Source organism: Camelus bactrianus, chromosome 5, assembly GCF_048773025.1.
Source record: "Camelus bactrianus isolate YW-2024 breed Bactrian camel chromosome 5, ASM4877302v1, whole genome shotgun sequence".
Lineage (NCBI taxonomy): Eukaryota > Metazoa > Chordata > Mammalia > Artiodactyla > Camelidae > Camelus > Camelus bactrianus.
Window position 1 is genome coordinate 23837244 of NC_133543.1, and position 1153433 is coordinate 24990676.

Genomic DNA, 1153433 nt, shown 5'->3' on the forward strand with positions numbered 1-1153433 from the left:
TGGTGCATGCCATGATGCCTAACTTTTGATTGGCAGTTCAGTTTACACGGTCACTTGATGATTTATGGCAGGTGGTCAGTGTCCACGAGGGCCTAGTAGGATACAGAGTAGAATACATTTGTTTTTTAAATGGTGAGTTAATCTCTGTTGAAGAAGGCATAACCTTGCTCTCTATCCCTAGGGTTCTATCCTGTGATTTTTCTATTAGGGTTTTCCAAGGACTCCACACAGCATCCTTATCTATGGTAGATACTTCTTGCACTAGTGGATTTGCTGAGTCTGATGACCCAAGTGGTTGAAGAGCTCACCCCAAAGCCTTGACCTGCTGCAGAGCCTTCTCAAAATAGGATTCTGAATCACCCAATCACAGGGTGTATTCCCAAAAGGGATAAATGCAGTCTCCAGATTTGAAGGAGGTACAAGTATAGTGTCTATTACTTGGTAATAGGAGGAACAAGAGAAAAATAAGTCATCCTTTGGGATTTCTTGGGACTGTCCTTACATACCACGTATCATCAGGGCCCCCAAACACATCCTCAGTGTGCTCGATGCCAGCAGTTGTTACCAGCCTGCTTCCCACTGGCAACAGAGTCCTTATCACCATCTGACCAGTGAGTGAACCAGTTCCACAATTCTATACTGAGGTTCTTTATTCTTGGGTCACCTCTGGAACCAAGTGTCTTGGTCTAGATTTCCCCCAGAAAGCAGAGCCTGAGACCAGGGCTTCCATGCAGGAAATTTATTGGGGGAAATAATCCTAGGGAACAGGAATGAGTCATCCTAGGGACTGGGAGCTGGACCCCAGATGCTAGAGCCTGGCAAGAAAGAAACCAAGAAGGAAGGAAAGTCAGTCCTTCCACTTTTGGGCTTGCCCCAACTGTGGACAACTGGGGCTAGATGCCCCTGAGGACACTGTGTTAGTTTCCTGTGGCCACTGTAACAAATTATCACAAACTGGTTGGCTTCAAACAAGAGTAATTTCCTCTTTCACAGTTCTATAGAGTGAAAGTCTGGAATCACAGTGTCAGCAGGACCATGTCTCTCTGGAGCTTCTAGAGAAGAATCTGTCTTTGCCTCTCCCGGCCTCTGGGGTGGCTGGCATCCCTCGGCTTGTGGCTGCACCTCTCTCTGCTCTGTCTCCACATCACTGCCTTCTCTGTGTCTGTCTTCTCTTCTGCCTGACTCCAGTTTTCCTCTGCCTTGCTCTTAGAGAGACACCTGTCATTGGAGTTAGAGTCCACTCTAAATCTAATCCAAGATAGTCCCCTCCTCTCTGGATCCATAATTTAATCACATTGCAATGACCCTTTTTCCAAACAAGATAAAATTCATAGGTTCTAGAGATTTGACATGGATCATTTAGGATGGATCACTTTTTGGCCTAGCACCTTAGACCTGCCCACCAGAGGGCAAGAAGAGGAGAGAATTAATCCTCACCTCCCAAGCCTTATTGGCCGAGAGCTGCCACATGGGTGTTAACCACGTGGAACTTCCTGGTTGCGTACACATGCGTGAATGCCAGCTGGACTCAGGAGGTATCCACATGGTGGCTTCAGAAATCCTCAGTGAAAGCCATGGGGCTGGAGGGAGGTGCTGTTCAGGTACACCTGCCTGAAGCTGGTCGCTGCAGCAAAGTTTGGCATGAAAGGTGGACCGGAGCACAGGCAACAAAAGAAGAAAAAAACAAATGGGACTCCATCAAAAGTAAAAACTTCTGTTTATCAAAAGAAACAATATAATGGAGTGAAAAAGCAGCCCATGAAATAAAAGAAAATATTTACAAATCATGTATCTGACAAGGAGGTAATATCCAGAGTATATGAAGAATGCCTACAACTTGTAAACAACAACAACAAAAACCAAACAACCAGATGAAAAAATGGGCAAAGGATTTGATCAGATATTTCTTCAAAGAAGATATACAAATGGCCAATAAGCACATGAAAAGACACTCAGCATCCCAAACTATTAGGGGAATGCAAATCAAAATCACAATGAGATACCATCTCATACCCAGCAGGTTGGCCACTATCAAAAACAAAAACAAAAAACCAGGGTGAACAGCAAGTATTGGCAAGGATATGGAGAAATCGGAACCCTTGTGTACCGTAAGTGTAAACATAAAATTGTGCATTTGCTACAGAAAACAGTGTGGCAGTTTCTCAAAAAATTAAAAATAGAATTACCATATAATCTAGCAATACTCCTTCTGGGTATATGTACAAAAGAATTGAAAGCAGGTTCTCAAAGAAATGTTTGTATACCCGTGTTCAGAAAAGCATTATTCGCTCTAGCCCAAAGACAGAAGCAACCCAAGTTTCCATCAACAGACGAATGGATAAACAAAATATGATCTATACAGAGAACAGAATGTTATTTAGCCCAGAAAAGGAAAGAAATTCTGACACGTGCTACAACATGGATGAGCCTTGAGGGCATCATGCTAAATGGAATAAGCCAGCCACAAAGGGGCCACTTGTATATGGTACCTAGAGTAGTCAAATTCATAGACAGAGAGTAGAATGGTGGTTACCAGGGCTGGCAGGAGAGGGAACAGGGAGTTGTTGTTTAATGGGTTTGGAGTTTCAGTTGGGAAGATGTGAAATTTCTGGAGATGGATAATCGTGATGTTTGCACAAGGCGGGTAGACAAGGTGCCACTGAACTATACACATGAAAATAGTTAAGATGGTCAATTTTATGTTACATGTATTTTACCACAATTTTTTTTAATTTTAATAGGTTTTTTTAAAGGTAGACTGAAAAGATGTGAGTTGGGACACAAGAGGTATCTGATACCTTTGTAACAACCTAAGTTATGTCCCATTGCTTAATATTAATAAAATCTTATAAATACCACATTAAACAAGTCCTTTACATACACACACGTTAAAATACCCAGGGTTACAGTCTGCACAGGTTACACTGTTGTATGAAGGTGAGGTCAAATTTCAGGTACATTTCTGCCTCTTTTATTTGCAACTCCAGTCCTTCCAAGTCATCTGAAATAGTTCTAGTTTGTTCTTTCTAATGTCTGCATATAATTTCACAGTATGGATATATCACAATTTATTCAGCCCATTTCTTTTCTTGATGGTCAGGCCATTTATTTCCAGTTCTTCAATACTGAAACACACCTGCAATACACCTTCTCATGCATATTTCCTTTAATTGAGCTCTGTGAAGACAGTTGTTCAGTGCTGAAAGTCAGAAGGACTTTGTGAGACTGGATACAAGCAGTGATGCTTCAGAGCATCCATGATAAGAGGCACGGGCTCACCCTGCAGCCTCATCACCTGAAGACACAGGCAGCCAAGGGTTAAAGGACTGGGGTGCCAAGCAAAGCCATTCTTGCAGGGACGCCAGAGGCAGGAAGATATGAGCACAGGTGAGGCACCTATGGAGATGCCCCAAAATCCCCAAGGGAGACTATACCCATGCTTTGAGCTTCCAGAGTCACCCCATGATTTTTTGTACCATCAGGTTGTTACAGCTTGGGGACCTCTGGGTTGAACAGGGAAGGCTCCCATATCCCCTTTCAAGGTAAAGATGATGCACATCTTTGCTCTGAGAAATTCAAGAGATTACGGGCTCTTGAAATCATCACAGGGGTTCTGCTCTTGGCAGAGCAAGCTAGAGAATTGCATAAGCAGCTTTATTTCCAACAGTCAGAGTGAAATAAATCTGGCAGGAGGAGACACCAGAGATATAAATGGCAAGTGTCAAAATGATAGAAGATTCCATAAAGCGGGTGGTATGCATAAGAGAGAGAGAATTCGGAGACTTTATCTCCCCTCCCCCCATTGAATCTTAATTCTCCACTTTATTATCATCCATTTAAAATGAAATTCTCTGTGAGGGATTTCCAATGGAGGAACTATGTCCAGATGACCTTGCCCAGGGACCCACTCCACCCAAGCACATCAATCTCCTGGATTTATTCTTAAGCTCACAATATACTTAAGTAGCCAGTCGAAGAATGGTTAAGTGTTCACTCTGGGAACACCATCTAGCTTATTACTAACTCATTTACATAATCATTTCCATGGATCTGTATGCTGTTTCTACCTGATTCTACTCTTCTCATGTGTTCAGACATAATTACAACATTTTAGATATCTTTGAAACTCGGAGGGTGGAGAAAACGACACGATAGAGCGAGAGAGAAAAAAATAATTAATTTCTGAAATGGCCACAGATTTCCTGCCCCACCATCTGCTCTGCCAGCTTTGCTGCCTCCTCCTTTCCACTTGAAGCTTGCATCCGATCCCCAGGGCTCTGTGATGTTTACAGGATAAAGTCCAGTCTCCCTTGCCAGATTTTCAAGCCCAGCGGCAGCCTCATTCTCCAGTTTGATTTCCTGCTGTCCCCACCCCCCAGTACAAGGTCACTTGGCCACTCCCTGAGTCTCCTCTGGTTATTTCCCACTGTAAGCGTTTCCTGCATCTGAGTTTCACACCTGCTATTCCCCGTCTCATGTTGTCTGCTCTCTGCCAATCAAGGCTCCCCTTCCTTCCAGATCCCAGCTCAAGTCCCACCTCCTCCAAGAATGTTTCCAAGAATGTAAGCCCCTCGCCATGGGGAGGGATGTTTTCATCTGTTTTATTCACTAATGCATTCCCAAGAGCCTGACACATAGTCACTGCTAAACAACTATGTACTAAATGAATGATAAGTGAAGTTTACTCCTGACCAGTCCATCTTACCACTGGCTAAGGATGAGGATGTTTGTTGCTCTTATTTCCTGCACTTAGACCCTTTGGCATACTTTGCCTCATCTGAGCAGGAATCTGATCATCCTGTCTTCCTTACAGATGGAGGAATCCCGGAGGGAAAGGTTCTCTTCCAACTCACCTTCCCTGTCATTCAGTCAAGCGGTCAGCTGCGTACTTTACTTTAAAATTCTGCAGGATCAACAGTGTAATAAATATATATGTTAATTTCTGTCCTCTACCGCCCCCAGGGACAGAGGTTAGTTAGCTCCAAATCTCTAATCAGACATCCACACACCATGAGCCTTCAACCGCCATTATATCCAATCAACACGAGAGGGTTTCCTGAGAGCTTAGGGGATGCTCGAGAGCATTTTTCATCCCTGAAATGCATAGCGCTCAAGGTATGTGGACTGCCTGCAAATTTGTTCAGACACCTCTGTCATTGCTTAAACAGCACCAGCCTCCCTCTCTCTCTCGGAAAACTGCATCTGCTTCCTAACTCAACTCCCTGACCCCTGCTCTCCCGTGTCATCTTCAAGGAGACTGTCCAACTCGCATCCAGTCTTCTCCATGGAAGGTGATACTGCCAAAACACAAAGCTAACGGTGGTTCACTCGCTCTCTTAAAGCACTTCAGTGTCCTCTGAGTGATCACAGAAGCTGAGAGCTTCAGGGCCACGGAGGACCCATCCCCTGGGTACCTCTCTAGCCTCGTCTTTCAGCACCCACTCCCCACTTCACCTCTTCCCAGCACACATACATACACACACCCTTTTGTTCTGCTCTTAGGCACCTCACACTGCTGGGTGAACCAAGTCTGAGGACTCAGACAAAAGCAATTTCCCACTTTATCTGCATTTGCTGAATGAGAAATGGTGAGTTTTGTCTCTCAGCCTCTGTAAGTCACTTCATCTGTAAAGCAGAAATAATTCTCTCACCGCTAATTCTTCCCTGCAGAGATTTCAATGACTCCATTGAGGAGTCTATAATTCTCATTTCTTAAAGGTTGGAAAATAAGGTGACTAGCAAAAAAGAATTATTTAGCAGAGAGAAAAGGCTAAGGACTAACGCTGTGTATCTTTGCTTCGATGTGTAGTCTTTCTTTTTAATTTTTTTATTTTATGCAATTTTTAAAGGTTACTTTCCATCTACAGTTATTACAAAATATTGGCTATATTCCCCGTGTTGTAGGATACATCCCTGAGCCATCTTACACCTAGCAGTTTGTTCCTCCCACTCTCCCATCCTGACATCGCCCCTTCTGCTCCTCCCAGCCAGTAACTACTATTTTGTTCTCTGCATCTGTGAGTCTGCTTCTGTTTTGTTACATTCACTAGTTGTCTGTATTTGTTAGATTCCACATACAAGTGATATCATACAGTATGTGTCTTTCCCTGTCTGACTTACTTCACTTAGCATAATGCCCTCCAAGTCCATCTACGCTGCTGCGATGCGAATTCTTTTCAGTCTGGGGGTGCAAAATAATATACCAGTCCAGAGATGAGCTCTGAAGCTCTGTTGCTTGAGGTCAAATCCTGGCTTCATCACACACTTCCTGTGACACCTTGAGCAAGTTATTTCATCTCACTAGAACCAATAAACTGACACTTCCATCCTGTACTGCAATGTTAGAGGAGAGGGTGGTGTTCGTGTGCTCACACCAGTGTCTGAAGGACACAGGCCAGCGTGGAGTGACAGGTGAAAGGCCAGGCACACCAAGAGGGTGGGGGACAAACAACGCGCAGCTTTTATAAAACCATCACCAGCTATTCTAACACCTTTATTATCATGCTAACCTGACGTTTAAAATCCGCACTCTGTCAAGAATCTGCAGCAAGTTCGATTTCTGGATCTTGTTAAATGACAGCAGTAAAAGTATCCACTTTTCTGGATTTTTGTGGAAATTAAATAAATACATGTACAGTACGTAGCAACGCCCAGCATACCATGAGGACGAAGTCTTTGTTATTATAGTCACCCAATTCATATAATCCGAAGATCAGTACTCTGTTACCTAAGGTACTATCATGGGCAGAGAGTGATGGAGTGTGGTTGAAGGACACTGTCTCGGAGACCAAGTTTCTAGTCTCAGGTCTGCCACTTACTGACTGTGTGACACTGGCTAAGCATCTTCGCAACCCTGCTACTTGAGTTTCTCAGTGACAGTGCTGAATGAAACAATGCTCTTCAAATTTTAGCAGCGAAGTCCTCTTTCTAATCACATCTTTTTTTGAGACTGCCAATATAGAAGATAGGTAAAAATGATGCTGCCTGCTCCTGGCTCTCCCTGCCCAAACCTTCTGAGATACCTCTTGGCAACTCTAAGGTTCCTAGGTGAAAACACTGGATTATGTGACCTCTATGAGTCTTCGATTTACAAATGACTTTCCCTTTCAAAAGCACATTCAAAAATGCTGGCCACGCAGGAAATAGTATCGTAGTTGTAGCTGTTATGGATGGCGATGTTGCTGGAAGCCCTGCCGTGCTTGACACTCAGACTGGCCATTTTAACAAATTTGTTTTGAAGAGTCTCCTCTGTGCTCAGGTGCTGGACCAGTGCCAGGTCATGTGAAGCATGTCGTCATTCTAACACAAGGACAATAAATCCTCTCCTTGGCCCAGTTGCCATCATAAGATGGTAATAAACCTGACACAGTGACAGGCACCTGTGGGTTTCCAAATCTAGGGGCATTCCACAGCCACTTTACTAACTGTTCTAAAGCAAGACCAGTTTCTGCCAACCAGTCATTTCCTTTTTCAAGAGTCTCATGGGAGTAGGTAACACTTAGTGAATCCCCTGAGTTGTCAACCAAGGAATTTCCTCAGTGACTCAAAACAAGATGAATCAGTCAACTCTGGGTGCCCAAAAGGGCAGAAAGAAAGACCCTCCTCCTGGGGAGATGAGCCCCTCTGGTTGCTCGTAGACATCAGGGAACTGAGAAGAAGAAACCAATGACACCTTTAGAAGGGGATTCTTTAGACAGAACAGAAATCCCTTAGGTCATCATGGTGGTTGTCATCAGTAGGGAGAGATTTCTAGAGAGATGGATAAACTTTTGGGTCCCCATTGCCATCCATCCCTGTACACTTGGAGTTTCTCGCTTCATTTCCAACCTTGTAGGATTGGATGGTGGTTTATTAGGAAAGCCAAGGGGTTTCCTTACAGGTGCTCCCCCTCACCAGCTGTCACCCTGTACTTCCCCACAGCTGCCGGGTACCATCCGCCTACTTCTGCATCAGTCTGTGCCCTTTCCATGGTCTTCTTCAAAGAACTGGTACACTCAGAGGCAGGAGGGCCTGGATGTTGGCAGGCTGACCCCACGGGGAAAAAGTAGATTGAGTTATCTCCAAAGTTTACTTTAGGTGACTGCTAGGTAGTGAATTGTGTCCACCCTCCTGGCCACCCCCAACTCAAATGCGTAAGTTAAAGCCCTAAACCCCAATATGACTGTATCTGGATATAAGGCCTTCAGGAGGTAACTACGGCTCCATGCGTCATAAGGGTAGGGCTCTAATCTGATAGGATTTGTGTCCTTGGAAGAAAGGGTGCAGAGAGCACTCCCTCTCTCTCCCTCCATGCACTCTCAGAGAAAAGGCCATGGGAGGTCATAGCAAGAAAATTGCTGTCTACCAAGCCAGGAAAACAGGTCTCACTAGAGCTCCAACCCTGCTGGCACCTTGGTCTTGGACTTTCAAGACCCCAGAACTGTGAGAAGATCAATTGTAAGCCACACAGTCTGTGGTGTTTTGTATGGCAGCCCACACTGACTAAGACAGACATCTGTGTGGTGTCAGGGGATGTCCCACTAAAACTCTGGGCTGCTGAGCTGGCCAAGGAAATGTATCAGGGCCTCTGATCACTCCCTGGACACAGACTTGATGCTGGCAGTCAGAACTGACTCCATTCCACTCTTTATAACTCTCTGCAAGCTTTGGAATCCTCTCTGGCAGTGTGTTTGTTCCTTTGTAGTGTGTCAACAGGAGCTTCAAAAGCCTCTATGAGACATGGCTTTTGAACACCCGGCTTAGTGGATGAATGACGCCCAGGGAGGCTTTGTGCTCCATCCCTGCTAACCACCTCAGAGCCTGCCCCAGGCTCCTCCACACCACTGGGGCTGGTGACAGGACATGGCAGTGGAAACATGGCTTCCTTTCCAAAACAGACCACATTTTAAAATATATTGTAATGCATGCACATACTCTCTTATAACAGAAATACATGCTCCTTGTAGAAAAACTGAAAACTTTGTTTAAATATGAAAAGAAAATTTTAAATCCCTCCTAATTCCACTGCCTAGATGCATTTCCTCTCATTTATTTGTGTGTGTGTGATTTTTTTTTTAACAGAATTGGGATCATATCATATATAGTTATACATCCTCCATCACTGAATGGTATATGTCATGGGCATTTTGTTGAGTCATTAAGTCTTCTCAAAAAAAAAGTGTTATTTTAGTGGTATTTTTAATTTATGATTTTTACTTAAGTCTATAATATTATTAATAGAAAAATGCTCAGAGGTAAGGGGAAAGAGGATGATTTGTAGCATTATTTTCACATTCTCTACACTCCTTAGTCCTGATTGCGAGATACTAGTGATACAGGAAAAATGGGCATGAGAGAATGGCCGTGGCCCAGGTCTCAGACGAGTCCCTGGGTCATGCCCCACCAACTGAGGGTCATTGGCTTCGGGCAGGAAAGAATTCAAGAGTGAGCCATGTAGAGTGAAGGTAGATTTATTAAGAGAAATACATACTCCACAGACAGAGTGCAGGCATCTCAGAAGGCCAGAGAAAGGCCACAAGGTGCAGGGTTGTTAGTTTTTATGGGCTTGGTAACTTCATATGCTGACAAGTGGGAGGATTATTCCAGCTACTTTGGGGAAGAGGCTGGAATTCCCAGGAATTGGGCCATCACTCACCCTTTGACCTTTTCTGAGCAGCCTTGAAACTGTCCTGGCACCTGTGGGAGGACCATTTAGCAGCTATTGTGTTTCAGTGAACGTATAATGAAGCTCAAGGTCCACTGGGAGTTGAATCTTCTGCCATCTTGGTGCTGATTGCTGTGTCATTCTTTTAATGGTTGTGCCCTGCCCCCCCTTCTCCTGTCTCACCAGGATGGGCCACCAGGAGAAACTGAAGAACCTTCTTTCTCTAGAAGAATTTGAGAACAGAAGAGTTCCATCCAGCTGGGGTGGCTTCAGCAGGTGCGGATGTACCAGGTCAGTGCAATTTTAAAAAACCAAACAATCCACCAGGCATGTCAGTCATTTGAGGTCACACTTCATTACTTCAGTTGTTCACTCTTTTCCTCACCCTGTTGTCCAGACACAGCCTTAGAAGGATGCTGACAAGCAGACAGATGAATTGGTCTTTTTCCTGCAGGCAAGTGCCTAAATCCTAGATTGCCTAATCCAGCTCTTTCAGGAAACCAAGGTCTAGAGAGCAGAGGGTAAGAGAGTGAGGGGCAACACTGAGGACAGAACTCAGGCCCTGTCCCCAGTGCTTACTCTCTGTCTTAGTCTATTCATTTGCTGTAACACAACGTCAGACTAGGTGGCTTAGAAACAGCAGACATTAATTTCACAGAGTACTGGAGGCTGGAAGAAAGGCACCAGCAGATTTAGTGTCTGCTGAGGACACTCTGCCTGGTTCACAAATGGCTGTCGTCGTCTCGCTGGGTCCTCTTGTGGCTCAAGGGGCCAGGGAGCTCCCTGGGGCCTCTTTTACAAGAGCACTAATCCCATTTATCAGGGCCCCATACTCAAAATTGCCTCCCAAAGGCCCCACCTCCTAATGCCATCACCTTGGAGGTTAGGTTTTAATTTACATAACATAGATTTGGGAGGGATATAGACATTAAGCTCATAGCACTCTGTTTCTCATATTTTTATTATAATGAGTTTTTCAGACATATAAAAAAAAAAGATCTAGCAAAATAAGACAAGTATCTCGTGGCCACCACCCCGCTTCAGAAAGAAAAATATAAATGAAGCCTCTTACCCTTCTTCCCACCTCACCCCCAAGTGGTGACCCCGGTGCTGAATGCGCTATTCTCCACGCCCATGAGGCTTTTCATGCCTTTACTAGTACACTCTATTAGCTAGTATGTTTTCTGCATATTTTAAACTTTGTATACTTTCTGTCCTACTTTGGGACCCTTCTGCAGCTTTCTTTCTTTCATCCAGCATTTTAAAAATTTCTCCATGTCTGAGCATATGTAGTAGTCTATATTATGAGTATTTCATCCTATTTGTCACTATCCTCAGGCTTGTGAACCTTGAGGATGTTTCCACCATCATGGTGGTACAGTCGTGAACATTTGTGCACAGGTCTTGTGATAATTCCAGTGCTTTGCCCACTAGGCTCAGTGGCCTGTGATAGTAGTGAGACAGGAGGGACGGGGGCAGGACACAACCATTAAAATGACACAGCAATCAGCACCAAGATGGCAGAAGATTCAACTCCCAGTGGACCTTGAGCTTCATTATACGTTCACTGAAACTCAATCGCTGCTAAATGGTCCTCCCACAGGTGCCAGGACAGTTTCAAGGCTGCCCATAAAAGATCAAAGGGTGAGTGATGGCCCAATTCCTGGGAATCCCACCACCTTTCCCAAAGTAGTTGGAATAATCCTCCCACTTGTTAGCATAAGATGTTACTGAGTCCATAAAAGCTAACAGCCCCACACCTCAGGGGCAATCTCAGTCTTCCGAGACAACTCATGGTCTGAGGTCACTGCTCTCCCTTCTGAGTAAGGATGGCCTATATTCTGCCTATGGGATGTGTATCTCCTAGGCTTTTCTCTTGCCTTCTGAGACGGCCTGCACTCTGTCTATGGAGTGTACATCTCCCTGAATAAATCTACCTTTGTTCATCTATGACTCACTCTTGAATTCTTTCCTGCAAGAAGCCAAGGGCCCTCACTTGCTGGGGTGCATCCTAGGGACTCAACCGAGACCTGGGACATGGCCATCCTCTCACACCCCTCATTTTTTCTGTTTCAGGAGCTGCCCCCCAAATACATGTAGGTTCTAGTTATATACCACTGTGCACTGTTCTCTTATACCTAAATGCCTCTCAGGCCAACCTAGGGAGAGTGGAAAGGAAACAGAGCAGTAGTGGATTGGATGAGTTGGACCCAGGACAACTCAGCAGGTGGAAATACGAGTAAGGAATACCCTGCTATAGGGGGAGGGTGTAGCTCAAGTGGTAGAGTGCATGCCTAGCATGCACGAGGCCCTGGGTTCAATCCCCAGTACCTCCTTCAAAAATAAATAAATAAACCTAATTATCTCCCCCTCATCAAACAAACAAGCAAAAGGAAAACTCTGCTAAAAAATGGAATAGGGAAAGAAGCCTCAGGGAAAAATTGACCCCAACCCCACCCCATGATCAATTTCCAAGTTTCTCTCCTGGAGGAGCTCTAAGGCTCTGGGAGATGTGGGATCATATATTCAGATATTTATTGATTGGGAAGCACTGGAGTTGGACCTTTTCTTTGTCTTTTTGATCATTAAATTTAAAAATGTCATGGATATTAAAGTTCTCCAAAGACATTTGACAAATTCTCTGGATCTGGAATAATTTATTTTGCCACTATTGTCTGTGAAATTTTTTTAGTAGCTATTTTTAAGAGATCGCTGTAGAAGACTTCAAGTCCCACTGTCAAGTAACATTTATTCCTTTGACGGTCTTCCCTCCCCTTCTGTTTTTAAGACTCAGAAAAAGTGAAACATTTATCCTTCCAATTTGGTCCGCTTTAGCAAGTGCTAAGATTTTTGCCCTGAGTTTCGTGTTTTTAATGAAGCTAAAATGAAAACTGCTTTCTTGTCCCAGCTACAAAGGCTAGCCCTTTACATAATGGCCTTCACCCGCATCAGAATCAAGTTCATTAGTCAACTATCCGCCGGCAGAAAATGAAATTCTCTAAATCTCAGTGAAGCCATGTTTATCTTTGGCCCTTCTTAACTGAAAAAGTGAAGGATTTAGACACAAAGAGAACAGATAGTTGAAATCTGGGCTTTTTTCCTTCCCAGAATGTGCTTGCTCCAAAGTAGGTCAGACTGTTTTGCTATAAATCTTAACAATTCTCTTTAAGTCTTTCACTGGCTACAGTTGGGGGCTTAGAGGGAGGGGAACTCGTCCAATTAATTAAAGAAAAATCGCAGTAGAAAAAGAAAGGATCCTGAAGGGCTGACGATCTGCATCTCCACCCACAATGAGTTCAGCAGCATGAAAATTATCAAAAGAATTACGGGTGGTTAGGCAATTATTATACAATGGATGCTTCGCTAGCCTGTCATGGTTGACCGCAAACATTCAGCAACCCTCCTGGTGTCTGGGAAGGAGGCTGACACAGCTCCGGAGGAAGGCCAAGGCTGAGCTCCAGGAAGAGGAACCTGGAATAAACCTCAACTCTCAGCTTGACGTCCCTCCCCAGAAAGCCCAGAGAAGGGCTTTTCACACTGAGGCTTCAGCAGAAACTTGCTAGAAGGCAGAGCATTTGGTAGAAGTGTGTGAGGGATGTGAACGTACTGAAAGCTTCCCTAATCTGTGTGTGCATATTTTTCCTAAATCCAAATCCTTTCTTTTCTTTTGGCCACTAACTTATATTCCTACCTTAACCAGGGAGTGGTACAGTTGTTCCCAAGAGCAACCTTGCCAGAAAGTAAATGGCACAATTTTGCTACTTAATCAAAAGGTTGCCAGTTTAAATTTTTTTTTTAATTATGTATTTGTGACTTCCCAAACTCTTAAACTCCTTTTTCTAAGTCATTTCAGGCCAGCAAAATCTGCCAGGGCTTAAGGGATTTTCAAAGGACCTCTAGTTTTTTCTCTTACCACATCTGAGTCTCTGCAAGAAATTATTCTAAAAAAATGACTCTTCATTAAGCTATCCTGGAAAAAAATTTTCCAATGTTCCCCAATTAACCGATCTAGGACAACACAGTTACCATCAACAAAATATTTTTCCTCTGTATGTAAAAGCTAGAGGTCTTTTTCAGTCTTCACTGGGATGGGACATTGTTTGAGTGTTATTATATATTATTATGTCTCTAAAGTTACTTTCTTCCTTATATTCATCAGCTATTGCCAAAAATATGCTGCTTAAACTCAGTAGCATAAGAAAAGCACTGATTTCTTGCTCAAGCATTTATGGGTTGTTAGAGATTTCACCAAGCAAGGTTGACCTCACCTAGGTTGGCATCAAGCTGGAGATGAAACTAAGTCTCCTCTATTTGTCCGCCATTCTCCTCAGATCAGTGGTCTCGTGAGGCATGGTCCTCCCCTGGGGAAAAGCAGGAGCACAAAGAACCAGCCCAACCCCACTGATGGCTTTAAAGTCTGTGCTCACTTCCCACCACTAACATTCCTTTGGCCAAAGCAAATCACGCAGCCAAACCCAACATCAACAGAGCCAAAAAATTAACTCCAGCTCTCATGGTAGGAACTGCAAACTCACATGAATAAGGGTGTGGACTGGAGGACAAGTGGGAAAAATAATATGATCATCCTGGTCTTTTCTGTCTTAAAATAAGCAAGTGGTCTCTACCCATTTAGGAGCCTTGGGAGACCCCACCGAGAATCTGATAAAGCTTCTGGATTTCAGTGATGGCTTTTCCACTGACTGGCTGGGTAAACTTGGGGAGACTATTCAACTCCTTCAGACCCCAGTCCCTGTATCAATAAACTGGAGGGCAAATTTATTTTATATGACTGTTGAGATGACTAAATGAGATAATACATAAATACAAGGCTGAGAATAATGTGATACCCAGAGGAAAATATTCTCAATAAATAGCAGCTGTTAATATTGGGTCATTCATGCAGTAGACCTTTACGGGGCATTTGCTACATGACAGGCATTTTGTTAGGCTGTGGTGATACAAAGATAAATGATACTGTCCCTGAAGGTGCTGAGTATTAACTATGCTAGACACAAGCAACAGTCACTAGAGGTGCGTGGGGAAGAGGCACCTAACCCAGCCTGGAGCATCAGGAAAAGTTTCCTGGTACAGATGAGACATGAATACAGTCTTAGAAAATAAATGGCAATTTGCCAGGTAGGTGGAGAAGAGGGTACAGGGAGGGCATTCCAGGCGGAGGAATAACCCCAAGGAATCTGGTGTGCTCAGAGGACTGAGTCATTCAGTGTGTCAATAGGAATGAGGGAGAGAAACTGGAGGAGTGTGGCTGGAACAGGGGACCAGTTCAGTTATCATAATTTGCTTTACTAAGAAGTTGGAATATACCCCAAATTAGCCATCCAGCAGTGTTCCAATGGGAAGCATTCATTGAATGACACCTCCAATTTACATTAATGCTACATGATGTCATTTAAACTCCTGTGACCTGGTACAGAGAGAGGTCTGGAGTCTGCTAGTAGAGAGATTTTCAGTCACAGCTGCTGGGAGGGGAAGACAGCCTTGGCTTTATCTTCAATCCTATGCAATTCAGCAAGGCTGTAGTGGACTGCCCTTCTGCACCCAGCACTCTGTTGGCACTTCGGATGACGGGTTGATGTGGGGTGAAAAACATGAACAGACATGAGCTCTGCTTCTAGAGGTCCCAAAGCTAAGGGTTGGGTTCCAGCTAAAGGGAACCCGGAGTGTGTCCCGCAGAATGGCTGCAGCTGTCACAAGTGCCCCATTCTCATTCCCTAACCTGTTTACTTCCTGTTTCAGTAAGCAGGGATCACCTCTACCGAGCAGGATGGGCAAGAAATGCTTTTCAGGATTTCATCCAATGCTGGCCCCTCCTCCTCTACACACATCCCACTGTTTTCCCAGGGAAAGAAGATGGAGTCAGCTGGGGGGAGGGCTGAGAAATGAAGGGAGGCTTGGACTCATTATGTGTTGCCTTTCCTGTGAGAGAAAAAGGAACAGCTTGTGAAGCCCAATTCTGTGCCTCATGAGCACTGAAAATAGGGATTTTAAAAAGCTGATTCTAGGAATGAATTAGTAATGAGTTTCTGCTGAATTTTTTAAAGTTGTGCTTGTCACACCAGTCAGTGGTCATTACCCCTTTGTGATGAATCCACGGGGTTTAGTTTTGTAATTCAGAAGAAACTCAGAACTTCAGGAGATGCTCTGTGGTGTGTGTCAATGAACCCTTCAGGCCAAGGTTGCTTTTTCTGAGGAGCGGATAAACACCTCCCCCTCTAGAATGCTCTCGCTCCTGGGGACCCTCAACCGGCAGCATCCTCCCATGAGTCCACCTGGCTAGATCCTTCCAACCTTCAGGCCAACACCTGGTCTGCTTCTGCCACCTGAGTTCACACAGTGCTTTCTGACCAGGACCGATTCCAAAACTTGGTACTCGGACCTCTAAGCAAATGCTCCTGTCACCTCCTCTTATGAGTACTGGGTACCATTTCATTTCATTTCGTTTCTCCCCAACACATTGGAGCCAAAGGTCAGAGGCTCCTTCTCAAACCTTCCTGCCTCCCCAGCTCAGAGCCAGTGAGTGGGATTCACCTTCTTTTTATCTTCATTTTCGGATGATGATGACGGACCTGAACCCCTCCAGGGCGGCTTTGGAGGCAGGTTCTGCTTTAACCTGAGTCGAGCAGGATCTGATTCTCTAATTCTGTTCATTTCCTCTTGCAGCCTACCACAAACTTTGAGGTTGGAAACAACCTGAATAGGTTACTTTACAGTTCTGGAGACCAGCTGTCCAAAGTGGATCTCACTGGGCTGACAGCAAAGTGTCAGCAAGTCTGTGTTCTTTTCAGGAGAGTCCAAGGAAGAATCCTTCTCCTTGCCTTTTCCAGCTGGTGGAGGCTGCCCGCGATCCTTGGTTCGTGGCCCCTTCCTCCACGTTCAAAGCCAGCAATGGCCATTCAAGTGCTTCTCATCCTGCATCACCCTAACACTGACCCCTCTGCCTCCCTCTCCCATAATTTGAGGACTGCATGATTCCACTGGGCCACCTGGACAATCCAGGATCCTCTCCTTTCCTTTGGGTCAGCTAGTCAACAACCTTAATTCCATCCCCTCCCTCAATTCCCCCTTGCCATGTTCATCACGTATTCAAGGTCCCTGGGATTAAGACAAGGATATGTTTGGGGGCTGTGATTCTGACAACCACAGTGATCCAGGTGCAGGAGATGTGCAAGAGCAACATTCCCCAGGCTTGGATAGTGGGGTACACACAATCGGAGACAGCCAGTGTCTCCGGCTCCGAGTGCTTCCCAGGAGGAAGGGCAGAGGAGATATCTCAAAGCAGCATTTCATTTCCTCCACTCAACTTCTTTTATCCTCTCAGTATTTCAAGTTGCCAAGAAGGTGGGGGCCTTTCTCTTCGTTTACGGCTGTTGCTCTGACACGCTAATGACAGAGAACTTCTCTAGGCTTGAAGGAGTGGGGAGGACGGATGAGATGGTAGATAAAGCCTGCCTTTCTTCCATCTGCCAGGGGCCTATCAGAGCTGTCGTTTAACCTTGCTCTGCGGAGGTTTTCCTCATCTTTTCCGTGAGGACGAGGCCATCTGCTTCCCTGTCTGTAATTAGCTGCATACTTATGTTTCTGCTGCTATTGCACTATGTTATTATGTTTGGGGTTTTTTTTTTCCAATTTTTTTTTAAGTATAGGCAGTTTACAATGTTATGTTAATTTCTGGGTTATGGCAGAGTGATTCAGTTACACTATATATATATTCTTTTTCATATTCTTTTTCACTATAGGCCATTACAAGGTATGGAATACAGTTCCCTGTGCTGTACAGTAGGACCTTGTTGTTTATCTATTTTATATACAGTAGTTAGTATCTGCAAATCCCAAACTCCCAATTTATCCACCGCCTTCCCCTACTGGTAGCTATAAGTTTGTTTTCTATGTCTGTGAGTCTGTTTCTATAGTTGCAATGAATTCTTAAAGGCAGTGGTTTTTGTTTTTTTGGTTTTTTTTTTTAATGCATGGAAAGGATCATGCATCTAAGTTTATGACAACCAGGACACTTTTCTCTTTTACGACCTTCTTATGAGATATGATCACGGAAGATGAAAATTCCTGTTGAGATAAAAGTAACATGGTGTTAATAGTTCATTAGCCTTAAATGGAGGCAGGGAGAGGAACTTTCTGGAAGCAAGGACACCATATGGGCCACACCAGATAGTCACAGGATCTGGTAAAAAGAGCAAACGGATTGGAGTCAGAAGCTGGTTCGGTCTCTGGCTCCCTCTCTCTCTTTGGCCGTGTGACTTCAGTCAGTCATTCAAGGATTAGTCTCCTCCGTTTCATCATCTATAAAATAAAGCCAACAAAAACGGTTATCTCATGGGTTTGGGGAAGAATCAAATGAATAATGCCTGAGAGAGGGCCTTGTAAGATGCTAAGTGCTAGATGGTTGTATTTGTTCTCTCGGCCACATTTGCTGAATGCCCGCTTACATCACACAGAGCTGCAGGAACTGGGAAACCGGCTGGAAAGATGACAAATCCCCTCTCTCCACTGGAGCCTGTGATCACATGGCGTGGGGAGAGTGAACAGACAAATAAGCAAACAAACGATTTTTGAGACGTAGTGCTAGGAAGGAAATAAAACTTTGGAGGCCTGATGGTGGCTGGTTGGATGGGGTGCCCAAGGGAGATAGGAAGTGACAAAAGTGGCCTGTTCAGGGGCTCCCTGTCCAGCGGGTGCCTCCCCATACAAGGACAGAAGGGTGTGGAGCCTGGGTGTAAACTCTCTGGGCTCGCCCGGTGCCAGGGGGGTGCCGCCTCGGGAGGAAGGAAGTGGGCAGGACAGCTTCTTTTATCTTTCCTCGAATTGCAGGTCTTCGCAGTGATGCTCCTCTGCAGTGAGGCACGTCTGGGGCTGATGCCACAAAGCGAGGCAGCGGGGAGCAGTGTGCCACTCCTCTAGTCTGTGCCCAGGTCTGGAACAGGAGCCCAGGGGGAAGGCCAGCCAAGCTACGTGCCTTCCTTCCGTGCTGCCTCTGCAGCTGGGCTAAGCTCTTTGTTTGTTTGTTTGTCTGTTTGAATTGCAGAATTTTTTCTGGCTAACACTGCAGAGCAGTCCATTTGTGTATACATGTGTTTGTGAGATGGTGTGCATTTAAAATGGAAGAAGCCAACTTTTATATGCATGGATAAACTTACAGAGTAGTATTTCCAAGATCTTGCTGTGTTTCAAAGTGCAGTGAGGGCAAAACAGCTTCTCAGACTTACCCTCCATTCAAAAGAAAGACTGGAGCATCCCCGGGGGGGCAAGAGAGGGCCCGGTGTGTCCCACGCTGCAGAAAGCTAATCCAGGGGAGATTTGGCTCGCCTGGATCCCTATTCCAACATGCTGAGGTTCCCAGCCTAAATCTAAGTTATTCCCAGGCAACCTTGTGAAGAACAGTAGTAATAACCATCCTCTACTGAAGACATAGTATATATGAAGTACTCAGGCTAAGCATATCCCATGTATTTCTCATTCTTACAACCAAACTGTAAGTTTGGTACTTCTGTGCTGGGTCTCAGGAACTGATAGACAGACAGGAAATCAAAAGGAGACTCTGGACTCTCCTCGGAGGAAGTCTTGATCTGAATAAAGTTCTGCAACTTGACTAGAGACATAAGCTCGTCAGTAACAGAACTGGCATCCCAGCACAGGGTATCTAATCTTAGATCCAGCATCTCTCAGCCTGCAGCCCCCCGCTCAGGCCCCTGACCCCCACCCTCCACACTACAAGGCACCAGAATTCTCAGCTTGCTGCTCTGCTCCTCAGGAACCTCACAGAAGACCTCCAGGCAGACCCAGTTTCCTAGGCAGTGTCTGTGCTACTGACGGTGAGGAGTCCTGGGTGTCCTCTGATTGCTGCCTGCAGCACGCAGGTAGGCCTGGCCGCATCTGTCACTGTCTTGTTTGGGTTCCTGCCTCATCCGCCCTCCACTGACCAGCCTTAGCCAGATGCAAGAGCAGGACAGAAATCTACTCCGATCTTTTCTTCTACACTAACCATCTAGCAAAGCTAACCTAATTCCCTAGAGAGAACAAACTAGTGGTTACCACTGGCATCGGGGTGGGGGGAAGTGGGGGGGAGTGGCCAGACAGGGGCAGGGCAGTGGGAGGTACAAACTATTGGGTGTAAGGCAGACTCGAGGGTGTATTGTACAACACAGAGAATGCAGCCAATATTTTGTGATAACTGTAAATGGAAAGCACCTTTAAAAATTGTATAAAAAATTTTTTTAAAAACTAACCTAATTCCAAAAGTAGATTAGTGGTTGCCAAGGGCTAGGTGAGTGGGAGGAACAGAGAGTGACCATTAATGGATCCAGGGTTTCTTTCTGAAGTGATGAGAGTATTCAGAAATTAGACAGTGGTGATGGCGGTGCAGCACTGCAATTGTACTAAAAACCACTGAATTGTACACCTTAAATTGGGTGAATTGTTTGGTTATGTCAAATACACTGCAATAAAGCTATTAAGGAAAAAAATCCTTACCTGGCTCATCCCCCATCTCTTCATGGCTATTGGCTGATTAGCTGTGGTGAGTTTTAAATGTGCCTACAAATCTTTGACCCTCTTCCAGTCATGAGATGGAGCTTAATTACCCTCCCTTGGAGTACAGCTAGGACTTGGTGACTTTATCCTAAGGAATGGGGTGTCCCAGAAGTGAGAGGGTATAACTTCGAAGACTAGGTCATAAAAGCTTTCTTCACCCTACATCTGACTCTAGCATCCCTCACTCTTGAGGGAAGCCAGCAGCCATGATGAGAGGATACTCAGCCCCATGGAGGAGCACACATGGTCAAGTGCTGAGGCCACCTGCCAAGAGCCACACGGCCGAGCCATCCAGGAAGCATCCAAGGCTTCAGATGCCTGCAGCTCCAGCCTACATCTTCACCACATCCTCAGGAGACTCTGAGCAAGAACTAAATTTCTAACCCATGTAAACTGTGAGATAATAAATTTTTACCGTCTTCAGCCATAAAGTTTGGGGATAATCCTAACAGGAATAGGTGACATTAGATACAGAAGAACACATTATTAGCTAATTCATTAGATTATATTGGCTCACTATTAGCCAGTCTGAGTTAAACTTTGGACAGTGTTGGGTTAATGATTTATCATTCCAAAATATCACCTTCCTATTTTAACAGAGGAACCCTGGAGATGCAGTACCCCGATTCAAAAGCACTGTGACAATGGTGAGCATTTTAGGCTTGGTGGCAGGCCTGTCAGGAGGTTATTTTTGGTCCAGGGCTGGGGAGTTTGTGACTTAATCACATCCATGCAGTTAGCTGCCTGCCCCTCCGAGGACCATCTCTACCCATTCTTCAGGCGGCCCAGAGAGACAAATCCTGTCAGAGGCGATGTGGGCAGGGACCCAATAACGTCACCACTGTCCAAGTCACAGGAAAATGCTCCTCTCTCTCCAGGGCTCTTATGCCCCTTTCTTTTCATAGCACCCGCTCCTCTTCCTGTATATCATCTTCCAAGAATAAAGGTCAGTCATCCTCTCCTTTATCTCCTTCGCTGAGGGGGGTCTTTTCATTCCAGGTTAAGTTCCGTCTTTGCCGCCTGCTGGCTTTTTCTCTTTTTGCCCTTTCTTCCATCTCCTTTGACATCTGTTGCTGCTGTGGTCCTTTGGAAATCCTGGAAGTCCACTAACAAAGACAGAAAGCTGGGGATTGGAGTGTGAGAGGCACAGAGTCCGCAGCAATGACTTCAGAGTGTTTTTGCATGTGTCGGAAGCAGAAGAGACATGCACCCACACACAGCACATCACCATTAAAACTACAAAGGGAACACCTTACCGGGTCCAGGCTGAGGAGGGGCTGGCCGATTTGAGACCACATCCTTCCTCCTCCCACCCAGCCTGAGAGTTATTACTGCATAACAGAACCCAAAACCTTTCAGAAAGGATTACTAACAATCCCTCAAGCACACAGTACCGCCTTTGCTATCGTCTCTAATTTCCAGTGTTCTTTTTCTCCATCTGCTTTGCACAAGTCCAAGGAGTTTCTCTCTCTTCCCCCAATAATGTCAGCAATTGCTTATTATCCCCAGATACTGGCTTCAAGTTTTCAGTTTTGTGGCTTCATTTCTGTACCTCTTAGAGAAACCAAAAACCATACTGTGACCCCAGACTGGGCTCTGGGATGCCTCAAAGTGCATCAGCACCTCACAGGGGAACCTAGGATCTTTTACATTTTTTCAGGGCAAGGCAACAGTACCTGACACCAAGGGACACCAGCCTGAGAGTCTGAGAGAGTTCCAAGTTCAGCATTCCACTGGCTCTCTCTTTTTTTTTTTTTTTTTTTTGGATTGAAGTAGAGTTGATTTATACCACCCAGCTCATTCTTTTTGATAACATTATGTCTTTGCAAAGCTGAGTTTTGGGTTGTCACGATGACAAAAAGGAAATATCACCCAAAAGTCAATGCAGAGCAGAGAGTGAAGTGGCAGAGTCCAATCTGATTCCAAGGTTTGAGAAACTGTCCAGTGTCCAGGAGGTCCATATATCATGTCCATCAGTAATTGTGACCTATGAATGGAATGCTAGTATTGGTTTTCTTTTCATTTGTGTGTATTTTTCTGAGAGGCAATAACTGTTAGGACATAAATACCTATTAAACTGCTTCTCCCCAGACTTCACACATGGGATTGTTAGATATTTCTTCTGGACTCAGGTTACCATTAGAAAAATAACTCGCACAGTAAGAGAGCAGAGAACAAGCAAGTCTGGGAATCTTGTCATGACTGTTGTGACCTGGCCTCGCCCCATCCGTCTCTGACAGTCCTCTGCTCCCTCATTCTACGCCTTTCCATAGCGTTCTGGGTGCTGTTCCCTAAACTGGCCATGCGTCCTCGCCTCTAGGACTGCGCACATGCTCTTCTCTCTGTCAGGAATGGCCCTGTCCCCTCCTCTCTTCAATGTATCCTCTCATCCCCTGTCACTGGCCCTGCATTTATTTGCTTGCATCTTTGTTTTCCCACTAGACAGTGAGCTTCTTGAGAGCAAAGAACAGATCTCACTCACTCAGCATTGGTTGATTGAAGGAAAAGGGGTAAGGATGTTACTGGAAACTTTGTTGGGAATTCTGCTGGCTAGACCCTACTTCTTACTGTCTCCTCCACAGACATGACCATGATAACTCACATTAGCTACATCATCTGGACTGTAAGCACAGAGGACAGCCATGGATCAATTGGCCTTCCTTCCCCCAAAAGTATTCCTTTGATAGAAGGTTATCTATGGACTGGAACATGGGGATTTTGCCTGGAAGACTCTGGCCTCAGTTTAGGATCTGTGTGCGCTGGGTCTGCACCGCAGGGATCAGGGTTCTAGAGTCGAGTACCAGTCTGCACATATCTGGTTGAAAGCAAAAGAGATTCCAAATTCCTAAAGGAAGGAAGAAGGGTTTTTGGAGTTGGGTTGGGTTTGGTGGTTTGTGTGGAGTCACAGCCTCATGCTTGTTCTTATGTTAGCCCAGGAGCAGCAACAGTATCGGGATCCTGGGGCAACGGGACTTCCCAGAGCCTGGGGCACCAGTCAGAAGCTCTGGGCTTGCTCCAGATCCAAAGCAACATTAGGGCCCAGACCATGGGGAACCTCACCCTAGGGCTCCATTATCCGTGTGATAAGGTGTCCTCCTCTCTCCAAGCCCCTCACGATTGTGCTCACATTACTCACTCTGCAATTCAGAGTCCAAAGGGAAGGCATCTGATTGGTCCAGCTGATCAGTGAAGTCTCCGAACAGAGGTTTTGCAGAGGCTGTAACCTGGCTGTACTAAGGTCAGGTGTCTACTTCCTGCCCAGGCTGCCGAGGGTAGCAGAAGAGGCTCAGGGGGCACCAGCATGATGGTACACTGGAAGGAGGTCCATAAGGGAGCTGTGAGTGCAGCAAACAGCCTGAGAATTTGCCTCTCTGGTCCATGGGGTCTTTCTAGTTGTGTGGCACTAACTAGTTGTTTTCTCAACAACATTGTTTCAGGGTTTTTATTCACCATTCTGAAACTGTCAGTATAATTTATGCTCTGATAATTCTCAGATATCCAGCCACGGAGCCATTGGCATCAAGCATATCATTTAATGCCTAACATACTAATAAGGTGACTTTGTTTCCTTGAACAAGTCTGTTTTTCTCTTGGGTGCTCAGTTGAATTGCATGTGAAGGTGAGCATAAATAGACCATATCTGTCCAAAGAGAGGACAGAGAACACTTTACCTCTTAAGTACTCTCTCAAACCAAGAATCCAGGACTCTACAATGATTTATGAACTTGGAGTTTCCAGGCCACTGAAACGGGATCTTTGTGCAAGATAAATGGATTGATGAGGTAGGAGAAGAATTGCTCTTCTTAATTTGAGCAATGAAACTTATTAATGAATGGAACCCCCTATAATTGGTAAGTCCAAATATTTGAGGACTCGGTGTTTTGTCCTTAGCTTGAATCAGTAGGTATTTTGCATGGATGTAGACTGGGTCTGAATCTTCAATAAAACTTTGCAGGATCCAGGTTAAGACAGGAGGGAAGGGGCATGGAACAACCACTGAAGGAAGGACACAGCAACTGAGGACAGGACAAACTGGTTAGAACCAAGATGGCGTAAGATTTGACTTCCACTAGACCTTGAGCCTCATGGCACACCCACAGGCACCATGACGTTTCCTCGGCTGACCATGAAAGGTCAAAAAGTGGGTGGGAGCCCAATTTCTGGAAATCCCTGCCCCTTCCCCAAAATAGTTGGAATAATCCTCCTACTTATTAGCCTATGGAATTATCTAGCCCATAAAAACTAACAACTCTGCCCTTCCTGAGCGCTCTCGCTCTTGCCTTCTGAGATGGCCTGCACTCTGTCTGTGGAATAAACTTACTTTCACTTTGCTGTGCCTCACACTTGAATTCTTTCCTGTGCGAAAGAAGAACCTATTCTCCAGAAACACAGATGCATTTCCAAGGCTGACTGTGAACCTGAATAATGAGCTTTTCCCTGTCTCTCCCGTGAGACTGTGGTCTCTGCCACTGCGTTCTTTGATGTTTTGCATTGTTTACTCACAAGTTTCACTTTCTTCTGGATTACTCTCTCTCTTAGACCGTCTGCTTCTCTCTTTTGCAGCTTTTAAGCCCTGTCCCAACTGCCTCTTTTGCCTACACTTGTGCACATATTTAAATCTCGTCCAAAAAATAAATCACCTTCCTTGGGCTCTGCATGACCCTCCAGCTCTCTCTCCATCCCTTATACCCCAGCTTCAGGGACGTGTGGTCCGACCTTGTTTTCATAGGGTTACTGGGAGTCACCTAGTCTCCAGCTGGGACACACCCTCTTCCGGCCTGAAGTACCTGACCCTGTCCGTGGCACCTTCCTCTCTGGTAACACTGGTTCTCAACCTTTCCTGGGAGGGCTTGTTCAAACAAAGATGGCTGGGCTCCTCCTCAGAGTTTCTGACTTAGTTGATCTGGTTTGGGGCTCTAGAAAACGCCTTTCTAACAAGTTCCCTGGTGATGCCAAAGCTGCTAGTCTTCAGGTCACATGTTTAGAAATGTTACAGGAGATGGTTTTTGCTCCCCTCCCCACTCCTGCCCTGACCCTTGGCCATGTCTTAAGACATTTCTGGTTGTCACAATTCAGGGCAGGTGAGGTATGGTGCTGAAACCTAGTGGTAAAGACCTGGGATGATGCCAAACATCCTAAATGTCTGGAACAGCCACACCACTTCACCCAATAAAGAATTATCTGGCCAAATATATTAATGGTGCTGAAAAACTCTTGAGAAACTTTGCTACAGAGACTGTCTCTTTCCTGGCTGCTCTCTGATCACACGCTCTCTGCTTATCCAATCCATCTCTACAGCCCTCTGGTTCCACCTCCTGCATGCGTCTCATCTGTCTTTGCCTCTCCCTTTCTACCGTCCCTCCTTATTGCAGACTCATCATCTCCCATATGGATTACTGACTGCAGTTGCTTCTTTCTTCTGTAAACAATTTTTATTATGTTTATTTCCTAATAAGTTTTTAATACAGTTTTAAAGGTTACAGTCCATTTATAGTTATAACAAAATACTGACTGTATTCTGCACATTGTACAGTACATCCTTGAACCCAATAGTTTGTTCTTCCCACCCCACCCCAATTTTGCCCCACCTCCCATCCCACACTGGTAACCACTAGTTTGTTCTCTGTATCTGTGCATCTGCTTCTTTTGCATTATATTCACTAGTATACTGTTTTTTAGATTCCACATATAAGTGCTGTCATACAGTATTTAGCTTTCTCTGTCTGACCTATTTCACTTAGCTTAGTGCCATCCAAGTCCATCCATGGTGCGGTAAATAGCAAAATTTCATTCTTTTTCATGGCTGAGTAGTATTCCATAGTGTGTGTGTGTGTGTGTGTGTGTGTGTGTGTGTGTGTGTGTGTGTCTTCTTTATCCATTTATCTCTTTTTGGACACTTAGATTGCTTCCTTATATTGTCAATTGTAAATAATGCTGCTGTGAACATTGAGGTGCATGTATCTTTTGGAATTAGTGTTTTTGGGTTTTTTTTTGTTTTTGTTTCTTGATTTTTTTTTTTTTTTTTTTTTGGATATAGATCCAGGAGTGGAATTGCTGGGTTATGTGGTACTTCTGTTTTGCAGTAGCTACTGAAGTGGACTTTTGACAGTAAGGTCATCCCTCCCAAATCACCATGATGTTTCTGAACACACGGCTTCCCTAGTTCAAATTTCTCAAAGCTTCCTTCCCCACTCAATGCCACTATGAAACGACCTCAGACCCCTGGCACACATGAGGCCCGCTGTGTGAGCTGTGACTGGTGAGCTGACTCCTGCCGGCCCCACCAGTCTCCTGTGCCCCACTTGCCCCTTCCCCATGCACCGTGCTTCTGCCCTGCATAGCTAAGCACAGTGGCCCTACCTGCCATCTCATGATCAGCATGTATTCTGTTTCCTCTCTCTAGAAAACCTCTTTCTCCATTTCTGCTTGACTAATTCTTTCCCAGCATTTAAGACTCAGTTCAAGTGCCACCTCCTCCAAGGAGGTTTGTCCAGCCCTCTTCACCTGCTGAGGTAGGTGTTATACTTCTGCTCATTTATCCTAATATTGATCAGCAGAAGGGCCAAGAGAACATCCATCGTGTTAAACACTATGACTCTGAGCTGAAAGTCCAGGATGTGCATCCCAGTTCTGTGGCTTAGTTGCTCTGTGACCTTGAATAATCTACTTAACTGTGTGTGTCTCAGTTTCCTTATCTGTGAAATGAGGGTGATAAGGCACCTACCTCACTGAGTTGTCGTGAGGGTCAGCTAAGTTCAAAGCCACGTAAAGGACTTAGGGCAGGGCTTAGCATTTAATAACAGTTTCATAGCATTGATGATGATGATGATGATGATGATGATGATGAATTTGTCTGTTTACCTCACTGGGTTGTCAATTCTGTGAGGATAGCACTATGTCTTTGGTTTGAGGCTTTGCACCTCAAATAAAGATAATGGTGTCCGTCACAATCCTCTGCCACCAAAGTGTTGTAGAGCCATCATGAGATAATGAATTTATGGAAAGTCTAGAGCAATCACTAAATGTAAAGGATTTATTTTTCCAACCCACATTTTTGTTACTGAATCTGGAACAAGGGGCACTGATCTGACCTGTAATCATCTGTATACTGCTCTTCACACAAAAGTTGGAGAGAATGTGAAGTGAGAAATAAATTTGCTGAGACTGTGAGAAGCTAGAAAACTAAAGGAACATTTTCTTCTTACAGAATCATGCTGGTTAGTGATCAGCATTTTCCAGAAAATGTTTCAAACGATACTTGTTCCAGGTCATGGTAACAGATGTGGCTTTTTTTTTTTTTTTTTTTTTTTTTGGAGGAGCAGTCTATAGTCAAATAAACTTGGGAAAGGCTCAATTAAACTAATCTAAACAGGTTTCTTTGTGGTAGGATTTTTCAGAGTCTTCAATAAGCTAATGTGCACAACACATCTCCAGGAAGGCATCTCAGGTGCATCTGGGGGACAGAATTCCCCAAAGTTATTTGACTTTAGAACCCTTTTTCATCAAATGTCTTCAGAAACAGGTGTTTCATGGTACACACTTTGGAAACACACAGTGGAAAATACTGGTCTAGGCCATCTCTCTTATTTACAGACATTAAAGATAAGGTACAGAGAAATAACTTACCCCAAATGACACAGTCAATGGAAGAGTCTGACTATTGGACCAGGGCTTTTTTCAAACAACCATACCAATGCCATCCTTTTCTAAACTCCTAGAAAATAGAGGCCTAATGCTTTGGATTTAATTCCAAAGTGACTTTCAACTTCAAATTACAGAATCTCAAGAAATTTCAAAGCTGAGTTTCTGAAGAAAATTAATGAAAGTAGATTTCATCTCCTCTCCAGTCAGATATTAATGACTTTCTTACTTCCCTGAAGTTCAAAAATCCAACCTACCCCTCAAGGCCTCTTCTTTCAATGCCTCGCCTATATGAGGAACTCAGTTAATGCTTGTCAAGCATTGAGTCTCCCATAATTTCTCCTATCAGTGGGGGATCACCCCAGTCTCCCATAGCACATTTTCTGCACTATTCAGTGGCAGTTTTTTCAAAACCTCCCCTGTAACTGTTGACATACATTCTCTTCCCAGCACTAGATTATAAAATCTTGAAAGGATCTATGTCTAATTCATTCCTATAAATTGATACCAAAACTTGATCCCAGGGAAACAGCTCCTATAATCATTTAGACCTCACTGTAACTTACTGTGCATCATTTCTCATGCCATGTTAACTCTGGCAGAATAAGTTTATGCTGCATAACAAATAGCCCCCAGTTCTCAGTGATTTATCACAATAAAAGCTTCTCCCACATGTTACAGATCTCACACGGGCCAGTGGAGGACTCTGCTCCATACAGTCACTCAAGATCCAGGCTCCTGGAGGCCTGACCAGTGGCTCCCTCACTCTCTACCAGCAGCACAAAGAGTGCTGGGCTGCTGGGCATCTCGTGCCTTCGCCCAGAAGAAACACAAGCTCCTTCTTCTCAAAGCCCATTGGTTAGACCAACTGTGGGGAGCAGAGAAGTCTAATCATGTCATGTGACCAGAAGGAAAGGAAAACCAGGTATGGGGAGCCCCAGAATTCTCTACCACATGATGCACTTATCACAATTAAGCTTTATTTCTAATAGTGGAATGAAAGGTATTGTAGCCTTGATAGATGCTTAAAGTAACTTTTGACTGATGAATGGATTGAAAGTTAGAGATATTTCAAAGAACAAGGAGTGCTGAATGAATGCAGCGTGAGATTGGAACACTAAGTCAATTTTGTCCCTACTCTCTGACCTTGAACATGTTTTTGATCACCACTCTGGACCTTAGTTTTTCATCTGTAAAATAAGAGATTGGTTAACTTCTAAGGTCTCTTCTTGCTTAAATATTCTGATATTATATAGTGGGGTCAGGGGAATTCATTCCAAGAATTTCTCTCTTTTTCTCTATGAAAGAGATCTTGTTAACAAAGACTCCACCATACTCAGCAGAATTATCCCTTTAACACCAGCTGGTTTTTTGTCCTCAATAAATGGAGAAGCCACAGAGGGCAGAACAGTGCAGAGAGAAAGGATTCAGAAATAGCCTTTCCTTTCAAGCCAGAGTCAGGCAGGAGCCTTAAACAGACTGGACATGTCCATTTTGCTTTTGGGAGATGCCAAAGTTGTCTCTTCAATCAAAGAGGAATTTAAGAGGAGCAGAAAAATTCTTTAATGTTCTCTGAGCTGCTCTCTGCCCAGACCCAGGAAACATTGTTATTGTAACTGAGACAGCGGGACATTTGGCAGTGTTGTGTTCTTATTTGGCCCACTGAAGCTCTTTATTTATTAAAGCCTTGGGGCCTTTCAGGCCACGGTTCAGTGTATTAATTTATGTAGTGTGCTTCCCTAGAGAGAAGACCAATCTGAATACCCCCAGCTTCAGCACGACCCAGTTTGCTACCAAGATATTAACTCTGAAGTTTTCTCTTTTCTCTTCTCTCTTATTATGGCTGTAAAAGGTATCTGGGGCCCACACTAGGCAGAAGGTCATGATCAAACACCCTTACTCATCCCATTTCAAATGCCCATGTTTCTTCACTATCCCAATGTGAATAGGACTCTCAGTTTAATTCAACCAGTTGTAAGTTAAATTCAACCAACCCAGCATTTTTTGAGTGGTGATTATATGTAAGCCATATGCCAGCATGAATTAAACAAGGCCCAGTCCCTGTCTTCAAGGGGCTAGAAACGTACTGTGGAGATGGACGTGGAAACAACCTCTCCAGGAGAACATGGTGGGTGCAGACTAGAGGTGAGTACTGGGGGGTGTGGAGGAGGGCGTGGGCATCCCTGCCTGAGAGGCACAGGCAGGGGAGATTTCTAGAGAAGGATGCTTGACTTGGGTCCTGAATGATGCTAAGAATTTGCCAGATGTAGATGAGTGTGTGTGCCTGCCTGGGTCAAAGCATGGTGGGGTAAAATAGCAATCCATGCTTGGGGAACTTCAAATAATTTCAGCTGGCTCAAGCGTAGAATGCATGAGAGGAGGTACAGAAGCGACAAAGAGGCCAGATCATGGTGGGCCTTGTCCTTTGAAAATAATTTAAGCCATTGTCCTTCCCAAGAGTGTTTGGAGAATGGATTCCTGAAAACCAAAATGTCTCCCAAGGTCCTAAAATAAATTTTAATTATGTCAACCAGAGTCCCAACAGAAAACAGTTAGTTCTCACATTAGAATAATTTAAAGATACGGTATATCATTTCAAAGTATTCATATTAATAACATTTACCCATACAAGTTTAACCTAGGGAAGATTACGTATCTTCTCTGATTTGACAGTGTTTTCCATGCAACTCAACAATCATAACATATCAAATAAACCTAATTACTTCTGGCACATCTCTTTTTACAAGGTAAAAGAACAAATTGCTTGTGATTTTCTGGGGGCTCTCTGGGAAATCATAAAGACAGCCTCAAGAGTAAAAGATACCACTTATGAGCCAGTATAAGAAAGGCAAAAAATCAAAAGTTGTCAGGAGATTTGAACACTGGTTAAGATAGGGTCATAAGTTTACTGAGAATAATACTTGGCTACCAATTTAATCAAAGTGACAATAACAGACTTAAAAGGAAACACAGGAGGTACTGTGCTGGTGAAGGACCCTAACTCAGCTCTTTCAAAAAGTGAAAAGACTGTTTTCTTAAATGATCAAGGACAAGACAAAGTCAAAATAAAGAGCAGGAAATTATTCTTAAAGTACGCAGAATCATTGTTATCTAGGCAGATTGCACAGAGGGTAAGAATAACCTTTTGCAACCTCTTATCAAGAGTAGACCAATAATCTCAGAAAATTTTGTCATTTGAATCACGAGAAAACCAAATTATAGTTTTCTATCAGTACAGCAATGTACACTAAATGGTTTTGGGTTTTTTTTTTAAATATCTTGTAAATAAATCATAAAGCTTAGCCAACTGTGACCATAGCAAATAAAATTCTCTTTCTGCAGACTTTGTACGACTTTTTATAATCATTCAATTTTCTTCCTAAGCTTTCCTATTTCTCCTTCTTAAGCAACCAGTCGTTTTACTTTAGGACAAAACTACTTCTTTTTTCCTTAAAAACCACACATCTCCTTTAGTGTAATTTCTCAAGTGGCAAAAAGTGAATACATTTATTAACAGACCCAAAGACATAGCCTCCCTGTATCATGTGAGAACTTCAGGAATATTCAATTTATGTAAGTGCATATTTATCTCTAAGCAATCAGAATGGAGCTCTTTTAAGAGATTTTATAATCTAGTTTGCTAATATCATCTGGATATAGGAATTTATTATAAATTCATAGGCACATATACTTACAGATACAGGTAGAGAGCTTATAGCTTTGATTTTAAAATTTCAGCCACGGGTCAAGCATAAACACAGAAATACAAAACTCATTGGTTTATATCAAAGAGCTGTTCTCTTCTTATTGGGTGCAAATTCTTAATTGATTTGAGCCAAATATAGACAAATGGACACACAAACAGAAAAGAGTAACCAGTTGGATTATCTTTCTTCCCTTAGCAGAGACAAGATCTCTATAAACCATCAGTCCATTTACAGAGACCCAAATGGTCAGATCATAAAATCGAAAGAAGCTGGCACTAGAAATCAAGCAAGAGAAAGAAAGAAAGAAAGAAAGAAAGAAAGAAAGAGAGAGAGAGAGAGAGAGAGAGAGAAAGAAAGAAGGAAAGAAAGAAAGAAAGAAAGAAAGAAAGAAAGAAAGAAAGAAAGAAAGAAAGAAAGAAAGAAAGAAAGGAAGGAAGGAAGGAAGGAAGGAAGGAAGGAAGGAAGGAAGGAAGGAAGGAAGGAAGGAAGGAAATCCTACTGTATGATCAATGGACAAAGAGTCTAGGACAGAGTGCCAGGTGTCAGAGGAACCACTGGCCAGTCCCATTACTTGGGTGGACTAAAGAGGATCTGAAGGAGAAGCCCAGTCCTGTCCAAGTCATGGCACCCAACTGTCAAGGACAAAATGCACTGGATGATTAAGGAGATGGTTTTATTCAGATTATTGCAGTGAGAACATCCATGAATGAAGAATCTCAAAAAGAAGGAAAGAGGTTTTATTGAATCAGTTAAATAAGGGACTTGTGAGGCCCTGGGAGGTGGGTCTATCTAAGTTTGCCTTTGGCTATTTCCACAACACAAAAGGGTGGAGGATTTCAGAAAAGAAAAGGATAGGAGGGTTTCTTAAATGCTACTGTTTTCCTGCAGTCTAGCGCTCAGATAACGTTTAAAATGGTACTACAAAAGTAGAAAAATGTTTAATGTTTATCAAGCAACTAAATGGAAGCTCTGGTTATCATTGTCATTTTAATGGCTTTTTTTTTTTGTAGTTTATATTCAAGGTAAATATGTATTATTTTTACTCATTAGATGAGGAACAAGAATGGCTTTTAATTTTGAAGGAGGATTTGATCGTTAAAATTCTTTGCATCATTTTCTTTCATTTTAGTGGCTTTTGACTTTGGCGTCATACCACCATGATCATTGTAATCCATTGTAAGAAACATCATAAGAATTTTTCTTTTTTACTACATATAAGTCAAACACTAATGTTGAAAAGTGATTTATCTTTTAAAAGATAACTTCAGACAGAGTTAGAGACATTTCTGTTCACTTGATGGGCCATGGGGAAGGGAGTGACTCGTGCAAGAGCATTTGCCAACAGTGCCGCAGCTTCAGGGCGCTGAGGGTCAGTCAGTGTGGGGACAGTGTGATGGGGGGAGGCCAGGGAAAGGTGAGGCTGGAGAGATAGCCAAGGGAAAGATGAGGAGGGCCCTTTGGGCCTCTCTCACAAGTTAGAACTCAATCTGGGGGAGGATATAAAGGGCTTGAAATTAGGGGTGTGAGGCCATCTTACTAAGAGCCTGAGCCTTGGGGCCAAACTCTCTGGGTTTGGGTCTAGATTTTGCCACTTACTGGCTCTGTGATCTTTTTTTTTTAACTGCACAAATTTTTAAAAATTTATGTTATATGTACTATTCACTGTAAGAATGTTTAGCTTTTAGCTTTTCTAAACATACGTAGTTATCAAAGGAATAAAGCCAACCACAAAATAAGAATTAATTCAGAAAGATACATGCACCCCACTATTAACAGCAACATTCTTTATAATTGCCAAGATATGGAAGCATCCTAAGTGCACATCAATGGGTGAACAGATAGAGAAGATGCAGCATATGTAAGTAATGGAATACAACTCACCTATAAGAAAGAAGGATATTTTGCCATTTGCGGCCCTTCATTCACTTTTTTTTCTTCTTTTCACTACAAAAGCCAGAATTTTATAACTGGCATAAGCATCTCCATTCTGGCTCTGTGATCTTGAGCAAGTTACTTAACCTCAGTTTTCTTCAATGGTAAAATGATGTTCATAACATCTGTTTCAGAGGAATTGTGTGATTTAATAGACATAAAGCTCCAAGAATTGTGTCTGGCATTTAGAAGTACCTACACTGACAGCTACAATTCCGTTGTTATTGTTACTTAGGCTTTCCTTGGCTAAGTGTGGCACGGACACAAATGAGCCTCCGACACTCCCCTATAGAAGTGGCTTAATGGCACCAATCTGGCTGGAATTTGTGGGGATGGGTTGATACTGTATCTGCATAGCTATCTAGGCAAGACTGACTAGAGTCAATTGATCAAATCAAACAGTGAGGTTTTGGAGATTGGGGTGTGGGTAAAGTCCTGCCAGTACCACCCTTATTGTGTGTGTATTGGGGGAGGGCGTGGTAGGAAACATGTTTGACCACGGTCTACTGTGATGGTTTGTATCATACAGCTCCAGAAAGGTTCCTTTTACATCAGCATCTCCTGCGTACCCCTGTGTAAATTTCAGTTAAATGGGCAGGGAGAGGCACCAAGGCCCTTAAGTATGTCTGAAGCTTGGAATGCACAGGAAGTCATGAAGCAAAAGCAAAACGTTGAGTATGTTTGTCAAAAACATATGATGTGTTTCATCAAAGTGTGAGAAATTTAAAGAAGAGCAGCATCTCAGTTTCCTCTTCAGGGTGGACACACAAAAGTAGCTTTTAAGATTCTCATCTGACACAGAGATTGTTCTAACCTTCATGAGCAATGCCAGCTGGATTTGCTTCTAGCTCCCAGGGCAGGTGAGCTGGTGAATTCTTCTGGAGCATAAGGTCTCTCAAACTGCAGTACAAGGGTCTGCTGGTTGCAGACAAGGGCCACCAGCATGTTTCAAAGCCAATTCTGTCCCCCACCTCACTCAAGAATGGCACTGCTGTGGCACTGACATGTTCCAAGCGAAGGGTGGCTGAGGCCCCGGCCATCTTTTGAAGTTATCCAAAGAAAACACTCATTCTTTTCTCATCATTGACAGAAATTATAATTTGTAGCCTGAAGCATTAGGATAAAATAGCCACACACACCCCCTGCCCCCTAGCTCCTGCAGCTGGATGGAGGACAAAGAGATACACAGAAACCTGAACACCTACGGCAGAAGCATCCAGAGATAAATTCCAGTTTCCAAATTAATGTGGGTAATGTTACCATTTGCTTTGCTGCCCTGCTTCCAGGGGCAAAAATGTTTTACACAAATAGATTGTTGGTACTGAGGGGAGTTGAAGTTTACTCAGTCACTGTGGGAGCCATGGCCTTCAGAGCTTTTGATCATGACCCAGTGAAAACAATACACTTGCTGTTATGACTCAATGCACACATTCATAACTGAAGCAGGATCTCCATGGTATAAATACGCCACCATGGCTCATTACTAGCTGTCACCTGATGTCACTGAACCACTGAACATGGAGTTGGGAAGAGATATACACAGTGAGCTGTCAGCACATAATGGCCATACACACACCACAGCACCAGCAACGTCCATTCAGTCTGCCAGACTAGGGTAGCAGAGGACACATTGGGAAATGCTTTCTCATTCACACAATTTGTAAAACAAGGAAAAGAATCAACATGCAATATATCCGAAGGTGTTCTTGACAGAATTTTCACGTCTTTTGGAAATCTATTCCGGTAAACACCTTCCCTCATAATTTAATCTGTTGTTGGGGATATTCCAAGAAAGTTGTTCCCTCTATTTAAAATCACTGCCTTCTCGGAATTTTCTGATTCCTCTTTGCCTCTGCCTAGACGACCTTTTCTTTGGAAGCAGTTTTTACAAAGCACTAGAAAATTAAGTTTCATTCTCTATAAAATGAAGTATGTGTGTGTATGTGACAGAAAGAGAGAGAGAGAGAGTGTGTGTGTGTGTGTGTGTGTTACAATTCACATGACTCTAGGTATTCTGAACAATGGGATGGGCATATGTAGTTTTCCCTTAGACCTTAAAGCTGTTGTGGGGATAAAAGAATTGTACGCTGCATAACAGATCACCCTGAAGTCAGTGGCGTTCAGCAATGAGCATTTATGTCTCACATTTGAGGGTTAGCTGCCGAGACCATCCGCTCTTAACTGGGCTTACTCCTTTGTTTGTGGAGCAGCTGGAGGCTCCACTCTAAGCTGCATTTGGCTGGGGCAGCTATGCTTCACATCCCTCATCCATCTCGTGGGACCACTGGACTAGACTGGTGGAATCATTCCTTCTCGTGGCAATGGCAATGGCTCAAAGGCAGTAGGAAATTTGAAAGACCCATTGAGGGCATCACTTTGCCTCCTTCTGTTAGCCAAAGCAGGTCGCAGCACAAGCTCAGAGTTTACCTTGCTCCCATAGTCCTTATATTCCTCAACTGCTATTTGATCTCCCCAAAGCTTGATTTCAATAGGTGCTTTATTCTAGGTGAGTACAGTTGATAATTTAATAAACTGCCAATGTATACCATAGGCTGCCTGCATCAAAACCCTTTAAAGCAGTTGAATTTTTAACCCTCAGCCTTAATCAGACTAGACGACCCATCTCTGACTTCTTCTGTTTCCCTGAGGATTTGTACCATTTGATTTTAATGTACTAGTCAAGCTACTTAACTGTAATCAACAAAAACTTACTCTGACTACTTTAAAGGTGAAAAGGAACTTATTTAAAGAAAAGGTTGAGTCAGATTCAGAGGCATATGCATCTCAAAACAATTCCTAAAATCATGTCGTAGAACTGGTGAGGTGAAGACACTGCTATACATCTCAGCTTCCATTATCAACACCATGGCCTCCATCACTGGGTACCACTGCTAGTAATGCTGCCCTAAACTTTGATCAACCACTGTTACCATCGGAGGCTTTACGTTCCACCAGGATTACATAGTGGATAATTTCCAAGCCATTAAAGATAGTTCAGGTCCTGGGCAAGAAAAAACATTCACTTGTTTATTTCACAGAGCACTGCTCCAACACTGAATCACATGGGTCTCAGCTTTATAAGGTTTATATACACAATTGCTATTTTATTGCTTATAATTTTCAGTTTGAATACATCAGAAAATGTGGTTTATGTAAAGTAATTTATGTATCCCCTTTAGTTTTTAGTGTAATCTTCAGAGTGATTTCTGCTCTGATCTTCATTTCTTCCTGGTTTCCTGGGGGTAGGCAGCACAGTGTAGTAGAAAGATTCTGGGCTCTGGAGTCAGGAAAACTCTGGATTCACTCCTGATTCTGACTCTAATGAATAGTACCTACTGGTGGGCATTTTACTTAACTTTACAAAGGCTTGGCTGCTTCTGCTTCTATAAAATGGGTATTGTATAATCTGTCCCATGAGTTGTTATAAAGATTAATATAATTCACATAGAACTTAATAAGCAATGCTGAGAAACAATAGACTTGATTGTGTGGACAGAGTTGTGTTTTTTAAGTTTATAATTGAGCAATCATCTAAAGTATGGTACATGGGACAAACATATGGAAAGAAGTGGAGCAGACTTAGTAACACCAACAGACACTGTTGCATTGTTGTGTAACAATGTAATCTCCTTTGAATCTAACACCATTGTTTACAAGTGGTGGAAATGCTAAAAACTAATCACTGTTCACCAAGTAAGCCTGACCATGACCAGCAGCTGCCAGGGCTTTTGGTATTGAAACCCCACTGTGTTATTTTCTTCCTCTCTAATGTACACACACACACACACAAACATATATATAATATTCTTTTTCATTATAGGTTATTACAAGATACTAAATATAGTTCCCTGTGCTGTACAGTAAATCCTTGTTGTTTATCTATTTTATATATATAGTAGTTTGTATCTGCTAATCCCAGACTCCTAATTTATCCCTCCCTTCTTTCCCCTTTGGTAACCATACGTTACTTGTCTGTCTGTGAGTCTGTTTCTGTTTTATAAGTAGGTTCATTTCTATCTCTATTTATTTATTTTGTTTTAGATTCCACGTATAAGTGACATTATATGCTATTTGTCTTTCTCTGTTTGACTTATTTCACTTAGTATGATAGTCTCTAGGTCCATCTTCCTCTCCAACTTCGTAATCAATTCTCTCTTGAGAGGAGATGATGAAATATACAAGTCCATCCTAGTAAGTTTCTTTATGTTTACAAGCAGTGTCCTTTAGCAATTATTACTTTAATTTGCAATATTAACTGCGTAAGAAAAACAATTGAGATAGTATTAATTTCCCTCAAAGGCATTGCAAATATGGTATTCATACAAATAAATAGAAAATATGCAATACAAATACATTTGTGTTATATAAACTCATATGATGTGTGTACATAAGAATATTATACCCTTATACTTTATTTCTCTCTATGCACTTATTTAAAAAATCCTGAAATAATAAGCATCTGTATTCTCCTCTATAGCAGTGAGTCTACAGAGTTTAACTGATTGATGTCTTTCAGAAATTTCTAGGCAACCAGGTGGTACAATTATTTGCCACCAGCAGGAACTTGGCTTCAAAGTGAATCTATTAGGATTAGAATCTATACCTCCCATGTCCAAAGCACAGAAAGTCCTGGCCACCAGATGTCACCATTCTTCTATTTCCCTCCCAGTGCCCGAAGAGGGAGTGAAATGTTAAGTTTACTTCCAAGGGACTGAGGGAAATACATGCCACCCAACATTCTTGGGATTTCACCAAAAGGTCTTATTAAGACCGGACAGTTCCTGACAGCAGAGGATCTAACTGGCGGATAATCTGGGGCTCCTCTGGGCAGGAACGTTAAAGCCCTTCCCTCCAGCTTGAAATTAAAGGTAGGACTGACACAATGAGCCCAGAGTCTAGGCTAGCTCAGTGCAAGAGAGGCCACAGGGTGTGTCCTAAGGAGACCTCTCTCACCAGCTGAGTGGCTCTGATAATTTGCTTACAAAGTGAGGGACTTGGACTAAGTCATTTCTAGAGTCTAAGAATTCCATGATCTTCAGTTGTTAAATGCCTCTGCTGGAGAGGGTGGGCAGCAGAGTAGGGTGATCTAAGTCTAAGAAAAAAGACCCCAGGGGTGACAGTGAAATGGGGGTGGAGAAATTCTGCAGGGAAAGTAAGGGAAAGTTGAACATAAACTCTCATACGGTAACTTGATGTAGTGACTGGTCACAGGGCTTGGAACTTGATAGGGTTATGAACCTTGTCATTTCCACCCCTGGTGATCCACTAGGCCACCCTCTTTCCATTCTAGATACTAAACATGCATCTATAATGCTTACCGATGGAAATGTACAGCATTCTCTCTCCCGGGGCTTGGTTGGATTTAATATGTCGTGTCAGTCAATGTTCTTTGTGGTGCCTTCAGGGCATGTTTTATTTCTGTTTGAATTTACAACCGTACAATGTTCAGCTGGCCTGTCCAGAGTGTTCATAAAATCTGGGGGCGGGAGGAGGGAATAGAAAGAGAAATGGAATTCATTTATTGAGCACCTTCTTTGTGCCAGGTATTGCTAAGTAGTTTATATATATTTTTATTTCCTCTTCAAAATAACCTCATGAAGCCCCATATATTATGTTTGTAGAAAAAGAAGTTGAATTCAAATGGCTAAGTGGCTAGTTCAAGGTCACAAAAACCGAGTGGCAGAAACTCGTGCTGCTTCATATAACCCATTCCATGAAAATGGAAACTGAGGCTCAGGGCATTGATTCAAGCTGCCTGCACCCGCAGATGACTGAGTCCATAATCTCCCCTTGCTGGGCTTCACTGCTTTAAGGCCTCTGGTGCTCAGAGGCCTGGACTACGCTTCTCTGGAGGATGCATTGTCTTATCAGCGTTTGCACACTGCTCCTGACCTTGCTAGAATATTATTTGTGGCCGCAATTAAACTGTCTCCCTTGCTCCCTTCTCCCTTTGGGCTGCGGGATTGGGAGGTTGGTGGAAGTCCCCTCTCCGACAGGGTTGGGAGTTTACAGACGGCCCCTGAGAGGCTGGGGCGTTCCGAATTGGCTGAGGGCTCCGCGGGGAGGGCGGGGAGTTTGCCGAACGTCCCTGGCCGGACTCCCTGCCTTAGAGAGCTGCGAGCCCACAAGCGGGGAGAAGTTGGAGAGGTCGGTAGGGGAGGGTTGGAAGAAATTGCGGACAGACCTCCTCCCGGGTCCGCCGAGACCCTGAGGAGAGTCTCTGCCGTGTCCAGGCCGAGTGTGGACGCGCCGTGCGCGGCCCCGCCAGGGCTGAGAGTTTGCAGACCGTCCCTGCCGCGGCCCGCTCGGCGGCGGCCCTGCGGCTCCGGCGGCAGCCGCGGCGGCCCCGGGCGCGTTCCAGCCCAGGTAGCCGCGCTGCAGGCTGGGGGCTCCTCGACCCCGTGCCCCGCCGCGCTTTGGGCCCCGCGGAGACGGCGGCTGGCGGGCGCTCCTGGCTGCTGCTGCTGCCCAACAAGGAGGTGAGAGCCAGCGGGTCGGGGCTGTCGCGTAGAAGCTCTCCATCTCCCCGGGGAGATGAACGCAGAGGGGACAGCGGAGGGCACAGGGAGCTGGGCGCGAGGGTGGGGGGGGGGGTCTGCAGCGAGGGCTGCGCGGCCAGGGGCTTCCGCCCGCTGCCCCTGCGCCGCCTGCGTGCGTACCCCGGCCGCTCTGCGGGACCCAGGAGTGCAGCCGGGGACGCGCCTTGAGGCGCCCACCTGCCGGGGCAGCCCCTTCCCAGGCCAGACTGCTGGCCCCCAGAGCCCCTGGGGAGGCGGGGGTTGTGAGCTTTTCAGTGGACTGTCCGGAGGAGGCTTTAGTTGCGCGGGCTGGAGGCGAGCGGCCAGGGATGGCTGATGGGCTCTCGGGCCGCGGAGGAGCCTGGTGGGGTCACGCTGTGGGTGTGGGCTGGGCTGGGGTCCTCGGGACCTGGGCTTGCAGGGAGGGCTCAAGCCACTGGCCAGTGGGGAGGAAGCAGAGAGGCTGGCTCCGGGGCCCAGGGGAAGAGGGATGCAGCGGGCGGGCGCTCTGGTACAGGGGACCAGGACAGTCCCGGGGTGCCCCCCCACCCCTAGGGGACCGCCGCCGGCCCACGATTCCGCGGGCGCGCTCTGCTAGGCTGCCTGGCCGGAGAAGCTGCGGGGAGCGCAGAGCCCACACCCGCGCACACAATCCCCGAGAGCATGCTCAGTGCAGCCCTGGGAACTTCCTGCCGAGGCGCGAGCCTCCCCGGCCCCCTCCCGGCCCCCTCCGGCCCGTGGCTCGCAAAGTTGGGGGCACGGCGCCCTCCTGTCGCCGTTTCGCGCCCGGGCCCCCTGCTTTGCCATTGCTTGGCTGCCCGCGCTGCTCTCGCCGGTCGCCCCCCGCGGCTGGGAACGGGGGCGTGGATGTCACCCCCACCTCCCCGAGGTCAGGTCCGAGGCCGGGTGGCCAGAGGCCTGGCGGCGAGGCCGCCTGATGGGTGGACCTGCGAAGGATGCGCTCTCCGCGCGCACGGACCCGGCGCCGTGAGCAGACTGGGTGGAAGGGGGTGTGTAAGCCCGGGGACGTTTGCGCACACACTCGCTGTCACACACAAAGCCGCGGTTTCGTAGCTGCCGCGCGGAAGAGGGAAGGGGTGGCGCTTGCATTGTCCAGCCGCGTTTGGAGCGCCCACAGGGTACTGGGCGCTTGGGGGCTGCGGGAACCTGGCGATGCATATGGTTTCAGAGATGCCTGAGTCGAGGTCTGGGGCCCGGTACTCCTGACACTGACCTCCAGGCCCGGCCCGGGGCTGACTCGGCTGTCTGCACTCGGCTCTCGCCGCCCAGTTAGGGAAGGTTGGACACTTACGGGGCTGTGAAGTTGGGGAGGGGAGAGCTGAGGTTTGTGCGGGGTTCGCATGGAATGGCAGCACTGCCCCTTTAAACAACTAGGATTCGAGTGTTAGAGGTAGGATCTCCTTCTCAAGAGAGGCAAGTGGGAAGCTGGTGCGCCCCACCGCCTTCTCCCCCTCCCTCACGCTCATTGTCAGGCCCTGAGTGACTTGGTTGATTTTTACTCGGAGAGATACCGCCCCCACCCCCTCAAGTTAGCCACCCACATCCTGAGCCTCGACTCAAGGTCAGAACTAAATTGGTTTTGATTGGAGAAAATCGCAAATCAGTTTTTCATGATGGGCAAACTATCACAAATCTGTCTTAATAAATGAATTTTCATCTCCCCCCACCCCATATTCTTTTCGTTGTTATCATAGAGGGCTGAGATAGGCACCCTCAAATTCGTTTGGCTCTGTTAGGATTAGAGCAAAGCTCCCCTTTCTAGAGGCCTAAATTTTAGTCTTCTCCAGTTACCAACTTGACGTCCACGTAGTCAGCCTGAAGGGGAGAGACTTTGAGAGAGGAGGTGATGGAGAAGGGAAAGAGGGGGACCGTTTTGCTCTTTCAGGGACTGGGGGAGGAGGAGGAGAACGCTGCCCTGCCCAGCACCTGACTGGCAGAGCCGGGTGCCTGGACAGAGGCTTGGGCTGCTTCTTTCATCTCCTTTGTTCCTGCCCGTGTTCCTGGGTTTGAGACACTTGTGACCGGAGTCACCAGCAGAAAGGAGTCTGCAGTCCTGGTTTGGGGCTTTGCAGGGTTTGCCAGTTGGTTTTAAGGCAACTGCAATGGCTGGAGGGCTGGGGGACTCCACTCAGATCTGCCAGTAGCGTCTGTGTGTTCCAGCCGCTGCTGCAGAACAGCTCATGGGCCTCTGAATCGCCTTAGCACTGTGCATTTCAAGTGCTTTGTGTTTGCAAGTGTGGATACAGTACTCATTTATATATATAGTCACACATTCCATGTTCGTATGTACGTTTTTATAAAGGAGGCTGTGCATATGTATGTGCATATGCAGCATTCTTTGGTAGCATCTTGGAGCAGGAAGAGACCTCAGAAGATCATAGGAATTCAAATTTGCTCCCTTCCCGTTCAGTTTTCCCAGTTTAAAAATAACCCACCAGCCTTCTGCCCAGCTGGCCTCCAAAAACGTTGCAATGCCAGAGTCCCCCAGTGATCTTAGCCAAGGGGGACCCATTTGGCTCCTCCTCTGAGAAGTGAGGCTCCTCAGGATTGGTTCTAGATGTCACTGTGACATTTGACCTGACTTTTCCAAATGCTCCATGTGGCTCTGTGTCCAAGTCACCACAGAGTCCCTGTCCAGTTGGTTTTGGCAGGGGACAGAAATTGAACAGTGTCCCCTGCAGAGATGTCTGGAAAACTGCAAAGAGCAGTCATCCGTAAGGCGTGGGTTGGAAAGTCCTTGTCCTTTTGCACTCTGGTCCTCCAGGCAAGTAGTTGTCCTGCTCCTTCCCAGGAGGCTTAAAGAGCAGTGGGAACTCCTTTCATTCCGTCCTCATTGTGTGGCTTGGCCTCCTGGCTGTACAAAGGTGGGGTGGCAGGTCGGGGTGGCATTCTGCCCTGCTGTTATCATAGTGGGTCTCAGGAATGCCTGTGCGGTCAAGAGTGTTGTCCCTGGGGGGATGTCACAGTTTGGGGAAGGGTCTTGGTGTCAGGTGAACAGTTAACAGATAGTTCTGCCTGAAGGAAGGTGTAGGTATTTCAGAATCTAGCTACTTAAAAAAAGAGAGAGAGGTAAGAACTTTATATTTGGGGGAGAGTGCCAGATGGGTGACAGTTGAGAGGTTTGGGTCAGAAAGAAATTTGGTATTTGTCAGGGCACATTTTTGCCTTTAAAGTTCATAAATTGCTTTGAAGTGGAGAGTCACTCTTAAGAACTGGAAGATGGCTCTGCTTTAAAATTTTTATTTGAAATTGAGTAAAGATCTCCCCAATGCCATCTTCTTTAAAGTCTAAGTCACGCCCCCATTTTATCTTGCATCCCGTGTCCACATTAAAAGTCCGAGCACAGCTGTGAGTTCAGAGTCAGCTGCGGGCATCCACCGAGTGTTTATCAGGGGTTGCGGTGCACGCTGGGTGCTGGTGCTGGACGTGAAGACATCTTCTTTCAAAGAGACCTTCTCACTTTTAATTCATCTGCCCTTAGTGTTAATGCAAACTAATAGCTCTTGGAAAGCCGCCAGGGTGGATCCCAGGAGCCTGAGGACTGTAACCAGGTTCTTGGCTACTTGGGACTGAGCTCTGTTTGCCCGCTTGGACTGCTGTATTTCTTTGTTTTTTTCGTGGCTACAATTCAGTGCTTCCTTGCCCAACTTTGTCACGTCTGGGAGGCCGTATGTGTGTGTGGGAAAAGTTGAAGGCATCACATTATTTCTTCACAACCCCACAGCTCCCTTGTCTGAACACCTAACCTTCTTGGAAAAAGAACAAGGGCCTTCCTATTGGGCCCTTTGTCCAGCCTCAAAAATCTGGTCAGGAAGGGGCATTCGCTCTCGTGGCCCGGTTTGGTGGGCGAGCATGTCCACTGGAACCTGGCTGCCCCACTGCCATGCCTGTGTTAATACCTGCTGGACCTTGGCCCCAGCTGGGGCGGCTCCCTAGGATGGCTGAGGACTTATTTCTCCACCCTGTCACCCATGAACTCAGGAGCCAGGTGTATCCAAGTACTTTGCTACCTGTAAGAGTTAAGGACTGGTGTTTGCCAATTGATTGACTTGAAAAAATGCAACATTTTAAGGTTATCTGTAGAAACCTAACAGCCTCCCTGATTTGCGTCCCTTGGTGATTGAGGGGGCTGGCCCTTGAGGGAAGGAGTACCGCCCACCGACCCCTGCCTCAGCTCCACTCCTTCATGCTGCTGTTCTGTGCACAGAAGGCTTCAATGTCCTGTCATGCTGGTAAGATGCTTTTTATCACCTACACAGAACAGCCTTCCACTAGAACCGTCCCGGATCTCTTTCTCATCTCTGTCCACCCAGGGGAGTGTGTTGTGTTAGTGCTGGGCAGGGACTGTAAGTTTTGGTGGAGAAACCTCAAGAACAGGTGGGCAAGAATCTAGGAGTGATGGTGATGAAAAATGTGTCTTCTATAGTTGATGCAATGCAAATGCTTCCTTTGTATCTCATTTACTTCTTGCTGCGGCACTCAGGCCGATCCTATTGTTTTTCCCAGTTTATACATAGGGAGACTGAGGCATCAGGAGCTAATGAAACCTGGCCAAGGTCACGCGCAGCTAGCAAGCGGCAGGGGAAGGATCTGAACCCAGGTGGTCTAGGTCCTGAGCCCAGGTTGGTTGGACTATGCATAGTTGTTAAGGTTAGCAAGCTCTAACCCTGTCCTAGCCAGCACCTTCTTTCCAACCGCAGCCAAGAGGAGTCTTAGACACTCAGGGATTGGAAGGGACTTCAGGGAGACCCCCCTGGGTCCCTTCTCTTCCTAGATGCAGTCATGGAGGTGCAGAGAGACTGGACTTGCTCCAAGTCACCGGCAGACTGTAGCGGCAAAGCTGGGCCTCAATTCTGACCCTTGGTGCCACAGGAATAGTGGTAACAGCTGATAACAGATGTGTGCCTACTTTATTTCTAGAAAGGACCCAGGAAGAGAATGTGACGGTCATTTGGCATCTGTCCCTCCTGCTCCTAGAACTCTGTGTGCTCACACTCAGTCTCCCCGTGGAATCTGGTGGAGAGCAGGTGGGCATGCCCAAGTCCCTCGCCCACCCTTAGATGGGAAAATCTAAGCAACTTCCGTGCCTTTGAGTGAGCTGTTCCCTTCCTCATGTCACCTTTTAAGTTTTACGTCTCAGGAATATAGTCTGGGATGGATTTTACATTTCACTCTTAAATATTCCTTCTGCTTCTCTCTGTCTCTCTGTCTCTGCGTCTGTGTCTTAGGGCCCCAGGCTCTTCTCAGCATGGAATTCCACTCTTAGGAGGGTGGAGTGGGCCAGGGTGAGCTTGCAGAAGTGTCAGGGCTGTCCCTCCACACTTCCAATGAAGGGCCTGTGAAGACAGTCCCGCAGCGTCTGTTGGATCCTAGAAAGATCCAAAGTCCTGCAAAATCTCTCTGACCACCGGGATTGTAGGACTCCATGGAATTTTCCTATCGGGTATATCAGCACTTTATTCCTTACATTGCATCAGGCACAACCGTGCTCTCACCTGGTCCTGATTCTAAACATTTCTTTTTTTTAAACTTAATTTTATTATTACTATTTTTTAATATATTTTTATTGGGGTATAGTCAGTTTACAATGTTGTGTCAATTTCTGGTCTGCAGCATAATACTTCAGTCATATAGGAACATACATATATTCATTTTCATATTCTTTTTAACTATAAGTTACTGCAAGATATTGAATATAGTTCCCTGTGCTATACAGTATGAACTTGTTGTTTATCGGATTTTGTGAGAATCCTCCTGTATTTTGAAACAAGAGACACTCTGCCAGAGTTCAGTAGGTGTTTTGTGCAATTCAGTGGGTTCGTAGATGTAATTCTTGGTATATTTGTGGGAGAGGGCGAGCTGTGAGTCCCTATACTCTGCCATCTTGGCTCAACCCCCTGATTCTGATAGTTTCTGGTTAATATATAGTCCCTGGCTGCTCAAGGCATTTAAAATCAAGGTCTGGTCAGGACCCACACTGAAGAGTTAAGTTCAGTTATAAAGCAATATGCAAAATGAAGCACGCATTAATTCAGCCCATATGACCACTTTGGGCTTTAGTTCTTATGTTGGAAATTAAGAGGGGATTGAATGAGCTCCAAAGTTCTGTTCAGTCCTAAAGATGTATAATCCTATACATGTGGCAAAGGCAGTGTAGAATAAAGCAGTGCAGTGCCCTTGTTGAAGAAAAAAAGGTGGAGTAAAAACTCAAGTTGTCTTCGCCTTTGCTGGTCAACTCCTTAGGAGACTGTTGAAATGCTTAGCTAAGAAGAATGAACCCTTGATTATCACTGTCTTTGGGGATGTTTGCTTTTGTATGTTTAGAAATAAAAAGCTGTGGTCCTTACTTCTCAGCCTAGAAATAACCTGCTTCCCCTAGTGAAGCTGTTTTTCCCCACCTTGGGAAATTGAGAAATGCAGAAGATGACCAGGTTCATGGAGTTCTGTGTTTCTGTGGCACCGCGCCCTGGAGAAAGTGGCTGAGTGTTTACACTGCCAGGAGCTGGGCCAGATTCTGTTTACGTACCTTCATCACTGCTTCCCTGTGAAACAATGATGTTGAAAGAACAGGGAGTTTGATATCCATCTCCTTGCAGCTGCTTTTCTTTTCTTTTTTTTGTTTAACCATCTGTTATTTTCAGCTCTGATTTTTTTATTTACTAGTGTTCTTTCCAATGAGGGGTTTTCTAAATGACCAATTCTTTCTCTCATGCATCTCATTTAGGAAAGCACTGTTTATACCTCGTGCTAAGTATGAGCTTTCTGTTTTCCTTTGGTACATTTCTTGGCATTTGTGTTTGGTGTACTTCTCTCATCCCTTCAGAGCTACTGAGGTTAGAGGCAGCACTCAGGGTGGATTTGGAGGGGAAGGGGTGCTTTCTTCCATCTCCCTCTCAATAATATTCGTCATACAAGGGGTCCCCAGACCTTTGCAAACATAGCTTCCAGCCCTCTGTCCATCGAGACTCTCTTCCTTCTTTAACAAAGTTCTCAGCTCCAGTAGCTAAGAATGGTCCATTTCCCCCAGCTCCCCTTCTGCGATATCTCACTATTGTGCTTGCTGGATGTAAAGGCAGCATTCTGTAGATAATCTTCCACTGTCTGTTTTTTAGTGCAGTCAAATGTGATTCTCTTGGGCTAAAGCTATCAACTCGGTTCTATAGGTTCACTGTTCTGTATTTCCTATTCTGATGTCCATTGAGCTCCAGAAAGGGAGCGTTTTTTCCCCCAGGTTGGTTAAAAAAGTTACATCTGGCCCCAAGGGTTTCTCAGAAAGGAGTCTAGAGCTCTAGTGGGCATGCCTAGATGCTCCGTTGCCTCGCACAGGGCAGGACACCAGAGGCACGTGATCAGCTGGGCGGCATGGCATCATGGGTAAACTCGACTCAGGCGGGTGAGGCCTCTCTGCAGCTAGCCGGCTGTCCTCATGCGGGTCAGCTCAGTGCTCTGTGACTTTGGTTTCTCATGTGTCCAGTGAGGCATCTCTTAGCATCGCCTGCATCTATGAGATTCTACTATTGTGCCTTCTCGGCTGGGCTTGGCACACTCGTCTACTCTACTTTCTTTCATCTGGTCTTAAGACTATTCTTTGTTTGTTTGTTTGTTTTGTTTAGGATTTTTCTTTTGTCTTTTTATTTTTTTTTTTAGTGGAGGTCATGGGGATTGAACCCAGGACCTTGTGCATGCTAAGCATGCGCTCTGTCATTGAGCTATACCCATCCCCTCCCCTCCCAAGAATATTCTTAGGTGTCTTCCTAATTTTGAGGTCTGTTTGGTTGTGCTGGTTTAGAGTTCTGTTTTTCAAATCAATCAGTAGAATTTTTGTACACATTTTTCTCCCTCCTGGTAAGCATTATTTATGGGCTCAAGAAGCCCAACAAATTGAGACTGTGTGTGTGTGTGTGTGTGTGTGTGTGTGTTTGTGTGTGTGTGTTCATGTCCACACACCGCTAGGGCTTATTACCTTATTGCCATATTATCTATAAAAAGAAGTGGGAATGATCAGAGTCGGAGCTACGTATCTCTGGAAAGTTTCTGTGGAAGGATTTTTTTTTTTTAATATTGCTTTTCCCCTGGTACATGCTTGTCAGAGTTACAGCTGGGCATCCTTGGAGACTGTATGGGTAATGATTTCATTGTACTCTCCTATAGACTGCAGTAAAAGTGTTTTCCATGATAACGAGTTGCTTAATCTGTCATAGTGTGTTTTCTCTAATTGCCCTTGTAACCAGAATTAGATACAACTTTCCATTTTGGATGCCATGCCTGGTTAGTGTTCTCTGAGTTCCATGGTTTCTTCCTCCCAGTTCAGTGGCTTCAAGAGACTTTTCTATTTCCTCATTGTCAGACTTTGTGTAAAGATAACAAGATTACATCATCTTTCTGTGACTTCTCTAACAAATAACCACAGATTTGGTGGCTTATAGCAACACAAATTTATTGTCTTATAATTCAGTAAGTCAGAGGTCCAACACGGGTCTCACTGGCTAACATCGAGGTGTCCATTCCTTCTGGAAGCTCTAGGGGAGAATGCTTTTCCTCATCTCTTTCAGCTTCTAGTGGCTACCCACATTCAAAGGCTTGTGCCCCCTTCCTCCAGTGTCAAAACCAGCAATGCTGGGCTGACTCCTTGCCCCTCTGAGACCATCAGGCTGGGACCACAGCTGGGAAGGAGTCTCTGATTTCAAGGATCTGTGTGATTAGATTGGGCCGACCCAGGTAAACCAGCATAATCTCATCTCGAGTTCCTTAATTTAGTCGCATCTGACCTGTAAGGTACCACATTCACAGGTTTCAGGGAGTAGGATGGGATCATCCTTAGGGGCCATTCTTCTGTCAACCTCAGTCCCTAAAAATCTTTGTAAAGATATGTTTTCTTCACATAAAGAAACCGTTCTTTTCTGTCGAGAAACTTACCTATCACAGGGAATTTGCCTATTTCCTTGCTCCCCATCTTTTGGAATATATTTAAGTCAACTATTCGCAAACACACAGTGTCTAAGGTTTGCATTCCAAGCTGGCCAGACATTGAACTGCACACATTTCTTATGTAATTGCCAGCAATTCTACTGTTAAATAATGAAGAAACTGAGGTGCAAAGGGGACTTGCCCAGGGTCATGTAGCCAGAAGTGGCGGGAGCCAGTCTACAAAAGTGGATCTCATTAACTCTACAGCCTGTGTTCTTTTCACTCTGCCTTCCTGCCATAGAAGTCATAATGGAAAACTAAAATGAGAAAAGGTAATGGGAAAACTTAAAATAATGTAAAATCTCTCTGCTTCTGCTGAGGTGATGACAAACAGTAAATAACATCCGGGGAAGATTGATTGCACTAATGGCCCCAATTAATGGCTTCCCTGTATCTACACTCTTTGCCTTGTAATTTACTAGTCCCCTTCCCGCCCCTCCCCCACTACTGGGATTGGCCACGTGACTGCTTTGGCCACTGGGATGTTAGCAGATGCCATGCAAACAGAGGTTAAAAAGAGCCTACGCGTTTCTGATTGCCTTTTACACAGCAGGGCTTGCTTGCTCAGATCCCTGCCACCCTCGTGAGAGCTTGCCCAGGCTAGTCGAAGGGAGGGACTGAGAGATTGGGAACGAGTCAAGTTGTGTCAGCTGAGGCTTTCCTGGACTTGCCATCCCCAAAATGAACTGCACCTACTCTAAGTCTCCTGAGCATGCCTTGCCAACATCAGTTAAGCCTCTCATAGGTCAGAATCACCCAGCTGACCTGGAGAGTTGTGGAAATCATTGATGATTATTCTAAGCCACAGAGTTCTGGGGAAGTTTGTTATGCAGCAATTGCTATCTGATACATAACTCATATCAGATACTTGAATAGCATAAGAAGTAATTTTAGCATTCTTTTGAAGATCAGTTTTGACGACTTGTAACAAATTCATGTTTTTAAAAAGTTAGTATATTTTAAAATATATTTTTAAGTTTATACTTTAGGCTCAGAACTTGCCCATTACATCTACTTTTCTTTTCTTTTTTTCTTTTTTCTTTTTTTTTCTTTTTAATTTGAAAATCCTTTGAACTCTTTATCAGTTTCAGTCAGAAGCAGACTTTTTTTTTTCTTCTGAAACTATTTATTGTTTCTAATATGGTGGCTTTTGACCCTCAGCCTCCAGCAAGAAATACATATTGACTCAGAACTCACATATACATGTGCATATGACATCAAGGAAAGTTTCTTGAGACAGTACCTACCCTTCTACCTCTGATGGCCTTTGATGTTTTCTCCTCTATTTCATCCGCTTAAAAAATGCTGGTCAGGACCCAGCACGGTGGCCTGCAGCCCATTTTGTAAATAAGGTTTGGTTGGAGACGTGCCACTGCCATTTGTTCATGGATTGTTTATGGCTGCTTTCAGGTTACAGTGGCGGAGTTGAGTGGTTGTGACAGAAATGGTCTGGCCTGCAAAGCCTAAAGTATTTACTCTCCAGCTCTTGAAGGAGAAGTTTTCTGACCCTTGCACTGAGTTGATTTCCTAACCCATCAGTGAGTTGTGATCTCCATTTAGAAGACACATGTTTCAAGTGACCTTTAGCTCTCCTGATAAGTCTTCTGGAAATTACACTAAACAAATCTGGCCCAGGTGAAAACTTACCCTTTTCCTGTGTTAGACTCAAACTTCCCAGTTTATTTACTTAGATTCAACAATGAAGTTTTTGCTGTTTAACATTATACCTGGTTGGCTGATATAGGAAACATTTCAAGCATTTCTAAAATGTTTCATTATACGCATGCCCTCCCCCCTGCTTTTCTAATTTAAATGAGGCTTTCTTGTAGAAAGTAGCTGGAATTAAAATGGACACAAGTTCTATTCTGGTGCTAGTTATTTATTCATTAGATTCCAGCAGTGCCCGTTTCTGTGATATAATGGAGTCCGTTAGTGGAAGAGGTAGAGAAACAGTCATCTTGGCTCCTTTTAGAACACCTTTCTGGCAACCAGTCCTTACGGCCACATTTCTGAATGAGGATGGTATTATTTCTGAGCATAATAAAATTCAGAGACATTAAATTGTGGCCTTGTAGAGTTGGAAAGACTTTGGGAAAAAAAAAATTTTTTTTAAACTCACATCTAATTGGGCCCTTACAGGCTAAATTTCTCTGATACCTAAATGTCCTAAGCCTGTCAAGGAAGGACAACTTTGTTATTTACATTGTGTGGCTAATGAGATTGATCTGAAGGCACTGAGGCAGAAAAGGCTTCAGAATGATCTGGATCTGTCCTGCTGGAATCTGAAATGCCAGGTGAGGAATGGGCACTGGCCCATTTATTTCTTGGCAGTGAGGACAGAGTCAAAATAAATGAGCTTCAGTGACAGCATGAGAGCTTTGGTAAAATCTGAGCGGTGTCCCCCAAATCAGGTCGGTTCTTGAACAGAACATGTTCTCCTGAACACTTTGTTTTTTTTTTTGAACTGCAATTGGTTTACAATATTGCATTAATTTCTGGTGTACAGCATAGTGATTCAGTATATATATTTCTTTTTGTATTCTTTTTCATTATAGGCTATTGCAGAGGATACTGAACCAGTATTCTGGTGTACAGCATAATGCTTCAGTCATACAGGACCATACATATAGTCGTTTTCATAATAGGTTACTACAAGATGTTGAATATAGTTCCCTGTGCTATACAGTAGAAACTTGTTGTTTATCTATTTATCCTGAACATTTTTGATGTGAGTGGCCTCCGTTAGCTCGGGTGGTCGAGTGGGTGGCCTTCCCTGCAGGTGGTTGGACGTGTGTAATTAATAAGGACTCTCTGGGTGCTAGCAACACAAACCTGCTGGAGCTTGCTTCAACACAAGTGGGGAATTCACATTGATAACAGGAGAAAGAATGTGGGGCGTGAGGGTGGCTGTGTCCCAGGGCTCAGTTGAGTCCCTGGGACATGCCCCACCAAGTGAGGGTCCTTGGCTTCTCGCAGGGAAAGAATTCAAGAGCAAGTAACAGTTGAGTAAAGGTAGATTTATTCAGAAAAATACATACTCCATAGACAGTGTGGGCTATCTCAGAAGGCCAGAGAAAGGCCATGAGGTAGGGGTTGGGTGCTTAGTTTAAAGTAAAAGTAGTTACACACTCCATAGACAGAGTGTGGGTGCCTCAGAAGGGAGAGTGGCCACGAGGTGTTGAGGTTGTTAGTTTTTATGGGCTCAGTAACTTCATATACCAACAACTGGGAGGATTTTTCCAACTACTTTGGGAAAGGGCTGGGGATTCCCAGGAACTGGGCCACCACCCACTTTTGACCTTTTATGGTCAGCCTTGGCACTGTCATGGTTCCCTGTAGATGTGCCATTTACCATGCTAATACATTACAATGAGCATATAATGAAGCTCAAGTCCTACTGATTGTTAAATCTCCCGCCATCTTGGGCCTCAAGGCCAACTGGGAGTTGAATCTTTCACCATCTTGGTATAATTGCTGTGTTATTTCCTGAATGACTGCACCCTATACCTTTCCGTCCTGTCTCAATCAGGGCTACGGGCGCTGCCAGGAGCCACCAACAGCCTGGGATTGAAACTCTGGGAAGCCCGAGAATCCCCTTTGCTTCCTGGCTGCCTCCATCTGCCTGGCTGCTTAACTCTCCTCCCTGCCTTGTTCTGCTTTTTGTGTCCCAAGGGCAGAACTCTGGGTAAGGGCCCTCATTGGTTGGTTAGCCACTCAGCAAGATGGATCTTTCTCTCATTATGCAAATGCCAGTTTCCTGGGGAGTGCCCCAGCCCACCCCAGTGGTCCAGCTTGATGTCACCCAGAGGTGGGCAGAGCATGGGAACTGCAGTGTGGATTTTGGCTAGCTCCAGGATGTTCACTGGGGGCATTTTAGAAATATGGGGGGGGGGGGCAGTTTTGGTTGTCAGTGATTGAGGGGTGCTACTGCCATTGATTGGATGGAGCCCAGGGATACTAATGTCTGTGCTGGGTAGAATAGTCTCTCACCCCTACATGTATCCTGCTTGGTCTCACTGTGAGACCAAGGCTGTTGCCCCAGAATCATACCCCTGTCCCTCCCTTGAATGGAAACCAGTTACTTTTATCTAAGTTTCAGGAGAAAACTGCAAAGAGGAAAAAACAGAAAAAGGAAAAAAAAAAAGAACTGGTTAGAACCAAATAGGCCCAGGATGGTGGAAGATTTGACTTCCCGCAGACCTTGAGCCTCATTATACGCTCATTGTGATACATTAGCATGCTACACGACACACCCACCAGCACCATGACAGTTGACAGTTGCCATGACAACAACCAGAACAGCCCATACAAGGATTGAAAAAGAGAGTTGTATCAATCCCAGGTCCAAACCACACCCCTGTTCTTGGATCAGTCGTGAATATTCCTCCCACTCTTTCCAATTCCCTCCCCTTTACTTCAACCCTTCTATATAGTTGGTGTCTCCACCCAAATTGGGTTGAGAAGTTGATTTGCAAACTAGGTTCCTGCTTTTTCTTTCTTTGGCCACTGAATAAAGCTCGTACTGTTTTCAGTCTCAGCATCAGTTTTGTTACTGGTGCGCGAATCTGATCAGAAAAAGAACCTCCGTGGCCAAATCAGGGGATCCCGGCCCAGGGCCTGGCTGGGACTGTGGCATGGGTCCAGTTGACTAATTCCATAGCAAGATGACCATGGACGACAAAACCCATTTATTACCTGAACCTAGAGAGGCAACTTACACATAAAGAATATTTTGCACGTTTCAAATAAATGTTGACTTTTCCAGTCAGTAAAGAAACATTGTGCTTTGTTTTATTGGGAAATTTACCAAAGAGGTGTTTGCCATTTTGGAAAATCACTCTCCGCATGGCATCACCACATCTGATCTGTGTCAGTCCACGCTTGCAGCTCACGTTTTTTTTTTAATTTTACTTGAAAGTCCAAGCATCTAACAACTTCATAAGCCTTTTAGATGGATCTTGCCCAGCTAATTGCATATTGAAATACATATTCAGTTATAAATTATTTTACTTCTATTCTCATTTATGTTACTCTTTAAGGCAATAAATACATAGGTTTGAAATTGGGTTTGGGAAGGGTCTCTAAGAATTTGATTTCAGGAAATAAAGAGGTATTAGAAGTTTGCTGTAAGTCTGGAGCTTTGGAGCTAATAGGGTTTAGAATACAGCACAAGGGGAAGTGATTTACAAAATAGTGCCCCCCCACACGGCCATGAGTCAGCCGAATTAAGTGCTCTTACCACTAACCATTTAAAAAATTAAAAAACTGTAGCCCTTGCAGTGAGTACAGCTAACTGAGAAGAAGTCCATAGAGATGTTGGCCCCATCCTGCTCCTTCCATGGGTGATGGACTCTCCTTGGTTTAGACCCTCCCCGCCTCCCTTATATGTGGTTGGTGGTCCCGCTGGGCTTGGGCTTTGTCGTGGGTCTCATTATTCTGGAAAAGCGCCAAGAAAGGGGGTGAAATCAGATTATCACGTGAGTTTCACATGAACTTCTGCAGATCACTTTGCAGGGATTCAAGGGGAGCTCGCATGGGAAAATATTATACCTTGATTTTCACTAACCTCTAACCAAAATCGAGCAATTTCTTAACTTCTGGATGTTGGCCACAAAACGGAGTAATATTAGCATCGTCTCTGACTTTGTCACCAATAGAAATCCACAATTTTCCTATCACATTATAGATGGCTCACAGAGAATCTTGAAATGTCTGTCCTCATTATGACTTAGAAATTAGGGTGGTTATTCTACTTACTGCTGAATAGTGTTATTTAATGCATTCATAAACAAGGGTATGTGTTATGATACCATAATTAAACATTTTTTTGGTAACCATATTGAAATATAATTGACTTCCTCTCTAATCCTATGTATTTCATTTTATGCATTTAAAACATTTTGATTAATTTAATTTGGGGAGTAATTTGATTGATTGATTGATCAATCGATCTGTTTATTTAATGGAGGTACTGGGGCTTGAACCCAGGACCTTGTGGATGCTAAGCATGCGCTATACCACTGAGCCATACCCTCTCCCCAAAAACATTTTGGGAAGGGGTCTGTAGGCCTCACCAATCTGCTTGGGGGTGTGTGCTATTGAAATCGTGGAGCTGGATTGCAGAGCAGAATCGCAGGGCGCTCTAGGCACTACTCACCCGTCCGCTGCCCTGTCTGTCCCGTTGACCTTCTCCTGACTTGGCCTTTCCCCAGGACTGCCAGGTATGATCATGGAGGAAGTGTGGGCTTATCTCCAGGTGGCTTATTTTCTTCTTAGACCTGCCCAAAGAATTGCACTTGATTTGCCCTAGGCTCATTCTTCTATCCGACATGAGGAGGCAAGTGCGTCAGAACATTCCCCCAGCGAGGTTGGATTAACCAGTACAAGGTACATGATGTGTTTAAAGCCAAATGTACTGATGATCTGAATCCTTAACAGAAGTGTGGTTTCTGGTTCAGTTTTTCAAGTGGAGAAAAACCACAGACGTCCTGCAGGAAAATTCCCTGTGTACAGCCCAACTTCTGTCTTTCTCTTTGTATGCTTCAAAGTTAGAGAATGACAGCACAGCTCTGAGAAGTACCCACACTGCTCAGGAAATAGGTCGCACCAGTGGCTGCTGGGGGGAGGGGCATCCCCAGAAATCAGGGTTTGGGGTGGACAGCTCCATAAGGTGTGCATTTCGTCCTGATTGCAACCCCCCCCCCCCCACCCAGCGAGTCCCACCTAGAGGATGCTGTGCCACAGCTATAACTGGATTCCTGGCAAAGACTTCAGACTTTTTCTGTTTCTGGAAGTTTCTGTTGGGAGGAAATGACTTTGCCACAGAATATCCTTCTGCCCTGTTCCTTGCTGTCCTCCAGACATGGGGTCGTCGTGTTGCCATGGCCATCTTTTTCACTCACAGCTTCTAAGTCTATATTTAGAGCATGAAAATGCTGAACATTTCCTTTCTGGTTCTTTAGAAGTGGGGCGTGGGGAGAGATCTTCACCCACCCAGCTCCGACACCGAAGACAACCCTGTTAACTCACGGTGGGAATCACGTTGTTTTCATTCTTTGTTTTGGAAAAGGTTGTGCTGAAGATTGGACTTGAACAGTTTCACATTTTTAGCTTTCACTTTCCTATGGGTTTAGTTATTGATCAAGTTTCTCATTGAGTCGAAGCCACTGCCTTAAGGGAGTAGGAGCAGCCCCATGGCATGACACTGGCTGCTCCTGTCAGACTCGGGAGAACACACGCGTCCTGGATAAGCTTATCAGCGAGTGACAGCGTTTCTGTCCCTCTCTCTCTCTGTGCAAGGGAACAGCAAACTCCCTTGCTTTCTGAGCTGATTGCTGTTACAGATTCATGCACGAAACTGTGGGTACTATTTGGCCTAATTTTTAGACTGAGATACCTCAAATCCTTTGAGAAAGTATCCTATCATTGGGCCAGTAAAGCCAGTTGTTTTTGGCTACAGAAAGCAGGAGATTCACCAAACTCATTGACTGAGGGGTGCAGCTTTCACTCAGTTTGAAGGACCTCTTACCCCCTTCCCCCCAAAGTGGGAACCACATTAACTTGGCCTACTGTTCATACAGGTTTGGTTTGGGGGTGAATTTTGATCTTAATCCTACCTTTGTGGAGAGAGTAAAATAAAGTCTAGAAGATCCAGAGTGTAGGAGTTGAAATCTCCGTAGGTGATTCACACCCTGGGCAGGGATGGCGGAGTTGATGGTGCAAGCTGCTGGGCACAGACTGCATCATCATTTTATAGATCTTATCACCATGGAAAACGGAAACTGCAGGGTCTGCCTGCAAACAGACAATCCAAAAGGTGAAGACATCACATACAGAGAAATGCTTTTTCTGGGAAGTGGGCCTCCTGAGCACACAGCTGGTGTTCAAGGGAATACTGGGCACTCCTGGGAACCAAGCCTTGAGCACACTGTCTAATTCCATGCTTATGACAACCATGTAAATTAGAATCCTTGGTTTTCGTTGAGTAAATGTGAAACCGAAGTATGGGGAATTTGCGTCTTGCCTGCAGAGACTCACAGAACTGTAAGGTGATCCTGTAATTTATCATCCAAACCTGAACACTTTTGAGAGTGAAAGGGGGTGCAATTAAATTAATGATGAAGCTAGGATGGCAGGCATCAATGGGGACATATGGTTCTCCTACTAATACGGTCCAGATCGGGGGTTTAATTCAGGTCTCCAGTTCCTGAGAATCACCTTGCTCGCCTTGAGATGCTAAATTGGGCTACTTCCTCTGCAAATGAATTGTTAAGGCACTTACTGAATAAACTTCTGAAGGTGAGTTCTTCACTATGTATGGTACCAAGGAGAAATTCCTCTTAGGCTAGGTAGAAGTTCCCTTTGGCAAGAAAAAGATCTACTAGAGATCTTCTTTCATATAAAAATGTAGAAAGGGTTTTGTTGAGAAGGCGGATGGTGTTTCTCTTCCTAAAAAATGGTTTTCCACTTTTTTTGTTTAAAAGAATGGGTCTGCTGTAGCATTTACAAGAAAGACAAGGAAAGACTCACAAAAATCTCATCTCCAGGGCAAACATCTTCATAGCCAGTGGTTGCGATACAAAATAATAGAATGGATTTTTCAATAGTCAGGTGTGCAGATGAAATTTACTACCCCTGTTTTTAGCACTCTCCATGACGGTTATCATCAAGGCAGATTTGTGTGGTGTAATCATTACTGTGAGGTGTTTAGATAAAACCCCAGCCCTTGAATATATGGCACTCCCAGGACTGGACACCCTGGCTTGTGACAAGCCACTGTGCTGCTGTGAGCCTCAGACACATGTGTGTGAACACACTCAGCAGAGGTGCAGACACAAAGGTGCATGAAACTTGTAACTGATAGTTCAGCCCAACCACAGAAGGTAATAAAGAACATCACACAGCACCCCAGAATTTATTTTTTCACTGTGTCATGTTCTTTTGCCATCTCCTAGGCTAGTTGAGGTGTGAAAGCAAAATTTCCTAACAAAGCAGTTCTGTAAATACCTTGGCCTCTAAAACAGTCCTGCTGGACTGCCACCGTCAAGTCAGCAGTGCCAAAGAATGGCCTGCCATTCAAAAGCCATGGCTAGAAAACAAAGCAGTCCGGCAGATGGGTCAGAGTTACGTGTTGGGCTGGACATTCGGGGATCAGGCTTTCAAATGAGAGCTGTCACTTGGCCTCCATTCTACACCCAGTTTCCTGGGGTATCTGCCTTCTGAACCTTGGAGCACCCAAAAAAGACTGACTCCCAGAGTCGGCAAAATGAAACTTTCTGGTTATGCAAGAGAAGCCTTCCTGCATCAAGAGGGACCAGTGAGACCAGAAGAGGAACTGGGAGGCTCAGGGATTGCACTTGCCCTTGTGATTTGTCTGAGCTGCCGAAGACCCTGAGGAAGACCCCTGAGGAAGACCACGATGTCTGGTGGTCTTTTTGAAGGGCCAGATTTTCCCTTGGAAATAAGAGAACCACAGGCCATGAGACAGAAAAAGAAAACGAGCTTGGAGGGGAGGCTGGGGGATGAAGGAGGTACCCTAGGTGTTGGGATCAGCATTTCTGCTGTGGAAAGCCAGAGCGCGTGGAAGGGGAAGAGCAGCTGTGCCGTCCAGGGTAACGAGAGTCTTCCTGGAGGAGGGCAGGAGGCATCAGCTGGGGCCCGGTGCTTTCCCTGCCACTAACGAGCTTTGTGAGCTGCTGTCTCTTGCGCAGATGTGGCCAAGTTGGGTCAGGTGTGAGGCAGCCTGACTCCCAGCTCTGTGAGTCTTTGATGCTGAACTATCTTTGCAGGGCTCCCCAGCGTAGCTCAGCAAACACTGACTGAGCACTTGTATGCTGGGCATAGGGGCGCAAAGGCGAATGCCTCACTTGGTCCTACATCAAGGGCGGGGTCCTGTCTTAAGTGCTCCGGGTGTCAATCAGAGAACAGCTCACTCTTGGAAAGCATTTGTTATACACCAGGCAGCGTTATGGACACTTCCTGTTGATTGACATCTGTTAGCTCTTTTAATCCTCCCAACAACCCCATGAGGTAATATGACTTTTCTAAATTTTGAGGCACGGAGAAATGAAGTCCTGTGTCTGAGGTTTCACAGCTAATGAGTGGTGGAAGCCTGGCTCTGTGCAGCTGCTGTGTGTATTTGGGGGGTGGGTTCTTACGGTCTCCATTGCTGGACTGTCAGCAATTACGGGACCAGAGGGCCTTGGTGAGATGAGGCCCCCTTAGTTTTTATTGCGTTCATCCATGTGCAAATCTCTGCAGACCTTTGCAGATCCTGAATCAGGGGCTGAGAAGAGGAGGAGAGTGTTGGAGCAAGAAGAGGTAGGGTCAAGGTGGGTGTTTGTTTTGTTTTGTTTCTTTAAAGGGATGAGAGAAAGCCAGCTCAGAAGATCTGGAGAGGACCTGGGGCCTCAGGACTGACAAACCAGGTGATGGATGACAAACACAAAGGAAAGGGTGGCCTTGGAGGAGGAGGAAGTGGGGTGCAGGAAGGTGGGAGCTGTTGTCAGGATTGGAGGGGACTCATTATGATTCCACTGATAGGAAATAACCAGCATATGTAAATCCCCAGACAGAAAGCAGGTTAGTGGTTGCCAGGGGCTGTGGGGAGGGGGAAGGGGAGGGAGGGCTGCTTAATGGGTCTGTGGGGGTGTCTTTCTGGAGTGATTAAAATGTTTTGGAAGTAGACAGAGGTGATGGTTGCACAATATTGTGAATGTACTAAATGCCACTGAATTGTTCATTTTTAATGATTAATTTAATGTTGTATGAATTTTACTCCATAAAGAAAAATCAGAAGTGGGAGAAGTGGAAAGGGAGCAAAGTGATGAGCAGGAGTTTCTGGCGCCTGCTTGCTCCCTGTGATGCAAGTTTTATTTTCATCATCTTCATCACCATCAACACCTGACATAGATTTGTTTCCTAGGGAGTGAGCGCTGTGAGATTCGATCCTGTCTCTCTAGTACTGGAACAACCACCTCAGTAAGTGTTGGAATGAATGGAAGGATGGTGATGGATGGATGGGGTGGAGGGTCAGGTGGCTCCTGGAGGTAGAGCATGGAAGAGAGTGCTGGTTTGGAATCGCTGGCTGAGGAGAAAGGGAAATGGAGCTATGGAAAAGAAAAAGCCCCAGTTCCTGATGGGAATGGGCCTGCAGATGACGAGGGCCTGGAGTCACCTGGGAACACCTGTGTTTCCTGGTTCTGTTGGTCCGCCCGAGTGCAGAAGAGGAGGTAGACCATGCGCTTGAGTTTGCTGTTACAAGTGGGGATTTCGCTGGGGGATTACAGTGGAAAGACGAGGGTTTGGGGGGAAAGGGCATTGGTAATAAATGGTTCAGGGAGGTAAGGAAGGATTGGCTCTGAACCCGAAGAAGATGGGAAGACGTGATCCCTGGACTCTCGGGCGCGAAGAGCAGTTCTTCAGTACTGGGAGTGGAGACCGGGACAGCTGACCCAGACAAGAGGTCAGAGATGCGGCTGAAGGTGACGGTCATTGGGCTCCAAGTGGTCACAGTGTTGCAGGCGCAGGACAGTGACTTCCAACATTTGGTACTCAGGGTAGCCCTTTGGGATATGGGAGGAAAATATGAAAACTTGAACTTAGTTATTTTTTCCTTAAAAATGAAGGACTTATGTTTTAATAATATTTACATTTATTCTTTTTAAACAAACTAGCATATATTACGGTTGCATGCTCACTTTTTACTAATGGGATGAGTGGCCAAAGTGGTTGTGAAGGATACTTGTTTGGGAGGTTGGACAGGTCCTGGGATGACATTTTTTACTTTTTGAAAAATTTTTTGTGTGGAGGTAATTAGGTTTACTTATTTATTTTGAGAGGAGGTACTGGGGGATTGGACCCAGGACCCTGGGCATGCTAAGTGTGTGCTCTGCCACTTGAGCTACAACCTCCCTGCCCTGGGATGACATCTTAAGGAGTGATGTCACAAGGGAGACCAGGTCACGTGGCTTGCTGAAACAGAAGCCCTGTGTTTCCGTGTCTCTGTCACTGTTGCCTGGTTGACCCACTTGAGGTATCTTCCAGATAGGACATGAGGTTTCCCTGGAGTGTCTGGCTCTGCGCAAACCCATCGTGCTCTGCAGATCACCTTTTAAAATTGATCACAAACCGTATTCCTTGTAGGACTTGAACACTCATCATCGCCAGTTATTTCTGAAATCCATTCCCAACCCCCAACCCAGTTGTTTTTTTTTTTTTTTTCCAAATTGGACCTTTCTTCCCCTTTTCTTCTGACTTCTGGGTATTCATTAATGTTCTCTCCCTCTCCCCAAAAGATTATGACCTAGGGAAGTTTTTTTTAGGAACCTGGGATAACATTTTCCTGAACCTTGAAGTTTGAGCTAAAAGTAACTCAAGATCTGAGGAGCGAGGGGCAGGAGAAAGAGCTTGGTCCAGAACCAAGATGATTTGACTTCCAGTTCTGACTGCCGTTATGAGCTGTGTGCTTCTGGGCAAGTTGCTTAACTTCCCTGACTTCTGGTTTCATTTTCAAATTGGAGAGGTGATTGTCTATCTGATAAGGTTATGGGGAAAATTAAAGGAGTTAGTGACACATGTGGAAGTCCCTTAAACTTGATGGGGCTCAATAAATACTGGTTCTTTCTCCTCCTTAACACCCCCGTCTGCACCCCCAGTTTCGGCCTATGCTTGTGTCTTGTACATTTCCACCCTGGTGGAGGAGACAGGCAGGAACAAAGGGTGATCTCTGAGACTTCCTGTTGGGCTGGTATGTGATGTTGCCACTCATGTCCTTGTGATCTCTCTTTCGTGGATTCCTTTCCTCAGCCTTTATTATGTTTTGTTTTATTTTGTTTTTTACTGAAGCATAGTTGATTTACAAGGTTGTGTTAGTTTCAGGTGTACAGCAAAATGATTCAGTTATACATATCCATGTATGTATCTGTTGTTTTTCAGATTCTTTTCCCTTATAGATTATTGTAAGATATTGGATACAGTTCCCTGTGCCATCCAGTAGGTATTGTGTATCTCTTTTGTATGTAGTAGTGTCTGTGAATCCTAAACTCTTAATTTATTTTTTAATTTTGTCTTTATTTGTTTTAAGGAGACTTTAGGGCATCCGAAGTTCTGTTAAGGTGTTTGGTTAATGTTGAAACAGCTTATTCATTATGAGCCTCTCCCCCCTCATTAAATGCCTTCATGAGGAACTGATTTCATAGAGGGCAGAAAACAAAATACGCCACCCTCTCCCCCACGTCAGACACTAAGTCAAAGGAAATGAGTTCTGAGGGCATTTCAAATCAAAATGTTTGAGCCTGGTTATTGCAAAAGCCATTTTGTAGTTATGGAATGGAAATCTTCTTACTGGAAGATGATGATGATGTTTGTGGCCAGGGGACCCTCCCCAACCTGTTGGACATTACAGAGGCTAGGCTTCCAGGATTGCTGGGTGCCTGTCTCCACGGCTGGGTTTCTCTCGCTTGTGGGTACTGGCGACTGCTTTCTTGGACAGCCACGTGTCTGCATGCTGGTCTGCCTGTGCAGATCTCTCTGCATTTAATTGGAGTGTTGTATAGTTCGTGAATGAAGAATGAAAGAAGTTTTAAATCATTCTTTAGAGAAGGATGGCTATGAGGAAAAATAAGCCTTTGAATTACTGAGCTCAGTCTGTTGCTAGGATACATGGGTGTGGCTGTCCCTCTCCACCCCAGGAAAATACTGTATTGTTCAGTTAAAAATAACTACTTTTAATTTATGACTGGACTTTCAACACAGATGTTAATATATTTTGGGCTTTCTTTTCCTCTTTTTTTCTTCCCGAGTGATTTTAACATCAGGCTCTGTTTTGAAGTTCCTAATCATTTTATTTCTGTGATAGTGAGGTGGGATGGTATCACAGCATGGATGTGAGCATTAGGACTCTTTCAGAAAAAGAGCCTAGCACTGTCCCTGCAGCATGACAGCCACCCCATACACAGTAAATGCTATTTTAAATTCAGATTAAAGGAAAAAAAAAAGTTCAGGTTCTATGCAGGCAGTGTAGCCCTGTATGAAAAAGAACCTATTGATCAAACACTTAGAAAGTTTCCAAAAACCTCCATTTAAACCCCAAGATATTGGCACTCATGTGATGGATGTCTTGAGGCAGATAAAACAGTTGAGTCTTTTTAGTGGAAGAAACAGGGATCCTTTCACATGAAGTGGTACTTGAAAAATGTTGCTGTAATTAAAATATACAGTGGAGTTAGTTTTCAGGAAATGTACATTTTTCATGTCTTGAAGGAACCTTACAGAGTTACTTAAAAAAAAAAAAGGAAAGAAAAAAAAAGGAACAGCCTCTACTGGAAACTAGCATGTGATAGGGTTGTTTTTTCCCTTCCCTCTGTCTGAGAGCTTACAGCCTCCGTAGTAGGACCGATGTTGGGGTAAGAGAATCTTAGAGCTCTGTTTTCTTTTTAAAATTTTTTTTTTATTATTTTTTAATTGAAGTACAGTGGATTTATAATGTTGTGTTAGTTTCTGGTGTACAGTGTAGTGATTCAGATATGCACATATATTGTTTTTCATATTCTTTTGCATTATAGGTCATTACAAGCTGCTGAATATAATTCCCTGCGCTATGCAGTAGGACCTTGTCGTTTATCTATTTTACATATAGTGGTGTGTATCTGCTAATCCCAAATAGAGCTCTGTTTTCTGACATCACCCTCTCCTCCTCCTTCTGTATCTGGGAATCTGTTAGCTTGGATGGGAAAAAAATTCCATCTTTATATATGATGAATTCTAACTGAAGTTTGGCATTTTCTTCAGTTATGAACATGGGCAACAAACTAGTGTTAGAAGAATCCCAACTTTGTCACCAGTAAATCCATACCCTACATCAGCTGTTGCAGATACCTCCACGTATTATTTACATGCATCACTACTTCAAAATGATGGCAGACCACAGAGCTACGTTTAGGTCTTGTTACTTGACATATTAGTAAAGAAACACTCCTATCACTGTATCACAATTTAAAAACACTGTAATAACTAAATCTAAGTATGATGTGTTTGCTTTGAAATGTCTCGTGTTTTATTTATTTTAAAAAGTTAATTGGAAGAGACATCCAGGAGCATCACCTGATTGCCCCTGGGGTCCCTGGCACACAAAAGGTTAAGACCCTTCTCCTTGTCTGCAATTTAAATTTTGTCCTAAGGGACTAATAGAATGGCTCTTAACCCTGACTGCCCGTTAGAATTACCCAGGAGCTTCAGAACGCTTGGTGGCCCAGTCATACACCAGACTGATTGAATTAGAATTTCTGAGTTTGGGACCTTGGCCATTACAGGTGATCCCAGTGTGTAGCTGAGTTTGAAAACCAGTGGTCTCTGTGTTCAGATAAACCAGGCTCCTTCCCTCTCTCCCTCCTTTATGATTCTTTAAATAAGAACTTAAGTTTCATGCTCACGGTAGAAAATTCAAACTGTCCACAGCTCTCTCACCTTTCTAGAGGTAACCATTGCTGACAATTTTTGTGCATAAACAACCATTATTGATTCACACAGCTATACGTATACCCACGACAGAATTATACTGTACATGGTAACACCATACAGACATACTGTACAAGCTGTTTCACTTACAGAGAACTTGCATAACCAATCTCTGAGCTAAGCTGGTTTTTGAGATTTGAGTCTTTTTCTTTGGTGTTTTTTATTTGCCTGCAGCTAGGGAGCCTGATCCCTCTGGACCCAACCAGGAAATTTGGAGACCAGAATCCTTATTTCTGTCTTTTAAGAACTAGTGTGACGGACAAGAAAGAACAGCACTGGGGTCAGGCCTACCTGGGGTGTGGGGCTCTGGGAGGCTGCTTATACGTGCACACGTCTTTGAATCTGTTTGCTCATCTATCAGGTGGAGACAAAGGATGTTTCCTCACAGGGCAGTTGTGAAATGTGTACGTGGTGGGTGAAAGGTAGCTATTATGGTTAGCCTCCTTGCAGATTATATTCCCCAAAGAACCTTGACATGTTCCATGGGCCCCTTAGAGTTCTTTTTCCTATGAGTATGCAGAAAACACAGGGTCAATTAAAAAAAAAAAATCCAGGTGCCTTTACTGCAGACAGAGCCTAGAGGCCCTAAACCCGCCATCCTCTGGCTGGATTCGGAGTTGGCTTCAGGGCCACACTGATGCTGAATTCACCTCATCAGCTCTTCCCAGCCGAGTACTTGTACCAGGTTAACGCATCTTAGAAATGCCCCTCCAAGCTCATTGACCCACATCTTTGCATTTCATCTCATTTGCAAAAGCAGTTATGTCTAGAGTGAGAGCCACTATCCAAGCACGTGGCAGGAAAGAGAATTCACCCCAGATGGTTTGAATGGACTAATGAAAGGAACAGCTCAGAGGTGCTGGCCCGGCACCATGAGGCACCCGAGGACTAACAACAGTGGGAAACCAATATATCTGCTTGGCTTGAGGGGGCAAGGGGATGAAGTTACTGGAGCCCATGGGATCTGAAACTGGAGAGGGGCTGCCCAGCAGGAGCTGTGGTCATGAAGAATGGTGCCCAAGTTATGATATTTGAGGAGCGAGGGTGCTGGGAAGAAAGATCCTGCCCTCTCTCCTCCATTCTCCAGTCCTCTGCCGGGCCTCTGGTGGGCTGAACCAATGGGAAGCCAGCAGGTGATGGAGCCCCAGTGATGTTGTCTACAGGTGGCGCAGCTGTTCAGGGCACAGGCTAGGGCTGGGGCTGGACGGGGACGGGCAGGAGAATAACCAGATAACCAGCCCAGTGGCTGGCAGATGCCAGAAGAGAGTGAGGTGCCTGCCAGCAGGCTGAGCACTTTGATGGGCATGGTGAATGTTGTTCCCTTCCTCTGTCTCCAAGGGTTTGGATGTCACTTTTTCACCCCTGTCTTAAAGAAACACCAGCCAGGCTGCTCAGGCAGATGGAAAAGGAGGAAGAGCTTCATCTGCTAAACAGCAAACCCTTGAAACAAGATCTGTCATCTTTTTCTGAGCCCTGGCTCTCTTGGTGTCTGTGCAGAAACGCTATCCATGTAAATTGTCCTCTAGTTCATGGCTGCCACTGGGCTGGTAATACATTAAAGACATGGAGATCCAGTTGAGGAGATGTTAATTTGGAAACTCCGTCTCTTGTTTCTCCTGACACCCATGCCTGGAGATTCCTAGTCGTCATCTCTGGCTCAGAGACCACTCTGGTGTGAGCGTAGCATCACCAGCCACTCTGCAGGCCAGCCTCTCAGAGTGCAAGAGGAGACCAGGCTGTTCCGTCATTAGAGCCTCCCAATATATTTAAAAAGTGGGAAAATGCATATTAGGATTAGAAACACCCTAGGGAATCTTTAATGTTTATATGTGAGAACTGAATGTTGTTTTTTAAAAATACAAACATAATATGACCTAATCGTGCTTTTCACAAGAATATTAGAGGAGTTACAAAACTATGGAGACAGCGCCTACTTGAGGTGGTGTGATCCGGTAATGCGATGTCAGTTCAAAGTTCTATGATGAATGTCTTCCGTTTCAGCCCCATTGCTGTTATCTCTGTGAGGCTGGGTGTGACTGTTGGGAGAAGGTATCGGAAGTCTGGGGCTGGGCTGTTGTGAATTGGGTTCTTGCCAGATCTACACCCCACCCCTCTATGTTCTGTGTACTTTGATTCCCTTTGCCTCTATACCTTCTCAGACCCAGGTCTGTAAAGATTCAAGTCTGCGTTTTGTGTAATTACCAAGCACAGGAACCCTGCGGGAACCTCTTGTGGGACGGAGTGGTCCAGCTCACCGCCATGGGGACGCCTCTTCCTTCTGTCTCCAGATGTTGACTTTTGTCAATCACTGCTCATCCATAGAAATCTCATCGAAGAATAGAAAAGGAAGCAAATGTAAAATCAATGATGTAAAATGTAAAATCAAAATCTTTAAATTTTTTTTTAAAATAATACGGTGTTTGTTGAAAGATTTGGGAACTAGAGACTCAGGACGGTGAATGGTGAACTCTGTTTTCCCAAGTTACATGCAAATGTGATGGAGAGTGGCTTAGTGTTTTTGTTTTTGTTTTTAAATGGAAAAACCATTCTAGACTTCAGCTATATGTCAGTAGTGCATTAACAGGATAGGGCAGCAGTTTGCCAATTCCAGTTGTATAAGAAAGGACATAAGGAGCTTGTTATAAAGGCGGATCTCAGCCCGCCAACCCCATCCCAAGGCATGGAGTCCACCTTTTTAGCCAACATTCCAGGTAGTTCCAGAACCACAGCTTAGGAAACACTGCAGCATGGGACTTTGACCTCGTGAAGCTTTTTTTTTCCTCTTCCAGTTTTACTGAGATATAATTGATCTACAGCACTTTGTAAGTTTAAGGTGTGCAGCGCCATGACTTGACTTATATCATGAAATGATTATCACAGTAAGTTCAGTGAGCATCCATCATCTCACACAGATACAAAATTAAAGAAATAGAGAAAATATTTTTCCCTTGTGATGAGGACCCTTAGGATTTTCTTTTAACTTTCATATATAACATACAGCAATGCTAATTATGTTTACCGTGTTGTGCATTGTATCCATAGGACTTCTTTATCTTATTGCTGGCACTTGGTACATTTTGATCGCCTTCATTCGGCCCCCTCCACCCTCCCCTCCCCCTTAACCCTTTCTTAAGGTGTTGATGCTTGAGCTGGAGATCTTTGATCTTTTTTTTTTTTAATCAGAATTCCTCTGGACCTTCTACCAGACTGTATGTTTTTGTTTCATTTTGCTTTATTTTGACCTGTGTACTTGAGGCAGCTTGTCATGGGCAGGACAGATGCACCAGAAGTGATTTCCCCAGAGAGGGAGCCCGCTGTCACATGGTGGGAGATGCTGCCTTGTTTAAAATCAAAGAAATAGAACCCCGCCATCGAACTCAGTGGTCTCCCAGAAGAGGTTGGCAGAGTAATCCAGTGGTGTCTGTCTGTTTCAAGCCTGTGTTGTTATTAATCCTGTTACAAATGGTAATGCTTTCCATTTACAAGTTTGCTGTCTCTGAGGAGTTTTATGTATCGCGTAGGAGACCCTGCTGGGTGATTAAGCCACTCACTCAGCATCTTACCGGCCACTCAAGGACGAAGACGATGATGATCAGCTCGGAGGGGACGCATCACCTCCCCCAGAGTTCACTGTGGCCGTGCATTAACTGTTCTGGGCCCGGTGCTGTGGGGGTTGAGGTCCAGAGAGAAGGGGTTCTCCTTCTGATCTGTCCCTTTATCTCTCCTACATCGTGAGAGCTTCTTGGGCCCTTCAAGTGGGGTCAAGGCCAGGGCTGTAGCTTTCTCTAAGGGTCACTGTCCTCCAGGGAAAAAAATACAAAAGCTCTACAAAAAAAGAAGTAATTTGCTTACTACTGCAGTAAGCCAGAGAAAGATGTAGCATTTTTCACTCCCTAGGCTTTACAGTTTCAATTTACAATCCAAAGACTTTGTAGCTAATTAAGGCAGTGAGTGCAAGGAAGGAGATGGGATGAGTGCATGGTAGGGGATGGACGGTTATCCCAGAGAGGGCTTCAGATGGACTGCTTGCTCAGTTCTATAGCCTTCCAGGACAAGCCCTTCAGAACTCTGAAACCCACGTGGACTTCCCACAACTGTAGTAAGTGAGGCTGTGACTGATGCACAGAAGGAAACGGTGCCTACCCTCTCCGGGAGAGGCCCGCTAGACTCCACCGCTGGCCTGGCCATATGCTTCCAAACTGCAGGTCAGAGGGCAGAAGCCAGGCTCGTCTTGGGGAAATGACAGCCCAGCGGTGCCCGGACGTGATCCATCGTGGGAGACAGGAAGCCTGGTGGCTCTGGTGGTTGGCTGGGGAGTCCCCCACTTCCAACACAGATCTCAGTCATGGTTTTGTTCTCAAGCTCCGTCAGATGAAGGGGTGAAGCCTTGTGGCCACACCCACCCTTTTAAAGTCAAGTAACATCAACCACACCCCTCAGACTCTATATCTAACCCAAGGAAATGGTCAAATCTCGGCTTCCCCAAGACCCACACTATTTTACCAAGTCAGTCACAGGCAGGACTCTTCTGGAAAAGTAAGCCACCCTGAGGATCAAGCCGTCACCCTCTCCCTGTGAACTGTGAGGCAGGCAAGGTCATGAAAGGAAGCCCTGCTTATTCAAATGCGAGCAGGAAGCCTCTTTTTACATCTGAGTGTGAATCCAGTCCTTGTTTATGAGATACTGTGTGCGGTATCTTGGCCATGTGTGACCTTGCCTGGTGCATAATGACATCCATTTTAAACAAAGAGCGGACTTTCCCCCTTAAAATGCTAAAGTTTAGGAATAACAGTGACTCTCATTGCAGAGGTGGAGAAGCGCTGTTTCTGTCACGATGGCAGCCCTGTGTTTTGGGTCCATCCCCCAGGATGGAGAGCCCTCTTTTCAGCCTTTGTCCAGTTCTCTGATGGAAGGTGCCAGGTGCAGGTTAGGCTGCACTGACTTCCTTTCTTTTTTTTAAATTTTTTAAAGTGGCAGTTTCTTTTCACTTATTTATTTTTATTTGGGGAGAGGGGTAATTAGGCTATGTTTATTTATTTAAATGGAGGTACTGGGGACTGAACGCAGGACCTCGTGCATGCTAAGCATGTGCTCTTCCACTGAGCTATGTCCTGCCGCCCTTAGATTGCACTGACTGCCGTTCAGGAGTTTGAAAACTTGGTGCGCGGCCCCTGGCAGAGTCCGCTCTTTGTCTGCATCGAGACTTTTCTCTTGCTCGGACATCTCTCTGCCACCAGCCTGGCCCAGCCACTGCCATTTCTTGCTGGGACGATGCTATGCCTCTGTCACCATCCTCTCTTCTCTACCTACACAGCATCCGCAGCGAGCTTTTGAAAATGCAAACCAGATCACTGCCATCAGTCTGCCGCCTCATGTGGCGAGGTAGTCAGAGATTGGGTTCTGTAGTTGGTGCAACTGGGTTCTCATCCTTCACTAGCTGAGTGACTCAGGGCAACTTAGCTTCTGTCTCATCTGTAAAATGAAGATGATGATGATAATAGAAGCCACTCTTGGGTTGTGGTAAGGATTACATTTTCACGTGGCGCTCTTAGACCACTACTGAATAAATCATAGCTATTATGTTTATTGTCAATATTCTGCCTCAAATTCATGGGCCTCCTATGGCTAGACTCCAGCACACACTCCTGACCAAGTCTGTGAGGTGCAGCAGGATCCAAGGCTGGGCAACTTCTCTAACCCTATCTCCCAAGGACGTTTCCTGCCTTGTTCTCTGTTTTCTACGCACTCTGGCTTCTTTCAACATCTCCTAAGCACCACGCTTTCTCCTGCCCCAAGACCTTTGCACAAGCTTTTCCTTTACTGCAAATGTTGGTCTCCTTCCCTCCTTGCTTGGCCAAGTCCTCCTCCTCCAGATCTCAGCCTAAGTGTTCCCTCCTCAGGGAGGCCTCCTTCTACCACTGAGGTGGACGACGAGCCCCTCGTTCTGTGCCGTGGCACCCCCATTTTTTTCTTTCAGAGTGTTTGCCACCATCCGTAATTTTATATTCACCTGTAGGTTTGCTTGACTTGTATCGTCAAGCTTTCTTCAATTTAAGCTCCAGGAAGCCCAGGATGGGCCCTGCGGGCCACAGCAGGCCTGGCCTGCACGGGCTTCTGCGGCTCCCCAGCCGTGTGACGAATGAACACTGCTTCCCCAGCTGGGCTTGTGAGTGTCTGCCCTGGCCTTACAGCGTATGACGGAGTGTTTATTGGCAGACAGAGATTTTTCCACATGCATTTCTGGGTCAAGGGTCAGCCCTGGAGGGGAGGCAGGGAATATATAATTTAATGGTTCTCAAACTGTAGCCTGCAGCTGAGACACCTGGAGGGCAGGTTAAAACCCTGCTTGTTTGGCACGCCCCCCCACCCCCCCCACCCCACACAGTTTGATTCACAGCCTGGGCTGGGGCCTGAGAATTTGCAGCTCTAACAAGTTCCCAGGTGAGGCTGCTGGTTGTGGGGGGCCACTCTTTTAGAACCAGAGACAGAGAATGTCTAGCTAGCCACACAATCGCTGTGACAGTCCTCGGAGACCTGCCAGGTCCTGGAATGCCACCAAGGAAATAAAGGCTGGGAGGCAAGTGAACAAGGTGGCTTGTCATGGGCGATCTGGGTGAGTTCGTCCCGGCCCCTGTCCCATTGCTGTGTGTAGGTGTGTGTGGGGGTTATTAATGACTTCACGGTGTGAGAGGCTCGTCTTCCTACTTCTTTGCTGCTCAGGTGGGGGAATCTTGGGGCTGGAAAGGCTTGAAGTACAGGACCCCCCAGGAGAGGAGTGTTTTCAAGGAGCTCACTGTAATCATGGTGTAAAGGCTCCCAAGGGAGGAACCTGGTTTGTGATGGGAACTGGATTTAAGACAGTTACTGACGGCAGTTCCTTCTGCCGCGCGTTCCTCTGGAGGTGCTCTTTGTAAAGTAGGGCTCTTGTGGGCCCCCGTGGGTTTCTCTTTGCTGACCCAGCACCCGCAGAAGCTCTTAGGTTGACTCGTGGCCCTAGAATGGACATGACCCTTCCCTTCCCAGCACAGCCACCACGAGGTTTTCAGGGGTTTCAGGAGCTTTTCGTGGCCCCAAGCAGCTCCTCATCCCTCCGTGTCAGGGAGGGAGATGGTGTCGCAGGAACGTGGCCTCAGGAGTCAGACAGCCGCAGGTTTGCTGCCGTTCCTGGTAGCAGGCCTTTAGAAACTTGCTTCTCGCCGGGTTTTCCTGTCCTGTAAGACGGGGCTGATGACGTCCGCGGGAGCTCGTGGTGCAGAGGTAACGCAGAGGGAGCACACTGAAAAGCCTTGCCAGCCTTCTTTATTGTGACCACAAGCCAGCCATTGACTCTTTTTCAGCCTCAGCATCCTCCTTCCTCGCCTGGTGCCGAGAATGGTGCTTCCCCCGTAGGGTTCTTGGGAAGGTGAAATATTTGGGACAACTGGTGGAATCCAGATGAGTCTGTATTTTTTTAAGGGCATTGTGCTGATGTGAATTTCTTGGTTTTGACAAATGTATCATGGTTGTGTAAGGAGTTAGCATTAAGGAAGCCGGGTGAACAGGATGCAGGGACTCTGTGCTACCTGTGCAACTTTTCAGTAAGTGTAAATTTATTACAAAATGAAAAGTACACTTAAAAAAAACGTTTGTGAAGCAGTTAGCAGGGGGCTTGAGATGTAGTAAGCCCTCAGTCCGCACGTGCTGGCTGTTGCCATGACTGCTAACACAGCTGCTGTCACTGCTCCTGATGCCTTGCAGAGTCGGGGGAACCACTGTCTGTCGAGCTGACCACTCCACGCACGGTATGTTGGATTCCTATGGCTCCTGTAGCAGGTTGGTACAAACTGGGTGGTTTCACACAGACTTGTTCTAGTTCTGGAGATCAGGAGTCCAAAACAGGTCTCCTGGGCTAAAATCCAGGTGTCAGCAGGACTGCATTCTTTCTGGATGTTGTAGGGGAGGACTCTGTTTCCTTGACTTCCCCAGCTTCAGAGGTGCCCATGTGTTCCTTGGCTCACGGCCCCGCCTCCATCTTCAAAGCACGTGATCACATACATCCCTGTGACTTCTGCTTCTGATTCTCTGACTCTGACACCCCTGCCTCTCTTTTCTAAGAATCCTTAGGATTGCCTTGGGCCCACCTGGATTATCCAGGATCATCCCCCATCCCAAGAGCCTTAACTGAGTCACACCAGCAAAGTCCCCTTTGCCCTGTAAGGCAACGTCCACAGGTTCTAGGAACAAGGACATCTCTGAGGGTAGTTATTCTGCCCATCACAAGTGCTAAGCTGTTTTCCTCCTCCCTTTTTATCTGCCTGTGTTCCACGTCTCCTCACAGCCCATGGGTGGGAGGGGCCTGTTTGAGTTCCTTGGGTGGAACTTATGCCCACAGAGCAGAGGGCAGCTCTCCTGCTGTGTCTCTTGGAGGCCTGAGCTCCACGTGGGTGGGTGGCTGCCAAGGGTTCTGACCGTAGCTTGGTGTCTGGTATGTGTGTGATTTTTCTGAGTGGTCATGGGCTTTGATTCTTCAGTTGTGGGCTTGGTGCTTTGGGGCTCTCTCTCAGTTAGCAAATTGTGCTAACGTACTTACTGTTAAATCTGAAGGTTGATTACCCCTAACCCCTTATGAGCACTGATTAGGGGTCGTAAATGATCCTGGATGTCATACTCCGTTAGTTCTTTGTTCGGGACCTTATTCCTACCTGTTCTCTTCCTCTTTACCTGCTCATCTCTGTCTGAATCTGGGCTGCCGAGCATGGAGGCCACTGGCCATGTGTGGCTCTTAAGCACTTGAAATGCAGCTGATCCAAGTTGAGATGTGCTGTGAACGTAAAATACAAGCTGACGTTTGGAAACTTAGTGTGAAGAAAAGAATGTGAACGCTTTCTTTCATGATGTTTAAATGCCGATTACATGTTTACAATAATATTTTGGATATATTGGGTTAATAAACTACATGATTGAAATGAATTTCACCTGTTTCTTTTTCCTTTGTAAATGTGGCTCTTGCAAGTCTTCAAATGACAGACGTGGCTTGGATTGTTTTCCTTTTGGAGAGTGCTGGTCAAAATCGGTGTGTGTGTGTGTAGGTGCCTATTGTTCCTGTCACTGTGTCATGTAAAAGGCTTCCCCAGGGTTTCTCTCCCTCCTATCTTTTTCTCTTTCTCTCTCTCTCCCCTCACTCCTTTTCTGTTCGCTTGCAGCTCGCCAGCTAAATGAATCCCTGGGACTGTCAACATCCCTTGAACCGCGATGAGCTTGCTCACAGGGAAAGGCTGGGAGTGCTTTACCCTGGCCCGCAAAATTAGGAAGCTAATCCCCATCTCCAGCTCCTCTCCTTGCTCTTTATGCCCTAGAAGATTCTGGATATTTTTGGCTTATTTGTTTTGTTTTTGTTGGGCATCGTGGCTCTTCTTTCTAACAGCTGCAGATGGGGATTCTGACATCCCCCTCCCAACTCGGCCTGCAAAACTGCCTCTCTGGGGAAGCGGGGTGGTCCAGGGGTTCCTAAGTCACATCAGAGTCGTCTGGGGAGTGAAAATGCTGATGCCTGAACAGTGCACTTTGGCGTTTGCCAGGAATGAGGCTGGATCTACACCAAACAAGCCAATGGCCACATTTGTCTGACTTGGGGGCAGTGCAGCCCGGCCGCAGGGTAAGCCTCAATTCCCACTTCTGCAAAGCGCCGTCTGGCTTGCCCGAGCAGCTCGGGAGGGATGCTGATGAGGAGGTGGGTGCAGCTGTGGGTGAGTGGGGGTGGACACGGCTAGACTCCCACCCCTGCCCCCAGCCCATGATGATGGCAAGTTGGGCCCAAGAGGTCATCCTTTCCTCCAGCACTCTGGTGAGACAGCAAGAGGACAGATGGTCAGGGGTGGCTGGAAGGGACGTGGCTGGTCCAAAGGGTACGGGGGAGGACTCTGTGGTTAGACAGTCGGGGTTCACATCCTGGTGCCGGTTCCTCTCTGCACCTCCATCCCTTCATCTGCCGATGACAGTGGCTCCTGAAAGGGGTTGTAAAAGCGCCCCGGGCTGGTGAGCGGTGGGTCACGCTGGCCGCTGCTCTGCTATCTCTTTAACTTCTGGTGAACTTCAGGCTTCGATCAGGTGAGATCCAGCCTCATTACTTAATTGTTTCAGTGAGGAACACCTGCGAGCCCACGGGCAGGTTTGGGCAGGAAAGAGGGAGGACACCTGGAGGAGGTGGTGGGTGGAGGTGAGGGAGCTTGAGGCAGAGAGTTGCTCGGAGGGCTGGTGGGTGAGTCCGCAGCTCTTTAGAGACGTTGTAGGCCTTTGTGAAGTGCAGCTCGCTCACCCTTGGATGCCGGCAAGCCTTCCCTGGCCAGCATCGGGGGGACGACTGTCCTGGTACCAGATGACTAAGCAGGACTGAGGTAAGAGCCTGTGAGCCTGAGTGAGCCCGGGCATCCAGGGGGTGGCTGGGCGCTGCCCTGGGGGCTGGGCTGGGTGCGGCGGGTGGAGAGGGAAGTCATCTTTCAGCTCTGAGGAGCAGGACCACGTTTCTGGTGGGAACCCGGTTACCTGATAACTCCTGTGACTTCTGAATACTGGCTTTTTACCTTTCCTCTCCCCTCCAGCACTTCAGGGACCTGAGCCAAGGATTTGGACCTTGGGCCTCCTGGGCCCCAGCATGGAGCTGGGGGAGGCAGAATTCAGGAAGCCCGGGCCGCATGGAAGGGCCGGCGGGGTGGGAGCAGCAGGCCTCTCTCTGCTCCGACTCCCCCTCAGAGCTCGCAAAACCTTGCAAATGCATCTGAAAGAGCAGCCTTTATTTTTCTTAGCGGTAGTGGTGTGGTCTTGGCTGGGGACTGCCTTTCTGGGGTTGTACCCATTCACCCACCCCTGTGAATGTCCGCTTTTAATCGGTGGATTTTTCTCTGTCTTAGCACTGTGTGCTTTTTGTGAGAATGGTTTCAATCATAGGTTGTTTTTTAAAAGTAACCAGTTGTACTAGTGTATTTTCCTTCCGGAAATGGCCTTGTTGGTGTTACGCGTACATGCGAGTTGATGGGAGTATTTGGAGATTGCCGAAGCGATGAAATTGAGGGTGCGTGTGTTTGCCTCGGAAAACTGGGTCTGCTTGTAGCTCTCGATGGAATGCTCTGGCATTCACAGTGTGAGGTCTCGGGCTGAGGACCCAGGAGGTGGGGGATGGTAGCTGAAATTTTTCGTGAAACCTCATGTGCCCAATGCACAGTGAGGCCAAACAAACCGAACCATCAGAGTTTGGAGCAGAGAAAGGCTAATTCCAGGGTTGAGCAGGGAGGACGGGGCAGCTCATTCTTGAAAGACCCGAACTCCTTCATGGTTTTTTGGGGAAGAGTTTTTAATAGGCAAAATTTGGGTCGGGGCAGGGCTGCAGGGTGTGGATCCCTCTGGTTGCTGGTGATTTAACAGGGTGGTGTTCCAGGAATTTCTAACCATCAACCAGAAGGTTCCAACCAGGCTGGGGTCCACGTACTTGTGCTCCGCCTAAGTCACCGTCCTCCACCTGGGTGGGAGCCCTAGTTTCTGCAGAAGAACTCAGAGCTGTGTATCAAATTGTTATGCACATCCGCTTCAGACCTGGGACCAGGCCCCACCCCGCACTGTTGTTTTCCTTTGTTTCTGCTTTTCCTCACTCCCCTAATTAGTAACTGTTTGAACCTGCCCTTTGGAACTCAGAGAAGGTCTAGGAGGCTGAGACCTTTTCCCTACAAACAAGAAACGGGACACAGAAATGTTTTGGGCCACAGGGTTCTGCTTGGTTTCAAAATGGCTGGGGCCTGTTTTATGGACTTTAAGAACATGATGGAAGGGGGTGGCAGCGATGTGAGTGAGGATACAGGGCTTTCCCTCTCTTTTCTGCTGTGTTTTGACTGAATTAAAGTCACATTTAGTAAATGGCATCAGGTGAATGGCTACGTACTGGGAACTCCAGGTATGTTCCTTTATTTAGTTCTTAGACCGACTAACCCCTTCAGGTTGATGATTAAGCCCAGTTTATAGATGGGGATGCTGAAGCTGGGTGGGGGAGTAATTTCCCTAAGGCCCCACAGCTGGGATCTGAACAGAGCTGGGATCCGACTACAGATCACTTTTATTCCCATGACCATGGTATTTCTACTCTGCTGTGTTTCCTTTCCCCTTGAGGAGATTTACTAGTAATGGGAGGCAGAGAGGTAAAGGGTAACGTTTCTTGAATGCCTACTGTGTGCTATCCCTTATGCTAAGTGCTTCACCATTATCTCTAGCCTGCAGCGCCCTGGGGGTGGCATGGGGGGTTGGTCCTGTTATGACCTTGGTTTCACAGAAGATGAAACTAAGGCTTAGGGGTCTTATGTGCCTTTCCTGGTAAATAGTAGAGAGGAATTCACAGGACAGCCTCCGTGGGCTCACAGTGAACAGACTGGGTATGGGAGGGGTCTTCATGGTCTGAGAATCCCCTGCCAGAATAATGAACTTACAAGCATGGATAGAGACTGTTTTCAGTGGATTATCAAATACTTGCAGAGCGTCAATTTTGTAAAAGAGTCTGGGTCTAAGATGCTGTTCAGAGATACTGAGAAGAGTAGGACATAGCCCGTTCTTGGGGAGTTGACCTTCTGGTCTGCTTATTGGTGTTACGGCATGCGGGAGGGGGCGGGCACTTCAGGTTTCCCAGAGCAGGTGTGGTTTGTGTGCTGAAAGGGTGAGTCGGATGTACTGGGGGCAGGGAAAACCTGAGGATGATGGGAAGAGGTAGACTCTTTGGCTGGAGCAAGGCCGATTTTCCTGATTGAGGAGAGCCTCAGAGGCCAGGGTTTACTCTTAGAGTGGTACCTGAGCCACCTGACGGCAGTGGAAAGCCCTGGCCTGGGGGGTGCTTCCCCAGACTCATCAGGCAGGGGGTCTGGATTGGACTGGGAGGTGGGGGGGATGAGGCTGGAGAAAGGTCCACCAGGTTGCAAAGCTGTTGTGAGCTACTGGGCAGGAAAAGGTTAATGCTGGACCTCCCATTAGAGTGAGTGGTTCCACTGGCAGTAATGTAATGCCAGGAAGAGGGGCAGAAGTCAACCTTGCTGATGTGACTGAGTTGGGGGTTCAGAGATTAGATGAGGTTCCTAGGCTCTAAGCACCTCCCCCGAACCGAGGATGAATTGATTTGCATTTTTTATTAGGAAACTCTTTCTTCTTGCCTGAGCTCTGCAAGGTTCCCGTCCATTACTTGGTGAGAGCCCCAGGTGTGACCTGTATAGTGATTTGAGCCTGGGATCATCTGGAGGTTGCTGTAACTCCGTAAAGGAGTGGGCAGGGGAGGAGGCAGGCAGACGTCGGTCTACCACTTCACGGACCAATGTTGGCAGCCATGAAGGCTGGCTTGTCTTGGGCATGGAGTTCAGTCCTAAGGGGCCTGATGCATAGATAGCGGGGAGGGAGGAAGGAGAAAGCCATGAAGAAGGGAGGGAGAGAGAAGAAATGCCACTTGCAGGGCACTTGCAGGTTGTAACAGTTAAAGATCAGGTTGATGACCTTGCCTCTCTATCACTCTGTGTGTCCCACTTGGAGTCATTCTAATCCAACAGCAACCAACACTGTATTTTAGGATCCTCCCCCAAATTGGAGCTATATTCAGAATTTCTCAAGTTTTTTAATTCCTGAAAGTCTTTTAAATACGTCCTTCCAGGTCAGGTATCACTGACTGAGGGGACTGAGGCTCTCTTGTCTAGCTTACTGTCAGACTGTCATTGTCACCAAAACTTGTCTCATTGCTAATTATCCCACTTTTTTTAATCAGTCTTTTTTTGGTTGGGAGTAATGGGGGAGGTAACTAAGTTTTCATTTGATTTATTTTAAATGGAGGTACTGGGGAATGAATCCAGGACCCTGTGCATGCTAGGCGCGTTCTCTACCACTGAGCTAAACCCTCCTCCTAATTATCCCACTTTTAGTGAAGCAATCGAGAGCAACTGGTAGGAAATACCACTTTGATTGAAAGGTGGTTTCACTGCATTGATTTCTTTAATAATTAGAAACAAGTTGGCGAGGATGTGGAGAAAAGGGAACCCTTTTGCACTGTTGGTGGGAGTGTAAGTTGGTGTAGCTACTGTGGAAAACAGTATGGGGATTCCTCAAAAACTAGAAATAGAACTACCATATGACCCAGCAATTCCACCCCTGGGTATATATGTGAAAAAAACCATTAATTCGAAAAGATACATGCACCCCAAAGTTCACAGCAGCATTATTTACAATTGCCAGGATATAGAAACAACCTAAGTGACCACCAACAGATGACTGGATAAAGAAGATGTATGTATATACAATGGAATACTGTTCAGCCATTAAACAAAAATGAAATTTTGCCATTTGCAGCAACATGGATGGACTTGGAAGGCATTAGGTAAGTGAAATAAGTCAGAGAAAGACAAATACTATATTATATCACTTACATATGGAGTCTCAAAAATACAACAAACTGTGAATATAACAACAAACACAGATGCAAAGAACAAACTAATGGTTACTGGTGGGGAGAGGGAAGGGGGAGGGGCAAGAGGGGTAGGGGGTAAAAAAAGTGTTATTATGGGATTATGTGAAATCGTGTGTGTGTAACTTTTGAAAATTGTAAAGCACTATAGAACTTAAAGAATCTTTCATTCAGTAACAAAATTAATTAGAAACAAGAGGCCAAATGTGGGGACCTTCTCTTGCCCGAGAGGAGTAGCGGAGATGAACTTCTCACAAAGGGAGCTTTGGTGAGGACATGCCTCAGGGATGCCCCGTGTGGGTGGTGGTGCGCGTGTCTCTGGTTGTTCCTGGTGGATCCTGACCTGCAATTCCATCGGGTGGTCATTCCTGACACTTTCTGTTCTATGAGGTCAGTCTGCTTGCCTTATTTATAAGTTTACCAAGTGACCTAACTTCTTAAGGAATGTTATTCCTTGGAAGATGACATCTGAAGACATACAGATGTGGCCACATAGTCTGATGAGGCCCTTAATTCGTTCTGTGGTGAAGAAGCTGTGTCGAAAGGGTACTGGATGAAAAGAGGGTGTTCCAAAGTATCCCTGCACCTGTGCTGTCCGGTGGAACTTCCTGCCGTGCTGGAGATGTTCTGGATCTCTGCTGTCCCGCATGACAGCCACAGGCCCCATGGAGCTCTGGAGTGCTTGGAATGTGGCTAGTGTGTCTAGGGAACTGAATTTTAAAAATTGTATTGACTTTTAATTCATTTAAATTCAAATAGCCATACGCAGTAAGTGGCTACTGTACTGGTGAGCACTGCCCTGAACAACAGCCAGAGGAGACCAGTTACTGTGCTTAGAACTTGGATGCAGGTCTTAGCTGGGCAGGCTGGTTTGTGAGATACAGGCTATTTTAGTGGACACTAGGAAATCTAATAGATGGCATAGAATTGTGAGATTTTATATAAATGTTGGAATTCAAAGAAGACTTGGGTGAGTTGGAGTAGGCGGGGAGGTTTCTTAAAGGAAGAGGGCATGCCCATAGCTTTCAGGTCTTCTGGAATCATATCTCGGCAGCCGTTAATGTTCTCTTTATTCATGCTCTTAGGGAAGGAGTGTGGTATGGAAGACTCCAGGCCTGGGAGCCTGGCATATCTGTGTGTTTAGATGGGGGTCACCTATGCAAGATACTTAGTTTTCTAAGCCTCAATTTCTTCATCTGTAAAATATGTGGAATAGGACTTGCAGGAGCTCAGATAACTTATACCAGGTCCCTAGGGTCTTGGCACATAATAGGTTCTCCATGAGTGTAGGCATTATTATCAGAAACAGGATTAGCATATATATACCTGAAGCTCCCTGACTTCTGAAAAGTGCGTGATGAGACGGGGTTCAGACTCCTTTCCTTCTTGTCCTCTGATGAGGGAGATCTGGCTCTTCACATGTATTGAGCCAGGAGTCCCGAGACTGTCATGGGGAGAGTGGAGAGAAGGCAGGAAGGGTGTGACAAGGCTAAGGAATACACAGAGGGGCTCTCGCAGAATTGAGGACTAGACTGTGATAAATAGCTTCTCCTCTTCGGTCACTGGTGAGGCACAAGTTTATCGGTGTGTATTGCAATCTTCTGAATTCCAGCTTTCATCCTCCTCTCCTCCCAGAAGAGTGTGAAGTGGAGTTTACAGCTTACACACTCTCTGGGGGTCTGGGCATTTATTTGCGGGGCCCCTTGGACACCTCCTGGAGGTGATCTCATCATCACTTCCTTATCTGGGTTCTGTGTTTACTTGAACACTTGAGGTTGATTTAGTATCTTACAAGAACTGAACATTATCTTCCAGACATCATTAATCTCGCCTTTCTTATCCAGTGTAAGTGTGAAATTAATCAACAAGGAAAGGGAAATTAATAATATGTTGGTAGTCATCATTCATCAGGAGGCTTCACAGCAGGTATGAAATTAACTTTGAATTAATATACACTTTAACAAATTAAAGGTATAGAAAAGGGTTATTTATTATTTAGGAAATGCCCCTTAATGCTTCTTGCTTGGATAATTAGTTAGATGATGGGTGGTGTCTGGTGGTAAGATCGTTGGATATCGTGAAGTCACCTTAGGACCCATAGAAAGCATTGTATCAACTTTTTTTTTTTTCAATATTTCACTTAGAGAAATGAGATAAAGCCAGATGGTTAATGCGTACTTGTTTCCTGTCAGTTGAAAAGATTTGCCCAAATACTTGCAGTTTTGATCTCTATTTACAATAAACTAAATTTGATTCCTGGTTCTGTGTTTCCTTGTTATGACATGTGGTATGATCAGTTTCAAAGGATACATTATTATGAACATGTTATAGAAAAGGATGGAGCATTACAATTATAACTCTCTATTGCAGCTTTTGCTGAGGTTGGTAAAGGACAGGCTTTTGTTACTGAATCGTTCCTGTAATTATCTCAGAAATAACAGGCAACAGTCACCTTCCATTAGGGGTGGGAGAGAAGGAGCCTTACTATTTAAGTGAAACACATAAGGTACTGAATGAATCATCCTTAGCCTCATCATGAGGAATTAAAAATAGAGAGGAACAGTTGACATCATCCTATAGCAGGTTTTTAAGGAGCAGAAAGATGGCAGATAGTTTTTGAAGGAAAAGAGCATCCTGAAGTGGTGTCCCAGCCCACATGTGAACAGCCTATTGGCAGTGGTTCTCAAACTTGAGAGTATATCCTGGTCTCCTGCAGACAGGTTGAGGGTCCCAGCCCGGAGTTTCTGATCAGTCGATGTGTGGTGGGGTCTGAGGTTTTACATTCCCACTTTCCCAGTTGGTGTCGATGTTCTGGTTTAGGGGCTGCACGTTGAGAACCATTAGGCTAAGGGAGAGAAACTTACTCCCAAAACAATCTTAAGACTAATTCCCTAGTGCCTGTTGAATAATTTTCATGAAAATAGCAAATTTTGTTTGGGGTCATGTGTGATTTTTGTAAAGGGGAATCTGCTCTTTGTTGACACTGTAAATAAACATTAAAAACAGTTACAAACCACTACAATGGGGTATCACCTCATATGGGTCAGAATGGCTATCATCAAACAGTTTACATATAAGTGCTGGAGAGGGTGTGGAGAAAGGCAACCCTCCTACACTGTTGGTAGGAAAGTAAATTGGTGCGCCAGTATGGAAAGTAATATGGAGGCTCCTTAGAAAACTAAAAATAGTTACTATATGATCCAGCAATCCCACTCTTGGGCGTGTAACCAGAAAAATACGAGAACTCTTAATTCAAAAATATCTGTGCACCCCACTGTTTACAGCAGCACTGTTTACAATAGACGAGACCTGGAAACAACCTAAATGTTCATAACTCAGTCACTCAGACACAAAAAAGAATGAAATAAAGCCATTTGCAGCAACATGGATGGACCTAGAGATGATCATACTCAGTGAAGTAAGTCAGACAGAAAAGACAAATGTAAGATGGTATCACTGATATGTGGAATCTAAAAAAAATAATACAAGTGAATCTGTTTTCAAAACAGAAACACACACAGACATAGAAAACAAGTGGTTACCAAAGGGGAAAGGGATAAATTAGGAATATGAATTAACAGATGCTTAATACCACATATAAAATAGACAGACAACTAGGATTTATTGTATGGCACAGGGAACTATATTCAATATCTTGTAATAACCTGTAATGGAAAAGAACCTGAAAAAACAATAAAGAATATATAAGTGAATCACTTTTCTGTACACCTGAAACTAACACAAAATTGTAAATCAACTATAGTTCAGTCAAATTCTTTTTAAAAGTTGCAAACCTAGATAATTGGTCTTGTGGCCCACTGTCGTCATGTCTTGGCAAAATCTTAGATAAACTTTACTGACTACAAATATTATGTCTATAATCCAAGTTAGTGATGAATTCAGAAGTCACAAAGTTTAAATATTTTTCTTTTCTCATCTGTGAATCAAACAGTACCTGCAGATCAGCTATAGGAGAAAAGTCATTTTAACCAAGGGTATTCCAGGACACAAGCCACTAAATCATTGTTACTGTCGTACATGCCTGACATAATAGCTGTCGGCAACGTGAAAATGTAACACGCTGGGCACCAGGTAGTGGTTCCAGGCTTCTCACCGGCTCTAGAACTGCCCTTTTATTTTCTTATTAGTTTATTATCCCCTTAGAAAAATAGCCACCACAGTAATAATAATTGCCCACGTTTGTAGAGGGCTCGCTGCCTCTGTCATGTGGTGGCATTGCTGTTTGGCTATGTTGTGGTGGTTTGTGAATGCCCGCCACCATTTCTGATGGAGGCACTGTGATTACCTCTGCTTCAGACCCAAGAAGACAGAGGCTTGGAGAGGCACTTGGTTGTGAGAGTTGGGCCTCTGTGTTTGAGTCTGGGCAGTGTGTGGGGCAGATTTAGATTTGAGTCTATTTTGGGAAGCTCTTGGTGGAGCCTTGATGAGAGACCTCACTGAAGTGGAAAGATGCTGGGAAGTCTGTTGAAGTGTGATGAAACCAAACGTATTTGGTCAAGATTATGTACGTCCCGGTGTCGAGGACCACTCTAGATCTTTGTAACTGCACAAAATTGTCCTGTGTGGTAAATTTAGCTTCCCTGCCCAACCTAAGATGAACGCCACTTGAAGCCAGTATTGTAATCATAGGACCTTTTTTCTCTGTGACTGTCTGACATTCCCTAAGGAAGATTGAATGGCTTAAGGCTGATAATGATGGTCATGATTTGTTTCTAGTGTGTGCCGCTTGGTCGTCTTATCATTGGAAGGCTTTTCTCTAGGCATGACCATATTCTAGGCAGAACTGTAGACTCCCTTCAACTATTTTCTCACTTGAGTCAACAACATACAGGATGGCTTTGGTGTTCTTTATGAGCCATGTTTGCTTAGGTTGTGGAAAAGGAGAGAGGGAAAGCCTGCTTTGAGTTATGTCCATGGTTGCATCAAGATTCTGAGACTCTCCATTTAGAGAGACATTGTCCATAGGGAATAAGAGGATGGAAAGCTTGAGTGTAGAACTGAAAAGGGGTCAACCTGACAGATGACTGTGCTGAAGGGCATGAGGGGTGAGGAGGCATGAAACCCACATGTCTGGAATTGGCCTCCATCGTCCTGTGTCATCATCAGATCCAGAGTAGATATAGCAGAGGTGGTCTTTGAACATGCTTGCTTTATCATGGCTCACCTTTACAGGTGCTTTGTGTTTTTCCTTCTAATGTCTTTTATTGAAGTATAATCAATTTACAATGTGTCAATTTCTGGGGTACAGCATAATGTTTCAGTCATACATACACATACATATATTCCTTTTCATATTGTTTTTCATTGTAGGTTACTACAGGATATTGAGTATAATTCCCTGTGCTATACAAAAGAAATTTGTTGTTTATCTATTTTATATATAGTAGTTAGTGTCTGTAAATCTCAAACGCCCAATTTATCCCTTCCCACCCCCTTTCCCCTCTGGTAACCACAAGTTTTTTCTATTTCTGTGAGTCTGTTTCTGTTTCGTAAATAAGTTCATTTGTGTCTTTTTTTGTTTTAGATTCCACATATCAGTGATATCATATGGTATTTTTCTTTCTTTCTGGCTTACTTCACTTAGTATGATATTCTCCCGGTCCATCCATCTTGATGCAAGTGGCATTATTTTATTCTTTTTTATGGCTGAGTAGTATTCCATGGTATATATATACCACAACTTCTTTATCCAGTCATCTGTTGATGAACATTTAGGTTGTCTCCATGTCTTGGCCATTGTAAATAGTGTTTAGAGATGCTTGGAATGGGGAAGGGGTGATAGGCCAGATACTCGGAGATTTCTAATAGAATGCCACTCTAGAGGGTGGAGCTTGTCAAGTTGGTTACTTTGTGGGTTATTTACAATTTCTTTTATCCAAAATATAAAATGAGAGGGGTTAATGTTTGAAAATGGGATTCCAGTTTTTTCCTACATACTCTCTCACTGTGTATCCCCGATGATTGCTACCTTATTTTTCTTTCTAGATTGAGTTGCATTCTCATGATTGCTATTTACAAATGCTTTCACAGTTTAGGTATAATTGACGGAGGAAAATCAAAGCATAAGCCCAAGAAATGATTGAGGGAGCCTATTAATACATAGAAAAGATACTTTGGGGTGAAATCTTGATGAAAGCTGTGGAGTGGTGCTGTATTGAAAATTAGGAAGCAGAAAGAACTTCCTTCAACATTTTCTTTATCTATAAACACAGCTAGAAATAGCTATAAACTTTCATTAATGTTATAGACTTGGCTCCACAGGAAATGATATTTAAGATTAGTTGAACATTAAAGCTTTGCTGAGGATAAAAGTGAATGGCCTTTGGGTTTCTTGGTGACCATGAATTTTGCAAAATGTACAGAGCCAAGCATGAGGCAAAAGTTTTCCTGTGATTCAGGGAGCAGGCAGCTTGTCTGATTCTTAAGGTGAACTCAAGATTGAGTTCTTAATTAGTATGAGTATTATTAAAGAAAAAAATCCAGATTTGAAAGCACCGGGCGAGGTAAAGGGTAACAAAGTTTTAGTTTTTTTCTTTTGGGACGTCATGAACATTTTGACTTAAGTCACCACTGCCTGTGCACTTGATCCCAATACTCAAAGGCAAATTGCCATGTAAGATACTGCATTAAATGTTTATGAAAGCATACAGGAAAGAGTGAAAGCACTGGAAGTAAGTTGATACTATTCAGGTCAGAGGCACCTGAGTGTTCTCTTGCTTAGCCAGTACAGCTACACACAATGAGTTGTTTTTGATGTTGACCAAGACGCTTAGGATTGTTTTCTTGAAATAGATCTTGGTGTTGCTTACAGGAGTTAGTTGCATTTTCTGTACCACAATAATCCAGTTTCAGAACCCATTTCTTCACCTCAAAGCCGTCTCTGATAGAAGCTGTTATAAAAGTGGCCACCCGCATTGATCTAGCTCCTTCCAGCCTTCATACCCATCTTGAGTAGACACTTGAGGCAAGACTGTTTCATGGAGGTGGTGGATTTGGAGTGACGGCAGGTCAAACCTGCTCTCCCAAGTGGCCCCAGTGCACAGCCCTCTGCTATGGCTCAGAGATTGCTGACACAGACAAAAATGTTAATGCTGTGAAGGGCAGTTATATGCTGCAGACCATACAAAGAGGGAAATCAGCTTTGGATTAAAAATAACAACACTGTTTCAGACATTTTCCAGCAGAATAGGATACATGTTTGTGGTCCATGACTGTCTTCGGTAGAAAGTAGACCAGTTGGCTAATCTTAGAAGACCTCTGGGTGGTCAGCTTGAAGATGGGTCTTTATTTTTTTTCCTTCCCTCCTTCCTTACCCCTCTGTTGAGCTCTCCTTCAGTTTTATAATTCTCTGCTGATAAATTCCATGAATATCAGAAACACCATATGTATCTGTTAAAGAACATGTTTTCCCCCTTTTCTTTTTTTATAAAGGCATTTTGTAGAGGGGAAAATATTAGCAATATCAGAAGCACATAGTAGATATGTTTATAAAATGGCTTTTTTTTTTTTTTACTGCTTTTTTAGTTTTATTCTTCAAGGTGAAGCAGCTACAAGTAATCTGTTACAGTAGAATGAGCAGGCTTATAGTTCAGTTGGCTTTATCTCATACTGCAAACTCCTTAGTTTTTTCTTGTCATAGAGCTATGTATTTTAAAAATTGTGTGTATACACTGTGTGTGTATATTAATGTAGCCTAGTCCAAAAAGCACTAGGCTCAGTAAAAGCTTTGGTTTAATGCCTCCTGAGACTTGGAACAAAGAGTGGTTTTGTGTTGATGCTCTGTCTTTGCCAAGGGAGCCTTACTTCTACCGAACTACAGATGGATGGGTTTGGATCCCAACAGGTGAGATAATATAATTTTTTAGATAAATGCCTCTGAGTGTGGAAAGGATAAGGCCTCTACTTGGCTATTTTTAGGTATTTATCTTAAAAGGCAGTTGGGTTCCAAAATGGTAGAGGCGTAGTTGGTAGAAGCCCTTTGGCAGCCTGTCCATTTGCCACGGATCAAGTCCTTAAAGAGGAGAAAGTTAAAAATGTCTCTGTCCTTGTGACTGCAGGGGTGATGACTGTTCTAGGGTGACATGGGGGGGGGTGCATCCTTCAGGCCCTGTAAGTACTGTGATAAGCAGCTGTGAACCTGGTCAAGGTCAGACCCAGGGTGTTTGCCCTTAGGAGGGAGAGGACCAAGTAGCTGAGTCAGGTGTTAGTGTTTGGAACCATCAAAATACACAGCCGTCCCAAAAGGCCAGGAGGTTCCTCTTCCAGTGCACCTCAGTCCTGAGGGGGTGTCTCCAGCTACCTGGTTACCGCCTGGTGAAACTGAACTTTTGGGTTCATCGGGCAAGGAGATTTTATCTGTCTGGAATTAGTCAAGCGACTGGAGCAGATGGCCTTTTATTACTTTATTCAGTCATTATGAAACCTAAATTTATTACACTGGATCACGGCCAGTTACTCTTTTTTTTTTTTTTAATTTTAACACCTTATTTATTTTGCTCTTAAAAAATTAATGGACTTAATTTTTTTTAGAGCACTTTTAGGTTCACAGGCAAATTAAGCAGAAAGTGGAGTTCCTATATCCCCATTTTACCCCACCCCAGTTTCTCTTATTTTTAATATCTTGCATTAGCATGGTCCATTTGTTACCATTGATGAACCAATATTGATACATTATTATCAACTAAAGTTTGTTTTTTTTTTTTTAACACTTTAAAATTGTTTTGAGAACAAAGAATATGGGACAGAGACCATAGGTGGCTCACAAAGTCCAGAATATGTACTATTTGGTCCTTTATTGAAAAAGTTTGGCCGGTTACTTTTAGATTGTAGGACTGGCTCCCTTCAGAACAGCTCAGCCCAGACCTGACAAAGAGGTTCATGATGTGAACGTAAGCAGAGCAGTGAGCTGGAGAGTGTGACTCACAACGACTTCATGATCTCTGAACTGTGCCTGTATCAAGGAGTTGATGTTCAGGGAGTACATTTTCCAAAGCCCCCAGTTACAAATATATTTTCTGGAGGGAGCAATTTGCTAAGTACTTTCTTGTTTTAACTGTAAGAATAGTCTTTCATGCTTAGAACCACTGTCCAAGCTACCCTTGAGAGTCACCTTGGTAAATCAGGCATGCAACTTAGAAGAATATTTGGATTTCACAGGCTGATAGGATTTGGGTGTCGAGGTTAAGGGGCAAGCAGAGTGAAACATTAAACATTCATAATCCTTGTTTCTTTTATGTATGTGGGTCTTTGAACAAACTTTGTCTCTAACAACATCCCAGGAAAAAAAACCACCCCAGCAACTCAGAGGCAGATTAATGTCTGATGTGAATAAAAGCCTTAGTTAGAACTCGAAAATTGGGTGACCCTGTGACTTATCAGACGCTTCTCTCAAGCTGTCACCTTGAGAGTTTGTCCCGTTGAGAGAAACCAGAGAAACAAGAAACATTTCCTTCAGAACCTCAAAGAGATTTCACATCTCTAAAGACATGGCGTTTTGTCTAAGATGGAATAAGCATGTTTAATCCATCACAGGCACACCTCCACCCCCACATCACACACATCACTTGCATGGAATGGGCTTCATTTCAGAGACTGGACAACTGAACAATCTGTCTTTCAGGGTATGTTCTGGAACTACTGTAGTGGTGACAGATAGGGAAGTCTGTTCACTGCCCTCCAGGAGCTGCCTGGCATGGCGGCTGGGGGTGTAGCAGGCTGACATCAGGGAGGCTCTGAACTGAGTCTGTGGTCCCTGATGCCCAGGTACTGGGGTTTATGCTCTGCAAAGGATGAGCATCTTTCTGCCTTTTTTGTGCTGTGATTTTTTCCCCCTGTGCTGTGTGGGGCAGAGCAGATAGACATGTTGACATCGTGTGGCACTCCTGGGCTGTGTCCGTCTGCCACCAAATGTGCCGTCACTTTCCCCTGCAGCAGGCCGTACCTAGCTGCCTTTGGCAGGGCCTCTTGGCTCCTCTGGAAATAACTCCTGAAAGAGCAGCTGTGTGTCGGCCTCCTCCAGAGCCGTGGAATTGGGCTGTTGTCGACCTGTCGTTGGAGGAGTTCCCAACACAGCCGACTTGGCTGTCATTGACATTTAGAACTTGAAAGCCATATCACAGATGAGTTTGCGTTTCTTATGATCCTTTAAATAGCCTTCAGAATATAAAGCACGCTCTACACACTTGGACAATGCCCAGGAGTTTGGAAACGGTTGGGTCTTCCTGGAGGTGGAGACGCAGCTCACCCTTCTCCCCTGACCATACTGTAAAACCGTCTCTCTTCTGATTCAGCTGGGAAGAAGCTGTCCTGGCTTTATGCTTAGATTTATGTGTATATGAGTCAGTTTAGATCAGGAAGACTATTGGCTTCTGAAAACAAATGACTCTTTAACTCTGATGGTCACAGAGGCTGGGGTAAGAAAGGGTATTCCTGGGAAATGGGTGTCAGAAAATGTTTCTCAAATAGGTTGGTAGATTGAGTACATGGTTTTTTATGCCTGACTTTCCCCAAGAACCATCTTGTTTCATTTCTGGGGCTGTGACTAGAGGATAAGGATGCAGTGTTCATGGTAAAAATAAAAATGAAACCCAGACCCTCCCCAGCTGATCATGTGAACACATATGTCCAAAGTCGAGAAGGCAGTAGAACTCATTTTCCTGACTGTGGGTCTGTCTACACTGTAAACTCCCGGAGGACAAGGGCTGGCCTTATTTCTCTTCATACCACCAGTGGCAAGCGCAGAACCCGGCCTGTGGCAGCAAGATGAGCTGAACAACCAATGAGTGTAAAACAGAAAAGGTTTTGGGTAGGAAAAGTTTTGTCTCACTTTATTTTTATCCCAGTAGCACAAGCATTGAAATACAATAATCAGCAAACCCAGATTATGGGATTTCAAGTTAATGACATTTGCCCGTCGACGTCAAAGACGAGTAATCTTGCAAGAGCTGTACCAGATATGGAGACCTTAGATGCAAGGAGAGTGAAACAGCCTTCACTGCCCATGCTCAGATTTCTTTTTGTGGTTCCCAGGACATTAGCCACATTTTAGGAAATGTCAGTGCCTGACCTTGGTTGGCTGTGTGCTGCGCAACCAAGTCCAGCATCTATCTTACCTGGAGTGGGGCGGGCACAGCCTCTTGAGCCAGCTTGATGGTGACCATGGGCTTTGGGAAGAGAGGCAGCTGGGGATGGTAGTCACCGTCCCAGTCTTTGCCTGTGTGGCACACTGGTACTCTGTCTCAGAGCCCACGAGGTGCCTGCCGTCTGTCTAGAGGGGCCCGTTGACAGAGGGGCATGTTAGGTTAACCTGCTTCTCCTCTGGCCCAAGGGACAGACTAGGGTGCATGGCGGGCAGAGATCAGGGCTGCGGCAGCCCCTGGTCTCATCGCGTGGCCAGACGTGGAACAGCAGAGCAGTTGTCTCCACAAGGCGTGCCTGGTTTTGACGGGATCTAATCAGAATTCCCACTTGTGGCAGGAGGTTTCAAAACAGCATCATGCATCTGTTCTCTGGCTTTACTTGAGAAAAAAAAATTTAAAATCTTGAAATATTTCAGGTACCCAGACAAGTGCAGAGACTTAGTGGAACACTCGCTCATCATCTGCTTCCCCCTCCACTCCCTGCCCTCCTTATCTCACAGATGACACCTGTCTCATTAACTGTGAAAGGTGCTTATGTTGGCATATGTTAAAATTACCATCCTTTTGTCCCCGGGAATTCTAAAAAAAAAAGTGGTCTGCCTGGAACCGAGAGCTACCTGGAGCCCCAGGGTACCTGCGCTCTGGGGAGGGTTGGTGCCACCTGGCTCCACCCTCACCTGCGGTTTCCTTTCTTCCTTCTGTTAGGTCATCACCATCATCGCCATCCATCTGATTTTCTCGTTATTTGTTTTCAAGGAGGTGTATACGTTTCCTTCCTTCTCTCCGTATGCTCCTCTTCCAGTAGTGCGGGACTCCCATGTAACGGGCAGTTCAGTGGGTCCTGCTGGGCAGAGCTAATGCTGTCCTCACATCCCCTTCCTTTCTCATAACGGTTCATCGCACCTGATGCCGCACACAGACCACGCACTCTGTAAGTGACCTCTCCTTTCTCCCCGAGCCAGTATGGAATCTCCAGATATGTGGACCTCGGTGGAGGAGAGAGGCGAAGGCTGTTGTATTTTGCCTCTCAGGTTTGGATGATGGACAGTCAGCATCTGCTGGGCAGACTGAGGCTCTCACTTGGGTTAGTTAACATGGATCGGGGCCACTGACAGGTTTGCAGTTGTTTCTTCTTTTATCTTGGCTCTTCTCCAGGACCGGAGTCCTGTGTTATTTTTGCCGTGTTGGTGGTTGACTGATCAGTCACTTAACCCTTCGTTTTGATCTGAGCCTCAGGATGGCTCACAGGAATCAGCACCCACAGGTCATGGGAGGGGCTCTTGGGAAGTTTACCACCACCCATTTAATGGGAGATGCCACCTAGAAAGGAGGGGTAGAGGGAGCTATTGAGCCAGGAGGGTGGGGCAGGAAGGATTGAAGAAGGGGGTGTGGTGACTTGGGGAGTTTGGTTGAAGAGTTTGGGGACTCTGGGTGCCTGGAGAAACAGAACAGGTTTTAAATATTCTAAACCATCATGGGTTGGTACCATAAAAATAAATGACTAGAAAAAATGAAGTGAAAAAAGAAGGAAGTCTAAAATGCCAGCCTTCAACTTTATTACGAGATTCAAAGACATAAAACCACCCTGTGCAGTGGGTGTACAAGTTAGCAGAACACTTGCTTGCTCACTATTGCTTCCTTTTGTCCACATGAACTTGTTTATTCCTCTTCTGTACCTGTACGTGATTATGGCCAGGCGTTACATTTTTATGCCCTGGGCAAGAAAATGGGATGAGAAGATTGCAAGTGGACAGGGACTGCTCAGGCCGCTGTCAGCAGCCAGGATTGGCTGGTGCCAACCATGAGAGTAAATTGGCCATGTGCCCTTAACAGCATTTGGACCTTTTTTTTTTTTTTTAAAATCAAGGTATTTATGAGTTGAAACTACTGCTTAGTCTTTTAAAAGTAAATAGCACTTAAGCAGAGGGAACCCATTGGTGCAGGAGGAGCCAGTAGCCCATGTTGCAAGGTGGCAGGGGTAATGTACTTGATAAAAAGCTGCAGTAGCTCTAATAGTTTTGTGAGTGCAATTTTCCCCCACTGCAGCAGCAAATTTAAAGAAAGCAAACCAAAACACCTTCATTTTATCTCAGTCTAGAGAGTCAGGATGTGAGAGGTGAGATTGTGGGAGGGCCAGGTGTGTGTGTGTGTGGTGGACTGGGTCTTGGCAGGACAGTTGGAGGGTGTCATGTCCTTTTAGAGCCAGTGTGTTTGTAGCGTGTCAGTCAGGAGAACGGGATGAGGAATTGGGAGCAGAGAACTTACTGCGGAAAATTGAGTTTGTGGGTGATAAAAAAAAAGGTGAGGTACCAAAGAGAATGTGTGCCAATCCCGAGATTGGCAGCCAATGGAAGATGTCCCACCCCTAGGGCTGAAGAGGGCATGGAAGTTAGAGGTGTTACCAGAAATGGAAAGTAGGTCCCTCTGGAAAGAGCTGCGTCTGTGGAAGAGATGCCCATGGGTGGATGGAAAGGGGGCGAGAGACCCCGGCCTCTTCCCTGCACCTGCCCTCCCAGCTGCCACCGGTGCCTCCCACCAGCCAACTCTACCTGGAAACCAGTTGGCAAGGGAGTTTGGGAAATGTAGTTCCCTGTGATACTTTGCAGAAAGGACAAGGAGTCCAAAGAATGTATGTGAGATGAAAAAAGTAGATGGCTGCTGTGGGGAGTGTGATCTTTTGGTGGAAAGATAGGAAGATCAATAGACTGGGAGATGGATTTAGAGAAGAAATTTTCTGAGTTATGATTTTTGATTTCTTTGTTGCACGCCATATTCCCCGTCCTGGGTTCTCTATCACCATCTGTGTTCTTTTTTCATGATTTTGTTACGTTTTTTACACCATCTGATATTTTGTTGACCTATTTGACTCCCCAGTAATAACAATGAACATTTATAAAGGGCTTTGCACCAGGAAGGCAGTGTTCTCAGTGCTTTATCGCTATGAATTCACTGTCTCATCAGAGCTGCTGTGAGGCAGGTACCGTTGATCCTCATGATTTGCAGAATCTATATTTGCGAGTTTGCCTCCTTGTTAAAACTTATTTGTATGATGCCCACGTAGGTAGCTGCAGTGTTTGATCATTTGCAGACGTATGTGGAGTGGAGGAAAGTTGAGTTGCCTGATGTCACTTTTCCAGCTCAGACTGAATGAGGAGATACTCTGCCTTCTAGTTTCAGGTCTCATACTGTAAATAGGTGTCCTCTTTGTGGTCTAATCAATGCAACTCTTGTGGCATTTTTGTGCTTTTTTTCGGTTGGTGATTTTGTTGTTCAAAATGGCCCCCAAGCCTGCAGCCAAAGTTATGTCTAGAGTTCCTAAGTGCACGGAGGCTGTAATGTGCCTTGTGGAGAAAACAGGTATGTTGGATAAGCTGCTTCTAGCATGAGTTATATAGTACTGTTGGCTGTGAGTTCCATGTTAGTGAATTAACGGTATATATTAAATAAGGTGTCTTAAAACAGACGCACATAATACATGGTTATGTCTTTTTTATTGAAATATAATCAGCTTATAATGTTGTGAAATATTAGTTTACAATGTTGTGTTTATTTCTGGTGTCCAGCACAGTGATTCAGCTATTCATATATGTATTTCTTTTCATATTTGTCTTCATCATGGGCTGTTGCAAGGTACTGAATACAGTTCCCTGTGCTGCACAGTAGGACCTTGTTGCTTATTTTATGTTTAGTCATTAGTATCTGCTATATGTCTTGATCAGTTGACAAAAATGTTCTGACCAGAGGCTCACAGGAACCATTCCCCTAGGAGCACTGGTTTAAAATTCTCCCAGTCGGTGTTCACGGTGACTTTATAGAACATCACTACTGCAAATGATGGCAGCCGGCTGCGCCACTGTTGTCCCCAGTTTGCAGACGGAGACCGCGGCGTGTAGAAATCAAAGTTGCCCAGCGTCATCCAGTGGGATCAGAACCCAGGCAGTCTGACTCCCCACCCTTCACTGCTGGCTCAGCGCTTCGATAGCTGTTTCATACTCTTTCCCACCTTCAGAATCTGCTATTGGAGCTCCTGGAACACACCCGAGGGCTGTTTTCAATGATTAAACACCTGTTGGTGGAGCCAGCAGTTACCTCTGGTTCAGATGAGAAGCATGATGTGTATAACCCTACAGGAGAGGTGATAATCTTTGACATCTGTATGAAAACCTCCATGTAGTTCGAAGGAGTTAGTTCTCATGCCAGCTCTCCAAAACACACATCACCCTCCATTTCATAAATAAAAGCTGGCATCCTGGGAGGCTGTGATGTGGTCAGGGCCCCACGGTGAGAAAGTGGTAAAGGAGGGACTCCAGTCCAGTTTCCTGTCCTCGAATTCCCCTCTTTTTGCAGCACCGATGCTGGCTCTCCACACGGCTCGCGGTGGAGGTGGGGGGGAGGCTTGCCTTGTTGCTGCTATTCTGATTTGCTAGGTGCATGCTGCTTTGACCTCAGGGAAGTGCAGAGAGTTAGAACTGGGAGTAAAATAAGTGATTCCAAGCTAGGGTCCAGAAATATTGTCTTTAAAATGATCATTTATTTCCATGTTTATAGACTATCTTTCATGGGCTGGAGTGGCCTTTTTGGAAAGATGTTAAGTTTGTTTCTGTTCATTAGGGAAATATCTGAAAATAAAGGGAAGAATTTGAGAGGGCTGCTGGCGTTTCCTTGGGGCTATACACTCACCAGCCATTGCACCTGCCTGGTTTCTTTAGTTGCCTTGTGTATTTAAATGTGTATGTTTGAATAATAGATGTACTTGTTAAGAATTAAAAGGGTGCTAGGAAAAAAAAAATCAAGTCTCCTTTCCCTGGGGCAAGCTTGATTCTTGTGTAATCATCCAGAGATATTCTGACCTCCACCCCAGGGACTCTCAGCTGGTGGTGATAAGGGACCTTTGTCACTTCTTGGGGGGGGGGGGGGAGTTTGTTACTGGCCTATAGTGGGTAGAGCCCAGGCATGCAGATAAACATCTTATAACACTTGGGACAGCTCACAGCAAAGAATTACTCAGCCCCAACTGGCAATAGTGCTGACGTTGAAAAATCCTGCTCTACCTTCACTGGAAGCTGCAAAGGCTATCTTAACATGGGAAACACAAAAGCTTTTGTGCCTGAACTTGGGACATCTATTGTGTGTCTTCAGAAGACTTCTGTTTGCATGGTTCTTTGTGGGAGCAGTCCTCTCCAGGTGCGGCTGTAAGGGGCTGCGTCCTCTATGGCAACTGAGAACAATACAGCTGACTTCAGCCAGCCTGCTTTGTTTGTGATCACAACGTGTGGGCCAGTGATAACATAGTTTCCTGGGAAAAGCTTTTTTATTTGCTTAAGTTCTGAATAATTGCTACTGTTAATAATTTGAGATAAATGTATGTAAATATATGTGTATTTCTCTGCACATACTTCAGATGAGCAGTTTTTTTTTCTTAATTGAAGTCTAGTCAGTTATAATGTGTCCATTTCTGGTGTACAGCACAATGTCCCAGTCATGCAGATGTATACACACACGCACACACATATTCTTTTTTCATATTCTTTTTCATTAAAGATTATTACAAGATATTGAATATAGTTCTCTGTGCTATACAGAAGATACTTATTTTTAATCTGTTTTTATTTATAATGCATAACATTTGCAAATCGCAAACTCCCAAATTTATCCCTTGCCATCCCCTTTCTCCCAGTAACCATAAGATTGTTTGCTATGTCTGTGAGTCTGTTTCAGTTTAGTAGATGAGTTCATTAGTGTCCTCTCTTCTCTTCTCTTTTCATTCCACATATGAGTGATATCATATGGTATTTTTCTTTCTCTTTCTGGCTTACTTCACTTCGAATGACATTCTCCAGGTCCATCCATGTTGTTGTAAATGTCATTATTTTATTCCATTTATGGTTGTGTAGTATTCCATTGTATAAATATACCATAACTTCCTTAACCAGTTGTTTGTCAATGGACATTTAGGCTGCTTCCATATCTTGGCTATTGTAAATAGTGCTGCTATGAACATTGGGGCGCACATATCTTTTCAAATTAGAGTTCCCTCTGGTAACTCTATTTTTAGTTTTTTTGAGGAATCTCCATACTGTTTTCCATAATGGCTGCAACAGACTACATTCCCACCAACAGTGCAGAAGAGTTCCCTTTTCTCCACCTCTTCAGCATTTCAGATGAGCGCACTTTTAAAAATACTTCCCCTTGAGCAGACATTGTATTCTAAGTGGAAGTTAATTTGGAAAACTGACAGACGTGGACCGAGTGATACCTGTTGATTTGAAAGTTCTAGCAGTTGGGCATTGTTGGAGCTTGCTTTAGGAGTACTTCATGCCTTTTGCCCTGATGGTACAATGTGTTCTTTTGTTTAAATAGGGCTTTGTGATAAACAATGATAGTGCAGTTTGAGACAAAGGAGCAGAAATTGAGTTTCTTCAGTTCTGTCACTCTCTGTGACCATTTAGAATTCTTATCTGTGATTAAAACTTTAAACAGTGAGAGAATGAGAAACTCCTAGGTGTCTTATTGTTTGGTAAATGCATATTTTGGTTCAGGGAAGAAATATTTTACAGAATTTTAGAAGTAACTGTAAAGCTAATGTTCTTTTTACGTGCTTTTTTTTTTTTTTTCTCTTTTGGGGTGGGGGAGATAATTCGGTTTATTTATTTAAAATTAAAAAAACCATTTTTTTAGCTTTTAAAATTATTATTTTTAATGGAGGTACTGGGGATTGAACCCAAGACCTCATGCAAGCTAAGCCCACACTCTACCACTGAGCTATATACCCTGCCCTCCTTCACATGGTTGTTTTAAAACTAAATGATTCAAGCATAGAATGATGATTATTGTATGACTGTTGCTGGAAACAGTTTGGTTGTACAGAGGAGGGGGTGGTGGATAGTGGCCCACGCTGAGTGTTTCCCGTGCTAAGTGTATGACTGTTAAGAGGGCTGAGATCTCTTTATTGAAGTAACATTGGTTTATAACGTTATATAAGTTCCATGTGTACCACATGATATTTCTGCTTCTGTACACCCTACAGCATGCTCACCACTAAATATTTAGTTTCCATCCATCACCGTATGGTTGATTCCTTTTACAAATTATGCCCTCCCCTCTCCCCTTCCCCTCTGGCAACCACTACTCTGTTCTTCATATCTACTTGTTTTTTTTTTGGTTGGTTGGGTGTTCATTTATTTTGTTTTTTTGTTTTGTTTTTTATATTCCACATATGAATAAAATCATCTGGTATTTGTCTTTCTTTGTCTTATTTCACTTAACATAAGACCCTCAAGGTCCATCCATGTTGTTGCAAATGGCAAGATTTTGTCTTTTTTATGGCTGAGTAGATATACCACATCTTCATCCATTCATCCATTGATGGGCACTTAGATTGTTTCCGTATCTTGGCTATATTGTACATAATGCTGTGATGAACATAGGGAAGATGGTTGAGATCTTTAAGAAAAATGAGTGAAAGATTGAAAGCAGGTCCAGGGAAGCAATTCGTTATTTCTGTTGATCTAGTTTCTGTCCATGTCAAACCCTTGTTCTTTCAAATGCCACATAGAATTAAAGTTTCGAACTCTTAGGGTCTTGGTGAGATTTTGCCCTCTACTCTAATGTTTTTAAACTTTAATTGAATTATACATAAAGAACAGTGTACACATTGTTGGCATACAGCATGATGAGTTATCACAGCCAAATGCACCTGTGTAAACAGATCAAGAAGCAGATCGTGGGCTGTACCCTGCAGCTCCCATGTCCTCCCTTCTAGCCTGGATCTCCATTCATCCCCATCCCAAGCACAACCATCCACCTGGCTTCTTAGCACAGATTAGTTTTGCCTGTCTTTGGATATTATGTAGATGGAATCAATTATACAGTGCATAAAGAGAAGACTATTTTTTTTTTACCTTTTTAATTGTTTCTTTTTTATTGAGGTATAGTCAGTTTACAATGTTGTGTCAATTTCTGGTGTACAGCACAACTTTTCAGTCATACATGAATATACTCATTATACTCATTTTCATATTCTTTTTTACCATGAGCTACTACAGGATCTTGAATATATTTCCCTGTGCTATACAGTCTTGCTTATCTATTCTATATATACCTGTCAGTATCTACACATCTCGAACGCCTAGTTTATGCCGTCCCACCCACCTCCCCTCTGGCAACCACAAGTCTGTATTCTATGTCTGTGAGTCTGTTTCTGTTTTATATTTAAGTTCATTTGTGAGAAGACTAATTTTTAACCCATCACTTCATTTTGATTCTGACCAGAGGCATGTGAAATATTCCAAAATGTGGCAGTTAAACATCTTGGCAACTTGCAGTGGTAAATTGATGAAAAAAAAAATCCCCAGTCTGTGTCATGTGTGGCTTTGCTAATAGCAACATTGGCCTTCAAGGTAGTAACATTTAACATGCTTGCTTCTATAATAAAAAACATAACTGACCTAATTATGATCTTGTGTGCTGGGCTTTATAGAATTTCATTTGGAAAGCAGTTGGGTAGAGATGAAATTTGAATTTGTGTACATATCAAAGCAGTCAGGTTCATTTGAAGCTAGAGTAGCTGGTAGGTTTAAGGTGTGGTCAGTAAACGATATATTGTGTAGAAGCTTATAAATTGGATTCGGGTTGGAAATCATAATATTGCAGTGTGATCTCACTGCGTCAGTATGATATTCAGAACACCATTTTCTGAGTAGTAAGCATGTCTTGTCTATAGGGACAGAGTGGATGGGTTGTTTACTAGTTGAAGTTTGAGTCACGGGGATCTGAATTTGTCCTTCACATTATGGAAAAAATTCAGTCCTCAGTTTGAAGGCCCTCGGGAATGTCGAGCGGTTAAATTAACATCAAATATTATTGGGAAAAATAATATTTTGGCCTTCTCTGCAGCCATCATCCATGGTGAGACGATGTGCACTGACTCGTTTCTGGATCTGTCAGAGGCTGGCTCCTTCTCTGGCGGCCAAGTTGGGAGGCTGGCACGGCTCTCACTGAGGTGTGATGTGGCGTCGGGCCACGTGGGACGTGAAAAGCACGTACCACGCAGCTTCTGTTGGTCCCAGCAGAGATGAAAATGAACAGTTCGAGCAGAATTATTCAGTCAGGGCTGTTTGTCTGTGGGAAGCTGTTTCTTGCTCATTTAACTTTTGGGTTTGTGAAAACCACCTCCCCCCCCCCCTTTTTTTTTAAACCTTCTCCCTCTGAGTGGTTTCTAGCCATCTTCCGTAATTAAAACAGGGAAGAATCTTCTGTAATTAAAACAGGGAAGAATCTTCTGTGCCTTAGTCTTGGAAACGTACTTATATCCAGTCACTAAATCTGCCTGTCAAGTCTCTGATGCAGGAGAGGTGGTGCTTGCAAAAGAAAACCAGTTCAGGAAATGGTATCTGAGATGGGAATCGGTTCACACCTCTCCTGGGCTTCAGGCTCTGCAAAGTCACTCAACTCCACGGGAGCCCTAAGTCCTGCTGCTCAAGACTCGTCTTGGCACCCAGCCCCCAATTCCATTCCAGGCGTGCAGGGGAACGCGCCCTTCAGAGTCACTGGTCGCTGGTGTCTCTGCTCCACGCACACACTTGCCCCCGCTGGGGATGCCTTCCTCTGCCATCTTTTGTCTTTCAAGACTCCTTCCAGGGTTTTCTTTCTCAGAGAGGTCTCCCTGGATCCTCCTGGGTAGGATGTGATGCGTTTCTTCTGTGTTCTTGTGATATCCTGTGTATATTGTGTACTCTTGGATTTGTGCATTCTGCATGTGCTCGGCATCCAGAACAGTGTCTTGCATGTAGTAGGTGCTCAACAAGTACTCATTGAACCAATGGATCGAGTCCACTTTTATGTTATATTCGAATGATCAGTTGATGTCTGTCTCCCCACTACAGTGTAGGGGCTGGGATCCTGCCTTTTCATCATCCCTTACTCAGTGCCTGACAAAGGGACCCCAAAATGTTTGAGTGGCAGGCAGGCAACTGGCCTGGGAGGGGAGAGCATTTTAGAGGCAAAGGAGAGTTTTTCTTGCACCACAGCCGTTTGTTTGCGTCGTCCTGAGCGTGTGGGCAGAACCTCAGCCCGCGGCTTTGTGATCAGCTGCAAGGCAATCCCAGAAGGCCGTGGGGCAGGAACTCTGCTCTCCAACTCCCCCGCCCTCCCCGCCTTGTTTTCCCAATGGCAGTGCCCCTGTGCACGGGAAGGTGTCGGCGAAAGTGTTCACCTCTCAGAGAAAATGCCTGCCAGTGACGTCGCTTACCCGGCTGGTGGCTCATGCAGGAAAACATTAGGAGAAAAGAAAAACTTAATTAACGTTCCCTTTCTATAGCCCACTGTTTTTTATCATCCTTTAAAGGAAATAACTGTCATTTTTACATGATAACTGTGCAGCCCTGTAGAGGCTGTCTTATTTCATTTCTACAATAATTTTGGTATGAGGGCTTCCTGGATTCAGGGACTCATCTCCTAGAATCGTATCTTAGTGGTGTTTTTCTCATTTCCCAGAAAAAGAAACTTAAGTGATGGGATAGTGCTTTCCCAGATTTGAGTCTTTATTTCCCTAACCTGCTCAGATCTCTGGCAGTCACTTATTTACCAGTGCACATCACAGGTGGTGAAATGTATACTAAGGGAAAAACAAAACCTGTAGAGAGCAGAGACATGTGACTTTTCAATATTTCCTGTGTTCTTCTGAGATGCCAAGGTCCCTGCCCGCAACGTGTACCCTGTCCTTCGGTCAGATCGTTCCTGGTTCAGGAGAAGGGATTCTGTGTTGGAGGATTCCCTGGTTCCTTGGGTGATGTTAGGGGCCCTTCACACATGTGGGGACCCTGGATTACGAGCAGAGGCACATGCCTGAGGTCCACAGCTCCCTGCTGCCAACCTGGGGGAAAGAAAACGAGAGAGAGGCTGTTTCTCAAACACATTCCTCGCCCATCCTCTCCCCAAATGGGAGAATCAGGCAGATCAACGTTAAAGGTCCAAGCAAAGCCTGTTAGGATTTTAGCTGGAACATGTAGGCCTTTTCTGGAGTGATAGTTACTCTGAGTGGAACACTCATGCTGGCCTGGGGACACGGGAGATGGGTTCAGTCTCATGGGCAGAAAGGATAGGAGTGGGGACCAAGCAGCCCTAGGACAGCGACTTCCATCAGGAACAGTCCCCTGGCTGGGAAGCTCTCGTCTGGAGGGCCTGCTGATCTCTGCCACATGTGACAGTGCCACTGCAAGACACTGCCTTTCCCAGACCTGAGGGTGGTCAGCTCTGTCAGTCACCACGAGCCTGTCCTCAGTGTTGCTGCTCTTGCCCAGAGACAAGGAGAAGAGTTAACTTTGACCACTGTGGAAGCACTGAAGGCAGTGTTAGGGGTGAGATTCCAGGCCAGGGTGAGGGTCCCTGCTCCCTCCCTCTCCCCCTCCCCCAACAACGAGGAGACCCCCCCCCTTCCCACTCAGGCCTGAATCCCACTGAGGGGGCTGCGCACCCCCCACCCAGCTAGAAGGCCTTTCCATCACTGGTTTCTCACCCTGAGGGGTAGGGGTTGATGCTCTGTTTTCCCGAACTGCGATTTTTGAAAGGATGAAGCACTGAGGCTTACAGCGGTAGACTGGAGGCTGGCCAGACTTGCCTGTCTCCACTGCTGGACTGCCCGGGATCCCCTGGCCCAGGGACTGCCTGTTGGGGTTCAGCATGTCCCCAGGGCTGAGCCTGTGGTCGCCCTTTGGGAGGAGTTCAGTGAGCAGTGACTGTACAAGAGAGGGGGGCGCTGGAGACATTTCCTCCCCCCTCAAATTCTTTCCACCCATGTCCTCATGGAAGGGGTTGGGAAGGGCGACAATCCTTATTTCACTACTTGGGTAAATGTGTCAACCAAGAAGCACTTTGGGGCCTTTTGGTGTCAAAGTTGGGTTGTCGTATGATGTTGTAGGGAGTCCTTGTGCTCTTAGGATCAGAGGCGCAGGGTACGTTCACTGGAACATTTGCCTTTGTGGGATGGAGGGCGTTGCCCCCCGAGCTGGCAGACGAGACTGAACCAGTGGTCCCAGGACAGGGGGTGTGGACAGCCTGGACACACAGGTGGTGGGTCCTGAGATTGATGGCGGCATCAGCGCCATCCATCCCTTCACCTGACAGGTGTTCACGGAGCTCCTCCTGTGTGCCCAGCACTGTTCTAGGCATGGGGGATAGAGAAGAAAGACAGAGGAAGTGGAAAAAGAGGTAAATCACGTGTCAAGTGGAGATGAAGGTGAAGAATCAAGGCGGGCGAGGGATAGAGAGCATGTGTTGGGTGCCGTGGTCCCAGAGGCTGCCCGGGGAAGGATGTTTCTGCCCAGATCTGAACGAAGGCAGAGTCAAGGCAGTATCCAGGGGGAACGGAGCTCCAGGAGGAGAGAGCAGGTGTAGGTGCCTGAGGCAGGAACAAGACTGCGCCAGTGCAAAGGTCGTGTGGGCCGAGTGAAGGGAACAGGATGCTGAGTTTGGAGGGCGGCTCGTGCTGGGACGCGGTGAGCCTTGCTGCACGTGGTGTGGAGTTCAGGCTTCATTCTGTTGGTGATGGATGTGTTCGGAGAGTTTCTGAACATGGAGATGGCCTGATCTGACTTATAGTTTACACAGGTCATTGAGCTTGTGGGGAGAACTGGCTGTGAGGAAGCCTAGATGTCAGGTAGGAGATCAGGTCAGAAAAGCGAGCGTCCAGTATAAGGTGATGACAGGATAGACTCAGGGGAAGGGAGGGAGATGGTGATAAGGGATTGGATACTTCAGTTCAGACCTGGCCCCTCTCTGTCTTCATCTCCCATCCCTTTCCCACATTAATTTCACTACAGCCACACACATCTTCTTGTACTTCCCCCAGGTCTGCACTTACTCTATTTTTAATATCATTTATCATTTCCTGAAATTATGCATATGTACACGTGCAATACATGCACACACTCACCTGTCCCTTCTTTGACTTTCTCTCCTGCTGGCATGTCAGTGCCCTGAGGGCGAGCAGGGACTTCCTCAGATTTATTGCTGAGTCCCGAGTGCCTAGGATGCTCAGAAGCGTTAGTTACTAAAGGAGTACGTGAAATGGAAGGACACATAGCTGATGTCAGTATCACATTGTTTGTATTTGAAAAATTACCACCATGACCACTGAGGTTTTAATTGCAGTAGTAAGCACACCGAGGACATCAAACTGTAATACCAATTTAATAAAAGTGGAGACGTATTTGGTTAACACTGTTGGGTTTAAATTATTGGGAGAAAAAGAAAAAAGGGATTTGTGTCACCTACAGAGAGGTTCTGCTTGCAGTGAGGGAGGTAAAAATGAAAAGGAGCAACTTTGAATCTGTTCGTTTATTGCAGAGAGATTTGTCACATTCATTTACTTCTAGAACCATCCAGCTGTTAATTTGTATTTTGGTTGGAAAAGACTTTCAGGGAAATAGTTAATCTCCCCCTGTGCTATATGTGTTCACAAAATTGGTTTTCCTGAGCTACAGTCAAAACGAGGTAAATCTATCATCAGGAAGCACACAGCGGGGTGAGTATAGCTCAGAGGTAGAGCGCGTGCTTAGCACGCATGAGGTCCTGGGTTCAATCCCCAGTGCCTCCATTAAATAAACAATAAACCTAATCATCTCCACCCCCCCGCCCCAAAAAGCAGTCTTCCCCAAGGAAATCAGCATGTAGCCATTCTAAGGATCGAGAATGGGAGCCAGCCAGATGGAGAAGAGCAGTGACCTGTGAGCCCTGGGAGGGGAGGGGTGGGCAGCCAGCAGTCACGTCTTTCCCTCTGGACTTGTGGCTTAAGGGCAGCCTCTAGGGACAGAGGGGCTTGGTTTGAATCCTGGTCCCTCGATCATGTGACTTGGCCTTGTGACCTCAGGCAAGTTACTTAGCTTCTCTGTGTCTCAGTGCTGTCATCTATAAAATGAGAATAACAACAGTACTTACCCTATGAGGTTGCTATGAGTGAGTGAATTAAGTTCTTAGGTCTCAGAACCATGTCTGGAATAAGCAATTACTCAAAACTGTTCAGCTATTGCTACTATTGAATGGGGGAAATTTTCTAGTTTGCATAAATTTTAGCAGATAAAAGCTATGTGATGGGGACCTGAGTACTGAAACAGTGTGTAGCACTGAGGTCAATGGGAAATGTGTGTTGGGGGCAGTATTTTAACACCAGCTGGTGGACTGCAATCCGGTTCCGATGCTAACCACCTGGAGTTCATGCAGATCCCAGACGTTAAAGGGTTTGGTCCCAATAAGATTGTCCCCGCTTCAGATGTCAGCTGCCAGTGGGGTCCCCAGACACTGACACTTGTGACTAGCTACAAATCCGGGGGGCTCCTATGACTCGCTAATTTACTAGAATGATTCAGAACTCAGGAAAGTGTTACACTCATGGTTACAGTTTCATTTGAAAGGATGTAGATCAATTGAAGAGATGCACAGGAGAGGTCTGAGAGGGTTCCAAATGCGGAGCTTCCATGCCCTCTCCCCGTGGGATCATGATGTGTTCCCTTCTTGACACATCATTGCATCCACCAACCAGGAAGCTCTGCTGAGTCTGGTGTCCAGAGTTTTTATTGAAGTTTCATTACGCTGGCATGATTGATTGACTCGTTTGTTGGCCCTGTGGATGAACTCAGTCTCCAGCCTCCCTCCTCTTCTCCAGATTGGCCTCAAAGCCCTAATGAGCTAAATCACGTGGGCGATCTTGCTGGTGACCAGCCCCCAATCTGAGTCTTCTCTCTTACACAATCTCAGGTGTGATCCAAGGGGCTCAAGAATAACAATGACACTTTGTTACTCAGGAAATTCCAAGGATTTATAGTCTCCCTTTCAGGAACCAAGGACAAAGACCAGTCAGATTATTACACAATGAGGGGTTATATTTGAGTTAGCAAGATACAAGGTGGTGGCCTGGCAAGGGAGCCCGGCCTCTGCCTGGTCTTGGTGTCTTCCCTCTAATCCTATGTCTGTCAGGTTGGATTTGTGGTTAGGCAGCAATGTGTGATTAGCCTTTAACTCTAGCTTTCCTTTCTTTAGAGCAGCTTTATATAGTCTCATGGTGATTAACCTGTCTTGTGGGATCTCATAGTGACCTTCTATTAAATAAGTCACAAAGATAGCGTTTCTGAACGTGAGTCTTTCTAAGAGCTATTCTGTGATGCTCTGTGAATACGGTGAGTTGCTGACTGGTCATAAGCTATCTTTCTGGCTCCCAGAGGTACCCTTCTCAATATGGGCACCCCAAATCTGGCTTGTAGGTGGGCAGACCTTCTGGATCTGATGTTCTTGGCCACAGAAGACCTGAGGTCTGATGATCCGCAGGCTTGTGAGAAGCTGTTTTCTGTGATTGTCCGTGTTACTCTCAGCAGTCATTAGGGAATGCTTACCTGGTTTTCCCATTTGTTCTTTGATGCCTGTAGCAAGTGTGATTTTTATATTCCATGTCTTTGAGTCTCTGCTTGTCCTTTGGTATTCCAGACTGCTCACTTATGTGACTGTCAGTACAGGTTCTTCCCTACAATTAAAGATGGCATGTTTCTAGAAGCATTTTCATCTTTTCTTAAACATTTGTAACCCCCTCCCAACTTCTGTTGGGTAGCATTACCCAGAAAGGTTTATGAGGATCTGACGAGGGTCTGAGTGTCTGAAACACCCTAAGTAGATAAGAAGCTCATGGGAGGCCCTTTGCTTCCAAATCCTTTTTTTTTTTAATTGTGGCAAAATATATATAACATAAAATGTATCATTTCAACCATTTTTAAGTGTGCAGATCAGTGGCATTAAGTACATTCTCATTGTTGGGTATCCTTCCCCACCACCCATCTCCAGAACTATTTCATCTTCCCCGCTGAAACTTGGTACCCATTAAAGGACGACTCCCCCTGCCTCCTCCCCCCAGCCCCTGACAGCTGCCGTTCTCTTCCTGTCTCTTTGCCTTGGCCTCTTTTAGGTACCTCACATAGCTGGAATCATATGATACTTATCCTCTTGTGTCTGGCGTCTTTCACTTACAATGTCTTCCAGGTTTATCCATGTTGTAACATGTGACAGAATTTCTTTCCTATTTAAGGCTAAATAATACTCCAGCGCACATGGATACCACATTATGTTTGTCCATTCTTCCGTCAGTGGACGGAAGCCAGTGGTTGCCTCTACCATTTGGCTATTGTGAATAATGCTGCTGTAAACATGGGTGTGTAAATATTTGTTCCAGTCTTACTTTCAGTATTTCCAGGAGTGGAGTTGCTGGATTCCCAAATCCTTCTTTACACAGGAAACAAATAAACCATTTTCTTTTATGTGATGAACGTGACCAGGCCAGTAGTTCCATGCCAAAGTAATAAACCCAGGTCACTTTTTGATGAGTGAGCCAATGGGAAGTTAATAGTCCACTTTCTGATTCGACTTAGAACCGACGGCTCTGTTCATCACTTAAGGGACAACCCACCAATGGTAATATTGAACATGAAATTAGAGGTCAGGGAGTAGCTGGCAGGATGTATTTCCAGAGAGCTCCCCACCAGATGTGCATCTTATCCGTTCTCTGCTTCTTCCAGAGCATTCCCCATGTGGTTGTATGGTGTAGTGGTTAAGAGCCTGGACTTGGCAACCGAATTAGCTGGGTTCAAACTCCAGCTCCTCCACTTAACAGATGGGCAGATGACCTCCCCTTCCTGTGCCTCATTTTCCCCATCCATACAATAGGATTAAGAACAGAGCCCTCCTCAACAAATGTAAATCTCAGAACAGTGCCAGCACATAGGAAGTACCATGGTTGTGGTTTTTATTAGCAGTAGTCATATGCACCTATCTGATTGGCAAGTCATTTTTCAAATGCCAGTAAAATACAGTTCGTAAAAACTTCGGTGAATGTGCAGGGTATACAAGCATTCTTACACCTCACCAGTGGGGAGTATAAATTGGTATAACTTTTTTGAAAGAAAATGTGGGGATATTACTACATCACGAGCTTAAAAATTCTCTTATTTGGTCATTCCTTTCTTCTAAGGAAATCTCTGAAATGACAAAGGTGGGAGTGAGAGGTGGTTTATTTTTGTGTTATTTTCTAACATAGAAAAATTCAGAGAAAAATAAATGCCTAATACTGTGGGATTATTTAAGGGAAAACATGGTAAAATAGTGGAGTGGTATTTAGCTTTTAAATTGTGACCAAAAGATATTTCTTGTCATGAGAAAGCATTTAAAATGTGTCATTAAGATATAAAAGCAGGCTGTTAGAAAGAAATATAGTACTATTTTTGTGATACCTATGTATGTGTATATCCATACGGTGTGTGTGTGAAATATACCAAAATCTTAGCAGTAGATATCTGAGTGGTGGGATGATAACCAGAAAGATGACAAATTTTAAAAATCAGTTATTTGGCACTGAGCAAATTTTTGACATCGGGCAAATGTTATGTTTCTATTAGAGAAAAAGATAGTAATTTCACTTGGAAAAGGTAGATTCTGGTTGGTTAGATGAGGCTCTAAGAGCCACAGAGGGAGAACTGTGCAGAGGGGCCATCCTGATAGGGGTTCCCAGCACCCAGTGATGGGCTGACTTTTCCCCTGGCGGCTGGCTTAGTGCCCAAGCTGAGGTGCACCTGCCCCCAGAGTCCTCTGCCCAGGGTCCAGGCTTGGATGTGAACCCCTCCAAGTCTTTCAGCATCAGTGGATGCAGGGCAGTCTCCCCTGCCTTCCATGCCCGGAGTCCTCGTGCTTTCTGAAGGAATTTCGAGCTGAGACACTGGGGGGTTTGCTGGGATTCCTGCAAGTTGGGAGGGTGTTGTTTAATCACGCTCAGATGAAAGCTGGCTTCCCGTTTTGGGATCTCATTTTCCAGTCTTGTGAAGTCTTCCTGGCATGCCTAACGCAGACATTTATGTCCTTGTAGTTTTGTGCATAAAAGGGTAAAAATAAACTTGCTGGCTGCTCCGAATTGATCCTGAGCAATGCATCTTCCGTTGGACGTGGGTGCCAGATGGCGCTACACCTCCTACCGGGTTAATGAATAGGCAATTGCTGGGAACCTTGAGGTGCTCTTGAATCGTTCCCTGCACCTTAAACACGAAACTCTGCCAGTGGCAATTTGCATTTGTTTCTTTTTCTCTCCCTCTTTTGATTTGAGGAAGGAGAAAGAGGTGACACGTCTCTCTGGAATCATTTCCCATGAGTTGAGTTAGTTTTACTGCCAGTGTTGTACAGATATGTCTCCCTAAATAAACATATGCTGTGCCGATGTCTGGGAAAAGCAAATTTCTTCTCATAGCTGTCTGTAGTGTAACGGTAGCTTTAAAATACAGTTCTACCATTGTTAATTATTAGGGAAATGCAAATTAAAGCTACAACGAGGTACCACCATCATCAAATAGTTTACAAATAATACATGCTGGAGAGGGTGTGGAAAAAGGGAACTCTCCTACGCTGTTGGTGGGAATGTAAACTGGTGCAGCCACTGTAGAGAACAGTATGGAGGTCCCTTAAAAAACTAAAAATAGACTTACCATATGATCCAGCAACCCCATCCCTGGGCATGTATCTGGAGAAAACTAATTTGAAAAGACACACGCACCCCAGTATTCATAGCAGCACTATTTACAATAGACAAGACATGTAAGCAACCTAAATGTCCATTGACAGATGGCTGGATAAAGAAATTGTGGTATATATGTGGTATACATACATACACACACACACACACACACATACATAGACACACACAATGGAATACTACTCAGCCATAAAAAAGAATGAAATAATGCCATTTGCAGCAACATGGATGGACCTAGAGATTATCATACTAAGTGAAGTAAGTCAGACAGAAAAAGACAAATAACATATGATTTCACTATATGTGGAATCTAAAATATGACACAAATGAACTTACTTACAAAACAGAAACAGACTCATAGGCATAGAAAACAAACAATGGTTACCAAAGGGGAAAGGAGGGAGAAGGATAAACTAGGAGTTATGGTTAACAGATACACACTACTGTGTATAAAATAGATAAACAAGCATACTGTATAGCACAGGGGACTGTATTCAATATCTTGTAATAAACTATAATGGAAAAGAAAAAAAAATCCAGTTCTGCTTCTGCCTTACGTGGAATAGGGTGCCTGTTGGTATTAGTGTGAAGGAGGCCAAAAAAACGGTGCTGGGGGCTGTAATACGACTCCTGGGACGGTGTTCCAGGTCCATTCGCGTCACTCATTCCTTCTCCAACCTTGTGCAATAACTTCAGGAAGCTAAGAGAGAATTGAAGTTGGGAGCCGTTTTGCCAATATCCACAAGGCTTTTCTTTACGATCCCAGTGAGTTGCTCAGGCTCTTACCACCCAGCAGTATTTTATTAGTGGCAGTGGCTGTGAAGGTCATGTGTCTTATTTTTTTTCATGGCCTCTGACCTCAAATGTCCCCAGAATACAGTCGGCATTGGGGTCGTGCATAATGAAGTTTGCTGACATCCAGGACAAACAGCCTTTGGAACATTCCTGTCAACAGTTTGGATTCCTTTGAGGTCCCAAACCAATGTTGCATTTCTCACCCACCCGAGAGGGTGACCTGAATCCAAATTAGACGATACTGTACTAGAATTGAATCCTTGTTCGTCTTCACAAATGTTAACACCCTCGACATTTTTAAACTTGACTTGGAAAAATGTTTTCAGGGCAAAGTTTCCTGTTCTGGAGAAGGATTCATCTTTTCGGAGGTTCTGAAATAGTCTTTTGATTTTAGTCTGGGCATTGCCTCTAACAGTTTTTACATTTTTATCCACTTAAGTTAGAGAGTAATTTTCTAGAAGTTACCCTAGAAATTACAGAGGGAAGAAAGTTTCAAGTAAACATTTAATCATGGAGTCAGAAATGTCCCCTAGTACCCTGTGTTTATCTCCAATATGGGATGTAGCATGTGGTTTTATAATTTACATGTGGGGACCCCTCTGTTTCCTCCACTAACTATGAGCTCTTTTGGAATGGGTTGCCTTTGGCCTCATTCATTTTTGAATTGCTAGTAAATATCTACTGCATGAAGTGAATCCCACTGGAAGGTTTGCCTGGAGCCTTTTTAATGTCTATAACCTTTGTTGTATCTGATGCCGGTGTGTATGTGTGTGTGTTTAGGGAAGAACTTCTGAATGGGCCGGGTGATCTCCTTTATTGACATTTCTTTGTGTAGATTGTGTTAAGGAGTGGCCTTTATTCTACGTGCTGTGCTGGAGAAGACCCCCAGTTAGATCTGCAAGGACTGGCGGCTCGGAGCTTTGCTCTGCCCGTAACTGGCTTGTGTTCTCCAACAAGTCGCTTCATATATCTGCGCATCTAGAACAAATGGTCTTGGAGGTCCCTCCACCTTTTCAATGCTGTGAGCTTCAGAATAAGAGAGACTTGCTTTATTTGGGAGGAACTTCAGGGTAAAGGTTTAGGTGATGCTTATGGAATTAAAAGTTACCTTCCCTCAGCTTATCATTTGAGGCCGGTCTCCACAGGCTCCTGTTTCCTAATCTGGGTATGGTTTGTTCTTTGGTGGTTGAATTTTCTCATTGCCCGTTTTGTTCTTGAACCTCTTGTTAAACATTTGTTTAGTCCCCGTGCCAAACTATAAGCAAGTAGCAGAAGTGGGAATTTCCACCGAGTGTAGCATTGGTCCAGATTTGCCTCATGCTTGGGGATGGTGACCACAACCTATCCTTGCTGTTTGTGAAAATATCGTTTCCCTTATCTTTGAAAAGAGAGATTTGAGGCTGTTGCTTCTGGTGTTCAAGTACTAGCATGGAGTGTGTGTGTGTGTGTGTGTACTTTTTTTTTTCCTGCAGATCTTTAGGTAAAAACAAATCTATATAGTATCTAAGGGAACTTTTGAAAACATTGTTTAATGTGTGTATGTTTTTTGATTCAATGTAGGATCTGTTTTCAAAGCAAAATGATCATTTTTAAAAAGTATGACTTAGTGAACTAGCCAATTGCTTTTCTATTAGGTCCAAAATTGTCTTTCTTTGAAGTGCAAGTTGAATTAATGGCAGTTGATGCTCCTGAGTGCCATGGAGCTTCAAGTCCACCTTTATCCTTTAAACTCTGAGTCTCCCATCGTAAGGGACTAAGGTATAATAGTTTAAGGCGGATTCTTGTGGTGGTTTGATTTACGTGGAGACTTCCTTAACGCATAGGGTCTGCTTTTGAATTTTCAGTAATTTTAAAATCAAGATGCATTATTCAAGAGTTTCATTCATTAGTTCACCATTCGTTGCATTCTTGCTGTGTCAGGCTTTGAGATGCATGCAGTGGAAGGGGGTTGGTGATCAGGGTTACAAAGATGAATAAGCAGTTTCTGGCATCAAGAGCCCAGCAGACTTGGAGATTAACAGGCATATGTACCACAATATATGACATTCCTTTTTTTTTTTTTTTTTAAAAAGTACTCTAAGCCTTTAGGAGTTGGGACATTTTTTACATGTGAACTTGGCTATGATGAGGAATTTTCCAGGTCAGGGCGTGCCTTCCAGGCAGAGGGAGCAGCATTAGCATTGGAGAAGTGATGCTGGACTTGTTTCAGAAGTTGTGAATGAATAGTTTACATGGTAATTATTGGGAGATGACTGACTTCCAAAGGTACACTGAAGAGGCATCGATTGGCCAAAAGAGGAAAGCTCGTATTTTCAGGTGGGTCTCACACTTAAAGTTTGATGTTTGGGATTAAAGGGAGATTTTTGAGGCTCCTGACGTAAACTGGCTCTCCTTTGGAGTTGGAGATGCTAATGTGCACCATATTGTTAGGCTGAGGAGGAAAAGGAGGGGTGAAGGGGTCACTTCTTGATCAGTAGTTCTTTTATTCCATGTAGGAAAGAAACCCTTGTATAATGATGCATGTGCACCTGCTTTAACAGAAATTCCGAATGATAGTGACTTCAACAAGCTAGAGTTTCATTTTCTTTTGCATTAAAGTCAGCTGGCGTGGTCATTCTCCTCTGCTAAAGCCTCGGGGCCTGGGCTCCTTCCACTGGGTTGCTCTGCTATCTCCAGTGTTGCTCTCCTTTCTGTGGTCCAAGATAAAGGAGAAGAAGGGGTGAGAGGAAGGGCAAGGGGAGATGAGGACCCAGAAGTCGCACATGTTTCTTCAACTCTTACCCGGTCACGTGGCAGAATTCGGTCACATGGCAGGATTCGGTCACATGGCCACCTACTGTCAGAGATGCTTGTGCTCTGCTCAATTTCTTCTTCTGTGGTAGGGGTGGAGAAGGTTTCGGGGGGACCAGTAGCAGTCTAACACACCCTTGCTTGGACCTTGTCCTCTGCAGCTGCAGCTGTTGGTAACTAGAACTAAAAGCTTCTTTAAACCCCAAGTAATCACGAAGGTAGCCACAGCCCACTTTCACACTGAAACATGGGACAGATTTTAAGATCTCTGTCTGCCTCTTCTGCCTCACCGAGCCTATGAGCGGGCCTGTAGCTGCCCTCCGTGAGCCCCTCGTCACTGGCAATACAAATGCCCCGGTGGACACGCACATCTCTCGCTCTCAAGGTCTGTCCAGCTCTGAAGATTTCTAGCACTCTGACCCAGCGTTCCTCAGAGCTGCCAAGCAGCTGACAGCAATGCCCGGGAAGTTTTCTGGAAGAAGACTCCTTTTGCTCTTGGGTCCAGCTGGATGGGAGGCTGGGCTGTCTTGGGCCATCTGGACTCCCTCCAAGGTGGCTGAGTTAATGCGACCTCTGGGGCATTTTGGTACAAAGCAGCATATGCACCTGGAGTTCCCTTGGTGTCGGTGAGCGCAGTCAAACCACCCTTGCCATGCTTCTTAGAGCAGCTGCTCCCAAACTGCCCCATGATCAGAATCCCCTGGAGGAGGTGCCGGTTAAATGTGCGGGTTCCTGCATCCACCATGGGAGACTAGCCGGTTCTGAGTGAGGTACCAGGTGTGGACTTTGAAGCAACACCTCCTCCTTGTGGAACTGATGGTGGGGCAGGTTGGGGAATCACTGCTTTGTAAGCTTTCTCTTACTACTAATAACTCTCAGTAACTGCAGCTCATTTCCCCTTCCACTGAGGGGGTTGTCTTACAGCTCTGCTTCTAAGTGCTCAGTGCTGGGCTGTTTCTGATGCTCGCTCAGTATCAAAGAGACAGAAGTTGATTTTCTGAATGAACAGTATTTGTGTACTGCTCCCGGGTTCCCTTGAAATGTATCCTCATGGCATATTAGTTTCTTCAAACATGTTGGTTAACAGAAGGTAAAAATTAGCACACCAGGAAATGTTGCATGTGGACCATTTCAGAGAAATTAAATTCTTTCCTGTCTTCCAAAATTGGTGATAGATTTGCAAGTAAACATTAAACTCCATTCTGGAGTTGTTAAAGTAAGTCAGTGTTTTGCAGGGAAATCTTTTCCATGTCATCTGGCTAAATTCTTAGAGAACTGAATTCCTGTCCTTTCTCTATGCCTCCCATCCTCTGCTTCTCATGGGAAGACAGGATGTTTTCCTGTTTCCTGGTAGCTCGGAAGCTGTGTATCCCCTAAGACCAAAGCTCACAGGATGGGGCTGGAGTCCTGGAGGGCGTCAGGGCAGGGTGGTGGAAGCCGTGGGACCAGCTGTTGCCTGAAAGCCACTTTCCCTTTTGTGCCACCTGGGGCAGCCGGCCTGCTCTCTGATGGGAGCTGGCATGGCAGGGCTGCCTGCAGCTGTATTTTGTTAGCTTGCTTTGTTTTCTTTTTCTCAGAACAGTAGCCTGTTCCTCGTTGTTCCATTCACTCTGTGGGGAGGGAAGATTAAATCTCTGTTTAGAAAAATAGGATGATTTTTACCCTGTTCTGCATGCTGGTCTGACAGCTCTTTAATGTCAGTATTCTGTGATTTTCTCCAATGGTTTGATCATTCTGATATTTATTCTGTGGGTTTGTTCCCTTTGTCATGCAGGATGTTCTTCTTCGGGTGTACCTGGAGTCCCTTGGTCTTTCTTCTTTTCTTCTCCTCCCTTGCCATTTGCACTTTCAACTTTGGGAAGGTGGCTCTAACATCCTTTGTTTGGGAAATGGCTCTGCCTAATGGCTGGTCCACTTTTTCTCCTTAGTCCTTTTGGTTTGAGGGAAGCAGGTGATTGCTTGGGTACCAGCTGGGTGCTGTGTGTGTGAAAGTAGGGCAGATGGCTGAACTGACCATGGTTCTTGCCTGCAAGAAGCTTCCGTAGTCCAGCAAACGTAACACTTTACGCATAATTAAAGCTGTTGACTAGAAGTATGCTTCTGGAATACCAGAGGATTTGTTTTTTGAGATCAACTTCTCTGAAACTAAGACTTGATTACATCGGCCTCTGCAGATAGCAGTAAGCTTTTTATTTGGAAAATGATGACTGTTTTAGCTGACTCTCCTGCCCCCGCCAATAAAGGCTGAGAAAGTCACAACTTTGGGGGAGTGTTCCAGAAATATGTGGGTGGCTGACCTTGGTAAGGACATCAGTAGTCATGCTTGAAGGGTTTCAACTGATTTTCTGCCAAGAGAATGTAGCTTTCAGCCTGAATGCTTCAGACAGGGCTGTCTGGAGGTCCCCTGACACTGTCTTCCTTTGTGAGTTCTTCTGGAAATTCCTCTTGTGTTTGCAGTGATGCTGCCTTCAAGGGGCGCGGCTCTGTTTCCTGGACCATGGCAGTCGTTACCAGTTGGTGGTACCACTGATCTCTCTCTCTTCTCTATTTAGCCACTCTTTGTGCTTCACTCCCTAAATGTAACCAGATAAACCCAATTCAGTGCAGGTCAAGTGTTTCTCAATGTCATCTCCATTGGCTGTTTGCCTTTCTCCGTTTATTCATTCATTCGAGCAATAGATGAGCTCTTACTATTCACTGGGCCCTGGTCTCATCACCAAGGATGAGTGCGGGGAGTGAGGAGTGGGATGAAAGGAGGCGGGTGAGGTAGCAGAAGGCCAGGTCGAGACCGTCTGCACACAGCCAGGGTAAGGAGTCTCCAATCTGCCTGCAGTGTAAAGGGAATCGTTGGAATGAAAGAGGACGGTCCTCCTGAGGACGCCTGTGCAGACGGCCTCACATTTCCACCAGGGCCAGTATCCTGGGTTTCTTACTTGTGTGTGGACAGTGTTACACGTTTGATTTCCTTCCTGGAAGTGACATGACATGCCATCCTGACAGCCTTAGTCGATTCATCCCATACAACCCAGGGCTTTATCCGCTGCAGCAGAAGCTGTCCTTGGTGATTATCTCGACTCGTGGAGGTGCTGCGGGAAGGAAAGTTCAGGCCACCCTTACCTGCCCATCTGTCCCCGTGTTGATATTAACTGATGCTCCTTCTTGACTCTTGCTGCTGTAGGGAGAGGAAGGAAATTGAAATATGCCTGGAGCACATCATCATGACCCACATCCTGAGAGCTACGGCTGCCTTTTCTGTAACCTCCTTCCCCTTTTCCTTCCCCACTTGGGGCTGTGCCTAGAGTTTTCTATCTCTTCCTCGGCTCTTCTTGTAAATGGTCACCAGGGCTCCTAGTCTTACAGACTTGAAGGTCATGTGTTATATAGCATAATAAAATGCACAGTCACAGACTTTAGGTCACATCAGTGCCTGGGTTTTCTATAAGCTACTTTGGATTTCGAACACAAGTGAAAAAAAAGTGGGTTTATTCTTCCTTTTGGGGAGCTTATCTGTTGTTTTTTGGCTTAGCTACCTTCATTGAAGACCTGCTTTGTGCCTGATCTTAGTCCTGGTGCTGTTTCTGGAAAATGAAGAGGATGTGGTCCTTGCCCTCCCTGACCTAGTTGAGGCAGGTTGACCTGAGAACCATAAAGTCTTAAGTGAAAATGCAGAGATAGGTCCAGGGGTCAGTGGGAGCTCAAAGTGTCTTTTGGGGGCACTAAAGAGCGGGGTGTCTGTTCTTCCTAAGATGACGGAGTAGGGTGGGCTAGTGCAGGCCTCTTCTAGGCTTTGGCCGTAATAAGCCAATGCTTGTTCTCTGTCCCCTCTATTTGGAAAGCCTCTTTCTTTTTAATATTCTTCTATATTTGAAAACCAGCAGATGGGAGAAAAAGATGCGATGATGGGGGGAGGCAGGGGGGAAGAGCAGTCAGTCGGATGCCCCCTCGAAGCCTCTGGAGGCCCCTCGGAAAAGAAGTCACCATCTTCTGCCGCATCCAGTCAACCTGTGACAGCTCCAGGCACGTGAACCAATTTCGATGATTTGTCTTCAGCTCCTTTTCTCCCCTCGCCTTCAGGGTGACCTGTGCTTGTCAGCTCCCCCGGGCGGGTGTTCTTGTCAAGTGAGGTAACAGCTGCACAATGCTAATGAGAAGACAGAGCGGTCGCCGCAGTGGCCCAGTGGCCGCCTGGTGCCAGCATCTTTAACTGCCTGACATACTGCTCAGGGGGCCGCACCCCGCCCTGCCGAGTGCCTGCTTCATTTCCTTTTTCTTTTTATTAACATGAGAGCAGCGACTACCCGTCTCCTCAGACGCTACTGATGCACACTCGGGCTTACACTGCTCTGTGCGCATCTGAAGTTTGTTGTCTGATACAAGCTGCCAGGGTTTGATATGGTTGCTATGTTAATTATTTTCCTTTCTATGATACAATAGTTGATTGATACTAATGAGTACATGCAATTAGTTTCATAGTATTATTATTGTTGAATCATTGTTGTTGTCATTATTACGGAATTGCTTTGAAGCCACCCAGCCCAAGGACCCACACCTGCGGAGAACTCTGTTATCTCTCTGTCCTCCTTTCCGCCATCCCCCTGCCTCCTGCTGCAGCAACCACTGGCCAGAATTTTCTGTTTCCTGTTCCTCATGTAACTTCTCTACTTCGTGGCTGGCCCAGGGCTCAGTACCCGGTGAGGAGTGCTGTGGTACATATCTGCTCCAGCTGCCAGCCCCTGTGGCCCAGTTCATGGTTTTTTCTTTTTTTTATACGCGGGTGAGTGAGTGAGTGGGGAATGTTTTTAGGGGCCTCCCCTACTGGTGAGATTCGCAATGACAATGTCTCAAAAGAGTCTATTTTAGCCAGGATCTTTTTTAAGTCAAACTTCATCCTATAAGACCCCTTGTCTCCTTTCATGACAATGATTTTGTCCTGTTCTCTTTGCCATGCTGAATGCAAGTCATAGACAATATAACCTACCAGCACACATGATTGGAACAAAAAATCAATGCAACTTCCTAACTAATGTAAAGGAGAAAATGACAGTAATGCAAAATCAAATAGGTATTTCATTATCTAAATGCTTGGGCCCAGCTATACTAAGAAGACAAAATGATGTCATCAGATTCCTGTATGTATTGGTAGAATTGCCAATAAATGGAATACTGCGTTGATTTGGTGACTCATATTCCAGACGTGGCTATGTCATCAGTGATATGATTTTTTGTTTGTTTGTTTGTTTTAGTGCTTAGTAGCTGGTGGTGAAGTTCAGAACAAAACAAAGTCTAGTCTTGGTTCATTGTATACGAGAGTTGCATTCTGGAAAAATTTAGAATATGTTGAAACTGCAAAAATTATCCCCATCTGTGCTCCTGGCCAGTGGGCCTTACTCTCCACAGCTGGTCAGAATTCCCTGGGCTGCTTGTTTATAATGATTTCTGGGCTCTACCCCTGGTGGTTCAGCAGGTATGAGAGGGGCCCTGGAATCTGCATTTTTAGTGAGCCTACCAGATCATTCCAAGATGATTGGTTTTGAGACAAGCTTTTAGATGACTTATTTGAACTCAGTCCTTATTCACCATGAGCGCTCTCTGAAGGAGCGTCCCTCCGAGGGGAAGGGAACACACAGAGCCCACTTATTTTAATGTTAAGAACAGTGGTCTTCCAAGCTAAGGATCAGCCACAGGAGGAGTGATCAGATTTTTGGTGAGTCCTGGGAGGTCCTTTTCTAGCTCTATGATTCTTACATTAAAAAAAAGTGCATTTTCAAAGGCTCAGGTGATGGAAATATTCTATACCTAAAGAGATGCCCAGGGTCCTATGAGGCATGAAAGTATAAGGAGGCCGAGTGGTGCTCTGGAAGAGAGTGGGGACTGATCTGGCCTTAGCTCAGCTCTGGTGACCGTAGCAAAGTCTCTCCACCACTTCAGAGCCTCCTTGGGACTCTCAAGGGCCCAAGGCATGTTGGGTTTAATAGACCCCTTCCTCCATTAAAAAAGGATTTGCAGATGCACACTACTGTATATAAAATAGATGAACAACAATGTCCTACTGTATAGCCCAGGGAACTGTATTCAGTATCTTGTAATAACCTATAATGAAAACATATGAAAAGGAATATATATGTGTGTCTAACTGAAACACTGTGCTGTATACCAGAAATTAACATATTGTAAACTGACTATACTTCAAATTAAAAACAAAAGAATTGAAGATTATTGAAAATTATATTTTATGACTGCATCCCAGGTGGATTATGTTCATTTTTTCACTTCTGGTTTAAAAAATAAATATTTTTGTGGCCCCTGAAAGTTTCAAGGACCCTCACCACTGTGCATGCTGTGACTCGTGGATAAGCCGGACTTGCACTTTCCTGGACACCCTTTTCTTCACCTGCAGAGGGAGGTGGTAGTTCCTTTGCAGCCATGCTGTAGGCATTAGATGTGATTTGAGCAAAACCATCTAGCCTGTTTACCACCTGGCAAAGAGCAGGGTTGCTGTACACGGGCCAAGAAGAAGCATTCCATTTAAGAGCCAGCCTGTGCACGTGCATTTAAGAAGAGATCAGAAGTGTCCTTTCACGGCTTATTTTTCTTAATGAATCATGTTGTTTACATGGAGATTCATTTCCCTCCTAATCTTCATTTCGATTCAGGCCCACCCTCATTTCATATGTCCTCGTGATTCCAACCATCTGCTGGGTTTGACACCCCTCCCACCCTTTGGGAGGACCCTGTGGTCATGTACTCATCCTTCAGAGGAGAATGCACAGAGATGCATGTGGTCTTACTACTGTTGGGAGGATTTCTTCCTCTCGGTGCTGGGTATTTGCACTTCTGCCCGCGTGCTCTTGTTCCCTACGGCATCCTCTTCGTCCCAGGCCAGGAGGTGATCTCTCAGGAGGTGGAATTGAGAGACTCAAAAGAAAACTTTGTTGTTAGCAAGTAGTGTGATGCCCTGAGCTCTCTGAAGCAGCAGAAACAATGTAAGATGGAAGGGTAGGGAGCCAGCTAGCTGTTAGAAAGGAGAGAATGGGTCACAGAGATCAGAGAAGCCAGCAGAGGGGATGGGAGTGAGGTGTAGGAATCCGGGAAATCATTCCGCAAAACCAGAGACTAAGATAATACGTTTTAGGGTGATTGGATACTGCCCTTGGATTGTAAAATCCTCAGCAGCTCATGACCATGTATTTATTGAACTCCCAATACATGCCAGGTGCCAGGGAGACCGTGGTAAAGGGTCATGCCCTCTCCAAGCGTGTGCTCTACCGGAAGGCATCACACATGCATCAACAAACCGCGAAGACCTTTCCAGGCATTCCGAAGTTTCCCGAAGAAGGCGGAGTGGGGCGGGAGGAAGGCATGTGACTGAAGGGTTGCTTTTGCTGCTCTCAGGTTTTAATCGTTTGAGGTGAGGTCCCTGGGAGGGAAGAGGACAGTCATGTGTACATCGGCAGGTAAGGAGCAGCGGGTTCTAAGGCTCTGAGATGGGATAAGCCTGGCATGTCCCAGGAGAGGTCAGAGACCAATGTGGGTTCATGCCAGTCAATCAGAAGAGATAGGGAGGAAGGTTGAGGGCTAGGCAGTGGCCAGATCACAGTCAAGTATGGAGTCTTTGTGTAGCTGGTAGCCCTGAGATAGTTTGTCAGCGGCAAGGGAGTTTGATTTCGCATTGAGAAAGATGACCAGCTGCCTTGTGGAGGATGAAGGCTGGTTGGAGGCAAGAGGGAGTCAGGGAGGGGGACGAGCTGGTGGTGGATGGCCAGAGTCTGCTTGGGAGGTGAGGGGAGCTTGCATTGGGGTTGAAGCAGTGGAGATAGTGAAAAATAGAGTTAGGGAAAATATTGGAGGCAAGGCTGGCAGAATTGCTGATGAATTAAATATGAGGACCTGGAGGCAGTGAGGAGAGCATGAAGGTGAAGGTGATGAGTTTTGTTCAGCGTCGGGTGGATGGTGGTGCCCTTGACTGAGCCGATGGGTGCTTCTGCTGTGAAATCAGCAGCTCTGTTTTTGAAATTTATTTTTTATTAAAGTGTAGTTGATTTACAATGTTAATTTCAGGTGTACAGCAAAGCAGTTCAGTTACACATATACATACATATATGTTCTTTCAGATATTTTTCCATTACAGCTTATTTATAGTTCCCTGTGCTATACAGTAGGTCCTCGTTGTTTGTTTATTTTATATACAGTACAAACCAGAAACAGCCTCTTGGACATAGGAAACAAACTATGGTTACTGAAGGGGAAAGGGCTGGGAGGGATAAAGTAGGAGTTGGGGATTAACAGAGACACACTGCTGTATATATCCAATAGATAACCAGCTCTGGGGCTGACTCAGTTGGGAGATTTCCTAAACATTCAAGTGGAGCTGCTGAGTGGGCACATGGACACAGCGAGGTGGAGCTCGCTCAGGTGAGGAGTCAGGGCTGGGGAGATGAAAGGGAGATCGTGGGGCAGGGTACACTCACTAAGGTAGAGAAGACAGAGGAGAGCGTGGACAGAAACTGGGGGTGTCCCGGCACGGTGAGTCCTGGGAGAGGGATCTGCCCAGGAATTGCTGTGGTGTCCCGAAGGCAGATCAGTGGAAAGGCACAGTTCATAAATAGAAAGCCCTACAGAGATGACAGAAAACCAGCATCATCACATGCCCGGAGGAAGAACGGTGATTGATGGGTTCTTGAGAGTGTCACATTCTACCCCTGGAATGACAGAAAAGCTGTCTGGAGAGGGTGTTCCTGATTGAGGAATATGGTCCTTTAGGGTCTTACATTGTCTTGTATTTGTGGTAGGGATTATTGGCTTTCTGAGCAAAATCCTTTGACATTTGTGGATGGAGTGTACTCCTTGTTATTAAGAGGAATTCCCTGAAATGAATGTCAATTCCGTTTTCCCTCTAAGCTTTGCTTTATGAATTACCGTAAAGTTTAAGAAACTGGTGATAGGTGAGTGGAAAGAGAGAAGGGTGATTTCTGAAGCCTCTAAGGGCCACCAACTGCGGAATCTTGGCATTCTTTCACATCTAATGGGGGAAGGTGAGGTCATCTGTAGATATAGAGGACCCCCAGGATGCTGCTGTGACTAGTAGGGATGGGCTAGCTCCTTGCTCTCACCCAGGCCATCTCCCGACCTGTAGCCCACATTTGGGAGACAGCAGGTGTATGAGTTTCCTATTGCTGCTATAACAAAAGTATCACACTTAGCAGCTTTAAACAGCACACATTTATCTCATGGTTCTGGAGGTTAGAAGTCTCAAGTGGGTCTGTGGTAGGCTGAATAATGCCCTGAAATACAGATTTCGGGCTCTGACTCCTAGACCCTGTAGATGTTACCTTAGATGGAAAAAGAGACTTGAGGTGGAGGGGCTACCCTGGGCTATCAAGATGGGCCCTAAATGCCATCATACATATCCTTATCACAGAGGGGCAGGGGAAGATGGCCCAGAGAAGGCAGTGTGATCCTGGGGGCGGAGACTGGCCTCATGGAACCACAAGCCAAGGACTGCCCGCAGCCCCCAGAAGCTGGAAGAGTGAGGAACAGATTGTCTCCTAAGGCTTCTGGGGGAAGCACAGCCCTGCTGCCACCTCAATTTCCACCCAGTGAAACTGAGGACTTCTGGACTCTAGACTGGGAAAGAATAAATCTCTGTTGTTTTAAGCCACTAAGTTTGTGGAACTTTGTTACAGCAGCAATAGGAGACTAGTACAGAGTCTAACTGGGCTAAAGTCACCGCCAGCAAGGCTGCATTCTTTTCTGGAGGGTCTGGGGGACGATGCTAACTTGCCTCTTCCAGGGGCCTGTCTGCAGTTCTTATCTGGTGGCCCCCTTCCGTCTTCAAAGCCGGTCTGTCTTGACACTTTTTAGACTTTGACTCTGTGCTTCCCTCATCCACGTGTTAGGACCTTGGTGAGTAAATTGGACCCACCAGCATAGTCTGGTCTAATCTTAAATTCACCTGATTAGCAACCTTAATCCCAGGTGCAACTTAATTTAATTTTTTTAATTGAAGTATAGTTGACTTATAATATTGTATTAGTTTCAGGGGCACAACGTAGTGATTCGATATTTTTATGGATGACACACCATCCAAAGTTATCATTATTGGCTATATTCCCTGTTCTGTACATTATATCCCGTGACACTTATTTTATAACTGGTAGTTTGTACCTGTTAATCCCCTTCCCCGAGTTCTTCCACCCCCCAGCCCTCTGTGCACCTCTTTAACTCCCCTTTGCTGTGTAAGACAACACGTTCACAGGTTCTGGGGATTAGGACAGGTGTGTTTTGGACAGGGGGCAATTATTTAAGAATAGTATATATGGTGAAGAAATAGGTCTTCTCTGGGAAACTAACTTGCCCATCCAGGGTTAGCCGCCTCCTCTGCCTACCTGAGCCAGCTGGACTTTCATGTTTTAGCCTCCAGATCAAACTTGGTTTCTCAAGGCACATGGCAAACACTATGATGATACCAAACAGGTTTAAAAAAAAAAAAAAAAAAAGTTGGTTACCAGAGATACTGGCCATTTGCTCCTGAAAGACACCAAAGTGATTCTGAGAGCCTGGTAACGAGTGACCTCGGAACGTCCTGCCTTCCTGGGAATCTTGTGCCCAGTTGTCATTGAGATCAGACACCAGCCTCCATGATACGTATGGTTGGTGCTCTGTCATCCACTGTCCCTTCTCTGCCGCTAAGCAGACCTTGGGAGGTCAGTGCCTGCAGGCTTGGCAGAATGACTTTGCACAGCTCAGGGAGGATTTACGGAGGTTTCAGCTTTTATTCCATTGCCCTATTTGTTCGTGTGTCAGAACTCAGTGAAGGTTTATGAGACTCAGCTGGCCAGTGGCCACACCTTATTTGAAGGCAAAGAGCCCTTGTGTTCTATTTGTAAAAGATTTCACATTTGTCACCCTGTCCTAACCTTGTCAGCTTTGTTGCTGTCATTTGAGTGAGGGCTGTCTGGGGAAAGGAGCTGGAAGATCCCCAAGGACACCGCAAGTCAGCCCTTAGAACTGGAGCTTTCTGAATCTTGGCAGAACTTTTTCTTTCCAAGCAGACCAGTATTTTTCAAATTTCAGTTTTTACCATAGTCATGTTACCACCTGTACTAGTTACTTAACATATTTTTCTTCAAATGTATTCTTATTTTAAAAAGAATTTATTATTACTTATATATCATACATTTATCATTTGCTTTAATTTGGTCTCATCCAACGGACAACGTAGCCAGAGAAATTTTGCATGCTTGTGCACGTTAAAATAATTACTTAACTATTAGAATATTTGGACGTTATGTGTACCAGAATGTAAATGTATTGCACTCAGAAAAATACTGGATTTAGACCATGCTGAATCCCCTGGGGCTTGGTGCCCTGGGGAGATAGAGTCATCAGCCAGACTTCTGCTAGCTTCAGCAGCTAACAGGATGGCTGGTTAACTATTTAGGAACATTTCAAGTAGAAGTCAACCAGGGAGTGGACAAGCCTATGTTTCCTGGAAGCAAAGTGACGTACACTAGTATTTGCAATAGAAGCAACACAGATATGCATATACCCACCCCAAACCTTCATCTTTATCCCACTTGGGAAGAAATCTCAAGAAGAGCTTACACTACTTCTGTATGAAATGTCTAAGGAACTGGGGTCAAAACAGGGCGTTCACCAGACCATAAAAGTCAATAGCCAACTGAAGCAAAAATGTACTGAACACAACTCTGTGTCTACTTTAGCTCTTGGCTGGGCTTTAAGAAATTTTGATTTTTGTATCATATTCTTCGTTTTAATAAAATTTTGTCTTACTCTCAGCCTCTGGGGAGAATAACAGAGGTGGGCTTTCTGGGTGGCAGGAGGTGGCGTGTTCAGCTGTGTGAGAAAACTGCCTTTTCCTAAGTGGGTGTACCGGCTCTTAACCTTGACTAGCAGGATGTGAGAGCTCCCTCCTTCATTCACATCCTCCCAGTAGGTCCTGTCCTTTTTGCCTTAGCCATTCTGGTGGGACTGTAGTGGTTTTGTTGTGGTTTTAATCTCACTGCTACATTTGCTTCCAAAGGACTTGGTCATGTGCTGTTTGTTTTGCGCTTATAATGGACTTGGTAATCTTGACTGTTTTTAGATGGTGACCTTAGGGGAAGGCGTTAATTCTTTTAACTGTTTGAAAAGGCTGCTGTTTTCTAACAGACCCCATCTTCTCTCAGCTGTTGTGCAAGAGAAAAGCTTGTGACGTTGGTGTCTCGTACTGAAGACCATTCCACTCCCACAATATGGTTGGTCTGTGGCAGTGAGATCAGAAATAAGGAACAGGGTCCGCATCAGGGCAGCTCCATTTGGTCTAGCTGGGTTGATTAGTACCCAGCGTGGACGATTCTAGTTCTGTGCTGGGGAGGCAGCAGGTGAATGATGGATAAGTCTGAAGCTTATTCACGTCGAGGCCTGGGGAGATCAAACCCAATTTTCAGGTTTTGACTGGGAAATTCCCCTGTGGCAGTCCAGTAGGCTTCCAGGATGGAAGGATTAAAAAGAAGAAAAATGAAGACATTACTTCCTAGAACAGCATCCAAGCTTTTCTGCTTGTTGAGGCAATTCCGTGATCTCAAGAATGTACTGTGGAGATTGCGAAGGGCACATAAAGACCGGCTAGGACATAGTGCTGTAGGGGAAGCAGGTTAGAGAGCCCCGGGTCTCTCTATGTAAGTGGGTGATGGGAGTCATTCCCCGGTGGCTTTCCCGAGAGTTTCGCACCCAGCTCAGGAAGGTGATGAGTGAAGGCAGGTCTGGCATCGTTTTTTTATGCTGCTCTTTTTGCCGTCCCTGCTGTCTGTCTGGGGACCATCTCAGGTGCTCAGTGAGTGAGGGAGGAGGGACTTGGGGAGTGAGGTCTCTAGAGTGGGGGGCATGATCCGTCCTGCACTTGACAGTTGAGGGCACAGCTGAATGGTTTGGAGCCCCCGCCTGCACGTGACAGGAGTCCTGCTCAGCCTAGGGGTGCTCTTGCCAGAAAATAAAGCCACTCTGGACTTGGCAGAGGATCAGCTTCCGTAGGATAACACGATGCTGTTTGCTAGGACCCTCGTGGCTTGTTTTCTCATTAGCTGTTCTGTGGATTGTTCAGGACGTTGTCGGGATCCTTGAGAGTAAGAGAAAGGTCCCTGGAGGTTGGGAAGAGCCTCAGAGGCCTCGTGTGGATCATACTCCAGGTGGTGTTGGGTAGAAGTTGAATGAATGTCTGTGTTTTGGGGATGTGACTTTCGGGACTTTATGCTATTACTGTTCCTACAAATGTGATACTATATTGGGCAGAAGGGGATGAGTATGTGCTGAAGGGGAGAAAGAGAGAGAGAGGGAGAGGGAGAGAGAGAGAGAAGCAACTGTGTTTTTGTAGTTGAAAGGAAGGGAAGAAATCATTTGTGAGCACTCATAGGTGTTCAGGACTGTGCCAAGCCTTTAGACTTTCATATTATATCATCTCATTCAATCTCATTTAATTTTCCACTTCATATATGAGAAACTGAGGCTTGCAGCCCTCAATAATTGGCTAGAGTTCCCTGGAGAAGTGTGAGGGCAAGTGAATGTGGGGACCTTAAAACTGAACAGAAAGCCACTTTCCAGAGGAAATGCATCACGGAGTGAGAGACTGCATTGGCCACAATGCGTCGGTTACCCTCTGTCCACAAGGACGTTCATTAAAGTACTTTATTTGAGAAACATGGTTGAGGTTAGGGGCTTCTTGCAACACCCTGTGACAACCAAGGCAGGTTTGGTTACTAGGACTTTTCCACTTTAGATGGCAGGCCCTGGGCTCCCCAGCTGCTGTGCGCTCCTGACTTTTATAGCCAGAAAGAGTAAGGCTGGGCTCTGACCTAGCTTCTTCCAGAGAAGAGGACCTTTTAGGTCCATCAGATTGGCGTTCCCTGGGGGCAGAGAACATGTCCCTTTTATCCTCAGTCCTGAGCATGAAACCAGGCAATGTATTGACTGAAGAGGGAACAACACAGAACTTTGAAGGAGAAAAGATGAGTTATAACTTTGAGAAGGGGCAAGGCATACATACAAATATTTTTCAAAACGATTTGACATCATCGCCAGAAATGGTTGTCTTAGAGTCCCCTGGGAGCTGGTTCGCAGGCAGGCAGTGTGACCAGAGAGGGTGGGTAGGACAGGTGGTGAATAATGCTGGTTGTTACTGTTATTACTGGCTCCCAGGAGGTGTCATAGGAAGTGAGTTCCTGGTCCTCCTCTGTCACTGTCTTTCCTCAAGATCAGAAGGCACAGTTGGTAGCGTTACAGATGAGGGTGCCGACGAATCCACAGCTACCTTGAAGTAAGTCCCTGTCAAGTTCAGAAATGTTTTATTCAGATACCTGACAACAGCACTTCTGCCCATACATGAGTGTGATTATAAAGACTGAGATGAAATCAGTCTATCAAAATGGAAGAAACATTGGTAGGTATTTAATTGGACATTAAGGAAGCTCTCATTAGATTAAAGTGAACAAACAAAAAACACCTGACAACAGATCAAGAGGTCCCTCCTAACATGTGGCTACACTCTGCTTAAGAACTTTGGTCCTCAGTATGGCTCGGGCCAGACTCGCACAGCCCTGCCTCCTAGGGACTTGACGGCCATAAGTTAGATTGTTGATTCATCAGTAGTTAGCCGTTGCCATGCCAACATGACAAGCTACCCCAACACTTAGTGGCTTGAAACAGTAAGTCTTTTATTGATGTTCACAGCTCTGGCAGTCAGTTGGCAACTCAGCTGGCTTCACTCATGCAACTAGGGTCAGTCTGCTGATCTTAGCTGGGCCTTCTCACATGACTGGCCACATCTGGTCCAGGAATGTCTCAGCTGGGACCCCTGGGCTCCCTTCTGCATGGCCCTCCCTCTCCGGTAGGTTAGCTCAGGTTATCCATGTGGATCTAAGAGGGTGAGCAGAAGCATGCAGTGAATGCCTTTGGAAGCCCCGGTTCAGAACCGGCACTCCTGACTTTTGCCGCATTTATCAGCCAGAGCAAGGTGCACAAATGGTCCCAGCTCAGAGGGTAAGGACGAAGAGTCTTCTTGCTGAGAGTTGCTGCAGAGTCTCGTTGCATGGAGCATGGATAAAGAAGACTATTAATTGGGGCCATCAGTACAATTCATCTCCTGCATTCATTCTTTTATTCATTCATTTATTCATTTTATTCATCCCTTAATCCCACTTGTGGTCCCTGAGGCCATCCTTGGCTCTCTTGTTCCACTCTTTCTTACTTAAAACTCAGGAAAGACTAGGCAGCATTTGCTGTGCACAGGCTCTGAGGAAGCCACCCAGATGAGTGAGATATGAGCCCACCCCACAGAAGTTCACAACCAAAGGGGCTCGGGAGATGCACTCGAAGGCGACCAAGAATAAGACAATTGGAGCGGACCGGCAAAGTTGGTGTGCAGAGTTTGAATCCAGAGGAAGGGGTGAGCCAAGTCTCTGGTGGAGTAGTTACTTCTTCGTGGAAGAGGAAATAAGTCTCCTAGGAACCAGGAGCAGAAAGTGGCTGGAGGGTAGGGGTGGAAGAGGGGCCGAACAGTAGGTGGAAGGACCTCAGGAGCTTGTTCTGGAATGCTTCAGTTGCTGCAAGGGTGGAGCCGCAGGAGACCGATGGGCAAGGCTGCTGGGAGGGTTCAGGGGCTTAACCAGCAGTGATGACCGAAACGCGGTTGTCGGCAGATTTTTTTTTTCTTTCCCATCCCAGTGACTCATGCACTTGAAGGAACAGACAGTGTGATGGTTGCTCTCTTAGGCCTCTTCCTCACCAGAAGAAGGAAGCAAGGAAAGTGGAGTTTGGTGGATTCTGAACTATGTGCTGAGCTGCCCTGGGGTGCCACGAGGGTACCGTGGGATATTGGACAATTTGTAGGAAAACACTGCCACCTCTTCCAGACACCACTTAACTTCTATTACATTGTTCGAACCTAACTCTTTGGTAAAAGGACTTTTACTAGTTAATTCTTAGGATATTGTGAAAAAAAATGACAATCTCTAATGGCACAGTGAAGTGGGAAGGTTTGAATTTGGGAACCACAGGTGAAGTTGTTCAGAGTCCTGGGTTCGAATTCTGCCCCTTCCTCTTCTTGGAGATGTGACCTCGGGCAAGCAAGTTACTTTCTTGGACTTGTTTCTTCATCTGTAAAGTGAAGATGGTACCCCTCTCCCTCAGGAGATGGAGAGGAATAAATGAGTTTGTGTAAGTAAGGGGCTTTAAATGGAGCCTGGTGAACACTAATAGGTTAGCTGCCTTATCACTGTTATTATTCACTGCTATTAATTCATTGCTATTAATTCAGCGTTGCCACCGTAACTGGGCTGTTGCTGGGTCCGTGGTCTTTTTGCTGCAGAGGCTAACACAAGCACAGCACAGGTATCCCTGTTGGAAGGAAGGTCTGCAGAGAAGTTCCCGAGCCTTTTAGTGGCCAGTGGGACTTTATATACTGCATGAAACCACCGGCCGCCTTGGATAGTGCCGCGCAGCCATAGGATCCTCGTTCTCCCCCAGCCTCTCATCTCAGGAAACTTTACTTTACAGGCGTGGCTCTGGTTCAGAGGGCTGTGCTCGGGCACCTCCATTTAGAGTCTGTCCCTTTCCTGTGTTGCTGCCTCCGTCCCCAGTGAAATGAGCTGTCTCCATAGCACGTGGCTCAGATGAAAGGAGCTTAAGAAGGTGTCTCTGCCTTGTGGTTTCCTGCGTTAATGGACGGGAGCGGGACAGCCTGTAATGCGGGGGCCAGGGTGGGTGGGCAGGAGCTTATGCCAGTGCCGCCAGGGAGCAGATCTAATGCACACCAAGTGGGCTTTCGTTTGTAATTAGAAGCCAGTTTGTGATGCCTTAGGCTGTTCATGGTCCCCCTTATCTAGTTGAGCCTCCATTTCTTCTTAAAAAGGCATCCGATTGCATTGGGTGTCTCTGCTGTCGTGTGTGTGCGCGAGCGCGCGCGCATATGTGCAATGCTACCGTGTGTTTCTTTCCTGCAGCAGCAATCTGCCCACTCTGTTTGCTTCCCTTCCGTCCAGGGAACTTCTTCTTTTCTCATCTGCACAAATGTCACTCTGACTCCTTGTAGCTGGGAGTTGGCCGCGGCCTCCTTTCTCATGCTGCTCACGCTTTTTCTGGATTCTGCCAAATCTCTTCTGCATTTGTTTTGCACCTCAGCCCTCAGTGCTGTCAGCAGCTCAGTGAGCCCTTTCCAAGCTAATTTTTCTCCATTTGCTTTTTAATTAGTTTTCCTCTCCTGCATCACCCCATGTCCTCTGCGTCCTGCAGTCCTTCTGTGGATAAACACAGCAAGTCCCACAATCTCTTGCATGCTTTTAAGAAAATGTGGGTCAGAGCAGCGCCGATCACAGTTATTGTTTCCATGGTTGTGCCTTTGTCCTGAAATTTGGGGTTTTATTCGTTTGTTACTTGGCTCTGTAATGAGGCATGCAACCTGTTTGCAGGCATTTTGTGATCTGCATTAAGTTTCCAGAGGCAGAGACTTGGTGTCTCCCATGAAATATTTGTTGGAAATCATTCGTATTTTTTAAAAAATAAAGTGCTCTAAGTGTCAACCTGTGTCTTTAAAGTAAGTCTTCTGGAACACGGTGGGCAGGCTTCCTTTTATAGATTCAGTCATAGTCTCTAAAACCCTTGAAATGGTAAATAACCCTTAGAGCCTGTATTTGGTGGGCAAAGTGTGTTCATAGCTTTTATTAGATTCCAGTAGGAGCCTATGGCACCCACATATTTGGACCCCCTGCCTGGGTTATTTTATAAAGCCTAAAGAGATTGGAAATTATGATGTGTGATCTGGGAAGAGAAGGATGGAAGCTGCAGGAGCACATGGAAACCTGTATCACCTGAGGATAAAGCCCTCACCAGGCACCTGGCAGTACACAGGCGGAGTATCCACACAAGGGCTGGTAATTTTAAAGGAGCTTGAGATTTTGAAAGATTTCCCCCCTGTACTAATTTCACCCCATAGTGTTGACTGCTGATAGATTGTTAGACCTTGAGTGGAATAAAAGAAAAAAGGTCGTTGCCTTAAGGAATTGCTCGTCTAAAGCACACTGCATCAGCTCTGTCCTCTGCGCAGGTCAGCCCGGCTCCTTAGGGCATGGTGTAGGCTGCAAGGAACCAAGGTGGTTCAGGGTCCCCGTTGGCACGCCTAGATGCTTGCTCCTTGGTGGGGCTCCATCAGCATCCCCTGGGAGCTCATTAGAAGTGCTGACTCTTGTGGCCCTTGATTCAGAATCTGCAGAATAACCGCAGTCCCAGGTGATTGACAGGCACATTAATGTTTAAGGAGCAAAGTTCCAGGCTTAGCCTGTTTCACAGACAGTGGCCGGATCTCTCCAAGGCCTCGTGTCCTGGGCATGCCCAGTGTGTTAGATTCAGTTCTGATTTCCTGTCATTTTTATGATAAATGCAAATAAAGAGTGATTTAGATATATATCTGTATGTGATTTGGTTTCCTACCTTGCTGTGTTTAACAGGCAAAGTGTGGATCAGAAAAAGAATCCTTTTTGACTCTGTTTGAGGTCTGGGGATGGGAAGGTACTGTCATGCCCACCGAGTGCAATCACCATAGAAGGTGCTGGGGTTTTAAGCCGTAAGATGCTGGTTCTGCCTTTGAGGAGTCTGGTCCAGGGAGATACACATTAAAAGGGTAGTTTCATCTCATTGTATTGTATCTTGTGGTTGCATAAGGGACCAGAGAAAAGAGTGGGTAGTTCTTTGCTCTCCTGCTGGGGTGTCACCAACATCGGTATACATTGATAAGGGGACAACCCTCCTCATGATAAAGACACTTTTAGCCTTTGACCAGATTTTTGACCCCTTCGGGAGCTGCCCTGATAACCTCTTCAGACTGTAACTGGATAGTACCTTTTGTGTGTTGAAGCAAGTAGCTTAAATAGTCATTTGTTCAGTCACCGGGCTCCTGGTGAGTAGCGGGAGAGAGACTGTTTGTTGTTGAGTGTTTGTTCTGCTGCTCTGCCCCTTGGTTAGGAACCCCTGCTTCCTATTACGTGCTGTGACTTCCCCCTAGGACTTTTTGTCTTTGTGATCTCACACTGAAGGCATGTGATGTTTCAACTTAACGCTTTTCCTTCCGAGTTGCCTAGCTGAAGCATGGTCACTAATCCTTGCCCCAGAATTAGCCCCGTTTGGAGATTTAGGTGGTGGATTTGGGCTCTCCTGATGCAAGATTCTTAAGAGTTCTGCAGAAGAGAGAAGCAATGACCCTAAAGATAAGTACTTTCTGTTTACAGGTGTGGAACAAAAAATAGATCTGGGAAACTAGAGAGTGTTGGCAATCAGCCTATTGCATTTTTTTTTTAAACTAGAAACTTTTTCTGTACCCTGACTTGCTGTTTCACACTCTTCAGTTTTGGAACCACGCCAACTTGGAATCAAATTCTGTAATCCCTCACTAGCCGGATAAGCATTGGAAGGGCAGTTAGCTAATTCTCTGAACCTCATATGTAAAATGGGGAGCAAATATCTCAAAACGGTAAGAATGAAATGGAATGGTGTATACAGAGGGTCTAGTAGCGTATTTGATAGCGAGCCCCTCCCATCTGGCCGGCACCGTTGCCGGGCACTGGGCACTCGGCTCTGTGCTGAAATATGTCTTTGAGTAAAAACAGCACATGACTTGCCCTCCTTGGATTTTTAAATATTACTTAACGTATCCTTTAGTACAGGGCTAAACTAAAATGGTAACAGGTGTGTAAAGTGACAGATAGATAAGGCAGCCTGCATTGTGTCCACAGAAAATGGGAGAGTGGCGCCCAGCACGCCGCTCCTGCCAGGGTCCTCTCACCTTGGGCCTTGGAAAGCGTTCAGTGTTAGCAGAGGGTCCCATTTTTCAGGAGATGCCAGAAACTCAGGTATTTTCTTCAAAGTTATATTTCTAATTTATTGTGATCTTAAATGTTGTAAGTAGCAGTGGGAGGAAGAAGAGAAAGAGGTTAAGCAGGAGAAGTGTAAGGGACAGCAGGCTTTGGGTATTTTCTTTTCTTTTTTTTTTTTCAGTCTGACTGTCTCTAGACTTAGTTTTTTTAGAGCAGTTTCAGGTTCACAGCAGAATTGAACAGAAAATACAGAGTTCTCACATAGCCCTCCCCACCCACACGTATATACTTCTCTACCCTCAACATCCCTCATCAGTGCAGCATATTTGGTACAGTCGATGGCCCAACATGGACACATTATCAACCAAAGTCCATGGTTTACATTAGGATTCACTTTTGATGTTGTACATTCTGTGGGTTTTGACAAATGCATAATGACAGGTAGCCACCACTATAATATCAAACAGGATAATTTCATTGCCCTAAAAATCCCTTGTGCTCCATCTGTTCATTCCTCCCTCCCTCCCTCCCTCTCCCCAAACCCCTGGAAACCACCATCTTTTTATTGTGTCTGTAGCTGTGCCTTTTCCAGAATGTCATTTGGTTGGAATCGTACAGTTTGTAGCCTTTTCAGACTGGCTTCTTTCATTTAGTAATGTCTTTTAAGTTTCTGCTATGTCTTTCATGACTTGATAGCTTTTTTTTTTTACTGCACATATATTTTTAAATTTACATATATGTACTGTTCATTGTTTCTAAGCACATTTAGAGCTTTAGCTTTTTAAACTTACATAGCTAATCGAAGGAATAAAGCCAACCACAAAGAAAGAATTTAAAAAGATACATACACCCTGCTATTAACAGCAACATTATTTATAATTGCCAAGATATGGAAGCATCCTAAATGCACATCAATAATTGAATAGATAATGAAGGTGCAGCATATATATGTGTAATGAAATACAACTCACCCATAAGAAAGAAGGGTATTTTGCCATTTGCGGCCCTTCGTTCACTTTTTTTTTTTTTTAACTTCAAAAACCAGAATTTTATAACTGGCACAAACATTTCCATTACATCAAAAACAACAAAATACCTAGAAATAAACTCAACCAAGGAGATTACCTATATTCCAAAAACCAAAATGACACAAAGAAATGGAAGGATTTCTTGTGCTCTTGGATTGGAAGAATCAACACTATCAAAATGGCCACACTACCCAAAGCAATCCACAGATCCAACGCAACCCCCATCAAAATACTCACGACATTCCTCATAGAACTAGAACAAACAGTTCCAGAATTTATAAGGAACCACAAAAGACCCTGAACAGCCAAAGGAATCTTCTATAGGTCTTCATTTTTCTTTCTTTCTTTCTTCTTTTTGTTCTCTTTTCTTATGGTTTGATGACTAGAGAAGGTCCTTTAACATTTGTTGTAAAGCTGATCTGTTGGTGCTGAATTCTTTTAGCTTTTGTTTATCTGTGAAGCTTTTGATTTCTCCATCAAGTCTGAATGAGAGCCTTGCTGGGTAGAGTATTCTTGGTTGTAAGCAGAAACTCAGATTTTTATATAACATCTCCCTGTTTTCCAAATGGTATTAAGTAATCTAGGGGGAGAGAACCTCCTTGACCTGATTTCTAGTCTGTCGGATAATAATAAGGAGGCATCCTTATCAACGAATGTAATTTTGAGGTTCTGCCCTCTTCGGTGCATCACTTGATCACAAAGCCGGACATTGATCCTCCAGGCCATCTTCCTTCCTCCCACTGGGGCACGCTGGCATCTCTATCCCAGGACTTTGCCCGCACCCTCCTGCTTGGGAGTCGTGGGCTGTAATGGTAAGAAACTTGACCATGGAACAGCTACTTGCCTGTGAAACAAAGCACTTGAAAAGGTCCCCACTGGATTGAGCTCCGAGTGTGGTCTTTTTAACCACTCTGTTCTCATTGCTGCTTCTACTTTAAGCCCAAAATGTAACCCAAAATCCTGAGCTTTCGAGACAAGCTCTTCTTGGCCAGACCTGCATTTATATTCATTCACCGCTGGCTTCAGCATTTATGAGCACTCAAGTCTTGAGCTCCAAATTTTGCCCCAAACAAACAAATAATAAAATAGTACCTCTCAGGAAACATTGGCACCAGACTCTTTGTTCGTCTAGCTTTTTTATAGACTATTCTGTAAGAGCTGAACTCTCACCCACGCCCACTTTGAATTGTAGTGTGCCGTCCTGTGGGTGAACTTGGCAGGGAAGGCCTCCTCGTGAAGAGAAGGCCCTTGGCTTCCTCTGGGATCTTCTTTAACTGTGATTTTCTTCAGGTTCTCAGATGGCCTCCGACTGTTCTGCTTTATGACGGGGAGGGGTGGGGGCGTTGTGTTCTTTGGAGTGGCAGTTGCTGGTGCAAATGGTGGTCTTGCCTGTGACTGTGGAGTGTGATGGGTGGGAGTGAGCCACGTTCCTTGTACTAGCCCAGGGCCCAGTCCCCAGGGCTTCTCACTCACCTGCCAGCCATTAGAGAGACAAACCACAGCCTGGTTTAAAGGCTCAAGGCAGAAGAGAATTGGATCCAGAAAACCCCAGGCTCACGATGGTGACTTCCATGTGAGAATGTTAGCACGAGATGGGAAGGCTCTGTAGAGGGAGTGATCTGTCTGATACATCTTAGTCACTGTTCAAGACACAGTAATCAGAATTAGCGTGGGGCCAGTCACAGAAGGATAACCTGTTGTTGCAACATGGTGTGTGTTTCTGATTGTGAGTGTGTGTGTGTGTGTGTGTGTTTAGGAGGGTAGGAAACAGGAGTGAAGTGGAAGATAAGGGTATTCCTTTTAAGGAGAAGGTGAAGATTCCTAGGAAAGTCGAGGAGGAGTCTTAGTATGACAGATGTGTGAACACTTGGGGTTGGCGCTCGGCAAATTAGAGGCTAAGAAAAGCCCCAGTCAGAATCCTTGTTTTCACGTCTGGTGAAGGTTGCCTCAGGATGTCCAGCCAGAGGGTACTGTGTGAGTGTCTTTTCCTGAAGGTGTAACTGGCATTTCCCAGATGTGTTTGACTGTACCACATGTGCTATTGTTGATTTACGGCCTCTCAACTTCAAATTTGTCCCTTCTGCCTGCTCTGTGAAGCTGCATCTGGGCCCCCTAAGTCCTTTTCCTTTGCAGTTGGCACATTAAGCTTCGTCAGTAGAGGGCGCAGGACAGCCGTCGCAGGAGGAAAGGGTTTCGTTTCTGATTCTTTGTGCTCTCTGGGAGGGCTCCTCTAGAGTGTACGTCTTCTACAGAGTCCTGCTCTGGTGCCATGTGGCTGCCAGGTGCACACAGTGGCCAGAAGCTTCCCCTGGCCCCTCGTGGGCAATTAGTAGGAGACTGCCTCCTGTGGGGTACCTCCCTGTGAACAGCTTTACATGGGACCATAGAGGATGCAGTTCCAGAAAATTTGGCAGCTGGCTCCCCAGTGGCTTCTGCCATCTAGGGAGTCAAAGCTGTGCCCTCTCCAGCACAATCAGGGTCTCCACCCTCGGGTGGTGCCCCTTCCTTGGGTGCTCTATCTCCATCCCAGGGGCAGTGGCTGTTCCTTATAGCTGGGCTTCCTAGATGCCTTAGGGTCCTGAGTATTACTGCTTACTTGAAGTTCTCTTGCTACCCTGGTCTTGGTTGTAGTTAAATATTGTTTGTTAAGCATTCCTGGTTAGTATTACTGTGTGATTTCCATTACCTGATTGGATTGACTGATACTAAACATCTATTAAAGTATTGTCAGGAAAAATTGTTAACTCTGAAACAAGCAAAAAAGATTGTTTAGTATCGAGTGCACCCATCTGGGTTATCTGTGTCTTTCATTTTCTTTAAACTATTTTACAATTTGGCAAGATATAGAAAAATGAGAGTAGTGAAAGTGATTCTTGTTCATAGAAAGACAAATTAATTTTGTCCAATGGAGGTACTATTGATTGCTCTCAAGAAGCCAGTTTCATATATACTAACAACACACTATGATACTTTAAGGAGCTCATGAGATATGCCCACTTAGATTAAAAAATATCACAGGAAGTGATGATATACGTTCTAGAAAGTTGATTTAAATGCATTTTAATACTGTATAACTGGACAGAAATACAGAAATAAAATCTATTTATAAAGAATAACAAAAAACCATCATTCTAATACTTTTATTTTTAATTTTTTTATTGAAGTATAGTCAGTTTACAATGTTGTGTCAGTTGCTGGTGTACAGCACAATGCCTCAGTAATACATATACATACATACATTTGTTTTCATATTCTTTTTCATTATAGGTCACTGCAAGATATTGAATATAGTTCCCTGTGCTATACAGTAGAAACTTGTTGTTTATCTATTTTATATATAGTAGTTAGTGTCTGCAAATCTTAAACTCCCAATTTATTCCTTCTCACCCCCTCCCCTGTAACCACAAGTTTGTTTTCTATATCTGTGAGTCTGTTTCTGTTTTGTAGACAAGTTCATTTGTCTTTTTTTTTTTTAGATTCCACATAGAAGTGATATCATATGGCATTTTTCTTTCTCTTTCTGGCTTACTTCACTTAGAATGACAATCTCTAGGTTCATCAAATTATGTTTTGAAAATAGAAGATATTCATAACGTATAACATATCAACAGAATGGGAGAAAGTATTTGCAAATCATGTATCTGATAAGCAACTCGTATTTAGTGTATATTAAAAACTCAACTCAATAATAAAAAGACAACCCAATTAAAAAATGAGCCAAGAATCTGAATGGGTAACTGCCCCCAAAGAAATACAGATGGCCCGTAAATACGTGGAAAGCTTCCCACCGTCATTAGTCACCAGGAAAATGCAAATCAGAGCTACAGTGAGATACTACACACCTGCTAGGAAGACTACAATAAAAAAGACAGATTTAAAAAAAGTGTTGGTGAGAATGTGGCGATGTTAGAAACTTGATAATACGGAAATATTGGAGCCTTCGTACACTGCTGGTGGGAGTGCAAAATGGTACAGCCACTGTGGAAGGCATTTTAACGGTTCTTCCAAATGTTGAGCAGAGTTACCATATGACTCAGCAATTCTACTCCTGCATATAAACCTGAGATAAATGAAAACATAGGACCATGCAAAACGTTGGACGTGAGTGTTTATGTACCAGCTTTATTCATAATAGCCATCAGTGGATAAATAGATGAAATCTGATCTGTCCATACAGTGGGATAATCATTCACAAACAGAATGGAGTATCGATAAAGCTACAATGAGGATGAGCCTTGAAAGCGTTGTGCTAAGGGAAAGAAGCCAGTCACAGAGGACCACGTATGATTCCATCTATATGAGCCATCCCTCCGCAAGAGGCACATTTATAAAGACAGGGAGTAGATTAGTGATTGCCTAGGGCTAGGGGTGAGGATGGCGGTTAGAAGGTGCTAAGTGAGGGTTTTCCCTTTTAGAATGATGGAGAGGTCCTAAAATGGATTGTTGTGACAGTTGCACAATTCCGTGAATATTCTAAAAGCCTTTGAATTGCACCCTTTGCAGGGGTGAATTGTATGGTATGTGAATTATATCTCAATAAAGATGTTTCCCAAAAAAGGTAACCTAGACAAACGATCATCAGATAAACCACATTCCTTGGCGGTGGGTGGTAAATGCTGCCTGTGTGTGAACTTACAGATCCATTTTCCACACAGCAGAAGATCTTCATAGGCTCTTTTTTTTGACATCCTCTGACTTAGAACTTTCCTTTTTAATTTAGAGCAATTTAATTTCTTATTACAAAATGAAATGAATGGCTGCACAATTTCTTAACAGGGTGTCCCTCCCGTCCCCACCTCACCGGCACAGGAAGCAGTTGATTTGTGTAAACCTTTATTTCTCCAGTTTTTCTATCACGACGTCCGTGTTTATGGTCTTATTTTATATCTTTTTCTCTCTGGATCTTGTGATGGTGGCAGCTGAAGGAATCTGTAAATTTGTAAACTATCTAGTTTACAAATGATACAAAGCCAATATGGTATCTAGAGCTTTGACTGACAAACAATTCAAAGAAAAAACAATGGGATAGAACAATGGACCAAAAGTAACCATATAAAATGCGCTAGAGACACAGAAGTCTCTCTTATCTGCGGTTTCATTTACCTGTGGTCAACTGCAGCATGAAAATATTAAATGGAAAATTCCAGAAGTAATTTACAAGTTTTAAATTGTGCGCCATTCTGAGTAGCGTGATGAAATCTCTTGCCTTCCCACTCCATTCTGCCCGGATGTGAACCATCCTGTTGTCCGGTGTATCCGCCCGTGAGTCACCTAGTAGCCATCTCGGTTATCAGATCAACAGCTGTGATATTGCACTGCTTGTGTTCAAGTCACCCTTACTTCACTTAATAACTGGCCCCAAAGCGCAAGAGTGGAGATGCTGCCAATTCAGATACGCCTGAGAGAAGCTGCAAAGTAATTTCTTTAAGGGGGGGAAGGTGAAAATTCTCCACTTAATGAGGTTGCTGAGATCAATAGTAAGAGCCAATCTTCTATCCGTGATATTGCAAAGAAGGAAAAAGAAACCCATGCTAGTCTTGCTAGTCACACCTCAAACTGTAGAAGCTACTGCCTTAGTGTGTGATAAGTGCTTAGTTAACATGGAAAAGGCATTAAACTTGTACAATCTTTTGAGAACGAGAAAGACCACATTCATATAACTTTTATTATAGTAGATTGTTATAATTGATCTATTATTAGTTACTCTCTTACTGGGCCTAATTTATAAATGAAACTTCATCATGGGTATGTATGTATAGCAAAAAGTGTGTGTGTGTGTGTGTGTATATATATATATATATATATATATATATATATATATATATATATATATACATATATTTATAGCATATATAGGGTTCAGTACTATCTGCAGTTTCAGGCATCCACTGTGGGTCTTGGAACGAATCCCCCTTGGGTAAGGGGGGAATATTGTACATAGGAAATCTTGTGCTTAGGTTCAAAACAATCAATTATACTAACCCAGAATGGAGAAGACCTAGCTTAATTACAAATAAAACCGCAGTGGTTTGAATTGGGTTGTGCTGGGGAGGAAAGTTAAAATAAAGATGGCTGTGGCTTCCAGAAAACTAACTCTGAAATTTGGGCATACCCCCCCCCCATCACTTACTAACTGAATAGCCTAGGGCAGGCTCCTTAACCTCGCTGAATCTCAGTTTCCTCATCTGTAAAATGGGGATGGTAGCATCAACTTTACGGGAATGTTGTGAAGATTAGCCAGGTTAATACTTGTGAAACCTTAAAGCTGGCACCTAGGAGGCACTGTATGATGATAGTGCAGATGATAGAAAATGGTTCCAGAAGTAGAAATTCCAGACTGAGGGAGATGGCAGGGCGGGTACTTGGCAAGCATCAGATCCCCGCTGGGAACATTGGGATCTGGTGAATAGAATCATCGACTTCTGGGAAGTGCAGGCAGGAGGTGGCCCTGCTGGGGGAAGGGCTGGGAGACGTCAGTGCAGTTTAGCAAGTAATTATTGAGTATCATTCGTGGGAAATCTATGTTAGATGCTCTGGGGATAAAAACCTCACATCACATGGATAATGTGGAGTAAACTAGGGTTTACAGGAAGGGTCAGCCTAGGTTGGGACAGAGTAGTGAGAGCATTTCTGTTACTAGAGTGTCTCAGTCTTGGGTGATTCTTCTGTAAAATAGGTATTATATTGGCTGTGAGGATTAAGATTTCCATAAAGCACCTAGTTGGTACAGTAGCAGGCACTCAAGAAATATGTATTATATAATATAATGATATAACTGGAAATAATTCAAATACAAAAATAACCATGGCACAGTCGTTTAATAAAAGTCATGAGAGAGAAACAGAGTGCTCTAGGATTTGGAAAAAGGAGGGATCCTGTGTGTTTAGGGCCTCATAAGGCAATGTTTCTTTTGCAAATGGACTTTGCATAGATGAAGATTGGGGTGGAGAATGAGGTACAGAGAAAAGACTAATTTCTGATAATCAGTGAGACTGTAAGAGATTCCTTTAGGCATAGAGAAGGAAACAGGAGGTAACTATTTGTGAGATCCCTTCTACCTCTTAGGATTCCTGGTAATTTATTCTAAGAACATTCCTTTTTTTCTCCCATGTTTTTTAGTTAACTTAGCAATATATCTTGGAAATCACCCGTGGAAGTGTTGGAACACTTCCTTATTCCTTTTTAGCAGCTGTATAGTTTTCTATCCTGATGAATTTTGTTTATTCACCATGTTCACTGTTGACATTTAGATATTCTAGTCTTTTGCTGTTATAAATAGTGTCACAATGTATAACAATTGCATAAGTCATTTACTAATTTTGCCACTTTTTTGCAATGTGTATAATTTACAATTTGAAAAAAAATTTTAGAAAGTCTAGTTGATTTACAATGTTGTTAGTTTCAAGTGTACAGCAAAGTGATTCAGTTGTGCGTATATATATTCTTTTTCAGGTTTTTTTCCATTATATGTTATTACAAGATGTTGAATATAGTTCTGTATGCTTTACAGTTGGTCCTTGTTGTTTATCTATTTTATATAGTGGTGTGTATATGTTAATCCCAAACTCCTAATTTATCCCTCCTCACTTTCCCCTTTGGTAACCATAAGTTTGTTTTCTATGTGTCTGAGTCTATTTCTGGTGTTCTTGGATTGGAAGAATCAATATTGTTGAAACAGCCATATTACCCAAGGCAATCTACAGATTTAATGCAATCCCTATCAAATTGCCAATGGCATTTTTCACGAAACTGGAACAAAAAATTTTATAATTCGTATGGAAACGCAAAAGACTCTGAATAGTCAAAACAATCTTGAGAAAGAAGAATGGAGCTGGGGTAATCATGCTCCCTGATTTCAGACTATACTGCAAAGCTAGAGTAATCAAAACAGTGTGGTACTGGCACAAAAACAGACACATAGATCAATGAAACAGGATAGAAAGTCCAGAAATAAATCCACACACTTATGGTCAATTACTCTGACAAAGGGGGCAAGAATATACAGTGGAGAAAAAGACAGTCTCTTCAGTAAGTGGTGCAGGAAAAAGTGGACAGCTGCCTGTAAAAGAATGAAATTGGAACATTCTCTAACACCATATACAAAAATAAACTCAAAATGGATTAAAGACCTAAATGTAAGAATGGATACTCTAAAACTCTTATAAGAAAACATAGGCAGAACACTTACATAAATTGCAGCAATAGTTTTTTGGATCTGTCTCCTAGAATAAAAGAAACAAAAGCAAAAATAAACAAATGGGAACTAATTATACTTAAAAGCTTTTGCATAGCAAAAGAAACGATAAACAAAATAAAAACACAACCCACAGAATGGGAGAAAATACCTGAAAATGATGTAACTGACAAGGGATTAATTTCCAAAATATATGAACAGATTCATACAGCTTAATAGCAAAACAAATTTTTTATATGGTCAGAACACCTAAATGTTCATTTCTCCGAAGAAGACATCCACATGGCCAACAGGCACATGAAAAGATGCTCAGCATTGCTAATATTAGAGAAATGCAAATCAAAACTACAATGAGGTATCACCTCACATCAGTCAGAATGGCCACCATTAAAAAATCATCAAATGATAAATGCTAGAGAGGGTGTGGAGAAAAGGGAACCACATATATATGGAAGTTCCTCAAAAACCTAAAAATAGAGTTACCATGTGACCCAGCAGTCCTACTCCTGTGCATATATCCAGAGAAGACTCTAATTTGAAAAGATACATGTACTCCATTGTTCATAGCAGCACTATTTACAATAGCCAAGACAAGGAGGCAACCTAAATGTCCATCAACAGATGACTGGATAAAGAAGATGTGGTGTGTATATATATATACACACACACACACAATACTGTACACACACACACACTACACTATACACACACACACACACACACACACACACACACACACACACACACACACAGAAATACTACTTAGCCATAAAAAAGAATGAAATAATGCCATTTGCAGCAACATGGATAGACCTAGAGATGATCATACTAAGTAAGTCAGAAAGAGAAACACAAATATCATATAATATCACTTATATGGGGGATATAAAAAAATGATACAAAAGAGCTTACAAACCAGAAGTAGACTCATACACATAGGAACAATTTATTGTTGAAGGGGTTTCTAGAGTTTTAATTCTCTATCTCAAAGGAAGATATTTCTAAGTGAAACCTTACAGGGCTATGGCAGTCCGCCTAGGAGGTGTTTTGCCAGAGGCCCTCTTCCTTTCTCAATAACTGTACTCCTATAAGTAAGAAAAAATGTGAAAACATTTGTTGCAGTATGTTTAATTTTAGGGACAAAAATTTTTAATTCAGATTTCCTGTAGTGTTCAGTTCTTTGTATAGGAGTGCCGGAATCCAAGTGCCTCTAGACCCTGTAGGAGACATGTCGGTTGTGTAGCTCTTTTCCAAGTGGAGGTGCATAGGGTTAAATGCTGGGTACATGGTCAGCCGTGAGAATGAAAATGATCTGACTGGGGCCATGTCGCTGGTGTGGCTGAACAATAGCTGCCTTTCCCAACCCCCGTACCAACTTGTCCATCCCCGGGACTTTATGCCCAGTCAGACAAGGAAGAGGGGCCTTCCCCACTGGAGGAAGAAGATACATAACATGGTACTGTTGCCCTGTAGAACCTTCAGGCCATTTTGTTTCTCCCTCACTCACCGGCTCCTCCATTTTCCTGTTTTGGCTAATGACACATCCCATCTCCTCAGCTGCCCACAATGAAAGTCTAGAGGTCATCTGAGACTCCTTCTCCATTCATTCCACTTAGTTGTTGTTTATTGTCTTGCTGATTTGGGCTCCTGAATGTTTCTGGCACCTGGTCTCTACCTATCCTGACTGCCATGACCCCACAGAGGCCTGTATCGGACTCAGTCCCCCCCAGAGTTGCATGAGCCTCCTCGCTGGGCTCCTGTTCTCCAGCCATGTCCTCTTCAAATCCTCTACACAGTGGCCAAGGGGAAATATGGTGGCCTCTCTTCTCTTAAGTCTCCAGTGATTTACATTGTTTGGAGTAGTGGTTCTCATCGAACAGGGAAGGTTTTCCAGGAACATCTGCAGATCCTTTTCAAAGTATTTTCGTGTCGGTCCCTTCCAGGACCCATATGTAGAAAGGGGGTGCTCAGAATGGGCTTTGGGCTTCTGTATGGTGAAAAATCTCCCCAAACAGGAAAAAGCTCTATCAGTATTCCTTCAAAAAGCAACTTTTTATTTTGAAATAATTATTTCCCAGGAAGTTGCAAATAGAGTACAGAGAATTCCATGAACCCAGCTTCCCTGAGTGGTTATCTTATATGCTCTAATACAATATCAAAACCAGGAAACGGACTGCAGACCTAAGTAATGCTTTTTAATGCTCCTTTCTCTTACCAGGTTAGAATGTAGAACTTCCTGTTATGTGAATTCTTGGGTCATTTTTCCCGACTTCATCTGGACACATTTTAATTTAGGAGTGGCATGGACATTCTCGAGTCTGTGAGTGGTGGTGGTGGTGGTTGTATGTGAGTGTGTGTAAGATTTTGATAGCTACCGCTTGTTTATCTTTGTAAAGTGGATTATACCCAAAGAGCTTGCCAAGAATAAATCTGAGCAGTTGTAATTCTACCCAGCGACCCAAGGTCATAACTTTCTTATGTAAAAAGTCGGACCTGCCACAACAGATTTTACGCTAGAACAATAGTACAGACATTTATTCTTCTTGAATCTAAGATACAGTTAGCTTAAAATTATGTCCTTGTGAATTGTGTCCCCGGCACGTGTAAATCTTGCTTTGTTTTATTCTGTTTAGATTGTAAAACATAAGGGCATGGGGCTTGTTTTGCGGCTGGTTTTTGGTCTTATTTTGATCGTAATTCTAAACTACAGCATCCGTGAGGGAACGGCTATGTGCAGTGAATCATACAGTGTAGTTTTGCTCTGAGAGGTGGAATATTACTATGGGTTCTAATGAATTCAGGGGAACGGATTTCAGACTTTTAGATGCCGACCTAGGAAATTCTTTGAAGCAGCGATCTTTAGCAACGCTGGGCGTCGGGCTTGGTGACTGAACTCCGCTGTCCCTCCACCACCCCACCCCACCCCATCATAATTGATGGATAAGCTAGAAAAACCCTTTGTGTCAGTTGTGATGACATTTTGCTGACACTGGCCTCTGCTTTCCGTGTTTCACTCAGATTTGCTTGCATCTTTTCAGAAAGGGAACTGAGGAATGTTAAGAAAACCACTGTTTCAGAACAAAACTAGGTCAGAAAAGGCAGGTTATATGTTTTGAAATTAGGCAGCAGGAGGAGGTCTCCCACCTGACTCGCGGAGGCCTCTGGGGTGCCTTGGAAGAGTCCTGGGACTTGCTCAGTAACACCTGTCTCTCATTAAGAGCCAGGCACTGGACTAGGTCCTTTGCAAATTGAAACCCTGCAAGGTAGACATTTCACAGATGAGGAAGCAGTGGCATCTCCATTTCTGTAACTTCCCGAAGGGAGGAGGTCCAGGGCCAATTCACGTCGGGGCTGAGATTGGAATCTGGGTGGTACTGCCACGCGCAATCGCCTCTCCATCCGTGCAGGCGCTCTACACTCGGCTCCGACCCCCTTGAGTGATTCCCAGGCGGGCTTCTGAGAGGGAAATGCCAAGGCTGACTTCTTTCACTGCTGACAAGCTGCCTTCGGAGTGGAGAATTCAGAACACATTACGTGCCATGTCCCTTGATGGTGGGTAATAACCTCATTAGAGCAGGAAGGAGAATTTGTGGTCCAAGGAGAGAAGGAAGCAGCTAGCTGAAAGTTACTCATCTGATTCATTTCTCTGTGTCTCTCCTGTTTTCTGTCAGTCAAGTGGTGAAGTAGTTATTGGGGCTGAGAAGGGAGCTCTGATGAATGGTCCAGACCTTCAGATTCTTCAGAGATTCCCAGAGCAGTGATGCCTGTATTTTCCAAGGACAGCACCAGCAGGCATCTTTATTGATCAAGGAGCTGCAAAAAGCTTTATTGACCCAATAGATACCAAGCACTCAATTTGCAAGACTTGAATCCCTTCAGGGAGTTTGGACCTTAACAGGGAGCAAACCGTGAAGGTAGAATGTGAATGTGCATCAGGAATTCCAGATGATGGGGGTATCTGCACAAGGGACAGCGGGGTGGCTCTGTCCTTTATCCAGGATGACCAGCCATCCTTCTTTGCCTTGGTTTCCCAGAGCAGGGGACTTTCAGTGCCAACACCGGGACAGAGTTGGTCACCCCACCTTCAACAGTCTTTGTGGTCCTGAGCAGATGAGTTAGACTTTTTGGATCCTGGTATCTGCATCTCTCTTTCTAGATGGCTTTTAAATTCCCCTCCAGTTTCTTAGGATTGGCCATTGGGCATGACTCATTCACAGGCTTGTGCTGGGCAGAGCCTGTGGGCGAGAAGCTGGAGCTCTGAAGCTTTCACTGGATGATCAGAAGTCAGCATTTGCTGGAGAACAATACCCGCTACTGTTCAGAAAGTTAAGAATGGGTCAGGCAGTTGGGATAAAATAACAGACACCTGTAACTAGGTGGCCTGAGCAGGTGAGCAAGACTGTAAACTCCTTTAAACTGTGGCCCTCCCAGAACTTAAAAAAAAAAAAATGAAATTAGTGCAGATGTTGATCAATACAGAGATTTGTCCCAAGGCCCTGGGTTTCTGGCTTCTCTGGAAAGATTGGAAGATCTGGCCATCCCCAGGCTATCTTCCCTCAAGTTGTCTGGGGTCTGGAGCTGCAAAGTGGCTGCCTCCTCTAGGCGTGTCTCTGGTTCAGCATAGCCCTCCTCCCCCATGTTTGTCCCCCGCCCCCTCTTCTTCCTGCTCACTTTCGTATCTGCCTGGGAAGGGGGACACTTTAGCTCAACAGTTCTCAACCCTGGCTGCCTCTGAGAATTTAGGGGTGTGCTTAAAATCATATTGGTTTCCTGGACTTTCCCAGACCAACTAAATCATCATCTTGGGAAGGGGGTGGAGCTGACATTTGTATTTAAAAGGTCTCCCAGTTGGTTTTGAAGTACAGTAAGGGTTGGGAACCAGTGCCTTAGCTTGATGCTGGGGTGGGTTTTGATGGGGAGAAGCATCGTGGGACAGAGAAAATGGGGAAAGAGTTTACCTGATCTCGTTGGTTGGGGCAGGCAGAAAATCAAGGGACTTCTTAAAACCAAGTGAATATCCCAATGGTGTATTCATGGCATGTTCTGCTAAGGTGTTAATAAACTCCCCCCAGATCCTGCTGCACTGCTGCGGGCTTTAAATCATCATAATAATAGCCATAATATTTTGCACAGGGTGATTATAAAAGTAGTTTTTTAATGGGCATATAAATCTAGTGGCCATGAGAAGCAAGTGACAGGAATTTAGTGTTTTCGAGGCAAGGGATAAAATGGAGGGGGCACAGTTAAAATGAACTTTGGTGTTTTTCTCTTTTGCATAATGGCTTCATTCATGTATAATTCCCTTGCTGTAAATCAGTTTGTCATCTGTTGCCCACGAGCCCTACCCCTCCTGCCAGGATCCCACTCTAGGCTACGAGAGTAGTCATCCTGAATTATCAAAACATTCAAGGAGCTGGTCGATAAAAATCTGTTCTCATTTGAATCTTAAGATGGGAGGGACTCAGATACCACTTCTATCTGCTGCTTCCTTTTAAGGGCAGACAGAACCAAAGTTTTGAGATGTTAAGTGATGCATTCAAAACCCTGTTCCTATTCTGTGCCCCATGGGCCCCTCCTTCGGGTTTAGAGCTATTCTTGCAGAGTCCCCGTGACTGCAGAGAAACTGGGTATCTCTCAGGCTGTGTACCTTACCTTAAGCTTGTGGCTTGTAGTCAGTAGCTTCAGGAACTGTATTTTACTCACCCTTTATCTTAGCCTGGGTCCTGGCTTTAGGTGAAGGTTTAAAAATGAGAGAAAATGAAGGGAAGAGACCCAGTTGACATCACAGTGTCTCTATGAAAACTCCAGGGGCTTCTCTCCGTCTCCTGAGTCGTTGGAACCCCAGGTGTCGTGCTGATGGAGCCCTGAGCTAGCCGTGTTCTGCACGGCTGTGTGGGTGCTGGGGGAGGCAGGGCTTTTCTCTAAGGTGGGGACCATCCCTTCAACCTTCTGTCTGAACCACGTGTGGAACCATGGAGGGTACACAGCGAGCCCCTTCCGTGCGTGTGTGTCTGATAGGGTCTAGTGCTCCAGTTGGTTTCTCTGGTTTTGCTCTATGGAAAATACCCACAAATGCCACTCTAATGTCACTTTGATGGAACTGCAAGAGATAAACAGTAAGATTGAGATTGTGTGCTAAACTGGTAACATGTGTTAGTAATCTCCCATCTTCTCAGGCTAGCTTCTGCCATTGAAAGGGGAATGTGTGCATGTTGTTACCCTCTTGCTACTTACCTGGCTGCCAAGCTCTAATATTAAGCGCAATTATTTTGCTGATTGCTTAAATTTTAGTTGTGCGTCCTCATACCTTTGAAATTAAATCTCCACCAAGAGGATCCACATTCATCTCATTCTGGGTTCTATTCCATGTCATGGGAGCACCTCGGAGCAGCGATACTTGGCTGGCTGGGCTGGGGCGGGGGGAGGGGATGTGTGAGAGGCGATAATGAGTAGGTGTTTGCAGATCACCTGGGAAGTTGGTTTCTGTTTTAATCACCAGCTAGAAGTGCAATTCAGAATGATAAAGCAGAATTTGGGGAGGAGGAGGAGGGAGGGTGCTGCTCAGGGCTATATTTTTTGAAAAATTTCCTGGTGATGATTGTATACCTCCCCAGCTCCTCCTTGGAAAAGAGCTGGCCTACAGGCTTTCCTTGAAATAGGAGGAAAAGTGTAACACTCAGTGGAAAGTGGCTGATATTTGTAAAGTGCTTGTTGTTATGTGCCCGAGCAAGTGATGTCATCCCTATGGTTTTTTTTGAGCTCACTCCACGGACTCACTTTGTGATTCGGTGTGTCAAGCTCTCTGAGGCATCCTAGAGTCGTGTTTAGGAAGCCAGATGGCCAGGGTCTCTAACAGCTCCACCACCTGGCAACTGCGTGACGGTGAACAGATGGCTTGGTGGTTCATCCCTCAGTTTCCCCCAGAGGTTCTGGGCGTGGGGATGTGGACCTATTTGGGGGGCTGTTATTCTCTAATGAGGTAGGCACTAGGGGACATCAGCTTAGAGGATGTATGTTGAGGTAATATTGATGATCAGGACGGTGCTGCCTTCAGAGAATGTCTAGTTGGGTGGCAACCAGAATCCAGAGGGGAAGCCCCGTGGTCAGCCTGTGTGACATATGGGACATTTCACCCTATCTGTGCTTTTCCCGTCTCACCTTACAGTCTGCCCTCCCTCTGCACCCTGCCCACATCAATGCCTCATTTATCTATAAATTTTCCTAGAAATAGCCCAGAATTCTGGATCACAATTCATTAACGAGTGAGGCAGTGTCATGACTGTGAAAATCAGTTACGGTCAGAATCACAGAGTGATGCTCCCAGGCCCTCCTGTGATAACACAAGCTGCTGGCTCTTAGACCAAATAAATGGCCCTGAAGTGTTGTCCTTTTCTGCACTTAACTTTCTGTGCTGTCTTCCTCATCCCTGCCCTCCCGGCTTCTAAAATTCCTAATCTCTTACCACCAGAAGAGAACCAAAGGTGACCAGGAGAAACCAAGTAACCAGGCTTGTTAACTCAGTGTCCTTGGTTTCAGGCAAACAACTGTGTGTAGTCAGAGAGTTCTTGGGGAGAGACTGTTCCCCTCTGACCTACCCTGCCCTCTGTCTTCCTTTTCTACTTCTAAGGATTCTGTAATGACATGGAGCCCACCAGGATAATCCAGGATCATCTCCCTATTTTAAGGTCAGCTGATTAGCAACCTTAATTCCATCTGATACCATAATCCCCCTTTGGCATGAAATGTAACGGGTTCCAGGGATGACGGTGTTGGACATTTGGATGGCCATTACTCTGTGTGCCATAGCTGTCTTGTTCCTTTTTGTTTAATTAATTCCTTATCATGATATGTTTCAAAAAGGATTAAAACACATAACACAGGAAGATTAGATACATTTAAAATTAAGAGGAAAAAGGAGACAGGTAGAAAATAGTCAGGAATGAGGTTTAAACACAAAATAGATGCCAACTTTCTTCCTTGAAGTGGACAGTGATTTTGGCTCTGAGATTTTCTTAGCAACTCTCATGAAGAGGGAAGCAATGTCAGTTTCATTTTACTGTGCCATCAAGTAAAATCCAGCTAGTTAGCTGTTCAGAATGCCCAGGTGAATGTTGACACTAAGATGAAAGATGAACGTTCTTCTCAGTATCCTCCTGAATCCGTGAAGTCTAATGAGCAAAACCTTTGCCCAGTATACAGGAAACCCAGAGATGGGTTTTATCAGGCCGTTTGCTTTTTTATTGACTTCTATTTTAGGTCACGTAAGCGTTGCTTTGAAAATTTCTGCCAAGAGGTGTATCCAGGGCCAGGCCATATCCAGGGATTTGAAGTCTCTAGGGCAGTGGTTCCCTTGTGGTTCTCATGTCCTGGGGCTGGGTTCCTGAGGGTACCCTGGGCTTTCCTTCTGAATGGCAGTGACGTCTCTTTTATCATTTCTATTTTTGAAAGTCATTCAATAAAATATGTATTTATATATATGATCTCCGATCCCTCTTTGAGATGGAAGAGTTTGAAAGCCTACCAGCATTTATCAAGAGCTTGCATTGTGGTTAGTGGTGCAGGAGAGTGTTCTGCCCTAGCAACCCAGGAGGTTTCTGGAAATGATACATTATAAAAATATTTATTTATATCCCTAATGGCCTGTTGGTTACAGACAGGATGCATTAGGAACACTCAGGCCAAAGTATAAATTACTGAGCATTTTACTGACAATTCTGCCGGTTTTCCTCCAGCTTAACTTCCTTCTAGCCAAAAGTTGGATTCAGCTGATCAGAATTCTTTTGGCATATCTTATAGTATTTTTTTCTAAATCAATATTTATAAAGAGAAAATATTATGACTGTGATAGTCATTTTGCCTTTTAATTTATTAGGATTAAAGATGCATACACCTGCAGTGTGTTATTTGTAGAGAAATGCTTTCCAATAACTGCTGGAAACCAGCTGTCTTAGCCTGATACTTAGAAACCAAACAGAAAACAATTTTAAAAAATAACCTTATGGGGGGTTTGGAGATGCCAGTGAATCACACCCTTCCTCCCTTCTGGGTTGTGAAGTAGAGAACAGTAGAAGCAGATGAAGATGACAGTTCCAGCTTTATCAGAGTGAAGCTGAGTTGGAAGATGTCTTGAGTGCAAGACTTCCTGATCCCTCCTGGATGGAATCAACACAGCCGCCCTGGTGATGGGCTCTGATGGGCTGCAAAGCCCTGTCTCTTTCGCCCTCTGGGGGCGGGGAAAGAGGGAGTGCACCACCTGAGGGCAGGAAACCCAGCAGTCCCCACCCCCTCAAGCCCAGATGCTGTCCTTCCTCCCCAAGAAGGACACTCTGGTGAGGAGCACGAGTCGTCCCCTCCGTGGTTCTTCCTGGGAAACGGAGCACACATGTTCTGTGTGACATGTCCAGAGGAAACAGAGGTTTATGAACCATTTGTTTTTAAATTCAGATATAAGAAATCCAAACATTGGGCTGTTTGCTGGCTGATTTTGATGCTGGAGCCAGTAATTAGATTGTTCTCTGGTTTTGAATATACATTGGGTCCCCACATTGTATGTACACTAATAAGACTGTAATTTTGAAATTGATTTTGTTGACCAATCATGCTTTTTTCTTAGGTAATTAAATTGAATCCTGTGTGTTACAGGCTAAATGGGCAAAATGGTAACTTGTCATTAATCATTTTGCACATTTACAAAAACAGTATCAAAATGAATGGACTTCATAAGCTTTAATATCTTTTTTCAAAAACGAAATAGGATTTTACTTTAATACTCCATTGATCATATACATGTAAAAATTAAGAAATAATTCAAAAGTTCCTACAGTGTGTGTGCCTGCATGTCTGTGTATGACAGAAAGAGAGGTTGTTAAAAGAGTTCATTTGTCACAAAAGGTTGGGCAAAGTTGATCTGCAAGAATGGATGGTTGAAATCCTTCAAATAGAGTTTCTTTCAGCCAAGGAACTTAAGTTGTCAAAAAATAGTTTCTTTCAGCAAACCTTTGAAAGCCTTTCAATGGCCACAAAATCAGTTATGTGGAAAATATCAGAATTAGAGACCTTTCTAGAAACTTTAAATATTGATTCATGTCATCTGATGCAAAATTAAGGCACCTAATAAGGATGCTTACCTGAGTTGAAAGCTGTTTCACTTTGAAGTCAACTGGGACGGTAGTCATGACTGTTAAATAGGTGTTCTGAAGTGAGCACTTCATCACTATAAAACAGAGCAACTCAGCCAGCCCTGAATGATGTCTAACTGGTGAGCAGTGCAAAGTGTATGTTGGGTAGCTGACTAAAGAGATTCGCTGTATAGAATTGTTTGCTATATCAGAGTTAAAGTTAGAAGACGTGTATCCAAATTGTATCCTTGATTTTAGGGAAGTGGATCAATATTTTGCAGTTAGAAAGCATGGCCAGTTGTCTTATATGCACTCCTAGCTCAGTGATGAAACCATGCCGTGAGCAGATGGCATTCTCATCTCAGCTGGATATGTCTGACAGTAACTAGGAGCACCTGTAAGACAGCTGGTCTTCCTGACATGCATCCAGTATATTCAAAAGTAATATCAAGTCATCAAGTTCTGTGCACATAATAAAAAGGAAAAGAATTGTCACAGTCTCCGTCATGTCTCACTGGAAATTAGCATCTAATTGGCCCCCATCCTTAGTATCCTGGATGAGATTTTATAAAATGCATCTCAGACTTTAATGTGTAAACAGATACCTGCAGATCTCGTTCTTTACACCAGTTCTGATTCAGTTGATCTGGAGTTAGACCTGAGAGCCTGCATTTCTAACAGCCTGCCAGCTCAAGTCAGTGCTGCCCGTCCACAGACCAGACTTTGAGGAGCAGGGTTACAGAAGTGCTGGTTACTCAAGTAACTTTTCATCCTTCGAGCCAAATGCCAAGGAGCGGTTAATAAAAGCCCCAAGACTGGGCAGGGCTCCTTGGGGATTGGCCTGAGAAGACAAGCGTGTGATTCTTCAAGAGAAAACCAGTGTGCCTCACATACGGATTGTCTAGTAAGCCAGTGCATCTGCGTTTGTGCAGAGTGGAGACATTATCATTTTAAATGCTGGGATAGACCATGTTTTGGGTCCCACTAGATGGGACCCACAGGCTTGACAGAAGGAACATTTCTCCAAGGATGTAATAGTTTTCATGTCCGCCTGCATATCAAAATCACTGAGGCAGCTGAAAAATAAAAATATCCCTGCTTTGGCCACACCTCAGACCAAGTAAATCAGAATCTTGACGCGTGAGCCATGGGCATCTGTCTTTTTTCGGAAGGAGCCCAGGTGATTCTTAAGTGCCTCGGGGTTGAGAGGCCCCAGGTTTTGGAAGTTCAGGAAACTCTCATGAGATGTTCTGTTTCGGTCTGAACTGATTCATCATTTATGTAGTCCTGTGGTTTGGGACCAGGTATTTGCAGTATTGGGAGAATTGCCCTTGGTTTATTAAAGGTCAGCCTTTATAAACTTATCAACCAATGTCTGATTGTTGAGTTCTTCCCTAAGAAAATTCAGACTTGGGGCATTAATGACCCAGGATCTAGCACAGCCTAGGGCTTTGTGCTTCATGGGGATTTGCTATATTTCAGAAGTGATGGGAAATTCACTATACAGTTTACATTTGATGAGCCTCTGAGGGCCCCTCCTCCCTAGACTGTGTGCATGTCCGTGTGCGCACTCATCTTCTCATTCACCAGCTAGTTTTTGAGACTTGTAACCTGCTGGTCTTTCTCGGATCCTGTGTTTGGAGGGCCGTCCCATTTCTGCAGACAGTGCAGCTGGAACACTCGAGGGCCAGCACCCAGCCTGTGTCCCTCTCCAGCTGAAGGAGTGGGCTTCCGGGGTGATGGGCTTGTAGGATTCAGTGAGTGCTTGCTGAATAATGAGCTTTATCTTGAGGGCATTGCCCCAGTTTTTGGAAGTGATTTTGACAATTTTTGTGACTGTGGCTTTCCTTATTACTGGGGCCATTTTGGGCCTGTTGACATTCATGGGTGTTTTCTAAATAGGGAGTTGCCAAAAGTCTGATCCTCAGAGGAAAAAAGTATATACTTACCATAAAATGTCTTTGTGGCTTGACTGTCCATTGGCACTGAGTGAAAGCAGATCTTTGAGGGCTTCATCCAACATCGAGGAGAACTACCTAACAAGTTTACACACTATGTAATCTTTTCACAGACCATTCCTTTTTACCTCCTGGAGAGTCATTATCGACCTGTCGTAATATGTGTTCATGGTTTCCTGGGCTGGAAGCCAGATGACAGTCCTTCTCTGTTTAAGACTGATGTAGCATCGTCCAGATTTTGTCTTCTCATAGCAGCCTTCCCTGTGACTGTTGATTTATGGACTGGGATCTTTGTGGAGTGGAGCCCCAAAGCCATATACTAATTAGTAAATGGGGACATAGCCAGCCTAGGCATGAGCTCCTCGGCGGGTGCCAAGATAGTGTTGGAACTGAAGGATGTGGAAGAAAATGAGACGCGTCCGTCAGTCAGCTTGGGGCAACATCAGGGATCCCCCCCACACCCGCACCATCTCCCTGTGGCCTCTAGTCTTTGCACCGGGCTCTGAGCCTGCTCGTCGTCAGGTCTGGTGACTGGCTCCTGAGTGCACTTGGTTTGCTTCTCCTTGCTCCATAATCTAGTCCTGGGGGCGGACCTTCCCAAGCCTTATCCTACGAGTGGGTAAGGTCCTGCTGATTGGTTAAGGCTGTGGTTCTCAATTGGGGTGCTTTAACCTTTAAGGAACATTTGACAGTGTCAGGAGACATTTTTGATTGTCACAGTTGAGGGTGGCAGGTCCCAATGGCGTCTCTCTAATGGCGTCTTGTGGCTCGAGGACAAGGATTCTGCCAAACATCCTTTGATGCGCAGCACAGGCCCCTGTAACAAAGAATTACCCAGCCACAAATGTCAGCTGAGCCAAGGATCAAGATGCCCTGTATTAAACGGACCTATTTCATTTTTCAGGAACTTAAGCTTTTTGTTTTGGTTGAGTAGATGTTTTCAGAATTCTTGGAGTTGCTGTGGTTTCATTTTTTTGGTTGAAGGGAAATTCTGTCAACCGTGAATAACCTATGAGCCTGGTAAATGAAACTTACAAAACATGGGAAGGTCTTATCTGATCCAGAAATGACAGCTTCCTTCTCACTCCTTTGTTATTATTCCCTTTTGTCCACCTGCCAGGACTGTGCACTCCTCTCTCCCAGGTGGCCAAGTCAGAATACAGTCCTCAAATGTGTGTTTCCAGCAGTTTTCCCTGCCCATACACGCCCCCTAGTGGAGATGGCCACAGACACAGTGGCCAGAGGACAGTTGAGGGTAGTTGGAGTAGGGGGTGGAGGGGAGTGGGGTGAGACGGAACAGAGGTGGTGGGAAGGAGAGCCTGTTCTGGATACAGTCATTAGCCTTATTACAGTGTTTGAAAATTAATGTAGCTGTTGGTGCCAGTGATGGAGCCCTGAGCTACACTTAGTAAACTGTGCAGCTGCAAGGCAAACCCCGCTTCAGGTGGGCGGGGCTGCTGGTTCCCCTTCCCCTGCCCACATCAAGAAAGCACGTGCAGCCTAATAAATGAAAGCTGGTTGGTTTGATCCATCTCAAATGTAAGAGGGATGGGTTGTGTAAAACCCGGAGATCAAAAAGGCCTCCGCAAGAATAGCAAAGATGTGTTGTTTTAGCGGGTGCCTTTTGGTTGGTGACTCAAAATAAGACTTGTTTGGCCAGTTCTAAAGAGAACAGGCTGTCTACACTTGGAATGTGTTTTTCCTGTTTATAAAGGACTAGAATTCATCCGAGGACCCAGTCAGGAAAGTGGAAGGGAGGGGTGGTGGGGGTGGGGCCGTCCACACATGTTCAGGCAGCACAAGCAGAGGCTCCTGGGCTCCTTGGCTCCTCGGCTCCTCAGCTCCTCGAATTAGGAGGAGAGAGCAGAGCTCATGTTGAGCAGAGCTGTCAAGGACTCACACCTCAGAATGGGGGCCACTGCCGAGGGAGTCCCACGACTGGTTTCAAGGCAATGGCACCAGGTGGTCCAGGGGACTGAACATCCAGCCTCAGAGCGTCTTCCCAGGAATTGGGGCTTATTTTGTAGGAAAAAGCTGCTTTGCTTGATCTTGATCTTCCCTCCTGCTCAGCTTCTCCTTTTAACAACAGAAGACTGTATTTAGAGCAAGACTCCCCCCCGGCCATCTGCCTGCCTTGCACCAGTGATTCCATGAATGTGTGTTTTTCTTCCTGTCATTTGCCGAGGCACTGGCCCCTTGAGGTTGGTGGGACATCACAGTGGACTCACAGCTCCTTGCTGTCACCAGACTGGTTTCTGGTTGGTGTTTCATGTTGCTAAGTCTCTTCCGTTTTGAGTTTCTGCAAGCAGCTGGGAGACGCCGCTTCCCATACCGAATTAGGAAGCAAAACCTGAGTTCTAGTCCAGTTCTGACTCTACCTAGAAGACATAATGTTTTCTGGGCCCGAATGTCCTCCTCTGTAAATCAAGGGTTTGTAATTGGTTATTGTTTTCCTAAGCAAGATCTTGTGTTAAATCAAGCTCTCATGTAGTGTCCTAGTCTGCCTAAAGGTATTTGATACATTTTAATTTATCCTATATCTTTTTCTTATTATAGTCAGTTTGCAATGTTGTGTCAATTTCTGGTGTACAGCATAATGTTTCAGTCATACATGAACATACATATACATTCCTTTTCATATTCTTTTTCATTATGCGTTACTACGAGATACTGAATATAGATAGTGCTGTACAGTAGAAATTTGTTTATCTATTTTATATATAGTAGTTAGTAACTGCCAATCTCGAACTCCCAATTTATCCCTATTTTTTTTTTTTTTAAGTCAATCACTACGTTAGTGAGCTGCGCCAGAGAGCAGAGTCGAGAGTTTGGTAAGATGATGAGCACTCGTGTTAAGGCAAGCCTCCAGTTCATGTCTCTGCCACATTTTGGTTGCAGGGTAGTAGCAGCCCAGACTCACCCTGATTGCACATGGAAATGGCTACTGTTTTTTAATGCAGTTTTCCAGGCACTCGAAATTGACTCAATGTAAATTCATACCAACCCTAGAAAGAAAAGGAGTAGGAAATTGTTCCATAGTTGAATCATCAGTGTTCTGTAAAGACTGTTATTACTCCTTATAATAAGGAAATCAGACTGGAAGCCTCTGAAGCTTACAATTTGTGACTGATCCTCATTTAGCATCTAACTTGGGTCTCAGTGTTCTCTGCTGTGCAGTTTTACATGAGTAGGTAAGTGAACCTGAATTTTGTAAAACTTGAATAAGCAAACAAGACTACTGCCAAGCATTAATTTTCCTGACCAAAGAAGCATAGGAATTCAGAGTTCAAACTCTACATAGAGGGGGAGCTGGGGAAGTTTTGTTTGGAATCTCTATAGTATAAAACTTTTTCTACAGATTTAAAAAAAATTTTATTGAGGTGTAGTTGATTTACAATGTTAGTTTCAAGTGCACAGCAAAGTGATTCAGTTATACATACAGATATATTTTTTCAGATTCTTTTCCATTATGTTATTACAAGCTATTGAATATAGTTCCCTGTGCTGTAAAGTAGGTCCTTGTTTATATATCTTATATATAGTGTGTATCTCTAACAGATTTTTTAAAGACAAGCTGTTTTTAACAAAGGAAAACAGAATTCAAATTAAAACGTTTGTGGAACTTTGGAAACACCTCTGGGGACCGTGATGTCCTTTGGAAGACAGTTTGAAAACCAGTGAATAGGATCAGTCACTTTCAGTCATGTAGCTGTACAGTGTTCCGTGGTCCTACAACTTTCCGCGCTTTACATGTGCAGAACCTGAGACAGACTTGTCTAGGATCCCACAGTGCTGACAGATGGAACGAGCAATGGGTCGAGGTTTCTAGGCCTTGTGTGCACTAGTTGAGTCAGCTTCTCCGCACCACCCTTCCAGTGTCTTCCTGTGATCATCTCCGATGCCCAGTAATATAACCAACAGCCTCCACCAAAGCCCACCCCACCATTTCCTCTCCCATCCCTTGTCTTGGACATCTTTTTGTTCCCACAGTCACTGCCCCTTCTAGAATTTTTTTTTGGAGCTTTTTCCCTTTTTTTTTTTTCCCCCTTTTAGTGTTTGTCTACCACCATATCCACTATAGTTTAACTCCATCTGTTCTAAGCAGTGATGGTCTTTCACTGCTATGTGACAGATCTTAGGGTAAAAACTCCCAGAAGGTCAGGTGCACACAGAGTCCCAGAGTGCCTGGCTTCTTTGTGGATCACATCAGAAGGTGGTCCTGAAGGTCACTGCTCATTTGTGTTTCCTCATCTCATTGCCACCATCCCACTCTCTCATCTGGCAAACACTTCACAACCGCCCCCTGTGTACAAGGCAGTCCCGTTCCTGGTACTTCCTGTCTTTAGGGAGTTTACAGATCCATAGGAAAGACGAAAGAAAAGATGATTCGACAGAGCAGTGGGTAAGAAGCTCTGCAGGAGGAGCTCGTACTGCTGAGGGTGTTCCAAGGAGGAGGAGCCCCCTCGCTCTGGGGAGCCAAGGGAGGTTTCATGCAGGATGCGGGGTTCAGTTGTGAGATGGGGTGGGGTTTCCCAAGGCACCATGGCTAAGCACAGCAGACTCGGGATGTCTTGAATGTCACTTCTCAGGATGAGGCGAGAGGTAGGCTCTGATAGCCACCATCTAAAGACCGAAGGGCAGTTCAGGTGGTGCACAGTTAGGACCACAGAGGTCTGTGAGTGACTAAGTGTGAGCCGTGCTTCCCAGGTGAACGTGGGACCGGCAGGCTGTGACGGGATGGTCCTGTGGGCTGTAGGAAAAGATCGGATCTCTGTGGTTGGGGCTGGCGTTGCTCCTGAAGGGATGGGCATTTGCAACTTCATCCTCTGAAGAGACAGGTCCTGATACAAGAAATGGATGTTGGATGGGCATCTGAAGGAACTGCTTCACCACCTCATCAGTCGGCTTTTCACTCCATGGGACAGGGGCTGTTGTTTTGGAGTGTTCTCAAGTGGTCTGAGAAATTGGCATCTAGCAGGCAAAGCCGACCACACCTTAAAGGGTGGCCAGGGAAGTGGATCTGGAGCTTGAAAGAGCAGCCGGATCTGGTAAACGGGTGGCAGATTTCTCCCTGTAATTTCCTTCTGCTGCTACAGCTGTGGTCAGCCCTTAGTAGTGGCACAACCTAGGCTTGGCTGTGCTGTGGGGAGTGAGGGAAGGGCTGGGTGCTCCCTGGGGCTGCGGTGCACCCGTGGGGCTTATCTGCCTGTCTCCAAATACCGCTCCTCCCCTACCCCGCAGCTTTGGAGGGGGGCTTGCTTTCTTTCTGTTTTGGAACAGCTTTATTGAGCTATGTTTCACATATCATACGATTCTCCCATTTAAAGTGTATAATTCAGTGTTTCTTAGTATATCCGCAAAATTGTGCACCCATCATCACGATCCATTTTAAGGACGTTTTCGTTGCCTCCCAGAATAAGCCTGCATGCCTTAGTTCTCACCTCCTGCTTCCCCATCCCCTCCAGCCCTAAGCAACTGCTATTGTACTTTCTGCTTCTATAGATTTGCCTATTCTAGGCATTTGATATAAATGGAATCATACAACATATGGTGTTTTGTGACTGTCTTTTTTCACTTCGCGTGACGTTTCCAGGATCGTCCATGTCATAGCACATATCAGTACTTCATTTCTTTTTATTGAAGAATTGAGCTCCGTTGTATGGATGTGCCCCACTTTGGTCATCCATTTGTCAGTTGATGAACATGTGGAATGTTTCTTTTTTTTGTCTGTTATGAATAATATTGCAGCAAACATTCATGTTTAAATTTTTGTGTAGACAGACGCTTTTATTTCTCTTGGGAGAATTCCTTGGAGCGGAGTTGGCTGGGTCACGTTCAGACTCTCCACTTAACTATTTGAGGAAGCGCCAGACGATCTTCCACACCATTGTACAGCCCCACCCACAGTGTATAAAGGTTCCAGCTTCTCTCCAACCTCACCAACACTTTTCTTACCTGTCTTTTTTGATGGTAGCCATCCTCATGGGTGTGAATTGGTGTTTCATCGTGCTTTTGACTTTGTGTGTGTGCTTTTGGTTTGAATTTCTCTCATGACAAGTGGCGTTGGGCCTCCTTTCACATACTTATTTTTTACAGTAAGAGAACAGACACATTTCCTTGCCAAAGATCTTTGATCACATTTCGAAAGGTGGTTGCCTGATTGCATTGTGTTGCAGAGTGAATGGGGAGGGAGGAAGTGAGGGCTGCTCTTTGAGGAAGTACAGGAAGGGAGGAGGTGCGTGTTAGGGTGGGCAGTGGCTGTGATGGAACTAGGGGCTTAGCTCATTGCACACAGATGGTGCAAACTTCTTTCTGGAGGAGGATTGGTAAAGTCATGGCCCTGGGCTGTCACTACTCTGGTTGGCAGCCAAGCCTTCTTGAGATCTACTGTGTAGTCCTTTTTGTGCCTGTTGGATGCACTTTGCTAGAGGATCCAGCTGTCAGGAGTTCTGGAGGCAGGAAGATTCTTAGCTTGATTGACAACATTTTGATCGCTGTTGTTCTGTGGCTTCGTGGTTAATATCATGGCCATTGCTGATGACTATTATTAAGTCCTTTTTGGCAACAACACCCTCTGGTGTGGATTGCTGTCCTATTGTTATCCTATTACTATGGGAGTTAGGGGTATTTCCCAAATAATGATTTTGAAAAATCTTTTTAAATTCCTTCTTAATAGGAATTGGAGATATGAATTCTAATCTAACTCTGTGTGCTGATACAGTTGCTGTGATTTCAAACTATGGATTCCTTTGGAGAAAAGAATATTTCTGGGAGTTCGGTATTCACTCAAAATCTGGGCCCTCAGTAGTCAGAACTGTGCTCTGAACTTCAAGTTAGAGGTTTTCCCTCCAAATTTGTATGTCTCTGAGCTGGCGTCATCTGACCGTCCCCAGGTGTCTTGATCATCTTTTTGCACCTCGAATGCACCAGCTGGGTGGTCCTGACTCTCCCCAAGACCAAGGTAGAGAAGCAAGCCCCCTCCCCCTGGGTCCCCGCTCAGTTCTTGGCCTTGGTCTTTCCTTTGCTTCAGCTTTGCTGCCTTCAGCAACTTCTTCAGGGGGTTGATGGAGGAAGCTGGGTGGGGCTTCCTATCTGCAAGCAGACAGGTAATTCCTGTCTGCATTTGGGGCTGTCTCCTAAAATAGCAAAAGAAAATGACCAGAGACTGTCCTGGAAGAGCACCCAGGTTACTTGCTCTGGGAAAACCCCTCCAGCCCGGGGGCGATATCGGCTAACTAGGTGTGGGTTGTCAAAAAGGAAGTGCAGCCACTTCCTGAGGAACTGAGGGCAGCACTAGTTAGAGGGATGGCTTCTAAAGCACCAGCCCCTTGAGGATGGAAGCCGTGTCTGGTTCCTTGTTCAGCCCCTGGGGCCTGGGGCCAGCAGGTGCTCAGTGCACCCCTGTGGAGGGAGTGGAGGGCCGGTACCTTTCAGCTGGCCTGCGCGTGAAGGGCTGAGTGAAGTGTCACAGTGCCCAGATGGCAAGTTCACTCGGTCAGCAGGTATTTTATTGTGCCCCTGGGCCCAGTGTCTTTCTCTGAGAACAGAACGTCCCTTCAAGGATGTCATGCCTCCCACACAGAAACCAGTGAACAGCCCACATAGACAGTCAGTGTTGTACAACTGCAGACTAGGAAGGCGCGTCGGGGGCAGAGCATTGGGAAGGGGGTCTGAAGCAGGTGGGACAGGAGCTGGTGTTTGGGGACAGGCTGGGTTTGGATTATCAGTGTGACATGGGGAGGGACAGCCAGGTAGGGAGAGCTGCTCGAACGAAGACAGGAAGACCCTGCAGGGTTGGTTATGGGGGGTACCAGACCGGCAGGTGTGGAAGGAGGATGGGCCGGACAGAGTTCCCAGCACATTGCGGTGGCGGCATGGTGGTGCAGCTTCCTGACGGCATCCATCTGCTTGCGTCCACCCGGGGCTCCCAGACTTGAGTGGGCATCAACGTCTCCCAGAGGGCTTACTGAAGCACAGGTGGCTGCCTCCTCCCCACCCCACAACAGCTGCTGATTCAGCAGGTCTGGGGTGGGGCCCAAGAATTTGCCCTCTGACTGCTGCTCTTGCTGCTGCTGAATTAGGGACCACACTTTGAGAACTAGTGGCCTTGAATTCAGCAGTTGGTAAACTTTTTCTGTTCAGGGCCAATAGTGAAGGTTTTAGGCTTTTGAGCTGCGTTGGATTTGAGTCACATATTCTTTGTTGCTTTTCACAACCTTTTAAGCATTTACTGACCGTGCTTAGCCATAAAGAAACAGGCTGGCAGGCAGGAGGGATGAGCCCTGGGAAGGCAGGGCGGGGTTCACTGACTCCCGGGCTGCAAGGAGATGATCCCACCTCTCCCACAGAGCTGGCAGACCTTTGCCAAGGTAATCTCCCTGTGCCTCTGTTTTTCCATCTATAAAACAGATACTAACTACTATTTATAAAATAGATAAAAATGGTACAAATGAACTTATTTACAAAACAGGTACAGACTCACAGACATAGAAAACAAAGGGAAAAGAGGGGGAGGGATAAATTAGGAGTTTGGGATTTGCAGATACTAACTACTCTACATGAAATAGATAAACAAGTTTCTTCTGTATCGCACAGGGAACTATATCCAGCATCTTGCAATAGTCTATAATGAAAAGGAATATATATGTATGAATGAATCACTATGCTGTACACCAGAAACTAACACAACATTGCAAATCAACTATACTTCAAAAAAATTGTTTTGAAAGTCAAACATAATAATATTAATAGTCTTAGTGTATAAGACTCTTCCAAGAATTCAGTGAGCTAAGGCACAAAAAGCGTTTATCACAGTGCCTGGGACAGATGTGCAATTTATTTACCATTAACTCTCAGTCTCGCGGTGGTGCTACTGATACCTCTGTTGTGGGACGAGGAGGACCCGCCCAGACCCGCTGCGTTGCAGACGCTGAGAGCTCACTGCCCCAGGATCTCATTATCATCTCTTCTTAGGTGCTTAGGAAGAAGGATGCTTTGAACTGAAACATCCACACTCTCTGAAAACATCCTGGCTTAGTCCCGTGTCGGAGATCACGCTTAGCCTCTGGCTTTGGTGCACATCGAAGATAGTGCTGTTGGCGAGCTGGCTGGTTCTTGGGCCCAGGACTCTGTAAAGGGGCGGGTATCCTGGCCTCCTGGCAACCCATTTGCAAGCTGTGCTTTAGCCCCGTTTGTTGGGAAGCCTTGATTTAGGACCCTGGCTCAGCCTGCCCTGGTAATGGGTAGGATCTGACTGCGTTCTATTGAATCTCTGCCTTCTCACCTCTCATTTTGCCCTGTGATGTAAGCGAAAATGAGAACCACAGAAAAGCAGGACGTTGTGTGCCCCACATTTCCTGGGTTGAAGTGTGCAAGTGAGCAGTGAGGTTCAGCTTTCACTCACAGTAGCTGGAGTGGAAAGGCGACTGGGTACCCCTGGCATAGACTCTCTGTACGGGTGCCTGGGGAGAGGGCACCTGGTGGCCCTGAGATGGTCAGCTCAGCTCCAGACACTGCTAATGAAAGCTGGCCTTGCTTAAGTAACATGGGGGCTCTCTCCCCTCTCCTTGTCTCCAGGGGGCATCCACTTTCGGGCTCCCCTCACCAGCTGCATGCTCCGATCCTTGCCAGAGCACATAATAATGACTTTTGTAAGCTCAAGTTTCAGATGCACAAAAGTGCCCGGTGGTGGTATGACTCCACCCTCCACTTGCGTTTTTGCTGACATTCCATGAAATATCCTTCCATCTCCTCCCCACCTTGCAAAACAAGCTTCCTGTTTTGAACTCTGTCCAGACTGGAACAGCCCTGCTACACCTGTTAACACACTCAGACGCCCACTTCCCCCTCCTCCCCACAACCCTCGTATTTGTACAGCTTTTTGTCGCCCAGCCAGGTTTCCCTTCTCAGCTTTACAGATCCCGAGTCATAACATAAGATATGGAACCAGCAAATGAAGAAAAAAGGAAGTTCACATTTTAGGGCCATTTGAGTGAAAACACGGCTCTGGTTTATTTCAGTATGTTTTGCCACCATGATTCTGCTAACTTTCCCCTTTCTTCACAGCAGGATGGAAGCGAGGAAAGAAAATCAGCTGACGCAGGAGCCAGAGTGAGACAGAGAAACCCACAAACCCAGCCTACACCATGAACTTGTGTCTCCCCGCTGCGCTTTAAGAGCCCCGGGCAGGTGAAGTTGCCGGAGGGAGCAATGGCTCTCTTTACTCCATGGAAGCTGTCCTCTCAGAAGCTGGGCTTTTTCCTCGTGACTTTTGGCTTTATTTGGGGTATGATGCTCCTGCATTTTACCATCCAGCAGCGAACTCAGCCCGAGAGCAGCTCCATGCTCCGGGAGCAGATCCTGGACCTCAGTAAGAGGTACATCAAGGCGCTGGCAGAAGAAAACAGGAACGTGGTGGATGGTCCTTACGCAGGCGTCATGACAGCTTATGGTAAGCACCACACCGCTGGGGCTTCTCCATTGAGTGTAGCTTTTCCTGGAAAGGACCCCAGAGGCTCTCACACTTGGTCGTGGATTGAGTATATCCCTCACCGCTGCCTTCATGGCAATAAATTGCACACAGAGGGCCACTTTGAGAAGGTTAAAGCAGTGCCTTTTGGGAGATTTTGACCTCTTGTACACAGTGACATTCAGCCCGAGGGGCAGTGGGACAGAAAAGTCTGTGCTCTATTGGTTGTGTGTGCAGCCGGCTCCTCCTCTCGATGCCCGGCTGGATTGCATGATCTCATCCGGGAGGATGATCAGGGAATGTCGAAAAATATTCTCATTATCGCTCCCTAAACAAAATTTAATTAGGACCGGCGAGGGTGAGTTAAGGAGGGTGGGGAGGAAAGTTCCAGGGATGCCAAGAAACTCAGAGCCAAGTGAGTGCCTCCCGCCAGCCAGCATGCAGGACGTGAGCGCTTCCATGCTGGCGAACAGCTTTAACCTTTGGTTCCTCAGCGTTTACTGCTCTTGTTTCTTACTCTTGTCTCTGACTGCCCTACTTTGAAAGAAAGCTTTTAGTGTCTGTTACTTTTTTGGTCAGGTGCCTGAAATCTTTTTTGATGTGAGGTTGAGTGAAAAAAAAAATACACATATGGAATATTACTTATTTTTCTTTGGGCAAAAATTTTGCTTTTAGAAAAATTTGGAAGCTGTGGATGAGCAAAAACAAAAAAGACAAGGAGAAAAAGGAAAAATCACATATAAATCTACCACTCTAGGAAGTAACCACAATTCACATTTTAGTGTTTATCTCTCATGTATTTTATATATACATAATACATATATACAAATATATATATAGGGACACAAACGATTTACAAAAACATATACACACAAATACAAAACAAAAATCACAAATGAAATTTGGATCAGACTGTTTTGGAGAATCCATGTCCCAGATGTCCTGTGGTCCCTGAGTACTGGCGTGGACTTGATCTGCAGAAGATGACCGTCTGCTACTGTTCACTGACAAGTCTGGTCACTGAGAGACTTGAGTGGCCTCAGGGTTTGGGACCTGGGTATAATATCAGTGAGATACAAGAATGGGGTTGGGTGAGGTAGGAAAGGTTGATGACCCAAGTCAAGGTCTCTGACATAGGTAGAGTTGGATTGATGATTCCTGAAAATGCATAGCAACAGGTTGAAGCTTGAGTTCAAGACAGGAATTCATGCTCAATTTTACACATATATATTTTTCTTTTTGGAAGAATCCAGAAAAATTGGTTACTTTTTAATTGTACATAGGTATTAAAAATTTATGTAGAACTATGCAGGAAACGGTTGCTTTTAACATACAACATGGACATTTTTTCTTTACCTACTATTTGAATGATCACACAGTCTGCTTTTAATCTATTCCATCAAGATTAGGCAGTGTCTGTAGGGACTGCTTTTTAGTATGTCTAGATAAAATGTCACCTTTTTTGATCTGGTGGATCAAAAAAATGAGACTAGTTTGAGAGCTGACGTTGCAAACCAACTAGGTGGTTTTTCAGAGAGTGTGTTTTAAATTACTCATTGACTTAGATCTTCTGTGATATTCCCCAAACATTATAGGTAAACCACCAGGAAAAAAATGAAGCAAATTGGTGTTACCAGTGTGATACAAGTAAATATCACAAGTAGGACAAATGCTGTTTTCAAATTTCTGATTCATTGCATTCCATGTTACACATTTGGACGGAAAGGGATTTATGGTCCAGTAGTAATTTCCTCCTGCTGTTTATCTCAGACTCTCTCAAACCTTTTCCATAGGAAGGAAGAAGCCCCACGAATGGCGAATACATGGACTTTATTTTTTTTAGTTGTTTGGACCAGTTTTTATTTCTTACGTACTGCTAAGCACGTCTGCAATCTAAAGAGCAATGATCTGATCTTAGCTTTTCAGCCTCAAAGAGACAGTATGTTTTTTTAGAAAGTTAATAAAAATCCCCAGTGTAGTCTGTTAGAATATCAGCCCCCTTATGCTTATAATCATAGGGCTTTGGAGCTCGAAGAAACTACAGAAATTTATTTCAGCTTCCTCCCTTTACAGATGAACCTTAGCAAAATAATTCTTTTTCTCCTAAACAACAAAGAAACAACCCGACGGCCCCATCAGCAAGTCTAACCTATTTTCCCCCTTCATCTAATCAACTCCAGTGCCAATCAAGGTGGTCTTTGGAGCCGAGTTTCGGAAATTTAATTGGACTGTGCACATGTGCTTGATGCACTGGGATCATTACGTGGCGAAATCTCACTAAGACACAAGTCCTCACCTGGCACTAGTATGTTTGGGGCCAGGTGAGTCTGTGGGTGGGAGACTGTTTGGGCCTTATGGGATGGTTAGCAGCATCTCTGGTGTATCTACCCACTACATGCTAGTAGCATCAAAAATGTCTCCAGACTTGAGGGGGCAAGATTGCCCCCCTTCCTGCCTTGGAGAGCCACTGCACTAAAAGTAGAAACAGCAAACACAGTCTAACGGCATCTTCTGGTGAAAAGTTCTCAAGCAGATAATTGGATTTTGTTATTAATAAATTGACAACCTACTTCTCCCTGGCTCTCAGTTATGGGCACCAGCAGTTGGCACTGAGCCAGATGGCATAGTTCGGGGCCAGTCCTGGAGAGCTGGAGGGCCCTTCTGATGGTGTGTGCTTCCCCGGGGATTCGTCAGTGGCAGTTGTGGATATGTCAATAGCTGGGCTGCTCTGGTGGTTGATGGTAGACAGCACATGGAGATACAGAGGCTATAGGATGTTCAGTGGTTGAGCTGGACTGTGGGTGCTGGGATAAGGATAAATGAGCCATTGGTTTGCAATCTCTTTTTCTGCCACAAATGCAGCCCATGTACATACAGAGTGCTGTCTAGATGTCTGCTCTGAAAGAGTGGAGGGCTGATTCTCTGTGGCTGGGACCTGTGTCTGGTTTGAATGAATGCAGTTAATTTAAAAACAAATAACAAAAAAAAATTCCTTCTCCCATCCCCATGTTGGTATCATTGGAAGCTCTCAATGGGCTATAAATGTGTCTTCAATAGCTGTGGCAGCTGTTTGAAGAATAATTATCACTGATATTAGATTATTACTGATTTATTAAAATTCCTGACGAGATGCTAGAGCAGAAATGTTCAATAAACCATGACCAGTGGATCAGATTTGGAACTCTGCCTGTCTGTGTAAAGAAAGTTTCTTGGAACACAAACACTGCTGTTTGTTTATAACAGCTGCAATAACAGAGAAATGTGGTAATACCTGTGTTTATTTCACATACCATCTAAAGCATGCTGAATCCATCTTTCAGCAGTCTCCATAGTTCATTCGATAACACTCATCTGATCATGTCCATCTTTGACTCAACAATTTCCCAGGACTCCCGTGACCTTGGGCCAAATCCTCCTGCTCTTATATGAGAAGTGTTTGGAACCCAGCACCCCGTTGTTTGTGCATTGTCAGTGGCTGCTTTGGGGCTATAACTGCAGAGCTGAGTAGTTGCCACAGAGCATGCAAAGCCCAAAATATTTACTGGCTGGTCCTTCGGCAAAAATGTTTGTCAGTCCCTTACACATGGTTGCTGTTGGCTGTTAGTTTGAAGAGTCCTCAAACAGCAGTAGAAGCCCTTTCAAACAGGATCTCCTCCTCCCCCATCCCCGCTGCTTTGAAGAGACTTCTGAACTTCCTTTGGGATTTGGATGTTCAGAAGCCATGCCTGGCAATGTCCTGGGAAGCCCGTGTGAAACAGAGCATTCATTCCTGGGGTGTTGAGGGTGTTCCTGGGTGTTTCTCCACACTGCTGAGAGGAGTGTCTGGAGCCAGAGCCTTCTGCAGTTCAGCCTCCGCTGCATCGCCCGGGCCTGCGTGGCAAGGCCATGCCTGTCAGTGCTTTCTCAGGGATTGCGTCATGAAGGGTGTCACTCGCCTCAGTCAATGTTGCTCTTGTTTCTGAGGTGAATTGATCTCTGTCTCCAATGGCCTGACCCAAATTCTGATCCCCAGTGATCACCTCTTATCTAACAGGCCAGGCCTGGTCTACTTGTGTTCTCTAAGTAACAGGAATAGACACCTGGGGGAATAGACACCACCCACCACCCTGTGGTCCAGCCACACCCTCACCTTTCTCACCAGCTTGATTTTCTGGATGCTGGGACGCTCCTCCCTGGACCAGTCACCCGCTCAGGCTGAAGCAGCTGGGAGCCATAATCATCCCTGCCAACCCCCACCCCCACCCCATCCTGCCACCAATATCCTATTTCCCTGCTGCCTGGTCCCCCTTGGCCTCCAGGTCTGTATACCTGGTCTGTCTTGCCTCCTGTCTCCTGGGTCCCTGAGTTCCTTGGGTCTAGACTGTCCCCTGGATTGGCTCTTATTCATCCAGCCTGGCACTTTAGGAAATATCTGTGCCGTTGGCTTTGTGTGCACAGCTGGAAAAAGACCTACAGGGTCGCTGCTCTCACAGAGGCTTCGTTCATTTTGGGGAGAAATAATAAACAGAAGAATGACAGATGGCAGTAAGTTCCAGGAAGAAAAATGACACGGGGAGATGGGATTTTTCTTTTAAAGTACTTGAGGCACTACTTTGGAGGAGATGGTCGAAGAAGGCCTCTCCCAGGAGGTGTCTTTCAGCCCAGATGACACTGAGGAGCTGCCAGGTGGGTGGGGACGTGGTGGGAGGCTGAGGCAGAGTGCGGGCAGGAGCTGCGCGTGCGCCGGGTCCCGGCTGTGCGCATGCGCACCGGGGGCAGCGCAGAGGGGGCTGCGGCGGGAACAGAGGGAACCCCGAGCAGCGTGGCCGGTGCTGATGTGGGAAAAGAAGGCAGAGGGGCGTGGGTACCGTGGCCCTGCAGGCTGAGAGTCTCAGTGTGATGGGAGGAGGAGGGGGAAGAGGGGGATGGATGTTCTTGTGAGAGAGCCTGGCCTGGCTTGCCCCTGCCTGGTGCCGGCCTTGACCCGCCCTGTTGTCCACTGTCACCTCCACGGGGGAGCAGGGAGGAAAGGGGGAGGGAAGTTCTGTCTGTTTCCTTAAGGACATCGGGGTGGAGACCCGGGTGGGGCTTTTGGTTGCTGGTCAGGGGGCTGTGGAGCTGTTACAGCTTTGGGCTTCCGTGGCCCTCATTGACCTGGGGATGTCCATTCCAAGACATGAACGCTATTTACGATTTCGCTCAAAGGGTCAGTGGGGACCCTCACTGTGGTGCCTTTGTGGCTCCCTAAGGTTGCTTGGAAGTGTAGCCCCGACCCTGGTGTTGCAGACCTAAGGCATGATGTCATAGTCAGACAGCAGCTTTGCCTTGTGTTTTGTTCCACGTCTCCTATGAAAAGAAGAAGAAGAAACGTAGAATTTCATTGAAGATAGAAGCCTGTGAAGGTTTGTTGGGGGAATTTTGAGGGTGTGTGTGTGTGTGTTTTTTCTTTTTGGGTCTATTGCTACAAATCTGACCAAGGGGCTGTTTTTCAGAGGTCCGGGTGATGTGAAAAACCATCATTGCCAAAGCAGAAGTTCTCTGCCCTTGAGGAAAATTCGTAGTTCTTGGAGTGAAACTGGTAGCGGGGAGAAGGAAGAGCCTGGGCTGTCTGGTGTGTCTGAGGAGGCCTTGATTACTCTGCAGTGATGTGGCCGGTGTGATTCAGGAAAGGGCTGTCTGCTTTAAAAAACTTGGAACCTGGAAATGGGCCTCTGTGGGGTTTGGGGCTTTTCCAGCAATCCTGTGGTGGAGGCCTGGTCTGTCCAGCATCCCCGTCTGAGCCCGACCAAGTTCATGGGCACGCCCAGCCCAGTCCAGGAGTTGGCACATGACCTCGGGGATGTTTGAGACAGGAGTGCAATCAGAATATGAGTCTCTGGTAACCACAGATTTGTTTTCTGTGTCTGTGAGTCTGTTTGTGGTTTGTAAATAAGCTCATTGTGTTATTTTTTTTAGATTCCACATGTAAGGGATATCATACGATATTTTTCTTTCTCCTTCCAGTTTACTGTGATAATCTCTAAGTCCGTCTATGTTGCTGCACATGACATTATCTCTTTCTTTTTTGCGGCTGAGTAGTATTCCACTGTGTGTGTGTGTGTGTGTGTGTGTGTGTGTGTCTTTATTCAGTCATCTATTGATGGATCTTTAGGTTGCTTCCATGTCTTGGCTATTGTAAATGGTGGGGAGACAGGGATAAATTAGGAGTTTGGGATTAGCAGATTAGATCAGATTAGATAAACAACCAGTTTCTACTGTACAGCACAGGGATATTCAGTATCTCGCACTAACCTCTAATGAAAAAGAATACGGAGAAGAATACATACTTGTGTGTGTATAACTGAATCACCAAGCTGTATACCAGAGACTAACACAACATTGTAAATTGGCTATACTTAAGTTAAAAAAAAAAAAAAAGAGTATGGGTCTCTGGGAGGAACTGGAGGCTCTTTCTTGTACCCTCTTTGTCCTTAAGCCCTTTTCTTTCACTCGGCACCTTGCTTTCAGTCCTGGCTGGAGGAGGGGGTGCACACCTGAGGGTGTTTGCCTCAGGCTCAGAGTGTCCTGCCCCTGAAGCAGGTCCCTCATCTTACCTGGGGGCCTTGGATCCTCCCTTTCTCAGCTCTTTGCATCAGAACTGTTTGGGTAGAGCTCACAGCCACCCTGAAGAACAGCCCACCTGTCTCATGCCTGCCTGGCAGCACCGCTGTCTTCCAGGACCAGCTGTTGGGCAATAGCTGAACATCTTCCTGCCTCTGAGCCACTGTGCTTGCTCTTCCCTCCACCTGTGCATCTTCCCTCCAGAGAGGTCACTCCCTTCTCCCCGTCAGTTCCCTTCATTCTCATTCGTTGTGACACTTCAACTACCTGTCATCATATATTCATTGTGTGTGTGTATCATTTCTCTCCCCCACTTAGAATGTATGCCCCCAGAGAGCAGGGAGTCTTGTCTCTTCTGTTCCCCCACTGCACCTCAGGGCCTTAGTACATGCCTGGCACATAGTGGGAGCCGTGAGTGAATAGCACCAGTGCCTCCCCTAATCCCAACTCTGTGTGGTACAGTTACAGCTAAGGCTAATTTGAAAATCACAGTAATACAGTAATGTTTTTGGTGAGACAGGAAATAAGAGATTCCCTCTGGACTCGTCCAGGCTGCTCTAACTAGCTATTATGTGCGATCCTGCCATGGGAGCTATTGTTTATCCTGGAAAGCAGCTAGTCTGTGTTGATATGTGGCTTGTGGAAGGGCTCCTTGCTACATGCATGACCTCGGGCAAGTCACTGATGTTTTAAAAGCCAGCCTCCTCTTTTGTAAGAGAGAGGATATCATATAACATATGTCATAGGCTTGCTGTAAGGATTACGTGTGTGACAAAGCTTATCGAAGCCCTCAGATTAGTGAATTACATGATGTTGATGTTGAGTTATTGCTCACCCTGGCCCACACGTACCTGCAGTTGGTACCACCGGCCAGAATCATCCCTTTAGACATGACACTGTTTATTCATTTGAATGCATGGCCTCAGGAACCTGTTTATGTAGCTGTTCTTCAGGGTTACGGGGGGTGGGGCCTGACTAGACAGGAGAGGAAATGAGCTGTGCTCTGGAGGAAGGCAGGCCTGCCCCCCCCCCGCCCCCCGCCAAAGAGACAGGCAAGGCTTGTCCGCCAGAATCAGCCTGGGCTGCAGAGACAACACCATCACGGGGCCCCACCCCGGCCAGGTCGGGACCTGCTGCTCTGGGCTCCAGGGAGATGCTGTTCGGCTCTTCCCTGGGCCCCTTTCTGAAGGTGTTAGCTCCACAGAGTGACTTTGGCCTCTTAGAAACAGGCCATGTGATTGTCACTGTCTTGTTTGAAAGATAAAGCTTTCCTTTGTGGGCTTGGAATAAGCTGGGTGCGGCCAAGCTCGCTTTGTCTCTGAAGTGGGTGCTGTTGGGGGGACTGTTTCCGGTGTGAGTGGTGAGCTCGGGCACTGGGCTGCAGCTGCCCTTTCCCAACAGGGAAGATGCCCTGGAGTCAGTGGGGACTTTGGGTGAAAATGGACTTGATCTTTTATTTTTTTAACAGCTTTATGTATGGTTCCTGTGCAGTAAATGACACATATTTCAGATGTACAATTTGATGAATTTTGATAGATGTATCCACCCATGAAACTACCACCACAGTCAAGATAGCTAACATTTCCATCACTCCCCAAGAGGTGCAATTTTTGAATTCCCAATTTATCCCTTCCCAACTTCTTTACCCTCTGGTAACCATAAGTTTGTTCTCTATGTCCATGAGTCTGTTTCTGTGTTGTAGGTAAGTTAATTTGTCTCTTTCTTTTTAGATTCCACATATAAGCAATATCACATGATATTTTTCTTTCTCTTTCTGGCGTACTTCACTTAGAAGGACAATCTCCAGGTCCATCCATGTTGCTGCACATGGCATTATTTATTTTTTATGGCTGAGTAGTATTCCACTGTGTATGCGTATACCACATCTTCTTTATCCAGTCATCTGTTGATGGACATTTGGATTGTTTCCATGTCTTGATTATTGTAAATAGTGATGCTGTGAATACTGGAGTATGTGTGTCTTTTCAAATTATATTTTCCTCTGGATATATGCCCAGGAATGGGATTGCTGGATCATATGGTAAGTCTATTTTATAATTTTTTAAGGAGCCTCCATACTGTCCTCCATAGTGGCTGCACACCAGTTTACATTCCCACCAACAGTGTAGGAGGGTTCCTTTTTCTCCATACCCTGTCCAGCATTTATCATTTGTGGACTTTTTAATGATGGCCATTCTGACTGAGGTGATATCTCATTGTAGTTTTGATTTGCATTTCTCTAACAATTAGTGGTGTTGAGCATCTTTTCATGTGCTTGTTGGCCGTCTGTCTTATTCTTTGGAGAAATGTCTGTTTAGGTCTTCTGCCCGTTTTTTGATTGAGTTGCTTGTTTTTTGTTGTTGTTGTTGTTATTAAGCTGTATGAGCTGTTTGTGTATTTTGGAAATTAGTCCCTTGTCGGTCACATCATTTGCAAATGTTTTCTCCGATTCTGTAGGTTGTCTTTTTGCTTTGTTGATGGTATGCTTCCTTTTAGAGCCTGAGTCCTTTTCTGGGCAAAGGGCTGTTACTGGATTCCTATTCCATGCAGCTGGCTAAATGTCAGGAAAATTGAGAGAACAGCCCAAGAACTCCATTCTGGATGTTTCCAGATTCCAGAGAGCATTTAATATTATCCACCGACTTAGGTAGGATCCTTTTTCAGATTCTGCTGCCTAGAAGTTTCTTGAAATACTAAGGACACTCCCACAGCGCCCCAAGAATAGCATTCCCTTCTAGGTACAAGTTTGAGTCAAAGCTTAAATTCATACCTCTAACCCAGAAGGGCATGACAGTGATACTGAAATTCTGAGCTGTTCTTTGACTGGATAGTGATGGTTCCCTCCCTCTGTGACCTGGTCCAGCTGCCTACGACACCTGCAGGGTGAAGGGTGCCTTTGTGAGTTTAGGTGCAGGTGAGTTGTCCACCACCATGTGGCTTTAAGAACTCAGATGAGATACAGCAGTGAGAGTCAATGACTGAGATGCTTCGGGGTAGGGGGACGTCAGTGTACCTGTGGCCAGTATCCTTGAGTTCTGAGGGTAGAATACACTGTACTGGATGCCTTTTTAAGCAGTATTTAATGCCTTTGCAATGGTCAGAGGAACGTGAATGTTGATAAAAAAAAAATTCAGAGCATTGGAACGTGAAGCTGTCGAAAACCTGGGACTTTTCCTGGTTCGGCCTCGGATTCATTTTCAACCCCAGCAGGCACTTGAGTCACTCTTTCAAAACTGTTCAACACAAGAGAAAAGATACTGTCCATAAAACACACTGGTGCAGAGGATCCCAAGCCCAACTTTGCGTCCTTGCAAATAAAGAATACAAAATAAAATACTTGGTAGTCCCCAAACCCAGATAAATTTTTTTAATTGAAGTATAGTCAGTTTACAATGTTGTATTAATTTCTGGTGTATAGCATCATGTTTCAGTCATACATGTACATACATATATTCCTTTTCATACTCTTTTTCATTATAAGCTATTATAAGGTATTGAATATAGTTCCCTGTGCTATACAGTAAGACCTTGTTGTTTATCTATTTTATGTACAGTAATTAGTATCTGCAAATCCTTTACTCCCAATTTATCCCTTCCCGTCCTCTCTCTACCTGGGTAACCATAACTATGTCTGTGAGTCTATATCTGTTTTGTAAATAAGTTCATTTATGTCCCTTTTTTTTTTTCCAGTCCCAGATAAATTTCTCTGTGGTCCTTTATTTAAATGCAGATAGATATGAGAGATATATTTGTGCTCATTTTAAAATACTGGATTATAGAGCTTTTAAAACTCATCTTTATTGTATTTCCTCATCTATTAGATATTTTAAGCAGCCATACATTTTTTCTTTTTCATCCAACCATTCAATAAACATTTATTGAGCTCCTGATGTCAGTAGCTTGTGGAAATAAAGAGATGACAGGACATACCTGCTCTCTGCCCTCCCTGGGTTTCCAATTTAGTGATGATTCCATCCTATGAATAAATGGCCATCATGTAATATAACCTTTTTGTTGGGTATTTGGGTGGTATCCACTTCTTATCTATAATAACACTCTTCTCTTTTATAACTAACACTGCTTCAAATGTCCTTGCACATAATGAATGGACTGGATTTTGGTCATTACTCTAACTGTAATATCTTTCCATGGAAAGTCATTTTAAAATTAATTTTAAAACTTGTAACTGATGAAACCTGACATTCCTGGCAGTCAGTGGGAATGAGAGGTTGGGGTTAATTCTTTTTTCATTAGCACCTTCCTTTCTCATTAACGCCCTGTCTATGTCAGTTTCTCTGAAACAGCAAGTGAATCTGCTCTGTGGTTCTGTTGCTCGAGCTCTGCCTCTCGGGGTGGCCGAGATAGAGAGGGATCTGCATTAGGAGGAAGCGAAGATGAAAATGATTTCTGGCAGTTCCGATGAAGTCCTTGCTCATCTCACAGTTGGTTCTGTGCCAGTGAATCGTGGCGCCTGCACCTTAAACGTAGTTCTGGGTTGTGGCTGCTCCCAGAATCCTTGACATGTGGGTTCTGCAAGTTCCGACTGAGTGACTCAAGAGTGGAGCCTGGTACCTCTGACTCCACAGCTGAGCCTGAGGGACAGCAGGCTTTGGGAGCATGTCCCAGGGGAGCGTGGTGGGGGGCCAGCATTGCCCCCAAGCACAGCCTTTCTTGATAAATCCCCAGATATTGATTGACTTGATGATCTGGACAATCAGGGTTTACCACCCAATTTCCTGGGTTTAGCTGAGAAACCTATAAAAACTGATAGACCTTTTCCCACCAGCAGGACCCCCTTTCTACTGAGATCTTGTCTCCTTGGACTCCAGCTATGGGAGAAAGTATAGCTGGCAGTGATCTCTCCTTGGCTATCCTGCTCAAGGATGTGGCAGCATCTTCCAGACCCTTCTTATCCTTAATGTCATGGCTTTCCAGAAATGAAAAATCACAGAAGCTGCCAGAGCACCTGTTTTGAGAGTCTGTCGATCTCTCCTTTGATCAGAAAACTCCTGGTGTGGTAGAAACCAAAGCTTACTTTCCCCAGAGGGAGCATTTTAAATGTTTTTGACTACTTTGATCTCATCTTCATCATGTACAGTAAGTTATAGGAACGCAGAATTGCAATTGTCATGTTGGGATTAAATTTTTATTGCTGAGGCTTTGAAGCACAGACAAAAATTTAAAAGCCCGTTAGTAACTGGAAATTGTAATCCTGCTGAGGATGCATTTTACTGTATAATAACTGTAAAACAGTGATAAATACGAAAATATTATACTAGAATTTGGAGGAATTTATTCACCCTCATTCCTTTATTAAACTGTATAGAAATTATTCTTGAATGTTCAGTCTTACCAAATATAATGGGTTCTCATTAGACTAAAACACATACAAAAATATTCTGGTATTAGTTTAAAATTGCAATAAAACTTTTAACAGTTCTTGCAGGTTTAACTGTAAAATACAAATGTGAGAGACAATTTCATCACCTAGAAAGATATAGTTTGTCTAGCCTTATTTGTGGGAAGACTGTAGTTGATTTATTTGTTGGTTTGTTCATTCATTCACTTACTCCCTTACATAACACACACTTAGTGATGACTGCAGTATGCCAAGCTCTGTACCAGCCTGTTGGTAAGGATACAAAGAGAGGCTGGGGATCATCTATGTCCTTGTGTGTTTTATTGACTCAGTATCTTTTATCTTGTGTTGAAATGCCTTAAAATAGTGACTCAGATAACTGCCTGAGTTGAAAGTGAACTTTTTTCTTTTCAGATTGGGAGAGAAAAGATGCCTACCCAGGTAAAGGCCAAGGTGTTTGATAGCCTTGTATTCCATTTTCATTTTAAGGGAGAAGATAAAGACAAGTTCTTCATTATGTTTAGTGTTGGAGTTGCTCGCAGAACAGTGGCATCCACGAGTCTTGAGGGTGGTTGGGATACGATTTCACAAAACCTTTTGGCTTCTGCCTTGTGTTTAATCTGAGTGTGTTCAGAAGGAGCAGGTCAGAGGTGTTTGCTGGCTAGCACGCCCATAATGGTCCTTAGGAGGAAGCGTAGCATGGTGGATAAGAGCCATCGTGTCTGGAGCCAGGTTATCTGGGTTTGGATGTGGATCTGTAGTCACGTGGGGCAAGTTGCTTAACCTGTCTGTGCTGTGGTTTACTCATGTGCTAAATGGAGATGGGAATGACAACACAATTCTCACGTTGGCAGGATCACATGCATTAATCCATGTAAAGTGCTTAGGATAATAGCTGATGCATAGGGCTCAGTAAATGGAGTGGTGATGGTAGTGGAGGAGGAGCAGCAGCAGCAGCATAGTGGTAACAGTAGTAACAATATTAACAGTAGTAATAGTAGTAACAGTATTAACAGCAGCAGCAGCTGTAGCGATAGTAGCCATAGCAACAGCAGCGGTGTTAGTGTTGGGGCAGTCGTGATGGTGAACATCCACATCCTTCTCATTGTGAATTCCTTTATTCACCCCATGTCACAGAGTCACAAAAGGTCAGCCTCTGGTAGGTGGGGTCAACAAGAGAGAGTAGGTCACATTTGTTGATGGACTGTATTTTAAGAATCGAGGAAAGGGGTCTTTTTAATGCTGATGTCACAACTTTGCGGTCTGCCTAGGGTGTGCGCCATCAGTGACTGTCACCAGTAACTATGGGTTAGGGGACTCTGTCCAGTAGCCCTGTTACCTTTTAAGGAAAAGGCAAAAGGTTACCAGCCCTTGAGAGACCATCAGCACGGGCTCGGCTTCTGCCAGCCCCCGCCCTCCCTCACTGGACTCCCTGTCATATTTGTAGCCGTGCTGCCCTTCCCTCTGTGTGTGAAAGTCTCCCATAAAGCAAGTTCAGTGACTGGTTGCTCACACTTCCTTGTCTCTCCCCTAACCCCTCTGTCAAAAGTCTCTCTTGATATCTCCACAAGGGACACTGGCAGTGTCTGGAGATGGAGACATTTCTGGTCGTCATAGGTGGGGATGGCTACTGTCAGTGGCTAGCGCGCGCACGCACGCACGCACGCACGCACACAACAAAGAATTATCTGGCCCAAAGTGTCAAGTGTGTTGAAGCTAAGAGACCCTGACTTAACCGGAGGGTCAGGGCCTCTGTGTCTGGCTAACTACAATTGCTGGTAATAGTTAAATGCTATTTTTACACGTGGACTCCCTGGCTGGTGATACAGGCTCTGGGCAAGGAGGCTGGAGATGGGGGAGGTGGATGTCATTTATCTGAGGAGTGGCTTCTTTACAGAGAATACAGCTGCCTCTGAGTGGCACCATTGCCGCCTGTCAGCGTGACCAGCCTCTGGCAATCTTCGGAGCTCTGGAGAAGCAGTCAGTGCTTTCAATTCAGCGTGAGAGCAGAGCTGGTGGCTGACTCCCGCCGTCCGTGCCAGCTAATGACGTGTCAGGGAAAGGCTGTGAGTCATGCAGCCCCTGGAGGGGAGTCATCTCGTGACCCTTTGGATAAAGTGATAAAGCTCTGCATCATCACTCAGGGAGAGATTTCTTTAGAAAGGATAAGAGCATTTTCCAGAGGCTTAATTTTTTATTTATATACGTAACAGGCAGTTATGTAGTACTTATGTGCGAGGCGGGGTTCAAAACGTCTTCTAAATCTTAATGTATTAAGACCCCGCAACAACCCGAAAGAGGTAGGCTTATTCTTTTCACACTTTGACAGATGAGGATGCAGGAATGGAGAGAGAAGGCTCAAACCTAGGAAGCTTGGCTCCAGAGCCTAAGCCCTTAACCACTGCGCTATGGATGAAAGTTGCTGAATCCATGTTTGGTTTCTTTCTTCTACCCTGGCTCTGGACTTCTGACTGGTCACAACGAGGCATCAGGGAATTAGGCAGTCCTGACACAAGTCGCCATTCCTACTTTTATCTCTGTACCCATGATCGTATTACTTCCTGTCTGTGAATCTCAGTTTTCCCATCTGTAAAATGAAGTCATACCTACCTCCTGGAGAATGTGGAGGTAAATGGAATTCCTTATATATGTGCATGGCATGTAACAGGCCTTCAGGAACTCTTCGTTGTAACCATATTTTTAGCCTGTTGCTCTAATGTCATGGCCAGCTTGTCTTACTGCCTGTAAGTAAGGTACACGCTGAAGAACAGAAAATAAGCCTGGTCAGATATTTTTTTAAAATGTGCGAAGGCGCAGACTACTACAGATCTCAACGTCGTGAAGAAGTCTGATGTTTGGTGTTGGGGAAATGGTGAGGAGATTGAGATTATGCCAAGCACATGGAACCAGACTTTCAGGATAAGGATATGGGTTCTGTTTCTGTTGGTAGTTTTTGTCCGCTCCAGTGGTGCTGTCTGTAAACCCATAAGGACACAAATGTCTATGTCAATTACATGTCTTTGTTTCCGTTCTGGTGAGTTTCTCTCTTGAGCTGGCAAAATAGGAAGCCTGGGTGCCTGTTGGCCAAGGTTCACTGCCTGTGCTCTGAAGTTGGTGGATTGATCCAGTGTGTTTCTTTCTGGGCGGGATCAGAGCACCTGCTCAGAGCACAATTGCTCTGTTCCCAGCAGAACCGAAGGTGGCAACTTCCCATTTGTCTCAGTTCCCAACTTCTCTGCATTCTGGTACCCACACTGTGACCTACTCCCCTGGCCCACTCCCAGTTCATAAGTGAGTCTGGCTTCTTTCCACATAGGTGGCTATCCTGTTGGCCTTCTATCTTTCTCACGTGCACAAGTTGGACTATCTTTCTTTGAAGAGTTTCCAGGGGAGAGGGGGCCAAATTAATCTCTCCTGGTGTGTGTGGAATACCTTGTGTACAAACTTAGTAAATACTCGTGTAGGCATGAGGATAATGTGTCTGTAATTTATCCAGAGAGAAGTGTACTTCTCTGTAACCCACAGCCAGATACGTAAGAAAGGAAATCACCACGAGAGAATAGCCCGAGCCTCTAGACCTATGCCCGGCACATAGCAGTTGTTCAATAAATATTTCTCGACTGAATGAATCTGTCATTAAGTGTATTCCAAAATCTCAATATAGTTAAACTCTAAGTTATCCAGCATGCCTAGATTCTGAAACTGTAGCTTCTATTAAGTATTCCCAACAGAAATAAAGACTTCGCAAAAAATCGGAACATACTAGAGTATACAGCACTAAAAATACCAATGAACTTGGTCAGAAGTTACTTCAGGCTTTGCTGTACTTTGGGCTTGTCATTTTGTGTGTCAGTAACCACCACGTGGACAGGAGGAAGAACTTGATCCAGTGCTTTGGTAGGATGCTGAAAGAATTTTCTCTCTCAGCCGAGTAGCCAGAAATAATTTTGTCACTTACTGTGAAACATGTATTGCAGAACAGACTGATGTGTTTCATACCCTCTGGACCACTCAAACGTGGCCTCTGTCATCTTTAACATGTGGTGTGTTAGGCCAGGTCTTCACATGATGCTTTTTGACTGTGCCAAGTCCTGTTCTTCATGTTGGAGATAGAAGTACAGAGCGAGCGGGCGGGCGTGGGCGAGCATTCACCAGACAAATATGCAGGGGCCAAAGAATTTTTGAACTATGTACATTTTCTTTTACAGATTTGAAGAAAACTCTTGCTGTGCTGTTGGATAACATTTTGCAGCGCATTGGCAAGTTAGAGTCAAAGGTGGACAACCTCGTAATCAATGGCACCGGAACCAACTTGACCAACTCCACCACAGCTGTTCCCAGCTTGGTAGCACTTGAGAAAATTAATGTGGCAGGTAAGAATCGCAATTCTATGCCCTGATGTGGAGTCAAAGCCTGCTTTTAACTGGGAGGAGAATATAGGAGCACAGTGGTTCTTACTGGTATAAGATAATCCCCTAAATGCGGTCGGGCCCCTGTGAAGCTAATTTTAAATTTATTTTTGAATAATATGATAAAATGCTTTTATGGTCTTGTCATGATGTGTGATATCTGGTGGTTTCTATGACATATTTCACATAATGAGCTCCTGAAATTACTTTTAATGAGAAGATTCCTAGCAGGGGTGAAGGAAATGCAGAGGTGATCTGGGAAGCTCATGCCATGTAGGGTCCCTTCCCCGGCCCCATTTTCATCGATTTCACAAGTCCGTTTCACATAATAGATTCTCTCTTCCCGGCTGTTAAAGAACCACCACCATTGCAGAAAGTGCCTCCTTTGTGTATCTGGGGAAAGAGAAATTCTGGAAATGACACTTGGGCAATTAGTGGTCCCTGCCTGATCATGGTCACTCAGGGACACCACCATGCAGTTCCCACTGGGCTGCCTTTTGTCTGGCCCCTTCTGGAGTCTTGGATGAAAGAAGAGAAATGAATTTAAAAACAAAACCCAAATCACACATTGTGTGTATTGTCCACAGTTCACATTGGAACCCCCCATCCCCCGTCACGCTGTCTTGGCGTTGGCCTCTGGACCTTTGTGGTTGAGCCAGGATGCACCCTTGTTAGGATGACCACTGTCATTTCCTGGGGACCTGGGATAAAGTGAAGAGCTGAGGATTAGGACTAGGTGGTTTGGGTGAATGGCTGTGAATGCATTGTCTATCCTCCTGGTGGGGTGGTATCCAAACTCTAGTTAATGGATAAAATGAGTAGCTGGATTACTTTTGAAAATTTAAAACTCTACTTTCGTATACGTTTAGGCTTCTTTCTCCCTCTTTCTCACAGGAGATTCATAGACTTAAGTGGGAGAGAGATTCATTTCCATTCCTACCTCCCAGCGTCAAAACATTTAATTGTTTCACGTTAAGCAAGCTGGTTGTATTACCTTTCTTCTGTGTTCTTTGCCCTTTAGCAAGTTTTAAATTGCAAAATAGATTTCTAATAATCCAAAGTATCCCACCAAACAAAGGTATTAAAAATAACTTTTAATTACAACACAGAGGTGTCTCCTTGGCCATAAATCCAGTCTTCACTGCAGTTTCCCACAGCTTCTGTAATTAGACAAGAAAGCCTCCCACTGTGTTGAGCTGCTTATTAATAAATGGAGCCCAGGCCTCTCCAGTCTGCACTCCTCCACCCCTGTTCCTGGTAGGGAGTGCTGCTGAAAAGGTCCTATCTGGTTGCATGGCAGTTCTGCGTGATCGTACTTCCGGTGTTGGGGAGGGGCGCTCTGCCTCTAACAGTGCTGCCTCCCACTGCTTCTGTCCTGTTGGGCCTGTGTCAACATGCCTGCTGTCCTGCTCTTCCCTGAGAAGGGATCTCACTGCTCTGCCTGTGCCGTTGGCGTGCCGGGCTCGCAGGGAGACTTCCCTGCCAGGGCTGCAAGTCCCAGGGAACAAATTTTGAGTAGAGCTCCAGGAATGAAATGGGTGGGAAGTGGTGGCTACTTCTGCAAGTGGAATCCCAGCCCTGTGTATTGAACTGGGTCACTTGGTTAACACATCTCTCTGAGCACATTCTCCAAGTCATTGGCTCTGAGTGGGGCTCCTTTAGAAGTATGTGCCATTGGTACTGTATTTCTAATATTTACAGAACCAGAGTATTTTGTTTTTGTTTTTGTTTTTCCCTTTTTGGGAAAAGGGAGCGCATATAGTATATGCCTTGGATAATTAGCATCATTCTTACTCGTTTGCATCTTTCATGTGTGTCACACTCCATACCTTCGAGATTCTTACTAGCCAACCAGCAAGATAATACACATGCATAAAGTAATATAAACTGTGGTCACCCTAAGCAGAGGGTGACTGTGGAAGGCTTCTGACAGTCAGAGGTGAACATGGAAGTTGGGTAGGATGGAGGCGACTGATAGAGATACAGATGAGAAACGGAGTGTGACCCAGAAAAAAAAAAAAGTTGGAAAGAAAGAGAGGAAACTATCAACTAGCAACCATCCAGTAAATCCCAGTGCATTTCCCTTGACCCTTGAAGGCATGTGATTTCATTTAATCTTCTCAACATCTCAGAGAACTAGGTGGTTTTATGAGTGTAAGTATTTGGAGAGGGGGACCTTCGGTACTGGAATCCCCTGAGGTCAGCTGAAGACCCACTAGTACCTTGTAAAGGAGAGATGGCGTTGCTCCTTCTTTCTTGCTTCCATTTGTACGTCATCCCAAATGGGTGAGTCTAGAAAAAAATGTGCTACCATTTTCTTAGGAGGTTCCTAGAGAGCTGACAGTCTCTGGAATATTTAATACTCTGTCTGATAAGAAAGTTCTTTACATCTAAGGGTCTGTTCCTTTGGCTGACCTGTATATTAAAAAGCAAACAAGCAAACAACAAAACCAGTCCCTCTGTGCGTGTGTGTGCACATTCATCCCCTTGCCAGACACTGTTGGCCGCAGTGAACACAGACATGATATGAAGAATATGGGCATCCTCCTTCATTTCCCCCAGAGGTTGGAGGGTCCTTTATATCTTGTGAAATAACCAATGTATATTTTTTATTTGCCATGTCTGCAGATGAGGGTGCCAGAAAGAAGGACAGGCACTTAAGTCCCTGGTCCTAGCTCACTGTCAAGCTGTCACTGCTTTTTTGCCTTTTCCCTGATCCGGGGCTGTGCTGGTCATCCTCACACCCCTCTTGTAGCAGGAGTAGCTCTTGAGTTGTGAGAGAGCTTGTTTTTACGAAGTTCCAATCCTAGTCGAGTGGGATTTTTCTTTCTCCCTTTCTGCATTAAGACATGTGGTAATTGCCCAGAAATGTTCTCCCTGGTGTGTCTTTACTGCTTGCTCTGCTGTCGTATGCTTAGTGATGCTTCTGGTTGCTTATTGTTGTGTCTTATTGCTCGCTGATGTATCTTCCAGTTGGCTATAAACTGCATCTAAATTGGGTACTGTGGCAGTTGAAGAAGAATTCCCTGAATTTATTTTCTTTTGGGGATGTGTGTGTGTGCGTTTGTGTGTATGTCCCCTTTCCTTTCTCCCTTAGCTGTGTTCTATGTGGCTTTTATCCAAAATGGCTTTCCTTTCCAAATTTATTCCTGTTGGGCTTTTTTATTATGTGGAAATGAATGTTCCCCTAGAGAAATTTACGTGGAAATGAACTTTATTGAAATCAAGAATCAGTATTGAACTGCATTTTTTGAGGCCTGTTGATCTTATGGAAGAGGAAGGGGAATCAAAAAAATGAAGAAACAGGTTGGGGGAAAAAAAAAACAAAACACCTTTCAACCAATCATGATTTCTCCAGGTTTAATCCCTGAAAGAACTTCAGTGTGCCTTTGTCAAAATCATCTTCTTTCGGAATGATGCTTTAGTATTTTAGAAAGACCAATTCTGCTTTTCTCCGGATTTGTGATCTTAAGTTATGAAGCGGAGTGAACAGGATTGGATCTGTCACTCTTGACCGTGTACTGATGTGGACGAAAGGTAGAGAGTCCAGGTGTGCAACAGTGAACATCCTTGCCTCCTGAGGACTGAGAGTGTCCGCCTTTATCCTCGTTTTGCCCACAGTGTCTCGGGTAAAGCCTCGTTGTTGAAGGTAGTCAGTAAATGCTGTCCACTTGGACTGGATCTTGCTGGAGGGGAGAGCATTTGTTTCACGTCTGCAGGGAGTGCCTCCTCATAGCTCCTCCTCTGCATTTATACGTGTAGGGATTTGCTTGAAAGTGTGACTTGGTATCTCCTTGCCCTTTCTCAGACCCCAGAAGACACCACGGAAGAAATATGACCCTGTTTTTGTCTCTCGTGGCTCATCTTCCTATGGATGACTTGATGCTGTAGAGCCTTTACAGAGTGATGGTTACAACTCTAGATTGTAATCGTTTGTGGGGATGGGGACATTGCCTAGCTCTCTGTGGTGGGGGAGGGGAGGGAGGAGCGTGGGCACATGTGAGTGCATGCGCTCGGGCATATATTTATTTAAACTCTCAAGAATATATTGTTGTTCAACATCAGCTGAATAACTGGCCAGCTTTCACTAAGAGGCAGAACATGATGATAGGGTCTCCTGTGTTGTGATTGCTTACAATTGCCAGGTGACTTGGGAAACACAGTCACAAAAACAAAAATGCAGGCACCCTGTTGAGAGGATGTTTTCTGAGACTGAGTCCAAATTGAACGTCAGACAGCCTTGCATTTTCCAAACGTCAGTCTCAACGTGCGACGGATTCTTGTATTTGGGGTTGATGTGCAGTGTGTTTGAACTTGGATGTTGTTCGCAACCGAAGAACCATACTTGTTATTCCTAGCATTTTAAAGTTGAAAATGAAAAATGTCCCTGCTGAGTTGCAGGGCCTCCGTTTGGAAGTGCAGTTTCCCTCCCTTTGTGCTGCTAATGGACCTTGAAATTAAGTTGCACCTGCACTGTTTCCTTGTTTGTGTTATCCGAGGTATTGGCACTGCACCTAAAGTGTCCCAGCCCCGTCCAGGCAGGGGCTCAGCAGGTGACTTTCCCAGGGTCAGCTGTTGGTCTGTCAGTGGCACCCCAGTGCTGCTGAAAGACAGGAGAGAGATGAAGGAGAAGGGTGCTTTCTTATTAACTTGAGCAAGAAACAAATGTGTTCCTCCTATCTGTCTGCTTGTGCCTTTGTTTCAGTGTTTGCAGGGGCAGCAATATGTGTTTGGCTGCTTGTCAGAAGCAGTCCCTTTGGTATCTTCACAGAAAATGTGTGTCATTGTTGATGTGGCTTTGACTTATGTGTAGTCAATGGTGTTTTGATTTGTATCATGATGGAGGAGGAGGAGGAGGAGGAGGAAGAAAATACAGTTCAGGAGGCATGGTGCTGACCTGTGAGCCTGGGTATTAACAGCACTGATTCCCAACGGCCTGCAGTTTTTGCCTTGCAGGCCACACTTGGCAACATCTGGAGAGATTTTTGGTTATCACAACTGAGGAGGAGCTTTTGGCATCTAGTAGAGAGAGGCCAGGGATGCCACTGAACATCCTGCAGTGCACAGGCTGGCCCCCATGGCAGAGAAGTACCTACCCCTGAATGTCAATTGTGCGGTGGTTCAGAAACCCCGATCTATAAGGTCGTGTAGGAAACTGATTTTCCCTCTCATGATCAGTGCAGAAAGATGCCTGAGACTTTGAAGTTTCCTGGTTGGCCAGCTGAGACCTTCAGTCGCCTACCCACTTTCTAGCCAGAATGTTTGCAACCCCCTCCCTCCTCCGCCCCCAGCCCTCACTACTTTTAACTTTGCAACTGGTGTTTGAAAACTTGCAGAGATTTTTATAAACTCCCCGAAGACTATTTTGGGATTCTGACCTTAAGAAACCTCTTTCCTGGACCCAAACCAGTAAATTTTTGGCAATCTGCATTTTACCCCTGCTTAAATAGAAGGTAATTATTTCTTTTCATGAAAGAGCCACTAATTCAGAATAATGATAGCAAAGTAGTCAGAGACAGTGGAGTTAAATTACCAGAATATTTTAAAAGAAATTTCATTTTATTAATTGTAAGTGGAATATATAATTATCAAGATATGAGGGAGTAAATTAAATAAGTTAAGGAAAACAAGAGAGGTCCCCAAAGATGGACTTCACAACATGAAATCCCCTCCAGGGCTTATCTAGGACAACCTAAAAGGAGATGAGACAGAAAAGGTAGGTTGGGGGAACCTGTGAAGAGTTTTCAGTGTACAACCAGGGAGTTTCTGTTTTGTCCTGTAACAGTGACAGCTGATGAGGGTTTAAAGCAGGAGGGTGATTAGATGAGATCTGTATTTTCAGAGAAAACTGAAACATGCTGGATGCTTGTGAAGGGGGTCATATGGAAGCTGGGCGAGAGTTTAGTTAACTTGTGCAGAAGAACTGAAAGACATATGCATGAAGCCAGGGAGAAGGGGAGGGTTTGAGATCCAAGTCAGGTGGAGCTGACATGATGGGGTTGCTGGTGGACCAGGGAGGCAGGCGAGGGAGGAGCCATCATAATGATTCCCAAGGATGGAACCTAAGGATGACTGGATGATGCATTTACTGAGGGAAAGAGCCAGCAAGGACCGGATTTTGGAAAGATAGTAGCCACATGTTAATGTGGATCTAGGGAGTGTCAGTGGCTTTGCTGCAGGCTATTTGTTGAGGAACATCAGTTTAAAGAGAGTTCAAACATTGGTGCTCAGGAGATGGAGGACAATGGAAGGCAGTGCTTGTAGAGCCAGGCTGCCCAGGTTCAAATCCCGGCTCCACCACTTCGTACCTGTGTGACCTCGGCGTGTTTCTTCATCTTTCAATGCCTGAGCTTCTTCATCTGTAAAATTGGGGAGGTAATAGTAGTGTCCATTTCATGTGGATTGTTTATGGGGATTAAGTAAGTTAAGTGATCTCTGTAGAAACATGGCTGGTGCCAAGTCAGCACTATATGAGCGTGTGTTAATTACAGTTTAAAGGCTCCACATTTAGAATGTTGATATAAGAATGGAAACTGTACTGACTAGTTATTATTAATATTTATGTGTAACGTAATATTGACTATTAATCTCACGACTGATAGTGAAACTAATATTTGTACAGTGCTTGAGAGATGAGAAAGTATTTTCATACATGTTTATTACGTCATTTGAGTGCTTTAAACTTGAAGTTCCCAAATTGACCTTTTTGTCAGTACATAGACACCTTTATTATCAATACTTGGAGGCTTAGCAGGAAATCCATGTATTTGTCAGTAATCTCTTGATTGCTAGAGGCAAAAAAAAACCTGAAACAGAAATGGAATTTGGGACCCACGTAATCAAGAGAGTTCAGAAGATGCACCTGAGCTGACGCTGCTGGATACAGACATGGGAACTGTCTTCAAGAACCTCAGCCATCCTGCCATCTGCATTGGCTTCATTCTTGAGTCATCATAGCCAGGTGGTGGCAGAAATGGCCCTAGGAGGCTCTAGGTTTCTGGCAGTGCTCTTTAAGAGTGTTCTCATTGGCTGGGCCTGCAGTGCATGCCTCTCTGTGATCCAGTGACAGTGCCCAGGGACATCCTGATTGGCCAGGCCTGGGTGACGTAGGTCACCCCAGAATTTCACGGTAGGGGAGGATCCCTGAAGAGATTCCGAACAAGCAGATAAAATAGGTGCAATGACCCAAGACCCTGGTCAAGTTACAGTTTGGATTTCCAGAGTCATCCTAAACCTGACTTAAACTTTCTTCCCCTGAGGGTTCAATGGGCAAAGCTTCTGGAATGTGACACTTTCTGTCCCCGTTTTATTTGATTTGATTTGATATTTTATTTTTTTTTATTGAAGTTTAGTTGATTTACATTGTTGTGTTTAGTTTCTGGTGTACAGCATAGTGACTCAGTTATATATATATATATATATTTATGTATATGTATGGATAGTCTTTTTCATATTTTTTCATTATAGGTTATTAGAAGATGTTGAATATAGTTCCCTGTGCTATACATTATACAGTAGAACCTTATTGTTCTGTTTTATGTATAGTAGCGTTTATCTGCTAATCCCAAATTCTTAATTCATCCCTCCCCCACCTTTCCCTTTTGGTAGCCATAAGATTGTTTTCTATGTCTGTGAGTCTTTCTGTCTTGTAAGTAAGTTCATTTGTGTCATTTTTTCGATTCCACACATAAGCGATACCATTTTAAACGCTGCCACGCCTGCGTGTGCCCCAGCCCTGCTGGGAACGAGCCTGGCCCCCGCATGCTGTTCATGGACACCCTTATACATTGGCATGTTTTTGTCCTGAGTCTGGAATGCCCTCCATTTTTCTGGCTAACCTTTATGTATCATCTTTTTCAAGACTCGAGCACTGTCTCCCATAAGAAGCCTTTCCACGCTTCACCTATCTCGGCTGCCAGGCTCCAAGCTCTCTTGAAAGGCGTGGGCAAAATATCCTCCATTTTTCTTTTAAACCTAATATGCAGCTGGGAGCGTGGCAAACAGCAGGTTCTCAGTAAGTGGTTGTCCCACTGAATGCACGCCTCCCTCTCCTGGCCACACACTGGGTCAACTGCTGTCCTGAAACTTTGATCACGATAGCGGTGGTCACACCCTCAGTTCGGAATCACCGCACCTGTCACGCGCCAGCTTGGGGGGTTTCCTGAATATTGTAGCAATCCCTAAAAATCAACTGCTGTGTTACTCAGAAGAGAAATGCTTTTGCTTTACTACACTTTCTGGAAACTAACATTCTATAATAAGATAATTTACTCTCTAATTTCTTCATGGCTAATGATAAAAATGGATGTAGGATTAAAAAGAAAAAATTCTAACCAGCTACACTCTATTAGGGATTGTTCTGAATGAAGAGTTCTGGCCAAAAAGGCAGGGACCTCCCCACTCTTAATGTATTTGGACTCATGACTGATCCTGCAAGGAGCACATGGCTTTTTTCATTTTAAAAAGTGAGAGTGTGTGTCCCTTGGCAGGGGTGGGGATGCCATTCCCCACCAGCCACTGGAGGAGAAACAGTGGAAGAACAGCAGCTCTCAGGGACAGGAATCGCCAGGCTGGCCTTGGGAACTCGTGGGGGCTTTACTGTTTGTTTTGTGGATCGGAGGTGGGACATGATGAAATTAGATGTGTTTGTTTCCATCAGAAGGCGACAGATCCCACTTGCTCTAATTTGCCTTAATGAGGTCTGTGTATACAGTGGTGCAATCAGCTTACATATGGTATTGATTCAATAGACGTTCCGCAACGACCGCATCGCGTATGCCCTCCTGCAGTGACTCCCTTGTCTTTTCCGCTTCATCCTCTACCTGCTTTCACTGACACGTTATTCCAGTAGAAGCATTCGAGAGCCAGAGATTTCAGGATTCAGAAACATTTTAGAATTAGAGCTGTTTTGGCGGAACCTGGGGAATGTAACTGACTCTGGTTTTTGAAAAGGTTTTTTAGGTTCAGAGGATTGTGGGGTTTGGAGGGATTTTCCTCTAAGCTGTGCTTTTGGCTTTGCATATCCCCAGCTTCTAAAATTAGGCTGCCTAAATGAAGATCAGTTGCTAGTTTTGTTTTCCTGTTCTCTATCTCAGAAGAAGGCTGAGCATGGAGCATATGTCGTGGAGGGGGGTCTGAAGCTCTGTGCTGAGCTTAGAAACAAAGGAAAGAGGGGTTCAGTTCCACACAGGAGTAAGAGGGGCTGGACTGCCTCACTGCTCGGACTACAGAAACATCATCCCACTGCAGTCTCGTTTTCTGTCCCTCCTTTGCTTTTGGACGTTCAGCAGCCTAAATGTCTATCAGCAGATGACTGGGTAAAGATACGGTGTATACATATGTATATACATACACAATGGAATACTGCTCAGTCATAAAAAGGAATAAAATAATGCATTTGCAGCAACATGGATGGACCTAGAGATGATCATACTAAGTGAAGTAAGTCAGACAAAGACAAATATCATACGATGTCACTTACATGTGAAATCTAAAAAAATGAGACAAATGAACTTATTTACAAAGCAGAAACAGAGTCACAGACATAGAAAACATACTTATGATTAACCAAAGAGGAAGGGTGGGGGATATAAATCAGGAGTTTGAGATTAGCAGATACAGACTACTACACACAGAATAGTTAAACAGGGTCCTACTGTAGAGCCCAGGGAACTATATTCAGTAGCTTGTAATAACCTATAATGAAAAAGAATATGTATGTGTATAACTGAATCACTATGCTGTGCACCAGAAACTAACACCACGATGTAAATCAACTCTACTTGAATTAAAAAAAAAACAAAAAACAACGGAGTCATTATGGAACCACAGTGCACACCAAGTGAAGGGCTTGTGCTCGTGTTTCTGCTGTTGGTGGGGTGGGGTGGGGGGTGCTGTGATTGAACGGCAGCCTTAGGATTCTGGTTCAGACACAGAGTCTGGACCCTGACCACCTGGGTTCAGACCCCAGCTCTGCCACCTCCTGGCCATGTATCCTTGGAGAAGCCCAGTCCATTCCCTCATCAATAAAATGGGATAATGTACCTGTGCTGTGGTTATTGTGAGGGCTGTGAGTGAATGTGTGGACAACAGTCATGGGTGGACGTGAAATAAGAGCTTAGGGAATTTGGGGCCACCGGGACATGTACTTAAGGATGTAGCTCAGGGTTTGATCCGTGGGCCATGCGTGCAGCAGATGGTCAGTGCTTGGTCAGTGGGTAAGCTACCCAGTCCTGATGCTGTGTTTCGAGAGAAAAGTGGACCTGGGAGAAGGGATAGCTGGAAGCTGCTTGGTGGTCACAGGCTGGACCGTTGACATCAGACCATCTTCCATCTTGAGCAGAACTCTGACCCTTATTTACCTGCTGTTGGCATTCTGTTCACTATGTCTGAACCTCTGCTTCATTGTATGATGAAGATAATGGCGCCAGCATTCTCCCTACAAGGGTGAGGATGTGATGAGATAATGTGCATTGAGAACCTGACAGCATCCAGCGTCTTATCCCCACTTACCTACAGACTCTGCCCTTTGTAGTTAATACCTTGTTAGAAGGACGGAGCCCAAACCTAATACAGCAAACATATGACCAGCACTGCCCGGCTGGTGTCAGGCAGTGGGAACGCAGCCGGATGAGAAGCTAGGGCTTCAGCTGGGGATGTAGGGCTCACCGTGCAGTGGAGGAGGAGGAACAGAGCGTATTGCTGATGCTCATGGTATCTCTTGACCTTCAGCCTAGAGCTTCTTTCACTGTAGTCCAGGAGGACCTGTTGGCTCTGCCTGAGAATGACCTTCAACTCTCTAGCCATCGGGGGAGAGGGATAGGAGTGAGCTACAGGGACTAGCACAGAGGGAACCCCCACTGTCACACAGTGGAAGTCATATGGCCCTTGTCGGAGCAAACTCAGTCTGGAGACTGGCCTGACCCCAGGCTGCACCTTCTCCCCCAAAGTGGGGCGGGGACTTCCTGTGCTGTAGAGCTCAGCTGTCAAGGGAAGGCAGTCATTAACCTGTCTAAACTTTATGCTAATAGCACTGTCTCAGTCATTGCTTTGATGAAGTATGGTTAATAGGAGCGACACAGGTTCTAACACGATGGATAGAAGAACAAAGTAAATATTGAAGATCTTATCTCAGGGTGTGGTTGGGTTAGGGCAAAGAGAAGACGACTAAAAGCTGCATCTGAAGGTGTCTGACATTCAGACCACTCATCTGAAGTTCCAGTGGTTTCTCTCCAGTGGCTCTCTTGATCTGAGTTCAGGGGAGGCAGATGGGTGTCCCCACAGGAGACAGTTCTGAGCTCTGTTCCCTCCTGACATTTCTGGCCCCTGTGAGACAGAGCAACACGGTGATGAAGAGAAACTGCCTTTCCTGTCCTTCCAGAGATGTGGGTACTGTGAGGATTAAGAAGGTAGCTGTTGGCCCCGGGCTGTGCCACGTAGGGAGGACCGCTGTCCACTGAAGGCAGAGGGCCGTTAGGAGCAGCTGAGCTGGCCAGGGAAGTCTGGGGTGAGGTTCTGCCCGTGGCTGCACATGCTGACCTGTCATCTGAGGGCACCAGAGGATTAATTTAGCCATGGTTTTCATGCCTCCCCGCTCCCAGTGACCAAAAGCAGCCATAATCTCTATCTTGGAGTTGATGTAATAATAGGGTAGTTTTCTCTAAAGAAAGACATTATACAGAACTTTACTTACATATTATAAAAAAAGGATACAATTTTACTGCTAAAAATTTGGAAATTACAGCTAAGCGAAAAGATGAAAATACAAAGCAGCAGTTTTTCTGTTACCCAGAGATTGATTTGCTTCTTTCCTACCAGATACTCTAAGCATATGCTCTGTGCCAGATGCTTTCAAGGCACTGGAGCTTGAGGGGTGAACAAAATCAAGGATCTTTCATGGAGATTACATTCCAGCGGTGAAGGCAGGTCATCGGCAAATACCCAAACATACGCTATGCCCGGTAGTGATAAGTGCTCTCAGAAACAGTCATGCAGGGAAGGGGGGCTGTTTTGGGTTGGATAGGTTGTCAGGGAAAGCCTCTCTGAAGAAGTGACACTGAACAGAGAGCTCAGTGGCTGAGGAAGGAAGCCAGGAGGCCACCTGGGAAGGTGTTCCATGCAGAACATCACTGACACATTCCTCCTGGGTATATTCAAGAAACACTCTTGTGCCCTTCTAACAGTTACTGCCAGACCATATCACTTGGATTTACATTTCTGCTGGGTCACACTGGTTACTGGAGAGAATGGTATTGGAACCATGGTCAAGGGTTGATGGGTTAACGTAGTGGTTCGGGGTGTGATGGTCTCAAGTGTGTGTAGCAGCCGAGAGTAAGGCTGCACACTCAGGCTGCTGGGGGTTGAATCTGAGTTCCACCAGTGGTGGGGCTTTGGCCAAGCCATTCAGAGAGATCAAGGCTCCGTCCCTCCATCTGTACCACAGAAACAAGGTCATGAGGACATTGGGAGGATCACATGATAAGTGCCTATGAAGGGCTGGCACGCAGAGAAGTGCTTGGAGATTATTGACCATTATTACAATGATCAAAACATGGGTTTGGTAAATGGTGCATGACTTTGTTCTGTAGACCTTTTAACCAAAGCTAACGAGCTTCAAAAATTGTATTAGAGGCAACAACAAGTGGGGGCATGTTCTATTCATTTGCATAATAGGCTAAATATAATTAAGGCTTTAATAGATCACATGTTTTGGGTAGAGTTTGTGCTTTTGGTCTTGAAGCGGATGCAGAGTTTGTGCTTTTGGTCTTGAAGCGGATGCACAGTTTGTGCATCCACGATCAACTTCTTGTCTGTTTTTGCCAATTCAGAGTTAATACTGTTGTTGAGGAATGTAGTGTTTGTTTTTACTGTTCTCAGACTTGGGGATGTCGGTGTGACGATGAGTCTTGAGAAGGCCAGCATGAAATCATCATTGGTGGTGTTTGGCTTGACCTTCACGGGGTTCTTGTTTTTAGCTTAATGCTTCCTGAAAGATGGTACTTAGATAAGTCGTTATGGTTTCTCTGGGTCCAAGATCCAGATTGTCTCACTGTTTCAGTCACCTCCTCTGGCCCCCTTGACTAAAGATGGAATCTCGGGCACACAGAGTCATGGGTGAAGGTCTGACCCCACCTCCCACAAGAATCCCCCTTTTATAGATGACATTCGGTCTCTCCCTACTCTGTTCTTAGTTTCCAAAGGAGAGAATCACACAGATTCTCCTGGTCACTGGATTCTCTCTGTGTGATGTCAGGGCTGCAAAGACATAGGCATCAATGCAGGGAGATTTCTGAGAATATGTGACTGGCTACTGATTGACTGGCTGACATTTAGAAGATTTCCAAGTATAAGCTTGCCACAGGTTAAGAAATACGAAATACCAGGCTACTGAGTATGAGCTGCGGTGAAGGAGTGTAGGACCAGGACCCAGGAGATCTGGGTTCTAGACCTACTGCTGTCAGAACTGACTGCAAGATGATCCAATTTTTCTGTTTCTTCTTTCATAATGGAAGAGTCTTGGACGCTCTAACCTTTCCCCCATATTGAGGGGCTGCAGTTTTCTGAAATCCTTGGTAAATAATCTTCTAGTCTTATTTGAACTATTCTAGATCTTATACAACTTCAGTGGACCTCGTAGTCTACATGAGTGGTTAGCAGACTATGGCCCATTGGCCAAATCTGTCCTCCCATCTGTTTTTGTAAACAGTTTTGGAATGGAGTCTTGCCCATTTGTTTCTGTATAAAACTGCTTTTGTACTACGAATACAAAATTGGGAAGTTGTGGTGGAGACCATATGATCCACAAAGCTGAAAATATTTGCCACTTAGCTCTTTACAGAAAAAGTTTTCTGACCCTTCCTGTAGATGAATGGTGCTCCCTGGAGTGCAGGGCACAGCCTCTGTCCCATGTGCTGTGACCCTGGTAGGGCTCAGCTACCATAAAAGATAACCCCCTGAGTTTGAGGCAATTCCAGTTTGCTGTTTCCACTTGCTGATCTTGGCTTCTCCTTCTAGAACAACTCCTAATCTTTGGAGACTTGTGTCATATGTCTGCAGAGTATTCCTTTTCCAGCTGCACATCCTCACCATCCTTAGGTCTGTCACGTCTCCATTCCTGGTGTGTAGTGTCTGGGTCCCTTGCCTCTCTGATGCCCTCCTCTGAGCATGCTTCAGTTTGCAAAAGACTCTCCACTTCCTGTGAGATGCCAGGGCTGTGTTCATTCCTCCAGAAACTGAGTAGAGCCTGCCAGAAAAGAGTAGAGCTCAGAAGAAAAGACCTTACCTTCCTCTTGACTCTTTAAGGTTTTAGTAGTCTTCTCAGTTATTCGTTTTTTTCTTCCAGGTGGGTCATTGGCATTTCCATTTTGACTTTCAGTCAGGGAGCTGTAGAGCGGCGGTGTGGTGACGGCACTGGAGACAGCTTCCGGGTTGACATGAGTCCATTGATCAGTGCTGTGTCAGTGTAACTGCTCGACCAGGTGCAGATCAGCTAGTTAGCCAGCCACTTTCCTGTCTTATCCACAAGGATATTATTAAAAGACTAAAGGCAAGAAGTCATGTCATAGGACATTTCACCCTTCCCTCCTTTTCTGGTCTAGTGTCCTTTGAAAAAGGGGGAAGCAGGGAGTTGCGGATAATGGTAGTTTATTTGGTATTCTAAGTACTCTTAAGTCATCTGTTTAGTAATCTCTAGAATTTGGCCAGGAATGAACAAGCAGCTTATGCTTACTTTTCATAATCGTATCTCCTCTCCCACATTTGAATGGAGGAAATTTCATTCACCCATCTCTGGTCTCCTCAACAGTTCCTTAATAATGGTGCAAATTTTCCTTAGCCTTCAAATCTACGTCATACTTGTACTTTGCCACCTACAGGTTTTGGCTGCAGAAACTAAAAGCAGAGTCATTGAAAACACTATTAAAACGTAGGAAATTACAATGAAAATCATCACCTAGGTATGCCTTGCGTGGATGTAACACACTGACCTTGGAAAATGTCAGTCCGACTAATAATACTCTGATTCGCATTTGCTTTCCAACAGTATAGCTTTTTGTTATTCACTGCTGCACATCTCTTATACCTCTTGAATGTTCGTTTTTTATTTGTAAAAAAAAAAAAAAAAAGAAAGAGCTCACAAATCCTTTGCAAGTTGATGGAATTCCCTGGGAGATAGCCACTCTCTGAATAAAGGATGAAGTTGTAAAAATCTGATGCGGTGAGCTAGTCACTGCTGTGTAATGCTTTGAAATCAGTCTGTCCCCTTACCCATTCCCAGACTAGCACCCGTGGCACATCGTTAAGTCTGGGAGAAGGAGTCAGTGAATGGTGAGAACACATTCTATTTGCGACGATGGCTAAACAGGCTTGATGTGTGGGGTGTTTATAAAGTAGAACAACAACAACCAGGAGTGGCAGGGTAAGAGAGAGCGTATCATCTGCCCAGGTTGATGAAAGCCTGAACCAGGACCCAGATCCTGGTTGGCTGGGATCTCAACTTCACATCCAGAGATGCTGCCCACAGCTGGGACCATGGGGTTTCATTAACTCGCAAGCCAGGAGGTCACCCCTGGGTGTTTTCAAAGAAAACAGTTTAAGGCTCAACCACGGAAGATAATCGAAGAGACAGAAGCTTTTTGGTGACTCTGATGTGATTATAAATGTTTCAGGTGCCAGGCACACTTTATTTTGTGAGTTAGTTTTTTGGGTCTACTTTTTGCCTTTGTGCATTGATTGCCCTTTGATTTTCTTCTTAGCCCTTAATTATTTCAAATGAGGTCATTTTCTCTAGAGAAATACCAGAATTGTTTTCCAATTTTTCCTGCTTAATAAATTTAAAATACTGTAAAAAGCTTTGCTAAAGTGATGCAAATTCATTGTAGAAAATTGGGAAAATACAGAAAAGAATGAGTAAATAAAAATAACCCATAATCCTGCTCTCTAGAGCACATGACTGTTAACATATGCTTATTTCTGGTCTTTTTTTCTCTATATATAGTGCATAAGAACTATCCTTGTACTCAGTATAGTTCCTAAATCTTGATTTTTAAAGGAGCATTCTCTCATGTCTTCATTATTCTTCAAAAGCTTTATTTTAAAAATAACTACATAATATTCTCTTATTTCATTAACTAGATCCCTCTTTTTACACACTCCCCAACCCCCCCCCCCTTTTTCCTATTATAAAGATTGTTGTAGTGAACCTAAATCTTTACATCTCTGATTACTTATTCTCTTGGGAGAGTTTCTTAGCAATCAAATGGCTAGGCTGAAAGTATAAGCATTTTCTTAGGTTTAATTTTTATTTTGATCAAATTAGGACATGCACATAGAATTTTATAAGTCAAATAATACAAGGCTTCTGCAAAACCAGTTGCCTGTTCTGTATTTATTCATTCTTCCCTCCCCTTGACAAATGTAAATACGTTTAACTGTTTTTAGTTGTTCCTTTCTATGTGTATATCTCTTCATATTTCTCATTAACACGTTATGTGATGCTTTTTTTTACTTTGCAGTTTTCAATGTTATCTGCTGATTTTCTGTTGTGGAAGATGGGAATTTTGCTCTCTTTCTTTCTTTTTCTTTTTTTTTTTTTTTTTTTTTTGGTCTTACTGGGTTACCAGCTGTATCTATTTATTAATTGAAGTATAGTCAGTTACAATGTGTCAATTTCTAGTGTACAGCATAGTGTCCCAGTCGTGCATATACATACATATGCTCGTTTTCATATTCTTTGGGAATTTAGCTTTCTGACACTGCATACCACCATTGCCAGGAACCCCTCCCACACACTTCCTTTCCCCATCCTCAAGAATCCTAGTATCCTGATTTTTTTTTAAGTTAAACCAGCTGTTATACTTAATCTCTAAAGACACTGATTAGCTATCTAGTCAAATGGTGCGATACTGAATTGCCTTTCTGATTCATCATTTTGTTTTTCCCAGAGTTAATAATTTACTTTTTATATTTGCTTAGTTTTAGAGGGTACAATAAATATTTGCTATAGTTACTTTCAGGATGCTTGGGATATACATCCTTGAACAAAACAAATGTTCTTGGCCTCACCAATATTTAGCCCTAAACTTTCCATCAGAATCCGCTCTTAGATGTGGCCAGGGAATCAGATAGTCTATTGGATACATTTTTATTTAACAGCTTTCTTTCTGGAGACTTCGGCGGTCCTGTTGCAATGTGGCCTGTTGGTTTTCTGGGCCTGCTGTTCAGTTGTTCTGGGGCTGCCTTATTTCCACCGCCCTGGGAAGACTCACTCCCCTTCTCTGGAGCTGGGTCTTCTATCTCCTGGATTCCATGTCTTTTTAAAATGGGTTAATTACCTCATCCAGGTACAGCTCATCTTCACACAGTTTCCCAAGAAGAGAGGGTATGTGGGTACAAATGTTTTCCAATGTTGGAAAATATCTTCTTTTTACTGACATTTAATTAACGTGTAACATTACATTAGTTTCAAGTGTGCAGTATAATGATTTATTTGGTATTTGTATATATTGGGAAATGGTCACCACAATAAGTCTAAGTTAGTAGAAAATATCTTTGTTCTAGCTGAAATGATAAATTGGTTGAGTGCAAAATCAGCTGAATGTCAAATTGTAACTTTGAAAATTTTTTCTTAAAAATGTGAAGACCTTGTACCTTTGACTTCTGCTTTTCAGTGTTCTCTTGGAGAAGTCTGGTGGCATTCTCATACTTGGATGGGACCTGTGGCCCCTCTAGAATCTTGTGGGATTTGCTTTCTGCCCTGTGTTGTGCTTTTCCTGTGCTTAGTGTGGGCTGGGTTTTATCATGATTCTGACCCTTCGGTGGACTCTCTTTCCATTGGGACATTTATGTTTTTCTTGTCTAGGAAGTTTTCTTAAACTATTGATTTGATAGTCCCTCTTCCTCCCCTACCCCAGGTCTCCATTCTCCTCTGCTTTTTTTAGGAGGGGTGTTATTTTATTTTATTTTATTTTATTTTATTTTATTTTATTTTATTTTATTTTTATTTATTTATTTATATATTTATTTATATTTACATATATATAAATATATATTTATTTATATTTATATATATATAAATATATATTTATTTATTTATATTTTATTTTAAAGTTTTTTTTAGTGTAGGTACCAGGGATTGAACTCGGGACCTTGTGCATGCTAAGCACGCGCTCTACCACTTGAGCTCTACCCCCACCCCCGCTCTTTTTTCTAGAACATTAGTGACTGATTACAACACTCGTGACTGACTTCCCCCCTCCTCACTCCCAAGTTTTCTCTCTTATTATCCTTCTGTTCATCTTTTTGCTCTATTTTCTGGAAGATTTCCACAACTTTATATCCAGCTCCTCTCCTCTGAATGTGTTAATTCTTCTATTTTAGTCTTCATTTCCAAGAGTACTTGTTCTTTCAAGGTTCCTTTAAAAAAAATTGCATCCTGTTCTTGGTCTGGTTTCTTGAATCAGTATATTTCTTGGCATTTGTCAGGTATTTGTTATATTCAAAAATACTAATCATTTTCTGTTTTCTATGTTGTGTCTATTTCCTCTGAGTTTTGTCCTTTCTCTCTCTCTGTTGATGTTGTCTGTTCTGATTTCTTTTGCATTAGAGTGTGTTTGCAAACTTCCGGGAACCTGTAGGTGTTTGTTTCATCCTCGGTTGGGGGAAGATGGGAGCGGGGAGATATTGGGAACACCAGGCATGGCTATGGGTGAGGGTTGACAGCTGCTGGCCTACCTCACAGGAGACCACAGAGGACATTAGATGAAGACCCTAGATGTCTGGATTAGGCCTTCCTGTCCCTGGTTAGTTTCTTCAGTGATTATCCTTCAGTGCCCAGGAGACAAAAATCATTGCAGCTCTATGTCTGTTGCAAAGCTGGAGGCTGGGGCCTTTTAAAACTTGGAGTAAGGACCTCGCCTCCACTTCTCTACCCTTTCTGCTGCTCTAGGTCCAAAACCTTTTTTGGTTCAGTCTCTCCAGAGGGTAAACCTTTGCTGTTTCTGACTAGAAGTCTGTAGTACAGATATCTGAAATACTGACATTGCAGGTTACACTCTCACCAATGACATGTGAATATTCCTGTTTTGCATTCTCTGTCTGAATACTTGGTATTTTCCTTAAAAAAAACTTTTCCAGCAGTAATAAATAGAAAGTGGTATTTCACGTGTGTTTCTTTGATTACTGGAGAGGTAGGGTGTTTTCCGTATGTGTCACAAGGCTTGTGTATTTCGTGCATACCCTGTTCATGTCATGTTTTGCTTTTAGTCTCTTGAGCACTCACTGAAGTTAGAATCCTATTGCTGGTGTCTGAAAGTGAGGGCCTTCCTTTTATTTGTTGGCTTTGTGTGATTCTGTCTCCCCATCATGGCACTAGTAGCCTCCTATGAGGATAGAGGCCCCTGAAATGCTTTATCTGACACATAATATGCATTTCTTATCAAATAGGTCAAAATCGTTTCCACTGAAAACCTAAATGGCCATCTAAGACCCATTTCTGCCTCTTCCAAATTCTGTATATGAATTAAACCAGTGATCAGCAAATGATGGTCCGTGAGCGAAAAATCTAGCCAAAGTCCTGTTGTATAAAGTTTTACTGGAGCACATTGATGCTTATTTGTTTATGTGTTGCCTGTGGCAACTTTCTCGCTACTTTCATGGCGGGAGTTGATTAGTTGTGACAGAGACCATTAAAAGTCTAGAATATTTATGACCTGGCTCTTTAAAAAAAAAAAAAAAAAGTTCACCAACCCTTGAACTGGATGCTTGTTGGTGGCTGAACACCATATAAATATTTGCAAAGGCTCAGGCAAATTGATGGTTCCCTGTTCTTATGAATGAAAACTAGAAAGTTCCTCTGCAAATCCTTGTAAATAAGATGACTGGGGGACTCATCTTTCTACAGATGATGTATGTGAGTGTAGTGCCTGGTTGGTCCACCCTGCTGTGAACTTCCCAGATAACTGGTTTCCAGGAATGTTGCTTCTGTAGCCGCATCTGACCCGAAAGCCACCTCACTTCCTGTTCTACTCTCTTCCCCTCCTCCCCACGCCCTCTGGAAATATCTAATGTGCAAAATAGGCTTCAGCTGCTCAAACCTCATTTTGTCACTCTTCTCAAAGCCTTGCAGAGACAAATCACCTTTAGAAAATCATAACCAGCAGAGGGATGCCAGTACGGTCAGCGTGGGGAAGTTGAAAGCCTCACCATGTATTTGAACCACCAGTGTTTTTTGGACATCTTTCATCTCACTTGTCCGCAGGGCCCCAGTTTTCCTCCTGTGGCTTCTCCACATCTGCCCTTGTGGCGGTCACCTCCATCCCCTCAGGAGCCAGACTCTGACTTCTCGAGAGCTGTGCTTATGCTGGGGGGCTGAGCACCCCTGCTTGGCTGGCCCCTTCTGCGTGGCCTTTGCTCAGTGGGGCTGCTTCTCCTGCTCTGACTTTGGGAGGAGAATTACTGCTGGGCTCCACTCTTGGAGGCCGCCTCTCTCTTCCTGTGTGCTGATACCCCCTCTGTGGCCCTTCCTGAGTCCCTGCCAACAACAGCACCCCTGGGTGGTGGCTCAGACAAAAAGCAGCCCGCCGCTGCTCCCCGCCCACTCTCTTGCAGGCTGTGTAAGGCAGGGGTGTCCTGGCAGCCGCATGCTGTGTGTTACCTGTGCATGGGTGTGACAGACTTGGGTGAGGGTTAGGGCTGTATGTGCACAAATGGTTCATGTTGCAAGCCTGAGACTGATCCTTAGAAAGACTCGCTTGCAAGGTGGGCCCATGGCTGGGAACTTGGATTTCAGGAAGGTTCCCACCATTTCCTGAGAAGAGTGGCTCCCTGCGCCTACACTACTTACGCCAACAGAGTGGTTTATGCCAAACATCTGCTTTCCTTCTGGGAGTTTCAAATCTTGGCTCACACTAGGCAGAGGATGCCGATGTGACAAGCCCCCAATAAAAATGCTGGGCATCGAGTTTCTAACAAGCCGGACAACATTTCACACATGTTGTCACAACTCGTCACTGGAGGAATTAACTGCATCTTGTGTGATGCCTCTGGGAGAGAATGTGGAAGCTTGTGCCTGGTTTCTTTTGGACTCTGCCCCTGCATTTTCCCTTTGCTGCTGCTGCTTTTTTTTAATTTCATTTTTCAGTTTTACTAGGTAGAATTTTTACAGTTTGACTGCATATATACAATATATTGCACATAAACACATATACACAATATACTGCACGTATTTTTAATTTACATATATGTTCTGTTCACTGTTTCTAAGAACATTTAGAGCTTTAGCTTTTTAAGCTTACAAATTTATCAAAGGAATAAAGCCAACCACAAAATAAGAGTTAATTCCAGAAGATACATACACCCTGCTATTAACAGAAACATTATTTATAATTGCCAAGGTAGGAAAGCATCCTAAGTGAACATCAATAGATGAATGGATAGACAAGATGCAGCCTATATATGTAATGGAATACAACTCACCCATAAGAAAGAAGGATATTTTGCCATTTGCAGCCCTTCATTCACTTGTTTTTTTTTTCACTTCAAAAACCAGAATTTTATAACTGGCAGAGACATTTCTGCCGCATACTGATGCTGCTTTTGCTGAACCACATCTTAGCTGTGAGTCTGCCTAGTGAATCACCAAACTTGGGAGGGTCTTAGATACTGACCCTAGGGCTTATTCTCAGGGCTGGCTTTCAGAATGCCTGGAACTCTGCAGGCTGTGCAAATTCAAGACAGACTATCTGGAACAGACACACCAACATAGAAACCAAACTATGCATACCAAAGGGAAAAGGCGGGAGGGATAAATGAGGAGTTTGGGATTAGCAGGTACACACTACTATATAATAGATAAACTACAAGATCCTACTTACTGTATAGCACAGGGAACTATATTCAGTTTCATGTAATAGCCTATAATGGAAAAGAATCTGAAAAAAAAATACATGTATATATGTGTAAATGAATAGCTTTGCTGTGCACCTGAAACTAACATTGTGAATCAACTACACTGCAGTAAAAAACTTAAAAAAAAAAGACATACTATCTGGGGTCAGATCGTTCTCACACATATTCTTGAGTTCACCCTCTCTTCTGAAAAGCATATACTCGAACCATTGAAGTGAAACTGAGAAGAGCCTCTCCCACTAGCTTTCTCGGCCACTTGATGTGTTGCAGTGTGCTCGTAGCTTTGGCTTTTACCGTCCCTAGCACACTCTGTCTCCTTCGCATTTCTCTGATCACATTGCCTAATAAAAGCCCCATGGCATTTTTCTGGGGGTTTTGTGGGAGATTAAAGCAGGTGACAGACACCCATTCCACTTACACTGCAATAAACTGGGGGCTGGCGGTTTGCTCATCCCCCTCCTCTGTCACATTCTTCCTTCCTGTGTTTGCTCCACTCGCACAGGAGCCGGTCCTTCCTGTCTCTAGTCATGTCGTACATGGGTCTGTGCTGATGTCTGACCATATCTATAAACTGTTTTCTGAAACCTCTCCCGATCATCTTTCAGTTCCCCACTGGATGTGCAGCCTCTGTGGCTGGTTTGGCATTAAAAGAGATTACCCCCCAACCACCAAAAAAATGGGTAATAGCAGGCCGATCGAATTTAAATGATCACTGTGACCAGAGGGTCTGGCTGATGCTGTGGCTTTTTCTCTCTTTAGTATCTGTTCCCAGCAGAAAGAAACAGCCTGGAGGGACCGAAATGCAAAGCAAAACCAATTTCTTTAGCACTTTACCATGATGGTCAAAAAGCATAGCAGAGAACACTTCATCAGTGGAACCAATCAGGGCGAGACCAGTTAATGATTAGGTGGGGTACACGGAGTCTGAAAATTAATTACATAACTAATTGTTGTTATGTATATGTTGGTGCAGCCTCTTCTAGGTGCTGGACGAGGACCTGACTTCTGGGAACTGACATTCTAGTGAGCGAGGCAGGAAGTAGATGAACAAGTTTGCACATAATGATAATGTCAAGTAGTGATAAGTGCCATGAATGACATAAAGCAAGGTGAAGAGAGAGAAATGGACCTGGGGCTGGTTGGGAGAGTGCAGTTGGAGCTGGAATTTAAATGAAGGGAGGGAGTCACTGCCTGGACAAGCATTGAAGGTGGAGGGAAGAGCAGGGAGAGAGTCTGGGAGTCGGGACATTGCTTAGCATGTCTGTAGGTCAGAGTGAGGCCAGTGAGTAAGGGTCAGAGGGACCCAGGCTGAGGTTGAGACCTCTGCAGGCCAAGTTAGGGTCGTTTCTTGGCTGCTGGGAGGATATACTTACGCTAATTGTGACAGCCACTGCTGTGGTGACTTGTTGATTAGTCCATGTTCCTAACGGCTTCTTAAACTTAGGCCCTGCTAGACTCCCTTGATATTCTGTATTTGGTGTTCACTCAGGCTGCATTAGGAACAGTGCTTCATCTCTGCCTGGATCTCAGCAGTCACAGAGTTTGGTCCGTTTTGGGACCTTCTGTGACTGTTTATCTAAAAGGTTTCTCTCTCAAATTTTTTCTCCCAGTAAGCTGGATCAGGCCAGGCTGGGTTGACATCTGTAATCGTATCATCTTTTTTGGTCTGGCATTGGACCTTTTTAATATGGGAAAGGGTTGGGCCCACTTAGAATGAACGAGTAAGACAGAAACTTGCCTTTGCCTTGGCAGATAAACAGTGCCTCATGTAGTTTTTGGATTGGCTGTGTCTTCAGAAGAGAGTGTACCTCAGGAAGCAGCCCTAGAACTTCCCTCCCAGTTCCCTTTTAGAGAGCAGCACTGAGGAGTGCCATCCGCTCAAGGTCTCCTGCTCTTGACGAGAATGCCTGCGACCCGACTCCAGGCCCTTTCCAGTCTGTCACGTTGTCTCCAGTCATAGAAGAGTTTGCCTCTACTGCCAGCTCTGCTAAATGATAGTTTTCACTTGGGGATGAAGCCAGTTCTGCTTTATTTTTTGGAGTTAGAGGATTTGGGTTCTCTCTGAGGTCTTCCAACTCCAAAATTCTATGATTTTAATAGAGTTTAGGTTTATTCTCTCCAGTCCAGGGTCCCAGACATCACTTAGTGGTTTTTTCCCCCCGTGTTAATCTATCTTCCTCATTATTCTTTGCCTTGAACCATAGCTGGTGGTGGAATTCTTTTTGGCAGGTCCATGGGCAGGTCTTGTAACCAGTGGTTGTGCTATAGACTCTCCGTGACCTGCAGGGGGTCTTTATTAGCACATAGGACCTCCTGCTCTTGGAGCTCTTTGAAAAGCCACTGTAGATGGTCCAGATGCCTCAGCTGATAAGAACAGAGAGGTACCTGAAAGGCCACGTCTCAAGGTGGGGTCTCCAAATAGCTTTCAGATGGAAGGTCATGGGTCTCCACTCACCCCTTCCTAGACACGTGCCTGGCTCAGGGGAAACCCAGTGTTGTCACTGGTGAAAATAGCAAGCAAGCATGCCTCCTGGGTGACTCAGGTCCTTAGTGGACCTGCACACAGGAGAAGTCTATTCTCATATAATCACAATTCCTTCTGGGTACCCCGTGCACCCTGGCCCCTCCTGTGTGTTTTTATAACATGTGTATGATGATAAGTGTTACTATTCACTGAGTGGAAAATCTGACACTAGGCTGGTGACTCGTGCTCTGGTTGTAGGGCAATCGGCATGGGGGAAATTACACAGCCCGTAGACGTGGATACGAGTGAGTCAGTGCTCTGCTCCCTTTTTTTTCTTCCTTCTCCTTCTGCGTATCTACCCCTTTCTTCCTCCTTCCCTTCCTCTTTTTATTCCTCCTTCCCTTTCCTCCTTTAAGTTGAAGGAGAGCCACGCTGGAAAACTGTCCATTTTGATAGCGGCTGAGCCCCTGGAAACTTGAGTTGACTGACACAGGGATCAGCAGCAGCTCCCAGGTCTGTGATCGTGGCTTTGCCAGAATGAGCTGAGAGCCCTTCCGTCCTCCCCCGTCATCCATGCTCACACAGAATGCTGTGAGTGAGGAAGATGGTGGGGAGGCGGGAGGGCTGGACCACACCGGCCAGCAGGTAACTTTCTCCCCTCATTCCCCTCCCAGACGCCCACCTGCTTGTTCTCTGGGTGTGTCAGTGTCCAAATGGATGGAAGGGATACCTAGCAGAGAAAAGAGCTTGGATTGCTTCATACAGCATTTCAGTCAAGAGACCTTGTCCATTTTTTTTCTGGTGGCTGCAATCCTTTTGCTTCTGAGTAAAGGGCAGATAGAGGAGAGAGATGGAAATTGTTCTGCCCTCTTTCATGGTGGTCAGTCTGCACTATTTCAGGCATTCATTAAGCACTGTACCCACTGTCTGGCCCCTCTAAGTAGTGGCAAGATCTCCATGCTGGCAGAAAGTAACTGTCTTCATTTTAATGTTTTCATTAGTATTTTCATCTGTTTTCTAGTCTTAACAGAGGGTCTCAACAGAAGGATTTTCTTGGGATGCTGGGTGACTTTGCCTCTCAGCCACTAGGATTAAGGATTCAGGGTGTGATAGTCGTATTTCTGAGGCACACTTAGGGAGTCTAACCGAGGGTTTTTTATCCCAGCTACATCCCACTACAGATCAGCTTCTGTATAAGGGGATGGTAGTCTCGTATGCTGAGGGCTGTGGTTTTATAAAAGGCAGGTCCAGATACATAGTTTTAGATGCCTGTGCACTGACTGACATTGGGTGGCTCTTAACGGGTTTATAGATGCTAGAAAAGAACAGCTGGAGACTTGGGGTGGCCCGCAAAATGTAGAAATAATGGTTAAGGTTTTTAATCTAGCCATGGTAGAGCCAGATTGTGCTAGAAGTATCTACTGAGGCTGGCAGTGGAATAGGGAGTTGAGAAGGCCCAAGTCAGCTTCATGGCTTTCTTCAGTCAGGCCGGGAAGATGCAGTCACTTGGGGTCCTCTTTCAGTAATTTCCAAGCATTAGAGCTAGGAATATTTTTTCTCCTGATTAGCCTTCTATTTTATTCTCATTCTTCTCCGTCTTAGTTTCTGTAGGTAGTTCTGTAGTCATTGGACTGAGGGTTCCACTGTGATACATAACATAGGTTCTCTCCAAGGATTACAAGAGCAACAGGAGTGACCTGAGTGGCTCGTCAGTGATGTCACTGGCTTCAGCCAAACAGGAAAGGGCTGTTCGGTTTCTGTTGGAAGCAGCAGGAGGGTGGTTCGGGCAGCTCTGATGCCCACCAGGAGTGGTTTCAGGAAGCCTGAGTTACACCAAGGTGCAATTTGTATTTCAGCTCAGTCTCTCAACCTTAACACAATAAATATTCTTCTGTCTTTAAGTTCTACGTAAGGGGAGGGGCCATGTGTTAGATGGTTTCACAATGTTTTTTTCCCAAATCCTAGGAATCTATGGATGTATTGTTTGCAGTTGGACCCAGAAATGACCACACGTTTATCTGGGAGGTAGAAAGTAAGGTGAAATCTTTTGGAGGCAAAGACTGGTTCACCTAGCAATATTTGGCAACCTCAAGCACACGTTTGTTCTCACTTGAATTGTGCCTCTTTGGAAAAAGAAATACTTTGTTCTTGGCCAGTGAGGCAGAGAGGTGGAGTGGAGGGAGAAGAGTGCGGGGAACAGACTAAATCCATTCCGTTTTGTGGAGTGTGGTGGGCAGAGCCAGTGGTATCTGAATTGCCGAGTTCCTTACACAGCTGTGTTTCTGGACATCGGGATGGACACCTGGTGCTCAAACTCACACAGTTGGAAAATTCACTATGATCAGACATGGCTGCCTGAACTGGAGAGTCAGTTTCTGGGATTTGTGGGCACTAAATAAACATCAAATATTAAATTACTTGGTTTGGTTTTGAGGGAGTGGCTGGTGCATTTAGTTTTTCTGAATTTCCTGCTCTTAATATCCTTGGCTTCAGTTTTTATTGGTAGAAGGTTAAATACTCTTTTTTCCTTTTGTGGCTTATGACTAGAACTTGAGGTTCTTTTGCTTCCTCTTTCTTTTTGCCCCTCATGTATCTCCCTTTCACCCTTTGGAATTAGTTTTAATACTTGAAAGAAAAACCTCTTATTCCTTATAGAGCATATGAGAAACAGTCAAAAACAAAGTCTTTTTACTGCTGACCTTATTCTGCAGATGTTGTAATCTATCTGTTTCTTGTGATCTCTCTTTCTTCTGTTATTTTTGCTGTAAGAGACTTGCTATTTGATTAGAAAGAGAAAACACAAATCTGTGTTCAAATGATAAAAACTATAGAATCCAGAAAGGGGAAGACAGATGAAAATTGATTCCCCAAACTAGTTAAAATGAAGAAATTATACTTTGATACTGCGTGATATTTGTAGTTCTTTCCGAAGACACAATGTGTACTGGGGGCAGAACTTCAAGTGTGGTGGAGGTTGTAGCTTGGCATATGCTCTCTCAAAAAAGAAAGGAAGGAAGGAAGAAAAGAAAGAAAAAATAAAGCTGGGCAAACTTGTCAAATACAACCATTTCAGGGCTTTGGAAACTGACAAAATCCATGTACCAAACTGAGGAGCAATTACGCATGAAAAGTTCATAAACTTTGCGTGAGAACAATGGGAGTTGATAATCTTTTGCCTGGAGTTGCTGCTGCTCTCTGCCCCAGCCCACTCAGTCAGGGCAGGGCGGTCTGAGAATACCAGCAGCTTGACTGATAGAGAGGGGGTTGACTTGATTTGGTGCAGAGCAGAGAAAAATCCCATGTCTAGTCAGTAACGATAGTGATCTTGGCAGTGAATGGGAATACCACTGGCTCAGCTACATTGCCGTTGCCTTCTGGTCTGGAGCAAGCAGTGAACCGGAAGACTGGCCAGATATTTAGCACAGAGATATGGGAAGTAAAACAGTCATAAGGAGATTTTATAAGCTCTTCACAAATCTGCTCGGGAGAGACCAGAGAGAGCTCAAGCTGCCTGCTCATCCTTAGCTGACCATAATCCTCTGTACACATACAGAGGAAATGCAAGAGAGCATGGCAGAAAATAAAAGCCTGCATAGATTTAAATCCTGCTAAATACTGAACGTCCTACCAACAGACCAACCTCTGACCAATTATTGGCTGGCTGACTACTAAGCTGTGCAGACACAGAGATGATCCCTAGGACCCTAGGCTTAAAAAATTAAAATAAATTGAGAAATAAAAACCCCGAGCAGAGACATCAACAGCCAAATACCATGGAGGAAACAGAGTCCACCAATTTAGTCTAGGCAGATTGTTAAACAAAATATTAGCAACCACTCTCAGTGAGGGGGTCGGGTAGAGGGCTGAATTCAGAGCTGTTGCAATATTTATCCAAAATATCTGGTTTCTGCAAAAAAAGTTATGAGATATACAAAGAAACAGGAAGTGGGATTATAATTGGGAGGAGTGGAGCAGTTAATAGAGACTCTCTGTAAGTGGGCCCAGACCTTGAACTTAGCGGAAAAAGACTTCAAAGCAATTGTTATAAGAACTAAAAGGAACCATGTTTTAAAAATTAAAGGAAAATATGACGACAGTGACTCAACAATTAGAGAATGACAACAATGAGAGAAACTGGTTAAAAAAAAAAAACCAAAAACCCAAAACACCCAAATGGAAGCTATGGAGTTCAAGAGTAAAATAACTGAAATGAAAAATTCACCAAAGCAACTCATGACAATATTTGAGATGTCAGAAGAAATAATTAGTGGCCCTGAAGATAGATAGAAATTACCCAATCTGAAAAAGAGTACAGAAGAATGATGAAAAGTAGTCTCAGAGACCTGTGTGAAGTCAAGTAACTAATATATGTTGAATAGAAGCCCCAAAAAGAGAGTGAGGAAAGGAAGGCAGAAAAAAACATTTGAAGAAATAATGGCTGAAAACTTCCAAAATCTGATAAAGAACATTCATCTACTGATCACGATGCTCACTGAACCCCACATAGTATAAATACTAAGAGAGCTGCACGCAGAAATATCATAGGCAAACTGTTGAAGGCAAAGATGAAGAGAACATTTTGAAAGCGGTAAGAGGAAGACAACTCATCACATCGGAAGCAGTGGCAGCTGGAAGACAGTGTTGTACAAAGTGCTGAAAGGGAAAAGCTAGCAGCTAATTCTCTTTCCAGCAAAACTGTCCTTCAATGAAGGCAGAATGAAGACATCCCCACAGACTCAGAGAATTTGCTGCTAACTAAGACCTGTCTTAAAAGAAAGACTAATAGATGGCCTTTATGCTAAAAGGAAGTGACACCATGTGGTAACTTGAATCCACACTTCAGTCTACACAAAGAAATGTGGGACACCAGAGACGATAAATGTATGGGTAAATATGAAAGACTGTAGATAGACACCATAGGTGTGTTTTTTGTTTCTTAACTTCTTTTAGATTCTATAAAAATAATAATATTTGGGGGTTTATAACATATATTAATGTGATTTATAAGTTTGAACCCTTATATTAGAAAAGAAGAAAAGTTCCAATCAATACCTTAAGCCTCTACACTAAGAAATGAGAAAAAGAAAGCAAAGTAAACCCAAAGCAAGTGGGGTTCAAGAGAGAATAAAGATTAGAATAAAAATCAATGATACAGAGGTCAAAACAATAGAAGAAACCAATGAGACTAAAAGCTGTTGCTTTGTTACAGTCCACAGTAGACTGATGAAGAGGATATGTAAATTACCAAAATCATGAATTAAAAAGGGAACATCACTAATGACCTCACAGAAATTAAAAAGATTATAAAAGAAAGCTGTGAATAAGTTTATGCCATCAAATTTGACAATATTGATGAAATGGACAAATTCCTAGAAGTATACATACTGTGCATACTGACTCAGAATCCTCTGCATAGCTCAATAACAAATGAAGAGATTGAATTAGTACTTAAAACTCAACCCATAGAGAGAAATCCAGGCTCATATGGCTTTATTTGTGAATTCTATCAAATATTTAAAGAGGCAATAATCCCAATCCTTCACAAACTATTTCATTAAATATAGAAGGAGGGAATACCTCCCAACACATTCTGCCAATCCAGTATTACCCAGACTCTAAAGCTTAGGCAAAGACATCACAAATAAACCAAACTGCAAACTTTTATGAACACAGACACAAAAATTCTTAAAATGCTAAGAACCCAAATCTAGCAATATATAAAATATATAAAAAGGATTATATGTCATGATTAACTGAAATTTATCTCAGCAAGGTTGGTTTAACATTCAGAAATTATTAACCTAATACACCATATTACTAGAACAAAGGTCAGAGGTGACATACCATCTTAATAGATGCAGGAAAGCATTCGAGAAAATCCAGCATTGACTCGTGAAAAAATTCTCAACAAACTAGGAAAAACCTACAGGTAACATCTTACTTAATGGAGAAGAACTGAATGCTTTCCCCCTAAGTTCAGGGAAAAGGCAAGATTGTCTACTCTTGCCACTTTTGTTCAACAATATATTGTTAACTGTTGAAGCTAAGCAATAGGTAGTAAGGGGTTATTATATCACTCTTTCTATTACTGTGTATATTTCAATTTTTTTCTAATAAAAATTTAGAAAATACAACCTAGGTTTAAAAAAAAAACTTCCAAGTCCTTAAGTCTCTTATGTTTTCTGTTTATCCAAAATTATAAGGTCATGCAAGCAATTTTTTTCCTTTAGAGTATGAGTGTGTGTATCTTTATGTGTTAATATTGAATTCTTTGTATAAATAGTATGATTGAAAATTTTTTACAACATTATTTCTATTTGCAGTAAGTTATGTCACTTATTTTTTTTTTCCAGTCCTAAGAATAATCAGAGACTTGGTGGAGCTATTTATAATGGGAACTGGACATCATATAAATCAAATTCTGTTGTTACAGATCCTTGTTTATTAGAATTTAATATCAACCAAATACAGTTTTCAAGTTTCCAGGAATTGGAAGCTATTTTCAATATGACAGATCAAGACCACAGATGTGATTTGGGGTAGTCCCTTAGTGTCTCTTTTGATTAGATGTTATCAGAAGTACACCAAAGAACTGAATCTAGGCTGGGGAAAGGGTGGTTTTTCTTGTTGCTGGTGTTGGTGGTTGAGTGTATATGTGTGGGTGGGGGCTGTTTGTATTGGTTGGCAGGGGCCATGGGTAGGAATTGGGGCTGGTTGGCTGTAATGTGTAAAAGCTGAGATGATTTCAAAGCAACAGAAATGAATGCAGATTAAGGTTCTGACTTCTCTCTGAATGAAGAAGGCAAAAGAAGAATGGAAGAAGCACTGTCACATTTAAAAATGATTGTTCCCCTTTTCTCTGAAAGAGAGAGGTCCTCATTTGAGGATAATTATTTTTACCTAGGTCTTTGTGACAGCACGTTTCCATCTTGCCCAGAAACACATGAGCTTGTCATTCCTTCTTCTCCCCTGGGGTTCATATCTGACCTTTCCAAGTACCAGCACCGTCACTGTCTCTAATTCACAAAAACTGTATCAATTGTGTGAGCCAGTGTTCTTTTGTTCTGAGGACTATTAAAGAAAGCTGATACATAGTCACTGACCTTGCAGAAGGTAGTCTTACTGACTTTGCAGTATTTGGGGTTATGCTTACGTGTGCATACACAAACACACCCCGGTTGGAGGACAAAACGAACATGAAACAAAGTTCTAGATTGGGCAGTGTAGACTAAAAATTTTATAGGTATTCAGGAGCAGCCTAAGGTATCTCTTTGAGCTGATATACTGTTCCCAAGTTTTGCAGATAAGGGAGAGTTTGAGCTAGAGCTGCAGGCTGGCTAAGATTTTGAAAGTTACTTGAATCACCTTCATGAAATTGAATAAATGGAAACAAGGTTTATATTGAAGATTTTGTAGCTCTTTGATTTTATTTTTAAAAAAGGAATGTGTCTGCATTGGGAAAAGGAACTTCAAGTGCTGGTAAGGATAGTTGCACCCTCTCTTCTGATTCCCTAGTTGAGGAACCAAGCCAAACAGGAGGCATATCTGAAAGAACTCCTGGAAATTCTCTTCCTGTCTTATCTAGTAGTTAGATAATATTTAGCTAAGTATCTAATATTTTCCCTGTCTCATCTTTTGTTCTTCAAGAGCTTCCGATTTGATATGTATAGACACCATTCAAAAAAGTTTCCACTTCAAAGCTGTCTTTAATCCCAAAGTCCTCCTGTCCCCCTCCTGTAGCTAACTCTCACCCCTAGAACACATAAACCTTGCTTCTTCCCAACAGGCTGCTCCCTGACTTTCTCCTTGCCTTGCACTGAGCTTACTTGAACTCTGTGAATACCTCCAAGCTCGTATTGTGAGGTTTTGTCATATAGTTAGGGAATTGCTCACCAGAGATTACTCACTGTTCTGCAGTTCTGTGGCCAAGGTTAGTATTAAATTAATTTCTGTGTTCCAGTGAACAGAACAGAAGTCAAGTGAGATTAATCTGTAACTGTACTGGTTACGCACTGTAACTTCAACAAATACCATTCTCCGGCCCTTTGGTTTATTATCTCCACACGATGCTGAAATATGAAGACTCCCTAGTTATTCCTTGTGTTTCCCTCGCTTCCACCATCTTCCCTTCTCAGGACCTACTTAGGAGCTTAGCTTGAGAGGCAGCACACCACGTATTACAAGTAGGCTGAGAAATCAGAGTTGAATATTGTAAATTGAAGTCAAGTGATATCTGTCAAAGGCTGCATACAGGCGGAGTGAAATCGCAGCCTTTTTTCTGTTGAGTGTCTTCTGGGTGATTATTTCCTGGGACAGCTGACTGTTCACATCTGCAGATACATTTTCAAATGAAGGATGTTGTTTAAACCCCAGTTTCAGCTTCAAGCCAAGCACTGTAAATACACAATTAACTAGTCTACTCAAATCAGGGATGCCTAGATGCAGTCAGTGACCAAAAAACAACAACAACAACAACAACAACAAAACCCACTTTCCCAACAGATTGTGGTTAACTCCAAGATTGTAATTTCTGGAATAAAGATTAAACATCGGTTCCCTCTGTGCTTTTGTAACCATCCTCCCCGGGGGAGCCGCTACCGTGGTCAGCCCACAGTGAGGCATGTAATGTTAGAGTCCATTGAAGGTACTGTTATTTGAGATGCTTTAAGATGCCTACGAGCTCATTGGAGGATGTCTTCCCTCTGAAGGTGGTTGGCAAAGGATTAATAAATGGAGAGTAACAAAGGAAAATAATGTTCCTTCATCTGTATTCCTAATCACATAGAGAGCGTACATTTTTTTAAAGCAACTTAGCTTAATTTTTTATGTGAGAGCGAAATTACATATAATGCAAGGCACAGATCTTAAGTATACCATCTGAGGGGTTTTGATAAATGTGTACACCTGTAAAACCAGCACTGCGGGTGAGATACCGAACACACACCTCACCCCAGAATCTTCCCCCATGCCTCCTTCCGTTCGGTCTCCCTCCCCAGTTGTCAACCAGTGTTCTGATTTCTGTCGTCATAGATTAATTCTGCCTGTTCTTCAGCATCAGAACAATGAAATCATACAGTATAAACATAGTTTGTGTCTGGCTTCTTTCTCTCGGGATATCATTTTTGGATGCATCCGTGGTGGTTCATATATCAGTTGGGTTTTTTTTTTTTTTAATGTATCACCAAATAGCATTCTGTTTTATGAGTGTAACCATAATTGATATATCTATTTTCCTGATAATGGACATGTGAGTAATTTCCAGTTTGGGCCTGTTATGAAGACTGCCAGAAATGCATAAGCCCGTTATTTCTTCTACATAGTAGACTAAATTGCCAAAAATTGTTCATAATATTCTCTTACACTTTTATTATCTATAGGATTTGTAGTGACATTCCTTTTTTAATTCCTAGGATTGCTCATTGAAATTTCCTATTTTTCTTGCTCCCTCTTGGTAGGAATTATAAATTTTGTTCACTTTCTCAAAGAGCAACTTGAGCTTTGTCACTCAGTCGTGATTAAATCAGAAACAAAACCACTAGAGGGCGTGTGTGTCTGTGCATGCATGTACGCATGTGCAAGTGCGAGTGTATGTGTGTGTGTGTGTGTGTGTGTGTGTGTGTATTACGGGATTGGTTAAAGGGTTTTGACCTTACACAGTTGTGAGAGCTGGAACAGTTTCTGTAAGGTATTGTCTATGAGTCCAACCCTGGAGCTTGAAATCCGTAAGTCAGGCAGCCAGGAAGTGATGATAAATGTTGGGTAGAGGAGAGGAATAACACGTTGGAATCTCGTTGGAATCCACGAGAATGAGCTGGAGCCTGTGGTGACAGACTGACACCCTTGCCTTTTTTTTTTCCTCCCTGCCTCTGACTTTGGGATGTGGATGCTCTACAGAAGCTGAGGCTCTTTGTCTTGAAATGAAAGACTTAGTAGAAGCAAATCGTTCCTATTTCACCTCCTAGATACAAAAAAAAATGATTATCTTTCATATTTATCCACATATTAATATTCCTGATGCTTTTCATTCCTTTCTGTAGTTCCAGGTTTCCATCTGATGGCATTTCTCTTTCAGTATGAGTAACTACTTTTGTTAGTTTCATGCCATGCAGGTCTGAAGATGGTGAATTTTCTCATCCTTCATTTTTCAGAAAATGGCTTTTTTTTGTGGGGGGGGCATTTTTCAAGGACGAAGATGCGGAATTCTGGTAGAGAATTCTGGGCTGACAGTAGTTTTCTTTCAGCACTCTAAAAATACTATTTGCTTTTTGGCCTCCATCTTTTCCTGGTGAGAAGTCAGGTGACATTTCTCTTTGTACACTTTTATGTAACATGTCTTCTTTTCCTCTGGCTGATTTCAACAGTTTCTCTTTATCTTTGGGTTTTAGCATTTTGGTGACGGTAAACATAATTATCTTTGTATTTATCTTGCTTGTGGTTGACTGAGATACTGAATCGAAGTTAATGGTTGTCACCAAATTTGGAAGTTATTCAGGCATTATTTTTTCCCCATTTTTTCTCTTTTCTACCTCTGGGCATCCATTTATACAGAGCTTAGCCTACACGGTGTTGTTCTACAGATCACTGAGGTTTTGCTCTATTTTTCTCTATTGTCTATTATTCTGCTGTCTCTGTTTTTCAGATTGAATAATTTTCATTTCTTCAAGTTCATTGATCCTCTCTTTTGCCATCTCCTAACTGTTGTTCATTCCATTTGTCAATTTTTCATTTTAGTCCAGAATTTCTAGTTTTTTTTAAAGAAAAGTGTCAATTTCTTTGTCTTTAGTCATATTTGTAATAGCTGCTTTAAATTCTTTGTCAATTCCAACATTTATGTCATCTTGGGATATGCTTTTGTTGACTGCTTCTCTTGACTCTGATTCACATTTTTCTGTTTTTCCACACGTCTGTGAATTCTCTGTTGTATATTGGGCATTATCACATGTTATCAAATGTCTATATTCTGTTATCGTCCTCTGAAGGGTGTTGATTTTGGTTCTAGCAGGCAGTGAATTACTTACTACTCTGAGCTTAAGAAGGCTTGGTTTTAGGGTTTGTTAGGTGTGTGTGTGTTTCAGCTTTTGCTCTACTGTTAGGAAGTCTTAAGTCCTGGGTCTTTCTGGGATTTCAGTGGAAAGTCTGAAGTGTTGACTAAACCCCTCTGACTTACCCACAGTGAACAGAAGCTTAATCTTTGAACACCTTTTGAGCTTTCCTTGGTGTCTCCCCTACAAATACTCAGTTATGGTATCATTCAAGGATTTCAAAGTAGTTTATTTGCAGATTTGGGGGCTCCCTTTCTTTGATTCCCTCTTTATGGGAATATCCTACCTCAATTTCTTGCCACCTTAATTGCCCAAACTTAATCCTAAAACTGGAGTCTTTTGCTTACCTTCTAGTGATTCTAGTGATCTCCCATCACCCAGACAGAGTCCCCTCCAGGGCAGAGTCTTAGCTAGCACGGTTCCTCTCTTCTCAAGTTCAGACCCCTTCTGGTGTTTGCCCTTTTTTCTTACTTTTCATTGTCTTATTATAAGTAGTATCTTTGGGAAGATTATTCCAATATAAGCTTCTCTGCTGTTGCCAATATATAATCTTTCAACTTTGTTTTATAAAGAATCCCAACTTAAATTGACCACATAGTCCTTACACAAGTAGTGCAGTTTGCAGTCTGCCCTGGCCAGCAAACAATCGGAGTTATTTCTTATCAGTGTTCTGACTTTCTGCTGCCTTTTGGTATGTATGCCAGCCCACTCTTGCTTTGGACCCAATAGCCACCATTTCTAGGTTCAAGGAGAGTGTGTTTTTCATCAGGACTGTCCTTCTCCTGGCCACCATGGCTGGAGAGTAAGTGGGTGAGTGCAGTTTGTTCTGGCCACTGGTCTGGTGGAATGGGTCTTCAAATGAAGACCTTCATGTGGTGATCCCACTGCCAAAGGATCAGGGCTTTCTAAGAACTGACTCAAAAGCCAGCTTCCCATCTGGAAACAGACTACTTCCTGAAACATTCCTAGGCAGTGGAAACCCTTTGTGTTTCATACTAGAAAGCACTTGCGTTCACATATTTACTAGCCTTTTCTGTTGAGAAGATGAACAGCATTCCAGGTTAACATGTAACATTTAAGTATATGTACATTACTTTCTCAACTTCACAAGCTAAGTATCATTGTCCATGTTTTCATGGTCTTAACCAGGCATGTTTCCTTTCCACAGGAAGGAAAACCTGCTAAGGGCTAGGAGAGAGAAGAGGAATTAAATTATAAGACAATCTGGTTTGTGAGAGACATCCCTAGTCAAGGATGTATCTAGCTGGCATAGGATATTTGTGTTATTTCAGTGGGCTTGCAGATTCCATGCAACTCTGGATAAATCAAATGAGACCTAAAAAGTAAGCAGCTCTCAGCCTTTTTTCAAACTTGGACCCAAGGGTTTGATGTATTTGTGGATGTTCTCAATATTCTGGTTCTTGAGCTTCTTTCTTCTGTTTTTTTGTTGTTGTTGTTCTCACTCTGCTTCTTTTTCTAGTGCCCAAAACTTATTATCAGGGTGTCACCTTAATTCTAAATTAACTTACACTTGACTTTTCCATGCTAAAAATGGAGGCGGGTGACTATAACCAAGCAACCAAAACAAAATGAAAAACTCAGTTCATATGAGAAAGGGAAAACAAAAATTTATCTTGATCCCCCATTAAAAGAGTAATCAAAGCAGTTTCTTATTGCCTGTAGGTATCTGGGGTGTCCAGTCAGAATCCCTGTCCTTTACCAACAGCTACTTAAAGGCTTCTGACAGGTGATTCAAAAAGGGACATTGTATGATAGGAACTGAACACATCTTTTTTTGGCAGTTTGTGCAATCAAAATAGTCTGGGAATATAGCCATTCTGATATAGTTATTAATTCCATATTGATTTCTTTAGTTTCAACAAAAAAAAATACAAACACACAGGCATACATGAACTGTGACTATATTTTTTTCTTTTTCTTAATAAAATCCAAACCCCAGACACTTGGACAGTCTAATAAGGATAGTCCGAAATGTGTGAGCTGTGCTTACACACAGCGTGTTTTAGAAGAAAAATTGAACCATGTGTTGTTCAAGGGGTTGATGGAGACTCGTGTGGCTCCAAGTTCCAGGGGCATGCTGCCGTTAACAGCTCAATAGCTGCCGTAAACTGCCTATGAAAAAAGGGAAGTTGTGAAGGGCCCTGCCTTCTTTATTGGAAAAAGAGAATCGGTGTGAAAATCGCTGTAGGCTCCAAATTGAGAAGACGTCATTTTGCAAGTGTAATCTTGAGTTTTTAATGTCTGCCATCTACTTCCCAAGATGCTTTCTTAAATCTAAATTGACAGCTGAGGATGCATTAAAATCTGTCCGTACTATATCTTTAAATAGTATATAAGAAACTTTTTCTGGAAATATGATACCATTATAACTTTTTATTTTGTTTTTGATGCGTAAAACTAACATCCTCCCAATTTAGTGCCTGGTATGCCCATTTATTATAACTGGATACGTAACATAATAGCCATGTGGAATATTTGATGTCTCTTACATTGTTACTTAAAATGCTGAACATTTTGTTGCAGAAGAAATGATAGCAGAAATTAAGTATGAACTTAGAGAATATAGCATTTACATAAAGATGCATACACGTAGATTTATGCATAAAAAGAACTCTGATTGCCTAAATCATTTTGCAAACTCAGTTTTATCTTCCGACCCCAGAGCTACTAGAATATGTAGTATATACCTTTGTGCTGTTCATTTTAAAAGAGTTGAACTTTTTTCCTTCCATAAATCCAAAGCATTTTAGTCACTGTCTGTATCTCATGCTCCGCCAAGCATTGTGACATGAAATGAATCAGAGATGAGTCACACAGACACGGAGATATACAGACAGTAGGACAAGTATATTGAGCAAATAGGCGAATGGAGTGAATGAGAGCTAGTGTGTGATATTTCAGTGTGATGTAGCCATCTCTCTTTCTTATGGCTTTATCTCTTTCAGCATTTCTTGTTCGACTTTGAAGGTTGAGGGTGACACGAGGCAGTAAATGAGAGTCAGGCACAGTACCCAGCATGAAAAGGGTAACTTACATGTTGGAAGGTTTTACTGACTCCATCGACTGCATGAGGAAACAGGCTCTGGAAGGTCCTGTCACCTGACTAGGTTGTCCGCTGGTATGTGGCAGGGAAATAATCCCAGCTGAGATCTTAGACTCCTCTGCCCTTCCAGCAGATTATCTTCACTCGCCCTTTTCTACCATTTCCACTGCTGGGTTCGATGTGGTCAAGTACTCAAAAATACCAGGACATCGATTGGCTGCTTTCTCTTGAAATGTTTAATGGTGTCAATTTCCAGAGCAGGTTGTTTCGTAATTGAAAAGGCACCTAGTGTGGTGGCCAGGGAGGGAAGATGGCATTTTGTGAGGGGACTGATCTAGCTGAAGCATGGACAAGACAGACATTTTTCCTTTGTTTTATTGAGATATAATTGACATACAGCCCTGTGTTAGTATGAGGTGCACAGCACAATGGCTTGACTTGAATATGTTATGAAATGATAGCCACAATAAGTTTAGTTATCATCCATCCATCATCTAAAATGAATAAAAGAAAAAAAAGGAGAGAAAAGTGTTGTCTTTTTTTCTCATCATGAGAACTTTTAGAATCTCCTCTCTTAGCCACTTTGAGATAAACCATACAGCAGTGTTAACTCTAGTCAGAAGACAGATTTTTACAGTTGTATGACTTTGTAGGCTTATACGGCGTCATTTTGGAAATAAATGTGAAAATTGGAATTGACCATTACCTGCAAAGTAGGTGTCAGTGAGAGTCTAATGAAATGTAAGTGGGTGGAGAAGGGCATTAGAAGCTGCTGTAAATCAAAGAAGGGGTTAAACATTCATAATTATCTTTATAGACCCTGTGCTGGAAAAGTGGCATGGACTTCCTTACCAGTGAAAGAAAGCCCTTTTGCTTCTTCTGAATAGTTGTAAACTCTATTCAGCTGTAAAGACTATGCAGCAGTGTCTTTAAAGTCCACGTGGTTGAATTTCCATCGTCAAAATGTGGCCGCTGCGCTCCCCTTTCCTTGGATTTCACGTTTTTCAGCATGTTGCTTCCCTACTCCAGGACTCTGGGTTGCTTCCCCCACACCAGTGTTCCCAGCTAGACAAGTGCAAGCAGTGACCTTCCCGTTCCCGCGCTGCTCAGTTGCGCTCTAAACCTGGAATTTGTGATGCTGCAGTGTGCGGTGCCAGCGTACTTTTCCAACCTGTTTTTCCTGCTGCCCCACCCTGGGCCCTCTGCTTTGGCCAGATTGACCTCCTCCCTGTTCCCACGCCCTCGCAGACGTTGATGATTGGCTTCTCTTACCCACTGGGGGTGGATTGGCTGTCTCAGTAGAACACTTGAGGTTAAAACATGATCTGTTTTCCATCTCTGGCCTCTCCTCTTTTTCAGTGTACCCACCTTACTTCACTGTTTGGTCTGTTGGTTCTCAACAGCAGCTGCCCATTAAAATCAGCTGATGGGAGCATAAAAAAGGGCAGTGGCCAAACCATTCCACAGACCATTGAAATCAGAATCTCTGGAGGGTACGGTACATTTTTTAAAGCTCCCCAAGTGATTTTAATACACGGAAGGGCAGATTTATTCTGTGACCTTGGCCAAGTTCGTCGTCTCTGGGCATCGGTGTCTTCCACTGTACCATGAGGATGACACATGTACCTCTTCAGGTTACTGTGAGGATCAAGTGGGATAGTCGTGCATGGATTACAGTAAGTGCTCAGTCTGTGTTGGCTGTCGTCAGCACTCTTCCTCCCAGTGTTCATCCTCCTCTTCCCCTCCGATTCTTACTTCTGCTTTAAAGCTCAGCTGAAATCCTGCTTGTCTGGTGATTATTTAAGGTAACAACTCAGCTGCTGTAACAAAGAGACCCAAAAATACAGTGCTTAAATGCAACAGCGTGCTTTCTCTTCTGAGCAATAACCCAGCAGTCCAGGCCTCCCAATTGGCTCTTGTCCACACTGCCATTCAGGATTCCCAGCCCCTCCCGTGCTGCTGGGTCATCCTATGACCATCTTCCAGCCCACAGGAAGGCGGTCAGGACTGTAGACCTGGCCAGGCAGATGGTTCTCAAGTTGGAAATTGCCTATAACTCCCTCTCATACCTCCTTGGCTTGAACAGAGTTGCATGGGGTCACATCTGGCTGCAGAGGAGGCCCTAAGTGGGTGGCCAGGGGTTCAGCTAAAAATCTTGTTAATGTGGCATGAAGGGAGATGAGATGTGGGCGAACGGTGCTTGGCCTGCCAAGTCCCTCTTCTTTCCTGGTTGTCTGTTGTCTTTGTTCCTGGTCCTTTATTCTGTCTTGCCCTGGACTGTCTCCCTTTACTGATGTGCAGGTTTTAGGTACATTGTCCTCTCCCTCAGGGTAAACATTGCTTTGTGTTCCTCTTAGGCAGGTACTGAAAGCGTTGCTGATACTCATTTAGGTGCAGTGGTTTTTGAGTGAATCAGCGGCAGGGGCTTTTTTGTTGTTGTTGTTGTTTTGTAACAGCTTTATTAAGATGTAATTTGCATGCCATAGAATTTACTCATATAAAGAGAACAGTTCAGTGGCTTTAAGTATAGTCACAGAGCTGGACAGCTGTCACCACAATCGAGTTTGGAGCACTTACAGCACCTCAAAAAAGATCCCATACCTTTTGGCTGTCACCCCCACCCCCGACTTTCAACCTCCCTTTCCCTCCTTCCTAAGCATCCCTGACCTACTTTCTGTCCCTATAGATTGGTCTGTTCTGGACCTTTCTTCTGTGACTGCCTTCTGTCACTTAGCTTTGTTTTTTCAAGGTTCATCCATGTTGTGGGATGAATCCGTATTTCATTTTTTCTGAATAGGACCCCAATGTGTGGATCTACCACATTTTGTCTATCCATTCATCTAATGATGAACATTTGGATTGTGTCCAGTGTTGAACATTTGGCTTTTATGAATAACATGCTGTGACCTTTCCTGAGGGCATGGGTTTTCACTTGTCTTGGGTCTGTACCCAGGAGTGGCATTGCTGGGTCACATGGTGACTTCGTGGTTCACTTGTTAAGGAACTGCTGGACTCTTTCCCAGAATAGCTGCATCATTTTTCATTCCTACCAGCAGTGCTTAAGGATGCTGATTTTCCCCACATCCTTGCCAACACTTCTTATTACCTGAATTTTTCCTTATAGCCATTTCAGTGGGTGAAGTACTGTCTCTTTGTGGTTTTGATTTGCATTTCCCTGAGAACTAAGAATGGCAAGCTTTGTTTTTTACCATGTCAGTGGCAGGTGTTTAATCCCAACTGATTTCTGCCCACTGTGCATACGTATTCCTGGATGATCAGCCTTTTCTGCCTAAACATTCTGAGGAATACGACCTGTTTTTATCAATAGCAGCACCTGGGGGCTTATCAGAATGGAGGGGGTGATGATATGTGTGTGTAAGCACACGTGTGCACCTGTGTGTATATGACATTCTTAGAGACCAGGCCTCTGCTACTGAGAATCTTACTCTTTGTTTCTCCTTTTAATTCTGCTCTATCAATGAAAGGAAAAACCTAATGTTCCTAATGTTAGCTTAAAAGCTTAATTAGGTAGAAATCCTGCAGATAAATAAATAAACAAGCACAGAGGGTATGGCAGAAGAAAGCACAAATAATCTAGGGTTATTTGACCGTTACTGTGATTTGAAATTTTATGACATTGATTATACATGGTGATGTGTTTTCATAGTCCTCGATTCATTCTTTTTTCCACATTAATACCATTCTTGAGAAGCTGTTCATAACTGAAAAACTGTTTATTGAAGATGCTTTTCTTGTTGACTTCCATATGCCCATAGCAGCTGTGCATGGGCAGTGCTGCAGCTCCAGGCTTTAGCAAGTCCATGGGGCCCTTGGAAGTGCATATTCAGAGAGGACTAAGATGTTGACTCTTCAGATTTCCAATGTAGAACGTGAATATGGTGGCGGCGGTGGCGGTGGCGGCGGTGTGCCTTTTAATACCTGGAGCCAATATAGTGGAAACAGCCTTGACCCAGAAGACAGGCCTGAGTTGAACGTGCAGAATGCATTGTGCATGGGAGATGCTCAGTGAATCTTGTTTAGTCACTGAAAGAGGGAAGTCCTTCCTCTCTCCAGGCCTCAATTTTATGGATCAGGAAAAGTCAACAGCTAACTAAAATGGCTTCAGAACTCCTTTGCAGCTCTGAATTCTTTGGTACAATGCTTGCATTCCCAGCCTCTTAAGTTGAAAGAAAAAAAAAAAAAACCACAAAATGCAAACAACTCTTTGGGTGCCCAGCGTCCATCCCTGAGAGTCTGAGTGGCTTGTGCCCAGTACCTGTTATGGCACCCAGCTCCTCTGGTGAGCGGAGCTACTGTATTATTGCTGTCCCCGCGTCTGGAATACGTGTATGCGATTCACTTAGAGAAATTAAATCACTTTTTTCATAATGCAAGTGTAAAGTGTCCCTAAGTGAGTATTTGCCAAGCCGAGAATGACTGCTGAGGTCCTTTTTAATGGGAGAATGTATCTCACCATGGCTGGTATCTGTCTGATTTATTGCTGTTAGCTCCTGATGCAAGGCCAGCTGATGGAGGGGCTGGCAAGAGCTTGGCCTGCAGGCTGAGTGCAGAGACCAAGTCAGTTCCTGGCAGGTGCGGTGCCCACGTGGGCGCCTTGCAGGGGCCATCTGATAACTGAGGCCACTTGTTCCTATCAGGTGTTCCGAGAGAAACACTGCCTTGTTCTACAAACAAAACAGAATCACTGGAGACCCTTTATCTTTGGAGAGGAAATATGTGTGTGGGTGCTTTGGGGCTGAATCAAGCCCTCATTCATAAAGATGGTTATCTTAGTTCTTGGCAGAAGAACTAGGTGAGGAGATTGACCTCAGTTTCCTAAAACTTCCAAGGGTGGGCAGTTGGTCGTGTCTTTTGAGATCTCTAAGAGTTTTTAAAACCTCTTATTTCTTCTTTTTTCCCCCTCCTTTTAAAACAGCAATGGTGAGGGACTCAGACACCCTTAACCTATCTGATGCCTGTTCAGTTCTAGATTAAAAAAATAATGGCACCATGTTCTACAAGTTCTTAAAAAGAAGTGCCATTTCAGACACATGTCATCTTTGTTATGATTAATAATCAGAAAGGTGAGCTTTGACAAAGAAGACCCTCTTGGGAGGGTCAACTTTCATTCTAGCATAACTGTCTCCTGTGTGGCGCTCACTTACAAACACACCTCTCTCTCTCTTGCCACCCCACCTTCTCCCCCTCGGGCCCCCCACCACCACCACACACATAGACACACCCTCCCCTCCCCTCCCCTCCATGTCTTCACTTTCTCACCACCCCCCAGGAGCCGGTAGTCGAATTTCTTACAGGTGGTGCCACCTACAAGCATGGATAGAATCAGATTAAGGGTGACACCTGGCTGCCAGCGTGGTTTGTTTTGAGCCTCTCTTTATAGCCGTATTTCTGAATCTTTTGTTCAGCAGTGAGGAGTGGTTATCGTTAAGTTGAAATAGGTTTGCAATAGGTGAGTGTTTTATGATGCTGCATAGTTGATAGTTAATGACCGTAAAAACACAGCGGCATCTCTATATATGCATGTTGAACTGGGCAGCTGAAAGATAACAGGTATCCTCGTGTGGTACCTGATGGATCTCATATTGATTCTTAAACACATCAGGACAGTTAACATGTGACTCATTAAGGTCATATCTCACAAAACTGCAAGCCTCTCTTTTTAAATACAAATAAGGTATGACGATCAGTCACTCAGGTGGGGTTTAAGCTGTTTCCCCCATCCCTGCATCTTCTTTCACTGTGGCTCCTTTTGCTGTCTTTCCTTAGGTCGAACCCAGATTTCTGCGGCTGCATTTAGTGTGTGGTCCAAGAACTCAGAGATCCTGGTTTGGTGACCCCCAGTGAGGTCCTCCCGTCCCCTTTCTTCTGCCTCTTTCTCCTCCTTGCGTGTCTCTGGAACCGGGGCTCTTCACCCCTTTGTTACATTTGTCCATTCATTTTTTTGAAAAAATACTACGGAGTTGCCAGGGTACCAGGCACAACATTGGGCGTTGGGCCACAGCCCTGAGGGTGGCCAGCCCGCCTTCCAGGAACGCAGGACTCGGGGAGGGTGTTCTGCTGGCGTGGGCCTCACTCTGCTGTGTGCAGTCCTTGCCTGCGAGCCCTGGTGAGCTCCTCGAGGGTCCGGACCGCGTCTTTCAAGGACGCGGCTTTGACATCTCAGCGCGTAGCAAGCAGCAGGCTTCTGAGAGGTGTTCCAAGCGACTGTGGGCTGAGTTGGGAAACAGATGCTGAGGGCCTTAAAGTTTCTCTTTTCCAGACGGTAAGATGAGATAGCTGTCTTCCTTGTTCAGGAGGATGTAGCGAGTGTAAAATGTGACCATGTGATGTGCCAGTGCTTTAGGAAGCCTGGTGATAGCTCAAGGGAGGGCATCATCATCCACCTTTGTTTCCTGAATCCCCCTTTTCCTCTTCTCACCGTCCCTGGGAGACCGTCTTTACCATTTTCTTCTGCGCCCATCTCTCCCACTTTCCTTCCCTCCTTCCTCAGGCAGGGGAAAGCGTGAGTGAAAAATCTGTCTGTCTGGTTCCATATCTGCTTATCTCTGTCACTTCTGAATGTGTATTTGAAGTGCCGCTGTGTCTCTCCCAATCTACGTGCAAGTGTTAGGACTGTCAGGGAGAATCTGGCTTTGTGCTTGACAGCAGCACCTGCTCTGGGTGTGTGTATGACACCTTCTGTCGCTTCTGCTGCTGCTGTATGTATGTTCTTCCTGAGTTGTCGGCATTTTTGATAATAAGAAAAGTGTCCTCTCAGATGAAACCCTAATATTCGAGCCCCTACTAGACTGATAAACCACCGAGTTTTCCCACCTGCCTTTTGGGTGATACCTGATTGACGGTAGGTACCATAGAATCACATCAGAGGTGAAGTTCTCAGGGCAAGATGCAACGTGGGCGGGTGGATGAGGGTGAGAGATGAAACTGAATCCTAAGCTGGACTAAGAGCCGAGCTGCTTTGCTTACATGAACGTCTTTTTTTTTTCCCCTTGCCCTTTCGCCATTAAAAAAAAAAAAATTGGACATGTGGGGGAGGATGGGGTGGACAGCAGGGAGAACCTTCTGGTAACATATCTCAGCAGAATCCTGTCTCCTTTTTTGAAGGGCCTCGGGTACAGTAAGCTCACTGCCCCCTAAAAAGCCATCACGTTAACCATTTTTTGGCCTGAATTTTTGTTTTTTTAACCAACCTTAGATTGGAGGCTCTTGCACAGGTAGAAAACTCTTCTGTGGACACCAACTAGTAAAAACATGATTTATTGAGTTTTTGTCACTTGGATGGAAACATAGGGAGCTGTCCTGTAAGGCTGTGCTGAAACTCCGCAGGGGCTGGGACGTCACGGAGGGCCTTGTTCAGATTCCTTCCTGGTGGTTGGATTCTGGAAGCAGCTCGGCTCCAGGATTGAAAGAAAGGAGGGCACTTCCCTTTCTCAGATCCTTCCTACCCCAGAGCCTCAAGCCATTGAACTACACTTTTGGAAGCCACTGTCTGTTCAGAGCAATCACTGGGTAACAAAATAGTGAGAAAATTCCTCATAAGATTGTAGAAATGTGGGGGAGACCCTGTTGGATTAGCTCACACACTGCTGATTGGAAGATAACAAAAACGCTGTTCTAGCAGGGGTCTCGGCGGAGCCTCGTTCTCCCTGAGCTGAAGTGTCAGGCCCTGCAAAAAGCAGGCGGAACATGTGTGTGTTTATTCACTCCAGCAACAGTCACTAAGTGCCTGGTGATGGAGCGGAAAGATGCAGCCTTCCCACAACCTAGGAGGGGAGGCGGATGTAAACATAACAGGATCCTTCACTGTGATGGGAGAGACAAGAGCAGGAGGGCAGCCCTCAATCCTAACTCAATCCTGATTGAGTATTTCAGCATGAGAAGGAAGGACTGGGACTGTCTTCAGGGGGTGATGCTGGACCTGGGTCTTAAAGGAGGAGGGGCTTTAAGTGTGTGGAGAAACGGTGGAGTGGTGAAAGGAAGGGCACTTCCAGCAGGGGAATGCCTGTAGTTGTCCTTAAAAAAGTCAGTTCAACAGGTCTTTGCAGAAGCGAGGATCCTCACTTAGGGGCGCTCTTAGCAGTGCAAACACAGGAGTCTGCGCCTGTTTTTGTAAATAAAGTTTTATTGAAACATGGCCACGTCCACATCCACCCACTATTGTTTGCGGCTGCTTTCCTGTTGCAACCCAGAGTGGAGTGATTGCAAACAGAGACCATGTGTCCTGCAAAGCCTGAAATATTTATTGTCAGAAAAGATTTGCTGATTCTTGACGTAACATATTTTTATTCCTTTAAATTCTTAATGAAGAGGACCCATGTTATTAGCAACTGGACGTTGCCTGCAGACCTTCATGGACCTGTTAGTTTATTTTATCATCTGGTGATTTCTCTCTGCCCCACACCAGCAACACCTCCAACTCATCTAGTTTCTGGAACTTCTGACTCTGAACATCTGGAACTAGAATAGTAGCTATCATGTATGAAGAAAGCGGGGCATTTACCCCCTAGCATCCCTTAAATGTCTGATTACCCCAACCCTTGGCTGTTTTAGACTCTGCTTCATTTCTTGGAACCTCTGCAGCCTCTTACTTGCTTGTTAAGTATTGCCAAAACTGGAATTTTAAACTGCAATAGGAGGGAGGAGGATATAGTTCAGTGGTAGAGCAGGTGCTTAGCATGCACGAGGTGCTGGGTTCAATCCTCAGTACCATAAATAAATACATACATACGTACATAAATCTAATCCCCCCCCCCCCCCAAAAAAAAGAAACTCAGCACAAAATTGCGATAGGAAATAGTGGCCATTGGAAAACATCTCTCTGGTGAGGCAGCACATTTGTAGTGGCTCCTGGAGCTGGCTGTCCTCGAACAAGTGAGAGAGAAGGGGAGCTTTAGGGAGATCCAGCACGCAAGCCTGTAGTTATTTCAATAACATGGAGAATACATTTCCAGAAGCAGCTCCACATTTGAAATATTGCTTTCCCTGATGTAGTGAATGAAAGTTGTGTGGAATTAATACAGCAAGTGCCAACTTCTAAACACCTGTGATTTCTGGGATCAGCTGATGGGAATGCTAGACCAAACTTTTTACAAATATTAACTTATGTAATAAGACCTTGGTGAAACAGAGGTACAATTATTCTAATTTTACAGTTGGGTAAATAATCTCCAACAAGCTAAGTGTCTCCCACGTTAACAACTAAATGACACTGCCTCCAATCTATCATAAGGAGAATCTTGCTTTTACACTTGGCAAGTGGAATGCTCACTGGAAACACTGACAAGCAGTCCAGAATCTCTGTTTCAGACCACCAGATGAACTGATTTTTCAAGAAACGGGTACAACTAAAATCCCCCATAGCAATGACTTCTGTTTTAGCCCCAGCAGACCCTGACATCGTTTAAATTCCACTGTCAGATGATATTGTAGTTTGGGATCTAATTTCTGATGAGTACTTTGTATAGAAAACTGTCAGCAATGAGTAATGGTGACATTTTCCAAGCATGTCTGGAAAATATAGTTGGTCCAAAAAGAGAAGTATATAGGTTTAAGGTTGTCCTAGTTTTCAGCTGAAATGATCATTCCTAAGCAAAAATCTGATCGTAACCATCTTCTCCTTAAAACCTCTCAGTGCTCCACTGGCCATATGCCCTTAGCATGATGACGAAAGCCTTTGTTACCGTACTTGTGGCCCCTCTGGTTAGGGCCCTACCTGACTCTCAGTACCCCACACAAATTCACTCCAGCCAGACCATGTCCTGCATTTGGATGGCTCCTTGAACACCATCTCTGCCTTGTCCCTCCAACTGGCTCACTCCTTCGTCTTCATGTCTCAGCTGAGATGTCACTGGATCCAGGAAGCCTTCTCTGACCCTGACCCTGAGAGACTGGGCTGGGTGTCCTTCCCCTGACCTGTCCTAACATAATGCCTTTGACGCTGCTGTTCAGTTGTTTACTGATTTGTCTGTTGACCATCCCTAAACCATCAGCTTCTTGAAGGCATTCTTTTTAGTTTCGACTCTGTAGTTATAGGGAATAGGATTCTACTTGGGCTAGCTAATAGAAAGGGAGTTTACTGGGAGGGAAGATTGGAGGAACAAGGAGATCTTGGTGGAAATTGAAGAACTGGGTCCGTAAGAGGCTGCCTCTTGCAGATGCACCGCGTGGCTTTCTGCTCGTCTGCACACCACTTCTGTTCCCCGTCCCCACCGCAGGCTGCCTCGGCTCAAGCACATGGCTTTTTTTTTTAATTGAAGTATAATTGATTTATAATATTGTTTTAGCTTCTGGTGCACAGCCAAGTGATTCAGATATATATATATTTTTTCTTTTTCAGACTTGTTTCCATTATAGGTTATTAAAAGATGTTGAGTGTAGTTCCCTGTGCTGTATAGTAGGGCCTTGTTTATCTAGTTTGTACCTGCTCATCCCAAACTCCTAATTTATCTCACCCCTCCCCTTTCCCATTTGGTAACCACAAGTTTGTTTTCTATGTCAGTGAGTCTGTGTCTGTTTTGTACGTAAGTTCATTTGTGTCACTTTTTAAGATTCTACAAATAAGTGACAGGCACATGTGTTCATGAAGCTGTCATGACTTCGGTTTATCCACATAGCCTAGCACGGCCTCGCCGGTCTGCTCGATGCTCCTCATCTTATGGCTTCATTGCCTGCTTCCCACTTGTTTGGTTTGACAGTGTCCAGATTTCCAAGCAGGCACCCTGGTTGGCCTGGCTCCCCCTTCCACGCTGGGCCACACACATCAGAGGTCTCTGGCCAGCCTGGAGGTGGCCTGTGGCTGGGTCAAGTTCTCACCGCAGACCAGTCAGAACTGTTGCCCCCTGGTGGGGACAGAGCAGGGCTCCAGGACGGACTTCTCTGCTTTTCTCCCCTCGGTTGCAGTAAACTTCATGGTATCCTTTGTTCTTTTCCCTCCTTTTCAGATATCATTAATGGAGCTCAAGAAAAATGCGTATTGCCTCCTATGGATGGCTACCCCCACTGCGAGGGGAAAATCAAGGTAAGGCAGAAGTGCCATCTGTTCATTTCCATCATCCTTATTTGCACTAGCAGTCCCCTCCTGCCCCTCCCCTCTCATCCTCCCCAGCAACACAGATGGGCCAGCAAGCCCTTTAAGGGAGTCATTTAAAGGGCACCTCAATCCTGCCAGTTTGGGGCTGTGGCCATGACAACCCTTTCCTGCTTTTGCCAGCTGCATGGGGTTAGGCCACAGTGTCTAACTGGTCAGACAAAAAGAACCTGGGCCCTTTCAGGCATCTGCTCTGTCTTTGAAGCCGCCCTCCCCTCTCTTTGCTATCCTCCAGCAGGTAATCCTTCGAGGGTCCAAGACACAGGGCTGCCTTCATTTAGTATCTGACTCCTCTCCCCCAGGCCTCAGCTCTAAGGTCTGCAGACTGTGATTTAAATGTCACATTTGCATGTGCGGTTGGGTGCCCAGACACTCTTGGCCACTCTTTGACCCTTACCATTTTTTAAATCCTATTTATATGGTCTGCCCTTGGGGAGACCACTTCCCTGCTCAGCAGTGTTCAGAGAAAAGTGTCACTTTGGATGGTGAGACCAAACTTCTGAGGCATTCACACGGCCTCCGCGTGACACTCAGACACACGCTGCACTCCTGCCCTCGTCCTGCACTGCCTTCCCGGCCCCGTGCTGGGACTGGCGCAGCTGGAGTTCTCCGGGGAGGGGATGTGGTGCCAGGGTCCCATTGGGCGCGTGCTCTTGATGAAATGCTCTTCCCGTTGCCTCTGCTGAGGCCCTGCTCGAGCCAGGATCATCCAGTGTCTGTCTCCTGCCTCCAGCTCTGGGCTCTGAGTGTTAGACCACAGCTTGAGCCTTCACCCCTCCGTGGCTGCCCTGGCCTCCTCTGTCAGCAGCTGCACAGGGCCACGGAGCCCGGCGCGCATGCGTGCTCTCACTCTCTCCTCTGCTTGTTTCAGTGGATGAAAGACATGTGGCGCTCGGATCCCTGCTACGCAGACTACGGAGTGGATGGGTCCACCTGCTCTTTTTTTATTTACCTCAGTGAGGTGAGCAGCTGCTGGTGGCTTCAGGGGATGGGGGTGGGACAGATGTGTGTGGTTGGTCTGCTCTGTTGCTGAACCTGGAATTTGAAAAGCTTGGAAATGTGTATTATCTGTGAACGGTCTCACGTAGCCCTCGGAATTAATTTTGTTTTCCCTAAAGAGGGCACAGAGAGGGGAGGTAACTTGGGCAAGTTCCCACAGCTAAGGGGTAGAGCCAGATGTGAATTTAGGCAACCTCATGGCAGAGGGGCTCTGCTGCCTCCCAGAGCCAGACCAGTGGACCCAGTCCTGCTGCAGGCGAGCACCCCCAGACCCCCAGCAGGTTCCCGGCCACAGACAGCCGAGGCTTGCAGCAGCAGCACACAGAAAAACAGCTTTTTAAAAAATGTTTCAATAGTGAAGTTTCACATACTATTTAATTTGAACAGTTCTTCTAGGACTTAAAAAAAAAGCAAAAGTTTGAAAGAGCTAAAGAGTTGGATTTTCTCTGACAGTTCTTGCTATGCTACTGTCTAGAGTGACTCCATATAATTTGAAGTTGTGTTGAATTTAATCAGTTGAATCAGTACAATTGATGTCTCTGAAAAGAAACCGCAATAATGTATCAAAATAAAAAAAAAGTCTTGTCTCTACATGAAGGACCTATGATTTCCTTCTTCATTGCTCTCCTCAGCCTCTATGTAGGATGACTTTTTTTTTCCCCCTGGAGGGAAAAAGTCTGAGTTAACTATTTAATTTTTTTCCCAATTTTTTAAAAAATGTAGTCAAATACACATTACCAGATTTGCCAACTTAACCATTCGAGTGTCAAGTTCAGTGACATTAGGTGCACTCCCACCGCGCCATCACCACTGTCCATCCGTCTCCAGAACTCCGCGTCTTGCCAACCTGAAACTCTGTTCCCATTAAACAATAACTCCACGTTCTTCACTTCTCTCAGCCCCGGCAACCCATCCTTTCTGTCTCCGTGATTCTGACTAGTCTAGGTATGCCTGTAAGTGAAATCATACCGTATTTGTCTTTTTGTGATCAGCTGATTTCATTTAGCATGATGTACTCATGGTTCATCCATGTTGTAGCATATGTCGGAATAGCCTTTTTAAGGCAGAGTAATATTCTGTTGTATAGATAGACTGCATTTTATTGCCATTCATCCGTCTGTAGACACTGGGGTTGCTTCCACCTTTTAGCTATTGTGAATGATGCTACTATGCACATGGGTGTACATGTAACTCTTTGAGATCTTACTCTCCATTCTTTGAGGTATAGATCTAGAAGGAGAGTTGCTGGATCCTACAGCAATTCTATTTTTAATTTTTTTGAGGAACCGCCAAGCTGTTTTGCTCCAGCAGCTGCACCGTTTTACATTCCCATCAACAGTGTGCAAGGGTTCCAACTTTGTCCACATCCTCACCAACACTTGTTATTGTCTGATTTTGTTTTTTTGTTTTTTTTTTTTTTTCTAAAAGGCCATTCCAGTGGGTGTGAGGTGGTATTTCACTCTGGTTGTGGTTTGCATTTCCTTAATGATTAGTGATATTGAGCATATTTTCACGTATTTATTGGCTGAATTAGTTATTTATTTACAGTGTGAGTTATTCGCACCCCCCTTTTATAATCTGAGCTTAATTTTCATTTGTACCCTTTAATTTAACTAGAAGTTTGTTTGTTTGTTTTTTAAGTTGCAGGGCATTTTACAGACCACAAGGAATTTGTGACATGCTTTAGTAATTTTCATTTCACCTTTTGGAAAGTCAAGGTGGTGGGGTGGGGTGAAGACTTTCCAGGGACAACTGGAAACCACAGGGCAGGAACTGAGTAGGGAATGAAACCACACTGGCTTCCTCCTCCATCCCTCATGGACAGGGACAGTCCTAGGGGCTTATGAAACAGATGCTGACTAATTTCTGAGGATGTGCACTTGGCAGGCTCTTGGCCGATGTTTCTTTTATATTCCCTCCCCTGCTTTTTTGTGCTGTTGCTGTTTGACCAGTAGTTAGTAAGTGCTCTCTGGTGATGCCGTGCGGAAAGGAGAATGCCTCCGTCTGGAAGCTCAAGGAAATGTTTCTTTCCTTGTAGGGTTCAGGGACCTCTCCTCTCTGGTATAATGTGACAGGGACAGCTTTAGGGGAATGGAGGCCAAACCTATATGACTTTAGGGCACATGGCCCCGGAATCTGTGGGTTTGTCCCTCTTCTTCACCCTTACTTCTCGTCCCTCTGCAAGATCCAGTCAGGCTTCTTCTTTTTTTTTTTTTTTTTGACAAATTTGCTCCATGGCCGCCACCCCAGGGCCATCAAGGGAACCTGCAGAATTAATGAGAGTTAAAATACCTCTTGGAAATTAAAAGCCCTGGGAGTTGGGTGTGTGATTAGCAGGCTGCTGGCAAATGGATTTTGTAGCATTTCCTTGAGTGTGCTTCTAGCTTGGATGGCCCGGGGCCCTGCCTTCTCATTTTCTTCTCCAGAGGAGTGAGGCCTGGGGCTATGGGGGAACCTTCACTCCAGTGAGAAGTCACTAGAGGCACCTTTCCTGCCGTAAGAGAAAAGTTCCTCATTTAGTACAATTTTCCAAAGTTTTCTTCCCATTTCCATTTGATAGAATTTAGCCAGAGTCCAGCCGGGCTCCCTGATTGACAAGCTGAGCTAATTTCACGCCTTCCTGGGAGTTTGCATCTTGAGGAGGACGGCCGAGGTCAAGGTAGAGGAAGAGGATTTCATGTTTCCCCTCCAGCCGGTATCTTCAATCTCCTGATCCAGAGCTGGGAAGGATGGGAGAATGGTCCCGATGGAACGGGGCAGCAGTTATGTATGACCTGGCTCCCTTCCTTTGAAATGGCCATCCTACCCCCACTGGCAGTGAAGGAAGGATGTAGCCAAAAAGAGAGAAAAGTGAGATGCTGGTGGAGATAAACTGAGAGGAGTGATACAGACTGGGCTGTACACAGTATGATGGATCGTATCTACTTAATATTGGAGCCCGGGGGGTGGATTTCAGAACCTTTAACTATTTTTCCTCCCTTTGGGATATGGAGTGGTGTTTTATTAGCCTACGTCTCTGCTCTTTTTATGCAAATGATGAGACTTTTCTTTTTGTTCCACTGAATTCAGTTCAGTGAGCACTTATTGAACACCTATTATATTCATTGATTGTCGGCAATTACTGAGAACTGTTTTCTTGGCCCCATGCTATGCCTTCATTATTCTAATGGTGGAAAAAGAATGCATACAAGTAATTGAGCCAGGAAGGGGCCCTGGGGAAAAACTAGGAATTCTTTTTGAAACTTTTAATCTGAAAATAACCATGAAACTCTGGCTGGCGATAAAAAAAAAAGTGTCCATCTTATCAAAACATCTTAATAGGTGAGGGACACAACCAATATGGCTGCTTCAACAGGAGGCACTGCCTTAGAGCTGGTACCTGACTTCAGCTTGTTTGAATGCTTTCCAAACTCTGTGCTTTTGGAAAAGCTACCCGCTTTGTGCCTCAGGTTCTTCCCCCTTGATAAAAGAATAGTTTTAATTTTGTTTGTTTTTAACGGATCCTACCATGAGGATTCCTGAGCATGTATGGAAACATGCTTAGAGCAGAGCCTGGCAAATAAATGGTACTCAGTCAACATAATGGACACTTTCGTGATAGGTTGTGGATGTTGGCATTGTTTGAGTCCAGTTGTGGGCTGTCACTTTGCCTAGGACATTTTATGTGAGACATTGATTCTCTTCTAGAATTGGAATCAATTTCTGGTTCTCTTTCTCCAGTCTAATTTAACTTTAGATCCCTTGGCTTCTGGTAATGTAGAGATTCAGCTCTTCTCCTTGCCTTGCTTTCTCTGGGATGTGACACATGTTCACGCTTAAACCGTGGCCTAGACGTCTGAAGTGGCAGCACACCTCCACGGTTGCTCATGTGGAGCTATTACAGATGTTTTCTAAAGCCGATGAATTCTGTCCTAATGCTCTTTAAATCCTGGACAGCATCCATGGCTTTGTGGCACTCTGTTTTGTCTTTGTCTTTGTTGTTGTTGTTGTTGTTGTTGTTCCTCTTGCTTTCCTGAAGATTTTTCCTTCTTTTGCTACTTCATTTAACCTGTGTCATACGCCAGGTTACTCTTGCAATTGGGAAGGTGATCAAGAGAGACATCATTTGATTTGTTGACTTGATCAGTGGCTATGCCGGTGACTTTTATTCTTTTATTAATCTTTATTGACGAGCCAGTTCTTGTTTCCACCTCTGTTTAACTTCAGCGCTTTGACAGATACTAGAAAAAAAGGACATGAAGTAAAATGTCTCCCACGTAGTCAGTTACTGGTTGAATCTTGGCACAGAAGTTCAGACCAGTCTTAGGAGATGACCCTCTTCCTGCATTCTTCTTTCCCCTAGTTTTCTCAGAGTGCCAAGTCTACTGAATTATGGGATTATAAACTTCTGCTTTTACCCTCACCAATTTATAGTCTGCCTGATGCAGGGCAAATGGGTGTGGGACGTGAGGAGGGCTGTGTCCCAGGTCGCGGTTGAGCCCCTGGGATGCGCCCTGCCAAGTGTGGGTCCTTGGCTTCGCGCAGGAAAGAATTCAAGAGCAAGCCACAGTTGAGTAAGGATAGATTTATTTAGAGAGATACCTACTGCATAGAGTGTGGGCTGTTTCAGAAGGCAAGAGAAAAGCCACAAGGTGTGGGGGATGGGTGTTCAGGTTAGAGTAAAAGTAGACACACACTCCATAGACAGTGTGTGGTCTGTCTCCAAAGAGGAAGGAGCAAAAAGGGCGGCCCCGAGGCACGGTGTTGCCAGTTTTTATGGGCTCGGTAGCTTCATATGCTAACAAGTGGGAGGACCATTTTAACTACCCTGGGGAAGGGGCTGGGATTCCCAGGAAGTTGGCCATTGCCTACTCTTTGACCTTTTATGATTAGTCTTGGCACCTGTGGACATGTTATTCACCATGCTAATATATTACAATGGGTGTATAATGAAGCTCAAGTTCTACTAGAAGTCAGATCTTCTGCCATCTTAAGCCTCAAGGCCTACTGGGAGTTGAATCTTCTGCCATTCTGGTGTTAATTGCGGTGGCATTCCTTGAATGGCTGTCCCTGTCCCCTTCCTTCCTGTCTTATACCAACCTTTTATGGTAAATCCCAGGAGGTAATGTTACGGAAACAACAGGCCAGTCAAGAAACAAGCACCACTCGGAGGGTTGGAGTACTCAGATGTATTACGCCGGCGGGCTCAGAGGGGCTTCTGCTCCGAAGCTCTGAGCACCTCCAAGACGTGTGCATGAGGTTTTATAGGGTAAAGTACAAGCTTGGTGTATTTGGCCAATAGGCATGGAACAGCTTTAGCAGCATTATCATCACAAAGATGGAGGCAGGGAGGCAGCAAACCAACATTCCAAAGCCAGATATGTATCTTTGAAAACCCAGCTGGCTAGCAAAAAACATGAACAGCAAACCAACACTAATTAACCTAGATTTACAAGTTAGTCTAGCAGAACTCAGATTAGTATTCCAATACTTAGATTTGTGAGTTATCTTGTTAGACCAGCCCAGCTTTTCCTTCACAGTAAAACCATCAATGTTTCCCCTTCCACTATCCCCACGGATGCTTGTTCTGGGTTTGACATGGTACTAGGAACTGGGTGCGGTGCTAAAAGTGTAGGCATTGCTCTTGTTGGGTGGTGGACTGTGAGAGAGGAATGAAACATGGCTGAGCCCCACGGTATACCAGACACCTTATAGACCCTGTCGTGAAAACCTCTCCCCAGCTCTGAGTAACAGAGAGCCCAGTCCTAGCAGCTCCGAGAGGTGAAGTTGCTTCGTGCTCCTGTGCTCCCCATTCTTGCTACCTTCTAACATCGGAGGAAAGGTGAAACCAGGTGAAGTCATTTGTCGCCATTGCTTTTGCATTCTGTTCTATGCCTCGATCCACTTGTGTTGAAAATACGGCTCTAATTTACCTGGTTTTCATTCATCAGTCTTCCTTGCTCGTTTTCGAAAACTCATAATTTTGATACTTGACTGCCCCCCTCCCCCAAAAAAGAAGCAGTTCCAATTCTCCTGAAGATAGAGCTCATGAAAACTAGGTGCTCAGCCATTCCAAGTGGTGGGAGTGAATGAATGATTCGTTAAGCAGCCTTGCTTTTCCAGACCAGCGGGCGGTTCATTTTCTGTATCTGTTTTTGTGAGCCACGTAACTACTCCCCTTACAGAGAAGAGACCTGATCAGGTAATTCCTCTGAATGTCATTGGTTCCGGTATTAGTAACTCAGCCCTGGCAGAGCCTTTTCCTGCTGTCAGCTGTTACAACACTGAGACTAAACTTCTTTACCCCACTGATATATTGATAGTGGGCTGATATATTTGATGCCCACGTGTTTTTTTCTGTTTACACAGTTATTCTAGCAACTAGCAGCCATCATACCTTGCCAGACTTCTTCCTTTGTTTGTACTGGTTTTTTTTAAAAAAAACTTTCATTGCCCTCGCTAGTATAGTTGCTCTGAAATAATCAAATTGCTCCGTGATTGATCGCTCGATATTAGGATACATACATGCTGTTGCTTCAAATGCCAATTTGTACTGGGTGAGTGAGTGTGTGTGTGTCTGTGTGTGCACGCTGCGTGAGAGACTCCCTGATAAAGGAACAAAAGAAGCAATTTCATGCCCTACTTATCAATCTGTTTCTTATACTTCACGAACTACAATCATAAAGGTCTTTGCCTCTCTCTGTTCTCCCTTGGCAATATGTAAAGCTAATATTGGCTGAACGTGCTATTAACCTTGAGTTTAAATTCAGCGTACTTAATCCCTTGATTAATGCCAAGATTAATGCCCAACAGCAAAGGTTGAAGTCTTAAATGTGCATGTGAGCATGAAATGAAATCCTAATAACCAGTACAATGATTTGGATTTATGGGCTGTGTTGGCTGCTAAAGATATCTTGGAAATGGTGTTGCACAGACTAATTTGTCAAAATGGGCAGCAGTGAGAAATGGACTGTTTAGGTTGCCGGAGAAAACCTGAATGAGAAAACAACTAACATTTCGGGATGGGTCAGGGAGTACTTTAAAAATATCACTAGGCTCTTGCCTGAGAACACGAACACACACCTTTTAAAAATGTTTAGCCATTTCAAACAGGAAACTCTCCTGTGAGATAATATTTCTCGGTAGTAAAGGAGGTGACAGAGATTTATGATCATATTCTTTTCACTTTTTGAGTTCAGCCTTTACGTTTCTCTTTTTCTTCTCTGTGTTTTCAGGGCTCTTAGGACATGAATTCTAAGACATCTTTAGAAAAAGGAATTTTTCAATGGCCTTGAGTTTACAGAACAATATTTGTCATCAGCCTAACTGATCACTCAATTTCCCTCAGCCTCTTAGGTCTCCCAAGTTCATCTCCCTATTTGTACATTTCACTTGTTGCAACATTTACATTGAGATTTCTTACTCTGGCCTCCACCTTACAAAAATTAGAAGAGTAAATGGCAAGACTTGGCAAACTCCAAACCAACACCTCTTTGCTCCTTGGAATACATGTCGCAGACTGCAGCTTTGGTACAGTGCTCTCCAATTTGGGTTTTTTATATATATATATGTGTATATATATATATATATATATATATATATATATATTTGAAGTATAGTCAGTTTACAATGTTGTGTCAATTGCTGGTGCACAGCATAATGCTTCATACGTGAATATACATAAATTCACTTTCATATTCTTTTTCAACGTAAGTTAGTACAAGATATTGAATCGAGTTCCCTGTGTTATACAGTATGAACTTGTTGTTTATCTATTTTATATATATTAGTATCTGCAAATTTCTAACTCGCAATGGGTTTTTTAAAACAAACTTTTCAATGCAGTCTCTGAGAATTTCTATTGTATTAAAATATCTTAATATGGATCATTTCAAACATACATAAAAGAGAAAAGGGTACTGCACCCCCATGTGCCCATGACTCAGATTCAACAGTTGTCAATTCATGACTGATCTAATTTTATCGACACCTTTCCCAGTCCCTTATTTTCAAGCAAATCCCAAGGATCGTGTCATCTCTGAATGTTTCGATACATATCTTTAAAAGAGTCTCTTTTAAAACATATAACTACTAATACCACTTCATATTTTTAAAAATACGTAATTCCTGAGAACAGTATGGAAGTTCCTTAAAAAAATAAAAATAGAGTTACCACGGCATCCAGTAATCCCACTCTTGAGCATATATCTAGAAAAGATGAAAACTGTAATTTGAAAAGATACATGTATTCTATTGTTCATAGCACTATTTACAATAGCCAAGACCTGGAAGCAACTTGTGTCCACTGACAGATGACTGGATAAAGAAGATGTGTGTATATGTACACACACACACACACACACACACACACACACACACACACACAGAGGAATATTACTCAGCCATAAAAAAGGATAAAATAATGGCATTTGCAGGAACATGGAAGGCCCTAGAGATTGTCATACTAAGTGAAGTATGTCAGACAAAGATAAATATCATATGATATCACTTAGAATGTGGAATCTAAAATATGATACAAATTAACTTATTTACAAAACAGAAACAGACTCACAGGCATAGAAAACAAACGTACGGTTACGAGGGGGGAAAGGGTAGAGGGAAGGGATAAACTAGGAGTTTGGGACCAACAGATACACATCACTATATATAAAAAATAAACAACAAGGTCCTCCTGTATAGTATAGGGAACTATATTCAGTATCTTATAATAACCTGTAACGGAAAAGAATCTGAAAGCAATTCATACACACACACACACACACACACACACACACACACATACACATATATATGTATAACTGAATCAATTTGCTGTATACCTGAAACTAATACCACATTATAAATCAACTATACTTCTATTTTTTTAAATTACATAATTCCTCAATCTCATCAAATAGGTTAGTGTTCATATTTTGTAGGCCATATTATAAATTAAAATTTATTCATTTGCACGGAGTTTCAAGGAAGGACTATAAATTACAATTGTAGTGTCTCTTAAGTCTCTGGAGATGCCTTCTTAATATATCAGGAATACTTCTGTAAAGAGAAAAGAGTCTTCATCTGGTATTTGGTTACCCTGAGGGACAGTTCATGTGGGAAACCTTGATCTCTCTGGATTCCTAGCATCTTCCACTGGTGACCAATTGTTTGCTTGCTTGCTTGTTTGAATACTTCTTGGTTTTTATCCTGATTATGAAGTCATTGATTGAAACGTATGTGATATGTTTGATCCATTCCAATTATTTTCTTACTGGTTCTCAAATTACCCCTTCTTTCACCAGTGGGAGCCAGTTCATACTGTCTTCTGAGTCCTTTGGACATGATCCTGGTAACTTTTAATAGTTTTTAGTTACCCAGTATGACAAGATCTTCCAGGTTCATTTTGTAAAATTTCTGCCCTAGACCTGGCATCAGCTGTTTCTCTAAGGACCCCTGGTTCCTCTTAGTGGGAAATAACACTTAGAGACCACAGTCTGGGTACCAAGGACATTCATTTCTCTTGGGTTTTTCTGGGTACTGGGGATATAACAGTGAACAAAAAGACAAACAGTTCTTATCGAGATGGTGTTTTGTAGGAGGAGATGGACAACAAAAAGTAAAGTATGTATCTTTTAGATTACAATAAGAGCCATGGAGAAAAATAAAACTGGAGAGGGGGCTCATGAATGCTCATGAAGGGTGATTCTGTCGGTTTTAGATAGTGTGTTCAGAAAAATGCCCTACTGGGAAGATGAGAGGAGGATGTGTGAGCACCAGTTTGAAGGAGGTGAGAGAGAGGCACAGATGTCTGGCAGAGGTAGTTAGCAGGCAGGGGAAACAATCAGTGGGAAGGTCCTGGGGTGACCATCAGCATCCCATATTAAGAACAAGTATTTGGAAAGTAATCTCCAGAGCAATTTTTGTCTGTTTTGTTCACAGAAATCATAGTGCCTGGCACACATTTATTGAATGAATGACTGTTTAAAGCTTTTTTTTTTTTTTTTATCGAAGCATAATTTGAAAAATAGACCATAGCTTTTTTGTCTCTTTGTTCTAGGGGGGTAACTTCCCCACCTATCACCTTTCTAAGCTTGAAGACAACGTTGTAAAATTTGCAACATTAAAATCTGCCAAGAACATTAAGTTTGAGACGTGAAGCAAGGGCGTTGAGAGCACTTATGAACAATTTTAATATAATGCAGTTAATATTGTATCTATAAGGAAATGTAAGGGATCCGCTGAGACTATTAGAATGGAATGAGCCAGTTATAGCAGAAGGCACAGCTTTCTTGCCCATCTTTTATTCTCATTTTCATTCAACATTATTTGCCTGGATCCACGCTTCCGGCAAAATTGTACTGTACCGCAAGGGAGGAGCTCTATCCCTGGTCACTAGACTGTGACAACCTTTATAGCGCAGGTGACTGGCTCTTGTGTCCTCGGTGTGGATGCAGGCGTGGCCCTTCCCAGAGGACTACATGGAGGCCGACGGACATGATGAGTGTGAAGCCCTTTTTCTTGGCGTATTGTCACTTTAATTCTTTGTCTGCCACCCACTCCCCACCCAGTGACAACCATTCCTAACAAGTCGTTAGACCAAAATATTAATCCACTCAGGTGTCTGATGCAGTGGACCAGTCCAGAGAGTTGAACCACCCACAGGTGTAGACATCTGTGACCATTTGCATTTCCTTTTTAAAACTTTAGAAAGGGGAGTGGGTGGGGGGGGAGTGGAGTAAGGATTAAGGATTCTTTTTTAAGCATCTCCCTTAATGAGTGACTATATTTGCTATACCCTCAGTGTGTGTGTATATATGTGTGTGTGTATAATCAGTGTATCACATGAATAGATGTGTAGCCAATTGTATCCTTTTGATACAAGCGCAGCTAGCCTGACAGGATGATGTAGAACTCTCTTTTTCAGATCTTATAGCTAATAGAATTATTAAGAGGTAGCACATGCCAGCATCTTCATTTCATCAGTGAGAAAACTTGAACGATGTTTATAAGGTTGGGCACAGAATTTATTTTGGCGAATCCCGGATTCAGCAGCTCTCTTGTCCTTGTCTTTGGCTGAGACTGACCTTTAAGGTAGTTCTTACGTGTCCTGATCTGGGGACCAACAGATCTCAGTCGTCCCCCAGCCCTGCCGCTCACTAGTGAGTGAACCTAGGCAAGTTCTCAGCCCTTTTAAGCTTTGCTTTCCTCTTGTGTAACCTGGTGATGATACCCACGTCATAGGACACTTCAGGGGTTTAAATGGTGGGCTGCAATCGAGTTCATTTGGTTTTTTCCCCTCCTGGACAGCCTGACTGTAAACCTTTAGTAAATGATTGTATGCTTCTATAACTTCTTTAAAAAGTATTCTATTAATAAATATCCATTGTAAAAAATACTTGTAATATGCAGATTTGCATAAAGAAGAAAATACAAAGCACTTGTAACACCAACATCCAGAGATAATCTCAGACTTTTCTTACACATTTTTTTGCTCATTGAGTTTTGGTTACACTTACTCTCTGAAAGATACAGCATGAAATTCTCTATGTTGGTGATCCGTTAGAGCAAAACGCTTCACGTTAATCATGAGAGAAGTGGCCGTAACAGAGCCTGATCATTATTCTTTCAAAGGAACAGAACATCACAGCAGAGGCCTAGGCCGGTTGTCCCTTAAGGACATGCACGTATACGCTAAACTGCCTGCTCGTTTTTGCTGTGACTTTATTACTTCTTCTCCCCCTTTAAATTCCAGCTCGAGCTGTATGCATCTCTACTGGCAGTTTCTTTTTTCTTAAAGATAATGAATTGTCCTTCCTCTGGAACTTGAACATAAACGTGACCTTCCCAAGGTCTGTTGAGGAACGTTCCTGTGATTCACGTTATACACAATGAAGCTGCAAGACCGTCTGAGATCAAGGAAGTTTACATCACTGGGAGGAGGAACGTCAAAAATCAAACTGGTTAATTTTAGAGCTCCTCGCTCAAGAAAAGTGATTCAGCGTGCCCTCCCTGCAGAATACGCGTTAATGTCCCAAAGGTCTAGCCTGGCTGGTCTTTTCTGTTTTTGCTGCCTCTTCATTTTGTGGCCTGAGGCTAGTGCACTAAAAAGATTAGTTCCTGTGGAAGAAGTTCTGCCTTCAAATTGAAGGTTATTAGAGTAATGGTTCTGTTCTATCGATTGTTGTGTGCGTGTTGCCGTGAACTCAGGTGGTTTTCGACTCACAGACTTGGTGATTTGTGGACTGTTTTAAGGCTGTCTGGTCCCCTCCCTGGCCGAGGGCTTGATGGAGGACTTGCTAGCTTGGGGGAGTCAGGCAGGGATAGGGCGGGGGAGTGCAGGGGCGGGGTCCTGGGCCACAGATCCTGTCCCAGGGCGAGCACCAAGGTTGGAAAAGCATAGCCAAGGTAATTTGTGAAGGAAGAGGACCACAGGCAGATGGAGAGCATTGGGGTCCTGAGAGCCAGGAGGCAGAGATGGTCAGAACGATTTGAAACAGAAGAGCTTCCAGATCAGGGAGGCAGTAGGCTCACTCTGGGGTCCAGCTGTCTTAGTAGGATGCTGTCCTGGGGGGTTGGAAACACCGAAGGAGCCTAGGCAGATCACACAAAACAGTTAGGGATTTGGAGGTTGAATTATTAGCCCTGAGCAAGATTTTCCCCGAGTGTTATGATGAACGATGTTCTTATTTAGGAAAATGTTGCTCATTTGAGGGCTGTTTGTTTCAGTCCTGGGAGTTATTGCCACGATGGCTTTCCTCCAGTCCTGGTAATCTTCCGAGGTTTCAGAAAGAAAAGTGTTTGTTTCATCTTTTTTCCGCCCCCTTCTCCCCATGGAACAGTTGGTTGATGTATAATTTAATTATTTTGTTAACCAACTGTGTACCAAATCAACAACTGTAAAAGCCCACTGTCCTCACTCTGGGTTAAGATGTTCGTGGTTGCTTTTTCCTCCATTACAAGTGACTATTTTGAATCCCACACTTGGAGGGATGCCCTTGAAGTCTTGCGCAGTATTATCCAGTGATTTAGAGTAACGAGAGCTGAGATAAATGATCAGTTTCAAAGAGGAATTAAAGTCTTGAGTATTCTGTAGGGGAGTCATATTTTAGAAGATCACCTTGGACTGTATTTTCATCAGGGTGTATTCTAGAAGGCTCTTCTCAGGGCAGAGGAGTGAGGACGGAATGTCCTCTCCTTTATCAACATCTGATCTCACTGATGTCTCTCCTTTTGGTTGATTTTCTTTATGTATAGTCGTGTTTCATCTTTCCCTATAGTGCTATTCATGAGGACATTTTTTTTTTATCCTGACGGACTGCCGTGTACATGTCATTATTTAGTGTGAAGTTGACTGCAGATTTGTACCCTGCTTGCTCATAGTTTTTTTGTGTGCAGTTGAAGGTTTTGCAGTCAGGTCTGCAATCCATTTGAAGCCTTCGTGTTATAAATAGGCTTGAAAGCACTGTCTTACTGAGTCCATTTACAAAAATTTGATTTAAATTAAATAATTCAGTCTGGTTTCGGAATACAAGACACAGATGTGTGCAGTGCTGCTGGGACAAGCCGAGGCTTCGTCTGCTTGGAGGCTTCTTTTCCGCTGGTCCTTCCCTATTTTTCTCATGTTGCAGCGCTCCTTTTCTTTGTGATGCTGTCTTTCTCAGTGCTGATGCCGTATAAAGGCTCAGTAATTAGACGTGCACACCCCATGCAAGTGAGTATTTTCCTTTTTTATGAACAAAAACCGTTGCCACTTTTCTTAGGAGTCCTTTTGAGTCTCCGAAGCCATTCACAACTACAGTAAATTTTACTCCCCAAGAAGAAGAGAGAATATTGCCCTTCTCCTGTCTAGGGATTCCACCCTCCCCCAGGCTTTGCTGCCCTTTGCATCTGCTTTCAGATCATTTGCAGTGGAAGAGGGCTTTATGCAAATCGCCCAATTATTTTGAGTCCCAGTAAAAATCACCTTGCTTTAAGAGTTATTTCTAGGTGAGTGAAACTGCTTTGTTTCCTTGAAAACTCACCCAGAGCCGGAGGCCAACCAGCTTGTCTGATTCTGCATTGTTGACCCAGGAGGTCTGACCTCACTCACCTCTCTGCCTCCTCAGTGACCCCCACCAAGGATGCCCCCCAACCCTGCTCTCTTGCTGTGTTCATTTTTATAGGTCCACCTGGCTATAGAAACATTCTTTTCAGTGCCTGTTGATTAGCCATCTTTAATAATCTCATGTATTAGCAGATGGGTGATATGCTAGCTTGGAATTACATGTCCCGTTTTGACAAAGCATCCAGGTATCAATATCACTCAGTGCATTTTTTTATTCCTCCTCTACTAGAAAGTGTAAATTTGCCTAATTGTCTTCAGTAACCTTTGTTGAAGTCATTCCTATAAAAATCTGGTACTTTCCCTTTCTCTTCCCTCCTCCCTCAGCTCTCTAAACTCTGGTGCAGGGACAGAACAATCTGTCTTCCAGAATGACTCTTACAAGATCACTGAGGGTTTTTTTTTTCCCCCTCTCTCTCTTCTCCTTTTCCAATAGGTTTTATTATCCTTGTTCCTTGAGTTAGTGTGAAGTGAACAGCCAGAAAATGGGGGGAAGCCTTGACCAGTTAGCCTTAAACTCTTGGCTGCATTCCTAATTCAGAGATGAATGATGGCGTTCTGTGGCTCAGATGAGGACGAGCTGTGTCCGTTCAAGACACACCACAGCAGATGATGGATCGTTCCTGTCCTTTTGCTAAATAGTTTAGAGGCACGTTCCCATTTCCCGTTTCCCATTGACAATGTTCAAGTCTTTTAACTTTCTGACGTGACACCCCACCCCCCGCCTCCTGTGTAGAAGTACAAGGATTAAATGATTAAGGAATCAGTCCCTGTGAAGTACTTTGAAGGACGGATATAAAGTGTAATCATATGCTCCTTGGGACCTTGGCTGATTATTGCTTCATCTGAGAGGGGACCTGTCTCTGGATTGTTAGCTAAAAGCGTGGGAGTCTAATAATGGTAATAACCCACTTAACCCACCTCCTATGTACCAGGAACTGCACTCAAGGCTTTGTACAGACATTAATTCATTTACAGATGAACCAGCATGCTTAGTGTCTCTGATTTATATTTTTCAGGTTGAAAATTGGTGTCCTCATTTACCTTGGAGAGCAAAAAATCCCTACGAAGAAGCTGATCATAATTCATTGGTAAGTGATTTTGGAAACCTCTTACTAGGCTTGTGATTTGGATCGGATGCCAAGAGATTAATGTGGCATCTTCTAGAAATGTCATCTGTAATCTGAAATAGTGGTAGACGGAAGAACTTATGTCTCCAGCCCTGTGGAAATTAGGGTGACCAAATCTGTCAACCAGTTAGCATATGTGTATTTATTGAGCAATTCCCTGAGGGTTCCTAAGTGATAGACTACTGGTACGAATAGACCTGTTGCTAGACATGGAGGCACCCAGTGATGTAATAATGAGGGTGATGGTTGTAAATTTCAACCACACCTGTGTAAACACTGAATACAGACCCATGGAAGTCAGTGAGGAAGTGGTGACCTGAGGCTGCATGGGTCAGGAGAGAATGTAAAGAGAAGATGATGTTGGAGATGAATTTAAAGTGATGCATGAGTTTATACCAGGTTAAGGAGAGAAAGATGTCTCTGATGGGAAGGGAGAATGTACATGTACAGGAGGTTGATGTTTTCACGGAGTAGAGCATGGTTCAGTAGGTCAAGGCCATAGGGGTTTGAGTGAGCTGGAACACAGACGAGATTGGAAAGGCAGGTAAGGGGCTGTGAAAGACTTTGGATGCCATATTAAAAGCTCAAGTCTTGAGGGTGTGGAGAAAAAGGAACCACTACACTGTTGGTGGGAATGTAAGTTGGAGCAGCCACTGTGGAGAACACTATGGAGGTTCCTTAAAAAACAAAAAATGGTGTTATTACCATATGATCCTATGGTCCCATTCTGGACATATATCTATAGAAAAACTCTAATTCGAAAAGATACATGCACCCCAATGTTCATAGCAGCACTATTTACAATAGCCAAGACATGAAAACAACCTAAATGTTCATCGACAGATGAATGGATAAAGAAGATGGGGGGTGTTATGTACACACACACACACACACAATGGAGTTCAATTTAGCCACAAAAAAGAATGAAATAATGCCACTTGCAGCAAAATGGATGGCCCTCGAGATTCTCATACTAAGTGGAGTCAAGTCAAAGACAAATATCACGGTATCACTTGTATGTAGAATCTAAAGTGTGACACAAGTGAACTTATTTACAAAACAGACATGGAAAATAAACTTATGGTTACCAAAAGGGAAAGGGTTGGGCGGGGGGATAAATTAGGAGTTTGGGGTTATATATGCACACTACTCTGTATAAAATATATAAACAACAAGATCCTACTGTATAGCACAGGGAACTATATTCAAAATCTTGTAATAACCTATAATGGAAAAGAATCTGGAAAAGATTATATATATGAATCACTTTGCTGTACACCTGAAACTAACATAACATTGTAATTAACTATACTTCAATTTTAAAAATGGTTAACAAAAATTAAATAAATAAAAAGCCAACATTAAAAAAAAAGTGAGCTAAAAAAGGAGAAAAGTTATACTCAACTGGATCATTATTGCCTTATTCAAAATAAAAATTCAGAAAATAGGTAAGTGGCATGTTAAAAAAAAAACAAAACTCGTCTGTATCCTTTACCCTGGGCATCAGCAAATTTTTTCTGTGAAAGACCAGGTGGTGAATATTTTCATCTTTGCAGGCCATAAGGTCTCCGTTACAACTGCTCAGTTCTGACCTTGTGGCACAGGGCAGACAGACAATATGTAAATGAGTGGGTGTGGGTGTGGCTGTGTTCTGATAAAACTTTATGCACAAAAACAGACAGGGAGGAGGATTTGGCCCAAAAGCCAGTATTTGCTGAGCCCTGCTTAGCTCATGGGATTCTTAGGAAATTGTTGGATCAAGGTGATGTCAGATGAGTGTTGAGAATGAATTATGGTGACTGCTGAAAGATGGATGCAGCCTATTTTAGATGTTACATGAAAAAAAATACTAGTGTTTTTATTTTTCTCTGCTATTTGAATTGTTGGTTGTATCCCACTATTTTAGAAGAATATTCTTCCTGGCTTTTAAGTTATTCTGATAGGAATTTTAAATTCTTTTCAGCTATGGTAGGAAAATGATACTCTTGGCTTTTAAATTCCTTAGCCAAATAATCAACTTTAGTTTGTTGGGACTGGGACAAAATTAGAGGGTGAGTGTTTATTTCCCTACTTGACTTTGTGGACAGAATGAGGGTTTTTGGCAACCTGTACAATGGCAGGTAGCCTGTTAAGAACTGACTTCAGTTTTCCCAAGGAGTCTGCTACCCTGCAGTAGATCCTAGAGGCCGATAAATTTGGGTGCAGAGAATTTCAAGGTACGTCAAGCATATTCACTGAAAAACAGACGTTTTAACATAGCTCAGGGCTTTGCAATGTCTGTGCTGCCTTTTTCAACTTCTAATTTTTTAATGATGTCCCTTATAGAAGATCAGCAGTGAGGGGCCTTTGCTTCAATTTGCAATCCTGGGACCTTTAAGCAAAGCTGTTCAGCAAAGGCGTTTGAAGTCCTGTCTTTAATTGACTCTCTCTTTCAAGTTTTCAACTGTCACATCATGAAAACCATTATGCTTTCGAGGCTTCTCTTCTATTCATTTTTTATTGCATGTCTGTTTCTAGGCAGAAATTCGTACGGATTTTAATATTCTCTACAGTATGATGAAAAAGCATGAAGAATTCCGGTGGATGAGACTCCGGATCCGGCGAATGGCTGATGCGTGGATCCAAGCAATCAAGTCCCTGGCAGAAAAGCAGAATCTTGAAAAGAGAAAGCGGAAGAAAGTGAGTTTCTGATGAATTCACTTCAGTTAGATGCCAGTTTTCTTTAAAGTTTGATTTTGCGCAGAAACCAGGCTAAGAGAAATGGCATGCCTCAGATGATACTCCCTCAGGGTGAACCTGCTCAGTCTCTTGGACAGACATTTTTGGGCTTTCCTTTCCCTGATTACAGTAATCTTACTTAGCAGGGCCTGGCACACATGTTTCTTGGGTGAAGCCAAGCAGGATATCTGTCTGTAAGATTTTCCTTTGAACAACCTGACTATCTCTCTCAGTGGCATCAGGAAATTTAATTCTCTTTACTTCCCCTGAATACAGCCTTCTAACACTTCCTGTTACAACATCATGACAATTGTGTATTTTTGGTATTTGTCAATTCTGGGACTGGAGAAACTAACGGGTGAGTTCTGCTGCTGCTCTGTTTGGTTGGTGCTCCTTCCTACGTTCCTGAGAGAGAGAGATACTGTAAATTAAAGCCAACCTGTTTTGAAATTCATGAGGAGACGCTTGGAAAACCTCTAGAATATCCCTGAGCATGGAAGATCTTATACCTTATTATACAGGAAGCAGCTGTGACTTTAGATTAATGGTTCTGTTGAAGAATAACTGAGCAAAGTAAACAGTCTGTTCCCATATCTAAAAATAAATGAAACATGAGTTTGGTATTCCTAGTTAAACTAATATGACATCCTTGGGGGGAAAAATACAGATACACTCGCAGAACCCAAGTCATAGTTCGATGAGTCCGTTTTGCTTAGATCCCTTGAGTTTATGACACAGTAGGACCAGACATCCTGGTACTAAATAGTCCTCTAAGAAAGAGTATGTAGTCATAGATCCAGATGGGCTGTAAAAATAAATAAAGAGTATTTCTATATAATCCTGTGAGGTAATCTCCAGGATATATTGTTAGGTGGAGAATAGTGAACATTATTTTTAAAGAGAAGAAGGGTTTATATATCTCTATTACCTGCATGTATACCTATGGATATATACATATACACACATATATAATGAATATGTAATATACATAAGTGCTTTTTGCTCAGATTTTTTTAAACGGAAGGGCAACCATAAAATGCAAAATAAAGGAGATGGATGGATGGTGGTGGTGGCTATGCAACAATGAGAATGTGCTTAATACCACTGAACCATACCCTTAAAGATGGTTAAAATGGTAAAGAATGTTTTACCACAGTAAAAAAAAAAAAAAAAAAAAAAAAAAAAGGTCAAAGAAGGGAAAGGAGGAAATAGTGGAGATACAATGTCTAGTATTTGCTTCAAGATAAGCTAGAGGAGTTGGGAGAAGATGAGGGGTGTACATTAAATCAGATTTATCATGAGTTAATAATTGTTGAAGTTAATAATAATTGCTGAGTATATCGGAATTGCCTGCATTGTCATGTCTGCTTCTGTTAGTGTTTGAAAATTCCCATGTTAAAAGCTTAAAAGTATTCCAGCAGTGGAAAAAAAGCTCAGTATTGTTAAAGGATACTTTATTGTCCTCGTTTACACTCTGATTTTCCAAATGCATCCCGCTTTTTAAAAGCAGGATTATCTGTCCCTATCTTATGCTCAGAGGCATTACTGAATGCAGTAATGACTCTATTTCTCTAAAACAACAGTGAAAAGTCATTTCCTGCCTTTCTTTGTGCCTTTGAGAAAAATTATTTACCCCATGTTGAGATTTCATTAGAACGTAAAGAGGACTTTGGAATTGGTTGATCACTTGGTGTGTTACGGAGTTTGCACTTGGTCCAGAGTGAGTCAGTATGTGCCTCTTCTTTGTTTTTTTCCCAGGTCCTTGTTCACCTGGGACTCCTGACTAAGGAATCTGGATTTAAGATCGCAGAGACCGCTTTCAGTGGTGGCCCTCTTGGTGAATTAGTTCAGTGGAGTGATTTAATTACATCTCTGTACTTACTGGGCCATGACATTAGGATTTCAGCTTCGCTGGCAGAGCTCAAGGAGTAAGGAGATTACTTTTCAATTTTAAAATCAGAATACAAGAAAGAAATTGTAAACTCTTAAAGCCTTCTATTAGTGTGTAATTTCTTGTGGAGGAAAATGAAAGTGATAATTCACTAAACAGGAGATAAGAAGATTATTTTCCGGAGCTAAATACATACACTGTGAAAAGGATAATATGTTTTCATTGTCGCTGCGGGCTCCAGAGGCTTCAGCAATGAATGTCAGAAAATTCTAACTAAGGAGCTTATTCTTTGCTGTTACAGGTGCTTCCAACATCTGCAGCACACATTATTGACTTTCCTAATTCCCTGTCTCTTGCTGAAATTCATGCCATTCCCTCCTCAACGTCACGCTTTCTAAATCTTCAAACAGGGCAGGTTCCTGTTGGTAATTTAATTTGGTTAGAATGAGTTTCTCAGAAGCCCTGATCCAACCCTTTTTCAATTAGCCAGACTTCAACTCTGAGTCTGTTAACTCTACCTAGGTTTTCTGTTTCACTGGAATTTGCTTTCTAGTTCAAGCCCTCTCTTAATCCCTTTGAGATGGACACGGCTGGCTAAGCAGAAATGTTTAGAGCCCCTTCACTCCTTTTTGGATAATCGCCCAACAGCCAAGTTAGCACGTTACAATATGTCAGCCGTTCCGAAAGAAATCGCTTGAGTGAACCAACATTCTGGAGGTGGAAAAGGTGTGAAGACATTACGTGTCCTGCCCTGCTGCTACTTTATTTTCCAAGATACTGATACCCAGAGAGGTCACTTACACGAGGTCCAAGGTCAACACTTGATGAGAGGCAGTTTTGAGATGAAAGCAATGGTCTCAGTAAGATAATGTCAGCTGTCATTTGTTAAATGAGTTCCATCCTGGAACCCATGGTTCCATGACTGGGACCGTGAGACAGGCTGTAGTTACAGCAGTGGTATCACCGGTGGCGACAACCATAACATTGCTGACGCCTATTAATATTGCTGGCATTGGTGGAGCACTTCCCGCACAACAGATACTGAGTGCTTTATGCGTTTTGCCTTATTTAGTCCTTAGTGCAAACCTGGAAGTGGGTGCTGTTGCTCTCTGCTTTCTAAAGAGGGGGAAACTGAGGCTCAAACCAACAATGAGTTCATCAATGTCCCGTGGAGAATAGGTGGAATAGCTGGGATTTCAGCCCTCTGTCCCCCTGCCTTCAAACCCTGAGCTCCTGACCTCTGAACTCCAGTGCTCCTTTCAGAGCTGGATAAACCTGAGTCTGCCGAGCCCCTCCTCACCACTCTTGTCCCTTTCACAGCTGCCTCCCCTTGCCTTCCTCCTGCTTCCTTTCAGACTCGCTGGGGACACAACCAATGAAGTGGGTGCCTTCACACATCTAGCTGTCACTCCTTCAGAGCTTTCTGTGGGCTAGTTCTTGGTGTGGGACATACAGAGATGACCTGCGTGTGGCCAAAGAGACACCCTTCTTTTGATGGTCACAACTAATACATTGAGTAATTATGAGACCCACTACCGGGTGATTAGTACCAGCTGAAGTGTGGATGCGAGGATGTCAGCACAGGGAGTGCAGAGTACTGTGTGACTCCTGCTCACCACTGTGTGCTGAGCACCTAGAACAGTGCCTGGTGCCCAGTAGGTGCTTATAATTACTTATTGAACAGATGGGTGGAAGGATGAATGACTGACTGGGTAATGGAGAAATGGGGTGCTCCCACAGCTATGGGAGCACCCCATTTCTCCAGGGTCAAGTGCTCTCTAAGGAGGTCTGAAAGGTGTACTAGGGATCTACCAGACCAAGGCTTAATTTGCTGGTCAAGAAGATTTCTGGAGGTCTCGGAGCACTGGTGACAGGGCCAGATGTGTTTTATTTGAGTAGAAAATTGTGAAAACCCCATGGAGCGGTGGTTCCCAAACATGCCTACACGTTAAAAATCACCTGGGGATCTTTTCAGACTCCCAAAGCCCAGACCATCTCCCAGACTAAATCACAACCTTTGGGGGTAGGGCACCAGTGTAAGTATCTTTTGATCCTCCCAGGTAATTCCAAAGTACAGACAGACTTGGGAACCACTGAATACAGGTGGACCGTACAGTCAGCCAACTATGGCTCTGCCAACCACACCCAGTCCTCTGCCTGCTTTTGTTAATCATGTTTCATGGGCCCACCGGCACACCCATTGTGTACTGACTGACTGCTTTCCTTCCATAAGAGCGAATTTAGATAGTTGTGATGGGGAAGGTGTGGCCTGCAAAGATGAAAGTGTTTGCTGCCGGGTCCTTTACAGAAAACAATTTTCAAGTTCTTGGGAAGAAGTTGGTTATATGGTTATATTGGTTATTGGCCCTTTCAGAGAAGCCCAGAGGAAAGAAGGCTGCCTGGAGCAGCGTCAGTCTGGAGCTATAGGGCCGAGTCCTGCTTACGATCTAGTCCTTTGCAGTCGGGTGTCCATAACTGGTGAAGGACTTTTAGGTGTGAGCAGGGATAAGAGGCATCGGCGATGACCGATTTCTGGGTGAATGGCAGGATGGTTAGCAGGTTTTTGCCCCAACATATGAAGTTGTATGATCAGGTATGCTGGCTCTGAGTGCAGGCATGGGTATGGGTGTACGGGTGGGTGGGTTTGTATAGGTGGATGGATGGAAGGAGGGGTAATCAGAAGGTTTAAACCACGATGCCAGTTCTGCAGTACAGTCTAGGCAGAAGGAAGAATTTGACATAAAAGAAAAAATTAGAAAACAGTACAAGACAGTATAGAGGTGGGGAAGGATAAATTGGAAGTTTGGGATTGGCAGATACACACTAATATATATAAAATAGATAAACAGGATCCCATTGTATAGCACAATGAACTGTACTGAATACCTGGTAATGGCCTATAATGAAAAAGAATATGAAAGGAATATATATATGCATAATTGAATCACTATGCTGTACACCAGAAATTAACACAATATTGTAAACCGACTATACTTCAATAAAAAAAAATATTTTTTAAAGACAGTATCAAAAGCAGTTTATATTGTAGAGGCTGGAAATAGAAGGCATTTAGAAGGTCAGTAAGGGCTGGAGTAAGAAGAACAGGCTCTTTGCGAGAAACTAAGTCACTGGGTGTCTAGTATACTTAGGGATACTTTCTGTTCAGTACCTCACTTAGCCACCTGAAGAATTCCTGAGAGGTTGCTGTATCCAACCTTGTTGTGTGTGGATGGTTTTTGTTTTTGATGAGGAAAGATTCAGAGAGATTAAGCAACTTGTCTAAGATCTCACAGCTGCTAGATAGTGGAGTGTGGTTTAATTAGTCTGGAAAATGGTCTGGGCTTTGGGAGTCTGAATAGATCCCCATGTGGTTCCAATGTGCAAGCATGTTTGGGAACCACCACTTCATGTGGCTTCCACAGTTGTCTACTTAAACACATCCGGTCCTGTCATCAGTGCTTAAATAACTCCATAATCTTCTTGACCAGCAAATTAAGTGGAGACAGATTCAGACTGATTTTTCTTGGCTTCGAAGGCTATGTTTGTACACCACTATTGGCTTTTGCAAGAATCAGAATCAGGACTCTGGGTGGACCTGATGAGGGGGCAGAATTGGGGTACCCAGCAGACGGGGGACGACCATGCCATCCTCCCTGATGAGGATTCTTGGGATGTTTATTTGCCTGTTAAAGTTGCTGAGTGTAGTACCTTGCAGTAAATTGTTTTTCTTTTTTCTCTTTTCTTTCCTCTGTCTAGAATAATGAAGAAGGTTGTAGGAAACCGGTCTGGCTGCCCAACTGTAGGAGACAGAATCGTTGAGCTAATTTATATTGATATTGTTGGACTCGCTCAATTCAAGAAAACTCTTGGACCATCCTGGGTTCATTACCAGTAAGTGCTCCATACTGCTCTTAAGTTTTTAGGTTGTTTTTTTTTTTTTTTTTTAACAAGGGTTAACTAATTGCCAATAGAAAAAGCTTATCAAATATTATCTTTTGAACTGTGTAGTGTGTGTTTTTCATTCCTAATTGAGGTTCGGATTCTCCATAGTGCCTTTTACTTTCAAGCACTATTCATTATTTTTATTGATTTCTTTTTACAAACAAAACAAGTGTCTAACCTCCTCTTTCACCTTCCCTAATACTTAGCATTCCTCTCTCTCACCAATCTGCCTGCACCAATCTCATCTGTTTAATCAAACGATTTTGATCAAATATGGACAATGTCATTTCTTATGTTCTTTAGTTTGAGATGATGACTCATTGCTCTGTGTCTTACCCCCATCAGTCTTCTTGTTGTTCTTGGAAGAGAAAGCTGGGTGTAGCTTGTCTGCATTCTGAGGTCTTACATTTTTTAAGATAAGCCTTATGCTTAGTGGGACCAAACTACATGTGTTATTCTGTGCACAGTTTTTATTATTTAGTAGAAGAGCTCACTGTTTCCCTGAGTGTGGGGTTAGTACCATGATTTAGTATTTGAGACAGTTTTATATGGACCATAAGCATGACACTAAATAACACTGAACTATATAATGAAGTTTATTAATTTTTCAAATTTCTTTCAATCTCTCTGAGAAAGGCTTAGTTTGCTGCTAGATCTCCAACACTACTTTTAACACTTGCATGCGTTTTTAACAAGGTGAGAGTAGCTGTAAGCCAGCATTCAGCAGGCAAAAAATACAAGTGTCTAGTCTGAGTTTAGTAATTCTTATTAAAGAAGAGTGATATGGAGGATTGATCAAGATGTTGGAGTAGGAGGATGTGGAACTCACCTCCCTCCCTGTCCACTCCCCCCAGTACATCTACATGTGGAACAATTCTCACTGAAAACTAATGGAAAATGAGCAGAAAGACTCCTGTACAACCAAGGCTGTAAGAAAGATCCACAGGTAATCCGGTAGAAAGGGAAGAAAAGGGATCGGGTCAGGACCTGTGCCCCTGGGAAGGGACTCAGAGGAAAAGGGAGATTGCACAAGCTGAGACCTGCGCGGGGGAATGAGTGGTGAGAGCCATAGATTGGGCGCCTGAGTCCTGGGGCCCTATACTGGGGAGACGAGCCCCCTTGGAGGTTAGAGGACCACTGGAACTAATGGGAGGACTGTGGGAAGCCTGGACTCTGCTTGTGAAGAGCATGTGTGCACTGTCCTGCCCTTGCGGCAGGGCAGAGAGGACAGATATAGGTTTCCTGCGAACACTCAAGCCCCACTTACTCTGTATCATAACACGGCACTGGATCTGAGGTGGCTATGACCAGAGACAGAACGCCCCACCGTGGGACACAGAGGCGACCTGGTCCCAGGGTGGAGCCTAGGTGGGGCAGCCACAGCCGTTTTTGGGGCTTCCTCAAGCAGTGCAACAGAAGCAGCCCAGACTGCTGATGGTGGCGGCTCCACCACAGCTCACCCCGATACATGCTAAGAGGATGTGTGGGTTCCACCTGCCACAGCAAGGCAAGGACAGAGGATAGTGAGGCCAGTGAAAGGCTGTGAGGGACAAAAGGTACTTGGACCTGAGGCTGCATCTGAGCGGAGTGAGGAAAACAATTGCTGATGCCTGCACAGGCAGCCTGTCAAAGACATATGGGAGTTGGACTTAATAGCTATCTACAGGACATCGCATCCAAAAACAGCAGAATACACATTCTTTTCAAGTGTACATGAAATATTGTCCAGGATAAATCTCATGCTAGGCCACAAAACAAGTCTCAACAAATTTAAGAAGATAGAAATTATATCAAGCATTTTTTCCAACCCCAACGATAGGAAACATGAAATCAATTGCAGAAAGAAAAATGGGAAAAGAACAAATGCATGGAGACTAAACAAAATGCTACTAAAAGAAGCCAATGGACCAAAGAGGAAATCAGAAGATACCTTGAGACGAATGAAAATGAAAACACAACTCTCCAAAATGTATGGGATGCAGCAAAAGCAGTTCTAAAAGGGAAGTTTATAGTGATACAGGCCTTCCTCAAAAAATAAGAAAATTCTCAAACAGCATAACCTACCACCTAAAGGAATTAGACAAAGAAGAACAAAGCCGAAAGTCAGCAGAAGGAAGGAAATAATAAATATCAGAGAGGAAATAAATAAAATAGAGACCACAAAAAATACTCATTAGGAAAGATGAATGAAGCCAAGAGCTGGCTTTTTGAAAAGGTAAACAAAATTGATAAACTTTTATCATAGCCAGGCTCACCAAGAGAGGACCCAGACAAACAAAATAAGAAATGAAAGAGGAGAAATAACAACCAGTACCACAAAGATAGAAAAAAATCCCGAGAGAGTACTACAAACAATTATATACCAACAAACTGGACAACCGACAAGAAATGAACAAATTTCTAGAAACATACAACCTGGCAAGACTGAATCAAGAAGAAGCAGACCATCTGAACAGATCGATCACTGATAGTGAAACTGAATTTGTAATTAAAAAAAAAAAAAAAAAAAAAAAAAACCTCCCAGCAAACAAAAGTCCAGGACCAGATGGCCTCACAGGGAAATTCTACCAAACATATAAAGAAGAGCTAATACTTATCCTTCTCAAACTATTTCAAAAAATTGAAGAGGAGGGAACACTCCCAAATTCATTCTACGAGGCCACCATTACCCTGATACCAAAACCAAAGACACTACAAAAAAAGAATATACTACAGGCCGATATTTTTGATAAGCATAGATGCAAAAATCCTCAACAATATATTAGCAAACTGAATCCAACAATATATAATAAGGATCATACAAAGAATGATCAGGCGGGATTTATTCCAGGGATGCAAGGATGTTTCAACATTAGCCTCTCACTCAATGTGATATACCACATTAACAGAAGGAAAGATAAAAATCACATGATCATCTCGACAGATGCAGAAAAAGCACTTGATAAAACTCAACATCCATTCATGATAAAAAAAAAACTCATAAAAATGGTTACAGATGGAACATCTCAACATAATAGAGGTCATTTATAGAAAACACACAGCTAACATCATACTCAACAGAGAAAGAGTGTTTCCTCTAAATTCTAATACAAGACAAGAATATCCCTTCTCGCCACTTCTATTTAACATAGTATTGGGAGTCCTAGGCACAGAAGTTAGACAAGAAGAAGAAATAAAAAGCATCCAGATTGGAAGGAACGAGGTAAAACTCACTATTTACAAATGGCATGGTATTTTATATAGAAAAACCTAGTATCTCCACCAAAAAGCTATTAGAACTAATAAATGAATTCAGCAAAGTGGCTGGATACAAGATTAATGCACAGAAATCTGTTGCTTTTCTATATCTAATAATGAACTATCAGAAAGAGAAAGTAAAAAAAAAATTTCATTTAAAATCGCTTCAAAAAGTATAAAATACAAAGGAATAAACTTTGCCAAGAAAGTGAAAAACTTATATTCTGAAAACTATAAAACATTGATAAAGGAAATTAAAGATGACACAAAGAAAGATATCCCAACCTCTTGGATTAGAAGAATTACTATTTTTAACATGGCCATACTGCCCAAAGCAATCTACAGATGTAATGCAATCCCTATCAAAATACCTATAACATTTTTCACGGAATGAGAACAAATAACCCTAAAATTTGTATGGAACCACAGAAGACCCTGAATTGCCAAAGCAATCTTGAGGAAAAGAACAAAGCTGGAGAGATTTCATTTCTTGACTTCAACCTATACTGCAAAGCTACAGTAACCCAAAAAGCATGGTACAGGCACAGAAACAGACTCACAGATCAATGAAACAGAATAGAGAGACCGGAAATAATACACATATTTACGGTTAGTTAATCTTCAACAAAGGAGGCAAGAATATACAATGGAGAAAAGTTTCTTAAATAAGTAGTACTGAGAAAACTGGAAAGCTCCTTGCAAAAGAGTGAGATTAGAACATTTCCTCACACCATATACAACAATAAACTCAATGTATTGAAGAACTAAATGTAAGACCTGAAATCATTAAAGTCCTAGAAGAGTACAAAGGGAGAGTACTCCTTGACGTATATTGTAGCAATATGTTTTTGGATTTGTCTCCTAAAATAAAAGAAATAAAAGCAAAAATAAACAAATGGGATTTATTTAAACTTTAAAGCTTTTTCAGAGCTCATTTTCAGCAAAACAGAAAAAAACAACCTACTGGATGAGAGAAAATATTTGTAATTGATAAGACCAACAAGGGGTTAATATCCAAAATATGTAAACAGCTGATTCAACTCAGTATCAAGAAAACAACCCAATCACAAAAATGGGCAGAGGACCTGAATAGACATTTTTCCAAAGAAGACATACAGATGACTAACAGGCACATGAAAAGATAGTCAACATCAGTAATTATTAAAGAAATGCAAATCAAAACCACATGAGGTATCAACTCATATCTGTCAGAATGGCTGTCATCAAAAAGTCTACAAGAAACAAATGTTGGTGAAGATGCAGGGAGAGGGCACGCTGGTACACTATGGATGGAAGTGTAAATTAGTGCAGCCACTCTGAAAACAGTACAGAAGTTCCTTTAAAAAACTAAAAATAGAACAATCCTTTGACCCAGCAATTACACTCCTGGGTATATATCCAGAAAAATTGAAAACACTAGTTCAAAAAGACGCATGCACCCCAATGTTCATAGCAGCACTGTTTACAATAGCCAAGACATGGAAACAACCCAAGTGTCCGTCAACAGACGAATTATTAAAGTAGTCTGTGTATATGCACACAACATAATACTACTCTGCCATAAAGAGGAATGAAATGCTGCCATTGCAGCAATGTGGTTGGACCTAGAGGATATTATGGTTATTGAAATAGAAAGGCAAATACTGTACGATATCACTTATATGTAGAACCTAAAAAATAAAGTGAATGTATACAGCAAAGCAGAAACAGACTCACAGATACAGAAAGCAAACTAGTGGTTACCAGTGGGGAGCGGGAAAGGAACATGGGGCAAGATAGAGGTATGGGATTAAGAGACACAGACTATGTATAAAATAGATAAGCAACAAGGATATATTGTACAGCACAGGGAACTATAGCCATAATTTGGTAGTAACTTTTAATGGTATATAATCTTAAAAAAAAAAAAAACCAAATCACCAAAAAAGGAAGAAGAATAATACAAGTTTGTTGTCTTCCATTAATTTAATACTGCCTTTTATTTATGGTCTATAAAGTTTCCAATCAATTTTAAAAGGTGAGTAAATTTAAATAAATGTCACGCTTGATAGTGTCAGTGGTGCATGAATTTGGGTAAAAGTCATGAAATTAGTACCAGCTTTACTATCTGATAGTAAATGTTGACCTACAGTTTGAACCCACTTCCTCAGAGAACACTGAAATCTTTCAATTAGTGCAAATTGGAAATCCCTTTGTGTGTTTCTCTTCTCTTGTTATTCTGTAAAGAGATGTTTTGCTGTGTTCTGTAACTTAACTAATAAATGAATCCTTAATGGCATGAGCTAGGTTTCTCCATTTCAGGTTAGTTTGTCGTTTCATATTATTTAATCACCAACAGTATGTCAAACTGGAAGCTCTTTAGGGTTGAAAGAAATAAAAATTCAAAATATTGAGTACCTTCTCAAATACAGAGAGGACAAAACCACCTGTTGTAGAATTTCTTTGCAGGGGCAATGTCTTTCTTTCCAGGAGCAATCATCTTCTCACTGGGCAGTGAAATGCTCCTGGGCAGAGGACAGGGATTCACTGAGAAGAGACTGCACTTTTCATTGCCTTGTGATGCTAAGGCTTTGACTCCAGGCCACTGCAATAAAACGAATATCACAATAAACCAAGTCACGCGAACTTTTTGGTTTCCCAGTGCATATACAAGTTATGTATTCACTATACTGTAGTCTATTACGTGTGCAACAGCATTATGTATTTTAAAAAAGCATGTCCAGGGGAGGGTGTAGCTTAGTGGTAGTGTGTGTGTGCTTAGCATGCACGAGGTCCTGGGTTCAATCTCCATTAAAAAAATAAATAAATAAGTAAACCTAATTACCCACCTTCCCCCCAAAAAACCTAAAAAATAAAATACAACAAACAAAAAAAATTTAAATAATAGGAGCACCTAGGTACATACAAGAATTACTACTGAGATAAAGGGAGATATTGATGGGAATACAATCATAGTTGGAGATTTTAACACTGCATTAACATCACTAGACAGATCTTCCAGACAGAAAATAAACAAGGCAACAGAGAAATTAAATACTACAATAGAAAAACTAGATTTGGTGGATATTTTCAGAGCATTACACCCCCCAAAAATAGGATATACATTCTTTTCAAGTGCACATGGAACATTTTCCAGGATCGATCATGTACTTGGGCACAAAAGAAACCTCAACAATTTTAAGAAGATAGAAATTATCTCAAGCATCTTTACTGACCACAATGCCATGAAACTGGAAATCAACAACAGAGAAACAAAGGAGAAAAAAAGGAAAGCATGGAGATTAAACAATATGTTATTGAAAAAAACAATGGATCAATGAGGAAATCAAAGCTGAAATTAAAAAATACCTTGAGACAAATGATAATGAAAGCACAACCACTCAAAACCTATGGGACACAGCAAAGGCAGTGCTAAGAGGGAAGTTTATAGCGATACAGGCCTTCCTCAAAAAAGAAGAACAATCTCAAATAAACAATTTAACCCACCACCTGAATGCATTAGAAAAAGAAGAACAAAAAGCCCCAAAAAGCAGAAGAAGGAAGGAAATAATAAAGATCAGAGAGGAATTAAATACAATAGAGATTAACAAGACTATAGAAAAAAATCAACCAAACCAAAAGCTGGTTTTTTGAAAAAGTAAATAAAATCGACAAACCTCTGGCCAAACTCACAAAGAAGAAAAAAGAGAGAGCACAAATTAGCAAAATAAGAAAGGAAAATGGAGAAATTACAACAAATAAAATAGAAATACAGAATATCATACGAGAATATTATGAAAAACTATATGGAACCAAACTGGATAACCTAGAGGAGATGGACAAGTTTCTGGAAACATACTGTCCACCAAAACTGAATCAAGAAGAATCTGAACACTTGAACAATCCGATCACTAGAAAGGAAATAGAAATAGCAATTAAAAACCTCCCTACAAATAAAAGTCCAGGACCAGACGGCTTCACCGGGGAATTCTACCAAACATACAAAGAAGAACTCATACCAGTCCTTCTCAAACTCTTCCAGACGATTGAAAAGGAGGGAATACTCCTAAACTCATTCTATGAAGCCACCATCACCCTGATACCAAAACCAGGCAAAGACACTACAAAAAAAAGAGAATTATAGGCCAATATCACTGATGAACATAGACGCCAAAATCCTCACCAAAATTTTAGCAAATAGAATCCAACAACACATAAAAAAGATTATACATCATGACCAAGTGGGGTTCATCCCAGGGACACAAGGCTGGTTCAACATATGCAAATCAATCAGTGTAATACATCACATCAACAAGAGAAAGGACAAAAACCACATGATCATCTCAATCGATGCAGAAAAAGCATTTGATAAAATTAAACACCCATTTATGATAAAAACTCGCCAAAGTGGGTATAGAGGGAACATATCTCAACATAATAAAAGCTATATATGACAAACCTACAGCCAGCATAGTACTCAACGGTGAAAAACTCAAAAGCTTCCCACTAAAATCTGGGACAAGACAAGGATGCCCACTATCACCACTCCTATTCAACATAGTCCTGGAAGTCCTAGCCACAGCAGTCAGGCAAGAGAGACAAATAAAAGGGATCCAAATTGGAAAAGAAGAGGTAAAAGTGTCATTATATGCTGATGACATGTTACTATATATAGAAAACCCTAAAAGGTCCACACAAAAGCTACTAGAGCTGATTGAAGAATTCAGCAAGGTAGCAGGTTACAAAATTAACGTTCAAAAATCAGTTGCATTTCTTTACAATAACGATAAATCAACAGAAGAAGAAAGTAAAGAAACAATCCCCTTTAAAATAGCACCCAAAGTAATAAAATATCTAGGAGTAAATCTAACCAAGGAGGTGAAAGAATTATACACAGAAAACTATAAACCACTGATGAAGGAAATTAAAGAAAACTTTAAAAAATGGAAAGATAGCCCATGCTCTTGGATTGGAAGAATCAATATTGTTAAAATGGTCACACTGCCTAAGGCAATCTACAGATTTAATGCAATCCCTATCCAATTACCCAGGACATATTTCACAGAACTAGAAAAAATCATAATAAAATTCATATGGAACCATCAAAGACCTAGAATTGCCAAAGCATTACTGAAGAGAAAGAAAGAGGCTGGAGGAATAACTCTCCCAGACTTCAGACAATACTATAGAGCTACAGTCATCAAGACAGCATGGTATTGGTACCAAAACAGACATATAGACCAATGGAACAGAATAGAGAGCCCAGAAATGAACCCACAAACTTTTGGTCAACTCATCTTTGACAAAGGAGGCAAGAATATACATTGGAATAAAGACAGTCTCTTCAGCAAATGGTGTTGGGAAAACTGGACAGCAGCATGTAAAACAATGAAGCTAGAACACTCCCTTACACCATATACAAAAATCAACTCAAAATGGATTAAAGACTTAAACATAAGACAAGATACAATAAACCTCCTAGAGGAAAACATAGGCAAAACATTATCTGACATACATTTCAAAAATTTTCTCCTAGAAGAAATAAAAGCAAGAATAAACAAATGGGACCTAATGAAACTTACAAGCTTCTGCACAGCAAAGGAAACCAGAAATAAAACAAGATGAAAACCTACAGAATGGGAGAAAATTTTTGCAAGTGAAACCGACAAAGGCTTGATCTCCAGAATATATAAGCAGCTCATACGACTCAATAAGAAAAAAATAAACAACCCAATCCAAAAATGGGCAGAAGACCTAAACAAGCAATTCTCCAAGGAAGACATACAAATGATCAAAAAGCACATGAAAAAATGCTCAATATCACTAATTATCAGAGAAATGCAAATCAAAACTACAATGAGGTATCACCTCACACCAGTCAGAATGGCCGTCATTCAAAAATCCACAAATGACAAATGCTGGAGAGGCTGTGGAGAAAGGGGAACCCTCCTACACTGCTGGTGGGAATGCAGTTTGGTGCAGCCACTATGGAAAACAGTGTAGAGATTCCTCAAAAGACTAGGAATAGACTTACCATATGACCCAGGAATCCCACTCCTGGGCTTGTATCCAGAAGGAACCCTACTTCAGGATGACACCTGCACCCCAGTGTTCATAGCAGCACTATTTACAATAGCCAAAACATGGAAATAGCCTAAATGTCCATCAACAGGTGACTGGATAAAGAAGAGGTGGTATATTTATACAATGGAATACTACTCAGCCATAAAAACTGACAACATAATGCCATTTGCAGCAACATGGATGCTCCTGGAGAATGTCATTCTAAGTGAAGTAAGCCAGAAAGAGAAAGAAAAATACCATATGAGATCGCTCATATGTGGAATCTAAAAAACAAAAACAAAAACAAACAAACAAAAACAAAGCGTAAATAAAGGACAGAAATAGACTCACAGACAGAGAATACAGACTTGTGGTTACCAGGGGGCTGGAGGGTGGGAAGGGATAGACTGGGATTTCAAAATTGTAGAATAGACTACACTGTATAGCACAGGGAAATATACACAAAATGTTATGATAACTCACAGAGAAAAAAAATGTGACAGTGTGTATATGTCCATGAATAACTGAAAAATTGTGCTGAACACTGGAATTTGACACAACATTGTAAAATGATTATAAATCAATAAAAAATGTAAAAAAAAAATTTAAATATATACATACCTTAACTTAAAAAATACTTTCACAGGCATGAAATGCACAGTGGGAATGTTGTCAGTAATAGTCTCATATCCTTATATGGAGTCAGACGGTACCTAGACTTATTGTGGTGAACTCTTTGTAATGTACAGACATATCATATTACTATCTTGTGCACCAGGAGCTGGTATAGTGTTAGAGGTCAATTGTACTTCAAAAACAAAGAAACTCTTAGAAAAAAAGATCAGACTGGTAGTGACCAAAGGCAGGAGGTTGGAAAGGGGGAATTGGAGGAACGTAGTCAAAAGATACAGACTTCCACTTACAAATACTAGGGATGTAATGTACAACATGATAAATGTAATTAATGCAGCTGTATGTCATTTATGAAAGTTAAGAGATTAAGTTCCAAAAGTTCTTATCATAAGGAATTTTTTTTCTATTTTGTTTTTATATGAGATAATACTTGTTCACTAAACTTGTGGTACTCATATCATGATATATGTAAGTCAAGTTATTGTGCTGTACACCTGAAACTTACACTGTTTGGTGTGTCAATTATATTTCCATAAAACTGGAAAGAAAAAAATTTTACACACTTTATTGCTAAAAAATACAAAACAACATCTGACAATGCAGAGTTGCCACAAACCTTCAATTTGTAAAATAAAAAAAAAAATGCAGTATCTGCAAAAATGTGGTATCTGCAAAATGTGGTAAAGTGAAGTATAAAGTGTGCCTTCAGTTTCATAAAAAAGCAAAATAAAAAAAATCTTGATTTGGGCCAGGATAGCAGTCTGCCTTCTGCATCAGGTTTTTCTGGGTTTTTTTTTTTTTTTTTTTTTTTGGCTTGTTTCCTTGAAGTCTTCATGAATCACAGGCCACCACAAATGTTATCCATTACTTGGAAGTAGCCATCTTTCTTCTTGTAAATAAACTTTTTTTTTTTCTTTTTAGCAACAGCATTAGAAAAGAAAGGCAGAGCTGCTGTTCTCTGGTGTTCTGTGAGCAGCAGCCATGTGATAGAAACCCAGAAGGAACTGGGCGTTGTGAGCATCCCTAGACCCACATAGCCTCATCGTTAAGAAAGGCGGTTTGGATGGAAATACATTCGCAGCGGTAGTGTTTAGGTCGATTAAAAAGGATGATTCCACTATCGAATAGTCACTATTGATTGGTATTTGATTCTTGCTGGATGAAAAGACACCATCTCGGAGGGGATTTTATAGGAGACTCTAATCTTTATCCCTCCTTTCTTGAATACATCATCTACATTAATAATGTTAGCTGGCAGGAGGTCTGTTGGAGCTTCAGCTCTGCCGTTTTTGTGGTGTGATGAAGCTAGGATTCCATCCAGAGGCCAAGCAGATCCTCTAGAAAGTTTCTTGCTCATTTCTTTCCCTTTTGAAGATTAGTAATTGTTGGTGCTCTTTGTGTTCATCTTGGGTGATGACAGACGGCATGAATTCCATTAAATGTAAAGTTTTCATCTCACTTTTTTTATTTAGGAGGAAACCTATGAGTCCTGTTGATCTTGGAAAAATATTTATGGATTCTTTCCAATTTATGTAGGGACCCAGGAAATTAAATATTTATGACATACCTACAGGCGACTAACATCCTGCTAGGTACTGCAAAATGCACACCCATTTTGCTTCATGTGAGGCCTCTACTGAGCATTGAGAACACCCAGGCGAGTGAGATGCAAATAGTCCAAGATTTACCATGTTTTACATCAAATTCCAAATTAGAAAGTAGGTCCTGGCAAGGAGATTATAAGTGTCCATCTCGTAATAGTGTGGCTTACCGAGCAGAGAATGTTCCAGGAATCATCTGGCGTTGCTGCAGCCATCCCTGTTAAGAGGCCAGCTGCCTCAGGCGGCCAGGCAAATATCTTTTAAATCTTCCGTCTGTTCCTGATGCTCCAGACACACAAAAGACATTAGAGGAACAGCATAAATATTAACATCACAAACCCAATTCCAAAACACGCAGATGTAGAAAGTGACTGAAGAAGGAAAGCTACAATGTTAAGCCTTTCCTGTCACAGACAGAGATCAGTCTCCTGCCTCTGGTTTAGAAAACAAACGCAGATATGCTTTAAAAAACAAAAAAACCCAGACAATTCCCAAACCAAAGCTTCAAGTATAAGCACGTAGAGTTACAAGTAAGGGAAGCATTCGATCATTCATTCTGTAGCCTTCTGTTGAGAAGAAGCCAACATCACAAAGCATCCATCGAGGCCCTGTATAAAGGCTAGGATTTCAGAAGTTAGGGTCCTACCAGGCGTCTTTACTCATTGTGGTTTATGTTAATCATCCAAATTGAAAACAATACCAGTAAAACTGCAAGTTCAAAATAAAATCACAAGGTAGAGAGAGAGTTGATTGCACACCAGTGGAGGCACAAAAGTTCCTATGGCAAGGGTGGCATGTTTCTCCCTGCTCTGCGCTGCAACCTTTGAATCCCAGCACTGCTCCTCTTGCAGGAGCCGAACCCGCCCCAGCCCCACCTGTCAGTGTGTGTCCCCCCACCTCCTCCCCCTGCCTTCCCCTGCAGTGACCTTCCACAGAGCGGCTACCATCATCCCCACTGTTTTTTGAGCAAGGCCATCTTTGTCAGAAGACAAGACGCGGGCTCCAACCACTTCCTTTTGCATCTTACTTCAAAATTGTAGAACAGATAAACAAGATTAAACTGTATAGCACAGGGAATCACAGAGGAAAAAATGTGATAATGAGTGTGTATATGTCTATGTATGACTGAAAAATTTTGCTGAACACTAGAATTTGACACAACATTGTAAGATGATTATAAATCAATAAAAAATGTTTAATTAATAAATAAATGCCAAACTATGTTAAGAGATGGGAATGTTTTCCTGAGAAGACAAAAAGAATGCTCTGAGCTATTCAGTGAGCAGGAATAGTTCCTTGGGCCCCTAGCTTGCTTTCTCCTGGACTGTGGACTCTCATTTCAGTCCACCTCTTGGCTGCCGGGCTGATGACATGTTCTTGGTGATGCTGTGAAAATCGCCACTATGATTGATGATTGCATGTTCCTTGAGAGCCGCACAGGAATCCGAGAGGACCCTGTTTCTGTGGTCAGCTTGTATTTCACTTTGTGGTCGGGCCCCACCCTCCTTCCACCTTGCCCTCCCTCTCTCTTTCCTTCCTTGTCTAGACAAACAGTGCCATCTCTGATGTGAAAATTATCATGTAAAATGGTGATTTGCTGTTGCTCTCCCTGGAAAATCCAACCTGGTGTTAGCATTCTTTTTTGTCTGAATCACATTGCTGTAATCTAATTGGAAGAATGACTTCCTCGTAGTGAGAAAAGGAAGAAAGAAACTGAATCAGATGCTTAAAAGTCATTGCCATCATCTGATTCTAAAATATGGGCTTTAATCTTTGTTTACTTTTATGCATATCAGTCCAACAAGAGCTGTTCAGAATTATTAGTGACACATAACAAAAAATAGTGCTGTTTTTATTGGCCAGTCATGTGCTAAATTTACATCAATGTTTTGAGAGTCAGTGGTGAAGTAAATGTAACCAAAATCAATAGATTCTGTTTTAGTATTGATTCCTTTTTCCGATTGGTCATTCTTTATGTACTCCAAAGCAGCGGTTAGAAGGCTTTTTCTATAAAGGGCCAGATAGTAAGTATTTTAGGCTTTGCTTGGTTAAGTGGTCTCTGTTACATCTACTGAACCCTGTATTGTGTGAGGGTGGCCAAAGATATACAGGAACAACTGGGTTTGGCTAGTTCAAATAAAACTGTATTTTTTGAATGCTGAAAATTGAATTCCATATAATTTTAACATCACAAAATACCCTTTTCTAACCATTAAAAATGTAAAGATCATTCTTAGCTCGAAGACCATGCAGAAGTAGGCAGTAGACCACATTTTTCTGATGCTGTTTTAAGGCTTTGGTGGAATAGCCAAACGAAACATGTTCAGTTTCACTTCTTCATGTTCTGGGAGAAAGCAATGATGTCCTGGTACTATCAAATGAATAGAAAATTACTACTGCCTATTGAGTGAGATTCTAAGCTTTACCTAGAATCACGTACTCTAGTCAATTGATGAAAATGTTGAATAGTTGTTGAAAGAGATAAGGCATGCCACGTGCGCTAAGCAGAATAAAACCTCCATCTGCTCAGGCTGCCAGACCACAGCGCTGCAGCCTGGGTGGCTTGTGGATAGCAGAAACTGATTACTCATATCTTGGGAGACTGGATGTCTGAGATCAGGGTGCCAGCATGGCCGGGGAGGTTGCAGACTTCCCACTGTATCTTCATATGGTGGAAGGGGCTGGGGGTTCTGTGGGATCTCATTTATAAGAGCCCTAATCCCATTTATGGGGATTCCATCCTCATGACCTAACTGCTATGCAAAGGCCCCATCTGCTGATACCACCACCTTTGGGGGTTAGGATTTCAACATAGGAATTCTAGGGGGATATAAACGTTCAGACACAGCAACCTCTAAAAATGGTAATTCTTTACTTCTTCAGCAGCTGTTCATCAGGCACCACTGCATGCTCGGCCCAGGCTAGGAGTACAGCAGTGGCCATGGCAGTCTGCAGCTTTTGGGAACTTTTTATTTAGCTGATACTTGAGCATATTCTGTGATGAGTCAACACATCTGAAGCAGATTGTATGGCCTGTGTGATGGCTCTGGCTCGAAAGTCACACGTGGAGATGTTTGGAAGACAAGCTACTGTGAGACCTCTCAATTCCTGCCCAGTGGCATTTCTGATTTCAAGTGTCCATCTTTGGTAGTCCCTGAGGACAGAGGTAGAGCTTCCGGTTTTTCAACTTGGAGGCCAAGGCTGCAGTGTCACCCACGGCATCTTTTCTTTCAGGTGCATGCTCCGGGTCCTGGACTCGTTCGGCACAGAGCCAGAGTTCAACCACGCTAACTATGCCCAGTCGAAAGGCCACAAGACCCCCTGGGGCAAGTGGAATCTGAACCCACAGCAGTTTTACACCATGTTCCGTGAGTATTCGGGTCTCACCTCTCCTTACCAGAACACCACCAGAGATAAACGGGGAAAGAAATGAGGCGGCTGTGTATTTGTTGGGTTGCTAATCCCACGGCTTTCTGCTATAGAAATGTGTGCTGTGGGACCATTTTCTTGGGAATAACTGAATTTTTTTAATTGATATTGTAGGGCGATGTGAGCATTTTGTGAAAAGCCTTAAAAATGTTCTGCAGAAAAATGTTTCACTATGAAGTCTCACTGGAAGCCATTTAGGAAAGGACTTTGGGTCAACTTTGATTTTTTTTTTTTCCCCACAGAATTTACTGTTTATTAAACAAAGCAAGGGAAACAAAGGGCTTCTCCCTTCAAAATCTCTTCTATTTAAGATAGCTTATAATCAAGAAAAGAAACACAAATGCAAGAAATAATGTGCAGGTAGGAAAGCCCCACAGATACTGTTTGGGGTCCACCTGATGATTGATGAGGAATGAGGTCTTTGGCTCCCATCCTTTTTCCAAGTAATTAAGCCTTCATTATTTAAGCATCAAACGTATCAGGAAAAAGATTTAGCCTCTTCAGAATGGAATGGCTGAAAACTCTATTTCATACCTTACTGACTTCTTAAACCCTGGGCCCAGAATGCAGTCGCCCCTTCTCTTGCTCACGTGGTACCGTTTTCCGACAGCGGTGGTTATTTCGCAGAATGATGTAGTGGACATACCAAAAGATGAATTCACTGGCCCCAACTATAGCCTTTCAGCATTTTTCTGTTTGTGTAAAGTTCCTTTCCCGCCTTCGCCGTTTCTCGCTGCTGCCATCCGTTAACCTGCCTGTAGCTTCAGTTGATTTATGATTAGCTCAGGGCTGTGAAGCCAGGTACCAAATGTGATAGCATTCGTGCCAAAAATGAATTTATTGTTTACGTCCATAGACCTTGGCGATTCCCCTTGATGAGGTGAATTCCTGTTCTGGGAATGAAAGGTTCCATGAGTTAAGCAGTTTATTTGGATGCTCAGAGTGTGGACTTCAGTTTTCTTATATTAATGGGATCAGTTGAATTCAGAGATTTCCATCCTAGAACTGGTATCTGAGATGTGAATCTGTTTGCTGAGTTAAGACCCCAGGCCCCCCTGCCCTGCCTTTTCCCCGCATGGTGGCCCCTTCCCATCACATCCCCTGAAGGTAACCTTTTCTTAGGTTCACTGAATCCAGCAGCAAACACATGGGACTAATCCTTGAGTGTGAAGTGTGAGAAGGGAGAATTAAGGAGGGTTATGGCAGAGAGAGGAGTGATTTTTAAAACTTGCTCACATTGAGATCTTTGTTGTGGCACAGAGAGGTTTGTAAGAGTGTGCATCGTAAACATTGTTACTGTTCCCGGAGTTCTGTCTCTGTCATCTGCTGTTGGAGCCTGTCCTGGGGCACAGCTTGGGGGATGATACGTGGCGTGGTGGTGGGCAGGTGGCCAGTCACTTGGCGAGGCATGGCCGGAGTTACCTTTGGATCGACACTGCTGTGTCACTTTGAAAGGCTGGGATTACATGACACAAAATAACCTAAGAGGTGACTTGGGTCTTACGTGATGTGAAATGAAATATTGGCTGTGTCCCAGATGGCCAGAACTGCTGGAATGACGCGGTATACGTGTCCCTCCATGGATGGTGTTTCCCTGTATCCAAGGACTAGAAATAGGAGGCTCTTCCAGAAAGAAAGAAATTCTTTTAGAATGTCGGAATTCAAAGTCTCAAAAAAACCTATTTTATTCTCCATGAATGGAGGATTTCAGCAGTGTTGGTTGATTGAACTGAAATCAATTCACTGCTTAAAATGTTAACTAAAGATGGAAAAATAGGTTAATTCTTATTAACCTGGGAAGGAGATAGTTTCTTAAATGAGTCAGAATTCATCAGGAATCAGGGATTGGGGAGGGAGGGGGTGAGAGAATGGATATATTTGACTGATTTTTTTTTAAAAAAGAAGATAAGAATCTGTATGGCCAAAAATGACATCATCAAAAACTAACACCGTAGCAAATTCTGTTGCAGAGGATTAATATCACAGTGTATCAAGAGCTTCTAAAACATGAGTAGAAAAAGCCCCACAATCCAATAGGAAAATGTGCAGAAGCAGAGCAGAGGAGAAAGAAATGTATTGCCCCAAATGAATGAAAGCATGTAAGATGTTAAAGCATGTTAAGCATGTTCACGGTAAGAGAAATGAGTTTTAAAACCCGAGATGCCATGGCCCACCTATCCAATGGGTGAAAGTCTGAAAGCTGGCTGGCTCTGCTGTTCCCTGGGTGAGACCCAGGGACACGGTGAGAATGCCGCCTGGCCCTGCCCCTGTGGGAGGGCGTATGTCACCAGCTCGCACCGGTACCTATCCCTCTGTCCCTTGACTGAGCAGATGGTCTCTAGGAATCTGTCCCAAAGATAAGTGAGCAAAAATCAGATGTGGCATGTGCACAGGGCTGTTTATTGTAGCTCTGTTTGTACCGGGAAAAGGCCGGAAATGACCCAGAGGTTCCTAACAGGGGACTGAGTGACTAATATGGTCCATTAATGTAACTGAATTGGTGTAACAATTGGTGTAACTGTGCAAAGGGCTGACGGAAGACTCCACTGTCTGGAGGGAGTTGTCTAGGATACATTAAGTGATAGAAACCCAAGTCCAGGGCGGTATGTGGAGTCACTTGCTTCTGTATAAGGAGGGGGTGGGGTGGTGTATATGTTGCTGTAGATGAATGTGTTCGTGTTTTCAAAAAAAAAAAAATGAAGAATAAATCGCAGGCTAATAAAAATGATTATCATTTGGAGGAGGGGTTGCAGTGACAGGGATAGAAAATAGACTTTATTTTGATTTTGGAACCATCCAAGTGGTTTATGTAATTTAAAAAGAAAAATCCAAAAGCAAATATTTGCTGAAGATTGAAAAAGAGATTGAAAAAAATGAAACAAACAAATGTAGTGATAAATCAGGCTGGTGCTAATCTCTCATACAGGTAAAACAATTATTTCAAGTGACTTTAAAGCACAGTCTATGGACCGTACATTTGTAGTAAGGAATATTTAGGTTGTTATTTGAAACTGTGGCAGGTATACTGTAGGAACCAAATTTGTAATACACAAGAAGAGGGGAGTACTTAAAGAATTTTTAAAAAGATTTTAATATTCAGCTTGAAAAGGAAGTATTAATATAAACTTATAGTTTCTCTTTAAAAAAGAAATTTATCCTAACTCTGCACTTTGAAAAAAATCAAAAGTAAAGACAACCCAGTAGCAATGAATATTCTTAACACTCAGATTGAGATTCCCTAAACACCTTTCCCACTAAAGGAATCTCCTCCTAGAATAAACAGGTGATTCCAGGTCTAGGGCAGGAAATGTTGAAGACAGGACATCTTGTCCTACCAGAAAGCAAGGAAGCTAAGGAAGAGCCCTGGAGGGGAGTCAGAAAGACACAGGAGCCAAAGATGGGGCAGTTTGAGCATCAAAAAGAATAATGACCACAGTTGTTATTCAAACCAATGGAAAATAATCCATGAGTCCAGAATGATACTCCGAGCAAGAAGAACCCACAAAAATCAATTGATCACCTTTGCAAGTTGCTAGGACCTCGTGCCTTTACTCTGAGAAGTAAAGGGGAAGAATCCAGCTCTGCTCCTGCCTTTCTAGGACAAACTGTATCTGAAGATAATCAAACAGTTGATGAGGGAACGTTGTTAATTATGGAGAAATCACAGCTAATAAATGCAAAAGGAATGAAAAATTAGAAAAATCAGCATTTTATAACTCCTAATGAGACAGTGGAGTGGAGCAAGGCGGGGATCATCAGTGGCTGTGAAATCCATCAAGTATGCGGCTGATGGAAAACTTCCTCCTGGCTGAGGCTGTCTTGAATGGAGGAAATACAGAAATGAAGCAGTTTGAGAGCTTCATCCTGTTGAGACGTGGCTGGGCTGGAGAATTTGCCGCAGGAAACGGTGATTCCCCACCCTGCTTCCCAGAGCCTTTCCCCAGAGAACTTGGGTACATTCCTGAAAGAGGGTCTCTTCCTTCCCACGTGATAAAGGGGCCAGGTCCAGTCTCACCCGCTCATTCCTGCAAAGTCTTCCATTCCCTCACCCTTTGGACAAATGTGGCTATTCTAACGGTCAGAAGGGGAAGACCATTCCTTTGAGTGTAAGGTGAAAATGTCAAACGTTTGTGTCTTGTTAATTTTTTAAAATGAAACTGACCTGTGGTGCTTAATACATGGGCTGATAGTAATCACTGCATAACTGATGTGTAATAGGCACATGGACTGCGGGAGTACTTAGAGTGTTTTCTCCTGAAGGGATGCACAATGCAAGGTTTGGAGATCGCAGAAATAAAGGGTTGTACTTGTAGAATCAAGTCGTTGTCAAGTCCTGCTGTCTTATCCTGGGATAGTGTTCTGGCAGGTGTGGAGGGCAGGAAGAGGATGAGGGAAGGCTGGTCAGAAAGGGTCCAGCAGGATGATAAGGGAAGAGAAAAATGCACTGTTGCTGAAGCATCTTTAGGAGCAGGGAAACAACAGCGATGCCCCGGACCAGAATGCGTGTGCTCGTGACTATTCAGAGTGCGCGTCTCACTTTAAGGCTGCTTCTGTTTCTCCTCTAGCTCATTTCCTCTCTACGTTGGTGGAGTTTCTGCCAGTTGAATAGCATGGTTTTTCTTTATTGTTTTGCCCCAGATCTCAGAATTTCACTAGAACCACCCTCTTTGTACATTCTGTTTGCAGGTGGACATTTTCGTATGTGTCAGTGTCGACTATTCCCAGCACCTTCCTAAGCAGCTTCTGTAGGGACCAACTGAGTGGTCAGGTGACACTAAGACACTAAGATCTTTGAGTGATGGTTTTTTCCAGGAAGGAGCTGAGAAGTGGGTTTCTTCCTCCCTCAGGACGGGTCTCTGGTTCTTGCTTTCACCTCTTGTCCATTACTTGAGTGTGGCTTCTGAGCTAGGCACTGAGACCCTCCTCCTGCGCCAGAGCCAGCTCTTGAAAACTCAGGCTGGCCAAACTATTCCTCCTTAAAGACCACGGTGTCTTCCCTTCGCCCATGGGGTCAGATCCAAAGTCCAGAGCAAAGTATTGAAGGCCCGTGGCTCTTGGGCCCCCGCCTTCTCTCCCCCCACCACATCCCTCTCCTGCCCTGACCGGAGCCTGCTGGTCTCTGAAGGTGCCACCGATTTCTAGTGCTTAACAGGTGGTCTGATCGTAATTCTTACATAATCGACGTATAATGTGTACGTAGACCACGGGTGTACTTACTCCTCACCACCTTTGCGTCCTTCAAATCACCCTGACAGCAAGATTTTATTTTTTTCCTTGAAGTCTCTATTTAAATAAATGACTTCCTCCGTCTTTCCAGCCAAATTTTTTTAAAATAAATAAATAACTGTATTACAAAATTAGGGAATGCCTCCCCCTACAGGAAAAGGCCCCCAGACCCTAAAGTGAGCGTAATTATCTTTTTCAGGGGTACATTTTTACATAGTTGTAATAACATACGTACTAAAATTCTGTGTCTGCTTTTTTTCCCACTTCATATATCAAAAATTGTTTCAAGGTTCTACCTCTAAAACCATTGTTTCCAAGGCTGTTTTATAGTCTCTTGAGTGGACTTTGTATTTGTTTGGAGCGGCTTTGGCTATTTGTTGCTGCCAATTAATTGTTGCTTTTTCTGGGCTCGTCAGGGACTTGGTTTGACCCTGCGTTTAGGCACTCTAACCGTCAGCGGCCCAGGGTCTGCTGTGTGTATCCAACTTCTTCTAAACTCCTGAAGGCATTTGCTTTTCTCTCTCTCAGTCCCTTACAAGGTGCATCATACCGCAGCGAGTGAGTGAAAGGCATCTGCCTCCACAGAAACATCAGATAGAGAGGACATTTGCCTTTACCGTTTACAGGGGAAACTAAAACCCTGAAGTTGCTGTCTTGCACCTTGAGTGACCCTGTATTTGGTTAGTCCTAATTACCTGCATGACCTCCTCTTGCACAACTTCACCCAGCTTCCGGAAAAACAGTGGTAAGACATCTTTATCTGACTGAGTTTTTTCTTCTCTTGCCCTGGGGCCTGTGGCTGAGAGTAGCAGTAGAGATCGCCAGATTCCTCATTCCTGGTTTCAGGAAAGCTGCGTCTCAGGCTTACATTTACCTCCTGTCGTTGGAAAGTTTCCATAACGTTGAATGCTCTACTTAGCAACCTCACTATTCAGATCACAGCCATAGAATATTTCCTGCTCTCTAGGCAGAGTCTGTTTGTACTGGTTTATTTTTAATCAAGTAATTTTTGAGTACTTTTGAGAATTTGCCTTCTGAGTGCTCACACGTGGAGCTATACTCAAGGCTGGGGGATGTGCAGTGCTTCTTGGTACATGTGGAAATTTGGGATCTGTAATGGAGTCGAGCAAGAACACACTGGGGGTTCTGGAGGTGTTAGTTTAAAGCCTCATCCTTTCACCTCCAGCCCCTTTCCTTTTGTTCTGGCCCCTGCTAGCCTCTTGGGTGTGGTCCTGCCTCCTCTTGGCTTTGTCTCCCAGGCTGCCAGGTTGTCTCTGACCCCTGGGCCATTGCATGTGCTGTTCCTTTGTCTGGAAGCCCCACCCCTCATTTCCCCACCACCCACTGCTCACCCTTCCGGGAGGTGTCCTGTCCTCTGGAAAGCCTTCCCTCCTGGAGACCGCGCTCCAGCTCTGTGGTTCTCCCAGCCCCGGTGTCCCAGCTGGAATCCCAATTCGTGGTCTCTATGGGCGTGAGTGCTGCTGAGTCCTCAGTACCTGGAGTCATAACATCACCAGTGATAAATATTTGTTGAATTAATGAATAAAGAACAAATAGACCCAACTACAAAATGAAAATATAAGTCACATCATGACACTCCTGTGCTCACAATGACGCTGCCTCTTGCTTTAGAGAAAGGTGAGTTATCCAGTAGCCTCGAGCCCCTGTGTGGTCTGGCCCTGCCACCTTCCTGGCCTCATCTCTCACTACATGTCTTCTTGCTCACTAATCTCTAGCCCCTTACTGTTTTTTGGATGAGCCAGGCACACTCCTACCCCAGGACCTTTGCATTGGTTGTTCTGTCTTCCAGAACATTCTTCCCATAGATTCCCATATCCCCTCCTTCAGGTTTTTAACTCATATATTACTTCACTGAGACTAACCCTGACCTCCAGCCCCTTTTTAAATGTACCTCCTTTTTCCCCCAATTTCTTACACCGTTCCCCTGCTTTCTTTTCTCTGTAACTGTATGACTACACAGCATTTATGCTTCACTCTCTTTCATTTATTTTCCTTTTTTTCTCCCCTGGAATCTGAGGATAATATTCATACGGGTTTTGTCTTTTCTGTTCGTTGCTGAGACTCTAACACCCTAAAGAATGCCTGTTTTCAGTTCATGCAACAGTGTAGGAAAGGGTAAGAAGTGTACAAATCTAAGATTCCAGAAGCTTCTTGAGGCCAGTGCCTTCGTGTTACTCTCCCTTGTCTTCCCACGGAGTTTATTCACAGGGTGGGGTTTTCAAGAGTTGCTCATTTCATAGCAATTGTTGCCACTGACATTCTAACTCTTTGAATTTCTCCAAGGACGTGGAGTTTGCTGCCATGTTGATCTGCATGATCAGATTGAAATAGTGGTTTGTAGACCAGAAATTTGGCCTGACAAAACAGAAATTTTAGAAATGAGCCAAATTCCCTTTCATGCAAATGATAAACGTGTAGGCTTCAGCTAAGGATCTCCTGCTTCCATGTACGACTTTATTCTTAGGGCCTGCCCAGCAAAGGAGCTATTTGTGATTCAAACTGCCTTTCTGGCCTTTCACTTGGATAAGGAGGCCTCTTGCCTTTTACTTCTGTGCAGACCAGCGAGTCACAAGATCTGCTTGCATTTCCTTCAGACTGAGTCTCAGCCTTCAGGAGTGATGTTCTTCTAAGGATTCCATTCCCTCCTAATTGCTTTTTGACACTTGAAAAATGTACTCTGGTGTGCCTTCTGTCAGCAGTGAAGACGCTTATCTTTCCAACTCAACTGTACATAGTAGTTTCCCCAGCCTCCTGTCTCTCAGAGATCCTAGCATCACCACCATTTAGGGGAGAAAAACCCAACTTTGATGAAATTTGAAGCATAACATCACTATGTACCATTTTTAAAATCAGATTACTTCTCGTGTGATGTAACTATTTTTCAGTAGAGCTTTTCCCCCATCTTGTCGGTTTCACCATTGTGAGAATCAGCATCAGCTTTATGAATGCCATGAGTGACAGCAGCCAATCTTCTTCCCCGCTTTGTTACAAAATGTTTCAAATATTAAAAAAAAAAAAAAAGTGAAGGAAAGGTAAAGTAGAAAGCCAGAGCCTGGGCCCCACAATTAACAGTTTGCTTCGTGTGTTTTATGACTCTCAGTCCATATGTCTGTCTTCTCTCCATCCATCAATCCAAGTTTCCTTTTATGCATAAAAGAACACTCAGCCCTCGGGTGTCTCAGCATGACATTGTTAACTGGGGTTCAGTATTGGTCACCACACCAGCTGTGTTTACCTATCTTTTTTAATAGACAACACCGAATTATTTTATTTTAGTTATTTACTATCTTTCTTCATGGCTGAGTATAATCTCAATGTTTATCTCTGCTTGTCGTGTTCACTGGTAGATCCTTAATTCCTTAGCTGTTGCCTACCTGATAGTAAGTGCTCGGTAAATGTGCTGAATGTTGAATGAATGATGATATTTAGAGACCTGTATGTTAGAATTTTAAAAGCCTATATCCCTGGTTGGTTTCCCTTCTTCCCAACATCTACTTTGTGACCTCGATAAAAAGATATGTTCTCTTATCTATTTAATAAATATTTATTGAATATGTGTAATATACCAGGCCTGAGCCAGGTTCTAGGATGGCGTAGTGAGACACCTTAGCTAATGATGACTCCCGCGAAGGATGGGCTTTGATTTGGGGGCTTGTGTGCAAAGAATTTGATGCCAGAAGCAGTTTGGACATGGCCTCTGCCACCCAGTACCTACAAAGTCAGTCACACTCGTCAATTAAGCATTCATCATTGACTTAATCAAGTCTGCATTAAAAAAATATTTTCTCAATTCCTGCTGTGCTCTGGGCTCTGAGGAGTCAGAGACGCACAAAACATGGCTCAGTCCTCAAGGAGCAAGTAATCATGCAAGGAGAGCGTAATGTGCGGCACGGGCTCTGGCTCTTCATGGTCTACGAGAGTAGAGGAAGGTTTCTTATTTCAGACTCAGGGAGTTAGGGGACCCTTCAACTGGGAAGTGATGGAGCTGAGACTGAAAGGGAGAGGAAATGATAGACATGCCAGACATACACCAGCATGAGATAAGATGGGAAAACGTGGCATTCAAAACCCCAAATAGGTCGTCATGGAATAGAGGTATCGGGGGAAGGGAGACCTGGAGTGATAGGTCCACTCACCCTGCTTCACCCTGAAGTAAGTGCAGCTTTTCGGCAGGGAAGTCCCCTAGTCACATACTTGTCTCAGACAACACCTTGTCAGTTAACACAGAGGACGGATCGGAGTTAGAGGGTAGGGAGGAAGGGGCAAGGCTAGAGGTGTGGAGACTACTTGGAAATCCACTGCAGATTTGACAAGGATGCAGTGTTACATAATATTCGTTGATTTAGATAGTCAAGAATTGGAAACATCCTCAGTGTTTTGCGGTAGGTTGTAATAGATGGGATTTCTGTCAAATTGGCTTGTTCTTTGGTCATTTGTTGGCTCTTGTCACTGGGAATTGTTGAAAACGGCTTCAGGCAGATCTGGACTCAGGGCTCAGAGGATATCTTTACTCTCTCCATATCTCAGCTTTGCACGTTTCTGGATTGGCGTCATTCTCCAGCAGGCTGTCCTCACGTGGGCACGCAAATGACATTTGCAGCACTAGACTTCTGCCCTGCCAACTTAGTAACTGTAGCAGAAGGATGGTGACTCCAAAAGTAGCTCCAACTAGTCACGGAGCTACTGTGATTCGCAGAACTTGGATCATAAACCCGTCTGTCAGCTGAGCCTTGGTCAGATAGAGTCTTCTGGGGGATGTGCCCATCCTTGGAGGCATGGGAAGTGAGGGAGACGGGGTCAGGACTGGCACCAGTTCCAGCCACCTGAATGGAACAGAATTGCCTGGTCGCTGTGGGAAGGGCAGTTAGTGCAGCAAAGCGATGCTGGCCGACCAGAGCCATGGGCATCCCACCTGATGAGGGGAGTTGAGGCACTGCAGTATTGCGCTGCCTTAACAAGCAGCGATGGGCTTTGGGTACTAACCCAGAGAGATACCAGTAGCACACTGTGTAAGTGAAAGAAGAAGTTCACAAAAGAACAGGTACAGGAGGATCCAATTTTGGTTTGAGGATAAAAAAAAGATCCATAAATCTAGAAAAAAAGGAGCTTAATCATGGTTATTTCTAGGTGGTAAGTTGATGGTAACATCCTTCTTTCCTTGTATCTTTCTGTACTGTCAGAAAAAATTATACACTGAGAATTTCTGTTATAACCAGGGAAACCAGTAAAACCGTTTCTATTTAAAGAAAAGAAAACCTTACGTATTGAAGTTTTTACAAGACTTTATGAGGTCAGAACTAGGAAGGGTGAAGAGGAGAGGGAGTTGATGGATTTTGAGAAGCTGACATCCCCAGGACTCAGTGATTGGCTGTGAGGTGGGGGAGGGAACCCAGGGCTGGCTCTGCCCGTGGTCACCCGGTGACATGGGGGTACCCAACACTGCAGGGCCAGCTGTGGTTAAAGGCTGGCAGACAGCCTGTAAGAATGAATTTTGTACGAGTCTGAGATGTTTAGGACTGAGTGGTTGAAAAAAAAATCAGACTTAAGAGATTTATGCAGTTGAAAGAAGGGTCAATTTGACATGATAAAAATTTTGAGTTGTGTTCCGAAAGAGAACATGATTACTGCTTAGTAAAGATAGTCTATACCTCACTTATCAAGGGAGGGCAGAAACTCATCCTTGTGTTGTAATTCCTCAGTCCCTAGCTTCTAAGCCTAGTCTGTAGAAAGAGTGCTCTAAAAATGTCTGTCATTGAATTAAAGATTCCAGCTAAACTAATAGTAATTCTTAAAAGAAGTCATCACAGTAATCTGCTCAGGAAACTCATCAAACTGATTCGTAATCATTTGTAAATGGGTGCTTTTCTTGTGCATAAAAGAATGATTTTCTTAATAAGAAAAAAATGTCCTAAATTATTTAAAGGTCATCATTGTTTAGCAAATCCCTTCCAGTTTATAGCACGTAAAAATATCAGCTTGGTCCCACATACATATAAGTTGCTCTAGAAACTAAGGAAATACTCCATATATTATAGATATATGTATATTATGTAATTATATATTATTAAATATTATAATATATGATATTTTATATAATTATAATACAGTGCTATTAAATATTATATATTATAATAATTATATTTATATATATTATATAGGACTTTCTTGTGTATTTTGGTCTACCTTATAACATTATTTTCCTCTGAAGCATATTTACCACTACGATTCTCAGAGTCCAGAAAGTAAAATATTTGGACTCTGAAGTTGCGTATTAGAATGCTTTAAGGAGCTTGGGCTCTGGAAACAGCTGGTCTGACTCTGAATCCCCACATTTGCCGTTTCCTGGCATGTAAACTTGAGTAGTTTAAGTAATTTGCTCTGTGTTCTTATCTGTACAATCATGTTCTGTGGTGTCATGAAGGTGTAATGAAATGGCTGCTATAAAGCACTCAGCACACAGAACACAAGTATCACCTTTTTTTTTTTTTTCCTTTGGAATCATACTTTTTACCTCCTTGGATGGAGTGATTTCCAAAAGTACCAGATTTCCTGTGTCTCATTGCTGATGGAATTTCTTTGATTGGCCTGGAAAAGTAAATACCTTCTCTTTGAAACCGGCTGAAGTCTGGGTGCCCATCTGAAGGCCTGCTGAAAGACAGAGCCTGGCCTGAGGGTCGATCTCCACATCAGCTGATATGTGTGGCTTTTGCTTTATTATAAGCAACTTTAGGAATGCTTGTGCTGAGACCAGAGCTTGGGTGGGGATGTCACCAAACAGGCACCCAGCTGCTGGCTGGCTCCTTGGAGGCATCGCACATCTGAATCACCTGTCCGGCCAGTCTCAGCTGAGCAGCCTCTCGTTTTGCAGACACTCAGTGTCCTGTGACAGGTTCACGGTGGCCTGGGAGAGAACATGGAGGGTCTGCCCGGTGCTGGTGAAACGTGGCAGTGCCATTTGTCAGTGCTAACTGGATCTCTCCTGAAGTTTCACCTGAGCTTCTTAAACTGCACCTGCCAGTCGTCAGTCCCCAAGTTAAGACCTGCAGATTGGAGAGAGGAGTTGAAAGAAAGTGTGTGGATGAAAACTTAGAGGAGAGCTTATATGTGTAATTCATTCTTCATACAGTGTCCAAGTCGATTTAGTACCAAATTATAGTCATAAAATGATATAAGCGCAGCATTCCGCACAAGTTTTTTGAGTAAATTATTTACTTCCCCTCTCTTTCACTGTTCAAGCCATGGGGAACCTTTTATACAAAAATAGAAACATATGAGTTCTTTTCTTTTTGGGTTTTGACGATCACTTTATTTTTCCAACCTATTAAGATGCTGTAGATGCTAGATTATTTCATTTTTTAAGAAGGGCCCACCTAGAGACTAGATAACCGAACTGCAGGAGCAAATACCCAAAGCGTGGAGCTTTCATCACCGCGAAAGTTTTCTGAAAATAAAAAACCCACGATCTCAAAGTTTAAAGTGTCAGATTCTATTTCAGAATTTTTACAATTAACCCAAAGTCTCATACAAAGGGATGCTTTAAGCGGCCTTCTCAACATTTCAGATGCAGGCAGGTTCTCTTCCCCTCCCCGATGCTTTTTCCAATCCCCTCCTGCCAGCTCCTCACAAAGGGAAAAAAAGCAACCATTGCCTCTTGTTGGCAGTGGAATGTATTCAGTAATTTACTTCCCAGCCAACTACAGCCATGGCCATTGCCTCTGGGCACTTGTTCAAAAACGCAGAAATGAAATAACAGATTGGCCAGACTGCACACAACTCCCCAGTCACAACGCTATTATCTCCTCGTTCTGCCACCCCCATTAGGCTGTGGCCTGGTAGACCGGATGGTGATGAGGACTATTTATGCAGCTCATTCCTGTCCTCGGTTCAGGGCTCCCTGACCTCTCCTGTTCATCTTCCTGTGGGTCCCTGAAGGGGCCAGGACCTTGAGATTCCCTAGAGCATCTTAAAGGGCTGCTCTGCCCACTTCCCACCCGGGAGAGGCTGCTGAGGGCTGAGGACACAGAAACAAGACAAAGGAGCCACCTTTTTCCATTTGTCCGTGCCCCACCTGTGAATGAGCAGTGTGGGAGAAACGCTGTATGGGTTTTACTGAATATCGAGTAGTTCTCCATTGAAGTTATTTTTAACTGTTCTATTCAGGTCAGTGTCAAACCCAGCAGTTGCTTCACTTCATATTGTGGCCCCTCCTCTGCAGGGGCATCTCCTGCGAAGCAGATTTCTCTGGACAGGTGACTGTATGGGAGGGGAGGGTCTCTGGCTCACCAAGAGAGCCTTGTTTTCTGACGGCTGCCTTCTGATGACATTACTTTGCAAGACTGTAGACAAAGGAGACAAAAGTTTGAGGAGGGTGTGGGGTTGCTTTCTCCCTTGGTCAAAGTGTTAGAGACGTTTTGGAACTCAGATGATGAGTGGTCCAGAGAGCACCTTTTCTCTTCCGGAATAGTCTCTCCTGGAGACCAGACGTGATTCTTTGTGGTGGTTGGCTTTTGTGGGGTGATTCACGTCCCAGTGAACTTCATCTTTTCTCCTGTCTTAGTCCCATCCATCCATTCAGTACGGCACCAGAATCACATCTTCCATGAGTGAGTGATTCTTAGAGAAGGTGCAGGGTTGGGGTGATGTTACTTTGTTTTGCCCCCAAATCCACTTTGACCCACCTGGAGGGGGAACACGACTCAAGTCAGATGAGACCGTGTGGGGCCCAGTGGAGAACTACTGATGCAGCCCTGCTCCCTGTGGATTTTGGGCCACCAGCTGGTAAAACCTAGTGAGGACATTTTTGTCAGGAGGCAGTAGCCTTGCACTGAAGATGCCGGAAGGAAGGGAGGGCCCAGCTGAATGGCTTTTAAACAGAGGTACTCTCCACTGGAAACAGCAGGATCTGGTTCAGGGTTGGCTTTGGGTTAATCCATCTTGGGAAGGATTCTTCTCCTATGAAGGTTTCTGCTGGGGCCGTGTGGGAGCTGGCACCCCCAGTTAAGAAAGAGCATTAAAATGAAAACATTTAATTATGTGCAAGATGGCTTGTATTAAATTTGTTATTACTGTTGTTTCTTCTGGCTGATTCAATCCTAACCGCCCTGTCCCTTCCTCTCCACATCAGCTCATACCCCAGACAACAGCTTCCTGGGATTCGTGGTTGAGCAGCACCTGAACTCCAGCGACATCCACCACATTAACGAAATCAAAAGGCAGAACCAGTCCCTGGTGTATGGCAAAGTGGATAGCTTCTGGAAGGTGAGTCACCCTGTGTGTCTCTCTCTCTGAAAAGAAGCTCGTTTGGGTAATTTAATTTAACTTTGATCTGGAGAGTAATCAAGCCAAGTGCCCACGGCTTAATGGGGTCTGCTTAGAAGTAAACAAGGGTAGGCAGGGATTGGGCCAGTCAGCGCCTGGGTGTCTCATAAAGGCTATACCTGTACAGAGGCTGCACAGCAGAGCCCCTTACTCTGTGCCCATTGGAAGTGACATGTTACAGCTTCTCTCTCATCCTGTGCTTACTTCCGGAAGCCAGGGCCCCACAGGGGCTGGAGGCCTTTCTGGAACAAGGCATTGCACAGAGGGACTCTTTGCCAAGTGACTCATTTCCTCTGCCTTCTGTTAAATGGTTTGTAAAGGTAGACAGCTCCCTTTGCCCGGGGAGGGCAGTGGCCCTCACATTCTCTTGGCTGTGATCAGTCCTGTGGTCAGTACTCGCAGTGGTCGGTACTCAACTCACCAGGAAAGAAAGATGCCTGCCTGGGCTGACCACAGCACTTTGACTGGGGACATCTTGGACGAAGCAACATTCTTGGCCCTGGGCCAAGGCCAAGGTTTGCATTAAAGCATTGGACCATCAGGCCCTGGAGGGCCTCTTGGTCCTCCTGGATGATTTCCAGGACACATCTAGGGAAGGTCCAACAAAAGAGGAACCCAATTGGGGTGTGACCTGTTGACATGACATGCAAATCAAATCTGCCTTCATATGCAAATGTTGTGATGTTTTTGGAGGATGTGTTTGTATGAGATGAAATGGTCTCCAGGACTTCAAAAAATGTGCCTCTTCTCAAACATTAAAGTTAATTACTTCCTGGAATGATCAAGAACTGTGGTCTCATGTTTCCATGTCACCTTTGCGAAGGCAATTAGAAATCTGACCGCTGAGGGTGCACAAGCAATGAGCAGGTAAAGAATCCCCTGCTTTTGGTTTTCTGACCCCGGGTTCAGAAAAGGGAAGGCAGTGTCACCCCATCGTCAGTTCTAGAATGCTAATTATGCGGCAGGGACCACACATCAGCCTATTTCCAGGGAAGCTGATTTATTTCCAGATAACTGTCTTTGCTTTAAAAAAAGAATAAAACAGCTAGAACTCTGTCCTAATTTAGTACAGTGGTTTTCCACTGAGGACAGTTTCATTTCCCCAGGGGACATCTGGCAATGTCTGGGGACAGTTTTGGTTGTCACAACTGAGGGGAGGTAGCCCTCACATCTAGTGGGTAGAGATCAGGGATGTGCTAGACATCTGACCCTGCAGAGGGCAGTCCCACGACAAAGAAGTATCCAGCACAAAATGTCAGTGGTACCGAGGCTGGTAATAAGATTTATTTTCTAATTTGTTATTCCACGTTTTCTCTCAAGTAAAATAAAATCAGTCGGGATGATAAATTGTTATTTAAGATGTTCCCATGAGTTGATACGTCTTGGCTTCTTTTGTGTCGAAATCTACCCTGTGTGAATAGAGCATTTTTCGGTTGATGTTCAGGCTGCCGTGGTTGGAAAGGGCACATTGGGCGTTCTCATTCTCAGATCCGTTGTCGCATCAAGTGAATGGATCAAGGCACTGGTTTTAGGAAGACATGGGCTCCTAAAAAAAAAAAAAAAAAAAAAAAAATCAACATAGCTCCCTTCTCCCCCAGTACCTGCTCTAAAAAGTAGTTTCCATGTCTTCGTAGACTTGACCTTGAAATTATACAATTTTGTCTTGGAACAAGGTGTAACTTGTTCCTAGGTAGAAATTTTTCAGTTTCCCTGGGAAAACAAACTGATAAATTGGTTCTGAAAGCTTTTAGGTCACCGTTTTTTGGTCAGAGTAATACTCCACTAAAAGGATGATTTCCTTGATGCCAGTCAGAATCCCAAAAGTGTCAACCACATTGGCCCAAGTGAGTTGGGGTGTGATGTGGAAATCCCTCTGAAACTAGGCAGGTGACCTGACCTGCGTGCTGGGCGTCACCCAGATGTTACAAAAGACTGAGCAGCGTTGTGTCTCTTAGAATTCGTTTGAGTACCAAAAAACTAGGGTGTTCCATTTTAATACACTGTTATTACCCAGCATTCTTTGATGAGAAAGGACCCCAAAGATGTAAAAGGTGGTGAAGTTTTCACATAAATTCGGGACATCGTTTCAGACTTAGGAACATAGCAAAGTATGTGAGAGTTGAGTTTCTTTTCCTAAAACTTCCCCATCCCGCAGTACCTAGCAGATGTGCGCGGAAAACAGGTGCCCCTTTAAGTGTGATGTTTCCAGGGTCGCAGTCAGCACCGACTTCAGCTGGCAGGACCAGGATGCTTTGTGTATTGATTTTCCCATCCGTTGCCCCTTTCTCTCCCCTCACCCGACCTCCTTTGCCTCAGACATCTTTGGGTAGGGGAGCAACACCATCAGCCCTGGGAGGGTTAGGATTGCCATGAGGGCGTGTGGGTGGGCATGGTTTTGGACCAGATGAATTGGGAGGTCCTCTCTCATCCTCAGACTCTAGAAATTCTGAAGATAGCTGCCGTGCTATCACTGCAACTCCATGTCCTCCCCCAACTCTTGAGGGAGTCCCACCTGCAGAGACACGTGGATGGGGAAGGCCACCCCATGAGCCCTCCACCCTTGGCCGGTTGGTTCAGGAGGTTGTCCTCCAACCCAAGGCAGTCCAGCTCACATCCGTGATGCTGGCTCAGAAAGCCAAGCTGGATCAATGGAATTCTTCACTTGGCATTGCGAAACAGAGTGGCAGTGAGCCATGGGGACAGAAATCAAAAGGATGTGTCCAGAGTTGTAATGAAGCCATGGCAGAAGCCTTCCAGGAGCCCAGGGATGAGGAAGCAGGATTGATCTGGAAAGGGAGGTGGCTCTGTCGAGAGAATGATGGAGCTGAGCTACAGGGAGGAGAGGTGCCACCATGAGAGATGTGGGGTGCTTTGGAGGGGCTAGATAGGAGTGCAGACAGACAGACAGACAGACAGAAACCCTCCATGCAACCTGGAGAGAAAGGAAAAGCAGCTGCTGGAGTCCCCGGAAACATTCTTGTTCCGAATCATACATCCCTTTATCACACTCTGTTCCCTTGCAGTATCCTGAGTTATTTCTGTTCCTTGTAGTCATGTGAAGGATGTCTTCTGAAATATGTCTTCCTTGCTTTCCAAATGCCTACTAAGAAATACAGTCTGTTAGACATACGGGCTCAGCAGGAAAGGGCTATCTCTTCAACTCCTCCCATCAGCCCCTAGTTCATGGGCGAGGTACCCTGTGGTCTTGTCCTGATGTCGTAATACACAGTGGAGAGGTGCCTGGGAGAGAGGACCTTGCTGTCTGACTCCAGAATCCCAAAGATGCCAATTTGAGAAGTATCATGGCCCAAGACCCTTAGTATCAACCAAGACTGTGTACAGTCTAATCTCAAATACAAATCTCTTTCTTAGCCTAAGAGCCCAGCATTCTAGGTTCTTGACAGTGTGGTCATTGGCGTCAGCTAACACGTGTGCCTGTAAGAAGAGCTCTGTCCACTGTGGCCGAATTCAAAGTCCTTTAGCAGCCTATTGCCTCAATTCATCAGGGAATGAAAATTTAAGACAATTTGGTAAAAATAAGAGATTTTGAAAATTAGCATTAGAAATGAAAATTAATTGGAATCTTGCTAAACTGTACTATTTATTTCCATGTTCCTTTAAAAATCATATCCCGAGCACAACTGAATCTTCTGTGGATTCAGCATATTTATGGTCCCACCGTGATGTTCTTGATACTCCTTGATACACAATTGCAGCCAAAGTAAATGTCCTAAAGAGCTTGCTCTGAGCCCCTCCAGGGAATAAGCGTAGCCTCCGGACCGCAAGCTGGGGTTCACACATTAGCCTGCGGTTCGCCAGCCTGAGAGGTAATTAACTGCTCTGAGCCTTACATGGCTGACCTGTGACACGGGAGCAGTAACAGCTACCGTGTAGAGCAGGGCTTCTCAGCCTTAGTGGTACGTGTGAGACACTTGGGGTCTTGGTAGAAAATGCTGGTGCTGACCCAGACCATCTGGGGCGGGGCCGAGACCCTGCATTTCTCACAAGCACCTGGATGATGCTGGGGGTGCTGTTGATCAAAGCACAGGCCTCGGGATCTCTGGGGTCCTGTAGAGTGCTTGGCCCTGAGTCGCTGGCAGATCAGTGAATAAATAATTCCTTTTTCCTCTTTACTTTTGCCTTCCTGCTACTCCTGTCAGACTGCCAGCTCTCGTGTGACTTTTTATCACTGGTAGTGCCTGATTCCAGTCACCTGCCAGGCTCCCTCCCCATGAAGCACATTTGGAGACGTTGCTACTGCTGGTCTCTGGTGCCTGGCCCCTTAGAGAGGGGCACATCTGGTCCACAGTGGCCTCTGAGAGGAGGCGAGAGGCCCAGTGTCTTCTTCCTCATCACCTGCTGTCTTAGCTTGTACAGTCGGCGTAGTGGTCAGGAACGCAGGCTCGGCGCCAGATGGCTGGGCTCAAGTCCTGCCTGTCCCGCCTCTGCCTGATCTGGGGCAAGTTGCTCAACTTCACAGGGCCTCGTTTTTCATGGGGGTGACGATCATTCAGTCTCTGTAGTGCTTAAATGGGGTAATATATGCGAAGTGTTTAGAAAACGGCCTGGCACAGAGTAAGTCTAAACGTTTGCTGCTGTCATAAATGTCATTATTGGGATCAGATAGGAAACAGAGTTGATAGGGATGTGAGATTGGGGGCAGGGGGTATGGCGGGTGGCAGGGTAGAGCCTGTGGGAAACTGGCAAACAAGCCTGTTCAAAGATGCTCAGGTTCCAATTTTTGAACTATGTTAGTGGTTGGCAAACTCTGACTCAGGGGCCAAATCTGCTTTTGTAAATGAAGTTTTATTGGCACACAGCCACACCTGGGTTGGTTGTGACAACCAACATCCATTGTCTGGGGCTGCTTTTGCTCGAAAGTGGCCTAATTGTATAGCTGTGACAGGCACTGTATGACCAGCAAAGCCTGAAATTTGTATTTTCTGGACCTTGACGGAAAAACTTTACTTACCCTTGAACTCCACCACATCCCACGTAAACCAGGTCCCTCTTGGAGGGCACCTTTGGCCGACAGTCCCAGGCATGGATTTCATCAGAGGCCTTTTAGGCTTGTTTTGGGGTTCTTGGTTATGTTCTGTATGACTGAGGCTTATGGGTAAGCAATACATGGAAAAGGAAGTGTGAGATGTTACTAAAATCTCTGCTATTGTAAAGACAAGGCTCCCACCTTGAGCCTGGCTTCTGTTAGTAGCAGGAATTCAGCGGCAGCTACTGCTTATTCAGTAACTAATGCATTGGTAATAAGCGAGGGCCTGATTTTAGTGTGGTGTTTACACTTCTCTGAGCCTTTCACAGCCATCATTTAGGGAGGTGCGTGGTGACTCCTGAGGAAGCCAGAGCAGCTGTTACCTCCTTCACCTTCCTGGTTTCCAGAGGAGAAACCGGCTCAAGGAGATGGAAGGACTTGGCCAAGGTTCTACTGCACATGGTCTGACAAGCCCAGAACCAGGGTCAAGCTTCTGACCTCCCCTTTCAGAAACTTGCCTCCTTGGCTCCACTTGCTGGAGGAGCTGTTTCTCTGCCCCACCCCTGGAGGGTGAGTCTGTGTTTAGAGCAGGATTCAGAAGCTAGGAAGCAAGGTCTGCGAGCATGACTTACGTGCCCAGAAGGCACCCTGGGCAAATACTGCTGTAACAGGTCACACGTCACTCCCGGGTGCTCAGCGCACACATTGAGGACATCAGCAGCAGCCTCGCAGCCAGTTCTGCACAGAGTAAATACGCCCGATTTGAGCACTTCAAATTGTTCCTGGCTCCAGACCCCAGCGCCTGACTCGCCCTAGCCCCAGACGGCCTGGCAGCAACCAAAGTCAACCGGTCTCAACTGAATTTGGAAAGCTCCTTTTTATTTAGATCTCAAAGACTGTGGTTTTAAAGCATCCCCTATAATGACACGTAGCCCACAGGCCTCAGGGCAGGGAGCAGGACGATTTTTTTCACTTGTAATATAGTTTTATTATCACACTTCAATTATGAAATAATGAAATTTCCCAACAAATATCCTGCGGAACTACCATTTTTTCCAACAAAAATGGTACACAAATGTGGCTGCTCCTCACATTCAATGTTTACCCCGTATTCGAGTTTCTGATGAATCAACTATACGTTGGAATTCTGAGGCATCTCCTTGTTATACTAGGCAGTGCATTAGAAAAGAGATAATAGTGCAGTTAGTCTCTAATAATCTTTTGAGCATCTCTGTAGTTAACAACCACTGAAGAAGAAAGTGCAAATGTGCAAATGAGAGAGAACAAAAGCAGTTTCTAGACCTGTAGTGTGTAGTAGAGGATACAAACCCATAGCCCTGCAGAAATGTGATACTTCCTGCCCTTCTTAATCCATTCTCCACACGGCAGCAGCAGGCAAGATCGTTTTCAGAATTGAGTTGTGTTCCTCCTTTTCTCAAAAACTCTCCGATGGCTTCATTTTAAACTTTTACAGCACGTTACATTTCCGGTGAAATCCAGTCTCGAATTTAAATAACCGAAAATAAATCTTTAAAGTCTATAGACTGGGTGACTTCTGAGTCTCAGATAGAATGCCATTCTAAAAACTATGTAATTATCTACCTCACTAATTTGGTTGACTTGGGCTTTGCTTAAATTAATGCAAAATTGGAAATGGGAGTAGTTTGGGGAAATGCCGTTTTATTTCGTCATAGGAGTGAACTGCTCTTAGTGTATTGTTTTAATGAACTGCCAAAGACCTTTGTCATCAAAGACTATACTAAAATCCTTGAACAGAACACATTTTTGTAAGTAGATTAAACCTTGTCATCCTGTCCTTTAAAGTACTTGGTCAGACTTTTCTTCCCAGATAAGGTGGAGATAAACCAGATATATTTAACCCAACCTTAAGTCAAATTTGCCTATGCATTTTGAAATACAAAATTGGAATCTTTTTGAAGTTTTTCTGGAAAATTTACTGCAATCACAGCTTGCGGTTCTGGTTCCAACCAGAAGAGCATTCAGAAGCATCCCTGTATCTCCCTCAGTTTATTCCTCATTTTGGGGGGAGGGGGAGTCGATCAGAAAAGACTCCTGCATGACTGTACTTACCGGAAGCAGGGGGCACATTGCTTTTCCCTGAGGAGGACTTCAGTGGACCCCTGCAGATGCAGCCCCTCCAGACAGCCCTTGCCAAGCCTCGGTCACCTGTCCCTGCTGTTCTGCCCGGCTCAGGACAAAGGTGGTCACCCCACACAGCTTTTTCCCACATTCAAGTGCATGTTTGGGGGTTGGGGGAGGAACCAAGAAGAGAAGCCAAATGCAAAGAGAAACATCAGGCATGAATCACTGGCTTTTGAGATTTTTAAGGGCTACCGTCCAGGGGACTTAAGGATTTTTCAGAAAAAGCCTTGGCTGAGTGCTGGCTATACCCCACCCTGGGTGGCGACTGTCATGAGCTCGTCTGTGTGAGGAGGGTGTGCAGGAAGAAACCCTGTCTTGGAGCTCGGAGAGCCTTGGGGGCCTCTCCCCATCTCATCATCCTAGAGGCCTGTTCCCCGTGTCAGCCAGCTTTCTGTTTCCATCTTCAGCCCGTTGAGGTTTCCCTGTCCACTGGCAGAAGAGAGCATGTCCTCTCCGTCACTCTTTGGGTTAAGCCCAGAAACATTGATTGGAGACAGCCTGGAGCGGTTGGAGGAGCCCTGGGTGGGAAAGCAGATGCCCGGTTCTAATTTCAGCTGCACGGCTCGCTGGCTGCCTGTCCTTGGAATTCATTTGCCCTCCGGGTCTCACTTTCCTCATCTGTAAAATGAGGCAAAGGACTGGATGTTCTTTTCTTTTTTTTCCCCAGAGTTCCATGACTGTATAATCTGAACTCCTTCTTGGCTGCCTCTAATTCTTTCAAGAGCAGGGGCAGAGGGAAAATGGCCCACAGGACAACTTTATGGGCCACCAGAAATAGGGCAGCGGGGTGATAACTGGGCCAGGCCAGGCACAGAGTCCATAAAACTCCCCAACTGGGGAAAGGATGAGGTTGCTGGATTTAACATTCGTGTGTGTAAAAGAGATTTTAGGAATTCATTGACAGTAAGCTTATGTGAATCAACAGTGTGGGGAGAGGCCAAGAGTAGGCAGTGGACCTTCAGTGGTAAAGAACGAAGGACTGGTAGATCCCATCCATTTGGGGGCACCTAACGCACTCCAGGGTCTGGCAGTGACTTCCTTCCTCTGGAAGACTTCCACCTGGAGGCTTGGGGTACTAAGAGCATGGGCTGTCGAGCAGACTGGTGGGGTTCCATCCTGGCTCTGCACTTGACTAGCTGTGTGATCGCAGGCAGGTACCTTAGGCTCCCCGTGCCTCTGTTTTCTCATCCAAAATGGGTAGTAATACTAGCACCTACTTTGGGGTTCTTACAGAGATCAGATGAGTGAATAAATACAAAGCTATGGAAACGATGCTTGGTATCATTAAGGTCTGTTCATTTTTGCTGTTATTATCATCTAGGCAGATTAGAGCCTTTTGATTAGAAGGCGTACCAATGTGGGGAGACTCAGAGCCATGCTTTATGAAGACTGGTTGAAGACACTGGCATGTCTGGCCAAGAAAACAGTGAGCTTGATTGAGGCTGCAGTGGGTGAGTGCGAACCCCAAAGTGGCAGCAAACAAATGAGGCATCAGATTGGGCCTGAGTGACCCCCAGAAGGACAGAAGATAGGCTGCTCCTGAACTTCCCAAGCTTTCAAGGAATATCAGATGAAGCATAACTCAACCGTCAGCTCCGTCCAAAGAGAAGGCAGGCCACCTGGGAAGCCGTTAATCCCCCATCGCTGCTGGCTGAAGGGACTTTGGCAGGGTTTTGGGAGAGGTGTCACTGATGCCAGGGGATGTTGAGCCGCCTGAGTTGCCTGGCAACCAGAGAGGATGCATTTCTGGAAGGCAGATGGGAAGGGGCAAGAGGAAGGGAGACAGGAGAGGGACTCCAAGGAGGGAACACCCCCACCACCACCATTTTTGTTTAGCCAGCACAGTATTTTTTTTTAATTGGGAAATTTGCTGTTTGGGAATGTTCATCTGAAAAGTCAGAATCTCCAGTTTCTCTTGAAAATATAGGAGGTGTGGCCAGTTGGACTCTCATTCCTCACCAGCCAAAGAGTGGCTGGGGCCGAGTGGTGGGCTGTCCCCATTATGGGTTCAGGGTTGTTGTGGGGACGACCGTCCTTTGGGGCCATGTGTAACCCCCATGACCTACTGGACCCCCACAGGTATTTGAGGTTGTGACGTTGCACTAGGGAGGCCAGGCAGGAGCCACCACTTTTGACTCGAGCTCTCGGGGAACAGGTTTCCCCTGGAGAGGGCAAAGTGACAGAAGGAACTTTAGATGGAAGTCTGTCAAAGTTTTGAGGCTTAAGGGAAGTTTTGAGAGGCTGTCTTCAGCCTGTGGCTCCAGCAGGAAGCCCAGGTTCTTGAAATCTGTGAGACTTTGCCTTTTTCTCCTTGTCAGGGCCCAGCCCTGATACGCCCACTGCCAGGGTGGCTTCTGCCAAGTTGTCTTGTGGTTAAAGCAAAGGTTCCTCTCCAGGGCGCTGGGAAGGCTTCCTGGCCGCGATTCTGGACCTGGGACTCGGAGCCTGTCGGCAGACTGCTCTTGCGTAATTTAATAAAGGCTTCCGATTCCTTCCCACCTGGGAGTAAACGCCTTTCTTCAGGACCCAACTGAAAGAGCCTCCCGTGGCTCTCATTTCAAGCAGCAGCTCTGTTGTAGGTCCGTGCAGGGACCTGGCCTGGTTCTCCAGAGAAGCATTGATTTAGGAGGGGTTTGGCTGAAGTGATTTCCAGCCTACATTCCAAAGAAACACAGGAAAGCTTAAGTTGATGCTTAGAATCTAGGTCAGTGTTAAACAGACTTGCTTGATCGTACATGCCACCTGGGAGTTAGTTAGCTGAAAGGAGCCCTCCGCAGCCTCATCTCATCCCAGTCTGCAGGGAAGGGACCTGGGAAATGTATGTTGCTCCCAGAGAGTCTTTTAAACAGGCGAGTTTGAGAAACACTATACTAGGTAGTCAGAGTGCTCCTAGATCAGTAAAACCTCAGTCACTTCCTTTCCATGCCTGGTGGATGGTTGCCGCACAGCCGGGAACCACCCTGTGCAGTGGAAGACAGGTGTGTGCCCTGGTTTTACCAGCTGCATCCCGTCCTCCTAGCCCCAGGCCCATCCCCCAAGGACCCGCCCTCTTATTTACCTGTGATAGCCAATCACCTGAATCCATGCCAGGGTGCAGTCAGCTGGTACCCATTCCAGTGAAGTCTCTCTCAAGAATGTTTGCCTTTCAACCTGGTGATTCAAATACGAATTTGTAGGAATTTGAGAGGTACAGAGAACTTCCACACGGCCTCATGAAGTGTGTGTCAGTTTTATAGGTGATGAAACAAAGCCTCGGAGACATTTAGAAGAAGCTAATCCACCTTGAGGTAGTCTTCTTGTTGCTGCTCCTTTTGCTGCAACATGTACTTTTGAGGGGTCACCGACAGTCCAAAGGTGTGAATGATGAATGGTGGAATTTCAGACCTTGCTGCAGGTGGTTAGGGAGGCATTTGAGAGCGTAGGGGAGGAGAGTAGTTTTCTTGGTGCCCCTCAGGAGAACCACCATCCAGTGGCCCAGTCTGTTGGTGACTGGCAGCCCTCCCAGAGGCATAAACAGCTACATGGAAATTACTGGAGCTGGGAGAAGAAAATGTATCAAAGCGTTGTGGGTGAAAAGAGGCCCCTTGTGCTCAGCAGAGGGTCTCCTACAAAAGCCAGGACTGGCTTGCGTAGCAGCAGGCTGAGGCAGCCAGCCACCACCCCGAGGGTGGAGTGCTTCTGGAAGTTTCCGAGCCACTGCCTGCCCGCTCTAATAACACTGGGAGGATTTCATTTGTAGCTCTTAGTAAACACAGCTGTTGTGGTTGTAATTTGCCTCAAGGCTTTTTACTATTACTCCAATCCTAATGGTTTGGCAACCCATCTGGGAAAAGTGGGGTTTAGGGAGGGGAAAAGAACTGCTGCCTGAGAGCCAAGAGAAGAGCAGCGGCTGTCTGTGGGCAGAAGCCACTGAGCGAGTCCCAGCGCGTGGAAGCCGTGCTCCACGGAGGAGGAGGACATGGCTGCATCCCAGGGAGTGGCCAGCGGGTCTCAGGTTCCCACGTGCTGGGCTGCACAGGGAGGAACCAGAGAGCCATGCTGAGATGAGTTATAAAAGCGTTGCACGATTGTTCCCTTCAAGTGGAGAAAGGGTTAAGATCGTTCTTGAATGGAGAGATATAATGCCTGTGAATTTATGACAGTCGGAACGGCGCGCCTTCCTGAATGTGAGGAAGCGCAGATTTATAAGGACAACTGAGATAGCATACTGATGATATTTCCCCCAAACAGAACATTATTTAAGCATAGCTTATAGAAAAATTGTTTTGGATGAGAATTCTAGGCATCGTTCGAGTTCTTCCAAAAGTACAGTCACAACTAGAGGGGGCGCACCTGTACTCAGCCGTGCCGCGCAGAAGCTGGTTGGGCCAGGAGGACGTGGCCACGCTGAGAAATACGGACTTACTGAGGGGCAGAGGCAGAGCTGGCCGATGGTCCCACACACCTGCTGGCAGTGTCTCGGCCCAGCCAAAGTTGTGCTATCCCAGGAGACTTGAGAGGTGTAGAGAGATTGCCCAGGACGTTGCCACCAATCCAATTCAAAGAAGGCTTCCTGAGGGGGAGGAGAACTTGGATGTCTTTGGTTCAGGAATGCAGATCCCTGAGGCTGCCTGGCTTCGTACTGGGAGAATGAAGTTTATTTTCTTGCCGGACAGGAGCTCAGACACACCTAAAAAAGCTCGCCTTGCATCATCCCTTCCTTGCTTAGAAACTCAGCAAAGAAAACAAACTCATGGCAGTAGAAGGAAATGAAAGTGTGGATCTCTGGCTGTTTCTTGGAGAAAACAAAAGCCAGAAAGAAGTATGATCAAAACGAGTTTAGAGGCAATTCAGATTATAAAGCCAAAAATGACAGTCAAAGAATCCAAGTGTGTTGGACCGGTTGGAGGAAATTTGACCTCTTCCTGGTGCTGTTTGCACGGCCGCAGGGCCCAGGTACATAAGGTGTCTGTGTGAGTTGGCACCCGGATAGCTTCCCACACCAGTTGGAATCCTTGAGGAATCATTTTGGGTAAAAACTGAAACTGTAGGATTCACCCTGTGTAACCTTCTACATCAGCACAAAGCCAAGTCCTTGAGACTTTGAAACAGACCCCGGAAGGATAGAGCTGGTTGATAGAGTTTTATAGTGAAAATACAGATTGGGAGCATCTTTTACAATGTAGAGTGATTTCTGGAAGCAGAATTCACTATTTTATTACAAGAAGAGGTATTATGACCTTGAGAAACCGTGATCAACCAATAGAGAAGATACTTTTGAGATAATATGTATGTGTCTCAAATCGTATTTAGCATCTATATACAATTTCATACTTAAATAAAAATCATATAAGCAGCATATGCTCATAAAATCTGGCTGTGCAGCCCTGAGTACTGAATGAATCCACCTGTACTCAAAATAACTCAGGACTCGCCCCTCAGGGATCCTGGTCCAGCCTCAGGGACAGCTGAGCTCCAGGGACACGGGAGTTATCCCTGGTCAGTTGGAATTTTTACAGCTGGCTGGCCTTTGCTTCCTCCTCCTCCGATTCTCTGATTCTGTTTTTAACTAGTTGGAGCTCCTTGGAGAGGTGGTGATGATTATGGCTAATATCTGAGCACCTCCTGTGTGCCAGGCATGATCTTCACAATAACTCTGTCAAGTCAGTGCTGCTATTAAACCCATTTTCCAGGGAGCAGCTGAGGCAGAGGCTGAGGTCCCACAGGTAGTAAATGGCTGAGTCAAGATCTGAATGGTAGACTGCAGCCACTACCCTGGATCCCCTCCCAGCAAAGGGACTTTTTCTGTAACTTCTCCTTTTTCTCCTGCCCGTCCCCTCAAATCCCAGGAGCCTGAATATATATCCATGATGGCATGGGATAGATTTCAAGAAAAGTTCTAGAGTATTCTGGGTGGGAACTTAAAATCCCATATACAGAACCGAGGAACTGAACTGGTGAAACCGTTTGCCTCTGTCGCAAATCTAAAGACGTCTCAAGACGAAATCTGTCTGTTTTCATTATATTTAAAACATTTGCCATAGAACCGGTTATTAGGAACCTACTTGGACCTACAGGACCTATCAGGACTCGCAAAGACATGTCTGCCCTTAGGGAGCTGGGAGAGACAAATACTGACCTGGACAAGTGAAAAAGTGGGGTAAATTCAAAAATAAAGTTAAAAACTAGGTGGAAGGACTCAAATGAGCCCAAATGGCTTTTGAAGGTGTCAGGACTTAAAGGATGAGAATGAGGCTGGCCCCTGTAAGGCATGAGTGATGGTCCATGTGTGGGTGGGGGTGATAAGGTTCTCATCTTTTATACTTAGTCTCTTATTTACCCTTGGCAAAGTCAGATTTAACAGGCCCTTCAGCCATCTGTAGAGCCCTGGAGGCGGGCACGGCAATTACGAGCGTGGGCTTCAGAGACAGAGAAGGATTTGTGTCCAGGCTCTGCAGCTTACTCATTGTGCATTCTTTCACCTGACCCTTAACTAATCTAAGCCTCAGTGTTCCCAGCTGTAAAATGGAGGGAGTAATTGTGCACAACTCACAGGGATTGCTTGAGGTCATCTGTGCGCATGAAAACATTTAGTAGCTTCCTGGCATATAGTAATTGCTTCATAAATATCAACGTGACGATGTTGTGACTGTTGGTGGGGCACTCGGGCTCTGGGGTGACAGGATGATTCCTGAGTCCTTTCCACTCTGCATCCTCACTCTCATGTGAACTCACCTGGCTTCCAGCCTCTTGCTCACCTCATCTGCAGGTCCACCTTTCTCTCTCTCTCTCTGTCCTCTTTCCTCTCTCCCTTCCTCATCTTCCTCCTCTTCTCATGCTTCTCTTGACCCTTTCTCCCTATTTTTAGGTTTTAGCCTATTAACTACAGTTTGATGAAACAGTTGAGAAGTATCTGCTCACAGAAATGCATGTGCGTTTGTTCTGAGTATTTTATTATCTTGTGATGACTTGCTCATATTACTTGTCTCCAGGGTCAAGTGTTCCCTTGCTAGTTTCGTTCTTTCAGGGATAAGATAGGAGGGAAGCGTTATTCTGGCCATGACCCAAAAGACAGATGAGCCACAGCTCCGGAGCAGACACAGAGGTCTCAGTGGAAGTGGCTGCTTGTCCTTGGGAGGAAACATCTGTAACTTGGGAGGGCTCCCTTCCTCCAGCTGGATGTAGGGTCCAAAGAATTCAGTTTCACGCAGGCAGACCAGTAGACCGAGGCAGCCCGCCAGCACCTGGAAACCCAGAGAAAGTGGTTCTGTGGGTGAGCGCGGCCTCTGATGGGGTGGGAGCTCGTCTTCCCAGCAAGCGGCTGTGGGCTGGATGGCGGGCTTCCTGAGCACAGGCACCAGGGGTCTTGTTCTCACTTGATCCCTGGTGCTCAGCCAGGCCCTGACCCCAGGAAGAACAAAATAAAATTTGAAGCAATAGCAACTCCAATATTTTGCAGTGAGAGAGAGAAAAAAGAAAAAAAAAAATGTTTGCATCTTGGAGCTATGTTCCTGCAGTGAAGGGATTAGCCATGGGCTCTGGGCTCAGTCTTGACTCCATCACTTGCCCTGTGGCCCTGGGTATGTTTAAACCTCCGTAAACCCAGCTTTCTCATCTAATTTAACGGTGCCTGGGTCATAGGACTGTAGAGATGAAGTAAGGAAGGTCAGGAAGTGGTTCGTTCAGTGTCTGCCATGTAGTAAGTGCTCAAGGAAGACTGGCTGGCAGCTTCCTCTCTTGATTGTCTCCATCTGGGCTCAGCTTTTGGTGACTGAAAAGCAGGTGCACCCACCCTGGCCTTGCTGTGCTGTGGGAAGTGTCCTTAAGAAAGTGGAGGACAAGCAAAAAAACCCAAAAGTCAGCAGAAGGAAGGGAATAATAAAGATCAGGGAGGAAATAAATAAAATTGAGATTAAAAAAACAATGGAAAAAAACAGTCAAACCAAAGGCTGGTTTTTTGAAAGAGTAAATAAAATTGACAAACCTCTGGCCAAACTCACAAAGAAGAAAAAAGAGAGAGCACAAATAATAAAAATAAGAAAAGAAAGTGGAGGCAGACCCCTCCCCTTGCAGAGCTGTAACTGCCCAGTAAGCCGCCTGTCTTCTCCAAGCCCCAGTTTTCGCATCTCCTACATGGCAGGTTTGCAGTCAAGATCTCGCAAGAGGAGAGTGTAAACGCTGGTGCCGTGCCAGGATGGAAGCCAGCCTTTCTGTGGTTATGTCTGAATCCCATATTGCTTTCATGGCCATACATATGGTTAGGTGCTGCCACATTAGCTGTTTTGTGTTTGCCCCACCCCAGCCAAGTGGGTTATATTCAATTTCTAGCTTTGCAGGCGGCAAGAACCTTGTTTCATTCATTCTTTCAGAATAGATGTGTAATGTCTGCCAGACGTTGTTCTAAGGTCTGGTCCTGCAAGAGGAGATAGGGTGTAAGCGTGCCTTCTTGGAGCTTATATTCTAAATAAGGGAAATGAAGGTGCTAAACCACTAACTAAATACATGGTACAGTAGTCCAGTGATACGTTCTGTGAGCAATAATAAAATAAGGTAAGGAAACTGAAAATGATGGGAGTTGCCTTTTTTGCAGGGACATAGTACTTTTTTTTTCTTTAGCATACACCTGCCCCCTCCCCAAATCCCAGTAAAAGTTAAGTCCTTACAAAGAGAAAAGCCAGTGTCATTTTTCATGGAAATGAGTTTCAAATTCTTCTAGAACCATGGGAAGTTTGAAGTCATGTCTTTGGCCTGATTAAAATAACTTTCTAGAATGATTGTGGTTCCAGGTACCCAGGCAGATGTCTGGAAAGAGTGATGGGTTTCAGAAATGCAGACATTTTTTGGGACTCCCTCCCAGGCCCCCCGGTGTATGTCTTAGTCTTAGCTGGTTCAAACCTCACAGTCAGCTCTTGTGAAGTGGCCTTCAGAGGTTTGCTCTTCCCATTTCAATTTGCAGTTCTTTAGAAGCTGATTTTTAGCTGTGTGCATTCCCTAGCCGTGCTTAAGCATGAACCTAGGTCTTTTCTGGTAAAAACACATTAGAAATGTCTATTTTTAAGGAACATCGTTATTTGCTTAATAAACCCTGGTTATGTGAAGTAAGTTTCGGTTTGGGGGAATTGAGAAGCATCTTTATGAGATGGCCCCATCAGTAATGTTAGCCCTGGTGTGATGTGGTGGTTCTCAGCCCCAGCTGCTGCTCCTTGAATTGCCTGGACAGATGTTCAGAATCTCAGTGCCCAGGTTTCACCCATTCCAAACCAGTTAGATCAGAATCTCCATCTACCTGATAAAAGCTCCCCAGGTGATCATAGTGTGCGGCCAAGGTTGACCACCACTGTTGTGTCTTATGCGAAGGATCAGGGTGCCAGGGTGGTTTTTAGATGTAGCACATATCAGAATCACCCAGGAACTGGGCAAAAGCAGGTACCACCTCTAGAGACTTGGAAGCAGTAAGGCTGCGGAGGGCCTGAGGATTACAGATATTCTAGGTGATTTTGATGCAGATAGTGGGGGAACCAAACTTAGAGCTTTTCGGCCTCTGCCTCCCCAGATGATTCTAAGCTATTTTGGAGATTTGAGGATATGCTGGAAAATTGAGAGTAGACAGAAAGATCTCTTGATCGACCTGCACTTCTCAAAGGCTTGAGTAACTTACATCTGTCACTTCCTTGTCCATCATGCTGAGACCAACAGTCCTTGGAATTTGAGGTACCCATGGTGGCCAGGCACTTCTGCCCCCACAGTTTGAATTGTGTGCACATCAAATGTCAGGTTTGTCTGCAGAAGGAGGGTATAGCTCAAGTGGTCGAGCACATGTTCAGCATACACAAGGTCCTGGGTTCATTCCCCAGTACCTCCATTAAAAATAAATGTAATTACTGTCCCCCTGAAATAAATAAATAAACCCCCTCCCATTTAAAAAAAAATCAGATGTATTTGTTACCAAACCTGTTTATGCTACATACTTGTATTGTAATTATATCATTTCATTAACAATTACATAAACTGATGAAATATGAATGTGAAAATGAGCAGTCACTTCTGTACAGACTTAGACTGTAGCTTTGGAAGGATTTGATCCAAATGAGTCCTCTTAAAAAAAATTGCTGTTAAATTAGGGATGATTGAGACAACAGTAAAATAATGGGGAAATTCATAAAGATTTTGAGGCTGCATTTACGTTGCTGTCCAAGTATTTTTAAGTTGATACACACCTTAAAGAAATTTCAGCAATTGTTATTTTAGATTAAAATAAAACATTACTGGCATAGAGGTATCCCCTTTCATTTTTGTCTGCTTTGAAGAGTTCTTTGAGCAATCAGATACCTCTCCCTCTTGTCAAATAAGAAACAGTGAGCAGTGATATCTGCTCTGGGTGCGGGAGAGAAGCTGTCGTAAGCCATTAGCACAGTGATACAGCACTAATTTTCTACCTGCGTAGACAACGTAAATAATTTGGGGAAACTTTCTATTTTTCTTATAAAACACAGTACCTCTAGTTTAAATCAAACACTGAACTGAAAGGAAGAATTAGTCAAGGACCTGTCACCCAGCTGTTGAGCTGAACTACACTAAAAGATTCGCTTTTGAAATTGCCTTTCTGCCCCCCACCCTACCCAGGCTGTTGTCAGTGCTGCCGTTGTCCGCTTCTGCCACTTGTAGCCAGTTGTTATTTATTATACAGTGGTTAATCTCATCCTTGACACATCACAGGGTTCTCAGTCAGGGATGGGCAAATTCAGGCCCACAGGCCAACCACCTAAGCTAAGTGTGGTTTTTATATTTTTAAATGGTTGAAAACAAATCCAAAAAAGAATAGTAATTTGTGACCTGGGAAAAAATACAGGATTTTAGATTCCATATATAAGACAGATCATAAAGTATTTGTCTTTTTCTGTCTGACTTACTGTTTCACTTAGCGTAATGCCCTCAGGATTTATCCATGTTTTCCACGAATGACTGGGTTTTGTTTTTTTATGACTGAGTAATATTCCACTGTGTGTGTGTATGTGTTTTTATATATATGCACACACATTGAATACAAACATGTATTTAATGTTCACTCACATTGTTGTGTGACCACCATCCATCTCCAGAACTCTTTTCATGTTTCAAAACTGAAACTCTGCACCCATTAAGCAACTTCCATTCCCCTCTCCCTCCCAGCCTTTGGCAACCATTACTACACTTTCAGTCTCCATGAATTTGACGGCTCTAGGTATCTCATATAAGTAGAATCGTATGGTATTTTTCTTTCTGTGACCAGCTTACTTCACTTAATGTCCTCAGGTTTCATCCATGTTGTAGCAAGTGTCAGAATTTCCTTTCTTTTAAAGGCTAAATAATATTCGTGTGTGTGTGTGTGTGTATCACATTTTCTTTATCCATTCACCCATCAGTGGATACTTAGGTTGCTTCCATATCTTGGCTGTTGTAAATAACGCTGCTATGAACATGAGGGTGCATATGTCTATTCAGATGAATGTTTTCATTTTCTTCGGGTACTCAGAAATGGAATTGTTCGATCATATGGTAGTTCTATTTTTAATTTAAAATTTTAATTTTTAACCTCCATACTGTTTTCCATAATGGCTGCACCCTTTACATTCCCACCAACAATGTACAGGGGTTCCCTTTTTTCCATGCCCTTGGCAACACTTGTGATTTCTAATCTTCTTGATAACAGCCACTCTGACAGGTGTGAGGTGATATCTCATTGTGGTTTTGATTTCCATTTCCCTCATGATTAGTGATTTAGAGCACCTTCCTGTGTTCCTGTTGGCCATCTTTTTATCTTCTTTGGAAAAATGTGTATTCTGATCAGCCCATTTTTTAATCTGATTGTTTGGGGGGTTTTGCTGTTGAGTTGCATGAGTTTATATATTTTGGATATTTGCCCCTTATCAGATATATGACATGCATTTTAGCACAACTGACTATCCTGCCTCCTTTAGACTCTCTCACCTCTTACCATTCTCTATATAATGTTACATATGAAACAGGAGAATCTGAAACCTAATACCTGGCCAAAAAAACCAAGCAGGTAATGAATAAGCATTAGAAATTTCAGGTCCGAGGGGAAGGCATAGCTCAGTGGTAGAGTGCATACCTAGCATGCACAAGGTCCTGGGTTCAATCCCCAGTACCTCCATTAAAAATAAATAAATAAACCTAATTACTTCCCCAACATACATACATACATACATAAATTTAAATAATTAAAAAATTTTTTCAGGTCAGCATTTATGTCGAGACACCATGTAGCTATTAAATCACAGTGTATATTAAATCCAAAGAGAGTGAAGAATAAAAGGGTGACTGGCATGTTGTTAATCACCTAGTCCTTCCTGTGCTGTTTAAAGCCCCACTTCTGGCTCCCAATCTGAGAAGTCCTCAGCCACTGAGTGAGTGGCATGTCCACTTTAGATGGGCTCCGTGATGTGCAAATGTACATCCAGCAAACTGGGGGTGGAGGGCAGTATTGTTTTCAATGCCAGCAAAAGACATTTGAAGTGGCAAGCTAAGCCTCCAACACCCAGTTCTAGACATATGAGTATGATTTGTTTTTAAGATGCATATAAGGTTGGGTATTTATAAATATATATCAACACATGCATAGGATGTGACAATAAGAAAATGAAAAGTCCTTAACAATAAAACACTAGAGAAAGACAGTAAAACCACTGGAGATGAAGAATATTGAGCATTCTCAGGAAGAAGTGAAATACAGAAAATTAGACTCTGACAAATGCTTATGAAAAGAAAGATAAACCTAGCATTTTTTACTCAGGGCATATAAAATGGGGTCATATTGATCCTGATAGAGAAGATAGAGAGCAGCTAAGCAGAAGCTGTGCTAAGTAACACAGTCCCTCAGAAGGTGAGATAAGCTGTAAGAAGCACCTTGTTATCAGCCTGAATCCCATCAGAGTAAGCAGTGGAAACATTTTGATGTGCTGGCAGAAATCCTCAAAAGGGTGTCAGAGCAAAAATTTGATGCAGAGTAAAATAATGAAGTATTTCACAATGTGCAGAATTAGCTTGTGGCTGGACTATAAGTGTCAGAGTATGAGCAGCTGTCAGAGGCAAAATATGAGATATTTGAACAAGCTGTTGGTGGAAAATGTGGAAGGGAGGAATGACCTCACTGATGTTAGAAGAAATGCTATTCAAATGAGTAGCTGCATAGATAAAATGTTGCAGTTAAAGTTTCCCAAAATCGAAATGTTGCAGTGGGTGGGTGTATTAATTAAATTTGGAATTTTATTCAAATGTTAATATTAGATTACACACATATACACTGTAAAAAATGATTTCTCAGATAAATTAAGGGTTTTGTTTTTGTCTCGTTTAAGAAAGACAGGCAACTCAGGGCTGCTTTAGTGGCCTATCATCTGGGATCCAGGCTGTTTTTGCCTTTCTACTCTGTCATCTTAGTAATGGCATCCATCCTCAAAGTTACTTCTTGATCCAGTACAAATGCTGGAGCTCCAGCCATTAGGTCCTCAGTCCACTTAAGATGCAAGAAGAAGAAGGGAAAGATAGAAAGGGTAGACATCTCTGCTAAGGCAGCCCTCTTCAAAAAGTTTTCTTGAAAGTGTACCTAGTCTGGACCTGCCCCAGTTGCTAAGAAAACTGGGAAATGTGATCTTTTATCTGGAACTATTGCTGCCCCCAAATGAAAGTGGAATTCTGTTCATAAGCAAGAAGAGTGTAGCCACCAGCTGTCTCTACCACAAAGGAGTTGAGTGCTAAGCTAACCCTTGTATTAAATGAAACAGTAGGGAGGCTAGTGCTATTGCCCAGGACATGCCTGCGTGGGACATCTCAGGATAAACCAAAGTTGGGGTAAAGATAAAAATAAAGAAGAACAAAAATGTTATCACAGTAGGAGTATGTCAGAGATCCCTTGGCCAGAGAAAAGTTACGTATATGTTCTCCTTACTAAATAAGGTGTACAAAAACTAGGTTTCGTAGAGCGGTGGTGAAGAGCTTGGTTCCAATTCTGATCCTGCCGTGTAACTTACTAGATGACCTTAGGCAGGTGTCTTGATCTGTCTGAGCCTCACCTTGTCCATTGGTAAGCTCAGTAATGTGGCTCTATGTCTCTGCTAGAAGCTCTGTTCAGCCGAGAACAAGAGAGCTGGCACGATCTTGCTCATACCACCTCATGCTGGAGGGAGGGGGACCTATCACACTCACCCTGACCCAGTCCTGAACCACCCGGAGGAGTTATTTGGTGAAGGATAAGAGAAGGGGGCTGGAATAGTGGGAGGAAGGAGCCGTCTCCGAGCCACGGGGAGATGAGTATTATATCCCCAAGAACTCCGTAGCCAGAAGAAAAAAAATGGATCTATGAATGGTGGAAGACAGTGTGCATGGGAACCCCCAAAGGAAGGCAACTGATGTGGTGATTTTGGAAGAATCCAGATATTTTCCACACATACAATTAATTCTGTGATTACGGCAGTCCCAGTGATAAGAAATCAGGAAATACCAAAATCCTTACCTTCACTTTGTGGGGGTCAGAGCCTTGGATTTTAGAAGGATGCACCAAAGGTGAATAAAAGAGAGGCAAAGAACTAAAATGTGAACTTAGAGGAGTCCAAAGATCAGAAGTTACTGTCTGTGTCTTTTTCCAAAAGTCAAGGAGACCAAAAAAAGGGGGAGGCGAGGGGAGTAAGGGGTTCAGCGTTTGAGTGTTTGAGAGCTTTTCTCAGAGTGGACTATAGTGACTTACGTATTGTTATCATGGAAAGTATCTGATAAAAGCACACTAGTGAGCCGCCCCTCTACCCATCACCGAGCTTCACCAATTATCAAGTTGTGGCCAGTCATGTTTCGTCTTTATCCCCTGCCCAGATTATTTTGTGACAAACCCGAGACATCTTATTTTATCCCTAAGTATTTCACTATGTACCCTAAAATATAAGGACTCGAAAAAGAGTAACCGCATTCTCACACCTGGAAACAATGAATAATAAGTTCTTAATATTGAATCCACAGGGTTCAGATGTCTCAGATTTAGCCTCCTATTTTTTTTTTTTTTTCATTTTATTCACTCAGGATACAAATAAGATCCGCCCGTTGTGATTGGGTCTGTTCTTTAAGCCTTTTTAATGGAAGTTTATTTGCAGAAGAAACCAGGTTATTTATCCCGTAGAGTTTCCCACAGTCTGAACTGCACTAACTGCGTGCCCGTGGTGTGGTTTACCGTCTTCCTCTCCCTACTGTATTTTCTGAAATTGGTAGATAAGACATTCCGGCTTGATCAAATTCGGGTATGACTTTTTGCAAGGCTGCTTCATAGGTGTGCTGGGTATGAACGTCAGGAGGTACGGAAGTCTGGTCATTTTGTTTTCCTTGATGTTCTCAGTCATCGAGAATCATTGCCCAGATCCGTTAGGTCATCCGTGCTGGCAAATGGTGAGATTCTAATTAAGCATCTTTACGAACTCACTTAATTTAAACGTAGTTCATGTTTTGCAGTCCGTTGAAGTTATTCCTACTGATATTATATTGACTTTAAAATTTAGCCTATTTAAATTTCATAAATGCTAAGTTTGGGAGCCTCATCTAAGGAAAGAGACCTGGGTAGCATTGGTGCCGAGCTGGTACCCTCTGCCTTTTCCAGCTTTGCCCCTTTTTTGAAGGAGAGCTTTCCCACTTTAATGTCTTTAAGTGGAGTCAAGCCTCAGCCCCTGTGCTACCTCCATATGCTGAACCAGCTGAACTTTCAGACCCACCAGCTAGATAGGTTCTCCGGTGGATTAATTTTTTTTTTTTCCCCTGGAGACCCAGAGGCCTACAATCATGCACATATGGTATCTAATGGCTTGGTGAGTAACTGAGTTAATGTTGTGTGAAGGTGACCTGAATGAATTTGAAATCAGAACTAATATGGAATATGGCATGCTGCTCCTAGAATAAATGTGGGTATTTGTGTTCTTGCCTAAGTGAGTGTTAGGTAACTCCTAGCTATGCAAGAAGCTCTGTAGCCCTGAGCTCAGAAATTCTGTCAAGGACACAGGAGATCAAATGCCTTTTCTTGAACTTTTTTTTTTGGCAGAGGTTGGAGTCAGTGGAATTGCTGGGGATTGAGCGCAGGACCTCGTGCATGCTAAGCATGCGCTCTATCACTGAGCTATCCCCTCCCCCCTTCTCTTGAACCTTTTTAATGAGGACTTCCCCTTTGTCACATTCTGCTGGAATTCAGAAGCTCACATCATCCTCCTTTTCCATTTCCTCTTTCTTAATTGAGCACTGCAGATGAGCAAGACAGATTAGGCGGTAGTGTGGTTTTATCAGCTGTACCCAACCCTTCCTTCTAGGAAGAACATAGATGCCAGTAGGACTGGACTTGCCCAGGTTGTTTCATTGTGGGCCAGTGGTTATTTGCCAGCATCTATTTGGGGCCAGATTGCTACTGGCCTTCAGTTTGTTCTCGATTGTTGCAGAGATGTCGGTGGAAAAAAGTTTGAGTCAGTCCCCCAGGCTCTGGCTATTCATTTGTTGATAAAAATGTATGGGACTGTGCTCATGTTATGTCCATTTTAAAAACATTGAAAATTACACACAAATATGTTCACATTTTTTCTTCTTATGTCCCACTGGGTCTTCCCAGGCCCGCACTGTGGAGCGCACCGTGTTAGTTAGACTAGCCCCTGTCTGAGCGCACAGTGCAGCCGTGGTACCCTCCAGACAAACCACACACCAAAAGCAAAACTCAACTTCAACTTTTTTTTTTTTATTAAATATCTAGTACATGTTTATTAAAAGATGAAAGGGGGAGTGGATTTTTTTTATTGAGTTGATCAACTAATTAAAATCAGAAAATGCAGAAAGAAATTAGTTATTTTTAACATATAAGTTTACATTGTTTTCAGAAATGCAATTTTATTTTGAATCTCATGGCAGGGCCCCATAACCATTTCAAAGGTAGTAGGACTTTTTTTTTTAATTGAAGTATAGTTGATTTACAATGTTGTGTTAATTTCTGGTGAACAACATAGTGATTCAGACAGATAAACATATATTTAAATTTTTTCATTATAGATTAGTACAAGATATTAAATGTAGTTTCCTGTGCTATATAGTAAGACCTTGTTGTTTATTTTATAAAGACAGGAATTCTTGAAGGACTTTAATCTGACTCTATTTCCACTAGTATCTTCATGGAATAATGTGACTGTGACCAAGGACAAAGTCAAATCACGTCATACGTATTAGTATAGTACATGAAAATTCAGTCCCCACCCCCAACCCAGCAAAAAAAAAAAATCTAAAATAGTGGTCACTGATTTTTGCTGAAACAGTCACTGCAGAGTTCCTTTAAAACATTACATTATTTGGGCCCAGGTCTCCCCGGAAGTGGGCTACTTCCCACTCTACACTGTTTCTTTTGCTGGATAAACATCTCTTGTTCGGTATTGGTTGTGCCAATTCTCTGACTTTTGCTGCTCTTTTTCTTGTTTCAGACCCCAGAGGTCTTTGCTTTTTGGATTCCTAACTGTTTCATTTAGCAGCTGTCTCCTGAGCAACTTCTGATGTTGCTGACAGGGACGAATGCTCAGAGATATATATGACTAGGTCCTTGCCTTCCCCAGAAACTGGGAGTCACGTTGGGGGAGTAGACACACCCCACCCTCATGCACCACTGAAGGAGGTAGGAAACGGGCCAGACGAGAGGATGTCGGTCTGGTGGCTGGGGGAGGTGGTAAATGCTTGGAGAGGAGGGGAAGCAGGTGCTTGGGCAAAGTGTCAAAAGTGCCACTTGAGTGCATCAGAGCCGTGGACTCGGGATGGAGAAGAAAGGCTTGACAGGGTTGCAGGGTCCCGAGAAGAATGCTAACCCTGGCACAGCTCTTTGTAGTTTAAGAGTCACTTGTCCACATCATCTCATGTGGTTTTTTTGGACCTCTCTGGAAGGGAAGGTGGTTATCACCTAAAGAATTCAGGTTTGAGTGAGTGAAACGACTTACCCAAGCGCACACAGCTGGTCAATGGCAGAGCCGATGCTGAAATCCAGGTCTCCTGGCTCCGGGTCTCTCGCCCTCTTTTCTGTGCCTCCCTAGGGCAGGTTGGGGTGAGCGCTGGTTTGGGAACAGAGCTTCAGAACTTGCCTGGTGCCTGGGAGATGGGGGTGCGGAGCTGTTGACTGTGTGGGAGGGAGGAGGGTACAGAAAGAGTGAAGGAGAGTTTCGAGGATGATGGACAAGTGTGAGACCTCAGCTTCACATCCCCAGTATATTTTAATTGTTTCAGTTTTCAAGCGCCTGCTTCTAAACTAGACAATTTAGCTGTTTTTTTCTAAATATATTTATTTGCAGCATTTTAGATTCAAATGTGTGCTAATTAGTCTGATGACTTTTATTTTGCTAACCACGTTTTCAGAAAGTCAGGAATGAAGGGAAGAAATTTCAAGAGGCATGTGATTTGTTTCAAGGAGAGGGAAGGAGGAGGATATTTTTAGCTTCCCCCTTAAAATCAGTCCTTTGCTTAAAGACCAGTGGTTAGCTATCCTTTGAAGGCAACATCCTCTGCTGTGCCAAAGTCAGAATCCCAATCTGTGCCCCGCAGCTTCTTCCAAAAGCTCAGAGAGATTATCCCTGGAATTTGGAAGGTTGTTCTTAGTTTGATTGGAGCAGGGCAAGGAGAGAGCCCGAGAGAGAGAGTCTTATGTTTTAAGTGGCCTGGCTTTATCGCATGTCAGCTCCCAGCCTTACAACAAAGATGTGTTGACACTTGCTATTCTGAGGGGAGAGATTATGCACATTATTACCAACTGACACATCCATCATCATGACGCCGTGGGTATTACTGCGTATGGCACCGGGCTCAATGCCTCGGAGAGGAAATTTAACAAGCACAACCTTGCACAGTAGATCTTAAGACTAGAAATTGGAGCCAGTGGTGGAAGCAAGCCCACGTGGGCTCCCCAGAGCTGGGATCCCCTGGGTCAGGGACCCAGCCTCGAGGACAAAAGACTCCTTGGTGGGTGAAGGGTCTGCCCCATTGCTCACGGAGCATCACACCCTCCAAGTTCCATGGTTTGCCCTGTCTCAGCCGGGACAAAGTGCTGGGTGGAGTGCTTTCAGAGGCCTGGTGGAGAATGGGGTGCATGGTGGCGTGTGTGTGTGTGTCAGATCATGTGGGGGAACGATGACCCCATCACACAGTGATATAAAAAGTCTCATCTGGTGTGTGGGTGCTCCTGTGAGATCCTAGGGCAGGTTGACTCGTCCTTTATTTTACAGATAAGAAAACTGAAGCTTGGGAACTGGCCCAAAGGTCCCACAAGATGTTAGTTAAAGAGCTGGAATAAAAACCCAGGTTGCTTCATTCTTGACCCCAAACTGCCTTCTCAATTTTACACAAATGTGGGTGGGTCCCCAGAAGGGACCAAATAACTTCAGATCAGCGTGGGGGCTGGCCCGCCCGTAGGAAGGCTGTTCCCAGGCAGAGACCAATTCCCCCGTCTCCTTCCTCTGAATGAGAAGCAGGGTGACAGGTGACCCAAGTCTGCCATCTGCTCTGGGAGACAGTGTTTATGCTGAACACCAACTGCTGGTAAGAGCCCCCAAGCATAAGGATCTTCAGAAAGCCCCCAGTCTTTTGAAGCAGAACTGTTTATCCTACGCATAGCAGTTCCAACAGTGAGAGAGCTTCCTGGCACGTTAAATTATGTCTTACTCAGAGATGAACTCCTCTTGTGCAGACTTTGCAGTCAGGATCTGGGACAGCACCAGCAGGCACATTTGTGACCTGTCTAATCTTTTGGCAGTCCTGGTATCCCCAAAGAGGTGCTTTTTAATATTCATTAAGTCTCCAAGGAGAAGAATGCCTCCAAATATAACCATAGAATCAAATCATTTTATTAATTCTCATAATCAATCAAGCACTAAAGGAAACTTTTCTCAGCCCCAGACTGTGTGTTGCTGTTTCTCTACAACACAGTGGCCTGGTCTTGTGTCTTTTGTGATTCAGAATCAAATTGATGAAGCTAATCTTCCCACTCCCCTCCCCATCCCCAACCTTGGCGAAGTCCAAAGAGAGGCAGGTGCGTTTTCAGTGCAGTGTAAATCCTGTTCTTGTGTGTTTGATTCTGCAAACTCAAACTTCCCTTCTTGTTCTCAGCTGGGAGAGACTAGCAGGAGGGTGAGGCCTGTGGGAAACCCTCCTTCCTTTTTTTTTTTTTTTTAAATTGAAGTATAGTCGGTTTAAAACGTTGTGTTTATTTCTGGTGTACACCATAGTGATTCACACACACACAAACACATATATTAATTTTCATATTCTTTTTTATTATAGGCTATTACAAGATACTGAATATAGTTTCCTGTGCTCTACAGGGAACCTTGTTGTTTATTTTATATTAGTAGTTAGTATCTGCAAATCCGAAACTCGCAGTTTATCCCTCCACACCCCCACCCTTTCCCCGCTGATAACCGTAAGTTTGTTTGTATGCCTATGAGTCTCTGTTTTGTAAGTAAGTTCATTTATGTCATTTTTTTATATTCTCATATAAATGACATCATATCATATTTTTCTTTCTCCGTATGACTTACTTCACTTAGTGTGACAATCTCCAGGTGCGTCCATGTTGCTGCAAATGGCTTTATTCTTTCTGGCTAAGTAGTAAGTAATGTCTGAGTAGTATTCATTCATGTGTATATATACACACACACACATACATACATACATACATATACCTATATGTATATGTATACATATATATATACACACATAAATATATACCATAACTTCTTTATCCAGTCATCTATTGATGGACATTTAGGTTGTTTCCATGTCTTGGCCATTGTAAATAGTGCTATGAACACTGGGGTGCATGTATCTTTTTGAATTAAGGTTCCCTCCTGGTACATGCCCAGGAGTGGGACTGCTGGATCATATGGTAACTCTATTTTTAGTTTTTTAAGGACTCTTCATACTGTTTTCCGTGGTCGCTGTAGCAAACTACATTCCCACCAACAGTGTAGGAAGATTCCCTTTTCCCCACAGCCACTCCAGCATTTACTGTTTGTGGACTTCTTAATGATGGCCATTCTGACTGGTGTGAGGTGATACCTCATTGTAGTTTTGATTTGTGTTTCTCTAATAGTGATAATGAGCATTTTTTCATATGCCTATTGGCCAATGTCTTCATTGGAGAAATGATATTTGTTTCAACCGATTTTTTGATTGAGTTGTTTATTTTTTGTTGTTGTTATTGAGTTGTATGAGCTGCTTTTATATTCTGAAAGTTAAGCCCTCATCAGTCACATCGTTTACAAATACATTCTCCCATTCCATAGGTTGTCTTTTCGTTTTGTTCATAGTTGCTTCCTCCTTAGAATGAAGGATGGAGATGTGCACTGTCCTGTAGACATGGGCTCTGGCTCACATGCAGTTTTTGCGTCCCAATTTCCCAACAAAATGGGGCTGTCTCCATTCATCCCACCTCCCAGATTTCTACATCGTCACCAGGATGACATGTGCCCTTCAGGGCTGCCAAATTTGTCATTGTGATTTTGGAGACAGGTGTTATCCTTTTTTTCCCCCTGGTTGTAAGGGAATCACATGTAGGAAAGTTAGAAATTGCAGGAAAGCAACTCCTTTTCATTCTGTACAGATCCAGGTTAGATACATGCTCTGCCAAGTCACCTCGTGGGTTTTCACTTGTGTATCTTGCTTTATATGGACGAAACTTTTTGAAATTATTCAAAAGCATTCCTCGATAACCTATGAGTAAAGGTGGATGGACAGATACGGCTGCACTGTCCAGTAACGTGACTATATGAGGAGCACTGATCATGGCAGAGTCAGCAACAGACCCACAGAAGCTGACACTGGAAAACGGAAAATGGCTTCTTGTTATTCGTTACTGAGAGAGACCAATAGAAAAGTTTTGTATTTTTCCCTTTTACAAAAAAATGCATTAAGTGATTAAAAAGTATTCCTCTGTCACTTTTTTGTTTTCACATGGTCATATTTTCATTCCTTACTGACACGGTTATATAGATGATATACACAGAGTTCAGAAAAGGAAATATTCAGTCTACATTTCTTTTCTGACCATTATACCTGTTTATTTCATTTCATGGCTATTACTGAAAATAGCCTTTGATCTAAAGGAGGGGGTGTTGACAAATGATCCCCCGCTGGTGTCAGATGCTCCGGGTACGTCGCAGGTTTTCAGCTGGAGAGCAGCCTCGGTCTGAGTCTTTAGAGAGGTGGAGGTGGAGAGTGAGTTTTTAGAAAAGTGGTCCCACTGTGAGACAAGGGGTCTGCCTTTTGGAACCCCTGACATTGGCCCTCTTGAGTTGAGGGAAGCTCTCTGGAGAGGGGGCAGCTGTGAGGTTAACAATCAGGGCCACACACCCAGGGACCATGAGCTGGTGGGAGAGGGGACCTGGGTGACCATCTGCAGCCACTCCGCCTCCTTTCTTTGGCAGGGTGTCGCCCTTGGGAAAGCTGAGAGGAAGGTGCTTGAAGTCATAAATTCAGAAATCTTGGAATTTAGGGCTCAAAGGACCTTCAAATCATTAAGCCCCTCATTTTACAGCTGAGAAATTTGAAGTTGTAGGAGATGAAGTCAGTTGTCCATGCTTGTCTGGGTAGTTCCAGAAGAAGTAGAACTTATACCCAGGTTTCCTGCCTCCCAGACACTGAAAAGCCTTGCACTGCCTCATCCAAGATTTTCCTTTGGGAAACTAGAGAAATTCACAGGGGAGAAGTCCAGACTGGGGGCAAGAAATTGATGTGTGGTGTTTGCAGTTGATAGCTGCAGCGTGGTGAAATTGTGGTTTATGAGGAAACTTCCCACTCCTGGACTTCTGCAAAGTGAGAGAGAACACTGAGTGAAAATGGTTTACCACCTCCTTTTTTTTTTTTTTTTTTTTTTCTTCTTCTCTCACCCACCACCCACCTCTTCCCTCCATCTGCACTTTCGCCGCTCAGAAGCATTTTGCCCTGTGCCTCTTGCCCTCTTGCCTTTCTCGGTTCCTGCCACCTGATAAAAGGAGTGGAGAGAGTGATCTTGAGTCCCGTGGCCATGGCCTTCCCACCAGTGTGCTTGGTGGGATGACAGTATGGCCCTCCCTCACCTCTCAGTGTCCCCGCCTGTAACATGAGGCTCTCCACCACACACTTTAGGCATCAGTTTCCAAACTTCAGTCATCAACACCAAATCATGACTTTTGTTATATCCATACCCCACCTGGACTATTAATATTTTAAATGGGCTCACTCTTAAAATAATTACTTTAGCTTGGTCCTAAGTGATTATTGTCCATGAAATCACATAGACATGTTACATATGTTTTTCTGAACCACATATAAATAGATTTATAACCGTTAAACAATTTTTCCATATTTTACCTAAAATCACCTTGTATACGGAACCATTAAGTTGCAAGAGTGGGATTCCATAGGAAACAAGGAAGAAAATCTCTTCTCCCTTGAACTGTAGGCTCTTCTGCCCCTTGGATACAATTTTGCCAGGTCCTTGTAACTCTCAAGTAATAAAAAACCCTTCTGTGACTGTTAGTCCCAAGAATAATCCCAAATGCAATAATGGAAGTATCCACTTCAGCTTAATAGCAGAAACTCTGAACATCACTTCAGGTTAACGCCTTCCCTCTAGAAGTGCTGCTTCGCCCAAGAAACCAGAAGTGGAGATGGAGGTGTGGCATCGCTGTTTCCCCAGCTTGTACGTCACCTTCTCAGCCTCCCAAACCAGGCTGCTGTTGGTTCTTCCGACAGGTGTGGTGGGGAGAGGGTCGTGGTGCGGGGAGGGCAGGTAAACTCTTGCATGAATGAGACTCAACACCGTCGAGTGTTAGTGCTGCCTGGTCTCAGCATGTGTCTGACGCTGGTCCTTCTCTCTGGCAGGACTGTTGTGGGTCCTTGGGTTCTGCCTCCTCACTTACCTGCAGTAATTTGTTCCCTTATCACAGACGATGTCACCTCAGACTGATCATTGGCTCCTTCTCAGTCCTCATTTCCAGTAGCCTTCACTCCCTGTGGCCCCTTGGACAGAGCCCTTCCCAGTTGGTCCCAGTTGGGCGCCCTTCTGTTGACTCCACACCTGCACCAAAAGAAATGTGACATCCTTTCCTTTGAGAAGCTCTGGGTGCTCTGGCCCAACCCAAAGCAGGCCCTGCTCATGACTCATCCTTCAGGGTGTCCTCCTGACCCCAGTCTCGGACCATGAGTCATTGCGAGGCTTGGGTCGGGCACTGATCTGTGCAGAGATCCTCAGAAATTCCCAGGGCTGTGTGCAAAGCCCTCTAAGTGGTCCCCTAGAGGCCCTTCTTACCTGGTGAGACAGCAGAGGGAAACAGGCCCACAGCACCCCCAGGATGGCCTCCCTCCTCCCCTCCCAGATTGTGGGGATGTGGGCTGGCGGCTCACCTTGGGGACACTTGGTACCCGTACCTTGGTGGCCTTTGGGACCTCCGTGTAATTGGCAGAGGAAGCCCACGTTCACACTGTCACACCCTCCAAAGGTGTTCTGCTGCTCTGCTGCACCAGCACCCAACCCCAAGGCTCCAGAATCCTTCCCTGGAGATGCACAGGACGGTCCCACACAGCGGCCCGGGCTCCTTTGACTTAAGACAACATCTGATTGCCAGGCGAGGGCCAGAGCCCATCAGGATAGCATCTCCTCCCCTTTGTCAGGAGTAGAAAGGCCTCTCAGGTCAAGTCCATTTCATCCTTGAGTCACTGACCCCGTGGAGGTTCCATAAAAAATGCAGCTTTGGTTTTGCCCAAGGGCCTTTTAGTTTTCTAACCGTCCATCATGACAGCTCTCTCTGTCACAGAACAGTCTGTTTCTGTGGTTACAGCCCGGATAGACTGATTAGCGGAGCTCCTGAAGAAGCCCGGTGACACATTTAGGCCTCCGTGGTCTGCTTTCAACCTTTCAGCCTGTTTCCTGAACACAGTCGCATAGCTAGGGAGCTTAGTGGCTTTCAGGCTGGAGCAGAGTGAGGCGACATTGTCCCTGAGTGACTACATCCGTGTTGGTGGGGAGAGAAGCCAGCTTCCCAAACTGAAGACCTCCTGCCTGTCTCAAAGCAGAAAGGAGGCCGTGTCAAAGGGCTTCTTGTTCTTACAAACGGGCTGGTGAGTCCCTGGGGTCCTCTGAAAGGCATCCGTTACATAGCAGAAAGCTCCAGTGCTAAGGAAGAGAAATCCCAGAAACCTGGCAGCGCTGGGGATGGGGGAGAACACTAACTAGCTAACCAGCTGGTCCAGAGGGAGAGGCCTGGGCGCGGCTTGGTCAGTGACGGGAAGGCCTCAGCTGTCTGGGGACTCATCGCTCAGTTGTCCCATTCGATGGTTGGCGGGCAGCATCAGCACTCTATATCTTAAACTAAAGGTACACATTTAAACAGCTTTTACATGCATTTCATGATTCCCAGTTCTAGCTCCGCACACGCAGTCGGAGTCTCCTAGAACTGGGAAGTGACATTATCCCGATCACCAAAGCAGGGCTGATTGCTCTTTCCACATGACTCTTATTTAGCCTTCAAAATCCCCCAGCTGCTTTCTGTGGACCAGAAACCAAAATCTTCACCTGACCAGACAGTGGAGAATAAACAGTAAGTCAAGCACTGGGGAGGGTTCCTCCCTTTCACTCGTTTCCACGTGTTCTGTGTCCTCCGTCCCAAATTCAAAGGCAGGTAGGTTCTAGAACCACTCACATCAGACCTGAGTGCAACCTGTGTCCAGCTCACGATTCACCCCCTGCTCTAGGCGAGTGGTCATTTATACCAGGTGAGGTCCAGTCGAGAGTAAGTGTGGAGCCCAGGACAGCCAAAGGAAACAGGTTCCTTCTTTCTATTTTCCCTGAGCGCATACCTGGACCACAGGCCAGGCTGGAGTCAAGAGAGCAAGGTTCCCCTGTAATTACTGAGCAGCATCTGTCTCCTAGAGGGGTAAGGATTGGGGGATGGGGTCAGAGGTGGGTCAGCTTTAAGAATCTCAACTTCCCGGGGTCTTCCAGAGCCCTCGGAGGCCTGAGTAGGACGCAGCAAGGACCCCCTCAACCCCCCCACCTTAACCTTGGGAGGTTACTTGAAATAAATGAGCCAAGGAGTGCAAAGACTTGAAATCATTCTGTAATGTAAATTGTTTCTGCTTCGCTGCTGAAACTCACAGAGATTTGCATTTTTAGAACTTGACTTCTAATCTTGGCATAAAAGACTTTTTCATCTTGGTTGAATTTTCGACTTTAGGAGCAGGCAGATGAGGTAGTTTCTTTTTGTCTGTCTCTCCCTCCTTCCCTTTTTTTGACCTCAGCTCCTCAGAGAGAACTCCTTATGCTTGGTCGCTATGTTAAAAGGAAAATGAATCAACTCTGAAATACATCTTTTAAGGTTTGCAACTCTCTTTTTTATTTTGATTCACACACACCCTTAGGTAAAGTCATGGACTTTAGTTCATTTGTTGGGAACTAAGGTTTTGTGGTAGAAGAACTTGGCTCCTGGAATGTGACTGGGAAGATGGGCAGGGCCACCTTGGGTTGGAGCCGGGCGCTGCCCAAGGCATCTTTTCCGGCAATGCCTTGTGGTCGCGCATTCGCTTTGTCTTCCTCGCTTAGCCATCTGTGCCAGGCCTCTGCATTCACTACGGTGACCTGCCCTGGTGAAGTTCACAGTCCCACTGAGTGAACACAGTGACAGTGCAGCCCAAAAGGGCAAGCAGAAGATACCCAGAGTACAGAGGAGGGGGCAGCTAACTTCACCTGGGTGAGCCCAGGAACTCCGACTTGTCAAGGATGAGGGAGAAGGAGTCCATCCAGGAGAGAAAAGAAGGGAGGGGAAAACGGCGTTGGCGTGGTGGGGGGTGGGCAGTGGCAGGCCAGGTCCATGCGAGAGAGCAGGAGTGGTCCGGGGGTGCAGGATGAGTGTAGGTAAACCTTAAACAGAGGAGGAGAGGGCACAGTGGGAGGTGACGCTGGAGAGCCTGGGGAAGCCCAGACCGTGAAGATCCTCACATGTGCTGAGCTGAGGAGGTGGCCACGCGCTGCCGAAAGGAGCCTTTGAAAACTTGCGTAGAGTGGAACTAAATCTTCAGTTTTGGAAACTGGAATGGGGAGGGTGGATTGAAAGGCTGAGAGCCTAGAAACAGTGACTTAGCCAAAACCTCTCGAAATCAAGGCCTGAGGCCAGGGTTGAACTGTCACTAGTTCTTGGGGAAGGAGGTGCCAGCCCAGGGCAGTAAGGATGAAGGGAAGGGGCAGTGAGGCCAGGAGACCTGCCAGATGATGCAATGCAGTGTTTGGCCCTGCTGGGTCCTGCTTCACTAGGAGCCACGCAGACAGCAGCACGGGTGCCGGGCACTCTGGACCCTCCCCCCCCCCCCCCCCGGAAAGTCTGCACGGAGGGACTCTACCTTGACATAGACCGTGGAAGAGAGAAAAGAAGGAGGATTTATTTGCCCGGCTCTCTCCTGATTCCTGCTTCCCTTTGGCCCTTGTTCACCTCCCGGGGAACTAGCATCCCTGTACTCTGGGATGCTGTTTGAGGATGGATGCCAGTGGTCCGCAACCTGTACCCCACCATCCCTGGTGTAGCTTCGTCCCAGTCTGACAGTGGAGGGCAGCCTGGCTTGTGTGAGCACCAGCCGAGAAAGACAGAGGAGAACAGGCAGTCCGGGGACTCTGAGAAGGCTCATAAGGGGTGTCACCGCTCAGACCAGGAGCTCCGCACAGGGATTACGACAGCGGTCCAACCAGGATGCCAAAGTGAACAGAGAAGGCTGGTGTAGAGAAAGATCTGTAAGATCTTCATTCAGTAGAATGGGCACGTCCCAACCCCAAGCTTCCAAGGAGTTACGTCACAGGATCAGTTAGTGATGGCTTCCGTGGCTAGTTTTCGGCCAGGCATACTCTGTGGCTTTGTGTTTCCTAAAGAAAACATATGATTCATCATTGTATATTTGTAAAACTAGGGAATAAACCAATTTCTGTATTTGTTGGGGAGAAAGAGGAAGCTACCACTTTAAAAATAGGTTTTAAAAAATCTTGGTGGTGAAAATATAGAATCTGGTCACAGGTGTACTTGTCAGGATGGTTTCTGCTGAAAGGAGAGAAGCCCACCTTCCCCGGCTTAGGACTGGGGGACTCTGAGAACCCAGGGAAGGGCAGGCGTGCACTGGGCAGAGACGTAACAGGAACTATGGGCGGAGACCCTGCCAGGACCTGCACTCTCACACTTGGCCTTCTCTGCTTGAGGACTTTCTTTTCTCTGCTGGAGCCTGACCTTGGTGTGGCCAGACGGGTGGTTGCTTCAGCAGCCTGGTTTCAAACTCACTGCTTTGACCCTGGAGGGGGTCAGTTCTTGACACCCATCCCGCCCTCCCTCGGGAGGATGCCCGCTGGCTTGGCACTCCCCCCATGCTCTCCATGGACCAACCAACTCTGGGCAGGGCTACAGAATGATTATGTTTTAAAAGGGCAGGTCGCAAGGAGCCATATGCTGAGGGGAGTGGAGTCCAGGAGAAGGAAGGGGTGTGCGTATCTGCCATGGGGAGCAGGGATGTTGATGGGGATGGATGATATCCATTGCAGCCAAAAGCCCAGCAGACTACCATTTGCCAGAGAACATTCCTGTGTCCCTAATTAACCAGCTGGGAAAGAAAAACTCTCCAGAGTCTGCAGTTCTGCCTTCTCCCTGTTGACGACTCATGCGAGTGTTGCTTTCAATTGAATTGTTTCCCTACAGCTCGCTCTTCAAGCTCTTACTATCTTCCGGCCAGTTTGGCCAACAGAGCTGCTCCAGCTACAGTCTTAAGCACTGAAAGCCCAGCTTCTTTACTCAGCAGGTTCTCTCCTTTTCCTCAGCATCTTCCCTTCCCCCGCCTCCTAACGAGTTTAGGAAGGTTTAAATGAGTTTAGGTAGATTTAAATTTTAATCAGTTTGATTGGTTCTTTTTAATGGGAATTTAAATTGATCCGGAGACTGAGCGCATTAAGGGGCGGCGTGCTGCTAGCTGGGACCTTTTGGAAGCACATCTCCCCTGCAAACCCAGGTGGTCACGTGCTGCGGTGTGATTACTGCACGCAAGCCCCCTGTGACTGTGTCTGGACAAATTTGTAGGTGATGGGGTTTATGGAGTAGATAATTTTCCTTGACTTTGGTCTCTTATGTTAGCGAAGGGAAGATACTGATTCAGTTCTTGGATCAACAGGACACCCAGTTCTGGGGTGTCACCCTGACCCTGGGCCTGGATGTCCAAAATCAGGGAGGGGAGGGGTCTGCTGGAGAACATCGTCACCCTGCACACACACTCTTCTCCACTTAGGGTCTTCCTGTGGGTTGGGGAAAGGCAGGCAGGACCATCATGCTTAATTTATGAAACCTCAGTGCCTTATTTCTTAAACACAAAAGATAATAGTATTCACTGAAGAGAGAAGGGGTTCCTTTGAACCTCTTTATGGCAAGAACCGAACCCTCCAGTGAGATGGCAATGGTGCAGGTTTTGGCATCATACAGACTGGTTTCTGGTGTTTTGTTTTGGGTTTTTTTGTTGTTGCTGCTGTAAATAGCATGTATTTAAAATTTTTCCATTTTAATTGTGAAATATATCAAATATATCCACCACTCAGATGTATAGAGGTTAATATTGTACAATAGTTTAGCAGAAAAATGATACATCACAAACATCATTAAAGCTCTGTCCACCTCCCCAAACCCTCCCACCCCTCCTCAGTAATCAGTAGCCAGAAGTTGGTGTCTGTCATCCTCTTGCCTGTTTTTGTAGTTCACTCCCATTGTCTGTATGTAAAAACACTGCACAGTATTAAATAATACCGCTTTGCCTGGTTAAAAAATGGCATCAGGCCATACAAATTCTTCTGCAGTCAGTCCCAGCACCGCTGCTTTCTTGTAGGAACAGTGGACAAGTTGTATCACCTTTTTGAGCTGCAGGGAGATTGTTAAGAGGTTGGTTGTGTTCGTCTTGGCACTGGCCAGGTGAGCGAGGATCAAAGCCTGGAGAGGAGGAGACTGTTTGAAACTACAGAGGCAGAATCAGCCGGGCTTTGTGGCTAATTTGATGTGTGGAGTGACAAGTGTGATTGTGGTGCAGGTGCCTGTCGAGGAGAGGAATGCCAGTCCCCTAGGTCAGGAGCCCAGGGTGGGGGGCTGCTGGTCTGGGAGAGCAAGGCAATGGATTCCCCTTCTGAGTTGGAAGTGCCTGCAGCACACCCAGGTGGGGAGATTTAGGAAGCAGTTGGATTTGGGGACCCAAAATCTGAGCAGTGGTTCTGAGCTGGAGATGCCTCTTTGGGATCCTTCGGGAAGGAGGGGCGGCTCAGCACACGTGGCTCCGGGCCACCTTTACCTGGGCTCGTGGCTTGGTTCACCCTCGCCAGATTTCTTCAGAACTCCAACAAGTGGCAACAAGAGACCTGGGGTAGAATCACCTCATTGTTACGGCAACTTGAAAGGTTAGGGTTGTGTTTGAAAGGGTTTTTTTTGCCCTCTAATAGCCTGTTGTGATTTTCTCGTTCATGAAATTACATAAATCCCTCTGAAGGGAATTTCTGCTTGCAGACTTGGCGGTGCCTTATTGTGAGTAAGTTCATAGACTTTATCAGCCTTGGCGTGTACTTCTCTGTACCTGCCTGAACGTGCGCCCCTGTCGCACTTCAAGGAGCCCCACCCAACCTATCCTGGGATGGGTGGCAGCACACGTGTCTCCCAGCAGACGCTCCCTTCCCAGGCGTTCTGTCTGGGAACCCTAACCTCCCGTGTTCCTCTCCATGACAGGACGAGAGGGCCATTCATTGTTCTGCCTCGTCACTCGTGTCACTCACTGCGGACCTGGTTTGGGGGCTGTTGGTCCCTCCTCACTAGTTAGTAGCTGACTTTTCACAGGGAAATGTCTCTTTGCTTAAAGAAAACACTCCTGCTTCTCCCTCACCCCTGGCCTCACCCCTCCCCCTGCGGGCAGCCCAGCACGTTGTCCTGACCGGCCTCCCTCTAGGTGGTAGGCAGCCACCCAGAGGAGCCCAGATAAAAGTGTCTGGCAGGATGGGGGAAGTTTGGGCAGCAGCTAGTATTGTAAGGTCCCAGAAAGACCTGGGGAATGGAGGAAAGGGAGCAGCCGAGGATGGGCTGGGACCTGGGAGCAGCTCTGGGCCCTGGTTTTCCCGCTTCTGTCTGCCTGCTTTCTTTTCTCTTTCTCTTCATCTCCCTCCTCCTCCTCTTTCTCTTCACTTCTTTCAGGCTCCCTCCTCTCCCCATCTCTCCCCTATCAGTCTCTTCTCCCTCCCCTGTCCCCTTCTTTCTCTCTCCCCCTCCTCTCTCTCCCCTTCCCCCTCCTTCTTCTCCCCTTTTGTTTCCTCTCCCCCTCCCCTCCTCTCCCCTCCCCCTCTTTCCCCTCCCCCTCTTTCCCCTCCCCCCTCTTCCCCTCCCCCCTCTTCATCCTCTTCCCTCTTCCTCCTTCCCCCTTCTCTCCACTCCTTCCCCTCCCTCTTCTCCTCTCCTCCTCCACCTCCCCCTTTTCTCTCCCCCTGCCTTTCTCTCTCCCTCTCCCTCCAGCTCCTCTTCTCTTTCCCCGCCTTCTCTCCCTGTTCCTCCTCTTCCACCGTCCCTCCCCACCCCTGTTCTCTCTAGATCTCTCTTATTACCAACTGTCCATATTCTCCCCTCCCCTCAGCTCTAACCTGGTTCTCTTCTCACCCCCACCCTCCAAAACAGGCAGCTGACGTCCTCAGAACTTGTATCTGGCCTGTAATTGCCTAGACTCCAACACTGCATGGCCTTATTGCACTAAAGCCCGTGGCCGTCTGGCAGGCCTCTATGTGTGTGCAGGATTCTCAGCTCCCGAGATGGGGTCTGATTGGCTCAGCTCACCTTCCTGATCCTGGCCAGCCTGGGGATGGGTCCCCCTCAGGTCAGGCACACCCTGGGCCAGTCAGCAGTGGCAGGGAGTGGGCAGGGTTCCAGAAGCCCCTGCCTACCTACCAGGGGCTGTGGGTGGGGATGGAGCCCCTGCGAAGGAGGTTTGTGGGCACAGGAGTAATCAGGTACCTCTAGCACAAGAACTCTGCCATGGACCCCCTTCAATTAGCTCACCCCAGGGAGTGGTCCTAAATTTGGCTCAATCTTTATATGAAAGCTCATGGTTTAAAAACTGTTCCTAGTCACCTCTGTGCTAATTGAAGGGTATACATCTCTGAAGTAATGAACTTAGCATCTTCCAGCCATGCCAAACATGCCATGAAATTAGACTTTCAGTCAAAGCGTTCATTTTATTCATACGGTAGAGTGCAGGGATGGACTTGGTAGATCCCAAGCAGAATCATCCAGTGCTTATAAAAGGTAGCATATGGGCTATGGTGTTTTTCCAGTCATGAAGACTTTTTGATACATGATTTGAAACATGTATCCCCTGAAATTTTGTAACATTCTCACTGTGGAGGTGGAGACAGAGGGCGCACCGTGAACCCGACTCATGATGCCAGGGGAGCTGCCCCGCCCCCAGGGATGCCACTGCCCCTGCTGCCATCAGAGCCGGCTTCCTGGTCCGTGCCCTGTGTGGCTCTGCAGCTGCTGACACCACACCCGCATATCCCTCAAGGTCTTAAGTCACAAAACTGGCTATTATTGCACTCGCCTGGAGTGTGTGAAAACAGGCTTCCAGTGGAAAAACCTTGCCCCACTTTTATACAACTGGAAAACATTACAGAACTTGAATCTTTCAAACATCAAAAAAAAAAAAAACAAAAACAAAAAAACAGACGGCAACCCACAAAAATCCAGCTTGTGTAACTTAGTCACACGGAAACTTGAAGAGGAACGGAGTGGGACCTTGCTTCCGCTTTGCAGGTGGTTTTGATTTAGAAAATGTGCCTCGAAGTTCAGTGCCTCCAAAGGCAGAGGAGAGGTTTGGTCTTGCTTCTAAGAAGAGTAAAACTACTCCTGACTGTTTCAGGGCTCAGCAAAGTTTACATTTAATCTCTTTTCCACCTTTGTCTACCTGGATACTCTCATGGTCTCTCCATCTGCTGAATCAATCAGTGTGCATTGTGGGAAACTCTCATCTCCCCATGATCCGAATTAGGTGGGATCCAGTTCTGACAACATGAGTTAATCATCACTAGAAATACTGGTAAGAGCTGAGGATGTTTGTGTTCCTCGGGGACAGCTTAGCGTCTCCAGATAAATATTCCAGTCCAACTGACTGTCTTCTCTGAGCTCTCCTTCCCCAAACTTCCTCCCCCGTAAGGAGGATAAGCCAAAAGCAAAGTGTTGGGTCCCCTGTAATTTACAAGGCGAGGACAATACTTTAAAACAATTGGCCTTGAGCTATCCTTGGTTGCTAGATAATGTTTCTTGCAAAATTGTGCAGCATTAACATGACTATTTTTGCTCTCAAAATCCAATCAGATCACTTTCAAAAGAAGTTTTAGGAGTTGGATTGCCAAACTCCTGCAATCTCCACATTAAGAATGCCTACCTCTGTGGCCTCCAGCTATGAGACAGGTTGTTACCAGAATAAAAAGAAAAGAGAAACACCTTCTCCTTATGTCCCTTCTGCAGAATAAGAAGATGTACTTGGACATCATTCACACGTACATGGAAGTGCACGCGACGGTTTATGGCTCCAGCACAAAGAACATTCCCAGTTACGTGAAAAACCATGGTATCCTCAGTGGACGCGACCTGCAGTTTCTTCTCCGAGAAACCAAGGTAAGTTTTTGGTAGTTTTGTAAAAATTCATCAGTGATGTGTGGAGGTTTGTTTCTGCTATTGTTGAAAATGAGATAAGAATCTTCCAGGCTTTCTTTTCACTGGTAACACTGATATTAGGTCATTTCTGGGCAGTGGTTTTTCTGGACAAGTTGTAGCTTTAAAGTCAGCAGATTCTGGAGGGAGGTTGCTAACTTTTAAAGCTTATTTACTGAGAGAACCTGCTTTTTGCCAGCTCGCGTCAGGGGCTGGGGACACGGTGGCAAACAGGAAAGGAAAGGGATCTGACCTTCTGAAAGCTGCAGCTTTCCAGCAAGCCTGGGGCACTGAACTTCCCGCACCTCCCCACTCACCTCTGTTTGAGGAATCAGTCCCCCAGCTAACTTTTCAATCCTACCTCCTCATTCAGAAAGTTTGTACTGGATACCAAAGAAGTTCAGACAAGGGAAGAGTCCGTTTGGGCTCAAGGAGCAAGGAAGGCATCCTGAAAGGTGTAAGTGATGAAAGATGGGTGGGGCGTGGATGCACCTGGCATTTGGGACTGATGGGAGTGAGGGTCAGGTGGCGGAAGTGGAGATGACACATTTGGGAGGGTCCAGGGACCAACCCAGTGAGTCTAAGCGTTGGGAAATAGTGGGAGATTTGACAAGGGGCTGAGGGTCTTATTGTCACAGTCATAGAATTCAGACCCTGTGGTGGACGTGGCTGCTGCTGGAGGGTTGTTTTAGTAGCGTGATGCACATGGTGTTTGCCACCGTCGCGGAGTCCACCCAGTGACCTCCATCATTTTGCCATGGGCACACCCAGTGGAGTTAGCAGGTCTGCAGAGAGACTTGAGTTAGAGCTTGAAGGGTCAGCTGGCACTTTATTAAACTCCCTCATGTTTATTAATAAGCTCTTATTTATGAATTTTACACATATTTATTGAGCAGCTCTCATGTGCCAGGCATTGGGCAAGGGATACCAGAGTGAAGTAAACAAGTGTGATTCCTGCCCTAGTGTCTCCTCAGGCAGAAGGAAGCTCGTTATCTGTAGTGAATTTTGCAGCTCTGGTCCCTGGCCGACTGCATCCTCTTTTTCAAGGTCGGGGAGGGAGGCTGGTTGGACGTCCGTGCTGTGGTAGCATTTCTAGTTTTTGTGTGTGATGCTGTGATTCTGGAAGGCATCTTCACATAGCCTGTCCTGTTCGCTTCTCACAACAGCCTTAAGCGGTAGACAGGGCAGGTGTTACTGTTAACTTTATTTTTTTTAATTTCATTTATTTTTCATACAACTTTTAAAGGTCCCTTTCCATTTATAGTTATTACAAACTATTGACGCTATTCCCCATGTTGTACACTGTATCCGTGAACCTATCTGACACCCCATAGAGGGGTGTTAACTTTATTATAAATGTGAGGAAACAGACCAGAGAGTTGGGTTTGTCCAGTTACTCAGGTCACCTTGGAGGTAACCTTGACTCATGATTTTTTTTTTATTATAAATGAAAGCTTGTCTAGGCCCTCAATGTACCATCCTCATGAATAAACATAGAAACTTAAGAATATTCAGTGGATACTCAGTGGCCAAAAGAATCTGCATCTGCTGTCTGCCTCAGTTCCTTGTACGCAGAAACATTTGATCATTCTGCCTTGCAGTCTTGTGTGGGATGCCCTGGATAAATTAGTTTGAGAAGTTATTTTTCTCCTTAGCCAAAGATTTGGATCTGGGTTGTTTAATTAAGATTGTATGTCCTTACAGGGTCATCGGCAGTGATGACGGTGGCCATCCTGGAGTGAAGGGCTCTCTCCAGTTTGCGCTGTTCACCTTCTGCCTTAGGATGACATTTTCGAATCATTTGAATGTCCGGCCTCTTAACGGCAATGGTATTTTTGCCATTGGCCTTGTGTTACTTTTCCCCGCGTCAGATTGCGGGAGAGGCTCACGCTCCTTTAAAATTACATCTGGCAGCTCTGGTTTTCAGCAGCGTGTCATCTGTCTTGCACGCTTTTATTAATCCAGCCTTGTAAATGACTCAGCCCTGCAAATCTTAAAAGAGTTCTTACTTACCCACCATCCACGTACCCCATCAGAGAATGGGAAATAGGCTGAATCTGAGGTCCCTGATGTCTGAGAGGAACAGAGAAGGGATCTGGAAGGCCCAGGCTGTGATGTCGGAGATTGCCCAAGAACCTAGGATGATGGCTGGAATTTTGAGCGTAAGGGGCATCTGTTTATCCTTGAAAACCTGGTACCTTCCAAGGATGTCCTGATCCCATTTTGTATTGCCTGTTCATCTGACTAGAATATAGTAAAGCACTCTGAGTGGAATTATGGCTAAAACAGTTGGCAGATATGATGAAAATGAGTCAGTGTATCGCCGAGACGCCCCGTATACCCAGGACACAACAGCAAGCACTGAAACGAATGAATCTTGGGCTTTGGGATAATAACACTAAAGACTAGTCAGGCTTTGCATTTATAAACCTTTCTGCCTCTCACTCCTTCCTCCATGTCTCTGAGCAGTTTAAAAGTGATTTATTCCAATCCACATTGAAAATGGAGACCTGGGGATGCGGAGAAGCCAACGCGTGTGGAGTGGATGGAATTTGCACACTCCTCAGTCTCGTTATCAGAGAGGGAAGCCAGGCAGGTGCCCTGTGAGGTTTAGAGACAGGTGGACATGATTGATGCATGATCAGCTTCTGACTCATTATTTTTCTTTATGAGCCATCTTTGAATCTCTGCACCCAGCCCAGGAAACCCTCTGCTCAGCAGAATTTTGCCCCTGCGTGTCATTAGGGGCCCAGGTGCCATTAGCAGGCTCCTATGAAGACGGAGGAGGAATTCAGTGTAACCCTCGAGTCAGGGCTCTAAGAGCTGAGAAGTTGTTGAATCTAGAAGACTCTTCTAATAGGCATGTAAATTTCGATAAATTCATTATTTATCAAAGGACCACAGACCAGTCATTCAGGCCAGCAAACCCCAGGAGTGCAATTTAAGCTAGTAAGCACGGACTGACTGGGACAGTGCATTGTATTTTTGGCTTAAATCTCCATCTCTTCTAATGCACTTGCTTTCTTCACCTGCCTCATGTGAACCTCTTCGTGACCACCTCCCACAGCCTAACCAGGGGACTTTCCTTCTAGCAGTGGGCATTCGCATCCTACACTGGGTTGGAGGAGCGTTTGGAGTGAGTCCAAATGGGTACCTCTCTTTCTTACAGTCAGAGTTGAGAACAGAGTCCGACTGTGGGAAAGCAGAGGAATTAGCAGCTGCTGGTGCTGTTGTGCACACCCTTTCCCGCCGGACCTCCGGTCACTCCCCTCCAGCCCTTGGGTAGGGTGTACGACCCTGTTTCCCGACCACGGCAGCTCATCAGCTTCGCTATAGAAGGCCAGGCAGGGTTGGAAGAGACGCAGTACGTACTACTGTCCCTGTCCCAGCCCATCCTGGTGTCTGATCCTCACCCCTGAATCAACCGTGACTCTTCCCATGAGCTTGGGGTTGGTTGCACAAACTCTCAAAAGCCCGGGGCTCCACGCAGCCCCCGCCAGTAGGCCAGTCTCCCGTGCGTGACAGCAGAGGGGCTCTGCTTGTTCTGTGGACAGATGCCTTCTCAGGGCATGGCTTGTAGAGGCCTTCAGATAATTGTGTAGAGAGGAAGGAAGGAGTCAAGGTGATATCCACTGGTCATCTGGTATCTTGCGGCCACGCCCCCCGGGGGGGTATTTCTTGCTTTCCTCCTGCGTTTGTGCCTGAATCTCCAAGATCTCCCCATCAAGGGACCCTTCCATTCTCATACCCCATGCCTGCCTCTCCATGGTGTTGCCCACCCCCCAGGCCCTGTGAGAAAGAGCCCAGAGTTTGCTTACTGACGGAGCAATCAGTCCTTCATTTCTCTTTAAGATACTGAAACATTCGCCCTCAGGCCATCAAGCAGATTTCATCCTAGTGAAATCTAACTAACTTGCATACACATACATATGCATACACGTTTCCTCCCACATACATATGTAGACTGAAGAGGGTGTAGCGATGACTCCATAACCTCTCCAACTTCAAGAACAAAAGGACATCTCACACCCAAATGCGCACAGGAACATTCAGCCTCTCCTCACCAGATCTAATCTGGTGATATTTATTCTTCTGCTTGTTTACCTGACAAATGTGTATTAAGTACGGAATATATTCCAGGACTTAGGCTAGGCGTTCTGGACCTGGGGATGACTAAGGCGGTAGTGCCCCCAGGAGTATACAGGTGTGGTGGAGCACGCAGACAGGTAAACAGGTAGCTGTAACAGTATGAAAAGTATACAGGTAGGAGAGGTAATAATAAATGTAATAAGAAATAGTGAAACAGCAAAAACAAATAATGAAAGATAATAATAAAGAAGGACAAAACAAAACCTCACTGGGATGCTGTAAGCAGGGTCAACCATTCAGTTGTGGACAATGTTGGGAAGCTGTTGAAATAGCAGGCCACGCCCACTGCGGAGGGCAGGAATGAACCGTCACATTGTCATACATTCATCACATTCATATTCTTATGGTGCCCATGACTCCAGGGTTTCATGCAACGGCCGTTTTCTCTAACACTTAACCTGTGCAAAGCCCTTTCTGTGAATTACCTGTTCATCACAAAAGTCCTCGGACCTCGGTACCATGAGGACTCATCTTACTGTGGCAATGAGTAGGCGGTGGTGCTGCCTCTCTGCTGAGAGCTGGGGCGGTTAGCCTGGTGTGGAGCTGGGGTGAGAGAGGGATGGTCAAGGAAGGCTCCTCCAGGGAAGTAATGCCTGAGCTGCCCTGTAATGGTAAACATTCATGCCGCACAGCTGACGACGGTCAGCATCTATAATTTTACACATATCTGCATATTCTCTTTCTCTCCATCTCCACGTTAATGCATTTGCAGAGCAAAGTGTAGTGCATTGGACTCTGTGCTGGGAATTCTAAATGACTGAAGTGCGAGGGCTTTGGGTCTTGAAGTTGTTGCATTTGGTTCTGTTTTATTTCTGGAAGGCTGCTTAGGTAGCTGGGCATGGTCTGGGGGTCTACCCAGTGAGCAGGTCTCCAGGAAATAGCCTTTGATTTAGCATCCAATTCTGACTGACCTTGGACATTGAAACATGCTTGACAAGTATCACTGTCTTTACCTCCTTTGCCCTTGTAGCTTTTTATGAGAGACGCTTCTGGTCGTGTAGGTTAGAGTCTTGAGGAGCCCATGGGAAGGTGTAGCCAAACATATAGGGGAGAGATTTTGGCCACTGTTGTCTCTTCTTCAGCACTGGGTGCAGAAGAGAAGACAGATGTCCAGAGAGGGACCCTTCAGGCTACATGAAAGTGTCACTTCTCAGGAAAATAAATTTTCTCCATACCCAGCCTTTGTATGGATTCTTTATAAAGATATAAAAGGGATACCTGTTACTAAAGATGTAATAATTCCCAATCATTATATGAAGAATAAACAAGTAGGGCTTAACCATAGCAGCTCATGGGACCTGCCTTTCCATGACACAGTCACTGTAAACCGTGTCCTCTCTTCTGATGGACGCCCTGCTCCGTTTTTCAGTCTAGGTACCTTATGAAACACTGAGGATTCATAAATACACGTACAGGTGCTGAGCATCTCATAAAAGCCTACCACCACAACTGCCGCACACCCAGACTGGCTAGACCACGCAGGGTTATAGATGTGCAGCGGCATGCGAAGTTGAGCGTCAGTCTGAACCTGGACTAGCGTTCAAGTTCATTTCCTATGTGCCCAGACCTTAGAATCCATCCCTTCCGTCAAACACCTCATTTCATCCTCACAGCATCCCCAGGAAATAAAGCACGATTATTTCCAACCCTTTGCACCTGAAAAGACAGGTTAGAGAGCTTGTGTCAACCTTGACTACGGCCCATAGCTGGAGAGAATGCATTATAAATGGACCTCAGACTGTCCACTGAAAGAGGCATGCTACAGTTTCCCACAGTTGCAGAGCCAGGAGGTGATGTGATCAACGCCTGACTCCCAAGCTTGTGCTGTTAATCACCATGCTGTCCTCATCACTTTGTGCTCAGAATCAATTTAGGGGATAAGCTGAAGCTGATTTGTTGCTCAGAGTCGCCCCACCAACTTGGCTAATTAAAATGAGTCAGGAAAGTGTCCACTGGGCAGGTAGTCTCCTGTTTTTGATAATTTTTGATGTTCCCCATCCAGAGGGACTGGAAACGGATCACACCCATGGATTCTCCCTAAGAATGACCTTTATCCACGTTTAAGGGATTCTTGGCTAAGTACTCCACCTAGGGGTTTAAACCAGCATCATTTCTCCTTTCACGCAGAGTGAAAATCGGAGTGGTTTTACTGAGCTCTGTCGATGCATAAGGATGTCCCAATCCTGCGCCACCAATGAAAACGTAGGGGGCTTCCTTAGTTCTCTGTTCCTGAACTAACGTTCAGGAATTCCGTTTCGGAGCATGTCATTCCTCTGTTTAGAAATGCTCATGGATGGAGTAGAAATGCAGCCTTGGAGGCGGTCTGTCATCTGGAATGCCCTCCTTAGATGCTGGGCTTCTGAGAGCCAGATGAAGTATCAATAAAACATGCCTGGGTTCCTCCTGCCGAGTTAAGCGCCTGCACTTGAACGCATTCTTGTGGTGTCTCCTGCCCACACGCTAAGGAAATCTGTAAGTGGGCGGGATAACTCGGGTGGGATGGGGATTTAGGGGAAAAGCACTTCAGTGTGGTTAAGGGCCCAGTGTGTGGCAGGGCCGGAAGCACTCAGAAGTTCACAGAATGCCCTTTGGTGATGATGGGCTGTCTCTGCCCATCCTGCTGTCATTCAAACCTCAAGTGTGCTGTCTGACCTTCATACATCTGCTCCATTATAATGTCCCAGGTAATAAGTACCACAGAAAGCAAGGGGAAAAATTGCCTATTGACAGCAGTGGCAAAGAACCATTAGTTTGGTGTTTCCAGCTAATGCATTTCCTGCAATCCTGACTAGCGTGACGAGAAAACTCCTTGCCAAAAAGTTGTGTGGGTTTTGTTGAAGCTTCATTCTGAAATGGTGAGGCTTTGGAGAGTTAGCCTAAAGTGTTTATTTTATGTGCACTGAGATATTCCGGTGCCAGCGGGGCACAAGAGATGGTGCAAATTGTTATTCAGATATAATTAAACCTAGGTCACATTCAAGTCCATTAAGCAACAGCCTCAAATCCTTTTAATTAATGGGTTTAGATTGGTGGGTCTGAAGGAGCTAATTAATTTTTTTTTCCCCAGGATTTTCTATTTAAATAGACAAGCATTGTGTTCCTTGCACATTTCCTCCAAAGTTGTCCTCTGCACTGTAGAGTTGATGAAGGTATCCGCACTTGGTGGCAGGCCCTGCTTTTCAGAGGTCAGGAAAACCGCTGTCTGCGTCTTCCAGGATCTGGAAGCCCTGTGCTTTCTTAAGCTCAGCCGCAACCTGATGGAGGCCCTCTTTCCTCTGGAGAGCCAGCACTCCCTCCCCAAAATCTGATGGGGGCGGCAGATGACAGAGTTTGAAAGCCTAAAGGATAGTAACCCTGGGTTCTTCATATTTAATGAAGCTGGGGTATCTTGGGACCAGTCCTTCCCACTGGTTCCTTCAGTTTCTCCTGCTGCTGTCAGGTGTCCCCCCGCCCATGAGCCACACGCCCAGACCAAACCCATACATACAAATTCTCTCTGATAATCTTACCCCTGTTAGCTACATACATAATACAGTCCAGAAACTGGGCCTCCAAATGGTGGTGGAGACGCCCTCTGTCATACGGTGGCCAGGCTCCATGTTTTCCCTCCTCACCCCGCCCCCACCCCGTGTCTCTGGTTCTTCTGCCCCGGGAGGAACGACCCAGCCAACAGTGGGGGTTCTGCTGGCTTCTTGAAGCTTTTCTTCCCCAGTTCCCCCCACTGTGGATACCCCTGACAGTCATCTCGAGGTCTGCAGGGTACGAAAGGTCATTCTTCCAAAACAACAAAAAGCTGAAGTACCCTGGTCTGTGCAAAAGAGCATACGGTTACAGGATCGGAAGTCTTTCCAGAAAACCTGAGATTTCTTGCCTCAGAAAATTCCCTAATGGCGGGGGGTGGGGAGGGGCGCTTTATGAATCTCCAATATTGTGTAATGGGGGCCACGCTGCATGTTCAGCCCTGGAATCGAGTGCCCAGCACATCTGTTCTGCATCTTCCAGGGTTGCCCAGGGAACCCAGCAGCTTGGACTCAGGGCTCTCTAGGCAGAACCATTCCAAATAATTGTTCAATTAAAGCAGCTGCAATGGCAGGATTGCTGCTGGGGAGAGGGGGAGAGGGCCCAGGGAAGGAGACTCAAGCATCCAGCCATTCGTAGCCAGTTCCACGGTGTCCTTACTCTCGGGGCCTGGCCGTGTGGCTGTCACCCAAGGCGATGGCAGAAGGAAACCGTACCCTGGGGCCTGGTTATCCCGTGCCGCTTGATGTGCCCTGGGGACTGAAGTGGTTGCAGATCGGCTCATCATGTGGGGAGGGAGATGGCACGTGTCACCAAGCCCAGACTTGGACACTGCCCATCAGGACCCACAGCCCTCCAGCCATGTGAGGATACGCAGGGAGGCATTCCTCTGAGATGTCGGTTCGTTTCTGGACCCAGGAATCGGGGCCACTGAACTGCAGCCCCAGGTCCCCGTTGTCACAGCCGCTATCATGACGAGGACTCTGAGATGTGTTTTTGCTGCCATCTCTTGTCTGCCGTGGGGAAAACGCAGGGTGTGCTTGCTGGAGGGAAAGAAAGCCATGCCCGGTTCCAGCTTCCCACCCTCTCCCCACACCGAGGGGAAAATTAAAACCGAGATGTGGGTGTCCCCCAGTGAACACCCCACAGGAGAACCTGTGTTTGCCGACATGCTGTCATTTCAAGGCATTTGAACCGTCATCAAACCGCCGAGTGACCTTTCTGTCCCCCTGCCTGGCATCACTGAAAGGGCCTGTTGTTCCTCTGGTTCAGTGAAGAAACCTTCTGTTTAGTTAAGCAAGTGTTGTTCCAGTCGTGTCTCCTGGTGAGTCACAGAAAGGTGATTGTTGGGTCTTGGTTTTTGTTGTTGTTTTTATGACTTTCCTTGTTTACAAAGTGGGGGGGTTCACCAGGACCTGAGCGGCTTCCTGGGCCTTTCAAGGTCCCTGGGCATGTTTTTCAGGCCCTGATGTAAGCTGGCTTCTCGCTGCACCCTCTCCCACCCCACAAGGGTCTGGAAACTTTCCAGCCTCCGAGGCGTCTGCACAGGAATGGAGCACAGAAGAGACCCCGGGGAGCCAGGGCCGCCAGTCCTGACGGATGTGTTTACCTGTGACATGCTTCTCTGTTTTACAGCTGTTTGTGGGACTGGGGTTCCCTTACGAGGGGCCGGCACCCCTGGAGGCCATCGCAAATGGCTGTGCTTTCCTGAATCCCAAGTTCAACCCACCCAAAAGCAGCAAGAACACAGACTTCTTCATCGGCAAGCCAACTCTGAGAGAGGTGAGCATCTGTGAAAATCATTGTCCTTTGGCTAATGTGAATGAGAGCAGTTTACAGAGTGCTCGGTACCCATTGGCACCTCGTAGCCTGGGCTGGTAGGTGTTGTCACCTGCCTCTCATGTTGTTGGGTGGAAGGAGGAGAGGGTGCCGGGGCTCAGAGAGGTGTAAGGCTTGATTACGCCCCCTTGCTGGGTAGCGGCAGACTCAGGATTTGAATCTATTTCCATCTCGCTACAAAGCATGGCGTCTTTTCACTCTACCCCAACTCTGTCCTGATTTGAACAGACATCTCTAAGTAGCTGGACTCTGATTTTCTGAATGATTAGCGTTTATGGAATAAAAAGAAAATCAACTGGTTAACAGGTATTTTCAAAGAATCTACTCTCCATGATGAGCTGTGGGGTCCTTCCTTAAACAATCATTATATTGAGAGAAAAGATGTATCATGGGTGACTGAAGTAGCGTGCCCGGTATCTTAGCCCACTGTCAGCAGGCACCATCCGGAGAAGCCGTCCTGCCATTGCTCGAACTGTTTACAGAAGCCTCACTTGAATGGCCTTCGGAGATCCTCTCAAATCCCCAGTGGGTGATGAATCACCATTGAGGGCAGTTGGATTCAATCTGGGACAATAAACAAGAGTCATGTAGAGCACGTGAGTGACCAAGCTGGGTGTTTCCGTATCTGGCCAGGAGCAAGTGTGGGCAAGAAACCATAAGATTGATTCCTTATTCTTTCTGGGCACTTACTAAATGGACCTTCAGGCTGCTGGTGAGGAGGAAGCCTCTAAGTGTCATCGTCACAGAGCCCTTGTCATCGGGGACCTTCTCCTGCGAAGGGCCCTGCCAGGCAGCTCTCCCATGACTTAGCACTGTCTTTAAGGCATTCATTTTTCAACTCTGCTACTTTTAAACCTTTCTGGGTCAATTCTTCTGATCTCCCCCCTTCCTCCAAAAAGTGTATAAAACACATCTTTCGTAATTATTCTTTGCTGATCAGGCAGAGGGCTTGCCAGGCCATAGAGGTGATTATTTTGAGAGTTCTTCTCCTTGACCTTCCTCATCATTGGTGAAAGAGTCCAAAGAGATGGAGGAAGATGAGCATGAAGCATGGCTACAGATGACCCTGAAAAAGATGCACCTGTGGCCCCGGTACCCTCTGACCAACTAACGGTGTGTGTGTCCTTTTGTGGAGTGTTCTTTTTGGGGGACCATTCCTCAGCTGTACTTAATGCCCACAGTATTTGGACTTCAGGTGCTGTGGGAGGCACTGGGGCACAGATCCAGAACCTTCAGTCTGGCACCAAGGACCTTATTCTTCGCTCCCCAGCAGTGAGAACATCTCAACGTAGGCGTCTCTGTTTTAGTGGGTGACTGACTGACTTGAAACTTTGGAGTTCTGGGTAGAAAACATGGGCTAAATCAATCATTCCTGTGTTTTCACTTGCGTGTAGGAAGTGTCTGACGTTCTACCTCTGCCTAAATTGGGTAATTATTTGTCATATTCAATGTTTTCTCCACTTTTTTGTGATAAATTATGTACAATGAAAAACTATCATTTTAACCTTTTTCTAGTGTACAGTTCACTGGCATTCAGTACATTCATAATATTGTACAGTCATCACCACTGTCCATTTCATACCATTCATCACCATGTCCATTCCAAACAGAAGCTCTTTACATTAACAGTAACTCCCCATTCTGCCTTCCCCACAGCCTGGAATGGAGTGGAGTGGAGTGGAATGGAATGGAATGGAATAGAATAGGATAGAAAAGAATAGAACAGAAAAGAAATGAAACCTCTACTCTGCTTTCTGTCTCTGTAAGTTTACTTATTCTAGGTAACTAATGTAAGTGGAATCTTCCAGTATTTGTCCTTTTGTGACTGGTTTATTTCACTAAGCAGGTTTTCAGGGTTCACTTACGTTGTAGCATGTGTCAGAATCTCATTCTTTTTCAGGGCTGAATAATATTTTGTTGTGTGGATAGACCACTTTTTATTTGTCCATTCATCTATTCCTGGAACATTTGGATTATTTCCACTTCTTGTCTATTACGAATAATACTACTGTGAACATTGGTGTACAAGTATCTCTTTGAGTCTTTGCTTTCAAATCTTTGGGGTATATATACCTACAAGTGGAATTGTTGGAACTTGCTTTCTATTTATTTTGAGATAATTTTAGTCTCATACAAGAGGTGCAAAAATAGTACAGAGTTTGGTTATATGCTTCATCCAGCTTCCACTAATAGTAACATACTATAAAACCACGGTGCAATTGTCAAAACCAAGAAATTAACATTGGTACCTTGGTATTATCTAAACCACAGACTGTATTTGGACTTTACCAGTTTTTCCAGTACTATCCTTCTTCTGGTCCAAGATTCCACATGGCCTTTCCCTGTCTTGTCTGCTTCAATTCCTCAGTCTTTCACTGTCATTCATGGTCTTGACATTTTGAAAGAGTGCCACTGAGTTGTTTTATACAATGTCCCTCAATTTGGATTTGACTGGTGTTTCTCCTGATTAGTTTGAGGTTACATGTTTTGGGCAAGAATCCCACGAAAGTGATGTGGCCTCAGTGTATCATATTAGGGGCTGCGTGATGTTGTCTTATTACTGGTGATGTTAACTTTGATCACTTGGCTAAGGCAGTGTTTGATAGGATTCTCCACTATAAAGTTACTATTTTCCTCTATGTTGGGGGAGGTACTTTGAGACTTCACACATATCCTGGTTCTCCTCCAGCTTTTGCCCGTTTATTTTTGCCGTATATCAGTGGGTCTTGTTTGCAACTGTTATTACAGTGGTATTTTCCCTCATCGTGATTTTTTTAGTGTATGAAAAGCAAAGAAATCCATCTCTTTTCTTACTGCAGTTTCTATATACAAGCCTTTGGGAAATGAGTCATCAAAGTATTTTAGACCAACTTGGCACCTTCTCGATTGTTAGCATTAAATGATAATTTAAAGTTTGATCATTCTAAAGATTTTGATAACACTGGGTTACAACTGAGTACTTTTTCCTGGAAAAAAATTTTTTTAAACACTCTTAAACACAATCTAACCTTTTCTTTGTGAATGATGGAATGTTAAGATAGATTGGATCAGTCAGTGTGAAATTGTTGGGGAAAGTACATTCATCCTATCAGTTGTGATCTTTCACTAATTTGCTTTTTGTTAAGATTGCAGAGGGTTTTCATTCTTCATGACATAAAGAGAATAGGTGTTGAGGCTGCCGCCCAGGCGCTTGCTTCCTCCTGTCCCGTCAAGCTTGTTGTACCAGTCCTGGAGGGAGACTCTAGTTAGAATAGCACTGTGGGAGCCTTTCCACCGCTGCTCAGCAAGTGACCTCCCACCGAGGACTCCATCAGTTCTGGGCTCCCACTGGAGGGCTGGGATGCAGGTCGGTCGACAGATGTCCATTGGATCCCCACAAGGTCCATGGTACTAAGTCACCACATTGGGGGAACTTATCAAGACACATTTCCTGTTTCCCATGAGCTCAGATTTTGATATGGAAGTGTGATTAGAGTGAAGCCTAATTGACGGGAATGCAGAGAGAAATAGCCGAATGCACGAAGGAGGAGAAGTTAACTTGGAGTTGCGCCAGGTGGAGAATGTGCTGGGTTAGCTGAGAAGGGGATGGTGGGGGAGCTGTGCTTTAAAGGAAAAGAGGAGGCAGGTTTCAGGCTTGAGAAGCATGAATGTTGATGTGTTGCAGGGAAACCCCAAACAGGTCACTTTGCTTTATGCAGGAGGGCAGGTTCCATCTGATGTCCATTTCCTTCTCTGCTGGAGTTGCAGAGAGCAGGCTGGTAGCCAGTGATATGACAGGGCTGTGAGAGGAGCCAGTGAACTTGACCTCACGGGCAGGTGGGCCACCCTGTTCTGCTCTTTCAGTTCACGAAAGCCACAAAATCCTCCTGATCAAAGATGCTTTTAATTGAGAAGGAGCTATCAACACTTCTGCAGATCTCCAGGAGTCAAAAATCCCCAGAAAGTGGCCTTTTTTTTCTTCAACAAGTGGAAAGATGTTAACCAAACCATACATAATTACGTAGCTGTCTTTTTGAGCCCTTGCTAATTTTTTGAGCTAAGCCACATTTGATCCATATAAATAGATACATATAAATTGCATATATGTCTCTTCTTTGCTTTCATCTTAAGAGAAGACATTTTTCTTTGTTTTTAGAAAACAAAAAAGGTTTGTTTTTATTTTTACATTGGACCCATTTTTATTTTTCCCCTTTTTTAAAATTGATGTATAGTTGATTTACAATGTTGTGTTATTTTCTGTTGTACAACAGTGATTCAATTATACATATATATACATATTCTTTTTCATTACAGGCTCCTACTAGCCATTGAATATTATTCCCTGTGCTGTACAGTAGGATCTATGTTGTTTTTCTGTTTTATATATAGTAATTTGTATCTGCTAATCCCAAACTCCTGATTTATCCTTCCCCACCTTCTTCCGCCACTGGTAACCATAAGTTTGTTTTCTATATCTGAGTCTCTTTCTGTTTTATAAGTAAGTTCATTTGTTTTCATTTTTTTAGATTCCATATATAAGTGATATCGTATGATATTTATCTTTCTCTGACCAACTTACTTCATTTAGTATGATAATCTCTAGGTCCATCCATGTTGTTGCAAATAACATTATTTCATTTCTTTTTATGGCTGAATAGTATTCAATTGTATATATATACCACATCTTCTTAATCCAGTCATCTGTTGACGGACATTTAGGTTGCTTCCATGTCTTGGCTATTGTAAACAGTGCTGCTATGAACATTGGGGTGCATATATCTTTTCAAATTAGAGTTTTCTCCATATATATGCCCAGAAGTGGGATTGCTGGATCATATGGTGATTGTATTTTTAGTTTTTTTTAAGGAACCTCCGTACTGTTCTCCATAGTGACTGCTCCAGTTTGTGGACCCATTTTTAAAACTACAGTGTACACACTCAGGGAGCAGAGTTCTATAATGCCTTAAGTATAATGTGGTTGCTTCAAGTTATACTTGAAATATAATATAAATTGGATTTTTATCTTTATATTGGGAAACATATTAGTAGATTCTTGATCATTATTCTGACATTTTGTAAACCTTTAGAATTCTCTGGCTCCAGGGTTTCCTTTTCCATAAAAAGAACTTATGTTCTTACTGGAGATTTAATAGCTGCTCTGAAGTAACATCTCATATTTAATAAGATGTTCATTACATTTACAAACTATACTCCAGTAAGTTTGCTGATTGATACACAATGAAGTAGCTTAGATCAGACAGTTCTCAATAAATTAACAAGGGGGAACATAACATTCGGAGGGGGAATAATGAATCACAAAATGCCTTACTCATAAAATTAAGTGACCCTCAATAAATGTAAATGAACAGAATGATAATGGCTCAGCATTTCGTATTTTCCAAGTGCTGAGAGCAACCTTCTAAATAAGCAGGGGCCTTTTAAAAGGCTTAGAAGGGGAGAGAGACTACTAAGATGTGAATGACTAAATAGAGACGTTGATGGCAACTTTCATTTAGCCTGATGTAATGGGAAGAATTAATTAGTTTGTTCTCCAGGCCACAAAATGAAAAGGGTGCGACATTTTGCTCAGCTCCAGGAAAGGCCTAATACAGACATAAATTCAGTCCTGGCGTTTTTTTTAGGCTGGCAAGTTTTAAGACCATGTGTAAAAGACTGGTGTTGATACTGAGCTTCTTTTGGTCTTTGTCTTAAGAGCTCACTAGCATCCTTTAAAATTGTCGTCTTCCTCTTTTGTCAAAAGGTAATAAGTGGTTGAAGGGTCTAGATCTGGATTTGCTCTGCTGCTTTCTGGCTAGGTTGGCTTTGGAAATTGCAAGCCCCTCTCAACCTCAAAATGCTCACTGATACACGGGAAACCTGATTAATAATGTATATGCTGGTGTTTAGCACAGGCCAAGCCAGAGGCTTCACTGACACATGTTCAGTTTAAAAATATGTGCTGATGTGGAATCTTAAAAAAAAAAAAAAGACACCAGTGAACTTTTCTATAAAACAGAAATAGACTCACAGACAACAAAACAAACAAACTTAGAAAACAAACTTACGGTTACCAGGGCCAGGAAGAGGGTGGGAAGGGATAAACTGGGAGTTCAAGATTTGCAGATACTAACTACTACATATAAAATAGATAAACAATAAGGTCCTACTGTATAGCGGAGGAAACTATATTCAATACCTTGTAATAGCCTATAATGAGAAAGCGTATGAAAAGGAAGATATGTATGTACGTGTACGACTGAAACATTACGCAGTACACCAGAAATTGACACAACATTGCAAACTGACTATACTTAAGTTAAAAAAAAAAGTAAAATATGTGCTGAGAACACACAAAGCCTGTTCCCCCAGCTCTGTGAGCCTGCGGGCACTCAGAGGCTCTATCACTGACCATACAGCTGAGCAAAAGAAGAGGGTGCATGTCAGAAGGCTGGCGAGCCGAGCAGGCTAGCAAGGGGCGTGGCTCTGGCAAAGCCAAGGACACCCGCACCTCGGGATTGCGTGATTCCTGCAAGTGGGCGCCAGCAAAGGCTCGGAGGGGAGGCCCAATAATTTATGTTCTGGGTTTCCCACCCTGAGTAGTGCACACACACCATTGGGGTGGTAGGATACAGAGATTGGTGGCCAAGGGCAGGACGGAGACGTGCCAGTTGATCACCTGGTCCTCTGAGGATAGTGGGGTCTGAAGAAAAAGAGAGCCGGCCTCAGCCCCTCCAGACCCGTCACCTTCTTTTATCCTAAGTGTATCACAGCATCCACTTCTCTCTCCTGAAGTGAAATTCTAAATATACCCTGCTAATATATGCAGTTTTTAAAAAGAATGATTTGCTAACTCTTACATGAAAGAGAAATAAAAAGAAAATAATTTACAAGAAGGTTATATGTATTTGGTGTCTGCATAGTCCAGGAGTGCTACTCCATACCTAAGACCCACACTAGAAGGCACTGGGATGCCTCATTCTGCCATACAATGAATAAGTTTGTATTTCAGAGGAATAAAGCATTGAGCTGAACCTGGTCAGCCCTTTTGGCTTATAACTGACATTAAGAAGAGAAGCTACAGGAAGCATTATGCTGTGCACTGGAAATTGACACACTGTAAACTGACTATACTTCAATAAAAAAATATATATATATATTTTTTTGTATATATATATACAAAATTTTAAAAAGCTTTTAAAAAAAAAAAAGGTGCCTAGATGTATACACATGTCTGTATGCAATTGCCAGTGACGTGACAGTTACACATGGGGACTAGTTTGGAGAGCTTGTGCTGGAGGCCCAGATCATGTGAGTGACACTGACTTTGCTGCCGTGATTTTTCTGAAATGGTAATGGCATGTTGGTGGAATTCCAAGTAAAACAGGGCACAAACATCCCTTGATGTACAAGGCAGTTATGTTCCTGAAAAATTCAGTGTGTATAACACTGTGCCAAGGAGTTGGCAAAGATTCTCATGTGGCTTTCATGAACCCCGTGAGAGCTTGGCAGGCGTGTGAAGGCCTGCGGGAGCAGACAGCTCCCCCTGTGCGGGACCGTCCCACACGTCTCAAGGCTTCTGACAGCCCTGGTCCTCACCCCGAGGGTGGAGCGCAGCACCCCGCATCTTTGTGAAAGCCGAAAATGTGTCCAGAATGCCCCCTTCATACCACAACCGTAAAGGGGTCCAGGAATAAAGGCGGAACTAAGTTGGGGAGTAAATGTAGCTGTCTTAAGGAAGGGACTCTTCAAGAACTGTGAATTACCAACATTCCACTGGGTTTCTTTGGCCACCCTTTGGTCTTAAAATAAAACCTCCTTTAGAACAAAAGCTGCCTTTCCTTGCTTTTCTGATTGCAATTGTCTTTGTAACTATTAAGGCTCCAGTGTTACAGTTATGATTATTCCCAAATTCTTTGTTTTTCTAGTAGCATCATTTCTCTTTCTGTCACCTCTTATATGTGCCATTATGTGTCATTCTCTGACTTTAAAGCCTGAAACGACTTTGTTGTAATTTTCATATGCTTACCTGTCTGTCCGAGCCAGTATTTTATGACAGATACTAGTTAGATATAGGTGATTTTCAGGGCTGGGATATGACTGAGTGTAGGTGGTCATTGTTTCTTGGTGTGATTTTGGAGGTTGAAGCCACCGGTAACAGCCTCCATGTCACCTGACATGACATTCTCTTCTTTCCAAGTGGGAATCAAGATGTAGGGCCATCACCAGACCAGCCCTGCGGATCTCACAGCCTCAGGCAGGGTCATGGCCCTCATGCTGCCCTCCTGGGACCCCTAGGCTCCCATGAGCCCCCCGCAAAGTGTCCAGGATCTCAGCTCAGAGGATCTAGGAGAGCCTGGGCATCTGTCTTTTTTTTTTTTTTTTTTTGATTGAAGTACAGTCAGTTACAATGTGTCAATTTCTGGTGTACAGTCATGCATATATGTACATATATTTGTTTTCATTAAAGCTTATTACAAGATACTGAATATAGTTCCCTGTGCTCTACAGAAGAAACTCATTTTTTTAATCTGTTTTTATATATAGTGGCTAACATTTGCAAATCTCAAACTCCCAGATTTATCCCTTCCCACCCTCTTTCCCCAGTAAGATTGTTTACCATGTCTGCAAAGTCTGTTTCTGTTTTGTAGATGAGTTCATAGTGGCTTTTTTTTTTTTAAGATTCCACGTATGAGTACTATCATACGGTATTTTTCTTTCTCTTTTTGGCATACTTCATTAGAATGATGATCTCCACATCCATCCATGTTGCTGCAAATGGCATTATTTTGTTGTTTTTTATGGCTGAGTAGTATTCCATTGTATAAATGTACCCCAACTTCTTTATCCAGTCATATGTCGATGGGCATGTAGGTTGCTTCCATGTCTTGGCTATTGTATACGGTGCTACTGTGAACATTGGGGTGCATGTGTCTTTGAATCTGGGCATCTGTCTTTTAAAACATCCCACATGGACCTGTTGGGCATCCACAGACACTGCCCGTGACACCAACCGGGTGCACCTACAGCCTGGGTTTCCTTAACTGTACCCGTCAGCGCTGTGCCTGCACATCCAGCGGGTCCTGACTTAGGAGGGCGCAGTCAGTGTCCTGCTGGGTCAAAAGAAAGGAAAGCTGTGGGGCCCTCTCGCTTTTATTGTTGTCTGCTTATGGGGTACTTGAGAGGTTTCAATCGTCCAGAGGAAGGACAAAAATGACTTACTACTTTTTCCTGTGTAACTCAGAACCATGAAGAGCATTACACTTCATCTAAGACCGAAGGCTTTAAAAAATCACTGTTTGTGATACTGAGATGTTCTCTTTTGCTTCCTTCCAGCTGACCTCCCAGCATCCTTATGCTGAAGTCTTCATCGGCCGGCCCCACGTTTGGACTGTTGACCTCGGCAATCAGGAGGAAGTAGAGGACGCAGTGAAAGCCATTTTAAGTCAGAAGGTTATTTCTTTTATTCATTTTTCCCCATTTGGAATGTGAACTGGAGGGTGTGGAACACATCACAGGCCCTTTGTGCGAGTAATGAGAACGTTTCCATGTCCGCTCAACTCTGGAATTAGAAAGGAGCCCAGCTGGAGGGCTGGCTGGCCTGGGGACTGTGTGGATGTCCTGTGAGGTGGAAACAGAGCTGGTGTCCAGATGTGTGTGTGTGGATTCTGCAAACTCTTTCGATATGACTCCTAGGTCCCAGCACAGTTGTAGGAGCTTGAGATACACTTGCGTCTGTGACATGATTATGTAGCTCTCTCAAAGATCAAAAAAGATGTACCTGCTCCCTGCAAGGAAAAAAAGAAAGAAAGAAAAAAATAAATAAGTGAGAAGGATAAGGGTAAGGAATAATTAAGGAAATACTGAGAAATGTTTTTTATAGCATCTAGTTATTCCGCTTTTCTACCATTTAACATCTTGTAAAATTTTGTGTAAGTAATGAGCATATCTGGACTCTGCTCATCAATTCAGCAGACATTTATTAAGCACCTGCTGTATTCAGGGCACCCTCTGAACCACTGTAGGGGATATTCACTTCCACAAACATAAACGAGGCTAGGTCCCCGCCTATAAGAAGCGTACCCCCCTGGAAGGATGGTCAGGTTATCCTCTCTCCCAACCCTGAGGACTCCATCCCTCTGCACCCTCCCCTCTGTACTCCTCCTGTCAGAGCAGTTGTCACTGTGCTATATTTTGTTAAGAAGCAGGACAGGCATGGTTGTGAGGGCAGGCTTGAGTCAGACAGCTCGGGTGGGTTTCAGCTCTACCCCGTACTCGCAGCGCCCCCTCAGGCAGCCCTGACGTGGGCCAGCTGACGATTCCTCTTGGCAGACAAGCCTTTCCAGCCCCTTCCCCTTGACGCTCACTGTTCCTCAAACCCATGTCTTTCCAGGCCTTCACCTCTGAGCCTCAGTTTCCTCATCCCTAATGTAGGCTAATTCCACCTACTTTGCAGGGACTTGTGAGGATGCAGTGAGGCGGTGAATATAAAGCGCTGAGGTACGTTGTCGACCTCAGAGCAAGTGTTTAGTCAATAGCACTAAGTCAGTATTGGCATCACCTATGTAATAGTATAATAGTCTTACGATTGTTAGTGACAGTCTAGATTTCCACTAGACTATAAGCAGCGTGGGCAGGATATATATCTGTCTCACTGCTGTATTCTCGGGACCCAGTGTAGTGATTTACCTAACGGATGGATGGGTGTCGTGGAGGGGACGAGGACTAGATATTTACCAACAAGCACACTATCAGGCAGAATGCGTTTGGTGCCAAGACCAACATGCCGGAGATGGAGGAGTGCCTGTCTTTTCTGCATCCTATAAGGACGTCTGGAGAATGCAGCAGTAAGTCTCATAGGATGAGTAGGAATTTGCAAAGCTAAGCTGAGAAATGGGCCTGGAAAGACATGGTTTGAGGAACAGTGAGCATCAAGGGGAAGGAGCTAGAAAGGCTTGTATCCTGGGAGGAGTAGCCAGGTGGCCCATGTAAAGGGCTGTCTTCCGTCTCCGGGGAGTAAAATGTGACGCACCAAACTGCCAGCTTCAACCTACTGAGGACACCTCCCAGAGAACGAGAGGGCTCCAGTGTGTTATCCGGGTCCCTTTGGAGAGGGTCTAGTTATTGAGCTTTGGGCTAGCAGCTCAGAGCTTCCCGTGGGTGATGGGTACAGTGTCACTCCTTGTCTCAACAGTTTGGGGCAGAAGTTCCCCAGACCTCTGGTGGCCAAGCCAAGAGAAGAGGTGCTGAGTGAGCATGGTACCACTGTCCACCTCAAAGCATCTTTCGCGTGTCGAAGGCTTCCGCGCCAGGGGGTCCCTCTCACAGAGATCAAAGTTTCTTCTTTCTTCAGTCTCAGAGTCCTTTAGGGTATGAGCGTCTGTGGTTGCCATAACAAAGAAACGCACCTTGGTGGTTTAAACAAGAGAAATGTATTTTCTTACCATTCAGGAGGCTACAAGTCTGAATTTAAGATGTCTGCAGGGCCGCACTCCCTCTGAAACCTCTCGTGGAGGATTTGTCCTTGCCTCTTCCACCTTCTGGTGGCCCCAGGTGCTCCTTGGCTTACAGCTGCCACATGGTGTTATCCGTGTGTGTGTGTGTGTGTGTGTGTGTGTGTGTGTGTGTTCTTCTCCACTTCTTAGAAGACATCAGTCATACTGGATTAGGATTCACCCTGAATCAGTATGATCTCATCTTAACGTGATTACATCTGGGAAGACCTTATTTCCAAGTGAGGTCACATTCACAGATATGGGGAGTTAGGACTCCGGCATGTCTTTCAGAGGGAAGGAGTTCAACCCACAACACTTAGTTAAGTGTGCGTGCCCTTAAAGAGGAGTAATTTAAAAGCTAAGGTAGAGGCAGAAAATCATGGGTCACAGAGTCCAAAACTTTTTAGGTAACAGATGCCTTTTGTCAAACAAAAATCTCATGGGAAGGCCAGCTACAGAAAACACTGAGAGCGGGGCACTGAGTTCTGTCTGCTCCCTCCCACGTGAAGCTGGCTCTGTTCACGCCATGAAACCTCCAGTGCTCCACGTTTTAAAACCCTGGTCAGGCTTTTCCCAAAAATGGTTTAAGGCCACTTAAAAGGAAAAAAATAAATAATTATAATAGTAGGTGATATGTAGGAAGAACCTCTTTCTACATGTCTAGAATCTCTCTGTACATCTCATTTAATCTAATCTCATTTAATCCTTCTGCAAATAAGAAAATTAAGGTTTAAAGAAGTTAACTAATTTACCCAAGATGGCACAGCTAGTAAGTTGTAGAACCTGGGTTGAAACTAGTATTTTTGACTAGTTTGTTAAGATAATATAAGATTTAAAAAGAAAAACAACATGAAATGAAGTAAAGGGAAAGCTAAGAGTGGATAAAGTAAGGAATGAGATTAATACAAAAACTGTTGTCATTATAATCCTTATACTTGTTATAAATGGGTCAGAAATCTGCTGCCAAGCTTTCTCATATTGAATTACAAGTTTTTAAGTTACCTGACATTCAAAAATGCAAGAAATCATGACCCATCATTTAAAGAGGACACTATCAATAAAACCAGACTCAGAGATTGCCCAGGTGTTGGAATTATCGGACAGTGACTTTAAAATGCTATGATTAATATATTAAAAGGCTTGATAATAAAGGTGGATACTATCTGTGAACAGATGGGGGGTTTCAGCAGAGAGATGGGAACTTAAGCCAAATGAAAAAATGGTAGAACTGAAAAGCATAGTATCAGAAATGAACTCTTTGAGGGGGCTTATCAGCAGACTGTAGACAGCAGAGGAAAATAATCAGTGAACTTAAAGACTTGTCAATAGAAATTATTGAAATTAGCCCAAAAAAATGATATGAAAAGGAACATATGAAATATGTAGGAATATCAAAATGCATAACTTACTTGTAATTGGCATCTCAAGGGAAGAGAAAATGGCTGGAAGAAATATTTGTGAAAAGATAATGGCTAAGTATTTTCTAAAATTAATGAATGACATCAACCTACAGATTCTGGGAGCTCAGTGAAGCCCAAACAGGGTAAATATAGAGAAAAACACACTTAGGTACATCATATCAAACTGCCAGAAACGAAAGATAAGGAAAATAATCTTGAAAGCAGCCAGAGAAAAATGTATTACATTCAGAGGAATGGAAGACCCCCAACTTCCCATCAGAAATAATGGAGGCCACAACAGAGTCCCCAGGAGCCAGAATGGCTTTAAGTTGGCCACAATAGAGAGTCTGAATTTTATTCGAAGTATGATGGGTAGTTTTGAGCAGGGGGATGACATGACCTATTTTAGATTTGAAATCAAGAGAAATTACATGAAATGTTTGGCTTAAAATTCCCTACTTAGCATATGGAGGAGACAGGACTCAGCCCCTGATCTTCCAGTACTTTCTAAGACCATCTCTCATTGAAGGATGCCACGCCACCTGTCAGGTGGGGCCATGGAGGGGTTAACAGAGCAGTTCCCTGGAGAAACTATACCCTAACTTTGAATGCTGAGTGGCAGAAAAGGAGACGGGAATGGGGGTTAAAGAGGAGAAAATGGAGAAAAAGATGGGGAAGTAAGGGAAAATTTCCAAAGCCAGCAGGACTGCACCGTGCAGCCTACAGGCATCCTTCCTGCGGCCCTAAGAGTCACAGTCCTTTTTCCATGAAGCACGATGACCAAGAACACTCCTCTTGCTTCTCCACAACTGGTCCTACTTGGGGACATCAGTGACTGGTGTGGTTTCAACATGCCCTTTCACCCCATCCCCTAAAGAGTCCTTGACTTGTTCCTGAAGGGCTGTTACGCAGAAAACCGGCACACACAGAGGCCCGGATCTTGGCATCAGCCTCTCCATCAGAAGCTCGCTAGCCCTTGTTATTCCTGAAGCCAGGGGTCTGGAGAGCTTTCCCACATGGATGGCCCTGCTCCCACCCACAGCAGGATGGGTAGTGACTCACTGACAGGTGGCTTAAGAGTACTTTTTGTTGTTGTTGCTTTTCCTTTGTAGGAAAATTGGCTATCTTTTCAAATAGTCAACTGTCCACAAAGCAATTAATGAGTCAACATCCCTTTGATTAAACTGGGTTAGGTTGGGAGGAGGACACAGGAAGAGCCATTTTTCTGTATTTATTGCATGAACCCCTTCAAGGTAATCCACATCCATTCCTAATGGCTGTTCTCTGGGGTACGTGGTAGGAACAGTCCTTGAGTATTCAGCCTGCTTCCCACCACGTGCCCGGATCTGTTGGTCCCATGGCAGATGGCCACCGATGTTTGTTTCTCTCACTCTAGACATTCTACATATCCCCTTTTGAATGAGCCCGGGATGCCAACCTCAATTGTAGTTTTGTTGTTGTTCTGATTCCTTCACATCTTTTCCTGCAGACAGGGGAAGGGACGTATCTCAAGCCAGTTAGAGAAAGTGTCTGGAATCACCCACAGGCTGAATAAATATTCTTTAAAAGAAAAGAAGAATTCTACATTTGGTGTGAAGGACTGTGTTTGGGTTAGAGAGGGCACAGCAAGTGCAAAACCTTGAGGTGAGAAGGTGCAGACTTGGCACATGTCAGTTAAAGTATTTTGAGCTCTTCTGAGATGAACTATCGAGGAGCAAAAGGACCTCGGTTCTTGCAGGGTAGTCCTGCCCTGATGTTACAGGGCTCATGGCTCAGCCTCTTTTGGCTCTGTCTGGACGGATGTGTGCAAGGATGGCTGACTTACAACCTGTGTGAGTTGTCCTCTAATTATGCACTCAAAGATACGTTATAAAATGAACAATCGTGGTTGAAGATTTCAGGTGTAATGTGTGAACCAACACACACAAAAGCAGAACATGTCTTGAGACCAACTACTTGGCTGCCCACAGAGGGGTATCTTTGCTGCCAGCTGACCCATTTTCAGCAGATCTCAGCACACAGATGTTTCGTCCAGCTCTTCACCCTGTAGATTAGAGCTAGGTCAGTGTAGTGCAAGATGGTGGATGTGCTCCGCTGTCCTGCTGACACATGCTGCTGGACCCTCTGAAGCTGTAACAAACTGGATAGCCGGTGGTTTCCTCCCAAGAGAAATTTCCATTTCAGGTTAATAAAGCCAGCTAGCTGCCCCTAAAAGCACAGACCTTGTAGCCTTGGCACGAGCATTCCAGAGCTCAAATCCACATTTCTTCCCTTTCCCTTAGGTGTCACAGTGTTGCTCAGGTTGTCTCCTCCACTTCAGGGAAGCACTTTCTACATTGCTTGCTACCCTCAAATAAAGTCTAGGCTCCTTAGAGTAGAAATCTCAAGTCTTTTGTGGAAATCCAGTGACCCTCTTCCTAGCGTGTCTCCCCAGAATGCATGATCCTAGTTCTGTCCTCCTGCTCTCCTTTCACGTCTAGTCTCCCACTACTTGCTGCACCTGGGACGTCTTCCGCATCTTGGCCCTCCTCAGTCCTGTCTTGCTAGAATCGTAGCTAGCCTTAAGAGCCCAGCATGAGCAGGCATTGGCTTTGACCTTCTAGCGTCCTAGGACCCTCTGGCTGAACTCCCTGTGATGCTTAATCCCTCTGTTTTTGCACCATGAGTTCTTTGGGTACATACTTACCTACTAATGCAAAACAAACATTTTGTCACTGTCATGGGTCCTTAAACCACTCATCAGGTGCCTTTCTCAGGGCAGGGAGTGTGCATTCATTCACCAGATGTTTGGTGCTCAGCACCGGGATACAGATGACCCAGCAGCCATGGACCCTGCCCCCTGGAGCTTGCCTTCTAACAAGTGACACTCCCCACCTTTGGCTGAATGCCTACCATGTGCTAGACACTGAACTTAGCACTTTCCTTTTTCTCTCCTGTAATCTTCACCACAGCTTCCAGGAGGTGGGTTTTTCTTATCACCATCTTACACATGAAGAATCTGAGGCTCAGAAATGGTAGGTAATTTGCTCAGGGCCCCACAACTGATAAGGAGCAGAGTGAGATTGTGAAGCCAGCTCTGCTGACTTCCAAGTTCATAGTCTTAGCCTTGCAAGGCTGCCTGCAGGTGTTGGGGCCTGAGTGCATGTGCATCAGTGGAAGACGGGGTAAGAGTCACCTGTCCCGAGTCCTCCTCTCTCACGATACCATGTTCTGTTTCTGCAGATTGAGCCATACATGCCCTACGAATTCACATGTGAGGGGATGCTACAGAGAATCAACGCTTTCATTGAAAAACAGGTAAGGCTCTCCAGAAGTCTGTCTGTCTTTGCGGGGTCCTGCTTCCTGTTACCCCAGAGGGCTCTCATGAACAGTGACGAGCTCACCGTATTTCTGTGGTTATTTCCCTGATTTGGAGGACTCCACAGGCTGGATAATGGCTTGCTAAAATGCTAAAGTAGGCACTGTCGTGGTCACCCAAAGGAGTCAGCCTGTCCTTGGTGTAAGAATGTTCTTTATGATGGTGGAAGGTCAAATGGAAACTTAAGGAACTGGATGATCAAGATGGAAACGTCCTCCGCCATCAGACCCGCTCCCTGAATGTATTCTGGGGCCCTCACAAAGACCTAGTAGGGAGGGGGACAGAGAGACGGCCAAGTATGTTAGCACTCTGTAGGGGCTGTTCAAACAGTTTTAAAAATAGGACCCCTATTCAAATGAAACTTTACATGAAACCCAAGGATATGAAACAGATAAAAGCAGAACTTCACTTCCAAAGCAGGGGAGGGTTCCCAGGGTCCCACCACCCCCAACAGAGTTGGGAAACTATGTCTCATGCTTACAGAAGTGAGGCCAAAAGTGTCATTGCCGTCTTTATAACACTTTAATCCCTTAGGCTTCAAAAGCAACACAGAGCTAGAAATAGGCAGACAGAGAACCCCCGGGGGTAGGGGGACTGAGACACCTTGACCAGATTCCAGAAATAAGGGGCTGCTCTTCAAGGGCAAAGCGGAGCCTCTTGGGGCGATGGAGAGATCTTGACACCGTAGGGGAGCAGGGCTCTGAAGGCCGAGAGGAGAAATGCTGTGTTGAAATGTGAGTAGGTGCAGACTGTAGGCCAAGGCAGGTTTCAGAGGAAAGATTTGAGGCAAGACTGGTGAGCAGCGGACAAGCCCGCGTGCAGCTGCTGGATGGGCAAAGCAGGGCAGACGCTTCAGGGTGCTGTGTCTGATGCTCTGAAGTTTTGCTGGTGGCAAGAGGGTGCACTCTGCAGCCAGCCCTCTGGGGTCCAGCCCCGCCGCTGAGACTTTCTGGTTGTGTGACTGGGGACGTGTTACCGAGCCTCTCTTTGCCTTAGTTTCCTCTCCTGTAAAATGAGGATAATGACAGAACCTCACGGGGCTGCTGTGAGCATTAATGAGCTGGTAACAGGCGACGTGCTTAGAACAGGGCTGCCACACACTGCTCAAGAAAGACAGACTAGTCCTGGTGATTCTCTAGTATATTCTACTTTATTATATAATTGTCTTGTAGTCTTTTTTTTTTTTTACTGAGCTGTAGTTGATTTACAATGTTGTATTAGTTTCAAGGGTACAGCATAGTGATTCAGTTATATGTACATATACATATTCTTTTTCAGATTCTTTTCCATTGTAAATTATTACAAGATACTGAATATAGTTCCCTGGGCTATACAGTAGGACCTTTTTTATTTATTTTATATATAATAGTGTATATATGTTCATCTAAACTCCTAATTTATCCCTTTCCCCCACCTCTTTCCCCTTTGATAACCATAGTTTGTTTTCTGTCTATGAGTCTATTTCTGGCTTATAAATAAGTTCATTAGTGTCTTTTTTTAGATTCCACATATAAGTGATATCATATTATGTTTGTCTTTCTCTGTCAGACTTACTTCACTTAATATGATCATCTCTAGGTCCATCCATGTCGCTGCAAGTGGCATTATTTCATTCTTTTTTATGGCTGAGTAGTAGTCCATTGTGTGTATATATGTGTGTGTGTGTATATATATACACACACCACATCTTCTTTATCCATTTATCTGTCAGTGGGCACTGAGGTTGCTTCCATGTCTTGGCTTTTGTAAGTGGTGCTGCTGTGTATTGTATTCTTGTATATTATTAAATAACATAATACATTCCACAGTATTACTCATCAGACTTTACCACAAGAGCTGAGCATCTGAATTACTATCTCATTTGTTCTTTATATGACACCCAACTTAAGAATTGACAGTATCATCATCCTAACTCTAACAGCCCTTCATGCACAGACTTTATGCCAACATGTCAGGGGCACATCCCAGTGCATCATTCATTTATCCCCACAGTGATCCCAGGAGGCAGCAGTCAGAACCCCATTCTCTGGACAGTGGGAGCCAGAAGTCTCGGTAGCAGGGCTAAATCCTGGAATCAGGGTTTGAGGTTGGTTTGGTCTGGGTCCAGACCTGCACCAGCGGTGTGTTGCCAGGACCTCAGGTGACGGCAGTGGCCCCGGAGCTCTGCTTCCCGTCTTCTTTGAGCTCCAGGTGCTGCAGGCCCTCCTGAAGGTGCAGGCGGGCGCAGCTGTGGCTCCCCGGGCAGTGAGCTCTAGCGCATCCCGCTCTCACGGCCCTCCCCGGAGCTGGCTCTTACCAGCAGCCCTGCAGCTGCTTCCGGAACCCCCTGCCTTCTCTCCTGTCTCCACTTCCTCTCAGGGAAAACGGTTACTCACCACCATGTGTAAAAAGACTCTATCACATTTATATGAAGGCTTTATTTCTTTCCTCCCTAAGGAAATCTTGAATCCCAGCCAGTCCTTAGAAGTTCTCTTGTGGCCCGTCTGTTGTGAATCTATTGGTTTCCCTTCAGACAGGAAGGTCTCGTTCCCCAAACAGACCTTGCTAAATGCTCCGTGTGCAGGGTCACACCCAGCTCACTCCCCTTTGTGTGGCAAGTGCCTAGCCCCTGCCTGGCACATAGTAGGTCCACAAAAGCTGAAGAAATGAGTAAATAAATAAGGGGCTGAGTGAGTGCGTGTGCTTTTTATTCACATGGGCCAGGAACTAGGAGGCTCAGGTTGGCCCTTAAGATTATTTGGAAAACATACCACTAAAATCGTCTTCCAGAAAACATGTCAATAAAGCTGCCCTTTCGCACTAGCTCCTGGGCATAGAATTTTTTTTCTGCAGAGCTCTGCGGTTCACAGGAATCCACAGATTTCTGTTTTGCCTGCTGTCATTTATCCGTTCATCCACTCTGTAAATATTTGCCAGCTTGGGTAGGCTGCAGACTGTGCTGGGAGGTGGGAAAGAAGAGATGTCAAAGGATGAGTCTCTGACCTCAAGTAGCTCCAGGGTTCGCAGAGAAGCAGGTCAGGTCCTCGGTGGTGCTGCTGCCCTGGCTCCGCCTGTAATAGCGACGACCTGGGGTGCCTGGGACCGCATAACTCAAGCTGCAGGGAGGGGAGGGAGATTCTGTCTAGAAGCATTTTGCAGGAGATGAGTCCAAAAAGCAAAGATGTCAAGCTGCAAAGGCTTAGGGGCAAAAAGAGAAACCGTGGTAAAATTATTGGAAGTTTAGATGTGACTGAAAAGAGGGATGAGGTGAGGGACAAGGTTGGAGGTGGAGACACATCATGAAAAGATGCTAAGGCTCAGCTGAAGAATTCAGATTTGATTCTGGGACAAGAGGAGGCTGACGAAAGGCTTTAACCCGGGAGTAGGGCAGTGATGCTACCGCATGGGTGTTTTAGAAAAGTGACACCAGGAATCTTGTGTTTGGGGCATTTCTTATTCCACATGCTCTCGGTGCTGCTAAGTGAGCCATAAAGGGGCCCGTGTTGAGTTATCCCAGGCTTTTATGGAGGGTTGTGTTGAAGCCGTAATGTTCCCCCAACTCCAGAGGGAAATTAGGAAACCAAGACCCCACTGGCTTGCAGATTGGGTCTTCTGCCTCTAACGATTAACTGCAGGCTCTCGTGTTTTAGAGCTTGGGGTGTTCGTTATTTTTGCAGCCAAAAGATTATCTTCAAAGAGCAGTGAGAGGCGAGAGGGGTGTTACTGGTGGGAACAGGAAAGCCTCAAGCTCCAAAGGGTGGTGGTAGCACACGCTTCCCGTCCCTTCAACTGTAGGAGCCCTGCGGCCCTCATTAGGCTGGTCTCTGCCTTCATCAGAGTCCTCCGTGTGGTCCACTGGGGGAAGAAGGAAGCTTTTATCCCACAACCCTTTCAAGATTGTCCCTCACACTCACCCCCAGGCAGCAGGAGCCAGAGGAAGCCAATTGACAGCAATTGAGAGAGCCCCGGGCCGTGGCATGTGCTCAGAGCACAGGATAGCCGCTGAGTACGAACCTACCCCGCCAACCCAGGCGGTTCCCGATGGGGATGGATCCTGGCTTTAGGAAAACACTTGCTTTTCCCTTAATGCCCTCTCTCCCTCACTGTACTGAAAAGGCTGATTTGGCCTGCCCACTCTTTTATATCAGCTCCCCCAAAAAAGGCACTCTCTCTAGCAGCAGGAGTTGGTACCAAGGAGAAGACCCCTTGTGTAACTGAAGATCATGAGCCCTCCTCATCCCTAACCCGAGTGTGTCCTGGCCTGTGAAGGTTCTCACTGTGCGTTTCTTGGGAGAGGCGTAGGTGGCCTCAGGACAGAGGGGAGAGCAGGTTTTTTTGAGGAACGGCCCGTGTTCAGATTGATTTCTGAAAACCATACGTAGGCTCTTTAACTCTATTTTCTGCTTCGTGTAAAGACCCTATAAAATACCCTACAGTATGATTGTGCTCATATTATTTTGCAAGGAGCTGTGTAGTTTATGTGAAAAGCATTCTGGAGACTTGGAGGGAAAAAAGGAGTTAACTCCAAGAGCCACATGGGAGTGAGCTTCAGCTGCTGGGGAGTCTCGCTCCCTGGGGCCCGTCCTGAACGTCGTCATGGGGCCCGTTCTAGATGCAAGGCCAAGCCTGCACGGCAGTGGGTCTGGGGAGGCCAGGGTAGGGGGCAGTGGTGGAGGCGCCAGGTTACAGGGGAAGAGGGAGAGGAACTGAACAAGGGAGAAGGTTGGCAGTAGCGTAAGGAATGTTTGCTGTTTTGAGAAACCAGTGGTTGCTGTTTGCCCAGCCTTTCCTGAACCGAGAGGGACTGGGGTGGGTAATGATTGAGCGTTGGAACCTGGGAGTCCGACAGCCAGGTTCACACCCTGGCTCTGCCCTCGCTCTCTTAGTGACCTTGGGCAAGTTTCCTGACCTCTCTGTGCTGTTTCCTCTTCTGTGCAGTGGGGACAGTGCTACCTGCCCCACAGGCTCGTGGAGGAGCCAGCAGATGAGCACATGTTTAAGTACATGGCCCAGAAGATGTCCTCTGAGAGCCTTAACTACTTGTTGCTACAGGAGCCCAGAAACCAGCTGAGGTGTGTTTTTCTAAACAGCTTCATTGAGGTATAATTTGCAGACCCTAAAATTCGCTCCATGTGAGGGTACAATTCAATGGTGGGGCTTTTTCAGTAAATTGATAGAGTTGTGCATTTACCTCCACAGTCTCAGTTTTATAATGTTTCCATCGCCCCAAAAAAAGCTCTTTTGTTCCTCTGTCTAGTCAGTCCTTACTTGTTCCCCCAGCCCCAGGAAAACACTGATCTGACTTTTCCTCTTCTGGAGATGTCTCAGTGTAATGTTTGTGAGGTCCATGCACTCTGTAGCAGGTATCAGTACTTCATTCTTTTTCATTGCTGAATAGTATTCCATTCATTGTACAGATAGACCACTTTGTTTATCCATTCTCTGGTTGATGGGCATTTGGATCATTTCCACCTTTTGGCCATTGTGAAGAGTAGAGTGCCGCCTTGAACATTCGCATGCACGTGGGCGTACGTTTTCATTTCTCCCTGTAGACTGCTAGTGGTGGAAGAGTATGGAACGTGGGAGGTTTGTGTCTAGCTGTTCCTGACGTGTGCTGGTTGGCTCGTTGATTTGCACTGTGAAGATCATTGCAGAGATGAGTCACAGCTCAGCTTCACAGCCACCTTCTCTGTGCCCTTATGGAAACACTAATTTACACCCGCCACTGGGGATCAGCCCCAGGGGCTACTTGTGGATGGAGTTCACTCCTTTTGAAGGCAGCACAGGCTGACAGTGCTGGGTACCAGCTGGCAACAGAAATTATTCAATCCAGTCAGTCTGTATATATTGAACACTTTTTCTGTGCTTGGCCCTGGATTTCCCGGCTGTAACATAAATAGCAGCTATGTCCCTGACCTCCCACATAGCTGGCTGAGTTTGGCCCAAACCCCAGATTCATGGGCTTGAATCTCCCCTCCTTTTTATTTTGCAAATTCTTGACCTTCCTTTAGATCTTGACTCCAGACTTGTATCTGAGCCTGTTTTTCTTGGTTCCAGACAGTATGTGTTTCCATAGAAATCTGCTCGCACACACCTAATATGTTATGGACATGGTAACTCAATCAAAGGTGTGGCCAGACCTCCACTCAGGGTGGAGGGTTTGTGGAAGAGATCTCATCACGTGCAACCAAGAGGGAGGGGCAAGCCAGCCCCTCCACCGAGTGCTTCCCTCCTAGGGAGAGCCTGCCTCCTGCCCCCACCCCAGTCTTCTCCAGCTCTTTGGGTGTTTTGTGAATAACGTCTTTGCACGCTGTTTCTTCGCCTCTGTTACAAAGGCATACCCGCTTCATCTTTTTACACAGTACTTTGTGTTCATTTGTTCAGAACATTACTTTTTCTCATAAGTTTGATTCATAAACCTTTCTTATTATGGTTACTGCAGGAAATTTTCAGTCAAGCAAATTTAGGGAAATTTGGTGACTGGTTGAAATAAGTTTTAGAGAGGAATGCAGATGTTCTGTGTTCTAAGTGGGCTTGTTAACCAGATTGGAAATTACTGTTTATGTCTCTCCTATTGTATAAAGTTTCTCTGAATTAGAATATTGTTCTTTTCCACTTCTACTGTCAAAGCCTCTGGATATCAAAACCATTTCATAAAGTTCAACAACTCTATTTTGAACACCAGTTATCTGCAAAGCACCATGTTTATGATAAGCCACTAACTCCTACTGAGCCTACAAAACCCAGCTCAGAAGCCCCTGTCTCCTGGAAGCCTTCTCTGATTGCCACCCCCACCCCCTTTCCCTTCCCTGGAGTTAATTGTCTCTCTCCTCTTAGTGTCTTTTACATCCTATTCGGACCTCTATTTTATACTGTTCAGTAATTTTTAAATGCCAGCCTCTCTTACTACACTGAGCCTTTGAGCCCAGGGACTGTCTCATTCACACTCCTGTTTCCAGCATCCAGCGTAGGCTTTAATAGTCATTGGTAAAGTTTGGAGTGGATGCATGAGAAGACCGTCAAAGCAGCTGTGACATGAGCATTTGGTGGAGCTTTGTTGAACAGAGGTGCCAGGGTCTGCTCCGAGGCTGTCCTCTCTCCTGCCCTGTTGTGTAGCTTCCTAACTGTCTCTGCTCCTGCCTTCTGTTAGCACAGCAGACCGTCTCATTCCTCTGCTCAGAACTCTCCAGTGCCTTTTAGCTCACAGGCCAAGGCTTTACATGGGTCCCCAAAGCTCTGTGTGCTCTGACCCCCTGGGACCTCCCAGACTCCATCTCTTCCTACTGCCGGCCCCCAACACGCACACACTGCTCAAGCTTCGTGGAACTCCCAGCTCCTCCTGGAACCTGCTAGACACTCTGTTGTCAGAGCCTCCAACCTCGGTTTGCCTCTGCCTGGAATGTCCTTCCCAGATATTTGCACGGCTCACTCCTTTATTTCCTTGGGTCTTTCCTTGAATGTCACCTTCTCAGTGATGCCTTATCTGAACACCTTCTTCCCCAACAGTCTCGATGCCTTTTCCTCACTTCGTCCTTATTTAGAGCAATATAATTTATTATTTTGTTTCTCTGTCTCCCTCACTGAATATAAGCACTATAAAGGCAGGTGTCTGGCTTCCTTTTTTTTTTTTCCACCAAGTCACCCAATGAGGGCCTAGAAGAGTCCTTTGCACACAGTAGCAGTAAAAGGCGACCCATGGCCGGTGTTACTTGTATCAGGCACTTTTCTGAGTGCTTTACACATTGTAATTCATTTAAGGCCCTCTGCAGCTCCATGAGCTGGCAGTGGACATTTTCTTCATTTTACAGTTGAGGAAACGGAGGCAAAGAAAGGCTATGGAACTAGTCAAGATCGCTTAGCTGATGAACGAAGGAACTGAGATTCAAACCCAAGCAATCCGAGCTCCAGATGCTTACACTTTCCTGCTCCTTAGCAAATATTGTACTGCTGTCCAGTGATCTCAGTTCCCGCCCCCCGTAGTTACACAGTAGGCTCTGGTGTCCATTGGACTTTGAATCTCTTTATTATAATACTTCAAGGCTGTAGAAGTTTTCAGATTTCTCCAAAAAAATACAAGTAAAGTTGCTCGCATTAGCCAGCCAGAAAAACAAACCAAAAGACGACATTTAAACTTTCCCAAACATCCGTGCACCCGCTCAGCGTTGATCAGCAGTAACTACGTTGATCATTGTGTGTTTTCCTTCCTATTTGATGGACAGAGTGTCAAAGGCCAGCCAGTAAGTTTCCATGTGCCGTCAGGTGAGAGAGCGATGGCCACCAGTGAGCACTCAGCATTGCCATTCAGGGTGTCACGGGGCTGCAGTCATGCTGTCGCCCTTAGTAACAGCGTCCAGACCAAAGTTACGGTGCTGCCCGCACCTTGGCAAGTCCATGGACGGTGGTCAAGATCACCACAAAGCTGAGGCGTCAGATAAAGGTCTTCCCGCCCACTGAATGGCCTGCCTCTGGTGGTACCCAGGGCTGTGAGACAGGACACTCTGCTGACCCTCCTGCCCTGTGTCACTTTCTGAAGATTAAGCTGAATCCTATTGTCTTTAAATAACCCCGTGCATTTCTGTCATCTCAGAATTATTAGACCCTTCTGGAATCTTCTGTTTTCAGCAGATGTGAATCCAGGTTCTAGGTTTCCTGACCACATGCAGGGAAGGATTTCTGTTTGTTAAGCACCAAACTCACTCAAACTCAAGCAGGAGCATCCCCGAATTGCAGGATTGTGTGACGTGGGGGACAACGGCAGGCTCGCCTTACTTGTGGGGTCTCCAGCGCTGACTTGAGGAGACTGGAGTAGAAGTCTGCGCTGAGCGCTCACCACCTGCCGCTTGCTGTTCTCAGCAGGCAGTGGCATCACCTCCTTCAGGAAGGCGGTGGGGAGGAGCCAGAGCCGTAGGAAGTCATCAGGTTCAACCTCTTCATTCTCCTGATGGGGAGGCTGCGGCTGTAGAACGTCTGTTTTGTTCAGAGGTTGGGGCTAGTAACAGGGAGAGGCGAGGTGTACCCTCAGAACCAGCTGCCTTCAGGGCCTGGGGTGTGTTTCCCTTTGCTCTTTTTGGTTTCTTTTTGGTCACTAAAGTAATACAAGCATAGGTTTAAAAAAAAAAAGGCAAAGAGTATAGAAGGGCCCTCCTGAATGCAGCTCTGGGCTGCCTTCCAGGGCTGCACCCACCTCGTGGCTCGGGGACCGACAGGGACAGTCCCACCTGCAAGTCCCCACGTGGCCAGCAGGGTGGGGCCTGGAACATTGCCTCCCCCCACCCCGCCCCCTCTCCTAGTTCTGGGAGCCCTGGGATTATTAATCAGCTCCTCATCCACACAGTGCGGGGAAAGGAAACATGAGGAAAAAGGAAATATTCCAGAAGGACATTAGCACTGAGCAGTAAATTCCCTTGCCGTTCCTGAATCTCTTGTGTCCCTTCTCAGCGGCACCAGGTGCACCCTTACAGGGGTGTGTGCGTGGTTGTTGTACGTGCGGTTCTCTCTTCCAGTGCGCGATACAAATGGAAACACGGTACATCAGCCTTCCATCTGCTTCTTATCAGCCTTCAACCTGCCCCTTTCACCTCTCAGTATGTGGGGGCTGGGGGGGGTATGTTTCCATGTCAGCGCATAGAAACCTGCTGCATTGTTGCTTTGTGTGTGTGTGTGTATGTGTGTTCTTTGTATCTGAACAGTTACCTATTTAAATACAACCTTGAGACTATTTCAAGTCTCCTGCTTCTTTGACAGCCTGTGTCCTGTGTAGGTTTCTTTGTACCGTGAGTCTCATATGTGTGGGGTGATTTCCTCCGGGAGGAATTCAGATCCCAGGATCCTAAGCACCACTGAGCACCCCTGAGGGCTAGCCTGCCCCGAAAGGGGTTCACTGGCTCTTCAGGGTTCCTGCCCTGGCAGCATCTTCTGCAGGTTGGGCAGCCCGGGGATTGGGAGGAACTTTGCTAGGGTCCCATCGACAACGTGCAAGCGGAGAGAGAGTTGGGTGCTGGTGGTGCATGCATTCCCACCCCTGGTACCTATTCAGGCAAGGCTGGCATGAAAGCTGGGGTCCCAGGTCAGAGAGATTTCCGCTGCTCACCTGCCCTTTCCCTGGTCCCGCTTTGTCTTTCTTCTCACCACCCACCTTCTCTTCTTACCCAGGCTGCTGGCTCACCTTGTGGTGCAGGTTGCTTTCTGGTCCTCCCCATGCCCGTGACCCCCTGGACGTGCTCGTTCCGTGCACGCCCTCTCCGTCCTGGGAGGGACTGGCTGGGCCCCATCCTGAGCACCCACCACCTTCCATGCTGGGGGCACCTCTCTTTGCAGGGGGTACCAGGTTACTTCACTTCCTTTCCCACGTCTTCAGACTGTTTCTCTAGCTGTTGAATTAGTGTGTAATATTTGTTTTCAACCAGTAAACACGGAGCCTCTGTTGGGTCATGACCCCACCGTAGGTTCTATCATAGATGCCTGCAGACGTCTTGCTATGCTCCTTTGCTTCCCAGCGTCCAAGCTAGCAATCACAAGACAGTGTCACATTAGGTAACCGCCAAGTGAGGGAGACTCTGAAAATGTCTTTGCAATTAGGGTGGAGGGAGCAGACCAGTGGGTGAAGGTGGCCCTGGAGGTGGGCCTTCAAGGGCAGCACCTTTAGATAGCTCGACTGCTTCATCGTGGACGGTGATATGAGTGAGCAGCCGCCATGACCGGCAGGCAGGGCACTGTGCACGCGAAGCTGGTGCTTAGAGAAGTGAAGACCTGGGCCAAGACCGTGTTGCAGCTGAGCCCGGCTCCATCCCGGGTCTGTCTGCGTCTCACCTCCTGCCCCTCACCGCCCCGCACAGCCGGGTGCCTCCCCCACTGGCACCCCTGGTGCCTCCCCCACTGGCACCCCCGGTCCCTCAGCTGATGGCATCTTTGTCATTCTAGGACTTCTGCCACGGACAAGTGATGTGGCCGCCCCTCAGTGCCCTGCAGGTGAAGCTCGCTGAGCCCGGGCAGTCGTGCAAGCAGGTCTGTCAGGAGAACCAGCTCATCTGTGAGCCTTCGTTCTTCCAGCACCTCAATAAGGACAAGGACATGCTGAAGTAAGTGCGGGGCTCTGGCCATCCGGCCTTCAGCTCATTTGGGTTCAAGTCAGGTTGAGAGGGCTGAGGTTTTCGTTTCTAGGCTGATGGGCTGTTGGAGTAAGGCATGGAAAGGGAAGCCGGATACAGCACAACCCCCCTTCGCAGCCCAGAGGAAGTTGGCCCAGCCTTTTGGTTGTCATTTTATTAGATGTTATTTGGTTAGCATTTCATTAGATGAGGTCATCTGGCCTCCTGATAGATTTAGAATTTGAAGGGGGTTTGTATTTGCGTGAATAATGCCAAGTCCAGGCTTGGAGGTTGTGGGCGGTGTTCAGTTTGCTAATGTTGTACCCAAGAACCGCGGGGGCTGAGGTGGGCAGAGAATCACAAGCACCGTGGACCTGCCCCAAAGGTCTTCTGGCTGCAGATGGCCCAGATGGCCCCTAGCAGAGTGACAGTCTTCCAGCCCCAAGTCAGGAAGGAATGAAAAATACGGGCAGGGAGCTAGTGCAGAACTGCCCCCAGCAAATTCCGCTGCCATCTTCCCCTCCCACAGCCCCGGCCCCTTTTGCACTTTCTTCTGGCCCCTTTGGAATGAGATGCATCGCGGGGGAGTGTGAGCAGGCCTGGTTCTGCCGGGTCCCGAGCAGGGAGGTGGGTGCAACGCTGGGAAGGAGGACCTGAGCTGCACCAGGCGGGGGGCCTTCTGTATCACCGGCACTTCTCCCTCTGCAGTGGCATTTTGAGTTCGGTGTTTGCAGTTCCCAAATCTCCATGTGAGGGTCCTTCTGGCCTCTGACTCATGAGCCCTGTCAGTGCTAAATCTGTGCCCTGATATGTTTCGTACCCACCGTGGGCCACAACCTGGATCATTACCTGTCACCCCTCCCAACCATAATAGCTCTCCTGAGGCGTTTTCCCCTGAGGGATTTGCTGTCCCAACCCTTGCTGTCCACAGGGCAGGGGTCCTGCCCCAGTCTTGAAGAGGATGTTTAAGGAACAGAGTGGACTCAGGACTCACAGCTTGCCTGTCCCGTTCTGGCTTCACGCCTTGTTAGAGTGCGGTTGTCCACACACCGATTTGTTCTGGCCTGGCCGGGCCTGCCTGTAAGTCTCAGTACTCTCCAGTGAGGTGGAAAGCCTTTTTTAGAGAGAGAGCGTGGCCTCTAGCGTCTCACCTGCAGGGACGCCTCCCGAGGAGGGACACGGGGGTGCTCTTTTTATCGTTCTCTTTACGTGAAGACCCGATCAGAGGCAGCCTTGATTCTACCGTCAGAACAAAGGCCAGGCCAGCAGAGGCAGTTGGCAGCCTGCTCTGCAACCAGGGAAGCCTTGTTAGAGGGAGCGTTGGTCTGTGTCTGTCCAATGTGGCCAGAAACTTCCATCTCCAGAGCACATATCCCAGATTCTAGGTCCAGGAGGAGCTGCCTGCTCGCTCCTTTTGTAAACAGTTCCCACACCAAGGGGCTTTTTGAGGACCCCAAGTATCTCCCTGTGTTTGGTCAAAGCCTGGATTCACTGGGGGTGGATTACAGACTGTCCGCACAGATCTGTCCACGTGCAGCCCCCATCCTGCCAATGGTGGGGGGAACCCAGAGGGGACTCCTCACAGCCTGGTCCTTCCTGGCCTCCTGCCGGCCCCACCTATCTCGCCTGTCCTGCAGTCAAGGTCTCAGTCCAGCAGAGGGACAGGAAGGGAAGCCAATGGACCAGTTTCCTCTGTTCCATCCGTTTTCTCACCTGTAAAATGGGGACATCCTGGGTGATGGTGAGATAATGTGACTAGTGCTGAAGACAGAACAGAACAGCCCCAACAACCGAAGAGCTTGGGCAGGGGGGTGGCTGGGACCAGAAAAGCCAGCGCCCGCCACACCCCACCCCCACGTACCTCGCACAGCCCCGGGAGCAGAGCCCTCGGTGTGGGGCTGTCCTGCGGCCAGACCCTGTGCCACGGGACTGCTCATCAGCTCCCTTCTACCCACCCTGGTGTAGATACATGCGTTTTCTTCCTAGGAGCCGGCCATGAATGCTAATTTTGCAATAAAGCTGCCTGAAATTAATTCTCTGAGCGTAAGGGCCCTATTGAATACTTTGTTTCTGCATTTGCAAATACTGATAATATTGTGAATGTCCCACTGTCCGGCAAGTCTATGGAGGGCCTCCTCAGTGAGGCCGTCCCGGCTTATCCCTGTTCATGGCCACTTAGCAGCCAGCGGCTCCTCCAGCCCAGTGCTGCTCCTTCTCCGTCATGGGGCCTGGTTCTCCGTCTCGGGGTGTCCATGACCTTGAGGAATCACCTGACCTCGCTGAGCAGCATGAATTTACGTGGCATGAATTGAGCCCTTCGGAGCATTTGTGCTGCCGTCTTGAATTGGGGAAGCAGGCAGCTGGTCCCTGAGCTACTATTCAGGCAGTGTGTGGTTGGAGGGCCGGAGAGGTGGCTACAAACTCTTCGGCACAGAGCATGCGTGAGTCCCATGGGACCCGACCTGACCCAGACCAGGGCGAAGGGTCCAGAGGTCAGAGGAGCCGGAGTCCATGCGAGTGTGGCCCCGGGGGAGTGTCCCCGCTCCACAAATAGGAACAGGTGTTAATGGGATGTCCTCGGTCACTTTGCTACCTTTTCAAGTTGTATCTTCTGAAATAGTCAATTATTGACTATTAGTCAAGAGTTGATATTGACTGTTAGTCGGTAGTGAATAATAGTCACTTACTGAGTTGAGGGTTGCTTTTTGAAGAATTCTCAGCCATGAAGCCTAGGCCGTGAGTACTTCGGCACCTGTGAAGCCAGGAGGTAGCCCTGAGTACGAGGGGTCCTGAGGGAGTCTGGGGGGACTTGGTGGATACGGGGTTGGGATTGGCAGTGCAGGGGTGAGAAGGGGAAGGACCCTGGGGTGGGGAGGGGGGAGACGGGAGGGGTAAGACCAGCAGGAGGGGCCCTGCTCCCATCTTGTCATCCTGCGTGCGCGGAGGGACGGCGGCTTCTGCCCTCCCAGGAAATGGGCAGCCCCACGGGAAGGTCGGGCTTTGCCCTTTTCTTTTTCTTCAGGAGCTGCAAACTATAAACTGAGGGTAGGTGGGGTTCAGAAGCCCCCACATGCATCCTGTAAGAGAAGCCATTGAGGCCAGCTGGAGACAGTCGGCACTACAGGGGCCAGTGGAAAGGAAACAGCTCGCTGTGCCGAGGGTCTGAGTGGGTGTCTGTGAGAAAGAGAGAAAGGGACACACACACACCGCAGGAACAGAGACACACACAGTGACACACACACCCTGAAAAGGTGAGGGACCACTGGTGGGAGATGAGGATGCGCTCCAGCGATGGGGAAGATCTCCCCCGCTGAGGACGTGGGCGCCGCAGCTCAGCGAGGATGATGGAGGTGCCTTTCTGACTGCCTGGAGCTCTGGGGCAGGGACCTGCACACCAATAGTGGGAGAGCTCCCCAGGGTCGGGTTGGGGTCCCATCCAAGAGTGGCCCCGGCACTTTGTGGAACCTCTGGGGAGCTGCTGCGGGGCGGCTCACTGGTGGCTCCAGGGAACACCAGCTTCGGCACTGTTTGGTGGTCTCTGGACATCACCTTGGGCAGGCTGCTCGCGGCAGCCTCGCACTCATGTGCACACACGCTAAGACGCCAGGAGTCAGCCTGGATCTGAGTCAGGTGACCGGGCAGGGGCACGGGAGCTTCTTCCTGGCTGCTGGCAACTGCCCCCCGTGCCACGGGGTCTGAGATGACTTGTGGAGATTTCCACGCTCCTGATGAGCAGTGCACCAGGCAGATGGCTTGAGTTAGGACATAGCAGCTGCTGTAATACACCTAAATAAATAAATAGTGTAAGCATAAATCTGTATCCCAAGGCCCCATTCCATATGGAAACTTTTAATGTATAATTGAGCTCTGGAGACCCCCTTTCTGTGGTGGGTCCGGAGGAGTATCCTGCGAAAGACCTGGTCGTTTTTACCTCTGGCTCATGTTTCCATTAGGAAATCCATAAAACCCTCACTTCCTGCCCTCGCCATGACCTTACCTTTCCGGGTGCCTCCATCTCCCCGCTGCAAACCTCACACCAGGAGAGAAGTCACAGAGCTCCCTGGTGACCGCAGGAGCAAGATAGAGGGGGCGCCGCCCTCCTGAGCACCAGGGGCTGGGCTGGCAGCCTCGGAGAACTCACCAGAAGCCCAGCAGATGCACTGGGAGTTACCAGGTTAATGTTGGCAAGGGGGCAGGCGGGCTCAGCAGATAGTTGGCTGGAGGAAGACAAGAGGACATAGGAGTCATGGGGGGGTCTGATGCTACTCTCCCAGCATTTGGAAGCTTTCCAGAGGCAGCAGGAAACCTCAGGCTCCCATCTGGATCCCCTCCCTATCAGCAAGAATCAAAACTTCTGTGAACAAAGCGAACTAGAGATGGTCAGCATGTGTGTAAATTCACACCGAAGGCGACACAGCCCAGCCAGCGTCAGCCAGGGCGTCGTGGTCACGGTGATGACGACGATGGTGGGAACCTAGATCGTTCTCATTTGCTGGCCACTTACGCGGACCTCAATTCCGCCAACCAACTGCTCTGTAAGCATTCATTTCATTCCTCTACTTGCCCTATGAGTTAAGGCTGATTTTTCCCCTTTTCACAGAAGAGGAAACTGAGCCCCGGAGAGGCTCAGTCATTTGTCCAGGGCCACACAGCTCATAAGAGATGAAGCAGGACTCAAACACAGATCTGTCTGGCCCCCTTCTCTACCTTCTCTGACCTGGTCCCCACCAGGCATGGGGGACAACCTGTGACACCTCCTTATTCTGGAGGAGCCAGGGTGGGTGGGACCAATGGGCCCTAGGTAAGAGGAGAAGTTACATGGCTCTTCCTTGAGATGAGAGGCCAACACTGCTGGGAACAGGAACACCCGGTTCTCCTCACCCCCCAGGCAGCCGTCCCAGCCTGAGGAAGGGGTTTACTACTGCCACAGTCACAGAGGTGGCTGCAGAGGTCCAGGGAATCAGTGCCCCTGGGACAGCACCTTCCCCCAGGAGACCATCTGATTCCCCTCCAGCAGGAGACTAAGTCCGTACAGCAGGAATCTCTTTAAGCCATTAATTAAAATATTTAAACATCATTTTAAAAAATATTTAAATAATGCACATCTTTGTCCCAGTCTCACTCCTCAGAAGTAACCATTATGAAGTAACCATTAAGTGGGTAACGTTCTCCACTTTTCTGACTTTCCTTGCACGCGCGCGCGCGCACACACACGATTGATACATTTACACACTCTCCTGTTACTTCCCTTCCTCGAGGACAGCTCTCATGCTAGAGCTCACATTTCTACCTTCCCCTTTTGCAAGGGCTGCAGATGTGCTGTGGTTGATTCCAGCCTTCCCCACCTGCTGAGTATTCTGGTTATTTCCAGATTTTCTCCATTACAGACAGTGCTTCACTAAGCAGCCTTGAACACACACCTAGAGGTGAGAATTGCTGGCTTGGAGAGTGACTGACATTTCATGTCTACCCCCGAACATGCTCCCCACACCTCAGGGGCAGACAGAAGGGGCCAGGGATGAGGACAGTCCCCGCGTCTCTGACCCATGTGCCCTTTTCTTCCTCTGTAGGTACCATGTGATCTGCCAAAGCTCAGAGCTGGCCAAGGACATCCTGGTGCCCTCCTTTGACCCCAAGAACAAGCACTGTGTGTTTCAAGGTGACCTCCTGCTGTTCAGCTGTGCTGGCGCCCACCCCAGACACCAGAGGATCTGCCCCTGCCGGGACTTCATCAAAGGCCAGGTGGCTCTCTGTAAAGACTGTCTATAGTGGCCACCAGTTGGGCCCTGTATGCACTCTGCTGGGGAGGTCAGTGGCTCCAGCCCCACCTGGGCAGGGCCAGGGGCGGAAGTCATCCAGAGACTCTCGCCAGAGCCTGAACTTTTTGGTGGAAGGTTCCGATGTGGTAATGCTCTCACTGCGGTCAGAGCATCACAGCGGAGTTCTCACCAAAACAAAACAAGAGCCGCCGTCCAGCCGGGAGCCCGGCGTCTCCCTGGTGCAGCTTCGTTTTTAATTTTGGAGGAGCTACTATAGGGAGACTGTCTGTGCCGCTGCTCCGGGAGGGAAGAGTCTCAAGATTCATTTAAGTGAAACAAAACCAGAAGAGGGATTGAGCTGGTTGGAGAGAACTTTGTATGGGAACATTCCTAAACCCATTAACTTATTTATTTGGGAGGGAGGGAGGGGGCCTGGGGAGGGCAGAGGGGTTGATCATGTGTCTTGTTACTTGTTTGATTTTCCACTGTTGGCCATCCGCCTTCACTAATATTACTGCTGTCTGCTCGGCAGGGTGCACTGTGGTGGCATGCTTGAGGGCAGCTGTGCGGACCCAGCTCCTCAAAGTGGATGGTGGCAGGACAAAGGAAAGTCTTGTATGCTTGACAGGTGGCAGCCAGGGGCCAGGCACCCCCCAGGGCGTGAGGGGACATAACTCTCTGTGGACCAGAGAGCCCAGCCAGGGACCCAAGATGTGCTGCTTTGGTCGTATCCCCACCACCCACCACAGCCAAAAACATACCCACACATACATTGGCCATCATTTCTGGTTAGGATTCTTTCAGGAAAGAAATGCAAGATTGGGGGATTGACATTTGCGAGTTTTTGTTAATTTCACTCACGCATGTCGGAAGGAGGAAAGTAGCAATGGGAGATGGAAAGAGCTACCCTTGGACTTGGAGGTCGTGCTTTCTACCCCTTAAGGGGGTTGTCTTTGAGCTGAGATTTGGACAGGAGTGAAGTTGGTCCCTAAGAACCAGTGGCACCACCAGAGCTGTGTGGCCTTGTGTGATATTCCTTCTAATGTCTGCTGTCACTGAAGTCCAGGGAGTGGGGCTCTTGGTGAACTTGATGTTGGCTGGGGGAGCAAGGACAGGTCAGGATGAAGGTGCAAGGTCCTGGCCATTCCCCTGTGGGTGTGGGTGTGTGTGTGTGTGTGGCCTGTGGCTAGGAATCTGATGCTGGCTGTTACTCCAGGCACACACATTCTGGGAGTGAACCAGCTGGCAGGTTGGACCAAACCCTGGAGCCCCCATGCTTTGCTTTCTGTGTGAGTTCCCCAGGCCCTGGCACCTGCCCCGTGCTTCAGTGCTTTGCGTGTAAGTGTGCATCTCCTGTGAAGCCCCTGGCATCTCTGTGCTGGTAAGAGTGAGCTCTTCTCTCTCCTGGGCAGAATGTCTCCATTATGAGCTGTCCTGTGATCCACCCAGCCCTCACTGGTGGTTTTGAGTCCCTTGGTTGCCCAGCACCGTGTGCCAGGCCAGCAGCTCTGTGCTAACCAGCCCCATGGGGGCAGCCGGCCCAGGCTGTGCGGAGCAGAACAGCTGGGCAAGGCTAATAGCTGGAGAGTCTTTGGGACGTGAGGTTAAAGTTAGAATTCTGCTTTGTGAGGACCTTCAGGGATGGGAAGTTAGATTCTGCCTGCTTCTCGATTCTTCTCGGGTGTAAAATTAACACCAAATGCACAGCCAGCCTTTTTTTTCTTAGCCCCTCAGTGGGTCTTAATTGCACCTCTCATCTTAGAGAATGGAGGAAGGGGAGGGCAGCCAGGTCTCCCCACGTTGTAGGTGGCCCCCAAGCACAGGGAGAATGCCGACGGGGCGGCCTCTGCCCTGAGCATCGATGCAGGGGCCCACCCCTCACAAACTGGCTGAGAACAGCACAAAGGGCAGAAGTCCAAGGAAACCATGGTGATAGCGTGAGTGCCTGTGAGTGTGTGCTTTTAAGCTTTCCAAGGGCACTTTCCTGCAGCGGGAGGGAAACTGCCGTCCATGCAGCTGGGAACTGCTTTTCCCTACGAATGGGCCTCCAGGCTGCACTCTGCCTATTGGGAATCTGCTTGAGCTCCCAGACCTGCAATTCCTGGGCCAGTGTCGCCCTCTCCTGGGCTCTTCTAGGAGCTTCCAATGTTGAGGGTGTGAGTGCACGCGTTTGATCAGCAGGGGGAGCCTGCGAGCCAAGACCAGTTTCCCCTGCTTTCCCAGATTAACCCATTTTGCAGAGAGAGGATTAAAGCACAGAACTCTGAAAGCAAAAGCAGTTGGACAGCCATGCTCTCAGAAAGATGCTGTGCCAGCCTTGTGTTCCAGAAGCTGCAGGGATTGTTTTCTGGCTGCGCCTGAGCTCAGGGCCTTTCCACTTTCAAATTCCTCCTTCACGTTAGGACCCTCAGGTCAGGCAGCCAGCAGAGCACTTTACCCACGTGAAGGTCCCTCTCGCGTCCCCCATTCCAGTATTGGCTGGAAGTAAGCCAGAGTTCTACCCGTGGGGCCGCTGCTCCGGGGGCAGAGACCCGCACTCCAGGTGGTGAGGGCATTATGAATAGAGGTGACAGCAACAAATGTATAACTGACTCCCAGGCGACCACACACTTGGCCCAAGGCTGGTCGGTGACCCCCAGAGGACACTGGGGTGAGGGCCCCCATCTGCCCTGGGCAGGAAGGGGCGTGGTTCCCACCTGCCCTGGGAGAGGAAGGCACCTCTCAGTGTGGGCTAGCAGCCTGAAGTGGTTTTCCAATGCCAGTCTTACAGGACACTACACGAATTTGTCATCGATGGCACTTCCACAGGGAGAGAAACCCTCAGTCAGGACTAGTGTCTTCCTGTGCGACAAGTGTTTATCTCCCGTCTTGCCCGGTCTTTGTAGTTTTTGTACTTTTTTTTCCCCCTAAATGAATTTGGATTTTTTCCCCCTCCACTGTGATCCTAACTTCTTAAAAATAACTTGAGGGAAAACAATTGATTAACGGAGAGAAAGCTTTCCTTTGAAATGTAAGCCCTTTCAGAAGGAAAAACTCCTGAGAGGGGGAACGTACTTCTAATGCCAGTAAACACCTCATTTATTGCCTGTATGTAATTTGATTTGCACATGTATGATTGGAGACGCGTTTTGCATTTTTGCTTAGGTTGGGTTTTCGTCACTGCTTACGAGTTTCCTTTTTCTGTTTGCTGTATGTTTGAGAATCTTCAGAGCCCTTTTCTTTGGTGATATTTTTTCTCTGATGTGCCTTTTCATTTTTCTTTGGGATTGGTTTTTGGAACCTGGGTTTTGTCGGAGGGAGCTAGTGGTCTCCTCCAGCTCGGAGAGAGGACGTGTCCTCGCATTGTCTCAGGCAACTCAGTGTTGTCCCTAGGCCCCAGCAGACGTGCGCACATACCCCCGTGAAGCCGTGGGAACCCCTAGAGGAGGGCTGGCTTCCTCCAGACCAGCCCACAGCCTCCCAGGCTGCTCGGCCAGGTCTCTGGTTGTGTCTGGGGAAAGGGGAAAGAATATACACTCCTTTTGTTCCTTGGCAAACACGGGGTTTCATACAGGGGGGACTGCTTAGCTCACAATAAGCTCACTTGGGGATCCTCAGTGCAGCCCACTGGTGGTGAAGGCATGAATGCGACCATTTGGAACGAAACTGTGCTGTTATGGGGCAGGTGTGTGCTTTTTTGATCAGACCAAGGCAGGCCACCCTGTTCTCCAAGGTGGTTGACCTAGATTGTGTACATAATTGGAATATTGCTGCCCTCCCTGTACACTCCAAATTCTTGATTTTAAAAAAAAGGTCTATTAACGACAGGCTCTGTTGTGTTACTCTCCCAAGCCTGGATTGTTTAATTTATTTAAAAATATTTTCATCTCCACATTGGCTTCATTTCAATCCCATCCGTCCCTATGGGGCTGCAGGGCACCTTCACGGGAAGAGACGGATGGACGTACATAGATTGAGACTTCTTTAGGAAGGTGGGAATTTCCTAGAGCTGAGGACAAGTTCCTTTCCTTCTTGTTGGCATCCCCAGAAAGTGGGAAACCAAGTTTTTGTAGCAAAAGGCCAAATTAGCTGTCTCGTGTCGGATGTAGAAAAAAATTACCCTAGCTTTTGTAGCACGTAGGGTTTTTGTGAGGATTCCGTGTTTAGCAGTGTCTGGCATAGGGTAAGCCCTAGTGAATGTTCAATATTATTATTAGCATTTTATAAAATTTGAGAAATAAAGAGCTGAGCTCACTTCCTATCATGAATTCAAAAGTAACACCTACAGGAAAATACTCCAAGTCGATGGAATGTTGTAGGAATTACTGGTTTAAGATACTCAAGTCTCACGTCCACTGTGCTGGTTGAAATGTTCTTTTGTCCCTGAATGCACTGACTGACTTTGAAAATATGCCTGACGTCAGCCCCAGCGGAACTGGGCTGCAAGAATTTGTAAACTGGAGATAAGAGGGTGACCTTTGGCCACATGTTGGACCCCACCCCACTGATATCTTCTGGACCCTTCCAGGGTTTTTCTTTGCAGAACTGTTTCAGCTGGAATAAAATGAATTCGCTGAGAGACTGTCCCCTTAAAGTTAGTAGAGTCCTCTGAAATGCAGTAACAGAGGCTTTTCTGTTTTTTTGTGTAAGGGGAAAGGAATGACCCATTGAAGGTATTCATTCCCCCAGGAAGTCCCTTTGCTGCCCCCTGCTGGCCGGGGTGGCTCCCCACTGTCCAGTCCACGGGGATCTGTCTGCTAAGCTGCTGGCTGTCACTTTTCTATCAGATGAAAGGTTAATTCCGTGGAGGAGACGGGGTCTTCACAACTCCCAGAGTCTGCTCTTAGTTTAATGATGTTTTCCCAAATCACCTTAAATGTCAGTTCGCTTTTTGTTTTATTGGAGTTTTAGCCTCTCCCTTCCCTAGGGTAAATACAGAGTTTTATTTATCTTGGCCCTATTCTGGATAGATTTGCAGTTGTGGAATACCAAGGAGTCTGCTGGAGTCCTGTGTCTTTTTAGAACCCTTAGGATTCTCTTCAGCTGAATCAGCGGTCTTAAACGTCTATGGATGTAAGATTGGACATGACCTTCTTCCAAGCATCACTCTGTCTACCCCAGATTTTGTGGAGCCTTAAGATCACCCAGGCCCCCTGCAGCTGGTGAGGCATGGCAAGGGACGAGAGGGCCATGTCTGTGACTGTGGGGGGTGGCCATGGGCGCTCGGAGCATTTGTGGTGCTGGAGGTCTAAGAGCCTCGCGGGAGCAGCAGGACGGGAGCTTGGCGCAGTCTGCCGCCCCTACTAGGGCTGGGATGGAGCAGGCTTGGGGAGCATTAGCTCACCGTCCTGCCCAAGTGGTAACAGGACCAGAGCGGAACGATCAATGCCAAAGGAGGTGGGGACATCCTCTCTGCTGGAGTTGCTGGCACACCCTTGGTGTCTTTAAGCTAATGGCCATTCGCGTCTGTGTCTTCAACCAGCTCCCAGTACAACCGTTTTCTACTGTTCACTTCCGGGGTTCTGTAGTACCGGATTCTGCAAATAAGGTGTTGCTGTCCAATGTACTGTACCGGCGTAGAGAGCACTGCTGTTTTCCACTGTTGTAGAGAAAACTAGGGAGAACTTTATTTTTCAATAAACTTTTCTTGTGTGACAGGTGGAAGTGGTTTTGGGGGTGGGGGGGACCGGGTGGCTGCAGGGGCACCGGCATAAGGACATCCAGCTGCACCTCCCACGCCGGCAGCCGCTGACTGCATTTCAACGTTTGCAAACACTCTGCTGAAACTGCCAATAGACAGGTAGGTTTGCGGAGTTCGGGTGAGGTGGGGGTGGAGGGTTCCCTTACATCACATCCCCTGATACTAATTTCAGAGCACTTTCCCTGTCCTACATGCTCCTAGAAGGGAACTGAATGTGCACGTAGATTGCTAGCTAGGCTTTTTTTAGATAACTGTACTGCATCAGATGTTTAAACATCTTTTAAAATGTGCTAGTAAAACAGCTCTTAAAAGCCCCGACCTGTAGTCTGTTAGACCTGGAACACACATCCCCACTTCAAAGAGAGCACTTTTGACCCAGCACTCAGTGGTCCATGAGTCATGCGGTGACCGGGCCCACGTGGCGTCCCGAGGAGGTGGGTCAGGTCCGTGCCCTGGGGACAAGGTAAGTGGAGGCCACGCTCCCCACAGAGGCATGTTGTAGACGATGCTGGAGGGCCTCGGCTCAGCCTCCTGGCTGCTGCCCGGAACAGAGACATCACAGGAGACACCCAGCACAGTGGGGTGGGACATAAGTCCGCAAAAGTGCCAAGCAAAACTTGTGTGCTTAAATTTGGGGGACACTATGGCATAGTGACCCCCAATACAGGGAGAAAAGCTGCAGAAAAGAAACTTACTGAATCATGCATTCCCAGATCTTAAAAGCATCCCTTTTTTCTGTGTAACATAGTAACGTCCCACAGACAGAGGCTCAGAATACTGTTGGAGGAAGGCATGCTGCAAGCATCAGTCTGAACCCAGGTTAGTGACCGCTTAGAACCACCACCTCCCCTCAACCAGCCTGAGCTAGCACGCGGGAGGAGCAGAAGGCGGGGTGAGGACTGGGGAGCGGCCTTCCCGAGTGTGGTCACCACCAGATGAATGTACGGTGGCTGTCTGTCTTCCCTGAGGTCACAAAGCCCGTCAGACAGCCCTTCTGGGGCTCCACCCAGGCTCAAGCGACCCCTTCCACTTCATCCTTCACCGAGGATGGTGACATCTCTCAAGACAACCTCCCCATGCTGTACAAAACAGGGAAAGGTCTTTATTGGTCAGACACCGTCCCCTGCACAGCAGCAGTGCTAGACAGAGGTACAGAATAGTGCGTGTTGGGGGACGTTCTTACAGAATCTACGACTAACATGACGTAAACCGAGGGAACATCTTGTTCCTTACAGAGCGGTAAGCCATCGCACAGACTGTAATGCACCATGGCCACGTGACACAGCATATAGATCTATGCATCGCAGGGTAGGCTACAGAGTCATTTATTACAAATACACTGTAGTTTCACATCGCCCCAAAGTGGATCCTGTTTTTCCATGTTATGTTCAGGTTCTGACTGTACAAGAAAGGGTCGTGTGCTGCTGAGTTCGACCATGCAAAGCTCATACATCTATCACTAAGGACTTTAAAAATAGAATGGTCTCCTTTTGAACAAATCTGTTGTTTCAATCCAGGATTAGTAAAACAGTATGAAACTAATGAAATACACTGATAGAAATTAGGAAGTGAGATATATACTAATGGACAGAAGGGTACGGTCTTCTCTTAAAATCTGCCAGGGGACGGGAGACTCTGGAATACGAGGTGGCGGGGCCCACGTGGAGTCCCAAGGAGGTGGGTCTGGTCAGTTGCTACCCATTTCAGGCTTGGAGCACCACAGAAGGGCTTTCTGCCAAGCAGAGCTCTTATCTTTCTTACCCACCAGACACTTCTTACCACAGAAGATAGAAAAGGTCCGCTCCCTCTGGAGGTGGGGACCCTCTCCCCGCCTCCGTGCACCTTGTCCTGGGGTGTTTGGCGGGGGCGGTGGAGGGAGCGGGGAGCGGTGCCGTCCGACCTGCTGGGTAGAACTCGTTCCCGTGGGCACGCGCTTTCCAAAAAAGAGATTGGATGTTCAGTGAAACATTGGCACCGTCTGCCTGGGTGGTGACCTCTCGTCGTCCTGACAGCCGTCCTGCAGATGCTGGGCGGCCGGCTCTGGTCCCTTCACTCAAACATCTCGTAGTGGCGCGTCTGCCTCACCCTGGGCACCATATCGATGAGGAGCCTGCAAGGAGGAAGCAGGCAGGTCAGCCCACGCCGACCCTCCGCAGCCCTGGGCTCGAGCGCTTGGGAAACAGCAGAAGGGTGGGCTGTTTTTATAAATATAATTCATACCAGAAAATGCAGCCTTTTAAGTATACAGTTCAGTGGAGTTTTGGCCTCTGCATAGGTTGTGTGGTATCACCACTGTCTAATCCCAGAAGGAAACCCCATCCCCCCGAGCCGTTACCCCCTCCTCCCCACCGCCCGCTGGCAACCGCGGATCTACTTGTGGACTCCATGGATTTGTCTGTCTGGGGAGATTCCCTATAAATGGCATTACTCAGTATGCAGCCCTTTGTAACTGGCGGCTTTCATTGGGCATGTTTTTGAAGTAGCGTGAATCGGTACTTCACTCTTCTTAGGGGTGAACGTCACTCCCGTGGATGGACATTTGGGTCCTTACAACCCGCGTATGGGTCCTATTTCGGACACACACGTGGTTTCTACCTTCTGCCTGCTAGGACTACGGCCGCTGTGAGTTTGGTGTGCAAGGTGCGGCGTGGACGGGCTGGGGCGCACGGCACCTCCGGGCTTAACATTTAGAGGCGTCACTAAGCTCCCCCCAAGGCGGCTGAACAGTTGTAGGTTCCTGACAGCACAGTTTGGGGGTGCAGAGTCCTCCCCAACACATACCATCTCTCTTCTGTTCTAATCATCCTGGTGGGAGAAAGGAAGCATCTAAAAGCTTGTGCCTTTTAGAAATGGTTCACTCCAAGGCCAACTCCAGCCTGGATGTTGGGTTCCAGCCCAGCAGCACGTCAGGCTGGGCCAGAACCCAAGACTGGGGGTGGGTTTTCCCACCTGGGGCCCTTCTGTACCTTTTGCAAAACGTTTTCTCAGTGTGGGGGCCTGGCCTGCCCCACTGATGGTAGCGGGTGGCAGAGGGCTTGGACGTGGGAGGACACCAGACACACCTGCCTGGTGCACCTTTACAACCTCGGTAGAGAAAGGAAGGGGCACGAAGGGTTAAAGGGAGGACCAGTCAGTGAAAGACAGCAGCCCCTCATCCAAGTCCTTGCCTCAGTTCCATCCCAGCCACAAGACTAGGTGACCGCTGCTGGGGACCTGTCCAGTGACCTGACCGCCCCCCAGGAGCAGCAGGGTCACAAGTGTGACTTGTGACTATCAGGGCTGGGAAATCTAGCACTCCTGGCCACCCAGAAGGCAAAGAGGAAACAGGCACGTACTTGACCCCGTAGGCAAATATGGTGAGGCCGATGAGTACACCGATGCTGCCATCCAGGTACCAGACCGCCGAGTTGTGCTTGAACACCTCCGCGCTCAGAAGGATGGAGAAGCCCATCACCCCCCCGACCAGGGAGTTAAACCCTGCAGGAGAAGCAGAGAGAGGCTGAGGGCAGCGCTGGGCGAACCTGCCCGGCCACCCAGAAAACTGCCCAAATGCCAGGCGTGCCGCCGCCTTCTGGAGCGTGTGCTAGAAGGAATGTTCTGGAAGCACGCATGCAGGTGAGAGCCACCACCCCCACTGTCCACGCCCATCCCCTGCCAGGCCCTACACCCGTACGACGCAGCTGGATCGTCTCAATTCTGGGACGTCAGAGTCTCATCCCCATTTTACCAGTGAGAAAACTAAGTTGAGCAGAGTGAGTGAGGTTAAATAAACAAAGCCTTTACAGACTGAGAGCAGCAGGGCTGGGGTTCTACCTGAATCCACGTCCTTTCCCTGCAGTTCTCCCCAAGTCACCTGAGGCTTTCCACTCTCTGGGAAGGAAATGCCAGGTCTAGGATTAGCTACGTGGTGGCCAACATAGCCATCCCACCAGAACCGCAGCTCACAGATGGAGATCACCACCTCCTTTCACATATGTCACCTTGGGGGTCCCCCACAATGTGGGCATCTCCATTCCACCTGTGAGCCTTCAAAGGCCGCAGGGAAAGAGAAGGGTGAGCTCACTATGGGAGCCACCAGGCTCCTCGCCTGTCCCAGCAGGACGATTGTCCGCCGGCAGCTGTCTGGGTGGGCCCGTCCACTTCTCCGACAGGCCCAGCCTTGCTCCACCTGGGTCACAGCGCTAGGCTTTGGCTCAACTCAAAAGCCTTAATTCCAGGTTCCAGGAGGAAAACTGAGCTCAAACCTTAAATGCATTCACTGAGGGCTGTACAAACTAGGGGAGGTTCTAAATGAAGAGCAGGGGGAGAGGAAGAAGAGGGCAGGGGCAGGGATGACTTCAGCAAAGCCCCTTCTCAGGATCCAAGAAGCAGGCTTCAGCAGGCTGGTCCCCAGTGACAGGACCAAGATGAAGCTGGCCCTGCAAGGACACCTCCGCGTGGCTGTTACATCACAGCTCATCACCATCATCTCCCCACTCCCGTTCTCAGCTGATGCCTCGGCCTTGTACTTCAGAGCATGTGGGTTCAGACGCCACCACCCCATCACCAACTCACTCCGAATCCACCACCCACCTGAGCCTGCCACACTCAGCCATGTCTCTGAGTACTGGCCTGCCTATGTAAGTCTGACTCCTGCAGACCTATTCACCAAAGGACTTTGGTTTGAATTTCCACTCCCTCCTGAGTCACTCCCACTGGGGTAAGTCTTCCGTCACCCACCTCCACCTCCTTCCTTGACGCCATGCCACCCCCACGCACCACCACCCTTCACAAGACGCCCTGAAGAGCTGTCCGCCCACCACGCCTCTCTCTCTCTCTCTCTCTCTCTCCACCCCTCCCCAAGGCCATGGGTAACGCCAGGCTGCCACAGATAACTCCTTGTCCCTATTCTACAACCACCCCCCTCCGAACACGTCCCTTCAGCCCCACGTGACACCGCGCTCTGCTGGTTTCCCTCTTGCCACTCCAGCTGCTGCTTCTCAGTCTCCTTTGCGAGAGCTGCCGCCTCGTCCCCATCTGAGTGCTGGGCTTAGTCTGAACTCTTCACCCCCATCCTCGCCCCCGGTTCTCACCTCCCCTCCATAAGCCAGCATCTTCCAACCTGCTCTCTTCTGTCCTGACCTTTCCCCTCAATGGCAGAAGTACAAGCATGTCAAACTGAACATGTGCAAAGCAAAACTTGCGGCCTCCAAATGGCTCACCTCCTAGGCACCTTCTCTGTAAACAGTGCCACCCTCCACCTCGCTGCTGAAGCCAAAAGACTAGGAGCCCATCCTTGACTTTTCTCACATCCAAAATCTAACCAGTCCCCAAGTGGAATCCATCCATCAAGTCAATCTTGCCAACTGTCACCTCCCCAAGCAGCCCCCTCCAACCCCCAGCTCCCTCCACCCACAATCCACTCCTCTCAACAGCAGCCAGAACCCTCCAACAGAAAAGATGCTCAAATGTGAAAACCACGCAGACTCTTCCCCTCCTCCCCACCTCGGGCTCACCGCTGCCCTCCCGCAGGGCCTTCGACTTACCTACCCACCAGCCCGGACCCCTCCTCCCGGGCTCTCCCAGGGCTGCCCCTATGCTGCTTCCCCCCCCCCCCCCCCGCGGCTGCTCCATTTTTCTCCACGGTGCTTCTCTTCATGACCTTGTAACCATTTTTCTTTTTACAAACCTCTGTCTCTGTCCCACCAGAGATGTAAGCTTACAGACAGGAATTCCGTCTCTCCTTGCTGCAGTCCAAGTCCCAGAACTTCTCAGGACCTCAGCTGATGGCTGCATTAAGTCCTGAATTAACAGATGGAGGGCAAGGGGAACGGGAGGCAGGGGACACGGTCTGAGTGGTGCTAAGAGGACTCTACTCAGCCGGGCTGTGCTGTCCCGAGACACGAGGCCACCACTGCCCAGGCTCTGGGGGAACTCTGGAGAGAGGCAGAGGACTTCCTCCTGAACCGCAGGGTGTGGCCTGGGCTCCCCCACCCACCCTGAGGCGCTCTACCAGGTTCACATCGAGTGGACCCTTCCAACCCAATGTCACCTAAAAAAGCAAACGCCTGCATCTTCCTGCCACCAGGGGCCACGGTCTCCAGAGGCCAGTCCAGGGAACTGTGTGGTGAGAGGGGTCAGGACTTCCGGAAGCCTGGGGCTAACGAGGGCCACTCCAGGCAGGGCCTCTGCCTGCCCTCCCATGTCTACCAGGGGACCCCAGCCCACCACCCAGGAGGAGCACCTCCACCCATCACCCACTAGGCCCTCCGCTGCACACAGCCAGCCTGACAGAGCCACTGGGTACCCCGGGAGGTGGGGGGAGGACAGGGCTGACACCCGCTTCACCTGAGGTTTGTCCCACCAGCTCCAAGTCCCAAGGCCAAATCTCTAAGCCTTCTGCCTCTGACTGTAGAGGCAAGGGGCCATCAGCCCCCGACCCCCACTGCCTCCTGGCTTCCCCTTTTCAAGGGGCCAGGGGGCAAGGCTGCAGCCCAGGTCCCCATGGGGTTTGTTTCTGCAGCTCCTCCAGGCTCGCTCACCTCTGGATTGCGGGGCTCAGCATTCCTCCCCATCTCTGTTTTCCACGCCGCACAGGCAGCAGGACCCCTCCCCAGCACCTGCAGCCTTTCGTCACCACAGTGGAAAGCTCTGTGCCAACTGAGTCTGTCCCTGCACCTTGCACACAGAGCACTCAGGAACGGCCTCCCTCAGCAGGACAGCAGGTTCACTCAGAGAAGGGGAAGCTGCAGTTCGCTCCCTTCCTCTGCTACGTCATGGTCATAGTTCCCCTCTGCCCCTGTAAGAGGCTGCCATTTACCCTCTTACCTCTGGCGGTCCCTTGAATCCTCCTGTTGTTCTTCACAAATGGAATCAGACCAGGCCTCTTAGTAACAAAAAAAAGGAGTCTGCCACCCATGTCTTTTCTCAGAAGGCCCCCAAAAGCGTCCACAGAGGCCGTTAGTCAGTGGGCTACCTGGACTGGAGTCTACCTCGTGGGCGTTCTCAAAATTGGGATTTTCTTTTGGGGGTGGCTGGAGGAAAGAGACGAGGAGGTTATCGTTGCCCCAGGCCGACGGGAGTCCTTCACTCATCTTTCTCATGGGCACCAGCCCTCAGAGAAGCCCAGGGGAGCTCAGAAAAGATGCACAGAGTATGCAGTTCCCCCAGATGGCCACTAGGTGTCTTCTTGGCTCCACCAAGGCACCAGGCTCTGCCAGCCAAGGACAGACCAGCCTCCCAGTTTCTGACAGTGGGGGGACCCACCCACAACGCATGCTCCCACCCCTGCACCCTCCTGAGAGTTCACAGCTGACGATGTGCAGTGCTTTGACCCCACACCTTCCAGGAGCCTCTGACCTCCTCAGCTCCGCCCACCTTCAGTCACGACAGAGCCTGATACCACGTCAGCTGCACCTCTTGTAAGCCTGCACGGAACACTGGGACCCGCACCCATGGCCTGGGGGACGATTCCGCACCTGCCCTGCCACCTCCTTCAGAATTTTAGAGCCTTACCAGCCTCAGCCATTCCACACGAAGGACCTTGAGCTCAGAGCCCTGTCCCCCAGACCACCCGTCTGATAAGCACACAAGGCCCCATCGGTCACTCACGTCTAGGGTGCTGTCCCCACCCCGCCCAGGCCCACACGCTTGTCCGCGTCTCCCCTGTGACAACCAGAGCTGTTGCCAAGAATAAATGCTGTTATCATTTTAGAACAAAGTAACGTCTGAGGCTATCTTGATTAGAAGCCCTAGCAGTCTGGCCTTAGTGACTAGATAAGAATCTATATAATTATGCACGTTGATTGTATGCAGAAAATTCTGATTAAAAGCTTGTCATGTGTTGGAAAACCATAAAAGGCTCTTTGTATTTTAGAACAGTCAGCCCTGAGCCCTGGCCCCTCAACTCAGAAGCCTCCTGGTGTCCTGTGGGCACAGCTGGAGCTGGCTCCTAGCCCCTAGTTCAGAATCTCCCCTGGGGAACCTTTCCAGTCTTCTTGTGTCCGATTTGCAGTATGAACTTGCAGCACAAAATTACTTTGCCTTGAAGAATACAAAGCCAGCTTCAGGCTAGTCCTGAGAGCAGTGATCACACGCTGACTAAATATACAAAGCAAGAAAAGCCAATTAGACGAGATTTCCCGTGCTCTCTGCACAGCACAGCGTGGGGAAGTCTGGGATCTACCCACACACCCCCTGTCGTCCCCTTTCCCCTGAAGATCTGCTTCCTGGTGGTAAGGACATGACCCAGCGACAAAGGATCTGATAAGAGACAGCCTGACCCGGTTCGCACACAGCTCCAACTAGGGAACCCACCACCTCACCAGGTGACAGGTGAGACCTGCCTCCCCTCCCTCCCGGCACCAGAATCAATTTGCTCAACTTGCTTCCTTCTTGGAGAGAAAGCAATTGGCCTGCCCGTGGCCCTGGGCCAGGCCATGAAAGGGACACTCCTGGAGTAGCCCTTCAAGAAAACCCCCAACATGATTGGCAGGCCTGGCCCCCAAACCCCATCCTGCCCCCCCCACCTCCCCAAACAAGGGACAAGCAGAGTGGAGATAATTACAGCTGCTTCCCTAGCTCTCCTAATCAATGAATGAGTAAAACTGGGATCCCAGACGATGCAATTAGCAGGAGGCTGTAATTACCGCCGCATACTTTGCTGACACTCCCACCAAGCAAGGGATGCAAAGCAAGCCACTCCCCAGGGGCTCTGGGACAGAGGCTTGGGGATGGGGTTACTGCCTCTGCTCTTTGCAACAGTGTTTTCCTATGGGCAAGGAGCCTCAGCAGCCCAGAGAGCAAGGCAGCATCTTGCAAGGACAGAAGCCAAGAGCAGGCTCTGCAGGAAGGGTCACTTGATGAAGGATGCTGAGAGCTGTGAGTCAGGGTGGTGGGGGAGCTCTGGGCACTGCGGAGTCCACCTTCCCTGGCCTGACACTGTGTCCCGGCTCCTTCGACTGGCCAACAACCCTCTGTGTGCACTGCCTGGAGTGGGGCGCTGGTGTAAAATACGACCTCCTGGGACCCACCCCCGGCCTCCAGAATCAGAATCTGTGTTTGTAACAAACACCACAAGCAGTTCTGATGCTGTCAGTGGTAGCCGTCAACTGACGAGCATCTGGGGTCCCCCCTGGTTTGGCAGTCAGCCTGTCGGATCACATAACCCCCAACTTCTTCAGGCCTGTTCACAGGATCCCCCACCCCCATACACTCGGGTGATGAGACTCCCAGGGCGGCCGGGGTTGAAAAGCTGGAAGCGTCCCTTTGACTTCCTGTCCACCTGCCCCACTGTGCAAAAGGCAGCACCTCACCCAGTGGGGCATCAGCACTTCAGCACGGGATGGGACGAGGAGTACAAGTCCGCCCTGCATCACCATGCTCATCACGTGGAAGAGAAGGGCCCTCTGCACCGCCATCCGCCCACCCTCAACAGGATAATGGCCACCCACACGTCTGCACTCTGGAGAGAAACTTGAGAGCCTGGGGTTGGGAGCAGTTCCTGGAAAAAAAAATCTAACGATCCCTGCTCCGCTTGGTGCAGACACACCTACCAACCCGCAAGCTTTTACCCTGTGACTCGCACTCCAGGGCGCGGGGGCTCATGTCTCTCCTTGTGACCCCTGTGAACCCCACGTGCTCTGGGATGAGGGCCACACAGGATGTGCCTCCAGACCCCCAGACCCAGAGGACAAAGAGGGACACTTCTGCCTGGTCTGGGTCTTGGGCAGAGAACACGTGGCTCATCTCCTGAGCGAAGCCCTGCTGATTGCAACTTAAACTCCCAGGTAAGCGTCTCACGAGCTGGAGGGGAAAATGAGCATGGAAGATTCACCAAGGAGGCCTTCATAGAATCCAGAAAAGATACTGACATTGTATTTGGAGTCATGAATCTAAAATCCAAGCCTCTGGGAAGCCCTTTGTGCTCCATGATTAAGGGGCTGAGGAGCCCTGACCCACCCTCTTAAGAAGTCAGGGTGGAGGTGATTCGGGAAGAATATATTAAATTCCCAGGGCACAAGTCATCTGCCCTGAAAGGGAACCTTGAGGATCTCTAAACAGCCTGGGGAGGGGAGAAGGGTGAGGAACAGGTTCCAGTTGTTGAGCACGTCCCCAAGATAGGCTGCTAAAAGTGACCCAAACAGCATCTTCCGTCCCTGGGAGCTCAGCCCCTAGAGATCAGGCACAGGGGCCTTACTCACCATCCGTTATGAGCGCTCTGCTGGTCAGCACCTTCCCCAGCATGAACTTCAGCACGGCCAGGATGCTGCATAGGATCCCACTTAAAATGGAGACGCTGAACAGGAAATCATCCTAGGAGAGAAAGTTCCAGGGTTCAACAGGTCACCTCATGTGAAAGCAGACTGTCTGCAAACCTTTGTCCCCAGAACAAACAATCCATCGGGTACGCTGCCACCAGGTGGGAGTATATTGCTTGTTTTTATCCTTCAGTTACCGGTGTCCCTGGGAATTGGCAAAGATGATCAAAAACAGATAACCTAGATTTATATTTCCTTAGAAACCCATGAAGTATTTCTTTTCCTGCAGGAGATTCCCCTTCCTGCCATTCTGCCAAAATGACTGGCAATCACTAATCAATAATTGAATCGATCGAAATGCTAAAAATGGTGACTTCCATGTAGAGTTTTCCACAGGTAATTCAAAAAGCAGCTGATCGCAAATTCTGGAACATACATGTATACCACTGGCCTAAGCACACTTGGACACAGAGCTAAGCGAACTTGCCTCGGGGTCATTTAGGGCTGGAGCTGCTTATAACCACTTCTTCCCCTTAAATTCACAAGGCAACTGGAGGTTCAGAAATAGCCTTCAAGGTGCGAAAGGCGTCTTAAAATACAGTCCGCTATGGACGTTATCTTCACACTTCTGGTAAGTTGTTAGCTTACCTTTGCAAACGAATGAGTGAGTCACCCACGCAAAAGCGAGCAGCGCTATCTACGGCCGGCCGGGCAGCAGGGGCCGCGGGGCTTCTGCGCTTCCGGCTCCCAGACACCACTCCCGTGAGACGGAGCCTCCAGACTCCCCAGTATTAAAACCCAACGGCCAGCAGAAATCTGATAAAGCATCTTATATACTCAAAGAAATAGGATTCCTTAAGTATGTCATTATTCAGATTGACCGAGTGACAGAAAGCTGGGAAGAGGGAAGACAGCCTGTTTGCCTGGGGTTGAAAACTGAGCAAAGTGATGTGAAAAATCTCCTCTCCAGAAACAGGGTATCTGCAGAGCGTCAAAGCATCTCCCCCACGATGCTGGTCAACAGTGGGTGGTCTTAACGTGTGTCCACAAATCCTTTGCGACTCCTTCCTAGGGGCTCGGCTCAATCCCCTCCTCCCTTGAGTGTCAGGTGGACTTGGGGCTGTATCTAACACAGAGAATACGGAAAGGGAGAAACGGTAACTTTACAGGGGAGAACCCCGGCAAGTGATGAAGATGAGCAGTGAGTGACGCTGCCATCGTGTGCCTCCTGATGTGACAGGACGTGTGTGACAAGGAAGAACCAACCTGACTCCATATTGGAGCTGTTTCTTTCTCTTTAACCTTTATATCCTACTGCTGTTTCTCCAAGTTAATCATTAAAGGGATGTCGCAGATAAGCTTAATTTACACATAATGGCCCACCTCTGGGAGTCCTGCCTCCTATGCCTGAGGGTTAAGCTAAACTACCTTTGTTGAGCTCTCGGGAAACATCCTGACCAGGCCCAACTGTGAATGGCTGCAGGAAAGAAGAAATTAACAAAGCCCCTCCAGAGGCTGAGGGGAGCCAGGAAATGTTTGAACTTTAGTCCCTCCTGTTTTCGTATAAAAGAAGCCCAAATTCTAACTCAGGCCAGATGGCTCTTTGGGACACTAGACCATCTTCTCGGTCTGCTGGCTTTCTGAATAAAGTCACTATTCTTTGCCCCAAAAACTTGTCTCTTGATTTATTGGCCTGTCACGCAGCAAGCAGTACGAGTGTGGACTTGGGAACAGGTGTACTACCCCAAACCCATAACCTCAGTTGAATCATGAAAAAACATCCCATACTGAGGGACAGTCTACAAAACCCCTGAGCACTACTTTTCATATGTGTCTAGGTCATGAAAGACAAGGAACCACTGGGAAACTCATAGACTAGAGGCTAAGGAGACATGAGGACAGAATGCCACGTGGTGTCCTGGCGGGGATCCTGGAACAGAAAAATGTCATTATATGGGAAAGTTGGGGAAACCAGCAGAGTCTGGAGTTTTGTTCATAGCGTAATCTTATAGTTGGGGGAAGGGACACTGGTCACCTACGTGTGGCATTAACATGAGCAGAGGCCGGGGGAAGGGTGTAAGAGCTCTCTCTATAATGTCTTTATAACTGACTTATATGTCTAAAATTATTCCACATTTTGAAGTTTTTCAAAATAATCACCTCCCTGGAGTTTCACTTCCTCAAGCCGGGCCTCTTGGCAGATCCCACGTCCCTGCCATGCATGAGGTGACACTGCAGGGGCCAAGGGGGCTGGAGGTGGGGCTGGGGAAGGACCCCCAAATCACAATTTGATTTGTGTAGGAACTCAGTCTGATTATGGGAGATGGCACCCACACAGAAAAAATGCAAGTGTGATTAAGGAATCCCATGTCATCGCAAACCTGGATGCAGACAGTACTCAAAAAGCCGAAGTAGGGAGACCGAGGCAGTCCACTAAGTACTTTGAGGCCTCAGATTCAGAAGCTCAGTTCTCACTTTGCTCACCCCATGCCTGACCAGAGCCTTTCTGGCTCCATGCAGTATCTGTTTGCAAAGCCCTCAATTTCCAGAGGGGGAGAAAGGCTGTGTTCACCCCATCTAGGTCCCAGGGAGCTGGAGGGTGGGGTGCCCCTCCTACCCCCAGACACATCTCCAGAGGAGACAGCATGGCTTTGCTGGTCCTCCCCAGGGTCTGCCAAGCCGGGAAGCCCACTGCTGAACAAGGGCTTGGCTGACGAAGGGCAGTGATATGCCCGCAAATCTCTGCTCAAATCTACACTCCGCTGCTTACTGGGCAAACAAACCCAAGCTCTCCAAACTTTATTCTCTCTTCCATAAAGAGCAGTGTGATACCAACAGACCCTGGCAGGCAACTGATATGCAATAAAAGGTAGCAATTGTTGCCAAGGGGCCCAAACACATTATATATGCACGAACTCAGGCCGCCAGACAGCCACTCTAGGGACTGACGGTGACCTGCGGACAGAGCATGGGAAGCATTCCTAGAAAAGAAACCTAAGGAACTTATTGCCTAGAAAAAAGGATGCGTGGCGAAATGTGAAGAAACTATGGTTCAGACCTGCAGTGGCTCATCAAGGGTGAAGGGGTGTTTGAGACCATCCTTCACCTCAGAGAAGTTTTCCATGGACTGAGTGGGTGGCTCTGAGGTGGAATCCCTGCAGGAGCAGGGGGTGGCGTTACTGAGGGAATACAGTAGAAGCATCGCATAGTATTACAGGCACCTCAGCAGAGGCCTCACTGAATAACTGCATGACTCGGCAAGTCACCGAACCGCCCTCCCTCTCTCTGCATACCTGCAAAACTGAGACAAGAGTAGTCCTATCACCTCCACCCCCATGGGGTGTGGCCACAGGGATCAGCAGGAACTACATTTCCCAGAAGTCCCTTGCTAGTGGGTCCGAGTCGCACTCCACCAGAGACATCAGCGTGAGATTCGGAAGGTGGAGGAGAAAGGGCAGCAGGCAGGCTCTCAGCTCCTCCAGCTCCCACTGGAAGCCCCCTCCAGCTTCTCTGAGCCCTGAGCAGGGCATGTGTGCAGCTTCATGACAAAGCCTTCTCTGCAGATCACCCCGTGTCACTGGGGCTGAGACGGTGCGGGTTGGAGGTGGCTTCAGTCCACCTTCATGGGACCAGGCTGTCCTGCTCTGCTCTGCTCTTCACCCACGTTTGCCTCCTGCCAGGGAGTCCTGCTCACTTCAGACCCAGACTCCGGAGCCGCAGCCCCGCCATCCGCTAAGGCCTCATCTCTGCAGCAAAGCCCTGTTCTGACCATGAAGAGCAGTTCTGCTTCTGCTTGAACTTCACACACTACTTCAAAAGGCTGTTTTCAAAGTGCTCCAGCAGCGCCCGGCACAGAGCAAATATGATATTTAAATGTGGAGAAGCCAGTGTGCAAACCCCAGGTTTTTCCTGTCTTGGGATGATTCCTACCAACCACTCTCTGCTCCCAGGATCAGCTCGAAGTCCGAGAGAACAGACTGTGGCCACCTCGAAGCCTCACCCAGAGCTGGCGAGGCTTTGCTCAGCAGGGCTGCACTGATCTGTCTCAGAAAAACTAAACTCTGCAAAAGGACCCACGGAGGAACTAGGCTGGCACAGACCTGCCAAAGCCCTCTCCCCAAGCCCGTTTTCAGCTTCCTCAAAGTCCACTGTGATTTTCCCACCCAGAGCCCACCTGGCTCTCTCCACGCAGCCACCACATCTAATGTGAGCATGAGCATAATGTCACAGAGATGCGGGCATCAGCCTGATCAGGACATCAGTCCCTGCAATGGACCATGTGTGTCCTCCCCAGCTGCCTGTGTTGAAGTCCTAAGCCCATCGTGATGGTATTTAGAGATTAAAGTGAGGGAAGTAATTAGGGTTAATCAGGTCATGAGGATGGGGCCCTCATGGTGGGATTAGTGCCCCTCTAAGAAGACGACTAGCTCTCTCTCTCTCTCTCTCCACCTACACACATTGAGGAAAGGCCAGATGAGGCCACAGTGAGAAGGCAGCTGTCTGGAACCCAAGGAGAGAACCCTCACCAGACACTGACCCTGCTGGCACCTTTGATCTTGGAGTTCCAGCCTCCAGAAGCATGAGAAGAAAATTCCGTAAGAAATAAAAGCCACCCAGTCTGTGGTATTTTGTCACGGCATCCTGGGCTAAGACAGTTCTGAGCATAATAAAAGGAGTTTCTGAGAGGATTCTTTCCCGAGAGTCGGCAAGCCAGAGCAGATATGGCTAATGGTGAGAAATGACAACCCAAGCGGATATATGCCCTGATGACTTCTCCCAAAGTGCAGCCACACCCGTCATGTGTCACTTGACCTCACAGCCCAGTCCAGTGGGCCTGGCAGATGGAGAAGCAGATGCCCAGAGGCTATGTGACTTGCCCAGGGTCACTCAGCTGGTGGCAGGACCTGGATTTGTTCCCAGCTGTAAACCGTGCCAAGGTGCCCCAACTACAGACTCCTAAACGTCTACCATGTTAATGAGCGTGGGCTCATTATCACAAAGGGTTAACCCTCCTAACATATAAAGAGCTCCTAGAATTCCAAAAGACCAAAAAACAAACAGAAAGTAGGCAAAGGATGTGGGTAAAAGACACCGAAAATTAAAACAAATTTTAAACATATGAAAGATGCTTAAATACACCAGTGAAAGAAACAAAACCCAAAACTACACCAAGACACCCTTTTTCCTGTAACCAGAAGTATTATTAAAAACTTTTAATCTTGAAAGACACTATTAAAATAATGAAGGCAAGCCATGGACTGGGGAAAAAATTTTGCAAACATATTTGTTAAAGGACTTGGATCCAGAATATATGAAGAATTTCTACAATTCAGTAAGAATGAAACAGATGAGTCAATTTTTTTTAAATGAGCAAAAGATTTGGGCAAACATTTCACCATAAAAGATACATGACTTGCAACCAAGCACACAGAAAGAGAGCCAACGTGATTAGTTAACAGGGAAATGAGATCCTGCTGCATATCCATCGCAATCCATACAACTAAAAAGAATACCAATTTCAGTAAGGATCTGGGACAACTGGAACTCTCTGGCACTGTGAGTAGGAATATAAAATGGTACAGCCACTTTGTAAAACAGACTGGCCATTCTTTATAAAGTTAAATATGGACTTATCATAGGACCCAGCAATTCTACTCAGTCGTATTTCTCCAAGAGAAAAAAAGCGTATGTCCACACAAAAACCTGCACACAGTTTATACAGCATTTTCATGTCAAAAAAAAAAACCTGGAAACAACCTAAATGCCTGACAACTGGTGGATAAATGAACTAGGATACAGCCATGCAGTGGAATACTACTCAGCAGTGAAAAAGAATGAACCAGTAATAGTTCAGCAAGAATACAGCCGCACTTGAAAGGCATTATGCTGATTGACCGAAAGCAGACACAGGAGAGTAAATACTTTGAGTTCACTTACATCACATTCTAGAAAAGGAAAGCTGTGCTGACAGAAAGCAGATCAGTAGTTGGAGAGAGGAGGTAATTAATGACTGCAAAAGTGCACGATGGAATTTTCCTGGAGTGACAAATATTCTCTATCTTCATTGTGGTGGTAGTTCTGTGGTTACAAACATTTTTCAAAACCCCTCAAAGTGTATGGGTGGAATTTCATTGTAAGTACATTACATCTCAATAAAACTAATTTTTTTTAAAAAGCAGTTTATCTCAGGGATCCTGAAATGGTGACTACTAATAATTACATAATTCAGGTTATGCACATTAGTATAATATACATAATGTCATACAGTGAGGTAAGGACAGAAATCAAAGCACCGTCATTATAAAGGTTAGATGAGAGGCTTGAGAGGTCAACAGTGGACCAGGGACCCAGATGGGCTGCCTTCAGTTCTCATGAGTTTCCTCTACTGATGTGTTTCCACCATCTGGTAGGTAAACCCTCCCTTTTACAGGCTCATCTCATGAGTTTCCTCCTCTATTAAGCACTTCCTGACAACGCTTCCACTCCATGCCCCCCGAACGATGTTCTCTGGGTCTTGTGCCATGTCTTTCCTTCATTGTCTTCCTGTCCTTGGAGCTCACTGAGAGGAGAGGTCCCTTCTCACCCACCCAAGTGTCTACCCCAGTGCAATAAAAAATATCCTATCTCTGATATGAACTGCTAACGCTGGACACATCGAAGTCATAATCAACAAAGTCTTTTACAGGCTGTTTTACGGAAGATGCAGAAATGTTCATCCACAGAGCTCTCTGTCATCCTGACCCTCCATGGAAGTCAGGAGCGTGTGGTTAAAACCTAACTTGGTACATGCATTCCTGGGCTGGTGGGGCAGGGAAAGGGGAAGGCTAAGCTGACTGGTTTTCTCATGATCAAACCTGATTCTGGAATGTACCTTGGAGTGGGAAGAAACACCACCTCAGAGACAAGAGTTCGTGAGCACAGGCTGTGTCCCTGGACTGCTGGAGGGGATCAGGGCAGCAGTGTGGCAAGGCTGAAATTCTGTGACACCAGAAGAATCCTGGGTTGACACAATCATGGCCACACTCACGCTCCAAGATGCCAGACATGAGCCAGATCTGAACATCCCCCACTGCTTCCTGCAGCCAGGGCTGTGGGACAAACGCACTTGACAGTGACCACCCTCCCCACGCCCACCCCCCCAACCAGGGCTGCTGAGCACCTCCTGCCCTTCTGGGCAATAGCCCGTGACCCCCAACCCAAACTTCAGACAGCTTAGGAGAAGCCCCCCCAGCCTGCTCTCAACATGGCCTCTGCCTTCCAGACGGCGTGTGATGAAGGCCAATGGTCAGTCTATCTGAGTGGAGTGTCTTTGCTAAGAGCTAGTAATGTCAACTCTGTCATGTTCCAACCTCGTTGATCTCAACATGTGAAAAGCAACACCTTAACTCAGCGGAATAAATCATTTAGAGAGGAATTCCAGGAATGTGACAGAGACTCCTGGGGTTCAAAAAGCTCTCCACCCCAAACTCTTTGGTCTGTGCCAGGACTACTCCTGTTTTACCTAAGAGCTCAAGTCATGGAGACGTGCCCCCTCCACAGGCCCCCATCATCACCACCGCCAGCCCCCCAAATCTGGCCCACCACCAGACAAGGGAGAGCAGACCAGACCTTCTGTAAAAACATGGGGTGGGCCCTGGAACTGGGAGAGAGCCCAGAGATCAGGTGATTTAGGCTGCAGGTGGGGAAACAGGCGCAGGAAGAGCAGATGGGCCCTCAAAGACAGCAGAGGCTCCCAACCACTCTCCATCTCTCCTGAGCAGCCGGACATCACCCTCCCCTTCTAAGGATACAAGCCCAGGCGGGAATGTGGTGAAGGCTGCGGGGCTAATCTTAGATGGAAGGCAACTAGGGAAGAGCTGATAACACCTGATCAGGGAGGACACTGTGACATTAGTTCTTGTATGCTAGCGGAGGAAGTCTTGATCAACCAGACCTGAGCCTCGGTCAGCTTTTCTCCAGGAGGATTGCACTGCCCCACACACGGTCTGGTAAACTAGCAGATGAGAGGTGCTGTGACCTGATGGACACTGATAAGCTGGTGATCTATTTGAGCTCCTCTCAGCAAAGCCAAACCCAGACCAACCAGATAAGGCTAACCCCGCTTTCCTTACCTTTACCAAACTCCCCTGCTCTCACTCAGCTCCAGCTGATCCTAGCCTCCCACCTGATCCTCAAACATGTCGCATATCCTCCTCCCTCAGGACCTTTGCACATGCTGTTTCTACTCACTCCCTTACTCCATCATCATACAAGTTGAGATGGTCCCTGACTAATAATCCTCCCCCTATTTCTGATCTTTTTTAAAAATAGCACTTTTCACATTCAAACACTCCTGTGGTGGTTCAGACTAAAAACGAATAAAACTGAAAGCTCCATTCCTTGTTTAACCAGCCCCATTTCAAGTGCTCAGTAGCCGTATGCGGCTATTGGCTCGCATACCAGAGAATGCAGATTTGGAGCATTTCTATCATCACAAAGAGTTATGCTGAGTAGTGCTGATTTAGAAACCCATGGGTTATTCCTTCTGAACTGGAATAAAGCAGGAAGTAGATTAAAAGTGGTGTAGACAAGTGCAGGACAGGAGCACAGAGAGATTATGACCGGGCAAACGGTCAGAACGTCGGCCAGGACACCACACCTCGAGTTCAGCCATCACAGGGCTAACTGAGGTTTATCACGACTGACTCCCTGCTTCCAAAAGGCACCAAAGGATTCGGTTTTAATTATTATATACTTTTTACTGAGGTATAACTAACATATGATAAAATGTGCAGGTTTAGACATTCAATTTGATGAATTCTGTCCATGGTACCACCCATTTAACTACCCCCCACAAACAAAATATAGATTTCCATTACTCTAGAAAGTTCCTTCATGTACCTTTCTTCATCCCCTGCAACCACTCTCTGACATCACAAGAAACTAATTTCATCTATTCTTGCATTTTTTTAAACAAATGGAATGGACAGTATGTGTTGTTTTATTTGGCTTCTTTGTCAACATAATGTTGTTGAGACTCAGCCCTGTTCCTGTAACAATGGCACGTTCTGTATGGTTGAGTCTTATTCTAGTGGTTACTTTCACATGGAAAGTTTCTTTTTTAATAATTCAATTAACACCAGGCTTTTTAATTTAGATTCCCAGTGGAGATGGGCAATTGTTGGTACAAGGAACAGGCAAAGAAACAGGAAGGAGGATGATGGGGTCTGATCTTCAATCCTTACATAGGAGGCCACTTAGCACCATGAGAGCTGAACCTTCAGGTCAAAATAACAGGCTGGGATGAGCTCAGGTGGAGAACTGCTAAAACCACCTCTTCCATTAGCATCTGAGAGCAGCCTCCAAGAAGGCCAGTCCCACCACTGACCAAGATCCTGGCCGTGGGGGTGTCCCAGTACAACTTTCCAACCTCTTCAAAACAGGCTGGTCTAAAATGAACCTCACCCACTCTCTCTGCATGTTTGTGTTCCCCCAGAATTCATATGTTGAAGCTCTAATCCCCAGTGTGATGGTGTTTAGAGGTGGGACCTCTGGGCAGTAATTAGGTCATGAGGGTGGGGCCCTCATGCTGGGATCAGTGTCCTTGTAAGAACAGACACAAGAGAAAGGATCTCTCTCTGCCATGTGAGAACACAGTAAGAAGGCAGCCGTCTGCAGGCCAGAAAGACAGCTCTCACCGGAAACCAAATCTGCTGACACTTGATCTCAGACCCTTTAGCATCCAAAAATGTGAGAAATAAGTATTTGTTGGTACAGTCACCTAGTCTATGGTATCTTGTTCCAGCAGCCAGAATGGGCTACGCCTCCCCCAGCACCATCACTCCCACCAACACCCGTACATCAAAATAGAAGTGAGGGTGGGAATTAAAACCTATAAATCAAATTCACCCTCGACTAATTGACAGCATCACATAAAACGGGCAGTTTCTTGTTTCTGGCTTGTCAGCTGCCAGCAGCAGTTTCTAACACTACGACACTGAGTTTCTCTGTCCTCCCTGCCACCACCTCCAATTTTCCACACAGCCTTGTCTCCAAGTATTTTTACTTGTGGTATTGCTCACAGAAAATCCTCTTGGAAAGCTGAGATTTTTTTTTTCTGCAGTACCACTTGTCACCTCCTATATTAAGCTTCTTCCTTATCATAGGTGACACTATTAGTTGCAATTCCAAGTCACAGGGAGCTGTGGCCACTAACACGAGACAGAGGTCAGGTCTGAAAATTCCACCTGCCCATCTCCCTAGAGACCAACAGTCTCCCTTTTCATAAGCTGTGTGACAGCATGTGGCAACTGTGGACGCTCACTTGCTTATGCCTGCAAAAAAGGCGTCCTTCGCTTTCCTAATGAGGACAAATTTCAAACCATTCTGACACTACATGTGTTATAGAATTACCCAGGGAAATGCTAGTGCTGGCTGAATAATAAATGTGTATCGATTTATGGCCCCAAGTGAAATTAAAAGTCACTCTCATCCTTGGATATTTTCATCATCCCCTACTCCCCGCGCCCCACCCCAGCAGATGGGAAAAGCTAGCAGATGTGGAGGAAATTACACCGAGCATGAGCCCTCAATTTCCCCTGGTTATTAAATTATATTGACAAATTGCCATGGATTCACATTAAATGACTTCACAATTTTTAAATTAGCATCAAACCATTTTGAGGTTGGGAGGGTCAAGAAGTGGTGTTTAGATAATCAGGTTAGGAGCCAGGAGGTTCTGCAGCCAGTAGACACTGGCGTCACTGGTGGAACTACAGACAGACTAGGAAGCCCTGGGCCCCAGCAGTTCCTGGCTGGGCTGGCCAACCTTTCTGTTGAGTCTCTGCAAAGTCTGGTTAACGAAGCAAATGCCCAGCTCCACAGGCATCTCGAAGCTGATGCTGGAGGGGTCACGGGGTGCGGGAGAGCAGGGGGAGGCAGTGCCAGCGAAAGCACTATGACTGCTTCGGGGACAAGGAGGGCACTCTCAAGTGCTTGGCTGCCACTCTCAGATGCAGGCTGGTTTCTGTTACGTGAAGCATCGGTCCGACTGCTCTTTTCTGATAACTGCAGGAGCGCAAGGCTGACTGGGGGACAAGCTAATCCCTGAACACTGTTAGGGACTCCGAGATGGGCTCATGCACCTTCCTGCCCCGAGTCTCAGGGATCTAGAGAAAGTAACACCTCTAGGGTTCCCTAAAACCAGGACCAAGCATAGCATCCCTTCAGCTGATCCCTCATGACACAGTGGCACCGCCACCCTTGAGAAGCTCTATTCTGCAAAGGAAGTAGCACCTTCCAGCTGGCTGCTTCTCCTCGCTTTGGTCATATGAATATTATGCCGGTGAATATCACGCCAATAAGCCAGTACCAAACCAGAGAGCTCCTTAAACAACAGTCCTACAATACAAGCAGATAACTTGTTTTTTTCTTATGGTTACCAAGGAAAGGGGTGGGAGGGCATAAATCTGGGAGTCTGAGATTTACAAATGTTAGCGGATAACTATTATTGATGCCCATCAGAGATGACACTCTTTTCCAAAGGCTTAATAAACAATGCTATTTTAAACCTAACCATCGGAAGATCCTTGTTAGGTAGAAACTATGACCCCAAACTGAAAGGTTAAATTAACCCCCCTAGGATCGGGTCACACAGCTTGTTGGTGACATTGAAGGTATCAAACCCTCATCTGTCCACCCGAAAACTGATTGCCCTTCACCGCTGAAAAAAAAAAAAATGTAGGCCAGTCTTCCTCTCATGCAACCCAATGGCCCTGAATTTCAAGCGTGGCTAAAAACAAGCAAAAGAATAAATAATTCACAATGCCAAGAACACAGCTTCATATATTTGAAAATAGCAGAAAAATCAGAAACGATTCCAATTAGAGATGGTGAAATGAACACACATGGTCAGCGTTTGTAAGGCCACTAAGTGGCAGCACAGACTTGTTTTTGTTTTTTTTTAAGGCATGCACCCACACGGACAAAGAAGACAAAAGGACAACAGTCACAAAACTGCGTGAGAGGGGAAAAAGACAGAAGAGTGCGGGCTGCCTTAAAGGTACAGAGAACAGTGGGACTGAGGGCAGAGGGGAGGGTGAGAAGTAGCATGTCAGAACTCCCCGAGGCTCAGGAATCAGGGCCACTAGGCCCTCCTGGAAGAGGGCTGAAAGATGGGAGACTAGAAGCAGGAGGACTAATCTTATTAATGTCCCTAAGAGGACCAGACCGCCTCCCCAACCGCCCAGAGGGTGTTGGCACAGTTCCCCAGCAGGAGAGAAAGCAGATCCACTGCAGAGGGCAAAATCAAAGTTCTCTGCACTGGGCACCCCAGGCTCGGCTGAAGTTAGGGACCACCACATTGAGAAAAGGGGGTTCAGGGGGGTTACCTTCTGCCCTGGGAAGCTGATAGCCCAGGAGGACAGAGAAAGCAATTGTAAGTCCTTCATAATTCCTTTATATTTTACAAACAACATAAAGGAAAATATAAAGGAATATAAAGGAAACCAATTATATCAGCAGACGCTTAATAAAATTTAAACATTATGCTTTAATAAGTGCTTTTAAATTAATGTATTAAATAGCAAAATCTAACAGATCTAATAAGCACTGTAACTTTAAGTTGTGATAAGCACAAAAAAATTTTGAAATATCTGCCAAAACCAATCTTAGATTGAAAATATCCTATTTTTATAGATGACAAAGTCACAACTACTCAAATATTACAACTGTGGGTTATTGCTTAATTTTATGATGGAAAGGCTAAATTTCAGATGGAGGTTAACTGAAAATAAAGACAATTTCTTTCCAATTAAAGTTCATGTTCCCCCTAAATTCTATCCATGGACCCAAACACCACATTAAAAACCCCTGCCCTTGAATTGAAATCACATTTGATAAGCCTCCTCCACACACAGTCATAAATATATTCTTCTTTCATATTATGAGACAGCCAATAATCACTAGATTTTTGGAAAGCCATTGGTGAAGAGAAGAAAAATTTTTTAAATCATTGTTAATGTCACTGGAGACGAGAGACTCTATCATACAAGAAAATGATGTTTTGAAAAGAACACATAAAGAAAGTTCTTTTAACTTAAAACAAGGTAACAGAAATGAACAACTTAAAAGTATCAGAAGGTAAATTTGAGGGACTCTCTCAGGAAGTAGAACAAAAACGCAAAATAAAATATAGGAGACAAAAAAGAGAAAATTAGAAGACAATCCCAACATCTGATAACAGGAAACCTGAAAATACAGAACAGAAAAAACAGTAACAACAAAAAAATCATTAATAAAGTAATTCAAGAAAATCTTCCAGGACTGAGGGACATGAGTTACAAAATGAAAGGGTCTAAGTGCCTAGCATTATACATGAAAAAAAATCTTCACCAAGGCTAATACTAGCCGGACAAACAGAAGATCTTACAAGTCTACAGAGACGAAAAACAGGGCTGTGAAAAAAAAATAGACTTGTTATTAAAATTTCTAATTAGAAATTAGAACTTCTTCTCAAAAGCAATACTAGAAATTAAGACAATGGATTCATGCCTTCAAAATTCAAAGAATAAACTCAGGAAAACTACCAAATAAACTGTTAGAATACTAACATTTTCAGACATTCAAAGTCTCAAAAAAAAAAAATTGTCTTCCATGTATCTGTTCTTGGGAAGCTACTGGAGGATGTGCTCCTCCAAAACAATGGAGTAAACCATGAGACAGAAACATGGGATTCAGTAAGATACAACCCAAAAGAAAAGTAAAACAAATCCCCCAGAATTACAATAAATGGGATGTAACTGTAAAAACTCCCTTGTTTCCTTGGTTTTTATTTAATCATTTGAACATGAAATCAGAATGTCCTCACCTATGCTTATTTATCCAAGTTTTGTTTTTTTTAACAGATTAAGCTAGCTACTCCCACTTACTCACCCCTCTTGAGGGTTCTTTGTTCCAGAAAAAGGTTGAGGGCAAGTAAACATAATCACTGGAGGAAGAAAATGCGTCATATGAGACCCCTGATGCTGGACTGATTGTATTAAGAAGGAAAGGATGCAGCGACTTGCTCCTTTACAGATCGTAATCAGTGCGCTGTTCCTTAAACAGGCCTTTAAAAGCTTCCCTCACCCCACCTACGGGGACTAGCCTACTGTGACTCCCTTTTCCTGGCAATGCAATAAAGCTGTGATTTCTACTTCACCCAAAATTCTGTCTCTGGATTCAATCTGGCTTTAGAGAACAGAGACCGAGGTTTTGGCAACAAGGATACCAAGAGGACAACTGTGGAGCCAACCAAGAGTGTGCACATATATTCCTGTGGCGGGGGGGGGGGGGGGTAATTTGCATTACATATTCATTTAGTTGTATCAGGGAACACAAAACAGAATGCAATAAGGGAAAACACAAATCACTGAAGACTACAGGGCTCAGCTACCAATAACATTTACAATCCTAAGAAGAACAATGTTGAATATCGATCCTACCAAAATAACAATGTTAATGTGCAGGGAAGGAATAAGCCATGGGTGATTGTTAAGGGGCCACCCAGAGTGAGAAGTCAAGAAACCACGTCTGTAACTGAAAAAGCAAGAAGGTGCAACATATGCCGGTTACTTAGAGATGTGGAAGTTGAAAGGAGTTATAAATGGGTGCCTCTAGGAAGGGGGTTATTTTTTAAAATGAGTTTTATAGAATAATTGGCTATTTCAATTATAAACACAGCTTGGATAAAAATTAAAACTCAATATAAAGAATATATTTCAGGGCAGTAATTTCTGAATGTACTTAAAGAAAGAGAACCAGTAGGACATAAGTACTAAGAAAGGTATTGCCGAAACTACAGTGAGGTATCACACCTCACACTGGTGAGAATGGCCTTCATCAAAAAGTCTACAAATAACAAATGCTGGAGAGAGAGTGGAGAAAAGGGAACCCTCCTACACTGTTGGTAAACTGGTACAGCCACTATGGAAAACAGTATGGAGGTTCTTTAAAAAACTAAAAATAGACTTAGCATATCATCCAGCAATGCCACTCCTGAGATATATCTGGAAAAGATGAAAACTCTAATTTGAAAAAATACATGCACCCTAATGTTCACAGCAGCACTATTTACAATAGCCAAGACATGGAAGCAACCTAAATGTCCATCAATAGATGAATGGATGAAGATGTGGTATATATAATATACAATGGAATATTACTCAGCCAGAAAAAAGAAAGAACCATTGCCATTTGCAGCAACGTGGATGGACCTAGAGATTATAATACTAAGTGAAGTAAGTCAGAGAAAAATATATTACATGATATGAATTATATATGGAGTCTTAAAAAATAATACAAATGAATTTATTTACAAAACAGAAACAGATTCACAAGCAGAGAAAAAAAAAAACTTTTGGTTACCAAAGGGGTATAGTTGGGGCAGGGGCAGGGATAAATTAGGAGTCTGGGACTTAAAAAAAAGAGAAAGAAGTATAGCAAGGAAGTGGCTTGCGTGATTATGGGCACCCCTAGGACCCACAGGGCCAGGCATTTGGAGGGGCAAGCTGGGACTCTCAGGCAGAGCTTCTTCCTCGGGGAGGCCTCAGCTCTACTTTTAATGCCTTTCTACTGACTATCAAACCCACCGAGATCATCAAGGATAATCCCCTTAAAGTCAACTGATTACAGGTGTTAATCACACCTAAAATGTAAGTCAAGCAACAACTGCTGTTTGATTGAATAAGTGGGGACTACAGCCTCACCAGCTGACACATGAAACTGACCATCACACTGGGTACCACACTAGTACCATCCGATGGATGCCCCCTCCATCGGATGGTTGCCCTAAGAGCACTCACTGGTGGGTCAACCACTGCGTAAGAATCTGAATTGCTCCTTGCACTTACACACATTGGGGCTACACCGGAGGTTCTTACAGGGCACAGTTTACAAGGCAGAGGGTGGGTCAGGTCAGAATCTGAAAGCCGCCTAACATGTGGAAAAGCGCCAGGCAGAACATTTCTGAGCAAACTAACTTTGCTAGCTCCTTCAGTAAATGAATATTTTGTCTCTCATAGTTTGAACACAAAACAGGAACAGATGAATGCTATGCCAACAGCAAGAAACTAAAAAGGGAAAAATAAGCAAACAAAAAAGTCACTTACCCGCCCCCTAAAACTGAGTGTGAGCAAAGTAGAAGGAACTACTGAAGATGAGAGCTTAATGAACGAGAAAGCAAATCATCTTGATCTGTGAAATCAGACACAGGGTTTTGTTGGGTGTTTTTTTTAAAAGATGAATAAAACTTTTGGCAAGCTAGCTTCAGAGACAGAAAGAGCATAAATAAACACTAGCAATAAAACAGGGCACATAACTACTGATGAATTAAAGATTTCTTAAAAATCATATGAGTAACATGAGCAACTTGAATGCAATAAACTTGAAACCCTAGATAAAATGGGTAATTTTCTAGAAAAACAAATTTTGAAAAATGTTCCTAAACTATAAGAATATTTGATACAGCAAGAAAAGAGCCGCAATCATAAGAATAATGATGAAGATAATAATAGAAGCAGCAAACCCCTATTGGAGGACTATTGCACACTTGCTGAAATGCTCTCTACACGCGTGAACTGAGTGAAGCCTTACAACTCTGCGAGGCAGGCATTACTGTTTGGTTTATTCTACAGGTGAGAAAACTGGAGCCAAAGAGGTGAAGCAACTCGCCCCAGTAACACACGAATTCACACAGGCAGCCTGGCCCCAGAGTTCACTATCTTAACAGAGAGTATGCTTCAGAGTCTCTCCACAGGGCAGCAGCCTCGATTTTGCAGATGAGTTCTACTACAACTTAGAGGACAACCAGAGCACAAAAAAAGGAGAAAAGAAAACCTTATATAATTCATTACATGCGATACACAAGACCAGGGGCGTTAGACCAATGTCACTTATGAGCACAGATGCAAAAATTCTAAATGAAATAGTAAGTGGAAACCAGCAATGGATTAAAATAGCAATATTTTATGACCAAACAGGGTTTATCTGCAGAATGCAGGGATGCCTTAATAGTAGAATATTGATTAATTTAAATATGAACATGTTAAAGAAAAGATCCATCTCAGAATACACAGAGAAAGTATTCAAAATTCAACACCTAGTTGTGATTTTTAAAAACTCTTAGCAAACAAGACATTGAGCCATTTCACCCTAAAGCCAGCAGCAAACTACTCAAAATAGTGTTAAAGACCTTGGCTAATAACCAAGAGAAGAAAAACAATGTTAGGATTGGAGAGACAAAAAAAAAGGAAGAATCAAGGGGAGGGTATAGCTCAAGTGGGAGAGCGCATGCTTAACATGCGTGAGGTCCTGGGTTCAATGTCTACTACCTCCTCTACAAGTAAATAAATAAACCTAATTACCAACCGCCCCCTGCAAAAAAAACTAGAAAAAAAAGGAAAGGAGAGACAAAGTGTCATTATATAATATAGCTAAAATAATCAACTGATAAACAAAACTAATCTTAAAAAATCAACAAGGTTACAAGCTAACAAAATCAATATCCAAGTATCATTACCCTTTTATGAGATAGTAATTTAGAAAATGAAATAAATATATAGCAACAAAGCACAAACTATAAAGGAATGACCCTAACAATAATTTATAAGGTCTTATGGAGAAGATTATAAAACTTCACTACAGGAGGCAAAGCAAACATAAATGGATAAAGATGAAATGGAAAGGAGGATTCAATAGTGAAAAGAAGCCAATCCTCTCAAAATTAATGAATTTAATGCAACTCACTCAATATTCCAAAAAGATTTTTCATTAAAGTGTTCATACTGACTTTGAAATTTATACAGAGCACTACATGTGCAACATTAGTCAAACCACTTTGAAAATCCTATAAAAGAGGGTAACCAAACATCAAGACTTATTGTAATTACAGAACTTCTAAAAGCATGACACCGAAATGAACGGACCGACAGGTCTACACAACAGAACTGCAAACACAGAGCCGGCCACACACCTGTGGGGATTTGGCATATGATGAATGCAGCCTTTGGAACGGTATTGGGAAAGCAGTATATTCATCTGAGGGGAAAAATACCAAAAAAATTGGATACTGCTGCATACCAAACAAAAATAAATTTGATGAATTAAAGATCCAATTTTAAAGTCTAATTTCTTACATGTATTGAAAGAAAATAAGATATAGGCATATATTTATGCGCAGTAAGGCTTTTTTTTTTTAAAGCAAAATGTAAGTTTTATTACAATTAAAGCTGAACACGGTTCAGATGTGCTGTGAAACTGGTTTCCAAATCTAAACTTTACAATGAGATAGACTGGAAAAGCACAGATCTTCCCAGGAGAGGAAGAGCCTCTGGATCAAATGGGCAAAGGTTAGGAGGACAGGTGCTCTCTGCAGAAAGACAGATCTCAAAGAGACAGAGAGAGGCCCTTGCTCCCAACACACCAGTCAGAGAAGAAAGCAACTTCTTCCCTGGGGAAGAGTGAATGAAAGGGCAGAGACAGGCCAAGAGGATTTTAGTAGCAGATTGGTTCATATGAAAGGGAAGAGCAGAAATAAGAAATCACTGTTTACCCTAATAAAATCTAACACAGACTCTTGGTTTCTGCTACTGGAAAACTGATTAATTAAAATTTATGTATTAACATTCATACATTGTTATTATCTAATCCACAGCAGTAAAGCATTCCTAATCCCCTACCTTCTCCGGTGAAACAAACCCATCACAACTTCACAAAGGAAAAGGTCGATAAATCTGATTACAACAGAATGGAAAAGGGAGCCCAGGGGATTCTTCGAATAGAAAAAGATGTACAGTATTAAAAAAGAAAAGCTAGATGCTAGGAAAAATTATTTGCAACTTGTATATAAGACTGGTTCTCAGAACATAGAAATAACTCCTAAGAACCATAAGAAAAGGACAAGAATGGGAAAAAATGGGCAAAGGATAAAGAAGCAGTTTATAAAAGAGGAAACACAGATAATAAATATTTTTTAAATTATCAATTTCACCAATCAAGGGAAATCAAACTAACGTGAGATACCATTTCTCACCCATTAGACTAGAAAACTGTGATTAGTTGGGAAGATATCAAATATGGTGACATTCCGAGACTGTAAACTGGTACAGCCACAGTGAAGGGCAAATTGGCAGGAGCTATTAAAACACATGCACCCTCTGCTATCCAAAAATTCCTCTCCAAGATACTACCCTCAAGAAACACCATCTGCCCACACTACGCATTACCATGACAGTACAACAGTGCTCATCCTAACAGCTTTGATATAGTAAAAAAAAAAAAACAAAAATTGGAAACTACCCAAATGCCCATTAACAAGAGAGTGGCTACAGTACATGCATTTATATGATAGGCAATTAACATGATAAATAGTCTAGGTTTTAAAAACATGTTGATTTTTAAAGTTGCAGTGTGATATATACAAAATCCATTCATGTAATAACAGCACAACGTTCTATTTCCTATGGATATAAGCAGGCATCACACAAAAACCAGCGGTGATGGTCAAAGGGGTCATAAATATGGGCTGCCTCACCTGCATATCACCCGTTCACATACATCCTGACACAGAAGAGAACCACAGCCCAGAAGTGAAAAGACTCCCAGGCTGTAAACTGTGGGAGGAAGGCGGTGTCTGAGCCAAGCCCTCTTTGTGAGCGACATTTCTTTCACAGGGTGTCAAATGTCCACAGTAAGGTCCCAGGCAACCTCTACTTGGGGATTCTTGAAAGGTAAGCTCCTCTTGGTTACAACACTTTCCTAAGTGCAGTCCTAGCCTGTGCCCTGGTAGGGCCAACAGCCTCATGCATGCATGAATTCATTCATTCAACATACATTTACTGAGTTCCTGCTCCATGCCAAGCCTATTAGGTGCTAGTAGACTAGTGAGGTTAAGCCCTCACAGGGAGACAATTGGACAAAAAATAACACGGCAGTGTGCCCAGAGCTGCCATGGCAATCAGCACGAGGTGTCATGGGAGCCCAGAGGATGGGCACCTACTGGAGCTGGCTGGTGTGTGGGGAATTCCAAACGGAGGGGGCACACAGTTGGGGAAGAGAGGACAGCAGGTAGAGTCAGTGCAACGCTAACTTTCCCCAGTGCTGCTTCTCACTAGCAAAGGGGCGGAGTGTAGATGACCTCAGCTCTCAGCAGTGCAAGCTTTAACTCCACTGTTTCCTCTTCTAACCCTCCCCACATACTGCCTCCCTTTCTGAACAGCCATCGTACAGAAAATAAAGAGAAAGACCAGGGTCCCTCCTACAGCAGCTGACTTTCATCTGTGCCCATGGTCAGCCCAAGTTTCAGGTTTTACCTCTGTTCGGAAAGTTCTTTAGGGTAAAGACCCCATATTGAGCCCATGGGGGCTGGGATGATCAGAGAGCCCACTTTCACAGGATCATTTAAGGATTAAGAATTTTTACCTTATGATACCAAGACATGGAAGCAACCTAAATGTCCATCGACAGAGGGTTCGATAGAGAAGATGTGGTGTGTATATACAATGGAATACTACTTAGCCATAAAAAAAGAATGAAATAATGCCATTTGCAGCAACATGGATGGGCCTATCATACTAAGTGAAGTAAGTCAGACCAAGAAAGACAGATATCATATGGTATTACTTATATATGGAATCTAAAAAAAAAAAGACAAATGAACTTATTTACAAAACAGAAACAGGCTCAAACATAGAAAACAAATTTATGGTTACCAAAGGGAAGGGGGAAGGGATAAATTAACAAACTACTATATACAAAATAGATAAACAACAAGGTCCTACTGTGTAGCATATTCAATACCTTATCATAGCCTATAATGAAAAAGTATATATATATATATATATATATATATATATATATATATATATATATATATATATATATATATATATATATAAAATAACTGAATCTCTATGCTATACACCAGAAACTAACATAACATTGAAAATCAACTATACTTCAATTAAAAAAAAAATTTTTTTAAGAATTTTACCCAGTGCTCCAAAACTACTTCCCGGTATCAAATGTTTTGCTAACAATCCAGTAACATGCATGGCTTTATCATCGAATACTCATATCCTAGTCGCAAATGGACTATTCCAATGTACTAACACTGCTCACAGGATGGCGGACAGAGAACAAGTAATTTACAGGAGGCGCTGTCATGACTGAAGGGGCTTACTCCTGACTGCTCTGCTGTGCTGGGATGTGTGCTGTGCCCCAGATAAACAGGCAGATTTCAGTCAAAGCTTGAGAAATAAAAAGGCATTCAGTATGATTCTCTCCATTAGCTCAACAAGAAACAGAAAAACAGAAATGCCATGAGGACTGTGTTGTCCCTGTCACACTTAGAGAAGTGAATGGGAAAAAACAATTAAAATGTTCAACACACATCTTCCGAAATAGTTTTTTCTTCCTTCAGAAGAGAAAGCACTCTCAACACCTCACAGAGAGAAAAGGAGTGCTAAGTTAGAGTGATAAATTCTCTCATTCCAGATAGAAAAACCACCACCAAGAGATTAATTTCCCAAGGTCAAGTACAGACACATTTGAATAGCAAAGTGCTCAACCTTGACCCAGCAACACCCGTCTTGGATAAACACCAGTGCCCTTCAACACACAGGTGCCCCAGAACAGACTGGGAAGAGTGAGCATGTTTCCCTCCCTCCCTCTCTTCCTTTCTCTTCTGTTTTTTGCTACTATAACCCAACGGCACCCCCAAGCACACATCACGTTGGAATTTTCAAGGCCACTAAGAAGACAGTGGGGACACGCAGAGTTCACTCCCATCGAGTTGAGTGCGGGAAATCCTAGAAGTGGAGTTTATCCAGCATCTTCTGTGGGAATCAATCTCTGGGCTATATTTTCTCAACTGGGAAACTGAGCCAGCTGTATTAGCTTTTCTTTTTCTTTTTCTTTTCTTTTCTTTTTATTGGGAGGGAGGTATTTAGGTTTATTTATTCATTTATGTTTAGAGGAGGAACTGGGAATTGAACCCAGGACCTTGTGCATGCTAAGCATGTGCTCTACCACTTGAGCTATACCCTCCCCCCTGTATTAGCTTTTCTTAAAAGCCGACGTTCGGGTCTTAAACTCTGTGGAGCTTCAGGAGGCAGGCCATGGAACTGAGCCAGCCTCCGACTAGCCAAGAGACGGTTCCATTCATCGTGTGTGACTCTGACACTGGCTGTTATACAGTCATTTTCTTTCTTTTTCTGGGGATTTGTTTCCTCATATAAAATGGTGGTGGGTCTCATGTCTCTGCCTACTTCAGAAATACCGTGAAGGTCTAATGAGACTCAAGCTCAGAAGCACTTTTTTCGAGGCAGAAAATGCAAAGAGGCCTAACAGAAGAGAACAGCACAGCAGACTGCTCACCGACATACATTCTGATGAAAATCCGAGGCTTATAGCAAGGAAAAGAGAACCAATCCAAGACTCCTAGACAGCAATTTCCTAGGTAACACCTGAACTGACAAACAAATCATACTGTATGTAAGCGCCCCATGCTTTCAGGTTTAAAAGAGTTAATACTCTCAAGCCACAGCCACCAGCAGGCACCTCGTGGGTGTTTCTGGCAACTGTATGAAATCGGTCATATTTCAGCAAAAGCTCCCCTTACTGTGCACCTCTGATGGCAGCTGTTATATTCAGCCTACCATTCACACTCTTCCTTCTTATCATACACTCCGTCTTCATATTATTGACTACTTATAGTATGATTTTTAGCAGAGCTGTCCACGTCCCGGGTCCTGAATGTATGGGTTACAGTCAGGAAAATAAACCTCACTTCTTAGCAACTTAAAATATTTATCCGATTAGAACTGAGCAGGATTCCTATCTGGCCTAGCAATGTGAGGTCACTCGTGGCCACGCACAGCAACTGGGTGTCCTAGAACCGCATAATTGGAAGTGGACAGCTTGACCGGTGTTGACATATTTTTATGCCTGTGAAACCATCACCAAAAGCAAGAAGGGATACTTCCCTGGTCCTCAAAAGTTTCCGAGTGACTCTAGTAATCCCTCCCCCACCTCTCTCACCATCCTCTGGCAACCACTGTCTGCCCTTTGTCACTATGCATTAGACCGCACCTCAGATTTCATAGAAGTGGAGGGAACAGGCAGCCCTCCTTTTATAGCACTTTGCAGATACCGCGTTGTTTACAAATGGAAGGTCTGAGGCAACCCTGCGTCAAGCACGCCTACCAGCACCATTTTTCCAACAGCATTTGCTCACTGTGTCTCTTGGTCACATTCTGGGAATCCTTGCAGCATTTCTAACTTTTTCATTATTATTATTGTTTGTTACGGTGATCTGTGATCAGTGACCTTTGATGTCACCTAGTATGCACTGAAGTCTCCAGATGATGGTTAGCATTTTTTAGCAGTATTTTTTAATTAAGGTCTGCATGTACATTGTTTTTCTGGACCTTATGTTACTGCACACTTAATAGACTACAGTATGGTGTAAACATAACTTTTATATGCACTGAGAAACCTAAAATTTCATGCAACTCGCTTTACTGCAAGATTCACTTCATTGAGGTGATCTGGAACTGGTATCTCCATCATATGCCTGTATCATATTTCTTTCTTTTTGCTTTGATCTGGTACTCACCTTAATTATTCTGAGTTTCAACCATGTTTTTGCTTCAGTCAACAGTGCCTTTTTAATGCTGAGTTGTATTCCATTGTATGGAGGTAACACAATTGTACCTGTTGATAGGCATTTGGATTCTTCCCAGTTTTTGACATTAGAAATAAAAATATTTTTAAGTAAACATTTATGTAAGAACTTGTACAGACATGTATGTCCATTTCTCTTAGGTAAACATCTGGCTGGGTGATACAATAAATGGATGTTTAACTTTCTAACGAACCTCTGAACTGTCTTCCAAAGTGGTTGAACAATTTTACACTTGCACCATCAGTGTATGTAAGCTCTAGACACTCCACATATTTTTGGTTTTCCCCCCAATTTTAGCCATTTAAATGGGTATGTAGCAGTATCTTATGGCGGTTTTTATTTGCAATTACTTGGTGACTAATAATGTTGAGTATTTTTTCATGTGCTTATTGGCCATTCATTTATCTCTTCTCTTACAAATTGTCTGCGAACCTTATACCTATTCTTTTATTGGATTGTTTGTCTTCTTATTAAACTGCTCTTAGTGGGGAGGGTATAGCTCGGTGGTAGAGCACATGCTTAGCATGCATGAGGTCCTGGATTCAATCCCCAGTACCTCCATTAAAATAAATAAAAACCTAATTATCACCCCCACAAAATTTTTTTTTTAATTTTAAGGAAAAAGGAAAAAATCTGAAAAATTGAAATAAACTGTTCTTTATACATTCCAGAGACATGTCTTTTGTCTGATATGTGTGTGTTGTCTATGCAGTCTGGGAAGAGTGATGGTTTTTTTATTTTAATGAAGCCCAATTTTCAACTTTTTAATTTTGTCGTTCAAGTCTTTAATACCCTAGCTAAGACACTCTGTCCATGCAAAGGCTGCAAAGATTTTTTTCTCTTTTGTTTTCTTTTAGAAGTTTCAGGGTTTTAGATTTTACATTGAGGTTTATGGTCCCTTTTGAGTTAATTTTTATATAAAGGTTGATGTCCATTTTCGTCCATAAAGCTCTCCAGTTGCTCCAGCACCATTTGTTAAAAAGACTGTCTCTCCTGCATTGAAATGCCCTGGTACCTTTGTCAAAAATCAGTTGACCAGATGTCTATGGATCTATTTCTGGGCCCTATTCTCCTTGTGTTCACTTGAGCCAATAATAACTTACTTTCATCAGTGTTCAGTTCTCTTCTGTTTAGAAGTTGGTAGGCTTGTGGCTTTAGGATGAATGAAGAGGTCAGTCTTGCCAAGGTAATGGAATGATTTTGTCTGAAGTAACAGGAATGGGACACCGCTGTCATCGGGCTAACAGCACGGCTTTCTGCCTTTCTTTGTGCAATGCTGAGGAGATGCCAGGTGGGCAGGTGGGTGGTGAGGATCTTGACTGGGTACGACTGCTGGTTTGTAAAGTATTTGTCAATGCAACTCCCAAAGTACATGCGCTTTATGCTGGAGAGCGTGTCACATGGAAAAATGAATCTCTCTATTGCTGATGGCAGATCCAGGAATTACAGGTTAATGCATAAGAAGGTGCCTGCAGCATTCCCCAACCTGAGCTGAAAATAGTATCTCTGAAGGCATTTCCTGAACCGTTCAATATGGCTGAAGCTTCCAGAATTGCAGGCATGAAAAGGACCACCAACTTCCTCAGAAACCTCTTCTCTAGTGCGACAACAGCCTCAGAAGATCACACTCATGCAACAGTCATTCACCAAGCACGTCACCTGCGTCTTTTTATTTTGTTTCCTAATTGTCTTACAAAGACCACCACTATTGTTTCCATTTTACAGACAAAGAAACTGAGGCAGAGAAGGCTGAGCCACCCACCCCAGCTTCCCCTAGTTAGGAAGTGGCAGAACTGCGATCTGTCTCCCTGACTTCAGCTCCCGCATCTTTAACCACCAGGCGACACTACCTCAGGGTATCAGTCCCGAGAGCCTTGAGAAGCTCGCTCCCATAGGCGAGAACCTGAGGCTGACAAGCTGACTGGGTGGGTGGGTAGCATCTCTGTGACACTGCTCACCTGGTCCCAAACCTCTACTGCTGGCCGCACCACCCTCCCTCATTTCCTTCTGGTAACTCTCTCCTCCCGCCAAAGGGACACCAGGAAGAATGGACTGGAAAGACTGCCTGGACAGCTGAGGGGAGGCAGGGTTTGAACAAGAGGAGCAGGAAGGCAGGGATGAGGGTCTTCAGACAGAGCATCTTTGAGCAGCAGAGACTAAAGGGGGAAAGGAAGGGCTTGAAGGAACTGCCCGTGGAGGAAGCGGCAGGCAGGGAGTGACCGACGATACCAGAAAGAGAGGGAATGAATGTAGACGCAAGATTTCCCAGGAGGTGGGCAAGGACGGAGCTCAGAGTAACTCAGAGGGATATCCTGAGTGACAGGGAAGAAAAAGGAAGGGGGGACAAATGGTCCCCTGTACTGAAAACAGGGGTGTGGAAAGGAGGCAGGCTAAGCGGTCTGCATCCTCTCCACAAGACTGAGACTCACTGAAGGCAAGACAAGCAGCAGCTGAAAATCATAAATAACTCCTAGCAATCCAAACTAGACACTGAACGCTGAACACTTCACAAACACAAAAGCCTACACGTTCAAGAATCATAGTTACTTCCCTCGGAAGATCCTGGGGGAAAGTTCTTGGGTGTGGACTTGCAAGGACAATCCTCAAATAGCCTTGACAAGAGTTTCACCCCTAGTTTTGTTCCTAGGATTGGACTCTCATTGGACGCTCTTGCAGGAACACCACTGACCTTCCCCAGCTCTGCAGGGTCGGCCCATCCCCCAGGCGTGGGAGACATGCAGCAGTACCGCGTGAACTGAGGCACCTGTGAGAGCAGACAGCCACCCTGCCGGAAACTGCCCTCATCTCCCACGGGGACTGGAGACGAAACAGAGCTCATGATGGGCTGCCGGCAAGAAAATGAGTAACTGAGAGGGACTCCCTTCTAATGCTAGAAGCCCTTTTGTTCTGGTGGGTGGGATGGAATCCCAGGTAAGAATCTAGTAGGGACACAGATCCGGGGAGGGGGCAGGGGTTTGAAAGCAACCTTGCTGCTTAAGGAAGAAGAATCAAGATGATGCTGAGCAGTCATTTCTGACCCACAACACAGTTATTCTCCCTTCCTTCCTTGGCCTTCTTCTCGCTTGCATTTTCCTCCCCCATCCTGTCCTCCTACCCAGAGACACTGGTGTCAACAGGAAACAAAGGGAGCAGAAAGGGAAACCGGGCTGGCACGGACCCCAGGGCTCCCGCTGATGCTCTGCAGGTAAGAGCCTCCCCCTCCCCGAGCCTCGCCCCTTCCCACTCCCACTCCAGCCTGCTTTGCCAATTCCCACTCCTCCTTCTAATATCAGGTGGAGGAACCACTCCTCCAGGAAGGCCCCAACACCCCTCGACATGTTCTGTTCTCATAGGATCGTGTCTACGATAGCCCTTAGCACGTAAACCAAATGTATCGGTGTCCAGGTTTCTCCCCAGCCGCGAGCAACTTGGGAGCAAAAGCCAGCTACTATGAGAAGTCGAGGACTCTACAGAGCAATGAAAAAACTCCAGCCATCAGTGCTGTTTTGACTTTGAGTCTCCAGTGTCCAGACAGAAATGTGGAGATCAGTAGGCATTCAAATGATAGCAATTATTATCAACATATGACCACATGTTATTCAGTGCCAGTTGGTAACAATGTTTTATTTTAATTATAATTTTTATCACTATTAGTGCCCATGACCACTTAAGGAGCTTAGACCCAGACTCTGGCCAAGAGCTCAAGGTAAAGAAATGATGGATGGTCTGCTGAAACAGGGCTAATGAGCTGGTCCAACTGAACAGGACATCGAGAGAAAGTGTGTGGAAAAGGATGGGGCTTCTCGGGCCTTAGGATCAGAAACAATACCTTCTTTTGTAATGTCCACATCAGTGGACAGAGCACGTCCACGTTCATCATATCATTTAATTCCCCCAATTTGGTGGGTGGAGTAGGGGGCGTGGCACCCATCCACAAAGAGTAAACTCTTGCTCAGAGAGGAGTCACGATTTGCTGAAAGTCACACAGCCAACGAGTGGTGAGTCAGGCTTGGAGGACAGGCCTTCGGACAGTGTGCTGAGTGTTCCCCAAGAGAATGGCCCAGAGCTGGCCACAGCCACCTGAAGCCAGAGAGAGAACCCAACCAGCCAGAGGGAGAGGGACAGGAGACAGGAGAAGCAGACCGAGGGGCCGTCTGAAAGGACCTCGGGCCACAAGCTGGAACTCTGATTAGCAACTCAGAAACAAACATCAGAATGTTAAGAGCAGCTGCTGCCATGGTAGCACTGTCTTCCAATGTCGCTTATTTAAATAAACTGCTCAGTTAACCCTTATCATCAACCTCTGATGGAAGCATTCTCCACATTTTGTATCAGGGAGCCCAGGGTCCGGGAGGTGAAGTGACTTGCCTGCGGGGGTCACGGGGGTACAGAGGCAGAGAGGGGATCACACCTTCCACAGGTCAGCCCACCACACCCACATCCCTTTGGAGGCCCACTAAGCAGCGTCCCTAAAGCACCTCTTGCCCTGTGATTCCACGTACCCCTTGACTCCCCTCATTCCATACCTGTCCTACTGCATTCTCCATTGCTTCTTGGTCTACCTGCCTGCGGGTTTTTCAAGAGACAAAGGAATGGGCGCAACACCCTGGTCACAGGCACAGAGTCCAAGGGGCCTGTGTGGCAAGGGGTAGGGGGAGCAGCAATAGCCGGAAAAGCCAGGGATGGGACCAGCTGGGGGCCTGGGCACCCCCCTCTGAGTATGAGAAGTCAGAAAAGGAAAAATAATAATAATAGTAAAATACATGTAATAAAATAATAATAAAAATAAATAATAAAAAAATACACACACACATATAAAAATAAATATATATACATAAATACATATATATATATATAAAAAGAAGTAAGACAGCACGTCCAGGCTGAAAAGACAGTGAACAGTGTCCCACAAGCCCGGACAGCCCTGGACCAGGAGACAAGGGTTCAAATCCAGGCAGTGCCACCAGCCAGCTCAGGAAGATCACTTCCGCTTTCAGAGTCCCCCGTCACCCAAAAAGGAAAGGCATACCACCTGTCCCTTCTGACCGACCAAAGCAGGGTGTGGCGGCTGTAAGAACAGGTAGATGATGGTGCTCCTGTCAGAGCAGCGCACAGACCTAAGGCCAGAACTCTTGCCACTATTGTCACTGATGAGAGCTCGCGTGCCCAACGCACCGTGAGGCCAAACAAACCGAGACGTCAGAGTTTAGAGTAGAGAAAGGTTTATTGCAGGGCCCAGCGAGGAAGAGAGAGTTCCCTGAAGGGTTTCAAGAAAGCATCATTAAAGGCCAGGTGAGGGAGGGGGTCGCAGGTTCGGGATCAGCTCGTGCACAAGCCTCTGACTGGTTGATCTAGAGGGAACAGAGCGGTCAACATGACCAATCCCTAGAAGCCAGATCTGGGGCCACGTGCTCAAGTGGTGAATTTCTTTCCTTTGGTGGTGGTTTTCAGCATCAGAAAAACTCAGAAACTGTACATGAGGTACTATGATCTGGGTACTTCAGAGAGGAGCTACAGCAGAGGACATGGGGGAGGAGTCTGACCAGGAAGGCCCCACAGGGTCCTGCTCGGTGACACATTTGTGGCCCTACCCACTCTCCCCAACTTCAAGAACCATCATTCATACAGAGTTTCTGAGAGGCTCTTTTGGAATCTGTCTCATTAACGATCCAACGTGACCACGTGCAGATTGCCAGGGAGCAGACTTACATGCCTTTTGCTCATGAAGCAGTTGCCATGGATGCCTGTCCCTGGGCTCCCCCCAGAGCTGGGCGGGCCTGACTTCTCCAGCACAACTGCCCGCAGACAGGCGACGTCATGGCTCAGGGCCAGCTGACTTCACAGGTGGGAAATTCCTAACTGTACAGCTTTCTTATTCAAAGCTCACCCATTCTTGCAATGATTAACACTCAGAACCGCGCAGTTGACATTAAAAAGAAAGCCCCTGGGGCACAGGCTGGGGTAGGAAAACTGCTGCTTCCGACAAACCCACAGTAACAACTTGATAGAAATCCTGTAACGAAAGGCAATTCTGCACTTGAGGGAAAGGGTGAAGCTATGACCTGGACCTAAATTCACGGCATCCAGGCCCTAAAACACCAGTCTCCCTGGTCTCACCCTCCACGAACCAGGGGCAGCCACCAGACACATGCTGCATTTGGTCGGCAGGAAACTGACCACCCACTCCCAAGCAGGGTCTCCAACACTGTTTATAATTAGTTGCCAATTTATTTCACAGTAAACATAGGTTTCCACTTTCTCTTAAAAATGTGGAAGATCTGACAACACTGGGTCCACATTCCCACACGGTAACTCCAAGAGAGGGCCGACCCTTCCCCCGGGCACACATTACCCCAGACCCAGCAGTTTCCCCTGTTCCCAGGACTGGCTTCTCTAAGCCCCTGACTTTGTGACTGCTAATTTAGGTGAGGCATCGTGGACAGACACTCATTTTGAATGAATGCTGGCCAGGGGTCGGGGGTCTAGCTGTGGCCTGCTGGCTTCCCCAGACTTCTAGAGCAAAGAGTGGGATCCCAAAGATTTGGGACTGTCAGATGCCACCAGACAGCATCTGCCTGGCTGCCATGTGCCACTCGGCTGATTAGAAGGCCTCCCCTCTGGAGGCAGATCACATGCCTTTGTTACCCTTCCCTAACTCTGAAGGCTTCAAAAACAGAACAACAGTAACACTTTCCATCTTTTCCTCAGGGTTCTGATGAGATGGCCATAAATGGGTGTGATTTTTAAATCCCACAATGGGACTGAGAAAAGATACAATGGTACAATCATGGAGAGCCTCACCCTCTCCAACCTCATCCAGGGCAGTATTAGACATTATACCTTGCTGTGGAATTGAAGTCAGTGAACTTCTTGTCTTAGGAGTATCTGCACTGAAGGACATGAGACTGCTACCAGTTAAAAATGGTTCGGCTATCAAGACAAAAACCAGGAGGGCCACGAACAAGGGTTCGTGACACAGCTATCCATTCCATATCCAGTGAGCCTCGCTGCAGGTTAATTTTTAATGCCTAAATAGATGAATGTGTCAACTAGCCTAGGGCTGAAAATTCCTATCAAGAAACATTTCTTAAATGCAAATCAAAACTACAATGAGGTATCACCTCACACCAGTCAGAATGACCATAATACAAAAGCCCACAAATGATAAATGCTGGAGAGGGTGTGGAGAAAAGGGAACCCTCCTACACTGCTGGTGGGAATGTAGTTTGGTGCAGCTGTTATGAAAAACAGTATGGAGATTCCTCAAAAGACTAAAAATAGACTTACTATACAATCCAGCAATCCCACTCCTGGGCATATACACAGAGGGAACCTTAATTCAAAAAGATACATGCACCCTAATGTTCATAGCAGCACTATTTACAATAGCCAAGACATGGAAACAACCTAAATGTCCATTGACAGATGACTGGATAAAGAAGTTGTGGTGTATTTATACAATGGAATACTACTCAGCCATAAAAATAATACCATTTGCAGCAACATGGATGGACGTGGAGATTGTTATTCTAAGTGAAGTAAGCCAGAAAGAGAAAGAAAAATACCATATGATATCACTTATATATGTGGAATCTTTAAAAAAAAAAAAAAAGACGAAATTGTTTACAAAACAAACAAACTCACAGACATAGAAAACAAACTTATGGTTACGGGGGTGGGGGGAAAATATTGGGAGTTCAAGATTTGCAGATACTAATATATATAAAATAGATTTTTAAAAGTTCATACTATATAGAACAGGGAACAATATTCAGTATCTTGTGGTGACTCATGATGAAAAAGAATATGAAAACAAATACATGTATGTTCATGTATGACTGAAGCATTATGCTGTACACCAGAAACTGACACAACATTGTAGACTGACTATGCCTCAATAAAAATATATATAAATACCAAAAAAAAAAAAACATTTCTTGGAGTGGAGTCAGATTTCCATCCCCTGTAACATGCAGAGATGTTATTCGACCAACATCCTAATTAATCACACAATACTTTCACGTCTACATTTTACCTAAGCTTCAGATTCTGATGGAATGGAACACAGGGTAGCCAGTCTGATGGAGGAAAAGGATGGAAAAAGCCAGGATCCCAGGCAACCAGGAAGACCAGGGTGAGACAGCACAAATGTGAGATGGAGAGCACGGAGAATCATACATGGGATTATTTGCTTGAGCTAGCTCTGCTGAAAAAGACGAAAGTCCATAGGTTGGTACACTCCTCCCCTGATATCCACCTTTCCTCCCTGTCACTGAGATGTTAAAGAACGTGCTCCTGGCCAGCTGTGATGATAAATAACAATTAAGAACCTGAGGAATTACTGAAGGAATGGCTCTAATCTCAGTTTCAAATAGGGGAGTGGAGGGTAATTTAAAGCAGTCATTTTAATAGCTCAACTAAATGCACTGTAATGTCCTACTTCAATTTAATTTTCCCTATAAGCACGCATGCGCATGCATACGCGCGCGCGCGCGCGCACACACACACACACACACACACACACACACACACAAATCCATCACCCCCAGGAGGATTGACATATATTTTTCTAAAAGTGAAATTAAAGGTCTTATAATTTAGGATTTACATAAGATGGTACACATAGCAAACTCAAATCAAGTCATATCCTAAAAGAAGAGCCTGTATTTTTGCACTAAATCACTATGCAACTTGTACACAGGCAAACGTCATTTTGTCATGCTTTGCTTTACTGTAATTTGCGGATAATGCATTTCTTTACAAATTGAAGGTTTGCAGCAACCCTACATCAAGCAAGTCCATTGGCGCCATTTTTCCAATAGCATTTGCTCACCTCTTGTCCCCGTGTCATATTTTGGTAACTCTTGCAATATTTCAAACCTTTTTACTATTATATTTGGTACAGTGATCTGCAATCAGTGATCTTTGTTGTTACTATTACAAAAAGATTACAACTAGCCGAAGGCTCATATGATGGTTAGCATTTTTTGCAATAAAGTGTTTTTACTCAAGGTTTATGAATATTTTTAGACATAATGCTTCTACACACTTAATAAACTGCACAGTGTAAACATAACTTTTATGTGTTCTGGGAAACCAAACAATCTGTGCAGCTCACTTTATTGCGATATTCACTTTACAGTGGAGGCCTGCAATATCTCTGAGGTATGTCTGTATAGACAATCATTGTAACGGCAGCATCTTCATCTCCTGATAGATCAATCGGCTGCCTTCTATGAAGATAGCCTGACAGGTGGCTGGAAAAATATTTCTCATCACAGCATTCATAACGAGAGGGAGGAAAAAAAGAATCAGAATGCAGATCATGCCTCTCCCCCAGAAAACAAAGCAGTCAAAGACACACTTTAATATGAAATTGTGTCAGTTTCTGCATCTGAATGTCAGTGGTTCCAGAGAACCTAATATGAATAGATTTATGTATTGAAATGAAGTACAAAGGAAAAATATAATTCTTATTATAATAATCACTGAATGGATGCAGAACAACAGATGCAAACAACACAGATCGGGTCACTCTGCCAAACAAAAGTCACCCCACTTCTCTTTATGTAAAAGACTTTCAAAGTAGTCAAAAGATGTAGGAAGAGGGACACAGAAGCCAGGACCAGCTCAACTATCTTTTCCTCTTGCCCCATGCTTCTCTCTGCCAAGTCATTCACATTCTGCAATGAATTCTTCTGGGCTTGGAAAATACTGTCTATTTTCTCTCCTCCTGCCCAACTCCCCCCAGTCTATCCATAGTGAGAGGTAACGCCGGAGGCTGGTGCCCACAGTGAAGACTCAAGAAAAGAGAAGAACCTTACCACTTCTGGGAGCAGCTTCGTGGAGAGGTCATGGATGGCTTTGACCACTATGCATATGGATGACAGCAGGAATATCACCCCCAAGATGACACAGGCTCTGCAAGGAAACAAAACGTTGAGAATCTTAACTAGGAGAACGCCACATGCGGATTTACACAGTGACAGGGACACACCCAAGGCATTGGGACCCACCAGAATTGACCACTCCCACCACGACCACCCCATCTCAGAATTGACACTGAATCATCTCTAGGAGGATACAGGTCAGCATTTTATCACCCAAATCAGCCCTGTGGGAAAGGGGCTCACCATCCTACACAGCATCCCATGAATATGACCATGGAAAGGTCTTCAAGGCCATGAGATGCACCCCGCACCTGCACCTCGCAACGCAACATTTCACTCCTCCTCCAGCTGGGGGATGCGGAGTTTAACAGCAAAGAGTGGAGGCTCTGGTATGAGGCATCCCAAGCTCTACCACTTAACCTGTTCCTTGATCTTGGTCTTCTCTTAGCCTCTAAGTCCTCACCTGTCAAATGGGAATAATATTTCCTACCTGAAGATGAAAGGAGATCATGGCCAGAGCATAAAAACGTTACACATTCATGCTGGCTTAAACACAGGAAAGAAAAGCCCACCCTGGATGTCTCCTGATGAAATGCGAGGATAGACACCTTTGGATTCTTCCCAAAGATAAAAAGAAGGAATGATGTGGTAACCACAAAAGACGAGTGTTCACGGCAGGGGGGAGCGATGCTTTAAAAAGAAAAGAGAGTAAAGAAGGAAGGATGAGGTCAACCAAGACCCCCACCCAGCACTGGAGGAGGCAGGAGCAAGTTCAGGATGAGGCCAAGGGTAAAGCCAGAGGGTAAGCAGCCAGGGGTGTCGGGTGGGAGCTGGGAGGAAGTCTATGGGGCTTGGGATGCAGAAAACCACCCGCAGGAGGGAGAGAGGAAAGAAAGGAAAGAAAGGAAGGAAAGGAAGGAACGAAAGGAAAGAAAGAAAGAAAATGAAAGTAAACATGAGGAAATGATATTAATACAAGGATCACAATACAGATTGAAAATGAAAAGAGAAAGAAAGGAGAAAAAAGATACAAGAATGACCACAATCAGTCCTACATCATTCCTGTCCCAGCCTCAGGTCTCCGCCATTTGGTGGTCTCCTCAGCCCTCTTCCCCAGCTACTAAATAAAATCATTTTTCATTACCCAGCTTGGATTCCCTTCTCTGGACTAACAGAAATGGCCTGAAGTGGCACCTACTTAGAATCCTAACCAACCCAGAGACAGACACGTTCCTCCGAAGCCAAAAGTCAGAAGCAAGCAGGTAAACAAGGCTGCCTGGAGTCCAATCAGCAGGCTTCAAATGAACCCACTGGTTGTAGGTTTTATTCTTCCAAAAACACAAAGAGAAGAGATCATTGAGGGCTGGGGTGAAACACAAAAGAACACAGAGACATAGGGACAACAGGCTGGGGCTCTTCAGACAGACCTGAGCAGAAGGAAATCCGGGCCCAATATACCAAGTAGATGATCCGCCACGGGGACCACACATCCCCATAAGGAGCCTGGGGGGAAACACACGCTCGAGGCAGGAAAAGATAATGCAGGCACAAAACACATGGGATGCAGCAGCAGGAATGAAGAAGGCTAACGTAGGCAGGGCGCCCAGGGCTGGTGACCACAGTCCTGGCGGGGCGATGGGGACGAGGGCCACAGTCGAGAGGGGAGTCATGCAGGAAGGAGGTGGCCTACTGGAGAGCCCTCTAGTGACTGGAGGGCAGGACGGGGATGCCAGGGCTTGGGGGGACCCATGCTCCCAAAGCAATTGTCCCGAGTCCCAGCCGTGCCGCCGGGAAGATGACCATGGGCCCGCTGTGCCTGGTACTCGAAGTAACCCTTCCTACCTGCAGGCTTATGGGACAGTGAGAGGTGCTGGTTCCGGAAAAGAGCCTAACAGTCAAGCCTCCGTTAAAAAAAAGTCCCAAGGAACTAGCAGAGTCCCTCTGACTCACCCTTTCGGATAAACTCAGCCCCCAACTCAGCTTTTCCACCCTGAAGGCATGTAACAGTCACCTGGGGAATTTTTTTTTTGAACAGTGGCCCAGAGACCACTCCAGTTCAATTTTATCAGAATCTCTGAGAGTGAACCCGGACATCTGTACTGGTTTAAAAGCTCCCCCACGCAATTCCCATGTGCACCAGGGCTGAGAGGTCCACGTCTAGACCCAGGGGAGGCCCCGTCCTTAGGGTGCATCCACTGTGGGGTAATAAGCCACAACTGTCTAGACAGAAGGCAGAGAGGGAGCAGTCACCCCAGCTGGTGAGGAAGGAAGGGTCTAGTGGCCCCTGAGAGACATGCGGTGGACCTGTTACCCGAGCAGCCTTCTTCCCCTGAGACAGGAACAGGGCAGCCGCCTGGGTGCTAGACCCTCAACAGACAATCAGTCACAGCATCCTCAGAAGTCCCCACCTCCAAACTCCTCTGGGGAAAGGAGCACATGTCTGAGCTGCTTCCTGACAGGGAAAAGTGATGCTGCAGGAACCCAGCTTTCTCCAGGTCACTGCAGGCACAGAATGCACAAAGAGTGGGTTTGGCACTTGTTGGATTTTGTTAAGGAGATGAATATAAAAGACGCAGTGGTGTCCCTTACATGATATTTGCTTACATATCCTTAATCAAAACTACCGATAATCCCTTAAGGGCCGGAACCATATTCTTCTATCTCAGTATCTACAGCAGCACATAGCAGGTCCCCCTTTCTGCATCTGCAGAGTGGATGTAATCCTTAAATGCTCGAGTAATTACTGGCTGATTCGTGAGCACCCACCCCCCAACGGAGTTCAAAGGGGCATCAACCGCTTACCAGTGGGGACGGGAAGAGGAAAGAGACTCCCAACATGTCAGCCAAAATGCCTGTGGAGTAGCCCACATTGTAAAACAACTCTGAAATGTCATGAAAAAAAATCAAAAGAAACTGATGATCTGGTTGATTCACACTGAATCTTATAGAACTGTCACATTTTCTTCACAAGTGTGCTCAATACCTACGAACATGCTCAAAAATGTTTTAAAAACTTATCTGCATCTTCTTTTAAATGTGTTGCCAATTCAAAAGCCACAGTCACCCCTCCTTCAACACTGCTGGACACCTGGGTGTCAGAGCAGCTCCCACAGTCGAAAGCAGCTATTATTAGCAGAGGGTGTGATGCAATTTTTTAAAACATTTTATTAATAATATATTGTGTTTACACAGCAGCTTTCTCCTCGGGCACTCAGAGTTCTGCACATCAGCTCATAAATGCCCTGGTGGCCACTCACCAGACCTGGGGTTTTTTTGTTTTTCTGCTATTTTATGGATTGGGGGGTAGGGCCCGGGGAAGAGGTATGATTCATAAAAACAAGGAGTCGAATGGCAAGTCAAGGATTCGGAGACTTGCCCAAGGTCACCAAGGAGTCTGAAGTCAACCCAGAAATAGAAGCCAGGTCTCCTGACTCCCTGGGTCACCTATCCAGCCACTTAAAGGCTCTGAGCATCCACGTGGCCTCACACCACCACTGCCCTGGGACTGCAGCAGTCTCCAGGATACAGCGAAAAATTGGGGTCAGGAGCAAATACTGCAAGTACGGCTGCTTTTGAATCAGCAAGGGTGAGCTGCTTCCTGGTTTGGGGGAGAAGGGACGGGGAGCAGGGGAGGGCACCTGCTCCATCAGCACACGGGCAGCCTTCACCTGGAGAGGGCGGTGTGCCCGCTGCCTGACAGCAGTGAGGAGCCAGGTCACTGGGGTAAACAAAGACTTCTCCTCCCCTCCAGCCCACATCCCAGGGGAGGAAAACACTGAGTCACAAAGAGGCAAATGATAGCTTTTACAATGTTTTTGATTATTTTTTAATCCACCTGCTGGCTTATTGAAGTGATCTTCAATCCTTACTCCATCCTTGTCTGTCCTGTCATGATTTTCCCTTTCCTAAACACAAACTACTACAACCTTGTCTAAAACAGAGAAGCAACAAGGGTTTACTGGATCGCACCGGGAATGATACCCAGTATCTTGTAATAACCTATAATGGAATATAATCTACAGAAACAAAAAACACAAGACGAATCACTGTGCTGTATACCTGAAATTAAAACAGTATTGTAAATCACATATACTTCAATTAAAAATAGTAAAATAAAGTTTAATTGAATTTTTCAAAAAAAGAAAGAGGCAAATGAACTACCACACCCTTCCACATAATCTCCCAACCAACCCAGATTAAAGCTGCGTTTAAATTCCCACAGGGCCAAGGGTTGTCAAAATGTGTTCCACGGACCAGCAGTCCTCAGCACCACCTGGGGACGTGTTAGAAAGGAAAATTCCAGAGTCTACCCCAGACCTACTGAATCAGAAACCCTGGGGGTGGGGCCCAGCAATCCGTGCTTTAGTAAGGCTTTCTGATGCTCACTGAAGTTTAAGAACCACTGCAGCATTAGACGTGACAAAGACTCACTTCACAACTGAAAGGAGACTGGTAAAATCCGAAGAAACAGTTAAAGCCACTGGCACCTTTTTTGTCCTTCTGCTAAAGAGCGCAAGCTGCTAAGAGTGAACAGCACTGTAAATCCCGGAAGAAGCCTGCAGTCAGCATTCACTTTTGCCTCCGAAATTGTAAGAGCGAAATCTATTGGCAGACAGACCCACTCACATCCAGAACGGTAGAAGGCTGGAAGTCTGGGCCCTTGTCAACTGCAAGTTTATAGGCCTGTGATTCACATTAACAAAGCCTGGGTCCTACCACACCAATTCTAAGTTATCTTCCAAAGAGAAGCTTCTCTAGTCATCCCCTAATTTATAAAAGATCTAAAACACAGTAGCCCTGGCACTTCACCAATTCAATCCACAGCTTACAGTACGAATGTTTTATTTATATCTTTCACCCTAGTCTCCAAAGCACTTGTAATCTGGGATGCTGTTCAAGCAAACGTGAAATAATGAAAAATGGAAGTCAAGTGGCGAGTACACGTGGTACTTGGGGACGCACGGTTTCTAGTGCTGCGTCCTCTTTCACTCCATGTATTCTGCCATTTTAAATAAAGCAATAAACAAAATCAGTTAGGAGGCAGGACAAAGGGAAGGAGAAAGTGTGCAGAGAGTGCTCTGAGCCATTTCTCATTCTCTGTATCGGCCATACCAAACTGTCACCATTTTATTCCAGACTCCCTGCCTCCTTCCCTCCATCACCACCAACATCCACCTCCTCTCCTGCTGCAGGAGTTCCCTCCTCTCCTCTCTCCGTTCCCACTCATCTTACCTGCTGGGGTCTCCCAGGCTCTCCACCCCATCTCCTCTCTCTGCCCTTGTTCACGTCTCTCCTCTGTCTTTCTCCACAACTTCATCCATCTGCAGCTTTACAAACAGGTTGTGGTGAGGGGGAGAGTGGCTTGGACCAGGGATGGTCACTTAGGCCAGAGCTCTTTGGGCACATGGTCAAACCCTGTCCATGGTAAGATCATCCATCTCCTCACTATGGAACCGCTAAGGAGCTCTCCTCACTCAGCAAATGGCCCTTTGCTTTTATCTGTAATAATACACCAGCTGACTCAGCCCACCCAAGTGAAATCTCATTTCCATAGAACTTCTTCCCTGGCTTCAATTTAAGGAACAAAAGTCAACATGGGGTATTTGTTCAAGAAGGAGATTCCAGACCAGCACAGTCTAATAAAATTTGCTATGATGCTGGAAGTTTTCTATTCTGTGCTGTCCGATGGGGTAGTCACGAGTCATGTGTGGCTAATGCAACTGCAAAACTGAAATTTTAACTACTTTTAATTCATTAACATTTCACGGTCAAATGCAGTTAGTGACTTCCATATTGGACAGTGCAGCTGCAATGGGTGGGCTGAAAATACAGAGGCTCACCTAAGTGTGTGTGTTAGGGGCGGGGGTGGGTAGGAGACAAGGAGAGAGAGAGAGAAAGACACCTAGGAGCCACTCATCACCATCAGGGAAGGTTATGTGGGCCTGCAGTGACTGCTCTAAGAAACTACGAGGGGGCACCGTGCCTTCGGTACCTTTCTTCAATCAACGCAGCATTTCCCTCCCTCCATGAACACCCAGCTCACAGGTGTACCTGCCAGGTCTCGCTCTTGTCCTCATCTAACGCCCACCAATCCCAGGCACGTCTCCTGCTCCACCGGGGTAACTGCATTCATTCTCATTTCAAGGTCTACAAGCCAAGGCTAAGGCAAATAAAATCTATTCCCAGCCTCCTGAGAGCACAAATCTGGGATGGGAAGCCAGAGAATCATTACCGGACAGGCATTAGTTGGGAATGTGGAAACAGACAATGAACAAGGGACAAAATGAAGAAAGGGACCAAAGTGATGAAACTCAACCTAGGGACCGAGTGGGGGAAAGGCTGACCCTGCAGCGGGACATTTAAGGCTGACCTAGAAGCCTGGACATGTACCACGAAGCAGAGAAATCCTGGGAGGGCAGCGTGCTCCAGGCAGAGGGAACTTCTTAGGCAAACGTGTGAAGACGTAACACTGTGTGGTCCTGCATCCATGGAAATTCCAAGTGGAGCTGCTCTTCCTGGAGCATCTCTGGCTAGGGGAGCAACAATGCAAGGGCCACACGTGGAAGGGCCCCTGTGTCCTGGAAGTCCCCTCAAGATGGCGGGCACAACACCCATGTAGGCACAGTGGGGCATAGATGGTGCAAGGACCAGTGTATCGTATTTAACAGTTACGTATTTTAACGTACATTAGACAAAAAGGGATTATCAGCCCATGCCTGCAAGGATATTATTGCCTAGAAAGAAAGTTAAGCAGGATTATATTTAAATAAATGTTAAGTAAATAACAGAGTAGGTGGTACATGGGAGAGGGCAAAATCATCAAGACGGAACACAGGCATCTGAGGACGAGCAGGCCTGCGGCGGTGACAGGAAGCTACCGCAGGACTTTGAGCAAAGGAGGCCCATGCTGTGATGTGGGCTTCACAAAGACCCTCTGACTGGAGTCAGGGTTGGGAGGGATCGAAGGGAAGGAAACTACAGGCAAAGACAACGTTAGTAGCCAAGAAAACAAGCGATGAGCCCCTGCAGAGCAGCTATGACAGCTGAGAGCGATCAGTACAGGAAGACCTCGAGAAGGCAGAATTGGTGGAACTTGGTACCCGAATGGAGAGCAGAGAAGGATGAGAGGAAAACCCTGGTTTTGAGAATGGCCAGAAGGAAGGAGGTAGTGGCACATCCAAAAGCAGGAGGAATGATGCTGGAACAGGAGAGCTGGTAACGAGTCTGGCGTGGGACTTGCTAAGCTTGCGGAGGGATGTCCGGACAGCCGGACACACAGGGCTTAGCTGAAGACGCCTCGTCTGAGCCCGGCCTCCCAGGGCCATTTTCCTGGGCCCCTAGGCCTCACGTTGCTTTCTGGTGGGGGTTGGGGGTGGGGGGCGGTGTCGAGAGATGGAAGGAGAGAAAGGAACAGGCAACAGCCATTCTAACGACTGCCAGACCCCACCCAGGAAGTCTCCTCTCAGTATACACTGCAAGTGGGTGCATGCGGAGACTCGTGGGCCCAGGCTCTTTCAATCCACCTACAAACACTGACTGACACCTACTGTGTTCTGGTGCAAGGATTTAGCAGTGAACAAGAACGTGAATAACTACCTGTTCTCATGGAACTTACGTGGGGAGAGACAGACAATGAGCACGTGAAGAAATAAGCACATTCTACATAGAAACAGAGCGGCATAAAGGAGACTAATGGGGGGGAGTTATTTAACACACAGTAGTCAAGCTTCTCCCTAAGGAAGTGGCATTTAACCAAAGAGATGGGGCAGTGAGCTGTGCAGCTACCTGGGAGGGCACTCTGGCCAGAGGGGACAGAGAGCAAAGGCACCTACGCAGGAGGGGACGCAGCACATTCCATGAACAGTGATGGGACCCACGTGGCTGGAGCATGGTGGCCACACAGGGCCTTCCAGTCATGCTCAGGCCCTGGGCTTTTACTCCGAGCAGGACAGGAAACCAGGATGAAGCAGAGCAATGACTCCCGTTTAAACTGCATCACTCCAGCTGCTTGGATGAGACCAGACCAAAGAGGGACACGGGTGGAAGCAGGGAGACCAGAGGGAAGGGAATGCTGCCGGCACCAGATCCTGGCTCAAAAGCTGTCAACTCCTGCCTTAAACCGGAGTTAGCATACATCTTGAAGAGAGAAGAAAGGAAGGTAGAAGAGGGAAAAACCAAAACCAGATGGAACCAGCTGGAACCAAGACGGCGACGAATCTGCCCTCCAACTGACCATGAGTCTCATTATACATGGATTTTCCTAAAATAGCATATTAAACGAACCACTACCGCGGTCATGACCGGAAGTCAAGGACCAAAAAGGGATACAAAGAAGGTGGCAGCCCACTCCCTCAGAAAGCCCTGCCCCTTCCCAGGTAGACCAACGCCCACACCCCCCCCCCATCACCAGCCTCACTCCTCCTCCCCTTGTCTTCACTCTGTAAAATTAAATCCCTCTTGCCTGGTGGGCCAGAAGTTGATCTGTGAACTCAGTGCCCACTTCTCCATCCTCTGGCCACTGAATAAAGTGTGCACTGCTTCAATCTCAGCTCCGGTTTCGTTTTAGGCTGCACAAACCCAAGCAGAAAAAGCACCTTCCCCTCCGAAGCAGAGGGCCTTGGCTAGGGCTTGGTCCTGAGCAGGGTCCATGCGACTTAGTTCAGTAACAGTAACAACATGATCCTGGGAAGAGATGATGCTAGAATAGGGCAGGAGACGTGGAGGTGGGCGCGGGGGCTGGTTCCTACCAGTTCTCGTGAGATCTGGGCAGACGTGCTGATACTTCACTAGGTTGAAAACAGTGAATAAGACAAGTGGACTGGTGGGTTTTAGGGAGATTTAAAAAGGAATTTCAGAGGGGTGGGGGTTGGTAATAACTCAGTGGTAGAGTGAATGCATGAGGTCCTGCATTCTACTCGCAGTACCTCCATAAAAAAATGAAAATAAATAAAAAGGAATTTCAGGCAAAGCTCTTTCTCAGGAGAACAAGAAATCTTACTATCAAGCAAACTGGTTACTCAAAGTGAACCATTTAAGTGCATTGTCAGGTCAATTATCTGTGCACCAATTTCAGTTTTTTCTTAAACATATACTGAATGTTTACTTATCTATGCATAGAATAGACAAGTGTTCTACATGCAGGGGGATACCCAAAAAGAGTGGTAACAGCCTCTGCAGAAAACACTGGGGAACAGAAGCATGCTTTTCCATATATACCCTACATGCTTATTATATATTTTGTAAACAATGTACATGTACCACCTATTGAAATAAATAAATACTACACCAATGTTGAGATTGAGGGAAATATTTACTGAGGGTCTACCAGATGCCAAGAAACCTATGATGCACTAGACACAAAGACAAGACATAGCCCTTTCCCTCAGAGTAGGAAAGAGGGCATTTAAAGCATACAGGAATATCCCCAGAGAAGCTGAGACTGAAGTTAACTTTGAAAGAACCAAAGAGGTTAGCCTGGTAGAACAGTATGTTCCTGGGAAAGCATATCTAGGAGGTCGGAATCCATTCAGTTAGCACAGGTTCCCTGCAAACCTGCTTCGTGCCAGGCACCATCCTGGGAGCAAGTCATGCAGAGAGATGGGGGAAGCACATCCAGGCAGACAGAGGAGCAAAGCTCTGCGACAAAAGTCTGCTTGACTTGATGGAACATCATCAAGGCTGAAGAGGAAGGAGGAAGATGGTAGAGGTGAAAGCAGCCGGTGACGGGCACATAGCCTTACAGCCACTGGAAGGATTATTTACAAGAATGGGGAGCCACCAGAGGCACTGACCTGAGGGTGACATGGCGTGACAAGTTCTAACAGGACTGCTGCCGCTCGCTCGGCAAAAGCAGAAACAGAGAAAGCAGTTGGAAGGCTGTTGTAACACTCAGGGGCGAGAGTGACAACTGATACACAGGTGAGAAAGTGACAAATGATGGTCTCTTGGGTCAGGACTGAAGCATGGGAGAGGTGAGTCTCTGGATATATTCCGTTTCAAGTCTTGGTCTGTTCAGGGATACATTCTGAGGGTACCGTTGACAAGTGTTGCTACTGTATAGTATGAAATAAACAAGACTGAAGAATGATTCGGGGGTTTTGACCTGAGGAAAGTGAGGGATGAGCTGCCGTCTGCCGAGACAGGGAGACTGCAGGAGCAGGGTTTGAGGGGAGGGGGGCGATCAGAAGTTTGGTTTTGGACACACTAAGTTTGAGACATCTGTCAGGCATCCAAGTGGAGGTGCTGAGAAGGCCATTAGAGACGAGTTTAGTTTCAGAGAAAAGTTCGAGTGAGGACATAGACTGAGAGTCATCAGCACCCAGATTGTATTTAAAGCCTCGAAAGTGGACGAGATCATTTGTTCAAGAATCACAAGTGCCTCAGTAAGGCTGGAGTGGAGGTTCCTTGAAGGATCCTGGCCAAGAAGCTGGAGAGAGGTGGGCAGGGGCCAAGGCTGAAGAACCACACAGAATAACCGAAGTTGTATAAACTTTCTTATGAAGACAATGCAGACCCCTGACCACTTTGAAAACGGAATAAGATGGTTAGATTTGCATTTTCAACAGCTGACTCAGGCAATAGCTTCCATGAACGTCTGCTGGGCCTGACCTGCATCCCTGGTCCCCCTTCAGGCCCCAGTCTCCTCACAGGGAGGACTGTACCCAGCCACTGCACCCAGCCTTGGACCAAGGCACTCAGCCCAAGCTGGGGGTCATCAGATATTCTACCCCTGGTCTTTGAATCCAAGATGAGTTATAACAAGGACTGAACTCAGAGACGATTCACCCCATGGTAGGGATGGCTGGAAGGCTGAACTCAGCTGGGACTCTGGACCACAGTGGCTAACCAGTGTCCCTCAGGGTAACTAAGGTTCCTTCCTACACACTTCCCCCAGGGCAGGCGTTCCCCGAGAATCAGGCAGAAGCTTCCAGGCCTCAGAAGTCATGCAGCATCCTTCCAGAGTATTATATTGGTTATAGTGAGTCATGAGCCTGCTGAGATTAAAAGAAAAGGAAAGAGACACCACCTCTTGATGGGGGAATGCCAGGGTAACACTGAAGGTGGCATACTAGGTTAGCAGTCCTTTGTGTCTGGAGACGGTCTCAAGCTAAGGTCAAAGTAGTTCATGCAGACAGCCAGGTTCTGTACCTTTGCGGACAAGAGGATGGATGGATGGATGTCAGAAGAAAACAAGGAGGTCAGTTCCCAGTAGGCAGATTGCATCACTGTTCACAGCAGTTGGATCTCACATTCCTACCCTCGCCACGTGCTTTTCAGCACCTCTATGGAGGGAAAGTGTGCATCCTGCCCATGCTCAGGCTTGGACACATGACTTGCCTTGGCCAATGGAATGTGAGTGAGGATGACCTACACCATATACACTGCACTTGAGCAGAAGCTCTACATGGCTGGCCTTATTTCATTTCCATCCTGGGCCACAAGAACAACAATCCTCAGGGAGGAGCCATTCCTTCAGCCCAAGACCTGGAATGAGAACTGAGGCAGCACAGGGACCCAACAAACCTCAGCTTAAATGGGAAAATGACTGGGAAATTAATGTTTATGGTTTAAGTCATTGAGATTTGGGGGTTGTTTGTTACTCGAGCAAAACTGACAGATATAAGGTTCTTGAAAGGGAAACCTCTGATGGCCACGGCAGCAAAAGGCTGCCTCTAACAAGCAGCCCCTGGAATTGGAGGGCACTGCCTATGTGAGGATCGCTGTGGAACACCTGTCTGAGAACAGAGAGGAATCACAAGTTTCAGTCCATCCCACAAAGCAGGCAATTCTGCTATCACAGATAAGCAAAGAAAACCACTTCTTGAATGAACAGTTTTAATGGATCCCCAAAAGGTATACAAGAATAGAAGCCTCCTTGTCATCTCTGGAACTCCCTCCTCTGTGTGGCAGGCATCAGGTACCAACTACTCTTCTGTCTCTGGAAAATGAGAGGCCCTGTGCCCTTAGGACACATGCTTATTGGCATGACTTGGTTAATTGAATCTTTTCTTCCTTTTCATCCCTATAAAAATACTGTATCATTTCCTTGGTAACCTATTCTCCAGTGTTTCTAACCTACTTGATTACAGCATTTAAAGTAATTGGCCTAAATTACTCATGCTCTTTGATCCACTTCTGGGAATCTATCCCTGAAGAAAAAGCTTTCTTCAGGAGAATGTAGGCGTCCTATATTAGCATTATTTATTTTTTAAAAAGGAGTAGTTAAACGTGCCATTAAAGGAGGGTTTAAGTAACTGTGATCTATAAATTCAGTAGACTATGGGGGAGGGGGGGTCACTTAGGTTTATTTATTTTTAGAGGAGGTATGGGAATTGAACCCAGGAGGCACGCGCTCTACCACTGAGCTGTACCCTCCCCTCGCCGTAGACTATTAAGTGCTATTTAAGACTGTGTTTGTCATTAACAAAAAAGTGTCCAACAGATGAAATAGTAAGTGGAAAAGCAGGATATAAAATTGTATGTATGCAGATTAGAAATATGCAAAAATAAATCTGAACCTGAAGGTGGTAATTTCAGTGGGAAATACACTATAAAGTAACAATGGTGAGGAGATAGACTTTTTTCCCTTTCCACTTTTCTGTACGCTATACTTTTACAATGAAAAGAACACTTCTCAAAGCGCCTCCTCCAGCTGTATCATTTTTAACATTTCCTTGTATGTAATCTTCATAAGACAGCAAATGCTGGTCTCTCTCAAGTCTCAAACTTGATAGCACATATGAATCCAGTTTGAACTGAGCATCTGCTTTCTGTCCTGCTAGATGAGGGGCACAGGTGGGAGGCATGCTCCCTGGTGGGTTACAGGACTGCTGCCTGAGCAATGGAGAAAACTTCCACCCAAGCTCTACTGTTCACGTCCCCTTGTCCAAGACTCAGTTTACTTATAAGTAAAATGGGAACAATAAAAATACTACTTTCCTTCCAAAAATATTGTCAATATAAATTAAGATGATGGATAGAACACCCATGTGTCATTAAGATGATACTGAACACATGTAAACTTTTAAAGATCACATTTCTAATTTAATCCTGTGGCATTTTCTTCTATATCTGGGACTCTTGATAAAACCCACCATTTAGCATGTCCCACCTGAAGCAGTCTTAGGGCCAAGTCCTATGGGTAGGAATTCCCTGGGGCAAACACCCGTTGGTAGGTGGCTACGAGTTCGTGTCTTACAGAGAACTCCCATGGAACTTCCTGTGGACTTATCAACACTGCCATCTGTTAAGTTAAAAGCGCCGAGAGAGCAGGATTCAGGCAACAGGACATCTCGGGGAAGTCCATGAGCTGCCCAGCGTTACAAAGCGTCTGTAGCTCACTTGGGACTCAGATCTACATCTGAGCCTTGAAACACAGACAAGCTACAGTTTTCTTTATCTGGATGTTCTGTCAATTTTAACGTACACAATTTTTCCACACAGTTTTGTGTACAAAATTTTCTACCTTAACCAGCAGTACTGCTGGAGTCACTGATCCGGGGCTGGGCTCAGGAGTCCTGGGTTCTAGATCTATCCTTGCCACTAACGTGGGGAAGAACAGGACAGCAGTGAAAACCCGTCCAACCTCAGCTTCCTCATTTGAGAGTCAGCAACTTTGATTTCATCACCAAGGTCCTGACACCTTCGAATTCTGGTCTAAAGGCAACAGTGGGGATTCTGGCTCATTAAAGGTTTTTATTTTAAATCAACAGGGTTGAGGCACAGATTGATTTGCATATCTGAGATAGAAGAACTGAGCGGCAGGCATCATTTACCTACTGGCCAATTAGGAGGACAAAATACGATGTGTAAATTAGTGAGCTTCCTTTCCTATATTACTACAGAGCTGTCAGACGGCAAGAAAGATTCACCATGTTTTTGACTGGGTCTTACTTATTTCTGCAACTTCTCCGTGACCTATACATTCAGACGCTTTGAAAGGCTGACATTTCCCAGAGTAAGACAGAAAAAATGGAAAACAAGGAAAGAGAGCACTTTGAAAGAAAGAGTTATTCATCCATTGAGGTGGGCAACTAGTTTTCTAAACAGAATGATGGCTTTAAATTATCTGAGTAACATGAATATACTGCAGCCTCGCTATACTATAACTTGGGAAAAACACATTAATGAGTAACCCTAAAAGCTTTCACCTGGAGGAGCTAGTTCCTGAAAATTCTGAAACTTTAAATGACACTGATGTCTCTCATTAGAATCACAGAAGGCTAGAGGTGGGGGTATAACTCAGTGGTAGAGCGCATGCTCAGCATGCACAAGGTCCTAGGTTCAATCCCCAGTACCTCCGTTAAAAAAAAAAGGTCACAAAATGCTAACATTTCCCTATAAAATTGCCTATAAATAAGCTATTGATTTGGTCCCCAAATCAGAAGTGTAAGCTGACAACACCACCAAACACACCACCATAAGAGAGAAATGCTAGTGCTTACACACCCATTATCACCCTGCCCATTTGAGGAACAGTAAAATCAAGGAGCCTGCATGTGACTTGCTACAGTGCTGAACAAATACAAGAGTATCTCAGAGTAAATAGGTGGGGATTTTTAACCATGGTTTTGGGGGCGAGGGGTTCACCTGAAAGACTGTGGGGAGCTAGGGGGTACAGCCGATGCCCCTGGAGCCACACCACCTCCCCTCGGCCAGCTCAGATTACAGCTGCAGCCCACATGGGAAGCCCTGGGCTCCCGCCCATTAGGGTGGCATGGCCAATACTTCTCAGAGGCCGGGAGAGAATCAAGCCCCTATCACAGGGGTGACCGTAAATCCACACCTCTCTATCGGCTTCTCCTCCCTTCCTGTCTCACTCTCCCCTCTGCCTCACGCCTGCCTGCTGGGATCACCCCTGGAATCAGTGCCCAATCACCCACCCACAACCAGGTGCTTGCCCAAGGCCCCAGTCTGCAGCAGGAGGACTTCCAGGAAGCATTTAGAGGAAAGACAGTCACGGTATATTGTCAAAATAAACAGAAAGCAAGGTGATTTGGAGACAACATGCAGGAACTCAGTGTCTGACCACAAATGTCCGTGTGAACAACCAAACGTAGATCCAGGACTGCCACTCCAATATGCTCCTGCTTTTGAGATGAAATCTGTGCAAGGTCCTCAGAATTGGGCCATCTTCCCAGACTCAAATGTTCAACCAAAAGCAACAGTCCTGGGCACAGTTGTTGCAAGAGCCTCTAATTCCCTATTACCCTATAAGAAACTCACAGATGCAAAAGGAAGGCTATGAGTAAACCAAATTGAAGTAAATGGGATTAGGGAGTCAAAGAGAGTGACACTCTTCCCCTTCAAAATCATTACATATTTGGCCTCTGAAGTCTATAGATTTTCCCTTTTGGGGGGCAGTGTTTAAAATTTGGTACAGCTCCATAAAAGGAGGCTCAGCTGAGTCAGGGCTGAGGTCTCTGTCTGCCGCAGAGCAGCACCGAGAACAAAGCCACATCTGGGTGTGGACCAGGGAGGCACGGATGAGTGTGAAACAGAAAGACACATGAGCTTCCTGTGGCCAGATGGACACAGAAAGTTTGACCAGTAGACCTTCCGATGGCTGGCACTGTCGAGGAGGGAGGGGAGGACCTGAGTGCTCAGCTATCTGAAAAAGCTCCATCAGAAAGGCAGAAAAGGACAGTGATGCATGCAGCTTTTAAACACAAACATGCCTGCACAGTTAGGGGGTGACCGAGGGGAGGGGGGCTGGTATGGACAACTAGGTACCAAACAAATGGTATTCAGGGTCATGCCTGGGGGCACAAAGTACAACTGTCCCTCACTATCTGTGGGGCATTGGGTCTAGGACCTTCACAGGTACCAAAATCCATGGATGCTAAGTCCTGTAGAGAAAATGGGTAGTACAGTCAGCCCTCGGCACCCATGGGTGCAGAACCCACAAACACAGAGAGCCAACTGTAGGGGCAAAGACAGTTCATGTCACCCGTCCCCACCCTCAGGTTCATTTGGAAACCAAACTCTCTTATCAATATAAAGGTGAGGGGCAGCAAGAAAACCCTGTTATAACTTACCTACCTGCAAATGCTACCAAAGGGAGGGAGGGACCATTTTAACAAGACAACCTGTCACTGTATTTGATACATCCACACATTCCTCCAAGGAATTAATGTCCAAAAAAATGACTGATCTGTCAACTCATTCACTAAGGATGTGGACACCTCTAAAAAGGAATTACACACAAACTCTGTGAAATCTGTCTTAATGCCCGGATTATCGGCAGGAAGAGTCAGAGCTCTGGTTGAACCTTCCACCTGGCTGTGAGAAGATGCAGGAGAGAACAGAGCTCAAAGCCGAGGCTCTGGAACCAGTGTCTGGCTATACAGTGACCCCAGGGCTTACTAGCCATGTCTGACCTCCAGAGAGCTACTTAACTGCTCTCTGCCACAATTTCACCATCTGTGTAATGGGGGCGACAGCTACGAATTAATTCACATACAGAGCTTATTAGCACGGTACCTAGCACAGAGGTTTTTCTTTTTTTTTTTTTTTTTTTAAGTGAGCTATCTGGATGAAGCACAAAATGTAACTGATTCAAACACACAAACTTCTTTCTTTCTTGGTCCACACTCCCACCTTCCTATGACAGACGGTCTACAACTCACCACCCGAAGTCCAAAGTGTCTTTTTCATTATAGGTTACTACAAGATATTGAACATAGTTCCTTGTGCTACACAGAGGAAACTTGTAGAATTAGAGAGCTGCTCCTTTTGACCCGGGGGTGTCAGCTCCACCTGCGCAACACCTACTAAGGGGCCGGCCCCAGGGTCCAAGCTCTGCTGCACTACCGCCCTAGTCCTCACACGGGTCCCGTAAGACACGTGTTATCAACCAACTGGAGCAGATAAGGAAATCAAGGCTCAAAGGGCTCAGAAGCGAGTTTAAGGTTCACAAGCTGAGGCCTCGTCGATCAGCATCGCTAGAAGCCCAGGTTCTGGCTGCCCACCATCCTGGTTCCCGTCTCATTCTGTGTCTCTACTTCTCCCAAGCGTGAGCAGAAGCTCTGATGATAACCCAACATTCCACAGCCCCACCCTGAGCTGTAGAAAATGTCTGCAGTGGGGTGGGCACAGAATCCGGGGTCTTTATCAGCTCCACTGATGATGCCTGATTGCCCCGAAGTCTGCGAACCAGACACTACCTCGATGGCCTTTGTCTGTGCCGATCTGTGAGGAGGGCTACTGGGGGCTTGTTCCCTACGGAGGGCAGAGACTGGCTCTGCTACAGAAAGACACAGAGATTCCCGTGAAGAGAAAACCACACAAAACAAAATGCCCGCTCAGTGGATGAGAGAGAAGGAAAGTGCATGGATGTGCATCCCTTGACGTGGGGACGCCAGCTCCTAAGAGAGGACATGCGTCTCACCCATGCACACTCGTCTTTTAAACTACTTTCTGATGGCTGGAAGTGCCTGCCAACCCACCAGGGCTTCTCAGCTGCACCCATTAGATAACCTGACCCCCTCAAAGTCCCATGACCAGAAATTACTGGGACAAGTTTGTAAATGATCCACCATGCCTGTGTCTGGGGGATCGGCTCTAACAGAGACTTTACCAGAGAGTGCCTTTATTTTGCCAAAGACAGAAAGAGCCTTGTAGGGCAGGCTGCCAGCCACCCGGGGAAAATGATCATGGGGGCAGTAGAGGAAAGTTGTTCATTATTCCCACCACCATACCTACTGTTGCCAGGACCCCAATTTGCTCTAATTTATCTACCCAATGTTTCTGAATTACAGTAAACTGCAGCTGCTTGTTTTAAACCAGGGGGTAAGAAAGATCAAATCCTGGGCATGTTGAAAGAAAGATGCCACATGGCTCTGGGCAGCCCCGACAAGGCCCGTTCCCTTCCTAATTATCAGCCCCTGGCTTCCCGACAGATGGAAAAGAATGACATCGCCCCGAACGGAGCTTATATAATGAGGCCCTGGGTAATCACAACACACGTTCAATCTGCACCATTAATGCCAGAGGTGGTTTCACCAAATTAGAGAATTAGGGTCTTGTGGATCAAGACTGATGGGTGTGTACACAGTAATTTTATTAGCCATTATCATGCTTTGTGTGAAAAGGGCTGCCAATTCAAAACCATGAAAGAGATATGTAATTTGCACCCCTGGCTGATTTAATAGCTTGTCGGTGGGTGTGTGGGTGGGGGTTGGAGGGTGTGTGCTGTCGCTGAACTGTGACAACATCGAGGAATAAAAACATCACCAGCCAGTCAATTAAGGGAATTATTCATGGGCTTGTTAAAAGGTCACATGCCAAAAACTTCATTTAACAGAAAGGAGCTGAGATATGGCATTCAAAAAAAAATTTTTTTAAACTCAGAGATGATTGGAAATGGGAACAAGCAAAATTTCACTTAGAAATGTACATAAAGCCATTCCCAGTATCTTTCAGAGTTCATTGTTGTGGGAGTTGGAGATCTGCAGATACTAATATATATAAAATAGATAAACAAGTTTATCCTGTATAGCACAGGGAACTATATTCAATGTCTTGTAGTAACCTATGATGAAAAAGACTATGAAAACGAATACATGTATGTTCATGTATGACTGAAGCATTATGCTGTACACCAGAAACTGACACATTGTCAACTGACTACACTTCAATAAAAATATGTATTTAAAAGTCCATTTTAAGGAAAAATTATTTGAGCACTTCTGTGCCCCACCCCAAGCCCCCAGCTTCTCAGGCACCTACTGTTTCATCACCAACTGGCCATCTCCCTCTGCCTCAGGCAGAGGAGCTGATCTTTAATTCATCTTGCTATGAGTTACTCTAGTCACTGAGTGGCCTCTTCCAGGCACTTAGGATCAGTCTAGATGCAGATAAATGGTTTTTCTCCTACTCAAAGGAATAAAAATGCCATTAAAGAAAGAAATGTGAAGAAGAGACATGGGTCCCTAAAGTCCAACATCAGGAAGTCATGTTACACACCAGTGACTTCACCCCCACCGCCAACACGACCGCTGCAACACATCTGGCGCGGTCTGGAGACATGTTTTGGTTGTTATAACTGGGTGGGTGGGTGTTAGCAGCATCCAGTGGGTAGAGGCCAGGGATACTGCTCAGCATCCTCCAATGCACAGGACAGCGCCCCTCCCCACAAAGAACTATCTGACTCAAAGTGTCAACAGAACTGAGGTCCAGAAACCCTGTTTTACTTCACTATTTTTGATCCTCGCCACCCAAAGTGTGGCTGGTAGACCAGCAGCACTGACCTGGGAGCCCATTAGAATCCCAGGCCCCTTCCCAGACCTCCTGAACCAGAATCTGCAATTTAACCTCCCAGAACCATTTGTAAGGGCACTAACATTTGAGCCTCACACAATTAGAGCAATGGTTCTCGAAGTTGGCTGCTCACTGGAATTATCTGGGTAGCATGATGCATGGGTCCCACCCTCAGACATCCAGGTGGAGCCTCAAGACTTCTCAGAGCTCCCTGGATGATTCTGATGTGCAGCCATGTGTAAGAACCACTATCTTCAAATACGGGAAGTCAGGGCTACTCAAAGTGTGGTCCCCAGACCAGCGGCATCAGCACCACCTGGGTACCTGTTAGAGATACACACTCTCAGCTTTCTTTTACCTCCTGATCACAGACTCTGGGGTGGGCCCAGCAGTGTGTGCTCTGACAAGTCCTCAGGGGATCAGGGACCCTGAGTATGAGCAGCACTGCAGTAAATGACAGCTCCCACCTCCTGCCACCCAGCAGTGCTGACTGCTTGGAATGACATCACTGTGTTCTTCCACATACCACAAAATCAGATGTTCATTTATGACTTAAGTATTATGCTTTGCACCAGAAACTGACACAACATTGTAAACTGACTATACTTCAATTAAAAAAAAAATATATATATATATATACACTAAAAGATTAGTCACTGAGCAGTCTTGTGAGGGCCCTGGTTTCCTTTATTGGGGCCCCGGCAGTGTTGTATGAAGGTGCGCCCAATAGAACGGACAGTCTGCTTTTGAAGCTAACTTCTGGGTTAAATGTGCAGGTACAGATGGTTTGGAACCACACAAATGAATTCTGACCTCCAAGTTTGCATTTGGGGAGGGACCCACTGAAACTGAATCTGCCTACTGCTTATGCTCAATATACCTGAACACAAGGTGGGCCCTGCCTGCCCCAGCCCCTGGTTGGATATCATGGGTCTTCTCCCCATCCCCACCCCCGACCCCCATCAACTCTTCCAGACCAGGGGGCATACGGAGTTTAGAAAAGCTTTCCAGAGGAGGGCGCATCTTTCAGGGCAGTAAGGCGAAGGTAAGTGGAGTGAGGAGGCAACAGGCAGGAGAAGGACCTAAGAGCAAGCAGATAGGAACACTGCGGGCATTTAAACGGCACAATGAATTCACCCACCAGGCTAGCGGAGGCAGTTCCTGCAGAGATGATGCTGGAGAGATGGTTTGTGCCAGGTCTCTTCCAGTGCCAACCACAGTTCTGGGCATAAACCCTTCAGAGCTAGATCTGCTTTGCTTAACAATAGGTCAAAAAACATGTCGACTTTCACTCTTTGCAATTAACACCATCTTTTCTGAAGCCAATAGGGCAGAAGAGAGGCATTTTTTCCTCCTGTTTAATGAAAGGAAAGGGAAGGGATGCTTCGGGACGTATTTAGCACAATAGAATTTTATAAATCCACCCAAGATTTGTAGAATGTTTTCAGTCAAATAGTTATCGATGTCAAAAGTCTCTCAGGGAGGAGCTGAATTAAAATCCACTCAACAATTACGCTAGACAAACCGACTGCCTGACGTGAGCCTTTGTGTAACTCACACCGTCTATGTAGGTTAGCTACTTCTAAAATCAGAGCTTACACCACTTTAGTCACGGCGGTGATAACAGCCCCGCAGTGCAGTGGGCTGATAGGTCCTTTCGGAAATCACTTCCAAACATTATCGTTTCTGAAGTTCTGTGTCTGGTTTGATCCTAATGGGGCCATTAGAATTTATTTTAAGGACATAGTAAACACCCATCCTCCAAGCCCTGTCTTTTACCAACGTCAATCAAACTTTCACTGGGAAAACCCACTCATGAAAACTTACATAAAATATCTCTCCAAGGAGAGGAAGGTCCGGTGTGTCTCGTGGAGACACATGAAGAGATGGAGGCTCCCATCATTGGCCATCTAAGCCCTGACCCCTGAACCAAGTCCCTGTAAATATGCTTCACCTCAAATCTAAATGGGGGCAAATACCGAGTTTTCTAAAGAGCTACCAGTTTTTAAGTATACCTCCCATCTCCTTTCCAATCATGACTATTTTCAGACTTGACTATGAGCTATAACCAGGAATGAATCTCACATCCTTGGTAATCGAGTCTGGTCTCACTTTCACTCTCTCATTCTCACTTCCCCGGGCTCTTCCACAAATCCCTACACACGCGCGGACACCCGGGTACGTCTGGAGAGACGCCAGAGAGACAAAGACAGACGGGGAGGGAGGCGAGAGAACTTTAGAAAGTTTGTAAAGAAACTTTAAAAAGACTTGTAAAAAAACTTCACAGAAGTCACAGAAAAGGTTCCAGAGGGAAATACAACAAATTCTGAATATTTGCAAAGGGTGCTTGCCCAAAAAATGTCCCAGAGTCCCAAATCCTGCTGTAACACAGCATGAGGTTGGGAGTGGAGAGCAGCAAGCATGGCAGGAAGTTTTCAAGGTACGAGGGTGCTACAATCTGCAGAGAAGCATGAGGCAATGAGATCAACACAACAGGGGCTTTCCAATTCCCACTTTTCTAATGTCCTGAACGAGGCTACCAGACCTACCTGCCCTAATCTTGGGAGTCATTCCAGTGTTGGCTTGGAAAACATCAAGATTGAAAGAAAAGATGCCCATAAATCAATCACCCTGACAGCATGGGGAACTCTCAGGTGAGGTGAGATTTAAGAGGAACATAAGAAATACTCAGTCAATTAATTAGTCAAAGACACAGTCAAATGAATAGTGCCAACATACATACACGACATAGGTCCAAAATGGGCTTAGCCTTGAAGACATCTTTTTGATACTTAAGGCAAGAACTAAATCTTTTCAATTGATATGAAGAGAAAAATTCTCCAGTGGGCCCCAATTCAAGAAAATGGTCAATGTTAATAGAAGACAAAGAAAAGAACAGGGGAAGGGTATAGCTCAGTGACAGAGCGCCTGCTTTGCATGTGCAAAGTCCTGGGTTCAATCCCCAGTAAGTATATTAAATAAATAAATAAACAAACCTAATTACTGCCCCCCCCAAAATAAAAATAATTAAAAAAAAAAAAAAAAAAAGAACAAGCACCACTTCTTCATTTCTATCTTGACCTTCCCAGAGGACAAGGCACAGAAAATAAAATTCACCAAGAAGACTCAGGAGAGCAACCAGAGACACTCTGACAGCCTCCAGGTCCCAAACCCCATGACCCCAAATATTGAAAGATCATTCAATGTCATTATAGTAAACCAGCTCGTTGCCTTGGATTATACCTTTTGATTTCATGAAGCTATTTGCCAAGAGTTTTTCATGACATTCCTATGAACAAGATAGAAAAATGATGGTACAGTTAGGCTAAACTTCGGATAACCCTTCCAGAAAATCTAGATTAGCCAAACACAATTAATTTGGAGTGACGTCCCTAGCATCATGTCTTTAAAAACATGTGAAAAGCAAACAAAGTTGTAATGGACACCACTTTGCCTCTTAAATTGTCCATTTTTTAAGTGAAAAAAAAAAATCCAGGGACAGTTGTGAAATAAATTGGCATGATCTTCTCAAAGGACAATGTAGTAATATGTATCACATCTCTGACTAGAAATTCCATTTCAAGGAATTTTCTTCCTAAAAAAATAATTCAAGAATCTACAAGATTCTCTGCTGCTGTATTATAACAGGAAAAAAGAAAAAGAAAAAGAAAAACAAGTAGTTAATGAAAGGGGAATGTTTAATGATGGTGCATCCCTAAGATGCAACATTAACAGACATGTAAAATGAAATATCAAAATTGCTTAATGAGAGCGAAATGCTCACTCTCGGAAGATGAGTGGGGGAGAAAGTAGGGCATACAACCAACCTCTAGTAACTCAATTTCATAAAAATGCACATAGACCTGTGAATGTGTATGAGAGAGAGGGGGAAAGAATGTTTAACCATTTCTCTGGGTGGAGGGAGGAGCGGTGATTTTTATTTTTATACTTTCAGTTTTTTATTTAAAACTTCAAACTAATACATATTAGTTTAAAGTCATAGAACTTTTTTTTTTTTTTTTTTTTACAATTGATTTTCAAAAATCTTAAAATGGGAAGTGATAGTAACCCAGCAGGGGCTTCAGGGCCACCATTCAGGACTGTGATGAAAATGCAAAAGGGAAACTGTTAACAATGGAGGAGAGATGGCATTGGAGGCTCCAAGGCCACTTCCAGTCTACTGGTCAGTCCAGGTCTTCCCAGGAAAATACCAATCAGGTACATTAGGAAGTCCCATGTTCCCGTCTACATCCAAAAGCAAAAGTAAGACTAGTCTCCAGCTGTAAGTAAGAGATACGTAGGGAGCAGAAATTCTTCTAAGTTCTCCTAAGTTCATCCTAGAAATGCCCTCATTTCTACAGATGCCCAAGAAACAGCTCCTCCTTCAATGTGGATTCCCCCCCAGTTCTACTTTTCAAGAGGCCAGAGAAAGGACACTGACTTCCCAATACAAAATGGGTCCCTGAGAAACCCAAATAGAGTCCTCCTCAATAAACCTACCCAAATCATTTTTATTCTATAAAAAGAAAAAAATGTGAATGACTAGTTGAAGGCTTTTTCTTTAATTCAGTAGCATATGCCTTCTTTGGAACTAAACCTAATAACCTGGGCTCCCCCTGGGACTGGAGGGGGAATAAATCAAAGTAATTATTTCTAGAAAGTAACTAATGTGCAAATTTATTTTCCCTCACAGTAAAACTTCCCAACACACACCAGCACACACTCCTCTCTTTGAAATGGGCCAAATATAGCTTAGGCCCCAAAGGGAAACTGATTTACATACTCGTCTGCATTTCCTCAAGGATGCCTTGATTCCTTCTGGCTTGAGGTCCCAGTGACTTTCATCAGTTTATATCAGAGTCTGACTCTGATGGGGAGACGGGAGTAACAAGGTAGACCTTGACATAAAAAAGCACCCCCTTTTAAAAGGCCACTAAGAGATGTACTTTGGCTAATATCTTAAGCCTGTCTCCAAAGAGTTTTTCATGAAGGTGCCCACCTAATTGCTAGTGACTTGGCAGAGCGAGGTGGAGAAGACCAGGGCCTCAAGTCCCACCAACACACAGCATACCTCAAGTGCTGTGCAATGCCTCCCCCAAGTCTCAGTGAAGCCAGTCTTCCTGGACCGTCATATCACAGGAACTAGGTCGAACAACACACGCAAAAAAGTATTTTTAAGTCATTTCTTTCTCGCAAGAACTTTCATCAGCCAAATTCTTCTCCCTAAGCTCCTTTGCTTTTAATAGGATGTGATATTTGCAAAATGTAGATTCAATAATAAGAAAATGTGTATTTAATCCTGAACGTGCTTGCCACTGCCTCCAGCAATCACATTTCTGGAAATGCAGAATCGCAGGTTAATTACACAGAGGGCAGACCGAGCTTTGTGTAGTCTATTGTTTGTAAGCCTGTCTCTGGCTTTAGTTACTCATGATATTCAGGGAAGCAACCTCATTCAGACCTGCAGCTGTGCCCGCACACTGACAGGCGCCTGGGGAATCCTGCTGGCTTGATGTGCATATCAAGTAGGTGAGTTTACCACTCCCCGCATATGTTCCTCATTCTCCCATGCCTTAGTGGCTGGCAGCATTTCCCATCACAATGGCCATGCCATGAACAACCAAGGTCACAGATCAGGGGCAAGCAACAGCCCCACTGTCCTTGGAGGTCTCCTGTGTGAGACACGCTCTTGCCAACAAACCATCTTGCACCCTCATTCAGAACACAGATTGGGCTAGGATGCACTAAGGGGTTTTTAAACCTGCAGTTTTACTTGTCTCTCGTTATAAAACAAGAAAGCACCCCACACTGCAAACACAGGGCCTACAGGAATGAATACACAAAGAGGGGCACCGAGAGTCACACACACAAGTAATCGATGGCATCACAGCTCAGAACAGCAAAAGCTGGAACAACTCAGATTTCCAAGCAGGAGACAACACAATAAATAATGGTATAGTCAACAGCAGAGCTCCGTGAGGTCATTAAAAAGAATATTGATATACAGGCAGGAGATTCTTACATGTCCTTGGGTTTTACGTTAGGAGAAAGAAGTAGGTTCCAGAACAGTATGGACAGAAAGAGCCTCTTTTCATTTACATCCAGTCACGTGTGTCTGTGTGTGTGTGTGTGGAAAGCATGTGGGTGGTGAACTGTATTTTACAGAGAAATTATCCTGGCCAAACATACACCAAACTGTTCACTGTGATCATCTTTGACGGGGGAGGAAGGAAAGGTTAAGGGTAAGTACAAATGAGACCAAAGCTCTGCTGTAAAATTTGTATTAATTTAAATGTATTTGTTCTGCAAATATGCATCACAGTTATAGTCATTGAAAGGAATAAAAATATTTTCAGTTTTAAAGAAACAACATACAGAATTCCCTTAGGACAAAACACCTGAGGTCTCCAACGTTAATTACATAATCAGATCGCTTCACCCTCTGGCTTAATAACTTGCCCAAGGCTTCTCCCGGCTCTTATAAACAAAATTCCTCCCAAGGGCCCCAAAGCCCTGCTCACACCCCCATCTTCATCTCCCCCTTGCCCCACCGCTAACGGGGTCCAGCCTCAAGGACCTGTTTTTCTGACCTTCAAACACACTAAGCTGATTCCTACCTTCAGGCCCTCTGTTTGCACGAACTCCTCTGCCCAGGGATGCTTTTACTCCAGACTCCGTCCTACCATCTGAAATGTCAGTTCTGGGACCTTCCTTGACCCACAGCTTCAGAGACGGCATCCTCACATTCTCTGTCACATCACCTGGTTGATTTCCCTCACAGCTCTTAATTCTCTCTGCAGCTGTGTTACTGCCCGTCCCATCTCCTCCTTTTAGGTCTGTGAGAACAGGGTCTTGTTTCCTGGTGCCTCGTAAGCCACCTGCCACCTAGCAGACACTTAGTAATTCATTGTAGAATCAGTGAGTACATATCAGAGTCAGGGGTTAGAAAATGCAACTCCTGAGGGCAATCTGATTAGGAAAACTGGACTTTTTCACAACAAATCTTAGCTCCTCGCATAGGAAACCGAAGGCGCACTAAACTGACAGGACACCTTTGTGACCAGAAACCAGATGCTGAGATTATCATTCATCCTTCAGAAATGCAGACGACCTAGAGAACTCAGAATAAGGATGAAGTTTAGATTCACTGCCATTTCATGTAAGTTCCTCAAGATGCATTTGTCTGTGAATCCTTACTACACTTGGAAAAGTCAGAGGAGTCTCTCTCCGTGCCCACCTTTGCTGAGCTGTCAATCTGAACAGCCAGAGGGACCCTGAGGAAGAGCCAGGTATTTAGCCTGACTGGTCTTGACTAGAGTCACAAGATGCTTACTCAAAATAGGGGTGAAAGGGGGATATTGCAATACCTAAATATGTCATCTTCCTAATTTCCATCCATTCTCCCAGACAGGACTTGTCAACAGATCCTCCGCCCCGCTGCTATTTTTGCAGGCACTCCATCTCAGACGCCAGCACGTGCCTGCACACCCTGGAAGAGTCGCACCTCTGCTGACCTGGCTTTCCCATGACCTCAGCCTCAGTCACCCTGGGAGAGGACGAGGCTTTGAACTTTGATTCAAAAGCAGGTAAGGTCAGGCTAATGTTTGTTTTTCAGGAGATATCCCTGCCACTGAGGTACCTTTCACTCAGGTCTTCTCATTAAAAATACATGCTCAGAAAGAGCAAAAGAGCTCTTGGCTGAAAAGGCCAAGGAACAAATGTTGGTCGGTGCTAACACCCGCACTAAATGATCCTTTTGTAGCAACAAACACAGTAGCAAACAGAGAAACAGTGCAGCTTTGCCTGTTCTCAAAGAGTCTGTGCTATGGCGGGTTGGTGGGTGTTAACCCTGCCACTTAAAGCTTGGAGCAACTTTCCTGCACATATACGAAATTCTCTCAGAGATGTTCCCCTCCTAGTGCCCTGTATTTAAGAACTTAATTTAAGGGTAGGGGGAGTTGCTTAGCAACAGGCAAATATTGTGTTATGCAAGATGCCTAAGTTCTAAAGATCTGCAATACAGCCACTGTGCCTATAGCAACAGCATTGTGTCTTAGACATAAACGTTTGTTAAGGTAGATCTCATGTTAATTGTTCTTACCGAAGTAAAAATTGTTTTAAAGAATTTAAGTTTATTAGTTTAGTTGGATCTAAGCATACATAGAAAATTTTGCATCTTTACTTATTTATATATTTATCATGTATATACGTATGTGTATATATACATATGTAAAAACACACAAACATCACAAACATACAACACTTTTCAGCTCATCGGAACAAGCTTCCCTTTCATCCTTTCCTGAGACCTCCAAGGCAGGTAGGACAGCCGTTTTCATCCTCACCTACCAGACGAGGAAACTAAAGCAAAGGGTGGTTACATGTAGCAGAAACAGACCTAGAACATGGAGACTTCTGTCTGTCAAACTGGAAAAATCACTTCTCTCTGGGCTGCAGGGAAAATGAAAGCAAATCCGTTCACCAACCCGCAAATCCGTTCCAGCCCGCTGTGAAGCTGTGAGACACCCCTGTGGGGCTGACTAAGGCTTGGGGCTGTTCACGGCTGTTCTCTCCTGAGTCCTGCTTACCTGAGTCCACAGTCACACCTGTCATCAGCACACAGTGAACCCAGGGGGCTCCCAGCTGAGCAGGATATACTCAGTGCTGCCTCAAAATGAAGGCAACTGCAAGCTTTGGAGTCTAGCGGGGCTTGGTGCAAATCACCAGCATAAATCCCAGCCCTCCAACTAACTCTGGGCAAGCCACCACATCTCCTTCAGGCTCCATTTCCTCACTTATAAAACTGCAACAGGGACACCTGTATCTCATAGTATTGTTCTGAGGAGTCAATAAGACAAAAATTAGAGAAAGCACTTAACACAGCACCCAGAGCGTGGTAAGAAAATCAGTAACGAAGACTGTTTAAAGGTTAAACTTTTAGTTCCAAACCAAGCAGATCAGAACAGGAACTACACAAAAATCCCTTGGCTCCCTGGTTCCTGCCAGAGTATAAAACCCACATCTCTGTGTTTAGGGCCCAGAAAATACGGAATTAAAAAAAAGGAGGGGGAAGTCTCCATTGTCTGCAAATAGTGATACTATAAACATAACTGAAGAAAAATCTCATAAAACAGAAATGGGTTGGTCAGCTAGGGAAACATAGACCAAAAAAATGGTCATAAAGACAAATATTGTGGTTCCCTCCAAAGGGTGTTGCCCCAGATACCAGGCAGTAACCTTGTCTCAAAGGTGGCCCCTTTAAGCCTGAACAGTGAGCCTGTTACACAGACTGATCTATCAGGCTCTCAGAGTCTGATGCCATGAAACACTGAATTCATCTAATCCCTGCTTGTTCTAATGCCCAGGATTTCCACAGGGTCTACCGACGGGGATGAAAATGGAAGAAACCACATGGAGACTCAGACAGGGTCTCATGATGGAGATATTTTGCATCCACGGATAAACTGGCATCCCATTTTTACAGTCAGCTCTGTAAGCTTGATTAATCTGAGTCCCCTGTCCTTGTACCATTTTGCCTGGAAAGCACATTGTTAAAAATAACCCCTATTTATCCAATACCTACTATATGTACAAACAACACTATGATGAGCCTATATTATATATACATATATCTTTTATAATACATACACATCTCTTTCATAATAATATACATATTCTCATAAAAATTTTATGAGGTAGGTAGAAACTATTCCAACAAAACCAAAAAAAAAAAAACACAAACAAAAACAAAAGCCAACTCAAGTATTCCTTTAGATGCCTTCCCTTTAATGATATGAATAAGCTGAATCATACAGAGAGATGCTTGTAAAACCCATGCTGACCAAAAGCTTGAAGGCTGCATCTATTTAGAGAAAGCAGGAGATAGGGAGATAAAAGTCACCAGAATTCCAATCAGTGCAATTTCACTGACCCCAAAGGAAGGCTACACACACCTTGGTGGGTCCCTTCACAAGGGACGTGATCGTACGTAAAGGCACCCCGCGGTGCTGATGGAAGGACAACAGCGCCCAGGAGGATGATCACAGGGAGGCATCATCACAGAGAGGAAGAGAGCTTTATTCTTTGTTCCTCCACCAGCTTGCTTTTTGTAGTCCCCAAAAGGACGCTTGCTAGGACGACAAAAATAACCTATGCACCTTGTAAAATATTTTTCAGAAAATCAGAAAGTATAAAGAAGTCACCATCAGCCATAACTAACGTCAACATTTGGGTGTCTCAGTCGTCGACGGTAAGTACCAGGCAAACTAAAATTTTACATGTTCAACAGCTAACATGCAAGACAAGACCTGGGGATGGAAAGAAGAAATATGCCAGGAAAACGCTGACCCTGGTCCTTCAAAGACAGCTATGGAGAAGCTGAGCCCACAGAGTTTTTTCTCCTCTGAAGACAGGACCCTTCGGAGAAGTGAAAGTGTCTGTCAGTGTCTCCTGCTGACAAATGTGGTTATAAAGAGAAGAGCCTCGTTCTCAACTGCCTCAAATCTCCCTGCTTCAAAGAGGCTCCTGAACTAAGTCCATTCACCTCGAAGGACGGGCAGTGGTTTCCACTGCTGCAGCCCAGAGTGAAGGTGGAATGATGGCCAACGCTGAGACGTGCAGGCTTAAATCTCCAAAGGGTGGCGATCCTCAGGGTAAAGTGGGCCCGTCCCTGGGGCTGTGTCCAGGTGTTCTTGGAAAGAGAATGCTCCCCACTCAGCAAACGCCCTGTCCTGCAGCAAGTGCCAGAGGCCACAGACATGCGCAGCCATGGGCTCTTGTCCCTTGACAGCAAAGTCCTCAGCCCAGGATCCAGCAGGCCCCACCCAGCTGCCAGTTTGGTCCGAAAACAGAAGCCCAAGTTGCAAAAAGCATGGAAGAAATCCAGGCTGCAGCTAAGACAAACGGTCCTCATTTGCAAGGCCTTTTGAGACTGTCGCAGGGCTGCAGTGTTTGTCACGGCAGTCATTTGCCAGGAGACCTGGGACATGACCTCCAGCTCCTGGGAATGCCAACCCTGCTCCTAGACTGCCCCAAGGTGGCCCGGGCAGTTTATCCCTGTCTGGCCAACCGCCAACCATCTCCCCACCTTCCCCAGAACCAAAGCCCAGGACTGCATTTCAAGTTGGATAATTTCATAGTTCTTCATTCTGCTTTCTTTCTCTCTCTAATGAATTTGGGGTTGCAGCTAATTGCTAGGAAGGGGCGCTTCCCAGGGTGGGGGTAGGGGTGAAAAAAGTGATAAGACCAACACATGCAGATGGTCATTTGGAGAGGCAGTGCTGCATAATGGTTACAAGCCAATTTCTGAGCAAGCAAGAGCTCAGTTAAAAACCCCACTAAAAAAAAAAAAAAATGATACAAATGAACTTATTTACAAAACAGAAACAGGCTCACAGACATAGAAAACTTAGTTATAATTACCAAAGGGCAAAGCAGGGGGAGGGATAATAATGAGTTTGGGATTAACAGATCACCCATTACTATATATAAATAGATAAACAAGGTCCTACTGTATAGCACAGAGAACTATATTCAATATCTTATAATGGCCCATAATGAAAAAGAACACATATATACATGTATATGTATGTGTGTATGTGTGTGTGTGTGTGTGTATATATATATATATAAACTGAATCACTATGCTGTACACCAGAAACTAACACAACATTGTAAATCAAATATAATTCAACTAAAAATTTAAAAACCCAGTTGTATCCATTGACTAGCCATGAGCCTTCGGGAGCAATACTGACCTTTTCTACCAGGGGTTAAATAACACCTCTGCCTAACCACAGCCCAGCATTCCTGGCAGACAGCAGTGTTCAGTAAACACTTATTATCTTAATGAAGGTTATGAAAATTTTACATAAGATGAAGGGTTTCCATAGTTTACCCTTTCATTCTGCAGCTCTTTGACCAGCATCTACTGAAAGCCAGGCATTATTCTAAATCTTGTGAGGGCTATAGACAATACACAAATATACCAATACATAAATTAAATACAGGTAATTGGATCCATGAAAGAAAAAAAAAATGGAACTGCAAAAAAAAATATTTATGGGTAGTAGGGGGCAGGGCAGGAAGGAAGTTGTACTTCCTTAGTCACTGAAGTTCTAACAGCCAGAGTCTGGGAAACGTCCCAGAACGGAAATAGAAGACCTTTCATCCCGTTTGAAACTCTGGCAACCCACTTCCCACTAGAAATACAAATGCCAAAAACATATGAGAATATGCTCAGCTAGACTGGTAACTAAAGAAATGCACATGAACACACAGAATTCAATTAGCCACCCAGACAAACGGCTCTGATCAAAAAGAATTACAACCCTTTGCGCCAGCAGAAGTGAGTAAACACAGCCTCACCCCTGCCTGTGGGAATGCAAATCAGGGTGACCTTTTTGGAGCAGAGTTGGACACTGGGTCTCAAAATTGTAAGTTAGCACATTATTTGACCCAGACCTCTAGTAATTTATCCTAAAGAACTAAGAGGACAAGCATTAAAATACAAATGTGTAAGGACAGCAATTTCAGGTTGTTTCTAACTCCAAGGACTGAAAACAACCCATGTCTTCAGTAGAAAATTGCTTAAACAAAAGATGTTAAATCCATACATAGAATACTGCATAGCTATCAAAAAATGTAACATTGTCTCTGTCCTAAGATAGAAAGATGTTCAAAACGTGGTGGTAAGCAGAGAAAACTCAGTTTTCCAAAGGGTATATATAGATCATCTCTATTTATGTGGGGAAAAAGTATGTGTATAGAACCATGCACACGCACACACACAAGACATACATCAGAAAGTTAGCTCTGGGAGGTCCTACAACTAGTCAGTGTACTGTATTCTTTATGCCCCTAGGAATTACCTCAACCTTTTACAATAATCTTGTATTGTTTTGTCTTGTTTCATTAAGTGGGGGGTAGTCCACAGGAGGCAATCAGGAAATCAAAGAATAATCTTTTATGCCCTTACCACACTACTACCTCATGTCTCAAGGGCAAAAGCAACTTTCGATATATGCCACAGCATGTATTTGAGGTTTTTTCCATCTTTCTCTGCAAATTCTTTTATTCCACACTCTTGAAAAGCAAAAAAAAAAAACACAACAGAGCAGACCAGGTCAAAGTGCATGTCAAAAATACCAGTATGACTGCTAAAGTTTCTTTTCAGAACTCTACAGGTGGAAAATAAGTGATCTGACTTATTTTTTTTTTTAGCATATATTGCTGTTACATTCGATATCATCATGGCCCTCCCTCCTTTTCACACATGCAAAAACTGAGCTTTATGAAAGATTAATAAATCCCTTAAGGTCACAGAGCAAGTGAATGCAGGTCTGACAGAGAACTCTTCTCAGGGATAGTATTAGTCTCCTGCAGCTTCTATAACAAAGCACCACAAACTGAGGGTCTTTGAAAAACAGAAATGTCTCGTCTCACAGTTTTGGAGTCCCAGAGGCTGAAATCAAGGTGTCATCAGGCCCCCACTCCCTCTGAAACCTAGCAGACAGCATCCTTCCTCGCCTCTTCCAGCTGCTGGTGTTTTACCAGCAATGCTTGGAGTTCCTTGGCTTGTATATACATCACTCTCCACTCTGCCCCCGTTGTCACATGGTCATTCTTTCCTTGAATGCCTTTGTCTCTGTGTCTCCTCTTCTTTCAAGAAGCCCGGTCTTACTGGATCAGGACCTCGTCAAATCTGCAAAGAGCCTACTTCCCAATAAGATATCACTCTGCGGTACAGAGGTTAGAACGTCAACATCTTTTGGGCGGACACCATTCAGCTTGTAACAGCGACCAAGCCTACACTCCTTCCTCTAATACATCCTGCCCACAGCACCACAACCCATTAATATCATGTCTGTGTCTGGCAGGTTTCATATGTTCTTTTCCTAACAGTGGAAGGCAACTCTCTTCTGCCTTCAGGCAAGACTAAATCCAAACTATTCCAGGCAGATGAGCTCAAGTCTCGCCATCAAGGCTCTACCTTTTGCATTAGCTCTCAGTCATTGAGGGTATCTCAAAGTGATTTATTCTTCTAGTTCAAGGTCTGCTCTCGAGCTAAAACATGCTCAAGAGCTTTGTTAAGTTAAGAGCATTAGTCAAATGCGGAAGAAAGGCAGTTTGCCTTCCCAGAGCCCTCCATTTAGGGTCAGATGGAATGCCCCATGGTGAGGGCTGGGGGAGAACTTCGGACTATTGTAACATGTTCTTGGTGTAAACAACTCTTTGCCTTTGCAGTCCGCTTAGACCAGACACCAAAAGTAAATGACCAGCCCATCCTGTCTTGATGGCATCAGTTTCCTTTTTCAATTTCTGGAACTGTTTTCAAAACCAGCAAGGGTGCCCCTGAAACCAGGAATTAAAAGACTATCAAGCCATCCTTTCAACTGCTTGTTTTCAGGCCAAGCATTTGGCTCAGCAAATTGGAAAAGAAATTAAGGCAAATACCCTGCCTGAGTGAGAACCAGCGTGCCCGACCTTTTACACATGAGAAGACACACAAAGGATTTACGCCTCTCTAAGAATAGCCCTCCAGAGCACTCAAACTCACTTCCCAAAATGCTGCTGAGCATAATGCCAATGTGGAGGGCCATTTGGAACAAGAGAACAAGGTCCCGGGCTGTGTTTCTGCCTCACTGTGGCAGAATTACAGTGAGACTGGGTAAGGGTACGGTCTCCCATCTGCCTGCGCCTCTCCATCTCAGTGAGCTGACGTGGCCCAAACAGACAGCTGGGACTGGGGAGCCTTCATGGTGCCTCCCACCTGTGCTGCAATCGTATGCAAAATGTCAGCGGCCCCCAGTGAGTGTCAAGCTGTACCTTCGGTGGCAAGCATCCTGATGGCTGTCCACAGTGACGGCAGCGGGAGCCTGTGGAACTTCCTGTGACCTGACATGGTACCCGGGGCTGAGAATGGCTAAGGCAGGCATGAGGTTCCCTGCGACATCCAGCATTGCCAAGTTCCTCCCACAGTAATTTCTGCCATGCCCTCTACCTCCAGCACCTCCTCCCCTCCCTCAGTGGCTTTTTCTCATTTCCAAGTCTCCTGGACTTTTATTAACAACTTGGTTTGGTTTTTAGAAATAGGTTAAAAATGGTCAAACTAGCTAAAGAAGCACCGTCCAGTATGGTAGCTGTGAGTCACAGGACTACTTAAATTTAGTTAAAATTAAAGTTAAAAATCCAGTTCCTCGATCATTCTCGCCACATGTTAAGGACTCAAGGGCCACGTGTGGCTGGCTAATGGCGACCATACTAAACAATGCAGACAAAGATCACGTCACAGCTCTGGTCTAAGGAATGTAAGAAAAACATCTCCCCTCTTTCTCTGTCCCCAATCCCCCTCCCAGAGGCGATCCTGCCGCAGGCTCCTTTGTGTGCTTGCAGAGATTTTTTCATGTGACCAAACAGTGTATGTGGATGCAAACCTCTTTTGTTAAAACCAACGAGAAAAGACCCTGAACACAATCTGACACCAGGCATTCTCACCTCATGGATCTCAGAGATGATAAGTGTACAAACAGTGCCTTGTTCTTTTGTGTGGCCTCACGGCAATCCACTACCACCAGGACAACGGTCACCACTCCACCCTTAAGACCACAGTCCCCCGTGGCCCCCTGTGTGGCCCTGCTCCCAAACACTGTCATCTACTCCCAGTCTCTGCACACCCAGACTCTTCTGCCTCTTCCCCTCACCTCCTGCCCTAATAAAACCTGGTTTCTCCCCGAGAAAGCTGCCTTCCCTACCTTGGAAGTGGAGGCAGTGTTTCTTTCTCATCCACATTCTCAAAGTCTGTCTTCCTTCTGGTGGATTCCAAACCAGTTCTCTGACTTTCTCCTGCAACATCCCCAGCTGCCCTCAGAATACAGCACCCACCACACCCCCCTCACTGTTGCCCGGCTACCTCCTGACCCTGTCCTTTGTTCGCTGATGACAACAGGTCCTGATTGGCCGCCATCATCTCCTCGCTGAATACCGCAAACATTCCCTCAATCCCAGATGAAGCACCCAGCCAGCACCTGGCCTCACACACCTCCCTGATCTTCTGTCCTCACCCTCCCTCAGCTACCCACTCCCACCCTAAGTCCACACCAATAAATGAACCACCTGTGAACTCCTGGTTCTTAGTATCCTGCTATCAAATTAGTGCCACACACCAACAACCACCAACCAAGGCAGGACTTCTAACCCAAGATGACCATTCATTAACCTCGCCATGGTCCTCCTGTCCCCCCTCACTCAGCTGGACATTCTGGTGTCGTCTTAGAAGCCCTCCCCTACAAACAGATGACTCTCTTGTCCCTCCTCCCATCCCAGTCACCTGTTGAAAACTCTGACCACGTATAAGCCCGAAGGTCCACCCTCTCCACACACACGTTCCCCACCACGAGAAGGTGACTGATTAAATTCGGAGCTTTGCAAAATAGACGACTTGCTGGTGGAATTATAAAATGCAGCGACTGCTATGGAAAACAGTATGGAGGTCCCTCAACACATTACAAATGGTCCTACCAGATGGCCCAGCAACCCCACTTCAGCTCGTATTTCCAGAAGAACTGAAAGCAGGGCTGCGAACAGATGTTGGTACATCCTGTCCACAGCACCTTTATTCACAATGACTGCGGTGCAAACAACCCCAATATCCATCAACAGACGACTGGATACACAAAACGGGGTCTACACATACAACGGAGTATTAATGCAACCTTAAGAAGGAAGGAAATTCTAAAATTTGCTACAACATGGATGAACTTTGAGGAAATTACGTTAAGTGGAATAAGCTAGTCACAAAAGGACAAATACTGTATGGTTCCATGTATTTGAGGAACCTAGAGCAGTCAAATTCACAGAAACAGAAGGTAGAATGGCGGTTATCAAGGGCTCGGAGGAGAGGGAAACAGGGAGTTGTTTAATGAGTGTAGAGTCTCAGTTTACAAGCTGAAAAAGTTCTGGAAATCTGTTAACAACAACAACAGTGAATATAAGTCACACTACTGAACTATACACTTAAGATGTCTAAGATGGTAAATATAATGTTATGCACTTTTTTTGCCACAATAAAAAAAAAGTGTAGCAGGGGAGGGTACAGCTCAGTGGTAGAGCGCATGCTTAGCATGCACGAGGTCCTGGGTTCAATCCCCAGTACCTCCACTGAAAAACCAAATAAATAAATAAACAAATCTAATTATCTCCCCCCTGCATTTAAAAAAAAAAAGTATAAAACAAAACTCTCTGCTCTGTGGTGGTGCTGAAGGCACACTCTTCCTCTGAGCATCAAACACCCATCACACCCACAGTCAGCACACACAGCCACCAGGCAGCAAGGCTGAGGAGGGTTCCCACCCTCTTTGCATTGTCAAGTCCAAGCTCAAGATTCACTCTGAAGCTTAGAGTCAAAGTAGGGAAAATGAGAAGAGTCAACTAAGCACTTGGTAGCTATTTCCCCATTCTCTCAAATATTATTTCTCCAGCAACTAACTGAAAACCAATGGCTTTTCTGGCTCTGCTTCTCATAATTCATTCATGCTCATTAATATGCAAACATCAGTTTCTCAGCTGGCAGTGATTTCATGAATTTTTAATTTCCACGGGATGAGCCAGTGATGAAACCTTTAAATGAAGCCAACAATACAGAGGATTGTGAGTGTCGTTTTAATCCCTAGATTAAGAATCTCCAAATAAATTCATTGGCATCATCATGTGAACTGTTACCTGGGAATTATCGAAGCAACTCTGAGTTTTTGCTTAGGATATTAATACAGGCATACTTTTTCAATGGTACTTATTTGGGGATTATGCAAAACAGTGAAACCAACGCCATTTCTTGTCATCATTCTTTTTATTGTTGTTGTTTTGTTTTCAGGGGGGATAACTAGGTTTATTTTTTAATTTATTTATTTTTAATGGAGATACTGGGGATTGAACTCAGGACCTCATGCATGCTAAGCACACACTCTACCACTGAGCTATACACCACCCCCTTGTCATCAGTCTTAATTTTGGAAAAACTCCAGGCCACCTGGTGAATGCTCACAGAGATCCCAACACTACAGAAAAGCCACAATAATTTGTGGCTTTGTGACTAATATGTAAGAGGCTCATTTTAGCATAAAGGAAATCAGATAAAAAAAGCAAATTAGAAGAGAGAAATTGAGAAACACTGAACTCAATTCCTTCTAAAATTGCAAATCAAATTCTGGATTATTAGCTCTAAAACAAGAAAGGCAGAGGGGAGAGCTTTCTCTTTTGAGAGCAAGGCCCAAGAGAAACATAAGCCACATGTCATTTTAAATTTCTAAAAGCCACATTAAAAATGTAAACAGAAGCAAAGTTAATTTTAAGTTTGTTTAACCCAATATATCCAAAATATTCTTATCTCAACATGTAATCCATATTGTTTTTTAATTATTAATAAAATGCTTATTTTCTTTTTTCTTATCATGCTTTTGGAATCTGGTGCGGACTTCATACAACACCTTAGTTAGAACTAGCCACGTGTGAACGCAAAGACAGCCGCTAGGGGGTGCCATATTGGATAGGGCGCCTACAGAATGATAGAATAGATGTTCTTCTGACAGGACAGGGACTAACTAGTTCTTGCAGGCTGAGCCAATCTCTGCACTATACCCTCCAGACTATTCTCACTATATTCCTCAAATACCAGCCAGCAGCACCCTGGCGCATGAGCTGCGCCTTCAGCTAGACCAGTGTTAATTCAACTTTGATCATTACAAGACCATCATTTGAAATTTCACAAAACCAGTTTACTACTATTGTTTCCTAATTTTTTCAACAAATAAATTGACTCGCTTTTTCAAAAATTAACCTTATCCTAAACAATATACCTGTGATAACACAGATTCGATACTTGAATTATATTTGTTAAAAGATCCAGTGCAGGGCTTGGGGGTATAGCTCGCCTGCTTAGCACGCTTGAGGTCCTGGGTTCAATCCCCATTACCTCCATTAGAAATAGAAAATAAAAATTTTAAAAACATCCAATGCACATTAAAATAACTATTTAATGCTTAAGAGAAGTTTCAGTGCCCTATATGAAGCCAGTAATGAAACTAAATTTTGTTCTCATTCTCCAACCAGTTACAGCATCATCTTTCAAAAGTTCTCCATTTGGCACATGCAACCTCAGGCACCTAACATTTGTACGTTTGAGTATGATACAGCATCTCTATCAAGAGTATCTTCTGTCTAGGCACCACCACAAACCACAGGGACTTACTTATTTGTATTCAACAGTCCAAACACTGCAAAGGTGGAGTAAAACTCTTGCCCTAATGACCATACACAGCTCAGTCCCAGGAGAGCTCGCTTAATAATTAATAATGATAGTAGTGAACTATATGCCAAACACTGTTCTAAGTTAATGTGTATAACAAAATATTATATTATAATCATCATGATATATGATGTATCTCTCTCACATAATAGTCACAATAATCCTGTGAGGAGGTACTGTTATTTCTCCTTCTTTTCAGGTGAAGAAACAAGGCGTAAAGCAGTCAGAATAGTTTCCCAGGGTCACAGAGCTAACAAATTGTGGAGCTGAGATTCAAAGCCAACAAATTTGACTCTGGAACCTACGCTGTTATCATCCTGGGAATTTCAAAGAGACTAAAGAAATGGCAATTGAAAAAGACACGTTTTACGGTCACAAACTCAAGTACCTCCAAGACAGTATTATCGGCACAGGATGTGGAGACTGGGGCGACCAGTACCCTCTAATACAGGGAGGGACAGAGGACAAGTCGAATAATTTAGAAGGTCTTCTGTAAATTACAGCAAAGAACTCATCTTACTTAAAAAGCAAAAGCGTGAAAAGTCAAGGGAACAAAGATTCCGGTAACACAAGGAAAAAGAGGATGGGAGCAAGAATGGACTGGTGGTGTTCACAGCAGCACAACTGACAATAGCCAAGACATGGAAGCAACCTAAATGTTCATTGGCAGGTGACCGGATAAAGAAGATGTGGGAGAGGTGTGTGTGTGTGTGTGTGTGTGTGGGTGTGGGTGGGTGTGTGTGGGGGTGTGAGTGTGTGTGTGTGTGTGTGACTACTCAGCCATAAAAAATAAAATGCTATTTGCAGCAACATGAATGACCTAGAGATTATCATACTAAGTAAAGCCAGAAAGAGAAAGAAAAATACCATGTGATATCACTTATATGTGGAATCTAAAAAATTACACAAATGAACTTATTTGTAAAACAGAAACAGACTCACAGATACAGAAAACAAATGTATGGTTACCAAAGGGGAAGAGGGGAGGTGAGGGATAAATTATAAATTTGGAATTAGCAGATGCAAAGTATTATATATAAAATAGATACTCAACAAGAACTTACTGTATGGCACAGGGAACTATATTCAATATCTTGTAGTAACCCCTAGTGAGAAAGAATATGAAAAGGAGTGTATATATGTATAGCTGAATCACTCTACTGTACACCAGAAACTAACACAACGTTGTGAATCGACTATAGTTCAATTAAACAAAGAAATAAAAAGAATGGATTGGTGTGTGGGCTGATCGATGAATAGACGGATGGACGGACAAATGAACTTTTAAATACTCACTCCAGACTCAAGAAGAGGGAACAGAGAGACTATAAAGAGACATCCCATCTCTCCGACCATCCCCGAAGAGGTCTATCCAATGGCTGATAACACACAAGCCACTCTCAAAGGCCATGTAGGTACCTTGTTCTCATCACTGGGACCAAAGTTGCAGGGTAAGCTGTGCTGACAGCCTAGTTATGTAACATTCATTTGCAAGGGTTCTGCAGTCTGGAAGGAGATAAAAATCCACTTACATGTATTCCCTATGGGCAGAGTGTACAGCGGCCGCGTTGCTGTAACGCCACAGGACAATTGCTGACGACAGGACGTCAAGGATGGCATCAAACTAGGAGAAGAAGACACGGCATTAGTGGTTGTCCAGAGTTAATAGGACACAACTGTGAAGACACAAGGCAATTGTTCTGTGATTCTGAACATCTGAGAGAGTTACTCAGCGGACAGAGGCTCCCATCAGTACGGCACCAGCCACTCTTCACCCTCAAGGTGGGTCCTGGGAATTCTGAGCCAGGGCACCCCAGCACGCCTGCCGGTGCCAGGGTCACGGGTCCCTCCTGCTGCTCCTACAGCCTGAGAAACCACACTGTGTGGCGTGGTGGGCTCTGCCCCCAGGGCCCCTGGCTCCCAGCACTCTGGAGGGGGCAGTTACCCTATTCTGACACATGTGAAATTGGTCCCCAGGGCGGGTAAGATCATTTCAGTATTTTTCTGTACATCCCAAGTAAAAGACTCAGGGTGAGGATTCTGTGTTTCTGGCTCTTCGTGGGATTGTTCCACTGGGGTCCAAGGGTGAGGGTGGGGTCACCCAGGGGCTCCAGAAAGTGTGCCAACACTTTGAAATGGGATACAAAATTCAGCGCTCTTGTTTGAATGCACAAGTGAATGTGTGAGAGAGGGGGAAAAAGAGACAGAGGAAAGGAGGGAAAAGAGAGGAGCATGAGTGAGAGACAGCCGGGCAGGGAGGGAGGGGGAATGTGTGAGAAAGACTGTGTGAGTGTATGTGTACATGTGTGCATTTTTCTGGAGAGACAGTCCACACCTTTCAAAAGATTTATCTAAAAAGAATCTGCAAGCCCCAAAGCATTAAATTCTCACAATAATGGGAAGAAGTGGGTTTGGGAACAGGAGCACACATCCTTGGGTACAGGAAGCCCTAAAGCTTCACAGGAGGGCTGTTTAAAGGAGCTCTCTCTCTAGGAGTCACAGCACCACACCTCACTCTTCCTCTGGAAAATTATAAGCACCAGCACTCTCTTGAAGGGATGTGGGGAGACTTCACCCCAGTTTTCAGCATCTGAGACCCATTTTCTCTAACCAGTGCCCATTAGAAAGCAGGCTCAGAAGCAAGGTTACCCCTAGCCTGGCTATCGACCACCCAATCCTAGCGCCAGGAGCCCCGATCTTAACCCACACCAGCAAGCACCTCGCTCCAGAGTGTGCCCATTTTCCAATCCACAACCCCAAGGGGGAGAAAACGGCTAAGACCCTAGAAGACCATCCTCTTAACCAGCTACAGAAAACATGGTTGCCCAGATCTGTTCTTGAGAATCACACAGTGTTCCGGCAGTTCATGTCTATTAAATTCTGGTTGTTTGTAGAAGCTACTTCTATAGAAGGTATGTTTGTCATGCCTGTCATCTGCTAACCACCCTCTTAACTAAGAGGCCAGTGTGAGGTCTGTGGGCTTGGGGAGAAACGTGCAAGACTTCATAAAAGTACATTTCCAGTTACTTACTGCAAACCCAAAAGCAGAGGCGCTGTACCTCATAACGGAGACAGCTAAAAAGAAAGAAAATATTATTCAGAATATTTTTAGACCCCATGGATATTTTCTCTCATTTGTGAGATTATTCAGATATTTGATATGGCCCTTTAAAACATCAATGGAAACGTTCCAAGAGAATCAAATTAAAGATTAACTGTACTTGTCAAATCTGGGAATTGAAAAAAGAGTGACGTGAATAGATCCCAGCCTCCATCTCCACCAACCTCCCTCCCCAGTGTGCTCTGAGGCACCGAAGGGCCAGCCTGAGAATGAAAATGTTTAAGCAGTTGTCAATCAAATGACTGCTGAGACTTTGAGAATTTGGCAAGTGGGACCTGAGAGCCGGAAACCATATTAAACTTTGAAAGTGAAAGTGCACTATCCAAACCGTTCCCGTAAAAGTAATTAGGAGTAATATCTACATGCCGACACCTTGCTGGCACAGGTGGACAGAAATTCTCGTGACCACCAGAGCTTAAAATCCAGTGTAGACTTCAATAAAACTATTTAGAAAAACAGTAACAAATCATCTTAGATTAAATGACAGATGTTTACAAAAGCAGATGCCACAATTATAATTAAAACATATTTCATCCATATTCAAAAATCTTTCAGGGGAGGAGGGTATAGCTCAGGGGTAGAGTGCATGCCTAGCGTGCACAATGTCCTCGGTTCAATTCCCAGTACGTCTGTTTAAATAATAAATAAACAAACCTAAATTACCTTCCCCCCATTAAAAACGAAAAAGACATGAAGACCGAGTTTATCAAATGAAACATTCATTTAAAAAAAATCTATCTTTCAGAGGGCAAGTCAATTGGGTAGCACTCTTGCCTAATTCTGTGATCTGTTCTGTGCCAAAGCAACGTCCAGCTTCAAAGATGGTTCTCAGTTTGACTTTCTAAAGGCAGATTTTCACATGAAAGCCATATTTAACCAGCTTATGTCCACTCACCAATAGAGAATGAAACCCAACCTAGTGGGTCAGCCAGGACTGTTCTGGGCACCAGTGTTTCAAGTGCTCACTCACAGAGGAAGAGAGGCGTGGACACAGGCACGGAGGCCACTACCTGTTTGGACTCTCACCCAGCTCAGCACATGTCCCTTCTCTGGGAGCTGCTCTCTGCCTTACCCATAAGGTCCAGGAATGGGCCCCAGATAGCCCCACTATGCCTTGTACCCTTGCCGCCAACCATAAGGGGGTCATCTGACCCAGTGGGACCCAAGCATATTTCATTTTCTGTGAATTAAGAATTGAGACTGAGCGTTACATTGATCAATTTATGCTTGGAATTGGAAACTTGGTACTGAAACCTGGAAACTTGGTACTGAAACTCGGAAACCCTGGACAGAGGGTTGGCCATCATTTGCTACACAGACAGAGGAGTAGAGACAAGCATGGGAGTAAACACAGCACTGGGACAAGAGAGAACCACTGGTTTCCCAAAGTTTCCAAGCCTTTCCTGAGCCTCAGCCACACTCAGGTGCTCGGGCTGTGTGAGGTGAGTGCCATCATGACACACCTGGCCTTCTGTGCTGGTGACATGAGCTGCTCCGGTCATCCTTGCTGTAGCTCTGACTGGCCCAGGGAGGAGGGCAGTGCCAGCCATGCAGGGACCCCTGCAGCATTACCAGGCAACACAGGTGTGCAAAGGGGCACCGGACCTTCCCAAAGAACTCAACTCACAGGCTGGCTGGGCATGTGCAAAAAAGGCAGCAGACCCCTCGCCAGTTCACCCTGAGCACTGAGATGCCCTCTAAGACACCAAGCCTGGCACACAATGAGGGCTCAGTAACTGTGAATTAAGCTTAATAAAATTTCATAGCAACAAACTGAAACGAGTATCTGGTTTTTCCCTTTACAGTTTTGTAGGATATCTTAACTGTGTGCTTTTTGTGGATACTTTTTTGGCAGTAACAGAAAACTTGTTAACTCCTATTAACTAAGCTTACACAGATACTCAATATGTGTCACAGATAAAGAGCTGCTGGGGCCGGACCTCGTGCTCCGTCTCCACCTGCACTGTCTGGACTGGGCAGCACAGAATGCATGGGGCAGCGGTGCTGGAGCAGGCAAGTAGTTAGGTGTGAGCAGAGAAAGCAGGGAATCGGCCAAACGGCAGGAAACCATACATCTTGCAAACAGTGGGGGTCCTTGGGCAGACACAGAGAAGCAGGAACCTCCAGACCGTTAGGAAATCACACGTTTTGGGTTGTCAAGTGTCCTGAAGGCAAGCAAAGAAAGGCAGGACAAGACAGGAATCTCCAGCATCCAAATGTAACCTTTCACATCTGACTTCCTCATCTGAGTTTCTCATCAAGACTAAACAAGGACAAAAACTCCCTGCTCCCCTCAGAAAGGTGAAGCTGGGATGAAGACCAGGAAAGACAACCCCAAACTCTTCCCCACCAATGAATATTCTGCCCATTGACTTTTACTCCCCCATATAACCAGCTTGCCAAAGAAACTTGGGGCAACTGCCCACCTGATCTGCCTGCTCTTCCCTTGAGAGCATACTATCTATTGCTTAATAAATCCTTGCTTTGCTTTGACCTCTGAGTCTCATTTCTAAATTCTTTCTTCAATGAGACCAGAACCTGCTTTCCAACAACAGCTGCAAAAGCACTGCACTGGCCATCACAGAACACCTCCTGCTTTCTAAGCAGTAAAGCATTACTTTAAACTGTTTTAATCAAGTTATTTGTTAATACCAGGCATTGAAAGAGTGGGCTACTGATTTCAAAGAAGTAGATGCCCACGTGATTTTATTAAGAACCGCAAGCAACCTTGTCTCAGAGACTCTTTGTTGGATTCAACAAAGGAGATGGTGGGATGGCCACTGAAAGGCAGGGTTTCCCTAACTCCATGGGTGTCAAGGTCCCTGGTTTCAAATACTCTCAGAATTATTCTGGAAAACCCTGCTTGTGTGAGCTAAGCCTGCCCAGTGGATGCATGACTTAGAGCACAAGTGGAACAGGCCTGTTGTTCTATTCCCCATGTACCAAGTTAAAGGTGAGCACGAGGGCTCCAGGTTCACCTAGAGTCCTTAACAGAAGGGAGACACTGACATCCATCATTTACTTATAAGGTGGCTTCCTCACTGCGATGGAAAAGGCTAAGCTTGTGTGGGGAATCGAAGGTACACTAAAGGGTCCTCCTCACGGCCATAGGTTTTGGGAGCAACTCCCCAGTTTTCAAGACAAAATGCAGGCCGCATTGTGAGCTCCTGAAAGCTTCTGGCTAACAGCCAATGCCTAATACATACATGTCTATATTATGCCTCCGTTTCTGAAATCCATCTCTCTAGGCCAAATCACCTACATGAGCAGCCTGCAAATGCCCCGAGGAGTTCTCAGAAGCACGGTGGGGGCGGGCAAGCCAGGCACACAAGCAAAACGTCACTCCCCATCTAAGGGACCTCGGGCCTCCCGGGCTTTTTGCTTGTCCTACACTCTACATTCATTTACATGTCAAGGGGGTAATGACAGCTACACTCCCAGAAGCACACATACAACAGAAGTCTTAAATAAATATTTACACAGGCCTGGTTAAAGACCAGACTGTCTTTAACTAAGTCCCACTCAAGCCAGAAATCACTTCAGCTGGAAACTTCAATTCAAACAGAAGGACAGCTGGAAAACGGAGGGGACCCAGGCAACCCATTGTCAAGGCAAAGCCACATGCAAATCACGCAGCTGAGTAAGCAGCAGGCTTGGAGGGAGCGTTGGGGAGGTGCAGACAGAGTGCCCTGGAAATACACAGGGAGGTCAGGAGCCAGCAAAGCAACAGTGGGTCAAGGCCGAGCGCCCCTCAAGGATGGAACAAAGAACTACGCCATTTCAACTGCGGGCGAAATTTATCCAACAATGAGGACCCATCTGTCATTCTCACCGAAGTCAGGCAATAATTATCTTCAGCCTTAGCACTCTTTAGCAACACCCCAGGCCCCGTAACAGCTCCAAGTTGCTAAATCATGTGCCCAGGAAAGCTCCATTAATAAATCAATCCCACTTTAATTAGACCACCTCTGTCACTCCGATGCCTAGCAACCACCTCACCCACAGCCACGTCACTAACTTGCCAACCCATCTCTCCATCATCCCCCTTCGTCATGCTGGCTCCAATCTCGGCGGCAGAACGGGTGGAGCTGAGGAGTCAAAATGAACTGATTAACGTTCTGACTCACTTCGACTACCTCCAACAGCTGGTAGACTTTCTCCCACTCAAACAAGAATATAACGTACTACAGAAACGAGGAATAGGATGTTGAATTCGCTCATCACTGAAGGAAAAGAGGGAGAAAAACAAATCAACAAAACTGCTTAGCCCGTTAAACTACTCACCTTCGGCTGCAGTGCAGTAGCAGCTTTATATTTTATCTGTCTGGACCACAATTTGCTAAAAAGCTACCTGAGGATGAAATTCCAAAGCTCTTGTTTTGTAACCGAGCAGGACCCAATGGGCGCCCTCCCCTGGCAGACCTCTCCCCCATATCCTCTGCTTTAGCTCCTCTCTGAAATACCGAGAAAAGCACCTGATGCACATTTGCTGAGTTGTTTAACAGATGTGGGGGGAAAAAAGCCCCCCACCAAATGGAAGATGTTAACTACTTGATGACCATGAGCACGTGGCCCCCAGACCTACTGGCTTCTAAGGATGGATGATGTTAACCCGTGTGACACCAAGCTGATACCAATCAGAAGATTGTGCCTGAGCTGATAACACACCCTGCAACGCCCCCTCCCTCACCTGGCCTTTAAAAGTACTTGGCTGAAACCTTTCAGGGAGTGCGAGGTTTTAGAGCAAGAGCTACGGGTCCTCCTTGTATTGGCGCCTTTACAATTGACGTTGAGTTTTCCTTCACCACAACCCAGTATCAAGTCTGGCTTAACTGCACGAGGGCGAGTGGACCCAACTTTGGTTCAATAACAGTTTGACCTATACAGTGTTTTTCAAAGATCAGAACTGGCTACCCACATTTTTAAGTAAAGAGACTTAACAAATTAGGGGGAAAAACGGAACACCTGAATTTTTGTCTTCTCTTGAAAACGAGAAGTCCGCCGATGCTGGGCCGCCCCTTCCTTCCAGCGGCGTCTGGATGGGGCGTGTTCTTGGGAACCGCCTTTCCCACAGCATTGGACCCAGCTGGCCTCACTCACCTGCCTGGCCCCTCTGGGGACGTGGCCGACCCGGCAGGCTTGAGGGTGGGACTTCAGATGTAGCCCTGAGCAGCCTAATGGAAAGGACAGTTGTTTCATCTCCATAAACACAGTTCCCAGCAAAACGCCTGCTGAAAATTCATTGTGCTGCATATACAGTGGCCTCGACGCTTCCTACTGTCACATCTGGCTCAGCAAATTACAAAAAGCTGCACCATCCTATGAGAGCTCTTCATCAGCCCAGAAAGGCTGTGGGCACTGTCCACCCAAGCCTCCGGGTCTGTCTGTGGACAGGGAAGCCTTGGCCAAGACCTCAGGGATGATCATGAGTTTCTCTTTCTCATGACCAAGAAGTGGCTATACAGCCCCTCCCCCATCCCACACCCACAATAACCTGTGACCCACAGCAAGAGCGGGAATGGAAAGGTTAGAAAACACAGCTCTTGAGCTACTGCTACGGGGAGGGCAGCATCCTGTGATGGTGACCTGGGCAACTTTGCAACGAAAGACGCACTTGAATTCTGGTTTATAACAACAGGAAACAACTCCCAAAGCGTCTTGCATGGATCCCACCCCCCACATCCGCCTAACCAACCCTCTGCCTCCCCACTCTCGACATGTAGCCAGCGCGGGTCTACCTGTCACACTCCCAGTAGACCTAGGTCCTTGTGATGGATGAGCCCCACGTGCTGACCTCCCCCCTACAGCCACACCCACTCACTGACCTCCCCAAAGCCAGTCACATACCTGCCAGCCAGGGCTCTAGCTCCGACCTCTGCCTGCGTTACCCAACCAAATTCGGGTCTGCTCGCCTGTGCGCATGCGTAGCTGAGCACGTGCATAGCACAGCCAATCAACCAACTTCCGGTTGTGGTGAAGCAAAGGGCAGCTTATTGTAAAGGCACCCATACCAGGACAGGTGGCTTGTGCTTTAAACCCCCAAACTCCCCAAAAGGGTTTCAACAAGGTATTTCTAAACGCCAGGTGTGAGACCGGTGTCCCTGGGTATGTGATAAGCTCGTGCACAATTCTCTGATTGGTTGATGGTGAAGTAAGAGGGAGGGGTCACGGGGTTAACATCATTAATCCTGAGAGGCCAGTAGGTCTGGGGGCCAGGTGCTCATGATCATCAAGTAGTTAACATCTTCCATTTGGTGAGGGGCTTTTTTTACATCTGTAAAACAACTCAGGAAATGTGCATCAGATACTATTATGGGGGAGGGTATAGCTCAGTGGTAGAATGCATGCCTAGCATGCATGAAGTCCTGGGTTCAATCCCCAGCACCTCCACTAAATAAATAAATAAACCTAATTACCTCCCCCTCTAGGGGAAAAAAAAAAAAACAGATACTATTAACTGGGTACTTCAGAAAGGAGCTGAAGCAGAGGACATGGGCAAGGGATCTGCCCCCGGGGAAGGCTCCAGTAGGGTTCTGCTCAGTTATACCTAGAACATCCTTACCCCAGCATCCAACTGGCCCACTCCCATATCACCTTCAGGTGTCTGCTCAGAGCTCACCTCATAGGCCTGTCCTGGCCACCCTACTTAATATTGCTGCCTCCCCCCTACCCAACCCCGTACCTTGAGCTACAATTCCTTTATCTGGAGTGCATACACCATTGTGTGGTAGAACACTGTGCACCATCTGCCCCCTCCACCCGTTAGAATGTAAGCATGACAAAGGCCTTGGGCTTTTCTGCTTTGTTCCCTGGTGTCTCTCACAAGCCTGCATCAGAGCCTGATCACATGAAAGCACTCAGCTTGATTGATTGATTGATTGATTGACTGACTGACTGACTGACTGACTGACTGAAATGAAACCTTCCCGTAGCTCCAAACTTTAGAGAACAGTCTTCAGGGAGAAGCAGATAGGACTAGAGTTCAACATACCCTGATGTGTGACTGGGTAACCATTCCCTGAGCAAACAGAGAGGCAGCCAGCACTGCATAGGGCATCACAGAGAAAGCACCCTCTGGAATGCCCACTCTCTTAAGGAGAACTTAGAGCATCTGCAAACGACAAAGACCTAGGACTATGGGAAGATTAAGAACAGCCTTGAACTCTCTCTCTCTCACTTTCACTCTGCTTTAGCTCGCTCTTGAATTCTTTCCTGCAAGAAGTCAAGGACCATCACTTGGCAGCCTGTCCCGGGGACCCACCTAAGACCTGGACCATCCTCTCACCCCATTTCCCTGCAACAGAAGCACAGTTACCCAACTTTGATGAATGTTTATGGACTTCCTTCAGTGGAGTAAATGATCCACCCTCACTTGTTGCTACATTCATTCCAAAGACCTCACTCTTCAGAACTAAGGGTAGGAGCCAGCTTCCCGCTGAACGTCAGCTGCACATTTCTAACAATCTCCCTCATGTATAATTTTACTCCTCCCTGTGCTGTGGTCACTGTGATGCCAGCACAGCTCTTGAGAAAGTCGCCTATTGCCTTTGGGTGGCGGGCCTGACCAGGGGTCCTCAGACCTCACTCAGCCCCTGTCCTGCAACCCTCCCTGTCCAGGCCAACGAGAGTAGCCTGAGCATCCCCATCACTCTTTCATTCAATCAGCAAAAGCTTCCCGAACATCTACTACGTGCCACACACCCTTGTGAGGAGCTGGGGATACAGCCCAACGATATGATGAAAGTATGCCTCTAAAAGCCCTAACTAGCCCTTAATCCCAGAAGGCTGGTACTTTCATCTTGTAATTAAAGCATTTATGGAACAGAGAGAGATGGGGTGAATTTTATAAAACAGAACCCTCACAGTTTGTCTTCCTTAGCCTTCTGTTCTGAACAGAGTGGCTGGGAATTTGAACCCTGAAAGCTCATTCTCCGTCCATTATTTCTGGCTTAGCTCAGTGTTTCTCCTCTGGCTCCCAAAGCCCCTGCTGCCCTCACCTGTCACCACACAGAAACGAACCTTGTGTCTTCTCCAACCAGCCTATGAAAACCTGAAGTCAGAGGTTAGTTATGTAGTATTCAACTCCCTGTCCCCTGGGCCTATGAAAGCACCAGCACACAGTTGGTGCTCAATAAATGCTTATTGAGCAGTCAATGCTGGAGAAATCTCTAAATCCTAAAAAGGCTGTCTGGTTTTTATTTTAACATGCAATAATGAATTCATACCAGAACTGAAAGCTAACGCCATGGGCAGCTAGAGCAAGCAATGGCGTAGCTGTCGCCGCCCTGTCAGGTGGCTAAGATGGCCCTTACCATACCACCCACCCTGATGCCTTTGGTTCAAAGAGGTGCTAAAGGAACTTATTTAAAAAACAGAACATACTGTGAGGAAGAGGATTACACTGAACAGGACTTCAAACACTTGACTTCAAGAAATGGTGCTGAATAAATAGTTATTCATTTGGGCTGAATCAAAGTCATTAAAAAATCATTAACATTATCACTCAGAGAATAAAAGTTAAACATGGTAGAATAAAGGCCTTTTCTCCTCACCCTCCTTACCATTCTCCTCAATAAAACCCACCAAAGCAACAAGAAGCATGGAAAACTACAGAAAGAATATAATGATCAAAGAAACTAGGAAATGGCTAACCTCAAACCCCAAATTTAAAGTGTATCTACCAAATACATTAAAATTCACATGACACAGAGGGAATATGCTGCGAGTTGATAACATACATGAATCAAATCTCATGCAGAGCTCAGAGTTTTCTGTAACTCAAGAGTAGACTCATCAAAAGCCCCAACAGTGACGGCTTATGTGCAACAGCCAGTTAGTGGGTTAGCCGCAGCATCCACTCCCAAACCCTTACCCCATATTCCACACGCTGGAGAGTAAGGGAGGTGAAACCGAAGGAGTGACTGCCCAGACAGCCACTGGTGCAAGACTCAGGAAACAACCCACAGGGTCAACAGTAGTATGGGTACATCAGTGGTATATTTATCCAATGGAATACTACACAACAGTGACAATAAACGAATTATTGCTACTTGCAACTACGTGTATGAATCTCAACAAATAATAAGGAGGAAAGGGAGGCAAACAAAAAAACATTCATTGGACAGATAATTTATTATTCTGTTTGCATATTGTTCAAAAACAGACAAAGCAACGTCTGGTGGTAGAATTCAGGGCAGTGGTTACCTCTGGGGCAGGGAGTAGCCACCGGGAGATGGGTGGGAGAAGGGATTCTCAGGTGAAAAGATGAGTGGGCATGAGTGGTGGTTACACAGGTGTGTTCATTTTAACTTGAAGACTCATCAACTGGTATAATTTTCATCTGGACACTCTTTTGTATGTCTATTAATACTTTAATTTGTCAAAAGAATACTTACAAATAAGCATTTAGAAAAAGTAAGAGCCTAAAAGATAAGTGAAGAAAGGACATGAACAAGTAATTTCAGAAAATAGAGAATCCAAAACAACCAGTCAGTGTTAAGACAGCAAAACTGAATAAAAGAAAACAGTTCCATTACACCTATAAGAACAGCAAAAATAAAAGGATTTTTAAAATGCTGGGTGTTGGTGAGGGCTCGGGGATGTAAATCGTCTCATCCAGTGTCAGTGGGGAAAGCTCTCTGATGGGAAACTTGGTAATGTTTAGCAGAATGTAAGATGCACATTCACTGAATCCAGCAGTTCTACTCTGAGAAATACATTCTATGCTTGTACTGACACAAGTGCGGGTAGCATACATACAAGAGTGTTTATGACAGACATGTAACAGCAAAACATTAATAACCACTGAGGCATCCACTTGTAAGGGAGTGATTTAATAAATTATCACACATCCATACTGTGAGACGGTATCATTAAGCTTTTGGAAAAGATTTATATTGCTGCAAAATGTAGCGAAGTAACTAACAGTGATTTTTATTAAAACTTGTGTGCATGTGCATGTGTGTGCGTGTGCATGTACGTGCAGAAATAAATGCATGTATCTGCAGAGAAGATATCAGAGAAGTTAAACAACAAACTGTGGGTGATGATGATGACTTCACACAGGTACAGGGAGTGTGAGGTTCAAAGGATGCTCTCATCCCACTGTGTATCGTATAGCTTTCATGTGCTCTGGTTTCCTTACTCTCTGTATGTACCTGCATGTATTTCCAAGGTGGAGATAGAGGTTCAGGCACCGCAACCAAAGAAAGAAGCCTAGCCACTTCTGATACGGCCACTGCAAAGCAGTTATTACACAGTTGCTTGCCATCATAGACTTAAACCAGATTTGGCCGAAAAGGGCTTGTGCAGATGGAGATGAAAGTTGCCAGACTTCAACATTTCAGACTAACTGGGCCTACTCTTCAGTTAAAAATCACCGAGATCCACTCTTTGTCAATATCCACAAAGTAAAACTGAAATAAAGGGCAGAGACTGCCGCAAATTAACAGCCCTAAGATAGCACCCTTCTCCGCTGCAACAGAACGTTGCCTGCCTGGTTGGGGATAATGCTGATGGAGCATCAAGAGGAGGATGAACAAAAGCAGACACCCTCAGCGGTACAACTGTCCTGGACACTCACTTTGTGTCCTAGACACAAAGGCCAGAGAACATATTTTGCAGTAGCCAAAAAGGTCAGGCCTCCACTTGGCTACACTGCCCACTCTGTTCGGGGCTGAAAACGTACACGTTCTCTTATGTAAAAGTCACCATCATATGTGAAGTAGTTAACTGCATAAGCTTAGCATTCTTATCACTTGTAAGAATAAAACTAGATCCAAATAAGATTTATAATAGAATAAGGCAATTCACTCAACAAATGGGATCCACTTTACAACATTTGGAAGCTTGTGTTATCAGATATATTTCAGGGTGGCCCAGATCTTTCGTGTCTCAGGCAAGTAACACCAGCTTTCAGTCACCATCGCCTCCAAAAAGGTAGAAAAAAGAACAAAGAAATCTTAAGTTTGGTTTCTAAGTCCTCAAGGGCACCAGCTATGCACGTGCTGCAGGAGAATTCGAAAGTGAGGAGGAGAATGACAAGCATCAGCAGATGCATCGCACGATCAACACAGCTTCACAGGAGAAGCCTGGCGTCAGTCACCAGGACAAACATGGAAGATACAACCCTTGAACGTACATCACACACACTCCACGATGACACTTCGCCAAAGACCCATCGTGCAGCGGGTGACCCTGAGACAAACAGCCTGAGCTGAATTCACATGGGATTTTATAGATGGGGAGCTGTGTTTTTGACATTTCACACAAACCAGGACAATCTCCCAGTGATATCGAGCTATAAACCAAAGATAAATCAGTGCTGATGCCCCCAAAAGAAAGTAAAATACGGAGTCATGGTTTTTTTGATCCTGTGATAATAATTCCTCCCTGATAGGATCAGCTGTATCTCTGGTAAGTAACTCAGAACTAGATATCAGGACAGTGAATTAAACATTTCCAACTCTTAACCACAGTTTGCCCCTCTACTTCAAGAGTCTTCAAAATGAATTCCTTAGGCTCTGTAGGGCCGAGGAGATGGGAGGGGAGGAAGGGAGGAGAGAGACAGAGGCGTAGACTAGGCGGGCAGCAGCCAAGCCCTGCCAGGGAGTGACCCTCTGTGAAAAACCACATCTCTTTGCTACCTGGCTCCTCAGGAATCAAGAAGCAGCACAGAATGAAAATCAGGGAAGAAAGGAACAAGAGCAAGGATGAATATTAGCATCTTCAAACTGAACCCCATCTAATATGCATGTTTATTTCTTAGAATTGTAATTAAATTGTGTAATAAATGTTTTCCATTTCATGGGTACACTGAACATTTGGATGACTGATGAGCAGTTACGTGAATTTTTTTAAGCAAATGTAGTTTATTTACTAAAGCAGCAAACAAATACTAAACATAAATAGAACTAAAAAAATAAAAATAAAAATATCTTGTAATAACCTATAATGAAAAAGAATATGAAAAAGAGCATATATATATATGACTGAATCACTATGCTGTGCCCCAGAAACTAACACAACATTGTCAATCAACTATACTTCAATTTTTAAAAAGAGTTAATTTAAAAGAACACTTGAAAAACACTTACACATATGAAGGTTCCTTAAGCACATTAGTAAGGGGGCTGGTCTTCACGCTGTTGCCAGAGAATAGGTTCCTGCCTCACACGGGAAAGAATTCAAGAGCGAGGCACAGTAAATTTAGAGAGAGACACACTCCATAGACAGAGTGTGTCCATCTCACTCAGAAGGGAGAGTGGCTTAGGAGACACACTCCGTAGGCAGAATGTGGGCCATCTCAAAAGGTGAGAGGGAGAGAGGCTGAAAGGTGTAGGGTGTTTAGTTTAAAGTAAAAGTACATACACTCTCCACAGACAGACTGCGGACCATCTCAGAAGGCAAGAGAGAGAGCAAACACCAGGTGCAGGATCGTTAGGTTTTATGGGCCAGGTAATTTCATAGACTAACAAGTAGAAGGATTATTCCAACTATTCTGGGGAACAGGCAGGGGTTTCCAGGAAATGGGCCCCCCCCACCCACTTTTTGACCTTTCATGGTCAGCCTAGGAACTGTCATGGCACCCACGGGTGAGCCATGAGGCTCAAGGTCTACTGGAAGTCAAACCTTCTGCCATCTTGGTTCTAACCAGTTTGTCCTGTCCTCCATTGTGCATTCATTTAATGGTTGTGCCCTGCCCCCTTCCCTCCTGTCTCAATACTACATACCATCCTCTATAGGTAAGACCGGTGTTCTAGCCACAATCATATGCCCAGATGAAGCCTCTAATATAATTATTACCTGTCAGAGAAAATAGGACATATTCTGTTTCCATACTCAGAGCTGGTCCCCAAAGACACCCATCAACTACCACCAGCCCAGGGGACCCACGACACTCAACTTGGTGGACACCGTGGAAAATTTTTTCTGGGACACACGTATACTAGACAGTTGTTTTTCCTCATTCTGCTTTCTTCCTTGTTCTGGTAAAAGAAATCTTTTCCTTTCAGGGGTCTGTCCCTTTTCAGGAGGGTAGTTGATATTAAGATGGCCCTGCCTTCAGGGATTACTCAAGGCCACCACATACTGGAGAGCCAGACTGAGGATGAGAAAAGGAGAAGGAAGAGAAAAGGAAAGAGGCAGGAGGAAGGAGAGAAACAGGATTCTGGCAACATCACTTGAAGCCATGGATCCAGCCAATGGCACTGGGTGACAAGTTCTCATTTATTCTGCTTAAACGAGTATGAGGGATGTCTAACACCTGTAACTGGAATACCCCTGACGGCTACAACACACGAACATCTTTTTCAATCAGAACACTCAGTGCAAAACACAACTTCCCCACTCATGTTGGCTTCACTTCAAAGATAAATTAGGAACCGATTCACATGAGGATTTCTGCAAACAATAACCTCCCCTCAAATTACAAATTGCTTCAGTCTTAAGAATCCAATTATATCCAATTCAACAACAAAGAAGGACACACCAATACATGAAACACGAAGCCAGCAGAATCACTGTGGAGATGGCACTGCCTAATTACGTGGCACTTGTGGTGACACTTTCTCACCTGCATTTATTTTCTAATGACCAACCACGCTATGGTTTAACCACAGAACGGGGGGATTTTTGCCAGCTCACCCCCACGTGCCTCCACCATGACCTTTTCTCACTACCAAGTTAAGGGATGGGGAAGCCCAAGGTATGGAAATTATTTTTACTCAGGAAAAAAAAAATCCAAAGAATTCTACTGTATAGATGTTCCAAGTGTTTCAGAGGACCGATGTCACCAGCCCTGGCGATTCACCAGGAGGGCTCACGGGAATCAGCACTTAGTCACATCCACAGCTAAGACTTATTACAGCAGAAGGACACACAGCCCAATCGGCAAAGGGAAAAAGTGCTAGGAGCAAAGTCCAGAGGAGACGAGCACAAGCTTCCGAGGGGAGTGGAGAAGGATGTGCTTAATTCCTCTGGCAACAAGTTGGGACAACACGTGGAAAGCGCTGTCTCCCGGGGAAGCTCCTTAAAGACTCAGCCCCCGGGGATTTTATCGGGGGCTCCTTGTGTAAGTACTTTCTGTCTAACAGACACCAAATTCCCAGATTCCCAGCAGGCAAGGAGGTGTTCAGCGTAAACCACACTGTTGGTACACACAGTTTGGGCTCCGTGAGCCACTCTGGTCATTGAGAGAAAGTGTCACATCTGTGCTTCGGCAGCCAAGTTCCCACATGCCACCGAAGGGCCAGCCTTGCAGGCAGGCTCCCCTAGGACAGCAGTGGCACGCCTGCTACATTAACAGTTTCTGCACAGGACCAATGCTTAATCCTCACACTAAAGTGAGAACGGAGCCCCGAATCATGAAGTGGCTCACCCAAAATCACAGAGCCAAGATAGAACTGGCACCCAGGTCTCCAGATTCGCAGAGACAGGAAGATACAGTCACCCCCACCCTCAGCCTACAGACACGCATTTTCCAGAGAGGATCACTTCAGAGCGCAGACAGCAAAGGGAAAAGATGCAAAGACAGCTTCGATTCCCCAGCCACAAATTCTCCGTGGCAACATTAATTATATCCATCACTTGCAAGTTTTGCTGATGGAATAAATACAATTTTTTAATATTCTACCACTAACCCTCCTCTTAGAAAAAGATACCTGTCTGACTCAGTTTAATTACATTTGAAAATATCAAGCTCATTACCACTTTAATTAAAATCATACATTTTCACTTAAAGCTGGAAGAGTCCTCAGAGATGGCCTGTCTAGTCCAGCATCTTTATTTAACAGGAAAAGTGCTGGGTCCAGCGAGGCAGGCAACTTGACAAAGGCCCCATCAGCAACGTGTCTAAAAGCCAAGACCAGAATCCTCTTCTCCTGGCTCTGAGTCACATGTCCTTCTTGCTATCCTACCAGCCCAAGCTCATAGCTCAGAAGAGCATATATGTTTATTACAGGCCCTTAAGTGCTTACTGATCTGCAATAAATTCCTCCTCATGACCTGTGCAAGGAAATCAGTGTAGCCCAGCAAAGAGCCAGTATTCCCCAGTAATTAGCCAGTAATTAGAAAACTAATAAAAATCACTGCTGCACCAGAGGCGGTTTTATGACATTTAGATGCTGTTTATATGCATTTCCTTTTAAATATTCATGATTACCTAGAAGTACCACACAGTGCTGAATCTGCAAAGATTCAACAGGCCGAGGACATCCATGCCCACAAAGGAAGGCACTGGACCGACCCACCACCACAAGGGGCCGTCCACACCCTGGCTAGCTCCCGAGCAAGCCCTGTGTGTGCTGATGAAAGGTCGCCAGGGGCTAGTCGGGAACAGAGGAAACAGAGACTTCAGGCTCCTTAGCACGTCATCATTATTACACCACAAAGGCACAAGAAAACAGAAAACGGGTCATTTCTCTACAGAACAGATTCTCATTGTGTGCAATACAGCAACCAGGAAAACCCAAACGATGAGAATGCTTCCATATTCTGATGTGAAATACGTATCAAATTAAAAAAAAAAAAACTAATGAGTAGAAGGGGCTCGGTCTAGAAAATGACATTCACGGTGTATCACAAAGGTGCTTCTCACCTGGTGGCACTGTTGCATCCTCCCCCCGCCCTTCTCCAGGGACACGTGACAATGTCTAGAGACACTGTCTGTGGTTATAGGCGACTGGCACCTTGGGAATAGAGGCCAGGGACGCTGCCAAACATCCTAGAAGGCACAGGGCAGCCCCCACAACAAAAATCACTAGGGCCAAAGAAGGATAGTGCCAAGGTTGAGAAACCTTGCTCTGAAGAGACAAAAGCCAATTCATAGTTCTTGACGGTGCGTAGATGGATTGATTCTGAGAATTCTGTGCTGCTGCAGCGTTAAGTATGATGATATAAAAAGATAAATTCAATTTAAACATCCAAACGAAAGTAAAACGTAATTTAATTAACCAGAGGACTCCCGTTGCAACAAATATCTAGATAGCATTTTAGTTTTTTATTTCACTGTTTTAAGGTTTGTGTCCTTTCCTTCTGCAAAACCTGAAATGTTTTTCGGTAGAAGTTGGTCCTTCTACTTGGGATGCCAGCTGCAGCTCTGGGGGTTAAGACCCTCAGGTGAACTGGAATAGGCACCCACAGCCAAGAGCCGGCCCAGGCAGCCATCATCTGCCATGTGGCCTGCACGCTGAAGCCTCCAACTACTGCCCAGCAGTTCATATTTTTAATTACACTTCTAAGGGTTTAGAGTAAAATTTCCTAAACCACTATGAAAACACCGTAAATCAAGACAGAGTTCGGAGAAATAAAATGCATACTGCCGAGCAGTCAAGAAGTAGCAGATCCTGGTAACTGAGGAGACAGAGTGGGTGAATACAATGAAAATAAGTAAGATCTCCCTTGTTGTGTGTTCATAGTGGGGAGAAAACATGGCCAAGCATTAAGAGAGTAAAACAGGGCCAGCTACAGACTATATACCAAAGATCTAGGAAGTTATGTCCAAGGATCACCTTCCCCAAAATTGTTTAGTACTTGTCAAGGTCTTTCGGTGTTCTTCAAATTTGCACCAAGAAAACATCAATTTGGATGAAGAAATTATAGAAAGACCAAATGGTAAACCCATTAACAGGAGCTGTTGTGCTTGCAGGTTTCCCAGCTGCACGATGGCTCAGATAGATGTAAAGCCCTGTACAGCTGTGCAGGCTGTTCACTGCCCAAGGGCTTCCTGCCAAGGGGTCCGGGGGGGGGGGGCCGGTGGACTAGCCAAGCCCCCTGGCATGGGGGCTGCATCCACACCCAAGAAAGAGGGTCTTTTTCTAATATGATCAAAGGTGTTCCATGGCCTAGCAGTGACTAGACCACATGGTAAAACCTAGCAGGACCCTGTGGAGTACAAATCCTTTCTGTGTCCCCAGTTTCTTATTTGTAGGGAAAAGACTTCAGCCTCCTAAACCTTCCCTGGGTTCCAAAGGGCAGGTTCAAGCAGTTGCTAATTAGGGAAGTGAGGGAGTGCCGAAACAAAGGACAGGCGGTCAAGAATCAATAGTGCAGCAAAGAGTCCTGGTTCCTCCCCACAGGATGGACACAGCAGTCAGGCACACACCTCTGAGTTCTTCTGCAGGAACTAAGGCCCCCACCCAGGTGGAGGATGGGAACTTCAAGTAACAAGACTCCCTGTTACTTCCTGTGAGCTGGCCTTGAGACGAGATAAGGCCGTGGGACCCAAGGCCACGGCCAGGGCCTTGAGATAAGTTAAGGCTGTGGGACCCAAGGCCACGACTACAAAGCATATTTGTAGTATGCAGTAAATAATTGCTCCACACATGCATCAATTATATAAGATTCAGAGCAAAGAAAATAGAAGCACACATGTGCTAGAGATATTCTGTAAGCCTAATGAACAAAGAAACTCAGACTGTGCATGTGCTGACAGGAAAACACATAAAAGCAGGACAGGTGCATCATAGGCGCACCTCCCTGTGGCAATAAAGTGTTGTTAACCCCGTGGTGTCTCTGGCTGAGGTCTGTCCGGTGGTATGGCAACTCCTCGTGCATTTTTTCGTTTGGGCCGCTCACCTCCTAGAACCCCACATCAGCCTCCCTCTGCTGACACCTCCCCAGCAACCAACCAGAAGAAAGTCACACACCCTGCAGCCCTCACCCCAAATTTTGCCTTTAAAAACTTTTCCCTGAAAACCATAGGGAAGTTCAGGTTTTCTGAGCACAAGCTGTCTCCTTGCTCAGCCCTGCAGTAACCCTCTCTCTGCTTTGAACTCAGTGTTTCAGTTTGCTTGTCCTCACTGTGTGTGGGGCACGTGAACCTGAATTCAAAAACAGTGACAAGCACAGAAGTGAACAGAAAAATCCCTGCCCCTCGACTGACGATTTAATTTGGTGGGGGAGACAGACACATAGGCAGTGTTCTCGGGATTCCTCCTAGCTCCATGCCATCCCTCTGTGACACCCTCCAAGGAGACAGCTCTCTCATTACAGGAGCCATACCCAGCCCCTCGGAAGGCAGAACAAATTCTCTGCAGCCGTGACATGTGTGTCCACTTGGGCTGGGAGAGAACACAAAAGATTTCACAGATGAGCCCAGTTCTATTTTAAATTAGGCAGGATTTTCAACAGGTGAGCCAGAGAGGACATCCTATGTCAAAACAAGGCACGTTTTGGGGAGACAGTCTCCAAGCTGACCCCCTGACCCCACCCCCCCAGGAGAGTCACTAGGCTTATGGAGGGCCCTGGGCAATGGAAGGAGAGTCCTCCACAGAAAGAAGGTTGAGGAAGGACCTTGGGGATCACCTAAGTTTAGGAGGTGGGCAAAGATGGGAGAGCCAGTGGAAAAACAAAAGGAACCATAGGGAGCAGAAAACTGAGGGCTGGAAGGTTTAGTGCCTTAGTGTTCCAGCGAGGGGGCATCCACAGTGTCCACAGCTAGACAAGCCCCTGAGGACTCTTGACTGGTCAGCTGAGTCTGTGAAATGGGGACAAAGGACACAAAGGGAAAAGAGAGGAAATATGAGGATTCTGAAGACTCTCAGATCCTAAAGAAAGTCACAAAATGTTAGGTAGGGGATTATGACCTGCCTGCGAAATTCTACAGTGTGGTTTTAGTCATCCAAGAACCTGTTGCTGTTTTATTTCTCATTAAGCCCTAAATTAAGGGGGAAAAAAAAAACACCAACAGGGCCGTTAGCACTCAGGTTCTGGGGAAAGTTGCATCCCCCAGTTGTAAGGACTTGACCCCAGAGCAGCCTAATTCTAGCGTGCAAAGTAAGCTCTCCCAATATAAAAGGCCACCCATTATGTGGCAGTAGGAATTTTAACCTTGAACAAATGGACTCCTCACCAATCAGGCTGAATGCTTCTCAGAGGCCAAGGTTTTCTTTTTTAGGAGAGAATGGTCTCCCACGCAAAACCAGCAAGAGCCAACAGGAGGGGCAGATAATGGCCAAGCTGAGCCTGAGCCTCACTGCTTACAAAGCTGAGGGTTTAGGTCCAGCAGAGGACACACCTTTCCCAAAATCTAATGCATCTGCAAACATTTCAAGTCCCAAACACAACAGGCACCCTTTGCACTTGCAAACAGGCCCACCTCCGTTCTTCTGAAACACAGAGGTTCCTTTCTTCTGGTTATAAATGCTATCTGAGGATAGCAGGTAGGGACAACCCTTGAAAGTCTCCTAAATTGAAGCATCATTAAACAAAGATACCAATATGTCCTCCCTGCTGAGATGCCACACAGCCGGAGCTTTCCAAATCTTGTAAATACCTCTATGTGCGCACTCTCATCCCATCCACACCACCTTTTGTTTGTTCAGACTTCAGCCTGAAAGCTCTCCCCAGGGGACACAACTATCCTATTCCTATTTGTAAGCCCCACCTCCAACCTCACCCTGGTGCTGAGTAAAGAGGCTGACCCAAAACAGGCACCCAGTAAATAGTTCCTGAAATTAATGAGGGCAGCTGACCTTTATTTTTAGCATGTTAGACAGACAGACACATATAAACCACATGTTACAATATACCACACACACACACAAACACACACACACAAACACACACACACACACACACACAAAGATATGTATGCTGTGGACTCTAAATCAGCTCCTCAACTCCTCTCAATAACCAAAATCTGTGTTCTTTCTCTATGGGAATCACATCACTTCTCTTCTGGATGGTTCTCTCCTCCCCTCAAGAATCCCCTCTATCAGCCAAGGTCCCAGCAGGGAATGGAAGTCACCTTAGATAGGACAATTGAAGAGATTCTACCTTGCAGGGTTAAGGATGCTAACCTGAGATGGGGAGTCTCTGAGTGCATAACATTCAGAAGCCAGTTACTCTCCTAGGGCTGGAGTGAAAGGGGAGGAGACAGTGTCCCCAGAGCCAGCAGAAGCCTGGAGCCCTGCAGGAGGTGCTGCTCCAGAAAGAAGTCATTTGCAAAGCTGCTGTCCCAGAGACTCCGGGGCACAGGAGACAGGACGGAGGGAGCAGGGAAGCGTCCCGACCTCCCTCCATCTGCAATCTCCGGCAGGAGTCGCCCAGGTACCAGGCCACGCCCACATCAGCTGGGAGCATTTCCCACCCCCGGCCCCAGCCCCCGCCTCCAGCCCCGCCCTGCTCTCCCCCACCTGCCACTGTGAGCCTCCGGGCCCACAGGATATTTACTTCTACCCTAAATGAGGGGAAATCATGGCTGAAGGGCTCCTTTAGCCCTCCAGCTTTCCTACTTTTGATACTGCAACTATTAGTTTTATCATTTAAAATGAAGAGGAAGAGGAAGGACAGTTTTCAAATGAGATATGCAATATTCTGGCAGGCTTGCATTAAAGGCCTTAATCACAGAACTTAGCTAGGAAAAAAAAAGTCTACATATAGACTCTGGTCACACTTTCGTGTTCTGGATTTGCCCATTTCAAAATGATTACTCTCAGAGTCAAATAGGAGAACCCAGAGAGACTCACCTAAGGCAAGAACAACATTTTGGTTACGTTATTGCCTCCACTGCACTGGCCTAGCCTTTCTAGAACCAGAAGTGTAATGGGTGACATTCAGGTCAGCCAGTTCTATTTCCATCTTGCTACACATGTGAATAGTGAAACATTTACCACCATAATGTTACCAAGGCTGCTGTCCCAGAATTATATCCCTGTCCCTCTCTGGAATGGAAAATCACTGCTCTAATCTGAGTTTCAGGCCCAATTACAAAAGGGAGAAGCTGTAAAGAGAAAGACAAAAACTGGCTAGAACCATCAAGGCCCAAGAAGGCAGAAGACCTAACCTCCAGTGGACCTTGAGCTCCTGTGCACATTAGCATGCTAAATGACACACCCACCAGCACCAGGACAGTTGACGGTTGCCATGACAACAACTGGGCTGGCCAATATAAGGACTGAAAAAGGAGTGTTGCCCCAGTTCCAGGTCCAAACCACACCCCTGTTCTCGGGTAACTCATGAATATTCCTTCCTCTCTTTACTCAATTCCCTCCCTTTTACCTCGACCCTCCTATACTTACGGTGTCTCAGCCCTAATGGTTGAGATGTTGATTTGTGAACTAAATTCCCCATTCTCCATTCTTTGGCCATTGAATAAAGCTTATGCTCATTACTGGCTGTGCAAATTTGAGCAGAAAATGAACCTCCTAACCAAGACAAGGGGTCTTCATCTGGGGCTAGGACCCTGGCATGGGTCCAGGCGACCAATTTGGTAACAGATTTTGTAGGTGTAATGTTGCATGCAGCTATTTCGAGATTACTTTAGTAACAAATTGCGAAAGGCATCAGACAACACTTTCCCACAGTACAGTTAAAATGAAAAATACTGTACAAAGTCTTGGCCCAGGAATCTGACATACAGCCTAGAAGCGGTAATTCTGATCAAGTAACAACTCACAGCATAAGTGGATACATAAATAACTCGTGTGTGTGTGTGTGTGTGTGTGTGTGTGTGTGTGTGTGTGTGTGTGTCCACATGCATGTGCAAACAAAGTAACGATTTTTTTTATAGCTCAACCAAGTGGAACATGGCCATGTTCTCAGGAAAAAAAGAGGTAAAAGGAAATCACTCTGTTCCCCAACAACTTAACTCTCCATCCCCAAATTCTCTACTGCGGGGAGTTACAAACCTCTATCTTGGACCCATCCAGTATTTAAATAGACAGTCGCAAAAAGGAATGGGAAGGTTCAATTATTCCTACCGGAGATCGAAGGAAGGAGCACAAGTTTCCAGCAGGGACAGCACTCAGAAGGGGTGCACCTGCCATTTAGGCTGTGGGGGAAGAGCCTGGTCCATCCACACCCCACCCCACTTTTCTACAGCAGCCCCAGCTGTCCTATGACTGCGTCCCTAGCTCAACTCCTAGCTCAACCCATGTCCATTCAACTATTATATCTACAAAAGGGCAGCTATTCCCACAGGAGCTTTTACTACAGAGATGACTGGTAAATCTTCCAGTTTATTAAAACATATAGAGTGTGGACATAGAATTCTTTTTCAAAATTCCATTTGTTTTTTCTCACACTACAAAACAAAGTAGATGTGAAACCCCAGCACCATAAAACTATTTATCCAGAAGTAGGTGCTATAACTGACAATGGAAATTTTTCACAATAATTCATTCCTTCATATTTTCTTTTTAAGAAAATTTGAAGTTTCTTTCGCTAAGTACTTCCCCCTACAAAATGCTCCTTTAGGGATGGTAGAGACAAGTTGACTACATGAGACATTGAGACAGATACGCCTGGATTTAAATCCATTTTTGACCCCACATCAGCCATAAGGACAGGGCAAATTGTTTAATGTTTCTAAACCCTAATTTTCTCATCTAAAAAGTGAGATATTAACTCACAAAGTTGTGAAAATTAGAAGGAACATTAAAATACCAGCATGTAGTAAACAATTTACTTCTCACTGCATGAGTATTTCTTGCTTTTAAAAAAACAAGCTCTTGACCTTTAAATTAAGTAAGGATTATAGCACAGGGAAATATATACAAGATCTTATGGTAGCTCACAGAGAAAAAAATGTGACAATGAATATATATATGTTCATGTATAACTGAAAAACTGTGCTCTACACTGGAATTTGACACAACATTGTAAAATGATTATAAATCAATAAAAAACATTAAAAAAATAAATTAAGTAAGGATTTCTTTTCTTATACATGACACGAAAAATCTCAAATTGAGAAATCTAGTCTCAAAAAAAAAAAAATCACAAGAAGCAAATAGTACCTTACGTATCAAAGATTAATTATTAAGCCAGGGAAGATTTGGTACTTAAAGAAAGCAGAAGTATTTTACCTGTCCGATTACATGTTAATAAAGAAATTCTCTTACATTGAGAAAATGCATTTTCACAGCACATTAAATGCTGCTGTCTGGACCTCAATGACTTTAATAGTGAGGGAAACAAAGATGAAAAGAGTTAGAATTCATTAAGGGTTGAAAATTAATTAGTCCCTCTCAACCCCATGAGTCACAGCCATCAATTTAAGGGACATAATACCACACACTGGATTTTAATTAGGACAGTTACAATACTGTTTAAGAACCAAAACCTAATTGTCAAGCCCAATTAAGCAGGTTGATGGAACAGACTATGTGATGCTATAAAAGAAGAGTAAAACCAAGTACTGTTCAGAAGCTCACCAGCTTCCCCTCAAAATACAGAAAACTGTACATGGAATAAAATGCATGCATTCATTATGCAAAAGATGTCAGTTTTGGGGACAAGAAATTAATCGGAACTGGACACAAGACCAATGCATTCATAAGTCAACAAACAACCTTGGGACAGAGGCAAGATGTGGATAGTGGTTCTGGCTCAGTCCGACTCTGGCCAACCAACCTCTCCGGGAAAGTTTTCACAAGATGACCACTGAGGTTCAATTCGGTTCCAAGACCCTATAATGAAGACAATTTCCTGACCATTACAGTTGCTGGTGCCAGTCAAGACGAAGTCAGGGCAGGGAGATGCTACATTAAGGGTCAGAGACACATGAGACAACTCAGGCAGAAAAGAACCTGGAGTCCAGAAGGTACCGTCAGCATCCTGAGACAGCATTTCTGGTTGGCCTTGCTCTTCCTTTTTTTTTTTTTTTTAAATTAAGCTTCTATCGCCTAAAGTAGCTCTTTGAAAAATAACTCGACAGTCTTTTCCCCCTTAAAAAGCCAATTACTTTCTTTTAAATGAACTAGAAAATATATACCACAGAGACAATTTTCACACCCTCTTCATAAGTGTCTACATGCAAGTAGCCTCAACAACACGTCACACTGGTCTCTTTCAGAAAAGATATGAAATTCTCCACTTCACTTTGGTGAGAAAAACTGAATGTCAACATTCACATTCATGCCAGAACTGGGTCCAGTTCCAACTGGACTGGATTTTGATCCAAATATAAAATAGCTGTTACCAACCCACGCCGCCTGCATTGCTGTAGGGACCCTCCCCCCAACCCCACCCCCACCGATCCCCCAACTACAGGAGCTTAGAACATTCTTCAGACTCTTTGGGGTGGGGAGAGCTTTTCATGAACTTCATAAAAGGATATTCTACTTTTAGTCTCCCCATCCTTTCCCACTGTACCTATCAGCACATGTACCCTAATTTTCCAATCAGCCATAAAGAAGGCAGCTTCACATGAAGCAGGAGAACCAAAAAGGCAACTATCCCTCCTACCTCCCAGCCGCTGAATCTCCTTTTTCAATATTCAGTGGCTCAATATTAGCTGCCCATAACTGAGGACTTTTTCCTTCCAAATGGTGTCACGAAGCTTGAGGCGCATCTCTGTCACCCTGAGTGTGGGTGGAAATACCAAGAGATACCTTGATCAGAACTGCTCGAGTTCACACACACACACATCCCCAAAAAGCAGAGGCCCACGACAGAGCACAATAAATTCAAGAGCTTGAGGAAACTTTTAGAGGGTTTCCAGGAAAATATGACCATTTCAAAAAGGGACAAAAGCTAGAAAGCTGTGTACTATGGAAAGAGGCCTGCTGAGAGCGAAAGGAACTGTAAAGGGGGCAGAGGCTGGGGCAGGGAAGGGTAAGTTCTGCACATGCAAAGGCAGAGGAACCACCTCCGGGGATTCGAGGAGCCTCAATTCTCTTACTGCAAGGAGCAGGGAAGAAAAGAACCTGCTGGAACACACCTCACATCCTTCCTAAGACATCTCTACTTCTGCTTCCTAGAACAACGGCACTAAAGCGTACATCTCAACTTTAGGAGGCATCTCTGTGCAACAATTGTTTGGAAAAAAGATTGCATTTGAATAAACTTCACTTTTGCTTACTCATGTAGGAAAAGAAACGTCGGCGCTCCCTCGGAATGTTACCATCAGCAGAGTCATTACTGAGAGCAGCAGCTTCGGAACCCAGCGGTCTGGGTTTGAAGACTCATCCAGCCTTACTAAGCATGGAAAACCAGGCCAAGTCTTTCATATGGTTGTGCCTGGGTTTCTATACCTGTAAAATGGGAATTCTACTTCCGAGCCCACGGAGTCGCTGTGCACTGAAGGAGTGGATACGTGTGAAGCGTTCGGAGCACACAGTGACCACCTACCAGTATGGAAGCTTTTAATAATTAGCTCTTGGCAGCATCACCCTTTGGACTCTCCTCTGTGTCACTTAGTGATAACTTTCACGGGAAAAAAATCTAAGAGGCTCCTACAGACTGAAGGGGAAAAAAAATCCATCAAACCAAACCCAGGGTGAATGAGGCCTCTCCCTCAGCACCCCCAGAGGAGGCCCAGGCCCTCAGAAGGGGAAGGCCACCGGTCCACAACTGAGGTGGAATTCAAGGCCATAAGGGAGCCGAAGCCAAGGGGATGCTGGGAAGAGGGCCTCACCACATCCATGAGCACAACCTTCAACCCAACCTCAAACTTTAAGAGGCTCTTACTAGCCCCATGCTCAGACTCTCTGTCCCCTCACGTGAACTCGCGCCCCCTCCCTGACCCAGGCTCAGGCCACACCGGCTGCCCCACTGTTCTGAGAAGCCTACTCCCCACTCAGGACCCCACCATCTTCCACGTGCCTCTGTGTGGAAGGCACGGCACCAGATACCCACATGCTTGTTCCCTGCATCCTCTGCGCATCTGTGACCTTCTCAGGGAGGCCTGCTCTCCCTATATTATTTAACATGAAACTGCCATTTCTGTCCTCTGTTCCCTTCCCATTTTCACTTTTCTCCACAGCACTACTAACCATTGAATATGTATTTTATTTCTTTTGAGCTCCCTGAGGACTGGGATTTCTGTTCACTGATCTAGAACAGCACAGAGTAGGGCTACACGACTGCAGCCCAGGAAGTGTGTGCTATGGTTAGAAACGAAGGTTAAATGATAAAGCAAATGCATCACTAAACTCTCCTGGCTCCTCTAGGGTGAAATCACACTTCTGGATGCCCTAAATGATATCCAAGCTAAATTTCTCAGTCGTCGCCAGCAGCAGAGAGGAGGAACAATGCAAACCGCTGAAATGAAAAGCATGAACATTTAACGCTGCCAAGAGAGGCCTGGATCAGAGAAAGGCATCAGCCTCAAACAAAAACCACAGGCTCACTACCCAGCCATGCTGTTCAGAGCAACATCCACAAAAGCTCCTCCAAGGTCATGGAACAAACACCCAGAGGGTGTTTACACAGCCCTCAAGTGGTCTACACAACCCCTTCAACTGTCACCCATGTGAAAATCGTAAGGGGAAAAAATCCCTCCCACAAACTGTTTCAAGCAAGATACAATCCTCAAAGTATAGTTGGAAGGCAAAGTACCTAGAACCATAAATTTGTTGACCATATCATTTTAGAAGACCTCTCTGAAACTGCTCATTTTTTAAAGTCCAGAGAGACGAAGACGACAGATGAATGGATAAATAAGTTACACTGTGTGTGTATATGTATGTATGTATGTATGTGTGTGTATATCTATATATATATGTGTATATACATATACACACACACACAGTAGAATATCACTCAGCCATAAAAAAGAATAAAATAATGCCATTTGCAGCAACATGGATGGATCTGGAGATTTGTTATACTAAGTGAAGCTAGAAAGAGAAAGAAAAATATCATATGATATCACTTATATGTGGAATCTAAAAAAAAAATGACACAAATGAACTTATTTACAAAACAAAAACAGACTCGCAGACAAACTTATGGTTACCAGGGGAAGAGGGCGTGGGTAAGGATAAACTGGGAGTATGGAACTGCTACATATAAAAAAGATAAACAAGGTCCTACTATATAGCACAGGGAAATATATTCAATATTTTATAGTAACCTATAATGAAAAAGAATATGGAAAGGAATACACACACACACACACACACACACACACACACACAAAACTGAAACATCATGCTGTATAGCAGAAATTAACACAACATTGTAAACCAGCTCTACTTCAATTAAAAAAAAAATTCAAAAGCATAGGATGAAGACCCAAGACTCTTGCTAGGGAAAGAAGAAAGCGTGGGCAGTAACCTGTATTGGATTCATACGTGAAAGTTTGTCCAAACTACCTACAGGGTGAAAGTACCGGCAAGGTGCCCAGGCACTGAGCTCGGCATGTGAACGGAGGGTGGTGTTTCCACGTACATCTAAGGAAGCTGAGACCCACCAAAGGCCACAACTTGTCCAGAATCACAGTGCTGGTAAACTGCAGAGCTCAAGGCCCAGCTCTGGACTCCCAGTTGCACACAGCGACCTGCCCACTACCCTATAGATGCTTCATGGCCAAGACACTTCATGGACACCTGGATGTTCTTTAGGAACTTAAAGGACAGGCTTTAAAGTGCCTGAAGACGTTTTCATTCTATTAAAAACCACATGCCATGTAGAGACATTTGTTAAACTTACATATTCAGTTTTTACACTCAGCCCTCCCAGAAATAGGAGTAGAAAGAGACAGCAGCCTCACTCTTTAAATCTAATCTCTTTCCAGGAGATGGTTGCAAATTGAATGGTCTGTAAAACTCTTATAATTTCATCTCCTCTTCCCAGCTGGGCCACTTTGGGCACATTACTTAATCTCTCTGTTCCTCCATTTCCTCTTGGAGGGTTGATGTGAGACTCAAATTAAAGCAATAAAGTGCTTAGAACAGAGTCTGGCATAATCATTGCTCAATAAATATTAGTTATTATCATTAATATTCTTATAAACAAGACATAAAATTGGGATAGTTCATGAATAAAAAGTAAGCACGAAAGGAAAGAAATAGCTGCTTTTGCATTGACTAAATATAAACAAAGCCAAATTTTTGGTATAAACACCTTATTATAATGTCCCTCCTGGGGAGGATTTTTATGTAGGCACAAAAGACTTTTTGAAATAAGAGCTCAATGAGGTCTGGAATGAAGAGAAGGCAAAGCTCTAAGGACCTCCCAACAGTGTTGAAAATTTGGGCCGTCAGCTGTGAAGAGTTGAGACAGGTACATAAATGCTGCAGAAAGTCTTCGGACGATACCTGTTGCAGAAAGGGCCATTTCCAGGGCAACTTCCTTTTCTTGGGGATCCCTTAATCTCGGCCAAGCCTCTATCAGTGTGCCAGGGTGGCCGTGACAAAGCACGGCAGACTAGCTGGCTTAAACGAGAGGAATGTATTTTCTCACATATCTATCTGCAGGCTGGAAGTCTGAGACCAAGGTGCGGGCAGGGCTGGTTCCTGGTGACCTCATCTTAACTAATTATGATCTGCCTCCAAGTAAAGTCACATTCTGAGGTACTGGAGGTTAGGGCTTCAAATATGAATTTTGGAAAATAAAATTCAACCCATAACAGCTGTTGACAGAGTCCAGCCTGTCCCGCCAGTGGGGCTGGTGCAGCAGCCCAACACGACTCCAAGCTCCATCACAAGGTGGCAGTGAGGCCCCGGGTCAGCTGTTACCAATGGCTTTGATTAACCATAGGAATGTAATAAAGTGGCCGGGGTGATTAGAACAAGCCATCTTAAGTCAAGCATCACCTACATTTAATCCACCAGAAAAATCCAAAAGGATCTTTTTATCCTTTCCACACCTATGAACAGTGGACAGAGTGGCAATTCCTTTCCCATGAGGCTTGGGCAAACTGAAAAGGTGGAAAATAGGGGTTTAATAATGTAACTGAACAGGACCCTGTGGGGCCTTCCTGAGACAGGCCCCTCCCCCATGTCCTCTGCTGTAGCTCCTCTCTGAAGTACCTAGATCATAGTATCTCATGTATAGTTCCTGAGTTTTTCAGATGCTAAAAACCACCACCAAAGGGAAGAAATGAACTACTTGATGATCACGAGCATGTGGCCCCCAGACCTGGCACCTAGGGGTTGGTCGTGTTGACTGCCCTGTTCCCTCCACATCAACCAACCAGAGAATTGTGCACGAGCTGATCATGTACCCATGTGACCCCTCGCCCTCACCTGGCCTTTAATTACGCTTTGCTGAAATCCTTCAGGGAGTTGGATTTTCTTAGGCATAAGCCACCCCGTCTCCTTGCTCGGCCCTGCAATAATCCTTTCTCTGCTCCAAACTCCGATGTTTCAGTTTGTTTGGCTTCATGGTGTGGCCAACAAATGAACTTGCCTTCAGTAACAGTAAGGGTCAATCTTTTGATTTAGTATCTATTCTTAGATCCTGAAAACTACAATCTTTAAAGTCCTTTAAAAAAAAAAGCTTTACCCTGAAACAAAATATTCCCACCTGGGATGCTGGGTTAAGAGAACCATGTATATAAAACTTAAGCCCCTTCACAAGCCCGTCCCCAAGGCCAGCCTCTCCACAGGTCCAGGCATATATATCCACACCAAAGGGCAATGAAGACACCAAAGAGCCAGGAACTCTTAGGAAAATCACACAGCAAGGGCATGGAGATGTGAACGAAAAATACTGCAAGTAAACAAGGAATGCTGAAGCCATGGAGTCAGCATCAGTTGCCGCCACCCACCAGGAAAGACAAGCCTGCAGCCCGGCCACTGCAGCCACTCACAATGGTGCCCTCTGAGGGGACTCAGGATAAGAAAGGACAGGATACTGGCCCTAGATACCTAGGTGCTTGTCAAAGGAATGATTTCAATGAGCCCAAATGTTTGCTCCCTCCCATACATAGAAAGGCACCAAATTCTTTAACTTGAGATGCCTGGTTTTCTTTAGCTAACAAGTAACCTTTTAATGTTCCAACTACCTAGTCTTTGTTGTAAAAATTCTATATATCCTAGCTCCTCCCCTACCTCTTTGGAGCAGCGTCTCAGAGCCATCTGAGAGGCTGTCATTCCAGGCCCAAAGGCGTTCGAGTCCTCAGAAATGTCCACCAATAAAACATAACTCTCAGCTTTCAGGCTGTGCACTTATTTCAGTTGACAGCTTAACTCCGTCTCCTCACTGCTCTAACTCTGGAATACTAAGACTGTAAATAAAAAAGCAGCTGCTTAAGCAAACAGACCCAAACGCTACCCCGGCGCTTCTGGCTGGTGGGACTTCTTTCCTCGGTAACAAAGCTTCAGTTAAGTCACATGATGCCAAAACCTAAAAGGTCCCAGAGGCCTCCCAGGCACTGATGGAGAGGGGTTTAAACACATAACAAGAAGGGACGCACTTCAAATCCAGTGAGTACGGCGTGTTTATGTTTAATTTACCTTTAGGAAGAAAGCAACTCGGTAAGGTTCCCTGTCGTGTTACAAGAAAAATTAACCCTGTCAGTTTACAATCTCTGTAAATTGCCATCTCCAAAGGGAAGTAAAACATTACAGAAAAAAATCGGAGCATTCCTTCAACGTCGGTACCCAACTTGTAATGTGTCCCTGAGCCCAAGTGCACTTACCTTGGGGCCTGGATGAACACTTCTGGAACCAAGAGAATTTGCCCTGTGAATATGAGGATGGCTGTCTTTCCAAAACTCCTACTACATGTTGAGAACCTGGAGAATCAGTCAGCCCACAGGCCTGGCAAGCTGTTAAGTTGTTCATGGAATTGAAAATCCATTCTCTGACAACTCCAGGAGAAAAAAGCGAGTCAGAGAACAAGAAAGGAGGGGGAGGGAGATAAGGATTCTGCAGTGAAGGCACCTGACCCACAGCAACCCCACCAGTCCCATCCAGTTACATCCCTGTGTGGGCCAGAGAAGCAGAGCCAAGCACAAAGGACAGTTCTCACCTTGGGGTCCAATCCACAGTTCCTAAAGCAGATGAAGCTGGAGTGATGTTTCATGTGAGGGGGAACACAAGGCCATCCCAGGGCACAGGGAGAGGGCACTCAAGCACATGCCATCAACCAAGGCTTCACCACAGCTCCTCTCAGAAGGAGAGTCTTCCATTCAAACATTCAGTAGGCACCTGCTGTGTGCAAAGGACAAATACCCAAGGGAGTAGAGAACCTCCCCATCGGCACACGCCAGGATATACACGTGGACCCTGCGGCCTAGAAACTCACCAGTGAGGCAAATGCATCACAGTGTAAAGTCTGCCTGTCCTAGGGTGCAAAGGATCATAAGATGTATTGCTTGCTGACAGCAGATTCGAGAAAGGCTGCATGGAATCAGCGGCATTTGAGGTAGTATTACAGGGAGGCAATCAGAGATGCAAAAAATTGGGAGAGGAGAAACCCATTTTCAGTGGAGGACCTGTTAGGCTGAAGAGCAGGTAGGGGTCCTGAAACAGCAGGCTTAAGAGCAGGGGCTTTATTTAACAGGGAACAGGGACCAGTTAATGTGAGAGGGAGAACGAGGTGTGCTCCCCAAGTTGAGTCTATCATCCAGGAACCCCTGGGATGCACCGGGCGAGACAAGGGTTGAAGGCAGTGTCACTACGAGGCTGCCGCAATACTTTGTGCACAAGGACTTGATATCCAGTAGCAAGCGGCCGCAGGAAGAGCAGGGACTGGGTGAGTTCTGATGCACAGACAGAATACACAGGACCTGGGCACTGCAAAGGGAAGGCAAGGAGCAAAGAGGCTGACACTTTGGGCAGGATGGCCCACTCAACACACACTGAGGGCCTCCTGCGTCCAGGGCCCTGGAGATGCAAATCTGACGAACTCGCCCCCCAACCGTCAAGAACACCGAGAGAAGAATCGACCACCACATTACGAATGGCAACACTACAGGGTCTGAACTTGAAGAGACTAGCTCTTACTCATCAGTCGCTGAGACTTAACATGCCCATCATCGAATTTCAGGCTTTCTCCCACCCTCCGGACCCACGCCCCACTGATTCTCATTTTTTTCTAGGAGTCACTGATGAACTACACCGAATTCAGCCTTATGAAGTTTAAGGCTGAGGCCCCTGTTTTCAGACAAGGTTCTAGTGGAGATACAGAAACATGAAGTGCCTTGCCCAGGGTCACCCACTCAGCGCCCAAATCAGCTCTCGACTCTCTCACCCGCTTCCCTCCCTGAAATCTTCCCCTCAATCCCTCCTCCCCCTCTCCGAGCCCCCAACTCAGCCTGCCGGCTGTCACCTGCCATCTGAGCCCGTGATAGCTCCTAATAGTGCACCTATGGTCTGGTCTGGCTGCTCCTGGTCCTTGCCCCGCGCTTCCAAATAACTCTGCCCACATCCAGATCTTCATCAAACCACTTGCATTTACAAAGAGTCATAGCTCCCCAGGGTCCACCAGATAAAGCGCAGATCCCACAACCTGACTTTCAGGGACTCCCACTGCCGCTCAAATGCCACCACTTACACAGGCTGCTGCCTCCCGCCTGGCTTTCAGGAGCAACAGCCATGCCGTGTCTTTCTGCAGCCTTCACAGCCCATGAAGTGCACGCATAAGATGGGCACTACAGATACAGCATATATCCTTGGAAAAGAGAGAAAGACCATGTCATAATAGCCACCCATTCTGTAGTGCCCTACTCGGCTTCCAAAGCCCAGGCTCCGAGGGTTCTCTCTGTTGGGAATACAAGATATGAAGCTTTTAGGAAGACGAGAAAGTAAGTGATCAATTCCTGGGCTGTGTGGACAGAATGAGCTCATAGGAGAAGAGACAAATCCAGGTGAACTGACGGGACCTGCCATCACAGGTGGACGACAACTTGAGCTGGTCTTTAGAGGTGAGGGCAGAATTGAGACACGGGGAGATGAGAAAGCTAGGCACCCTCCGCTTCTCAGAGGACACGTAAATCCCCGAAAAGTCCCACTGTGGGTCTCAGCACGATCACTAAGATGACATGAGGAACCCCCTTTCTGTAGCACTGAGCCTGATGGCCAAGGAGGAAACCACACACCACACCATCCCCCCGAGGCTGAGAGCTGAAGAGAGCAGCCCGAGCAGAAGTGGAAGGTCCCCTCTCTTTTTGCCATCAGCATCTCCCAGAAACTGAGCAGGACCGGTCACCACCACGCTCTGCAAAAGACACATGCCCCAGTGCTGTCGGCAGTCCTGTTTGGAGGAGATGGCTTAAGAAATGCTCTGATGAAAAGCCTTTAATGTGTGGACCTCGGGGGGGGGGGGGGGGGACAGAGTCAGCACAGTAGGGAGGGGGCCAGGGATGGGGGGCGGGGGAGTTGGTGGGGAGGGTGGGAGGTAAGCCAAGTCCAGAAGTGACCACTAGTCCACTTCTCCAATCAGTCTGGGCCCAGGCCATTCAGAACGCCTGCTACTGCAGGGTTAATAGCTCCTAGTGACTAAAAGCATGATTCATAAAAAATTGAAGACAGTTCTGACTCTGGGATTTTTTCACACACAGAGGTTTAACTCAGGAAGAGCTAGGAACCTTGTAGTGATTAACCCCCACGAAGGCCGCTCTGCCACCACACAGCCTTTCTGGATACAGAGCAGGAGGGTCATTTAATGAAGTCTTCAGACCCTCAAGCTGGAGAAATTTGAAGGCCATGGGCAACTACTTAAATGAAGATGCAAAGGAAATCCACCTACAGGTACAACCCTTGAACAATGGGAGAGCCGCGAGGGCAAAACCTCCCCACCCCACCCAGCCGCAGAAAACACAGGCCATTTAGCTCAGTCCAGAAACACTTTTTAAGCTACATCACCCCAATTTATAAAAAATGAAGGAAGGGAGGGAGAGAGAGAGTAAAAGAGAGGGAGAGAGGGAAATGTTAATTAAACACTAAAGCAGCCTAAAGGTTATCTATTTCATCACTAGGCTTATTATTTCATTCCATTACATGCGGACCTTCGTTTTACTGAGAGTTTCAAATGAACGTGATCCATTCTGACTTCTGCCAGGTGGTCATTACATCCCATAACTTATTAAATAAGAAATCCCATTTCCAAAAAAAAAAAAAAAAAGAGTCATTAACACTAAAAATAAAATGGAAGCCAGCTATTTATATGCTGCCTGTCACTGTGGCCTCTCACACACACAGCAGGATAAAAACAAAGACATATGTGGTGCAAAAAGTTATTCTCTCAATCCTGAGAGCTGGGGATGGAGCCCAACTGTACATCGGGGAGGTGCACCCCCCACCCCCTCGGCAGAAATCCTGCTTGCCAAGTTCGTTAATTTAGGTTCATTTCCATCTACCAATTCGGATGATCAGCAAGTAAATATCATTTCATCAAGAACACAACGTGCCACATTCAGAAGAAAGCACAGTGGCCAATTCTAGGAGTCCTATAGAAGTGGCAAAATATAAACTGTACAGGAAGGCGTGCAGCATGGGCTCAGGGTCTCTGTCTGTCTGGTCTGTCTGTTTCTCTGTCTCCTCTTCTCTATGAGAGAATCAGAGAAAATGACAAGGAGAAATTTTGGCAAAGCAGCAAGGTAATGGGGTTTTGCCAAACCAATGAGAGATGGAAAATACATTTCCAGGCAGCTCCATGTACATTCTGAATTACAAGACCTGCAAGGAGATGGCCAACGAGACACGGAGCACAGCCTCTCTTAGCCAACCTCCACTTCTGTAGTCGCCGGAGTAGCGGCCACTAGTCCTTCGGTAAAATGCCCTAACTGACCCGGGCTGTTCTCTCCGGATGCCCACTCCGCTCTCATTCCACCAGTCTTTGGCCACAACACAGTGTTACTTGTTCCCCATCCTGCTTATCTAGTTGAATTTGTTAACACAATTGCATGATACTAAGTATTTATAGTCACAGCAACAGCTAGCACGTGCTCTGTCCCAGCCATTGCTCTAAGGATTACGTTCGTATTAACTGATATACATTCTCTCAGCAATCCTGTAAGGCATGTCTGATCAGTAGGCTTATTTTATCAATGAAAAAACTGAGGCCACAATTCAGCTTTAAGCTCAAAGTAGCAGAGCTCAGACAGAACTTGTGCTGGCTGGCTCCACAGCCCACGCTTCTCACTACTAGGCTTTGCTGCCCAAATTTTAGGTAAACAGATATTCACGGGAATCAATGATTATATATATATAATTGGTGTATATATATGGTAGTTTTTATAAATTAGGTTAAATGTCTTGGAAAGACTCACTAAAGCCATTTTGTTGAAAAATAGTCGACTTCACAGCAGGCGTGCACAAGATCAATGTGACAGACTTGGAGAAAAAGCAATCATAAAAAATGTAGAATCCTGGGCTCAGATGACTTAACATGTAAGTATGTGCCTGCTCTGCTTTGACCACGCAACTGGAAATCAGAGGCAGCCCATTCTGGATACGGTTTATAACCAGCTCAGTTCAGAACTCCTGGCACTGAATCTGTATTTAAAGAAAAGGTCTACGTGTTTTCAGTGCAGACACATAAATTTTATCCATATAAAGCTCAAATTAACATTAAAGATACCTATGTTCCCAGGTTTGCCCTACTTTCTTATTAACCAAAACTAGTCCTAACCACATCCGGTAAAGAAGCTTCGGCTGTGTGTAAAAGTGTTTACACACAACACCACCCCGCTAACACATCCAGAGTTATCAAGAACCTCAAAACAGAAAATGCTGTATGGGGAATATAGTCAATAAAATTGTAACATCTTTGTATGGTGACAGATGAAACCTAGACGCATCATGGTGATCATTCTGTCATGTATAGAAATATCAAATCACTATGTTGTGCACCAAGAATTAGCATAGTGTTGTGGGTCAATTATATTTCAAAAACTAATAAACTCATAGAAAAAGAGATCAGATTTGTGGTTACCAGAGGCAGCAGGTGATGGGAGGGGGGATTGGATGAAGGTTGTCAAAAGGTACAAAGTTCCAGTTATAAGATAAATAAGTACTAGGGATGTAATGAACAACATAACAATTATAATTAACACTGCTCTATGTTATATATGAAAGTTGTTAAGAGTAAATCCTAAGCATTCTCATCACAAGGAAAATGTGTTTCTTTTTCTTTTGTATCTATGAGATAATGAATGTTCACTAGATTTATCGTGGTAATCATTTCATGATGTATGTTAAATCGTTATGCTGTATGCCTTACACTTAGAACTATATATCAATTATATCTCAATAAAACTGGCAGAAAGAAATCTGAATCACACCTGTAAAAAAAAAAAAAAGAAAAAGAAAATGCTGTCAAGAAAGTCTAGTGTTGCCCCCATTGGACACCAAGCTCCTTAGGAGCAGGGCGGGCCTGCTTTGTTCACTTCTGTATCCCTGGACCCTAGGAAACTGCCCACCACCTAGAAGACAGTTGATATTTGCTGAATGAATGACTGCAAGACTGAATGAATGAGAATCACGTGCAACTATAATACTGGCTTGGCAGAACTCAGTCTAGATAAGAAAAATAGCACAGGGAATTGAAAAGCTTCCTTGTAAGTAATGAAAGCAAGTGTGGTTTTTACATGACTTAATTGGCTTAACTGTTTTACGTGACAATTCTTGTCTCTGATCCAACAGGGTAATGAGCAAACAATGGCATCAAATATGATATATGCAGGGGACTAAACATGTTGTCTAATGGAAGAGAAGGGAAAGGAATGAATTAATACCTGAGGGACCTCAGGTATTAAATTTAAAACACAAAAACCTATAAAGTGAGTCTTATCCCCTGTAAGAATTTTATCTACTGGCCTATTGGCCCCTTACCTTAATCCCTTTAAGACTTGGCTTATTGGTAACACAGTAGTCATTCCTTCAATGGTTGTGCCCTGCCCCCTTCTCTCCTGTCTTTCTACTCATAAGGGATTGACAGGCTAGAGGGAAGAGAGAAGTATCTAAACAAACAAGCCCAAAGTATGATGGGTTAAAGGCGCCGTGACAGCTGTTTCAACGGGGTACAGTGAAGCCATGAAGGAAAGTGAGCTGAATTTAACCAGGAGAGGAGGGCTGGGTAAGTATGATTCCACAGAGATACAGACCACTGAATCTTGAAATATTCAGAGCGTTTACTGGGGGTGGAATAGAGACAATAAAAAGGAGGAGCATTTTAGAGTGAAGAGCCAAAGAACAAAGACAGGACAAAAATAATGGGAATTTCACTATTATCCAGAAAATAATGCTGGACTCAACCCACTTAACACATCTTTTGGTAATCTTAAGGAGGTCTGGCACACTGGACTCTGCACACTTTGAATTTATACCAAGGGTTTCCAGAGAGACATGCCCACGCACCAGAAACCACCTGCAGACCTCTCGACTGACTGCCAGAGTAGGAAGTGACAGAGCACAGTATCCAGCCGGGTGACCAGGTATGAACAACAGGCACTTGCAGAAAAGCCATCGCAACAGTCACCATACTGATAGGCTTATGAACGAATCCAGAAGTTTGCCTGAGATCAGTGGCACATCTGCTAAGCAAGCCAAAAACCTGGAGAGCATCCCAGGAAGAGTATTGAAAACCAAAACAGAAAACATACCCAATCCTTTTATTACTCAAGCACAGAGAAGCTCAAGAAAAACGGCAAAATCATTGGTATTAACCAAACCTAGGTACTAGTTTTAGCATTCATTACCACATTGATTGTAACCTAGACTGTTAAATACTTAAGACTCCTCTTCCTTACCTGAAAAATAGAGATACAGCACCTTCTTCAAAAAATTTTAAACAAGGAAATGTATTTCAAGGAGTTGTGCATAATGTCCTAGAGCTAATTAGAAATGCTGATGAGATGACCCTAGAGGTTATCATATTAAGTGAAATAAGTCAGAAGGAGAAAGACTGATACCACTTCTGTATGTAATCTAAAATATGAAACAAATGAACTTATTTACAAAGCAGAAACAGACTCACAAACATAGAAAACAAACCTATGGTTACCAAAGAGGGAATGGGGTATGGAAGGAATAAATTAGGAAGTTGGGATTAGCAGATACAAACAACTATATATAAAATAGATAAACAATAAGGTCCTACTGTACAGCATAGGGAACTATATTCAATATCCTGTAATAAACCATGATGGAAAAGGAAATGAAAAAACATATATATAAACATGCAATGGAATCACTTTGCAGTACACCAGAAGTTAATGCAACATCGTGAATCAACTATATGTCAATAAAAATTTTTAAATAAAAAATTTTTTTTAATTTCAAGAACATAAAATACTTCAAAAAACTCAAAAAAGTGGTGGTGATGATGATGATGATAAGTATACCAAAATAGTAAGTTGAAATTAGCATGTAGGCGTTGTGTGTGTGTCTCAATATCCCTTAAGAAGTAGGCAACGGTGCAGAAAAGGCTCTAGAAACTGAGGCACTGCCTGGCACTAACTGTGATCTCTCTCCCTAGCAGACCTGTGAAAACCTGACATTCTATGAAGAGAAAAGACAGTAAGACGCTTAATATGGAAAGACAAGCATTTCAATAAATTCAGGGACGAATGACCCCCAAGAAGCTTCCATGAGAAACAAAGCTGCCTCGTTCTTCCCAAGCCCCTTATCTGATTCTACAAATCTACTTCCTGTGTCTACTTCATTTCATACAAACGAGGTCCTACAACAGATGGTCTTTCACTCAGCACAATGTTTTCAAGTTTCACCCACGTTGTTGCCTGTACCAGTGCTTCAGTCCTTTTTACTGCCAAATAATACCCCACTGTATGGATACAGCATATTTTAACTACCTGTGCATTAAATGACGAACACTTGGGTCACTTCCACTTTTTAGCTATTGTAAATAGGCTATAACATCATTCCTGTACAAGTTTTCCTGTGGATGTATGTTTTCATTTCTCCTGGGTATATACTTAGGAGTGGAACCTCCCAGATCGTACGGTAACATTTTCAGGAAATGCTGAACTGTTTCGCAAAGCAGCTGCACCATTGTACATTCCCACCTGCAGGTTCCAACTTCTCCACATCATTCCAACATTTGTTATTGTCTGTCTTATTGATGATAGTATCCTGGTGGGTGTGAAGTTATTATCTCATTGTGGTTTTGAGCTGCATTCCCCTGATGACTAATGATGCTGAACATCTTTCCATGTGTTTATTGGCCATTTGTACATCATCTTTGGAGAAGTATCTATTCACGTTCTTTGCCCACTTTTTAAATGAGTTGTCTTTTTGTTGTTGACTTGTAGGAGTTCTTTATATATTCTGGATATCATTGCCTTATCAAATATATGATTTAAAACATTTTCTCCCATTATGTAGGACACCTTTTCACTTTCTTGATGGTATCTTTCAAAGCACAACAGTTTTAATTTTGATAAAGTTCAACTTTTCTATTTTCTTTTTTTGTCTCTTGTGCTTTCATAGTAATATCTATGAGGGCTTCCCCTAACTTAAGGTCATAAAGATTTACTATTTTTTTCTAAGATTTTTTAGTTTTGGCTCTTATATTTAGGTTTATGATCCATTTTGAGGTAATTTTTGCATGTGGTATGAGGAAGAGGGTCCACCATCAATCTACCACTTCTTAAGTGGATATCCAGTTGTTCCAAAACCATTTGTTCAAAAGACTTTTCTTTCCCCACTGAATTGTCTTGGCCTTCTTACAAAAAAAAAAAAATCAATTGACTGTAAATGTAAGGGTCTATTTTTGTACTCTCAATTCCATTCCAATGTATCTGTCTTTATGCCAATACCACACTGTCTTGATTACTGTAGTTTTGGAATGAAAAGAGTTAGTCAACAAATTTCCTTCTTTTCAAGATTGTTTTGTCAGTTCTGGGTCCCTTGTGTATCCATCTGAATTTCAGGGCAAGTGTCTCGATTCCTGCAAAATAGGAAGCTGAAATTTCAAAAGGGACTGCACTGAATCTGCAGATCAACTTAGGGAGTAATGACATCTTAACAATATTAAGTCTTCTGATTCATGAACATGGGATGTATTTCCATCTATGGGGGTTTTCTTTATTGTCTTTCAACAATGGTTTGTAGTTTTAAGATTCAAGTTTTGCACTTCTTTTATTACATTTATCCCTAAGTATTATATTCTTTTTGATGCTATTGTAAGTGGAATTGTTTTCTTAACTTCAAACTTTTTATTGCTACTACATACGAATGTAATTGATTCTGTATATTGATATTGTTTGTATCCTGCAAACTTGCTGAACTGATTTATTAGTTCTAATGGCTTCTTGGTGAATTCTTAGTATTTTCTGTATAGAAGATTATAAGGCCTGCAAGTAGAGATAGTTTCACTTCTTCCTTTCCTATCTGGATACACTGTTTTTCTTCTTCTAGCCTGACTGCCCTGACTAGAACCTCCACTACAATGTTGAATAGAATGGTGAGAGGATGTATCTTGATCTTAGGTGGAAAGCACTCAATCTTTCATCATTAAGTGTGTTAGCTGCAAGTTTTTCATCGAAGTTCTTTATCAGATTGAGGAAGTTCCCTTCTATTCCTAATTTGTTGAGTATTTTGATCCAGAAAGGATGGCTTTTATGAAATACTTTTTCTGTGTCTATTCAGATGATTGTGTATTTTTTATCTTTTGTATATGAATAAAAAAAATTATTAGCATAGAGGCAGACATAATTAATAATGAAAGAGGACTGAGAGTCCAGAAAAAAGATCCTGACGTTTATGGTAAATTAATTTTTGACAAAGGTGCCAACGAAATTCAGTGGGGGATATGTTGATCTTTTCAACAATGGCCTTGGGAAACCAAGTATCCATATACAAAAGAAGAAAATTTAATTTAGACCCTTATCATCGTACCACATACAAAAATTAACTACAATGTAAGCTACTGCTGTGGGAAGGAGCCCTGGCCTTCTCCTTACTTACCCCAAGTAATAAATCCTTTCTTCTCCTGGAAGAAAAAATTAACTAAACTGAACAATTGACCTAAATATAAGAGTCAAACTGTAAAACTTGTGGAAGGGAACATAGGAGAAAATATTTATTGACCTTGGTTAAGTGTCAAGATTTCTTAGATATGATACTGAAAGCACAATCTGTAAAAGAAAAAGTTGACAAACCGGATATGATCAAAATTCAAATCTTATGCACTTCAGAAGATACAATTAAGAAAAAGAAAAGACCAGCCAATACTGGGAGAAAATACTTGCAAATCATATTTCTGATAAATGACTTATATCCAGACTGTAGGGGTGTGGGTGTGCGTGCGTGCGTGTGTGTGTGTGTGTGTGTAATTCAGTAGTAAGTCAAACATCTTAATTTTAAAAACAGGCAAATGATTTGAACAGATATTTTACCAAAGAAATGGCTAAAAAGTACATGAAAAGATGCTCAACAACATCAGTCATTAGGAAAATACAAATTAATAAAATAACGAGTACTACTGCATACCCATTAGAATGGCTATAATCAAAAAGCAAACAGTAACAAGTGTTAACAGAAGATTTAGAAAAACTAACTCTCATATACTGCTGGTAGGAATGTAAAATGATACAGTCATGTTGGAAACCAGTTTAAGTTTCTTAAAAGATTAAAGATGGAGTTATCATACAATCTAGCAAATCCACTCCTAAACATATGACCAAAAGAAATGAAAACATTCACAAAGAAATGAAAACATTCACAATATGAAAATATTCATAGCGGCATTATTCATAAAAGTCTGAAACTGGAAGCAATTTGCCCATTAACTGAATGGATAAACCAAAGGTGATATATCTGTACAATGGAATACCATTCCACAATTTAAAAGAACAAAGTACCCCCTCTTATACAGTCAATTACTATTTGACATGGGAGCCAAGAACACTTAATAGGGAGAGGATACAACAAATGATGTTGAGAAAACTGGAAAGCCATGCAGAAAAATGAAACCAGACCCTTATCTTATACCACTCACAAAAATTAACTTACAATGGATTAAGCATAAGACCTGATACCGTAAAACTCCTAGAAGAAAACAAAGGGAAGAAGCTCCTTGGTATTGGTCTTGGTAGTGATTTTGTGGGTGTAACACCAACGCACAAGTAAAAAGCAAAAAATCAACAAGTGGAACTCCATCACACTAAGAAGCTCTTGCACAGCAAAAGAAACAATGAACAAAATGAAAAGGCAACCCACAGAATGGGAGAAAATATTTGCAAACCAAACATCAATAAGCGGTTAATATCCAAAACATATTAAAACACTCATATAACTCAATAACAAACAAACAGTCTGATTTTTTAATGGTCAAGTTAACTACATAGACAGCCTTCCAAAGAAGACATCCAAGTGGCCAACAGGTACATGAACAGATGATCAACATCTTTGATTAGTTAATCAACAGGGAAATGCGAATCAAAACCACAATGAGATATCACCTCACACCCGTCAGAATGGCCATTATTAAGAGGACAAGCAACAACAAGTGTTGGCAAGGATGTGGAGAAAAGGGAACCCTAGTACACTACATACATTGGCAGGAATGTAAATTGGTTCAGCCACTACGGAAAACAGTATGGAGGTTACTCAAAAAATTAAAAATAGAACTACCATATGATCCCACAATCCCACTTCTGGGTCTATATCTAAGATAATGAAAACAAGATGTTGAAAACATATCTATACTCTCACATTTACTGTAGCAGTATTCATAGTAGCCAAGATATGGAAACAACGTAAGTGTCCATCAGTGGATTAATGGATAAAGAAAGTTTGGTACATACATACAATGGAATATTATCCAGCCATGAGAAAGAAAGCCTGCCATCTGCAACATGAATGGGCCTTGAGGGCATCACGTTAGGTAAGGTTAAATCAGACATTAAAAAGATGAACATTATAGGATATCACTATATGAATATTCACTGTATTAACCTTAAGAAAAGCCAAACTCCTGAAAGCAGAGAACAGAATGATGGTTACTAGGGGCAGGGAAATTTGAGGGATGTTGTTATTACGAACTTGCAACTAATAGATAAATAAGTCCTAGAGATCTAATGCACAAAAAAGAAATATTAATAACTGTGTGGCGTGGTAGAGATGTTAGCTAACACTACAACGGTAATCATATTGCAATATACAAGTATCAGTTAAGCATGCTGTACAGCTTACGCCTACACAGTATTATGTGTCAAATAAACAGAAAGCACAAATACCTGCTGCAACATGGATGAAACTCAAAACCATGCTGCTGAAGGAAAGGAACAAAACACAAAAACTGCCTGTTGCATGGTTCCGTTTATATGAAATTTCCAGGAAAGGCAAATCTATAGAAACAGAAAAGCAGGTCTGCGGTTACTTGGGGCTGGGAACAAGTACTGAATGTAAACGGGCATTAGGGAACTTGTTGGGGTGATGAAATATTTTACAACTGGATCATTTCTATGTAAATTACACCTCAGTAAAAATGGTTGGTACAGCAAATATGCTTGTTTTCCATCCCTACTCTGCCCCTGTCACTTCCACAGCAGGAAATCAATGGCTTCCCTTCCTAACAGGGAGAAGGCTAATTGCTGGAACTAAACATGCCAAGAACATCATTATGCCAAATTACAATAAACCTAGTCTTTGTATCACCAACAGGCTATGGTGAAACTGACTGATACTAAAGCATTTGGCTTCCAAATGCATAAGACACCAAGAGTGAAGTCTGTTCTTCTGTACTGGGGCAAATGATGATACTGGTTTCTACTCACCCCACTGAATTAAAAGTGAATTAAAAGTAAAAGAAGAAAGTATTAGGAGAAGAAAACTCCAAAGGCAACATAGACAAGTCCATTTAAGTTATGGTAGATGTTGATTTTTATTATATTAAATCAAGCAGTTCTCTCAATTCCTGAGAAACTATCATCCTACTTGCTGAATGGGACACTGGTTGCACAGACACATAAATGAGCAAGAAATGTTCTCTAACCTCTTACCATCAATTTCCTAAGAAGGATTTGCAGTAGACCACACATTTCTTCCCTCCCACCCTGGAGGAAAGCTGAAGACTTCCGATAGTAGTGAAAAAGATAGAAGAAAGAAAAAATAAAAGGACAGAAACTTCATCTCATCAACACTGGCTTTGTGAGTTCTTTTTCCTACATAACAAGGCAGACTCCCTCCCAGACAAATTCTGATATAGCCACTCAAATAAGTCTATGTTCCTAGGAGTATATAATCAGCCTCTGTGTCCTTGGCTTCTGCATCTGCAGATTCAACTAATTTTGGATCAAAAATATAGTAACAACAACAACAACATTAATTTCCCAGAAAGTTCCAAAATGCAAACTTGAATCTGCCCAGTGCTGGCAACTATTTACATAGCATTTACATTGTATTAGGTACCAAAAGTAACCTAGAGGTGATTTAAAGCATAAGGAAGGATATCTGTGTGCGTTTGTGTGTTATATCCAAATGCTATGTCACTTCATAAGGGACTTGAGCATCCGGGGATTTGGGTATCTGCAGAGGGGCAGGGGATAGGGGTACACATGTGGAACCAATCCTCTGTGAATACCAAGGGACAAGGGACGACTGTACTTAAATTTATCTTGTGACTTTGACATTCATCTTTATGACCCTGTGGGGTCCTCCCTGGTACAAATTCTTTCCGCGTCCTCCATCTCTTGTTTGTAGGAAATAGGCTTCATTCAGCTTCCTTGACCTTCCCTGAGCTGCGGAGGGCAGATTCAAACAGTTGCTAATCAGGAAAAGGAGGGAGTGCAGAAACAGGGAGAAATAATCCAGAAACAATAGCACAGCCTTGGGGCAGGGTCCTGATTCCTCCTGAAGGCATATACACAACTGCATCTCGGAGTTCTTCTGCAGAAACTAAGGCCCCCACGCAGGTGGAGGATAGAAACTTCAGGCTGAGACAAGATTCCTAGAGCACCGCCCTGCTACCCCCCACCAACCAATCAGAAGAAAGTCACACATCTGGCAGCCCTCACCCCAAACTTTGCCTATAAAAACTTTTCCCTGAAAACCGTGGGAGAGTCGGGGGGTTTAAGCATGAGCCATCTGTTTTCTTTGCTCAGCCTTTGCAATAAACCTTTCTCTGCTCCAAATTCTGACATTTTGTTTTGTTTGGCCTCACTGTACTTTGGGGAAACAAACTTTTGTTCAGTAACAAATTCCATTTACACTTTGTCAAAGCAGCACTCACATCTGAAGAGTACGCTGTTACTCATAGAAATGAGACAGGAGGGAAGGGGGCAGGGCACAGTCATTAAAAGAAAGACAGCAATTAGCACCAAGATGGTGGAAGGCTCAACTCTCTGTGAACTTTGAGCTTCAGTATACACTCATAGAAATACAACAGCTAAATGGTTCTCCCACAGGTGCCAGGGCAGTTCCAAGGCTGACCATAAAATGTCAAAGGGTGGATGATGGCCCAATTCCTGGGAATCCCAGCCCCTTCTCCAAAGTCGTTGGAATAATCCTCCCACTTGTTAGCGTATGAAGTTACTGAGCCCATAAAAACTAACAACCTCAACGCCTCGTGGCCGCTCTCCCTTCTGAGTGAGGCAGACCACCCTCTGTCTATGGAGTGTGTAACTACTTTTATTTTAAACTGGGCACCCAACCCCCACATGTTGTGGCCTTTCTCTCGCCTTCTAAGATGGCCTGCACTCTGTCCATGGAGTATGTATCTCTGAATAAATCCACTTTTACTCAGCTGTGGCTCACACTTGAATTCTTTCCTGTGCGAAGCCAAGGACCCTCACTTGGGGGGCATGTCCCAGGGACTCAACCTGGAACATGGCCATCCTCTCTCCCCACATTCTTTTTCCTGTATTGGAAAGACCAGGAAGGCCACAACATCCAAACTCCCATATTTTATTAAAAAGGATATAGGCATTCTGGGCCCAGAAAGGCGAAGCAAGTTTCACAGGGTTCAGTTAGCAACAGGCCTACAGCAAGAATCCAGCTTTCGGGCTCGGAGTTTAGTGCTTTTCCCATAATTCCATGCTTCACTTTTACAACAGAAAAGAGAAAATCATCCAAGACCAAAGAGACAAATGACAGTCATGTGACGACCTGCTCTTGTCAGGAACCCAAAAAACATGCTGCTCCATAGCTGTAGTTTCTCATTATCAAGGCAGTAAAGAAATCACTGAAAGAAGACAGATAATCCCTGGTCTATACATTATTTCCACGAATTCTCAGAAACAAGAACCCCGGGCACCACTACCCACTGCCTCTGTAATTTGGGGCCAGAACATAAAGGCAGATCTGGAAATAAACATCTGTATTCTGCTAACACTGAACAGACAGACGCTCACTGCTTAAGACCATGATCAGGTGGAGGAATTACACAGAAAGAAGGATCAAGTTTATATAGAAGTTTTTTCTACTTTCTTTAAAGAAAAAAAAATGCAGTGTTATTGAAGGAGAATTAATAAAATGGCCACACTTAGGCTAACAGATTGCTTATTCTTATGCTTGCCCTTAGAACGGTCAACTGACCTGACTGACCGGTTGCTACTCACGGCTCCAGGCCCGTTGTTAAAATAAAACTACTAATTTTACTGCTTCTGCTTTATTCCAGTAATCAAAAGTAATGATCATACTTGGTTTCTGAGTTGTTCTCCAGGGAGAAGGTCACGTAACCTTAAAAAATAGGCTAAATACCAAGAAGACAGCGCTGACAACCACTAACTTCTATATACAACATCATGACGCCACTCTATGTCTCATGATGAGAAAATGATTCTGCTGATTGTTTATTGCTTAGCTATGTAATCACCCTACCCCATCCCCAAGATGGGGTCACAGTTCTGAAAGAATTCATACATTGAAATCCTAACCCTCAGCGTGACAGTATGAGGAGGTGGGGCCTTTGGGGTGAGGAGGTCATGAGGGTGGAGCCCTCATGAACGGAATCAGCACCCTTATAAGAAGAGACAGGAGAGCGTGCTCCATCTCTCTGCTCTCCACCATGCGAATATACAATAAGAAGTTGACTGTCTGCAACCAGAGAGAGGACCCTCACGAGACGCCAACCATGCTGGCACCCTGATCTCAGACTTCCAGCCTCCAGAACGGTGAAAACTACCTTTCTGTTGCTGATAAGCCACCTAGTCTATGGCATTTTGTCACAGCAGCCCAAGACAAGACACACACCACACTGTGTAAATCTTCCAGCATTCCTGCAGTTATTTTCAGATCTAAGAATCTGAGCCCTGACTAAGGCTCTTGAGACAAACCTGCAAACTGCCCTCTGGAAAGATTTTTTATGCATATGCTCAACAGCAGCATATTAGCGTGCCCGCTTCACACCGTTCTTGCCAACATGAAATACTATCTTTTTATTCAATGGTTGCCAATTTGGCTGGAAATGTTAGCTTAATGTTTAAACCTGTATTTCTTTTCTTTCCAGTGACATTGTGTTCTGGATGTTATATGTACGAGTGCCCTGTATTTTCTCCTTTGAAATTGTCTGGCCAAATCCTTTGCCCATTTGTCTAATATAATAGGACTTTTTTGCTTACACATTTGAGAATGTCTGTCTTTAAGTTTCTTAAACTCTTTAATACCATCTCTTACAGATGTATCTTACAAATATCTAGTTCTTCAGCTTCTTTTTGCATTGCATTTATGAATGTTTGGGACTAAATAGTTAAGTCCTCAGTAAAAAGTGTGTTTAATCATCAGGCTCTGCCCTTTGGTACATTATTTTCCCTTACGTTGGCTTCCCTTATTGCTTATAACTGGAGTATAACTGAACGCTGAACCACAAGTAGAAAAATGTTATATATTTGAGTTTTACATGATATAAAAATATTCTCATACTAAAATCAGATAAAAACCGAATCAGAACCAGATGACTTATTTTTTTTTTTACAGCAGATTATTTAAGTAAGGGGTCAGCAAACTATGGCCTGTTACTTATTTTTCATGGCCCATGAGCTGTTTGGGAGGGAATAAAGAGGGCTACACAACAGAGATGGTACAGCACACAAAGCCTCAAGTATTTGCAGAAAAATTAACTCATCTGAAATAGTTTTTAGTGTGTATGGGGGGGGGGAATATAAACCTATTCTTTTTCAAAGAAATTTAACTAACTGCCCCAACCCTATTACATCCTTCCATTCTTGGAATTTGATGTGCCACTTCAACTCAAAAAAGAAATAGAAATGGCCAGTATACATATAAAAAGTCTACAGTCTCTATAATCACAATGCAAATTAAATTGACCTGTTGAGATTTGCAGTACTAACTACTATATACAAAATAGATAAACAAAACAAACAAACAAAAAGAACATTGAGTAAAAACTAGATAAACAACAAGTTCATACAGTATAGCACAGGCAACTACATTCAATATCTTACAGCACATTGGTGTGACCCCACTGGGAGGACATCTGGAAGGTTACACCTGGCTTCTCTTAACTTCACCCCATGCAGCATATGCTTTTCCCTTTTGCTGATTTCAGTTTGTAACCTTTCACTGTAATAAACCTTACTGAAAGTAGAACATCCTTTCTGAGTCTTGTGAATCCTTCTAGTGAACCATCAAGCCTGAGGGTGATCTTGGAAACCCTCAACACACTATCAATGGGAATTTTGATAAATTGATGCAGTGGAACACTACATAGCCATTAAAAGGAATGAAACACGTCTATGTGTGCAAGTACCCACTCACAGCAGACACCTACAATAAATGATCAGTTAACTGCAAAATATGATTGGTATGATCTTACATTCTTAAAAGCTAACTTTTATTCATGATGTGCCCCAGACTTTATCTGAGTGTTTTGCATATATTATACCATTTGATCCTCACAAAAACCCTGCAAGTACTATTATTATCATCACTCTAAAGATAAGAAAATCTGGGGCACACAGAGGTTTAATAACACACCCAAGATCACACACCAGTATTTGAAACCAGGCTGTCTTACATCAAAGCCAATATTCTTAACCAATACACCATGCTGCCTCTCTCCCAAAATGTGTTCATATCTGTAGGTGTATTTGTAATAAACCTCAAAAAATAGATATTAATAATCACCTTAGGAGTGAGATTACAGGAAGAAAAGATGTTAACTTTTACTTTGAACTTCCATATGCACTGTATTTTTGATGTAAAAGCATAGCTTAACATTATTATAATTCTAGGTAGTTACGAGATCTGCCGTATTGTATGCCCACTTTTTATAGATACAATGGTTGGAGGAGGAGGCTGTTTCTAGTCTGTTGCTTTCACTGATCAAGCCTTGCACTATTCTGTTGTATTTTAATGTCTTCAATTTAAATTTCATTGTTATTCTGGTTATACTAGCCCTTCCTCAGCAGCAATCTCTGTTGTTTCTGCATATTTACTTTTCCAAATCAACTTATGTATCACTCTATCAAGTTCTCCAATAAAATTCTATTGGTATATTAATTAGAGTTATTTGCACAGGTTTCACCCAGGAGCCCAGGCTTTGTAACAAAAAGAATGGCAACTCAGAATTTGTGACTCCAAGGGGGCTGGCTCAAAGTTGACATCTGCTGCTTGTGAAGAAGGAGTTTGATGGACACACTGATCAATGCTGAGCAGGCATTCCAGGTGGTCATGTAAACTAATGGGAACAGCTACATGTAAACACCAATGATCTACTTTTCTAATTAGAAGGTATGTTGAATTATACATTCATATCAGTATTCACAGGCCCTCTGCAGACCTCATCAGTAGCAGCTGAATTCATTCATGCAACATACATACTTCATGACTACTGTGTATATCAGGATGGTTCATGGTACTTGACTGAGAAATGTTCTGCATTTCGCTGGGTTGCCGTGTGATCTTAGGCAAGTTACCTAACCTCCCTGAGCCTCATTTGTCTCATCTGTAGAGTAAGAATAATTGTACACCTTTGGGAATTGCTATGAGGATCCAATGTGACAACACATGATAAGTTTCTTGAACATAGTAGGTCCCTAAGAAATGGAAAATATCACCACTCCTAACACCCTTATCATACAACCAACCTATTTCAAAAAGAAAAGGAAAAAAAAAAAAAACCCAGAACAAAATAAAAACAACTCTAAATAATAAATATTTCTTTCATCTCCAGCATTTTCAAGTCAATGATGTCTTAACACATCTGAATTTCCTTTATTTGATCCCTCATCTCCAATGCAGTGCTGTGTAGAAAATAAGAGAGGCCGGAAGACAAGGAGACACCTGATACTGGAATGTGACAGAGACGCATAAGCAAATACCTGAGGTAAGGGCACAGCTGACAAAGCCATCTCCACCTGCGCACATCCATTGTGTGCTTGGAGAGTCCAACGCCAATCCCAAGAGTGCAGTAAGAAATAAGACATTTCTGAAGGACAGAATGGGGGTCCGACAGCCAGGCACCCTCCCCCCTGCCCAGGATGCATTAGCTTGCACACGGTCACCATGGCAACCCACCATCCAAAGACACACCACCTCCAGTCTGTGAAGCAGGCAGCCGGCCCTCTTCAGTACTGTGAAATGTCTAGAATGCTTTCTGAAACTAATTTTTTCTATCTGTGTTCTGTACAGGAGATGTGTGAGGGGGAGTGGGGGAGGTCTGGCTGTTAATCTGTGGCTCGGCAGATTAAACAAAAAAACCACCACAAACACACAGAATACCAAGCTAAGACGGGCTATGCTAATGAGAGAAGGAAAACATTTTGACAGCCTCACTCAGCTAAGTGTCAAACACTTGAGAAAAAGAAAAACTGGTTGAAGAAGGAAAACCAGGAACCAAGTACAAACAAGATCCTAAAAGGAACGGATTAAAGGCAGCCCAGAGCCTCTTCAAGGCAGAGAGAAGGACGTCCTGATCAAAAGAAAAAAAGCAGACCCAAAGGCAGTTTACCAGATCTCTGACTCAAGTGGGCTAGCTATAAATCAAGGTGGGTGCTGAGGTTCTGACGGTCACAAGGCAGCTGAGATGGCTCAAAAATAAACCCGGCTTGTTCCATCATCACGGCGAACAATGAAGCACAATAAAACGTGTGGGCAGGCATGAACACACACACCTTACCCACACAGCACATAGGCCAATGCCTGGGTGGCTGTCACCACTTACCAGTTTCCACACAACTGCCACCCACCCATGAGCAGAAAATTCCAGAAACACAAGTAACCTAGGCAGCCAAGGAAGGTCATCTTTCTCAGACAGAACATCTCACCATACACTTAACCAACATGAATGCATAAAGGGCTTGTGCTCCTCTTTGAATTAAAAAGGTCCCCTATTCTGTAGCCTGTCACTGCAGCAGCATTGGAAGGCCTTTGCGCCAGCGTGGAAAGTGAACACTTGGGTCCTGGCAGGGAAATCAAATAGCACAATGATGCTGCACATAGCAGAAGACAGTTTCAAAGTCTTTCTGGCAATAGAAAGAAATCAAATACAAGACGATCACTTTCATCCCAGCCAGTGAGAGAGAAAGGCAGCAGGAAACACAGAGAAAATTCTTTTCCCCAATCTGTTTCTCCGAGGCCAACGAAGCAATAAGTTTGCCATCCTTGCACAGGTCTGCTGGATGATGGGCAAAAAGCAATGGGTGGTGGACATTCCTTGTGCTTCCCTGCTGCCCCCATACCCCTCGCAAGATCCACTCTCCTGTCCGTTGCCAGGAGAACTCCAGTTCTGGTGGGACAGCAGTACACTGGGTCAGGCTGCCTGGCTCTCAGCAGCATGAGAGCCTCTTACTTTACAGATGTAAGCAGGGCGTGCTCTGACCTTTTTCCCATTTCTGCCTACCACATGTGTGGGATGCCAAGCCAGAAGGTGGAACAACAGTCCTCTGAGCCTGACCATGAAACTCACTGAGGATGGAGAAGCAAAAGCTAGAAGTCCGGGGCCCCGGCAGGATTCTGAACTGCCTTCCTCTGGATTCACATGAGGATAAGGAGAATAACCTGCCATTCAGCTAAATCACTGTGGTCAGGTTTTCTACATGTCACCCTATGCCACACAAACTCTGCTGGAATCGGAGAGCTGGAGTTTTCTCTCGTTATCATCAGTCAGTGGCACTGGGGTATAAGTGTGAACACCAAATCACCTAAACTTTCATTCCTCCAATAGATTTCAATTACTTTTATATTTTTGCCAATTACTGCAATTGTGTGAACTTCATATACTAAGTTCTTAGGATGTGGTTCTGAGGTCATTCCAAAACAGTGATTCTCCATACATTAAATTATCTTTTCTCTCCTTGTACCTGGTAGCATTCCACAGCTCATCCGTGGAGAAACAGAAGGAGAAAGGGAAAAAGCAAGAGCAAATGATCTTGTCTTCCCAACTTGCTCCAAACACATCCATAGGAAGAGGGAACCCCTCCTTGGTGTCTACAACTGGCAAGAGGTGCTGACTGGGTTGTTGGCATCCTAAGGTAGCAAGCACTGTGCACGCGCAGTACTGGCCTCCGTGCACTAGACCAGTCATGCTACCTCCAAATGGGCTTTATTCCTTTGGTGGGCTCCGATGTTTTTAACAAGATAAACTCACGAAATTGTAAAGCATCACTAACTGGGTGCATTCTCTGGTCCCACACTGCCCAGGCTCCACCCTCACCAAACTTCAGGAACCACCCCCCCCCAAGACAACACCTGTACACATGATACTTAGGAGATTAAGAGGGAAAGAAGTTTCACTTTAAATTCCTCCAGTTATTTAAAATCCACATTCAGCCCACATATATGTGGTTTCCAATTTTTCTGACCTTCTTCCTTACAAATTCTTTCAAATGTTCTAATACTAAGATAGAAACCTGGAGAATTACTGACCCAATGTGATGAAGGTGGATATGATTTTAAATTACATACATTTTAAGCCTCTATGATGTTGAAAATATCCCCACTTGCTTAAACACTAAGAAAATGAAAACAATCTTGCATCTCAGAACACCTCTCAGAAAAAGAGTAAGTCTCCTCCTAGATTAAATTATAATTAAAATACCAGGGTTTATAATATTCATTCAATTAATTAAAGTGAGAGTTGAGTCCTAGTATGCTGTACCTTGGTGTTTTCAACCCCAACACTATTGACATTCTGGACCAAATCATTTTCTGTTGGGTGTTGTCCTGTACAGAGAAGGAGTCCAGCAGCATCCCTGGTAAGTGACTACCAAAATGTCCCCAGACATTGCCAAATGTCCCCTAGGGGGCAAAAACCACCTCTTGGTACTGCTGCTCTACCAGAAAAAGATCTTCAGCCATATCCACTTTAGAAATGAGAAAATCGAAGCCCGGAATGGCCAAGAGGCAGGCTCAATGCCAAAGAGCTGAGTCAGTGGCCCAGACAGGAAACCTGCCGTGGGAGCTGCTCCTAACTTCTTTGTGTGCAGTCACACTGAACTGGAGTGTGTTGGGACTTACACTTAAGATAACAATATTTTAAAACTTAAATATTACCAAGGGCATATGTTGAGCAACTTAATGGTATATTAGGGATACTGGAAGGAGAGCTGTTAAGTTTCATGGCCAACCACATGGTCTTTCTCCCATGCGCCCATTCAGACTGATTCAACAAATATTTATTAAGCATTTTCAAGGCATCTTCGACATTGGTTAAGCAGAGAAGAGTCCCTGCTTCAGTGTATGAGCAGCGCAGTGAACTGACAGTAAGACAAGTCACCCAGTCACCACGGCACATGTAAAGGCCACGTTGCCTAAGAAAGGGCTCAACAAAGCAAGGAGGCTTGGAAGGGCGAAAACTCACATTGGCTTGGAAATCAAAGAAACCACAAATAACAATTGAGGTGGGCTTTGGAAGGTGTGAAAAGCATTCCAGGAAGAAGGAATAGCACAGAGGTGGGAAGTACGGAACCACTTGTTGGGACCACTGAATTGTCTAACTGCTAAGGAACCGCTGAGCTTCTAAGCAGATCAATGACACAATGATGCTGCACTTCTGGGAAATTCACTATACATGCATAAGTAAATCAGAGAAGGGATGGACTGGAGTGCCATCACTGATTGGGCTGAGAAGGCTTCTGAAGCAGAGTCTGGCCAAGAGGAGAGAGCACCATGAGGCAGTCTGTTATTCCTTGCCTGGAACACTAAAGACAGAAAAAGTCTACGTAAGTAAGTAATTAAATGTAAGTAAAGTAAGTAAACGGCGTTGTAAAGGTTGGCCTGGGGTTGAAGGGGCAGGAATGGGACACACTGGGATAAACACGTATGACATACACAAGTTGACAGGAGGTGAGGAAAAAGGGTGAGGAGAAACATGATCACTACCTTCTGAATCTCAGTGATTGGAACAACAATAGTGTCATGAACAGAAACCCTGAGGGCAGGGACAGAACTGATCCTGGGGGAGAAAATGAGTTTGCGATCTCAAGGGGACAAGTGAGAGAAGTCCAATAAGACATTAGAAAGAATGAGCCGGAGCTTTGGGGAAGGTCAGGACCAGGATTTAATTCACAAGGAAAAGCAGATTTATGGTTTTATGTACAACAATAGCTCTTTAAGCTTTCACCGTAAGAGAAGGGTGACAGAGAAGAACCTCAAGGAATGCCTCCATTCAAGATGCAAAAGTCAGAGGAGGGGTAAGGAAAAGAAGCCACAAAGGAATTTCTATTTCTAGGTGCAAGAAGTCGGGGAGACAAAAGGAGGCAGTTCAAACACACCTTAAAGATCAAGTAAGACCAGCTTGAGCCTCAGCCCGTGTTGCATGAGGCTGCAGCAGAGCACAGGAGGTAAGAGGCTGCTCTCTGGAGTCAGACACACCGGAGACCTTCACTCATATCCAGGCTTGGGCACCTGCCCGTCACGACATTGCCAAATGCAAGTTCGTGTGCCTGACACATTGTGGGGCCAAACAAACCGAATCGTCGGAGTTTGAGCAGAGAAAGGGTTATTGCAGGGCTGAGCAAGGAGGACGGGGCAGCTCACACCCAAGAAAACCCCGAACTCCCCAAAGGGTTTCAGCAAAGCATATTTAAAGGCCAGGCGGGGGGTGGTGTCACAGGTACATGATCAGCTTATGGTTGAGGCGGAAGTAACAGGGTGGTCAACACTATCAAGCCCTAGGCACCAGAAGGTCTGGGGGAAACACGCTCTCGATTATCAAGTAATTCACTTCTTCCCTTTGCTGGTGGTTTTTAGCATCTGAAAAACTCAGGAAATATTCATGAGATACTATGATCTGGGTATTTTAGAGAGGAGCTACAGTAGAGGATATAGGGGAGGGGTCTGTCCTGGGAATATAGGTCATGACATGAACACAAAAGAAGAACCAACCAAGGAGAGGACGTGATCTTGGGGTGGGGTGGGCTGGGGAGAGGGAAAGGGGGGCCAATTTAACACAATGCAGCCAGGCACCAGCAAACTTCTTCTGAAAAGTGCCAAAGAGTCTGGGGGCCAGATGGTCTTTGTTGAAACTACTGAACTCTACTCTTGCATCAGGAAAGCAGCCACAGACAATCCATTAATAAATGGGTAAGGCTGGGTCCCAGTAAAGTTTTATTTACGGAAACAGGCAGTGACTGGCCCATAGGCAAAGTCTGCTGACCCCTGCAATGAAAGATGGAATAAAGCCAAACAAGGCAAACTCTTAAATCTCTAACTAGGTAACAGAGATAGGAGAAACATTTTACGGTATCCCAGCTGGTGTAATAGGGAAGAACAAAGCTGACTCCATAGATCTGCTCCTTTAGCTCTAACCCTGTGCTCTGTTTCCGGTGCTCAGTCACACTGGTTCTGCACCTTTTTTTAAAAGAATGTTGCCTATAGCCCAAAATATTCAGGACAGCTCAGTCTCAAGGCTCTGACCTTTAAAGGTATGACACTTCTCCATTTATATAGAGATAAAAAGTTGCAGAACAGAGGATAACATTTGCCTTGTTGGAGATTTACAGGAACAGCATGATCTACCTATGTGGACAGCTTCAAGAACAAAGGATGCCAACACCAAGAAGTTTGCAACAACCAACCACACCCTCTCTTTTTTAGGATAAAAGGAGCCTGAATTCTGACTTGGGGAAGACGGTTATCTAAGACATTAGGATGCCATCTTCTCGATCTGCCAGCTTTCAGAATACAGTCGCTATTTCTTGCCCCAACACCTCATCTCCCGATTTATCCGTCTGTTATGCGGCAAACAGAACAAGTTTGGGCTCGTAACACGAGCAGAATGTCAAATGTGACAACTGGCTTCACAAGTTAGTACTTCTTCGTTCTTGGGGAGGAAAACGGAGGAGAAAAAAGGGGCTAGCTAAAAAACATGAAAAGCTCTCACATAAAATAATAAGTTAGAGAAACACATAAGTAAAAACATTAATGAAAATCTATCTACATTGCAAACTGAGAGAATTGCAGTCTCCGATTCCTTGCTAAGCTTCCTGGGCTGATCTGGGAAACACAAGCACTAAAACTGAGCAGGACTCTGCAGGGCAGCCCCTGCACCCAGTCCCTGCCTCTTGTTTATACAAATAGTGAAGTCTTTCAGGCCTCCCTGACTCACAAAAGAGCAGCCTCAAGCAGTTGACAATAGTCCCGGACTCACTGCCTGATGCACATTCCTGAGTCATTTTGCAGGTACTATAACTGCCCCCACGTAAGCAGCTCTTTGCAGGAAACCCCTTTTCTTGTCACTTCAGCGGAACTATATTGTCACTAACCTTAAACCAGACACCACCATGCCCTACTCACCTCCAGCCTAAGCACACCTTTCAGATCTTTTGATAACACAATATCTTGCCTAACCTGTTGGTTTTTTCTGTAGATCAAAGAAGTAGAAATGGAGAATAAGTAATAAACAGATGACCAATCTCTTCCCTAGCTTCTCCTTCAGTCACCTTAGGAACAAACTGTGAACAAGAGAGCACCTGGGGGAAATTCACAAGATGTGAAAAGCCTAAACTTCTGACCACCCCCTCACTGCCCCCATCTCAATGATCAACTGAGATTACTATTTTCCCTTTAAAACTTTCATGGCTGAGCAGAATTTCCAGAGATGGTATTTTGGGAACACTGAGTCCAACATCTCCCCCCATTGCCAGCATTCCGATTAAAAAAAAAAAACAAAAAAAAAACTTCCCTTTCCATCAACAGTGCCACTCTCGAGTGTTGATTTTCGAGCAGTGAGTAGTCGGACCACGTTCGATATCAATACTACCACCTTGTGTCTGGGTGACAAGGGCGTGTACGCAGTGCTCAGTGGGGGGCCCTTTCAGCCATCGGTTCCAGGAACCCCGAGCCTCCCCCATCCTCCCATCACACCCCAGATATGCCTTTGCTAATTTTCTTTACTGAAGGAGCAGCAGTTCCTCTTGCTTGATCCTCTTCTCTTCACTCATCAGTTTAGGTACCACTTGAGGTATTTCAGAGGGACAGAACCTTCCAAACAAGAAGTCAAGACCATCACACTGAGTTTTATTATACTTAGAGGGGCCAGACCAAACACTCAACACAACAGGAGTCCTGGGAAATCTCACGTGGCAGAGAGGATACAAAGATGAATGAATCACTCTGGTCTTATCAGCATGCCATTAACATCTTTAGCAGGGGACATGGGATAAGGAAAAAAACAATAATTTTACGTAGAAAGAGATAAATGTGGAAACCCAGAAACCAAACAGGCTCAGAGCTTCAGAGAGCAGAATGTGATAACCCACAGTCCAGAGTGACAGGGAGGACGATCTCAGCCCACCTTGAAGGGCTGGCAGGGTCTGCAAGGGCAGAGATTAAGGACAGAGTGTTCCAGGTGGAAAAGAGGGCCTGGGTACTTGCTCAGGTCAGCAAGCAGAAGTCACAGAAAGCGCATCTGGGGTTGACATTCAGAGGGGAGAGGGCAGAACAGCTGCACTGGTGGTTCGTCTCCCAGACCTCCGCATCAGAAGGTATACGGCTGCTACCCCGGCCCTCCCTCTGCTACGTTATGCAGCTCTGCCCCCATCACCCCCGCCACCCGGCCACCTGGCCACCCTCCATCCCCACCCCTACCCCCGTGGGACTTCCCACATGTCTCTGCCATCCAGTAACTAAAGGGAGAACACGGTGCAGCAGGGTCCAGGGTCCAGTGTCCAGTGCCCATTCTGTTGAGGCCATGCCCACACCACACCACACCACACCCGTGGTGAGAGGTCTGTGCCTTTCTTCAGTGGGCTCAGGCTGGCTAACAAAGACCACGCAAAGGAAAGGAATATAAATGAGGCTGGAAACACCTACCCAGCCACATCTAAAGGCGTTTTAATAGAAAGCTGGTTCAGAAATTCAGACTTGCTTCTACAGTCCATAAGGAGTACCTGTAAGATTTTGTTTATTTATTAATTCCGTTTTCTTTAGGGAAAATGTAATACATACACATGGTTAAAAAAGTAAGACTATAGAAAACTGTGTTAGGTAACCTTCCACAAACATTATATGAATATTCAAAAGTGTGTATTAACTCATCCTGCTTTAATACAAGGAGAAATATATTAATATATACACTATCATGTTCCTTCCCCTTTTTTTCTCAATTGACCAATGTACCTTGGAGTTTGTTCCGTATCAGCAAATATGTACATACCTCATTATTATTAAATACCAGAGGGCATTCTATTCACTATAGAGCTCTACATTTATTTATCTAAGCAGTGCTCTGCTGATGGACAGAGAGGTCGTTAACCCACTTTTGCTGTTACAAACAACATGACAGCAAACACCACTCAGTGTTGGTCTTTGCATGCACTTGTCTACGTAAATTTGCAAGTTAAATCCTAGTAGAAGTAGAAATTCTGGGTCAAAGAATATGCACTGTTGAAGGTTCCTGAGTGAAGGGGAGAGACAAGAAAACCAAGGGGGACAGGATTAGAGACATTTGTGTGTCAAGGTGGGCAAACTAGATGGAGGCGTATAAATGATTCAAAGAAGGGAGATGATGGAGAAAAGCCACGTAGGAGGCTGTAGCCATGCACAGGGGAGAGGACCTGACTGAGGCCGAGGATAGAGGGAAAGGAGGGATGTAATGTACAACATGGTACATGTAACTAACACTGCTGCATATTATATAGGACAGCTGTTAAGAGAGTAAATCCTAAAAATTCTCATCCTAGAAAAAAAATTTTTTTCTGTTTCTTTAATTTTGAGATAATAGATGTTCACTCAACTTACTGTGATAACCACTTCATGATGTGTGTAAATGAAATCCTATGCTGTACACCTTAAATCTATACAGTGCTGTATGTCAACTATATCTCAATAAAACTGGAAGAACAAAAGAAGATGTATCCAAAAATTGTAAAGAAAAAAAGTATTCCAGGCCATTAACAAAGATTTTATTTTTGGATTTTGTGACGTTTGTGGTCTTGTCAACTTCTAAAAATTTGTAATTCATTGTGATTTCTTTTCTCATTCTAAATAAATATTCACATATGTATCTTAAGAAAAAATTTTTTCATAATATAAATGAAGTTATTTACAAAACAGAAAGAGACTCACAGACATAGGAAGCAAACTTACGGTTACCAAAGAGGAAGGGAGGGAGGAATAAATTAGGAGTCTGGGTTTAGCAGATACAAACTACTGTATATAAAACAGATAAACAACAAGGTCCTACTGTATATACAGGGAACTATATTCAATATCTTATAATAACTCATAATGAAAAAAATATGGAAAAGAACATATACATATATGTATAGCTAAATAACTATGCTTCATGCCAGAAATTAACAGAACATTGTAAATCAACTAAACTTCAATTTAAAAAAAATGTTTTTTAAAGAAGAAGAGCAGGAAAAGGATTTCAGGACCAGTGCAGGAGGGCCTGGAAAGCAAACAAAACCCTCAGCATAAGGAGCATTGTCCTAAATGGAGGAGAGCTCCATGCTGTCTGTGGTGATGGCGAGAGTCTATGGCCCACCTGGATGTACTTAATGAACTGTGGCTGGGATCAGACAGGACCACCCACAGAGAGAAGGGCAGGGAATGGTAAGCCACTCCTTTTGGATCACCAACATCTGCAGACAGAGAGGGCAGAGGCAAAAAGCACAATGGTGTGTCGTGAATGCCAACAGAGGGCTGAGTCAAGTAGAAAGTAGCCTGGGGGGGAGAGAGAAGCCCACAGCAGAGGAGCAAAGGGACCATGTGGCAGCCTGGCCCCATCTTTCAACACAAGTGAAAAAGACACCAAAGGAACCCAAGAAAGCAAGGCTGAAGCTGCATTCAATCAAGCTGGCACTGAGCAGAATGGACACAGGGTTGAAGAGGAACAGGAAAATGAGATTTTTCTTAGGAAAATAGGAAGACAGGTCAAAGTTCACAAGCCGAAGATAAGTCTTAACTGAAGAGTAGAGAACTGAAGAAAGATAGAGGAGAAAATTGTCATGGCAAAATCTCAGGACCCCCATACCTCATTATGACTGGTACGAGAGTCTGATCATCTGAAAATCAGCCCACTGTCTCACTGCTTACACACTGCCACATTTTCTTATATTTGTGATTTCTGGTTCCAACTCCAATTTCCCATTTTCAGGTAGCCTTTTGCTTCCACTGGAGATGCTATGAGCTACTAATCCCCCAGTGGTGTTTCTGCAACAAGACAAGTTTCTAAGAAGCTCCCAGCAAAATGTCACTCACACTAGCTGCCATGTAAATGTGCTGTATTTGTGTATAATCTTGTCTCTTTTGCCCGGTTATAGCAAACTGTCTGCTAAATCAGAAATAAAGATCTAGAAAATGCCACAAAAACAAGCAGCAATGCAAAAGATGGCATATAACTCTTCCCAAGACTTTGGGTATTGCATACTGTCCAAATTACTGTTGGAATGAAATGAAAATTATTTTTTTCTGAATATGCTCCATGTCTCCTAGGAAAGGAAAACATTAATGTCTCTTTGGCTTATTCCTTTACTATCAAGTCAGTAACATCAGTAAATTCAGCAAATTACTTCTTTTGGATATTAAATCATCTTCTTACTTCTCTCTCAAATGCAAACAGTGCCTACAATTCAAATTTCATTAAAAGAACCAGTTTTCCCAGGTTGTAGGTTACCCAAGAATTTGGTTCCCTTTACTGCTGCTTCTGTTTACCAGTAATGTAGCTCCAATTTTTACCAATTCTGCAACCAGTACTCAGGCAAAGGTTAAAACTCAAGCCAATAAAATGGGACATGAAATGCAAAATCAAAAGGTAAAATTATAAATAGTCCCAAAGATAGAAAAAGGAAGAAGAATTCTTACAGACAACTGGGTAAAGATGGCAGAGCCTAAGGACGAGCATTCCTTCCCTTCAATAATACTTAACAAAATGATGAAAAATAGGAGCCTGAAAAAGCAATAAAAAAGAAGGCGGCAGGGAGGAGAAAAGAAAAAGGAAATGGTAAATTTACAAAAAAGAAAATGCTTTCTTTTCAGTACGGCAACATATTGAAATTCTTACCAACACCCATCAATTCAGAGAAGCAAAATGAGGAAATGGGTAATAGCCTAGAAATGTCAAGCAAAACGGCATTGGCAGGGACGGTCTTAACCATCACTGCAGTGTCTCTAGATCTTACTGGAGGTCAGGAAAACTGCCAGAGCTTTTTATTTGGGAAGCTCCATGTGAACCAGGGAAATGTTTCCAACCCTGAGTGTAGCCCCCACCTCATGGGAACAAAATCCTTCTGAAGAATAAATCTCCAGGCCCAGATAATTTAACTAGCAAATTCTACCAAAATTGGGAGAAATCACTCCAATTCCACGCAAAGACTTCTAGAAAATAGAAGAGGGAAAACTCCCCAACTTATTTCATATTACCCTGATACCAACCAAAGAATGTATAAAAGAGAAAACTACAGATCAATACCTTCATGAACACAGATGCAAAAATTCTCAACAAAATACTAGTGGGGAAAAAAAAAAATCCAGTTACACACACACACACACACACAAAAAAAAAAAAAAAAACCACCACCACCACCACAAACCCCAAAAAACATCATGGACAAGTGAGGTTCATCCCAGGAATGCCAGACTGGTTCAATATTCAAAAATCAGATCAGAGTAATCTAACATATTGACTATAAAAAAAAAGAAAAAAATCATGACCACATTAATTGACAATTGTGAAAATTCAATATCCGTTCATGTCAAAAAAAAAAAACTCTCAGCAAACTACAAATGGAAGGGAATGTTTACTCTCAACACTCCTATTCTATATTGTACTAGAAGTCTCAGCCAGTGTAATCAGGCAAGAAAAAAAAATAATGGCAAATAGACTGGAAAGAAAGAAAGAAAACTGTCTATTTGCAGATGACATTCATTGTCCACAGAGAAAATCTCAAAGAATCTACAAAACAGAAAAAAAAAAAAAACTCAAGTAAGAGGTAAAGTTAGCAAGGATATAGGATACAAGACCAATACACAAAAATGAACCATTTTTTGTGCACTGACAATGTATAACTGGAAATCATTTTTTTAATACTTATAATAGCTCCAAAAAATTTAATACAGGTAAAGTTAATAAAACATGTATAGTAACAGAATATTAAAAAGTACAAAATACTAATGAAAGAAGCCAAAGAAGAACTAAATAAATGGAGAGACATTCTGTATCCATGAATTGAAAGAGTAAACATAGTAAAGATGCAAACTAATCTGTAGATTTAACACAATTCCAGTCAAATCTCAGCAGGACTTTTTTCTAGATGTAGACAGATCCTAAAATTCACTTAGAAAGGCAAAGGAACTAGCTAAAACAATTTTGAAAGAAAAATACAATGTTAAAGGAATTGCACTACTCTATTTGTAAACTTGCTATAGAGCTATAGTAACTAAGACAGTATGGCATTAGCAAATGGATAGACAAGTAGGCCAAATGGAACAGAACAGAGTCCAGAAACAGACCTACACAAATACGGCCATCTGATCTTGTACAAAGGTATAAAAGCAATTCAATAAAGAAAAGATGGTCTTTTCAACAAATGATGTTGGAATAATTGCTCATTCATATGCCAAAAAAAAAAAAAACACCCCACAACCTACACCTCACACATTATACAAAAACTTAATTCAAAATGGATCCTAGCTCTAAATGTAAAACATAAAACTATCAAAATTTTAGCAGAAAACATAGGAGAAATCTTTGCAGACTTGGGTTAGCCAAGGAGTTCTTAGATATGCCACCAAAAGCATGATTCATAAAAGAAAAAATTGATAAACTATCTTTATTAAAAGCATTTTTCTGCAAAGATACTATAAAGACAATGAAAAAAAAGCTACAGACTGAGAGCATATTTTCAAATTATGTATCAAACAAGACTTCTATCCAGAATATATTTAAAAAAAAAAACTCTCTGAATTCAACTGTAATAAAAAAAAATCTATTTTTTAAAATGAGTTAAATACTTCAAAAGACACTTCAATAAAGAGGATATAGAGACAGGAAATAATCATTACATATTAGGAAAATGAAAATTAGAACCTTGATAAGATATCACTTCATACCTCTCAGAACGGCATAAATAAATGCTGCTTATACCAAGTGCTTCCAAGGATATGGAACAACTGAAACTCTTGAAAATGTAGGGCTACAAAATGATACAACCACTCTGGAAAACAGGTTGACAGATTCTTAGAAAGTTAAACATGAACTTGCCATATGGCCCAACAAGCCTGTCCGTAAGCATTTACCCTCAGGCCAAACCCAGCAGTGGTCCAAATTCAACCAGACTCCTGTGTTTTTGTATTGGTCGTGGCTGCTTTCTGCAACAACAGCAGAGTTGAATACTTGCAACAGAAACCGCACAGCCTACAATTCCAAAAATATTCACTATCTGGTCCTTAACAGAAAAAGTCTGCCAGCATCTGCCCAGAGAAAAGAAAACTTTGACTGACCAAAAAACCTGTATACAGATGTTCACAGCCACTTTAGTCGTAATTGTCAACAACTGGAACCAGCCCAAATATCTGTCCTTCAACAGGTTCATGGAAAAATAAACTGTTAACATCCAAATAATGGTATACTAATCAATAACACATAGGAAGAAACTGTTTATACACACAACATTTGGATGAATCTAAAAGGTATTAAGTTGAATGAAAGAAACCAGGTCTCAAAAAGCTACACACTGTACAATTCGATTGTATGACATCCTCAAAAAGACAAAGCTATAGTGACAAAGAACAGACTGGTGGTTGCCAGCGTTTAGGTGTGAGAAGTAAGTACAGAGGGAGTTTTTTGGGGAGTAATAAAACTGTTTCGTATCCTGATTATGGTGGTGGCTACAGAAATCTATACATGTGTTAAAAGTCATAGTACTATATACACCAAAAGCAATGTCAGTTTTACTCTATGTTAATTTAGAAAGTAAATTTTAAAAAGATAAGTTGGCCTCTAATATTATGAGTCTCCTGTAGGTTTATTCATTTCTAGGATGTGAAGATTAATATACATAACATAGCCTCGATGTGCAATCATGTAGAACAGCTTTTTTGGTGTTCATTTGTTTGTTTTCAGCTTCAATCCCTACTCTGCTTCTTTCAATTAAATGAAAACCCTGGGCCAATAGAAGGAGTCTGGGCACTTGAACACATTGTGTTTGGATTCATGAAGCCACACCAGAAACTGTTCCAGGAGACCCCATGATAACTCATACTTAGAAACAATTCATCCTCACAAATTTGCATCCTCCTGGAGTTGTGTAATTGCTAGAGGCAAATCAGCTACATTTTATTCCCAATTTAGGTCCTTATCTGCGATTTCTTAGAAAGTTCTGTCAACCCTGACAAAAAAGCACAGTGTAAATTTCCAGCTTGAGAAAGAAAAGGAAGACGTTGGACTTGTCTCAGAAAAGCAGACCTGACTACAATCAGTTGTGTGTTCTTGGCCAAATCATTCAACCTCTCCGGGCCTCAACTTCCTCATTCACAAAAGACCCCCAATCTCCTTTACATTCTTTTGCAACTCCAATTGAGTTTGTTATTATTATCCATTAACTCTTTAATCAGAATGCCTAGGAAGCACATTTATTCAGCACTGAAAAGAAAACTGATGAAGAGGAAGCAATTTATGCACAAAACAAAATCATAAAAGAAACATTCTCAGTCTTCTTATGAAATTTAAACAAGAAAACTTTTGATTTCCCCTCAGCATCCCTCATCTCTCAAACAGAGCTAGAATCTTAGTTTCTGAATGTCCTACCAACCTCTAAAATCACCTGTGGAGGAATCTCTTCAATGACCCCTGAGCACTCAGGACAGTGGGAATTACACATAGACTCTCATTCTATCTGGATGGTACATTAGGCAGCCAAGTTCAATGTAAACTATGGAAGTTAGAGACAAGGTCTTCCTGACACCACTGATTGAAGATTTACGTTCTCTATACCCAAGAGACATTAAGAAAATAACCAACACATCAAACACACATTGCCTACCACCACTTTTGAGTATTTGGAAAATCTACTGATGAGTAAAGAAGACATAGATTAATGCTCTGAAGAAGAACCACCGTCCAGCTGACAACAACTATTACTGTATTTACATTTCTATTTGAATTGTACACTCAAAGACGTAAAAGGAAAAGACGACAATCTCACAGAAACATAACTAGTCAATCTGTGTAAACGTTGCTGCTTCTAATTATAACAGGTTTTCTGACATGGGTAGCATGATTCACGGTGCTAAGAACCTGCTTCCTGCCAACAGTATTAAATTATGATATATCTTATATCCACTTGGCCCTTGCTAATAAGGGACATAAATGATTCTCTTCAATCGGAAGTAAACACTTCCTCAGGGTATTACTACAGTTGATGGCTGATGATTAAAAACATCTATGGTGCTGTGGAATCATTTCAACCACTAAGGGACTGTTACAGATACATTTACTTGTAGTGGGAAAAATGAAGAAGAAAAATAGAACTGAATGTCAGAACTCTGCAGACATAATTCTCTAACTGATGACATATCAAAGAAAACTCTACATATTTGAGTCTATCAAAGTAAAAAAGTTGGTGCAACAAAATAAGAGGCAAAAAGGTTGATGAAAAGATTTACATGAAATATAAAAAAGTATGATATCTATAATACATAAAATTCTCAAACTTGTTTAAAAAAAAAACACCAAAGCTTTAAGAAACAAATGAACAAAATGCATGCGCACAATTCACAGAGAAGGAAATAAACACTTGCAAAGTTCAGTCTCAACTAATACTCAAAACCTGAGGGATTCTCATGCTTAGTAGGGCACAAACACTCACCCTCTCTCTACCTTCCTCGTGCCCCAGGTCTCAGGACAAATACCAGTGACCAATACACCTTCAAAGTGCTAGCGACATGGGAAATGTTTATAATCCCTTCTGCAAACAACAGTGCAGTGTAACCCATGGAAGCATTCTCTATCATCGTGGAAAGGTGGAATTTAAAAGCATTACAACTGGGTAATGTTTAGGTACTGTATTGGCTGGAAGATGCCAATCTTAAACAGAAATGTGGATAAATGTGTATGATGATTAAAAACCTGCAAGTACACCAGAATTACATTAAATTACAGGCACATATTTTAATAACTGAAAATTTGAAATCACTTAAACGTCAACCAATATTAGAATGGGTAAAATACCATAAGATATGACCATAGAACACTATGCAGCCATGATCAAGAACACAGTAGGTCTGCATGTTGGTAGCAGGCAAAGATGTCCAACGAATATTATCAAGAGAAATAAAAGGAAGGTGTAGGGCAATATGCACAGTCTGATCATATTTTTGTGTAGAAAAAGCTCTGTATATCATTTATTTTGTATAAGTATATGCATTAAAAACCTGGAATTATTTATTTGAAACATTAACACTTAAAAATGCGCTTGGAAACTTTAACTTTTAACTTAACTCCCTTCTCCATCATATGTATTTTTAACAACCTAAATTACTTTCAAATATTAAAAAAATTGATTGTATATTCAAAATCAAACTACAATAAGTGAAAAATTAATACAATGTTGAAGCAATGAAATTATAGGTGAGCCTATAACTGAAGAGTGAAAGGATTATGTCTAAATAAAAGCTTATTTAGCTGTGAGAATTAAATATTTCATTGTTACTTCTGCTCACTGGCAGGCTGTCAGCCATCCACATGCAGATTCCTGCAGATTTCAGGAAGCTTCTGTGCTATGCAGGTGAAAGGCTGTGTGTGGACACAAAGCAACACCCCCAAAACATCAGCAGAACCTGCAGAAAGAAAACCACTAAGAACAAATTCAGCCATTTTTACTGTTCCAACTGAACAGCTCAGAGGTCAGAAAAACCTAGTTTTCAAGTCAGCATTCTGTTTGCGTCAGAAGACAAAAGCAATATGAAAGGTCTTTGTGTTTAGTTTTGTTTAAATGGTAAGTTCTCCTCCAAGCATGATACAGAAAGGCAGTCAATGGATTAATCTGAAAAACTATATATTTGTACTGTTTCCAGAACAAATGTCCCAGCCTTGACCTGAGTACTGACATGAGCAAAATAACTGTCATGGTAATGGAGGAAAAGCAGAATGCGCATTCCAAAGCAGGAGAGAACATAAAAATCACTTGCGTTCTTACGAAGCTCTGGTTCACAAAGAAGTTTCAAATATTTCAAAAAGAATAAGGACAACAGCCTTTAAAGTCTGAGAGTGGAGAAGACAATGGAGGCCCCCCTCCTCCCTGCCATACTGAGCAGACCCTGTAACAAACCCCTCAGGACCTGGCACGAGGACTGATGCAGCTCCGGGTGTGCCCCCTCCCCGCCACGCCAGGAACAGCAGGGATGGGCAGGGAACCTGCACCCTGGCGGGGCGCACCACCCACTGCGGGCATGTGAGCTAATTCATTCCACGAACATTTGCCAAGTGCCTTCTACTTGTTCTAAGCTTTGAGGATGCCCTGGTGGAAGAGAAAGACAAGTCCCCGCCACTGAGCTCACATTCAAGCAAGGGAAACAAACAGTTAAAAAGTCAACAAAGACAGGAAAAAATTTTGACATGACATCTAACTTAAGAAGAAAATCGGTGATTTGATCAAGTAATATAGGCCAGAGGGTGCTACCTGAGATGGGGATTAGGGAAAGCCTCTCTGCAGGTGGGACATTAGAGGCGAGACCTGAGTGAGGCATCTGGGTGTGTTGAAGGACCAAGGGAGTCAGCTGTAGTCAGAAGGGAATGAGTCATAGGAAGGGTTCAATCGAGGTCCAGAGGGTAGGCAGGGTCAGACCACTCTAGACCTGGGGGCCATGGGGAAAAGTTTAGATTTCCATTTAAGAGCAACGGTAGATTTTAAAGAGAGTGTGAGGATTTAGTTTATAATTCAAAGAAAATGATCTATCTGCTATGGAAGGGGAGAGGTAAGCCAGCTTGGAGGTGACTGGAAATAGAGCTTCTAGGAGGCCACTGGAATGGTCCCTGCAAGGGATGACGGTGACCCAAAGCAGCAGAGATGGCGAGGACTGGGCAGACTGGAGGCACACTTTGAATCACTGCTAATGGAATTCACAGAGGAACTGGTACAGGGATAACAAAAAAGAGTAAATCAAGAATGTCACAGGTGGTATCTAAAACGTTACTTTGAAAGGAATTGTTCTCGTTTAAAACAATTTGTTTTGCTCAGACCAAAACAGTTCCTTTCCCGGTCGCAAAATCAGAAGCACATCCTTAAAGACATCTCTCTGGGGTGGTACAGATTTGCCTGATCTTCCAAACATGTTCACCTGGTAACCCACGGCCAGGGTTTAGGGGCCAGCGCATGGCAGAGAGAAGCAAGAGAAACCCGGTCGTGAAATAAATCCGTGTCAGACCCTCACGAGCTCTGCACTGTATTATTATTTTTTTAATCTTTTTTTAAATCAATTTTTAAACTTATTTTTATTTATTTTGGAGTTTTGTTTTGTTTTGAGGGAGGAGGTAATTAGGTTTATTTCTTTCTTTCTAGAGGAGGTACTGGGGATTGAACCCAGGACCTTGTGCATGGTAGGCATGCTCTCTACCACTTGAGCTATATCCTCCCCCACCCAGCTCCACACTTGAAACAGCTGAGTCAGGTGGGCCCGTGCACGCGGGTGGCACAGCTGAAGACCTCCAAAACAATGCCCGGTGCCTTACTGTGTGTGTGACAGAGAGAGAGAAGTAGTATTTTCCTGACAGTTCAGAAACGAAAGGAGACCCTGGGGAAAAGTACTTTCACGTAGCAAGGCATCATTTTCACCATGTATTTATTCACAGGAGAACTTATTTCATTTAACTAGCAAGTGAAATCTGCAGCCACCTTCACGTTTCAGAACAATGGCTTCCCAAGGCAGCAGAGCATCATTCCTAAGTGTTCCTTTACAGCAGGTCTATGTGGCGCTCAGGCAAGCAGATCTGAAGGCTTAACTTTATGGCTCCTTAATTTTTCAGGTGGGGAACGGCAACATTTGTTAAGTCTCAGGAGTCTTAATGATGACTTCCAGGAGCCACTCACAATACAAAACCCATTTAGAGGCTCATTCTCTAGAATAAAGACCAATATAATTTTTTTTTTCATTCAGCCATTAAGTGAATGTATGCACAGCTCACAAACTTCCACAGTCTTGGAAAAACATTTTGCCAATCCAAGATTAGGAGCCTGAAGGCTCTGCATATTTCCTGGAGAATTTATGTGGTTTTTAAAAGAGTGCTTCCCGCCCCTCCCCAGTGGAATCAGAATTGGAAATGAGTAATAAAATTTTTCACAGTCTTCCACGGAAGTATTCACGGATTTACTACTTTTTATTCATTCACTTTCTACCCTGGGAACCAATGTGCAAACATAGTATACAGTTTCTCCTTCTTTAAGATGGATATTTGAACTGGCTGGTGTGTGATCTCTTTGCATATAAAGATGTAAGGAAAGGTATAATAAAAGGACTAAAAAGATACATGCCAAACTCATAAAAGTGGGTATCTTCAGATACACTGGAGGCCAGGCCAGAAAGGGGATATTGATCAAAAATTACTTTGTGTGTAATGTCCTGTTCATAAGATAATTTTTCTTACAATTTTAATTTCTGCATGCATACAGAAAAAAAGACCAGCTGTAAATACAACTAAAATGTTAACAGTGACTCATTCTGAGATTTGAGAAGTGACTAATTATTCTTCTCCTCCTTCAGATTTATCTCCTTAGGAAAGAAGAGAAGGAGAGGAGGCATAATTTATTTGTTTTAATCTCTCAGCATCGCTGACCTGAAATCCACCAGAATCCCTGAGACTTAATCAGGTCATGGGCTTCACAAGAATGAGGGAAAGCAAGGAGCTTTTCAAGACCTCTCGTTACACTTAATACCTAATGACCAAGTTACAGTGTCTCTCTGTGCCACGCCTGGCAGACTTGGGGGCCTGGTGCTGACGGTATCCTCCTCCTGGTCACCACTGACCGCCTGGCTTGATTCAGGCACCCACCACAGACCAATCAGACCGTCTGGCCCAGAAACCCTGAACTGGATCTGCAGGGCCATTCCGTCTCTGTATGAATAGCCCTCTCTCGTGGGCAACCATACGTGGTTGGCCCTGTGGCCTGGGGAGTGAAGAAAGCCCAGCTGCAGAGAAAGAGGAATTAATCCCACCGGGGAGAGGCGCAGAGGTGGGGGTGCTCGCTGGTGTCCTAGTGGCTTTCTCGGGCCTGGTGACAGTGCCAGCCCAGAGCTCCAGGCCCCCTTCCTGTAGGAATAAACATTGGGACTAAGCCCTGATTTTGGTTTAAGACCACTCAGGCTGGTTTCTGGTCCTTAGAAATTTCTTAGTCCTAATAGTTCCAAGCCTGCTGGGTGGCCCCTAAGGTTCTTGGTCTGGTTAGTGAAGCAATCCTGCCAGAATGGATTCAGCAAAGGTCCCAGAAGCTCATCAGATGCAAAATTCCTCATTAACTTTTTGCTACTTCCTAAAAAGTCAACAATAATAAGCCCTGTGGGAGCTGCAGGCTTTGGCTATGTGGGCCATGCCGCATTAGGTTCTGAGATGAATCTGGAGAGTGATGACTTAGATGCTGTGGTCAAGTGCTCTAAGTATGTACACCACAGGTCGCTTTCTGTCTGACTGTCCCTGCTTCAGTCTCAATCTGAAGCATCATCAAGAGGACTGCGCTGATCCTCTTTACGTTGGGCAGGGATGCTGGAGGCTCTGCACACGCCCTCCAAATCTCCCTACACCTCCCTTCCACCCTGCAAGGTAGGAACTGCCTCCATCCCACAGGTGACGGGGGAGGTGCTGTGACAGCAGGCAACATGCCCAGGCTGCCCGGCTAGAATGTGGCAAAATCAGGACTCTCACCACCTGAGTCTGGCCCTTTCCACTACACCTGCTCTTTCTCAGAGGCTCCAGAATCCCTTCGGCCACTGACAGGTGAACAGCCAACCTGGCCAACCTGCTGACCCTCAGTAACCCTACACTCACGGCCTTGCCTGCAGGGCCCAAACAATGTCACCTCCCCCATTTCTGTTCCATGGCTCCCCTCTCCTCCTCCCTGTATCATGGCATTTTTAGCTAGACCACGTGCCCCTCTCCTGCTTCATAAACTCCAGGTCTGGAGTTCTCAGACCTGCTTCCCTGGTAAGCAGCCAAGACAGGCTTTCATCATGGCTCCTGCATCTTAATTCTCCTTACCACTCACATCCTCATGGAAATCAATAAGGAGCCACAATAAGATGCATGTAGTTTTGATGTCCCTTTCCCCAGCCCCTGACTCAGCATGCAGTTTCCAATTACAGGCTGAGCTATGGGAGCTCAGTGTCAACTTCAACGTCCACCAAAATCATCTGGAAGACTTGTTAAAACATAGATGATTGGTCCCATCCCTAGTGTTTCTGACCCTATAGGTCTGGGGTGGGTCAAAGAATTTCCATTTCTAACAAGTTCCCAGTGTGACAGGCTGAATAATGGCCCCCCAAACACATCCAGGTCCTAATTCCTGGAACCTGGAAATGTTACCTTATATGGCAACAGGGACTTTGCAGATATGATTCAGTTAGGGATCCTGAGATGGGGAAATCATTCTGGATTGTCTGGTGGGCCATAAATGTACTGTTCAGGGTCCTGAAGAGAGGCAAGCAGCGGAAGAGTCAAGACAGAAGGGGAGAAGGCAATCTGACAATGAGGAACAGAGACTAGAATAATGTGTCCACCAGCCAAGGGATGTTGACAGCCACCAGAAAAGGCAAGAATGGATTCTCCACTGGAACTTCCAGAAGGAACCAGTCCTACTGATAGCTTGATTTTAGCATCATAAGACTCAGCTCAGACTCCTGGCCTTCAGACTGTAAGAGAACACGTTTCTGTTTTATTTTGTTTTGTTTTAAGCCACTACATTTTAGTAGTTTGTAACAAGAACACGGGAAATTAACACAGCAGTGAAGCTGCTGTCGCTGGTAGGGACCCACACTTTGAGAACTCTACACTCCAGCTCTCCCCGGCCACACTTAATGCCACTTTGAGGAACGGTTAGTCCCCTGGACGATCTGATGATGACTCTAAACAGTGTACTACAAGGTGAGGACATCACATCCACCCGCTCCCTTCTCTTTAACTCAGACAGTGGGAAAGAGCACAGCAAAGTGGTTACAGAGCCCACTTCAAAACCTGACTCCCCACTGTAGTCTAGTCGGTCCCTTAACCCCTCTGTGCCTTGGTTTCCACATCTATAACTCGGGGACACCACCAGCCTCTGTTGAGGATTAAAGCACCACCATCAAAAGCATTAAAGAGATGATGAGTGTTAAGTTCTGCCTGGCTCATGGAAGGCACGCGCCAAACATCTACGACTGTTATTATTAATTTTTGTGACTTGAAACTGCTTTTAAAGTAGCTGAATGGATATGCCCCTCTCTGACCTACAGACGCCTCCTTCTTGAGGGCGATGTGTTTACTGAAACATCCCCAAGCAGCTCCCGCTAAGATATCATCCTGTTATCTATAAATGATCAGAAATAGCAACAAACAAGAATAAGAAGTTTTTCAAGAAGCCAGTCCCTCTACTCTGCCCATCCAACTCCTCCATCACCGAGCCCCTGCCTAGTTTCATCTCTCTGGCCCAATTTCTCACCACTCAGTCTCACCCACATAGACCATTGACTCCAAACTCATTAAACTACTGACTCAGAGTCCACTCTGGTTCCTGCCTCCACTGGTGCCACCTCCTCTGCCTTGAAAGCCCTGCTCTGGCCCCCACCTTCTCCACCTTCAGCACAGCCACGAGAGGCTGACCTTCTGCAGGGAGGACCCCCCCCCCCCGCAGTGCCTGGTGGGTGGCAGAAGTCTGGCTCTCCGAGTTCTGGAATAAGTGGAGGAATGCAACTCAGAAGCATCACCATCCAGAGGGTGGACTCTCACTTAAGGCTACGGACAGGGACTCTGGAGCCAGACTTCCTGGGTTCAAAACCCCGCTCCACCACTTCCTCATTTTACAACCTTGGACTAGTTACATCCGTTCCTCGTCTATAAAAAGGAGATTACAAGAGTATCAGGATTTTATGTGGATTCAGTGAGACAACCCATGTAACAAGCGATGGCTAGCCCACAGTAGGTGTCCAGTAAACGGAAACTGTTACCAGAACTTACATAATCTGATGGTTCTCCTTCAGAGATGCCACCTTGGGAGGCTATGCTCTTTTCTATCAAAGCTTCCACTCCTCAGAACATCACTGAAGCCCCTCTGTGATGCTGTGCCTTTCAGAACCAGAGGATCAGCCTCGCTGGGAAACTCCATTCAGCACCCACGACAGCTCCTCCTTGGCCAGTAGGACAACCTAGTGCTTGAACATCCTCATTCACCAAATTGGCTCAAAGTATCTAGTGACACCCAAAATCAAATCTGTACCCAGTGAAGTGCTCCTTCTGAGGATAATCAAAAATAATAAAGTGGCAGAGGCTGCTAGCCATCCTGCGATATGTATTCCTCCCTTTCATCTGTAGGAATAGAAGCCCAGTTTTAAGCTGGGCACACGGTACCCAAAAGACTTCGTACCCAGAAGACTTCATATCCAGTGTTCCTGGTAGCTGAGGATGGCCGTGTGAGGACGTTCTGGCCTGTGAGATCCAAGTGTGGCCTGTATCTTCTGGTGTTTCCCCTGCAGAGAAAGGACAAACCTTCTCTTCCCCCATTTCCTTTCACACTGATTGGCACATGGACATGAAACGTAGAATGTGGAAACCTCTTCTAATCACGTGGATGCGATGAACGTACTAGAGAAAGCAGAGCAGAAAGAAAGGACACAGCACCTCTGATACTAAAGCGCCAGCACAGCAGCCCTGGACTCCTTATGCTGGGCGGCATGTTCAAGCCACGACTACCTGGAGTCTCTTCCAGCAACCGAACTTATATCCCGACTAATTTGAACACGTAACAGCTTCTAAAGGTGTCTGTAAAAGAAAAGTTTAAAATATATCTCAAGCAAGGAAAACATTCTGTGAACTTTCCCAAAGTGACTACTTAGAAGGGAACATTCATTTAGCTAGAGTATTAGAGTGCTGTTTGTTTAATGAGTCACACAGCATGCAGTTAATCATTGCATCTCCTGAGATGGGAAGAAAAACCAATCCATCGTTTAAATCCAGCAATATCGCCCAAACACATTTGGTGACATTTACAATGTTTTCTATGAACAAAATTTTTGAAGCACACAGTTGGGACAATATGGACCATCCTAACGGACAAAGCTCCAGACCAGCTGCTGGGAGATCTGGGCTGTGGGCCCAGCCCTGCCAAGAGCAGCAAAACCTGCTCGGCCTTGCTTTCTACATCTGGAAAACAGAGGCTGAGAGACTCAGAAGGGGCCAGGGACCAAAACCCTACAACCAAAGGAAGAAACGGCCCCAAAGTAGCCACTGGAAGGCAAATAAATCTACTAAGGACAGAAAATAAAAAACCTGAACCCCAAAAGAATAGCCCATCAGACCTATAACCAACCCACTACCATGATGCCATTTGTCCCCAGTCAGCATACAACCCTCCCCTGGAACAAGCCAAGACTTTCCACATGTGCTCACTACTGGCCTCATCTTCCTCTCACAGAGGTACTCAGACAGGGCGAGGGGCGGGGGGGTGAGGTGTGGTCTACAAAGTCTGGTTTTTTTTCCCCCTTTTTTTAAAAAAATTTAAGTTGTGTCAAATTCCAGTGTAGAGCACAATTTTTCAGTTATACATGAACATACATATATTCATTGTCACATTTTTTTTTTGCTGTGAGCTACCACAAGATCTTGTATATATTTCCCTGTGCTATACAGTATAATCTTGTTTGTCTATTCTACATATGCCTGTCAGTATCTACAAATTTTGAAATCCCAGTCTGTCCCTTTCACCTCCTCCCCCTTAGCAACCACAAGTTTGTATTCTATGTCTATGAGTCTGTTTCTGTTTTGTATTTTTGTTTTTTGTTTTGTCTTGGTTTTTTTAGATTCTGCATATGAGCAATCTCATATGGTATTTTTCTTTCTCTTTCTGGCTTACTTCACTTAGAATGACATTCTCCAGGAACATCCATGTTGCTGCAGTGGCGTTATGTTGTCAGGTTTTATGTCTGAATAGTATTCCATTGTATAAATATACCTCCTCTTCTTTATCCAGTTATCTGTTGATGGACATTTAGGCTGTTTCCATGTCTTAGCTATTGTAAATAGTGCTGCTATGAACACTGGGGTGCAAGTGTCTTTTTGAAGTAGGGTTCCTTTTGGATATATGCCCAGGAGCAGGATTCCTGGGTCATATGGTAAGTCTATTCCTAGTCTTTTGAGGAATCTCCATACTGTTTTCCACAGTAGCTGCACCAAACTGCACTCCCACCAACAGTGTTAGGAGGGTTCCCTTTTCTCCACAACCTCTCCAGCATTTATCGTATGTGGACTTTTGAATGATGGCCATTCTGACTGGTGTGAGGTAATACCTCATGGTAGTTTTGATTTGCTTTTCTCTGCTAATTAGTGATATTGAGCATTTTTTCATGTGCCTATTAATCATTTGTATTTCTTCCTTGGAGAATTGCTTGTTTAGGTCTTCTGCCCATACAAAGTCTCTTGATCATTGGTGTTGACATTCTTCCAAACACTGAAACCCCAAATTCAAGCCCCCAAATCAGATAGCAGGTCCTCACTTTTTTTTTTTTTTTGGTTGTTTTTTACCATTTCTGGTTCCTCTTTTACTATGTTTAAAAAATAGATTGTTAAAAAAAAAAAAGGGGGGGAGGACCCTTTCTCCTCTTCACACCCTATCATGGACTTACATACAGTAAGCACGTAGTTCATTTCTTTTAAATAAACCCAACCACAAAGTAATTTACAATGGGAGGTGAGTGTTGACATCATTTCCTTTTGGAGGCAAGATAAGCCCATGTCTGTTTCACATCTGCGAGGCCAAAATCCACCCATGTGGCCACTTGTCCACTTCAGTTACGAAACTACATCCTTTCCTAAGAGAACTCTCACACCAAGAGATGGACCAGTTCACAGCCTCCAGCATGTGCTACATGAAAGAGACCACTGCCAAGGAGGGAATCAAACAAGAGGCCATGGTGCCCACAGTCACTCCCCAACCACAGACAGCAGCCTTCTGCCCCAGCTTCCCTGCCCCTGGGCTACCTGACCCTTCACTTCTGAAGAACAGGATGAGGGAGTGACTGAAAATCTTTTGATCACTTCCAGGATAAGCTGGCACTATATGGACCAAAATCCTTTCCCAAAGCTAACACTAACCCCTTCTGATGCCCGATCATGTGTTCCTGAATGGCTTCTTCCCCTTGGAAAGTCCCTCCTACCTTGGTCAATGGCCCATGAAGTCTTTTGAAGTCTAGTCCCATCCTGCAGTCATATGGAAAAGAGAAAACAAGAGCCAAGAGCCCTGGCCACCACCACATCCTTTCCTTTTTGCTTTCATGTCTCATCACCTCCAGAGGGAAGAAAGAAACCAGATTCCTAATGAAGATTCTCCAACACTCCAATTCCCAAGCTCACCAGCTGTAACAAGTCAGTTTCCAATGAAATTCCTGGCCAGAGAGTGGGGCAGGCTGCATTTTCCAAAGATGGCTACACCAGTAACTTTCTTATCCCATGGGAGCATCTCACAATGTAATGCTGACACTCACCACCAAGACCCGAGGGAGGGGAGTTGATGGTGCCAAATTCCCTTCCCCAGAACCTGGGCAGAGAGAAGATAGCAGAAGTTCTGAAGCTAAATTATCCAAGGTAAACCAGTTTCCACCAGGTTCTCTTGGGACACACACCTTCAGAGACCTGAGCCAACACAGAAGAAACCTGATGACCTTGATGCCACCGTGCTAGAGAGAGAACGTGGACAGAATACATGGGGATGGAGAGAGGTGTCCAGGGAGCCCCACCTGTGCCAGCCCCCAGCTGCTTGAGGGTTTCCTGACCAGGCCTCATATGTGTGTAAGTAGAGAGGCCTTTGAGATGACCAGAACCACAGCCATATCCTCTGACGGCAACCTCACCAGGAACCCCAGGCCAGAACCACACGGCTGAGCTGCTCCCAAATGCCCGACCCCCAAGCACCCTGAGAGCATCAGCATTATTGCTGGTTCTGAGCCACTCCGTTTCTCTGCAGCCACAGTGACTGGAACCCAGGAGCTTCCGTAGACACGGCCCCTTCTCCCAAGATTGCAATTTACCACCTCTGGGGTAGGCTGAGAACATCTTGCCAGTGTTTAATTTCACAACTCAACCTCCTAGTCAGATAAACAGCACTTTTTGAAGACGGGTTTAAATTTTTACTTCAAGATGCTGAGAATTTCACAAGACCGCTTTCAAGGTTACTTGAGAGAACTTGAGGCATCTCGAACTGGGGTGAGGCAATCTCCAAGGCTCAAAGGGCAGGACCCGCCTTCCCAAGGGCAGACCCAGAGCCGGGGGCCTGCAGAGCTGGGCAAAATGTGGGCCCCCCACCCCCTCTTAAGCACTCCTACCCTTACACCAGCCTTCTTCCACTACAGCGGCTCTGACAACCAAGCATCAGGTCCACGTGATAATAAGAAAAACCGGGAACAGGACTGGTGACACTCACTGCTTTGGCTAGCGAGTTGCTAGCATCCAGTGGCAATGGGCAGCAGCAGCAGAGGATCGGTCTGGGGAAGAAAGGCTTATTGATGAGCGAAGGCAAGAGCTGGGAAGGAGGGAGAGGGGCATGTCGTGGGAGGCGGCAGCTTCCATTTCAGAAAACCAAAGCCCTTTTCACTGAGTTTGGCTGGAATCTGAGATTCCCCAGTAAGAAGACACCTTTCCATCAAGAGCCAATTACTTGACATTAAAGACCCGATTTAAAAGGACTTTGAAACCAACACTGTGTTAGGCGCTCACATCAACAAATCTGCCCATGGTATTCCGGCTCCTTTCCTTTCTTTCAAGCGCTGACCCCTTCGTCCTCACAGATGACGCGTCCTCACACGAATCTAGGAACTCAGTCCCTGTCCGGGGAAAGGCCTGCCCCCCGGCACATCACAGTTTGCAGAGGCTTCCCTCTGTAGAGGATTTCTCTCCGCCTGTGACGCCATGATTGCAGCCTGAGGGGTGGGACCGCGTCTCCTGTCTTTTCTTACTAGAGCTTCACCGGTCCTCCACAAAGGCTAATAGCAAATGATGCAAAGACTGGCACCAGACCCAAGGCACTCAGGTTCCCAAAGGCCGGGCGCCCTGCCTGCGTTGCAGAATCCTCCTTATCTGCAGAGCCGATTCGGTGGGGCCAAAGACATTCAGCTGATTCTCCTCCGGGGCCAGCCCAAGCGGCTCCATCAGCGAGGAGGCCCATCCCTCTCTGATGCCGGGTCCTGGCGAGTCTCTAGGATCGATCACGGCTACTTCTTCCCAAACTGTTTTGGATCCAGACACAGGTATGCCCTCTCCCGTGTCTGGCATCTCTCTCTCCAGCCTGGTTCAATACACACTATCAATAATTATTTTTTATCTTCATTATCCTCATGTCAGTTACAGTCCATCCACCGCCAGCCTCCATTACTGCCACGAGTCTGATGGATAAAATGGGATTTGGTTTGTAAAAAGTACCTTGTAGATTATAAAACTATGAACAAATTTATAGCTATTGCTACTTGTCCCCCTCCCCTTACAAAAAACCCCTAACCTAGGTCCCTGCTTATTTTAAGGGTTTAGCTCTACTGTTGAGGAACAGAGTGAAGGGTATCAGGTAGAAAGAAATAAAAATGTAGAAATATAGTTCATGAATATCTATACCTCTGTATTCTAGAAATCTCTATGCTTATCTATTGCATAGTATTGACCTCCATTTGGATGTCCCATAGACAATACGAGATGAATATACACAAAACTGAATTTGTCATCTCCCTCCCACCATGACCCCTAAACTTGATCATCATTCTGTATGCCCTAAGTCCACTAATAGGGCCTTCATCCATCCTGAACACAGACAAATTATCCTCCACCCACCTCAATCCAAGGTGTTCCAGTCCTGTCAGGTCAACTCCCTCATCTACTGTAGACCAGTAACGCTGCTCTGTTCCCGCATCTGCCCAACCTCACCATCTGGCTCCCATCACCGTAAGGGCCTCCTAAGGAGGTTTCTGCCTCTACCTGTGTACCCCAAGTCCCACAGGGAACAGTTTTCCAGGGTAAAAATTCAATCATGCCATCACGTCCCTTCTTAGGGTCCTTCAAGGTCCCATCAACCATGGCTGTGGCACTGAACTTCTGGTTCACAAACCCTACTGAAAATCTAATGAACGTCATCAACCCTTCCACAGGAAAATGCAAAACGCCTAAAATTTCACATACAAGGTGAGGTGGTACAAGGAACCCCTGGTGTCCTTCCATCAGCCCAGGATACGGAGACCTGATCCACCAGATCAAGTCCTATTTTATGAGCTCACACAAGCACTTGCTGGTCTGCTGCCGATGAACCTCCACCCTCATGTCTCTTACGAATATATGTATGTATATGCATGACTGGGACATTGTGCTGTACACAAGAAACCGACACATTGTAACTGACAGTGCTTAAATTTGAAAAAAAAGTTCTAGCTGTCTCTGACCCTCAGATCATCCAACACCCCACATTCGCCATGAGTCCCCGTCTCTTTTCAATACTATAAACCCTTGGAAAAACAAAAAAACTGTGCTACTCATTTCTGTGTCCCTAGGACCTAGTGCTCAGACACAGAAATGGGTTAAACCAAATAAAGTTAAGCTAGCAGTTTGTCTTAAATCATATGGTAGAATAGTGCTCCCCAAAGATATCCATGCCTGATCCCCAGAAACTGTTAAGATGTTACCTTAATGATAAAAAGGGGTTGTGCAGATGTGATTAAGGACGATGAGGATGGGGAATGGGGAGCGCAGCCTGGATCATCCAGGTGAGCCCAATGTCATCACAAGGGTCTTTACAGGGGAAACAGGCAGACAGGGGGTCAGAGGATGGGATGTGACAATGGAAGCAGAGGTTGAAGTGATGTGACTGCAGAATGACTGGAGGCCTCACAGGGAGAAATGAAAATGCCTCTAGAAACTAGAAAAGGTGAGAAAACAGCGCTGGGGAGACCCAAAGTCAACAGAAGGAATATAGTCCAGCTGACAACTTGATCTTAGTCCTCGGAGGCTGACTTCGAACTTCTGACCTCCAGAACTGTAAGACAATAACTTTTGTGTCATTTTCAAGCAGCTAGCTTTATGGTCATCTGTTGCAGCAGCAGTAGGAGACACACAATTACTACACAGAACTCTGCTGTTGTATATTCTCATTACATCATTGTTTAGAATTCTAAAAAGGTGATTCCTAAGCATCCATCGATAGGGGACCATTTAGTGAAGCACCTCACATCCATTACGAAAGAAAAGGTTGTAAGTTCTCTTTTGGTCATTTGTATGTACACACACAAACACACACTTTTGTCCAGGGCATAAATACTTCCAGATTAAGGGTGTACTTTCTGTATATAACTCAGATCATATTATACACACTACTCTCTAACCTGCCGTTTTCACTTCGTATGTTACCTCAAAGGTATCATCCCAGTTAACACAAAAGTATCTCCGATATCTCTGAGGAGAGGATCAAATGTCAGCTTTTACTTTCTGCATCCTAACTGTATTTTACAATACGAATTATCAAAAAGAAATGTATAAATACATTTCCATTTGAGGGAAAGGCTCAGTTTTAGAAGTTTCATGTCAAAATTTCATTTCGACCATCACACAAAGGAAACAGACCAAATATTAATATAATTTAATGAAACACATTATTCCACTACTTTTCTTATTAATAAAAAGTAAAAGTAATGAACCAATGAAATCTGAAACCACACAGGCATGAAGAGAATTTCATCTGGGTTTAATCTCTACTTGTATCACCTGTGGTTTCCCCAAACCCTCTATTATTACCCCGGTTTCCATCGTGGCTGGCTGTCTAAAGACTAATCTCACTGAGAGATGTTGACAAACTGACGCAGGGCAACAGCAGTCAGATGTGTAGCACTGATTTCTCAGGGGACACATCGGCACAGTTCTTAACAGGGAGGATATGAATAATTCGGATATTTCCTGTCTGGAAAAAATGACTTTTAAATATCTGAGCCTAAATCAGACTGAATTAATTAAAGGAGATGAATAAGAAAGAAAGTAGATTCTGTTCCTTAGCTTCACAAGTCACAGCTGAAAATTTTATCTAGAGCCACAACAGGGCAGCCTCCACGGGAGAGAGCAGCACTCAGTAACAAGCCTGGTCTGGGGATCTGGGGATCAAACTGTCTTCTTTTCAGGCCATGCAAAAGCAGTCACTGATTATTTGCAGACATTCCACAGACCGCAGCTGCCCAGAAAGAGAAGACCCCTCAGGTTAGCCTCCAAGTGCTAAAGAAATATGTCAATCAGTTGCTTGAGGACAGAAGGCACATGGGAGAGCAGAAGAGTGCCCTGGGCACTGAGCCTCGTGACTGACCACCCCACCCCCACCTCTCAACACAGTTCTCCTAAACCCAGCTCTTAGTTCTGTTGCCAGGACAGCAGACTTCCTGTGATGCAGGGGACCACAGAGGAGGGGAATGGTGTGATAGCTCTCTGGGAGAAGGAAAAAAATAAATACATAAAAGCCCTTACTTACTGCATTTGCCAATTTCTGTTGTGTAAATACATCCACCTTTGCTACCGACTTGATGTCACCAATTCACAAAAATCCTGAAAATTTAACAACTGGCTCTCACAAGTCGGGTGACTCCATTGAGTAGCTCTCCACCCATTCTCAAAAAAAAGAAAAGAAAATTAAAAGTTATCCCCCACGTCCAGACACCTGATTCTCCATTCATTCCTGTGCGTAAAGACTTTGTGTGTGTGTTCTCTCTTTAAGGGACGTGTCTTTCCAATGGATTATGTTAACTGCATTGTTCAGCACTGCAGTGGACATACATATACTCATATTTTTTTTCAGTGTTGTTGAGACATCACTTACACACCATATAATAAATTTACTGATTTAAAGTATACAAGTCAACAGTTTTTAGTATATTCAGAGTTGCACAACCATTTAATTTTAGAACATTGTAATCATCCCAAAAAGAAACTCCTTACCCTCTAGAAGTCACCTCTCGCTTTCTCCCCACACCCCCAGCCTTCACCTACTTTCAGCTTCTATAAATTTGCCTCTTCTGGATATTTCACAAACATGAAATCATATTGTTTTGTACACATACTTTTTAAACATAAAAACATTTGAGATGAACAGACCATAATGGACTGGTGCTGCATGAGGCAGGGCTAAATGAAAAAGTCAACCCCCTCACTGTTATCTGGTAGAACCAACCAAGACACCATAAACAGGGCAAGGAAGAACTCCGGGAGAGTCTGACACATCTGCACTTTCTGCCAGCAACTTTTCTTCTACAGACACAACTACCGAGGAGAAAGAGATGTGAAATACCAGGATAATGTCCACATCCCAGCAGTGTAACTTGTGATGCTCCAAAACCAAATCTGGTGGCCCTGCTCTCTCTCTTCCTCCCACACACGGTGGCTTGGACCACACAGAGAGGATGATGGCTTTGAAGATGTGCCAGCATCCCCACACGTCCAGGCGGGACGGAGGCTGCAGAAGACACGTGAAGCCCGCTGAACTGCCTTGATGGGGCTACTTTTCCAGACATCACCCAAGTTTTAGCCACTGACCTTGCTGTGCCCTATTCCCTCAGAACAAAATCCAACTCCTTCTAAGAGAAACATTGCAGACAAAGAGCTTACCGCAAAACCTATGCAGGAAAAGGCATGGGGAAGACAGAAAATGAAGGTGCCAGGAGCCTTTTAAAACAGAGACCACTAACTTTCAGTACCCTTTACTTTTTTAAAACTGTATCAAGTATTACTTTTATAAGCAAAAAAAAAGACTTCACCTCAGGGCAGAGACGGGGTGGGAGGGAGACAGTTTCAACCTCCAAAAGATCTTTTGATGATAAAGTCCCCCCCAAAACTGCAGAATACAAAACTGTATTTATAAGATGACCAAAGCTATATGTCTTAAAATGGATTAAAAAGTTGCAAGGATGAAGAAAAATATTAAAAGGGCTGTCCCTGGGATATGAGGGAATAGAAGACTATTTTCCAATTCTTTTTGCAAAGTGATGTGTTACTTTTATCATATGACTTTGTAATAAACACTGAAGTAATCTTTATCTTTTTAACTAAACGCACCCACGTGTCGCCCATTCATAACAGATCTTCTGACATCACTGGACACATTGGCATGAACGAGTGAGGTCATTATTCTCCGAGCACAATTTAACAGCAATGAGACGCTCTGGCTGTGAAGAGCCCCTACACCTTCCAGAAAACTCTCCTGCAGCCAAACCAGGAAAACAGCGAAGGCCGGCGCTGCCCCAGCAGGGCCTGCAGTGCCCCCTCTGTCTGGACTTCTCTCTCTTTCTGGTCTCAAGAAAGCTAATTTATTCTGCTGCCTCCGTTCCAGAATGTGCTTTTTCTAGAACTGCACTGGGCCATTTAAAACAGTCTTTACCTCTGCTCTTTGCCCAGTCTGCTAGCAAACGCCCAGGAGTCAAGAGGGCTACACAGTGACTCTGAGGAGCTCTGAGGTGTCACGTCCAAGGGCGACACGGGAGCAGGGAGGAATCCCACCGTTCCGGAAGCTAGGCCGATGTCAGACGAGGCTCACGGCCCAAACCGGAGCAAAAGGTGTGCCCTGCCTCCTTCCCAGGCCTCTAGGTCAGCACATGGATGTGTCGCTCTCTTTGGCTGCCTTTTTAGGCTTGACGGGTTACAAATGCGTCCGGAGAAGACACTAAGGACAAGGTTTTTCTCTTTCTGTAAGCAACATGGCATTGTGGGGACTTCACGTGTACATCTAGATCCTACTTTCTAGAATGAGCTCCTGCGGGCAAAGACAGAATCACCTCTGTCTTACTCAGTTTTTCCTTCATGTCACCCAGTGGGAGAGAGGCCGTCAGGCATCGAAGTTAGCCCAGCGGCTCAGGAACCTTCAGACCTGGTCCACACCCAGCCTCTGCTACTTGCAAGCCACAGCACCCTGGGACGCTCCTTCCCACCCCATCCGGCAAGTACACGGGGCTGCAGGTACCCAGAGCAATCACGCGCCCTGGCACATTCATGAGGCAATCCAATGGTCGCTACTGGGGATAAGTTATTCTTTTTCCCAAGCACAAAGCAGGTGATCAATAAAGGCCCGCCAAGTAGATTTATCTTTCAAGTTATTGGTTTTTAATTGCTTTAAAATGAATTTTTATTGAGCTGTTTTGTTCTCTCCTAACTACAAGAAGATAACCTACATTTTAACGAGGCTACCATATTTGAGAATAACTGTTACTTCAACAGCTAAAATGTCAGTCCTTCACCAAGGGAAAAACCTTTCTAAGATCTATCTATGTTGAGGAAAATAATGGACTTGCACACAGAGGTGATGATCACCATATTTAACAACTAACAGAGCTCTCGCCCCCACCAGCCACACAGGACAGCATCTCTTCCAGGCTGCTCTGGGTCCTGGAGGCCCACACCAGGCACTAGCCCTTTCAGATGCTGGTTAGTGGATAAGTCAAGAGGATCTCGGCAGAGGACGAGGGTGGGCGCAAGGGTGGAGGCAGGGAGACTGGGCCAGCCGCTGATTACCAAGTGTTTTAACAACCAGCAGAGCCATCCTGGTGTGTACCACTAACCACCAGCCTATGGTTAGGGCATATGTGTTTACGACTATACACCTTTGTCTCATTTCTTTGTACCATATGTTCCTTATGTGTGTAAAGTTATACATGTAGCCTCATGTGTCTGGTCCATCAACTTCAGGGCGAATTCATTCATTTTTGGTCATGCATCATAATATTAGAAGAGGTTTTCTCTACTCAGGGCAAGACTGGCATTTCAAGGAGGTGACAGGTGTGGGCCACTATCCCCACCCACCCCGCCTGCTTCATTCATTTTCGTACCTGCCTGGTGCCTGTGAGAACTTACACTTAGAAAGGACAATTTCACAGAGGGGAGGATATAGCTCAAGGGTAAAGTGCGTGCTTAGCATGCACGAGGTCCTGGTTTCCATCCCCAGGACCACAATTAAATACATAAACAAACAAACCTGCCCCAAAAAATAAAGGCACAATTGCATAAGTTTTAAGCTAAAAAAAAAAAGAAAGAAAGAAAAAGAAAAAACAATTTCACCCAAGTGATGAGGTGAAAAAGTGCTCTGGGTTGGAAGGAAGAGCAGAAAAGGAACTGCAAAATGATTCCAGAGCTTACCAGGGCTATCTAAGCATTTGATTTGTACACAGGTCTTTGAAAGGGCCAACAGTGAGGATCATTATCCCTGATCTGCCAATGATCAAATAGGCTGGGAGAGACTCAATGTCTTGCACAAGGTCACAGAGCTAGTGGGCGGTGCTCTGCCTGGAAACCAGCATCCTAACCCCAGATGCTCATCCCCAGCCCCCACAGCCATGGGGAGGGGCTCATCCACAGGGTCGCCACCCACCCTGCCAGCGATGCTATAGCTCAGCAAGGCCTTATCTGACCCCATCAGCTCCCTGCTCCCTAAAAAGTCCACGCCATGCCTGCCAGAATACACAGAACTCACTCCTTAAGTACCCCCTAAAATACAAAGGAACCAAGCAAGCCAAAAATAGGCACAGAAAGACCTCAGTTTCCATGGCTCCGTGCCACGTGGCACGATGGTGAGGAAAGAAGGTGGCCCAGGCAAAACCCTGACCAAGTAGAAGTCTCCTTGCACCAGAAAGTAAGTTTTTCTACATAATGTTTTGAAGTAAAAAAAAAAAAATTTTTTTCACTAAGGCCTTAAAAGAATCATTCATCATTTTCTAAATAATTCATTACTGTTTTCTTTTCATGGTAATTTCACTCAAGTGGTTGTTTATCCTCAAGGAGTAGATAAAAGGATTAAATTAAAAGACTAAATCAAAGAGGGGATTTAACACACAAGGAAGAAACTTGTAAAAACTAGCCTTTAAAGTCACCGGTCAAATTTAGCCAAACGTCCACCTCCCACAAATCTTTCACTTTTTCATTAACTACATCACCAAAACTTGTAATTCTCCTCCAGTGTAGTATTCTCAAAGCTCATCACAGATGGAATTACAGTGCAAGCTTCCTATCAGTCCTTCTGACAGCTGATCTGTATGTTGGGGAGTTACCTACCCGCTGCCCGCTGTCCATTTCTAAAGTGTGGGGACAGCCTCCCTGTCCCCGCTCAGGACTCATGCAGGCAGGGCTTGTCATCAGTGCACGTAGAGGAAGGACGACCATCACCCTGGAGCCAGAGGGTTCGGGTTGGAACCCCACCTCCACCACATGTGGGTGAGAGGTCCTTGGTGAGCTGTTAGCCTTTCCACACTTCCACCTCTACATAGAGCTGTTGCAAGGATCACACAAAAACACCTGAAGTGCTTAGAAGATGGCCTGGCATACAGTAAGTGCTCAATAAAGATTAGCTTTATAATCATTATTTAATAAAAAAATAAAATTCAGTAAAAATCAGTTAAACAGAGTTCATCTGATCATCTGGAATGGAAGAGTCAATGTATGCCTTCACGCAGCTTTATAACCACCTAGATCAACTGCATTAGATCCCTGGGTGGGTGGTCGAAGGGGGCCTGGACAGCTCCCATAACTTCCTGAGTCATCCCCGTCTGTCCACCCGACACGTCGTAGGTGCACACTGAAGCCCTTCCTCCCTCACCCAAGCGTCGGTCACAGCCAGCAGGGCGCCCTACTGGCCCCTCCCCAGGTTGCATGGCCATCTCTGACATGCCACCAGGTCCTGCCAGCACCATGCTCTCACTGGACCTCCTTTGGCAAAACTCCTTAGGCGAGCCTACTCGATACTACACACAGCCTCAGCACCTCGCCAGGCAGGCCGGCCCTGTACCCCCTGCCCTCAACTTCCTCAGCTTAGCTTCTTGTAGCTCATCCCACACAAGCCCCATCCTGCTGCTCTGGCCAGAAACAATCTAACCACCTGCAATTCGCAGACGGCACGAGGCTTTTGAGGAACTCTGCCTCGCCACCCTCCAACACACACACACACACACACACACACACACCCCCATAACCAAAGAGGAACAGAAGAGCACACCTGGAAAGTCCACTTTCGGCCTCCAGGACTGGACACAGGCACCACGCCTTCTCCTAGAAGAGCATCCCCATGGCACAAGGTTTACTCCCGGGTTACGAGTCATCCCACCTGCCTTCCACGTGGCGACCCTGGCATCCAGCACAGAGGCCTCAATCAGGGTCTGAGGAATGGACGGACCAACGGGTCACCAACAAGCACCTTTTTCCTCTAGGAACAAAACATCCATCAGTGGCCAATATAGTTTTCACATTCCGCAAAGCACCCTCATAGGAGGCATGTTTTCCTAAGTTTAAATTAGGGACCCAGATACAAAGGGAAATTTTAAAACTAACAGTTTCAAAGCTAGTGGTTTGGGGGAGGGGGACACACATTACATACAGCAAACAACCTTATCTGATCAAAGACTTATTTAAGAGATGTCTGGGAAATGAGTACAGAAGGCTCCCTGTGTGACTAACCCAAGGAGGCCACCTGGCCTTACAACCCTTCTCAACTGCGATTCCTCTTCTGAACCGCGGCCCTCGGAAAATGACGGGAGTGAGTCTTCTTATCCACGGTGCACGGCTACTACTATTCCAGATGCACGAGACAGGGGCTAAGCCACTGCACACAGCATTCATCCTCAGGCAGTAAGGCTTCATCCTCCTGCAGAGTCTGGGTGGAGAAAGGCTGGAGGAGGCGGACTTTTTTGCAAATTTGTATTCGTTTTCCTCCATCACTCAGCAAAAATGAACACTTCTCTTTCCGTTTGTGGGGCTCAGCATCACACCCAGCTCAGGTTGGGAGGTCAAGGCCATGTCTCAGTCACCTGCCTCAGCACCATCCACAGGAAACCAAAGGGACGGCGTGCACCTCTTTATGAGAGATATGTGGGAATAGGATCAGCGAGAAAGTGGCCCCAAGTCCTTAGAACACAGGCTGTTAGAGCTGGGGGAGCCTCCAGGGACTTCTTCACTCTCAGATCTTACAAAAGAATAGGGAAGCCAAGGCTCCGGAATGGCAGTGATTCCAGAGTCCCAAAGCTGGGACCTCACGTCTCCTGACTTCCCATCTCTTGACTTCCCATTCCGTACTCTTTCTACTGCACTCAGCTGCTTAATTTAAAACCAAGCTGAGGGGTGGAAAGGGTATAGCAGAACACCTGCTTAGCATGCACGAGGTCCTGGGTTCAATCCCCAGTACCTCCATCAAATGAATAAATAAACAAGTAAACCTAATTACCCCCCCCAAAAAATAAACAAACAAAAAACCAACTGCATTTGGTAAGCTCTAAGCAATGAGAACATCTTTCCTGATAGAGCAAACAACAGGGGGGATTACAAAATCTGAATCACTTGACACTAGAATCTGCATGTCTGGTTATTAAAGGTCCTGCATCTCTACTGATTCAGCCTGGAATCAGTCCTGCTTGCTTCTGGACATGTTGGATGGCAGGCGCAGGTCTTACTAACTCATTCCTGTGTCCCCAGCACACCCCGGGCTTAACAGCAGGGGTTGTTCGGTAGACGAGGAGGTGGTGCCGGGGGGAGGGGTGCCCTGGGGTAGGAGGAGTTTATCAGACTTTGCTGTGAAAATAAACACAGCCAGCAACACGTAAAAGGACAACGAGGGCACTAGGGTGACTTGATGCAGCAATTTCCTAAACGTGACGGGTCAGCACTAAGATCCTCATCACTGGGAACACGGGAGAAGCCCTTTTTGAACACTTTGCCCTTGGTTTCGCATGGTCTCTGAAGAGTCGAGTTTAACCCATGGTAAGTTCAAAGCAGTAAAACAGGCAATTTATTAGCAACGACTGATGACAACCATTGCCACTTCTGTGTGCTGTGACATCCTAAGCAGTGGCATGCATTAGCGCCAATACTCACCACAACCCGGATGTGAGTACCACCTCCTCGCTCTACAGGTGCGGCAAGACATAGAAAGTTCAACAAGCTGTCGCAGGTCACAGAGAGAACAAGCAGCTCTTGGTCTCTGCCTTATTATATACACCCCGCTCCATTCATTCTTTTAACAAATGTTGAACTAACTGAGCATCTTCTGTCCATCACTAACTGAAAGGATTTGTCGATCACAAGCCTGACCTTCTAGGGGCTCCTCTAGTGAGGATTACAGACACATCCAACCACAAGGCAAAATGAAATGAGCACCAACTAAAACCAAAAGGAGCAGTGCTGTAGAAGATGAGTGGGGAGAAGGATGGTGATGAATTCTGACCATGAGATGAGCGAAGGCTCATGCAGAGCCTTGAAGGAGTGGGAAATTCTCTCAGGGCTAGGGACAAAGGGAAGGGCATTTTCTCCTAAGGGAGGCCCACAGCATGGGACACCCTTGGAGCTGAACCATCAGCTGGTGAGGCTGGACTCCACGGGCCCCAGACAAGAGGGCACAAGAACAAAATGGCGCCCTACAACCCCAATGTTCTGGGAACACAGAGAGACACCATAAGAACAGAATGGATTAACTCCCAAGATCAATGCCCACACAAAACACAGCACTACGACAATGTCCACTCTCTCCAATCTAACTCTCAGTCTCTGTCCTTTCCTCACTGATGTCATGATTAAAACAAAGCAGGAGCTGCTCCACCAGACCTTCTCTTGGGTTCTGAGTTGACAAGGGATAAATTAGAGGTGTGGGGGTGGTGGGTATAGCTCAGTTGTAGAGCACGTACTTAGCATGCACAAGGTCCCAGGTTCAATCCCCAGCACCTCCACTAAAAAAAAGTTTTTTTAACATTAAAAAAAAATTAACAGGCGTGGGATTTGATATACACTACTATATATAAAATAGGTAAACAACAAAGTCCTAATATATAGCACAGGGAACTGTACTCAGGATCTTGTAATAACTTATAATGGAAAAGAATATGAAAATACATACATGTATAACTGAATCACTATGCTGTACACCTAAAATCAACACAACATTGTAAATCAACTATACCTCAATTAAAAAAAAAAAAGTCAAACACGGTATTATGTTTAAAGATCCTGGCTGAGTTGGTTCCTGAAGTCAGTCATCACATCTTAGAGATATTTGACTCTCAGAAATAATTGTTTCCAAATTCCCATTTAATTGCTCTAGACTTTCACTATAATGCAACCACTCAGGACTCTCTTCCTCTAGAGAAGTCATCAAAACATCCTGAATAACACATGAATTTCTAATGCAGTAAGACCTGTGAGTAGGTAGAAACCTGCAAATCAGCAACGCAACCCACAACTATAAGTTTTTATCATGAGCAATTTGAGGGGAACAATCTTGCTCTTTGCTAAAAATAGCAATTCAGAATGTTAGGAATATCAAATGATGGAAATGAATTATTTAAGAGTAATAATGCATAATTCGGCATCATGTTACACCTATGACTTGTCAAGTAAGGACTTTTCCAGGAAAGCCACTGGAAGGTCCAGCAGTAGCTTAATTAGAACCCTACCTCAGCCCCTGTTTTCCACCTCTCTCCAACAGCATTTCAGGCAATCACCAGAAAACAATTACAAACGGAACAGGGCAGAAGGGAATAAAGTCAAAACAAGGAAAGGATTCTCTGTCCACAAATCAATCACATAATCATTAAACCCATTTTCTGAAACTACCACCTTATAGATTTGTGAACACGATCATACTCTCCATTACCTACTCAGGGATAGCAAACAGGCTTTACAATCATTTGGACTTTTTCATTACAAGAGACAGAAAATCCAAACCACATTGGCCTAAGTAAAAAGGGATACGTATTGACTCATGTTACAAAAAGAAAATCTAGCGGGAGGGTATAGCTCAGTGTTGGAGCTCATGCCTAGCATGCACGAGGTCCTGGGTTAAACCCCAGCACCTCCGTATAAAAAGTAAATAAATAAATAACCTAATTATTGCCCCCCCAATTTTAAAAAAAAAAAAAGAAAGAAAGAAAATCTGGAGTGAAACTAGCGTTGAGTAATGGCTTGGGCCGAGGACCCTACCATCCTGTATTCCCATCTGTCCTGTTCACAGAAATGGCTGCCACAGATCCTGGTGTTATGGCCACAATCAAGCTAGGAAGAAAGGAATACTATCTGGGTCCTTCTTGTCCTTTTCAGCAGGAAAGCAAAAACTTTCCCTGAATCCAGCATCTGCCTGAAAAAACCTCTGCTCATATACCATTTGCCAGGAGTTTTACAGAGACACCCCAGACTGCAGGAGAAGCTGGGGAAGAGAAAATCTAACTTAGCCGGCCTCTAAAGAAGGCGGCAGATGGAGCAGGGGTGGCGAACGGGGGTCCAGAAGCCAGCCACCAGGCTCGGCGAAAGCAGCTGCTCAGCCCCAAAAGCAATCAGTATATATCAGAACAGGACAGTGGCTGCTCCCAGAGGTAGGTCTCCAGGTAAAAGGAAGAACTGTTAAGATTATCTGACAGTCTATCTGTGAGCTGTTTTTCACACATCATGGAGTTGTTAGGAAGCAAGGGAAGACTTGACCAGAGATGAAAGAAAACTCATCAACTGAATCCTTAAAATGGTCACTACTGAATTTGAGAGCAACACAAGTTGCACAGAAAAGGAGATAAAATCATAGCATGCTATTCAGCTCATCAGGGTACCACTCCTACAGAGTCAAAATGACAAATACACCTGAAACGGATCTAATCAAAAGCCTTAAAACTGGGAAATCTGGGGAGATGGAAGTGAGAAGTTGTGAAGGGACAGAGATTTTACCTGACTAACAAACTAAAAAGTTAGCCTGCCAGTTTCATGGATGCTGGCAGAAGACATGAGACTTCTGGGTCAGAGACAAAGGACCATTTATTACTCACGGCAACAGCAGTGGCCAGGGTGTCATTTTCGCCTTGATTCTCAAAGCCTCCATTCCCCCAGCCATGCACAGAGGCCTGAGTGATATCTGCACACACAGTGGACTTGAGTCATGCTGCAGGAGAGGAGCTAAATATTTCATCATGGGCAGTAAGCAGGTCTCCTCTTGGCTCTGGAGGAAAACACTGTCTCCACCTCCCAAGGCTGTACACAAACCACCCTCTTCTCTGGAGGAGATACTGTCTCTACCTTGCAAGGCTAGTCACTATACAGATACCTTTGAAAAGCTCATCTGGAACAAAGAGTTAGTACCTCTGCTTGCATGACATGCAGAAACATGAGAGACCCAGGAAGAATTATCTCCCAACAGGAAAAGGGAGTTAAAATCTCCACCTACTAAAATTAGTTAATAGAAATGCCAAAAAGTGATGACTTTTAGAAACACAGGGTTTATAGTAAAGCAGAGAAGAACAATGGGGAAGTGGTTGCCTCTGGGGTAAGATGTAGCTCTGTGAGATGGAAGGAGGGAAGGGAACCCAAAGAGAACAGTTGTTATCAACAGTAGCATATTTGACTTAAATCATGAGCATGTATCATTTTGCTAAATAAAATTAATCTTAAAATATGTAAAAATTTAACAACGAAACACAACCACATGTATTCATTCACTGGATACAATTTCAACAATGTCATGCAAACACTGAAGACCATAGACCTCTCTAAAAGTGATGCAGCATGGCCGTGACCAAGTGCATGCAGCAGAGGTGGCCATACTCGATCTTAAATGACGTTTAAGCTGTGAAATGCATGACCCAGCTGACAGTTAAGGAAAACTATTACAAGTGGAGGTCAAGTCTTTATAAACCACACACTCCAGGATCAACATTTATGGACTGTGTGCTATTTTCATCAGAAAATGTATCACCAGTGAAAAACAGAACCTAGTTTATCAACCAAATAACAGAATACTCAACTACATGCAAAGTCCCATGGGATGATACAAAGACATATGGAAACAATTCCCAAACTCAAGAGCTTAAGAGCTTAATTCTTGGGTGCCAACACCACTCACCAACTCTGATTAACAAGCAGAGAAGGGATTTGCCCTGGGAAGAGTTCAGAAACCAGAGAACAGACTGGAAGGATGACAGGACAAGCACAGGAAATTGGTGGAAACCAAGGGAGGCAAGGTGCTGGGAACACAGTCCAGAGCGCGGCCAGATCGCTCCAGTTACGGTGCCACCAGCGGTCGCCATGGCGCCCCAGGTGCAGCTGTCATCTCCAACGCTGGAGGGAGTCTTAAATGGTAGTCCCACCAGACTCTGAACTCCACATGGGAACTTCTAATTAGTTTAGCTTTGGTTATGTGACTCAGACCTGGAAAAGCAAGTTTCTTCCAGCCTTCCAGAGCCCTACCTCGCCTCCCATCAAGACCCAAATGGTGAGGATCTCCAACAGAGAGGGGTTGAGGGGCTGGCAGCCAGAAAAGAAAACAAAAGGAATGTCACCACAGTAGGTACACTGTACACATCATGAAAAGTAGTAAACAACCAATTACAAAGGAGAAATTTCTAAATCTCAAGTCCTTATCAATTTCCTCTTTATACGAATTCCTACATTCGCCCAGTCTTTCTATATGTGAGTGTATTCATCCTCAAAACATTCTTAAACAGGTAAAAATAATTACATCATTTATCACTTGGAGTTTGGGGGGAAATACTTTTAGTTCTCCCATCACCCAAATCCCTCAGCTAAGGTATAACTGTTTCTCCAGTAGAAGCATTCATGGATATTCTGTTTCCAGGGAAGTAATAGATGTTTGGCAACAATTAAAAAAGGGGGGGGGCCTTCAATTTTCATCTAAGTATTAATTCTACTCAAATACCTCATAATACTTAACACTGCAGTATCTTCCTCTCAGGACACAAACACACACACTGTTCAGAACGATGCCGTCCAGTATGGTAGCCAAGAGCCACACGTAACTACCAAGCGCACGTAAACTGGCTAGTCCACGTTGAAATGTGCCGTAAGTACAAAACACACACTGGATTGTAAAGACTTAGCCTGAAAAAGGTGTAAAATATCTCAATAATTCTTATATTTTATTACCAAATGCAGATATAATATTTTGGTTATATTGGGATAAATAAAAATATCAATGAAGTTAATTTTACTTCTTTTTACTTTGTTTAATATAGCTCCTGGGAGGTGTTTAATGGCAGATGGAGCTCACATGTGTGGCTCAAATTGTATTTTGTTTCTACTAGTGCTGCCCTAGACACATGGTTCATCCAGCTCACACCCTCAAAGAATCAGCGCCGTAACATCCCCTCCACGCTGCCCGCTCCTAAGAGGCCTGCCACCACTCAGGAGAAGTTGGGCGCCCAGGGGCTTTCAGAGAGACCTGCTCCAGGACGGGGACAGAGGTGGGGAAGACATCCGCAGTTCATCTTTCCCTTGTCCCTACAAGCCAAGAGGGACTGATGCAGTTAGGAAAACTAATAGCTGGGGCTTTTCTGATCAAATATTACGACTTCCTAAATTTCAGCAGCCAATGGCACCATACAGTTACTCCAGGTAGACTTCGTTTTAAATGAATGCCCAAGCAAGTAGAGTCCCCTCCCACCCGCCCATAAATGTGATTTCTCAAAAGAACTGCATCTACAGCCCAGAAGTCAAGTTTATCCTGCCCCCTTGCTTTTACATAAACTGAAAATTCACTTATTTCTCAAACATCGGCTACATCAGCAATTCAGAAAAAAGAAAGGTCACTAATCCAGTTAAAGGATGGATTTAATTCATCACAGGAAAAACCACTGAATTCTTCAGTGCCTTGAGCAAACTATTAGAAACTCCAGGCTTCCCTCTGACCTCAGCTTACACTATGACCTTGGCTCTCTTTACGCTGCTGTTCTCCAGGCTAACTCATCAGTCCTGGTACAATCAAAACTGTGGCTGTTCCCACCAGTGCAAAGGCTGATACAAGCAAAACGCAAATACCTAAGAAACCCAAATACACTACAAAAATACAGATGGAGCCCTGAATAATGACTCTGTGAGACAACTTAGTCATTCATTAGTGTATTTGGCAAACCCTGACTGCCCATCGACCCCGACCCCATTCCAGGCAGGCAGTGTCCCAGGCGCAGGTGACATCACCCAGAAGAGGACAGGTGCCTACTGCTGAGGTGCTCACAGTGTTGAGACCAGGGGAGACATCCTGACAACCAGGGGAACACAGTAGGGTGTTGGTCTGAGCGAAGGGTGGTGAGGGTCGAGAGCCAGGGTAAGACTTTGGTGAGAGTAGGGGAATGACTGAAATGCCTGGTGAGTGTCCATCCCAGCAGAGCAATGCCCCAACCCCCCACCTCCACCCCCATCCCTCTGCTGCCACCTCTGCAGAGCAGCCCCCTGAGTCAGCTCCTTGGATCCACGAACTAACCAGGACAGTCCCTGCCTCCCTGGAGCTGACGGCAACCAAGTCACTAAGTGTGTCTCACTTGGGCACCGATGTAAAGAGACTGGTGTGGCTGTATGGGAAGCCCTGCTCGCTAATCTGGGTTCATCAGCAAGTTGACGCTTTGCTGGATTTCTCGCTATCCTTCTCTCAACCGGCTCTCAACTTGGGCAGAAAAAAATAGATGTCATTCACTGGATCTCCCAAAAGACTCCAACAACAAACACATAGAGACACATGCACACACAACCTTTTTATATAACCCTGAAATGCCCCCACGATTCTCCAACAGACTGTCCCTCTCCTTCTCCAATGCCCACTCCCATCCCTTGTCAGCCTGCCTTCCAGGCTTACTGCTGACATAATGTTCTCTGCGAGGTCACTAGTGACTTCCTGAATGCCAAATCCAATGGCAGTCTCTTCAACCTTGACCTCAGCAGCATGTAACATTGTTGGACCCACCTTACTTCTTAAAGCACTTGTATCCATGTGCAATTCTTCTTCCCAGTGATAGGCTGACCACCCTCAACCTCTGCCAAAAGACATCCACGCCCTAATACCTGGAACCTGTGAAAGTCACCCTATATGGAAAAAGGTGTGTGTGTATGGCTTGGGGTTGGGGGAGAGGGTTGTCTCTGCAGATGTGATAGGACCCTTAGAGAAAGAGATTATCTTGGGTTATCCAGGTGGGCCCAAAATGCCATCACAAGTATCTTTATAAGATAAAATCAAGAGCTGGTTTTTTGCAAGAGTAAACAAAATTGACAAACCACTGGCCTGGTTCACCAAGAAGAAAAGAGAGAGGACACAAACAAACAAAATAACAAATGAAAGAGGAGAAACTACAACTGATACTACAGAAATACAAAAAAACCACCAGAGAATACCATGAACAATTATATGCCAACAAACTGGACAACCTAGAACAAATGGACAAGTTTCTAAAACGTACAGTCCACCAAAACTGAATCAAGAAATAGGTCATTTGAACAGACCAATCACCAGAAGTGAAATAGAATCTGTAATTTAAAAAAAAAAAAAAAAAAAAAAACCCTGCAAACAAAAGCCCAGGACCAGATGGCTTCCCTGGGGACTTCTACCAAACATACAAAGAAGTCATACTGATCCTTCTCAAACTCTTACAAAAGACTAAAAATTAGGAAACACTCCCAAACTCATTCTATGAAGCCACTACTACCCTGATACCAAAACCAGACAAAGACACTACTAAAAAATTGTCCTTATGAGAGAAAGGCAGAGGGAGATGTGGAGCAGAGAAAGATTTGAAGACACTGGCCTTGAGGACTAAGTCAACACAGCCACAAGCCAAGCAATGCCGGCAGCCACCAGGAACTAGGTGAGGCAAAGAGCAGCTCGTTCCACCAAGCCTCTGAGGGAGCCTGCACCACTGATCACTGATTTCAGTCTAGTGATGCTGAGTTTGGGCTTCCAGCCTCCAGAACTATAACAGAATAAATTTCTGTTGTTTGAAGCCACCCAGTTTGTGGTAATTTGCTGCAGCGGCCCAGGACACTAACAAACTCCACTCCAACCCTTCTGACCTCTGAGACTTCTGCTGATGCCTTATTGTCTTCCCACCCCAAAAGGGAGTCCTTCTCCAAGTCCTGTCCTCCTCTCTCCTCTCCTTCACCAGCTGGGGCTGCCACGGACTGAATGGTTTCAACAACAGGCAGTTATCTCGTATAGTTCTAGAGACTGGTGGACTCAGATCAAGGTGCCAGCAGGGTCAGGCTCCGGTAAAGGCCCTCTCTTTGGATTGTAGTCGGCCACCTTCTTGCTGTGTCCCCACATGGCCTTTTTTTCCTTGGTGCATGAAGGTAGAGAGAGAGAACAAGCCATCTGGTGCCTCTTCCTCTTCCTATAAGGGCACTAATTCCATCATAAGGGCCCCACCCACCTGACTTCATCTAAACCTAATCATCCCCAGAGGCCCCATACCCAGATATCATCACATGGGGGTTCATGATTTCAACATGAATTTGGGGAACATAATTCAGTCCCCAGCACCTCCTCTCTCATCATGATTTTAGGTGGTGGTACCCACTCCACTGCTCTGATGCAAACACCCCCAAAGTCCTTCTCTCTATCTGCACCTACCCCACTCTCTAGGCCCACATTTGCCACTGACGACCAGCTGTTTCCTTCTCCAAGTACCACCAGGAGCTAAACTCAGGATCACTCAACTCCTGCCTCTGCTCAGCCTCACCCTCATCCCTGATACCAGAATCATCTTTTTTTTCTCAAATTCTTTATTTCTGTTAGAGATTCTGCCATTCCTCCTGTCCTCTAGGCTCTGGAACTCTTTTACCCTTTCCCAAAAACCATGAGCATCAGAGGTACTGGTACGGCCCCTGCCTGAAGAGCAAGACATAAAAAATAAATTTTAAAATTGTTCTAAAACACCAGCAATTTTAGGTGACAAAGGCTGAACCGGAGCCTACAGCACGATGAGGCTTCTACACTCGAGCTGCATTCATGTGAATCAGTGTGAATTCGGCGCCTTCAGAGGTAACCACTGACAATGGTGCTCTGTTGATGACATAACTTAGAGGAGCGTCTTCACCTCTGGGCATCACTGTAAACACCTCTCCCTAGTGTCACACACCACTTACCGGTGACACCTACCACCTACAAGTCCAGACAAGGTCAGCCAAGATAGCGGGTTCCAAAATCCACCTCACACAGGAAAAGCATAAGAGTCCAGGACGCTCTGTCCTTAGAAGAGGTGGCAAGCCAGGAGGATAAGCTCACGCTGAGGATCTGCCTTGTGGAAAACGGAGATTGATCCTGCAATTGACAGCAGAGTCTGCAGTCAAGCTGACCAGGATGTGAACACAGTCTCTATCTGTTATTCACTCTAGGACCTCCAGGAAATTCCATGACTTCTCTGAGCCTTAAAATTCCCAGCCTCCAAAGAGGGAGGAGGGGATGATAAAGCTACCCCAGAGGACTGCTGTGCAGATTAAGTATAATTATGTCCGTAAAGCACTTAGCACAGTGCCCAGCATAGGCGCGCTTGATAAATCGCTAAGAAAATAATAAGTAAGAAGCAGGAGTGAGAAAAACGCACATTTCAGCAGATCATGAAAAAAAAAAACACTTTCTAAAATTAGGATTGGACAACATAAACTGGGTCTCACTAAATTACTAGAATCCGAGCAGTAGGTGGAGTCAAACAAAAGCCAGAGGACACCAGACTTTACCTAAAGAGACTGAAGAATCTCCATGAAGGCAATTCAGACACGGAAATTCAGATCTGGGAAGAGGAAAGTACTTCCGGCTGCCCCGGGGAGAGGGCTCGGGCGGTGCTGGAGAACTGAGGGGCTAGTGTCGTTAGCAGGGTAACGTCATCACTTAAAGGTACTGAGATGTACTTGCAACTGAGAACTTATTCTTTTTTCAACAGAAATAAATCGCATCTGTCTCTGCTTAGAACAAAAAAATAGCCATCTTTTGTAATTTAAAAATCATTCCCTAAGAATACTGTCTTTATGGAAAATGGAAAGTTTCAGCCTCTGCTTTCAGGAGACTGTGCATCAATTACTCCACGATAAATATCTCTTCAGTTCTGATACCGTATTTCCTCGTTCACAGTAAAGAATAACCTGGGATTCCATCCAAATGCTCACACAATGTCTACATATACACATTACTCTTTTTCCAAAAAAAAAAAAAAAAAAAAGGCAAGAAGTCTCCATTCTGAAAATGTGCTTCATCAAAAGAACAAAGCTCACTTGTAATTTAAAATTCTATGATGTTTCTAAATGCAATTAACAGGAATGCCAGAAATGTCCTGGGATAAATGAACATAACATGGAAAAGTTACCCAGGTAAGACATTATAAACTCCAAGGTTATCTGGAAAAATAGATTAAAATGATAGTAAGTAGGTTTTTTTTTCCATCTCCCTGAATGTCTCTATTAAAACATCAGAGAAACCAGAAAAACAAAAAACTCAAACATTTACAACAAAACTAGGTGAAAGGTGTTGCCAGAAAACATAAAATATGAGCACTGATCTGCATACTATCAACAGTGAAAAAAGAGGGGAAAACCCCCAAATTAACACCAGCTAATCACTGGACGGAGGGGTAGGTCAGTCTGAGAAAGGCAGCCCAAACTGAGAGAAAACCTTACAGGGTCCAACTCGTGGGCAGGTACACAGAACAGCGGTCAAGTCTGCTGAAGCTGTCCACGTGCTCTGAACTAACACGGTAAAGCTCTCCTCCAGGACAGGGGTCCACGCTGAGGAGAAGTCACTAGAAGCAGAATCCAAATTAAACAGGCCAGAAACAACTGGGGCAAAGGAAAGCTCAATCATAATGAAAAATGAGGAACAGGAGTAAAACCAAAGAACATAAGGCAGAGCCAAAGAACGAAGTCATATATGTTTTAATTACTTTGTGAAAAAAAAAGAAAGAGTTCTAGAAGCTGTCATGCTCAAAAAGCTCTCCAGACTGACTCTTGCTCACAGAAGTATAGGAAGATTTCACTTAAACGTGAGTCACAGAAAAAAGACTGCACTCAAATATGATTCAATTAAAGAATGAGAATCAAAAAAATGTCCCTGTATATGGTGAGTACACACCAGGAAAACACGCTCACCAAACTGATGCAAACTCTAACACAGTATCTCAGAACGAGCACAGAGACATAAAGAAAGTGACACATTACGGAAAATACATGTATATATAAACCAGAATTTAAAAGTTCAGAAGCAGGTGATTGGAGAAATAAAACATTTGGAAAAGAAATAGATGAACTCAGAAAAAGCTTAAAACCAAAAGAAAATTTTCATTTCAGCAATGAAGAGAACACCAGAAGGAAAAAGAGAGTAAAAAAAAAATAGTGACAGTTTTAGAGAACTAGGAAATGGAAAGGAGGGAAACCTTTAAACTCAAAAAGAAGTGAAAGATAAAAAGATAACAGACACAGATGACCGGGAAGGAAAAGCCAACATATCTACACCAGAAGATCCTAAAACCAAAGCAATTGAGCAGAACAAATACTAAAAATCATAATTCAAGAAAACATTTCTGAAATAGGAAGACATCAAGCTACACTTCGTATTTGGGAAAAGCTGACCCAGAATAGCGATCACCAAGACATAGTTTAGTAAAACTCTTGGTCTTTTTTTTTTTAAGTTATTATTTGGGCACCTCCGAAAAAAATCCTATCAATTTTAAGAGAAAGAAAAGCAATAAACAATAAGTTTATACTGTATTACACAGGGAAGTATATTCAATATCTTGTAGTAACCTATGGTAAAAAGAATATGAAAACAAATACACGTACGTGCCTATATGACTGAAGTATTGTGCTGTACACCAGAAATTGACACAACACCGTAAACTAACTACACTTCAATAAAAATATATTTTTAAAAAGAGAGAGAAAGAAAAGCAGTGTTGTCAAACATTGACAGCAATGCTTTATGTCATAAGACAATGATTTAAGATATTTGAGGGTGGGATGCAGTGGGGTGACATGAAGCAAGGATTTTATATTCAGCCAAAATGACCTTCAAGTATAAAGGTCACAGAAATTATATTATAGACATGCAAGACTAAAGAAATGTTCCCATGAACTCTCCCTGAGGAATCTAGCAGAGAAAGTGAAATGAAACATCAGTCCAAGGATCAGCAGTGACTATTAGCAATATATTTGCCTATAGAACTAAGACTAAATGATGGTTATAGGGAACACAATCGAGTATGTAATGTCTATTTGATCTGCTAACGTAAATGCTATACAAAATTTTAAAGGGGGAAGAAACATGGAGAGAGTATATGAAAAGAAGAATGTGTTCACTGATTTGCTTTATGGGTATAGACTGAGTGAAAGGGTATTATTTCAAATTAGATGGTAGGGGAAAGAGACTGGAGGGGAAAGAAAAGGTTACTAATTCATAGTAAAGAATCAGTAGACAATAGCCCCAAAAAAGCAGGGGTGTGGGGCGGGGGCAAAAAATATCATAAAGGTATAGCTACAACCTTAATCAATTATCTGATCTTTACTTAGTCATCCTCTTGCTTTGTTGTCTCACTTGAGATTATACTGCAAGGATTCAACAATAAAAGAATAAACACCAATATATATACTGCCTATTTAGTTTTTTTTTTTAATTGAAGTGTAGTCAGTTTACAATGTTGTGTCAATTTCTGGTGTTTCAGTCATACATGTAAATACATATATTCATTTCCATATTCTTTTTCATTATAGGTTATAAGATATTGAATATAGTTCCCTGTGCTACACAGTTTGTCTGTTTTATCTATAGTATCTCTAATATCTATTTGTTTATCTATTTTATATGTAGTAGTTAGTATCTGCAAATTCCAAACGCCCAATTTAGTCCTTCCCACTGCTTCCTCCCAGTAAACATAAGTTTATTTTCTATGTCTGAGTGTCTCTACCTAGTAAATAAGTTCATCTGTGTTATATTTTGTTTTGTTTTGTTTAGATTCCACATATAAGTGATAGCATACAATATTTTTCTTTCTCTTTCTGGCTTACTTCACTTAGAATGACGATCTCTGGGTCCATTCATGTTGCTGCAAATGGCATTATTTAGGTTGCTCCCATGTCTTGGCTATTGTAAATAGTGCTGCTATGAACACTGGGATGCACGTATCTTTTCAAATTGGAGCCCCCTCTGGATATATGCCCAGGAGTGGGATTGCTAGATCATATGGCAAGTCTGTTTTTAGTCTTTTTTGTATGTTGCCTACTGAGTTTTGACAAATCCTAACACTCACCATACTTTCTCCAGAGTAGGGTCTTTTTTTGAATTGGTTTGGTTTGGGATGGGTTGGGTTGGTGGGGGTTTTTTTTGTTTGTTCGTTCGTTTGTTTTGATGGGAGGATTACAAACATTACCTTTATGGTCAAAGCCTTCTGTATATGCTTCATTGGTCCCTTGTGTCCACCCACCCAAGATATTCACCATCCTGAGGTTACACTATCACTCCCACATTTGTTGTTACATTCTACTTATAGATCCACAGACAATACATTGTATTAGTTAAGATTATCATCGGTAGGATCTTACAGCTTTTCTATTCCTCAGCACTGTTTTCAGATCCATGCGTGTTAAGAGGTTGTAGTTAAGTGGTTCTCAGCAGGGCAGTAAGGGGAATGTTAGAAATGTGCAGGTTGTCGTTGGTTATTAAACTTTGGTGTGAGGAAATCATGGTACTTGGTGAATGGGAGGGAGCCAAGGATCTTAATAGTCTAAGATATTGAAGAGACTCCTGCCCAATGAAAAATTTCCGCTCATAGGGTTTCAGATAACACACACTCAGTCTGTCCTTGGAGTCGTCACAATGATGATGACGCTACGTGTGCAAACCAATATACCTATTTTAAACAGCTCTTCTCCAAAAGTCACACAAAGGAAAATGTCAACAATGGGATCTTATCTCTTAGATTCCAACTTTCTCCTTATATCCAAATGTAGACAACTAATTGCTTAGTAGTATCTACTAATATCATCACACCAAGCATGTATATACTTAGATATACACTATATTCTTCAAATTTATCTTTCTTTTATTTCACCTTATATTACATCTAGGATATAACACTATTTTTGTGTGTATATATATATACATATATATATATATATATATGTATATATATATACATACATACACATGGAAATTTATTTTAAGACAGTAAAATATATATGATAAAATATTAGTTATAAAAAAGGGTACATTGGGTCTCATAAAGCAGAAAACTGGTGCTACATATAGAAATCGACAGTATTAAGACACTACAGTTTGTTTGTCAAGTCTGTTAATGGACCTCTGTCTCCCTCCCAGTTTTTTGCTGTCAAATAAAAGTGTATGAACAGTCCGTGTATCTCCTTAAATACATACAAAAGGCGCAAGCTTTGTAACTATCTTTTCCCAGAGGCTCATCTTCACCTTTATATGGTTTTTTTCCTTATGCATAAAGTTTTTAGTCTGCCTGTAGTTAAATTTACTGACGTTTATTTTACTGATGTTAAGTTTATTCATTTTTTTAATTGTTATAGTTAAAAAATTATTGATGTTTGTACTTTCTGTGTCTTAAATTTACAAAATCTTTACTGCCCGGTCATATGCCAGGTCAATATTCTCACATTTTCATTTTAAGGTTTTACATTTCTGCTTTTCAGGTTTAGTTTCTTAACTTACTTGGAATGTGTATTTGTATATAGTGGGAGGTAGAAATTTGCATTTTTTTCTACACAACCAATTTTCCAGTACCATTATTTCCCCCCCAATCAGTGATGCTTCTTCTCTCACATACCAATTTCCGTATAAGTGTGGTACTAATTCTGAACTCCCTATTCAACGTCCTTGGTATGTTTGTCCCAATAAATACCATAACCTCAACTGCTGTAGTTTTTAAAGTTTTGAAAAGGGCATGCACCTTATTCTTCAAAATCTCCTTAGCTATTCTTAGTCCTTTATTCCTCCCCATAAATTTTAGAGCTTATCAACTTTATTGAAAAAAAATTATTGGAATTCTTAGTGAATGCATGTATTCAGGTTAATCTACAGATTGATATCTTTATTGTATGTCTTCCAAATCATGAAAATAGGATTTCTCTCTTTATTCAGATTTTTCTTCAAAACTTTTATTGTATTTATTTTTTTTGTTAGCTGAGCTTTCTTCAGATTTTATTTCATGCACTTTAATAATATTTTATAACTTTCTCCATTAAGGAATTGTACATATATTAGATTTATTCCTTTTGGTTTGTTACTATCAGAAGTGGTATCGTTATGAAAATTAAGAATTCTACTTCTAGGTTGCCATTGTATGGGAACACAATTGATTTTTGTACATTAAATTCCTATTCATCCTTAGCAACCTTGCTGAAATACGTTATTTCTTCTAACAGTGTCTGCAGACTCCCTTGTTTTCTCTCCGTAAAGCAGACTATATATACCACACATGAGGAATGCTGAGGGGTTTTTTCCCCTCTCCAACCCACATATGCTCTTTAACTTCTCTTAGTTGCCTTATTGAGCTGGCTAGGACATCAACAGCAGTGCTGAGAAGTGATAATAGCACGCACCCTTATCTTCATTCTAGATTTTATGAGATTGCTTCTAATATTTACCATTTATAATTGTCGACATTTTAAGTTAGGTACCCTTTATCGGGTTAAAACAATTCCCTTCTTTGCTAAAAGTTTTTATTTTGTCTTGAATTATAGCAAATGCTTTTTGCATGTCTCCTGAGATATGCTGTAACTTTTCCTCTCAATTTATGAACATGGTGAATTACATAATAAATATTCTAATTACACCATCCTTGCATTCATCAAATAAACACAACACGGTAATGATGGTTAGTTACTGCTTTGTTATATAAGCACAGAGAGATTTAGCTTGCTGGTATCTTATTTAAGATTTCTGCAACTATATTCATGAGTGATGCTTATCAATCAACTCTTCTCTGTTGTCTTTGGTTTAAATATCAACGAAGAAACAGTCTCAAAACGATATGAGAAACTTTCCTTCTTTTTCAGTGAAACAGACTACATGAGACTGGGATTATTAATTGTTGACTATTCATAAAAACACCTGCAAAATCATGTTGGCCTAGATCAGAGTTTCTCCACCTTGGTCTATTGACATTTTGGGCCAGATAATTCTGTTGTGGGGTGCTGTCCTGTGCATTGTAGGATATTTAGCAGCACCCCTGGCCTCTGTCAACCAGATGCCAGTAGCACCAGTTGTGACAACCAAATATGTCTCCTTACATTGCCAAATGTTCCCTGGTAATGTAGTGGGCAGGGACTTAGGTGCAAAATCATGCCTGAATGAGAATCAATGGCCTAGATTAACTTCCTTAATTTAAATAGGGCATACTCAAGCATCTTTTCCCTCAAGTCAATCATGACAGATTATGATTCTAGGAAACCATGCATTTCACCTAAGCTTTCAAATTTATGGGCATAAAACTATAAATAATCATATCATTTCCTAAATTTTTCTTTATTACTAATTATTGCTCCTCATTTAATTCCTAATTACTTTTCTTCATTCCTTTTCTTTTGTGATCAGTCTTACCAGAGCTAAGCCTATCTTATTAGTTTTAAACATGTTTTAGTTTCATTGTTTCTATTGTATCTTTTCCTCTTTCATTAATTTGTACTCTTAATATACTGCTTTCTTTCTTCCATCTATCTTGGATTCACTGTTTTTCTGTTTCTTAGTCTCTTGCTTTAGATAGTTTTGCTCATCAATTTTCAGTTTTTCATTTTCTTTAAATTCTAAATATTTAATCTCTCTCCCCCTTGAGATACTCAGAAAGGTGTTAATTTCCCAGCATACATCATAATATATAAAGGTATTTTAGCTATTCTTGATTGCAAATGATCATTTCACTGTGGAGAGAGACCACTGTAAAATATAGCTTCTTAGTAATTGGATACGACTACCTTCATGACCATAGAAGTGGTCACATTTATAAATGTTCCATAACATTAAACAGACTTGTTGGATGCACAGTTCAACACTGACCCCTTTTCTTTAAACTAAGTTACAACCCACTGGTGGCACATAAAATCAATTTGGTATGTTGTGACCAGCACTTTTTATAATGAAAGAGAAGAGAAATGATCATAGTGAACATTTTTTTCCTTATTTTAAAATCTCTGGCATCAAGTCACTCACACAATGGTCAGCATGATACATAGTTCAACAGCAGCATTTTAAAAATTTCCTCATGCAAAACTCACGTAGCATATTATAATTAAACGTGTCTTAGGTATGATGACATGTTATATATATACATATATGCAAAACATAAGTTCAGATATACTAGGTCACATGCATTTTTTTTTTTTTTACTACAGACAGCAGTCAAAAATGTTCGAAAACCACTGAATTCCATAAGTCAAATAGTCGGTGTCTTCATTAATTTTTTGTCTTTTCATTTTTCAACAAGAAAATGAGAAACAATAAAGTCTACCATCATGATTATGATTTGTCAATTTCCACCTACATTTCCACCAATTGTGGTAGGGGCTTTGGAGTTTTGTTTGGTAAATACAGATTCACAAATGTTTTGTCTTCTGCATAAACTGAACCTTTGTTTATATAGTGACACCTTTTATGCCTAATAATGCTTTCTGTCTTCAAGTCTCTTATTTTCTGATTAACAAAGCTACACTAACTTGGTTCCTATTTGCCAGATACACCTTTTTCTACCCCTATACTTAAGCCATTCTGTGGCTTTATGTTTTAAATTTACCTCCCACTAACAGTACACTGCTAGATTTTTAAAATCCAATCTACCTGACAGATTAAATCCATTTATATTTAACTACTCAAACGTTTGGATTTGTTTCTACTTTTTGCACTTTCTATGCTTTTTCTGCACCCTTCCCCCCCACTTTTCCTGCTATCTACTGAAAAACATAAGTTTCTAATTCTTTCTCCCCCCCCTAATGGTTTAAAATGTATATACACTATTTCTTCCAACAATTCTAAGTCTCAGATACCTCTAAATACACCAACTCTTCTCTGTTTTCCCTTTTCCTACTTTTGGAATTTTTACCCATTTATACTGGAAATTTTCCTAACCTCCGTGTCTCTTGGATAGAAAATATGACAGAGAAGTATGACTGTGCTACATTCGGGGTAAGTTCCTCAGACTACATTTTGGTTCACAATTTCGCATTGATTTCTGATTCACTAACTATATTTTTCATTACAAATTGTTGCATTTGACACTTCCAGGGAAATATGGCACGATGGTTCCTCACTTTTACATTTGCTACCTCTAAAAAACTCACTAAATCAAGAGCAGAGAAATTTTTCTTTAAAAGGAAGACAAATCCATTAGAAGAAGAAAATGGAAAAGGCAACAAAACCTATTTTTGGATGCTAGAAAACATATGGGCAAGTAGTAATTGATTTAACAGACTCCAGAAAGCAAATTCCTAAGACGGCAGTGTGAAAGCAAAAAGGCAACCCAACTTACACTCAGGGCACTGGGAGAAGTGGGGAAACAACAAGAATTGGTGGTACAGTGTAACAAAGAGAACTGAAAACAGTGATGGATTCAAAGTCTATTTAAAAAGCACTCCTCCAAATTCCCTCCCCAGCTCTGCACAGAAGGGCAATGCCCTTCCCCCTACATGTCCTATCAGATAGTAGAGGTTGACTCTCTAAAGAAAGTCGAACAGTCTCTTGTTTGAGGAACACCAGACTTAGCTAAAGGTGGGAAAACCAAGCCAAGTTCATAACCAGCAGACCAAATAGAAACCTGAGATCTCACTCCTCCTCCCAAACTCAGCTTGCAAAATTCAGGCAGTCGGGCGTTCACCCTCCAGGCAGAAGATCAGAACGCCCTTCTCTGGGCAACCTGCGAAGCCCAAGAGGAAGGACTGGGAAGCATTAAACCACAATCCACCCAACGAAACAGTCCAACCCACAGGGAAGTCCACCCACAGGCTCAGAACTCTAGTCAGCTTTTCAACACGTATTCTTAACTTGTGCAGAAAATCAAGGCTCACCACTCAGAGGATTCCTCACATGAATGATGAGCCCAAGGGAAACAGGGGAAAAAAAGCACTCCGGAGGAAGACATCACAAGAAACAAAAGATTTTTTTTAACTATCATTAATACTTTTTCAGAAAGATAAGATCTATGAAAAAGATCAGTAAGACAAGTCGGGTGACTTTTAAAAGGCACACTCAGACAATTAAAAAATCAACTTGATAGTAGGAATGAAAATCTCAGTAAAAAGGTAGGACTTCAAAGTGGAAGAAATTTCTCAGAAAGTAGAGGAAAAAGGCAGAAATGATAAATGGTGAAAGAAAGAAAGGAAGGAAGGAAGAAAGAAGAAAAGAAAAAAGAAGGGAAGGAAGGAAGGAAAAAATACAGAAAGAAAGAAAGACAGAAAGAAAGAAGACAGACAGACAGAAAGAAGAAAAGAAAAAAGGGAAGGAAGGAAGGAAAAAAGACAGACAGACAGACAAAGATGGGACATACATGGTGAAAAAGACCCTGCCACTGCAAGTCTCATACAAAGGGTTAGGATTTAGAATGGGCTAGGATTTAAATAGTAACCCTAGAAATAAGAATAGAACAGAGCAAAACCTTCAAAATGCTTAAGGAACATTATTTCCTACTGAGAATTTTCTATTAAGCCATCAGTCAAGTGTCAGGATATATTAATGACATTTCAGGCTTGAAAGCTTCACTTCCCATGTGCCCCTTCCTAGGGAGTTAAGAGAAGATAAGGGTGTAAACCAGGAAAGAGAAAAACATGGTATCCAGGATACGGGGGAGTCAAGGGAGGGGAGAAATACTGGGAATGCCCAAATCAGTGGTGACAGGTGATCCGAGGATGCAGCTAAGGCACCTTGTAGAAAGGGCAACCAATCAGATGAGAGGATGTCAAATGGTTCTGAGAGAGATTTCTTCAAGAAGAAACTGACATAATTACGCATCTGAAAATACCACAGAGAAGTTGAGGTTGGAATAAAAGTGCTGAATTAGAGTTTAATAAGAAGCAAAGTCAGAGAAAAGTAAACACAGGAATAAACAAAACAGATATTAAAACCAGAGAAAATTTAAAAATGGTGCAGAAAAGAAATCATCATTCTTGACTGTATAGCTCAGTGAGCAAGATTTATAGAATCATAATAATGCAAACCAGAACTATTATGGGAGGATGGAAATTCAGGAAGTCGGCATATTTGTGTGGGGCTAGGAGGGTAAAGAGTAAATTATCTTCTTCCATGGTGGGAAGTCAACAAATAATGCCTAAAAGACAAAAATGCAAGGGCTGGCCTTAGAAGTCTGTCATTTATTCATACTTATGTAAATACAAAAATCAACCGGAGGCAAAATGATTGCCAGGGTGGGGACGAGGAGGAAACAGAGAGGGGGGACTGTTACAGAGCTTAACTTTTAAAAAACTACATCCATGTTACGACTTGCATAAAAACAACAAGAATAGATAGTTATTTGGTTATTTTCCAGTTCCTCTTTTCAGTGTCTTTTCCTTCCATGTACTGGATTCCTTTTTGATTGTAAATATATTCATTTTACAGATTTTGTCAGGTAATTCTCTTATCTGTAATTCAAGTCCTACCCATGCCGCTGTGTCACTCTTGTCATGGTGGACCCTTCCTCCGGAGCTGCCCAGTGCTGGATGATGAGCTCATCTGCTGGGGCTTAGCTGAGGTTCTACACTTGCTTCTTTCAGGTACTCCTTGGGTATTTCCAACCTAGGACCACATCCTCCTTAACATCTCAGCTGGAGGGTTCCCAGGGTGGTATCAACTCCTAAAGTGGACGCTATGGTGTATGCCCTAGATCCTCTCTTCGGACCTGGGCATCCATCCCTCCAGCTGCTGGGATGAAGGCTGTTGATGGCTCTCAGCTACATCCCTCTCAGCTCTGCCCTCTCCAGAAGGAATCCCAAGGTTGCACCTCTCCATGGGGCACCCCACACCCATGACTGGTCTGGCAACCTTGCTTTGATTAACAATTCTGAAGGGTCATCCCAGCCTCAAGTCCCCATGGGACAAGCCTCCGAGGCAACAGCATTGACTTCTCCCTCTGCCCTGTGCCCCTTGCTCCCTTTCGGGTAGTATTCCTGACAGTCTCTCCCAGCCTCCACCCCCAAGACACTTCCTGCAGTAAATCTCAGAGTCTCGGACTTTATTTCTTAGGAAGTCAACCTATGAAAATTCCAAACACAAACTTGTGTGGGGTCAGGCTCACAGCTGTAAATTCTAGTGAAGACTCCCAACCCTCACCCCGTGCAGAGCTATGCTGAGTCAGATAAGCTTCCTTACTGTCTTCCTGGGCTAGTGAGTGAGTTTATTCAGATCCATCCTTCCATTGAAGGTAAAGTCCTCCAGTGCATTTACTTTATTCTGAGATCTTAGTTTCCTAAGCCCTTCCTAAGCCTTCCTGCACTCCCACCCAGGGCAGCCTTGGCTTCTGCATTAATAGCTCTGACTTCACCTCATTGCTTCTGGGTTGGGGGGCACTCCTGGGGGCTGTAGACTGGCCTTTCTCTAACAATCAGTGATGTCCTTTCTCAAGTATCCTATGTGTCTAGTGGGGGAGTAGGGGAGGGTTTCAGGTTATCCATCCTACCCCACTGCCCTACCATTTTGCTCTGGCGTCGACAGACTTCCCCTTACCATTAGACCTAAGCTCTTCAAGAGGTCGGACAGATTGCTCCACTCCCTAATGTCCTCTGTGGTATCCAGCACAGCATACTGTCCCTCTGCAACAGGCACTTGCTAAGGACTGGATGAACACATCCACCCGCTAGAAGGAAGGACAGGCTGCCAGGAATGCAAAGTGAGGACCAAGTTCCTTTATTGGGGGAAGGAGGGGTCTCTTAGTTCGGCGGGCACCATCTGTTACTTCTGATTCTCAATAACCTACGTTTCAGCCCTGAGGACAGAGCACCAGGAAATAACATCTCAATGAGGAGCTAGGCCTGAAATTCATCTTTAAGAGGCAATTCCCAGAGGACGAAATCACAGCCCTGGAATACAAGCAGACCAGAAAACTCCTTCTTGTCACTGGCTAACAAATAGGACCAGAAAGAGACTGAGAGGCAACAGGAAAAAATGGGAAAAACCCTCCTGAGTTTCCCACAGGCACCGGCCCACTTCCTAGCAGAGCCGAGGCTCAGCAAGGAAGGGCCAGGCCTAATGAGATGAGTCCAGCTGGGGCTCCCCGTCCAGCTCCCCTGAGTCACCACCAAGGCAGTGTGACAAGGACACCCCCATGCTAATGCACCCTGGCCACACTTTTAATTAAATGCTGTGTGCAGAATGCAGGGAGGAGGGAGGCAGAACTGCAAGCAGCTGCTGAGACCCCTCCTCCACTCTCCATTGCAAACAGCAGCTCTTTGTCAGTGTGGAGACTCAAAGATGTGCTCTAGTAGCAGTGAGCAAGTCCCCATCAACAGAACCCTGGATCCTTCTGTCCAAGAGGAGACGGGGTTGGGGGTAGTGGAGGGACGGGGAAGGAGAGACAAGGGGCCTGCATCCCCCATTTCCCCATCCCCGCTATGCACAGAGGTAGAGGCGTCCCAGGTGCAGCTTTCCCCCTGGTTTACACTCATTTGAAAAAGCTGCTATTCCTTTTTCTGAGTTTTTTTTTTTTTTAATGGAGGTATTGGGGATTGAACCCAGGGCCTCGTGTACACTAAGTATGCGCTCTACCAGTGAGCTATACTTTGCCCCCTTTTTTCTGAGATCTTTATCTGCAAACATACATCCTCAACCTGCTGCAGCCACGTTGGCCTCAGCAGAGAGACCTCAAAAATGACTCTAGTCCAACCAATATCTGAGCGCCAACTGTGTTAGGGGCTGAGAAGACAGAAGGGAGAAGACGGGACCCGGCCTCGGAGGAGTGTCTGTAGTGCGAAGAGCAACCGCACAACGATGCAAGTATTGGGTAAAGTTCCTGAGTGACCAGTGTCCGCGGGACCACGAGAACCAAGGTGCATTTCAATCAGCCTGGAGCGTCAGGGAAGGCTTCCCGGAAGAGGGGAATCTTTCATCTCAATTTTGAGAGATACATAAAATTCAGCGAGAAAACAAAGCATGGGGGTCAGAAGCTAAGAGTTTCTGAGTCCAAGGGCAGAACAGGTGCACGGTGATGGCAGTGAAGAGCAGGACACAGCATCTGGGGAAGTAGAAGGAGAATTTGTGGGCTAGCGCGGCAGGAAGCCGGGAGATGGGAGGAGGTGAGTCCAGCCAGGAAGGAGGGACCAGGATCAGGAGGAGCCTTGTGGTACTCAGAGGAGCCGACTGAAATACTACTCTGCCTTCCGTGTACCATCAGAGAGCCAGCATTGCAAAGCGGGGTCGTTGGTGTGGGGACAAGGGTGGGACAGGCATCAACCTTTGAAGACAGGACCATGAGGGTTTGAAGGAGGAACCCAGAGGCGGGGAGTGTTATCAGGATGACGTTCCCAAACCGCGTTTCAGCCTGTTCCTCCCTCCTAGCTTCAGCTGCTCAGAAGCAGCCCCCTGTGGTTATCATCCACCCAGCACACTTACAGGGAGCAAGTTATCCCCATCAACACGCCCAGGGTGCAGCTCACAAACTTCCTGCCCGCATCCTCCCCCGACCCCGTGACCCGATCGGCAGCCCAGGCAGGACGCGGCTGGGAAGTTGTTCCGGAAGACTCTCCACCTCGAATCTACTTCATGCTACATGGGGAAAACAGTAGCTGGGAAGAGACCTGGGCTGTTTAAGCACCAGCAAAGTAAGACACTAGATCTAACCTAAGTAGCTGCCAGCAGGTGTATCCAGGCACTACACCTGGGCATCAGATGCACGGAAAATGTCTAGAAGAAAATATAAGACACTGACAACAAGGCGGGGGGGTGGGGAGCAGGAACTGGGAGAGAGAGGTTAGGATGGGAAAGAGACTGGCACTGTGACCCCTTGGCCTCCTGGATTGTTATAATGTGCACATACTTCTTTCATCGGTAGAAATAAATAAGAGCAGTAAACAAGAATGATCATTCTAGAAGCAGAATGGAAGCTGCTTGTTGAAGACTTCGGCTCAGAGAAACAGGTCAAGGGCTGAGTCTCGTATGCCAGCATGGAGGTGAGGGCCTCACCCACGTCATTATCTACTGGAGCTGGGGACGCAAGGGGGAGACCTGGAATGAGGGAAATACACAAGCGATGGAGAAAACTCCTCGGGGCTGGTGAGGCCTCTCTGAGGAGTTAGCCTCCTGGATATCCGTGGAAGATGAGTTTGGCTGAAGGATGCGTGCTCCAGTCCTGAGAAGTTGTGGTGTCTTGAGAAAGAGCGGGCCAGGGCCGGGTCAGGCCAGACATTTGAGGCCATGGTAACCATTACTATGTTACTCTCAGGGAACCAGAGAGCCACAGGAGGGTCTTATGCCTTTTCCACCTCACAAATGTGTCAGGGGAGAGAATAACTAACAAAGTTCCCAGACATATTTTGTTGAGTTTATAGAAGAATCTGTAATTTCATTTTATCTATCTCTCAACTCTTGGACTCAGAAATTAAAAAGAAAAAGAGTAAGTACACTTGATCATTTTTAAGGGTCCAGCATTTACACTGAAGTCAGATAAATTATTTTATATATAAATATAAATATAAATATAAATATAAATATAAATATAAATATAAATATAAATATTCCCCAATATTAACTCACTCCCTTCAGAAATTTTTCTCATTCTTAAATCTGATTCACAAAATTTTTGAGTGAGCTTTTTCTGAGATCTTAGTTTGGATTCCTTTTTTTCTTTTTTTAAGTGGAACTATGTTTCTAGGAAAGGTATTCCCCTGAGAATGTTTCAAATATATCTTCATTTCCCACAGAACATGTATCGAGCGCCTAAAAATTAATTTGCACTCATTCAAACCTCAGAAAGAGTCAGAATGCATTTTCCTAAATCATTCTAACAAAGATATCAATGATGTCAAAACCCTGAATTCTGAAACAGAACTTCTGTTCTCTTTCTAGCCTCATTATTAAAACAGATTTTTTTTAGGGTTTGTTCATAACAGGATTGCCATTTTCTATGCTGCCTACCAATTATAAACAGAAGTAATTTTAAAGCCAAACTAGAGCTGTCTCTGAAATATTCAAGATGTATTGCCATCTGGTTTTATATCAGCATTTGAACAGGTCCAAAAATCAGTACATTACCAAGTATTATCAAAAATAGTTCATATCCCTTTCAAAGCACATACTCCTTTCAAAATACTTTCAAGTCACAAACTCTGAAAATTCACCTAATTTTTCAGACCATACCGGACACATGTATGTCAATCATAGTTACATATATAACTGATTTATCACAGATCACTCAATAATGCTGACCAAAGCTAGTTTTATCAGTAGGTCTTCTAGAAACTACTAATTTGAAAAAACACAGCATACCTGATTACCTGGAAGCTCATAGGCAGTGAAGGGTAATCGTCTTTATTTGCAGTGGACACACTGTTTAAAATTTGAGTCTTGCCAGTTCTGAGAAAAGAGGTGTCCCCAAAACCCACATATATCCATCACTCTCATTTCCAAACACAAAAGAGACCACAGCATTTCTTCAGAGGATGCTCAGCTAAAAATCAGCATCTACGATTCAAGAGAAAATGGCAGGTGAGGAGACAAAGATGAGTTTCTAACTGAACCAGCAGATGTGGCTCCAAGACACAGCCCTGAGCAGGAGAGCTGCTGGAAGGACCATCCAACTGCCTCAAAAAAATTCAATTGTTTGCCAAATAAATGAGACCTTAGCCTGGGATCTCCACAAACCTTTAGATGAAATCTGTTTCTAAGAAATCTTTTCCTTCCACCTAACTAAAAAAAAAAAAGTTTTTAAAAATCTCTCAGCTTATTCATTTAACAACCTTCAGTATTGATTCCATGCCAAAACGGACGTTCATCCTGCCCCCAGAGTTTACCATCCAGTAGTGGCAAGAAGACATGACAATAAATACTCTTCATCATGATTATCACCCCCTGACATCACACATACACACACTCCAAAGACTTCTCTGTCATCTCAAAAGATCACTTCTAGTAATTCTAAAGCAATTTTTTAAAAATACTAATTGGTTCAACCTGACCATTTCACTGGATGGAGCAGGGGTTCACCAAGCCAGACTATTCCATTTTATCCCGCCTTTCTGCCAACCACCTCCTCGGAGAATAAGACTGGGGCTCCTTCTGATACTGTTTAAAAAATATATTTATTGCTATTTCTGAAACATACCATTTTCCTTTAAATATTAATTTAAACAACTTCAAAAGTCAGCTTCTATGGCTTAATCCCTATCGATTTTCTTTCCCTTCAAAACTATGAAAAGGATTGCACAAAAATCTGTCAAGACGTAAATGCTTTAAAAAAAGATTTTAAATATTCCATATTACAAATACAATTAAGAAACTAAAGGGTAAAACCAACAACCCTAACAATAAAACCAGAGACCACCCCAAGGGCTTAAAATATGAAACACACACACACTAAAGCTACTGTATCGTTAAAATGGGAAAAAATATAGTTTATCTCTATATTAACTGAACCAAAGCAGTTGAAAGCAACTTGGGAACAAATTCAATGTACTATAGACAACAACATAGATTATAATATCACGCGTATACCAATGCCAACATTTTATAGGCAAGAAGTTAGAGGAGTTAAATTATTTGCTTGCTTTAAAAAGGGGGTGAAATCATTTTGAAAAGAAAAGGACCCCCTTCGACAAAGCAATATTCTTAGTCCACAAGCATTATGCGACAGTCTTTTCCTATTAAATGGAACAAAATTGTCAAGATAACCCAACTGATCAGGCATAACCAAAATTTTCCTAATTTTTCCTTATTATGAGATTAAGTAAATCAAATGTAGGATTCTTCTCCCAAAGGAAAAACTTACTCAATATTTCTTCACATTCAGGTCCGCATTCAAACGCCCACATTATAAAGTCGTAACAGCTCTATCAGACATACAGACGTGTCTGAGTAACTATTATTCTGTTTGTATATCACCTCCCTTCACGACATTCCTTTCTTTACATATGTAAATTAGGGTGTCAGATTCAGAGCCCACCACCAGCCACCGCGACTAAATTATCCTCCAGGGACATCAATCGGGCTTGTTATCCTTGTTTCAGCATAAAAAGAAGAGGAGAGAGGAAGGAGTAGCTATTTTCAGGAATCAGAATTCTACTTGATTAGATTTCTGGCTCATGGGTAAATGTTTCTACCCTGAAATGCATTATCCTTGGCTTCTAAATGTGTGGCTTTTCTTAAAAAAGCCAAGACACGGTACAGTGTTTCCAATATAAATTGCTTCAAGGAATATATGCCTAGTTTTGCAGGGAGCATTTGGCCAAATTCTAATAATTCCTCTTGGGAGCCAACACCAACTTCTATCAGCAGCTGTAACTGCACAGAGCAGAATTTTAAAGACACAGAGGGCAGTATCTTCCAGCGGACACAGCCCTTTCTTCATCTACTCAGTGGGCTGTCACATGAGCCACCTTATATGATATTCATCCCTTAGAATATAGATCTTTCTGTTAAGGTCATAAATTAATCATGAAATGCACAAAGTACATTCTTTTCCCCAGCATAAAGAAAGAAAAAGCACTGTGGTTTCTAGCAAGGTTGAGCTAAAGCTGAATGTCATTACTTAAGCTTGTGAATCATTGCACGATTAATAAGAATAAACAGCATCCACATTTCTATAGGCTGCCCATGTTAGCTGAGAAAACACATGTCCTGGCGCTTCCTACCATGGAAACAGGATTATCCATCAGCGGAAAGTGTTCCGTTGTCTTAGTTCTTCTTGATTATAATAAATATTTTTGTTTCCGTGGCCACTGAAAACTTGAGAGAGGACCCTCCCATTTTTCTTTCATTAGAATGTGCAGATGATTTTATTCTAAACCTTCCACAGATATAGTCGGGAGGAAAGGAGAGACTAAAATACTGCACTCATCTGGTTGCATTAAGCTCAAAATATAAATCTCAAGGATGCATGTCTGTCATATGTCAGCCCTGGCTGAAGGCATCCACCAGGAGAATATTTTCACTATTCAGCTGGCAGCCAGAATCTACCTCCACGAACCCGCATACTGATGAGAGCCAAGGCTCTCAGTCCTGTTCTCTGTTTCTTCTTCTTAACCACTTCTCTCCTCTGCAGAGGAGAGAAGCCATCTTACTAATTTATAAGCACCCTGACTCTGCAACCATTGAAAAAAATTTCCTCATCAGTAACAAGCAACTAAAAGCAAAAGCGCATCCCACAGGAGTCAGAGAATAAAACGGGCAACATCAGCACATACATCGATCAGCAAGACTCCGGATACTCACTGAAGGCAGCCACCGCCAGGGCCAGTGTCACAATAATGGAGAACCAGGAGACCCACAATGCCTTCTTTCTGTAGTTCTGGGCTTCGTGAGGTTTTAGTCGAGTGCTGCTTTCTAGTAAGCCTGACAAATACAAGGAGAAAAGGAAGTTAGGCATTTCCTTCTTAAGAAACCCACAGCCAGAGCTACATTTTCTTATTCCAAGGATTGCAAACTGACAGCCCGCAGGCCAAGACATATTTTTTTTTCCTGAAATATAGCTGATTTATAATATCATGTTAGTTTCAGGTATACAACAAAGTGAGTCAGTTATCCAAGGTGCATTTTAACATTCACGAGACTCACATGGAAATCAGGCTTTCTGGCTCCCACAGGTTAATGGCAGCTGTCCTCTTTTTAAGGACCCTGTGACCATACCACTCCCTGACCTCATGTATGACACCCGCCATCCCCCTGCCCTTGTGTTAATTTGAGTGGTTCACTGGCTCACGTAGGCACTGTTCCTTCTAACAAGGCCCTTTCGTTAGGAAAATAGCACGAATAGTCCACATTGGGCTGGGCACTGGGGGTCCTCAGCCTTGGCACTGATTTGCATAGATCCACCAGCATGGTCCCAAGGGTGGACTGGGTTTTGCTCAAAGCAATGAGTCATGGAATACAAATGCCCTCCTTGCTCCCTTAGACAATTAGCAGGAGGAAGATATGGACCATTTCTCTTTAAACACAACCAACAGCCATCAGACCTAAAGTATATGCCATGTTTCCTGCCCACCTCTTTCTTCTTTACAGCATCTATTCCTTTGTACACAGCATATGTCAAAAAATTCTCAGAATATTAAAGCGAGGTAAATCTGTTACAACTGGGAGTAGCTAGATACCCAGGTGGACCATGTGTAAGAAAAGGTTGATTGTGTCTCCTATGCTTTCAAAGTTAAGAGTCCTCAACCACAGAAATTCATGACAACTCTGAATCAATGCCCAAGCTTCTACAGCTTTGGGTTGAAGACTGAAACATCTTCCATATGATCTTGATTTACATACTTTTCTATGAAAATAGATCATATACAGCATCTCCTAGTCACATAGAGAACCAAATTCTCAGTCCAACATTTAACATAAACAAGAGCCTATGACACCATCTCTGGCCAAACAACCCATAATAGACCTTTCAGAGGTGCAGCAGCCTCATCACAACGGCTCCAAACAATGAAGAAATTGGTAGTCAGAGCTCAAGCACCCATTTGTAAAATACTGTACAGCGTGCAACATATCACACCTACACAGTGTGTAAAAGACATCTTCCCTCTAAACTGACTGGGCCCCACAGTAAGCCTCTGGTTGCCAAAAAACTGTGTCCTGTTCAAAAATTTTAACAAGGACCCTGTTAAAACTTCCCAGTTGCATTTACTACCCAGACCCAAGAAAGGCCAATATAAACACCTTCTCCATCCTCACTGTAAAAATCTCCCCAAACGTTCCTTAGTAAGTGCACGTGGATGGAAAAGAGAAAAACCTCTCTTATGAAGTCCTGCCCTAGATACAAGTGATTTCAAATTATCCTTTTGTCTACTTCTTTTTATTTTTTTGTCTATTTCCTGAGCTGCTAAAAAACACCCCATTGTAATTTTCAACTACAATCACTCCTGACTCCACTTAAAGCCATAACCCAGAATAAGTAGATGCCACTGACTCCCAGTAATTTATTTCCCTTTCCCCAAATGATATAAAAATCTTTCTTTCATCCTGGCCAGTTGATTTGCAGGAGAGGTGAAGCTGTAACATTTAAGTACTGACACAAAGAAGCAGTTCATTTGCTGGGTTTTTTGACAGCAACCATCTCAGAGAGGGTATCCACTGGGGGGTAAAAACAAGGTTCCTTCTAGAAATAGATTTAATTTTCTAAGAGAAACAGCAATGATCCAGGTTTTCAATTCCACCACATGACATTTATTTTTCCTTCTAAAGCCAGCTGTTTCCAACAATATGCCTTGACCTGACCACACAGACCAACCAACATGCCTCACCACCCCACCCACCCCACCCCCCGCCATGGGCCAGCACTCCCCTGGAGGAATTTGAGATGCCAGCTCACGTGGGCTGGACTGCCTGGGTAAGGTAACACTTGAATCCTCTAAACAGCAGGACTGGTGGTCTTTCCCCAGACCTGATCCTGTATGTGCCTCCCTATGAGAAGTTTCAAACTTTAAAAATTGGAATAAATGTAATGAGAAGACCATTCAAGAAGGGAGGAGACTTTCCTATTTCTATCTAACCTTTGCTTTTTTCCTACTAGTTTTCCTTCCTAAAAATATAGCTGATACCAAGAATGGAAAACTCCCCACTCTTCAAAGGGAACTGGAGTATAATGATCTATGAAGACCCAGCTCATAAATGATCTGCACACAAGTGCCTCGACTTCTGCCTGTGTTAACTGCACACACACGAGCAAGCCATAGAGATGTGATGAGAATTTCGAAAGTTTTCAGGAAGCTGTGCTTCAAAAGCAGAAGAAAGTCAGCACAGCCTAGAGAAGCCAAGGCAGACCTCAGATTTCCACACAGGGCTGGATCCTTGCTACCCACAGCTGGCCTGCACATTCAAATTTTTAATCCCACTCAAATTTCAGATATGTGTAATTTGGGCCTAGTTAGAGTAAGTGTAAGGGTTGTATTAATGAAGGACTGATACCTTATTACTGGGGTGGAAGAGATACAAATACATGCAGGGAGGTTGAAGGCAACAGTCATTTCCATGCTAGTATGAATTAGTTCCAATTGCTTTCCCCTAAGGGCTAGTCACGCTTGGATTCTCTGAAGGAGAATATTCATTAGATGGCAAGGAAGTAGGAAATGCTGAAGCATAAAACACCCTAAGGCCCTAAGACTTGGGGCAGAATGATGGGAAAACACTTGTGGAGAGAAGAGTGGGTATTAAAAAGGAGGTGGTGGACATGCATAAGACAACCTTGGCCTATTTTTTGTTTCTTTAGTCCCTGAAAGTCCTGGACCACAGAGTTCTTGCTCCTAGAACTACAAGGCTCAGCCAAGTGGCACTGTAGTTACTGACAATATGAGCTAACTAGGTTTCTGGGAACCAGCCCACATCACTTCTAAGGGAAAAATACGTCTAAAGTCCTCAAGCACTAGATTATAAAGAGAACCTTTGACTGAAGTCAGATGGAGCCTGTAACAGGGTCCTGATAGCTCAGAAGGAATTTAGGGCAAGAGAGAAGGCCAAATATAGGTACAAATCCAGGTGCTTTCCCCCCCCCCACCCCCCACACACACCATAGAGATAGTATTTAGGACTAGAAGCTAGCAAGCCAGGCGGGATATAGAGATTCACAGAGGACAACTACAGAGGTTTCCTCCTCCTCGAATCCTCTCACCATGAGGAAAAAGGTAGCTGCCATCGAACCGTTCCTGGGGGATACAAAAATCAATATTGGAAAGATGCGGCCTGCCCCATAAGAAAAAATACCACAAACATAAGATATTATAATAAACCTCTCTCGGAAAGCTTCTGATTTATTTAATAAAAATGACTCAGTCATCATTAACTCTTTGCTGCCAGGAATGGAGTCAAACAGAAGCATTCAATGCTACAAGGCTCTGGGTTCTTTGGGAGACAGGGTTCATCTTAACAGAGAGGCAAGTGTGTGATATGCAACGCTTTCACACAGTAACAGCTTATGAACAGTGAATGCTTTCATGCTATAACATAATGGAAAATGCAATTCAGTTGTCCAGTGAGAAAGAACCTTAAGAAGGAATTCAGAAGGGCTTTTTACACTTGAGCGTGAGCTGCAAAATGACACTAAATATTAACTCGCCCTAGCACTTTTTTCCCTCCTATCATTTTGTGAGGTGGGGAGAAACAGGACAGCTTTTACAGCTGACCTGCAATGCTACAAAAATAAGCTCGGCCCGGAGTTCTTTCTTCCATACAAAAATTTTAAATCCTACATTAGTTGCAGAGGGTAAGGTAATTAACGCGAACTACAGTAAAACTGATAGGTTTTGCTGAGTGCTTGTGATGTTACCAATCATCAGCTCTGAAGTGATAATCGAGTTGTGTGAGAATAGGAGGAGAAATTGCAACATAGGTGCGGAACTCGTTGCAGCTGGAGCGGCTCCAGTTCTCGCCCGAGCATCCCCGCCGATTCTCTGGGAATTGCCGTTTCCATGTCATTTCTGTTTCACATGCTACAGTTTAAAATTTCTAAAAGGAAAGAAATCGTGCATCCGAACACTAAAACCGGAATAAAAATGTACAGGAGATACCAAGAATAGGACAGAAAACCTGCTAAGACTAAAATATAAAAACCCGCCACAGCCAACAAAATAAGGCTTCCAAGAACAGGGGGTGGAGGTGGCGATGAGCCGGCTCTCCCTGTAGGGCCTGGCTGTAAGAATCCCGTTTTCGGCCACTAATCGGTTTTAGCATAACCACTGAGTCTTTTTGAGGGGGCCGATTTGGATTTCGATTCAGCAAGAAGCAGAAAATGTACAGACGTGGCTAAGAACAGGGCTCTCTCCGAGCCCAAAGGAAACGTGGGAGGGGGGAAAAGAGAGATGGAGGAGAGATACACAGGAATGAATAGGGTAGTCTCTCCTGCCCCGTGTGGGCAACTCAAAGGGGGCATGGGCTGTCCGTCGGAAGGTCGGGTTTGGTCTCCCAGGAAAGAGAGGTTTGCGGGGTTCCAGGCCAGTGTCTTGAGAGGGATTCTGAAGGGGCTGGGGATGCACGACACGAGAACCACCAGGTTCCAGTGGCATCCATCCAAATGAGCTTGGTTGGACCGAACCCAAGCGTCCCAGTCCTCTGCACCCCACCCTTACCAGACAGTGGGGCTGTGACCCACGGTAAACTAGGTCCCTGTGAATGAGGTCCGGGGGTCCCCGACTCCCCTTCCCCGGGGACGTCGCCGAGAGACTCCTCGAGGCTAAATCCGCAGAGGGAAGTTGTCCTGGGGAGCCGGGGGGGGGGTTCAGAGGGGGCTCGGGAAGGAGGATGCACCGAGCTCAGGACCCTCCCCAACTAAGCGGGGCCCGGAGTCCCCTGGGAGTGCTCGACTCCAAAAGGAAAAGGAAAAAAAAAAAAAAACCCACACACAACGCCTCCCGCAAACTTTTCCAGCATGCGCCGGAGAGGCCGGGGCTGGCGGAGAGGAGGGCGCGGGCCCCTGACGGATCGCCCAGCAGGCAGTTGGGTTCGCGGATTCCGGCAAAGGCACGGCTGCCGGCGAAGGCGCGGCTGCCTGGGCGGCGCGGGCGGCTGGAGGTGGGGCTGCCGCCCTCTGCCCTCCGCGCCTTCGCGGGAAATCCGGGCTCCGCGTCCTCGCGCGCTCCAAGGCGCCAAGCCCCGAGCCCGGCCCCACCCGCCAGTGGGGAGAGGCGGGCCCTGCCGGGGAAAGGGCCAGGCCGGGGAAAGGGGACCGGGGCGGCGCACGCTCACCTCGATCCTCCAGCCCGTCACCGAACTGGCCGCTCTCGCTGATCCGCAGCTGCCGCTCCTCCTCGGGCTGAGGCGGCTCGCGCGCGGGGGAGCTCAGGGGGCCGGGGACGGCTGCCAAGGGCGCGTGGCCCCGGGGCGGCGGCGGGACCGCGGGGCCCGGAGGGCTACGGCACTCGCTGCCCGCGGCCGGCTCCATGGCGCGGGGCGGCGGATCCCGGCGGCGAAGACAAGCGCAGCGGGGACTCGAGTCAGAAGTGCGAGGCTCCGCGGCTGGGAGCGAGCGGAGGGATGGACCGACCGCTCGGAGACGGAGGGAGGGCGGGCGGGCGCCGCGGAGTGGAGGTGCGCCGGCTGCAGGGGGCGGGGGGTGTGCGCGTGGCCGGTGGCAGAGGCTGGAGCCCAGTTGCCGCCGCCGCGCTCCGCCCACGGGGGCAGGTGCGTGCGGCAGGGACCCGCCCCGAGGCCCCAGCGCTGAAGCCCGAGCTCCGAGGCGGGTGGGAAGGGAGGGATCCGGCCCGGCCTGGTGCCCGGAGGCGTGGTGGTGTCGAGGGGACTACTGGGGGAGCCGGGACCAACAGGAAGTCGGGGCACCTGCCCCACCCGTGCTGCGGGATGGTGACCACAGAAGACCTCCCCTTGGACGGGACTCCTCTGCTGTCCGAGAAGCCTGCGGCTGCGCTTTAACAGTAGAGCGAGCAGCGCCTTAATTTGGCGTCTTTCTCCTCTGGAGCTGCACAGGCTTCAGAAGCTGAGCAGGATCTCCTGCCTGGGTTGCCATCCTCACCGCCCATCCCGGGAAAACGAGATTCACCTGCCCCCAAGCCCATTCGTGTCGGGCCTTCTGGGAGCTTCGACTGCCCGCCAGCACCAACTTAAGGGCACCACACGGCGCTCTAGATGTTTGGACCCCCCAGGCTCCCCAGTTGCGACTGTCCCTGGGCCTTTGTCCCAGCCAGTCCCCCACCAGCATTCTACTTCCATTCTGAGTATCCAAGTCTTGCCGGTATTTAAGGACTCCGATCGAAGCCTCCCTTGGCTTTCTTGGCGCGGCCAACCGTTCCCACCTCTGACCGCGCGGAGTTCGCACCCTAGCGCGGTGGGGCTAATCTCGGCAGCGAGGCTGCAACGTCGGCCACGCCGGGACCAACGCCTGCTGTTGTTACCTCGGAGAGGTGCCAAGGGGGATGGGCCATTTATCAGATTCAGCTTGAATGTAGTGGTAACAACATCCAAATTCCCAAATCTAGATTTCATCTTCATATGTCTATCAGTCTTCAGACTTAATGTCCTCTAAAACGCCAATTCCTCATTTAAAGCCTGCCTACTGCGGGGAGAGGGCACCCTGTTTTTTTGAAGAGTCACTAGTTTCATTTCTCATTCTTGCTTTGCCTGAGATCGAAATCGGAGAGGGATTTAGCTTTTGTTGTGCAATGGAAACATCACTAGAACTAGGAAGAGGGTCCCATTTTACGTTCCTGTTGGGTTGGAATGAGAATATTCGAGTTGACCTTGGCCAACTAACTTTACCTGTTTGATCACTAATCTAACTACAAACTGAAAGATTTTGACTAGGTCGTTTCAAAGGCCCCTTTTTGCTAGGAGGGGAAGGAGGAAAGGAAGTAGAAAAAAATAAACCGCTATGATAATTTGAACAAAAAAAAAAAAAACCTACAATTTCTACCCCCTAGTCTTAGTTCTGTCTCCTGAGGTAGATACCCTGCAGATGTCTGTAGACATCCCCCACACACACACCTGTTACTCCCCACCCAGACTTTTTTTTTCCTCCAGGTTTTCCCATTTAATCCCTCTGTCCATGGCTCACGAACATTAGAATCACCTGGGGCGTTTAAGAACAAAAATACCCAAGACTCACCTACTGCTAGAGATTCTAATATCATAGGTGATAATGAGCGTTTGGGGGGGTTAACATTTTTCTATTTATTACTGTTTTTAGTGGAGGTACTGGGGGACCCCGTGCAAGCTAAGCACACACTCTACCACTGAGCTATACCGTCCCCCTATAATGTGTATATTTTTAAAAGCTCCCTCCCCATTCTTAAATCAACTGGGAAGCTTTTTTTTAAAATGTATTTAAATGCTGACTCCTTGTTCTTTGAGATTCTAATTAAATAGATTTGGTTGAGAATTTTCATTCGAGTAACACACACATACTCACACTCTGATGTAGATTATTCTAGGACCACCTTTGTGATTCTCAGTACTTAACTACCATCCACAATGTGGAAGGATTTGCCCCCTTCTCTCTCCCTCTCTCCCTTACACACACACCCACACACACACTCAAGGTCTGTGCTCTCTCAAAGGAGCAAGGTTCTCTACTCCAGCGCATATCAAATCTGAATGTGCAGGTGAACATCTGAGATTCTTGTTAATGTTAAAATGCAGATTCTAACTCTGTAGGTCTTGGGGTGGAAGCTGAGATTTCTAACAACCCTTCAGGCTGCTGATGCCGCAGGTCTGAAGACCACACTCTGAAGTAAGGATCTAGGAGTTATTTATTACTCATGGGATAAATATATTTTCCTTCAAGTTCCAGCTGCCCTGGCTCAATAAGGCATTCTGCTCTCCCCCAGAAAGATTTCTCTGACTCCAGCTCTCCCTAGGCTCTCTTTTTTGTGACCTCCAAGTATTCACATAATAATTCACTGCTTATTTCATGTCTGAGGCAGGGAATGTGGTGCTGGCCTGATCCCCATTTTCCCTCAGCCACATCTACCTGGATGCCAAGAACACGGTGTTCCCCCAAACAATCTCTGCTGATTGACTGGGAAATAATATTAGCTTACAATCTGGAGGATGCACTGTGTGCTTGCTCAGCGTTTTACATGCATTGTCTCCATCCCTTAACTACTACTAGCATTTTACAAAGGAAGAAATCAATCAAGGCAAGTCTGTTAAGCTCCGTCTAGCACCACAGTCCACAGCAGTACCGCCCTCTAGGGGGCGTTTTGGCAATTTGCAGGTGCTTTAATTGGTGACCACAATAAGGGGAAAGGGACACTGGCATTCAGTGGGGTGGAGGAGGAGGCAGGGAGTCCCACCATGCTAGGATTTTGCAGCACAATGATTGCTTGGGTCCCACATCGCTCTCATATGTCTGACTGGACGTTTGCTGTGGTTAAAATGTTTCTAATTACAGTAGAACTATAACTTTCCATAGAAACACAAAATATTTTTGCAGCATTTGAATACAGACTGGCTTTTCTGTAAATGTAACTACTGTATAAGTCTAGGAGAGATTGTACTTTGTTCACCGTTGTGGAAAATCAGGACAATGAAGCCAGTTCCACTCAGGGCACCTGAGTCAGCCATCAATACATCAGCACCTGTCAAACGTATGTCACAGACCCAGTAATTCCAGATGTCTATATGAATATTTTTATTCAGCTCTTATTTCAAGATGTCAAAAATACAGAAAAAGTGTCAGTAATATTCCAGTCTTGTGTTATTTTTTATAATTAGCTGCAAGTATCTGACTATTTTATAACTAGTAAATTATAATTAGCTGCAAGTATCTGACTATTTTATGACTTCTGATACAGATCCAAGCATTTATAAAAGCAAATACATATTAAATATTTGCTGGTTTACTTTCACTCCTCCATTATAATTAGGTCATTATATTGATGTTTAAACTATGTGTGTGAGTACTAATTATGCATTCCATTTCATGAACACAATAGTGAATAATACAACTGTTACAGTAATATAGTAATTGCTATTGAAAGGGAGCCTTCACTGTTACAGCCAAGAGGAGCCTAAGGAGACGTGACAATTAAAGGCAATATATGCTGGATGGGATCTTGGAACAGAAAAATAACATTAGGTAAAAGTTGAAAATATCTAAACAAATACGAACTTTAGTTAATAATAATAGAGTTATATTCACTGAAACAATGTACCATACAAACATAAAATGTCAAAATTAGGGGAACTGGGTGCAGGGTATATGGAAACTTTCTGTACTATCGTCTCAATTTTCTGCAATCTAAAACTGTCCTAAAAAATAAAGTCTACTTTCAAAAAAGTAACATAAAGTGGGAGGAGATGGGAAAGCTTGAGTCTGAGAGGTAAACACAACATAAGTATCTCAATCTTAGCGATAAGGAAACTGAAGCACGGGGTAAGTGCCATTGCTAACGAACCCAGGAGTGGAGCTCCCAGGGTCTTGCTCCTAACCAACATCCTGCATGTCTGCCATAGAAGAATCTAAAGATGGCTGAGGGCTTGCCTTCGGAACCTGACTTCCCTACATCAGACTGCACACTCAAGGATACTTGTCTTGCTTGGTTATGTGGGTAAGCTTTGGAAAACCAAATATAAACATATTGTCATCTTTTGCAAGTCTTGAAGAAACATAAGTGACACTCAGAGCTAGTGTGCCCTCCAAGATGCCAACCCAGCAGGCCTGGGGTTGGGTGAGCAGCCATGATGGGGTGTCTAAACGGGAAGCAAAGTCACCCCAGAACAGCATTTAGAGGAAGGGCCCTAAGATCTTTCCTTGGAAAGTGGGAAGTAGGTGTGTGTACACGTGCCTGCAGGTGTGAGTGTTAAATTATAAACTCCCTTTCCCATTAAAAAAATTATAAACAAGGGCATGACAGTGGACTACGTGGAGAGACAGCATATTGGTGATAAGCAAAAGGCTTTGTGTACAAAACATTATAATAGAAGACATACAAAAAGAATTGCTCAGTGCCATCTCTGCTTTTAAAAGACTTAAAGGATGGTATAGTACTGCATCTCCTGCCTTCGCCACATGCTCTCTTGAGCTGAGCATCTCAACTCCACCTGCACGTTATGCTACCAGGGCTAGGGTGACCAACTTGTCCCAGTTTGCTGTAGATGTTCCTGGTTGTAGCATTTAAAGTTCTAGATTCTGAGAAAAAAAAAAAAAAGCCAGTCCCAGGAAAACTTTTTAGAATCCTGATGCCCAAGCCAACTCCCTGACCAGCTACAACAGAATCTCCGAGGGTGGGACCCAGGCATGAGTGTTTTTGGAAGACCCTCAGGAGTTTCCAGTGTGCAGTCAAGCATGAGAAAGCACTGCTCCAGGACAGTGCTTCTCAACTTGGAATGTGCACAAGATCACATCGGGGGATCTTGGCAAAATGCAGTTTTCAATTCAGTAAGCCAGGTGTAGGGCCCGATTTTCTGCATTTCTAACCAGCTCCCAGGTGATGCCAGCGCTGCTGGTGTGCGGACCACCCTCTGAGGAGCAGGGGTCTGGAATGCAAGAGCAGTCAGTTTGCTCTCTACTTCGAAAGAATCTACAATATAGTCAGGAAGGGGACAATGTAGGGACAAAACTGACCAAAGGGAAAAATGAAATGAGCAAAATATAAGTAATTAAGTAATGCAGAAGAGAGGGAGCAGAACCCAGGACACAATCTCTGGGATTCCTCCATGTTCAACACACACATGGGCATTCAACACACAGAAAGGGGCAATCTGGAAAAGTTTCGTGGAGGGTGCGTGCTAACAGTGATTTGCAAGGGCCAAGGGCATCCCAGGAAAGGGCAATGTGGGTAAGAAGATTTGTGATAAAATGAGCTAATAGTTTGCATAAATGTACACAATTTCTCCAAATAATGGTTGCCAGGGGAAGGAGGCTGGGGTTGGGATGAAATATGGTGAAGAGGCTTCTGGGGTGGCTGGGAAAGTTCTAGTTCTTGACCCTAGTAACACTTGCTTTATAATAATTTATGAAGCCATAAAGATGTAAATATAAGACAAGACACTATAAACCTCCTAGAAGAAAACATAGGCAAAACATTATGTGACATAAATCTTAGCAATGTTCTCCTAGGGCAGTATACCCATGCAATAGAAATAAGAGCAAAAATAAACAAATGGGACCTAATCAAATTTATAAGCTTTTGCACAGCAGAGGAAACCATAAGCAAAACAAAATGACAACCTATGGAATGGGAGAAAATATTTGCAAATGATGAGGCTAACAGAGGTTTAATTTCCAGAATATATAAACAGCTTATACAACTTAATAACAAAAAAACAACCCAATCCAAAAATGGGCAGAAGACCTAAATAAGCAATTCTCCAATGAAAACATGCAAATAGCCACTAGGTACATGAAAAAAGGCTCAATATCGCTAATTATCAGAGAAATGCAAATCAAAACTACAGTGAGGTATCATGTCACACCAGTCAGAATGGCCAACATTCAAAAGTCCACAAATGATAAATGCTAGAGAGACTGTGGAGAAAAGGGAACCCTCCTACACTGTTGGTGGGAATGTAGTTTGGTACAGTCGTTATGGAAAACAATATGGAGATTCCTCAAAAGACTAAAAATAGACTTACCATACAATACAGCAATCCCACTTCTGGGCATGTATCCGGAGGGAACCTTAATTCAAAAAGATCATGCACCCCAATGTTCATAACAGCACTATTTACAACAGCCAAGACATGGAAACAACCTAAATGCCCATTGACAGATGACTGAATAAAGAAGCTATGGTATATTTATACGATGGAATACTACTCAGCCATAAAAAAGAATGAAATAATGCCATTTGCAGCAACATGGATGGACCTGGAGATCATCATTCTAAGTGAAGTGAGCCAGAAAGAGAAAGAAAAATACCATATGATATCACACATATGTGGAGTCTTAAAAAAAAAAAGACACATATGAACTTATTTACAAAACAGAAATAGATTCACAGACGTAGAAAACAAACTTATGGTTACCAGGAGGGGAAGTGGGTAGGAAGGGATAAATTGGGAGTTTGAGATTTGCAGAATATATAAAATAAACAACAAGTTTCTACTATATAGCCCAGGGAACTATATTCAATATCTTGTTGTAATTTAAATGAAAAAGAATATAAAACAAATATATTTATGTATATGTATGACTGAAACCTTACGCTGTACAGCAGAAATTGACATAACATTGTAAACTGACCATACGTACTATACTTCAATAATAATATATAAAGAACATGTGATTGAACAATGGGCCACCCATCAGCAAAACCAAAGCTTGGCCCCAGGTCTTGCTCCTGCCCTTCTACATTAGAGATCTGAGGTGAACTGGCTGTGTTCCTATCTCTTTATTTTGTTTATAAAATAATTAATTCCTATTTTTTCTTTTTTTAGTAGGAAAGTATTTCATGCTCAATTTAGAGACTGAAAACCAGATAATACACACCAAAAATTAAAATGACCTATAATCTCCTTATGCATAATCTATCTTAACCATTTAATATATCTCCTTTCAGACTCTGGCTGGTGGATATATTTTGTATGTCACACAATGCCCAAAAAGTATTAGTTGATTTTGCTTTTTTATAAGGAAATATGAGAAAGAAAATGCAGTGTCCCTTGGGAGTCTCACCTGGTGAATATCCATCCATGAAAACAGCATCACTATCCCAAACGCAGGCCTTCTGCCCAAGATGTTTCACTTTGCACGAGGATGGTCAGTGCCTCCTCCTGGGCTATGCGGCCACTCGGCTCTGCCATCTGCTGATACAAGGAGCCTGGTTTTCTGGCGGGCGCCTGGGGCAGCTGGTGTGTAAACACAGAAATGGGCACTTGGCCGCTGTGACTGCCTTGTGTACGATACGCCTCACCGCCACCAGGCTTCCAGCCTACTCTGTACTTGGGTAAGTGAAATGCTGTCTGGGCAGAAAGAAATGTATTTCCTTACACAAGTTGGGAGGTTCACGAAAGGTTATTCAGCAGCGGTTCCACATGGAAAGAGACCATTGTCTCAGACAGAAAGGGGGGGAAACCCTTGGGAATTCATTTCGGCTTTTGAGCTCCCAGAGTATCTCATTCTAAGAGGAACTGTCATCTTTCTACTCCCCACCTGGTAAATGGCTCAGAATTAACGGCCTGCCTGCATTTGGCCTGAATTTCTTGAAAAATGTGAGGTCAAAGAGAGAGTGCCCAGGAAACAGCTGCTCCAAATACTGATTTGCAAAAGGAGCAGAGAGTGTGGGGTAAAATCTGCTGTCTCCTCTCCTGCACCCCCCCACCTTCCCCACTCCCTGCCCCATCCTTCCGGCTGCTCCCATAAGGACAAGGTGAAACTGTGGCAGGACCACAGAGCCCCAGGGTCAGGGTTTTTATCACCGGAGGTCAGTCAGCTCACTACCATGCCCTGAGGACCCCTAGCCCCACTAACCTCTTCTGGAGCCTGGCATGATGCACAGTAAAAGCACAGATTTTAGAGCCAGCACACCTGGGCTCAAATCCCACCTTGATCAAGTTACTTAATCTCAGACTCAGCTTCCACAGCTACAAAACTGGGATGATAATACCCACTCAACAGGTCTGAGCGGCAAGACTAAATAAAATATCTACTGGTCTGCTGGTCCATAGTCGGTCACAGCACTGAGACCTGTGCTCCCCTGTTCCCTGAGACCAGCCTTGTTGAGGTGGATTCCCTCTCTGCCTGTTCCTCGGGGGACCTCAGAGGTCATGTGGCAACACACTTCTTTAGCACCTTCAACAGTGCTCCAGGAAAGGCATCGCAGTCATGATCTTGACATCTGCACTCAATTCTAAAATAGATGTGAGGGGAAGTGCAAAGACCCAAAGTCACAGTTCAGGGCCTAAAGAGGGTTCAAAATGAAAATGGCCTGGGGGAGGAAGTTAATTGGGGAACATGTGAGGAACTCTCTTTGGGGGGACGTGCACATGCTCTCAGAAGTTGCCTTAACAGCAGTAGTTGGTGAGGAGGGAGGTGTGTGGGTGGCCTGGGAATACACAAGTCATTCCTGTCCTCTGGTCTGAGGGGTCTCCTAGGGTGAGAACTGCTACTCGGGTTCAGGTGAGGCTTCCAGAAGAATCTGTGCATGTGGGTCCCGAGAAAAACACCTGAGCCCTGCTATTGTGAGTGGCTTCATCAGATAACCTCACTGACGCCTCACGGAGTCCTTGCAGAGGAAATGGGAGAGCAGGAGATACGCTATCTCATCTTTTTCTGCTTAAGCATTGTTAGAAGACACACAGTGGACAGGCATGGTGAATAAAAAACAATTTCGATTTAAAGACTCCAGTTTCCAGATAATTTCTATAAACGAGTATTAAATGCCTAGGTGCAACAGGCGGGGTAAAGGCCAACTCCTCAATGCGTCCTGCTCTGCTCCTGAGTCCCTCCTGTACGTGCCCCCAGCAGCTGCCCTAAACTCTATTCAAGTCCTTAGACACATGCATCTCTCACACCTGTACATCTACAAAAACCCTTCATCCTTCCTGATCTCAGCTCCAGGGGTGAATAGTCCAAGGCCAGTCATGGTGGTCCCATTTCCATGCTGGTCACTGGTTTGGGTGTGAGCTTGTAAAGTAGTTCTGGGAAAGAGATGGAAGGGAAATGTGCTGGGGGAAGAAGGGGTTCTGGGAAACGTCTTCCCACTAATTAAACAAAAAAGCACATTAAACAAAAAGTTTCTCTTATTCTGCCAAATATCGTCATGTCTGTATGTGAAGCCTGGAACCATGGCAGCCATTTTGTGACTGGGAGGGAGCTAAGCTGATACGATGGACTGCAAAGTGGAAAGATGGGAAGAATCTGGGGGCTTGACAACATCATTCGAGCCAATGGACTAATCAGCCCTCCACCTGTTCTGTCTCAAGACTTCTTGCTCAGTGAGATAATACATTTTCCTAGTAGTTGTAGCCATTTGGGGTTTTCTGCTCATTGTCATTAAAGCATCCTAACTGATAAGTGACTCGAAGTCAATTTTTTATGTTCTAATTTAATCATGCAAATAGTCACAGGCTAAATTGTCTGTCTCTGAATCTTCTAGTTTGTTTCTGGAAAGGCTGGGGGAAACTGAGGGCACAGTGAGGGAGGGAAAGCACAGTCTTTCCTGGCTGTCTATAAGCCGAGACCAGCATTTACCTGAATGACTGTTCCCAGGGAGATGGGTGGTCGCTTTTCTACATTTTACTAGGATGTGCGTATGTGTGTGTTTTGAAGATGATGATGTGCTTAGACAACTGTTTGTAAAAGGTGAGGAACTGAGGGAAAAGCTGAAGGAGCTGTTTTTGTGAGAGGTTTTATGGAAGTCTATACTTGGAGAGTCAGGGCCTTTTTTCTGGCCCTCATGAGACTACCTGGCCAATGGGGTGAGTGGGCCCAAAAGTGCAGCCCACTCCCGGCACAGGCGGCATCACAGGAAGGAAGGGGTATATTTTTCTAATCTGCACAAAGGTACCATAAAGGCTAGTAATGGTCTTCTGGGCAACATGCTTCCAGGCTGGTAACAGAGTGCAGCATAGCGGTCTTAAAGCAGATGAGAGGATTTGTGTCCATATTCTGGCCACGAATGCTCTAGAAGTTCCGGAAGCAGACTTTGGCAACAGCAGGAGAGACCTCCTTGAAATCTTGATATCTCCAGGAGCATACCACTGTGCCTGAAAATTGCTTTAAATACTCCATCACTGACCAGGTGCGGTTACAGACGTGCTAGTTAGTTCAAGCACCATCTCTGAGCACCTCAGCTGTCCAAAGCAAGATTAAGTGTTCCAGGGTCATCAGCTGGCCTTACATCAGAAGGGCCACGATGAAGCACCTCTGAGATCAGTCTTTCCTTCAATGCTTTGCTAACTGGCACAGCGAATGTCAGAAATTGCTTTTCAGTGGTGAAATTAGCAACTTGTCAATTAACATGATTCATGGTTAGAAATACATTCTCATTTGGTAAAAGAAATGGTATTTAAGAAATGTAGGCTGGATTTTAGAGACATTTTAGAGACATTTCCCACCCTTTATAGCCAGGAAGTGAGAATCCTGCACCCTGGGGAAGGGTTGTTCCAAATGGTGTCATATCCAGCCATTGTTTTAGAGGCTTTCCGGTTGCCAACAGCCACTCTAAACCTAATTGCTTCCAGCCTCTGGAATGTCAGAGAGACTTCCTCGAGTGAACTTTTGGGTGAGGATGGCATCAGAGCGACTTTAATGGCAGGGAGCTGGAACTTTGTTAAAATTATGGAAGAGGTTTTAGGGACCATTTTGGCCCCTGCTGCTTGCTAATGGATATCCGTGTAATGCATGTCTGCAAGGGTGGCAGAGTTTGGTCAGGGACTTATTTTTATCATAACCGGACTGTGGAGGTCCACTGAAATCTCCCCAAACCATCCCTGAGGTTAGTTTGCAACAGGGCACCACTATCAATGGCAATACTCAGCAAGGTTCCTTTAGGAAGTTTTGGGAGCAATGAGTATTGTCCTGGGGGACAGACCATGATGGACAACGTGGCAGATGGAAGAGAAAGAGACAGTGACGCTGCATGGTCATCTCATGGGCAAACAAGTTTCTAAGCACTCATGAGGCACACCTTTAGAGACTTCCAGAAATAAACAGAACGTAAGAGCTGCTGATAGCTCAGATCTTAATTTGGGCATCAAGAGCAAACAGAACTTCATTTCCCACCTACATACTGGAAAAGCCTGAAATACTAGTTATATCCTGTGAAACTGCACACAATTCTACACAAGACATCATTTAAAGTGTAGAATGGTTGCAGTGATAAGCTATCCTGGGAAAAAACAGTTGGGACAACTTAGGAGCAGAGGTCTTGATCCAAGTTATGGCTGCTGTGAAGTTTAATGGAGACATGGTCCATTTTCCTCCACGGGGCTTGTAAAGAAGTTTTACCTACTACTTCTGGTGATTTTATGTGCTATATTCCTGAGAGACTGGAGGAGGGGTGTGGGGTGGTAAAGCTTGTTGTGCCAAAAGCTTGTCAAGGGGACCCTCTAGCTGGTAGTATCAACTGACAGTTACTGAGAAAACTGGGAGCTTTGGGGATTCTTGGATTTCCGTTTAACCTCAAGAGGCCATGGGTACCATAGGGAATGAACATGAACACGGGCCTGTAAGATGGGGGCCCCACTAACACAGTTGACAAGAGGTCCTCATTGCCTGTGTCCTGGGAGGCAAAACACAAAGTTGGACAAGTCAATTCACAAATAGGCATCGAACTCTTGTTCAAAAGCGCTAGGTACTACGACCCAAAAGGCAAAATAAAACATGTAGGAGTTGCAACTCAAGTGGGGCACAAACGCCGATGCCTTCAGCAGTCAGTGTTTGTCATCCTAGCCGATGTGTTAGTGCCAATAAATAGAACATCTTCAAGCCTAATGCTTACTTCTCTGGAATCCTGGATGTGCCCTAAATTCCCTCTTCCTCCCTTCCTTTCTTTTTCCCAGTAATAAAAAAGTTCTGAGCATCTAATGTGTCCCAGACACTTGTGCTAGATTCTGAGAATACAGAGATAAAAACATAAGCTGTGGCCTTCTAGAATTCATGATCTCATGTGTGTGTGTGTGTGTGTGTGTGTGTGTGTGTGTGTGTGTGTGTGTGTGTGTCTATGGGAGAGTGGTGGTAGAAAGAAATAGATAAATAGACAATTAAAACACAACTTGATACGTACTAGGGTAGTGAGGCCTCACGTAGCTCAGAAGAGATACATCAAACTCAAAAAGTACGTCGAAGCTCTAAATAAGCTCCCTGGGGGTGGTGCCACTTGAGCTAGGTCTTAAAAGACAAGCCAAGCAGCCAGGGTGAAGGAGCAGGATGAAAGGCATTCAGGAGGTTGGCAGCAGGGGCCTTGTTTGCTGTTGTGACTGCAGGAGGCTGAGGATGGACGGACTCCAGGGAATTCAGCAGCCGAGGATACACTGGGGGAGGCGCTGTGGAAAAGGAGGCCACCAAACCAAGCTGAGGTTTTGGGCTAAGCCCAGATCACAATAGCAATTCAACTTGTTCCTGAAGGTGACAGAAAGTGAACGGATTTAAAACAGAGAAGGAACAAAAAGTATTTTTGTTAGTGGAGGTAGAGGACAGACTGCAGTAGAGAAGAAAGATGGAAACAGGGCCATGACGACAGCTTACAGTGCAGTTTTTAAAAGAGCCCATTCAGGTGTATTTACCCGTAATCTCAGTCTCCTACTACTACAGTAGTCCAGAAGTAAGATTTGGAAATCGAAATCTCATTATTCTCTAATACTGGTACCTGAATCAAGGAATGCTATTCCTGGGAAATCATGTTGGTGGGCAACTCCCCAACCATTGCTTCAACAATTCTTCAATGGTTCCGACAGAAGGTGGACACCACTGGGATCAAAGAAATCAGAGCTCAACTTTAAGTTTCAAGTTGATTCGAAATCTACATTGAAGAGAATAATCTTGAAAGATGGGTTTTGTTGAGTGAAAAAAGTATTATCTAAATTCTGAAACTTTCCCTTTAAATAAGAAATGAAGCTTGGATTATAGAGAAGGGAAGAACTTGGATAAGGGAAAAACATTTGAAAGGGGAACTGGAGATGGGGCAAAAGGTCAGATGCAAATGTCCTGGATTGTTTTGTAGGGTGGAAACTTCTAGAAGCGTTAGAAGGAGCCCAGTGTTACATTTTGAGAAATCTGAGAACACTGGGGTTCTATGTCAGGGCACTCAAAGAAGTCCCACACTGGGCAATGGCCCTTCATTTGATGCCTCTGAGGAGTCATGGAGCAGCTTCATTCAAGTGGAGTTAGTGGTCCTAGTGGACCCCAGTCTACATGCCACATGTAGGGCTTAAGGAGGACCCACAAGTAGCAGTAGTAGATGAGGAAGTGCTAAGAAAACTGGGCATCACAAAGAGGAGACCACAAAGCACAAGGCCTTGTGACTAAAGGCTGTAGCAGGGCTCTTCACCTTTAGCAGTGACACCCAAAATTCCAGCCAGGACCCATCACTCCTCAGCATCATGGGTAGAGATAGCCCAGAGACCCCACAGGATGAGGGCCATCTCCTCGAGGCAGAGGAAACGCAAAGGGCCCCCACCCACCACACCCAGGTGCCAGTGGAGAAGGGAGATATAGTCCTGAGACAGAACATGAATTTGAATCCACTCTTTACTCCCAACTGACAGTTTTATTTTTTTAAATTTTGGGGGGGGCAGGGAGGTAATTAGGACCCTCCTCATCAATTGACAATTTTAAACTGGAAGAGACTGAATTAAATTTTATAAAATAATTTAAGTGTCTTCCTTAACATGAGCAAGAAGAGGGGTTGGTCAAGTAGGATGGGCTTAGTTTGTGATTATAAGGTTACCTTTTTTTTTTTGCATCTGAGTTGTACTGTGTAAACTTCTGTTCTGCTTCATCTATGTATATCACACACACACACGGGCTTTTGAGTTCCTTCTCTGACAAAAATCATCATGTCAACAAACAGGCTCCAAAACAGCAGACAATAGAAGATCCTAGGGGAGGTTGTCTTTCAATTGAAAAGGCTAAGGATTCATTTACTTTATAGTATGGGAGGCAACAGAGAGTAAGGGTTAAGACCGTGGAGCCCAATGTATAGTCTTCAAACCCTGGTTCCACTTGGGCAAGTCATTTATATCTCAGCTCCTCAGTTTCCTCATCAGGAAAATGGGAATAATAATCATACCTACTTCATAGGCTTACTATGAATACTAACTGGATTTTATCTGGAAAGCACTTAGAACAGCTCCTGGCACACAAGTGGTGCCCTGTGAGTGTTTAACAAACAAATTCTGGTCTCAGGATCTCAAACCCTTGAGGGACTTGTGGTTAACGGCAGGGTCACATGTGAGATGGTGATTTAGAATAACAAATGTCAGCTTTTCAACCAGACTTCTTCTGCATCTGGGTGGGTCCTCTGGCCAAAGCCCTTCTTTTCCCCTATCTCTGTCTATTCTCCTAAATCTGCCCAGACAGGGGATCTAAGATTGTTTTGTCTATTTCTGACATGAAGGGACTGTGAAAATTAATAAGGACAATGTCTGTGAAGTGCTTTGAATTTTTTTAAAGGAAAAATGAATCAAAAATAAAAGGTAATACTGGGCAGGAGAGTCAGAGCTTCTTCTCCACGCAGAGCTCCAGTTCCAGCTATGGAAATCCTCCATTGTCGCCGCCATCAATGAGTGTTAAGAAGATAGAAGATAACACGCAATTTCCTCATAGAGAAAGTTATAGGAGAAAACTGACCGAAGCAACCTCTCACTGTTTTTAACTGTCCTGCTTTTCTTAAAAGTATGCCATCTATAAAACTTAACACCTGAGCAACCACCTTTCAGGGTCCCCCAGCTGTGGGACCCCATATGCTAACAATGGAGTCACGGAGCCATTCTCCTGACACAGGAGGAAAACATTTACTGAGACTCTACTATGTGCCAGGCACAAATCTAGACTCTCAGTGGATCCTCAAAACCCTATGAAGTAAGAATTATCTCCATCTTACAGGTGAGGAAGCTGAGGCTCATGTATACACAGCTAGTGAGAGCAAAGGTTTTAACCCAAGACTTTTCTGTCTCCACAAAATCCATGTTTTATTTGCCACTTTGCTCTATTATAAATCTGTACAAATGGCAGCGGGAGCCTGAGGAAGTAAAGATCAAGAGAGTTTCTACAAAGTTCAGGAAGCCATCATGGGTCCCTCTGCCGAGAAGTCAATCCTCAGTCCTCTGAAATCCTCTCGCACTTTTCCTATACTTCTCCTGTGCCACACTCTGCTTTTGACCTTACGTTCAGACCCTGATGCCCACTGTATTTTTTTGCCTGATGGGCAGCTCTGAATCTAAGCTCCTGTTGGGTTCACACAATCATCCCAGAGATGAGTAGGTACTTAATAAACATTTAAAAAACAATAAAACAATAAATAAATAAATAAATAAATAAATAAATAAATAAATAAATAAATAAATAAATAAATAAATAAATAGTAATATAATTTTTGAAGCACCTTTTTACGATCTTTGACATTCAGCTGTTTCATCATTGTTGTCTTTCCTCTAGTGCTCTCTGCCAGCTGATAAAAGAGAGAGAAAGAGAGAAAATGACAACCAAAACTATGTTTCATGAAACGTTTGGCATTTCAGTCTCTCATAAAATTTAGAGCTGAATGGCCTAGAGTATATTTTAGATATATTTGCTGATAGATTTAAAAATAATTTCATCACACTGGTAGCATTTAACACATGAGAAGGAATTTCTCTTAGACCTGCATCCAGAAAATTAATCTAACACCTATCTAAAAATACTTTCTTCTCTGTCCTTTTTTCTATTTTTAAAAGCCCACTACTTGTTCATTCGCTTTTCCCAGATGTGAGCTGGGAAATGGAAATCTTTTTTTAAAGCCCAGCTAGAAGAACTCACAGACACACAAAAGTGTTCATAGCACCAAAGGTGTAACTTGCATCAAAATCTCACAGAATTCAGAATTTTAAGGATCTGCTGTTGTCACTTCATTTTCCATTATTAAACGCATAGACATCACAAGGCGTGTACCTGTGATAATTTCGTGAATGAACAAGCACCTACAATGTGGAACGAATGGGGATGACATTTAGGTTTTGAGGCAGAGCCACATTCAGGTTTTTCAAAGCTTGGTCAGCTGTTCAGTGCAGATATTGTTTTTATCTAGTGCCATGATTACTTCATCATATAAGCACACTTCTTAAAATGGCAGGAAACTTGAGGTTTGAGATATTTTTAGAAGGGGTAGTTCCTGTGATCCTCCCAGATGCAAATCTGAATTGCACTCAGATCTACCACCAGGATCTAAAGCAGTGTTTTTCAGACTGGGTCATGGTCCATCCATAGGTCCTGAAATCAGCTTATGAATCAAAACTAGCATTTAAAAATATAGAAGATGACAGAGAACATGACATCATAGTAGCAACGCATCTTATGTTGAAAGAAAAAGCTTTGTTTCCGTGTGTGTGTCTGTGTGTGTGCTGAGTTATGATACACAGTGTATTTTTTAGGATGAGTCAATAAAATATATTTGAAAGCCACTGATTTAAGATTACTACATGCATATTTCTCATCCAGTATAAAGTACTGTAAGAGGAAATTAGTACCAACCTAATGGAAAATAATTTTTTTTCAATAAATTTCATACATCTTGAAACTATCCACAACCTGTAAGCCAGTTATTCCACCTTTGGATAGCTATCTTAAGGAAATAATCCAAAATTCAGCTGAAAATTATTACACAGAAATATTCACTGCACTGTTATTCATTATCCTGGAAACCCCAAACAGCTTAAATGCTCAATAACAGTAAGCCAATTTAGAACATGAAAACTGGTTGAGTATGGCATCATCATTAAAAGCAACATTTTCAGACGATTTATAGTGATGTGGGAAATGCTTATGACACAATCTTAAATAAAAAATGATTCAAACTTGCTCATACTCCTTAATAGTACCAACTGTAAAACTTGTTAGAAAAATATGCTAAAATAGTGGTTTTCTGAGTTGTTGCGTTATGGATAATTTTTATTCCCTGTTTTTCTATATTCTTCAAGTTTTCTACAAAGCATATATATTGTCTCTGGAAAAAGGTGTTTCTTTAAAAAACAAAGTTACCCCTTCCCAGGATAGTCTGTGTTCCCCTCAGCCAAGTAACAGCGCTCACCGTCCCGTGCTTTTGCTAAGGATGCCAGCTTTGTTGATGCCTGTGTTGGGCCAGAAAGAGTAACACCTCCCTTCTTTCACAGGCATGTTCAAAGTGCAATGACTTTGAAGACTCCTGTTCACACTATTCCTGGGTGCTTTTTCTTTTCTCAAGACCAGCCCATCAGTTTCCTATCCCTTCTATAACAGACTACCACTAACCTGGCCACTTAAAACAACACAAACTTTTATCTTCCAGTTTTGAGGGTCAGGAATCCAAGATGGTTATTGCTGGGCTAAAATCCAGGTGTCACCAGGCAGAGATCCTTCTGGAGATTCTGGAGGAAAATCTGTTTCCTTTGCCTTTTCCAGTTTTTAGAAGCTGCCTGCATTTATGGCCCCTTCATCCATCTTCAAAGCCAATAGCATAGCATCTTGAACTCTCTCTGCATCCATCTTCACATTGCCCTCTCCACACTGACCCCTCTCCCTCCCTATTCATAAAGACCCTTGTGATTACACTGAGCCCAGTTTGATAATCCCAGGTAAACTCACTATCGCAATTTAATTTAATGACATCTGCAAGGTCCCTTTTGCCATGTAAGCAACTTATTCACGGGTTCTGGGGATTAGGACAGGGACATCTTTAGGGAGACCATTATTTCTACCATAACCAGGTTTGACAAAATGGGGGTGGGGGGAGGGGTCATCACTAGTGCATTACAGATAGAGTGGTTTGAAAATTGCACTGTGCCCAAGTAGCTGCCCCAGTTGTGTGTGGACCCGTGATTTTCCGCTAGAGGACAACATCCATTAGTAACAGGATCTGTCACTCAGTCACTGGCACTAGCCAAAGGTTAACTACAAAAGAGGCACTTTCTAGCTTTACCGTTACTCTGAGAGTTTAAGCATCACAAAAACGTAGACAGAGTACAAAAATGTACAAAAATATGTGCGAAAGGACCCACAGTTCCAATCACGATTGCTTTCCATCATTGACCCTTATCTTAGGCTATTGCCCTGTAGACGCCAAATAAGAGAGGAGGGAGATCATGGGCTCAGAAAATTCAGTGGTTATTCTAACTTGCTTTCATTTTTATTTTAGAACATTTAAAGTTCCTGAAGTAATACCACATTATTAAAAAAAATTGGAAAATACAGTTAAGCAATAATAAAAATATTGTTGCTTTTATGTCACTTCTGATTCTTCAAAGCTGATCACTAAAAAACTAGGTGCCAGTGTTTTATTTTTCTAAAAACCTTTTTACTGAGTTGTGAATTTAGAACATTAAAATTCATTTAAACAGCTAAATTAAACTTCAAAGTAATAAGAACATTTGGTTATTAGCTTAACTATCTTCACACCTACTGCTTTTGGTTTGTTTTAAACTCAATAGGACGCTATTTTTAAAAAAGTAATTTCAATGAAATTAATTAATGAAGAGTCTCAGTTTTCTCCAGGTTTGGGCAGACCCCTCCATCCCACAGCTTTTCTTTCATAGCCTCTGGGTGGTGTTTTCCCTGCTTTCCCTCAAAGTTGATAGATGAAATAAAATGCCAGCTTTCACAAGCCAGTGAGCCTTTTTCTTTTCATTCCTCTTTGTGGACAATAAAGTAAAGAAATGTGACTCTTTCCTGTCTCTTTGTTTCCTTTCAACTTTTTCTTCTCAAGTTGCTATCCTCCCTGAAATATTCCAGCTTCCTCTCCATGTGCCTAACTTCTGTCCATTCTCTCAGAGCTCGGCTCAAGACTGCCTCTTCCAGAAAGCCTGATGGAACCACAGAGGCCTGATTTCTTCTCTTTCTGTGTTTCTCTAGAACTGACAAGCTATCCCACGTCTAATACTTAATCAGCAATGTGTTGACGAAGCATTTGCATGTAGCCTGGCACTATTGTCCCCATCTTCTACAGTCATGGGGACTTCTGCTCGCAGGGGTCAGGTCACTGTCTCAGAGTCTCACAGGATGCCCAAGAGCAGCCTGGGCACTCCAACCAAGTCTCCTAACCCTTTCCCAGGGCTTGAGTCACCATCCGCTGCTGCCTCTGGTGCTCATTCTTTGCCAAAAATTTACATTTGATGTTGGGATTAACCTTTCACATATTTGTATCTTTTCACCCTTAACACATTACAAACTGAGTAAAGGTGGAGATCATATTTATTCATCAAAATACAGAAAATGTACATAGAGCTCCTGCTTTGCCAGGGACCGTGCCAGATGCTAGAAATGCAATGATAAATTAAAACAGTCCTTACCTGTTAAAGTCCTTAGAGTCTGGTGCAGAACAGAGAAGTAAACTAGCACTGATATCACCATGTGAAAAGTAACCTAATGTAGGAAAATGTGGGGGTGAACCAGACAGCCAAGGGTCAGGAGAGCCTTTCCAAAGGACAGGTCCTCCAACTGAGGCTTGAAAGGCAAAAGAAGCAGGAGGGAGGCTAATTCACACATATTCAGCAGGCTGTAGGTGCTCAGCATGGACCAGGTGTCACTCATATATTGTTTCATTGAATCCTCAAAGCAACCCCAGGAAATATTTGGGCAGAGCAGAGGACAGCAGGCAGGTGTGATTGATTTAATGTGTTTTACCATTCATTACTCATATCAGCGAACTCCCATGTAGCACTTCTAATGTGCCGGCACAGTTCCAAATATTTCATGTCTGTTACTCATTTAATGATTACCACAACCCTGCAAGGTAACTATAGTTACTCTTATTTTACAAATCAGCAGAGTAGGCACAGAAAGGTTAAGTTACTCACCCACAGTCACACAGCAAGTAGGTGGGCGAGCTGGATTTAAACCAGGCAGTCAGGATCCAGAGTCTGTGCTCATCACTGCCACACTATGCATACTCTACCAGACTATTTTTTCATCCCTTGAATATTTTCATTGACAAAAGTAATGCGTATTCTTAGTAGAGAAGCCAACAATTTTGAATTGTGTAAAATGCTACATGGATGGACCTGAAGATTATCATACTAAATGAATTAAGTCAGACAGAGAAAGACAAATATCATATGATACCACTTATATGTGGAATCTAGTGGGGAGGGTATATCTCAGTGGTAGAGTATGTGCCTGGTATGCACGAGGTCCTCGGTTCAGTCCCCAGTACCTCCATTAAAGATAAATAAATAAACTCAATAACCTCCCCCTTTTCTAAACACTTATATGTGGAATCTTAAAAAAAATGATACAAATGAACATATTTACAAAATAGAAAAAGACTCACAGACATGGAAAACAAACTTATGGTTACAAAGAGGGAAGAGGGGAGGGATAAATTAGGAGTTTGGGATTTGTAAATACTAACTACCATATAAAATAAACAACAAAGTCCTACTGTATAGCACAGAGAACTGTATTTAATAGCTTATAATAACCTACAATGAAAAAGAATATATATATACATATATAAATGAATCACTATGCTATATACCAGAAGCCAACATAACATTGTAAATCAACTATACTTCAATTTAAAAAAAAATTGTAAATTTCAAAAACAAAAAACCAAGCAAAAATAAATACAATTGTGTAAAATGTTAAGTCAGTTCTCCACACTTCCCCTGATTCCACTGCCAGTATTATTGGTGAGTTTTGAAGCTAAATGCGGTTATCCCCATTTTACAGATGGGAAAACTGAGTCTGAGAAATACTAAGGAACTTGCCTGGGGTCACAGAGTTAGCATGTGAATGTCTGGGATTCAGAATCTTTCTGGCTCTAACTTCTGTGTGGGAACTTAGGGGAAAACTGGGGAGTCTGGGGAAAAGCCCCCAAGGTGGTGAGGAGCACATGCTTTGTAGGCAAAATCAAGCAGGGCTGCACCCTCCTGCCATGCTGATGAAACAGGGCTTTTCTTGTGGTGATGTGCAGGGTGGAGATGGGGGAGGGGGATAGTCCTATAGGCCTTTTAGGAAGTTCTCTCTGGTGACAGTGTGGAGGGTGGAATGTCAGAAACAAGAACCCGGAACGAGGCAGGGGTGAGGACTGTCCCATATTTATGATATTGGTGAGACAGAGAGATGGAACTGGATGACAGATTTGTTGTGGGGAAGGAGGGAAAAGGACACGTCTGTTGTGTGTCCCTGGCTTCTGGTCTGGGTGACAGGTGGTGTTGGGGTGGGTACCTGTGCCATCTCAGAGGTTGGAAGGAAAATTTTCCCATTTGGAGTTTGCTTGCGTCAGGAAGCTGATGCGTGGTTCTACATTTGATCTAGACAAAATAAAACCAAACCCTTTTGTCTTTGTTGTATTGATTGCGGAACAGCTAGAAAATTTACTTTCCAGGAAGTAGTCTCTCTTTATGAGTTCTAGAAACTCCTTCAGATGGTTCAGGCATTCTCAAGTTTCTCTAGCCCCTCGGGGAGAAGCCTGCTGCGCCTGTAACCTTCCACCTGCTGAGATGTCCTGTCTACCCAGTTTATCCATCTCTGAGCCATGGACCTAATTCTGGGATACAGTTGACCAGCTGCACCTGGTAACAACCCATCTCTCTGGCTGGCAGCACCAACCTCAGCAGCTGGACCATAAAGTTAGGGAGCGGTGAAGTAAGCGTGGCCACAGAGCCCGTTCTGACTGGGAGCTGTGCGTGTTACGGCGGACGATCAGCTTAGAAAGACCACAGTGCAGCAAAAACAAGCAGGTTTGCCACTGGGAGGCCAGGACTGCGCAAAGTCGCAGGAGGTAATAGGTCTTTGTCCCAGAGTTGAAAATCCTGACCAAGACACAGGACAGACTGAGTCAAGGAGACCCACTAGAGCGTTACTCCTGCAGAACTCTCTGGAACTCAGAGTCAGCAAGCATACCCACTGCAGTATCTCCTCTGGGTTTCCAGATGATTTCTTCCGCTTTTGTAGGCTTAAATAGCCCAGGTCTACTCTGCTAAGTCTGTCCCTGACAATATTCTGGATTCGATGAGAACACTGATAGCAGCAGAGTACCTTCTGACCAGCTAAATGATCTAAAAACCCAACAAATGAAATAGACAAGGAAGATAGCTGGGGGTGCTCAGTGTAGGAGTCTTTGAGCCCTAAAGAAGTCACTTCAGTGCAAAACTATACTGTAGTAAGGGTGATCTTCAAACAGAAACACATAAAGCAAGGCTATGCTTTCATCTGTCAATGAAAATGCTGTGACCAGGGGCTCGCAGGAACCTAACCCTGTATTCCCCCTAGGAGCAACGGTTCAGTATTTGCTGCAACTGTATAGACTATAAGTACCAATAATAATGAGAATTATCCATATCTGAAACCCCTCATTCAGCTGTCAGTTTGGAAGCTCTTATGTGATAACCTCATCTTAGTTCTCAAAGCTCGCAGACGTCTCTGTCATAGGATTTCTAGGGTATGGCGGGTGTTCACTTGGGATTCGTAATGAAGTACTGGAGTTTGTGTGTGATTTTTTTTTAATTAAGTGAACTTCGAGGTTATCCCTTTAACAATATCATTTACATTCTGGAATGCTTTCTAGAATGGGAGGACGTACCAGTCTCAGCCCTCTCAGCCCCCCTACTAGCCCAACGGAGAGCCAGCTGACAAAGGAGCCTGGGATCAACCTCTGCATACAGAAAAGGACAAAGAATGGGTCCAGGGAGGGGCAAATGGAGAATTAAATCTGCACAGGGAGCCCAGATATTAGTTAGACAATCTCATTATGAATGTACAGATACTAAATGCTCTGAAGGAAGAGCGCTTGGTATTCTAATGGCTTAGGAGATAGGACTGTGACCTGGACAGGGAGTGAGGGGAGGCTCCCCAAAGGGAAAACTTGAGCTGAGCTCTGACAGATGAGTAAGAGACAAGCATCCCAATTAGAGGGAATAGCATGTGCAAAGGCCCTCTCAGAAGGAAGGGAGCAGGATGCTCACAGGAGCTGTTGGTAGGAATGTCAAATCAATAGGGTCTTGAGAGGCAATTTGGAAGTTGCTGTATTATTTTAAATGTGCATACCCTTCAGCCCAGCAAACCTCTTTTAGGTTTCTATCACAGAAAAACTACTCCCACGTGGGCACAAAGTAGCATTCACCTGATGTTGAGGACAGCAGTGTTTGTTATAACAAAACTCTGGAAACACCCTAAGTGCCATGAATAAGCCAATGGCAAAATAAGCTCTAGAACATCCATTTTACAAAATACCAACCAGTAATTAAAAAGAATGAAGTAGACATAGATATGGTAGCTTGGAAACATCTAGAAGATTTAACGATTAGGAAGAAAAAGAAGATTGTTGGCAGCTCTGTTCCAGAAGGTGCCCTAGAGTCCATCAGCCACACGGTTTGGCTCTCGAGTGGAGGCATTTGCAAACAAGAGCTAATCTTTTCTTGGCATGGTGCATGCTGTTTTCCAAAAACTAAAGTGGAAGGCTCCTTCATGAGCAAAACTCTCCTTGCTTTCATGACTAGTCAGGAAGGTCCACTGAGGTATACATTAAGGGAGCCTGACACTGTATTTATTTTCTATTAATAAATCTGGGCTTCTCTTGAGGCCCCAACGTAAGTTGATTAAATTTCTCTCAAGTGATCCCTGAGTGGTAGCTCTCCTGCCTGTAATTCAAAGTCTAGTGCAGCTCCTTGTCAAACAGTTGCCAGGAGACAGCAGAGGGGCCAACTCCCCAGTTCCTCTGCCATGGCAACGCGCCATTATTTCCTAATCCGTCTTCTTTCTGCGGGAGTATAGATTTTGGAAAGTAGTATGCTACCTTTGATTACTTAGTTAATCTTGCAGACAGCAAAGAATCCTTCTAACCTTCCTCTGCACAAAGAGACCTCCTCAGGTGGTGGCGGCCTGCCGCTGACTTCTCCTTTGCGATCTTGCGCCGTCGCTGCCCTCATCCTTTCTTATCCTCTCAAGGGTTCAGCGAGACACTTCTGGAAACAGAAATGAAATCTGAACACTTAAAAGTACAAGAGTTCACTTAATTGGTGACTTCTCACATAGAAAAGCTCATCGTCATATTTCCCTAAGAGCAGAAAGCGTGTTGAACATGGGGTTGATGGAAGTGGGGCTCACCAAGTGCCTCGGTTTCTCCATTTATAAAATGGGGGTGAAGCCCCTTGTAGGCTGCTGTGAGGACTAAATGAGTGAGTGTATGCAAAGCTCTTAGAACAGTGCCTGGCACACAGCAGGTGCTCAACAAACGTTAGCTGTTATGATCATTATAAGACAGACTCCCATTTGTTTTGACCACGAACTTTAATCAAGTTTATAGAGAAAAGAACTAACAATACACTGTCACCAGGACTGTTTCCTCTGTAAGTGGCTACTGGAACACCTTTTTTATTGTCCTCTGCTTTATGGCACTTGGCAGATACTGTGTTTTTCACAGAAAATTTGTGTCAACCCTGCGTTGTCAGATGGTGGTTAGCATTTCTGAGTAATAAAGTGTTTTTTAACTGAGGTATGTACATTCTTTTCAGACATGATGCAGCTGCACACTCAGCAGACTACAGTATAGGGTAAACGTAACTTTCATACGTGCTAGGAGACCAAAAAATTTGCGTGACTTACTTTATCATGATATTCAATTTGTTACAGTGATCTGGAACCAAGCCCGCAGTATCTCTGAAATCTGTCTGTACTCAAGCTGGCCTACGTGAGAAATGCATTAAGCAGACTCCAAGCTGGGCTGTCTTCAGGCAGAGCTGACTCTGAGGCTTAAAGAAAGTCTTCAGGAGTTGCTCTCTCCCCCAATGACTTGTGCCTGTCTTTTCCCATTGGCTTCACTTCTGACTCTCGCAACTCCAGACCAACCTCCTTACATCTGGCCATCCTAGCGGAGAAAGGACCTCCCTTTCCCAAAATGTCCCGCAAGGACTTCAGGATGTGTGTCACTGTAATAACTGATATCATATGCTCACCTCTGAGCCAATCCCAGTGGCTAGGGGAATGGGCTGCACTGATCAGCCCAATCCGGGTCTCAGCTCCACCCCCAGAGCTAGTGATGGGAAATGGGTAGGTGGAGGGAGTGAGCCCAACCCACACCATATCAACTGAGGGTGGGGCAAGGGGACCTCCAAAGGGAAGTCCGAGTGCTATTACTAGAAAAAGGGGAAGGGGTGCTGGGCAGGCCAAACAACAAATGTGCTATGCATCATCACTGTAGTTCACGTTTCATTTACGCTGATGGACAGATGAACATGCTATATGGTTTAAATACAGTGGTTTTTAATAAGAAATAAACATTAGAACTACCTACATTTTATTACAAATACAGATGTCCAAACCCCAACTGTAGAAATTCTGGTTCAGGAGTCACAGAGTAAGGACCAGGCACTCACATTTTTAAAAAGCTTCCCAGGTCACTGTGATGTAATGTGTAACATGATAAATATGTAAGTGCTCTTTTGTATTTTTTTCTTATTTGACAAAGAAGGCATGCATGTTTTATACACATCTAGGACTTTTAATCCCATGTCCATGAACCTAAAGAAAGGTCAAATACCATAAAGAAAGATGAAATACTTAAGACAGTTTCTTTTTTTAACATTTTTTATTGATTTATAATCATTTTACAAGACTGTTTCTTCATTATGCTCTGACTGCACCTTCTAGAGTGTTCAATTGTTACCAAACTCAGGTTTGGCTGCTTGCCGCTCAAAAGCCAATACTTGAGAGACAAGTTTTGGTAGGAAAAGAAAGGTTGCTTTACTCAGGAGGCTGGTAACCCGGGGAGGGGCAGACTCATGTCTAAAAGATCCAACTCCCTGCTGCCCAGCAGAGGGCAAGAGCCTTTAAAGGGGAGTTTCAGGGATGTACAGGCAGAGGGATGGGGCTATGTGCAGAACAGCACGGTCAGCTCCAACAATCATCTTGAAATTACTCATGTGGTGGTCTGATCAGCATCATCTTGACTGTGTCAAGTACAGTTAATCTTCAGTTCCAGGGTCAGTTTGTTTCCATTTCCTTGAGACCAATTCCTTGGAATTGTGTAAGATGAAGCACCTTATGTCATGGCTACAGTCTGGTCATCATGTGGTTAACTTCTACCTGGTGGGGGTTTCAGTATCAGCAAACCAGCTCAGAGGATATGACTCAGAGTATTAGCTATAGTCCTTGAGGAGGAACTGAATGTCCTTGACTTTGTTTAATGGCTAAACTATTATTATTTTGTCTTGTTTGACTATTTTCCTTTGTTTCTGCATTTCCTCACTTCTCTGATTAAATTTACTCTTTTTTTTTAACACCCAGAGGTTCTGATTCAATTGGATATTTTTACTGAAGTATAGTTGATTTACCATGTTATGTTAATTTCTGATGTACAGTGTAGTGATTTAGTTTTATATATACAAATACATATTCTTTTTCATATTCTTTTTCATTATAGGTTATTACAAGATACTGAATATAGTTCCCCATGTTATACAGTAGGACCTTGTTGTTTATTTATTTTATATTTAGTAGTTTGTAGCTGCAAATCCCACATGCATAATTTATCCCTTTTCCCCCTTTTACCTTTGGTAACTGTAAGTTTGTATGGTCTTTTTTTAGATTCCACATATAACTGATATCATATGATATTTGTCTTTGACTTACTTCATTTAGTATGATAATCTCTAGGTCCATCCATATTGCTGCAAATGGCATCATTTCATTCTTTTTTATGGCTGAGTTGTATTCCATTGTATATATGGACTCCTCCATAGTGGCCACACTAATTCATATTTCCACCAACAGTGCAGAAGGGTTCCCTTTTCTCCACACCCTCTCCACCATTTATCATTTGCGGACAATTCAAGATGACCATTCTGACTGGTGTGAGGTGATACCTCATTGTAGTTTTGATTTGCATTTCTCTGGTGATTAACAATATTGAGCATCTTTTCATATGCGTATTGGCCATCTGTATGTCTTTAAATTGATTCATTGACCAAAGTTTTCTATAGACAGGAAGCAGGCAGAGGATATTGGGGGGAATCTGTCATGGGAAGTCCCCATAGGGTTCTGCACTGTTACACAATCACAGGCCTTATCACACTCACTTATTCATTCATTTATTCCTCTCTTACTCTGTTTGTTGTGAACAGTACAGTGATTAAAACCACTTCCTGTCCTGAGAAGCTCCTAGATTACTGGAGAGAGATAAAGAAGACATTGACAGTTGTTGACAAAGACAATAAGATAAAGGTTACGGTCTATAATGCTCGCATGGGGTGATATGGGACACAGATATGGGACACAGCTCAGGGGCCACAGGGAGGCTGTCACTGTTTACCCATCAGTATCTCTCTGCTAGACTCTAAGTCTGTTGTGGACAGAGATGGTATATTGCCACATTAACTTTCTCTCAGGTCCAAGGGAGGTTGTCGTGGGGGGAGTGATGTTGAGTCAAATCCAGTTTTTGTGGGACCTAAAGCTGACATCATTTCTGAGGCTCTCTTTAAGAAAATACAGAATTACAAATACACAATTAGATGAAAGGACGATTATTTATTTTGAATGAGGAAAGAAATCAGAACAAACTACTGGAGGCTGGAGATTGCTGGCTTTTTAGTATGTGGTCTCTTTAGACAATATATCAAAAGTATTTGCAGAGAAATACTTGAAATTGCTAACTGGTTTTGCTTCCCTGCACAGAACACTTTACAACTTCCAGCAGTAATCAGCACCCAGGGGCCCACGTGCATGAGGGAATTTCAGGCATGTTTCAAGAGCTTCAGGGTAAATCTACTTCTGGTGTAGTATTTCTTCCCCTGCTCTCTTCCTGCGGTGTTGCCTTGGCTTGGCTGTGCCCCACACAGCTCTGTTTCTGGGTTCTGGGAATTACTCCCTCCCCTTGTCCCTTCAGGCCTAGTAGAGGTAGCTGCATCCCACTGTTTGTAGCCTTGGGGTACTGCACTATCCAAGCATTTTCCCTCCCCTCTGCTCACAATTTTGTAAATAGTCCCATAATTAAAGTCTCTCAACATTTCTAATTTGAATGTGCCATCAGTTTTGCCAGGACCCTTGATTGATGCAGAAGATAAAATGTGTTCACTTACATGCCCATGGGTAAGCAGTCTCTAAGTATTATTATGTTATGCAAACCATTGTATTTTGCACCCCATATTCTGCATATGATGTCATTATTAGGACTACACACAATATTCCAAGCTCCTTTTAATTCAGTAACTGCACCAGAGTCCATCATTTCTATTCCTCCAGAGACAGATACTAATACCAGTAGAGATCTAAAATCTAAAATAGAAAAGAAGCAAGTCAAGCCTTTTCACTGCAGTAAATCTATTGCAGGCCTGTGGACAGTGAACAATCCCCTTCCAGTCCCTGTAGGTGAGCCCCTAAGTCAAATGGGGACTCAGTGGTAACTCAGGTCACCTATAGCTCAGGGGCTTAGGCTGATCAGAGCAAAGAGTGAGATCTTTGCTTCAAGCAGAGACAGATAATTCGTTAATAGGCTCCACCAGGATGCACCAGAGACCAAATCAACCCCAGCAACTAGCCCTTTTAAAATGTGCTGAACCAGGTAGCAAGTGGAATGAATAGGACAGCAATCTGGAGCCCCTAACTTTTGCTAGTAAGCAGAATTTTAGCATACCAGGGCAACCAAGTTCAGTTGCAAGTGATATATATCAATTTAAACTGGCTTAAGACACACAAAAAAAGAAGTGTATTGGCTCATATCACAAAAAAGTCCAGGGACAGATTTTCCTTCAAATGCAGCTGGATTCAGGTGCTCAGAAAGTTACTAGAAAATCAATCTCTGTCTTTCTCTCTCTTTCCCCTTATTTTTCTGTCTCTCTTCTCAGCTCTTCTTTCCTCAGGGTTGGTTTGCTTCTCAGTCAGGTCTTATCCAAGTGGTAGTAAAATGATCATGAATACTTCTAATTTTATATCCTACAAAACAGTAGTCATCCTTCTCCATAGCAACAGTGAAATACCTGAGACTGATTCTGATTGGCCAGATTCGGGTCACATATTCACACCTGTAACCAGTCATCTTGGCCAGTATCCAGGCTGGACCAGGGGGTAGGGTTACCCTCCTCCCTGAATCCAAATGAGCTAAGAGCAGGGAGAAGGGAGTGGATGTTGTTAGGTGGAGGAAAAAATCCTAGAGTGGAAAACATAAATATCTATCACACCACAGCTGCAGAGGCACCAGGCTGCAACTCAATGCAACTAAATCCCAAATCTAGGATCTACCGACAGATACTGGATCTAGGTCTTTGAGGTGCCTACAGTTGTAAAGTAGTTGAAAGAAGACTGTGTATACCAGCTTGGCCACTGTGTGACCCTGGACTCTCAAATCACCTTTCCTCCCTGGCTTCAGTGTTCTCAACAGCAAATGATGGTTGGGACAAGATCTCTGAGCATCCTTCTGGATCTAAAAAAGTAATGCCTATATATATTCAACAAATATTTGAAAATCTCCAGATCTCAGAGAAGAACAAAGCAAAATCCACCACCAGAGAAGACAGAAATATAATTTCTTTTTCATTTTGTTTGCCAGCTGCAGCAACAGATCAGTAGCCTCCGGTAATACCAAATCATCCCCTCCTGAGGAGGTCTCATCAAGGTGGCTTATGGGCAGACATTAGTAAGACCAACCCCCATTTCTCTGTCACATGCTGACCTTAGCAAAGAAACCAGAGACATATTCAACAAAGGATGCTATTTGGGGTTGGCAAAATTGGATGCAAAATAAAGGAGACAAGAATATACAATGGAGAAAAGACAGTATCTTCAATAAGTGATGCTGGGAAAACTGGACAGCTACATGTAAAAGAAATTAGAACATCTCTAACACCATACACAAAAATAAACTCAAATGGGTTAAAGACCTAAATGTAAGACTCGATACTATAAAACTTCTAGAGGAAAACATAGGCAGAACACTCTTTGACATAAATTTCAGCAATATTTTTTTTTCAAACCAGCTCCTAGGGTAATGGAAATAAAAGCAAACATAAATAAGTGGGACCTAATTAAACTTAAGAGCTTTTGCACCGCTAAGGATACCATCAACAAAATGAAAAGACAACCTACAGAATGGGAGAAAATATTTTCAAATGACACGACTGACAAGAGACTAATTTCCAAAATATACAAACAGTGCATATAGCTTAATATTAAAAACAAACAAACAATGCAATCAAAAAATAGTCAGAAGACCTAAACAGACATTTCTCCAAAGAAGACATCCAGATGGCCAACAGGCACATGAAAACATGCTCAATATCACTAATTATTAGAGAAATGCAAATCAAAACTACAATGAACCTCACACCAGTCAGAATAGCCATCATTAAAAAGTCTACAAGTAATCAATGCTGGAGAGGATGTGGAGAAAAAGGAACTCTCCTACACTGTTGGTGGAAATGTAAGTTGGTGCAGCCACTATGGAAAACAGTATGGAGGCTCCTTAAAAACCTAAAAATAGAACTACCATATGATCCAGCAATCCCACTCCTGGGCATATATCCAGAGAAAACTGTAATTCAAAAAGACACATGCACCCCAGTGTTCATAGCTGCACTACTTACAATAGCCAAGACATGGAAACAAACTAAATGTCCATCAACAGATGAATGGATAAAGATATGGTATATTAAAAATGAATGAAATAATGCCCTTTGCAGCAACATGGATGGACTTGGAGACTGTCATAGTAAGTGAAATAAGTCAGGAATAGAAAGAAAAATACCATATGATATCACTTATGTGTGGAATCTAAAAAAAAAGACACAAAGGAACTATTTATAAAACAAAAACAGACTCGTGGATATAGAAAACTAACTATGGTTACCAAAGAGGAAGGGATGGGGGAGGGATAAATTAGGAGTTTGGGGTTAAAAGATACACATCACTGCGTATCAAATAGATAAACAACAAGGACCTACAATATAGCACAGGGAACTATATTTAATTTCTTGTAATAATATATAATGGGAAAGAATCTGAAAAGAAAATATGTATGTATGTATATGTATAACTGAATCACTTTGCTGTATACCTGAAACTAACATTGTAAATCAACTGCTCTTCAATAAAAAAATAAAATTAAAACAAAAACTGGATGTGAAAACAAATTCATTCAGGAAAATGGAGGAGACCTTACAGAATACAAATGGGGCAATATGGTCTGACTTTCATAGAAAGTCAGAAGCACCGATTATACTTTGGTAATAGAAATTAATGACTAGATTTGTCATCCACTATGTGATAATTTCTCAACAAACACAGGAAAGAAAAGTGATCAGATGAAGACTGCTTGCACACAGGGTCATATAAATCTTGAAGTGATGTTGACTTTGATTTTCCTGGACCTACCATCCTTGGATCACTGTCTTTGGTTTTGAGGGCTGGACTGCCATGTTGGCCAGGTGATCGCTGACAGTGCCAAATCAAAGCTGAGAAGGAAAAAGTTCGTGTGGGCAGCTGCACACCAATATCAATGAAGGGTAGCAACTGCAGTTTCAGTCTGCCAAACGTATGTAGAGACCTGATACCCAGTTGGACCCATCAGCCTCCAACTGAATTCCATTTGCTACTGTAGCTAAACTTCTACTGATTCCACTGCTTCCTTTTCTAGAGAAGTCAACAACTATACTTTAATTGGAACACAGCCCACTCAGACCCTGAGGCCTGAGATGCAATTCCCACTGGCTGGTCTGGTGTTGAAGACTGGGCATAGACAGCAGAAGATTTGGCCTTCTTATATTTCCAATTCTGTTTTTCCCAAGAGGGTGATAAAATCAAGAGGTGATCAGAACAAGAATATTTAGACAATGACTTGCCTGCTGGTTTCTGGTTAAACTGATTATCTGCTCAGTTACCAATGCAGTCAACTACATGTTACTTAAATGTGTTTACCTGGGAAAGGCTGCCCATCAATAATGAAACAGATCTTTATTACAGCCACTCTTCGCTCTCTACCTCTGCCCTGACTTTCTGGGTGAGGGTTCTATTGCCTATTTTGCATTGTATCAGTGGTTCTCAAACTTTCTGATCTCAGGATTACACACCTAAAAATTGTTGAGGACCCCAAGAGCTTTTGTTTTTATGGGTTAGATCTATGAATATTTACTAGTTCTCATAAAATAACTATGATTTCATTTCATGGTAATGTAACATTTTATGAAAAATAATCATATTTTCCAAAACTGAGAGAGAGAAAGAAAGAGGGAGAGAGAAGTGTGAGTGTCTTTTAATTTTTCAAATCACTTTAATATGTGGCATAGCAGAACACTGCTGGATCTTATATCTGCTTGTGTACTCAGTTTGTTGCGATATGGTTGAAGGATATGAAGATTATCTGGGCTGATACACAGCTGGAAAAGAAAGGACTAACAGGATAGCCTTTTCAGGTAATTTTGGATACTCTTCTTTGATGCTACACTAAAACTTGACAATTGGTACTTTCATAAAAGTTTTAGCTGCAGTGTGGAATCTGAAGTCACACCAATGAACCTTTTGTACTCTTGTTACATTAAAATTCATTGGTTTGCATTTGGAATGATTTTGTAATGTCACACCTGGAAAACACTGGTTCCCTGAATTGTGGAGAACTCCCAAATGCTGACACAATTCATTATACAATATTTAAAATGTCATATTCATTACTATAACCACCAAGCTCATCAGAAAAGTCCTATAGTATTGGGAAGCTATTGAGTTCATGGATGTGGATGTAAGTCTTCCAAAAGTCCAATTTTGGAAGGCTTGAAAGCTAGAATTTCATCATTGGCAAAAATATTGCTGATTACTTTCTTTAAAGTAACAAATTCATTTGGCTAATTTTCAAGAAACTGTCAGATATCCAAGTCTCAGTAGCCGTAATTTGTCTGACAGTTATTCTTTCAAGTAAAAATGGTACTTCAGGAAAAAGGTGGCTAGTTCAGCTCATAATTCAAGTAATCGCCCAAGTGCTTTCCTCAAGTTACGCGCCCTTCAGTACGTGCAGCCACAGACCTTTGTGCAGATATTCCATTTTCCCTCATAGAATATTAAAAAGATATATAATCAAGAGTCGAGGTTTAATAAAGTAAATCATTTCTACTACTTCATCGAGGACATTCTTAAGTTAAACTGGCTTTTGTTTTTTTAACCGTCTGCATGTAATGGTGAAAATGCAGTCACTGCCAGTGCAGTTCTGCGCCATTGCCTGATTCCTGCGCTAGCAGGGGTTGCATTTTCACCATTACATGCTCGCAGTTAAAAAAAACCAGCTTTACACATCATTGTTTTGGCACTGTCAGTGCACAAAAAACTGAACTCCTCACTGTTGGTGTGTTCTTAGCTTTATTCTCGTCTGTCTTTCAGTCCACGGACATGTGACTCAGTGACACGAGCCTGGAAAAAGTGGGACAAACTATCTGCATGTGAAGTTGAAATGAAGAAATTGAAAAAAAATTTTTTTTAGATATGGGCAGATGCATTTTCTTCATGGAGAGATAAAGCATATGTCTTGAATAAGAACAGACTGTATTACTGATTCACAAAATTTGACAAAATAATGGCCCCAGAGTTCCCAGTTGTCTTTACCACCACTTTCTGTCTAAACGAGACAAGATTTCTTTCCAACTGGGATATGGATGCCATTTTGCAATTAAAAAAAAATTTGTTGGGGGGGTAGTAATTAGCTTTGTTTACTTACTTACTTACTTATTTATTTTGATGGCAGTACTGGGGACTGAACCCAGGACCTCGTGCATGCTAAGCATGCGCTCTACCACTGAGCTATATCCTCTCTCTTAGATATTCTTTCTAAATAATAATAATAATAATAATAATAATAATAGTAGTAGTAATAGTAATAATAATAATAATGGCTTTTTTGCATATGCTTTATATTTTTCCCAATTATAACCTAAATATAAATATAAAATACATAAAATATAAAGCAATTACGTAGAAGGTCTACTCTGTGACATAATGTACATGCATAGACAGAGACTCAAGAGCTGAACCAAACACTGCACTTTCATTCTTAGATTCTAGCCGGGGAGATACACAAGGAAAGAGCAAACTATATAACTTTCCACATATAATTACTCTGTCTTGACTCCCCTAACAGCCTGTGTAATAGGTAGTTGTAATAGGCAGAATATGGCTCCCCAAAGAACTCTACATCTTGATCCCCCAAACCTGTGAATACCTTACAGAGCAATATGTGATTAAGTTAAGGATCTTGGGATGGGAAAGCACCCTGGATTATCTGTGTGGGCGCAATGTAATCACAAAGGTCCATATAAGAGGGAGACAGGAGAGGCAGAAGGAGAAGACGTGACAAGGGAAGCAGAGGTCAGAGTGATGCAGGGCCATGGGCCAAGGAATGTGGGAGCCTCGAGATCCTGGAAAAAGCAAGGAAGTAAATTCTTACCCACTGTCTCTGGAAGGAATGCAATCCAGCCAACACCCCCATTTTAGCTCACTGAGATCCACTTGGACTTCTGACCTCTAGAACTATAAGATAATAAATCTGTGTTGTTTAAAGCAATTAGGTTTGTGGTAGTTTATTACAGCAGCAGGAAACTAATACGGTGGGGCATCATTATTGGTCCTATTTAACAGAAGAAAAAAAATGAGTTCAATGTTCACATGACTTAAACCACATGCATTCTGGAGGGAGTGCAAAATGGTATAACCCGCATGGTAGAATAGACACTTTGGCATCATCTATCAAAATTACAGATGCATTTAATCCACTTACCCCAATCCTACAGATATACCTACTTGCATGAAATGGCACATGTTCAAGTTCATTCACAGCAGCACTGTTCACTAGAGCGAAATATCAGAAACAACTGTCTATCTCTAGGGGAGTAATGAAGTCAAATTCACAGCAGGATAGTATACCGCTGAGGAAAAGAATGAGGAAGCTCTCTACATACTGATACAGAAAGCTCTCCAAGATATTGTTAAGTGAAGAAAGCATATATGGGACGCTACCTTTTGTGTATGAAAAGGGAGAAAACAAGGATATACATTTTTATTTGCTTATTTTTGAATAAAGAAATACTGGAAGGATACACCCAAAACTTACAAAAGTGGTTACCTAGGGAAGACAAGGCTGTGTGGAATGAGGTGGATGAAGAGAGGGGTGGGAGAAAGATTTTTCAACATGCATCTTGTTATATCTAATTTTTTTAACTATGTGAATGTGCTACCCTATTTTTTTCTAATTAATTTTAAAATGAATTTAAATAACTTACGGGTCTAAGGCTGCACAATTATAGCAATAAAAGTAAAAACAGCAGGTGGCAGCAGCTACCTCTCACCTGCCAGGCACTTTCAGGTCTTTCTTATTACACCCTTATAATACCCATGTAAGGCAGGGATCATTCTCTTTTTTATAGATGAAGAAACTGAAGCTCAGAGAGGTTGAGACTTGCTTGAGGTCGCTCAGCTTGTACACAGAAGAGCTGACCTCCTAGCGTGGGTCTCTCCAGCTCCAGAGCCCACGCTCTTGGCCACCAGGCTGCGGTGCCTGGAAACGTCTTTGCCTTCCAGCATTAGTGCTGTGAATATTACAACACAGCATATCGCATACAAGTGGTTTGCAGACTAGCGTGAGAGCCAAGCTGGCTGAGTCAAGCATGATCATTTAGCCTTTTTTTGGCCAGGCTTTTCCGTGAGGCTTTGGAGATCTTGATTTGGGGACAATTCATTGTTTTTTAATTCTGTAAAATGAGACAGTCAAAGAAGTTTCATCAGTGTGTGCACCATGGGATGACGTTGACAGATTCTTCCCTCCTGCTCCAGGCCAGGATCTGAGTCCCGGTCTCTTAAATTCCCCACCTGTTGTCCAGATCAGACTCTAACAGTTATAGAGTCTGAGGCAAGGGTATGCATGGAGACCTGTGTACCATCATCATGAATATTTATAAGTTACAAGCCAAGCTAAGAAATGGTCAAATAAAATCCATCCAACTTACTTTTACAAATACACCTTCAGAAACATGTGGAAGGCCATGTTTGAATGAAAATGCTTGGGTTCTTAGACGTTCTGTGTCCAAACACGATATTGCAGAGAGCTCTGCCCATGAACTATGCGCTTTATCTTCTCACCCCGAGGTTCCCTCCTGGCCTCAAACTCCCAGCCCATATTTCCAAGCTCCATATTTCCACACAGCCAAATAGCCACCCCTTGGCCATACTTTGGGCCTAGGGGTATCATGCACCCAGGACCCAAGGCAAGACCCACACAGACCCTAGAAGCAGGCTCAGAGCCCTTGGGAATTCTAGGGCCATGGTTTAAATGGTGAGAAGGAGGGCTACATGTGGGCACGACCCCTTGGTCTCTAGGACTCCTCACCCTGCCAGGGGAGCTGAAGTCAGAGGAGAGGCAGAACCAAAGTCCACTAAAGCATGGAGCCCAGAGAAGGGAGACCTCTTTCTCGAGCCCAAAAGAAATACTGCCTTCCCCTAGAAGTGTTCACAGAAGTGGTCCTGGGGGATGGACAACATTCAGAGCTCAAGCCCAAGCAATCACGTACTGAAGACGAGAGAGCAGTAAGGAGAAAGAATCCCAAGGTTTGTAGTACTCTCATGTGCCAGACAACAAGCAGCGGGGGAAAGCAACTAAGTAGACCCAAAATTCCGGTGCAGTGGGGATGTTCTGGACATGTCTAAGCTCAATTTTAAAAGATGAGCAGTTGAGCAATGAAGAAAAATTACCATTTTCCTTTTTGTTGTTAACGTTGTCAAAATATTTAAGCCCCCGCACACACATTTTTCACCTTAGGAATCATTTACTCCTGGTATAATAGTCCATGTCCAGGTTATTTGGACTTGAAGGAGCTGAATGGCCCTCAGGTACCTAAAGTAATGGGGGCTTATTGTAGAGCTGTGATGGATCAGGTTATTAACCGAAGCATCTCTCCCACCACTACAGATGGGGTCCAGCTGGGTCTGCTTAGGCTGGTCCCCACCTCTGTTTTGCTAAATCAGATTTTTTGGATTTTAATTTTTTTTAACTGAAGTGTATAGTCAGTTATAATGTGTCAATTTCTGGTGTAGAGCATAATGTCCCAGTCACGCATATACATACATATATTCAAATTCATATTTTTTCATTAAAGGTCATTACAAGATATTTAATATAGTTCAGATTTTGGGGATTTTGAAACTCAGAATTGGGAGAAAAGGCAACGAAGGAGAAAAACTAGACATCCAAAGGCAAGGGCTTCGGCAGAATTGGGGGCATGGAGTTTTACGTGGGAAAAATGCATTTTTAAAAAATTAAGATGTTTTATTTTGGTCTGTGTATCCCCCTCATGTCTGAGATCTACAAGTTGAAGATTCGCGCTACCATGAAATTACATGTAATTGCTGGGACACGTTCTGTTAGTGGTGACTTGGTAATATGACGAGACCCCATGGGAGAAGGCTTGACAAGCTGGTACATGTGGGAATGAAGATTTGGGAATCTCACAGGGATGTGGGAACACCTATATGAACATATCCACGGTGATCAGAACATAATGCAACAACGTTAGATATGGTTCAGCATCAAAAGCAGCTTCAACAACCATCATCAACCATCATCATCTATTTCATGACTGTACTTCTATGCCTCTGTCTCTAATTACTCCTGCCACCCCACAAACCAGCCAGGGTTTTCCTCCACCCCTGGCGCCAATGGTCTCATGCCCTGTGTGTGCTGTCCTCTTTCTGTGTGCCTTTTTAGTTTCAGTCACTGTGTGGTCACTAGAGCAGCTTGCAATCTTCTGGCTCTCTCTTCTTCAAAGCAAGCGATACATTTGATTGCGTTTACCTGCTCCACTAGAAGTTAAGCGTGGCCATAAGATATTCTTTGGCCAGTGCTACTGAGCAGAAGTGACACATGTCACTTCCAGGGGAACTTGAAGAGCTAGGATGTGTTTTACCGTGTTCTTTGTGCCACGGTGGCCAGGAGGTTCCAGACAGTGGCTGGTCCAACAGCCTGGGTCTCAGAGTGAGGAAACTGACAGTGTGGAGCGGAACACCCAGCCAACCTATGACGAGCACATGGTCAAAACAACAAAGAAACCTGTGAGTTTCCTTCAACCACTGAGCTCTGGAGCTTGTTTGTTACTGCAGCAGAAGCTAACCCAATAATTCTCCAAGTGTGGTCCCTGAATCAAAAGCAGCAGCATCACCTAGAAATTTGTTGGAAATGCAAGTTCTTAGGTTCCAGCCCAGACCTACTGAATAGGAAACTCTCAAGTGGGGCCCAGCAATCTGTGTTTTAATAAGCTCTGCCAATTATTCTAGTGCTCACTAAAGTTTGAGAGCCACTGACCTAACCTATCCCGATTGATTCTGCTTCCTTTATCAATCATCTGGCACTCTGTATCCAGAAATAAAAAGCACACAGACTCTGTCTGGTCTAACTGAATGACTGTCATCCTACCGGGCAGAACTCTTGCACCATGATACCTCATAGGCCATTGTCCAGACTCTAAACTGATTGTTGGGCTGTGTGCCTCCCTCAGGTGCGGTCAGCCCGGGCCCCAGTGGACATAGTATAGAGGAGGGTAGGGAGGGGTCACTGATATAGAGCATGGCTACATCACCTGCATGGCCTGTATCACCACCGAGAGTTGTCCAGGCAGCATTGGACAAGGGTATAGTAGTTCAAAAGGGGCTGTAGATGTAGCATGAATGTTCTCCTCTATAAATTATAACAAAATTGAAGACTTCAGAGGAGTTGTGATGGACTGACCTGTCTTAACAATCATTTCCCATTCTCCTCTTTCCTGTTTTAGTTTGCCTTCTGCCAACCTCAGCTGACAGAGCTTTACAGCTTAAACTTTCTAAGGTTGAGCCCAGTGTTTCTAAATGTTGGTGCACATTAGAATCACCTGGGGAACTTTTAAAACTACCAGACCTTTTAATTCTGAATCTGATTTGGGGATGCGGACGGTTGGGATTTGCCAGATTTAGCAAGTAAAAATACAGGTGGAACAGTTACATTTGAATTTCAGATAAATAATGAATTTTTTAGGATAAGTATGCCCCATGCAATATTTGAGAAATACTTATACGAAAAATATGATTTGTTGTTTATAAATTTAAATTTAATCAGGCCTCCATGGACAGGGGAAGCAGGGACAGGGCAAGGGTTGGGGGGCAGTTAGATCAATATTTTTAAAGCTCTCCTAGTGACTACCATTTGCGGTTTAAGATTGAGAATCTCTGGTTTTGCCCAACCCATTCTCAACCCTAGAGGATGAAGTTATTATTTTCTATCATCAGAGCTCCAAGTCAGTCTAGAGTGGAATTCATTCTTTTTTAAACACAATTCAAGTGATGGATTTCAGTCATTTATTTCTGCTTCTCCCATCATCGCAATATAGAAGTGTGCGGTGATTGACAACGCCAGCATTGTCATTCTGAGTGAATAGCACATAATCCCCCATTATGTAAATGCCTACCACCTCACTTCTGAATTAGGCATCAATTATGAATGAAGAGGCAATACTGAATGAAGAGGCTTAAGAGAGGAGAACTGATCTCTGATTCAAAGCCATTATAAAAAAAAAAGATGAATAAATTCAAGTGTTCCACTAGCTTTTAGAATGACACTCATAAATCTAATTTAGAGTGAGCCAATCACTTTTCCTGAGTTCCAGTAAGCACAGCTCTCCATGAGCATAGAATCTGATTAGGTTACTCTGATCTGCCAAAAGGTGAAGTAATCAGATGGGCTCCTGGACTGAATCGTAATTCTTGGTTCCTACAGTTCATTTAAAAAATAGTTCAGAAAAAAAAAAGTTCAGGGGTGACTGGACCAGAATTTATGTGGCTATGGGACTACTGACTCAATCAGTGAAGCAAACGGGTAAGCGAAGTCATGTTTATACTATCAGAGTGAGATAGAACATTGGAAAACCTATTTGAAAACTGCTTAGAGAAGGCAAACCATTGTGATTCATGGTCAAAGATGACTTAGTTACAGTGACTTGAGAACACTGACAATGTGACACATCATAAGTTATTTTAAAATATATTTTTATAAACCTTTCCAATGACCAGACTACTGTAACTTCATTATGAAATATTTTGAAAATATAGATTAAAAAAATTCAGAATCTCACTACTCTAACAGAATCACAGTGTGTATTTACAGCTAGCTGCGTTTTTCTCCTAGACTAAAAAATTCTTTTCTGTGTTTTCAAGCGGTTGCCATTAAACATTCCTAAAGTCCAAGTCCACTGGAGCCGTGATGCTGCTGTTCATCACCTAGCAGGCACCTCAAGTGCCATTTTAAAGCTGTTCCTTTCCTTCCTTTCTTCCTTTTCTTTTTAAACCTCTAACCCTGACTCAGAAAGACCATAGATATTACCAACTCTTGATGGTCGAGGTTTCAGTTTAACACATCACGGCCCCCTCGTACCCTTTCCTCTCTCCTTTCACCCTCAAAAAGAGAGAACATCCCTTTTCTCCAAAGCTAACCCTCTACCTGCCCTCTAGTCTTCATCACTTCTGTCCCCCTGAACTAACCCTCCACCTAAACTTCAGACTCCATTGCTATATCCCTCTGCAGGTAGCTCACATCCATAGATAAAATGAGCCTACATATGATATGATCATATGATAATACGATCACATGATAATTGGTAATATCGCCTATATAACATGGGGTTATCAGTCCCCCATCCCCCACCAAAACTTCCTCACCCATATAATAACACCTGGAATTCCTAGTGGAGCTTGCAAAAATTTGTATAAATGTATGTAAAATGTAATTTTCTCTGCTTTTCTATAATCTCTCTCAATCATTAATACAAATCCTTATGCCACCAGATGGCAGAAACTTATTCATGGTCATTTCAGGATTGCCCTTACCCACACATTTTCCTTGAGGTTTTGTCTAAATTCTGGAGGGCTTCTATGACAACAGTAATATAAAAAACAATGACAGCTTCATGTACCACTTACTCTATACCAGGCGTTGTTTTATATGCCTTTCATGTCTTAACTCATCTGATTCTTACAGTAACCCAAGGTAGGTTTTATTAATGTCCTATTTGATATACGAGGAGATGAGTACAAAGAGAATTAAGTCGTTTGCTCAAGAAAACAAATTTTGTAACTCTGTGTTATAGCCTGTGCTCTAAACCATCACCCCAGACCCTCCTTACTCTCTTTTATAGCCTAAGGCACTAGCATGTGGAGGTGGTATTACTGAACTGAACTTGGATCTGCTCTACTCACCTGCCATGTGGCAAAGCCAATCTAGTGACATTGGGTTGTGGTGAAGGAAAGTACAGAATCTACTGGAGGTCGTCAAACAAGGAGAACAGGCAGCTAACGATCAAGAGACCCAAACTCCCTGATGGCTTTCAGGAAAGAGTTTTTAAAGGCAAAATTTAGGGATGAGTTTTGACTTTCTTCTAATTGGTTGGTGGTGAGGTAACAGAAGGGTGATATTTTCATCATCAACCTTTTGGTTCCAACCCATCTGGGGTCTATATGCCTGTGGACACATGCAGTCACCATCCTCCACCTGGGGAGGGTGGTCATAGTTCCCATAGAACAACTCAAGCTATGTGTCAAATTGTTATGTACATCCCTTGAGGAGAAACCAGGACTCTGCTTCATGGCTGAACTGTTGTTGAAACTGTCGTTACTTTTCTTGCTTGACTGCCTTTCCTTTGTTTCTGCCTTCTCTCACTTCCCTAAATAGCAAACTGTTTGAATCTGCTCTTTGAAATCCAGGGAAGGCCTAGGAAACTAAATCTTTTTCTACAAGCAAGAAACAGAGGACACAGAGGGGCTTTTGTCTACAGGCGTGTCCCACAGGGTCCTGCTTGGTTTCAATCCATGCTTTTCTTTGACACTCCTTAATCCTGAGGGGAACAGGGACAGGACAAGCAAGGGAACAAAGCTCTGGATAGAGAGGTTAATCATAAACTCAGCAGGGGAACTCGGTTTTAGTGGGATTTAGTTTCAGTGGCTATCTCATTTGGGTCACTGTCTGTGTTGGCATTTACTGAAACATCTTCCTCCCACCAGCAACACACAAAGGTGCTTGCTGACTGATCCCTCACCCCAAGGCCCCTCCGTGACTGACATGCTTTCAGCTACTTCGACCCTCCCCTTGGGATCACTGCAGTTCTCTTGCCTTGCTGAGCCCTGGGCACTCTGCTTACCTATGTAAAACCTTCTCTGTCCAGGTACAACATTCAACCACATTTCCTTGCCACCTTCCCAGGCACTGCCTGGGAATCAAGGCACATGTCCCCTCTACTACCAGATCAAGATCTCACAACCTACCTGGGATTCTGCCCCCGCCCTTCGCCCCCCACTCCCAGGCTTGGCCACAGAAGGCAGGGCATAGGGATGACCTCCCAGGGGGAGGTCAACACACTCCCCTCCTCCTCTGACTCCCCTCTGCCTGGTCTGGGAGGTCTTTATTTAGTCGTGGGTGGGTGAAAACTTGATCTCAATCCTCTAGAAATCTATGGTGGAAAGTCAACCACTGACACTGAGACCTTTAAAACTCAAAATCCAAGAGCTGGCTTCTGTTTTTACCCTCGAACATCTCGTTTTCCAAATATAAAAAGTGCCAGAGAGTTCACAGAAATACTAGAAATGACACCTGTTGCAGCAAGATATTGAATAAAGGCTGAAACCTTTCACATACTGTGAAGCTTAGCTAGAAATATTCCAAAAAAATACATTTTATCCACCTATTCATGTTTATCTATGTATTCATTAATTAGTTCATCAAATATTTATGATACATTTATAAAGCACTATTTGTCAAGGTTCTCCAGAGAAACAGAACCAATGAGATGTGTATATAAATAGAGAGAGAGATTTATTTTAAGGAATTAGTTCATTTGATTGTGGAGGCTGGCAAATCCAAAATCTGTAAGGTAGGCCAACAGGTTAGAGACCCAGGGAAGAGCTGACACTGCAGTTCAAGTCTGAAGGCCATCTGCCGGCAGAATTTCCTGCTCATCCAGGGTGTCAGTCTTTTCATATTAAGACCTTCAAATGATTTAGAAGGGCCCACCCACATTACAGAGGATAACCTGCTTTACTCAAAGACTGTTGATTCAAATGTTAATCCCATCCGGAAAAAAAACAAAAACAAACCTTCACAAAAACATCTAAAATAGCGTTCAAACAAATATCTGGACACTGTGGCCCAAACAAGTTAACACATAAGATTAACCATCTCAAGCACCTACTCAGTTGCTTTTCACTGAGGTTTTAACAGATAAGACACAGTCCTTGGCCCTGTGGTATTTTCTCAAAAATTCAATAATTGACCAGTTCCCCAGTGTAGACAAATTCAAACTCAAGTGCAAAAGGCTAAAACCAGCTCCTTTTCAAATAGCAAGTAGGGATAAGAAAGAAAAAGAGGTAAAGAGGCTTCTGGGTGCCTAAATCATCACAAATACATCATTGGTAGAAATATGGGTGCTAATGGCACTGCTGGTGAGGACTCAGAAGGAAATGAGGAACATGCTAGAAAGTGGAGGAGAGGGGATCCTTGTCATGCAGTGGCAGAAAACTTGTCTCAATTGCGTGTCCCACAGTTATGTGGAAATCAGAACTTACAAGTGATAAAATTGGATATTTAGCTTAGGAGATTTCCAAGCAAAGCATTAAAGGTTCATCCTAGTTCCTTCTTGCTGCTTATAGTAAAATGCAAGAGGAAAAAAATAGATTGAAAAAGTGGCAAGAAAAAAGGAACCAGGACTCATTGATTTAGGAAATCCTCAGCTTATCCAGATTGCAAAAGATATTAAAATTAGGAGATTCATTGGTAGGAGGTCATGCCTTGGAGAGGAAAGCCAAGAGTATATAGCTGGGCAACCTTTTGTTAGTGCCATAACTCCTTAAAATAGGCATCATTATTATTATTATAAATATCATTTAGATTTATTTATATGATTACCAGTTTCTTTGCTCCCCACTAAATTTTACATTTCAGACATCCTTTTTAGAGTCATTTTTTCCTCCTTTCTGGAGTGTATCATTAGAAATTCCTTTGGTCAACTAATCTTCGACAAAGGAGGTAAGAATATACAATGGAATAAAGACAGTCTCTCCAGCAAATGGTGTTGGGAAAACTGGACAGCAGCATGTAAAGCAATGAAACTAGAACACTCCCTTACACCATATACAAAAATCAACTCAAAATGGATCAAAGACTTAAACATAAGACAAGATACAATAAACCTCCTAGAGGAAAACATAGGCAAAACATTATCTGACATACATCTCAAAAATTTTCTCCTAGTAGAAATAAAAGCAAGAATAAACAAATGGGACCTAATGAAACTTACAAGCTTCTGCACAGCAAAGGAAACCATAAGTAAAACAAAAAGACAACCTACGGAATGGGAAAAAATTTTTGCAAATGAAACCGACAAAGGCTTGATCTCCAGAATATATAAGCAGCTCATATGACTCAATAAGAAAAAAATAAACAACCCAATCCAAAAATGGGCAGAAGACCTAAACAAGCAATTCTCCAAGGAAGACATACAAATGATCAATAGGCACATGAAAAAATGCTCAATATCACTAATTATCAGAGAAATGCAAATCAAAACTACAATGAGGTATCACCTCACACCAGTCAGAATGGCCGTCATTCAAAAATCCACAAAAGACAAATGCTGGAGAGGCTGTGGAGAAAGGGGAACCCTCCTACACTGCTGGTGGGAATGCAGTTTGGTGCAGCCACTGTGGAAAACAGCATGGAGATTCCTCAAAAGACTAGGAATAGACTTACCGTATGACCCAGGAATTCCGCTCCTGGGCTTATATCCAGAAGGAATCCCACTTCAGGATGACACCTGCACCCCAATGTTCATAGCAGCACTATTTACAATAGCCAGGACATGGAAACAGCCTAAATGTCCATCAGCAGATGACTGGATAAAGAAGATGTGGTATATTTATACAATAGAATACTACTCAGCCATAAAAACCAACAACATAACGCCATTTGCAGCAACATGGATGCTCCTGGAGAATGTCATTCTAAGTGAAGTAAGCCAGAAGGAGAAAGAAAAATACCATATGAGATCGCTCATATGTGGAATCTAAAAAACAAAAACAAAAACAAAAACAAACGAACAAACAAACAAGCGTAAACACAGGACAGAAATAGACTCATAGACACAGAATACAGACTTGTGGTTGCCAGGGGGGCGGAGGGTGGGAAGGGATAGACTGGAATTTCAAAATTGTAGAATAGATAAACAAGATTATACTGTATAGCACAGGGAATCACAGAGGAAAAAATGTGATAATGAGTGGGTATATGTCCATGTATGACTGAAAAATTGTGCTGAACACTAGAATTTGACACAACATTGTAAAATGAGTATAAATCAACAAAAAATGTTTAAAAAAAAAAAGCCAACAGAGGCACAAGGGAAAAAAGAAAAAAGAAATTCCTTAAGTGAGTTTCTCTTGGTAGCAAACTCAGTTTTTATCTGAAAATTCCTTTACTTCCACTTCATTGTTAAAACAAAATTTTAACAGTTCCAAGTGGACAGTTAATGCCTCTCAGCCTTTTGAACATATTAATTGTCCAATGGATCCCATCCTTACTGTGAGAAGTTGGCATTCAGTCTAACTGATGAGTTTTGAAGGCATTCTCTTTTTCACTCTTAGCAGTTTACTGAATCTAATCTTTATTGTTGGTATTCTGTAGTTTCACTAGAAGGTTTCTAGAAGGGAGTTCTTTTTGTTAATCCTTCTTGACATGGGTTTTGATTCCTAGATCTGTTGGCTCATCAGGTCTGGAAATTTTGCAGCTATTATCTCTTGGAATATCTCTCCTCCAATTTCTCTCTCCTCTCTTTTAGCACTCCAAATAGACTCCTTTTAGACTTTCTCATTCTACCCTTTGTACTTGGTGACACTCTTATATGTGCTCAGTCCCCTTGTTTCTCTGTGTAAATCTCTCTTCCAATTCATTAATGACAGAGTCTCAGCTGTGTACAAGCCCATGGCATGATCACCCACTCCTCTCTAGGGTACTAATTTTCAAAGTTCCAGGATTCTGAATCCACACTGCCTGGGTTCAGATTCTGGCTCTACCACTTACTCTTGCATGACAATGGACAAGTGACCCAATTTCTCTGTGCTCAGCTTCTTCTTCCATCAAATGATGGTTGGTAATAGCTCCTCTCATAGGACTGTTATGAGGAATAAACAAATTGATATGAATAAAATGCTTGGAAGTGCTCTAAAGCTGCTTTCACTTACTTTGAGTACTGACATGTGCCTCCATGTTAGCTGAAGGCTCGCTCATTTGTTTTAGCTCACTGAACTTAAAAAAAAAATGATCTTGAGGATTTCCTGTATTTTCTTCCAAGCTGGGTAAGCATTTAAACATATGTTCGTTAAAATTTACTCAGGATCTAGTTGAAAAGAACATTTGTTAAAATTTGTCTAGATTCTAGTTGAATAGCCTAGTAGGAAGGCTTTTCTTTAACTACTTAGTTTGTACATTGCGAAGATTGAGCTGGAGAAAGCATTCCAAAGCAGGTTCAAGGCTTTGCTAGGGCCCTTGGGTCTTTCCAATATTCTAAGCTTTCCTAGAACAGGAAAGGGCAAACAGAACAATAAAGGGCTGCTTTGTTCCAAGCTCTCTTTAGAAGCATGACCATGAGCCTCCCTTTATGCCCCAGTGGAAGCCCTCCCCAAACTGCTCTGACAACCCTTGGTGTAAAAAGCCACTCTCTACTTCTCCCTACACTTACGCTGTGTACAAGTATCTATAACAATGTATGTAACCATATTATCTCTTATTTAACCTTATATTCTCTGCACATAGTAGTTCTGCACATAGTAAAAGTTTGTTAAATGCATGAATGAACGAGTGAAAGAAAAGGCAATGGAGGAAACAACATACATGAAGTATGAGTTCTTCCTATGATTTAGAAATAAAGATGAAACTTCCCTCACAACTTTCAACATACTAAATCCTCATGAACAAGCCAATTGCTAAGTATGTTTAAAGACCTAGAGATAACTATCATACAAAAAGCAAAAGCACTACAATTGGCTGTTTCTGGGGAATGAAATCAAGACTAAAGAGAGGTGAGTCAGAAATCTATGATTTTTCTTTAAAAGTCTTCTGATATTTGATCTTAAACTATGTATATCTTGATTAAAAAGTATTTAAAAACAGAGATGAGTCAGTTTTGGACCTGCTGTAACTCAAAAGCAGCCTGCAGTATGTTTGACCTCATGGGCTTTTAGACAGTCCCTTTTTTTTTTTTCTCTTTAAATTTTGTACCCAAAGTCCTGATGACCAAAGAGTTGTTGACCCAAAGCCAAGCTGGCAAATAAACAGAACTGTGGACTTTAAGAAGGCAGTTCCAGCAGACCTAGACCAGCTAAGCAGGCCTGCTGAGTGGTGCCTGAAGGCAGCCAGAAAGGCACTAAGTAAATCAACGAACTCCATGGTTTTCCTGAAGACCTCTTGATATCAAAATTTCTTTCCTTACATGCGTCACCTCTGATCCTGTGGAGATGAAAATTGACATCCACAGTCATATTCTACCAAAAGAATGGCCAGATCTAAAGAAGGTAATGATGACTAATTTGCTGAATTATTTCTAGAACTGCTCCAGGGTCAGTGCCTCTGTTATAGACCTATGTCTTCTTTGGGGAATTAGAAGTCAAGTTTCTTTGCTTTAAAAGTGACTTTAAGCTATTTGGTAGCTCTGATTTCCTAGTTTTTAAAGTTGACTTCCTATTTATTTTGAAAGGACATTGATAAAAGACGTAGGTGCTCTCTCAAATCTCCTTTCCCTCCTCAAATGAAGGATTCTTTAAAATTTCTGGACAATGTAAGTCAAGCAGTTTTACTTCCATTTAAGTCATATATTCAGCTGCTGGGGCGATATGTGCCAACTATAGATTTTAAAGTTAAAGTTTCAAGTAAGAGACTATTAAAAATGGAATGTGATAGGTTTCCAGGACTTCTAAAACAGCTCCCTTCCAAAATGTTTAAAATAAGTTTTAGAAGCACCAAATGATAGCTTTGTGGAATTTTTTTTAGTCTATTTTAGAACACTGTCTGAACCTTTCCTTTTTGATGTTCTTTAAGCTGTAAATCCTTGTTATGAACTAGAGAGTAGGAACATCCAAAAAAAAAAAAAAACTATAAGAAATGACATGAAGCCTTTGCACAATGAGTGCCTCTAAAGACTGTTCTCTGTGTTTCTCAAAAGATGAAAATTTCCCTTCGTCATTAGGAACTGTTAAATGAGTACTGAAAAAGGAAGGTAGGGGACAGGAAAGAAATTTAAAATTGGTTCAAGTTTTGTTCAGGCTAAGTATCAGATTTTACCCAATCTTCAGCCTTCGCTGGTACTTTTACCCTACTGATAATGTTTCATCTTTTTTATTTCAAGGGAGGAAAACTGCATTAACCCAAACCGTAATTAAAATGTGGTTTCTTGTTTCATGGTGCAAGTAGATGAAACTATTTTCTGTCTCCTAGAAGAATGTTCATCTTAAGTGTTTCTGTGTCCATTGGTATTTTAGTTAAGATGGGTAGTAAACACTGAAGGTCAAAAAATACAAACAATGCTAAGCCATCCTTGAAAGGCTTTCCTATTACAGCTTATGATAAGAGCCAACCCTATCAAACTAACCCCTCCAAGAGGAGCCTACATGTCTACGTGAGAACTTGCTGTTCTGAATGTTGTTGTCCTTATATTTTATTAACCCGTAGACACCAGTTCACAATGTTAGTGATGAACACCCAAAGCAGCCCAAAAAGGTGCCTCTTCTTTGCTGAAGGGAGAAAACTTTCTACCCAGTATCCTGGGTCACAACCCCATCTCCCAGTACTTACATCCCACCAGAAAGAAGCCTGCCTCCAGTCTGAGCAGAGAACTGGTCACCAAGAGCTGACAATTTCTAGGTGCCCTACCCTATGCAGGGCCCTGAAGACATTGTTAAAACTGCCCTGGGAAGCTCCAGGACACAGAGCACTGGGGAGGCTACAGCCATAAATGGGTGCCCCGGAGACATCCCAAGCACAATTTCCACTGGTTCCTGACCCGCCATACCCTTCCTATCTTCTAGTTATGCTTCAAAAGACAGGAAGGGCGTTTCATACCCATAAAGCAGGCTTTTATCTAGCAATCTCACATGCTGCAAGCAGATAACTGATATACTAAATGATGATGATGATGACAGTAATAATAATCATAATACTCATACTTTCAGAGGGCAATATATACATGTCACTTGAGTCACATAAAATCTTGTGAATTGCAAATGGGATTTGTATCATTAACCCTGCTGGACAAATGAGGTCCCTGGGACTCAGAAACAAGCCTAGACACCCAGAGCTATGTGGGGCTGTGGTGGCTCCCCCACAGCTCTACCCCCACACCCACCTTGAGAGCGGGTCCAGGAGCACATCGCTGTAAGGCTGCTGCTGTAAGGGATGTGCCACCCCTTACTGCTTCCCTCTGCCCTCCAGCGCCTCCCTGGACATCAGCACACTCCCCAACTCCCCACACTCTCATAAACCCACTGAGAATTTCCTCACGGGGTCACTGAAACCTGGCTTCCAACTGGCAGGTCAAGCAATGGGATCTGTTAGCGGTAGAAGTTTCCATTTAAGTGCAGACAAATCAGTGCTGAAACAACTAACAGAAAACAGTTCCTGTGTTTTCAAATGGGATGGGGTGAGATAAATAAACATCTAAATAGTGCCGGGATCCTTATCTTTCTCTCTCTCCCGCTATTTCCAGTCTATACAATCAGAGTAAAGTGAGTATTACAGTGACATTAGTTAATAGATATTCCTTGGTGTTCATATCATTCAATAGCTAAAGCAGATTTTCCTTTGTCTTTAGTTAATTTCTTGGTGGGTAAAATATTATTTCAAAACATCAATCTCTGATCTTTTCTCACCATTTTTTCCAACTTTCCAATAAAAGAATGCAAAGAATAAGCCAGTCTTGGTTTTATTTTAGAAGATGAAGCACCTTTGGAAGAACTAGTATCTCTTTTCAAACCTGCCTTTCCTTATTAAATATTAATAGACACACTTCAATAATCTTGACCTCCTTATGCAGTGAAGAAACAGAAAAGCAGAATCAATAGGCTGGGGTTGATGATTAATGATTACAAAGGACTGGGAGTTGAGAAATGTTTCCATTTTCACTTTCTAATAATTATTTTAGTCAGAGTTACACTTAAGCTCCTGGGGGTGGGGCTCTATCTGATATAGAACGGGAGCAGATTCAGGGGGCATTCAATTAAATTGTTTCTGATGAATCAAGACCCACACTCTGGCCCAAGAAACCATGGTGAAAGTTGTTTCAGGCTGATCTGCAATGAGATTATTCATAATAACAAGGATGATAATAAGGTTACAGACTTTCCCATCATCAAGACTTCACTGCCCACCTACTATGTGCCAGACAGTAGGGCTTGCAAAGATTCTTCTAACTTTATTTTATTTTTTTAGTATAAACAAAGTTTATTCTAAGAAGAGCAACTCACTGAGAGATAAAATGTCAAACATTTTCAGACAGTAAATACCTCCTGGCATATGATCTGACAGAAACTATTCCCAGGGTCATAAATTTCAGCCCCCTGGCTTGGTTCAACCTAGGATGAGAGCTGAGGGTCTGTGTGGAGCTCAGACCTGGAGCAGAATAAAGTTGCCCCAAATAGGTTAGTTCTTTGCAAAGGCTCAGGGGAAGCACAAAGTCTTCCGAAGAGTTCCAAGTGCTTTCTAAGAAAGGGGAGGGATGGAACACAGAGCAACAAAGGGCTCCTTCCTTCACAGCGCTCCTTACTGTCTGATCCCAGGATATGCCTGATTTCACGACCTAAGGATGAAATAGGCTGTCACCACCATGCCACCCCCTCTGCCATTACCACCAGCCACTACCACCATCACCATTATTGGTACCACCACTGCCACCAAACTCACAACCACAACCATCACCGCTATCATCTCATAGCTTCCACCACTGCCATTACCACCAGCATCCCTACCACCACCATCACCATCACTACTATTGCCACCACCTCCGTGGCCTCCACCACCACTGTCCCCACTGTCCCCATCATCATTGCTGGCTAGCGTCAATAGCTTTCTCTTCATTGTTTCAGTTAATTCCCATAAAAACCTCTGTAATGGCTACTGCTGTTAGCCTCCTTTTACACATAGAAAAACACTGACTTCAAGATGTTAAGTTACTCCAGGAAAGTAACATATCTCGTAAGTGGATTGTTGTGTGTGACAAGACCCCTCTGTTCTGCCTGCCTCTGCCTCTCTGTCCTTCCCCAAATGGAATACTTCTCTAACCCACTAATTTATGGGTTACTATTCCATAGGGAATTAGAAAAAGTAAGAAAGAAAGAGTAAGGAAGGAAAGAAAGAAGGCTGAAAGGAAAGCAGGAAATAAAACCTTTTCTTTTATATCAAAGTAAGATTTCAATGGCAAATTTCCAGTTTGAGAGAGAGTTTAAGTTTAAAGTGTAACTGATTGAGGCCATATTCCATCCCTTCCTCCAACATACCTCTCTGGGCAACTTTATCCCGGGGAAGGGAGAGGAAAAGCACAGGGTACTGAATGCATGAAGGGGGTGGGAGAGGGCTGGCAAAGGAGAAACTGGGTGCAGGGAGGAGAAACTGGGGCCCCTGGTTGACAGGTTCCCTTGCGTGACCAGCCTGCTAAGCCAGGTGCTCCGAAGTCACTTGGGAGGAGGCAGGTAGATTTCCTGGGCTAACATGATTATTTGGAATTAGAACTCAAGAACAGACCTTATGCCCAGGTAGAATAAGACTGGTAAAAAACTCAGCAAATCTTAAGTCTGTTGGGGCACATACCAGTCATGGACACACAAAGACCCTGTCCTGCGGGCCCAGGCCGCCCCTCTCAGTCTGGAGGTGAGAGGGATCTGCCAAGACCTGGCTCCACTAAGACAACTTCTCTGCACCATGACATAAGAACCAGACCGCGGTTACCTGGTCTCATCCAACTACGACAAGTGAGGAGTTGCACTGATACTTCGCTTCATCAGCTCCACCCACAGTGGCTGACAAGAGCTGTTGATGAGCTCTGGACATCACTGTCTCTGGCCTCCACACCCTCCCTTCTCACCTCACACTTTGAGAGCCATTGCTTTGGAGCACAGAAATGCTGAATACTGGAAGAAAATCTCCAATCTGTCTCCAGGCCACCTTTTCAACCACCCTCTCATGACACAACCTGACCCAAGTTGTGCATCAGTGCCCTCCTCCAGGCTCCCAGAGGACTTGGGTGTCGATCAGTCACAGCATGTCCCACACACGACAAGGCTCTTCAATCACCTGCCCATCCCAACCTCACCCTCCCAAGACCGTGCTCCATACATAGCTGTTTTTCAGCCCTCGAAAGACTGGTCAGGGTGGGACCCCCTGAGGGTTTGATGAAGAATGAATAAATAAATGAACAAAACTGAATTTTAAGACCTATAGTTACATGAGTCATATATACCTATGTTTTTAGGCAGAGTCTTTCAAAATTTTTTATTCACAACCCCCAAAAAGAAATATATTTTATATTTGTGAGTCAGTACAAACATGTAGATATATAATGGAAAAAAGAGTTTCATAAAACTAATACTACATGGAAGGCATTCAGATGTATTTGTTCTGTTCTGTTCTGTTCTATTCTATTCTAATTTTATTCTGTTCCATTCCATTCCATTCCATTCCATTCTATTGCTTTATTATCTTAGCTTGGGTTTTCCAAGAAGCAGACCCTGAGACAGGGATTCAAATGCAACTCATTTACTTTGGAAGTGACCCCAGGAAGCACCAGCAGAGAAATGAGGGAAAGCAAGGCAGCCAATGAGAGTGTAGAATGTGTGCTTCACTGCAGAGTCATCCTGCCCGAGGCGGGAGGAATTCAGTGTGTGGAGTTTATATACAAATCCCCCCAGCCATTGGTTGATGGGTTCTTCGGGGGGCAAGAAGAGGGCATCACTAATTTCCTGGTACTTCTGCCCTCCTAGAAGTTCCTAATCAAACTGGCTCCAATGGCAAAAGGGAAACCCTTGGCAAAGATGTGCCAGTAGCTGAAGGAGGGCTGGTGTGCACAGAAGTGCTACAGGGAGGGCATATGGGTGGGACACCAGCAGCACCTGTGACACATATGATTTCATGTTTTTAGAACATCTGGGCCATTAACCACTAAATTTATTTCGTGATCTACTCACGGACTGTCACCCACAGTTTGAAGGGTTAGTGTTCTAAGATAGTCTTTCCTAAAGAGTGTCCTTATGGTCTGTGTACTCCCGGTGGTGCAGAAAGGATTTTAGTACATGAACAAATATTTTTTAATGTTCATCTTCACTTAAAAATCACAACCTGCATCTGGAGAAAACATAAAACTAGCACTTCTATGATACAGGACTTTATTCCTGAAGAAATCTGTTTCAGGAAAAATTAATTGGTTTGAATGTAAATGTTGAATAAGTGATACATGGGCACGGGGAGAAAATGGGAGGGTGTTGCCTGAAAGGAGGGAGCTCAGGCTGCTCTGCCCCAGGGATGCCCTTTACCGCAGTCCTCTCTGCTTTGGTCTTCCAGTCTAACTGTGCTTCTTCCCCTGCAGAGATACGGGTACGGAGGCTGGGTGCAGCTCCAACACCACAGAGAGGTGAGTTTCTCCCAAAGCCTGAGCGGGCCTCAGACCCATGGACATCTGGGTCTGAGACCTTCTCACGGGTGGGTCTCCTCGGAGCTCAACTCTTCTGCCCTTCAACTGACTTTATAGTAGGCAAGGGAGCAACACTGAGGTTTCTCAAAATTATTAGGAAAACTGTGGATAAACCAAAGAGCGGCATTTAGGAAAATCGAATTGGAAATTGAGAAGTCATTAAGAAATGTCTCTCTCTTTTTTTTTTTTTTCTTCCTTAGAACCAATTTAAGCCTTGCTCTGCCTCAAGGAAGTGATCTGGTCCTTTCCCCAGTTATGACAGTATATTCAGACTGACCAAAAAAATACAACAGTTTAGGTTTGAGCACAAGCTGAGAAATTAAACACTAGAGACAAAGGGGAGAAGCCGCTGTTATTAAAGGCTGAGTTTGGTCAGAGGAAAAAGCAGGAGGAGGAAGGCTTGGGGCAAAGCGTTCTGGAAATGATGAGGCCTGAGAGTGAGCTGCAAGTCTCGGGCTGCACAGGGGTCAGGTCTGACTTTATTTTAAGAGGCATCATGTGCCTTCGTGAAGAACTTGGGGAACCCTCTTGAGCCTCCAGTTGGAGCACAGACACAACTAAGGCAGGTCCCGGAGCACTTGGGGTCTGGGAAGCCCACATGCAGGGGTAATGCAATGCACCGTGAGAAGGTGAGGACAGCTTTTACACAGGGTGCTGGAAGACATAAATTCCTAAGGAATCAAGGGAACAAGAAAGTAAAGACAGGGAGCGAAGGAATGGAGATATTAAATACACAGAAGTCCAGAACTCAAGTGCTTGGCTATGGCTGGTACCAGTATTTCTCAAAGTGTGGTCTGCAGCCCAGCAAGTTCAGCTTCACCTCGGCACTTGGGAGACATGACATTCTTGGGCCTCCCCCTAGACCTATCAAATCAGGAACTCTGAGGATCAGTCCAGCAATCTGTGTTTTGACAAGCCTCCAGGCGATTCTGATGCTCACTCAAGGTTGAAAACCACTGGTTCTATTCATTCACTGACTCACTGATTTTATGGACACGTATTTTGCGCCAGGCCCACCAGTCTAGACACTGGGAAACTCTGATGAACAAGACAAACACACTCCCTGTCCTCATGGTGCTCAAATTTAGGGGGAGACAGACAAATATGATCACTTTAGAGGATGGAAGGAAAAAAGTCTTGTCACAGGGAGTGACTGGGAAGATTCATTTGGGCTCACTGGTCAGGGAGCCAGCTAAGACTTAGAGGAAAAGCCTGGAAGGGTGCCTCTGGCTGAGGGAACAGCAGTTGCAAAGGCCACCATATGAGGAAGAGCTGTGTTCAAGGAACAGAAAGGAGGGCACTTTGGCTGAGATGTAGTGAAAGAGGGAGACGGTAGGAAATGAAACTAGATCACAAAGGAACTTGGAGCACAGGCTAATAAGGAATCCGAATTTTATTCTTAATACAATGCAAATTCTTTGGAGGGTCTTAATGGCTTAAGAAGACCACCTTGTCTGCTCTCTGGAGAATGGAGAGAGGTAGGTAAGAGTGCGGGGAGCAAAGTGGTAGGAAGAAGCCAGAGAGGTAGGCAGAAGTCTTGTCAGACAGGGCCTTGGAGGACGGGCTTAGGCTTTTGTGCTTGATCCTGAAGGCAGTGGGGAACCATTAAAGAGTTTTAAACATCAGAATCTCTCGGGCAGCTCATTCTCACCTTCATCAAAGACTGCCCACTAAGTGCCAGTTTAGATAGACACTGGGATGTACTTCTATGAACAGTGCGAGTTTCTAGCCTGGGACCTCGTGATCTAAGCTGGCCTCAAGTCTCCCCCAAAGAGAAAACAATCTGAATAGAGAGGATTACAAGGTTACTCAGAAGCCCCAGAGATGGGCAGGGATGGGCAGCCTATATTGTTTTTTTCCACTCCATGTCTCAGGCTGCACTTTGTAACCTTGATACTGGATTTGAGTGGCCTTCGTTTCATTTTGTTTCTGTATTAAGAGACTGCATAAACGTAACAGCAAATCTCAAAAACAAACAAACAAAAAACCCAAAACAAAAAGAAACCCAAGAAGAAAATATTTCCAGTCAAATCAATCACTCACATTATTTCCAGCAAAACTGGATATAACGGCAGGCTAAAAAAACCAAACTGTGGCACTCTCCTTTCCTCTGTTTCAAAAACAAAACAAAGCAAACTAAAACAGAACCAAATTGGCATTTTTTCATAATTATTGTGGTCAGGGATCACAGTCACTGGAAAACAACATGCAAATATATACAAATATGAAAGTGAGGCTAAGAGCAGTGAGAAAATCCAGTACTTTGGGATTGGAATTTCTTTTCATTCTCCTATATTCCTTTGGGGAACAAATTTTTTCTGTCCCCCATGACTGATTTACCACAGAGATTCCTGTTTTCTGAAAAGTCTTTCCAAAACATTTCTCTGGTCTGTCCTGCTTCGTTCTCTTCTTAACCTTTGGTTTCTCAATGCTTTTGGAATGAATGGAGGGGTATTTATTTGCCATGGTGAAACTTTGTTCACTTGTCCTTTGGTTGAATATTTATAATTCAGTTGAATATTTACAAAAGTCTGCATGGCCTCCTCCCAAGAGCTGTTTGAGTGGGGGCAGGATTGAGTCCTGGTGGCAGGGACACTTGGCAGCACCAAAGGAGGCCGGACACAGGGCTTATTTCAAATCCATGGGTCAGTAGCATCTACTGACCATTGAGTATATCCACTGAGGGTTGTCCAGGCCCCCAAAATCACACACACACACACACACCATTTCCATCACACTTAGCATTTTCTCACATACTATTCTGTGTGATCTTCAGTCATCAGGGTCCTGCTCTCAAAATGATTTCCCTCTCATGGGGGAGCCAGGAAGACACTCAAATGAATAAAGAGCACACAGACGGTGATAATTTTGTGCTGAGCAAAAGAGACAGTAAATTCAGCAGGGTGGAAAGGCCAAGGCAGGGGGCATTTTATCTGAAGATGAAAAAAATCACAGAATTCTGGCGCTAGGGATCATCTAGTCCAGTGTTTGAGAATGTGGGCTGAAACACAATAGTGAGTCATAATATCAATTCAGTGGGTTAGGACACCTTTAAAAATAAAACAGATTACAAAAGAAAATGGCAGAATGTATTGTTCACGGTCAGAGTAAATGTTGTTTCATGAAACTTTTGTCTCAGTTTGTAATCTGTATTATAAATAGATATATATGGATGTTCTGGGTCACAGTGGGAAATATATTTCTTAATGTGGGGTCATAGCCAAAATCAAGTGAAAGCCATTAATCTAGTCCAATGCCTTCATCTCATGTTTTTATTTTTAAGGTTAATTCTTCCATTACATAAGTAGTATCTAAACAAATTCCCCTTTTAAAATTTAAGTTATTGGAGATAAAGCTTGCCCTTGGATCAGCATTCCTCATCCTCAAAGGTAATTCCTATTAACAGTTGGGTGGGTATATTTCCAGACCTTTTCCTATGATGTTACCTATATATACACGCACCTTTAGAGAGGACACAGTATTATCTAATATGTTTATGTACATATTTAACTAAATCAACCAGGCTCCAACCAGAAAACAAATGGCATAAATTAGAATTCTCTGAAAAGAGTGAATGAAGAGCCTGTTTATAAAGGTGTAGGTGTGTGATGAAGTTGTGGAGGTAGGCAGGGGTTAGACGACACAGGGTCCTAGGCCAGGTGAAGGAGTTTGGATTTCACCTTCAGGGCAATGGGAACCCGTTAAGTGGGCAGGTGGCAAGATCTGATTTAGGGTTTTAAAAGTTTACTCTGGCTGCTCCGAGGAGACTGGGTTGCAGGGAAGCAAGAGTGAAAGCAGAAAGAAATCAGGCTGGAGGCTGGAGCAGTCAGTCGTTCAGGGCAGAGAGGCTGGGGTAGGGCTGGAGCCGTGGAGATGGAGAGACGTGGACCAGTGCCGGTCCTGTTCTGGAGACAATTAATGGTGTTGGGAAAAGGATGGGACGGTGACATATCAAGCAGAGGAAAGTGAAAAAATGATGTGGTCTCAGAGCGATGAGAAAGATAATGCCGACATCAAGGACAGAAGCAGCCCAGCCAGGGGAACAAGCAGATGTGAGGGAGAGACAAGCAATGGGTTGGTCGAGTGAACAGAGTCTGAGGTGCCTGTATCAGAGCCTCCCATGGAGCTGTCCTTCAGAACCTCGATGTGAGAGTTGGAGTGATTACAGAGGCTGCTTCCTGGTGACAGCGTCTGGACCATTTCTGCCACCTTTGCACCTCAAGCCCAACCAGCATGGCAGCTTGTGTGACCTAGAGGGAGAGCCTGAGTGGGCACTGAGGGCAGGGGAAGGAGAATGGAAATCTGATGATGAAATACTGAGTTTTAAAATACATTTTTTTTGACAAAATTACAGAGATGGAGAACAGACTCGTGGTTGCCAGTGGTTAGGAACTGGGTCAGAGGATATAGAGAGAGAAGGAGATGGGTGTGACTATAAGAGAATAGCAAGGAGGGTATCTGTGGTGATGGAGCAGTTCTGTCTCTTGAATACGGAGTTGGTATACAAGTCTACACATAATACAATCACATAGAACTTTAGACACACACACGTGCATATAAAACTGGCAAAATCTGAGTAAGATTTGTGGATTGTACCAATGACAATTTCTGGTTTTGTTTTAGTTATTAAGATGTTATCATTGTGGGAAATGGGGTGAAGAGTACATGGGATTTATTCGTACTTCTTTCTAAACTTACGATGAATCTATACTTATTTCAAAACAAAACGATATAAAAGAATAAATAAAATAAATTTTTAATGATATACACAGTACCAGACTTTGAAATACCAGCCATATTTGAACTTACTGGCAGACACCATCAGAACTAGAACTTAAGAATCAGAAGCGTCACAGGTGCAGTTCTTTGGGAGTCAGACTCTGAGACGGGGATGAGCACACAGAAGGTCCAACTAGGAAGTGCTCTTTGAATGGACACCAGTGGAAGGGAAAAGGAGGAAGCAGGATGGAAAAGGGGACAATGCTGAGCTGTGATGCAATCTCAATGGAGGCCTCAGCTGACCCTACAAAGAAGCTCTAACGCTAACCTTCAGAGTTGTCCCAGGTTGGGGGGCCAGGGGCCAAGGAGAGAAGCCCTTACACCTCCATGTCAATCAGTCATGGGAGTGGACTGTCCTGGAAAGGAGGCAGGACTTTAAGGGAATTGGCTCTTCAACTAAGGCAGTCTTCCTATCTCCCCATGGGGGCTGAGAGCTGGCAGCTGTCTGCCAGCAACGCTCTCAGAAGTTGGGAGAATACATCCTCCTTTCTTGAAGGGAGATCTTGCTGGCACATCTTGCAAAGGACCTTAGACATTAATTTTTTTAGGCTCTCACTTTATTTTTTTTTATTTTAATTTTTTTTCAACTCAAGAATTTTGATGTATCTTTCTTTTCTTTTTTTAAATTGAAGTATAGTTGATTACACCATGTAATTTCTGGTATATAGCATAATGATTCGTATATATATATATTCCTTTTCATATTCTTTTTCATTCTACATTATTACAAGGTATTGAATATAATTCACTGTGCTATATAGTAGGACCTTGTTGTTTACCTATTTTATATACAGTAGTTAGTATCTGCAAATCCCAAGCTTCCAATTTATCCTTCCCCACTCCCCTTCCTGCCTGGTAATCATAAGTTTGTTTTCTGTGTCTGTGAGTCTGTCTCTGTTTTGTAAATAAGTTCATTTGTGTCCTCTTTTTTTGTTTGTTTGTTTTAGATTCACACATGTAAGTGATATCATATGGTATTTTTCTTTTCTTTTTCTTTCTGGCTTACTTCACTTAATATGATGATCTCCAGGTCCATCTATATTGCTGGAAATGGCATTATTTTACTCTTTTTTATGGCTGAGTAGTACTCCATTGTGTGTATATCTATATCTGTATCTATATATCTATATCTATATCTATATCTATATCTATATCTATATCTATATCTTTATCTATCACAACTTAGGCCCTCATTTTATAATTAGGACCTGATACCCTAGGAGGGTAAGTGGTTTACACATAGGGTCCAGGTCCCCTGACCACGGCAGGATCATAATTTCCACTACACCATGCTGTTTTGACTTAAAAAACATTAGAGGTATATTTGAAATGAATTATCTGGGTGGCCATGAATGGTTAGGGAATTCTTAAAAAAAAAAAAAAAAAACTTGGTTTTCTTTTGAGATTTTAGAAGAAAACAATTTGTTTTGGGGTTGAATAATTTAGAGCATCTTACTCCAGTTACTTGATTATAAGTTTAGTTTAAGATCTTGGTTGATACTGGGGTCAACATTAAAAACAGAACCTTAAGAGACTCCCCAGTCCTTCCCCCAGCAGCAAGTGCTGACTTCTGAGGCACATTTATATCCTTGGAGGGATCCTGGGTTCCTAAAAATAATGTGAGAGGAATCAAGAACTGATTCTCTACAATAACTGTCAACATTCTGGTTGAAAAACAATGAGAATTGGGAATCTGTCACGGGGACACAGCTTCTCTGTGGTAATTTTCACTCAGAAAGAGGTCCACAGTTGCTGTCATTCATTTGCCTTACGTGGATCCAGCATAAAGGGCATGGAAAGAGAAGTTTAGTAAGTCTGACTCTCCTGCAAGGTCATGAGGGCAATCTCCACAAAAGACTGGACTCCTTAGGAAATCATGGTAATTAACACTTCCCAACTAAATAGACACCAATTACCAAATGTCAGCCTGGTGGGGTAGAAAACGGCTTCTTAAACCTGCGTTCTTTTCCCAGTTCTATACCAACTAAGTACTCTATATCAGCTAAGCTCTATACCACTGTATCTTACGGACTCAATGGTAAATGCAAGAGTTGAACTAAATGATCCATGTCTGCTTTAACACATTCTGCTCTGTCTGAAACCCAAACTTACTTGTGCACCTCCCAGAGAAACCTAATTTCCTCCTTTTCCATTAATAATATATGGTTTAAAAAAATCTGCCCATTAATTCATTGGGCATGCGCTCTGGGCTGTACTAAGTTTTCTACAAACATTCTACTATTGAATCTTCTGTATCACTCAGGGTTCTCAGTTGCAAACAACAGAATGCACTCTAGCTAGGTTAACTAGAAAGTCAGCTCAAGACTTTCTGCGAGGGTTGATCAAGCTCAGAGGCTGTGCTAATAGATACAATGCCCAATCGTACCTGGGGGACTGCTCTGGTCACAGACAAGAAGCTTATGCTGATGGTACTGAGACTGGGAAACCAAAGCATTGCAGCTTCTGCTCCAGCTATGACTGACACCTCAGCCAACACTCTTGATAAAAAGTGGATTCTGCATGGTCCCTGCCTCCTCACTGTGCTTCCAAATCCAAGTCACACCCGGGGGGTCCTGACTGACAGAGCCTAGAGCACACGCCAGTGCCCTCGCTATGAGGGAGGCTGGGTAAGTGAATTCTGGATTCCGCCTCAGGAAGGGGGAATCATAATGTGAAAATGTCTTCATACAGAGGAAGTATTCCAAGGATGCTGGGTGGCTACAAGCGTGACAAATAAAACGACCCACATTTTACACTTAGAAAAAGTGAGGTTTAAACTCAGAGGGCTGTAACTTAGCCAGTTATACTGCTAGTAAGTAATAAGATTTAAACCCAGGTCTGTTGAAATGCAAAGACCATGTTCCTTGGCACTCCTGCTATATTGGGTGTTTTATGGTAATTAAGCTTTCTAATTAAGGAGCAAAAGAAAAATAAAACTTCGAATCTACTGAATGAAAGTCTGTTTCTCAACTTGTTCTCTTTTGCCATCACCCCTCTCTACTCCCTTCTTTGCCAAATAAAAAGACTGTTCCTATATCTTATTTGTGCAATCTGTCAGGACTTTCGCTTGCAAACCACAGAAACCAACAGTGGTTAGTTTAAGCAGAAAAGGGATTTGTTGAAAGTATTTTAAGACCCTCGAGAATTACAAAATGCCAAGGGAACCACACTCATAAACTGTACAGGAACAAAGGGAAACCAGGGGATTGAAGCCACAGCCAAGGCTACACCACAGGAACAGCCTGGTTAGAACACTGCCACCAGCACCACTGCCAATGGACAGAGCACATGGTCACAGCCAGAATCAAAACTGGCAGAATGAACTCAACTGTTTCTGTCTTTCTGCATCACTTGGTTTTGATTCAAAACCAAGCATTGATGGGCCAAGTTTGCGGCAAGGAGAGCAAGTATTGGGGTTTTAGCAGAGGGAGGCTGGGCCCTGCCTCTGCCAAGACTCTTGCAGGAGATTCCCCAACCCAGGAAGGTGGTTCAGATGCTGTCATGGTCAGCAAAGAATCAGAACTGAGGCAAATCAGTCCTGAGGTCCTGAGCTCAGAGACTCAGCTCTTGTTGGGGAGAGACACCTGTCACAGTTACACAAGTCACTTGCTTGCTGACCTGTTCCTCAGTCTGTGAGCAATGAAAACATGGATCTGAGGTCTTCCTCATGCCTGGGCGATACAAACAGGCTGCTGCACTTGAAGGTGAAAAGTGGTTGGCCTTCCTCATGAAGGAGACCATGGGTCAGAAGGATGAAGAAGGAGGCTGTGGCAAGGCCTGAGTGCAAGTCATGATCAAGCTAAGAGGAAGAGGAGGAGGGCAGAGGACTCCAACAAGCAGAGCTCAAGCCTTTGACCACCACATGCCCACTTGGTCATCATACAAGACCCAAGGGCAATCTTGAGACCCCGAAGCACCACCAGAAGTGGTATGCCCTCAAAACAGGGGACTGTCAGGAGACAGCCCGGTCCCTAATTAGCCACACATCATTAAAAACTAACACTAAGAATAACTAACACTAAACATGTGTCAGACACTGAACTAAGCGCTTTATATAGCTTATCCCATTTTGTGCTCACAAGATTCTTTAAAGGTAAGTCATATTTTTTTAAAGTAAGTCATACTAATTATCCCTATTTTTAAAATGAGACAAACCTCAGAAGCTTCTACACAGAACAGCAAGCAGGACAGAGCCTGAGACTCCACAGATATTTGATGTCGCAAGGCAGAAGAAAGCACCAAGCTGGCTGGGATGAGTCGGAACTAATCTGTGCCACCTGTCAAAATGATTTAAAGGAAGTGGCCATCATCGAATGTGACTTGACTTCTGTCCCACCTGTACTGTTCTCTGGGCCCAAAGAAGTCCAAGTCCAATTTACAAGGGCCGTGTATGCTAGCTGATACGCTGGAAGTGATACCTCCTCATGGAGCTGAAGAGGCTACAATGAAGACAGGGTGACAGAAGAACCAAGAATCTTCTCTCCTCTCTAAAGCAACAGCTGACATGTCACTCCAAATAGGTTTGGTCAAGACAAGAACGCTTTGTCCTGGTTCTGCCAAATTCTCCAAGAGATCCGAGGCATCCAGCATGGAAACTTCAAATTTAAGTGACAGAGAAAGGAAGACATTCAAATGTTCCAAATTCAACATCACTAAAGAGCATAATGGTAATAATAACCCTGGTTTATAGAACCTCTGCTCAGACAACTCAAGTATTCTGACCTTTGTCTCCACGGATGGGAATCTGTGCATGAATTTCTTCCTTTTCTCAGTCTCTCCAATCTCCATGCTTCTGACCTAACTTTTTGGTAGCAGTTTATGAACTTCTCTTTTTTCCTCGACTATATATCCTTGAAGCCTTACATCAGTCAGAGAAAGTATCTTGTCCACCTGAGGTGCTAGATAAATATTTGTTTTATAAATTGGAAAAAAAAAAAAAAAAGAGCAAACTAAGGCTCAGAGATGTTGCTTAACTTGCTCATGGCCACACAGTAAGTGATAGGATAAGGATTTGAACCTGAACAGTCTGGTTTCAGGTACCTGGATCAGAACTTTTTCCTTTTCTCTAGGAATTAGCAACAGAAGGCTCAATTTAGAGGCCACTGCCATACTTTGTACAGCCATTTAGTTTGCACCCCCTGCACTGAGTATTAAAAGGTAGTGTACACAGGCAAGCATGATGCCTGGTGGAAGTCAGCAGCCCAGCACCAAATTCTGTGTGTGCTGCTACACTGATTCACTGCACTGCCTGCCTCCTCCTGCAGGTGTTGACATTAATGAGTCCTGCTCTGCTAGACATAATATTTACTCTCACTATCCAACTGTTGCTTCTCTATAAAACAAGAGGATTGGACAAGATGGTCTATCTCAGAGGTCCTTTCCAGTTCTAGAATGTTATGAACCTAGAGTTTTCCAGATGCTGGGCCAGCCTCTCAGGTCTTAGAAAGCGGTTCAGATTGACAAGGTGACCGGTCATCTCAGTTGTACAGTCCCAAAGGCCATGACCATGACCTTGTTCTCTTTGTGTCCAGCCACTGACACCCACAGAGCACACCCCTTCAAATCCAAGCCAATATTAAGGCATGAGGACTAAAAGTTGAGTTCTTCGAGGATTAAGTAAAAACCCCTAAAAAGGTTAGGGGAGAACCACATTCTAAAGCATACAAGGAAGGATTAACCTAAGTAAGCTTAGGCCATCTTTCACTGATGTGAGTTTTCTGTCCTAGGGAGAAGCAAAGATGCTAAAGGATGGAAAGGTCTTTAGAGTGGTCAAAGAGAACTGCTGGAATCCAGAAGTCCGTCTTAGAGAAATGGACCAAACAGGTACTTACGATGGAAAATTCTACCAATATTTGCATCTGATGTAAGAGCCATGTCTGCCTCTAAAGTCCACATTACGTGATTTAGGTGATGCCAACTGCGGATCCCCTCTTCTCCACCAGACCAGGCTGTTCTAGCTTCACTGGGGAAGGGACGGCACCTTCCACTACAATGTTTTTAGAGTATGGTTGCAAAATTTTTTGAAATTAGATATACCCTGTTTTAAAGTAGAATTCTATATCACCAAAAAGATGAAAGTGGTATTTTATTACTTAAAAAATTTAAGTTCAAATGCACAGTATTTACTTGTTACAGAGCCAATTAAAACAGTAAAAATCAGAATTCACAGATTAAGGATGCCAATCGCCTGCTTAGTCAGATTCAGGATCCAATGTCTTCTGTAGTTTGTTTCAGTTCACAGTACACAGAACGTCCCCACTGACACATCAGGGGTGGAAATGGGACCAGTCTACCAAAAAAGTTAATTGTGTAATCTCAGAACACTCTACAATGAAATCAATCCAGAAATATGAAAGAAGGGAGTTAGGAAATTTTCCTAACTGAATCACAAACAGTTTCTAAGAACAGCTCGCATATCCTGTATTTAAGAATTAAACAAGTCCCTACAACTTAAAAGAATTTGAAAGAATCTAAAGCATGGTATGACAGCTACATTGTGCTTTCACTTGTTACTGCCTGGTGGGCTGTGCCACCGAGAAATGCATGCTCCAACAAGAGCATCCCAGCCCTCTGGACACGCGTGAGCCCTGCCCAGGGACTGTGATGCAGAATCCTTACCACAACACTGTCAGGTCTACATTTTGACATCAGTGGTCTAAGTTGAAAACCAGAACACAAACAATTTGTACACACAAATAAAAGAGCCCCTGAGAACTGCCACCTTCCTAACCAATGACAAATGGAGAAGCAGTTCAAAGACACACACAGAGAGATGCCTGAAGAATTTTATTCCAAGGTCTGCACAAAACGAGTTAACCTATCAGCCCCAAATGAGGAGGCGGTCTTTGGCATGTTAGAATTTGGTATAGATACTTGAGGCCAGATATTGCTTTATAGATCTCTTTCATAATTAAAAGGAAATCTAAACTGACGATCTCTAGGTCCATCCATGTTGCTGCAAATGGCATTATTTTATTCTTTTTTATGGCTGAGTAGAGATCATCATTCTAAGTGAAGTAAGCCAGAAAGAGAAAGATAAATATCATACAATCATTCATAAATGTAATCTAAAAAAGAAAGAAAGAAAGAGGACACTAAGGAACTACAAAACAGAAACAGACCCACAGACATAGCAAACAATTTTAATAGTTACTAGAGGGGAAGGGGGCGGGAAGGGATAAATTTGGGAGTTTGAGATTTGCAAATGTTAGCCACTATATATAAAAACAGATTTAAAAAACAAATTTCTTCTGTATAGCACAGGGAACTATATTCAGTATCTTCTAATAACCTTTAATGAAAAAGAATATGAAAATGAATATATGCATATATATGCATGACTGAGACATTGTGCTGTACACCAGAAATTGACACACTGTAACTGACTATACTTCCATTTTTAAAAAAGTATATCTAAATTGCATTCAGACTGAACTTTGTGAAAAGCCTGAAGCCCCTCTGTAGATCATACACATCCCTGTTCTAGAATGGGGGAGGGAGGGGCATTAGAGAGAGAAAAAGCTTCCAAGAACTATAACAAAGACCAAGGTTTTACTGTAAATGAAGTAAAAGTGAAGCACGAGCAGGTCCCACATCTCAAAGAGAAAACTAGTAGAAACGAGGCTTGGATGACTGGTGACAGAAACATTGCTCACAACTGCAGTTTAGATCAAGAGTATCCCCTCTGGTTTTAGTTGTGCATTTCATTCCATGGCTACCCATGAGAAAGCAGTCATGTCTAACCCTTGCTTGAGCATTTACTTTGTGCCAGGTACTGTGCTCAGCACCTGACACATATTAACTCAATTCCTATGACAACCATAGGAGGTGGCATCTATTATCAGGCCCATTTTACAGATGAATAAACTGAGGAACAGAGGTTAAGCAATTTGCCCAAGATCACGCAACTTGTAGGGGGCAAAGCCAGGATTTGAACCCAGGCAGTCTGGTCCCTAGGACTTACTTAACAAGTGCATCTGATTGCTGCTGCGGAGGTAAGAAAATAAAATGATGAAGGCACAATACAGAAGATTCCAGCAAGCCATACCATGCTGTCTTCACAGGAAGAAAAATATAATTGGCAGCCCCGGGTTACTTTATCACCTCTCTATGTGGCAGGCACCTGAGTTGTACCTATTGTCACCTGAGAGGTGCAAGGAGGTGAAATGACTTGCTCAGGACCACAGAGCAGTAAATGGTAGAGCTAGGATCATCCTAGAGCTGTCTCTCTCATTCCATCACTTTCCCCGAAGGAGCTTTGTTCCCAAGCCTCCCTCAGGATAAGAATTGCCTGGGATGCTTATAAAAAGTTTTTTTCAGGCCCCATCCACTGAATCAGATTTTCCAAAGGAGGGCCTAGGAATTAGTTTTTACAATGTTCATTTCCCTCTGCCCCCACCCCCGCCCAGTTTACTCAACAGGTAAGTTCAAGGAACCTCATGCTACACTGTTGAATAGATATTAAAAAAAAAAAAGCTCTAATTGGATTAGACTTGTTTCCTCCCCTTTCAAATTCCCAGAGACCAAAGAACATGTAGCCTAATCAACCAACACACAAATAATGCAATTTGCTATGTTAATAAGAAATAAGGTGACAAATGGCCCCTGGAGTGTAGAGAAGGAGCAGGGCTGGACAGGAGACTCATCCCACCCCTTGCAAGCCATGCGACCTCAAAGGTAACCTATAAAATGGAGAAACCAAATAAAGTAATGTAAGCAAAAGCATTTGTGTAAGATGTAAAGATTCTACAATTGAAAGGGACTTAATCTCTTTTATACTGATCAATGAACATAAATAATACCCTGTGATGATGTTTAACAATGCTCTAATCAAAAGTTGTAGTCTCTAGTTTTCACTAAACACTGATTTATTCTTTCATTTACTGGGTATGTTCAACATGCCAGGCGCTGCTCTGGACACTAGGGGTAGGACATGGACAGATAGGCTCATGAGGTGTGTACGTTCAAGTAGGGGAAGGCACAGTAGAAACAACAAAACACAGTAACACCAGACTGTACTAAGTATCAGAAAATGAAAGGAACAGAACAATGGGAGAGAGAGGGGACAGAGTCAGGGAAGGCCTCTCTGAGGAGGTGACATTTGAACTGTGACCATAGGGCGAAAAGAAGCCCATCCTGTGATGAGCCAAAATAACATTCCAGGCAGGTGGAACAGCCATGCAAAGAACTGGCAGGAGGCCAATGAAGCACAATGAGAGCCCTGGGAGAGATTGTGGGGGGCCTTAGAGGCAAAGTTCATGTTTCAGTTCTACTGTAAGTGTGATGAAAAGTCCTTTGAAGTTTTGAGCAAGGAAGAGACTCAATCCAAGTTTTGACACTTACTCTGGTTTCCAAGTGGGGAACAAACTTTAAGAGGACAAGAGTGGTGGCAGGAGACCAGCTCAGAGCCTTCTGCCATGGTCCATGTAGGAAATGCTGGTGGCTCGGACCAGGTAGTGGCAGGGGATGGGAGAGGTGAGTGGGTGAAAGGAAGTGGAGTAGAGCTAACAGGACTTGCTGGTGGGTTGGATGTGGGTACGAGGGAAAGAGGAGCCACCCTTGGATTGGCAGCATCGCTCCTGATACCCTAACTCCAGGAGTGTGAAGATAAGAGATTCTAGGCATCCTGGACACTGGATTCTGGAGCCACACCCAGGGTCTTGTTCTGGGCATACCAGACAGTGGGACTCCACCCAGGCTCACTTAGGAGATGAATTAAAGGGGCCAGGAAAGTAACTGAGAAATACACTCAGTCACATATGATCTAAGATGAAAAGCCCTTAAAAAATGGATGGGGAAATGTCTTGTTTAAGCAAAACTTCACAGGAAGAAGGGTTGAAACAACCCTTGAAAAATGAATTTTTAGTCTTTCTCGAGTGAGCACATTTCTGTCAAGCCATTACTCCTCCCCTTAGAACTGAGGCTGAGGGATGAGGAGGCCCAGGACAGAGACCCTGAGAGAAGGGGGACAGGGAGAGCAGGAGGAAGGCAGGATGGAGACTTGCTGGGCTCCTCGGTCCTGGGAAATGCAGAAGGAGCACCTGGGCCCTTGTTCTCATTAGCTTTGCCTTTGTGTCTGTGTCTAGGAGTGACCGTGCAAGCCCTGTCCACGGTTCCCGTCATGTTTAGCTACTGGGTGAGTGTGACACCTCAATCCATCTCCTTGGTGGGCAAAGGCTCACGTCCAGCTCCCTAGCAAGTAGACAGATGACCAAGTCTTGATGTTGCCCCCCAACTCTCCTCCCCTTTAGAGATTAGCAGGGTCCTCAGCTTCTCACACTGCACCGTTCCCTCCCAGGCCTGTCTTCCTCCTCCCATTCTTGCTCTAGACGTGCATGCTCTAGTATGGTAGCCAGTAGTTGCATGTTGCTATGGAACTCGCACTGTATTTCCATTGGACAGTTCCAGACTCAACCTTAATCTCCACCAGAACATACCTGTCTGCTGACTCATTCCTGCAGTGCCTGGCTCAGTAACTGACAAACTAGTTTATTCTAAAGTGATGAAGATTTTGAGGTGGTGGAAGTGATGATAATGGCCTGATATGTTACCTCTCAATGGAAATATACAATTCAAAACAGGATTCCTGCAGTTAGATGCCTTTCCCCAAATGATTAAGTCTCGCGTGCTAAAAGTTTCAGGCATGACTGCAAGTCTGTGGAAGGACATTTTTGGACATAGTTGGGAGGGCGCTAAGCATCTGCTCCACCAAATAAATATTCACATGTTGTGATTTAAGGAGCAATGGAAATACCACCTGCTCACAAATACTTCCTCCATCTGTGCTCGTAATTCCAGTATTAGTAATTCAGTCCTTATCTGTTCCTATGATGAAATTCACTATTTAAAATAAAAATACTCTAAGACCTCAAGATACCTGAATTTACCAGACTGGGTACTATTCTGACTGGACAACTGGGATTGCAGGAGAGTGCCAAACTCCTAGTAGCAGGGAAGGGTGCTATTGAAAGGAAAGGCAGCAATGAAGAGGGGAGAGTTGGGGGAACAGAAAGCAAACTTTATTCACATCAGCATTTTGCTAAGGTCACTGTTAATAGGAAGGACAGGGAGGAGGACAGACAGGAATGGGAGATGTCCATGAGTAGCCCAGCATTCCATGAGGAGGCATGACAAGGAGGTGCCCTGATGTCCAGCACTCGCCAGGCCCAGCTCCTTTGTTGGGGGAGCTGGGGTGCCTAGGTGTGCAGCCCTGCAGGCTCCTGTCTGCAGTTAAGAGAGGTGGCCCGTCTTCATCCCATATTTAGTGTAGGATGCCAAGCCCTTCTGATCATAGCCTCAGGTTTTCTAATTAATCAGCAATATGCTAGCAGTTTTCTTTGCCTTGGCAATGATTGACTCTGGGTCTCCTGTGGCCAAGTGCCTATCTCAGCTGTGCCTCAGCATTCTAAGAGGTAAAGCCATTGACAGTAACAAATGATTGAGCCCAGAGGAGGTGCTGATCAGAGTAATTATCTACAGAAGTAGGTTTTGAACGATGTGGTTTCCCTTACCTGTCTCCACTAGGCCAAACCTCAGGACACTTTAGACCTGTGCCAGTTTCTAAACAATGACCTAGCTGCCACCACTGCAAGCCACCCCAGGAGGTTTGTGGGTCTGGGGACATTGCCCATGCAGGCCCCTGAGCTGGCAGTCAAGGAGATGGAGCGCTGTGTGAAGGAACTGGGCTTTCCCGGGGTTCAGATCGGTTCCCATATCAACGAGTGGGACCTGAACACGCAGGAACTCTACCCAGTCTACGCAGTAAGTATGTGGCGCTCGCTCAGCCAATGGCGGAGTAGGGCTGGGTACTGCGCTCGGTGTCCCTGGGCAGGAGAGATGTCTGGTGACATGCAAGATGTAAGGAGAAATGTGGAAATAGCTACCCAAAATGAGGGGGTCATCCTACTAGAAAGCAGACAAGTAGAAATGCTTTCCTGGCCAGCCCTGAGTTAACCCAGTGAAATCTCTCCTCTTTCTAGCACCCTTGCTTCCCTTTTAAACTTTCATTTGGAAGCCAAAATACTACCCTCATCACAGCCACTGTGTGAAAGAATCAGGTTAATGACACACAAAAAGAAAGTATTTATTTTTGCTTTGGAAAAGAATTATTATCATTTTTCAAAATTATAAAGTAATTTTGAAGAAACTGGGAAAAATTCAGAAAAGCATATGGAAGATAACAACAATACAAAAAGAGATAACCAACAAGGACGTACTGCATAGCCCAGGGAATTTTACCCAGTATCTTGTAATAACCTATAATGGAATATAATCAGCAAAAAACAAATTGACTCACTATGCTGTGTGCCTGAAATTAACCCAGTGCTGTGAGTCAACTATACTTCAATTAAATGAATGAATAAATAAATAGGACAACCACCCCATAATTCTGCCACCCAAAGATGAATAACCAGTGTTATAATACATTTCATTTGTCTTTTTATTTGCAGATATCTGCATAGATTTATATTTTAATGAAATTTGGATCCTATTATATATGTGATTTTGTATCCTAATAGAGAATTTCCAATCTAAATGAAAATTCTCTTAATGCATGATTTTGAAATAACTGCGTCATATTCCAGTACATGGATATGTTTTGATTTATTTAACCAGCTCTCAATTAAGATACTTTTTAAGCCATGTATTTTTAAAATGTAGTATAATAAAAATACATAACAAAAATAATGTCATCAAAATGTTATTTGATGAAACTAGATGGTGAGTATATGGAAGTTCGTTGTACTACTGTTTACAACTTTCTATATTTGAAATATTGCATAATAACATATATTTTCAAAAACTCAATGCCAAATACTTCTGAAATATCCAACAGAAGTGTCCACAGCCCATGGTTCTCTCCACCAGTTTTCCTCTACCTTCTGTTCTTTCTGCTCATAAATCTGCTTTCCTTAGTTCCACAATTAAAGACACACAATTCTTTATTCAATTGCATTTTTTAAAAAAAATTTGCTTCCCTCTCAGAATTATAATAGTATCATTTTCTGTTATTTTCATTGTAAATGCAAAATCTTCAATAATGAATTAAACAGATGTTGGTGGACTCATCAGGCACTGCAATCACTGACCATTTATTCATTTAATATTTATTGAGCTCTGACTACATGCAGAATGTTTTCCATTTTTGTACCTACGGACACTGCCCAGCAGTTGGAGGACTTCCTGTTAAATTGCCTCCTAATGAACTGAAAGATTTAATGTCCCTCTAAATATCAAACTCCCAGATTATTGGCTGCAGTGAACTGATCCAGTGAATGTTTTTTAGAAGCTTTAATAAATCGGAAAGAGGTTTACTTACTTGTGCACCCAAATTGTTTTAGCACAGTATGAGCAAACCTTCAGCTTGCTCATTTTACTAGTCATTTTACTATTCATTGAAATTGGGTTTATGAATTACTTAGGGGCTCAGAATCCAACAGCAGTCAGTTGGGGTCCAAGTGGGTATTTTCGTTTATGTGACTAGGTCAATCAATCATTCTAACTAGGCTGTTTTGGAGGCTGCTAGTCTCTGTGGGGATTCAGGAGAGCATCCCAGCCCCATTTGACTTGTGATGTCCTGGGGTTGATAGCACATTTGTTGGGTTAGCAAGACTTGCCAGCCTTACCACTATCTAACTTGCGTCAGTAACGTGCTGAAACAAATGGAAGGAGTTTCCGTGAGCCAACTTGGCTTTGTCATTTCAAGGTGAGCCCGAGCTCCAGGACACCTAATTGTCCCCCATATGTCTCAGACCTCCCTTCTTAGTGAGCGAACCCAACAGCACATGCTCAGCTCAGTTTTCAGGAACAAAAATGACTTGGTTATGACTGTGAGGCAGAGTGGTAGCGGCAGACTGCCTACATTTGTTATCAGCCACAAGACCTAAGTTACTTAGCCTCTATCTGCCTTAGTTTCCTTCTCTGTAAAATGGGAGTAATAAAAGTGTTCATCTCAAAAAAGATTAAACTAGTTAACAGTTGTAAAATTGCTACATATACGTATATAAAACAGCTTTAGCACATGGTAAGTTCTCAGTAAATCTGAGCGATCATGATATGGAGGGTATAAATGACTTTTTTAATATTTTCTACACTGTCTCACCTGCAGAAGGTGATCAAAAATATTTGCTAATTTGAATTTAATAGAAATGAAACATCACTAGTACATAGAATAAAGTTTTATCCTAATGAGGAGTGAAATCCGACTGAGACACCATGATTACGTGCCTTTGTCAAGCCCAAACCATCCCAAGAGATTGATACTCTCTTTCCAGCCTGCATCCAGGACCAGAAACCAGAGAGGGGCAGGGTATACATAGCTCAGTGGTGGAGTACATGCTTAGCATGCATGAGGTCCTGGTATCCCCAGTACCTCAGTTAAAACTGAATAAATAAATAAGCCTAATTGCCTCCCCTCCCATTAAAGGAATAAATAAGCCTAATTACCTCCCCCCTCAAAAAAAAAAAAAGAAAAAAGAAGAAGCCAATTAGCTCCTCTCCCTTCAAAGATTTTTATCTCTTCTGCTCCCCAGAACCTGTTGAATTAGAGGTCCTTTCTTCCATCTACCCTTTGCCTACCATTTTCAGAATACCCTGTTGTCCCAAGATTATTTCTCCATTTTGAAAATGCTTGTGCAAACAGGTCACCTTGCATCAGCCTGGTGAGTCCAAATGTTTATACGTAAAGGTAGGGTGAGTCACTCCAGCACCTCAATATATTTGGAAAAGAAATGCTCTAAGGAAAATCTGTTTTGAACCTTGATGAGCAACTAATAGTAAAAGCCTGTTGAGAGGACTTTTTAAATTAAACATTTTGTGGAACAGAGGTCATTCCCTTCAGATGGTTATTTCCATTTCCCAGAAGGTCCCCAAGCAGGTTTTCTCATGGCATTCTTTTCCGCACCTGCCTGGCTGAGGCACTGAGAGTTCTTTCACAACAAACCGTTCAGGGGCTCAGCTGTAGTCCTGAGGCTTTGGGAGTGCCTGTAGGTCCCAGAAATTCCTACCTAGTGTTGGGCTCAGTGTGGCCAAATAGCATAGGTCAGGCCAGCCTGCTCCAGCCCAATCATGAGGCCCTGGCTCCCACCCAATCACTTCCTCACTTTCTACACCGTCAGGTTTCCAAGTGGAGAGAGAGGAGGGAACGCTCCAGCTCTGACTTCAACAATACAATCTGAGCAGTCCTTCTGAAAGAGTGGACCAAATAGAAACCGGTAGGGGAAATTTCCTCTGCATTTGAGGTATGGGATCAGTCTTCGACTGTTTTGCTCTCAGCCAAAGCATTTAAAAGTAGATGTTTCCTGCAACCTCTTCCGCCAAACTTCTTCCGCCAAACAATATATTAAATCCATCAACCTCAAGGATAAATCCATCAACACCCTTGTTAATTCTAAGTGCCCATTTTAGTTTCTAAGCAGGAGCAGAGTTTATCAATGACTCTTTTATACAGGTCAGAAAAAGAACCTTCAAAAATAATTTATTTATTCAGATCAACATAGACCCAAGGAAAGCAATTTCCCTAAAACAGTACCCTATAGATGCTGGCTCATCCAAGTAACCCTCTCTCTCTCATTGTTTCTTTGAAGGAGGCAGAAAAGCTGAACTGTTCCCTATTTGTGCACCCCTGGGATATGCAGATGGATGGACGGATGGCCAAATACTGGTTCCCTTGGCTCATAGGTTTGTGTCAGCTTGGGATCTGGAAAACAGAATCAAGTCTTTGGGGTTTTTTCTTTTTTCCAATTTTCTATGGAACCCTATTAGGTCAAAGAGAGAATATAAATAATTAACAGGACTATGAGTTATTGAGCTCTTACTCAGGTAGGTGTTGTATATATTACCTCATTTAATTTTAATCTTATCCACAAAAAAGTTTATGAGGTTGACATTATAACAGCCATTTAATTGATGGAGAAACTGAGTCTCGAGGTGGTTAAGTGAGTTGTACAAGTCATACTGTTAAAAAGTGAAAATGGAGTTTACACAGATCTGACTCCAAAGCACCTCACTACACAGACCCCCAAAAAGGCTCTGGAAAGAAGCAACCATACCTGTCGAATAGATTTTTTTGAAGCCAATGACAGCATCAGCTCTACCAAATGAGAAAGCTGGAGTTACCAGCAGAAGATCAACTTTCACTACCCGAGGATCTGAGGCCCTAGATTACAGGTGACCAGGCTTTCAACTTCCCTATTACCTGCTCCTCCCTCTACTCTTGGCTACCTGCTCTGTTCAATCCTGGTTTCACCTGAGTGTAAGGGAAGGGGTAAGAGGAGAAACTTCCACTGGGCATCTCCAAGCTCTCATTACCATCCCTGATACGAAGATGATGTGGAGACAGATGTAAAATTCTCAGCCCGCCAGGGAAAAGTGCAGCTCCTCTACAACCCAAGGAAAGTGGGTCCCCACAAACAGTGCTGGATTTTCTTTACAGAGGCCATTATCCATTCTGTCCTCAGCCCAAGTAGTGCAAATAACTACGAAAGTAACTGCTGTGAAAAATTAAATAGAGCAATACATTGAAAGTCAAAAAACTGAATTTCAGTTCCAGCTAGTCTCTGTTTCATTGCACAACCTGTGGCAAGTCACTTCACACCCCAGTTCCTCAACTGTAAAAATGAGAGAGCTGGTCCTGATTCTCTGTCTGCTCTGACATTTTACACCCCTGCTATTGCTCCTGGAGTAAGGCAGCTTCCTACCTATCCCGCACTAAATTCTTAAGAAGAAAGGGATAAGCTAAGAAGCCCCAATGCTGTCCAGCTTCAAAGAACATCTCATCCTAATTTACAGGACACTTTGACAGGCCCCACTAACTTGCAAATTCCCACATGAGAAACAGAGGAGAGCATCTGCATAAAGGGTCATTTCATCACTCATTTATACAGCATGCATTTACTGGTCCCCTCCAGCACACCAGGCTCTGTGTCAGACACTGAGGATGTACCAGATACGGACAAATCCTCTGCCCTGCTGAAGCCTGAGTCCTGGTTAGAGGAGAGAGATGATATGCAAGTACACAGGTCACAAACAAACAGGCTAATTTCACAGTTTTATGCTGGATGCAAAGGTGGTCATTAGCAGATTGGAAGAGTCCCAGCAGGGGAGGGTCACGATCCAACTGACATTATAAATATTCTACTTTGGCCCCCATGTAGACAGTGATTATGAGGTTATAGTGCAAGTAGTTAAGGGAAAGCAGAATCACAGTACCAAAAGGAAGTGGTGCAGTCCATCCCCCTGCCTTTGGGAAGCTCTGCCCATAAACCACTCCCAGATGGCTATGAATCCATCATGCTTCCAGAATTCCCAAGAGGTCAAGGAACCAGCAACCCAGGGGCATCTCTGTCCACAGAGCAGAGACAGGCCTAAGGCAGCATGAGCATCCACTAGAGCCCCTCTCAGCAGTCAGGGAGTCAAGCTTTCCCAGAAGGCACAGAGTTCAGCTATGGACCCACCAGGATTTCTTAATCACAGTCTAAAAAGCAGTAGTCTGGAAATAGAGCCCAGACTGACTCCACAGAGGCGAAGGCAGCGGGCACGACCAGTTGCTTCTTCTAGAAGCACAAAGCACTTGAAATAATTCATTTTTAATCCAGTTATTTTCAACCTCAGCTCTAAGAAGCAGCAGAGATTTAGCAGGAGTCTTAATATTTATTAATATTATTAAGCACTTCCTAAGTGGCAAGAACTAACCATGATCACCCCCACTTTACAGATGAGGAAATGGAAGCAAAGGGAGGCAGCCAATATTTGTTGAGCTCCTCCAAGGTGAAGTTCTGGCCAAGAACTTTCCCAGCGTCATCATTTGCTAGGGCCCACAAGAGCCTTGCACGACGGGCAACACTGTCCCTGTTTCGCAGGGGCAGAAGCATAGGCCCAGGGGCATTATTAACTTGTCAGAGGCCAAGAAGCAAAAACTTGAAGGAGTAAGGGTTCAGCCTAGACTTGCTGCATCCAAAATGGAAGCTGGGAGGATCAGGACAACAGCCAGGCCCTCTGGCTTCTTGACTGTTCTAGCCATCAGACTCGCAAGTGGCAAACAGGAGGTTTCTGTTTGCCAAAGTAATGGCTTGCACACAGCCAAGCTGTGCTGGGGCACAGGGAACACACCCATCCCCACCACGTTTCTCAGCACTGACAAGTACAGCAAGATCCATTCCCCCGCCATTATTAGCATCACGGAACTTCTTGTTCGTGGTGACAAGCCCTGCACCTCACGACTGTTTCCTCTTTCAGGAATGCCAACAGAAACCACCACAGCCATTTGCTCCATGATCATGGGTGGAGTGTTTGAGAAGTTTCCTAAACTCAAAGTATGTTTTGCACATGGAGGTAAGAACCCCATCTGTACTAGTGAGCTTGGGCTGCCATGGCAAAATACCACCACAGACTGGGCAGCTTAAACGGGAGAAATTAATCTTCTCACACTTCCTGAGTTCCAAGATCAAGAAGCCAGCAGGGTTGGTTTTTGGTGAGGTCTCTCTTTCTGGATTGTAGAAGGCCACTGTACTGTATCCTCACGTGGTTTTTTCTTTTCTTTTCTTTTTTTAATTGAAGTACAGTCCATAAACAAGGTTGTGTTAATTTCTGGTGTACAGCATACTGATTTGGTTATACATATATTCCTTTTCCTATTCTCTTTCAGGATATTACCAGGCACTGAATACACTTCCTTGTGCCGTACAGTAGGACCTTGCAGTTTACCTGTTTTATATATAGTAGTGTGTATCTGCAAATCCCGAACTCCCAATTGATCCCTCCCCAGTCCTCCTTTCCCCCTGGTAACCTTAAGTTTGTTTTCTATCATATGGTCTTTTCTTTTATATGTCCACAGGAAGAGAGAGGGAGAGTTTGGGCATCTCTTCCTCTTCTTACGAGAACACCAGTCCTATTGGATTAGGGTCCCACCTTAATATCTCATTTAACTTTAATTATCTCCTTAAAAGTTTTATCTATAAATATGGTCCATTTGGGGGTTAAGGCTTCAACATATGAATTTTGGAGAGACACAATTTGGTCCTTCTAGTCATTATTCTAGTTATAAAGTACATGATGGTTCAAGGACCAAATTCCATTTTTGCAGAAAAGTGTAGTTGGGTTGGCACAGTTTACTTGATTTTGCTTTTTAATTTAAATCTCTCTTGTACGACCACAAGTTCTCCTGTTAGCAATAGTCCTTAACTTTCACTACTGTTTACAAATAAGCCCTGTTTCATTCATTTACATTTCCTGCTTGGACTCTGTAGGTAACTGAGTTGTAATTCTTGGACACAGACACACAATATCAAACAATACATGCTGTTCTCTAATCTGCTTTTCCTTCTCAATAGCATATAGAGACATCTTTCCATGTCAGTGAGTAGAGCTTCATCCTTTCATCCTTTTTGATGGTCATTTGCATGGCAATACATTTTATGGATAAGACATCATTATTTTGATATTCCCAAACTGATAGGCTGCCTCTATATTTTTCTATTATAACCACACTACATTTGAAAACCTTGACCACATTATCTTTAGATACTTGTCTTCTCTCTTTAGGATAAATTCCTTAAATCTGAATTTCTAGATGAGTTAAGATCCTTTATTCTAGGTCATCTCTCAGCATTTAGAACCCAGTAGGTCCTTTGTAAATACAGTTAACTTAGATGGGCTATAGTAACTTCTCTTTGCATACAACATGAGGAATGAAAGGAATCCTTTTCAATGAACACTAGCTCCTCAGTAATGGGTTTTACTTGCAGGTGGTTCCTTCCCCTTCACAGTAGGAAGAATCGCTCATGGATTCAACATGCGTCCAGATCTGTGTGCCCAGGACAATCCAACCAACCCAAAGAAATACCTTGGTTCCTTTTACACGGACTCCTTGGTTCATGACCCTGTGGCCCTCAAGCTATTAACAGATGTCATCGGAAAGGTAAGCTAGGTCTGCCTCTTGGATGACTTACAGGGAGCAGAGCGTAGGATCAGCAACCAGTTACTTGGTTTCTCTAAAAAAGGGATGGAAGAAAAGGTACTAGAAAAAAAGAGAAGGATGGTGACGTCTGGGATGAAGTTTGCTTACACAGGGGATCCTACCCAGAAATTCCTTCAATGTAGACCACGTATCACCAGGGAACCATTACGTACGCATGTCAGGGAAATCCCAGATAATCCACAAAGCTGGGTAGTTCCCCAGATAAACTCCTCTTCCTTAGGGTCACCTCTGTACCCATTCAACGTGACACATCATAATGAGAAAAGCAGGAAAGAGCCACTAGTTTCGGAGTCAAATTGACCTGGCTTAAAATCCTGCCTCCACCTCTTACTGATTATGTAAATTCTGAATCAAACTGTCCTCATCCACTAAATGAAGAAAACTGGAACATCAAAGAGGGAAGAATGGTACTGGCCAGGGAGGCAAGGTAAGACGATGAAGGGTCTTAAGTACCACTTGAATTTTTTTTCTGGAGTAACACAGCCTTTGTTTTGAAAACCATTCCCTTATTTGACCAAAAAGACCTGCACAGTAATGCTTTAAACCTCACAAGAAAAAGTCTTTCCTCTGTTGCAGTCTGCTAGCTGCTCTCCCTGTTGGTGGCATCTCCACTTTTAAGTATCCTTGTAAAATGCTAATTCAGCAAGTTAATATTTAGAGCAAAGGCCAGTCTGCATTAGTGAAAAGTCTGAAATTCTTGGTATTTCAATTCTGTTTTTATCACTTACAGATGTCTATAGAAGGTTTTCAAATTTTCCCAAGGAAAAAAATCTTACGGGTTTTCTAAAAGAATATGGACAGATGTATTTAAAGATTGGCAATATGGTACTTGGAATTGAGAGTAGAGTCTAAGGCATTTAAATCTTGTTTAGCAGAGAAAAAGAGGTCCATTATTTGAAGGCTGCAAGTAGTGTTCTATCTCCAGAATGGACACTTCATCTCACTTAAAGCTGACTGTTTCTCTAGCTTGAGAAGCTCACTAGAATATCACTGTTAAGCATTCTGGTTTGGTAATAAATGATGTGGCTGAGCTGTGTTTCTGAGCCTTTGAGCTTTTGTGTTATCCCTGCCAAAATGCGTGCTTGGCAGCTGTTAATCGCTACTGGTTTGGACAGGAGGGCCATGGGCAGGTATGTAAGTAGGAAACTACAAAAAGGAGAAGCTGAAAGAGACTGTGAGCTCTGGACTTTGAGCAATGGAGGAGGAGGAGTGGGAAAGTGGTGTAGAATTGGGGAAAGGGTCAATCTCATTACCTCCCATCAAGCCTAGCACCCCTGGTGTTCTTAGAAATGGCCACATCAGGAAAAGACGCCCTTGGCATATACAACACCTGTCTTATGAAGGATACCATCAGCACCTTCAAACAGCATTCAGGGCAATACTCATCAGCTGGAGGGTCTCAGCAGAAGAGGAAGAACACAGCAAATGCTTTGCGGTAACCAGCAGATAGACTAGTTAGTGAGTACAACCCCTTTCAGGGACCCCCCAGAAAAATTCAGAGGGCACTCTGCAAAGCTGGTAGTGCTGAAATCTTGCATTCAAACTGTTAAGAGTCGAGTCACTCTAATTTGGGCATCAAAAGCCTATGTGACCTCACAGGCTGGTTAAATTCAGGACACAGAAGCAGTATATATTAATAATTTAGAATTATCTTTAAAATATTAATGCCTCCTCATTTTAGTTATAGTCACATTAGCAAATTCTGGGGGGAGGGTATAGCTCAGTGGTAGGAGTGCAAGTTTAGCATGCTCGAGGTCCTGGGTTCAACCCCCAGTACCTCCATTTAAAAATAAATAAATAAATAAACCTAATTATCCACATTAGCAAATTCTCTCAAAAACAACCCCCAAATCAGAATGGCTGATGAAAGTCCTAGCACGACAGCCAGGCTAGGGAGCAATAGTCCAGATTATAGCAAGAGGACAGGAGGTAGTGGAGGGAGGTCTCCAGGTCAGGTAAGATGGAACAGACAAGGAAGTGGGGGTATAGCTCAGTTGGTAGGGTGCTTGCTGAGCATGCACAAGGTACTTGGCTCAATTCCCAGTACCTCCATTAAAAAAGAAAAGAAAGAAAAGAAGGAACAGATAGATTATTTGAGAATTTGAAATAATGATTGTCAGGCATTCAACAGATCTGTTAATGCATTAGGAGTAAACAAGCAGTCCATCCACAGGAAATTAAGCAAATGAAAGGAAAGAAAAGAATTAATGCCAAGAAAACAAACATCCATAGAAAAGCAGATAATCACCATACTTTACTTGACTCAGCAGTGAATAATATTTAGTCATAATGGCGTAAATATCAAGTATTGGCTTAACTGAAAATTGTAATTCTACTGGGAAAGTGGAGGAGAAAAGTTGGAGGGAAGAAAGAAATTCTCAATGATCATAATGAAAAGTCAGTAAATACTCTTTAAAGCTAAAAAACCAAGAAACAATAGAATAAGCTTACTATCTGGAACTATGAAGGTGACTATCAGGAGATGCAGGTTAAAAGGTAAAAGTGGCTGCCACAGGAGACAAGAGTTGGGAAAGTGAGCATAGGACTGTTTTTGATAAGAAAAATATTAGTAATATTTGATTGTTCATCTATGTATAGGCATTACTTTGATAAATCAAATTTCAAATACAACCTTAAGAATAAATAGACATGTCATACATACACCAAAACCACTTACTGAGCACCTCTTATTTCTGAAACACTGTGCTTTAAAAAAGGAGTCTGAGATTACAAAATCCTTTAGCCCCCTCCCACCTCTAAAATTTTTTGCTTTTAATCTATGTCTATCATTTTTAAAGACAGCTGCAAAGAATGCCAGTTATGTTACCAGTGTATCCCTGTGAAAAATATGAAAAAACTTATTGCCTCCCTAGATTAACATGATCATAGAAAATTCACTTTCTATATTTAGGTGGATAGATTTTTTGAGAGGTCAGTTATCCCCCCAGTATGATTATATCATAATTTTAGCCAGATTCATTGCTAATTTACTGCTGCGTAAGTAATTGCCCCAACTCAGTGGCTTAAAACAACATACACTTATTATCTCAAATGGTCTCTGTGTGTCAGGAATTTAGGAACAGCTTAGCTGTCTCAGAATCTCTTACAAGATTGCAAGCAAGTTGTCAGTCCGAGCTGCTGTCACCTGAAAGCTGGACTGGGGCTGGAGGATTTACTTCCAAGGTGACTTGTATACATCAGAGATACACTGGTGCTGGGTTTTGGCAGGAGGCCTCAGTTCCTCCTCATCTGGGCCTCTCTATTCTTCAGAGGGCAGCTTGAGTGTCCTCACAACATGGAAGGTGGCTTTCCTCAAAAATGAGTGATCTGAGAGAGAGCGGAGGGAGAAGGGAAAAGAGAGCAAGAGAGAGAGGCGAGTGTGCACCAGGCGGAAGCTATTCTTTTATGCCTTCCCCTCAAATGTCATGTAGCATTGCTCCTGCCGCATTTTATTCATTAGAAGCAAGTCACTTAATCTGGCCCATGTTCAAGGGCAGTGGAATTAGGCTCCACCTTTTGAAGGGGGGAATATCAAAGAATCTGAAGACATATTTTTAAACTACCATATTCCACATTCTAGCCACAAATTATATTCCTCCTACATGCAAAATATTTTCCCCCCTCCTCGACCACCCTCAAAGTCTCATCCATTTACAGCATCAGCTCAAAGTCTAGGATCTCATCCTTTAAAGTAACTTGTGGATGATGCTCCTCATACATAGTTTCTCTCAATCTGAAGACCTATGACCTACAGAGACAAGTTCTTTGCCCAATACACACTCAATATAAAATGGTGAGACAGGCAAAGGAGAGTTGCTACAGACCCTCGATTCCAAAAGGGGAAAAACAGGAGGTTTAAAGGAGCCACTAGGCAACCTGAAATCCATCAAGCACATGTTGGCAGTTCCTTGATTAGAACTCAGAGCACAGGAACGATTCTCCATGGTTCTTGGTTCTACTCTGAGTCATCCCTCCTTTTCCACAAAAGGTAGTCTATGTTTGTGGCTGAGTAGTTTTTACAGATTGCCTCATGCCTGTACAACTTTTGAGGTCCAAAGGCTTATTTTCATTTTGTCCTATCTGTTCCTTTTAATCTAAGCTGGTGGCATTTCTGCTAATACAATTTTCTTAAAAACTTTTAAGGTCTTTTTGAGTCTTATTAGGCAAAAGCCTTTCACACCATTAGACAAAAGCCTTACCAACAAATATCTGAGAAAAGCCATTCTCTACCTTAAGGTGACAGTGTCGGTAAATTTTTGGCCACTACATAGCAAGGATCTCCTTTCCTATAGTTTTCAACACTTTCCTTGAAGTCCTTACTGGTAACCTTCTCACAGGCTATCAAGCTTCTAATAAGTCTTTCCAAGGATCTTTGGTCTTTCACTCTTCTCAAGGCCCTTCCAACTTCCTCCCACTAATCAGTTCCAAAGCCACTTTCATTATTTTAAAGTTATCATTCTGGCAACATCCAACTTCCAGGTACCAAAAGCTTTATTAGTTATCTATTGCTGCACAACACATTAGCCTGAAACTTAGTATTTTAAAACAATAATGAACTTTTCTTACTTATTTCCTCTGAATCAGGAATCCAGGGATCCCATGGCAGGACAATTCTGGTTTGGGGTTTCTTATGAGGTTCAATGAGATGAATGCAGCCCAACAATTTATCTATCTATCTATCAATCATTCTTTTGGCCTTTCACTCTTTTTTTTTTTTGAACACTACTTTACACTAACTTAACACCAAACTCTCCATCAGTTTTGTAACTCTCTACATTTAAACACATTGGGTATTAATCCTCTCTTCTTAAAGAACTATCTTCAGGATTCTCGGACTTGCTCCAACATGAACTGGGTTGTTATTTAGATCTGCTGCACAGCTGTCATCTTGAAATCTCCCCTTTCCACCTGGGCTCTCTCTGTCTCTCTCTCTTTCATTGGATTCCTTGCTTCCTGAGTCCCATGATTTTCCAGTTTCTTGGTTTACTCCTTCATCTTGGTAGAGAACATTTTCCAGTAGCTTTCTGAAAAAGGATGTATGGCAGGTAAAAATTTTAAAACCTTGGTTATCTCAATATGTCTTTATTCCTCCCTTACAATGAGTTAATTGTTTGGCTAGGTATATAATTCTAGCTTGGAAACTATTTTCCCTATTAATTTTAAAGACATTTTTGCATTGTATTCTGGCTTTTAGAGTCACTGAATAATGTAATGCCAGACTAATCTTTGAACCTTGATATAAAACTTAATTCTCGCCTTTTCACACCCAATCTCAAAGACTAAGATTTTCTTTTTGTTCTGAAATTTCTCAGTGATGTTACTTGCATGGGTCAGTTTTCACCCATTATGCTAACCATTTGGTGAGCCCTTTTATTCTGTACATGTTCTTAATTTATTTCTTTAAGATTTCCTTCCTTCTGTTTTCTCTTTCTGGAGTTCCTATTATTCTGAAGTTGAACCTTATTTTTTTTGTCTTACATTCTCACTTTTTGAACTTTTGTTTTACTTTCTGGGAGATTTCCTCAACTTTATTAATAAGTACTTCTAATTGGCTTTTTTGCATGTTTGTTTAATTTCCAAGAGCTTGTCATTGTTCTTGTTTTCTAACCTTTTTTTAAACATCTTGTTCTTGTTGGATGGGTGCAATACTTCTTCTTATCTCTCTAAATATACTAATAATATAAGGAAATTTACTTCTCCCTGCAAGCCTTCCTCCAACTGGCTTTTTGGCCTTTTTTTTTTTTTTTTTTTGAGTCTATCTTTCGTATTAAATGATTTCCTCCTATGTCTGTGATCCTTGGCTGTCTGCTCATATTTACAAGCAGCCACTAAAAAGATGATTGGAAGTCTCTGCATACAGATGAGGCCTGTCAAGTGGAGGCTTCTCTACAGAGTAATCCAACTGAGCTATGTTCTTTGGAAACACCAGAAATTTGGCCTTTCCTTTTTGATTTATCACTTTCCAAGAGAAGCTCATTCAATTTCTTATCTGAATGGTAAACGCCTGATTGCCAGTATTCTGGGAACAGAGTAAGAGAAAAAGGCTGAGAGTCTCAAATTTTAATAAGTAAATTTTCATTTAACTCTCTTGCTTTCAGAACATTTCTCACTCTCACTGTGCCTGTTATTTCCCAGTTCAGAGACCCTCTCTTTTATCCTCTTTTGAGGCTCAGTGGCCAGTCTTCTGCCAGGATGAGGGAAAAGCAAACACTGGAATAAGCAGTCAGGGAGGTGACCTAGGATCTAACTACTTCTGAAAAAGGCTTACAAAGACTCCTCCTGGTTTTAGTTCCACCTTAGTCTCTACTTCCACAGGTACCTGGTGCTGTCAATTACAGATATTTGGGAGCATGGTGATATAAACCAGGTTACTTTTTGACTTTTATTATACTAGCTAAGAATTTCTCTTTCTTGGTCTTTGAAAGTCAGTTACTATTGTCCATCTGTTTTCCAGTTTCTGAATTTTCTTTGTGTTGTTCCTTTTATCCTGTTCTCTTTGTCTTTGTGTGTATATGCCCTCTAAAAATCACTTTACCACCTTTTTAATGGGGTTTCAAATTGTGATCCTCAAACCAATACCAGTCCACAGAGAGTTTGCAACCAGTCCATGATGAGAGAAGGAACTTGTGCCAGAATATAAACTGAGTCAGTAAAGATACCGTTTAGTTTAACTGACTTTTGTTTTTAATACTGGAAGCCTTCTCAGTAAAGGAAGCAGTCCATTGATTTATATTCTGGGGCAAGCTCCCTATGTCATCATGGACAAGTGAAAGTCCAGTTTGGTGCATGTATTAATACCAGTCTTGAGCTTTCCTCCCTTCCTCTAAAAATATTTATCTTATCTACACTGCACCCTCCGATGGCCCAGCTTCCAGCTCTCTGAAGTCATTTTCATGGTTATAGGCAATAGGTCAGCAGAAATTACAGCAACAGAACGGATCAGGCTGGATTTTCAGAAGCTAAAGAATTTTCTAATATTCTCTAGCTTGAGTTGAAGGTGGAAGGAAGAGAGGTGACATGCACATCTTAGACTCTTAAAGGTTTCTTTCCCTATTTCTAAAATGTAATCTATTAATTCAACTAGAACATTAAAATCATATAACTTGTGAGTTTATAAATATTACTCTTCCACAAGTTGAACAAACAATTTTGTTCAAACACTGGATCTTTGATATAGTGCCTTGTCAGTATTACAAGCACCATTTAAGGCATTAAATTGTTTTTAAAAGCATATAAGTACAGCAGTAAATAAACTCTCTTAATCAGACTGTCTGTTTTCTAAGTTTCTAAATATCCAAGCTTCATCTTCAACCAAGTATCATTAGAATTTTCTTCTAGAACTGGAGGAACTGCAGGACTATTCATATGCCATTCACATACGGCGCTCTATTCCAAACAGAATTCACTACTGCTGCTAGTCTTTTGTTTGTAGTTTGTACTTTCCAGTGGCTTCTGTTAGTTTGTTGATTTGTTCCTGCATGCCTAAGAAGTGTGGTGGAAAATGATAATACAATTAAGAGTAGAAATGAAAATAGGAATGAAGATGAAGTGGGGGAAAAAAAAGTCCTGGAAATCCCATTCTTGTGAAGCAAATAGTGGATGATGCTTAAGAGTTTAACGTTGTGCCACATAGTCACAGCTATGAGAGATAGATCTGGAGTGAATTACTTGATCTCTCTAAGCTTCAGTTTCCTTATCAATAAAATAGGGATCATAATAGTACCTAACTCTTGGATTGCTGACAGGGTTAAATAAGATAACCACATAAAATATATAGCAAAATTCCAGTCTCGTAATTAGTGCTCTGTAAAAGCATTTGATAAAGGTACATACAGACTTTCAAGAATGAAATTACAGTAAAGACAACTGTCACAGTATGAATCAATTTACAAGATTTTTCATACATTTTGAAATGCTAGAACTTCAGAATTACAAAATCACTGGAAAATTGAGATAAAGGGGGAAAACTCTACCTAAATTAAACTTCACAGCATTTAAGGAAATCTTTATCAAAACACAAGCTGATCCCAAGCTTAAGGAACAGAGACTTCAGAGGACATACACAACAAAGAATAAGTTTTTAAAAATAGTTTTGAAAAGCCACTAAATAAAGCACAGAAAGGAATAGCAACAAACTCTGAGAAGAAGTTTCCTCAGAAGAATCTGATTACCAAAGTCACCACATTATAATATTCAAAATGTCTAGTTTACAACAAAAAATTAAGGGACATGCAGAGAAACAAGAAAGCATGACCCATTCAAGATGAAAAAAAGAAGCTAACAGAAACTGTCACTGGAGAGACACTGGACTTACTAGACAATGACTTTATATCAACAGACTTAAATGTGCTCAAAGAAATAAAGAAAATCATAGACTAAGAACTACAGGAAACCAAAAGAACAATGTCTGAACAAAAGGACACTATCAATAAATATATAGAAACTATGAAAAGGAATCAAATAGAAATTCTGGAGCTGAAAGTACAATCACTTTAATGAAAAATTCACTATAGGGTCATATGTCTTATAAGGGACCTGTATCTAAATGTATAAAGAACTCTTACAATTCAATCATAAAAAGACACATAACCCAACTGAATTGGGCAAAGGATCTGAATAAACACTTCTCCAAGGAAGATACATATAAATGGCTAACAAGCACCTGTAAAGATGTTCAGCATCACTGGTCCTTAGGGAAAGGCACATCAAAACCACAATGAAATGCCAATTCATACTCACCAGGATGACTAATGTTGAAAAAATGGAAAATACTGACAAGAATGTGAAGAAACTGGAACTCTTGTACATTGCTGGTTGGAATATAAAATGGTGAAGCTGCTGTGGAAAACAGTTTGGTGGATCTACAAAAAGTTAACCATAGAATAAGCATGTCCCAACAATGTCACTCCTAGGTATATACTCAAAAGAATTGAAAACAGGTATTCAAACAAATGGTTGTACACAAGCATTCATAACAGCACTATTTGCAATAGGCAAAAGGTAGAAACAACCCAAGTGTCTGTTAACATATTAATGAATAAACAAAATGTGGCATATCCATACAATGGATTATTATATTGTTTTCAGCCATAAAAAGAAATACTGATGCATGATACAACATGAAAGGACCATGAAAACATGCTAAGTGACATAAGTCAGACACAAAGGTCACATATTGTATGATTCTGTTTATGTAAAAAATCTAGTAGAGATAAACCCACAGAGACAGACAGCAGAATAGTGGTTGCCAGAGGGTGTTGGGAATGGGGAGTGACTTCTTAATGCTCACAAGGTCTCCTTTCAAGGTACGAAAATGTCTTAGAACTAGATAGAGGTGATGGTTGCATAACACTGTGAATGTACTAAATGTTACTAGAGTGTATGCTTTAAAACGGTTAATTTTAAAGAGGGGAGGGTCTAGCTCAGTGGTAGAGTACATGCCTAGCATGAGCATGCACAAAGTCCTGGGTTCAATCTGCCATTATCAATCAATCAATCAATCAATCCACCCATCAATCCTAATTACCTCCCCCACCAAAATAAAATTAAAAATTTTTTTAAATGATTAATTTTGTTATGTGACTTTCATTTCCATTTTTTAAAAAAATTAAAGAGGCCTCTCTCTGCAAGTTACTTTCAGCCTCCCAAACAAAAACATCTATTCATGTGTTCTTTTCTTTATTTTTAAAAGAGAAATCAGAAATTCCTGTTCTGCAAAATAGAAAGTGTTTTATCTTACAGTAAAATACATGGTTCACTTTTAGAAGTAACAGTGTCATTTGGAGCATTTTACACCCCTATTTTTATAAGAAGCATAAACAGGATTTTGTGTTGGGCATTTGATCTGTGGGTCAGAAAATGAACCTAAGCTAGAGACCAGTCAGGCCTAAAAGCCAGAGTTTCTTCATTCCTTTTCCAGGCCTTCTACATCTTCAACATTCAAGACTGCTCTATTCAGGGGTTTTAAAGAGTAAGGATGATCTGGAAGAAATGAAGAGGTCCTTTATCACCAAGATTTGATTATTTCCATGGCTACTGTAGGCAGTGGAGTACATATATCATATGTATTAGAAATATTTCCACTTGACTTGAAATTTAAATGTATTTTAATATTTCTGTTTGTAAGTATTCTGGCTAAATGATGTTTTCTTGTGCACTGCAGTCCTCGTAAGAGTGGAACCATTTTGATGCCTATAAGCTTCCTGAGAACAAGAGTATAACTTAACTACCTTCTCAAGAAGGTGTGGTAAGTGAGAGAGAATTCAAGTCCTGGCTTGATTGCTTGTTAGCTGGATGACCTTTAATATCAACTCACTTACCCTCACAGCCTCAATTTTCCTCAATTGTGAAATGGAGGTGATAACCTGACAGAGTTGATGTGAGAAGTTAACATAACATATGCCAAAGGACGGTACAGATGTCAGTAATTTGTATCACTGATTCCAGTGCTTTACACACAGTAGGTGTTAAGTTAATGTTTGCCTAATTGAATTGTGTAATGATCTTGTGGATATAAGACTAATCTTACGTTGCATTGATTGAATTAAATCAGGCTCCTTCTCTAGGAAATTATATCTCAGGGAACAAACTGAATCCTTGATATACTAGAATTTTATGTTAAAATAGAGGTATGTTGTATTTACTGCAAATGCTACTAATGAAACATGCTAATGAGGAGATAGTTAATTGTTCCTTTTACAGAAGACAAATGAATTCTCTTCCACTATTTGAATTCCCTTAGTAAGTCACGTCTTTCAGTGTTTGCAGCATTCCCTGAAAATGTGGGAAAGTTAATGCATCTCAACAGGTGAGCAGCTTCTTTCTTTTCCCTGACAGGAATATTAATCGCTATTATTATCAGCTCAGTAAGTCTTTGACTTCCTAGACAGTGTGTGCTGCTGGCTTTGGGGAGGAAAATGTATGTTGGGGGCAGAATGTTAGTGCTGAGAAATCAATCAGAATTATCCACTGCTTTACCATCTAATAAAGAAACCCAATGCCTGTCTAATAAAGAAAATCAGGGAAGGTATAATTTCAGGATCTCAGAAAATGCAGCCATGGTACCTAAAATGTCTACCAGTAGAATTATTCCTTCGGGTTTAACAGAATCTTTAGAAAGGTCCTACTAAAACGTAGATGTTGTCAAATATTACATTCACACAGATATCCTTAAAAATTGGTTCATGACTATGGTCAATCCCAAGGGAACAGAATCCTGGATCACACACAAGAAGAAAGAAGAAGGTTCTAGCTTTGAGGAGGCCAGGAAGAGATACATTGCTTGGGTGCCTGAGATGTCACGAGAGTCTTGGGTATCCCAGGGAGCCTAGATGAATGGAAAATAAGGCAAGGACATATCCTATGCTTCGTCAACCAGGACTTGGTATGTAATCCATTTAAAACACACTCAGTTTGCAGTTATGAGATAACGGGGGTAGAAACAGAGATACAAAAAGTATTTCTAACTCAAGAAATATTTATCAAGCATCTATTAAGTAGAGACTAGTATCAAGCAATGGAGTATGTGACCTTCACCCTACAGGACCATTTGACTCTTAAAGAATCTCTTCTCCCCACCTTTTCCCTGCTACTATCCCTTCTCTGAACAAGAAATGCAATCAACAAGAACTTCACTTCCTGTTCCTTTATGCCTTCTTCCGTCTCTGTTAAGAAATCACTAATAAGTTAGAAATGGTCAGAAGTTTATCAGAAGGTATCAATAAAAGGTGTACAGATAGATAAATAGGTAGAAAAAATTTACAAATCAGATTATCACAAGTGGATAATTAACCTCCTATAGAGAGGAGTTGTGAACAATAGCTATTAAATAATAATTAAATACTGCATTAAATAATTAAATAATTAAATTGGTATTCTGCAACAGGCTTCCAAAATCAAGTTAGGCAGGAGGAGAGGGAAGTGTCTTAACCACAAAGGATGAAGTACAAAGGAATACTATTCATTTCTGCTTTAAAATCATTTGCTTTCTCCACCTTAGAACAGAACAGATCCCTCCCCACTTAAAATATATCTGTGGGGGGAGGGTATAGCTCAGTGGTAGAGCACATGCTTAGCATGCACGAAGTCCTGGGTTCAGTCCCCAGTACCTCTAAATGAATGAATGAATGAATGAATGAATGAATGAACAAATAAATAAATAAATAAACAGATAAATACCTAATTACCCCCCCCAATATATATCTGAGAAGGCCATAATACTAGGAATGGAAGAATTCCTGACTAGAAAGAAAAATTATTTTCTAGCTTTCAATTTCATGTTAATGTGGCTGACAAATGTAATATAAGCTTGGGACTTTCAAAAATTATGTTGTGTTTTGGAATTGTAAACATCTTTAGCAAAAGGAGTAGAAATAAGGGCAAATGAACCTCCAGTGAATACCAAGCACGCAGTTCAGAATGAGATCAGCTGTTGGCACAGATGTGAGGAAACATAACTTTCAGTCTTCAGGGCTTCTCCCAGCAGGTCTATTTGCTTGGTTTTATACAGTACATCAATAGTGGAATCTAGAGATACAGTTGTTAGTCTATCATGGCCTTCCTCTAAACTTTATTATATACTTTCCCATACTAGTTTATGTAAATATATTCATAAAACCTAGGAAAATCCTTCCTTTCTAATAGAAATCAAAGTGTCATTTATTCTCACGATACCTCAAAGTTAGAGTATTCAGAATACATTTAATATTTCAAGCCTGGTAACAATCAGACTTCCCTCTTTCATATATTCAAGCATTCATTCCTTCAACACACAAAGCCATTCTCAGGTTGGTTATAAGCATAGGTCAACTTGTTTCAAAAGAAGAGGCTTCCTTAACCCAATTCAAAGTTTCTATCTTGGCAGAGACATCTTCTAGGGGGAAAATGGTTAAGACAGGTATTATTAAACTGGATTTTAAAAAAGGAGATGACTACCTAGTTAAAGACAATTAGCCTCTTTACATTATTGGTTAAAGTCTTAGACTAGTTTCAAGGCTAACAGTTAATTGAGTGGGTTTCCTAGGAGGGGTTTTTAAGCAAACTAAAGTCCCACAAATTTCTTTTTAATCATGAAGGAAAAAATAGTAACATTATAATAGAGAAACCTGGTGGGCCCCAACTTAACTAAATGATCCAAAATCACCAATACTATGACAAACTGGTGTCATGTGCTCCTGATGCAAAGCACTGAAAAAGACACAACATCACTTTTAAATGCATAATTTGTATGTAATTATGAGGAAAGATCAAACACAAACTGACATTCTATAAAATTCTATAAAATACAATAGAGGGACGTTCTGTAAAATAACTGGACTGTAGTCTTCAAAAATATCCAAGTTAAGGGTGACCTCCCCCCAAAAATTAACTGTTCTAAATTAAGGGAAACTTCAGAGACATGAAACCTAAATTTAATATCAACTGAATCCTGAACCAGGAAAAATAAGTGGCGGACAACTGGCAAAGTTTGAGTATGAACTGGGGATAATACAGTAACATTATATCAATTTCTTAAATTTCCTGATTTTAAGAGCTATACTTTGGTTATATAAGAAAATGTCATTTTTCTTGGGAATAAACTCTAATTTATTTAGGAGTAAAGGGCCACAATGTCCCCAACTTGCATATGGTTCAGAAAAATGTGGATATGTACACAAATATCTATACAGAGAAAATGAAAAAGCAAAGGGGGCAAGATATAAACAACTGGTGAATCTGGGTAAAGGTTACATGGCAGATCCCTGAATTACCTTGAGACATATCTATCTAACTGTTTGAAATTCTGTCAAAATAAAAAGTTGTCTACCACATTAATTAATTAACCAATTAAAAACAGGAGTTTGGGGCTGGACAGGGCATTCCAACCAGAGGATAAACCTAGTAAAGTCAGGAAACTAAAAATTTGGTATAACTGGAACACAGTGTGACTCATTCCGGATTCCAGCAGAAAATAAGAATTGAATTGAACTGAAAAAACTAAAGAAAAGATTAATAAATGGATGATTTACAAAGGTATGGGAAGCTCCTTTACCATTCCAGGCCCAAAACTTGAAGACAGAGAGAGCTCTGTGAAAAGGGCCTGCTAACAGCAGCTGAGATTTATAGTTAGAGCCCGGCTGACAACTCCAAAGGAAGGTAGCTGGGGAATAAACACTTCCCTCCATTCTTCAACCCCCTGCCTATGTTGCCCATTAGCTAAACCCAATTAGAAGCCTGAGGTCAAGGGAACCTGCTGTACAGTACATACAGGTCAGCTTCCAAGGGGCAAATAGGAGTAAAGAAGGACAGAGAATGAACCTGGAGGTGCAAACAGGATACCCAGAAAGCAAATGGATGAGATGGGGGCGGTGGGTGAGAGAAGAGAATAAGAGAGGGAATGAGAATGACCATGATGTTGCATAGATATTAAGATGAGGACTTCAATATTAGATAACATGTTGAGTTTTAATTGCCTGTAAGGCAGCCAAATGGAAGTGTCTAGCAGGCAGCTGCATACCCAGGACTTTAAGCTTGGGAACTAGATCTTTGTTTATGGAGGAGATTGCCCAAGCAACACAAAGAGAGTGATAATTAAAGAGAAGAGGGAAACCCAAGCTAAGAGATATGAGTAGTCAACACTTAACATTTTTTCACCATTCATTTACTTTTCATCCTGTGCATCCATTTTTCCCTCCATCACTCTGCTGAAAGTGCACTTAATAAGGCTGCCAAATCCAACAGCCTCTTCAGTCCTTATCTTTTTCATCCTCTTCTGTAGCATTACTTATTAAGCACTTTTGCCTTCAAATATCTCTCAATGCATTTTTTTTTTAAATACCACTTCTTTTCTGTCTTCCCTTCTCTGCCTCACTGGTCCTCTCTCCTTGTTTTCTGGACATTCTCCCTCTGTCTTCCATTTCTTACAACTACTCTACCCCTAGTGTTGATATTCCCCATTGCTCTACCCTTAGCCCTCATCAAAAACCATGGAGGCCAGTATGCAGAGGAAGACATATCTAAAGCACAAATACACACACACACACACACACACACACACACACACACACACACACACACACACAAACTTATAAATCAAACTCTATATCCAGCAAAACTATCCTCCAAGAATGAGGAGAAATGAAAATATTCTCAAATAAATAAAAACCAAGAGAAGTCAACGCTAGTAGTCACACAGGAAATGCTAGAGGGTATCCCTCAGGCTGAAATGAAATGACACTAGGCAGAGAAGAAATCATAAAGGAAATTAGAAAATGTTTAAGACAAATGTAATATAGGACAAAATATCCCAAAACTCATGAAATGCAGCTAAAGCAGTACTTACTAGGAAATCTACAGCTGCAAAATGCCTATATTAAAAAGAAAGATCTCTAATCAATAGTCTATATGTCCCCCTTAAGAAACTAGGGGGGAAAAGTAAACTAAACCCAAAGCTAGCATAAGAAAGGAAATAATAGATATTAAAGCAGATATAAAGGAATTAGAGAATGAAAAAACAATAATAAAATCAATAAAACTAAAACTTGGTTCTTTAAGAAAATCAACAAAATTAGCCAATTTTTAGCTAGACTGACCAAGAAAAAAGAAAGATTCAAATTACTAAAACTGGAAATGAAAGAGGAGGGTATTACTACAGAGCTTACAGAAATAAAAAGAATCATAAGAAAAAATATCAGCAATTGTTTCTAACAAATTAGGTAACTGAAATGAAATGAAGAAATTCCTAGAAATACTATAGTAACTGACTGAAGAAGAAATAGAAAATCTGAATAAGCCTATAACAAGGGATTGAATTAGTGATTTTAAAACTTCACACAAAGAAAAGCCCAGGACTAGATGGCTTTACTGCTAAATTGTATTAAAACTTTTAAAAAGAACTACAACCAATCCTTCACAAACTCTTCAAAAAAAAATACAAAAGAAAGCAACACTTTCTAACTTATTCTGAGGCCAACATCACACTGATACCAAAACCAGAAAAAGAAATCATAAGAAAACTGCAGACCAATATCCCTTAGAACATAGATGTAAATTTCCTCAACAATATTTATTAAACTGAATCTAGCAATATATAGCAACAATTATACACTATATCCAGTTGGGATTTATCCCAGAAATGCAAAGTTGTTTCAACATAGAAAATCAATCGATGTCATACACCGTATTAATAAAGGACAAAAACTACACGATCATTTCAATAAATTTAGAAAAAGCACTCAACAAGATTCAGTAGCCTTTCACGATAAAAATACTCAAACACTAGTAGAAAGGAACTTCTTCAACCTGATAAAGAACATTCATGAAAAACCCACAACTAACATCATACCTAATCAACATACTTTTACTTTAATCGTAGAAGATTGAAAGATTCTGCGCTCACCATTTCTATTAAACGTTGTACTGGAGATTGTAGCCAGGGAATTTAAGCAGGAAAAATAAATAAAAGGCATACAAATTAGAAAAGAAGGAGCAAAATTATCTGCAGATGACATGACCTTATATATACAAAAAATCGTACAGAATCCACAAATAAACCTCTGGGCCAATAAACAGATTCAACAATGTTGTATGATAAATATACAAAATAGATATAAAATATGCAAGAAAAATATACAATTACCCATATTTCTATATCCTAGCATTGAATAATCCATAAACGAAGTTGAGGAGGCAATTCCATTTACATCAGCATCAAGGGAATAAAATACTGGAGTCAATTCAATTAAAGAAGTGTAAGACTTGGACACTAAACAACAAAACATTGTTGAAGGAAATTAAAGAAGACTTAAATGAAAAGATATTCCATGTTCATTGGTTGGAAAACTTAATATTGCTAAACGGCAATACTCCTCACACTGATCTACGGATTTAATGCAATCTCTATTAAAAATCCACAGGTCTTTTCTTTTTTGGCAGGAACTGACAAGTTGATCCTTAAATTCATATGGAAATGCAAGGGACTCAGAATAGCCAAAACAATTTTGAAAAAGAAGAACAAAGTTGGAAGACTCACACTCTCAATTTCAAAACTTTCTACAAAGATACATACAGTAATCAAAACTGTGTGGAAGTGGCTTAAGGACAAACATGAAGATAACTTATTTTGAACAAAGGTGCCAGTACAATTCAATGAAGAAAGAACAGACTTTCCAGCATGATGTAGTAGGACAACTGGATATTCACACTGAAATATCAATAATAATTAATTTGGACCTCTGTTTTACACCATACATGAAAAATAACTGAAAATGGACCAAAGACCTAAAATGGAAGAGTTAAAACTACAAACTCTTAGAAGAAAACATAGCTGTAAATCTTTGTGCCATTTTAGGCAATAATTCCTTAAATATGATACCAAGAGCACAAGCAACCAAAGAAAATAGATTAAATTCATCACAATTTTAAAATTTGTGCTTCAAAAGATACAACCAGTAAAGCGAAAAGACAACCCACAGAATAAAGAAAATATTTGTAAATCATACATCTGATGACTCTCTAGTATTTCAAAAATATAAAGAACTCTTACAACTCAACAATAAAAAGAAAGCACACGGGCTTGAATTGACACAGAGGATCTGAATAGATATTTCTCTAAAGACATATGAGCCAACGAGCACTTGAAAAGATGTTCAGCATAATTAGTCACTATAGAAATGCAAATCAAAACCACAATAAGATACCATTTAACACCCACCATGATAGCTATTATCAAAAAAAAAAAGGTCAATAACAAGTGTTGGTGAGGATTTGGAGAAATTGGAACTCTCATACATTGCTGTTGGGAATGGAGAATACTGCAGCCACTGTGAAAAATATTTCCTCAACATAATAAACGTGGACTTACCAATTCCACTCCTAGGTATATACCCAGGAGAAATAAACACATGTTCACACACATAAAAAAAAAACTTGTACACAATTGTTCAGAGTAGCATTATCATAACCGCCAAAAAGTAGAAACAACCCATACATTCACCTTCTGATGAATGGATAAATAAAATGTGGTATATCTATACAATGGAATATTATTTGGCCCAAAAAGGAAGGAAGTACTGATTTAGGCTACAACATGGATAAACCTTGAAAACGATATACTAAATAAAAGAAAGCGACATATTACAATTCTATTTATATGAAGTATCAGAAGAGGCAATTCCATAGACACAGAAGGTAAATTAGTGTTTTCCAGGGTCTGGAGGGAGGAGGGAATAAGGAGTGCCTGCTAATGAGTATGGGGTTTACTTCTGAGGTGCTAAGAGTGTTCTGGAATTAGATCGTGGGCATGATTACACAAATACAAGATTATACAGGAGTGGGGGTATAGCTCAAGTGGTAGAGTGCACACTCAGCTTGTACGAGGTCCTGGGTTCAATTCCCAGTACCTCCATTAAATAAATAAATAAATAAAAATAAACAAATAGACCTAATTACCTCCCCCACCCACCCAAAATACATATATACACTAAAACCCACAGAACTGCACACTTTAAAAGGGTGAATTTTATGGAATGTGAATTATATCTCTAAAAAAAGAAGGCAGATCACCTACACCCCCAAACATAAGTCTTCAATCGTGGAGACCACTGTTGTTTCTTGGCTACCATTTCTGAAGTAGACTGTATACATACAAACACGTATTTGTGTGTCTACCGGTCCCTTGTTAGAAACAGAAATATGAGCACAGCAGGTAAGTTGTCCCAGACTTTTTTCCCTTCTTCACAATAGAACTTCAAGATCATTCCCCTTTACACTGTAACTTGGTAATTATTTCATTTCAGCATTTGTAAATACCCCTCACTCCTTTTTATTTTTGGATATGCTATAATTTAGTTTGATAGTCTTTTGCTGCTACAAATAATATTGCAATTAATTTCCTTATATATGTTTCCATTGTATGCATATGAGTGGGATACTTTCTAGATGTAAATTTCTGGTTGAAATTGTGTTCTTATTTTAATTTGACAGACTGCCATTATTGACTTAACATCTCTCTTACTACATTATGCATTCCCTTAGGACAAGGATCATTTCCAGTTTTTTTTCTTCAAAATATGTTCATTTATTGCTGTATACTATTTCATTATATAAAAATATCATATCCTTATCCATTGTACTTTTTAAAATTAAAGTATAGCTGACTTACAATATTATATTCAAGTGTACAACATAGTGATTTGACATTTATATATACTATATATTAATCACATGTCTAGTAACTATCTGTCACCATATAGTTATTACAATATTATTGACTCTATTCCCTATGCTGTACATTGTCCCTGTGACTTACTTATCTTATAAATGGAGGTTTGTACTCCTTAATTCCCTTCACCCATTTTGCTCCCCCCCAATTCCTCCCCTCTAGCAACCACCAGTATTTTTCTCTGTATTTATAGGTCTGTTTTATTTGTTCTTTTTTGTTTTTAGATTCCACATATAAGTGAAATCATATTGTATTTGTCTTTCTTTTTATGACATTTCACTTAGCATAATATCTTTGGGGTCCATCCTTGTCGCAAATGGCAAAGTCTCATTCTTTTTTGACTGCATAATATTTGTGTGTGTGTGTGTGTACAACAACTCTTTTTATTGAGGTATAGTCAGTTTACAATACTGTGTCAATTTCTGGTGTACAGCACAATTCTTCAGCCATACATGAATATGCATATATTCATATTCATATTCTTTTTCACTGTAAGCTGCTACAAGATATTGAATATATTTCCCTGTGCTATACAGTATAAACTTGTTTATCTGTTTTATATATATCAGTCAGTATCTCCAAATCTCAAACTCCCAGTTTATCCCTTCCCACCCCTCTCCCTACTGGCAACCTCCAGTTTGTATTCTATGTCTGTGAGTCTGTTTCTGTTTTATATATAAGTTCATATGTTCTTTTTTTTAGATTCCACTTACAAGTGATATCATATAGTATTTTTCTTACTTTTTCTGGCTTACTTCACTTAGAATGACATTCTCCAGGGCCATCCATGTTGCTGCAAATGGCATTATGTTGTCGTTTTTATGGCTGAGTAGTATTCCATTGTATGCATACACCACAACTGCTTTATCCAGTCATCTGTTGGACATTTAGGTTATTTACATGTCTTGGCTATTGTAAATAGTGCTGCTATGAACATTGGGGTGTAGGTGTCTTTTTGATTTAGGGTTCCCTCTGGATATATGCCCAGGAGTGTGACTGTTGGGTCATACGGTCAGTCTATTTTCAGTCTTTTGAGGAATCTCTATACTGTTTTCCACAATGGTTGCCCCAAACTGTATCAGTGTAGGAGGGTTCCCTTTTCCCTACAGCCTCTCCAGCATTTATCATTTGTGGACATTTGAATGTTGGCCATTCTAACTGGTGTGAGGTGATACTTCATTATAGTTTTGATTTGCATTTCTCTGATAATTAGTGATATCGAGCATTTTTTTCATGTGCCTATTGGTCATTCATTGAATACCACATCTTCTTTATTCATTCACCTATTGGCGGACACTTAGGTTGCTTCCATACCTTGGCTATTTTAAGTAAGTTTGCAGTGAATATAGGGGTGCACATGCTTTTTCAAGTTAGTGAACATCACTGGAACACATTTGTTCCTTTCTTCTTTAGTTGCTTTCCTTGTGATTTAATGATTTCCTTTAGCATTATGTTTGGTTCCTTTTTCTTTATTTTTGTGTATCTATTAGGTTTTTGGTTTATGGTTACCATGAGGTTTACATACGTAGCAGATGGTTTTGGTGTTTTTTAGAAAGAATATGTATTCATTTTATTTTATGTTTTTTTTTTATTTAGTTATAGTCAGTTTACAATGTTGTCAGTTTCCAGTGTAGAACACAATTTTTCAGATATACATGAACATATATATATTCATTGTCACATACTTTTTCACCATGAGCTACCACAAGATCTTGTATATATTTCCCTGTGCTATACAGTATAACCTTGTGTATCTATTCTATACATACATGTCAGTATCTACAAATTTTGAACTCCCAGTCTGTCCCTTCCCACCCCCTCCCATCTGGCAACCACAAGTTTGTATTCTATGTCTATGAGTCTGTTTCTGTTGTATTTATGTTCTTTTTTTTTTTTAGATTTCACATATGAGCAGTCTCATATGGTACTTTTCCTCCTCTTTCTGGCTTACTTCACTTAGAATGACATTCTCCAGGGACATCCATGTTGCTGCAAATGGCATTATGTTGTCATTTTTATGGCTGAATAGTATTCCATTGTATAAATATATCACATCTTCTTTATCCAGATGGTTTTAATTAGATAGTTGCTTAAGTTCTAGTGTATTCTGGAAGCAATACATTTTTACATTCCTCCCCCATTTTATATTTTTGACATAGTATTTTACATCTTTTCACTTTGTGTATCCCTTAACTACTTATTGTAGTTACAGCTGATTTTACAACTTGTCTTTTAACCTTCACATTAGCTTTTTAAGTGGCTGATCCACTGCCTTTACTACATATTTGCCTTTATTTTCTTATGATTAGTTATGGCCTTTTCTTCCCCATTGGAAGAAGACCCTTTAACATTTTTGCAGGCGCAGTTTAGTGGTGATAAACTCTTTTAGCTTTTGCTTATCTGGGAAACTCTATCTCTCCTTCAATTCTGAATGATAAGCTTGCCTAGTAGAGTATTCTTTGTTGTAAATTTTTTCCGTTTAGCACTTTAAATATATCATGCCATTCTCTTCTAAGCTGCAGATTTTCTGCTAAAAAATCAGCTGATAGTCTAATGGGGGTTCTCTCGTATGTGACTAGCTGTTTTTCTCTTGTTGCCTTTAAAATTCTCCCTTTAACTTTTGCCATTTTCATTATGACATGTCATGGTGTGGGTCTCTTTGGGTTCATCTTGTTTGGGACTGACTCTCTGTGTTACCTGGGCCTGGATGTCTGTTTCTTTCCTCAGGTTAGGGAAATTTTCAGCTATTTCTTCAAATATATCTTCTGCCCCTTTCTCTTCCCTTTCTGGGTCACTTGTAGTGTGAATGTGAGTACACCTGATGTTGTTCCAAGGTCCCTTAAACTATCCTCATTTTTTAAAATTCCTTCTCTTTTTTCTGTTTGGCTTGGGTGATTTGTACTATTCTGTCTTCCAGATCGCTGGTCCATTCTTCTATATGATCTAATCTGCCATTGATTCCCTCCATTAGTGTATTCTTCAGCTCTGATTGGTTCTTTTTTATATTTTTTAACTCCTCGTTCAAGTCCTCACTGTTCATACATTTTTCTCCTGAGCTTGGTGAGTAGCTTTATGATCATTATCTTGAATTCTGTATCAGGTACATTGCTTGTCTCCATTTCATTTAGTTCTTTTTCTCAGGTTTTTGTCATGGTCTTTTGTCTGAAACATACTCCTCTGTCTCCTAATTTTGCCTAATTCTCTAAGTTTATTTATGTGTACTAGATAGGTTGGTTATAATTCCTAATCTTGGGGAAGTGGCCTTATGTAGGCGATTCCCATGGGGCCCAGCTGCATCGTCCCCTCTGGCCACCAGAACCAGATGCTTCAGCAGTATCCCCTATATGGGCTGCATGAGCTCTTCTGCTGTGGCAAGGCTGAGTGTTGCAGATATGCTGGGAGGTGAGGTTGGACCCTGGCACTAACAGTATAGAGGGAGGATTCCAAAAGAGTGCCCACCAGGGCCAGTGTCAGCATGGTAGAACGAGCTCACAAAAATGGCTGACACAAGCATCTCAGTCCCCAGGGGGGAGTCCCAGATGCCCCCTGCCTCTTTCTACAAGACTCTCCAAGATCAGCAAGTAGGTCTCACCCAGGCTCCTTTCAAACTGCTGCCTCTGCGCTGAGACTTGGAGCAAATGAGTTTTTGCATATGCCCTTTAAGAATGGAGACTCGGTTTCCTACAGCCTCTAGCTCTCCCAAACATAACCCCACTAGTTTTCAAAGTCAGAAACTTTTTGAGTGCTCGTCTTCCCAGTGCAGGGCCACCAGGCTAGGGAGCCCAATGTGGGACCTGGACCCCTCGCTCCTCAGGGAGGACCTCCACGGTTGGGATTTTCCTCTGGCTTATGGGTCACCATGCCAGGAGTGTGAGTCCTGACTAGAGGGGCATGTCTCCGCCACTCCTAACTGTCAAGTTGTGGTTCTTTCTTTGTATTTTCAGTTGTGTTAAAATTTTTCTGCTGGTCTTCAGGTCATTCTCAGAGTAGAAAGTCAGTAGTTCTATTTTGGTTTGGCAGGAGGTGAGCTCAGGATCCTCCTACTCTGCCATCTTGAGCCCACCGATTCCCATTTCTGTTAGGTTGACCAGGGTAATCTAGATTTTAGCACACTGCCTGACATGCTGCTTTATACACCTGTAGACACACAAACCTGGGTACTTTGCTATCAAAGTGTCAAATAGAAGTTCAAAGTTACATCATTAAAAGACAAACAACAATCTAGTTTACAGAGATAATAATTGTTTGGGGGGGTTGGTTGGTTTTTATTTGTTTGTTTTTTTCTTTTCTTTTCACCCAATTTTTTTTTTTAATTTTTGCCTTTTTAACTTGAGTATGTTTTCAAAAATTGTGGGATCAACTGCAATGCATCATTCTAAAAAATACAGAATCCTTAATTTCACTTGAAGACATCAGCATGCTTTATTAAATAAACACCTGCTTTTTATTTTTGAGTATTTCTGTATTTCAGTTATTTGAATTTAAAAAAACAAAACGAACAAATAAAAAAAACCAAAGGAGGATAGGGGTTGATTTGTAGCTTTAAAAGACCTAACAGTGACACCTGCTGGAGAAAATGTTTGAATCCATTAAATCTTAAAAATTTTAGATCAGTTTGCTTCTGTTAATCAGGAAGAAATTTGTTATGTTACCACAGGAGAGCTTGTAACAAGTAAATATAATTAAGTTTATAAGAGGTTATCTGATGCTTTAAAGAATTAGAGATAACAATGTTTTTTCTTTTTTCAGGATAAAGTCATTTTGGGAAGTGATTACCCCTTTCCACTAGGTGAGCTGGAACCTGGGAAACTGATAGAATCCATGGAAGAATTTGATGCAGAAACAAAGGTACACACCTTTTACTTCATGATCTCCTTCCTGAATTTTCCTGCTCTCACTGTGTTTGGTTTCCAAGCACTTTGATATGTGATAACAAAGAACAGAGAAACCACGACACTTAACATTCCTAGAACTGTTACTTGACCTCCAGAAATAGCTGACCTATCAAAGGGCAAAGGAAAGTTAAAAAGCTGAAAGTCAACCTAGTATAACTAAATTCCTAAGGCCAAGAAAGAAAACTGTAAAGAAGCACATTATAATAATATATTTATGTTTGCATGTTACATAAATAAGAAAAATGTCTAAATTTTTCCTTTACTATTTGTTACAAATCTACCCATCTCAAAAGTGGTAATGACTCCAGCTATTTGGATATTGAGACTAAAGTCTTGATTAACAGGACTCAAGGATCCAGAACCCTTAAGTAACTGGATTTTTTTTTTCTTTCCGCATTTGACTTTTACGGTGGGTAAACGTGCCTTAATGCTGCCACTGCCTATTCTGCCCCCACAGACTTCTGAACGAAAATGACCTTAAAATGAGATAACTTTGCCATCCCCTTCCCATCCCACATCCACGCCAACAAAACAAGTTCTTCCCAAGACTTCACTGTCAATCACTACTAGGGGACAGGGATAGCCAAACATGAAAACAAAGGGATATAGAAATTCTTGACAAATCTTACAGAAGTCCCAGTCAAAATCCTTTGTATAAGCCTTGTCTTTCTTCTGAACTAGAATCCAAAAGTTCTCTTCGACTCTAATTCTCTGCTTTAATTGATAAGGATATAGCTCATTGTATCTTTTCAGTAGATCTGAAGCACATTAACAGATGCCAAGAAGATTTCATTTCAATATGACCTAGTTGCAGGTTATCAACTGGGAAACCTCAGAGTGCTTTAAACAGGAAGTGTCTCCTTTGGCACTTATTCACCTTAAGGCACTAAAGTCTTTTTTGAATTGTTAAATATTTATGTATTAAAGTAGGAAGCAATACTAAATTTATTTTTTCTTTTTCTTCTCACAAAGGTTGAAAATGAAAAACTTTCCATAAAGTTAACCAAAATTAAACTGAAACCAGATTACCCCAAGTATCCTGATTAAGGCTTTAATGGAATAATAATAATTACTATTACATGTCTTTTATTATTTAATTTTATATGCTTATCACTTTCAATTTTTCAAAAAATCTGGAATAAAAATTTTATACTGTCACAAACTCATGACATTCTGTACAAGGATACTCAATGAATGTTGTAAAGACTAAAAACAATCAACAATGGAATACTTAAATAATAATATATCCATACTATGGAATCTATACAGCCATAAAAAATGTTAATAATCCATTTCCAAGATATAAAGTTAAGCAAGGTGCAAAAAATGCACATAGTACACTTACATTTGTGTACAGTATACTATATATATGTGAAAAAAATTATAAACCTACATTTGAGTATTTGCTTATATATGTATAAAATATCTCTGGAAAAAGACAAGAAACTGATAACTCTAGGAAGATAAAGTAGTGACTGGGTAGCAGTAGTGAAAGAAAACGTACATGTTATACATTTTGAATTTTGAGCCACATGAAGGTGAAATTTCACTAATAATAGGTAAATGAAATAAATAAATCCATTTGATGAGCACAACAACACTGGGAGGTAGTCAGGCAAATGCATCTCACCATGTAGACGCAGAGAAGGAAAGCAGGACTCGGAGGCTGAGTGATCTGACAAAAACGAAATAACTGTTGGATTACAGCACATGGACCCAACCCCAAATCTTTTGACTCCAGGATCAGGTCTCCACCCAACACACAGAAATGTATCTCCTTTGAAGGATACTCTGTATCAGTCTTTTATTTTGTTTTTTACTCATTTATTTATTTTAGTGAAGTATAGTCACTATTTACAACAGCCAAAACATGGAAATAACCTAAATGTCCACTGACAGATAACTGGATAAAGAAGTTGTGGTATATTTACACAATGCAATACTACTCAGCCACAAAAAGATAATAAAATAATTTCATTTGCAGCAACATGGATGGACCTGGAGACTGTCGTTCTAAGTGAAGTAAGCCAGAAAAAGAAAGAAAAATATCATATGATATCACTTATATGTGGAATCTAGAAAAAGGACCAATGAACTTAAACAGAAACAGACATACCAATCTATTTTAAACAGTAAAGCACTTTCTCAGAGCAGCAGTAATCACTTCTGGATCTTCCTCTGGAGGAGGATGGCCCAAGTATGACTCAGGGAAGGTGCCTGAATATGAGGTCCCTGCCTCAGATGACCCACTCTGCAAGGCTGTGTGAGAACCCTGAAGCGGTCATGATATAAAGATAGACGTTAATGGTATGGATGTCACACAACCCCATGTTGGCTATATGCCTGCCCTTTGCAAGCTGGACATGTATCAATTAGGGCATCACAAAGTTACCCCTCAGATCACAGGAGTTCTTTCTGAGGAGCTGATCTGGTCTATAGCTGGGGAGAAGGTGAAAAAAATCTGGCAGCCTTCTTCTCATGAGAAATTTATAAATGTACATACTCATACAATATTCTGAGATTCTTCATTTGTATCGCTTTTCTTCCTCCCAAAGAGCTTACCTTTGATTCAGTGCCATGTGAAAGGACAGTGCATACAATGAGAAGGTTGTGTATGGCTAAATGGCTTCTGGGCACTATTTCCAGCTCTGTCGTTCGATGGTCCTAAACTGTACTTTTTCTCTGTATTTGACTCCAAATAGTCCTTAAAAGCCACTGGAGGGTTTTGTAGAGGTTTCCAAAGGTCATTTTCCTAAGAGGTTCTCCCCCATATAGTTTTCCTCCCCTCCTACAACCAAGTTTCAAACTTTGATTTCAAATAGAGGGACAAAGGGAACTGGATGAGGGCAGTCAAATGCACAAACATACAGTTACAAGATAAATAATACTAGGGTTGAAAGGTACAACATGATAAATATAATTAACACTGCTGTATGTTATATGTGAAAGCTAAGAGGGTAAATCCTAAGAGTTTTCATCACAAGGAAAAAAATTTTTTTTCTATTTCTTTCATGTTGTATCTATATGAGATGATGGATGTTCACTAAACTTGCTGTGGACATCATTTCATGATATATGTAAGTCAAATCATTACGCTGAACCCCTTAAACTTATATAGGATTATATGATAATTATATCTCAATAAAACTCCTTTTGGGAGCTGAATATTCTATTTACGTATACATCGTATTTAAAAAATCTATTCATCTGTTGACATATGCTTAGGGTGTTTCCATCTTTCGTGGCTGCTGTGAATAGTGCTGTTATGAACATCATATACAAATAAATATGAGTCCCTATTTTTAATTCTTCTGGATATATAACTAGGAGTAGAATTGTTGGGTCATAGTGTAATTTTGTTTCTAATATACTGAAACTTATCATTGTATTATTCTATATAAAATGCATTTGCAGAAATGTTTCATTAGAAACTGTTATTATAAAAATAAGTATAAAACAAATACATATTTTACATATGTTACTTATACATACACATTATTTGCATGTTTAAAAATTCCAAAATTCCAGCATGTTTTGTCCATGATTGTCAACATATTTGAGAAGTAGGAAAAATAATAAAAGCACAAATATACTACAAATCACTTATATTTTTGCTTTTAAAAGATGGTTCTATATGAATATAATTTTTAAATACTGGGGCAAAACATGGGTCAAAAGATTTATTGTTTAACCTGCTAATATTTTTTCTCACATTGGGGAACTGACTTTTTAAAAGCCTGATAAAGATGCTTTATAGGTACCTTAAAACAACCATTAAATAATGCTTTAAAATAAAATCTTTTCTTTTCTTTTTCAGGATAAACTCAAAGCTGGTAATGCCCTAGCATTTTTGGGTCTTGAGAGAAAACAATTTGAATGAATGAATTTACTACAAAGGCAAACTCTCAAGATTTTTATTTTTGTTTTTAAATATATATCACACATGCATCACTAAAATCCTATTTTTGAACTATTTTATCCAGAAATAGAATATATCCAAATACCTAAATTATTCATAACAAAAATGACTCATGTGTTTTTATTCTGAAAAGCAGTACATTATTTCGTGTACAAATCAAAAATTATTTTCCCAACACTTTTAAAATTAATGGCAGAAATATAAAGCAAAATGTGTGGGGAGGGTGTAGCTTACAGGTAAAGTGCATGCTTAGCATACATGAAGTCCTGGATTCAATCCCCAGTACCTCCATTAAAATGAATAAATAAATGAACGTAATTACCTCTCCCCCCAAAAATAATTTTTTTAAGAAAAAAATTTAAAAACAGCAGAAATGTCATCAATGATTTATATGGAGGAAAAAAACAGATTCATCCTAGAGGGTTCAGATGGGTTCTCCACTTTGAGTAAGTATAATGGAATAGGGTCCAAATAACCTATTTTATTCACTTTCAACACCTTCCATCAGCCCAGAAGAGGGCTAGGAATGCTTTAGATTCCAAAACAATAAATGATATACATAAAGCCCAATTAAGGAGGCAAGACAGATGTTCGTGTAATAATCACTAAGCAATAAAACCTGCTATCACAGAGGTTTCAGTAAGAGAAATTCACTTGGATTCAAACTTTGGGCAGATCTTCACAGAAGCTGGAACTTGGGCTGAGTCTATAAGGATGGATAAGGCATGTTTAGGTTTAGACGATGGGAAATAGGAAGACAAAACTATGGGAATATACATTTCAGACTGAATGAGAACTTACCTATTCTGGAGAAAAGTGTCCGTATGTAATTTACTTATACCAGAAGCTCTTTTAATTTAAAACACTGAGCAGAATGTATAAAGCAAGCTGTGGAGACTGAGCAAGGCAATGCCAGGGTTGCCTTGTTCTACTTACTTCATTTCCAGTCGTCTCGCTTGGGCTGCTGAAAATGAACTTGGTCCTGGGAGGGGTGGTGAACATCTGTGGTTCATGTACCTCTGGCTGAATTCTAAAATCAAGTATAATTTTTCAAAATTACTCTCTTGGTTTGGATTCACTCATCCTTCTTCTCATTTCCATTAGTCCAGAAAATCAAGAGTTGATTATTGGCACGTAATTTGTGCTGATTTAATTTTTGCTAAACTACACCCATCCCGTTATTTTCTCTTTACTTAGTCTATCTTGCTCTTCCTGTTGCTTCCTCGGACTTTACCCACCCACCACTCTGCTTGTTACTTCAATCTGCCTAAATAAAAAAACAAAGTTGAGCAAAACAGCAATATGAAGCATATGTTATTATTTTTTCCTTTCCCATTCTTAGGGAGAAATGTCTGTTCCTTTCCTATATTTGAGCACTTTTAACAGTGCATAATGACTGTTTTATTATGAAAAGAAACCTGATCACTTCATTCAATATCATAGATATATAGACTGATACATAAATAGATAATGGGTATATTCATATTCACAGAGTGTCTGTATGATGTGCCAGGACTGTAGGACTGTTCCAAACGCTGGGGATACAGAAATTAACAAAAAGGGTAAAATTCCTTCTCTGATGAACCCTACAATCTGGAGGGTGAAAAATATAAATAAAGGAGGAGGACAGAGAAAAGAGGAATGGAGACGGGCAAAGAAGGGGGTAGGGAAGGAGAAAGGGAGGGAAGGAGGAAAGGAGGGAGGAAAATTTTCTTATGATAAACTCAATGCAGAAATTAAAACAAGGAAATGTATAGTGTGACTAGGGCAGGATGGAGGATAAAACATTAAGTGGTGGGGCCAGAGAACACAGCTTTAAAGAGGACTTTGAACTAAGACTTGAATAACAGAAGGAAGCAGCCATGGAGACGAGCCTTCCAGGCACAGGCTGGAGCAGTCAAGGCTCTGAGGAAAGAGCTGTGGCAGAGCTTGTTAGCATGGGGGAGGGGGTGGGAATGAAGCTGAACAGTTGGCCAGATAAGTAGGTTATGGTCAAGAGTTCAGACTTTTATATTAAGTTTTATAGGAAGTCATTGGAGTTTTTTTTAAAAAATAGGTCTATGACATGCTCTAACTTATACTAAAAACACACACACATTAGCAGCTGTGTAAAGAATTATTTAAGGGGATCAAGATGGTATTAGAGACACAAGGAAGGAAATGATGGGGACTTGGGCAAGAGTAGTAGAATGGGGATGGTGGGAAGTGGTTCTAGGGAGAAGCAACAGCACTAGATAAATGTGAGGAACAGGGAAGACAGGAAGGAAAGAAATCACGCTTGATTCGTGTGTGTGTGCGCGCGCGCACCACAGTTTGTTCTATCAAGCTCCTACTTTCTGACGTTGTATGTAATTTCCAATATTTTGCAATTACAAAAAATGCTGCAATAAAATTAGGTTCATTTCCCGTATTAGACATAAGGATAACTCCAACATCGATTGGATCAACATAAGGATAACTCCAACATCGATTGGATCAAAGATTTAACTCTAAGATAAAGTAAAACCATGTAGACTAGAAAAGATGAGAAAATTACTCTTTAATCCAAGTACAGAGGACTGCTTTCTAATGATGTCTTTTCTGTGCAACAACTCCAGGGACATTTAGCCTCCAAGATACAGCTAAAGGTATTAAACTAATCCAGACTTTAAACACAAATGCCTTGACTCCTATTTTTTTTCACTTGAGCATGTAGGTAGATTTATTTTACCACAATGGGGGAAAATAGGTTTGGGAAAGGAAGAGAATCAAGTGCTCTGTTGTTGAACTTGTTATATTTCAGATGCCTCTTAGATATTTAACTAGGAATGTCTAGTAGGCAGTTAGATATACTATTCTGGAGAGTTCAGAAGGGAAGTTGGGGAGAGACTGTCAGCGTATAGAAGGTGTTTGAAGATATGAGACTGGATGAAATCACTGAGAAAAAAATGGAGTAGAAACCAAAAGACTAATTCCTGGGATTAATCAGCATTTGGAGGTCATATGGAGGCATCCAGCACAGGAAACTGAGTAATGCCCCATGAGGTAGGTAGAAAACCAGAAAAATGTGGTTATTCAGAAGTCAGGGGGAGACAATGTTTCAAGAAGTCCTAACAGCTTTAGGCCTCCCCCCAGAAAAATCAAAGCTACAATACTATGGTATTTTACAGAACCATATGCCCCAATTATAATTCAATCCCTTTACCCCAAATTTAGTTCCACTTCTTATAGTCCCAACTCTGATTAATGGAATCACTGTCACGTAAATCCTCTCCTTTCCCCATGTCATTAAATCCAACAGATTCTACCACTTTCGTATCTTTCACTTTTTATCTGTTCTTTCTTTCCTAAAGCTTCCAAAGTCAAGTCCTCAACTCTCAACAGGACTACTGAAGTAATCTCTTGTTGTTTAACTATTTTATATATGGTAGTATGTATCTGTTAATCCCATACTTCTAATTTATCCCTCCCCCAATTTTTCCCCTTTGGTAACCATAAGTTTTTTTTCTATGTCTGTGAATCTGTTTTGAAGAATGCTTGGTTGGCAGTTTTTCCTTTTAGCACTTTGATGCCTTCTTCTTTTCAATAACTGACTAAGTATGTTACTGCATAGATGTACCAAATCATCCCATCCCCAATTCATGGACAGTCATGCCTTCAGTCTTTCACAACTATAAACTACTACTGAGAATACTCTATAACATATGATGTTGAGCACCTTTTCACATGCTTATTTCCCACCTACACATCTTTGCGAAGTGTCTGTTCAGATCTGGTGCCCATTTTTATACTGCATTCTTTGTTTTCTTATTGTTGAGTTTTAACAGTTCTTTGCATATTTGGAATACAAGTCCTTTATCAGATATATGTTTGCAAAGATGTCTTCTTGTATTTTCACTCTCTTAACAGTGTCTTTCATAGGGGAGACATCTTTCACTTTAATAAAGTCCAACTTAATTTTTTCTTTCATGGATGATCTTTTGGTGTTGTATCTAAAAACTCACTGCCAAACACAGAGTCACCTATATTTTTTTCCTGTTATCTTCTAGAAGTTTTAAAGTCTTACATTTTAGATATAGGCATATGACCCACTTAGAGTTAATTTTTGTGACAAGTGTGAGGTCTGTGTCTCATTTCTTTTTTTCCCATATGAATGCCCAATTGTTCTAGCAGTATTAGTTGAAAAAGGACTATCCTTTCTCAACTGTATTGCCTTTGCTCCTTTCCCAAAGATCAGTTGACTAGATTTCTGTGGATCTATTTCTGGGCTGTCTATTCTGTTTCACTGATTTACGTATCTATTCTTTTGCCAATACATGCTGTCTTTTTTTACTGTAGCTTTGAGGTCGGGTAGCATCAGTCCAACTTCTTTGGTACTGGGCTGGCTATTTTGGGTCTTTTGCCTTTCCATAAAAACTTTAGAATTGATTTGTAGATATCAACAAAACAGTCTGCTAAATTTTTCATTGAGATTGCACTGAATCTATAGATAAAGTTGGAAAGAATTGATATCTAATAATAAGTTTTCCAATCCATGAACCTAGAATACTCTTCCACATATACCTACTTTGATTTCCTTAATCAGCGTTTTGTAGTTTTATATATCTGTATTTATAGTTATAGACACCTCCTGTACATATTTTAGTTTCATACCTAAGTATTACTCTTGGTACATGGTATTATGTTTTTAATTTCAAATTTCAATTTTGCATTGCTGATATGCAGGAAAGCAACTGACTCTTACATTATAATCTTGCTATAATCATTTATTCATTCCAGTTTTTTCAATACTCTGAGATTTCCTTCATGAACAATTATGACATCTGTGAACCAACTCAGTTTTATTTCTTCCTTTCCAATCTGTTTACCTTTCATTTCCTTTTATTATATTAGCTAGGACTTCCAGTACAATGTTGAAAGGAGTGGTGAGAGGGGACATTCTCTCCTGAAGAAGCTTCCAGTTTCTCACCATTAAGTATGATTTTACAAATGTTCTTTATCAAGTTGAGGAAGTTCCCCCCTTTCCTAGTTTGTTTAGAGTTTTTATCATGAGTAAGTGTTGGAGGTAGACTTTTTAAAATGTTGCTTTAAGTCAATCTATCCTGGAACTTCTAAGTAGCCTAACATTCGAAGCAAGCAAGGAAGGTAAGAAATGAATTTTTTTAGACGATGGATCATGATAGTTGCTTACTGAAACCAAATCAAGAGCTCAAAACTGTAGCTTAATAGATGCAGGAAGAGCCGAAGTGTATTAGTACACTGAGCATAGGCGCCCCCAAGTGATGACGAAAGCCTGGAGATTTAATCAGGAATTCAGTGAAAAGTATATCAGTTGCCTTTTAGGAGTGTATCTGCCTGTACTCTGTGACCTATGGCAAATAGCTAAAATTTAAAACTTAGGAAATTTATGCACACACAATAAGCGTCGGCTCAGAGACCAGCGGACTCCGAGTGGAGCTCTGCGGAAACTTCTGGAGAAAGGGCTGATGAACAGATATGTGCAGTGTTACTGTATTAAATACTAAAATTAAAATTTTTATTCGGTTCCTTTTATACTTACTGCTTCTATCTAATCCTCTCTTAAATCACAGTGTGGCTTACAAAAACACTAACCATAGACTCGAAACCTAGTTTATAAATTCGGCTCCTCTGGTTTGCTCAGCGGACAACCTTTGGCAAGCGAGTTTTAAAAAATAAACCCACGGCCTGAGTAGCTGTGGGATTCAACCAAGATGATGGGGGAGGGGGAAGCACTGAAGTGCGGCACAAATGTGGAGCGTCATTTCTTCCGCGTTTCCCTAGAGAGGTCCTTCCCAGAGCCGCCGGTTGGGCGGAAGCTTTCCGTCCGGGACGCCGGAGTCAAGCCTACGAGACTGCGCAGTCCGACGTTAGAGGAAAATGGACGTGGTGACACGCGACTGCGACAGAGAAAGGTTCTTCTCTTTTTTAAAGCGCCGCCAGACACCCGGCCCAAACAGCAGCCGGGATTTCAGAGTCCACACCCAGGCCCCACGGCGCAGCCGCCCGCAGCCCTCCCTCACCGCCCGACCCAAGACCAACCTCTAGCCTCCTCTGCTGCCCGCCCCTTCGTCCAGCCAACCCTAAGCCCGGCATGCACCGCGCCGACCTTTTCCTTCCAGCCGACCCCCACCTTCGGGCGCCTCCAAATGACAAGCTGCGCGGAGCATTGTGGTCCCGTGCGCGAGAGCGAGGCCGGGGGCAGGAAAAAGAAAGCAAAAGGCTAGGGTGAGCCGGTAGGGCGGCCCCTGCGCACGCGCATGGGCGGCGGCGGCGGTGAAAAGGGGCGGTGCGTGGTCTACGGCGAGCGCAGTGGGGCGGGGTCGCGCGGCCTTGGCGGGGAGTCCGCGAGCCAGGAGGGGAGGGGGGTGGGTGAGGGAGCGGGCGGAGGAGGAAGTGTCATGGCGTCGGGCCGTGGAGCTTCTTCTCGCTGGTTCTTTACTCGGGAACAGCTGGAGAACACGCCGAGCCGCCGCTGCGGAGTGGAGGCGGATAAAGAGCTCTCGTACCGCCAGCAAGCGGCCAACCTCATCCAGGAAATGGGACAGCGTCTCAATGTGTATCCTTTCCTATTCTTGGCCCTCCGCCGCTCACGCCCTGGCCCCTTCACCACTCGCCCGGTCCCCGGGCCTGGTGCGCCGCGAACATGGCGCCGCCGCCTCGGCCTCTGCTGGGCCTTGGCCGTGCCGTGAGAGAAGGCAGGCTCGGGTTCGGGAGGCCGCGAGCGGCCGGCAGAAGAAGGGAGGAGGAGGGGAGTCCGGGAATGCGGGCTGGGAGACTGCGTTGTGTAATCTGTTTGGGGCCTCGCGTGCTGGCGGCGGGGGATGGGAGTGCCGCCCAGACGAGCGAGGAATTTTACGGATTATCGCAGAAAAGAGGCGGCTGCTTCGACCTCTTGTCCGAAAAGGGGTTGAGAGCGAGAAGGACTAGGAATACTGAAAGGTGTTAAGGGTTCTCTGCAGCCCAACCTGCTCTCCTCGCCGGTTTGATGGCGATGCTCGTACCTTGGGAGCGAACCAGAGGTCTTTTATGTTCTTGGCATGGTTTTGTGTGGGTGCGCGCGCGTGTTTCAACTGTTTGATTTTGGGTTTAGTCAGTCGTAGCCATTTGATAAATCCTTCCCGGGGTCGCTTAGTAGCGATATTGGAGTGACATGCTCAGTTGTTGTTATTATTATGACTACTGTTGGTTCGCTGTGGAGCCTTTTCTATCCTCCAGCCGCCACCCCACCATCCTACCGGAATGATTGTTTGATTTGTTATTACAGTTTGGGGATTGGTTTTGAGTGAACGGGAGGCGTTGGGAAAGAACCGCAGATCGGGAATCTTCCTTCAAAATTGTTTTGGAAATGAGATCTTGTTTTTCGCAGATGTTTCCTAAACGTTACCTTCCAGCTCTCAACTTACAATAAACACTGCGATTGTTTATATGCACAGGTTTTATATGCACCATTCATTCACCAAATTCAATAGACAAGTAAGTACTATTTTATTGTGTTTTTACTACAGTCAAATTTTAAGGAAAAATCGATACGCAGAAAAAAAAGTTGGTCATGGGTTTAACTGTTGTGTTTAGTGTTCTAAGTTAACACTGAAGGTGAATCGCGTGATAAACGTTTTGCTTCAAATGCGGGGTTTCTGTTTGGTTGGTTGTTGAGTTTTTAATTTATGATAAGAAGCTACCAGGTGTCAGGCTCTGCCACGACTTTTGAACTGAAAGATAAATCAGAAACGTTTCTTTACTCAGAGTTATTTATTACATTGGTATTCATTTAAATTTTATACTCAACATTTGAATAATTGCAGGTAGTATTGTACAATGACATGTGGGAAAGCCCAGTCATTCTTTTGTACATCTTAATTGTATTGGGTTTATATTGTTTCGAATACTGTGAATTGGGCTTTGTTTAATTGTAACATTCTTTTGGAATGACCCTTTTGAAAGAGTTAAATGTTTAGCAGAAATATTTCATTTGCTAATGCAATTTAAGTTGTCAGATGTTCTTATTTATTGCACTTTAGCATTAGTTGTCTACTTAAATTTTTGGTGATGCAGTGGCAAGTCTTGCTTCAGATATACATCAGAGGTGTGTGTGTATGTATAATGAGTTTGAAGTAAATCTTACCTTCCAATACTGACTTGAAACATAATCTAAATCTTGACAAGTGGAGTCGTGTTGTTTAGTTGAAATTTTTTTTTTTTAGTTATGAAAGACGTCACTTTCATGTGTGGCACCTGTTGACAAAGAAAATAGTATATTATTTAGAAATATTAACTGTGCCTTATTTCTCACCATGTTTTTTGCTCACAGCTATTTTTAGATTGCTATTCTGAGAGGCCTGTGGAAAAGTGGACCATAGAAGACTGCAATTTGTGGATTGTCATTAGAACCTTTTAAGAAAAGTCTGAAAAGGTCCTTTTTTTTTGAGTTGGAAGGAAAAGCTTCATAGTTTAGATTGAATCCTGTTTTAATCTTTTCTGATCATAAGTCTGATTTGGTTTATCAGATTGGCATGTAGGTTTATCTTAAACAGTATGTATTTTTGTATACGTTTTGGTCTCTTGCAGTCTCCTTTGCTTCTACTCTTCATCTTTTAAATTTGCGTGAGTCTTACTCTGTTTCCATTTTCCTAGTTATTTCTTGTGCACAGAACTTAGGTCAGTGATAGTGTTATGAAATAACAGATTGAGAAAGTTATATTTTTATTTAAATTGTCTCCTAAGGCAGTAGTGAACTAATGAATACTGATATAAATACGACTTTCCTTAAGTAAGCTTTGGAGAATGCTGGTAGGAATCACAAATCAGAATAGTTCTGGAAATTCGTTATATGGCTGCAGATGTCCCCTTTGCTTACTTTTCTACTTCAGTAATGATCTCACCACAAGACTACATTTCTCTTTGAACCTTCTCTGTTTCATAATTTGTTTGTCTCTATGGCCTTGTTGGTGTGCTTTAAATATTTTACTTATAGCCGAGATTCACAGCTTTAACTTTAAATTGACTGATGAAAGCCCGGTCACTTGAATTCTCTTAACTCTTAATTGTTTTACTTAAATGCCATCATTTAATAAGAAAGAGTACTCACTTTCATTACCCTACTTATTATCTTATATGTGTGTGAAAGTAAGTGTCAACATTTTGCATTGAGTTATTATTAGCAGGATAATTGAAATTGGCTGTTAATTTCTATTTTGAGAAGTAAATTACACCCTTCGAATCTAAACATTGTCTTTTCTACCTTTGCTATTATATCAAAATTGATTTTAGTATTTGTGTTGGTGCACTTACATCAATTGCACAGCCTCACTCTTTTATCTTTTTTTCCCCTGTTCTTTTAGGGTGAGGGGGGCTGGTCTCAAATTGAATGTGAGTCACTTTCAAATTCATACTCCCCCATATCATTGGGGAAAATTTTCTTAGAGGGTTATAATGGAATGTCATAGTAAACTTAAAAAAGCATGCGTCTTCAACACACAGTAAATTGAACACCATTCAGTAAATTAAACCATAACAAACTTAAATTTTAAGATGCTAGTGACAAAATATACCTAGTTTTATAATAAATGTGTGTTCATTATATTAAAATATTTAAAAATATTTATGAGGCTTTGTTTTATTTTCCCACATTGACAAATTTAAAAGTAGAAAATTCCCTAAAAGTCAAGTTGCTGTTGTATTTAAGAATAAAATTAGTGTCAGCAGAACTGTTTTTTATTGTTTAGTTCTGTTGTCACTTTCTCTTTTAGAAGGTTGGATTGTTATCAGCAGAAATGACTTTTATATGTAACCTAGTTAGATAAATCTATCCTTTGCTCATTGGATGCAGTAAGGTTTGTGTAACTGAGATTAGTAATTGAAGAATGGCCTTGCTGGATCAAGCTCAAGATAAATCTAGTAAAAGTATAAAACAGTCCTGGAACCAGCAGTGCCTTCAAAGTATGTACTGTGGGAGAACATCCTCTAGTGCTAGTCTTACAGTAGGTGTTGACCCAGCTTTTCCTGGAAACTGTTCATCAGTTTGCTTTGTCAAATTTACGATGCATTTGTTTATTGCATTAATTCCAAGTCTATGCGTTCTCTTAAAATGAGGTTGTAAAGACCACTCTTAGTATTTTTGTTAGTTATGGTCTGTTCTCATGGCATCTCCCAGTTCATTTGGTCATTTTAATCTTCTCTTTACTTCTCGTTAGTCCCATTGCCTCTTAGTTGAGCTGCAGCAACTGAAACAATATAATACGCCAAATTTAAAAGTGTTGTAGTTTTAAGGTCTCAAGAGACCATGGTTAGTTAAGGGCAGTATTCAGAACTAATGATTTTAAGGAATGATTATGATGACTTCTAAGAATCTGTCATATCTGACTGTCACTTAATACATCTAAGTTAGATTAGTCAGCTGATACACATAAAGGAACTTGTATTTTCTTGTGCTAAACTTTGATTACCACTTTTTGCTTGCAGTCTTAGTAATCTTTCTCAGTTGACTGGGCTCTTGACAAGTAGATATCATTTGAAACTTTAAAGATGTTCTTTTCTCATTCCTTTCTTCCCCTGTAAAGACTTAAATAATTTAAAGGAAAGGCATTCTTTTATCTTTCTAAAGAAGTGCTCACAGTCTCTGTTCTTTGTCCGATATATAGCATTCACCCATTATAATTTTTAGTAATAGTCTTGGCATAGGAATTTATTCAAGATTTGTTAATAGTAGATTTTATCCAGTTTGCACTAACTGTTGCTTGTTTATACTCAGATTGCTCATAAACAGTTGCCATAAACAATTGCCATTTGTGAAAGAAAACCAATGTTTTAGGAGGATTGTTTAGCTAAGGATTTTGTTTAAATTTTTATTGTGAAAGCCCTAAATTTCTTTCAAACATAGGAATCTAGAGAAAGTTAAATGTAAAAATCCTCCCCCCTCCCCCACATATTGAAACTAGAAGGTAAGCAGTGTAAGGGCGGGGGAGTTTTGTCTCCTTTCTTTTTTGGCTTTACTCGCCAGTACCTTAACATAGAATAGATATTCAGCAGTGGTTTGTCAATAGAATGGATCAAATTTTGTTGCTCACAGGTCTATTAAATGAGTTCTTACACATTTTTCTCTATATACATCCTCCCCACATAGACACATTTAAAGTATGATTGAAAACTAACAGGCGTTATCGTAAATGAAAACAGAAAAAAGGCTATAATAAACCTTCCATCCGAGTATCTTAAGCCCCCTGCCCTGCAGCATTTGCTCTTAACAGTTTTTGTGTGCCCTGTCAGAAATACTTTTTGCTTGTGCAAGTGTATATGTATTTATCTTTTTTGTTTTTAGCACAGATAAAGGGTTTTGTTTGTTCTTTTAAACAGTTAGTTCTTAGATCCAGCACACAGCAGCAATGAGAACATGCAGAATTGGACTGGTTAGATGTGGCTATTTCTGGGGAAGTAATTTTTAAGATGGCACCAGAAATGGATAATATAGATTGACTCAGTGGATCTCAACCAGGGGCAGTTTAGCCCACCAAGGGACATTTAACAATGTTTAGAGACATTTTTGGTTGTCACAACTAAGGGAAGGGGATTTAGAAGCCAGGGATGCTGCTAAACATGCTACAATGCACAGAATAGCCCCCCAAAACAAAAAGTTACCTGGTACAAAATGTCAGTAGTGCTGAGCTTGAGAAAACCATGGGTTAACCTAAAGAGTTAAGGAGACTAAAGCTATGTCATTGTCATTAGATTAATTTTGAATGTTTGGTGAATTTTATCTGTTTTAGTAAGAAATTGCTTATTCTCAAGGACCTTAAGATCAAAGGACACATTTGTGATCTTTTTCTAATTGAGGGCTTTAAGGAAACTTTTTTGGTAGTCCTAAAATTTAAAGTTTAAATTTAGTTAAGAAATGTTGCTTTTCTGTGAAGTGCTAATGTGTTTCTTGGCCTCTTATTTGAGTTTGTTATGGCTTTTTAAAATTATATTAGTAAATATTTTAATAGTTTGTCTTCTAATTTTGTTTATGGTGTTTTTTGACATAAATGTTTTGTTAAGCAAGTCTACCAGCCTTTAATTTTGCTTTGTTTCATTACCTTTGTATTTCTCTGGAGATGTTACTGATTTCATGGGAAGAGTTTCTTGGTTGGTTTTTTGTTGTTGTTGTTGTTTTTCCACCTTAGGTTTATTTTGGTATGTGGTTCCTGAACATTTAAGGCTGATATCCTCTTTCTTACTGCAGATAAGGAAGAAAAGAATCATAAAGGTTAAATACTTTGTCTGAAGTCACACAGCAGCAGAGTGATAAAAGCAAAAATTGTACCCGCATCTATACTCTATTACTCATGCAGTTATCACTATTTCTACCTCAAGTATCTCTTACTAGGCATCTCTTCATAGCCCTGAAATTTATCACTGGAAGGAGTATGTCTAAAGCTTTTGTGATGTGCCAAGAAGATTCACCAACTTCTTGCATGAGAATTACCAGGATGCTCATGTAAGATATGCTTTAGTGGGCTATGTAATCAGAATATTGTGGTGGAACCTGAGATTCTCTACCTTAACAAGCATCTCAAGTGATACTAATGCATGCTAAAGTTGAAGACTATTGGTTTTTATTTTGCTTTTTCTCCTGTGTGTCTCGTAATCCATTGCTATACAGTCAGCCCTCTGTATCTGTGGATTCTGCATCTGTGAATTTAACCAACCACAGATCAAAAAGTATTTGGAAAAATGTTGGACAGTTTCAAAAAGCAAAATTTGAATTTACCTCATGCCAGCAACTATTTACATAGCTTCTGCATTGTATTAATTGTTATAAGTAATCTAGAGATGATTTAAAGTATCCGGAAGGATATGCATAGTCTATGCATCAATACTATGCCATTTTATGTAAGAGACTTGAGCATCCGCGGATTTAGGTACCCATGCAGGGGTCCTGGAACCAATTCCCCTGTGGCTACTGAAGGATGACTGTGCAATGATCATGTTTGATGGGAGTTAAATCAACATGTATTTCATTCCTTTACCTGCCAAAGTAAAATGTCTTTGAAATCTGAGTGGTTGTGTATATTATAGCTCACTTCTACTTCTGCCTTTTAATTTAATAAAGCAATTAGTCCAAGAATAGTCTCATGTTTGAAATCCATTAATACTGCCGGGAAATACTGCAGTGCTGGCCAGTAAAACTTTCTGCAAAAATGGATATATTCTGTGTCTTTTCTGTTCAAAAGGATATTTACTGACCAAACACATGTTTTCTGGATTGTAAATTTGAAAGTATTAGACTAGGTGATTTCTAAATTCCTTTTCAACTATGAATTGTGTGAATGAAAATGTATTAAGATCCCACTAGGTAATAGGCACTTTACTTACTGCAGCTGAGGTATTATCCTCCTGAGGAAACAGATGCAGTTGCTTAGTGACTTTCCAAAATCAAAGCAGCTTTCCTGATTCCATGCTGTAGTTCTCACTTTTGTCCAACCCTAATATGTTTTATGAAATAAGGCATGCTAACTGTTGATGCCAGTGATTTCTAAGGAGGAGATGAGTATACAAGTTAATAATGAAAATACTCTCCAATTTTGATATGCTTACCTCATTGGGCAAAATCCAGTGAAGTCCACTTTTGAATTAGGCCCCAGATTCCTCTTTCAGCCAGACATCAGTCTTAGCATTTATGCATTGAGCATCCCTATTTTTCCATGTGGTGCTTTCCCTTCACTTTTCATGTTGACCCTAATCTATCTGTCAGGTTGTAAGACTCAGCTGAAGTTCCTACGCTTCCCAAGATAACACCACTCTTTACATTTCTTTCTCCAACTTTATCCTTTGGGTCCTATTCACATCCTGTTGTATCTCATCTACTTGGTGTCCTTTAGTGCTGTAGCTAACTGTGCATATATGAAATGAAGTGGGTTTTTTTAAATTGTTGTTATGAAATAAAACACAAATGTATAAAACCACCAGATGTATATAGTTCAGTGAACTAATCTAAGGCAGACAATTTTGTAACCACCTCTCAAATCAAAAAAGGAAACTGCTAACAGCCCCAAAAGTGCCTTCGTGTACCCCATCCCAATGTCAGTCCTTTCCCTCCTTCCACAAAGGGAGGGAAAAATTCTGCATTCCTTGTCCATTAACAGTTTGATAGATCTCTTATGTCTCTCAGTGTACAGGCTTCTCTTCCTCTTCCTCCTCCTTTATTTTACTTAATTTTTATTAGACCCGTAGAGTTTCCATCCATCTGGGTTTTTTGCTGATTGCATACTCATGGTGCAGTTTATCATGTTCCTTTGTTCTTGTATTTCCTGCCAATTGCCAGTTGGATCCAGAAATTTGGTCAAGCTCACGTTAGATCCCTTTGGAGAGACTACAGTTGGTGTAATAATTCTTTCATCAGGAAGCACCTAATGTCTGATGGTCTTTTTGTGATGTTAGCAGCAATTGATATTCAATGCCTAGATCTTTCATTCATTGTGATACTCTTAATTCTATCATTTCTTAATTTGTTAATTGGAGTACTTTTTAGTAAAATACTCTGATTAATCTACTGTTTGGACACCCAGTGGTGCAAGTTCATATAGGAAAGGCAGAATAAATACTTGATTCTCTGTATTTACCACCTTGTTGAGACGAAGAATTCACATACCATATATTTCATCCATTGAAAGTGTACAGTTCACTGGTTTTTTAGTATGTTCACAAAATTGCGCATCAATTTTAGAAGTTTTTATTACCCCAGGAAGAACCCCTACACCCTTTAGCCATCTCTCCTCATTCTTCCCTGCCACACACCCCACCACCACCACCACCTTCCCGCCGCCTCTTCTGGACATCGTCTGAAAAATGGAGTCATACAATATGTGTTCCTTTGTGACTGGCCTCTTTTACTTAGTACATAATGTTTTCAAGGTTCATCTGTGTTGTAGCATGTATCAGTACTTCACTTATTTTTTTGTTGAACTACCATTATACCACATTTTGTGTATCCATTCATCAGTTAATGGACATTTGTGTTATTTCTATTTTTTGGCTATTGCTGCTATGATCACTTATGTATAAGTTTTTGTGTAGATACATATTTTGGTTTCTTTTGACTATATACCTACGAGTAGACTTGCTGGACCATATAGTAACTATACCTCTATGATTTGGGGTAGTTTCCTCAATATCTATTATAGCAAGATATTCCAGGCTCATCTGCATTTTCTGCTCCAATGCTAGAATGGCCATTTCTTTAAGAAATCCTTTTTTCTTTTAGTAAGAAGTGGTATTTCAAGACCACAGCCTGGACACCAGTGATACTCATTGTTACTGTGTGTGTCTTGTTTCTAGGCATCTTCAATGAACAGAGCAAGGAAATACATAGTACAGTAAAAATATATTCACTATGCACAGCAACATGTTTACATATTAAATATATGAATTATACAAAAAATACATTAACTGGGCTTGTTTTATATACATTTATTTAACATATATATTTAAAATACCCTAGGAGTTCATTCTGATTCAAGCAACAATAGCATTTTTTACTTAACCTCTTTTGTATTACATCTCCATGACCTTTAGTTCTGAAGGAAGTGGGATGACAATTTAAATGTTGCATAATCACTTGTTAAGTTAACCTCATATAACACAAGTAAGTCTCAGAATAACAGTACAGCCACCAGTGGTATAATTACTGAGAACAGTTAAAGGTTTTAGTTTGCTCTCCCCTCTCACACCTGATTTTTAAAAGTTGTATCTACATTATCTTAAATAGATTTTACAAAACTCTTTTAATCTTTCAGTCTTAATTCTGCATTGTATATATTGTTCACTACCAGTGCTTATGTTGGAGTCTCTGTAGTCATTTTTGATTCTTTGAAGTTCTCTTGAAGATCATGGAAATAATGTCTGAATCCTTGTATGTTTGATAACAGTTTATGCTCTTCATACCCAAGGTCAGTTTTGCTGGATATAAAATTATTGACTCATGCTTTCTTATTTTTGTGTGTGTGTGGGGAGAAGGTAATTAGGTTTGTTTGTTTGTTTTTAAATGGAATTATTTCTATGATCTTGGTGGGGTTTTTTTAATTTTAATTTTTTTTATTTATGTTTGGTTTTTCGGGGGGGAGGTAATTAGGTTTTAATTAATTTATTTGTTTTTAATGGAGGTACTGGGGATTGAACCCAGGACCTCAGGCATGCTAAGCACACACTGTACCACTGAGCTATACCTTCCCCCCAACTCATGCTTTCTTTTCTTTGGTATCTTAAATACATGGCAACTTTTTTAAAATTTTAATTTAATTTAGTTTAGTTTATTGAATTACAGTCAGTAACAATATGTCAATTTCTCGTGTACACCACAATGTCCCAGTAATGCATATGCATACATATATTCATTTTCATGTACTTTTCATTAAAGATTCTCACAAGATATTGAATACAGTTCCCTGTGGTATACAGAAGAAATTTTTTTTAATCTCTTTTTTCTTTTTTTGTTGAGGTATAGTCAGTTTACAATGTTGTGTCGATTTCTAGTGTACATACAGCACATTTCTTCAGTCATACATGAATATACCTATATTAATTTTCATATTATTTTTCACCTTAAGGTACTACAAGATATCGAATAAATTTCCCTGTACTATACAGAATAAACTTAACTATTTTATGTATACCGGTCAGTATCTGCAAATCTCGAAATCCCAGTTTATCCCTCCCCCCCCAACTTTTTTTTCCTTCTCTTTCCTGATATAAAGCATTGTTGACAGTTAAGATGGTGATTTATTTTTGCCTAAATAGCCAAAATGTTTCTTTTTCCTTTAAAATTCTTTTATGTTACTACAGTATATTTTCATGTTGGTTGTTCTGGGTTGATAAGCTCAGATGTGTGACGTGCTCTTTTTATATGTGATTTCTTATCTTTTTTTACTTACGTTTTGTGTCATGAAACTTTTTAAATGTTACTAGTTTGGAGATGTTACTTTAAATTTTTTTGGTGTTTGATTGTGGTAAAATATACATAATATAAAATGTATCATTTTAACCATTTTTAAGTGTATAGTTCAGTGGCATTAAGTACATTCACATTGTTGTGCAACCGTCACTGCCATACTTCTCCAGAACTTTATCTTCTCAAACGGAAACTATTCATTAATTAACCTCCACATTTCCCCCTCCCCCAGTGCCGACAACCACCGTTCTACTTCCTTTGTCTATGAATTTCACTATTTTTGATACTTCCTATAAGTGGAATCTTAAAATATTTGAACTTTTGTGTCTGGCTTATTTCATTTAGGATAGTGTCTTCAAAACTCATCTTTGTTGTAGCATGTGTCAGAATTTCCTTCCTTTCCAAGGCTGGATAATATTCTATTCTATATTTACAGCACAGTTTGTTGATCCATTTATCTGTTGGTGGTCAACTGCTGTGATATGAGTGTACAAATACTTGCTCAGTTCCTTGCTTTCAATACTTTGGGTGGGGTATATACCCAGAAATGGAATTATTGGATCACATTGTAATTCTGTTTCATTTTTTGAAGAACTGCCATACTGTTGTCCACAGCAACAACACCATCTCATATTCCAACTAGTAGTGTACACAGATCCAATTTCACATCCTCACCAACACTTGTTCTTTTCTGGTTCTTTGATAATAACCATCCTAGTGGTGTGAAGTGGTATCTCACTGCAGTTTTGATTTGGAATTCTTTTATGACTTCTGGTGTTGAGCATCTTCTCATGTGCTTACTGGCCATTTATTTGGAGAAATGTCGGCTCAACTCCTTCGTCCATATTTTATTTGGGTCTTTCTTCTGTTAAGTTGTATGAGTTCTACATAAATTCTGGATATTAATCCCTTATCAGATACATGATTTCCAAATATTTTCTCCCATTCTCAAGGCCAACTTCCCTTCTATTTTTTCTTTTGTTGCCTTTGCTTTTGGTATCATATCCAAGAAATCATTGCCAAATCCAAAATTATGAAGCTCTTCCCATTTTCTTGTAAGTTTTTTTGTTTTATTTCTTACATTTAGGTCCTTGGTCCATTGAGTTAATTTTTGTATATGGATTTTTGCATTTGAATATCCAGTTTTCCCAATACAATTTGTTGAATTTTTCATTGAGTAATTCTTTCTGGTGTGATTTTGTTGCTTAGGGCCAACTCTTCTGATTTTTTCTTATATATCTTTGTATAACCTAAACATTTTTTGTTACGCTTTTTTGAGAGATTAGTTTTCCTGAACTTTAAGTAGATATGCTTCAGAGGGGCTTTTCTAACTTGACTGTTACTTGAGTGATATTCAGAAATGTAGCAGATTGCTTTCTGGGGTCTCCTGACTGTGTTCCCCTCCTTCGTATTTATTTCCACTTTGTCTTGTAACTGTCCCGCCAATTATCAGTAGTGTAAGGAGATGATACACTAATTTCCAATCTCTCCACAATAGACTGTCATTTAAATGTACTTAATAGGTTTAAATCTTTCTAGGAAAATAAGGATTTTTTAGGAATAAGTCACTTGAAGTTCGTTCTGTTAAAAAAAAGTGGATGATCTATCTGGGAGAGTTCAACAGACGTGAAAAAGCATATGTGGTATTCTTGATTGATTTTTTTCGAACTGATTCTGAAAAGAACTCTAGAAAAGTTTTCAAAACGCTTTCATGTTATTTTGAAATATGAAGTTCTGTCTAATTACAGGAATGCTGACTGATGGAATGTACTAACTATATCTTATACAAGTCTTTATAAAGTCTTCATGAAGCAGCTTTTTTACCCCAAAATTAGATGGTTGTAAAAATATTCAGAAAGTTTAGACCTTTTTTATGCACACACATATACATGTGTCTTTTAGTCTTAATAGTTCTTATGCTTCTATGGTGGCTTTAGCTCATTTGTACCAGAACTAGGGGGAGGGTATAGCTCGGTGGTCAAGTGCATGCTTAGCATGCATGAGGTCCTGGGTTCAATCCCCTGTATAATCAATCAAATTACTCCCCCCCAAAAAAGAAAAGAATAAAAAAACAAAACTAAGAAACTATTTTGTACAATTTGATAATGTAGTAATTCTAAACTAAGCATGGTCTCTAGAATAGAGCAGATTTTTACATTAACAAATATGCAAAGAATGCATTAGCCATGGCACACAAAGGTCTCTGTAAAAAGACTGACTTTACTTAATTTATAAACTTATTTTGAAGGCAGAACAAAGATGTTTTTAGTACATAGAATTGTTTACGGTAATTTTTGAAGAAAAACAGATCACTGTACGTTCCAGGGAATGGGGAAAATGATAGAAACTGCTTTACATACCCTTCAGCATTTTGGGGCATTAACTTTATACTTAAATAAAATTATGGTTCTAGTTGTAAAACTGGCATATTAAGTACTTTTTATAGATGGGAAATTTTTCTCTAAATTATTTGAGTCTGAAACAGGGAAAGAAATGAATGAGGACTAGAAATTCACCTACTTACTAATTTTTAAATGTTAGGGCTTTAATGGCTTGTGTTTAGTGACAGTATGCTGTATGTTTACATGACAGTAGTTATTCCACAAGCATTGAGTGCATATTAAGTGACAAGTAGTAGGCAAACATGGTGTTTATTTTCTTATAAATAAGTAAGATACAAATTGTGCTTTTCCTCAGGGACTTGTATTCTAATGGGAGAAGAAAAAGCTTGTCTAATATGGTAATGACTAGAAACAATAATCATTTTGGGCTATTGCTTATGAACATTTTAATACATTTCAATGTGTTTTATATAATTTTAATGAGTTTTCTCTTCAGAATGCCTACTATGGCCCTAAACCTGTGCTCTCTAGTATATATGTCTACATAGCCACTAAGTAGAAGTGATTAATTTCCCACTTTTTACTATTTTAACATCATTATTAGAAAAATTTAATTACATTTGTGGCTCACATTACATTTCTATTTGACAGTGCTGGTTTGGGCTATAAACTCAAACGTAATACTAGTTGACTAATGAAAAGTATAGACATTTGTATCTATCAAGTAAAATTACTATTGGAGTCACATCACAGTATTCTATAGAGAAGTGTGCACATTCCAACTCGTTTTAAATTGAGGGCTCATTCAGAAGTTGGAAAAATAGGAACAACAATTCTTTTCTGGTCAAGAATCTTAAGATCATGAAAACTGACGTAGTTCCATGCGTGGAAATAAATAGCTGAGAGAACAGGGGAAGGAAGTTCTGAAGATTTGGAGGCAGTCTTTAAATGTGTTGATTCAGAGAGGATACCAGATTTCTACAAGCTCCCCACATCCTTAGATGTTTTAGATAGCTTGTATTGCTCTTGCTCGGTGATTGGTGTTTTGAGTGCCTGATAGGAATAGCTATTTGAATTAAATGATATGGTTCAGTTTTTGTAGACTTAAAAATCTGTTCAAGTTATTTTGTTAGCCGAATTAATGGTTTTTCTTTAATGATTGCATAATTCAAATGCCAGAGTTAATCATTATTTAAGAAATGGATATATAACTTCTGAAAACGAAACCTAATTTTACTTTTAAATTAGCAAATGTGTGATAAAGATGTACATAGTTAAGAGGAACGTTGTTTAGTAGTATTTGTTGTGCTATCATTAGGCTGTTGAGTTCCTTGAAATCTCCTTTGTTAGTATGTGTACACCAAATATTTAAAAGGATTGTCTATAACAGCTCCTTTTTTAAAAACATCTTTATTGAATTTAAATTCACATACCGTAAAATTCATCCATTTGGAGTGGGTGTATTTATAGAATTGTACAACCATTATCACAATTTAAGTTTATAATAATTTCATCATCCCAAAAAGAAACCTTGTGCCCATTAGCAGTTCACTGGATTTTTCTCCCCTCTAAATCCTGGACAACCATTCTCTGTCCCTTTGGATTTGCCTATTCTGAACATTGCACATAAAATGTAATTATGCAATATATGGCATTTCACTTAGCATGTTTCCAAGATTCACCCATAGTGTAACATATATCAGTATTTCATTCCTTTTTATTGCTGAGTAGCATTCCAGTCATCATGTGGCTATACCTCATTTTATTTGTCCATTTATCAGTTTATGGACATCTAGGTTGTTTCCACTTGGTTTTGCTATTGTGAATAATACCGATGTGAACATTTGTGTTTGGTGTGAATGTAAGTTTTTGTTTCCCTTTGTACCTGGGAGTGGAATTGCTAAATTATATGATAAACATAGACCTCAGTCATATTGGATAGCTTTTAAAAGACATTTTGAGAAACTGCCAAATTGTTTTCCAAAGTATTCATACCATTTTACCTTCCCACAAACAATGTAAAATTATTCTACCTTCTCCACATGTTTGCCAACACTTACTGTCCTTTTTTAAAATTATGACTATCCCATTGGGCCCCTCTCTCCCTGTTTGGAGGTGGCCCGCACTCTGTCTATGGAGCGTGTACCTACTTTTAATCTGAGCACCCAACCCCCACACCTCATGGCCTTTCTTTTGCCTTTTGATGTATCTCTCTGAATAAATCTACCTTCACTCAAAAAAAAAAAAAAAATTATGACTATCCCAGTGAGTATACAGTAGTATCTCATTGTGGTTTTGATTTGCATTTCCATAATGATTAATGATATTGAACATCTTTTCATGAGTCTATTGGCCGTTTGTGTATGCTTAACTTTTGAACAATGCAAAGTTTAGGAACCCCACCCACACACAGTAGAAAATCTACTTGTAAGTCTGCAGCTGGCCTGCCCTCCATATACATGGTTCTGCATCTGTGGATTCAACCAACTGTAGCTCCTGCAGTACTGTAGTATGTATTTATTGAAAAAAAAATTAAGTTATAAGAGATATTTATGTCTTGTGGATAACAGTCCTTATCAGGTAAATACTTTGCGGGTATTTTCTTTCATTCTGTTGCTCTTTTTTTTTTTTTTCACATTCTTGATACTGTCATTTATAGCACATGCATCCAATTTATTAACATTTTTCTTTTGTCACTTGTGTTTTGGTACCATATCTAAGAAAGCATTGCGTGATCCAAAGCCATGAATATTTATTCCTGTTTTCTTCTAGTTTTTTTATTTTTCAGTAGTTTTAGCTCTTAGGTTTAGGTCTATGATCCATTTTCAGTTAGTTTTTGTTTGTGGTGTTAAAGAGGAGAATTGACTTCATTTTTTACACGTGGATATATGGTTGTGCCAACATTGTTTGTTGAAAAGATTATTCTTCCCCCAGTTGAATTGTTTTGACACTCTTGTTTCAATTGACCATAAATATAAGTGTTTATTTCTGAACTCTTTCTTCTAGTCCATGGTCTGTATGTCTTTATGCCAGTACCACGTAGTCTTGATTACTTTAGTTTTGGAAGTTTTGAATTTAGAAAGTATGAGTCTTCCCAAGTTTGTTCTTTTTCAAGATTGTTTTGGTTATTCTGGGTCCCTTGCATTTCTGTATGAGTTTTAGGATCAACTGGTCAGTTTCTGCTAAAAAAAAAAAAAAGCTGGGGTTTAACAGGGATTATGTGAATCTGTAGGTCAATTTGGGGAATTGATCTTTACAATATTAATTCTTCTGTAATATTTGTTTTTATTTGTTTAGCCATCTGAAGGAAAGTGGTCTTTTTAAGGTTGATATGATGTGTTTGAATACCTGTGCAATGTTAATGTTCTTATTTCACAGTGCTGTATGATTTCTTATGGGCTGGTAAGAGCTGGACATGTAAGGAAGAGTAGACACCACCTTTTGAAATGCCAAGGGTATTTTAAAATACAGATTGGGTTTTTTTTTTTTCATCTTTGTAGCAAATTCATGATGGTGGGGTACCCTCAATAAATTTTAAAATGTCAAATTGTGTTCAGCATATTAAATATATTTAAATATAATGTAATTACTCTGGAAATGAAGCCTCAGTTCTTTATCAGTACTATTTTTCAGCATTACTGAATGCTAGTATTTTTCAGTTTTTATTAAGCCAGCTCTCTTTTAAATGTAACTGGATGTCCCAAATAACAGTCAGCCTGAAGATTTTTTAAATTCTCTACATAAATTTTCTTATGTTGACAGTATTAAATTCATATATAATTAATATGGGTAGGAAAACAGCTAAAATGCCGGACTGAGTTAATGACATTTTCTGTAATAGTGAAATGCCATTCCTTTCAGTGCAGCAGAAATTAAGGATTTAAACCACTTTCTAACATTGTACTGGAATTTTGGGTTAATTTGTTCACACTTGGTAATCTTTCTTAATAACAAATGGGCATTTGACGTGTTCCATTTTTTTCTTTGTTGAGGGAGCTGTTTTCCCTTACATCTAAGTTTTTACTTCACTTTTCCTGTTCTGGGATCCTCTTTTTGTGGGTATTTGCTGAAGTTAAACCATTACCACTTTATTGCCTTAGACAAGTGATTTCCAAATTTTGAGCTGTGGCACCTAGAACTAGCTGGACATCTATTAATAAAGCCTCTTCAAAGCAAAGAAAATAGTTATCCTAATCTTAGACAGGAGACAGGTGGTACTGGGGCAGTTAAGGGACAGGGAAGAAACGGCCTCACTAGCCTATAGGACCCAAAGATGAAATATAAGAACAGATTGTTGGTAATGTATTAGCAGGTAGAAAGCAAGCTTGGAGGTGTTTTCCTTGCGTCTGTTAGGGCTTTTATTAGATTAGGAGATTTAAAGTTTAAGAGTAATAATACAGCTATAGCTAGTTCACAAAGTGTATGTGGAAAATTAATTACTAAAGAATAAAGGACCAGAATAATTCATTCATTTGAAACTGACTGATACACCCATTTTCAGTGACTTAGAAATTACCCAAGCTTCTTGTTAATGCAAACTGACCTTGCCTCTAGCTATCAAGGTTGAAGCCAGCAGCAGAGAGTAAAGATTGTCAGTGAGGACATCAGAAAGGGGAGACTGCAGCCAGGAATGGGCAGAAGGAGAAAACATACAAAGAAATAGAAAAAGAGGAAAGGGTTAAAAACAACTGCAGGGAGAAGGAAAGAACAAGTATAGATATAATCATTGAAATAGTATCAATTATCACATTATCAGCGTTTGAATCTATAGTTGGGACTACAATGGAACCTTTTAAAGAACGGAGTTTAACCGTGGAAGGGAGGTGAGCAAGAAAGGAGGGAATTTTAAAGAGAGGGTTAAATCACTTTATAAATTTAAGATCAACATTAACAATACACAGTTGTTGTTTCACTTTTCAACATAGTAATACTAATATTTGAGTTGTATTACTATGGGGCACTATTCTAAGTGCTTTACATGTATTGATTCCTTGAATCCTCACCACAACTTTATAAGCAGATGCTATTTCTCCCGTTTTACAGATGCGGAAACTGAGCCACAAAGAGAATAGGTAATTTGCTTAGGCTAGTCAGATAACAGAGCCAGGATTCCACAGAGGCAGTCTGACTACTGTGCTACAGCTGGATTCATCACCTCTACCTTCCCCTCTACATCATTTGTATGGTACATTTCTGTAGAAATTTGTCTTGTTTTGAGAATGTAATATACCCTTGAAATAGTTGTATGTCTACTAGAGTGGCAAACTCTACACGCTATTTAAAAATCTGTTTTTCTTTCCTTTAGTTATAGTAACTTGAGAAAATTTATTAAACTAAGTACCAGAACACAAAAGATGGATAGTGCATGGCCCTGTCCCCAGTGCACTGAATCTCAGTTTGTAATTGTTGGTCATTCAAAGCAATTGAGTATCTACTCCAGTATTGGTGTGTGTTCTTTGACTTTGAACCAAGTTTGCTAATCAATGTTTGTTGCCTTCAAAAATATGCTCACCTTTAAAAGCCACAGACCAACTAGTAATATTGTCATTACTTAAACCTTTTGGAATTTTTTGTTTTTAATAAGCCACACAACAAAATCAGCTTTGCGTACAAAAAGTAGTACCTAGTTTGATTACCTTAGTCATCCTTAAAATTAAAGCCTCACATGAATATTCACAAAATATTTATCTAAAAAGGTGTTTTGTTTTGTTTTGTTTTTACAGCCCTGATGGAGTAAAATGTTTGCAGGCAGTAGAGGAGGAAATGTGAATGGAGTTAGTGGATTTCACCAGGAACTTTGGAAGAGTGTTGGGTATTAGTGTTGCACTGGAGGAGGGTGAGAATTGAGCCCTATTTAGAGGGAAAACAGAAAGACTTCTGTGAGGAGTATGGGTAAATAAACCAGGATTCTACAGTGAAGATCACTGCTTAGCTCCTTGAATACTTATTTTTTTAATTATTTGTATAATTTTAGAATCATTCACTAGTATGCATATTTTGTTTCCACTGAGACTGTCTTCTGAGGAGAAGAGTTATGTCCTTTGGAAGTACTTCTTGATATTGAGGTTTACAAAAAGTCTGAAAAGGATGGACCTGTGACTGGGAATCCTAAACGATTTTACAAAGAAAAACACATTGGAGACTTTAAGAAGTGCCTTTTAGGCAAGTAAGCGAAATTCTGGATCATCTGGCAGTTAGGAAGGCAGTTTAAGTATTAAGTTCAGTCTAATCTGACTTGAGCCTGTATTGCTTCCCTCTGACAAATAGTTCCACCATTTGCAGGTTGGGTTAGCCATTCCCCCCTTAGACATGGAGATAATAAATGAGAGATTGTGGGAAACTAAAGAGTATCTTCATTTTATTTATGTTTTTGCATTTCTTACCTTGGTATTGGCTGTTAGATTTTTATTGTAACATTTGGAATACTTTGAGTTTAATATTGGTGCATTTACATTAATATATGAATTATCTGCATGTCATTCATTCAGGAAGTATTTTGAACAGCAGCCGCACAATGCTAGATAATGGGACCACAAATTAGTCTGTGTCCAAGCTGCTTCTAGACTGGCAGGGCAGACAAAATGAGTAAACCAGAAGTTAGAATACAGTGTAAGTGCAGCAATAGAGGGATGCACTGTTTCCTGTTGAATAAAGAGTGATTCGCTCTGACTCAGGAGGACCTTGGGAGGATGTGAATCTTTTGAGTTAAGCTTTTAAATAGAAAAGGAATTAGTCAAATAAAGTAGACAGCAGTGGTAAGACATTTTCAGTATGTGGGAAAAATGACAGATAGAACCAGATAGAAGATAATTGTCCACTCTCAGTTATCTTATACTTTCTACACCTCAGGAACCCCCCTGCACTGCATGGCTGCTGTTTAACTGGTATTTCAAGAATAGTAATTAATTTTGGTATTCCTTAATTAAGTCTGTTGTAAAGAATAATAGTTTATTCTATATCTATGAAAACTAAGAGTAAGTTGCTTTTTTGAGCATTCTCAATTTTTTTTAAACCTTTTCCTTGTTGTAATTTTAACTTTGAAAGATCAAAAATAAGTTGAAATTCCAAAGTGGAATTATTTGGTCCTTTTAAGGTAACATTTCTGGTTGTTTGGAGCCAAACTCACTTAATTTTAGGTCTGCTTTGAAGATTTATACACCAGGAAGAGAACTTTGTGAAGTTACTTTTACTCTAGTTACTCATCTGCAAATGAAGTTGGACTAGAGAAGGCCCCTTTCAGATCCAAAATCCATTGATTAATTTTTTTTGTCTCATCAGTGATATTTATAAGTTGTTTTAAAAGCTAAGAAAGGGTCCACCTTCCCTGTGTCAGAAATTTTCTCGCTATGGAGGGTACATCTCAAGCGGTAGAGCACGTACTTAGCATGTACGAAGTCTTGGTCAATCCCAGTACCTCCTCTAAAAATTAATTACTTTCTCCTCCCAAAACAATTAAAATATACAATAATAAATAAATAAAATATATTTTTTTAATTTTCTCCTTACGTTAACTACCCAAGTCATGTAGTGTAATTTATGTCCCCCTCTCTCTCCTTCCCTCTTCCTTTTAGCGTTGTTTCTGTACAGTGATTGATAAACCCCTCAGATGCAGTTAGACTCAGATGTTCGTCTCTTGAAAAATAATGTACCTGAATCTTGACACTTAGAAACTGTCTTTTCATGACAGATATCTTGTATATAATCTTAGAATGTTATGTGAGTTTACAGTGTACCAGTTTTCTGAGTCAGCAGTTATTTGGCTTATTACTAACTCTGGGGGTAAATATTTGCTCAAAATTGGTGTTTCTCTTAGTATCTTATAGTGCTTTTTTTTCTATTTCTATCCCAAGAACATAACTTACTAAAGCTAAAAAAATTAATTTCTTCATCTCCATTTGGCAAGGTTTCTACTCTTGCATTGTCTTACATGTTTATTCCCTGGTTTTTAAGTTATTTTTAATATTGCTGTGTTGAGGTAGTAGATATTAGGTAGCAGTTTCATGTGAGAATCGTCTTACTTTGCCTTGTAGATTCTTTTTCTGTCTCTTAAGCAAGATTATATAGCTCTTAGCCACACAATGAATCATTGATTAAAAGAACCCTATTAAGTAGTGACGGCCCCAAAAAAGGGAAAATCTGTGTATACTTTACCCACTTTTCTATTTTCTTTCCTTTTCTTTTTTCTTTTCTTGGTTTGGCTTCATTATTTAGCTTGAGTTTTTACCTCCACAATGTTCATTAATATTATTTAAATTTTCCTTTAGCTAAAGGGTAAGTCTTTTTCCTTTTAGTATTCTACTTGTTGTAAGACAAGTAAAAACACTATAAACTGGGGTAACTAGTTCTATTTAATGAATAGCTTTTTAAAAATTTACATCAATCTTCTCATAGCCCAACTTCAATACATACTACTAATGTTGCATTCCTTTCTTGCACACCCCCTCCCTTTAGAAAATAGAAGGTGTTTCCGAAGTGTATTTGTTTTTAAATCACCAAATTTTATCTTTTCTGCAGATAATATCACCTACTGCATTATTTTTGGCTGCAAAAGTAGAAGAACAGGCTCGAAAACTTGAACATGTTATCAAAGTAGCACATGCGTGTCTTCATCCCTTAGAGCCACTGCTGGATACTAAATGTGATGTATGTAAAACTGGGTGTTTTGGATTTTCTTTGTAAATCTGAAACTTTTTCATTATTTAGACCTAATAAAAAATATAATTCAATTAGTGTTGCCTTCCAATCTGCTTATTTCTATTACTGCTTAGGAATGTAATACCAGGAAGTGATCTGGCAGCAACATATTTCATGTTATGTTCATGAATTTCAGTGTCATTCTTAGTCATGTAAGGCTTTGATTCAAAGGTCCTTTTTTAAGTGTATATAAATGAGTTGCTCTATCAGGAACTTTTAACTTGTGAATGACTACCAGATTCTGTTACTTCCACTTGATTTGGGTCAAGTTTAAGGTCCAGATTAAATATATCTGATTTTATTAATGACAAAGTTTATCCTGGATGTCGGCTTTAAGTAAAGGACTAAAATATTAATGTAGCCATTCAGTAATAGAGAATGTGTGATTACTTAAAGATAATTTCTGTCATTTCTGTTAACTTTACAAATTTAGAATTATTTCTTGTGAGTACTTCAGGTACTGTGCCAATAGAAAAATCTTACCTTTTAAAGATCAGCTCAATGACCTTCTCAAAATGTCACAAGTAAAATTAAGGTACTTTCACTCCGAGTTTAGCAATATGTCCTTACATAGATGAATATTTATATATAAGAAATTATTTTCTTATCACCTTAGTCATTTTTCATGATCTAAGACTGAAATGACAGAAAGTTTTTCATACCTTTATTCTCCAAGTAGTTGCATTTGGGGAATGACTTACTGAAATTGAGGGAGAAGATCCTCTATTTTTGTCCCCAACAGTGTATGGTACATTGTTTTGGTATTTTACTTCTAAAATTTTTTTCTTTTAATATGAAAATTTGAGGGTTTGTTTTTATTTTATTTTGTCTTTTCTAAAGAGAGAAAGTTAATTCTAAAAATAACTCACTGACTTACTATGATGGTCAAGGAATTACCACATGAAATATCCTAGAGTGAGTTAGTTGATAAGCCTTTTCTTTAAAGGTCAGTTTGAATTTGACATTCTTACTTGGGTTGGTGCTTCCTGTCCTTAGTGTGTCTTGAAGTGCCAATGCCTAGGTAAAGTTTTACTTTATAGGCTGGAGATCTCTTTTTTCATTTAAACTACCCCCTTTCATATTATCATTATCTTTAGGTTGTTTTTTTTGTCTTTTGCTTTGTTTATGTTTCCTGTATTAGAAGTAATTCTGTTTAGACTTGTCACAGAAAACAGGTTTTCTCTATCACCCTCAATTTATTTTCTTCCTATTTCCAAATTGATTTGTTTGTAATCAGTCTATAATTCTTATGAGATTTAACAATCCCATAGTCTAGTGTTATATTTACCAAGCATTTTAATATTATTATTTTTACCTGGCAGGCTTACCTTCAACAGACTCAAGAACTGGTTTTACTTGAAACCATAATGCTACAAACCCTAGGTACGTATGTCAGTATTTTTGTGGGTGTTCTTCAGTGTAATAAATAAAGGAAAAGATTTCTGGAATAATTTTTATCATTGAAAAAAGTTTCATTTGAAAATAAGATTTGGGGCCAGAAGAGTACTGCTTGATTACAAGGAAGTCGTTTTTAAAAATTTAATGTCATTTAGCATAATTTAATTGAATGATAAACATAGCCTTCAGTGTGATATCTTATGTGTTCAGATATTTGACACTATGCTTCATTCTGGATTCATAATATGATCCTTTAGGGCTACTGCATATTATTTTAATGTTTATAAACATAACATGGCAGTCCTGCTGTACTAGAGCTTATAATCAGTATTAATGAATTTATCACATCATTTTTAATGTAACATAGTTATTTAAGTGTTCTTAATCCTTTTCTAAAAATTACATTGTCTGCAAGATTTGTGCAACTTAAGTAGTCTGTAAAAATTATTTATTGTAATCTTATGAGGAGATTAGGCCTAAAAAGAAGGTTTTGACTATATAAAGTCATATATTACTTCTAGAAGGACCTAGGAAGGTGCTGGGGGGGAGAACGTAGGCTTTATGGAGATCTGCACTTAAATCTATAGACCTCTGGCTTGCTTTGTAAACTTCGTCAAAGTTCCTTTACCTTTTGTACCTCCATTCTGTATGTGCAAGGTGGAACAGTAATGCCCACCTGAACATTAAGAATTTGAAGATGAAAGATAATGTTTTTAAAAAATCACGACATAGTGTGTTTTATAAATAATCATTATTTATTATGTAGTTATTTTTATCTTATTTATGCATCATTCCCAAGTGTTGAATAGAAGTCTAATAATCATAGCTTCCCATCATGACAGATTCTTCTTATGACAAAAGTAGCTTGTATGAAACACACATAACTTGTTGAAAGTTTTTATAATATAAAAACAAAAGTGAGAATCTTACTCTCTCCAAATCCAGTGATTTAGCATGTTACTGTTGTTTTTAAATTAGTTATTTTATTACATAAAATCATTGAATCATATTCATATTGTTGACAGATTCTTAAATACGAAGAATGGATAGCATTATTTTAAGGGAGAACATTAGAATTTATAAGATAAAATTCTATGGCTTTCAGTAAAGTGTGATTTTACAGCTTTAGTAACAGTAGAAATATGATTAGACCATACAATAACTTTATAAATCCAGATTATTTATTAGGATGTTATTCATTTACTACTTCTGGAGGTACTGTATAATGACCTCCACTTTTTTATTTAAAAAAAAAAAAAAGGAAAAACCCTGCTCTACCTAAGGGGTTGATTGGACATTAAAAGCTTTTCAACATTTCATCTTTGGTTTTAGAAACAATGATTTGATCTTGAGACCTAGAAGGTTTGCTTGCTTAACAATTTTATTTTTATTAGTAATGAAATGTAGTTACAAGCTAAATGGTTGAATCCCTTTGATCTAAGGCACACTGAAAAAATAAAAGGGCCATATCATTTAAATGGTCATTTTTTCCCTTGTGACCCAAAACTTACATTTATGAAAAATGTTCTTTTTACATCTGAAAGAAAGAGTAGGAATATGTTACATAGTTGGAATCCACTCCTTAAACTGTGGAACACGCTTAATAATTGTATTTGTCATGATTTTAGGCTGTTTTTAACTTGAAGATAATCTCAAACTAATTGTAATTATGAATTTTGAATAAATACTAACCTATGAATAACTTCAGTCTTTGTAATTGGAACATTATTTTTGAGAAGATACTGTTTCTCATCATTGAAGGTATAATGAGTGTGTCAGTGATGAGAAACTAACTTGTCTTTGGATTTTCTTAATGATGAAAAAATATACATTTATGGTTGTGTGATGAGTGGCATTTTTCAGACAAATATTGTAGTGGTGATTGGGAAAAAAAGTGCTTTTCATTTCAGGTTTTGAGATCACCATTGAACACCCACACACAGATGTGGTGAAATGTACCCAGTTAGTAAGAGGTAAGTGATCTTTGAAACTTCTAAATTAAGTATTAATACTTTTTAATGTCTGTAATGATTTGAGTGCTATTTTGTTCTTCTGTCCTTTTCTTGAGTTTTATTAAAATGGGGGAAATGTCATTTGAAACATTATTTTTCAGTGTTCTGCTTATTCATCAACTTCTATTTGTGGTCCTTCCTGGTGAATTAGCTTCCTTTAAATTTAAGTGAGTGTCTCATTTCACTAAAAATTGGAGGGCTTCCAAATATTTAGATTCTTTCTACCTTCCCATTGGGCTGTGCCTATCCCATTTCAGTTTGTATTTAAGATGTAACTATTTAACATATAGGTGCGTAAGATAGTGTTAATTTCCAATTTATGTCAAACTTGCATTGACTTGTTGAAAAGTGATTATAGTTTGAGTTTGGAGGCCAATTTCAAACTTTCAAATAAAAAATGGCTTTCTTGGCGGATTTGTCATCTTTGGGAATGTTTTGCCCATGTTCATTTGAATAAAATTGATTTAATACATTTTAAAAATCTTTATCATTATTAAAAATGATTTCCTTTTTATGTGTAGTGAGTAAATTATTATATAGCATGATACGTAACAGCATGTGATGTACCTGTTAAACCTTTTATAAACAGGAATACAAAGTTTTTGTATTGTTTGCTTTACTCCTTATAAAGCATGTTGGTATATGTTGTTCTGCTCTTGTTAATACATCCTATGTCTTCATATCTCTAGAAATATTTTTCACACAGATGCATGCAGTACTGTTATTTCTACTTGCCTGTTTACCATTTAAAGTGTTGTGTACTAATAGCAACCACTTGGAACTTTTAGTGTGCCTTTTTCTGTTACTTCTTTTTGAAAATGAAATTTTGCAGTTTCTTTTACCATCAGGCTTTAGGTTTATTCTAAACAAATTGGGTAAGACTTTTGAAGGCCTTGTTTTTTAGTGTTTTCCTAAATGTTCTCATATTTTATATATTCCAAATTGAATTCATTTTATACCTAGGTAGGATTTCATTATGTAATGGCTACATTAAAAAAAAAAAGACGTGTTATCTGGTACCACAGTTGTCATTGTTAAAAACTGGAGTTATAAAAATCCCGTTTATATATCTTTTAATTCTAATAGTACATGTTACCATTTGTAAACTAGAACATATTTAATTATGGTTCCTATTCTTCATAGTTATATTTTTATAACACTTTCTCATCCTCAGTATTAAAGTGTAGTATAGAGTTGTATAGAGAAATAGTGTATAGAAAAACTGAATGTTGAATTAAGAAAAAAAAAGCTTTAGAGAAGTTTTGTTTTCCTGAAAACTTTCAAGGGTAAGCTCTTTTGTCTGAATAATGGAGAGCCATATATTTGCCTTAAGCTGAGCTTGGTAAAGAAAGATACTGAAGGAAGATATTAATATAGGTGAAAATATATGTATGTACATACTTAGTAGGAAATGAAACTGAATTTTTTGCTTAGTATTATTGTGACATTTGAGTCAGTGTCTCTTAAGTGCTTTCTAAAGAAGCTAGAGACATAAAGCCCATTTATTTGCAAAATTGAGTAGTAAAGTTCAAACATGTATAAAAACTAAATTTGACATATATCCAAAGTAAAATATTTAACTGTGATTTTTTTATTATTAATGTTTAAAATGTGACTGATTCTTAAATTTTAGTACAAATCCCATGTATGTTTAACTTCATTTTGTCTGACTAACATTTCAAGTAACTGTAATTTACATCTCACTCCATTTTAAAATGTTCTTTCATGTTTGATATATTTTTTCTTTTGCCCTAAAACCACTTTCAGCTAACAGCAGAACATTTTCCCTACATTCCTCTCTGTTGCAGTGACTTTTAATAGGATACTGAAAGTTCATATATTCTGAGGTGAAAACTGCAATGGCTTGACACAACATTGTAAAATGATTATAAATCAATAAAAAATGTTAAAAAAAAAAAGAAAGAAAGAAAGAAAGAAAACTGCAATGGCAATTGAAAATTATTTTTACTTCCTTCTCTGAATATTTTGATTATTTTGATTCTTTTGTGGGATGGGGGTGGGGTAAATGTGTGTTTTTTTCTAAGTCCTCCCTCCCCCCCACCCCACCCCACCCATCCCTACCCCAACCCCCGGAGATGAGAAAGTTATTATGCTACTTTGCTGCAGAATTGGCTAATGTCATTTTACAGGGACCTTTCATTTCTGTGATTTCTCCTTCCCTCCCCACCAGGAAAGAATGCCATACTTAAGTCACACTGCCTCCAAGACATCTGATGCTTTGACACTCTTCCTTAGCACAACTCTGCTAAACCCAAATCCCTTTTGTAAACCTTTATGTTGATGATCCACATGGGGCAGCGGGGGAATAACAGGTGCCACGAATGAAAATAGGAGGGGGGCAAGGAATGTTGAGACCTGTTAGAGAGGGATGAGTTGAGGTGAACTGATCCTAGGTGAGCAGAGGGGAAAGATACATCAGTGATGATGAATATACCTGGAAAAGGGGGGGGGCAGAGGCACCCTGTTGGGAAGAATAAGAAGTAGAATAAGGGAGCGGGGGACTGTTTTCAATTTCAGCGTCTTAAGAAGCTAGTTAAAAATTGCTTTTCTACTGGGGACCAGTATTGAATCATCCTGATTCCTTCTAGACTTGTATCTTTTCTAAAGTTGTCATTAATTGGATTATATAATTAAAAATGATACAGTGGCATTTTCTATGTCTACATCCTTATGATGTTTCTGGGTTATTCTCTTGATGCTTAGTAGCGTGATGAAAAACTCAGTTTGTGCTCTGAGTTTCAGGGGTGGGGGTTTGTTTTGTTTTGTTTTCTTTTGTTTCTTTTGGTGAAAGTACTTAAGCCAACTTAAATATGATGACAATCAGGATTAAGTCTGGCAGGCAACTCTTTGTATTTTGTGTTAGACTTCAAAATCTTTTCTTCTTCTTCTTCTTTTTTTTTTTTTTAAATCCAGGAGAATGCTTTATTGCAACTTTTAGCTGACTAGATGCTTAACTTAGTAACAAGTTTAGCCCTTGTAACTGGCTAGCTAAAAGCAAATCGGCTTGTTTCTCAGATCTTTGGGGGATAGCAAGAAACATTTGAGTGAATGTTGTTGAAGATTTTCAGTAGTATAGAAAATGATGGCGCTCTTGTGATGTTTGTAAGTAGTAAGTAAAATTTACTTTTTGTGTCCAAATCTTTGAAGTTTTTGTTGTGTTGAGAACTTTTCAATGGTAGCACGTTAAAGCTGACAGTACTGTTTTCGTTTTTTTTCTTTTCTTACAGCAAGCAAGGATTTGGCACAGACATCCTATTTCATGGCTACCAACAGGTTGTTATCCTGACCCTCTTTGTTGCACTGTTGTAGCACACTATAGCTTCCTTTAATGCAGGGCCCCCTCAATGTGTCTCTTACCCTTGTTGCAACAGGAGACTGGACCATCTCCTGTGGTGGTACCTTCCTGTCTGCTTTGCGGTGTATTGTACAAGGGACTTTTGGCACAGAGGGGTTAAATGCACAATGTGAAGTGTAGTGGTGCTTTCTGATGACATATTCTCGATTTGTGAGTGCATAAGTCTAAAATTGGTAGCCTGAATAGCAGCTAAAGATTACAAAGAGCTAAACTTAACGTAGAAATTCGAGCAACTTGGTAAGTATAAAGCTATTTTTAGTTTACAATTATAGTTAAATGACAATTTTTAAAAATTTCACGTTGATCCAATCTTAACTTTAAAATAATCATTAAAGTATATTTAGTAAATAAAATTTATATAACTGGGGTATTTTTTTTTCCAGATAATACCCACCAGTAGTAAATTAGTAGTAGTCAAGTCCTATCAGTGCCTTGATTTGCATAAGTGTAATTTTTGCTTTAAAAAAACTTACTTCCTCTTCAGCTTGTATAAAAAAAAAGTATGGCATGGGTTTGTGGTTGATCAGTAAACATTTACATCGATTCTGAAGCTGAACTGGAAGAATAGTTTTTTAAAAGCCTTTCATATCTAATACATAATTTTGTTCTGGATTGATGACATTAATGATTTAAATTTGTTTTTTAAATGGGTCATTGCGGAGGAGTGGACCAAACTAGCTTTATGTAGTCCTTAATTTCTTGTGACACTGTTAAGTTTTATTTGAAAGGTTAGATTGGCAAAAACAAGTATATTTTCTTAGATACGTGTTGTTGGGATTTAACCTCTATCCCTAGAAATTCTGAACAACAAGGCAAAAAAATCCCTTAAATTTAAAACTTTGGTTAGAAAGGGCTAGCTGTGACATGTTACATGCCCAGTTTTTGGCGTGTCATGAAAGGAGAGAGATACTGTTTTTGTAGTATTTAGCAACATTGGGCCTTGAAGCTGTTCAGCAAAAGGTAAGTTTTCTCTGGCTTTAATGAGAAGATAGGTTTACATAGATAAGTATTAAATTCTCTTCAACTTACTTGAGAATTAATTATGTTAAGCTACATTAAATGGTAGAATCCCTGATTTTAATGTGATGTTGAAATTACTTTGTCAGTTTTAAGTCTTCTGCTTTTTCTTTGCTTTTTTGCCATATTGTTACAAAACAAACAAAAATATCAAAAAAAAGTTTAAAGCATTATACTTGTATATAGTAATTATTGGAAATGTAATAAAGAAGTAAAAAATACTTCGAATTTAGGTGTAAAGCAAAATTTAGAAATAGTAATATATTAGTATTAATAAAATAATATACTCTGAGGAGTAAGCGTGAAAATGTTTATAATATATATAGATTTTTTAGTATTCAAATTTTTATGAATAGTCATAAAAAGTGTTAAAATGTTAGCTTTTAATTTAATAAAGTTTTGTACTCTAGATTTGAAGAAGAAAACCTTTGTAATTCTGTTTTTGCTGTAATCTTATTGGTAAATGTTTTTCTTTGTTTTACATGTTTGAATTTCTATGACTCTTCATTTTCAAACCTGCTCCACAACAGTCTGCATCTTACAACCTTCTGTCTTCAGTACAAACCAACAGTGATAGCATGTGTATGCATTCATTTGGCTTGCAAATGGTCCAATTGGGAGATTCCTGTGTCAACTGATGGAAAACATTGGTGGGAATATGTGGATCCTACAGTTACTCTGGAATTACTAGATGGTAAGTAGAGAAAAATAAATCTTTTTTAACATTGAATTTTTTTCTTTTTATTATACATTTAAAATTTTCTCTTATTCTGTATAGGTTTGAAAAAATTGGGCATATACTCATGCCCAATTGAATAGTTACCAGTTCTGGCCCATCCAGCATCCTCCTTCCCCCTGTAGTTATTTTGATGCTATTAACAGTTTGGGAATAGACTTTAAAAGTATAATTACATGATTAAATGAACAGGATGAAAATAAGGATTCATTAGCCTAAAAAAAAATAGTATATTAACTACCACTGAATATTTAAAGCACTTTCAAGATTTTTCAAAGAAATATGATTTATAATGCTGCAGGTAGATAGTACAAGAATACCTAATTTAAAGTACACTAATTTTGTTGAGTTTAATATGTATACACACAAAGTCAGGTATTACTGTTAAAGATGTGACCAGTGAGCTATAGGTATTTTCATGGTAATATTCCTTTCTCTGTTGTTCCAGTGATGGTGAAGTGTGTCATTGTTGCCTTGCATTAATAAGTTATGGATTGACCTGGAAAAATTGTTGTTATAAGCTCTGTAAATTACAAACCTGGAACTGGGGGAGGGCATCTCCTGATAAGAAATTTTTGTGTTTGAGAAATAAGAAAAGCTGGCCAGTGGTACAAGATTCTTGGGGGTTAAGACATTTTAACCAGGTAGCATTTCATACACACACACACACACACACTCTTAAACTGGTATATTAGATTTTCAGCTTATTCTTTTTGTGGGCTTTCCCCAACTTCCTTTACAAAATAGAAGCTAATGAGAAAATTGGATTTACAGGACATCTGTTACATAAAGTGAGAGAGTTTTATGGCTTTATTCCATTAATATCTTAGATGCTTCTTTAAGATAGAAATTTCTTTAAGGGTCTGCAGCCTTTTCTGTGAAGAGCCAAACAGTAACTATTATAGAGTTTGTGGGCTGTTCTGTCTATGCAACTAGACAACTGTGCCACCATAGCTGGAAAGCAGCCATGGGCAACTTGTAAATGAATGGTTGTGTTCCAGGATAACTTTATTTATAAAAACAGGATGCAGGACGTAGTTGGCTTACTGGTGATAGTTTGCCTACCCTTGTGGTAAAATATTCTTTTTTGTCAGATCTCTTGATTTTCTAAGCCTTTTTCTTCCCTGAAAAATTTCTCCTGGAGTATATATCTCATGCTGTATTACTGCCACATGATTATCCTCTTTTTCTTACCAGAGGTTTTTTAAAGTTTATCCAGAGTACATGGAGATCTTCAGTGAGTTGAAATAACATCTTCTAAAAACAGTGGAGGCTTTTTTTTCCATATATGATTTGAAACGAGGTTAACTATGCCGCCATCTTACTTTAGCAGTTGATAAGATATAGTAGTCATCATTTTAATAAAAATAATTTGTGTGTATGCTAAAATGAAGCTCACAAAAATCAAGTAATCTACCTTTTATCCTGTTCTTCAGTTGTAGGTAAAGTGTTTTTTGTGTGTGTTTTGGGATTTTTTTGACAGAACAATATCCCTTTGCTTCTATTCTGAAAAGGATTAAGTTCATTATTCTTTTGGAGAACCACTGAATAGGAGTCTTGGACAGTTAACACACTGAAAATTTCCACGTATTATATAGCAGCTTTTTCTCTGTTTTGATAAAAAAAAAATGAAGTAACAAAATTTAAGATTTTAAGAATATCTGAATTATATCATGGTATCTGAAGCATCAGTGTTTACTGAAATAATTTATTTAATGACTGAGCCAAAAAACAACATTGGCTTATACTTGACTTATCTGCAAGGGGAGTTTGTGGGTTTCAGTTTGTTTTTATGATTAGTAACAAACCCTGGTATTTTTTGTATTTCGAATTTTTTCTGTATATTAGCTTTGAGGGAGAAGAGCCTCTATTTTAAGCATCATATTGTGATTTTTGTGCATGTAGCTAATTACTTAAACTAGCAGTAATTATTTAATAGATTATTTTGTTTCTCCGCTATAATTCTTAATAGAAGATACTTTAAAAAAGAAAACCAAAGCTTATTTACATTTTGTGCCTGCTGCTGTACCAGGTTTTAAACCAGAAATTTATGTGCATTTAATCTTTGATAACCAAGCTGTTGAAGAAATTGAGTCAAAATAATTTGTTAATTTTGGACCCAAAGGCATTATGTATCTGCTGGATTTACTAGTATCCAAGTAGAAAAGTGGTCTTTTTTTCAAATGAAGAAAAAATAGTACAGGCATAATAGTACAGGCATTAGATTTTTTCATCCAAACTGGATCAAAAAGCTCTTGAGACATTAGCAGTAATTAGTTGTCACTGCTTGTGAGCATATAACGGTGCCAGGTTTTTGCATATTCTTTGCTTCTTTGAGACAAATTCTATATTGTTTTAATTTTCATTACCAATCTTAACATTTGCCTAGAATAGTTTATAGAAAAGCTTACTGTTTACACTGAAAATGGTAAATAAATCTGTGTAGTCTCTACTGAAAAATTATTATTGGCCTTAATATTTTATGATATTGTAATTCATTTAACTAATACTACTAATATTTGTCTTGGAAGTAGCCAATAACTTTATTAGTGACACTATTTTGGAGTAGAAAACTATAATTCATCATAACTACACTACTTTGGAAAAGTGGCTCATCTCATTGTAATTCTAAATTTAAGGGAAAAAATTGTGAAAATATGACTAAGGTGGTTTACTGATACATTAATGGTATTGACTGCTGGGAAGTTATATGAGTATAGGTAGAGAAATTTTTTCATTTAACTTTGACATGGTTTTAAATGTAAAGAAACTGCAAGATAGTACAGTTTCTGTGCTGTTACACCCTGCACCCAGGTTCTCTAATGTTAACATCTTTCATTATAATACATGATTCTCAAAACCAAGAAGTTAATAGCATTGGCTTAATACTATTAACTGCAGATTTTATTTAGATTTCCCCAGTGTTTCTTTTCTAGGATCCTATGATCTGTTTGGTTAGCATGCCCCTTTAATCTCTTCCAATCTGATAGTTTTTCAATCTTTCCTTTTCTTTCATGTCCTTGACATTTTGAAGAATAATAGTCAGTTATTTTATAGAATGTTCCTCAATTGAAGTTTGTCTGATATTCTCCCATTATTAGATTGAAGTTACGCTTTTTTGGCAAGAATACCACAGAAATGGGTTGTGCTCAGTGCATCTTATCAAGGGTATCATGTTGATATGTTTTTTGCTGGCAAATATGATCATTATCACTTGGTTAAGGCCCTAAAGTTACTGCTTTTCTCTTTGTAATTAATAAATATCTTGTGGAAGGTATCTTGGGATTATACAAATAACCTCTTTTTCCTTAAACTTTTGCCCACTAATTTTAAAGAATCTATTCGTAGATCTTGCCTGCAGCAGTATCACTGTATTGTTTGCCTAATGGAGATTTTCTATTTGGGGGGAATTCTTTTTTAATGCCACTAAGTTTTCCAGAGATTTTTAAGTAAGCGTGTAAAATTAGGGGGATGTAGAAAGAGTGGGGTTTTTGTTTTGTTTGTTTTTTAAGATTTGTCTTTGAAAATAACAATTGTGTCTAATTCTGTATATGCTAATGGTTGAATCAGGAGGGTGATAGTGAAGAGATGAACTCTTGAGCTTTCTTTTTAATATTGCCCACTTGAGAATTCTAAATCTAAAACCACTTTCTAAATTTTCAATTTAAATTTTATTTTTAGAGCTAACACATGAGTTTCTGCAAATATTGGAGAAAACACCTAGTAGGTTGAAGAGGATTCGAAACTGGAGGGTAAGAGAATCGGCAAGGTTTACTAGAGTATCAATTTATCACTTATCTAACAACTGTATAGCTTATCAGTTTGAATTTTTGTGGTTAAGTATTTTTTCCAGTATTCCTAAATAATCACAGCCTATCGTAAGCTACATATACTCATAATGTAGTCAGCCACTGTGTCCGATAGACTTTTCTATAAATACTTTCTAAATTTCTTGTTTAATTCTCATAGTGATTACAATGGAAATATTCTCCTCATTTCACAAACAGGAAAATTAAAGCTAGACAAGTTAAATTCCATTCTCAAATTCTGGGCTAGGATTTAACCTGTGTCTAATTCTAAAACCAGTGCTTTCAACTATTAATAGCCTTTTTATGTCTCTAAACAAGATATTTATTTACTGGCAACATAAAGTCAACCCCCAGGTGATTTTATTTCCATATATTTAATATAGAATTTTTATAAGCAAAGAAATTTCTATTAAATTCCTTTGCTGTCATTGCTTCTTCTGTGTTTTATTTAAATAGGCTACTCAGGCGGCTAAGAAACCAAAAGTAGATGGACAAGTATCAGAAACGCCACTTCTTGGTTCATCTTTGGTCCAGAATTCCATTTTAGTAGATAGTGTTACTGGTGTGCCTACAAACCCAAGTTTTCAGAAACCGTCTACATCAGCATTCCCTGCACCAGTACCTCTAAATTCAGGAAATATTTCTGTTCAAGACAGCCATACATCTGATAATTTGTCAGTGCTAGCAACAGGAATGCCAAGTACCTCATATGGTTTGTCATCACACCAAGAATGGCCTCAACATCAAGAGTCGGCAAGGACAGAACAGATATATTCCCAGAAACAGGAGACGTCTTTGTCTAGTAGCCAATACAACATCAACTTCCAGCAGGGACCTTCTGTATCACTGCATTCAGGATTACATCACAGACCTGACAAAATTTCTGATCATTCTTCTGTTAAGCAAGATTATACTCATAAAGCAGGGAGCAGTAAACACCATGGGCCAATTTCTGCTACTCCTGGAGTAATTCCTCAGAAAATGTCTTTAGATAAATATAGAGAAAAGCGTAAGCTAGAAACCCTTGATCTGGATGTGAGGGATCATTACATAGCTGCCCAGGTAGAACAGCAGCACAAACATGTACAGTCCCAGGCAGCCAGCAGCAGTTCTGTAACTTCTCCCATTAAAATGAAAATTCCCATTACAAATGCTGAAAAACCTGAAAGATACATGGCAGATAAGAAGGAAAAGAGTGGATCACTGAAATTGCGGATTCCAATACCCCCCACTGATAAAAGTGTCAGTAAAGAAGAACTGAAAATGAAGATAAAAGTTTCTTCCTCAGAAAGACACAGCTCTTCTGATGAAGGCAGTGGGAAGAGCAAGCACTCAAGCCCACATGTTAGCAGGGACCATAAGGAGAAGCACAAGGAGCATCCCTCAAACCGCCACCACCCCGGCAGTCACAAGCATTCCCACTCGTACAGTGGCAGCAGCAGTGGGGGCAGTAAACACAGTGCTGATGGAATACCACCCACTGTGCTGAGGAGTCCTGTTGGCCTGAGCAGTGATGGCATTTCCTCTAGTTCCAGCTCTTCAAGGAAGAAGCTGCATATCAATGATGCATCTCACAACCATCACTCCAAAATGAGCAAAAGTTCCAAAAGTTCAGGTAGTTCATCTAGTTCTTCCTCCTCTGTTAAGCAGTATATATCCTCTCACAACTCTGTTTTTAACCATCCCTTACCCCCTCCTCCCCCTGTCACATACCAGGTGGGCTACGGACATCTCAGCACCCTCGTGAAACTGGACAAGAAGCCAGTGGAGACCAACGGTCCTGATGTCAATCACGAGTACAGTACAAACAGCCAGCATATGGACTACAAAGACACATTCGACATGCTGGACTCGCTGTTAAGTGCCCAAGGAATGAACATGTAATCATTTGTTTAGGTCAATTTTTCCTTTACTTTTTTAATTTAAAAATTGTTAGAATGGAAAACTTCCTCCTGATCTAGCAGTGGTTAACACCTGCTGTTGCTGCCACTGCTTCAATATTTGTAAGTGCTGCTTTATTCTTCATTCTGAAAAGAAGAGATTATAGTAAACAAGTCTTTATCTCCACATATGATAGTGTTATAAATACTGTAACAGCATGGAAGGTGCAAAACTCAGTATTTCTGCAATTGCAGCTAAGAACATTAGGATGAATGGCTGGCTGCTTCTAGGAATATAAGATGCCTCAAGCATTTGTTATTTATAATTTGAATACTGTAGCTATTTTTTGTTGCTTGGCTTTTGAATGAGTGTAAATTGTTTTCTTTTGTGTATTTATACTTGTATGTATGATTTGCATGTTTCAATGATAAAGGGATAAAACAGTATACTGACAACTGTTTACAAGAAAGTGGAGAAAAATGTACATACATTTTTGTATGTTTAGATATTACCATAAATACTCAGGATTGGAGCTGCTTGTAAGTATAACAATATACAGAATAACTTTATTTTATCTTGTCAGAGTCCATCACTAATCTAAAATAAAGGTGGCACTTTTTCATGTTAACCTTAAACTCTAGGCCTTACTGGAAGCCACTGAAGGGGGACACTTCACTACCAGATGGGTATGCAGTGCCACAGATGGTCATTTACACTGTGAGGCACTGATTCTGCCTTCAGAGGTTCTGACCAGATTGGCTGCTGAAATAGCCCCTAATTTTCTGAAGGCTTGAAGAGGAAAAAATAAAGTTTACATACTCTAGATGTGAAGTGCATTTAAATGTTTGTTGGCTTGTTGCAGTACTATAAACACGGAGCTGTTAATAATGGTTATGTAGATGACTGTGATTTGAAAACTAAATTCACAAAAACTTACATTAGTGAAGAATTAGTAAGTTTTTTTCTTAAATAAAAAACTTTAACACTACATATTTCAACAGTAAACAGGAATCGCTTTTCCTTTAGCATTCAGAATAACACCACGTTCTTAAACATACTCCTCCCCTGAAGTGTGTTTGTGTGTGATGCCATATTTCTTTTTCAGGTAAACACAGTCTTCCTTATAAAAATGAAATTAAACCTATTGCTATCTCAGTTCTTTTATATTCTAATAATAAATAAAACAAAAAGATGACTGACTGTGCACTGTACCTGTATTTATAGCTTATAGTTGTTATCAGGAAGCTCTGAGGAAAAAAAAAAAAAAGTCAGCCTCCAGGTAAACAGCTAGTGGAGGTTTTACATTTGTTTGCACATCTCAGTATATTCCTGTTGAGGTCAAGTTTGCACAGTCTTCTGACTTCTGAACAAACAATAGACTTAAACTTGTTTAAAAATTTGTCTTAAATGCCAGTAATATGGCTCTGGTTTATCAGCTAATCTTCAATTCTGTGGTAAATCTTTGAGATGGGTTGGATTCAGCTTCTTTTGAACTGAAAACTGTCTTAATTTTTCCTCTATGTATATGAATTATTTTTGTTACAAAGCCACTGATATGTGCACAATTGTAATTTTACTCAAGTATGTTGCAGTTGTAAATACTAGAGTTTAACCTTGTGCTCTACTTTTATTTAGCAATTACCTGATTTGCCAGTAGCTTTATAATTTTTTTAAGATAATTGTTCATTATTTTGTCAATGTTATTTGAATTTAGGATACTAGGAGCCTCTTTCTAGGGACTTTGCCTAGCTAGCATGTCCTAACTTTGTTCTTGTCTTGCATAACTTTAGTAATCTTTGTCATTTCATGTAACTTTATTGCTCTGTATGGCATATTATTGTATCCATAAACATGGTAATTTTGATACAGTTATACTTTTACAGTGGTACATAATCCAAGGACTAGTATAGAATTAAGATGAGTGCAAGATGAGGGAGGGAAGGGTTTTGTTCTTGGTGATTTAGATGTGAAACCTCTAAGGAGCTATCATGTGAAACGACATAAAGTTGTCGTGCTACTGTATGATTGGGGGTGATGATACCAGGAATTTTAATAAGATTTTGTAAAGAATATCCAGAAAAGTAGTGAACTTATTTTCAGTATGACATAGAAAACAATGTGAATATTTAAGGTCTGTGACTATACCTAAACTTCACTAAGAATTTGCAGAATTGTTTTGAGATGTGAGAATAAAGGTAATTTTGTTGAATCTTTATTGGTGCTAATGATGGACAGTTAAAAAGGTAGCTAGTGTATATTGTTATGGGTCAGTACTTATTAGTACTTCCAAAATTGAATTTGAAATGCTGTGTATTCACTTTTCACTCTGTAAATGTAATTCTTTACAATGACTTTATTTATTAAAGGGCAGCCAGTTATAATTTTTACAGGATTGTGTGAGCTATTCAAACTCTTTAACCTCTGAACAGGTTATTAGCTTCTAAAACCACAATGGGGATAAATATGGAAATCCTTTTAAGTTTCATTTCCATTAAATGAGAACCCTTATAGTTCATTGCAATGAATTTACTTTAACCATCTCATTTGCATAAAGTAGTTCATCAGCCTGGTCCTGATAGGCTCAACCAAAGAAAAAGACTCCAATGAATGGACATTATTACTGAGTCTTCTTGTAAGTAGCCATAAATAAACCAAAATAGTATCAAATTTAGGTGTGAAATTCCACATGTGCAAGTACTGTTAAGGTGATACATTTTTGATGAGATTTTTAAAAATATTTGAACTATTAAAAAACATTATCTTTAAACATCCTATAAAAGAGTGATTCATTTTTTAGTTGTGTTTTCCCTAGATCATAGATGTGTTACCTTTACACAGAAGCACATTACATAGAAAGACTGTACTTCTACCTCTTTCAAGTAATTTTCTGATATTGAGCTGTGCCCCTAAATATTTGCCTTAGCTATTTTAAAATACAGTACTTTCAGAACCAAAGCAAAGGAGTGTTTTTTTTTTTTTCACAGAAACATTCTCAGAGGCCTGCTTTACCAAAAAAACTGGTGGTGGTATCCTTGCGTGGTAAGACCGTGCAAAGTGTCCTAGTTCCTGTTTCTTGTTTTACCTAAGGTTCATTTTTTTGTTTGTTTTTGCAGATAATTAAATACTGAAACGTCTTGTAGTCACCCCTCAGTTTGTCTTTGAAAACCATTACATGGGCATCTTGACCTTCCTCTGTATGCAGCTTCATTCTGGCTAGAGTTCTTAAAGAGTACAAGAAAATTTCTGCCATGATACGTGGTTTCATGCAGAACGTCATGAGGGGTGCTTACATTACTTTGTACCAACGGATTATGAGTATGTAGGATACCTTGCTTTTCTGACCTATCTCTCGTCTTTGAACTAAAGAAATGGCTAGCTGAGGGCTACTTCAGATAACCAAATTTAAAGTGTTTTTGTTAGTTACCAAATGTCTTGCCTTAAAAGCATTTTTAAGCACATTTTTTGGTTATATTTGAGAATTTAAATTACTGGTTTTTATTCCTTAACCAGTCTTAGAAACAAACTACTGCTTACATATGCATCACTGTTATGTACTCTGAGTACCCTTGGTTGATTAGATATGTTAGGGTTTTGCATATACTATGGAGATAAGTAAAGATTTTTTAAAAACATGGTTATATCTCTAAAGAAAGACACTTCTACTGTCAAGATATCTCACCATTCCCATATTTTATCTGAACGAAAAAACAGTTGTTTCTCACCTGCTGTGCTTAAATAGCTAGGTGATTTTTAAGATGTCTTTGCTGAGGAAAATTTGAGAGCTTTTGTTATAAAGAATTCTTGATTCAACAGTCTCAGCTTTCTTGGGAGGCAGTAGGATTCACTAACTACATTTATCCAGATGAAAGATCAACAAATCGCACACGTGGGGAAGACTTGGTGGCACATGCTAATCTTGTGTGCCCATTTGGTTATATAGACTGACTTAGGGATTTTAGCATTGGAAAAGCAGCTCATTCTGTCCCTGCCCTCCTAGGGTGCCAAGATATGGTACCAATGTGTTAATTTGAGAATTCACAGCTATATTAATAATCTGAAATGTGATTGCTATAAATTGGCACATATGTAAGCCAAATAATCAGTAATTTGTGTTACAAGAGAAGTTTGCCTCTGAACCATCTGTCTTTACTATAGAGATGATCTTGCCAGTGGGTCTGAAGTGCTCTCAAGTTTCTGGCACTGTGCATCCATTTCTTTATTCCACAGTGTCAATTTGGGCACAGCCAGCTTTTGTTTCTGTGACCTCTCTTTTTCTGTTAATTTGCTAGTATGTTTTCTGCCTGAAATCTCTTAATTTAAGGTAGCTTGATAAGCAAGACACATTTGAAGGCTGTCTGACTAGGAGTAGTTTTGATCTCAGAAACATGACTTAACCTGTTCGCTGTGATCCATTAATCTCAAAAGTGAATTCTGAGGGCTAATTTCCTTTATTTCCAAGTTTGGGGAAGAAGCCTCACTTAAAACCTGTTTAGTAGTTGGTTTAACTTCATTTGCCTGTTGTTAAGTAAAGAGTACATTCTTTTTTAAGCTGTTTTCCAGCAGCTTCACTTAGTTTAAAAACTTCACATGTGCTCATTTATTATCAGCAATAATTGGGATTTTGTTTTCTGAATGTACTCAAAACCCCCAAGGACTTTTGAATAGGATGTTTGCTGATAGAAAATCCAAAACAGGAAGATGTGTATATGGTATGATTCAATTAGACATTGAATTTCAGCTGAGTATCTATTATAAGGAATTATTAATAAAGTTTGTTTATTGACAACATAAATCCAAGGCTCTTAACATGTCTTGTTAATGTGAATCAAATAACTTTCAGTCCCTGAGAGATGTGGGAAATAAGGTCTTTAATATAAAAGTTACTTTTTATTTGGATGACTCCATTTTTTTTATGGCCACTGGGATCAGATTGTCCATTTTTCAGTCTCAACACCATCACTTAGTAGCTGTCTTTGGGGAAATCGTGTGACTTTGTGCCTGGATTTCCTAATCTATACAATGTCAGTAATAGTACCTGTTTGTTCAGTTGTGGGGCTTAAGGCATGGGTGATGGAGGAGGGCCAAATAGGATAGGTGGCATTGAAGAGAATCCTAATAGAAGTACATTTGGGATATTGGAGAGAGTGATGAAGCCCAATCCAGGTACAGTAAACTTGAGTGTGTGGAACATTGCTTGCCTCCTGTTTCCAGAGTTTAAGTTCTTCATTCTGATTCATACTTTGGGATTTTCTTGTGTACATTATTGCGTCACCTCCACAAAAAGCACTGAGTAACTGGAATTGTCTGGAAGAGGGATTATCCATGAAAAATTTTAATCATAAACTGCTTAATATTGCTTCTCTCTCCTACCCCTTCTTCCCTCCGTCACCAATTTTCTTGCAACTCCCACTTGAAAGGAAATGGAAGCCTTGCAATGGCTTTCATAAACTAGAACTAGGATAGAAGAGCTACTTCCTCAAATATGCATTTTAAGCCTAAATGTAAAGTAAATGCTTTGAAATCACCATAAAAGATTTGTCTTCATTTTGTGTTAACACCAGTAAGGGCTTTTTTTTTTTTTTAAAGCACATAATAAACTTGAGTTTTACTTAGGAACATTACCAAGTCGATTTCCATTTAACCAAAGTTAGTGATTCCATTTAGTAATTCATCCTACTCCATTGTTTCTTCCCTCTTTTTCTTCCCTGCTGTTACAATATAGTGGAAAAAATTGTACATTTTTGTTTTAACTCTAGTATGACCTGCCTGTTCCCTCCTAACACCACCTCCCAAAGCAATATAGGCTTCACCAAATGAGGGTTTTTCATCATATTGCCATAAAATTAACAGGCTTATTGAGACCTTACAAATGTCCAGGCACACACCCAAGATCAGTTTTCTTTAGTCTTTCAGGTCATAATGCGTAGGAGCAATTGCTTTAGAGGCGACTTCAGACATGGTTTTTCACAAGGGTGAAAAGGCATGGCAGCAGGAAAAGTATGGCAGCTTTTCCTCGGGACTGCTTGCCCTTTCAGCTTTTCACATAGCCATACACAAACACTCTTGTTAACTTTGTTCATCGTCATTGAAGACACAGACTGCTCACCCCTAGTGCTTTAGAGTTGAATCACCTGGAAAGCTTTTTCAAAATGCAAGTTGCTGTATTGCATAGCTGCTCTAAACTGAATACTTGTCAGTGCAAGTCTGAGGAATAAAGATGGCCTGCTAGGTGATGGAGGCTTTCGATGCTCATTGAGCAGATTTAGTGGGTTTTTATCTTGGAGCTACTCATTCCACCACGGCCCGGACTGCTGTCGTGGTCAAGCAGGAGAGTGGGTGGAGCAAGTGAATGGAATGCTGTACACTCCCCAGCCCTATACTGTAGAGCTCGCTCGCTCGCTCGCTCTTTCCCACTGTGGCAGCTCCCCTAATTCAGCCTCTGAGAAATGGCCACAGTGTAAAGGCTAAAGTAGGTTAACGTTAGAGAGATGCTATTGAGTTGGAACTTCTTGTAGGATTTTACTTGGGAAGTTAAATTTCCTTTGGTTGACTGTGAGGCCCTTTCAGTATGTATTGAAGTGCACTTCTGAATGTGATTGAAAACTGGGGCAGTGTTCATGGTGAGAAGGGAGGTAGTCATAGAAGGGAAGGCAATGTTGCTACTAAGTGAAAAATGAAAAGATTTTGACACCATTAAAGTAATCAAAATCACTAACTGGACCAGTGAATTTATCAGCATCTCTGGAGTTTTGTTTGCTCTGAGTAAACCTTAATGTTGTAACCAATTACATTTATAAACTACAAATCTGAGAGGCAGCAGGGAAAGGGCACTGAAATCAGACATCTGGATGGCAATCCTAACTCCCCACTACCAGTTGGAGTGACCTTAAGAAAGTTACTTAGCCCTGAGCCCTATTGTTCATTAAGTGAAACTACTACCAACCCAAATAACAGCCAGAATTGAATTAAATGATGTACCTTTATTAGTTGAGTGAATGCTATCCCTCCCAGCCCCCACCGTTCTACACTCAGTCTTCTTTCAGGACCTATACCTCCTAAAGGAAGATACAAAAGGAGCAAACACGTGGCAACTGATAGGAACGTAATTCCAATCTTCGTGTCTTAAAACAGTGAAAGACAAAACAACAGAAAGCTTTTAGAACCAACACTTGCCTATTAAAAATGTACAACTTTTGAAGGTTCTGCTAAATATTCCAAGATAAAGTTCAGTATTCTATATCAATAGAAGAGGGGTAGGTTTGTTAACACCAACTTCATGTGTCCATTACTGTGATCTGTATACATAGCGTAAACTGTCTTAGTCCCTGCCCTTTCCCCATCGGGTTTGAGAGGTTTGAATGTAAAGTTAATTGCTCCAGAATCAGACATAATGATTCAGATTTTAAAGAATGCTGAAATCGCTACTAAAATTTTAAAATTAAGCCCTACTTAAAGTGCTCATGTACAAGTAAGTAAAATAAGGGGACACATCCCTTAAGTTCTCATCGAATATGAGGGGAAAACTATCCTAGCTGGAGAGAGAGCAGGAAGGAATTCCCACAAAGACCCTTCTAAATGTGACCAAAGTAACATCTACCTCAGCCGGACTGCATTTCGCATTTATTTCAGAAGCTTCTGGAGGAGCAGCTTGGTTTTGACAAAGCCTGACAACCAGTGTTAGAAAACACCTAAAATTAGTTTGTAGTCCCATCTTCAAATGATAGCAGCCAGTGAAAAGAATCTAGATTTAGCTTAAAGATACATATATAGGTATCAATGAAATTTAGTAGGTGAGTGGAGGCACAGCAACGGAAACCTTATCAAAAAAACACTTCGTCCACCAACTTAAAGTAAGGCCTAGTGATAATTCTGACCAACTTGTCCATGTTCATTATTGTGAGGTTTTCCGGTATTCTGGGAGTGAAAGTGGGAGGTGACCTCAGCAGGAGGAGGAGTCCTTCCTTCAGGGGAAGTCAGCAAAGTGCCCTGGAAAGGTTTATATGCTGACCTGCTCTCCCCTTCTCAGATCGAGCTTTTACCCCACCAGCTGGCTGCGGTTTATGACCTGATTCACTCTGCAAATAAGTGAAGACCTCCAGTCACACTATAAACTACAAGGAAAGCAGCCTGAGGTGTAAGGAGCCACCTGCAATCGCCCAACTTCTTGTGGGTGGAGACTTCTAAGGAGTTAGGGGAGCCCCTGATAATGAAAGGCCAAGACCCTTAGCTCTCTTCCTGTTAACTTGGAGGTTCCTGTGATCTGCAACGTTTAGACTGCTGCCTACGTAAACAGTCTAGCATTGTTCTACTCCCTTTAACTTTCCACCCTCCTCCACTCGCCTTTGCAAGAATTTAAGCGTTTTTTACCCACTAAACAAGAAAATACGATTTTGTTCTTGTTTCTATAATTTTAAACTGATGACTTTAAAATTGGCAGGCCAAAAATAAAAGGAAATAATCATATAAAGCAATAGAGATCATAGTTCCTAAATAGTCAAAACTGTAAATACTGGAATAGTTTTTTGTTGTTGTCGTTACTGTTTTAAGAAGAGTTTCTCATATTGTACATGGGTAATTGTGCCTGAAGCGCGAGGAGGCTATCTGTAACTAAAACCTTTCTGTTAGCGACACTGCAGGATCTGGTTAAATTGGGTTACATCTGTTTTCCAGTAGGGAGACAAGGGCCCTTAACCATCATTTCCACCATGAAGCAGTACTGGAGTATCCGTAATGCAGCTGGAAAGAGTTTTGATGTCTGTTCAGTGACTTGTCTTCAAAAAGGAGTGCTGCAGGAGCTGGACAGCAGAAGGTCGTGCATGCTGGTCCCTAAGAAGGAAAAACATGTTAGAAGCAACACCCAATAAGCTGCCTGTCAGCGAGATCTACTTGACTCAGAATACCTACTTTAACAACGGAAGTACAACCTCTGCCAGTCAAACAGACTTGCGTTTTTAGCTGTGTGATCTTAGGTGAGTGACTCCAGCTCCTTCCTCGTCAGTAAAATGGGGGTAACAATAACACGTAACTTACTGAGAGAATTTTAACAACGTATAATACAGCTTTTTAAACAGGGTCACATAGTAAAAATTCAAAAATTAGTACCCATTATGATTCAAAACCAGTCCCTACTTTTCCATTGTACTTCTTTCTGCTCAATTGTTTGGGGCATAATTTAGACACAGTAAAATTCACACTTTTTGATGTACGGTTTAATGCACTTTTAATTAGCATGAAATTTACTTTTAAAATTTAGAGGCAATTGTATCCAGGATTGAAAAGCCTTTTAGAGGTAGACATTTAAATATGCTTTGGTGATTAATAACCCCATTTGGGGCACTCTTGAATGAGCATAAATGAAAAGGAGACAGTTATTCAATTAGCACCATTGTGGCTTCGTTTTTTTTTTTTTACCCTCTCAAGAAATCAAAAAGGTTTTGCCAATGAATTAGTCAATGAACTAATGAACCAGTCAATAGTTATCTGCAGTGACCTATTCCAAAGGCATTCTTTTATTGGCTATCTTGATAATTTTGGAAGCAAATAACCACCAAGAACAGACCAGGTGAAAATGGAAATAAAAATAAAATACTTTAAAAAGAAAGGGACCATAAATCATTTCAAAATTAAAAACCTCTCCCCTTCTGGAGGCTCTTTCTCCTACCTTCAAAATATGCATAAATCTCTTCTCTCTTCAAAAATCTTTAAATGGCTACCATTTCTACTGCCATCCTATTCTATTCCTGCCAAATTTCTCTAACTTGGCCAAACCCAGTAACTTTTTTTCAACATTCATTATCCTAAATCCTTAACATTTGGCCTGCACCTCGATACAGAAATTGCCCTTTTAAAACTAACCATGACCTTCTCCTTACCAAATGTAATGAGCTCATTCTCCTTGTCATCTCTGTAGCATTTGAAGTATTCACTACCCACTTCTTTCTGAAACAATCTCTGCTTAGTCTTAGGAGAAACTGTTCTCTGTGTTCTCTCACCTTGGGGCAACTCCCCTCCCTTCCTTTCTTCCAGTTGTGTACTAGACTGAATTCTACGCATATTTTGCTGTCTTCTCCCATGAGCATTTTCAAAAACATTTTCCTCATTTTTTCATGGTTATAGCTACCAGCCTTATGATTTTCAAATATACACCTCCAATCTTAATTGCTTCCCTGAGCTCCAATTCCATAGCTCCAGATGTTTTCTTCAGCTTCCTCCTCTGTTCCTCTTACTATTATTTCTAACATTATCCAGGCTCAAAACCATGAGATCCTGTCTTCCTTCATCACCAAGTACCGATTCATCCTCCTCTGAAATGTTTTCAAGTCCCCTTTACACTCTTACTGCTTTCATCGCCATCAAAGTCCAAGCTCTGGATTCCTGAATGGTCTCCATTCGAGGTCCTTCTGAATATGCCAGCTGACCTGCCTCCCCACAGTCCTCCTCCTTTGCAGTCCCCTGCTCTTCACTGCCTACTGCAACAAAATAAAACTCCTTGGCCTGACTTGCCAGAACTTCTGAAACCTGCCTGTACGGGTATCCCCAGCCATGCTTGCTGCTTCCTTCTTCCCCAAATTCCTTTCTTTTCTATTCAGTCCTTGTTCCTAGTTTATACCTGATCATCTCTATTTCTGAATCTTTAAGAGTGCCTTACCCCTTTATTTATGACTATCCACACCTCCAAGGACTGTTGTCATAGACAACAGGCAAGAGTCTAGAGTCCTTAGGGTGTTTGCCATAGAATTTCAGGAGATAATTGCATGCTTGCCTCTTAAGGTGGATTAGTGTTTTCCCAAAGGGTTATTGACTGTGGAGCCCTAATTATCTACCCTCTGCTCTGCTAAGCAATTTATATATACCATTTCACTTAACCTTCACAACAGTCCTATTAGTTGATTATTAGTGGTGTGAGTTGTGTATTGCTTAGTTTATGAGGCAGTGTTTTAAAAGGAAAGCCATAAAAAAAAATTCTTCCCTTTCTCTTTAAAGATGTGTGTGTGTGAGAGAGAGAGTAATGACAACTTGAAAGAAAATGAGAACAGCAAGTAGTTTCTGTGGCTCAATAATAGATCATTGTTCATTTCAGAACAAAGCAACCACAGTAGTTTTAAGAGCTAAGACCAGTCTCCAACAAAACTAGTGCTGATCTATATGATATTCCTAACACCTTTATATCCCTTTGGTGAGGTTTTTTATGGGGGAGGAAGGGGAAGCCCTGTGCCTGGAGCTCTGTCAGCAGAATTCATGTTGGAATACCCACAGTGTCTCTGCATCTAGGGATGCCCAGAACTGCACCCCTGGAGTATGTGTTGCTGCCCTGGCTTACGTGATCTCCTGAAATCAACCAGCACAGGCTGATAACATATGCTAGGAGAGAGAGACAGAGAGTCTAAAAGAGACACACTCCGGCAGACAGGGAGACCTGTGGAGTCAGATTCGTTGAGAAAGACAGAATGAACCCATTCAGGGAGCTGGAGGTAGCCATATGTATTTGCTGAAAGCTGACACACCATAATTTTTCATCTAGGAATAAAAAAGCATATTTTCTTGAAAGGCAAGAAATTGTTTGGGTTTCAGGCCTTCCTCATCCTGCACATGCAACTAAATGCTGAGTGTCACTAGATGGGTAGATTTTAGGCTGTTCTGCATCATCCTGTAGGCCAGGAGGGTGGGCTCCAGCGCACTTATCCTACCCTTTAGCTCTCCTTCACTGCACACATACACATACACGCACACCTTAACCAGGGCCGTCTCTCCACTTCTATGTTCTATTCTTTGAATTAAGATTTCATATAAGCAGAGAGTGCCTGACTAAGAAAAGTTTGAAAACCACACAGGAGGGTAACCTCTAAGGTCCCTCATTGTTCTAACATTTTACCCAGAATTTTATCCCATATACAAGAAAGCATGAGGACAGGAAGAAAGAAACAGGCAACCTTCTAGCACTTTTCTGCTTCCCCAAACACTACCCACTTTATGCTTGAAATGCTCCAATTAGAGATTTATTCCTTTGGCTCAAAATGTTTCCTCTCACTTTAAATGCAGGTAGTTATAAGGGAACAACACATTCAATCTGTCAGTCGTCTAGCAATCAGATCACATCATTCCCTTGATACGAATGAACTTCTCACATATGTTCCTGAGAGCTGGTTTTAGGAAGAAATGAGAACACTGGTTCCCTGAGAGGGAAGGCAGCTTAGGGAAGGGGACCTAAGCACAGGTGATGTCATTTCACCATGGCTAGTCCGTGGGAAGATTGGAAGTCCCATTGGTAAATAAATAGATCTTTAGCAGCTTTTTGCACACCCATGGATTTGAGGAAGTATTGTCTGAACCTGATGTTTAATTGAGGCATTTCCAGCTTGAAGCATGACCCCCATACCCTGATGCAACAAGGAACATAGTCCAATATGGTTAATTGTTCTTTTCAGCACAAAATCACTCCTTACTTGATTTCATAACCTGAGCAGAGCTTATAATGGGCCATAAATTGCAGGGGAAATGCCAGCTGCTTGGAATCTCTGGGGATTTATCCTCTTCCTCCTGCTTTCAGTTTCTTACCTGGTTAGGCACACACGCACAAAATCTGCTGCATTTTCTGAGAAGTGTTCTGGTAAGGGAGGCATCAGCCCTTGGTGTGCGCCAATGTAAAACATGGCTGCCATCCTATCCATGGAAGCCAGTGGAGGCTTCCCTGTGGCCATCTCAAACACAGTGCAGCCAATGCTCCAGATGTCTGACTTCCGTCCATAGCCAGACTCATTGATGACTTCCGGGGCCATCCAGTATGGAGTCCCATGCATGGACTTAAGCATGTCACTATGGGTGCCATTTAAGCCAGCCCAGGCCAAACGCTTGGCACAGCCAAAGTCAATCAGCTTTATTATTCCAGTTGGCATAAGCATAACATTATTTCCTTTGATATCTCGATGTACCACACAGTTCTTGTGGAGATAAGCAACACCTTGCAGGATTTGTTTCGTGTATTTACAGAACACCATCTCAGGCAATGGCCCAAAACGGTTTATAATACTAGAGATTGAGCCACCAGGAACGAACTCCATGAAAATGCTTACAATGTTCTCCTCCAAGCATGTTCCCAAATAGGCCACGATGTTGACATGTTTCAGTGCTTTGAGCAAATCAACTTCTTCCTGAAGTTTCCGGTATTCTTTTTCAGTAGCTAATTTATCAGAGGTATCCAAAGCCACTTGTTTTACAGCTATTAGCTGTCCTTGGCTAGTAAGACCACAATATACCTAGAAGCAAATCAATACCTTATTCTTAAATATAAATGATGAAACTTGTTCACAAAACACCTCGTGTGGCACTTGTCTTTCCCTTCTCCTCCCAGACCCTTGTCTTTCTCTTAGTTGATACATCCCTACTTAAATGCAAAGTCCTTAAGCAACCTGGGTGTTTCAGTGGAGCCAGGGTGTGGATAAGCAGCATAGTGAACATATTTCATAAGGGCTTGGGATCAGGTGTCCAGGGCTGGTTAGCATCCTGGTTTCACCATTCCCCAGCTGTATAACTTTGGGTAAGGTGTATAAACTTTTTGACTTCTTTTTTTCTCATCAGTAAAACTGAGGAAACAGTACTTACCTCACAGGTATCTATGATGAGTACATGAGTTGGTGGTCTTGAAAAGCCCCTCACGAAATAAATAAAATATGGCTATTTCAGTGCTAAAGCTCTAGGAAGAGAGAGGAAGGCAGGTCCTGCGGCAATTCAGCAGTCACCCCTGTCATGCGAGTTCATGTCTTCCCACCTTCTCTCTGATTCCTGAAATGTCCCCACTGGAAACGTAACACATCTTATTCGAGGGGTCAGTTTTTTCTTAACCAATCTGTGTAAGTACTATCTAAAGTGCTAGGACTTTAAATGATCTTTTATGCAATTCACCAAATGTGAGGAATATCTTTTGTTTTGCCACTCAGCAACGATCCTCCCAACTTCTAGCAACATATCTTGAACTGCTGAACAAAGAGACTTCTTTCCCACAGGACTTGGACCTCGAAGAATGAGAGGCTAGAAATACAATGGCCACGGTACCAGCACATGGAGCCTGGGAACGAGAGCCAGAAGGAGAGGTAGAGAGACCAGATCCTGATGACACTGTCTGACCCCTGAAAGCAGCTGTGCCCAGAGCCAGACCTACTCCAGACCCTTCAGTTACATAAAGCAGTGAGCATCCTTTTCCTCAAGCCAGTTTGGGTTGGGTTTCCTGTTACTCCAGCTGAAAGAGTTCTAAGTAAAAGAGTACATGTGGGTGGGGAGGGCATGCAGGAAGATTAGCAAGGAGGGAGGGGTCAAGGAGGAGTGGAGATTTTTTTCTATTTCATCGTGTTTCCCATTTAACTTACTGTGCCGTAGGCTCCCTTCCCAAGGATCTCACCCTTGGTCCACAGGATAGGTTCTTCATACTTTAAACTATTTTCAGAAATTGTCTTCTTTTCATGTGAGTTGAAAAATTTCTCCTCCTTGTCATATATCCCAAACCCATTACTATATCTCTGGAAGAATAAAACAAAAAGAAAAGTCATCATCAAATTCTGAGTCTGTGGGATGGAGAGAAAGGGTGGAGAGTAGAGTTTTCCTTTCTTCTAACTTAGAATCAAGCAGAGTAGGCCAAATATGCACCCCCTAACCAATTACAGAGGAGACCCCTGATCGTTAGCCCACTTACAGCTTCCCCAGGACAGCAGCCTCCAATCAAGTTATAACTGAATACTTTTTCCACTAAAAAGCTTCTCTATTCCTCTGCCTGCTTTTGAGTCTCTGCCAAAGGCAAGTGATGGTAGCTGACTCCTTTGCTAGAGTGAGCTCTGGATAAATAGCCTTTGTCTGTTCTTCATTTATTTCCACAACACACACGTACAATCACACACACACGTATATATGTAAGCATATATGCGTACACTTCCATACATGTACACACAAATATACATACACACAGGTGCTCTCTCTTACACACACCTGCACGCGTGCGCACACACACCCCCCCGCATGCATGTGTGCACAGCCCTAACAAGCAAGTCTGGTGGTCAGGACCAGCCGCGATAGATTGAAGATCCCTGGTCCACTAGGCCCTTGCTTCTCTAAGGAGAAGTTGCAGACCAGCTGTATCAGCATCACATGGGAGCTTGTTGGACCTGCAGAATCTCAGGCCCCAGACATACCGAATCGGTGTCTACATTTCAACATGATCCCCAGGAGATGTGCTTCCACAGTAAACTTTGAGAGGTCCTGCCCTGAAAGCTGGAAAACGAGTATCTCTTTGTAGAGCTTAGACCATGTTTTCCATCTGGTTGATCAGGGCCAAAAATACTATGTTTTGATCTCTATGAGTTCTTTTTTTTTTTTAAGATTAACTATTTCCCTCTCTCAGACTTCAGACAGTACTATAGAGCTACAGTAATCAAGACAGCATGGTATTGGTACAAAAACAGACATATAGATCAATGGAACAGAATAGAGAGCCCAGAAATGAACCCACAAACTTTTGGTCAATTCATCTTCGACAAAGGAGGCAAGAATATACAATGGAATAAAGACAGTCTCTTCAGCAAATGGTGTTGGGAAAACTGGACAGCAGCATGTAAAGCAATGAAACTAGAACACTCCTTTACACCATATACAAAAATAAACTCAAAATGGATCAAAGACTTAAACATAAGAGAAGATACAATAAACCTCCTAGAGGAAAATATAGGCAAAACATTATCTGACATAAATCTCAAAAATGTTCTCCTAGGACAGTCTACCCAAGCAATAGAAATAAAAGCAATAATAAACAAATGGGACCTATGAAACTTACAATCTTCTGCACAGCAAAGGAAACCATAAGTAAAACAAAAAGACAACCTACGGAATGGGAGAAAATTTTTGCAAATGAAACCAACAAAGGCTTGATCTCCAGAATATATAAGCAGCTCATATGACTTAATAAGAAAAAAACAAACAACCCAATCCAGAAATGGGTAGAAGACCTAAATGAGCAATTCTCCAAGGAAGAAATACAGATGATCAATAGGCACATGAAAAAATGCTCAATATCACTAATTACCAGAGAAATGCAAATCAAAACTACAATGAGGTATCACCTCACACCAGTCAGAATGGCCATCATTCAAAAACCCACAAATAACAAATGCTGGAGAGGCTGTGGAGAAAAGGGAACCCTCCTGCACTGCTGGTGGGAACGTAGTTTGGTGCAGCCACTGTGGAAAACAGTATGGAGATTCCTCAAAAGACTAGGAATAGACTTACCATATGACCCAGGAATCCCGCTCCTGAGCATATATCCAGAAGGAACCCTACTTCAAAATGACACCTGCACCCCAATGTTCATAGCAGTACTATTTACAATAGCCAAAACATGGATACAAGCCTAAATGTCCATCAACGGATGACTGGATAAAGAAGATGTGGTATATTTATACAATGGAATACTATTCAGCCATAAAAACCAGCAACATAACGCCATTTGCAGCAACATGGATGCTCCTGGAGAATGTCATTCTAAGTGAAGTAAGCCAGAAAGAGAAAGAAAAATACCATATGAGATCGCTCATATGTGGAATCTAAAAAAAAAAAAAAAGTATAAATACAAAACAGAAACAGACTGACATAGAATACAAACTTGTGGTTGCCAAGGGGGCGGGGGGTGGGAAGGGATAGACTGGGATTTCAAAATGTAGAATAGATAAACAAGATTATACGGTATAGCACAGGGAAATATAAACAAGATCTTATGGTAGCTCACAGAGGAAAAATGTGACAATGAATATATATATGTTCATGTATAACTGAAAAACTGTGCTCTACACTGGAATTTGACACAACATTGTAAAATGATTATAAATCAGTAAAAAATGTTTTAAAAAAAGATTAACTATTTCCTCTATGAGTTCTTAAAAATAAATGATGATGCGGGAGGTATAGCTCAGTGGTAGAGCACATGCTAAGAATGCACAAGGTCCTGAGTTCAATCCCCAGTACCTCCATTAAAAAATTAATAAATACTTTTTAAATTTTAAAAAATAAGTAAACCAAGGAACCCTCCCCCCACACCAGGAAAATACGACGATGGTGATGTAGCGGCATGGTGAAGGTCCTTTACGAATAAGACATCCTACAGGATCACCTGCCTCATGAATGAGCACATGTGCCACCAAAGGGCCCTTTGGGCTCCTCCACCCCAGCCTCTCATGTTTCCATCAAAACTGAAATTTAAGGACTGCTTGGAAATGAAAAAATCACAAAGGTCAGTTTTTGAATCTGCAATTGCAGGGTAGGGTTATGAGCTGATTATATTTACTAGCTTGTTAGCTTTTCTTGAATTTGAAATGGCAGAGTGGTAGACCCATCCCAGATACATCGGCAAGCACACATATACCCCCATCTCCCACCCAAGCCAGGAAGCCTCTCTGAATCACCATCCACCTCCCAGCAGAGACCAAGCTCACCGTGAGGGTAGGGCTGGCCTTTTAGGACAAGGAATATTCCCACTGTGCAGTGACTAAGAGTGTGGGGCTGGAATCAGAATGCCTGTCCCCACTGCTCACTGTGTCACTTTCTACACCTCAGTGTCCTCATCTGCAAAATGGGGACTTGTTATTACCTGTAGTACTTATCTCATAGAGCTGTTATGAATCATATAAAGGAGACAATATGATGCGTCTCACTCGTGTGTTAAGTTCTCAATAAACCTAGCTATGGTATAATTGTTTACCTTGTGTATTCTTCTGATCAGCTATTTAAAAGAATTATTTCTGATCCTGATACAGTATGGTATTACCTGAGTTAATGTTCAATAATGTTTCAGCTAAACCTGCCGTTTCCGTCTTTAGAATCTGAGTAGAACAGGAGGCTAATATACTACAGTGAGAACTCAACAAACAAAACCCAAATACCTGTTGATATTCTCCCCCACCTCCACTCCAGTGCCAAACAAACTTCTAAAAAAAATTTATTCAGGATTGTTGCTTCTGCTTCCTTGAGAGCAATGGCTAAGTCTTGTACCCCACCATGTCTCTAGTTCCTATCCCAATACCAGAAACACAGTAGGCATCAATGACGTTTTTGTGTTAACGTAGTGAACAATTTGGGAAACAAATGCTCAAGGGCAGCGAATCTTTGAGAAATGATCATTTCATGTCTTTAGTTTTTTGTAACTAGATTGTGAGCTCCAGGGGGCTGTGCTACCTTCTATCTCACACACCACCTAGAGCCATGTTTTACCCATAATTATCTACCTGTTTAAACAAGTAATTTTGCTATATTAATGTACTTAAAGTGATTCCATTGTGGCGTCAGGCTAGCTAAATTCTAGAAGTAAGGTGGCACTTCCCACTCCAATGAATCTCTGATTCTAATTATACCAACCTGTATTTTGATGTTTGTTGTCTCTCCGCCTAATTCTTGCATAGTATTTCCTCTCTTACTGAGGACAAGATTTAGGTTTTCAGGATCTGTTTCATCTGCCATTATTTGGCAAGAGTTGTTATCTTTCTCATCAAGAGCCAACAGTTCTGCAGCTAAACAACCTAATAGTTCATCTGTCAATTCTTCATTCTTTACAGAGTCTAGAATCTCTTGGGAAACTGAATCTGCATCATTTAATGTTTTTCCAAATGTCTGATATATAATTGACTTATTAGCTAAATGACCATGATCCAAAGAATGTGCCCAATGTTGATATACTTGGGAAGTTGCACTTTCTTGTTTCTCTTGGAAAGAGAAACTCACAAGTATTTTAGACTTATCTGAAACACTTTCAAACTCTACGTCATTAGTTAAAATTTGGTTGGCATTTATTTTACCAAGAGATGCTGGGTTGTGCTTTTCTTGCAGCATATGGTTGGATCTCTTCTCACTGGGCACCACCCAGCTGTTTTCTGAAAGGACAAGCGGGGTCTGGTGACGGAGCTCTTCAAGATCACGCAGATCTCTGACTCTTGTGGCAAGAACGTGATTGTTGGAAATGTCTCCTTCATCAGCAAACTCTTCCACAGAGAATTCTTCAATAATGGACAGGTCTGAGACAGGAAGGAATTCGTTCTGTTCAGTGGTCTGCTCATGGGTCTGAACCAGGTTCATGGGCTGAACTTCATCTTTGGAGGATAGAAAGTCATTTCCTGAAGGCTTTATCTGCCACTCTGGTTCTGAAATACCATCACCATTTTCAGTGTCTTGTAGGTGGCTACCTACAGCCTTGCAACCCTTTTCTTTAGAAATTAAACTTCTGTGCTTTTGTTTAATGCCAAGCAAAGACTTTGTGGGTTTAATATGTGGTCTTTTCTGAGAAAGTCTTATTCGGCTGCTGCTGCTCCTCTCACTCTGTGCAGACCGACATTTATTAGTGATACATCTGCCCGATGGAGCTGAGTGTATCTCCCGGTAATATCTGTTTTCATGCTGTTCAGCTTCTCGTATGTGACAATAAACAGGAGTCCCAAACATTTCATAGATTCCAGGCCCATTTTCAGTTGAACTGATTTCTTTGAACATGTCACTGTACTTCAGATCTAAGTAATTTAGCCTTGGCTCTGTTGGTTGAGCAGAGAGAGGAACAGAAGTCTTTTTTATTCCTGGATTTTTACAGATGCAAGGGAATGACTGCTTTTTAGGTTTCAGAGCCCAGTAAGTAGACTGCTTCTTTTCTATCTGCGTCATTCTCTTTTGAAACTTAGGTCTGGGGTCCACCAGCCCCAATGCAGGAAAAACTTGAGTTTTTATGCTGGTTTTATGCATGGAAGGCTTCATGGGCCCTTCGATGGAAATCATGAAATTCTGAGGTGTCCTGTTACTGGTCTTGGTCTTTGAATCCAACTTACTTCTATGGGTTTTCGCCTTACGCCTGTCATTTTCTTGGTGTGGGAGTATGTTGAAGCTTCTGTTGTTATGAAGGATTCCCTTTCTTTTTTGGAGGCTTGGTTTGGTTATTGCTGGCTCCTTGGGAATTCCATCTCCAGGGAAAGTGATGTGAATAAGAGGCACCATCCCATTCATTTCTGTTTTGATTGGCTCTGCTGTTGATATTTTTATGTTTGTATCCATGCTGCTCTGATCTTCTGGGAACTTTTCCATAGGGCCATCAGGGACTACACTGGACAAACCTTTAAGAACACTATTCTCTTCTGATATATGGTCTGGCTCGATTGCTTTGCCTTCAGGTGCTGAAGTACTTTTTGAATCAGCTTTATCATTTCTAGTCTCTACACCCTGGCTTAGAGTTATTTCTGAATGCAGGGCTTCTTGGAACTTGATCGGTTTGGTATATCCAACTTCTAAATCTTCTTCATAGTTTCTGGCTACTGAACCCTCTTTCTTTCCTGATGAAAGATACCGAGAGTTCTCTTCTGCTTTTCTCAGTTCATCACCACGGCAGTCAATATCTACTTCCTTATCTGTAGGAAAATTGCCTTCCTTGAAATTCTCAAAGAACACCAAAGACTGTCCTGTTTCAAAGTGAGATATTTCAATGTTGACACATCCTTCTGTCTCCTTGGACTCCCTATTCTCCTCCATCTCTGGGTGTTGTCTCTGATGGTGAGCCTTCCAAAAAGAGCACATGTTTCTAGACCAAAAAGAGCTATCAAAGGACCTGAGAGTCTGATCCACTAACATCTTGAATGGTGCTTCCCTCTGCTTGTTTGATGGTCTAAATTCATCAGGTTGACTAACAGGTTCTGAGAGCTTAGGTATGAAGGATATGAGGCTTGGAATATTTATTTCTGTCTCTTTTTGATCCTTGTGATTTGGGGGGAGTGTAAACAGACCAGATCTCATGGGCAAGAGTGACAGTGGTGGCAGAGGGAACTAAAAGGGAAGAGAGAAAAAGTGAATGAATGCAAAAAGACATATGCATATCATGTTAACTGGTTTAAAGCAATCTGAAGAGATTTTAAGATCTCTTTAGGAAGGCATTTAAAGTACAAAGTTATCCTGGAGATCATAATTTAAAAAACTAAAATCTCATTCCTAGTGTTTTCCTAGGACCAAAGTAAGACAATAGTTTTAAAAACCAATATTAACAAAAATTCATGGATATATATTTAAAATAAAGGCCCTCTAATGTTAACATTAAAAATTTAAGATGAGACATTTTATTTCTATTCTCTTTTCTGTTTACTTTGCATGGAATTGATCTACGATTTTTTAAATCCCCACTTAGAACAGCTTAAAATTGCTATTACATTTACTCTAATGGTGATCAGTAGGTTACAGACTAACTCAGAATTTGTATCTGGAACACAACTACTCCTTCTGGTTTGGCTGAATTGTTTTCATGAGGGTGGCTTAGAAATGCACCACACCATACTGGAGAAAGTTAACACCCTACATGGTTTTTAATTCTCCTCAACCTTCCAGCTATTTTCAAAGTAAGCGAGTTTTTATTATTATCAACCTCTAGAGGTCAGTGTAACTCAGTATATAATATTCAGCTTTTTGGTCAGTTAAGCTATAAACTCTTTAACTTTATACTTTTCATGTGGTCTTTCCCTGTGTATACAGATTTGATACCTAATTATGTCAGAATATTTATAGGCATAGATCACGAGTGGTCATTGAGAGCTATATGTCTAATTTTCATTCTATTGCCACCTATGTGTAGGAAGAAAGGAAAAGAAAAGGAAGCTGACACTAGAAACAGGCATTAGAAATAGGTGGGACACATGCTACCTGCTAGTTTTTTTGCCTACATGCCTTTCTTCTCTCTCTGAAAAAATACAGATTCTCCCAGTGCTTAAACACCTCCATAGTAGAAGTTTGTTTGTTTGTTTTTTTAGGCCAATAAACTCCTTTTCCAACACTAAGCAATACCTATACATTTTCTCAGGCTTATAGGATACAGAAGAGTCAGTTGAGAGAATGGCAAGGATCTTTCCAAATGCTCTACTTACAAATTAGACAACTAGGAAAATCTTTCTACCAGTGGAAAAAGAATTACCTAATTGCTCAATATGTTAAAAGAAGACAAATTAAATATGTGTGAGAGCTACTCACTTCATTATATGGAGAACAGGAAACATCCCAGAAAAAAAATACACGTCAAGTTACAACTTTCCTAGAAATTATTTGCTGCTCTATAAACTATATGTGAGTTGTTGTTCTTCTGAGATATCATTGCCAAGGCTTTTGGCTCTGAGTTCTTTGATAGAATTTGTCTCTAAAAAGATTCTTTGGTTTTAATTCTTAAGTCAAAATGCTCAAACTAACCTTACCTCAATTCTTCGCCTACTATACTTCATATCAGAGGTAGAAAACTCTGTAACAGAAAAATAGTAATAATTAGCTATTGTTAGTAGTAGAGTGACCACAGTCTGCCTTAATAAGCCAGAGCCTAGGGATGGAGTGATCTGGGTGCTGAGATTTGAGGAAAAGTGGTCAAAATGAAGAGTTTTTCCAGGTGTAATCCACATGGAGGTGGATATGGAAGAACTAAACAGAAAAAGTGACTACTGCCACTGAAGGGGGTTGTTGTTCTATATAGAATGTTGTATTTTACATATGCATGTGTTTCATAAATATAAATTTGCATATATGTACATATTTACTTATATTTATATTCCTTCTGGAAACACAAGACCACTGAAACAGAAAACAGAGCACTTATCACTCACCGGGCATCCTAGCACCAGTTCCCTGCATCCCAACTGCCCACAGGTTGACGCAAGGAGAACCAGATGTTCCCCTGCACAGGCAGTGAGGTTGCACCACAGGAGGAGATCGTGAAATTATGAATCTCAGAGCTTATATAGAGTGTTGGCAGTTTAACCCATCTTTCCCTTCCAAGAGAGACCTTTGCTATGAAATGTAAGCAAATGTCTCCAGGAGAAAGGGGAAATGTGTTTCTGGGTTTTGTTTGTTTGTTTGTTTTTGTTTTGATTTGTTTTGTTTTGTTTTGTTCTTACCTTAAAAAGTAACCCAATAGCTCCTGCCAAAATAAACCTCAATCGTTTTGGAACAATCTACTAACTTCCAAGGCATCTTTGCCATTCGGTCATCTTTTAACCTAAGTCTCCTAGTGCTTTTTGCTCAGAGAGCCCAGACTTGCAGAAATGCGAAAATATTTATGTCTCCCAACTGTTGTTTGGACTCAAACATGAGAGAGCTCATAAATTCTGGAGGAGCAGGGGGAAGGACTAGATGGGATTTCCTAGGTAGAAGGTGTTCTCTTCTTACCAAAACATCAGAATGGTCCCTAAAGCCCCACTCACCACCTCGGCTTAAAGCTGAAGCTAAAAGCTCCAACATGTCCAGGATCAAAGCAGGTGACATAAATGGATGAAGTGGGGAAGGTAGGGAAAGTGGTGAACTGAAATCATGTACCCCGTCTAGAGAGACATCCATTACCCAGTTCTACTTGATGTTGTCCATTCCAGACGGGTAATCTAGCACTGCTGGACCTTCCAGTTGCCAAGAGAGGTCAGAGAGCTGGAGACTTTATGTTAAAGCTCCCCCTGCCCATCTCTGTTTTTTAATACTTTGAAGGTTGACCAAAATATGTCTGTAGGCCTTTTTTTTAGCTATAGGCTGCCATTTTGAAATTTCACTTAGAGAGATCTCTCTAAGATGTACCACAGGTAGAGAAGCCTGTACCAGAGATGAAAAATGGTCACCTCAGAAGAGGATCCCAATGGGAAAGGCACGGCATTTCCCTCAGCCACAGCTGGCCAAAGCACCTGCCCCAAATTCTTTACACGTTTATTTAACCAATATTTACTGAGTGCCTCCTGAGTAGCCAACACTGTCCCAGAAGATGGCAATATAATTGTGAACAACAAAGGCAAAATTCTTGCCCTCACAGAGGTTGTACTCTAGAAGTAGAGACTTCCTGCTGAAAAGATATTACAAGTTAATACCAGAAATACAACTGAATATAATTTATAGTTGGGTGTATATGTATAACTCTCTGAGTGAAAAAAAAACTTCCAGATAGTATTATAAATATTTAGATGGATATTATCCAGTGTTGGTAAGGAATGACATGAGATAGGAAGGCACTCTTAAATATTTCTGGTGAGAATGTACAAGTAAGATCTTTCCAGCAGGTAATTTGCCGGTATATATTGAAAGTCTTTTAAAATGTATATAGAATTCTAGTTAAAAGATTGAATGTACACGCTTTTCTCCACTCTTTCCACAGACCTCACCAAAGTGATGGTAAAGGAATATTTAGAAAGGTAAAGAAGAACAACAAGAACCCAGGAGATAAAATGGCATATGAGCAAAGCCAACAGAATTTTGAAGGGTGAAAACCATAGGGATGAGTAACACCTGATTTAGTTGCCAGCTTTCTGTGTTCTGCTCACTGTCTGCAGGAGGGAGAACTCAGCAAGAAATCAGAACCCCAGAAGGGAGCAGGAATTGAAGACACCAGGTACCTCTGAAGGTGGGGATGCAGGTGAGGCTGAAACCAGGGGCTGCTTCAGAGTCTGTATAAGGAGTAGGTTCCAGATGCCCTGTCCTACCCTACTAGTCAGGAGTTGCTCTTCTCCATTTCTGGCTGGAAGTTTATTCTCTGGAGAGCTTGAAACAAAGACGCTGAGGAGCTAGGTGTGGCTGAGAGCAGATACAGGATGCTGGAGTGGAAATATGAGGATAAATGAAAGCCATCACACTGACATGTGACACTCCAGGCTTATAACCTACAGGCAAGAGCTTGGATTCTCCTCCTCTCAGGAAAACTAGTCAAGAGAAATCTATGCACACTGACACTTGGAAAATGAATCCCTCACCCAACTGTCCAGGTCTCTGCCCATTCCCCAAGCTCCCTTCGTGCTTTTTAGTCTGCCTTTCTTAAATGCAAATGGATCACCGAGGATCAACTGATATACAGGAATTGCCTCAATGTGAAAATACCGAGAACAAAATAAACACAAAGAAAAGAGATCAGAGGAAATAGAGACACTGAAAAACTACCATTAATATACTCCATGAACCTTTTTCAGAAAGCTACTGGATAACGTACCCTCCTAAACTGAGGGCATAAACCAAGGGAGAGGAAACCAGGTACCCAGTACACAGGGGTCCAACACAGCAGGGGAGTCAAGGGCATTTTCAGGATAACAGTGAGGAACTCCCAGAGAGGCAGTGGGTCAGGAGGTCCAAAGACCAAGTCACACAGAATGAAACAGGAAGGCAGAGCGTTCCAGGAGCAAGGTCCCCAAAACAAGACAAACCAATGGATTACCTGGTGTGCAGTTGCCTGTCTTGAGGTGCATCTCACAGGTTCATCAGACAGGATGGGGATGAATTAGTGACAGATATAGAGAAAGTAAGCAAATGGTGAAATTTGGCAGGTATTAAAGCCAGGATAAATATAATGTTGCAAAAGAAAAGCAATGTGATCCCAGCGCACGCTGGGGGTCAGCTGTGAATGATATTTTACCTAGTCATAATAAGGGAGGCAGTGAATATCGATGTTTTTTTAAAGCAGAAAGATTTCAAAGATTGTCTGTGTGTGCAGAGAGAATGTAAAACTGTCACATCCTAATAGATAATGTCTGAGTGAAACAATCAAGGAATATAGTTATAAATATGTTATTTAGATATGTGGAATTACATTCTGAAAGAAACCGTCTTGCAATAGTATTTGTACTTCGTATTTCTTACTTTTTCTCTTCCTCATATGTCTTTTCTGAATTTTTCTTAATTAATATATGTTGATTGTCTCAACTTTAAAATTGCATTTAAACAATTTTTTTTTTAAAAAAGGGAACAAATACCTGCCTGGTAAACCCAATTGACTTTTTCAGGTAAGATTGAAACACCTGTAGAGTAGCTCTCATCACAGAATACTGACCTAACCCAGGTTGTTCTTGCCTGGATGTGCTACTTTAGTTACATCTTCCAGATTCTCCATGATTTGACCACAAGAGGATATTTCCATGATGTCCAATTCAGTCTCTCCATCCATCCTTCCTCCAGTCTGTACCTGTACCAGCCACCCCTCCTTTTCTCTAAACTTACCTCCACTACAAGACTGCATTTGTTTATCCTTTCTTTCCCTCCTAACTAACGTGGGACACATAGTGGGAGATGTGGGTTTAAGACACACATGGCAGGTGCTTAAGCACATTGGCTTCAGAGACAGGTTGTCCAGGTTTGAACCCAGCCTCTGTAACCCGCTAGCTACGTGCCCTGGGGATGCACTTAGCTGCCCTAAGACCTCAGTTTCCTCATTTCTAAAACAAGTAAGCTAATATTACCTATATCAGTGAAGATTTGTCCCTTGAAGCAATAGGCACTCAATATATGGTTATTGCTGCTGTTGTTATTAATTCAAGATACATTTTTAAATAGTTGTGTGCCACATCTGGTGGGAGGTACTTGGAGGTGCCATGGTTTTGGCCTTTGTGATCTGGTGAAGACCAGCACATAGAAACATAATGACAGTTCAGCATGATGAGTGTTACGTTGTGGATGTGGTCAGGATCCTATGGGAGTCCAAGGGAAAGGCGACTCACCCCATCTTGGGGAGGTTCAGGAAGACTTCCCAGAGGACTGGGTATCTAAGGTGACACGGGGGCTTCAAGGGAGAGAAGAATGGGGAGTTAAAGTTTAATGGGTCCAGAGCTTCAGTTTTGCAAAATGAAAAAGTTATGGGGATAGATAATGTTGATAGTTGCAAAAGATAGTTAAAAATGGTGTAAGTAGTAAATATAATGTTATATATGTTTTACACAATAAATCTAAAACTTTTAATTAAAAAAAAACACTGCTTCACCTAAATTTCATTTAAGCTCTATCCTTCCCCCCAAAACCTATAATAATAATTCTAATTTTTCCTTTGGTGAGATGCTTCACATTTCCTCTGCTGTGCAATGTCCCTCATTGAAATAAGCCAGTAAACGCAAGTTTAGGGACCCCAGGTTTGTCCCTGGTGGTCTTGGCCAATTGATTTAGGACAGTGGTAAGCAGATAGCACGGTCAGCAGTGCCCTAAGGGGAGACGCTGGCATCAGTGCTGCTACCTGTTAATAAGTATTGGGCTAGATAGAACGGCTAACTCAAGTCTTGGAAGAGAGCATCCTCAATGTAAGCCCCCGAAAATCCCACAGATAATAATTAACCAAATATGAGTTCCCTGTAAAGATTTTCAAATGCTCAAGAAAAAAGGTGAATATTTATTCACCGAAGAATGAAGAAATCACTGTATACTTAAATGAACTCACCTTCAGATTTTCTTTGCTGCCTCTTCAGAAAGTGAGGAATGTCTTCTCTGGCTACAGACTTGGAGATGTTTGGTTCTAAGCAAAGTCTGGGCAACAAAAAGCCCAAGTTCACATTGCAGAGCTCCTTGGAAGTTTCCTCTTTCTGCAGAAGTACAGGCTGTGTGGTCACCGTCTTTGTCCTAGAGCTCACCATCTCGGTCTCACTTGGAAGGGAAACAGAATGTGCTTGTGCCCATTCCTGATGCACTGAGGTTACCTGACTAAAAGTGGGAGAAGATGGTCTGATTTACAAGTCACTCCCCCTGTCTGCTGGACCTCTAGTTCACAGGCCAGACTGACATCACTGGAGGACTGTCTGAAGGACTATTTCCAAATAGTGCTGCTGCTGAGCAGAATGGCTATATTCCTGAAAGGACCAGACCCCTCCACCCTCTGACTTGCTCCCCATCTCATCTGCCCTCTGCCCCTGGAATTTGAGTTTTCCCAGTCCCTGCTTCCTCGAGCAGAGAAATCAGAGGGGCAAAGGGCAGGCATAGGGGATGCAACCTTTTACTTCTCCAAAGGTAAGCACCAGCCCAGTGCTTCTCAAACTATCTTTGGTGAAGAATCAGAGTTTCCATTCCATTGTGAACTGAAACTTTTACAAGATGTAATCATCATAAATGACTATAAAAATGAAAAGAAAATCAAAAACATGAAAATAAGCCCCAGTTTTTTCACTGTCAGGTCAATGAACATAAAATTACTTTGTCCAATTGCTATACCACTTCTTAGAGGTTTAAATCTCCAAGTTCTGTACTGCCCCCACCCTGAACGGGTGGGTAACAGAAGGACAGCAGAACTCTGATTTTGGGTAGCGCTGCTGCAGGGTCAGCACACTGTGGCCCTCAGCCCAAATACAGCCTCCACTCTGTCTTGGTAGTTTGACTGGATCACACCACTTGTTTACATATCATCTACGGTGGCATTCAAGCTGCAGCTGCAGAGCTGAATCATTGCAACAGAGGACCACATGGCCCACAAAGCCTAAAATACTTATTATCTGACTCTTGCCACAATAAAACTTATTATGACTCCTGCTTTTGGGTGTTTTGGGGGGGTTGAATTACTAAAAATGTGCCCCACAAGTATATACTTCAATTCCTAGCTAACCTTTCAAAGAATATTCCTTACTTGTTTTCTTGTAAGTCTTCTTGGCTCATTTCCTGGGGATGACTGACATCTCTTGGAAAAGTAACAATAATCTCAACACCTATAGAAACAGATACAATAGTAGGAGGAAGAAGAAAGTAATGAATTCCAGTGGTAACTGGGAATGGAATATTTTCTTTTCGGTAATTTGGTTTACCTGTTCTTGATGATTACGGAATGGATTTTAACCAGGGACTGAGGGTTAGCTGTCTTTGTATGTTTTCCTGTCCTAAATAAATGCTTGCTTAAAGAGCAAAAAACATTGTAGAACAAAACTTTCCAAAAATAATAAAATTTTAGGATGAGCAGTGTTTTCTCCCTTGGTGGAGAACACAAGTCTCCTTCTGTCAAGTGTAACTGATGTCCCCTACTTCACAGGACTGTTGTGAGAATTAAATGAGATCATTTATGCTGCCCCGTGGAAACTTGCTTATGTTTGTAATTTGATCATCTCTTATCTGATTCCAGGGAATGACTCCCAGTATAACTCTTAAGACAGTAAGTTCCAGCTTATAGAATTGATGCTTGCTTACAATATAACACGGTAAACACATTTTCAACAAAAACTAGTGTGAACCATAACCACAACTGCCTGTCCTTTAAGGTTTGTTCATCTATTCATTTTTTTTCCACTCAACAGAATTTTAGCAAGTATACGCCACGCCCAACTCTTTCCGCTGAAGATGTAGAAACAAATGAGGCACAGCTGTGGTCCTAGCGGAGCCTATAAATAAGAAAGGAAAGAGCCTAGCCAGGTAAGCATTGTGATGTACGTGTGCAAAAGGTGTGTAGGGGCATAGAGGAGTGTCCTTCCAGGAGGACGAGGTGCTTGTCCCAGTATTCAGTCCCATCCGTGTATTTGTCAGAGCTCTTCATCCCGTCTGCATGTGCTGGAGGAGACATACTTTTAATCAGCCCCACGGATCGAATGCTAGGGAAGTGTAACAGTGAAGATCCAAGCAGGGCGTGAATCAGAGATCTGGGTCCACATCCCTCCTCTGCCACTTCGGGGGTGATCTTGGGAAAGTTCCTTAATAACTGTCATCATCAACATTATCTCCATTAAGATTTTTATTATTTTTAGAGGACTTTGTCTATTTTGTCAAATACATGGGAACCACCATATTGAAAGCATTTTTCTTCTTCAATTTTTATGCCTGTGTTACTTATGAGAGTATTTTTTTTAAAGTAAACGTTTCCAAAAAGAAAAGTATTGTTTGTAGTCTCTAAAAATGAAGTTCCTTGGGATGACTGATTTTTTTTTTTAACTGTTAAAATATACTATCACCACACTATTTCTGTAGCACAAAATGAAAGGTTTGGGACTATACTGCTGGGAGTCACTTAGAGGTCATCTGGTCCAAACCCTTCATTTCGGAGATGAAAAAGCTGATAGCCATGTGGCGGTGTGACATGCGCAGGGCCGCTTTTGTGTGGAAAGGAAGATGGATGTCTTTCATACCATTCTTGTAGTCATCCGTGAGGGCAACATCCCAGCTGATGTGTAAGAGAAACATGCAGCATACATTCTTAATAACTAAACAGTCAGTGAAAAGGATGTTCTAACAAAGACTAGATACAGTTAGTACTTTGCTGTGGAAGTTAGAAAATTGGACAGTGTCTTCATGTGAACATGTTCTTAAGAATGACTGTACTTTTACAATTATTGAGGACTAATAAACCCAGAATGTTTTAAGCAGCTTTAATGCGTTCAAAATCTGCTCATTGGTTGATTTCTTTTTTTAAACCAAGGAACAAAGATATAATAAGCAAGTATAAAAAAGAGCTGCCTTTTTAGAAATTGTGAAAAGTTAATGGCTCCTAAAAGGTGGGGGGAGAAAAAAGATTATAAAATGTACTGATTCTGAAATCGTTGGGAATCACTGTTCTCTATTCTGTCTCTTGAATACTGTGAGTGGACGTGGGAGCCAGTAAACCTACCCAGTGGGCCAGAAAAGAAGTTGCACTGCCACGTGTAAAAATGAAACACTTGCTCCTATCTGAGTACACCTTTCCAGGTAAGAAGATGTAAACTAACCCCACCAGAATATGTTACAGTTGAGAGAAACTAAAAGGCAACATTTAAACATAGCCAGAAACATAATTTCCTTGCAGAAGAGGTACAAATTATGTTCAAAAAAGTCTGAAGATGATTATTAATTTAATATTAAAACTATTATTAAAATGAAAACTTAAAATTGGTATAGCCTAATTCATTCAATGAATAAAAATTATTTTCTCCAGAAAAGTCTTAGTTTCCTATGTTTTCCATGCTTTCCACTTGTTTTGTTTAAATGGATAGGCCTCAAGGTTCAAAATATTTTGATAACCTCTCCATGTTTTATTAATTTCCTAAATCATGAATTTCAGTGGAATTTTTTAAAACTACATTTTCCAGCCTTTTCTGCCACTAGAATTCAGAAAGCTAATTTGAGAGATAGATTGACATGAGTTACATGAACAAAGATAAGCCTCAGGCATCCTTTGGCTGATGCTAGGGCAAAGGATGGAGGTTCTAAGATTGACGTGGGAGCAGCTCCCGGTTGTGGCCAAGGCAGTGTGATCTGGGGGTCAGTAGCCAGTTTTTAGATGTAGTTACAAGAATTCTTTCTCGCAACCCAGACTGGGGTCTGTTGTTCTCCTTTGGTTTGTTTTTGTTTTTTTTTAATTGTCTATGAACTTTCTAATATCTCTAAAAATTTCCTTTTTTTTTTAACCAAGTAGAGTAGATTCTGTTATCTGCACTTAACAATCCTGATGGATACACACTGTATTAAAAAAAAATTTAAGCCCAGTAATTTCAGGAAACAAGTTTCTTACTCTCATGAAGAGTAATTTTACATGCTCAGTTTCCAGCCTACAAGGTTTGCATCTGATATGTTTTGAGAAAATAGCTGATTGAGGAATGCAAGAAGATTTTTATACTAAGGAAAAGGATGAGGGATTTGGTGGTGGTGGTGGTGAGAGGAGCGTCCAAATTTGTAAATTGTATTTACAAATTTCATACATATTACAAAAGCTCAAAATAAAGCAAATGTGTGCTGCAGGAATACTTAGTTGTTAAAGTCTAAGAGTGATCCAAACATTGTAGAGTATATTTATATTTTAGTTAGTGATGATCCCTTTTTAACAGACTAACACAATGAACAAACAGATATAAACTAAATGATTAAGTGTATATATGTACAACAGAATAAAGAGTCACATGGTATATGCATAAAGTCTTCATTAAGTGTGCAAGCCCTTAAACAGTAACAATTTGGAGTATGTTAGAAACATGTAAATGGAGTGTAAATGGATTTAAAGACATTTAGTGCTATTTAAGATGAACACAATGCACAATAATGCCCCAAACATGTTTATTTCAGACTTTGTGACTTAAAAGAGCAACTAGCTCTACTGAAGACTCTTACTAACTATGAGAAGAAAATTTAGAGACCTAATTGCTTCTTTAGAATGTGTAACCCAAGTTACGAAAGCTTAAAACTTCCAGAGCTTAGTAGAGTCTCTGCGTAAGTATTATGGTTTCTATATGAAAGCCTAAAATATTACAAATCGATTTAAAAAGAGTTATAAGCACCTCAGACGGCAAGTCATCTCCAAATGGAGCAGAATAAACACATTATTTTAACCTCTTGGAATCACTTGAGCTTCTGAGAACTCAGCTTTGAAGTCTTTGAGAGTCAAAGGCAGATCACAAGGACTCTTTGGAAGGGGATCAGGACTTGTTTATTTTAATTAGGTTTTTCAGGCTTCCTGGTGTTAATAATTGCAAATGTTACTGAATTATTCTCCACCCTCAGTCAGGGGAAAGGAGATTCCAAGTGAGTTTGAGAAAAGCAGGACTCCCCAGAAGAGGGCAGCATCACATAAGGGGTCAAAGGAGACAGCAGCTAGGACAGCGCTGCCGCATTCAGGGTGGCTGATGGGGATGAGAAGAAAGACATCCAAGGGGCAGCTTCCCTGGCGTGTTAGAAATGGAAGTAGGAGACCTGCCAGAGAGAGACTGGACCAGTTCAAGTAAACATTTAATTTAAGAAGTTTACAGGCGGATAGATGACAGACAAACGTGATCACTGTGGCAACTACTTTCTGCAGTGAGAATCTGCAGATGCCTTGTGGTCTGTTCAGTGCAAGGGTGCTTGTGGGTAGGACAGGATGACATATTTGGAATGGGCATTGTTTGGAAAATTCCAGGCTTATGTCCTCCCAGAATAAAAGACAGAGACTTGGGGGCTTTAGTGCCTTGTACAGTGCCCCTTCTCCCCATCCAGGGAGGACCTGTGTTATAACAGCCAGAGAAATGCTTGGTCCTGGAAGAGGACAGATCCCTGGAGCTGACAAAATACTCTAAGAGGAAAGATATGGGGGAAAGATGTTATCAGACAAAAAAGAAAGAGCAGAGAACAGTGGGCTGAGCTGGAATGGGGTGGAACAAAGAGGTGAGACAGAAGAGAGATGCTCATTTTGGCAGGGCAGGTGGCCAAGACACAGATTCAGATATGGACCAAAGGATAGGGTGATGAGTGGTTTTTCTTTTCCTGTGCGCTTGTCTATGATTTCAAAGTTCTGCACTGAGTGTTACTGAAATTAGGGGGGAAATCCAAATAATGTTATCTTTGTAAACACATCAAAGGGCAGAAGATGGATACCTTCTGTCCTGGGTTGCCAATCGTGTCCATCACCACCTGGCTCTCCTTCTTCACTAGCCAATATGGAATGACTGCAGTCCTCGTCTTGGTCAAACTCCTGAAATATCATAAAACAGAAACTCAGTTGCTCAATGTACTGTTTGGTTGGCAGAGTGAATGTTGATATTTTTCCTAGGCTGAGGTTTCACACTGTGGATGCCTTTTAAATTGGATCAAGTATTTAGGACTAAAATAATGGGAAAGCATTCACTCCTGGAGCACCAGGCTCAGACAGACATGGATGTGATTAATTGCATAATCAAAAACGAAGATGAAAGCTGAAATCACGTAGACACGTAGAAATTCAATATTTTATAGTTTATCATGCCCGCGTCCAGGCTGTTAAGCTGCCACAAATTCCATTTGGGTGGGTAACTGGAAAGAATCCCTTGGCCACAGTCAGTGAACAACCCCAAAGGAACATGGCATTTTCCATAATGCCTCCCTGGGGCATCATTTACAAATGGTGAGGGTGGAAATCCCTTCTCCATATGGAAGATGCAGATATAACCTTAGACTGAAAGGAGGCGGCAAAGCTTATTAAAGTTTTTCAGTATGACAGCTTTCTGATCTAATCATGGCCTGCAACCTCTCAAACTTCCCTTTTACCCTCTAGTGAAAAATCATTACGCTGAAAAACATGGTTGAAAAACAACTTGATTTACGAAAAATACTCCTAACTCCCTAAAGAAGAAATGCTTTCTCATTAGAATTCATTGTTGTTGACAGGTTCCTTCATTAGAAGTTGTTGCTGGTGATTTTGCCCTTTTTAATGTCTAGAACAGTGATAGATACAAGTAGCAGTGAAGATATCCCATCACAACCTGGTTGTTATAGTTAGCTCTCTGGTTTCTGTGATCTGGGTAAAACATCTATTTAAGGAGACTGTTGGATAAAAAGTCTTTGCCCTAAATGCAGATGCCTGTTGGACAAGTGGGTAGCCTTTGTCACAAAGCTTCTGATATTTCATTCATTAATTCCAAAGTCAGCTTAGAAATCATTTCTTTTTGCTTTGTTCATTTTAATTATCACAGTAAAAAAAAAAGAACCTGCCATGTATACTGCCATTAAAATATTTTAGATACTCAATTATAATAACTTAGTTGACATAGTTCACTTTTATGCGTTAGTCCGTGTCTTTTAAAGCATTTTCTACCTCCCAGCAAAGGTTAGGGGCCCTGGTTGTCAATAGCAGATGGGACAGCCTGGATCAGTTCACCTTGACACTAGACTATTATCAATTTCACTGCTTATTCTCTGCATTTCAAAAATTCTACCACCATCTGGCAAATTTCTTCTCCCTCCTATCCAATTACAAAGATGAGAGGACTTACTATTTTTTTAGGATATACAGAAATACAAAAAAAAGTTGTTTGTTTTTTTTTTTTTAAAAAGCAGGAGAAAAAAATCACCTGCAATCCTACAAACAAAAAGCAAACACTGTTAACATGGAAATGATATTTTCTTTGTTTTTTTCCCAAGTGTTTAAAAATATAATTGCCTTGTATCATTTTGTATCAGGCTTTTTCACTTAAAACAAGTATAAATTACATAGCAATTTACTAAGTAAACATAATTTTAATGGAATTTTATTGGAGGGTCATTACAGTATTTAATAAGCCCCATGGGTCTTATAATATAAGCATATTAGGCAGTTTTTAATTCTTCATTATTACACATAGTGCTGCAAACATCTTTACAAGTAATACCCCAATTTTGCATTATTTCTTTAGAGTAGATTCCGAATATAGGGTTATTGATCTAAAGAGTAGAAAAATTTTTGATTTTTTGTTTAACACACATTGTTTTAAAAGTAAAGGTTACACTTACTACTTTCTCTCCACCAGCAGTTCATGAGTGTGTTTCACTATACCTTCTCCTATCAATTAACATCACTTTTCATTTCGGGTAATGTAATATATGGTCATCTTATTGTTGTTTGAATGGGCATGCTTTGATTAGAAGAAAAGTTGGAGATAGTTTCAGATGCTAGCAGTCATGGAATTTTTCTTTTTAGTATATATAATTTTTGTTCAGATTCTTAGTCTAGAACACTCTATGAGATCTCAAAATATAATTTCTACCATTTCATATAATTATAGTGATCCAATGAAATTTTTATGTTAAACTGGAAATAGCCGCCCTCATTCAGAAGTGTTAGATATACAACTGGTTCTCATTTCAGGTTTCCATATTGATTAATGAGCTGTGGTCGCTCTCAGCTGCTCAGTTCATTCATTAGTTGGTCTTTTAGGAAAAGTTGAAAGACACACGTACCTACAAAACCCGTAACGATGACTTAGCATTTACATGTACAGTGCTAGACACTGTTCTATGCACCTTACATGTGTTAACTGATTTAATCCTCACAACAACTCTAAAGGTAGGAACTATTATCATCTTTTTTATACACGAGGCCCAGAGAAGTTTAGTCACTTACCCAAGGTCACAAACCTAGCCTATGGTAGAACCAGGATTCACACCCAGACTCTGAAGTCTGGTTCCAGAGGTCTTAACCACTCTACTTTCTTGTTACCATGAAAAATTCTCAACAAGAACCAGAAAGAAAATAATCAGTAACAGTGAGCAAAATTGAGAGAAAGGATACTCAAACCTAATTTACAGGTTTTGCACAGTAAAAGATTAAAAATGTGTGATACTTAACAAGTGCCCAACAAAAATTTCTTCCAGAGAATAAACTGGAAAACCATAAGCATCACAAACAAAAAGCTTGTTGGGAATAATATCTACTCTGAAGATTATCATGGAAATGAAGACTAAAGCAGAAACAGCTCAGAATTTTCTGATTTCTTTTAGAATTCTAAATATGAACGACTTTAGTGTGCTTGGGTGCCACGAGGCAGAAAATTGAAATAATGACACTCAGTCTTGAGTGAAGGAGAGAAAATGTTAGAATAGCACATCCCAAACATAAATGGATTCATCAACCATTGACAATGATGCAGGACGTGATGCAGACCAGATAGAGTGCATGGCGTTCTGATCTGCAAACAGCAGAATGCCAAACATACAGAAGAGAAAAGAGGCGTAGAAATCATATGTAATTAAATTTGGAAAGAGGATTCTCCTTAGATGAGAAAAGATTGAGAGAGGCTATAAAGCACCTCTCAGGAGCATCCTACAGGCAAGGCAGCTGCTTCTATTTGTAAACTATAAAAACCTTTTGCAGACAACCGAGAAGAAAAGCGAGCTTTCATTCAAAGAAAAGAAGTGAAGGATGACCTTGGGTTTTGCAATTTAAACCCTAGAGAAAACACTAGGGAAAAGGAGGCAAGTTCAATAGTGAGAGTCTATTTCTCCCTCAGAAATGAGTTCAAAGTTATTTCAACTGCAATAAGAAAACTATAGAGAGAAGTTCAAAAAGCGTTTTCAAGCTGCATGAAAAAAAAATGTACTAATATGAAGGGGTTTTCAGTCTTCTTAAAAAAGAAAATTCTTAAATATACTACAAAAAAGTGAAAAGTAAATATGTTTTAGTTTATCAATTTCTGATGCGTGACACTCTTTTTAAAGATCGGTTGCTAGGTATTTTATTCCAATTACTGTGTAATATTAGTAACCCAAAACAATGCCACCTTCAGTGTTGTGACAAGACCTACTATACAGCAGGGTTTCTCAGCCTCACTGCTATTGACATTTGGGGCTGGATAATCCTTTGCTGTCCTGTGCACTGTAGGATGTTGAGCAATATCCCTGGTCTCTAACCACTTGCTGACTTGGAGCACTTGTAGCACCTCTGCCCCAGTTATGACACCAAAAATACCTCTGAACATTATCAAATGCCCCCAGGGGGAGATATCACCCCCATGTTGAGAACAACTGTACGAAAGCAACTTTGGTAAAAAAGCAGGCTAACCTGTTTGAAAAAGTTATAAATGCACAAAGGTAAAATATTCAGATAGTATTAAAAAATAAACATTTCCATTCTACCTCATTCCATCCCATGCCCCAGAGGAGTCCTGATTTAACTATTTCTGTATTTTAATTTTTAATTAACTTTAATTTTGATCAAATTTGCACATTTTAAAAAGGTCAGATACCGGTAAAAAAAGAACATAACAAAAAGGTCACTGGTTTTCTTCCCCACTCTTTCCCCAAGAGGCAGCCAGTTTCAGCCTTTTATCTGTTTCCTTTGGTATTTTCCTCCATATCTCTAGATAATGTATTTATCCTGCTATCTGTCACGTCACTAAAGTGATACATTACCTACCAGCTTCTTATTATTACCATTGACAATTTAACATTCTTATCTGCCATCCCTATCCTCCCAGTAAATTCACTCTCTTTTTTGTGGTAAATCAATTGACAAAGTTCAAATTATGATTATTTGGTTTTTTGTTTGTTTTTTTTTTGGCAGGGGGGGCAGGTAATTAAGTTTGTTTATTTATTTTTAGAGGAGGTACTGAGGATTGAACCTAGGACCTCGTGCTTGCTAAGCATGCGCTCTGTCGCTTGAGCTATGCCCTTCCCCCTCAAATTATGATTATTTGAATATTATAGTATACTTATATATGTATTGCACTATAGTAGTACAATAATAGTGTAGTGTGATAATGCTTTCTTTCTCATGGAACTTTTTTCCCCCTCACAAAACCCAAACCCCCTGTTTTTATTTCATTCACAATTTTGCTTAGTATCTAATTCATTTTCTTGTATTTTTTAAAATCTTAAATCCTCCCAACCTCCAGTGGTCTCTCCGCTTGGTTAAATATATCAGATAATATATTGGTTCCACGTTCTTCCTGGAAGTTTCTGTTACCGTGTTCTCCCCCACATCGCCCACCCCACAATGATCAGAGCTCTTTGTTCTCTAGATCTGACATGTAGCTGAAGCCCTGGGACTTGCCTTCTTCTTTATACCAAGGATCCCCTCCTCTCTTGTGTTGGATTCCAGATCCCCCGAATCATGAATTCACTTTTTCTTTCTATTTTTATCTATTTCCTTAATTTAATAGAGCACATAGCATCTTCCTTAAAAAGGTTAATGAAATGTAAAATGTTTGAACCTTTGTGTGTATGAAAAATGTCTTTATTCAGCTTTAATACTTGATATATAGTTTGTCTGGATATAAAACCCTAGGTTGAAAACCATATTCTTTTCTCAGCTATTTGAAGGCACAACCCTTCCCTTTCCTTTCCTTTTAAGTATAGCATACATACATTCAGAAAAGTACACATATCGTAAGTGCATAGATTTGTGAATTTTTATAAACTAACAGAGTCATGTCACCAGGACCCAGATCAAGTAAAAGACTTCTTAGACATAACATAAAAATCAAGACCCATAAAGGAAAAAAAATGGGTAAATTGGTTTTCATCAAAATTAAAAATTTCTGTTTGATAAAAGAACTGTTAAAAGGTGGGAAAAAAACAAGTTTTTCTCATTGACTAGCAGAAAGTATTTGTGAGTCATATATCCAGAATATATAAAGAATTCTCTAAACCCAACAATAAGAAAACAATCAGATCAGAAAATGGACAAAATATTTGAACTGACACTTATGCTGATGGCAAATAAATATTTTAAAAAACTCATTAGGAAAAGCACAAATTAAAACCACGATGAGATACCACCATATACCTAGTATGGTTAAAATTTTAAAAATGGGTTAAAATTTAAAATGCTGAGAGTACTAAATGTTGACAAGGGTGTAGAGAAACTGGATCTCTCCTTTATTGCTGGTGGGAATAGAAAATGGTAGAGCCACTCTGGAAAATTGTTTGGCAATGTTTTAAAAGTTAGATGTACATTTACCATATGACCCAGTAATTAGACTCCTGGGTACATATCCTAGAGAAATGAAAATGTAAGTTCACACAAAAATCTGTACATGGATGTTCATAGTAACTTTATTTATAATAGTCCCTAACTGTAAACAATCCAAATGTCTTTCGATGAAGGAATAGTTAAATAAACTGTGGAACAAAATAGAATTGTAATAGAATACTATTTAGCAATATAAAGAAACACACAACAACTTGGATCCATCTCAAGAGTGTTATGGTGAGTAGAAAAAGGTAATCTCAAAAGTTCACATGTGTGATAATTGCATTTACATGGCATTCTTGAAATGTCAAAACTATAGAGCTGGAGAACAGATCAGTGGTTGCCAGGGGTGAGTGGAGAGAAGGTGGCTATAAAGTGGGTGGTAAGAGGGGGTTCCTTTGTGGTGACAGAACAGTTCTGTATCTTGATTATGATGATTTAGGGGATAAAATGTCATGGAATTGTACACACAGACATACACAAACAGAACGAGAAAGAAAAAGGAACACATGTAAAAAACAGTGAAGTCCAAATAAGGTCTGTAGACTAGTTCACTGTATCATGTCAATGCCAACGTCGCAGTGTTGACAGCCAGCTACGGTTATGACAGTAATTCCCATTGAGGGAAGCCGGTAAAAGTTGAACGGGACCTCTCTGTACTACTTTTAATAAGGTGTTATGAATCTATAGTTAGTTCAAACCAATTTTTCTGCTTAATTTTTTGGTCTTTGTTTTCTTTGTTGTTTGGGGATGATATTTGGAAGGAGGAAGTGGCTGAAAGATCTTTACTCCACTGTCTCCAAAACTCTTCATAATGTTTATACATATTATAGTCTGTATCTCATTAATTAAAAAAAAAACTTCACAATATTATTTATTATTATATTATTTCTTACCAGTAAAATATACAGTAGTAATATTTTTCTTACCAATAAAAAATAGAGTAGTAATATTTTTAACTGTGTGGGCTATGTTAATTTTTATAAAAATTCAAAAGGTACCGATGAGCATACAGTGTGAAGTTCATCTCCAGTTCTGTCCCTTTGGGGAACCACTGTTACCAGTTTATTGTATGTCTTGGGAATCATTCCACAGGTTTCTATGGATCACAATGTTTGTTACAAGTACTGTTATTGTACTTTGTGGAATCATTCATCATGGGCAGGGGTGATGACCAGGGCCATAGGGAGGCATCTTGATGGATTTGACATGACCAGGTTAACGATCTTCTCCTTTTCCACATTAACATACCATAAAAACAAGCCACATTTTATTGCTTAGTATGGATTCAACAGCAACAATCTTCTGTGGTATTAGATACAGACACACACACAATGCATTAGACTCAGAATTGACTACCTAATTACCCTCTGAGATTGAACTCACAGAACACTGTCAGTAATTGCGCTTTAAGTTTCCTTATGATCACATTTAAGTATAGAATTGTAATATATGACTGTTATAAAATATTCAAGCAACACAAATGATGTAGATGTAAATGAAGTAAATGTAGATGGAGTTGGTTATCCATTTTTTGTTAGTTTGTTTCTTTAAAGAGAGCATCTTACCTCACTGCTGCTGATGCTTTGCAAGATTATATTTTGGTTTGTAGTGATTGTCATCATATCAGTTGGAGAAGAGTTTGTATCATGACAAATGTCAAGCAATGATTCAGCATGTCTCTCTGCCAAAAGAAACATTATAACATGTTTTGATAAGACACATCTCCAACAACTTCATAGCAAGATCTAGCTCTAGGTTTTAAAATCAGTTCCATTTTGTCAAAGATTTTCTTGAAATGGTGGTCTGGGATCTTGATAAAGCATGGGCCATAATTTTCACAGGAAAGGATGTGAGGACAACAAGGGTCCACAGAATGAATGAGTTTTTGCTTGTTTGTTTTTTAAAAAGGTGACACAGTTGCTAAGTAAAACCCCTAACAATGGACTGGAAATTACATTGGCTTTCTAGTTTCCAAAGACAAAAGCGCTCAGCTACTCGGAGCACACTTCCTGTCTAGCCCCTGAAGCCACATTAAATTGACACATTAAATTGACCGAGTTCTGAACACCAAACAGTGAACTCCCAGTTAATTCCTGAGCTACACTGTTCTCATATGCATTCTTCTCCTGCTCTCCTGTCTTCTTCAAATAAGCAGGGGCTCTTCCATGAAAACTTCTTCCTCTTGTAATGGCTCTTCCATTTATCTTACAACTGAAACAAAACTGAACAAGATTCCATCCAATGCAGTGTTTTAGAATCCATTACCGTCAACATACTCAGCAAACCATAGTGTTCCCCTATTTTCTTGATTATATTTCCATCTCCCCACTTCCTAAAGCTCAAACTTTGGAATCGTGTCTAACTCAGCTTTCTCAAGCCTTATCTCTGTGTCTCCTCTATCAACTTTACATCACTAAGTTATGTGCATTGTTTTGTAGTCTCTAGATTCACCATACCCAGCATCTCTCAAATCCACTACATACCATGCCCACGGACTCTTTTCCTGGTCCTTATAAACCCACACATGTACTTCTATAGTTTCTCTGTAGAGCTCCCCTGCCATGAGTCTGTTCCTTTGAATTCATCCAATACGATGACATGTTAATTTTCCTAAAACATGGCTTTCATCATTCCCTGGCTTAAAATTCTTTAGTGACTCTATTTTATTGGGAAAAAAAACTATGTCATTCAGCCTGACATTTAGTGAGTCCTCAGTGAACCCAATTTCTTTATGTATCTAATCTTTTGTATTCTTTTTCCTTGACATGAACTGATGGTTCTAGTCTCCCGTTTGCCCTTGGGATAAGCCATGTTCACTCACAGCATGATGCCTCTGCTCCACACAGTCAAATCTCATCATTTTAAAGGACCAGGTTGAGTCTCAACTGTTCCATGAAACCTTCCTGGGGATAGCCTAGTTCCCCGCCCAGAAGCTTCAAACAAGAAGCCAATCAAATAATAAAGTCAAGCAGCTTTCACAAGGTCACACGTGGCTCAGTGGCGAGTCCTCTGTGGCTGTTTCTTTGTCTTGCTCAGACTCTTTCTCCCCACCTATATCAAACCTTCTCTCTTTTTCTCTTCCTTCCTTCCTTCCTTTTCTCTTCCTTCCTGTAGCTTCAGACTTCTGTACTCATCCTAGTATACTAACTGATCCTTTTGCAGTTGCTCACATTCTTGACTATACTTCCGTGGAAGGAAGAGCCACTGGAAGTTCCTCTTCCCCTTACAATTTTACCACAAGCTCTTTCTCCTCTGACTTATGTGATGTGTCCCTAAACATACTGAACACTTTAAAAAGTTTAGACCTCTTAGACATCTTTGCATGCCCTAGAGTACCTAGTCCTGGGTCTCGTACAAAATTACTACTCAATAAATAGTTGATTTCTTTCAATGGATCCATCAAATACATGTAGAAAAAGAAAGATTTCTAATAGGGCTTTTATAGTTGGAGAATTTTGAAAATGGAATAGAAATATTTACCTGGTTTTGGCATAGAATTCATTAGAATGTCCAATAATTGCTGTTTCCTAAAACTCTCTATTTGTGACACATAATGTATCGCTGATTTTCCACTAAAATCACAGAGTTTAGGATCTCTAGGAAGAATAGAATCAACGTCAAGGATTATTTAGTTAAATCTATTGAAAAACAAAATCAGTATGAGAGGAAAAACTTTGACATCAAGTAAATAAAAGTAATCTTACACAGTTTGGGGATAACAACGATTTCATAATGTATGAGGTAAAGAGTGACAATTTTTCAAGATTTTTAAATAAAAGGATTTTAAAATAAAAGGCTGTGAATTTTATGCCCTTTCCTTTCTAAAAACATTCCAATATTTGCAGAAAATTTCCAACTTTGGACAAAAAGTTTCATCATTCTTTAATGATGTATATGATAAATCAAGTAAAGATAAAAACATCTTGGTAAACTATTATCTTGTCATCCCAAATAGCTGAATGGATTGGTTTTTTTCTTTCCAATGATTTAGCTAACTGCCTATTCTCAATATTTCTTTTTTCCTAATGCTAACTGCTAGCTCTTTTATCATTCACAATAGTAGAATAGCATAGAATCTCTCTTTGAAATAAAACTGATATGCTTATTTTATAGCATCTTCTTTGAGTGGAATGATCTTATCATAAAATCTCTCTCTGCATGACTTTTTCATTCCTCTTTGCCCTGTGATTGTTAAGACCAACTGGCTGATCTTAGGGCTCCTGGCATCAGCACAAATCTCCTCTCTATGCTGTACTGAATCGTAGAATTAGGCCTCAGCTCAGAGAGGTCCAGGGGTAAATGATGAAAACTCTATTAACAGATGATGGTGAGGGAAACACAATGATTAAACGTGCTTCACTAGTCACATTCTGGGACCCAGAGCAAGCTGATCATGGTCTCCAACCTAACACCTTCAAATTTGCATCTCTTTATTGTTGTGGGACAGGGTCATGTTTGATGATCTGCAACAATATTCTTATGGCCTTTTCTCCTTCAAAGGCCAAAATTCAAAAGAATTGGCATAGGACCAAGAATTGAGGGGCCACCACTACCTTGAGAGATGGCCTTAAGCAAGTCACTTAACTCGTTGGGACCTTAGCTGGCTCATCTGCCTTGATTAGTGTTTCTCCGTGGGGTGGCCTTTGATCTCCTGTGTTCTGGACCCCACCCCAGGCCTATTGAATACCATCTCTATGTGGTGCCCAATAATCTCCATTTTTAACAATCTCAGTTGTTGCTTTAAAATCTGATGTAACTTCAGACTTCTGTACTAACTGATCCTTTTACAGTTGCTCATGTTCTTGACTATACTCTTGTTCTGGAAGTTCTTTCTCCCTTTTTTCCCCCCAAAAGAAAATTCATAAGAAATACTGAGAAAGACCTTTGGCCATCTCTTCTTATTTGACTACAAAATAAATATGTGACAGTGTTAGGAAACTGAAATTCTGACATGAAAGATTGCTTATGAACTCTCTAACTTTTTTAAAAAGTTAATTGTTTACTTCTCCCATCCTAAAAGAGTATGCTGACATGTAACTTTTAGATACCTGTAAATCACTACTATAAATTGTTTTTGATAGTTGACACTGCTTTCTGAAATAATTACGAACGTTTTAGGGGTAGGGAGCTGCATACTCAAGAATTATTTGACATTCCCAATAACTACCAAGAGAGTAAGTGTTTAAACAAATAAAACTAAGGGCCAATATCATAATAATAGATAGCAGCATCTAACATTTGTTCATCACTTTGCATTTGCAAAATCCCTTTTATGAACATGCACATGCATTATACACACACACACACACACACACACACACACACACACACACACACGAATATATATGTATAGCAATCTACATGTCCTGGTTTGCAGTTGACTTCTGTAAGTAACAATGGCAGAGACGACACCCTTCCACTGGAGCTGGCTGACCACGCATACTCACGCACGATGTCTGAGGAGCTCAGACAGAACCTCCACAGGTCTGTAGAGGGTTAACATATCAAGACTCTCAAACAGGTCCACATCTCTCACAGCCAGCATCAGAGGGGTCAGGCCATGTTGGTTTGGGAAGTTTATATCCAGGAACTCTTCAGACATCTTTAAAACACGAAGCTTTATTTCAGTTATGTTTTTACTGTATGTCTAATTAATACTAATCTTCACATTTTCATTGCTTGGCCAAATTCGCATTTTAACTTCAAGACATTCTTTCTCAATATCTTGGAGGGAGTTGATGAATTGAAAGAACAGAGGGCTGAGAGAAAGATAGAACTCTATTTGAATCTGAACTCCTTAAACTGGTTATTTAACCTTCCTGACAGGCTTATATCAAGGACATGCTGTTAAAAGTTGATAAAATCACCCCGATAAAAACAAGGGACATCTAGTTAAATAATGAGTAATTTTCATTTGAGACATAGTCATACTAAAAATTATTTGTTCTTTATCTGAAATTCAAATTTAAATGAGTGTCCTGTATTTTTATTATTTGCAAACTCTGGCAACCTTAGTCATTGACCTTCAGGGTCTTTAGCAGCAAAGTAAGAATAAGTTATTTTCCTTGCAGCGTTGTTTTGATGATTGGAGATAGACTATGAAAAGCACTGAGCAGAGTGTTTGATATATGCTCAGTAAACATTTGTGGATGAATGAATGATTTACAATCATAAGGCAGCTCATTTACCTGTATTTATATAGTCTAACGGAGGTGGCTATATATATGTTATTTGTTGTTTTAATGAAAGTAAAATTTAAAATGGATAATTCAGAACTAAGAAGCTACTGGAAGGCCAAATTAGCCAAAGTGTTTATTTTATAGACCAAAGTAACTCGTGAATTTCCATCTCTATTTTATGTTATTTCTGTGTCAATATAGTCAGTGTCTTTACCTCAGTTTCTCCAAGGACAAACTCTGGATAATGATATTACCTCAGAGGGGTGCTATGGGAATTAATTAGTTAGTTTTTTTTTTCAGTCTCTGAAAAGGAACCACTTCTTATATCAATGTTTATTATTAGTTAGCACCGACATGAAATTTTAAGCTGAGAATAGCCTCGCAGTAATGCGTTAATTCAGCATCTGTTGATTAAGTTCTGAATCTAGGTACAGGTACCAGTTTCTTAAAACTCGGCTGCTCATCTTTAGGAGTGAAAAATGTGGTTATGAAAACAGACATGGAATTACAACAACAGCTGTTGAAAACAAAATTAAAATAAAATGTAGTGTCATCCAAAAACATTTGTAAGCCTCAGTTAATGACTGTATGGCAATTTTAGATTATCATTTTGTAAAACAAAAGCATTTAGAGTCCTTGAGATTTTGTTGTTTATTTCCTTGAACTCTAGGGGACCAGCCTATCTTTCATTTTTTCTTCATCTGTGTGTATCTCTACCATAAGGGAATGGAAGAAACTGTTTCCTAGCAGCAATTGATTTTCTTTCAGTTGGAAGGTCATGTGATCTGACAGTATCTCTGAAGGTAAATGCCAAGAGTAAGCAGTTGCTTTTCGCCAATAATTAATGTCCTTGGTTATGCATGTAGTTTTGCAAGTTACTTTGGGAAAGAGTATCTATGGGCAGAAAATTTAAACAAGAAAATCAATACCCCAAAAAAGACAGCATTTAAAAAGCTATCCTCTTAATTTCTTTAGTCACAACTAAATATTATGCAAAGCATAGACTCTCTGATTCCCTTTTCAGTATAAAGGTAATAACTGCAAATGGTCCAAAGGGATCTAAACAGCAATTGTACAAATGGCAATGATGTCAAGGGAACTCCTCTGAGCAAGTTGACAGTGGTTCTCCAAGGGCATCCTTAAGAGTACATCATTTCCCGAGGGTTCTCTGTGACTTCTAGCACCCAGCTAGAGGAAGGTGTAAATAGACTGCTGCTGTGTTCTTTTATTAACTTGTTTTCCACCCCAGTGTCCTGTTTGATCCTGTTGCTTTTTCCTATTTCCTGCCTGAAATGTTCTGGGACTGCATTTGAAAAGAACTTACTTTTCTTTGAAAGGAGTCCTGTATAGTCTGTTCCCTTCTCATCCCACACCTACCCACCTACCCAAAGGCAGAAGCAAACATCAGTTTAACTGACCAGCAAGTGTTGAAGTTGTTCAAGATCACCTTGCCATGAACTTTGTAGAAGCTGCATTTGGGGAGCCTTGATTCCACTGATGGCCAAGAGTTGTCTTTGGACATCACAATTAGCCACATGGACTGCAGTTTGATTGCTGTAATTGCAAAGGGTGATATCTGCTCCCTTTTCCAGAAGAAATCCAACAACCTGCAACACCACACCAGTCTTATTTAGCATTTTTGAGTACCAATAGTGTCTTCTGGTTGGGTAGAAAACTTACTTAGTTGAATGCAGCTCTGATTCATGATATAGGAAAGGAGAACAGGAGAGGCATAAAAATGAAGGATTGATTTGAATGTAGGTGACTGCTATTTGCCTTTTTCAAGTTTTGGAAACAAAAATCTCAATGGATGGTTTGGGGGTACTATTTTTTTTTAACTATAGGTCTGTGAATATTTTATATTAAATCCACATGAAATATTGAATCAATCCTATTAGTATCACCTGTAATTTAGAATATAAAACCCTAAAATGCAGACTTATATTCTTGAATGTTGCAAGTATTTCCACACGTATTTTTAGGGAGAGAATAAATTCTCTTCAAAATGATAATGGTGGCCTCCTGATGCTTATGACAGGCTGTACTCTTGCACTTGACTGTGTAGAAAGAGGAGGCAGAGTAAACCCATCCCACACACACCTCAGCCCGGGCCCTTGCCTGGTCTGTATTGTGAATGGGAGGACATGGGATGGAGGGAAAAAATAATAAAGGCATAATTTATTCAATAAATAATGAATTTAGTGACTAGTATTTGTCAAGAGCTGTTCTTGGTGCTAAGACTCCAATAAAACAGATAACCGGCCTTTAAGGCATTTACAATCTAGGGAGGAACAGAGACAGTTAAAAAGGCAACTGCAACACAATGTGACAAATCCAATGATGAGGTGAATACAGGAGACTGAGGGGAGCACTTTGAAGAAACTTACTAAGCTGTCTTGGAGTGTCCAAGAAGACTTCTTGGAGAAAGTGATGAGAACTGAGGAATCAGACTCAGTCAACCAGGTAAAGACTGGGAGAAACACTTTCAAGCAAAGGATATAGTGTGAACAAAGTACTGTGGATGCTATGGACCCCTCAAAATTCATATGTTGAAGGTCTAAAATCCAATGTGACTGTGTTTGAAGAGAGTGCCTCTAGGAAGTAATAAGGTAAAACGAGGTTCTATGGATGATCTGATAGAATTAGTGTCCCTCTAAGAAGAGACACCAGAGAACTTGCTTTCTTACTCTGCCAGGTGAGGACAAGGAGAGAAGGTGACCATTTGTGAGTCAGGAAGAGAGGTCTCACCAGAAACCAAATCGGCCAGAACCTTTATCTTGAACTTCCCTGCCTCCAGAACCATGAAAAAAAATTTCTGTTGTTTAAGTCGTTTAGGCTATGGTATATTTGTTATGGAAGCCTGAGCTGACTGATAGAGTGGACAAGACAACAAATAACATTCAAAGCTCTGGAAGGAGTTAGGCATGGCCGGAGCTCAGGGTTGGGGGAGGAGGGGCAGGAAATGTGATAGAGAAGTCAGCAGTAGCTAAATCCTGAAAGACTTTACCAACCCCCTTTAAAAATTAGAGTTGTATCTTCAGGGCAGTGAGGAATCAATGAAAGATTCTAAATGGGGAAAGACATGATCAGATCAGTATTTTTAAAAATTACTCTGGCTGCTGAAATAGACTGATGCGGAGTAGAGTGGAAGTTGGGAGACCAATGAGATTGGTGCCGTAGCCTCATGGAGAGATGATGGTGACCAAATAATGGAGGTGGCAGTGGAAATGGAGTGGCTGAGGGCATAATCCAGGAATATTTAGGAAGTAGAATTGATTAGATGTGGGAGCTGATGATGAACCAAAAATTAAGATTGGTCTCAGTTTTCCGACTTCAATCCACTTTTGCCCAGCTTCCCTATTGCCATGGCAGACTAGAATTAAAAAGTCAGATTGCAGTAGATGTTGACAAGGATAAACCCTTATACACTGCTGTAAAAGGTGCCGCCGCTTTGAAAACCAGTCTAGCAGCTCCTCATATGATAAAACATGGAGTTACCATACGACCCAGCAATTCCACCCCTAGGAATGCTAGCAGTCAAATGAAAGAGAAGGGAAAACATATGACTGCACAAAAACCGGTGCACAAATATTTATAACAGCAGTATTTGTAGTAACCAAAAACATGGAAAATAACCCAACTTTCCACCAATGGACAGCTGGAGAAATAAAAAGTGGTGTATCCATAGAAGAAGTTACTATGAGAAGTAATGAAGCACTGATACAGCTACAAAAGGGAAGAACCTTGAAAATAGTCTGCCAAGTGGAAGAAGGCACACACTGTGTGATTGCATTCATATGAAAGTCCAGAATAGGAAAACCTACAGACAGAAGGTAGATTAGTGGTTGCTTAGGGCCCAGGCGGGAGAAGGAGGAAGGATAGAAAGTGACAGCTGAAGCCTACGGGGTTTGTTTGTTTGTTTGTTTGTTTGTTTTTTCCTTTTTAGAGGTGGGGTGGGGAGTTCTTTTTGAGGTGATGAAAATATTTTAAAATTCATGTGAATATACAAAGAATTATTGAATTGTACACTTCAAATGGGTGAATTGTATGACACATGAATTATACTCAATAAAGCTGTTCTTAAAAGTTCCCTTGCGTGCTTTTATGGCCCTGTGTGATCTGGCCCCTGCCTTCCTTTCCAGCCTCATCTTACACCACTGTTCCCTCTCCTTCTGCAAACTCTAGTCACCTTTCTATAACTCAAATATGAAAGTTTTCCTAAGCAAGAGCCTTTGTCTCTGTTATTCCCTCTGCTTCAGTTGCTCTTCAGATGTCATCCTTTATTACTCTTTTAGTCTCAGCATAAATGTAACCACATCAGTGAAGACTTTCCTAACCACCTTATCAAAAGATGATTCACTCTATTGGTTACTTCAAAGCACTAATAGCAATTTGTAATTTAATTAAGTGCTTTTTGTTTCCTTGTTTGTTGTCTTTCACCTTCATTAGAATGTAAGTCTATAAAGGCAAGAGATCTTATTTTGTGAATAAATATTTTATGAATGAGGGAATGAATGATTTAAGGTAAATAGATGGTGATTCTGTTTAATAAAATGGGAAGCACTGATGCTGGTGTTCATCAGAAGGATTAGATTTGGGAAGAAAAAATGAAGACAGTTTGGACATGCTGTGTTTGAGATGTAAGTGGAGATATAGGTTGGAAGCTCAACATTCCATATATACAAGAATTCAGTCAGTAATGTGGGCTGAGTTACAGAATTAGGAGCCATCTCCAAATGGTTGAGGAACACCAATATTTAATGGATGAGAAGAAAGAATCCATAAATGAAACTGGGGAGATGTGAATGGAGCCTCTCTCTTTTACCATATTCTTACCCTCCCATCCCCTGTACTTTAACCCCAGCTGCCCTGTCTTCAAAGGGTACTGAAGTTTGTAGCCACCCACACAAGCATGTTGGTAAACTTTGGGGAGGGGTGAGACTCAAACTTTTATGGTTCACTTGGATTCAGATTCCCAAGTCACCATCCTGCCCAGTCCCTTGAGGGAGGGAGGTGAGTCATCTGAATTCAGCTATTGGAGTTTGGGTAAGATTCACAGTGGGGAGGGAAAGCTAATGTGCTTGGCCCTTTGGGCCAATTCAATGCACTATTATTGTTGTGGCTTCCATCTCTAAACGTGCAAGAGGAATTCGTGTATTATCTGTACATACTTCCCAATCCCACTAAGTGTCAGGGAGGATTCTTCTGATCATGATGCGTTAGTAGGTAGAGAAGTACTATTATCTTTGGAGTCTGACCCTTTAGGGTCTCTATGACTGATAATTTGGGAAGCCTCTGGCAAAATGAGACAGTCTCTACCTAAAGGCTTCTGTTGGGGATTTGGACTTCTTGCCTCCCTGACATGTCTACTAAGTACATCACTTTTGAAAACTGGAGATTAGCTCACTAGTGGGCTCTTTTCTTTTTTTTTTTTCCTTTTTGGTTCGTTAGGGGGAGGTAATTAGGTTTATTTATTATTTTTTTAATGGAGTCACTGGGGATTGAACCCAGGACCTCGTGCATGCCAAGCTCACACTCCACCACTGAGCTATACTCTCCCCCACTCACTAGTGGGCTCTTGTCAAAACTGAACACCTAATTCATGGAGACTTTGTGACCCACGGGCCCAATATTCCCATTTGGGGGTGAGTCAACTCAGATACAATGACTGACAAAGTGGGAAAGGTCCGACAAGACTTGTTTGTCAAATGGAAATGGTATATTTAAGAATGCAGCCAGCCTGGCTGCAATGACATCTTCATTTCCCATGAAAAAGTGGTATCTTTCCCTTTGCAGGAAATTTTATCCCCCACTCCACCGCCTGAAGCAAAACTGCTGGCTCAGGGAGACTTCACGTCACAGGGACTCCCCTGAGTGCCTGAGCCTGTTGCACTGACGGTTCAGTCAAGCTGAAACCTGATGGCGTGCACTGGACAATTACAGCAGGTTGACCTCAGTGCCAGCTAAGCAGAACTGATCATGAACATGGTGTTCCACCCAATGGGTAGAACTCAAGGCTGTTCTCATAGCCCTGGCCAATGATTATGCTATTCTAAAGCATCTCTTTCTTGGACTCCTTAGCTTAGAAAACTATTCATGGGCCCAAGACATCACATGTTACCTCTGCTAGATTTTCTTCTGCTGCAGTAATGAGAGGTGTATTCCCAGTCATTGGATGCTGAAAGTCAAGGTTTCCGAGGACGGAATGGATTTTGGTAATATGGTCACAGATGAGTTCCACATCACCTCTTGAAACTACTTCCAGGAAATCATGAATCAATTTATTTTTATTCATCTTGCTAGTTCCATGTAATTGCCTGCAAGAAAAAAGAAGCAATTTAATAAAATGAGAGCCAACAAAGTAGTGGATGGTTCAGGTGTAACATTTTATATCTTTAGTGTCACCTGTTTCCTTCTTTTATGTGTAAAATATTGTAACAGATTTAAAGACAATTTTGAAAAAGGGGAAAACTTTATAATCCCATCATTCTTGATTCTTTGCACACATGCTTTAAATTAGGAACAATAATAATTTTACCACCACTTTGCAAGATCTGCTGTGGTACAGAAGAAGAAAGGATGGATCAACACCAGAATGGAAAGGGTACAGGCTCTGGAGACTGACAGAACCTCGGTTCAAATTGCTCCTCCAGATTACCACCTGTGTGACCTTGGACATGTCACTCAGCTTCTCTGAGCTTCATTTTCTCATCTCCAAAATGGAAATGATAATCCCCTTTCAAATGGTTGGTGAGGATCTGAAATAATATATATAAAGCATTGATACATTCTGTTGGTGAAAATTATTGTAGGATTTTATTTTCTTTATTGTTGTTTATTAAAATCCCTATAGTTATTTTTTAATGAAAGTCCTATCTTCCCCAAAATATTGTAAACTCCTTAAGATCAGAGACATCTCATGCCTTATACTTTTGAATCCTTCATAAGTCTAGCACAGTATGAGTCATTGAAGAGCATGGTGGACACCATTCTAGATCTTCTGGTAAAGTCCTAATTTTAAGTATCTGTTTTCCAGATCATTGAAATATATCTTAAATTACAGTTTTTGAAGTCACCAAACTGCCTCCCTCATGCAGCCTCTTGCTGTTGGAAACAGCGCAAAATCCTTTCTTAGACTTTGTTTCAACTTCAGCTTCTGACACCATAGTCACGGTCTGTAGGCATGTGCTATTTCATTGAATGAACTGGCATTTGGTTAAAAGCAAAAGAACAAAAGGCCATTTCATAGTACAACTTTATGGAGAAAAGCTAAGAAAATTAAACAAGAAAATGTCTAAAATTGGTCTTCAATGTTCTAAACATACAAATGCATTCATGGGCCAGACTACTTAAGCTTTCTTTCTCAAAGAGAACATGTACTTCACCCCAGAAATAGTACTTTTTTTTTCTCAGAAATAGTACTTTTTGATAAATCCATCCATTCAGTTAAGAGGATGCTATATATCCTTCAGGAGGTTTCACTGATATGCACAATAGAACATAACATAAAATGGCTAAAATAAAATACAAAAAAAAGTCAAGCAACAAATAATGAATCTTATAGATGTCAGAGAAATGGAATGACCACGTGGGCTGCACCACGACACAGAAAGAAAGGTATCAATGATATTTGGAGAACGAGAGTGAAGGAGAAAGGGCAATTTTGACTGAGAGAAGAGCACGAACAAAGGTCTACACCCAGCGTTAGTGAGGAGTGGAACATGTGGGAGTTTACTCTCTACATCTGAACAGGTTGAGAAGCCCATGAAGTGTTTAGGTTGTGCTTTTAAGGAACACGGCACTTTAGTAAGATTACTATGATAGTGACTAGAATGGCAGAAACAAAAATCTGAAAGTAAAGCTAAACAGGATTTGTGACTGACTGGCCATGGAAAATGAAACATGGGCTCGAGAGGCTATGTATGGTTGGTGAAGACCTGATACTGGCCGAGGCAGGCATTCTCTTCTACAGAATGATAACGGATGAGGTCAGCAACAGAGCCAACATTTAAGTAGCATGACTTGTCTCCTTGGATTTCAAAGAAATGTGGCCTTAGCTTAGTGCAGTTTCCTAAATCAGCTTGAGCAAAAGGATGATGCTGTCTGGTTGTTATAATTAAAGATTCCTAGGTTCCTTTTGACTTAGTAGGTCTGGGATGAGGCTGGGGAATCTCTTCTTCTTTTTTTTTTTTTAATTAAAAATTTTTAGTAGACTCTTTTAAAATAGACTTTATTTTTTAGAGCAGTTTTAGACTCACAATGAAACTGAGTGGAAAGCACAGAGTCCTCATATACCCCCCCAAACCACCCCTCCACCACTCACCCTCACAGACACAGCCTCCCCACTATCAACATTCAGCATCAGAGTGGGGAGGGTATAGCTCAAGTGGTAGAGCGCATGCTCAGCTTACACAGGGTCTGAGGCTCAATCCCCACCACCTCCTCCAAAAAAAATAACGACCTCCCCTACAAAAAACAAAGCAAAACAAACAAACAAAAAGAAAAAAGAAAAAAACATTCAGCACCAGAGTGACACGTTTGTTACAACTGGTGAACCCACATGGACTCATTAAAGTAAAGAATTCACATTAGGGTTCAGTCTTGGTGTTGGACATGCTAGGAGTATGGACAAATGGACAGTGACGTGTATCCACTATAGTATAAAGTAGTTTCACTGCCCTTTTTTCTCCACCTGCTCAAGCCCCACTACTCCCTAATCCTTGGCAACCGCTGATCTTTTCACTGTCTCTAAGACATACCTTTTTTTGCTGTTGTTCAAGCACTCAGGTGATTCCTATTATTGGACAACTTCTGGAAACACTGACCTAGTGATTAGAATCCAATCCACAATCTTGCAATTCACTTTATTTTCTAATTTACGTTGATCATTACCACTTATTCCTTTTGATTTAAAGTTCCTGGGATAAACACAAGTTTTTCCTCCAAATTTCTAATAGGTAATAAACTGAAATAGAGAAGCAATCCCTCAAGTCTTTCCCTATCTTTGCTCAAAGTTATATCATATGATAATGACGATCATGTAATAACAGCAATAATAACCAACATTTATTGAATGCTCACTATATGCCATCCACTCTTCTAAATCCTTTATACATATTTTATTTCTTAATTTCAAACAGCACCTTCAGAACAGTAGTATCATTATCCATATTTTATAGATGAAGAAAACAAGGCATAGATGTTGGCAAAATGGGATCTCATGCTGGAGAGGTGTGGGCCTGAGTGACAGAAAAGACTTAATGCAACTAGTGTTTTACAAATATTCATCAGGAATGTTTGTAAAACAGGCCTATTTTCATTTCCTTTTTGGAACCTTGAAGGGGGTCGGGCTAATCATACTCCTTATTAGCAGGATTGTGCCATGCTTGACTTTCCCATTGTTTCATTTTATGTTTTTTCCCTTTGGCTCTGATCCCTTGTCTCACTCCTCTCTGCCTCAAGGGAACCCAGTCTAACCTGCCTAAAAGGTATCCTCAGATATATGTGTATCTTTATAAGGCATATGGTTCTGTTACGTGTGTATGTTTTAAATTTGCACAACTGATGTTGTACTATAGGCCTCGCCTCATTACTTATTTTTTAACTTGACAGGTTTTTTTTTTTTTTCAGTTTTATTAGGTAGAATTGTTACAATTTGATTGCACATATACAATATATTGCATGTAAATACACATACACAATATACTGCACATTGTTTTAGTTAACACATATGTACTGATTATTGTTTCAAAGAACAGTTTAAAGCTTTAGCTTTTTAAACTTACATAGTTATCAAATGAATAAAGCCAACCACAAAATAAGAATCAACAGAATGAGGTAATCCAATCATAAAGGACAGTCAAATGTGCTTACACATATTCAAGAAATCAATCATATAAGTTACAAATAATAAGTAGTTCATTTGTGGCCTTTTTTTTAGATTCCACATATAAGTGATATCATATGGCATTTTTCCTTCTCTTTCCAGCCCACTTCACTTAGAATGACAATCTCCAGGTCCATCCATGTTGCTGCAAAAGGCATTATTTTATTCTTTTTTATGGCTGAGTAATATTCCATTGTATAAATATACCACAACTTCTTTATCCATTCATCTGTTGATGGACATTTGGGTTGTTTCCATGTCTTAGCAACTGTAAATAGTGCTGCTATAAACATTGGGGTGCATGTGTCTTTTCGAATTATTTTTTTCTCCAGGTATATGCCCAGGAGTGGGATTGCTGGATCATATGGTAAGTCTATTTTTAGTTTTTTAAGGAACCTCCATACTTGACAGGTTGTTTTTAAGCTTTAGCCTTATAGTTATGTATACCTCTGGTTATTTGCTTCTAGTGGCTGAATAGTATGTATCCACCACACTCAGTGTCTCTTCCCTTGGTGATGGACATCTAAGTTCCCTCCAATTTCCTACTCCACAAATGACAATGTGATTAGCATTCTTGTTCAGGCCTTGTTATGCACCGTGCCAAAGTTTCTCTGAGGTGAATGGTTCGAGCGTATTTAATCTCACTAAATACTGCTGGATTATTCCCCAGAATGGCTGTACCAATTTACACTGCCACCAGCACCAATGCCTGTCTGTTCCTTTAAGCTCTTCTAAATGAAGCAGACATTTGGTTGATTGCTGTCACTCAATCATCATTATCCTAATCATTAACATTGAATATGCAGGGTACTTGGAGCTTTTCTAAAGGCTGAGGAGCAAATGATAACCTCAAAATCAGGCCATGGAATAATTTAAAACCACTATACATACCTATCCCAGCAAACTGCTTTGCAGCTTGGATTTATACACTTATTTTTGAAAACAGTATTTGCAATATCATTTTGGTTAAAAGAAATGCTTTCAGAAACAAAGGATAATTAAAACCTGTCCCTCAATAAAGCTAAAAATCGGATAGTCAAATAACAACTAGACAAGAAACATACATTTATATCACCCATTTATTCATAAAGTGGAAATAAAATCCCAAAGGTATTTTTTCCCAAGGTTGTTACCCCTAGCAATGAAGTGATGATATATGTTAAAGAATTGTGGTTTAGCTCTTCAATATAACCTTTAAGTGAGAGCATTTCAAAAGTAGTATCTACTTCATAAATAAAAAATAAAATTAAGATTTAAACCAATTGAAACCCAAGAGTTATCAAATCAAATCACTACAGTACTGGGCAGTGCGGTCGCTATTTGGTCATCCATTGTCTCGCACACTTAGTGACAGGAGAAAGACAATGAAGATTGAATGGACATATAGCAGTATCCCTGTATCTAGGTAGCCCTTTCAATTAACATGGACAGACCCACACTGCTTTTTATTAGTGAGCTCCATTTTCTCTTCTGATCTGTAATTTGTACATCTCCAACTTAAATTTTTTCATAAGAAAGCTTTTCTCAGTTTTTCTTTTAGGATTGTTTTGATCAATGTTTTTTTTTAAGCAGTAGCATTTCATTCTGTAGGGATTTCTGGTTTAGCATCTATTGGAGTCCAGTTCTTTTATCTTTAATTTTATGCATGATTAATCTACTTGTAAAACAAGATTTTTTTTTTTTACAGTGTACATTGGATTTGGAATCTTATGTAATTAAGACTTAAAGTAATGGAAATTCCTTTTCATGTCAAGAAAATCTGGCCAAGAATACATGTATACAATACTGAGTGGTCACAGGAAGGTTCATACCATGTAAAGTTTACAAACATATGGGTGATTAAACTAAAACAAATGATGGTCCCTGGGCGTAATTCAATGGACATAAGCATTTTTATATACTTTTTTGGTCTTTACCAATTTAGCCTATGATCTAGAGGCATTTGTATAAAGTATGGGAAGGGACTTTTGAAAAGTCAAAAATAATTTATTACAACAACTCTAAGGATATAATTATTTGAGATTAGGACACAACTTCCTCTATCAGTTTACCTGATGTTCCTCCTCTGGGATATCCTTTGAGGAGGGAAAAAAAATTTGCAACTTATGGTATTATCTAAAATGTGATGAAAAGCAGAGACTTGGCTTACCTGTGGTCTGTTTTGCTGAGGAAGTTGGTACACAGTTGAAGAAACAACACGCCAAACAGCAGTCAGCATCATCCTAATTCATCGTGGCACTGATTTCTGGGACAGCTGTCAACCCACCCTTCAACAGGAGATGCATTTAAAAGCAGCATAGATTTGGATTTTTTTCTTTGATTATTTTCCAACGTTTCACAGCTCAAAGTACTTTAAAAAAAAAAAGATAATTAAAGCTGGTTCTGGGTGCACAAACTCTTCAGTTAGCTGCAAAGAGACTGCTTAGTTTACAGGCTGTCACCCAGGCAACCATCCACTGTGCATTTCCTTCCTCCAGTCTCATTCAGGAAGGAAAACAGGTGTTGTGCACTCTTCAAAGTTGCTGTTTAAGCACTTAAAAGAGTTGGACCCCCCATGCACTTCCACGGTTGGCACAATTGCTATTATCAACTTACTGAGATTTTTTTCAAAGATAGCTATACGTTTATAATCACTATAATGTGTCGAAAGGGCTCCTTTCCAAATCAGAGTATAGGTTACAGAGTGAGACTCCAATAGATTAGCTCCAAACTGGTTGTATACTTGAGAAAGCACTAGTGAATGAGGATTCTTACATGAGAACATAGTTCTTGTCTAGACTTGTGATGTTCCCAAGCAAAAGCTTGTGCAAATGGACTGCATTTTTGTCTGAGTATAAATGGTAATAAACACAGTGAAAGAGACTTTAAATTGTGGTCCACAAAAGCACACTCACAAGGAAGGAGACTTAGGGACACTTTAGACATAAGGTCACCTGGCATCTGTGTGCTGCTAGATTCTTTTCTGCCACTTCCTGAAGGATGTGGGCTTTTCTCTTCTAATTTGTACTTAACACAACATATATACTCAACTGAATAGGGTACAAATATTTTATCATGACAACAGCTAACATTTATTAAATGATTACTACGTTTGTCCTCTACATGAATGATGTCATTTAACCCTCACAACAACTCTATGGAATAGACACTACAATCACCATCGTTCCCATGTTACAGATGAGGACACTGAGGCTCAGATATTTTAAGCTAATAAATGGTAGAGCTGGAGGTTGAATCTAAACAGCCCGACCACATTGTTGAAATATTCACCACTTTTACTGTGCTAATACAGCACACACACACACACACACACGTGCACGCGCACGCACGCACTCACATATACACACTTCTCCAGTGAGTGAACACTACAAGGTAAAAACCAATCAACCATTCAGAGATTGCTAGGTTTGTGTATACTCTTTCGTCACGCAATTCAGCCTGAAGCAGTTTGACACGAATCCAAGTACATACAGGTTTACTTCCTACATCCCACCTTGTTACTACTCCCAGGAGAAATAATACTCTCTTAGATTTTATGTCAACAGGAAGTTACAGGTACTGTAGTTTCTGATGTTTAGCATTTCTGCAGGGTTACCCTTGGTGTCAGGCTGGTCTGCAATCCACGAATCTTTCAGTTGGTTCCACAAAGAGTAATCCACATTTTGCCTCTTGTTTTGAGAAATAGTCACTTATTCAAATCATGTTTTTCCAAGGAATTCAGTTTTTCAGAAACAGAGATGAGACAAGCATGAAGAGTTGGAGACAGAGCATTCCAGGCAGTGGGAATAGCTGGTGCCAAGGCCCTAAGGTCTGTATAAATGGAACATGTTAAAGTTACAGAAGGAGGGAAGACGGGGAAGGTATTAGAATTGAGGTTGGAGAGGCATGCAGGAGCCAGATCTTGAAGGGCCTCATAGGTATAGTAAAGAGTTTGATTTATTCCAAGTGCAATATAAAACCATCAGAGCGTTTTCCTCAAGGGAGCGACAAGATTTGATTTTTTTTTTATCATATCGGTAGTTCTATGGAGAAAAGATTGTAGGGTGCAGCAGTGGAAGTCAGAGTGAGTGCAAAAACAATTGATGCTTGGTTTACCAAAGTACCTACCAGTGAGTGGAAGCTTTGAAGGCAAACATTATAAGAGTGCTCTTGTTTGAAGGACATTCTTATGAGTATATTTTTGTAAAAATGAAGACAGAGTGAAATAAAAGGCCTTGGGAAATGACTATTTGCCTGAAGTCTCTATTACTTGTTTTGTTAACAGGTAGAGGGACCCCAAATTGGAAAGCCCACCAAACGAGTGGACAAGCCCCCGCTCCCCACCAAGGACACGTGGGTCCTTGCCCACCCATTGAGAATGAATGTTCAGTAGAGGCAGATGGACAACATGAATAAAGAACTGCTTTATTGCTCAGAGAGAGAAGGAAAAAAAGAAAACACTTGAGTGGGGAGCTGTTGGCCACGTAGCTGGTTGAGTCGGCCCCAGCCCCCAATCAGGCCATGTGGTCTTTTTATTGGAAGGCTCTGCCATCATATCTTCGTTCGGGTGGTTCCAATCAACTTCTATTACTGCCTCTTTCCTCCCTTGGAGCTTAGCCCTAAAACAGAAACTTCAGTGGGAAAAAAGAGAACAAAGAAAGAGTTACTGGGGTATGTCCTTGGGATTGATGCAGTGGTTGTGGGACATAAAATGTCCTGTTGTATGGCTCTGTCCTTGGAATCAAGGAACCAGGTGCAGGAAAGAGAAACAACCTGTTTTTTAAAGAGTGTTTCCCTTGTTAATCAGCCAGGGTCAATATGTCTCCTAATCACCCCTCTCAGTTTGGCCCGAAGAAACCAATCTGGAATAACATTTTTACAGGCTATGATTAAAGATGCTCCAGACCCAAAATTCTAACCCTTCCATCTCCTCTTCCCCCTGCTACCTCTGATCATAGTTAAATATGGAAAAGCTACAGGCTTATTATTTTTTTTCTTCCCCACTATTTAAAATCTGGAATTGTTATGGAAGCTGTACACATATGGGGCCTATTGACTTTTTATTGAATATTTAAACATTGGGCAAGAAGGAGTTAAGACAACTGGCCTGTGATCCATTTCTCTCCCATTTCTGGGGCTGGAGAGGTCAAGATATTTTCAGACAAAGAAAGAACTTAGATGACCCAGTATTGTAAACATGACGGTAACTAAACCTCCTGAAAGATACATGGTTATTTGCTAGGAGGAGTGTCCTTGTTTATGGAATGCACTTTGCCTACTTTAGGACTGCTCATGGTGAATGAATGAATTTAAGGAGCCTGGCTTCCTAAAAAATGTTAACAGAAACTATTCAGTTATCTGTCTGTAAAATGGAAATGTTTCATTACAGAGAGCTTCTATCTTACTTGGGAAGGAGAGACCTGGGTGCTGCCCTCAGTGTCTCAGACCTCCCCCTGCTTTGCTTGCCCCTGTTGATGGATTATATTCCTGAAATTATTCATAAAGTTTGATACTGGATGAGATCTAAATTTGTGTGAGTCTGATTTGAAAATACAGTCCTTTGTGTTACACACACACACACACACACACATTCAGCTACTGAATCCAATTATCTTTGAATCACGCCTTAGAGTTCCCACCTATAGGTGATATCAGACACTGATATTTCGAGAGACAGAAGAGCTGAGAAATGAAAACAAACAAAGGTTTTTTTTTTTGGAGCCAGGAGCCTAGAAGAGAAGTTAGGATTACTGAGCCCTCCTCTTCAACGTTACCTAGCTATGTGACTTGGGCTTAATTTTCCTATTTATAAGTTGAAAGTGTTGTGTAATATGATTTCTGAAACCCTCTCTGGTTCTAAAAATCTGGGATGTTGAAAAAGAAAATAAGAAAAACAATTTCATGACATAAGAAAACCCAGAACATGAGAAATAAGACAGTGATTAAGTCCTCCCTCTGGTGGTCACCATGTTCAAAAGCCTATCCTCATTGAGCCATACTCCTGAGGGCCTTTGAACTTTCCAGGCTCACATGCCTCTCTGGTCTAGTGTGCACCCCTCCAACCCACTCTGTTCTGCTGTCATTTCACAGTTTTATTGTGACAGAGTCAGCCTTGTTTCAGAGGATTTTTTTTAAAAGTATTTTTCTTTTTTCAGGAAAGGCAATAGTTTCTTTCTTTCTTTCTATCTATCTATCTATTTTAATGAAAGTGCTGGGGATTGAACCCAGGACCTCGTGTATGCTAAGCATGTGCTTTACCACTGAGCTATACCCCACCCCCGAGTTATTTTTTCTCTCCATTAGATTCTAGTCTCTAGAGGACAAGGAGTGTGTTTTAATTAGCTTTGTTTCTCCTATTGTGTTTATGTGTTTTACATTTAGAAGGTTCTCAGTGAATATTTCTAGAACTGAATATACGCCCAGGAGAGCGAAAAAATTGGAGAATTCCATGCAGTGCCATTTTGCTTACTACTGGAAAAGCTCAACTTCTGAGTAGAGCTATGTTTTTTTTTTAATTATTTATTTTTTGTTTTTGCCTTTTTTATTTTGGGTGGGGAGGTAATTAGGTTTATTCATTTATTTATTTATTATATGGTGGTGCTGGGGATTGAACCCAGGGCCTTGTACATGCTAAACATGCACTCTACCACTGAACTATCCCCTCCCCTCTAGAGGGTTTTTTTTTTTATTAGTATTACTTTCAGGCTAGGTAGAGAGGAGGAGAGAGAATTTCAGTAAACAATAGTAGCAAATGAGACGCTGTAAGGAGGGGCTTGAAAAGACAATTAAAGTTGTTTTTTTTTTTTTTTTTTGATAGTTAAAGTCTTGAATCCAATGTTAGCTCTAAGAATAGACTGAATAATTTTGGAATATCTAGGCAACCCCAATGTATTGAGTAGGAAAGAGTTAAATGACTTTAATGTTCTAAAAACAGCTTTTCTTCTGAGGCAGCAGTGGTTTGGAGGTGAGCTATGTCTTCTGCATGTTAAGCATAACCTGTTTGTCCCTTGCAGCACAGTTGTAGAAAAAGGTGGAAGCTTCTTCAGGAAGACCATGAAGGGACCTACTGCTTTTAAGGAACACACTTTTCCCAAGAACACTTTGTCCCAAATCTCCTCTTTTCCACTTAGAAGGTGTTGGTGGGTGGAGGGGGTGGTAGAGAAAAGGAAGGGAGATAAATTGGGTGTCTCAGTGCACTGAGAAGAGAGAAAAAGGAGATTATTGAGATCCAAGGGTGATAACAGTCTAGAGAAACTTGGTAGAGACATATGAGAAATTTCTGTGACTCTGAACGGCGGGGTATAGGGTGGTTTCATTAACTAAGACTTTTTTTTTTTTTTTTTTTTTTTTGCAGCTCACAAGGAGAATGCAAACACGGACATCTCCAACTCTATGACATGAAGCCAAAAATGACATTCTTTAGAGCCTAGGCAACAAAATATGGTTGAATGTCAGCTTCATCTGGACAGATTTTATATTAAAAAACCCCCTCACAGATTCTTGCAATCCCACAGAAAAACAAGTGAAAGATTTGAAATCACTCTTTATAGGAGAGAAACACGAATGGCCAACAAACGCACGTAAAATTTTTCAACCTCACTATGGATCAGAGAAATGCAAATCAAACCATTTTTTGCTCAGCATTCTGGCAACATTCTAAAAAGGGTCATAATATTAAATGTGTGGGGGAAATGGCTACACTTTTACACTATTAGTTGGTATAAAAATTGGTAATGCTCATTTTGGACATTGCAATCTGGTGCTATCTGTTACACTTTAAAATGCACGTACTCTTCCACCCAGCATTTCCGTTTTTCAGTATTCACCCTGGAGCAATTCTCACACATGCCACAAAAATGCAGGTATAATGAATTTTTACGCTTTGAGTCCCTCCATAGGATTGACCACCATGTCATGACAGTAGATACTTGATAAATTTTACTGAGTGAATGAATGAATAAATGCTGGTAATTTTGACAATTCTGATAATTTTGATTTAGGGAATTTCTCTCCAAAGAGGTTCTTGTTCTCATCGGATGTCTTCCTCTTCCAGCTGTTTCTTTGATTGGAATTGATCTCTTGGCCGTCTCACAGGAAATTCCTGATTCTCCCTGCACAGAGGCCATCAAGGCAGATGAGGATGCTGTAGTCCCACTGCTGTTGCTCCTCTCACAAACAACGTCTGCTCTCTCACTAGGACCTAATTAAACTGTGAGGCCCCCACATGCCTCTGAGGACTAAGCCAAGGGTGATTTTTCCAGGTTTCTAATCTTTTAAATTGCCTATGTGTCAAAATTTTCCCCATGGCTATTATTGGTAACACCTTGAAATAACTGAAAGTTATACCAGAGAGGGAATACACTTGCATGGAAGATAGCCCTTGCCTTTGGAAGTGCTGCAAAATAGCTCTTAATACTGAAGAAACAAAATCTTTTCTGCTTTGTGAACCAGTGAAAATCTAATAAAAGTGTGTCTCCCCTGGGTACTTTTCATCATTAGCATCCCAGCCTCACACTTCACTTTAACAAATAACTTCTTTTAAAAGTTTCTCCAGGGAGAAGACAAGGAGCCAAAAATACCTTGGAAGAAAACTTTACCTAGCAACCTGATGAGGCTGTTTCATACAGTTTCTAAAATTTAACTTCATGAAGCCATGTGATTTTTTTAGGTTCTGATTTTGGTATGTACCAAAACTTCTACGTGGTTAAGCAAATAGGAAAAAAAAAAGTAATGCCTTACAGGTGAGTAGCACTTCATGGCTTTCATTATATAAAGCATTTATTATAAATGCTACTACCATAATTAATCACCTACTACATGCCAGGTCACTGTGATGATCATTTAATACATGTAGATAGAACTTAATCTTTGCCACAATCCTATGCAGTAAGGGGTATTACAAATCCCATTTTACTAATAGAGAAACTGAGGTTTAGAGGAGTCATGTAATTTGCCCAAAGTCAGATAGTTAGCAAGTGGCTGAACCTGGATTTGTTTGACCTTAAAAGCCTACAAACTTACTTCTCTTGGTGAGAATATTAAAAAGGTGAACAACTCTTTTCCTTTTATATGTACAATTATTCCAATGTCTATGTCTGTCTCTATCTTTTTCTTCCTTTCTTTTCCTTCTCAAAAAAACCCCTAAACTCACCACATATCCTTCATCCCCTCCTGCCACATGTGCCCTGACTTCCTGGTACCACTCTGGGGAGCGCTATCCACAAGGTGATCTCTGTAGGGGCACCTCCTGAAGCATGACTTCATGCAATGTGAATGGTGCCCCCTGGAGTTGTGCAACTACCAACTCTGTGGGTTTCCTCCCTCTCACCTTATCAAGAACTTCAGCTCTTCCATCTCCCCTTCCTCATGGATCTCTTTCTCAATCTCTTGGATTATTATCATCTGCTTTTAAACATATCTACTATCCTCTGCTTTAAGGACAAAGACCCAAGAAACAACTACCACCACCAATCGTCCTTGACCCTATATTCCTCTTCCTCTTGCTTTATCAGCAGCGGTCAGTATTTACCATCCTGAAATGTTCTCCTTTCTCAGGTTCTATGCCATCACTCTTTCCTTGTTTTCCTATTTCCCTAGCCACTCCTTTCCTCTTTCTTTCTCTGAATACTTTCCTTTATCCATTCTCTAAATACAAAATTTCTTCAGGCCTTTATGTGAGGCTCCTTTTCTTCTCTTTCTATATTCTCTTCTTAAATCATCTCATCTATCTTGTGATTTAAAGTACTCGCAAATGCATATCTTCACCCCAGACCTTGCCTCTGAGTCCTATTCTTATGCCCAATTTTCTCCTTTACAACCCCTCCCTGAATATCTTACAAGCATGTCAAATTTAACACTTGCCTAACCAGATAGTACTGTTTTCGCTCCTTCCCATCTTCTTAGAAAATGGCATCATCCTCACATAGTTGCTTAGGTCAGAATCCTGAAAATTATCTTTGATTCCTGCCTTTCCCTTATCCCTGCATTTAATCCATCATCAAGTCTTGTCTATGGTATCTCCAAAACACACATCAACTCTGTTCACCTTGTCTGCTGACCACCCTACTTAGAGCCTCCACACCATCTCTCAATGGGTGCTTTAATCGTTGCTAGCTGTAGCTACTTCTTTCCTAATCCCCCTCCCAGCCTCCGCCACCAATCTATTCATGTAGCAGACTTTCACAAAACGTAAACTGGATCACATTACTCGCTTGCTTAAAACATTTGAGTGAATTCCATTGTGCTTCACATAACGGTCATATAGGAGGCCCTATGTGGTCTGGCCCATGCCTACCTCCCCAACTTCACTGCAACTACTGTGCTCCAGATGTCTTCCTTCAATTCATTAGATAGGTCAGAGTCTCCTACCCTTAGGCCTCTGGATATGCTTAGAAGCCTTCCCTGCCCCCAACCTGGTTCCCTCCATCTTATCCTTCAGCTGTCTTCCAAGATTCTTCTTGTCAAGGTCACCACTGACCTCCACATTGCTAACAGTGATACTGATAAATGTAGCACCTCTTCTTTCTGTTTGTGGAGCAAATTTCCAGCTTCCCTACTAGATCTTGAGTTCCTTGAAGTCAGGGACCATATCTGCAATCTATTTTCATTTCCCAGGAGCCTAGCATAGTGATTGGCTTATAGTAGGTGTTTAATAAATGAATGAAGGTCAAAGTTGAGACCTCTTGGCAGAGATTGCTGCAGTAGTAACCTCCAGCTCCTACTAGTGTAGTGGACAGAAACTAGAAGGAATATCGAGAGATAGAGTTATCACTGGCAGTAACTATCTGTTGTCAAAATTCTTCTGATAGTAGCTTCCTCATCTGTACCATCAACTCCACCAAATTTTTTAATATCTCTCTTATTATAAGATTAATTTTTAAAAGATTGCTGAAGTTGTTTTTCTGAGTCCTCTGCTGCCAAATTCCTACTTGTGAATTGCAAAAAAAAAAAAAATCATTAAATGAGATTTAATTTTTTTCCGATAGAGGTACTGGGGATTGAAGCCAGGGACTCATGTATGCTAAACCTGCGCTCTACCACTTGAGTTATACTGCCCCACCAAGATTTAACTTTTAAGAAAACTTCTAATTATGAAAATTTTCAGACCTAACAGAAGTAGAAAGATTAGTACGAATACATATGTACCCATTACCGGCTTAAAAAATTATTCCCTCATTGCTAATCTTGTTTTAATTCTAGCCCTATCTACTTCCCACTCCCATTATTTTGAAGCAAATCCTGGACATGGTATGGTTTTCTCTGTAAATATTTCTGTAGGTGTGAGATAAAATTATTAACTGCTCACTGGTACCCTTTCTGTTCCTCAAGGACTTAAAAAGTGAAGTGTTCATTGAACAGAATGTTGCTCTTCCCAGAAACCAGACAACTAGCATAATGATTTTATTTCACGACTTCCCCAAACTGCGTAAGTTCTTTGAGGGGTGGGGGGTGAGGGAGAGTGGATATGATAGCACCTAGCTTAGTACTTTGCAATCAATCAATAGAGGGTCAATAAAAATAAACAAAACCAAACCAGTGTGCTTTAGGTTTTTTAATACAATCGTATCCACATGAGTCTAGGGTCTTATTTCCTTGCTTTTGTTCCTTTCCAGAATTCATTACTCTACAGGAAAATTTCAGATTTTGTTAAAACAGCCAGAGAAGGGGGAGTTGAGGGCAGAGTAAGTTCTTCCTTCCCAGGAACAAAAACATAAAAAAAAAAAAAAAAAAAAAGAAGCACAAAACACAAAACCAAAGACTAATGATTTCAAACCAAGAAGACTTTTCCAAGCGGCACTAAAAGGTGGCCGTGCCTCCGAGGGCGGGGCTTCAAGGAGGCCCCGCCCAAGCCCCGCCCACGCCGGATCTCCGCTCTCCTTCATCCCCTCCCCTCGCCTTCCAGCTCATCCTCCCGGCAGCCCTCACGCTCGCGTCGGCGTTCCACAAGATGGCGGCCGACAGTGAGGTGAGGTGTTTGCTCTCTACCTATCTCCGTCTCTCTAAGTCCGCTCCTTCGCGTCAGCGCCTCGGAGCTCACTTTCTTACTTTTCACTTCCCACAGCCCGAGTCCGAGGTATTTGAAATCACGGACTTCACCACAGCCTCCGAATGGGAAAGGTGAGCGAGTCTTATCACTTTGGGCCCCGGTGTCTCCCCTTCTCCTTCCCTAACGTAAGGCTACAGGTGACGCCACTTTGCGGGAAAAGTAAGACCTCTGAGTACCCGGGTCTCCCTTCTCTGGTCAGCCGCAAGCTTCTTCCGCGTCTCGCGTCTGACAAGCCCCGGCCCGCCTCCGGCAGTGAAACCCCGGAGATTCCGGCTCTCGGAAGAAGTTTTGATTTCTCTACTCTCAGATCACTTTCCTTAGACCTTTGCTTCTCTAGTTGTAGCCCACCCGCAGCAGCAGTTTCCGAGCCTACCACTTCCGTTCCTGTTTTCCTGTCCTTTTTAACTCATTTTGTTATTGTAAGCAATAAACTTAGCAGCTGCCTTTGCGTCCCCTCCTTCCCATCTACATCCTTTTCAGGAGGAGGCCTTTTCTTCAGAGTCCTGGTGGTTGTCCATCTGCCACACTCCCACCATCTCTATCCTGTCTTTTGGAATAACCTTTTAAAATTGCGTATGGCTTTGGAACGCTTTGATTCAAGTTGTTCCGTTTCAGTGGGTAATGTGCCCAGGCTTCCTGTGCCATTAGACTCCATTGAACAGCTGAGTGAAACTGTTGCATCACTGAAATTTGTTGAAAGCCAAGTTTGTGTTGGAGTGACAGTTAAGATCGAGAAGTTACTAGTTCGATGTCGCAGAGACACTTCAGTTTTCTGGGTGTTGAGGTCAGTAGTTAGCTTGTTGCAACATTTTGTAATCTTTCTGATCAGGAGAAGAAATCCACCTGGTTGTGGATGCCCTGTAATTAGACGGCATAGGATAATGTAAAAGATCCCTGCTGAAATACTAGTTTGACCTGTGGTACTCCCCGCACACCCCCCAGAGTCAGTAAGACATAACCACACTGGCAAGGCTTTATTGAGCAGGTGCTGTGTGTTCACAACTATACCAACAGAAAAGAACAAAAGCAAAACAAAACCCTTGGTCCGTGTATTTAAAAAAACAAACAAAACAGCAGGTAGTTAAATTGTAAACCAAGCAGTACTAACTATAAAAATAGTAGTTTAAGGATGATACTGTTGTGGATTTTAATTGTTGGAGGTATTTTCATAGAAAAGATGATGTGCTGGGTCTAAAAACTGGGAAATAGTTGGTTAAATATGAGGCGGTCCTGACTGAGCAGAGACAGGTGAAAACCTTTGGGACTTAATGAAACTGGAGTGCAGGCTGTCTGTTGAAGGGAAGTAAATAAGATTATTAAGGAAGGAAGGACCAGGTTTTAGACATTGTCCAAAGCTAAGTAAAGGAATCTAGATTTGGTGCTTTAATACCAGTGATTCTCAAACTTTAGTGTGCATCGGAATTATAGTTTATGATTGTGTATGTCTGAGGTGGAGTCAGAAATTTGCTTTTCCAACAAGTTCCCAGGTGATGCTGATACTGCTGGTCAGGTGACCACACTTGAGAACCATTAAAGAACAAGTAGAGAGAGATCCTTGATTTTAGAGTGGCAAAGTGATATGATGAGAGTTGTTTCAGGAGATTTGGTAAACTGAAGGTGAGTGAGTGAGCTACTTTGATTAGGCTGGTGATTTGGAGACTGGAGAGAAAGGATAAAGGGAAGGTTGTAAGACATTTCAAATGAGTAGCTATGCTTGATGAAATATAAGAGTAAAAAAGAAAATCAAACATGGAACTGCAGTTTCTTGCCTGAAAGAATGAAGATAAGGAAGTGGCAAAGTCAGAAAAGTAGTTTCAGACCTGTTGAATTGGAAATAACAACGTAATGTCCTGAAGGTAATTAGAAAATGAACTGGAATCTTGGAGGATGGGATCAGGAAATACTATTTAATGGAAAAATGATTACTTTCCCTTAGTTTCTGTAGTGAAACTAGTGTTTATAGTTTGTGAGAAAATGTTAAGACTTTGGAGTCTTTTAAACCTTTAGTTTAATGTTGAATGAAAGTTCTTGTCAGTATATTAGGAGCCATATGAACAATTAACTGAAAGGACTAAATAGATGCCCGTAACTCTGTCATTTATCCATTAAAAAAATACTGAGTGCCCACGTGTCAAGCACAATGCAGGGCTTTAGGGCTGTGGTGGTAAGTGAAAACAGATGGTTCCAGCTCTTACTTTACAGTCTAATGGAAGAGACAGACGTGAATCAAATAATAGTACAAATGAGTCTGTAAGTACAATTGTAGTAAGAGTTAAGGGGAAAAAACCTGGTCTTTTAAGAGCATGTAAGAAAAGAACCTAATATAGTGAGGAATCAGAGGAAATGACCCTTAGGTGAGATTTGGAGAGGTTTCAGGGATAAAGTTGCTAAGTTTTTCTAGTCAAATCTCAATACTTGCAGGATAGAGTCCAGTTTTTGTCGTATTAGTACTGATAGAATTCAAACAATAAGTATTTTAAGATATTCCTTTTATTAGAGCTATATTTAAATTATTTTTATTATAATAATACCTTAGTATAGGATTAAAGAAAATCACCTGTAATCCTACCACCAGGAGACAGCTACTGTTAATATTGAGAAAATTCCTTCTTATCTGTGTATTATAAACTTTCTGTATTAAACTATATTAATGCTTATTTCTATAGCTTCCATTTAACATACGGACATTTTCTTATTTCTTCAAATGATCTTCAAAACATTTTTAATGGATGTATATTAGTCCATTGAATGGATATACTGTTAATTTAGGACTCATTGCTGCAGTTGGACTTTAAGATAGTTTCCAGTTCTTTACCTTTATAAATGTAATGTACATTTCACATTGACATTTTTGCTCACAGATGTATGCATTTAAAATTTTTATTTCTTTTTTTGTAAACGTGTTATTTGTGGAGCACTCATAAAGACTGATAATTGCCATTTGGCTGAACTTCCCCAAATACTGTATTAATTAATATCTTTTAATTTTAAAGAGGGAATTAATTAGAAGGTTCAGTTGAATCATAAAAACTGATTTATCATTGCTCATTACTATCGTTACAACAAAAGTGTAAATATTAATTTATGCTGTTACTGAAGGGAAAAACCTGATGTTTTTGAATAAATTTTGAATAGAGTTAACTCTAGTACTCTGCACTATGTAGATGTTTTAGGAGAGCAATGTTGCTGTTAGATTTGCATCATGCTTAAACTGTATAAGAAGTCAGCTTCTTAGAATAATAACAGATCATCTGAAAGTGTCTTTTAATATGTATTTAAACTACCACTGAGATTCGACAGTTTTTATCTGCTGATGTTGAACATGTTGCTAGTCCCAGTTCTTTCTCTTTAATGGCTCTACTTGATCATTAGATTTAAAGTTCAGGTGGTGGATAGTTTAAAAATCTGCTGTTTATTCCTTAAAGATGAGAAATCTACTTTCAGTTTCTTGCCAGCTGTCCCTTAAAACTTGTTTTATTTTAATGGGCAAAGTTCCCAAATAATGTTTTCTTTTGAGGGGAGGAGGAGGCAGATCAAGGAATTCATAAATATCTTTAAAGGAAAAGTTAATTTAAATCAGTTACTTTGAGGGTAGTGAAGAGATTATCAGTTTTGTAATTTAATAATATTTGTCTATTAGTTTTTACTTCTTTTCCAAATTTATTATATTCATTTCAATACAGAGAGATTTACTTTACAGAATTCAGAATGAGTTGTTGGGTAAGCCGTAGGCTTTAAAAAAATAAAAATCTGAGAATTCTTGGACTAGAGATTATTTCCATTTTTATTCTACATCCATGAATTAGACTAACAGTACTAAACTTACTGAGCCTTCTCTGATAAAGGTGCTAAAATTAAAAAAATCTTCTAAAGAATTTGTATAACAATGAGAAAAATGTGGTTATATATTTAGAAAGTTTTTTTTTTTTCTCCTTCCTAGGTTTATATCCAAAGTTGAAGAAGTCTTGAATGACTGGAAACTGATTGGAAACTCTTTGGGAAAGCCACTTGAAAAGGTCAGACCTATTTGCTGGTGTTTCTAAATTTTGAAACTTCCATTTTTAAGTCTGCATTTGATAAATTTGAAGTAAATGTTTTTTAAAGTTATGTATAATCTATGAACATAAAATTGCATCTGGAAGAACTTGGATTTGAATCTCTGGCAAACTATTTGTAAGATATTTGTGAACTTTTTTTAAATAATAAAATTTTATATGTATAATGTCATTCTTTGTGGGTGATTTTATTTGTTTCTTTGGCTGTTTACTTCTCTCTTGCTTTCTCTCTTAGAATGTTGGAAAGTTGTTTTTCAAATTTTTTTCATCAGAGAAGAATTGCAACTACCAAATTCTTAGGTAGAGTATTCTGCTTAACTAATGAGGAAAAATCTTGGTTTTAACAAGATTTGTTGTTGTTAGTAGTTATTTTATTCAGTTTTTGTATTTTATGATACTACTACTGTTTGTTCCCTCCTCTTCTTTTATTTTAACTTTGTGGATGTTTTGAGGATATTTAAGAGTGAAAAAATTATTCAAAATTGGGGCAGAACTAATCCTAATCTAGGATATTGATGGTTTTGCTCGTAAACCGTACTTTAAATGTTTACTGAAGCGTGTGCTCTGAGAACAGACGTAGATTTTATGTATTTCACTGAAGGGAACTAATGAGTTGATTTAGGCTTGTAGAGATGCTTTGCTTGTTAGATAATTCTTTTCAAGTAAAATTGATCATTGTTTTTATTATAAGTCTATTATTAACTGGACTTTACCACTCTGTAAAGAACTCTCAGTTCTCAATATTTGCTAGGGTTTTTTAGCTTTATGGTGATGTTAACAGAATTTGAGGCTCAAAGCATTATGATTTTCTTTATCCATATGAATAAGATCAGAAAAAGTAACATATAGAAATCACATCATTTAAAGATACAATGAAATATATAGAATAAATTGATTTACTATGTTAAAATATTTTATGATTGCATTTTTGAATAAAGAGAAAACGTGAAGTTCTCAAACACATATTCTATTCTACTTGAAACAAATATACAATTACAATTGATACAGATGCTAGTAAGATTAAAGGCAAAACAAGTTGGGTATAACTAGAGTTGGAAATGATTTGTACTATCAAAAAAGAGAGCTGAAGTGAGTAGTCGTGAGCTCTGATATTACATTCCTTAATTCTTTGATTTACAATATTCTCTGGGTACCCTTTATGTGCCAGGTCTGAAGAAATAGTTAACAAGATAAGATCCATGTTTGCCATTTCACATAAATTCTCAGGAGAGAATTCTAGATGCTAAGTTCAATTTTGGGATTTAAGTTGGGTAGTGTATTCAAAGTAGGTAGCATACCGCCAGGCAGGTAGGAAGGGCAAAAGGAGTGTTCTCAACCCTTTTCTCCCTACAGGGAGTAGTAAATAAATCAGACATAGAAAATATGAACAGATTTCAAGGTGAGCTGTAACTGTGATGAATAAGATGAAAGAAAGTATGAAGGATGGATTACTCAGCATAAAAAAGAAAATTTAGAGAATACCTTAATAAGAGATTCTAATTTGTGTGAAGGACGGTAATTACCAAGTCTCTTTGTCCACTGAAGGGGAATTAAGAGAAATTATTTTTAAAATACCTTTAATTAAGGAAAATTTCAACCATATATGAGGTAAACAAAAATAGTATAATGAACCATCATGTGCCTGTCACCCAGTTTCAATTGTTCTTTTTCTTATTTTAATATTACCTCTCTCATCCCCACCCCTACTAGGTTTTTTAAAATAGTTTTTTAATAAAATACACATCATGCACAAAACTTAACTGCTTAATTTTGATAAATATTTACAACATGTAAGACTCCTCATTCAAGATACTGGACATTTCTTTCAGCCCAGAAATATCCCTAGTGAACCTTTCCACTGGATCCTCAAATTCTCAAGCTCCTCACTCTTGCCTCCCCTTGCCTCCCTACCCCCTCCCCCACACCACCAAGGCATCTGCTGTTCTTTTTTTCTTTTAAACCATAGATTACTTTCACCCGTTCTACAGATGCATACACTGGGATCATACGGTACATACTTTTTGTGCCTGGCTTTTTTTTTTTACATGAGATTATTCTAGGTTGTTGCGTGTATCAGTGTTTTTAATCTCTCAGTAATAGTCTATTGTATGAATATACCACAATGTGTCACTTGTTGACAGATGTATCACTATTATGAATAAAACAACATTCTTATATAAGGCCTTTTGTAGGCATATAATTTTGTTTCTATTGGGTAAATATGTAGGAGTGGAATTACTGAGTCATAGGCTAAGTCTATGCTTAACTTTATGAGAAACTGCTAACGCTTTTATAACATTTTACCTAACCACCAGCAATATGTGAGTTTACGTAATTTCATATCCTCACCAAAAATTGGTTGATTCTTGTAAAGTTTAGTCCTCCTAATGGGTATGTAGTTCGTGGAATTAGTTGTATTTTTCTTTCTGGTTTTAGTTTGTATTTTCGTGATAAATATTGATACTGACCACTTTTTTCATGAACTTATTAGCCATTTGTGTGTGGTCTTTTTTGAAATTTCTGTTCAAGTTTTTTGTCTGTTTTAAATTGAGTTGAGTTTTTAAATTGAGTTGTAGGAGTCTTTTAGTTCCTTTATATATTCTACTTTAAGTCTTTTCACAGGTAGTAGCTTTGCAAGGTTGTGAAAATATTGTGTTTTCTTCTAGAATGTATCATTTTAGCTTTTATTTAGGTGTATAACCCATCTTGAACTAATGCTGTGTATGGTGTCAGGTGGGATCATAGTTTAGTTTTTTACATACGGATATCTTGTTGTAAAACCTTCTGTTGAAAACATTCCTTCCTGCACTGGATTGCTTTGTAGCCTTTGTTGGACAGTTGACCTAGGGGGATCACCTTCTGGAATCTGCATTCTGTTTCTTTAATCTAATTGAAATCCTGATGTCAGTACCACATTGTCTTGACTACTGTAGTTCAGGATTTCCCCACTTTGGCACTATTGAAATTTTGGGCCAGGTTGTTGTGGGGCTGTCTCAAGTGTGACAGTTTTAGTAGAATCCCTGTCTTCTATCTGCTAGAGGCCTGTAGCACCCTCCCAGTGGTGAAAACCAGAAATGTATCTAGACATGGCTAAATGTTTCGAGCTGCAAAATTGCCTGCAGCTGAGAACTACTACATAGCTTTAGAGTAAGTCCTGGACTTAATGTAAATTCTCTAGTTTTTGTTTTCTGAAATTTTATCTATTCTAAGACCTTCATGTTTCCATTAGGAATTTTAGAATGAGCTTGTCAGTTTATATTAAAAGGATTATGATTATGCTGGGATTGTGATTGGGATTGTGTTGAGATGTAACATTTTGACAGTCTTGAAGCTTCCATTCATGAACATGATACATCTCTCCACTTATTAAATCATCTTTATCTCAGCAGTGTTTTGTAATTTTTGGTGAGGTCTTGAATATCTTTTGTTAAATGAATTACTGAGTATTTTATGTTGTATGATGCAGTTGTAAATTGAATTGCTTTTTAATTTTATTTTTCAATAGTTTGTTGCTAGTGCATAGATATACAGTAAAATTTTATATGTTGATTTTGTATCTTGAGACCTGGTTAAATGTAAAGATAATCTTTTTGTTAATTCTTTTGCATTTTGTACATTCCTAGTCATGTTGTCTGCAAATAGGGACAGTTTTACTTCTTTTCCAATTTTGTACCTTTCATTTCTTTTTATTGCACTAACCAGGACCTTCAGTAAAATTTGGAATAGAATTGTTGAATAGACACCCTTGGCTTCTTCCCAGTTTTAGGGGGGAAACATTCAGTACATCAATACTAAGAATTGTATGTAGGTTTTTCATAGGTGTCCTTTATAACACTGACAAATCCTTTTCTTAATTAGCTGAAAGTTTTTTTAAGTTATGAGTATAATTATTTCAAATCTTGTTCTGTACCTATTGAAATAAAATCATATGGTTTTTCTTTATTCTCTGAATATGGTTAATTATGTTGGTTAATTTTTTATAGTGGTAAAATATGCAGATGGTCTCTAACTTAAGATGGTTTGACTAAGGATTTTTTGATGGGTATGGTGCAAAAGCCGTACACATGCACTAGAAATCGTACTTCAAATTTTGAATTTTGATATTTTCCCGGGCTAGTCGTATGCAGTACAGTACTCTCTTGTGATGCTGGGCAGCAAGGTGCAGCTCCCAGTAAAGCATTCAGTCATGAGGGTAAGTGACTGATACACTTAAAACCATTATGTACCCATACAACCATTTCTATTTTTCACTTTTGGTATAGCATTCAGTAAATTATATGAGCTATTCAACATTTCATTATGAAATAGGCTTTGTGTTAGATGATTTTATCTAACTGTATGCTAAGTGTTCTGAGCTCATTTAAGGTAGGCTAGGCTAAGCTATAATATTAGATAGGTTAGGTGTATTAATGTCAACTGAAGCTATTTTGAACTAATAATGGGTTTATTGGGCCATAACTCCATCATAAGTCAAGGAAGATTTGTACATAAGATTTACCATTTTAACCATTTTTGAACATAAAATTCAGTGGCATTAAGTATTTTTACATTGTTCAAATTTGCACCAACCCAAACTGAAACTCCCTCTCCCTTCCACAACCCCAAGCCCCTGGTAACCACTATTCTTCTTCTTTTTCTATGCGTTCACTTATTTAAGTCCCTCATGTAATTGGGATCATACAGTATTTGTCCTTTTGTGTCTACCTGGTTTGATCTAGAATAATTAGTGTATCTTCAGAGCTCATCCATGTGGTAGAATGTGTTAGAGTTTCATTTATTTTTTAAGACTGAATAATATTCCATTATATGTATATACCACATTTTGCTTATCCATTCATTCTTCTGTCATACTTGGGTTATTTCTTCTCTCTGGCTGTTGTGAATAATGCTGCTGTGAACATGGGTGTATGAATATTTGTTTGAGTCCTTGCTTTCAATTCTTTTAGATATATACCCAGAAGTGGAACTGCTGCATCATATACTAATTCTGTTTTTTGAAGAATTGCCATACTGTTGGCTAAAGATTCTGTTTTTCTTTATCTAAAAGTAGCTTTGTTTTACCTTGTTTTTGAATAGTTTTCCTGAGGAATTCTAACTTGAAAGCCCCTCCCCCCCAACCACAGTTCTTAAAGATACAGTTCCATTGTCTTCAGTTCTCTATAATTTCTAACGGGAAGTTAGGTGTCAGTCATATTTTTGTTCTAGTTTTGTGTTTTTTTCTTCAGGCTACTTTGAAGTTTTTTTTTTTTTTTTAAATCTTTTTAAGCCATCTAACTATGCACATAGATGTATTTTCTTTGTATTTTTCCTGCTTAGTTTTATTAATACTGAATATGTAAATTTTGAAATTTCACCGAATTGGGGAATTTTTGGACATTATTTTAAAAATGTATTTCTTTCCTATTCTCTTTTTTCTCTCTGATTTAAGTTATACTTGACCTCTTGATACTGCCTCACAGGTCTCTTAGGCTCTGCTGTCTTCAGTCTTTTTTTCTCTCAGATGATTTCTCTGGATTTATCTTTGAGTTCATTTACTCTTTATTCTTCTGTCTCCAATTTGCTGTTAAAGCTACCTAATATATATTTCAATTCAGTTACTGTAGTTTTTAGGTCTAGAATATATATTTGGTTCTTTTTTACAATTTCCGGTTCTCTGTGATTGATCATCTTTAAGTTATTTTGAAAATATTTTCCTTTTGTCCTCCAATTGCAACATCTAGGTTTTGAGGTTGGATTCTGTTTATTGCATTCTCTTAAGTATATGTCACATTTTCTTGTGTGTTTTTTTTTTTAATTGTGTGTGTGTATCCAGCAATTTCTTAATTTTGTGCTTGTATTTTGAGTGAAGTATGGACTAGATTCTTTTGTGTTCCTAAAGGGTTTTTTGTTGTTGTTCTAACAGTTTGCTTAATTGAATTAAAATTCCATTTTCATTTCAGAGGTCACAGCAGCTGAAATCTTTCAGGTTTCTTCTTTGTTATTGTGCCCTGGAGTCTCTACTGCACATACATGATTTAGCAGCTAGCCAATATTTGGGGCAGAGTTTATATGTAAATTTTGGGGCTTACCCCCTTGTTGTGCACATATTAGACTGCTCTTAGGTCAGCAGTTCTCATGATGTGGTCTGAGGACGTCTGTTGAACCCTGAGAGTCTTTTAGGGGTTGACAAGGCCCTGCCTTTTCCAAATACTTTATGTACGTGAGGTCTTTTTTCTTTACATGCTTCAGTGAGAACAATGGATTGCAAAGAGTGAATGAAGGCACAGATATGAGAATCCAATTGTCTTTTTAAAACTATATAACCAAGAGATTTACAAAATGTAAAACAGTACTACACTTGTCATTAATATTTTTTGTTCTGGAAAATATTAAATTTTTATTTTAATATATTATAAGTTCATTGTCATTTTAAATGAATTTAAAATTTTATACTTTTTCCTTTTTAATTTTTTAAAACTTTTTGTCCAATTTGTTCATTTTAATTTTTTAATTTTTATTTTTTGAGGGGGAGGCACTTAGGTTTGTTTATCTATTTTTTAAATCTATTTTCTATTTTACTGGGGATTTAACCCAGGACCTCATGCAGGCTAAACACACGCTCTACCACTGAGCTGTAACCTCCCCCACATCTCTTTTAATTCCTTAGATGGGGTACTCAGTACTTTTTAAGAGTGTAAAGAAGTCCTGAGGCAAAAAAATTTGAGACTGCTGTCTTAGACAAAAAGTTACAAACATGCAAATCTCCTCAGATATAGTTTCACTTTTTCATAGATAAACTCAAGTTTTTGCTTCCATTTTGGTCACTCTCCAGAATTTTGGAAAAGTATGCTGCTTTTTTTTTTTTTAAACAAGATTTTACGATTTTTATCTAAAGGAGGGCTAATCTGACTAACCTGCTTTTTCCATACTAGACTCTAAAATGCTGGGAAATAAATGATTTTAAGAGAGGAGGAAATGGCAGTTATTGACCATTAGCTGTGGTACCATGCAATATAACTGTGACTGTACCTGTTAACTTAATCCTTAGACAAATTTCAGTGATGAAGTAATACCTCACTTTATAGACAAGAAATGAGGCTTGGGTACTTGTTGCCCGAGGTCATTCTGCTAGAAGTTAGATTAAGCAGAATTAGACCTAGGTAGGTCATGCGGGCGTTCAAAACCCATGTTTCTATTTTACTCTGGTCTTTTTGGTTTTAAAGATTTAAGTGAATGTAAATTATGTAAAGAAGTATTAGAGTAGGTTTCTAAAGGCAGATTTTGGAGTTTGTTTCTTGGGCTTAATAAAATAGATAAAAATTTTGGTGATATGAGTAGGATCATGCTTGTAGGCAGGGAAATTAAAGAAATGACCTTTTAAATTCTTTTTAGCCTTGGAATTTCATAATTCTATGTATCTAGCAAAAATTGGAAGTACTTTTTATGAAATGTTAAGTTTAGGTATGGCATGATCTGATAATAGAACTATTTAGTCAGTGACTCTTATCCCACTGAAAAATTTATGGAAGAAAGATCATTAATTTTAGAATATTAACAGAAGAAGAATGACTATCATAGTATTGAAATGTGTTTATATTTTTTATACCCACCCAGTAGATTGGAATGACATTTATTTCAGTACTTAAATTTCATGTGGCAAATGAAATAAATTTGAATTACAGGTTTTCTCTTGTGTGAGAAATTTCCCAAACTAAGGTATAACAGTAGGTCTAACTTGTGACTGATATAAACATTATAAGCAATTTAGATTTCTTTATTTGCATTCTCAGAACATTTGTTACATGGGTCATTAGAACAGGGGAGTGGAGATTTTTTTTTAATTAAAGTTTTGGGAAACTTCACAGTTGAGGATCAGTGATGAGAATACAGTGTTTCTGAAATGTAGTAAATCAAAATGAAAGTGATGTTGAGCTGCCTATAACATTTTTAGGAATAGGATTATTTAAGGTAAGATTTATAGTCATTTTTTCTTTTTTTTAAATAGTAACCATAATGTTTAAAGCTTTTCTGGATATAATACAGAAGGAAACAGGTCAGTATTTTATTATATTTCCTCTTCTTTCAAATTGGAAATTTTTGAAGTTCATTGCTGTTACTGTGTCGCAGTTTTTATTGTAGTATAAAATGTTTAGAGATAACTTTGAGACAGCATAGAATAATGATGAGGAGTATGGGCCCTAAAGTTATATGGCTTATGTTAGAATTATGGTCTTTTATTTATTTTTAAAATTTTTATTAAGGTATAGTTGATGTACAATGTTAAATAAGTTGCAGATGTACAACATAGTGATTCACAATTTTTAAAGGTTATACTCCATTTGTAATTACTATTAAAAACTGGCTATACAAATGTAAAAATTATTTGTTCTACTTCAGTGAAAAATGCCCTTGGTATTTTGAAGGGATTGCATTGAATCTATATTGCCGTGGGTAGTATAATCATTTTAACAATATTAATTCTTCCAATCCATGAACATGGTGTATCTTTCCATTTGTTTGTGTCATTTTTAATTTCTTTCATCTATCTTAAGAGTTATCCAAGCACAGGTCTTTTACTTTCTTAGGTAGGCTTATTCTTAAGTATTTTATTCTTTTTGATGTGATGGTAAATGGGATTGTTTCCTTAATTTCTCTTACTCATAGTTTGTTTTTAGTGTATAGAAGCATGACAGATTTCTATGTATTAATTTTGTATCCTGCAGCTTTACTGAATTCACTGATGAGCTCTAGTAGTTTTCTGGTGATAGAATTCTAGTTTTACTGCTCACTCTCTTTGTGGCAGTGGGCCATCTCAGTTTCAGCTGCTGCTGCTGTTGCCTCTGTCTGTCTGTCTCTCTCTCTTAAAAGTATTCACCAGAAGTTTTAAAATGATACTTGGTTTAGAGTAGAATATAAACTAATAGAATTACTAAACACATTTTAGCTATAAAAAGTATTGTTTTCTCAAAGCTCCTGGAAGTTAAAAACTTAGAACCTAGCTGAGAAAAAATAAAAACTTTACATAATGTATTCTGGCTGAAAAATCAGTTCAGGTTTCATCAGAGATAGGTGAGTGGTCTCTTCAGACATTTTTAGTTCTATTATTTTCTAGTTCTTTTTTACATTTTAAAAGATTTTTTGCTTGCCATTTAATTGTACCACAATGTTCTTTTGAGTGTGAGAAGTCAAATTTTCAATATACATCATTAATTTGACTTTGAACTTTAATTTCTTACAGGACATATGGCACTAAAACAAATAGAACTATACAAAAATATTTCTAAACAAAAAAGACCTAGCCAAAATCATTTACTTGCTAATTTTAGACAATATTTATTGTAATAAAATCTCTACAGTGTAATTCTAAAGAACAAACATAAGTCTGCTAAATGAGCTGTTCATAAATTAATATTCAATTTCATTAAATGATGCCCTTACTTAAATTTTATTGCTTGGCTTGTTATAGGTCACATTTTGTTATAACAAATATGACCAAAAAGTTACTTTTAGTGAAATACACAATAACAAAGCCATGATCATTTATGGAAGGTGTGGCAGTTACATCTCTGTTGCTGTAACTCTTAACCTTTTTTTCTCCAGTGTACAGGCAGAGGGTCTGAAGCAGTACCGTTAATAATAATAGTTTGCTAATTCATTTATTAGCACACTGCCTGGTCTGTGGTTAGTAAATGCTAATTGATTTACTCCCCAGAATACCTGATTAACTCTCTGAATTTGTATTCTCTTTGCATAAGATATACAGTGTACACAGATCACGTTTAGTTGCTTGAGATTTTTGTTAAAATATGGTGGCATTTTTAAAAGCATTTTACTAAAGGTGGCAGGTCTTTTTCTGGATGGTCTGGTGCATTTTAAAGTAAATAACTAGTTTAATTTCTCTGCCTTTACTTTTGTAAGTAGCCTTTATATTTTGGTTTATTTCCTCCGTTGACTTAGTAATTTTTCTTTTTTCCTTTGATTTTGATTTAGTAATTTGATTTTTTTCCTCCTAATGAATTTTATATGTACTGCAGTTGGCAAGTCTAATGGATGAGTCAATTTCTAAAAATACGGTTGTAAAAATGGCTGATGAGAATTTTGACTGCATTTTCCTATAGAGGGGAGGAAGTGTTTAAATTATGTTTTCTGGGTAGTGCCCAGAATGTTTGAATTTTCTTCCTATTATTGGAGCCACGTAATAAGTCTTTTCTTTTCAACTTCTTCCTTTTGTTAATTTGTTTTATTCCTGTTTCATTCATTCATTTAGAGTTCCTACTGTGGATCTGGAATTGCTACCCTGCTTCCTGTTTATCATAACAACCTCTCTGCCCTCCGTCACCTCCAGATTGTTAAATAGTTTACCTCTTAACTCTGTAGTCATTTTATCCACTCCTCAGCTATCATAGTCAGCCCTCCATATCTGTGGGTTCCACATTTGTGGATTCAACCAACTGAGGATCGAAAACACTGGCAAAACTTGAATTTGTGGCACTGGCAACTACTTATATAGTGTCTCTATTAGGTATTATAAGTAATGTAAAGATGATTTAAAGTATACTGGAGGATGTACATAGGTTATGTGCAAATACTACACTGTTTTATATAAGGGGCTTGAGTATCTGATGATTTTGATATCCAAGGGGGCTGTGGGAGAGATGTCCTTGAACTAGTTCCCCGCAAACCCCAAGGAAGGATTATATTCTTTCTGTTCCTCCCTCCATGAAGTGTACAACCAGTGACTTGGAGCTGTTCAAGCAGTTAATCCCAAATTATATCTCTGAACTCAGTTGTTTAAGAAAATTATAATGGAAGTTAGGTTTTATCATGTTATCAGAATCAGAGTTAAACCAGTTTAAAGGACGAAGCTCTTGATGGACTGAGGGACTTGCCTGTTAGGTTTAATGGGAGTTCTTAACCCAGAGTTTTAGGTCTCTTTAAATTGTGTACATGCTTAATTTTTTAAAATACATGATTAATTTTTAATGTGAATGTGTATTATTTCCCTGAAAGATGGTCCAGAGGTCTCATCAGACACTTAAAAGAACAGAGTAAATTAAAGAGTAAAATTAAAGCTACTGTATTGAATTTTACTTTGTATGCATTTATTTATTATTTTAAAATGTATTTTGTTTTTGTATATCCAAAGGCTTGCTTGTTCATGAACTTTTCTACCCTGACATACAGGACAAATAATTTTTTAAGTTGGTGAAATTTGTCCTTAATATAACTTTTACCTCCTTAGCCTTTTACCAGTGCCTGGTCTCCAGGCCTCAAGTTTTGCTAGCCAGCCCTACGTTTAAATGTCGAATACTACAAAATTATCTACTTCTTTTCCTTTGTTTCCTGTTGCTACTCCCATCTCCAGAATACAATGCTAATCTTACTTGATTAAGTAGAGAGCAGTATTCTTAATTTAATTTAAAATATTTGAATAGATGATAATCACTTGACCTTAAAAAAAAGTATTTTGGTTTCATATTTGACTAAACTGCTGCAGGAAAAATGAAAGTGAAATTGAAATTGTTCCTCTTCCAAGGAGAGGTCCTTATCCTATCAATGACTAAAGTAATTCTCAGAAACTGCTTTTGGGCTGCTAGCCTGAATTCCTTTCCATCATTAATCCTCAGATTTTTAAAGTTTTTAAAAGAATGCTTGTGGGATTTCAGAAAAATGTAAGAAAAGTCAATAAACAGCTTTAGATTGTCTGGAGAAATACTTGGGGCAAGATATTTGTAATATGGCCTAGAAGGTTGTCTTTTGAAGTCAGTTTCCTGAAATTGTCTTTCCTGTCCTTTGCATTTTCTACTTTTGAGCTCAGAATTCTTTCATTAAAATTTTAAAAAGCCCTTTAATTCCAAAAATCGTATAACCAAATCAAATGATGTTTGTATTTTAAAAGTGCGAGTTTCCTCCTCAGCACTTCATTTACCCATCTACTTTCCAGAGCTAACAGTGTTTACTGTTTGATAGTCTGTTCTGTGTGTGCATGTTACACTTAAAAAAAGATAATCTGTCTTGTACAACTGCCTTTTTTTAAACTATATTTTGTTGGCTTTTGTTTTTTTTTCAAGATGGGGCATAGACATCTGTTTCATTTTAATGCTTGCATTATAGTCCATTGTATGACTATCCCATAATGTGTTTGTACATATCCCTGTTTAAAAGGTGTTTAGTTCGCGGTTTTTGCAGTTATAGTACTGGAGTAGTAAGCATTGTTGTACATACATTTGCATACTTGTATGAATATTTCTGTAACAGATTTCTAAAAGTAGAATTACTGGTCAAAGTGGATGTGTTGTTGTTTTTTGTTGTTGTTGTTTTTTTTTTTTTTTTTTTTTGAAAAATATAGCCTGCTTTCCACCAAGATGATTTAATGTACTGATGCTCCCCCCATGCATGGTATATGAAAACACCCATATCCTCAGTCTTCCAACACTTTTCATTATGTTGTTGTCAATATGAAACACTAAAGCTATCTAATTTTATGTTTTCCTGAGCATTGAGGTGAGACTGAGTGTTCCTTCATGTTTATTAAACGTGAGAATATCCCTTTTGATTGCTTGTTATGTACACTGACCGATTTTCTTGTCTTTAAATTACAGTAGGAGTTTTTTTTTTAGTAGGAGTTCTTTATGTTCTAGATATTAATCTCTTATATATGATTTGCAGATGTTTTCTCCTATCCTGTGAGTTGCTTTTTCACTCTGTAGATAGTGTTTTTTGATTCACAAAATTTTTTATTTTAATGAAGTCCACTTGATCTGTTTCTTCTTTTGTTCTCTGTGCTTTTTATGTCCAAAAAATCTTTGCCAGGTCCAATGTCATTAAGCTTTTACCGTGTTTTCTTCTAAGAGATTTTCTTCAATGAGATGGTTGTAGATCTTATGTGTAGATTTTTGACACATTTTAAGTTACTTTTTCTATATGGAATAAGGTAAGAGTTTATATTTTTAAGTAGTTTCTTAATGATGTCTAGATTTCATGTACAAAGGGCCTTATGACCCTAAGATTAGAAATTTATGCTTCTCTAGTTTTTTTTTGTTTTATTAGTTATTCTCAAGATTTTTTTAATAAAACATTTAGATATCTACTTAGAGTTAGTTTTTGTGAATGAAATGAGGAAGTGATCTTTTTTTCTGGATGACCAACTTTTTCTGAACTACGATTATGTTCTCTTTACCAGATTTTAAGTTCCATACATACTTGGGTTTATTTCTGGAATATGAATACTTTGTGTTCATGTACATACACCATTTTATTTTAATTACTGTAAATTTATTGTACATTCTGGTGGGACAAATATTCTCCCATTGTTTTTCTTTTCCAAAGTTTTCTTTGCTATTCTTACATTTTTATTCTCGAATATTAATTTTTTTCCTTGCAACAAAGTAGTTTGAAGGACTTTTTGAGATGTTTTATATTGAATTAATAAAGAACTTTCTAGTTTTAGTTAAGTGCATTTCTCATGTTGTATTGTTTATATGAAATGGCCTTAAATTGAATAGTGACCTTGATTAGACCTACCTTTTTTTATGAGGTGTAATTTACATATAACATTGCATTAGTTTTAGGTGTACAATATAATGATTCAGTGTTTGTACAAGTTGGGAAACAATCACAATAAGTCAACATCCATTACCATACATAGTAACAATTTTTTTCTTGTGTTGAGAACTTAAGATTTATTCTCTTAGCAACTTTAAAATATATAATACAATATTAACTATAATCACCAAGCTGTACATTATATCCCCATAACTTACTTATTTTATGGGTGGAAATTTGTACCTTTTGACCCTCTTCACCCATTTCACTGACCCCCAACACCCCATCTCTGGCAACCACCTATCTTTTCTCTGTGTCCGAGCTTTTTTTTGTTGTTTTTTTAAGATTCCATGTATAAGTGAGATCATATGGTATTTTGTCTTCCTCTGTCTCACCTAATAGACTTAGCATAATGCCCTCAAGTTTCATCCATGTTGTTGCAAATCGTAAGATTTCATTTTTTTTATAATGGAATAATATTCCATTGTGTATGTATCCCACATTTTCTTTATCCATCCACCATTGGATACTTGAGTTGTTTCTGTATCTTGGCTATTGTAAATAATGGTGCAGTGAACATGGGGGTGCATATATCTTTTTGAATTAGTATTTTCATTTTCTTTGGATAATACTCAGAAGTGGAATTGCTGGATTCTGTGGTAGTTCTATTTTTTTAATATTGAGGTACCTCCATACTGTTCTTATAAGTGGCTGCACCAGTTTACATTGCCATGAACAGTATGCAAGGGTTCCCTTTTCTCCATGCCCTCACCAACACTTGTTCTTTCTTTTCTTTTCGATGATAACCATTCTAAGGTATAAGGTGATTATTCATTGTGGTTTTGATTTGCGTATCTCTGATAATTAGTGGTGTTGAGCACCCTTCAGTGTTCCTGTTGGCCATATGTATGTCTTCTTTGGAACACTGTCTATTCAGATCTTCTTCCTATTTTTTAATGAGTTTTTCTTTTGCTGCTGAGTTGTGTAAGTTACTTATATATTTTGGATATTAGCCTCTTATCAGATGTATGATTTAAATGTATTTTATCTCATCTATTAAAATTTTGTTGATGATTTCCTTTGCTATGCAGAAGCTTTTTAATTTGATGTAGTCCCCCACTTGTTTATTTTTGCTTTTTTTGCCTTTGGAGTCACATCCAAAAAATCATTGTCAAGATTGATGTCAAGTAGCTTACTACCTATATTTTCTAGGAGCTTTATGGTTTCAGGTCCTATATTCAAGTCTTTAATCCATTTTGATTTAATTTTGTGTGTGGTTTAGCTTAATGGTTCATTTTTATCCTTTTGCATTGGCTGTTCAGTTTTCCCAGCACCATTTATTGGAGAGACTGTCCTTTCCTCATTCCATATTCATGGCTCCTTTGTCATAAATTAATTGATCATACATGCATGGGTATATTTCTGGACTCTCTATTCTGTTCCATTGATCTGTATGTCTGTTTTTATGCCAGACCCACTGTTTGATTACTATAGCTTTGTGGTATAGTTTGAAATCAGGCAGCATAATGCCTGCAGCTTTGTTGTTTATCTCAAGATTAGTTTGGTTTTTCAGGGTCTTTTGTGATTCCAAACAAATTTGAGGATTGTTTGTTCCATTGTGAAAAATGCCATTGGACCTGCATATTAGTTTTAAAATAGGTTCTTCCCTAAAAAATACCTTTCATAAATGGAGATTGTTTATAAATCAAGGACTGTCTTAAGTTACTTTCATTTAGTTTTAAATTGTGAGCATCTTTTCCTCCAAATTTAACCATATAGTAGGAAAAGAATACAGTCTGATGAAAACTGTACATCTCATGGCAACTTCTTTCCAAGTTCCTGGCTTTTTAATTGTAGCAACTACTCAAGGTTTCACACTCCCCGCTTTCTCCTTTCCTTTCAGATAATTTAAAGGTTTGCGTTATTTCTGGAACTAGCTTAGGATTCCCACAAGTGCTACTTTGGGTTAATACTTGTCCTAACTGTCCATCAGTCTCTATCTTTGCTGCAAATTGAAACCAGAACTTAGTATTCTCTGTTCTTCATATTTGTGGCCATGTTTTATTAGCCACCTAGCGTTCTTACCCATGACACAGTTAATTATGCACAGAGACCCTGAGTACCATCTTGGATGGTATTAAGTATCTTAGATTCTAAGTACTTGTCTAAGAGGCTATCTTCTATTGTAATTTAGAACTTTTTTCATCATTTCTGAATTTTTACATCATTTCACAATAGGTAACATTTATTGAGTGCTCACTGTATGCTAGGCACTTTCTAAGCAATATATATATATATATAACTATATATATATATATAACTATATATATAACTATATATATATATAACTATATAACTATATATATATATATATATAACTCATTTAACCCTCAAATCTAATTATAAGAGATAGATACTACTTTTATTATCCCCACTTTATAGATAAAAATTGAGGCACAGAGAGAAAAGTAACTTACCCAAGATTCTTTCGCTAGTAAGTAATAGAGCTATTCTGTGAACCCAAGAGATCTACCCTAAGATACTATCTTCCCAGTATAATCACTGGGCTATAGTACTTTCTGACTGTCCTTTTTTGCTCACTTCTTCCTCCTTTCACGTTCCCTACTGTAGCTCTTTGCCATTTAGGAATTCTCCTAAACTAACATTGTAATCATGTTATAAGCCTACACAGAAGCCTTCAAAGGCTCTTCACTGCCTACAAGTTAAAGTCGAAACTCTTAATGATATTTGTAGACAGTCATTGTCAGGTCTCTCACCACCTTGTTTTTTTTAACTCTATTCCTTGTAGGAAACTTCAGCTGAATGGACTATTTGTTCCCTAAAATTTATGTTCTATTTTCTACCCATTATCTGTTCTTTCTTATCTGCCTTACCTTACCTAAAGGCTAACTGGGATCCAATTTTCTGAATGAATCCATTTCTGACTCACTCAGCTGGCATTTATCCAGCCGTTTCCTTAAGTTCTGACCCATATATTGTTCTCCCTGTTTGTCTTGTTTGCATATGTACTATTGAATTTTTATGTGTAAATGTGTGTGCATCTATCTATCTGTCTTAGCTTCTAGTGGAAGATCTGGGCTGTGATAGGTCAAATTCCAGCCATATCACTTAATGATATGGTAACCTTGGACAGGTTTTTAAATCTCTGAACCTTTTCTCATCTATGAAATGGGGTTGAAACTTATATGACAGTGTTAGGAGATTTTTATGTGCACATACACAAGCATGCACATACACACATAATTACATATAAATTATTTTGCTTAGGAGGCCCTCAGTAGGTGTTAGTTCCTATCCTAAAGGTCAGCGAAGTCTGTACAGTCTGCTTTTACTTTTTAAAAATGTAATGAACTTCAAGTATATTGGATTAATTAAAATCCCTGGGAATATTCATAAACGTGATGCATGTATAAACAAATAAGGTCATCTGTAAAAATGATGACGTCAGATCAAAAAAGATAAAATGCTTGGGATTAAACTGCAAGTCATGCTGACTCAGAAGTATAAATTCTGGCTGCTGAAGTAGGCCCAAGCTCCTGTTAGAGCTGAGTGCCCGAGTTGGTGTTCAAGAGTACTTGTTTCTTTTAAAGGAGACTTATTTGTGTCAACCATTGTGGCTTGTGCCTACTTAAATCTGCTTGGCTCGTTTTCTTCCCTGAGGATTAGCCTGTGATACTTGGTGTGGTTCTCTTGTAGTTGGCTGTGTCCCCTTTCCCTGGCTCTCTTACTGTTAGTTTTTGTGTAGTTGAATGTTCTCTGGATGAATTGTGGTTCTCTATTGATTCAGGAGGGATTAATCTCAAATTCCCTTTTTGTTTCCAAGTTTCCCTTGTTAGGGTGTTTTAATAACCCTCTGAAACTAAAGTCAAAGCTGGATGCAGGAGAGCTTTTGGACTGAGCCTTAATATTATTACCCTCTCTACTGTGCTTTTAGTGGGATAATTTTAACCCAGGCTGAGGGCCAGCCAGGCTACTTGTGAAGAGTGGAAGATATACATAGATGGCTGTTTTTTTTTTTAATGATACAATTTTTATTGATTTCTAGTTGCCATGATCAAAGTGTCTATACCCATAATTGCATAATAACACTGAACTGGAAACTTTCCCATGAAACAGATATTCACTAGTGTTATAAAGCATGTCACATGTTACAGTCATTTCACATCAAACAAAAATTCCTCAAATGTAGCAGGTCTCCTTCATAATTCAATGGGTGGAGACAGCAAAGCATAGTCAGCCTTCTAGATTAAATATGTTCTTTTACATTTTTGCTGTATTTTGGAAGTAACATTAGCGGTCACCAGGTATATGTTGGAATTGAGTTCTAGGTTTTTATTTGTACCCTACTTTGCCAGCATACTTGCATATTTGTTTTGTTTTGGGAAAACTGCTTGAAAAGCATATGTTTTAGAGTCATGTGTGACTACAGAAACACGTGTTTGTATTATTTTGGAAATAGATGAAATGTCCAGTGAGGTTTTTTAAAAATCTTATTTGTTTTCAAAGAAGATTCCTGTGCATTCAGATTTAAACTGCTGGGGATCTTTTCAAATAGTAGATAGATGCAAAATATTGTGATTATGAGAAACTTCTCGGTCTAAATTTTTTATTGAGATATAATTTATGTAACATACAGTTCACCAATTTAGGTGTGCAATTCAGTATTTTTTAGTATACTGACAGTTTTTAATTTTGGAACATTTCCATCACTCCCCAAAGAAGACCCATACCTATTAGCACTTCTCCGAGCCCTAGGCAACAACTAACCTACTTTCCTTCTCTGTAGATTTGCCTATTTTGGACATTTTGTATTAATGGAATCATACAATATATTACTTTTTGTAATTTGGCCTTTTTCACTTAACAAAGTTTTCAAGTTTGCTTATATTGTAGACTTATTAGTATTTCATTTCTTTTCATTGCCGTATAATGGTCTGTTGTATGGCTATACCACTTTTATTTATCCATTCATCACTAGATGGAAATTGCATTGTTTCTGCTTTTTGGCTACTGTGAATAATACTGCTCTGAAAGTTTATGTACAAGCTTTTTGTATGGACATATGTTTTCATTTCTTTTGGTTATATACCTAGGGTTGTAATTGCTGGGTCATATGGTTACTTTATTTTTTACCTTTTGAGGAATTTTGGGTCTGTTTCAGCAAAGCAGCTGCACCATTCTACATTTGCACCAGCAACATATAAGGGTCCTGATCTCTCTACATCATCACCATCACTTGTTACTGTCTTTTTTTTAAATTGAAGTACAGTTGATTTACAATATTATATTAGTTTCAGGTATGCAACATGATTCAATATTTTTTATAGATTATACTCCATTTATAGTTATTATAAAATATTGGCTATAGTCCATGTGCTATACAGTTTATCATTATAGCTTACTTATTTTATACATAACAGTTTGTACCTCTTGATTTCCTGCCCCCTATCATGCTCCTCCCCTCTTCCCTCTATCCACTGGTAATCACTAATTTTTCTTTGTATCTGTAATTCTGTTTCTGTTTTGTTACATCCATTTGTTTTATTTTTTAGTTTCCACATGTAAGTGATAATGTACAGTATTTGCCTTTCTGTGTCTGACTTACTTCACTAAGAGTATAGCCTCCACGTCCATCTCTGTTGTTGCAAATGGCAAAATTTTGTTCTTGTTTTATAGCTGAGTGATACTACATTGTATATGTACACCATATCTTCTTTAACCATTCATCTGTTGATGGGCACTTAGTTTGCTTCCGTATCTTGGCTATTGTAAATAATGCTGCTATGAGCATTGGTGTGCATGTATCCTTTATAATTAGTATTTTCATTTTCTTCAGCTGTATACCTAGAAGTGAAATTACTGGATCATATGGTAGTTATGTTTTCAGTTTTTTGAGAAGTCACCATACTGCTTTCCACAGTGGCTGCACCAATTTCCATTCCCACCAGCAGTGTATGACAGTTCCCTTTTCTCCACATCCTCACCACCATCTGTTTTTTGTGGTCTTTGTGTGATAGTCATTCTGACAGGTGTGAGGTGATATCTCATTGTGATTTTATGCATTTCTCTGATGTTTTCATGTGCCTGTTGGCCATCTGTATGTCTCCTTTGGAAGAATGTCTATTCAGGTTTTCTGCTCACTTTTGATTTTTTAAATACTGAATTGTATGAGCTGTTAGTATATTTTGGATATTAACCCCTTGTAGATTGCATTGTTTGGGTTGCTCCCATTCTGTATGTTGTCTTTTTATTTTTGTTTATGATTTCCTTTGCAGTGCAAAAGCTTTTAAGTTTGATTAGGTCCCATTTCTTAATTTTTGCTTTTATTTCTTTTGATTTGGGAGACTGATCTATAAAAATAATTCTTATGATTTATGTCAAAGAATGTTTTGCCTATATTCTCTTCTAGGAGTTTTATGGTATCATGTGTTACATTTAAATCTTTAAATGTGTCTGGTGTGTGGGAATGCTCTAATTTCTTTGTTTTACATGTAGCTGTCCAGCTTTCCCAACACCACTTGTTGAAGAGACTGTTTTTTCTCGATTGTATATTGTTGCCTCCTTTGTTGTAGATTAATTCACCATTGGTGTGTGGGTTTATTTCTGGGCTCTTTTCTGTTCCATTGATCTTTGCATCTGTTTTTGTGCCATTACCATGCTGTTTTGATTACTTAGCTTTGTGTTGTCTAAAGTTTGGAAGGGTTATACCTCCAGCTTTATTCTTTTTTCCTCAATTACTTTGGCAATTTGAGGTCTTTTGTGGTTCCATATAAGTTTTAGGATTATTTGTTCTAGTTCTGTGAAAAATATCATAGATATTTTGATAGGGATTGTGGTTAAATCTGTAGATTGCTTTGTGTAGTATGGTCATTTTAGCAATATTCTTCCAATCCAAGGGCACAGGGTATCTTTCCATTTATATGAATCATTTTCAGTTTACTTTATCAGTGTTTTATAGTTTTCAGCATATAGATCTTTCACCTACTAGGTTAAGTTTATTCCTAGGTATTTTATGTTATTTTTTTAATGCAATTTTATTTTATTTTTGAGGGGGTTCAATTAAAACTTTTATTCCTATTAAAATTTTTTTAATTTTATTTTTTATTGAAATGTAGTTGATTTACAGTGTTAGTTTCAGGTGTACAGCACAGTGATTGTTACATGTATACATACATATTTTTTTCTTTGGCTTTTCCATTATATGTTATTATAGAAATTGAATATAGTTCCCTGTGCTATAAAGTTTCTTGTTTATCTATTTTATATATGGTAATGGGTATCTGTTAATCACAAACTCCTAATTTATCCCTCCCCAGCCCTTTCTCCTTTAGTAACCATAGTTTGTATTCTATGTCCGTGATTTAATGCAATTTTAAATGGGATTTTTTTTTTTTTACTTTCTCTTTCTGATAGTTCATTATTAGTGTATAGAAGCAAAGCAGATTTCTGTATATTAATCTTGTATCCTGCTACCTTGCTGAAATCATTTATTAGTTCTAATAGTTACTGTGTAGATACTTTAGGGTTCTCTATAGAGTATCATATCATCTGCAGATAGTGACAGTTTTACCTCTTCCTTTCCAGTTTGGATACTTTTTCTTGTCTGACTGCTGTGGCTAGGACTTCCCAATACAATGTTAAATAGATGTGGTGAGAGTGAGCATCCTTGTTTTGTTCCTAAATTTAGTGAGAAGGCTTTCACTTTTTTACCATTATTATGTTGACTGTGGCTTTGTTGTAAATGGCCTTTATTATGTTGAGATAAGTTCCCTCTATACCCACTTTGAGAGTTTTTATCATGAATGGATGTTGAATTTTGTCAAATGCTTTTTTCTGCATCTGTTGAGAGGATCATTTGGCTTTTGTCTTTTTTGTTTGTTTGTTTGTTTTGTTTTGTTAATGTGGTGAATCACGTTGATTGATTTGTGTATGTAGAACCATCCTTGTGACCTTGGGATGAATCCAACTTGATTATAGTGTATGATCCTTTTTATTTACTGTTAGATTTGTTTTGCTAATATTTTGTTGAGTTTTGCATCTATATTCATCAAAGGTTTTGGCCTGTAATTTTCTCTTCTTTGTAGTGTCTTGTCTGGTTTTGGTATCATGGTAATGGTGGCCTATAGAATGAATTTGGGAGTGTTCCCTCCTCTTCATTTTTTGTGAATAGTTTGAGGAGGATAGATATTAGCTCTTCTGTATATGTTTGGTAGAATTCTGTGAAGCCGTTTGGTCCTGGATTTTTGTTGCTGGGAGTTTTTTGATTACTGATTTAATTTCACTACTGGTGTTCAGTTTATTTAGATTGGTTCTTCCTGATTCAGTCTTGGAAAATTTTGTGTGTCTAGAGATTTATCCACTTTTTTCTAGGTTGTCCAGTTTGTTGGCATGTAACTGTTCGTAGTATTCTCTTACAGTTTTTTGTGTATCCATGATATCAGTTGTAATTTCTCCCCTTTCATTCTTGTTTATTTGGGTCCTCTTTTAAAAATTAGCCTGGCTTATCAACTTTGCTTATCATTTCAAAAAAAACAGCTCTTGGTTTTTATTGATCTCTGTGTTTTGTTGTTGTTGTTTTCTTTTTTTGTGTGTGTGTGTTTCTATATTTTTCCTCTTGTATTATTTCCTTCCTTCTCCTGACCTTGGACTTTTTTCTTTTTTCTTTTTTGTAACTTCTTTAGATGGTAGTTTAGGTTATTTGAGATTTTTCTTATTTCTAGAGGAAGCCCTGTATTGCTGTAAACTTCACCCTTAGAACTGCTTTTGGTGCATCCCATAGACTTTGAAAAGTTGTGTTTTTATTTTCATTTCTCTTTAGATATTTTCTGATTTCCTCTTTGATTTCTTTATTGACCCCCCCCTTTTTTTTTTAAATATATTACGTTGTTTGGTCTCCACATGTTTCTGATTTTCCTATTTTCCTTCCTGTAATTGATTTCTAGTTTCATACTGACGTTATTGGAAATAATGCTTGATATAATTTCTGTTGTCTTAAATGTGTTGAGACTTGTTTTGTGGCCTAGCATGTAATCTATCCTGGAGAACATTCCGTGTTCACTTCAAAAACTGCAGAATAAACATTATTTTCGATGGAATGTTCTGTAAATTTCTCTTAAATCTGACTGGTCTAATGTGTATTTTTAGACTACTGTTTCCTTATTGATTTTCTTTCTGGATCATCTGTCCATTGATGAGGGGTGTTCAACTCCCCTATTAGTACTGTATTACTGTCAATTTCTCTGTGTCTGTTAATATATGCTCTATATATTTAGGTGCTCCTATATTAGGTTCATATATGTCAATGAATGTTATATCTTCCTCTTGCATTGATTCCTTTATCATTATATAATGCCTTTCTTTGTCTTTTGTTATAGACTCTGTTTTAAAGTTAACTTTGTCTGATATGAGCATTGCTCCCTACTTTTCTTGATCGTTTCTATTTGCATGAAATATCTTTTCCCATCTCCTCACTTTCAGTCTGTGTGTTTTAGCTCTGAAGTGTAGGTAGCATTTAGATGGGTCTTGTTTTTTTATCGTATCAGCCACCCCATGTCATTTAATTGGCGCATTTAGTCCATTGGCATTTAAAGTGATTATTAAGTATGTACTTACTGCCATTTTGTTACTGATTTTCTGATTGTTTCAGTGATTCTTTTCTTCTTTTCTGTTCTCCTTTTAGTTTCTTCCCTTGTGGTTTGTCGATTTTCTTTAGTGGAATGCTTGGGTTCCTTTCTCTTTAGTTTTTGTCTATTGTGGTTACCAAGTACATATATTTTGACCTCTAACTGTACCTACTTGTTTTAAACTGATAGTCATTTAATAAAGTTCAAACTTTAAAAAGTTTAAAAGATCTGCATTTTTATTCCCCTCCCTCATGTTTTCTGTTTTTGATGTTATGTTTACATTTTCATGTTTATCCCTTGTTTATTGTATTTGTAGTTGATTTTACATTTTTGTCTTTTAATCTTTGTGCTAGCTCATCTATGTGGTTGATCTACAGCCTTTACTACATATTTACCTTTACGAATGAGATTTTTCCTTTATTGTAAATTCTTACCTTTTGTTGTAGCCTCTTCTTTTCCATTTAGAGAAGACTTTTATACTTCTTACAGAGTTGATTTGGTACTGATGAACTCTTAGTTTTTGCTTGTTGGAGAAGTTCTTTATCTCTCCTTCGATTCTAAATGATAACCTTGCTGGGTAAAGTATATTAGATTGCTAGCACTTAAAATATATCATGGCACTCCCTTCTGGCCAGCAGAGTTCCTGCAGAAAACTCTGCTGATAGTTTTATGGGGGTTCCTTTGTAAGTGACTATTTGCTTTTCTCTCACTGCCTTTGGAATTCTTTTTAACTTTTGCCATTTTAATTATGATATGTCTTGGTGCTGGTCCCTTTGGGTTCATCTTTTATGGGGCCCTCTGTGCTGTCTATATCTGATATCTGTTTCCTTCTTCAGGTTCAGAAAGTTTTCAGCCATAGTTGGATCAGATACATTTTTGACTTTTCTTTCTTCTCCTTCTGCAATCGCTATAATGTGAATGTTTATATGCTTGGTATTGTACCAGGGCTTCCATAAACTGTTCTCATTTTTAAAATCTGTTTTTCTTTTTGCTGTTCTGATTGGCTAGTTTCCATTATTATATACTCTAGACCACTTATATGTTCTTTTGTATTACCCATTCTGCTATTAATGCTTTCTAGTGTGTTTTTCACTTCAATTATTGCATTCTTCAGCTCTGATGGATTCTTTTTTATATTTTCTAGTTTCTTGTTAAAATTCTCATTGTGTTCATCTGTTTTCTTCCCAAGTTCAGTTACTGTTCTTACACTAGTGATTTTAACTTTTTATCTGGCAAATTATCTCTGTTTCATTAGTTGTTTTTTCAGGTTTTTTTTTTTTTTTTTTTTTTTTTTGTTCTTTTGTTTGAAACAGATTTCTTTGTCTTCTCATTTTGCTTAACTTTCTCTGTCTCTATGAAATTAGGTTAAAGTTACCTGTCATGGTCTTGAAGGGGTGTCCTTATGTGGGAGCATCTTTATGCATTCTGAATGTGCTCAGTGGCTTTCGAGGGAGAGCTGGATCTGATATGAGCATGGGTCATGAGAGATGGCAGCTATCACCTTGGTGGGAAGTGGGGCTGGAGATGGAGGAGCTAGAACCAGAGCCAGAGCTTTGCCTGTGCTTGGTGGCTGACATATCCCTATGGGGGTTGGTCCGAAGGTACTGGAGCAGAAGCCTTCAGGGTCAGTCCAAGCTAGTTCCACTCCCTCTAAATGTGCGCTTTCTCCACTCCTGGCAGTGGCACCTTTGTCCCAAAGGGGAGCAGCTCTGAAGCAGTAGGGGCCAGAGCAAGTGCCTGATGTGGGCTGGGTTGTGTCCTGGGACAGTCTCCACACACCAGTTAGAGGTCTAGACAGCCTCCCATCTACCACCTCCATAAGCACCAGCCTCACCTGGCTCCATCCCCACAAAATGCACAATGGCAATGGCAGCCTTTGTTCTTGTGGGGAGCAGCACCATAGCTAAAGGAGCTGGAGCAGGTGCTTGGTATGGCCCGGGGTGCACTTTTGTGTGGTGTGGGAAACTGACCAGAGCCCAAGGAAGTTTCAGTCTTCTTCCTTTACCTTGTTTCTGGAAGTAAGCAAGCATGTGTGTGTATTTTTCAGGAGCAGGATCTCAGTTTCTTATGGCCCTCCTGTAAGTCTCACTGGTTTTCAACCCAGCTAAGGAGACTTGTCTTTCTGGCATTGGACCCCAGGGCTGGGGTGCCCAATATGTGGCTTGGACTGCTCACTTCCCAGGGAAAATCTCTGAGCCTGTGATATCCCACTCTTCTGTTCCCCTCCTAGTGCTGCGGGTTCTGATTGCTTCTCCTTGCTTTCTACTGGACTTTGGTTCTTTCTTCTAGCTTGGTTGTAGAAGAGTCTGTCAGTCTCCAGTTATTTTCAGTATGAATTGCTCCACATGTAGCTGTGTTGTGATGTGTTTGTGTAGGGGAGGTGAGCTCAGCATCCTTTTACTCCACCAGTTGATCTCCTTTATTATTATCTTTCTAACTATAGCTATCCTAGTGGATAGGAAGTAATATCTCATTGTGGCCTTGGTTTGCATTTTCCTAATGGCTGTTCATGTTGAACATTTTCTGATGTTCTTATTGACCATTTGTGTATCTTCTTAGAAAAATGTCTATTCAGATCTTTTGCCCATTTTTAAGTTGGATTGTCTTTTTATTATTCAGTTGTAAGAGTTCTTCATATATTCTGGATACAAGTCCCTTATGAGGTATGTAATTCAAGATATTTTCTCCCATTCTCCATGTTGTAACATGTGTCCTTGTGGGTTGTCTTTTCACGTTCTTGATGGTATCTATAGGTTTTGCTCTTGCATTTAGAATATGTGATCCACTTTGAGTTAATTTTCATGACTAGAAATGGGTCCAAGTTCATTTTTTTGCATGTGGATATTCAATGGTCCTAACATAGATGCCTTTTTAATATTTATTGGTATTTCAGTGTTGCAAACATTCAAATGGATTTCCTCTATCAGTGCATGAAAACTTTGATTTTCAGCTCTATACCAAGTGGTTGTTTACCCTGGCTGTACATTAGAATCACTTGGGAAGCTTTTGAAAAATTCTTATATTTAGGCACAACCTGATTCTTATTTAATTGGTCTGTTGTGGAGCCTGGTTATCAGTACTTTATTTTAAAGCCTTGTAGGTGATTATAAATTCTAATTAGGTTGAGAACCACAGCTCTGTGCTCAAAAAAAATGGAAAAAAAACTCACTATGTTTTATGCTTTACTATATTTTCCTCCTTTTCAAGATTGTGTTGCTTTTGTCAGTAGAAGAAAAATTTAATAATTTGTTAAACAATAATTTAAATAGATTTTTAATTTAAAAATGAAAGATTACATTTTTAATGGTACATTAAGATGTGAAATTTGGTTCTGATAACAAGTAAATCTTAAAGATGGCTTATGTTTAGTGTTAATAGAGACTCTCTTAATCCAGGAAGGCTGTGAGTTTACCTATCTGTGTCTAACCTATACAGTGATAAAGTTAATTTCACTAAGAAACTCACTTTGAAGACTGTGATGGACATATATCAGTTCAAGTCAGAGAGAATACCTTTTTTTTTTTTTTTAACATTTTTTATTGATTTATAATCATTTTACAATGTGTCAAATTTCAGTGTTCAGCACAATTTTTCAGTCATACATGGACATATACACACTCATTGTCACATTGTTTTTCTCTGTGAGCTACCATAACGTTTTGTGTATATTTCTCTGTGCTATACAGTATAATCTTGTTTATCTATTCTACAATTTTGAAATCCCAGTCTATCCCTTCCCACCTCCCGCCCCCCTGGCAACCACAAGTCTGTTGAGAGAATACCTTTTGGATTGGGTTGTGTGCTATTTCAGGTTGTTAGACTAGATCTCAGTCTATACGTTTAGTATACTTACTGAAATACACTGATATTTTCAGTGTATTTGGGAAATATGGGAGATTTTCTGAATATGGAAAAAGGTAATTTCTAAGATACTTATTAAGCACATAGGCACTGTTAAGTTCTGGGCTGCAAAGAATAGAACATAGTTTTTGCTCTTCACAGTCTAATGGAGAAATATGCATATAAATAAATGACTAGAATAAGATGCTATTCTAGTGATTTGAACAAGACAGAATCATTACCTTTCATGGAAATAATCATGGCAGACTTTCTGCAAGAAGTAACATTTAGGATGAGATAACATTTTGAGGAATGAATATATAAAAGTGTGCTAAGAGAAAATAGAGAAGAGCAGGATAAATAGTCTCTGCAGTGTCAAAGAGAAAGCACACCTCTGGGGAAATATAAGTTATTAGGCATTGTAACACTAGGTAGATGCAAGATAACTGTGGGAGATGGTAACTGGGTAAAGGAATAGGCCAGCTTTGCAGGCTTTGTATTTCTGCCAGAGTAGGTGCATGCCACCCTTAGATGTGCTTGTGGTGAGCCACTTGTGTATTATAACTTCTAATTATATTACATGTTTACATTCCTTTTAAATGTTTGTACATATGATACATAAAGCAAAAACAATCTATTGATACATGTTGATTAATTTGTTAATAAAAATATACATATATGGAGACGGATACTCAAAATCTTTTACTGATAGAATACGTGATTAAACACCTCTAGAGGCCACTATATAACCACTATATAGTGGTTATGGAAATCCACTAATGTATTTTAAATGGAAGAGGAACAATACCAGGTTTGTATTTTAGGAGGATAACCATGTGGAAGAAGGATTATAGGACAGAGATGTGGAGACCATCCTATAACAGGAAAGCTGTTAAAATAGTCTGGGCCTGACATTGTAAAGGGCTCAACTAAGAGAGTGATCTTCATCTTGCTGAGGTCTTGGGCCCTCCAAAGTTCTGACTGAGAATATTTCTTGTCCCTTTTTTTTTTTGTATATATATATATGTATTTATTGAAGTATAGTCAGTTTGCAATGTTGTGTCAATTTCTGGTGTACAGCATAATGCTTCAGTCATACATGAACACACATATATTTGTTTTCATATTCTTTTTCACCATAAGTTATTATAAGATACAGAGTATAGTTGCCTGTGCTATACAGTCCAAACGTTTATCTATTTTGTGTATAGTAGTATCTGCAAATCTTGAACTCCCAGTTTATCCCTTCCCACCCTCTTCCCCCTGGTAACCATAAATTTGTTTTCTATGTCTATGAATCTTTTTCTGTTTTGTAAATAAGTTCATTTGTCTTTTTTTTTTTTTTTTTTAGATTCCACATATAAGTGATATCATATGGTATTTTTCTTTTTCTTTCTGGCTTACTTCACTTAGGATGACAGTCTCCAGGTCCATCCATGTTGCTGCAAATGGCATTATTTTATTCTTTTTTATGGCTGAATAGTAATTCCATTGTACATATATATACCACAGCTTCTTTATCCAGTCATTTGTCGATGGACATTTAGGTTGTTTCCATGTCTTGCCTGTTGTAAACAGTGCTGCTATGAACATTGGGGTGCATGTGTCTTTTTGAGTTAAGATTCCCTCTGGATATATGCCCAGGAATGGGATTGCTGGATCATATGTTAAATCTATTTTTGGTCTTTTGAGGAATCTCCATACTGTTTTCTACAACTACTGCACCAAACTACATTCCCACCAAGAGTGTAGGAGGGCTCCCTTTTCTCCACAGCCTCTCCAGCATTTATCATTTGTGGGCTTTTTCATGACAGCCATTCTGACTGGTGTGAGATGATAACCTCATTGTAGTTTTGATTTGCATTTGAGAATATTTCTTAATTACCTATAATTTATTGAGTAAGTTGAAAGATAACTGGAAAGGATTGTTGGGTCCAAATTATGATGATGTTAGTACATGTTGTTCTTACATAATTACCATTATCTTTTCTTTGGAAAAAAAAGCATCTGCTCCCTACCTGTCACATTTTCCTCAGAAGTTATAATTTTCCCCCATGTCTCCTTATCTCTTTTTAGTGGGTATCATACTGATTTTTTCCTTTATTGGGTTATAATTTACACATAGTAAAATGTACAAAATTCAGGTATACAGTTTATTTTGATAGATGTATGTACCCATGTTACCACCATCTAAAATAAAAATATAGAAAGATTCCTTGTTTCTCCAGTCAATTCTGTAAGTAACTGTCATTCTTTCTTCCTTCACTATATATTAGTTCTACCTGTTCTTGAGCCTCATATAAGTGGAATCATACATCATGCATCCTTTTTGTCTGACTGTTTTGCTCAACATAATGTTTTCAAAATTCATCCATGTTGCCCTAATCATTCTTTGTATTATATGACTGTACCACAATATGTTTATCCTTTCTCCTTTAATATTTAAATTTTCTCCAATTTTTTACTGTTAATAATAAAGCTGCTGTGAACAATTTGGTGAACATATGCTTTGATTTTTCCTGAATATATTAGCAGATTTGCTGGGTCTTGTGTTCAGTTTTATTAGAAACTGTCAAACTGACTGATATGAAGTGATACCTCATTATAATTTTGGTTTGCATTTGAGAATATTTCTAATATTCTAAAGTACAAGATTGTACCATTTTATATTCTAAGCAGTTTATGAGATTTCAAGTTGCTTTATATTCTCTCTGACACTTGGCATTGTCAGATTTTTATTTTTATTCATCTTATTGGGTGTGAAGTAGTGTCTCATTTTGGTTTTAATTTTCATTTCACTGATGACTGCTGATATTCAATAATACCTAGTTATTTTTCACAGTTAACTGTATTTAATAGTCATTCATAACTGCTAAGTATCTGTTCAAGTATTTTGCTCATTAAAAAATTGAATTGTTTAGTTTTTAAAATTATCATCATATACATAGTTGTGAATCTTGTCAGATATATGTATTTTGAATTTTTTTCTCCAGCCCATGGCTTCCCACTCATTTTCTTGTGTCCTTTGATAAGCAAGTTTATCTTACTGAAGTTTATTTTCTCAGTTTTTGATTTTAATTGTTAGTGCCTTTTGTGTCCTGTCAAAGGAATCTTTGCCTATTTCAAGGTTGTGAAGATACTGTGCTTTCTTTCATATGAATATCTAATTATTTCAGAACCACTTATTGCAAAGATTGTCCTTTCCCTCCTGAATTGTAGTAGCTCCTCTGTTAAAAAAACAAAGTATTGGTGTGAATGTATTTCTGGACTGTGTTACGTTTCATTGATCTATTTGTCTTTATGCCAATATACTGTCTTAATTGCTATAGCAATGTAAGTCTTAAAATCAAGTAGTATACTTTTTCATCAAAATTATTTGAGCTAATTCTAGGTTCTTTGGATTTTCATATTAGTTATAGAATCAGCTTGTCAATTTTTATGAAATTTTGATTAAGGATTTTGATTAGGATTTTGTTAAAGTTATAGGTCAATTTGGAGAGAATTGACATCTTAATGATGTTGTGTCTTCCAATCCATGTACATGATGTATTTCTGTTTAGGTCTTTAATATCTTTTAGCAGTGTTTTGAGATATTTTTAGGTAGAGTTCTTGCTCATCTTTCATTAAATTTTTTCCCTAGATATTTATAAGAGTGGTATTTTAAAAAATTTCATTTCCCAGGAGTTTGCTGTAAGTATATAAAAATAAAGGTGATTTTTGTATACTGACCTTGAATTCTACAACTTCATAATCTCATTAGTTAGTTTTAGTACTTTGTAGTTTGGATATTTTATGTACATAATCAGGTCATCTGTGAATGGAGACAGTTTTATTTCTTTCTAGTCTATATGCTTATTTCTTTTTATTGTCTGCTTATGGCCATTAGAGGTTATTTTTGATGAATTAGTAGATTAATTTTGAACTAGAGTTGTCCTTTGTGTGTCGAATAGTTAATATACACCATACTGGAATTTGGTGTCAAGTGATTGTATCATAATGGAATTGCAGAATGGAGGTTGGAGTTTTGTTTTCCAGTTAAGTTAAATTATCTTAAAAAGTTTGTTTTGGATACAGAACCTGGATGCCCTCTCTTTTGAACAGAACCAAATCCACTTGAGATAGCTGTTTGATAAGGTCACCAGTAGTACCTAGAATCCAGGCTTAGGGTCGGATAGTGTTTCTTTGAATCATTTAAAAAGAATATTCAGATTTTCTGCAAGCTTGAAAAGGGGACTTATCCCTCATTCTGGACCTTTCCCCCTACTGTAGTTTTAGCTTTCACTGCTTTATAGTGGGCATTCCTCCTAGCAAACCAAGCTCTTATTTATATCATTTATTACTTGTTACAGTTTGAGACTTTTGGTACTGGCCATATATATCTTAATTTAACACAGGTTAACCTCACTTTAAAGAGACCTAATATATAAAAATCATAGTTTTTGATATGTATCATACATGGTATTTATCCTAATAAAGAGATTGCTATTTGATGTATTCACATATGATATTCTTAGGACATTTAAAATATGATTTAACTCAATTCAGAATTGTAAATACTTTGCTAGGAACACACATAAAACTGTTGGGTGTTAATATGTTAGGTGTGATCACATTTGTTAAAAACTCAGTAACTCACAGAATCATTCCTTACATATTTTCTATCTAGTTTGGGACTCTGTGATTGGAAGTTGCTGGGTTGGTGTTTCTGAAGTGGTGCTATGCTGTAATGACTGTATACCTCTCTCATGGAGAGAATAGCAATGGGAGATTAGAGGCCTTGTGGGAAAAAAAAATCCCTTTTTATAATTACATTGTATAAGTAAGGGGGCTCTTTGGAACCTTTAATTTAAATGTTTTCCAATCATGATGTTGCTATTTAAATAAAAATGTTTGAATGCCAAAGCTTGGTAAAGAAGCTTGCAGAAACCTGTTGAGCAAGTGAGTGCTACAGATGTCATATCACTTAAGTTGATTTTACAGGCTTTTTTCTGAAGCATTTCTAATGTCCAGCAATGCTGTGTACTACATAGTGATATTATTAGTTTTGTGATTTTTGTAATAAAATTATATTTTATTGCTATATATTTTTTTCTGATTTTTACCATTTATGAAATTTAACAATTTTCAGTTAAAAGTTACTCATAGAGATCCTGCTATTGGAAGAAAGGGTTTTGAGAGTTTTTTTGATGAGAAGAGGCATGAGATTTACTGTATATTCATGATTTTATATAAAGACTCATAAAAATTACTTGAAAATTATAATATTGTAAGTCACTTTATAATTAATATTCTAGGGGAACTTTCTTTTTAAAGGAACACTGTGATAAATCATTTATAAAATAACTTCCTCTTGGTTTTATTCACCTCTGTATATTTTTCCTTTTCATTATGGGGAGGATAAATATAGGATGAAACTTCTAGATTAATGGGCAGAAGAAGGGCAAAAAAAATCGGTGGTTAATAAATCTAATGGTAACTACTGAATTACCTTTCAATAGTTAAGGCAGATGCTTTTTCTTTTCTTTTTTGTTAAATACAGGGTATATTTACTTCTGGCACATGGGAAGAGAAATCAGATGAAATTTCATTTGCTGACTTCAAGTTCTCAGTCACTCATCATTATCTTGTACAAGAATCCACAGATAAAGAAGGAAAGGATGAAGTATTAGAAGGTAAGTTTTTACTGCTTATTTTTAAACTCGACTTGTAAGAGTGATTGTAATTTTGAACTGTGAATTTAGTTCTCTTTATTAAGTAGTATCCTCTGGAGATGTTTTACATATGCAGAGTTGTTTCACTGTATCTGAAGTAGAGTATGATCTTTGCAGAAGAAGAATCACACCGTCGTTCATTTTAAAATTAATTAAATCAACAAATAGTTATTGAGTACCTAGTATGTGCTAGGGACTCTGCTAAGCCCAATTGAAAAAAGAAATTTACTTTCCAGTAGGGGAGATAAGGTCTATAAGTAAGTAACAATAATAGGAGGTAAAAAGTGATAAGTGCCATCCCAAAGCACAGAGTTGTACTGGAGTGCAGAGCAGAAAAGATCGCTTTTAATCCCGAGAGATCAGAGAAGATGTTGTGCAGAATAAAACAACTAAGCTGGGCTTTGAAGGATTAAAATAAAAGTTACTTACTGATTAGTCAGTGGCATGTTTTAGATATACCCCATACTTTGGAGTTAGATCATGTGGGTTAAATTCTGGTTTTTCTACTTACTTGGCCTGTCTAAACTTGACTGATTTCATTAATAAAATGAAATAATACTATCTGGAGGGTTAATGGGAAAATTTAATAAAATACTGTACATAAGCAGCAATCTCATGATTAGTAATGTTACAGGCTCTGTACAAGCACTGCAGTTAGTATTCAAGTTGGGAAACATCCTCTGCAGCATAATAAAGGATTTTAAGTTAGTTTCTTTCCCAAAACATTTATTTTATTTCTTAGGAGTAATTTACAAACTTGCAACTTGAATTTATATTATCAATCATTTTAAGGGAAAGATCCATTTTAAGAGAGTCTTTTTTAATATAATAATCTAATAATGTATTGCTGACTTGAAATGCTGTAACTTCTAATTTTGAATTAATATTTTAATTTTGTTAAATTTTGTTTTGCCTACTTAAAGTGAAAAGTATCTCAGTACTTGACCCATGCTAGGTACTCAGTAAATAGTGCTTATAGTTGTTAATACGTCACATCATCCAACGCTAGTGTATAACAGTGAGTAAGCAAGGTATTAAAAAATATGAATTTTGTATCTGTTGGTCAAATATTCTTCATTCACTCAGAAGATAAATATGCAGAATATGTTTTAAAAGTTTTTCTGTCAAAATATTATCATTTATAAGTGCACGCCTGAAATATTTGTGCCTGTTCTTGTATAGGAATAAAATTGTTACCTCTTTTGTTATATATGTTATTCTCACAGAAAAAAACAATTAGATAGGATCTGCATTTAGATTCATAAGCTAAGAGATAATACTGACCACGTGTATACATATGTTAAGACAGTTATACAGCAAAATAAAATAATTAACCAGAATATGAATATGTGTACTTGAGAAATAAGGGGTGAGGGAAATATATAAACTGGTGGGAAGTCCGGTAATGGCCCAGAGATTTCCAGCTCCTACATTCTACTGATTAATGAAAGAAACTGTTTAAGGTACAGAAATCTTAAGTGTTGTTAATTTGAAGAAAGATCATACATCACGGAAAAGTTGTTGTAATAAGGAGGCTTAGGATCAGTGTTTCTGAGATGAATAAATGAAGGAGACTGTGGTATGAGAGAAGATGAATGGATTTAAGATAGTTAAGGCCTTATTGTTGCATGCATGTATATATTGGGCAGTTTTAATTTGGTTGTGATTGAAGCTGTAACTGATGGTAGAAGTTACAAGCAAACCATCAGATCAGTTAATTTGGAGGTAGACCTTTAAAAGTATATTATCAGAGGTCAAAAGATTGGACCACTAATCTTTGATTTGTTAGAGTTGCTTATTGCTTTAGGTAAGTAGAGCATCAAATCGTTAGTGTTCTGTTCTTTTTGCAAACTAACAAAATATAAATTTGCTAAGCAATTATGGCTGTATAGCAAAAGTAAGTCTTTTTAATGAACATTCTTTATGCTTTGAATTTACTATGCATTTATGAGTATAAATAATGATCATTGAGATTAATGTCTTATTAGCAGGTAGCAATGCATTTATGTATATAGGTTATACATGGGAAGCTGCTTAGTGGTTTTACAGGAACATTTAAAAGTTGCCAGGAGTGAGCAAAGGATAGGCATAGGAGGTGATACAGAGTTGACAGACTTCTAAGTACAATCTGAAGAAAAGAGAGAGATGGAGACATTAGTGTCCCTCCAAATCTTAGGGTTAGCCCTAGACATAAATCTTTTGCAAACAATTGCAAAAAAAAAAATCGCAAAACTGCAAAATGATTTCTTTAAATCATACTGTATGATTCTGCCTTAGAATGAACATACTAACTTTTTCATTATCAAATGTTTCTGCAGATACTATTCCACAATCTATGCAAGATTTGTTGTGTATGAATAATGACTTTCCTCCAAGAGCTCATTGCCTGGTAAGATGGTAGGTATATATTTTACTCAGATAACTTTAGTATGTTGGGGAGGCCCCCAGGCTGCCCCCAGGTTCTGTGATTTGCTAGAAGGATGCACAGGACTCAGCATGTAGTTGCACTTACTGCTATGGTTTCTTACAGTGACAGCATTCAGAGCAGAATCAGCAAAGGGAAAAGGTGCCTGAAGCAAAGTCTGGAGGAAGTGCAAGTGCTTAAGAGTCCTTTCCTAATGGAGTCTCACACAGGACATATTCAATGCCTTTAGCAACAAGTTGTGACAATACATATGGAACATTGTCTACCAGAGAAGATTGTTGGAGGCTCAGCTTTCCAGTTTTTAATTAGGGGCTGGTCACATAGGTACCCTCTGACTGGTACATAGCAAAATTTCAGACTTATAGAAGGAAAGCAGTTGTTCAGAATAAACCATGTTGTTTGTACAAATAGTTTAGGCACAGTTAAGTCTTACCAGTTACGGAAAATGGTGAGACTTCTCCCCGAATCCAAGTTCCAGGTGCCAGACAAAGGTCAGCTTTGCGAGTAGACCTTTCTAAACATAACAGTTATAGGTCTGCTGTAAACTCTTTTCTGCACAGTATATGTAATAATCTAGGTTGTGCCTAACTATAATTCTGATGACTAGCATAGAACACTTCAGTATCATGGAAAATTTAATATATATTGTTGGAAATGGAATTGAAATAAAATGTTGATCTCAGTCATAACACCAAAACTCATTTCTCAGTTATAACTGTGATACATTAATATAACAGGTATATCACATTTGAAAGGTCTTTCAATCTTTTAAAAGGTCTTTTTCTCTTTTTTAATTATTGACAGTATCTCTTTATTTATTTTGGAGAGGGTGATCTTAAAACATACTACCACCAAAATGGCCCAAGTATAAGTATATGGTCAATAAAGAAGACCTCGTTAAAGGAAATTTATATATACTGTTTTTAAATTATTCTGTTGGTGTGAGTTGGTCTTTTGATTTTTTCATTAAGCAATTTCTAAGGAAGGGAAAACAATGCTATCTGTGTTTCTCTTTTCTTCAATTGTGATTACTAAATCAAGTAGATTATATAGCACATTAAAAAAAATTATTTGCAAGTGCCAATAAACTGGGTAATGTTTCATAAATATTCCTGTTATTTTACTGTGATCTTTTAAAAACTGTGAACTTAGCTATAAAAGGAATTTAATAAATAAATTACCCATTGAATTTAACCCATCCACATTTTCTTCTGGTCTTCTAAAATGTGAATACATACGCTTGACATGACAAAATATATCAGAAGGCAGCATGATATCACAGAGCATGCATTTGCATGCTTTCATTCATTCAACATTAATGAAACACCTACTCTTTGGCCAGACAGTGAATTAGATAAACTTATGTTTAATTTCTAGCTCAAGTGCTTGTTATCTCAGCAACTTCAGGCAAGTTACTTAATTTCTGTGCGTTGGTTTCTATAATAAGTAATGTGCACCTGTGAGAATTAGTAAGATAACACATAGTACATCTGTCAATCTGAATGCTGTTATGTAATTTCTCTTTAGCTTTTTAATATATATTTCAAAAATCTGTATTTGACACATCATCAATAATTAAGTATTCATAGAATGAATACATGAAACCTTTCTATGTAGTACTGAATCATTTGTGATTTATTTCTATGTATTAATGAAAATCAGTTGTTAGTAGTTTTTTAACATTCCTGTTTACTTTTTAAAGTTAACATACAGTAAATTGGCTTTTTTTTTTTTTTGATGAACAGTTCACTGAACCTTAACACATGTATAGATTTTTTTAAACTGCCACCCCAGTCAAGATAATAGAACCGTTTTGTAACCTCCCCGAAACTCCTCTTCTCTGTTATAATGTCTGGCAGTCCCTGATATCTTCTTAGTCACCATAGTTTTGTCCTTTCAGGAGTGTCATAGAGATGGAATCGTATGGTAACCATTTGAGTCTGGCTTCTTTCACTCAGCATAATGATTTTGAGATCCTTTGAAGGCTTGTCCCTGCTGACTAGCGTCTAGGGCTGGGGATCACAGGGACCCTCGGTGTCAGTTTCCCTTAGTTCTGTCTACCAAGTGGCTACCACTTTCTCCTCTGAGCCTCTAGCCGGAAGTGAATCTCTCTACTTTGCTATCTTGGCCAGTAGCCTGAACATCTTTTAATAGAATTATTGGCTGTTTATATTTCTTACTATTGAAAATACATATTATTTGCTGATTCTTTTGATCATTTATTATGCTTAATTTTTTTTATTGTGGTAAGATATAACAAAACTTCTTAACATTTTTAAGTGCACAGCTGAGTGGCATTAAGTACTTCCACATTTTTGTGCACCCATCACCACTATTCATCTTTAGAACTTTTTTGTCTTCAACTATTGAAACTCTATACCCATTAAACAATCACCCCTCATTCCCTTCTATCCCAGCCCCTGATAAGTACCATTCTATTTTCTGTCTTTATGGGTTTGACTACTGTGTGTGTGTCTCGTAAGTATAAGCATAAAATATTTAACCTTTTGTGACTGGCTTATTTCACTTAGCATAATGTATTCAAATTTCATCTATGTTGTAGCATGTATCAGAATGTCATTCCTTTTTAAAGCTCATTGTATGTATGTCCCACGTTTTGTTTATCCAGTCATCTGTCACTGGGCACTTGGTTTGTTTCCACCTTTTGTCTGCTATGAATAATGCTGCTGTGAACATTGGTGTTCAGATATCTGTTTGGGTCCCTACCTTTAGTTCTCTTGGATATTTACCCAGGTGTGGAATTGCTGGTCATTCTGTGTTTAAACTTTTAAAGAACCACTGTACTATTTTCCGTAGCAGCTGTACCATTTTACATTCCCATCAGTCATGCTCAAGCATTGTAATTTTTCCATATCCTTGCCAACACTTATTTCCTGTTTTGTTTTGCTTTTCTAATAATAGCCATTCTAACAGATGTGAAGTAGTTTCTTGTGGTTTTGATTCATATTTCCCTAATAATTAGTGATGTTGGCCACATCTTTTCCTGTGCTTATTTGCCATTTGTGTATCTTTGGAGTAATGTCTGTTGAAGTCCTTTGTCCATTTTTAATCTGTTTTGGGTTGTTGATTTTTGCTCATTTTTTAAAGCTCTCACCTAGTGTTTGTTTACTCGATGAAAGCATGGTATCAGGCCTCAAGTAGTTCTAGTAGGGAAACTGAAATAATGAGTTACATTGATCTTTTTAAAAAAATTAATTCCTCGACATTGCCAGTAGGAGGTTTATCAAGTACAGTCCAGTTTCTGGATTGGCACAAAGCCGTTGTGGACAAAACAACCTAACTTCTGGGTTGGATTTTTGTTTTTTGGGTTTTTTTTTTTTTGAGGTATAATTGATATATAATGTTGTATTAGCTTCAGGTGTACAACATAATGATTTGGTATTTGTATACATTGTGAAGTGATCACCACAGTAAGTCTAGTTAATATGTATCACAATACAAAGTTAAAACATTTTTTTTCTTGTTATAAGAACTTTGAACTTAGAATATTTATTCTCTTACCAGCTTTCAAATATGCAGTATAGTATTAAGTATAGTTACTGTGCTGTACATTACATCCCCATGACTTACTTTATAACTGGAAATTTCTACTTTTTGATCCCTTCACCTCCCATACTCCACCTCTGGCAGCCACCAATCTGTTGTCTGTATCTATGAGCTCAGTGTTTTTGTTTTGTTTTTTATTTTTATTTTTTATTTCAGATTCCATATAAAGCAAGAATATGGTATTTTGTCTTTTTCTCTCTGACTTACTTCACTTAACATAATGCCCTCAAATCCATCCATGTTGCAAATAGCATCTTTTCTATGATGGAATAGTATTCCACTATATATGCATACGTTTTCTTTATCCATTCATCCATCAGTGGATACTTATGTTGTTTACATATCTTGGCTGTTGTAAATAATGCTGCAGTGAACATGGGGATGTATATGTCTTTTTGAATTAGTGTTTTTGTCTTCTTGGAATAAATACCCAGAAGTGGAATTACTGGATCATATGGTAGCTCTATTTTTAATTTTTTTGGAGGAACCTCTATACTGTATTTCATAGTAGCTGCAGCAGTTTACATTCCCATGAACAATGCTCAAGGGTTCTCTTTTTTCCACATCCTTACCAACACTGGTTATTTTCTTTTCTTTTTGATGATAAGCATTCTAAAAGGTATAGGGTGATACGTCATTGTGGTTTTGATTTGCATCTCCCTGATGAATAGTGATGTTAAGCATCTTTTCATGTACCTTTTGGCCAACTGTTGTATATTGATCATTTAAAGATAATTATAATACATTAGAAATCAAAATAGCATATTTAACAGGGGTGACAGCATGTTATTTGAGGTGAATCTTCAAAAAAAAAAAAAAAAAAGGATCTATTGATATTGGTGATGGCAGTTGACCAGGGGAAACATTCCAGGTAGTGGAAACAAAGACACAGAGGATTGAATTTTATTGCAGATAAATAGGAAGCAGTTCGCTTTGACTTACTTTTTGTGAAAAGGCATATACACTAGTACAGTTTGTACGTTTGTGGAGGGGGAAGAGGTAGTTTGGCAACAGTTGTCAGTGTTAAAGATACAGATGTTCTTTTATCCAGCATCTTAACTTCTAGGAATTTGTCCCACAGATATAATTTGTGGAACTAGACAATTGCAGTATTGTTGCAACAGCACAAAACTGGAAACAAAGTACTGATCAGTAGGGGAGATGAGCCTTTGAAAAGAAGGTACAGAAAGTTGATATAATCTTTTTTGAGGATAGGCTGAATACATGGACAGATGCAATAATTCTGGAAGAATGACTAAGAAACTGTTGACAATGGTTTCACTATAGTGGGTGGGATACTGTGAAAAATATTTGCTTGTTTTGTTTTCTTTCTTCCAAGGACATTAAGAAAGGAAAGAAGAAAACTATGTTTAAAGACCTTTAAAGCTTAAATTCACAGCTCTGGGTTCCTTTCAGTATTTGATGTTACCTCTGCATAACTAGTTTTGACTTCAGGGGTAGGAGGGTGGAGGCGAGATGAGAAGATGAAATAAATTGTCATCCAAACAGTAAACAAATTATGAGTTGAACTTTTAACATTTTAAAACCTTTTTTCTTTAACTGCTGTTTTAAGGATTTCTTGAGGAGAATGTTCATAAAAATAAGTATTCATAACTTTTGACATATAGTTGAAATAAATTAGATGAGTAATGCTTTATATAAATCATTTTCTATATTTAAAAAAACTATTAAATAAAAATACATTGAATAGGACAGGAATTTTCAGGAGGCAAGATCACAGTTTGACCTTAACATGTTTGTACATTTTGGCTGCAAATTTGTGGTTTTAAAAGGACTTGTCAACTAAATGAGAAGTTTTTATTATTCTAAGATAAGTAAGATATCATAGGAAGAGTAAGCCATTTTCTGATAATTTTGTGATTCCTATCTAATATGTGTTATTGAGTGAAAGAATATAAGAATTCTTTAATTAGGATCCTTAAGTAAACCATGTTCTCACTTTTAGACAGCAGAAGTACATCATGGCTGATAATTGTTCTCCTGACATTTAAGGAACCAATTAAATTTTATATTTCCACATTAGTGGGCTTAATTAACATAAGATTTAAGTGCTGGCTTTCATCTTTCAGTTTTGAAACCTAATATTTAAGAGAAAACTGTCTTTTAATGTTGTTTCTTTGTGATTTCATTAAATTTCTCCTAATTTGTAAAGAATAGGGGAAAATAATAGGTGAGTGATGGAAATTTTTCACCAAGTGAAGGAAATCCAGGTTGTTACAGGTTCAGTTGCCATGAAAGAAAGAAAGACAAAGAACGAGAGAAAGAAAGACGCACCTGTAGTTCTGACCTAACTTTCCTTCAGGGAAGTTTTTTCACGTTTCTCAAATAATAGATTTTTGTATTCTGACATTTTTCCCTGTTTAATGGCAGTGTTTTTTTTTTAAGGTATGGACTCCGAGAATTTGTGGTGATTGCCCCTGCTGCAAACAATGATGCTGTTCTCAGTGAATCTAAGTGCAATCTTCTTCTGAGTTCTGTATCTATTGCTTTGGGAAACACTGGCTGGTAGGTAGACATTTTGGAAAACCTAGACAGTAAGTTTTAAGAACTATTTTAAATTATAACTTACAAAGAAAAATGGCTACTAAACGTTAGGGTTTTGATTATAATTAGGATCAGTACTTGTACATTATTATATTGGAATACAAAAACTTTAGGGGAAGTGTTTCTAAAGGGAAACTTACTGAAATAGTAAATGAGTATTTAGAATTAAGAATAAATTGTACTATTTGTTTTTTGCTTCCAAATGTTCAGTTTATTTACATTTTGATGCAAAATCTAATTTTAAAACTTGATGACAGAAATTTGCCTTGTTCAACCTGAGTTATGAACATGCATTCAGGTAACTTGTATGTTTTGTTTCTCTGCACATGTCTTCAAATGACTGAAAATGCTATGAGTATTGATTTTGAGGTTACAAATAGATTCTAGTGAGTAGGCTAATTTGTGGATATGGAAATCTTTGAATAAGGATAATCAACTGTATCTTTTATATCAACTATATAAATGATGAGGTAAAAAATAATTCACCACTAATGTGAGTTCAATTTATATTGTTTAATACCTGTGAATCAAATTTTGTTATGACCTTGGAAAGCCTGACATGGTAGGATCACTTTTATTCAAGAAAATTTTCATTTTGCTTTTTTATGACTTAGCCATTTTAAAATAATTTTTGAACTACAAAGTGCCAATAGAGAATAAGTTCATTTGATTAGTGTAAGGAGTAAGGGAACTAAGAGTGTCATTTTCACAAATAGAAGTCTGTGGAGTGTTCCTTGTTTACTTAATATTTATTATTAATATTTAAAAATATTTGGAGTTAAAGTAATGTAATAGTGGAAAAATTTGAGATTTAGGAGTTACTCAGTGTTTAATGAACTTACAATCTATTCGTGCTTAATTATTCCTATAGCCAGGTGCCACTCTTTGTGCAGATTCATCACAAATGGCGAAGAATGTATGTTGGTGAATGTCAGGGTCCTGGTGTCCGAACTGATTTTGAAATGGTTCATCTTCGAAAAGTTCCAAATCAGTACACTCATTTATCAGGTTTGCTGGATATCTTCAAATCAAAGATTGTGAGTTGGCATTGATATTTTCAGTCTTCTCTGGAATCCAGATTAAAGTAGTAACTTGGTAATTTTCTTGATTATATAGAAATATTTTTCTCTAATATTGATAATGTAATTAGAAGAAAGATGTTATTGACTACATAAATTACTGTGTATGTTTAAAGAAACAAAGTATCCAATTAGTTTTTTGTGTATTAATGCCGAAACTAATTTTGTTTGTTCAGTTGGTTAACATTTATCTACTATGTTAACTCTTTATACTCTAATAGTATATTTTCCTCTAATAGTAATATTGCGAACTTCTCCACATGAGAGGGCTTCAGGTAGCTGCTTGTTTGGGGCTCTGACTATGAGGAACTGAGATGTAAACTCTGGGTTCTGAATTGTTGTTGTTTTTTTTTCCTTCCTTCAAGTCTCCTTTTAATTTGATGTTTAAAATTAACCTGGTTTATATTCTGTGACTGAGAGCAGCAAGGCTAAATTGGATGTTCTCAATAAATCCTTGGTGTTCTCTAAAAATAATTCATAGAGATAAGGAGGACTTGCCTGTGTTACTCTGGGGGAAAATTAGGGTCTAGATTGAGGAGCTATTTGTGAATACCTCTAGAAAAGAGAACAGATTAGAAAGTGGTGGAGGGGATTCTCCACTTAGAGAAATAGTCCCCTTAAGTGGTTAAGTTGGCACCCATTTCACTAAAAGTGATCAAACTTGGTTAACAAACTGATATTAGATATTTCCTAGTATGATACATTTAATAGGCTATATCATCATCTGTGTTGCATTCCTGCTGGAAATGTTTTAACATAAATCAAAACATGAGGAAACAATCACATATTTCCAAAATGAGCATATTGTACAAAGTAGCTGGCTTAGACCCTTTAAAAATGTCTGTATCATGATAGGCAAAACAAAGGCTGGGAGCTATTTAGCTTAAAGGAGGCTAAAGTGACATAGCGGCTAAATGCAATGCATGATCCTTGATCAAAATAAAATAGCCATAAAGAACGCAATTGAGACAGTTGGGGCAACTTTAATATGGACTATATATTAGAAATTAGTACCAATGTTAAACTTCCTGAGTGTGATAATTGTGTTATGGCTGCACAGGATAACGTCCTTGTTCATAGGAATTACATGTTGAAGTATTTAGGGGTGAATGGCATGATGCCTACAACTTACTTTCAAAAAGTTCAGTCAAAAATTGTTTATATAAATATGATATATATGTGTATATGTATCAAAATGTTAGTAATTGGTGAACTTGGTGAAAATCATATGGGTATTCATTATACTGATTTATCAACTTTTCTGAAGGTTTTTCAAATTTTGAAAATGGGAAAGAATGTGAGGAAAAATGCTGAAAATTTTTTAATACATTATTTGTAGAAAGATATTTAAGATTAGAACTTAATTTCATAAAGAACTTAATTTCATAAATCAAGGCTCTAAATAGCATAGTGGTAGGATTATCACCACCCAGATAAATCGGTTTGACAATAATAAAAAAAAGTATGCATATACTTTTATATGAGATATTTAAGTAAAGTTAAAATCTTTTTATCCTTAGTTCCTCTCCTCAAAATAAATACTGTAACCTGTTTCTTGTGATTATCTTCATTAAAAAAAAATCATAGAAGCATATATTTTAGAAAGTCCCATGTCTGTGTAATTTTTTTTCCAAAACTTTTCTGGGCTTTGAAATGCTTTAAGTACTGCTTAATTCTACATGTTACTTAGAAATTTTTGAGAAAGGCCAGTTTGTGTTATTTCTACCTCATTAGTTTTCCTTTGCTCTCTCATCAGAAATCTTCAGTTATATTTAATTATCTTAGATCGAGTTCTAGTCAGATGCAAATATTAATACTTCATTCCTCTTCTTAAAAATTTTTAGTGAACAGTGTTTTCCTGAATCTTTTATGTCCCTCTTCTGTGTAACTCAACTCCTCTTTACTGAAACTAGGGACCACCTTGATCTGTGGAGTCTGACTTACATTATGACTGTTTGCTAATTGTACTTAAAAAAAAAAAAAGTTCCTAATCAGTTTCTTACATTATCTCTCAGAACTTTCATAGACCTCCCTTGTCCACATATGAAACATCTCTCAAAGTTGATTTGGTATGATTTGAACTTACAGTAATTGAGACCTGGTTTGGGTATTTTAGGGGTTTACATAGTTAAAGCTACCCAATATGTGACTCTCCTGTACTGTCTTTATAAAGTTATCTTTATAAAAATTACTGTTTAACATCTACTGGAAGTATTCCAAGGCACTCACCCTTCTCTGACAATTTATTTCATTTTCATATGGATGTAAGTGTTAGAAATGGATTCCTTGGCCAAGTGGGCAGCGGCGGGTGGTTACCCTTCGGAATCACATAAAATTAAGTTTAAATCTGCCATAATCCTCTAAATATTTGAAAAGTCTCTCATACCCTATTCTTTGCTTTTTTAGTTAAGACATCATTCTTCATTCTATCACAGGTTCTTTATATTTCTTGTTTTTATATTCTGATTGTTGATTTGGATATTTGTCTTTTTTAGACAAATTTCTTCATGTTTTAGGGAAATTTTGTTTGCAGGCTTATTTTGAATGAAGCCTGTATTTATAGTTTTTAGCTTTCCCATCATTTCTAGTGGTTTTGTATTTTTATGGTTGCTCCCTACCTGCAGACTATTTCAGAAGCCAGTCTTAAAATGGCGTTTGGAGTCTCTCTTAAAATGGTGATACTAAGGTATTGCATATTGAGTCTTGGAATCATTGGATTGCTTACTCGGGTCATGAGAATAGGTTTTTTCTCCATCACACAATAACTCTCCCTAGCCCCATACCTTGCAACAAAGCCACTGTACCCAGCAGGAGTGCCCTGCCCCAGTGTCTGCCTTAAGCAGAGAGTCTTGCGGTACCCTCACTCTGGGCTGAGTACTTTTGGTTCCATTTAGTGTGGTCTGTAATCCTGGGCTGTCACTTCTGCACATGCAGTTAAGTATGTGCCTTGACCCCCACACTTAACACTTCAGATTTTCTGTACTTTCCTAGGGCCCACAAAGATATTTATGTCATGTTTGGTCCTGGCTGTTTCTTTTTGGTTATCTCTTTCTATGTTGTTTCCACTGCTTTGTGACTTTAGCAGAGGTTATATGTCAAAGTGACCTTGTTACAGTTTCTAGACTGTTTTATACCCTATTACGGGTGAATGCTCATTTGATATCTAGACCTCAGTAAAAAGTAATTATTCCTCGTCAGGTGGAATCTTACCTTGCTTGTCTAGGACACAGCAGCCCAAAACTGAATTACCTTTTTTGGGGGCAGCTACCTTATATTGTGACTTTAGACTGAGTTTGTATTTAAAGTTACTAATGACATTTATAGATGCTGCTGCTGAGCTAGGTGTCTGTGTTAGTCCTCCTGAGCAGCAGTATTAGCAACACTTGGAAACTGGTTAGTTATGCAGAATACTGTTGAATCTTCATTTTCACAAGCTCCCTAGATGATTACTACACACATTTAAGTCCTGTTCCATGTTAATGTAGGTTAACTATAAGGGAAGCTGAGATCGTGAGATGTTTGGATGATATTAATTTTTATAATATTTAATGAAGGTAAAGATCTAAATTTTCTGATTCATTTAATATAAACCATTTTGCATGAGGGGCCATTTGTCTTAGTCTAAAATTCTGGTTAAATAGTCAAGACTGGCTTTAATTTGAGTTTATTTTTATTTAAAAGAAAAGATGTCATCTTCCCAAACCTAGTCTTATACTTTATATAATAGTTTTACCGTATTTAAAAAATGAATCGCATGTTTTTCACATTCACCATTGCTGAAAAGAATAGTAAGAAATTATGTTTGTATAATTAAAATTGTTTAAGATATTTTGAAAGAGCATTTTGTGTAATAGAACTTAATATCTCTTTGCCAGGTAACAGTTTAAAATTTTGTTTCAGTGTAATTTGCTCTCTGGCATTGATTCATCTCTTGAACTTTTAGGCTGTGAGAATTTCTCCCATGAAAATGATTTCCTAAATTCTGGACCTTTGGCTTTAATAACTTCAGCAACTTAGTTTTCCTTTTAATGGCTGGAATATCATATGTTTTTCATGGCTAGAATATGTGTACCATATCTAACACTATAATCTGAAAATCCGTATTTCATAAAGGTAGCCATTTATCCATTCCAGTAGTTTGAAATTGGGTTGTGGTATTTACGTAGAGCAAGGGTGCTTAACATTTACATGGCATTATCTTTGCATTCATTTCCTAGGGATGTCCTTTGACTCCTTTGCCTCCAGTCAGTATTGCTATACGGTTTACCTATGTACTTCAAGATTGGCAGCAGTATTTTTGGCCTCAGCAACCTCCAGGTGAGATAATTTAGAGCTATATTTAACAAGTTGAATAAATGGAGAAAATATATTTGGAAATTAAATTATTTAACAGTGTGTTTCAAGCATTTTAAACTTGAAATATTTGTAACTCATTTAAAATGTAATTTGCTCATTTCATTGTCGTTACCACTTTTTTCTCTTAAAAAAGCTCTGTAGGGTGCTCTAGAGACAGCATTACTATATATTTGACAATCTGTCTTTGAAAGCTAATATTATTTATAAAGCATCCCCCTGCAGTGGAACATCATGTGCTGTAAATTATTATGTAATGAATGGTTAAAATGCCTGCTTTCAGAATATAATAAGAGAAGTAACTCTCGTAGGCTGAGGATAGACATACACAGAACCTTATAGAGAGTAGAGTTTGAAGAAGAGGGCTAAGTAAAAAAAGGGTATATATACATATACTTACGGGAAGAGCTGTAGAATATTTTACTTTAACTTGCATTTAATAAAAAATGTCATTAAAATCACTTTACCTACTTAACCATTGATACACTGATTCATTTAACAATCATTAATTATTAGCCTATAATAGGCCAGTCTCTGCCAGGGACACAGATATGAACAGACGTTATCTAAGTTCTAGAAAAGCTCAGCCTGGTGAGCCTAATTAAGTGAGATTTTGGTTCCTAGGTGTTTCTGTCACATATAAGTGTAATTATATTAAAGTATAGCTAATAAAAAATTTAATACAAATTTATAAATAGTTACCAGGATTTTATTAGCCTGAATACATTTTTTATTCTGCCTCCCTCAAAGAGAAATAGAGTAAAGTAATATTCTTTACTATTTATTTTTGTTCCAAATGGTTGATTTGTTTATAAAAGTGAAAGTAATAAATTGGTAGCCCTGGGATGATACTAAAATTAATGTAGTACATATAGCTTTTGGTGATTATATATACCACTACTGTGTTATTTTATATACCACTGAATAATGTAATAAAAGAACTGCATCTAAACTACAGCAGAGGGAAATAAAAGCTAAGCTGAGATTTATATTAGAAGACTCAAATGTTTGTTTTGGTATTTCTAGTTCCCAGACAACAATACCACTAGACAATTTATAGCTGGCTTCTAATTTTGAAGTTTTAATTCCTACCCTCTTTTTCCTTTTTTCAAAGGCCACTCTATTATTAGTCAATTTTAAAGATTTCCCAAGATGGTATGGTCTGTTGATGATCTAAGAAGTCCAAGAGCCAGAATCTTAACATAATTCTGATTGCCAGTAAGGCCTTTGTTAGTGTTCTGTTGCCAGTTTTTTTTTAATAGGGATCAGAATATTAACCTTCTTCCTCAGTGGACTGAAGGCCATTTAACTTTTTAATATTTTCTCTTATAAAGGGAAAGGACTGAGCATGTAACATGGGCCAGACACTGTGGTTGGCCTTTAATATACTATTTCATGTAATTCTTGTTTACCTGTGAGATAAGTATTACTATCATTCTTAGAGATCAAAAATAACTGGCCCAAGGTCACATGGTCACCAAATGATAAAGTTCGCATTTAAATATTGGTTAAACTCCAGGACCCATCATCCTTTCATTCGACAGTGTTGCTTTTCAACTTTTAATTCAACTAAAAGTTTTGTACAGTTAATAGTAATAATTTTCAACTTACTGATTTATGGAATGTGCTTATTATAAATCTTGAAGCTCTTAATTCACATCTTATAATAAAGCTAGTCATTATGATCTTTATTGTGAGCATTCTTTAGTTGGAAAAATGGAATGAATTGACTTGAGAAAATTTACTGAATCAAGTAATTGAGCCATATTTAATGACTAATTTTAATAATTTAGTTAGGGTATAGATAATTGTTAAACATGGTTTTAGCAAATCGTGGAGTGTTCATAACTCAACAGTAGATTTTAATTTTAGAAATTCCCAGTGTAGTTTGAATAATTAAAAACAACCATCTGTATTATTTCAAAGAGAAATAAATCTTTTCAGTGTCTCTTAGAAGTGTTTATTACTTCTTCAAGACGGGTGGAACTGAGGAGGGTGATTTAACCTCTAAATTCTCCTCTAATCTCAGATACTATTCATAATGGAAAAGAAATTCTCTCCTGAACTTTAAATATTTCCATGTACTGTCGGCTGAAACAAAGTTTTATTAATGATGACTAATTTGGTCTACTCAGAAATTGACAGCAAAACTGATGAATGTAGGTTGATGAGAAAGTTTTTTTAATAGATCATCTTTCTTTCAGATAATATTAATCATATTCTTAGAAAATGAAAAAAGATGTATGGGAATAATGTTCTCTTGGGTACTATTTAAGGACTGTTTCAGAAGGATAAAATTTAGAATGCATGGCCTAGGGGTGGGAATAGCTTAGTGGTAGAGCACATCCTTAGCATGCCTGAAGTCCTGGGTTCAATCTCCAGTACCTCCATTAATACAAAATAAATATATGTTCAAAAAAAATTAGAATAGAATGCATGGCTTGAATGCAGCACTGTACAAATAGGAATTGTGCTTTTTACTGTAACTTTTTTTTTTAAATTTACTTTTTGGGGGAGTAATTTATTTATTTTATTTAATTTTAGAGAAGGTGCCAGGGATTGAACCCAGGACCTTGTGCAACACTCTACCTCTTGAGCTATATCTCTCCCCCTGCTATATAACGTTCTTGAGGGAAGTCTTTAATATCTGACAGCTTGTTCATACTTGCTATATGTGTCTTAATGCTGACACTTTTAAGTCTATATTCTCTCAAAGGGCTAATCTAACTAGATTAAATTGTTATTTCACCATTTTTGGATAACTGATGGAAAGTTTTTTGTTTGTTTAGATATAGATGCCCTTGTAGGAGGAGAAGTTGGAGGCCTGGAGTTTGGCAAGTTACCATTTGGTGCCTGTGAAGATCCTATTAGGTGAGAATTTCAATGTAACATTTGAATTATGGGACTTTACTTTTAAGATTATTATTGATACTGATTTTACTGTACTTTGTAATAATGCAGCCTCCTGGAATGAATATGGTACTGAAAACAAAGACCTACATCTAACAATCTGTTCACCTTTTAATTTTTTTCTCTGTAACTTAAGTAAAAGAGGGTTTAAAGTAGTATATAAAATGCATATAATACCATTTATTGATTATTCCTTGTTGAAGTGATTCTTGGTCTTCTTTGAGGGAAACATTTTAAATATTGAAAAGCACAGGCAGTATCATATACAACAAACTTTCATGTGGCCATGACCCAGAATTAACAACTGTTTGCATTTTTCCTGGCCCCTTTTCAAAATACACAAATTAAGACTTCAGTAAATGACACAAAGGTGACCTCATAGATTACCCACTTGCTTTTCTGAAAGAATTGATGAACATTAAAAGTAGATGTTTCACAAGAGAATGTAGGGGTTGGAAAATTTAGTCACTGATGGCAGAATATTTGGAAACTAATAAACAGTGCTGATACAGAAACTATCTCATTTGTTAAACTATTTGGTTGTTTAAAAAATACTCCCGTATATACATATATTTTAATATTGTCACATAGAGGTAGAAATAATACTTTTAACTTAAGGTCACTTAAGAGAGAATATAAAGTGTATCTTTTTAAATTGATTCTTATTATATGTGCCAGGCACTGTTCTAAATAAGGAAGATACGAAAGTAAGTGAAATAGACAGTGTCTGCCTTCTTGGCATTTACAGTCTAATTAAATGTAGGATAATTTGAAGGAAGAGTATAGTATAGAGTATGTAATGACAGTAATATGAGAAGCTAGTTTAGATTGTTATGCCATCAGTAAAGTGTTCTTAAAGGAAGTGATATTTATTCTGAGTCTCAATTAGGGGAGGACTCAGGCAGGCAAAGAGTGAGGAAATGACCATCCTAGGTGGAAGGAGGATCCTGTGCAAAGTGCCTTGATTCAGGAAAGAGCTTGGCAAGTTGACTAAAGGAAATAGAAGGTAGCCATCATGGTGGGAATGTGGTGAACAAGGGGGAAATGGTACAGGGTGGATTACAGATACATTTGTGGCTGTCCAACGGGTTCATTTATTTAGATTTTACTCAGAGAAAATTTTGGGAGAGAAATAAATTGACTTGGTAGAAATTTGAAGGTTTTAGTTATAAGTATTTCTTCCTAATTTGTATCATGATGAGAATTCAACAAAGGAACAAGTGGTTGAGAAGAACACAAAGATAAGTTAGGAGTAATATGGTGCATATGGTAGACTGTTTAAATCAAACAGTGATTAACGTATGTTATGGGCCCTATGCTTTTGAAAAGGCATGTTTGGTAGTGGAAGAGGAAATGAAGAGGCTTTTTTCAGCGTCTTTTTTCCTTGTCAAAGAAACTTTTCTGCAGTTAGGGGGAGTAGAGAAGACATAGTCATAAAAGTGTAGGAACTGAATCTGAGGTGGATGCATAAAATTATTCAGGAGCATATAGTTTTAAACCTCTAATCATTCATGTACTCTGATATTCATACTGTTTGTGCTTTTTTTACCTTAAAAATTAGTTTTATTATGAATAATAAATTCACACTCAGTGGAGAACATTTAGAAAACATGTGAAAAGGGGCAAAAATCACGTTAAGTATGAAGATTGTTTAGTTGTGAACTGTAGTGGTCAACTCTGACCAATTCAAGTGAAAAATTGATTAATTGGGAAGGTATTTGGTAACTCAAACTCAAAGGTTTAATTGGGACCATTGTAGAACCTGGCTTAGAAAATAGGCTTGAGCCAAGGGTGCCTCGTTGTCTGGTTCACAACCAAGGTTACAGTGCATTGTTGTGGAGTGCTGGCCCTGCTCCCACAGTGAATTCTAAACTGTACTTAAAGATGCAGTCTCAGACTGGAGTTGCCAGTTAGTAGAGCACCACCAAAGATCAGAGAAGTGAAGTAATTGGCCTTTTTGGCTTCTGTACTCTCCAAACATAAGAAGTGGATTCAGAATCTAGACAGGAAAAAAAAATCACTAAATTCATAATCCCCCCTACTTATAGGTGATTGCTGACAACAGCTAGGTATGTGTTTCCAGCCATTTCTCATATACTTGAATTAGGTGTATTTATGTACATATGCATATATATATATGCAACAAGGCTCCCCAACATCACCCCAAGGTTGATATGCTAGGAAGACTCACAGAACTCAGCATATCATTGTGCTCATGGCTACGATCTATTACAGCAAAAGGATATAATGCCAAAATCAGCAAAGGGAAAAGGCACATACGGTGAGGTCCAGAACAAACCAAGGACATGCTTCCTCTCCCAGTGTAGTCACAGAGGACACATTAAATTCTCCCAGCAGTGACCTGTGACAACATGTATGAAGGGCTGTCTACCAGGGACCCTAATTAGAGACACAGTACGGGGGGGTTTTAATCAGAAACTGGTCACGTAGGTACCCTCTGCCTAGCATGTACTGGAAGAAGACCAGATGTTTGCATAAACCATATTGTTTGCACAGGTAATTTGGGCACAGTGAGCTACTCTTACCAGGAAATGGTAGGAACCTCCCAAAATTCAAGTTCCCAGATGCCAAGCCAGGGGCCAACCTTACAAGTAATCCTTTCTTTGGGCCTGCTATGTTAACTCTTCTTGCACAATATTTTTGTATATTTTATAAATATATGCAATCCTGTACATTTTTATGGCTTTTTTATTTTATAATTTTACATGAAGTCTTTCTGAAATTTAATGTTTGTCTATAGTGAGAGGTCAGAAAACTATGATCTGTAGACCAAATCTGGCCAGTAGCCTGTTTTTCTATAGCTAATGAGCTAAAAATGGTTTTTACATGTTTAAAAGTTAAAAAAAAAAACACACAAAAAAACAAGGATATGAAAGAAAACTACATGGCCCATAAAAAGCCTAAAATACTTACTCTCTGGTCCTTTGTAGAAAAAGTGTGCCAACCCCTCATCTTTAACATAATATTTTCAAAATTGAGATATAATTTACGTATCACAAAACTCACAATTTTACATTATACAATTCATTGTTTTTAGTGTGTATAGAGTTATGCAACCATCATCAGTATCTAATTCTAGAACACTTTCATTACCCCAAAAGAAACCCCTTACCTCCTGCTCTCCCCAGGCCCTCTAGCTGTAGACAAAAACTAATCTACTTTTTGCCTTTATGGATTTGCCTACTCTGGACATTTCATATAGACTAGGTTATATCATATGTGACCTTGTGTGTCTGGCTTCTTTCACTTAGCATATTTTAGAGATTCATCCATATTGTAGCATGAATCAGTACATCATTGCTTTTTATGGCTGTATAATATTCCATTTTATGGAATAGTTCCACATTTTATTTATCCTTTCATCAGCTGATAGACATTTGGTTTACTTGTAATTTTTGGCTATTATATATAGCATGGTTTTTTCTTGCAGACATTGACATTATATGAATGTGCTGCTAATTGCTAAACCAGGTGTTTACAGTTTTACTGTATTATGAATAATGACCACTTTTAACTTATTTATATGTACATCTCTGGTTATTCATGTAGGATACAATTCTAGAAGTAGATTTGTTGACTCAGAGGGTATATATACAGTAAAGCTTATGGATATATTTTATGTTTTATTTATTTTAGTGAGCTCCATTTAGCAACTACATGGCCTCACCTGACTGAAGGTATCATTGTGGATAATGATGTTTATTCGTAAGTATGTTAAGAGTAGTACATTGAGGGGTTAGGGGGTAGAGCTCAGTTAGTAGAGCACATGCTGAGCATGCAAAAGGTACTTAGTTCAATTCCCGGTATCTCTATTTGAAAAAGGAAAAAAACAAAACAAAACAAAGCAGAGAGAGAAAGAGACCAAAATGAAGAGTAGTACATTGAGATTCACAAATTTCAGTAAAATAAGTTAACTAAGTGGTTAGCAATTTTTGTTTTCCATTGTATCAGTTTTTGATAAGGTTGGTTTTTTTTTTCTTTCTATTTTTAAAGATCACTTTTTAGATTGATTGATAGGTATTAGAGATGTGTTTTAAGCTTCAGACTCTGAGGATATGATCCTTAGTTCAGGGATAATGAGCAATCTGAATCTTACTTGGTTTTAGCAAGTTTGTGTCTAAGCAGTTTGGAATTCAGTGCATAATTCTGTTGGAACTTTTCTTAGCTAGTAAGAAGCATTTGAAAGGCTTTGAAGAGATGATGGTCATTAAAATATGTGGGAATAATATTTGATCATTAAATGTCATAAGTAACAAAAAGTCCATGTCATATACTCCTATGTAATGGAAAATTGCACAGGAAAAGTTAAAAATTACAGTGAGCACTATCTAGGAAGAATGTGAAGAAAGAGGAACATAATTTTAGTAGCTTCTTAAGCTGTTGCACAACAATGAGTGAAGACTTTTTCATAATTAAAATGAATGTGTTAGATTTTCTGATGGTAAAAGTAACATAAGCTTTCTTAATCAGATAATTTAAATAGGTATAAAGAAGAAAGTAAAGACTACCTACAATTTTGTTATTTAAAAAATAACCAGTTGACATTTTGGGAGTGTATCTTTTTAAAGTTTAAATTTATGTATTAATTTTCTTTATTCATTTATTTAATAAGTGTAGCTCTATCTTGTCAATTTTTAAATTGCTGCATAGTATTCCATTAACTGCACCATAATCTAATTGAGAAAATAGGGCACTTTTGATCTTGTGTAAATTTTTGTAGTTTTTTAAATTAATAAATAGCATAATAAAAAAGATTATTACTCATTCATGCTTATTTCTCATTTTGTTTTTATTCCTAAAATGTATTTCTCTCATTAGATTATCAGTGTACATTGCCTGTTTAGAATCATTTTTGTTTTTTGATTACTTTGTTTTGATTTTGGTTTTCCCTTTTGTGCTTTTTTGAGAACTTTGATTTCTTAAGATTTTATTTTTTTTAAGCTTCTCCAAATGACCTTATGCATCTGAATAATAAGTTTAAGGGAAGCAAAATGGATTGCTTATCCTTGTATATCATGTTTTTATTAGATTGCATTTTGATAAATTTATGAGTCTTTCAGTTTGCTATAATTAGGATCTTGTGTTTATTGTTTTGCATTTTAGTGATTTGGACCCTATTCAGGCTCCCCATTGGTCTGTTAGAGTGCGAAAAGCTGATAATCCTCAGTGTTTGCTAGGTAAGATACTCATATTCCTTTCCTGAAATACCACAAATCTGTCTATCCAGATCAGGAATGCTGAATGCATTCTTTACACTTCATTTCACCTTTCTAAAAAATATTTTTAATTTTTTTTACATTGTGACTTCCCTGGTTAATGCCATTATTTAAAAAAAAATCATTCTAGTTACTCTTGAAGAGTACTAGCAGACTTTCTTTTTTGTCTTTTAGTTTTAACCAATCTTACACCTCAAAATTCTCTTATATTTTCCCATGATCTGAGTTTGATTCTCCTAATGCTTTTGTCAGTCCTTTGTTTTTCCTTCTGTGTCATACTCTGCATCTTCCATGTTAGTTAGTGGAACCCTTTTTGTCTTTTGCTATCCCTCTGGACCTGTAGTATATGATGGAAAGAACACTGAATTTGATGATCTTATTAGAGCGCTTCTGTAGAGCCGAACTTCATCTGCAAATCTATTTTCTGATAGAGGAAAAGAGTGTAAATAGTTTGGTATACCTCCTAGGGATATCTGAAGAATTAAGTGAAATAACATAAATAGAAATACTTAGAAAAATATCCATTGCTATTCAGATCATATTATTATGTCCCATGTGTAGAATTATCTTTCCCTTCCCATTTCATAGATAATGTCTTGTTCTTGAAATCTTCTGAACCTATCTCCTCTTTCCATCTTTTTCTCTCTTGTAATTAGTACACATGAAAGTATTTTCCCCATTTCTGTGTTCTTTCATGCTGCATTTATTTCAAGAATCTCTTAAATCGGTTGAATTACCATTCAACTGATTAGAGTTACTAAAATATTTATTGATGACAGTATCGATACATTTCTCTAAAACATTATTTTCTTTGGCTCATTAAATATACAAAGATGTATGTAAAATAAAATTCCTGTCATCAGTGAATTTGTCTTAGGGTATAGGGAGATAATAGAGGGTTGAGTCCATCCAACTCTAAAATTCTTGGACTTTGTTTCAAATCCTAGATCCATCAGTTTGAGCAAGTTTCATAATCTCTTCAAGTGTCAGTAAAATAAATGTAACAATAGTACATACTTCATAGTGAGAGGATCAAATAAGATTATGTACATGTGTGTATGTGTTACTACATTTAACACAGTACCTATCTATAGTAAGTACTCAATAGTGTCTCTTGTTTAATCATTGATTTACTCAATAATTAAATTTACTCACTAAATTATTTCCTCAGGCACTGACTTCTGTGATAATTACAGAGGACCTTAGAATTAAAAGTATTCTCATTTTAAGTTATGGTCCCATGATCTCACCCTACCTCTTTAGCTTTATGTGCTTATATGACTAGATTATAGGATTTTTCTACTTTTCTGAAGAACTCCAGAAAATGTTCTGAGTTTATTCAGAACTAGTTGGTGAATTCTAAAACTTAGGTATAATTAATGTATTGTCTAATAATTTTAATACTGATGGTTCTCGTTAAGCTTTAATTTCTTTGTGCAAACATATCTCATAGGAACTCTTTAAAAGATATCAAACCTTTCCCCCTGTTTTATAATAATGACAACAAAGTATACCATTAACATGCAACTGAAGCTGAAGTAACGTCATCCTGTATGATTTTTTAGTCCTGTAAAAACGTATCTTAAAATTTTTTTTTCTTTTTAGAATTTCTTTTTAATTTTTATTTTCTAATGGATTCAGAATTCTAGTAGAGTGGCAGCTAGGAAAAAAAGACTACTACATATATATAGTGATATTCTTAATATTATACACCTTAATGAGAATAGGTACTGTTTGTCTTATTCAAGCAAATAGTAAGTGCTTAATATTATTAGGTTCAGTTACTTTTCCTTTCATTCTGTAAGGAATTCTAAGGAAAACCTGTTCTAATATCCTGGGACATAGAAAGTAAGAGCAAGGCTACCTTTGAAATAGGATTAATATCTGTCTTGGGTTGAAAAACTGAATGGTTCTTTTTCTACCATATCTTAGTTAATAGCTTTTGTGAAAAGATGTGTACATTCATTTATAGGACTGATTTTTTTCAGTTATGTTTAAAAAATGAGTAACCTTTTTTCTATTTAGGTGATTTTGTCACTGAATTTTTTAAAATTTGCCGTCGAAAGGAGTCAACTGATGAGATTCTTGGACGATCCACATTTGAGGAAGAAGGGAGAGGTAACCTACCTTTTTTCTTTTTTTTTTAAAGTTATTTTCAGATGTTTAATTCTTTCTTTGGCACATTTTCCGGCAACTTTTCATCTATTTTCTCATTTGAAGTATGTTCAGGAAGCAAGTTTTGTTGACCCAGACAGCTACCGTTTTCTCTAGGCTATACCCTGAGCTTAAAACATTAAGTGTGATTAATAAGTTCTTTCCATCAAAATGTAAGATACTTTGAAAAGCAGGGTTTTAGAGGTTTATTTTTGAAGTCCCCTGGACAGAAAGGATTTTATACCTTTGTCAGTCATGCATCCATATAAAGCTGGACATGTGTATTAAAATTTTATAATTTTGAGACCATGTAAAATGAGTGAAAAGAGTGACTAAACTATTCTGTATAGTCATCAGTTTACTCATCACTTTAACTTCCTGAGGTTGGTGATATGTGTTCATTTCTATTCTTTTTATAGAAATTGCTGATATAACTCATGCTTTGTCAAAGTTGACAGAGCCTGCACCGGTTCCAATTCACAAATTATCAGTTTCAAATATGGTACACACTGCGAAGAAGAAAATAAGAAAACACAGAGGTGTAGAAGAATCACCACTGAATAATGATGTCCTCAATACTATTCTCTTGGTAACTGAATGTAATATTTTATATGTCTACATGTGACACTCATTTGCTCATTATAGATTTAACCCCACCTAGGTGGCAGGCACTGGATTGGGAATATAAAATAAGTAAAACAAAGTCTCCACATTCAGAGTTCCGTCTAGAGTGAAGAAGGAAGGTAAACAGTAGTTAGAATACCATGGTTCATGTGAGAATTCTGGCAGAGGAACTGTGAGAACACAGAAGAGAATGCATCTGTCTCTGCTCAGTGGGAATCAGGGGAGGCTTCATAAAGAGGGACACTTGAGCTGAACCATAAAGGGAAGAAGGCTTTAGAAGCAGAGGAGTAGCAGAGGCATGAGAAAGCATGTTGACTGAGCATTTTAGAATATCGTAGGGTACTTCCCAGAGAGTGGCTAGGGATGAGGCTGGAGAGTAGGAGGTAACCTGCCATGCTGAAACACTGGACTTTATCTTAAAGTTCAATGCCTGTTTAAGCAGAAGGTCGACATGAACAGAACGGTATTTTTGAAAACTTACATTTACAGCAGTCCAGAGAAAGCTTCGTAGCAAGTACTAGAGGGGCTAAGGTGTCTCGTAGGTATAGCATGGTGCAGTGGGCCCTGCCTAGGAGCCCGACACACCAGGGTTTAATCCTCACTTGCTGTGTGACTTTCAACAGGCCATTTAACTTCGGTTTCCTCATCTAAGTGAGTCTTACAAAACCCTGTGAGATTTTTGTGAGGATAAAGTCTATTCTATTCAGTGGCATATAATAGGCCTTAGCTAAATGATAGCTATTCTTACTATGATTGTAGTTATAATCATAATTCTGGCAATTTGTGCGTTAAGACATTCCAGGAAAAACCTTCAAGAGTAGTGCAATGAAAAGAATATAAGGTCTTAAAAACTTGATGTTAATCTTATTCTTGCTGTTTATCTGAATAAGACTTGTAGGCACATTTTAATTCATATATTTGTAAGACGTGGGCAGTGATACATAGCTCACACAGTGGTATGAGAATAGGATGCTGTTTGTAAATGTGCCTAGTAGTGGGGGTTGGCACTTGGTAGTTCCTCTCATTAAAAAAATCTGTTCAGCATGTTCTGTAATATGTGGCAAAGGAATTACAAATCAGCACTAACACAAAACACTTGGGGAGAATAGTGATAAAAGAATTGAAAATAGATTTCTGTAGAGGAAGCCTCTTCTTAAAAATGTGTCCTTAGAAATTTTGTTCCAATTATATAGCTCAGTTGTCATATGCACTGCAGTATTTTTTTTTTAACCATTCTATACACCCTCATACCACCGCCCCCTGCCCTCCCTCCATATCCTCACATACACCTTCACACACGTTAACAGAAACCATGTGGAAAAGATGTATTGGTCATTATAGGTGTCGACTGCTTCCCACTTTCTCATAAAATTATGGGTCTTTAATGTCATACTTTAAGCATTTCATATATGAAAACCAGTGGATGATCTGTCTCTACAGCTCTTGGATATGAGTATTTAAAATTTTTCTTTTATAGTTTTTGTCTTTTTAATAATAACACTTAAAAAAAATTAATGACCTTAAATGAGCCTGAAATCATAGTGAACAGATTATGGTTTTGCATTCTGTTTATTTCACAGAACCAAGTGTTTACATTTAAGGAAAATCTGATTTTAAAATTGGCTAGTGACTGAAACTCTGTATTTTTGAAGAAAAATAAAAAACATTTGAGATAGTGTAGACCCAACTGGCCAGTACAGTAAGAACATTCCCCTTGTTTTAAAGGCAAAGTCATTAAAAGTCAAATGATGTTTGTATGAGTTACAAAAATCAACAAAATAGGAAATACAGTTGAAAATGTGATTATTTTATTTCTTCCCTGTAAGTTCTTATTCCCCGATGCTGCTTCTGAGAAATCATTAGATGGGGCGTCTTCAACAGACAATAATAATCCACCATCAGAGAGTGAAGAATATGTAAGTGAATTAATACTAAAATGTTTTAAGCGCATTGAATTTCTAGGGATTTTGCTTTATTTCTAACAACAGTCATGAAATGTACTTAACAACAGTGACTACTGTAAACAGTATGATATATCTCTACACCTGTCATTTAAACTTTCATTTCTCAATTTATCAAAGACTTGGATGAAGAAAACATGAGTATTTTCTAGTACTCACTGTAAAGCTTTCTCTGTACTGTTGTGAAATAGAATCTTTTTATTTTAAAAACCACCTTAGAAAAACTTGAGTGGAGATCATGCCCTCCGTTTAGACAGTGACCTTCTGTAGAACACTGGCATACATACATATTTTGGGTGAAGAACTTTTCTGGAAACAATAAAAAAAAATGATAAGATTTCCTTCATTTTAGACTTTTCATAAATCATCAAATTTATGTTTGCAACAGATTCTTCTCTATCTCAAAACTGGACAGAGTGGAAAATTCTTCAGTGCAGTAACATGTGTAAAATGAAGTAAAATTTTCATGTTTTCCTTTTTCAAGTCTGATAAATTGAGAAATGAGAGCGTAAATGACAGGTGTAGAGATGTATCAAATTGTTAACAGTAGTTATTGTTGGGAAGTGATTTCTTGAAGTGAGAAGGAAAAGCAGAGGCTTTACATTTTCAGTTTGTACAGCTCTTATTCTATGTTTTTGGTTTTGACAACAAGAGTGTACTTATTTGTAATTAAAAGATTTTTATAACAACACATGAAAATTGGAATATATCTTAAAGATTCCACAGAAGGAATTGAAAGCTCTAACTTTACTCTCACTAAACTATAGCCTCACTTTTTCATCCCTGTAGAAATCTTGAAAAACTGAAACTGCCTAAGAACAATTTAGGCAATAATATAATAGGCCTTTGATAAAAGCTAGTTTGGTAGGATAGATTAATTTTAATATTGAAGTCTCTACCCATACAGTTTTGACTATACATGTAAATATGTTGTTGACAAGTTTTGCTTTGTTTCTGTTTTGTTAAATTTAGAATCTCTACAATCAGTTCAAATCGGCACCATCTGATAGTTTAACATACAAATTGGCTTTGTGTCTTTGTATGATCAATTTCTACCATGGAGGACTAAAAGGAGTGGCACATCTCTGGCAGGAATTTGTTCTTGAAATGCGTTTCAGATGGGAAAACAACTTTCTAATTCCAGGGTAATAATTTCAATAGATAGAATTTTTGTTAGCAAAATTGACTTTTAATCCATTAATTCTTCTCTTTTGGGAAATCTGTTCTAAGAAAGTGGTAAGAAACTTAGGACATGATTTATGTTCAGAGGTGTTCACCGCAGCAAATTTATAATAAGGGAAAAAAAGGTTAAACAACCTAAGAATCAAACATTAAAGAATGGTTAAATAAATTATGTTGTATCTCTACAATGGAAAGATTTTTTCCCCAAGAATCTCGAATAACATAGAAAATGGTCATAATATTTGTAGTAAAGTAGAATATAGTGTCACGTACGAAGAGTGCTTTCAATTATGTTGATAGAGAATATTGAAAAATACATAGAATATATATAGAAATGTGTATAGAAAAATAATTGGAAAGAAATACATTCAAATGGTAACAGTAGGTCTCTTGGGTATGAAGTTACATTTTTATGTTGTTCTTTATGTATTTGTAAATTTTCTAAATCTTCTGTAGTGAACCTATATTTTTATATTTGGAGGGAAAACATCTTTAGAGTTCATAAATGCAGATATACATGACCTGTACTTTTTTGGTATAATTTATATTGACATTTCACTTAAAGTGTTTAATTAGCATGTACGTTGATACTGTATAGGTTACTGCTCATCTACCCAGGCTACCAAAAGTGAGGGAGGAGAATCATGATATGAATAATATAAAATGGTGATTGAACCAAAAATGTTTACTCTTAGGTCACTGCCAGTCTGTGCTTAGCTGAATTCTCTCTTGGCTTCTTACTGGAAACTCAAGTGATTTAGACTAGAGGCTGTCCAGGGTCCCTTTACCGAAAGAGAGATAGAGATAGATGGTTTTTATGTTGAGAATCCACAATAGTGATTGAGAACTGAATATGTAGTGAGTATAATCTGTTTTGCATAGTGTGAAATAGTGCTTGCTAGCTGATTCCTAGGGTGGTGGATTTAGAGGCTCTTGAAAAGATTTTTAATTTTCTTTTAGCTTAAGAGCTATCACTAGTTGGCTGTTACACTTTGAAATATATATTATATTTGTTGTTGGCAAATTATAGACTAGGAGGATAAAATAAATTTTCATTTATTAATTTTATTTGCTCCATCTCAGTTACCTTACCTGTAGAAATCTAGTTTTGATTTCTTATCCATGTGGCTAAAATACATGTAGTATACAATATGCATATCTGAAGCAATTTTATTAAGTTTCTTTTCCCACTACTTTGATAGATTAGCAAGTGGACCCCCAGATCTAAGATGCTGTTTACTGCATCAGAAACTACAGGTAAAGATTTCCCAGTGATAGTATATAAATGTGGTCCTGGTTTAATCGGGGATTATTCTAATGTTAAATGTAACAATGGATTATAGGTAGTTCTCATTGTGCTCCTGTAGATTACTTTTAGTAACTATCATTCACAACAGGGTCCAGGGAGGGGGTGGAGAATGAAAATTAAATACTCAAGCAGTGGATAGATTTTTATTTTATTGTAACTAATTCAAATAAAAATGTTATTTCTGTTTTCTTAAGATGTTAAATTGTTGTATTGAAAGAAAGAAGGCACGCGATGAGGGAAGAAAGACAAGTCCTTCAGATAATGTGATTAATACATATTCAGGGGATGCTGGAAAAGCTGGAGACCAGCTAGGGCCAGACAGTCTAAAAGATACGGAAAAGGAAAAGGGAGAGGTGGGAAAATCATGGGATTCTTGGAGTGACAGCGAAGAAGAATTTTTTGAATGCCTAAGTGATACTGAAGAATTTAAAGGAAATGGTCAAGAGAGTGGCAAGAAAGGAGGACCTAAGGAGGTGGCAAATTTAAAGCCAGAAGGACGACTCTATCAACATGGGAAACTTACACTGCTACATAATGGAGAACCTCTCTACATTCCAGTGACCCAGGTAGGACAGGACTGGCTCTTTAAGGTTGGTTGGTTTGTTTGTATATAGCTTATCCTAGTAGGAGGTGATTGCTTTGGGTAGGGGCAGTTCTTTAAACAGTCTGTATTCAAAGATCTGTAGATTTGAAATCTAAACAAACTATTGGGGCTTTTAGAAATTCAGAAATACTTTCAGGCTTGAGTTGATAGTAGCTCATCATGTGCAAGGTGACCTATTAGTTCTTAAACTGAGCAGTGAGTACTCAGGTGTTTAAAAAAAACAAAATCCAAAAATATTGGTAGAGAGAACAAAAGTAAAAATCCTTTCATTACATAATTAGTTTTTACCTGTTCAAATAATGCAGTTTGAATCTATTTTATACCATTAGGAAGTGGTAGAAGAGCAACAACTCAAAACCTAAGGAATAGCTATAGTTTTTGTTGTTTTTTTTTTTGCATAAGGAACGTATGATTACATTTTATTGTGAAAAACTCAGTTTAGAAAAACTGAAAGCCCCATCCACTAATTCCAACTCTCATCCCTAGAAGTAACCACTGTTATTGGTTTGAGTTATAATTTCTTATACTGATTTCTATGCAGTGATGTACCTACATGTGTGCATATGATTCAGTTTTGTCAATTTTTAAAAAATATGTGCAACCAATTCTTTTTATTTTTTTTTTTTTATTTTTTAAATTTGAAAAAATTAAAGTACAGTTACAACGTGTCAGTCTCTGGTGTACAGTACAATGTCCCAGTCATGCATATACATACATACATACATTTGTTTTCAGGTTATAGCTTTTTAACCTAATATTCTTGGAGATCTTTTCATGTAATTACATGTAGATCTGTTTCATCTCTTTTTAATTGCTCTGTAATATTCCATGGCATGGAAGAGCTACAGCTTATTTAACTATTCCCCTCTCAATGCACAATATATGTTATTTGCTATTCCAGTGCTACAGTACCAATTCTTGTAGTTTTTCATATGTTATGGGCTCATATATGAGTGTTTCTCTCAGGAAGAAATGGGAAACAGAATTTCTAGATAAACAGATATATAAGGTATAAAATTCCTCTTGAAAAGGGTTGCACCTGTTTTACACCCTGTCATTGATGAATATAGGAGTAAGGGAATACTACTCCCTCCCCAACTCTGCTTTCTCACTTTCTTCCTTCAATAAGTATGTATTGAGTGCATAATATATACCAACTACTGTCCTAGACCTTGCTATATAGTAAGGTTTTTAAACTCATGGTACTTATATTCTTATTTTATTTAGTTTTTAATAAGAAATTGACATTACCAGTCATAAAAATTTTTGCCAGTATGATGGGCAAAAGTAGTATCTCAGTGTTCTAGATTGTATTTCCCTGATTTTTGATGAATGTAAACATCTTTTAATATGTTTATGGCCATCCTTTCCTATAAATTATGTTCCATTTTTCTTTTAGTTTGCTGTCCTTACTGATTTATGAGTCCTTCATATTTTAGCTATAAATCCTCTGTTATGTACATTGTATATGTTTTCTCCTAGTTATGTAAAAAACATTTACTTACCTGTTGAGTTATAAATTAATAACTAAAGTGCACAATTTTTTTTATTTTTTAAAAATTGGGTTGCAGTCAGTTTACAATGTTGTGTCAATTTCTGGTATACAGCACATTTTTTCCGTCATACGTGAATATACATATATTCGTTTTCATGTTCTTTTTCACCATGAGCTACTACAAGATCTTGAATGTATTTCCCTGTGCTATATAGTATAAACTTGTTAAAGTGCACAAATCTTAAATGTACAGCTTGGTGAGTTTTTTCATATTTAAAAACCCACGTACCTACCACCCAAATCAAGATATAGAAAATTACTATTATCCTGGAACAGCAATGATCAGTAGAACTTTCTGTGAAGATGGACGTGTATCTCTGCTCTCCAGTACTATTGCGGTTGTCTTTAGGTAGCTATTGAGTGTATGAAATGTGGCTCATGCTATTGAGGAACTGAATCATTTATTTAATTTACTTTAATTTGAATAGCCAGATGTATTGGATATCATAGCCTAGTATTCCCCTCCAGGTAACTCTTTTTCTAAGTTTTTATATCTCATAAGTGGAATCACACTTTGCTTACTCTTTTGTATGTAGATGGAATTGTGCACTCTTGTGCTGTACTTTTTTATTTAACTACCATTTGTGAGATTCATCCATGTCATTGCATGAATCAGTATCTTTTTAAACATTTTTATTGATTTATAGTCATTTTACAATGTTGTGTCAAATTCCAGTGTAGAGCACAATTTTTCAGTTATACATGAACATATATATATATATTCATTGTCATATTTTTTTCCTCTGTGAGCTATCATAAGATCTTGTATATATTTCCTTGTGCCATACAGTATAATCTTGTTTATCTATTCTACAATTTTGAAATCCCATCTATCCCTTCCCACCCTCTGCCCCATTGGCAACCACAAGTTTGTATTCTATGTCTATGAGTCTATTTCTGTTTTGTATTTATGCTTTGTGTTTTTGTTTTTGTTTTGTTATTGTTTTTGTTTTTGTTTTAGATTCCACATATGAGTGATCTCATAATGGGATTTTTCTTTCTCTTTCTGGCTTACTTCACTTAGAATGACATTCTCCAGGAGCATCATGTTGCTGCAAATGGCATTATGTTGTCAGTTTTTATGGCTGAGTAGTATTCCATTGTATAAATGTACCATATCTTCTTTATCCAGTCATCTGTTGATGGACATTTAGGCTGTTTCCATGTCTTGGCTATTGTAAATAATGCTGCTATGAACATTGGGGTGCAGGTGTCATTCTGAAGTAGGGTTCCTTCTGGATATAAGCCCAGGAGCGGGATTCCTGGGTCATATGGTAAGTCTATTCCTAGTCTTTTGAGGAATCTCCATACTGTTTTCCACAGTGGCTGCACCAAACTGCATTCCCACCAGCAGTGTAGGAGGGTTCCCCTTTCTCCACAGCCTCTCCATTATTTGTCATTTGTGGATTTTTGAGTGATGGCCATTCTGACTGGTGTGAGGTGATACCTCATTGTAGTTTTGATTTGCATTTCTCTGATAATTAGTGATATTGAACATTTTTTCATGTGCTTTTTGATCATTTGTATGTCTTCCATGGAGAATTGCTTGTTTAGGTCTTCTGCCCATTTTTGGATTGGGTTGTTTATTTTTTTCTTATTGAGTCGTATGAGCTGCTTATATATTCTGGAGATCAAGCCTTTGTCAGTTTCATTTGCAAAAATTTTTTCCCATTCCGTACGTTGTCTTTTTGTTATATTTATGGTTTCCTTTGCTGTGCAGAAGCTTGTAAGTTTCATTAGGTCCCATTTGTTTATTCTTGCTTTTATTTCTTCTAGGAGAAAATTTTTGAGATGTATGTCAGATAATGTTTTGCCTATATTTTCTTTTAGGAGGTTTATTGTATCTTGTATTATGTTTAAGTCTGATCCATTTTGAGTTGATTTTTGTGTATGGTGTAAGGAACTGTTCTAGCTTCATTGTTTTACATGCTACTGTCCAGTTTTCCCAACACCATTTGCTGAAGAGACTGTCTTTATTCTATTGTATATTCTTGCCTCCTTTGTCGAAGATGAGTTGACCAAAAGTTTGTGGGTTCATTTCTGGGCTCTCTATTCTGTTCCATTGGTCTGTATGTCTGTTTTTGTACCAATACCATGCTGTCTTGATGACTGTAGCTCTGCAGTATTGTCTGAAGTCTGGAAGAGTTATTCCTCGAGCCTCTTTCTTTCTCTTCAGTAATGCTTTGGCAATTCTAGGTCTTTGATGGTTCCATATAAATTTTACTATGATTTGTTCTAGTTCTGTGAAATATGTCCTGGGTAATTTGATAGGGATTGCATTAAATCTATAGATTGCCTTGGGCAGTGTGACCATTTTAACAATATTGATTCTTCCAATCCAAGAGCATGGGCTATCTTTCCATTTTTTAAAGTTTTCTTTAATTTCCTTCATCAGTGGTTTATAGTTTTCTGTGTATAATTCTTTCACCTCCTTGGTTAGATTTATTCCTAGGTATTTTATTACTTTGGGTGCTATTTTAAAGGGGATTGTTTCTTTACTTTCTTCTTCTGTTGGCATGAATCAATATTTGTGCACGTTTTATTACTGTGTAGTATTCTGGTATATGAATATGCCATTCAGTTCTTACATTGCTTATCCGTTCATCTGTTGAAGGAATTTGAGTTATTTACAGTTTGAGCTATTATAAATAAATGAACATTCTTATAAGTGTCTTTTGGTGAACAGACGGTCATTTTCTTTTGGATACATTCCTAAGAGTAGAGTTTTGGGGCCATGTGGTATAAGTATGTTTTAGCTTTATTAGATACTGCTAAACAATCTCGCAAAGTAGTTGAACTAATTTACATTCCCTCCAACAATACATAATAATTGTAGTTTATTGCACATAATCTCTTACATTTGGTGTGTCAGGAGTCCCAACACCACTCCCAGGTTTAATGATTTGCCAGGAGGACTCCCAGGGCTCAGCAGATAGTCATGCTCACAGCTATAATTTTAATACAGTAAAAGGGTACAAAGCTGGGAGGGTATAGCTCAGTGGTAGAGTGTATACTTAGCATGCACAAGGTCCTAGGTTCAATCTCCACTACCTCCATTAAAAAATAAATAAAAACCTTGCCCCCCCCCGCCAAAAAAAAGATACAAAGCAAAATCAGCAAAAGGAAATGGCACATGGGCAAAAGTTCAGAGGATACCAAGCACAAGCTTCTAAGAGTCTCCACGCAGTATGGTCACATAAGATGCACTTAACTCCAGCAATAGATTGTGACCACACATGAAATGTTGTGTACTGGGAAATTCTTCAGAGGCTCAGTGCTCAGGGTTTTTACTGGGGACTAGTCACATGGCACCCTCTGCCTAGCAAGTGCCAAAATTCCAAACTCCCAGAAGGAAAGCAGGTGTTCAGCATAAACCATATTGTTTGTACAGTTTAGGCACAGTGAGCCATTTGTATCAGTTCTGAGTATGGTGGGACTCTGCCAAAATCTAAGTTCCTAGAAGCCAGCCTTTGCAAACAGGCCTTTCTGAGAATAGTAGTCTGAGGCCTGCTATGTTAACTCTTCTCTGCACAGTTGATAATTTCAGTCATTTTAATTTTTGCCTTTCTGGTGGGTATGTAGTAATCTCTCTTGATTTCACATTTCCCTGATGAATAATGATGACACTGAACACATTTTCATATATTTATTGCCCATTTGGATGTTTTCTTGGTGATGTACCTATAACAATTTCTCCTAAAACTGTGGCTTGCCTGTTCATTTTCTTAATGACACCTTTTGTTGAATAGGCATTGTTAATTTTAGTAAAGTCTGATCTACCAACATTTTTCTTATGTGGATACTGCTTTTGTCTTCCATTAAGAAATCTTTAACTACTCCAAGGTCCTAGAGATGTTCTCTTATGTTTTCTTCTGGAAGCTTTATCATTTTATCTATCACATTTGCATTTGTGATCCAGCTCCAGTTTACCGTGTTTGGCATGAGGAAGAGATTAAGATTCTCTTTTTTTCTGTAAGGATGTGCAGTTGTGTTCCAACACCATTATTCAAAAGACTTGCCTTTTCCCACACAGAGTGGCAGTGACGTCTTTGTTGTAAATCAAGTGACTGTATGTGTGTTGGTCTATTTCTGGACTGTTTATTCTATTCTGTTAGTCTGTGTCTATCCTTGTGCCAATAATGGACTGTTGTTATTACTGTAACTTTATAATGTCTTTATATCTTATAGTATAAATCTTTAACTTTGTTCTTCAGGATTATTTTAGTTGTTCTTTGCATTTTTATGAGAATTTGAGACTCTGCTTGTTTCCACATACAAAATAATCCTTCTGGAATTTTAATTCATATTATATCAAATTAGATTTAGAATTAGAATTGCATTGAATTGGAGACAATTGACATCTTAACAGTCTAGTCCCATGACCATGAAATGCCCCTCATTTTACTTAATGTTTTTTTTAGTTTCCTTTATCAGTGTTTTTCAGTTTTTAATTTAGAGGTTTTATGTATTTTTATTAGGTTTATCTCTATTTATAATTTCTCAAATATTATAAGTGGTATTTTTAAGTTTCATTAAAAGTTTTTCCCCTGATATGTAGAAATAGTTAATTTTTGTATATAGACCATGAATCTAACAATCTTACTACATTCACTTATTTATAGTAGTTTGTAGATTATTTGGAGTTTTCTGTATACACAGTCATGTTATCTGTTAATATAATTTGAATTTTGATTTTCTGACCTGCACACTTTTTAATTCTTTTTCACTCCTTATTGCACTGGCTGGGACCTCCAGTATAATGTTGAATAGTGGACATTCTGTTATTATTTTCAGTCACAGAAGGAAAGCATATGATAATCACTGAGGGTATCTGGTATAGGTATCATATATTATATTAAGGAAATTCTCTCCTATTTCTAGTTTTTGAGGGTTTTTGTTATGAAGAGGTGGTGTGTTTTATTGGATGTTTTTCCTGCATATTGATATAACCATAAGATAATTGTGAATTTTAAATGAAACAGTATGTGATAAGTGAATAACAGTGTCTGGTCCAAAATAAGCACTGAATTTTTAGCTTTTCTTCTGAATACTGTTAACTTTATTTCCATGCTTACATTATTTCTTTTCCAGGTGGCTATCATTTACAAAATTAGGGTTTTTTTGATTGACAGGCCTTATCTTTTTGCTTCATTATAGTTTTTAAAAAGTAAATTATATTTTAGATATTTCATCACTAACTTTTAGTATTAGGACAAAATAGTTTCATGTTAGAAACCAAGTGTTTATTTTTTCTAATTTTGTTAGGGAGCATGCAGTTGATATTGAGGTCTTGTGGCATAGACCTGGGTTTTGGGATCCAGGAGAACTAGATTTATGTCCTGGCACCACCACTTATTATCATTAAAAAAAATAATTTTTTTTTAGGGAGGAGGTAATTAGGTTTACTTACTTAGTTTTAGAGGAGGTACTGGGGATTGAACCTAGGACTTTGTGTATGCAAAGCATGTGCTCTATCACTTGAGCTACACCCTCCCCCAACCACCACTTTTTATTACTTGTATTGCTAGTACAAGCTATGTTTCCTTTCTGAGCCTTGTTTTTCTCTCTAAAAGGTGGTTACTTTGCATTTTCTAGAATTTTATATAATTTTTATCTTACCTTTAGGTAAATTGAGGCAAATTTTTAGTCTGTTTTACTTTTGTGCTTTAAATTTTAAATTATAACCATTCTGTGTTTACTTATAGAAAATGTTTGGAATTCAAAATAATCCCAGTTGAAACCATTATAATTTCAAACTTTAGAAATTAGCATAAAATGTGCATTAATCAATAAAGTAATAAGACTTTATATAGGTTCTTGATTCATAAGAATTTAAACATATTCCCTTATTCCTTTCATGTAGGCTTAGGTCAACCTAAAATTTATGATTAGGGAAGGCTTAAAATTTTTAGCCAGTATTTTAGAACCAGGGCTAGAACAGAAATTTGTGGAGAATCTGTTAGAGCAGTTCTTAGGTAGTGGCTTAGAACCAAACTAACAGTTCTCAAAGTCAGCATCAAATAGATGTCCTAGATTGTCTCTTCCATTTGCCACTTGAGAGTTTTGCCCCTGGTGATACTGGGCAAGGCACTTTATCTCTGCCTGTAATTTCAGCACATATAAAATGCCCTATCACTTCTCAGTGATCACATGTATGACTAAAACATTATACTATACACCAGAAATTGACACAACATTGTAAACTGACTAATAAAAAAAAAGTAGTTCCTTTTTAATGAAAATAATGAGGCTTCTGTTCTTGAGTGTACTGCTTCATTGGAGATTCATGTAATTTTTTAATTTGACTGAGGTACTTTGATATCATAGGGAAAGTAGAGTAAGAAGCTTATAATACAACCTGAGTATTTTGTCTCTGATTGCAAATATTTATTGAGCTTGTGCCAGGATTTATTCTTCCCCACATTGAATCACAGGAAGCTTGAGTAATTGCCCCAGGCCACAGAGCTGGAATTCAAACACAGTCATGTAGTTTCTAGAGCCCAAGATCTTTTTTGTTTCTTTGTTTGCTTTTTATATATTTTTATTGAAGTAGAGCCCAAGCTCTTAACCACTCTGTCATACTGTTTTACCAGTTGTTATTCAACCTCAGATATCACTGTGAGACTTCAAAAGTGATGTATGTTCATTGTAGAGGAACGAAACAAGAACTTGTAATTCCATAATCCAGAGATGATCACTTGTCAAAGTAGTTCCTTTTCATTTTTTCCTGTATCAGACCATTTCCCCATTGTTGTACATTTCAGATTCTTTCCAATTTTCACACTGTTACAAATAATGCTGCAGTGATATATCTAGAAGCGGAATTATTGGGTCAGAGGACCTGATCATAAATGCTTACCATGTATTGATTGCCAGATTGTTGTCCAGGAAGATTTATATTCTCTCTAGCAGTGTTTGAAAGTAACCCTTTAGGTTTACTTCACAAATGAGGATAATACAAGAAAAAAGTATTTTCTTTTGTTTGTTGCTGTGTTTTGAATGCTATACCTTTACCATGCTTCTACTTTATTTCTGACAGATATCTGTGAAAATTATTTATCTTTATAGTAGTGATTTTCAACTGGGGAGTGTGTTTTGTCCCCCAGGGATATTTGGCAACGTCTGGAAACGTTTTTGATTGTCATGAAGTGGAGTGGTACTACAACGGCAGGCAGAGGCCAGAGATAGGCTGCTAAACATCTTACAATGCACAGAACAGGCCCCACGACAGAGAATCTATCCAGTCTAAAGTGTCAGTAGTACTGAGGCTTAGAGAACTTGCTTTATAGTAAGCTCCTGAAATCGAGAAGAAATCTATTTATTGATAATGCTTACTTCTGCTAGGTCTTACCCTGTTATCTAGGAATAGAAGAGTTCATGTTTTTCTGGCTTTAACAACAAAGCAGGCAAGACTTGTTTGGTTAGTTTCTGGATTGTTGAGCTCTTCATATTTAAAATATAAAGTATAATGGGATCCATTCTCAGAGAACTTTCCTAAGCCCCTTTAAACAGTTTTTGAAATGTTTTCTGTCACTCTTAATGATTCTACAGTTGTATCTCCCTTTAGATTTGCCCTAGCTGCTGTTTTGTTTGACGTTACTACTAATATATTCTCAGAACAAAAAATTCTCAGAACAAAAATCTGACAAGTTCTTGTTGGAATTAGTAATTTAAATGTATGTAGAACCTAAACTCAAAGCAACTCCTCCAACATAAAACAGTTGTTTGGGGGCTTTTAGTTGGGGTTCAATTCATTTGCCTTTATTTTTGTTTTCATGTATTATCTGTTTTCTTCTCTTACTAGTTATAATAAAAACCTTGTTGTAACTAATAATGACATTCATTAAAATATCATTAGGACTTAATTTCTTTATCAATAATAGGCAGGAAAATGTTCAGTGCATCCCAATTCCTCTTTCAGCTGTCATCAAGAGGAAACATTATAATCTTACCTGTTGGGTTGGGGGTGCTGGAAGTCTTATTTATTCTTAACTTGTTACTTTTTCATGTAGGTTCCAAAACACTTGTGAATTCTGAATTCTTTTGGATACCTATCTTGTGACTGCTAGAGCTGAAATAATTGTTTTTATTCTATTTTTACACTTCTGCTTTGTCTACAAAAAGCTGTTCATGAGCTTTGTCCTTTTGTGCTTCACAGGAACCAGCACCTATGACGGAAGATCTGCTAGAAGAGCAGTCAGAGGTTCTAGCTAAATTAGGTACATCAGCAGAAGGGGCTCACCTCCGAGCACGCATGCAGAGTGCCTGTCTGCTCTCAGATATGGAGTCTTTTAAGGTGGGTCACACTTCCAGAGCTCAGAAGTCTGCTTTGAGCTATTCTGGGATGAAGCTGTGAAGGTCACTCTATAAAGTGGTATGAAGGTCTGAATGTCTTTTTCATGAAACGTTTTGATTTCATTAGTAGTTACAACACCCTACCTTCATTCCCTCAAGGTTGTGATCAAACTTCTTAAGTTTAAAAAAAGAGAGGAACAATCTTTGAATAATGGCTGAAAGTTGAGAATTGAATCATTTCTGTATGTGTATTAGGGTGTTTTCTTCCTTTGTGTGTATTCAGGCAATTTAATGCAAGGATTTTACATAGGTTGCTTCATTCTTGCCTACTTTGTGGCTCACACTGTGGTCAGATAAGCAGTGTTTATCCTCAGTTACAGTCTGTTGAGGTGGTAGGAGGGGATATGTCAGTAATTACTATGTTCTTTTAGGAAAGCAAGGTCAAAAAGGTGACTGACTCTACTGAGTAGGGGTCATGAAAGGTTTCTCAGAAGAGTCACAGTATAGGATGAGTAGGCATTTGCTTCCTAGAGAAGAATATTTTAGGTTTAGATATAGGCCTATATCTAGAAGACAAAGGATTCAGAGAATGGTGACATTTGGTTTATTAGTTTAGAAACCCAGGGATGAATAAAGTTTTTGTTTTTGAATTACTTACTATTGAAAGCAGAGGCAAGTCCATATATATTTAAAAAAAAAAAAAAGGGTAGCCCAGTGGGCCACAGAGCTTTCCTTTTCTATTACTGATGCTCTGAATGGTCTGCCACGCCCAGACTTTTCTCCTCCATCTCTCCATTCCATAGCCCTTACTCAGTCCTGCTTTTGTGCTATGTAGGCCAGCCTGAGTTTGATATTTCAGCATAAACACTTCATGAAAACCTATGCTTCTTTGGTCTTCCTTGCTAACAGAGTTAAGTGACAATAAAAGGAAGCCTTTTTATTCCCTGCCTGTTTCTCCGTCTTTCCTAAAAGAAGTATCTTTAGTAAACCTCTTCAGAGCTGCATGTTTTCCTTAGAGACAAGAGAGATACAGAAAATCTTTGAGTTCTATTCTGCCGTGAGACAGAGAGATGTGTTGTTTTGAAACAGATAGTTGGTACAGTGGATAAAGAAAAGCCAGTAGGCCCTCAGGGTATGTATTAAATCAAAAAGATAGAGAAAGGAATTGGCTTAGGGTATGTGCAGAGAGTAGGAAGTACTAGCCTCCATAGCAGCTATTGTTTTTAACCTGACCTCTAGCTGCCTTCGTAGTCATCTGTCCCTGTCCTGCTGCAATGTCCTTGTGGAGCCATATACAGGAGGAAATTCTTAATTGGAACTGTGAAAGCTTTTCCCCACAGAAACACATTCACACCCTATGGTGAGGTTCTATGTAATTCTTTTAACACTGTGCTTCTTGGTCCATTAGACTCTTGGACTAACCTGGGTAATGTACAGATCTCTTACAATAATATTGTTTTAACCAGAAGATAGATTGTATTTTACATAACCAACTTACACATCTGCCCATATGTGGGAATCAGATAATGTATTTAAGGAAATATGTAGTCACTCTAAAATAGAAAGGTTAACTTTCCCGTTTTGTATAGGGATGACTTGGTGTTAGGGGCTGTGGAAGAGTCCCCACAGCTTCGGATAAATGCTGATAAGTACCTGAGGTACCTGCACCTCACAATTCCAGAAGGACAGGGCCTGTTCTGGAGCGTTCCCTTGGAGTACACACCTGTAACAATAGAAGGAAGATCAGGTGTAGTTGAAGTTAGCCTTAGGCCTCTCCTTTTAGTGCTATGTTCTGCCTGGTAGAGTAAGGACAACCAGAAGGAAGAATTCTGGTGTGAAATGTCTTTCTTTAACACATTCTGCTGTATAGGAGTTCAGTATTTTCTTTTTCGGGTTCACTCTCTTCATTCAAGGCCTATCTCTCTACTTTTCTGAGCTGTTTTCATGTGGGTGTGGTGTTGCCTGGTTAATATCCAATCTTTGTGCATGAATCCTGAGTCATACAGTAATCTTGACCTTTTGCAGTTCACAGCAATTTTATGTTGCCATGACATCATAGCCCTCGGAAGTTTTTGTTATTAACTGTCAGTTAAGGACTCTCCTCGGATTTCTTATCCCCTCGGAGATTTCCTACTTTGGTGGGGATGGTTAAGCTGGTAGCCAGAGAGCCTCAATAAGGAGAAATTGGCAGTTCTGCTCTTCCAATTTAAGGCTGACCATTTTCATCATGTTGGTTTTCATTTTGGTCTGAGGTTAATTTAATTTAAAAAGAAAGAAAATGACCTTTTACATAGCATTTTTTGGTAATGCTTAACATTGCTTATTATTTCAAGCAATTAAATTTAGTGTTCATAGCAGGAAGAATATATTGTAGAGAATTATAACCAAGAAGGTGTGTGTTTAATGTGTGTATACATATCCTTTGAGTATTAAGGGGCTGCCCATCCTAAGTACTCTACTAATACATTACTGGGCACTTGCAGAAGGATCTCCATGACTTACTACTAACACCTTTTTTTTCAGCCTCGAATGTAGTTACTTAAAGGATTTTGGCATACATCACTGTTAATTCTGTAGAATTATTGACTAAATAAAACTTTAATTAGTTTGGTTTCAGAAGCCTGAAAAACAATAATTTGAATTCCAATTCCTTAATAGCACAAAAACAATTTACATGATGGTAATTTGTTATATAAAGCACAAGAATTTGATGGCTGGATAGAACATTTTTGAGGTTAGCTGATATTTATTGTAGTGCCAGTACTGATTTTTTTGAGGAAAAAAAGCAGAACTTTTCCATCATTGTGTTATTATTCTGATCATGTTGTGTGTTATTTAATTGACTTGAGCTTATTTGATTCTTTTCTAAATATTGAGAAGTTATTCTGTAATTTTAAAGTAACTTACAAAACTTAGTCTGTTGAAGAGAATTATTTTCACTTTACACCAGACTTTTATTTCCAAACTCATCAAATGAAAATGTTTTCTTTTTCTATAAAATGGAGACAGTAAAAACAAAACATTTTTGGTACTTTAACATCTGACCTGATTTAAAGGTGACACCCAAACTCAAGTCACATACTAGAATTTGTAAAGAATTGATACGCTTTTTGTGAAAATATAATCTTGAAAACAAGTTTATCGGTAACTGTTGATTTTTATTTGATTCTGCTGAACTTTTTTGCCTATCTTAGGCAGCTAATCCAGGTTGTTTTCTGGAAGATTTTGTGAGATGGTACTCACCCCGGGATTATATTGAAGAGGAAGTGATTGATGAAAAGGGCAACATGGTTCTGAAAGGAGAACTGAGTGCCCGAATGAAGATTCCAAGCAATATGTGGGTAGAAGCCTGGGAAACAGCTAAGCCAATTCCTGCTAGAAGGCAGAGGAGACTCTTCGATGATACACGGGAAGCAGAAAAGGTAACTCGAGTTTGGGTCTCTAACACTAGACTGCTTATCGTTGTTCTAGCATTTTAAAAACTCACTATGATAGATATGAGAGCTTTGGACATACCTGGGAAGCAAAGCATTGAAATAATGAGTCTTTTATGTAACTGATACTCACATTTAAGATTTTAGAACTGGTTACAAATGGGCCAAAGAATAAGACATGCTTATTTTACATAGAATGCTTATCATTGGACCATCTCACAGCATACGTCAAAGGCCTTGAAAATGATAATGTCCTTTGATGTAACAATTCTACCAAAAATTTTTATTAAGGAAATAATGAGAAATACAGAAAGCTCAATGTGCAAGCAAGAAAGTTTTTTAGTGAAAAAGTAGATACAGCCATGGTTTCCAAAAATAAGGCTTTGTTCAATAAATCATGGTATAATCATTCAGCAGACTACTCTGAAATTATTAAAAAACATTTAGAGTTCTGGAGGAAAGTGGCAGCCACCTGATACCAAGTTGTCTCACATACTCTTCCACCCACCCACCTCCCAAAAACCCCATGAAATTAATAAGTAGAGGAAACAAATCCATGCCTTCAGCATTACTACAAGTTATAGATTACAGTGATCTTTGAATTAACCAAGTAGAGAAATAAGCCAAATTCCAGTGGAGATCTCACTGTTGTAAGCTTGTGGGTGTAGAGAGTGGGTACAAGGGGTCTTAAGAAGAGCTGAGATGAAGCTGAAGAAGACTTAGATGGAGCACAGTCACCTCAGAAAGATTGCTCCTAATACTAAGTGCCAGAAGGCTCAACGCTGATAGATAGGGCTTGAGAGTTAATAGCACTGGCTGCAGGGAAGGGGCTTGAAAATAAGCAGGACTAAAAGTGGACATTCGGAGAGACTCTGCCTTAGGAAGAAGCAGGTATCAAAGTAGGAATGATGTACCCCTTAGAGATAAAGTAATGGTGGCAAAGAAGGAAATATGGAGAAAATTAAAGATCCTATAGAAACTGAAATAAGCATATCAACCTCCCGCATCTCCCACCATCCATTAAATAAACTGTGCAAAAGAGAGCACTTTCAGACTGTGACATGACCAGTAATAGTAAAGAGCAGACCATATCTACACAAAACTACTAAAAAAACAAAACAAAACAAAAAAACCCAGAAAATGCAATTTGGATCATTTCAGCTAATAAAAACATTTCCCAGAAAGTTGATCACAAAGGAGAAGAAGTTTGTAACATAATAGTCCAGACTGAATCAGATACTCTCAAACAAGCAGGGAGGGATGTGAAAAATTATGTTTAATCAGAAATACTAAAAACAGGGGCAGAAATGAACCCCCAACCCCCACGAAATGAAACTACTGCTGATTGAACTCAGCATAGAACTAGAAGAAAAAGACAACCATATCAAAAATAAAGACTAAATTACGTGGGGTCCACCAGAGGATAGGTTCATATTTAAATTTAATAACAGGCATCAAGGAAAAGCAGCAGAACAGCCAAAAGAAAGAAAATGAGATAAAAGAGTCATAGGGATTGGAGAGTAAGTAGTAGAAATGCAAGACAGGAAAAGGAGGGATAATATTCATTTTATCAGAGTCTTTGAAAAAGAAAAATCGAAACAGTAGAACAGAACTAATACTTAAAACTGCAACCTAAGAAAACCTGGAAATAAAAGAAAACTTGGATTTGCATGTTGAAAGGGCTCTCTGGGTGCAGGGGGAAGCTAAGAGTAGTGAACTCAAACTATATCATTGTAAAACTACTAGACTTTAAATATTTTAAAAATAATAAAAAATAAAATTCTCAGGTCCTCCAGGCAAAAATGTGAAAATAATTTACAAGGGAAAGAGAATTAGACAGTTAACAGATTTCTCAAAAGTACAGCAATGTGGAGCAGTGTTTAAAAAAAAAAAAAGCAAAAAATAAAAACTAAAGATACTGTGTTTTACCAACATGTCCAGGTAGTCAAGGCTATAAAAATGTTTTCTCTGAGTTTTTGCACATACAGCTGTATACATGCACCCTTCCTGGGGAATCCACTGGAGCTGCTCTGTCCAGTAGTACTTTCCACAGTGTTCTGAGTGTTCTATAGCTATGCTGTCCAAAATGGTAGCCCCTGGCCATGTGTGGCTTTAATGAGCCCTTGAAGTGTGGCTAGCATAATAAGAACCAGATTTTTAAATGGCTTCATGTGGCTAGTGGCTGCTTTATTGAACAACATAGTATAGGAGGATGAATTTATCCAACCAAGAGGTGACTGGGGAGACTTTGGCAAAGGGCTTATGGTGAGCATTTCATTGATTTAATTTTAGAGCTAAGACTAAAGCTAGATGGGGACATGGGTAGAAGAAGAATATGTTAAAACTGTATGTTGGGACAAAGTAGAAAGAATGCAACTAGAAAAGTTGGGATGGAAAAAGAGAGGAGGAGGAAAGCAGAATGAAATCATTGACTGTTACATAAACAATAGGTGGTAATCAGGGGATACCATTTAGAATTTTCAGACCCTTTCATAAAATAGAGACATAGGGGAATTAAGGGCAGCATAAATGGTATTAATGCAAGGATATCAACTAGAATAAAAACAAAACCTTCCTAAGTACAACAAAATTTTTTGAAGCAAAGAATGGACACCAAATAGAGAAACACACATAATAAAGAGCATATCACATACGGAGTAACTACAATATAAGATTGTCATATAAAACCCAACTCTCTGCTGTAAACAAGGGATGCCATGACTCAAAAAGGCTACAAAAGAAACAATGGACAAAGATTTACCAGGTAAATGAAAACATTAGGAAAGCAGAGGTTATGATCCTGATGGCAAACAAAATAGAATTAAAGCAGAAAAAAATTAAATGAGATAAGGATGCTTTATAGTCTAAAGTGATATTTCAGAACAAGGATATACAATTGTTAATGTTTATGCACTGGATAAGAAAGTAACCATCTGTATAGAACAGAAACCATAGGAGATGTAAGGAGAAGCAGATCAAAACACACTAATACAAGGGGACTTTTAACACGCTCTCAATAAAAAAGCAGCAGGCCTAGATGGCTTCACAGGCGAATTCAGCTAAGTGGTGAGAGACCAGATTGTTCCAATGCTGCATAAATTGTTTCAATGCATAGTAGTTGAAGGAAATTTCCCAAAGTCTTTTTTATGAAGTAACTATAACAAGGGTATCTAAACCTGATAAAGATAACATATTAAAAAAAAGTTACAGATCAGTAATACTTAAGAAATTGAATGCAAAAATCCTAAGTGAACAGACTACTACTACTTTAAAAAAATAACATGTTGGGGGGAGGGTATGGCTCAGTGTAGCGTGCACTAAGTCCTGAGTTCAATCCACAAGACAGACCGACAGACAGACATAAACTCCCCCCACCCCCAAAAGTAAAGTAACACATGTTAATTAAATGCAAGGATGGTTATTTGAAAATCTGTTTATGTAATTGACTGCTTTAATAGGTCTAAGCAGAAAATTGTTACATCATAAAGCAGAGGCATAGGAGCTAAAAAGAAAAAGAACTTCCTCTTTGCAGATTGTGTGACAATATACTGGAGACTGGAGAAATCTAAATGATAAAACTAATTCAAACAACAGAATATATAAAGTTAATATCCAACTAGTAGCATTAATATAAACAAATAATAGCCATTTTGAAGGTTTAAATGTCATTTTCTTTATAAGAGGTAAAAAAATACTAAAATACTTAGAAATAAACTTAACAAGAAATGTTTGAAGTCTAAATAAAGAAAACACTCTTGAAAAACACACTTGAGCAAATAGAAAGATACCTCTTGTTCTTGGTTAGGGAGTCTCAATATCATTAAGTTCAATTCTCCCTAAATTATAAGTTTAGTGCAATCCCAATAAAATGCAAAAAGGGTTTATCCTGGAGGCAGACAAGTTGGTACTAAAGTTCACACTTGGAAAAATAAAAATGCAAGTTAGGACTCAGGGGTTTGGAGAGTAGACTGTTAGGATTTCTTTTGGAGTGATGGAAATGTTCTAAAATTATGATTTTGGCTGTACATACACCTAAAACCACTGAATTGTACACTTTAAATGGGTGAATTGTTTAAAAAGCACATGCAAGAATAGCTAAGAACAGATTGAAAAGAGAGCTATGGGGGAAAGGGAGGGAGAGGGTTGCAACTAACCCAATCAGATATTAAAGCATCATACAGAGCCTCACTATTTAATTAATGTGATACTGGCACATAAGTAGACAGCTCAATGAAACAGAATACAAAGTCCATAACTACATGTAGAAATCTAGTATATGATAAAAGTTGGCATCTCAGATCACTGGGATATGGGTGGCCCTTTTAATAAATGGTCTTGGGATAACTGAATAACCTTTTGGAAAAAGGTAAAACTAGATCTGTCTCTTATACTATGCCAATGTCTTTCAACTGATGAATGAATATGCAAAATGTGGTATATCTGTATGATGGAATGTTATTCAGCCATAAAAATTAAGTTCTGATATATGTTGCAACATGGATGAACCTTAAAAGCAGCATGCTAAGTGAAAGAATCCAGAAGCAGAAGACCAGAGATTACATGATTCCATTTATATGAAATACTCAGAGTAGGCTCCGTGGAGAAAGAAAGTTAGTTTAATAGTTGCCAGAGGATTAGGGAAAGTGGGAGAAATAGGGGAGTGATTGCTATTGGGTACTGGGTTTCTTCTGGGGGTAATAAAAATGTTCTAGACTAAGATAATGGTTGCATAACCTTGTAAATATGCTAAAAAACCACTGAATGTACATTTTAAAGTGGTGAATTTTATGGTACATAAATTATATCTCAATTTTTTTAAACTAAGGAAATATGACTAAAATATGGAATCTTGTTAACCACAAAGGGGAAGATGACTATACTCAAGATGTCAATGTTATAAAACAGACTGGAAAACTTCCAGATTCACTGAGATTAAAGAGGTAGGATAAGTAAAGACGATGCGTGACCCTTAGCTGGATCCTGTATAGTGGTGGGGAGAGGTCACAACAGACATTATTCTGTCATTTGACAAAATTCTGCTAAGGATAATAGGTTAGATTAAAAGTATTTGATCAGTGTTTTTTATTACTACTCAGCCATAAAAAAGAATAAAATAATGCCGTTTGCAGCAATATGGATGGAACTGAAGATCATCATTCTAAGCGAAGTGGGCCAGAAAGAGAAAGAAAAATGCCATATGATATCACTTATATGAGGAATCTAAAAAATAATAGTAATAATAAGGACACAGATGAACTACTTATTATTTATAACTTAGATGATTGAGTTCTTGAATATGTGTAAACACACTGTCCTTTATGATTGGATTACCACATTCTGTTGATTCTTATTTTGTAGTTGCCTTTATTCCTTTGATAACTATGTAAATTTAAAAAGCTAAAGCTCTAATCTGTTTTTAGAAACAATGATCAGTACATGTATGTAAACTAAAAAAAAGTGCAGTATACAGTATATATATTTACATGGAATATAATGTATATGTGCAGTTGAATTGTAATCTACCTAATAAAACCAAAAAAGAAAAAAATATATATGAATTAGTTCCCAATTAAGTTAAAGCAAAATTTAAGAATATTAAAAAAAGTATTTGATCAGTGTTAAATTTACTTTATATAATCAAAATAATTTATATTATGTAAGAAAACATTCATAATTTTAGGACACACACTGAGATATTTGGGGATAAAGGGACATCATGTATGGAACTTGATCTCAAATTTTTCAAAAAAAAGTATGTATTGTATGCACATACAGAGAAGAGATGCATGTGATAAGAGGATGTAAAAGGTTAGCAAATGAATCTAGGCAAAGGATATGCAAAAATTTTATATTCTTGCAAATTTGTTTTTCTGAAGTTAAGGAAAAAGTTTGAAATAATTTTAATAAGAAGGTAGAACAATGGGAACTCTGATTACTTTATGTAAGAATGTAAATCTGTTGAAACACTTAGTAAAAGGAATTGGAATATGACTTGAGTATTTAAAAAATAATTTGGCATTGTCTTATACATAACCTAATTCTGTTTTTAGATACATACCCTGAAGAAATTCCTCCGCATTGGCACCAGCAAACGTATGAAATAATGTGACAGGAGCATTATTTGTAATAGCCCAAAAATGGGGATGGAGGAGGAACATTTTAATGCAGCAGTTAAATAAATAAATGATAGCACGGATCAGTGCATCTCAGAAACAATGCTGAGTGAAAACAAGTCACTGAGGGGCATAACCAGAAATATTACATTTATATACAGATTAAAACCACATAAAACTAAGCAACACAATATCTAGGGTTATATACGTATGGGAGACAACTATGAGGAAAAGCAGAAGAAGGATCAGTAGTTCCATTGGGGTGCGGAGCGTGAGGAAGGGAGACTTGGTCAGGGAGGCACATGGGGGACTTGGAAAGTATTAGTAATCTTCTGTTTCTTAAGCTGATTGGTGTGTAAACAAATGTTTGTGTTTTCTTTAAACTATTTATAAAATACTCTGGTTTGTGTTTTCTTAATTTTAAAAATGTTTCAAAACACACAAAACCCTCCAAGCCAAATAAGAAAAATCATAAATCATTAAATGAACAAAGCAAGTTAAGAAAGTGTATATATATCATGAGTTTTTGTTAAGAAATTGCATTTTTATCTGTATCTTTGTGTTTAAATGGGCATAAAAATAAGTCTGAGAAAATAAACACAAAAATGTGTTGTTCCTTAGGAAGTAGGATTTCTAGAGAACTTTTACATTATACTTCTCTGTATTTATTTATTTACTTCTGAGATTTGTGAACATTTATCAGCCAGGCTCACATTATTAGATTATATTTATCTTGTCTTTTACCACTGTTGAATAAGGACTTTAAAGGTAAGGTCCATATGTTAACATGTACTTCTCTCTCTGTTTTTTCAGTCAGAAGAATAATAAAACAGTTTCCATTTTTGGAAAAAACAATAAATGAAAACAACTTAGACAAACCAAAAAAATTAGCAGAAGGTCACTAGCAATGTTAGGAAATCTTTAGTTAGGAAAGCAGGCTACAAAACAGTATTTTATATAATATTAATTCACTTAATATATTGTGTATATTTGAAATCTTAAAAAATCCTAGAATTGAAAACGCTCCACCAGTAATAGTTGTTATCTTTAGGTGGTATAATTTGCAGGTATAATTTGCAGGTGGTTTTAATTTTCTTTGTATTTTCTTAATTTGCACGTATTACATATGGAAGCAGGAAAAAACATTATGAGTATTTACCATTATTAAAGACTGACGTTTTTAGCTCTATTCAGTAACATTATTCTTACCTTTGGAAGTGGTAGCTACTTACCTGAATGAGTTAGGGGTAGGTACTAAGAGAAGAGAGGTCTTCTCTACTCTTGTTACAGATATGAGTTCAGTGGTACAGAGTTTTTAATTTTGTAAATAGCTGCTTTCTTCTTTGACAACTGCATGGAATGTTTTTTTTTTTAACTCTGTGTGTCTCCTTCAGGTGCTGCACTATCTGGCAGTACAGAAACCTGCAGACCTTGCTCGGCACCTGTTACCTTGTGTAATTCATGCAGCCGTACTCAAGGTAAAGGAAGAAGGTAAATGTCTTGTTTGATTAGTCATTAGGTCCTTTCCAAATTGAAAGTAGATTTTTGCCTAACTTACCTAATGATGGCTTTGGTCTTTTTAAAAATAGAAAGTCTGGAAAACATTTCTTCAGTTAAGAAGATTATAAAGCAGATAATATCTCATTCCAGTAAAGTTTTGCACTTCCCCAATCCAGAAGACAAGAAATTGGAAGTAAGTCTGATCTTGCCAAGCATTTTCCCCACTTGGCAATGACTATTTTAAAGGTAAATTTTTAAAAGGCTTTGCTTTTTTTTTTGCTGTCTTCCAATATACATCTCTCCCTTTTGCACTGTTAGGAAATCATCCATCAAATTATTAATGTAGAAGCTATAATTGCTAGAGCCCGCTCACTGAAAGCCAAGTTTGGAACTGAGAAATGCGAACAAGAGGAGGAAAAGGAAGATCTTGAAAGGTAATTGCTATTTGAATAACTCATTTTTGTCTGTGGTGGGAAAAGCCACCACTCTCTTTAGACAGTTTTCATATAATACTGAGATTCTTTTGTGGTGGTCCTATATTATTTGTAACAAGCATTGGCTAGAGATAGAGGAATATTTATTTATCATAGGATTTGACCTCTCCTGTTTTTCTGAGTATTTGCCACATGTTTCCATTCTTCCCACTTTTAGAGCCAAGTCTACCAGGTCTCTTTTTCTAGGAATGTCCTTGTTTGCTCTTGGAGCAGTTGCCTGTGGAGGAACTAGCTAGTCACTCTTTGTACTTGAAATGCCCCAGTCCTTTGCTTTCTGCTCTCACTGTTCCTTAAGTACAGGGGAGGTGTACCAAAACTGTATATCTGCTCAATATTCCTAGTTATTTATTTAATTCTAAGCAAGATTTGTGGTAGCAAATGTGCATGTCCTCTGAGCCTTGTGAATGTTTTGAAAGAGTGACCAGATGGCCTCTCCAGGATGAGGCAAGTGACTGGGTCAGTCTTTTCCTCCTTCTCAGACTTGGACCATTTTGAAAGGACCCTGTCAGTGTGAGTCCCTGTCCATTTTTTGCCAGAGGTACTTGAAAGGACAATGTTGTTTTAATATGTGATAAAGTGTTTCCAAATTTGCTACTTCAGCAGCTTGAATTTGTGATAACTAAAATTTTCATCAGCCTTTCCACAAGAAATGGCATTATTGATGTTAAATAATTAATATTATATGACAGGGCATTTGCTATAGCTTTTTACAAATTCTTGTTTGAATATATCTTTTGTTGAGTGAAATTTTCTCCCAGCCTTCTTTGCTCTTGAAAATTCCTTCCTTTTGAATGAGAAGAATACACTCTAATCAAAGGAATTGTTTCTAAAATAACAGTATGAATTAGTGAGCAGGTGGTGTAGGCTTGGTGGCTCTCTGCCTTCAACTCTTTTAGCTCTACTGTACGTTATCTGTGATATACTTGGAAGTACAGTGTTTCCTGCACATAATGGCTTGGTTTACAATTGAGATTTTGCTCAGCAAAACATATATTTAAGTGTACACAAACACACACACACCTTAAAAGAAAATGAGAAATATGGATCATTGCTTTGCTGTATAAATTAAACTTGATTTTTATTGTTAAAAACCTTTTTAAAAAAGATTTTATTTACTGTGGCATTTTCTAAACTTCTAGTCTGAAAGAAATAGACGGAATATTTCTTTTTACACTTTGACAGACATGGGCTTTAAAAAATTTTTGTGAACGTTGTTGAAAGGCCTTATGATTGTCATTTGAGTCAATTTTAATTCCAAATGCCAGTCTATCCTGCTAGAAAATTTCCACTCCAGCCTTAGTAGGGTTCACAAGTAGCATTTTTTGGGTTTGTCCACAAAATTAATCAGGGAGACTGACCCAGGGTGAACTGAGCAGCTCTCTTCATGTCCTCTCATTACGTCTCTCTCCTAGGTTTGTGAATTGCCTTCTGGAGCAACCCGAAGTGTTAGTTGTTGGCGCAGGAAGAGGACATGCTGGCAGGATCATTCACAAGCTGTTTGTGAATGCTCAGAGGGTATGTGAGATCCCTGGTTGTCTGTATCACGATCTCTCCAGGCCTCTACTCAGTAAGGACTGTTTGATTCCCCCACATAGCCGATTATACAGCTGCTAACTGAACAATGGGTTTGACCCTTGAAGAAATAATGACTCTCCACAGTGACTTCTTAGTCTTTGAAATCCATCTACTTTCTTACATGTTTAAGTAAAGTGGTAAGTTTATTTTAGTACCTAAATTTCAGAAGTTAGAATGATCTGAAATCTCTTGTTAAAGAATCTGATAGGGGCTTAGTTAGCAATGACCAGTGCTGTGCTGTGGAAAAAAATGTTTACTACTTTTGAATTAGAATAGTTTCCTAATTTGATTAGAAGATTGATTTAGTTTTACCAGTTTTAAACTCCATGTACTGCAAATGGGTTCACAACTTAGCTTATGTATGAAGTTAGTAAATCTAACTATTTTTATAATGGTAAAGAGATATAACTTGAGAGGTTTCCTAGGAAAGAGAGCAAGACTCAGATTTTTAGGACCATGGAAATAAATCTTCAGCACAGAAGTAAAGCCCAATTTGAAAACTTTTGTCATGACCTCTACTGATGAAGATAAAGGTTTAAAAATTACATAGTACTTTGTGCCACTCTAAAACTGTTAAGATGTTGGATTTTTTATGTGGATGGTACTAGTTATACTTTGTGTTGATTCTCTCTGTACTGATCTGGTTAAGAGTCACTAGCATTCTACAGATGATTCTCATTTCTGGGTTCGTTAAAGATTCTGAAAAAAGTATTTTGAAATGTACCAAGTACAGGCTGCCCCCTATATGGCACCGTGGTGACACTAGAATGACCCAGTTTTGAAGGTGTAATTCTCACAATCAAATAAGAAAAAGAATTTTCATGGGTTTACACATGAAATAAATACTTTATAATCTCCTTTGAGTTGGTCTGGCGTCCTAGTTAAAATATTCAAAATCATAGCCAAATATACTTCTCTGAATTTTTAGCAAGAACTAAATATAAAACCCTGAGATTATTTATGGGGTGGCCCCCTAAGTGTAAGGATTTCAAGTTAAAAACCAAGTATTTTATTTCATTATAAATTAGAGTTCTAGCAAACAATAGATGCTTACTTTATTTTGTTTTTGTCTCTGGCATGAACCCAAAAACCAAGTTTGTTTTCACATCCTAAAATATCTTCTCCAATTTACTAGCTGGAAGCTTACAAGCACATTTCCTTGTTAACACCAACACGAATTTTCCTCATACTGCAAAAATTCTTTCCTCATTTTTTAAAATCTGTAGGTTAAGAGGATTTAAAATCTAAAGTATTTATATTTTTAATGCTGAGAGTGTAACATTCTCATTGTTGTAAATAGTTAAGCAAAATTATTTTCCCCAGTATGGAAAGGGCCTCTTTCCCCCAGACTGTAAGTAAAATCTTCCTTTAAAAATTTGGATAATGTGTAGAGTATTATAAAGAAAAAAATTAATCACACTAAAAATTAATCACATCAGTCTCACTACCCACTGATGATAATTGTTATTTAACATCTAGTATATACAAATATATATAAATTTTATAAAATAGGATATTATATAATTTACTTTGTTCTTAATTTCCACTTAATGTAATTATCTTTCTACATCAGTACACACAGAAGTGTATCATCTTCTTGGCCTCACTGTATAGCTAATTCCCTTTAATGGTTACTGAATTATACATTGATCCCACATTATATAATTTTAAAGTATTTCAAACTTTCAAACCTTGTAGTAAATGTTTTTAGGGAATTGGCAGACTGAAATCCATATAGCAAGCACCTGGTTGATACATTTTTAAACTCAGCTCTTAAATGTCTGGCTAATAGAAACCATTCAAGTTTATTCATGTAATTTTTCATAATTAATGAATACTTTTTATTAATTCTACTAATAAATCAAGATTTTTAACATTTAAAAATTTTTTTAATTTCTGAGAATTTTATAGCATACAACTTTACATATTTAGAACTTTAAAATTATGCATTTTAATAAACTTCATGATTACATGTGTCAGTGGTATATTCATATTTAAATTGAATTCAGCAAACAAACTGATTGGATTTTGCTTTTCATGTTGCTAAATTGAATAACTCAGACATCTAATCTTAAAATTCATTGATCTATTTTTTAAGCCATGAGCACTTTTTAAAATATTTTAATCTTCAGTAAAAGAGCTGTATTTTTGCTGAATCATTTCCCCATTAAGTGGTACATGGTATGTCACCTGTTGAGCCATCAGATGCATGAGTAGTGGGATTTGTCTGCTCAGTTTGACACCTAGGTGTGTTGTATGTGGTTTTTGTGTGTTTTTGTCTTGATATTCTTTTGATAGGATCATATTCCTTAATGTAGTGCATGCTGTCTCTGAAATAATCTTGAAATCTCTTATCTAGCTCTTTTTAAACCATCTTGCCTGTTTCCTTTTCATCACTGTTTCTTTTCTCACCCTTTCACAAGCTGACTGAATCTTCTGATGAGGTAACAAAATAGCCTTTGTCCCTCATAGTTCCTCGTTCCTTCCCATCCCTGTAACTTCATGAGGTCATTAAGACTAACCAACCACCTGTTTAACAGTCTGGATCTAGCATACCTTTCTTGCTGATGTTTAGCCTAACATGATTTCATATTTCCATTGCCCAAAGAATTACTTTCGCCAAATTGATGGTATTGTGAAAGAAATACAGTGATCAGAGTTAAAATGAAAGCTCAATGGAATATGTATTTTATGCAATTTTAATAAACAAATAGATGCTTCTAATATTTAAAACTTCTTTTTTTTTGGCCACTGCTACATTTCATGAACCTCTATCACTTCTGCATCACATTAGTCACTGAGCAAACAAAACCAATGTCCCCAGTTTTAATTTGGCAAAGGAACCTTAAAAAGAATTGAAAGAAGAAATAAAAATCATCTTTCCAGACTCTGGAGAGAAGCAGCTCCTTTACTGGACTGAGGACACCAGACTTGGACTTGGGTCGTTGCTAGAAGAAATATATAGAAACCAGCACAGCTCCACTGTCCCTCTTCATCAGACGTTTGAATAAGACCCTCACTTTCCGAAGCAGATTGTCTGGCAGTCGTTATCCCTCTGTCTCTGTCACCAGTTTATTTGTAATCTCTGGCTGCTCGTGCAGTGTTTCAGGCTTCTTGCATTTTCTGTTGTGATTTTTGAGCAATCATAACATAATTGACTACATTACTGAGTAATGTAGAACATTTTTATGTATTTATCATGCTTGTTCATCTGTCCTTCAGAATGATCCGAGATTAGCACTCCACTTGCTCTTGAGTTTGACATTTGATTCTCTTCAAGGCTGCAGCCATGGCTCCGCCAGAGGAGGACCTGAAGAGAATGGGGTCCCTGGAAGAGAGGAGGCCGAACTCGGCATCGGACTTCCCGCCCCCAGCCGGCCGGGAGCTCATTTTGCGCACCACTGTGCCCCGCCCTGCCCCCTACTCCCGAGCTCTGCCTCAGCGCATGTACAGTGTTCTCACCAAAGAGGACTTCAGACTTGCAGGTGCCTTTTCATCAGATACCTCCTTCTTCTGATTCTTCTAGAGTTACCTCTTTTGTGGCCTCAGAGACAGTGCTGACCCCTTCGTGGGAGGGAGGCTGTGTCAGAACTAGAGGCCATGAAGAGAACCTGTCCAGTTCAGTGATGGAGAATCATACCAGCATCTGAAAGACTTTCCACTGGGCTCTGTTGTACCTTGGTGGGGGCAGAGGGGTGGGCCTCAGCTGTTGAAAGATTTCTTCCCCAAAGAGATGACCCTTGTTTGAGGGGAGGGGAAGACTAAAAACAATAGCAGTTCTCTGTACTCACTCTGGTAGGATTATGTTCATTTACTCTCTTCTGTGACTATCTCTTAGGCTGTTGCCCTGTATTCATAGTCTCTGTAAACACTTACTATATTTATTAGTATCAAGTATGCAAAGTAGAGTATCCGTTAACTCAGATTTCTGGATATTTTGGTGGTAGCTTCTATTCCCAGAATCTGTGTTTTTAAAATACTAAATGACATTCTGTTCAGTCACCTGATGGCCATCTTTATTGTACTAATTAACTTGCTGAGCATTTTGAATTTTCTCAGAGAAAGCCTGGAATTTCAGTCTATGTGTTTTTCCCTACAACTGTGACGTAAATGTATTCCTTCTGATAAAGACCATACATTAAATGTCACTGCAGATTTAGTCTGATGTGTCCTGTAAGGTGTGTTTGTCTGACTTGTCTGTCTTTGTGGCCCTGTAAGATAGCGCCCTGCAGATTTTTCCCTTCCTCGCTGTACAGCATGCATCCCCTTTCCTGTGGTTGCTGGCTGGATACTGTATTTAATGAAGTAGAAATGAGCACATGCTAAAAATATAGCCTCCGTACATAGCGATTATCATGCAGTTAGTATAATTTAGTGTATGTGCTATGTAATGAATAGATTACTTCAGTGCACTGTTTTGCTTTTGTATTTTAGGTAAAATGAAAATAATCAATGGGGATGTGTAGCACCCAGCATAAGGGTAATAGCAACATATTTCCAATTATGTGATGATCAAAATTTGTTAAGTCTTTGTTGCCATATGGCCTCTGTTCAGTAACCTTAAATCTATTTTTAGGCCTAAAATTCCCACTTTAAAGCAAAGTAAAAAATGGTTATACTGAAGAATAGACCTTGTCTATGTAACTTTAAAGAATTAATAGAGCTGTGTAAACTGTTATTTTTGTAAAAGAAATAAAATGTAAATGTGTGTGTACATATATATGTATATATATATGCATATATATATGTATATATGAGCTATGGGAGGTCCCAGTTGATTTTACCTGTTGGCCTCCGCAGCGCTTTCCTCTGGGATGCTGGACTTGATTTCTGCTGGTAAGCTGCATGTGAGCCCAAGGACTGAGTGCTGTACCAAGTAGAAAATACACCTTTCCAGGGCAAGAATTTGTCTGCTTTCTAATGAGGAAGTTAATAACATTTTTCAAAGAGAAGGTTGGATTTTAAAAAGGTGTTGTGAATCCAATAAAAGGGAAAGTGTTGCTTTCTCTGGCTAACTCTCTTCTTTTCTCCCCTCTACTGGGCATTTTGTCCTTACTTCAGTTAGTTATATGCTGTCTCAGACTTTCCTAAATATTTGCAGCCTGCTGAGTCTTGCAGGGGTCTCAAATACTTTGTGCCTTTTTTTTAATGGCAGTTACCCCATTTACTTTTATTGTAGTTATGTGTTTGTTTATTTTCCAGATACGTGTAAGTACCTACTTTGTATCAAGTACTGTACTAGGCAGTGAAGGTAAGACAGAAACAAGAACACACTCCCTCCTTTCAGTGACCTTCCTGTCAGGCAGGGAAGACTGATGTTACATTGCCAGAAAATGGAGAGTGCAGTCAGCTCAACTGTATGAACTGGAGAGCCAACGTTTTTCATAGTAATTTGTTCATTCATTCATTGGTGGTGGAGATTAACACATGCAGTAATAGTGAATGTAAGGTGTAATGGGAGAAGTTTTTCAGTCAGGCTTTAGGGATCGGGAAAATCTTCCTAGAGGAGATGATGTCTAGATTGAGACCAGAAGCTGAGTGGGAGCTGAGGTGGCGAAGTACGGGAAATTGTGTGCAAAGATGAACTATGTATTTCCCTCCCTCCCTGCTTCTTGCCCCTAGTGTATTGTCATTGTGCTGCTGCTCTCATGAAGCGGAGTTTTTTTTCCAGCCCTTCAGTCTGGACTTAGCCAAATCTTTCTTTGGTCAGTGGAGTGTTACCAAGCAGAGACTTGAAAAGTTATCCGCACGTTGGGACTTGTGTTCTCTTCCTCCTGGGGACCCTGAGACGTGCAAAGAAGCCTGCAGAATGGGGAGAGAGTTGGGTGGTTTGTTATGCAGCAAAATTAACTGATACAGGGAGGCAAAGGAAGTGTTTTGGGCAGAGAAAACAGAATGGGCAAAAAAAAAACCCCAAAAACCCCAGAAACAAAGAAAATCTGTCTTTGGAGAATAGCCAGAATTTCAGTTTGGCTGGGTGTGGTACCCAGAGTAGAAAGAGGCAAGAAATGGAGACGGTGAGGTAACTGAGATTAGAAGTTCTGCGTAAACCACAGCAAGAAGTTCCCGGCTCCATCTTCAGGCAGTGGTGAGTCACTGAAGAGTTTGAACCAGGGGGGTGACAGGTGGGTTTTAGACCACACTAAATGGATTGGAAGGCTAAGAAAATATATACACGTCCTAGAACTTGTACTAAATTGGCAAGTAGCAGTTATCGCCAATGTTTCTCCCCCTCCTTTGTGCTTTGCAGTGTGTGGCAAAAAGCCTGACCAGTGCTTGTGGAACTGACATGAAGTGTCCTCACGTGGACCCTCCCACCCTGCATATTCTTGTACCACTGTAATAATACAGATTTTTCTTTAGGCTGGGATTTTTAAAACTCTCGAAGCACTTATATTTATGTCCCATTCATTAGTTCAGCAAATGCTTACTGAGTGCCAGCTATGCGCCAGGTACTGTTCTGGGAGATGGGGATACAGCAGTGACAGGACAGGTAAGAGACCCTCGTGGAGTTGACGTGAAGGGACACCTAGTGTCATCAAATTACCTGTGAGGAGAGGGAATGCTTTTTAGGCAGGTGATGAGGGAAGGCCTCTGAGGCACTGTGAGGCGGTGACACTGAGCAGAGAGACCTGCATGAAGTGAGGGAGCCGGCCTGGTGGGTGCCCAGAGACGAACCCAGACAGAGGATAAAAGAAGAAAAGCCCAGGGGTGTGAGTCAGCATGGTGTGTTGGAGGCAGAGAGAAAAGGCCACAGTGGTTATAGAGAGTAGAGGAAATGAAGAGAGTGAAGAAAAGAAGGACGCACAAGGACCAGATAACACAGAGCATTTGGAGTTTGGATTTGTTCTCTCAATTGAAAGGGAAACCCAGTGTAGAGTTCTGAATGGGGGTGGGGGGTATTGTGATCTGACATTTAGAAAATCTTCACTCTGGCTGGTGTGTTCTGGAGAATGAGGAGGAAGCAGTGAAACTAGTTAGGAGTGTTGAAGATTTGGCCTGGAGTGGGAGCAGCGGAGAGGGTAAAGGTGATCGGATTGGGTGTATGTTTTGAATGCAGAATGAACAGAATTTGCTGATAGAATTCATGAGGCTATGGGGAAGAGTCAAGGAGGTCTTGAAAGTTTGGAGCCTGAGTAGCTGAGTGAATGATGCTGTCATTTACTGAGATGGAGAAGATGGAGGAAGAGCAAGTTGGGGGATGGTGTGAGTGAAGAGTTTGAGTTAGGATGTGTTAATTTTGAGATACCAATTACATACCTGTGGTAGCCAGCCTCTAAGGTGACTCCAGTGATTCCCCACCTCCTGCCTCCTGGTACTCACACCCTTGTGTAATCCCCACCCCCCGAAAAATTATACCAGGGCTGGTCTCTGTGAGCAACACAACACTGAAAAAGTGTTGGTATCTCCCAAGGTTAGTATATAAAAGATACTGGTCTTGAGGTCCCCCTCTCCCCCATCCCCCCACTCTCTCTCTTTCTCTCACTCACTCTCATCACTCAGTCGGGGGGGGGGGGGGATTGACTGCCATGTCACAGACAACCCTAGGGAGAGGCCCTCATCCTGAGGAATTGAGTGCTCCTGCCAGCAGCCATGTGAGTAAGCTTGGAAGTGGATTCTCCCCAGCCTCAGAAGACTGCAGCCTCCTGAGGGACCTTGAGCCAGAGTTACCGAGCTAAGCCACTCCTGGATTGCCAGCCCTCAGAAACTGTGTGAGATGATGCTTGTTATTTTAAGCTGCTGAATTTGGGAGCCATGTGTTACACAGCAATAGATAACTAATACAATCACAGGTGATTATGTAAGTTTGGAGTTTAAGGAGAAGGTTAGGGCTTGTGCTGTAAATTGGGAAATTCAGATACAGATAGTACGTAAGCCATAGGACAGTGTGAGACCCCTTGGGAGTGGATACAATGCAAAGAGATGGTTTGGGGATTGAACCAGAGATCAGGAAGAGGAGGACGGCCAGGGGAGACTGAGGAGTAGCCACTGAAGTACAAGGAAAACCGTAAGTGCGATGTTCTAGAAGCCAAGAAAAAAAGTATTTGAAGGTGGGCATTGATAGGCCATTGAAATGTCAGTAAGATGCAGACTAAACACTGACTGGTGTGACCGGTGCTTGCAGAGTAACCAGTGCATTCGGAGAGGTAATACAGTTCTTACTGAGAAAGAATAGAGGTGACTTCCTCTGTGGGAGGGAAGATCGTGGGGTGCACTTAACACTTCTGCTGAAGCCAGATGGGGTTTTGGTTGCTGTGTGCTCAGTGTTCTTTGCCAGGAGCTGGAGGGTAGGGGACGGGGGGCAGGGAGGCATGTGAGGAAGAGGGTAAGAGTGTGAAGCCCATTGAGTCTGTTTCAGGCCAACTGTAACCCACTCTTGCTGTGAGCTCCTTTCTTCTGGGCACACAGGGCAACGGACAGGACTTGTAATTCGGCAAACAATGAATGAAAGCATGAATGCCTCTCAGTGGCAAAACTTGTGTTTGAATCTCCTCAGCTCCATTTTTTGGCCACTGGGCACCATGAAACCAGAAGTTTAATTCCTGGAAGCCAGAAGCCTGCTGTCTGCATTTCTCTAGCTGAGAAGGGGAGCTTGGCATCAGCCTACGAAAGTGGGCTTGCCTACTTACTGAAATACAAAATAGAGCTAGTTCATATTAGCAGGACTCCTCTGCCAGCAGTTTTTTCTCTGGGAGCTTGTGATGTCTGACAGGTGGTCGTGGATAAATTCCCCTAGAAAACACTCTCACCTACAGCAGGGATCATTCCCAGGGAGAGCTTATCCACCAACAAAGGCCACTGGACAGAAGGCCCGCACTTGGCCCCTGCCGGGGGAGGACAGAAATGTGGCCCAGGCCCTGGGTTCGAGGGTGTGCTCCTCTCCTGCACTCCCCAAGGGCAACCCGGGCAGCGTGGGGCTTTGGCAGCTCCTGGTGGAGATCTTGATGCCGGCTCAGAGGCACACTTCCCTCTGCGGCTTTCTAGCTGAGTCAGCCTCTCTAAGGAGGTAAATTTTTTCCCTACCAGGTTGAAAAAAAGCTGGATTTTTTTTCCATGCAAAACCATGACAGAATGATTTTTGTTTAAGTTTGCAGGTTTGTCTTCATTCTTGTCCCAGAATAAGGCAGACGAATGGCTTGTGAGGAGGATGTGCTCAGGCTGGGCTGGCTCATACTGGAGGAGCTGTTAGTTGGGTTCAAAGCTGGTGAGTTGGTGGTCTGCAGTCCTCAGCAGGCCTGTGAGGAAAAGTATTTCCCAGGAGAGAAAAAGAGAATTCACCACAGTATTGGTTTCCTAAGGCTGTGATAACAAAGTATCACAAACTGGGTGGCGTTAAAAGGCAGAAATTTATTGTCTCATAGTTGTGGAGGCTACGAGTCTGAAATCAAGTTGTTGAGAGACCACGCTTCTGCTGAAGCCTGGAGGGAAGACCCTTCCTTGCCTTGTTCCAGGCTCTGCTGTTGCCGGCGTCGTCGGTGGTCCTTGGCTCGCAGCTGCAGAACTCAGGTCTGCCTCTGTCGTCATGAGGTAGAGTGTGTCCCCACCCCCATGTCTGTGTCTCTTCCCGTGACACCAGCCACCCTACTGCAGTGTGACCTCATCTGAACTGAGAACATCTGTAATGACCTTACTTCCAAACAAGGTCCCAGTCTGAGGTACTGGGGTTAGGACTTAAACATATCTTACTATTTTTTGGAAGGGGGCCAGGGTCACAATTCGAACCATAAAAGTGTCTTTCACAAGCCATCCCAATGGACAGGTGCCTAGCCAGTTGCTGGTAAGTCCTGGAGCCTGACAGCAAAAAGCAAAGATAGCAAGAGAGGTCAGTTCCAGATCCCAGCCTTCATCAGCCACAAGATACTGAGCCGCCCCTAACCTCTTCCTCTGTCAAAATGGGGACAAAAGTAAGTACCTAATAGGTTGTTACAAAGACTAAACAAGATAATCCATGAAAAGTGCCCAGTGTGGCCCAGGTGGGTACTTCAGTTGTTGGCTGTACTAAGTGACACCGTGGGGATGAGTGCACGCTTAGCTGTGGGGGCCAAGCTGCGGTCTAACATGAGAACACGCCCAGCAGCCAGTGTTCGCACCCTGGTAGCCTTGTAACAAGAAGTGTGACTTTGAAATCTGTCTCCTCAGATGAGCTGTTACCTTTTGATCCCTTTTTCCCTCCTCGGCTCACAGGCCCCGTGGAGGACGTTACATTTAAAGGCTGCATAGACTTTGTTGAGGCAAAGGGCTGGGGCGGGAAGTCAGGAAGAGTCGTGGCGCATTCCAGGCCTAGGGACTTATCTGCAGAGGCCCCCAGTCCCTGTGCCCTCATGGCTAGAGCAGAGGGGAGAGAAAGCAGGGAGGCTGCCGAGGCTACAACGACTGGTTCCGAGCCTCATGTGGCCCATTGAGGCATTTGGAGCTTGTCGAGTGAGAGCAGAGAAGCTCTGAAAGGTTTTCAGTGGAGGAACTGAGGAGCAAGACTAGACTCAGACCCGTTAGGAAATGGTGATCGCCATGGTGATCTCCGCACGAGGTGACAGTGGCCTGGACCATGGTGGTGGTAATGGGGTGAGAGATTCAGCAAGTGACACCAGCAGGACTTGGTGAAGCCTGGGCGGGGGACAGTGAAGGCTGGGATGAGTCTGGATGCCCTGCTCTGACCCCTGAGGGGCCAGGTGCCCCCTTAGGAGAGGGGTTTGTGGCTCATAACCAGTCTGGCATAGCCACCTGCCAGCTCAGCAGCCCCCCAGGAAGAGCACTGCTCTGTGCACTCTGGTGGGATCTGCCTGACACATGGCTGGCTTGTTTCATGGGGGGTGTCCAGAACAGAGCCCAGGAGTCCCTGCTCTGACCGTTGACTAGTGATGGGGGTATGGGTACTGCTGCAACTTGCCTTTCCCCAAGGGGACCTGCTTCTGTCAAACACTTGTCAGGAAGGTACCATGGGCTCCCTCCAGGGGCCAGTCAGACCTGACTAGCAAGTGATGGGATGCGGATCGAAACTTTTTAGTTCTTCAGCCATTTTGACAGTTTGAGTAAATAATGACTTGTCAGTGCTATTTATTCATATTCCTCTTTCTCAGCCCTATTTTTGGCCAAGAACATTCTTTATTTTTGTCCATATTATATAATGAGGGAGCGGCATTCTTAGTAACCCACTGTCACTCCTGTGTTATCTTGCCTACGTGAAAAAAGGAAATATTTTTAGAGTGTGAATTTCCCAAACGTTCCCGACTATTCTGGGACTGAAGGCATAACGTCACGGAAGGAGAGCTTCGTAGGGAGAGGGCCCAGTCATCTTCTCTTTGGCCAGGGCTGACCCCTGCTTCTTGGAAGCTGGCTGGATCCTGCCTGCCTGCCCTGTCCTACCCGGGCCAAGTGGCAGGAGGCTCCTCTCTGCGCAGGGTTTTACATATTCAGCAGCTGATGCAGGAGCCTAGGAATACTCTTAACTGATATCCTTCATTCCTGTTGTTTCAGGATATTCAAAAGATTGGGGGTGCGGGAATTGACTGCAAGCAGTGAACTCCACTTCTTAAGCTCTCAAGTGACAGGCTGAATACCTGGTAGGCGGGGTCACACCAGGAGAGTAAAAGCGCTCTGAGTAAGTTTGAAAGGCTCCTTCCTGGCTGGCCATCAAGAGGCTTCTGTAGCTTAACTGGCTGTGGTGTAAGAAGAAGGCAACTCCCCTGCACTGTATGTGAGCAGGATGAGCTCAGTCCCAACAGGATGTGGCTCGGCGGAGCCATAGAACGTCCCTAAAAATAAATCTGTCCAAAGAGCCTGGGAGTTTCAGGTCTTGCCCTTTGGCTGGAGAGCTGGGCATGTTTCCTTTGTGTGCTTATGGGATTCCCCAGGAGTGTCCTGGTTGAAAACTGCCCCTGGAAGGTGGTGTACAGCCACCTGCAGGGAAAGCCGACCTACCTCCAGGCACAGGGGTGCGGCGGGGAGGCGTCCAAGAAGGACCTACCTGGGTTAATGCGAACAGTCCAACCCAGCGAGTCCTGTGGAAGAGCCAGGAAACTGGGGCCCCTCATCACTGAAGACATCTGAAACCTTTGCAAATAGCCACATTATGTATGATCTTAGGGCAGGTCATTTCCCCACAGTTAAAAAAGCAAATCCAGAGTTTCTCAAACATGAACAGTGTACTGTTCATGAACAGTGTACGGTGCCTCTTAAAGGGACAGCTTGTTGCAGAGGCTGGCACTGGTCTTTGCTCACTTAGTAGCACTGTGGCAGCAACCCCAACTGTAGGTGTGGGCACCCCTATCTCCAGATGAGCCAGAGTAGCTGGTATTCATTGTTTAGATTATCAATGAAATGAAAAAACACCTTTAAAAGGATCAGAGTACTCAAAGACCCCCTAAGACTACATCCTCAAACCCTGGGGTGGGAGCAAGGTGTCTGGAACCTGTTGGACATGGGTAGAAACGCAGCACATTAGCTTGTTTAATACACAGAATCCTGTGAAAAACAAGTAACACCCAACTGAAACTGCACGTGCTCTCCAAGGGTTTCCTGCACACAAGGTGCTCTGACCTGAAGAAATGCGCCTGGTCTCGGGGGTGCAGGTGCTCTCCTAGCCCTCCTCCCACCTCTGTGCACAGGACAGTCTTAAGTTTGTGACCCTCAAACGTGCTCTCAGGGTTAGTGATGGGAGAAGCTGGGCAAGGAGGAAGTGCAACTAGGCTGCGAGAGCAGAAGGACCTGGCCAGATGCACAGGAAGGTCAGAGGTGCGGTCCCCATGCGTGTCTCGCGTGCAGCAGGTGGTAGTCATGACACGTGGTCACTTTGTCCCTAGGCTGACATGCAAGTTTGAATCATATCTGGATGCTGGTATGTGACTCCAGCTGACAAACCTGCCTCTGTGTTCACATAGGTTCCATGTGAAAACTTGGCCCAGTAACGAATGAAAGCCAGAGGGAAAAGAAGAGATTTAATAAAAGGATGACTCAATGGTTGTGTCCCCCTAGAATTCATATGTTGAAATCCTAACCCCCCAGTGTGATGGTGTTAGGAGACAGGGCCTTTGGAAGATTAAGTCATGAAGGTGGAACCCTAATGAAAGGGATTAGTGTCCTTATAAAAGAGACCCCACAGAGCTCTCTCACTCTTACTGCCATATGAGGATACAGCGGGAAGTTAACAGATGGCGTCCAGAAAGACAGCCTTCACCAGAATTTGGCCACGCCAGCACCATGATCTCAGATCCCAGCCTCCAGAGCCATGAGAAATAGATTTCTGTTGGTAAGCCACCCAATGTATGGTATTCCCAGCTAATACAGGCTGGTTTTAAATTAGACTGGTTTTCAAATTTTTGGTTGGTTAATGATGTAGTTAAACACAGTGACTATAAATAGCATTCGTGGCAAAACTTGATGAATGACTGTAGGCTTGTATTTACATAAAGTCATTGAAGGTTGAGTGTTTTTCAATTTCATGGGGAAAGTTATTGGTTAGAGGGCTGCAGTTGGGTTCTTTTGGTTGTGAGGAATAAAGCCCCAAATGTAAGGATTCACAGGGAGCAATGAGGGCCACAAAATGAAACAGCATCATAGGGCTGACCAGAGAGTCTGGAGGAGACTTCTGGATTTGGATCAGCTCTACAGAACCTGAGCGGCAGGAATTCGCACTCCTCACCCTAGTGTATGACCTTGAATGTGACTTGGGTTACTGTTTTTCTGTCCCAGTACCAGTTGGCTTCCTCTTCTTGTCCCACAGTTTGGTTCCTCTGGAGTTTCCGCTTGCTCACGGTCCATGTCAGCTTCTCTGCCCTTGTGCATCACCACCTCTCAATACCAGCTTTTGCTGTTAACTAACTAGTCCCGTCTTTCACCTTTTCACTTCCGTAGAGAAGCACCCGATCAGCCCAGTTTACCTTTCCATTTAGCCTAATGAAAAGGGCATAATTTGTGGCTACCAGCCAGCCTGGGGTTGTCCCTTCAGTGGTGGTGAGAACTGTTCATGAATGTGACATGCTCATTGCCCTGGGTGACGATCAGGAACAGGAAAGACTCCTTTAGATGACAGTGTGGCAGCAATTCCAGTGTGGTCATGTTTATGACTTTAGTTACTCTTCAAAATTTTATTTAACTTTTTATTTGAAAACTTAGAAAGTTGCAAAAATAGTATAAAGAAATCCTGTAAATCCTTTACCCAGATTCACACATTTTCAGTGTTTTTCCATTTTGGTTTTCTAGGCCAAGTTTTTAATCTATCTGTGTTAAACAGAAATTATGAATGCCCTGATCTCCTCTTCTGCCCACCTTCACTTTTCCTATCTCTGTGTTCTGATGGAAAGAAATGACAAAAGCTATGTTGGGCTGATTCTCAGGAAAGAACTTGTCAGAATAGCCATGGTGCTGATTTAGGAGATCAGTTTTCAAATTCGAATCCTCTTTATTAGATGTTGTAGAGATGTAGCAATATGTTTATTGCACATGACAAAAGCAATATAATTAAAATAAAGTTTAAGGAAAGATAAAGAAAATGGCATCCTTGATAAGTGAGAAACAACACCCACAGCAACCGAAATCATGAATATTAAAAATCTTTTAAAATGTATGCTATGCAAACTTTAGTTTTTAGAAAAAGATACAATTCACAACAGAAAAAAATTATTTTCCTAGCAGTAAATTTGGCAAAAGATATGTAAGCTTTTTAAAGTCTTTATTGGAAGAGATTAAAAGGCATAAATTGAGAGAGAAGCTATTCTTGTATAAAAAGATGCCATCACAGAGATGTCAGTTCTCTCTCATAATAACCTATACAATTCCAAGTAAGTCCCAAATGGGTTTTTTGTTGTTGATTTGTTTGGTTTTTGGTGGAGCTAGAATAGTCTGAAATGTACATGGAAAACAAAAGGCCATGAACCACCAAGCTATTCTTATTATTATTACTGAGGGTATAGCTGATTTATAATATTATGTAAATTTCAGGAGTACACTATACTGATTAAAAATTTTCAAGTTTATATTCCATTTATAGTTATTATAAAATACTAGCTATATTCCCTGTGCTATAAAATACATCCTTGTAGTTAATTTATTTTATACATAGTAGTTTGTATCTCTTAATGCCTTACCCCTACCCCTATCTTGTCCCTCTTTCCTTCCTGCTCCCCACTGGTAACCACTAGTTTGTTCTTTAGATCTGTGAGTCTGTTTCTGATTTATACTTACTAGTTTTGTTTTTTAGATTCCACATGTAACTCATACAGTATTTGTTTTTCTCTTATTTCACTAAACAAAATACCTGCAATGTCCATCCATGCTGTCGTAAATGGCAAAATTCCATTCTTTTTTATGGTTGAGTAGTATTCCATCGTGTGTATATATATACATATACCACATCTTTTTTTTTTTAACATTTTTTATTGATTTATAATCATTTTATAATGTTGTGTCAAATTCCAGTGTAGAGCACAATTTTTCAGTTATACATGAACATGTATATATATTCATTGTCACATTTTTTTCTCTGTGAGCTACCATAAGATCTTGTATATATTTCCCTGTGCTATACAGTATAATCTTGTTTATCTACTCTACAGTTTTGAAATCCCAGTCTGTCTCTTCCCACCCCCCGCCCCCTTGGCAACCACAAGTTTGTATTCTATGTCTGTGAGACTATTTCTGTTTTGTATTTATGCTTTGTTTGTTTGGTTTTTTTTTTTTTTAGATTCCACATATGAGCGATCTCATATAGTATTTTTCTTTCTCTTTCTGGCTTACTTCACTTAGAGTGACATTCTCCAGGAGCATCCATGTTGCTGCAAATGGCATTATGTTGTCGGTTTTTATGGCTGAATAGTATTCCATTGTATAAATATGCCACTTCTTCTTTATCCAGTCATCTGCTGATGGGCACTTATGTTGCTTCTGTATCTTGGCAACTGTAAGTAATGCTGCTATGAGTGCATATATGTTTTCAAATTGATGTTTTCATTTTCTTTGAATATATCCACAGGAGTGAATGGCTGGATCATATGGTAGTTCTATTTTTAGTTTTTTGAGGAAACTCCATACAGCTCCACAGTGGCTGCAGCAATTTACATTCCCATTAACAGTGTACAAGTGTTCCCTTTTCTCCACATCCTTGCCAACATTTGTTGTTTGTGGTCTTTTTGATGATAGCCATGCTGACAGGTGTGAGATGATATCTCATTGTGATTTTGATTTGGATTTCTCAGTGATGATTAATGATGTTGAGCATCTTTTAATGTGCTTGTTGGCCATCTGTATGTGTTCTTTGGAAAAATGTCTATTCAGATCTTCTGCCCATTTCTTAATTGAGATGTTTGTTTTTTTGATATTGAGTTGTATGAGCTATTTATATATTTTGAATATTAACCTCTTATCAGTCATGTTATTTGCAGATACTTTCTCCTATTCATTAGGTTGTCCTTTCATTTTTTGCTGTTCAGAGCTCTTAAGTTTAATTAGGTCCCATTTATTTATTCTTGCTTTTGTTTCCTTTGCAGCTTAGGAGATTGATCCAAAAAAATTGCTACGATTTATGTCAGTGTTTTGCCTACATTTTCTTCTAAGAGTTTTATGGTTTCCAGTCTTACATTTAGGTCTTTTATCCATTTTGAGTTTATTTTTATATATGGTGTCAGAAAATATTCTAATTTCATTCTTTTACATGTAGCTGTCCAGTTTTCCCTGTACCATGTATTGAAGAGACTGTCTTCTCCATTGTATATTCTTGCCTTCTTATTTCTTGGCTCTCTATTTTGTTCCATTGATCTATGTGTCTGTTTTTGTGCCAGTACCATACTGTTTGATTACTGTCGCTTTGTAGTATAATCTTAAGTCAAGAAGTGTGATACCTCCACCTCTGTTCTTTTATTTCTAATTTTTTTGAAGAATCACCATATTGTTTTCTGTACTAGTTGGACCAATTTACATTCCTACTAACAATGTATATATGTTCCCTTTTCATCACATCCTCATCAGCATCTATATTCTCTTCTTGATAATAGCCATTTTAACAGGTGTGAGTTGATATCTCATTGTGGTTTTGATTTGCATTTCTCTGATGATTAGTAAGGTTGAGCACTTTTTCATATGTCTGTTGGTCATTCTGATGTCCTCTTTGGAAAAATGTATTTTCAGATCATTTGTTTTTCTTTGTTACTAAGTTGACTGAGTTTTTTTCCTATATTTCCTATATTTTCCTATACTTATTTCCTATAAGTAACCTCTTATCTGATACATGGTTTGCAAAAGTTCTCTCCCATTCTATAGATTTCTCATTTTGTTAATTGCTTCTTTTGCTATGCAGAAACTTTTGATAGTTCTAGTTGTTGATTTTTGTTTTTGTTGTTTGTGCTTTTGACATCATGTTAAAAAACATTGCCAAGACCAACATTGATGAGATTGTTCTCTGTTTTCTTCTAGGAGTTTTATCAGGTCTTATGTTTAAGTCTTTAATCCATTTGGGGTTAATTTTTGTGAGTAGTGTAAGACAGGGGTCCAATTTCATTGTTCTGCATGTGTTTCTCCACTTTTCCCAGAAATATTATTTGAAGAAACTGTCCTTTCCCCATTTGGTATCCTTGGCTCACATGTCAGTTATCAGTTGACCATATATGCAGGGATTTGATTCTGGGCTATTTTGTTCCACTGGTCAATGTGTCTGTTTTTGTACCAGTACCATACTGTTTTTATTACTATGGCTTTGTAGTATAATTTGAAACCTGGAGATGTGATACCTCTCACTTTGTTCTTTTTTCTCAGGATTGCTTTGGCTATTCAGAGCCTTTTGTGGTTCCATACAAATTTTTGGATTGTTTCTTCTATTTTTGTAAAGAATGCCTTTGGTATTTTGATGCCAGTTATAGTGAATGTGTAGATAGCTTTGAGTACTATGGCCATTTTAACAATATTAATTCTTCCAATCCATGAACACAGGATGTTTTTCCATTTGTTTGTGTCTTTTTCAATTTCTTTGAACAAAGACTTGGAGTTTTCATTGTACAGATCTTTCACTTGGTTAAATTTATTTCTATATATTTTATTGTAGAACTGCTTTCAAAACAACAGTAACAACAGAACAAGAGCATAGTAATATTTCATATATGCCTTTTAAAATTTCCATTTGATGAGAGCAGAGGCATGAGTTAAGACATAGTTCTATATGGCAATATTGTTTGGAAAGCATGTAAAACATTTTGCAGGACTGTACAGGTGACTAAAGGTGGGGTGTAGCAATCTGAAGTTACAGTCAAGACCAGGCTGTGTGTGTGAACTGTATGTGCAGAGAACTTGCTAGGGTCAGGTACTGTAATAGCAGTTTTGGAACTGAGCAGAACCCTGTGCACCGCCCCCACCCCAGCAGGTACAAAGACCCCTATGTCCCCTGACTCTTACTTGTAGAAAAGCTGAAATCGCTCAGGCTTCCCTGTGTCACAAAGGAGCAGGTTTAAGCAGTTAATGATCAGGACAAGAGTCACAGACTCACTGTCTGATGCACATTCCCGAGTTGTTTTACAGACACTGTAACAGCCACCAGAGGGAAAGGCTAACTGTATGATGGCCAGATGGTAGCCATAAGCTGCTCCATCTTCAGCAGGATTGAATCTACAGCCAGCACAATTCCAAGGACTGGCCTTAAGAGAATGAGATTAACACTACTGCTCATAATAATCTGTATCTCTGTGGCCATCCAAATAATTGTAGCTTGTTCTGCCCATATATGTAAGCCAGCAACTAAACCTGTCAGCAAAGAGATGCTTCAAACCCAAGTTGGTATCTTTCACCTAAGACCTCGATGCCCTTTCTCAGCATGAAGCAGTTACAGAAGACAGAGCTTCCTCCCTAATCCCATACAAGTGTAATGGTATCTGACAGGAGTGGTTGGTAAGCAGCTCTTTGCAGGGCACCACCCTTAACAGTAAACCCCTTTTGCCTTGTCACTTTAGCAAAGGTATACATTACCTAACTTTGACATCAGGCACCCCCATGCTCCACTCATCTCCAACCCTAGCACACCTTTCACATCTTTTGACCACATGATACCTTGCCTAACCTGTTGGTTCTTTCCATAGATCAAAGACGCAGAAATGGAGAATAAGCACTTAACAGATGACCAGGTCTCTTCCCTAGCCTCCCCTCAGTCATCTTGCAAACAGGCTGTGAACAAGATAGCACCTACAGAAAGGTCATGAGTCCACACGCCTGCATGTGGTGGAAGACAGCTACAAGTATGCTCCCTCACCTCAGTGGTTAACTGAGATTACCTCTCCTTTTTTCTTTAAAATAATTTTTGAAGTTGGTTTTTGAAGAACATGATTCTGCCTTCTCTCCAGATTGCCAGCTTTATGATTAAAAGCAACTTTTCTTCCTATCAACACTTGCCCCTTTGGTACTGCTTCTTGAGCAGCAAGCAGCCAGACCTGAGTTTGGTAAGTTTTGTAGCTCATTTTGTAAGTTAAGTGAAAAATATATCAGAATTATGGTAGCATCTGACAGGTATGACTAAGCTGGAGAGGGGAGCAGACTTTTGTGGGCACTAATCCTGGGAAAAGAGTATGAGGTGGCTTTGTAAGTGTCCATGGAGAGGGTCTCTCTTCCACCCCACAAGACCACAGGAGCATGTATTCCCTCTAGTACCCAAAGAGATGAAGTGGAAACTAGGGTCTCTGAGCTACCAGGAGGTAAATGAAGCAAAACCTGCCGTGGGGAGCCCTCAGCAGGAGCAAAGGGGCGACCAGAAGAGAGCAGAAATCCAGAATCAGTATCGTCACAGGATGACACAGGGAAGGCGGCTATTGGTGATCTTTCCTAGGGGTTCACCATCACTGGCGCATTGCTGGCCTTAATGAGCTAAAGCGCAGAGATGGGAAAGGGGATGATGCATTCATTGTAGGGGCAGAGTGAACCAGGGGTCTTCCCAGCATTGCAGGTACTCAGATCTTTCTCATTAGGGAAGCCATTCTCCAGCTTGAAGAATGCCAGATGTCCATTGATTTCCAAGGCCCCTGTGCTGCTGAGTCGTGACACCATCTCCATGCCAGGATACTGCTCCTTCACAGCACTTGCCACCTCCAGGTAGGTCACCTCGGAGCCGCAGGGTTCATAGTACTCAACTGCCATGCAGACCCCACTGCCCGCCTCTATCTCCCCAGGGGGCGCTATGGACCTCAGTTGGTCTCCACGCTCACTGCTGCTGGCTACCCCAGCCGCTGCTTCTGGCTGTCTGGGATCTTTCTTAAACGGACCCTAGCTGTCACACAGATACAGATGTCTGGGGTTTCCGTGATATACTGGTGAACTCTGGTTGTAGGGAAGGCAGATGTCTAAGAGCAAAGAGACTGAAATATGAATACTTTAGGAGATGCAGAATAATTAACATTTTTAAGGTGTTTCATATGCCAGTTTCTAGCAAAAAAAAAAAAAAAAAAAAAAAAAAAAAAAAAAAGCTAGTAGCTACTAATGAGACAGAGCTACACAGTAATTTTAAAGAGCCTGGAGAGAAGTTGTTGAAGCACAGAGGCAGTCGTCGGAAGGCAGAATGCATTTCCACACTGGTGCTGTTTCCAGTAGCAAATGTGAACACAACCAGGGCGGCAGAACCCCTGTAACAACATAAAACAACTGACAAAGTTGAGAGGAGATAGGACGTTTTTCTGGTGGATGAATATTCAAATAGACTTGTGCGGTGACTAGGAGCTCACAGTTTAAAGAATGAAAGGTGAAATGAGAGGTTAATAATACGCAACTAAAATGTTAAGAATATGCAGTAGTAAGAAAAAGAGATACTTCAACAACCTATTTTTGATGTGTGATATCCATGATTCTGTATCCTGTAAGTAAATGCAATTTTTTTTTTCATTTTATTTTGAAGGGTTCAAGAATGTTGAATTCTTAGACATAATAATTTAAAGTGCTTCATCCTTTTATTTCTTAAGAAACTGTATTTTAAAGGTTTCACTCAAGGATCTGAAGATTTATTAGTAAGGCATGTGGGCAAAAAATCCTTTTCCCATCAGTAGCTAAGAGAATGTAGAAAGGCATTCATTTGTCACAGGAAAATCTCTCCAAGAAATGTACATTGGGCTGTGATTAATGCTGACAGTGAGATCATGTCCATGGCTCTGGGGCCACTAAAAGTGACTATCAGTCATCAGAGAGTGTCTGGAGGTCAATGTCACTCAGTGATGGTGAACAGAAAAGAAGAACAGCCTGGCACTGGACATGGACAGTTTGGAAAGTAGATCAGATTAGGGGAAGGCAGGACCCAAAGCTTTGAGACATGGCAGGAAGGGTGGGGATGGGCCACTCGTCCTGTGTGGCAAATGCTCATTGGTCCTTACAGCATCTTTTTCCTCCAGCAGTACTGAGGTATGATGGACAAATAAAATTGTAAGATACATAAAGTATACAACATGATAATTTGATACACATACACCTGTGAAGAGATGACCACCATCTAGGTAATGGACACATCCATACTCTCATATACACATTTTTCTTTTTTGAAGAGAACATATAAGTTCTATCCTTTTAGCAATTTCTGTTATACAGCACAGTGTGATCAACATCCTCAGATTTTATTCATCTCTTTTTTGGGGGGAGAGGGGAGGTAATTAGGTTTATTTATGTATTTAAATGGAGGTACCCAGGACCTTGTGCATGTTAAGCACATACTCTACCACTGAGCTCTGTATTCATCATCTAACAAAGTTTCTATCCTTTCATCAAGCTCTCCCTACCTCTCAGTCCCTGGTAACCACTTTTCTACATTCTGTTTCTGTAAGTTTGACTTTTTTTTTTTTTAAGGATTTCATGAATGTAAGCGACATCATGCTGTATTGGTCCTTCTTCCTCTCGGTTATTTCACTTAGCATAATGCCTTCCAGGTTCATGTTGTTGCAAATGGCAGGATTTCCTTCTTTTGCAAAGCTGAGTAATACTCTGTTGTATACATCTACTACATTTTCTTTATGCATTCATCTGTTGATGACGGTTACACTGTTTTCATACCTTGGCTATTGTGAATAATGTTGCAATGAACAAAGGAGGCAGTACAAGATACCTCTTGAAGATAATGGTTTCATTTCCTTTAGACATATACCAGTGGGACTGCTGGTAGTTCTTTCAGTTTCTTGAGGAACCACCATACTGTTTTCCATAGTAGCTGTACCAATTTACATTCCTATCAACAGTGCACAAGGGTTCCTTTTTCTCCCGATCCTCACCAGCATTTGTTATCTCTTGTCTTTTTGATAATAGTCATCTTAACAGGTGTGAGGTGATAGATATTTCACATGGTTTGATTTGCATTTCCCTGATGATTAGTGATGTTGAGCACTTTTTCATATACCTGTTGGGCCATCTGTATGCCTTCTTTGGAAAAATGTCTATTCAGGTGCTTTGCCCATAATTGGATTATTTGTATTTTTTTGCTGTTGAGTTGTATGAGTTCCTTATATAATTTGGATATTAACCTCTTAATGGATATGTGGCTTGCAAATATTTTCTTCCATTCTGTGGCTGTCTACATTCTGTTGGTCTCCTCTACTGGGCAGAAGGTTTTTAGTTTGATATAGTCCCACTTGTTTGTTTATGCTTTTGTTGCCTGTACAACAAAAATTTGGTGTCAAATCCAAATAATCCAAGCCAAGATTGATGTTAAGGAGCTTATTCCCAATGTTTTCTACTAGGAGTTTTATGATTTCAGGTCTAACGTTCAAGTCCTTAATCCATTTTGAGTTGTTTTGTCTGTATGGTTTAAAACAGGGGTCCAGTTTCATTCTTTTGTATGTGGCTGTTCAGTTTCCTCAACATCCTTTATTGAAGAGGCTGTCCTTTCCCCACTGTATATTCTTGGTTTGTTTGTTGAAAATCAGTTGAATACATACATGGGCTGATCTCTGGGTGCGTGATTTTGTCCCACTGATCTCTGGGTGTTTATGCCAGTGCTTTGGTTACCACACTTTGTAATATAGTTTGGAATCAGGGAGCATGATGCTGTTAGCTTTGTTCTTCTTTCTCAAGTTTGCTTTGGCTTTTTGGGATCTTCTGTGGTTCTGTGCAAACTTCAGGATGTATTTTTAAATTTCTGTGAAAAAATGCCATTGGAATTTTGATAGGGATTACCCTGAGTCTGTACAAAGCTTTGGGTAGCATGGACATTTTAACAATATTAAGTTTTTTGATCCATGAATGTGGAATTCTTTCCATTTGATTGGGTTTTTTTTTTTAATTTCTTTTATGAAAGACTGCAAGTTTCAGTGTATAAATATTTCACCTCCTTGGTTAAATATATTCCTAACCATTTTATTCTTCTTGATGCTCTTACAGCATTTTTAATTGATTGGAATTTTGAAATCAGTCAAGCAGAGAAACCATCTTCATGGGTCATTTCACCTCAAACCATCCTACAGTTCCTACATCTGAGAACTTTCTCCCTAGTATTGCCACTTTAGTTTGATCTATAGAGCAAGCGCCATTCAGATCTGACCTACTTAGACCAAAGTCTCACTTACAGACACCTCATGCCAGAGGAAACGTAGCGTGCTGGCTTCTCAGCTCTCAACAGTGTGGACTCCTAGGTTACCCTGGCAATGAGGCAGAAAACTGCAAAGAGCCTGATTAGCAGAGCAGAAAGGAGGCCAAAGAAAGCCCAACTAATTTATAAAATAATACTATTTGATCTCATACAATGAAATATTATAAACATAATAAAAACTCTGAAAAGATGATTTATGATGGTATAAAATTTATAATAAGCCCTCTACATTGTAAAATACCAGCTACTAATTAAAGTTACAGAGTGCTCAAACTAATGAGGTTTATATCCAAACAGTATTTAACAAACAACAGGCCTTTTGTAAAGTAGTTCTTGCTTGGTCCTGGATTTCATGTAGCTCTGACTCTGTGACCTCATGACTGACATACTGCAGGATTATGCCTTAGTTTTGTTTCAGCATCACTCTTATTTTTGAACATCAGTTGCATTTTAATAGTACCCTTGTACTTCTTAAAAACTTGTCTCCACCTGATCATGCTTTAAGTGTTTTATCATTATCATTCCTTTTAAAAGAGGTACACTTTTAATAAAATAGGATTTTAAAAACAAAATGATAACCAGGAGAGAAAGGGTGCTTTGACAATAAGCCCACTTTTATGCATCAAAACAAACTCACTAAAAAATGAAGTTTAAGTGACATCTTACATTTTATGTTTGCAGTTTAAATATTTTTAAGTTAGTTTAGCCAGAACCCCCGAATTGTCCAAACACCACAGGTCCAATTAGCTTATTTTCAAAAGCATCTTTTCAGTAAAGACAACTGACTAAGAAATAAAACAAAGAAGACAACACTCAAAATGTGCACCTCAAGCCCATCTTGGAAGCATTTGGTGAGTATGTCTTTCTTGCATACTAAACAGGCAGGTCACGCCTGGCCAGAATTCCCGAATAATGATGATTTGCCTCCAAAATTTCTCTTTTGGTTTTACAATGTTCCATTTAGAAACACCGCAGTTCAGAACCAGTACTAATCCAGCAGTATTTTTCAAGTAATTGAGAGCATATTTTTAAAAAATCTATGCGTAATACCATGATGAAAGTATAGTCGGGGGAATGAAAGCGTAACAAAACCTTACCGCAACATCACTGACAGTCTCCATGAAGTCAAGAAGATCACAGAAACATTGAGAATTGTATCTGTTTCTGGGAAGTACTTTCAAAAGGTATTGAACATGAAAAGGGAAGGTGAATGCTTGATTTTTGTTCTGAAAATTTTCACTCTTAAAATATTAAACAGGAAAAAAAATTTGTTGAATTCTCCACATATAAACTGTCGTCCATTCAAAAAAATTTTAACTTCATTTCTTTACCAAAAATCGTGTGATGTCTGAGCCGTGTTTTGATGCTAGAGAGAGTCTTCTTGCCTGGCTTCTTTCCTTGGCCTGTCTGGCAGTTCTCTAAAAGTTAAAAAAAAAAAAAGAAAAGAGAAAATGACTGTGTACACATATTAGAAAAAAAGTACTGCCTATAGCAACTCAAAAACTCTTTGTGTTCTGCTAGTCTGAAAAAAAAAATATTATCACCGCACTCATTTCCCAGTGCTTTGCCACTGGGGGAGGGGTACCAAGCCACAAGCAGAAGACTCCAGTAGCTCTGAGGTCCTCTGTCCACTTAGGACCAGATGCTGAAGAGAAAACACAGTTTTGAGGAGTCTCTTGCAAGGAGTTGGAAATACCTCACTTGGGGACTAGGTGAGGCCATGATTCTTTTCCTCCAAGTGGGAGCTTGTAAGGCAGCTTGGGATTTCCTGGAGTGCAGTGTGTGCAGGGCCCACCCACCTCCTGTCCTCTAGGCTCTGAAGCCATTCCCAACCCAACAGCCAAGCCAATGCAAGAAAAATAACTGGAGTAAAATTTTTCGTGAGACTCTGAAAATGTGAACAGAAGGAACAATATTCTCTTTTGCTGTATCTTCATTTTCTTATAGGTCTTGAATGGGCTAATAATTTGCACAGCTGAGAAATCAGATGACTTTTTTCCCAGTTGAAGTCCATATATGTGTGAAGTGATCCAGGTGGAAGGGATAAGGAGAGAAAAAAAAGTTAAATCTGAAAATGAAAGAGATAAACAAGAAACCCTGCTTATGAGAAGATCCCAGGTATGAAAAATCACATTTGTGAAGGCATTGAGGAATCTAAAATATTAAAAGGAGGCTAAGAAAGTGCTCATATGATGTGAACACTGGCAAAGGATTGAACAGTTCTGAAAAGTGTAAACACAACTGACTAGTATTTTTACAAACATCAGGGTCTTTGTTAGTAAACACTGTAATTCTTCTCCCACTCAATCGGCAATAACCAGTGCAGTTAAATGGACACTGCTGTTCACTGCCAGGAGGGAAGAGCCTATCTGAGCAGTCTTTGGGAAGACAACTTAGAGGTAAATTCCTACCATCTCAAAAATACTAACACTTGACTCAGTGATTTTACATCTGAGAATCTATCTTAAGGAACAACCTCAAAATGTAAAAAAGTTTGTATAAAAAAGACACACTTGGCAGCATTGTATATATGAACCAAAAAATGTAAACAACTTCAACATCCATTAGTATGGGAATGGCTAAATAAACTGCAGTGGATCCATTGAGATCGACTCAGTAGAATAATGTGCAGCCATGTTAGATGATAAACATTGTGAATGCTTATCATGGGAACATGGGAAAATGTTTAAATAAATGTTTAAATTTTTCCATAAATTAAAAAAAAAGTTGGATACAAAGTTGCACATTGAATGTATACTTCTAAGATTATGTCTCAACAGACAGGTCCTACGACCTTTTGCTGAACTGCCTGTTAAAAATTCATCCTAGTTGACAGACAATATTATGTCATTCCTTTCCTCTCATTTTTTAGCAATAGGTAATTGCTCCAAGATGTTCTAAGGTCAACTGGTTTCATATTTAGTCAGCACTGTAATGTTTGCACATTGAACTGAGTTGGTCCTGGAGATAATTTATTCATGTTCCCAGGTATTTCAGGACCTATTAAACTGCAGATACAAACATGTGTCACTGCCCCAATTCACTGAACTTCTAGTTTGAGGGTCTCTTCAAGACTGTGTAATATGTAAGTTGTATTCATTTTCTTTTAGGTGGTGGTGAAAATTCCCTGGTCCTAGAATGAGTCAAAAGCAAAGCAGTTGCTTTTCACCTGTCACTGAGAACTTGCACAGGCCTCAAGAGAAAACTTAAGTGTTCAGGTAATGAAAAGAATAAAATACTTCCCGAGTCCCAGACAGGGATAGAGGTTCACCCACATAACCTTCCACACTTATATGCACAGCTTTCGATTTAATGTCTCAGGATGGAGTCACATGTGTCTGTGAGCTTCACTGACCTCTTTGTGACAGACTGTGCAGAGGGTCTGCAGGTTGTCCAGGGAGCACTGCCCTCCTCCACCGGACACCGGCTTGATGTGGTCCACCTGCCAGAAATGCCCTTCCCCTGGGCTTCTTACCATTTCATTAAGCTGCAATAAGAACACAAGATCAGCAATTTTCAACATACACTGTGAGGACTGTTGGTTTTGCATTATGCAATCATGTTTATACAGCAAAATCAGAGGGAAAAATACATTAGGATGGGTTTTTTTTATAGCTTTTATTGTAAGTAGGAAAAACCCTCTAGGCTAGCAATTTGAAAGCAATAAAATGTTTTTGAAAAAGGAGGTTTTTTTTTTCCTTACCTAACCCATTTTTAAAAAAATTACAAGCAAAGTATAGAATACCAAGACTCCTGACAGACTGGAAAATCAGCTGCTTTTGTGCTTTTGAGATACTTTGTATAGTCACTAAAATAAAACTGGGAAAAATTAAGAACACACTAGAAAAGGAAAACTTCTGAATATTACTGACTCAAATACTGTTTGTTGACCTGAATGCATTTGTTTCTATACCATGACAGTTTACTATTAATAGCTATCATCCAGAACTTTTATGCTATTACCTGGGAACCTCCCAAGTTACATGGACTGGAATCAAACTTCTAGAACAAACCTCTGTAACTTGCATATCTGGAATAAACAAGGATGTTTACTTAAAGCGGCCACTATTCAGGCCAGTCCCTGTATACACACTTTATATTTAACCAGTGATGACCTACATTAAAACGGGCATGTTTTAGCATTTTCTGTGAGGTAGTAAAACCAGCACGAACCACAGCAGTGCAGCTGTTTTTACTTCCTTGTTCAAGACCAAGGAAGATACAATCAACTTCGTGGCTGCTGGCTGTGGGAACCCGTGACATAGCTCTAAGCGCTTTAAGAAAGTGGTCATGCCCATGGACAGCACGAGGACCTTAACTACAGCGTCTGGCCAAAGAGCAGACCCAAGAGGCAGCAGATTGAAGCAGTAAACTTTGTCCACCAGGACTTTAATACAGACGGACTCTCTCTTCTATACTCAACTTCCCAACTTCTGTTAGAAAGATACATACCAATTTTTAGAGGCTGGCACTGTTAGGAGCAACTTCATATGGCTGTCTTGTGCATCAGACAAATGGCATATTCGTAGGAAAAATCCATTTTGGTTCTATCTTTGTAACCAAATCTTTTGCACCGGGGAGTCTCCACTCTGACAGACTCTAGGAGCTAGAAGGGGCTTCTTTATTCTTCCCAGTAATTCCATGATACATCACTAAGGGCCAGTCTTCAACATCCTAAACTCACCTCATGATAGAACCACTCCCTCTCCCACTGGGCACCCCCCTCTGGGCCCTGTGGTGCTCCTTACCCCTTGAGCACTTCTGGTTTAGGTGGATACTGTGTTTCTTCCACATTCCTGGACAGACCGCTTCCAAGATGTCCTTGAGTCATTTCATTGTGTGTCTCCACATGGAGGCAGCAGATAGATAGTAACCGGAGTCTAGCTAACACCTCGGGGAAGGGTGTACCATGTCCCTCACCAGTTAGACCCAAGGGGCTTTCAGGATCTCTGGATAACATTTGGGGACTAGTGTATGTCCCTAGCTCTCAAAGTCTGATTCATTTTTACAGAAAAGCTGATTAATTCTGTCATAATTCAACAATACTAGGTAAATAAAAATACAAGATTTGACTACCTGGCTGGAATTTATCCAATATTTTAGTAGACAGAGGGTGATTCTTTGAAATTAAGCTTACTACAAAATTACACATTTTGCTCCTATTTGGAATTTAAAACTGTTTAGATCACAACACTGGAAATCCAACTGAATTTTGGGAGTTAAAGTGAATACTGCAACTGCTGTGTTAAGAATAGTATTTTGCCACATATGACATTTTACAAGGGGATGAACATATACAAGTTTCCTTCTCATCGTAATGAACTACATTTTGGGGGTTATCTGTTTGCCCCTTGTCATTAGCATCATGAAAGGTGGAACAACCAGACCATAAGCGCCTCTCAATGCAATGTACCATCTGTTCGGACTTTTCCCAAAATAATCTAATCAGAATCTAATTAAACCGCTAGCTCTTACACGCATTATTCAGGAAATCAGGGCGACAAATCCAGAATGTGGGAAATCCTACAAGCAAATGCTTCAGTTTCTTTAACAATCAATGGATTAAGAAAAAAAAAAAAAGGACGGGGTGATATTATAGATTAACTGGAACATGAGGCGTACTGACCAAATGCAGAGTGTGGGTCAGATTTTGATCCTAATGTGAAGAAAGCAATGGTAAAGAACTTTTTTGAGACAAGCTGAGAACCCAAATGTGGACTTATAATTGCGGAATTATAAAATTGTGTTGGGTGTGCTAGTGGAGATTGGGGTTACATTTAAAAGAGAGCAAGGAGGTGGCAAGGAATACAGTCTTTGTGAGAGCTACATACTGAAAGTGTCTAGGGGTGAAAGAAATGCTGTCTGGAATTTGCTTTAAAATAATTCCAGGAGAGAATAAGAAGCGAGGTGAGGGACAGATGAAAATGAATGGCAAAGTGCTGGTAACTGTGACAGCTGGGTGATGGGTATATGCGGTAATTATTCTCTGTACTTCTGTATATGTACTTGATAATTTCCATCTTAAAAAGTTGAAAGAAAGTTAGTCAATATTTATCACTCAGGGCAAGGCTGCCTTCTGTCAATCACATGATTATAATTTACCTGTTCTAATGGGAGCTTTGAGGTCCAGGTAATATCCAGAAGATTCTTCCTCTGACTTTTAGGGGCATCTCTCAGACGTAAAAAGAGTTCGTGTGCATTCAGATTACATAGCTGACACACGCCATGCTCGATTTCAAATACTTTGGCTCGCAGGTAACTGTTATTAGATCGAATCCAAAACTCCTCCTGACATTTCAGAGAGCAAAACCGTGAATCCCAAGCATTTGCTTTACGCTCTTGCTTAGTTTGGAAAGTGGGTTGCTGACAGTGAAGGCAAAGTGGGTTTCCTTCATCATCCACAGCTTGCAAATAGCCTTTGGATGTAGGAGGCTTCACAGTGAGATCCGCTCGGGCTGCGCAGGGACTTAGAAGTGGGACACAGGCTCCATCTTCCAGCAATTCCCTGGAACAGAGCAAAACACTGAATAGGTAACTAATGAAGGCTTACTCTATTCTATATAATCATTACTTCATTTAAAGGTCTTCAAAGTTTCTGTCTTGATAAACAGTAAACAGGGACAACAGATTCTGTGATTCATTGTGGAAATGAAATAGTTACAGGCAGCATTCTATATCCCCTGCCAAGTAAAAGAAAGCATGGTGTGTTCACACACACACAAGTATCAATTTGAGGGGGTGGAGGTATATAGCTCAAGGGTTAGAGTGCATGCTTAGCATGCAGGAGGTCTTGGGTTCAATCCCCAGCACCTCCATTAAAAAAAAACCTAATAATAAACAAGTAAATAGACCTAATGATTTCCACACCCCCCCCGAAATTAATTTGAATAGAAATACGCTGCCTCTCTTGGGAACTTAGATGTCTTCAAATTACACAATCAGACTTTGAGACGTCTGGAGAAGATGGAAAATGAGAAGTTAGAAAATGCTTCTTCAGGCTGGGAAACAACAGGCTCGTGGAAAAGCCCAGCCAAAGTCAGTGGCTGCCCTGCTCTGTAAATGTGTTGGGTCACACACATCATTAGGACCGAGGCCAGTTCCGTGCACACTCGTCCAGCTTCTGCTGGCCTTTAGGAAACAGATCATTCACATCCATGAAGTGACAGAGCCAGGGCACTAACAGTGTTGATAGGAATTTGAACAGGAGACCTGCTATTAATAAAGACGTGCCTCCTCCAGGTAAACTCAGAGTTGACAGAATTAAAATTAGAAATGAAATATTTGTTAGAATAAAAGGAAAAGGTCCATTACTCAATTATGTTGAAAAGTCCTACACGGGAATTACAATAGCCACTTGGCTCTTCTTCCATGGCTGTTTGTTAGAAGGGTTAAAAGAAAAACTTTTTATGATAGAAAGGACTCAAGATTGGGGGGCAGAGCCCAGATTCAACCTTGGTTCTTCCAGCATCCAGTGGCCTAGGGCTGGTCACTTGATCCACCTGGTCTCAGGGTCCTTCCTGACCTCCGATTTCTAAGGTGAGGACACCACGTGCCTCACAGGGTTGCCAGGAGGAGAGAAGAGCTATTATATTGTAAAAGCTTTTTGTCACCTGTAACATGGCCACACAGAAGTAAAGTATTATTGCAAATACAAATGCATAAATGTAAAAGCATCGTCTTTGTGCTACTCTGCCTGACAAGTAGAAGCCACCTTACTTTGTAGCAGAGTCCCGGGGCCCGGCCTCCTTTGTGATCAGACGGACACGGCCCCCGTCAGTCTTCACCTTGTCCATCGAGGCTGCAGCAACATCTTCTCTGGTTATGTATCTAAAACAATTACATGTGAAGGAGATTTCCTCTCTCTCCTATGAGAGTTTCTCAATTTCACGTTCACATTTGTTCCTTGCAAAAGCAATGGGGAAAAAGCAAAATACAAGTCTTTTCACGGTGCTAACACTTAGGTTAGGGAATGGAATTTTCTCCCTCTACAATGGTCTCCACGTGTGGGAAACACATCTCTTTGTTCCAAATCAGTTTTCTCAAGACTTGTTTTTCTGGGAAAGTCAAGAGTCATTCAGTATCCCTTGGACCAATTTTCACATAGGGGGAAGAAGGAGTGGGTGTAGGAGTAAGAAATGATCAAATATCTGCACCGCTGACAGCGTAAACTGCTTGCCAAGCTGTGCAGAAAATCTCTAACTGCATTTTCACTTCCCTCTTGGCCTCTTCTTCAAGGCTCCTCAAATCGCCTTAATCAGTTACAATAGTGCGTCAGCGTATTCGGGCAAAGTGATTTTCTTTTTAGTTAACTAGGTTCAGTCACATCTATAATCTCAAGGTTGTTTCCGTTATTACCAGCTCATACAGGGTTTATGGACTCTTCCATTTAAAGCCACTCTTGATGTGGGATTCAGAACCTTATCACACAACACTATCAATCCCGCATAATGGTTTAGGGACTGGAAGTAAAGAGGAAAGTTATTCCAATTAAAGGTGACGGGGGAATTCAAGTAGGTGAAATGCAATTACCCAATTAATTCCTTCTAATTAGCATGGCCCAGTTTCTCTAATAGTTTATACCTATTGTAATTTTTTAAAAAAATTAGTTTAAACATGCATTTCTTCATATTCTCAAATACTTCATTTGGTAGCCTGACAATGAAACTAAATCACAATGGAATTGTGCAATTGTAGGTAAAATTTTAGAAATTTGCTTTTATGTTATTAAAGTAGATTAATGAGGAACAGGCTTCCTTTTTTTTTAATAAGCTATCTTATTAATTTTTGATTAGGTGATACATGCACATATTTCAAAATTCTAATGCTGTGTATGGTGAGGAGTAAGTTTCCCTTCCGTTCCCATCCCTTTTTTTTTTTCTTCTCCCCCTTTCCCAAGCTACCTCTGTTGCCAGTTTTCAGTACATCCTTTTAGAAACAGGTTATTTTTTCTGTGTATAGGTGTATACCTTTTATTTATTTATCTTTGTATTTTTATGGACATACAATTCACATACCACAAAATTTACCATTTTAAAGCTTACAATTCAGTGCATTTTAGTATATGCACAAGGATGTACACCCATCACCTAATTCCAGAACATTTTTATCACCCCAAAAAGGAACCCGTAGTCATTAGCAGTCACTCCCTATTACACTTATTTTTAACAATAAATGGTAGCATAATATACACACTGACCTTTACCTTGTTCTTTCTGCATAAAAACACATCTCAGAGAGCTTTCCGTATCAGCATGCATACGATTGCCCTATTTTTTTTAATAGTTGCATATTATTTCATTATTTCAACAAACCATGTAATACATCTAACTGGTCTCTGATTAACACCCGTTAAGGCTGTCCCAGTCTCTGCTACCACAAACGATGCTGTAACAAACACCCCTCTCCTAGATGTCCTTATTTTCTCCCCAAGAAGTATCCACAGAATAAATCCCCAGAAGTGGAACTGCTTCGTCAAAGGTCGTGGGGGTCTAAATTTGGATAGATTTTTGACACATTGCTCTCCTTTGGGTTGGTATCGCTTCATAGATCCACCAGCAATGGATGAGAGTCCCTATTTTCTCACACTTTCACTGGCACAATGTATGTCAGTTAAAAACATCTCTGCTAACAGTGACAGGTGTCTTGTCATCACTTTAAATTTGCATTTCACCTATTAAGAGTAAGGATGACTATCTTTTCACGTTTGCATTTCTACTACTCTTTCTTAAAGCAAAAAAGAATCACAGTGAATTCTTTAACTTGCCCTTTTAGTTCCTAAACTCCCCTCAACCCCCATTTCTTCAACCATTTTATTCCCTTGACAAAAGCATTTTGCTGGAGTATTCCGGCAGATTCTAAATGAACTCAAAAGCTTCCTAGCTTTGAGGGGCCTGGGATATTAAGCCTTGCCTCAGGTATTATTTAATGTTTAAAAGCTTAGAAACTTAATTCAGTAACTTTAAAAGATGCTGAGAAATCTATATAGAGATTTAAGAACCAAAAATAACCTCTTGCTTTCCTATGAGAGGTTTAAGCACAGTTTTTTGGAAACCACAAGAAACAGATCAATCGACCCCAAAGCAGGTTGTTGTCAACTTTTCAAATGTAGTTGTGAGTTACCAATATTTAATTTTCCATTGAGGTTTGCTAAGAAGCTCATGTCAGGATATGAACTCTCAAAAGGATTATGGCAAATCCCAATTTTGACAAATAGGGAAGGAAGAATGTTGTCTACTAAAGTAATTCCTGGATGGGGATGGCAGAGGACGACGGCTAATAAAAGAGGAGTAAGTTGGAAAGTGGCCCCCCCAGTGAGAACAGTGCTGGGCTCTGGCTCGGGGACTTGCTTCAGAGATCAGCTGTGGCGAGAGGACAGAGCTGGCATTCTGAACCCACAGGGTCCCAGGTGAATCAGACCTGCCCGCTGACAAGTACCAACTCATGTAGGAATCAGTACAATGGCTGGTGATCTTGGCTTCTATTCACATTTAAGAGTGAGCTGCTCAAAAGCTTGGTGAGCTTGGACAGGGCCTGCAAACTGGTGGATGTCATTGGAGGACAATCATGTTGGAGATCTAGCCATTCTTTTGAGGGGGGAATTCCTGAAAATTAGTATCTGTGTGTCTTTATTCTGACGTTATTCCATCTTTTTAGAGATCTCCTGTGGGTAATGGCCGCGGAGCCAAGAAAGGGATCTGGGGATTGAGTGTCAGTTTCCAAAATTAACCCCTCTCGCTTTATCTCCACTGAGCCCAGTGTTTCTGAGACCAGTGCCTCTCTGGCAGTTTTTCTAGAAAGCAAACTGGTAGGGCGGTGGGTGGGAAAGGTGCCCAGTGTCTAAATGATCCTCATACAGACTTCCAATCAGTGCTGTTTTGCTGCCCCATCACTCACACCTGCTTTCGGAGAGAGAGAGTTACTCCAATTTACTGAGACTTACTGGGATCTACAGCCAGAAACAGCCTGCTTCCACAACGTATCCCCCCTGCAGGTGCACTGGTTTCATTCTCATGGTTCTGCTAAGTCAGTTTCCCTGGAGTCCCCCTCGCTCTACCTGTCTCATCAGTGACCAAGGTCCCTACACCCACCTCCTTAACACCTCCCTTCCTTCTCCTTCCTCCATTCCCATTTCTAATGCCTCAGTGTAAGTCATCTTTTTTCCAGGTCTACTCTAACAGTCTTTTAACTTCTGTGGTAGGCAGAATTTTAAAGATACCTCCCTAGACCTCTGGAATGGGAGAAGATATGTGCAAATGATGCAACTGACAAAGGTGTAATTTCCAGAATATCGAAACAGCTCATACAACTTAATAACAACAACAAAAAAACCCCAATCCAAAAATGGGCAGAAGACTTAAACAATCAATTTGGACATACAAATGGCCAATGGGCACATGAAAAATGCTCAGTATCACTAATTATCACAGAATTGCACATCAAAACTATAATGAAGTATCATCTCCCACCAGTCAGAATGGCCAACATTCAAAAGTCCAAAAATGATAAATGCTGGAGAGGCTGTGGAGAAAAGGGAACCCTCCTACACTACCGGTGAGAATGCAGTTTGGTGCAGCCATTATGGAAACCAGTACGGCAATTCCTCAAAAAACGCAAAATAGACTTACCATATGACCCAGCAATTCCACTCCTAGGCATATACCCGGAGGGAACCTTAATTCAAAAAGATACATGCACCCCAATGTTCACAGCAGCACTATATACAGTAGCCAACATATGGAAGTAACCTAAATGTCCATTGAGAGATGACTATTTAAAGAAGTTGTGGTATATTTATACAATAGAATACTACTCAATGATAAAAAAGAAATAATAAAATAGTGCCTTTTACAGCAACATGGATGGACCTGGAGATCATCATTCTAAGTGAAATAAGCCCGAAAGAGAAAGAAAAATACCATATGATATCACTCATATGTGCAATCTAAAAAAAAAAAAAAGAAAAAAGAGGACACTAATCAACTCATCTACAAAACAGAAACAGACTCACAGACATAGTAAATAATCTTATGCTTACCAGAGGAAGCGGGTGGGAAGGGATAAATTTGGGAGTTTGAGATTTACAAATGTTAACCACTATATATAAAAATAGATAAAAAAAACAAATTTCTTCTGTATGGCAAAGGGACCTATATTCAATATCTTGTAATAACCTTTAATGAAAAAGAATATGAAAACAAATATATGCATATATATGCATGACTGGGACATTATGCTGTACACTACCAGAAACTGACGCATTGTAACTGACTGTACTTCAATAAAAATAATAAAAAATAAATTAAAAAAATTAAAGATATCCCCCTAGGATTCCTGTCTCCTGGTATTCAACTGATCACCCATCTAGGTAACATTGTAAAGGGACCGTGCAGATGTTAATTCAGGTTATTAATCAGCTGACCTAAGATAGGGAGCAATTCTAAGCATGTGAAGGCCGGACATACCATTGCTGATCCTGAGAGGTAAGGCCCATGTGCTAGAACTAGAAAGAAGTCTCTGGAAGTTGAGAGTGGCCCCCTAGCCGATAGCCAACAAGGAAACCAAATCCTACAACCACCAGGAACTGAATTCTGCCAACAACCTGAATGAGTGTGGAAACAGATTCTTCCCAGACTATCAGTAAGAACCCAGCCAGCCTTATAAAATCCAGAGCAGAGAAACCAGTAGAGCCAACTCAGACTTCTGACTTACAGAATAGTGAGATAATAAATTCCTGTTGTTTTAAGCTATTAAATTTGTGGTCATTTGTAATGGCAACCAGAGGAAGGCATTGCGACTTGTCTCCCCACTTTGAGTCCTGCTTTCAGTCTAATCTTCCACCTGCCGCCAGAGTGAGCTCTTAAAAGGACACATCTGATTATTTAGTCTGCTGCTTGTTAACACACGTTTTATCTGTAATAAACACCTACATATAATTTTATAAATAACACTGGGTGTCTGACTTGGGTTTGCATCAATTTTATGAGTTTTGCTTTTACACCTGATCAGCCCTCTTTCTCAGGTGGTTCTTCCGTGTCTGATGGAGAAGAAACAAGGGGACACATCTAGAAATGGCTGCAGTGGGCTGTAAGTTCAGTTAAGAAGGGAATTATGATTGTGTAAAGACCAGAACTTCAGCTAAGACCGTGGCTGTAAAAATGAGGAAAAGGAGAGGACTGGAAGAAGTATTGAGAAGAATAAAACAGGCATCACAATTTTTGTTATATCTGTGTGTGTGTGTGTATAAATACACACATTTTAATGCATTTTTTATATAAAACAATACACGCTTATGGGGAAATTCAACAAGTACAGAAGGGCTGAGGCACGAGGCCAAAACGGGCAGCTCAAGGATAAATCCAACTAGTCAAAGGGCTTCCTTTGACTCATACAGTGTTTTATTTTTAAATCTGAACTTGAGGGGCATTAGATGGTTATGCGTTTTCTAATTTGTCACAGCTCCACCCGCTACCCTGCTCTTTTCTAGTTCCACGCCTGACCTCATTCATGCATTTACGGTTCCTGCTTTGTTCTTAGTCACATGAGTTTGTACTCCAGGCATAATCTATAAAGGTCCTACTATTGCCACAAACCCCCTAATTGTATGGTCTACAGCAAAATTTCTCAACCGTGGCACTCTTGATATATTAAAATAGAGAAGTCTTTGTTTGGGAGGGTGGTCCTGTTCACTGTAGGGTTTGAGCAGTACCCCAGGCCTCTGCCCACCAGAGGTTCCCAGCTGTGTCCCCAAATCGTAACAAGCTAACACTGTCTCCCAAGAGTGCCACCCAGGGAAGCAATTACCCCCAGTCGAGAACCATGTCCTAGAAAAACCTCTGATACAAGTTTCTAAGGTATCCTTCCAGACACTGCCTATGTCAGTAACAGCAATTACATATATTTGTGTCTCCATCTTTTTCTTTGATACTTATTTTCACTCTTAACAATTGATCACCAACATCGTTCCTTATTCTCATGTACAAATATACCAAGCCATATTGGAAACAGCTGAAGAGATTATCACTCTATGGGGATATAATTTATTTCATCAGCCGCACGCCCTCATGTAGCTGATGATTTTTTCCCCATGTGCCTAGAAAAGGCTGGAGATCATGATATAATGGCCTGTGAAGATGAAGAGAGATGACACGTATACGGGGACAGCCAGAGAGCTAATGGAAGGGGCTCTTTCTGCCAATGCTGCTGTTTGGTTTGGTGCTTTGCAAAAGAGTCAGACTAGAGAGTGGCTGACTGCTTTCCCTGAGACCCTGCTTATTGCTAAAATAGAGTCCACAGAGAATGGGGATTCAAGATCACATTAGGCGATATTCGAGTGAGGCAAAAAGATGGTTATGATGCCGAGAAAGGAAAGCGAGTGTTACAGAGGTGAGAAAGGGACTTGCAGGGATAAAGGCAAAACTGTTCCAAGTGTGGGACAGTAACCTTCCGAATTACTTTGTTTCCACCCACAAGCCCGGTAAGTTACCTTCTGCTACCTGGGTGGCCGTACCTCAAACGGAAGCAGCTCCCCTGCTGCGTGGCACCCAAGATTCACGCCCCGGGAGTGCAGCGGAGTGCAGCGCAGCCAGGCCTGAGGCAGGTTCTGTCGGTGGACCGGGGAAGTGTCTTCCCGCTGTTCAACAGTCCCCAGGCTGGGCGGGTCACAGGTCACACCACCCCGTGACTCACCTCCCTCCCCCGAAGAGTGGGACTCACGGTGAACAAGATGCAGACAACTTGCTCTTGTCTAGCAGATTTGCTCAAATTCACAAAATACCCAATTATGTTGCTCTAAAATGAGCTGTCATTTTATGTATAATTTTCTCTTAACTCATCAGGATTTCATTAGTGGTTACATAAAATGCCTCAGACCCCTCTTGTAGAAATAACTGTGACACGTAACAAAATACAAAATAAAGAAAGAAAGACAAGTCATACCTTTTGGTACTGTTCTGTTTCGTCTGCTGCTTTGTGAGTTCTTCCAAAGCAAGAACTGGGCTGCGGAACAGCTGCCCGCTTCTCCTGATTATCCTTTGCTTCATGGCAGTTAGACTACTCCATTCTCGAACGAACCTCAAAATCTGGCAGAAAATGAGATAATGAAAAGAGTGTACAGCTCACCAGATACCTTCCTTTGAAAGTGAGACTACTTATAATGTCGGAAAACTGATGTGTTATTATATCCCCCCACAGGCTTTGAGCTCCACGGTTTAAGGCTTTCCACAATTTGCTGCAGTTCTCCTATCTTTACTGTGAAGTCTACGGCCAGTTCTGCAGAGGTCTCTTTCAAGGCAAAGGCTCTCGAAAAGCACATTTCAGGACACTCAGTACATGTCCTGAGTGGCTGACAGCAATAAGGTGCTCGTTGCGACCAAAAGCGGCCTGGCTGTTGGAAGCACAGACCCACCAGTGGCCGAGGCAAAGCTGGCCTTGGGGACAGCAGGCCTTGTAGGTGACAGAGTGACAGCGCAACATCTGAGCATCACGTGTACTTGACCGCCTGAACTATCACAGGATAAATCCATCCGTAACAAAATCGGGACACTTCACAAGGGTGACCATTACTCTTATTAGTCAGTGATACGTAATTGGCTATTTTCTGGCAACTTGAGAATTGGGATAAGATGATACCAAAAAAAAAAGTTCACGGCTACTGTTCCTTTAAGACAAGTGCAGCCGACCACGGGCAATGTTTCCGTTCCACTAAACAGGCAAAAACATAATCACTATTTTCCTGTAAAAAGTGGTGTCCTGCATGCTGGGTCGGCCCCTGCACATACTGACCCTCCTTAACGGTGGAGAGAAGAAAACCACAGATCGGAATGAAGGCCTCCCCAGCAGGGTCCTGGCCCGCGGCTGCACACAGTGCTTCCAACCTCAAATCAAGAGTCACCCAACATGGTGTCATCCCTGCTCTCAGAACCTGTCAGTGTTAGAACTTAACCTACAAAGATACAATGTGATTCTGTCAGATACAAACATCACAGCTGCTAATCCTGTGAATGAGGAATTAAATGATGTGAGGATGATTCTATCCGCAGAAACAGCAACCCTAGGTGTGATCATTCGCCAAGGAAACAGATTTCACGTTTATTCTTAGCACCAGGGTAATTCATAGGCCCCGCCTGGGCTGATTAAAATGCAACCAGTGATTTGACTCTGCAGCAGGCCACAAAGTTCTCTGCTTTTATGAAACTCAAAAATGGTCATTAAAATTACTCAACAAACGTTCACTTAAAGCAAATGCACAGGACCATTCTTACCAGGGAGCGATTTTGTTTCAGCTGAAAGCTTGCTGGTAAATCTTCCCAAAGGTCTAATTTTATATCCAAAGGAATAAAATTACAGTTCATCTGGTTTCCATCCTGACAGAGATTAGGAAGACATTATTAATCCACTTTGTCTGTAGGCACTGATAGTTATTTTAAAAGCAAAGAATTCTCTTCTGGCATAAAATGCCCAGTCTCCCCAAAGAGAAACTGAGGCAGCACCTTCCAGACCAGCTTCTATGCACACAGCTCCCAGGAAAGATGCTGCGTGGAGGACGAGGGCCAGGCGCTCCACTGCCCTGAGGGTCCCACTGCATTCAGACTTAAGGGTAAACAATACCGCGGAGAGGGGTGTGGTCAGTTACACACGAGGTTTAAACATGAAGTGTTTCTTTTATAAAGAGAAATAAGAATCTCTGTACATGGAAATCTCCTGTATAAACAAGAGTTGAACCCATATTCTATCTAATTCTCTCAGCTAAACAGAAAGGTTACAGCTCCCACAATCACTCTGGAAAAAAACATTTGAAGAGTACCTACGTATTGATTTAAGAGTTTAGATACGTAACTGTTATTCTAAACTCTGCATTTACTATTAACACGACATAGGATGCTAAACATCTGTTTCTGCTCTTCCTTTTAAGGGCGTGTTCCTTCCGGCAGTGAACGAGGGTTTTTACCCACATTTCTGCTTCTAGATTTTATTTCAGCTCTCCTAAGGGAAAAAGGAAAGCTTTCATCTGAATGCTCCTGTAGCTGTGAAAAACCCTGTTGACATTTCATCTGCTTTGTGTCTGATGTTTCAAAAACTGACTGAGAAGTATTTTATGGTAAGGGGACTTACAAGTATTTACAAGAGTCGTAAAAATGCACTTGGCACTCTTGAGAGGAAGCCAGGCAGCCAGGGCTGCACAGGCTGGGCCGCAAAGCCGGAGTGTGGCTCGGGGAGGCTGTCACAGTATGTACTTGGTGGGAGACACACCCCACCCTCTGCCACGACTTTGCAGGGTCTCTCCGATCTCCACCCAGAGGGGGAAACACTGATCAGATGATCCACTGCAGAGTCTTCACTGTGCTGAGTGAAATGTTTAAAGAGTTTAAGGGCTTCTGAATTCCTGTGTGTGCTCTGCCTGGTGTTTGCCTTCTGGCTTCCTGACCTTCATCTTGTGATGGTCAGAGAAGCAGGGGCTGGAACTGCCCCCACATCGGGGAAAGGGAGGCTCAGGCACTTGGATCTGTCTCTAGGTGAGCACGGGGTCCATGGTGCTCCCCCAAGTCTAGAGGTTCCACCTGGTGGACCACAGTCCTAGCCTTCAAGAGAAGCGCTGTGCACCGCCTGCTTCATTCTGGATGGTGGTCCCACGATGAAGGCTGCTTGGGGCTTCTGGTACTCACGCTCCTAGCCCTCTCCTAAATCTTCTAGCAATATCTTCTGACCTTCAGTTAGAGCTGAAGACTGCCATGCGGTTCACCATCTACCTGCACCTGGTATCTGGGTCAGCAGGGCGCCTCTGACTGAGTTTGGGCAGCTCTAACCTATCTTGAGAAAGGTATTCTTTCAATAGAAAGGCCCATGAGTTTAAAGACGTCACAAATACTATTTTATGATACTTAGAAAGATTAGAAACTTGAACCTAAATAAGCAATTATCCAATGAAGACATACCAATGGTCAATAGGCACATGAAAAAATGCTTAGTATCACTAATTATCAGAGAAATGCAAATCAAAACTACAATGAGGTATCACCTCACGCTAGTCAGAATGGCCACAATTCAAAAGTCCACAAACGATAAATGCTGGAGAGGATGGGGAGAAAAGGGAATCTTCCTACGCTGTTGGTGGGAAATGTAGTTTGGTGCAGCCATTATGGAAAACAGTATGGAGAGTCTTCAAAAGACTAAAAATGGATTTATCATATGATCTAGCACTCCTAATTCAAAAACATACATGCACCCACAGCAGCACTACTTAGAACAGCCAAGACATGGAAACAATCTAACATTGACAGATGACTAGATAAAGAAATTGTGGTATATTTCTACAATGGAATATCACTCAGCCATAAAAAAGAATGTAATAATGCCATTTGCAGCAACATGGATGGACCTGGAGATTGTCATTCTAAGTGAAGTAAGCCAGAAACAGAAAGTAAAATACCATATGATATCACTCATATGTAGAATCTAAAAAAAAAAAAAAAAAAAGACAAATGAATTTATTTACAAAACAGAAACAGACTCACAGACATAGAAAACAAACTTATAGTTACCAGGGAAGGAAGAGGGTGGAAAGAGGGTGGAGTTGGAGATTTGCAGATACTAATATATATAAAATAGATAAGCAACAGTTCTTACTGTATAGCACATGGAACTATATTCAATATCTTGTAGTAATTTATGGTTAAAAGAATATGTAAACAAATTTATGTATGTATATGTATGACTGAAGCATTATTCTGTACACCACATGGTCTCCAAGACCCTTTCTGAGGATCCACAGAATTACAAGTGTTTTCATCAGAACAGTAAAACATTATTTGCCTTTTTCACTCCCATTCTCTCATAAATGTACAGTGAAGTTTCTCACGTACAGGCAGAGATGAGAGTCCCATTGTCTTCTATTAAGACTTTAGAGAAAATTTAGAAAATTGTAAAACAATGCCATTCTCCTCATTAAACATCATTTTTGTTTTGAAAAATATATTTTTAATATAGGCTTTTTATATAAATATGTAATGGATTTATTATTGCTACTTTAAATTAATTCATAAATGAATACTTTAGTTTCCATTTTAATTTCAAATACAGTAAATACTAATAAATATAACCCACATAAACAAACAAGTTTTTTATTTTCTATTTTAAAATTTTATTTTATTTTTTAGAATATATCTATTTTATTGAAGCATAGTCAGTTTACAATGTTGTGTCTATTTCTGGTGTACAGCGTAATGCTTCAGTCATATATGAACATACATATATTTGTTTTCATATTCTTTTTCACCATGTAAATACAAGATATTGAATATAGTTCCCTATGCTATACAGTATAACTTGCTGTTTATTTATTTTACATATATTAGTATCTGCATATTGCAAACTTCCAATTAAATTTATTTTTAAATTGAAGTATAGTCATTTACAAAGTTGTGTTCATTTCTGGTGTACAGCACAGTGATTCATTTATACACACACATAAAAAAAGTACTTTGGGGTCCTCGACAAACTTTTGGAGCACAAAGAGGGCCTGAGACTAGAAAGTGTGAGCACTGCTAACCCAGGCCGTGGCAGGAATCTGCAGTCACTTTGTTAACGCTCCCTGGAGTGTAGCCGACGTGGACTCAGGCGGCTCAGGCTCCGGCTCAGGCTTGTCAGGACGTGACCGCGGCAGCAGCTGCGGGGCTCGGGGCAGGAGCCAGCTTCTAGTGGGCGTTCACCACAGCTAGGCCCTGCACTGAGTGCTTTACGGGAATTCGCCTGCTTCGTCCTGGAACAACTCCTCCACATTTGAGAGTTGAGGAAACTGAGGCACGGGGCAGTTAGGTAATGCGTCCAAGACTCCACAGTTAGCAACACACCTGAACCGGGCCCTCTGGCCCTGGGGCCTGCGCTCTTCACTACCATGCTGCTTGCTTCTCCCTATCTTGAGATTTAACGTAGGAATTCGAGCATTATTTTTATGGAGGGAAAAAAAAAGACATCTATCCCGTTGTTAATAAAATTATCTCCACTGAAACCTGAAAAAAGGAAGCCTTCTGCATGTTTCCAGAACCCACATGGTGCCTACCTTAGTATAGAGGTGAATCCGGTCGGTGTTCCTACTTGCACAGAACATTAAGGTATCGTATACCGGCAAAGGGTCCGCACTCAGCAAATGTCCTAAAAAAGCAGACAGACCAGAACCTGAGGGCATATCCACCCTTTATCCAAAATAGCTTACCTTAATCTTCTGTAAGTTAGAAGGATGACACAGCTGTATCAAATGTATTAACGTATTTGACAAAGAACGTGTGTCTGGGCTTGAAATAAAACTACTGGGGGGTGGGGGAGACATCTAAGGGCATGTTGGCTTCTATGGTGACCAGTTGCTGAAGTTTTGCTAATGACCCAACAAGGGAAAAAGAGACTCAGTTAAAAAGAGTTAGATAGAAGGGAGAAGTTCCTGAATCCTTATCGGTCTTGAAGGAGTCTAGAATCGATTCCTTTTGCTAGAGTGGGTATGAGTTGAGAGTGAATGAGCACCATTTTGATGATCGGGAGCAATGCAGCTGTGTCGAGGGCCACTGAAATGATGGATCCCCCACGGCCCAGTGTCTCACCTTCCCAAAAGGAGATGCATGAACATGTCTCCTTTCTGATAAGCCTCTCTTTCTATTTATTCCCTTCTCAGTCCCACTGACCAATATATTCTGCAGGAGAGACAGGGTTATACAAGCAGATCTGAATAATAATTATGGTTAGCATTTATTAAGCACTTACAATGTGCCAGGTGCTGTTCTCAGTACGTATGTTCACACTTCTCAGAAATAAGTAGTGCATTTTCCAGAGGAAACCGTGGCAAATGGATCTGCCCAAGGCCGCTTGTAAGAGGACTTAAGCCCCATAATCTGGCTCCAGGGCCTGTGCTCTTAACCTCTAGTTCCCCGGGGACCTTTTAAAGTATTTTTCCAGATCTAGGAGCCTATGATTTGTTTGTGATTCTATTTGGAAATGCCATCTATTTTAATTTTTCTAATCAGGGCATCGATCCCTTTACAAAATTGAACTGTAGATTATTCCCATATTTCATAAATTAAAAATTGTACATTTTCCACAATTTAACCTCTCTGAAATTGGCATAATTACAGTCAATAATCATGGCATTTTACAATCAAGGTTGGCCAGGTGGCCGTCGCGAGGTGGCTGTCACCAAGCGTGAGCTTAGTTGTATCGACAGTGCTGCTGTCATTTCCACACTTGAGATACATGCGTTGTTGTTACTATGTGTTGAGTTTCATTACCTTTAAGTGTCTTCAAAATGTTTCACTATGATGTGGTATTGAAATGAAAAATTTTCATGTACACCAAAAAACTTGGATACAGAGCAGGAGAGCAGACAGTTGCTATGAAAGAAGGGAACACGTATCACCGGAGGAAAACCCAAAATTTCTTACTGAGAAATTTCTTATTCTTGCAAAGGGATAACCGAGGGCTTCATGGGACCTAAGAAAAGAAAAGCCCTGCAAATAGGGGAAGCTGTCTGATATGTAAACACTGAAATGTGCAAGACGGTTGCCTATTAATGCCAAGCAAAGCAAGGGAACGCAGGAGAGACTGCCAGACCCCTCAGGACAAATCAAAGTGTTGGAAAAGCAACAGAGGGTCTTGTGATCTGGTCTGCACTACTGTTAAGTTACTGTGTCATAGCTTAATTGACAGAGCTTTTTTCTTTCTTGATGTACATAAACTAAATGCATCTCATAATCACTGTGTCTTCAGATTTGAAGAACTATAGTTAATGCACTGATGCCTAAAGATCAGAAGTCATTCTCTGATAAAAAGCATTATAAGAACACCTCCAAATCAGCTGCTACTCTCAGTAGCTAGCTAGTAGCTGCACTAGGGGATGTATTTTTCTTTTCATTGTTTCCACGAAGTATAATTTAATGGTTCGAAACTACAGGTGATGCAGCTTTTGGAAGATACAGCCATCCTTCCAAACCCCAGAATTCCAGTGAGAACGAAACTACAATTCCAGCACAGTATATACCACCCTGGTTCCAAGGGAGCATATGTGGGGGGAGGGTAGAGCTCAGTGGTAGATTGTGTGCTTAACATGCACGAGGTCCTGGGTTCAACCCCCAGTACCTCTTCCAAATGTAAATAAATAAATAAATCTAATTACCTCCCCTTTATAAAACAAACAAACAAACAAAAAAAATAAAAGAGCATATGTGGGTAGAACACCCATTGTAGTCTGATGGGCCTTCTTTGTCTCCCCTCTGGTTTTCATGGACATCCATGTTAGTGGGTAGCCGTGAAGCACATCGCTTTTGTGGGGGTCTCAGCCCAGTGATCTGAGAGGTTAAAAAAAAAAAAGGAGGGGCTGGGTATGGGAGGAAATGCTCACATTATCTGGACTGGATGAGGCGAATGCAAATTACAATGCAGAAAAGAATTTCTAAAAGTCTACTGATTTTTGAAAAGTAAGTGTAAGTAAAGCAAACATATGTCTTCATCAAGGGACCGACTTACTACAGCTAACAAGCCAGTATCCCTGCCGGAGATGAAGGGACTCATGGCCCAGCTGATGACAATGGCCAGTGGTTGATTCTGGGTACACGGTCCTGCAGCCAGAGCTTCATCAGCGCTGGAAGGACTGCCGCAGCAGGAACAAGGAAACCAGTGACGTGAAGTCTGAGTCTACATGGTCTACTGAAAGGCTGTTAAAATTAACGGACCTGAACAGGACCCACATAAGATACTTTGGGGGAAGACCTCGAGGAATCAGAGGAAAGGAAGGCTGAGGGAAGAAGCAAGGAGGATGCCCTGAGTTCAGAAACACTGAAATGAACATTTCATTTTAAAGCTATGAGTCTGACTCTAAATTACATCTGTGCTTCACAGCAACTAAATTAAAAGAAAAACTTCAACAGTCCATCCCAACCATTATAATGAGAACATCAACCTGTGGGTTACTATGGTCACAAGCTGAGTAACAAAGAAAATAACCCAGAAGTACTCATAATCTCTTGCCAGCCGGCCCCTAAACTCAGTGACGTACGACATACAGGCTGATCTTTGCCAACCATCACAGCTACAAATAATGAAGGGAATCAACCAAAAAGTACATAAATGTGAGACATTACATGATTGGCTCCAAACGTAGTCATGATTCACTTTAGTCTTGAAATTATGTTCCTTAAAAACACTTTCTTGAAAAAAATGATCCAAAATCCTAAATTTAAAATATGCCCATTAATTGTAGCCATTTAAAAGAAACCCATATGTGAGGATTAATGATCTGCTAAGTGGCTGTTAATAATCTGTCATTCCTACTATGTGGTCCCAAGGAACCTCCAAACATGAACACTGTCCTGTCACTGTGAGGGTGGGCCAGGCCTGGGGCAGCACCCACAGCCACGCAGGGGTTCAGCTCTCTGGAGGACGTCTGAACGCCAGCCGCTCTGCTCTTCCAGACATCTGGTGTTTATGGATGTAGTTACAAATGGCTGGTATTTTTAATATAAAAGGGAATACAAGGAACTGAAACAAGGTAGTGATTGCAAATCTGCTAACAGTATTATATGTCTAAGCATATGGTTATTATTTGGATCCTGAAAATGGACACAAGACTTACCATCACCTGGCTGGGATGAGAGTCTGTCTTCACTCTTGGTTTTTGATATTTCCTCCTTGCTCTCAGCTAACGGTTCAGGTTCTGAACATGCAAGCCCTTGTTTTTCACAGTCAGAACTAGTCTGAGTTTTTCTGGAGGTGTCTTTCTGAGAATCATCTTTCTCGTGTTTGCTTTGATTCTGGGTGTGGTTGAGGCCACCTATTTGTAGAACAAAGTTGTACAACAGATAAACAAATGAATTTGTTTATTCAAATCAAACAAATAATTTACACTTATATTTAGATAAAGTCATTATTTACTCTAAGCCCAGTTTAAAAAGTAGAGTTTAAAAAAAAAGTCACAGCTAGGACTTATAAAAAGAAACAAAGTCAGAGATGTTTGTTCATTCTTCCGGGACATTCATCGGGGTCAGTGCACACCGAGTACTACTCTCGGTGCTGGAGAGGCAGAAGGAACAGGACAGAAAGGTCCCTGCTTCCTGGAGAGTCCATTCCAAATGGCAGGGATAGACAACAACAGGTAAACAAGCAAACAGGGTCTCTTCAGAGAAAGCGAATGAGTGAGTAAGGGGACGGGGCAGAAGGAGAAAAGCCAGCAGGCCCGTGGGAGCTGAGGGCTGTTCTGGAGTCTACAGAGCCCGGCCCTGGGTGCCTGTGCTCCTGGATGAGGATCTAAGTGTAACTGGAAGCCATTCAAGGGTTTTAAGCAAAGGAATGTAATGATCTAAATTTTCAAAGGACCACTCTGGCTGCTATGTAGAGAAGGCCTGGCCTCGGGCTTCTGAGGTCCTGGGAGGCAGATGATGATGGCTTCCAGTGAGATGGTAGCAGTAAAGATGAAGTGGCTGGAATCAAGATATACTGTGGAGGTTACACTAGCAGAACTTCATGAATCGAGTGTGGGAGGAGGGGTGGGGAATCAAACATGCTGCCTCTGGGTTTTCAGCATGATGTAGGGAAGATGACAGAGGAGAAGATTTGGGTGTTGGATATGGTGAATTCCACTTTGGACATACCAAGGTTGAGGTGCCCATTAGACACCCTGGTGGAGACGTTACATAGGCCACTGGATACATCCAATCTGGAATTCAAGTGAGAGATATAAACTTGGATGTATGTACCTTAAGATGCTATGTGTAAGCTATAGATGTTAAGAAAAAAGCACAAGAGAAATGTTACATAGTGACAAATATTAGTGTCGATATATATTATACCAAATTTTATCTAAAGTATAGAGACGGCATTAGCAACCTTTATAGGACTTTCCAGTCCTATACCTGATACTGCTTCTTTAAACTTTGAATTTCACTGTTTCCTCAAAGTGTTATAGGGCAGGCACTGATTTTGTTTATTTAGTTAGTTATTTTTAAAATTTTTTATTGAAGTACAATCAGTTACAATGTGTCAATTTCTGGTGTACAGCACAATGTCCCAGCCATGCATATATATATATATATACATATATTCTTTTTCATTAAAGGTTATTATAAGATATTCAATACAGTTCGCTGTGCTATACAGAAGAAATTTGCTTTTCTAAAGTCTATTTTTATATATAGTGGCTACAGGTACTGATTTTAAGATTTAGATGACTTAGAATTAATTCTGCTTTTCAATACTTCAAATCAAGGTTGGAAAGCATTATGCCAAATTGTAGTAATATTAATCTAACAAATTTTCTACATAGTAATATCACTGTTACTTAGAATATGTATTCCTCTTAAATCAGACTGTTTCATGGTCACAAAAGGTGTTTTGTTTTTCTTAGACTGCTTGACAGTTTGCTTCTTAAATCACGGTTCGAGAAACTTTCATTGCTGTTCTGGGTATCACACAAAAAATCAGAACCGTAAGACCCTATTAAACTAGGATTTTTGTTGCTACATCACTCAATTTATATACTTAATGTGAACTGACATTATTCTGTAGTCACAAGACACTTTATTTTTATTGCCTGTAGCAGTTGGAAATTGAACGAGATAACGCAAATTGTGGGAGGTATTATATGGAATAAGCTTGTGGTTCCAATTTAGTTCATAGACAACAGGTGTCCACATTACAAATATAACCACCCAGATGGCAGACTTGTCAGTTTTGGTAGGAACACCCAGAATTGAAGGAGGAAAGATTCAGCCACTCATTACACTTTCTTTCAGATCAAAACTAAGGCAGAGGAGAGCAAGGCGGCAGGAAGGACCTGGAGCCTCAGAGCTTCTGCCTTAGCTCAGCCTTTGTTAATGTCCGTGGTCTGAAGAATTCACACATGATGGACAAGGAGACGTGTACAATTTACTACAACTGATACAATTTTATTTATGATTTCTTCTAGTTCCCCAAATTGTCAACTTGCCATTTTTTAGTTCCAATAAAAATGGTCTCTCAAATTGGAAACAAAAGGAATACTAATGATTTTTTCTTAAGACAACTGCAGGTGTTAAGAATCACTTCAAAAATAAACATCAGAAAATGGCCTGTATCAACGGCACGCTATAAAAACACACTCTGAGGGACGTTTAGGATTTCTACTTTTAAAGAGCATGTTTCGGAAAAGAATAAACTCATAAAGCAGATATTAAATTGGTGTTTAAAAGAACTTTAGAGGAATTTTTATGATTTGTCATGCAAGAAACGTGGCACAATGGATATTTTACTGGGCAAAGAAGCTACACTGGATTCATATTGCAACTTAAATAGAAATAATCTATAATTTCTTTAAAAACAAGTATTATCTACAGAGGAAAGAAAACAGCAGGGCTATGACTATAAGGCATATTTGCTGCCATAGCAACAGAGCTTCTATTCCTGCCCACTGAATTCACATCCTGCTGGCATTAATCAAAAATGTCCATTTGTGCCAAATTAATGCCAAGTCACAGACACTGGGGGGATATACATTCCTGACAGAACTGGGAGCTTTCCACATTCCACAAGGGGATAAATTCTGTCTTCACCATGTGAAGTTCTTCCTCCAGCTTAAAAGCTGAAGTCAGTACGGAGTCACATGAGCCTCTGATAACAGCAGTTGTCCCTAGAAGCACAGGTTACCTGAAGACACCACTGCCAGCGACCCCCACGGTCGCCCTCAAGTACTCACCGCCACGGCCCCGAGGATTCGCACACATCTCACAGTACGGCAACACTGAGCTGTTGACGTAGGTGCAGAAACCACACTGCCAGCCCTCACCAGGAAGGGCCGGGGTGGCGGCCTGGGTCTTGGCCTCACAGTCCCCCTCCATGAGCAGATCTTTCATCTGCGGGGGCCAGGAAGGTCTCTCCTCCCACGGGCTGCTGCGGTCATCGGGGGTGACCGATCTCAGCCTTTTGGCTTCAGGTTCAAGATCACTTCCATCACCAGTGACATCTCTTGCAGCTGTTTTTCCAGGGGCTGCTGGCCCTACAGGATTTTTCTCCTGGAACACCCCTGACTCATCACAGGAGGTCACCAACTGTCTCTCCTTAGGTTTTGGTAAAAAGAAGGATCGAATGTCACGCTGTTTTTCTTTTTCAAACTAGGAAAAACAAAGTTGTGAAATTTTTTAAGAGGCAATCAAATGTGTTCTTCATAAATGAAACAGATTAGCAAACTCTTTTCACTAACCATATTCCTTTATTTTTTGAGTACCTTGTTGGAAATGAATTCAATCATGCGATGAGTCTTCACATTTACATATATTCAGAATATCATTAACACATCCCTAAATGTTCTAACTTTTTTTTTTAAGCACTTACAATGTGCCAAGCACTTTATATGTATCAACTCATTTAATCCTCATGCCAGCTCTGTGAGGCAGGCACTGTTACTCTTCCCCTGTTTCAGATGAGGACACTAACGCTTTAGGGAGGTTAGGTAACTCGGCTAGAGAAGTTATGTAATAATATCCTTTACAAAGTGTCCTCTCTAGATGTACGTCAGGGAAAGGAGGCGATGGTGTGTTTAAATGTTTCAAGTCAATTGAGACCTAGAAAAATGACCTCCTGCCCAAACTATAAACACGACTTTCATAAACAGTATGTTTTTCATATTAAAATATCTTCCTGACTGGGGAGTATTTTTCAAAGAGCATTAAAGATATTCATTAAAACAGCTTCTTTAATAGACGTAGTTTAATAATTATCTCGTTTGCAAGAAATAGAGTTCTCTTTTCTGAGAACAGCCATTTCATTGTCTCATGTTTTCCATCTCTTTTTCAGTGTGTAAATCTCAGTCTCCTAATTAAAGAAAGTAGGGTACCCGTCTCCGTAACCGATGAGCCAGCAGTTAAGCCAAATTAAAGGAGCTAATTTTAGGGAAGTCCTGCTAGGGCCAGAATGGGGTACCACGGTGGACACACACAGTGGTCAACTGCATTTCCCAAGATGGCCACACTGATTCCTCTCTGATTTCACCTGCTTGTCTCACAATGTGACAGACATGCCGACATTTAGAGGTGGGGTCTTGTTCCTCCCTTTGAACCTGGGTGGACCTCTGAAACTGTCTCGACCAACAGAATGCAGTGAAAATGTCGCTGTGTGACTTCTCAGGGTGATGTTGTTGAGGCTGGTGTGGCTGCTGGCAGTCTGTCTCTCCTTCCTTTTATCTTTTAGGACACTAGCCTTTCAAACCTAGGCACCCTGTTGTGGGGAAGCCCAGGCCACATGGAGAAACTGTTGTGGAAAAATGTGTTACAGCTCAACGGTATAGCTCAGTGTTACAGTTCGGTGTTACAGCTCAGTTGTGGCAGCAACCTGGATCCTGGCGAGAGGCCAAGCAGCACTCGGAGAGTTGGAAAACTCAGGTTTATTACACCAGCGGGCCCAGAGGAGTTAACACTCCAAGCTCTGGACCCCGCCTGTAGGTTTACACAGGTTTTTATAGGCTGCCAGTTCACACTTTGCAAAATCATATGCAAATAAAGTATAACAAAAGTTGACCAACTAGGAACAAGCTTTCTAGAAATAGACCAATCAGGAGTGAGGGAAATAACCAATCAGGAGAGAGCTCAGAGAACCAACAGAATTTTAGGGTTAAGTAAGCCATTTCAGAGGCAAAAAGTGAGATAGAGCTTCCCGGTCAGGGAACCAGATGGTGCTGACAGGAGAGTAGTGGCCCTGCCTGGGCTTCCCGCCTCAAAACCACATGTGGATATTCAACATGACAGTCCCAGACAGGCCCCCAGGTGACAGCCGGCATCAATTGTCAGACAGATGAGTGAAGGAGCATTTCAGATGCTTCCAGCGACCAGCCTTGGGGTATCCAGCAAAGGCCTAGCTGTACATTAGTTGAATTCTGTACCCATGGAAGTCATGGGAAATAATACATGACTATTGCTGTTTTAAGGCACTAAGTTTTGGGGTAATTTGTTCTGCTGCGATAGGTTACAAAGACAGACGCTACAGATGATGACATCAAAATTATAAATGTTGCAAAGAGATAGTTTACATAATAATTCTTATCTGTATTTCTTAGTAGTGCTGCGTAAGAAAGATTTAGCAAGTTCGAGACAGAAATTCATCGAGATGGAAGGATTAGAGGTTACTGGTAATTGTGACAAAGGGACATAGGGAGTTATTGCTAAATGATTATAGTCTCCATTTGGGGTAAGAAAAACGTTTTGAAAATAGTGGTTGATGGTTGTGAATTTAATTAATGTCACTGAATTATACACTTGAATAGGGTTGAGATGGCAAGTTTTCTGATTATATGTATAACCACAAATTTTTTAATTTCCAAGAAAAAAAGAAAAGGCGGTAGGAAGGAGAGAAGGAATATTTACGCTGTTGCCACATTGGTAAAATTAAAACATATACTTTTGGAAAAAAGTCTCCTCCTTCCCAAATGTACAACTTTGACTTTGTATAACTGTTAAATTATCACTCTCATATACTATAAAAAAATTATCTAATAAGTAGTGGATGTTATAGAATTTAAATTAAAACATAAGGAATGAAATCACTAACCATGAGACAAGATTTTTAAAACAATGTACAAGGAAAATTCTAAGAAAAGGGCAGAGGAAAGCAGAGAGATTAGCAGACTGATGCAGTTTGGTGTTAAAAAGGTACCAAGGAAACAAGGACAGTTACACATTTAAAGAGAATGTTCTATTCCGTATAACAGGACTGCTAAAGAGAGTTTGTAGGATTTTCAAAATATTGGCAAATGCTCAGCAAACGTGAACAAATTCTGCCAGCTATGTCTAGTGAAACTATAATGATTTTACAAGAGAGGTGAACTTTGAGTCCTTCCTGCACATTTGGGAATGACCCAATCTTGCCCTAATTCCTAGTAGTTTAGTTGAGCATACAATTCTCCAAGATCTTCAAAGATACTGCTCTGTTTCTTCTGATACCTGATGACACTGATGATGTTCCTTTGCAGGCTGCAAACTCTTTCTTGTTTCAGAGGCTTCCGGGGCCTTCTTGTTACCCCTGGTGTTCTCAGGTTCCACACTGATCTGTTTCTGTGTATCTAGACCTATATGCTTTCTGCTGGCACCCAGGATAGCTTATTAATTTTGAATAGTATTGATTATCTTTAGTTCTTGGAAATTTCTATTCCCTCTTTGATAGTTTATTCTTCTTCATTTTCTCTTTTCTCTTTTTCTGGAATTCCGGTTAGCAGAATGTTGGACCTAGACACTTATGTCTTATCTTTTATTCTGACATTTTCCTTCTTTTTGTTTTTTCACCCTCTAAACTCTCGGAAAGCTCTCTGAAAATACGGCACCCATGAAACAAGAAAAAGGAAAAGCAAAAATATTTTCTTTTGCTCCTCTGAGAATATTCACGGAAGGTTTTTTGTTAGTTTTCTTCAGCTCACTGCATCATCTCTGCTTCTTCTGTATCCCTTTCTTGGCTTACATGCTTGTTTTGCCCTCTGTTTTGCCCAGGAGAGGATTTCCCCCACACCTGGTGGTCTTTGCTGACCATTCATATTTGAGAAGAAGACACTAAAATGCTACTGGAAGTTGCAAGGCAGGGACTTCACTACGGGGCATGAGTGGCTGTCAGGGGATCCCTTTCAGGCTCCACAGTATTTTCTTGGTCCCAGTTTCTCCAGAAAGGAATCCATCAATATCCCTCCTGAAAGACAGGACTCTAACTACCAGTGACTGGAGAGCTACTCAGAAAGAGTGCTAAGGATTCCACCCTTATTTTAGGAGTGTTCCACTTAAAATGTTTGTTTTCGATTTACTGCCCTACTCCCCACTCCTCCAACTGGCTCTGTTCCTAGATATGTTTTTAAACAGGAGCAAATACAACAGCTAAATAAATGAGTAAGATAAAAAACATAAAATACAAAACATAAATAAAATAAAATATACAAAGCAGGCCATTGTCACCTACACATCAACATCTTTTGTCCCATTTCTACATTTTAAAGAATTTGTCTCCAGGTCTCCAAAACATTTCATACTCTCCATCTGCCCACCATGACAAAAATCAAACAAAACAAGATTGTCTATACTTCATTAAAAAAAAAAAAAGACTGTCTCAGATTTGTTTAGAAAAGAGCAACGTTCCCAACAATATGAAATGAAAACATAAGAAATCTTTCAGAAAAAGAATTCTCAGGGCCTTAACATATCAGCTTTTACAGTTGACATCTTTAATTAAGCTATTTAATTAAGCTATTTTAAAAAGGACTTCTTTTTACAATGCAAGCAATGACTAATTTTGGAAATCAGCATTTGACAAACTCATCATGTGCCAGAGGCAGGCTGAGTGACTGACAGCATCAGACACTGACGTCCCCCTCCGCCGCGACAATGGGGGCTCACTTACAGTGCCACAGGGCAGCCAGTGTGGGTGCTACTCTGAAACCACGGCTGCTTGGATAATAATAAAGTGAGACTGGAGCACACAAAATCCAGAAAAGGAGTGGTGGGTGGAAATGGAGTCATTTTATGTAATTTTGGGAACTAAAGGATACACCTGGGGTATAAATTTAGAAAGAGGAGAAGACAAGATTAATCAAGAGCAATGACTTTAATGTTATGATGGTTAAACTGGACAATGATCAGTGTGGTTACAGGGAGTGGACCGTACAAGTTAGTCCCCTGGCTGCAGGACTGGCAGACGCATAAAGCCTAACAGGAATAATTAAGACTTCCTCTGAGGTAATCAACTAGAAACCGGGTCCATGTATATAACCAGTTACGTCTTCTGATGGTGGCCTCTGAGCAATCAGAAACTTGGTTGATGAGGTTTCTCTGACACTTAACAGCTATGACTGACAGAGAAACAAGTGAGAAAATCTCTTGGACACACCCTGACGATAATTACACTCACTGGATGGGAACAGAGAAGGGTTTACTGAATACGAGTTCGTAACTTGTGATCCACGGGCCTCTCACAAGACCTTGGATGGCCTCCAATGAGACTGAGAAACCGCTGAAATTGTCCATAAGATGCTGCCTGTACTGTTATGTGCATTTCTGGAGAGCAGTTCTTTACTCCCTCCACAGTCTCAAAGGGATTCAGGACCCAACAAAGGTTAAGAGCCAGTGGCTCAGAAGATGCATGTGTGGTTTGAGCAGCCCCATTTCTTTCCTTCCTTGAGGGGTCATCTGTGAATGTACACACGGTGGTGGACTAACTCTTTCTAAGGGGAAACAAATATATAAATTCCTCTTAGGTACGTAATGAGAATCTCTCTAGCTTCTCTCAATACTTTTTAAAAACTAAATAATACCAAAACAGAGTAACTTCTGTGCAAGCATGAAACATCACTTAGCTCATTTGTCTGTCACTGTAACTCGACTCTGAACAGCTTCTCTTAAGAGAGCAAATGACATGAGGGTCTCACACAGTCCAAAAAAGGGAAATCACTGAGGAGGTAAAAGAAAGCACGTGGACTGTAATGGCTAGAGAGTTCCAGGAGATATTACTGTGCTGGCAGGACTCTAAGCTGTAACATCACATAGGTCGGCTTAAAACAAAACACCGTCCTTGACATTCTGAGACAGCGACTTACAACCCTCAGCTCCTCACGGAGATTCCAGCAGGTGTTTGCGACATGTCTGGTTAATAAACACAGGAAGTGACCTTAATAAGATCTGTAGACACAGATACTAGACATAAATGCAAAATTTCTGTATCTTAGTAAGATGCTTCTAACCACTTTTCTATTGTCCTTTTCTATGAAATTAATTTTTTAATAAAGTGAATGTGGATTCATTGCTTAAAGAATCTGAGAAAAAAAGTGGTAAGAAAGAATTGTAGGCAAAACGCTCCCCAAATAAGCAAGTTTTCTAAAAATATTAGTTATCAATTACTTGACTCCTTATAGGAATAAACTTTATCAGTCTCACCAAAATAGACCAGAATCCTCAAATTGCAACAGCTGTACTGATAGCTAAACACTCAGCACCCATCCTGTTCTGGCAGGTCCTACACTTGAAAAATTACTGCCTTTATTAATATTAGCAGCATTTCTGAGTGGTAAAGATAACAGGAACACAGAAGGACAAAAAAAAATATTTTCATGGTCTAGGAAAACTTTGTTAATAGCAAGATTAAGCTAAAAAGTCTTTTGTCTTTCATAACTACATTCTTGCATTTAGAAGAGACATTATAGTAACAAATGCCTGATAAATGCTGTAACTCATCATGACTGTTTGTCCTTGTAAAGAAACAACTCTTTTAAGTGACCCTTTTAATGTGTGATAAATAAGGAACTCAATAGTAGGTGTTTCTAAATAGGAGGAGCCATTCAAGGCTGGAGCAATTTTTATCACAAGGTGCTGGGGAAAATATAGTTAAGTCAACATGCCCGGATCATAAGAAATGTGGGAAACAGAAGAACACAATTGTCTCTTCAGTTATATAGCTGACACTCAGTTATTGTGTTCCTGTCTTCTGTCCAATATCGTTTTTCAAAAGCAGAAGAAAAAAAAATAATGCTTTTGGTGAGAAGTCCTGGGAATAAAAGCTGCAAAATGCTTAAGGTGGCAAAATGCGTGTTTTTATTTGAAAGGCTCAGGGACCTAATATATTTGTTGTTTTGCGCTGTGGTATAAACTACTGCTCTTTAGAGACAAATCCCCCAGCCATGATGATAGGATTAAAAGTCAGTTATTAGAACTGAAGGCAAGGAAAGGGAAATCTAGCAAAACTCATAAAAAACAATAAAGCACTTCAAAGGCCAGTGCTACCCTGCACAGCCATACACACCACCACCAAAGGCACTGGTGTCAGTGTAACGACTTTGATCGGGGGCAGCTCTGGGAGGAATCATTTCTGCCTCATGTCTTTCCTCTCCTGATCCCCCAAGAGCTAACAAAACCAGTTTACAAATGGATGACTGGGACATCTTGCGTGTCTCCCTCCTCAACAGCAGACCAGATGACTGAGGATTGGAACTCGACCTAAAAAGCCTTCACGAACATCTGTAAACAAACCAGGGGATACACAGTGACCAAAAAGCAAGGGCTTCAATCATCAAACTGGAAAAATGAATTTAAATTCTCCTAAAAAAGAAATGACTGGTTGACTTCCTCAGTTGTTGCACCATGTCCATTCCCGTGTACTATTTAAATAAAATTTTGGCAGTAATCCACTCTCAGGCACAACCAGTTTTTCTTTGTGGTCATAGAGAAAACAAAGTAAAACACCACGCGGGTTAAAAAAAAAAGTGGTTAAAAAAGGAAATGTTATTACTTATTTTTAAAGATGACATCTAAAGCAGCGCACCACATGACTTTGGGAACAGCTATCTCTTCCAACAAGGACGAAGAGAATTCAGTCTTATATAGTACACGGCACAGATCGCGAAAGTGTGATGTGGAGGGGCAGGCTCGCCAGCGCCCATGGGCCATAACCTCTCTCCTACGCTCTAGGCCTGACCTCTAAACGCCTCACGGACATCAGCCGAGTGGTTCAGAGGCTCCCCAAACTCAAGAGGCCCTGGGTGGGGTCTCCTGTCTGTCCGGAACCATCACAATCTCTTGGCTCTTCACTGCTGAACAAATTCACATGAAGTCCTCGGCTACGGATTCTCCAGTTTTAGACTAAACTGGATCACCTACTGTGGCTTCAGTCTGCCCTGCCCTGACCTACCTGCTTCCTCTGGTTCTGACATCTCCCTTAAATGCCTGCTTCAATCCCTTCTCCTCCTCCTGCACCTGCGGCTGTTAGACAGGGTCCTCCCAGGCCTCGTTATGTTGATTCGACCTCTGAAATGTCTGGAGTTTTCCCTTCTCTACTACCACCACCACTGTTAGGGGTTCAGGGTGGAGTTTAGCATCCCAAACCCCATCTGGGAATCCCTGACAAAGGAGCCTTCTATACGGTGATAGCCTTACAAGTAAAAAGGGATTGGCCTTATTAATCAATCTCAGTAAGTGCCTGAGAACATTCAAATCACATTTGACAAAAGGTGTCTGAAAGAAACCAGCCCAAACCCAAAGCCATAATGGGACTTCCTACTTCTGACTCCAAATCTGGCAGGAGAGGCGTGCCTCTGGGAAGCACAGCAACTCACTAGCCCCTAACGGTGGCCCAATCAAGTTCTCAGGCTGAAAAATACAGATGAACAACTCCTCCTCCAGGGGTGGGGGACAAAGTCCTGAGAAGGAGTGGAGATGGAAAATCCCTTTACCAGAGGCTCAAACTGGACAGGATGGAGGGCAGAAATCATCCGTTCCACAGATACCACATTCGCCAGGAACCTCCGTCTCTTCTCCCTCCCATTCATTTCCCACTTGGCCACTAGGAGTATCTTTAGAAAACAGGAATCTCATCACGTTATTCATCTGCTTAAAAGCCTTTGATGACACTACATTACTTCTAGGATAAGGTCCAACTTCCTGGCCTGGCACGTGTGGGCTCCTCTGCATCTGACCAGTGCCAGAGGTTCAGGCTTCCTCTCCTTTGACTCACTTCTTGTGTGCACTGCACTCACACGTTCGCACGAATTCCCATTCCCAGACATCTGCTCGTGTCATCAGGCTCTCAGGCACGCTCCCGGTGTTCCCTCTGCCCGAACCATGACACATTCCCTTTGAACTCATCCTTCAATATCCAGCTCAGATGTCTCCTGAGGGAACCTTTCCCACATGCCCCAGGTAGTTATCTCTTCTATCCCATGTTCCCAGAGCCTGGTGATATACCTCTATGTTCACATTTATCATCCTGCATTAAAATGATTCACTTATAATCATCTCTCCCAATTAAAGAGTAAGCTTTGAGAAAACGTTAGCTGTTTTCCTTGTCTTTGCACCCAGTATACAGTCTTTTTTAAATAACAGATTTACCAGAAAGTGAAAGAAAAATACTATATACCACTCTTATGTGGAATCTAAAAAAAGAAAAAAAGAGGATCCTAATGAACTCATCTACAAGACAGAAACAGACTTGCAGACATAGTAAACAATCTTGTGGTTACTGGGGGAAAGGGGCTGGAAGGGATACATTTGGGACTTCGAAATTTACAAATGTTAGCCACTATATATAAAAATAGATTTTAAAATTTCTTCTGTATAGCACAGGTAACTATATTCAATATCTTGTAATAACCTTTAATGAAAAAGAGTAAGAAAATAAATATATGTATGTATATGCATGACTGGGATATTGTGCTGTACACCAGAAATTGACACATTGTAACTGACTGTACTTCAATTAAAAAAAAATAACAGCTTTACTGAGATATAACCTATTCACTTACTATAAAATTCACTCTTTTAAAGTGTCCAATTCTCTGATTTTTAGTATAATTATGCAACCATCACTACTGTTTCATTGTAAAACACTTTCATCACCCTCAAAAAGAAACCCCTTATCAAGTAAGCAGTCACTTGCCATCTCTCCCATCCCCCAAGTCCCTGGCAATGACTAACCATCCTTGGCAATGACTAATCTACTTTATATCTCTACAGACTTGCCTATTCTGGCCAGACAATATGTCACCTTTTTCCACTTAGGATGTCTTCAGGGTTCATCTATGTTGTAGCATGTGTCAGAACTTCACCCTTTTTATGCCTGAATAATATTCCATTTTATGGATATATACCATGTTTTGTTTATCCATTCACCAACTGACGGACATTTGGACTGTTCTAACTTTCTGGCTATTATCAGTCATGTTGCCATGACATTTATGTACAAGTCTTGATGTGGACATACGTTTTCAACTCCCTTAGAAGTAGAACTGCTGGGTCATACGGTAAGTCTGTGTTTTTGTTTTTGTTTTGGAGCAGGAGGTAATTAGGTTTATTTATTTATGTTTAGAGGAGGTACTGAGTATTAAACCCAGGACCTCATGCATGCTAAGCATGTGCTCTACCACTGAGCTATGCCCTCCTCCCCCTGGTAAGTCTGTGTTTAACATTTTAAGGAACTGCCAGACTGTTTTTCAAAATGTCTGCACCATTTTCCATTCCTACAAGTGATGTATGAGTGTTCCAATTTCTCTATATCTGTGCCAATACATGTTGTCTGTCTTTTAAATTTTAATCATTCTAGTGGGTGTAAAGTGTATCTCATTGCGGTTTTGATTTGCATTTCATATAATCTTAATAAATGTTTATATAACAATCTTTGAATGCCCTGTATGTAGTATACACCCTATAAACACTGGCTAACCAAAGTGAAGTGTTTCAGGGTTCTTTTCATTCCATAGAAAACTGAGGACTTTTCATTCTATAAAAAAATAGAGTGTGCTAACTCTAATGTAACTAGTATAGTTTGGCAGGGTTATAAAGGTAGATTTTGGATCAGAAAGGCCTGAGTTCAAATCCCAGGTCTGCTGCTTACTGGCTGTCTGAACTTGGGCACGTTGCTTAAGCTTAAGTGTCCTATTGACACTCACTTTCTGAGCGTCAGTGGGACATGGTAACAGTATCTGCCTCATGGTGTGGCTGTGAAGGTTTAATAAGGTCATGAGTGTTAAGGGCTTGGCACAGTGGCTACATGGAATACTCAATACATGTTAATTATTTTTACTGAGTAAATTGAAGTCATAAAGGTAAACAAGACAAGTGTCTAATAGTGCTGTGTGATGTAATCTATAACAGACACGTCTGTATGTCTCTATCCATAAAATGAGGCCACCCCTTGTCCTTATTAGGCTGTTACGCAAACTAATTACATAATGTTTACAGAATGGGTAAAATTCTAAAACATATATTAAATAACTATTCTAATTTAAGATGTTTTATCTTCGAGAAACCAGTGCTTTAGCACACTGAGAAACAAGAGACTTTGGATAAGAATGATTTATACTTCATGAATACACAAGTCCTGTAGTCTACTTTCTTTTTGCTGCTACCATTTTATCAAGTAGACAATATGTGGGAAACAAGGTTATTTTTTATATGTATGAGGCAATTTCTTATTTGTACTTCTTAGCCCACAACAAAACAAACATTTCATGTAAAGTTAGCATTAAATTAAAAATGTAAAGTTTGTTTTTGCATTTTGAGGACATCATTTTAAAATTTCATAGTTGTGCTAAAACATTCTCCTTCCCAACTACACACAATTTCTTTCTAGCAGACCAATAATCATTCCATACATTTTTAATGCAAATCTGGGTGTTTCAAATGTAAGTTTGCTTTGGGTGAAGGATGTCATTAGGTGGTCTTGAGGACAGCAGACCAGGGACTTGAGGATGGTTATGAGAGAGAAAAGGTCGCGGTATGAGTGGTAAGCCAGGTAAGGATGACTAGAAAGACAGGGAGAGGCTAACAGGAGAAAGGAAAACTGAGAGAGATTGAACGAAAAGCCCACAAAATGAAAACAGCTGGTGAGGGAGAGCAGCGACCACAATACAAAACTATCTGGAGCTCTGTTCCCAAATGGAAGAAGACGCCTGTCTGACGTAAGACAACGGAAGCAGCTCTGGCTTAGTCAGATCTGGAGAAGGGAAACCAAGTAGAAAGGAGACTTATCCTATGGGGGAGCTGGACTTGTTACCCATATTAAGTTAGAGTCCTTTCTTCTGCCAATGTATGAATCTCTTATGCACCAAGTTTCTCATTATAGTATATACATAGAATGAACGAAAGCAAGCTCAGAAGTCATCTAGGGATTCAACTCTCTGGATAAATGCTGCTGCTGATTATCTATTAAGGGTCATAAGGAGGATGAGGGAAGGCCCTGAAGAGGTTAAGGGAAAGGCCCACTTTCCCACAGCCAGAGTTAGGGAAGGGTTAGCCCTAGGATGATGGCAGGAAAAATGAAGGGGAGGCTTCCTATCTGGATATGCCACTCAGTCTATTTTATTCAGAAACAGCCTTTAATTACTTGGAAGTGACAATATGGACTAATACAGCTCGACTTTTCTGTCCTTCCATCTGGGGATAACCTACTTTATCACTGCATAGAAGCCAATGTAGGAAAATCAAAACACTGCAAAACCAAAAGAGTACTTAGAAGTCATGCACATTCAGACGCAGCAGAAAGGAAGAAGCTTGAGAAACTGGATGGCATCTGATACAGTGACCCTGGTGATGGACTCCCAGGCAGGACTGCTTACTGAAGGGGCAGCCAACGGGGCTTTCCTCATGGCAGTGGAATTATTTCCTTTCATTTTAGCTGGACTTCAATTTGATTTTCACTTGCACTAATAAGTAATTTCTTTTACAAATGTTAACTATCTAGGATGGGTGAAGAACTGTGACTCACACATTGGTGTGGATTAATTCCAAGCAAGGTGTTATTTAAATACTTAACAACAGCTATAGCAGGGGCATTAACCAGAGTCCTAGAGGCCGTGCGCTGCAGGACCATGAGGAGGTCCAGAAGGTGCGGTGAGGGAGTACAGCGAAGGGACTGAAGAAGTGGCTATCCACCAACCATTATGTTAAAATATTTAATATTTGAAAATCAGTACACTTATACTTGTATATACTGGTAGAGTACTAGCCCTGGTTCCATATGGCTTTTTTTCTTGCTGGGGGCAGGGGGGGAGTGGGGAGGAATTAGGTTTCTTTCTTTCTTTATTTAATTTGTTTTTTAAATGGAGGTAATGGGGATTGAATCCAGGACCTCGTGCATGTTAGGCATGCACTCTACCACTGAGCTATATACCCTACCCCACATGTGTTTTTTCAATCCCAATGGTTAGCTCAGTTATGTGACAGAAAGAGAATTCTGAGTAAGAGAGGAGGGAGACAAAGATAATGCCATTCTGAAGGGCAATGAACACCAGGGGAGAAAGAAGGCAGGAAATAGCAAAACTAATATAACAATTCTGTCTGGGAAAATATCCTCTCATTCTCCTCCACTCCTTCCTAACCAGAGGTCTCCCTGTCCCCAGGACCCAAAATCATACTAATATTAGCTCTAGGTCAATTCACGGAAAACCAATTTGTCAAAAGCCCATATGCTAAAAGTCAATTCACCTGAAACCCAAGTCACTGAAGACCAGTTTGCCAAATTTACCACCCTTATTGGTTTTCTTAGAAAAAAAAATTATAGAGTTCACAGCGTCTTGAATGCGATGGGCTGACAGGGTTAAGAAGACTATGGGGAACTGGCGATCTGGGTGCTGGGGGCTCCTGCCTCTTCCTGCCTCAGTTCATCCTCCCTCTGCTCCTTGGTCTCCCTTCCTCTAGAGCTGATGGCCTGGGCTGAGTCATCGCTGACTAAGAACACAGTCTGTTCTTCCGGCTTTGGAAGGTCCCTCTTCTCTGCCCCAGCTTTAGCCTCCAGCTGCAGCAGCGGGGCGCTGGGACAGGGAGAAAAGGAACATTCCTTAAAATGCTGACACTACAGAAATATTCATAAGCCGTTAAAAACCATCCAATGAGAACTGTCATCACCTTCTCAGTTAAACAAGTTTTTGATGACAATGGGCAAAGTTGGTTAATTTGATAAAGTTTAAGAGACAAAATTGGAAGTATCCTAAAAATGCTCAACACAGGGTTTGTTTTTTTTTTTAACTGGCTTTAAAGAGGATCCAAAAGAAGTTGGTATAAATAGAAAAATTCCCATAGGAAATGCTGACATTTTGGCAACATTCAGAAGAGAAATATGTTAGTTGAATATCCTCAGGACCTCTCTACAAATTGAACATTTCTTAAAACACATGAAGCTGGAGGGCATACAAAGTGATGAGTGGCAGGCTCACCTAATGTCATTTAAAACATGCTTCACAGCCTGGTCAAAAAACAAAACCCACAAATACAAACAAAGCAAAATAAACAAATGGTCTCCACAGAACGATTCCAACTGATACAAAACTATGTGTGTATAAAGACAAACAGTCAGAAATCTGTGTGAGGTAACACTAGACCATGAATGATAAACACCTAACTCAGGTGGTAAGGGTGACTAGGATTCTTTTTGTAAACTTTGTACACAGATATACATTTTTCTTCAGATACACTTAAAAACAATAAATATGAATATATGTGGGAAGATGTGTTTCAACTTCTTAATACTTAGAAAGGAACTCAAACATAGTTTAATAGGGAATTTTAGAGAAAGAACAGCTACAAAGTATAGTTTTAGTTATATATTTTTTAAATTCCTAGGATATCAGTTAATTTTCATGGGCCAAAATATGATATAATAAACACTACTAAAAGGAAAGTCGTCTTTAAAATAAAAAAGTCTTGGAAAAAATACTATTTTTTTTTTTTAAGCAAGTGTGACAGAATGGCATTCTATTGTCCTAGGGAAAAAAATGTACTAGCCCTCCAAATAGGATATATAAAAAATTTAGTTAGATTCCACATTAAAAAACATTGTTTTTTATGAAGCTAAGCTTTACATTAATATTTAAATTTTGCATTATGAGAAAACATGTACAAACTTGAATTTCATTCCTATAATATCTGATCAAGTCTTTCAAAAATTAAAATTAAACTCCCAATAACACTCACACCATACTGCCCCAAAAGGACTAGGAAAAAGAAAACAGTTTGAATGACTGAAGGCTCCTCTAATATATTATTTCTTACTCAGTTTATATATGGCCTCCAAATAGCATCTGTTATTGTATAGGTAATATACCAAATATCCACATAACCACCATTCAAAATTTACAAATACTATATTGTAGTACTTACTTCTGACCCTTTTTTAAAATGAAAGAATTAAATTATTTCTGAAGATGGTATCACATTTCTACCCTTCCCCAGACCCATTCTCTGCCTCTTCCAGAGGCAGTAAGTATTATAATTCTAATACATATTCTTCCAAACTAGGTTTATATATATTATTACTATACATATATTCATAAATACATAATATTTGTGTGGATGTCGTGCATTTAAAAAATAAGATTATGTTTTCAAAATCCGATCATGTTAATTCATATAAACCTAGTTCATTCATGCTACCTTCTAAGTAGTATCTTATGACAATTTGTGTAGTCATTCTTCCACTGATGGGCATTTTGGCCATTTCCAATTTTCTGCACTTCAAAAAATGCTTCAATACACATCCTTGTACCTGTATCCCTATATACATGCATGAGACTATATTCCTAGCAATGGAACTGTTTGGTTGGAGGTCATTTCCAACTTTACCAGATACTGCCTAACTGCTTTCCCAAGGAGTTAAAACAATTTATATCCCCAGCAAGCAACATATGAGAGTTTAGTATATGAAATGTTCCTAATATTTTGGGTTTGTCAAATGTTTTCGTTGTTGCCAATCCAGTAGGTGTGAAGTGTGGTATTAGTGTAGTTATTTTAAAAGTATTTTACATGTATGGAAGGTTAGAGCAAATGAGTAAATATGCTGATGATGTTAGGAACCAGAGGTCTTTCTAGTGGATAAAGGAAATATAAATACTTAAGTTTGTATCGCTATATGGAGAAGATGAAAAAGAACTTGGTGGTCTGGATCTGAACTGAAGGTATTAGAATGAACGAACGTATGACTTAAAAATGCATACATATATAGAGACAGACATAGACATACATATGGATTGACCCATATGCAAAAGTGTATGTAGTGTGTATATAGCTCTACACATTGAAAACAAGCCAGAAGCAAATAAAAAATTCGGATTTCTAAACATCATTCCCCAGAAAAGGAGATCAAGTTTCCTTAAAGAAATGTTCACTTCCAGGTCAGGGACAAAGAAAAAAACAAGGAGCATCTGGAACACACTGTTTGTCAGAAAGCAAGGAAGAACTCAAGAGAATTATAGGGACTTGTATAGAAAAGAGAGAGAGCATGCCAGCTTAAAGGAGCTTCCACTAGGCAGATTTAAAAAGAAAAAACAAAAAAGGTAAAGGATTATAACACACTAAATAATAATAATAGAATCCCCAAATTCACAGTCATTTTTTTAAAATGAATTTTTCTTTACAGAACAATGCCAGCTAATAAATGTAAATGCAACGATGGAATTAGCAAAACCACTGTTTCAAAGCTGATTCAAGCAAAGACCAATAAACGCTAAAACCACTGGTGAAAGGTTTTGGGAACAGGACAGTCACATGATCTCAAAGTATCACACCACGGATTACTTACTAATTGTAAAGAGAAAAGGGTACCTTTACAATCTGGTTCATTTTGGTGAGGCGAGTTTCTTTTCATGCGTTTTGGCTACTCAGGTCTCCTCTGATGCTCACATTGCGTGTCTATTTTTCTGTTGGCTTGTTTGTTTTACTAACTGAATTCTATAAGTTCTTTATATATTTGGCCACTGTAATGCAAATATCTTTACAGAGTATGTGACTTGTTTATGTTACATTTTGTGGCAGATTTAATACATCTTTCCCCACCCTCAGGGTCACAGAGATAGCCTCCCACATTTTCTTCTGAAGGCTGGATTCTGTTTAGCTTGTTTTGCTAAGGAGCAGTGCACACTGACCTCTAACTGGTAGAAGATAAAGCCACTGTTGCAGTCTCCTATCGATGACATTTTTTGGTTCTTAGAGGTTTCCCACCTTTATACAGAGCCTCCTTTCAATAACACGAACAACTAAAAATTGCAATGTAAGATAATACATGATAAAGTCATAGTTTCAGGATATTAGACAGAAAAGAATACATCATATAATCTTACGTGAGTGAATAACATTTCATCCCTGAGCCCTTCAGAACTTTCATTTGGAGTCCAAGCTTCAGCAAACTGCAGGAAATCCCATTTTTCCTTATCACCCTCCTCAGCATGAAGTTTTTCCTTCCTACCATTCAGCGTGCTCCCTGTAACCTGAGTCTGTAAGATGGAAAAGTATATTAATTTTACCACAGTTCATTTCACAGCTGACATTGACTAAGTAGTAACTTGATTTTGCTTTTAAATCACAAGCAATCTATGTTTCAACGTATCATGGGTTTAAAAAAACAAACAAACAAATAAAAACATATCATGGGCTTTAGTGATACAATTCTTCAAAATGACAAGCAAATTACCATGACAGTGATTGCTATGCCCAATGAGGAAAAGGTCTAACTAGAGAAGCTAGACTATTTGCTTTTCTCCTAAAAACTTTTATTCCAATATTTATAAACTTTGAAATTGAACCTACATATCGATTGGCCATTTTGAGTATCTATACTCAGTGCTTGAAAAGCATCCTCTAGGCCTTAGTCAAGTTCTTTCTATAGACATCCCTCACGGCGGGGGAGAAGAGACAGCTGAGTGGACAGAGCAATCAACATCCCTCCTACCTTTTCTAGAATCTGGGTACAGGCTGTTCTCTGTCCAAAATCAGCCAGGAACTCAAGAATCCTTCTGAGAAAGTGTTTATTCTTAGCTTACAAAAAGGACGTGGGGTTTGGAAGCATTACGGTTCCTTAATAGCTTATCCTCTCCCAGCCTCTAAAATGATGGAAGAAGGGCTTGGAAGACAAAAGGACTGCATGTAGACTCATGTCTCTCTCTTATGACAGAGGACAGCATGTAGGGTACCACCAACTGAAGGCTTTGCTGGAGTTGGTCCCTATTAACATCAACGTCTTTCTGCACTTAGATGTCCTTTGCCTGAAAACACAAAAACTCAGTCTCTTAACTCACGCAGGCTATGGGTAATAATGCGTCAGCTGCTAACCTGGTTTAAGTTCAAGCTTTACCTTGCGATTCAACATTCCCCACATAAGCGTGTCCAGAGTCCCACTTGCAATGAGGTAGTGAATATTCACAGAGCTACACTGTCCAATCCGGTGAGCACGGTCTTCTGCTTGTTTCAAATGTCCAGGGTCCCAGTACAACTCAGCAAATACGACATGAGTTGCAGCAGTAAATGTCAAACCCTAGGCAAAATAAAGTGAAGAGACCGAGATGCACATAAACTGAGAATTTAACATAGAGCAATATATAATAGTCTTTCTGAATACGCGGAACGGGCAAGAGAACACTGAAGGATTAAAAACAAATCAGTCTTTCACTTAAAGCCAAATTAAGATAATTTAATTCATGGAAGGCAAATAAAGATTGCTTATTGCAAGTTAGCCAGGTGAACTACAAAAAACACATTTAAAAGGTATTTCAGTATTTCAAAAGTCAGTTTGATGGATATATATACAAACAAATTCACTTTATCCTCTGATGAAGACTGGATTCACATCACCATTGGAAGATTTAATAAAATACATTATAAATGAGAATATAATTTCTAACACATGGTATCCATAGCAACTAGGCAGAGAGCAGTGACATCCTCTATTTATTTAATTCATACTGCTGTTCTATAAAGGAAGAAAATTATGTCTCTAGTCATACTGTTTTCTTTCTTTGGAATTTCTCATGTTTCATCCCAAAGACTCTGAAGTTTACTGGCTTGTATCTCAAAGTATATAACACAACTGCATTTTTGTGCAATTGCATTTTACACCAGTTTGAAATCATGTGATGTGAAAAGTATTAAGTAATTCTTGTTTTATAATTAATATATAAAAATAATGGAAATTATTTCCCCTCAAAGTAAAAATGTGTCCAAAAAATGCATAGAATTAATTTAAAATTTTTTTAATTGAAGTCTAGTTGATCTGCAATGTTGTGTTAGTTTCTGGTGTATAGCATAGTGAGTCAGATGTGACTCACACATACACATATTTTTCATCATTCTTTTTTGTTGTAGGTTATTAGAAGATTCTGAATATAGTTCCCTATGCTATATGTTAGGACCTGGTTGTTTATCAATTTTATATACAGTAGTTTGTATCTGCTAATCCCAAGCAGATGGTAATGATAAATTTGTTTCCTTCATCTCTGAGTCTTCTTCTGTTTTGTAAATAAGTTCATCTGTATGTTTTTTTTAGATTCTACATATAAGTGATATTATATATTTATCTTTCTCTGTCTGATTTACTTCACTTAGTATAATAATCTCTAGGTCCATCCATGTAGCTGCAAATGGCATTATTCTATTTTTTTTTAAAGCTGAGTAATATTCCACTATTGTGTGTTTGTTTGTGTGTGTTTATTCTGTGTATAAATATATATTCTTTATCCACTTATCTGTCGATGGACATTTAGGTTGCTTCCATGTCTTAGCTATTATAAACAGTGCTGCTATGAACATTAGGGTGCATGTATCTTTTTGAATTGGAGTTTCCTATGGATATATGCCCAGGAGTGGGACTGCTGGATCATACAGTATGTCTACTTTCAGTTTTTTCAGGAATCTCCATACCTGGCTGTTTTCCATAATGGCTGCACCAAATTACATTCCCATCAACAGTGTAGGAGGGTTCCCTTTTCTCCACACCCTCTCCAGCATTTATTGTTTTTGGACTTTTCAATGATGGCCATTCTGATCAGTGTGACATGAGACCTTAAGTGTTTCTTAATTTACATTTTCATTTACTTAGAGACAAACCTAATTCTAAGGGACAAACCAGAAAGTTCAGAAAGATAAAAGAGTTCTTGTTTCCCTCAGGCTACCTTGCCTCACAGACTCTGGTGAAAACCACCAAGTAAGATAAGTGCTGTAAGAAAGGGATGAGAAAATTCTCTGCAAATTCAAAGGAAGGAAAAAGGTCATGGAAAAGTATTCCAATCAAATTACCTATACTCTTCTAGGAGATTCTTTCCTTGAAAATGTAGGAAGATTTGGGCCAGAGAGATTGAGGACTCCCTTCCATTACACTTTCTAGCACTCTCTAAAGAAGAATGCATGTTTATCACACCAGATATCCAGATATAAAGTTAGAGTTATGGTGAATACACTTTATATTTTCTCAACAACATTTCACTATCATATTTAGACCTCAAATTTCTTACCTGACCAGCAGCCTGAATGCTTAGGATAGCCACACGAGTCTCAGGATCCTTTTGAAACTGATTAACCAGATGTACTCTTTCTGAAGATGGAACACTTCCGTCTATCCTAATGTAACGCGTCTAGCATCAACAACAAGGGAAATGGTAAAAATTAAGACAAGCTCCTATGCACCTACCTCATTTTATATATTTTACAGCTTACTTTTTTATGTATCACACAATAAAACAGAAATGGGTAAAGATGACAGGTTGGTAAATGGTACACAAGAAGAATCTTAACCAAATTTCTTAACAGTTTCTCAGACCAACTGCACATTTTTAAATCTTCTAAGCTACTTGAGGGTGGGATATTTGTCTAATTCATCTTCATACCATCAGTGCCAATCGCAATGCCACGTAAATAATAGGCGCTCTGTAATCATTACTGAATTATGCTCATGTTGTCTTCAGTAACATTCTATACAAACTGATGTGCAAACTTTAAATGACGGATCAGACTAATTTTAAAGTTACAGGATCACTAATCCCAACGTGAAAATAAAGTCAGACATGTGAGAAAGGAAGAAGAGGATTTGGCCCATGTATTCATGAAGAGTAGTGCATTTATTTCTGAAATGTTGCAACATTAATTGGGAAAACATCTTTTTTAATGTACCATGTGAGTTCTATTTTCTCAGATTATTAAACTTAAAAGAAATATGTAACATGGTCATCTCCACTGAGGTAGACAACCAAGACACCAAGACACTTTTTTAAAAAGTGAGGAAACATTAAGTGCTAAACTGAGCAGTGCTGTCTATGAAGAATGATTCGAGTTAAAAAAAAGGAGCAATCATAGTGTGTTAGAAGAGTTAGAAAGAACTTATTACTCAACTTCGTAAAAACAAGATAAGCTCTGAATTTCAAAGTGTCTCATTTTTATATGCACTTTTATGGAACACGTGGCCTTACATAGTTAAGAGATACAAGTGTTCGGTTTTATAAGGGGATAGTCAAGTTAATCATTAAATACAATGTCCCTTATCAACGTTCTATGTTTCACAAAACAGAAACTGACCAGAGATCCATTCAGTATCCATTGAGGGAGATTATAAAATCTTCTGAGGGTCTTTGAAAACACACTGTCAGGCTAGGGAGACTCTGGGAGAAATTAACCTCGAACACCATGACTAGCTACATTTTTACCTTTTAATGGCACTAAATGGGATTCTGAACATACCAGTAAAGCAGGACTGGTAAGAAGAGACAGACTTGGAATAGATTCCAGTAGTTTTAAGGTATAATGTATTCAGAATTTAAAAATCTGTTATTGTTCAATCATTTAAAAACTATTTCTAAGACTAATTTACTCTTCCTTTGAAGGTGTTTTATAGATACTATGTGAGAATGAGAAAGCACCTCTCAATATACAGCACTTTATATTATTATTAATCTTTCTATGAAGGAAACATTAGAATTACTTCTTTGGTCATGTTAATGAACCTATTAGCCAATGCTTGAAAAAAGTATACAGAGTTTTAAAAAAATGGGGCTTCATTCCTCCTTTTAAAAAAATCTTCCTGCACAGGCAAGTGGTTCTGCTGTTACACATATATTAAGCTCACACAGTTTGTCAAGAAATTTCTCTGCCCGGTTCAGAGCATTTCTAGACGCCCTTAGCATATACAGAGGGATGACAGGTTTAAACTTTGGAGGAAAATGTGGTAGGATGCTGTCACCAACGGAACTGCTGGAGAACAAGGTGGACTGGAGAGAATGCAGTGAGGCCAGCGGGTTTGGTATGACTCACCTGGGCATATGTTTCAAACTCATCTATACGAATTATCAATAGCCATCTGCTATAGAGCAAGCTGCCTGCAAGTTTAAAAGGTACAACTGCAGCTGGGCACTAGGATTGGCTGAATTAATTCTTCCTTTCCCATCAAAACCATCCACATTCTAAACCCACCATGTGGGTAAACAAAAATTTTAACTTTTAACTGCCTATGCCAATCTCAAATGGTATATCCAGTAACAAAAACAGAATTCACATTATAGCCTATCGAGGCAGCATATTTTCATCAATCCAGTTAATTGGATCAATGGAAAATTATTGGTACTGAAGAGAAAGTGTAATAGTATATTATCAACACAATAGAAATATACTATTCATATAATTTGTACTAAAATATGTTATAATAATTTATATACCATTATCTAAAGAAGGCAAAAAAAGCTCAATTATAAACATACAATTGACATTTAGTATATTAAAAAATGCAGTCTAAGAAGTATTTCACAGACAAATGGTAGCATACCTTGTTTTCTATGACGGCTTCTGTGCAAGCTTGGAGCATGCTTAAATGGTGAGCAAAAACCAGAAATTTAAGCGAATCATTCTGAAGCATCATCTTAATATAATCCTTTACAGCACCTGCCTAAATATTAAAAGTTAAACCTTATTAGTGTCATAAAAATGTTTACTAAAAAAATCACGTCACTTTCTCTTAATAAAGCAAGAAAGACTTCTTGAGAATCAGTAAGTTTCTGTGAACTTTTAGCTCCTTTGTTCTCTAGGTAGCCTAAGGAAGTAGAATCCTACACATAAGAGGCATGTGGACGAAGAAGGGCAAGAGAGGGGGAAAAAACTGAAAAGTAAAACAAGAACAGGACAAAAATTAGAACTTCAAAAATGAGACAAGAAAAGACTTTCAAAGGAAAGTAGGCAGTCAAGTAGGCTATGGCCAGCAAAGAGATGGTGGTTTGTTTAGAAAGTAATTCTCAGACAAAGCTCATATAGAGGACTAAGCGGAATAGAGTTAAGGAGAAAGGGAAAGATTAAAAAAAAAATGAAATGAATAGCGTTTTATCTTTTTGTGGGAGAGAGACTGAAAAAGAATAAGAAAGTTGGGCTGAAGATAAAAGGTTAAGGAAAGTTGGTTGATTTATTTTTTTTAACTAAGAAACTCAAGCAGATTTACAAATAGGCTGTTGAAGGTGTGGAGAGGCTAAGGAAAATGGAAAATGCAGGGACCTTCTCTAGGATGGATAAGATTGCAGAAGAGGAGGAGTGATGGGATTAGGAACACAGGAGGGAGTTTTGAGAGAACAGGGGAAAATACAAAGAAATTGTGAGGTAGAAGGGAGAGAATCAAGAAGGTTCATACCGAATAGGCTTCTCTTTGTTAACTTGAGGCCAGGTTACCAATTAAGAGTAAGAAATCAACATAAGATGAATTAAACAGGAGTTAAATTTAAAGCAGATAGCATGAATTAAATTTAAAACCTAAATATAGTGTCTCTTAACTGTTAAAAACTAGTTACTTAGACATTTTGGGAAAAGACAGCAGACTGAATACATTTACCCTCCATTCCTTCTCAATGCTATATTTAAACGACAGCAAAATGTATAGAGAAAAAGAGAACTGGAGAGGGATCAATAGCAACACAACTTTGGAAGCTAAAAAGGAGACAGATGCCTGGTAACTGATTTGCCAACCTGTCAGTTCCTGAGCTGCCAGTATAGACGGTTGAGAAGTACAGGGTTTAAAACGGAGTGATCTAAAAGGGATGAGGAAATGTCACCTCTGGAAGTGAGGACAGGGGTGAGGCTAAAGCAGGAGGATAGCCTGCAAGAACATTTAAGTAGCTGATTATGAGCAACACTGATTCAGATCCTTTCTCTACCCATTCCACACAATAGGTAACTTCTCAACCCTTCCTGGCAGAAAAACACAGAGACTTATTTTCTGGAGAGGGTATCTGGATAGAGGAACCCTACACTGACAGCTGGTCATCCTGCAAAAATCATGGGGATGAGATGAAAGTTACTGTTCCTCTCCCTCCACCTTCTTATCCCCACAGGTCCCAAAACAGACAAACAGGCTTATGCCCTCTACGCAGGGGAGCAGAATCACAGAAAATGATTCTTTCCTGGAAAATGTGACCAAAGAGAAAAGACTAGAGGTACTGATATTGCGGTTTCTCAACAAGACACCCCAATCAGATCACTCTTTATTGAAGGCCACAGTTTACAAGACATATCCATGAAGACTTTCTAGTCAGTGTTTAATGTCTTACTTGTAAACAGAAGCAAAGAACCAAGAATCATCAGACATTTGTTAAACAACCTATATGAACAAAACAACTATGTAGAGAGGAAAAAAAAAAAACTAGAAGAGATCACATTTCTAAAACAAGAACAGAAAAAAAGGAAGAGCTGGAGAGTGGGGAGGGGGGAGTACTCTTGGAAATTAAAAAATATAACAGCAGAAATTAAAAATGCACTGGTTGCTAAGCTGAGGAAATCTTCTGGGGAGTGGATAGGAAAAAGGCATAGAAAACATAAAATATAAGAAAATTAGAAGGCCAAGCCATGAGGGCAAAATATAAATAACAAAAGTTCTAGAAAACAATAGAGAAAACAAAAAATAATTAAAAAAAATAAAGACTGTATTACAGAACTAAAAGCTGTAAGTTTCCAAAATGGAAAATGCCCACTGACAGCAGCTATCCAAGGCATCCAGTCCCCAGCAGGGAAGCAGGATGGAGCACCAGGCACAAGTTCCTGGGTTGAGCTCCCCTGAAGATGAGAGCCTTTCTTCAGTGACCAGACAGCCATCCTTGAGAAATGCCCCAAAACACAGCACCCCGGAGGGAGCCACCCTCAGCTGGCACATGGAGCTAGAGGGCCATGTCCCCTCCCACCAGGAAGGGGGCCCTGCTGGTGGGTCCCCACTGCCCACAAACTCCTCCTGGGACCTCTCATCGTCCCTGACAGGGCTCAGCCCTATGGGCCCCGACAGAAAGAGGCAGCTCTCCACCATCCAGGCCTCTGAGGTGTCCAGTGAACAGCAAGGGTCCTACTCAGATCCCTGGGCTCCTAAAGAAGATCCGTGCATGACAGTCTTGACCATCAGGCAGCAGCAGAAGCAGCAGCAGGGCAAGGCCCCCAGGACAAGGAGATGGTTACCAAACTTGGGAATGCCCAGGACCCTGAACACAGCCAGGAGGAGGCGACAGGACCTGAAGAAGCTTGCTCCTGTGACAGAGCGAGTGAGGCAGTGGGAAATCCACCTGCTTCAGAACATCGAGGAGGCCACCCAGCACGAACTCACCATCCAAACTGAGTGAATGCTCAGCCCCGGGACCAGGACACCACTGTGCTCAGGAGCTTCTGCCATGGCCTGACTTACTCATCTGTCCATCCATACATCCATCTGTCTGTAAATCCTACCTCTTCCTCAGGACTTGCCCCAGGTCTGGCCTTGACCTGCATTGTGCCTCCTGGGATGGGTGGAAGGAACTGGTTGATGATCTTGTTACTCAGATCCTAAATGTGGCTCAGAGGTGCCAACTGGGAGGAGGGGGTGGAGGGAGCAGACACAGACAGGTGTGGTGGATGCCCTAGTGTCACCCTGGGGGTACCCAGAGATTAGATGTAACTCCACCCAACTTGCCTTCTTCCCCAGCATGGCTAGTGGAGCCCAAGATGCTGGGATGATACAATGTAGGGAACAGGACTGAGTTCTGCAGTTAAATACAGGGAGCCAGACAACCCCCCTGGCTGGGGAGGACTGGGTCTTCACACCAGGCAGGCTTAGAATGCCACTCCAGGAAAGGCCAGAACAGTGGCTCTCAACTGGAGGTCCTTCTGGGAGTCTGTGGGTGCTGGTTTGTTTAGTGGTGGATTGGGGAGGTTGAGAAACCCCCTGCAGTAGTATGGTGTCTCCTGCCCCATCTGTCTCCAGAGTTGAGCTCACTGCTTAAATATCCCACCAGAAAGAAGGAAGTAGCCATGACCCTTATACTGAAAGGAAGAAGAAACAGGGTGCCCGGGTGCTTCAGTCAACAAAAAAACCCAGCATCAACCTCCCAGGTCCCGACATCTCTGGGACATGTCTGTTTGTGGACATGTTATGGTTATAAGTATGGAGCTAGATTTTATTCTTGTAAATGCTTTCATCTCCCACTTTATCAAAAGATGCTTAATTTTTTTCTTCTAAAAACCAAAGAATGCTTATGTTTCCAGTGCCATCCTGTGTGCCTCCACAGCCCCTCCTCCAGGCCTGTCATCAGTGACCTGGCTTTTCTCAGGGATGCAGATAAAGCCTATGGCTAGAGGAGAATCAAACAGGGCCCCCTAAACAGAGTCTCAGGCTGGACTGAAACAACAGGACGTGGCAGATTCCGAGTGCAGGCAAGGTCAAGGCAAAGACGAAGAGAGGGGAAGGTCATACTGTGAAGCTGCGGGGTGGGTGGAAGTCATTCCAGATCAGAACTGGCTATCCCCAGAAGAGCCTGCATTTGTGTGGAGGTTTTGAAAATTAAAAAAAAAAGAAAAGAAAATGCCCACTGAGGATCCTTCACAATAGATGAAAATGGACCCAGAGCAAGGTCCATCATTATGAAATTTTGTAACACTGGGAACAAAGAAACCGATCTCTAAGCTCCCAGAGAGGGAAGGGAAAGATTTCACTGAAACAAAACAGAATAAAAAATGTGAATGGCATTGGATATCTCAACATCAATACTGAAAATCCCAAGAGAAAATGATTTCTAACTAACAATTTATATACAGACAAGTTAAAAATCAGATATAAAAGTAGAGCAAAGGAATTTTCAAATATGCAGGGTTTCAAACAATTTAACTCCAATGTATCCTTTCTTGTAAGGCTACTAGAGAATGTGGTCCAGCAAGACAAGGGAGTAAAAGAACAAAGAAAATAATATCAAAAAAGAGAAAATTCAGCACAACAGAGAAATAAAGAAAAAAACCCTGGAGGAGAGCTCTGCAACAAACCCGAAGAGCAACAGCTAAGACTGCAGCTGATTAAAGGCTCCTGGGGAAGTTTTTTAAAGAAGATAAAATTAATGAAATGCTAATGTTTAATGATGCTTAGAGGAGATTAAATAACTAGGTTAGCCATTTGCAGCAACATGAATGGACCTGGAGATTGTCATTCTAAGTGAAACCAGCCAGAAAGAGGAAGAAAAACACCATATGATAACACTTATATGTAGAATCTTAAAAAAAGAGTCACAAATGAACTTATTTACAAAACAGAAACAGACTCACAGACATAGAAAATAAACTTGTAGTTACCAGGGGGGAAAGAGGTTGGGAAGGGATAAATTGGGAGTTAGAGATTTGCAGATACTAACAACTACATATAAAATAGATAAACAAGTTTATACTGTACAGCACAGGGAACTATATTCAATATCTTGTAGTAACCTCTAATGAAAAAGAATATGAAAAGGAATATATGTATGTATGACTGAAACATTATGCTGTACACCAGAAATTGATAATACTTCAATTAAAAAATAAAAAAAAACACAAAAAAACCCCAACTAGGGTGAAGTATGAGGATGGATTACTGAAAATGAGTTGGAAAAGAAAGAAAACATATCCACAGTATATTGCCTGGTTAACCTGTAAATATTATAAACATGATTCTAATAATATAATGGTGAATATCAGTCAAGCCAAAAGTAGTATAAATTGCTATTTAAAATTAGTAAAACTTTAAGTATCTATCTCTTCACCTCTACCTATCTGTCGATCTGTGGATCTATCGAGCTATCACTCTACGTACCTATCACTTTGTAGGAAAAATGGGAATGAGGAAAGGTGCGGGTGTGAGGGTGGGGCCGAGGGGTGAGAGAGCTAAAGTTTCATCTTCTATGTTGGGAAGCCAATTGATGAGAGCTAAAATTACAAAGCAAGCAGTAATACAAACCAAGAAGGAAGATAAACACAGTGCTGAGGGATTTGAAGTAAATCTTAAAAAAACAAAAAACAAAAAACAAAAAAACAGCTGAAAAATAGAAAGTGGTTGCCTCTGGGGAGTAAGTTTCAGGGACTGCTATTTTTTGAAATGTCTGTTTCCCCTCATTAAATTATGATCCTATGTGGCTTTGATAATAATTTTAACAACTTAAAAACAGGCATTTCAAAATTGAAAAATACCTATTTAAAATTCATGCATCTGACTCTAAAGTCACGAGATTGATTCTGCAAGCTACATTCTGTATGTCTGTTTTCTAAACAAAAGAAATTCATACGATGGGGCTGGAGGCAGTTAAGAACTTTAGCCTTGGATTTTAGTGCCTCAGAAAGTGGAAATGAAACCCTCTCAAAATAAGGAGCTATAAATTCCAGAAATGTTGCCATGGTAACTGAACCACTTTAATAAACTGCATGTTTGCCTGAAGAGCTATATTTACTGTGATAAGCTTTTCAAAAAGTACATGTCAAGTTGGAGTATTTTTAAGGTACATTCATTTACCAACCATTGCAGACTTACCAACTATATAATCATGGAACTAGCCTCAGATGTATTCCCTGTCTCTTCAAAAGCAAGCTATTTCTGCCAGTCTCCTCTGCTAACATCACCCCCCTCCTCAGTACAACCCAAACTGCTGATCCCAAAGCTCGAGCCCCCAGCAAATTTCCTTCCAATCACAGGTTCAGAAAGGCTTATGATCACTGTTAATATTATAAGGTTCAACTATATAAAGTCCAATGGGCTAAACAGCCACTTTGGACGAACCCGTTCACCATCACTGTGATGTTGCTTCCTAGGAGAAAAGGTGTTTGGGGAAACAAAACATCTGTATCACAAAGGAACTTTGGGATTCTCTTAGGTTCTCAGGTTGGGGATTGCATAGGCTTGCATTTTAAAATGAACTATACATGTAAGTTACCTATTCTGATTCTATTCTAATGAAAACAGTCACTGCCTTGTCATATTTTAAGTTATCTGAGCAGAAATTTGCTTTCAAAGAATCTTAAGTGCATATTACATGGAAGGGCAGATCCTGTTAACGATCAGCATTTTGGTTAAACTGGTTTAGGTATCATAGAAGTTGCAGAAAGTGCATGTGCTCACAATTCTATTTTATCTTGCTGAAATTGGTCTGTTAGTAATGTGTCTGTTAGTCAAAGTTCTAATTTGAATAATTAATGAAGTCTACACAATACACCTCATTTAAAGAAATGCAGAAATAAAGAGAATATGTTGTACAACTTGTTAGTTTTTTTTCAGTGAATAGGTGCTCCTCATACTTTTTGAAATAAAAGAAGTTACCAAAAAACCTATATTGCATTAAAGACCTGATGAAAGTTACTTCAAATTGTCTTTTAGTCAAAATAATAAGAGGGAGAGAGAAAGAGTGAAAAAAAAGCATCAAACTTGAGCTTTGACAAAACTTTCTCCTTGACCAAACTTCAGTTAAGCTTCTCTGAGCCCTCTTCTTGACTAGGTCTCAACTCTGGCTTTCCAAGTCTGTTCTGCCCTTGCCAGGCCCAGTCTTAGCAAGAATCCTGCTGAGTCAGTTTATCGACAGTGCCCCCACCCTGGATACCTAATCATCTCTTGATATCTGATCAAGTTTCTCATCCCCACTTTTGATGTCTAAAGTCCTTGGCCTTCCTTTAGCAAGAATTCTGTTTCGACCTTGGTTTTGATCTGATCAATGCACACATCTCCCCTTCAAGGAGGGTCAGCGACCTTAGGCAGGGAATAGCTCTATAATTACCACAGTTATCCAAGTAGGAGAGGAGCAAGTGACCAAAGCAACTATAACTGATTTAACGAGCCATTCGCAGTTTCACTGAACCAATCTGTATACTTAGACATGAATGGTTTAATTTTTGAGAAAAGTATATGCTACTGTCAGGAGCAATCAGTTTAGCATGAATTCCCTTACTTTCGATGTCTCCTCTTAGTAATTTTCCATCCACTGACCCCTTCATCCTGCTGCAGGCTATAAATCCCCCACCTGTCCTTCCTGCGTTCTCTCCTTAGTCGCAGTAGAGTTGACTCCTACTACAATGATCTTGAATAAAGTCTTCCTTACTATTTTAACAAGCATCAGAGTAATTTTTTTTTTTAATAGCTATAACTTGCAGCTAAGGGAGCAAGAGCACAAAAGAAGCTTCCTCTAAGTTTTGAAGTCCTCAGGCCCCAGACCCAGTGCCTGTTTTGTTTAGGTATCTGGTGGGCACACACTTTAAGGACAATTCCTCAAGCCTTTATTAATCACCAGGAGGTAAACCATGATCGGTCTAAGCAAGCCTAGCACTTCTATTCCCCCTGCAAGTGATTCTGACAATAATAAATGTGGGAAGTCTGCTGGAGGCTTCAAAAAAAAATCCTCACTGACAAAGGGACTCTGAGGAAAGCTCTTCCTTGCTTTGGACATTATGGCCTGCACCTGACACCAGGAATTGCAGTGGTCATCTTGGGGCTGCTATGGAAGCCGCTGAGGAAAGCAGTGAACTAGGGCAGCCAGAGTAGAAAGAAGAATCTGAGTTCATTTAAAAAAAAAAAAAAAGCTTTTTTGAGATAAAGCTCACATACTGTAAAATTCACCCATTTAGAAAGTGTACAACTCAATAGCTTTTAGTATATTCACAGAGTTGTGTCCCCTTCACCACAATTTCAGAATATTTTCATTACCCTAGAAGAAAACCATCACCTCTTAACAATTACTCCCAAAACAGGTCCCTGTGTCACCCTGGCTCTAGACAAACACTAATCTATTTTCTGTCTCCATGGGCCGAATTACGACATTGCGTATAAATGGAATCACACGATATGTGGTCTTTTTAGACTGGCTTCTTTGTGAGCATGTTTTCAATCCATGATGTAGCACTTTTCAGTGTTTAATTTTTTTTTATTGCCAAGTATGGATATACCACATTTTATCTGTCCATTCATCAGTTGATATCCTCTCTGCCTCTGTTTTTATTCATGTACCTATTTTTATCTATTTCACGTTATAGTGTTTCTTATTCTTAATTTGCTTATTTGTGAGAGTTGATTTACCTTTTATCCTTTAAAATGATCTCAAATGAGGAAAGGAAAGTTAACAAACAAGAGAGGACACACCCTGCTTATTCACGCCCTATTTGCCCCGCAGAACACCACAAAGAAAGGCTAGGGATTTGTCTTCTGCTACCCATTTTTCCTGGCCAAAGGTTCTTAATTTAGAAACCACTTCACCAACCAGAAAGAGTATTTTCAAATCTGACAGAAGACAGTCTTCAAGGGAAGAATGATCATTCCATACTATAATATCAGGGTTTTGAACATTTTCACAGGGCCCCAGGCTGAAATTTTCCCTTAAAAAACTTCCAAAGATAGTTTGGATGAACTATTATATGTGTGATTTTTCTTACCTCGAGGCATGCTTATAATTACATCTGTAAATAGAAAATAACACTTTTAATACATCTACTCTTTTGACACTGACCAAGTTCCACAAGCAGCCCATTTCACACTAAGAAGCAGAGGGGCTGCAGTTCTGTATGTAAGAACAGAGCAATCCCAGTTCAACACCTTAACGAACACAATTTTACAAAAGAACATGGGATCCTAAACCTTTCCATGAAACTTTCTGGAAAAAGATAAAATAAAGCAATTGTTCTATCTAATCATTCTATCTAATCAATCAACCAACTAATCTATCCATCCATCCTCCATCCATCCATCTGGCAAGGTTGGATGAGACAGAACATTTCCATGAATAACGTACTCCATTGGCTTTACTCAAATTTAGATGAAGTTAGAAGGCAAAGCCAATCTGTAGCTTTCAATTCTTTTTTTTTTTTCCTACCGAAGTTGATTTCATGGAAGTTTGACCATAAAAGTCATTGATCAAAAGAGCTAATCTAATTCTTTAAAAACTGAATCAATTTTGAAAAACATTCTTGATTCCTTTCTAAACTTCATCCATTGATCATGTCAATAAGGTACAACTAAAGTTAAGGATAAATAAATCTTACTTGGGTGTTTATAATGATAACACATAGAATGGATAGACTTTGAAATTCTGTATCTTCACCACACTTGTACAGGGATGCGGAAAATCACCAACAGGGAAATAAGAGGTACCTTAAACCCATGGTCACTAAGAAATACTACATTTATTCAGCTATCCTAATGGAATGATGGGTAAGTGCATGTACTTTGTTGCCAAACTATGTTCAGCTCCTGCCTCCATCATTTACAGTCTGAAAGCCTTGAATAGGTCACTTGAACTCTGTGCCCTGGTTTCTCCATCTATAAAAGGGGATAAAAAGTACTTACTACCCATCGAGTGGTAGTAAGAATTAGATGAGTTAGTGCATCAAATATGCTTGGAACAGCTGGCACACGGTCAACGGTGTAGAAGTGTTAGCTCTTATTTTCACTGTATTTCTTCAGTAAACTGCAAAAACAAATTCAACCTTGCCACTTTGTTCAAAATCAGAACCTAGGCCTCTTGGCTCTCAAACTTCCCACTGGCCAGAGAAAATAGAACATTTGAGAATTCTGTTACACTTTCTTACTTTTACTCATCCTCTCTTCGCTTCCTTTTGTCATGAGAGGTATTTTTTCTCTTCTCTAAGGCAAATCCCTCCACCTGATTCCAAATTTAACCATTCCTCCAACTTCAAAAACCTAATAGCACTCCTCCTTCTCAAGTGGGTATTTCCCCATCTTTAATAAAGCCTTCCTCCACTTTACTGAGCCATATAGCTAACATAGGTATCTCCTTCCTCCTCCAAGATGACACTATATTGCTTTATTTGCACTTTCTCACTACCGACCGCCTCCTTACTCATGAACAGGAGGCTGACAGTGCCTGGTTCAGAGCCAGAGACCCTTTTCTAAACAACAAACTGGCTCAGGAAGAGGTGCCCTTCAGTCTCACAGCATCCCATCCCTGTGCAGCAGGGAACACTGCAGAGACCTCACTGAACCTCACTGCATTTTAGAAGTAGGATTCTACCTATTTAAGCTGCTGCGGCAACACAGCAGAGAGGAAACGTGCTTTTTGTTTAAAGCAGTTTGCCTCTGGAAAGTCTTTAAGACACTAAGAAATGCTGCCATCCTATAGTGACAGGAAATTTTAAATTATGGGTTGATTTAATCTTTTAATAGAAAAATAACTGGCATTTCTCTTAAAATAGTTTTCTCTACAAATGAGACGTGTCACCATGTACCAGAAAATAACTGAGAGTTGGCTAAACCATGCATACAACTTAATCTGGGTTTTTTCCTAGGAGAGTATCAAGCTGATCCTAAATCTAAAGAATCTGTTCATTCTCATCTATTGCATTCCCCACAAATATTACACAGAAATAAAAATAATGGTACAGAGGAAGAAAAGTAATTCTATTTATCTGAGATCCTTCACTAATTGACTTTTTACTAGTAACATTTATTATTTTATGGTCATTTCCTTTGTCTAGTGTTTATAATTACCACTTACTGTTTATCATCATTGTTAAATTTCTCATTATGAAATATCTAAAAAAGAGATCTCAGTAATGTAATAACATACTTAAAACTTATACAGCCTCTATCTTCCTAAGAAGTACAAGTATTTAATCTCAAAACGCAGAACACCATTAATGGTTATACAGCACATGGATGACATATGTCAACACCATTATATAGTATCACACTGTACATATGAAAAATCATCATATCAACATGACCTAATTTGCTGACATGACCTAATTTGAAGCACTGTACTGTATTCCCATCTGCCTATAACATTGGAGGATACGAAGAAAAGAGAAAAGATTAGAGCAGAGAAAGAAACCTATCCTGGAGATCTATAAAACTAGGAGAGATGGAGACTCATTTGTATGGGAGACTTTTGGCATAAGTCTGCCTAGAACAAACTAAGAGAAAGATGACCCACAGAGGTCCTTTCTAGCCCACTGCTTTCTCATAACAATTAATGGACAGTGTTAAAATGGTGATATAAATGGATGTGGGAAGTACTTCCTTCCTCATAAGAGGTGACAAGAACAAGATTTCACACTTTACACATTGATTTATTATGGGGTTACAGCCTTTTAAAAATTAAATATCACAAATAATGAAGAGCTCATTTTACTTTAGGCAGTAATTAAGCATATGTCATGTCCCTAAAACAGCATGTCCTGTAAGTAACTATATACAAAGGCATTTACTTGAAAACTTATTATTTTCTTCAAAATTTTCTTCTTACTTGTATCTAGATTTTCAAATTCACATCAACTATCATTAGATAGTTATAATTATCTTTAAATTTCTTGACCTAATTGTTCAAATGATTCAATGAAAAGTATTTCCAATACGATGCTGCAGAGTACAAAGAAATCTATTATCTTACAGCTTGAGCCTTGCTGAATTTGGCACAGATCATAGTTAATGGGAAACTATGCACAAAATAAATCTGCTGTTTTTCCCAGTCTCCGTGAATGGCACAAACTTCAACCCAGCTGGCCAAACGAAGCATCTAGATTCTACTTTTACACTCCCCTTCATAGTAAGTCAATCACCAGTGTCTACTGATTTACCATCTTAGTATCTCTTGAATTATTCCTTTCTTTCTAGCTACGATGTGGTACAGAACACAGACAGAATCGACTTAGGATATTTTTAGGGGCCCTAGGATTTATTTCGGGAATGGTAAATGAGCACTGGCTTCAACTGAAAGCCACCACTGTATTAGCCCCTAACAAGAGAATCAGCCTGTCCTTTAAAGTTCTGAAGCCAGGCATTGACTCCTCTTCCTGGCTATGAAAGTCCTAGATACTATCTTTTTCCAATAGAAAGCTGTTTCATCTACATTGAAAATCTGTTCTTTAGTGTAGCCACATCCATTAACCATCTGAGCTCAATCTTCTGATAGTTTGCTACAGCTTCTACATCAGCGCTGGCTGCTTCACCTCGCACTGTGATGTTATGAAGACGGCTTCTTTCTTTAAACTTCATGAACCAACCTCTGCTAGCTTCAAACTTTTCTTCTGCACCTTCCTCACCTCATTAAGGCTTCAGAGAACTGAAGAGAGTTAGGACTTGGCTCTGGATTAGGCTTTGACTTAAGAGAATGTTGTGGCTGGTTTTATCTTCTGTCCAGACCACTATCAGCAGTAAGGCAGTTTCGCCTTCTTATCATTTATTCATTCACTTGAGTTGCACTTTTAAGTCCTTCAAGAATTTTTCCTTTGCAGTCACAACTTGGCTAACTTTTGCAAGAGGACTAACATTTGGCCTATCTCGGCCTCCAACATGCCTTCCTCATTAAGCTAATCATTCCTAGCTTTTAATTTAAAGTGAGATACATATGACTCTTCCTTTCACTTGAACACTTCGAGGCCATTGTAGGGCTATTAACTGGCCTAAACGCAATATTGTTCTAATAGAGGGGGAATGAAAAAGGACTAAAAATTAGGAAGCTGGCGTGGCAAGGATTGGTCTTCTGCTGCTAGTAATCTTTGGGAACATGTTCCAATCTGGGACAATTAAATTTTCACCTCTTTTCTTTTTCTTCAAGAATCCTAGGAATTAGGTGCTACTTCTTATTGACTGTCAACACTTCTGACTTCTAACTAAGGTTTCTGACCATGCACAGAAAATTATCTGAAAAATTCTCATGTATATTCTTTTCCTTTAAGCAACATTCTATACTCAGTATTATGTAAAAAGAAAGCTAAGCAAGCAAGCAAACAAAAAACAAGACAGCTATTAACTTTAAGAAAAACAACAGTTGTCAAAGAAAAGAAATGTAATTACAGCTCAACTGTGAAATGTTTAACAGAGTCATTATACTATAAACAATGAACACTGATCAAACCAAAAATTATGATTCGGGAAAATGAAGTAGGGGGAATGTATTGCAAATATTTTCTTCCAGTCTCTTGCATTTACCTTTTCACAGCCATGTCTTTCATATACTATACTTTTAAACACCGTAAGTTTTAAAGTTTTGGGGGCGCAGGGTAATAGCTCAAGTGGTAGAGCACACAATGTGCTGAGTTCAATTCCCAGTATCTCCTCTAAAATTAAGTGAATAGATAAATCTCAAAAAAAATTTTTTAAAGTTTTGAGTCCCATTTGTTTTTTCTTTAAAGTATGTGCTTTCTGTATTTTATCTTAAAAAATGTTCCTACCCAAAGGATGGCATATTTTAAAGTAGGTATGCTACTGAAAGTTTTATAAATTAGCTTTTAAATTTAAGTCTATGATCCACTTCAAGTTAATTATTCTATATGGTGTGGAATAGTGATCAAGGCTCATTTTTTCCCCTTATGGATATCTAATTGCCCTAGTATTCTGTTGAAAAGACTACCGTTTCCCCATTGAATTATCTTGTCCTTTCCTAAGATCAGTTGACAATCTATATGAAGGTCTATTTCTGAACTCTCTTTTCTGGTTCATTAATCTATATACCTATCCCTATGCCAATACACAACGTCTTATCACTGTAACTTTATAGTAAGTATATATATTATGTGGTGTGAGTCTTCCAACTTTGCTCAGAATTATTTTGGCTACAGTAAGTCCATTGCATTACCTCATAAATTATACACTCAGTTTGTCAGTTTCTAAAAAAAAGACTACAGGGATTTTGATTAGCATTGTATTGAGTATATAAATTAATTAACAGAGAACAAGCATCTTAGCAATATCAAATCTTCTGATTCATGAGCATGATCTGTCTTATTTAAGTCTGTTTTACATTCTCTAAATAGTGTTTAATGGTTTTTTTAGTGAATTTTTTTTGTTGAATTTATCCCAAAGTAGCTCATGTTTATGGATGCTACTGTAAATCATATTTTTAAAATTTTAATTTCAAATTTTTCATTGCTAGTATGTAGAACTACAAATGCTTTTTGTATTTTGAACACGAACGCCATGACCTTGATAAATCCACTTGTTAGTTCTAGTAGCATGAAATGTTCATGAATTTTCTATATAGACAACCATGGTGTCTATAAATGTAGGCAATTTTCCTTACTCCTTTTCAATCGCATAGCTGTTACTTCCTTTTCTAGCCTACTGCACAGTTGTAAGAACTACGTTGAATCAACAATGTTGAACTGAAGTGATGAGAGAACCGACTCTTACTTTGTTTCTGATCTTAGGGGAGCAGCATTCAGTCTTTGAGCATTAACTGTGATGTTATTTCTAAGTTTTTCATAAATACCTTTTATTGGGATGAGGAAGCCCCTTTCTACTCCTAATTTGCTGAGATGTTTAATCATGAATGGATGTGGAATTCTGTCAAATGCTTTCATTGGGATAAACATATAATTTTCCATTTTTATGTTGTTAACGTGGTGAACTACAGTGATTAATTCAGTTTTATACAAACCTTTATTCCCGGTATAAATACTTTTAAACATATTGGTGGATTTGATCTGCTAATGTTTAGTTAAGGATTTTTATATTCATGAAGGATATGCGTCTGTAGTTCTCTTGATGTGTCTGTCTAGTCTCGGCATCAGAATAATCCCACTTCATAAAATTACTTGGGAGGTATTTATTCCTCTTCTGTTCTCTAAAAAAGTTTTAGTTATTAGTTTTAGTTAATAGATATTGACATATTTATTCATATTATTTATTCATTTAGTCATATTATTATAATGAATTGACTCCTTTATTAGATGAATAACTCCTGATGAATTTAATCCTTTATCTTTAAATGACAAATTGACTCCTTTATCTTTATGTGTCTCCTCTTTAATCCTGGGAATATTCTTTGTTCTAAAGCCTACATCATTTCATATTAATGTATCTACTTCAGCTTTCTTTTGATTAATTGTCTTCATCCATTTATTTTTAACTTTAAGCCTTCATACTTAAAGAGAACTTCTTATAGATATCATACAGTTTATGCAATCTGACAATTCCTGCCTTTTAAATGCTGGTTTTAGGGCATTTACATATAATGCAATTATTGACAAAACTGTATTTAAACCTACCATTTTGTTTTCTATTTGATTTAGTTGTTCCTTATTCCTTTTTCTTTCTTTTCTGCCTTCTTTTGGATTAACTTCAATTTTTTTTCTGTCATTAGATTAATTTATTATGTCCACTATATATACATCTTAAAACTTTTTATTTTGAAATAAGTTTAGACAAGAGAGGTTGCAAAAATAATACTGAGAGTTCCTATATACCCTGAACCTGGCTTCTCCTGATAATACTAGTGATAATTTCTTATATAACCAAAGAACAATATCAACACCAGAAAACTACATTGGTATATTGATATTTTCTATCACTACAATTCTGTCATTTTGAAGATGTTATAAAAATGTGTTGTGATGTATGTAAACTTTTGAGACTGCTTTCTTTCACTTAGTGTAATGCTTCTCGGAGTCATCCAATTTGTTGCACTTATCAACAGTTTATTCCTTTTAATTGAGTATTCCATTATATTTGTTTGAAGGAACTGTGGGTTTTTTCCAAGTTTTGGTTATTACAAATAAATTTCCATAAAGGTATTTATGTAAATCTAAATTTTTACTTCTCTAGGATAAATATCCAGGACAGTCAGATTTTTTATGATTACATTTTGTCTCATCTATTTGCTTATAAGCTAAGTAAAAGAATTTTTCCCTCAGATACAATGTATTTTATTTCTAGCATTTCTATTTTATTGTCTTTAGAGTTTCCATGTTTCTTCTGAAATTTTCCATCTTTTCATTTATGTTGTTTATCTTTTCTTCTAGCTCCTTTAACATACGATTCCTAGCTTTCTTAAAGTCCTTGTCTAATTGTCCTACAATCTGAGTTATTTTTTCATCTGGCTTTATCTTTGATAATGGGTGAGTTTTTTAAATTGCTTTTATTAGTTCATAATTTCCATTAATGCTAGAAATTTTGTATAGAAGAACAGGATAGAGTGAGATAAATGATACTTACACCCAGAAAAGGGCATGATTCTTTTTCTATCAAGGTGATAGTATGGAAGGGACTGAGACAATCTTATCAGTATTGAGCTATATTTAGGTTGTTACATTTACCTTTAGTGCACCGCAAACTGGGATTCCCTCAACAACGGGACGCTTCTCTCTCATGAAAGTGTGTGCTAAGAATTCTTCTAGCTGCACTCTCAGCTTTTGGCAGTTCTTGCACGCCTGCACTATAGCAGGATGCCTCTCCCCCAGTAGTAGATTAATCCATGGGAGGGGGCAGAAGATTTCTTTGTTCTTCAGGTAGCATGTCAATATAAGGCAGGCCTTTTGCTTCAGCTGAGTCTTACAGATGAGGCTTTCCTGGTGTTTCTGCCCCTCTACCCTAAGGCAACCAAACTATGTCATGTAACCGTGGGTGATCCTGGGCAAGAGAGAGATTCCTCCATCAGTAACAGATCTCTGTCCTATATAAGGTCCTGATTTCAATAGGGTTTCATCCCCTCAGGGTTTCATTTTATTTCTACTCAAACCCCAAAAGCAGCTGATCCTGGACTGGGCTTTGCAGACTCGGGGAGGGGGACTTTGCCTCTCCTACAGTAGCACAAGGCTTTTGATCAGTGTGAGAAGAGGGTCCTAGAAGTACTCAGGGTATCATGCTTGAACTCCACCAATGGGGGTGCTCTCTGATCTCCTAGTCAGTATCTGACAGAGGCCAATGGAAATAAAGCTTTTGAATGAGTATGGGCTCCCTGGGTCAGAATCCCATATTATTGTGAACTGTCGCGACAGCCTATGCTCAGTCTTTTTAATTTTGTTAAATTTTAGCTGTTTTCTTCTTATCTGCTTCTACCTGCTTCCTAACACTTATCTGCCAAAGGAAACAAATCTATGTCTCATCTCTCCTCACAACAAACTAGGAAAAGAAGGAATTTTTCTCAACCTATGAAAGGGCATCTATAAAAATCTTAAAGATAACATTATAATTAATGGTAAAAGACTGAATGTTCTCTGTCTACAACTGGCAACAAGGCAAGTTTGTCCAGTCCTACCAAACTTATACTTGTGTTCCTTCAATGTGATGGGCAATAAATAAAAATAAATTAAAGGCATACAGATTACAGGGAAGAAATAAAAGTGCTTTATGTGTAGACAAAATGATGTCTATGTAGAAAATCTCAAAGAATTTACAAAAAAGTCACAGGAACTAATAAGAGTGCAGCAGGTTACAAGATAAAAGGTCAATATACAAAAATCAATAATAATTCTATACTTAGCAATGAAAAAGTAGAAATTTAAATACTATTTACAAGAGCATAAGAAGACATGGATACTTAGAAATAAATCTAACAAAATGTATTCAAGAAAACATTGCTGGGGGAAATTAAAGAAGACTTAAGTAAAAGAGATACTCTTCTCATGGATCAGGAGATTCAACAGTATTAAGAAGTCAGTTCTCAATACTACCTATCTGTTAGAACGGCTATTATCAAAATGACAAGAAATAACAAATATTGGCAAGACTGTGCAGAAAAGGATCCCCTGTGCACTGCTGGTGGGAATAAAAATTGGTGCAGTCACTATGGAGAACAGTATGGAGGTTCCTCAAAAATTAAGAGATAGAACTACCATATAATTTCACTTCCAGGTATTTATCCAAAGAAAACAAAAACACTAACGGGATAAGATATATGCACCACCATATTGACTGCAGCATTATACAACAGCCAAGAGAACCTAAGTGTCCACTGATGGTTGAATGAAGAAAACATGACACACACACACAGAGGAGTATCACTGACACTTAAAAAGAAGGAAATCTTGCCATTTGTAACAACATGGATGAATCTTGAGGGCATTATACTAAATAAGTCAGATAGAGAAAGGCAAAAACTGTATGATCTCATTTCTATGTGGAATCTTAAAAAACAAACAAATCCCCAAAGCCCACAAATATAAAAGACAGACTGATGGTTTATGGAGGCAAGGGGTAGAGGGTTGGTGAAACAGGTAAAAGAGGTCAAAAGGTACAAACTTCCAGTTATGAAGTAAATGTGTCATGGGATGTAATGTACAGCATGGTGCCTATAGTTGATAATACTGTATTGCATGTTTGAAAGTTGCTGAGAGAATGGATATTTAGAGTTCTCATCACAAGAAAAACATTTTTGTAACTATATATGGTGATGAATGTTAAATGGGCTTACTGTGGTGATCATTTTGCAATATATATAAATATTGAATTATTATGTTATAGACCTGAAACCAATATAATACTGTATGTCAATTATATCTCAATTAAAATAAGTCAATTCTCCCAAATTAATCTACAGATTCAAAACAATTCCAATCAAAATTGTATATACTTAAGAAGCTAATTCTAAAACTCATAAAGAAAAGCAAAAGAACTACAATACACAAAACAATTTTAAAACAGAATAAAGTAGGGACAAACACTATGTGATTTTAAGACTTATAAAGGTAGAGTAATCAAGCAACTATAGTATTCTGTGAGGTCAGATGGATAGCTCAATGAAATAGAATAGAGTTCAGAAACAATCTACACATATATAACCAATTGATTTTTTATGAAACTGCCAAGATAATTCAATAAGGGGAAAATTGTCTTCTCAACAAAGAGTGGTAGAACAATTAAAAATCCATATGCAAAAAAACAAAACAAAAACCAAACTGAACCTCCACTCTTACTCTGTAACACATAAAACAATTATCTCAAAATAGCTCACTGACCTACATTTATAAACTAAGGCTATAGCACTTCTGGAAGAAACACAGGATAAAATCTTTATGAACGCGGATTAAGCAAAAAATAATTAGGACTCAACAACCGCAAAACATAAAATTAAAAACCTGATAAACTGGACTGTTTCAAAATTTAAAATTTCTGTTCTTTAAAAACATAATGTTGGGGTTGGGGTGTAGAGTGAGTTCTTGGTGTGCATGAGGTCCTGGGTTCAATCCCCAGTGCCTCTGTTAAGGGGGTGGGGGGGAATCCAACAACCCACAATGTCAAGAAAATAAAAATGGGAGCCAGAGACTTGGAAGTAATATTTGCAAATGACATTTACGTTAGAGAACTTGTTTCTAAATATATCAAGGGGCTCTTACAACCCAAGATAAATATGGGCTTGATATGAACAAGCACTTTTCAAAAGAAAATGAATGGCTAAAAAGCACATGAAAATATGCTCAATATCATTAGTCATTAAGAAGAGGCAAATTAAAATAATAATGAGATACCACTGCTTACCAAGAAGTATAACTAAAATTAAAAAGACTGACAATACCAAGTGCTGACAAAGATGTAGGACAACTGGAATCCTCATATGTTGCCAGTGGGAATGCCAACACTTTGTTGTTTTTTTGTCTTTGTTTTTGTTTTTTTTGGGGGGTGTGGTAATTAGGTTTATCTATATTTAGAGGAGGTACTGGGGATTGAACTCAGGTCCTTATGCATGCTAAGCATGTACTCTACCACTTGAGCTATACTCTCCCCTAAAATGGTATAGCACTTTGAAAAACAACTTGGTGGCTTTTTATAAAGTTAAATCTACACTTCCCATATGACCCAGCAGTTCCAGTTCCATCAATTTACTTAAAAGAGATGAAAATATGTCCATACAAAGACTTGTACATGAATGATTATAACAGGCTTATTCATAATAGCCCGATCTGAGACTACCCCAAATGGCCATTAAATGGTAAAGGAATTTAATTGTCACATAAATATAGATATACAAATATTTATATACCCATGTATTTGAATATTATTCAGCAATAAAAATGAAAATGCTAATGTCATATGCAAAAACATGGATCAATATTCAAAAGCTTTATGCAAAGTGAAATAAGTCAGACACAATGCTACGTACTATAGGACTACATTTTTGTGACATTCTGAAAAATGCAAAATTATAGCGACAGAAAGCAGATCTGTGACTGACGAAGTCTAGAGGGTAGGTGTGAGGGAAATAACCAAGGTGCATGAGGGAACTTTTGGAGGTAATGGGAATTTTCTTTATCTTGATTGTACTGGTGACTAACTATATTTGTCAAGCCTCATCACACTATATATTTTCAAAGGACAAATTTCACTGTATATAAATTATATTTAAATAAACCTCTCTTTAAAAAATTATGCTATAAAAAAATCTCAGAACTGGGAGAAGGATGACACTCATTAGTATGTATAAGTTCAACAATGCTGGTAAAAACAACAAACAATGTGTAGTAAGTTTACCTGATATACACTGAGATTTAAAAACCCCCTAATTTGTACTTTTGGATAAAAAGAACATCTATCTCTGTAGGGATCTAACAATGTAATACCAATTAAAAATGATTGACTTACATAAAAAAAAGATTATTTGTAGCAATTATGTAGTAAAGCCATGGAAAAAGCTGACAACAAAGATGAATATATGTAAGTCCTTTAAATGAGAAAGTGTAAAATATACTCCCTTATCAAACTATAGCCATACACAGAAAAGGATCACTATATGAACAGAACAGGTATAATGCTGTGCATTATACTACTGTTTACTTTGAATGTGTCTGAATTTTTCTGTAATAAAGAGTTAAAAAATTAAATGGCAAAGATATTGTGCAGTATGCAAATAAGCTGCTTAATTAAAAAATTAAATACATTAAATAATTTGTATCAAGACAAACAAATGATGGCCCAGCAATAAGTACCTTGGCAATAGCAGTTTGTTTAAACATGCGAGTAATCAACCCCACGACAGTCTCGGTGCCACCTGAACTTGGAGCTCTCCTTAATTTTTCCCACTCTTCAAAGCTGGAATTCAATTCCTATGTAGAAGAAAATAGCAATGTTTAGAAAAACAAACTGATACAACATTGTACACTGACTACAACTCAATAAAAGAAAAAAAGAAATCCAGCATAAAGAAGAGAGCAATTAATACAATAATGAATCATGTTTTACTTACCTTCTTTTTATATATAGAAACGTGTGTGTGTGTGTTTATACATATAAAGAAAATTCCCAAAGTTGCCAATGTGCTCATTTTAAAACATCACTGTGCAGATAAGTCAGTCACATTTTGTGCTAATGACAAAAACCAATGACAAGTTGTGGGTGAAAACCAAGCCCTTAACCCACACCATAAATTAAACAGTTACAGCTTTCTCTTACAGAGCAACATTTTGTAAAGTAAAAATAAAAATTTAAGAAACATTTTAAATAAAATAATATATAAAGTAATAACAAAAACTTAAAGAGAGCATGGTAGTCAAAATGTATACAGTAGCAAAACATTTTACTAAAAGGTATGACTTTATTTAAATAAGCATAAAGACTTAGGGAATATTAGTTGAAAAATGTTAATATAATCATATATTGACTCTTCTTTTTGTAATGTTAAAATGGTGGAAACAGAAAATCAGATCATTCTTACTTACTTCACCAATATTTTGCACAGTGTTCATAAAATGCTTATTCTACACTTTCAAGATAAAACAAGGCAATAAATAGTCTTTGTCGACAAAGTTATGTTCAGATTTGAAGAAATTCAAAGAATATATAAGCATCCTACTCCCCAAAAGTAAATGTAGATAAGGATTAGGTAAAACACAATTTGGTTTTCTAATATGTTGAACTCCACATCTTACAACATGATCACAGATTTTTAAGATTCCAAGAACAGGGGGCTACATCTAAATTATTCTAGAAGACAGCTACTCATACCTAAAAAATAAATCCTAGAGCAACAAACACAATTCTTCTTGCTAATTATTGGGTTTCACATCCTACAAATACTTAGAATTCTTAATACTAAGTCTATGTTGCAAGTGAAGTGCTTCTTTTCCTCTATTCTGCAGAAATATATATTTTAATGACCAAGATACTAAATCTTTTCACATTATTTGATAACTACATTTAAATTCTTCCTGCTCTCTTCTTGAAATGATACAAAGCCAATTCACATGCCTCTATTAATTAAACCTATTTTAAGAAAGTGGACTTTTCCATCTGTGAAATATGAGATATGCATAATTTTTCAAAGTATAATTTAAAATGATTTCAAATAAGACTTTCAGTCAAAGACGGGTTCTCACCTTGGCTGCTGCTGATGGAAGATCAAATGGAATACGCTGTCTGATTTTAGGGGGCAGCTGGGTTAAAACTTCAGTCTTTAATCTTCTAATCATTATGTCACTTAATCGCTGATGAAGTTCATTAAGATTTGATGCCCCTCTACAATCCCATTGAGCCCTTTTACCAAAATATCTGTTAATATAAAGAAAAAGCATGTAGCAAAGCTGAATACTAGAGAGTAAGAAAATAATTTAACCACTGTGTTCTTCCAAAATTTTATAAAGGAGCCATGATGCTGTTTTTACTTTTATTTCTGAATGCAAATTAGTTTCAAAAGCTCAGCTTTAGAAGTAGTCATGAATAAGATTATACATTACTCTTAGCTATAGAAAATGTTAGTGTTTAAACATAGTGTTTATACTGAGTTAATCCAAGACTGGGATGAACTGATAACTCTTGAGTACCACTGGCATTTCGGATGGGCTCAAACTTGGCAGTGTGTTTAGCAGATCTAGCCCTAATCGGGCACCGCCAGTACACCAGCCAGTCTATGTAACAACTGAAGCCACCTAAAACATTTTCCACAACTTCTACGAGGCAATATTATCTCCCACTGTTAAGCATAGCGGATGGATCACTTGGTGACCTCTCCTTCCTCTGAAACCACAGAATTGACAGCAAAGGGAAAAAAAGGGCAGAGATCCACTATGAAAGAGAGATGGGAGGGAAAACATCAGAGGATCAGTGATTTCAATAAACGTTTAGAAGTCAGACAGACAAGTGGTAGCTGATTTGACAAAAGAAAGTAAGCTACAAATTAAAATGCTTGCAGTAGAGAGCTTGTCCTCCAGGTCTCTGAAAAGATCAGGAGTTAGAAGCATCAAGCCCTCCAGACAGGGGTTAGGATGAGGGTTGACATCTAGGGGATCTACTGAACTTCGGCACCAGGACAGCTGGCCCAACAGCATCCCTCTGTCACTGTGACAACCCACACACAAACTCACAAAATTCCCAATCATCTTCCAGGAACCCACACTAATGAAAATAGCTGTTAAAGAATAATTAACAAGGGAAAAATTTTTGTTAGGCTATATTACAATTATTAGTATTACTTAAATAACTATCCATTTTAGTGGGATTTAGTGGTATTTTAACACAAATAGGGTCATTTTGAGATACTTAGAATTAGCTAAGATTTTTTTTTTAAGTTTAGTGTATTTTAATAGCAAACATACAGGAATAGTACCAACATTAAAAATGTGCATCTGCGTGTAGAATTCATTAGAAAAGTATAGTGAGTGGATGGAACTTCTGTGTGATAAAATGATAGATACCATGTAGTCTTCAATAATAAAAGTATGTGTTTAAAAAAACTAAGTGCTGGCATTGTAAAAAATGTAGTAGGTTTGTTATAACTGTTATAAATTGAATTACTGAAACTTGTTCATCGAAGTATTTTGACTTCCTTTAATGCTTTATGTTTCCATATTTTTTTAAGTTTTATACTTTTGTTATTTTATTTATTTTTTATGAACTTTTTTTTATTGAGTTATAGTCATTTTATAATGTTGTGTCAAATTCCAGTGTAGAGCACAATTTTTCATTCATACATGAACATACATACATTCATTGTCACATTCTCTTTCGCTGTGAGCCACCACAAGATCCTGTATATATCTCCCTGTGCTACACAGTACAATCTTGGTTATTTATTCTACATTTTGACATCCCAGTCCCTTCCCACCCCCCGTCCCCATATTTATTTTTTAAATTTACACACTAATGAAAATGGAAAAATACTCATTTCACTCTTATCTTAAATTGACTTCTAGTGCAGTCATTCCTAGCTATTTACATTGTAAAGGAAATATTTTATTGTAGTTTGCAAAATTTTAATTTTTCCTCTATGTTATCCTGGAGTTGTACGCATTTTTTAAAAAATTATAGGCAGATACAGATGATTATATACCTATATATTTTGTTTAGGAATATTAGGGGAGCACTAGATAATATTTACTATGAAAAGTGGACATCAGGCCGATAGGGTTGAGAAATACATTACTACAGCTTCCCTGTTCTCATCATGATCATTACACCCATTATACATGCTACATGTGAGACTAAGTTTTGGGGAAAAAAAGATATTTAATGTTTTTGAATTTCAATCTTTAACACAAAGTAAATAAATAAAGGCCCCTAAGGAGCAATAAAGACCAAAACAAACAAACAAACAAAAAACACCAGATACATCTGAGGAGGATGAATGCATGAGGTCTTAAATGCCTTACATTAGAAAACAGCAAGTATTCTGAAGGTAAATGTAATATGACAGGCAATACTACACAGCCACAACGATGGCAGAATGGTGACCCTCATCACCATAAATAAAATGTGAAGAAACATCTCATAAGCTAAAGACGATATTGAGTAGAAGTCCTACAGCGTCAAATTCTCTTCACCTGCACAGGTGTGTGTATCCCAGGGCATGCTGGTAGTTGCGAACTACTCCATCTCCTACCTGCTAATCTCTCCTGCACACCACTAAGTTGAGCTTCTTAAAATACAAATCATAATATTCTTCTCTTGCTTAAAAACTTTCAGCAGGAGACTTCCACTTTCCTCCAACATGTAAGGAGCTTAGAACTCACAACTCCATCCCATCAACAAGTAAATATCTAAACAAACTGAAAAATCAACAAGTCTTTTTAGATTTGTGAGAGAAGTGAGATCATGAGACAAACCGGTGCCCTTAAAATTGGCAAGGGAGACAGATGGATACAGAGAATAAAAGTTTATCAGAGCAGAAACATCCAGGAAACCAGTGCCAGGGTAGGAACACCTCAACTGTAGGTGGCGAATTGCCAGAAGCTCAGTGTGAAAAAAAAACTCTGACATTTAAAACCTCAAGGGGATCCAGTCCTACAGTGGAGGCGGGGTACCCCCATACTTGTGTGGGTTATAACTCCAGGAGCTGTACCAAGTCCCCATGGCGAACATCAGAGAAAAACCTCCTCACACTTCCAGCAGGAGGAGGAGAAAAGGAATCATTTTGAAATAGGCTCCAACATTTTGCTTTTCTTCACCAAGGCTGCCCTCAGGAAAAATTCTCTTACCAGAACCTAACTGATCTGGGGGCAGGGAAATACCCCATTCTGGCCCCCTCTAGTCTTCCTGTTCAACTAAAGGAGGGGAAACACTGAGAAGTACTGGTGAAGATCACGGTCCAGGGCAGAAGCTCAACAGAAGACTGAGATCTTACAGATCCCGCCTCCTCCCTCCACACCTTTCAACTATGTTACTAAAGGCTTGTTACTGCAAGTCCTTCTACTCAGCTCATCATGCCCACCTTTCAACAAAACACTGAAGGCATACTGAAAGGTAAGAAGCAGTCTAAAGAGATTGAACAAGCATCACAATCAGTCATAGGTAGCAAGAAGGTAGGAATTACAAAATGAGAAATTTTTTTCAAATATGATTAATAGGATAAAGAGTGTTAACAGAAAAACTAGATGACATGCAAGAATGGATGGGTATTGTATATAGAGATGGAAATTCTAAGAAAGAATCAAAAAGAAATGCTACAGATCATAAATACTGTAACAAAATGAAGAATGCTTTTGACGGGCCCATGAAGAGACCGGACACAGTTGAGGAAAGAATTTCTAGGCTTGAGAATGTAATAGTAGGAATTTCCAAAACTAAAACTAAAGAAGAAAAAAAAAACTGGAAAAAAAAAAAAAAACCAGAGCAGAACATCCAAAAACTGTGGAAAAACTATAAAAGGTGGAAAATACGCATATTGAAAATAAAAGAGGAAGAGTGAAAGGAACAAGAAATATATGAAACAATAATGACTGAACATTTCCCCTAATTAATGTCAGATACCAAACCACAGATTTAGAAATCTCAGGGAATATTAAACAAGATAAATGCCAAAAGTTTACACTTAGACAAATCTTATTTGAAATTTAGAAAATCAAAAAATAAATTTAAAAACCCTGAAAGAAGTCATGAAAAAAACACCGTAACCTGTACAGGAACAAAAATAATAATTACATGCAGAAATCATGAAAGTAAGAAGAGAGGAGAGTGAAATATTTCAGAGAAAAACCCACCAACCTAGAATTCTGCACCCTGTGAAATTATCATTCAAAAGTCAAGATGAAATATAAAGACTTCTTCAGACAAACAAAAGTTGTGAGAATTTGTTGCCTTAAGACCTGCTTTTCAGGAAGTATTGAAAGTTCTTCAGAGAGACAAAAAATGATAGAGGTCAGAATATCAGATTTACTTACAGAAAACAAGATTTTAGAGAATGAACGAATAAAAGTAAATTTATAGTTAAGTAATTCTTAACTGATCTAACAATAGTAGTTTGTACAATGTAATAATAGCAACAATGTATTCGATTGTCTATATATGCTTATGCATAAGTGAAATGAATGGCAGAGATGATACAAGGTACTAGGGGGAGGAATTAGGATATTTTTAATATATGGTATTTGCACCACTTCTGAAGCAGTATAGCATTGTTGGACCATGGTATGGCAGTGACTTTTTACATAGAATACCAAAGACACAATCTATGAAAAAAATAATTGATAAACTGGACTTGATTAAAATTAAAAACTTCTGCTCTTTGAAAGACAATGTCAAGAGAATGAGCAGATAAGCTGTGGACTGAGAAAAACATAGCAAAAGTCACATTAATGAAGGAATGTTATTCAAGTTCATAACATTATTAGCCTATTGTGTAAAATTTTTCTGAATTGTTGTCAAATTTTAAAAAAACTTCTATTTTCTTGGTCAGGTTTATTCCTAAGTATTTAAAACATTGATAAAGTAAATTAAAGATCATTTAAACGAATGGAAAGCTATCCCATGTTCTTGGATTGGAAGAATTAATATTGCTAAAATGGCCATACTACCCAAAGCCATTTACAGATTCAGTGTGATCCCTATCAAATTACACAACAAAATTTTCATAGAATTGGAACAAATAATCCTAAAATTTATATGTAATCACAAAAGACGCAGAATTGCCAGGAAAATACTAAGGAAGAAGAATGAAGCAGGAGGCATAACCCTCTCAGACTTCACACAATACTACAAAGATAAAGTAATCAAAACAGCACGGTATTGGCACAAAAACAGACATGAGGATCAATAGAACAGAATAGAGAGCCCAGAAATAAAGCCATACACTTAAGGTCAATTAATCTTCGACAAAGAAGGTAAGATTATACAGTGGAGAAAAGACAGTCTCTTCAGCAAGTGGTGTTGGGAAAATGGACAGCCACATGTGAATCACTGAAGTTACAACACTCCCTCACACCCACCATACACAACAATATACTCAAAATGGCTTGAAGACTTAAACATAAGACAGGATATCATAAATCTCCTAGAAGAAAACATAGGCAAAACATTCTCTAACATAAATCTTAGCAATGCTCTCCTAGTTCAGTCTACCAAGGCAATAGAAATAAAAGCTAAAATAAACACAAATGGGACCTAATCAAATTTATAAGCTTTTGCACAGAGAAGGAAACCATAAACAAAACGAAAAGACAACCTATGGAACTGGAGAAAATATTTGCAAATGATGTGACGGACAAGGGCCTAATTTCCCGAATATATAAAGAGCTCATACAACTCAGTAACAAAAGAGCAAACAACCCAATCAAAAAGTGGGCAGAAGATCTAAACAGACATTTCTCCAAAGAAGACATACAGATAGCCAATAGGCACACGAAAAGATGCTCAGTATCACTACTTATCACAGAAATGCAAATCAAAATCACAATGAGGAAATCACCTCACACCAGTCAGAATTATCATCATTAAAAAGTCCACAAATAATAAATGCTGGAGAGGCTGTTGAGAAGAGGAAATCCTCCTGCACTGCTGGTGGGAATGTAGTTTGCTGCAGCAACCATGGAAAGCAGAATGGAGATTCCTTAAAAAACTAAAAATAGACTTACCATATGACCTAGCAATCCCACTCCTGGGCATATATCCATAGGAAACTTTAATTCAAAAAGATACATGCACCCTAATGTTCACAGCAGCACTATTTACAATAGCTAAGACATGGAAGCAACCTAAATGTCTGTTGACAGATGACTAGACAAAGAAATTGTGATGTATTTATACAATGAAATACTATTTACCTATAAAAAGAATGAAATAATGCCATTTGCAGCAACACAGATGGACCTAGAGATGATCATACTAAGTGAATATATGATATCATTCACATGTGGAATCTAAAAAATGATATAAATGAACTTACTTACGAAACAGAAAAAGAGTCACAGGCATAGAAAACAAACTTATGGTTACCAAAGGAAAAGGGGTTGGGGGAGGGATGAATTAAGAGTTTGTGATTAGCAGATACAGACTACCATATACAGAATAGATAAACAACAAGGTCCTATTGTATAGCACAGGGAACTGTATTCAACAGCTTATAAGAATCTATAATGAAAAATATTTAACTGAATCACTATGTGGTACACCAGAAACTAACACAACATTGTAAAGCAGCTGAAGTTGATTTACAAGTTTATGCCATGTATGAAGTAAGAGCTGGAAGAATTATTTACAGATTAATCCTCTGGCTCTACACATTTCAACCTTGCTTCTTCTCCACTACTCACATCTGTCCAGCACAGGTTCCAGAGGACAAATTCATGCTGCAGTACAACTGCCGACCTTGCACTAGGAGTATTCCTGGAAACCATTCCTACATTGGGATGGCTAGCTGTTACCTAAAAATACCTAAAAGTGGAAATTACTGAGGACTTCATAAACAGCCCACTAAACTCAAACTAAATGAACTGCCAATACATTTTTCTCTTAGCCTGATCTGTAAAATGCTTGCTAACACCAAACTCCACAACACAATTAAATCCATATATACATGTATGTGGTATGTGTATATATACATATATATATACATATAAATATATATATAAAACAACAATGGACTGAAGAGAGATCTTTCAGTCTATTAAAAGTAGCCTACTTCTATAAATTTGACAGGAACACAAAATGGTGAAAATTGCCAAATTCTCTCCCAGAGCCCTGAAGTGGGCCTACGTAAGTGAGGGATTCTGAAATTCAAGGTTCGTTGGTTTTGTGGCAAGGAAAGAAAAGTACAAAACAAGTCTGTAAGTACAACAGCAAAGAAGTAAGTTGTAAACATGAAAGAATAAAGGTAGAAATGAATGAGAAAAACATCTTTTTTAAGACAAAGTACCAGCAGTATGGTTTAGGGTAGAATTAAATATTTAAACATAAAGGAGAATTCCTAACAACCTAAAATTAACAACAACAGACTTTCAAATGTCTTTAGAGAAACTGTGAAACATGAACCTTGAAATCTTCCTTTGGAATTAATAAAACCGTTTTCTCATTCAGATTTACAATGTAAGTAAAAATTCATTCCTCCTTTCTGAAATAAGAATAAACACAAATTTCTTTTTATTTTCCTTTTTGACTGAGTACAATTAAAAAGGAATTTCTCAACAGGCACTTATATTAGCTTACAATAATCAAATAGGAAATTTACAGCCAAGAACACACGTTTATCTGTGTTCAACAACAACAACAACACACACACACACATACAGTCACACATGTACACACACAGAGTTAACTTTGGACTTTGAAAAGTAACCTCTGACTTTTCTTTTTTTAAGTTAAGCTCCCTTGTGTCCTTTTGGAGCAGTCTCTTTCTTCCACTCCTAGCTCCTGGGAAACACTGATCTATTTTCTGCTCCTACACAGTTTTGCACACTCCAGAATGGTATACATACAGAATGACACAGTATGAAGCCTTTTAGGTCTGATTTCTTTCACTTAGCACATTGCATTTGAAATTCATTTCTGTTGCTGGGTGTATCAGTAGTTCATTCCTTTCTACTGCTGACTAACATATTCCACTGTATGGATATTTCATGATTTTTTTGTGCATTCACCAGTTGAAGGACATCTGGATTGCTTCAAGTTTTAAGTGAGTATAAATAAAATTGCTATAAACATTTGCATACACATTTTTGAGTAAACATATGTTTTCACTTTTCTTGACTAAATACCCAAAATGGGATTGCTGGGTTGTATGGTAAGTGTATGTTTAGCTTTATAAGAAATTGGCATACTTCTCCCCAAAGTTCCTATGCCATTGTGCATTCCCACCAGCAGTGTATGTGAGTTCCAGCTGTTCAGCATCACTGCCATCATTTGGTACTGCCAGTCTGTAAAAAGTCTACCTGTTCTCATGCACGTATGCTGGTATTCCACTGTGGTTTTAACTAGCACTTCTCTAATGACTAATGATGTTGAGCATCTTTTCAGGTGCTTATTTGACCTCACCTTATCTTTTTGGTGAGGTCTCCAACTCTTTCAACTGTTAAAATGTTTGTTTCTGTTTGTTTTATTATTGAGTTTTGAGAGGTTTGATACATTCTTTTTATAAATTCCTTCTGTGTACTTTAAAATTTTATATATTTGTATATATATATATGAATTTATATATTTCTTTATCAAATATGTGTTTTACAAATATTTTCTCCTAGCCTGTGGCTTGGCCACTCATTTTCTTACTAGGGCTTTTGGAAGAGATCTTTTCAATTTTTATGAAGCAGAATTCATCACTTTTGTCTTTTACAGTTTACGTTTTTGTATCTTATATAAAAAATGTTTGCCTCACCCAAGCTAACAGTGAGTTTCTTCTTTATTTCCTTTGACAGGTTTTATAGTTTTAGGTTTTATGTTCAAGTTTACAATCCATTTTTAACTGACTTTTTTTCATTTTTAAAAATTGTGGTAAATACATATAACATAAAATGTACCATCTTAACCATTTCTAAGTGTACATTTCAACATTAAATACACTCAATATAACTAGCTGTATAACCATCACCACTGTTCGTCTCCATAACTCTTTTCATCTTGTAAAACCAAAATCTATACCCACTAAATAATTCCACATTCCCTCCTATCTGCCCCTGGCAACCACTATTTTACTTTTTGTCTCTATGACTTTGACTATTCTAAATACATCACATAAATGGAATCATACAGCGCTTGTCTGTTGGAGACTGGTTAACTGCACATAGGACAAAGTCCTCAAGGTTCATCCGTGCTATAGCATATGTCCGAATTTCCTTTTTTTTTTAAGATGGTATAATATTCCAATGGATGTACAAACCACATTTTTCTTATCTATTCACCCACTGATGGACACCTGTTGCTTCCTTGTTTAACTTACTATGAATAATGCTGCTATGAACGTGCATACAAGTATCTCTTCAAGACCTTGGAGCTTTTGCACAGCAAAGGAAATCATAAGCAAAACAAAACAATCTATGGAATGGGAGAAAATATTTGCAAATGCGATTGACAAAAGTTTAACTCCCAAAATATATAAACAGCTCATATAACTTAACAACAAAAAAACCAAAAAACCCGATCCAAAAATGGGCAGAAGACCTAAACAAGCAATTCTCTAATGAAGACATACAGGTGGCCAACAGGCACAAAAAATGCTCGGTATTGCTAATTATCACAGAAATGCAAATCAAAACTACAATGAGGTATCACCTCACAACCAGTCAGAATGGCCATCATTCAAAAATCCACGAACGATAAATGCTGGAGAAGGTGTCAAGAAAAGGGAATCTTCCTACATACACTGCTGGTGGGAACGTAGTTTGGTGCAGCCATTATGGAAAACAGTATGGAGATTTCTCAAAAAACTAAAAATAGACTTACCATATGATCCAGCAATCCCACTCCTGGGCATATATCTGGAGGGAACTCTAATTCAAAAAGATACATGAAACCCAATGTTCATAGTAGCACTATTTACAATAGCCAAGACATGGAAACAACCTAAATGTCCACTGACAAATGACTGGACAAAGAAGTTGTGGCATATTTATAAAATGGAATACTATTCAGCCATAAAAAGAATGAAACAATGCCACTTACAGCAACACAGATGGACCTGGAGATTGTCATTCTAAGTGAAGTAAGCCGGAAAGAGAAAGAAAAATACCATATGATATCACTTATATGTGGAATCAAAAAAAAAAACTTATTTACAAAACAGAAACAGACTCATATAAAAAACAAACTTATAGTTACAGGGGGGAGGGGGATGGGAAGGGATAACTTGGGAGTTCAAGATTTGCAGATACTAACTACTATATATAAAATAGATAAACAACAAGTTTCTACTATATAGCATAGGAAACTATATTCAATACCTTGTAGTAACCTATAATGAAAAAATATGAAAATGAATATATGTATGTTCATGTATGACTGAAGCATTATGCTGTCCACATTGTAAAGTGACTATACTTCAGTAAATATATATATATATATACACACATATATATATATCTACAAAAAAAGAGCAGATGTACATTACAAAGGAATCAAGCTGCAGAAAAGAGGAATTATAAAACTGTGATTTTTTTTGCAGCCTAACCATAGTCAGTTGATATGACAAAAGATATGGTAAATGCTCGAGGAAAAAGAACTTAATTTCTTCAGTGCAGTCAGACAGTTTGTTTTGGAAATGTTTAAAATTTAGTGAACTGACTTTGGAGATCAATAATTTTGGAAAGTCCAGTCAGTGTTCAAGTACCAAGTATGCTGCTCAGACCTATGTTTACCAGTATAACTAGACACCTGAGTGCGCTAAACTTGAAACTGCAGGAAAAATAAAAGGCAGCTGTATCAGTTAAGGGAGTACAGGAGTTCAGATGCAGCTGAACCATGTGCACGAGACAGATGGCTTCTCAAGAGTGCGCTCATCTCCTGTTAGCAAAGCTCCTTGAGCTCTGTTAAACAGCAGATTCTGAAACACTAGGAAGTAATTCAGCAAAAAGAAGCTCAAATGGGTAGAAGAAATTCACATGGGTAAAAGTAATGTTTTACGTTTCTTAAGTAGAGTGAAACTGAAGATGTATTTGAATAATCAAATAATTGTGGTCAGGACCAAAAGCAGCTGAAAAAACTGGGGCAAACTGTTTAGTACAGCTAAACAAAGTACTTCTGGGATTACAGAGATAAGCAAAACATATGAATCCAAGAACTATTTTTCTGGCTACTTAGATACATTTGGGAGCAAGTTAAAAATCTACCTGAAATTATGAATATATTATTTCATGAAATAACCCAAAGTTATAATGTAACTTAGCAGCACCATGCAAACCTGGGATTAGAATTGTAAATACCTGAAGTATAAGCTCCTTCTGGCAAAGATTATGTCCTATTCACCCTTGTATTCCTAGTAGAACTTAGCATGGCACCTGATGTGTAATAAGCAGCTTATGAATTAATGAACAAATGGATCAACTGACTAATGAATATACCCTACAGTTCTTGAGAATAGCAATTCTTTAGCAAGCAAAAGCTAAAGCAAACTAAATTTTGAAAAGGGACATGAAGTTAAACACGGCAAATTAATCATATTTATAACTTATTCCTATGAAAATTCTTCTAACATGAAAGGAAAGAAATTAAAAAGCTATTAAAAAAATAAGAACAAAGAGAATGAGAGAGAGAGAGAGAAAAAAAAAAAAACCCCAGGAAATGAGGATTTCAACCAATTTTTGGAAAAGGGGTAGTAAGTAGAAGAGATATCCTGGTTAAAACATGGTGAAAATCAACACAAATATTTATCCTCAATGAAAATGTGCACAAAAAATAAAAATGCATTAAGCCACCAGGACAAAGAGAATGAAAAGGAAACAAGAGCAAAGAATGTGAACATATTTCTATAAGCAGGAATAAAAAGTGAAGAAGCTAACACAATGGAAAAAGCTGAATATCAAGGACCTAAGGAGAGGTGTCCACAAAACCCTAGTCCGTTTCAGGAGTTAAACCTCAGGTACTTTAGAAGGTGGAGGTGAGTGCAACATGGTAGCTAAAAATAGGGACATTGGTTGAAGATCTGTATAAGGAATTGCTAAGTGCCCTGTCTCCCCATTTCATGCTACCATGTTACTATCCCTCCTGCATGAGACCATAGTTTTATTCTACAAGAGAAACTGAACCAAAGTTTAAATATAGGGAAACCAAGAACAGTAGGAGGTGAGGATAGATGCCATACGGAAACTAGAGATTGAGTTAAGAGTCTGCTTAGTAAGCATGGAGAACAATAATCTCCCTCCCTTGTTCATGCCAAACACATGGTAGCCAGGTTTAGACCTCCAAGACACTCACAATAGAAGAATGGACAATTCATTTTTCTTTAAAAAATTTAAAACGTCACAGAAAGATGACCTCCACAAATAATATCCGAGGATTTTCCAATGAAAAGCCCATCCTTTTCTAGTCAAAAAGCTCTTCTAATGAGCTTTCTACCTCTTCAGTTTAAAATATGAATGGCCATTCAGGGATCAAAAGACATTGAGGAAAGCCTCTAGTATGAACAAGAGACCAAAACACTACAAAAAAAAAAAATTCACAGTAAACATATAATGCAGCAAACGAAAGTTAAAAATAAAAAGTAAAACAAAATAATATTTCAAAAAAAAAAAAAACCCAGCAACAACAAGCATCCAAAAATAGAAGGCTATGTGAATACAGAGGGTATAAAGATTAAGAAAGGATGGTTAATAATTTATAACATTTTAGCTGTTTTCCTCAGCTAAAACAAAAATTCAACAGAAAAATGTGGGATAAGGGAGGAAAGCTCCCAAAAAGTAAAACAAAAAATAAAAATAAGAAACTTAAGGACCAATACATAAAAAAAAATAGTAGTTCAAGAAAGAAACACTCAAGGAAAAGGAAAGAAAAGGTTAATAATGAATACTTCCCAGACATAAGAACTCAGCTTTTGAGAGTAAAAGGGATTAGTTTGTGCCCATCATTTGAATAAAAAGGACACAAACCCAAACACATTTTTATGAAATCAAAGAATAACAGGGATAGAGGACAATCTCACAAGTTTCCAGGATAGGGGGAAAGACAAATGTACATAAAACATGCAAAGGGTCATAAGTCAGAAGGGTATTATGATTATGAATGGCAATGGAGACAATGGAGAAATGACTTCAAAATCCTGAGGAAAAATGATTTCCAACACAAAAATCTATACCCAGCCAATGTATCAAACAAGAGACTAACTACAAGCGGACATATCAGGATTCAAAAAATGTACTTCTTATGAACTTTTCTTAGGAAGCCATTGAGGAATATGTGTTCAGAAAACCAGGAAATATGCTAAGAGGAACCAAGGAAAAAATGTACAAGATCACCCTGCAACATCCTGTCATATCAGACAGCAAGAAAGCAACCAAAGTCTTAGGGTTCTGTAAAGCACCATGCTGAAGATGGTCCCTTTTGTCAAAGGTGGGACAATCTGACCATCAAGAAAGATGGTAACTGAAATGGATTGAAAAAACACGAGTCAGAAACTCCCAAGCACTCAGCAGACTAGGATTGGAAGTTAATTTCTTCAACCTCATCAACAGTCTTGATGGAAAAACAAGATAAAATAAATGTTAAGAATAATATACTAAAAACTACATAACACTGTAGAAAGCAATTAAAAAATTAAATAACTGGAAACAAATCTCTGTTCACAGACTGGAAGACTTAATATTATTAAAATGGCAAAACTCCCCAAACTGATCTACAGATTCTATGCAAACTCTGTCAAAATCCCATTTTTGCAGGAATCAACAAGCTGATCTTAAAATTTAGATGAAAATGCAAAGGACATAGAATAGCCAAACCAATCTTAAAAAAGAACAAAGTTAAAGGACTTAAATTTACTAATTTCAAAAATAAATACCCTCATTAGACACCATTAGAAAATGCTAGCAAAGCAACTTATTATTTTGAAAATTCATAAATAAAAAGGAAAAATTAAGCATTTACCTTTCCTTTTCTAAATAAACTTAACCACTGAGTGTCCAAATAGAGGAGTAGGGGAGGTTTTTCTTTAGAGAGTTATATCAACTAATAAATGAAGAGTGTTAGAATATTAACATTTTGCAATGTCTAATGATTTAATAAATCATCTACTGAATGTTAACAGCCACTAACATCCCAAAAAGAGAGGCCTTACTTATCATGGGCCTTCTAATGGAAGAACACAACATCCCTATAAAGTAGAACTGCTAAAAAATGATTGAAGTCTGTACATCGAATTACCAACACAGAAATATAGAGAACAGAGGAACATGTTAAACAACACCATGGAGATGCAAGCAACAAAGTCCAGATTACAGTAAGAATTTAGTTTTGTCAACAAATTAAAAATAACTAAATAAAAACAAGGCAATAGAGGAGAAACCTGGAGATTAAGAGAGATTTAGAGAGATTAAGGGAGAGATCTATTGTTTGTAATGTGTGAGCCTTATTTGAGTACTAACTCAAACAAACAATTGGGAAAAAAAACTTTTAAAAAACTGTAAAACTATATTTATGAGATAACTGGAAATTTAAACATTGACTGAACTTTTAATGTTATTAAGAGATTATTATTAATTTTAATCTCTTTTAAGCATGATAATGGTATAATTACCTGTTTTTTTTAAAAAAAGGGTCCTTACTCCCTAGATATATATACTGAAGTAGTATATGGATAAAACGTGATGTCTAGGCTTTGCTTCAAAATAATATGGGGTGGTAGAGGTAAATGGGAGAACAGTGAAAACAAGACTGGGCATGAGTTTAGTTGATGCTTGTAAAGAGTACGTAGAGGGTGTATTATTTTATTCTGCCTACTTTTGTATATACTGAATTTTTTCCATAATAGAATATTAAAAAAAGAAGACAAGAAAATAAGAAACAAAGGTATGGAAACCAGGAGAGGCAAAAGAAAATTCAAAATGACAGCTCTGCACCATGCCTGGAGAAAAACCAGTACAGACCAGAGCAGAACAGAAGGCTGTGGGAGGGGAGGCATCCAGGAAACTTAAAAAAAAAAATTATTTTATGTGCTTGTATGACCTTTTAGTAGTTGACATATCTTTCAATTAAAAAAGAAAAAAAAATAGTAATGGCTATATAGAAAACCAAATGGTGGAATAAAAGTTAATAATTAAACTTAAAAAATTGACTAAGAAAGGAACAATTACTTGATTTATTAAATATTAATTTATTTAGTCCATTTATTCTATTTAATCAATCCTATAAACACAGACACTAAATTACCAAATAAGTCAAATATTTGCAAGAGAACAGAAGAAAACTGGTGGTAAGGGGTGTTTACATTACTGTCTTTGACTTTTTAGTTTCGTGACTTGGACAAGTTACTTAATCTTTCTAAATCTCAGTTTACTTATCTATAAAATGGCCATAATTTCATTAACCTTGTAGGATTGTTAAAAGAATTAAAGATAACACATCTAAAATACATGGCATAGCATCATATATAAAATGTAATACCATGAAGCTAATAAAAATGATATGTTTTAGTTACTGATATAGAAAGATATCCTAAAAGTTGCGTTCAGTGGAAAATGCATATTATAGAAGAAGTATGTATAACATAGCCCTATTTGTATAAAATTTTCTCTCTCTCTACTTACCTATTTACTTATCATTACGGATCTAAGCAGAGAAGCTATCTAGAGGGAAAGTTACCAAAACACATTAGTATTGGTTACCTGTGGGCAGTGAGAGTTCAGCTGATTTTTGCCTATGTAAAAACTCATTTCTCTTTGTTTGATTTGTCAACATAAGAATGAATTATTTTTCCAAGAGCAATAAACTATCTTTAAATTAGTAAAAATAAAGAGAATAAAACAACTTACAAAGACAATGTTAAAGCATGGGGTAAGTGATGCTAAATGAGAGTAGCAGATGACGGCATTGCAGGCAGGCTCTGTCAAAGTTACTAGACCGATGGGTAGAAATAAAGAAAAATGAAAACAATTTACTTGGTAGTAGTGCTGAATTACAGTGTTTTTCTGTTCCATTTTTATTGTAGAGTGTTACAATTTTTATTGTTTAACTGTCCTTTATACATAAATAACTATGCATATTTTATTTCTTATATTAAGCCAAAATCCACCTTCCTATTAAATTTCATTCCTTGATAATATTTTTACCCTCTGACACCACAAAGACAAAAGTCTAATTCCTTTAAAACATGACAGATCTTTAAATATTTAAAGACTTGTTCCTCCTAGGTCTTCTCTTTTTCAAATTCCTATAGGCTTCTTAAGACCAAGCACTATGTCTTACTCATCTCTGTGTTGCCGGCAGCTCTGAAATAATGTCTTAAATATAGCAGGCCATCAATAATATTAGGCATTTGTAGAGCTGAATATGAAATCCCCTCATTACTCTGGTAACCCTTTCTCAGCTATGTTTTCATTTGTTAATATGCTTCTTAAAACATGACTTTAAGTTCCCTTTCAGTTCCTTGTATTCCATGTCTCCAATGACCTAAAATCCCTCCCACAGCTATAATCCATCCTGAAAAAGTTCCTGCTAGTAAATTCAGACATTCCACTCTCTAGTACCCCCATCCTTCCAGCCCACTTGCTCATTTATACCCACTGTATCTTTACTATTTCATCAGGACCTTTCAGTCAACTTTCACCATATCCACAATATCTTGCCTGTCTTCACATCCTTCCTAACCTTGCTTTGATTTCTCAGTTCCTACATAAGCTTTGTTTTTATCAATACGGTATAATTTCCCTTGTCCCACAGTCCATGCATTGCTCGCTGGTGGGAAAAAAATCTTTGATAGGTCCAACTATAAGACTTTTCCAAGCTTCTGCTCATGCTGCTGGAGCAATCAAACCTTAGAGAAGACTGGTTCCACTACAAATCTAGAATTGCTGCTCTCAAATAGTTATCCAGGGCTGTACTGATTCTACCACACTAATTTCATTCTCTCATTCCCCTGTTCAGCAAAATTTCATACCATGTCAACATTCACCAAACTTTTAACCCTCAACTTTTCCATTTCTCTGAACACATAACTGTCATTCCCATTTTCTAGAGAACATAAAAGTATGCAGACCCCCTCAACTTCTTGCCAATCCAGAAACTATGGATATTCTCAATAATACCATAAAGCCATTAAGAAAAAGGTGGAAGGTATTTATGTGTACAAAAAAGGACAAATAAGGAAAGTACAAAATAACGTGGATATTTATAATAACTAGTTAAAAACAAGAATGTGCTTGCAAATATACACAATTTCTGTGCAAAGATTAAAAACTACATATAGTTGCCTAAAGAAGAGAAACTGAGGTGAAAGAGATTTTTTTGAAATTATATGAGCTTCTATAGGATTAGAATTTTGAGTGATGTGAAAATGTTGTCTTAAAAAATAACAAATGAAACTTGTAAATTTAATCATGCATGTGTTTCATGCTTTAAAATCCCACAAGCAGGGTCTAGAGTTGGGGGGAAAGGGGAATGGGAATGGGAAATTGTTTATAATACTGGGAATGTAATGGGAAGCGTTTCAGTGCTCATTAAAGTTCTGGAGGCGGATGGTGGTGACAGTTGCAGAACAATGTGAATGTACTCAGTATCACTGAACTCTAATCTTAAGAATGGTTAAAATGGTAAATTTTCTCAAGCATACTTCAGCGTAGTTTAAAAAAAAAAAAAAGCCTGCAACACTGATAACCAAAAAAATAACACAAAACACCCTCCAGTGCCTTTTTATTGCTATTACGGTGAAGCACAAGACCCTGTATAACATGACCCCTGCCTAACTTCATCTTGTCTTGAGACTCTCTCTTCAATTAGCTCAAGAATATTCAGCTGAACTGGACTTCTTTTAGTTCCTCAAAGGCATAGCAATCTCTCTTGCTCTGAGCCTTACTAAGTAAAATTCCTCATCCTGGGATGCAAATCAATATCACTTCCTCACAGGATGCCTCTTGGTCCTCTTGATTATAGTGACTTAATTATTTCAGTCTACTAAACTCTGCCATAACGTCCTTCACCTCCCTTTTATGACATTCACCACAACTATAATTATCTGGTGAGTATTTGACTTGAAAACTCAATGAAGGCTGGGGCCTTGTTCTCTATACTTCAGTCTTGTTCTCTGTAATCCATGCTTAATATTTAGCACAGGCAATAGCAGATAGCAGGTACCTTATAAATATATTTTTCAATGTTTTATTTTAAAATTTTAATTAATTAATTAATTAATTTTAATGGAGGCACTGGGGATTGAACGTAGGACCTTGTGCATGCTAAGCACACACTCTACCACTGAGCTATACCCATCTCCCTATATTTTTTGAATGAATGGATTAATTCAAAATTAAACTCCAGATGTAGGCTAATCAATGAGTGAAGCAGAAGCATCACTTACTCTGGATGACAGTTTCATTAATGTGTCCTAATATTACTTAATTTTTTATCACTTATGATAGACACTTGACTTTAATTTAGCCTAGGGTTATTCAAAACAGAAGTCTTTTTAAACTAAACTGAACTACTGATAATAGGTGAGGATTTCTCAAATCCCTTCCATACAAAGCAGACTTTCTAAGCATAAAGTGCAGAATTTTTATCAAATTATTTTTCAAACTTATCTCTGCCATCCAGTATGTTAACTATTTCTCTCAGATTTGAGCCATTGCAAATGGAATAGACCTGACCTCTATTTAGCTATAGATGAGAACATTAAATGCAACAGTGCTAAGGACAAAGCATACTGCAATTCCACAAAAGACATTTCTTGAAGCTGACATGACCTATTAACTAACACTTTTGGGGAATGACTATAAATACCTTTAAAATGTACTAGCACTCAACATTCTCCCTCTCATAACAATTAAGATAATTGTTTCTCCTAAGAGGTAAAACTGGCACAAAATATCAACTGTAAAGAAAATTCAGAAAATTTGACAAATTACTATGAACACATTCCTAACCTTTAAGCATGACATCAAGGGAGGGGCTGCTGCTAAGAGGACGCCAGCAGCCAATCCTGGCTGGATTACCTATTTGTCCTTTTTTTCTATGTAAAAGAATATTTATCAAAGTTGCCATTCCCTAAATCTTCTTTACTGCCAGGAAAAGTGAAAAAATATATGTAAGAGGAAGTCAGATACAGGGCAAGCCATTTAACCTTGTCAGGTGCCTGTAAAATGACAGAGGCGGGGACTGCGCGACTGCAAAGCTTTTCTAGCTCTAATGTGCTAATGGTTGACAACTCAATGGGCTGTCTTCTCCAAATCATATCTGCATTTATAGCTTCCTCTAAATATAACCCAGGAGAGTGAATGATGTAAGGGACTTTGGATCTGGGATGCTCTGAATAAGTAATACTCTCTGTGCCTCTCAGACCAAACCTGGTAGGTAGTTACCTATACCTAGACTTCTCATCTCTAAATCACATTCACATTCTGTTTCCCATCATGTCCACTTCTGTTTCCTATCACTTATGTATGGAATAAACTTTACAAAGGCAAAGTTACATTTTTGCTCAAGCTTCATTTAACTTTATTTTTAATATAGTCATGACATTTCAAATATAAAATAAGGATCTAAAACTGAAGAACTAACCATAATTTGGTTTCTGCAACATTATAGTGTGAAAATGACAACTTTATAGAATCAAACATTATGGGGAAAAAATTTAACATTCCACAGACTAACTTAAAATGCCAGGAAGTGCCTCGATCTAAATCAGTGTCTATGGAACCATAGTGCTTTCAAGGTAAAGAAGTAAAGGAATAACATAAAACTTTTGAAATGGAATCTAGAAGAAAATGCCTTGAGAGGTATGCATATGTATGTTTACCACATGGGATTACTTCACACAGAGAGAAAAAAGGTGAGGGGCTCATATCACAGATGAAGAGCTGACTTCTGTAATATATGAAGATTTCCAGTATATCAGTAAGATAAAAAGCCAGTAAGTTTAGTAGAGTGAAGGGCAAAGAACACAGACAATTGCCACCCATACATAAGTAACACACATGCATACCTTAAGATTATTAAAAACTGTAATAAAGGGTGAATGCTGAATTTTATCAAATTACATCTCAGCATAAATGGAAAAAATGAAATGAAGCTTTTCCTTTTCATTATTAACATGGCTAATTATATTGATGGATTTCCCAATATTAAACTATGGCTGCATTCCTCATATAAATTCCACTTGCATATGGTTAATAGGCTTTTTAATGAGTTTCTGGTTTATACTAATATTGAATATTTCTGTATTTATAGTCTTAAATAGAAAAAGGTTCTTGATTTTTTGGGGGTGTGTGTGCTATCTTGCCTGATTTTGGGGATCACTGTTAAACTGCCAATATACAAACAATCTGGAAGGACTCTGTCTACCCCTGTGCTCTAGGGCCTTTTAAAAAGCATCAGAACACAATAACCATAAGGGGTGATTTCAGAAAGACAAAGGGTGAGGGACTTATATCACAGGTAAAGAGCTGACTTCTATAATATACAAAGATTTCCCATATGTCAATAAGAAAAAAAGCTAGTAAGTTTAGTAGAATGAAGGGCAAAGTACATAGACAACTGACAGGAAAAAAGTACACGTGAGTTTTACATGTATGAAAAAATGCTTGACTGCCTTTAACAACATAAGACAAATGTGTATTAAAATTATTACCAGATCACATTGGCAAGATAAAATAATTTCTGTTTAAGTATGTTGTCAAGGTGTGGGGAAAAATCTTACTGCTGTGGGAATATAAATTGGTATACGTTTTCTATTGGTATATGAATAATTTGCAAATATTTATAAAATATAAAAATGCATATGCCCTTTGTACCAGCAATTCCACTTCTAATACATTTATCTTACAGATTTATTTCCATGTGCATGACATGAAATATTAAAATAGCTAATAATTATTGAGTGCTCACTATGTACCAGTCATTGCTCAAGTCCTTTATAAATATCAGCTAATGTAAGTCTCATAATAACTCTCTGAAGCAGGAATAATTATTCTCTGTTTATAGGGCTAAAGAAATTAAGGTACAGGGAGATAAAGTTACTGTTCTAAAATGAAACACCTGGGAAGTACTGAATAGGAATATAAAACACAAGTGGTCTAGCTCTAGTTTTGCTTGCCCTTTGCCACTGTAATATATTACTTCTCAACACCTGCAAAGATATTCATTGCTCCATTGTATGCATCAGCTATATACCACAAACAAATGTCTATTAATAGTAGACTACATAAGTAAATTACAGTGTGTCTGTACAGTGGAATACATGGAACATGTAAAAAGAATGGCAAAGTTCTTCTAGTAACTGATAATGCTAGGATCTCCAACACATTGTAGGTGAAGACAGCAAATAGTTTATGTAGAAATAAAATAATGTTATACATACATAATCATATGTGCTTTTTCATGCATAGAGTATCTCTAGAAGGATACACAAGAAATCGCCAACACTGGTTACTTGGGAAGGGAGATGGCTGACTGTGAGACACGGGTGGGATGGGTACTTACTTTTCACTTTTTCATAATATGCACATGTATCAATACAATTAAATAATTTCAAAAATGAAATGTTTGGAAGGTAAAAAATAAAGAAAAACTTCCATTATTGACTCCTTTTTTACATATGCGTCATCCACACAAGATTTTACTTGAAAATATTCTAGAGCTACCACAAGTTTGAAGAACACCAGGACAAAGGCTAACTAATGAAGTTTAATGTTCATGGTAATATGAGAGGGTTAAAACTTACAGAAAATAGTTTGTCATACCTGATATGTGCATTACAGTATCTTTTGGCGTAGTCGGTCCATGCTCCAAACTTTTGTGGAAAGAGAGCTTCAATCTGCATGAAAAGCTGAAACAACACAAGTGTCTTCAATATGTTATAATATTTTCTAGTAAACTATTATTACCGTGATGAATCCACTTAATGAAATAGTAAAAAGTGAAAAAGAAAATCTACCTTTTCCCTCAAGGCTCCTCGTTCCCCTCCATCCACCCATCCTTGCCATCCTATTCTTCAGGAATAACTGCTAACCTTTTCTTCAATGTACATTTATATACTTTGTATGCCTACATAAGCTTATGTACTTATTCTCTTTTATTCACAGGAAAGGATCATACTACACATACACAACTGGAATTTTGTCCCCCAAAACGTATCTTAGACATCATTAAAGCACATGTATGTCTAATTTTATTTAGTTTTAAAAATCACATAAGCAATCTACTAAAATAATAAAACACTGTTATTATGTAGCTTATTATTATGTGGCTACACTGTAAAAGATTATTACGTAGATACAGTGTAAAAGATTTAAACAGTCTTCTGATAGTGGACATACAGGCTGTTTCTAGCTTTCATGCAGTTATTAAAAATTAGTAACTTGGTTAAGTCTACATGTATGAGTACACATATATAAATATATGTGGGTGTAGGCATATATATATGTATCGGCATCTACATCTATCAATCATCTGTTTGTCTATCCATCCATCCATCCAACCCCCTATATGCATTTGTATTAGATGGGTTTATAGAGTACATTTTTAGAAATGAAGCAGGTGGGTTTAAGGTATATGCTTTTCAAAATCTGATAGATGTTACCATTCTGCACTGTAAAAAACAATGGTCCCAATTTATGCTTTCATCAATTGTATCATGAAATCTTTCCATTTTTATAACTTTAATAGGCTGTACATAGTAGTGCCTGTTATTTTAATATTTTTTAAAAATAACAGCTTGAGATATAAATTCATATTCCGATTTTATTGTTCTGACTTTTAAAGTGTACAAATCAGTGCCTGTTAGGAGATTCACAAAGTTGTGTTTTGATCACTACTATCTAATTCTGGAACATTTTTATGACTCAAAAAAAAAAAAATCTATACCCATTACTAATCCCATTCTCCCTCTCTCCCAGTCTTGGCAACCACTAATCTATTTCCTAGCTCTATGAATTTGCCTATTTTGGACATTTCACAAAAATAGAATCATAAAATACGTAGTCTTTGTGTCTGGCTCCTTTCACTCAGCATAATGTCTTCAAGGCTCACCCATGCTGTAGAGTGAATCAGCACTTTATGCCTTTTTATGGCTGCATTTTGTTGATCCATTCAGCAGTTACGGACACTTTTTCCTACTTTTTGGATATCATGAATAATGGCACTATGAACATCTGGATATAGTTTTTGTGAACATATGTTTTCAATTCTTCTGGGTATATACCTAGGAAGGAAACTGCTAGGTATTACAGTAATTTGATTTTTAACTTATTAAGGAATGGCCAAAGTGTCTTCCACAGTGGCTTTGTTGCTTTACATCCTTTTTATATGACAACATACTTCTAAATAACCAACTGTTCAACAAAGAAACCACAAGGGAAATTAGAGATTAGAAAAGACTTTGCAATAAATGAAACTGAGGAGACAACATACCAAAAATGAGATGCTGTGAAAGCAGTGTTTAGAGAAAAATTTATATTGGTATACATTTATATTAAAAAAAGAAGAAAGTTCTCAAATTAATAATCTAAATTTTCACCTTAAGACACTGGGAAAGGAAGAGCAAATTATACCCAAAACAAACAGAAGAAGTAACATAATAAAGATTAGAATTTAAATAAAATGGAAAGCAATACAAAAAAAATCAATGAAACCAATAATTGGCTCTTACAGAGATTAACAAAGTTGATAAAATTTTAGCTAGACTGACAAGACTCAAATTACTAAAACCAGAAATAAAAGAGGACGTCACTATAAACCTCACAGAAATACAAAGAATTATAAGGAATTCCATGAAAACTGGATGCCAATATATTAGATAACATCAATGAAATGGACAACTTCCTAAAAAGACACAAAAAGAGTATCAAAACTGACTCAAAAGGAAACAGACAATCTGAATAGGTATTTACTCAGTGAAGAAAATGAATTATCTAATTGTTAATCTAAAATCTGCCCACAAAGAAAAGCTTAGGCCCAGAAATCATCATCAAATTCACCAAATATTTTTAATTATTTAATAATTATTTTAATTAATTAATTAATTTAAAAAATTAATTAATAATTTTTAATAAAAAATAAGTAATATCAATGTTTTGCAAACCCTTCCAAAAAAACAGAATAGGAGGGAACACTTCCCATCTCATTCTCTGAGGTCAGTACTACTTCAATACCAAGATATAATAAGAAACTGAACCAAGATATAACAGAAAAAACTACAGATCAATATCTTGTATGAATATAGACACAGTTTTGCAAACCCTTCCAAAAAAACAGAATAGGAGGGAACACTTCCCATCTCATTCTCTGAGGTCAGTACTACTTCAATACCAAGATATAATAAGAAACTGAACCAAGATATAACAAAAAAAAACTACAGATCAATATCTTGTATGAATATAGACACAATTATCATCTACAAAATATTAACAAAGTGAATCCAACAACATATACAAGGATTATATACTGTGACCAAGCAAGATTTTTCTTAGAATGCAAGGTTGGTTTAACATGAAAATCAACTAATATAATATACTCTATCAGTAGAATAAAGGATAAAAACCATATGATTACTTCAGTAGATGCAGAAAAAACATTTAAAAAATTCAGTCCTTTCATGATTAAACACTCAATAAACAAGAGATAGTAAGGAACTTACTCAATCTGATAAAGGAAATCTACAAAAAACCCACAGTTAACATGGTAAATATGTAGTGGTGAAAGAACTGATTTCTTCCCAAGATTAGGAACAAAAAAGATGCCTACAACTCCCATTTCCATTCAAAACTGTACTGGAAGTTCTAGCCAGGGCAAGAATTGGCTATTTATGCAAGAAAATAAAATAAAAGACATCCAGATTGGAAAGAAAGAAGTAAAACCATCTCTATTTGGAAATGACATGATCGTGTATACGGAAAATCCTAAGGAACCCACTAAAAATTATTAGAACTAATAAATGAGTTCAGCAAGCTTGCAGGATACAAGATCAATGCACAAAAATGATTGTACTTCTATATACTTGTAATAAACATTCCACAAATAAAATTAAGAAAATTCTATTGACAACAGTATCAAAAAGAATAAAATACTTCACAAAAGAAGCATAAGACTTATACTGTTAAAACTTCAAAGCACTGTTGGAGAGTTAAATTTAATTAAAAACTCAACTAAATTGAAAGATCTCCCATGTTCATAGATTTCTAGACAATATTGTTAACATGGCAATACACTCCAAAGTGATCTACAGATTCAACACAATACTTATGAAAATCTAAGCTGGATTCTCTGCAAAAATTGCCAAGTTCTACAAAAAATTCATATGGAAATTCAAGGGACCCAGAATAGCCAAAATAATCTTGCAAAAGAGAAACAAACTTAGAGGACTCACCCCAGTTTCAGAACTCCTAATTTAGAGTTTGCAATTTTATATTTTTTTTCTTAAAGAGTCCCAACATCCCCAAATTGTATAATCATCATGATTCACAAAACCAGATGTACCCTTGCTTTGAATAGTGGTATCCTGGGTGAGGAGTGAAGGTACTGGTATGTAATCACATGGCACACAAGGGCCACTATTGTACTGCCAGTATTCCATTTCTTATGCTAGATAATCAATAACTGAGTATTCATTTTTCTATTATCATTTAAAATATACATATCTTTTATATACTTTCCTTCTTAAATGATACATCTCATACATTTTTCATAAGGACATAATAAATCCCATTACTCAGTGACGTAATTTTAGAACGTTAAGTAAATTACTTGGGGTCTACTCTCCCACTTCCAGTAGGTATTCAAGAGCAAAAAATATAAAAGGTAAAATGGAGAATTTTATCATCACTGGCTATGCACTGTTCTGTGTATTTCAGAAGAATTCCAGGGTGGCATTCAAAAGCAGACCCTTGGTAATACCAGCAGAGATGCTTGCAATAGCTATCATTCAGGCCTGGCTTAATAATCAGTAACAACAATGGACACATTTAGTTGAACGTTTACTATGTGCCAGGCACAGGACACTGCACTTTCAAAGCATTATTCCTTCTAATTCTCACAACAACCCTACCAAGCAACAAGCCTGTGTATTTTTCTATGACTGAGTGCTCCTTAACAGACAGGGCTTCCCTAGGTTATACTGACCTTTATAGTGTTTCATCCTTCATTTTTCCTTCCCAGCCTTTTAATCACTCCGTACCCCAACTGCCTCTTAGAGTTGTAAAAGCTAAATAGGGTATCAAATAAATGCCTTATTCTTCCATTCAAAGTAGGTATCTCTTCTGGTCTGCGTATAACTTCTATTTTCTCTCTACCTCCCCAAATGTGGATTTTGAAGTGAAAGAGGAACAGAGAGAAGTTATGTAATGTAGTACAAAAGATACAAAGGAGATTGAACCCCAACCCTAGGGAGCTGTAAAATATAATGTAAAATAGACTGGATAAATGAAAATTAAGACCACAGAAGAACCATAAGAACACAAATGTGAAGAATATTACAAATGTGTATTAAATATGAAAATCTCATAATAAAGGTAAAAGCTATTTTTTATATATAACTATAAGCATGGCTAAGGCTTACACGTAAATAGATACAGTCAGGGCAAAAGATATATTTAATCATAAACAGCTGTCTAGAAATTCCCAATGTGTTCTAATGGCATTTGGGGCATCAAATTTAAAATTAAAAATTTACAAAAATAGTGATGGATTCAGTTCTTTGTTTAAAGCCCAAAGTATAAGGACGTTGATACCTCTTCAGGCCTTCCCAGAGCTGGGGTTCCTGTAAGAAGAATGGCTCGTTTGGCTTTCTGTACTAGTGGCAATAAAATCCTGCTGCGAGCTGCATTTCTGGACTTCATGTAGTGAGATTCATCCACAATAACTACTCTGAAGTTCTGATCATTCAGAGCATCTATCAAAGTCTCGGCGTCTGTGGTTAAAAGGCCATAACCCAGAACTGTCACTTTGCTGGTCGATATTCTCCTAGAAAAGAAAATCCATGTACTTTAAATATATCTTAGTAACCAATTTACTAAAAACAATATAACTCTTTGGGAAGAAATACAAAGGAGAATAAAGGAGGAAAAAGAAGAGATGGTACTACTGCTAAAACGTAGTATCTCTTAAGATTTTGCCATCTTCAAATATGATAAATTAGAATCCAAAATTTAAAATTTGGTTAACCAAAACCAAATTTTTGGTTAAAAGGTTTTTGGAATATTTTGACATTTTACTAGGATAAGAACATTACTTTCTAAGAATGTTTGTTTCCATGCATCTAGAATCATACATAAAAAGTAGATACGCAAATATTAGTTGACTATACAATGAAGCCTTCCCACAAAGAGGATAGCAGTGTTTTTCGACTCAAGTGCTAATGCAATTTTGAGCAGAATGACACTTAGTACTGCACGGCTGTCCAGTGTACTGCAGTGCATTTCACATTCCTGAACTCTCCCATTAAAGGCCAGTAGAGTCCCTATCACAGTGACAACAAAAATGGTCCTTGCCCTGGGGCAATAAGGCTTGAGGAAGAGAGGAGGGTACAACCTCACCTAGAGATATACTAGGCTAAAGTCATCTCTGATCTTTTAAACTATCTCTATAATTCATACATCTATAATATTCTTTATCATACTATAATGAAATTATTCACTTATGTATTTATTTCTCTTATTATATCATAAGACTGGTGAGGGTAAGGAATGTGTCTTATTCATCTCTGTTATGTACAGTGCTATGCTCCCAGTGAGTTTGCAGAATGAAATAATTAGATAAATAAATGCATTAACAATAAAACATGTCACTTTTGCATTTTCTATGTCACCAGTGAAAAACACAGGATGGTGTCAATCTTCTGCAGTTCTCTACCCTTCAACAGAAAAGTCAGATCTCCTAAATGGCCAGTACCAACATGACAATTTTTTTTTTAAGGATTACTGCATTTAAGCCCTGAATGAATCTATTTAATATAGAGACTTAATGAATTTCCTACTGCACTCAAATGATAGGAAAGTCTGCTGATGAAAAGTATAGGGCTAATACTACTAACTAACTTAGATATACTAAGAGGAATATACGGAAGACAAGGGCGTCATAGGTCACTGTAGCTATTACCCTGCCACGTCTTGACAAGCAGACGGTCCATGCATAACAGGTGTATGACAAAAAGAGGTATACGCATTTGCAGTAATACATGTTGTCCCATGTTGCTATATACCTAGAGCTGTTTCTTTAAGTTCCTGGAAGACACTGGGCAAGTTTTTCCACCATTAGCTGACATCCTGCAGAAAAGTCATCCTCTGGGGTTGTAATGCTATCTAACATATCCCAAGTGTTATTCAAATAAAAATACTAGCCACTATTTAACTGCTAAAGTATATTTCCAAAATAATAATAAAAATTAGAAGATCTAAACACATAAAAAATGATAGAGGGGAAATATTTTAAGAATACTTATATGTAAACTTCTAAATAAGGGATAGCTAACAGAAAATGGGTATAGAGGTCTTAATAAATTCTATATTCTCTAAAGTCTTAAGTCTTAAGTTTTATGTAGTTTTATTAGAAGAGAGGAAATTTATTTATAATTATTGTCTACATTTTATTTTGACCATGCAAAGTGTTTAAATTTCCTTGGGCCCATGAAGAAATATTTCACTGAATTAGAGTTTTAGGTTGAAAGAAAAATGTTGACATCTATTTTATCTGGTTCCTCCTTCCACACTCATAAAGGCCAACTTTATTTCTATATTTCTTTATGTTAATAATCATAGAGAATACAATATAGTAGAATACCACACACAAACAATCTAACCAAGTATTAACAGACATTTATTTCTAATGGATACATTGCTTTTTATTTGAGGCTTAGAAATCGGTAACTTTGAACTTCTAAGAACATGATAATTTGCATGCTTCACCTGGAAATTCAATGAAATAAATTATTAATATTCAAATTTATGCAGTTTATTCCAATGGCTAGAAAACAAAATGAGAAGAAGTAGCTATACTATGATCGATTTTTAGAGTAAGGACTTCAAATTATCACAAAGTAAATATTTTCAATGTAGAAAATATTAAAATTATAAGTTGATATAATAAAAAGTAAAATTGGCTAACATTAATTTTGTTTTACATAAAACTTGCACATTAACTAACAACTTCTAAGCAAAACCTACCATTGTTGTTGATAACAGAAGTTCACGAGCTTCAAGTTAATCACTGAAAAATTGTAAAATTTATTTTTATACCCTAAAATAGTTTAAAGTATATTTAAGGTATATATAAAGTAGGCATATTCAAATAATTTTAAAGTGTATATATATACATTTTTTTACATATAACTTTAAAAATATACCATAAAGGAACTGATGACACTAAATACACTGTTTGGTTTTAGATAAATAATTCATATTTTTAAATATAAAATAAAATTCTCCATATTAGTCTCTTAATTCTAAATTATGTGCTATTTCATTCCAAACACTGGTATATATTACATACACACTGGAAGGCTTTTTTTTTTCTTAAAGATTAAAAGTTCTTCTTACCCAATATCAGTTTTATTCTGAATAACATTGATTTCTTCTGGACCTAGCTCTGGGATCCATTTCTCTATTTCTTCTGTCCAAGGGTACCTCAGAGATGAAGGGACCACTATTAAAAGAGGCCACTCTTCCTTATAGAAGTAAGTGATGCCAATTGCTTGAATTGTCTTCCCTAGACCCATCTAAATTAAAAACAAGCAAATAAATAAATAAATGCTAAAATATTTTTAAAGAAAATATTTACCAAATGTTTTATTTAAGAATATTACTATCAAAATACTTTCCCAACGTAAAATCAACTGGATTACATAGTTTATAAAAACCTCAAGATTATAATGACATTTAAAATTTATGAAACAAATTATATTATTTTGAAGTCATTTGTGATTGGACTAAGACAACTTCTTATTTTAAATATTAGTTATACTGGTTTCATACAACTTAATTTTACAAAGATGTATGTGATGGTATATAATTCTCCTCTTAGAGAACACAGGATTAAATACTTTACCTATACAGCACAGTTATCATGTAGTTTTAAAGCTAGAATAAGTTCTAAACCACGCACACTTTACAAGAGAAGTAAGCACAGAGAGTTAAATTATTTGTCCAAGTTCACAGTTAACTGGATGCTAAAGTAGCAGAGAGCCCACATCTTTGGTATCTTCTCACTTGATTGTTTTCACAGTTACGTCATCTGTGCCTCATTTCTAAGCTGTACCCATTTAAAAATTAGTTACCAAATGCATATTTATAGTGGTTTTGTTCCTAAGAGTCAGAAGCTGGAGACAGCCCAAATGTGCTTCAAGTGGTGCATGGATAAAAACTGGTAACCACACAGTGTTATATACCATTTAGCAATAAAAGGAACAAATAAACAACAACATGAATGAATCTCAGATGTATTTTGCTATGTGAAAGACGTAAGTCCCCAAAACTGGATACAATATGATTCCATTTTTATGTCATTCGGGAAAAGGCAAAACAACATGGCCAGAAAGCACATCGGGGGCTGCCGGGTGGGAGGAGGGCAGTAGCACGAGGGACCAGTTCTACATGTTGTGGTGCCACTGTACGACCTTATTGTGCAGAACTCACAGAATTGTACACTAAGAAGGTGAATTTACCTAGAGGAGTGAACTAATTATACCTCAAAAATCCCGACTTAAAAAAAGTAGTTACTATTACAAACCACGAGAAAGAGAGACTAAAAGATACAGACATTGCTTACAAGAGTATTCAAAGAAAAAAAAAAGACATAGAAGCCTAAAACAATGAATGTAAAATAAGTTTTAAATGTTGAGTGAAATTAAAGAAGAAAAGAGGAAAATAAAGTCTTGGACATCCATCAAGTCACCATAAGGAAAATCTTTTTTTTTTTCTTCACTAAACTTACTGTATTAATAATTTAATGATGTATGTAAGTCAAATCATTATGCTGCACACCTTAAACTTACAGTATGGTTTGTCTATTATATCTCAATAAAACTGGAAAAAAGAAAGAAAACCTTGTTTCGTGTATGTATTTTTCTTTTAACTTCTGCTGTTAACACCACCAAAAGTAATCACAGTATAGTTCAAGCAAACTCACATTATTTGATTGATACATCAATCAAACCCCAAGTCGAAAGAGAAAATTTGTGTGAATTGCTCAGAAAACATTCTTCTGATTGGAATAAAGACTGCCAAAGGGAATGTGGTAAACGGAATGTAGGAAGTGATTTTGTTTCTGACCTGGTGTAGAGTAAGTGCTCAGATATTACCTGAACATATGAGTGAATGAACGACTAAATAAAGATCAAGGACTTCGAGTTCTCCGGGCAGGCAAGACCCAGGCACAGAAAAGGCACCTGCAGTTTTTAACAAAAGGGAGGAAGGTTAACTGAAAAGCTTTCAGTCCAAGAGCAGTTATATTATTAGTTACCATTTCAAAGTTCTGAGGCATAACATTCAAGTATTGAGTCAAAACAGTCTAAAAGCTTTTAATATTGAAACAAGATCCAGTTGAAGATAAAAATTTGTTTTCTACCTATTTTAAGAATAAAATTGAGGTTAAGTTAGATAAGGGCTTGGTAACAGGTTAAGGCAACTTAGGAATGGACGCACATATGCACCCACATACCCAAATGCACACATATTCTACATATTTTAGTATAAAATTAAATAACTTAACACCTTAATATTCTATGTCTCCTTCCAAGGAATAGAATACAACCCAAACTTTAGGCCTACAAAGCCAAATTTAAGATTTACCTGATGGTGGTATATATAGCCCCAAGAGAAAACAACAAAGTTTTATTTAACTTAATTTTGTAAATCCGAACCAAAGAGCAATTATACACTGATAACGTGGTATAATGATTGATATGTTTCCTTGTCCTCAAAGCCCTCAGAGGGCTTCAGAGCTGAAACCACTTACACTAGATTCTGGGAACAATTTAGTTCCAAGGTAGCAGAAATTTAAGAATTTGAGATCTTTACCTGGCGTGGGGTCATTAGTGTTGCTGCTTTCCTGCAACGATTCTGACCACGAGCACAGTTCCAGGAGCTGAGCCATGGCCTTACTCTGGGTGTACAGGCCATGCCACGAACTCTGTGCCACAGCTGTCAGTCCCTGGTTTTGCTTCTTTCCATGGTTTCATAACTCATTTTCTTAATTTCAATTTCTCTAGAAATAGGGGTCTGTTTTGCTACTCTTAATTTCCTAGGAAATAAGATTCTTTCTTTGGGACTCAGATTGTATCACTGGGTACTCCCTTCCTGTTTGTTGCTAAATTTACTTGGTGACAATCACACAAAGTGGACTTCTGTGCACTTTAGGTAGCATGACTAGCAGTGTTCTGTGTTGGCCTGCTAAGCACCTATTGATGAACCAGTTTTCAAATTTTCCTAATTTTGTCTGCTGCTGAGATCAAGGATGTAGGTCTTCAACAGGGATATGTGGAAATGGGACTTGAAACAATAGGTAGAAAAGAAGACAGCTGGGAAAAGAGAAGCTGTGGATGGAGGATACAGGGGAAGAGAGAGGGAACTAGCCTAAGTACAGATAAAAATAACAACTAACCTTGGTGTGTTGGGAAGCTGATCTGATCAGAAGTTGGGATATTTTCATCTTCTAGTTCTATAATCCTGTCTTCTTGTACCCAATTTGATATTATATTAAACCCAACGAGTGAGTCCTTAATTCCAGATATATTATTTTTCAGTTCTAAAATATTCACCAGAATCTGTCTTTAAATATTTTTAGATTTTTAGTTTAGATTATTTTTAATCTGTTGAAATTTTTCATCTCTTTTGTCCACCTTTTCCTTGATTGTCTTGAATAAAATCATGTTATTTTTAATTTTTTTTATTAAAGTATAGCAGATTTACAATTTTGTATTAATTTCTGTTGTATAGTTTTTAACCAGTTTTCTTTCATGGTTAACAACCCCAAATCTTCTATTCATCATCTCTCTATTAAAAGATCATGTAGTTAAATGACTAATGATTTCTGGTAATTAGAAAGATATTTAACAACACAAAGTAAAGCAGTCAGTTGCTAACATTCTTAGGTATTTGCTTTTGATTATTTCTTTTTTGGGGCACCATCAGTAGATAAAGTTTGATGGGACAAACAAATAAAACATGATTCCAAATTAGAAAATAGAAGTATATTAGTGTAATCTCATGTTCCCATTAAGGAAAGAAGTGATACATAGCATAGGATAGCTGAGTTCTAGATAAAATTTATAAATATAAGTAGGGAAACAATTGTCTGAAACTATTTATACCCTTGAAATAAACTTTAAATACGTACTTGGATTTCAGTATTTTGCAAAGAATTCTGAATAGCCTAATATTCAATTATAACATTCAATAACACACTTAAGTGATTTAGGTATAAAGAAATAACGCCACTCAATAGGCGGTTCAAAGCTGTTGGCTCTACCGAAGAATTTGATAAAGTCAAACTGTCCAGTGTTTCATAACAATTAAGGCTAAATCACCTATTAAGAACAACAGCCTTTACTTAATAATAGTACAACTGTCTAGGTAACAACACAGGAAGAACTTAAAAGAACACATTAACTTCAACAGTATACTTTTATTAATATTTTCAAAATACTGAATTACTCTTTTACTTGAGAACAATTTTAAGCTCTCTGAACGTCTTATGAAATAAAATTAAGAGCAATTAAATAACAATGATCCTGACCCTAGAATACCAGTTTCAATTTTTAATATTGTGATTGCTCTTACTTACCAACTGTATACAGAAGATGCCTACTGATTGAGAATTTTCTGAAACTAGAAAATTTTCTCAATTTTAAATTTATAAGCAGTTTGTACATTTTAGGGCAGAGATGTGGATTTGTCTTTAGAATAGGTGGTCTATTTGTTTTAGAAGAGACTACTTTGGAGGACCCTTTTAGGTATGTATATTTAACATCTTAATGAGGAACTGAATGAAGTAAAGAAATCCACAGAGGAAAATGTCAGACTGAAATCCTATGTTCTAGCATTCATTATGTATGTGTGTGTGTGTGTATGTGTATATATATACATATATATGTGTGTGTGTGTATATACATATATGAGTATGTGTGTGTGTATATAAAATATATGTATGTTTTAGCAGAGTTATTTCCATGTTCTTGTAGATTAAGCTATAACTTTCTTTCCTATAGAGAGGTTTAGATGGCATATCTGAAAATTACTTATTCTTAGACAAGCATGAGTGGTGTGTGTTTTCATTCATCTGTTCTTGTCTCACAGGGGTCTGTTCTCTCACAGTAGGAGCAGAGAACAGACTATAGGAATATCACATACAGGCCTGATCTTTTTACTCAAGAAGGAAGAGGCCATGCTTTGAGAAACGTACTATTAGCCTTCCATGATGGCTCTTCCTCATGGGTGGGGGCAAGCTTTCCCTTGAAGGCAGAACACTAGGATCATGAGAGGCTGTAAAGGAGGTGGGCCCTACAGGGCAGCAGGATAGGGCGAAAAACTTCTCTCTCTAAAGACAAGACACCGAGTTGAGGATAAACCACTTGAGTTGGACTCAAGTAGGCCTGTACTCCCAAGCCAGGCTTACTGGTGCCCACGAGGAGGATAGCAAAAAAGCAAAGCATTGAGGAGGCCGTGCAATGGACAGAGAGGCTAGGTCTGAGCAAATGTACTTTAGGAATACCATTTCCAGTATCAGCAGTTAACTGTTACACTTCTCTAACACTGTAGTTTTATTCTTCCCAAGTCTCTAGGAAAGTTTTATTAAAAGTCAAACTTTACAAATGGGCTAAGGTATTATCGACAGACAAATGTGAGTAAAGGGTATGGGGATGTTCTTTGTACTATTCATATTCCTGCAACTTCTCTGTAAAGGTGACAAAACTTCCAAATAAAGAGCTGGGGGTGGGGGGATGTTACAAATCTATAACCTATTGACAACTGTGCAGGGAGGAAGGACAAGAGGGCTGTCCTATATTTTAAGAGGGCTGGCCAAGAAGAAATGATACTAAATTATTCCAGACAGTAGAACTAAAAGAAGAAAAAACTTCTAAAATTCTCTTTGTTTATTTTAAAAGAGTCAGCATAACATGAATACTAAAGCATGAAAGGCAGCACAAAAGATAACTGAAGATCAGTTTCACACATGAGTATTGACACATTTTAAACAGACTCTGAGAATACAGACTTCAGGAGACTGTTACTAGAAGAACATGACCAAGAAGAGTTCAAGTCCAGGAATAAAAAGACAGTTCAATATAAAAGTCTGTCACTATAATTCACAACATTGATAGATTAAAGACGATAATCCATAGATGCTGAAAAGTCAATTAGAAATACTCAGCTTTAATTCTTGATAAAGTTCTTTATTAACTATTACTAAAAGGAAAATCTCTTTACATTAGAAAAAGTACATATCTCAACCAAAAAGGCTGTATTGTGTTTATTGGAGGAAAAACATTTCCATTAATATCAGAAACAGAAGAAATGAATGATAGCTATAAATATTACAATAGACAGGCAAAAAATTTATTAGTTGCAGATAATGTGATCCAATACTTAGAAACCAAAAGAATCAACAGAAAAATGATTACAACTATTGGTAGTAATACCCAAGTATCATCTGAAGAATTTAGGTAAGTGGCTAATTCCAAATTATGATGAAAAAAGTTGGGTACTTTGGAAGGAATAATGAATGAAACAGATGTAGGATCTGGCCAAATACATAAGGAAAGAGTGTATCATAAAGGTGGCATTTTAAGCCAATGGAAAAAAGGGTTTATTCAGTTAATGCCGTTAGGAAAACTGGCTAATAAAGGAAACCAGAATATGTTGCCCCCTAAAATGCCGCTTTGATATAAAAACTGTTTTGAGCTGAATGCACTTAAGAAGCAGTATACATAGAAAAAGCTCCTTGCTTTCCACCTGAAGGTAAGAAATAGATTCTCCTTTTCCTGGAGACAGACTCTTATTAGTCCAGGGAGGTGCCAGAGGAATCTACAAACAAACTTTGTTAAACTAACCTTTATCTCCTGAGTTACTTCTTCACCATTTACTACACCTAGCCCAAACCCCTTTGTCTTGCCAGTTCTTCACAAATTTATTGTTTCTTTGTCTAAAAGATATAAAAACTTTCTGCTCTGGGAACTTTGAGTCTCATTCTCTTGTGATGGCTCTCATGTACGTGAAAACATACGTGAAACTGAGTGCTTTTCTCCTGTCAATCTGTCTTTGTCAGTTTAATTTTCAGACCCATCCAGGGACCCTAAAAGGGTCAAGAAAAACTTTTTCTTCCTCTAACCACTTGGGAAAATAATAAATTAGGTCTTTGCCTTGCCCCTTACTATAACACAATTTCCAGATAGGTTAAGTATTTTTATATTAAAAAGGGACACATAAATGTGATAGAAAAAAGATGTGTAAAAATAAAAATTAGAACTCAGAATATACATTTTAATTCATTATATCAAATTCAGAAAGCATCAAGGAAAATACAAATAGACCTAAACGGAGACCAAGAAAAAAACTTGTCATACATAGGACAAAATACAAGTTCTTCAATTTATGAAAAGTTTCTACCAAAATGAAAAATAAAAGGACTAACAATACAATAGAAAAATGGAGAAAAGAACTGAACAACACACTCACATATGTTAAGTATGTTCAACAAACATCAAAAGATACCCAATGTTACTCATACTGACAAATGAACAAATCAAAATTTTGAGAACCCTTTTTTCACCTAAAGAATGAAATTAACAGAAACTAAAGATATGACAATAGTGTTGGAGAAGGTTTGGAGAAATAGGCACTTGTACACTGTTGTGGATATAAATACTGATTTGACCATCCAGCAAGCCTAAAACTTTGAGTTTACTCAGGGATATACTTGCATAGTATGCTAGATCATTAAAGAAACAGAGAAATTATGGTACAATGAGATGTTATGTAATCATTGTTTAAAATGCAGTAGACTGTATTTTGGTTTGGAAACACTGTAAGCCATAGGCTGCAAAACAATATATTAAAATGAAAGTATCGCAAATAGGATCCAGTTAGTATTAAGAGGGAGAAAGAGAGAAAAGAAGAGAGAGAGGGGAAGGAAGAAAGGAAAGGAAAGGAGGAGGACAGAAGGAAGGAACTACTGATACTGTCACCACTGGAGGGAGGGACTGCAGGGGTAGGGCTGGAAGGAAAATACTGACTTTGAGCTTATTATTAAGACTTCCGTGCTGTGTACATATCCCCTCTGAACAAATATTACTTGGAGGGGGGCAGCAAAGGACAGAGAGAAAAGTTCTTTTAAAAATATCCAAGAAGCTATTCGAGAAGTAGCAAATTTCTGTGTATTAAATTGGTAAGTGTTTATGCCAAAATTTGACATCAACTGTGACCTTATTATAAAATCACAGTCTACAGAAGTCCTCTGACATTTAAAGGGGGGAGGGGAGGGAAAGGGGGCAAGATGAAAGGGATGAGGAGAGGGAGAGACAGGAATTAAACACACATATTTAAGCACAGAATAAAAGAAGACCTTTTCAAAAAGGTCAAACCCACACAGGAAAAATGAGGAAGCAAGAAATGAAGCCAAGGGTTGCATGATATTTCATCCTATTCCTGCTGGTGATTAGGTCAACACTCAGAGTAAGTCACCTTTCCTTAATACACTTGGATTTTTAGTCTGTAACAACATGGAGACCAGGTACTATACTTTTCATTTCAAGGGAATAAGTGGGAAGACGTATAAGGAATAACTTATGTGTTTCCTGGGGAAAAACAATTTCACTCAGTAAAAGAAAGAACAACTACAATGTTTTGAACTTCAGAACAGAAAAAAAAGAACAATGAACATAGACTATAATATGTTAGAAGAATTTTACATTATACCGTGATGTGGGCAGTGATCTGTTGATACCATACTCAAAACCTTTAATGACATTCACTGAAGGGTAGAAGAATACGCCACCCCAACATATGCCTCTTTGGAACAAGGATTACTTTGACTTGTACTTTTGAGAAAGGGAAGATATAGGAGAAGCTCTGAAGATGAAGTAGAAGTTATCCTTTTGAAAGGAAAATTTACATTTATAAAAGAAATACCTATTTTAAGAGTATCTCCTTCTCTGTACCCAGAATAGGGAAATGACACTTAAAAGAAACTCTTACCAAAAGAGCAGGCAGTGACTTAAATATGCACAAAAATATTGTACCCTTGTTTACCATGCTTTTCCTGGTAACTTCCCATAACTCATTCCCCAGTCCCCACCTTTCTTTTGTGTTTAGCTGAAGACGGTATTTAAGGTGGTACCTGGGGCCATTTAAGGAATTTTACTCATTTTTCCTGGGTATCTCCCCTGAATACATGTTAATAAACTTCTGCTTGTTTTTCTCTTGTTTATCTGTCTTTTATTACAGGGAGTCTCAACCAAGAACTGAGAAAGGTAGAAGGAAAATTATTACCCCCTCTGCATTCATATTTAATCTTAAAAGATCATACCATAGTAAAAACGTCGTAACTACAATGTGAAGTGCTCAGATGTAAATGTATTATCATTCAAACAGTCCTCACTCCTGAGGTAAAATCTCAATTAATAGAAGATCATGGCAGGATAATAAAGACTAGTAATGCTCAATGGTTCAGAAGCAAGTTTTCCGTATGTTTTACAAATGTGTTTTGTAAAATTCAAATCAAGTGAACAAACTGTAGTAAGATACTTTTCATTTTCTCCATATGTATTATAGGGTTAGTGCCTTGGAGATGTCCTGAAAATGAGAGCCCAACATCACAAAGAACAGAGATATAGATGCTGAGGGGAAAAAAAGAAAGAAAAGGAAAGGAAAGAAAGAAAAACTCATCTCATCATTTGGTAATGTTCCAGGTTCTTTAAATCTATTATACTTAAGAATCATTTGGGTTCTAGTTAAAAATTCAGACTTCGGGGCACCAACTCCCCCAATTCTGACTTGAACGAACTAGACTTTTAAAGTAAGAACCCCTAACGTGATCCTCACGTGACTGACTCTCAGGCTGCATTTCAAGAATAACTACTCTGCAGGTGAAAAGTTGGGGGAAAATATCCCAGAGTACTTTTGCCTAGTTTTGGGTCATTTTCTCCTCTGGAGAAAAAACAAGATGAAACCAAAATTAAAACTTTCAAGATTTTACTCTTGAACTTGTTATTAATTTCTGGGGACTGTTCTTCCTTAAAGGATCTTCAGCTTCAATTCCAGGGCAGTTAAACTCCATGCTGTCTATTTTGCTGTATAGCACATAGAATGCTTTAACAAAAACAGAATTTGGCTTCTAACTTCACAATCTATTTAGATAAACTAACATTTTAATAGAAAAAGATTGAATTCACAAGTTTAATAAACGCTCTGAAAAGGAATCTAATTTGCACATTGCTTTAGGAAATTATCTGTTATTTCAGGTAATCAATTAAAGTGCTATTAAGCCATTATAATAAAAACTTAACTATTCAGCAATTGGAAGGATAAACAACTTGTATCACTAAATAACTTCTAGCTCTAATGACCACAGAGAAAATAAAAAGAGGGCATTAAAGAAAAATATATGAAAGGTATAAAATTATCCATGTTGTACAATAACACTGTGAATATGCTGATCACAAATGTAAACAATGGAGTCTTTCAAAAGTATATAAAAGCAAGGACTAAGAAGCAAAGAGCAGATAGTGAACATTTGCACTTGGCAAACTGATTATTGCCAATAATGATCACAGATCAACTCAGCTGGAGATTTTATAAAAGTAAGATGAATAAATGCTATGCTTGAGTAGTGTAAATAATTACAGCGTGGTGTTTTATATCATTTTTTATGTGGCAACACTATAATTAATTTGAAGACAACATCACAATAAAGAATAAAGAACCTCATGTAGAAATTCAGACAGCACATTAAAATAATATTTTCTTCAGTTATATAATAGCACATAAAAATTGTGGTAGAAGTGAAGTAAATAAGGTCACCACTTATTCCTGACAAGAAGAAAATTACTTCTGCTTTCAGAATAAGGAATGAAATGCAAATCAAAAACTTCAGAGACAAAAATTTTGCAAGGTTATTAGAATGCTTCCCATTGAACAAAGTACTTGTACTAATCTGTCAATTCTTGTGTTGACACATAGCAATCACTTTAGAACCATTAGAAAGAACTTGAAATATTAATCCAGTAATTTTTGAAAATGTTAATTAAGCAATGTCAGAGATTCACTATTCAAATTCAGAACTGAGATCCTTTTAAAGATGGGTCACATATATACATATATATTTTATATATATATATATAAAACAAAGGAATTTAAAAGGAAGACTTCATAAGAAAAGGTTATTTAAAAGAAAAGTTAAGAATAATAAATGGTTACATAAAATGAAAAGGAAACAAGTAAGATGAAAACAAAATGCTAGCCACATCTTCTACCAGTTGCCAAATGCCACTATTGACTGAAGATGGAGCCCTAATGAGTTGGGTAGATAGCTTTGAAAGGTTAAAAAGTAAAGGATAATCACCAAAGCCTGAGATTAGGCATTATTTGCTGAAAAAGAAACAAGAGTATGAATCAAATAAGGCTGCAAAATCAATTTGTCATTCTAAGAAAAAGACACAGAGTGCTACCAAAGAGAAAAATTGCTGTTTAAATTGGCTTAGGCAATAAAGAAAAAACCAGAACTATCAAGGAGTAAGAAAGAGAAAACCATCCATGTTCTTAAAAGTACTAAATACTTAAAAAATAATTTTTATATATTTAGAGAATACAGAGATGATTTCTGGGGGTAAAAATCAACGACCTCACGTCAAGGTAAATTTTCCTGGGTCCAAATTATATAGTCGTCTTCCCTGGAGTGGAATTTCAATAGGCTGTCTCTGTATTAGGGAGAGTTACAGGTAATTTCTCTTACAATGCAATGTCACACAAACCCCAGGGATGTGTTCTAGCAAGGTGAAATATATTTGGTTTCTGACATTTTTATTGGATAGGGATGCACCTTGTTTTCCCAATAAACTCAATATAACTTCTCTGTTCTGTCTCTTCCTTTGTCTTCTACTGGAACTAATAACAGCTCCAAATTTCTTAAATGAATCTATATACAGAATATGCTCAAAAGTGCACAGCTTGTCAATTATTACTTAAGAAATTCAATTTTAATCCATAAAAAGAAATGAGATACATTAAAATTATGATAATGGCATCATATGCTAGTCACAGTCCTCATTTATTAAATATTATTAACGTCAGAATAAAAAATTGACTCTGGCTTTGTGGAACTAGTTGACAAAGAGAAAATGTAATGTATCTGAACTTCAGTAATTTTAATGAAAATGTTATCTAAGAAAATTCCTGAGAAATAAATTCAAATTGGGTTTAGAAACAAAATAAATGTTACCTACAAAGTATTACTGACTATAACAATAAACAATAAATAATGAAAGTTAATTTATGTGGAGAAGTTGCATATGTTAAGATCTAATCTGGGCTTGATTTCACTTTACTGAAATATCAGTGACATTAAAAGTAAAGAAAATAGTTTATTAAATTCACAGTGAACACTATGTCATAAAATAATAAGAAAAAGAAAATTAAAAATATTATGAAAATGTTGGAATAAAAAAGTAATGTGTTAGAGACTAAAGGAAGAATTTAAAAAGTAAGAAACCCAACTGAATTGATGAACTGATATATTATGAATACCCTAAAATATGGATTTTAAATAAACGTGTACTGAAAAGTGACAGAATAGCAAAGAGTATTACTTCATTTATCTTTGGCAGTATTATTTATCATTAATAGCCTCAGTATTAATATTAATAAAAATACATAAAGAACCATTTCATTATACGTAAACACTCAGGACAGGGAAGAGAAAGGCCTTGGAGTAGCAAAAATGAAGAATAAGAAGTAGACACTTAAAATAGTCCAGGAGATTTGAGTAAGGGACCAAACTTGTCTCAGTAGGTGATAACCTTGAGTAAAGAAAAGGTTAAACTATGAGTAGTGTACAATGTTTAAAGAAGCAGGAATATATAGAAAACATCTGGAAAAAAATCTTTCTTTCAAAACTGCTTTGGTAAAAAAAATTGGGTGCTTGGATGTCCTAAAAACTTTTACTCTCTGGAAATATGTCATTTACTATATGCTTAAATAGATAAAATTTCAGAAAAACAGGAAAATATAATCACCATTGAAATACATTCTAGTTTAAAGAGACAATGCCATGCAAATTGCTCCCCAAACTGTGGTTACAGGATGCTTTTGTAACATTGCAAATTAATTGAAGGATCAGAATTTTGCTTTATACTCATAAGTTCTGACATCTCCTGATTTCTCAGCCTAAATTTTCAATCAAGTGATACAAATTACCATTTTAAATATACCCTAAAAAATACTGTATATTCACAGGCCACTAGTGTGTACATCCTTTAAAAATTAAATGTTATACAGAGGAAATAAAAATCTAAAAGCTAAAACAAACAAATAAATAAATAATGATATAAATTATTTTTTTAAAAAAGAAATGTATTCTAGTTTAACTCTCTGAATTAACTTTATAGCTTGAGAAAATGAGAATGAAATTAAAACTTGCAGAAAATGCCAAAGATTGAATTATTCTATTGAAAACTTTTGGATCACTTATGAGTAAAATTAGATAAAGATAATTAGATTAAAGTTGAGAAAGATACACATTTTGCATTACTGTAATACACAAAGAGACCACAAAGAATCTAGAAAAGCAGTTCTTAATCTTTTAAAAAGCAATGTAAGCCATTTTCAAATAAAACATTACGCAGAAACTCAACATTTATAAAGCAGAAAAAGTGAGGGAGCTGTAGTTGTAGTAAAGTAGGAACTTCACAGCCTCATACCCTCAAGTCCCACCCTCAGTTCTGTGAAATGCAGCTTGCAAAGCATGGAAGATTACCCAGTCAAAAAACTCCTCCATTTTCCTTTTCCCTTTTTCAGCATTGGTTTTCTACTTACCTCTTCTATAAGACTCACCTCAAATCTACCTGTTCCACCAAGCCATCTGACTTAATGAGGCTGAAATTAATGGTTCCTTCCACAAAGGTACCACAGAAGTGATATTAATACTGTAAATTTCATTTCCAACATTTCCAGTATTCTACACTTGACACCCTTCATTTCCTTCCTGAAAGCTTCTCAGATAGTGGGCATGTTTCTTAACCTATATTAGTAATAACTTTTCAAATAGAAGCCCCTCAATAACATTGTTGAATATAGGGGTAAAAGGTAGGTTAATCAATGGCTAAAGGGGAAAATGATTTTTAAAATGTTCTAATGCAAAGAAATAAGAACTGGATTGAGAACAATCTCTAGCTGCTATGAAAAGTCTGGACCATTTATGTATGTTCAGAATTGTTGTTTGATTCCCCATGCAGATGTGGCCCCTTTGGGCTGTTAAGTTCTGTAGAAACTTAAGCCTATTACTAAAAAAAAAAAAAAAAAAAAGAAAGAAAGAAAGTAAAAAAAAGAAAAGAAAGAAAAAGGTAAATTATAGGGTGAAAATTAATTGTAAACACTCCTAATTTGAAATAATTTCTATCCCACTAAGAACATTCAATTTAATAAAAACTGGTGAGGCAGGAATATTTGCAACATCCTTCTTACAATGTACTTGGAAATATTAAGGTATAATAGCAGTGCTTAAGGGTGATACAGATAATGGCATTAGTGCTTTGTGCCTTTCAATGCTTATGTAAATTGTGAACATTATATTTCAAGAAGATGCTTTGTGTCTGTCTCTATCTTGACTCACTGTTGCTGTCACCTTGGTGTTTCATTTTGATACTTGTCCAAGATTACTGAGAGAACATTGTAATAACTGAGCCCTGAACAAAATTACATCAGATTCCAAAGAAACCAGAGTAAATGTCTTTAAAACTGAAAATCCAATCAGTTGCATTTGTACATTGCTAGTGTTCAAGACAATTTCAAACTGAAGTATGACCTGAAGGAAAGCAAGAAGACTCTATACTAGACATTTTAATAAAGTTTTTAAAAACACCTCCAAGCCCCAAAACCCACTTAAAGGAATCTTTTCTCCATTACCTCCATGCATAGAATATCTGGAGGTGGGTGTTAGTGAATTGTAGACCTGATCTGAAGTGTTGCTGGCTGTAGAAAAGATGACAAACACACAGCTAACATCATACTCAACCGTGAAAAGCTGAAAGAGAGCATTCCCTCTAACATCAGGAGCAAGACAAGAATGCCCACTCTCGTCACTTTTATTCAACATAGTGTTAGAAGCAATCAGAGAAGAAAAGGAAATAAAAGGAATCCAAGTTAGAAAGGAAGAGTAAAACTGTCACTGTTTGCAGATGATGTAAGTCTATACATAGAAAATCCTAACGGCGCCACCAGAAAAATACGAGAGCTCATCAATGAATCTGGTGAAGTTGAGGGATACAAAATTCATACACAAAAAATCTGTTGCATTTCTACACACTTACAGCTGTACACTAAAAAACATAAGACACTGAGGAAAGAAACTGAAAATGACACAAGCAAATGGAAAGATATATCATGTTTTTGGATTGGAAGAACTGATATTATTAAAATGGCCCTACTACCAAAGGCAATCTACAGATTCGATGCGATCTTTCTCACATTACCACCAGCATTTTTCACAGAACTGGAAAAAAAATTTTCTTTAATTTGTTTTGAAACACAAAAGACTCCAGAGTCAAAACACTCTTGAGAAAGAAGTGAGCTGAGAGAATCACACTCTTTGACTTCAGACTATAGTACAAAGATATAAGAATCAAAACAGTATGGTACTGGCACAAAAACAGACATATAGAATAATGCAACAGCATAGAAAACCCAGAAATAGAACCACACACTTATGGTCAATTAAGCTGCAACAAACAAGGCAAGAATATACAATGGAGAAAATACAGTCTCTTCATTAAGTGGTGCTGGGAAAACTGGATGCTACATGTGAAAGAATAAAACTAGAACATTCTCTAAAACCATATACACAAGTGAAGTAAAAAATGGATTAAATACCTAAATGTAAGATTGGATACTATAAAAAATATAGAGGGAAACAAAAGCAGGACATTCTTCGACATAAATTGCAGCAATATTTTTATGGATCCTTCTACTAGACTAATGGAAAGAAAACCAAAAATAAATAAGTGGGACCTAATTAAATTTAAAGCTTTTGCAGCACAAAGGAAACCATAAACAAAACTAAAGGACAACCTATGGACTGGGAGAAAATATTTACAAACAATGTGTCTGACTAGGGACTAATTTCCAAAATAAACAAACAGCTTAAGCTCATACAGCTTAATAATAAAAAAAATTGACAACCCAACCAAAAAATAGGCTGAAGACCTAACCAGATAATTTCTCCAAAGAAGACATCCAGATGGCTGATAGGCACATGAAAAGATCTTAACATCGCTAATTATTAGAGAAGTGTAAATCAAAACAACAATGAGGTATCACCTCACACCAGTCAGAATGGTCATCATCAAAAAGTCTACAAATAATAAATGGTGGAGAGGAGGTGGAGAGAAGGGAACCCTCCTACAGTGTTGGTGGGAATGTAAATTGGTGCAGTCACTATGGACGACAGTATAGAGGGTACTTAAAAAACTAGTAATAGATTTATCATATGATCCAATAATCCCACTCCAGGGCATACATCTAAAGAAAACTCGAATTTGAAAAGATACATGCACCCAGTGCTCATAGCAGCACTATTTACAATAGCCAAGACACAGAAACAACCTAAATGTCCATCAACAGATAACTGGATAAAAAAATTATGATATATTTATACAATGGAATACTACTCAGCCATAAAAAAGAATGAAATAATGTCATTTGCAGCAACATGGATGGGCCTGGAGATCATCATACTAAGTAAAGTAAGCCAGAAAGAGAAAGAAAAATACCGTACATCACTTACATGTGGAATCAAAAAAAAAAAAAAAAAAGACAAATGAACTTATGTACAAAACAGAAGCAGACTCACAGACACAGAAAACAAATTTATGGTTACCAAGGGGGGAAAGGAGGTAGGAAGGGATTAATTGGGAGTTTGAGATTTGCAGATACTAACTAATATAAAATAAACAACAAGTTCATACTGTATAGCACAGGAAACTATATTCAATATCTTGTAGTAACTTATGGTGAAAAGAATATGAAAATATATGCATGTTCATGTATGACTGAAGCATTATGCTGTACACCAGAAACTGATACATTGTAAACTGACTATACTTCAGTAAAAAAAAAAAAAATACACAAAAAAAGAAAAAAGGATACATTCACACCAATTTGTATAGTAGTACAATTTATAATAGGCAAGACATGGAAGCAACCTGAAAGTCTATCAACAGATGAATGAAAAAAAGAAGAGGCGGCATGCATATACACCCCCCCCAGAATATTAGTCAACCATAAAAAAGAATTAAATAATGCCATTTGTAGCAACATGGATGGACCTAGAGATTATCATACTAAGTGAAGTAAACTAGACAAAGACAAATATCATACAGTATCACTATATGTGGAATCCAAAAGATACAAATGAACTTATTTACAAAACAGAAACAGACTCACAGACATGGAAAACAAACTGATGGTTACCAAAGGGGAAAGGGAAGAAAGGATAAATTTGGAATTTGGTGTTAAAAGATACACACTATTATATATAAAATGGAGAAACAGCAAGGACCTACTGTATAGCACAGAAAACCATATTCAGTATCTTGTAATAACCTATAGTGGAAAAGAATCTGAAAAAGAATAGATATATATGTGTATAACTAAATCACTCTGCCATACACTTGAAACACTCTAAATCAACTACACTTCAATAAAAAATAAAAATTAAAAAAATACAAGGAAAATAACAACATATATAGAGATAACAAAGCTTAAAAAGTCATGATGTGCGGGAATAGAATAGGGGAAAAGCATATCTGAGATACAGTCTTCCTGTTACTTACATAATTAATCTCATGAGAAAAAGCATTATTATTTCATACTTTACACAAAGAAACTAATGCTCCAATATAACTAACATGTCCAATATGACACTGATAATAAGTGGTAGATTGTACAATAGGTAGAGAGATGGAAGTGCCACTAGAAGAATGCCTGAGAAGAGCAGAAGAAGAGAATGGAAGACATAGGTAGCAGCCACCTTGTCAAGTGCTTTATTCTACAGGCAACAGGGAAAAATGGAAAATTTAAGGACTTTAGCAACAAAAGAGTTGCCATTTTCATTTGATTCAGCTTTGTCTTTTGGAAAAAAAAAAGGAACACTCCCTAACTCATTCCATAAAGCCAGCTTTACCCTACTACCCAAAACAGACAAAGATATTACAAGAAAGGAAAACTACAGATCAGTATCTCTCATGAATAGAGATGCAAAATTCCTCAACAAAATATTAGCAAATCAAATCCAATAATGTTTAAGAAGAATTATACACTATGATCTAGTAGAATTTATCCTAGGTATGCAAGACTGGTTTAATGTTTGGTTGTCAATAAATGTGATTCACTACTGCAATAGAACAAAGAAGAAATAAATCGTATGATTATATCAGTTGGTGCAGAAAAAGCAGCTGATAAAATCCAACACCTAGTCATGACAAAAGCTCTTAGAAAACTAGGAAAACAGGAGCATTTCCTCAATTTGATACAGAATTATCATGAACTAAATGCTCTAATTGAAAGACATAGGGTGGCAGATTGAACAATAAAAGAAGAACCTACAATATGTTCCCTATGGGAGACCCACTTTAAGGAGAAAGGCACATATAGATTGAAAGTGAGGGGATGGAAAAAGATATTTCATAGAAATGGAAATGACAAGAAAGGAGGGGTAGCAATACTCATATCAGACAAAATAAACTTTTTAAAAAAGGCCATAAAGAAAGACAAAGAAGGACACTGCATAATGATAGAAGGATCAACACAAGAGGGTATCACACTTGTTAGTATATGCACCCAGTATAGGAGCACCTAAATACATAAAACAAACATAAACAGATATAAAGGGATTAACTGATGGGAATACAATAATAGTAGATTTTAACACCCCACTGACATCAATGGACAGATCTTACAAACAAAAAGTCAAGAAGGCAACAGAGATTCCAAATGACACAATAAAACAGACTTAATTAATATCTATAGGACACTACATCAAAAAAACCCAAAAACCCAGAATATACTTTCTTTTCAAGTACACATGGAACATTTTCTAGGATAGACCACATACTAGCAAACAAAACAAGCCGAAACAAATTTAAAACGATAGAAATTATTTCAAGCATCTTTTCTCACCATAACACCATGAAACCAGAAATCAAAAAATGAAAGAGAAATGAGAAAAAACAAAAAAAAAGATCACATGGAGACAAAACAACATGCACCTAAAAATCCAATGGGTCAACAATGAATCAGCAATTCTAAGGAATTTCATAGCAATACAGGCCTTCCTCAACAAACAAGAAAAATCTCAAATAAAAATCTAAATCAAATAAAAAATCTAACCTACCACCTAAAAGAATTAAGGAGAAAAAGAGAACTAACAAAACCTAAAATCAGCAAAAGGAAGGAAATAAAAAAGATCAGAGAGGAAATAAATGAAACAGAGGTTAAAAAATAGAAAAAAATTAATAAAAGCAAGAGTTTTTTTTGAAAGGATAAAAAAATCAAAAGCTGTTCTAAAATTAAAAATTTATTTTTAAAAAGGACATTCAATAAATAATAAAGCTGGCCTTAGAAATGAGGAAAGAAAGGAAGCAGGCAAATAATACTGGTTTAGAGGAATACAGACGGTCTCAACAGCACAAAATGTTAATGCCATCACTTTCATTCTCTCATTCACCTTCATTCATTTGAGCACTGTGTCCTGCCGATTCTTCTGAACTTAAGCATCCTGTTTCAAAACATAGTAAGTCTGGTACCTGGAGACTTTGTATAGAAAATCAACAAAAGACTTGCGAGCTGGATTATTTCAGGTTAGGTATCAGCTCTCAGCATATTCTAGCTGCATTTACTTAATATATCTGTGCCTCTGCTTTCTCTTCTGGAAAATGGTGGTTCTAAATACTACTACTACTGTTCCACAGGGTTGTCCTGAGGATGCACTAAATTAATACATGTAAATCACTAGAACAGAAACTGGCACATATGTGCTAATTAAGTATTAACTCCTTAATCAGTCCATTCACTCAACAAAAATGGGTGGGCAGAGAAGGGTTATGAATCAGATGCAATAAGAGCTCAAAGTGGAAAATGTTCAATTCAACCTGGGTCTGGTAAACGGTAATTAGCATATGTAGAAGCAAATGGAATAAAAATTGCCATCTCAGCTCACTTTGTCAAACCAAGGTAGGCTTATTTAAAAGGAAAATGAAAATTCTTCAGGTCTAGTTTAATTTCTTAGTCCTCAAACCTATAAAGTTAATGTTGGCAGAGTCTGTATCACAGTATCAATGTTAAGGTCTTCTGATCAGAACTAATCTTCCAAAGGAGTTCTTCATTGTGTCCAGACACCTACAGATTTCTGCCTGTGGAGAAACTGACAAGGCTTTTCAAACTTGACCTCAGCCTGCAGAAAAGCTTCTGCAAGCATTGAACGGGTGTCACAGCCTCTCCCCTCCAAACTCCTCTTCCAGAGAACCACCTTCACCAAAAGAAAAGCATCCGTAATGATAACTCTATGGCCTCTGTTCCAAATATTTATCTATTGGTATGTCCCAAAACAGCCACAAAGTAAGCCAAGCCAAGTGAGTTAGCCTTGACAAATGGTTTCCTTTTCTTTTGAAAAAGGACGGAAAGCAATACTTTACTTAGTATACTATTCCCCTGATGCTAAATGTTTTCTCAAGTAAGGGGAAGGAAACTTTGGAAAAGTTGTCTGCGTGTATACATGTGTGTACGGCGGTTGGGGGAGGGGACTAAGTAGAGTACTAACAAAAAATGTTACATAGGAGGAGGAAAGTAGGAATTTTCTGACTTTGATAATAGATTCAATAGTCAAGGTAGAATCCATGTACTGACAAAATTTTGTCCCTAGTGACACAGTATCAGGCTATTCACGCAAATGCAGGATGTTAATCCCATTTTTCTTAAGTAAAAAAATTAACATTACAAAAATTTCCTGAACACCAAGTTTCTACAAAGAATAACAGCCTTTAAATACCTGACAAATAAAGTAGGAAGTGTGTAGGTTTAATATTTTCCCCCAAGTATATCCAATTAAATTACCTGGCTTGTGATAATGTGAAACTACATTTAACTATATTTAAAATCTTTTCATGAATAAAAATTTTCAATAATTTTCAATTGAACAATAGCAGAACAAAGACAGTGGTTCAAAAAAACTACTGAAAAACAATTAAGATAATAGTACAACAGCCTGACTACAGACTGTGGCCTGAATTCCCTTATTAAAGAAATACAAAATTCACAAAAGTTTCTGCATATTTACTACCTATTTCTTGAAACAACACTTGATTACCATTAAACCAAGAAGAGGAAAAGGGAATTAAAACAGTATAAGCTAGGTTTGCAAACTTAATTTTATTGAACGTTGCAGCTTTGTTGATTTTGTGAAGTATAGTTTTATAACTGAAATACGCAATGATCACACAATTAGACAATTAAACAGAACTTAACTCATCATTCTAATTTTAAGTTACTAACTATCATATACAATGTGTAGCTTATATAATTCCACAAAGATTGAAGACATTAGGAAAAGATAAAAGTGGAAAAATAATAGAAGAGGGGGCAGTTACACTGTGACGGAAGTGAAGGAAGTCATTTGTTTCTAAAGCGAGGGAAGCAACATCACAGCAGACAGCTAAATTACACAATACTCCAAGTGGGTATTCGAGCATCTAAAAACAGTAGGTTCAACAACAGAGATATAAAATTGCTCTCCTAAAGCTTTTAGCTATTATTTGTTGAGTCAAATATTCATCACATCGAAATATATGTTTTAAAAATCAAAATGTGGTTGACCTCCAAATGATAAGCTCCATTTCCTTCTCTGACTTTACTACCATTTTGTGATTACAGCAAGAAAAGAAGAACAGTATTAAGAAACAGAATGAAGGTTAAGGCAGGGTTCATGTAATTTACATATATACAGGTTCTTTTTACTTCAAGACTTCTAATTTACTAACCTTCATCCATACTAACTCAGTAAGATTCCACAGAAATGGCATTTTATGGGGGAGGGTATAGCTCAAGTGGTGGAGCACACGCTTAGCATGAACGAGGTCCTGGGTTCAATCCCCAGAACTTCCATTAAAAAAAAATCTAATTAAAAACTAATTAGCCCCCCAAATAGAAACTTCTGTTCATTGTTTCCCAAATGTCTGTGTTCTGTCTCTTTAATTACATTGTTGAAGTTCTATCTGTAACATCTAGTTTAAACAAATACTATACAAATAAACATATATAAAACAGAAACAGACTCACAGACATAGAATACAGACTTATGGTTGCCAGAGGGAGGAGGGTGGGAAGGGATAAACTGGGAGTTCGAGATTTTCAGATACTGACTGGTATATATAAAAGAGATAAACAAGTTTATACTGTATAGCACAGGCAAATATATTCAATACCTTGTAGTAGCTCACGGTGAAAAAGAATATGAAAATGAATATATGTATATGCATGTATGACTGAAGAATTGTGCTGTACACCAGAAATTGACATAACATTGTAAACTGACTATAACTCAAAAAAAAAAAGAATATAAACAAATACCTATAGAATGAAGATTTAAAACTAAAAACTTTGGTAACTATAAATCAGCATAAACCAAGATACTCTATATCAACACTTTGCATGGCATTCACATTCATGTTATATTCTTATTCATTTTCTTCCTGAAGAAGAGACTGTCAACATAAGCCAGTGGTGAGTCTATATATAACTAAAACTATAAGACAGTTAATTGGGAGAATCTTTTATGGTTTCACTTCTATTTTCTAAAAAATTCAGTACCCATTTTCTTCATTTCTAACATATTTTTAAATGTATATGTTTTGCTGTTATCCCTAAAGGCATCATGAAATCAGCAGCACATTTTTCAAAATATTTAAAGTCAGAACTTTATTGATTTACGTTAATCTGAGAATGTACATAGAGTATCATAGTTTATGTAATAAGAAACCCCACTTTAGTGGAAAAAACATGAATATGAATATATACAAGTACACGCTACTTAAAGGTATCAATTTTTCCAGTGATAGTAAAATACCACTTTCACATTATGTTTCACACTCATACAAAACAATTAACAATAACCTTTAAAACAAAATGTTAAAAAATTAGCTTCAAAGCAAGCAGTATTATGACAAGTAGGAAAAGAGTTCAGCTTCATTTGGGCTGCATCCATGCTTCTGAACGCAACAATATAGAATTTTGGATCACTGTTGTTAACACTCACATGCTCCAAATGTACACCTTGCACACACATTCATACACACACTCTCATTCTCATTCTCTCTGCCCTCCTCTTCTCTCCATATATAGACATATATTTAATATGAAAGATACAGAGTATATGGTAAATAGTCAATATAACTGGTTGGGAAATTTTATAAAAGACATAAAAATCATGAAAATACTTACTTCATCAGCCACCATACACCTGGAAAAATATAAAAATAAAAGCAAATTAATGTCTTAATTACCAAAGTCAACCATTTATAAAGTTCTGATTAAGTAGTTTCCCACAAAATAGTTTAGAAATGTTAAAGTCCTAAGCCAGACAGGTGTTTATAAGGGTGCATGAGAATATGGGCCACTGATTTTAAGGCTCTCCAGCTGCCAATGGCATATGGCTACGTGGAAGTGCCAGAGTTTCAGATGTGCTGCTTCCCACTGCCCACCCATGGCAATATGCAGAGGCCCCTCGAAAATGTGAGCGAAATGAGAAGTGATTGTACCAATGACTTCTCTCCTCACCAACAAGCCTTAAAATTGGTCTTTCCTAGAGATCAGAAGAATGTTGTAATAAGTGCATTAGTATGTTGCACATACAATTGTATGTGCTATATTATGTATCCTAATCCTATTTTCAGGCTGAATTTTGGTTTCTACTGTTATTTTACTAAATTTTCTTTCTTTATTCTCTTATTAATCTATAGAAATAAATTCTATCCACCGAGAGGAGGAGTGTATAGCTCAGTAGTAGAGCACATGCTTAGCATGCACGAGGTTCCAGGTTCAATCCCCAGGACTTCCATCAATCAATCAATCAATCAACAACCCTAATTATCTCCCATCCTCAAGAAAAAAAAATTTAAAAAAAAGTAGATTCTATCCATCGAAAATTGAGAATGGGGGCATAAAGTGAGGTTCTAAGTAGAAGAAAAAAGCAAAGAATAGCAGATATGGTCAGGATCACAAGGGGTCCCGTAGAGACAGTGAATACATCATAAGGAGAAAAACTAATCTCTTAACTAAGAGGATTTCTAAGCAACCTAAAAAACCAAAACCAAAACAAAACAAAAAACCCCCAAAAAACTGGAGTATTAGCAAAATCATAAAGGAATCAAGTCTCTATTTGTATTTTTCCTTTTTTCATTCCCAATGGCCTTAACATTATACAATGTTATATGGTTTCTTTTAACATAACACACAAGTGAAGAATTTGGTAATAAATATATTATCAAGGAATGCGTTACAGGGAAAATAGAATTTCATTCTTAAAATGAAAAAAGATGCCAGGTATATAAGTATTTTCATGGAAAAGTAAAATACAAATACTTTAACTGAAATTTAAAATATATGCAAGAGTAAAAAGTTTATTACATTTTTTGCTAACAAGCCTAAAAACTAGAAAACGAAAAAGCAATACTTTGAAAAACACGATTTATTTCCAGGAAGATTCATATGTATACCTGCTTTTTCATTTTAAAATACAACTCAAATTTGGTAAAGATGTCACTTGAAGTATATATTATTTATTAAGTGCCTTCTATGTACCTAGCCCTATTCTAAGTGCTAAGGATATAGCAGTGAATTTAAAAAAGTCTTCCTCATCGAGGGTGACAGGAAGAATTCCTGACAATAAACAAACATATGATTCAAGTAGTGCTATGTTCTATTAAAAAAATTAAAAGATGTTAAGGTGGAATAGGGGGTGTAAGGGAGGATCTATTTCATAAAGTGGTCAGGAATAATCTTTACCATTAGGCAATTCAAACAGATTTGAACAAGTCACAAGTTTAACGAGGAAGGCAATCATGAGAAAATCTGGAGGAAGAGTATTCTCAACAAACTGATGAGCAAGTGTAAGGGCCTTGAGATAAGATGGTTATCACATAGTTAAGTAAGAACAAGGAAGCTAATGTGATTAAAGTGCACAGATTCATGGTAATTGGTAGAAAATAAGGTTGGAAGGTGCCTGGAGATCTGACCATGGAGAGCTTTGTAAGCAATGGCACAAAGTCTGGATTTTCTTAGAATCCTTTGGAGGTAATCAGTATTTTACCTTTTAAATAGACTACTCTGGTTTCTAGAGAATAAACTGTAGAGGGCAAGAGCAGACGCATGGAGAGCATTCAGGAGGCACCTGCAGTAGACCAGGAGAGAAACATACATGGGTCCGTGGTAGAGGTGGAGGTGGTGAGAAGTGGTCAGTTTAGAGTTTAGGTACGTTTTGAAAGTATAGCCAATAAGGTTTGCTGACCAACTAGGATGTGGATGTAAAATGAGAGAGAGAAGTCAAAAATGAATCTTAAGATATTGCCTTAAGCAATTAACTGTGAAAAACGGTGGTGATGCATTTACTGAAATAGGACAGGCTAAGAGAATAGATTTGGAGATGACAATCAAAAGTTCAGTTTGGACATGTAACCTTTGTGATATCCATGGGATATCCAAGTCCAACTGTTGAGTGGGCCACTAGATCTGTGAGTCTGAGGAATGGTAGGGAATGGAGATACAATACAGCTGAGAGTCATTAGAATGTAATGGCACTGGAATGATCCAGGGCTTAAGGGATACTTGACTATGGTTTGTTCTTCTCTATGCCCAGTTCCAAGTTCCTTAACTTTCTTAAGTTAAGCAGCCGCTTTGACCTGCAGGCTGCGAGATAAGGTTTATAACTCTAGTGAAGTAACAGCAGAGGGAATTTAGCATAGAGCTAAATTGCCCTGTGGGTGGCTAACAGAAAAGCATCAGAGCCCCAGGCAATAACAGAGAGCTGTGAATCCCTGGAATAGTTTGGCTTTAAAGTACTGGAAAACCCGAGTGGTAAGATTACCTTTGAGCCCTCAGGATATGCTGGATTTTCCTAACATAAGACAGGTGGGTCTTCCCAACTTTGGAAACCAGGACAGTTCAAGTACATCCTTTAGGTATCTCTAGTGGGGCTGACTGTCCTTCAGCTTTAGGCATTTGCTCTATCCTGACCTCTGGGATTCCTTCTGTTAAGGATAGTTCAGCAACCAGACCTGATTTCCAATGAGCCATCACAGAAAAATAGGGCTACCAATATTAAGAGGCCCCAGCATGTGAGTATTTTCTTTTTTATTTTTTAGGCTGTTTTTTGGGAGGAGGGGGGAATTAGATTTATTTATTTATTTAATTATTTTTTTAAATGGAAGTACTGGATTTCGAACCCAGGACCTCATGCATGCTAAACACATGTCCTACAACTGAGCTATATCCTCCCCACTGGAGGCCTCGACATCTGAAAGAGCAAAATACAAGTGAATAATAAGAACACATATCTGGTGAAAGAGAAGTTCTAGAAAACACCTGCACAAAAACTGTTGCAGTAATTACATAAACTCTAATGCAACACACACATACACACACACACACACACACACACACACACTCTTGAATGATTTTCAAACTGAGTAGATGAAATTTTTTTAAACAGACGATCATTATTGACCCTTGAATAAGTAAACTGGAAGATAAAGTGCAAAGATTATCTCAAAGCACATAGAATAAACAGAAATAGTAAAGAAAAAGGAAAAAAAAAAAAAAGACCTGAAGGATAGATCCAGAAAACTAGTATGTGAAAAACAGGTGTTCAAAAGGAGAAAAGACACACTGTCAGCAGACAGAGAGACCTTTAAATTAGAGGGCCCACGAAAGCATGGGTCCTTGACGCTGGTGTGAGGGAACTGGCAGCAGAGGCAGAGGGACAAAGTGAATGGCGTTTTTATTGCTCAGAAGAGGAAAAGGAAAGAAAGGGCTTGAGTGGGGAAGAGGAAGAAAGGCACTCGAGTGAGAAGGCACTGGGAGCAGTCAGCCAAGATGGCCAGTAGACACAGCTCCAGCTGTGGCTTGGGCCACATGGGCTTCTGCCATCACGTCCTCATTCTGGGTGTGCTGGAGTCAACTGCCTTTCTCTTTGTACTGGTTGCTGTCATGGCAGTTGTCAACAATCAAGGTGCTGGGGTGGGGGTGTCATTTAGCAAGCTAAAGTATTACAAGGACCATATAGTGAGGCTCCAGGTCCACTGGAAGTCAAATTCTCTGCCATCTTTGGCTTCACAGGTTCTAACCAGTTCTTGTTTCTTCTCTTTGCAGCTGCCTTCTGAGACTTAGATAAAAGTAATCGGTTTCTATTCGAGGGAGGGGCAGGGATATGATCCTGGGGGGCAACAGCCTTGGGAACAAAAATTAATTTTAATCAGAATGCTGGCAATCTAATGGACCCAGTGTCCCCCAGAGAAAACCATCTGAAGCCTGGGAGACTTTAGCTTTTCTATAAACAAGAGGCAGAGGTTGAGGGGGACCTTTGTTTCTGCAGAATTCAAAGGTATTGTTATGTATATTCCTTGAGAAGGAACCAAGACCGTTCCCCAAGGCTGTACTACTGTTTCTCCACTATTCCTTCCTGCATTCCTTCCCTTCCCTGACTAACAACTGTTTAAATCTCTCCTTTGGAATTCAGGGAAAGTCAAGGAGGCTGAATAAAGCCTATTTCTTACAAAGAAGAAATAGGGGGAAAGATTTGTACCAGGGAGGACCACAGGGTCCTGCTCAGTATCAACACCATATGAAGGAGAGACAACAATTAAGTAAATAATAAAAGAAAATTTCTCTAGGCTGAAGAAACATCTCTGTTGGATAACTGAAAAGGGTAATTGAGACAGGAAGGAAGGGGGCAGGAAACAGCCATTGAAGGAATGTTACAGCAATTAGCACCAAAATGGTGGAAAAAATCAACTTCCAATAGACGTTGAGGCCTAAGTGGCAGGAGATTTGACCTCCAGTGGACCTTGCACTTCATTATACATACTGTAGTGTACTAGCATGGTGACCGACACACCCACAGGCTCCATGACAGCTCCGAAGCTAACCATGAAAGGTCAAAGAGAGGGCAGTGGCCCAATTCCTAGGAGTCCCCAGCTCCTCCCCAAAGTAGTTGGAATGGTCCTCTCACTTGTGAGCATATAAAATCCAGCAACACAGCAACTTTCAGTCACTCTCTCTTTCTTGCCTTCTGAGATGGCCTGCACTCTGTCTAAGGAGTGCATACCTCTCTGAATAAACTGACTTTTACTTAGCTATGGCTTGCTCTTGAATTCTTTCCTGTGTGAAGACAAGGACCTTCACTTGGCAGGGCGTGTCCCAGGGACTCAACCAAGACCTGGAACTGAGACCTGGGACAGGGCCATCCTCACATGCCCCCTTTTTTCCTGTATCAATTGTGAAGGAAAAGCCCAGCTGGGCTAACAAGCTAAGTCACAAATCTAAGTGTGGTAAGTGTTGGTTTACTGATCTAAATTCTGCCGGGCTAACTCGTAAATCTGAAGTTTAGTGTCAGTTTACTGGGCTAACAAGCTAACTGGTAAATCCAAGCTCAACAAGTGTCAGTAACGTGATCTGTTCCGAACTGATAAGCTCCAGTGTACTGATTCCTTGCTTTTTGTTGTTTAAGCCTTATTGGCTAATAGCCCCATACTTGTAATTAACCCTATAAAACCTCATGTGCACGTCTTGGAGGTGCTCAGAGCTTTGGAGCAGAAGCCCCTCTGAGCCCGCCGGCGTAATAAATCTGAGTACTCCAACCCTCCGAGTGGTGCTTGTTTCTTGGCTGGCCTGTCATTTCCGTAACATAGTAAGCACCTTTCAGACTGAACTGAAGAGAAAAGACAAACATCTATTCATATCCTTATAAAATTCATTAACCTTTTTTTAAATTGAAGTATAGTCAGTTACATTGTGTCGATTTCTGGTGTACAGCACATAAAATTCATTAATCTTAGAAATAAAGAGAAAACCTTTTAAATGTTCAGACAGAAAGAACAATTATCCATAAAGGGAAAAAGCAAAACTGTCATTGTATTTTTATTATCAACACCAGAAGCTAAAAAACAATGGAAGTTAATCTAGACTACTTGAAAGAAAAGCAGAACTCATGGATCTTATATCCAGATGAGATATACATTATTCATAAGGGATGGAAAAAAACTATCTGAGGCTAACATCTTCAAGATTATACCGTTCTAGCAAACCATCTGAGGAAAAGTACTTAAGAAAAATAACCAAACAATAAAAACACCTTAACATAGTTTTATGATAGGAGATGAAAAGGAAACCTGTTAAGCAATTAATTCAATGAATGATGTTATTCGAAATGAGGACTCTAGAAGCAGAAGGGACACATTCTGAAAATCTGAATGCGCAAAATTGAAGGGAGGTAACAAAGGAGAGGGGGTGTTAAAATTATTCTAAAACAGAATACCAAATAGGTGATATTTAAAGTCAGGAGACTAAAGGAGATTACCAAAGGAGAAGAGAAGACTAAGCCCTGAAGCACTCCAACAATTAGAGGTCACGAAAAGGAGAAGGATCCAGCAAAGGAAACTGAAGAGTGTCCAGTAACATAAAAAGACACAAAAAGAATACAGTGCCCTAGAAATCAAGTAAAGAAATTGTTTTGAGAAGGAGAAAATGAGCAACTGTATCAAATGCTGCTGAGAACTCCAGAGAAGTGAGGTCTAAGAATTGATCCTTTGTTTTGGCAAGAGATCGTTCATAACTCTGACAAGAGAAACTCTGATAGGACAGTAGGGAACAAAAGCCTCACCTGAATGGATTCAAGAGAGAATGGGAGGAGAGGAAGGGGAGAGAGTGAGTATAGATTATTGTCTTAAGGAATTATCCTCTAAGGAGAGCAAAGAAATATGGTAGTACCTGGCAGGAAAACTAGAGCCCAGAGAAGATTTTTAAAAGATAGACTAGTATAACATAACCCAATAAATATCTTATTGACTCTATGAGTGTAATATCTAGCAGGAAGATATAAATGTGGATCAGGAACTTGGGAATCAAGTCAATACAATAATGAAAGAGAAAGTAGCTATGCATGATGATGACAACAGAAGAAGAAATGAATGGGGTTCAGTGTAAACTGCAAAAAGTGGGGGAAATTTTTTCATGACTAGGACCTTGGGAAACATTCTTACTTAGAAAGCAAAGGAGGTGGGTGGGTATAGCTCAGTGGCAGAGCACATGCTTAGCATGCCTGAGATCTTGGGTTCAATCCCCAGTACCTCCACTGAAAAAAAGAAAGAAAGAAAGAAAAAGAAAACAAAGGAAATGAACCAGAAGTATTCAAGGAGGAAGAGAATAAGAATCAGGGTCTAAGAAGTCCAGGGGAAGCACATTCGCAACAGGGTAAAGAGTTAATGGTGTCAAATGCAAGATGTTGCAAAGGATGATGGCTAAAAGGCCACCAAACTAAGTTATCAGGAGCTCACTTGTCAGCATTATGCAAAAGTGGTTAAGAGGATTTTGGATAGTAAAAAAGGGAGGCAACAAATACAGAGGAAGCAGAAAGGAATTTTGGTAGCAAAATAAATAAATAAAAATAGGGCAGTAACTATATAACATGTTGGAAACCTGAATGGTGAGCATGAAGTCAACAGCGAGAAAGAAAACAAGAAAGATGACGGATGGAGATCTGAATGTGCTACCGAAGACATAAAAAAGGGAAATACGGCTAATCTGATTTCTCACTTCATGGAAATTTTACACCACATTTGAATGAAACTAAAGTCTACTTTGTAAATGAAGGACTGCCCATAATCACATTATATCCATGGAAATAAAAACAGCTTTTTCTCCTACTGGGAAATGGCAAATACAATTGAAGTTATAGGGATTTTAACCTACAGCTGAAAAGAAAACTTCCTTCAATGAAGAATATCCACTGAATTTGCCAAACCTGGTTTGGTGTGCCAACAGCTATACAATTTTATCTGAATTTTACAAGCAGTTCAGTTTTCCATTTTTACAAAAAATAAATAATACTCTCTGTTCCAAATTCATTGTTAACTGCTTGAAACATATATCCAGCTTGGCTGCAGACATCAAAAAGCAACTTTTCATTTCACGGAGTTGTTTCCAAAACCTTGAGGCTCCTTACATAAATCATCCACTTACGGTATCAAGACATACACACTCTGGCATTTGCAGCAGCCATATCTATGGACACACATACTTAGTGTTTGCTATTTTTAACCCCAATTCTTATACAGATATAAAAGAGAAAACTGAACAGCATTATACTCTACAGAGAATCATTTTACACATCAGCTAAATTTCTAAGCCAAGACTCACTGAACTGAACAATTTGTGTTTAACCTGAAGCTCTTTTCCAATTTCTTCATATTAAAAACTACCTTTTCTGTAATTAACACCCATAACTCTTATGAATAAATCATGTTCATAAAAAGAAAACAGAAAAACTCTCCAAGAAAATTAGTTTGGATTATACTGAAAAGCTAATGAGGTGAACGTATATAAGACAAATGCTCTAAATCTGTTTTAAATCTTAAGTACAGAACTCAGGACTCAGTATCTGAAAACAGGATTTGCTTAATCAATTACCATGGATGCTTTGGTCTCAGAAGTGGGCTATTACCCAGGAAGAATACTGACCTTTTGGATATTTACATGTAATCATCTATTAGCAGGAATCAACAATTTAATATACAAATGGTTGATAACATACTACCATACCACTCTTTAGTATGGTATATTTGACCAATGCTAATTTAATGTTACTTTAATGAACTCCACCCACTGTCTCCTACAGACCAAACTGCAGGGCCGTAAGTTCAGAGGACTAAGTCATAGTATTTTTCCAGGCACAGTGCTGTCTTAAAATATCTTCCACATAACTATAAAAGTTCAATATGATAAAGTGGCCTTTATTTTATTTGTTTAGCTTTAATATTATTTAGTTTTGAAACTGGGGATACATTCATATGCATATGATTCAAGAGGTACAAAAGCAGAAAATCTTTCTCCAGGCCCTGTTCCTCAAGCGTGTCACAGATACTGGCTGCTCTGGAGGCAATAAAAAAACCAATCTCTTGTGTAGACTTCTGGAAATACTCTCTGCAAGTACAAGTTACTATGTGTGTGTGCGCACGTGCATGTTTATATAGTATTCATATAGATAGATGTCACAAATAATAACAGAAGATTTACCCCTTTCCTGATCTTGTGTAAAATCCCAAAAGTGCACAATATAACACTGTAACATGATACTAACATGCAACATGAAAAAGAAAAAGGAAAAATATTGAGGTTGAGAATCAGAACAAAAAACCCCTTGCTTTGGCAAATGGCAAATATATACGGTCAGGAAATCTTCAGCTTTAGCTCTCATCTAGCTTGACCTCTTCATAATGTCTGGGACTGAACACCCACTTCCTGGAAAAGCTCTCCTGGACCCCCCAGCTGCTCCTGATGCTCCTCTTAGCTCTCTTCTCCGCCTCAATCTCTGGTGCCTCCTCTTCTGCTCACCCTCTTCAGTGACTAATCTTTAGTTAACTTCTCTTGTAACTTTCTAAAGCTATCATCCATTCTCATACTTTACGTATGACACATTTACAAGCCCTAAATCTGCACCTAAGGCTTTTAGCATGTGCTCCGGATAGATCCACATTTAAAACCTCTTTTTGAACTTTTCCCCCTGGATATCCTGAAATTATTATGACATAAAGTGCATGTTTATGTTGAAACTAAAGCTAATTAGTTTAAGCTAGATTTAAAAAACAAAAATAAAAACCTCTATAGGAAATATTTAAACAATTGATTCAAGTCTGTGATTCTTACCCTTGGGTCAGAAATGTCTGTTAAAAACTATAAAACAACACTATTTTTCTTGGTTGCATACCAAATCAGTCTGCTCCATTTCTGTAAAAGCGTAAGCACTGATCTTATTTGCAAGCAAATAATTAAATATATCCTAGACCTCTATATCCAGCTTCTTAGTCTATTCTGCTTTATGAAATGTCTAAGCCAAGTAAGCTGAGCTGTGATAAATTGAGATAAGCTAGTACTTTGTAAGTGGAAAGATACCATAAAAGCTTTATTGTTCTTATAGTGGTGATGATAGGTTCTGTTCAATAAAATCCAAATAATTATATACACTCTAAGTAAATATTGGCAAAGGATAAAGGGGAGTGACAGAGGACAGTAGCTTCTAATTTAGCCGTAAAAAATGGAAGGAAATGTGACTTACTTTAAAAACTGGTTTTACAAACACTGTTTCCATGAGGATGCAGTGCAAGAAAAGAAACTCAACTCAAAATGGCTTAATCACTAAAGAGAATTAATATATCACATAATATATAAGAAGAAATCCAGGGATGGGATACTTCCAGGTGATTAAGTAGGTAACACACTCATGTCATCTTTCTGTTGTGTCATCCTAACTAGCTCTAGATAACATAACCTTACCCACCAATGTTCAGAAGCTCATGGAAGGTACACCCAAAGGATTCTAGAGTCTGTTGATAGGGAAGAAAAAGACTTCATGTGAAATGACTCACATCTGCTGTGTATGTTATGACTTTGAAAAACAAGTTAAAATAACACTTAGTGTTTTCTTTTGTTTTAGTTCTTTTCACCCATTATGAAACACCAATCACATACAGCAAGGACATAAAAGCCTGGTAATAATTTCAAGGTACATGAGAGATGTGGGGTATTATAAACAAATCCTTTGTGTATACCAAAACCCAAACGTTTTCAAAAGAACTACATTTTCTGTTCATGAGCTGTAAAAAAAATTAAACAAGTCCCTAATGCTTGCTAATATCTTGAAAATATTATGCTTCAGTAGTCTGACTTCATTAGCACAAAATTGCCCTATAACTTTTACTAATAAAGAGCAAAACAGGAAATAATCTCTGCATCCTCCTAGATGGTTTTACAAAAAAGATGTATCTCAGCTGTTTTGAGAAAATTATTATTGTTTTCTGGGTGTATAATAATTCCCACTGGGCCATTATATCACACATTAGCTTTTACATAATTATTTATAAAAGTGAAGGTCAAAAAAGTTGATTATTCCTGCAGCAATTAGTGGAGAATTTTTAGGGCTTAATTAGATAATAACATCAGAATATTTTGGAGTTAAAAACAAAAATATAGTTCATATAGAAAGCAACGAAGAAGTAAGTCAGGTCTGCTTGATCTAGTCTAACGTCATTTTATAAGAAGTAAACATGATTCACAGTATTAAAATTACTTAATAAAGACAGGTGCACCATTATACTTAAATGTTGATAGGTAGATGGAGGAATAAGTTAAATAGTTTTATTACAAACTGAGAGCTCTCTCAGAATACAGTAGGACAATAATCTTTTGTTTATAAATTCCTCTTTGCCTAGTTTTTGGATTTATTGAATTACATGTTAATAAAGCCTGGGCACTTCTATTACAGTCTCTATCTTGTGGAAATGTAGCCATGAATTAGGGCAAATGTATATCAAAAACTATTTTCAATTTCAATAACAACCAAGCACATGTTATTCATTTGGTCATTCAACAAATATACCTTTGAGCACAGGCACAGTGCTAGGCTCTTAGTCTGAACAAAAGACAAACATATAAGCAAATAAGTGTACTAAATGGTACTGATGTTATGGTAGAAGTCCTTTCAGGGTAAAAACTATAACACAAGAGGGGAGAGTAGTCACTTCTTTCCAAATGTGCAATAAAGGTTACATTGAGAAAGACATGGTGAAATATTAAAATATTGGCCGGGTTCAAAATTAATGCCTCAAGCAAGTCCTCATGTCTGAGTAATCATCAAACTCATGTCAAAGGAAAATATTCTCCAAAAGCCTTATTGTTAATTTAAAAAAATTTATGTTAAGTAAGTACAGACCCAAAACTAGGTATAAATTATTTATAGATTTTATAAAGTATTTTAAAAATGAGAACACATTTACAAAATTAAGACTAAACCACAAAATAAGAACAATCGATTTAACAATATTAATTTAATATGATAGACAGAGTCATTTTGCAGAAACTAAATTGATGCTTTGGGGCTTTATGGTGAAAAGAAACAGCCTCTTGTCCATTTAATATTTAAACTATCCATATCCTGTATTTACTTTTTCAGCAAGAGGGAATTGAGTCTAGCTGCACAAAATAAAAAGCCAAATGCTAATGGTCAAAATAGACCGGACTGTTTTCCCCCTTGCTACCCACTCCTGTCACTTAACAGGAGGCTTGGAGTTGGGTAGTCCACGCTGGAGTGGCAGCCAGGATGTCAGAGCCACACCTCTGCAATCTTCTTGTCCTTCCTTCCTGGTAGGTTAAAAGATAGCTGTCACAGTTCCAGGTTTGGCATCATTGTTTGATGCAGGAAGGAAGGAAGAGGACAAAAGGGCATGTGCCAATTTGAGCTGACCATATTTTAACAAGTTTTCCCAGAATCACTACCCAGCAAACTTCTACTAATGTCTCATTGGCCACGCTGTGTCACATAACCACTCCTAGTTGAAATGCAGCTTAGGAAAGCAGGGTTTTAGCTGGTCATCTAGACCAGACTCCCAAGGTTATGTCAGTGAGGGAAAAAGGGACTTGGGGAAAGAAACATCAGGCTCTGCCACAAATTCCAAACCCAATTTTAAGAAGTGATTTGGAAACACTGTGGACACCTCTATCACGTAAAGATCAAGTCAACTCTGAGGTGCTATTGAAATCTGTATCAAACAGTCATATAATAACTATGGCTGTAAGAAAGAGAAAAACTCTATTTCATACTATCAGAGTTACTGATAAGTTAAAGTTTGGAAGCTAAAAAAATCACCTCCATCATGAGTATGATGCTCTGTGTTCATGCACCCCTATGGGCCAGGTCATATCTCAATCAATCCACTTTTCTCTATTGTAACTGTTGTCAAATCCTTTATTCATTCAGCATTCCACAAGAAGTATTTGGTGTGGGTGTGGAGGGAAGGAGAGATGCCTCATATAACCCTAAATGCAAAAGACAGTACCAAATATACACACATCTGATTTTAAAGTAGTTATTCAGAAAATCCAGAATATTCTTATAGTACTGTTCTTTGGATTATACTCTAAAGGAAAATTCAGACTTAACAATAAACAGAAAGAATTCTGACTCCTTTAAAATAAGAGTTTGCACATTAGTGCCCATGGGCCAAATCCAGCCTACCAATTATTTCTGAAAATAAACTTTTATTGGAATACAGACCTGCTCATTCATTTACTATTGTTAATGGCTGTTCTTGTGCAACAAGAACAAAACTGAGTAATAGTGACAAGAGACTGTATGACATGCGAAGTCTAAAATATTTATTATCTGGCCCTTTATATAGAAATCCCTGTCTTAGAACATATCCATGAGGACCTAGAGGAAGTTTCTGGTGCAACGCCAACGGGTTTTGAGTTTGCCTTGTTATGTAAAACTTTCCTATTAAGACTGGATATAGAAACAAAATGTGGAATTATCAGAATATAGTGAACACCCAGAGCCCATACCAACAGATGGAATTTTATAAGAATAAGTTCAAAGCACTATGCTTGAGTATAAAAGCGGAATTGTAATTGAGGAAATACAAAATAATAGTTGAAAAAGAAATCAGATCCCATACATATAAAGAGCTACAATGATGTTATAGAGATAGCCGATTAGAGAAAAGTGGTCTCAAACTGATAGCATCTTGTGTTTCAATGTCTGTCAACAAATACTGAGGTAACATTATCACAATCAAGGTAATTAACATATCCATCATCTCCCACAGTTACCATTTTTTGTGTGTATGTGGTGTGTGTGTAAATCACACCTGAGATTTACTCTTAGCAAATTTCAATATATGTTAACTACAGTCACCATACTGTACATTAGGTATCCAGAACTTATTCATGTTACAACCCTTGATCAACATCTCCCCTTTTCCCCCACCCCCACAGCCCTTGATACCACTATTGTATTGTTACCATGTTTGACTTTCTTTTTAGATTCCATATATAAGTGAGTCACGTAATATTTGTCTTTTTGCATCTAGCTTATTTTGCTTAGCCTAATGTCTTTCAGGTTTGTCTATGTTGTCGTAAATGGCAGGACTGACTTCTTTTTTAAGGCTGAATAATATTCCATTGTATACAGATATAATATTTTATCTATTTATCCATCAACAAAGTGCTAGCTTATCTTGGCTACTATGAATAATGATGCAATGAAGATGGGAATACAAAAATCTCTTATAGATAGTAATTTCATTTCCTTTGGATATATACCCAGAAGTGGGATAACTGGATCATACAGTAGCTCTATTTTTAATTTTTTGGAAGAACCTCCATACTATTTCTCATAATGGCTGTATCAATTTACAATGCCACCAATAGTGTGCAAGGGTTCCCCTTTTCCCACATCCTTACCAACATTTGTTATCTTTTGACTTTTTGATAACAGCATTCCTAACAGACGTGAAGTGATATCTCATTGTGATTTTTATTTTTATATCCCTGTGGATTAGTGACGTTGAGTACCTTTTCATACACCTGTTGGCTATTTGTATGTCTTCTTTAGAAAAATGCCTACTCAAGTCTTTTGCCCATTTTTTTGATCATGTTATTTGCTTTTTTGCTATTGAGTTGTATGTGTTCCTTATATTACTGGGAAATTAACCCCTGAATAGATATACACTTTGCAAATATTTTCTCCCATTCCATAGGTTTTTCTCATTTTGTTGATGGTTTTCTTTGCTGTGCAGATGCTGTCCCTCTTATTTATTTTTGCTTTTGCTGTTAAATACAAAATATCATTGGCTTCCCCAATGTCTAGGAGCTTACCCCCTATGTTTTCTTCTAGGAGTGTCAGTTTCAGATCTTATATTTAAGTTTTTAACCCATTTTCAGTTGACTTTTGTATATGAGGTAAGATAAGGACCCAATTTCATTCCTTTCAGTGTGGACATCTTGTTTTCCCAATACAAATTACTGAAGAGATTGTCTTTTCCCTACTGTGTATTCTTGGTGCCTCTGTTGAAGATTAGGTGAATGCATATGCATGACTTTATTTCTGGGCTCTCTATTCTTTTCCATTGGTCTATATGTATGTTTTTATGCCAGCACCATACTTTTTTGATTATTACAGTTTTGTAATATATAACTGATTCTTGAACAACATGGGTTTCAACTGTATGGCCACTTAAACATGGGTTTTTTCCAATAGTAAGTATTCCAGTACTACACAATTTGAGGTTGGCTGATTTGAATACACAGATGTGGAGGAACAATGGATGTAGAGGGCAAGTTACAAGCATTTTTGACTGTGTGCCCCAAGCCCTGTGTTGTTCAAGGGTCAACTGTTGCTTGAAATCAATAAGGGTGATGCCTCCAGCCTTGCTCTTCTTTCTTAAGATTGCTTTGGCTATTCAAGGTCTTTTGTGGTTCCATATGAATTTTAGGATTTTTTTTTCTATTTCTAAGGAAAATGCCATTGGAATTTTGATAGAGATTGCCTTTAATTGGTAAATTTCTTTGGGTAATATGGACATTTCAACAATTCTTCCAGTCCATGAACATCGGATATATTTCCATTTATTTGTATCTTCTTTAATTTCTTTCATCAATGTTTTATAGCTTTCAGTGTACAGATCTTTTACTTCATTGTTTAAATTTATTCCTATTTTATACTTTTTGATACTACTGTAAATGGGATTGTTTTCTTAACTTTATCTTTCTGATAGTAGTGTATAGGAACACAACTTAATTTTGTATACTGATCTTGTTTCCTACAACTTTACTAAATTTGTTTCTTGGTTTTAACAGTTTTATGATGTAGTCTTCAGGGTTTTTTATACACAAGTTCACGCCATCTACAGACAACATTTTACTTCTCCCTTTTACTACTTCTTCTCGAATTGCTCTGTCTAAGACTTTCAGTACTATGTTGAATAGAAGTGCAACAGTAAAAACACTACATTTCTGATCTATATGCATATTTGCATAAAAATTTATAGTCCTCAGGAGGATGTAGAATAAAATGGTTCCCGTGGCTACTTCTGAGAAGAAGAACTGGGGGATTAGGGCTTGAAGAGCAAGTGAAAGTGAAAAGAGAAAATTTTCACTGTATATTCTTTGTGCCTCTTTAGTGTTGTCCCATGTACATTTATTACCATTAAAGTAAATAAATAAAATTTTTTTAAAACCCTTATCTTTTCCAGAATCATCTTCAGATCTAAGCATAGGCCCTTCTCAAATGAAAGAGGTCTCCTCTGGAAATGAAACAACCAACCAATGCAACTGAAACAAGCCAAAAATTCAGTAAGGATACCCAATGCATTAGCTGGTTTTCATCACATTAGGAGAAATACTTTAATTGATTAGTTAGGTCCATAAATATCAGTTATTTTACATAAAACAAAAAAATCCAAGAAGATCACTGAAAGATGTGAAAAATTAAGAGATTATTTTCTTTTGAAAAAGAAGAGTACAGGTAAAGGGAGGCAATGAAATGTATAGCACAGAACTTGATATACTTAACACCAGAAAACAAGAATCAAAAACCGAGAGATGAATTTAAGAATAAGCATGTAAAATGTGGAGGGCAAATGGCCGTGATGCTTAATGATGTAGCTCTCAAAAGATACCAAAAGTATTTATGTGCAAGATGTGAAGAAACAGACACTTCTGCTACATATGAAAACAATGACCCTAAGTATAAACGTCTTCTCTGTTTTGTGTGTGTTTAGGGGGAGGGCAGGTAGGCAAAAAGGTTAAATGCTAACTTCAGGGTCACTCTTGATCTAGGGCTGTAAAACAGCAGAACACCATATTGAAAGCACAACAACCAACATGTTGCAAGAGTGCAGCAGGAGACAAGCAAGGGAAGTCCACTATATTCCACGTATATAATTACTTACTAATGAAAACAATGATGATTTTAAGCATCAAAAAAAAAAATTCAGATTAACACTGGATTCTTGGCCCAAGAAATTAATAAAGATTTTTGTAAAATTTAATTTTTTGTTGAGGGGGGAGGTAATTAGGTTTATTTATTTATTTTCAGAGGAGGTACTGGGGATTGAACCTAGGACCTCATGCATGCTAAGCATGCATTCTACCACTTGCGCTATACCGTCCCCTCTTAATAAAGATTTCTGATTAAAGAAAAGTTTTGAGAAGGAGCAGAGCTACACAAGCATGTTCAAATGCTATCTTTAGACTAGAAATCTTTCTTATTTCTTTATCAGAGTACATCCATTTAAAAATGACAATAAACAGATTTTCTTTAGAAGACATAAACCCACAGGACAGAAGGAGAAAACAGCAAGCAAATTTCAGAAGGTGGAAAGCAGATGAACAACTGAAAAATGTCTTGGGAAATCTGACAAGTAGAGAGCCCTACTTCATCAGAACATAAAGCTGAAAAGCAACTTGATGGGTACTGAAGAACCCCTAAAGAGCTTAGAGTGGCAGAACAAGGTAATTCTGCAGGTAGGGTGAAGATAGGGAAGAAAACAGGATGATTGGTTAAAAATTTATGAAACAATGAGACTCCCAGATCCCCTACTGGATACAATGTCCTCCCATACCCTATCAAAACTCTGAGTTTATCCTCAAGAGGGGAAACAAGTATATCACTAAACAGAGATAGATCACTAGGCATTAAGAGTAGCTAATAATATAAAAGACAGAATTAAAAATACACAGAAAAAAAGCAAGTTGAAAGAAATAGTGACTTCTTTAAAAGAAGAGAACTCAAGAAAAGTCATCCTAAGTAGCCTCAGAGAAGAGATCTCACCCATGAATCAAGAACAAAATGCTAGTAAGAGGAAATACTGAGAGAACAAAAAATAATTCTTGGGAATTAAATACGTAATAGCAGAGATTAAAAGCTCAATAGAAGAACTGGAAGATAGAGTTGAGGAAAATTCTCACAAAGGAGGGCAAAAAGACAATGGACTGAAAAACAGGAAAAAAGATTAAAAACATTAGAAGACCAATTCAAGACATCTATTATCTGGGGGGAAGGTATAGCTCAGTGGTAGAGCACATGCTTATTAGCATGCACGAGGTTCTGGGTTCAATCCCCAGGACCTCCATTAAAATAAGTAAATAAAGAAATAAACCTAATTACCCCCTCTTTAAAAATTAAAATAAAAATTAAAAAATCTATTTAAAAAAAAGATGTCCAATATCTGAATAATATGGGGAGGGGGAGAAAATAATAATGTGGGGGGAAAAGGAAAAAGAAAAAAAACAATGTGGAGAAAACAAGGATATAAATAATGTTAATAATTCTTTCAAAATTCCTCAGCTAAAAGAAATGAGTTTCCAGTGCCTAGCACAAACTATGAAATAATCCAATAGATAATATCTAAATTGCAAAATAAAAAAGTTGCAACATAAGCACATTATTATTAGAGCTATGGTATGAATAACCAAAGACTTAAAGAGTTATAAGGAATAGTTCTAGAGGATTGGAAACTCTGTAGAGAAAGGCAGGGGGACAGTAGGATAAGGCTATTTTTCATAAGGAGTCTCATAGCACAAATTTTTGATAAAAATTAAATCAAGACCTTTCTAGTAGGTAGAAACAAATTAGCTTCAAAGCAATTGTCTAGAAAGATTCATTTCTTAATTAAGAGAACTATGGTTTCTTAGTGACATGAATATATCACTGGAAATGTGCCTTTTCACTATTTTAAATTCAAATAATCTGCTTTAAGGACACTAATGAACAATTATTCCATCGAGAGTTTAATTCAATTTAGTTCAACATATTAATTGAGCTCCTAATATGTGCTAAGCTCTTAAGATAAAGAGACAAAAACATCCTAAGATGAAAAGGTCTAGAGCTTCTAGTCCAAATTAAAATGTGTGAACATTTATTAAAATAAATAAAAGACTGTCATAAAAAATAGGAGGTGAGCTTATTCTAGAGGGTATACACGGGGCAATGGGAAGAAGCTATAGAAGAAAAATTTCAGCTCACTACCAGTCTTCCCATAATAAGAATAAACCAATTTCAAGACTTGCTTTAGAGCTACAATAACCAAAACAATGTGGTATGTGCATCAGGACAAGTATATGAATTAACAGAACAGAACAGAGTCAAGAAATAAACCCACACATACACAATCAATTGATTTTCAACAAAGGGACCAAGGGGAGAGGACAGTCTTTTCAACAAATGGAGCTAGAATAACTGGACATGAATATGCAAAAGCAAGACAACCCCCTCAACCTGTATCTCACACCATATACAAAAATTAAGTATATAGAACTATATGTAAGAGCTAAAACCATTATATTTGTGGAAGAGAACATAGGAAAAAATATCTTTGTGGCTTTGAATTATGCTTTTTCTTAGACAAGACAGAAAAAGAAGAAACTATTGAAAAATTGATAAGTTGAACTTCATCAAAATCAGTATCTGTTCTTCAAAAGACACTGATAAAACAACCCACAGGCTAGGAGAATATGTAATAGCTGCTAAAAACTTATTTCCAGAATATATAAATAACTTATAATTCAATAATAAGATAATCCATTTTTTAAATGGGTGAAAGATTTGAAGAGACACTTCACCAACAAAAATGTACAGATGACCAGTAAGCACATAAAAATGTGCTCAACATCCTTTGTCATCTGAGAATCATAAACTAAAACCACAATAAGATATTATTACATACTTACTAGAATGACTAAAATTAGAAAGATGTATAATGCCAAATGTTGGCAAGGATGCAGAGCAACTAGAACCCTCTTATATTTGCTGGTAGGAATGGAAAATAAACAGCCACTTTAAAAAACAACATATTAGTCTCTAAAAAAGTCAAACATACGTTTATCATATGTCCTAGAAATACCACTCCTAAGTATTTACACAAGAGAAAAAAAAAAAAACCATGTCCACACAAAGATCTGCATGTGAATGTTTACGGTAGCTTTCTCCATAATCATGAAAAATGATAAACAATCCAAAATGCCCCTCAACATGACACTGGCTAAACAAATTTTGGCACACCCATACAATGGAATATTACTCATAAAAAAAAAAAAAAAGGAACGACACATTTAACAAACTGATCTCAAAAATACTAGGTTAGTGAAAGAAGCCACAAACAAAATGCTACACATTTTATGATTCCATTTATATGAAAGTCTAGAAAACACAAACCTACAGGGACAGTGTTGCCAAGAGTTAGATGTTGTGGGAAGGGACTGATTACAAAGGGTCGCAAGGAAACTTCCTAGGGTGATAGAAGTCTTCTCCATCTTGATTTTAGTGGTGATCACACAACTGTATAAATTTGTCCAAACACATGTAACTGCACACTTTAAAAGGGTGAATTTTACTACATGTAAATACACTTCAATAAACCTATCTTTAAAAGGTATTGTAATAAACAAACCATTATTACTAGAGATATAGATGTCAGTGTGATTCAAATTATAAAGCTAATGAAAGTCAATATGTTCTATGTACTTGTGATTTTTAAGATGAGATAGTCCCCTTGTCTTAATTAAAAAATAAAAGGAGAATTTTAGAGTGAAGAAATACAAAGCTATCAGCAAGTTAAGATATAAATCTCAATTACTCAATTGGGATTTTTTTAATTGTCAAAATAATCCCAAATAGATCATAATTTTAAAAATAAGAATTTAAGTATTGCTAAAGGAATTTTAAAAATAAGCATTCATTCAAACATATGAAACATTATATAAAAAATGGGGGTTTTTAGTGCTCTCAGCAAGTTGTAAGAATGATACTGTTTTTCTTGCTGTAAAATTTTAAATCAAGATAAGCAATCAACATAAAACCCAAATGTAAGAACTAGTGTAAAAGGAGATTGTATCAGAAAGATTTTTCTGACAACACTAAGAAAGCATGGATCTAAAGTTTGGTAAACTTAGTCATTTTAAGAGGTAAAGGTAGCTGACAAGCTGAAATGATAGCATTTACAGATGCCAGGCATTTTCAATAGGAGGTAATCCTGGACACCGAGGTAGATCTTAACCTTTAAACCAACTATCCTTCCATCCCTTCCCCTCCTCCAGGCCTCAGTTAGCCCAAAGAGGAACATCTGAAAAGTAGGAAAGTCTTATCTGAAAAACTTTATCCAAGTCAGAAAGGAGCAAATGAAAAAGTGTAGAGTTGTAACTGAAGGGCTATGTCTTCAAGAGAAGGGCAATTTCCTGTTCTAGAGGCAGGCAAGGATGTTCTGTGTCACTGTTTCAAGTGTAGGGGAGCTGGGGGATGCTCTCTGACTTGAAACAGCCACAGCTATTTGGAATCAGGAGTAAGGTCACCCTAGACTGCTGTGCTCACTTATCCCTGCCCCAAGGAGAAATCCTTGAATGAAACAGCAGACTCTGCATATTTTACAGTTGGAGACCCTATCAAGTGCTAGGGTTGGTGGTCCAACCTGAATACCCAGGGCTGGAATTCTGGCAGGTCTAAGTAAACTGAGGCAGACCACAGGGTATTCTATGGGGATGAGGAGGAATGAATGCCTTGAGATGGACATTAGAGTTAAATGAGCAGTAAATCAAAGACGGAACACACAGCACTTTCAGAAAGCACCCAAGAAAGGCTCATCCTATGATGGCAGCTTAAAATTCTCAAACTCCAATTGAAAACACTAGATGAATCTGGCACGTAAAGACAATTTGGGGCAGAAAATTGATACAAGGCAACCTCATGAGGGAACACATTTTAATGCTTCAACATTGACAAATGGATGTGAGTCCCCCGTTTAATAATCTGTGGAGATACTCTGGCGAGAGGAACAAAGCCTGATAGCTGCCCCCCAAAATGAAAAAGGCTATGAGTAAACGAAGAGAAGACCGAACGGTGTCAAGGCTGAGGAGGTAAATTACAGTAGAATTAGGATTAGACAGCAAAGCCAGAATCAGATGGCTTGTCCTAAAATACTGGCTTGTGGGCAAGTGGAGAGATCATTGAAGAGCTAACTATGGGAACATATCCATTAGCTAAAATGGTCCAATGGTACATCTCAAACATAGAGCCAGAAGTGAATGTTGCAGGGGACAGAGGTTGCTTTGCAGCTCAGGTATCAGAATTAAAGCCTGTTACCCTTTACCCTTTGATGTCATCCTGCAGGCTACTGGGAAACCTGAAGAGACATAGGTTAAGGTATATAAGCCCAGCACTTTCCATTTAATATCAAGTACACTTCACAGGCCAAACTACATATTTGTTCAAAAAGTAGAACAGAAATTAGTTCCAACCTCATTATCCATAAAGAAGCTGAACAGTCAAGGGGTAGGTCACATATGCATTCTTAAAACCACACACAAGACTTTTGAAAATGAAAGCTGATTTCATGCTTACTTTCATAATAATTTAATGTTTGTAATTTCCTTGGCAATAGCCCCTAGTTAAATTTTAGTCAAACCTAACAGAAAAGCTATGCAAAAGAATGTTCATAGCAGTATCCTTCATATTTAGCAGACTAAAACTGGAAACAATATGAATACTTATCAACAGTACAACAGAGACATCAATTGTGGCATATCCTTAAAACAGAATTCTACACAGCAGTGACAATGAGCAAACTACAACTACACAATACGACAGGATAAACTTCACAAACATAATGCTCAGTGAAGGAAACCAAAGGTAAATAAGTACATCATGTACGATTCTACTTAAATAATGTTCAGAAACACAACGAAACAAAAAAACTATAAAATGGTGTTCCAAGTCAGAACAGGAGGAGGGGACACAAGACAGCATACCCTGGACTCTTTGAGTTCAGGCAACACAGAATTCTTCACCTTTGTGAAAAACAGCTATTCACTTCCTTTTACTAAAGATATATTTCAGTAAAAAGTTTACTTTAAAAAATCAGTGAGAAAATTCCTAAAAGGATCTTTTTTTAAAGTTTAGGATCATTTTTAATACAAACCAAAGACATTTTCATATGTCGATTTTATCCATTTTGATTCTCACAAAGAACATTTTATTATTTCAAATTATGGAACAATGCTTTTATACCCATTAATTTTAATCAATGTGTTTATGAGCACCATTTTTATTTTTAAAAAGCACATAGTACAGAAGAGCTTATAATAAAGAGCAATTGTCCCCACCTTCATCCCTCCTCATGCCCTAGTCCCAATACCACTCCTGAAAGGCAACACTGATAATATTAAGTAATATACTTTTTTTTTTTTTGCAATCTCATTATCCATCAACTCCAGATATTATCTATTGACTTCTATGGAAACAGAAAATTACAAACTCATATCCTTTTACTCTAGCTTCACTAGAAAAGTATCTCTGAGGTCTGAGCACTAGGATCCAGTCAGTAATTGTTAATGAAGAACTTTTAAAAACAGGAGACTGACTTTTGAAAGTGCCCCAAGGGATTTGAATGCATTTCCAATGTTGATAAAGGATGAGGCAATTAGAGAAAGGAAAGGTTGGAATATATTTACACTGCTATTACTATTAGACTTACAACAAAACCATAATTATTATTTTGTACCTTGCATTCAAAAAGTTGAGTTTCTGCCCAAGTTGTTTGCTAAGAAAGAGAAATGACTTTATCGACAAATGGCTGAAAGTTTTGTTTGGAAAGTTTTAAGGACTATTAACATGTAACCTTATGTCTAAAATGTTTGTCAGAGGAAATGGCATTTATTAAAATGTCTTTTATAGAAAACAGTCTATTCATTTAAAAATGTACACTGTTTGCCATAGGAAGTTGATTTGAACATCCATATAATAATTTATTCATAATAACCTCACTGATCTAGCTGTAATTAATTCAAACTATTTATAAAAAAATAGTACTGATTCATATAAAATCAGGAACATGACTAAAGAGACATTTCCTCTTTGCAAGTAAAATAAAATGACTAACAGACTAACTTGGAAACAAAACGCAGAATCTTGATTCATTACCAGAGATTTGGCTTCCCACTAAAGAAAATGTGGCTCACTTCCAGCACCCTCCGACCTCACCTTCTCCTTCTCTGCCACATGATAATAGTCATAAGAATGATTCCACTACTCCTCACATTTGTAAATTCATAAAAGATATCTCAACTTCTAGTTCTAGTCCCATGAGCTTTGGACCACTGGTTCTCAAATTTGATTACACTCTGGAATCACCTGGCAAACTTAAGACAACAAACAAACAGATACCTTGGTCCCACCCTCAAAGATTTTGATTTAACGGTATGATGCAGTTTGATGAAGTTTGGGCAACAAGATTTTGAAAGCCTGCCTGCTGATTACAATATGCAACAAAGTGACTGTACTTCAATTAAAAAATATATATATTTATATATATATATGCAACAAAGTTTGAGAACCACTATAAAGAATGAAGATTTTAGTATAGCAGTCATGTCTGTCCTTTCTAACTTCTGTCACATCTACTTTTTTTTTTTTTTAACATTTCTTAGGTTGATAAAATTTAAGTTATAGTCTATGACCATCATTAAGACGTTCATACTTTGGATATAAAGTCAATTCTTTCTTTTAAAAAATGAAAATCAATACACAACATATCCAATATCAGGGTTTATATGAACACTGTTTAGAGCAGAAATAAGAAGTGTGCTCGGGTAACGTTTCCTTCTCTTCCATGCTACCTCAAGGTCAGAAGACATCTCCTGGCTTCTATTCAATTAATTTCTCAAAATCATATTAGTTTCAGTCTCCCTAATATATAGACACTAACTTCCTTACCTAGTCATTTTGCTTTTTCTGAACTTTCCAACCATCTTTCTTATCTTTATTGATATAATAAACATGCTACTTTACCATACTCCCAATATTATCTTGTCTCTTTTTAATTCCACTTTGTCAATTTTCATTGCAGTCTTCTTGGATACAACTAAATCCTTACTTTAATATGGTCTCATTGTTCTTCTTGCCTGCTGAACAAATGTCATCTGGAGCTTACAATCACTGCACTTTGGGGTCAGTTTCACTGGTCACTGTATTCTCTCTTGGTTTTCATCCCTGTTTTGATAAACAAAATCCTCCACTATCTCAGAGAGATAAATGTCATTTATCTCTTCATTTATCATTATACATTTGCATATATGAAAATGACTTTATTTTGACCTCACATTTTGGATAGTTTGCTTGGGTATAGAAAGAACTGTAGGTTAAAATTCCTTTTTCAAAACGGTGATAAACTTGTACCCACTACCTTGTAGTATCCATGCACCGCTGCCTTCTAGCATCCATATGTGCTAATTTGTAGACTTTCATTTCTTTTCTCTAGAAGCTTTCTGAGATCTTTATAACCCTGATACTTCGAAATTTCTCAAGAATGTATTTCCTTCATTCTACATGGTACTCAAAGAGACCTTTTACTCTGGAAATTCATGCCTTTCTTCACATTTCACATAAACATCCTACATATTGCAAACTTAAGTGCTAGGTACTGTTTCAAGTTCTAGGATGGTAGTAATGTATAAAAACAACAAAAATTCTGCCATCACAGGGCTAAAATTTTAGTGTGGGAAACAGACACTAAACAAAATTAATTAAATATATAGTACATTAGATAACCGTAAGTGCTAAGGGTAAAAAATACAGCAAGGCAGTGGAATAAGAAATAATAGGGAAGTAGGCATGAAAATTTGGACAGGTTGGCCAAGAAAAGCCTTAAACAGAAAGTGAATTTTGGATAAAGACCTAATGTAAGTAAGGAAGCTGGGGCATGGGGCGGGGGAGGGCATTCCAGGCAAAGGGAAAATAAGTAAAAAGTTCTGAGACACATGCATGTCTGGAGGTCCAGGGGAGCAAAGTGAGCTGAGGGAAGGAGAGGAGGAGGTCTGAGGTTAGAGGAGTATGAAGGAGCAAGGTTCTGTAGGATCTAGTGAGTCCTGGTAAGGCCTCTGGTGCTTACTCTGAGTGTGATGAGAAATCCTCATTAGGGAAATCTGAACAGAGGAGTGACAGGATCCCACTAATGTTAAATAGGGTCCTTCCGACTGTTCTATTGAGAATGTATTATAGGAGGAAAAGACCATTTGAAGAAAACAGTTGGAAGCCTACTTAATAATCTCAGGTTGAGATGATGGTGGCTTGAAAGTGGTGGTAGCAGTGAGGGCAGTGGCCAGAAGATCAAATTCTGTGTCTATTTTGAAGGTAAAATTGACAGAATATTCTGATGTGGTGGATCTACAGTATGAAAGAAAGGAGTCAAGAATCAACCCAAAGTTACTGGCTTGAGGAAATGAAAGAATGAAGACATCAATAACTGAGATGAGGTGGATTAAGAGAGAAGCCAGCCTTTCGTAGCATGTATCAGAAGTTTGGTTTACCCTTATTAAGTCTGAGATCTCTAATAAACATCTAAGTAGGATGTCGTACAGGCAAGTAGATATGCAGGTCTGCAGAGCAGGGAAGAAGTCTGGTCTGGAGTTACAAATGTGGAAGCCATTAGCGTACACATAATATTTAAAATGTAGAGACTTGATGAAATCTCCTAGGAAAGGCATAAAAAAGGAGAGAGAAAAGGTCCAAGGACTACACTCTAGGACAGTATCATTTAGAAGGACAAACCATGAGTAAAAAGCTGCAGAAGACTGTAAGAAGCAGTCACGGAAGTGACCTCCAGTTATGGTGGTGTGAAGTGGTCAACAATTTCTTTCCACACAAAACAATTATTAAACTGGACAAAATTTTGGAAAAAGGAAGGAAGGAAGGAAGAGAGAGAGAGAAAGAAAGAAAAAGAAAGAAAAAGGAAGGAAGGAAGGAAGGAAGGAAGGAAGGAAGGAAGGAAGGAAGGAAGGAAGGAAGGAAGGAAGAAAGGAAGAAAGGAAGAAAGGAAGAAAGGAAGAAAGGAAGAAAGAAAGAGAGAAAGAGAGAAAGAAAGAAAGAAAGAAAGAAAGAAAGAAAGAAAGAAAGAAGGAAGAGGACCAGAAATAACTATTTCAGGGCTGTAGATTGATGCAGAAAACAAATTGAGAACATTTATTCTTAAAAGTCATACTAAAGCTTCAGGTAAGAACAGCAGAAGTCTGTGGCCTTTTTGCCTGAGGCTGGTCTCATCTGCATGACCCTCCACACCCCCAAGTTCTATTGGCAAGAACAGTAGTTTCCTTGTTTTTAATTGGATAAAATACATAACATAAAATCTACCAACCTAAGTGTGCCAGTTTAAGTGTACAATGTTAAGTATATTCATATTGTTGTGCAACCAATCTCTAGAACTCTTCATCTTGCAAAACTGACACTCTATACCTATTATACAAAAGCTCTCCATCCCCCCGTCCCTCTAGTCATTAGCACCACCACTTTATGTTCTGTCTCTATGAATCTGACTACTCTAAGAACAACAGTTTTACTGATAGGCTGGCAGTGAAAACCAGAGGGTTTGGATTCAATTAGAAGGAAAGGACAAAAGAACCCTTTAAAAGTAGAGTAAAATAAATCAGACTTACATAGCGATTAAAGTTTGAAAAGCAACAGAGGGGGATATAAAATAACATACCAGAAGAACATTTTTTAACTTTTCATTGTGTAACAAATACACTGGAATTAGCATTAGATGCCAGCCCTGTTAATACTTAAGTAAGAACATGTTGACATTCTGCCTTGAAAGTATATTATCCTATTAATAAAAAATACAAGTGGAAAAAAAAGTAGTAGACTTACATGGAAATGTACAGAGAAAATCTGCAGCTCTGCTCATCCAAGATTGTGGTCTCAGCTGGACAAGCAGTAGACAAACCAAAAATTTAATGGGGAATCCTAGAAATTAAAGTCACAAAATGGCTAAGTTCTCCACGCAGTCCCTGTCTGATTAGGAAACTACAGACACATGCATTGGGGGACTTGAGAGAGCCTGGTGAAAAGTGAAAACCAAAGAAGGCTTGAGAAATGACTGCAATTTTGAATGAGTACCTCAACCCACACACAGATCAACAGGCAAAAGGTGGAAGGAAGCCTTAAAAATTCAAGATGTTCAAGCACAATCTCTACCCAAATCATTGGCTGATAACTACACTACATACAGAAAGACAACACCTAGGAATCTAAGCTAAAAAAAAGAAAAATAAGAATAAGAACATCATTGGCTGCAAACTGTGGGGAAGAATATAAAATAGAATCCAGATCTGCTACAATTTATTATCTAAAATGTACAGTTTTCAATAAAAAATAACTAGACATTCAAATAAACAGGGAGGAAAAAAATCAGTTAATAAAAACTGAGTGGGCCCAAATGTTGAATTTAGCAGACAAATAAGTCAATGAAGCTATTATAAGGATGTTCAAAGAATTAAAGGAAACTATTATGACTATTATTCAGTTAGGAAATCTTAATAAAAATACAGAAATTATAAAAAATGGAAATTCTAGAATGAAAAAATAATAACTAAAGTTAAAATTTCCTTGAGGGGCTTGTGGCAGGCATAATTCTGAGGTGATTCCCCAAGACTGCCTCCCCCCCACGTATACATCCTGCATAAACAGAGGAGTGATCAAAGACTTCATAAATGTTAGCAATGAGAAGGAATTATGGCATTAGCCTCAAAGATGGAGTTGGCAGACTAATGATTTATAAGTCTCAACTGGAAGCTAGAAGAATGCCAATACCATCACTGGCCAAAAAGTACCTTGGATATGGACCAAAGAGCTTACAAAAAAGAGCTTACATGGAAAACTTTATAAAGTGTGTGGTAGGGGGCATCAAAATTTTATGTAAAATGTTTGCATATCTGTAAACAAACACATGAGTAACAGCTAACTGTGACAGACTATATAGTCTAAAAATGACTGCATCAGTACCTCTCATTACACACATGTTCTTGCAAAGTGATGTTGATTCCCCTCTTGAAATTAGGTTGGTCTATGACTACAGACAAAGTAACACTAGGTGACTTCTGAAGCTGTCACAAAAGGTGATACAGCTTCCATCTAATCCTCTTGGGATGCTTGTTCCTGGATTTCAGTTGCCATGACATGAAGAAGTGGAGGTCCCAACTAAAAGCTGGGATCAACTGGCTGACATGTGACTAAGAAAGCCCTCAAGAAGACTGCTGCCCTGCCACTGTCTGATTGCAACTGCATGAGAGACCCTGAGTGAAAACTACCTAGCTGGGCCCAGCCAAGCCTCTGAATCATTAGAGACAATAAAACAGCAACTGCTATTTCAAGCCATTAAGCTTTGTGGCAACTTATTATGTAGCAACAGATAATCGGAATATAACGATCAGAGCATCTAATTTGTGCCAGGCATTGTGCTCTGCGATTATCATTTTATTTCATCTATACAAGTATTTAAGGAGTAAATGTTTTTATTATCCACTTTTTGTAAAGTGCAAAATGAGATTTAAAAGAGGCTGAATAAGGCTACAATAAGTGGTAGAGGTGACACTGAAACAAAGACCTTTCACTCCTAAGTTGGAGTTTGGGGGCACTAGAAATCTTCTGCAGTAACAACAGTAACTCACTTATTCAGAGCTTACATGCCAGTCACTTTTTGAAGCATGCCACATGTACCAACTCTTCGAATCTTCACAAACACAATGTAAGGGAACAAAATTTGCCACTCCAAAATGTCTCTTTGGCATGAGGATTAATTTAGGCTGCTTATTTTTAAGGAACGTAAGACTCAGGAAGACTTTCTTTTTACCTTCCCCTTAGCTGCCTAAAGAATTTTAGGTAAAGGGCCTGCTTCTGGAATAGAACTGTCACCTGAGGTACCTGCAAAGAATACGTGTTAGGTGGGCTGGGAGAAACACCGGCAGGGCCTATAGTTCAGAGTCCACTCTGTGTCCCACTGTCTCTGTCCATCCCAGCAAATATTTGTTTATCAAATGTGCTTTTTCATCTCCATGTGCATTGCCTTCCTCCCCTTTGAAATCCCAAACCACCACCCCCAACATCCTCTTTTCTCTTTAGCCGAAGATAAGGGTTCCAGCCATTCTGGTGAGTTACTCAGCTTTCCTGGGTCTCTCCTATGTATACATGCTATTAAACTTTTGTTTGATTTTCTCCTGTCAATCTGCCTGATGTCAACTTAATTCTTAGACCAGCCAGAAGAACCCAGAAGGTTAGAGAAAAATTTCTTCCTCCCAATAGCCTTATGATGTAAAAAAATATTATTTTCCTTCTATAGATTAGGAAGTTGAGGCACAAAGAGCTCAAGGAACTTGCTCAAAGTCAAACAGCTAATAAGTGGAAGAGCCACCATTTAAACGGAAGCAATAAAGCTCCAGAGGCTTCTCATATTGCTTCTACATTTTCTTAAAAAGTATAGAAAGAGTTCCAGTCAAAATGAAGTAAAAGAGACTAGATTTATCCTCCTACTTAAATCAACCAACAAAACAAAACAAAACAAAAACCCACACACAAAATAATCATTTTTAAGTCACTGAACATGGGGCCACAAAGGGGAGTAATCCCTGAAAGACACAAGTCAAAGGATGTTAGCCCTGCAAGTGCCAAAGTTGCTGCTGGGGAAAGCTTCCAAGAGGATCCCAGGCAGAAGCCAGGAGTTTCCACAGCCTCCCTGTGTTGGAAAGGTTCTGGGAGTCTAGGGAGACCAAGGAGATTAAACTCCACAAGGCAGAGTATCAAAGAGGATGAAGGTGCCCAGAGAGAATTCCAGACATCTACAGAGGATTCCCTCTTTAGCCAAGTACTGATCAGGGAATGCCTGGGAGCAAACTACCTGAGATCAGGGAAAGAATCATTTGAGAGGTTGAGGGGAACAATGTCCCAAGCCAGGAACACTTTCTGCTTATAATTCACAAGACTTTTGTACGCAGAAGGGTTTTGCTCCTTAAGTCAGCCCTAGACTGAAACACTGCTTTGGTCCTTCCTACTTGACAAAACTTTAAAAAATAGACCTAAAAGAATCAAACCATTTCCAATTAAAGTCGTTGTGTCCCAGAAGAAAGCACAACAACATTCATAAGAATATAAAAATATCCAGCACCAACATGCCTCTGTCTAGGAGTACAGGGGGAAGTGTCTTTTGCTAATATTTCATTGCTTAGAATTCTGTCACATGGCTTTATTTTTATCCATAAGGAAGGTAGGGAAATGTAGTCCAGCTGTCTACCCAAGAAGAAGAAGAAATGAATTTGAGGTGAACAGCTAACAATCTTGTCACAGCCATTCTGTTAAAGCACTATCTATGACAATCTATTTTCAGAAGAGAGATGGAGGTGCTTTGGGACAGATTGTGTCAAGAGTTAATCTTATGAGTGAGGAGGTTCTCATTCATCCTGGGGGATACCAGCCACCTAAAGCTTTGGTGACTTTTCCAAGAAAGCCACACTCTGACTTATCTGAATCAGTGAAACACTGCATTGTTTAATGCCCGAAGTGTTTTGCATGGGTGGAAGATACAGAAGTGAGGTAAATAGCCTATTCCTAGAGAACCTCAAACCATCACTCTACTGATTGCTTCTGGGTCTCCTTCTGATTCAGTAATCCCCACTTCTAACATCAGGACACCCTTCAAACTTCCCCCTAACTTATAAAACGGGGGACCAGAGGGAGAAGGATTGGGAAGGACATCAGTAAACTCAGTATTTTTAAATTGAGATGTAATTCACATAACATTAAGATTTGTGCTTTTAAACTGTGCAATTCAGGGGTTTTTAGAATAATCACAATATTGTGCAACTACCACAATTTTTTTTTTAAAAACATGAAACCCAAGCTGAACAGAAGCCACAGACCTTGAGAGAAGAAACCAGGGTTCTACTTTGTTAAACTCCTTCTGCCTCATTCTTCTCTCAATTAAAACGTAAGACTATTCTCATATACACGAGGTATTTTGGGCTGCAGTGCCATCAATATGCTAATAAAACTTATCTCTTCATCTCATTTTAATGAGATTTAACATTTTCGGCTTATTCTGTTATTCTAACAATCTATCCAGAGCAAAGTTTGAAGCTCAAATCAAAGGAGAAGCATGCCCAGAGGCAAATGAATATTACTACAAATTCCTGTTATAAATGTCCTATTATTCTGTTCAAGAAAGACCTTGAGAGAAGAAACCAGGATCCTTTGCTTCACCAAGGAATTATGTTTACCTCTTTGATTAATAATAATAGTAAAAAGTTATTTTACATTTCTACCTACCATTTAAAATCTGAGAAAAATAAAGATCTTAAAAATAAGAACTGAATAAAGAAAAAAGTTTGCATCCAGTTTCAGAAGCAAAACCTATCTGGAAATTCTCCTGAATAAGAAAAACTTTTTACAATGTAGTCATCGTTAGCAGGATCTAGTCACAATGACAACATAATCTTCTGGGGTACCAACTCTGAAAAACAACTTCAAAAAAGGAATCTGCAGGCTGATTTATGTATACTTATTTGATAGTGGCCATAAAACCTTTTAAGTAAAAATAGAAAGAATTTCAAGTAACAAATCTTTAGTGGATACATCCCAAACATTAAAGTTTTAAAACTTAGGCTCTCAAGACGTTTTTTCCCCCTTTGTCTTTATTATTCTCATAGGCACACCACCACTTCCAGTAACATTTCTCATTGTACAAAGTCACTTGAAACAGAAAAGGAATACATCAGAATATTCAAAGGGTGGGAAGATGATCAGTGAGGGGTGGGAAGAGTCCTAGGTATTGAGATTTTTAAAATTCTCTTCTTGACCTGGCTAAGATTTGCTATTCCAAAATGTTTTATAAATGCAGCCATAAGAAGTCCCTACTCCAGTGATAATTTTTATTTTCCTGTCTACTGCTTAAATAGTAAATTGACCAAATGGCTAGCAACTTTTGAACTTAAAATTTTCCATTCATCCAGAAGCACCTGTATCAATTAAGTAATATTTCTAACTTCCTGCTTAATGACTTTTTTACATAAAACAAATGGAAGTAAGTTTAGTTCCATAAGGTCCCTGTTATCTGAGTAAGGTGTATTTCTCATTTTCTTCAAAGGTTTTAGATGTTGAATTTAATAAATTATGCTCCTTGGCTCCAGTAAGGTTTCTTAAGGCTGAATTCATTTAAGTACACTATTTTTGCCTTAAAAGAAATACATTTATATAACACATATAAATCATATCTAATACAGACTATAATCCCATAGAGCTATGCTGTCCATTATAGTAGGCAGCAGCCAAATTAAATCTAAATTAATTAAAATTAAATAAAATTTAAAAATTCAGTCCTGTCACACTAGCCACATTTTAGGTTCTCAAAAGCCATAGTAGCTAGCAGGTACTATAATGAACAGCCACAGATACAGGACAGTTTCTTCATCACAGGAAGTTCTATTAGATAGTGATATAGGCTTGAACATGATCAGTGAGGCTGATGTTCCCATTAGGGATGAGGGCGAAAAATCTGTGTGATTACCTTCATCACCCCTGGATAGAATAGAAATTACACTATCAGTAAGAATGGGAGGTTTGATCTCTGCAAGCAAGTAAGTGGTAGACAAAATGCCTATCAATTAATTTTGGAGACAAGTTCATAAAGCAGGTTTTCTATTATACATAATCAGTATTAATATTATAGTAGATTATGGCATTAGAGTTCAGTACTACAAGTATGAGTCTAAAGCTGTGAGCTCATAAACTGAAAATACCACACTAAGCTAACAGTACACCTCTGAAATAAATAAGGGCTGTTTGGCACTGGGGTACAATTAAAAGACATTAGTTCTGATAGCAAACTATTCAAATAGGGGTTCTGCCACTTTCTGGCTGAGAAACATCAAATTCACTGAGCCTACGTTATTTATGAGTAAAGCCTAGACAACAGTGTATGTTTCTCAAAAGATTTGTTTAGAAGGATTAAATAACTTAAAACATGTAAATCATTTAGCAGAGTCTCCAGGCAAATTGAGAATTCAATAGACATCCTAGCCTGGAAAAGACTGAATTAGATGTGAATTCAAATTAGAAGGCCAATGTAATATAAAGTAGAATAAAAACATTAATTACCTTATTCAGTCTCCAGATAGATAAACTTAACACATACATATGAATAAACTGCTGTGCCACTAACACACACCGACTACTGGGTGAAAACATAAATGCGCCAAGACACTTCCCCCCACAAATCTAAAAAAGGTGTGTTTTCTTCACTTCAAATGATCACAAGTAATACAAAGCTCCTACTTCCCTGCAAATGAGACTCCAAGGGTCACTTTAAAAACTTGTTCCCAAAGGGTACATCCAGTTACAGAAATAATCTACGCCTATGATTCCACATAACAAAGATGAGTACACACATAGCATTTAAAAACCTGTGATGTGCATTAAAAAAAATTCCAGTTGGGGGATAGGGCTTGGGGGATCTACTTGGGTTGGTAAACCATTGAAGTTGATGGGTACATGAAGGTTAATCATATTCCTCTTTCAATACACACACATCTGAAAAGATCTCTATTACACATCTAAAACAGTGTAATGTGATCATGCACATAACTAGAAATTTTTTAATGGGTCACTTGTAATATTCTTATCTTTCCAGAAATTGCATTACCCCTACTTTTCTTTCTATTTTTCCACAAAGTATCAGAAAATTCTTCTTGATTGACATAGGATTGGTCTCCGATACTGACTTTAGAGTTATAAGCGTAGGAACTAAGTTTAATTCAGAGAAAAGAAAGTGCTTTGACCTTGAAAGGAAAAGTTTCAAACCAATTCATTTATAAAATCATGAGCTTCTACATGTTAAAGTCTGCTGCATCCGCGGAAGATGCCAGTATCCACAACTCTCCTAATTTTAGGAAGCAAAAGAGACAAGAAAAAAGTGTTGACTCAAAGATGTGCTACAGTCAATTTCAACAGAGAAGTAACATCAATTCTTGAAACCAAATTGAGCTGTTATCATTTTTACCTAAATTTACCCCCAAAAAAGTGATTCTCAAAAGAAAACAGGGTTTAGTTTGCTTAACACTTTTCCTCTATGAAAAGTATAAGACCTGAGGTAACACACTGAGCCAAGTAAGTTCTCACCTCCTTTTGTTCTTCTTCCTCCTTAACAGCCCAGAGCCCTCAAACGTTTTCAGAGCCAGGGTAGAAATGGCAGTGATGGCTTTTAGGGCAAGTGGAGGTACAGGATGCATGTCACATTGTTCTCCTCAGAGAAGAGATTGCAAACTGGCAGTCAGGCTTACAGGAGGATTTGCTTTGGCCCCAGAGAGCTCTTTGGAAATTCACATTAGTTGTATTATGTAAAAACCAGAATATTTCACACACACACATACACACACAAATCTTTAAGAAACTGAGAAATCTGGCATTGTTGGATGGGTCCTCTGACATGACAATAATTGGCCAAACCCAAGTATCCCCCTGAGACATGACATATGTGTCACTTTGCAATCAACCTGCCACACTGGAATATGTTACTTGCCTGACCCCCTGCAAGTTGGTTTCATGAAAAATTGAGGAAGGTTCCGAAGAGGATCTATGGGAAGAAAGGTAACTAGTACATGTGCTGATATGACAGCTGGGATAGGCCAGTCATCTAACTTCTGTGGTACAAGGATCTTTCTATCATTTAATATTTTAAAAGCTGATGAGGAGAGCACTAAATGGGAGCATTAAACAGGAAGATGTGCTGAGATACCAGCCCTGCTTCAAAAGAAAACTCTACAAACTACTCCAATGCCATTTAATTAGAAGCTTTTATATGAAAACGAATATACGTATGTATATGCATGACTGGGGGACATTGTGCTGTACACCAGAGATTGCAGAGATTGACACATTATAATTGAGTGTACTTCAATTAAAAAAAAAAAAGAAGAAGCTTTTGTAGCTTAGGCAGGCAGAACCAGCTCAGAAACAATCTCAGCCTGAGTGCAAACTAGCACCAAGAGGAACCAAAAATGGAGTGGGAGGAGTTATTCAGTCCACCAGAGAGCAGGAGAAGAGAATACAAGAAGGTCAGAAGGGGAATGGTATCTCCTGGTTGCTGGTGCACAGTAGGTATGATGTAATGGTTCCTGCATGCATGGATAAGTGTTTTCAGTCTTTTGATGAATAAAATGAATCTTAAGCACACTTATCAAAGGACACCCATGCGAAATATCTTAGATTCAGAAATCCTTAATTCTTGTTGCTTTTTAAAGTTCATGTAAACATTTCCCCCTTAACTGGTGGTTACCTAATTCTGTCTGTTACCCATCTGTTCCTATGAGAAACTTAATGAAACCTATATCCAAGAGTACAAGTCTGAGTTATTAAACATTTATATTCAACTTCACATACATATTCAGTTTCATGTTCTGCAAATTGATTCAATCCACCAAAGGGGAAAAAAATGGAATTCAGAAAAACATGAAATATCATTGCTGCATTTATTCACCAAATTCCCTCTGGAATAGACAGTCTGATTACATCTGAGAATGATGATGAACTGTTACTTGACCTGAATTTTTAGACTTTAAAAGGCTTTCATGAAATGATTTCTAAATGAAGAAAAATTAAAGTTAAAATTAAAATTTCCAACGGGTAACCTGATATAATTTTAAAATAAGGTAATTAAAAAGTAAGTTAATAAGGAAACAGCATATTCACTCTGGGAGTATTTAGCCTACCACATCATCAATATTGAGTAGCAAAATAAGGTTGATGTCTCCACCAAACAGATATGCTGCAGACCAAGTAGCTGAGAATCTAAATTAGACACTTGAAGAGATAGATGCAAGACTGGGACACTGTGCTGTACACCAGAAACTGACACATTGTAACTGACTTTACTTCAATTTAAAGAAAAGATGCTTGAAGAGAAATATCAATTAAATATTAAATATCTGACAACTCAGAGGAGAGTCACTAGGATAGTGAAGAATCTGAAAAACACAAAGCACAAAGAATGGATGAATAAATTACTGTAAGAGAAAAAAATGTTTGGAGAGGCAAGGATCAGGCATCAGAGCAATCTTCAAATACACATACAGGCCTTGCAAACACAGTTTTACTAAGTTGTTGAAACGGGAGGCAGCACAGTGTGGTGGAAAGAACAGTAAACTGTGAGTTAGGAACCTGCGGTTCATGTGTGGACCCTGCCACTAAACGTTGTGTTTCAGATCATAGCTGAATCACTAACCTCTGTGGATGGATCTCAGTTATCTCTTCTGTGAAATAGACAGTAATAGTATATAAAGATCCTTCAGTTTTAGAATTTGATGATTCGGTGATCTGAAAAGTTACTGCATATAAAAACTCTTAGAAAAAGTTTAGATTCTTTAAAGGTGATGCTATCACTATTACTGTAGATAATCGGTTTTCATTTCCGTTAAAGTAGATGAATTTTAGGAGGTCTGTCTCTCTTGGTCCAAATCTTCTTCCTATGCCTTAGTTTGTGTTTCTAGCTATGCCTTGTCCTGGACTCAGCTTGAGACTGTGCTAAGTGGCTTTCATTTCCCATATAAACAACTGAACAGAGTTATTACTTCATTTTCCCCCTTGTACTATGCAGTCACAGCTTTCCGCCTTAAGATTCCCAAATATTAAAGAAAAAAAAATTTCCAAATACCAAGCCTCCTGTCCCATCCTCTTCAGGAGTTAGACTCCCAGATGACTTTCATGAGCACTTCTAGCCTGCAGGTGGTCATTCTTTCAGGTGTTATCAAACAGATCAGTTAAAGATAATGAACACAAGCAAAGCACTCTGATAGGCTGATATACATGATATATTAACCACCTCTAACTTCCCAATATCAACCTGAATTCACCTGCATCTGTACCATGCTCATTTCCTTCCCTCCTTGGAGGTGTCCCACCCTGTCTCAGAACCTTCAATACTGATTATCCTTTCTGTCATCTTACCTTCTACTTCTGTCTTTGCTGGATCATTTTCATAAGCATTTACACATGCTAAGCATTACCCATCGTAGGATCAAACAAGAATGCTTCCCGGGTCCTTACTTTGCCTCTCTAGATGCATAGACAAGCTTCCAGCCTCATTTTGTGCCTCTCTCCCTCACTGTCGCCCCTTGAGACCCACTGACCTTTTTACAGTTTCTTTAAGCCCTGGCTCTGGAAACAAATGCATGCTGGCTCCTCCTTTCATACTAGTAAGTGTAGGAAAATCACTTCACCTCTGTACTTTAGTTTTCTGGCTTGTAAAGTGGAGACAATAATTTTTAAAGTGAGAGTACCAACTATACACACACACACACACACACACACATACACACACACACAGAATTTATACTTTAAACAACAAAGAGTTAAATTTTCAGTTAACTATAATAAAGTTATATATAAAAAGTTTGCAGATAATCCAGGCATCTTACCCTTCCATTCTCTCTTACTACCTGCTGCTTGGTTATCACTCACTAGTGCCACCATTAATGCTTAGCAACTATCACAGATGGTTGGAAGATCAATGCAAGTTCTATTTGCCAAATGCTCTAGTTACTGCAACATTTTATTCAAAAAGCAAGACAAAATGTGTTTAAAATAATCTAGAATAATAGTGGATTCTTCTTCTATATGGTATTTCCCTAAACACTGTGTTCGCTTTGCTCAAATGAGCCCGTGAACATTCCCTATCTTAATAAATGCATATTTGTCCTTCAAAACCTGGCTTAGACATTAGTTCCCTGAGAAACATTCTCCAACCACCTTTGTTCCATGCTTTCATCTTCACTCAGTATCCCCTCCATACCTTGAACACCCTTCTACTGCGACCTCTAACACAACCTAATAAAATGTTTTATGTATGTTCTACTATGAGGCAGTGTATTTCTTGAAGATAAGACAATGCCTTACCCATTTCTGCATTTCAAGGGCCTCTCTCTGTGCCCAATGCATTCAATGGATATTTGAAATGACTTCAGAAAATAAACAGGGTATTTGGGCCCTGTTTGAGAAACATAGGCTGTGAAATGTCACTACAATTGGGAATTCATTCTGGAAATTAGTTTTCACCTACAGAAATAACTTTTTATCATTAAGATAAAAAGACAGAATTAAAAATTCTCATAGATCTGACAGACATACTTGCAAACAATGATTTGGTGGCGAGAGCAAAGATCAGTTTGCATAAACAGCTTGAATTCTACTCCTATCTGTAATATTCAGCATTGAGAAAACCATCAACATATCTGTCTGTATACAGTAGAAGTAACACCTAAAATGAGATCATAGAAATCAAAGTGTAAATGATGAAAAATAAAGACGCTACATGAATCCAAGCAATGATCACCATATATACAAGTATAATTTAAAATTAAACCTCTAAGGTGCCTGCTAATCAAATCAACTTTTCATTGACTAAGAAAAGGCTCAGGAAGAAAGGCAAACCAATAGTTTTCTACATGTACAACATAGCCTAATTAAAATTTTATCTGACACACACACAAAGATAAACATACATACATATCTAAATCTATGTATATGACAGAAGTTAAAGTAACTCAAAATACTTTCATGCTTCTTCTTTACCAAAGCAAGAAGCTCATAAAAATATTGGTTATTTGATATTTTAGTGATATGATGAGGTATGAACAGTCTAAGATCAAAAACGACCTGATCATAAGGAGAGTTTTTTTAATCATTATCAAATTAAGAACGTGATTAATAATTTTAAATTTATTTTAAAAATAACCTTAATAATCATAACAGAAATCAGTTTAAATAAAAGCTCATTTTGAGAAGATGAAGAGACAAATTGCTTGTTAGATTTTTGTTTTTTAACAAAGTCTGAGACAGGACTGCAATGCAACAGAAATCACATATATGACACATCTGTAAACAGCAAAACACCCCTCCATAAAAGATTTATGTACAAAGGTAGATAGATAACGGCTATACCACAATAAAAATGGAGAATAGAGGTTTTGTCTAAATTCAACTTCCAACTCTGTCATTAGGTGGGCAAGTTAATTTATGTCTCAAACAAACAGCTTTCTCTTCAAAAACATTGGGATAAAACCACCACCGCTGCAGAGAACTTACAATTAAAAATCATACCAAAAAGTGTTTTCTTAAGGGCCTGTTTCACAGCAAGAGCTGCCCTTTTGCTATTTTCAAATGAAGTTTACATTCTTGTCAACAAAATAGAAACGTTTTAAAGTACTGGTTGAGAGTCTCAGTTTGGACAAAGAATCTTGGTTAAAAGAGGAATGAGGATTCCAATAAAACAATAAGGCCTAGTTTAGCAAGTGGTAAAAGAACCTAGGAAGCATTCATTAAAAATCAAACAACAAGATCTCCATACAAACCAAATCTAATTTCTGAAATCCTACCAAAGCAACATTTTGGATAATACAACAAATATATTTAAGAATATTTAATGATACTTATTTTGGTGGTCTCCTCCCTTTGTGAGATTAAATCAAACATTTGCTCTCCCAGTGACCAGTTTTAACTGTTGCCAGAAACAGAAACTACTAATCAATGTACCATGCTTCTCATTTGTCACTGTCAGTAAAACAGCATGAGCTGTTGACAGAGACCCAGAATACTACTTGCTAAAAGATGTTTAACCGTGTTTATACAGGATTTAACAAATATTCTAAAATACTCTAAAAGTAAGTGTGTTCTCTTGATTTTACTTAGAAAAAAAAAAACTGATAGAGAAGTGAATTACTTGAAATACTGAATCAAACTTTTTGTCCTATGAACAATGATTTTTTTTAAATGATTAAAAAAAAACGTTCTTTCACTTTTTTTTAACAGGAAGTTTTCACCAAGGCAATGAAAGTAAGTATAGAGATTTCTTTAATGAATACAGCTCCATTAAGCAGCCTGCTGGAATGTGGCGTAAAGAGAAATGGCACATATTGGCTTTTGCAAGTGTGGGTGTCCTGGTATTCTTGGGATTTTTCACCCACTTACATGAGTCAGTTTTATATAACACTGTAACATATAATTTCCCTCCTACTCACAAGCTAACACTTCGGAGATAACATCTCACCATGAGTTATTTAAGGAAAATGGTAACTTGGAACATTTTAATATTTTATAAAATGTGCAAACAATCAAATTATTACTATGTCAGCAACAAGCGCCTTGGCTTCCAAAGAAGCATTCCAGGGTGTTTCAGGACCACAAGGGTTTAGGGAACATGTTAAGAAAATATGTAAATTGTTCTACCGTAATCAGATATCATAACTTTATTTTAAAATCTAGGCATTTTACCAAATATCAGTTATTTTTATACATTAAGAAAATCCAGTAATTAGGGAGTGATTTAGTAATTACATTCTCACTGCAGAATTACTTTCATGGCTACTAAAGACAGTTAAGTAGAGGTTTCAAGAAAAGTACGGTTGATTTAGTTTTCTCCACACTACATCAAATATTCCACTTCTGAAGGACAACTGGAAGGGTATATATGTGAAGTGAAATCAGACTACTACAAATATAAAGGGAATGTCTAGACCTTTTTTGTTGTTTATGCTAAAATTCTTTTGTTTATAGCACTACTGGAAAACAGTGATTCTATGACTCGAGTTTGGAAATCTTAGTTATATTGAGATACTTTCTATTAAATTATTTATCATGGTGAGATAACTTATTTTTCTTTCATTAGAAGGAAGGAGTCTCCCAAAGGAAAGCAAGAAAAGCAGTTAGGAATGAAGGATGCAATTTAAAATAGCAAACAGATACAGGAATGAATCTCTACCCTTGGAAACTCATGGTATTCTAAATAGAAGCACTTCTTATCTGATGGGAAACTAATTTAAAATAAAAAATACTGTAGTTGATGACCTCATGGTACATGAGTCATTTCCACCTTACACATCTACTCAAATTAGACATGACCGTTTTAAAGCCCCACAGATGTTACACACAGCTTGGGATTATCTCAGGGTGCTCACACTGATGCTATATGACTTTTTAAAAATTTCCAGTCTTGAACCATAAGATGTCAGAACCTACAGTATAACAGAATGCCATGTCAGGACTTCACTGTAACATGAAGCTGCAATATTCTCACGGAAGGCAGGGTAATAGAAGAGGAAAAGCAGCTGCCTTAGAGTCAAGTAGAAATAGGTCGAAGCCTCAGCTACATCGTTTATTAGCTTCTAAGCACTGTACTTCAGACGGACTATCCTGAGAGCAGAGCAAACAGTAAGCTGTTGGTAAATCTGCTAGAAACAAACCTCTTTGAACTTTAGCTTCTTAATAGATAAAAGAAAGTTAGTAATAAGTATATACCTCAAAGGGTGGCCTTACATATGTAAAGCTCCTAGCACATGATATGTGCTTTTGAAAATCAAATTCATGTGCCCTAAGAAAGGATATGACTTGACACTTGATACTACTAATACAGAAATATATTTTTTTTAAATTGAAGTACAGTTGATTTACAATGTTGTGTTAGTTCGATGTGTGCAGCAAAGTGATTCAGATATATGTATCTTTTCCATTATAGGTTATAAAAGATAAGTAATACATTTTTTTTATTGTGGTCAAATATATATAACATAAAATTTACCATGTTAACCATTTTAAGTGAATAATTCAGTGATATTAAGTACAGTCACATTGTTGTATAAACATCACCACTCACTACCCATCTCCTGAACTTTGTCATCCCACACTGAAATTCTGTACCCATTAAAATCAACTCCCCATTACCTCCCTCCTCTCCCCAGTCCCTGGCAATCACTATTCTACTTTCTGTCTCTATGAATTTGACTATCCTAGGTACCTCATATAAGTGGAATCACATCATTTTTTTGTTCTTCAGTTATACATTAAATGTCAAATAATCCAATGGCATTATACTTGGTAAAAGAAAATCATATTTCAGAAAAAAACTAAAATAAGTAACTGTATACATATCAACATTATAAAAATGTTTTTATATGTTCAAAATATTTGGGCTAAAAAAGTACATTCATTTACTAATCAATTTTATGGAGTAAATGGGAAACTATCACGAGTACTCACATAATAGTAAGTACTAAGTAGCAGTAGAGACATAAACAGATCCAGGAAGTGTACATTAGCTTTGTCTCAAGACAGTTGGTAATACCCTAAACTATAGAGGAAATGTAATATGGAAGTATCACATTAAAATTTTTTTTCAGTACTGAAATCATCACAAATTCAGGTTTAATTGTACTTTTAGTCAATACAGGACAGTATAATTTTGAAGATTCTACTAAACACAATCCAAGCACAATTTTTTCCCAATTTTTTCAACTACAAAAATATTTATCACATTAAATTTTTAAATATTTTCTTATAATATTGTACCATACCGTATCACTAGGTAAGCCAACAGCGTTATTTTGGTGCCTACAAATAGATAATGGCGTCAAGGTATTTGTCTTATCAGAGCCAAAGTCAATGTCAAAGATTTCTGGCACTATGACAACACCGTGACATTCTTTCCTGTTGGCCCCCAGGTGGCAGTGTGGCTCAGAGCAGTAGACCTCACTTTGTCAGCAACAGAGCTCCCAATACAAAAACATGCCCGGTTAAAAAGGAACCTTAACTTGCCTGATAGACAAATGTACTTACAGAAATAAACAATGAAAAATTAGTTTCAATCCAGTTTTTGTAAAAAGTATGAATTCTTTGGATTCTGCCATGTGTTTGACTCAACCCAACTCTAGCCCTGAATGTCCTCTAACAAAATAATAATACTGAAATACTTTCAATAATACCTGTGCTTTGGTTTCTATACAGTTCAGGTACCATGATAAACTTAAGATTCAACATCTAAGTGCCAGATATTATTTGTTCTAAGATAGAAACCTTTTTTTAAAAAGGCTTGGGAGATATATATGTATATCAACAAGGTATCATAGACCCAGTACTGGGATACAACTCAAAAGGTTATGACCCTGGTCCAAACACACACCACTCACACCCTCCATTCACACAGCAGGACTTACAGAAAGATATTGGCCATCTGCCTCTGCCTTAGTGAGCAGGTAGGAACAGTGGGATTTCTCTTCTGCAGACCAAAAGGGCTGTTTTATTTTGGTGGTCTCCTCCCTTTGTGAGATTAAATCAACCATTTGCTCTCCCAGTGACCAGTTTTAACTGCTGCCAGAATCAGTAACTATTAATCAATGTAATATTCTTCTCATTTTGTCACTATTCCTCAAAGTCTACTCTTTCAGTAAAAAAGAAGACTTGCTACTGATAAAAACCTGCTATTCCTCTATGTACAATAGTCTAAGCAGGTCTAATCTTTGAGTTTATACTCACACATGAATTGTTCACCTAACTGTGAGGTCTCAGCGACTGTGTCTTCACTGCTAGAGAGTAGGCTCTTCTTGCCCTCCATCTACCTTCCTGTCTGCAGTCATTCTGAAAGCCTGAGGTTTCCAGAGAGAATTCATCTACTCATGAATATTTAAATAAGTAATTCATAATAATTAAACCAAACACTTTTTGAGTATCTCTTTGAACTGGGCATCATGTTGTCATCCCCAACTTCATGGAGTTTTAAGAATATGCCCATTATCCAACAATCACACTCCTGGGCATATACCCAGATGGAACCTTAATTCAGGAATATAGGTGCACCTCAGTGCTGCTATGAACACTATTTACAACAGCCAAGACATGGAAATAACCTAAATGTCTATCGACAGATAACTGGATAAAGAAGTTGTGGTATATTTGTATAATGGAATACTACTCAGCCATAAAAAAGAATAAAATAATGCCATTTGCAATAAGATGGATGGACCTAGAAAATGTCATTCTAAGTGAAATAAGCCAGAAAGAGAAAGAAAAATACCATATGATATCACCTACATGTGGAATCTTAAAAAAAAAAAAAAAGACAAATGAACTTATTTTTAAAACAGAAACAGACTCACAGACATAGAAAACAAACTTATGGTTATGGGAGGGGAAATGGGTGGGAAGGGATAAATTGGGAGTTCAAGATTTGCAGATACTAACTAATACATATAAAACAGATAAACAACAAGTTTGTACTATATAGCACAGGGAACTATATTCAGTACCTTGTATTAACTTATGGTGAAAAAGAATATGAAAATGAATATATGTATGTTTCTACATGACTGAAGCATTGTGCTGCATACCAGAAACTAACACAACATTGTAAACTGACTATACTTCAATTAAAATAAAAAAGAATATGCCCATGAGCATGATGGTAGGATGGGTGGAAAAGATGGACCATGAGACCAGCTATGGCCAAGAAACATGCTGCTTATGCTCCACACCAGTGTTAAGTGCATAGCCCCCTACTAGGCACTACAAAGATAGTTTCTGGAAAAGCAGGCATTAACTTTGCTCCATTAGGTTATTTTGATGATTCATAAAAAATACAAAGTGCTAGTGGGTATTCAAATTCATCATAGAATGTCCCTTTATATTAAAAATAAACTGTAGCTCAACCAAGGAAATATTTTAAAGGTTAATAAGGCAAGTTTACAAATGAAAATACTATAATAATCCTATAGATGTGCTGATCTAAAAGTTTAAGAGCCCATGAAATGCAATGTGTCGACCCTGTTTAGACATAATTCAAAAAAACCAAGAGTGCAAAGCCACTTTGTAGTAAGTGGGGAGATTTAATAGATACACAGATCCTCCTCAACTTATGTTGGGTTTACATCTCAATAAATCCATTGGAAGTTGAAAATGCATTTAGAACACCTAATGTACTGTACCTCATAGTTTAGCCTAGCCTAACAGTGTACTCGGAACACTTACATCAGCCTACAGTGGGGCAAAATCATCTAACACAAGCCTATTTTATAATAAACTTTTTAATAGCTCATGTAATTAATTGAATGCTGTACTGAAAGACACAAGGGTTGGATGGGTACACAATGGTTATGAGTATAGCAGTGGGTTACCCCTGTGATTATGCAGCTGACTGGGAGCTGGAGCAGCAGCTCCAGAAAGGTTTGTACAGCATTCCATAGCCTGGAAAAAGACCAAAATTCAGGTATCACTTTCACATCATTGTAAAGATGAAAAATCATAAGTTGAACCATCGTAAGTCAGGGAACAGTATCTGTAATAGGGAATTAATTATCTTTCATTTATTAGCTGTTACAATAACACTGTAATTATTTTTAAGTCCTTATTTGTTAGAGATTAAACAGAAGTATTTATGAATAAAATATAATTTCTTGTATTTACTTCAAAATATTCCAGAAAAAGAAAAGTATATTTGTAGGCCAGGAGAATAAAATAGCCAATAACTGGCAAAATGCTCAGAATTATTAAAGCTGGGGGATTACTGCATGGAGGTTCCTTATACTATTCTATTTTAAAATAATTTGAAAACTGCCATAGTATAATGTTTGGATAAAATAAAAGTGTAGCTCTGCACTTTGTAAACTTTCATTCTAGTATAAAACCTTGGGTAACTGTGCTACAAAACTCAATGGAGAGATAATCTGAAAATCCAAAAAATATTTAGCTTTCCATACTTCTTTTTTGTTTGTTTAACATTTTTTATTGATTTATAATCATTTTACAATGTTGTGTCAAATTCCAGTATAGAGCACAATTTTTCAGTTATACATGAACATATATATATTCATTGTCACATTTTTTTCTCCGTGAGCTACCATAATCTCCATACTTCTAATGACTTAAATTTCTCTTACTGTTTTAAACACTTACCATCATATTTACTTATAAACCATCATTGTTTTTAATTAGTGATTTTAACTTCAGTGTTAATTTTCATTTTACTTCCTGTGAAATATGTGCGTATACACATATGTGTGTGTGTGTATGATGGCTATGTATATATAACATGAAAATTACCCAAAATGGAACTTCAGAGGCAAAAGGTAAGACAAATTCTCTAGAAGAAGTTTTCCAAAGTCCAAGTAATTGTACCGATTATTTTCCATTTGCTACCTCCTACAGATTACTCCTTGCCAGGTTCAGAGTTCAATCAGTGGGGGTACCAGCTGGAGATTATGCAGTGGGAGGAGGAAGGTCTGGAAGTGGCTGGGTCCCTCCAGAACAGTGGGTACTCCCTGTGGCCTGTCCTCCTCAGCTTCAGTGCTCACGAGGCTCCTGTAATAACTATTTTCTCCCCTTGTCTTAGACATGGGAGTGATCATGACTAGCTACTTACTATGTCTTGCTGGTCCTACTTGACGGCTCAAACTAATTGTTGGCTCTTTCAACTTTACTCACACCTCCTAACAGTCCCTCAATAGAATCTCTTAAATTGAACCATGTGGGTAAAATTCTACTTTATGACAGAAGTGACTAAGGAAGGAGTGCAGCATAGCTCATTTTACTATGCTATGCTTTATTGCACTTCCCAGATATTGCATTTTTTACAAAATGAAGTTTGTGGCAACCCTACATCAGACAAGTCTACTGGCACTGTATTTCCAACAGCACTCGCTCACTTTGTGACTCTACCACATTTTTAGTAATTCTCACAATACTTCAAACTTTTTCATTATTATTTTATTTGTTATGGTGATCACTGGCCAGTGACCTTTGATGTTACTATTGTAACTGTTCTGGGGTGCCAGGAACCACGTCATATAAGAGAGTGAACTTAATCAATACACAATGAGGTGTTCTGACTGTTCCACCAACTGTCTCTCTCTCTCTCTCCCCTCAGGTCTCGCTATACACTGAGACATAACAATATTGACAACAGGTCAATTAATAACCCTACAAAGGCCTCCTAAGTGTTCAAATGGAAGAAAGAGTCACATGTCATTCACTTTAAATCAAAAGCTAGAAATGATTAAACAGTGAGGAAGGCACGTCGAAAGCCAAGACAAGCTGAAAGTATACCTATTGATATATGCATCAATAACACTTTTTAACATAGCTCAGTCTCTGTATAGATACTGTTGTAAGGCCCTCACTGCCTGGAAAGGGGGCAAAGCAATGACGACGTTCTACAACTCAAATTAAGTTGAGCTACTACTGGGAATGTCAAGATTTCACTTCTCATGAATTAGATGACTCAAGCTGTACGAAAATAATAAGTAAATTTTGTAACTTATTTCTTCAAAATTTTTATACCATATTCCAAGGTTTGTTCATTCTTTCATCTAGTTAGCCTTATTTTATTAAGTTGAGATAAGCATGGAGATATACACTGTAATATTAAAATAATTTAACAAAGAAACTTCTTGTAGCAAAACTACCAGGTATTTTAATATTTTTGTTCACTGATGTAAAAATTCTATTTATATTCAGTCAAACAAGTAGGAATTACAATACTATAAAAAACAGTGTATCTAAATGGCTAATATAACAAAAACTCTTCAACAGTGAAAGAAACAACATTGTCATTAAGTGATACCTTCAGAGAATACAAAAAGTACTACAAAATCATCTCTTACTCTTTTGGTAAAAGCCTTTAACACCACAGTCTTCTCTTCCCCCATGCAGACAAAGAACTAAATCAAATTGTTCTGCCCGAATTTCCAGAAGGAATAAAATAGTTAATTTCAGAAAACCATCTATACAAAGAGTATTAACTAATGATAAAGGTACCAATGACAGTGTACAATGCTAAGCCTAGTAATTCATTCAGTGACAGGCATCTTACATCTTATTAGATGTGAATAAGTAAATGGCATACATAGTAAACCTTGTTCAACCATCCATTAAAAATTACACATATTAATAAGTTTGTCAATTATTTTTAGCCATGTATATCCACAGGAACACATATCCAGACATAAACACATACATATAAATAATCACTTACTAAATACCTAAATAATGTATCTAACACTGAGCTTAGTGGAACACATATTCAAAATTTAACACATGGCTATTTTTCATCTTTGAAAACTAGACAAAATGAGGATGGATTACCAAAAATATTAAACACTAAAAACAATAACAACAACTACAACAACAACAACCGAGTATATCTGGAAAGAACACTTTTAGCTACACATCGCAGGGAAACAAAACAAAAGAGGAGGACACAGTTCCAATGTAGGGGGTGGGGAGAGGATTGAGTTGCCAAGAATCCCTTCTTTAAATCAACACAAGACGCAAGGTAGACTGGCAGCCAGAGGATCCCTGGGTCCAGTCTGGCTTCAAGAAGAAGCAGAGGCCAGGCTCAATGACAAAGCCCAAATTGGGCAAGCACAGTGAGGCCAGGATAGGTGTCTTGCTACCCTGCTATGTTGATTTCTTTTGACTCAGGTAATATAATCAAAAGAAATAAATTCATACAACAATAGCATCACAAACATGATATCATAAAACTCCTAGAAGAGAACACAGAAAAAATACTCATTGACATAAATGGTAGCAATGTTTTCTTGGATCAATATCCTAAGGGAAAAGAAATAAAAGCAAAAAGAAATAAACGGGACCTAATTAAACTTAAAAGCTTTTGCACAGCATGGAAACCATCAACAAAACAAAAAGACAATCTACAGGATGGGAGAAAATACTTGCAAATGTTGTGTCTCAAAAGGGGTTAATATCTAAAATATACAAACAACTCATATAACTCTATATAAAAAAAAATTCCAATCTAAAAATGGACAGAAGACTTGAATAGACATTTCTCCAAAGACAACATGCAGATGGCTAACAGGCACATGGAAAGATTTTCAACATCACTAATTATTAAAGTAATATAAACCAAACCACAATGAGGTATCACCTCACACCTTTCAGAATGGCCATCACTAACGAGTCTACAAATAACAAATACTAGAGAGGATGTGGAGAAAAGGAAACCCTCATACACTGTTGGTGGGAATGTAATTATGCCACCATGGAAAACAGTATGGAGGTGACTTAGAAAACTAAAAATACAAGTATCATATGATCTAGCAATTCACTTCTGAGAATATATCTGGAAAAAACAAAAACACTAATTAAAAAAGATACATGCACCCCAACGTTCATAGCAGCACCATTTACAATAGCTAAGACATGGAAGCAACTCAAGTGCCCATCAACAAATGATTGGTTTAAGATGTGATACACACAAACTCTCTCTCTCTCTCTGTCACTCACACACACATACATACAATGTAATACCACTCAGCCATAAAAGAATGAAATACTACCAGTTGCAGTAATGTGGATGGACCTAGAGAATATTATGCTTAGTGAAATATATCAGAGAAAGACAAAGACTGTATGATATCATTTATATGTGGAATCTAAAAAAATAACACAAATGAACTTATATACAGAACGGACTCACAGATATGGAAAACAAACTTGTTACCAAAGGGGGCAAGGACCAATTAGGGGTATTGGATTAACAGATACAAACTACTATACATAAAATAGGTAAGCAAGAAGGATCTACTGTATCTAACTTTGGAATTTAAAAACTCATCTAAAGGAAGTATCTCAAAAATGTTAAAAATAGATTATTAAAGGTATGCTAGCAAAATATGGTCAGAAAACAAAGAGTTATTGGGATATTAATTACACAAGACTAAATTTAGAGTACAAAAGGAAAGAATTAAGTAGTTTTATAAGGATATCTTATAATGATAAAGAATATAATCCTAAATGAAAATTTAACAGTAAGATTTCTGCTCCCAGTACCGTGGTGGTTTAGATATTCTAAGAACTCTACCTTTTGAAAACACCTAGAAATACTAAATTAGATAAAATACTATCTTTTAAAATGCAAAGCTGTGCTGAAGAAAAATAAGAAAAATTTACAATGACCAGAAACAAGAGAAAGTCAAACCAAGAGTAACAGATGAGTGATACAGCCACAAATCACAAGGAAGGCTTCTGCAGACACCATCAATAGGGAACCAAAAAAGACTTAAACAGCAAAGCAGAGCAATCGGAGTACGATCTTAGATTTACACAAAGTAGACCATGGAAATGAGATTCCTCAACAAAACATGAGCCTAAGAAAGCTACAACATAAGTGAATACGGAAAAGGGGTGACAACAGAAAGATACATGGCAAAGTAAAACCAACGGGAAACAATATATTTACAATTGTATGGTCTATTGCTTTGTCGCAAGGGCGCCTAGGTCATTTGTGGGAAAGAACAGACTTTCTTACAGATGGTGCTGGAATAACAGATATCAGGATGAAAGAAATCTGAACCTAGAACTCTTATCTTATTCCATCTATAAAAATTTGAGATGAATCATATATCAGAACAGAAAAGCTGTAACTATAAAGCTTCCAATATAAAACATAGGAGATCTTATTTGTGATCTTGGGGAAGGAAGAGACTCATTGGTGACAACATAAAAAGCATTAGCCACATAAGAAAAGCTGGATAAGTTGGATTTTATCAAAATTTAAAATTTCTGTTCATCAAAGGATTATAGTAAGAAAAACTAAGATGTAAGCTACAGACTGGGAAAAATACTCCTTATATATAGCTGGCAAAGGTCCTGTACACAGAATATAAAAAATAACTCCTCCAAATCAATAATAAAACATGGGCAAGACATTAACATAAGATAAACATCTCATACAGACAGATCACCACAGGGAAAGATTCCAATATCATTAGTCATTAGGAAAATATGAGTTAAAATACAATGAGCTACCACTTGAAGATGCATTCATTTTGGATGACTAGAATAATAAAAGCTGACAATATCAAAAGTCAAAGACTTGAAGCGTCTAGAACTCTCATATATAGCCTGATGGGATGGAAAAAAAGGTGGACAGTATTCTTAAAAGTTAAACAGACACCTACCCTAAAACCTAGCAAAAGAATTGAAAACATGCCCAAAACAGGACTTGTCCAAGAATGCTAGTACTATCTTTATTCATAAGACCCCTAAACTAGAACCAGCCCAAATGTCCGTCAGCAAGTGAATGAACAAAATGACTGTCCTATATTCAGAGATCAAAACAACACATATGAATCTCAAAAACAAGTTGAACCAAAGAAGTCAGACACAAGTAAACTGTATGACTCTGTTAAAAAAATTTCAAACTTGACATAGTAAGTTATGGTACAGTAAAGGATTATAACCCATAGAATATGTAGGAATCCATGAGTGTATCCTGAGGAAGGATACATAGATGGATGGGCAGAGAGAGAGAGAAAAATTGCTGGGGCAGAAGAAGGGCTCTTCCTTAGAGTACAATGCCAATTAATAAATCAACATTTTAACAACTATCATGGCAAAAATTATTTTGAGCAAGAATCATCCATAAATGCTAAATCCAAGAGGAAAAATTGGATAAAGGGAAGCATATTTGCATGGTCTTAACATCTCATGTTAGTTGTTTGTAAAACAGGCAAGGATTGAGAGAAAAATAGTTCTATATATAAGGTTGAGAAACTACTACACTTTGACTAGCAATCAAAATTAATACTTCCAGTGAGGGTTCACCATTAAAAGTGTCCCTTCAAAAGTGATAACCTGACAAGGACAAGACCTTGATCTTACTTATGTTCTAATTCAGAAAGGGCTGCATAATCTAAATCCTGCCATGAAAACAGTAAAAGAAACTGAGAAACATTCTATTAAATAAACAGGCCTCTATTCTTCAAAAAACAAACAAACAAACAAACAAACAAAAAACTAGCATCATGAAAGACTGAGGAAAGTGTCTTACACTAAAGGAAAGAAAGAGGTATTACTAAATGCAAACAGTGATCAGAGACTGGATCTTCTGTTAAAAGGAAAAAAAACGCTCTAAGGATATTACTGGTACAACTGACAACAGGTATGTAGATTAAAGAATGGTATACAAGTTAAATTTCCTGAATTTGATAACTGTACTGTGGCTATGTTAGAGGCTATCCTTGCTCTTAAAATCTGCGTACTATACTGAAATGTTGTAGGTTAAGGAGCATGACATATGTAACATTCTCTCAAGTGAGTCAGAAAAAAAATACTAAAAGCATGTGTGTGTATGTGTGTGTTTGTGTGTGTGTGTGTGTGTAAACAGAGAGACACACACAAAGGGAGGGAACGAATTAAAAAATAAAGGAAAAATGGTAAAATGGTAAAAATTAGTTACACTAGATAAAAGGTATATGGAAGTAACTTCTATACTTCTCTTATTAATTTTCCTATAAGCTGAAATTCTTTCAAAATAGAAAGTTCAAAAAAACTGAGCAATTGTTTATTAAAAAGTACATTCTGTTGATAGAAGTCAGATCAGAAGTTGCCTAATTCAGGGGATGCAACTGATTAAAAAAGAGGCCTGTTCTGGGCAATGGGTGTATTCTATAATTTGACTGGTGTTTGAAAACACAGGGGTATACATATATCAGAATTCACTGAACTGCATACCTAAAACTTGTGCATTTCATTAAATTTAATTATACATAAATTTTTTAAAAAGCCAGTAAGGAAACTTAACATTTGGGATGAGGAAAAAATTAATGACCAAAATTCATAATCATAATCTTATCTAAAAATGAATTTGAGATTTTGAATTTATCCTGCCTATGTGACCTGGGAAACCTTAAACCAAGGACTTAATTTTGCAAATCCTCCCTAGAAGGTTTTACCCACTACTTAGGTCTCTAAAGATTCCCAGAGATCAAGATTACCTAATTATTAAAACAAAATTTTTTGTACACCAGAAATTGACAGAACATTATAAACTGACTGTAACTCAATTAAAAAAAATTTTAATTAGCAAATACTTTGGGAGATAAGCCATCATAAACAATAATAAAAAGCAAAATTAGCCTCCAGTGGACTTCAGATATGTAAAGTAAGAATGTTCTAAATATTTACAGAAGTAAGAAGTGTAATTAAAACATGTCAAGAAATAAGATACCATCAACATAACCAGGCAGGTAGAAATTGGATATTTCAGGACTTAAAAATACACTATCTGACATTAAGAACAGAAAATAAAATGTTCCTATTCTCCAATTTCAAGAAAGGAAAGGACTGACTGTTCTTTGGCGTTAGTCAGCTAATCTCTAAACTATACTCTGAAATTCAGCAAATCTTTGAACACTTCTGCTTTTTAAGGTCTGTAGACTTCCCCCAAACCAGATACAATACTAATTGCTTTGTTTAAAGAGCCCATGTCTAACATGCACAATTCTCCCTTGCTTAGCGAGTAATAAATTCAGCTTGTTTCAGACATTTTGCATGGGTTTTGGTTTCAAGTATTTTGAGTGAAGGTCTCTACCTTAAGTGAAGTCAGCAGATTAATTTAACAGCAAAAGATAGTATTAGTAAATGAGAATACTCAACTTGTAAACAAAAATATTCAACTGAAGCACAGAAATTTAAAAAAATTAGAAAATACAGAAAAGAAGATGAGACATATGGCACACTAAGAAAAGGTCTAACACAGATATAACTGAAGGCAAAGAGGATTAAGAATGACCAAAAATAATACCTGAAGAGATAACAACTGAGAATTATCTAGAACTAATGAGTGAAATCAACCCAGATTTAGAGGTATTAGAAGTATAAATGCAAAGCAAACCACACTCAAGCATAATGTAGTAATATTTTGAACAGCTGAACAAAGAGAAACAGCAAGAGGAGGGGAAAATAATATATACCACCACCAAAACTATTAAGTACCTAGCAATAAATTTAATGATATATGTGAAAGAACTACACATTGGAAACTATAAAACCTACTTGAAAAAGAAATTAAATAAGGGGAGGAATAATTTAGATGAAAGTAAATGGAGAGTAATTAGAGAAATGGAAGAACAAGTCACATTTATGGATTAAAGTACTCTAAATTATAAAGATACCCATTCTCTCCAAACTAATTTATAGATACAAAACAATCCCATTCACAATTTCAGTGACTTTTTTTGTGAAAATTGACACATGAGTTCTACAATTTATAGGAAATGCAAAGAGTCAACAACACCCAAGGTAATTCTGAAAAAACAAAGCTGGAATGTTAATGTTATCTTACACTAAAATATCTATTATAAAGTTATAGTAATTAGGAAGTACTTGGGGGGAGGATGCTGCTCAGGGGAAAAGTGTGTGCTTAGCATGCACAAGGTCCTGAGTTCAATCCCCAGTAACTCTATTAGAATAAATAAATAAGTGAACCTAATCACCTTCCTCCCCCACCCCCTCATAAAAAGAAAAAAGAAAAAATACTAAAAAAAAAAAAAAAAAAAAAAAAAGTTACTGACACAAAGGCTGGCAATCAGGCAAATAGAACAGAGAACTTACAACTACACTATCCCATATAGTAGAGACTAAACATATGTGGCTATTTAAATTTGAACAGATTAAAATTAGTTAAAATTAAAAATTCAGTCCTTAGCAGCACTAGCCACATTTCAAAACCTCAGGAGCCTCAAGTAGCTAAAAACTACTGAATTGAATAATACATACATGAACATCTCCATCATGGCAGAAAGTTCTATTAGACAATACTTATCTAGAAAGATACAAACAAAATTACTTGATTTATGACAAAAGTGACACTCTAGTGCAGTGAGGGAAAAGCTGGTCTTTTCAATAAACTGTGATGGATCAATCATACGTCCATATACAATAGTAAACAAATAAATAAATAACCCATCAGTCCACCATCACCCCTACATCATACCATATACAAAAAATCAATTCCAAGTAGATTGTAGACTGAAATGTGAAAATAAAACAAAAAAAATTTATAAGAAAACACAGGAAATCATCTTCACAACTCTGGAGTAGAAAATAATTTCTAAAATAGGATGTGAAAAGTGCCAGCCATAAAAGACCAATACCAATAAAGAGTATTTAACACAACACTAAAACTGAGAACTTCTGCTTATCAAAGGGCACCATTCAAACAGTGAAAAGGCAAGCCATAGGCTGAGAACACTCATTTACAACACATATACCTGACAAAAGACTCACCCAGAACATAAATCTGATAAAAGACAATGATAAGAAAAAGGCAGGCAGCAACTTTATAGAAAAACGAATAAGACATGGATATCCAACAAAAGAGGATATCCAACTGGCTAATAAGAATATGAAAAGGTGTTAAATTTCATTTGTCATCAGAAAAATGTAAATGAAAATTCAATGGATACCACTATATACCCACCAGAATACCTAAAATGTACTTAAAGATAAGCAATATGAAGTATTGGTGAGGACGTGGAACAACTGGAAATCTTACACACTGTTGATACAAGCATAAAATGGTACATCCACTTTGAAAAATGTTTGACTAAGTTATAAGTTGAATTGTGTCCTCCAAAATTCATATGTTGAAATCTTACCACCAATCATCTCAGAATGTGACTTGATTTGGAAACACGGTCTTGCCAACGTAATCAGTGAAAATCAGGTCATTAGGTGTGCCCAAATCCAGTATGACTGATGTCCTTATAAAAAGGGAATTATTTTGACACAGAGGGAAGATGACATGCAAAGACACTGGAAGAAGATAGCCATCTAGAAGCCAAGGAGAGAGACCTGGAATAGAGCCTTCCCCCACATCCCCAAGAAAGAGCCAACACCTTGATTTTGGAATTCTAGCCTTCAGAACTGTGAGACAATAAATTTTGGTTGTTTAACCCACCCAGTTATGGTACTTCATTATGACAGCCCTGGCAAACTCATACAGGCAGCATTTATTTAGTAGAGTATATGCATATCCATGACTCAACAATTCTTCCGATAAATGCGCAACAGAAATGTGTATATATGTTTACCAAAAGATTTGTGTAAGAATGTTCACAGTACTGTTATTTGTAAGAGCCCCAAACTAGAAAAAATCCAACTGCTCATCAACAGTAGAGTAAATAAATAAATTATGGTATTATTTACACAATGGAATTTTATATAGCAACGAGAATGAACCAATTAGAACTATATGCAACACTATGGAAGGATCTCACAAGGATGTTGAGTCAAAGAAGTATATGTGAATAATTATAATGATATAGTTGAACATGTTAAAGTAATCTGTCCTGTGAGACATCATGGTATTACCTTTGGAAAGGAGGGAGGCAGTAGTGATTGGGAGGGGGCAAAAAGAAGGTTTTTGGAATGTGGGTGATGTTCTATTTCTTAATTTTGATGATGACTATACTGTGAAAAATCTTCAAGTTGTATGCTTATCATCTACACACTTTTTTCCATGTATGTTATACATCATTTTTAACAAGTCCTCTAAAAACTAAATAGGTGAGTTAACAGATCAGGACAGCTGAATCATAAACTGTAAAAGAGATCTTTAAAAACAGCCATAATGTAGCAAAAATAGACACAGAAAATAAGAGATATTAATGGAAGCATAGGATAAAGTGAAAAGGTCAAGAATGAGTCTAATTGGAATTGCAGAAGATAACAAAAAGAATGGGTGAGAATCAATATTTGAAGAGTAAGAATTTTCCAGAATCAAGATGACACAAATTCCAGATTTAAAATGTACAGTAATCCCAAGCAGAATAAACAAAAAGAAAACCATATAGAATAAATTATAGTGAAACCACAGAACTCCAAAGACAGAAAACTTAAAAATCAGATACAGATAAAATACTGTGGAGGGTGTAGAGAAAAGGGGACCCTCCTATACTGTTGGTGGGAATGTAGTTTAGTGTAGCGATTATGGAAAACAGTACGGAGACTCCTTAAAAAATTAAAAATAGACTTACCACATATCCAGCAATACCATTCCTGGGCATATATCTGAAGGAAACTATTCTGCAGAGACACCTGCATCCACCCCAATGTTCAGAGTAGCACTATTTACAATAGCCAAGACATGGAAGCAACCCAAATGTCCATCGAAAGATGAATGGATAAAGAAGTTGTGGTATATATACACAATGGAATACTACTCAGCCATAAAAAAGAATTAAATAATACGATTTGCACTAACATGAGTGGATCTAGACATTATAATACTAAGTGAAGTAAGCTAGAAAGAGAAAGACAAATACCATATATCACTTACACATGGCATCTTAAAACAAAAAGACAAATGAACTTATTTACAAAACAGAAACAGACTCACATAGAAAACAAACTTATGGTTATCAGGGGGGCAGAGAGAGTGGGGACAGAAAAAATGGAGAGTTTGAGATTTGCAGACACTAACTAGTATATATCAAATAGGTAAACAACAAGGTCCTACTGTTGAACAGGGAACTATATTCAATATCTTGTATTAGCTTATAATGAAAAAGCACAGGAAATGGCATATATATATATATATGTGTATATACATATACATATAACTGAATCACTATGCTTTACACCAGAAACTAACATAACATTGTAAACTGACTATACTTCAATTTAAAAATAATAAATAAATAATAAAATCAGATACAATAAAAAGATGATCAACAAAGGAATGAAAATTACAGATTCCATTTGTTTTGGAAAATTTTTCAACTCACAGAGAAGCCAAAAAAGAGTAATACAATGAACACACTTATACCACACAAATGTTAATATTAACATGCTGTTAATATTTTGAATAACCCAAAGGTTCCCCAAACATATACATGTCCTTCCCTTTTGGGAAAATGTAGAAAGTAGGCTGTAGATAGCAGGATTCTAAATCCCAAAATTCTTTATCATGTATTTCCCAGGAACAAGAACATTCTTCTACTCAACTACAACACCACTACCACATCTAAGATAATCAACATCCACTCAACAATATCACTCTAACAGAGTCCAGATAAAATTTTCCCCACTAACCCAAAAATGTCCTCTAAAACTTTTCTTTTTACTTATCCAGGATCTAACAAGGTTTATGGACAAGTTTCAGATGTTCTAGCTCTTAGGTCTCTCTCAATTTAGAACATTCTCACCACTTCCCTTGGTTTTTCATGACATTTAATCATTTAAAGAGATCAGGTCAGTTGTTCTGAAAAAATGACCCACATGTTGAACTCATTTGACTGTCTCCTCGTGATTATCAGGTCAAGCATTTCCAGGAAGAACACCACTCAGGAATGTTGTATACCTCTTGTGTATCACATTATACCTGTAGCTGTACCGCTGTTGGCAATACGAAACTTGACCATTTTGTGTAATTTTTCCCTTTGTAATCAGTAAGTCACTTGAAGGGGTAACATTTTGAGACTTGGGAGCACACTTTTAAAGGCAACTATGAAAGCCAGAAGACAGTAGAATACAACCTTCAGAGGGCTAAGAAAAAATTGGTTATTAAAGTAGAGCTGTAATGCCAACTAAAATATCTTTCAAGAATGCAGGCAAAATAAGACATATCCTGAAATTATCTCATGATCCAGTAAAAAGAAATTAATGAGAAGACTATGCATACACAAAAAGAATTTTTTCAGAGTGTTGTTTTTCATACACTTGCTAGGGAGTTAACATCTTAGCATGTCTAGAAGAAAGTACCTTACCTGCCATCTCTTCTGAGGGCAAATGTGATGCCATCTTTCTGGAAAGGAAGCAGCTTTGCTCTTAGTTTGTCAGGCAAAAAATCCAGCTGTTTGCAAGATTCACTTGTCAAACAAGCAACCTGAGGTGTAAGAGGCTTTCTTATGTTATGACCTTTGGGCATGATGATCCTAAAAACAAAAAATAAATCACAAGACAGAGAGGTAGGTGAAATAGATATTACTAGGTGTATTAGAGAATTAAACATAAATAATAATATTAAAATACTTATCAGTAGCCTTGATATATGGTCTACATAGATACTACCTGGTTGAATCATGTGTCCAGAATAAGCTATTACGAAAATTCAAAGTACTGAGTCCAAAAGCAATTATTTAATGCAATTCCCAGAAACTAGCATTCTCTATTTCATTTGTATTTCTAATTGAGCCATAATGTAGCCACATCCCTGTTTTAAGTAATAAATGTATTATTGAAAAGTTATGGGGGAAGGGTATAACTCAGTGGTAGAGTGCATGTCTAGCATGCATGAAGTCCTGGGTTCAAGCCCCAGAACCCCCATTTAAAAAAAAAGAAAAAAGAAAAGTTATAAATCAACTAGATCTTTATAAAGTAAATAATTTTTTAATTAAGAGATGTATTTATTATAGAAAGATGAATCCTTTTATAATTAATCCTTTCATAGGATTATATTTTCGTATTATAGTAGATATATTTATATAGTAGATATAATAAGGGAAAATTGCACTTTAAAAAAATAAAATGCAAAGACATTAACTCCAAATTTGAAATAATTAAATTAGCTCATTATTAAATGAGATATTTTTAAATATTAAAATGACTTCTTGAGATGGAGAAGATGGCGGAGTAGAAGGACGCTCGCAGGTCACCCTCTCCACAAATACACCAAGACCCACATCTACAGAACCACTCAGCCAACCAGAGCACCTGTGGAACTCCGACAGAACATCGCCCTCTTCAAAAGATAAAGATGCCAAAAATCTGGTAGGAGAAAAGGAAAAAAGAAAGAACAAAAGGCAAAGCAGCGCGGGACGGGTCCCGCGGGGAGGGAGCGGCAAAGGAGGACTGGCGCTCGCTCGCTGGGTCTCCCCTCTCCAACTGAGAGGCCAGCTGGACGGAGGGGGAGCCTCCGAGGCTCGGATCTGTACAGAGCAGCCCTTGACTAACAGAACTAAGTTAAACGGGCACAGAGCGTCCCCCCGACACCCAGCCTGAGACGCGGGCCGGCAGCCGCGGGCAAGGCCAGGCTGCACAAGCCGGGCAGAGGACGGAAGTGGCTGCACGGAGGCAGCCCCGGGGGAACGCAAGGGGTTGCGCGCCGTGGCTGTGGGCGCACAGGGCAGAACAACCTGGGCCCTCCATAAAACAGCAAGGTTGATGTGCTCTCGGGGGAAGGGTGCACACCCCCATCTCTGAAAACCTGCGGAAGTTTTCGGGGGAAGAGAGGCGGGGCTCAGGCACAGCCGCCATATCCTCCACGCTGAGCACTCAGGCGGGGGCGGGGGCGAAACCTGCATCCACACCAAAGGGCTTAGCAGCCTCAAAGGCCAGACTGAGACTGGCCTGCAGCCCGGGGCAGATAGGATCCTTCCATCCTGGTCCCTCAGAGAACTTGCTCCACAAAGACAAACAAGGAGATGGGTTCTGGCTCGGAGCAGGGACAGGGCTGTCCCTCGGTCTACCCCGAGCCCACCTGCGGAGCGCCGACCAGGGCGAACGGCGCAGCCGCACAGAGAGCGGAGCTACCGGCGGCGCAGGTAGAGGGAGAGCGCCCCCCCCCCCGCCGCCTTTCAGGCAGGAACACAGCCCCTGACCGAGGTGCTGGGAGGGGGCACGACCCGCCCTCCTACCCGGCCAGTCTGCAACATCTGACTGCGGCATCCGGAGGGGCAGCGACCCGCCCGCCCACAGCAGAGAGCTGCACCTGACCCAGTGTTGGGAGGAGGCGCGATCTGCTTGCCGACAGGTGCTGGGAGCAGCACAGAAGAGGGCGCCAACGGAGGTCCTCTGAAAACAGCAAGTTGAGCTTCCAAAACAGGACGAAGACAGAAAGACTTCACATTAAAAGCACACAGACTCCAGGAGAACACCGACAACCCCCCCCCTTTTTTTAATCTGTTTTTACCTGTTCTATTTTCTATTACTCTCTTAATCTGTACTTCTTAATTCATTTCTATTTCTCTTCGGTTTTGATGTCCTGCTATTGATTAGACACAGGTTTCAAATACATCTATTCTCCCCCCCCCCCTTTTTTTGTAAAGGTTTTAAAAGGACGTCTCAACCCGATTAATACTCTGCTTCAACTCACTCTTCTATTATTCATTATACACTGTTTTCAAACCCTCTTTCTCCCTTCTTTTAAAATTCTTTCTCTCTCTCTCTTATTTTTTTTTCTTTTTTTCCTAAGTTTTATTCCTAAATAGGCATCAGATAGATAAAATCCTTAAGGACCAAAATAAACAACTGATACTCCATAAACCACAGTGCCAAAGAGGTATGAGCAAGATGAAGAAGCAGAAAAACCTTTCCCAATTAAAAGAACAAGAGAAATCCCCTGAAAGAAAGATCAACGAAATAGACATCGATAGCCTACTAGATCAAGATTTCAAAAAAGGAGTGATCGAATTGCTGAAGGAATTAAAAGAGATAGTGTTTAGAGATATAAAATATGTCAAAAATGAAATTGAAGCTATAAAGAAGAGCCAAGTAGAATGGGTAAACTCATTGACAGAGATGAGGAATGATCTGATAGCTGTGCAAAGCCGACTAGATAATGCAGAGGAACGAATTAGTGATCTGGAAGACAGGGCAATAGAAAGCACCCATTCAGAAGAACTACAAGAGAAGCAAATAAAAAATAATGAAAATAGCATAAGGGACCTATGGGATAATATAAAGCGTCCCAATCTTTGCATAATAGGGGTCCCAGAAGGAGAAGAAAGATCAAAGGGGATTGAAAAGGTTTTTGAAGAAATCATGACTGAAAACTTCCCAAACTTAAAGAAGGAATCAGATCTCCAAGTACAGGAAGCTCAGAGGGTCCCAAACAGGAAGAACCCAAATAGACCCACACCAAGACATATCATAATCAAGATGGCCAGAGTCAAGGATAAAGAAATGATTCTAAAGGCAGCAAGAGAAAAACAAAGAGTAAGTTACAAGGGAACCCCCATAAGGCTCTCAGCTAATTTCTCTACACAAACACTACAGGCCAGAAGGGAGTGGCAAGATATATTCAAAGCCCTGAATGAAAAAAAGATGCAGCCTAGGATCCTTTATCCAGCAAGGCTATCCTTGAGGATAGAAGGAGAAATAGTTTCACAGACAAAAAAAAAAGCTGCAGGAGTTTAGCAACACTAAACCCATGCTAAAAGAAATATTGAAAGGGCTATTCTAAATAGAAAAGCAGCAGGATGCTACAGAAATGAGAAACACACAACTGGAAAGGTGATAACTCATGAATTACAAATAAAGTAAACATGAAATTATAAAAGAAGACATATAAATCACTGAGAGTGGGAGAGGGAGGCAGGGAAATATAGAATATTTTTTTCTTTCTTTTTTAAATTTTTTTAACAGTAGGATGGGTTTGAGATCATGTTACTATCAGTTTAATAAAAACAGTTATAGTAATGGGTTGGTAGATTTACAAAAAAGGGTAACCACAAGCCAAAAATTTACAAAGGAGTCACAAAAATTAAATAAAATCCATGATAATACAAAGGAAAATTACCAAACCACAAAAGGAAGAAGAAAGGAACAAAGAGGATATACCAATTCAACTGCAAAGATAAGTTCAAAATGGCAATAAACATACATCTATCATTAATTACTGTAAATGTTAATGGACTAAATGCTCCAGTCAAAAGACACAGAGTGGCAGACTGGATAATAAAGCAAGAACCTTCAATATGCTGCATACAAGAGACCCACTTTAGGGAGAAGGACACATATAGATTGAAAGTGAAAGGATGGAAAAGGATATTCCATGCAAATGGAAAAGCCAAAAAAAGCAGGTGTTGCAGTACTGATTTCAGACAAAATAGACTTTAAAACAAAGGCCATAAAGAAAGATAAAGAAGGACATTTTATAATGATTAAAGGAGTGATACAAGATGAGGATATTACACTCGTTAATATATATGCACCCAATATAGGAGCACCTAAGTACATACAAGAATTACTAACAGAGATAAAGGGGGATATTGATGGGAATACAATCATAGTTGGAGATTTTAACACTGCATTAACATCACTAGACAGATCTTCCAGACAGAAAATAAACAAGGCAACAGAGAAATTAAATACTACAATAGAAAAACTAGATTTGCTGGGTATTTTCAGAGCATTACACCCCCCAAAAATAGGATATACATTCTTTTCAAGTGCACATGGAACATTTTCCAGGATCGATCATGTACTTGGGCACAAAAGAAACCTCAACAATTTTAAGAAGATAGAAATTATCTCAAGCATCTTTACTGACCACAATGCCATGAAACTGGAAATCAACAACAGAGAAACAAAGGAGAAAAAAAGGAAAGCATGGAGATTAAACAATATGTTTTTGAAAAAACAATGGATCAATGAGGAAATCAAAGCTGAAATTAAAAAATACCTTGAGACAAATGATAATGAAAGCACAACCACTCAAAACCTATGGGACACAGCAAAGGCAGTGCTAAGAGGGAAGTTTATAGCGATACAGGCCTTCCTCAAAAAAGAAGAACAATCTCAAAGAAACAATTTAACCCACCACCTGAATGAATTAGAAAAAGAACAAAAAGCCCCAAAAAGCAGCAGAAGGAAGGAAATAATAAAGATCAGAGAGGAATTAAATACAATAGAGATTAACAAGACCATAGAAAAAATCAACCAAACCAAAAGCCGGTTTTTTGAAAAAGTAAATAAAATTGACAAACCTCTGGCCAAACTCACAAAGAAGAAAAAAGAGCACAAATTAGCAAAATAAGAAAGGAAAATGGAGAAATTACAACAAACAAAATAGAAATACAGAATATCATACGAGAATATTATGAAAAACTATATGGAACCAAACTGGATAACCTAGAGGAGATGGACAAGTTTCTGGAAACATACTGTCCACCAAAACTGAATCAAGAAGAATCTGAACACTTCAACAATCCGATCACTAGAAAGGAAATAGAAATAGCAATTAAAAACCTCCCTACGAATAAAAGTCCAGGACCGGATGGCTTCACCGGGGAATTCTACCAAACATACAAAGAAGAACTCATACCAGTCCTTCTCAAACTCTTCCAGACGATTGAAAAGGAGGGAATACTCCCAAACTCATTCTATGAAGCCACCATCACCCTGATACCAAAACCAGGCAAAGACACTACAAAAAAAGAGAATTATAGGCCAATATCACTGATGAACATAGACGCCAAAATCCTCACCAAAATTTTAGCAAATAGAATCCAACAACACATAAAAAAGATTATACATCATGACCAAGTGGGGTTCATCCCAGGGACACAAGGCTGGTTCAACATACACAAATCAATCAGTGTAATACATCACATCAACAAGAGAAAGGACAAAAACCACATGATCATCTCAATCGATGCAGAAAAAGCATTTGATAAAATTCAACACCCATTTATGATAAAAACTCTCGCCAAAGTGGGTATAGAGGGAACATATCTCAACATAATAAAAGCTATCTATGACAAACCTACAGCCAGCATAGTACTCAACGGTGAAAAACTCAAAGCTTCCCACTAAAATCTGGGACAAGACTAGGATGCCCACTATCACCACTCCTATTCAACATAGTCCTGGAAGTCCTAGCCACAGCAGTCAGGCAAGAAAAAGAAATAAAAGGGATCCAAATTGGAAAAGAAGAGGTAAAAGTGTCATTATATGCTGATGACATGTTACTATATATAGAAAACCCTAAAAGGTCCACACAAAAGCTACTAGAGCTGATTGAAGAATTCAGCAAGGTAGCAGGTTACAAAATTAACGTTCAAAAATCAGTTGCATTTCTTTACACTAACGATAAATCAACAGAAGAAGAAAGTAAAGAAACAATCCCCTTTAAAATAGCACCCAAAGTAATAAAATATCTAGGAATAAATCTAACCAAGGAGGTGAAAGAATTATACACAGAAAACTATAAACCATTGATGAAGGAAATTAAAGAAGACTAAAAAAATGGAAAGATAGCCCATGCTCTTGGATTGGAAGAATCAATATTGCTAAAATGGTCACACTGCCCAAGGCAATCTACAGATTTAATGCAATCCCTATCAAATTACCCAGGACATATTTCACAGAACTAGAAAAAGTCATAATAAAATTCATATGGAACCATCAAAGACCTAGAATTGCTAAAGCAATACTGAAGAGAAAGAAAGAGGCTAGAGGAATAACTCTCCCAGACTTCAGACAATACTATAGAGCTACAGTCATCAAGACAGCATGGTATTGGTACCAAAACAGACATATAGACCAATGGAACAGAATAGAGAGCCCAGAAATGAACCCACAAACTTTTGGTCAACTCATCTTTGACAAAGGAGGCAAGAATATACATTGGAATAAAGACAGTCTCTTCAGCAAATGATGTTGGGAAAACTGGACAGCAGCATGTAAAACAATGAAGCTAGAACACTCCCTTACACCATATACAAAAATCAACTCAAAATGGATTAAAGACTTAAACATAAGACAAGATACAATAAACCTCCTAGAGGAAAACATAGGCAAAACATTATCTGACATACATTTCAAAAATTTTCTCCTAGAAGAAATAAAAGCAATAATAAACAAATGGGACCTAATGAAACTTACAAGCTTCTGCACAGCAAAGGAAACCATAAGTAAAACAAAAAGACAACCTACGGAATGGGAGAAAATTTTTGCAAGTGAAACCGACAAAGGCTTGATCTCCAGAATATATAAGCAGCTCATACGACTCAATAAGAAAAAAATAAACAACCCAATCCAAAAATGGGCAGAAGACCTAAACAAGCAATTCTCCATGGAAGACATACAAATGATCAAAAAGCACATGAAAAAATGCTCAATATCACTAATTATCAGAGAAATGCAAATCAAAACTACAATGAGGTATCACCTCACACCAGTCAGAATGGCCGTCATTCAAAAATCCACAAATGACAAATAATGGAGAGGCTGTGGAGAAAGGGGAACCCTCCTACACTGCTGGTGGGAATGCATTTGGTGCAGCCACTATGGAAAACAGTGTGGAGATTCCTCAAAAGACTAGGAATAGACTTACCATATGACCCAGGAATCCCACTCCTGGGCTTGTATCCAGAAGGAACCCTACTTCAGGATGACACCTGCACCCCAGTGTTCATAGCAGCACTATTTACAATAGCCAAAACATGGAAACAGCCTAAATGTCCATCAACAGGTGACTGGATAAAGAAGAGGTGGTATATTTATACAATGGAATACTACTCAGCCATAAAATCCGACAACATAATGCCATTTGCAGCAACATGGATGCTCCTCGAGAATGTCATTCTAAGTGAAGTAAGCCAGAAAGAGAAAGAAAAATACCATATGAGATCGCTCATATGTGGAATCTAAAAAACAAAAACAAAAACAAACAAACAAACAAAAACAAAGCGTAAATAAAGGACAGAAATAGACTCACAGACAGAGAATACAGACTTGTGGTTACCAGGGGGGTGGAGGGTGGGAAGGGATAGACTGGGATTTCAAAATTGTAGAATAGACTACACTGTATAGCACAGGGAAATATACACAAAATGTTATGATAACTCACAGAGAAAAAAATGTGACAATGAGTGTGTATATGTCCATGAATAACTGAAAAATTGTGCTGAACACTGGAATTTGACACAACATTGTAAAATGATTATAAATCAATAAAAAATGTTAAAAAAAAATAAAATAAAACGACTTCTTTAATCACTTGAATCCATAGCATAAACTCTGCCTGATTAGCACTTTCCTCACCAGTTTCCACAGATATAATTTTAATATTTTACCACATAAAAGTTTCCTGTATCTGTAAATTCTTGGAACTCAGCAAGAAAAAGGCCCAATTAAATCAGTGAACTCTAAAGCTTTCCTAATAACACTTTGTATTTAGATTGAAACTTTGATCTGTTTACATATAATCTTATTTCATTTTTAAAACAAATTTGCTTTCTTCCTCCATTATTTGCAGAATGATAAAACTTCAGCCTCCCTCACTCCCAAAAAAGTGATCAACCTCTGTGTCCAATGTTTAAGACTCTCAGGAATTCAGCAAGTATTTATTAATAACAAATAGGTACTACATGCTACAATCTGGAGAAACAGGAATCACATCCCTACAGAGCTTATATTCTTGAGGGAGCAACTGGAAATAAATAAACAAGAAGATTGATTATAGTATGGTACAAATGTCATGAAGGAACTTAAGAGGGTAATGGCCACTTTAGGGAGGCCGACCAGGAAAGGCCTCTCTGAGGTGATACTTGGTCTACCGTCTGAAAGGATGTGAAAGAGCAGCCAGGTTCAAAGTTGAGAGAAGAGCACTCCAGGCAGACAGCATAAGTGCAAAGACCCTGTGTTGAGGAAGGGCTTGGTGTTTTCTAGAAACAGAGAGGACAATGTGATTAAACCAAGGAAGAGTGAGACAAGCAAGAGTCAAATCACAAAAGGGTTGGTAAGTCCTTTGGACTCTACTCCAAGAATAAAGGGAAGCCAGACCAGAAGCAGGAGGGGGGTTTTCTCTTATTTACTGTGAGACCCTGGTCAGGCAGGCTCCTGGAAGTAAAATTCAGAGAAGTGTGAGGTTCTCCCAGTGACTGGGTTCCCCTGTAGTTTTAAACTCAGAATTGTCTGCACTGAGCCTCCAGCAGTTTGTCAACCCCAGTTTAGGTTTTCCTCCCCCATCACTGGTTCTCAGAGATGGTTCAGCTTGAGTTTCTACTCTGCGCTTCTACAATGTAGAAAAGGAATGGTGAGAGGGAACATCTTTACCTTGTATCTAATCTTAGTAGGAAATTTTCAAGTTTTGCATCATTAAGAATGATGTACTGCTCTGATGCATAGGACATTTCCCACAGAGGGCCCTTCTCCAAGGTGGAGAAATGTAACTAACCGACCTAAAAATACGAATAGAAAGACACTATGAGGCATTAGAGGAGAGAATAGCTTCCAGGCCAAGGCTCAAGATAGAATCCCAGAAGAAGAAATAAGTGATGAGGAGACAGGTGATTTATCTGAGAACGAGTTTAGAGGAATAATGGCAAAGATGTTCAGAGAACTCAAGAGGAGTATAGATGCACAGAGCAAAGTTTTTTAGCAAAGAGCTGAAAAATATAAAGATTGCTCAAACAGAGTTGAAGAATAAAATTACTGAAATGAATAACACACTAGAAGGAACCAAGAACAGACTAAATGCAGAAGGACGGATCAATGAGCTAGAAGACAGATGAGTGGAAATCACTACTGCAGAACAGAAAAAAGAAAGAAGAAAGAAAAGAAATGAGGATAGTTTAAGAGAACTCTGGGACAACATGAAGTGCACATATATTTGCATTACAGGGGTCCCAGAAAGAGAAGAGAGAAGGAAAGAACCCGAGAAAATAATATCCAAGACACGGAAACAACCCAAATGTCCATCAAGAATGACTAGATAAAGAAGATGTGGTACATATATATAATGGAATACTATTTAGCCATAAAAAGAATAAAATAATGCCACTGGCAGCAACATGGGTGGACCTGGAGATCATCATTCAAAGTGAATTAAGCCTGAAAGAAAAAGAAAAATGTCATATGCTATCGCTCATATGTGGACTCTTAAAAAAAAAAAAGAAAAAAAGGACACAAATGAGCTACTTATTACTTAGATGATTGATTTCTTGAATATGCGTAAACACATTTGATTGTCCTTTACGATTGGATTACTGCATTCTGTTGATTCTTATTTTGTGGTTGGTTTTATTCCTTTGATAACTATGTAAGTTTAAAAAGCTAAAGCTCTAAACTGTTCTTAGAAACAATGAACAGTACATACATGTAAATTTAAAATGGTTCTATCTCTCAAGGAGTTGCTCTTTCTAGAACAACCTTTGTTTACTGCCCCCCAAAAAAGAATGAAGGGAAGCCAATGGAGCTGTGCTGTCATATACACTATTAGCTAGATGTAGTTATTTAAATTTAACTACAATTAAAAATTCAGTTCCTTAGTTGCATCAACCGTGTTTCAAGTACCTAATGATATAGTGGCTATTATACCAAATGGTCCATATGTAGAACATTTCAGTCTTCACTGCAGGTTACTGGAGAGTTTTAAGCAGGGGAGTGACACAATCTGACTTACATTTCAAAAACTATCAGAGGAGGACAAAGTTATCAATAGAAAGATAGGGAATGAATATTCCTATAGGACCTGACCAGTCCAAAAAGTCCCCACTGTCTCAGTAGGCAACTGGATTTAGAGGTGACTTATGACTCAGGACTGTCTGATAAGGTCCTAATAAGCACCAATGAGTCGACATCCCTGGTACCTTCTCGACAACAACCTATAAAACAACAACAATAAAACCCTGAGTAAAGAATAGAATAGACAATGGTTCAAAAGGAGGAAGGTGTAAAAGCAAGAAACCTATTATCAGGCTGCAACAGACAAGGCAAGAATCATGTCTAGCAGTGGAACTGGAGAGATTGGGGAAATGTCTCAGTGGTAAAGCAAACAGAACTTGCTGATGGAGTACATGTGGAGAATGAAGCAAATGTGAAATCACTATGTATATGTGAGATCACATCATTTAAGAGTGAAGGAGTTGTGCAATTTACTGAGACATTGAAGACTAAGGAACAAATGGACTGGGGAGAAAAAAAAATCAACAGATCTTTTAAGAATATATAAAGTTTGAGATGGCTATAAGATATGAAGTCTAAATGTCAAACAGACTTGGAAATACATGAGTCTGAAACTCTAGAAAGAGAACAAGGGTGAATACACACATTTGGGTATTGACATGGGACAGTCAATCTGTATCATTTTTTGAAGCTACCCAACATCTGGTATCCCTGCTATGTTTAGAAACTTCCTCACATTACAAATATAAGTGTGAGTCAGATGTCACCTTCCAATAGTAAAGCTGGAAATACCAGATTCTTGCTTTCCCAGTCTGCCTTACAGCTACTGAGCTTGCTAATCAGATAAATCCGTTCTAGACTTTTATCTAGAAAGTGAAAATTCAAAGAGCTAGGATTAAGTGAAATCCATTCTGGCCAGGGTAGAAGCAGCAGAAAGAACCATGTCCACTTTCCAGAAGTAATAGGGGCTCAGAAGCACTTTTCAGGGCAAGTGGTATGAGGGATATCATATTTTAGTGAGGAACATTGGCAAGAAGCTAAGAAAAATACAGAAAAACTATTTCCCTATCTATTATCTTTGCTTCTTTTTACATTGTAAAAAATTTTAACAAATATTCCAAGAAAAAAATGTGTCTGCTAAGTTGAGGTCACATTGCAACTTACGTGATTTATTTTATGAGGACTGAATCAGATACTATATTTGTAAAAATAAACAATGCAACTAAAGCTATCTAAAGAAAAATTTGTTTTAATAAAATCATAAGAGAAAAAAATAACTGTTTAAATATGAAGATGAAAGAAGTCTAAAACAGTATGAGACTATTCAGAAAAATTTTCAGTTGAACTAAAAACTATGGTGTGGTTGGCTCACTGATGATTCAAATAGGTACCTGGATATATAAAGAACTTGAAAATACGTAGTGGTACAATTTAATTGACAGAAAATGAAAGTTTTAGTTAATACTCAAAATAGTCATTTTTAAATGCCCTTTCCCATTTATACTATTTTTCTAAAGTCTAAAAATTTTGTTATATTAAAAAAAAAAAAACTCATGTAGGTCAGCCATACAGGTTTATCTGCTGCAAAAGGTCCATTGTAACCAACATTACATTAATAACAAGAGACTCAGGCTTACTCTTCTTTCTCAAGTATCAAGAAACTAACAGTTATAATAAACATGTCTCTCTAATCATGAAAACTGTAGAGGATTTAGTTCAGAGATTAAGCAAAAAACATTTTGTTCAATGTATATATACTAGTTTACTTTTAGTAAGGTTGGAGGGGCTATTAAGATGGAATGAGCAATATATAACTATTAATACCATGTTATTAAAATTATTAACCCAACAACTATTGGTTAGGGAAATTTAGTGGAAGCAAATCTAGCAGAACTCATTTTCTAATCAATTCTTTTGAAAAGCAACACCTGAGAACAGAATAAAGAAATGTTTTTATTCTTAATCTTTTAGGATCCTTTAACCTCAAGATGGCATTTCTGTAATCAATTGGGAACAAAGTAAATTCAATTGGAATTTACTAATGCATTCTTAAGTAAGTGGTGGAACTGTGTTGAGGAGAATCAGATATTGTTAAAATATACTGCCAAGAGGTTTATTGTGGAAATAAGCAAATGGCTGGTCAGAGAAATTTTGCACTTTGAAGAGATAATTTTGTTATTTTTATTTTTTAAATGAAGAATTTATTGGATGGAATTTACAGCAGAAGAGACAAAGAGAGAATAAAACAGAAATGACAAAGAGTGAACTAGAAGAGACAATAAATGTAAGTGAAATAAAAATGGCAAACAAAAGAAAAAGATTATCATACTGTATTTTAAATTAATAACTATATGCTGCTTTAAGAAGACACATGTTAAATAGGAGGACTCAAACATTTGATGTAAAAGAATGGAAAAAGACGTATTATGCATACCAAAATACACCTGATAGCTTTATTAACATAAGACAACATATGTTGAAGGCTAAGAAAATTACTAAGGCAACAAAGGGCATTTTATAATAATAAAAAAATTAATTTACTAGAATGATAAACACTGCCTCAAAGTATATAAAAATACAAGTAAAAACAGATAGAAATAAAAGGAAAATTTGAAAGAAACAAAGAATAGCCAAATCTATAACTATAGTGGGACATTTCAATACATCTCTCTCAGCAACTAATTATAAAAGCAGATTAAAAATCTATAAAGATATTCAAGATCTGAAGAACACAATAAACAAACCTGACCCATTTGATGCAATGACAAAAATATTCTTTTCAAGCTCATTCAGTGAAGCTAGCCTAAACCTCATTTGACAAGCTCATTAGAAGAAAAAATATATACAAGCCATTTTCTTACATTCATCAGTAAACAAAATATGAGGAAACCAAATACAGCAGTAAATTAAAAGACTAAGATATCAAGACTAAAATGGGCTTATTTTAGGAATGTAAGGCTAGTTCAATTTTTAAAGCCCGATCAATAACAAGCTGATCCTAAAATTCATGTGGAAAGGCAAGGGCCCCAGAATAGCCAAAACAATCTTGAAAAAGTACAAAGTTAGAGAACTTATACTTCCTTTTTGTAAAACTTACTATGCAGCCATGTAATCAAGACAGTGTAGTACTAGCATAATGACAGACAGATAGATCAATGGAATAGAATTGAGAGTCCAGAAATAAACACTTATATTTATAGTTGGTTGATCTTTGACAAGGGTGTCAACAATTCAATAGGAAATGAATAATCTTTTCAAGAAATGGTGCTGGGACAACTAGATAGCCACATATAAAAGAGTGAAACTAGACCCCTAACTCACACCATACACAAAAAGTAACTCAAAATGATCAAATACTAAAATGTAAGGGCTAAAACTAAAAAACCCTTAAAAGAAAGCATAAGAATAAATCCCTGTGACATTGAGCTATGCAATGGTTTCTTAATACAATACCCAAAATAAAAGCAACAAAAGAAAAAATAGGTAAATTGGTCTTCACCAACATTAAAAACTTTAGTTCTGCAAATAATACCACCAAGAAAATGAGGACAATCCATACAGAGGGAGAAAATATTTGCAGATTACATCTGACAAGGGTCTGATATCCAGAATATATAAAGAACAATTACAACTCAATAATAAAAAGACAACCCAATTTAAATATGGGCAAAAGATCTGAATAGATATGTCTCCAAAGTTACGTAAATGGTCAAGATGCACACACAAAAATGTTTAACATCATTAGTAATACAAAAACTGCAAATCAAAACCACAGTGAGATACCACTTTATACTCATTAAGATGGATAAAATAAAAAAGACAGATAATAACAAATGTTGACAAAAGTGTGGAGAAATTAGAACTCTCAAATATTGCTTGTGGAAATGTATAAAAGTATAACTGTTGTGGAAAACAATATAGCAGTTCATCAAAATGTTGAAGAAAATTACCTTAAGACTTGGAAATTCTGCTCCTAGATATACACTCAAGAAAAATGAAAACAGACATCCACACAAAAATTTGCATACAAATTATCATAGCAGCATTATCCCTAATAGTTAAAAAGTGGGAACAACCCAACTGTCTATCAAGATGAACTGGTAAAGAAAATGTACTATGTCTATACAACGGAATATTATTTGACAATAAAAAGGAATGAAATACTTATACATGCTACAACATGAATGAACCTTGAAAAAATGCTAAGTGACAGAAGCCACTCACAAAGAACTACATATTGTGCATTCATTTATATGTAAGTTGTTGACTAGGCAAATCCATACAGAAAGTAAGTGAGTGGTTGCCTAGGGATGGAATCAGGGGGCTGGGCGGTGGAGTAGAGGAGCAGAGAACAAAGAGAAACTGCTAATGAATATTGGGTTTCTTTCTAGAGTAATGAAAATGTCCTAAAATTAGATCATGATAAGGGATGATCAGAACCCTATGAATATACCAAAGAATTGTGAAATGAGTGAATTTCATGGTTTTATTTTCTAGTGAATTATGTATCAATTAAGCCATTAAACAAGTACATTGTAAAAAAACAATGTAATTCAAGAATAACAAAATAAAGAAAAAAACTGATAGGATAATCTCAATAATGGGGGGAGAAAAGTATTTGATAAAATTCAAAATCCATTCAGAGCAAAGGTTCCATGTTATAGAAAAAATAGGAGAGAACTTACTTCATATTATGAAAGGTTTTTACCAAAAGCCTTGAGCAAACATCATACTTAAGGTAAATTGTTGACAGTTTTTCTTGCAAGGTCAGAAAAAACAAAAATATGCCTACTATCTCAAAATTTATTTAACAGTGGAATCCAATCAGGTGAATAGGGTAAAAGGAAAAGCAGAAAGAAAAAAATTTAATTTACAGATAGCATAGGATTATGTACACAGAGTAAAATTAATCTAGTAGATTTATAGCAAATTTAGTAAGATTAATGCATATATATGATCAATATACACAATGCACCGAATTCTTCTATCTAGGCAAAAATCAGAAAATAAAATGTTAAAATTGATACCATTCTTAACAACATCAAAAAATTCAAATACCAGAAATATCAGAAAGAAATCTAATAAAAAGATATGGAAGACCTATATATGGAAACTACAAAAGATATGTGAGAAAAATTAAAGATTTAAATCAAAGAATTGGTAGTCCTTCTTTGGAACTCATTGTTATACATTGTAACTCATTATAATATCAAGAAACTCTTTAGATGATGTCATGACACTGAAACATGAACACTAGCAAAAATAGACCCAGTTATACTGAAGGTGGGGATAAAAGTACTATTTCTCGAGTACTTATGAAATAATAGTGTCTATTACATGCCAAGAACTTGAACATGGGCTATCTCCTATAATCTTCCTAAGAACTCTAGAAAATAAGTGCTGTGTTCTTGTTCACAGATGACTACACTATGCCATAATGTGTGAGAAACAGGATTCAAATGCAAGTTTGTATGGCTATAAAGCCTACAATGGAGTAAAGTCCCTCACAAAGATTTGAAACACAAACAAAATAAATCAAGCAAACAAACAATTCCTGGCTTGATGTATGTTCTAGGAAGAAGGAGTATACAGTCACTCGGAAAAATAGTTTTACAATTTCATTCAAATAGCTATACATGCAACTACCATGACCTAGCAATTGTACTCCTGGGCATTTACCCTAGAGGAAAGTTACATCAAAACATGTTCACACAAAAATCTAAATATGCATGTTTACTGTAGTTCTATTCATAACAGGCAAAAACTAAAACCAACCCAGCTATCCTCCAATGCGTGAATGGTTAAACAAACTGGTATATATACACATCATGGAATACTATTCAGCAACAAAAAGGCAAAACTGATACGTGCAATAAACTGGATGAATCTCCAGAGAATTATTCTGAGTGAAAAAAGCCAATCTCAAAGGTTATATGTGTTTCATTTCATCTATATAATACTCTTGAAATGATGAAATTATAGAAATGGAGAACAGATTAGTAATTCTAGGGGGTAAGGTGGGGAAGGATAGAAGATGTTTTGACTCTAAAAAGGCAACATGAGGGATCCCTGTGGTATGGAAATGGTCTCTATCTTGATTGTGTCAATATCCTGGCTGTGATTAAGTAGTATAGTTTAACAAGATGTTACCACTGGAGGAAACTGGGTAAATAGTATGCAGGATCTCTTTGCATTATTTCTCACGACAGCATATGAATTTACAATGATCTAAAATTAAAACTGTAACTTTGAAAAATGAAAAAGCAAACACTCTGGCTTAACACATACCAATGAATCTGAAAATATGGGATAATGATGTACAAAAAAATAAAAATCCAAGAAGATCATGCAGCTAGTGGTAGAGGTAAGACATATTATCTGGGTTTTTGCTCCCTTTTCAACACTAGACTAGTTCCAAGAGATGAGAAAGTATAAGGTGCCATGACTGGAGTGCATGGCTGAACTAATGTGGAAATAAAGTTCACAGGAGACATGGCTGTCCAGGAACTAAGAAACTAACATGCATCAGCTGGGCCGTACGTTTGAATGTAGAAGTCAGAATGTACGTGGACATAAAGGCAAGTTCAGGTTGGGGGGAGGTATAGCTCAGTGGTAGAGTGCCTGTTTAGCATGCATGAGGCCCTGAGTTCAATCCCCAGGACCTCCTTTTAAAAAAAGAAAAAAAGTAAAAAAATGCAACTCACCCCCTCTCCAAGACAAGTTCAGGTTATAGCAGGGAAAATGGGGACACAGTTTGCAGAGTGATTAAGATTAAAGGGGACAGTTTATTAAATATGGATTAAGGATCCATATTAGGATTTTAGGGTATCAGAACACCCTAAAAAGTTCTAAGCTAGAAACAAGGCCTACATATGGAAAATTCTTCCTAATACATAGTATCAAGCAAATCTTCTGTTCAATTTAAGAACAAAGTCAGTTAATTTAGATAACTAAATTTTATAAATTCATGATAGTCAAACAAAAACTGTTAGTGCAAATGGTCCTGATTACTATAGCAATTTGGCTACATGGACACACCAAGTAAACACTGTGAAGATAAAATATCTTAAATGCTGGGTAACCTATGATGAAAGATTTGATCACTCACTTCTCCTCCCCTCCCATCCACTGATAATAGGAAGCAGGTGGACAGAGGTGAGGGAGGAGGGCTAGAATCTAGTAACCTCAACAAATATCTTTCCAGAGTTAAGTAAGTACAGAACCACGTATTAACATAAGTAATTCCAAGTTCCTTATTGGAAATAGAAATTTAACTTGAATAAACTGCCAGTTCCCAAAAATGGTGAATATGTTGGTCTACTGGACACCCCTGCTCTAAAGGACATGAATCTGGAGGGGAGGGTATAGCTCAGAGGTAGAGTGCACGCCTAGCATGCATGAGGTCCTGGGTTCAATCCTCAGTACCTCCGTTAAAATGAATAAACCTAATTATTTCTCCTCCAAAAATGAAACAAACAAACAAAAAAAACCATAAAGCACATGGATCCATAAAGCACAGACACACACACACAAAGACAGTTTGATTATGAGTTTGAAGAGGTAGTCAAAGAAGATGTCTCATCTACTCAAATATCTTCAGTGATTACAAAGTCCTTTACTCAATCACAGAAACTCTTCAGATTTGATCTGGACTCGCAAATGTACCTATTTCATATTTTAACATACTCCATGCTTATATGACAGTGTACATTCTGTTTACATGTTTTATGTGATAAAGCTATATTTATGAACTGTCAGTCAGCAAGCTACAATCTAAATTTAATAAATTAAAATCACATTTTGTCAGTAAAACAGAATATTCTAAAATGATAAAAGATCAACTCCAGTAAATTATAAAATTATATATTTTAAAAATCACTTATGGGGCTTTAAAAACTTCCATATGTTAATAGCTAATTACTTTAAAAGCAAGGACACTAGAATCTTTCATTCTAAAGACAACTGTTTTCAGAATAACACAGTAACTTCCACTTATTGAATGATCTCTTTCTCTGAGGCAGTACACTAGAAAATTTAAGAAAATCTCCTACAATTCTCAAAACTCACAAAGATAAGTATTATTATCCTCACATTAAGGACATGGAAAATGAGATTCAGCAGTATTAAATAACTTATCACCAGTACTGGTGATATTGTTAGGCAGTTAGAAATGAGCACTGGGCAGGGGGAGAGGAAGGGGAAAGGAACAACCCATAAAATGATAGTACATCTGCACTCAGGATAAGGGACTCTAGAAACTTTTACTTTCTCTAAATGAGGGCCAGCAAAAGAAGCCAGCTAAAATTAAAACGCAGCAGCTGCGCATAAGAGAAGGACCTGGAGTAACTTGATCCAATGCTCATTATAACGTAATTAACATTACAGTTTGAGCCTCCTCCCTTAGGTTTCTCTGTGTGCTTCTGGGGTAAGAACCTGTCCAAAAGGGGATGGGCGTGCCGGAGCACAAGGAACCTGAGCTGTCAATCAGCCCGATCACTCAAAGAACCTGAGCCGTTAATCAATCAATCACAAAAAACGCCCCTAAGCCAGGATCCAAGACGGAAAAACAAAGGAGTGGCGCCATTTTTCCTCTCTTGAATTGGCCCGCTCCCAAGTGTAAGGAGTGTACTATCTTTCACTACTTTTTACTTTACTAATAAAAATCTTGCTTATATCACGCTTTCTGTCTCTCGTTAAAAATTCTTTTTTTTTTTTCGGGTGACTAAGAACCGAGGTAATTCCTACTTCCCTTTTCCCAGTAACAATATTAAGCCCGGAGCTCTCATTGGTCTAATGTAAAAGTCCAAATTTTTCCATTATGCAACACTGCCACTTAAAATCACTCATTCAACAAATTACATAGTGCCTGTTATGTACTAGGCATTGCAGAAAGTACCGGTACACAAAGATGAATTTGCGCCAATGTAGCCTCACCTCCCAGCTCAATCTGGGGTGGAAATAAGAGCTATAAACAAGTGCAACACAACGCAATAAGCGCTATGAAAGAAGTATATATGAGAATACCTATACAAAAGTGGGTGTGCTGACTCCGTGTAACAAGCAGTCAAAAAAGGCTTCACTTAGGAAAAAAAAATGCTTGCTGCATAGTACACCTTATTTAAATATCTCATGTAACTCTTAAGTTGAACCTTGAAGGAAGAGTGAAGTTAACAGACGGAGAATCAAGGATATTCTAGAGAGAAAGAAGCCGTATTTGCAAAAGCACAAAGTTTCAGAAAATCATAAGCCATTTAGTATAGCTAAAGGAAAAAAATAAAGATGGCTTTGTGACAAGCAGTAAAGAAGTAAACACAAGACAGATTAGGGAGGTTCTCATATGCCATGCTAAGAGTTCAGACTTCATCTTGTAAGAAATCAGGAGCCTTTCCTAGAGTTTAACCAAGTCACTACTCTACAAATATTCCCTGGTCAAATTTGGAAGAATGGATGTCGGGGTAGGGACAACCTTTTAGCAGGCTACCACAAATAGTCCAGGTAATACAATTTATAATCTCTTAGCGTCAGGCTACTACACTTAATTACCTACATGATATTTTGGATATCTTATAGACATTTCTAGCCTAAATGTCCAAAACTAAAGTCTTGATTTCTCCACCAAATTGTGTGTTCCATGACCAATCTCAGTAACAGTACAACCATACATGTTACTCAAACCAGCAACCTGGGTTCATTCTTGATTTCTCCTTCTTCCTTAACCACCAAATTAAATCCACTTGTTATTAATTATTCCCAAAATATATTTCAAATCCATTCATTTCTTTCCAGTTTCACTACCCTCACCCACCTCAAGTCACCACTGCTCAACTGGAAAGCTGCAGTAGTTTCCAACTGGACTTGCCTACATTTTCTTTAGTATTAGTTGGCTTCCTTTAAGCACTTACTAGGAATGACAATTATTTTCATCTGTTTACTCCCTCCAAACAGAAAGCCTTGATAAACTCAAGACCACAGTGTTGTTTACTGTTTATTTTTTTTACTTCAGTCCTCTAGGATCAACCAGGTCAACAGAAACAATATTAACAAAACCTAACCCGCACTTATTATGCCCCAGGCACCATTTCAAGTGTTTTACATGTATTAACTCATTGAAGCCTCACAATGGCCTGTGACTACTTTTATCTCAGTTTTTACAGATAAGGAAAAAGGCACAGATACTTAAGTAATCTGCCCAAGGTCACCCAATGAGTTCAGGGCAGAACCCAGAATCGAACCTAGGCAGCCTGGAGCCCATCCTCTTGACCATTACCCAGTACTTCTCTAAGGATATGCTCAATAAATATATCCTGAACAAATAAACAAATGAGATAAAGAGGGACAGATTTAGGGGTATGTTGAATTTGAAGTACTCTGAGAAGGCTATGAGGTAGAGCAGGGTAAGTAGTTATAAATTAGAGGTAAGCATTCTGAAGTCATCAGGGCCTACAGCAAGCCACCTATAAAATGTAAACCTCTGTATAAAAAGTGATTCTCTAATTTAAAAAATCAGATGTGCTCTTAAAATGTAACCATTTGGATCCAACTCTGTAATAAAAACACGTTGTAACAAAGCACAGGATGCCCCCATTGAACCTTGACTGTACCTATGAAAAATTCTGTATTGTTAATATGAAATGAAATACTTGCCTTTCAGTAGTATTCTGTATCCCTATAAATGTCAAACTTCTATTTTGTTAAAATATAAAAGTGAGGATATTTATTTTTAATTTGACAAAATGACACCCAAATCAACTTAGTAAAATACAAGAAAATGTAGGACTGACAAGAAAATGTCTAAAAAAGTGAAAGCACACTTTACCTGCCAGATATTAAAACATATTATAAAGTTACAGAAATAAAGATAATGGGTATGGTACAAGTCAAAGAAAAGACAAAACAATGAAAGAGAACAGAATCCAAACAAAACCAAGTATATATAGATTGTGAAAATAAATGTAAAAACAAATATAAATTATATACACATTTTATCATCCAATGTTGAATCATCAAAAAGCTTTTGCGAAGCATCAAAAATAAACTCGAAACTAAAAAGGAAAAGACAAATTTCAACATTAAAATAATTTAAACTATGTCACAGAAAAACAGCTTTAAAAAGTTAAATAGACAAATTGCAAAATGAGAGTAAACAAAATACATGAGAGAGTTAAAAACATCAGAAGTAATTTCTTTAAAATTAAGAGACTATGATAGTCTACTCAGAAGAGATTGAACAACAGTACACAAGGAGATGCTCAACATCAACAGAATTCAACTAGATAGAATTAAATGAGGGACTGCTTTTTGCAATCCGATTGGATAGAAGAGAAGATGGGAAATGGGTGCTCTCAAACACCTTCAGTAGAAAAGAAAATGGGAACAACCATTCTGAACAATTTAGAAATTACACAGTATTTGGGGATAAATAATCCTACTTCTAAAAAGTTAGATTTAAGGGGTAATCAGGCAAGCATACAAAAATGGTGCTCATGACAGCACTGCTTTTAAAAGTTAATTGATTCAGCAATCCTCCTTCTGTGTATATATGAAGAAATATTTGCACCGATTTTAATGCTGCATTATTCACAATAGCCAAGAAGTAGAAGCTGCCTAAATGTTCACTGGCAGATGAATGGATAAGTGAAAGACGGTATATGCAAATAATGGAATATTATTCAGCCTTGAAAAGAAGGAAATCCTGTCCCATGCTACAACATGGATGAACCTTGAGGACTTGATGCTATGTGAAACAAACTAGTCACAGAAGGACAAATACTGCAGGATTCCACTTATATGAAGCAACCAAAGTCAAACTTTTAGAAACAGAAAGTCAAATGGTGGTTGCCAGGGGCTGTGGGAGGGGGAAAAGAGGAGCTGTTGTTCAGCAAGTGCAGAGTTTCAGTTTTGCAAGATGAAAGTTCCAGAAATCTGTTGCATGACAAGGTGCATATACTTAATACTACTGTACTATATACTTAAAAATGGTTAAGATGGTGAAGTTTATATATTCTTTACCACAATCAAAAGAAAAGTTAATCAAAAATAATCTAAGTATCCATGAGCTAGGAATTGGTTATATTAAAACATACAATGTAATAACACATAGCCATTAAAAATGATAATCTCTTTGTAAGAGAGAGATCTGTGAGGCTATCCACCAAAATTTAATAGTGGTATCTCTGGGTAACAGGATTACAGATGACCTTTACTTTCTTATGTTTTCCTGTTTTTCAAATACAGTTAAGTATGTGTTATGTGATGCCAAAGGATAGCTCAAAAGACAAAGTGAGTGCCACCATTAATTCCAGAATCCTGGGATGGAATTTCACATTTCTCTGTATGTATCTGGCATATATTGGGGGATTAATGAATATTTCAGAGTCAGGATGAGCACTGGTTAAGAGCTCAGGAATGAGACTGATCTGGATATGAATCTCAGCTCCAAAATTTACTGATCAAGGGTTTAAAATCTTATTGAACTTCACTAAGCTCCAATTTCAAGTATAAAACGTCACAGAACAATACTTGAGGATTGTTGCAGGGAACATGTATTTAAAGCACTTGTCATCATTCCTGACTCAGAAGAAACACACAATAAAATGATGGCCATTGTTACTATTTGTTGACTTGAGCACTGGAAGAGCTCAGACAAAAAAAAAAAAAAAAAAAAAAAAAAAAACTAAGCATCTATAGAAGACTATTATGCTTAATTGTAAGAAATTCCCAACTGTGTTAAAAAGCAAGAGACAAGACTTTGGTGGATGTAGAACAGTGGCCAAAAGGTATGATTTTATTCCTATATCTAAAAGGATTACACTATAAAATTAACCAATTAGTTAGTGCATAAATACCACTCAGGAGTTTTGGGCACAGACTTAGTGCTTCAGTTAAAAAAGAAAAGAAAAGAAAAGAAAAGAAAAAATATGCTTATTTTAGTCCAGAGATAGAATGGAAAATTAACTGGCAAAACACGACAAATGAAGATTTGACTTAAGTTAGAGATTAAAAGAATGAGTAACACGAACATTAATTTTGCTTGGCCTCTATCTTCCTCACTACTTTTGGATAAGGAGACTTTTTGGCACTATTCTTCCCCCAAAGTCTGGTATAGAGCCTAATACAGTAAAAGTGCTCAATAAATATTTACAAGATGAGTCATAAGAGAAAGTCTCAGTGAAACCGCAGGAAAATTTGAGTTAGAATTTGAGGAAATCTCAGTCAAAATGATGGGGAGCTTAAGGATGAAAGCTAACAGGCTTACGGAGGGAAGGATTTTTCTGGTAACACCTGCATCTCCTTTACTCAATGAGTTTCCCAAGGTACCGCAAAGGGAATGTCAACAGCAAAAATACACTGAACTTTGCACCCCAACAGGGGCAGAAACCAGGGTCGAATGTGTTAAGCTTATTAGGCTTTTGGCTCCAAAGTCTTTATAATGATCAGTATTCATCAGTTGGCACCCTGTCAACACTTATTTACTCAAAAAAAAAAAAAAAAAAGGGCAATGGGGACCATTCTTAAGTATCAATCCCGAGCCCCACTACTTCTGTAGCTTTTCTTCTTCGAACCAGCCTTTAGAAGTTTCTAAAAGTGGGAGGAGTTACCTCAGAACTTTTGAGTTGCTTGTTTTTAGTCAAACAGAAGAGGTGAAGGCTTTAGAGGCACCCTGCACAAATATGCGGGTGCAACCTAACAGTGAGCAAGTCAAAGGACAAGAAAAGTGGGGCTCTGGGGTTGAAGACTGGGGTGGAGAACGGCGCTCTAGACTTGGGGGCTACCCCCCCATCCCATTTCACCCACTCTTTCGTAAAATGCAATTAAATTCCGTTCCACTTCCTATCTCTTACAAGAAACCCCCAACTTGCCCGCCACATCACGGCACTCCCCGAAGGCCACACCTGGTGCACTCGCTGCAGAATCTCCAACTCCCGCCACAGGTTTGTCATGTGTCCTCCTCAAAGCGGAAGTGACTTCAAAGGGAGAAACTGAAAGTAGGAGAGTTCAAAATACCAGTAATCTAAAACCCCTACAGAGTTCTGAGAAAACACTTCCCGACTACCTTTCTCTCCTACCGCATACTCTCTTCTGTTAGGCGGGCGAAAAGGCTTCACCACTGCGGAGCGACTGGTTCCCCGCCCCAAACTCCAAATCATTGAAAAGCCCTGTCCTTTATTGGCCAACGAGGCGGCATTGGCACCTCCCAGGAACTACAACTCCCGTCAGGCCCCGCGGGAAGCAAACGGAGAAAAGGATACGGCCGAGAACAAAGCACGTTGGGAACTGTAGTCAGCTGCAGGCCGAAAAGGGCAATTACCCCGCCTTTCCCAGCTGAGGCTGGAGAAACCAGGTGTTCGGCTTTAGAACCCGTTATCGCCGAGGGGAGAAGCGAAGCCCTTAAGCAGCATTCCCCCACTTCCCCTCACATGGAGGATGACAATTTTCCTTTATTCCTATAAAGCACTATAAGTACTCCTTGAAGAAATATGGTGTCTTTCCAATACCTCCAGGTCAGTAAAAACTCCCAGAACTCCCCAACCTCAGGCTCCAACTCGTGGGAAAAGGTGGCTCTTTTACAAGTGGGCAAAATGGCTGTCCTCTTACGTTTACCATTGGTCGGGCTTTGCGTCCTTCAAGGGCGGTTACTTACCGCCGATTGGCTCTTTTTCCCTGGAGGGTGGAGAAAGACCTGGCAAGGCGCTCCCGCGGCCCGGGAGGAGATGAAGGGGTGGAGAGAAGGCAGTTTGTTCAGACGTGATTGGATAATGCTCATGTCAATCGGAGGATATACAACCTATGATTTGTCGACTGACCCTCAAAGAGAACGAAGAGGCGGGGCTAGTGCGTGGTGGGAAGGGGCGGGATTCTGCCAGCCGCGGCTGCCGCTGGAGCCGGTGTCCGGGCTGGTGATGGGGTTAATTCCCTTTCGTAAGACTCTTACTTGCACCCACCCAGCCCCGCCGTCGCCCCGCCGCGCCGCGCTCCAGCCGCCTCCTCCTCCTCCTCAGTAACGCGGGTAAGAGATGCCCTCACCTCCCCCCTCCAGCTACCCGGGAATAACGCGCTTCGCTCCCCTCCCCCGCCCGCCAACCGGTAGCGCTAACGGAGAAGGAGGCAGGCAGGGGAGAGATGTGGTGTGTGAGAAGGTGGCCTTCCCCGCCTAGCCGTCGGCGCTCCAGCCGGGGCCCCATCGGGGTGCTGCTGCCGGCAGCACGCCGGAAGGTCGGGTTCCGAGGGAGCCCCGGCTCGCCTGGCCCGCCGCTGCAGCTGCAGCTGCATCCACTACCTTGTGCCCACCGCCCCCACCCGGGGGCCATGTGAAAAGCAAACCCCTCGAGGCCTAGCGGAGGAGGCAAGGGAAGGGTTCCCGAGTCCCAGCCATAGCTGCTGCTGCTGCCCTTGCAGCCCCAGGGACTCGGGAACCAGCCACAGCAGGCCTGCCAGGAGCGGGTGCCGAACGTGTCTCTGCTCTCCCGGGTGGCTGTCGTCGGTGCCCTGGGCTCCCCGGCCCACCCCACGGCCGCGGCCCCCGGCCTCGCACCCCGAGAATTTTTAGAGAGGAAATAAGGCATTCCGAATGGTCGGTGAAATGTTAGGTAGTACATTTTGGCTGTGGTGCTAGAAAAAGCACAATGGGAATATTAAAAAGAAAGTTGAATGACTGTCAGTGCCACGGACCTCGGGGGTCAGATTTACACACGTTATGGTTGAGCCTTAGGCTCTGCCCCCGAAATCCCTGTGTGTTTGAAGTTTTTTGTCGTTGTCTTTTTTGTTGTTGCTAGGTGCAGAGGAGGGTGCTTCCATTCTTTGAGCTTGCTTTTATGCGGAAACTTAAACTGTTGAGGCTCTCATGTCCCGTGTGTAATTGGGACAGCGTGTCAACTAAGTAAACGGGGAAGAGGTGCTTTCTAAAATAGTGAGGTTTAATAAATAGCAGATGATTTTTCTAAAATTTTCCAGAAAAAAATATGTGTATATTTATGTGTGTGTGTATGTGTGTGTGTGTGTGTGTGTATGTATATCTCTAAAGGTATAGTTTGCCTAATTGTAATTCTGAAGAAATCCTTTGCTTTTAGCCTAAATGTCATTGATTACAGGAACTTTTGAATAATGGAAAGATGGTTAAAGTCAAACTGGCAGCCCACCTACTTATAATATTTGAAACAGTAAAATCTGTAGCATGGGAGATTGCCAGTGTGACTAGAGTGATTGGACACACCTCAGTTTAACAAAATTTGACATATTTGGCCGTATTTGAGAGGGAATGCTTCTTCCTTATGTGTTGATTGAGTGCTCATCTTTTCAGTTCTTGCTTTTCTCTCTGAGTGAATATGTCCTTAAGTAATGGTTATGGAATATGGATGTTTTGTTGTAGACATGTCTGTAATCAGCGGTCAAACTCTAGGCCCAATTCTGAGGCTTTACCTGGTACCAGAATAAACTTGGGTTCTGAAGCAATACCTGAGTTTTGATTAAGTGACCATTTCTTCTGGGTCTGAGAGGACTATACTGGCTTAATGATCTTCCATATTCCATAACTAATACACCTAGAATTGACAGATACATAGGTTCAGGACCTGGAAGAAATTTGGATGTGTGTTAGAATTAAAACACGAACCATATAACTGTGTAGTCCCTTCAGTGCCTCAAAAAGTACCCCTAGCTTACATCACTCTGCATAGCATTGTCTAAAACTCTTTGGTTAACTGATAAGTTAGATAAATTGATAAATAATGCTTTCAGATCTCATGTGCCATACGTACAGAAAAGGCTGATGAGAATGTAGGAGACCTCTATATTCTCTTATCAGCTGTGGGACCCCCAAAATGAGCCTCAGTTCACTTTAGTCATTTATAAAATGGGAGTGGTAATGCTTAACACATGGAATTGTGAGAATTAGAGATGAAGTATATAAAGCCCCTGGCATCGTGCCTAACACATAGTATGTATGATTAAAAATTATGATTAAATATTGTTATTTTCATGCATATTAAGAGATTGAGTTTGTCATTCAGACGCACATGGTGGTGTTGCATCCTGAGGATGTGTTCTGTTAGGAGTACTGTGGGGGTTTGCATTTATAAAGTGACTGGAAGTGCAACCTGTAGTTAACCATTTTCAAAATTGGTCATCAGATGCAGGAGAGTTGCTTATTTTACAGAAGTTTTTTTTTTTGTTTTTTCATTAGAATGCAGGTATTTGTGGAATATATTTCAAATGGAGTATCTGGAATTAAAAAGTATGTGGTAAATTATTTTAGTGATAAATTATTATAATATCTTTTAAATTTTATTTAGCTGGCATGTGTTTCACCATCTAGTTTATACAGTTGGGGTCCGTATTCATTGTGCTACCAATGTGCCAGCAAGCAACAGTTGAACTCCTTAACAGAGTTAAAATTAAGCAAGTTATTTGAATTTGTTATGGCCGTAGGCTGACTACTGTTTTGTTGCTGTTTTTAATTCTCATTATTTATCAGTTCTTGAGTGTTTCTTATCTGTGGAACAACATGCCAGACACACTGTTCCTTCCTCTGCCCAGGCACTTCTGAAAATGTACTGGATCGTCACACATAATAGTGTCCTTGGAGTTTGTACAGTTAGACAAATTGAAGGTTCGCATGAAAACAGTTCTTTTATGAAGTCTTCTGATAGTAATGCCTGGCCAGGGTTCAAGGCAGCTGCACCTTGTGCTGAATAGTGAGCTGAAGTATATAATGTTATGGCAGGCCTCCCAAATTACTGAACCCAGTAGGGTTGGATGCTCCTTTGAAGAGCTTTACATGGCAGCAGCAGTAGAAAATTTTATAAAATTGAAATCAGCTTTTTCAAATACTATGCAGAAGACAAGAATTGCCAAGCAATGAAAGAGATTTTCTTGTACTGGCACATTAGGATACCTCATTATACTCATTTGAGTTAATACTAAGTTTTAATTCCTTAGAAATAAAGAAGTACTGAGAGTTAATATTCTGAAAAATGTTACAATAATAAACACTTAAGACTGATGGGTTTATATGATATTGTTGCTATTTGGATTAGAAAATTTCACTGTTAACACTTTCACGATCTATTGTAAATATGTTGGGCAAAGAAGTGTGGTTACAAATGGTAGTGAACTTTTCAAATGCACTTGCAGCCCCAAACCACAGAATCAATACACTATCTTTTTAGTCATACATACTTGCATACAGTGGTCATAACTTATTACTTATAACTTGAGATGAATAAACTAAGATGGGTATCATAAAGGGAAGGGAGCATGTCTGTTTTTCCCTCAGTGTAACAGTAGTCTTTTTTCTATAAAAGAAAAATAATCTTCCACTTGATTCCTGCTAATTCTGATAATGTTTACTAATAATACAGATATGCAGAAAGAATCAAACTATATGATGAATTTTATTACGTTAACTTTGCTTCACAAATAAGGATATGTTACATAATTAAACAAATTTGCTTGTACCTGATAAGACGTGAGTGTGTGTATTTTTCTAGGATTTACTTCAATTATTTATTGGCTGATGGTTGAAATAAGATACGAGTTATTTAATCCTGGCTCAAAACTAGCTGTCTACCTTATTTTCCAGCAGTTTGGTTTTTTATTCCCAGATTTTATCCTTTATTATTTTGCCTCTTCTTACCTCCTTTAGTTTCCACACATTCCTGTTAACTTAAATTTTTTTTCTTGTGAGTTTTGAAAGTCTACACTTTATGATCTTTGTTGCTCTCTCTTCGCCCTCAAAATTGTAGATTTATAACTTTTTTCTTAATATCTGATCTGTAAGCCCACTTCTGCAAGCAAGTTGTGAGGTTTTTGAACCTATGTATTTAATAAATACTAGACCATGTAATGTGTTTAAGTGACGGTTCTTACAGCCTGCTTGACTAATGTTTTCATCTACAACTCCCTAGAACTACTTTCAAAGGAAATTAAATACAGAACATAAACTCCATTTGTTTTTATTCTTGACCTTTGTTTTTAAAAGGCAGTGATTTGGTATTGTCTAAGAGTTTAAAGTGCTATAATTTGACTTCTCCTAACTTTTGTTTGATCAATGAGAGATATAAATTACTTTTGTGGGCTAGTTGTGCAATTAATTTCACTAGCCTGCCTGCTACATGAAAGAAATTCTGTAACTGGTATAAAATATCACCTTACAGTCTGAGTTAGAAGTTTAACTAACTGCAGATTTACCTTGTTGCCTTGGCCCTCACTGGGAAAGGAAGCTATGGGATTTCATGGGGGTTGTTTGTTTTGTTTTTTTAAGTTTTAATGTTGTGCGAAAAAGCTCTGTACATATATGCAGAGTAACGGCTTAATTGAGCATAAGGCCTTTAAAAGTCCTCTTACGAAAGCAGCTTGCTTATTACAGTATAGCTGTGTTTAAAAATAGTGTCTTTTTACTGGGAACAACCCAAATGCCCTTCAGTGAGTGAATGCTTAAACTGTGGTAGATCTATACCATGGAATACTATGCAGCAGTAAAAAGGAACAAGCCATTAATACACAGCAATGTAGATAGATCTTGAAAGAATTATGTGAAGTGAAAAAACAATCTTGAATTGGAACAACCATGTAGCTTCATTTATATAACATTTCTCAAAATGACATAATTATATAGAAAGAGAACAGATTGATGGTTTCCAGGCATTAAGGATGGGTAGGGGGAGCAGGATGGTTGTGACAATAAAGGGTTAGCATGAGGGATCTTTTTAGTGATTGAACAGCTCTGTATCTTTTGGTGGCGGTTACATAAATCTATATACATGGGATAAAATTACATAAGGGGAGGATATAGCTCGGATGTAGAGTGCATGCTTAGCATGCACGGGGTCCTGGGTTCAATCCCCAGTACCTCTATTTAATATAATGAATGAATGAATAAACTAAATTACCTCTCACCACCGAATCACATGGAAACACACACAAAAGAGTGTATGTAAAATTGGTAAAATCTGAGTAAAATTGTGGATTATATCAATGTCAATCCCTGGTTTTGATATTGAACTACACTTAACAGTCATCCCTTTGTATCTGCTGGGGATTGGATCCAGGACTCCCCTTGGATACCAAAATTCACGAATGCTCAAGTCCCTTATATAAAATGGCATTGTATTTGCATATAATCTATGCACATTCTCTTGTATACCATCTCTAGATTACTTATAATACCTAGTGTAATGCATGTGCTATGTAAATGTTGTAAGCACAATGTAAATGCTATATAAATAATTGCCAGCACATGACAAATTCAAGTTTTGCTTTTGGAAACTTTCTGAAATTTTTTTCTGAAGTATTTTCAGTCTGAGGTTGGTTGAATCCACAGATGTGGAACCTGTGGGTATGGAGGGCTAACTGTGTAATGTTATCATTGGGGGAAACTGGATGAAGAGTACGTGGGCACTTGCTGTACTATGTTTTACAACTTTATGTGAATCTAATTATTTTAAAATTATTAAGTCAATTACAAAAAACTCTAATACTTATATATATGTTTCTGTATAGTATTGGGGGGGAAGTATCTGTTTTAAAACAAATATTCTCTGCAAAATACCATTCATTCAGTTCATATTGTTCACTTGTGTTATTTATACTGTCTTGTTTACATGCATCTGAGTATATCCAAGATGCAGTTTCCATTTTCACTTTATGTGCCTTGTTTTCTCTAAATGCCAGTTTATTCTTCTGTCTTTAGGGCTTGCTGCACTTTCACTTTCCAACCCTTCTTCATATAAACTAGAAGGAATCTGATATTAGTCATGTATATTGTTCATTTTCCAGTTGCTATAAAAGGATTTTGTCAAGAGGCTGTACATTCGTCATTCAACTAGATATTTGCATTTTAAGTCTATAGATTATCTGTAGGACAGAAGATTTTGTTCTATTATGAAGACAGCAAATGAGATATAATTTGGGGGAAGAAAGTGATATAAATGCTGTTAAGTTATGCTATGGTTATTGTGTGACCACAAACTTCATACAAAACTAAAAATTTTAAAATATTGAATGTTTTGCAGCAGTGAGGGGAGGAATATGAGGAGGTCAAAAGTAAAATTGTAGACCACCAACGTGGGGAGGATATGCTTCCTGTGATATGGATGACCTTGATCTCTTTGTGTGTGGTATGAGATAGGGGTCCAGGTTCATTCTTTTACATGCAGATATCCTTTTTTTTTTTTTTTTTTTTGTCTCAGCACCATTTGTTTTTCTTTCCCCGTTGAATTGCCTTAGCACCTTTGTTGACCATAAATGTAGATTATTTCTCAATTCTCATTTCTATTCTATTGATTTATATGTTTTAACATTATGCCACTCGTCCACAATGTTTGATTATGTAACTTTGTAAAAAGTTTTGAAATTGGGACATGTAAGTCCTCTAACTTTGTTAATCTTTTCCAAGGTTGTTTTGGCTATTCTGGATCCTTTTTATTTCTGGATGTAGTTTAAGATCAGCTTGCCAATTTCTGCAAAAAAAAAAACCCAACAACTGGATTTTGATAGGGATTGTGTCAAACAGGTAGATCAGTTTGACACTTTGGGGAGAGATACTGAGATAACTTGTTTAGTATTTAATGATTCATTTTAAAAGAATAATAAATTTATAGGTTGTTAACATAAGTACAATTGGCCCTCCATATTTGCTGGTTCTAAATAAATGGATTCAACCAATGGTGGATCAAAAAATAGTAAAAGAAAAAAAATTCCAGAAAAGTTCCCCCAAAAAACAAAACAATTTGCCATGTTCAGGCAATTATATAGCATTTGTATTGTATTTACAACTATTCATGTAGTATTTACATTGCAGTAGATATTATAAGTTATCTAGAGATGATTTAAAGTATATGAGAAGAAGTGTGTGTAGGTTATATGCAAATACTATGCCATTTTATATGAGGGATTTCAATATACCTGGATTTTGGTATCCAAGGGGGGTCCTAGAACAAACCCCCATGGATACTGTACCATATTATGAAAAAAAATTTTTTAATAAAAAAATAATGAGAAGAATGGCATTGTTTTACATTTTTGCAAAGCTCCGTAATGTCTGGCTTATATGAAGATAACTGGGTTCTCATATCTGTTTTTGCATTCATTTTGATATGATACATGGTTTTGATTGAAATGTGAGAAATTTGGCCTCTTACAGATAAATAGAGGAAAAAGGAAGGACCTCATGGACCCTTTGAAAGTGTCTTGATGATCTGCAGTGATCATTGGACCACATTTTGAGAACAGCTTGTCCAGTGGAAAGAAATATATATTTGGAAAGTCAAAAACTTGCTTGAATGTCGCAAGTCTGCCACTTAACAGCTGATGTGATTTTTGAGCAAGTTACTTTGCCTCTCAGTCTTTCTTCATCTGTAAAATGAAGATAATGACACGTCCTTTTAGTGTTTTTATAAGGAGGAAACAAGTCCACACCTGTAAAGTTTTGGATGTATAGAAACCACCAAAGAATAGATGCTTGTCTTTTTCTCATGTATATTTGTCAATGTCTCTCTATTACTTAGGATTTAGCTAATTTTTTTTCCACTGAAAGTGTACATAACCACAGCATGGTAACCTTCATATAAATTTGGTTCATTGTAGTAGTATTTACCTAAGAGCTGAAGTTTATTTATATAAGTTTCTTACTGTCAGTCCTTTTAACTACAGGTTACGATAGTGAACAAGTAGAGAAGAGAAAGGCCAACAAAGATGGTAAAGTAATTACTCAGAAATGGTGGAGTAAATTGATGTCTCCTTTTAGACCATTTGTTGCCTTTACTGCAGTCCTGCTGGTAACTTTTCAAAGAGTAAATGAAACTGAAAATATTCTGCCTTAAATTAGAAAATGATTCTTTAGCATGTATTTTCCCTGTTAAAAATAAATTAAATTAAATTAATATATAAATGACTCCAAATCCTCAATGATTCTATAAACACTGAACCAAATGTCAGATGGACATTATTGCAGTTTTTATTTTTTTAAAGCAGATTGAGAGATGGAATGAGGTGTAGAGTGTAATTTAGACAGAGTGGTCAGGAAGACCAATTGACATAAGAGCAAACACCTAACTGAACTGAAGTAAACAAGCCATGTGAGGGAAGAACAACATTCTGGGTGGAAGGAACAGAAAATTCAAAGGCCGTGAAATGGGGACATAAATGGATGGAGATGAAAATTACACTTGTTTACTTCAGCGGTAATTTCAGCAGTGTTCTCCCAAAGACAGAATTTAAAGGAACAAGTACATTACGAACACTTTAAAGGGGGAGAGTATAGCTTAGTGGAAGAGTGCATGCTTAGCACCTATGAGGTCCTGGGTTCAATCCCCAGTACCTCCATTAAAAAAAAAATTCTTCCCAACAAATTTCCTAAACATTCTGCAGGGGATGTATCACTCTGACCCCACTGAGAACTAGTGTGCTTGGGGAATGTTTCAGAAAAAACACAGCCGCATCCTCTTTCTCAGGATCTGTGGGTACCATTTCAGTCCAGAAATTTAAAGGAAAGAAAAAAAAGAACACTTTGAAGTATGGATCTGGGGCTGTCAACCATACATATTTATTAGCTAAGTGAATCATTTTCACTGTGGATCCTCTTAATCCCAGGTGTATTGGATTTTAAGAAACATTTGCAAAGTCTAAACCCAAATCTTTAATCTTCACTTATCAAAGATTTCTTGTCTTTTCAGTGCTAACCCAAAAGATGCAATAGTTTTTCTTAGAATTACCTGCATTTACATAGACCAATAGATGAGTCTTTGTGTTGGAATGAGAGAAGTCACCTGGTCCATCCTCTGGTTCTCAAGGATCAGTCCAGTGACAGTTACCTGGGCAGCTTTTCATAAAGTTATCCTCTCTTCCTTTCCTTTCTTCTTAGCAGGTATTAGAATGGAAAGATGGGGAGATGTGCCGCTCATGCCTTTTGGGGCAAGTTGTTGTGGGGAACTTACATGACAGAGAAATCAAGCAGATAATCATTCAGCCTTTGCTTGAAATATTCTAGTGACAGAAGGGCATTCTTTTTTTTAGTGGAGGTACTGGGGATTGAACCAGGATCTTGTGCATGCTCAGCATGTGCTATACCACTGAGCTATACCCACTCTCCCGCAAGAAGTATATTCTTAAGGAACTCGTCTCTACATTTTATTTATTTATATATATATACATATATATAGAGAGAGAGAGAGAGAGAGAGAGGGAGGGAGGGAGGGAAGAGAGAGGGAGGGCTTAGTCAGAGGAAAGGAGATCCCACTTGTCCCAGACACAATTGAAATGTTATCATAAAGGTGCATCAGTATCAATGTCACCTGTCCCCTCACGCCCCCAGAGAGTAGAAACTAAAGTGTAGGTAGAGGTGGGAGACTTTACTTAACCAGGCCCAAGACCCTCCTGCTTTGCACCATTGTCTAAAATGAGGGAAATGGTGGAGGACTAATCTTACAGACGTCCTCAGCAGGTACTTCACCCCTTTATACTTGCCCTGGCTGTTTAGCACCTTTCTTAGACTTGCTGGGCTATATTCCATATTCCTGTGCGTAGAGAAACTAGAATTAGTCCTCAGAGCACATCAGGTCTTACCACAGAACAGGGCAACTTACGGTGATCATAGTGGTATCTTTGTGATTTTAGATTTTGTCTTATTTGAGGTGAGTTGACCACAGAAAAGTTTTAAAGGACAGTTTGAAAACCTGTTTTTAGATCATTTTTATACATCAAGTTGAAGTCAAAAACATTTTATTTTTATTCAAGACACTCAACAGTGTAAACGCTTTTGTTTTTTTTAACTGTAATAGAAAACTGAGCCATTGTAGAACTTGCTACATTTCTGAAATCAACTTTTTGGAAAGTTTATGTATTTTTTAAACTTTAAAAAAAAAGCAAAACAATGCCTACAAAAAGAATCAAATAGTATAGTGGATCTGTAATTGATTATTACTCTCTTGTCTACTTTTTTAATATCAGGATTTGTGAATTACTTGAAGAGAAGTAGAATGTTCATAGCATCAGAGGTCAAATGGATTCTTTTTTTAAGCTTTCATCAATTTATCAAAATCATGTCAATTTGTTCTGTTATACATTAGATTTCTTGTAATTTTTTTTATTCTACTTTTCCTGGAGTTTCTCATTTTCTTTCTTTTTTTCTGATTGACAAATAGTAATGTACCATCAGCATATCCTCAAAGTTACTCAGTCTCTGTTTCATGGCGACCTCTTCAGATACTCTCTCTTGGATTCTGTGTCCTGCTGCCATTCTGGGACTTGCCTTTGCTGCCCTCCTACGTTGAATCAGTGTTTGCTGGATCCTGTGGATCCTTCCTCTCTCTTGGTTTTACACTCATTTGGCTAGTCAATAAACCTGAAGTATTTTCCCAGGAAAGATTGCTTAGGAAGTCAACCTTTTGAGACTATATCCCTGAAGTCTCTTCTGCCATCACACCTGCTTGGTAGTGTAGAATGCTAAGTTCAAAATTGTTTTCCCCTTGTCCTTAGATATATCACTAGTGTATTCTAGTGTCTGGGTTCCTTTTATAGATGTTTTGCTGAAATTTTCCAAGCATACAAAAATTTGATGGATTACTCAATTCTACAATTAATATTTTGCACTATTTGTTTTATCCTCTAATTCTATCTTATTTTTTGATGCATTTCAAAATAAATTGTAAGGATCAGCATACTTCACTCCTGGACACTTTAGTGTTCATGTAATTAACTAGAGTTCAGTATTTGGTTACATTTTTATAGGTGGATATTCAAACAAAAATGCACAAGTCACAAATGTACCATTCAGGGAGTTTTTTTAAAATTGCATACATCACTCGCTATCAAGATGTAGAACATTATCATGATCCCAGGAAACAAGAACGAAAAGTTCTGATTCTTTTCCACTATATGTTTTATTTTCCTGTGCTCGGACTTATATAAGTGGAATCATACCTCATGTACTCTTGTGTAAGGCTTCTTTCACTCAACATTTTTTCAGATTTATTCAAATTGTTATGTGTATGAATAATTCCTTTTTATAACAATAGTATTTTTATATAAATATAAACAAATATATAATTTTTCTGGTCTGTTGATGGCAACCTATGTGCTCTTTCTGGGTTTTAGTTACTGTAAGTAAAGCTGTGTGACTGACAAGAATACTCGAGAATAAGTTTTAAATTTTCAAATTAGACATACCTGCTAACATGCAATATATTGCACAAATTTGTTCATTCCATCTTTATTCGATTTTCTTGTTCTTGAATTTTTGTTAATACAAAATTAAGTCATAATTTGGATGACAATACTGCTGTGCTTTTTGATTTCTTGCTATTCTCAGTAATATAAAGAGTAGGTAGGAAGATTACTTAAAATCATCCTTTTTTTAAAAGTTTTGAATATTCTTGATGAAATTCTAGAATTAATCTGTCTTCCCTAGTTCATTGATTGACTTTAGGTAATTAGGTGTTTATGTTAATTAGGTATAGTTAAGAGTGTCTTTCCTTAGAAGTTAGCATATAAAGTCATTGAATTTTAAAGGTAGAAGTTTTTAAAGAATATGTTAGTCTGACATTATATATGAATTGTCCAGAAAGATATGACTTTTTCATTTATGAGTGCATTTTGCTTGCTTTTTAGTAAAAATTATTACTTCTACTTGTTTTAGTTTTGGAATGGCAGTTTAAAGACCCAAGTTTAAAGTGTTATATTCATTATCTGGAAGGTCTTTTCTAGCTTTAACGTTTTGTTAAATCCATATGATAAATTAAGAATGACATTTTCTGGTTACCATTCCGGATTACAGAAAGGATTTTATCCTGTTATATCCAATGTACACATTCTACAGCCTTTTGTGAGTGTTGATTTTTCAATGAATGCTGATTTTGAAATTCAGTTAAAGTAAAAAAAAAGTGTAAAGGGTTTTTTTAGTCTAGTAGTCAAGCTGTATTTGTGGCATATGAAAATTATTTCATGGCTTTTCTGAAAACTGCATACAGCTACACGACTTTTCAGTTGCATTTACCTTAGTACTGAAATGGAAAATCCAATGATAAAATAGGTGACAGTTTAAGAGGATTGACTTAAATGTTAAATGAAGCTTTATATCTACTTTACTGGTACCTAACACTTATACTTTAACTTTAGAAAGAACTTATATATCTTTTCTCATGTCATTTTTTTCTTGCTTTATGTGGCATTTGTGAAAATGCTTACAGAAATGCTGGTAGGGGATAATTGATGTTCTTGTTTGCAAAAGTTACACTAAAGATCACAAAAATGACTAGTAATTAAATTGCTTCAGTCCTTAAAGACATAACCTCTCTGCTTTGAAGAAGCTCATGACTTATCTGCGATCCACTTGTGTCAAAATTTCCATATTGTAAATAGCTACATCTTCCATTTCCTTTTCTTTTGCTCGTCATCCTACTTGTCCCACTCTTCTTTCCCCCAGTCTTTGGACAGTTTTGCTTAAAGACAAGACAGGATTAACGGAAGTATGATAAAGTAGGAGCGAGAGTCGCAATGGGTACTCTTTTTAATTAAATATATGAAGTTCCAAGGATTGCATGAGATTTACACCTTCTAAATGCACAATAGAGAACGAAGTGAAAGTTGTTGGTCAGATAACCATAATTGATTTGCTTTTACATATCCTATTGTAAAATTTGAATACAGGCATTTTTGCCTTGCCCTCTTTTTTCTCACAGCTCACCTGGCATCCTATGCTTCAGAGATAATAAATTATTTACCCAAAGTTAACATAACCATTTAATGACCCAGCCAGGACTTTCTACTCTAAGTCCAACTATATACTGTGTCAGGTATAGCAATTATTTGGGTCAATTAATGTATTTATTTTTTAGCCTCTGAACTTTAATAGAGGCAAGTTTATTGAGGAATATTTCAAAATTGATAGCTTTTCAAACTTACTGCAATCAGACTTTGTTCTTCTAGACTTAATAATGTTACTCCTAGAATTGCCAGTTGCTTAAAACTATTTACTATTTACGTACTTAGAAGACTTTCCCTGTTGACTCAAGTGCTAGTATTCTAACTGTATTGTCAATGACCCTGAGCTACTCAGAGTGTGCTTATTACAAAATTGAAAAGTTAGCATAAGTTGTCAATGATATTACTGAAAAATAATTTTGTTTAGTAAAAAGTTTGTTTTGTGTCTTCTCTGCAGGAGTTTTCCTTTCACCCTTGTGAGATTTAGTGGTAAGGAAGTACACACTATAATAAATATGAAAGCATGCCTACATCTCTTTTAACTTGATAACTTGATCTAACCCAAAATTTAAATTCTTCACACTGCAGTCAAAGTCAACCAGTCATTGCTAAGTAATGTCCTACTTATCTTGTAAACCAGCATGTACTTTTTAAATGAAGTAAGTTTTGTGAAGTAGAACATTTTAATAGCTGGTTTGTTGTTAACATTGCTTGGCATCCGTTCCATGAATAGTTTTATTGGGAATCTAGGTTATTTTTATTCCTATCTGAAATAGTCTTTCTGAACTAAAGTTTAGCCAAACTGGAGGAAATTCAGTATATTTCAGACTGAAATGAAATACAGTACTTGATTCCACTTTTTGGTAAAGTAAGATTTGTCCTTTTTAGGATCACAACAAATGTGTTATGACAAAAGCCAGACGCCAGTGATTTACATAAATTTTCAACAAATCTAGGTTAGCAGTAATGTTTACAGATCATCACCATGAAAGGAGGAGGCAAGAATTAAGATGAGCAGCAGTTGCAGAAATTCGGGATTGAAGAGCCTCAGAATATGGCTCTTCTGGTGTATTATGATCCCACAGATAATTGGAGTTGAACTTGGCTTTCAAGAGCAGACCTTTGAACTCTGGTCAGTCAGATGCTCCTTTTTTTTTTTTTTTTTTTTTTTAAGCACATTTATTGTGATATGGTTCCTGTAAACTACACAAATGTACAATTTGGTGAATTTTGATAGATGTATACACCAATGAAACCACTACCACAATCAAGATAGTTAACATTTCCATCACTCCCCAGAGGTGTAATTTTTGAATTCCCAGTTCATCCCTTTCCACCCCCGTTTACCCCCTGGTAACCGTAAGTTCAGTGTCTATGTCTGTGAGTCTGTTTCTGTTTTGTAGATAAGTTCATTTGTGTCTTTTTTTTTTTTTTTTTAGATTCCACATATAAGCAGTATCATATGGCATTTTTCTTTTTCTTTCTGGCTTACAGTCAGATGCTCTCAATCAAGCATTATTACAAATTTGTACAAAAAAGATTTCAAAATGTGGTATGTGCTTTTTAAAGGGTTTGTCTAATACCTGACATATAAATCATGTTGAAATTTATTGGCTGATGTTGACTTTTTTCTGCTGATATTTTATAAATGCTTTATTCAGATATAGTTAATGTAACTGTTAAAATTCACCCATTTAAAGTTTATTGGGTTTTAGTATATTTACAAAGTTATGCAACCATCACCATAGTGTAATTTTAGAACATTATCATCACTTCAAAAAGAAACCCCACATCCGTTGGCAGTCATTCACCATGTTCTTTTCCTCCTCCCTGAGCCCTAGGCAACCATTAATCCGCCTTCCATCTTTAGATTTGCCTCTTCTGAAAATTTCATTTACATGAAACCATTTTTTGTGATTGTCTTTCACTTAAGCATAAAGTTTTTAAGGTTCATCCATGTTGTAGCATGAATCAGTACTTTGTTCCTTTTTTGTGGCTGAGTAATATGCTACTATATGACTGTACCACATTTTTTTTTATCAGTTCATCAGTTGAGGAACATTCAAGTTGTTTCTGGTTCTTGGCAGTTATAAACAACAGTGCTATACACATTCTTGTCCAAGTGTTTGTGTAGATGTATGTTTTTATTTCCCTTGGGCATATACCTACCAGTGAAATTGCTGGGTCATAGGGTAACTCTATGTTTAACCATTTGAGGAACCGATCAGCTGTTTTCCCAAGTGGCTGCACCATTTTGCGTTCCCACCAGCAACATAAGAGGGTTTTGATCTCTCCACATACTCACCAGTGCTTAGTGTTGTCTGTCTTTTTGATTATAGCCATCCTAGTGAGTATAATATCTCATTGTGGTTTTGATCTGCATTTCTCTAATGATTAAAGTTGTTAAGACTCTTAGGTGTTTATTATTGGCCGGACAGTTTTATATAGATGTTGATATCTAAATGTTTGCGTAGCTCTTCTGCTCTCTACAGTTAATCCGTATTTAGGTTCTATATTCCATACAAAATACCAGTATGTATACAAACACATTAAAGGCTTAGCTCTAAGTCATATTGGAGAATTAGAGTGATAATGATTTGTTAGTGTTTTCCAAACTTAACTGATAAAGTAGTTACCAATTTGTCCAGGACAGTCCCAGTTTATACTTGCTGTACCGGCAGAATTATAAAAGCACCCTCTTTCCCTCTGAAGTACACCCTGATTTGGACAATAAATTATGTGGCCATCCTACTGACAGTTAACCTAGAGTACCTATTTAAATACATGCTTGCTACTTACTGAATTAGAATCTCTAAGAAAAGGACCTGAAAACACGTTTTTAGCAATTTCAAGGTCAAGCACATTTGTAATGTATTATTCTAGCAGAATACTGATGTTGCTCTGTGACCCAAAACCCATTATATTGTTTCAGCTGGACAGTGAGTTCCAAGTTAAAATTGGAGAGAAATAATCTCACCCGATAGCTTAGCACCACCCATCTCCTGAAAGTGATAATAGAGGAGTTAATACATGCACATAGGACTGGCTTGTGAGGAAGGGCAAGAGACTATGGGACAGCAAGTAAAGTGAAATAATTTTCTGGAAGTAAGGTGGTCTCAGGATGGAGCTCTAGTAAGAGGCAATGAGCAAAGCTGAGCTTCTCAATAATATTTTCCTTTAAGTCAAGTCAGAGTAAGAGAAGAAATTCGTGAAGGTGTTCTTCATGTCTGAGAACTAGGAGCAAGAATTAATGGGGGTAGAGGGAGACAGAAGAAGTACTTTAAGATTCTGAGGCTATGTTAGAAGGAAGATAGAATGTGGTACTGTTGGGTTTTGTTTATTTGGAGGTCAGTGGGATTTGGTAATATTTGCACATATGGTCATTTGTAAGTCAGGCACTTGTAAGATATCTATATTTTTATATAGGTGTCAGAGATGACCATCTGGGTTTTAAGGTTTCTGTTGTTGTTGTTGTTGTTAATTGTATAATTTTGTTTTTAAGATGAGAGTGAACACATTTGGTTTAGTAAATAGGCATCATTTTTGGATGGTTGTGTGCTGAGCCATTCATACATGCTCATTTGGGTACCTTTTTAGCACTTCTACCTTTAGCTGGAAAGGTAGAAGTTTGTCTGTATCCCAGTATAGCTGTTGCCCCATGATATCTCCATTAGCTGGCAACTTGAGCTAACACAACTCTTCTATGGGCCATAGTACCAAGCAACACTGCCTTAAATGTAAGTACCCATATCATAATATTTCAACCAAAAACTATTTGAATAGGGGGTAGGAACTTTTTTTAAGGTTTTTTTTTTTTTTGGATATATAATTGATGTACAATAAATTGCATGCATTCAAAGTACATATTTTGAAGAGGTGCTGGTCTTATAATTGATAGTCTGGTAAGTCTGCCATTATAATGTGTCTTTTAAGCATAGAGTAACTGGATAGAGAAATTAAATTACCTGTTAATTTAATTTGAGCTAGCTGTGTGAAGTATGCACAGGAAATAATTACACTGAGTTGTTATTATTTAATAAGACTTGTCCATACTTACTGAGCACATATTCTCTCCAAACTTCAAGAGCTGGCGACTTTTCATTTGTACATATTTAACTGAGAAAATGGAGCAAATAATTACATGCCAGATGAAGGATAGGGGATAATAAATGCTTGAAAAGTTCCAAAGAATAAGGAATGGCTGGACTGGAGAGGTTAGGGAAAGTTGTGGTGGAAAGGAGATCATGAAACAGGTAGAAGAAACAGTGAGTTGAAGTTTGAGCCAGTGTAGAGAACTGATGTGATTGACCAGGCAAAAATGGGTAAAAGAGCATTCTCGAGAAAGAGAGGAGACCGGTGAGTACAGGTGGTGGAAGGTGAGTGGTCTAGCTTGGCTGCAGTCTAGGATGGCTGAGGGGAAATAACAATGGAAAGTTACATTTCGGCAAAATAGTGGAGGGTCTTAATTGCCAAACTAAAGGATTTGAATTGTGTCCTTTGAGTCAAGGGAAGCTACTGGAGAGTTTTTAAACCAGGAGGGTGTTGATACAGATTTCATTGCCTTATTGTTACTGGGACAGTGTGTTTCCACGTCACCTCTGCCTCTTTATGCTGGAGACCTTTTTCGTTTCATATTTTCATTGTGGTTATCAGAAAATTGATTTTTAAATTGTCTTTTATAGTCAATCTGTCACCTCCTTATTTTTCTAAGTATTACCAAATCTTTCTACTTATATAAATAAAATGGTAATACCAGACCTGGAAGAGAGAGGGAGAAAAAGGTGTATTATTTCTACTGAGGAATCAGAGTATGGCTTAATTTAGAAAACACGAGTTTTCAGTAAGAGGAATCCTGGGCGGCATCTGAGCTCCTGAGAGACTCAGAGATACTGGGCCCCTGTAGCCTCTGATGAGCCAAGGATGTACTTACTGTCTCATCACTTTCTTGACCTTTATTTTTAAATATATATTTAGAGAATTGAAGCACATTCAGTTTAAGAATATTCCCCCCCCCTTTTTTTTTGGAATGTCATAAAGGATCCCTGGAGATTATAAATGTAAAGTTGAGGGTAACAGAAGAGTTTTTTTTTTTTTCTTTTCATCTTATTGTTTACTAATTTCTTAATTCAGGTATACAAATAAAATATGAAGTTTAAATAAATATGATGTGTTTAAAATGTAAAGAAATACACATGAACAGTTTAACAGTTTATCTTAAAGCCAAATTTATAACCCTAAGTGGTGGAAATGCTCTACTAATTTTAAAGGGTTATGAGAATTTAATAATACAGTTTCCTTCACAGGGTTGTTGCTAATATAGTTAAGATGAGGTCACAGTGGAGTAGGGTGAGCCCTTAATCCAGTATAACTGGTGTCCATACAAAGAGGGAAAATACCACAAATAAGCCAAGGAGAGAGGCCTGAAACAGACCCCTCATAAGGAACCATTCCCGCCAATACCTTGATTTTGGATTTCTAGCCTCTAGGCCTGTGAGACAGTAAGACTTCTTCTGTTTAAGTCACCCAGTTGTAGTATTTTGTTATGACATCCCTAGCAAATTAATACAAACATGAAGTGGTCCACATCCATCCTGTCCTAGCAAATAAATAAACGTCCTCCTTTGTACTGATGAAATAATCCTGCTATTGTGTTCAGGAGTCAACTTAAAAAGCGAATAGACATTGGCCATCAAGCAAATGCAAAATAAAACCACAATGAGATACCACTTCAAATCCAGTGTCTATAATCAAAAAGTGAAATAATAACAAGTATTACTGAGAATGTGGAGAAATTGGAATCATATATATATACTACCCAATATAAAATGGCACAGCTGCTTTGGAAAAACTGCCAGTTCCTCAAATGGTTACTTATTTAAATGTAAGTTAACATGTGACCCAGGGATTCCATTCATAGGTATATAACCAAGAGAAAAAAAATTAATTCTACTTAAAACTTGTATGCAAATGTTCATAACAGCATTATTCATAATAGGGAAAAGATAGAAACAACCAAAATACTCATCACCTGATGAATGGGTAAACCAATTGGTATATCCCTACCATGAAATATTATATGGCAACAACAAAAACGTGGAGAACTGATTCCACAGCATATGAACCTTGAAAACAGTCTATGTAAGACAGTTATGAAAGACCACATACTGTGTGATTCCATGTGTGTGAAATGTCTAAAATAGGCAGTCTATAGAGACACAAAGTAAATTAGTGGTTGGCTAGGTTTAGGGAAATAGGAAGATTTAAGGGGAGTGACATAAAAATGTTCTAAAATTGATTGTGATGAAGGTTTTATCCAAAATGCACAAATACACAAAAAGCCAGTGAATTAGACAATTTAAATGGATACATTGTATAGTATGTGAATTATGTCTCAATAAAGCAGTTTTTTTAGAAAACAACACAGGTGATAAATTACAGGAATTTGTGGCCAAGAGGAACAACTGATTGAGTGATCATGTATTACACATGTATTATTTCAGGTTCTTTGTTAAATACTAGGTATAAAAAGATGATTGGGAGACTTAGGTTCCTTCTTAGTTGTAGAGACAGAATCATTAACAACAAACTTTAATAAAACAAAAATCAGAATTGTTATTTTAAAGCAACACTCATTAGAATTCAGATAGGGGGAGACACTTAAAATTCCTCTGCGTATATTCTCTAGATCTTATAATTTTATCAGTTACCTATATTCTTAGATCGTATTAGCATAGCTTACTTTAGAAATATAACTTATCCTTTTAGGAAAGGTGCCACTGTTTAAAGACTGAAGAGCATATGTCACAGATTGAAACCTAGGATCATACAGCCTTTTTTCTTTTCTAATCAATGACTTTTAAACCCCTCCCTGGCTCTAGTTTAGAGATCCAGAACTGGGAGTCTAGGACAAGAGCCCTTTTTGTCCTACTTGTTCCAATGGTAATTAACAATATAGTTATCTTAAGGTAATATTTTATTGTTGTTGGTTTATTTCTGGCTTTTTAATTTGGAGTTTTTTTGTTGTTGTTGTTTTTGTTTTTTTACTTTTGCTTTACTAATGTAGAAGTTATGTATTACATGTATATATGTATGTATATGTATATATATATATATATATATTTTTTTTTTAGTGATTACTCTTTTTTACCATGCATCTTTAATGTAAGTTTATCATTAGTGTCATTATCTCCTTCCCAAACAATACCAAGGGTCTTTGAAATCTCTCTCTCCAGTCTTCTGTTTCTTTCATTGTAAGCAATAGAAATCCAAAGCATACTAACTCAGCAAAAGGGGAGCTTCCTAACACATATGAATGCTAGATCCAGAAGTTAGGAAACAGGTCCAAACTTCAAATAGTATCATTTAACTCTTGTGTCCCCTCTGTAGGCATTCTGTAGACAGCTTTATCCATGTTGCCAGGAAAAATTGGTTGCCTATAAATCCTGTCTTCTTTGGTCCTTAGAGCTTTTGATCCCTATAGAAATGATTTGTTAACAAGGAAAATCTTATGGCACATTCTGGATGACCCAGCTCTGGTCATAAGTTCACACTGAACTGTGTCCAGTACAGTACACAGTGTATAGTACATGCCTAGGTCATGCCCTCACCCATGGGGCCGGAAGTGGAGGTTGAATCCAGTGGAGGGCAAGGCCACTGATGATTAATACTATTACCAGAAGAAACAGAGGAACAGGGCACTCAATAGACAGAAATAATAAGTGCCAATATGTACATAGTCATTATTCATTGAACAAAGTGTATGGACCCATATATGAAGGAATGTAACAGTCCAAAATAAATTTTGACTTAAGATCTTAGGATACATTAGACCTATAATTCTTCAAGTTGAGGCATGGAGTCTACAGAGCTGGAGAAGTATACGTTTTAAAAGATTCGGTATAATAGATGTCATTAAATGATAATAAGTGGGGGGGAATAAGAATAAAACACTGGAAATATTGAGTTATAGATTAGTTGGTTCAAGTGAAATGCCAATTCTATAAGCACACATCACTTTTCACATACAAGTAAGGTCTATTATGTGGTGACTAAGATTGCAGACAGATCAGTACAGTCCGATGGAGCTTTGTGCAGTGATGGAAATGTTCCATATCTGCATTGTCCAACATGGTAGCCACTAGCCCTATATGGCTACTAAGCACTTGAGATGTGGCAGTGTAACTGAAGAACTGAATTTCTAATTTCATTTAATATCAATTAAATTTAAATGGCTACATGGGGCTACTAGCTACCTTATTAGACAGCACAGCTCACTAGACTTGGAATACCTTGAATAGTATTCTGTCCCCTCTATTTGATAGCTTTAGGACATTAGACCCCTTCTGTAAAATGGGGTACATGTATACCTATTTCATTGGGTTATTTTGAGGATTAAATGACTTGATTCATGTAAATGTGTTAGAGACTCATTGTCTTAGTTCAGGCTACTGTGACAAAATACCATAGACTGGGTGGCTTCTAAACAGCAGAAATGTATTGCTCACAGATCTGGAGTTTGGAAGTCCAAGATCAGGGAGCCAGCATGATTGGGTTCTGGGGAAGCCCCTCTTCTGGGTTGCATACTGCTAACTGCTTGCAGTGTAGAAGGGCCTGGGAAACTCTGTGGGGTTTCTTTTATAAGAACACTAACTCCGTTCATGAGGGCTCGATAGATTATGTCCTCATGGCCTAAGCACCTCCTAAAGGTCTAACCTCCTAACACCATCATATCAGATTAGAATTTCAACGTATGGATTTTAGAAGTACCAGCATTCAGACCACAGCACCTGGCTTGCCGCACTCAGGTGCTGGTCATTATCTTTATTGTCACTGTCATTTCACCACCTTGGAATGGAAGCTAAGGAAATGAGGGGCCAGTAGTCCAACAATTAAAAATTTTTTATTGAAGGTCTTTGGAGCTGTAACACTTGGGCTCTTTATTGATAATGTGTACATTCTTGTTGAGTGAGTACAGAAAATGGGGTTAAAATACAGATTTAGGGAAGAAAATTTCAGTCTAATTATTGTCAACTCTTGGAATTGAATGCCAAGGGAGGTGGGGACATTTTTATTTTTATCAAACCAAGGTCCCTGAACATACTTCATGGTGATTTGGTCAGTATTTCCCCTTTTTAAGGTGGATAAATATATTTCTAAATATTTAAAGTTATAATCATGTTTTTAAAAGTATTTTAAAATATTTTAAGTTATTTGCCTGTAATACCTATGGCATTCTTAATAGATATCTTTAGCAGAATTTTTCGTAAAGACTTTCCTTCTCTAAAAGTCAAAGTACAATTAAACAAAACTTAGGGGTTACTACATTTTAATCTACTTCCATTTTAAAATCACTTGTTTAATGAAACCATGAAACTAAGATACCTTTGTCACTGGTGTTCATGATTTCACAAAATGTTACTTATCATCCTTCTTTTCACTCCTTAATACCAGTTTAATATTTTGTCCCCTAAAATGTTCTGAGATGTTAGAAAATCACAGGATTCATTTTGCATTTCTTCTGATTACTATGATTTTTGTTAATTTTTTCCATCAATCTTTGACTAAAAATATTACCTTAATTGCTATATTATTAAGTGCTAGTTACTTAAGTAGTGCTAGGCCCCTTGGGATTTGCATTTCCCTACCCCCCAAACTACAATCCGCCTATCTGCTATCTGCAATTTAATATTTTTAGACAATTGTTTTGTAGTTCATTGTGTCTTATCACTAGTAAGTTGAAAGATCTATCCCAACGAGTGTTTCACAAGTATGCCCTGATAGAGCCCTTTTGAAATGTGCAACCGAAATCAATTTCAAGTTTTTAGCTTTTTCATAGTTATATTGGTGATCTTTGTTTAGAAGTTTAAATATTTTAGTGCATCCTCTTATTTAATTTCTTGTACCTCCTTCCTTGTTTTGCATATTGACAATTGATAATTAATCTCTTGAAAGGGTAATCCTTTTTTGTGTGATTTGCTTGTAAGATATAAACTCTCAAAATTATTTTTCGGTCTTCCTAATATAACAGCATATTTTGGTACAATTAATTTCTCTTTTTTTCTGTCATTTAATCTTTTGTGTAAGTTTTTAAATATTCCTTACCATATTTACATAGTTTCCTCTTGTGCCTAACAGACTGGTATAGAGTAGGTATGTAGACTTTTATGTGTTTTTTTAAACCGATTTTGAAATATGGACTAATTTTTTAAAGCTCGGTGTGTTTGTGTAAATGAAGTCTTCTTACCAAGTAATGAAACATTCACTTGCTAGATTAAAGGAAAAAGAGATACTCTAATTTATGTCTTTTAGTATGTATGCCCAGTAGAAACGGCTGAACAATCTATAAAATATTTCTCTATCGTCATGTATAATTCAGCTTGCAGCTGTTCCGTACTTACTAAATCAATTCAGTGAGAAATGTTGAGATTTTAAAATGACCAAATTACCAAGTTTTCCCTGCAGTGATGGCATAGAACTTACTTTATTTTTATTTATAAAGTCAGTACACGTACATATTTTTCTACAAGATCTATCAAGTCTTCTGTTCCAATCATTTAATGTTTAAGCTTTCAAGTTTTTATGATTCATTAGGAACATCGTGGGCATACTAAAATTTGAAGGCTATGCAAACTAAAGAATTTAATCTAGACATGTTCCTTTGTCTTAGTTGTAACTCAAACATAAAGCATTTTTACTCTAACACCAGCTGTGATATTTTGATACATTTCTTTCTAAATCAGTTTTAAAACCATTTCATTAAGATTTATACTAGAAATGAAAATTATAGTTGAAATATTTCGAATCATAGAATCTCTGAGTTAGAAGACAATATACAACTTGTGGTGGAGACTTATAGTGCTTTCCCATGCCAGAATTTATCTGCTTCCTTGAGCATCTGGAACAGTACACTTCCCAGCCCCACTGCAGTGAGGTGGTGCCCCGTGACTTATTCTGGAGCGTGAGCAGAAGGGACCTTGGTGGAGGCTAAGTGTTGAGATAGCTGAGCCACTTTGAGATGGAAGCTAGAAGATGGAAGTACCCCGAATCTCTGGGTCACCACATGAAAGGCAGATAGTAAATATTTTAGGCTTCGCAGACCATATACCATTTCTGTCTCATATTCTTTTGTTGTTGTTGTTTTATATTGTTTTCAGAGATCTTTAAAAATGAAAAAGCCATTTGTGGCTCAAAGGACATACGAAAACAAGCCATGTGTCCTAGTTAGTTTACTAACTATACTAGAGTCACCTGACTGGTATCAAATATGTGGTGTGAGACAGAAGTTTTTGTATTAACCCAGTGAGTTGTAGGTGTTAATTATCACAACATACTTGTCTAATACACGGTGATCTCAGATGACTCCCTAATCCCACCGGATTCCTGAAGAATGCTTCTGATGTCAGGAATCTCTGTAGTGCACACTGTGAAATGGCCTATTATGTTGTTGGACAGCTCTATCTGTGAGAAACTGCTTTCTTTTTAGTGAGCCAGGCTCCTGATTTCATTTTATCTGTTGGTTACCCTCTACCTCTGGATAAATTTGTGCTTTATGGCAGCTTTTTATTATCCTCAGATAGCTTTAAGGTCTCCCTGGTCTTTTAACTTAGGAGAAAACAAAATAAAATATTAAATGATTAAAAAATTAGACTCAAAATAAAAGTTGATAAACCTCATTTAAGTTTAGAAAACAGTTGCACAAATAGTAAGACAATTTGAGACAGTTCATGAGAAAAAGACTATCAGCTTAGTTGTTCAGCTTTACTGTTTTATAAGAGTAAAATGACAAAGTACACCAATTGTAGATACAGCTTTTCGTTAATGTTAGGTATCTTTCTTTTGTACTGGGAACCAGTCCAACCACATCTATTCAGTTAGAGGCAACCAAGTTTTAAAGGAAAAACTGGCAAGTTAGTCCAGAGGAAAGGTCACCAGGATGACTAGACTGAATATCTAGAAACCGTATCAGGGAATGATTAAAGGAGTCATGGATATTTTGTTTTAAGAGAAGCAGGCCGTTGGACATCATATGGTGATAGTCAAGTGGTTATAATGAAATAATATCTTTCATTAGTTTTCTTCCCATATATTCACAGATGATGACTAATAGTTGTTTGTAGAATAAGGCATATAGGCATCCAGGCTTTGAGTGAGATTGAGAACAAATTCTCATGGTTTGTGAGGTTTAAGCACTTACTCTAAAAGGTGAATGTTGGCTTTGCATTTGATCTTTCTAGCCAGCATTTTCCAGTGTGTGTTTGAGCATCATCCCCAAAACTTCCCACCAACAACTTTTCTGAAATCATAAAGCATATAGTCTGTAGTGTACTAACAATATAGTAACCCTATCAAAAAATATGAAGTTTAGTGTATATGATTTACTCTGTGCTAGTACTTAGTAATTAGTGAGCATGTATTTCTTTTTCAGTTGCTTTTCTTGTAAGAATTTTGCTGGGGATTGATACATTTACCAATCTTACATTATTTGTTGGAGATTGCTTACCAATATCTAGATTTTTGAAAATTTTTATCTTTGTTTTATACAGTTTTTCACTTCAGTTTTATTTATGCTTTCAGGTTCAAGAAAACCTGAACAGCTGAACTAATTTTAAGTTGCCTAGATGTATTCACCTTCTTATCCCTACCTCATTCCTGTACTTTTAGCAGATACCTTTTTAAAGCCAAACTAACCTTGTTTGCCTGGAACAAACTCAATTATAGGAAAGATAAACATCCTGTTTCAACTTCAGTGTTCATTTCATTCAATTTCTGGTGGAAATAAATGAGCTATTCCTTCTTTTACTTCCTACCTTTACCATTTGCTGTTAGATTGATAACGAAGAGTGACTGCATGTTCCAGTTTATGCCTTTTGCCCAGCAAAAATAATATACCCCCTTTCACTCTGCCCAGTTTGAACAAAAAATTATATAATCATCTTCTCTGTTATTCAGTTCGTCAGTGATTGGCAGAAATATCTTGTATTCAAGTGTTCCAGTTTATTTGGCTGATAGCAACCTGATTCTTCATTTATCCCTTAAAACAGCAAGTAGTCCACGAGCTGATGTTTGGACATTGTGAAATCCTTAGGATGGGGAATAATTCATGAATGTATGTGTCATCCTTGTGCAAGGCCCATATAATCTAATTTTTGTTTATGTACTGTGAAAGCAGATATAAGAATTACCTTTTAATTTCAAGGAAGAAAATTCTCTATTCTGAAGGATTTGGTACATTTTCTCATTTTCTGAGAATGAGAACTGCACGTCTGTCTTATTTTCTTTTTGCTTTTTTCTGCTATTACACCCAAACTCAAATCTGATCCTCAGTCAAGTATCTCTATTAGCTAATTTAATGATTAGCATATGTCTTCTTTTTGGTGAAAGTGATTCTATAAAGTGTATACTCCTTGGCTCTTTGTTAAGCATCTTAAGTTTTTGTCAAGGTATTTGATATAAAATCATAACAGGTACCTTTTCAGCACTCAATAAATGTTAGTCATGCTGTTTTTGAAATAAACAGACTGAGTGGAAAAGGTACCCGAAGCCCAGTGGATTACTTTTAAAACTTTGGTATAGAGAAAAAAAAGACCAATCACTAAAAATAAGCTAGCCGCACATACTAACCGTAAAGAAAATTTTAATGACTAGAGTTTGACTCCTTATTATGTGTTATCCTGTGTATTTTGTATTTCTACGTAGGCAGTTAGTTATGAGCAGTTGCTTACTATGTGCAAAGTCTTCTACTCAGAAATAAGAGAGAGCAGAGTAAGAGAGGTCTGAAAGTCACATTTCCCGTAGATCCTAGTACATAGATTTTTGTAGATATTTTTATAAATAAGTACATAATATACATTCATGGAAGACAATCAAGAAAATGTAATCAAAACTGTGAGAACTAGCCACCAGTAAATGACTATCAGCCAGAGAACACCATTGTTAACATTTGGTATATATCCTTTGAGACTTTTAGAGATGTTATTTTCCACATTCCCTGGCAAATAGACTAAGTAAATAAGTCATTCCTTTTTTTTTTTTTTCTATTGTAACAAAAAATCAGATCATATTGTACGTACTGTTTTATGATCTGGTTTTTCTTTCACCTAAAATGTCATCATCATCATCTTGACTGCCATTAAATTAGTTTCTGCTTCTTATTGAGTGTATTCCCATTTAGTCAGCCAGTCCTATAGAGTTTACAGTTTTTCAGTTTTTAAACAGTGCTATGATATACACCGTAATTCTTCCTTTAGGATAAAACTCTCTTACGTTGTCTTCCTGCAAAGGTTGTGTTCACTATGAGGCTTTTGATGATATATTCTGCTAAGTTGACCTGCAAAGAGTTTGAACCATTTTTGCTCCCACAGACAGTGTATAAGAATGTCCATTTTTCTGGGCCTTCTATTCGCTTGGCAGACAGATTTCTCTTCTGTCATTGCCAGTGGAAAATCCCTTTTTTTATTTTAAATTGCTTTTCTTTAATGAAAAAATCTTTAATTTCTTTTCTGTGAAATACCTATTTCTTTGGCTATTTTTCACAAGCATGTTCATCTTTTTCTTTATTTGCAAAATAAGAAATACCCTTTAATAGTAATTATTACTGCACAGAGCTAACTGAAGATTCTTTACTGTTTATTCTTTATTGTTTCAGCAATTATAAGTCAAATTATTGCTTTGTGCAATACAAAGATGTTTGAGACTTAAGTGCAGATATATGTATAGTAAAATTGAAAACTTTCCCTTTTTTAGATTGAGGTATAAATGACATACAACACTGTATTAGTTTCAGGGTTACAACATAGTAAGTCAATATTTGTAAGTCAGTTGATCACCACAGTAAGTCTAGTTAACATCCATCACCATATCATGTTTACAGATTTTTTTCTTGTGATGAGAACTTTTTAAGATTTACTTAGCAACTTTCAAATATATAAACAATATTATTAACTGTAGTCACCAAGCTGTACATTTCATCCCCATGACTTATTTATTTTATAATTGGAAGTTTGTTCAGTTTGATTCCCTTCACCCATTTTCTCCCCTGCCTCCCATTTCTGGCAGGCATCAATCTGTTTTCTGTATCTGTGAGCTTGGTTTTTGGTTTTTGGTTTTTTTAGATTGTACGTATAAGTGAGATCTTATAGGGCAGTAGTACTCTCTTACCTGAGAGTTCACTTTTTTTTTCTGTATATATATATATATATACACACACACACACACACGTATATATATAGAAGTATAGTCAGTTTACAGTGTTGTGTCAATTTCTGGTGTACAGCACAGTGCTTCAGTCATATAGGAATATACATATATTCATTTTCATATTCTTTTTCGCCATAAGTTAATACAAGATATTGAATATAGTTTCCTGTGCTATACAGTATAAACTTGTTAATCTATTTTATATATATTAGTATCTGCAAATGTGGAACTCCCAGTTTATCCCTTCTCATCCCCTGAGATTTCACTTTTTGTGGCTGTTGTTACCCGGGGTCAACCGCCATCCAAAAATATTAAATGGAAAATTTCAGAAATAAACAATAAGTTTTAAATCATGGGTTGTTCTTAGTAGAGTGATGAAATCTCTGTGCTGTCTTGCTGCCTCCTGCCCTGGACGTGAATCATCCCTTTCTCCCTAGTATGCCGCCCATTAATCACTTAGTTTCCACCTTGGTTATCAAATCAGTTTCCCAGATATTGCAGTGTTTATATTCAGGTAACCTTTGTTTTATTTAATGATGCCATAAAGTGCTTCCTACAAATGAAAAAAGGTAAAAGTTGCTGACTTGAAAGAAAAAAATTGTATGCTGAGGTTCCTAAGATCCGGGGTAAGGGTGGATCTCCTATTTGTGCATTTGTTAAGAAGGAAAAAGAATTTGTGCTAGTTTAGCTTTTGCACCTCTAACTGCAGACGTTATGGCCACAGTGCATAAGTGCTTCATTAAGATGGAAAAGGCATTTAATCTGTGGATGGAAGACATGAACAGAAAATGTGTCCTGATTGATGGCAAAATGTTGTGCTGGAAAGCATTAGCCTGTATGAACACTTTGGCAAGGAATCCCCTAAAATGGGTGACACCAAGTCATTTACTGCATTTACAAATTCTGAAGTAGATTTGGACTGAACGATACAAAAGTTACTGGAGATGCTTTGTCTGCTGAGAAGCTGCTGCCACACTTCCAGCAGAGGTGAAGAAGTTAGTTAAGGAGAAAAACCACATTGACACGAATTTTATTACAGTGTATTGTTACAATTGTTCTGTTACTAGTTATGGTTGTTAATCTCTTACTGTATCTATAAATTAAACCGTATCAAAGGTATGTATAGGAAAAACATAGTGTGCATAAGGGTTGATACTGTCTACTGTTTCAGGCATCCAGTGGTGGGACTATTGTGCTTGTTTTTCTCTCTCTGACTTATTTCACTTAGCATAATGCCTTCAGGGTCCATGCATATTGTTGCAAATAGCAAGATTTCATTCTTTTTTATGGCTAAACAATATTCTGTTGTATTTCTGTGGCTCAGCTTATTTATCTCTTCATCCATCATGAACACTTTGGTTGTTTCCATATCTTGGCTAATGTAGATAAGGCTGCAATGAGCTGAAAACTTTCTTAACTGATTTATGATTCAGGTATCACTCTTGCATCTTATTTTATCTGAAATACTCTCCTGAACAACTTCTACTCTCCCTGAACTAGACATTCATTATTTAAGTAAATAGAACAATAGATTTTCTTTGTTTGTAAACTGGGCCGTTTCTTTGGAATACTGACCTAGGGTATAGGTAAAACTCTACTGTTTTACATGCCCCCTCTATTAGAAAGGGGATGTGTTGGGGTAAGGGTGGTACAAGAGGCCTCATAGAATATTTATTATGTTGATGGATTTACACGCCTCTAGTGTTGGGGCCTCAGCTTTGAAAAGTCAAGAATTTTATTTTTATAGACTCACATGAAGTAAACCAAACATTCAGGTTGTATATCTTAATGAAATTCATAGAGACTGCATAAATCTGAATGTCAGTTACTAATTTACTGTAAGAGTTGAGTTTGGCCTCTGTCAGCATTACCAGTGCATTCCCTTCAGATGAATCTGCATGGACTATCCAAATTATAACTAGAAGCCTGTTTGGTAAGCAGGGGTTCAGATTAAGGTGAGTTGGTTGGTTAGAGATCCACTCAGAATAGGGAAGGAAATAATTGAATCTGTAGGCCTGTGCAAAGTGCTTTCCCCTTTGTTGAGATTGGTGCTGTGGGCTTTATTACTTGTCTCCAAGGTCAGGTTCTCAACTTCCTCAAGTGTGAAAGAATTTCTTTTTAAATTCAAAAAAAGTCAATAGTAGTGCTTTGGATATAGATGGATATATGAACCCCTTGCTGTAACTCAGCAGTACCCTAACCATCTGCAGCCCGTAGTCTGGTAATCCATGATGTAGCCTCAGAGTCCTCCTTCTCTTTGTAGACTTGGTCCAGTTAGCGCCCCAAAGAGTTAATTAGTACTCACTACTTGAGGTTATATCCCCAGTGTCTTTGGGTACTGTTGAACTCTGGAGTTATTTACAGATAGTAACTTGATTGATTCCCAAAGATGGATAATTATATTGTGTGTATGGGCGCAGGCACATACACCTAGGCTTTACTTTTTACCTCCAAAGTATTATCTTACCACTGCAGAGAGGGCCAGGGCTCCCTGCTTGCCCGAAGTGCTTCCAGGCCTGATACACACCGGCCGGATGAGTATCCCTGAGCACATCAAGGTGCGGCTATTATATCTTCCCTCTAAAAAACAAAGTTAGCTCTGTTTTTATTTTTAATTAGATGTCTAAATTGGCATGATATTCATAATAACTTCTTCTCATTGAAAGGCTAATCTATAAACTATGCCCAAGAATCATCTTGGTCTCATTTCAGTACTCATTTCTGAATGGAGTTTTTCTTTTTTTCTCTTTGAAATGAAGTTAAGTTTAACAGTGCTCTTTTTGGGTAGGGGGGTTGGGGAGAGGTCAGTAAATCTATTTGTTTATTTATTATTTTTTTTTTTATGGGAGTACTGGGAATTGAACCCAGGACCTTGTGCATGTTAAGCATGCACTCTACGATTTGAGCTATACCCTCCCCCCCTTAGTGCTTTTTAAATTTACTTTTTTCATTAAAAGAAACCATATTCAAATGAAATATTGGTTAGAGAGGAAGGAGATAAAGAGTTACCACTTGGATGCTAAGGGAAGAGTTTCTACATAGGGAACCAGCTCAAGTAGTTAAGAGGTCTAACCATTCAGTCCTGTGATTTCTCTGCCTTCAAAACCGAAGAAGGTGTAAGGAGACAGCAAAGGGAAGCCTTCCCATTCCCCTGCCTCCAACCAAGGGAATCCTCATCTTAACAAAGCTCACCTCTGTACAACCAGTTGCTGAAGAATCTATTGATTGTCAACAGCTCTTTTATTTAATAGGGTATTTGAGATGAGTCATTTTAAGATATAAGCAACTAAATTACCCTTATTCTCTACCACTTAACCTTGTGTTCCACCAGTTGATTCTGGTTTAATTCTCTGACTTTGTTGATGAGTTAAGTGATCTGAGTGTTGAATATCGTGTAGGACTGTAAAGCATTTTCTAAAGTGTTATTCTGCACATGTGATGATGTCTGCGCATACTGCCTTGGCAAAAGAGTTAGTTACCTTTGTCGTTATTAGGTGACTGCATCATAATTGGTTACCTTCAGCCTCTCAGAAATCTATTTTATATAATTAATTATTGGCAAAGAAGGGAATGATCAGCATTGGGAAAACTGGTTCATATACCCAAATGGACAGAAAACTTCTTTTGTTTAAAAAAAAAAGTTATTAATTACATTATACATCCCACACCTAGTGCAAGAATAAGAATCAATTTCCGCTTAAAGCTGTCTGGTTCTCCTAAAGTTGTAGAAATGAGCACGAGAAGAAAGAAATTAAGTAATTTTACTCAGACACTGTTGTGTAATAAAGCCTCTTGCCAGTTTTGCCAGAGGCCCTGTTGCTCTTGTGTGATATCAGATGTACATTTTCATTATTCTAGGTCCTTTGGTTTTTGATTCCACTTTTGTTATCATTTTCAAAACTGTTTGATATATGTGTCCTTCGTGGCCTAATTTCCTTTGAGAAGACTCATTTAAGGCAGTGACTTTATCAAAAAATGCCTTTCTACACCTTAAAAAAAGTCAGTATACACTTTATTAGCTTGCTTTGACTCACTTCTCTTGGGCCCAAAAATAACTATATATTGTTCTTTAACATATATTTGTACCACTAGAATTGCTAGTTAGTATTTTTTTTTTCGTTTATGAGTACTATAAAAAGTTTTTTGGAAATTGTTTTTCAAATATGTCAGATATAGATAAATTAGAATTTAAAATTTAGAAGTTTTGTATTTCAAAGGACACTATTAAAAAAATAAAAAGACAACCCATAGAAAGGGAAAAAATATTTACAAATATTTATCTGATAAGGGACTTATATGCAAAAAGTACATAAAGATCTTTTACACCTCAGTAATACAGACACATATCCTAATATTAAAATAGGCAAATGACCTGAATAGACATTTCTCCAAAGAAGATATGCACATGGCCAATAAATAACGTGGAAAGATATTCATTAGCCATCAATGGAAATGCAAATCAAAACCAGAGTAAGATACCACTTCATACCCTCTAGGATGACTGTAATCAAAAAGACAGATAATAAATATTGACAAGGATGTAAAAAAATTGGAACCCTCTTGCACTCCTGGTGGGCATTTAAATTGTATGAAAACTACAGTCACCATTTGACCCAACAGTTTGACTCCTAGGTATATAGCCAATAAAAATGAAGACATGTCCACCCAAAAACTAATAATGAGTGTTTGTAGCATATTCATGATAGCCAAACAAGTTGAATGTTCATCAACTGACATATAAAAAAGAATTTATATGAAATTTACAGAATAGGGAAATCTATAGAGACAGAGTAGAGATTTCTTGGGCTGGCTAGGAGGTGGAGGGATTAGGAGATAATAGCTAAACGGTACCAGTTTTCTTTATGGGGTGATTTTCATGGTCTAAAGTTGTTTGTGATGATAGTTACACAACTCTGTGAATATACTAAAAATTATTGAATTGTACACTTTACATGGGTGGATGTGATATGTGAATAATATTTCAGTAAATCTGTTGCCAAAATAAACACCAGGGAGGACTTCGAGATAACTGAAAACAACCGTGGCTGTCTAGCTACTGCCTCCCACTTTTCCTTCAAATATTATATTTAACAATAAGAAGACAAATTTAAAGACATAGTATAATTTAAGAGAATTTAAACTTCAAAATAACTTTAAGTAAAAAGAAAAAAAAATCAAATGCAGCATGTGATTTCTCACACCCTTACTCCATTCCTGCCTGCCACAAAACTTTGTGGCAAGCAAGGGCAAAAGAAAAAGAAAAAAAAAAAAAAGAAAGAAAGAAAAAGAAAAAGGAGGGAGCTCAGTCATAAAAAAGAATGAAATTCTGCAGTTTGCAACAATGTGGATGGGCCTAGAGGGCATTAATAAGTCAGGTAGAGAAAGACAAATATTCTGGTATCACTTATATGTGGAATCTAAAAGATAAAACTTATGTAACAACACAGAAACAGTCTCACAGATAGAACAAACTAGCGGTTACCTGTAGGGAGAGGGGAGGGGGAGGGCCAAGATGGGGTATGGATTAAGAGCTACAAACCACTATGTATAAAATAAATAAGCAACAAGGATACATTGTACAACATAAGGAAATATAGCCATTATTTTGTAATAACTTTTTTTCATTTTTTATATATATATTTATTGAAGTCTAGTCAGTTTATAATGTGTCAATTTCTGGTGTACAGCACAATACTTCAGTCATCTAGGAACATACATATATTTGTTTTCATATTCTCTTTCACCATTAGTTACTACAAGATATATTGAATGTAGTTCCCTGTGCTGTAATAACTTTAAATGGAGTATAATCTATAAAAATATTGAATCACTATGTTGTACATCTGAAACTAATAATATTGTAAATCAACTATACTTCAATTGAAAAAAAAAAAAAAAGAAGAAGGGAGCAAGACAGAGAGAGAAGCTGAACTTGATCTAAACAGTTAGCCAGAAAGACTAAGTTTACCCTGAAAATTCTGAAAGGAAGAAAAAAGATCTAGGTTGGAGTAAGGCCTATAGGGAAGGGACTTAAAAGTACATACAGTTTGAAGAAGCAGCCTTCAAAATGCATAGTTTATAGGAGAGACAAAAAGGCACATAAGGAAGGGAAATGTAGCTTTTGGCAGTTGGATGCCATGAAGGGAGAGTAAAGCAAAGGGAGGAAATTCATAGTCCAGTGAGACAAAGAACCTCAAAATTGTAAGATTCGTAAACAACTTCTCTCAGAGCAAAACAGCTGGCTGAAATACCTGGACTTTGCAATATTGACAGAAGAGGGCACCATTAAAATAGGAATCTATAAAACACCCTAGTGAACATGTTCAGATGAAAATTCATAGTGGTAAACCAATTTATCTGTAAAAATGAAATTAAGTGAATTTCCAGCTCAGAAAAAATCTAGACAAACAACAACATAGTAAACCTAAAGACAGCACAAGGAAGGAAATAATAAAGATAAAAAGCAGAAATTATGGAGGTAGAAAATAGAAAAACAGTAGACCTAATTAATCTATATTATGATTTTTTAAATTATCAAAATGCAAAATAAGATCACAAGTTGAAAATAACTACTGAAAACAATTTTTTGTTTGTTTTAAAAATCACAAGATCTTACTTAGCAGACCTCATAGCAA

The 1153433-nt window shown here is 40.9% G+C and overlaps 7 protein-coding genes, 1 long non-coding RNA gene and 1 other non-coding gene across 48 annotated transcripts; 6 read left to right on the forward strand and 3 right to left on the reverse strand.

Annotated features, from left to right (window-relative positions):
* Window positions 1–39582: 39582 nt before the first annotated feature.
* Window positions 39583–373140, forward strand: MGAT5 (alpha-1,6-mannosylglycoprotein 6-beta-N-acetylglucosaminyltransferase). Of its 7 annotated transcripts, none has more exons than XM_074363551.1 (19): window positions 39583–39965; window positions 59253–59323; window positions 59917–59972; window positions 163471–163855; window positions 180020–180184; window positions 229655–229731; window positions 230672–230761; window positions 245899–245970; window positions 248527–248688; window positions 250486–250655; window positions 254375–254509; window positions 269308–269441; window positions 283874–284007; window positions 324760–324909; window positions 334249–334395; window positions 343765–343881; window positions 350546–350620; window positions 361581–361738; window positions 367318–373140. In XM_074363551.1, exons 4-19 carry the CDS (start codon window positions 163615–163617, stop codon window positions 367514–367516), a joined length of 2226 nt encoding a protein of 741 aa, XP_074219652.1. In that variant the 5' UTR covers window positions 39583–39965; window positions 59253–59323; window positions 59917–59972; window positions 163471–163614; the 3' UTR covers window positions 367517–373140. The 7 variants fall into 7 exon arrangements, with proteins under 7 accessions (XP_074219652.1, XP_074219651.1, XP_074219649.1 ...); XM_074363550.1 differs by lacking the exon at window positions 59253–59323 and adding an exon at window positions 59356–59419; XM_074363548.1 differs by lacking the exons at window positions 59253–59323; window positions 59917–59972.
* A 1128-nt stretch (window positions 373141–374268) lies between these two features.
* On the reverse strand, window positions 374269–589022 carry TMEM163 (transmembrane protein 163). Of its 8 annotated transcripts, XR_012506973.1 has the most exons (11): window positions 581425–582410; window positions 575971–576090; window positions 501517–501627; window positions 458607–458650; window positions 457108–457199; window positions 416950–417046; window positions 383368–383479; window positions 377000–377056; window positions 376522–376663; window positions 376153–376270; window positions 374269–375296 (listed from the first exon to the last, which is right to left on the reverse strand). XR_012506973.1 is itself a non-coding variant. In XM_074363557.1 (10 exons), the coding sequence occupies exons 1-10, from the start codon at window positions 588828–588830 to the stop codon at window positions 375236–375238; spliced, it is 855 nt and encodes a 284-aa protein (XP_074219658.1). In that variant the 5' UTR covers window positions 588831–589022; the 3' UTR covers window positions 374269–375235. The 8 variants fall into 8 exon arrangements, 7 of the variants coding, with proteins under 7 accessions (XP_074219658.1, XP_074219654.1, XP_074219656.1 ...); XM_074363557.1 differs by lacking the exons at window positions 376153–376270; window positions 581425–582410 and adding an exon at window positions 588812–589022; XM_074363553.1 differs by lacking the exon at window positions 376153–376270 and having other exon boundaries at window positions 581425–582256.
* A 40074-nt stretch (window positions 589023–629096) lies between these two features.
* Window positions 629097–689563, forward strand: ACMSD (aminocarboxymuconate semialdehyde decarboxylase). 11 transcript variants are annotated; one of them, XR_012506977.1, is made up of 13 exons: window positions 629097–629338; window positions 635392–635436; window positions 646002–646098; window positions 650361–650410; window positions 651799–652035; window positions 655860–655953; window positions 658510–658605; window positions 660018–660190; window positions 660471–660677; window positions 670413–670496; window positions 670578–671633; window positions 684198–684296; window positions 688161–688196. XR_012506977.1 is itself a non-coding variant. In XM_074363561.1 (10 exons), the coding sequence occupies exons 1-10, from the start codon at window positions 629282–629284 to the stop codon at window positions 686358–686360; spliced, it is 981 nt and encodes a 326-aa protein (XP_074219662.1). In that variant the 5' UTR covers window positions 629097–629281; the 3' UTR covers window positions 686361–689563. The 11 variants fall into 11 exon arrangements, 4 of the variants coding, with proteins under 4 accessions (XP_074219662.1, XP_074219663.1, XP_074219664.1 ...); XR_012506975.1 differs by lacking the exons at window positions 684198–684296; window positions 688161–688196 and adding exons at window positions 676885–676977; window positions 677162–677726; XR_012506974.1 differs by lacking the exons at window positions 684198–684296; window positions 688161–688196 and adding an exon at window positions 676885–677726.
* Window positions 689564–694482: 4919 nt separating this feature from the next.
* Window positions 694483–732832, forward strand: CCNT2 (cyclin T2). 11 transcript variants are annotated; one of them, XM_010973230.3, is made up of 10 exons: window positions 694619–694818; window positions 695654–695735; window positions 716037–716165; window positions 717539–717599; window positions 719525–719587; window positions 722875–722920; window positions 724550–724713; window positions 728437–728507; window positions 729021–730179; window positions 730281–732832. In XM_010973230.3, exons 1-10 carry the CDS (start codon window positions 694661–694663, stop codon window positions 730346–730348), a joined length of 2001 nt encoding a protein of 666 aa, XP_010971532.2. In that variant the 5' UTR covers window positions 694619–694660; the 3' UTR covers window positions 730349–732832. The 11 variants fall into 11 exon arrangements, with proteins under 11 accessions (XP_074219648.1, XP_074219647.1, XP_074219646.1 ...); XM_010973229.3 differs by having other exon boundaries at window positions 729021–732832; XM_074363542.1 differs by lacking the exon at window positions 694619–694818 and adding an exon at window positions 713246–713684 and having other exon boundaries at window positions 729021–732832.
* A 6058-nt stretch (window positions 732833–738890) lies between these two features.
* MAP3K19 (mitogen-activated protein kinase kinase kinase 19) lies at window positions 738891–790753 on the reverse strand. The gene is made up of 14 exons (XM_074363541.1): window positions 787514–790753; window positions 781600–781795; window positions 776897–777085; window positions 774747–774901; window positions 772780–772895; window positions 770865–770980; window positions 763470–763566; window positions 758800–758878; window positions 757627–757829; window positions 752672–752715; window positions 748830–751265; window positions 744806–744955; window positions 743001–743698; window positions 738891–739271 (listed from the first exon to the last, which is right to left on the reverse strand). The coding sequence occupies exons 2-14, from the start codon at window positions 781771–781773 to the stop codon at window positions 739205–739207; spliced, it is 4524 nt and encodes a 1507-aa protein (XP_074219642.1). The 5' UTR covers window positions 781774–781795; window positions 787514–790753; the 3' UTR covers window positions 738891–739204.
* Window positions 777495–777626, forward strand: LOC123613746 (small nucleolar RNA SNORA51). Its single transcript, XR_006721183.1, has one exon. It is a non-coding gene; the product is annotated as a small nucleolar RNA SNORA51 (small nucleolar RNA).
* Window positions 790754–797232: 6479 nt separating the features above from the next.
* RAB3GAP1 (RAB3 GTPase activating protein catalytic subunit 1) lies at window positions 797233–891258 on the forward strand. 2 transcript variants are annotated; one of them, XM_074363566.1, is made up of 24 exons: window positions 797233–797308; window positions 797405–797460; window positions 801330–801405; window positions 833992–834124; window positions 836482–836560; window positions 842562–842681; window positions 843592–843757; window positions 848017–848116; window positions 850942–851023; window positions 854720–854788; window positions 856187–856260; window positions 858325–858417; window positions 858873–859042; window positions 860904–860993; window positions 862011–862183; window positions 863423–863477; window positions 863724–864095; window positions 873847–873984; window positions 877178–877405; window positions 884925–885021; window positions 885120–885223; window positions 885349–885464; window positions 886937–887039; window positions 890322–891258. In XM_074363566.1, exons 1-24 carry the CDS (start codon window positions 797291–797293, stop codon window positions 890658–890660), a joined length of 3051 nt encoding a protein of 1016 aa, XP_074219667.1. In that variant the 5' UTR covers window positions 797233–797290; the 3' UTR covers window positions 890661–891258. The 2 variants fall into 2 exon arrangements, with proteins under 2 accessions (XP_074219667.1, XP_010971525.1); XM_010973223.3 differs by having other exon boundaries at window positions 797234–797308; window positions 890380–891258.
* On the forward strand, window positions 801412–814231 carry LOC141577698 (uncharacterized). The gene is made up of 3 exons (XR_012506982.1): window positions 801412–801744; window positions 809429–809476; window positions 811691–814231. It is a non-coding gene; the product is annotated as an uncharacterized LOC141577698 (long non-coding RNA).
* Window positions 891259–901750: 10492 nt separating the features above from the next.
* On the reverse strand, window positions 901751–1118472 carry ZRANB3 (zinc finger RANBP2-type containing 3). 6 transcript variants are annotated; one of them, XM_045508865.2, is made up of 22 exons: window positions 1118406–1118442; window positions 1117803–1117889; window positions 1093545–1093712; window positions 1034748–1034766; window positions 1011591–1011769; window positions 1008789–1009020; window positions 1003806–1003891; window positions 982116–982287; window positions 980730–980846; window positions 959635–959754; window positions 957338–957457; window positions 955186–955365; window positions 954176–954328; window positions 937316–937730; window positions 934223–934420; window positions 930671–930762; window positions 926877–926978; window positions 925552–925694; window positions 918334–918444; window positions 916720–917122; window positions 913973–914104; window positions 901751–912035 (listed from the first exon to the last, which is right to left on the reverse strand). In XM_045508865.2, the coding sequence occupies exons 3-22, from the start codon at window positions 1093703–1093705 to the stop codon at window positions 911937–911939; spliced, it is 3234 nt and encodes a 1077-aa protein (XP_045364821.2). In that variant the 5' UTR covers window positions 1093706–1093712; window positions 1117803–1117889; window positions 1118406–1118442; the 3' UTR covers window positions 901751–911936. The 6 variants fall into 6 exon arrangements, with proteins under 6 accessions (XP_045364821.2, XP_045364822.2, XP_074219665.1 ...); XM_045508866.2 differs by lacking the exon at window positions 1117803–1117889 and having other exon boundaries at window positions 1118406–1118472; XM_074363564.1 differs by lacking the exons at window positions 1117803–1117889; window positions 1118406–1118442 and adding an exon at window positions 1117964–1118047.
* Window positions 1118473–1153433: the final 34961 nt, after the last annotated feature.

What these genes read in the sequence shown, in the direction of transcription:
- MGAT5 (XM_074363551.1), top strand. Translation starts at nt 163,615, where the DNA reads ATGGCTCTCTTTACTCCATGGAAGCTGTCCTCTCAGAAGCTGGGCTTT. An exon ending in TCGCTGGCAGAGCTCAAGGA is followed by an intron (nt 250,656 to 254,374) that starts GTAAGGAGATTA and finishes TCCTCTGTCTAG; the next exon opens with AATAATGAAGAAGGTTGTAG. An exon ending in GCAGTTTTACACCATGTTCC is followed by an intron (nt 269,442 to 283,873) that starts GTGAGTATTCGG and finishes TCTCCACATCAG; the next exon opens with CTCATACCCCAGACAACAGC.
- TMEM163 (XM_074363553.1), bottom strand. Translation starts at nt 581,620, where the DNA reads ATGGAGCCGGCCGCGGGCAGCGAGTGCCGTAGCCCTCCGGGCCCCGCG. An exon ending in TGACGGGCTGGAGGATCGAG is followed by an intron (nt 576,091 to 581,424) that starts GTGAGCGTGCGC and finishes TGTATTTGTCAG; the next exon opens with GCTTACTAGAAAGCAGCACT. An exon ending in GGGAAAGGACGTGGATTCAG is followed by an intron (nt 376,664 to 376,999) that starts GTAGAACCCCAG and finishes CTTCTCCTGCAG; the next exon opens with GGTTTAACTCCCTGGTCGGG.
- ACMSD (XM_074363560.1), top strand. Translation starts at nt 629,282, where the DNA reads ATGAAAATTGACATCCACAGTCATATTCTACCAAAAGAATGGCCAGAT. An exon ending in TAGAGAAATGGACCAAACAG is followed by an intron (nt 646,099 to 650,360) that starts GTACTTACGATG and finishes GTCTGTGTCTAG; the next exon opens with GAGTGACCGTGCAAGCCCTG. An exon ending in CCGTCATGTTTAGCTACTGG is followed by an intron (nt 650,411 to 651,798) that starts GTGAGTGTGACA and finishes TGTCTCCACTAG; the next exon opens with GCCAAACCTCAGGACACTTT.
- CCNT2 (XM_010973229.3), top strand. Translation starts at nt 694,661, where the DNA reads ATGGCGTCGGGCCGTGGAGCTTCTTCTCGCTGGTTCTTTACTCGGGAA. An exon ending in ATGTACCCAGTTAGTAAGAG is followed by an intron (nt 719,588 to 722,874) that starts GTAAGTGATCTT and finishes CTTTTCTTACAG; the next exon opens with CAAGCAAGGATTTGGCACAG. An exon ending in AGAGGATTCGAAACTGGAGG is followed by an intron (nt 728,508 to 729,020) that starts GTAAGAGAATCG and finishes TTATTTAAATAG; the next exon opens with GCTACTCAGGCGGCTAAGAA.
- MAP3K19 (XM_074363541.1), bottom strand. Translation starts at nt 781,773, where the DNA reads ATGAATAAAAATAAATTGATTCATGATTTCCTGGAAGTAGTTTCAAGA. An exon ending in AACAACTTCAACACTTGCTG is followed by an intron (nt 774,902 to 776,896) that starts GTCAGTTAAACT and finishes CGTGTTTTAAAG; the next exon opens with ATGTCTGAAGAGTTCCTGGA. An exon ending in GAGCTCCTCAGACATCGTGC is followed by an intron (nt 772,896 to 774,746) that starts GTGAGTATGCGT and finishes TATTCTTCCTAG; the next exon opens with AGATCCTAAACTCTGTGATT.
- RAB3GAP1 (XM_074363566.1), top strand. An exon ending in TCCTCAATACTATTCTCTTG is followed by an intron (nt 859,043 to 860,903) that starts GTAACTGAATGT and finishes CTTCCCTGTAAG; the next exon opens with TTCTTATTCCCCGATGCTGC. An exon ending in ATACACGGGAAGCAGAAAAG is followed by an intron (nt 877,406 to 884,924) that starts GTAACTCGAGTT and finishes TGTCTCCTTCAG; the next exon opens with GTGCTGCACTATCTGGCAGT.
- ZRANB3 (XM_045508866.2), bottom strand. Translation starts at nt 1,093,705, where the DNA reads ATGCCCAAAGGTCATAACATAAGAAAGCCTCTTACACCTCAGGTTGCT. An exon ending in TGAAACAAAATCGCTCCCTG is followed by an intron (nt 925,695 to 926,876) that starts GTAAGAATGGTC and finishes ATTTTCTGCCAG; the next exon opens with ATTTTGAGGTTCGTTCGAGA. An exon ending in CCCCGGGACTCTGCTACAAA is followed by an intron (nt 917,123 to 918,333) that starts GTAAGGTGGCTT and finishes GCTCTGTTCCAG; the next exon opens with GGAATTGCTGGAAGATGGAG.